This window comes from Lycorma delicatula, chromosome 7 (assembly GCF_047948215.1).
Source record: "Lycorma delicatula isolate Av1 chromosome 7, ASM4794821v1, whole genome shotgun sequence".
NCBI classification, from domain to species: Eukaryota; Metazoa; Arthropoda; class Insecta; order Hemiptera; family Fulgoridae; genus Lycorma; species Lycorma delicatula.
This window is the reverse complement of record NC_134461.1, coordinates 64,723,658-65,811,506: the sequence shown is the minus strand read 5'-3', so window position 1 is coordinate 65,811,506 and position 1,087,849 is coordinate 64,723,658. Positions and strand designations below refer to the sequence as shown.

Here is a 1,087,849-nt window from a genome sequence, read left to right as displayed (position 1 = left end):
AAATTCAACATTTTACTGCTTAATTATAGTTAACAAGATTAGATTTTTTTTATATAAAGCTCTCCACTGATTTTTGTGAGTAGTAGCATCTCAGACTTTCAACCAGAAGGTAAAACACAGTTACAGTTAAGGTTTCTTTCATGCACTACAAAACTTATTTTTTTTATTAATCTGTTGATTACATTGTTTGCTCCATTATTTCATATGACTATAATGTATGTAATACATCTGTGGTACAAGCAATACCGATTAGAGTTGGTTTGTTTGATTGTATCTATATTCCTTATTGGCCTACTGTGTATAATGAACAGAGTAAGCACAGATAATACCAGATGTACGAGGTGCAACAATAAAGTAATGAGACTGATGTGAAAAAAAAATGTTCTTACAATTTTAGTCATGTTTAGTGTTGTCTCCTTCAAAGTAGTTCCCCTTTGATTGCACACACTTATTCCAGCGCTTCTGCCATTGACGGTAACATTTCTGGAACTCATTTTCTGTAATATCCTCCAAGACCCTCGTCACAGCTTTTTGGACATCTTGTGTTGTTTGAAAATGGTGTCCCTTGACTGCCATTTTGACTCTTGGAAATAGAAAAAAATCGCACGGAGCGATATCTGGTGATTAAGGTGGCTGTGGTAGTACTGAGATTTGTTTTGAGGTTAAAAATTGCTGTACTGACAGAGCAGTATGGGATGGCGCATTATCGTGATGCAGAATCCAATTATCAGCAATGTTGGCACGGACACGAAGAACTCGTTTACGAAGTCTTTCTAAAATATCTAGAAATATTGGTTAACTGTTTGTCCAGGAGGCACCCACTCTTTATGAACAATTGCCTTGGAATCGAAGAAGCACGCAAGCATGCATTTCACTTTTGTCTTCGACATGCGAGCTTTTTTTGGTCTTTGTGATCCCTTTGAGCACCATTGCGAACTTTGGCGTTTTGTCTCTTGATCGTATTGAAAAAACCAACCTTCATCACCAGTGATAACACGGCTCAACAAATCTGGATTGATTTCTTCCGTTTGCTCTAACAGATCGGCTGCCACATTTTTCCGTGTTTCTCGCTGTTGTGTGAGATTTTTGGGGACCATTTTTGCACAAATCTTTCTCATACCAAGATCTTCAGTTAATATTAGACGAACCGTTTCTCGATTGATGTTGAGTTCTTCTGCAATCATTTTCACGGATAATCTTCGATCAGATCGTACGATTTCACGCACCCTGGTCAAGTTGACATCTGTCCGTGAGGTTGATGGTCGTCCACTGCAGTCTTCATATTCAACATCCGTTCTGCCTTCACTAAAAATTTTATGCCACAGAAAAACTTGAGCTCTTGACATAACCTCCTCTCCAAAAGCCTTCTGAAGCTTACCATAAGTTGTCGTCACGTTTTCACCCAATTTAACGCAAAAAGAAATGGCATACCGTTGCACAATATTTTACGGTTTCATTTCTGTGACGAGAGACACAAACACGTGTTCACTTATTACAGCACAACTCATGACTGAGCAGTTGCATCAATGTGCCGCTTGGACTAGAAGTAGCTTATAGACCAAGGTCAAAGATGGTGTGCCTATGCAAGCTGCAGGGTTGCCACATCTTGCAAAGAAAAATCAGTCTCATTACTTTATTGTCGCACCTCGTATTTCAGAGGGCAGTGGGAAATCACTTCAGTTCTCAACTTTCCTTATTAAGCCAGGAATGGTGAATACTCATGAAAATTGCTATGACAAACTAGTAAGTGACTTATTTCTCATACCATGTTGTGTAAAACCACACAATGGTACCTAAGTAACACGCATATTTTTTTTAGAATTGATCAACAGGCATACAGAAAGTGATTCTAATTATTTAACCCCAAAGAAAATAAATGTTAAAAACGTGCCTATATTAACTGTGTAATAACTAGTTATTTCATTTTCTTATCCAGCCAGAGTAAACAACTGTTTACTACAATAGAAAACAATAATATTAAAAGTAAACAACAATTTATTACTTCACAGGCAAGAACTGGATGAAAACAAAGAAAAAAAAATTATTATTGTTCTTTTTTCTTTTGAGAAGTAAAAGACATTAACTGCTATAGGCATAACCCTTTCCTACAAGAAAAAAAAAGAAAAAGGATTTCTTTCTCTTCCTGATAATACTAGCAAACTTAATCAAAACTCTATTATTGTTAAACATAACAAGACTTGTCAGATGATACAAAGGGGACTTGCCACTTAAAAACACATAAAACATTTTAATTAAATGTCAACACTACCAAAACAACTTCAATGTCAAACAAAATTAAAAAACATATCCTTTCATTCTTAAATTCAATCATCTAGATTTTAGCCTTAGGCCATTCTTTTTTTATTTTTTCCATCTTCCTGAAAGGCTTGACATTGAATTCCAAGGTTCTTGAGGCCTCGGAGATGGAATCTTCTGATCCTCCATAGTATATTATGGAGGATGTCTTGCTGCCGGCATCAGATGATACTGACTCTGACGGTGCAATCACCAATGGGACAGAGACAAGACTCAATGCATTCCCTGCTAAAGCATAGGGGATGCTGAAGTGCTTACCCTCTCTTTAAAAGGGCTCCATGCTTTTAGAAGCTGCATCATTGGTCATTCAAAATCTTCTTTCTCTTGAAACTTTACTTCGAGCTTCTCAGTTCCCTGAAAATGAATTTTTCTGTATTTCAACTTTTACTATTGCTACATTTTGTTCAACATGCTCAAATTTTGTTCTTTGGTGGTTTAGTTTCTCTTTCCTTCACCTTTTGACTAGTCAAAGGCTCATTCTTAGATTGTGTAACAATCTTTGGTTTGGAGACATCTGATTTATTTTTCTTCAGTTTTGGACTACTTTCTCTAGATGGTAGACTCTTCAATTTTTCACAGATGATATTCAACTATACTAGCCAGAGCTGATGCCAGTTAAGTTACTACACCTTCTGGTTTAAAGGGAGCTAAAGCAAACTTGCATAGGATGCAATCCTTGGCATTCTGCCGAGTACAGTTTCTTTAACTTCTTAGAAGCTGACGTTTAATGTATTCTAGACCGCTTGAACAGCTACTTCTTGCTTATAAATAGGGCAATTCCAGGATCTCGTCCAATGGTGCCCACAACAAAAGACACAGATAGGAGGATCCCTGCATGGATCATCACAGTGTAACTGGTTGTCTCACACACACAGATTTGCTTCTTTGTAATCTTGCCACTGTGTGTCCTAATCTCTGACATCCAAAGCACTGCCTGGTATTGGGATAAACAGTCGTTTGTCCAGTCTATGCAATCCAGCTTTTGTTTTCTCTGGACACTTCAGTTTGTTGAAGTGTTAACACATGCGACACAGAGGATGTAACTTCTCCAATGTGTCATATGTTCAATGGTTGACAAGCTACAACTCCTTGATCATGAAATTCTTTGATGATTTCCTCTTCTGTGCACTTCAGTAACTCTCTGCACACAACCACTCCTTTTGAGATGTTTAATGTTACATATGGTAAAACCTCAATGTCCACAACTCCCATCTTCTTCACTTTTAGTAGTTGTAATGATTGTGAATCGTTAACTGTTTCTACAAATAGTCCAATACTAGTTTTTCTTATCTCCTTTATAGGCCCTCCTGCAACTTCCATGTTACCTCATGCTATTATGAAAGATCTAATCTTTGAGAATTCTCCTTCTTTTCTCTTGGTCACTAAATTCTTTGAAATCAATCTGCTGCTCTTTGGTCGAAACTTGGTTCGATCCTTCTTTTCCATACCACTGAACTCTACACTCTTCCTTTGCTGCGCTTGCGAAGACAAAGGGTTTTCTGGATGAAGGTTTTTACATGGACTTTCCGCCACAGAAATTGTGGAAATTGAAATTTCCATAAGTAATAAAGTTTGTCAGTCAGTCAGTAAGGTGTGGGTAGAGAGGCAGTTGGCCATGCTCCAGATCATTGATTCTGCCTAGGTTTCTCTGTCAGCCACCTCCCACAAATTTAACTCAGGCTAGGAAGTCACGTACTGCCTGACCCACTATATAGACATCCAAGGTATGCACATAGCAGTAAGAGCTTTGATACCCTTACCCATAGGACAATCTGTGCCAAGAGCCGAGGTGATTGACTCACACTGAGCAGCACAAGACTTCAGCAGAGCGAAACTCACATCAGCTCACCCTCAACTCGGCTCCACAACCAGGAAGAGGGATGGAGCTTCCCCATCTGCACTCCACCAGCATTGGCAATAAAAGATCACAGTCATGCCTCCAATTCCCACTGCAAGTAGCAAAACCGAGAAGCACAACTGCAACCAGCTCAAACAACTCATGACCATCAATCTCATACTATACAAGGGAGTTCCTAAGCAAAACTATTGGTCCTTTGGCTGACATAAGTGAAAGTACCGAAGTACCATGTCGTTGCCCACTCATGTGCAAAGATGTTATTGCACGGATATGGGTTGGGTTTTTTATCCAGGGACAAATTATTATTATTATAGTTTAATATAATATAATTATATTTATAATATTATAATGATATATTCATAATTATATTATTGTTATTAGGCAGTTAATAGGACATATTTTTTTGAATGATTTATGATTTTATTATAGGCAAAAACTTAAATTTAGAAGTAATCAGAAAATGGTTGTTTATTTTTTCAATTCTGAAATTAAATTCGATATAGAAAAGAGACTGACAAAAAAGGTAACCCTCGATTTTTTAATTATATTTATAAAACATAGTATTAAACTCAAAGATATGCGATTATTATAATTATGGCAGAGCAATGAGCAGGAAGTATCAAAACAAACTTGTTTTTCTATTGAGGTTTAAATATTTTTAGCAACAGCCTTTGTGTATTTTTTACAGTCATCAGTTCACACAGTACTTGTAATATTCTATACAATACATCAAACTATGAATCAAAACAAAATGTTCAGTATGCAATGCTTGACTGATACTGTAACCTTGCCATTATCCTCAAATGGTCAATTTCTTTATTACCCTCTAGCAATACACTACACTTCACTATAAATTCAAAGAATTAAAAACTTTATTTATTTATTTTTCAGTATTAAGGATAAAACTTGTTGTACATTACATATATATAAATTTGCCATATTATCACTTGTACTCTTAAGACATGCAAAGAACACTTTTAGATTAATTAACATGATGAATTATCTGTAGAGACTGCTCTATCTGTAAATTAGGTAATTAAATTTTCTAAGGACATCTGGTTCTTCAAATATTAATACATATACAAGTAAAGTTTAAGTTCATTTAACTATTCTGGAGAAATCTTTCCAAATAATAACGCTTTTTGATTTTAATAAGAAATAGAATTGTTTACAGAGGTTTGAACAGAAAAATAAATTAAATTACCCAGTTAATTAAAATTAACAATAAAATTAAAACAATTATTAGGATAATCAGTTAAATTGTTGAAAATTAATATTTATTTATAATTTTTTAAGATCAATCTTTAACAAAAGTTTAATGTAATAATAGTCATCCACAAAATTCCTAACAAATGACACTTAAACAATCCTCTAAATGCATTGAAATAAATTGTAAAAAATTTTTATTCACCTTCTTCTCCTTCTCCTTCTTCATCTCCTTCCCCTTCATCATCTTTTTCTTCTTCTTCTGTTTCTGAATCTACTTCATATCCCAGTAGTTTATCAACCTTTCTGTACATTTCGTAAACGTGCTGAAATAATGTTTATATTTTAAATAAATTATTTAAAAAATGATTCATTAATATTCCATAAATCAATATATTTATTTATTATGAAATGTAAAATCCTTTTATAAAACTAGAGAAGTGAAATTCTGTTGACTGGATGGGCTAGTGATGTGATTCTAAATGGAATAAAAATTTAATAATAATATTATGAAATTGAAATTTTGGTAAGTAATTTTTTTCTCTTACCTTAATATGTTATAATTTTTTTAAGTTGTGCATTGTAATCATAAATTTGGTCCTTCAGAATGCATAATGATAGTGTTCATTCAACCTTTGCATATTATTAAAATTTTCTGAATTGTTTGTTATGGATTTGTCCGTGACAGTTGACAATAAATATTATTTCAAGTTTAACATTTTTAAATGACAGATTGAATAAAATTGATTAAATTCATTAAGAAACTTTGTCACTTTGCAGCCACCTTTAGTGATTGTTGGTATGACTTTGTAACCTTGGTGTCAGCTGTTGCAGAACTCAACATTATATATTACGTATTATATATAAGAACATACTATGCAATACTCTTATATGATATTATGTATAAGAATGTTATTCAGAAGAACTCGTATTGTAAAACATAGAGCACAAAGAAAAATTTGTAGCAACTTTGTCTTTGATATAACCTAAAAAAAGAAGTACAAACAAAAATAAAAATTATACTATACTAATATAATTAAATGAGAGACTCAAAGAAAATAGCTTCCACATTTAAAATATCTGGATGCAATGTGTCATTCAGAAAAAAACAGTAATTCAAAACAAAACCTTGATATTTTGCATTTATACAAAAGGATCATATTTTAATGCTCTTGAACATTATTAGTTGTACAAGCAAACTAACAAGATTATAAAAGAATAAAGTGCAATTCACGTAAACAAAATTATCAACCATATTCTATATACATATTTCAGAGACCCAAAAGAAATCCTCAGTCAATAATACCAACTGATGAAACAGTGAACACAGTAGCACCTTTTACTAAAGATGGCCTCAAAATAACGCTAATAAGTGCCTTATGGAGTTTTTTTTTATTAATAACACACTATTAATAAATATTGTGTACGTGTTATTATCTTTGAAACTTGGATGGAATCACTTCCATACAAAAGTTAGGCGAGTCATTAAAAGTGGTTTTAAGAAGTTTTTGTGAAAAGTATTTATAGGAATAAAAATTTTATTGTTTTTAATACAGTTTTGTATTAATAATGATGCATTGTATTGTAATTTTGAGTTTATCTGTACAAGATATGTTTATCACTTTTGGTAGCTTGTCTTGTGCATATTTATTATTTATTTTTTAATTTCATAGTCCTATAACCACAAAATGAAGAAATGTGTTTTGATGTTTAGTTTGGAATTGAAATTATCATTTATAGCAATGAGGCAATTTAGTAAAAAATTGAAGAACCAGACATGTTAAACTACCTGATTATATCTTATTCTAGAACAAAAAATTCCAAAAAACTATATACTCTTCCAACAATATTGTACATAACACATCTTCTCTACCTTCCTAAATTTTTTAATACAGAATATTGAAAATGCTCAGTATCATTGCAAATCATTAATTGTACTAAATAATCATTGAAGTACTACAATAGAAGTGTTTTAAATAACTGAATTTAATGTTGAACAGGTTTTTTAATTTTTAATTTAAATGATAGAATTAATTGCTGTCCAGAAGCAGGTTTTAACAGATTTTGTAACTTGTTTTTACCAACTTATTTTCCCATGGTGTGATTTTATTGAATGATCTCTTTAATACTACATAAATGCTCCAGAAAACTTCGTAAAACAATAGTATTAGGGAGAACTGTGATGTGCTTGATAATTTTTTTTATTTTATATTTATGAGCTGCCTATTAAAACCTATTAGAATGTTTAACCTTGAAAGAAAAACAGAATGATACACTTATCATTGATACAGTAATGAAATCAAGTCTAACAGCAATCAATCAAGTAAATTGAATGGTAATTTATTCATAAATCACAACCTAATGTCTCTAACTAGGCTGGTCTGTCTACAAAACACTATAAAAATTGCCATTATCCATACTGTACTTTTATTAGATCAAAGGCTCTAATTTATCAAACTATATCATCAGGTGTTATTCAAAAACCTGGGTAGCTCTAGAGAAGTTTTGCTTAGCTTTATAATTTAGCTAAACCCTTTCTCTTCATAACCAACAATTTTATGCTTTATTAGGTTTACATTTGAGCACCTGGACTATTATCATATTTGTAATTAGTTAATGCTTTTAAAATTTTCGGAATTATGAAATGCTTGATTATAAAAGTTCAACTTACTGCCTTTTCAAGGAACTTTGAAACTGCTGACTCCCAAGTTCTGGTGGGGACATAATCTTCTAGTGACTCACTGTGTAATGGGTCACGCTTTATTTGAAATTCTTCATCAGGAAGTGGCATTTTGAAGTATTCTCTCCAATTAAAATTTATTTCTCCATATTCAGTCGGCTGTGGTCCTCGATGTTTTAAAATTGCTTCCACAAAAGAGTAATCATAATAGAAAGCAGGAGGCTGATGCTGTTTTTCTAACTGTAAATAATTATCCATAGCCATAAATTAAAAAAAAAAATATATTAACAGTTAAAAATTTGTGGTGTTAGAAACAATATACATTTAAAGTTATGCCAGAATATTAAAATATAATCTGATAAATGCTATAACCCAAAAGGCCAAAAGTATCAACAGTTGTCTTATTTTATTCCCAAATAACTTTATGTTAACATATTCAGTTTACTTCATTACTGAAATTTTTGTTCTGAAAGTTCAAAGAAAATTAAATAAAAGTATCTTTTTGATTATTTTTTATTTAATCTACAGATACCTTTATGAAATATTCAATAAAAAATTCTATAGGTATGCAGTATAAAATGTCTGGATTTTTTTCTCATTGCTCTCCAATTTTGACTTTTTGTATCAATTACTGGTATCAATTACAATTCTCCAATTACTGGTCATTTCCAAGTAATAGCTGCTTCAGTCAGGGATTATTATTTCTTTAAATTAAAAAAAAATGATATGTTAATTTTTGGTAAACTAAATAAGAAAACTGTAATATAATTAATCATTATTACAAGGATGAAATGGTGTTGGAAAAAATATATTTTTTTAAGATAACTGCTACAGAGAGGAAAAAACTACTGTAATGTCTACATAACATAGACACTATAGTAAGAATAAGAGCCTCTGCCCATAAATTAATGCAGCAGCTAATCATTTCTGTCAAGAGTTGCTGTCACCTCTATTGGTATGGAATATTTAATCATATTTTTTTACAAACATTTCACTTGTAGATGATTATATTTCAATTAATTCATTTAATTTTTTATCCAGCTTATCAAAATGAATTTCCTTTTTTTTTTTAATTTTTTAAGTTAACCATCATTGACTGAAATAGCTCTTAAATGGAAAGTGGCTGATAACTTAAGAACTAATCATCCAAAAAGACTTATATTTGAGGACAATTAGACAAGATAGTTTTCAGACATTTAATAGGCATATTTTTATAGTTTTGTGTTTGTGTTTCACATAGATATGAAGTTAAGAAAGGTTAAAAATCAGTTAGAAAAGATACTTTTTTAGTTTTCCCTTAACTTTTTTAAAGACAAACTTCTGTAAAGAAATAAAACTGAATGTATTAGAATGGTTATTGGGGAAAATATAAGATTATTCATTATTTTTTCCATTTTAATAAAATGAGTTATTGATGTTCAATAGTGCTTATAGTAAAGATGTAAACACTACACTGGCTGGAGTGATTGCAAATTTAGCTGTAGATAAATAAATCATGAAGCACTATACATAACAACATAATTTACAAACTTGGTAGAAAAAAGATAACCTACAGAGATATTAATCATTACATGCCACATAACTTTCATGATCTCAACTCATTTTAATGGTATGAAGGCTTATATATATATTGTTGAGATGTATAAAATATATTTAATATTATATGAAATAAAGACCACCAAAACAGAATAATTTTATAAGTTAAACTTACCATATTAGTTTCCAATAATTGGTTTTTACGGTATCCCGCATTTTCAGTGTTAAATTCTATATGTATTAAAATTATAGTTATATATATTATAATAATATGTATTTCTGTATGTATTATAATTAAAATACACATATTCTTTAATGCATCTGTGACTAATCTTTTTCAATAAGGTGCCACTTTTTGAGCACTGAATCTTAAGAGTGCCACTTTCACGACCAAGTTCTTTCCACCTCTACTTTTCCTTTATCTTTAAGCTTTTGATTTCATGTAAGTCTTGTGTGATAATTTTCTTAACAGAATTCTTTTTTAAATATTACCCTAAATATCACATCAGGCAGCAACAAAAATGAAAAAGATTAAACAAAAAACTTTTCCATTCAAAATAACTTTTATTCAGATGGTTACAGATACACGGGTAACATATTTCATATTAGATATTTTTTTAATTTTATTGGGTACTGTACAAATTTATGATGCTAATGTAATATTAATAACAAAAATATAAATATAGATATGATGATTTAACAATAATAAGTCAAAATATTTATGATATGAATATTGAATTTATGATACAGTAAAACTAATGATGAGAATTATTCTGAAATAATAACATCCTACAAAAAATAAGTTGTTTTTAAGGGGGGGTTGTATTTCAACAGAAAGGAAACTATCTTTAATTAGGTTTCTGAATTTAAAGGTCTTAACAGTTTCAACTGTATCTGGATTGATTTTTGAAGAAGCCAACAAATACCAAGTTTTTTAAATGAGAATCAGTTAGCTTTGATTGGAATTTAGTTTTTATCATATTCATAACTGTGATTAACTGTTATGGTGGATTAACTATATCAGGGTGTAAATGTTTTATAAAATTATTCTTTACAAAAATATTCATCATAATATTTTTCCTTTATAATAAACCACTCGATATAACCCACCGACACAATAAAACCAACTATACTATTAACTCAGGTAAATTTTATACAGTTTCTTTAATAACCTAAACTATAAAAATATTCGTTTTTATAGATTAGGAGTTTAGTTAGGAGTTTAGTTAGTTTAGTTAGGAGTTTAGGTTTTTATAGGTTGTGGAGCCAAACCTGCAACAAAATTTCAGAGCAAACTCATACAAATTTGGGAAATCAGTAGTTCAGAGAAATTGTCAAAACTCAATATAATTTTTACTACCTAAAATTGGCATTACTTCCTTAAATTTATTTTTAACATTATTGTGGTGAAGATCACCATAATGTTCTTATAATTATTTCTGTTTGAATTTCAGAAGGGTAGTGAGTGGCACCAGTCTTCAGTAGCTATAGAAAAGGGGTTTGTAAAAAGTTCAACATTTTTATTGTCCTTTTGGAAATCATTAAGTCTTGTATCAAATGAAGCTTTTAATTTAGAAATTAACTTTTCATACCTACCATAATTAGGAAGATTGTCAAATTTGATCGCTAACTCTATCATTCGTTTGAAATGCATTGGTTTTTTTTTTTCCATTAAAATCATTTAAAAAAGAGAAAGTTTAACCATAAAATAAGATATAGAACTAAATTACAATGGGAACAAGTTATCTTTCCTTGTAGTTTACATTGTTCAAATGTTCCATATCTATAAGAAACGCCAGATTCCACAACCAATCTTCATTTTCTAGAAGCAAGCAGTCATTGTGCTCTTCACCTTTTTCTTGCAAAGAATGTAAGACAATCTTGCGAAGATTCCAAAACTTGTTAAATGCCTTGCCTGTTGAAAGCCAGAGTATATTACAACACAGGATTAATTCACTGTTTTCACCCACCTCTTCAAGAACCAAGCAACAAAGTTCTCAGTGATTAAGCGCGCATGAATGAATCCTATTCATACAGTGAAATACCGGATCAAGAACATTAGATAAATTCATACCTTCAGCGCAAAGTGCCTCTCTATGCTGTATAAAAAAAAATGTCTCTTTTTTAGTAATTTATGAGTAATGATAAACAACCTTTATTATTACTGACCATAGCTGGGGCTCCATTCGTGCATATGCTGTCTAATTTATCTCATTGTAAGTTATTGTTCTCAATGACTTATTTTATTTCATTAAAAATGTCTTCTCCTCTTGTTATTAATTGCCACAAGTCTAAAAGTTCTTCAATAACATCAAAATTTTCATTGATACAACACACAAAAATAATTGAGCAGTATCAGTAATATCAGTGTTCTCATCAACAGCTAAAAAAAATATTTACATGAGGCTATGCAGACACAATTTTCGTGTTGAACGTTTACAACAAAAGGGGAACTTGTTCCACTATTTCTTGAATTTTCATGTCGCAAGCATAATTAGCAAAGATTTGCCGAATAGTTTTGATAATTTCTTCCCCATCAGTAAGGTTTCTTTTTTCATGCTAAAAGTAAATAAATTTTGTAAGAAGCTTTGACCATTGATGTTAAATCATTTTTTTTAAACAATTTGTTGGCTTAATAATAGGCTTACCATTTTTTTTTTGATCCAACCCAGGATATATTTTTGAAATTACTTAAAGGTCTTAAAAGTTTACTGAAACATTAAACTTTATTTATTCAGTTGTATTTTTCACTAGACATGACTTTAGGTAAATTTCATAAAAACTAGGTATTATAATGGGTACCATTATTTGACTTCTGGAAAATGTTGACATATCTTCACGTTTCACATCCCTCAGACCCCAAAATCACCATCAGTTCAAAAGTTTATACATACATTCATATATATATATTTCACTTTCTTGTGGACACGATAACTGCTGTAATTTTGCGCCAATCGCTTTCAAATTGATACATAAAATATAACGATCTAAAATTTTGTTCAAATTCATTAATGGGAATAATCGGACCATGGGAGTGGAAATGGGGGGGGGTCTTTTTTGTAAAAACAAAATATTACTACAACTTTCTTATGAAGTAAAATATCGAATTCGTTCCTGTTATTCTTTGAATAAGGGCCTAAAATGTATCTAAGTAAAGTTTTTTTGATATCACCAACCATTGGCCCAGGAGGGGAAAATGGAAATTCGAAGACAAAAAAGAATCATACCTCCCTTAATAGGCACAGTATAGTATCAGTTTAAAGTGGTCGTTAGCCCTCTAAACATTAGCTAAAACTTTTGTCAAAACAATTTTTGATATGACCAATCCTTGTGGCAAGGGATGACCAAAATATTGCTGGAATTGTAAGAAGATAGGGCTTGTCATATGCTAAACACGTGAAACTTTTTTCACATGTAGCTATTGTCATATTGAGTAAATTTGAAGTTTTTCTTAACTTTAAGATGGAAATCCTTTTTATCCCCTATTTAGCACTGATGTAATCTACTTCTGCCTTCTGGCATGCCAAAAGGGATTTTTTTTTCATAAATGGTTTGTTTGTTTCAATTATAGCATAAAATTCACAAGAACGTTCTGAATTAATTTTAACATTTAGCAGATGGTTAACAATAGATACTGAAAGTCTACCTCTTTCTGTAGACCAAATGTTCCCCGTAATTGAAAAAAAACTTTTTCAACTAGAGCAGATGTCACAGGCAAAGATATTGCAAACTCAACCATTTTATAAATATTGCAACATGAAATATTAGTCTTTTGAAACACTTTAAAAATTGCTTTCCACTTTTCTTTAATAGTATCTTGTACTTTTTCAGAACTTGAACCACAAACTACCCTTTGGTTTTGAAATACCTGGTTCCACAATGTACATTCAACAAATAGATCATCAATATTTATTGAATCTTTTATAATTTCATTAACAACTTGTGCACTGTCTTCTAAATCAGACCAAGCAATTTCAGTTTGTAAATTTATCCACCAAAACTTAGTAACTTTATCAAAACTGGTTCTCCACAATTCTAAGTATTGGATACCAGAATTATAAAAATTGTCTATGCTTGAGAAGAATTTTTATTTCATTATTTTCTTTTAGAGTGCATAGTAATTCTTTGATATAAATTTGTGGGTTTTTCTTTCCTGAAGTTGACAAATTAATTCAGAATATGTCTGAAATTCTTCTGTTGTTGTAATAGAATTAGCTTTGAATTTCAGAACTACATTATTAAATAACTGTTGGGAACCACATAATAATTTCAAAAACAGTTCACTTTCTAGATTTTCAAAAAATCAAATAATAATTTTGGGTGTTCGTCATAAGAAGTATGATTTTAGGACATCAAAAATGGAAAGAATTCTTTCTACGGCAGGTAACAAACTAAGGAACCTTGTGCTACTATGAGATAATACTTTTTTGTTATCTGTTTCCACAAATTCACAGAACTCTTTAAGTTTTGTTACTCTTACTATATGTGAAATGTAGTAAATATATACTTATACGTGAAATTATTTATAAATTTTTATAACAATAACTTCTATGTCCAGATTTTCTGAACACATTTCATTCACCTTTCTCTTCACACCACCAAAATTACTGTTAGTGTTGTCAGCAGTATAACAAACCAACCTTTCTTCAAGTTTTTTCACACACTGCAAAATATAGTGAATCAAAATTTGAGTAGTTTCATCTGACACATCATTGAAATTTAAAATTTTAACTTGAATTCCCTCCTCCAGGCTGAAATATCTTACAACAATCAGAACATGTTTTACTTCACTTCTGTTTGAGCTATCCGTCGTCACTGTTACATAATTAATATTTTCTAAAGAACTTAACACATTATCAACTATAAATGGTGAAATAACATTAACAATAATTGCGTCGGTTTTGGTTCTAGCAGATGAAAATTTTGGGTCATATAACTTTTTAACCAATTTAGATGTGCAGTCTGATGTTTTGAAACTGAGTTCGTATTTAGCAGTGTGATATGCAAATCTAGCTTCTTTAGTAGCACACTCCAGAACACTGTTATTGTTATTCCAATCTTTAGCTTTAAAAAAATTTCTTAAGTTTGCTGAAGCATTAATAGCACTCCATGTTTAGCTGTTTACACGTGGTCTTCAATATCACACTTTCCTTTATATGCAACAGAAAATTCTCCAGTGCATAGTGTGCAATAAACACGTTCATTGTTTCTGTCATTACACAATTTCAAAAATTTGTATTCCTGTTGCAGGTTAACCATTAAACACATTTTCTTTTACCCTTGCCAAAGGATGAGACAAAAAAATGAATAGAGATAAAATGATCAAAAACGTGTAGACGAGTTACTTCACACATGAAAATAACATAAACACAGTGCCTGTGTTGTGTTACCAAATGACTAAGTAAAAGGAGGTTGTGACGAGACCGGCAGCCAAACCTCCGTCAAAATGAAGTCAGCATTTGCACTCCAAGGTTGGCTGAGAGATGTATAGCCGTAAGAGAATGTTTAAAAACGCGATGTCGAACATTTAGGTTTACAATTTAAAAAAATCCTTGCCTGTCATGAAATTTTCAACCCCCGAACATTTTTGCAGCCCCGGACATTACCTTGGACTCACAAAAACCCAGGGCTGTCCGGGCTAATCCCAGAAGTATGGTAAATCCACTTATTAAGGAATTTTTTTTTTTTTGTTAATGAATTCCGTCCTCAAAGATGAACGGAGAGGATACGTTCCATTAAAATTGCCCTGGTTCTGCTTGAAATGTCGCTCTAAGTTGAATGTTTTGTGCTCTACTTCATTAACACCACAAATCAAACAAACTGACTTCATACGACTACTATGCAGGTTATTTAAAATATCGGTAAGTTGTCAAAGCTACTGGGCATCTATATAACAAGCGCCATCTGCCATACATGGCTGGTGCCACTGTAAATGAGTGTAAATATAACAATTCAAGGGGAACAAAAATTATAAATACCGGCGACTCTTAAGCGTTAATTTTACAATCAGTCGCAACTATAGATTCACACGAGTCTGAGTACTTGTGTATTCTATTGAAAACAAAGTAATTATTGTAGAGTAGACGTAGGGTAATAATTATTTTTTCGGTTATGTTTCAAATTATGGTTGATTTTATTTTTTTGTCCAAAGTTGACATTCAAAAAGATTTTTATTTCTATATCTTCCGCGTGCAACTCACCGTGACCCTGTGCCACTCGTGGCACGCGTGCCGAGGGTTGGCCACAGATGCTTTAATGGTTTGTAATTTTATTCAAAATTGTGTTTTATATTTCAAAATTCAGAATAATTTCTAAAATAAAATTATTTAATTTTGGAATTACTGTGTTTTGGTGATTTATATTTCATATAATATTAACACATATACATATACATATATATATATATATTAGTGGTTGGGCGCTGTAAAACGACATACTAAATTAACAAATAAAACATAGATCAATTTTACTATTTGATTACATACTAAGGAGATTTCCTCACTCCATAAATTTGAGCACCTTTATATTAACCAGATATAGTGGACAAAAAAGTTGCCGTAATTTTAGCTCCAAAAAGGTCTATTAGTATTATTATTATTATTATTTGGAAACAGGCTGTTTTAGTTTTTTCTTAATAAAATAAAAATACAATTCTAATAATAAAGAAACTAAAATTACCAGAACATAAATCTGTATACAAATAATTATGGTAAGTGTTAGAAGACTACAGTTACAATTGCCAGTATTATAAAAGAACCATCAAGAATGGTAAATTAATACCTCCCTTCTTTACAAGATGCTAGCTCCATGCGCTACAAATTGATGCAGGGCCATTGTGAAAAGCAGGACTCAAAGCTATGGCTCAGAAAGATTTTCAAATTTTATTTTATTTAGAATATTGTACACAAAATCAATAATCTTAGATGCATATATAACTGAAAAAAAAACAAACTGATGACTTTTGCAACAAGTCACATCATTTTCCAACTTTGGAAGAAAAAGTGAAGGAAAATCCTTTACATACAAGGTCTGTTCAAAAAATATTTGATCATTTTTTTCCTGAAAATTTTATTGTGAGCAAAATAAAACATTGTAGAATGGAGCATTAATACCGTAAAAATATGAATTGTTTTTTTTTTTGTAACCTCATATAATGTGTCAGTTATTGTCCAGCAGCTACTGTATATGTTAACCCATTGGGTTGGTCTAGTGGTTAAACTTGTCATCACAAATCACCTGATTTCAAACTCAAGAGTTATAAGGTTCAAACCCTAGTAAAGGTAGTTTTACTTTTATATGAATTTGAATACTAGATTGTGGATACCATTGTTCTTTGTTGGTTGAGTTTCAATTAACATACATCTCAGGAATGGTCGACCTGAGACTGTACAAGACTATACTTCATTTACATTCATACATATCATCCTCATTCATCCTCTGAAGTAATACCTTATGGTGGTTCTGGAGGCTAAACAGAAAAAAAGCCATTCTGTATGTTAGTGTGAAAGATGCCCGACACATTTTTATTTTGTTCATAATGACAAAATGCTTGAACAAAAGTTACTGCATCAAGTTATGCCAAAAAGCAAAATAATTCATAAAATTAAGCTGGTTTTCAGGGTCAAAGCTATGAGATTACACAAATTGACTATCATTCTTTGTCCAGTTGTAAATGACATATCAAACAATGAAAATTTTTCAGAAAACAAAAATCAGATATATTTTTATTCAGAAACATAAGAAAACTTTCTATTTAAAAAAAGAGTAAAAAATTGTTAGTTTCTAATTCTATATATTTCAAATTTGGCTTTAATAATTTTGTGTAACTAAGAAAATTAATATAGACTTCTTGCTTTTTGCTTCTGTTCAGTAGACTTATTCTCAAAGTTATTTTCTAGTTTTTTAATGTTTAAAGTTAAGTCAATCATGAAAGTAATTTTAATATCAAAGATTAATACATAAACTTACATTTATTTTAATAAATTTGTTTCTAAAAAAATATTTTTATTTTCAAATAAGGTAACTTAAACTACATATCACTTTCATAAACTTCTTCATTGTCATTTTTTCTATGAACACTTTCTAATAAAGGGGTACTTGGTTCATTATCAACTACTAATTTAAAATAATGAAAATTTGATAAATCCCAGCAATTTTGCCCAATATGTGCTTGAAGCAAATTATTTACACCTTTTCTTTTTCACAGATCTGAACTCTATTGAGTATTACTGTGGGATGAAAGATTTACCATATCTGCAAACATTTTTTTGCAATCCCTAAGTTACTTTCGTAATGGATTTCTCCTTGAACAAGATTATTGTTTTTACCTTTTGTTATAACTTCATGTTTTGCTGTTGAAAATTGGAAATGATATTGAGCAGGTGTGCTAATAGTGATCCTAACTTCCTTAATAATGTGATGACGAATCTTAGATGTAAAGAGAGGCTAAAGGTTAGTCATTGCAGCGGAGGTCACCATTATCCTCAGGGGCAAGGAAAAGAAGATAAGCAAGAAGCAAAGTGAAAGTAATGCTGATTTCTTTAAATTTTATTACTGCATAGTTGTTTATCATAAATACGTATCAGAATGCCAAATTATCATCAAACAGGGCTATCTGAAAATTTGCATCATCTTTGTGAGGCAGTTTGGTGTAAGAGATTAGATTTCTGGAAATCACACACACACAACTGTTGCACACAACACATCAGTCCATTCATCACATAGAATCAAAGTTTTCTTGGACAAAAATGGAATTCCTGATTTTCATTAGAATTTTTACTCATCACACTCCTTGTAATTTTTACAAGCATTTTTGCGGCACAGCTGGTAGCCATTCCAAAAAAAACTGCAAAAAATATTTCCTGCAATAGAAATACTGCTGAGTTAAGTATGTGTAGTTATAAGAGAATTACTTTGTAGGAAAAAGGTCTGGAAGCCACAAACTACAGTGTTGTGACAGATTATAATAGGATACCTTTTGAGTAGACCTTTCATACTTTCGCCTTGGATAGTTACTGCATTCTCAAATTTGTTGTTCAGCAGCTTGTTTTATACCCAAATCGAAAAGCAAATATATATTTTATATTCTTTAAAATTTACCATTTAAATACAATAGTTCTGTTAAAAATAAAACTTTACATTCCTACAATGATATATTTTGAAATCATGACTGTCCATTCAGCATACACTATGTTTACAAACCATAAAAAGTAAGCAATATACATCTGTTCTAATTACAAGTTTATTACTGGTTCTTTTAGTTTAGCAAGCAGTTGGTTAAAAAAAAATAACCTTGCTATAAAGGCACTTTTCTAGTATTCTAATATTTCTAGTATTTTTCTTAGTATTTATTCTAAAGAAATCACTTTTACAGTCTACTCAGGTAATCATTTTTATTGCTATTTTATAATAATTTTTATGAACATAGGGAGTGATGAGAACAGTCATGATTAGATAATTAAAAAAAGTACTTCTGCTTGAATCTGTATTTCCAGATTTTTGGTGCACTATTGGAAAATTTTGTTGAAAATGAGTGGATAAGATCATAATATGTTATGAATTTCTCAAAAAAAAAAATTAAACATCATTTAAATAAATTTAATTTGGTTTGAATCCACCCCCACTGGAGTTTTATTTATTATTATGTGAAGAACTTACTGAATTATTAAATTCTATACATGATACTTATTTTCTATGATAATGCGTGTATAAGTTTTTATTTCTATAAATTTTCTTTTCAGGAATTGATGAATGATTTTAAAAATTTGTATTGTTAATAAAAAAGGTATCAATCTATTATTTATTTTTGTGGTATTTTTCATATACCACAAAAAGACGTCCTAAATAAAAGAACGAGGGCCAATATTATAATAAGACTCTGAATTTTATTTCTTGTTTAGGTATTCACTTCTATTACTGACATTATGTGAATTCTTTGTTTAAAAATATGGAATGATTTTGTCTTCAAATTGCAGTGGTAGATATTGATCATGAGTACCCAACTTTGTCAGCAGTACCCTATGGTGTACTACATCAGAAGCTTTTGATAAATTTCAACATCAATCATTCAGTTTTACAATTGAATTTTACATCTGTAGAATATATAAAGGTTTGTATAAGGAAGTATATTTTATATATGCATTCTAAAACAAAATCTGTTAAACTCTGTTAGATGCCCAGCAGACATTGTACTACTCTTCTACAAACAGATTCCAGTTTTGTTTTTCTTAATGTTCGTTGGTTTTTTAGCCCCCAGGACCACCGTTAGGTATTGCTTCAGAGGATAGCATGAAATGGCAGTTTTATAGCGTGTGAAAATTCCATTCCTTACCGGGATTCAAATCCGAGATATCCGGATAAAAGGCAGAGACGCTACTACTCCCGCAACGCAGGCCGGGAGGCATTAATCGTCTAGTGACGAACATTATTTGTCATCATCGTATGTCTTTATCATGTTTTGTTAATGTAAGTCAAGCTTAAGATTTAAGCTGTAAGATCAAGCTTAAGATTTTGGGTTAAGGTTAGGTAACTAACTATAACGTGTACTTCGTACGATATCAACATAACCTAATGTTTGCTAACTTCGTCTAAATAACTTTAAATATTAAATGCCGGGACACTACGAATATTTAAATTTTCTAATTTTATTCATATTAGGGAAATAAAATCTCACATGCCCAACCTATAGTGGCTTATGTAAAGTACTAATGTCATCCATCTAGTCTGAAGAACTTATAAATCGTCTGCTGGAAATTTAACGGAGTTTACCACAAATTCTTTTGGAACCCAATATTTATGTAATTTAAAGTCTTTTATATGTACTTTTCAAGTTTTTTTCTGTCAATATTCCACTTGAATTAAAAACAATTTTATTCATTCAGTTTCTAATTTCTTCCAATTTAGAAGGGCCAAATTTGCTGAAGGTGGATTTCACCTCTTTCGTTGGTAACCTGGGAAAACTACTCCCTTAGTATAAACATTTTTTTTTTTTTTAATAATGTCAAAAGAGTTTTCATATGTTTCTTTTCGTGATTAACACGTAAGTATATTTTCTTATTTTGATCATCTATAACCAGACATTAAGTAAGTAATTAAGTAATCGAGGATTCATATTAGTGTACGGTATAACGCAAAAGTATAAAAGTTGTTTCTGGATATAGAATCTTTACGTTTTATTGCGGAATTTGTAGAACTTTTTTTATTTTTACTGAACTTGTTTTTTTTTAAGATAGAACCAGCTTCATAAATCTACTACAGAAGGATGATAGGCGATGTTTTTTTTGTATAAATCTAATTCTGCAAAACGACTTGTTCAAACTTTATTCTCTCATTACTACCTGATTTAATTAAAAATTAACATCTGTTTTGAAGCTTATTTTCATAATAATATCATACTCTTCATTGAATTTTATTTTTTACATATAATTCATATGTAAAATTATTTAACATATTGCATAAATTGGGTTAAACCCTCATATTTAGTTCACTGAACGGCTACAAGTGGTGTTGGTGAAAGGTCTACTTTCAAAGTGTTGTCTAGATTTGATCATCTGCATGGAGCATGTGTATGTTAAATCTTAATTTACAGTTTTGAGGTTAAGTGTATCGGTGATAATAAGAAAATATTGTGTCGATGGACGGATAAAAGTAAAAATGGAGTACAAGTTTCTTTAATTATTAGCAAAAATATCTATTTTGAAACAGGTAAGTTTTTTATGTTTATAAGAATTTAACGTTACTCAATTGAAAAAAATGCTTGTAACTGTTTAAAATTTTAGCAGTCAACTGATAAAATCGCCTGTACATTACCCTATTAAATACATAAATATATGTCTGAATTAAATCTAAATTATTGTTTAAGCAGCTATTCATAGGCTAAATGTTAATTCTGATGTTAAAAAACAACATACACCTGTTTATACGTATCTGTGATAGTGCTACCCTAATTAATTAATTTACAATACTCTAACGAAAAACATTCAAACAATACTTTGTTTTGTAATATGATGGAAACTTCTACGGAAATTAAGGAAGTTATGGACATAGATAGTTAGTGCGTAACTATGACAGTTTTTTGCATTACCATAAATTTATTTTACAAAAGACCTTGCTTATTTTAAAATAATTTTTGGAGCTTGAATGGTAGAAATATTCATTGATTTAGTTTCTAGATTCTTAGGACGGGGGTCTTCATAACTATAAAGGGTGTATTAACCATGTGACAGTTAAATATAAGTGTGTGTGTTTGGCAAATAAACATAATTGTGTATATTACAAACAGCTTAAGTTAACTATCAGTTCTCATTGTGTTGGTTCCCTAGTATACAATTTTGTTTTGATAATTTATTCGTAACAATAATTATATTTGTTACAAATATAATAATTTCTGATTCAATTAAAATATTTGCTTTATTTTAATATAAAATAACAACAACAATGTTATAGTTAGTTAGCTATAACTTTAGTTATAGTTATAACTAAAGTTATAACTTTTAGTTTGTATTTATTGTGCCTTACTTTCATTAATATTTTTTATAAAGCTAATTTGTTGTTATAAAAGCACTTTTATCAAAACACAAGTTTTGAAAATGTAAAATGAATATTTACCTTCAATTTTTCTTTTTGAATTGCTTCAATTTTTGCATTGATTCTTATGACAGCATTTTGTGCTATCTCCTCTGGAACTTCGTCCAATGCCATCTTGCCTTCTAACACAAGTCGCTTTTCTCTTTTGATTTCTTCTTTCTTTTTTTTTGAGCGTAAAGATATAAAATTGTTAATTTTATTTTACTGTTTTACAAATTTTGTCAGCAAGTTTGTAAATGCTTATTCTATGTAATTATATTTTATTGCACTACTACATACATGCCTGTATTGTATCACAGTCAGTCAATGAAATTAAAATGTCAAGGAAATGAAATGTTTTGCTTATTTGAGCGATTGAGCCATTGCTTATTTAGTTGTATCCGAAATTAAAGCTGAAGAATCTCTGTTATCAAACAAATTTAGAATTGTGTTCTATATTGGTTTTGAATACAGAATTGTGTAAACTTCCAATTACTAGACAGTACTTTTGTACCAATTAACAGGAGGTGGAAGATTTTTTAGCTTTATTTGTTGAGATGAAAGAACCAAGCAGCAACCTTAGAAATAAGTTAAAAGTATTCTAAGATAACCTCCCTACTATGTAAATCAATAATACAATAATTTCTGTGTATTTAAGATTAAGATGAGCGGTGAGACCCACCCGCATTTGTAGGTTGATAATTTGTTAATGGAGGTTATGTTCATATTATTTTACAGTTTTGACTAATTACTGGCATATTACTTATTAAACCTTATTAATAATGTATTATTTTAGTTATTATAATTAGTTAAATTATTATAATAACTCATTTAGCCTCTTAATTAATTTTCAGAAATTCAAAATTTATTTATTTTTCATTAGGATTAAATTTTTTTTTTTACTCTGTAGCAATTACTAATCGTGACAAGATTGACATTTTTATTATACTTACGGATACTGCTGTCTAAAATATAATATTATGTTTGGCATTAGTCAAAACATGTTTTGAGAAGGTAAAATGGATTGTGAGATCTTTGTTTGGCGTTCATAAATTTGTATTTGATAGATCAATATTTAGTAAATTAAAAATTCTGATAGTTCCATTTGCTTATATTTACAAAAGTGAAACAAATTATTCACTCATATTTTATCAGTCAGATACTTAACTATTTTTCATTTGCATAGGGCAATACTTAAGCATAAGAGAAAAGATCTTTCTGTGCTTTATTAATATTCTTTATTTATTTCCCAAGAAACTAAAACAAAAAAATCTTCAAGCAATCTATTTAAAATATTATTTCTCTGTAACAATATTTTTGTTACACTGATACTCTATTGAAATGATTTTAAACATTCTTGTTTAACATGAACATATTAAACATGCTTTACATTATTTAAATAAATAAATCAGTAATATCAATTATCATCTTCAAAATTGGAATTATATTCTTTACCGATTTTATTAATTTGTTATCTTAATATAGTCACTGTTATTTATTATAATAATTTTTATTTGTGGATGATAACTACAGTCATTTTATTATTTTTTTACTTTATAATAACTTTTTTTAAATTTTATTCATTAATGGTGTGTATTTATAATGTTACTCTTATTAAGGGTTCTTTTGATCCTTTCAGGTAAATGGTTGAGCACTTTTTTTATTGTCGACAAATTTGTGCAGCTACTATTATTAAAATTTTGTTCTAATCTGGAAACATGTTCATCTAATATGTTTTGTGTATCAATAGCATAGCAGTTCCTCAGTTTGTTTTAATTTTAAACTATTAAACTATTTTTAACTATAGATTTAATTAGGAAAACTGACTACTAAAAAAAAGATGTTAGATATAATATTTCTTTAAAAAATTAGCAAAAATATTATAATTTTTGTCCAAAAATTTGTTTGTTTATCATTAGTTTTTGTATAACATTTAATGATTAAAAATATTTTTTTTCTATGCTGTGTTTGGCGTTAGAGCTATCCTAGCTGTTGTTTGTATTAGTGAGATTTTATTGTAGCAAGATGATTATGTTACTGCAGTAATGTACCAGGTGACATAATTTTTCCTGTCCTCACCAGTATTTGAAATATTTCATCTCTATTGTGTTTTTGTCAACAGTGGTATGACTTTACAAATATAGCTGTCATGTAATTAATTCATATATAATTTGATTCAGTCGATTCCAAATAAAAATGCCAAATAATAAATATATCATTCTTAAATTATTTACATACTTGTACATGTAACTTTCGAGACAACTATTACAATGCCATGCGGTTTGTTTACAACAGGATAGCTCTTAAAATGAATAGAGTATAAAAAGAAAATTCCATATACTTACATTACTTTTGTAGGGAGTCACATTCTGAAGGAACATTTCACAGGGTTAAACAATTTTTACCTTTAATCTATTCTCTGACTATTATGATGAATTGTGTGTTTCTTTAGTCATTTATATGCATATATCAATAACAAAGAAGATAGTTACAGACAATTGTGACTATTTTAATCTTGACTTATTCTGAAAGTTAGTAATAGATTTTAATTCCATGTGCCTCCTTGTTAAAGTTTTCTTTTGAAAGAGTAACCTTTATTTGATCATTGGACATGTGATTAGTTTGGTGAATTTCTGTTTCTTCTTTGCAAACTGATTTCTTAATGTCAGATTTTGTTATATTCTACATCTTTTAATTATTTCTTTTATGAATTCTAACACTTTCTTCCCTACAGTTTTTACCTTCTATGTTAATTTCCACTACAAAATAACTAATCTTAAAATATATAGCCTCAGTGTATGAGCTTCTGGCCAATGTAGTCCGAGTAAAGAATCTGCCTCACTTTTTTTTACATGATTCATTTTAAAACCTTTTTGTTTCAGACTTTTTTAACCTATTTAATTTTTAACATTTGTCAGTATGTCAATTCTCAAAAGGTTTTATTTTTGCCACATTTCAATTCTTATTGGGCTTTCCTATTTTCTGTTTCATTGCCTTTATCATACTACAATACCTCATATGCATCTAAAATAATTTCTCTAAATAATTCTTGAATCTGTGTCTAATACTGGTAAATTTCTTTTTTTATATGCTCAAAGTATGTAAACTTTTCTGTTTACTGGTAAATTTCTTTTCTTACTTGAGATAACCTACAGTTAATGATCGTATCATTTAATTGTTTGTTATTTTACTGCCTAAATACAAAACTCTTCAACTTTGTGCTACAGTCTTTGCCTGTCGTAGTAATTAATATGACAGGCAAACAGTTATTATTATTTATTTATTTTAAATTATTATTATTACCCTTATTAAATATTATTATTTATTTTAAATTATCCTATTAATTATTATTTTATTTTATTTTAAATTTATTATTTATTTTAAATTACCCTTATCTCCTCCAGTAAATCAATCATATTCAGGTATCTAATTTTTATTTACAGCAAAAATAACAGGATCTTTTATAAATCTTTAACATCTTAGGCTGCGCTTCTTGGATTTTTCTTATCTCTTAGTGTTTTAATATATTTTTTCCTCTTCTATATACAAGTTGAAAAATAATAAGGATATATACTATATCCTTATCGTGCTTCTCTCCATACTAAAGCTTGGTTTTCTAATCTAAACATAACTGTCTGTTTCTTGTAGGTTATATAGTTTTTCTTTCTAAATTTCTAAAATAGATTTGTAGACACTTCTTTCTTTGTATATTCCAAGTTTAAAATAATTTTTTCTAATGCACATTGTAAACTGCCTTCTCAAAATCTGTAAAGGCCATGTTTTTTCTGTAATTTGTATTTTCAGATTAATTTGATAATTAAATTGCTTACTATATACCTATGCTCTTTCTGAATTAAAATATGTCTTTATAATACACAATTCACTCTACGTTCTCAATTCATCTATAAATTAACCTAATTGACAATTTTGATTCATGAAATATGAAACTGATGGTCCAGTGATTCCTGCTGCTGTTCTATTTTAGATTGCAGTTGTTTGTGTTTTACTGAAACCTTAGGGTACTTATACATTTTTATAAATTTTGTATACTTTACAATATATTATTTATATATATACATATATTATTAATATTATATTATTATTTTTATACTTTACAATATATTATTAATTCAAATGGTGTATCCACCTCTACTGGTTTTTCTATGAAATTAAATCTTATAGTGTTTCTTCTTGTGTCAGTTATTTTAGTCTTTTTCTGGCATCTCATCAAGTTTTCCCACTGTTTAATCTTTCAATGTTTTCATGTCACCTATCAGGCTGGTGTTTGGTTTTTACTCTTAGTTTATTCTACCTGCAGTTCTGATCTAGTACTTTCAGGTTTTGTCTCTAAAATTTTTGCTTACTTTTAATTTTGCTACCTCTACCTTATCAGAAATTATCCTTTTTACTTCCTTGTACAAAGTAAAGGAAGTATTGTGATACGAAAAATTTTGGTTTTCAGATTTCAACGGAAATACCCATTTTGACCATCCCTGAATCCATTTTGATTATTTTTGGCATGATGTCTGTATGTGTGTGTGTATCTCGCGTAACTCAAAAACAATTAGCTGTAGGATGTTGAAATTTTGGATTTAGAACTGTTGTAACATCTAGCTGTGCAACTCCCCTTTTGACTGCAATCGACTGAACCAAAAGTGTCTAAAAAGCCCAAAATCAAAAAAAAAAATTGGATTTTGGACTTTTTATTAACTGCAATAATAAACTCTCTGCGAGAGCTTTTCAATGATACATCATAAGTGGTACTTGATTTCATTGCTCCCAGAGTTATAGCCAAATAACATTTTAATTAATGAAATATTTGGATCTTACAAGAGGAAGGAACATCAGTTCAAATCAGACTTCCATTTCCTTTTTTTAACTTTTTTTTAAATTTAAATATATTGGTTTATTAATAATTATTAGCTTGTGATTGTAAAAAAATTATTATGATAAATAATAATTCAATAATAACCATAAAAAAGAAAAATATGAAGAAATATGAGAAGTTATTAATGAAATAAAATTTTATGTACTTTTCATTTAAAAAAAATGTGTATATGTAATTTTATAGGCATACAAGGAAGTCATGTAGAGTCCACATCAGATTTTTTATACTATTTTTTGACAGTAAAACAACTTATGACTTGTTAAACAAATAAGTAATCTTATAAAAAAAAAGTAATTCTATGTCTGATTAGAATTATTCATTCTTTTTGAAGAGAAGTTTCTCTTTTTGAACTATTACAAAAATGAAATATTAAGGTGGTTGTAATATGTTACACTGTTGGTCAAAGAATTAAGAGGAAAAGCTTTTATAGGTGAAATATTTTTATTATAGAATAAAATACTTAATTTTATTTAATTGTATACTTATATTTGAAGAATTTAAAAAAAATAATCTGTATTTTGGTGGCTTTTATTCAATTGTGTAATTTTTCAGAAGTTTCCAGGAAATTTAGGTTTCTTGATTTAGAACTTGAAGACTGCACTATTCTGTATTCATGTAATGATTGTACATATAACTTCTTACATATATTAATGGTCATCAGGCTAGAATGTATTTTTAATTAGAACCTCACATCCTGGATTGGTAATGCGTGGAGTTAACAAAGTACATGTATATTTATAGTATTATCAACGGATGAACTGCTTATGATCCTAAATTAAGAAAGCTGAACGTATCAGGTGGCTTAGAGAATATCATACAACATAAAAAACACTTTACATAATGTATAAAGCTCATGTAGTTAATAAAAAAGGTCAAGTAGTGGATATAAAAATTGAAAACGTTATTCCTTTCTACTGCTTCTCACTGAAAGTTATTAAAACTATATAATAGTTAATTAAAGAAATAATAGTAATTGTTTATTTTTAATTTAAAAATACCTTTCTTTGTTCATTTCTTTGATTGATTCTACTTGCGTAATCATCTTCCATCATTTGTAAAAGTATTTTATGATAGCCCTTATCCAGAGCATGTACAATGTGAGTTCCCATTAACCATTCGAGATGAGCTCGTACTCTTGGTATGTTGAATCTGAAAAGAAAATTAGGTGTCTATGAAAAAAATACTTTTTGCATTTATAAAATATGTTGATTATTGGTAAGTTGTAGAGAATTACGTAGTTTATTATACTCATAATTTATCATAAAAATTAAGGCTCTTATGTACTCATGTGAATGCATGAAAATAATTTATTACAAATTATTTTCCTTTTTATTAAGTGTTACGTGTAAAAAATTATCAAAAGTTTTTACAGTAAAATATAATCTGTCAGGTTCTCTGATAAAAGAATTATGAAATTTATGTTTTCAAACCTTTAAGAGTGCCTAATCCACTGAGAGAACAGAACCTACATTTGAGAGGCAACCAAAAATAAAGAATCCTATAACAGTTTAGTCTAGGAAAGTGTACTGTCATGAGCACAGAGGATGTTCTATGGTGAGATTATGTGTGACGTTGTACGTGGGAAATAAAAACTGTTAAATAAGCTTTGCTTGTATTTTATAGGCTATTAGGGATTGGTCTTGTTAAAACTAGAAGAAAAGCATAATAATATCAGTTAGTACAGAGGTTGAGAAAAGAAAATCTTTCACCGTATTTGTCAATAAATCATATACTCAATTGCCATCAGATTCACAGAAATTCCCTTGGAATGGACTAGACATTTGGGAAAAGAAACTGGAAGAAATAATAATAAAAAAAAAATAGATGATGAAACACTAATGAAAGGAGGCAGGGTTGTGAATAAAATGCAGAATGTAAAGTTTCATTAATGAGAGTAGAAGAATAATTATGAAAGTTGACATCTATGACGGTTGTTTATTCAGATATTAATTTTTTTAAATTCAGTTGTAAACAGTTTGAAAGTTCATTGTTATTGGATGGTCATTAGTAATCAAATGCAACATTAGAGTTTAATTTTTCTCATACACTGGGCAAGAAAACACCATAAAGTGCATGAAAGAAGAAATTTTACTATAAGTATAATGCTAAAGCAGAAAAGAAATAACACTAAAAGATTTTAAGAGATTCCACAAAATAAATGGAACTTGTAAAAATTCATTGTGCAGAAAATTTAATTATGATAAAAAGTTAGAAAATATAATTTAAATTTTATGAGTGCTATTTATTTGTTATTCAATTTTTATTATTGTTTCTTTTTTTTCATTTATTAAGTTAATTTTATAAGTTAATATAAGGTTCATTGATATATAAATTAGTAAAGTAGTAGTAGTATAAAGTAGTAATAAAATTTTTTAGTATATAAAGTTCATTTATAAGTTAATTTTTTATTTGAATCTCTTCTTCAGTGTCTACTGATTGTTTAAAAATTGAAATGGTTTAGCTTTTAAGTAAAAGCTTTAATTATTGGTTTTTAAGAATAGTTTTCTTTTCTTTCAATTATCCATTTAGCAATAGTTTAAATGAATTCTAATTATTGGTTACTGATATAAACAATATATTAATTGATTATATTATTAATGAAGCAATAATATTGGTTTGTTTTATATTAGGCGTAAAATAAATAAGCACACATTTAAAAACAATAATGTATTTGTGTACATTAAGATTCTAGAATATTCTGTGATCTTAAGTTATTGGGGAGAAAATAAGTAAAAATGTGAAATTTGATGTACTTCATTGTAATTTTCCGGTGGTTTTCATCACTGGTTGTATTTCTTTAGGTGTATTATTTAGCTGTTTGTCATTATGACATTATGGTCGATATATTATGTGTAGACTTTATGGTTAAGTGTAAGTGTTGTATACATTAAGTATATAATTTTTCTTATATAACTTGTGTTATGTAATATTGGTGATTAAAACTACATGTTTAATTTTTGATCGTTTTTATTTATTTTTATTTATTTACTAATACTGCCTCACATATTTTTATATAAAGTAGTAAATTATTATAAAAGTATAATTATTTAAAATGTTAAGTATATTCATAATATTGTATTTAAAATCATTACTAATTTACAAGAATACATATTATTGTTCAACAAAAAGAAAACTGAAGTAGAAAACATTAGAAAATAAATAAAAGACAAACATGATTTCTTAAAAAATATTTATTTCATTACTTAAATTTTTTTAACTTGTGTTTAATTGATTATATTTTAAACAACCTTATGGTTAGTATATTATGTGTTGAGTTTGTGGTTAAATGATAAGTGTTTGTGTAACACTTGTACACTTTTATAAATGTTGTATACAATAAGTATATAATACTTATTTAAAATAACTTATATAAAATTGATAATTGAAATAATATGTTTAGTTTTTCTTTTTGCCTATTATTCTATTTGAAAACTACATAACTTAAAAATATGGGTGGGTGTTTAATCTCTAGAAAAATAAGTGAAATTTTTATTATTATTATTTAGTATTAATTTATATTAATTATTTTTAAGAGTAACTAAGTTTTAAAGTACAAGACATATAAAAATGAACACCAGGTTGTAAATGAACTTTTATTGATAAAAGATAATTCCATCCAATTGCCTTGAACGTATCTTGAATAACATAAAGGGAACATGCATCTTCTTTGCTATCTGATCTATATGCACCAGAACTGTTTTTGTTTTGTGGTGCAGCTGTAGATCAGCTACACCCAATCCCAATAAGGGTCTACTTTTTTTACTTAAAATTTTATTTTATTTTCCTTGTAAATTTCGTATTTATATCATTCAATAGTTTTTTTATTTAGGTGTTCATTCTAGTTTTTAGTCAGTCGGTCTAGTATTTATTTACTATTTTATTTTCTTTTAATCTTTATTTTGTATGGTAGAATATGATCATCTTTTACTGAACATTAGATAAATAATAAATAAACTGATTTCAGATTAATAAACTTTTAGATTGTCCATATTTATTCAGTTTTATGAAGTAATAAGGTTATTTAATGAAATGATATTTAAGTATTGAAAACTATACTAGTTCTAAACCAAAAAAACAACTAACATAATAGAATTAATATCTGCAAAATATGTTTTTAGAAAGTAGATTACACAAGGAGCTGCTTAACTAACATAAAAAACTAGAAAAAGATAATAGCATATATTTCCATGTTATTTTAAAAGTGTAACTAATTTTTTTTCGTTAAGTGTTGTTTAGGTTATATTAAACTTTTATGTTTATTTTATTAAAACTAAATAAATGTGTACTTTGTTACCAACTTTATTTACTTACCCATATACCACTGGTGGATTTTCATACCATTCCAGTGGTTTTGGTTCATATTTTGCTTCAAGACGTGCCATTTTTTTTTTTTTACTGTTTTATTTATTAACTTATGGATATAAAAAAATAGTATGTATTATTGGTAACATTCAATTTTATAAATGTAGATTTATTTCAGTTATTGATTTTTTTTTTAATCTATGTTCGACTTATATTTTGATTAATGTTTTATGCAGTAATTTTCTATTTGTTTTTTATATTATTTTCGAAAATTTTAATTTTATTCTTAGTGAATATTATTTTATTATAAATATTTATTTAGTATTTAGTCAGATGTATTCATTGAGTTGATCAAAGAGGAAGAAGAAGAATTAATTTAGTGGAATTTATTTCACCTAATACTAAATTAATTTATATATTAATTTAATACTTAATAATTATTTGTTTATAGCATAATGATTCAATATCTTGAATTGATTAAGGATAGACCTAATATTTTCTGTTTTTCATAATTATTGTTAGTTTATAGGTTATTGAAATCTGTATTTTTTTAATATAAATTGGTTTATGAATAAAACAATTATATGTATTTGTGTTTATGATTGGTTATTGATTTAATTTTTACACCATTACACAGAATTGTCTTCAGTTGTAGTTATAGCTTGACTCTAGTCTGATCTTAATGAAATTAATGAGGTTTTTTCTTTTAACTGATGAGACAAAAGAAAAATTCTCTCATGAAAGATATTTGAATTAAAAGAAAGTTTGTCATGTTTGCATATAGTGATAAAATCTCAGTTTTTCATTCAGAAGGTTCCAAGTTTGAATCCTGGTCAGGCATGCCATTTTTCATAAACTAAAATTCTCTTTTCATATTCTCATCCATAAACTTAAAGCTTATGTGGTGAATTAATCCGCACAAAAAATTTCACCCAAATCATTTACCATTTGGAAATATCTTTTAATTTTTTCTGGCTTCTTTTCATTAATTATTAATTAACCATATTTAAATGATTAATTCACTCATCAGCTGGAAACTTGTTTGTATTAATATGATAGGAAATTCTGTTTATATGAAATATGCCATCAATCATAACTAGAATTTAAAATCTAAGACGAGTGGACAAAGGCTCTTGTCACAGAGGTTAGTGCTTTAAATGTGTTTCATTTTATTATTTTTGTGGGTTCCTTTTTTATCCTCAGGAAAGATCAAAATTAAAAGTATTTAATATCACATTCATGTAGTCCAGCAGCGCTAAGAAGCTGAAGTTGCAAGGTCTAAGCTGTTGATCAAAATAATTCGATTTGATGGGTAGTGTTACATAGACTTAATTCCTTTCCTATGTTAGATGAATCCGGTAATTACCATAACTATTATTATTATTTTTTTTTATTAATTAGTTCCTTGTGATGTGATAGTATGTCATGTCATATTAATCAGTTAAGAGTAAGGAAAAAAATACTAATTTAGTTCTTTCTGTATACATATTTAACAAAAAAAAACTGATGAAGAGAATCAAAAATTAATTTGCCTTTTGTGGATATCTAATAGTTGCAGAGGAAAGCAATTTGTTTGGAGGAGAATCAAGAGTAATAAAGATTGTCGCTGTCAACAGTGTACAGGTGCCCAACATCAATAGATATCAATTCCTCTTATCTACCTAATTTTTTTTTGATTCCCTATTTTCTTTCTTTAGACATTTGCAGTAGCTGAAAAGTAGCTCTACATTTTTTAGCTTCACTAAGATGAGTATTTTGTTATTGAGAAAGTAAAAAATGACTAATTTTACCTTGCAGTCATGGTATTATTCTGGAAAATAAATAATTGAACTAGTGTATGTAAAGATGAGGGTTATTTTTGGATTGGTCATTATAGTCTCCTCTGTTAAAGCCACTACTGGCTAGGAACGGAGGGGGTGGTGTAGTGAACGGAAACGCTACGAGGTGGGATCTTCACCCCTCGGGGGAGAATCGAGATGGTCATTATAGCGGAGAAATTAAATTATTTTGTTTTTGAGTTTGGGTACTAGTGTGATTTTGTGCAGTATTGGGTTTAAATAAAAGTTATAGTTACAAGAATAAAAGTAAAGGAATATTATAGAGTATCATCTGGAATGTGTAGGAAAAATATGTTCTAAAATATTTTTCATTGTAAGCTTATAATAAAATATTGGTTCAAGTAATTATTATTGTATTGATTAAAAAGTGTTTCAAATTTAAGAAAAATACCCATTTTCTTCATTGATTTTTGTTTAAGTGTAAATCTGTTTCATAAGACATGTAAATTTATTAAGTTTAATGTTATTCATGACAAGTTATCATAATTGTAAATTTGTGTATTTAAATTTAAAAAGGTTGGTATAATCTCATTATAGCAAGTCACGCAGTTGTCTTTTCCCTGTTCTTTTAAGCATACTATTGGAAATTTATTTATTATTCAGATAAGTTAACAATCACCAAATTTTCCCCTTTTGAGAAGAAAGAAATCATGAAACGAATCGCACAACTTTTTATTCAGGTGACAAGGAAATTAGGTTTAAGCTTTATTAGAGTAGGGCAAGGATATAAAAATTAGAAAAGAACATCTTGAATTGAATGAAGGTTAAAGATTATGGTTTGATAGATTTAATGATTTGTAATTACCTGGTATTAATTTTGAGTAATAAAATTAAAAAAGGGAAGCAAATTTTACACTGAATAGTTTATGGAAATAAAAACTACTTTATTCTTGATAAATTTCTTTATTTTAAAATTATCTTTGAAGTACTAAGCCTAGAGTGTATGTTTAACTTTATCTAATTCCTAGCAGTACTGTTATATTTTTTTTTACATTTTTTAAACCAGATCCAGTTATGATTGATTGTTTCGTTATAATATTTTTTCAATTCAAAGGTATATAGAAATTATACTTATAAGGAAATTGTTTTTAAGAAACACACAGTTTTACAGATTTTCTAGTAACGTTATATTTTTTACATTAGATTATTGTTTAAATGCATCTTCAAGAGAATATAATATTATCTTTTGTGTAACTACAGATAAACTATATCCTTTGCTGGCTAATGGTTTCAGTATCCTGAGAAGAAGTAGTTTGCAAACTTAAAGGATGTAATGTTATGGTAATTTCCATTAGTAAAGAAAAGAAGCTATGATTCAGACTAATTTCTACGTAAGGATACTAATAATTGTACGTCCATTATTTATGAATTAACATTTTTATCATGGATCTCATAATATTTATGTTTATTTATAAATTTATGTTAACATATTGGATATTTTTTTTCAGGTCTGTTGTAGTTGGATTGCCGAGTTAGTAACAATGAGTTTTTCATCGTATAAAGATGTTATAGAAGAAGGTGATACTGTTATATTATACTTAAATCCAAATAATATGCATGCCATTGAAGTAAAACCAACAATAATAAATAAAACTGGAAAATCTGTAGATAATGTTTTTCAGACAATATATGGCGCTTTACATGTTAAAGATTTAATTGGTAAAATGTTTGGTAAAAGAATAACATTGACTCGTGGGTGGGCTTATGTGTTACACCCAACACCTGAATTATGGACTTTGACGTTACCGCATCGTACTCAAATAATATATACACCTGATATAAGTATGATTATTCTACAGTTAGAAATAAAACCAGGAAGTGTTGTCATTGAATCAGGTACTTTCATTTTTATTTTTTGTTTAGTTTTATCCTCTGAGTAGTAGTGGTTGGTTTTAATAAAAAAGATATTCTTATAACTCTTGAGTAATGTTATTATTCATGATAATGTAACTAGTTGAAATGTTATTCTTTTGTAATCTTTTTACAAGTGTTCTGAGTGTTTTGCTATCAAATTATGGTATAGTTGGTATAATTACCTATCTAATATAAATTTTTATTTTTAAGGAATCCCTTGTTGGGCTGTTTTATGATTAAAATTATTTTATTTTACCAAAAGTTATTTTTTTCTTAAAAAAAAACATTTCTTTATATCTAGTATTAAATATAGTATCCTAATATTTAATATAGTATTCTGTAATTCAGTGTACTGATGGAAATATGAAGTAAATGACCTTTTTTAAAAATCGATGTGGACACCACATGACTTCCTTGTACGCCTATTACATTACATATAGTTATTTTTTTTTTAAATGAAAAGTACATAAAATTTTATTTCATTAATAACTTTTGATATTTTTTCATATTTTTTTTCTGTTATTGAATTATTCATCGTAAAAATTTGTTTACAATGAGAAGTTAATTTATAAATCCTCAATTAATAAATCAATATATTTAAATAAAAAAAAAAAGTTAAAAAAAGGAGATGAAGTCTGATTTGAACCAATGTGCCTCCCCAATCTGAACCAGATATTTCATTAATTAAAATTTCATTTGGCTATACCTCTGGAACCAATGGAAATAAGTACCACTTATGATATATCATTGAAAAGCTCTCAATGAGGGTTTATTACTGCAGTTAAGAAAAAGTCCAAAATCCAAACTTGTTTTTAATTCGGGCTGTTTTGGACACTTTTGGTTCAGTTGATTGCAATCAAAAAAGGAGGTGCACAGCCAAGTATTACAACAGTCCTAAATCCAAAATTTTAACATCCTATGACTAATCATTTTTGAGTTATGTGAGTTACATACATACATGTAGACATCACATCAAAACTAGTCAAAATGGATTTAGGATTGGTCAAAATGGATATCCTTTGAAATCTGAAAACAGAAATTTTTCATTACCACAGTATTTCCTTTACTTCGTACAAGGAAGTAAAAATAGAGAAGTCCATCAAACTGAAGACAGAAAGGAATTATACTGCTGTGTATTATCTCTGAAAGAAGAATTTTATATAACATTGTGTTTTGTACTTTTATTTTACAAGGAAATAACTATACATAATTTATATATATTTTACTGAAATTAATCTTTTTAAGATTCATATTATTTCTCTGTACTGTTAAATTATATTTGATTTCTATTAAATAAACCATCTAGTACAGAAAATTGAAAAATTGAGGGATACTGTAAAAGTACTTTCATGAAAAATTAAGGTAAGATATGACATCTCAATATTTTATATAGGTGAATTATTTAATAAATTATATTTATTTTAATAGATTATATATATATATATATATATATACTGTGCATTTACTTACTTCTTACTTAAAGTGTATTTATTTACTTTTTAAAGTAGCATTTGACCAGTAGGTTAGATGTAGATGATTAGTTTGCCATATAAGCTTGTTCATGGGAATATGAGATAAATGTATTTATGTATTTGATTTTTTTTTCAGGAACTGGTAGTGGATCTTTATCACATGCACTGGCTCGATGTGTCCGTCCAAATGGTCATGTTTACAGCTATGATTTTCATGAACAGCGTGTATTAATAGCAAGAAAAGAATTTGATAATCATGGACTTAGTGATATTATAACTGTTGAACAAAGGGATGTTTGTCAGTCTGGATTTAGTACTGATTGTGATGGCAAAGCAGATGCTGTTTTTCTTGATCTTCCTCATCCATGGTTGGTTGTTCCTTTTGCTGAAAGTTCGATGAAGAAATCTGGTAAGTTTTTTTTGCCTTGCTTTAAAACTTTTAATGTGATTGACTTTTTTTAAAGAATTTTATTGTTATTTATGTAAAATGTATTACTGTTGTGTAAAAGTTTTTATTTTTAGTTTGAAGCTGGTGTTTTTATGTATTAAATGGTATGTAAAATTGTTTAACATTAGTTTTTAGTTGTCTAGTTACACATGATTCTAAAAGTCAGGTTGTTTTGAGGTATTTTAAAAACTTTTTTGAAAATTTTGTTTACTTTAAAGGGGAATAAAAGCATAAAGTATTTTGTTAGAAAAAGGTTAAAATATTGTATTTTAATGTAAATTTTATTTTAAATCTTAATTATCAAGAAGTTGTGAATAGTAAAAAAAGGATCAGAAAAATAAAGTGTGCTCATGTTGTATTTTTCACTCAAACCTTTTATACACATTACTGTTGCTTATAATGATTCCAGGCTCATTTTTCTGGAGAAGTTTAAACAAGTTTTACATTAATTTTTGGTGTAAAACCTTTCATTATTTCAAAGTGCAAGTCTTGAAGAGTAGATTGCACTTGAAATGAACATTTAAAAAGTTCTTAAAAGCCAAAATAATTACAGTTGCTTGAAGAGTCTTTTTGTAAACAAATGACACTATCTCTGCATCGAATAAACCAATTTTCTTGTGTAACCATTTGTTGAATTTGAAATTTCCAGAGCTAAGTTTTAAAACAATAAAAAACTTATTTTTGCAATAAATATTGGCTTTGCATAAAACGGCCATTTTTAACGGTTTTTCAGTTTTTTTTGCAGTAACTAATTAACAAAACTAAATGTTTAATGGCTTAAATTATAGATACTGCAAATGCCCACAACATGTATTTGGAACATTTTCGCCTAGGAAGTTTACCTTGGTCTACAAAAATGAAGAACCGATTTTCACCACTTTTGAATGGCTGCAATTTTGTCCAGTTAGCAAAAATTTTGTCCAATCGTATATAAACAAATTATACTTACCGTAATCTACAACCTCATGTATTTCCATAAATTCCACTAATTTTCTTCAAAAATCGACCTTATTTCCTCCATTGATTGGACTAGTACTCAATTTTTCACTTGGAGAAGTAACTGGTAGAAAATTGCATTAATGCTATTTCAAACATTCTACAACCTGATTGATTGATTGATTGTATATATCCCAATATGAGTTCACATTTCAATATATTCTAACAGTACTGTTATAGGCTGATCTCATTTCATTTTTCACTTAATTTTTGTCAGATAGTTCAACTTGCAGCTTGTAGTCAACTTGTCACTGTCCTTTATAACTACCAGATATCTAGAACAGTAAATTATATTATCCTTTGCCATCGTTTTCCATTAATCCTCTTTTAACTATAATACAATCAGCCTGCTGAAACTATTCTTTTAAAGAGTAATACTTATACTACTATTCATGCCTGTGTTCAGCTAAGACATTTTAATAGCGATTCCTATTTAAGTGCTCACCTCTTAGAGAAATCTGTTTCTAGCCAAGATTTAGATGTTATCCAGGCTGACAACCATATTTTCTTAGCAAGCACTTTAACACAGATAAAGTGTTTCTGATGTTTTTAATTGCTATTCACCAGCATGACTAAATCCAAATACAGAGAAAACTGTTTGCTGCAGATTCTAGTGTCCAATATTTATTGCCTGTTTGGTGTAGTGTTGACTAGTAGATCAGCTGGTGGATTGGGTTCTCAAAAAAAAAGCTGACATTTTTACATAATATTTCCTCCAATTTTATCTCCTTATTAACCCCTTACTGATTTTTGGCGAGATAACTCATCATTTTGACAAAAATTACCCTTGACAAAATAACTTGTCATCCACTTATTTGCTGAAAAGTGCCTCTGATGAAATAATTCATCATTGTGAATTGACCAGTTTTATTTTGTTTTTTTAAGAGTTACTGCAATGTGTGTGATCCTAGTTCAATTTTTCTCTAATTTAAAGGTGAAGCATTAGTAGCATATCGGTTCTCTATTATGCATGTCTTGTTTCATGTCCTTCTGTACAGCTGTCACCATGCATTTGTTTTTAGTGTTTTGATCATCGTTAAGTTGTGTATGTGTTACTTTTATTGTTTCTTTGTATTATTTATTATTTTGTTTAATTTTATTCTTTCTTTGTGTTATTTATTGTTTTATTTTATTATGATCATAATTTTACTATTATTTTTGTGTAATTTTCAATCATATTTTTATTTCCAACTGTTTGTGTCTGTCGATCGGATTGTACGTAAATGAGAAGCAACAGAGTTGTTTACTATAACCTAACTTTAGTAATATTTTAAGCGAGTTTGTGAGTTTATGATCTTCGTGTTATTATTTGAATTACTCACTAGTGTTTTATAGTAATATTGATATGACAATCAGTTATTGTAAGTGATATTTATTAGTACAAAATAGCCTGTACATCACATGTAAATGATAGTGATATAATTGAACTTTTAAATATACTTTTTACATTGCTTGATAAGAAAAGTACATAAATAGGTCCTTAAATTAGTTTATTTGCCATATATCATTGTATAAATCAAAAATATGTGAAAAAAATTGGCATAATAACAAAGGTTTAGTGAAAAGAATAAGGGCATAATATGATTTTCCGCTGAAATAAAGAACTGTAAAGGGGTTAAAATATGTGTGAAGCGTGATCAAGATATTAACAATAAAAAGCTAACTCTGAACCGTTATGGTAGTTCTGTTTTTATGTTTTAATAACATCATCTTTGAATATAACAAATGATATTTATCTGCTTATTTTAATCCAATAATTTTTAGGAATTCAGAGGAAAAATTGATTCTGTATAGATCATGCAGGTTTGATAAAACCTGTACTTTTCTTGAATTATACTTGATTCAAGGGTCTGTTAGCATTATTTATTTTATAATAAAGCTTATTATTTATTCAGAAGTTAAATCAAACGGCTTTGCCAGATATTAACTTGTTAACATACTCAGTCAATGATCTGTTATTAGATAAAAATCGACTCCTTTGTGCTTCTACTTTGTTTAAATCCACACAGTTTTTATTTTTTATTTTTGGACTTTTATTCACTAATCAATGGAAACTGGTTTTTTTTTCTTCTGAAAACAAGATGAGTTGTAAAATCTATTTTTCCATTGTTCAAATCCATGTATGATAACAGAAGCTCAGTATTTTCAAACTGAGACTGTTTTCAGTGTTTTTTTGACTGTGGCTTCCAACATTTCCAGATTTGTTATATTTTTTTGCCTCAGTATTGATTTTCGCACAATCTTTTACTTAAAATACTTTTTGTTACACATACTTCATGTATAAGTAAAAATTGATTTCGTGCAGCTGTATTTACATTTGTGCCCTGATCTTTAAAATTTAATTTTATTAGATAAAGCAGCTGTGATAACAGTTGCTTTTGTCTATTAGAAGCAGCTGTTCATTTAAGTGTGTAAATATTTATTGAAAAAATTTCATTGGTTGATAATCTGATTGTACATTTTGGACTTTAACTACCTTAAGTTATTTGTTAATCTTGTTTTTTTTTGGGATGTACCTTTGATCAAATTTGTTATCCAGTTGGACAGATGTTATTCTAGCTTGTATTGAATCTTGAATCATAGTGACTTCAGTATATTGAAACAGTAATGACAACAGTATGGTTAATAACAGTAAAGGGAAACAGGTGATATGTGCGCTGTCTAGTAGCATATTAATAAAACACATGCGAGTGAGTAGCTATTCTAATGAATTAGTAAAGAAAATCATGAATTTTGTATGAATCATTCTGTTATTTGTAACTTTAAAAAAAAAAAAAAATTAATGAACAATTGTATTGTTTGTGGTATATTATTAATGTAAATTTTATTGTTATGGGGTATTTATTTAGTAAAGGATTTTTATCAGTAGTTTCAAAACTAGTTAATGATCTTTAAAAACAATCACAGTATCTTATCTTTAACCTAAAAAAACCTAGATTCTAAATATTTCTTAAATTCAAGAAACCTAACAGTTCAAAAGTTTATTGAATTTAACACTATGTTTGTATTAAAAATGTATTACCCATTTCTCTTCATCAGTTCATTTTAAGTTTTTTGTAGTATTTTTACCATATTATTAGTAGTACTGATTAATAATACTTTTATAGTATTATTAATTGTACTTTTACTTTCCCGCTTAGTGCTACAGCAGACCTACAGCTGTAGAAAAGAAAGTATTGTAATGGTCCAATTTGGGTATATGCGGTTTTCCCAGGATCTTGATGTTTTGCCACCTATGGAACCCAGAAAACCGGATGCAATTTTTTTTTGGATGTTATGTATGTGTGTGTGTGTTCAGTGGCACTCTAAATCACCGTATATATCCAAATCTACTGGACTGATTTTGACCAGATGTGGTCAGATTATTTCTGTGTATGGGGGCATTGATGCCATTAAATTTTCAATGTAAAAGGTCAAGAGGATGAGGCTATAGAGCAAGGTCACTCTCAATATCTCAAGATTTTGCCTAATTAATGTCTTATTTTTCTTGGCACATTTGTTAATAATTAAAAAATAATAATAGTTGCAAAAAAGATTTTTGGAAAATTCCACCCCACCCCAAAAAATGCTAAGTGGGTATACTGCATCAGTAGTACCTTCTATCACCACAAGGAATGCTAGTGTAGCACTGACATGCTAAATTGAGTGCGTAAGTTGTGTGACAGGAGTCCTACAACTGTGTTGTCACTTTTTTTTGTAGTGTAATTGTATTTTCTTTACTGTAGATGAGGAAATCAGAATTTAAGTCTTACCTCTCTGAGGTAAGCCTCTCTAAGGCTGCAACTGCTTCCAGTGATTTCTCAGATAACCTGTGTATTATTGTTACTGTTTAGAATGTCCCTTATTAAATAGCAACATCTTGTCCCCTATATGATGTGCTGGAAATGATAAATCTATCTTAAAGTAACATTCATTTGAACTTTCAAACCTACAATATTTCTTTTTTTGTTGGTGTTTCACTATAAATCTTATGGAAATTTAGCAAGCCAGTGTGGTGACAGAAAAATAATAAATAATTACTGACAACTGTTACTATTTACATTTTATATTTTGTAGTAACACATGATAATCACAATATAAATTAATCAGAAATTATTGTAGTGACAGCTGTCACTGGTAGTTTATTGGACTCTAAATTACATGACTGTTATAGCTTTTTTCTATTCTGAAGGTTGCTAGACAGTTAAAGCCAGACAATGAGTGATTGCAGTATCTGTTCTACAATCATATTAATTTTATTTCACATTAACTGATTCTAGTTTACTAGTGTGTCAGCATTACAGACAAAAAGAATGTTTGCTGTTAATAAACAAATCTTAAAAAGTCACTGGAAATAAATAAACTTCTACTTTTAATTTTATGATATATGAATAAATATCAAGTTAATTGATTAACACATAATACAATAATAGATCATAAAATTATAAACTGTTTCTTAATTTATTTAAAGTATGTACTATTATGTTTACAGGTTTACTGGTAAAATATGTGTTATTTTATTTAGTATGTACCTCCTACTTAGTAAAGGCATATTTTGTAATGAATTAACAGTAGTTTTTCTTTGGCTGTTTATTTTACTAACTAATTAACTAATTTATGCCAATCTTCATGGTAGAATGGATTCTTCCTAAGATCTGTAAGTTCTTGATTCAAATTTTGATGGAATTTACATTTTCACATGCTGCAGAATTCAGGTTTCATCTTGTAAAATAGTAATGGTAAATTAGGCATTAGTATGCTGTTTTGAAGTAAGAGGACTATTCAAATATAAACTGGAATTTGCTTATGTAGCTTTATTAGTATTAGATAAAATTACAAATAAATTACATTATTTTTCTGTATAGTTTCCTTCAATAGAAATATGTTTTCTCCACTGAATAGGTAGCTTCTTGAACCTCTCATGAAAAAAACAAGTTGGCTGCCCTAACAGCTAATGTACACATAATTGACTGCGACATCGTTTTTGAATCTTTCCCCTCCTAAAGCTTTATTCAGCAAACCAAACATATGAAAATCACACGGTGACAGATCTGGACTGTACGGTTGTGTTCAAGAGGTGTCCAGTGAATTTCAGCAAGTTTAACATTCTGATTCTGAGCTGCTATTTGCAGCCATGCATTGTTGTGTTTCTTTTGTAGTAAGCAGCTCTGTTGTCATCCAACGACTGGGAGTAATGTGCCACATTTACTATCCTTCATTTGTGCAGAAAATCAATCAGCAGAACATATTTACCTTCCCAGAATTATAGGAAGTCTTCATTTCCCTGAGGGAACTGAAATCCGGGTGATATATTTTGCTAGCTGTAAATCACTAATGAAGCATTTTCTGGCCTATGTTTAAATGAACTTTTTTGATTACTTTTAGCTATAGATTGAGCTGCCAAGATATTGCTGTATAGTTTTGAATTACCTGTATAAAAATGTATGTGCATATTAAAATAATTTAAAAAAATTTGAAGTAATCTGTCACATGAATGAGTTGTTTTTGAATAACTTGTATATCAATGCTTCCGACCCCCCTATCATGCCCCACTGGCTCCCAGTGGTATCTATCAGATAATAATATTTTCAAGTGCCCCAGGGGCACCATTTGGAAATTGGGGTAGGTGCTACCGTAATATCTTGGTAGCCGCTTGTCCAATTTTCACAATTCAAATGGCGTATGTAACAGCAGGTTGAGCGCTAAATGTTTAATGCATCAGGTACACTCTGGATCAACTGGATCTTGGTTATCCAGAAATTAAATTGTTTAGCCCTATGTTTTGATTCCACTGACCCACCTTAAAACGTACTGATCCGATCTTTCGTTAAATACTCTGAAACTTGTGCACTAACGCAGTTGTAAAGTATAAACTTAAGACGGCTAAAAAGTAGAAAATAAAAAAACTTTTAAAAACCACTCTTATAAATGCACTAAAAGGCAGAAAATAAAAAAAATGTAAACATCACTCTTTAATTAAGCGCACTAAAAGGTAAAATATAATCTTAGGACGGTATCTCAGAATGGATTTGACAACAAGCTTTGATGGTGATGTGTAAGATTTATGTGAAAGTCAGCATCAAATTAAAAATTTTATGTTCTTGCCAATTTTTTCATATGCATGATGAATGGCCTAAAGAGTGTGGTGCAAATATGACCACCCCATTCCTTTGTGAGGAGAAATGAATTTTTTCCAAAGCTATTATACCAGTAATTCGTTAAACTGTATTTTTTGAGACTCCTGTGGAAGACACAACATATTCTACAACTTTTTTGGGGTTACTAACAAACATTCCAAATGCAGCTTCTTCTGCCATGTAATTTAAAATGTTGTGCTTAAGTTTTTTATCTTGGTTTATGAATGCTTTTACCACATAAATTAAACTTAATATGCAAAGTAATAAAATTAATTCACTACCACAAGAATAGAGCCAACAAAAATTTAGTAATTTAACGCGAATAAATTACTTTCAAAATTTCATTTAAGACTGCAACAACTTTCAAGAATTGAAATACAAAGAACATTATAATCAGACCTTTTGAATACACAGAATTAACTGGACAAGTTTTAACTGCAAATACAGTATAAATTGGAACGAATCATTTACAAAAACAGGTTCGTCTGTCAATGAATCAGGAACGGTTTGTATAAATAGAGATGTAATGTTTCATTTGAATGTTTATAATTACACATCATTTGGTTATTATTTACACATACCTGAATAAAGAAATTTCTCTTACTTTATGACTAGCCTAGGTTAGCGTACGATTGTTCTCCACTCCCAGAACAAAGGGCAAAGAGTGTAGCATATACAGTAGACATCAATCTTGTGCATGTTTAGTTTGGATATTTTATGCAATTATAAAACTTTAATTAAATACATTTAGCCCTAAACACTAACCAGTAACAGCCAATTAGTCTGAATAATATTTCATAACATATCAATTTCAGTATCTAATAAAGAAATAAATTATTAATTTAATAATATATAAACTCAGGATTAAATAAATAATTAATAAATATAAGGTGTTCATTGATTGGAATAAACAATAGTTGTACCATATATGTACTGCCTTTAATCGAGTAGTATTATAAACCCGTGCTTGTTAGGCAGCAAGATACAGCTATTCTGTTCATCAGATCTGTGCCAATTTGGCTTGGACAAGCTATACAATCTTATTCGTGTTGTTTGTTTCACAAATAATGAACAAATAAATTTAAGTGGTTGTAACTTAAGAATCTTACATGATGGGTTGTTTCGGAATACATATTCAGATTCAGCATATAAAATACTGTATAGAACATCTACTCCCTTTTCAGTTTCAAATTTTATGGTGACCAGTATTATTTATTATGTAGTATAATATTTTGATAAAACTTTATAAAGTAATTTTATGCATCTAGATCTTACTGATCTGTGAGTCAGGATTATATTGATTAATAAAGCATTAAGCTATTTAAAGATATATACATTATTTTTTAATAAGAATTAAGAATCAATTTCTTTTGTAATTTTGAAGTGATTTTTTAATATCAAGTTGGTACAATATTATGAACTACGTATAAAAAAATTAATTAAAATTACTGATTTTTTTCAAATATCAATATTAATATTTTTGATATTTATTCATCTATAAAGACTATAAATTCTACACCCATTATTTTGGTGTGTGTGTGTGTGTTTGCCAGCACGCGTGCATAGATCTATAGAAAAATGTAAGCTGTTATACTCATATTAGCTAATTAAATTTTATTCTTCTTTTGAAGATTGTTGGTGCATGTGAATGAATCATGATTGCAGTTATTCTTTATTATATAAATTTAAATCGCTTATCCTGTTGCTACACATATTTTTATATATTGTAGATGTTTTTTTCAAAATATACACTAATTAATTAGTAATTTTTTAATACTCGTAAATTTCTAAAATAAAAATATGTGTAAAATGTATAATATAATACAATAATATTTGTGGTAATGTAGTATAATGAGTGATATTCTCATCTATATTTCTTATGTGACATATATATACACATGTGGCATAATTAATACACATCTTTAATGATTGATTAAATAATTAGTAATGTGCCAGAAACGTGGTTGCATATATGGCTTGTATAGCTTAAAGGATTTCTAATTTGTTTTAATAAATGGTTAAAAATTATGATAATATTAGAATCTTTACAAAAAACATAATTTTGTGTGTGTGTGTGTGTATGTGTGTGGTGATCGTGCACGCGCGCACGCACATGTGCACACACACATATATATGTGTGTTTGTGTATGTAAGTGTACTTGGTTTGTGTAAAGAAATGTTTATTTTAGAATTTATTGAGTTTTGCCATTAATTAATTGTAATGAACCTGGTTAATTTTGCATTAAAGTTTACCTAACATTGTTAATTAACCAGAAGATGGAGTGAAGTACTGTTCGCTTATTTTGTGATCAGACCGAGATTAAGTTGTGTACCGGTTAACTCTACTCAGGTTTATATAGCTTACGTTGAGGCCAGACCATCTTATCATCCTTTTATTGGAAAAGTATTTTGTAAGAGGAGGGGGTAAAGAGGAATGGTCGGGTAAGTGGGCGTGTTCCATTGTTTTGAGGGTGGATTTTTATCAGCTACTGCCGTTCATTTCCAATTAACTTAAGCGTTAAGATAAAATCAGTTCCCATACTGTTTAATACTTACCTAGTTGTAACGTATAGTATAGCATATGGTATAATATGGTATATCACAGTGAAACATAACATCATTTACACTGTTTTACCATTACCAGGCATAAAATGATTAAATCTTATATGTGTTTATTTAACATTACAAATAACTGAACAAAGGTCAGCATTTACATTGATCGTACTTTGACATTTAATTATTATTATTATTTTCATTAGATGACAATTTGTTTACTTTTCGTTTTATATCACTAATTTACATATTTAACTGATCATTAACAGTTCTGTTTACTAATTCATGTTTCATTCTGATTAATGATTCATGGAAATTGAATTTAATCGATTATGTAACACATGTTTTCTTTATATTTTGTAAAATAATGTAATTGTTGTAATATTAGTGTAATATTTATTCTGATGCAATAAAAAAATAATATTTGTTTGCGATTTGAAAAATAACATGTAATTAAGTAGTATTACTTGTAATGTAACTTTTATTTTTTACATCTTCACAAATTTTGAGATGCTTTTAATTAAAGTTTTTGTTAAGAGCAGCTTAACCTTAGGTAAATATTGTTGTTATACATCTTAAAATTTTCTTCATTGTAAACTACAAGATAATGGTATGAGTTTTTATTCGTTTACACCTTTCTCAGTAATATTGAGTAGGAGAATAATTATAGTCTTGAAACATCTTCAGAAAGATTATTAAGAGGTATTTAAGAAGTGAGTTCTGGTATTATGAATATATTAAGGAACTCCTTGGTTATATTCTGTATTCTGTTATGTTAGAAATAACTTTATTTTCGTACCTTTTTCCATGCAAAGTTGTTGTTATCTTTTATTCATCTTACAAAATCTAATATCTATTAATAATATTTAAAATAAGGGATTTAAAACTGCAGGAAAAATGAATAAAACTTTTGTGTAATTTTGGATGAAAGTATGAAATAAAAAAAATTAAGTTGTCAACTTTGTTCTAGGATTAGTAATTTTAATAAAATTTGTTGTTATATTACGGGTTTTATCATTTGTTCTACGTAACTGGGGAGCGTTGTATAGTTTGTATCGTATTTATTTATATCCTTTTCCAGATCTTGACTGATGGTAGTTTTCAACACTATTTTGTTGAATCGTGAAATATTGTTTACTAAGATTACTCAACAAAAATATATCATGTTATGCAGTTTTAATGTAGAAATAAATTTTAATTTATAGTATTTAGGAAGTTTTGAATTTTAACAATATTTTGAAGGTACTATATGAATTGATGGTTGGGATTGTGAGATATATTTGTATGAAATTAGTATAGTCTAATTTATTTATTATATTTTTCTTTTATAATTTATGATAAATTCTACATTTTTGTAAAACAGCAATTTTATCCTGATGATTGATTAACACTCAGTTATATCAATCTAAACTAAGTTGGAAAACAAAATTTTGTTTAATTATTATATAAATTTAAACACAGTAAGAGATGTAATTATGTTAAATGGAATTGAAGGGCTTTTGGCATTATTTGATTTCATTAAAGGGTTAATGATTGATAATAATCTTTCTGGTTGTTTACCATTGAAAAAAGATTGTTCTGATCCATGGTATCCTATAAAATTTGCTCACGTTTTATTGCTTGTATAAAAATATAGCAAATTTACATTCCTGCTGTTGAGATGTAATATATATATCTCAAACACACACACACACACACACACACACACACACAAAAAAAACATACACAAACACACACAGAGACATACACACACAAACACATACCACAAACACACACACACACACAAACACACACAAACATATACAAACACACACAGAGACACATATACACACACAAACACACATATACACATACACACATTACACATATATCAAAGTATGAAAACCGTTTACCACCCAGAGTACAGAATTTAATAATGCTTCTTACCTTAGGCTTATTATTTTTTAATAGCTCTTTCGAGGTTTTCCTTCATCAGTTAGACGTTTCTTTTTTTCTCTCAAATCACACATTAAATTCAAACATTAAAATTATAACATAAAAGTATGTAGTTAAAATATTAGAAATATAAAGTTAAAAAATTAAACATTCTTTTATTTTTTTTATTATGTGGCTAGCCACACATATAGTACTGCACTGAAGTTATTTGCATTTACTTAAACTATATAAATGTGCTCCTATCTAAAGCGGTTTTGATTGGAAAGTCATTATCAAATTCTGTCTGTACATTAATCAAATTAAACTTATGTCTTTATAATATTTTTCCAAAATATCTAAATTTTATTATTATTACCACACCCTTTTATAACTTCTTCTATATTTAAATTTGTATCCAAATCTGTGGTTGAATGTTTATTGATTATTAAATGGTTTGCAACATTGGAGAACCCTAACTTGTTTTTATTAGATCTAAAACGTTCTGCAAAATGATCTAGTTTTCCCAATATAAATTTTGTTACAAACATTCCATGTTATTTTACAGATACCACACAAATTATTAGGATCCTTATCATCATTATGCCTTTTTAAATGTTTTATTAGGTTATATGTTTAAATGTGTTTAAATGCTTGATTGTAAGGTCTATAAGCTATTTTATATTTTTTATCATTGTTAAAATTAACTAAGTTTTCAATAATGTTAGTATAGGAATGAATATCTTATATAAATATTTTCATCAACACTTTTATTATTTACGGGTATCAACATTGTTTCATTATTAGATTTTAATTTGTTTTTATAAATATTATCAATTAATGTCATATTGTATCCATTTTTTCCCAGAGGGGAATATGGACAAATACAATAACAAAAGAATTGTTTTTTTGGTAAGTTAATATATATATATATATATATCCAAAGAAGAAAATGTTATGATTGATAAAATAAAATTGATATGGTAGTAAACTTTCCTTACCATCTCATATTATAATAGTTTACATTTCATTTGGTTTTAACACACCAAGGATTAGAGTTCAATGGGAGAGATCATGTCTTCTGTAAATAAAAATCATCTTTTCCCTTCATAGGTTCAGAGTACCACATGGACCTATGTAATACTACTTGTAATTTATCTGTCTCATGGTTTTTAAACAGTTGTATAATAACTTTAATATTAGATTTTGGAATCAGTATGTTCTTAATAGGTTGTGAATCATATGAAGAAATCCTGTTTTCCATTAAATGACTTTGATGATTGTACGGGGTTGTTGATGTTCTTCACTTGGTGTGGAAGGTTTATTAAAGATACCTAATTGGGTAGTCTTAGTTAGTTAGTACACAATAAACCTCGTGCTGAAGTGTCTTAGTGGGTTAACTGTACTTCCACACATAATTATAATAATCATTATAAAGAATAATCTAAAAAAAAAATGAAAAAAAAAATATTGTGAAGATGAAAGATGAAGGAAAGATTGTGTTGTTTTGAAATGAAAAGACTTAACTTATACAGGGACACATCATATCTTTATCAGAAGAATTTAAGTCATTTGCATAACAGTTTTTGTTGTTTTATATATATATATATATATATATATATATGCATACATGTACATACACTTACACACTTATATGCATATGTAAATATAAACATACACCATAAGAAGTTGCTTAAACACTTTAAATATACTTTAGATGAATACTCATAACTATTTCAATACCACTTGAAATATGGTATGGAATGTTGCTGCACCCTTATAACAAAGATTATTCAGCTGTTTATATAAAGCAGGTTGTAATAACTGGTTGGAAACCTGTATCATATTGTATTTATTTATTCTATTTTATATTCTTTATTTTGTAGATAACATTATTTTGTTTTTTTTTATTTCTTTTTTTCATTGAGAAGAAAGTAAATCTTAACTTTTTTATTTTTCCTATTTTTTACTTTTTAAGTTTTATTTATGTTTAGGGTATCTTAATTTGTTTCTGGAAGATGTTTTGAAAGTTTGTTTACCTATCTGCCACTGCTGACAGGCTGCTGATAAATAAGTATGTGCAAATGTGTGCACTTGTATGTGTAAAAATGTAATGCTTAATGTGCCCACTACAGGGTAAGAGTTAAATCATTTATTCAAAGAAAATTATGTAGATTCTTCTTTCATAGTTGTAATTATTGCTTTTTAAATGAAATTTTTTTTGAAATTATTATCAGCACCAAAACGTTAATCTATATAAATAAAAATATAAGTGTTCATTTGTTCAACATATTAAATCTCTGAAAGTTCTTCACTGATTGCTTTGAAATTTTGATACAATGTTGCATTCGAATACACGCGTGTTCTTATATACCTACTATTCATATACCTAAGTCACACCTGTGACAGATAAAAACATGTTTTTTTTTGTAAAACAGCGCTATCTGTTGGACGTTATAGCAACGCACGCTATACTAAATATTTTACGATTCTATTTTGATGTTTCCGACATGTGTGTTCGCTGTAGACTAAAAAAACTACTGGACTGATTTACACATGGGGAGAAAGGGAAAAATTGAAAAAGGTAAAAGGGAAGAAGGGGAAAATAGAAAAAATAAAAAAGGGAAAAACAGGAAATGGAAGGGAAAGGAGAAAAAATAAAAGGATAAGGGAAAAAGAGTAAGGGGGAAAAGGAAGCACGGGAAAGAGAAACAGGGGAAGGAAATAGAGGGGGAAAGGGAAGGGGCAAATGGGAGAATAGAGAGAAAATATGTTAAAAATGAAAATGGGGGAAAAAGGGAAAAAGAAAAGGGTAAAAGGGAAATTTTGTGAAGTTCCATAATGTTCATTTTGATAATGTTTGTGAAAAATTGTGAAGAGAATATTTAATACTTAGTAAAAATAAATTTATATTCATATTTTTACAAAATTGTTGATATGTGGTTTGTTGGTCTGTAATTTTCTTTTAGCCTTAAATTTAGAGTTTTGTTAATTGTTACATATCTAATTTTCTGCGGTTTAAAATATAATTATTTGTCATATTTTCTGTAGTGTAAAATCTCATCCTTCTGTTTTGGCCCAACAGACAATATCTCTTTTCAGTAATCGACCATTCCATACTACTGAAAGAATGAGAGGTTTTCCTTAAGGAAACTGCAGTTTGTTGTCGGATTCCTTTTTAGTGTTTATAAGAAAAGTGATTTGTTACAGGATTTATTTGAGCTAGTCAATATAAAATTGATCAGTAAATAATATACTGTCCTGTTTGGGGTAATGTTTCTTGAGGTAGTGGTAGCCGTTGCCAGAAGCGAACTTTAGAGAATTTCTTTATCTGGGCTTGCTTGGTTGTTTACAAGATAATCTCCCCCTCTTTGGGAGGATTATCCCTTCTTGCGAATACCTTTTTTTGATGTATTTTCATCCTTTTTCTTTCTGGTGTTCTGTGAGTTTTGGTTAATTGCCCACTGGATTCGTTCTAAGGTTATGAGAAGATGTGTTTAATGATGCTGTGTTTTAATAATTATGTTGATTGTTAGCAGCTGCTGTATATATGGATCAATTAGCCTATATTTCCTGTCCAGTGTAGTAAAAAAACCCAAACTATATTTGATGTGTTTAATGTGTACCACACATTAGCGATAGGAAGCTCATTCTTAGAAGCTTCCTATCGCTTCTAATAAGTACGGGCATTATCAAATTTCAAAAACTTCAGTTTCTTCTGGCAATCCTATTCTCCATGTTTTACTCCCAAAAACTAAATCACTTGTTAGAATTAACAAAATGTTATATGTGGTGTTTCTGTCAAGGTAAATGAGTAGGTTTTAGTAAAAGTTCATAGTTATTTTAAACACAACACTCAAAAAAAGTTTTGAATTTGAATTGAGTAAGTGATTTTCACAATATCTAATATCATATTAAAGTTACTTTTAAATTTAACAATCAAAATATACTTTGGTTGACCTTTGTATACTATTTACTCATATTTATTGCATCAAATATTTACAATATTTAATTTCTTCTGGTTGATTACTTTTCAATATAATCTTTTTAGAAATATTACTCTTAAATAGTTTTTTGTCAATATACATAGAATTTCCATGTTTTGAAGAAATACAGGTGAAAAGTGTACTTTTGTACAGTAACTAATTACCTTAATTGATTCATTGAATTCTTTAGTTACAAAGAATATCAATTAGAGTTGCTTTCACTTATTATAATAAGAATGCTAATTTCACACCCAGTCTCTATGGGGACAGAATGGAGGTGATACTAATCTATTTGAATATCGCAATATTTAGTATGTTGATTTGCTAGAGTAAGGCAAGGTCAAGAAGGTAATTAAAAATAATTTTATTCCTATTTTCCTTGTTAATTTTGGTTTCTCTATTAAGTTTTTACTCCTAGCAACGGTGGTGTTCATTTGCAGGAATGATTCAAGTTTGATGTCACATTTATTTGGTTATGGCACCTTACAATTATACTCATGAATTTTTTTTTGCTTGATGAATTAATTCACCTCGAAAGTTTATATATATGAATATGGAACCCGGGATCTTCCATATGGATGAAAGGCTGAGACGCTACCACTCCACCGCAGAGATCAACATTTTATAACATAGATTAAATCCTAATGCTGCCCAAGGATTTTTGTCTCTGCATTATCTTTCCTTCATTAATTTAAGTAAAAAAATTATTTTCCTTTCAAAAATATGTATATCTTAGAAGGGAAAAGAGGATTTGGTAGTTATTATATTCTTTCCCTTTTTTATTTTGTTTTCCCAATAAGGATTTTTATGAAAGATATTTGTATATATATATATATATAAATGTGCAAGCTACTTGCTATGATAAAAAATTAGACAATATTATAAAAAATTGCCAAATCCTATTTTAATCAAATCGTTTGATAAAAACTTATTGTATTTCTTAAACTTTAAAAATCCTGCGAACATAATTCTCAAAGAGGGAAATTTTAAGTATTTTATTGCATTGGTCACTGGTTTTTTTAATTATTTTTATTTTTATAAAAACAATTTTTATTAATATATTTTGACAATTTTTTTTTCTAGATATCGCCACATAAGCCCGAAACTTGTGCTTGGGATATGGAAATGGAATTTTGTAGCTTAAGAAAAATGCCATGCCTGACCGGGATTCGAACCCGGGACCTCCGGATGAAAGACCGAGACGCTACCACTCCGTTTATCAAAGCCTTATTTTTTTTAAACCAAATACTTTTAAAAAGGTTTTATACCTTTTTTCATGAAAAGTTCAATTGTCTATGAACTATACTCATTACCTTCAGAAATGAGAAAAACATTTTTACTGGCAGTCAAAAAGAAGAGAATACATTTTTTTCCGATTTCATTGATTTTAATGGTACATATCTTTTAAGGTATATACCCGGGTGTCCGAGAATTATCGGAACAACTTTGATAAAATCATTACTTTAATTAAATAATTATTTTGAGTAAATAATTTATTTATTAAGATACAAAAAACGGGTTTTATGAATTTAGAAACATTAAAACTGAAAGTTTCTTTTTACCTGTAATCAAACACATTCAATGTGTGCATCACTAGCAAATCGCAAAATATCCAACCGGTAATCACCGGTAATCAATTCCTTGCCATGTTCGTTGTAACATATCCACATTTATGTGTTAGAATGTGTTAACTGTCCTCTCCTTAAGGTCATTAATATTCACTATACGAGTTTTGTATTCATAATCCTTGATGAAACCCCATAGGAAAAAATAATATGAGTTATATCCGGTGATCGGGGTGCCCAAGCGAGATCGGTTCATCACGTCCAATTCATTGATTTGGGAATGTGTTATTGAGGGATTCAAGCACTAATAAACCCCAGTGTGACGGCGCTCCATCTTGTTGGAATATGATTTCGGTTTGTAACTCTTCAAGTTGAAGGTAAACAAACCCTTCGAACAAGTCCAGATAGATATTCGCGTTTACTGCCGTTTCTGCAAAGAAAGAAGTTTCAATACACGATCGTGAAGCAGTCCGCACCAAACATTAATTTTTGGACTATCTCTAATACGGTCAAGCGTAAGATGTGGGTTCTGTGATTCCCGTATTCGAAGGTTCTGAGCGTTCACTTTTCCAGACACGTGAAATGTAGTCTCGTCTGAAAACGTCAACAATCATCATTTTCAATTCTTTCAATCATTTCTACAACAAATTCCTTTCGAACATTGGGATCTTGTGGTGTAATGTGCTGCAACATTTATAATTAAATGATGCAGTTTTAATCACATTTTTTCAAAACATTGTGAATGATAGATCGCGGAATTTTTAACTCACGCGCCGTACTCCGAAAACTTTTCAGGGCTGTGAACAAAAAATTGACGAATTTTCTCCATTTTTATTTCTGTGTACGAAGTAAAGGAAGTACCTATGATGGCAAAAAATTCAGATTTCAAATCAGGCCAAAATCCAATTTTTTTTGGATTTTGGACTTTTCCTTAAGTGCAGTAATAAGCCCTCATTGAGAGCTTTTCAACGATATATCATCAGTGTATTTATTTTCATTGGTTCCATAGTTATTATCAAATAAAATTTTAATTAATGAAATAATTGAATCTTACATCGGTTTGTATCCGACTTCATAACATATATTTTTTTTTTACTTTTTTTTTATTTTTAATTTAAATATATTGATTTTTTTAATAATTATCAACCTCTGATTAAAAATTTACAATAAATAATAATTCAATAACAACAATAAAAAAAATATATATGAAAAATTATCCAAAGTTATTAATGAAATAAAATTTTAGGCACTTTTCATTTAAAAAAAAAATGTGTATATGTAATATAATAGGCGTACAAGGAAGTCATGTAGTGTCCACATTGATTTTTTCATCTGATGTTCTAGGATCGCCTGCACCCTTCTTATGTTTAATACTGCCAGTCTCTTTAAATTTATCATACCATGAACATGGTATGAACCATGTAAGTGATTTGTTACAGGATTTATTTGAGCTAGTCAATATAAAATTGATCAGTAAATAATATACTGTCCTGTTTGTGGGTAATGGTTCTTGAGGTAGTGGTACCCGTTGTCAGAAGCGGACTTTAGAGAATTTCTTTATCTGGGCTTGCTTGGTTGTTTACAAGATAATCTCCCCCTCTTTGGGAGGATTATCCCTTCTTGCGAATAGAAGGAATATTACTTTTATATATAAAAGAAGAATATTACTTTTATATATAATAGAAGAATATTACTTTTCTATTTGTTTTATTAATTTAAATAAACTTGTGATCATGGCTCTAAGTTATATCGAATTCTAAAATCGCGTCGAAACTGTGTGTCTGATTTTGTTTCATTAAACCACTCTACGCATTGTGTGCTTTAATTTGTGGATTCATGGCGACTGATGTTGCGGTTACGTATGCAATTACAGCGCTATCTAGTATTTGCTGAGGGAAACTTTATGAGTTAACCTGTTAAAAAGAGCCTAGCCATTCATTAATGGACTATTATTTTTTTCTAAGACGTCAAAGTTATTTAGATAATTCTCTGACAATTGGTATTTCTATTCAAATTTGATTAAAGTCACCAATTAAAACAATCATTTAAATTGTTCAGTATCACTATATTTGATCATCGGAGTATATTAATCAGAGTATATTTTCCATGGGTTTTAAAAATTTTTTAACTAGAATAAATTATTAAAAGTATATATATATATATATATATATATATATATATAGGTATGTTTTATTTCATTTTTTTTTTTTTATTTTAAATTTTGTTCATCTTATCCTCATACATACATCGTAGGAGCATACATAGTGATTCATGAAGAATGTAACAGACATTCAGGATATGTTTTACTGGTGGAAATAGAGAAGAAAGTTTACGTAAAATAGGTTCAGAAAGGCCTCGTTTGCGAATGTCGTCTGGCGAAAGATTTCGCCCTGATTTCTGCGTCTTCGGTTAAATTAAGCCATACTGTAATTCTTGCGATCCAAATTAAAGGGTCATTTTAGTGGGTTAATGTGAAATCTTTCATGAAAGTTGAAAAAAAAAATAAATTCTACAACTGCATTTTTAATTGTTTACGAGAAATCTTAGATGAAAGACTGGGATCGAAAACAGGCTATTTAATGTTCAGCGTAAAATAAATTTGTTAAATGTATAATAAATATAAAAGTTTAAATAAAGTAAGTAATAAATATATAAAAGTTTTAAATAAAACTTGTAGACAATATGATTCCGAGTAAAATGGTATGAATAAAGTCCTCAGAAACCAAATACAAACTTAAATTTTGGAATTTTGAAGTTTATTAAAAACAAAACGCACCAAAATGTGGTAGATTTTAACTAGATATTAAACAAAACAAAATTTTCAGCATTACGTAACAAAAGATTTAATTATTTTAGAAAGATAAAAAATACAAACATTAACAATAAAACCAAATTAACAATTAAACTGCTGAAAATCTTATCTTTATAAATAAAACATGTCCTGAAAGTTTGTTACATTCTTTTTTGAATCACTCTGTATAATAATCTAATTTTTTTTTTGTCTTCAGTCATTTGACTGGTTTGATGCAGCTATTCCCTATCTAGTGTAGTCGTTTCATTTCAGTATACCCTCTACATCCTACATCCCTAACAATTTGTTTTACATATTCCAAACGTGGCCTGCCTACACAATTTTTTCCTTCTACCTGTCCATCCAATATTAAAGCGACTATTGCAGGATGCCTTAGTATGTGGCCTATAAGTCTGTCTCTTCTTTTAACTATATTTTTCCAAATGCCTCTTTCTTCATCTATTTGCCGCAATACCTCTTCATTTGTCACTTTATCCACCCATCTGATTTTTAACATTCTCCTATAGCACCACATTTCAAAAGCTTCTAATCTTTTCTTCTCAGATACTCCGATCGTCCAAGTTTCACTTCCATATAAAGCGACACTCCAAACATATACTTTCAAAAATCTTTTCCTGACATTTAAATTAATTTTTGATGTAAATAAATTATATTTCTTACTGAAGGCTCGTTTCGCTTGTGCTATTCGGCATTTTATATCACTCCTGCGATATAAAATGCCGATAAATAATCTAATAAAAAATAAATAAATGCGATATATAATCTAATAAAAAATATTAATAGAAACTTACTTTCTTGACCTATAGGAAATGTTTTCTAGTTTCTTAATTTATTTGGATTAAGCTCTTTATAAATGCCAAATTTTAAATTTCTTTAACATCAGGACGTGTTTGTTCTGGATCAAGGAAAAGGGCATGGAAAACGAAATTATCTTTATTTATAATTTTTTTTTTAAATTTTAAATGTTACTTTTTTCGACAGTCATTTGTTACACTGGTTCGTTGAATAAATTTTATGATTTAAGTTTAAATTATAAATCATGTTGTTTTTTATGATTAACTAAAGCATGCATAAGCAAAAAATCTAAATTACCAAAGTAAACGAAATACATACCTTTATCGATTTTCGATACCCAGACAATTTATATTTAAAATTATCCTCTTCACAAAGCTAACGTGTGCTCATCGTTTAAGTTTCAGCTTCGCTTGTTTATAGTTCGTTTATAATTCATGTGAAATCGTGCATTAATATCCGTATTGACTCGTAGTCGATTTCGTGATTTATTTGTTCATTAATGTAATTTACTTTTGTATGCGCAGTATTTTTTTTTTGTTAAAGTATTTTTATTGTTTATCTTATTTCTATTGAACTATATGTTTATTTCGCTTAATAATCTTATGTTAAAAAAACTGTCTGTATAAGTATTTATTATAGTAAATTATATAATTGATGTTGGTATAACTTAATAACGCTTTTTCTTTCTCTTAAAAGAGAAATAAACGCTCTATTGAACAGGTATTTACGTCTTAATTAGTGAACTATTACGATTTTATTTGAACGGATGATTTAACATAAGTTAATCATGCTATGCGTATTTGTATTTAAAGTTTAAATTCCATTTTATTTGACTTTTGTTTAATTTTTTTATAGTATATTTTTTATAAAATATGTCTTAGGGATGTGTACTTGTAACCAGTTTAGACTTTTTTTTTATAAACAGATCCAATTTTGTCTATGATTTTGTTTGTCAAATTTTTTCCTTTTCCAAATACCGCCACTGATTCGCTCTACCACATCTTATTATCAGTCGTACAATATTTATAATATTAAAATTGTATAATATTTATAATTATAGATACTACACGAAAAGGAATATGAAACTAAATTTTATGTTAAATCATCGATGGTTATTGTGGATGTAGTTGTTTTCTTCTTCCGCAACAGGATTTTGTTCTTTATCCGTTCAATTATCGAAGGACACGTAAGCACCGAAATACCTAAGCAAAGGTTTTCTGGCCTGGAATCCTCCTGTTCGGAAATCTTTGATAATATTCGTCGATCTTTTTCTTGCCGATCTCCGTGGCGGAGTGGTACTGTCTCGGCCTTTCATCCAGAGGTCCCGGGTTCGAATCCCGGTCAGGCGTGGTATTTTTCGTGCGCTAAAAATTTTCATTTTCACAGTCCCGTGTACAAACTTCTTTGTAAACTTCTGTGGTGAATTAATTCACCAGTCAAAAGAATGCAAATAAAATATTCTCCGGTGCCAGTTAAAATGTGTCAAATTTTTATATATTTTATTTTTATAAATTTCTAAATTATTACGTTTGTGTTGAGTTTCTGTGTACTTAATTCATATAATTTTATTAATAATAAAATTCTCTACAAGTTCTGTTTTATGTATTTATTACCCATTTAACAAAGTTACATTCCGGTAATGTAAGGATTCCAACGCGGGGTCGTACATGTACATCGATTCAGCCGTTGAGCTGCTACGGTGGAACATAGACGCTAAATACATTACACTCCTTTTTGTGCAGTCGTGTGTTTAAAAGAAAACGTTATATTAAGATTGAGTTAATTTGTTATTCGAAAGGAAAAATTCTTTTTAATTTTCAAGTTAAAATTAAATTCTGGAATCCTGCTTATAAGAGATTGTATGGTAGGTAATTTTTCTTTTGAAGGTAATTGTACATCAACGCTCTGACGCGAACTATTTATTTAATCGTATTTTTGTTTAAAAACATAATTTAATTTATTACGTAATAATTGTTTATTGTTATTATAATTTTTATTATTATTAATTATTATTATTATTATTCTCATTTTATTATGTATTTTATCACAACGACCATACAAGTTTTATACTTTTTAAAATAATCATGACTATTTATTGAATAATAAGGTAAGTAGAAATCCATTGGTTCAAAAATGACTTGGGTTGGGATAGTAAGAAAAAATAATTTATTAGGTAATTAATAGGATATTTTTTCACGTTTTACAAGAAAGTTTTGTTTGTTTAATGTGTTATTAAAAAAAAAAGGTAATTTTTAATGTTATTTTTTTTTTTGAAGAAAAATATTTCAGTAATGCAAAAGTTAATAAAAAAATCCCTTTCGGCACGCTGGAAGGCGGAGGTAAATTTCACCGGTGCTAAGTAGGGGGATTAAAAAGATTTTCACCTTAAAGTTAAGAAAAAACTTCAAATTTACTCGATACGACAATGGTTGCATGTTACGACAATGTTTCATATGTTTAGCATACAAGTCCCATCTTCTTACAATTCCAGCAACATTTTGGTCATTCCTTGCCGTACGGGTTGGTCATATCAAAAATTGTTTCGGACAAAAGTTTTAGGTAATGTTTAGAGGACTTTAAACCGATTCGATGCTGTGCCTATTAAGGAAGGTATCATTTTTTTGTCTTTGAAACTCCATTTTTTCCACCCCCTGGACCAACGGTTAGTGATATCATAAAACTTTACTTAGATAAGTTTTAGGCCCTTATCCAAAGAATAGTAGAAACTTCAAACGAATTCGATATTTTACTTATAAGAAAGTTATAGCTATATTTTGTTTTTCGATAAAGCCTCCCCATTTCCACCCAGATGGTCCGATTAACGAAACTCGATCGAGATTTTGGGTCCTTATATTTTATGTATCAATTTGAAAATTATTGAAGCAAAATTACGGCAGTTTTCGTGCCGTGTCCACAAAGAAAGTGAAAAAAAAACTTTTAAAAAATTAAAAAAATTGATATTTTTAAACTTTCATCGGTTCCCAATCCTCAATATTTCCTCCAAAGTGGGGGTTTTGGGTCACTGCACTATTGAGCTATGATGCCAGGAAAGTAAAATGTGTTATTTTATTAAATAGTTAAATTATACGTAGTTTATTATTCACATCTAGTTAGATGTGAAAACATCTAATTTGTTACCTGTAGCTTTTTTTCAATTCCTGGATCATAAGAGGTTTCAAATTTTGCTAATGTGGTTTTGGTCGTAACGATTGTCCGAAGTGCTTGATTGTGATCATGGTAACTTTTATGTCTATTTCGGGATTCAGGTTTGCAGAAATGCTGATTCTATTTGTTAAAAGACTGATCCCCTATATCGCGTATCTATGTTTGTGTTTAAATTTGCACAGATGGTCGCTAGAAGAATCCGTTACACTGTGTTAAACGTAGCTTTTTTCGAGAGGGATTGGGGTTTTATTTTGTTTGGTTTTTTTTTTTTTTTAGAAAAAATATGCTTTTAGATCAGAAATCGAATCTAGGTCTTTGAATAGTAGCCAACAAAGGTTACCATTACTTTATTGGGCCGACCGTACATTTTAGTCATCTTCAGAAAAGTGGGAGGTTCTCAATATGACATTTTTGTATTTTAAATGTGTTTATAAATATAAAACACAGTTTTATATATATAAGTTTTATATATATATATATATATATATAAAACTTTTCAACAAATTGACCAATTTCGATGTATGTTTGTTACTCTTACGATCTTATTGTGGATGATCCTGAAAACTGGATGAATGTTTAAAGGGAAAATTATGTTTGCTATTTTAACAATTTGATGATAGTTTTAATGATTTTTATCATCATTGCTAAGTATTAGACTGTTATAGTATGTAGTCATTTATAGCTCAATGTCATTTGCATTAAAGATATGTCGCACGAAAGTTCAAGAAAATTAGTTGAAAACTAATGTTAAAACTTAGTTTACACTAGGTCTCTTTTTTAGTGGAATTTTTCATTTAAGTCCGTTTTATTATTATTTTTCATTTATACTACGTGATTTTTTTGTATAGGTCCCTGAAATTTTATTATTTAAACGTACAAAGCAGAAAACATGTTTGGATTTTAGTGACATTTTTGTTATTTAAATTGAAAACGTATATTATTTGAATTATTCAACTTTATCAGTAAAAAGTTTGGTTGTTATAAATTAATCGTAACTATGAGCTTCGCTTAATGAAATTAAACGTTTGAACAGAGAATGTGTTAGATCTAAAAAAAAAAATTTGTTACTGTATTTTCCCAGGAATTCTTTTCTTTTCTTGGTTGTATTTGTTCACACATGCAATATAGGTAAGCCCTATTGTAGCACACGCATAGCGTAACATATAATCTTTGTGTATATTCAATGCAACATCTCACATACACACACATGCACACATGCGCGCGCTTACACAAACACACACACAAATGAAAAGATAAGCGTTTCATCTAAAGTTTTATTGAAGATTAAGGATTACATCCTTTAGTTCGGTCCTTTTAGTTCATTCTTTTAGTTCTTCTTATTTTTCTTCTTCGAAGTCTCATTAATTTCATTAAACTATCAACCCTCCTTAGCATTTATCTCGTTCTTAAAGAGGAATAAAATAAGGAAAAAAAAACACGAACTGGTCTTATGCTCGTTTACACCACGTTCCCATAGTGACTCCACTATTAAAATGTGCGTGTAGTCCTTAATTTTATTACATTCCTTATAAATTATACTGCTAACGTTACTGTTATTACTCGTTTCTGACCTGTTTTATTTAAACCACTTATTATTATTTTTTTTACACTTAAAAATTACACATTATTGGTCAAGCTCATTCTGATTAAGGTTTTATTTTCTACTTAACTTTCCCATATTATAGATATAATATAGTACAAGAAATACACAACACTTGAGCGCTTACATATTGTCTATGTTTAACGTACTGATAAAAAGATCATTAAATGTTACTAGATATATCCATAAATTATATTAAAATGGAATCAATAGATTATTTTTAATCTATAGAAATATAAAAACTGCAACAATTAGTTTGTTAAAAAAATATGTATGAATAATTTTTATTATTACTATTTATCCCACCAAAGTACACTGGTCTAGCGGTTAACTTGTCGCAAATCGGTTATTTAACATCTGATTTTTGAAGTCGAAGGTTATGAGGTTCAAATCCTAGAAAAAATTCGTGGCTTTTATACGGATTTGTATACTAGATAGTGGATACCAGTGTACTTTGGTGGATGGGGTTCAGTTAACCACGCGTCTCAGAAATGTTCGGCCGATTCTGTGCAAGATTACACCTTAGTTACATGTCATACATATCATCCTCATCTCACTGGTCAGCGTTGGGGAGGGGGTTGCTTTTGTTCACTAGTTGAACAGATTGCAGCGTGCACATTAGGAAAATAAATTACTATTTCACAAATTCCGTGGTTAACTGGTAGCGTGTTCGGTTTTCATCCGGATTATTAAGGATCGAATGTTGTTATTCCTTTTTTTAAGATGAAAAAAGTTATTTTTCATCTTTATTATAAAAAAAATATAAGCGACTAGTAATGGGCAGTTAGCTCGTTAAATATATGCTTCACGAAAAAAAAAATTGTCTTTGAAGTCAAAACCTACGGTGATCTTAATGAAAAAAAAATCTTTTTTTCGTTATTGTTAAAGGATTATAATTTATTCGAAGTGAATCTGTAGGAAGTAGGGAAAATTACGCATAAAAATAATCCGTTTTCCATTTTTTTTCGTGGTAATGCAATCACGTTTTAAAATTGTAAAAAGAGATGATTATTACTATAAAAATCTATTTTAAATACAAGAGTTTTTAACTTCATTGAATATTTTATTTATTTTTTGATGTGGTGGCTGTTATAAGAAAAGAAGTGATTTATTTCACTCTATAAATGTAAATAAATATGATTTTGCATTGAACAATATCTTTTTACTACACTATTTTGGTTCAAACACAACAGTTTCATAATATCAATTAAAATTAGGATGGAAAATGAGTTGTTTAGGGAAGAAAAGTTTCCATTAATATATGTAGGAATCTGACAGAAAATTAATACATTAAAAATTCATATTGTTATGGATAATCTTTCCCTGATATCCTTGTCATTTTTATGTGTTCATCGCTGATTGGCAAGTTGTTAGAGATTAATATTGATATTCGATCGTTTAAAACCCTTGTTTTTTTGGAACTATTATTCAGTCGAATGGTTTGATGGTCTTTATTCCTTTCTATTCTGTCCTAATATTTGAACTTAAACCTACTTGTATATCCTACATCCGTAATTGTTTTATTTATTCAGATCTTTATCTTTTTCTGTAGTTATTACTTTTTTCCCTGTATAATATATTATTTTCAAATAATATATTATACAGGGAATAATATATTATACAATATATGTTGTATATTAACTTTGATTGCATTCATAAAGAAAATATTAATAAGGTGATAAACTTAGTCAAAAATCAACAAGGTTACTGGGTTATTACAAATGATCTTTTCGATTAAAAAGTTGAATAACTTAACATTTAATATCACTCAGATATATAAAAATAGTATCAGTGGAAAGGAAAAAACTCAAAAGTGTCATTGGTTGTTATAGTTGTCATGTTTATTAATTTCGTCGCAAGGACAATAGTTGAGAAAATGGATGCTAACGAAGACAGGAAGGCGTTTTGTGTGCGGGTTTTTCATATCTGCCAGGCTGTTATTTTAAAAGGAAGTTTGGTGAAGATGCACCCACTGAGCCCAGTATCCGTAAATGGTTATTTAATTATAAACAAGGTTTAATTTTTCAACAGGATGCGGTACCACCCCATCTCCGCATAAATTTCACACGTGAACGGTATAGGCAACTACCAAAGATATGGATTGATACCAAAACTACCAAATTGCAACTCCAAGGTGCTGGCTGTGACGGTAGTGAACGCACTAGGTTTGTTCAGAAAATAACCGAACTTTATTTTTTTAATCTTTATTATTAATTTTACAGATTATTTATTCTTGTCCCCTTCAAAATACTCCTCTCTCCTATTCACACACTTTTTCTAGCGATGCTTCCATTTTTGCGAAGTAGTCCCGAATAGCTTTATTTGAACTGGCTTCTAAGGTCCGTATCGAATTTGCTTTAATGTCATCAATAGTCTCAAAATGGCGTCCTTTCATCACCGATTTTAATTTCGGAAATAAGAAAAAAATCACAAGAGCCAGGTCTGTCGAGTAGGGAGGCTGAGGGGGGACGTCATCTGATTTTTGGTACAAAACTGACGAATTGACAAAGCTGAGTGTGTGGGCGCATTGTCGTGGTGAACGAACCATGAATTTTTCCCCCACAATTCTGGTCTCTTTTGCGGATTTTTTCACGTAACCGTTGTAAAATGCCTTGATAGTACGCACGGTTCACTGTTCATCTTGCAAGAATTCATGAGGCAAGAATTCAAAATGCACAATTTTATTAAAATCGGAAAAAAAAAACAGGGAACAAAGTTTTGACATTGGATCAAGACTGGGCGTTGAGATCCTTTGTCAATCCATTGTATTATGATTGAACATTTGTTTCGATGTCGTAGCCGTAAAACCAGCTTTCATCTTCCGTTATGATCTTGCATGAATGTTTCATCGTCATCGACTTGTTTAAGAAGTTGCTGACAAACGTCCACTCTGCTGTTCGGTCATCAAACGAGGAACAGACTTTGCTGCAAGTCGATGCACGTTCAATTTTTCAGTCAAAATGCCACGGCATGATCCAATCGAGGTGCTAACCTCTTTCTGCAAGTTCTCTGACAGTCACTCGACGATTTGCACGCACCAGATCGTTGATTTTTTTGAACGCGGGTGTCATCAGCTGAAGTTGATGCCCTTCCTGGTCGAGGGTCATCTTTAATCGACTGACGACCACTTTTAAATCATGAAAACCATTCGTAACATTGCGTACGGCCCAGAGCATCATCTTCGGAAGCTTGTTTCAAAAGTTTAAACGTTTGTGTGAAAGTTTTCCCCAGTTTCTCGCTAAATTTTACGTTGTATCGTTGCTCCCGAAAATCGCACATTACAAAAATCGCTACTAACACTTAACACGTTGCACTCAAAATAACAGTAGCATGAAAACTAAACGAGATATCAACAAACCAAGAACATGCGGTACTGAGGAGGTTATGCGGAACAAAATTTTGCCAACCGCACGTCACTAAATATCTCCGTTAGTGCGTAATTAAAAATGTTCAGTTATTTTCTGAACAGACCTCGTAAGTTTTAACCCCACGTTTCCCCGACCTTACATTCTGTGGCTTTTTTTCTCTAGAGTTTTGTCAAACAACACGTGCATTGGCCACTTTAACCACTTACCATCCAGGATCTTTTTGTTCGCATCACAGAGGAGGCCATTGCATTACAGAATCATTCAATGTTAGCAACATTATGACAGGAATTTGACAACAGGTTCGATGTGTGTAGCGTGACACGTGGAGCTCACACTGAGAATATGTGATGTGATGTGAAACAAATGTAATATAATATCTTTTGAGATTTCCTTTCCAATGATGCTAACTTTCATGTATCTGAGCATAGGATTGTATAATCGATTTCTTTTAAAATTTACAAATTTGTTTAATCTTCATACATCCAAGGTTTTTTTTTAATATATATTATTTTTCCGTCTATATAGCAGCTATACCTATGTAGAACGGAAAGTATGGTGATCTATCAAAATTGGGCATATCCGGTATTCATCGAATCTTGACGAATTGACCTCTAAGGACTTCAGCAAAACCGAAAAATGGCATCGAAATTTCCACGAAATGCGAACGTATGTTGTATGAATTTATGTATGTATGTTGGCGTTTAAAGCGCCTTACATCTCCAGAACTGCTTGACCGATTTTCACCAAACTTGGCTATAGTATTTCTATAGTAGAGGCGTTGATACTATTAAATTTTCAATTCAGAAGGTCTGGGGATGGGAGCTACAGGGGGGAAACGAAATCCAGATTTTGCATAATTAAGGTTATGTTTTTTTAAAAATAATTTTGTGAATATTAATAAACAACTTCTGTAAAAAAATTTATTTCTAAATTTCACCCCCACTCCTAAAAATGGTTTTAATTTTGAAGAGTTATAGAAGACAGTATAAGGGTGATTTCTGTAGCATTTAAAAAAAAAATATTCTTGTGAACTGCTATAAAAAAACATCTTTTGTGTAAAAACATTTTTGCTAAATTGTACTCCCACTCCAAAAAATAGTAATTTTGAAACGTTGTAGAAGGCAGTACAGTGGGTCTTTTTCGTTGCAGTTATTTCTGTTAGTATCTTGTTGGATCCACAAATTCGTTCCCCATCAAAGTGGGGGATCTTAATCCAGTCACCCATCCCACAACTCACTTAACGGCCGTACTGCTGTCATAGTCGTTCACAGGTGAGCGGTAGAATTAATAAATAAATAAGATATAAAGTGTTAAAACGTATTTAAAGTAGCCGCTAGTACCGCCACACCCGCCCGAATGAAATACGGTATGCGCGCGCGCTTTAGTTAGAATCATTGAATTAAATAAACAAAAAATATTGTATTTAAATAAAATGATAAATATCCAAATTAAGTTGTGTATGTATGTGTGTGTAAGGCATGGATCAGAAAAAATCCGCGTGACGGGAAAGCCTTACTTTCAGCTGTGTTGTCAGCTTTTTTTAATATATATTCGTATGAATTTCATAGTTTTAGCCATTAAGACGATCTGTCGATTTTAATAAAGTATACAGGTGTAGTTGCAAGCAACAGTGTTGAAGAACTGTGTAGAATGAAGCTCTATTACAAAATATTCACAAATTATCATTTCAGCTGTAAGAAATGTAATATAATTATTAAAAAAATATATAAAAAAATTGGTAAACAAAATGCAGATTCTTCATTTACAATTCCATATGTAGAATCATTTCAGTCAAGTGTTTAAAACTAGAAAATTGTATGAATAAATTGTAAAGGTGTATTTTTTTTTCTTTGAATATGTTTAGCGTTTAAGTTCTATTGATTTATGATGATTTTTTATGTTTGAGTGTTTTACTGCTTATTTCTGTAACTTCTCTTCTATCACGTTTCCCTGTTTCTCCTATTCTTTTCTTTCTTTTCATCTAATTCTCCTGCCTGTTTTTTCTGTTTCTCTCTTCTCTAACTCTTTCTTCTTATCCACATTCTCCTTCAGCTTGTTTTCCCCCTTCTCTACTCCTTTTTTTTTCATCCGCCTTATTTTTATCTCGCTTCTTTGAGTTTCCCCTTGTTCATTACCCATCCTCTTTTTTTTCTTGTAACATGTTATCAGTAAACTTGGTATTTATTTACAATTCTGACTTGTTAGCTGACGTTATGTCAAAATAATGTCTTACTTTTTTTTTATAAATCGATAGTCCTAAAAATTTGAAAAAAATAAAAAATACGTTTGTTTTCTAACAGTCGCAGTAGTAGTATACAATATAAATTTTGAAATATAAAATTTGAACGATTACAATTTTTAATACATGTTTTGGGCTATTAAAAATACTTGGTTATCCAAATATGATTGTTTCTTATTTTAAAATACTTATCAATAAAAATTCAATGTAATTTGAAAGATTTATATTATTACTACATTTCATGTGAGTGCATGCCAAAAATTAACTTTGCTCATAGAGCCGGAATCCGAGTATAGAGTGGGTTATTAAAATCGGTAATGAAATGCAACGGGCGGTTATTCGTTGGTAGGCAACACTTGTTCAATCGTAATGTATATTGTTTCAGTTTAAGTTTCAACGCTCTTCTAGTGGTTATTTTTGGAAATAATGAACATTTTGTTAAACCGACTCTATAGTATTTGAAGTGTTATACAGCATAAGTTATTTTCTATTTTCGGTTATGTTTATTGTTCTTTGATCGTGTTTATTGCCACCACTCCACCAAATCTTTGTGACGTTTTGCGTAAGTGTACATTTTCGTGTAATTTAATAGAAACTAGACTGTTAGAACTATTTTGAAAAGTGAATCGTTGCAATACTTCTTTTTTTAAATTTACGAACTATATGTCTTTACCTTAGTTGACAAAATATCTGTTGGGTGGTTTTCCTCGAAAATGGTTGTTTTTTGCACCACCAACTATTTACAGGTCCAGTTCTGAAACTTGTAAGTAACAGTTCAAATGTAAGAAGTGTACAAAGTTTTTAAAAACCAAAGGAAAGTAATTAAGTTATGAGATTTTTATTTTTGGTTACATACTTATACGGTTTCTGATTGATTTTTGTAGATAATTTCTGGTTTACGGAAAATTGTTTGTTCGTAAATAAACTTTTTTTTATGTAAAGTAAATCTGTTTATCGTTTGTTGTTTAAATATTGTTATACTAACTGTAAACTAGAATTTGTTATAGCAACGTAACTTGTCAACAGATTGTGTAGCTTTTTATGTAAAAATATGACTACGTTTTACATTAGTAGTGTTAAGGAAAGATAAGAACCTGGGCTATCGTAATTCAGAGGGAAGAATAACGCATAGCCTGTTGTGGTGTCGGCGTGCTGTTGTCATGATTTTCTCACTCGTTCTCTCATTCTCTTCGTGTTTTCTTTCCTTTCCTATCTTATCTCTTTCTCTTTTGTTTATTCTTTACGGTTGTTTCAGGACTTCTTCCTTTTCTTCTATCTTCTTCAAACTTGTAATTTATTATACTTCTCAGTTATTCGTTTGTTTATCATGTTATATTTGATGTTGTACTAGGATTGCCATTTGTTGTAGTTATGAAAAATAAATTGTATCATGAGATCTTTCTCTATGGTTTTTACATGGGAGATATTATTTCTACGGTTACCCGGAACGTATCGTCTTATAAATTGAACGTATTTATCACTCCCAATGTATTTCACTATAAATTTCAATCAGTCAGACTCGTGAACTGATACTGACTTGCAGAGTTCGGACTTTCGTATTTAGAGAAAGCGTATTTTATGCGGGTCTGTGTTTATGCAGGTCTGAAAACTACTGAAACATTTAATAGATTATTTTCTTAATAATTATTAGTATATAAGTATGGAAAATTATTTTTGTCGGAAAAATAAACTATCTGTATTTAAAAAAAAAAAATGTTACCAAGTTACATTTGCATGAATGTACTTACATTTGAGAACTATTTTAGGGACGATTTGACAGTGTGTTATGAAATTTGGCGTTAAAGGAAATTTGTAGTAAGAAACTGTTGTTTAAATTTTTGATCAGTTAGGTAAGAGGGCTAGTAGATATTTGATGTAGAGTTCTTATCTCGAAGAGTAGGATTTATTTCAAATTTCTGGATTAATTTTTATCTTTCGAGTAATCGATGGATGAAGCGCCGTTGTTTGATGAAAATCCACCGTAACAAAAGAGAATAAACAAATATGTTATTTGATTTTCATAAAATTATTTAAAAAAATCAAATAACATGTTTGTTTATTTTCGTTTATTATCTCTTGAAACTAATAATATCTTAAAAAAACAATTATATTTTATTGGTAATTCAGTGATCAGTTTTATACCTTAACATTTTTCAGATTTCTAAAGAAGTCTGAAAATCAGCTGAAAAAATAATCTAAAAAAATTCAGAAAATAGAAATAACCCAATAACCAGATTTAACCATTTATATTTATTTGTTTTATAAATATAATCTAACCAAAGTTAACCTACGCTCGCTTCGTTCGCTAACCTTACTAGTTAACAGTAATGGTTTGAATACTTAAATAATACATCAGTAATTTTGCAATTATTTATTATTTAAATAATCAAAACATTACTGTTAATTAGTCGAGGTTAGCGAGCGAAGCGAGCGTAGGTTAAGTTTAGTTGATTATATTTATAATTATTATAAGCAATAATGCTTATATTTTTAATATGTAAAATATGTTAATGTTTAAAATCACCAATATAAAAGAGCATGTTAGTCTGTTATCGGGTTATTTTGAGTTATTTCCTACTATTTTTAAATATGCATATACCCACTTAATTCGATGATTTTTGGCCGATTGGTTTAAAAATAAGTGTTTTTTTTTGGAGGGGGAATTCCGAAAAAGATTCAAAATATCTAATGGGGCAAACCTGGGGAGCGAAATAACCATGCAGTTAAATCCTTCACGTCCAATCCACCAACCAGGGAATCGAGTATCAAGAAAATCTCTGACTTCTAGGCGGAAGTGAGGTTGTGCCCAGTCTTGCTGATAGTAATGGCATCCATCTTGGTCATCATCTAACTGAAGAATTCGTCTTTGAAGCGTGTTCAGATAAACGATGCCATTTACGGCTGCCTCTTGGAAGGAGAACGGGCCGTACAGTCTTTGTTTACTTGGACACAAAAAACCCATTAATCTTAGGATTATCACGAATGTGCTGCGAATTATTGTGAGGGTTTTCGCTACCCTATATTCAGCAGTTATGGGTATTCATCTTGCCACTGATATGAAACGTTGATTCATCAGTAAAAATTACATTGTTTACAAATTTATCGCTGTCTGCAGTTCTATCCATCATTTCCACATAAGATTGCAGCCGAACAACTTTGTCCACATCCGTAATATGTTGAACCACGTATGGTTTGTATGTTTTCAAGTGCATTTACGTAATACGCGCCAAACAGTCGTTTGTGGAATGCAGTCTCACGTGACGCTCGTCAAGTTGATTTTTTCGGACTACGTGCAAAGCTTTCTCCGAGTTGTTCCACAGAAGCTTCAGCGACACGTGAGCGTCCGAGTGATTTTGTATTTGAACATACAAATGGGGTTGTTCTGTTGAACCAGAACAACCTTTTTTTTTTTTATAAACCTCCGGGACCACCGTTAGATATTGATTTAGAGGATGAGATGAACAACAGAACAACCTGTCTCAACTTTCGTTGAGAAAGGTTGTTCTGTAAACCTTCGTAAGGTTGTTCTTAGCAGTATACCTTTGTTTACTGCTAAGAATAAATTATGTGCCTTCTAGAAGGATCCCTATTTTACTCTTTACGAAATTACATTGAACTGCAGATCATGAAACCGAAACGCAGTGAGCACGTTCCTCACCAGTAAATTTATCAATTTTTAATAAAACTAGTGACAGCACTGGTGGCCGAATTCGGTACTAATGAACTACTTGTCATAATTTGATTTGTTTTGCTATGAAATGAGACCTCAATCGAATCTGTAACTTGTGTAAATAGATTTTTATATGTTTTAAATAATCTTTCCGCAAAAAGGAAGTATTGAAAAGATTGATTTTTAGATCGTAAAACTGAATTTTACCTTTAATTTGACATTAATTTTAAGATGGTAGATTGAGTAATTGTTTTTTTCTGAATGATCGTTTTTTTTAGGAGTAGAAGATGATATTTTTTTTTATCATCGATTTTTTTCAAATATGTAGTTCACCGAGTTAAAGAAAATCATTTTTAAACATTTGAACCATTTGAAAAAAAAAACATATTAGATTCTCCCTCTAGTTGTTATACTGACGAGAGTTATACTGAACGCATTATTTTAAATATGAGAAAAAAAATGTATTGAAGAAGTTAAATCATTTTACGTTATTATTTTTTGTTCAACTGCCGCATTGTGATAATTAGTGTTTAAAAAAAAATACATAAATAAAAAACGCTTACCTATCATAGCGTATACAATCAGCATAAACGCTACTAATGTCCGCAGAATGATGTATATTATGGTGAGCTATATATATATATATATATATATATATATATATAGCCTATATAGCGCCCCGGTGCGCTCACTCAACCGATTATTTTATTCTCTCCTTTCTTTCTTTCTTTCTTTTCATCCTATGTTCGGATTTGGTTTATTTATTTTATTTTTTTATAAAGGGCCGACCCCCTTGAAAAAAAATACAAGATCTAGGTTGTTCTACTTGTTTTCTGTCCTTATACATTATAATCTCTAAAATTAGGGTTAAATTAAACCATGCGAATCGTTTTTGTTAATCATCTCTTTTATGATTTATCACCAGCTGAACTCTCTTTATTCATTTTTTTTTTTAATTTTTTTTTTAATATTTATTTATTGTTCTTACTGGTACATTCTATATTAAGTCCTTACATATTTTTGTAGCAATGTAATCTTTATGTTATAATTATTACTAAAGTGGAAGAATAGATTATCAATTTAAAAATAAGTTTAATAATTCTGTGAAATTATTTCTTGCTTTGGATTTAAATGTATGATCTTTCCCTTTGTTAAAGATTCTGTTTTTCATAAAGTATGTTCTTATACTCCTATTTTTAAGATTTAAAAAAAAAGTTACGACTTTTAATCTTTTCGGGACTGTAGTCTATTCCCTTTCTTTATGGTTTTATAGTTGATGCTGTTGTTAATGGTCCATTTATTAAATTTGGGTATGAAATCCCTTTTCATGTGCGATCAAATAATATATTTGATTTTTTCTTTATTATGTTTATTTATTGTTGTGTGTGTAAATTTTGCATTGTTCAGGTGTATTCGTTTTATTTCATTTAGATGTTAGGTGTAACATTTTTATGTTATGGTTTTTCTGTACGTCCCGTTTCTATTTAGTGATTTGTAAAAGTTGGTTGTTTTTGTATAGTTCTTGTATATGCTTCTCTGTATATAGGAGTCGAAGTTCATCCGGTTTGTCCAATGTAATATGTATTACAGTTATTGCACCTTGATTTGTGTATCTGTACTACTTGGTTGCTGTGCTTATCAGTTTGGAATTTGTTATGTTGTTTATTTTTTTAAACCATTTATATTGTAATTATTTTAATAAACTATTTAAAAAAAAAAGAATGGATAAACGTTATCATTTAGTGAAAATCTTTCACTGTCCCATCGGGTTTAGAATTTGTGAAAATAGTGGCGTGTAATTACGAATATTATTTTGTAAAACTGTTGTGTAACTTATTTTTCAAGTTATCTATTGTTTTCAAGAAGTTATTCTTGAGTTTGAGTTAGAGAATTCAAAATTGATATAACACTTGTATCCTTTAATGTATAATTTTGAAAACATGAATTATACTATTATGAAAGATTTTAGGGCCTTTCTCGGTCAGATAAAAAAAATTAAGTTTCTATATATTTTAGTTTATTATATTTGAGGACTAAACTTTGAGCGAACCATCCTTTTTTAATCACTTATCCTTGAAACTTAAAGGAGTTATGCCGTTGATACAAATTAAAAGAGACATTGTTTAAACAATAGGTTTCTTTTTTAAGTTTTTTAGGAGTTCTAATTTCATTGAAGCGAGCAGCAGAATTACACTCGATTAAAGAAAAAAGATATTTAGAAAATTTCAATCGACAATTTTCGGGTAGGATTATATAATTAATCGTTAATCTCTACCGTACCTTCAGATTAAAAAAATTTAGTGAAGCATTTTTTCATTCCTAAAGCAGTGTTTCCCAAATTTTTCCGAGTCGCGGCGCCATTTTTCAATTAAAAATTTTCCATGGCGCTCTACCCTACGTAAAAGTATGACTACTCGTAAGTAAGAGATAAAACTCGTATATTTTCATAATTTTTTTATTTTATTAACATTAAATTAATTATAAATGTCTTGGTTCAATTAATTATGAAGCTTTTACAATATTTCGCGGCGCCCCTGTGAATAGGCCGCGGCGCACAGTTTGGGAATCACTGCTCTAAAGTATCAGAATGTTATAGTGATTTTATGTTAAATAAATAAATATATATGTGCGCGTGCGCGTGATTCTATTTATTAGATTTAATAAAGCCAAATATCTTTAAAAGACGTTTATACATTTTTACAGTCATTTTTAAATACTTTTAACGTTAATTTTCTTTTTTATTTTGTATAGCTGTAAAATATTTTGATAATTTGATTTTGATTTAATAGTTTTCAATAGTTTTATATAATATGACAAAGTTTAACGATTTCCACACGAGGTTACGCAGCAGTGGTCCTATTCTTACTAACGAGAAATCATTAAACATTGAATATAATTTCATATTAGTAAGCGTATACAATTTTGAAAATAAATACAGTAATCAATTCTTTACATTAATACGTTCTGTTCCAAAAAAGAAAAAAAGAAAAAATAACGCATAAAATTATTAAAATAGAAAAGACGGCGTACTTTATATAATAAAGAAAGGCAAATAATGAAAGACTGCATATTTTCTGTACAAAGAGTTTTTAATGATCTATTTATCACTATTAGATATTGCATTAATACATCACATTCGTATAAAACAGCGTTTCTCAAGTTGGGGGTCGCGATGATATTAAAGCGGGTTGCGAAATTAGCCTACAACTTTACATATAAACAATAATGAAATCATGAGAAAAAATTATTTATTTTAAACATTTTACTTACATTTATTTTCTTTACACATGTAAAGAAAAGAAATTAATTTGATGGTTGCGTGTTTTTTTGTTTAAAAGTTTCGCCATCCGCGGATCTATGTTAAAAACACACAAAAGTAAATTAAATTGTTTTTAAGTTATAAAAGACGATTCTTATTATATTTTGTTTTTAGCGGTACCAAAAAATCCTTTTCATACAAGTAAGGCTTGGCAAAAGGGATTAATATTGTAAATTCTTCTGTCACTCAATTTACATATTCACTTCGACGAGCAAGCCAAAATCTTCAGATGTCTAAATGATATCTAAATCTTCAGATGTGAGTTGTAATTGTAACATTTTATCGGCAGACATTTCGATTAGTTAGCCGTGAATCTCAACCTGTAACTTAGCAGCTGCAACAACGTTTTCACTAAATGGATCCAGTACCCATCTCTTCGAGAAGAGAAACCATTTTTATTTTCTGGGAAATATTCCGCCGACTGAAATTTTAGCCCACGCACATGCTATCTAAACTGTGGAAATAATAGCGTGTTCTTCGTTCAATTTTTTTCAATATAATCAGGAGTGGAAATATATCAAAGTTCTGCTTTGAAGGCGAATAATCCAGATATCAAGCTTCTTAATGAAAGCATGAACTTTGTCTGCCATTAGTCAAATATTTTTATCACGTCCTTGTAAATTTACATTATTTAAGTCGTTTAAATGCGAAAATATATCTTCTAAGTAAGCCAACAGCAACATACATTTATTATTCAGTAAAAACACTAAGAATGGCGTTTATTTATGCTGGAAGTATATTATTAATTCATCTTGCAATTCCAGTAACCCGGTGTTACACTTTCTCACGCGATAACCATCTGATTTCTGTATGGTAAAGAAGACATTTTTCTTTTCGCTTATTTCATCGCCCAGTTTAGCAAACAACAGCTGCTAAATAGTTTAACTTGATTTCATTGGGTTGGGTTTGGGAATCGCAAAGTGTTCATTATATATATATATATATATAATTTTTTTTTTTAGTTTTTGGGGGTCGTGGAGGTAAAATGTTTAAGAATCGCTGGTATGAAATATAAAAAAGTATAGTTCTCACGACAGCCGGTTTGTCAGATGAATTTTTCACGTAGTATACTATAAATCCCAAAATAGCATTATAATAATTATTTTGATAGAAATATTGGAGCTTACTTTTACTCTCTATACATTACCTATTCCTTCTTTTCAGCAACAAGAAAGAAAAACCGTGTAGGCTTTTTAATCGGAAACCCTACTTTTAATTCAGGGATTTATTAATATTAAAATTTCCCAAAGATTCAAAATTGGTAATTTATACAAAGTATTTTTTAGATGTCAAAATTGAGGTACAAAATTATAATTATTTAGAGGTTGACTTAAAAAAGATTATTCAGAATTTTTGTCGTAAAGTTCTGATATCATCTTAATATGTAATCAATTTTTTGTTTGTTATAGTATATTTAAATAAGACATCAAACAATTATGTATTATTATACTAAGTATTATGAAAATATTGGGCTTAAATATTTTAAAACTGTACATTATGCAACATATTTCTTGGTTTTTAATTAAATTTATAAAATTTTTAATTTATAATGTTAATACTTAAATATTCCAACGAAGTAGTACATATTTATTAAATATATACAAAGCGTCTTGAAAAGATATTTTGAAATATAATTCAGCAGGTTTTCTTCAGTTGGTAAAAACTTTGTTAGTTACCGTTTATATTATTAAATAATATTATTGTTACGTAAGCTTTATAGTTACTATTTATTGTTGGTTATATGTGGTAATAATGAGGTGGTAATGTAATAATATACCATTATTTAATCAGAAACAAGTCCTTTTTATGTTGAATGTATTTTATATTGAGTATAATTAAACATAAATAAATTATTTGTTATTGACTGAAATTTTGTAATAATAATATTTAGTGTTACTTTTAATATATGCTACCAAGCGTATAAGTAGGCCTGTTTAATATAATTTTTTTTTAAGAAAAAAGTCGAGTCGTAGCACACTTATTTCGTAATAAAATTATTTTGAGTTATGAGATTTAAAGAACTGATATCGGATTATAAGTATATCAGTTTTTATATCGATTTATATACTATATTTAACAAACAGTGGCTTCACGTTGTACATATCAAATGTAGCACCGTATTATTATTGTTGCTAATATTATGTTACGGTTATCTTTAGTGTTTTAGAATAAGCTGTAACGGTCTACTGACTGGTGATAATAATAACATTTTGATTGGACACGCTTATCATAGCCGATCTAAATATTAATTTAATATTCAAAATTTTCTACCTTATAAAATTAATTAATAATTGGGTTGTTAATAATAAGGTCTCTTTAAATTTATTTTTATATTTGTATACTGTATTTTGTTTTAAGTATATATTTATTTTTTTTTTTTTTAATAGATGTTAGAAGTTATATTATCTCCTTTATCATCTTTCGGCTGATTTACCTATGATTGATGGTTTTCTTTAATTTAATTCAGATAAATGTCAGGGATTTTAACATATTCTAGAAATTAATATCTGTGATTTAAGACCTTAAGGTATTTAATTATTTATTAATTAATGTAGAAAATAGTCTAGCATATTGTTTTAGGAACGTTCTCAAGAATGATTTTTTTACCTTGTTCGAAATTTATAAGTAAATCCAAAGTAACAGAAAATTATAAAAAAATGAGAAAACGATCAGTTTAGATATGGTAATTTTATTTAAGGAAAGATTAATGAGGACTGGAAGGATTAAGGAACGATTAATGATGACTGGTGGAGAAAAAGTACCAGAGTATTCTTAAGATTTGGGAAAATATGAAAAAAAAATAATTTAAAGTATACTGCTTTATAGTTGTGAATGTAAGTTCTAAAAAGCAGTGGTAATAAAATAGAAGCCTTGTAAATATGTTCTGCTGAGAAAATTTTAGATAACGTTCATTCTTCTATCAAGATATGAAACGAAGTTAGAAAGAGGGTTAAGGCTTAATATCCTGGGTAGGAGAAGAATTGGTATAGAGAAAAATCGGTCAACAAATCCTTCCTCAGTCGTTGCCTGCAGTAAAAATCGTGTACATGAACATGTACGAGAAGAAAAAAGGTTTGTGGATGGTGAAACAGAAAAATACAGTTATGTCAAAACGAAGGGAAAGGCGTAGAATAGAATCTCAAAGACGATAAAGTGCGAATTATGTAGAAGAGAACTGAAAAAAGGAGAATACATTTTTAACCTTAAATAAATAAGTTGAATTATGCTTGTTATCATACTTTATTTGAGGTCCTGCTTAAAACCAAAATTACCCATTTTAGCTTTTTAAAAGTTAATGTTTACAAAATACGTCTCAACTCTGCTGAATATTGTATTGATCTGAAGTTGCCCTAAATAAAAAAAAAACTATTTTGTCAGCTACGCAATTCTGATAAATCTTTGAAAGTTGTGTGTTTAACCGGTTATCTTTATTCTGAGTAGGAGACTATTACTGTTGGGGAGCTCCGAATCTATATGTAACAAATCTTTACCATTCCTTTTTTTTTCTGTTTAGTCCCCGGGAATTACCGTTCAGTTCAGGGGATGAATGAGGATGATATGTATGAGTGTAAGTGAAGTGTCTTGTACACTTGTACAGTCTCAGGTCGACCACTTCTGAGATGTGTGGTTAATTGAAACCCAACCACCAAAGAACACCGGTATCCACGATCTAGTATTCAAATCCTAATAAAAGTAACTGTCTTTACTTGGACTTGAACGCTGGAACTCTCGACTTACAAATCAGCTGATTTGGGAAGACGCGTTCACCACTAGACCAACCCGGTGTGTAACATCTTCACCAGCCGAGTCTATACTTCACGTACTTTCATACTTATCGTCTTCTTCATTAGAATATCTTTTTTCCGATTAAAATTTCTACTTTTACATGATTTCGTTTTTGCTTTGTTAGACTTGACGCGTTTCAGAGCTTGTGCTCCTCCATCATCAGGAGATTTAACTCATTTAAAATCAATAAATAATCAAATTAAATAAATAAATATTGGACGTAAAATAAATAGACCTATTACATTTCACATCAGTAATGCAATTCCTAATTTTCTACTTGCACTACTTTTTTTCTTTTTCCTATTTAGCCTCCGGTAACTACCGTTTAGATAATACTTCAGAGGATGAATGAGGATGATATGTATGAGTGTAAATGAAGTGTAGTCTTGAACATTCTCAGTTCGACCATTTCTGAGATGTGTGGTTAATTGAAATCCAACCACCAAAGAACACCGGTATCCACGATCTAGTATTCAAATCCGTGTAAAAATAACTGCCTTTCCTAGGACTTGAACGCTGGAACTCTCGACTTCCAAATCAGCTGATTTGGGAATACGCGTTCACCACTAGACCAACCCGGTGGTTTACTTGCACTACTTAGTGCGATTGAACGGATCCTGTTAATTTAATTTTAATTTATTTCCATTTTGGTAATATGATCGTTATTGTTCAGAATGCGTTTATAAGTTGTTTGGTGTAATATGTTGAAGTAAATGTTTTGCTGGTTTGATTCTATTTAATTTTTTTTAAGTTGTGCCGCTTTATAAATTTCCTTAAAAATAAAAGAAGTATAAATTAATACCGAGATTATTTATGATTTTCTTACGTATGATTTCATTGATAGTTAAACGTTTTTTTGTCGAAATAGTTCTTACGTAAAAAATCTTAAATGAATATTTTAAAAACTTATTTATTATTATTAATTATTTTAATTATTATTTTTTTAAAGTGTTTTTAATTGACGTGATGGTTATTTTAAACATTTTCTTTTTGCATCTTTTGATATTCTGTAGAAATACGGCTTTTTGTTTTTTTTTTTAGGATTTTTTTAAAATATTACTATTATTTGTATGATATGCAACAGTCATGTTTTATATTTTCTAAAATAATTGACGTGAGCTGATAAATTAGCTTGTTTTTTTAGATGAGGAAGTTATTTTTTATATCTAGGTAAGCATAATAAGCACATTTTCTGTCGTAATAAGCGAGTAGATTGAAAAAAATCCTTAAAACATGCATTCTCTTTAAAATATTTTTTATTGAAAATTTATATTACAGTGAAGCTAGATTTATCCTTATTAGTTATATTAATTATCCTAAATCGGATTCCTGCCCGTTTCTTTATTATCAAAATTTCTGTGCCAGTTTTTTTAAACTGAAACCCTTGACCATTTTTTAATTTATAAGAAAAAGCAAATAAACAATTTGTATTTTTAGGGATTATTAAAACATGGTGTCCGTAACAGAAAAAGTCAGGAAATATAGAATTAGTCAATACATTCAGGAATTTTTAGAAAGAAGCAGGAAAAATAGCAAAAAAATTCTGTTAATTGCATTTTCAGAGGTGGCTTTTCCAATAACAAATCTCTTCTTGTGGAGAATTTGCACGAAAAGACAATAATTTATCAACGAACGGTTTTTATGTAATTAATTGTAGATGCTGGGGGCAAGGAGAATGTTTGCATTATCAAAGAAATGTTCATTGCAGTGAGAAGCTCTAGAAAACGATATGAAGAATATCTTATACAAAAATATAAAAAACTTCTCTGAAGAAGAACAGAATAGAGCCCTGAAAAGGAAAGTGCAAGAAGAAATTAAATAAAAAATAAAATAAAAAATATATAAAAAAACTGGAGGAAGAAAGAAAAAAGTTGAGAGCTAGAATCTTGGCAGAAGAAGAACAGATATCCGTCAAAATTAAACTTTTAAAAAAGGGCAAACCATTAGAATCTAAAGATATTGAAGAAAAGTTACCCTGTGTTTTATACGTCCATAATTATACGTATGTAATGAGATCTCATATATTTTTATTTTAAATTTTTTGGTATAGTTTGGAATAAAATGATAACATATTTTTCAAGTAAATGTTAATAACGTTTGCTTTCTGTACAAAATAAGGTGTTCTGTTCTAGTTTTCTTATCTGTGTTATGTTTAGTCACTGTGATTTTAGTTTTCCTTTTAAGTTGTGATAATACATACTAGTATATTCTTTGTTACGTTGAAATATGTGTTTGATAGCATTTTTATACAAACCAAGTTATATTAAATATTGTTTTACCTTTGCAAAATATTACAGGCTAGTTTTTTTGAAAAATTTTTAAGCAATCCTAGGTGCGAGCCAATTATTTTTAAAAATTGCTTTAATTAGTTTTTGTTTCTTGTCTGTATTACTTTTGGTTATCATGATGTTCATTTTTATGCAAGAAACTTATTAAATATTTATTTTTTTTGTACTTTGTAATGTAATTTATGGAAACAATTTATCAGAAAAAAGCCTAATTTAAACCTATATTGTAAATAGTTATTAAAAATAAAATGAAAAAAATGATTATAATAATCTATATATATAAAAATGAATATTTGTCTGTCTGTATGTCTCTTATGTCTTCCTAAACCGTTCATCCGATTGCGATGAAACTTTGGTGAGTTGTACGCACGCCTGCGAAGGTTTCTGAATTAGTTTGGACCCGCTAGGTGGCGCTGGGGTCGATATATTTCGAAAAATTGTATTTATGATCCGATTTGGCTCATATTCAGAATATAAATTAGTTATGTGAAAAGACAAATTTTTGCAAAAAACTATAACCGCTAGGTGACGCCGGTGTCGAGATATTTACGAAACAAATAAATATACAAACAGACTTTCTTCTTCTATATATATATAAAAGGTAATGTTCGTATGTACGTCTGCTATAAACTAAAAACTGCTGGACCGATTTACATGCCGGAAAAAGGGAAAAATCAGTGAAGGTAAATAGGGCAAAAGTGAAGAAGGGAAAAAGGTAAAAGGGGAAAAGGGAAATAAGGGAAAAGTGAAGAAGGAAAAAGGGAAATAGAGAAAAAGGAAAAAAGGGGATAAAGTGAAAGGGTAAATTTAATGATGTTCCGTAATGTTCATTTTTTTAATGTTTTGTCAAACTTTCAATTGTGTTCATTTATTATATATACATATATATATATACGCTCAAAGCTAGCAATAGCGAAGCATTGCCGGGTCTGCTAGTTAATAATAAAAAAGCTCTGTGGACTACCATATGACTTCCTTGTACGCCTATTAAGTAACATATATTTACATTTTTTTATTTTTTTTTTGTTGTTGAATTATTATTTATGTAATTTTTTTTACAATCGGAGGTTAATAATTATTAATATATCAGTATATTTAAATAAAAACAAAATATATAAAAAAGGAGATGAAGTCTGATTCGAACCCATGCATCTCCCCATTGTAAGACCCAAATATTAATTAAAATTTAATTTTAATTTAATTAAAATAAAATTTTATTTTTTTAAAAATTTTATTGTAATTTTTAAAAAAAAATTTATTTAAATTGAAACATTTGTAAAATTTTAATTTTTTATTTATCTATATTAATTAAAATTTTATTTGGCTATAACTCTGGAACAAATGAAAATAAGTACCACTTATAATATATCGTTGAAAAACTCTCAATGGGATCTTATTACTGCAGTTAAGAAAAATTCCAAAATCCAAAAACATTTGGATTTTGGGCTTTTTTTTTGGACATTTTTGGTTCATTTGATTGCAATCAAAAGGGAAGGTGCACAACTAGATGTTATAACAGTCTTAAATCGTTAACATCCTACGGCTAATCGTTTTCGAGTTATGCGAGATACATACGTACCATACATATATACGTATGTACGTACAGATTTCACACCGAAACTAGTCAAATTGGATTCAGGGATGGTCAAAATTAATATTTCCGTTGAAATCTGAAAACCGAAATTTTTCGCGATTACAATTCTTCCTTGTACATACAAGTGAGTTCTGCAGCTGTGGGGATGGTGGAGGCTGCAAAAAAATAAAATATGTATATATTTTGCAGAGTAAACGGCAACGGCATTGTTTTTTTTTTTTTTTTTTTGTCTTCAGTCATTTGACTGGTTTGATGCAGCTCTCCAAGATTCCCTATCTAGTGCTAGTCGTTTCATTTCAGTATACCCTCTACATCCTACATCCCCAACAATTTGTTTTACATACTCCAAACGTGGCCTGCCTACACAATTTTTCCCTTCTACCTGTCCTTCCAATATTAAAGCGACTATTCCAGGATGCCTTAGTATGTGGCCTATAAGTCTGTTTCTTCTTTTAACTATATTTTTCCAAATGCTACTTTCTTCATCTATTTGCCGCAATACCTCTTCATTTGTCACTTTATCCACCCATCTGATTTTTAACATTCTCCTATAGCACCACATTTCAAAAGCTTCTAATCTTTTCTTCTCAGATACTCCGATCGTCCAAGTTTCACTTCCATATAAAGCGACACTCCAAACATACACTTTCAAAAATCTTTTCCTGACATTTAAATTCATTTTTGATGTAAACAAATTATATTTCTTACTGAAGGCTCGTTTAGCTTGTGCTATTCGGCATTTTATATCGCTCCTGCTTCGTCCATCTTTAGTAATTTTACTTCCCAAATAACAAAATTCTTCTACCTCCATAATCTTTTCTCCTCCTATTTTCACATTCAGTGGTCCATCATTGTTATTTCTACTACATTTCATTACTTTTGTTTTGTTCTTGTTTATTTTCATGCAATAGTTTTTGCGTAGGACTTCATCTATGCCGTTCATTGTTTCTTCTAAATCTTTTTTACTCTCGGCTAGAATTACTATATCATCAGCAAATCGTAGCATCTTTATCTTTTCACCTTGTACTGTTACTCCGAATCTAAATTGTTCTTTAACATCATTAACTGCTAGTTCCATGTAAAGATTAAAAAGTAACGGCGATAGGGAACATCGTTGTCGGACTCCCTTTCTTATTAGGGCTTCTTTCTTATGTTCTTCAATTGTTATTGTTGCTGTTTGGTTCCTGTACATGTTAGCAATTGTTCTTCTATCTCTGTATTTGAACCCTAATTTTTTTAAAATGCTGAACATTTTATTCCAGTCTACGTTATCGAAAGCCTTTTCTAGGTCTATAAACGCCAAGTATGTTGGTTTGTTTTTCTTTAATCTTCCTTCTACAACGGCATTGTAAGAGTCATGAAATATTTACAAGATTGGTTGGTAATAGTCAGGAAAAACAAATCTTACAATTCGGTGGGGACTCGGTAAAATATACGTATTCCTAATCGAGAATTAACTCTAGATCTCTTTATATAGTCGGCTATATTTTGTAACTAAAATCCTAGCTTGTATGTAACCATTGATTACAGGACTGTTGAAAAAGAATTCAGTTTCAATTTTTTATTTGTATTATAACATTTTCATTTCCATTTTTCCGTGGAAAACTATATTTTCTTTGAAAATTTTAGATTTTTTTTTCTTAGATAGCACCAGCGAACTTTTGTTTGGGCTATTTTTTTTTGAAAAAAAGTTCGTTAGTTAAAAAAAATAATTGTAATTCCTCATAATATTCCATAAATTTTATGATATAAAAAACTTGTTAACACATACATGCCGTTGATGAAAAATTATACTATGATTTTTAAAGGGAATACATGCGATTCCATGTTATGTGGGGATTGTATTAAACAAAATAATAGCTTAAAGGTTCTGTTTATAAAACTAGTGGTTTGTTTTTTAGATCTTTGTATTAAAAAATAATTAATAAGTTATTCATAAAATAATTTGAAAATGTTTATTTATTGTCAATCAGATTATTTTATATTTTGGAGTCCGAGTATCTATTTTACTATTTTTTTTTTTTTATATGAATTATTTTATTTTTATAAATTAAAAAAAGAACAGTATTTTTTTTTTAAATTAATAATTTCTTTCTATGAAGATGACGATATCGTTGTAAATTTTTAAGAATATTTTGTTAGGTTAGGTAAGGTGAAGCTTTATACAATAAAGTTAGGTTAGAAATGTAAATCTATATTGAAAATAGATTCATGAATTCGTAACGGTCTGAGAACCGCCTTAAGGAATACGATTGATATTATTACTTTGTGTAGTCTTTTAATGTTTTGAATTAAAGAATAATAATAATGATATTAAAAAAAAAAAATAATAAAATTAAAATTAAAATAAAAGAATATTTGAAACGAAATTGATCGACTGTAATTAACAGTTGATCAAAATGAGATTCCAGATTTTGATCGTTCAAAAATTTCATTTAAACATACAAATTAAGAAGATCGTTAAAATCTGATAAGAAAATATCGTTGAATGTTTTAGATCTTTGTATATAGTATTGGATTCTGTAAGATATTGTTTTCACATGGATGTATAATGATACGTTTATACCAACTACTGGATAATGATTGCGTGCTTAAAGTAATTGTATGCGTATTATATACCGTAACAGAATAGAAGTATTCCCTTATGTTAAGCATCTCGGTAGCCAGCCAATAATCATGTTGGTTGTACCTTTAGTCGAAGAGATGACTGTGTTGATAAGGTTTAGGAACTCTCTCATCTTCTACACCCCATCTTGATGAAAACATCTATTTCTGGAAATTCTTATTGTAGGCATCTATCAATATCCTTACATTAGTTTTATCTCTTATTATTGCTTCTGTTATAATATTAGTTCAATAATTATTATTCTTGAACATTAAGGATCTGTCTGCTTATGTTCTGATTTTAACTTTTTATTTTCTCTCCCACCCTCTCCCTCTCATACACGCACACTCTATCACTCTCTCTCTCTCTCTGTCTCTCTAATACATTAAAGCGCTAAATAAACAATCCTTTATATATTATTGGTAATTTATACAAAGATAACTATCCTAGTAAAGCTGGTAGTAACTATTTTCAATTTATTTTAAACATTTTAACTATAAAGACAAGATTGCTAATTGTTTCATACGTTTACAATCTTACTCTTTATTGAAAATTAAATTAATTTTTTTAAATTAACCTGATTCTGACCGTTTGTGCTTTTTTATAAACTGTAACTCGTTTAATGTTTATCCCATAAAATTGAAAATAATGTTTCTAATTAATTATTATATTCCATTCGTTTTAGATTTTATTGGGTAATTTTAAATGTAAAGACGTTGTTAAGTAGTGTAAGTTAAATAAGTCGTTTTGTTTGAAAATGTTGTAGTTGTGATGTATACTATAAATATTTTTTTTTCCGTGTGAAATAAAATTTACTTTTTTGACGTGAAACGTCTTTAAAATCACACCGAAACATACGGGTACCAGAACAGAAATTTGTAGTGTAACGAAAAAGTCTTTATCGATGTACCTTAATATCTCCCTAACTATTAGTCTCAGAGACTTAAGTGCGGGGTCATTTTATAACTTAACATGATCAGCTCATGGATATGGCCGCTGTGTATCTGTCGAGCGGATTGGCGGGGAGCGGGCACAGCGCAGATAAAACTGGCGCTCTCGCTCATTTCCATTCAGTGTAGCTCATGACTTAGACGTGATAGCGCGGTGATTCGTGTGTTTTTGTTTAGAGTTTGTGGAGATAAATCGATTTAAGTAATAATAAGTCTATTTTGGACAATATTTATGTGTAAAAAATTAAAGTAAACACGTAAAAATGTATAAAAATTCAATATATTACTCTTAGCTCGTGCAAAGGCCAGCCGGAAATATAAATTACGATCGTTGGAAAGGGGAGGTTATGGGCCACGCACTAGGTACTCCGATGTCCGGTGCCGAGCGAGCGAGACTGTTTCGAGAGCGTCGCAACGCTGGTACGGCGCGAGCACCTCTACAGCTACTTATTATGCCTTATGCCTCTTACTTCTCTTTTTACAGACCAATGTTGAATAAAATTGTCGAAATAAATATCATGTACCATTTAGTGTCTGTTTTATGTTAAAATTAAGTTTAGTACGCATTGTCTCGTTTTACTGACCGACCATTTTATCTGTAGATTTGGTCAAATGAAGGAACTAAAATTTTCCATTGGAGAGTTTTAGTTGTTCAAAAAAAATACGATGCTGGCTCTCCTATTTAACTCTGCAGATAAGTTGGTCGGTCTGTAGCTCGGAGAAACTTCATCCAAAGTCTCTAACGTTTCATGTTAAACTAACTGCCGTGCGCACGACACGGTTCTACCCGATTCTTTTTTTTTGTTTAGGATGGATTTTTTTAATTTACGTTTGCTGGATTTGTTGTAGTACTTTCACTATGAATTAATTCACTAGGGAATCATAAATTGTGGATTTTAAAGCCGTAATTAATGTTGGTTTTGTTTTCTGTGAGATCTCTTTATAAACCCTTTGATGTATTTTTTTACAATTTTGTTTTGGTGATGTTTTAAAAATATTTTTATCCTTGTTTTATTTATTTTTTTATATTTTGATAATAATTTCATAAAAATTTCTTTTTTGTGGTTTAATTGTAATTTTATTGTGGGTGGACCTTAGCTGTTCTTTTTACTTTTCTGGTAGCATAGCTCTAGAGCTATGTTGAAGAAAGAAGGAAAGTTTGGTAATCAGTCAAAAAATGAGGTATGATTTTTATTTTTGCATTTTTTACGTTTCATGACCCAGGAATCCCCAAAAAAGTCGGGAGGGGGTAATGTTCGCACGCACGTGGTTTGTGGTGTTTGAAGTTTAATAACTTTTGTCAGAATAAACAGAATTTGATGAAATTTTGTACAGATAATTTTGTGAGGGGAAATTTGTTGAAAAAATTTTGGGGTTAATATCTGCAGGAGGTGGAGTAGATTAGCTTTTTTGGAGTCAATTTATTTTAAAATTTTGCAAATATAACCCTACTTTATATTAAGCTCAATTCATGCGTGCATGTTTATCATACCACTTTTTTTTTTAATTTCTCCCAAAACTACCTCTACCTCGACAATAAAAAAAATCTATCTTTTTATTTATTGCATATTTTTTAACCGAAATTTTTTTGTCTTCCTTGGCATAATAGTAGTGCATGTGACAGAAAAAAACTTTTGGTACAACATTGGGGGTAGGGAATCCGATCAAAGTTTAAATATAAGTTTTTTTTTTTTTGATTATTTTAAAACCTTTTATTTTCATGTACCGTTATTTTTTTCACTATATAAAAAGAAATAATCAATGCCAGGAAATGTTACAACTTCGTTTTGAATGTATAGAACACCTTTATTGTTCCTCTTAAAAAATATACATACGTATATATTTTATTTTGTTTTTAGAAAAAATTCGGGAATTTTCATTCGATTTAACGTATATATATATAATTAATAAGAACTCACTCGGGATTAATCAATCTTTTAACAAATAACAGAATAAGGAAGTTATCCTAATTCTTGTTCAATTTCAGTTTTTTCCAGCATAAAAAAATCTAATTCCTTTTTGAGAATAAATATAAAATAAAAAACCGCTGTGGAATTTCAAAATTAAAATTTTTTTTAAATTTAAAAATTCATTTGTAAATAATAATATTAGAAAATGAGGCTAAATTTTACGATAGTATTTGTAAACTGCTTTAACTTACAAGTAAATGCTCAGTTTCCTGACTTTAAGGATAAAGTAATGATAAATCGTTTCTTTGAACAGCTGAAAAAAAGTAATGGCATCAGGATGAGCAAAGAATTATTGTTACTTAGAATGGCAATCGGATATATTTGTCTTATTAAATTATCTTGTTTTTGATTTCCTGTTATTATGTTGGTTTTTTAAGTTTTACTTATTTTTAAATTATTAGACGTTGATGGTTTTTTTTATATTAAAACATGTGGCTAATAATTTGTTGTTGTTTTTATTTACCCATAAAATGCCTAATTATTGTCTAAATTTAATGAATTAATACTATAAATTTAGATTTTTATTATCATTATTCATACTTTAATACTTCGTATAATTAATGGTTAAATAAAATCAGAAATGATAAATATCTATCCCAGAGTTATTTGAATATATATATATATATATTTTTTTGTCAGAATGTATAGTGACTGACAATTGTAGTTTTCATTGTGTAAGTATGTGTTTTGTTGGTCTAACCGTGAGAGAGAGACTGGAATGACTGACTGACTTGTTTCTTTGCTTTTGCTTTTTAAAGTTAAGGTATTGCTGCGCACTCTTTCCATTCTGATGCCTCTATTATCTCATCTAAAAAAAAGAAAAAAAAAATACGGAGAAGAAAATACCGTACCTCTCGCTGACAGATATCAGATACTAATTTTACTATAACATTATGTTATATGTTCTACGTATCTATAGAATCTGTCTTTAAACTCCACCCTTTACTAATGATTGTAAACATACCATAACATAATTTAAATTGTTCTCAACAAAGTCATAAGTCAGTGTAACACTAGTGGTTCATTTTACAATAGATTTATGGGCGTGTTTTATATGGATACTATGACAGGTTTTCTTATTTGGGTATTATACTCTTTTTTTTTTTTTATTCCTATTATCTTCATTATAAAAAATTTAAACGCAGTTTCTATTCTATTATACTCATCTCTCATATTATCATTCCGAATTCCATAATCATATCGGCTTTTTTTTTAACTTTATGTTCTTGTGTGTTATTTTTTAACTCAAACTTTTCGGAATGTTCTGGCAGTTTAGTAAATATTATAAATGACCTGAATATCGTTTTTTTGTAGCACAGCTTCAAAGAAACTAGTCAAATATTATTTTCTTTCGTGTAAAAGGTGATAATTTAGTAGGTTTTCAAGAAATAAATTTTGAAAATTTTTTTTACTCTTTCTTTTTCATTTTCATGTTAATCTTTTTTTCTTTCATTATTTTAGAATTTATTGTATATTAAACTACTGAACCGAAATTTTTAAAAATATTTTTTAATTCTGTTTGTTCTGGTGGGTGCTTTTTACTACCTTGTACGAAGTAAAGGAAGTATTGTGATCGAGAAAAATTTAGTTTTTCAGATTTCAACGAAAATATCTATTTTGAATCCCTGAATTCATTTTTATTAGTTTCGGCGTGACGTCTGTACGTACGTATATATTTATCTCGCATAACTCAAAAACGATTAGGATGTTGAAACTTTGGATTTAGGACTGTTGTAACATCTAGTTGTGCACTTCCCCTTTTGATTGCAATCGACTGAACCAAAAGTGTTCAAAAAAGCCCGAAACCCAAACAAATTTGGATTTTGGAATTTTTATTAATTGCAATAAGAAGCCCTCACATTGAGAGCTTTTGAATGATATATCATAAGTGGTACTTATTTTCATTGGTTCCAGAATTATAGCTAAATAAAATTTTAATTAATGAATTATTTGGATCTTAAAAGGGGAAGTCTGATTCGAACCGATTCACACCTCCTTTTTTTAACTTTTTTATTTAGTGTAAATATATTGATTTATTAATAATTATTAACCTCTGATTGTTAAAAACAAATTTTTGATAAATAATAATTCAGTAAATAAAAAAGTATCAGATGTTATTAATGAAATCAAATTTTATGTATTTACATTTAAAAAAAATGTGTGTGTAATTTAATAGGCGTACAAGGAAGTCATGTGGTGTCCACATCAGATGTTTTGTTATTAAAACACAAATAAGTTTTTTAAACGTGTACAAAATGACGATTGTTTTATCAATTTATCGGTGTGTATGTTACTCCAGTTAGATGATACGTTATTGCTCAGTTTTTTCTAAACAGTTTGTTTTATAGGTAACTATTTAATAATTTATAAAAAAAGTATTTTTTCTGATACACAATTTTACCGCTACAAAAATTGTTGATTAATCCTTATAATTAGAGAGCACTGTGCATTTCTTAGTGAGCCCTATGCATTTCTTAAAAAAATTGTCTTAATTTTATAGATAAAGTAATTATGTGCTTATGTTTTAAACGATATGATTGTACGCAGCGTTATAAAATGTAAATACGTAGCTAATAAAAATCACATATAGTAAAGTATACATTAAAGAAGCTGTCAACACAGTTATAGGATTGTTGTAGGACTATGGGTTACTTCTAATGGACGGTTTACGCACACAACTTAATTAAAAATATTTATCATTTTATTTAAATATAATACCTTTTGGTTTAATGGTTTAATTCAATGATTCTAACTAAAGCGCGCTAATTAAGTATAACGTATTTAATTCGCGTGGGTTTGGCGGTATCTTGTGACGACGGTCGGCACAAACTAAACTAATATGATTTCACAACTTATATAGAACAAATTTCGCTTTGTAAGGTCGGCAGGCTGGTGTAGCTGCGAGGCTTAACGCACCGGGTATCGAATCGTCCTGGTGATCGAGTTGAAGACGTAGCCAAACTGAGTTACTTTTTTTACACTTTAAAACTCTGAACTATTACTAAACGGTAATTCTCGGAGGCTAAAACAGGAAAAAAATTATTCATTTATTTAATTCTTCCGCTCACCTGTGATATCACAGCATAGCAGTTTTTAGGGGCGATTTTGCAAAAATTATTTTTTCACATATTGTTATTTTTTAATTGTTAACAAATGAGCCTAAGAAAAATATGTTCTTAATTCGGGGAAATCTCGAGATACTCAGAACGACCTTGCCCTACAGCCTAACTCCTTAGACCTTTTAAGTGGAAATTTAATGGCATCAATGCTCCATATATAGAACTAATGTGACCAAGTTTGGTTAAAATCGGTCAAGTAGTTCTTGAGATATAAGGTGATTTCAATGTCAACACCAAACACACGTACATTAACATTCGGAATAATTCCATCCCGTTTTTTTTTTTAATTTTTTGGGTTCTTTAGATGTCAAAACGTCAAGATCCGGTGAAAACCGCATATGCCCAAATGGATCGAATACAATACTTACCCTTGTAGAACTATAGCTCTGCTATAGCGCTAGACTGGAAGGTAAAATTATGTAAGGTACGAGTATTTACATTATTTTGACTGCCGTAGTAAGAATTGTCTTGGAAAATAATTAAATATTAAAAAAAATCTTTATGCATTTTTTTTTTATTAATTATATAATTTCTTCGTAATTATGTTTTACTTTCCATGCTGTTGTGTGTTGAACAACGCACGAGAATTTACGTAGATATTCTCAAGAATAATAAGCATTGGATATCAGGATTATTAAAAAATAAATTAAGAGTGAAGTGATTTCTGGTTGATTTCTTCAGTGATTCAAATAATAATCACGCATTATCATTTGAAATGCAGGTTATATTCATTCTATAGGTGATATTTTCATTTTTGTTTTACAACAGGGTTTGGATGTATAATGCACAAAAATAATGTTAAATTAATGATACTTAGAATATTTGCGATCCTCAAAAATTCACCATCCTTGACTAGTTTAGTCTTTCCAAGGTACAGGTAGGTCTTTTAGATAGATTTAATAAGAAAGCTATCTATTGTAATGGGTATAATGATTGAAGTTTTGAAAAATTTCGACATATCTTCGTGTTTCACATCCTGTAGACCCCAAAACCACCATCAGCTCAAAGGTTAATTTATATATATTTCACTTTCTTGTGGACACTATAACTGCCTTAATTTGGCGCCAATCATTTTAAAATTATTTCTAAAGAATAACTCGTCCCAAAATCTCGGTCGAGTTCATTAATGGTCAAAATTGGACCATGGGGGTAGAAATGGGGCGACTTTTTCGAAAAAAACAATATATCGCTATAACTTTCCTATTAAGTAAAATATCGAATTCGTTTAAAGTTCCTACTATTTTTTGAATAAGGGCCTAAAACTTATGTAAGTAAAGGTTTTTTTATATCACCAACCATTGGCCCAGCAGGTGGAAAAAAGAATACCAGGTGGAAAAAGAAACTCAGGAGGTGGTTTCGAAAACAAAAAAGAATCATATCTCCCTTACTAGGCACAGTATCGAATCGGTTTAAAGTGGTGTTAACATTATCTAAAACTTTTGCCTGAAATAACTTTTTAATATGACCAACCCTTACAACGGATGACCAAAGTATTGCTGGAATTGTAAGAAGATGGGACTTTTCGTATCCTAAATATGTGTAACTTTTTTTCACATGCAGCCATTGTCATATTGAATAAATTTGAATTTTTTTCTTAAAGTGAAAATCTTTTTTATTCCCTATTAGCACCGGTGAAATCTACCTCCATCTTCCGGCGTGCCGAAAGGGATTTTTTTTTCTATTATTTTTGAATCATTTGTTATCCAAAACTCCTCTCTATTATTCTGGATTACTTCTTTTCAACTAATGCGATACAAGATTGTCTGCAAATATACTTTACCGTAGAAGCTTTCTTATTAATATTCTAAAATAAGAGGTTTATAACTGATCGAAAACAGTGAAGCTATGCGGATCTTTAATATAAACCTACTTTGACGTGATCTGTACCGTGATTTTTTTTTTTAATAATATCGTTTTAAAAAGTTATTTCTTCTGTATATTTAATATTTTCGATTAAGTATCAATAAATCTTGTTCTGTTTCCCATAGTTAATCGCAGTATATATATTCCTCGCATACACTTTCGATTTTCATGTTTTTTGCTTCTGATACGACTATAATACAGGCATTATTATAACTGCCTTTTAACTATTTTCTCGTAAGTCATTTAAAAATAATTTATGTTATTATTCTTGGTCTATAGAATTATTTTTATTTTCATGATTACGGTATTAAAATGAAAATGTCAAAAGTGGAAATGAAAAATGACCTTTATTATTATACCGGGGTCTCATTTGTAATTTTATTTACAATTTACCTTCTCTTCTCCGAACATCTTGTTTATGTACGTTTAATTACTTGTTATACATTATTTATGAATGTTGTGTAAAATTTATACATAAAATTATAGAATTCTATTGCCGTTTATAATTTTATAGGCATGTAATGCTATGTTTGTTTATATAATGTATTATACGTTACGTACACAAATACACATACATTCGTATTTCATACGTAGAACTATAGTTGTAATATTGCGTGTTAGGCATTGCATTGCATTAAACGTATAACTATGCTGTTTTATATTATTTTAGATTGCTGTTACATAATGATTATCTCTATATGCAGTTGTACTTACCTTTATTTGTCAAGAATTACAACGTTCTTTATTTGTACTAATAACTGAGTGTTTATTAATATTGTATTAAGTTAACGGATATGAAACTGTCCATTTATTACAATTTATGTCTTGCCATATTCAATTTAGTATAAAATATTATCTATTTTTACCTCGTACATTTTATTAATATATTGGGAATTATTCCGTATTTCTTGTTTACTACTTGTTCGTTAATTATTATTCATGATTAATATTATATAATTTGTATTTTAAATTATTTTTTGCAAGATCACGTGTTCATCATATTCATCATTATAAAATAATTTTCTTGAAAGTTACCAATTAAAAAAAAGTATTAGTTTCATTGGTTGATATTACACGGTTATTCTGTTTTTGAATGAAAGTTATACGTACCTGGTTCTGAGTTTATGTTTCCATTCGCATTCTAATTATTTAGGGCCTATTGTAAAATCTTATTGATGTATTTATTATTTTTTTCGGCTGGTTATAATCGTATGAATTCAAAGTCCTCATCGATTTTAAATGATCCTTTTATTAATATTTCTAATATAGTAACTAATAGTTACTGAAAAAAGTTTTTTTTTCAATTATTTCATGACAGCTGCTTTCACAAATTATTACTATGTATTGAAAAATTTTAGGTCAAATGAAACATAATCAAAACATTTTTCATACCATTCACTTACGTGGTTTTTTTTTTTTATAAAGCTCATTTATCTTAAAGTCGCTGTAAAGTGCAGCAATGTTAAAATAGAATTGGGTATATTTTATATTTGCCCAGAAAAATATTTTACGTAAATATCGAATATTTATAAAATATCGAATTTTTGTAAAAACTTTATATGATTTTTCCTTTTAATCGTGGTTATCTTTCAACTAGCTATCATTAAGAAGTGAGAAACTTCCATGGTAGATTTTTGAAATTGTTAGAAAGATGTCGGGATTAATAGGTATGTGTTTTCGTTTACCGGATTGAAGTAAAAGAGGTGTTGTTTATTTTTAAATATTTTAATAAATGGAAAAGCTAAAATGTAAAAGAAAAAGGGAAGAAAAAATTAGGAAAATTCGATTTACGGGAAGTCATATGCATTACCTTTAACGTTGAGTCGTTCACTGAGCAATGACATTTTCATAATTTTTTATCTTTAAAATTATTTTTCTACAGAAAATTGATTCAATCTTTTTGTTACATTATTTCATCCATAGTATCTATAGAAATTAATTATGGGTAAACAGTCTCTTCAAATTTAATTTTTTCTTGTTAGCCCAGGTTAGTTAAAGTAATGGGCAATATATTACCATTTTACTTGAGTCACGTAAACTAGAAAATTCGTATTTTTTAATTGTCTGTCTTATTATTAAATACTAGTGGATCCGGCAATGCTTCGCTTTCGAGTGAATGAAATAAATTAGTTTTGTATTATATTTGACAAATTATATTACGAAAATAATGAAAATGTACAATTTCAATTCACTATTAATTTTTTTTTTCTTTCCTTTATTCTTTCTTTCTTGTTATGACCCCCGGAATCTTTACCACAGTTCAAACCTCACCAATCTCACTACTATATAAATCATAAAAAAAAAAACGTATAAATAAAAACTTCTAACCTAACGTATAACCTACAACTTCTTTTACTAAATTTAATGTTGGTGTATTTATCGAGAAATATATAGAGTATATATTTAGTATACGCGCGCGCGCGTGTGTGTGTGTGTGTGCGCGTGTGTGTCCACATTCCATTTAATGTCGCTATATATATAAAGTGAAATATATTTTTTTAGATATTTTCTTATGAATCTGATTAAAGGAAATTGGAAGTACAAAAACAGTTGTGGGCTCAAATGGAATCCCACAGTTAAACAAAAATACTTGTTTTATTTATTAATAAGAATAGAAATCATTGTTTTAACAGCCTGTAATTATGTTTAGGTTTAAAATAAATCGTCTAGCTGCATGATCAGATTATTATTTTTTCTTTAAGTATGAAATTCTATAAACAATAATCATTTTAATGATTACTTTATTTCGTGAATTATTTCATTTACGGTCATTTTTCTTCCTCTGTTTGGAAAATCGTCGGACAAAAAAATAAATAATTTGCTTGATCAAATTGATTATTAATTTATTGTGTATAAATGCGCGTAAACTGAATTTAAACGTTTAATTATTTTTTTAATTAACAATAAATAAAAAAAGGATTTTTTTTATTGTGGGCTGCTATCTGAGGCGTAAAAGAAACTGTTTTTGTTTATATTGTATCAACGATTCGGTTTAAGTACATTCAGAAAAAAATCTAAAAAAATAAAAAAAAGGTATTTTTTTATTTCGGCTTGATTAGGTTTTATAAAATTTTAACAATATTTCAAAGTAACTTAAAGAAACGGTTTTTTTTCGGAGCAGTTAGATAATACAACTGGAATTTATTTTGTTGTACATATTAAATAAAAATATAATATGCTGTAAATAACTACGAATCTTAAGTAGAATTTATGTGTAATTTTTTTTTTTTTTACTATAATATTCTTATTATGTATGATGTTTTTACTGTTATTCTTTCCAGTGATATTTTCAAAAATTAATAAATAAAATTTGCAGTTGTTTGTATACACCGTAATAAAAGTAAAAAATATAGCTAAAGGCTAATTTGAAATAGTTTATCGGTTTTCGATTAGATATTGATGCTACAAGAATTGTTATAATTATTCAACCGTCTATAACAATTTAATGTCTCATATCTCTCATATATAACAATTTGCACCCGTCTCTATCTGTACATGGTTATTTAATACTACATTATACACTGATTCCCCTGCATTGAATCAATTTATAATGGTATGTTTGTAAATCCATTAAGGTTTAAGAATGAAAAAAAAACTTTTATTAAATATTGTTTTTTTTCTTTTCTTAATGTGTTTGCCTTTGTTAATAATTAATTGTATAGGCTTACTTAGTTGCAGATAATTATCTTGATATAATGTTTTGGTATGAAATTTATCCTAACACGTGTAGTAATTTTTTATTGATATTAAAGATAAATGCACAGCTTTAAGATGTAGAGATTTAAAATTATAATTAGACTTTAATTAAAATATATGGTCTTTGTTCTTTAATGATATTTATATATTTCAGCAGATGGTGCTAAACAGTTTTTATATCTGGCATATTCTTTTTAATTCAATCAATAATTTATTTGGTTGGGTATAATATTTTAACGTTAAGAAATGTAAAGGTTTATTTTAATAAAAAAAGTGATTAAATTAGATTAAGAGAAGAATTGTAATCAATGTGGTAAAGCACCCAGGTACTTACATTTTAATTGCTTCATCTAGAAACTATAGTAATATCTTTACGCCTCCGTTTCTTATTTCATGCTGTTTTAGTTTATCAGATTTTGGTGATCGTCATGAATATTATTTTATTGTATGGGATATAGTTCCCAAAAATTGTTCTGATATTAGTACTGAAGATTTTTCAACCAAGTTTTTCATCTGTCTAGTACTTTATGCCCAAAATTCATTCTTAAAAAATTAATTTCAGAAATATTTTCGACTTCAAAATAGTTAATTTCAGGTTTCTTAACCATTCGATGAAAATTGCAGAGGTTTTGACTTGTTAACTTGACTCTCGTTAGAAGTTAACTTGACTCTCGTTAGAATTCTCTCATCTAAAACAGAATTGTTGTCTCACTTTCTAAAACCCATTTAGTATTAGTTCATTATGACAATCTTATTTATTCCTGGAATTGTTTATCAAGTCTTTATCCTTTTTTTTTTCTTTCACTTTATATACACACACTTTATCTTTTGATTAGTTTTATAGTTAGAAAATAGGATCTAACATCTTAATTAATAATAGGTTACTGGGAAGATCTATTTATACCTGGTGACTGTTCTGACTTTCTTTTTATGGGTATTTGTGTCAACGAAAATAGTAAACTACTCATGAAACAAGGAGTGTTCTTGTGGATTTATCTGCCTATTTTATCTCTCCTTTTTCCTTAACCTTCATTCCTTCTTCTTTGAGTAGGTACCATAGGAATTTGGTCAGCCACCATTTTGGCTCTATATATGGTTTGCCATTCTTTACATTACAAAAAGCATGGAAGATAGCTTCGTCAGAGACGATTTATCAAGAATTTCCACGGAAAAATTGAACGTCGTGATTTATCGTTTTCAATTGTATGGATCAACAGAATTTTGTATGCTTCAATTTTCAGGCGCTTGTGTAGAAGCTTCACAATTGTCGATTGCGCTATTCCTAACCTCGCAGCACGACGAGTCGATTTACTCGGGCTTCTCTGAAAAGTTTCTCTTATTCGATCCTCAACTTCCTTGGACACGGGAAGTCTGCCACTACCTTTTTTGTGTACTACACTTTCTGTGTAGCACTTTTCTGTCCTTAATTTTTCTAACTAGCGGCGTAATTTCTCTATTCGATTTAACGGAGTAGCATCTCTCCATACGGGATAGTCCATGAATTTCTGTCTTGGGATTGCAAAAAAATTCGAACTAGTGATTGATGGCGTGACCGTTGCTTACCATCAGGTAAATAAGACAATATCTTCTTTTTTCGAAGGTCTTACCAAATTTCTTGTCGAGTACTCCAAGAAGATCGCTTATGGGTTGTAGTTGTATTAAGTTTCATTTTATCGTACGTGAATTGTATTCTTACTTATAGTCCTGTGAAGTTTACAAGCTTTCAGAAAAAAATGGAAGGAAAGAAAAAGTCTAGGGTTTGTTCGCTTTTATTATTCTGTTTTAATTGATGATATTATTTTGTTTTATTGTCATAATTGTGTGGTTTACTTTTTCCGTCAATCAAACTTTCGCAACACTATCTGTAAATAATGTATTTAAATTCTGTTTCGTTTTATATAGGCATATTGTATGTACTTGATATCAGATTAATGTACAGTAGATCATAAATTATTCAGTACATTGTAGGTGTTAATAAAAACATTACAAAGCGGTATACTTAGTTCCATGTTTTATTGTTGAACAGGGCATTTCAAACAGTTTTGTTTACAACGCCATGTTTGTTAACTTCAAACAAGTTCCGCTTGAGCGCCTTTTATGGCGCGTAAAATGTCTAGACGATGTTTAGTTTCACGCCACACATTACGAAGAATATTTGGAGTCATTCCATTAATTCCACCTTCGATTCTTCGTTTTAATTCATTGATGTTGATAACTTTCGTTGCGTACACTCTTGTCTTTTTAAAATTTACAAAAAAAAAAATCGTATGGCATAACGTCAGACGATCTAGGTGGCCAGGGATTGTCCAATTTAACGGATCACGTCCAATCCAACTTTGTGGAAATTTTTCATGTAGGTAGTCCCTAACATGTAATCCCAGTGCCTGGTGAGCCATCGTGTTGGAACTAAATATTGGGGTGTCGATGTTCAGTTTGTGGTACTGCATACTCCCGTAGCATGTGTAGATAACTAGCGCTACTAACCGTCGGCTCAACCCACCGGGTTGATCTAGTGGTGAACGTGTCTTCCCAAATCAGCTGATTTGGAAGTCGAGAATTCCAGCGTTTAAGTCCTAGTAAAGTCAGTTATTTTTACACGGATTTGAATACTAGATCGTGGATACCGGTGTTCTTTGGTGGTTGGGTTTCAATTAACCACACATCTCAGGAATGATCGAACTGAGACTGTACAAGACTACACTTCATTTACACTCATACATATCATCCTCATTCATCCTATGAAGTGTTGTCTAAACGGTAATTATAGAGGATAAACAAAGGTGGAAAATAACCGTTGGCTCGGCGAAGAAGAATGGTCCGATCACATCATACTGCGTATTCGGACCATTCGGACATTCGCAGTTAACGAACACCAAACGTTTTGTTTTCGAACGGCATGGAAGATCTTCGATACCCCGAATCCGACAATTATGACGGTTAACGTGACCTAAAATGTAGAAGGTAGCTTTGTCAGTGAAGATTTCTTTTTCTAAAAATGCATTACCTTCGTTCATCTTATCAAGAATGTCCACGGAAAAACTGTAACGGTGTGATTTATCCCCACCTTCAGTTGCACAGACCAAATGAATTTTGTATGCATGAAGTTTAGGCGCTTTTGTTGAACCTTCACAATTGTCAATTGCGATATTCCCAGTCCTAAACTTGCATGACGAGTAGATTGACCCGGGCTGCACTGAAAAATTTCTCTTACTAGATTCACAATTTCCTTGGATACATGAGGTCTGCCAGCACGTTTATTTTGTGTACACACTTCCTCTAGCCTTAAATTGCTGCTACTAACACCTAATAGTCTTTGTTAGGAGGATCATGGCATACTCTAAACGAAAACGTCTACGAACAGTAATAACAGATCCGCTTTCATGAAATCGTAGTACGCACATTGCTTTCTCATACAGGGTAGCCATTGCTCAACTGACGATCCTCCCTGTCGTTACATCGCGCTGGCGTGTTCATTCAAGGTCATCAGTAATTCTAGGTATCTACACTAATGCTTATAAAGATAAACGCGTGCTGCATTATTTTATTCATTTTTTATTAACCCCTAAAAGACGCTGAATAATTTATATTCCCCTGTATATCACGGCTTCATTTATTTATTGGATTTTGCTCATTAACAGTTTTATTACCTCATGCAGGATTATTTTTTAATTTTTTTTTACAAATGTTTGTCCTTAGAAACTACTCAATTTTTATTATCCGTCTTGAAGGAATGTTTGTTTTAGCTTATTCCTAAGCCATGTACTTGATGCAACGTCTATTATTTATATTTTAACAAAGTAATACTTTTAATTATAAGTAGCATTTATTTGTATTATTTTTGGTGGTTTGGTGGTATTACAGAACAGATCAGCCTTTTCAAGCTCATAAGCTCATATATTTTTTTTTTTTAACTTTGTTTTTCTTGTATCATTAAAATATTTTTTCCTACCGAGTTGAATATTCGGCTACGACCATAAAAAGAAATTGAAATACAAAAAGAAAAAAATAAAAGAAAATAAAAGAAATATAAAAAGAAATTGAAATACAGGCACTGATCATAGTTGCTTTGTTTATGATTATTACTATCAGAGTAATGATGTTTATTATGCAGCCAGCCACGTGGGTGAAAAGAATAATAATGTTACGTGTAGGGCTAAATATCACCTGAATTTAGATGGGCTTAGCATGTTAATATACAAGTATATATTTGGGTATGTGAAGAAGACCACTGGACCTATTTCACTCATCATTTTTTTTTAGTAAGCATGGCATTGAATGATTATTATTTTTGTACTGTAGAGAAATGAGCTGTACGTTAAATGAACATTACTGTACCTCCACATGCCGTTATTGATCATCAGCGTGAGTGAAAAAGTGAATGCATAGTGCGGTATTGGATGAGACAGATATTGGCCGCTTCTTTTTATTATTGAAAAAACAATAACGGAGAACATCTGGATATGTTAAGAGTCCCAAATAGTGGAGAATTTTATTTTCCAGTTAGACGGAGCTCCTCCACCTTTTTCCCGAAATCACGCAGGATTTTCTTAACGAAAATTCTCAGCGATGGATCGGACGAGAATTTGGATTGCTCGACCCCCACGATCTCCTGATTTATCTTCATGGATTTCTGTTTTTGGGGATGTACAAACACAAGTGTATTCCATTCAAGTTCGAAATCTGGACAATCTAAAAGAAAGGATCACTGAAGCTGTTTCTTCTATCACTCTGTATGTTCTCTGCCATGTATGGTAAAAGACTGAATATCGTCTTGACGTCTGCAGGGCAACTAAGGGAACACACGTCGAAATCTGTTGAACTGGTAAGAAACTTGGAGTGTTTATCTTTCATTTAACGTATAGTTCATCTCTCTACAGTGGTTTGTTGCGAAGCTATAACCATTTAAAATCCTGCTATTATTTTACTGACACTTTGTATTAAAGAAATATATTGCTTATTTATATCAAATTTGATTATATAATTTGAAAAATTAACGGCATTTTGTATAATGCAGTTTGTCAATTTTTTTTTTTTTTGGCTTTATGTCCTATAGATTTCTTGTTTACTCGTTATAAAAGTTATAGATAGATCCTTTTATTAATTATTATTATTATTTTACTAGTAATTATAATTTAGTATATTTTATTGTTATTATTATAGTTTAGTTGTTATGCTCTGATTGTATCTGTTGCAAAGTAACAGTTCTCTATAATCAACCATCTGCAAGTATTTTATTTTGCACCTAGACAGAAAGTATATTCACCGAGTGTAAGAGTAGAATCTTATAATAAATAGTTGTATTATTCTCGTCCGGTCAGAAGGATTACAATAGTGTTAAGTATGAGTAAATATGTATTATATATCTAAACAGAGCATCAAACCCCGCGTGCTTCTCATAATTTCATTGTTGTTTTAAAAATTTTCTTGTTGCATGAAGTTTTTTTTTTTTAACAAAAGGCCATGACCCTTTGTGTACAGACGGTCAATCAAATAGACCTCCCAAGATTATTGTAATGCAATTAAATAACTGTTAAATCGTTTAAATTTTGAATTATAATTTTACGTTTAGTAACTATTTGTTTTCTTTTTCTGTCTTTTAACGGATTCGTAATGTAAAAGATAAAAAAAATTAAGTTTTATGAAATTTATTATCTTTTACCTAATTAAAATTATAAATTATTCTTGTTTTTAATACTAGAAATTTTTATTGTCACGTTTCTTTAAATCATACTGTGTTGTGGTTTTATTATTTATTTTTTTATCTGGCATAAAACGATCTCTCCCTTACATGGCTTTTTTATGAATAGAATTCACTTTATTCTTTGAAGTCTTATCCAGTTGATTACCTAAACATTTAATAGAGAAATGTAAGAGTAGAAGTAAATACTTATATAAATTTGTTAAAAGTCAGTTGGAGATTTTTGTTAGGGATTTTTTAAAAATTTGTTTTTCCAAAAAAAAAATATTCGTTCAATAGTGCTACTGTTTTTCAAATTTCATAAATATGCATATTGTATACTTCTGTTGTATTGTGTAGTTGTATACAATAGATGTGTTCTTTATCCGGAAACATTAATTAAAATTGTTAAATCATGTTTTTACGAATTTTTTAAAATTTTAAATTGGGTTACGATTATATTAAATTACATTTAAGGGAAACCGATGAAAATATGACACTTTTTAAAATGTAAAACATAATAATTTGTTATATATTACTTTATATATTACTTTCGAAAGACGTTTTTACATTGTAATGTCTATAGAGTGCTTTAATGGTTCTCTATCTGTGTCTATTGTTTCTTTAAAATCCATTTTTTTTGTTTACAAACAACGAATTTAATATTAAAAAATATTCTAACTGTTTATTAATTGAATATGAAAATATTTTTATGTTTAATAGAAAATAATGATCATTATTATTAGCTAATCTCCGTGGCGGAGTGGTAAAGTATTGGCCTTTCATCCGGGGGTCCCGGGTTCGAATTCTGGTCAGGCATGGGATTTTTCATATTCTGCAAAATTTCCTTTTCCATATTTCCACGTAAATGCTTGTCTGTAAGCTTCTGTGGTGAATTTAATCCACCAAGATTTTCATTTTATTTTACAAATCTATTTTATTATGTAATTTGAAAAATTAACGACATTTTGATAATGCAGTTTGTCAATTTTTTTCCTCTTTCTATTTTACAATTCATAAATTTTGGGTTTTTAAATCTAAAAAATTATCAGCCGAAATATTTCAGATTTAAATATAAAATTTAAATTGCTAATACCGCTCTAATTATTATAATTTTTTTTCTTTTTTTTGAGCCTAAGGTACAAATTATGTTTTTTATGTGTGTTCGAGCAGTGATCCTGTCTTCTTTTATTTCATATTAGTAGTTCAAATAATAAGTCTTCAATTCTGCCTATAAGCAGTTTGATGACTCTTTTAAAACATTTGTGATATACAGAATTGCTAATTAAGGATTGAGTCCAGACAGCACGAATCGTCTCCTGTATAAACTCATAGTAGTTTTTCTCTGGGTAGAAGCATTACGTATTCAGGATTTTTAATTTACCAAATTTATTATTTACTACAAAAAAATTTCTTATCTTCCAGGAATTATAAAGAGACAACCGAAAGGTGGTTCTGCCTAAAAACGTTTTCAATTTTTAAATTTAAGTTTTTGATGGAAGCAGATCAATTTTAGATAAGCTTTTCACTTTTAATAATCTATTTTATGAATAGTTTCCTTTGTTTTTGATGATTTTATTTTAACTATTTAAAAGTTTTATCTTGATTTATAGGTGCAGTGTAGTATAAATGATTCGTTTATATTTGAGTAAAGATGTGAGGGTGTCCATGAGAGAGTGTGTGTGATTACATTAGTTCCCCTCGCAGTAGGGGGTCCATAATGATATAGTACATTTTCGTTTGTATTTTATAATGGATAATCACATTTTTATACTATAACAAAAATTGGAAGGGGAAGAGAATTCATTGGTTATTTTAAACATTGTTTTACAATACTTATTGTTTAAAGGAACAATTTCTTACCGCATTTTTAAATTGTAATTTTGTTATTTTTATTATAAGTATTAGTGTATGTTATAAGGGTAAACAAAATGAGTCGATCACACAGGCTTTTAGGTTAATATGGAATGTAATAGTTAAGAAAAGCAGACCCAGAGGCAGGATTTGTTTTTTGTTCCGTTTTTTTGTTTTTGTTTATAAATTTTTTTAACTGACCGGCAAACCGGTTATGTCCAAACACCTGTAATTAAGGAATAGTACACACACGCTCACCCACATACAACATATAAGCATATAATACACGCATCTACTCACCCACTAACATGAAAGGAACGTGTACTGTAGTACTTGCAGTATCATCGTTTTAAAACACCTTATTTTATATAAACACTTTACTTTATGTACGGATATTTTAACGTCATTGGTATATAAAAAAAGAAGAAATCCAGTTTTGCTCGCACATGAACATCTCCCTTTTATATATAATCTGTAGGGTTACCCTCGTCTTGGTTGGTTTGATGAGGGTTCAATGCAGTCGGTTACGTAGTCAGTGTACCATAAAATCCCTTCATTCTTTGTACTGGTGTATTTATACATGCTGTACTAAAAGATTAATCTAAATTTATATTTAATTTGTACCGTACATTATTTCTTATAATAATATACCTACGAGTTAATTGATTAATATATAATTAGTTCTATTTTGCTTTTGTAACTTTTATAATTTTACTACGTTTTATTTAATAATAAACCATAGGATGTTTATTTTTATTACCTATATATTTCCTTCAAATTTTTTTTTGATATAGGTAATAGCTTGAGAGTTGGCACAGAGGTAAGGAATGTATAATTAAACTATAAACATTGCTGAAAAAAATTCTTACAGTAATTTTTTTATATACCAGGCCAATTATTAAAAACAATAAATAAATAAACGCTTCTGTAATTTTAAATTCATAAAAAAAATCCATATTTAATTATATTTTCATGTTTGTTATCCTAACAGAGATTTCATAATTTTCTTTTTAATGTTCAGTATGCAGTATCTTATTTTATAGCAGTAATTGAGATTTTGTAATAACCTTTGTAAACTCGCTTTCCTTAGCCTTTAATAATATAGCGAATACTGTATTGGGCGTACAGTATTCGCTATATTAGCGAATACTAAAATTTTATACATAAAAATTTAGATTTTCATGTGGGCATTTCGTAAAACTTGTTGCCTGTCAATGTTTTTTGTTCGTCCACTATCGAATCCGATATCTGTAGAATACAAGTTCTGATTTTTGCCATCTATTTGGCGATTATTATAGTTTAACTAAAAATAAAAAAAATAAAAAAGTTACGTTGTTCTAGTAGATACATATTTCACAGTTTCTATCTGCAAAAAAAATTACATATTTATAAAAATTAATTTTTTCCACATACTGCTTCATCATTTTTTCTTTTCCTATGTGTTTTGCTTTTGCATCGTCGTTTTTATATCGGTGATTTAAATGGTAATCGCATTTTAAAAAAATGAATTATGTTTTAATGTACACGTATAAAGAGTGAATAAAATAAACACTTTTGGTTATTTATAAAAAATCTATCTTTTTGATATAAAAATAATAGTGACTAATGTGGTTTTATAGTAAATTTTTTATACGTTGATACAACTGCTACTGTTAAAGTTTGATTATTTGAGTTGCATAATCAGTCTGGCAAGATGGCTGCTATTTATATGGAGAAAGCTTTTCGTGTATCCGAATTAGCCAAAAAGAATCTCTTCCTATCATTTTACGATTTTCAGAAGAGTACGGTAAACGACCTCCAATCCATTTAGGACTAAAAAACGGGACTTTTCTTTTAAAAAAAAGGTTCTGGAAGACTTTTCTTATCAGTAAAACAGGTCGACCGAGGTCGCGCCGTGTACCGACTTGTGCCATCCGTCCAGGTAAATCATCCATTACGACGATCCTGATAAAATATGTAGATCAGCAAGTTTAGAATTACAAATTTCGTAATCGATGTGTGGAAGGTTTTGTGAACTCCCTTGAAATTATTCCTAATGAATTATTATAATTAATACAAAGTTTAAGTTACGATTGAAGATTTGAAGATCGTGGAATGACGCCGTTTCTACAAATTAAACGGTTGACAAATAAGTGGCGTACTGTTGTTATCGATATCTGTGTTTTGTGTGACGTAGATCTACTTTTTGAAAGCAGGATTTGCAGTCATTTGTGGAATGTGCTGCTTTTGGTCAATAAAGATTTCCAGCAGTGCTGAACTGATGTGACAGTTGTCGCAGCCCATCCAGTCTCAAAAAAAGTGTGGGGGTATTACGTTATATGATGATGCATATTACTGTACCACACGTTCTGTAAAACGGTTGATTTGTCAGCCGAGTAAAAATTTCTGGGCGCAGTAACGAAATATTCTGTTTTGTTGACAAAATATTCAGGTAGAAATGGGTTTCATCCGTCATCTACAATTTTTTTTAATAAACTTATGGTTCTGTAAATATTCGTTAGTTTTTCATCGCATTAGTTGATCTTTCGGTTTGATTCTGTAGCTTGTACGGATACAGAATCGTTATAACGTTATTCTTTGAAACCTCTAACGATGCAGTTGTAAATTGACGACGAACTGGGCTAAACTATGCGGCTTTCTTTTGACGGCAGCTTGAGGGGAGCCGGAATTGATAATGAATTAAAGGTATTACAAAAAAAACTGGCTAGTCATTGAATGACTTTCCCGGCTGTTAATAATAAAAATTAAAAAGAACAAATATATCAACTTTCATATAATTACATAAAAAAATATTTATATTTTTAGAGATGATGAATTAATTTTAAGAAACATTCTTCCATAAAATTCATATATAGGTTAAGCTATTAGGTTAACAAATCTGTAAAGTAAATTTTTTTTCAACTTTACCATCCCCTAAAATAAGTTTACAAACTTTTTTTTGCATTCTAGTTACCCTCCTGGGTTTATAATTTAAAAAAAAATTGTAGACTTCTTGATTTATATTTATTTATATTTTTGAAAAATACTGAAACCGAATTGAGATGCAGTCCAGCTATAGAAAAAAACAACATATATTTAAATTTTAAGAGATGCGAGTTGATCTTTTGAAAAAAAAATTGTTTGATTATTTATAAATATGTAGTAGATAACATATTTTCTTTAAAAGGTTTTCTCTAAAATGCCTCTGAAGAAAATCAAAATTGATATTTCGGGATATCCCCCATTCGCTTTACGAATTTTGAAAAAAAAATTAATATGATCAATGTCCCATATACAAAAATATTTGAGCCAAATTTGAAGAACAATCCTAAGATATATGATCAAAATCATTACGAGACACATACGTATGTACAATATATGTTTATTTTTTGATCTAGATGGTCTAGTTTGACCCTAAAACATAATGATTTGCAAAAACCCTATACTCAATTTTTCCCATGTCACATACTTTCCCCTTTAATATAGCTGTTCTAGTTGTATTCGCCGGGAAAGTACATTAAATAATGGAGAAATTCTTTGTGAAACAAGTTATTTTATTGTAAATTGATTATTTATTTATTTTTTTATATGTACTGTACTTAATTTAATGCAACAAAAAACAGTAGGAATATTATCAATATTATTGTTATTTTTATTTATTTATTATTTTGTTTTATAAATAAAATTAATTTTTATAAAGTTTACGTTGCTTAGCAAAGTTAAAAATTTCGACTTCTTCCTGGCGTGAATAAATATAGTTGTATTAATACATCGAAAAATATTAACGTAATAGTTTCTGTTCCTTAAGGGTTAAAATTACGAAATTTTACGATGTTGCTAATTATCATATCAAATGTTATTAAAGAGATTCGGATTATAGCCTGATATTAACAGTATAGTCTGGTAACATTCATTTTTAAACACATTAGTATGATTTATAAACGCTCTATATTAAGTAAGTATGGTGTTACTTTTCTACTTCCAAAAATTCAAATTTGGTTATAGAAATTAGTTTTGGTCGATCGGTTAGTTTATTGAGTTTTAAGTTATAAAGATTACAAAAGAATCGTTCTTCACTTTTTTTTTATTTTTAAATTATTTTGCGATTATATTTTCATACCAGAGGCATAATGTTTCATTATTATTCATTTATTCCTGGTTGCATTTAATACAGTATAGTATAGTATATAAATGTTCTCTATCACTGTCTTTAGATACTTTTTTCTTTTTTTACTTTATATTCAACTATTTCTTTCTACCTACTGGTTTGGTTGCAATACTTTAAGATATTTCTGTATTTTTTTCTTCTCTTTTTTATTCGTTTTATCCAACCTTCTTCTTCTTCTTCTTGTATTTTCTCAGTATTATAGTCAGTACCTCCTGATTCATTTATCTCCCAACTATTCCTACGTTATAATCATTGGATGCATGCAATTCGTTATTTTGCGTGCAATGATAACAATACATGTACAACTTATTCTTCTATAATAGTATTCATATTATATATTACATTATTCTCAATACAAAGATTTCTTTCTTGTAATGTTATTTTGAATAAAATGTTATTTAATTTATATATTCACCTACGCGTCACATTTTTTTTTTTGCAATAAAAAGATTGTATTATTTTTTACTTTTATTTTTAAAAAAATAATATATTAAATTTTAAATCTTAGTTTTATGTAAATCCTTAAGCTAAGTTGCTTTAGGTGTTAATAGTATATATTTATATATAAAATATTTGAGTGCTTTATAAGCATCTTTTAATATATCGATAAATATATACCTCACTTAATCATAGTCAGGAAGTAATAGATATATTGTTATTTCATTAAATGCTTGTTTTATTAGATATCTCTAATGAAACTGAATTCATTCCTGATTGCATTATGGCAATCGGTATTATGTATGTCTGGTTAATGACCAAAGAATCTACGATCAACGTGTTTGGCATATTGGGCATTAGTTTAAATATGATGACTAGAAATTATAATATAACTAAAATTATCCCCTAGTTGTTGCGTCTCATGTTTTTGTAATGTTGTAAAAATATAATTTTGGCGAATATAGCTTAAAGGAAAAATATATGATTCAAAAATGAGGTTTTTGCAGTTCTTTACGTTCTAGGATCCAAATACGAGTAATTCAACTAGAACAGAACAGAAAAAAATTGTTTGAATGTGCGTATGTGTCGCTTTTGGCCTTATATCTCAGGATTGACCAAACAGATTTTCTTCAAATTTGGCTGTAATATTTCTATATATTAAGCGTTGATCGTGTTATGTTTTCTCAAAGTTCATTTTGGGGGTGGGGATATCTTGAAAAAACAATTAAGAAGGATTTTAGAGAAAACATTAAAGAAAATTTTTGTGTATAAATAGTTCAATTTAAAAAAAATCAATCCCCACTCTTAAAATAAAAGTATATTTTTTTGAAAATTTATACTTCATATACAGAGTGTTTCTAAAATGGTGGGCTTTCTAAAACTTTTTCGGTTTCACTTGTAAAACTAAACAAAAAATATCCTTAGGATATTCTGGACATCCTTAAGGGCTTGCATCGAGCAGTTGAAGGCGATCCCACAAAGTGATTTTTCCAGAGCGTTTGACGGGCTCTACCGGTGCTACAACGAACTAGAGAAGGGTTCTATGTAGAGAGCTGATGAGAGTAAATTCGTTTATCTTTAAATCTGTATTTTTATTTTTATTTATTTCGGGAACCTTTAGCATGCAGTCATGCAATACTTTGCCAGGTTTTTTGTTAAATTATATTTAGTGGGCTGCTGCTTTTCATGATAATTTGAAAATGGTGAAATTTAATCTTCTTTAATTCCTATTGATTAACTACTGTAAAATTCATAGTTAGAAATACACAAAATTAAAGCAAAGTCAGCTGCCAGTTTCACATGAATTAAGTGAAAAAACAATCTATTTTATAGGATTTCATTAAATTAACATTTATCACTTATACTGAAGTGATAGCTGGTCGCCTGCAATATCCAACCACAAGGAAATTGTTGTTTTATTCGATTCAATCAAGATTCTATACTGCAGTAACGATTTCTTTTCATGAGAATTCATTTAACAGTAAAATACATCGCGGTAGAAATCCTCGATGGGATTGACTGTTGATTGGTTGCAAACGATTATGTTTTATAGCAGGCTGAGAAATTTATAAAATGTGCTTATGTTTTTGGTTACTTAGTTAACTTTTTTTTGCTACAGATTTTGTTGTCTATAACTTATTGATAATAAACGTTCGCTGGGAACGTTGTTACAAGTGTCCTTCATTAGGGAGTGTTTATTTAAAATTGATTTTATATTAACTTTAAAATAATTTGTAAAAATTCGTTCATAAAATTTTGTTTTAACCAAGTTTAAAAGAGATCATAACTTTATATATACAAAATAAAAACAAAACAAATCAATATAGTTCTTTTAATAAAAAACAAAAACAAAAAATCAATTAAAAATTTGAAAAACACGACGGCAATAAAAAACCATTGCTGACAATTGTATTTTACAGCTTTAAGAGAATAAGAAGTGAATACAGAATTGAAAAGACACCTGCGATCAACAATGCATTTTTTGAGTTTTAGTATTTAACCAATTGAACTGAACCGGAGAGAAATATCTGTTCAGTTGCAGATCGCCCGCAGTTATTTTCTCCTCACATTGTTAAACTATTGATAAAATGTTACTAATATTTCGATTAGTTGAGTAACTTCTAATCAGTATTTGTATTTAATACATGTATTTTTCCTGCTATTTTAACAATAAAATTTTGATAAGACCAGTAGAGATGGCAGTCGTTTGCTAATTCCGATAAATTTTTAATTGTTACAAAAATATTGTAACAATGGGTTATCGTTCCCAGCGAACGTTTATTATCAATAAGTTATAGACAACAAAATCAACAACAAAATCTGTAGCAAAAAAAAATTAACAGTAACCAAAAACATAGCACATTTTATAAATTTCTCAGCCTGCTATAAAACATAATCGTTTGCAACCAATCAACAGTCAATCCCATCGAGGATTTCTACCGCGATGTATTTTACTGTTAAATGAATTCTCATGAAAAGAAATCGTTACTGCAGTATAGAATCTTGATTGAATCGAATAAAACAATTTCCTTGTGGTTGGATATTGCAGGCGACCAGCTATCACTTCAGTTTAAGTGATAAATGTTAATTTAATGAAATCCTATAAAATAGATTACTTTTTCACTTTATTCATGTGAAACTGGCAGTTGATTTTGCTTTAATTTTGTGTATTTTTAACTATGAATTTTACGGTATTTAATCAATATGAATTAAAGAAGATTAAAATTTCACCATTTTCAAATTATCATGAAAAGCAGCAGCCCACTAAATACAATTTAGCTCTCCACATAGAACCCTTCTCTAGTTATACACTCGTTGCAGCACTGGTAGAGCCCGTCAAACGCTATGGAGAAATCACTTTGTGGGCTCGATGCAAGCTCTAGGATGTCCGGAATGTCGTCAATAAAGCGGCCTCAAATCAAATCATCAAGAGATGATTTGATTTGTTAAAACTGTTGCCGTGCCGAGGCAATTTCATGCAAGAGATTCCAACTGTTCGGATCCCGGTACTTGGACCGGATTCGACGAATGCGACGAAAAATAGAATTTAAAATTCACGGTTTGACCAGTTGGGACAGTTCGACCAGATGCGCGCGCACTTTCGCAACGTTTCTTTTGTGAACAACTGTTGACGGCCTCCCGCTTCGTTCGTCGTCATCCAACCACTCTCTGCAGTCTTTAAACCGTTTCACGGAATGCTTGCTGTAGCATAGAATAAGTTTCAATGAAAAATATTTTTGAAGTCGAACACAGAATTTTATCGCGCTTCTCTGTTACATGTCGCGAGCTCGCCCAAGTTCACATGAACACAACGTACGCGAATATATATAACTCGAGACTGGAGTGATGTATGAAATTTTGTACATCGTACTACATAGTTTCTCGACTACAGAAAGTGTAGATATTAAGTTTAGCTAATTTGCTTCAGTAAATGTAATTACAGACATTTCTTGATAGCTGTTCCTAAAATGGTGGGCTGGCTATACTTTTTCGGATACTACTTGTAAAACTAAACAAAAAATATCCTTAGAAAAATGGCAATTTCTCCTTCGTTCTCCCTCTGTCCGCCGTTTTGATATTTTTATATAATAATTTGTATCTCAAGTTCGGATAGGCGAATAGGCGGATAGGCGTATTTGGCAAGCGTCATGATAATAAAGTTTTAAAATTATCAATCAATCAGGAGGCTCTGGGGTCGAGATATTCGAGAAATTGTATTTATTGTCCGATTTGGCTGATATTCAGAATATGTGTTGCTTACATGAAAAGAAATACCTCTGCAAAAAATAGACCCGTCAGATGGAGCTGGGATTGAAATATTTGAATAAAAGCATTTATGGTCCGATTTGGGTCATATTCAGAATATATATTCGCGCGGGAGAAAGGGAAAAATAAAAAAGGGATAAATAAAAAAGGGATAAAGGAAAAAAGAAAATTGAGGGGGAAATTGTAGAAAGTGGAAAGGGAAAATGGAAACAGGGAAAACAGGGTGAAAAGGGAAGGGAAAATTAAATAAGAAACTGGAGAAAAGGAGAATAGGGAAAAAGGGAAAGGTTGAATTTTGTAAAGTCCGTAATGTTCAGTTTTTTTATCTATATACTTAAATTTAGCAATGGCAAAGCATTGCCGGGTTAGCTAATATATATATGATTGATTATGTTTATTATACTTTCCCTGTTTTTACTGGAACGCGTTTAGTGCAATGTTGCGATATACGAGTTTACTCTAGATAAAATTAATAATCTGCTGTTGTATCCATGAGGTTCTTTAGAAAGAACTTTTCACTTATTTCCTAGTTAGTTTAATCAAATTAGTTTAATCAAATTATCGAACTTTCGAACGTATGAAGCCGAATATCAAATCGCTGAGTATTTTATAACCTCCTTACCACAAAATAAGTCAGATTTATTGAAATAACCACTTGTATGTGTAGTTAAGAGCTTGAACCCAAATTACGTGAGTTTGAAAAAAATTCGTGTTCCTATTCTATACATTCACTCGCTTTCATCAACCTCTGTATTTGAGTGAAAATGGAGGCAAGACATTGGTGTACATTTTGTCAAATTCGGTCCTAAGTGTTGGATAATATCATTAATCCAACGAGCCTTTTGTCTTTTTCTTGGGCGTTTAACATCTATTGGTATCCATTCAAATGCTAATTTAGTCCATCTGCCATCACTTGTTCTTCCTACATGGCCTGCCCAAGATGCTGCATGTCGGTTAATGTCCAAGTTTCCATGTTGGTTAATGTCCAAGTTTCGCTTCCATAGATAAGGATGCATTGATCGAAAACTTCCTTATTAAGGCAAAAGGGGAGTTTGTTCTTGAAATCGCAGTAAAGCCTCCCAAATGCCTGCCACCCAAGCTTAACTCGTCGTCGAACTTCTTGCATTGTATCGTCTTAAGTTGACATCCGTTAGCTAAGATATATGAAATGATATATATGTTTTTCTCCAGAGACAAAAATCTTTGTTTCCTTGGGAAACTTGTTGAACATGACCTGGCTCTTTATAAGGGTTATCATTAGACCAGTATTTTTCAACCTGTGGGGCACGACCCCCTAGGGGTCCGTGATAACACTAAATGGGGTGCGCGAACATATCGAAAAGAAAATATTATTAAAAAAATTATTAATTTACTGAGAGGAAAGTAAAACAGAATACAATCGGAGATAATAAATAATGAAATACACATTTACATTCATAATACAATTATAAGTAGGATTATATCAGTACTGCACAATGTGTCTTGCAGAGCAAAGTTTTTTGAAGGAAGTTTTAATGTTAGAAGTAGACATTCTGGAGTTCTTTTTATATATTTTGCTGAGATCTATGTTTTATATTCAAAGCAGCCACCGCACAAAATCCGGTTTTGGAAAGGTATGATGTTGAAAATGGTAATAGTATACGAAATGCTTTTGTTTTCAGAGCAGAAAATTCATCATTCAACTCTGAGTGATTTATTACTAAATTATCTTTTGATTTGGCCACTTTCCATGAAATGGAAAAATTTGCTGCTAAAATTTTTTAGCAGCATGGTTAAATAATCAGTAGTTACAAAAACAACTTTCACATGTTGTTCTTCAGCTTTGTAAGTTTTAACACATTTGCAAACATTTCGAGGTTCTTTTGCTTTAAATTTATGCTCCACAATTCCAGTTTTCTACGAAAAGCATTAACTTTATCGCTCGTAGTCTATACGCTTAGCTGTTATGAGGAATCGTAGCTTCCTCATCATGTCATTATACACGTCGCACCCCTCTCCATAACGTTCTTTAAATCACCGACGAACTCCTCAACCTCACAACAGGGAGTGCTGAACATCCTAATCACCTCTGTCACCACGTCTCCCGATGTCACTTCAACTCCAAGGAGGAAATACACATACGTTAAATACGATGCAAAAGAACCTCGAAATTAACGTATGTGTATTTCCTCCTTGGAGTTGACGTGGTGACATCGGGAGACGTGGTGACATCGGGAGACGTGGTGACATCGGGATACAGAGGTGATTAGGATGTTCAGCACGTTAGGGAGAGGGGTGCGACGTGTACACCTCATAAGTGTATAGACTACAGGGATACGTAGAGGGGGACAGCGACAGATGACTGAAACGACACCGATAAAGAGGACGGCAGCAGAAGTTGTGAAGGCTCAGAGACCGTAGGTGAAACCTTTAAGGTTGAAGTGTTTAAGAGCCAGAAGAAAAGGACTGAGGATAGTGACCCGAAAGGTTTTGAAACTTAGAAAGGAATCGAAAACACTGAAGCATTAAATAACGACGTTGAACTAGAATGGAGGAGGGGTTTGTTGACGCAGTAAGAGTTCAAAATACGGATTAGTATGTGGAAAAATCTGCGAGTCCTCTTAAGGTGGCATTCCTGGTTGGCCAGAATACTTATTCTTGGTAATTTGCAAGGTTTGTAATTAAGGTCGTAGTGTAGATTTAGCGTCAAAATATTTTAAAATCGCTGCCTTAGTCTATCTTCTGCGAATCTTAGGTGGTTTAGATAAGCAAAAATGAATTTGGGTAAAAAGCAATGTTTTTTACCCAATTGGGTTTCACCGGATTTATCATAAGAAATCACTAATTCTTTCCGTTATTTAAGTCCTAGAAATTTGAGTACGACCTCATTTTACAGGGCAGTTGAAATCCAAGGAAAATCAACTCAAAACGAAGCATTTTAGCAAATATGTCCCGGGAACGACAAATAAACGGCGCTTATCTAAACCACCTCAGATTCGCAGAAGATACATACAGCCTAAGGCATATTAAAATATTTTGACGCTAAATCTACACATTGCTTTTTATGTTTGACGTATAATATCTTTGTTAAATGGGTAATTAACATATTATAAAAATTACATTTTTTGGCAGGCTTCTGTACTGCATTTGGTGCTCTTTTCAGTTCTTCAGGGCTGCCCTTAAGTTGATCAACCGCATCCATAATGCGGACAATTATTCCTCACGAGATTGGGTACGGATGAAAAATACTATCTAATACTATCTAAAAATACTATCTACATCAGGCGATCTTGGTGGCCAGGAATGTGGACCTCTACGACCAATCCATTTCTCAGGGAAATAATGATTTAAGCGAGTGGAAATGGCACAAGAGAATTTTGGAGGCGCGCCATCGCGCTAATTGTTTTGGGATCACGTATTTCATATGTTGCATACCATATTGTATTAAAATTAATACCATATCAGCATACTAAATAAAATTCGAATTTTTCTAACATTTCATCATTTTGGTCATGTAACAAAGTTATTGTTTTTCGCACATAAAAACCCTGTTTTTTATGTGATTTTCATTCAATATTTCTCAAAAACTACTACAGATACGGTTGTGGGACCTATCTTATTCGATTTGTCAGGTTAAAAGCTATAAGAAATTACTAATTCTGCCCCCGTAATTAACGTCCTAAACATTTTAATACGACCTTATTTCACCGGGGAAGGGAAAATACTAGCGAAATGTTTTTACTTGCTTTAACTCGCAAAGTGTTTTAGAACATATGTTTATAAATCTTTCCGTTATCTTCACGGGTAGAATAGGTTATAAAAGTTCTGGGAGAACTTGTGATACATTCTGTATATACGCGCGCGCGCGTGTGTGTACGTATCTGTTACATAGATTCAGACCTTTTAATTTGCGGGAAGAAAAACCATCGATAATAGAACACATTTGTTTTTAAATTAATTTTATCAGTGTTTAAAAAAGTAGGACACTGGAACTTAATCGTCTAAGTATAATTAAAGGAAGTTTAAAAAGCAAGAATAGAATTCATTTTATTTATTCTGAGAAATTGAACTATTACCTTTCTTCCATTATTAAAAGAAAATTAATAAATAAATAAAATACATTGAAATTAATATTTAAAATTTTAATCTTTTAGGGCTCCCTGGTGATAGAGGCCTCCTGGCGATCACTGAGTAGCCGGTTAAGTCAGTTCAGTACTGGTTTTATTGTTAATTAATATATTTAATCAAATGTCTTTTTGCCATATATTTCTCTTCGACGATTTATTGATAAATTTCGTGTTTTTTCTTTGCGTGAGAGATGATAAAATAATATGTAATCTATATATGACATTCTTAATTATTAAATGATTAGTTTATTTAACTGTCTAATTAATTAAAATGACTCGCGTGAGTGACCGATCATTTACATACGTATGAAATAAGTCAAATATTTTAAATTACATGTTTCGTTTAAATTAATTACGTATTTAATGTCTACTAACATTTAAATAGATGTTTAGGTGTTATTATATTACGGGGTCAAAATGTACACGAAGGGTCAGTGTTATGACCTTTATATTTAACCCCGACCGACAAATTATTCAAGAATTTCTTTTTAAAAATTATTCGAATTCGGTAGGGATATATGTACTATTAATGACGTCAGAAGTATTAAATATATAGGAAGTTTTTATTATTCAGTGAATGAATCGGCCATTATTTGAAATCTAGGCGGGTGGTAAAAAGAGGTTGTTTGTTAAGTTTGTTTTGTATTGATTCGATTGAGTATTTTTGTGTTAGTGCTGTTACTACATTATGATAATTTTACTGTATAAATTGATTTCTTTTTTCCTTCTTAAAAATATTATAAATAAACATAGGTTAGTTATATTTACAGTTTTGTATTAATATTTTTAAAAAAAATTGGTAATTAGTTTTCTGTACGTGATTATTAAATAAAAGTAATTCATTAAATTTTATTTTGATATCTTATAACCTACTTTGTTGATTTACAGGTTTATCCAGTGAGAATAATTATTTTGCATGATAATTATTAATTTAATCGTATAAAAATCAATTCATAATTTTACAATAAAAATAACAGCTAAAATCGTCTTTTTTTACTTTTATGCAACCTCGGAAAAGTGTAGCAAAATATGACAGCTGTACTTAAATAAGCAGAGTTTTCTATTATAATAAGTTTCGATCACATGAGGGTGTAAGTTATTTACTTGTCGTAGTGTTGTAATTTTTTTAAAATGAAATGAATCTTTCAGTGAGTGAAAAATTTCAACATCGTGATGGAAACGCAGTATTACCGGACAAAAGACAATGCCGCAATCAATCAGCCAGGGCATTTTATTTTTCGGAGGAGGGCTACCTTTTATAGGCATCATGAGGTCTGATACCCAGTAGTAGTGTGGAAACCCAATGGTGTTCTCTAGGGTAGTACACCGAATTTTCTCCTGAATGTTTCCCTATGTAGCAGGTATCGATCTCACACGAACACCCACATGCTCCCAATCATCCAGTAAACGCAGTCCGCGGACGAATGCCTTCAAAGATCCGTGACGTATCCGTGACGTAAGGAACTGAGTGAACCTAAAATCTTATTTCCCCGTGTTTTCGGTACAACCACCTCTGGAGGTGCGGGATCAGTCTGTATGTTCATCTGGCTTACGTTGACGTCTCTCCTACCACCAGCGGACAATCGATGTCTCCGCATCTGCACGAGGAGATCCAAGGGCGCAAGTCCGGCCACTCCGCTCTCAGCATCGCCTAAGATACCCGTAGCATACCCAAAGGAGGCAGACTGATCCCGTTCGGGAAGACACCTACCATGTGACATTTGCGGTCGCCCCGTTACCTCTTCCGTATGGAAGAGGTAGCCGTCCATAACGCCGTTATGGACTTTACCGGAAGTCAACTTCAATACCTTGGCGAAAAGCATCCCTCAGCCTCGTTCTTGCCTGTCAGGATTCCACCGATGCGAATGCCACATGTGACATTCCCTATTCCTAAAAAACAAAACTATAAACAAAACACATTTTACGTTAGTTTTATACAAAACTGAATGATCAAAATACGGAACTGAAATCCACTACCTACTCGAAGGTAAAAAAGAATGGCTCTCCCCCTCCGAAGCGCGATGGACCAGACTGAGCCTCCATTACAGTACTTTCGAGAGCACCACCTAATACAAGACCCTCCGCTTCGATGTGCGAGGACCCCCGATGTAGGTCATTATCTGACCCATCGCGGCAGCCGTTTTTTCGGCTTTGACCTACACTTCTGCGTACCTCTGAAAAGTGGCGTTCTTGCCTATCCAAATCACTGCAGGGGTAGGGCGGACTACTGTAGTACCAACCCTGAAATTGGAGTCAGCTTACGACCACTTGGGCCGGTGAAAGCTGAAGCTTGATCTCCTGCAGGCGCAAAACAATGTTAATCGCCTCGTTACATTTTGAGGTATGAGTAGTACGAAAATACAATTTACTTAAATTTTTCCTTATATATTTTAGGCTTATATATACGGCAAGTTCACGGCGAGCACAATTGCTTTACGTTCCTTTGTATTCCAGTGAACAGTAAATTTTATTAAATTTACTGGCAAATTCTCTTCTGTAGTTAAATTTGTTTTGATATGTATGTGTGGGGTTATATTTGGACTACCAAGTCATACTACCAAGTCACTTTATTCTTTAGATAGGGGAGGGTTTTACTTAAGGATCTGATCTGTAGTGGATTTTTGGCTGTAGGAAAACATTTTATTTGGTCGTCGCAAAATCGTTGATCAGTAATTTGTTACTCCTAAGGATGAAACTACATAGGATCTCTGAATGACTGTGACGGAAATAGATTCGCTATGTCTGCCTTGAAGCATATATTTGGGTAGGTAAGTTATTATCTTCGTTGCGGATTTTTTTTTTACTACCCATCCCGTTTTTTTATGCTGAATTCTCTCCTCCAGGAGTGTTCTGTAGGTTTTTTTTGCTTGTCGCATCTAAATCATTGTCTATGGATATCCAGTAACTCTTTCCTATTTTTACTACCATCCTGATCCCGGTAGGGAAAGACACCCGCCATGTGCCGTTCCCCGTCGCCACGCCATCCCCTCCGTTCCTAGTTCTGATGGACTTTACCGAAGCTCATGTTGGACTCTTGTCAGGATGCCACCGTTGCAAATGCCTCCATCAGTGTATTATCGCCCTTCGTATGGATTTTTTTAACCACGATCCCCTACCATAACTTATTTCTACTAAGAATAGAGTGGAAACTTATGAAAGTAACGATTTCTTTTTTCTGAACGCAATATTATATAAAAATGTGCTATAAATTTAAAATTTACCGCGAAGAATACATACATTCAAAATAAAAATGTAAAATACTTGAACTTTTCTTAGAAAAATTGTGTAAATATTGATATGTTTATATACAATGCGTATATACAAACAAATTGTTATTTTTAAAATTAAACGCTCTTTAACATACACACTCAACTCTATTTATTCGTACCTATCAGGTTTTCAAATTCAAATTGAATGATATACAAAAACTTTCAAATCAATAACACTTAGATCAGACAGCCCCTAATTAATAGCACATATACAAATAAAAGTTCGGAAGTTCAAAGAACTATTATCAGTTCACCTGAATTTTATAAGTGGTACATCATCTTTTAATAGGCTAAATTTAATTTGAAGCGCCTGTCAGTATAAAGTTTGCCTCATCATCTCTTCAACTCTATCGTTCTGACCTCGCAATTATGCATCTGAAATGTATTTCATCATAATAATCTCTTTAAAATTAATGCAATTTAACGGGAATTTTAATTGTAGAATAAATCTTAAAATGCAGAACTCATCAGCCAACAATTTTTTAATGTAGTAGTAAATCTAATAGAATATTGGATTAAATAAATTATCGGAACTTATTTTTTTGAAAATCACTGAAGATATATAAATATGTGGGAACAAAACAAATAAAGTTTATGGTACATACAGACAAAATATTTAATATTTTAATTTAAACCCAAGCTATCACTTACAATTTGGAATCATAACTAATCCGCTGTATCTGTTCTGTTAATCCACTATCAAATCCTTTCAAATCATTCTATATACTATCCTTTTTACCATTTTACAGGCGTATACTTTACCATTTTACAGGCGTATTTTGTTTGTTTGGGTTATTTTATTCTATTAAACATGCACTGATAAATTATTAATGAACTTATCGTGAACAACGTTTAACTTTATTTTTAACTTCAGAATCTTTGTGGTATGCATTTCTATAGCCAACAGTCATTTCTACGAATTAAGTAATTTTATTTCATCCAATCTATCCAGACCATTTCATTACAGGACAGTTTTTAAAATTTTTTTTTATCGGGTATCATAGTTATATTTCATGCTAAAATATTGAAGAAATATTTTTAACTTATTACTGGTCATCAATGTTAATTTACTTTCGAGTGTGTCTTTGTGGAAGCCTTATAATCTCATCGCTGTGTTCATCGCAATAGATCCTATTAGCTATAAAAAAAATAGGATTGTTTTTTGATCAGACGACTTCCAATAATAATTCCATTTTGCACCCTTGCCGCCAACCAAACCGTAAATTTAACCTTGAACCTTAAAGTTTGAACAGAATTACAACTGTTTCTCAATTTTTCAGTAAAAGTATTACCAGATGTCGCGCGGGTTTGATTTAACAAATCCTATTCACACTTTGGCGGCCTCAGAATCTGGTTGCCTAACCATTACTTCTTCCGTTAATATCAAGATTAACTTTAGGGGCAGATACACTATGGATTTTTGTCGACGGCCAAATCTTGCTACAATGTACAATCGTGTGGTTTCAATTGATTGACCGGAAGAGATATGAGTACCTTGAGGCCTGGACTTTCTTTAAATACGAACACAGTCACAGGGAAAATTAGGGGGTAATCATCCCTGCAATTCCTACGTCAACTTTGTACGGATAATTGTTACCAATATCTTCTTCATTACGTGTCACTCCCATTCGTTCTGCAGCATAGTCCCCTTAATATTATCGGGGAGCGGTAAGCATCCCGAATTGTTTCAGGTATGCTTCTGTGTGCTGGAAGAAACTTTCTAATATAGTGTATTCTGCGATGTCTTCCCTTCTAAAATAATCGTACTCAGTGCGATTTGTGGTTTTAAATAGCCGTGAACGGTCAGGACTGTTGACCGTGAAGAGTCAATTTATACCCCCGGTTACCCGTGCTTGCGGTTCAACCATCTTTGGAAGTTCGTGATCAATCGATGGGTCCATATACCCTTCGTCGACTAGTCCCATCTCTTTTGCTACTTGCGAACAATCGGTATCTCCACCTCCGCCTTAATTATCCTCTCCCTTCCTCTCCCTCTTTCGAACTAGGAGAACAAGTCAGGTCACTTTACCGGCGGCATTACAGAGATTGTCTTGTAGGCGCGCAGCATACCCGAAGAGAGACAGCCCTAAGAATTGCCCTAGTTCTTCCATTTTCCAGGGTGAGAGAACTTTCCAGGGTTCTGCATTTTCGTGAGAATCATTTGTGACCCTTCTGTTTTGATATGCGGGACTTCCGATGCTGATCATTATCCGACCGATGGCGATTATGTTTCCTCGGCTTTTTAAGACATCTCAATCAGGTGCTTACGAAAACGTGGCCTTTTTGTCTATTTATATTTCTAGGTAAAAGTAACGTATCAAAAGGTATATAATCCAGTGGGATCTAGCATCAAATTGTAGCCTATTTGTTTGAACAGCCCCTTTACTCCCAGAAATTGTGGTTAGATTTCAAGTAAGGTCTACAGCCTAACCAACTCTCGAACCTAGGGTGCATAATTTCTGACCGACCATTCCTAGTAGATTATCATCATTATAAGACTATGGGGCTGAGGAATTTTCTTCCATAATTTCCTTCAGTATTCTGCTCTGTTTCCAATTATATTTTTGAGTTATTTGTAGTTGCCTTCTACTTTTAAATCACTTATGATCTTTTAATTTTTTCCAGTCCCTCTGTGCACCTTCTACTAATTCTTTTTTTTAACCAATCCTTCTGTCATGGTATATCAAATTACCCAACGAATTGGTTTTTCTGTTATGAATTTTGACTGAATAGATGTATTTTCATTTTTTCTCTTCCTTCATTTTTCGTTCACTTCCTTTATTCTAATTCGTATTGCTCACATAGTAATGTTTTCACCTTTCTTCCACTCTTTTTTCTTGTGTTGATGTTCCACATTAAGAAGTATACTCCAAACATGACACTTCACAAATTCTCTCTCTCTTTATTGTAGTTTTTATTTCATTTTTACTTTTGCAAGCCTCATGAACATCGTGTCTAAGTATACTGTTCTACCTGTTAATTTCTTTTTATTTTGTGTAAAAATTAATTAGCTTATTGTCTTCTATTCTCCAACAATTTAATATAACCAATATTATTTAAATATATAGGTAATTATATTGTTTAAAGTAAATATTTTCTACTTCTAATAAATTTAGCATTTGCAAGTGATATGTTCTATTATTCATATTTTGCCTTAACTGGTGCCTATCGATTGTATAAACTAAAAAAAAATTATTCTCAGTGTAGAAGTATTTTTATTTATTAATTACTAGCAGATCCGGCAATGCTTCACTATTGCTAGATTTGAGAGAGAGTGTGTGTGTGTGTGTGTGTGTTACAAAACTTACATTACAATACTTCATAAAATTTAACGTTTCCCTTTTCTCCATTTTCTCTCCCTTTCCCTTTCCTGCCCCTCTATCTCTTTTCTTTATTTCTCTTTCCCCCGTCCTCTTTTCTTTTTTCTCCTTTCTATTTCCTTTTCCCGTTTTTCCTTTTTCCCTTTTTTCTATTTTCCCTTCTTCCGTTTTTCGATTTTTCCCTTTTCCTGTTTTCCCTGCTTTCCTTTTTTTGAGTTTTCCCCTTCTCCCTTTTTCCCCCGCGCGTAAATCGGTCCAGCAGTTTTTTAGTCTATAGCAGATACACATATCGGAAACATTGAAATGGAATAGTAAAATATTTAGTGAAGCGGGTGTTGCTTTTACGTTCAACAGATAGCGCTGCTTTTAAAAAGAAACCGTTTTTTTAACTGTCACAGGCAATCGGTGAAGAACTTTCGGAGATTTAAGATTTTGAACAAACGAACATTTACATTTTTATTTATATAGATTTTTTGCAATTATAATTTTGAAAGTTTTGTTAATATAATAAATACATTAATTGTTTGTACGAAATACGATGTTATTTTGTTTCACTGTCGTGTTATTTTATGATAATTACTTAATTTAAAAAAAGGGCAGCGGATTGAATAATTATGTATAATGTAAACCAATAAATTATATTAGAAAATACCTTGTAGGCATTTTTCTGTGTCCCACAACTAGGTCTAATATACCACGTGGAACGAAAGATTAGTTCCTTGTTCTTACTTCACTTCTGCCTACTCATGTGTATATACATTTTTTCTTCTTCTTTCTTCTGTATATATTTTTTCCTCTTAAAGATTCTTCTTTATTATCCTTATATCTTTCTCTCATTATTATTATTCTTTTGCAGTTCACCAATTCTTGTAGTTTATGCGTTAATTAATTCATCTTATTTTGCCTAAAGGTACGGTTGAAGGTTCCTGTTAAAATGAAACTAGGTTAAAACGTAGGCTTGATATATTGTTATAATAGGTAAACTCATATTCGGTTAAAGTTTATTGAATGAACCCTTTAATATTATTTTTTTTAATGCGTGAGATAATTATTTTATAATTAAAAATAAAATAACGACCATGCAAAATATATTTTTTATTCCCTTATGTTATCCATCATGAAAACAAATTTAAATTTAATATGGTATTAATAGACTACATATATAAAAAACCCCTTTTGTTGTTAGGTTTCAGAATTAAATATTTAAATATTATTGTTATTTGACTGCATGCAATACTAAAAGATTGTTATTATTAAAGTTTTAAATGAGAAAACATTTTTAAGTAATTAACATAGATTAATTAAAGAAAAAAAAGAAAGAAACCAGTTCGTTATTTTTAAATTGATTTATGTTTATTTAAAATACAAACCAGTTGTGTTATATATGTTTGTAGTCCAAAATGAAATGCTAGCATTTAACCAAAAGTTATTTGAACAACTTTTAGCGTATGTTTATTTATTATTTACTTGACTTTTTAAAAGTTCATTTTTATTTAATTTATTTATAATTAAATATGCTTATTATTATTTTTTAAAGTAATATTTTGTTACTTTCTCATTGGTTTTATTACTTTTGTATATTGTTTTGTTTTTTTTTTTCTCTTTTGAGTGGTTGATTATTTTTAATTTATTTGTTAATTGTTTTCTTTTTTAAGTTCATTTTTATTATCGCTTTATGTAATTGACGATAATTTTACGGTAGTAATTTAAATTAAATGGTCTGATTATTTTTTGTTACTTTCATTGCGAAAATTAAAATAATAATTCTTTTTCTATCTAGATTAGATTTTTTGGGTCTTTACATCTTGGCAGTCAAAAATTACGAGGTCAATTGTGATCATACGTAAAAAAATCTGATGTGGACCCCACATGACTTCCATTACGCCTATTAAATTACATATACACTTTTTTTGGGTCTTTACATTTTGGCAGTCAAAAATTACGAGGTCAGTTGTGATCATACGTAAAAAAAAAATGTGATGTGAACATCACATGACTTCCATGTAAGCCTATTAAATTACATATACACTTATTTTTTTTAATGAAAAATAAATAAAATTTTATTTCATTAATAACTTCTGATATTTTCTATTTTTATTAATAGAGTTAGAGCCAAATAAAAGTTTAATTAATCGGTTCAAATTCAACTTACCTCCTTTTTTAGTTTTTTTTTTTTTTTTAATTTAAATATATTGACTTACTAATAATTATTAACCTCTGGTTGTAAAAAATGTTTACAATAAGTAATAATTCAATAACAACAATTAAAAAAACTAAAAAAGGAGGTAAGTTGAATTTGAACCGATTAATTAAACTTTTATTTGGCTCTAACTCTGGAACCAATGAAAATAAGTACTATTATGATATATCGTTCAAAAGCTCTCAATGGGGGCTTATTACTACAGTTAAGAAAAACTCCAGCAATCAAATTTTTTGGTTTTTTTTTGGATACTTTGGTCCACTCAATTGCAATCAAAGTGCACATCTAGATGTTACAACTAAAATCCAAAATTTCAACATTCTACAGTTTTTGAGTTATGCGAGATACATACGTACAAAGTCAAGCCGAAACTAGTCAAAATGGATTAAGGGATAATCAAAATGGATATTTTCGTTGAAATCTGAAAACCGAAATTTTTCGCGATCACAATCTTCCTTTAGTTCGCACAAGGAAGTAAAAATTTATAAAGTTATGTCTCCCATAAATATATGAGAAAATATGGATTTTTATTTTTTTTTTAGACTTTTTCTAATAAATTAAAAATATTTTTTTAACGTTAATTTATTTAGTTTATTGTATACAACAAGGATATCTGAGTAAAAGGTATGAAATAAGTGAACTTTTAACTCTAGATACTACACTTTGCGGTGATTACATAGTTTTAACTATTTAATTAGTTTATTTAAATAACAGAAAAACTGGAAAAAAGTTATGCGTTGTGCTGAAGATTAATTTTCAAAATATCTGTTTGCATTTTATACAATTTTACCATAGTAAACGTAGAAATCTCTGACGAAAATGAAAGACTAAACCACTAGTTTACCATAATTATTAATGAAAAGGAAATATTACTATTGTTGTTATCACGGTCGTAATTCTGTATTTTTCAAAAACGCTGTTCATAACTGGGTTTCTTAAAAAAGATTCGTAGTTACTTAAGTTACTAAAGTTACTTAATTAGGACTTCATTTGTATTTTATATTTATTTCTACTCATACAAAGAAAAATACACACACACACACACACACACATTTCCACTCACTCTTTCTCTCCCCCTCTCTTACTTAAGGTAATCTTACTTAAAATTGAGAATTTTCAAGAAATATTCATTTTGAAAGCCAAAAAATATGAGTTCACGCCCGTGATCATGCGTAAAAAAAAAGTTTAGATGAAGTTTGTATCCGCCATGAATATATGTGTATGCACAATGAACTTACCGCTGAAGTTTAAATGCTTCATCAAACAGAATAACAGTTTTTGCTTACTTAAATAACTTAATACTTTACATAACGTTTTATTACTTTTATTTATTTAAATATGTTCGCTTATTATTATTTTATTTATTTGTATCTTTCTCCGATGCTAATTACACCGATGCTAATTACACATTATTTATTTTTATTTATTTTATTCTTGTTTATTAATCTGCCACTATATTAAAATATGCCGTTAATCTCTTTGTTTTTGTAAATGAATTAATGTAGCAACCTTCATTTTTTTTTTAAAGGAATTCGATTTAAAATAAACATGAAAGAGCAGTTATTTCCATGGAAACATTAATCTTAACAATTTTTATAATTAATAATTTTGAATTTCTGTTTTTTATAACATAGGTTTGATAGTGTATATTAAATCAATTTAAATATCTTTTATTTAAAATTTCCTCCTTAACTTTTTTAATATTGGTTATTTCAGTCGGCGAATGAAAGTTACATTATTTTGGATGGGATATGAGCAATTTTTGATCACTTATCCTTCCTGCAGGGTAGGGAATTACAGGCGGTTGGAACAAAAGACGACTCTGTCTTTCGGGATGTTCACGCTGGAGAAATGATATGAAGCTTGTTTTGTGCGAGCCGGACTGTAGATACAATGGCTTATCTGTGGTCACTGAAATCAAGCATATTATGGGGACAAACAGAAAGCAAGGGTGAGAAATTAAGTTATCATTGCCTCCTTAATTTAATCGAATGTAATCCGCTCTGTTCATCGCAGGACTGATTGTATTATTAATAAACTTCGATACTCTCAAAGTAACGCTTGAGTAATACTTCTGATACTTGCTTTACATTCGTCATAACCATATGCAATGTTGGGATATATCATTTAAAGCAAAATATTAATTTAAATATAATCGTAGCAGAGACAGTGGTTGGGAGAATACAGTTTTCGATTCCTTTGTCTCTGTTGTTATCTCGGGTGTAAAAGTATAGAATTGGAGAATATCGTTTTCGATTCCTTTATATCTGTTGATATCTCGGGTGTAAAAGTGTAGAATAGAGGGATGATCTAATATTACAGTGGGAGAGAGATGGGAACTTAAGGAGTAGCTAGGCCAAAAAGAAGTTGACAATCTCCTTGGAACTCTTAAGCGTAATACCTTCTCCATCAGGAGATTAACAACTATCACCTTCTGCGCGTCAGTTCTAATTGGAGAGCTTTGATGAACGTTTTTTTTTCTCAAGAAGTGGCTCATTAAATCCATTACTTTTAAAAATATAATGAAATCAAACCAACAATTTTCACAAATATTTCCAAAACTAATGTATTTGTAACCAAGATGGAAGAAGCTTCTTGCTTTCTTATAAGCTTATTAAAATGATGTACTGACAGAAGAAATATCAGACTTTCGAACATAAACGTATAAAATATTTATTTGTACATTAAATATGGATATATTAAATAGGTCGTTCTCTGTTGATAAGTTTTAAATAATCACGGAGTTCGTTAGAACTTCGTTGGTAAGAGTTGATGAAGTCAACGAACTACGTTTGTAGTTCTAAACATGACAGTGAAATGAAAATGAGGGGAAAAATAAGCATGAAAACATTATATTTCAGTTCAATTAGATTAATAAAAGAATATTTTCAAAAAATACCTCGAAGTTTGTTAGACTTTATTTCCATTTGATGAACCGCGGGACTCGAATATATCATTTTATTAATTTTTTACGGTGACTTTACAAATCGCGCTGTTAGCAGTACTTGATATGCTACAGCTTGTTTTAATAGTATATGCTGTTGTGTAAATGAAAGTACATAAAATGAAACCGTTTTTTTAATTTTTGTTACTTCTTTAAAAAATAAATAAAAATATTAGTTTACAAGAGATTATACTAGTTTTATTAAAAAAGGAATAAATAAAACAGATATAAATTCGATTGGTAAAATCAAATTTAACGATAAAAATCGAGAGTTACACTTACAAAATAATAAGTGGAATATTATACCACGGATTTTCGATTCGTAAAGGTTATACTAGTTTTATTAAAAAAGGAAAAATATGGTATGAACTGAATGATATGATTATCAACAAAAAATATTGGCCGTGAAATTCAATTTGTTCTTTCTAAGTCAATAAAGTTTAATAATAAATCCATAAGATAACAACTATTAATTTATATATAAATAAAAGATTCTAACAAAACGCAGTGATATCTAAAAAAAAAAAAATTACAATGAAATTGTAAACCGTACGGTAAGAGTCTCGTAGATATCATTTCTTCCGCTCAAAAAACAAAAAATAAATAAAACTGTTTTTAACAAAACGATACTGTTATCAGAAAAGGTAAGACACTACATTTCTATTATCAAGATCTATAATCAATTTAGAATTTTCTTTTAAAAAAAATACTTGTTAAATATAGGTAATAGGCAATAGGTATGCAATAATAGATAACAAACTATGTTTAAGCGTTCCATATTAAAAAAAAAATTACATAACTTACCGGCCAGATTTAATTTATTAAACAACGAGTAATCATAAGAATTATATTATTTCTGTAAATGTGATATGTATTACATATAGATGAAATGTAAGAAATAAATGGTAAGCGTTTTGTAACAAATGTTTTTTTAATATAGAACGCTTAAACATTGTTTATTATCTGTTATTGTATATCTGTTGTCTATTACATATTTTAACAAGGATTTTTTTTTAAAGAATATTCTAGATTCAACAGATCTTGATAATAGAACCTTTTTTGATATCAGTATCGTTTTGTTAAAAACAGTTTTATTTATGTTACATTTTTGTTTTTTGAGCAGAAGAAATGATATCTGCGAGACTTACCGTACGGTTTACAGTTTCATTGTAATTTTTTTGGATATTAATTACAGGATGCAGTGTTGCCGAAAACGCCGTTCCGGTATTGCTTTTTGGGAAATATAAAAAACTCCTTTTACATAAAATTTGTTTTAACTTAAAGCCGATAAAAAATATAAACGTAAATTATTAAAATCAGATCGCACGAAAATGGTCCTTGCTTTTGGATACCCGTAGGCAAACGGCGAAAAAATAAATCGCAAAAAATTTAATACATGAAAAAAGTTAACATGTTATATGAAAAAATAAGTTTTGATTCTTATGGAGGAACATCGCTGGCGTCCCCTCTGACAAGTATGACAACTTAACAGAATGGCGGGACGCTGTTTCTATAATCTTTAAAGTAGTGGTTTTTTGACTCCTTCCGTACCTTCTAATTTATGTTATTAAATAAATAAGAATGATATGTTGTTTGAATTATTGTGTTTAAGAAATCCTGAATAAAATTGTAATCTTATGGGCAAAACAGTTTTTCGATTAGCATTCTTAACTTTTTATTGGAAGCGCATTAAAATCCCAAAGTAACTTCTAAAAAATATTTGGACTTCAGAAGCGGTCCGACTGAGACCAGCTGATACTGATCGGTAAAAAACGACTCGACCAATTTACATAAAATTTTAACATGCATATCTAAATTTCAATGAAACTGATTTAATACTTTGGAGATTATTGAGCCTCAATGTATTTTATACGTAGTTATTTATATATAAAACACACTCGGTCAAGTATTTTTCATGATTTATTTAATATTTATGGTACTAGTATTATATAATTTATTGAACACTGTTCACGCATACAACCATCCTTTTTCAAAACAAAAATTTGTCTCCGAATCTATTTTCAAAGAAAAAGACATTGTCGATGTTGAAATAAAAGAAACTTCAAGTAGTAGGAAAATGATGGAATGAAGGCTTGACATAATGTGTTTTTATTTCATTTTTTGCATGCAATTGAAGATGGAATTCTCCGTAGAGTTTCATGTAGAATTAATAAAAAATGTCTTATACGGAAATTAAAAAAAAATTTTGTAGTAGGCAAATTATCTCTATGAAAACGTCGAAATGATTGTACATTTTTCATAATATTGTCATGTAGACAGCCGCTTGTGGCTGGGGGACCATATTCTTGCGGTTTGCTATAATACAAATTCAAACGTTCCGCTACTGGAAAAGTTACGATTCCACCCCTTGACTAATTGAAAAGAAAATCCTCACTTTTCTACATTCCGTTCTACGTAGACACAAATATTTGCTCAAATAATTTTAATTACCATCTTTTGAATTGCAATTTATTTTGTAGTTATTTTTCATATTTTACCTTTACATATTTAAGTATTTTTATCTCTAGGTTGTACCAAGGTTTCCCTTGATCCATCGAGGCTATTTCAGGGGTAGGTTCCTTTTTTTGCTCGGTAAAATAATATATTTATTAATTCCTGCTGTGATTTATATAATGTATTGTTATTTACCTATAATAATAAAAAATCCATTTATATTTAAGGTGTATGTTATGAATTATTATAAAGATGGAAAGTTTGTAAATTACATTAGTATTAAACTTTGATATATTGACTGAACTTAATTTAACTAGAAACAGAAACATTGTTATCTGATTATTATAAATTTATAATAAACATCTTCATTATGTAATTATGTTATCATAGTTATCCTGTTGTCAGAAATCTTGTTTTAATTTTAAAGTTTAAACTTTACTTGAGGGTACAGAAGATATTAGTATATTGCAAGTGCTGTTAAAATATTGAATTCTTTTGACGGAGGAGAATGCTGGGTATTTTAATAATAGTTATAAATCATTTTCAAGGATTATTAATGGTGTTTTTGTGCAGCCAAAGTAAAGGATAAAAAAACGATTGATTATTTATTAATTTAGTGAAACCGTATATTTGTCTACAAATTTACTCATGTCCTTTTATGGATGTTTTTAATTTATCCTAAAATGGGATGTAAGAGTACAATAACTATTGGTTATTTTTGTCCTTGAATTTTAGTGGGAGTAAGGAAAGAACGATGGAATATAATTCCAGTTAAAATTTAGTATCTTTTTTTTATTACGCCAATATTAGTATACGTACAGCTAGCTGTGCATGTGGATTATTAAACCGGTGTTCTCCTGTAGTTTTATTGCTTTATTAATACGTTTAGAAATTTCTCACGGTGAATAATACATTATTTTTTTAGATATTTTCTTTATTTTTATTTAATGAAATATTGAAAATGTTTTATTTATTTTCGTAAATTAGGGTCAGAGCAGTTAAGCTGCTATTATTGTTAATCTAAAGGTTACAAGTTCGAATCCAGTTCAAAACTACGAGAATTTTTTCATATCTATCCCTTTTTTACACTTTATAAACTTTTATAACTTTTACACTTAGTATATACGGTAAAAAATTGTATTTTTTTTTAAGTTTTGTGAGTTAAGGACACATTAAAAAAAGTTTAACCAAAATAATAAATTGTAAACGTACTGTAAAAAATAATCTTTATTCCAACGCTCCCATGTCAAAAAAAAAAAAATTTTTGTTGTACGTTGACCAGTACGCCTGTATGTTTATCTCTAAACTCGAGACCCCGTTGACACATTCTCTTTAAACTTGGTAGACATGTACTAACTTTGGGGGGAAAGAATGTATTCATTTTTTGCAAAAAATTAGAAAAAGGGTGGTGTGTTTTGGCCGAAATAAAGTTTGAAATATTTACTGGGGCACTTTGGCAAAAAAACGTTTCTTAAAAAATTGAATTATATTTATAAAGATCACAAAAAAATTATTTAATACTGTCCCAAAGAATGACTATATACTTTTCTTTTTCTTGTTATATCTTGCTTTAGAAAAGGAGTTAATGAGAATTTTTGTGAATCTATACTTTTTACATCAATAGGCCTTCAAACCACTATAAAAATCTTTTGCCTATTCCTTTCCAGTGGTTTTGTGGTAACAAAAAATATTTTCTAATAAAAACTTTTTTTTATTTTAAATTTAAATCCCTCTCGCCAGTTGTCCATTGAATTTAAAATGTAAAAATCTTAATTTTTTTTCATATCCCTGATTCTCTAGTAATTCTTGAGAAAATAATTAGCTAAAAATTTTCACCTTCCTAGACAATCAAAATATTTATTTACAATTATATCTTTTTATTTTTTAAATAATTTCAAATTATTTTTTTTTAATTTTTTATTCTTAGGGACTATGTTTTTAAAAATTAATTTTACCCAAATGCTTTCCATTCAGTACGGGAACCTCAAAATGAAAAAAAAAATTTTTTTTCTCAATTTCAAACTTTTAATGGTCAAAACGTATCTTTTTTTCTTTGTGGATGGATGGTCTTCAAGAACTCACAAATATCATCTCATATAGTTTCTTATTTTTCTTCCAGAAGTTCTTCATTCTGTTTATCTCTTCTTTCTTCAGTCCATTTTTCTCTGTTTAGTTTTTCTTTTCATGTAAAGGAATTTTTAAATCAAAACTTCCTGTATTCTTTACGATCTTGACAGTCATTTTCTGTTATGCTGAACTTTTTCAACTCTTCTTTCATCTTTATTACATAGGTACCTTGACCTTTATAATTCCAGAGTTTATTAAAAAAATTTGTTTGTCTAGCCTTGATCGGTTCATTTGGACTGTGTGTGCATAGAATTTTAGTAGTCATTTTTTTATTGTTACTTCCAGCTCTTCAGTTTTATAGTATATCTCTTTATTTGATCTCACTCTGCGACCTTCTTGTGTTCTTGGATCATATATCCTTAAAATTCTTCTTTCAATCTTGAGTAGATTTTCTATCCCGAATTAGATATAGTTACATTTTCAAATGTAACTGGAATATATATGTTAGCAAAACGTAATTTCTTAAATAATCAAGTTACTGATATAGTTTAATACCCCTCCCATGAAGGGGAACTCCCAAATTTAAAAAAAAGGATCGAAAAAATTTTGTTAAAATTTTAATTTTAGTGAATATTTTAATCATAGAAAAACCTCTTGTTACGTAAGCCCCAGATTTTCAAAAAGTCGAAAAGATTTTTCTAAATTGTGAAGCTAATGTGGTAATAAAAAAAGTTTGATTATGCTTTATTTATTTTTTTTGAGTATTGGGTACAAAAGTTAACATTAAATATAATAAAAATGTATTTAAATTTATATTCAATTCATTGAATTAAAAATAAAAAACTTATAACTTAAAACGCGTACAAATACAAAAATTTAAAACTTTGAAAAAATGGAATTCCATAATTTGACCCGTGAAGCTGGGAAAGTTTTGCAATTCATTGTCAGCTTTTTAACATACATTTTATTTTCGGATTAGGCTATGTGTACACATGTTAATTTGTAAAATGTTTTGTGTATGTGATGTTAATTTGTAAAGTCTTAATCAAAAGAGTCTCGATTTATTTATATTATATTAATCCTTCAATGTTATTTTGAGAAGAAAATTCACTTTTTTCTTAGTTCCAATTTTTTGTTAAGAGATGGCGGCATAATGTGTGTATTCTAGGTTTAAAAATGTATTATAATTTATCGCGTAACAGGCTCATAAATCTAACTGGCCTGTAGTATGTAATAACTAAAGTAGTAGAGGTTAATATTGTAAGTGATAAGATTTTTATAAAAGTTCTCTTACGATGTTTTGTTTCACTGATGAGAAGAAAGTATTGTTGATGTTTAGATCAGCTGGTATCGGGTTTGATTCCCGTTAAAGAAGTGATATTTTACAGTATCATTTCTTCTGGCACATCTTCGTGAAGATTTGTGATTAGTATGTTGGAGGATGTTGTAATGTAATAAAATAACGCTTGGTAATTGTTAATGAAATTAGTATATACCTTATGAGAAATAATTATATTTTACAACATAGTATTTGTGGAATTAGTGATTGTTGTAAGATCCAAACATCAACAGAACACCTTCCATTCTCCCTCCTGGAAATTATTTTTACTCTTTCTGTACACATAAACGGTTGGAATGGAAATTAAAAATTTTTTTCACGTGAAACTACTTTTAAATTCCGAAAAATACAATGATTTAAAAGAGATTTAATGACACTCTCTTCTCGGATATTGACTTCCGAAAAATTAATAATTCCAGGTGAACATTACCATTAGACAAAATTCTGATCCCATCTTTTGCAGGTGAGTCTTTTAATTTCTTCAGAAATAACAGTTTTGTTGCAATGTTAATTTAAGATGGAAACACAAAATCATTCACCAGTAATAACCTGCAGCTTCACATGAATAAAATTACATCAGGTGGCTTAGCGACTGATTGCTTGGACGGTCTTGTTTATTTTTACGTAGAAAGTTGTTTGAATCTCCGAGAGTATTGGTGATTTTTTTTCTTTTGTCCAATGTTGCCTTTCTTCTAAAAGTAGTGCTACTTTTAGTAACTATAACCTCTTTGCTTATCCTTGATTCTTTTCTTATTTTGGTTTGATTAAAGGTTCGTTGTTGTTAGGTCAGTGTTGGATTTGAATACTAGATCGAGGATACTGGTAGTTTTTGGAGGTTGGGTTTCAATTAACCACACATCTCGGGAATGGTCGACCTGATACTGTACAAGAGTATACTTCATTTACATTCATGTAAATGAATGTAATTGATAGTAATATCTTTGAAGTGATACCTTTCGGTGGTTCCGGAGGATAAACAGAAAAAAGAGAGATCAATGTTGGTCATCAATATTAGGATCTATATAGTCTGTAGGTCTTTATTTTTAATCTGTGTCGTTTGAAATTTTGTTTAAGTGCCTATGTTTGATAACAAATAATAACAAACAGTTTTTTCGAGTAGGGATGTGGAATCATCGATAGAAAGTTAAAAAAATATCCCGTTAAGAAGTAATTTTTTTTTTACGTAATTAAATTTTTTCCTGTGCTCAAAAACGTATTTATGTGAATGGGATCATAGCCACTGTGTTCAAAATTCCCCATAAAATGTTTTTTCTTTTTTTTTAGATAAGTTATCTAATTTTTTTCGTAATGGTTTTTTTTTTTTAAATTATACCCTGATTATTAGAATGTTTAAAAAAAATTTATGTCAGCAAGGGGGCTGGACAATATATATAAATCTTCAAAGTTGGTTCATTACGAAGAGTTTAAGCATAATTAGGATTATCATTCTGTTCTGCTGGTTTTCTTTAATATCAGTTATTTCGGCTGTTCTTATTTAATGTAGTAACGTGTCATTCTGAAAGTCGCAATTTATCGTTTTTTTTTTCCTTTTTCTCATGGTAAAAACTTTTCCAGCATTTAAAAAAAATAAATAAATCTGAGATTTTATTTTTTTAACTACAATACAGGATGGCGTAAAAGAAACCAAGTGATTTGAAAAATTAATAACTATTTAATTTTAATTGATTTTGTTCATCTTTTTTTCCTGACCTTGTATTGGAAATCTGGAAAATTAATGAAGAACGAATACTAGTTGCTCAGCGAACGAAAATCATTGGATTTATTTTGAAGATCAACATTCAGTATTACTCAAGGAACTTCTTGCCGCCATTTCAATATAAGGAATCCACCCTACGTTTTTATGATTAAACACTTTGTGGAACGTTTTCGACAGTAGGGTTCAGTAAGGGATACGCCAAAATCCGGAGGACCTATTCAAGTGTACTCGAAAATATTCTCGAGTACGAGAGAATGTTGAACAGAACCCACAAAACATCAACTCGAAGACGTTCTCTTCAGGTAACATTATCAGAGATCATTGCAGCGAATACTAGTAAACGGCTTAAGAGTGTTCCCATACAAAATTCAACTCGTGTAAGAATTAAAGCCGAAAGACTTCGAACAACGCCAAGATTATGCGGTACAGTTTCAAGAATTGACACGAGAAAATAAAAACTTAATGCATAATTAGATAATGAGCGGTGATGCATATTTTCATCTGAATGGCTTTGTTAATAGGTGCACAGCATATCCAAAGGTTATTCACCAAATAGAAATAGAAATAATTGCATCCGATTTAATGCACAGTATAATGCGTTATTATTTTCAAAAAGATTATTGGACCATATTTTTTGAAGATGCTGACGGGAATGTTATAACCGTAACTGCTAAGCTATACCGGCTTATGATTCAAACTTTTCTGCGACCTATTTTTGCTGAACATCAATTAATATGGTTGTAATTTGACGGAGCCACTGTACACACGGCCAAACTCAGCATGCCACTCAAAGATTTTTGGCAAACGGATAATTTCAAGGAACTCTGCAATCAGTTGGCTTCCTCGTTCGCCGGATTTGACAGTCCCAGATAATTTTTTTTGGGGATATATAAAGAAGAAGGTTATGTTAATAAGCCAGCTACCGTCCAGGTCGAATTAAATAAATCCCTTTCGGCACGCCGGAAGGCGGAAGTAGATTTCACTGGTGTTAAGTAGGGAATAAAAATGATTTCCACCTTAAAGTTAAGAAAAACTTCAAATTTACTCAATACGACAATGGTTGCATGCGAAAAAAAGTTTCACATGTTTAACATCTTCTTACAATTCGAGCAACATTTTGGTCATCCCTTATTGTAAGGGTTGGTCTTATCAAAAATTGTTTCAAACAAACGTTTTAGGTGATGTTTAGACACCTAACGACCTTTTTAAATCGATTCGATATTGTGCCTATTAATGGAGGTATGGTTTTTTTTTGTCTTCGAAACCCATTTTTCCACCCCCCGGACCAATGGTTGGAGATATAAAAAACTTTACTTACATAAGTTTTAGGCCCTTATCCAAAGAAATATTAGGAGCTTTAAATGAATTCGATATTTTACTAATTAAGAAAGTTATAGCGATATTTTCTTTTTTTCTCGAAAAAGCTTCCCCCATTTACCCTCCCCATGGTCCGATTTTAGCCGTTAACGAACTCCACCGAGATTTTGGGACGAGTTGTTTTTAAGGAACAATTTGAAAGTGACGCGCAAAATTACGGCAGTTATCGTGTCCACAAGAAACTGAAATATTTATTTTATATATATATTTATTTATTTTATAAATGTATATATATACATATATACTTTTGAGCTGACTGTGGTTTTGTGATCTGGGGGTTGTGAAACGCGAAGATATGTCGAAATTTTCCGGAAGTCGAATCATGGACCCATTACAACAGGTAGCTTTCTTATGAAATCTACTTAAAACAATATTAGAATTGAAATTGAATCCGTAAATCCGAATGTTTTAACCGACGTTATAGAAAAATGTAGAAAGTGTATAATTTTGTGAGGCAGAAAACGAAGGAGGGGATTTGCGCGACTTAGTGTTTTACCAGTGGCTTAAAAAAACTTCATAAATTATCGTTCATAAATAATAATTTATAGTTAGTTCTTCATAAATTACTTTATGTAAATTTTTGCGACAAAACGTTTATCTTTTTTTGTGCCACCCGGTGTATTACGAAAAAATTGTATTCTGAGTGTGTATTGACGTACACATTAATTTTATGTATGTAGATACAACTTTATCATTATCCTTTTTACAATTAAATTCGTATCGATGCAGGAAGTTTATTTATCATTTTAATACAATCAGTAATTTTTATTGGTATTTTTTATTTAGTTTTTTTTTTTAAAAAAGAATAATGTCAATTGTTTTAGTAGATAAAAATCTTAATATGTTTGTTTCTTTCTACTTTTTTATTTGTTCCAATAAATTACATTTGGTATTTATACAACATTTTAGATAACTTAAGAATATATGCAAGTTGTAAAGAGCAATTCAGTATTATATTTGTAAGAAGGAGGATTGGAGTGGAAGTTAAATTTGTATTCTCTTCTGAAGTTAGACAAGACGCGATTATCTATTGTAGCGTTACTTATTACTTTGTAGTGGCCCAGTCACTGGTATGGCATACACAGCTTAGTCGATCAGAAGTACACTCGACTTGTACGGATTAAGTAATCTCTGGGTCAGAGGTCAGTTCGTGCCCTCTTCTCATTCCGTCTTTATCCTCCTGCTCCATCTTCATCATTCTCTCCCTCTCTCATTTTGTTGTTTCCCCCTCACTCACTTCTCATACAGTTACTAGAGCAATAGCTTGTTTGTTTTTGTTTATACCAATAAAAAAAAAAGATTTTCCACATTTTATAGATTTTTATTTTGAATAAATTATTGTGTATTGTTTTTTCTTTTATACAAAATTATTAGTATTTTTTCTTATTTTAACTCTTGACTAAAGAAATGTGTTCTGTTTTCTCTTTTATTTAAATTTGTGTATTTTCTATTGTTTTGTATTAATAGAATCATTTTTTTAGAGTATTTGATTATATTAGTTTGTAGAAATATTGTTTATTTTACTTTGTAAAGTTAAAAAATAATATATTAACTTATTATCTTAAATGTCTTAATTAAAGAAAAACCATAAAACTGTTATTTTAATAAACAGTGTGTTGTTTACAATAGAAAATAAAAAATAAAAACACAATTGTTGTCATTTTAGTCAATCCCGAATAGAAATAATATATTGAGCTTAAAAATTCTGTTATAAACCGCGTAAACTTTCAACTAGGATTGATTACCCGCCACAATTTAACGCTTGGCTCTTTTATGTAGGTTCTATTGGTAAAACTCAGAAAAGGAGTTTTTTTTAAAATAAAAATACAGGATTTTAAATATTGGTTTCTATCGTTAGTATGAAAGTTTTTCCTTCATTATTATAAACTAATTTTCTATTGTTAACTATTGTTCTTACAAAGAATTTTTTTTTTTAGTTTTTTCTACTAAACGAATTTTATTACCAATTTCTAAGCATTGCTGGACTACATTTAATATCTATTTTCTTCTGCAATGTAATGAGTCAAATAATCCTTAATTTTGGTTTTATGTGCTTTTTTTTCACTTTTACTTTCCAGTCTAGATAGCGTTATTATAGTTCTAAAAGGGAAAAATGTTGTAATCGTTCCAATTTGGTCATATGGGGTTTTCACCGGATTTTGACGTTTTAACACCTAAGCAACCCAAGAAACCGTATGGAAATTTTCCGGATGTTATTGTTCGTATGTACGTATATTCGGTGTTGGCCTCTAAATCACAATATATCTCCAGAACTACTGGACCGATTTTGATCAAACTTGCTCAGATTACCTTTATATATGGGGCATTGATGCCATTAAAGTATCAACTTAAACGATCAAGGAGGTGAGGCTGTAGAGCAAGGTAACCCTCAGTGCTTCAAGATTTCGCCTTATGTCATATTTTTCTTATGTAAATTGGTTAACAAATAAAAAATAACAATATTTGCGAAAAAAACGTTTTTGCAAAATCGCACACCCACCCCAAAAAATTCTCTAAACTACTGCTATATTCTGACGTTACAGATGACCGGTAGAGTTAAATAAATGAATAATATTTAAAATAAAATAGTAATTCGGTCTAGAACTCGATCGCCCGGTTGACTCGGTACTTGGTGCGTTAAGTCTCGCGACTACACCAGTCTACACCGTATAACCGAAATTTTTTCTATGTAAGTTGTAAAATTACATTAGTTTAGTTAGTTACGATCATCGCCGCTAGTACCACTACACCCGCGCGAATGAAATACGGTATACGTTCGTGCTGTGGTTATAATCATTGAATTAAATAAACGAAAAAATATTATATTAAATAAAATTATAAATATTTTTAATTGTTGTGTGTGCGCGCGCGCGCTCGTAAGTCGTGCATCAATAACAACCCACAGCTGTGGGTCGTACAACTGTGTTGTCAGTTTTTTTTTTATTTACTTAATTGTTTTCTTGTATAAAATTTTGTTGCATTGCCTGCTGTTGATAATTATTTAACAAAGTAAAACATAGGATATAGTAAAAATATATAGATTAGAAGAATTATGATTTATGTCATTTGTCATTTTACGCTTTATAATTCGGTAAAATGTATTCAAGATATCTAAATTCATCCAGTTGATCTAAAATTGAAGAGCTGTTTTTGCAGTTAGATAATTGTTTTCTATAAAAACAAATACTTTTATTATATTTAAAGATGTGTTATTTAAATAGTAATCTTTTATTAATTTAAGGAGAAAATCTCACGTCGCAACTCGTCTCCAGAATTCATTAAAATGACTATTGTTGATAAATAGTCATAGGAGCAACATTAATCGTATATGCATTCTTTAGTTATTTCTACCATTCTATTATGACATCATCAATATAAAATTTAAAAAGGAGAGGTGATAGTGGACATCCCTGACTGACTCTCTCTTACATATGTCCTTTTTCCCTTCTCCATTTTGTCCTTCCATTCTCATACATAACTCTGTACATGCTCTAATAGTCCTTATTAAACTAGCAAGCTAGTTTTTTCATATTTTCCATAGTTTCAAATATTTTACGAAGGCTTTTTAGTAATAAACAAACATTGTAAAATTAATTTATGTGTTTTCCCAAATAATTGGGCGAGTGTGAAAACGCGATTCGTATAAATCTGCCACCTTTTAGTTTATTTAAGATATAATCCTTATCATTAAAGATCATCCTTTCCGACTCAAGAAGAACTAATACAATTAGTTCTTGATTAGTTAGTTCTCTCTGATTAGGTTGTTCTTGATTAGAACAACCTAATCAAGAAGACTAAATACATATGCAGTTTCCAAATTCGTTTCTATTACCTTTTTTAAAAATGGAAACGATTATAGATTCTTCCCATGAATCAGATACATTGCCTGATATCAAATATATATTATAAAAAGATAATAGTTGTTATTTAAAACTTCTTGAGATTTATATTAACGTTATACATTTATTACATCAAAACCAAAGACTATTCAGTTCCTGCAACCCATTTACGTAGCTGAGGAAATTCTAAAATGTTAGATCATCTGCGTCCTCATCAGCCGGTAGGTCAGCGTTATTGACCTCATTAGATGTTCACTCTGATTGAATATAATCCAATCATGCGTTTTCTGAATAACTGGATTAAGTTTTACTTCGTTATCACATTTTAAAAAATCTGATGTGGACACCACATGATTTCTTTGTACGCCTATTAAATTACATATATACTTTTTTTTTTAAATGAGAAGTACATAATTAAATTATTAATTAATTTATTTATTTAAATTATTAATTTCTGATATTTCTTCATATTTCTTTATTTTTTTTAATTGAATTATTATTTATTGTAAAACGATTTTTTTACAACCAGAGTAAAAAAAAGGAGATGAAGTTGGATTCGAATCGATGTGTCTTCTCCTTGTTAGATCCAAATTTGTCATTAATTACAATTTTATTTGGCCATTACTCTGGAATCAATGAAAATAACAACCACTTATGATTATGTCGTTGAAAAGCTCTCAATGAGAGCTTATTACTGCAGTTAAGAAAAAGTCCAAAATGCAATTTTGTTTTGGATTTTGGGCTTTGTTGGACACTTATGGGTCCAGTCGATTGCAATCAAAAGGGGAGGTGCACCAATAGATGTCGAAACAGTCGTAAATTCAAAATTTAACATCATACAGCTAATCACTTTTGAGTCATGCGAGATATGTACATACATACGTACGTACAGACGTCACGCTGCAAATAGTCAAAATGGATTCAGGAATGGTCAAAATGGATATTTCAGTTGAAATCTAAAAACAGAAAGTTTTCGCGAAAGTAAAGGAAGTATTGTGACTTCCTTTACTTCGTACAAGGAAGTAAAAAACAGTTACCGAATATTATTACATTTTATGTAATGACTTTGTGGTTATATTTTATTCGTAATAGACTTAATATATATCTTATGATCGTAATTCAATAATTTTATTCCACAACAATTGAAAGATGTGATTTTTGTCCAATTTTATAAACAGGTAGTATTACCATATAATCCAATCGCTCCGTAGGGATCCAAAAACTATTAAAGAATTTACGTAACCTGAATTGCATCCTTTTATTATTTAAATCTTGATTCGTCTATTTATATCATTTTTTTATATTTTTTTATTTAATGCTTAGTAGTTTATTATGTTAAACGTTTACCAAAATTTTACTAAATTGCCAAAATTTCTTTCATGGTGTTAACAGAAAATATATAGAATTATAATGCAGTGTAATAGTAGGTATCATATAAAAAATTATTACTTGTATCTACATTTCCTCGGGAACTTAAAATCTGTCCACTATTATGAGAGTTCGTAGGGCTTCTTAGAATCATCGTTCTTCTCTCAACATTTCTCTTTCTTACTCTTCAGTTCTCTCTTTCTGCCTGTAGGATATAGGCTATGTGTGAGCTTTTATACACAAACACACACACACTTGTTGCTCTTGGCTGTTTTAGATAATTCTTGCTATTATTTTGTATTAGCACTTTTTAACTGACTTGTTTTTCTTCAAGCCCTATTCGTATATATAGTGAAAAAATTATTCACTTAACTTTTAGATATCTCCATGTTTAGCTATTAGTGAAGTATATAATATTACATAATTACAAGGCTATCTCAGAAATAATACACCATGTATTAATTATTTTACAACTCTCATAACTTGTTTATAAGTTTATTATTTAACATTTTATTTTCAAATTGCCTTTTTTTCTTCTTGTGGGAGAAGAAAGTCGTTTATTCATAATTTTTTTTTTTTTTAATGTTAAACTTCTCAAGTGAATTACTCGTTTTATTATGCATTAGTTAGTATTTATTTTTTATTCTCATATATACTGTTCAACTTATGAAGTTGAAGATAGTTAAATAAATTCTTTCCATTTGTTATATTGACTTTTGTGGCGGGATAATATGTATTACTCTGAAATGTATGTACATAATTTTTTCATTGTGATAATATAACCAAAAGGTTTGTCATAGGGCAACTAGAGGTGGTGTATTTATTCTTTTCCGCTGGATTTAAAAATATTAACAGAATTTTATCATAATCCTTAGTTTTATTATTAACGCTTTTTAGAAATGATAAATTACGATAAAACATTCGTGATAGGAAGTATTGTGATCGCGATAAATTTTGGTTTCAGTTTTCAACGGAAATATTCATTTTGACCATCCCTGAATCCATTTTAGTTTCAGAGTGACGTCTGTACGTAACCTACGTATGTATCTCGCATAACTCAAAAACTATTAGCCATAGGATGTTGAAATTTAGATTTAGGACTCTTGTAACATCTAGTTGTGCAACTACCCTTTTGATTGCAATCGATTGAACCAAACTTGATTGAGTTAAAAAAACTCATTGAGTGTCTAAAAAGCCGAAAATTAAAAAAAAATTGGATTTTGGACTTTTTCCTAACTGCAGTAATAAGCACTCGTTGAGAGCATTTCCACGACTTATTTACATTGGTTCCAGAGTTATAGCCAAATAAAATTTTAATTAATGAAATATTTGGATATTACAAGGGAAGGCACATCGGTTAGAATCAGAATTCATCTTCTTTTTTTACTTTTTGTTTTAAATTTAAATATATTGATTTATTAATAATTATTAACCCGTGTTTGTAAAAAAATCTTTGCAGTAATTAATAATTCAATAATAATAAAAAAAAAAATTGAAAAAAATCAAAAGTTATTAGTGAAATACAATTTTATGAACTTTTAAAAATGTGTATATGTAATTTATTATTATTGCATAGGGATTATTGCATAGTGGTGTATGTAATAGATTTGTTGAAATATCTGATTATTTAATATAAATTGAAAATTATAGTTTAGAATCGTATTATTTTTTTGGAATTTCTAGTTTAATTTTATCTACTTTCAAGTTAACTACAGAGTGGCTGAAAAATAGACCCTCACAAGAACAATATATGCACTTACGTATACGTACCCGATCTTTAATAAATTGCAAAAATGTTTTATCTTTCAGTTCATTACTCCTCGGATATTGTCGGACAATATTCTTCTTCTAAGTCGGAGTTTTATCATCATTTCCTTTATTCGTTTTTGTTACCAATCATTTAATCTCTCTTTGGTTTGATAAAATTCTTCTGATCTTAATTTGTATAAACTTTCTGTAGTTTTCAAATTTTCTCCGTCTTTATATTCATCATTAATCTTTTTATTCTTTCTTTTGTTTTAACATCTTCTTCCTCTTTATATTTATCATCTTATCTTAATCTTTTTATTCTTTCTTTGTTTGCAACATTCTCTTCCTGTTTATTTTATTTTGGTTTGCAACATTTTCTTCCTTTTTATTCTTTTTTTTTTTGGTTCTGATCTAGCAATACGAGTAATAAAGGATCTTTTACTCCATCCTAATATTTCATGTAAGATTATTGAATAAATAATTGTTTAGATATTTGATGTTAATAAAAACTAATATTTCTGCAATTGTGTAACTGTCCACTTTATTGAAGAATTGGAGGAACGTATCTCACTTCCAAATGAAATAATTTTAAATGAAGTGCAGCAGAAAATGTGTATACGTAATTTAATAGGCGTACAAGGAGATCATGTGGTCTCCATATCAGATTTTTTATTTCTAAGAAGTATTATTTTTCTAATTTTTGTAATTATTTCTTTAATTCTAAAAATTTAATTAACATCGAAAAGGAATAAACAATTTGAATGAGAATTCTTTTTATTGAAGATGAGACAAGAAATAAAAACAAGCCTGTTTTGTGTTTTGTCTACATTTTAATGTTTTGTACAAATTTGAATATGCATGAAAGATAAGCAGAAATTATAAATTCAACAGTAAAATGCTAGAACCTTCTGTACGAAACAAAGATGTATGTTGTTAGAAATGTATGTTGAGGAAGTGATCATCTACTGATTGCGGATAGGACATACGAGAGCCACTCACAGGTGTCTGATGTCAGCGGAAAATGCACCATTTTGCATAAGATGCGACTGCCGCCAAACTGTGCGCCACATCCTTGGGGATTGCGTGTGTTATACGACTTTACGTCGTAAATTTAAGTTGCCCAGGAATATTCGTCAAATCCTGGGTAATGACACGGAGGTTTTAAGCTGGGTGTTTTTATTTCTGCGATGGATCAGTTTAGTGCATAGAATCTAATATTGTTTTTATTAGTTTTTTAAGTTTGTTTTCTTTAGTGTTTTGTTATCCGAGAAGGTGCCCATACACTCCTCTAGGACTTTATTGAATTGTATTTGTTTTATTTAAATTTTATATATTTTTTGTTTTTATTCTTTGTTTCGTTTTACATTTATTTCTCTTGTTATTATTCATGTGATTTCATGAATGTGATTTTAGTTGAACTATTTGTTTTTAAGTATTGTAGTTTTGTAATGTGTTTTTTTCTCTTTTATTTGGTATACTCCGGGCGCTGATAACGCTCAAGTGTTTTCCCCCTCCCCCCCCCCAAAAAAAAAAAAAACACGAATTAGGTTAGCTGTTAATATTCAGGGAACTAGTAGTAGTTATAGATTGGTTTTAAAAAAACCAATGTTCTTATTTTTATAACTAAATCCGAGTATGGTTGTAAAGATAATAATATCTTAAAATAATAATATAATATCTTAATAATAATAAATAATATAATATAATAATAATAATAATAATATCTTAAAATAATAATAATATCTTAATAATAATATCCAAATTTATTTCCTTGGAGTGAGAGGGGTAAATTTACAAATTTAAGCTGTGACAGTAACGCATGGGAAAGTTCAGTAATATCATCGTTGATCAGATTTCTTCCCTTTAGTTTGAATGAAAATACGCAAGTATGACATTGATGAAGACTATTAACATACTTTGTCCTTCTATAGTATGTCAAAATTAGTATAATTTTTATGAATATATTACGTACTTATATATTTTGACACGATTTCGTGTTTTGTAAAAGAAAAAAATAGAATGTCATACTGACCTTTGATCTCTTTAGGCATCTAATTTTATCCTTCGAAAATATTTCTTAAATCCATATTAGACTTGCCATTTTAGCATGACTATAATATAATATGTCACGGATGTGCTTTTAAAAAATTCGATTTGGTTATATAGATAATCTAAAGAGTGCTGTTGTATATGTTAGAACGGGTATATTACCCATAATTCTACTGTATCCTTATGTTAATTTACAATTATTAGAAAACAGTTATATTATCAAATTAAAATAATATTTATTATTTTGAAAAGATTTATTCAGTTAACGATAAACAAATTGATTATAATTTGTTATATGATTATTGTAAAAAAATATTTTTATTACAATAAATATAGTTACAATATTTGACAGATATTGTAATTATGAGCTATAAAAACAAGATAAATTATATCTTTTTAAGTTAAATCATACCATGTAAAATAAGAGTTACAATACACGCTGCGTTAGTGAAACTTAACGGTTCTTTGAATGTGGCGTTAATGAAGCATAAAGTGTCTATAATGAAATGCCAGCCGTTTTAGACTGGCCGAAAAAAGTAATAAGCGTAATAGTATATAATATTATAAAGTATCGATAACTACAATCGATTTATAAATATCATATATTCTGATATTTATGTATGTTTTTAAATTATTATAATATTACTTTTTGGTGGGAAAGTAATATTGGCTATCGATGTTTTAAGTGTTTCAGTTTTATACATTCCTTTTACAGCGTTTCTTATTATATAGTTTCTTTCTTTTTACGTATATTTTGAATTAAATGTTATATTTTGTTTTTTATTATATTAATTTTTTTTATTCAGGTCTAAATTCATTATTCACATTATATTAGTAAATCTCTGTAACAAAATATTCATTTTGTTTAAATTAAACGATTTTGTTATTAGATCTAATTAGTTTTTATATATAATGTTTTTAAAAAAAAAATGTTGTCAATTTTTTGATACTGAATCTATTTACCAACCATTTTTGTATACTCTCGTGCTACATATTTATATATATTTAGCTCTTACTAACTTCAATAATGATAAACATTTGTAAGAATGCTTATAAAAATGTTGAGGTTGAATAAAAAAAGACCTTTTAAAAGTTAATAAGGTTAATGCATTTTCTATATTAGAATAAGAATCCGTAAAATAGAATGTTAAGTTAAAAAATTCCCGAAATGTTATTAAATTTTTTTTTTTTAAATAAGAAGAAATAATGATTTTTCTTATCGTCTCTTCAAAACCCAAAAGCGTTTGTTTTAATTATTTCTTGAATAATGCGTTGTTTCCAGATTAAAAAAAAAAACAAAACATGAATACCCTCTTTCGCAAATCTTCAGCTAGCAACGATCTTGTTGATCTTTTCCGCTATTTTAGTTAGGATTAAAATTTGATAACTTATTCAATCTCATATTTAAATAATAATACGATAAATTTTTAAGTTTTCTTAAATCTTTTATTTAAACTGCCCACCCATGATAGCACTGAACTGCGTTTTGATTATATATTTTAAGAAAAGCTGACAACAAAGTTGTTACACTTTCCTGGAATTGGCTATTCATTTTTATATACTGGAAAAATAATGAATGTTACATGAAAAAAAATTAAAATATCGATATTCTTAAACTTTGATCGGCTCACCCATTATTGCTCCTAAAGTATTTTTTGTGGCTATTTGAGCCTCTTCCTATTACTATGCTTAGGTATACATAAAAAACACTTGGTTAAAAAATATGCATAAATAATTTTTTTTCGATTTTTGGGAAAAGGGGAGAATTTTGGGGCAAAATTTGTTTGTTTTTAGAGTGGTAAAATAAAATACAAGATCCTTGTACTTGACCTTAATGCAAAGTTGGTTATGTTTGAAAAATTTAGGGAAAATAGACCCCAGAGAGAGACTATCCTACCCCCTGAAGATATTGTTCGTAAACTTTTACCAACAAATTTGATAAACTTCATCAAATTTCTTTTGCTAAATTTCATCAAACAAGGTTTTTGTTATATTTCAAAACAAGTTTATTAAACCAAATATGTGTAGTTTTGATCGACCATCTTTTCATTTTTGAGATAAAATCATAATCCCGCCATTCTAGAAAATCTTGATTTTTGGATGAAAAACTGAGATAAGTGATTTTCACAAGCCTCTCTTGAGCCAATTCTACATGGTTAAGAAAGAACTGTAGGGGCCCGAGACAAATAATAGTCTGACGGTGCAAGGTTAGAACTGTACGGTAGGTGCATTAAAACTTTCCGGCCAAACACTCAGTTTTCGACAGATCACCGAAGACGTGTGAGATCTTCCTTAAACGTGTTGGAACATAGGACTATTGATCAATTCTATTTGATTTATCTCGATCGCTTGGTCTGATATTTCTAGTTGCTGTCAATAGAGGTGGTATGCAATTTGAAAAACTAGGATAAAGAAATTGTTTCTGGTTGTGTATATGCGTGATAAGAACGGAGAGGAAATGTTCACTAGGAGCTGCTGCTGCCCAATCAAATTGCATACCACCTCTATTGACAGCAACTAGAAATATCAGACCAAGCGATCGAGATAAATCAACCAGTTTTCAACGGTTTGAGGAATTTTACATTGCTTCGATCAAGATCTCTTCTGTATGTTATTGTCATACGTGATAATTTTCCAATGGCCGTAATGATCGTTTTCAAAAAGTGTTCAGTTTCGTTCCATTCAGCAAGATGGAAATTCGTTTCATTAAATTTTTCATTGTTAAATAATACGGCACCGAACATCAATATCTTTTAAATCCAGCGTTCCTCAAACGGTTTAGAAATGTTTTGAGGACGGTTTAGTATGTTACTAATTGTGTTGGTCGAGCTAAATTGTTTCCATGATTTCATCTACTTTTTCAGTATCGGCCGACCAGAATGAGGTGCATTCAGATCGAAAACGCTTAAACTGGCTTTGTCAACTGGTAGAATACATATAAATATGTGTGTATATGTATATATATATATATATATATATATATATATATATACAAAAAAAAAAAAAAAAACAGAAATTTGCTTTTTACAGGTGGGGAATAGATTTTAAGAAACATTTTCTAAAAATACTTATATACGAGGTTTTTAAATACTTTTTATTTAAATCCAATTATACATGGACTCTATCACCTTCGAATTAGTTCCCTTGGGACGTCACACAACGCTTCAAACGGTTTTCCCACTCTTCATAGCAGTGTTGGAACTCAGAAACCGGAATATCCTTCAGACGGTCGGTTACATTTTTTAAAATGTTTGCTACTGTTCCAAAATGGTGTCCTTTGAGGTGTTTTTTTTTCAAGTCGGGAACAGGAAAAAGTCACAGTGACTCAAGTCAGGTGAATAAGGTGGTTAAGGAACTGCAGGAATGATTTTCTTTGCCAAAAACTCATGCAGTATGACAAGGTGCATTGTCATGATGCAGCATCCAGTTGTCTTTGATGACTGGTCTCACGTGAACAACTCTTTTCCGCAGTTTTTCAAGAATTTCTCGGTAACCATGTTGATTTACAGTCAGTCCTGTAGACAAAAACTCTAAACATCTCTGATTCGCTGAACATTGTTGTTGTAACTTTATGACGTTAACGATCTTCCAGAACGTGGATCATCCGCAACTAATTCCCGGTCATCTGAAAATGCTTTAAATCACGTAAGGGCTTGGGCTCGTGACAGATTGTCATCTCCATACGCCCTTTTAAATTTTGAAAAAGTTTCAGTAGCATTCTCACAGAGTTTAACGCAAAACTTGATTGCGCAAAAAAGGCTCATAATTAGTATCACTCATTTTTGTAACGCTCAACAAAAACTCGTTTTACGAAAAGTTTGATTACGTCTCACGTGGCAACAATAGACTAAAAATATTAATACCTAATATAAATCATCTGTATATAACTATATGTTTTAATAGTAACTTTACAGTATTGCCACTTTGGCTGCCAAAAAAAAAAAGAACTAGTCTCATTACTTTATTTAGAGACCTCGTATAGGTTAACCTTAACAAATTTGATTAATTAAAATTTTCTCTAAATGTAACACCTCTTTCAATTAGGCCGAAGAAGAAAATTTTCAAAAATATTTTCTCCATTTTAGGTCAGTGATCTGTAATTTATAAAATTGTAGACATTTCTGGTGAGCTTTATTTGTAAAGTATAAACTTTCAAAAGTATAAACCTTCAAAATACTGTAAATGTAATTCCATGTAGAACATTAAACAATTATCAATCTAGAATCGAAGGTTAATATTATGAATCACTGTAACTCTTGTTTAGTTATTCTTCGTAACTTATTAATGTTAGGTTTTTCATTATTCATTTTTATATTTTCTGATAAATATTTAAACCGAAGGGAGATAAAGCAAAAGAACAAAAAATATACATTTTAATGTTAAGAGGTGGGTGCTGATTTTTAAAAAAAAAATTTTTTAATTATTTTAAGAATAAACTTTTGGATTATTTATATATGCGTTGAAAGTAACAAATTTGTATGAATAAAATTTTCACTAAAAAAAATATTGGAAATTGTTTTTCGCAATCACCCCTCACTCCTTAACGAATTTTGAAAATAAATTAATACGATCAATTCCCCATTTATAGAAATGTTTGAGCCAAATTTGAAGAAAATCACTTTGGTCGATCCTTAGATATAAGTTCAAAAACAGTGGGACATGTGCATATGTTTTTTCAGTCTAGATGAACTTATCTTTTTGTGCAAAAAGCCCGATAACCCATTTTTCACGATCATCGTAGTTTCCTTTTTAAATATATTTTTGTTGCACTCGCCGGTAATGTAAAAAAATTGCTGATTTTTTTTGGTATAAATTAAAATTTTTAGTAATTCTTTATAGTAATCCTAAATAATTTTCAAATTAGAATTGAAGGTTAATATTATAAAACTGTGTATAACTATTTCTAAGTTATTCTTCATAATTTATTAGTGTTTTGCTTTGTCATTATTCATTTTTAAAAATTCCTTATACAATAAAATTGTAGTTTAATGGTTAATCTCCATTACTTCTCATGAAACTCCTGTTATAAACTTTAACTTAAATGACATTTTACTGTAATTGTTTAGCCTATTATTGTTATTTATTGACGTTAAAGTTCAAGGTAATAAAAAATAAATAAAAAATTCTAATATTTATTTATTATCATATTAATAAAATTTTTATGTTTTACTTTATTAGACCTATTGAATTAGAACTATCACTGATAATATTTACAGGTATTATATTATAATATGTAACGTACATTTTTACCGTTTAATATGTAAATTGTGTTTATATTATTCTTCTGATATGTTGTTGTCCTTAACTAACGTAAGAGTATTTTATTGACTTCACATTAAAAGCTTATTCGTATATATATATATATATATATAAATACAAAACCTTATAATTTATTTATAGCTTATATTTATAATCTTCCCAAGTTACACATATTACAATGGCGCAATTTGCATTGTACTCATAAATTAAGAGTTTATTAAGTTCACCCTTATGATTATTATTAAAAAGAAAACCTACATATTTTCTCCTATTTGCACACGCACACACACACACACACACGCACACACACACACACACACACACACACACACACACACACATATATATATATATATATATATACACACACTATATCAGTCGCACCACGGGGTGTAGTTTTATATTCAGCTGGGGGGACATCTTTTTCATTGTAATCTCAGTGTGTTTTAAAATTAAGATGTTATTATTTATTATTAACCTGTTTATTTTGTAATATTGTATAGTCTTTAGTAAAATATATATTAAGTATATATTTAGTATCGGGGTGTAAATTATTAATTGTGTTAAAAATGCAGGTTGAGTAATAATTAAAATTTTTTATCATCTTGTCCATTATGGCCGATGATGATAACTAGTTTTAAATTAAAATTTTTGTAAGAACCCTTTGGATCAAACTGTATAACAATTTTTTTTTAAGTTCGTAAAAACGTTTTTGTCATTTTATCATTCTTAGAGCCTAGTTCTGCGGTTTTCACATTTGTTAGCTGACTTGATTTTACTGCTGATGGTTTTTTTTTTTAATTAGGCATGTATATAAAATGTGATGAGATGTTAAATGTATTTATTCATTTAATATGTTGTAGATTTGTTTTTTTTTAATGTTTATATATTTCATATGCCTCCTCTATGAATCATGAGACCTTGCCGTTGGTGAGGGGGCTTGAGTTCTCAGGGATACAGAGTAGCTGGACCGAAGGTGCAACCATATCGGAGAGGTATCTGTTGAGAGCCAGACTAAGGAATGATTCCTGAAAGAGGGCAGCAGCTCTTTCAGTAGTTGTTAGGGGCGTGAGTCACAATGACTTAAACATCACTCAGTCCTCTGAGTACTGCGCAGCTGAAAGCAATGGAAAACTACAGCTGCTTTTTTTCCAAGAAAATGTGGCTCTCTACATTTTCACATAGCAATAATGGAGGCGCCTTCCTTGGTAAAATATTCCGGAGGTAAAATAGTCCCCCGTTCGGATCTCCGGGTGAGGACTACTAAGGAAGGGGTCACCAGAAAATTAAAAAATAACATTCTACGAGTCGGAGCGTGGAATGTTAGAAGCTTAAAAAAGGTTGGTAGGCTAGAAAATTTAAAAAGGGAAATGGGTAGGACAAATGTGGATATAGTAGGAATTAGTGAGGTTCGGTGGGAAGAGGAAGGCGACTTTTGGTCAGGTGATTTTAGAGTAATTAACTCAGCTTCAAATAATGGGCAGGCAGGAGTAAGTTTCATAATGAACAAGAAGATAGGGAAGAGAGTAGAGTATTTCAAAACGCATAGCGATAGAATCATTGTAATAAGGATAAAATCAAAACCTAAACCGACAACGATTGTTAACGTCTATATGCCTACAAGCGCCCATGATGATGATGAGGTAGAGTGTGTATACGAAGAGATTGATGAAGCAATTAAACACGTAAAAGGAGATGAAAATTTAATAATAGTTGGAGATTGGAATGCAAGCATTGGAAAAGGCAAGGAAGGAAATATAGTGGATGAATTCGGGCTGGGCAAAAGGAATGAAAGAGGGGACCGACTTATAGAGTTTTGCACAAAGTATAATTTAGTAATTGCCAACACCCAATTTAAAAATCATAATAGAAGAATGTACACTTGGAAAAAGCCAGGCGATACTGCAAGGTATCAGATAGATTATATCATGGTTAAGCAAAGATTTAGAAATCAACTCGTTGACTGCAAAACTTACCCTGGAGCAGACATTGATAGCGACCATAATTTGGTGATAATGAAATGTAGATTGGCGTTTAAAAACCTGAACAAAAGGTGTCAGATGAATCTGTGGAATTTAGAGAAGCTTGAGGAAGAGGAGGTAAAGAATATTTTTGAGGAGGACATCACAAGAGGTCTGAGTAAAAAAGATAAGGTAGAAAATGTAGAAGAAGAATGGGAGAATGTTAAAAAGGAAATTCTTAAATCAGCAGAAGCAAACTTAGGCGGAATAAAGAGAACCGGTAGAAAACCTTGAGTTTTAGACGATATATTGCAGCTGATGGATGAACGTAGAAAATATAAGAATGCTAGTGATGAAGAAAGTAAAAGGAACTATCGGCAATTAAGAAATTCTATAAACAGGAAGTGCAAACTGGTGAAAGAAGAGTGGATTAAAGAAAAGTGTTCAGAAGTGGAAAGAGAAATGAACATTGGTAAAATAGACGGAGCATACAGGAAAGTTAAGGAAAATTTTGGGGTACATAAATTAAAATCTAATAATGTGTTAAACAAAGATGGTACACCAATATATAATACGAAAGGTAAAGTCGATAGATGGGTGGAATATATTGAAGAGTTATACGGAGGAAATGAATTAGAAAATGGTGTTATAGAGGAAGAAGAGGAAGTTGAGGAGGATGAAATAGGAGAAACAATACTGAGATCTGAATTTAAGAGAGCATTAAAAGATTTAAATGGCAGAAAGGCTCCTGCAATAGACGGAATACCTGTAGAATTACTGCGCAGTGCAGGTGAGGAAGCGATTGATAGATTATACAAACTGGTGTGTAATATTTATGAAAAAGGGGAATTTCCGTCAGACTTCAAAAAACGTGTTATAGTCATGATACCAAAGAAAGCAGGGGCAGATAAATGTGAAGAATACAGAACAATTAGTTTAACTAGTCACGTATCAAAAATCTTAACTAGAATTCTATACAGAAGAATTGAGAGGAGAGTGGAAGAAGTGTTAGGAGAAGACCAATTTGGTTTCAGGAAAAGTATAGGGACAAGAGAAGCAACTTTAGGCCTCAGATTAATAGTAGAAGGAAGATTAAAGAAAAACAAACCAACATACTTGGCGTTTATAGACCTAGAAAAGGCATTCGATAACGTAGACTGGAATAAAATGCTCAGCATTTAAAAAAAATTAGGGTTCAAATAAACAGATAGAAGAACAATTGCTAACATGTACAGGAACCAAACAGCAACAGTAACAATTGAAGAACATAAGAAAGAAGCCGTAATAAGAAAGGGAGTCCGACAAGGATGTTCCCTATCTCCGTTACTTTTTAATCTTTACATGGAACTAGCAGTTAATGATGTTAAAGAACAATTTAGATTCGGAGTAACAGTACAAGGTGAAAAGATAAAGATGCTACGATTTGCTGATGATATAGTAATTCTAGCCGAGAGTAAAAACGATTTGGAAGAAACAATGAACGGCATAGATGAAGTCCTACGCAAGAACTATCGCATGAAAATAAAGAACAAAACAAAAGTAATGAAATGTAGTAGAAATAACAAAGATGGACCACTGAATGTGAAAATAGGAGGAGAAAAGATTATGGAGGTAGAAGAATTTTGTTATTTGGGAAGTAGAATTACTAAAGATGAACGAAGCAGGAGCGATATAAAATGCCGAATAGCACAAGTTAAACGAGCCTTCAGTAAGAAATATAATTTGTTTACATCAAAAATTAATTTAAATGTCAGGAAAAGATTTTTGAAAGTGTATGTTTGGAGTGTCGCTTTATATGGTAGTGAAACTTGGACAATCGGAGTATCTGAGAAGAAAAGATTAGAAGCTTTTGAAATGTGGTGCTATAGGCGAATGTTAAAAATCAGATGGGTGGATAAAGTGACAAATGAAGAGGTATTGCGGCAAATAGATGAAGAAAGAAGCATTTGGAAAAATATAGTTAAAAGAAGAGACACACTTATAGGCCACATACTAAGGCATCCTGAAATAGTCGCTTTATTATTGGAATGACAGGTAGAAGGAAAAAATTGTGTAGGCAGGCCACGTTTGGAATATGTAAAACAAATTGTTAGGGATGTAGGATGTAGAGGGTATACTGAAATGAAACGACTACACTAGATAGGGAATAGCTGCATCAAACCAGTCAAATGACTGAAGACAAAAAAAAAAAAAAAAAAATATTTCATAATATTCAATTGTGTCAAGGTTGTTCCTTTTTTTGTATGCGTGTAGAACATCCAGGTTATCAAAAAAAGTAACATTACCTTTTTTTTCTATTCCTTACCCGTGATACCGGTCTCGCTTTGAAAAAAGCACTACACTTTCCCAGGGGGTGGCTTTGCCTCTAACTCGGTAGCAATGCTGGACCCAGCTAAAAACAAGTCTCCAGCATCACCACCCAGCCAGCCGGGACTGGGTCTTTACGCCTTACTAATTATTTTTTACCCCAACCTATCCTGCCCTGGAGTCTCGTCGCCCAGTCATCGGGACACATCGGGACACCTCAGCATGCCACCCCTCATGGACGGGGCTGTCCAGCCCAGCCTTCCCCTACTCTAATACCCCAACGTCCTTTTCGTCGGTGTCAATCTTCCACCTCTTCCTGAGATTTTTCCTCATGATGGTAATGAGCATCTTCCTAATGATGTCTCAGTTTCGCCTCCAAAAACGCATCGCCTCCACCAAATTCTCAGGTGTCAAAATACCAGTTGTGGCGATCACCTCACGCCTCGCCTCTTCCAATCTAACACAGTGGAACACTGTATGCTCCACTGTGTCATTCTGTCCACAGTACAAACAAGCGTCTGACCTCCTTCTTTTCCGCTCATAAAGATAGTTACTAAAAGAACCATGGCCGGATAGCACTTGGGTTATTTCAAATCTTAACTGAAAGTAACATTAGCTGAAAATTAGTAACAGTACGAATTAGAAACAGCAGTATCAGTCTCCAACGACTGATAGATTGAAAACGTTTTAACTTAAAATAAGTTGTACAATTTAACTTAAATTGTTGTACAATTTGGTTTGGAGTGTCGTTAAAAAAATAATATAATTTAAAATGAATAATTTAATGTTTATATTTAATGCATTTTCCTGTTATTTGCTTATATTATTGAATGTGTATTGTCAATCATAGCGGTATAAATTAAATATAAATTGATTAAAGGGAAAAAATAAATGTCACACATTTTTAGAAAAAGTGTCACACGTTTATCGAAAAATCGCACAATAAAATCTTACCATAAAAGGAAAAAGGATTCTTTAGCGTAATTTTTTTTTAATTTAACACAGAACGTAATGTCACTTTTAACTAAAACCAAAATTAATTAAATATTAATTTAAACTAAAAATAAAATTAAAGGACCAAAAAAATAAGAAATGGCGTAATATGAAATAAATTAATTAATAAAAAAAGGCAACATACGTAAAAAAAACCCAAAAAGTGAAATTATCCCCAAATTCAAACTTACTCCTAAATTACTAACTTTTTAGTTAGTTTCTTTGGCTCAAGTAATTTCATAACCAAATCAATTGTAATGTAGTCTTTTTTGTTCAAAATAAAATTTGGATATATATTTGATAAATTCTGTGACTTGAACGCCATGTATTTGGTTCTAATACGAAACAAACCTCTACCTGGCAAATTTCTAACAACTGTACATGTACTTCATCACTTCTAATTAAGAATTCTAATTAAGTAAATTATTAACAAATATGAAAATGCTTAGTTCATATTATAATTAAAAAGGATTATTTACTAAACTTTGTATAGCTTTAAGGAGTATAATCTCCGTTTTGTTATATAGCACGATGAGACAGGTTGTAGGCCATCTGACAAGAGACATAAACTTTGCCAGATTTTATTTATTTATTTTTTACTGACCATGTTCAAATCTTTACGTGCATCCAATGTCACAAGAAGCATTTTCTTGGATGGATAAATAAAATGTAATGGAACAATCTCTCATTTACATCTTTACAAACTTCGTATTTATTTCTTTTTTTTGTATATTTAGGATAGTTGTTTTATTGTAAACTGAACTATTGTAAAGGTACTCCATTTGTTTTAAATTATTATTTTTTAACCTGTCATATTTAATTTCATTACTTAAAGTGTATTTTGTTTCTTTTAATTGTTTTGATGTAGACAATCATGTATACTATAATTACCACCAACCAACAAGTTTTTTTTGTTTTAGTGTTTTAAGATTAATGTATTTTAAAAAACCTTTTTTGTATAATTCAGCAAGTAATTGACTTATATTAGTGTTACTTGTATAATATTAATTTTTATCGAATTATCTTAGCATTATTGATAAGATTTCTTTTTGCGCTGTCTATAAATGACAAAATACCAACACAATATCATATTTAACTTAAAAATCTTATTGTTTCTTTTTTTTTAATTAATTTTTTTTTTTAGTTTACAGTAAGGCACTTTATTTTAAAATCAATATTGTAAAATACGGTACTTATTTTAAATTTATATCAGTTGATATAAAAAATTCAAACCGTTTTTCTTATACAAGAATTTAGATAAATGAACAAGAATTTGACTTATTTTATTGACACGAGTTGTTTAAAGTTAAAAAGTTAAAGTTAATTTTTATCTGCATAAAATAAGTTTACGACTTAATAAATACATTATTAGGCTGATTAGAAAAAGATACTTTAAATTCTAATCGTGTATTAGCTTTGGTAAAAAAAAAGAAAAACATTCATATAGAACTGGCGTCCCGCTTGACTTCCAGCACGAATTTAACTATCCGATAACTCTTTGGTTCAGGCCGAGTAAATTTGTTACACTATTTATCAGTATATATACTAAGAAAATTAAAAATCATAAAGGTTATTTGATAAGAAACTATATATTTTTTTTATTTATTGAAATAGTTTTTTAAAAAATTCTTTTTTATTTTATTCTTGTAAATAATAATTTTTATTTATGGCTACCATTTTGGATTGGGCGATTAGAATTTAGTTTCAATTGTATAATTTTTTTCGTCTCATCGTGCTCTTTAAAATGATATATCAAATGACCATTAGTTACATTTGAAATATTTGAGTTACCCCCGTTCACCAATAATCAAATCGAGTGAAATATACGTTCATTGAAGTAGCCCCTCAGTACAACGAAAATGCCGTAAACCGCATCCAGTTATCTCAATATAAAAAGATGTTAGCGAGGGGGTGCAAGTTACTTTTCAGCCACTCCGTGTATACCCCATGATCCAAAATATTTGGACCACTGCTGTCGTCCAGAAAGTAATGAAACTGATTTTCTCTGAGGAATTTAAAGCGCGCAAAGTTACAGTCGTTTACTTACCGTGTCATTTGGAAGTGATTGCTGTAGTCACTGTGTGTCAGTGACCCATAAAGTGTCGTTCGCATAAAGTGGGTTAGATGACCCACCTACGATGAAAAAAATTATCGATCAACCAATCAACCATTACTTGATTCAGTTTTGTGTTCGTTTAAAAAAATCATATTCCGAAACGTATGAAATGTTGTTGAATAAAGCATTTCATGCACGTGTGTGCCACGTTCCAACATGTTTTCATTAGCTTGCCGCATTTTTGTAACGTGCTACACATCCCAAGAATCAAATAACCTGAGCGAGCAGATGCATACGAAACGCGTTGTATGTCGTTGGTTTCCTTAGCTCTTAACGCGTGACCGATTGGACCGCGTATTCATCTGCGATGAAATTGTTGGCTTGTTACAAGAAGGAAGGAATACCTTTTTCCATAATGTGGTAAAACCGATGAAAATTTTGGTTATTCCAATATGAAATTGAAATGAAACAACAAACTCCCGATGGAAGGCAACTTCTTCACCACCTCCGAAAATAGTGAAAGCTGCACGCAGCGCGTGTAATGTTATATTTTTTTTGTTTTTAACGCAGAAGAATTCATTTAACGACATCAGTTACAGGGACGCTTTAGTAAATGGTCTGTAGTACATCAATGTGCTGAAGATAATACTGACTCACTTCAGAAAAAAACTCCCTAGAGAAAATTGAATAACTTTTGTTTTATCACGATAATGCCTTCAAGTCGCTCAGATTGTTTGTGAATTTTCCCAGATCTAGCTCCGCACAAATTCTGGCTGTTGCCAAAGGTGAAGGACCGGAAAGGTAGAAAATTTGATCTAAGTTCGTTAAAGACGTGGAACAGAAATGCAAATTGTTTTCTAAAAATGTTTGAAAAGTAGACCGAAAAGGGGAATGAGCACTGAATGCAGTGTGTTGAACTTGGGAGAATATTATGAAAAGGAAAATGAAAATATAGATTCAATTAAGTTATTTTCGAACTACAGCTGATGTCTCATTAATTTCTGGACCGCTCTCGTACATATCGAAATAGTTTTATATATCAAAGCCTCCCGTTTTTTTATGAAAAAAAATGCTAATAGCTGTTTCAATTAAACAATTTTTTTTTAATCGACAAAGTAAACTGAAAAATATAAAGGAGAATATACAGATTATCGCATTTTTAAAAGAATGATTTGGTTTTAAATGTTTAGATTCTTCTAAAATTCCAGGATTCATCCAAAAATTGAATGAATAATATAGTTGATTGTTTTTTTTTTGTTTTTAATCATTATTAGATTTTGGTTTTCATAGATAATATTTTTTTTAAACAACAAAGTAATTGTTTCTCTAATCTGTCGTATTTGATTTTTTTTTTCTTAAATTTTGTCTTTATATAATTTTAATGCTCAAATACTCTGTACAAAATTCTTATCTACGAACTGCACATTTTTATTTCCTACATTTTTTTAAAATCTCACTTCGGTACGATAAGTAGTAAGTATTTTTTATATTTTTTTTATTACTTGTAAGTATTTAATGATAATTTTTTTCCTACGAAATTAATTCGTTATAAATAGGCCTACACTTTTTTATCCACTAATATTTAATTGTAAAAGTATAAAGGACAGATTTATCTAATTTTGAAAAATTATCAGAATATGATCTTATTTATTTGTATTTATTAATCAGGAATTTTAATTAGATAAAATTAAAAAAAAATATATTTGCTTTAATTGTTTTTTAAAAAAGAGAACTATAATTTAGATTTTAATGTGCATTAAAAAACGTATATTATTGATTTTATTAGCGCAAAAAAATGTTTGTACTTTTTGTTTTCAATGTATGTTAAAATTTTACTGTTGCGAATCTTTATTTTTTTCCTATCCACACCTATTGAAGTAGTATTAGTTTCGGTGGTATAGTTTTGTTGATACCGATTTTATTAAATGATATAAGAGATTCGTTTCTTATGTTCGAATGACAATTCCTTTTTATTTTTATAAAGTGTAGTTTGACTTCCAAAAAAAAAAAATTGCATCTAACCGTTTGTAAGAAACCGGAAAGGGACAAACGAGCATTTCGATTAAAAATGGAAAGAATGTAGAAAAATAATGTGAAAGTGTATGCTAAAAGGTCTCTATGATTAATTCTAAATCAATATGATACTCAAATTTTTAACTTTCAGAAAATGGGAAGGGAAAAAATAATTATATAATCATAGAGACAAAAAATTTTTAATTTTTCGTTTAAATTATGTATAAAAAAGTTATATAAATATTACCAGGAAGAGCTTTCTTTACAAAAAAGAGAGGAATCGTAGAATTTGCTGCAGTTGGTCTTATACGTTATACTGAACCGATCGATCGCGTTGTGCTGACCTATGTTTTGTCAGTTTGATCTCATAAACAAAGCTGTTTCCTCTTCAAAATTCAGCATTGTTTTTATGTGGTTTAATTATTTAATATGATGTTCTTCAATTTATCTTTTTTTTTTTTTTAAAAGATTTTGCAATTCTAGAAAATTTTATCAATCCCTTTCGGTATTTATGTTTTTATTTTAAATTAAATTAAAAAGGCTGGCAAAGTATTGCCTAAATTTTCTGGGCTATGCCGGTTAAGTCATACAATATTTCGTATAGCTTTTCATTGCAAATCAGATATTAAGGGTCTGACGTTTACTTTGGATTACTTTACTTAGGATTAAAACTAAATATAGTTTAAAATTAGATTAAAATTAAATATAGTTCGAAAGTAAAGAAAGAGTTGCTTCTCATTTCGGTTCGCAAATATATGATTGGTTCCAAAGATTTAAGTTACGAAGGAAAATACAAAAAAAAATTTAAAAATTAAAAACGTTAGCTTAAAATTTTTCGTCAGTAAGTTTTCTCTAAATGTAACACCTTCAATAAACCTAAAGTAAGAAAAATTTCAAAAAACGTGGGTCTATAATTTAAAAAAAAAATGACATTTCTTGACAGCTCTATATGAAGTATAAACGTTCAAAACATTTTTGAAATTTAGTTAAATTGAAGAGAAATAAAGCAAAAGAAAAAAAACAATTATTTCAGGTTTTTGATTAGGGTTGGTTTTCTAAATAAATTTTTTTTTGTTTATAGCAAATATGCTTTTATTAACTTTTCTGAATATGCCAATTTAGTTAAATTGAAGAGAAATAAAGCAAAAGAAAAAAACAATTACTTCAGGTTTTTGATTAGGGTTGGTTTTCTAAATAAATTTTTTTTTGTTTATATTTATATGCATTTTACATAGCAAATATGCTTTTATTAACTTTTCTGAATATGCCAATTTAGTTAAATTGAAGAGAAATAAAGCAAAAGAAAAAAAACAATTATTTCAGGTTTTTGATTAGGGTTGGTTTTCTAAATAAATTTTTTTTTTGTTTATATTTATATGCATTTTACATAGCAAATATGCTTTTATTAACTTTTCTGAATATGCCAATTTAGTTAAATTGTAGATAAAAAAAACAAAAGAAACAAACAATTATTTCAGGTTTTTGATTAGGGTTGGTTTTCTAAATAAATTTTTTTTGTTTATATTTATATGCATTTTACATAGCAAATATGCTTTTATTAACTTTTCTGAATATGCCAATTTAGTTAAATTGAAGAGAAATAAAGCAAAAGAAAAAAAAACAATTATTTCAGGTTTTTGATTAGGGTTGGTTTTCTAAATAAATTTTTTTTTGTTTATATTTATATGCATTTTACATAGCAAATATGCTTTTATTAACTTTTCTGAATATGCCAATTTAGTTAAATTGAAGAGAAATAAAGCAAAAGAAAAAAAAACAATTATTTCAGGTTTTTGATTAGGGTTGGTTTTCTAAATAAATTTTTTTTGTTTATATTTATATGCATTTTACATAGCAAATATGCTTTTATTAACTTTTCTGAATATGCCAATTTAGTTAAATTGAAGAGAAATAAAGCAAAAGAAAAAAAACAATTATTTCAGGTTTTTGATTAGGGTTGGTTTTCTAAATAAATTTTTTTTTGTTTATATTTATATGCATTTTACATAGCAAATATGCTTTTATTAACTTTTCTGAATATGCCTCTGAAGAAAATCGATAATTGGTTTTATCCCGATATCCCACATTTTAACAAATTTGGAGAAAAAAATTATGATCATGCTCCATACATTTCTTGACAGCTATTTATATGAAGTATAAACTTTCAATCCATTCTGACTAGTTTCGCGTGGCGTCAGTTCATACGTACTTATATATCTCGCATAACTCAAAAACGATTAGCCGAAGAAATTTTGAAATTTTGGATGATGTAACATCTAGTTGTGCACCTCCCCTTCTTATTGCAATCGACTGGACTAAAAGTATTCAAAAAAGTTCAAAATCCAAAAAAATTTGGATATTGGACTTTTTCTTAACTGCAGTAATAAGTCCTCATTAAGAGCTTTTCAACGATATACCATAACTGGTACTTCTTTTCACTGGTTCCAGAGTTATAACCAAATAAAATTTTAATTAATGAAATATTTGGATCTTATAAAGGAAAGGCACATCGGTTCGATTTTTTTAATTTAATTTTTGTATTTTTAATTTATTGATTTATTAATAATTGTTAACCTCTGATTGTAAAAACATTTTTACAATAAACAATAATTCGATAATAATAATAAAAAGAAAAATATCATAAGTTATTATTAATGAAATAAAATTTTATGTAATTTTAATTTTTTTTAAATGTGTATATGTAATTTAATAGGCGTACAAGGAAGTCACGTGGTTTCCTCATCAGATTTTTTATATTATGCATCGCAGGTAACAAATTTTCTTTAATAAAGTTTACTCTAAAATGTCTCTGAAGAAAATGGAAATTGATTTTTTCCCTGTTTATCACACTTAACCAATTTTAGAGAAAAAATTAATATGATCAATGCCACATATATAGAAATATTTGAGCTTTTTTGAAGAAAATAGATTTGTTCAATCCCGAGATATAAGGGAAGTGCGAGACACATACCTACGCGCATCCATTTTTTTTTTGGTCCGGATGAACCAGATCGACCGTAAAACTAGAAATTTGTAAAAAAAACTCAAAATTCCATTACTGACATGATCACTATACTTTCCCCTCTAATATAGTTTTTCTAGCTATATTCGCCGGGAAAGTAAAAAAAAGATCTTTTAATTTACAAATTTTTGTCTTGCTTTAAAGTAAAAAATATGAAAAAAAAAACATTATTATTTATGTAGAAGCATTTAATAATCCAGCATCGTATTTATTGCGATGCATTACTGGCTGTAAGCTGCAATATGGGTATTTGTACGTAATATCTTTGAGAGATAGAGAAAAAAAAGAAAAATCTGGCCAGAAAATAAATCATACCGCAAAGTTCAATTTTCTGTATGATAAAACATAAAATTTATGTCTATATCGCTGTTTCTCTCAACATTTAAATCGGAAAATTTTTACTGATTGATCGGCTTTAGGCTTAAACATAATATTGAAAATAAATATATGGATTCAATTAAGATAAGGTCCTTCTAAGAAGTCGATAAAAAAAATGATAAAATTTAACAAACTATTTAAGAGTGGATGAGACTATGTAGGTATTATTGAAACATTATTCTGTTTGTCATTTTCGCAGTTTTTATTGGTAGATTATCTTTCACTACCTTTAATTTTTCCTTATTCTTAATTGTTTCTTTTCAGGGTTTAAAGTTAATTGAATATCTAACACCTATTGGATCCACACAAAGAATGTGGAGACTTATACAGTTTCTGCATTCTTGGGATTTTGGAGGGACAACTTTGCCTGTTAATTTTTCCGTGAGAGGATCGGTTTCAGTTATTTGATTGTTGTATAAAAAGATCATCTTTGACCTAAATATTTATTGGATAAATCAAAGTAGATTTCATAAGAAATCTACTATTGTACTATTCTACTATAAAAGCCTACTATTCTTTGGATAAAAGCCTAAAAGTTATCTAAGTAAAGTTTTTGATATCACCTACCACTGGCCCGGGGGTGAAAAAAAATTGGGTTTTGAAGACAAAAAATCATACCTCCCTTAATAGGGACACTATCGAATCTGTTTAAAGTGGTCGTTAGTCCTCTAAACATTACTTAAAACTTTTGTCTGAAAAACTTTTGATATGACTAACCCTTACGGCAAGGGATTATGAAAATTTTGTTGGAGTTGTCGTACGCTAAACGTGTGGAACTTTTTTCACACGCAGCCATTGTCGTTTTGAGTAAATTTGAAGTTTTTCTTAACTTAAGGTGAAAATCTTTTATGTCCCCATTAGCACCGGTAAATTCTACCTCTGTCTTCTGGGCTGCCGAAAGGGATTTTTTAATCCTTTATGTTTTAGATAAACATTGAACCGAATATGGTAACTAAAATCCAAATTAATATCCCAGTATAATAGAAAAATGGGTTACTTAAATTTTTTGTTGATAATTTTATGTTACATTACTATCAAGCCTAGTTTATAAGAGAAATTCATTTATATGTATATGTATATACATTCATAATATATGTATATGTATATATATTTGTTAAATAAGTGTAAAAATCTTGTTACCGAGGCATTTTGAGTTAGAAAATATTGCCTACTGATGAATACGATGGAGGTTTACAAGCTGTCGCCGTCAACGGATGTTGTAGGGCTGCAACGGTTGCAACTCCTTCATTTAATATTTTACAGAAATTATTACCTTCTTTATTAATTGGAAATTTGCCAAACATTGACTAGACTTTAGACTATATTGCTTTCTGATAGAACGTATTGAGTATTTTATTACATCTATGTCGTTGTATTTTATCTATTTTAAAGTTTTAATGTTGTTATTTTAAATTGGTCTTCATTTCTTCTTTTTTATTGTTAAACAGAAATCGTAATTATCTTTAATATTGCCGCTGTTTAATTTATTTTGAAGATTACATTTTTATGATTTGAATTCAATCATAGCTTTTTTTTTTTTAATTTTGCACTTTTAAACGGAGTTTAGTTTGTATTTAGATGTAATATACAGACCATCATATATGTTTTATTTGATTGTTTAGTTCCATTTATTATTACTTTTAATGAATAGAAAATAAATTTCAACGGCTATCGTTGCTACATTCCGTAATGTTTTGTTAAGTTGATTATTTTATAAAATATTACCTGTTTTATATGTGGATTAAAAGTAGACTATAAAGAAATGCAAAACCGAATCAACGCGTCGATATATTTGGTGTTTTTATAACAGTCCTTTCTGTTAAGGAAATATCGATATACCGATCCCTTTATCATTGTAAATAAAAAATTAGAACCATTTTAAAAATATTCGGGTTGTAGTATCTTAATTCCTTGTATGAAATTTTGGTAATCATAATACTTTATTTCTTGGCCAGCGCGCGATGATCTTCAATGACAAATTTCAATGTCATTTCAATGACAAATTTCGGACATTGAAAATTGTCCCAGATTTTTTATTTGCTTATTGCAAAATTATATGCTAATTTTATGCAAATCTTTACTTCGTTCCAAAGAAATATAAGATTTTCACTTACACTAAAAGAGAACTGAGCTTAAAATATCTGCGCAAGTGAAACCTTTTCCGTTATAGGTTGCTATATAGCCTTTGAGAAGGAACCAAAGATACCTTAAGATTGGACCTAGCAATTTTTGGTTTTTTTACTAACAATTAAAATTTTTATCTTAGTGTGTACGTTGAAATCTGTTCGCACCCTATCCCCGTGTCCCAACGAGGTAAGGATGACAAGTAAATGAGGTACAGTCTACAGACTCAGATCAACAGTTCCTGAGATGTGGTTAATAAAACCCCAACCACCAAAGTACACCGGTTCAAAGGCGTATAAAATCAACCAATATTTATTAGGATTTGAACCTCAAAGATACATAATTAAAACCTCAAAAATATTAGGATTTGTAATTATAAAATTAAAATTTATTTACACATATCAAAGGCATATCAAACTTTATTCAGAACGTTATTAATCAAAATTTTGTTTAAGCTTGTTTGTGCCGATGTTCGTTTAAAAAATAATAATTTCTGAGTTAACGTGAACAATTTGAAATATTACGGTGATTTTAGATGTACATTTAATTCGATTACTGGATGACAGATAAAGCTTTAACAGAAAAAACATATTATTTTACTGCGTTATCTGTCGTGTAGTAGTATTTTGAGTTGATGACTTTCCTTTTCCTGTTTAGCCTCCGGGAATCACCGTCAGATATTACTTCAGAGGATGAATGAGGATGATATGCATGAGTGTAAGTGATGTGTAGTCTTGTGTAGTCTCAGGTCGACCGTTTCTAAGATGTGTGGTTAATTGAAACCTCTCCACCAAAGAACACCGGTATCCACGATCTAGTATTCAAATCCGTATAAAAGCCTTTACAAGGAATTGAACGCTAAAACTCTCGAGTTCGAAATCAGCTGATATACGAAGACGTGTTCACCACTTGACCAACCCGGTGGGTTTGGGTTGATGACTAAATCGTGTAAAGTTAAAAGGATATCTACATGATTTCCATAAGCAAAATTTAAAAAAATTAAAATTTTAAATTTCATTTTCAGTTTCAAATTTTATTTGTCACGTAATATTTACGTAACATCATCATTCATTGACTAGTATGCATGCGATTTTTCAGATTTAATTTTTGGGTTACATTCTATTTTCCAGATACATTTTATTTCATAGAAATTTGTATTATCCATGATTTTCATAGGTAGACGTATACATGAACGCTACTAATGTATTAGGTACTGCATATTAATTTTACATCTGTAGTTGTTATGTCTAATTAAATGAGCACACGCGTTTTCGAATTATAAAATAATATTTATTATTGAAAATATAATGAATAACTGAAACGTTATGAATTAATTGAACATAATAATAATATTGTAAAACTGTCCACATCATCACTTCAATCCTCGATATCTCGAACATCGGGATACAGTTGTAGTATTTTGTTTGTTCTCATTCTCGACTTATTTACTGGATATTTTGTATGTGATTATCTATCAACGGTAATTGACCAACAGTAATGATCAGCTGTTAAATAAGTCATTTGTGATAACGAGTTTAACCGATATACCAACCCGATGGATAAACAATTTAAACTTACAATTTCATTTAAAATATAATTTAATTTTTTTTAGAAAAATGGTAGTTTTAAAATTATTCGGAATTATTTTTTTATTAATTAGCACAGTTGAAATATGGTATCTAAAACTACTTTCCATTTTGCTTTCTGCGACGCTTATATATTTTGGATATATAATTTTATAAATAAACTTTTGTGAGTTCTAGTTGAGATAAAATTGGGTTTACTGTATATAATTTCTTTCGTACTTGTTTATACATATTATTTTGATTTATAAAATTAATTTGATTTTTATTTAATTTTCTTGATGTAAACGGTAATAAATTTTATTATATAACCAGATTTATAGATTGTTAGATAGATAGGTAGAAAGAAAGATTGATGAATCTAAATTGTTACCCTAAGGCGATCTTTTACTGGAATTGACTTGTATATACAAGTATAGTGATGTCATAAGGACTGTGGGAAAGTTGTACGAGCCGAGTTATGGGTGTACTACGTATTAGATTGCCGGATACTGTATAATAATTTGGTCGAGCGCATTTCCATATCAGAAAAATTTTCATACGGACAACTACGATGTATAGAAATGATATTCGTTATTATTATTATGATAGTGATTCGATGTTTGAGGGCCCTCCATTACGTTTCACAATAAACATGACATGGAACTAACTCGTCAAAACACGTCACACAAGTCGAGTGTGGCGTTACGTTTAGCCGTTAGATTGGTCAGATTGAGCATGCGCTCTTGTCTAATTAAAGAGGCCTATCAATTCAACACGTTCATCCCCTCTCTTATTATCTTTGTCTCTCTTCATTCTTTATACCGCTATATTTCCACCTCCTCCATATCATTTTACTATAGAGGGGAAAGAAAACATGCACTTCCTCCATTGTAAATAACTTTCATCATTTAAAAGAATGTGCTTTTTATAGCATTTGCCATAATTATTCTTAATTGTACATTCGAGCCTGCGCGTTCGGGAATGTCCCTTTTATGAAGAACTTTATCAAAATACGCTAATAAATATCAGTGGCGGCTCGTAGCTAAAATTAGTGGGGGTGCTGCTCCAGAAAACATTTTTCTGGGCCTTTTCAAGGCCACGGTTAAAGTTTTCTGTAAATAAAAGAACCGAAAAAAAAAGAATCAAATATCCTGCTGGAAGCAGGATAATAATCTAATTCTACACTTTATCACATTCAAGAATATGGTACACTGTTGATAAGCACATTGTGCTTGAATACTAAATCGTGGATAGAGATGTTCTTTGGTGGTTGGGTTTCAAGACACTTCACTTACACTCGTACATATCATCCTCATTCATCCTCTGAAGTAATACCTGACGGTAATTCTCGGAGGCTAAACAGGAAAAAGCAAGCACATTGAGCTTAAAAACCATAAATAATAAATTGTCAATACATATAATATTTTTTAGCATTATTAGATAATAAAAAGTTTGGGTCTCACGAGTTATACGACCACAACTGTAAATTTATAAAATTAAATAAAAATACCTAAATTTTTTGTATTAGGTTGATAAAAGAAAGATAATAAGTAGAAACATAAAAATATGTTCGATAACAAATTAAACTAAATTTAACCTACGCTCGCTTCGCTCGCTAACCTTCTTGACTAGCAAGCGAAGGTTAGCGAGCGTAGGTTAAGTTTGGTTCGATTATATTTATACTTTTAGATTTATTTGGAGTCTTTTCGCACATATTTCGCCCAAAATTTAGATATTTTTGATTTGATATATTTATATTGTTGGTCGTATAACACATGATACCCTTAGTTTTTACTAATTACCTTCTTTTTTTGCCCTTCCAGCGTGTTTTTGGACAGATTTCGCAATCAAAGAGCCCTTGCTTTCCGCCATCTTCTGATCGCTACCGATAAAACCAATAAAACCACTTTCACCGACTAAACCAGAAAAGGAAACGAACAAGGAACGTTCCGTACACACGCAGAGTAAAAAAAAACTACCTTCCTTCAGCACGCCAGGATCGGCACTGCGGGAACAACAGTGCACTCCCCCCTCTCTATCTCTTTCTCTCTCGCATGCAGCTTCCTTTGTGCACATGCGCACAACAGCCAAACACCACGCCGTTCCATACAAAGATCTCTGTATTTTTTTTTTCATAAACTGGGGGATGGCTACTGATATTAAGCTTAAGGATTATATATTGTACAAGTGTAAAGAAAGAGTTAACGAAAAAAGGACTCATTATGTTGTATGATATCAAGTGGAAATTCCGGGGGTGCTGCAGTTCCACAGTTCCTATACGCGAGCCGTCACTGATAAGAATTTTATCTAGATTAATAATAAATATAAATATTAAACAGTTTTTTATGAATAATTTTGGTTTTATTTCCTTCTTTCCAGGAAGAAAATATTATTAGTGACTGAAATCCATGAAATAATGAATAATTTTAAGTATAGTTAGTTGTTTTTGTTAGGAGATAGAGTTTTCTTTTAATACAACCGTACCGTGACAGTTACGCCCAGAATTTACAAGATTTATTATAATAGTTTATATATATATAAACTTCTTTAATTACAATTGTTATATTGATATATAATATTTGATGGATTGAGAAATTTCATTCAAACCTTACTCCTGTATGGTAAAAGCTGGATGTATACGGAGTTTTCGATGTGCCCAGTCATCGCATAAACTACCAACTTTGGGTATCTTTTTCGGTTTCAATATATTGTCCAGAAGTGAAAAAAATTTAAAAAAAAATTATATAACAGACACATGCTACTATAATAAAATCTCGAGATAATTTTAAATGTTGTTTTGAAGAACAACATTTTGGTAATTTTACAATTAAACATAAAAACGTTGCATGACTTTCTCGGCGACGTCGATCAAGTTATGAAAACTAAACAAGATTTAAGCATCATACTTCATAAACTTCAAATAAAAAAAAAATCGACGGTGCACCAGCACACTACGCACTTCATGTTAGGGAGCTGCTGAACATTAACTGCGGGCAGAATTGTATTGGAAGAGTTGGGCCGATACTATGACCTGCTAGATAAACCTTCGGTTTATTCAGCGCTATACTAATGATGCTTACACTCTTCGACAAAGAATTACGGAATAATGTAACGTCATAAGGAATCACAACCTGGATTTTTTAACGAATACGCCTCCAGTCAATGCAAAGGCATGTTGTATCATGTATTTCCTCAAATGGAAGTCTTTTTGAGCATCATCTGTAATTTTTTTACTTTCAGTTTGTGAACGTTTTAGGTACTATTGTGAGCTTGTTGTTTCATGTATTTAAAAAAAAAAAACTGTTCAAATTATGTAACCATTTTTAATAGAAAGCTTGTTTATTTTAAAAATAAAGTAAAAAAACCAAGTATGCTAGCTTGTTCAAAATTAAAAAAGAAAAATTTTTTGATGTGTGATTTTTAAAAAATAAAATTTATGGTTTTCGCGTTATTTGGATAAAAAATTTTAAATGGCCGCCATTTTGAAAAGTATAATTAGTAAGTATAAAGTATACTTACCAAGATAAAAACCTATTGTTAGAAAAATAAACAATCTTAAGTAACATGCCAAATTTCAACGAAATTAGTCAAACCATTCTGGAGATAAAAATTATTTAGTGAAAACAAAATGACAGGTAGCAGGAAAACAAAGATATTAATCCGTACCCAAAACAGGAAGCGATTTTTTCGTTCTTTAATAGAAGTTATACTTATTTTTTTATACTTTTAAAAGTTCAGTTATACATAAATGTTTTCTAGATTTCCTCACAAAGTAAGGATACCTCTAAAGTCAGGAATCTTTTTATTTGAAGTTATGAAGTTTAATGCGTAAATCTTGCTTTGGTTATCATGACTTGGTCGACGTAGCCGAGTCATATGCAACGCTTTTATGCCAGCTTTTATTTTTAATTGTTTTTAAAAACTTCTTATAAAATTATCCCGTGATATTATAGTAGCTTTAGATGTTATATAAATTTTACTAAAATTTATTTTACGCATGAAATAAATCCACATGGCATATTTTCTTATAAAATGTTTGTTTTGTTAGAATACAATAAACAGTATTGAACCTCCTTCAATAACATATGGTCTATTTATTGTTGTTTTTCGTATTGTATTATGTTGTACAATCTATCTTTTGCTCTTTAGATTTTATTACAAAGAGATTGTAAAAGATTTTATAGTTACGATTAACATCATAAAAACCTTAAAGAAGTTTGTACCATATTTCATTTTATGTATATATGCGCCGTATCAATAGGCTTAGTTAAGCTGTATTATTCATCTCTATTCGTATAATTTTGAGATAAAATATAATTTATTTATACAGATATTAAAATGTGTATATATATATATATATATATATATATATATATTTCTGTCTTGTGTTGATATATTTGAGGATTTTAAAGGTTTTCTTTTAAAGTCACGTAAAGTTTATAAGTATCGTGATCGCGAAAATTTTCGGTTTTCAAATTTCAACGGAAATATCCATTTTTACAATTCCTGAATCTATTTTGTCTAGTTTCGGCTTGACATCTGTAGGTTTTTATCTCGTATAACTAAAAACGGATTAGCTGAAGGATGTTGAAATTTTAGATTTAGAACTACTGTAATATCATGCATCACCCTTTTTTATTGCAATCGACTGAACCAAATGGACACTTTTGGTTCAGTCGATTGATAATAAGCGCAAAATCCAAAAATAATTTGGATTTTGGACTTTTTCGTAACTGCAGTAATAAGCACCCATTGAGAGCTTATCAACAATATATCATAGCCAAATAAAATTTTAATCAATGAAATATTTGGATGTTAGAAGGGGAAGACACATCGGTTCGAATCAGACTTCATCTCTTATTTTTTAATTTAAATATATATTAATTTATTAAATAATTATTAACTTCTTATTTTAAAAAGGTTTTACGATAAGTAATAATTCAATAATAAAAAAAATATCACAAAGTTTTAATAAATAAAATTTTATATACTTTTACTTTAAAAAAAATGTATATCTGTATATAGGCGTACAAGGAAGTCATATGGTACCCACATTAGATGTTTTTGTTCATGTTTTACTGATTAACGTAATAACAACTAATCTGATTTGAATAAAAAAAGGAATTGTTCATTTGTAAATATTTGGTATTGAAATGAAAATATAGACGCATTATTAAACATTTTCTTGTATCGTGTCCCTTTCTTAGTTATTACGACTTTTTGCATTTTTTTAAAATTTTTATTTTGGATCTACAAAATCTTTTTGTTTTATAGGTAAATCTTTATAGGTAAAGTTATAATTAATATTTTTTCGGTGGTTAGTTTTTTATTCTCTCAAAACGTACATATTAAGTATCGTAACTGTAACATAGTACATGACCTTAGAAAATTAAGCATATCATAGCTAATATCATGAATAGGTGTGAGTTATGTCACATCATGAATAACAGCTACACAAAGAAAATAAGGAACGAAGTAGTTTTTCGTTGCTTTCTTTGCGGAGCAGAATATATTGTTGCATATCTTCATTCTAATCTCACCTATGTATATGATATTTAGCTCTACAAGTTGCTCATTCACTTAATTCAAGAAGATGAACGACGTTTCTGTGTAATAAACATCATTACATTTCAGAGAAAACAGCTCATATTTTGTATACGTCACATTCGAAAGACTGGGCAAGGTTTTTAAAGCAACAAGTTAATGTACTTTTTAGATGGAAAATAATACATATATATTTCAATGCTGACTAGGAAAATAAAATGCGTCATACGACTTAGTCTTGTATACTTGAATAAATTTTCTAACGCTTATAAATTATGAATTGCAGTTATTTTATAGCAAATGATTTTTCTCAGAAGTAATATAGATTACAAAGTGTTAATTAAATTAATAAATATTTTTAAGTATGTTTTTTTTACAAAATTTAATAAAATTTAAATTTCCTTTAACAATTTATTAACTCTTCTTTTTCATCCTATAACTTTGAAAAACTGAATTTATGTATTTTTTAACGCTTCCGTAGCTTATACTCCGTGCTAGGAGACCTCGTTTTGGATATTATATGTGTTTTTTTTCCTCCATTTCTTTTTTATCTAATAATTTTTATTTCTGTTAACGTTTATTATTGTTAATAATAATTACAATAACGTTATTCTGTATAAGAATAAGTTAGGGTAAATGATTTCAACGTAGTACGTAAAAGTTACGTTTAATTTTATGCTTAAATTGTGGGTTTTGGTTGTAAGTACTTTTGAAAATTTATTTACTGTGTACGCCAATTAAAATAACTTATATAATTTCCTATTATCATACCATTTAAATTTAGATATCGGTAATAAAATTGTGTAAAATTTTTTGTCATTATGTTTTCTTCAGGTAGTTTTTATTTTACTTTTCAAGTAGTTTCATTTGTATTTCATTTGTAATTTTGTATGTATTTTTTAATCGAACCTATAATTAAAACAAAATATATAGATATATAATAAGACTTGAATTTTGTTTTAATTGATGTAATTATTATTGAGAAAAGGTTAACTTAGTTCAGATGGTGTTAATGGTGCTAAAGTCAATAAAGAAATAGTATTTTTATACCACTATCTGAAGATTACTAGTTAAAGACTGTTTTTAAGAGGTTACCAGTAAGCTTTTCGTTTTATCAGAAGCACATAATCATAGAAACAACGCGATGCAACGAGTGGTTTTAAAACAGTTTATTGGGTTGGAAGTCAATTTGCCTGTACAATCAAGATGCATAGTCATGATTGCCTGAGAACTCAAGAGAACTAAACAGAACAAGCTACGCCAACCCAGGCGTTCCACCATCCTGGATGGAACTTCTTCTTCTTGGCTCTGGGCAGTTATCTGACATCTTGGTTCCCATGCACCGGTCAGTTGGTTTAGAGTTAAACCGATGTGTTCCGCCAGTCGGTTGTATGGTTGTTTCGGTTAAAAGATTCTGTTCTGTTGGTTGGTCCAACTAGACGATTAATAGGTTAATGAAATTTGTATTTACCTATACTCAGCGGTGTGATTAATCAGTATTGAAACGCCCCGTCTGTTAGATTATACACACAATAACTTGTTCAAATATTATACTGTATTTTTCACTTTCTATTTATAGCTTGTTTTATTTTCTTGCATCATGTAAAAAAAATCCCTTATCTTGCTCTAACCAATATTACTTATTAACACTGAGAAGTGTATGCCAGTGTTATGTAACAGTCAACATTTTTCTTTACATGCAACTTGTTCTGGTTTTAAGTTCTCAGTAAAGATATTGCCTTTTTGATTTCATATTTTCATTTTTATAATCGGGATACTTTACGCACTTATATGTATTAGGTAAAATAATCACGTTCATTCTGTACGCTAAGAGGTAATTTCTATTTTTTTAAATTGTCAAATAAAAACTTTGGTGCACAAAACCAAAATACGGTTTTTGACGGACAGGTATAATATGTGTAACAACATATTTATTCACTATTTATAATTTTATTAAATTATTTGGTATAAAAAATCGATACTGCATGAATAAAAAGTCTTTCCATTTAATATTTATAAAATAAAATCTTATAATATAAATCTCTTGTCAGTAAAAAAAATTGTTTCAACCTTTTTTTATAAAATTCCTTTATTGTTTGAAATTTTGTGTAAGAGTTTTTTTCCACACAAAATAGACGTTTCTATTGAAATTTTATCAAAATAATTTTTAAATTTAATTTTAAAAATATTATTTTAAAGAAATGTATGTTTTTTGTTGCTGTTTAATTCAGTAAATATTTCTTAAATTTTCAGAAAAATAAGTCAATAAATAAATAAAAAGTAGGTTATAGGTAAATACAAGGTGATTCAACTTAGCAATAAAAATATTAAGACATTGTTAGATCATTTTTTCTCAACTCATCTAAAAATATATCAGTTATTTTCAACTAAACCTAACTGTTACAAAAACCAATCTCTATTATGTAGAACCAATTATCCGTACTTTTAGATTAATTTTCCTGACTATGCATGCCGGCAAACCGGTTTATTTCTTGTAAAATGTTATAAATTTTAATCCAAATACGAGAGCATAAATATTTCTTGTAATAGTAGTATGAAAGTGGGTATATTGCGTCAATAGCCAAACCCGTTGAAGGATTTTAATCACATGATGCAACCATTTTGGACTGGGAAATTTGAAATGCAACCGTCATTTGGAGGGTCTCTTTTCCCTCATGGTGTTTCTAATCTAATTATTTTTACTTCCTTGTACGAAGTAAAGAAAGTATTGTGATCGTCAAAAAATTCGGTTTTCAGATTTCAACGGAGATATCCATCTTTACACCCCTGAGTCCATTTTAACTAGTTTATACGTCTATACGTTTATAGTCTATGACGTCTATACGTAGGTATAGACGTCATACCTACGTCTAATACCTACGTATTATACCTACGTCAATACGTAGGTATTATATCGCACAACTCAAAAAGGATTTCCCGTAGAATCATCAAATTTTCGATTTAGGACTGTTGAAACATTTAGTTATGCACCTCCCGTTTTAATTCCAATCGACGACCAAAAGTGTCCAAAAAGCCCAATATTCAAAAACATTGGATTTATAATGTTATAAATAATTTTAATAAAATTTTAATTAATGAAATATTTGGATCTTAAAAGGGGAAGACATCTTTTCAAATCAGATAAAAAAAAATTTTATGTACTTTTCATTTCAAAAAAAAAAATCTGATTACCTCAGATTTTTTACACTTTTAATATTAATTCTTTGTTTTATTAAGTTTATATTTCAAAGTTTGGTAGTACGTCAGCTGTTGTCACGTCATAGCTGAACGGGAGAATTAAATAATATTTAAAGAGCAACAAAGTAATTAAGTTTTGAACTGGGTCACTCGGTAAGACAGGATACTGGTTGTTAGCTTGCACGGCCTCGCCTACATCCAGATCGGCTATGCGAAATTTGTTTTACGTAACTTGTGAAAATTACATCAGATTAGTTAACATATAGTTTAAATAAATTGTTATATATTGAAATACATAAAGTAATTTAATTAAAATATAACGAAATTAATTAAAATTAAGTGTATTTAGTGTGTTTGTGTGTGTATGTATGTGTGTGTGTGTGTGTGTGTGTGTGTGTGTGTGTGTGTGTGTGTGTGTGTGTGTGTGTGTGTGTGCGTTTATGTAAATTAATAATATACAGGTAGAAGTAAATTAGTAATAGAATTACATAAATCCTAGAAACACTGAAGATTTCTAGTACAAACACTGAAGATTTCTAGTACATCATAATCGCCACTTTTACACGCACAAGTGTCACACTCAATTTAATAATATAAATTACAGGAAGTCTGAAATCAGCGAACGGGAACAATATTTATGTATAGTAAATGAAAAACTACATTAAGTTTACAAACACTAAAGGTGTAAATTCAGTAAAATAATTATACTTAATTTTTGTATTTGTCGAGAACATTTTCATCAGATTATATCGCAGGCCTTGGAGCATTTTCATCTAGCAACGCGAATAACTATTATATTATTAACAAAAATATTAGTCTAGATTTCTGTATGAAGCTTTAAAGTGTTTTTTTGTGTATTTATAAAATGCGTTTTTGCATTAAAATGTTGTAGTCTTGAAAAGGACTTTTTATATATACTTTATCCACCTGCACATTGTAACAATTTTCAACCGTTGATTTACAGCTTACTGCCAGTGAGCTCGACTATGCCAAGTAGAAGCGCTATATGGCACCAATATATCGATTGGAATAATGGTTTTACCATTAAACGCGTCTTTTGCAACAGTTAATAAATGTAAGTACACGATTAAATAACAGATAGATTTAAGGTTTACGATGACATTGATTAATAAAATAAACAATATACATACAAAACAGTACAATAAAATATACAAAATAACATTTTACATATTAATCTGTTTATATTAACCAAATATATATTATATACAAAAATACAGTAAAGTAAAAAAATTTACTAACATTAATCAGGGAAATCAACCATTACTGGATCGACTGGATAAGATAGCTTATCAAGTTACGTCGCTTTACCATTCATCTCTTCTTATCAAGTTTCTTCTTGTTTGCTAAACTAAAACACAGATGGTCTTGGGGGGGGGGGGGGTAATCTGAAGTATCAAATCTACCTGAATTCCTAAAGATGTCGTTATAGACATCTTGGGCTTGAATGTAATTACATTGACTATCGGTATCAGTCATTAATAGTTATTACCTTTTCATCATGTATCCCTAATGAATTTGGTATATGATCATTTTGCTAATGTCTAATACGGAAAACCGATGTAAATCGGTTTTCCGTATTAATGTTCATTAGTCTAAGGTAGTTGTTTTCAAAGTCATTCCTAGCCTCTGCCCTACGTTGGGTGTTGAAATCAATGTAGATTGTAGTCACCATAATTATGAAAACAACAGCTTACAACAGTCAAATTGCTTACAACAGTCGGAGTAGTGTGTACAATTTACGATTGCGAAAGGCCAAACCGTAACACTGAGTGTTACGGTTCCTTATCAGTGAGTGTTACAATATTTCCCGCATTGGACAATGCTTTCCTGACGCAACATATGATTAAATCATGTCATCTATGATTATTTTCCGTGAAGGAGCCAACGGGAAATTATTATTAATGCAGACTGAATGCTCAGGATACTGTAAATCAACCTTCAAGATAGGGCAAAGGCTCCATCATGGCGGTCCCATAAAGGTTATTGGCCTTAGGATTTCTATTGGAGATTATGGCGACTCTGCCACTTCTTGATGGATATGCGCCTGTCATTTTCTATTAAAGTTCTAGTCTGTTTAGTGTATCCCCTTAAGGTACGACAGCTGAAGCCAACCTGTTTTGTCAGTCCAAGTAGTCGTGATTCGGGCTTTCATTCAGAGGTCCCTGGTTCGAATCTCGGTCAGGCATGGCATTTTCAGACATGCTACAAATCATTCATCTCATCCTCTGAAGCATGACCTAACGGTGGTCCGTTAAAAAAAGTAGTCGTGATAGTCCGTTGTATCATGTTTTGTGTTGAGCCAGTAGTGAAACTTGTCTCGGTTTTTACCTATTATTAATAGGTGGATCATGTGTGCGAACCCACACATCGGTGCTCGGCTACACGAACTGGTTATGGACCTTTACATTGTACTCGATACCGGTTATTTACCTTTTTGTCACGTATTGCATAAGCGGCAGTGCGATGGTTTCTGCCCGCTTGATCAAAAACTGTCCATTGGAAGCATTTTTGATGTGAAGATTTTTAATATTAACGACCGCTTATTTTGTTTGTATATGTGGTGGGAGCTTAATATGTGAATGTCAAAATATAACCGATATGATACATGGGAATAGTACGCTCCTAAACTAACTTCAAATACTATTAGGTTACAACGGTGTATCGAAGTATTAAAGGTATGATATATCGGAATAGATCTCTACTACACTATCCTCATACACATCTTATACGTTATATCTCATCTTAATAATTAGGAAGACATTTAAATTATATGTTCTGTTTCTTGTATTTTGTTTCAGATCATTATTTGTAGATCAGGAGAAGGTAGCGAAATCCTTTTCAGGACTGCAACACTAAAACAAAACAAAAATACTTTAAACCCCTATACAATAACGTTGAATTTCTTTTTTAAGTAATTGACAGTGTTGGATGAAAAGCTGTCAAAGCTTGTGATGTAATCTGATTATGTACACATACGTTGTCAAATTATATTTGAAATGGTGAGGAGAGTGTTTGATACATATTTAGGTCTGTTATGTTTTAAAAGGATATTTAAACTTACCTTGCTATTTATTTAAGATGTTGATGAAACCACACGAGAATAAATAATTCTCCACTTTATCATTTTAAAAAAACTTTTTTTCAAATAATAACACAATCACTAAATACTTTTTCACTTTTAAACATAAACCAGTAATTTTTTGTTACTGCACAGAACATTATGTTCACTCCTCACAAGCCAAAGCAGGAATGATGTAATGACGAGTGAACTTCGAATAATGTAAAGGAAAGGTCGAGAAGACGTTGAATTTGTACGGTTTGAGTAGGCGCTTAATTGTAATAGACATAGAGATTAGTCATTTGGCATTAATATTTTGTGCGCGTAGATTCACGATGTGATTGGGTGTGGCAATTACGTGCGTAAAACTTATGGTTGTAATGGAAGATTAAGCATGTTCTCAGGCGTGTGCCAAAACTCAGTGTTAACATCCCGATGTTCCCTTGGCGCACACCCACGCGTAAGTACCGCCTCCTGCAGTTTGAGCCAAAACAAGGACCACGATCACATGGATGACGCCATCTTATATAGAACAAATTTTGCACAGACGGCTCAAAGTGATAGCCATGACATGCAGGCTACAGCGGTAGTATTACGCCTAACAGGGAGCCTAGTTCAAAACCTTGCCAGACCTGTTACTTTTTTACACTTTAAAAATGTTTAATTGTTTTATTTAAAATTCATCTTCAGTTTTTTTAGGCTTTCTGTAGTATTTTCTTTTTAAATTAAAGCACATACATAAGGTGAATATATATTTTAGAGTGTCTCTATTGATTTAATTTAGACCCAAACCCGAAATAGTCATTCCCGTTCGGTGTTTGTCGCTTTATCTGATTTTTAAAAGATTGTGTATATATATATATATATATATATATATATATATATATATATATATATATATATATATATATATATATATATATAAATATATAAATATTTCTTTCTTTCTAATTATTTCTTTTATTTTTTATTCAAATTAATATCTAATACTTTTGAATTAATGTAATTATATAACATATGCACATAAGTTGATAAAATAATATTTAAAGTGTTACCAATGGGAAATGTTATGGAAAGTGTTTCCCCAATGTAAAGTTTCAATTTTTCAGATACAAAAATCCAAGATGGCGTCTTTTTCATGTGAACAATATCCTTCAAGGAGATCGGTTATTGATGTGGTATGCTCACTTCCTCACTACCATATTAATTTTATCCTAAATCGTTATGTAGAAATTAAAAAAAAAAAAATATTTTGAAAACTAAAGGAATAGTTTTAATGGGCCTGAATTATTTTTCATTTATAATGGTTGTAATGCATAAGATCGTTTATACATGAGAATTTTAAGGAAATATATTGGTTACTTTGGTCGTTAATTGACTATAACTTACTAATTGGTCTCTCATTAATGTTTATCTTTAAAATTCAGAATAGTTCACTTTAATTTTTACTGCTAAAGTTTTCGTTAAGTATAAAATCTAATGCTAAAATTTTAAAATTATTTAAAACATCTTCTTTAAACAGGGTGTCCCATATAAAACGCAATCCATCAATCACTCATCCATGAAATTTCAAAAGTCAAGCTTACTCTCCTACTCGTTACTGAAATGGACTCGTCCAACATCTGAACATCGCGGCGACGCAGTAGAACACTACCGATAGTAACAACAATGCAATCATAACGTTCAGTGTATTGCTAGAGACAAGATGGTGTTTTCGCTAGATGAACGTGTTTTCATTGTTGAGTCGTACTTCAGTACGAAATCAGTGGTTACAGTGCAAGATTTGTTTCGCCATAAGTACCCAGATAAACCAGCTCCTAACAAAACAACAGTGTTAAGGTTAGTCGCAAAATTTAGAGAGACTGGTTCTGTTAATAACAAGGAACACAAAAGATCTGCGTCAGTGTTGAATACAGAAACAGTCACTGAAATCAAAGACCGATTACTCGCTTCACCAAATAAATCGATCAGACGTTTGTCTGCTGAAATTAATTTGTCTAAATCAACTGTTCATCAGGCGACCAAACAATTACAATTACGACCTTATCGCATTCAAACGGTTCAACTTCTTGAGCCTAACAAAGAAAAACGGCTACAATATTGTAAACGGTTCCGCCGATTTCTGCGTGAGGAAATTAATGTTATGGATTCGATATTTTTCACAAATGAAGCACGGTTTCATTTGGATGGCTACGTAAACAGCCAAAACAGTAGAATTTGGAGTGCTGCAAATCCCCACGTTATCACGAAAAACAATTAGACCCGCAGAAGTTGGGCGTGTGGTGCGCGATATCGCGGAAGAAAATAATCGGTCCTATTTTTTTCGAGTTCACCATTAATGCAGAACGATATCAGGATATTTTATTTCGGTTCATTGCACTCTTGAAAGAGGAAGACGGACACTGCTGGCTCCAACATGACTGTGCGACATCGCTTTACGCAGGTTCAACTTCTGATTTCGTTGAGGAATTCTTTGGTAATCGTGTTATCGGTCGAGGCTTGTGGCCACCAAGATCTCCAGATTTGACTGCGGCGGATTTTTTTCTATGGGGTTACCTCAAAGTAAAGGCCTACAGCAACAAACCACGAACACTTCAACAATTGAAAGTCAATATTGAACAAGCTGTATTAAATATCCAGCCACAAACTTTGAAAAAAGTTGCAAGAAACGCTGTAAAAAGAATTGAAGTTTGTATTCAAGAAGATGGCGGCCACTTCCAACATTTACTCTAAATGTAAGGTAATGGATGGTAATAATAAAAATTACATTTACATTTACACATGTCTTTTTATTATTTCAATACCTACTAATATAAGGTTGGGTTGCGTTCTATATGGGACACTCTGTATCTTAGATTGAATGTTTCATGTAAAATTCTAAAATAGTTCTCTTGACAATCGAGTATTATTTAGTACTGAACAGAATAAGATATAATAAAAAATTTATGTATCAAGGAAATTAAATAAAAATTTAATTTATTACCTTATTAAATAAATTAATAAGGTATAGTTATTGAAGTGGTGCATGTTAATGAATGGATTTAATAGGATAGTGAATTGAAAGATATAAATTTTTTTTCTGTGAATGATATTAGCTAACATTCTGAACAACATTAGGTAAAGTTTATTGAGGAAGAGCATTTAAAACTTTAATATATAATTGATTAAAATTAAAAACAGTAATTTAACAGTTAGTAATTATTAATTTGTTCTGTCCGGTGAAGAAACATATTAGTCATCACGTGAAACGTGTAGTATCAAATAAAATTAGTAAAAATTTAAATATTTACATTTAAAGAAATTATTATTTACCATAAAATTATTAAAAGTTTTATAATGAAAAATAATTATTATAGACTTCTGTAATTTATTAATTGATGTGTGAAATTAAAAAAAAAACATTGTAGTGTGGTGGCTTAGAGCAAATTGATCAGAATCGGAACCTTCTGTATTAAACCGACTGATTTTGTGCAGTTATTATATACCTTAAGTTTAATCAATTTATTGGGGGTGCCCGATTTTCCGGTATTGCTTTCACTGGCCCAGCCGTGGTTGGAAAAGTGATCGCTTTCATTTTTATTTCACTTTATGTTGTTAAAAAGTCAATAATGAGTATTTAGTTTGACCACGTTTATTTTATTTTGTTGCTGATTGCCCAATTTTCTTTTCAGAAGTTTTCAAATTTCTTTTAAATATTGGGAGTAACTTATCCTTTTGCGACTTGCTTTCCCCCCTACACAGTAACGCATATGTCTATCTATATTCTAATTGCATTCGGTGTATTTAGCAAAAACCGTCTAAACATTACAGGTTTCATATAGTAACTATAAGTCATAATTAAATTATTGTAATCGTAAAATTTTAAGCTATAAAAGCGGTTTTAGGTTCAAATTGTAGCAAATTGAATTGCAAATAAAATGTATTACCTTACTTTTAGCTATAATTCCTACCGTTAGGGTGATATTCAATGATTTTTGTTGAAAAAAATTGGAATTTTTTGTTTTTAGTATTTCAGTTCTAGTTTTAATTTTGTTTTTACATTTCTACATGGACATTTTTTTCGCAAACAATTATTTGAAATCCGAGAGTTTGGTACAGAATATAAAAAATATTTATTATTTTAATCAATTTTAAGGTACCCAAGAATTAAGAAGGTTTACTGGGTAAAACCGAAGGATTTTAATATACAAAGAAAATAACTGGAAATATAACATGTTAATTTCTTTAAACGATTAACGTAAAACCGAAAGGAAGGTATAAGTACATGAAATAAATCAGTCATATGACTGAGGAATTTTTAATTACTCCGTATAATTAATTTTATATAAAGTCTCTTCAGACCATTCTTCGTCATTTTTGAAAAATATTTAATTTTATGCCTATAGGAAAGAGTAAAAGTGATAAAAGAAAACTACCAAAAAATTTACTGGAAAATGGTTTTTCCAGTCTTGACAAATATCTTCCATTTACGATAAAAATTATTTGATTTTTTTTTTTACTATTAATTTATTGATTATAAATAGAAGACCTGGCTTTAGCTAGTGGTATTTCAGCCATCGGTTTGTTTTTTTATTCTTTGATAGGATAAGAAACATGGGACGCTCTCTACGGAATGTAAGATCGCTTCTCTTTCAAACTTGAATGAAGAAGCGGTTGAGCTTCTTCATTAAGTTACTTAATAAAGATTAGTTACCCTGCCAGTAATTAGTTATCAATATGGTGCATATAAAAGCAAATCAGTTGAACCAACTCCTATGACACCTGGTCAAGGAAGAAGGAATGTAAAATAAGGAAACGGGAAAAAATTGCAAATTGTTCCCTTGGGGTAAAATAATAAATAGGAGAAATCTACAGAATGTTAGTGGAATATTTTACTATTTCATACTATTCCCACTGTTGTATTTTCAGTTGTGATTTATTTACTTATTCATCTTATTGGTCACCTTTTTGAGCGTAAGAAACGTCTTTTTTACAGATGTTTATTTTAGTTGTTGCAGTCTTAATGCGATTTACAGGAGCACAGATAATTGGTTTGCTTGGCTTTTCTTCTGCCACCACCCTATTCGGTCGCCCTGAAGCATAAGACCGAATGTCTGTGCCACAAACGGCTACTGAGCCTCGAAACAGTTTAGCAACCAGTATCCTAACTAGCTCCTAGAGCTAATCTAAATGCGTGAGCGAAATAAGCGTGGTACCATACAGCACTCGCTTGCGTGTCCCACCGCCCACTTGTCATATATCACTAAAATGGGTTGGCGTACCCCGTCAGCTACTAACTAAAACATATATGATTATCAATAATTAAATTTTTTGTCAAAGACAGCAATTTGTTGCCACGCCTAGGCCGCTGAATGCCAGCAAGTACCTGTCCACCATTAAAGCGCTTAGAGTCTTAATGTGGCTGGTAGCCAGTCATATCTGTCGGTTAGCTTCCTACAGCAGCGCGGTAGGAGTCTTTTCCCTTAGGTAAACTACTGGATGTCGGTTGAACAAAGCAACCGCATCAAGGAACTCCCACATGATCAGACAATGCGACTCTCGCCACATTGACTCGCCGCTTGTGAGTCGCCAATTTTCCCCTTGACCTCTAAGTTCCAGGGTGGCCTGATATCTGGTTCCCCAAGAGGTGGGCAGTCGAATATCATGTGTTCGTTCGACTGGACCTCCCCGCAGACGCACAGCTTATCAGCTACCTGGCGGAACCGAAACAAATATTGGTTTAAATTTGCATGGTTGCAGAGTACTCGGGCTCCCGTTGCCCTTAAAAACGAAGGAGAGGCATACCATCCCCCCAGATCCTGTATAAATTTAAACAAGGACCTTCCCTTAGTCGTGGCGTGCCATTCTTGCTGCCATGCTTCCATCGCGTGGCTATAAAGCCGCCTCCAAAGACGGGAGATGGGCAACTCTTCGAAATTTAGAACAGATGCATTGAGATTACAGTTTTGCATTGACATCCGTTTTGCAAAAGCAAGATAAAATGGATTTCAAAATTTCGTTTTTTCCTTTAATTTTATTTTCATTAAAAATTGGCTTCCATTTAAAAAACGTAGGGTCGGTTGGGGCACTGATAACTAATAAATTTTATTTTCTGACTTTAGCAGTTCATGTTTCAAAAGGATGTAGTTTTAATTTTCATAATCATTAAGAAATAATCACATACAAAACATTAACCGAAACTCGTTTAATTTTAATTTTATAAGTTTTTAGAAGTAAAAGTTTCTTAGTTTAGAGAAATAAATTAGATGAAAAATAAGTGCAAGAAACAAATCAGTCACATGACTGAGGAATCACATGTCAAGTGGATTAAGTTGAACAGTCTTGATGGTGCTTATTCTCGGGTAAGAAAAAGCGTAAAACGAGCAAAAAATAATTTATTTTCTATCGGTAGGAAATTGAAGTTTTAGAATGACAATAAAAACATATTTAGACTTTCCGTAATTACGAGTAATTTGAAACAAAAGGGTATATAATTCATTGTATCACGGCAGAAAGTGATATATTAATTTGTTGTTCTACACTCTCTTGTCCAAACAGAAGTTATTGGCTTTTTTCTTTTTAAGTTATGATGTTCTGCAAACAGTTAATCTCATTAGCGAAAAAATTACGGATATAAAGATCTAATTTGTATAGAAAATAGGTGGATATACATAACAGTTTCTCCGAAGTTTTTTTGCCATCCATAGATAAAGACGGCAATCATTTATTTTTAGTTCCTTTTGAATCAGAGTTAATTTTTTGATTTATTTTTTTTTCACGAAATATTAAAATTAAAAAATGTTAAATACAAAAACGAATCATTTATGTAAACAAAATTTTATTATGGAATTTGTAATACTTTATTTAGATTCATTATAGAAAATATAAGTTGAGCTGAAAATTACTAAATATTTCTTGGCAAGTTTTTTAAATTTCCGTTTCCATTATTTAATTGCTTATAAAAAAAAATCTAATACTGAAAAAAATTTCGCGGGCCCTATGTTGGCCATGCCTGCACTAACCAATTTTTTTCTATGTTCGGTGTTTACGTCTACTGCATTAAATTCTATTTGTTTTTTACTACGCTTTTATGACAACCATCCTGAGATTAAAATTGAAGAACTGTAAATTTAGAAAGAAGATAAATCATAGCCTACTGTGGTAAGTTTTTTGACGAGGTAAATTTCCCTGGCCTGATACGTAGAGAGATACTTGCAGTTTTCATTTGTTGTATACGTATTTTTTGTGCAAAAACGTTTTAACTTTTTGAATATACTGTCTGAATTTATATTTTGTTTACTAGAATGTAACGGTAGACTTTTAACCTGATTTCGAGTTAAAACTGGAATCACCACAACGCCCATTACTGCTTCCCCTTTTTTCTCTGAAAAACTCTTCGGTTTCAGTCTACGTTGATTTAAATCGTACATTAAACTCTTAGTGTTTGGCTGTATAATTTCGTTTGCATTTCTGTAGGTTGGCATACTGAAAAATACAGTATATTCGTTAGAGTGAAATAAAAAGAGGTAACCATTTCAATCCTTATTTTTTTCGTAAGGTTGGCTTAGAATGTATATTATCTTGAAAACGTGATCAAGAAATCGCTGAAGTGATCGTGTCTGGTCGCTTTCAACCGTTCGGATTTGTAAACATACAGAAAAAAATAGGTAATATTGTACACTGTATTTACATTGCATATTGGATATAAAACATGTATCTCTAATTACGTATATTTACTAGTTTAGATTATGGAAGTGTCTTTTTTTTTAACAAGGAAAGGTGATGTAAACAGCCATATCTCGTTAATATTTTTGTAACTGTATGATGTTAAATGTCTTTACTATGATGTGAACCTTAGAACTCTCGACTTCGAAATCAGCCAATTTGCGACGCGTTCACCATTAGACCAAACCGGTGGGTGTAACTATAAGATCTTGATTGGGAAAAATTAACGTTTTAATATTAATTTGAATAAAAAACTTAGGAAGTACTTTTTTTTTTAAATATGCTATTTTAAAATTGCTTTTAGGACTATTCTATTGAATATTCTACCCTTAAAGAAACAACAATTAGATTTCGGTTTTTTTTTCTTGTTCCAGGAGGAAGATTATGTTCTTTTTCACCTTGTGTCGAACAAGTACAAAAAACATGTTTAGCTCTACATGAAAATGGTTTTGAAGAAATTTCTACGATGGAGTGTCTTCAAAGAGAATTGTGTGTCCAAACAAAGAGTTTTCCTGTTGTTGCTGAAGATAAGGTACGTTTTTTTTAAAAAGTAATTATTTTTCATTTTAATCGAGTTGAAATTGTGTAAGAGTACTTTGGAACACTCTTAATGGAGTGTTAGAACTCTTGATAATTTATGTTGAGAGTTCCAAAACGTTCTTGTGTTTTAGGTTCTAATTTTGGTTTTGACCTTCCAGAAGGTCATAATTCATATAGTTTTGGATTCATCAGAATCGTTAGGCTCAACTACATTGCTGGTTGCAACGGTGGATTTCTATTCCCGATAACCGTCTTAAGTAGTTTTCTCTCGAATGTTCCAGCATGTATGGTTTATTTTGGTGTCATTGGAAATATGAATTTAATACGATTGTATAGTTAAAACTACGTTTGTGTGCCGTAATGTTTCTCCTCTTTAGTTCTGTTGAATTTCTTCAACTTATCCAGATTCACCACTTGGAGGATCGCACCTCTACTTTGGACCTCATCAACAATTTTTTGAAGACGAAAAAATTGTTGCTCCAAAGTATTTTGGCGCAGGAGAATTGAACCCCACAAATTGTTTTTATAAAAATAAAAATTAACTAATATTAATTTTTAAAAATAGGTCTTTTAAGAAATCATCTTGATGAATATTTTTCAGTAATTATCTGCGGTGTTATATATTTAAGTTATAAATAAAATAGTTTATAACAAAATTAACACAATTCCTTAAAAGTGAAAACTTAATTTGTGTTAACAATTTTCATTTTATTTTTTTATTTTACCGATTTAATTTACTTTTTTAATCCATACCTACTCGACTTATTACAAAGTAAGACGGAAAATTTATACAAAAAAATATATCTACCGTTTGTTATTTGTCTAAACATTAAAATTTATACATATATAAAATATTTTATTTATTTAGTATTGCTAAATTAATTTTTGGAATAAGTTAGACTTTTTTCCTTTTTTTTCTCCTCCTACATTCCATTCAACCCTCCTCCCAAGGCCGGACCCGCTGTTAGTATAACTCAGCCCTGTGGGGACGGGTGCCTCTGCCTCTAACTACCCGAGTATCCACACTGGGCCCAGCTATGCTGTTCCCAGCAGCAGCACCCGGATAGCCGGGATTAGGTCCTCCCACCCAATACCTCGTCTCAAGCTACCCCGAAGGGGTACTCTCACCGGATCTGTGGTCTTTTTTAGTACCGTTGCCACTAACCATCCGAGCGGTCACGCTGGGCACGGTCATGCCGACTCCCCGGACAGCCGGGGCTAGATCTTCTCCATGCCTTGCTTCTCTAGTCGGGGTCCTCCCAAAGGGTTGCCCCATCGGGTCTGTGGTCTTTTATTACACCGTGTTGCCTAATTACCGCAGTTCACTTCCAGAAAAAGCTATTTTCGCTACCTATCTTCCATCATATATTCCGTACCATCATTATTTGAAAGCTATTTTCAAATAGAAGAAAATAGACGCTAGACGCTATTTTCTTCTACCTGTTCTGTCAAGGTACAGACTTGAGAAATTACTATTTCGACCTCGACAGTGTACTCGAGTAGCTCGGGTTTAACTCGTCCAGATCGGCTAGTTCAGTTCACACGGCTAGTGCGGCAATTGCTGTTCGTCCAATACGGGTTAACTCATCTAGATGGTCTAGTACAATCAATACTGTATATCTATTTCATAAACTAATATGGTATTCTATATTTACCTAATCCAAATTAAAACTATGCGTACTCCGCTTAACGTCAATATGTACTCTGGTATAACATATTCAGTTTCTCATCCATCCACTGTGTAATTACAGAAATCGGAATCTGAATCAATTTACTCTCACCCAAGTTTAAAAATCATATATATAAGTACGTAAACATTCAAAGTTTTTACTTTGTTATTAAAAGAACTGGTGCGTAACTATGGAAATGATTTTTCTTGAATTGAATAATAAAAAAACTATTTTTTATTTTTTTCAGGGATAAAGAATAGAAATATAATTAAAATTATATTTTATTTTATTTCATATACAACCTTCAAAAACTTATGAATTAAGTTTTTTAACCTACCCTTGAAAAGAGATAATTTTTAATTTGGTCTTACAAATACTGTACGTAGGCACGCGATAATTTTGAGAGCTACTATATTTCTCCCTGTGAAATTTGCATAAAATTAATCTAGAAATCTAGTTGAGCGTTTTGAATTAACTATTTAAAAATATTTTTTTGTATAAATGCACAAGAAAAGTGATAAAGTAATTCATGTTTTAAATAAATGATTGGTATAATAGCTTGGTTATTACATAAAGAAACTGGGTTTTGTATAAGAATATCTTTTATGTACTAGTACTTTAAATCCCTTATATTCATATTTTTACTTTTCATCAAAACTAAGTTATTAATCCACGGTATGTTACTATTACCTTACTTAAAAAGAAAAAAAATTGATGTGGACACCACATGACTTCCTTGTACGCCTGTTAAATTACATATACACAATTTTTCAAAATGAAAAGTACATAAAATTTTATTTCATTAATAATATATTTTTGATATTTTTTGATATTTTTTTTAATTTTTCATTGTTATTGAATTATTGTTTAATGTATTTTTTTTATAATATGAGATTAATAATTATTAATAAATCAATATAATTAAATTTTAAAAAAAGGTAAAATTAAAAAAAAAGGAAATTCGGATTTGACCCGATGTGCCTCCTTTGTAGGATTTAAATATCTCATTAATTAAAATTTGATTTGGCTATAACTTTGGAACTAATGAAAATAAGTACCTCTTATGACACATCGTTGAAAAGCTCTCAATGAGGGCTTATTATGTCATTTAAGAAAAGGTCTAAAATCCAAACTTTTTAGATTTTGGGCTATTTTTGGACACTTTTGGTCCAGTCGATTGCAATAAAACGGGGAAGTGTACAACTAGATGTTTTAACATTTCTAAATAAAAAATGTGAACATCCTACGGATAATCGTTTTTGAGTTATGCGAGCGAGGTACATACGTACAGACGTCCGGCCAAAACTACTCAAAATGAATTCAGGGAAGGTCAAAATGAATATTTCCGTTGAAATCTGAAAACCAAAATTTTTCGCGATTATAATACTTCCTTTACTTCGTACAACGAAGTAATAATAAAGATTAGGAAGGAAATCTTGAATTTTATACATTGAATATATTTGATCCTTAATTTTTTATATTTGCTTGATGAATTAATTCACCATATAAGCTTTGAAGCGTGTTTGCACGGGTGGTAGGTGATTGATTTGATTCTAGCAGTATGGAAATGACATTTTTTTAACCATGAAAAATGCCACGCCTGACCGGAATTCGAACCTAGGACCCCCGTTTGAAAGACCGAGACGCTACCACTCCGATGTGGTAAGTGTACATTTGTTCGCTTATAATAAATTACGCATTTTACGAAGAATTCAAAAAGTCAAATATTAAAGCTTATAAAATTTTCAGTAACTCTTGACGAAAAGATTTGTTGACGTTTTAGTTTATTTAACCTTTAGTTTTAGAGTATTTTACCAATTTTGAGCCACATAATTTGCAGTGATTTACTTTGCTTAGACTAAAATTTAAATAAATGCTTTAAATAAAAAATCGAAGAAATTTTGTAATTCTTTCTTGATTATAATTTCATTATATAAACCCACCGGGTTTGTCTAGTGGTGAACTCGTCATCGCAAATCAGTTGATTTCGTAGTTCCAAGGTTTAAATCCTAATAAAGACCCTTACCTTTATAAGGATTTGAATACTAGATCGTAGATACTGATGTTTTTTGGTTGTTGGGTTTCAATTAACAACACATGTTAGAAATGGTTGACCTGAGACTGTACAAGACTGCACTTCATTTGTATTCATACATATCTTCATTCATGCTCTGAAGCAATACCTCACGGTGGTTTCGGAGCGTAAAAAAAAAAAGATACCAATAATTAATGTTCAAGAATAATTTGATATTTTCTAATTTTTTTTATGATTGTACTATTATTATTATTTGTCTTGGTTCAATTTTTTTTTTTAGTTGATTGGTATAAGTAAAGTGTTTTTAGCTCGGTTTATTGACACGAAAAGTTTGATCATACCGATTGGAAGATGTCACTTCTCAAATTACTATTTGTCATATTATTTTGGAATAAAAATGGTAGCGTTAGCGATATATACCGGACTCAGTTCAATAGAAGCCTTACTGATATAAAATAAGTTAGCGACCATTGTATTTAAATGAAATAAATCAAGTTATTAAATATTCAATTTTAGAGGATAGTAATATTAATCAAACGTTTGTACGTACTTAATTATTTATTTATACAATAACAACAGGCTTACGCCCAATTAAGTTACCAATGGATGCTAATGAATTGTTTAGCATGTAAAAAATGCCGTCCCTGGTTGGAATACGAACCCGGGACCTCCGGATTGCTCGCACTCCGCCACGGAGATCGGCGGAGTTTTATTAACGAGATAATTATTATTATTATGGTATTATTAACGTAATTGAAGTTAAAACTAATAGTTAAAATATAAATATTCGGCAATAGATTCCCTTCGATAGATGGATTGGCTGATAGGTTGTCTACCTAGACGCTTTTAACCGCATTATTACTCAACTAGTAAGTACCATTACATTATTATAATCATCAAAGAAAAGCTTCTGATGGTGATTGATCTTGAAGCAAGCACATATCGTTTTATAAAATATTTACAAATTAAAATACAAGATAATTTAGTTTTTAAAATAGAACTTTTTCTATAACTTGAATATGATATTTATCCGGGAATCTATTCAAACACAAGTATACAGAAGAATATAGGGAAACTCGACGTTTGTTTTCATGATATAGATCTTAAATAAAATATTAAAAAAAATATGTGCATTACAATAATTATATAGCAAGTAATATCTAATTTTGTTATTACGAAAAAAAAATAAAAAATATATATATATATATATATATATATACACACACAAGTAATTATGATAATACATTTGAATTCACAATAATTTATGTTTAAAAAATTCTTACAAGTATTATAAATCTTTATTAACAATAAATAATTATTCCTTAGCTCATTTGATTGAAAATTTAAAAGAATGTAATATTTGTTACTATTTATTGTCTCTTATGGTGGGGATGTCATCAGTTTTTGAGTATCATTTACGTCAGTATTATACAGTTATTATTCATTTGAAACGCACTGGGGTTGGCCGTTACTCTCTCACTCTCTCTTTCTTTCTGTTTCTCTCTCTCTCCCTTTTGTAGTTTTTGTCTTCACTTTTTTCTTCTTGGATGAACACCAGAAAGGTTATTATTTCGTGAATAAGATCACAGATTACGGGTCATACTTCATTTTAGAATTGTTATATCTACTTTTATTTTATATTATTAAGTTTAAAAAAAAAAAAAATATTTTATTGATATTTTTTTTTATAAATATGATGATTTTTTAGAAATTTTCAGTTAAAACAAATATATTTGTACAGATTTATCATAGTTGCTAATTGAACAAAAAAAAAAAAAAAATTTATGTTTAGTTGATAAAAATTATTTTTCTACCATTTCAGGTCATTTTTAATATTTCATCGTATAAATTCTAGCCAAGTCTTTATATTTTGAAAACGAGACTACATTAAACGAGTCAGCATAAAATAAGATTAGTTATATAGTTGAGTGGGACAGAAAACATTGATTAAGTATCTTTATGCGAGTTATTTCTTAAAACGTAAGTAATAGTAGGTTAAATACCGATGAACCCAGAATCATAATCCTGATGTAATTTACTTCTAACTCCATCTCCACTTGTAAGGTCTTGGAATACGTTTAACATTAATTGCAAATATATTTTCTACTTTTTTAAATTCTTATAACTACTGTATTTCTTGCTTCATGTACTAAAAAATGCCAAGCCTTTTGTAAGCTCATTGTGTACTACTGCGCATCTTCTTTTTAGAAATCTGGATTTTCGAAAAGAGTTGTGCCTGAATGTTTGCTTAAGCGATAATTTTTTTTTCTCCAGTATTTGAATTAGGGTTATTTTTTCAAAAACGACTGACGGCGAATAAATGCTTCATAATAAATTTATATTTAATTTTTCTCAACGATTTTAAGATATTTGTAAGGTGAGAATTATTAATATATACCTTTATGGATAAATTCGGGTAACATATATGAGTTTTGAAAACTTTATTAGCTCTTATTTCATTAATTTGAGTCTCGGAAACAACCCAATTGACAGACACAACCTATCTCTCAAAAAAATTGAACTATGCATACATTCTACATCGATGAATGTTTTTTTTTTATAGTTACACCAAAAATTTAAAGACAAGTTAGTTGAATGATCATTTGTCGTACACTATGCTCTTTTGCGATACCGAAAGAGAGTTAAGGTGTCGGCAGTGAAGTAGAGATTTTCTAAGACGGGATTAAAATACGCATTCATAGTTACTGCTCCATACATCAGCATAATTACTCTCAGCAATTTAGCTGTTGTAAATACGTATAGTTGTAAAAAAAATTATTCAGATTTCAGCTGTTAAAAAAAAAAAATTCCGTGGCTAAGCGGGTAGCGTCCCGGAGGTCCCGGCTTCGAATCCCGGTCAGGTATGGCATCTTTTCATATGCTACCAAACTTATAAATGACGTATTAAATCATTATGTTTCATATAATACGTAATATTACAGTAATATAATATTAATTAATTTATGGAGTATGTAATTCAAGAGTTACAATTTGATTATAAGACCATTCACGGTTTGTGTTTTATATTTTGCTAATTATTTACCCTCTTGGTTCTATCACAGTAGAGCATGATATCTAACAGCTATTTTCCTCCAAAATAGAAAATGTTTTGTTCGGATAACCCCATGAAAATTTTTAACCGAGATTAAAAAAAATATATCTACTTATCAAACATTCTACATATGAATTAGTTCTTTATGAAATGTTTTTTCTTTTTTTAGTTGAGTTTTATCTTTATTTATACATTTGTATATCTGTTAAGTAAATTTTATTTCTAAAAAAATTTAATTTGATTATTATATAATGCGATCCTTAATAGCCTCAATGCTCTAAATTTCTTTAAACATCGTGTACCTGTAAACGCAGTACGTAATTTGTGAATTCCCCTATGAAAAAATGTAAAATAATAAAGAATAAAAATTATTTTGGTCGTTTTTTTTATATTTCGTTAAGAAGGATTATGAATTAAAAATTTCGTTTATGTTCTTACCCTATTTTCAGGCTGTTCTTTTACTATCTTAAGTTATTTATTAATGATATTCAAGTTGTAATTAACGTCTGTCATATGGCTTTAACTACTTTACTCCCTTTTCGTGTTTTACAGATTTTTTTTCGGAGCTACACTTAAAAAACTTACGAAATTTTATTTTGCTATGTATTGTTTACAGGATTATTTTAGAAACCGGAAGTAGATTTTATATTTCTTTAATTATTAATAAAATTAAATTGTTAATATTTTAATTAATAATTTTATTTTCTGTAAAGATTAATTTTTTAGTTTAATTTTAATTTTTACGGTAAATTAAAAATAAAGTATAAAATATTTATTTTTTTAGAACTAAAATGAATGAACTGAAGAACGGAGAAGTTAGGTTTTGAATAAATAAAAAAAAAAAAATCATTGAATTATTTCAAAGTTGGCACCACCCAAGAAATGTAATTTTAGTAATAATCATTAATACAACTATTAAAAAACAAAAGTTCATTGCTTCTACGTATAATATAACATTAATTTTCTTTTGATAAGATGTTATAGAATATATTTTAAGTTTTCAAAATCTGACTGACTTTTTGGGTTGAGTGAATGGTGAGTAATTTATATTATATGTAATGTATGATAAGCAAGCGTAAAACGTCATAACATTATTGGATTTTATGATATGATATGATATATCGTTAACACAAGGAGGGGAATTTTGTTATTATTTCGTTTTTTTCTTTTCTTATTATTATTAATTTCGTTTTTTTTTTAACATAACTAATGATTTACACTCTCATTTAGTGATTTATATGGTCGCAGTTCCCATATAAGAAGTAAAGAAACATACCGACCAGCTGGCAGTGAAGTACCACACAGCGGTGTCGGTCGGCGCGCGGGGTTCGTTTCAATTACAACGACTCGCCCCTCCTCAACCTCCTCCTTTTCCTTCTCATCGTCTACCTTCTTTACTCTTTCTATATCCCCACCATATATATATACTAACTCCTCACTATAATTTCCAATCAAAATTGCATAGGGTTCAAAAGTTGTTATTAAACTTAATTTGCCTGGGTTTTCTTCTTCATATTTAATACTGTAGTTCCTATGTATATATATATATATATATATATATATATATATATATATATATATATATGTACAATTATTATTGGATATAATTAAGTGTTATTAGATTATAACCCTCTTGCATTATTGTTGTTATTATTTTTGTTATTAGTATTATACTTATTTTTGGGATTATAGCTGCAGCATCTATATGACAGTAAAGTTCAAGATTTTTTTTTATCGATTTGTTGGATATGTGGCCATTATTATTTTTTTATGGTTTTGTTATTAGGCTTTAAATAAAATAAACTAAAAAAACTTAAAGCCGATTTTAAAAATTGGCTAAAACACAAAAAAATTAATTAATGTATCAATTTATCGTTAAATTTTGCAAGTCGGTACAAAATTGAAACCAACTACGCACAACACAATTCATTTAACTTAAACTTCAAAACTTGGAAATTTAAAGAAATGAAAATATTATCTTGTTACGATTTAGTGCGGTTTTATCATTTTGGTTTTATTTTAAAAAGAAGAAAAGGTTTTTATTTAACAGTTACTTTGGTTGATTTTTATTTAAAAATGAACTGGCATATAAAATAACTGCTCATATGTTAAAAAAGCTTCAAAAAATCCCAAAAGTGTAAAAAATCTGTTTAAAAAAAAAAAAAAATAGATGCAAAGAAACTACGAAAAAATTGCAGAGAAGTGCTACCGAATGTGAAATTATGATCTCTAGAATGCAAAATTTAATTTTAATTCAAAGTAAAGACCGTTTCATTGTAACAAAAATATTCTGAAAACTATATATATTCTTTAAGACTATATACCTTATATTACTTCTCTATATAATCGTCACGTGAATTAAGACATTTATCGTAGCGATACACCAGCTTCAATATACCTTCGTTGTATTCTTCTGCCGCCAGTCCATTTAGCCATTGATTAACAGCATTTTTAAGTTCATCGTCACTCGCGAATTGCTTACCACTCAATTCTACTATCTATTTTCCAAAAAAAAATGGTAATGAGAAGGAGCTAAGTCCGGACTATATGGTGGGTGATCGTAAAATTCCCATCCAAATGTTCTCAGTAATTCACGTGTCGGACCCGCAACATGTGGACGTGCATTATCGTGCAGCAGGACGACGCTGTCGGTCAGCCACCCGTGTCGTCGATTTTGAATGGCGCGCCGTAACTTACATAGTTTCACTGTAGGCTTCTGCATTTATAGTCATTCCATGTGACATAAAATCAGTCAGCAATATACCAAACCGATCCCAGAAGACAGTGGCCATCAATTTGCGACCAGATGGTCGTAGTTTGAGCTTTGTTGGTCTGGTTGGTGATTGAGAATGACGGCATTCACTTGACTGCGTTTTATCTCTGATGTGTTGTACGAAATCTATGTTTCATCGTCGGTGACAATTGAATTAAGAAACTCATCGCGTTTTTTTTTTGTGTAGCGCGTTAAAAATTCCAAAGCAGATACCGTTCGGATTTTTTTGTGACGTTTCGTTAAGACGTGCGGCACCCGATGTGCACAAACTTTTCTGAAGCCTAAATGTTCATGAACAAGGCGACCAATAATAGCTCTTGGAACATAAGGAAAAAAATGGCCATGTCGGAAATCGTTGAGCGACGATCTTTACGGATTTCATGATCTTTTTCTTTTTCCTGTTTAGCTTCCGGTAATTACCTTTCAGACAATACTTCACAGGACGAATGAGGATGATAGGTATGAGTGTAAATGAAGTGTAGTCTTGTACAGTCTCAGGTCGACCATTCCTGAGATGTGTGGTTAATTGAAACCCAACCACCAAAGAACACCGGTATCCACAATCTGGTATTCAAATCCGTGTAAAAATAACTGACTTTACTAGGACTTGAACGCTGGAACTCTCGACTTCCAAATCAGTTGATTTGGGAAGACACGGTCACCACTAGATCAACCCGGTGGGTTTCTGATTTCATAATCGACGTTTTTCAACAAGTCGTCGATGATTATATCTAGGGCTCCCGGAACGTTCTTCATCATGCACATTAATTCTGTTATTGCTATATCTTTCACACCATTTCCGAACGCTTCTTCCATTCATTATATTATTACTGTACACAGCAACCAACTGCCTATAAGTTTCAGCCGGCTTAAAATTTTGATGGTTTAAAAAACGTATGAATCCATGTATTTTACAGTCGGCGGCAACATCGATTTTCCTATTCATTTCATAACGTAGTAACTCACACGTAATCAAAGATACTACAACGCGACAACTTACAGACAATAATGCAGTATGTACATTACTAGCGGGGCCGTGAACGGCACAGGTTCGCCAACCTTAAGGAGTGAAATTTCCCAGCGGTCTTTACTTTAGATATATCCCTCGTATAATTATCGAGGTGGCAAATGTGACTTGCCTTAATGCAGCAGTTATTCTAGTGGAACATCCAACATCGCCTGACGATATGATGCATACATAAGTTTATTACTTTTTGTTTACTAAATGTAGATGACAAAGGATGGGAATATAAAATAAAATTTGATGATATTACTATTATAAAAATTGTCAAAATGTGGTAGAACGCTATCAGCGTTCCCATACATAATTATGAAACGGAAATGTTGATAAAAATTTCATAATCATGATATGAAAGTCAGACATTAGTAATTATCTTAGTTCTCCGTCGTTTTCATAATGTTAATTACAAAACCAGATCAGGAACAGTTTTACAGCTATACACTAATGGAAATTCCAGAACAATTTCTTGCGTCCATACCTCTTACTTAGTTCAGACTTTCTAAATACGTTAGATTTTCGAACCATAAATACGCTTAGTCTTCTTGCATATGGGCGATATTTCTACCTAGTAAGTCATACTTTCATTCTATACATCAGTGTCGTATAATAAGTATCATTACTCTCAGAAAAATGAACGGTGATTATTCCTTCTTGTACCTTAAATGTTTTTCAACGTTGAGGACGAAAATGAGATTTGTATAAATAATGTGTAGGAAGGAAAAATAATCTCTCTGGTTTACATTATTAAACAAAGACCATTGTCATTTAAAAATAGTCTAAATACACTTTTTAATTAGGTACAAAGATATTAGTGTTTTCATTATTTAATGTGTTAGATTACTATGTGAATGATTGGTTCAGTGTTAATAAAACATAGTAATTTTATTTGTTTTTTAGCCAAAATTACTATTTTAAATATTACATTTTTTAGCAACTAAAAATTATTGTAATAAATAAGTGATCTTATAGTGATTTGAAGATATAACGTTCAAGGTTTCATATTTTGATTGTATAGTTTGCCGCGTAGTTTTTTTTTTCTTTATTTTACGTATTTTCATAAACATTCTATAGAATTATTGTACTATATTTTTATATCGTTATTGTTATTTTAAAATGATGGTGTTATAAAAATTACTGAAATATGAAATTAATATTAAATAACTTAGGTGTGTAAAACGACCTTGGCTCAATATTTTTCACACCATTTTTATTATAGTTATTAACGTAACTATAATTTTAAATTACAATAACTTTTAACAACTTATATGAAAAATTTTACGTTAAGTTAAATAGTTAACATTATTTTAATGTCGGTTGTTTACGTTAACCAAATTACTATCTATTTTTATAACAACTAGTAGTGGTGTACTTAACTTATAGTTTATAACGTATTATTTTGTATATTTTTAAAGTTTTTTTATTATCTGTGTATATCATATAACTAAATTTTTACTTTTATTTACTTTTTCTTTGAAGATTATAATACTTTAAAAATTATTTACGTTTAATTTTGTATCTTTTAATAGTTTTCCAATATGTTTTAAATATTGTTATTAATACAATTCATATAAAAATAATGAAGTTAAAAAATATATGATTATCTCCCTACGTTATACCTCCATCTTTGTAAACTTATATTGTCATTCAGTTTTTTTTTTAGAAAATTATGTTTATTTAATTACCGAAATTTATTTATTTTTCTTCTTTGTTAAACGAGTAAAGTTAATTTTGAAATCCCATTTATACAGGTGTTTCTAAAATGGTGGGCTGGTTATACTTTTTCGGATTCTGCTTGTAAAACTAAACAAAAAATATCCGTAGGAAAAATGGCAGTTTTTCCTTCGTTCTCTCTTTCTCCGCCATTTTGTTATTTTTATGTAATAAGTTATATCTAAAGTTTGGATAGACGAATCACATTAATATTCGTTAAGCGTCTTAAGAAATCAGGACTTAAATACTTTCGCAAATTATAAAATAACGGCCATATTTATTTTTTTCAATCCGTTATATCTCCATAAATGTTAGTTTCATCAAATTTATGTTACTAAAATAACATAACTTTTATTTTGAAGAAAATGCATTTTTTAAAATCACTTGACAAATAGTCGACTTATGGCAGAAAATTGATGTAAATTTTTGTCATAATTATTACATGTATTATTGTGATAAAATTATTATTTAATTTGATACTAATTTACAATACTAGAATTAATAATAAATGAAAACAGACATATAATTAAATCAATTTTCTCCCATAACTCGGCTATTTGTTAACCGATTTAAAAAAAATAAAAGGTAATTTTGTTCATAATAAAAGCCGTAATGTTTTTGTAAATAACATAAATTTTGATAAAACTAATATTTATGGATATATAACGGATTGAAAAATAAACATCCCCGCTATTGTTTAATTTTGAAAGGTTCAAGTCCTGATTTTTTGTCACTTTTAAATCGTTATTACCAAGATGCTTATCAAATATTAAGGTGATTCCTCTATCCGAACTTGAGATATACTCGTAAATTTATATATAAAACTAAATAAATTGAAGACGGGGGAGAGCGAAGGAGAAATTGTAATTTTTCTTAAGGATATTTTTTGTTTAGTTTTTAATAGAATCCGAAAAAGTATAGCCAGCCCACCATTTTAGAAACACTCTGTATAAGGTTAATGTTATGTTTATAATCATCCCCGATATTAACAATATTACAAATTCATTTTTTTAAAAAATTAAATGCGAGCAGCTGAACTTCAAAATCATTCAGATTTAATAAGCGACAATAAATTCGTAAAAATTAATATCCCCAACAATTAAAAATATTAATATATATATATTTTTTCTTTTTTTTTCTAGCAATCATTAAAATTGAATACCCCAAGTTTATAAAAAAAAATCACAAAATTCATTTAATTGTTAATAAACTACTGGAGGCAGAAAATTAAAATTAGTATCAAATCTATTTTACTTTCAACCTCAAATGAGTTTATATTGAAAATATGTGTAACAAATAACTATTTCCTTTATATACATCCATTTTTTTTTGCGCATTACAATGTAAAACCTCATTATAAATTATCATTATTTATAATTTGGGATATTTTTTTTTAATTTTATTCAACATAACAGATTCTACTCGTTTCGTTGAATTAAAACCATTCATGGTTATCTTCAAGAACTAAAAAATAATAATAAACGTTAACTAATTTTAAGAGCGCTTTTTTATTGCATACCTTACATAATTTTGTATGCATTTTTAAATTTGTCATAAATATTTAAGAGTTGGTAATTAATAATGAATGACTTAAATATTTAGATTTATTTTAACTTTTGAAATATTTAGTTGTAAACTCTTTATTTCCGTTTCTGATTTATAACGATAAAAACAGTTAAATATTATAATTATATATTTATGACTAATAAGAAAAATTAAAAAAATAATTAGAACAATTTTGATGTATCTGAAGTTTGTTCTTAACTAATTACCATAGGACATTCAAGGACAAACTTTAGATACAAATAAACTTCTATTTTTTTTAAATAGAATGGATCATCGTTGGTATACGTCTTTGTATTTCAATTGTTGTGATTTAAAAGTAATTCTAAACTTAAAACTTTCTCAAGTTGTTCACAATTTTTTTTATCTTTATATTTCTCATCGATGTTAAGTATGTAAATAAACACGTCGTTACTGTTGTATCAAAATTGCATGTCAAAAAAATTACTATTTTTAGGAGAGACAATAAACTTTTTAATTTTATTTTCGTGAAAATCATTTCGACATCAAACTTTTACTAAGTATTAATAGAAGATCCTGCATAGGTACTGGTAAAATACCAGTGGCTATGCAGGATCGTGAAGTCTTTTATTTTGTAGTTTTTATAACATACGATTCTGCTGCCGTATTTATTTTTTAAAGTTAAACTTGCAACATTTAGTGTCTTGACATACAACATTTTGCTCACTAAACTACATAAGATTTTCTGCCTTTTAATTAATTTACAATTATTATAATTATTTCCATAGTTACGAGTCCAACATAGAAATAAAACCTCATAAAATACCAAAATATTAAACACGTTTTAGTTGTACATGAAAAAGTGTTTGTTATCATCATTTTCTGTCTTATGATTTTAAATAATATTTGTCGGGAGCATTAATGGAGCTTACACGACGAATTTCATGTAGATACGGTGATAATCAGACTCCAAGACCGAATTCATCTACTGCAAATCTTTAGACTTCTTACCTGTAACAGCCAGTGGTGCTTTGTACAGGGGCTTCAAATCACTATACTCGGTCGAGTATAGTGATATCGAGTCCTCGGTCGAGGTAGCTCTGTCCAGTTCTCATCAAAGTTAGGTCTACATAGAATATATCCACGTGAAAGGTACTGTAACGATTTTATATTTGTAACAGAGGAATTACCTTTCTTATTACCTGGACGAATGCTAGTAAAGTACTCATCTGCGTAGCCGGTGAAATTTTTGTAAGTTAGACTTTCTGCTGCATAGGGATTGGGATTTATTCTAGCTTCTTTATAGTACGAAGAAAGTCTCCATGGGGTAGTATTTACGGTTCTTAATCTTCCTTTCGATAATGATATGAACTTTATCCTCCTTTGTTAGTGTATGTTGGCCAAGTTTGAGAAATGATTGGTGCACTATTATGTTTCCTTACAGAAATGCAGGATAACGTTAGACAAACTCTCACAGCGGTTTGCTATGCAACTAACATTCAATAAGATTTCCTTCCGTTTGGGTTGTTTAATACGTCTTTCTTTAAAAGTTTTTTATAATCACGGATGCAAAAACACGTATTGTCCAAAGTACCATTTCCCTTGGGTCAGACAGTATAACACATCACTTAGACCAGTTATGCATTTTAAGTGTAATTTTATAATACGCATACAATCCTTGCCTATCAGCTACAGATGCTGCAATATTTTTACTATTTTCCTAGGCTTGTTTTTTGTCATCTTCCTTTTCTTGAGAAAACTTCTCTCTCTTGATGTAGGCTATTCTACTGTTCCTCGTCTATCTTTCCCAGTTTGTATTTTATATACAGTTCACACTGGTCTTTTTTCGGCAAAGAAAGCCAATTTTCATTACTTTAAAAATTATGTATAAGAATCAACTGATGATTTTTTTCTTCACAGCAGTTTTTGCACTCTTTACAATTGTCTCTTAATTTCCGTAATTGGTTCGAGATAATGCAAGCTCATGAAGGCTCGGTAATAGTGTGATTCCATTTTAGGAAATAAATTTAAAAAACTGCCTTATATTAGCTCTTTTATTATACTTAGTCTCGTTAGGGCTTAGTTGATCATTAAGCCTGTCGGGTTTTTTTGTACTGGTCTGTTCAGTGTCTAATTGTTCCATTGGTTAGTTAAAAATTAAGTCTTCATTCGGATTAATTCCTGCGCCTATCTGTGTAGGTTTAGGCATACCATAAAGGGCAATTTAATACCCAATTATGAATTGATATTTATTCTAAACAAAAACTATTTTCAAACCCTTACTTGTTGTACTCTTTTAAACCCTTACTTTTTCTTCAGCTACCTTGAGAGAATATTTACAAGAATTCTGTTTCCGACTACTTTCCGGTACTTAGTAGTTTTTCTAAAGACAGGAATTTGCTTTTGAACAAATGATACCACTCGTACTTTCGTCTTTTTAGCTTCCCGGCCTTTTACACCCGTTTAAATTATCACGTTTAATTATTAGCGACAAACCGACATTGATCTCGGTGGAAAAGTAAACAGACACAATTTTCGCATATGGAGTCTTACAAAATCCCCATGATACAGCTACATGAGAAAGACCAAGGTATCGTTCTTTTTTGCGGAATACGCGGTTACTGGGATATTGTACCAGGACATGCTGGAAAACTGGCTTTTCCCTCAACTAAATGAAGATTCACAAGACGGCACCTAGACGTTTGACGCTATCTGAATGAGTCTCCACCTTTGAGTTCTGGCCTCCAAGTTCATCTGATCTCACAACATGTTCCCATTTCTTGTGCGGGTCTGTGAAAGATGCAGTTAACGTATTATCTCTATCAGAAAATCTGGCCGACTTGTGGAACCGTATCGTAGCTGCGGTGAACTCAGTAACACAAGATATGCCTCCTCCAATGTGGAACGAATTCAGCTACCGCCTAGATATGTATCGCGTAGCCGGAGGGGGCCACATTGAAGATTTATAAACTTTATTGTGAGTACTATCAGTTGTAATTTACTTCACGTTTGTCATTAGTTCTTAATTTGGATTACAAATTAACGAAATTGAGTCTGTCACTTTGAATTACTCTGTAGTCTGACCAGAGTAGTCAGTCTCACAAAACTACGTTCAATCTATTGAATCAGACCTAAGTTTCTCCTCGCCTGTGATTCGATGTCAGTAATATGCTTAAAAATTAGAAGTTTAGGTCCATGATACTAATAAAAATAAACCAATACAATATTAAATACTTTACAGATATCGTATTTTCTTTTTTCATTTTCCTAATGTGTACTTGCAATCTGTTCAACTAGTGAACAATAAGCAACCCCCCCCTCACCAGGTTCACTAAGATGAGGATGTTTATATGACAAGTAAATTAGGCGTAGTCTTGTACAGACTCAGGCCGATCATTCCTTAGACGTGGTTAATTGAACCCCAACCACCAAAGTATACCGTTATCCACTGTTTGGTATTCAAATCCGAATAAAAGCAACTAACGTGTTTACTAGGATTTGAACCTCAGAACCTTCAACTTCTAAAATCAGGTGTTACACAACTGATTTGCGATGACGAGTTAACCAGTAGACCAGTTCGGTCTACTTCATTATATTCAGCCCGGTTTTACTTGATTATATTTTTGTTACTATGGTAACAAAAATATATTTGTAACAGAAATAAAAAGGATTAAATTTTTCTCTAATGAATATTATCTTTAATATCTTATCCCCCCATCGCCATTGGGTATATCGTGATAATTCTAATTGGAGATAATGGACCAAGCCTCCAAGTTATAAATCTACAAAGTTTTATTAAAATTTGTCCAGTAGTTTTTGCGTGATGCACGCACAGGGATGACCCTAGTTATCATTTTGTTACATGTACAGATTAATTATCTTTAAACTTTTATAAGAGTAATAACTTTTATATTACCCCGCAAATGTCAGTCGTTTAGTAATATTCAAAACTATAACCAAATTTAAGAAAGTGCATGCTTAAATAAAAATAAAAATTATTCTAAACTTACTTCCGAAAGCGTATAGTTTTCCCTCTGTATTTTTTTTTATTAGTTTTTCTTCTTAGAAATTACCATTTCAAGAACGGACTGACATATTTTAATGAATTTAGTACACAACTTTAAATTTCTTTCTTTATGATATCAATAAAATAATTAACTTATTTAATATATTAACTACAGCCTGACCGTTCTGTACATTTACTAATGAAAGATGAGTTTTTTACCGCGTGAAAGACGTCATGCCTAACCGGGTTCGAACCCAGAAACTTACGGAAGAAAAACAGAGACTACTGCACCCCCGCGAAGGTCGGCGGAATGGTGTAAAACAATATTTTTTTAATATTTCTAAACGATAGACAAGATTATTTTTAGATCATTAATATCACAGTGCATTTTAATTCTAACGCATTTTTTTATTTGGTAAATTCTTAAGTAGTTTATCACAAACAATGACAGTTTAAATTTTTAGATTATATGTACATATGTTTTCATCAGTTTTTAGGTTCGAATTTTAACGAATTAAATATAGAAAGTATGTTTATAGGAACGTTTTTTTTTTATTTTTTCTTCATAAAGTCATTTCATTTGGATACATGAAACTCATTTTGCGCACGCTCAAAAACTCAGCGTTATTACGTAGCAACGAAGATACTTTAGAAAGTGATTTATTATTTAGAAATGTTTCATTGCTGGTGAAATGAAAGATAAAACTGCTAATAAACATTACATTCTAAAACACTTTATTTCTGGGTTACATCTGTCGAAAGATTTCATTCAAATTTTAAATGAAACGCAACTAGTGATAAGTTTTGTAAACGTATATTAATTGTTCGAAAAGGTTATAGATTCTAAATACAAACCGTTGATTATCCAGATAAAATGTCTAAAGCCTACAGATTTCAATTGACATTTTATGTTGTTTGGCGTGATCATACAAAACCACAAATAAAATGTACCTTACGTAATTAGATAAAAACTCACGTAAACAATTCAATAAATTGATTTACCTAGGTTGTAAAAACATGACTGCTCAGATTATTAGAAGTTTTACATAGTACAAATAACCAATAGAAAGAATATATAAAAACATTTAATTCTATTACTGAATCGACTGTCGCAAACTGTGTCATTTAATCAAGCTGCAAGAATACAAAACTTCATCAACGCAAGTCTTATAAATAATAATAGTGACGCTGACTCAAACATTACAAACGCGCAGCTTTATGACATTGTTAACTTAAAAAAGTATTGAAATTATATTTTACTGTCCAAACATATAATAATAAACAATATAGTTCACTAAAAACCTAACTCGAGCTCACGCGTCGCATTCAGCGATATCAATAATATTCGGTGCTTCTGAAGGAAATTTTCTGGAGAAGCCTTTAACATAGAAAAAAGAATCTCGTATGTAATTATGTACGCACGTAAGAAGTTATACTTCTTTGGCGTGAATAAAAAAATAATTTTTTTACGCATTCAAACAATTTGAACCGAGTCGAACGATTGATAGACGACATTAAATACCACGAATAAAAGTTTGAATAAATAATACTTGAATTAAATAATATTTATTTTATACAGTTTAAAAAGTATTGAAGTATTCGTTGTCATATAAAACAAAGTTCATAGAATATATTTCGATTAGATTAGTTCCATTAATTCTTTGGATGACGATTGAATAGGCACGAGGGTTATCAGCGGTTTATGATAGGAAAAATAGTTTAGATATGATACAAATAGTTTTATTTTATAATAGTGGATTTTATCAAAAATTTTGTTTTTGGTAAATTTAAAATTATTTATGCAAAATTAAGAATTTATCTAATGTGTTCTATTTTCTGTATCATTAAAAAATATAATTTTACTCATAAAAAATTATACGTAAATATAACTTCAAATCTTGATAGAGAATTTTCACAAAATTAAAAATAATAAATATACGCTGCAATATAAATAAAGTTTTATGAATATAAACAACTATATTCACAGTTTAATGTATCCGTCTTCAGAAATCTGTTCATATAAATGTATATTTATTACCACTCAATATCTGTTATATTTACGACACGTGCTAATAACTTAATTGCATTGAACGACTGTCTGAATTAGACACAACACGCATGTGCGTGCAACTGAACCACTTGGGCCTACGCAAATGTTCATAGTGTGTTACAGCGGCGCGCGCAACTTTCGTAACTTGCTGAAAATACACTCTGATCAGTTTCTCCTAACGCTCTAAAAGAAGTATATCTTCAAAAACTAGTGCTGACAAAAGTAAAATTGTTTCTTATTATGTTTTCCTGTTAAAAAAAAAAATCTAAAAATAAAAATTCTAATCAATTTTAAGAAGTTTTACATTAAATAAAATTAATCGCTTAAAGTTTATAAAATTAAATTTAAATCAATACTTTTAATAACATTTTTGAAAGTTGTCATCGTAATAAGGAATAAAATTAAGTTGAATTTTCTAGATTTTAGCTAAACACACTGGTTTTTTCTTTGGTTAAACACAGAGAAAAAATAAATACAATTTACATCAATTTTAATGATGCGAATGTCATCCGAATAATACAATAGATATTTAAGTTGGATAATCCTTCTGTAATACTGATATTTAGTTAGATTTTACACTTTAAAACCTTTTTTCATAATGTACTTGTAGTTTTTTAAATCTATAATGAAGTATTTTCGTATATATTAATTTGCATATAATGTATTTTAACTCGGCGATGATTTAACTAAAATGTTTTTTGAATATAGTAATGTACGTCGTTTACGCGTCTAAAAATTAATAAAATGATTGCACTGGTAAGACATGTTGCTGCGCGCTATAGACTACCTTAATGATAGGGCGTTCACAGAGAAATCGTTTTTCAACAGTGTTAGCTAGCTCGGCTTGCCTTGGCTTACTAGCTTTCTTGATAGGAGTATTTTTAAGTGCTGTAAAAAATGCAACACATTACATTTAGTAGTAATTACCATACCCGCTAAGTTATCCGTTCCTTTCGTATACACATACCACACACATATGCTCACGCGTGAGAAAAAAAATTGATATGGTTCTTTTCTTTAATATTATTATTTTGTGACTTTCTGCTATATTTTCGTATATTAATCCATTTACAAATGAAACGTCATATTAATGGGTTTGTATGATTTCCATCCTTAAATTATACTGTATTAAATCATATACATTTATGTAATTTTTTGTGAAGATGTATTGTAATAGTTTCTATACAACGATGTTTTAATTATATTTTGGTATTTCATACAAAATTGAAATAAATTAACAGCATATTATCTCAATTTGCCGACCTCCGTGGTGGAGTGGTAGCATCTCGGCCTTTTATCCGGAGGACCCGGGATTGAATCCCGGTCAGGTGTGGCATTTTTCATTCGCTACGAAGTTTTCAATTCATATTTCCATCTACAAGCTTCGAACCTTATATTGTGATTTAATCATCCAAAAAAACGTAAATAAAAAATTTGTATAGATTTCTCTTTTAAGTACAGTCCGACTGATTTTAATTGTAGTTATGGGTTTGAAGTTTAAAATATTCAAAGGATCTTCTCTTCTTTTGAAAAGGAGGGGGAAAAATATAGTGGAAAAAGATTGAAGAGCGTTAATTTGATAGTTTTTATGGAATTAAAAAAAAAGTAAATTGAGTTTCCTCTTAATGTAACGGGATTATTTTTTTTAATTTATAGGCTTAAGATTAACTTTACACAAAATTTTAACCGATAAAATAACATTTAATAATTTTAAACTAAAAAAAATTATAAATATTCATTTTAGTGGTCTATTTTAGCGTCAATTGCAAAATAAAATTTATCCAAGGAATATTCTCTAATAACAAATATTTGTTCTAACTTCCCTTTGGTGGAAACGGATTGTATAATTCATATATTTTAAAGATATATTCGGTTTTTACTTCCTTGTATGAAGTAAAGCAAGTATTGTGATCGCGGAAATACGCATTTTAACCATCCTTGAATCCATTTTGACTAGTTTCGTTGTGACGTCTGTACGTATGTTGTATGCACGTACATTTGTATCTCGCATAACTCAAAAACGATTAGCCGTAGAATGTTGAAATTATTGATTTAGGACTGTTGTAACACCTAGTTGTCCACCTCCCCTTTTGATGGCATTCAACTGAATCAAAAGTGTCCAAAAGAAAAGCTCAAAATCTAAAAAAATTGGATTGTGGACATTTATTAACTGCAATAATAAGCCCTGATTGAAAGCTTTTCAGCCATATATCATAAGTGGATTTATTTTCATTGGTTCCAGAGTTATAGCCAAATAAAATTTTAATTAATGAAATATTTGGACTTACAAGGGGAAGGCACATTCGGTTCGAATCAAGAGTTCATTTTCCTTTTTTAAATTATTTGAATGTAAATGTATTCATTTATTGATAATTATTAACATCTACTTGTAAAACAAAATATCAGAAGTTGTTAATGAATTAAAATTTTATGTTCGTTTTATTAAAAAAAAAAAAAAAGAAAAAAAGTGTATTAATGTAATAGCCGTACAAGGAAGTCATGTAGTGTACACATCAGATTTTTTTCATTTTAGCAAAGATTTCAAAGTAAATTGTTTTTTTTTTAATGTTGGGTGAAAACAGCATATGTGAAAAACATTTTTTGGGGAATTTCAATTCAGAACTCCCTTTTGGGTATTATATAAAAATGGGTACCGAAAAAAATATCGAAGGATAGTTATAAACATGTTTAAAATTACTTTTTATCGGATTTCCAAAGAATTATTAGAAATCGCTACTGCGTCCCGGTCAGATTTTCTGTCGGAGGAGAGGGAGTCTCCTGAACACGATTTTGCAATATTTATATACATGGGTATGAAACTAACTGTAAGATTTTTTCTTCCGCTATACCGGACGCATACCTTAACCGATTTTGACGAGACTTTGTGGGGTTATAAAAAACTATTGAAAATATAGCCTTGTTGATTTTCATACGAATCAGTTAACAAGAACCGTTTTTTGGTTCGTTTTCGGGTTCTTTTTCTAGGTTTTAATGTTGTAACTTGAAGGGGGTGACATGTTAGAAAACCAAACTTAAATTTTTGCGACCACCACTAGGTGCGAGCTGGTTTCCCAAAACATCCAACATTCAAGTTTGTAGCCCAAATCAGATTACTGCGATCACCGCCAAGATCACAATGATTCAAATTCAGAATATCATGTGTGACGTCAAAATAGATTTTTACGAATATAGCTAGGTGCTTCAGTAAGAAATATAATTTGTTTACATCAAAAATTAATTTAAATGTCAGGAAAAGATTTTTGAAAGTGTATGTTTGGAGTGTCGCTTTATATGGAAGTGAAAGTTGGACAATCGGAGTATCTGAGAAGAAAAGATTAGAATCTTTTGAAATGTGGTGCTATAGGAGAATGTTAAAAATCAGATGGGTGGATAAAGTGACAAATGAAGAGGTATTGCGGCAAATAGATGAAGAAAGTAGCATTTGTAAAAATATAGTTAAAAGAAGAGACAGACTTATAGGCCACATACTAAGGCATAGAAAGGAGTAGAAATCCATCCATCTGACGTACTTACTGCGACAGAGTTGTTTCTTTTAATTATTTTCTTTAATTGCATTTTTTTTTTATTGAGAGTAAAATGAAAAACTAAAATGATATGTCTACCATGAACTTACTAATTCATAACTTGACTACCAAAACTGAAGATTTAAAAAAGATAATTGAAAAATAATTTTTTTTCCTTTTTAAATAGTTATATTTTTATTTTTTTAAATGCTTTTACTTCCTTGTACGAATAAAGGAAGTAAACTGAAATATCCATTTTGACCATCCGTGAATCCATTTTGACTAGTTTCGTTGTGACGTCTGTACGTGGTATCTACTTATGTATCTCGCATAACCCAAAAACGATTAGCCGTAGGATCTTGAAATTTTGGATTTAGGATGTTGTATCATTTAGTTGTGCCCCTCTCCTTTTGATTGCAATCGACTGGACCAAAAGTGTACAAAAAATCCCAAAATGATAATTATTAACCTCTGATTGTAAAAAAAAAGTACAATAATTAATAATTCAATAATAACAATAAAAAAAACGAAAAAATATCAGAAGTTATTAGTGAAATAAAGTTTTATGTAATTTTCATTTAAAAAAAGATGTGTATATGTAATTTAATAAGCGTACAAGGAAGTCATGTGGTGTGTCTACATCATATTTTTTATTGTTAGAGACAACTTTAGAAAATGAAATAAAGAATGTACAGACATATGTCTTAAGTGTGTCTCTGCTATCTGGGAAAATTTTATATTTTTATTTTAGTATTCCAACGAATATTTCTTCAATTTTCTCATGTTATGATGTTAAAAGTAAGATGTTCCCAATGTCGGTATTAAAAAGAATTTTAATGTCTCTCTGATTATTTATCATGAGTTTACGACAACCAATGTTGACAAAAAAATGTTCTGATTATTTATAGTTTTGTTTAATAAATTTTCCATTTGAGTGATATGTGGGAAATACTGGTAAACCAGAAGGAGTTTCTCCACAAAATATAAAAAAAATAATCGTTTAATAAAAGTAATAGTTGAACAAAAGTAAAATTTTGAAGTTTGTTAAAAAATTAAACATTTTATAATACGTGATTTATTATGTTATCTATATGGGTTATTTGTGAAACTCCTTTCTTTGATTAGACAATTCCACTATTAGAAATCGTACGGTTCTTTTCTTTCGTAATAAATATAATGTACTTTAATATTTTAATATGTATTTAATCATTTAATAAATTTGACGTAATTTAGTTAGATTAACTGCAATCTAGAAATTTCAATATCTATGTTTTATTTTTTATTTATGTTATTTTGCTCATGAATTGTCTTAGTCACCGGCTGGAATTCTCTTTAAATTTAAATTAAATTTTGTTAGGATTTTAAATGTTCAGTTGAAATTTCATTTAAAACCTTTAACTTAGTTGTGTTTGATTTATGTGTTATTCTACTTAACTTCCTAAATATATTTATTTTTATTACTTGATTTTAGAACAGGTTATATCGAGTTTTATACATAAATTTGTATTTATATCCTTAGATACTTTTGTTTAAAATTTATAAACTTGCTTTAATTTAGAACAAAATTACCATGTAAAAATGTTGATGTATTTCTAAAGGAGTCGGCATATAAAATTTAACTTAGGATCTATAAATATTTTTTTTAAGTTACTATTATTAGAAAATATTTTATAGTTAAAAATTTTGTGTACGTAAATTTTTTTGATTTAAAATACCATGTGCATGTTAAATTTTACCACCCATGTTGCGTGGTAAAACTTTACGAGCAGTCGTATTTTGCTTTAGTCCAATCAAGCTAGAAGGCAAGGAATAAAAACAGGTGGAATTATGTACCAGATTACGTACTTTTAAATAAACTTTATACACTATTATACAAACATAAATTATACCTCATTATCAGTCTTAAATGTTATCGTAAATAAATATTAAATTAGTGCACGTAAATTAGAATTGAGTGTTAAACATGAGTTGTATTCTCCTTGTGTCGATTTTTTATTTTATTATTACATGATTTTTTCTAATTAACTGCGTATTTTATTTTGTTTTGACAATAATAAAAGCAATAAATGTTTTAAGTTAAAAGTGTGTAATTTTTTTTAATAATTATATGCATCCCTTTTTATTTTCTTTATTTATTTATTTATTTTAATTTTGTTTTTTTTTAGATATGACGGTAATTCAATATGTGTAAAAGTTAGGTTTATTTTCTCGCAATTTTTTTATTTTTAAATCAGAACTTTGCATCATGTTCAATTTTAAAACAAACATGTTCATTGCCCATTATCCTTTACTTCTCTCTCACTCTCTTTTTATTTATTTGTTTCTTTATTCATTCTTTAAAAAGATAAAAATTCTTTAGGGAAAACAAATTAAAACCACTTTCATTTTTAAGGTCCATTAAAAGTAAAAAAATAAGATTATAGGTTTACAAACTATTTTTTTTTTAATTCGAAACCTAAGTAAAAACTTATCACTGCAAACAATTTATTTTATTTTTTTATTGTCGACATAAAAATAAGTTAGGAAAGTTAACATAAAAAACTTAGGAATTTATTACGTGCAATAACTTATTTTTAAGTTTTTTAAACTTTATAATTAAACAAAATAGAAAGGTAAAGATTAGAGAGAGCTTTGAAATATGAATTTACAACAGAATTGAAAATTACATGGGTCTATAAAATTCGAAATCAGGAGGTCTTAAAAGAATAAGGGAAGAAGAGAATTTTGCGGCAAAATCTATTAAAAATCTTACAAGTAGTTCATATTTTAAAACATTATGGTTTTGTTAATGTAAGAAAGGAATTTACTGGAAGTAACAACTGTAGAGAATGGTAAAAATTTGTAGGATGCTGGAGGACGTAGCTTACGACGTAGGAAATAGGAGGTAGCTTTTACGTTGAGGTGAAATGATTAATATACAACAGAATGGAATCGAAAATAGCATCAAACTAGTCGAATTGTTGATGTCTTAAAAAATGATTGACTGAAGAAACTTGCCCAAAGAAAATAAAAATAATTAATTTAAAGAGTAGAGGTTAAAGAGAATCCTTTCAAACGAGTGGATTCAGAAATATGTAAATTTCAGTTTAGCGAGAATTTAACTGACAAATGAGACTCTCAAAGAACTTTATCATCACCTTAGGTTAATACATTATGATTAAAAAAGAGAATTAAATTGAAGTGGCGTAGATGAAACTTGCCTTCGCGGGCAGAAGGTAGACAGTTTGTGATAGGACGGACCAGTTATGTTTTAACGCTAAATCTCAGTATTGCCTTCCGACCAACATTCTGTTCTTGTTCTAACACCTCCTTTCCTGGAGGTACAGTGATATTACAAGGTTCAAGTACACTCACTATACAAATAAAATATAGTCGCTTGAAAACTGTGCATCAGTTGAATTAAACCGGAGAAACGTTTTCGATGAAATGCTTTGAAATTTTTATATCCGTCACTAATGTGTCGCAAATACGCTTTCTATAACATGTAGGCTAATAAGGCTTTTTTATCCTTGATGACAATTGGTATCTACCATCAAAAATTATTTTTTTGTTTGAAAAGTATTTTTATAGCTGCTTAAATTTATCTGAAAGAAACATATTTCGAGGTAACCAGTGGAATTTACATTACAAAATAAACGAGTAATTTTCTGAATCAGAAAATTTGAATAAAAATCAACGTAACAATAAAAGTAACTTTTAAAAAAATATTGTATTTTATAATCGAATATAAAAACTGACAATAATTATAATTGTTCAATTCTTCTATACGTGTCAACTTTTTAAAGTTGGTATTAAATTTTAAAAACAAATGTCAACTTTTTGCTTTTTGTTGCAATTTTTGAAGACTGTACTTAACGAAAAGAATTGTTCGCAAGGAACACAAATGATAAAAAGTTCATAAACTATGATGATTTATAGTCATAAACTATTATCGATCTTGTACTACCGTTATCTGGAATTCGGTAATATTGGATTGACTTTATTATCTTAAGTTGTACATTTAATTTTATTGAAATTTTTTGTAAAACTACTAATAATCTTTTACTAAGTAGTGACGAAAATAAAAAAAAAAATCGTTAGGTATCTGTAATGATTTGTTTAAAACAATTTTTTATTGAAATCATCATGAATAAACTATCAAGGTAACACCAGCAGAACATCCTTCACAAGATGAAATATGATGATCGAAATCTATACATTCTATTAATGTCGGAATCGCCTCCTTTTTTTATGTTTGTTAATAAAACTTTACATAACTGTATTGTTAATATATTTTGGAAAATTTAGCTATACCAAAAATTGTGTTTAAAATGAAAAACGTCCTCGAAAACCAACAAAATATTAAGTATTTAATTTGTATTGAAAAGGTCACGATAATGTATAGTTGAAAAAAAAAACGATCTCAAATATAAAGCATAGATTTAAATATGGAGTAAAATGAAAAGAATGAAGTATCTAATGCGTAATCTCTAAGCATCTTACAGATAATAAAGTTTAACATTAGTAGTTTAAGTGGCTTTTCATTCTGCCCTATTTATTCACGTTGTATACGAAAGACATCCAAAATTAGTTCCCTCTAGCAACAACGAACCTATTGCAAAGTTTAATGGATATCGGAAAATACGTTTGACTGTAACAAGCACACAAATATGCAGAATGGCAAAAAGTCCCGTAAAACTATTCCACGCTTCGATCGGTTAGTATATACCGAGTTTATTTCTCTTATTCATCAATTTTTAGATTATGATTTTAAAGAATATATTTCTCTGAAAATTACAACTTACATCAGTCTCAAGTACTCTTATTATTATTATTGTAATTATTATAAAATTATTATTATAGATTTTATTCATTATTAGAGATCATGATTTCTTATTACAGTTAATGCTATTTCGGCCTTGAATATTGTAAAAAACCGTTTTGTAAAGACTTGTTATACTTAAAAAGTTAGGTTAATTAATCCTAATCAATTATATCCGATCGTGATAATTCATTTACTTCTTTTCTTTTATTTATATATTTATATTTATTTATACGTATCTTGTGAATGAAGACTGGTTTTATAAAGGAGGATGATGGAAGGTTTTTTTTTACATTCATCAATCTTGCAATATTAACTAGACTGTTATTTCAGCTCTCCCTCCATTTTTTTTTTTATATCTTTTAACCCCTCCCCCCACGTCACTCGTTTGCCCTCTTCATGCTTCTTTTTTCTATTCAACACTTTCATCTTTTAATTTATAACTATTTAATTTCATCATATATTTAAGTTATTTATTTATTTCCTGCAATGTAATTTATAGTAGAAAATAATTTAATGAGTTCTTTTTTCTTTTGAGATTTGTAATTTATTTTTTTAGTTATCAGTTTTTATTCTATCATTTTAGTAATACTATTTAAGTTATTCTTTTGATCTCGCCGATTTTTTTCCGTAAGTTGACAGATTTTGTTTGTTTAATCCATAAAAGATTACGTGATTATTTGTATATTTATACTATGTTTCTTTTCACTTACAGTTTATTAAAAATATATTCGTATATTGTAAAAATATATTATTTTATTTCGATCGGTAGATAAATAAAACATTACATAAATTATGTCAAGAGTAGATAGTTACGCTAATCCACAAATAAAATAAGGGTATTTCCCAGTATTTTCCTTGATGGATGAAAGAAACTCTTGGTTAAAATGTATATTAACTTTTAAAACATCCCTTTCCCTTATCTTAAAAAGTGCGTTGGTGGTTTGTATGCTGGATGGGCTCACATTTTTATTTCTGTTACCATGGTAACATAAATGTAATTAAATTTACTGATTTGTTTTAATGAAATATTTGTAAAATGCTTAATATTCTCACAAACATGAAGAAACGCATCGAGAGTCCTAGCTAGACGTTCGGGCTAGCGAAGCGATCTCTACCGGCTAGTAAATACATAAAATTAATAATAAAATAAATACATGAATGCATAGATAAATTACAGTTTAATATGCGTAATTGAAAGTTATTTGAGCACATATTATTTGTATACGTAAAATGAATCTCCAGTAATTTCAGGGACCCACCGGGTTGGTCTAGTGGTTAACGCAACGCGTCTTCCCAAATCAGCTGATTTGGAAGTCGAGAGTTACAGCGTTTAAGTCCTAGTAAAGCCAGTTATCTTTACACGGATTTGGATACTAGATAGTGGATACCGGTGTTCTTTGGTGGTTGGGTTTCAATTAACCACACGTCTCAGGAATGGTCGAACTGAGAATGTACAAGACTACACTTCATTTACACTCATACATATCATCCTCATTTATCCTCTGAAGAATTATCTAAACGGTAGTTACCGGAGGCTAAACAGGAAAAAGTAAGTAATTTCAGGGAGCTTTGTAATTACTATATATTAATTAATACTATTTAAAAATTCATTGGCTTAAATTATTGTTCCTGTAAAAGATAATATATACGAGGTCTGTTCAGAAAATTACCACCGTTATGTATTGTTTCAGAAGATGAGATGAATGATTTGTAGCGTGTGTGAAAATGCCATGCCTGACCGGGATTCGAACCCGGGAACTCCGGATGAAAGGACGAGGCTACCACTCGCGCCAGGGAGCCTATGTTAGTAGCGAATTTTGTATCGTGGTATTTTCGGGAGCAACGTTACAGCGTAAAACCGGGGAAAACTTTCACGGAACGTTTCAACATTTAAAACAAGCTTACGGAGATGATGCTCTCGGTCGTATACAACGTTACGAATGATTTTTACGATTTAAAAGCGGTCGTTATTCAATTGAAGAAGATCCTCGTCCGAAAAGACCTTCAACTTCAACCGATGACACCCGCGTTCAGAAAATCAACGATCTGCTGCGTGCAAATCACCGATCGACTGTTAGAGAATTTGCAAAAGAGGTTAGCATCTCGATCGGATCATGCTGTGACATTATGACTGAATTATTGAACACGCATCAAGTCGCAGCAAAGTTTGTTCCTCGTTTGATGACCGAACAGCAGAAAGAACATCTAGTGGACATTTGTCGGCAACTTCTTGAAGAAACCGATGTCGATCAAACATTCATGTAAAGCATTGATTCCCAAAGTGGTCCAGGTGGACCCCCAGGGGTCCACGGGAGACTCGACGGGGGTCTACGTTGGCGTGACAAAAAAATGGCGGTTCACAATTCGTAAGCGGGGGTCCACGAAAATTCATCTGGTTTTGATAGTGAAGAACTAAAATGTTGGCTTGACTTTGCGTATCAATCTAGGCAGATAATGTTTTGAGAAGCTCAGCGACTGTTACTTGTAAAAACTTGCATATTCCATATTCAGTGCAACGAACGTGTCGAGACTTGCAAAGCGCCGCCGCTGCCGCCGCCACCGTCCGCAACGCTTGTTCAGACGTGCAAAGGGACGAAATACGACTTGTGTGTGTGTGCTAGCAATCTTGCATGAACTTGTTGTTTGATTCTTAACTAATATAAATACGATTGCCAAGGATAAACGTTACTCATTTGTTTCCAAATATTACATATTTGAATAAATGCAACATAAAAAATATACTATTTTTCTTTTGCTTTTTACCACTCAGAATGGGAAGTTTTCTAAATAAAATAAGTGAGAATTGATTGCTTTCTTGTGCTGTGAGTAGATGTCAAAAATGTAAAGTTGGATGGAAGCATTTTTTTTGATCGGCCAACCTTTACTTTTTTGACATCCACTCACAGCACAGTCAATCAAAAATTAACCAATCAATTCTCACTTTTTTTTCAGAAGCTGTGAGTTCGTGGAACTCAGCCGTAACGCAAATTTTCATAGTTAGATCTAATAGATCTAATCTTCACATTTTCCGTCGACTGGAAATATGGTAGAAATGTAGCTGCAGGGGTCCACCGGAACCAGCAAAATTTTGAAAGTGGTCTATGAGAAAAATAAGTTTGGGAACCTCTGATGTAAAGAATCGAAATGGAAGACGAAAGCCGGGTTTACGGCTACGTCATCGAGATAAAAGATCAATCATGAAAACATCGCACAATACAAAAATCGCTACTAATACTTAAACAAGTTGCACTCAAGTAACAGTAACACGAAAACTAAACGGGATATCAACAATCCAAAAACGCGTCGTGGTTTCAGAGGAGATTATGCGAAACACAGTGTTGCCAACCGGAAGTCATTAAATATCTTCGTTGGCGCGTAATTAAAATTGTTCGGTTATTTTCTGAACAGACCTTGTATAAAATAGAATTACGTGAGTCATTCGTAATCAGTGCCCAGCAAATACTACGGAAAATAAATTGATGGTAATTTGTATACACGTCCAACTTACGGTGTAAGTGTTAGCACACTAAGACAGGATTTTGTTCATGAAGGATTAAAATGGAGTAACAATGAAATTTGTTATTTTTTTTAATTTATCGGTAACAGATAGAGATATCAACTTGATTTTTTGTGTGTGCAGTCTTCGTGTAAATATCTGAAAACCGATTTCTAGATTTTTTGGAATTCAGAATTTAATTTAGGTTTTTGAATTTTTTTTTAAAATCAGGCTGTTTTTTTTAATTTCTCTGTAAAAATGAAGATATCAACTTGATAATCTTCATGTGAATATATATCTAAAAACAAATTTCTAGATTTTTAAATTTCCGTGTTTAAAGGGTTAAATGGATTTTTGAATTTTTTTGAAACCCCGATATTTTTGAATTTTTCTGTAACAAATGAAGATATCAAGTTGATTCTTGGTGTATGTAATGTTTATCTGAACATCTAATATCCAATTTCTAGAGTTTTTTTTGTAGGTTTGGCCTTGAAAAGGGTGGAAAAAGGTAAAAACATTTTGAATAATGATTGCAAATTTTCTCCATTTCCGACTATACTAAACGAGTTATTTAGTAGTTTGCAAATATTCATCAGAAAAATATCTAAAAATAATTTCCGGTTTTTTTTATTTCGTTTTTTTTAACGATGGTGCGGCGGTGTGTACAGCGCGGCAGCTGAACCAACACAGCCATTGCAACAGTCACTGTGCTGTGTGCGATGCAACTAGCTGCTCCTGCCTCCAATTACTAGATTAAAAAACATTATTTCTACTCCCGTGCTTCAAGCTTTTGTTGTGAATTAATCTTCGGCCGAAAAAAAAATGTAAGCTAAGTTACGTAAAAGAGTTTTATTGTTCAATTTGACAGAGGTGGATTTTTTTTTTTTTGTTGTATCTATTATTATTATTAAACTATCTATTATTTTTCTTCATGACAAAGGTACTTCTTCACTGTAACAAATAGATAAATTAAAATTTTTAGTTTACCAAGTATCGATCTACGTGATTCATATTTATTCAAATATTGATCTGAAGCTCATTTTTGTGCCCAGAAAACTCATTCTAACTGAAGGAGCCTGAAGAGATTATATACTTATTTATTACATTTTAGGCGGTAATATACTCTTACGTAGGCATTGTAAATATTTAATACTAATAGCAAATTAGCGGGGTATTAAAACTTTTCATAAAAATACTGTAAGATTTGATTTTTTGCACCTGAAATCAGTATGACATCCAGGAATTTAGCTGCTAATGATAAATTCCTTAATAAATTATACCAATTCGTTATTAGATATGACTAATCCTAATAATTGGTTTTTCTGGTGAACATTTAAGAAATAATCTTTTGAGGAATCAAACTGTTGATCAGGTGTTAACGTGAGCTAAGTTTGTCTAGGATTAATTAGATTTAAGTATTACGGATCATTTTATTTTATTTCATCTTACGCAAATATTCATTTACAACGGTTTTTTTTAAAGAAAATAATTTTCATAATTAAAATAAAACCTATTACATTAAATCTCTTTACTGACTTTATTGGTTCTTACAGAATTGCAATAAATTGAATGTAAAAGTCTAAAAACTCTAAAAAAAACTATGAAAAACAAATAAAAAATCAACTTAATTAATTTAAAAAAAAAAGAGAACAAAAATAAAAATAACTGTTTTTTGTACAATAAATTTAGACTTTTGAAAAATTAGATTACAACACCAACATTTCGAAATTAATTTGTTCTCATAAAATTATGGTTACGTGTCAATAATAAATATTAGGCGGCTTAGTTTGCCCTCCGGGTTGGAGCAATGGTAAACTCGTCATCGCAGATCAGTTAATTTTGAAGTCACTAGGTTTATATCATAGTAAAGGCAGTTACTTTTATACGGATTTGAATACTCAATCGTGCATACCGACGTTCTTTGATGGTTGGATTTCAATTAACTAACCACACATCTAAAAAATGGTCGACCTAAGAACTATACATGACTACACTTCATTTAAATTCCTACAAATCATCCTCATTTATCCTTTGAAGTAATATCTTACGGTGGTTCCTTAGGCTAAACAGAAAACAAAAGAAGTAGCACATCAACTTATTCCTATTAAATTAGGTCGTTCATAGCGACCGATCATAAATCGCAGTCTTTTGTATTTGTTATCCATAAAAAAGTTTTTAATCATATTTTGAATTTTTTAAATATTGAAATAAGATGTTTACGACTTTAAACGTGTCGTACGATTATGAAAAACTGTTTATTTTCTCAGTTTTAGAATGAAAGATCTAAAACTTATGAAAATGTTTAAAGGAAAAATAATGGAACTTTCGCACAGTATTGTGATGTTATATTCCAACTTCCGTTTCTTAAATTCTTACCACTTTCTTTTTAAAATTTTAGAAATAAATATTACAATTATTATAAGTCTGTTTTGTGATATTAAAACATAAAATATCTAAAACATAATCTCTAAAAATTATAAAATTTGCAACTGATTTTTTTGGCAGTGTTGTTTACCGTATGGATTTCAAATGATTTTTCCCCATGTTATGAAAACAAAAAAAACAACTTTTATTAAAAACAAAGGTTAACAGAAAAATGTTATGAATTTGTAAAAATTTAGTGCAATAAACTTAGATTTCGAAAAATTAGGTTGGCAACAACCTATATGCTTCGAAGTTAATCTAATTATTGCTGTCATAAAATTGTGGTTAAGTATTAATAATAAACATTAAGCGGTTTATTTTTTGACAAAATTGTGACTATATTTAATTTTTTTTGACAATCAAGTCTACAAAACTTATTTTTGTGTTAATCGATACTCATCCGGCACACCGTTCTTTAGGATATAAAATATTTTGTTCAGAAATGGAGCAGAACAATATAGTGTTACCCATTTCTGTTTTATATTTAATGAAGTAAAATTAAATCCCATTTTTTTCTGATATTAAATAGCTAATGAGAAAAGGCTAAGGTTTCCTTAGAAAATATTCTTTGACTGTTACTCGAATTTTATGAGCGTGTTAATATTGATATGGACTAAAAATGGATCACCTTTATACCCCCGCTAGACAGTTTTAAGTGTTCCAACTTAAACCAGATAAGGAACTAATAATATACCGGTTTTTTTAATAGTATGAGATTCTCTCTTTCTGTTAAATTTTTCTTGTTTTATTGTTAGTATTTTGTCTATATCTATTTCAAAAATAGCAAGTGGTCCCGTGCTGTTCCGCAGCGTTATTACAAAGTAATAATACGTCTCACCCCCAATCCACTTGTTTTTCTGTTTTGTCTCCTACCATAGGTAAAATGCATGCTCAGAACTTATTTCCAGGCTGTCCAGACATTATGCTGGACAGATCGGGATGATTTTTTTTTATTGTGTTTTGAATGGTCCGCAGATATGTCATCGACGGACCTTTTAAGTGATTTTCCAGTAATTAATAACATCGGAAAGTTCCTCAACGTAATAAATGAGAATTTCGTAGAGGTTTGGCGAGCACGTACTTCCAGTCCGTCTGAGCGTTCTACTGGAGGGATCGGGATGATTTTTTTTATTCTGGTTGGAATGGCTCGCAGATATGTCATTAAGCTTTGACAGACCTTCAAAGTGGTTTTCCTGTTATTAATAACCTCGGAAATTTTCTAAAAGAATAATTGAGGACTTTTTGAGGAATTCTTAGAAAAAACTCAAGTTTGGGGTCGGATGACACTTGATAACTACTTGTGGGTCATGTTGTGCAGAACAATAAAAATCTGTTGTGGACACTACATGACTTCCTTTTACCCTTATTAAATTACACGTACGCATTCTTTTAAAATGGACAGTATTTATTGATGAAATAAATTTTTTTTTGATATTTTTCTTTCTTTTTTTATTGTTATTGAATTATTATTTATCGTAAAAGTTTTTTTTTTTACAATAGAGCTTAATAAATATTAATAATAAATCAATATATTTAAATTAAAAAAAAGGGGATTAAGTTTGATTCGAACCGATGTGCCTTCCCCTTGTAAGATTCAAATATTTCATTTGGCTGTAACATTGGAACCAATGAAAATAAATACCACTTATGATATATAGTTGAAAAGCTCTCAATGGTGGATTATTACTGCAGCTAAAAAGAACAAAATTTAGTTGTTTTTTTTTTTTATTTTGGACACTTTTGGTTCAGTCGATTGCAGTCAAAAGGGGAGTTGCACAGCTAGATGTTACAACAGTTCTAAATCCAAAATTTCAACATCCTACAGCTAATCGTATTTGAGTTATGCGAACGAGATACAGACGTCACATTGAAACCAGTCAAAACGGATTCAGGGGCGGTCAAAATGGATATTTCCGTTGAAATCTGAAAACCGAAATTTTTCGCGATCACAATACTTCCTTCGTGCAAGGAAGTAAAAATCAGCCCTATCCGTCCTGTAGAACGCCCAGACGGACTGGAAATAGGTTTTCAACCTAATTTTTTTAATATTTAATATTCTTTAGTTATTAATGTGTTTTTAAGCGTGTAGTAATTAAAAAATTGTTGACTATGACGTAGAGTAATTTAGCTATTACTTTGTGTTGAAAGAAGCTCGAAGTAAAAACTTTCTTTTGCGTATATTACATATGTTCTCTTTGTTATAGTACCTATTCATATGCAGGGTGATAATAAATAAATACAGTACTTAAGAGGATTGTAATAAATGAGAGAGAGTTACGTGGAGAAAGAAAAAAAATGGGATGAACCAGTATAGTATCTCTGTTTGTATTAGTAGTGTAGGAAGAAAGAGGAAATAAGTGATAGTTGTTATGTGAATAAGGTGACTAACCTTCTTCTAGGAGTCATTTTGCAAAACTCATATATGGGAACATAGCATATACCTGTGAGGTTATGAGATTGTATCCTTTGGGGTGTAATCGCACATATAGAAAGATATTTATCTTCCAAGTATTAGATCTGTATTCATTAGTATTAAAACAACAACGTGTTCCGTGTTTCTATTAGTATTCTTTTTTTTTTAAACCGGTTATTTTTTCTTCGTTTCATTTATTTTTAGTTTCATTGCTGCAAAAATAAATTGTAATATTTGCTTTGATTTTTTTTTTTAATTTTATTTATTCTCAAAACATTTTAAAAAATTACTAATTTTAATCATATTATTTTCGAAATTGTTAGCAGATATTGTGTTAATTTTTTTACTCTCTTTTGTATGTTTAATTATAGTGACCCCATTATTATCCATATTAATTTTTTAAAAAAATGTAATTGTATATGTTGAAGTTTTTTTCTTTAATTAAAATTTAATTCAATTTTTTATTGATTGTTAAGATTCATTTCAAACCGTTTGTTTCGTTATCACTGGATTAAAACATTATACTAATGTTAAAAAAAAAAAAACGAAAAGAAAAATATTTGATCCATTTTGTTTTTCGTTAGTAATTATGTAAATTGTAATATGCAGAGCTTGGTATTTATTTTTTTATCATTTTTCTTTAATTTCTTCCTGTTCTTAATCGATCTCTGTATTCTTTTTATCCTACCATATGCATTTCCATTTCTTTGTCGTTCTAATGTATAATTTCAATCATAAAATCATTTTAGGGATCGGTGCTGAAATTAATTTCAGTATTTTCTCTAGCTTTTAAACCCTTTAACTTATCATTATTATTATTAGGCATTCTGTTGTTCCTTGACTTAATTATAGTACGACCGAATTATTGTGGTCAGGACTTTCCTGACGATACCTCTAAAAAAGTTTCGGAATATGTACATCAGGCTCATGTGGTTCTATAATGAATTTTTAGTCACTGGTCATCCCAGTATCACATGTAAATCTTGAAGTTTGAATTTAAATTTAATCTTTTTGTATAAAGATTATTTTCTTTTTAAAAATATGATTTGCTGTATTATGCACCTCGCATATTACTAGTCGTTAGTCGTCTTGTAATCTATTAGCGTTTTAGAATGGAGCAAAAGATACCCAGTTTTCGTATGTTAGAAATTCCAACTATTAATCTTATTGTACAACTACTAAGGAGAAACCGGTTTACAGATAATTTCATAGAGAATCTCTCCATTAGATCTCTCCGAATGCACAGCCTCTTCAGGTCCTTACATCCGTAGCAAGGGTTTTACTAATACTCATGAAACAAACCGAGTTGTAAGGAATGTTTTTTCTTCTGTATTCAATAATCCTAAGAATGGTTTACGGAGGTTTTTCAGGATTCTTCATTCATTCCTTCCATTCATTTGAGCTCTACGAATCATAAAGGATCCAGCAAAAAGAAAAGATATGAATAGTGATAAAATACAATCTATTGATAGTTGAACCAAGAGACTAACGCAGTGCTTGGATTAGGCAGGGATTTATTGATTGAGCATGAAATATTTTTCTCGACAAATCCGGCAACAGGCTCTATCAATACGGATATTAATTGCATTATTAATAGGTTTCTTCAGGAAAAACTCTTATTATTATCAATTTTTTTTTTTAATATGTTTTAAAGTAGCTTTGGAAGCATTTTCCATGAAATTTTAAGCGATAATTATTAAAATAAATATAATTTTAACTTTCATAAAAGCAATTTTGAAATTTCAAACGGCTCATTCTTTGGAATATCAAATGATAATTACTTGTGCGAAGGTCAATTTTCAGGTAATACATTTATTTTTGGCGTATCAGTGTACTAAAAATGTCGATCAGTAGGTATTTAATCGCATATAAGTTTAAGCAGTTTCAGTATTTATTATTATTTCCTTATTTATAATTTTCTTTTTGTAATTTTAAGAATGATTAATCAGATTTGCTTTTCCTGAGTAATGATGTTTAGTATGTAGTCATTTTATATGGTGAAAGAGAGTGAGCTCATTTGTAGGGCATTACCTCACCTATATTTGGCATATTGATATGCAGTCGTATATTCTTCGGCTTGGTGAAAAATAAAATTGTCAAGGAATTTCAAAATTAGACAATTTTGAAAGTGGCACTGCCTTTTTATCTGACATGTTTCAGACGTCAGATCGCCTAAAATCATTTAGTATACATAAGCTTACTGATTGAAATACGTATCATGTAACATTGGGGGTAACCTAACCATTTAGCATTTACACACCGAAGAACACCGGTGTTCAGCTTGTAACTCTTTAAAATTAAGATTTCTTTACACATATCTAACGCGCCGTAAGTCAGTTTTGCATGTTGAGGGAAAATTAATTTAATTGTTAAATTATGCAGAATGTTATTAATCAAAATGTCTGTTTGTGCCGACTTTCGCTTAAAAACTAAAGATTTAAACGAGTGCGTCGGTGCGTGGACACACGACGGAAGCGAAACTTCTTACGCAATATTATATGAATTGTTAATTGTGTAAAATAACGTATACGCTATATACAAAAATTATAAAATTTTTTATCGGTAAGAAATATGAACTAACAATGAAACACTTATAATAAAAAATATTTATTCAATAAAATATAGAATAATTTAAACATAAGATTGAAGTTTAATCATTACTATAAGTTGGAGCACGTGTTTGTTTTCTATACCATATGGTCAGGGGTATTGCAACACACGCGATAGGCATTGTGAGGGAGGCTCAGCTAGCGCGTGACGCTTTTTCGTGACGCTCGTTTTTCTCAGTTGTTTCTCCATCCCTGGTTTAAGAAACTTAGTTTCAGTAATTTCTGCGTTAACGTGAATAATTGTTTTACCATCGTCTGTTTAAATATTACGGTGATTTAAAGCTTACATTTATCCAGGTAATTCGATTATTGGGTGACAAATAAAGTTTAACAGGAAAAACATCTAATTTTACCGCGTCATCTTTCGTTTAGTAGTATTTTGAGTTGATTACTAAGTCGTGTTATGTTAAAAGGATAGTTACATGATTTCCGTAAGCGAATTAAAATTTTAAATTTCTATTTTCAGTTTCAGTTTTTATTTGTCATTTAATATTTACGTAACATCATTCATTGGCTGTTACACAAGTGATTTTTCAAATTTAATTTTTGAAGTACACCGATTTATAGAAATTTGTATTATCCATGATTATTATAGGTAGACCATTGACGTAAATTTAACAGTGAGCGCATACTGCATTTATAATTACTGTTATATTCATAAATAAAGCAAAACGTTCTTTCGTTGTACTCGTATTTTGTTTGTTCCCAATATCTCAATTTGTTTACTAGATTGTTTGCTTGGGATTTTGGTGTCAACAGTTATTGAAAAGTTTGCTTATTTTAAACTGGACATAACAATTTACAAAATTAAAATCTTGTCAACGGCACTCTCTCTGAGTGAAAAAGTAATAAGATAAAAGATAATAAAAGATAAAAAGTAATAAGAGAAAAAGTAATAAGATAAAAAATTAAAAAAGCTTTTCTTTTGGTAATTATTATTTTTTCTATTTTAATGAAATTAAATTTTAAGACATAAATTAAAGTAAACAGAATTTTTGCATTTTTTTTTTAACTGAAATGATTATTTTTTAACTAGTTTTTTTTCTGTGATTTGAATGTTGTGGATAAATTTCTTAAAATATTTCTGGCATTAAAAATTAAATTATTTTTTTTTGGATATTTTGATCGGATATTCGTTCCACTTAACTTGATAAATTAAATATGATTTGCTTAAATGGTTTAAATCGGGTTCAGTAAATTAAAGTGAGGAACACCGGCTAGTTCAATATGTAAATAATATGATTGATAATTTCTTATCAGCATTAAAAATGCTGTATCCTAACGTACCAGTTAAAGCAATGATAACCGAATATTACTTTAATTTTATTAATTCATACTATTTATTAATATAATTTAAATTTTATTCGGCATAAAATCCGTATCTTTTATTCTATTTTAATAAATAATTTACAACTTTTTTAATGCAATGTAAAATAACCTTAACAAATCTACCACAAGTGTTTTAAAAGTGTAGTTTATTGTTTTTAATTTTAAACAGTCGTATTAGCTACTATTGTATAATATTATTTATTAAACTTTTGTTAAAAAAAAAAAATATATATATATATATATATATATATATACTCATTCATACAGTAGCTTGTCGGTAACATTGCGTGTTTATTTTATAAGTATTATTTATAGTACATTTTATATATATGTATGTTATAAAGTATAGGCAATAAGTATTGTTATAGTTTCGCAGCCTATTGAATAATAAATAATTAAAAATTTCTTTTATTTGTGAAATATACTATTTTAATATAAATTAAGGTTAAATAGGATTGTAAATTTATTTATTATGTATTGTATTAATGTATCAAGTTTATATATTTATTTCGTATTATAATTTTTAGTTACAAATTATCATATATACTCGTACAGTAAAGCATATATTTAATACCTTTTTGTTAATAAAGGTTTAAATTTTGATATATAACTTTTTTCTGTAGCATAACGCCTACCTAAATTGCAAGTACTGTTCGGATTCAGCTCGTACTCCCTTACGGTTTATGAAAGTTGTTCATCAATTGTTGTCGAGTACTTAACGTGTGGGAGATATACAGATTTAAGAGCAAATATATGTTATTCTGTTTTACTACGTATACATTCTGTAATAGTATCGATATTCAGAAATTTCCCAGATTATTTATCGCGTAATCATTCACTACTAATAATTCATTACTTTAAAAAAAAAAAATCATGAAACTAATTATTTAAGTTATATGTTCATAGAAAAGGTAAAACTGTTACGGTTTTTATCACGTTCTACTTTATCTGGGTTTTTATTTTACCGTCAATCGACCAATAATCAGAACCGTATAATTAAAAATATTTCTAAGAAAGAATGTGAATATTCATTCTTTTTAAATTATTATAATTATTTTTTGCTTGGAGGGTTAGATCGGCGTAGGTGGACAGAATGCGATGCCACATTAGTAGAATCTAATGATGCAATTTAAAAGGTTAAACCGCCCTTCTAGATCACTATCGGCTATGTACGTTACATGCGTTTCATAATAAAGTAAACAGTCAAGAATTTGTACGAAGAAAAAATATATATATAAGATTTCATCAAATTCACTTTATTGGTAACTGGTTATGTTATGATTTATTTATACGATTTCTTGATATCATAAATAATTGATAAAAATTCGTAGAATCGGTGTGATATAACTGTTTAAAAAAATGTTTGCGGTTTTCGATTCAGAGCAGATCGTTGTTGGTATGTTATCGTGTGATACACTCTTTTTTAAAGAAGAATGTCTACGTTGTTAAAACTGGTCGTGGGAAAAATTACTCATTGTGCATTTGTTTGTACGTGTACGTTAATATTTGTATTTTACGTACGTGTGTATGTGTAATATTTGCTAAAGGGGAGGTGTACGGATAGCATCTTTTTTTCTAGTTGTTATATTCTTTGGTATATTAAAGAAGTGGAAAAAGTTGAGTACACATTACATCAGACGTTATCGTAAGATGAACAATTAAGATGGTTTCGAACAGTAATTACGTCTTGGCATAAGTGAAACTATTTAACGCTGAACGAGCTCTCTATTTCACGGGATAGGGTGATTAAATTAGGCTCGTTTTAAGATTAGGTACTAACCACACCTACTTATATAATCGGAGTAATAATCACTCGATGACGTCACGTCTTCAAATGAAATCAAATAAATCAAATAGTATAGACTATGGGTTCGCTGTTGTTCTTTATTAAAAAATAAAAATAAAAAAAAAAGGTGGAATGGATGGAACCTTTACTTTATTATACGTTCCTTGAGTTCTTTCGCTCTATCTCGTTTCGTTTTTACTCTCTCTCTTTCTTTTCTTTCTCTTTTCCTCTCGCTCGATCGATCCGTCTTTTTCGCTCTCTTTCTAGGCACCCTTCTTTCTCATTCTAGATATCAGATCCCGGTTTCGGTTTTTACTGTTCGTTAGTCTTTCCATACATAGTACCGTCCTGTGATAACTTACTGTTAAAGATGACTTAACACACTCTTTTATTTGACATCACTACATATAACTTGCACGAAACTATCCCCTGTCGATATTTTCACGCACTGTTGTATGATTTACGTTAACTTTATATTGTCACTGTTAATTTACTGTAAAATGTTACGTTATTAATCGTTTTACTTTTATATTAAGGACTATTTATTGGATTTTTTCGTGCTATCTATTTTTGTTTTAGTGGTTTGATTTCATGTTATGAGATATGCTTACTTAAAAACCTATATTTTAAAGGAATTTATAACGTCATTATCATTCATAGTATGTTAATCTTTTGTTATCGAGTATAACTTTAATAGTAATAAATATTATTACGATTTAAAAATACAAATCGATAACAAGTAATTAAATAAAAATGCTACCTGTGTATTTCTTACAAATCACAGAAAAAAAAGTTGATTAATAATTTCATAAAACAGCACCTGGTATTGTATACTTATTGGAAAATTTCTAGAATGAATTATTTTACAAATGAAATTAAAATTCTTATCTTGGTTTAATTTATTTTATATATATATATATATATATATTTTTAATATATATAAAACTAATCCGGAAAACTACAGAGGCATATCTCTCCTGGATTGCACATACAAAATCCTGTCGAGAATCATATACAACCTATGCAAAGACCAACTTGAACTGGAACTTGGGGAATACCAAGGGGGATTTAGGCCATGGAGAGGTTGCCAAGGAGCAAATAATATCCCGAAAACTTACGATGGACTTATATAAAAGAGGGAAAAAACAACTAATAATCACCTTCGTCGACTTTAAATGGGCCTATGATTGTATACACCGACCATCCATGCTGAATATTCTGAGAAACCTGGGCCTTCACCCTAAACTCGTAAACATGATAAAATTAACTTAACCAATACCCAGTCCAGAGTGAAATTCAGAGGTGAACTCTCTCAATCCTTCTACATAAAAACTAGATTGAGGCAAGGAGACGGCCTCTCACCACTCCTTTTTAACTGCGTCCTCGAATTTGTCATGAGAAAATGGTATGAAATAAATCCCAAAAATTTAAAAATGGGTACTAAGAAAAACTCCATCACATTAAATTGCCTAGGATTTGCAGATGACCTCGCTCTTTTAGCAAATAATATTCAAGAAGCCAAAACGCAAATCATGAGCCTTCAAAACCTAGCACAGAAGATAGGGCTTCATATCTCTTTCGAAAAAACTGAACTAATGGCCATAGATCCTCTGGTAACGAGCACATTACGGTAAACAATCAGAAAATTAAAATAGTAAAACAATTTAAATATCTAGGGGAAATAATAACTTATAATTTAAATGAAAAAGTGGCATGGCAAAACAGGACAAATAAAATTATTAAATCCCAAAAATTAACTTGGTCAACATATAACAAAAAATGCCTTTCTGCTAAAACAAAACTTAAACATTATAAAACTGTAGTACAGCCAGAAGTCACCTACGGAAGCGTGACCCTTTTCAAAATCACTCAGAAAAAACCTGAAAATAGAAAAAAAAACCTCAAAAAATTCTGAAAATAGAGAGGAGAATTGTCAGAACGTGTATCAATAAAAAACACCAAAAAGAAGGCCGATGGTGGATTGTGCCAAATGAGGTGGTGTATCGAGAAATAGAGCCTGTTACTGATACTATGCGGAAAAAAAGAATCTCTTTCTTTGGTCATCTCCGGAAACAAGACTGTCAAGAAATATCATTGACAAGGTCTGGTTCCAAAAGCTAGAAATAGGATGGATCAAAGAAATTAGAGAAGATAAGAAAGAATTGGGAATTTCCCTGACTGACCTACAGAATAAAACTGGAAAAATTACAAAGCTAAAAGACAAAACCATTAGATTTAAACAAAAGACACACAAACGACAAAGTACAACGAAGAGGGTGTTTACGGATGAAGAAAAGAAAGCAACATCTGAACGGATGAAGAAATACTGGGCAGCTCGGAAGAGTAAAATAACACGCTTTTCTCAGAAAAAATCCAACTAAAATTGACTTAAGTGGTCCCATGTTGGCCGTAAAAGCATAATAATAATAATATGTTTGTGTGCGTGTGTGCTCGAATGCGCGTGTATGGTAGTGTGTATATGTGTGTATAAACAAACTTCTTGATCTGTATTTAAAAGAAACAACATTACTATATATTTTACATAGAAAAACATAAAAGGTGAAAATGTATAATGGTATTATATATATTTATATATAAATTTTAAAGTATTCATCAACTTTTCATGGCATTTTTCATACCCTACAAAAATTCAATTTACATATCCCACGCACAAGCATCAAATTTATGTGGCGATATCATCAATAAAAAAATTAAATTAAAATATTTTAATTAAATTCATAAAAAGGTTGTTCTTAATTGAACATATAGATTGCTTTGATGTTTTTTTCAAGAATAACGAGTTGAAATATTCTAAACGAGTCTTCCAATAAAATTCACTTAAATTTAAAATTTATTTTAGTAGATATTAACAAAATTAGCTTGAGATGTTCGTGTAATTATGATAAAGTTCTAATCTTTTGGAAATGTTGAGATAAACAGAGAGAAGGATGAAAAACTTGATGGTGAAAATAAAATTAAGGGACAGGTAAAGAAATAATTGATTGCAAAAAAACATACTTGAAGAATGTAGGAAATAAAACTTTTAAAAAAACATTGAAGAGGGGCAGAGTATGTTGTAAGATTGAATACGAGATGACTCGGGGAGTAATGGAATGATATCAAAAAGAAAGAAAAAAAATTTGTAGATCAGGAAGAAGTAGAATATAATAAATATCGGACAGACTGTTAACTAACTAACTGTTGACTAACTGTTAACTAGCTAACGATTTTTTTCTAATATATATTATTATGTTTATTTTATTTTTATCTAAATAAATGTTTAATTAATTTTTATTCTAAATTTAAATTATTTCTCGTATCATATAATCTGTCATTCAGTATATGATATAACCGATTTAGTGTAAGTTTAAAGAACAATAGTATCAGCAAATATTAATAGTTTTATTCTGTACTCTGTTAAATTTTTCTTTCTCATCAGTGCCCAAAGTTGAAAATAAAATGCTATCCTGCATCCTTGTCTTACTCCTTTTCTCTCTGTAGTTTGCTTTGCTGGTAGTATAGTATGAATTAACCACCAATTTGTTTAAACCAAACACTATTTTCAGAATCTACCAAAACTGAAGTAATATTTTATTTTTTTTAAATAATCCATAATTTTATTAAATTATTTTCATAATCTATATATATATTTCAGTTTGAAAATAACTTTATAATAGTGTAAAAAAAAGGAGTGGTTTACTGTAATATTTTACTATTTATTCATATATTTCAACCGTAAAATGAAATGAAATGGCCACGCCTGACTGAATTGATGTAGTTTATATAGGCTAAATTTATATGACGCTAAATTTACTTAAGACAATATTGTATTGTTATGAAAAAAAAATTATATGTAACATATTTTAAGTATTTAAATGCTAAAATAAAATAAAAGGTTATAAATAATTTTATTAAATCGTATTCAAAGTTAAAAAATTATATATAATTTTAAAGTTCGTCATTTAAATATTTATTAAAATGATAATTTTAATTTAAATAAATCTGTAATTGTTATCTGATTTTTAATAATATATATATTTGTTGCCAAGTAACTGTCGTGTACGCTGTTATAACGTATTATGTGTAGGGTTATAGAATATATTTCTGTTTCTCATAGGCCTATATGTAATTAAATTATTAAAATCTGTTTTATTTATGTTGTAATGTTATAATAAAATATATTTTTATATTTTAAATGAGTATTATACTATTTATAATTTTTTTAAAAGAAATTTATTATTATTTATCAAGGTAAATTGCTTAGATATAAAGATCAACTAGTATTTACTTAACTCCTATTATGTTAGTTATGATGTACCGATGTATTTCTACGTAATTTTATTTCTATAAAATTTGTCTCAATGAAAAATTTGTATCATAAAATTTGTATCATCTTCATAAAGAACTCGATATTTTGTCTGCTTTTGGAGTTCATCAGACACAAGAATTCTATAATTTTACCAATTTAGCGTATTTGTTGTTTTTTACTAACTGCTTCAAAATAGTTAGAATCTTTTAGGTATTGTGTCATGCGACATTAAGGTGTAAATTCAAAACGACTCAATCCACCAACTCCTTGAGAATTTAGGTTTTTTTAGAATTAGAACATTTTTGCACAGGTTAGAGGAGCACATTAATAATCAATGATTTTTGTTTAAATAATATAATTTATTTACTTTTCTGTTAGAAAATTTGTTAACCAGTTTTTAAGCTACCCGATAGCAGGGTAAGACTTCTTAAAGAAACAACCTTGTTCTTCCACGGAACGTATGAGTTACAGAATTATTCAACTAAAATTTACACTGCCCAATAGACTCTGAGAGTAAAAGTGTGGGGTGTTCTGCTAAAGTATTATGTTTACATTAAAACAAAATATGTTAGATCCAGTTGGTATTTAGTCCGCCCTGGGCAGTTCATTTCTACGTATCACTCATATCTAGGATTTCCCCTATCCGCCCCCTAGGGTGGCGGGAAATCCTTCCAGATACTCATATCTGGACACTCATATCTGGACACTCATATCTGGAAGGATTTCCCCTATCCGCCACCCTAGGGGGCGGAAATCCTAGATATGAGTGATACGTAGAAATGAACTGCCCAGGGCGGACTAAATACCAACTAAATCCACCAGTGTCTGTTCTGGTATCCAGCGTCTGTCCACCTAGTTGATGCGGCTGTTAAATATACGTCTTGATCTCAACAATCAAGTCGTTAAGCCACGTAATCTCCACCAGAAATTACCACAAACAAAGTTCGACTTGAACAACTATGGCAGAACAACAGGAAAGAAATTTGCTACCCCAGGCCCAGTATATGGACACTAAATCAACTGGAAAATTTCCGCTGCAAATACAATACGGCAAAATCTCACAAGCAAAATCTCCACTTCAAGTACTTGTGAGAAACCATCTAACCCATGGGACTGAATATCAAACACCGAATGAGTATTGAAACGGCAAAAGACGTACAGGCTAACGTGGAATCACTATAACTAAATGGCAATGTCTCGCAATGTAAAACCAGGACATTAATACAGCTTGCTGGAGGCCTTGTGTGCAGCAGAAAACACAAAAAATTTTGCTCATCAGAGGGATGAGCAAAATTCATGAAATCGAGAAACAAGAACGGAGAATCCTCAGGAAAATCCATGGTGCGGTCCTTAGAGACGGAACCTGGATCAAGCGACCCGCAAAGGAATTGTATGAAAACACAGCCTTCATCATCATATATATATTATATTACAAGATTAAGAATCACAAGATGATCTTCCAGGTCAAGAGCGAAAATGAGAAACTTCTCTTTTCTTTTCTTCCGAAAACCTCTTCATCCGTTCTTTACCTTTCTTCTTAATCCGTTCTTTATCCATCTTCTTTCTATCGTTTCTCATTTTTTTCTCTTCTCAAAGAAGATGGATAAAGAACGGATGAAGAGGTTTTCGGAAGAAAAGAAAAGAGAAGGAAGTAAAGCCATGATTGGCTCAAATTCACAAGCTCTCCTGAAGGCGAATAATCGGAAATAATAATAATTGAAGAGTCATATTGTGAAATGTTTTTCTGTTTCATTCAGTGTTTATTATTGAAATTACATGAACCGTTATTACAGATGTTTGGTTCAATTGGTTTAACACTGGAAATGATTAACTGCCGATACAACAAAATTGTGTTATTTATATATATATTTATATACAAAATACATATATATATATTTGCATCTCCCTCCCTATATGATTACTTGCGTTTCCTGTCGCGGTCAGGGGATGTTTTACCGGTCTGGGTCGCTTCCCGTCCAGCTAAGAAGTTATCTCCCTAGACTTTCTGTTTAGTACTCATTTTTGTGATAATATAAAAGTTTAGCGTATTGTAATTTCTTCAGAGCAAAGGTTTGGTCTGACCAGGACCCGAAACGTTACCCACCGGGTTGGTCTAGTGGTGAACGCGTCTTCCCAAATCAGCTGATTTGGAAGTCGAGAGTTCCAGCGTTCAAGTCCTAGTAAAGCCAGCTATTTTTACACGGACTTGAATACCGTGGATACCGGTGTTCTTTGGTGGTTGGGTTTCAATTAACCACACATCTCATGTATGGTCGAACTGAGAATGTACAAGATTACACTTCATTCACACTCATACATATCATCCTCATTCATCCTCTGAAGTATTAGCTGAACGGTAGTTACCGGACGCTAAATAGGAAAAAGAAAAAAAGAAGGACCCGAAACGTTGAGTGGTTTGAAGAATGCGGGTTTCAAAATAGTCGGTCTCAATCTTAAAAATAGTAGTTGTAGCTGGTTACCCGTCCTTCGATCGGGTGAAAATGTATTGTACCCGATTCTTAGCGTTACCCGATAAATACCCCCGTACTTCGTTTCTCATTTTGTTCAAGTAAACGGATGCAGCATGTCCCGTCGTACATACAGCAGCAGTAGCTGCGTTGGTTGAGGCCACCGTCGCATCTCCTAAAAAATCGAGATTCCAAAAAACCCGAAAATAGTTTTCGCCCACACCTAATGAATATCTCGTTTAGCACAGTCGGAAACTGGGAAGATTTGAAATCATTGTTTAAAATGTTTTACCTTTCTTCACCCCTTTCTGGAAATTGGTTTTTAGATATTCACATGAAGATTGTCAAGTTGGTATCTTCAGTTCCTGAAAATTAAAAAAAATTAAGAATTAAACTCAGGAATATTAAGAATTTCTCAGGAGTATAAAAAACTCTAAAAGAGGTTTCTAAGCACAAAACTGATGTCAGATCATTATTTGAAACATAGAGATCTATGTTTAGTAAATTAAACATTTTAACTTACTATTTGTTATATTGATTTTTTGGGAGGGGGCGAAAAACCAGTTTGTATTGATAAGGATACCTTTGTGAGGAAGAAAAATAAATAGGTGCGTAAAAAAATTCACTTGTATCAAACTGAACAACAAATGTAACTTAGCCTATATATTTTTTAGGTCGAAGATTATTAATACACAACAAAAGTTTGAAGCACGGGAATAGAAATTATGTTTTTTATTCAAGTAACCGGAGGCAGGAGCAGCCAGTCGCATCGCATATAATTTAGTGAGCACATAACGCAGTAAGGTGGCAGTGGCTGCCACCTTAAAGAAGAAAAGGAGAAGGTGGCAGTGGCTGTGCTGGTTGAGCCGCCGAGCAGTAATACCGTCGCACCCGATCAAAAATCGAAATAAAAAACACCCCTTTCCATGTCTAATTTAAAAATAATCTAGAAATTGGTTTTTAGATATTCACATGAAGATTACACATAACCAAAAATCAACTTGATATTTTAATTTGTTACCGAGAAATTAAAAAAATAGCCGGGTTTCAAAAATTCATTTTAACGTTTAAACTGAGAATTTCAAAAAATCTTCACAAAAAAAGATCTTCTTTTGTTTGGTTTCTAGATGCATACCAAAAATTAAGTTTATATCTTCATTTGTTACCGAGAAATTAAAATAAAATAACGAAGTTTAAAATCAGTTAAAAAATTTATTAATATTTATATGAAGATTACACAAGTTGAAAAAAACAATTCAAAAATTTATTCCTTTAAACTCGGAATTTCAAAACAGTTCAAATTGAACAGCTCAAATCAAACATTTAAGCCTTTAAACTCGGAATTTCAAGAAAATCTAGAAATGGCTTTTAAAATATTTATATTAAAATTACACATACCAATAATCAAGTTGATATCTTCATTTATTATCAATAAATTAAAAAAGTAGCCGAGTTTAAAAAACAATTCAAAAATTTATCCTTTTAAACTCGGAATTTCAAAACAGTTCAAATAGAACAACTAAATTCAAATATTTAAGCCTTTAAACTCACAATTCCAAAAAATATAGAAATTGCTTTTTAGATATTTATATTAAAATTACACACACCAAAAATCAAGTTTATATCTTCATTTTTTAGCGAGAAATTAAAAAAAATGTAAATTTCATTGTTACTCCATCTTAACCCTTTAAACTCGGAATTTCAAAAAGTCCTTTAAAACTTTTATACGTTGCACTTACAGCGTATGAAGATTCCTAATGTTTTACGAATCTTTAAATATAATACAACTTTACGCCGTAGATGTGTTAACTATTATAATTTATTAACGAACTACTTAAAAGAAAATTACAAAATATCTTACGATAACGCAAACGATGTACGGGTAACTCGCACAGTAAAATTATTAGCCTGTGTAGTATCTTATAAACATTGATTTGCAATACTGTTTATCAAATATTATATGCTATGTAATAACATATGTGTTACAGTACTTTTTCCTCCCCGGATCAATAAAATACAAAAATATTTTATTTATTTTTTTAATAGATACCAGTTAATCCACGTAATGAAGATTACTTTTAATTAATGACAACAGAATTAACCTATTAAACTCAGAATTTCAAAAAATCTAGAAATCACTTAAGAGGAATATGAACAATTGTGTTCAGCTCTTTGTTCAAAAGCAAAGCTATAGCAACTATTAATATGGTTAAAGGTGATAAAAGGTATTTTAATGTTATCTTGTTTATGACGTATGAATACAATTTTTTTTTGTTTTTTTATCATCATACCTTTGTAAAAGTATTTGTTACAGTTGAATTAGCTGTATATGAAGAGTACAGTTTCCTTTCCAGTTCTTTTTCTATTTTTATTTCGTATTTAACATAGGCTAACTTTTTACGTAAAAGAATTCTTCAGTTTGCTTTAGAAAACCCTTTTCAGTCTTGTATCACATGTACATAGCTACATGCATTACTCTTACACATATATATATATATATATATATATATATATACACACAAAATACAACATTCAGAGGTCACTATGGAATGCAGTAATGACGACTATTGTGAATGACAGTATACAGAGAATGAAGGGATGACGTGGTGAGGGGTCACGCCTTCCCCACCAAAATATAACTACGGTACTGCCCCTCTACCATTACTGATCCAAATTACCGAGTTATTTTATCTTTCGTTTACATAAGCCGGTTATTATCAACGAATACCTTTACTAAAGGAATTTACTTCATATTGCTGCAAGCTATATTTTCTTGTACCGTAATTTAAAATTGGAAAGATTTAACATTATTGTTGTTCAATATTGACTTGTAAACATAAATTGAATTCTGTTTTGCATGGTGTTTATGTTGCAAATAACGAATGATAATACAAAATAAGCTCGTCTGTTTTTGGAAATGGAAATTACGAACAATACAACAAAATTATGCTTATTATTCATACTGTGTACTTTATGGATTTTATAATGAACTAATTACGTAAATCTGTTTTTTACTTGTTTTTAATTGCACATCGGGAGAATTTTGATGAATCTGTAAAGGTTTTTTTCTATAATTCTACCTTAAAACTAAAATCAGCTAAATTTTAGTTTTAACTGGCTTATTAATATATATAAATAAAATCCCCTATTGTCTTGGCCTCTATTTTTGGTGATTTGGCAATGCTGATATGCAGAGCAATATGTTCAGTTCAATGCAGACAGCGAAGCACCACTTCACATTGCATGGGGTGTTTGTAATCTTTTAAGATGACTATGCACCCAGAGGTCCCGGGTTGGAATCCCGGTCAGGCATGGCACACGCTACAAATCATTCATCTCATCCTCTGAAGTAATGCTTAACTGTGGACTCGGAGGTTAAAAAAAAAAAAAACTGCAGTTTTTAGGATTGACTTATGATTGATTCGTGTCGTTTACAACCGACTTTTGAGTGATAACTCATCTGGTTGTTATCTTCCAAAAAAATAAGAATAAGTAAATTAGAATTATATCACCTAAATAAGTAACTACTGAATGTTTTTTTGTTTTGAATTTCAGACAAGCAACTTAAAATATTTGGCTAGCTTGTTTTATAAAATTGTGAAATCCTAAAATTTAATATAAATTGTTCGTATATATAATAGTAAATGACATCTTGTTAATTATCAAATTCATGAATATCGTTGTTAAGCTAATTATGTTGAACATAACAGCTTTTTATTTGCATGTTTAGAGTTACATTAAATTGAATCCTGACTTCAGCTGTTAAAAATTATTAAATGATGAACATCTTGTTCTTATCATTAACCAGTAAGCAGAGTTACTGAAACCAAAAGAAAAAAACAAAACTTGACAACATCTTTAATTGAAAAAGAATTGCCACTTTTGGGTTAACTTTGAAGTAGTATTATGCGAAGTAGTAAAATTAGATCGCAAAAGGTGTCGCGACATAAATCGTCGTACCAAAAACAGAAAGCACTGAGAGAGCTGGTTTGCTCGTTAAAGAGAAACGTGTTCTCTTTGCATCGATCCAGTCAGTTGTTTGCAACCTGAATTTCGGGTTACCCGATCTTCGAGTTTTAATTGGACGTACAGTAAGGTACAATAGGAGGCTAATCCATAAATCCGTTAACCCTGCTCAAACTGTTTTGAATAGACCGGGGACACGTAAAAGGATATGTTGCCATTCTAGTGGCTCCTTTGTATTTGGGTTTATTCCAACATAATGCCCGAATTTTGGCGTAGCTTTAGTCTCCAACGTCTATTTTCTGGTATATTTAACATTTCTTGTCTGTCTGGGAAGATTGTGCTCGGATGTACAATGTGAGAACTTTCACTGTTAGTGTACATATAAACTTCCATCTGTCCTACAAAAACCATGACTGATAGTGCGGCAGATGAATGACAAAAGATACGTTTGCAGCCCTATGGTGTTATCATATCGTGTGCTGCCTGATTCATCGGATTTCAAACACGTGCGCTCTCCGGCAGTACCAAACCTGATTACGCCGTGTTAGCTTTCACCATGGTAGGCCGCATGTTGTCAAGAAATGTGGAATATTAGTGCTGTTCATCCACCGGAAAATTCCCAGTTGCCAATCAAAGTCCAGCACGTAATCAGTATGTATAGCTGAGAATGCGTGAATCATCCCACACAGCAACTGGTGGAGCTCGACCACAAGAACAGGTGGGGTGCTTGAATCACTTGGGCTCACAATGACGGTCAAATCCTATTCCCAGTATTGTCCACGCAAGGTCGTGTCGCTTCGTCGGGTACAAAAGGGAAAGAATCTGCTTCTGGAGGTGCACGATAAGCCTTATATCATTAAACTGGGGATAATTCTTAGAGGCTTATCCTCCTCGTACTGTAATTATAAAAACAATAAATCGAAATTTAAAAAAATTTTAAATTTTTAAAAATTTAAATTTTTTTGAATAATCTCTAATTTTAAAATAAATAAGTAATTCTACTCGTAGATTCTATTAATCCTGGAAATTAACTTGATTCAATTTTTTTTTAATGAAAAGATTTCGTTTTTTATGATCCATCTATCTTTTGATTATAAGATTAGTCATCTTTTTGGTCGATAAAAATCAGTACATATCCAGCAACAGTTATTTAGTAATATAACTTGAAACGGAATAAAGTGGATAAAAATTGTAAATTTTGTTTGAAGATGAAAGGGATGTATGATTTTTGGATTACAATTTCGTTCTGCTGAAAATATTCTTATATTTTATATAAATAATTATAAATATAAATTACAAATTCGCTTACCAACAAATGATTGTATAAATTTACATCCTAGCGCTTTCGGAAATTATTTCCATCTTCAGGGACGTATCGTAACTAATTATACATATAATAATAATAATACTTCACGTATTAAATGAGTTAGATAAATTTAAAAAAATGTTTGTATAAATATAACAATTGATCGTAAATTGTGTATAACGATTGTAACTACCTGAGACAAGACGCATTACGTATGACTTGATTTTAATAATTAACGATCAATTGTTATATTTATACAAACATTTTTTTAATTTATCTAACTCATTTAATATGTAAAGTATTATTGTTATTATTATATGTATAATTAGTTAAGATACGTTCCTGAAGATGGAAATAATTTTCCGAAAGCGGTAGGATATAAATTTATACACATATCCTTATATTGTTATGTTATTATCATATGAAGTTTTATCAAATAGAATTAGATCAAAATCGTGAAAATTTTAATCTTTTATGAGAACTACTTTGTACTCAATAATTTTTCAGATTTAAATCATCGTGATTGTTATGTATTACATGATATGTAAATTTCATAGTCTGTAGTTTGATATTATTTTACATCAACAATAATTTCAGTAAATGTATTTAGCTTTTTTATTATAATTATAAAAATTCATTATCACGTTTACTTAATGATTTTTTTTTCTTCTCTTTCTTGTTAAGCACTTCGCATAGAACTCTGTTCCGTCAGAACTTTAGTAAATATAACTATTGTTTTAAAAACATATTTAAAAAGTGGATATATAGTTTTGTTTACCAGCTCAGTCGGTGAAGTAAAAATTCTTTTTATATTTTCTCTTAATAATACTTATATTTTATTATATTCTGATGAAGAAGAAATCTCTTCGAAAACGCTGTACAAAGAGAAAAGACAAGTAAAAATATGTTTGTGTGTATGTATGTGTATATTTATTAGCAGTATGTTAATGATAATTAATTTGTATAAATAATTATATTCAGCTGTTAGGATACAATTTGCTAGACTATTTATTAATATTTTATTACATTTTATGCTATAACTAGTCAATTAATTTTTCGTTATTCGCTTTAATGTCTTGTTTTACCCACAATATTGTTTTATTCCTTTTTATTTCTCTTTCTATTACTATTACGTATTATAATGTACTAAGTTAAGTGATTACATGCATAGGTGACGTATATATTAATTTAACATTCTCAATTTACACAATGATCCTTATATTGTTATTACAATACGTGTTTGTTCTTAGATTTTTATTTGCGTAGGTACATAACATTTGTTTATTCTGTAATAGTGTAGTAGTATATTATAAATTCAGTTGTATTCAATTTCTCACAGCACTCTTTGAAATTGCTTGACAGAATAACACTTTTATGACTACATAAATTCTACCTTGTTGTAGCATTACTGGACTATACGTAAAGTTGACTCGGTTGTCTTCTATAGGATTTGTTACACAATAAGAAGTATTATTATTCCTACACATTAAAAACTGATTAACTGCCCGTCTGTCGTTCTGTCTATCTGTCTAGTCGGGTACAGCTATATACTTTTCTAAAACCTGACGTAATTACATATATTTATACTTTTTTTATATGTGTAGCTTTTTTTTAATATAAATATTAGTTGATTTTAAATTATCGCGTCATAAGTTTCCAAGAATGTTGAATTTTAATCATGTTAAATTTCAATTTAATTATAATGCAAGCTTGGTAGTGTTGTATGTTCATATATATATATATATAAAATATAAAATATGGTAAAAGATTATTTGTTTAGATTATTTAGCTAATATATATATAAAATTTACGAAATGAAATTTTGTAACTTCATATATTTAATTTAAAGCTTAAATAAATGTAGTCAATTACGTTACTATTACTATTAAATCTTAACTAGTTCAGAAAAAAAAGAACTGTATAACACTTTTTTTGTATTATTACCTTTTTTTTTTTTTTAATTTTAACTTTAAAAAGTTTTTTAAAAAGTACCTTATCTTAAGATAAATACAAATATGTATGTATTTTGTTTTAATTGAATACATTATGTTATTACAACCAAACATATTTAGCCAAGCATTTTTCCATCGTTTTCTGGAATGGCATTCAACTGTGTCGTTAAATTTTAAATAACACTTTTTTAACTCTCAAATCGCTGCACTTCTAACAGAATTTTTCATTTTGAAAATCATTATAAATCGAGGAAATCCTAAGGCAATATGTTATTTTATTTATTTATATTTTTTTTTTGCCTACTAATAGAAAGTTATTTAGGTAAAAAGTATTACTTCAATTATACTTAGCCTTTTTTTAAGATGATTTTTATTAATGAAATAAAATATCATATGTTAAAAGAAAACCAATTGAGGAATACACTTACTAGCCAACGCCCACTCTTGGCTGTTGGGCGTTTTGTGACGCGCTGACCAGTATAGATGGGCTTCTGTGTAAACGGGGCCTTCATCATCCTTCTGCAAGTTGTCCAGAGCTCTGCAGATTCTCAGATGGTCTGCGTCCATAGTTTCGTGGCCGGTGGCGTGTGGAGAGGTCAAAACTCGTATGCGATGTAGGTACGAGGCCAGACAGTCATGTCCGGTTTTTAATCTAAATGCTGCAACGCTGACTGCTCGATGGAGGCTATAGCTTATAAGGCCATGAGTGACAAGGCTCTCCCACTTCTTGCCTGTCGCTGATTCTTTGCGGTTTTCGCCAATCCATTTATTGAGTGCTAAGTTTATTTGCGTTTTGGCTGAGGCAGACAGGTTCCCAGCTCTGCCAATTTGTCTGCCATTTCGTTACCATATATGTTAACATGGCTGGGAACCCAATGGAATTTCAACTGCCAGCCTTGACATCCCAGTTCGTTTAAGTTCCTCCTTACCCCAACGTTTTTGTGCAGTCAGTTGTAGTGTTACATGACAAGTTCCGGATGGCTGCTAGCGAATCGACAAAGAAGCCTTCCGTGTGGAAAGGATTTCAAGTTGGGTGACGGCTGCTTGAATTGAGGTAATCTCTCCGTTATAATTGCTTTGTGGAGCGGCGACTGCAAGATGCCCCTGGAAGTGGCGGCAATAGTACGCGGCTTCTGTTCTCGGTATAGATGATCCGTCTGTATAAATGTATAACCATTCCTGTTCTGGATAATCTCCATGAATGGTTTGGAGCGCAGCCTGTTTTAATTCCGCTTCATAAGAGGCGTGTTTTGGCACTTGATGATATTTTAAGTTATATTTGGCTTGCGGCAGGTGGTCGAAAAAATCTTAATACTTTTTAAGTGGCTTACATCTGCAGGTGTCAGGCCGCAGATTTAGCAGCACCATTTATTAGTTTCAGAACAGTGTTCTGAATAAGGCTCATCTTATATGCAGTTGTGGAGCCTGAGTGTCACTTAGCTTCCGTAATAAGTAAGCGAATACTTTCTTGTTATTAATAAGTTAGGAATACAATAAGACCACACTTCTTAATCTTTTATAATTATTATGAAGCCAATTATTAAAATTTACTTACGATAAACTTCTTGACAATAATAGTATTATATTATTCGTTTAATCTGTGCGAAACGTCTGATAAACTGAGCTAGGGGTAATCGGCACATGAGTGCCTCCATAGCGATGGCGTGAATCACAAGACCGTTTGTCAGACTATTGTTTCTGTATTATAAAGATAAAATGAATAAGTAGCAAATCCTAACACACAGTGCAATATCCGAATTTACCGTCTGCAATAGGGTAAGTAAGTGTAGGGTAAGTACATGGTGGTTAGGACTGTATCCTCTAACACCTGTAATTTCAGATGTTCGGAATATGAGGTAAACATTGAAGTTCGATTTGAGGAACAAATTGATGTTACTTTTGAAGCAGAATCCTCTCCCGTTAACCTCATCTATTAAGTTGAATTAAATGACCTTGTTCGGGGTTTGTACTTGAAGAAACAAGCCAAGCAAAGACTGGAATTTTCTCCATACTAAAGTATGTTTCATTCGTAATCATCAAGAAGAATTTCAAGATATATATCTGAACTAAATAGTTTAGTACGCTGTAATAATATTTGTACTGTCATGTATATTTATGCATATCATCTAGGACATAACTCTACAGAATTGAGTTTGTTCACTGATCTTCTAAAACTAGTTTAAAGGTTGACTTTTTTCACATTCCCAACAAATTTCCTTTTATCTTTCATTAGCTTATCCAACTAACATGGAAGAAAAATATGAGAATATGAAAATTCTATTAGAAAAGATTCACTGCGAGTACCATTAGACAGTATGTTGCGATTTAAAACTTATTGCATTATTAGTAGCTTTACACCTCGGCTACACTCATATTTGTTGCTTTTTCTCCAATAGGACAACAGGGACAAGATAAATCATAATTTCCCGAAGGAATGGTGTTTGAATTCAGCCTGAAAAATCTATTAGAATCACATATTTTTACCTTGTCCCAATAAAAACGTTTAATTTTATTCCGCAGTGTTACAGGCAAATATTTTTAAAGCATGACATCGCTTGATAATATCACGCATACGCATGATTATACCACAACTGTGTACGCTTCGAAGTAACACTTAAATTGATCTCTATTCCTTCAAAGAAAAAATCAAAAATATTTTAATTTAAAACAATAGTTAAAAAAATAATTTTAAAACAGTGAAACAAACTAATTTGAAATTGAAGAATTTTTTTCATTGAAACAATTGTTTTCACCTATCTATATTTATTGCTCGTATGTTCTTTGAAGGTAACTGCATATTATGACCTAATAATTTCTTTTATGTTTTTTATGGAAAATGCTTCATTGAATTTTCTTATTTAGGAAGTATAGATGAAATAAGAAAAATATAAAAAGTAGACAAGTAGGAGGACTACGGTTGAAAATAAATTTTAATGTCAAATACCGGATTTGATAAAGTCAGTTTACCCAATTATTTTAATAAAACAAAAAAGTTAACAAAAATTTATTTTATTGTTTCAATAGAGGAAATACCGAAGTATCGTTCTGCTGCACTTACATATTCGTGGTAGCGTGTAATTAATGAATTACTTTTTTTCCCAATTAAGTTTTGCTCCGATTTATAAATCAATCATAAGGTAATAACGGTTCTGGTCTTTTTGAGCTGAAGAAAATACCACGTCTGATGATTTTCCGGAATGAAAAATAACAAGGCATTCAAATACCGAAATGGTGGCCACTTAATTCTCAACGTTTTATCCATTAATAAAAACTTCGATCAAGATAATCTGACTTAAAAAGTACCGAAACATAGTTTGGAAGTTCCCATTTTAGTGCCAAACATAGATAAGACTGACGTTAAATATGGGAATCTTTCATATAGATATGAATCGTTGGTTACATTTTTGTCAAATTAATTATATCCTGACACTTCTTTATTTGTGTTCCCACACCAAATATGAATTCCAAGTATATTAAAATATCCTTTACGTCTAACTACGTGTTTATTTTCATCAGACCAATAAACAGAATTATGACGGTTTATTAGGTCACTTAATTTGAAGGATGTTTCATCGCACCATATCACTGTGCTGGAAAATGACGTCTGGTTCTTGGTTTGCTTGGTATTTCTCCCGCCACCACCCCATTCGGTCGCCCTAAAGCATAAGACCGAATGTCTGTGCCACAAATGGCTATGCCATTTGTGGCACAATAAATTGTGCCATTATTATTAATAAATGCCACAATGGCCTCGAACATTTTTGCACCAGTATCCAAACATAGCAACTAGAGCATACCTAACAGCATGAGCGGACTTAGCGTGGTGCCATACACCATCGGCTTACGTGTCCCAAGTGAACAAGTGAACGGTTACACTTGTCATATATTTGTTAAAATAGGTAGGCACACCCCCGTCAGCTACTTAAAATGTATATGATATCCGTAATAAAATTTATTTTGTCTAGGCAGCAATTCGCTGCCACGCCTAGATCGCTGAATGCCTATAAGTACCTGTCCACCATTTTATACCGCTTGGAGCCATAATAATTTGCTGGTGATCAGCCATACTCAGGGTTAGCTTCCCACGGCAATGCGGTAAGTCTTTCTCTTAAGCAAACTATGGATGCCGGTTGAACAAAGCAACCGCCTGTAGGAACTCCCACACGGTCTGACAATGCGGCTCTCGCCACATTGACTCGCCGTTTATGAGTGGCCAATTTTCTCCTTGCAACTCAGTTCCAGATTGGCCCGGTCTCTGCCTCCCCAAGAGCAGGGTAGTAAAACATCAGGTGTTTATTTGACTGGACCTCCCCGCAACTCATCAGATGCCAGGCGGAACCGAAACAGATATTGGTTCAAATTAGCGTGGTTGGTGAGCACTCGGGCACCCGTTACCCTTAAAAACGAGCTCGAGGCATACCATCCCCCCAAATCCTATATGAACTTATACAAGGATCTTGACGTCTGGCTAACAAGAATAATAAATTTAATTTCTCGAACATGGAACCGCTGATATGTTAAATAAATAATATTAATTAATAAAATCCACCGTACCAGCATATTGATATTAACTCAAGATCATTCGGATTGAAATCCATCATCAGGAGATAAAATTATTGCATTACACAAAAATTTAAAAGATCACAGATAAAATGTAAAACAGTCATGACTGTCCGGTCCTACCAGTTTACTCAAAGTAACTTAAGAGTATACTGGTATGACTGGATTGTCTTACATTTTAACTGTTCATCTCCTGATGATGACTTTCAAGTCAGCCGAAAACTCTTGAGTTCATAACAATGTGCTAATAAGGTGGATTTCATTAATTGTTATTATTATTTAAATAATAAATTTCTTATAAAATTCCACTATATGTAAAAATTATGTTCATGAAGTGCATGGAATAATCATGGCAAATAATACTTAAATTTTAATTCGTTTAGATTCTACCTACACGTGCAGGTTATTTCCAGCGTTACAGAAACCTTTCTGGTTCACGTTTTGGAGCGCTTTATCGTCACAATTAGTCCAGAACGTTTAAATATTGTTCAGTTCATGCAAATGTTATTTGCGGTTAGTAATGAAAAATTATTAATCTTTTATGAAATTCTTTATGAACGGCAAAAATATATGCGTATTAGTTTTTCCACAAATACTGAATATTAAAAATTCGTTTTTGCTTTGCTTACTTAAACGTTATTCTCAATATCGATTCAAAAATGAACTGAACAAAAGCCGATCTCCGTGGCAGAGTCTTTTATCCACAAGTCCCAGATACGAATCCCGGTAAGGCATGATATTTTTCAAACGCTACAAAATTCCATTTCCATATCTCACACGCTTCAATTTATGTGGCGATATCAAGAGAAAAAAAATGAATTGAAATTATATCAGCTGTTTGTCAATATTTGTAATGTTCTATCTTGAAAAGAATATATCTGCAAGCAGGGGAAACTGACGTTTAGTTAAAATTTTAAGTTAGGGAAGACGTACACTAACAACAGGAAGAACAAAAAACACGATCTTTTGAAATTAAAACAATCTTTGAAATAATTGGGTTGATAATTTCATATGAAGAAGTTTTAAAACGATTTAAGGAAAAAGGGTACGTATTGAAACTTTCTACTGGAAGAAGAAGAACTGGGGGGTTGTGTGTCATACAGGAAGACACCCAAATTTATTTATTAATCGAAGGAATTAACTATAAAGATTAAATTCACTTATTTTACGCAGTTATTGTAGTTATTCGCTTCGCTGAAATGATTATTCAGCTTTCTGTTAGCGAGTAATTTGTAATTTATATTATTATAATTTAAGTTCTTTGAGATAATTAAAGGATTTATTTACCTTACATTTTATTTATATAAAGAATGATTTAAAATGGGTTTATTTTGGAAAAACTTCAATAACTTTAGCAAAAAAAAAGATTTCCAGCAAAGTTTTCAACAGATATTGCCTTTCTTTTTCCTGTTTAGCCTCCGGTAACTACCGTTTAGATAATTCTTCAGAGGATGATATGTATGAGACTAAATGAAGTAGTCTTGTACATTCTCAGTTCGACCATTCCTGAGATGTGCGGTTAATTGAAACCCAACCACCAAAGAATACCGGTATCCATGATCTAGTATTCAAATCTGTGTAAAAATAACTGGCTTACTAGGATTTGAACGCTGGAACTCTCGACTTCCAAATCAGCTAATGTGGGAAGACGCGTTCACCACCAGACCAACCCGGTGGGTTAACAGATATTGCCTACTTGTAGTCTTTGTAACCTTTTAAATGTTCTTTACGAATTTTTTGCAAGAATTTATACTCTTTACAAGAGTATATAATTTCACTGCATCATTTAAAACCAATATTTTTCTTAGTATAGTTTTTTAGCCTTAACTACTTTGAAATAAACAATTTCCGGATCCAGATATGAATTTCTTTCATTATCTTTACTAGTCTAAATTATGACTGCAATCTTCTTAGAAATTTATCTTTATATATATATATATATATATATATATATATATATATATATATATATATATATATATTATTTTACTTTTTGAATTTCTCGATAAAAACTTTAAAAAAAAATAGAAAAAAGTAAATTGCATTTGGGTATTAATTGAAGAAATAAATCATAGATAGTTTTTATAATGTTTTAAATGGAAGAGCTTCGCAATTAATCATAGTTGTTTCATACCTTTTTTTTGTGTGTGTTTTCTGTAATAAGCGGCTTGCTTGATTAATTGTTCACTTGGTTGTTTGACTCAGTCGTACAGTTTCATACATTTGCATTTTATGTTTATATCGATTCCGATTTTATAAAAATATTTATTGTTTTATTTTAACTTATTGTTGTTCCTTAATGTATTTTAACAATTTCTTCTATTTTTTTTTTTATCAATTAAATAATTTTTTCTCTTAATTTTAAATTTAATTTTTTGTTCTTATCGGTTATCTGCGTATTGTTCCGTTCCAACGGGTTCAAACAACAATTAGTAATCAATTTACATGTTAGCTACGTATTATTTACTTAAATGTCGTACTTAATGCTACGTATTATTTACTTTTTTTTATATTTTAAAATTAGCGCTTATTCAATTGATATCTTCTGAATACTTCTTGTTTTTATTCTACTTAGCATTTCACTTCAATTAGATCGGTTCGGAGTTTTGTGCTTCTAATTTACATTATACGAAATGAACATTTGGCAATTACCAAATACGGAACAGAACACTGTGCAGTTCTTTATTGAGGCCGGGGCTCTACCGAAATATCAGGTATGTCCAAAAGGACTTGACATGTCTGTAAACGCTAGAGCAACCGTCTTACATCTAGTCTTACGTCTAGTAACCGTCGTACATTAGTTTCTTTGCGTGCACGAAACTGGTTTCGAAATTCCAGATTACCTTTCTTAACTGTGTTACGTTTTATTTACTTGTAGGGACGAGTAACTTCGTCGATTATATGGTGTAAATGAAAACCGGATATGTCGGATGTCCCACCGGGTTGGTCTAGTGGTGTCTTCCCAAATCAGCTGATTTGGAAGTCGAGAGTTCCAGCGTTCAAGTCCTAGTAAAGCCAGTCATTTTTACACGGATTTGAGTACTAGATCGTGGATACCGGTGTTTTTTGGTGGTAGGGTTTCAATTAACCACACATCTCAGGAATGGTCGAACTGAGAATGTACAAGACTACACTTCATTTACACTCATACATGTCATCCTCATTCATCCTCTGAAGAATTATCTGAACGGTAGTTACCGGAGGCTAAACAGGAAAAAGAAAAAAAACGACCGTTGATTGGAATAGCTTATTTATGCGAAATATGGGTGGACGTTTTATCACAAAAGGATGATCGAAAGATTGGCGGTGTTGGGAAAATCGTTGAATCGGACGATAGCTTGTTTACTAGGCGCCAAAGCAATGCCGGGTGAATTTTGTCACAACAGTGGATTTTTGGCGGTACTTGTCGAGAAACCGAGGAATGCTTTCTGGTTTGCGTTTTGGATCGTTCATTTTCAACGTCGATGACAGAAATGAAAAAAACACGTGATGGATGGATCAGCGTTGTACACGGATTCGTGGAGAGCGTTTATAACGAACGAAATCGAAGAAGCGGGATTCAAGTACTTACAAGTGAACTACCGTTTTAACTTCGTGATCCAAATATACGAGCCCATACATAAACCGTTGAAAGATTGTGGGGCTCTGTAAAATGGCGGAACAAGAAGCACAAAGGCACGGACCGCCATTATCTGAAGTCATACTTAGCGGAGTTGATGTGGCGGCGAGAAGTTCGCTAAAAAGATGCGTTTGACACTGTAATTGGGGCGATTAAGGACACTTGGCCGCCTGCAAAAAAAAAACATGCGAAGTAAGTTGCAATGTATTGTAGTAGTAGACTAGCGGGCGATTTGATTAAAGTATTGATTTAAACAACGATTGTACGTGACGGGCAGATAAGTACTGATTTTTTTTTACTATCCTGGCAACAAAGCGCTAGAGATATGCTGTAAGAAGGAAGGTATCGTTATCACTCAAAAAATGTGGTATTTGTTTTTTTCCATTTCTCGACGTTTCATGACTCCGGGACCCCGAAAATTAAAAAGGTGGGAGGGGTAATGCTCTTACGTACGTGTGTTTGTGTGTTTAAAGCTTAGTAACGTCTGACTGTATAAACCGATTTTGATGAAATGTGGCACAGAGACTCGTATGTATGGGGCAATTTGTTGGTAAAAGTTTGGGATCAATATCACCCAGGAAATGCGGTAGATAGCCTCTTTGGGGTCAGTTCTCTCAAAATTTTGCTAACAACTCCACTTTATATTAACCACAGCACATGCATATAAACTTGTCATAACATTTATAAAAAAAAAAATAGATATAACGGAGATATAACGAATTGAAAAATAAACATGGCCGTCATTTTGTAATTTGCGAAGATATTTAAGTCCTGATTTTTTGCTACTTTTAAAATTTTATTACCAAGACCTCTACCAAATATTAATGTGATTCGTGTATCCAAACTTCAGATATAAATTTTTGTATAAAAATAACAAAATGGCGGACAAGGGAGAACGAAGGAAATATTACCATTTTTCCTAAGGATATTTTTTGTTTAGTTTGACAAATATGATTCGAAAAAGTATAGCCAGCCCACCATTTTAGAAGCACTCTATGCATGAAAAGGAGTAATTAACAGTATTAAATGAAAATTTCAATCTGATTTCAAATTGTTTTCCGTTACAGAATTTTTATTTTCTTACTGGTTTCTTATTCTATAAACGATCGAAAAATTAAAAACCTTTTTTCTAATCATTTTTATTTTATTTTAATCTGAGTCATATCGTCATATCCAGTTTATTAAAATTTAGTAGTAGAAGTTTTTCTATAAACTTGGTATTGAAGAATTTTCTATTATTTATTTAGGGTACGTATTTGTCATCGTTATGTAAATCATTTAACGACACAATGTAGGTGGTCGGTCAGATTATTATTCTAAAACCTTTCAAGAATGATAGCTTGGATAAATAAGTAGATATCCTTGTTATCAGAACAAATTTTTACAAGCCCTTTGATCTCGCATACATGTATAATTTTATGAAATATATGTGTGTGTTCGTTGCGAGTCCGTGCATGTATGGGTTGTTAGGTAGGATAGTTTTATAATTGTACTTTGGAGAGGTTTGGGGAGGGACCGAGTAGCGGCAAGGTCGTACGCTGAGGCATCCAGATGTTTGGTTGATGGATTTAAGTTTAGCTTTTGAACATTGTCCCATTATCTTATACTAATATTCACGGCATTCTAAGTATTATTTTACCATGAATCCATTAATTTTCGTATAACAATTTTTAGTTAGTTATGTGCAGCTCTACGTTATAATTATATTTTACGTAACTGATTTGTAGATTAAATATATGGTTTTATTAAATACAGTTTCTAAGAAAATCTAATAAGTGATTTTTTTCTCACATGATAAAAAAATTGTTTTTAGAATAGGTTGTTTAATATAATTGTAATAAATTTATCTATGCTTCTAAATATATTATACCTGCTAAAATCGAATTCCAAGACTACTCATACATTTTCATGTACTTAAACTATTATTTATTTTGAATAAAGCTGATAACACAGTCGTAGGACTTTACTGTCACGCGGTTTTTTTCTGATGCACGGGTTACACACACAATTCAATTTAAAATATTTAAATATAAAATATTTTAGTACGAATATTTTATTTGATTTCCAAAACGTTTTCGGCTATTCTGTCTTTCTCAGAAGGTATTTATAATAATTTAGAATTAAAATGTATAAAATTAGTAAAATAACAATTGATCGTCATGGATAAAATTTGTAAATTATACTGGTAATCTGTTTTTAATATTATATTTATAATAATTATATTTTAACAATGGTTCCGTGTTTGAAAAACTTAATATTTTTTTGTTTAATTCAGTGATTCTAACTTAAGCGCGCGCGCATACTGTATTTGATTCGCGCGGGATGGTGGTACTAGTGGCCACTTTAAATACTTTTTTACACTTTAAATATTATTCGTTTATTTAATTCTACCGCTCACTCTTTTAGCTTAGAACATTTTTTGGGGTAAGGGTGCGATTTTACAAAACTTTTTTTTGCAGTATTATTTTTTAATCGTTAACAAATGTGCCTAATAAAAATAACACCTTTTTAATTAGGCAAAATCTCAAGATACTGAGGGTGATCTTGCTTTACAGCCTTCACACCCGTGACCTTTTTAAGTTGAAAATTGTATGGTATCAATGTACCATATGTAGAAGTAATCTGACCAAGTTTGTCAAAATTGGTCCAGTAGGTAATCTATGCCGATCACATGTATGATTTCCTATGGAACTTCTTACTTCAATACATAAAAATCTACAGGTTGCTACTTTGCTCACGTGAGGATGTTTTCAGGGTCATCGACAGATTAGAGAATGTTATTAAATCATAAACTTCTTATTGGTTGCACATTTTTTAAAGAATTTTTTTTTGGTTTCTTCCATTTAACATAAAAGTAGAAAAAGTAGAAAAATTTGACAGTGTGAGATTAAAAAAAATTAAAAAAATACTAGTTTTTTTTAAAAATATCTTTTTGGTTTATTTCAACATAAAGTACTAATTTTATAATAAAACTTCATCATAAATTAAGCCCAAAAAAGAAATTTTTCTTTAGTGTATAATTAATTTTCCATTGTATAAGAACTAATGTCAGGAGAGTATTACAACTTTGTTGTCAGCTTTCTTAGGTATAAATTCTACTTTCCGGTCTAGCGCTATAGTTTTATTGTAATCGGTCCAATAGGGCATATGCGGTTTTCACCGGATCTTGACGTTTTGACACCTAAGGAACCAGAAACCGGATGGAAATTTTCCGGATATTTGTATGTACGTGTGTATGTTCGGTGTCTCCCTCTAAATCACCTTATATCTTCAGAACTACTGGACCAATTTTGACCAACTTGGTCAGATTACTTCTACATATGGTACATTGATACCATACAATTTTCAACTTAAAAAGGTCAAGGGTGTGAAGGCTGTAAAGCAAGATCACCCTCAGTATCTTGAGATTTTGCCTAATTAAAAGGGTGTTATTTTTATTAGGCACATTTGTTAACGATTAAAAAATAATACTGCAAAAAAAAGTTTTGTAAAATCGCACCCTTACCCCAAAGATTCGACTTTCAATTCGGTATTAATATTTTCATATCAACTGCATCGACAAGGTCGCAGATAGGAAATAAACTTCTAGGTCTATTAGAATTTTTGATCCTAACCACGCTAGAGCGTTCTCAAAGATTTTAAGAACGACTTATACATTCAGTTCAGTACTTTTTAAAAATCAATGGATAATTAAATTCAAACTATTTTGAACTATTTCAAACTAATTCAAAAATATTTTCTATTACAAGTAACTTCTATTTTCTATGAACATAAAGTTAATATAAATGACAAAAATTTAATAATCATACTTTCTATTTTTATTTATTTAATTTTATTTTTACATGTTAGTTCATGTTTATCATTAATAAAAAAAAGAACACATTTGTTACCTTGTTTCCACAGTAATAATTAAAAAAAAAAAAAAAAATTAAAATAACAGGATTTGCTTGTTTTGATATTTATTTATTAATATAGTATATATTTTATAAAATATAATTTGTGTTTATAAAAAATTACAAGTTTGAATTTAATTATCCATTGATTTTTAAACAGTTTAACTCTTTTCGAATTTGACCGCCTGGTTTGGTTTGTGTTAGTAGTGGATGGATATAATGTTGTCCACCTGGTGTGATAACTAAATCACCTACTTGTACTATCAGCGGGATACTGTTAAATAATTCATGTTGTAACCATTCTTTTTTTTCTTTTTTAAACCTCTTGACTGGTTCTATTGAATTAACAATTATGCATTCACCGTTAGCACATTATATAATGTACATATTGTACGGTGTTTTATAATAACATTCTACTTTATCTTTAAATGTCTGTCGTTCTCTTTTTATTATTTCATATTATAATTATTTAAATGAAAAAAAACGAATTGTGGTTATGGATATCAATTCAATTAATTTATTGTACAAATATTTTTTCAATAGTGTTTTAGTGTTGATTATTTTTTTTTTTAGTCCGTTTAATTTATGTTTTATTACTTGTCTATTCCAGTACAATAAAGGGACGTGCGTCAATTTCTTCTTCTTTTTTTAATGAAACGGCCAAAGAGTAAAAACAAAGATCATGGTACTCTGTTTCAGTAAGTTTATTAATGATTAGCTAGCAAGATCATATGTAAAGGAAGAGATATATAGATTGACTGACAGATTATTGGACAAACAAAATTTCATTTTTAAATCGCAAATGTAAATTTTCATTACGGGTTTTCACTGTTTGTCTCCGCACAGGCTTTATCCGATTCGATTAATGTAACATCCCTCGATTGTAAAACCGGTGAAATTAGTTACGTCACCACTTGCAATATATATAGAGGTGTGTGTGTGTATGTGTGTGTGTGTGTGTGTGTGTGTGTGTGTGTGTGTGTGTGTGTGTGTGTGTGTGTGTGTGTGTGTGTGTGTGTTTCTAGTATATTGCAAACTTAATGTTAATATATTATTGCTTTAATGCTATTCGCATCCTTGCATTAGTCATCTAATAAAAAATCTTATTGTATAAATTGATGATTTAATATTAAGCTTGGTAGTAGTACGAAAATTCCGGTTTCACGTCAAGACCAATAGGATTGTAGTATTTAGGTAGGCTCCGCCCACCCTACATCTGGGAATTTTCCTTTACCCTGAAAGAAATTTCCATTTCCCTGGCAGTGTTGCGAACTCATTCTTTTTTTACACATTAAATATTATTTATTTAATTATTCGAATATTTCTAAGTTTGGTAGAACTGTATCATCAGCTGTTATCTGCTGTGAGCGTAAGAATAATATAAATAATATTAATGTGTAAATAACTAACTGGTCTGGGTAGGTCATGAACTGGTCTTGCCAGATAAGAGTGATGACTGGTGAGTTAAGCACGCTATCACAGCGTGGAAGCAATACTTGTTCTACATAAGCCGAAAATATCGTTAAATAAAATAATACAATAAGTATTCAAAATCTGATGTGAACACCACATAGCTTCCTTGTATGCCTATTAAATAACGTATTCACATTTAAATTTTCACATTAAATGAATATTAAAAAAAAATTTATTTTTTAATAACTTCTGATGTTTTTTCATATTTTATTTTTTTATTGCTTTTATTGAATTAATATTTATTGTAATTTTTTTTATAATCCGAAATTAATAATTATTAATAAATCAATTCTTAAATTAAAAAAAAAAAGTTAAAAAAAAGTCTTCCCTTTGTAAGATCCAAACATTTCATTAATTAAAATTGTATTTGGTTATAACTCTGGAACCAATGAAAATAACTACCACATCTGACACATCGTTTTGAAAATCTCTCAGTGAGGGCTTATTACTGCAGTAGAAGAAAGAGTCCAAAATCCAAATTTTTTTTAATTTGGGCATTTTTGGACACTTTTTGTCCATTCGATTGCAGTCAAAAAGGGAGGTGTACCCTTTTTGACTGTTACAACAGATGTTACAACAATCCTAAGTACAAAATTTCAAAATCCTATGGCTAATCGTTTTTGAGTTATGCGAGATACGTACGTACGTACAGATGTCACGCCGAAACTAGTCAAAATAAATTCAGGGATGGTCAAAATGGATATTTCCGTTGAAATCTGAAAACCGAAATTTTTCGCGTTCACAATACTTCCTTTACTTCGTACAAGGATGTAAAAATTTGGTTTGAAAAGTAAGAAATTTTCTTAGACATAAATAACTTAAATAAAACACGCAACTTACTTTATGTGTGTGTATGTCTGAATAAGACACTTACCGAGCGGTTTGCGTCGCATTCGACTTAGTACTCTGAAATTGTCGCGATGGACGCCGTATTGTTCAATAACGCTTTTAACGAAGATTATTTACTTATGAAACCGACTTGGAAGAAATTTTTTGATCTTCAGGTTTGTGTCCATTATAGATTTTGGGACATGATTAAGGTTTTTACGAACTACGGCGAATTTCGTATTTGCACCATCCTGTACGATAATGTGTGGCTAGATTTGAAGTACTTTCAGCACTATTTGCCGAAAAGATATACAAATTGATTAGCGGACAACGAATTTAAAATTGTAGGAGATCATCAGATGAAGCTGACTTATTACAGATTGAAAACCGACGGTACCACCGAAACAAAAAATTTCCTTTCGGCATGCCGGAAGGCGGAGGTAGATTTCGCCGGTGCTAAGTAGGGGATATAAACGAGTTTCACTTTAAATTTAAGAAAAACTTAAAATTGACTCCTCAATACGACAATGATTACATGTGAAGAAAGTTTCACATGTTTAGCATACGAGAAACCCCATTTTCTTACAATTCCAGCGACATTATGGTTATCCAATGCCGTAAGGTTGGTCATTTCAAAAATTATTTCAGACAGAAGTTTTAGGTAATGTTTAGAGAACTACAGCATTAACCACTTTAAACTGATTCCATACTGTGCCTATTAAGGGAGCTATGATTCTTTTTGTCTTCGAAACCCAATTTTTTTCACTCCCTGGGCCAATGGTTGGTGATATAAAATAATTTTTCTTAGATAAGTTTTAGGCCCCTATCAAAAAAAAAAATAATAGGAATTTTAAACGAATTCGATATTTTACTTAAGAAAGTCATGGCGATATTTTGTTTTTTCGAAAGAGCCTCCCCATTCCACTCTCATGGTCCGATTTTGGCCGTTAACAAACTCGACCGAATTTTGGGACGAGTTATTTTTAAGAAGCAATTTGAAAGTGATTGGGGCAAACTTACGGCAGTTATCATGTCCACAAGAAAGTGAAAAAATATATATATATATACGAGGGCTATTCAGAAAGTAAGGAACGTTTCCACCTGACGCCGCCAGGCGCACGCCAATCGCGTATATATTGTGTGATCGTGCTCGGCACCTCAGTCAGTGTCCAGCCGTGACAACGGGAACATCTCCCCGTTTTTTTATATACAAATTTGAAATGTGTGCTGCAATCGAAAATCCCGCCAGTTGTGTGGTGCGGTCTGTGATTCGTTTTTTGTTGGCAAAAAACTTAAAACCAATAGAAATTCATCGGGAACTGTGTGAAGTGTACGGGAACATCGTAATAAGTGAAAGTTCTGTCAGGATGTGGTGCATTCAGTTTAAAAATGGCCGAACAAACGTTCGCAATAAAGAGAAGAGTGGACGTCCGAGGATTGTTACTGACGATCTGGTCTCCAAAGTTGACGAAAAGATTGTGAAAACCGCCGTTTCACAATAACTGAGCTTTCTCTGTTTCCCACAAGTTTCACGGACTTTATTGTTTGAAATTGTTTCACAGAAGCTAGGCTACCACAAATTTTCAAGTACGCGTCACTGAGTGGTTGAGATCACAGGCGGCAGAATTCTATGACACAAGAATTTCAAAGCTTGTCCACCGCTATGATAAGTACCTGAATTTGTATGGTGATTATGTTGAAAAGTAGTATTTTAGTCCCTCTTTCACATGTATATAATAAAAAGTTCTTGTACTTGGTTTTTTTAAAATTCCAAAACGTTCCTTACTTTCTGAATACCCCTCGTATATAATGTATGTATAAACTTTTTAGCTGACGCTGGTTCTGGGGTCTGGGGGTGTTAAACGGCAAGTTATGTCGAAATTTTCCAGAAGTCGATTCATGGTATCCATGAATGGAGATTTTTAGGTAGCTTTCTTATGAAATCTACCTAAAAATTTCTAGTGTTTGTAGGCCTTCCGGGGAGAGATTTCACTCGTAAAAAATCTCAACGCCCCATAGTTGCTACCTCCACGGTAATGTGGAAACGCAATCGTAACTTAACCTTTAAAAATATATATATGTGTTTTAATAGTTGGCCACACTGGTCGGATGGGTGTGGCGCGTAGGATGTAATGGTCTGGCTGGTGCGCATGCAAAAGTGCTAGTTCCTGAAGCTACCACTTTGTAGCGTGGTGCACGATGTACTACTGCACATCGACTCTCGGTGCAAGAACCACATAAAAGACCTCATTCACGCGAATCGCCTCTTGGGGCGTCAGTCACAATGGCCAAGATCCGTCCTTTTAGTGTGTACTCACATGCGTTCTTTTTTGCTTTCTCATCAAAACTCGTACGGTGAACATTGCATCGCCTCCCGGTGCATAAGCCGCGATGAAGACCTCGTCCTTCTCCTGGTACAGTAACCACGATCACCGGGATCATCCTCACATAAATCTATTTTATTCAGACACCCGCGCGTGCATACAAATTACTTTTTGGTTCTGTGTAATTTATTTACGTCTTAAAAAACTTTCTTATTTTTTGGAGCAAATTTTAAATTATATGTTTCTTATTGTAATTTTTTATTTAACGATTTTTTTCAGCTTATGTAGAACAAATTTCGCATCCATCACTTGGTTGACGATGTGGCCGCGTGGTTAACGCACCAGTCTCCACTCCTTCCTGGCAACCCTGTTCGAGACCCAACCAAACAGTTGACCTTTTTACACATTATTGTTATTTATATTGTTCTCCCGCTCGTAGCAGACGATAGCTGACGATCCAGTTTTACCAACCTTTGAAATATTTGAATAATTAAATAATATTTAATGAGTAAACAAAGAATCGGTTGGCAACACTGCCGGGGAAAAGGGAATTTTTCTCAAAGTAAAGGAAAATTTCCAGATAGCGAGTGGGCGAAGCCAGCCGAAACACTGCAATCCTATTTTTCTTGGCTCGAAACTAATATTTTCGTAGTATTCTTGCGGTTTGTATTAACTTCACCTCCAATTTGAAATTTAGAATTTGTGGCAGAATTAGCGTACTAAATTCGTTATCTGTGCGTATCAAAAAATTATTAAATAAAAATTACAAAGAGTTCTTACTTTTGACAGCCATTGTAGCTTCACAATATATTTCTTCCTAAATAGTTTTAAGATTTCCCACGTAGATATCAAAAAAATGAAAAACATTTTCTTGTACTACTTTTCTTTTAAATTTAAATAAAAGTATCTCCGTACGTTCAGAGATAACGGTTCAAGTAACGAGTCAAACTTCGTTGAAAAATAAAAAAAATTAAATCCATAAATTTCCTCCATTGTTGGTGACTGCTGTTTCGTTAGACAAGTGATAAAGCAGAATGTTGAAAAAAGCCTTCTTAATTTTACCTATCATTTTCAAACTTATCTGATTCTGTCTTAGTTCGAGTGGCTGTAATTTCTTAAATACTGATATATTAATGAAATTGTCTTTTAAAATCCTACCCTTCTAAAGGGAATTAGTATGTGTGTGTGTGTGTCCGTCCTCCGTAGCTTAGCACCGGAATGTACCTTTCTTTCACTAGCGGAAAATCCCGATTCGTTAGTGCATGTCCGTGATGGTCAGCTGTATACTTGTTATATTATTATATATCTATATATGCGAAATATGTATAAATAATATATTTTTTTATTTATGTAATTGTTTTCATCAAAGAATAATGAACAATAACCAAAAAGTAGGTACCGGAATGTACCGATCACTAGCGGAAAATCACGATTCGTTAGTATCAAAATCTAGGGTTGAATTTCTGATTTAACTTTCGTTATATAAATTTTCATCATTAAAAAAAAAATAACGTTTTTACACAAGAGGTAATCAATTTTGGACACCTAATAACCCCATTCCGAGACGTCACCCGCCCAGAGGGCCTAGCTGCGGAGGCGTGCCTACGGCGGCACACCGTCCGCAGCTAGTAACGAATAAATGGAGTAATATTACTCACAAAAGAATAATGTCGTACTGTAAATATTTCTGGAATAGTAAAAATTTAGTGTGTCTATATTGTTTAAAGGTCTAATATTTTATACTATAAAATAAAATATTGACTATTATTTATTCAAAATCGTATATCTTTGTAAATTTTATTACGAGTTAATTATAATGTTTTTCTTAGGTTTTGATCGGTTGCCATTTCATAAATTACTGATTCGTTAAATATCTAAACCAGATATTAACCTCTAATCGCATCCACCGATTGACTGGAATACCTAATCTTATATCACTTAAAATGTTTAGGTAGTATTTTCTTAAAATCTAATTTGTTGGCCGAATTTTGTCGTCGCCAATCATTTTCATTAGATTACCTGGTTGAATTCCACCGTCCTGTAACGTGTAATCAGTAATATGTCAAAATATTAAGGAATATTTTCCTAAGATGTTTGTTTAATTTTATTATAGCCTATTTGCGTGTAGATTTTATCAAATAAATATTATGTTTTCTTATTTGTATTGATTCTATCTAGGTAATCTACCACTTACTATTTCTAATGGTAAAGTTTCTGAAGGAAAAAATTGAGAGGTTTTTCCAAAATAAAATAATTATATCGTTTTCTACATCTCTATTAATAAATAACGGTGGGAAATTTAAATTCAAATATCCATCCTATCTCAACATCCAATTAGCTAAAACAAGTATCTATTACTACGTTAAATTGTTGATATTTTTTTAATTTTTTTTTATTTTACTGGTTTGATAAATTTTTGTTAAAATCACCCTTAGCGTGAGAATAAAAAGAGATGTTGGAATGAAATAAAAAAATGAATAAAAGTAAAATACCTTAGCTACAAAATGCAGTATTTATTTAAAAATATAATCCCCATTTACACTGATACACTTTTCCCAACGTGTGACAAGTTTTTGTATTCCGTCACTGAAACATTTTGGCGGTCTTTCACGGATCACAAGTGGCCACAGCTTTTTTCACCTCATCGTTGGTGGTGTAATTATTACCTTTAATTTTCGAATAGTACAATTAGAAGTGAAAAAAATAATTAGGTTGGAGAAAGGGCGTTGTTGGAAAATTAAGAAAAAAAAGAAACTGTAAGATTTTAAACACCTCAATAATATATTCTTAGAACTTTTGTTATTTGCGACCGTGGTCGGACTTTAAATGTCTTGAAAAACCTTTGCCGTCGAAAATTAATCTGGCTGTGTCATTTTAGCTCTCAAAAACGATATCGTTAAGCATGTTAACGATCTCATACAGGTTATGCTTCCCGGAATTGCTGCTATCCGTCCATTAATAAGTAATGAACCCTGAAAAAGCTGTTTATTGCCCAATGGAGTTTTTACATTTTCCCGGGGGAATGTCGCCACACAAGTTTACTTTAAAAAAGGATCCTTTATCATTACGTAACACCACCCTCCAAAGCTATGCAACGGAACAAAACTTTTTTTTTCCTAACCTCTGGGTCTACCGTTAGGCATGCTTCAGAGGATGAGATGAATGATTTGTAGCGTGTGTGAATATGCTATGCCTGACCGGGATTCGAACCCGAACAAAACTTATCGTAAAGAATCTGTTTTCCACCGTAATAAAAACCACGATCATCACGGAGAATGCCGCACTAGAAGACGTATTTATCCCTCGTATTCCTTCGATACCCAGTGATACAGATATACATTTTGAGTTCAAACGACTGCAGTTTTCCATCCGGCTTGCGTTCGGTACGAGTATCAACAAGGCAGAGGAGCAATCACTTTGTGCGACAGGCATTAACTTTACTTAGAAAGTCCAAATTTTTCGCGCACGACCATTTATATGTAGCTTGTTCAAGAGTCGGCACGCTAAATAATTTTATTTGTCAGTGCTCCGAAGGGACAAACGAAAAACATAGTGTACCGTACCGTCTAGCTTTGCAATAAAAGCGTAGAGATAAATTAAACTGCTGTCGTTATGCCATCTATTAACCCTCCTTCTCCTGTAATATTGGAGTAAAAATGTACTATATTTAGTTGTGCTATAAATATTTTCTTAAAGCCTTTGCGATTTATTGAATTTAAGAGCTATCATTTATATATAGATTTAAAAAAGGTACTATTATTGTTTTAACAAAAGGATTAAGATACAATTTTTTTTTAAATTGTTGAGTATATATATGAGTTCATTATTTTAATTTATTTCTTAAAATTATTAAAAAAAAAGAAGAAAATTGGAAATAATTTTATAATTTATATTCTCTCACTTTCTTCTATACAAATAAAAATTAATCTTAATTTTGTGTATGCCCTAATACTCAATAACTGCTTAAATTATTTCGCTGAAACTTTCACAATTTATTATTATTTTTCCCGGGAGTGTTTGATGTTATTAGTTAAGATAATAGTTGTGTTATTAGATAATATTTAATCACATAATAAGTATCTGAGGAAGTCGATATTAACATAGACAACGATCGACATTAAATTTACTAAAAGAGGTTTTAGGTTATTTATTTATATGTTTTTTTCCTTTTAATGATTTATATAAAACTGATATTGGTGAGGTTTGAACTATGGTAAACATTCTGGCAGTAGCAAACTGTTGCCGGGTCCACTAGTACTACTATAAAAATTTCGTCATACGCATTTCGTTTTTAACAATAATAATAATAATAATAATAATAATGGTTTTAAATTAAAACGTTAACCTTCTCTTTCTTCTGTTTAGCCTCCAGAACCACCGTAAGGTATAACTTCAGAGAGAATGATATTTATGAATGCAAATAAAATGTAGTCTTGTACAGTCTCAGATCGACCATTCCTGAGATGTGTGTAACATTTAACCTTATATAACTATCGTATTATGAAAGCTGTTAAAGCTGATAAAATTTCCAAGTTGTTGCCGAAACTTTTAATAATATGTTAACCTGTAGTTTTTTTTTTTACGATATTATTTTCTAGTTGTATGATCGTCATTTTGTAAAAAGACTAATTAAAGAGAGAAATACTGTTTTTACGTACTAAAAAGTATTACTTAAATAATTTTACAAGATTATTTATTGTTTTTTTCAACTTTAACAGTTTTGAATTTTCACAATTACGTAGGTAAAATTCGTTTCTCATACCTATGAGTAACATTTTATATGTATATGGAATTAACATTAACCGGTTTAATTTTTCTATTGGATTTGCTACTACTACATTTGCTACTACTTGTTTTATTTTCCTTTCATGAAAATTATTTGATTGAACACCTTTTATTTATAGCTGTGATTTTTTTACTAGTTATAAAGTAACGTTTCTATTTTACTTAAAGTATTAGTCGTATATGTATATATATATATATACACACATCTTTTTGATGTATATGTATAATATTTACAAAATTTCATAATATTCTATTATTTTTAAAAATAGATGAGGTAAATATGTATTGTAAATACGCCTTACAGAAAATTCAGTTGTATTATACGATATTTTGTGATTCATACTTGAATGTACTATGATTGCATGTAAGATTTATTTTTGTCTACGTCATATATCCTTACTCAGTTCGTCTGCATATTCGTCATGATGATTTTATTTTACGTAACGTATAAATTAGGGTTGCATATAAATCTATAAATTCTCTTGTTTTAGTTGTTGTTGCTTTGTATAACGTAATAAATATTGTTACATTACGACATAAAAGTTGTATGAAAAAATATATAGTTTATGTGAAATTTAATAAATGTATCCACGTAGTACGTAGCCAGATTGTATAATATTTTTCATTCCTTTAGACAGATATTTTAATATGTGGCATATTGTGCTGTTATTCGTTCTAATATGATATTTCGTTTGTAACAGTTTAAATCGAGGTGTTATGTTAAGGGTGTGCCACAAAATAACTTAGTTGGAACAATTTTTTTTGTAAGCCACATATCAACTTTATAAAACACACCGCATTACTCAATGTTATTATTTTATACTTTACCATTTTTATAAAATAATCTTTTTATTATTTCATTATTATTGTGTATTTAATTATCGGTATATGGGTTGTAATTTACTCCAGCTTTAGTGTTTTAGTTAATTTTTATCTCGCTTCAGTTCATTTTTAAAAACAATTAATTTAATGTGTACAATATTAATAGATTTTTTTTTACATATTTTGTTACAGTAAAATAAAAATACGGTTTGGTTTTTCTCATTTACATTACTTATTCTGCGTGTTTATCTTGTTTAAAAACAAGATTTGTTTTTATTATTTATTTATTCTGTTTCTAAAAAAACGAAAGTATTTTATTAACTTTCGTAAACAAAAATGATTTGAGAGTCATATTAACATAAAGTAATCACTTAATAAAAAGTTTTGTACATTCTGGATAATCTAATATTATGCTTTCGATAGCCCAATTCAAGTCTTATTTGAATGTAAAACCTTATAATGGATAGAAAAACAGTGCAGTTTGACAATTACCCGCTGATCGGTTCATCTACTTTTCTAGCAATCCAATAATATGGTTAATTTAAATAACTGAACTAATCCAGAATAGGGAAAAAATTTCGAACTCGTGCTGAAAATTTTCAGCATTTCCATTTACCCTTGTATTATGTTGTAATCTACAAAGTGTTAACGAATAAAATTTTCATATATATTTCTAACCCCTTGCCTCTTCAAAAAATAACATTAGCCTCACGTATTCAATTAGAAAAAAAATTAATAGAATCAATCCGTTTAGACTCAGCTTTCCACTTATACCTATCAACGCTATAGAGGTGAATAACTAATCCGGATCAAAGATTAATTTAAAATCGACAAACAAAACGTATATCTTTTTCCTTTTTATCTACACCTGGTCATAAATTATAGAATTTAAAACAAAGATATTATCAATATCACCTCGATTTTTCGGTACCCACCGTTCTGGAAAAATCTTCCATTTTGAACTTTCAGCTCAAAATGTTTTACCGTACAAAGATTTTCTATTAATTTAAAACAAAGATATTATCAATATCACCTCGATTTTTCGGTACCCACCGTTCTGGAAAAATCTTCCATTTTGAACTTTCAGCTCAAAATGTTTTACCGTACATTTTATCAAACGAAATCATGCTAATAAAGCAGGCAGCGTCTCAAATTTAGTTTTGTAGGTTAAACCGTTCCTAAAATATAAATCAATTGTTACATTGATTGTCTCGGGTGGGGGGGGTGTTGCCCAAATTATGCGTGAAAATTGGCACAAAATTGTCAGATGCATATTTGGAATCCACTTTTATAATTTTAACCTATCTCAGCTGTTTATCAACTGATTTGAACAAATTTAGTATAATTTTATTTATAATAAAATACAACTATTACTTAATTATTAGGTAAAACTAATATTTATGGAGCTATTAATTATTAAAATTTTAATCGCCTCTATTTTGGAATTTTCAAAGGTAAAATTATCCTACGTTTATATTTTGTGGAAGATGTTGCGTACTACATTTACACAAAAATTCATTAAAATATCTCACTTCATTCTGAAATTATAAATTAAAAAAAAACATAAAAAAACAAACTGGTTGGAGAGGAAAAATGAAGCTAGATTTGTCTACATGAACATTTTTGTCTACTTTAGCGTCCTGAATCAGTTCCTAAAGTTTGGCCAACACCTCTTGGAAATTCTGTATATTTTACTAAGTTTAGAAACCGTAAACACATTATGTGTAGTAATTCTACCTGGGTGGTTTGAAGTTCGTACAGCGTGTTCGTAAAAGAATCATCTGATTTTAAAATTTCATAACTATTGCTTTAAAGCAATTTTACAGATTAAAAGCATAACTGCTTTTAATCTGTTTTGATCAAGCAAAATGCTGTGAGAAGAGGGATCTCGCGAGTTTCACGCAGTTCTCGCTAGGTAGCACCCGAACTTCGTTCATTTCAGTGTTTAAGAAAATGGCGACTCTACAACAGAAATCGTTTTGAGTTCTACGCTTCGCGCAGTGTGAGTCCGTAATTACTTTTCAGCGTGATTCCGTTGTGAATACGGTACTGAACCGTATGCTTAGAATAGTAGGCGATCATAGACAATTTAAAGAAACGGGTTGTCTGTGTAAGGGGAAATCAAGCGGTCGACCCCGTGTGTCAAAGCGCATTCCTCAGAGTTTCTCACGTAGTCCCCGAAAATCAACTCGCCGTGCCGGTAGAGAACTAAAGATTCCCAGAATGTCTATCCGGCGTGTTTTATAAAACCGTACAGGATTCCGTTACTGCATGCTCTTTATGAAGACGACAAAATAAAACGTGTGGGGTTTTGTGAATTCGTCCTAAACAAGGTGGTAGAAGATGACAACACAATTGTAACATAAAACGCTTAGTGTTTACTGACGAGGCTACTTTTCATTTAAGTGGGAAGATAAATCGTCACAATGTTAGAATATGGGGTACGGAGAAACCACATGAATTTGTACAGCATGAGAGAGACTCCCAAAGTTAATTTTTTTTTTTTTTGTGAAATTTCTTGGGAAAAGGTGTGCGGCGGTCCCGTTTTTCTTAGAGAACACTGTTACGAAAACAACATTTCTCGATATGCTTGAAAACTGGCTTTTACCTCAATTAGAGGCCGATTTCATTTTCCAGCAATACGAAGCACTACCTCACTGGAATCTTACGTTCGAGATAGGATTCCTCAACACTGGATCGGCTGATTGAGACTTATTCAGCTTTACATCACTGGACTCCAGATCGCCAAACCTCAAAATGTGATTTTTACTTATGGGGTTTTATAAAAGATTCCGTCTATGCGCCTCCCCTTCCGACTACAGTGATCGAACTGCGGAACTGCATACAGTATCCGTGGCAGCAGTGACTAGAGAAACGCTTGCTAAGATGTGGGAAGAATTCTACTACCGTGTGGACGTATGACGTACATCCCAAGGGGGACTAAAGGGGGACCAAGGGGGGTATTGAGCACCTATGACTTGGTATAAAAAAAAGGTTCATGAATAAACCTTTAATACACAATTAATCTTAACTTTTTATATTAAATATTTTTCACAATATAAACAATTCAAATCGGCTGATTTGGGACAAGCCGTATTGTTGGCACTGCTATTAGTATATTGGAAAGGATAGTACACTATAACAGCACGTCTTAAATAGCAAGAATCCACCGCAAGCCATCTCTAACCTGTGCTTTAACTAAGCTTTCTAAACTTTGATTAGTAAAATATACATATCCTTTTATGAGTTGAGGCAGTGTCCACAATATAATGGTTTTTGATAAAGAAGGACTCTAATAATCTCTTCCTTTCATGTCTCAGCTTTTTTTACCATTATTACACATGTAAAGTATTTTAAGTAAAAGAGATCCTGTTCAGAATTCATTTTCTGTGAGAAATGATGTTTTCTATACACACCCAGATCCTCTTAATGATTATTGTGCAGTTGTCATTTCTTTATCAACGAAATTTCGTCGGGTTAGCAATATGTAAGTTTAACAATATGTTTTACTCTGTAAAGAGCTTAACTGGAAATCATTCGTTCCTCTCAATTTATCTTGTAAGTAGATTCATTTTATTTTTTTTACAATAGCTTTGCCAATTTCGGGAGATGTTCATTGTGTGTCTTATCAGATTTTCTTGTTAACATTTTTCGGTTATGGCTTATTACATATATAGAAATACAATGTAGGTGACAATGTAATCGATTTTCGTGTTTCTGTGGCTGTGCTGAGATAGCATTGTTTTATTTCTGTTTATCCAATTAATGATGTTACAAGAGACCTAATTTATTTTATCGTTAAAGTATAGTATACGTAACTTGTATCATATATAGCAAAATTCAGTATAAGATTTAATTTTTTATGTAATTTATTGAAAGATTACAAAACGTTAATTTAGCTTAGTTTCTTTCAATTTCTAATATCAAATAATTCAGTTTATACAGAAAAATATTACTAGCACGTTTATTTTGCATCTTTATGAATCTTTCTTCTGTACAAGAATAATAAAACAAAAATATTTTGCAATATTTATTCTGTTTTGCATGTTTATTACTATATTTATGTATTTATACCATGTAATAATTTTTATGTATTATGTAAATACGCATGCTTAAAAAGTTTTGCCGACTGTATCTAATATTGAATATATTATTAGGTATACAATGACCCAGTTTGTTTTGTGTTCTAATATGGGTATAGCTTGCTTTTATTTTTTATTTTAGTTTATATTTATCATAATAGCTCGTAAAATTATTGTGCAGATGTTTGTTACGTAATTTTTTGATTGTTTAAACATGAGGTGATTATATTGTAATTATTATCATAAAAGAATGAAATTAATCATTTTTATGTCCGTAATATTGTAGTTATTATTATAGATATTCTGCAAATTTTACATGTATATTATGGACATAGTGACGGGATTTTATCAGTATATTGTGGTGCATATATATATATATATATATATATATATATATATATTATAGAAGAGGGAAAATGGTTTAATAAACGGTTATTGTAGGTGTGGAACTATCTGTATGTGAATTGTTATTAAATTTCACGGGTTGAGAGATTTTATCGAAGTCCGTTGTGGAATGCTATTGCTGCATCCCGGATCACGTGTCTATAATACTAGTAAAGACTAACATTTTCTGTTACCGCCTTTTTATGGTGGATGACTACGTACGTATGAATACGTACAACTTAGTATATTCTAATCATTTCTTGTTTAGGTTTTTTATTAATTTCTTTTAATATGTGCAACTTAGACAACTGTCATTCAACTTTATCTTTATTAATTATATTTCAGGATAATTTTCAAAAAAAAAAAATGTAAATAATAAAAACATTAATTAAGTTCACGGATAGTGAAAATTAATATTGAAATCAGTATGATATTAGTATTTCATATCTCGATTGTAAAATAAAAAATATGTCTGTAGGAAATCAAAAAGTTGCTCGAACTTGCATTGAAGTATGAACATTTATTATTTGCAGATCATCCGGTTTTAAAATTAAATATTAAATTTCGTATGGCACTTAAAATAATTTCCATTTCCTTTATCATTTCTGCACGCAAAAAGAATACGTCTCTGTAATTTAAAAAATTTCAATTTGACAAAATAATTTCCGGAAAGCAAGTTTGAGATGAAAAACAAATCATAAGTGTTTATCAACGGGAATCTAAAAAATGGAATTTTATAATATAAGAAATATTTTACAGTTATTTTTAATTTATTGTGTAAAAGATTTGAACTTTCTTTTGGGTTATACATGCAGTTTTAAAAATTAAGTGATGTTCCATTCTGAAAAAAAATTAAGAAACCTTATATTGAAAATAAATAAAAGTTTTTTTGTTTAATTCCAGTTCATTTGCGTAATATATTTACGTCCCTTTTTTAAGTATAATTTATTGAAAGTCTTGTGATTTGTGAAAATTTTTATCGGATCATAATACATCATATTCATATATTTTCTGGGCCTAGAAAAGAATAATTTTAATACGTACACTCTTATCTGAGCCTTTGTAATTTAACTAATTTTAATATTTGGTTGTTTTATAGAAGAGCCGTTTATTTTACATTATTGTACGTATTCTACATTATATTTAATAATAATCAGTTTGAATCTGCTGTTTAAAACGTTTGTAAAAATCTGATGTGGAACCACATGACTTCCTTGTACGCTAATTAAACTACATATACATTTTTTTTTAATGAAAAGTACATAAAATTTTCTTTCATTAATAACTTCTGATATTTTTTCATTTTTTTTATTATTATTGAATTATTATTTATTGTAAAAAAGTTTTACAGAGGTTAATAATTTTAATAAATCAATATATTTAAATAAAAAAAAAAATTAAAAAAATCAGATGAAATCTGATTCGAACCAGTGTGCCTTCCCCTACAATCCCTTATAAACCCAAATATTTCATTAACTCTTGGCTACAATTCTGGAACTAATGAAAATAAGTACCACTTGTGATATATCGCTGAAAAGCTCTCATTGTGGGCTTATTACTACTGCAGTTAAGAAAAACTCCAAAATCCAAATGTTTTGGTTTGGGTTTTTTTAGGACACTTTTGGTCCAGTCGATTGTAATCAAAAAGGGAGGTGCACAACTAGATGTTACAACAGTCTTAAATCCAAAATTTCAACATCCTACGGCTAATCGTTTTTTAGCTATGCGAGATACATACATACTTACGTACAGACCTCACGCCGAAACTAGTCAAAATGGATATTTTCATTGAATTCTGAAAACCGAAATTTTTCATTATCCAATAGTTTCTTCAGTTCGTACAAGGAAGTAAAAAATAGTTTTTCTCTTAAATTCAACAGTTTTCCTTTAATGTAAATTTTTTTTAGTTTGGATATTCATTATTCTTTTTGTAACGTTCCATTTTTTATAATTATAGAAAATAAATATATATATTTCATTGTTTGTATGGTAGATTTAATTTTAATATATTAGAAATATTGTTAGCATTCATTAATTTTAATATAAATTACTTTCAAGAGGGTTGTATAAAATGGAATAGGGAAGTCGAACCTGACCAGGTTGTAAATCAAGACATAAGGCAACTAACTACTCATGGGGGAAGTATCGTATTATAAACTCTTCTCTGGATTATAGAACACGATATGGCGCCTTCTAAAACGTACAATTTACATCAGGTTTAAACGGGTGAGTTTCCTCTTCAAATCTTTTTGTCTTTTTCTTCTCACCTTTTTAGTATTTACAATATCCGGATATATGCATTAGGGTAGGTCTTGTATTCCTACTGTGTGCGTCATGTTATACATTGTATGTTATTTTACTTGTTTTTACTGATGAAAAGATTTTGCTGGTAATATTTTAATACAATCCTTTTCTTATAAGTAAATATTGTGTATCGTCTTAAAAAATCAAATTTTAAAAGTAAAGTATCCTAAAGTATATGCAAAAAAAATTAGGTTTAGATAATTTTTAGAGTTAATAAAACTATTTAACTTACGTCATTACGGGGGTTTTATTCCTCCATAAATTAATTCATAAAATTCAGGAATAACTTGGTTTTTTCCACGCGAATAGGTACTGACAGTCTTCGGTTTTCTACACGTGTTATACATAAAAAATATACAAAATTAATAGGAGGAAAGTCATACTTCTGTTAAATTGACTGCAGCAAACTTTTGTTGATTGTTCCTAATTCTTTTATTTTTTTTTTCATCAGATAAGATAAATATGACGTAAAACCGTAATTTTAATTAAGTAATAAATAAGTTTATTTAATAAATTGATATTATCATCCAAGATCAATAATAACGATAATAATAATAATATTTGATGATATTGGTTATTTCCATAATATATTTTTTTTTTAAATGTAACCTACGTAAGATGTAATAAATAAGTTTATTTAATAAATTGATATTATCATCCAAGATCAATAATAACGATAATAATAATAATATTTGATGATATTGGTTATTTCCATAATATTTTTTTTTTTTAAATGTAACCTACGTAAGATAAAATTGTCTATTCATTGAATATCCACGGAAACCAAAAATTACTTCGATTAAACTATTTATTTTTTTGTCTAAATACTCGTAATCATGCTTCCAGAACTTTCGGAAATGATGTGAGAATACTTTCATCAGTTCTATTATAGTTTATACTGCCGTTGAAGATGTTCTCCGTAAAAGGTTACTTCTTCATTGGGATCAAGAAATTTATTTTAACTCTCCGCTAAAACTTTAATCGCGTACCAAAAATTGAACGGAATTATATCCACCGTTGTTAATTTCGATGTTATCTATTGAAACCGGTTTATCTTTAGTTATTTAATATGACTTTAGCCGTTCCCATTTACCCTTATTTCATTCCTAGATGTTCCAAGAAATGTGGATTGAAATCTCAATGTAACGATATTTCAAGTTGATCTGATTACCTTTTACCAGATTACGCCAGAAACATATTTGGATGTTAGGTTTGTGTTCCTGAAAACTAGAATGTCAGCACTGATTTTATTGGAATTAAATGATTTTTTTTCATTACACAAAAATACATTTTATGTAGTGAGAATTTTGGGAAACTATAGTGGCCGTCCGTAAAAAGCTTTCTTTTTTTTATTACATTCATATTACTAACATTACCTATCGGCGACGTATTAATTAGCTAGAATATTTTTTGTAAGTAAGTCAGACAAATTTCAAACTTTTCAGTTAGCACAGTTGAGAATTGCAACTGTTGGGATAATGTTTGAAAATTATCTGTGCGTAATAATGGAAATTAAGAAACATTATTCAAAATGTTTAAAATTGATTAAGGAATAGAATTTTTATCTAAAACAACTTATTTGTGTAGTATAAATGATTCAAAGAAGAATGTGAATCTTAGGGAGCGATGGATGTACAGGCCGTCCTTCAATAATCGGAATACAAAAATTTACAGAACTAATTCAAACGCGTTTGCCCAAAATCTGACATTAATTTTCAGTTGTTTAAAAAAGTCAAAAGGAATCAACAGACAGATTGTACGTAAGATTTAAGTCGAAGATTTTAAAAAAGAAGTCTTTGTTCGAATTATAAAATTTATTTTTTCATTTAAAACATTAACGGCTGAAGAAAATTAGTGTTACGTGAATGATCAAATATCTAAACGCGAAGTTGAAATTGGCTGAGTCCGAAGGAAGAGAAAGCTTAAAAATTGAAACTGTAAAAATCTCACTATTATGTTTTATTTTGACTATAAACGGTAAAAGGTAAATTTTATTAAAAAAAAAAAGTGCAATTGATCGTTGAATTCATCTTGTTAAACCTGAATTCTGCATAATAATGTATCAGCGTATTCATCGATCGTGTTCCCTTTTTTTTAATAAATTGAATAATTCTCGTCATGTATCATCTACCCTGATCGCCACATTTAGCATCAGTCGATTCTTTCTTATTTACTTATATTAAAATCACAGTGAAACAGAATAAAAGATTCAAAGATATTTCATCACTTAAAAAGACTAAAAGTAAAAAGGAAACAAGGAAGTTTTCTTGGGATTCGATTCATCGCATGAATTTGAACATGTATAGAAGCAGTGAGGATTGTATTGACTCAAGAATGTTTTTGACTTATCGTGTATGTTTTTAATGGGCTTATTATGGGCACTAAATTGTCACATTGCACGTTTGATTTTTTTTTACATTAAAACGTGCATATTATTAATGAAACTGGTTTCCAAATATGAATTAAAATTATAGTACTGAACAACTTGGTGTTTAATTTTCAGTATAAATAAACAATAAAGTAAAATTTACTTGTTGAATAGACATTTTACATGCTACATGCGTTTTATAATGCATACAAATGTACAATTATGTCATTGCCTACCCTATCCTAAATAAAACCGGTTTCATTAATTGAGTCGTCATGTATATAAATATATACCAATAAATAAATATTGTTTTTGTGTATTTCAGTTGGACCTATTTTTTCAAGAAATATCGTTATTATTATTTCTGTTCTTTTTTTTAGGGTTTTGTTGAAAATGTTACTCAAGTTTAATTGGTGGAATAGTAATTTTATTGCAACTAATAATTTTTGTAGCATTAGCTTTTTTTGTCTTCAGTCATTTGACTGGTTTGATGCAGCTCTCCAAGATTCCCTACCTAGTGCTAGTCGTTTCATTTCAGTATACCCTCTACATCCTACATCCCTAACAATTTGTTTTACATATTCCAAACGTTGCCTGCCTACACAATTTTTTCTTTCTACCTGTCCCTCCTACATTAAAGAGACTATTCCAGGATGCCTTAATATGTGGCCTATAAGTCTCTCTTCTTTTAGCTATATTTTTCCAAATGCTTCTTTCTTCATCTATTTGCCGCAACACCTCTTCATTTGTCACTTTATCCACCCATCTGATTTTTAACATTCTCCTATAGCACCACATTTCAAAAGCTTCTAATCTTTTCTTCTCAGATACTCCGATCGTCCAAGCTTCACTTCCATATAAAGCGATACTCCAAACATATACTTTCAAAAATTTTTTCCTGACATTTAAATTAATTTTTGATGTAAACAAATTATATTTCTGACTGAAGGCTCGTTTCGCCTGTGCTATTCGGAATTTTATATCTCTCCTGCTTCGTCCATCTTTAGTAATTCTACTTCCCAAATAACAAAATTCTTCTACCTCCATAATCTTTTCTCCTCCTATTTTCACATTCAGTGGTCCATCTCTGTTATTTCTACTACATTTCGCTAATTTAGCATTAGCTATAATAACCAAACTTAAACACACAAAAAATAGGCCATTCAGTTAATAATATTTAACTTAATATTTTTAAAAAATTATTGAACTCTAAAAAATTAGCGTAACTTCTATCCCAAAAGAAATATGCGTATGCTGTACATATAGCACTAAAAATTGATAAAATAATTTTCCATATAGCAATATGGCAAATGAATGTTTTGTCACAGGATTTTTCACCAGGACTGCTATTCGATGTAAAATTTAAATAGATTGTTCTTTCTACCATTATATCTTAATTTCATTTCTAAAAAACACAACTTTCCAAAAATATGTATAATATTTTAATTCCTACTTCGTTTTAAACTTAATCAACATTTACATAAATCTCGATGTAATTTGACGACCAATGAAATATCTTATCAGGATGCATGGTTTTTTATTTTGTAAATCGTAAACTTTAAGAAGATGGAATTCACGGGATTTGGAAGAATTTAGAATTTGCTACAAATAAGGATTTAATTTAAGAACAAGAAATGGTACTGGATAGCTACATAAATTAAAAAGGAAAATAAATTATTAGAAGAGGACAATAATTTTTTTAGTCTAACAGAAAGAACACAGATCATAAACGGACTTTGCTGAACACTTTCCAATCCTATTTCATTTGTGAAATGAAAACTTTCGATATATCGACTTTAAGTCAACGTCTTTGCTTTCCCTACTGTGTTGAGGCAATGAAAATAATTGATTGTATTACAGAATAAAGGGGTACAATGAATATTTTTACACCCATACCAAACTCAATCTTTTTTACGTTTCCGAGGCATGTACAATTGTGGTTCAAAACGTTCTATCCAGAATTATTAAGAAAAATTAATTTCCACTACAAAATAAGCCGTGATGAAAATATCTTCTATAAGTCTACGTATCATTGGCATTTTGGTGAATTTGGCAGACTGGTGTAAAAAACTGTATTCGACTCGTTGAAGAAGATAACAAGAAGCAACATCACGAATTATTCTTCCTAGTAAGCTTAGCATAGAGTGATAGCTGTCTTTTAACAATGAGTGCGCCGTTTTGGGGTAACTTTTGACTCATTTTAGTTCGCCCTCTAACAATAATAATTATTACTGAAATAATATTCACTGAAAGAATCTTTCTTTGTTATTAAATTTTTAATCGGTGAGAAAGTGTTATGTGTTTCTGTGAAGAATTAAACATTTTATCCTAGTTTTATATTTTTGGTACATATGCAGGCAAGAAATACTGTTTGTTGTTAATAACTTAATATTATAAATTATAAAATATTATAAATTACTAAATATTATAAATTAATTAAAAATATTCAATTGTGTTGTATATTATTATATATGATTCTTTATAGAATAGCATTACCCAAATTAGTTATTTATTAATCTTATGCATAGATATACAAACTTTGATCCCATCACTTCATTTTGTTTCCTATGATATACAAGTAAATGATTGAAATTTTATCGTGGCTTATCATTCTTATTCATCAATACTTAGAAATAACTATGATCCACATGGTCAGGAAATGTTTAAAAAGTCCTGTTTTTTATTGTTGAATTCGAGATATTTCGGGTAAAATGTTCCATGGGCTTACCCCTTTTCAGGTTATTAATTAGTACTGAAAAACTCTAAGATCGTCACTTTAGAATGGTGTTTCCATATCTTTGAGAGCCTTCCTTTCTGAAGCAGTCATTAGTGATTTAAATCGGGTAAGCTTCGTAATTGGAGGGTTATGAAGAATAAGTTGAGTAATTAAAGTACTTCGGGTGCATATCCTCACTCCTTTACAACAATAATTGCAATTGAATGTGTTAAGGAATCGTCCATTTTATCTGGTGTTGATTGTAAATTGATTGAATTGAAGTTCTATTTCTAATTGTTTCTAATTGTTTTTAGAAAACAATTTCTAAATTGTTTTTAGTTTATTATTATTCTTATTACTCTCTAAAAAAGTATTTTCGTATATTAAATATATCATTATTTCTTGTACCCGTTTTTATATAATTGATAGTTTAATTTTCCTATTACTTAAGTACATTTTAGATTACGGGTAGGTAATGAGGCGATATTTTACCGATAGTATGTGTAGTAATGTATACGCCTACTTATGGTTCCGTATCAATTTATAATTGCACTATCATTACCGAAAGTTTGTTTTAGTAAGCTATTTCAATTTTTAAATGACATTTTACTGTAGTATTATTATAAATATGAATCTTAACTAATTACCTTTAACCTAAATATATATCTGTAAACGATCAGTTTTACAAAATGTATATTAAACTTTTTTTATCTGTTTGTATGTGCGTATGCGTGTATATTTATATATGTGTGTATGTAATTGTAAAATAACATTTACTGTTTGTTGACAGATGAATAATTACCTTCTTTTAGTTTTGACTTCTTTAACAACTGATAATTTGAAGTTTTTAGTAATGCATTAACAAAATAGAAAAGGAAAAAATGTATATAGAAATAAAACGAATAAGCTTTACTGGTTATTAATTTTTCCCAGCTGGTTTACACCTACTACACAGGTTCTTTCTTTCAATATGTTTTGTGTGTGTGTATGTGTGTGTCTGATACCGGTTTGTAGCTAGCTGGTCCTATAAATAAAACAGTTGCCTTGCAGAACTGGGGCGGTAGAATAATCTTCAGTCTTCTTTACTTCGAGCCATTTTAAACGTTATATGATATATATATATATACACGCGCGCGCGCGGATTCTTCTCGATCACCACTTTTGTTATATTCTTTCTCTCACACACCACCTACATTTAGAGTATATAAAATCTTCTTACATTAAGTAAATCCATCCGACTTGAAGCTGTGTGATGGTGAAAGTGCCATACGCCGACCATAATGCACAGTAACTTCTCAACCTATTGTCGTTCCACTCTTATCAATATAATCTCGACTGTAGGTATAACTTCCGACAACTAGCGGACAGTTGTTTTAAATTATATACATACATACATACACTTATATATATATAGATACATGCATACTGTGTTTCATATTTATGACTTCTAAGATTTATTATTTTATTCTTCTAGATCTCTTTAGGTATGACAATTACTGTATTTTTCATTCTTATCTTTTTTTTTTATTTTTGTATGTCTTATTAATAATTTATTTTAAACGACGTTTTAATTTATCAATCATTGATACCTTGTTTATAATGATTTATTGTTTGATCTTAAAATCGAATAATGATTTATTTTATTATAGATAACATTATATTCTGTTAATACCATTTCGTCTTCTCTTAATCTTTTCTCGACTAAACAATTTCTCTTTATTTAATCAAATTTCTTAGCCAAAAACTAGTTTCGGTTTGTTGGAAATATCGCCACTGTCAAATTAGTAAAATAAATAATATAAGTTGTTAGCAACCAAATAATAAATGAAAAGAACATCTGATTTTTTCATAACATTTTTAGTTATTCGTGGTTGCTAGCTTCAACATGATGTAATTTTTTTATTGTGAATATTCAGTGTTATTGCATTATATTTTTTTCTAACAATATGTTTCTTCATTTATAACTTAAAATTTACAAACCCGGCTAGGATGAAGTAGCACCTATTAATATATAAATATGTATACAGTCCACCCGTTATTGCGATTTTACGTTTTTCTCAATCATTTTCGGTTCTAAATAATTCCTCTTAAACTTAATTTTTACTGACTGCTATTTCGTGTACTGTTTTAATAGAAATGCTAGGAAAACAATGTTTTTTTTTTTTTTAAATACAGTATTACAAGATAATATTGTGTATTAGAGTTTATGAAGTAAGAAATGAAAAGTTTTTTATGTACGAGGGACATTCAATAATTAAAGAGACAAATTGATGTAGAAATGAAACAGTTTGTAGGAGGAGTTTTGTACTTTCATGAAATTAGGTTGGCATTAATGGGGTGAGCTGAGAAGACCTGACGGATAAAAATTGTTTTGTTTATAACCTCAATGTTGCATTTAACGATGGCGTGCCCGCTTGAAGTTTCCACATTAGTTGAGTAACGTTCAATGATCCATTTTTTTGCTTTCTGAAGTTGAAAAATCGGCTAAAATCTTTACTCGAGTGATTTTACAGTATGGTGAAAGTTGTATGAATCGGGGAAATTTTTATAAGTGGGTAGAATAGTTCGGTCGAACCGCAGTGACTGACGAGCAACTTTCTGGCCGGCCAATTGAAGTGTCAACTCCTTCGCTTTCAAAAATAGTCGCAGTGAGTGTTGGCACAGTTCTTAACGTTATCACTAACAAGCTCAAGTACAGCAAAACAAGTGCAACGTGGGTCCCGAAAGAGTTAAGGCAACAACACAAGGAAACAAGACTCAAAGTGTGTACAGACTTGAAAGAACGCTATGAAAGGGAAGTTGACCCTTTTCTAAACAAACTTTTTAACGTTTGATGAAACTTAGGTTTACCATTTTGAACCAGAGTCCAAAAGACAAAGAATGGAATGGAGGTATACCAGGTCATCTGTCCGAAAGAAGTTCAGGACGCAAGCACCAGCGGGAAAAGTCATGTTGACCGTCTTTTGGGATGCCCAAGGTGTCGTCTTTTGTGATTATTTGAAGAGTGTATACTACTCAGACATGCTGATGAAAAAAAAGTAAAGCCAGCAATGAGAGAAAAAAGGCGTGATATTGCTACACAACAGTGCTCGCCCTCACACTGCCTAGCTGAAGAATCACACTGCCTATCCAAGAAAAACCATTGGATAATGGGTTGGAAAATACATCCTCCCTACAGTCCAGATTTGAGTCCCTCGGATTTTCATTTGTTTGGTCCACTCAAGGAGGCATTACGTGGAAAAAAATTCAGCAACAACGAGGAGCTCAAAGAATTTGTGGGGAAGTGGCTCAAACAAGACAAATACTTCTTTGCATCAGGTATAAAAAAACTATAAAAACCGTTTATAATATCTGGCAGGAAAGATGGTCGCAGGAAGCTGTGGGTCGATGGACGAGAACCCTCATCCCCAACATCAAGCCATGGTTGTCGAGAAGATTTGGTGAGGTTGATCATCACCTATCGCAGTTTTTTACAGGACATGGTTCCTTCAATAACTACCTGCACAAAATAGGCAAGAGAGAAGAGCCAATTTGCAACTACTGCAACGAGATAGATGATGCTGAGCACACCTTTTTTGAGTGCAATAGGTGGGACACACTTAGACATAGTAAGGCACTCACAGGTATAACTCCAGAGACAACAATAGACTACATGCTAAGAAGAGAGTCAAACTGGAATAATTTTGCTAGTTTTGTTAGACAAGTTGTTCTACAGAAATACTCCGATGAGAGAAGACAAGGTGTTAGCTAGAATAGGACTGGGTGGACAGCCTTGCTGGTGAGGTCCAGCATGCTGCGGTGTGTTGGCACTGATGAGCCACCAAGGACTCCACGGGTAACAGTCAGGCAACAGCACACTGAATACTGAAAGGACCCGGCGCCGCGTCGCGGCGAACTGGGTCTGGCGTGGTGTAATAATGTGGTGTATTAATATTGCCCTTTTGGGTCCCCAAGGGGGCAATATTGATAAAGAACTCTCAAAAAGAGCTAACCGGTAGACCGACCTGCCTTGCCGGTATAAAGCTGGTAGGTGGGGAGGCCTATTTGAGTTTAAAGACACTCCCCTGGGCGGCGTAATACCAACAAGTCGGTCCAACAACAAGCTGAGAGAAAAAAAAAAAGAAAAAAAAAAGACCAACAATGCCACCACTCCATACACTAACCCACACATTGATGCTTAGGACATTTATTTCTTGCTGAGATATTTAGTGCGGATTTGTGTCATTCCGGAACACACAGTTATGATGGTTGATATCAACTGTTTAGTTTAAAGGAAACTTCATCCGTCCCCAAAATGCGATTTTGAATGTTCTGCCTCACAGCGTATTACAAACCGTTCATAGAACTCAAGATGCCTGTCGAAGTCATCTTCTATTAATTTTGATGCAGTTGTGGATGATAAGCTTTTAGTTTCAATGTTTTCAAAATAGGATCCACACTACACAGAATAATATCCAGTTCAGCAGATCTTTTACAAATTGATTTCTCGGTCAGAGAGAGAGAGAGTGTGTGAGAGGGAAGAGTAGCTGTGGGTAAAAAGATATGAAAAAATAACCCTAATATTTTGATTTTTAAAGATCATTTAGAATAGTTTATAGCAATTCCGCATTACCAGAATTGATTCTATTCACTTATAAGAAAAATCTCGCTTGCTTTCTTTAATTTTTATAAAGATTTTATGAACAAGACCTTAATACTAAAAATAATAAATTATTTTAAAATGCTGAGGATGACAAAAACTATTAGAAAAATTAAAGAAAGTATTCTAAAGATGATCTGAAAAAAGTGGTTGCCTTTGGAATTGTCTAAGAGATTCGAATCCATTTATCTATGGCTAAAGTACTTAGAATTAAATCTGGGCCTCTGCAACTTGAAATTTTTAAATAAAAATAAAAATCCACAAAAATATTTCAAAAGAATTTCACCAAAAACAAATTAATTTTCTCTAGCTCTAATGTTAAATGAAACAAATATATTCACTTATCCTATCACGGCGTCATCGTTGACTATCAAAAGAAAATTAACTTTATTTATTCAGCCGGATCGTTTCATCTGGCCACCTTTTTAGCATATCGCCCAGAGGTTTTACAAAATTTGCTTCACTTTTTGCTATAAATTTTAGTGCACGATATTTTCTTACGAGTTTTAACTACTGGAAAATAGTGAAAAATTGTTTTAATTCTTAGTGATATTATTAATTGGCGACTGATTTTGATACGTTAACCTTCTTATTTATGTACTATGTCCGTTTAGGAACGTTGGCAATCGTCTGAGCAATTATAATTTTGTCTCCACGTTATCGAAATAAAAAGTAGATTGAACCAGAAAATTACCATCTTAAATTGTTCAACAATAGAAATTCTTCTTTGGCGTTAATCTTCTATTTTCCATGATTTTACTTTAAATTTGATTTTTTTTCTGTGGATGTCTTGCATCTTTTTCCTCATAACTTCTTCGTCGTCAGTAACTATTTTTTATACTACATTCTCGTTGCCAACCTTATCAATTCAACTAATCTTAGGCAATGATCAATAAGAACACATCTTTAACGAGGTTTTTGATTTAATCTTAGAATCATCACCATACAACTGAACCGAGACGATAAAAGCACTTAATATATCAATAGTCTTACACGGTTTTTTGTAGTTGTATTTCTTTCTTACATATTGGAATCAAATTTCCCATTATAATAACTTGTAACGAAGTATACTATTTTATTTTCCCCGCAATAATAGCCTTTGTATTCTTTAGAAACAACTATCTTTCTCATTTCTCTGTAAATCTTGTTATAGTATGTGATTATTTTTTATGTTTACTTTAGCATCCCTACTTCTACCTATCAACACTATCAGATATTACTTTTAGTGCATATCATACCTGTCAATCATTTCGAAAAATCATATTTTTTTATGTATATACATATATATAATTCCTCCTTTTCTTTCTAGATAATTTATATACCAATTTTGATTGGATTAATGGTAATATTATGTCTATCTCATTTAAAATTCTTCCTACGTAAACTTCATATATTATATTACAGTATTATATTTTAAAATATTTATTTATGTATTTTTAACAATACCCGAGTATAATGAATTAAATGTTAACTTATTTAAATAAGTTATGAATAGTTGTCCTTCAAAAAAAAATAAATAGTTTTACGGTAATATACTTATTTGGTATTGATTATTAATATTTTATCTACTTATATGATTTAAAGTTTCTGCATTTTGTCCTTACTTAATCTATTAAACGCTGATTATCTGACAGTTAATGGTTATTATTATTATTTCAAAATAACAAGAAATTGCAAAACCCATTTTTTTTTTAATTATTTTTCTATGGTAATAAATTATTTTTATGAATATATTACTCTATTATATTTTAAATACTGTATACGTAATTTTTTTGTTATTATTATTTATTACTAATAATATAACTATATATTGTTATATTATAGGCTATTTGTTTAGTTTAACTTTTATTACTCATATTTAATAGTAATAAGATATTGTAGTAATATATCTGTTGATCTGATAATAATATATAAATTCTTAGAAGGATCATAAAGTATGAAAGCAACGCTTCTTTTTTAACTTAACCAATAAAACACAGAATAATTTTTTTTTCTTAACTACAAATCAAGTTGTTAAAAAACTTCGGTAATAATATTTTAATTTATTATCTATCAAATATTAGAAAACGCTTTAAATAACTCAAAAGGTAAGTTTATTGTATAAGGGAAATCCTAAGTGAATCTATTACGTAGTGGTTCTTATTATGACAATACATCCCTATATGTTTGAGTGTATGTGTATATGTACACACACACACAAAATACTTAGGTAATTTTTTTTCAAATATTATCGTGTAAGGTTATTATAGATACAGTAAACAGATATTGCCAGTAAATCATGAGTTAAACAAGATTCAACTTCGGCCTTTACTTGTCAACCTTTGAAAAATACTGGTCACGAATACAGTGCACCTTTTTTAATATATACTATATATATAGTACGTTATGTATCGTAGTATAGTAAATACGAAAAGAGAAGGGTGTTTATATATATATATATATATATATATATATATATATATATATATATATATATATATATAGTTTTACAATGAATCATCCTCTTTGACATTTCTGTAAACCTCTTTGCAATGAATCATATTGTTCCTATATATTCTAAATAAAAAATACATATATAGCCCATATTTCTATTTCTGTTTTGTCAATAATCATTTAAGTTATAAATATTTATTATTGATATCACAGTTAGTTTACTTTTTTTATAATTTACATAGTTTATTATAATATTTTGGCTTGTATCATATTTTATTTTTGTTTCAGTAGCGTTCGATACAGTTTTTAATATAGTGTATCCTCTTACTAACAGTTGTGAGTATTGATTATTCAAGCGCTTTCGGATTATTGCTCCATCATCATGGATTACTGATTAATTATGAATTTTATAGTTGCGCGTATACATTTTTATAAACGGGAATTAAGATGAAAATAAAATAGAAAAACAAGGAGTATGTAGTCTTAAATGTGAAAATTGTGATTTAAAATATATAGGTATGACAAATCGTTCATTCTCAATTAGATTTAAAGAACACTTCAATTGCATTAATAAAAATAATAAAGATCAATCTAACTTTGCTAAACACATTATACAGAATGAACATAATATAATCCAAACGAATTTTTTGACATATTGGAATATTCTAATAACATTCATAAAACTAGTTTACTGGAGAAATTTCATATATATATAAATAATAATAATAAATTATAAATGAACGAATCAGATTTGACAATGATATTTTATTTAAGCAAATTATACAATAATTATTAATTTATACTTCATAACTGTTTTAAACATCTTACTGGCAAGACGTTTTTCTTTTAACGTTAACTTATTGGTAGCTATTGACAATCAACTGTTATGAACATAGTAATTTTAAATTTTATTTTCATTTTAATTCCCATTTATAAAAATTTATATGCCCAGCTATAAAATTCATAATTAATCTGTAATTCCTGCTGATGGAGGAATAAAACGAAAGCACTTGGATAGTCAATTAGTCAATACTCACAGTTGTTGATAAGTGGATAGTTAAATAAATTGTATAATACCAACGGTGTCAGATATTAAGAACATTTTAATTAATTTTTTTTTTTTGCGTATTTGTTTTTGCTTTTTTTAGTTTCTGTTATATCACAAAAAAAGATAGATATTATCTTTTTTATATAGAAATATAAAAAAAGATTTATCTGTATGTTATCTTTATTTCATTGAATCATCTTAAATATTAGATTTTATTCTGAGTGGAAAATTATTATTTCACGAAAATACGTATGCGAAAACTGTTAAAATTCATTTTTACTTTTCCGACATCGTAGTTATGGAGCTATGCTGCAAGAAGGAAAGTATGGTAATCGGTCAAAAAATGAGCTACTGTTTTTTGCATTCTCGACGTTTCATGACCCAATATTCTAAAAAGGGGGGTTCCTACGTGGGTTGGTGTGTTTGAACTTATTAACTTTTGACTGAATTAACCGATTTTGATGAAATTTTGTACAGACTTCCTGTACATGGAGAGAAGTTGTTGGTAAAATCTTGGTGTCAGTATCTCTAGGGGATGGGTGAGGTATTTTTTTACTGATTTTGTAAATGTCTTTCTAATTATAGTAGTAATGCAAGCGATTCAAAAAAAATACTTTGGAGCTGGGAAAGCCAATCATAGTATAGGAATTTAATTTTTTTGAATTATTTAAAACTTCTTTTTGGTTTATTTAAAATTTTAATATTAAAAGTTTAAACAGTAATCTTTAAGTAATAACTACTAGTAACTACTAGCTAACTTAGTAGTAGTAACTTTAAGTAATAATATTATTTTAAAATTTCGTCATAATTCACCTCTAACCAACAAAAAATAAATCTTAAGACACATTTTATTGGTTGTTCATTTTTTAGTGGAATTTTTTTTTAGTTTCTTCTATTTACATATTAAATGTAAAAGAATAGAAAGGTTTTCTTTCTTTAAAGGTGAGGAGCAGAACAGAAATACCGATTTTTTTTATTTATTTAACTTATTTTATTTTTTTGTTTATTTAAACGTGTAATGATGATATTAGTTCTTTATAAATTATACCCAAAACAAAAATTTTGTAATTTTTTTGTTGTATAATTATTTTTCCACTATGTAAAAATAAATAGTCTGCGGTAACAAAGTATTATAACTTTGTTTCAACTTTTTTAATTAATAAATATTTATTTATTTACATGACCTATTGATTTGCTCACAAACAGCCTTCTTTATTTCTAGTGCTGTCAATTATAATGCAGCTTGGCACGATACGTTAAAAATTAGCACGTTAGAAAATTAAAAAAATAAAAACGTTTTTCCGTTAAAAAAACAGAAAAAAAAATTATTTTAATTTTCAATACGGTCAATGATACATGAAGCCTTTTAACAAAGAAATATTATCTTCCTTGAATTCCTTCATTGTACTTGTACAAGAAAGTATTGTAATCGCCAGATATTTCGGTTTTAAGATTTTAACGGAAATATTCATTTTGACCATCCGTGAATCCATTTTGACTAGTTTCCGCGTGTCGTCTGTACGTACGTATGTATCTCGCATAACTCAAAAACGATTAGCCGCAGAAATTAGGACTGTTGTAACATCTAGTTGTGTACCGCCCCCTTTTGATTGCAACCGACTGGACCAAAAGTATCCAGAAAAGTCTGTAATCCAAATCTTTTGGATTTTGGAGTTTTTCTTAACTGCATTAATAGGCCCTCATTGAGAAAGATATATCATAAGTGGTACTTATTTTCATTTGTTCCAGAGTTATAGCCCAATAAAAGTTTAATGAAATATTTGGATCTTACAAGGTGAAGGTACATCGGCGAGAATCCGACTTCTTCATTTCCTTTCTTTTTTCTTAATTTAAATGTATTGATTTATATATAATTATTAAAGTGTGATTGTATAAAAAAAATTGCAATAAATAATTTAATAAAAGTTTTTTTTAAATATGAAAAAAATGTATTATTTTTTGTCGACTTTTTAAACATTTGATTTTAAATTCGATACATATGTTATTTTTTTATCAGGTAGGTTTTGTAACGTGATATTAGTAATATATATAATATACTGTTTATTCCCCCTGAACAAGTAAATATTGGAACTTGTAAGGCTTATAATTGTTTATCCGTGTAGATATTTTTAACTAATTAGAAACCAAAGAACACACGGATTTACAATCTAGTATAAACGTTACTGCCTTTATTAGGATTTGAACCTTAGAACTCTCTACTTCGAAATATGTTGATTTACGATGAAATGTTTACCGCTAGACCAACCCTGGTGGGGGTTGGTCTAGGGGGTAACTAAACCGCCTAACATTTATTATTAACACGTAACCGTAATTTTATGACAATTTAATTTCAAAGTTTGGTGTTGCAACCTAATTTTACAAAGGTCTAAATCTATTCTACTAAAAACAGCTGTTTCTATTTTTTACAGATTCATAATATTTTTTCGTTAAATTTTGTTCTCGTTTTTTTTTTTTTAATAATTAAGTTGATATTTTGTTTGTTTTTCGTAGACTTTATTATCACGGTTTTCTCAGAATTAAATTCTCTACAAGTTTTGATAATAAAATTTACGCATTTATTAATCATTTAACAAAGTTATTATACTTTAAACCTAAAATAACGTGTTTTTCATCAGCGAATTTTTGTGTTTTACGTTGGATATTATAAAAACTAAGGAGGTACAGTTCTTGGATATGTTTTATTCGATTTTTCAGGTCAAAAAGTATAAGAAACCGTCAATTTTATCCCTTATATACGGAAAAGGGGAACTGAAATCCAGGTGAAAATTCGTAACACGATAACGAAGCGTTTTCAAACATATGTTTGTATTTTTTTGTTTTACGTATTTCATGCTCTTGAATCATTCTCCAATCATTCCCTTTCATCCGAGTCATTGTGTGTATAGGTAACAGAAAATAATTGTGATATAGATCCAAACGAAATCGTAATGAAAATAGGAAAAATTTTTGAACTACTGGATGTTTATTCATTATTACTTTATTTCACATTACGTACAGCCTTTTTTTTGGTCTATCAAGTTGTTGTTTATAATTTATCACGAAGTAATTTATCTATATATTATATGTAAATTCGTATCGTAAAAATGATGCTTACCGCGTTTAATCATGTATATTAATATCATAGATTAAACGTTTAATTTTTCCTTTATTTTACACATAATACTAATAAATATTTATAAATCACTTGATAAAATTAATTTATAGAACTTTACACCGCATAGTAATTTATCAAATTTATATATATACAGTATAAAGGTATATCTGATCGTGGAATGTTATTTTGTATATAAATTTAAAATGAAAAATTAACGACTTACGAAGGCTTGTGTTATTTTACACTTATTATGATATTGATTATTTATTTATATATATATATATATATATGTATCTATGTCCGTGTTTGAGTGCGCGCTCGCAACTGTTATTAAAATAAACGTTGGGAGATAAGAAACTAGCGTTGACGCTGATGTCCTCACTAATGTTAACGTTAAGGATAGCTTGTCTTAGTAAATGTTCAGGTAATAATATTTTCTATCATACTGTACGCCTGCCTTCATGACCACCATATCTAGGACGTATGTATATGGAAATGGAAGCTGTTTAAAAAAAAAGCCTTACCATTACACACAAGACCTATTAATATAATCATATTATTACATTAATATTATATTCCGACATGGTGTAGTGGTTAGATATTTAAAATTCTTGTACAGTTACACAAATACACCACAATAAGCATATAACACTGCAATTTTTTTATTGTATTAAGTAGCGTGTAGTATATTTAATTTTTATTAGTTTCATTTTGCAACTTGATATTAAAGAATTTTAATACTTTTTAATACTACTTATAAATATTACCTTTCTAGATGAACATTTTTTTTTCATAGAATGATAAGATTTGCATTATTTACTATTAAAGTAAATTCTTTTTTTTATTTTAATTATTATTACTTATTTTAATCTTGTCGCTAGAGTTAATAATTATAATAATTTTATATATATATATATATATATGTGTGTGTGAGTGTGTGTGTGTGTGTGTGTGTGTGTGTGTGTGTGTGTGTGTGTGTGTGTGTGTGTGTGTGTGTGTGTGTGTGTATGTGTGTGTGTTTATTATTATAAAAATATATTTTTATTTAAATTTCATATTAAGATTTTTCATGTTTAGACATACAAGTTGTATTTTTTCTCTAGTTCTATAATAATCTTTTATTTTCAACATTTTTATTACAGTTTACATACTTTCTCAATTATCCATTCTGTTTTATTACAGACGTTCTCAACCCTTCAAAACACTTATCTTGTTGTGTATGTATTTATTAAAAAATAATAATTAAAAAAAATTAAAACCAAATACAGTACGTTCTCGCCATAACGCGGATAGAAGGATGTCCCACAAAAAAAAAAAAAAAAACTGTTGCCAGGTATTAAAAAAAAATATAATTTTTAACCGACTTCAAAAACGGAGGAGGTTATCAATTATTTCCTACGTTAATAAACCGATTTTTGATATATTTTATTTAATCGAAAAATTATCTTTCGGAATGGTCAATTATAAATTTTAACCAAATCCGATGATAATCTTAGGAAAAATAACAAAAAACCGAACGACTCGGCACCCTTAGCCGCTGACCGCTCTCGCAAGTACAGTGTTGATCTGTTCCCTGTATGACTAGGATATTAATAACATTCTATTTTATAGACTGTTTTTTTCTCAATTTTTTTCCTTTAACAATCAATTTTTTTCTTGTTTAGTTTCCTTTAAATCCCGTATAAATATTAAGCCTACATTTAATATTTTTATAAAATGGTAAAAAAATGTATAATCCCTGATTTCAAGATTATAATATAAATATTTATATTATGCAATAATAAATTCTAATTTTGCAATATTTAATATAAATAGTCATACAACAAACTCCCAGCCGACATCACCCTATATGAAGCAAGTTCAGTTATTATAATTTTGCAATAAACACTTTTTTTAACCGGGTACTGGCAAACCTTCTCCGATTGTCTCCTCGCAATACTGAAACTTTTTTCACAGCTTTCTCATAATGTGGTCTATTTATAACTTATTTAGGTCCAAATCAGACAAGGTGATGTCCTCTAAAGTTTTAACTCGACTATGAGCGACATAAATCTTTCCCTTGGTAAAATTTTTTTTCCCGAGATCTATAATTGCCCCGTCAAGAGTTGTATCCTGCAATTCGAGAGTAGTTACAGCTCAGCTTAATATAAGTGGTAGCAGGATTCTGCGCTCGACATCACCGTATCCCTTTGTTGTCGCTTGGAATGTAGAAAAACTGGTGAAATGGCTACGCAACCATCAACATCTTTTATTCTTAGACCAATAGTCTCGTCATCAAATCTGATGAGTACAGATTTCTGTAACTCTCCTTCCTCGTATATCAAGCCGTCGCGGAACGTTGCCATTTCGTTTCGTTTGAAAAACGTTTGTGTATTAAACTGACACGGTGAGCATAGCTCCTCTAAACGTTTATCCCATAAGAATCGATTGTTGTACGTTCTCCCATTTTACGTGTGGGAATCCCACATTTAGCCGCCTAGCGGTCGATTGAGGTACGTAACTTTATGTTTAATTTGTGCTCGGTGGCACCGACTTCAACAATAGTTATTTGCTGTAAATACTTTTTCTTTAGTTAATAAATAAAAATATAATTTTTTGTAACATTTTAGTTCTATTATTTTTTGAAGTCATTTTTTAGTTTTTCTAAATTATTTTATTAGTACATAACAGAAATGCATTTTTAATTACATATACGTATTTAGTAACAGTAACAGTAGTTAGTACATTTAGCCCTGTGAAGTTACATGTAAAATAAGTGAACTATTTAATTCTTTAAAAAAACTGAACTCCAAGCAAACAAAAATAATTCCCTTAAATCTAAAGCAGTACTACTTTATTAGAACACATTACTACATTAACTCAACACATCTGAATGTATAAAACTTCATATTTAGATTAAGGGAATTATTTAAAAATTTGATGTGGACAAAACATGACTTCCTTGTACGCCCATTAAATTACATTTACACATTTTTTTAAAACGAAAATACATAAAATCTTATTTCATTAAAAATTCAGATTTTTTTTTGTTATTGAGTTATTATTATTCATCGTAAATTTTTTTTATGATGAGAAGTTAATAATTAATTATTAATAAATCAATATATTATTTAAATTAAAAAAAAAAGGAGATGAAGTCTAATTCTAACCGATATACCTTCCCCTTATAAATCCAAATATTTCATTAACTCTTGGCTATAACTCTGTAACCAATGAAAATAAGTACCACTTATGATATATTGTTGAAAAGTTCTCAATGAGGACTTATTACTGCAGTTAAGAGAAAGCCCAAAATCCAAATTTTTGGGGATTTTTGGCTCTTTTAGACACTTTTGGTTCAGTCAAATGCAATCAAAAGGGAAGGTAGGTGCAAAACTAGATGTTACAGCAGTCCTAAATCCAAAATTTCAATATACTACGGCTTACCGTTTCTGAGTTATGCGAGATATATGCATACGTACGTACAGACGTCACGCCGAAACTAGTCAAAATGGATTCAGGGATGGTCAAAATGAATATTTCTGTTGAAATCTGGTAAATGAAATTTTTCGCTTTCTTTACTTCCTACAAGGAAGTAAAAATAGGGAATTAATTTTTTTTTTACTTGGAATTTATTTATTTTTTTTTAGATGTAAAAAGTTTATTTATTTTACGTACTAACGTATACATTTATTCAGTTCAATTTGTTACTAAATACGTATATGTAGCCATAATGTGTAGTCCGTTAAGTAATATGTATATTACTTTGAATTCAAATCAGTTGCTTCAGACTGTATTTTCAATTATGCTATAAGGTAGAGTACTTAAAACACGATATAATCAGAGTACTTATCGAAAAAAACATGTGAAAATGAGATTCAGCTACAACAAAGTAATTACTGTATAAATCATACTCAGTGCTGTATTTTTATTTTTCTAAATTTTATTTTATTCCACATTTTAATTTTTAACTTTGTTAATATTGTAATTCTGTTGCAACGACAATAATATTTATCATTGTTTTTTTTCGTTTATCACTTTATCTTCGAAATGACGTGGGTATAATTGTTGTCTCCGGATAGCAAGGTTATAGCGGGATTGTACTGTGCTTGATAAATAATACAGTGGAATATGTACTCGTATTTATTTTTATTCTTTATCCGTTATCATTGACTTATTCCCAATTACAACTACCGTAACTTATTTTATTTTTTTGAGGTGAGAAATTAATAAATATTAGTTATTTAAATATTATAATTAATAATTTAATTGAAATATTTTTAATTTTAAAGGTAGTAGAACCATAATAACATACCCGTTTTTACAGCAAAATAGAAACATCACTGCAAAAATACTTATTTTTTTAATTATTTACAAATTTGATTTTACATTTATTTTTTTTTACACTCGTTACTTAGCCCATTTTTTTAGAGTAACAACTTATATATTTGATAATCAATTTTTTTATTTACATAAAGTTGTGCAATTTATGGGTGTGTGCTTATTAATTTATTGGATCAAATAACTGTGTATATGGGCCGTATGTTACACCACCTCACAAATTTTCAGTAGCTGACTAACTTGAAAAATTACGCACTAAATAAAATTAACTAACTAAAATCATGTTTTTCATCATTTTCTCTGGTTCATAGAATTGTCGAGAATCGCTAGATATTATTAAGCACCACCAACTGGCCGATATTAACCATCTTATTTGATTCGTTTTAATTTAATTTTTTTTCTTCATTTTTAAATTACACCTAGCCTTCGTCGGGCCCTACTGGCGCGTCTCGGCTACCCTCTGGATTCGGATCAAGTTTTGCTCGAATTCATTTAAGCGTTTGCTGATAAAACACTCCTCCCCCCAAAAAAAAGAAAAAAAGTGAAACTGGTGTAGCCGTAGAGAATAAGGCAACAGTTCTGCCCAAAAGATTACTTCAGTAGCTATCCAATCAGAATCGGAAAGCTGATAAAAATTAAACCAATAATAACACATATTCATCCTGCAATATCGCAGATTTCATTTATCATTAACCGCCCTCAAAGATTATTTCACTATTTAGTTAGAATAAGAACGCCAATAAAAATTAAGCAAATGACAACAATTATTCATCCTCCAGATTACACAGGTCAACAAAATTAAGGAATTTGAAAGTGTTTTGTAATCTGTTTTTTTCTATCGCGTAAGAACGTTTCACAATAATAAAAAGTAAAATGGAAAAAAGTCATATTATATACGTATTCCTCATGGAAAATTTTTATTTTTAAAAACGTAATAGAAATTAGAGAAATGATTTTTGTACATTTTTTACCTCTATGAAGACTTGTACTGCCTTTTTCGTTTCCTTTCAACGCTCCTCAGGCCACATTTTCTGTTGTAATCAGCCTGCGGATCGTCTCTATCGATACACCAACAGCAGTCTGCAGTCATATTTACATTCCATCTTCACTCAAATCTTTTTGACTTTAAAGTGATCGTAACTTGAGAACAACTCGAGCAATCTTCATTAAATTTTCACATGCCCCAACTTCAGATATACTAATACAACAAATTTAAATTTCATTGAAATTGATCAAATAGTTTTGGAGATTTTCCAGCCACGAAATTTTATACATATGCCTATGCCTGTAAATAAGTGTATATATATATACAAGGAAACCACAATTTAAGTGAATGGTATTTTCGTGCTCCTCATACCTCACAACGTAAAGAAAATTAATTTCCCCATTTACTTCTGTCGCCCAGCCCAAGGTAATATCATATTTTTCTTCGAAATTCAATAACAACCATCCAGCCCAAAATTTCCTCACAACCGGGTCCATGCTCTCACCTGCATCATGCAACTTACTTTTTTCTCGTTTGTGCCATGTATTCGGCCAATCATATCCAAGTTCCAGCAGTGGAAAATTAAAATTTTAACCTTATAGCGGCCGGTAAATTAAATGAAACTGGTTATAACTAGCAAAAAAATGTCTATAGATACATCTTTATTGCACACATGATCTATTACAATCAGTTATTACGTGTGGTTATATATAGTGTAAAATAAAGTATGGATGTGTAATTTCTTAACCCACTGGTTGGTAACAAAGTCTGTACTCCCTCGTTACAGAAAAGCCTAGTACTGATGTAGGCTGGCATTTTAATGGAACTTAAATTTAATAATACTTATCCGATAATGAATTTTAATATTACAATTTTTCCTTTATAACTGTATTCATATTTAACAAGACAGTATTTTCGGTCGTTTGATTTCTTTTTTAATTTAGAAGATTATTTTAATAAAGGTCGAAAACTGTTCACATTTTAATAATGTTTCGTTTAAATTAATAATTATAGAAAAAATGCAAATCTATAGATTCTAACTGTAAAATTAAAAAAAAAAAAAAACAGTTGAACTAATGCTTTTACGGATTATTTTTTAACCTTTAAACAAGAATTTAAAATTGTAATTTCCGTAGTGAAATCTTATTTATAGAAAAATAATTTCGTTTTCTTATTTTTTAATTTATTTCAAAATAATTTCAATAATTATTTTAAAACCTAAAAAATATTTTTTAATATATAATTTATGAAAGTATGATTTTTAAGTACGGTTTTAGAATTAAAAATAAATAAATTTCTGGTGTAGTTTTTTTCTGAAGTATATAATTATTTTTTAATAACAGATTAAATAAAATAATCTGTCACATTTAGTTTTAAAGAAATACATTTGAAAAGTAAAATTAACAACCAATTTATTAATTTTTTTTTTTTTTGTGATCTATCATATATTTTATTCACTCATTTTTTTTCTATTCAAAAGATATTCATTCTCTCTAATTAAAAAAGTCAACACAGAATTTAATTAGGTTAATAAAGTCAACCTAATTTATTTTATACATAATACCTGTCCTATACATAAACCGTATATGAAGAAACAAACGTTAAATGTAGAATTTTTAAACAGATTTTAATGAATTTGGAATCCCATTTCAAAACTACGAGTACATCATGTACGAAAATCGGGAGATTTTGCTATCGGATTTTTTAAAAATAAATTGTGTATAAAATTACCAGAAATTTTAATTGTTTTTTTATTTTATTTGTGTTATTGTTAATTATAAATTGCCTTATATAACTATGTTATTTTTTTATTTACAGAACGAGTCGGAGAATACAAAAACAATGATTACAACGGTTGCTAAAAATACAATGCCTGGCCACACAGGATATTTAACGTTTGCAACTCTTCCACCAGTATGGGCTCGTAATCCAATTTCAGCGAAGACAGATAGTACAACAACCAATCAAGATACAGTTAGTGATTGTGAAAAGCTGACTACTGTGAAAACTGAGGAAAACGTTTCATCTTAGAAACATCTTATAGTCGTTAAAGCGTCATTCTAAGACTTAACGTCTTAGAATTATGAAAATTATCGCCTAAGAATTATTAATAATTGATTAAGGATCATTATAATGTCTTCTTTTATTAATACTTATGACATTTATATATATTTTGTAATAAATATTTTTTTTAAATATATATCATTTTTTTATAAAATTTTTGGACAATTGATCCGTCTGAGGTTGTATAAAAAAATTATTTATTTTTTGAAGCTGTATAATCTTCTCGGAAAAATTAACATAAGATAATCATATATTTAATGGATTATTATTCCCAACTATTCACTTTATTATTTTTTTTTTTTTTTTACAAGAATATATCCTAGTAATTTATTGCAATAACTTGGATAACGATGTAATATGCTGACTTTATAATGAGTCTTATTTGTTTAAAAAAAAATGCATTGTATATATTACCCATTTATAAATTATTTATTTTCTTAATCAAAAAGGAGTTCCCAACTTTAAAAGCATATAATAATTTGTTATATAACTTTGAAATTCGTAAAATTCGGTTGAGGTCTCATTTCATAGCAAAACACATCAACATTTGACTCGTGTAGTTCATTAGTACAAATTCGCCCCCAGCGATGTCACTATTGTTTTTAAAAATGTATACATTTACTGGTGCGGAACGTGCTCGCTGTATGTTTTGGTTTTAGAATATCGGTCAGCAACTGCATGCAGTTCAACGTAATTTTCGTAGAGAACACGGTAGGGAGCCTCCTAGTAGGCAGTTTAATATCGGCACCAAACCTTCGTTGAGAAAGGTTGTTCTGTTGAACATACAAAATGACCAGGATACCTCTGAAGCTGCTGTACAACAACTTGGAGAAAGTTCTGCACGTAGTCCGAAGAAATCAACTGAGACTGGCATTCCACAAATGACTGTTTGGCGCGTTTTACGTAAACTACTGCTCTTGAAGCCCTACAAACTAAGCGTGTTTCAACACATTACAGATGATGACAAAGATGCTCGGCTGCAGTTTTGTTTGGAATGGTCAATAGAATTGCAGACGATACATTTTTAGGCAAGGTGAACACCCTCAACTGCCAAATATTGAGGATAGCAAAAACCCTCATGAATCTTGGCAGCACATTTGTGATAGCCCTAAGGTTTTGTATTATGTGCCGTAAGTAAACAAAGATGGCCGTCTTTCTAGAAGGCAACTGTAAATGGTATCGTTTATCTGGACAAGCTTCAAAATTTTCTAATTCCTCAGTCAGACGATGATGACAAAGATGGATGTCATTACTATCAGCAGAACGAGGCACCATCTCACTTTCGCCTATAAGTCCGAGATTTTTTTGATACTCGATTCCCAGATCGGTGGATTGGTCGTGAAAGTCCAATTGCGTGGTCACCTGCTTCCCAGATTTGACCCTCCTAGATCTTTGCTTGTGGGGTTTCATTAAAGATCGGGTTTATGTACCGCCTTTTCCTGCCGATCTTGTTGAGCTAAGACTTTGAATTAATGCCACAGCTGCAGAGGTAACGCCGACTTGCTGGCTAGTCTGGAATGTAATCGACTTCAGGTGGGATGTATGTCGCATTACGAATGGAAGCCATATTGAACCAAAGTGAATGTTGGATGACAAACGTGATGTGGTTTTCTATGAAATGAGACCTCAACCGAATCTGTAAGATATCTCAGTAAATTGTTATATACTTTTAAAGTTGTGAAGTACTTTTTGAATCGCTCAACATTTATTGATTAGATCTGCCATTAAAAAAAAATAATAATAGAAGGAAAAAAAATTGTAAATTGTTAAATTTATAAATTGTAGATTTAATTATGTTTCCATAGTTATACAAAACATTTCATATATTACTTTGATTTTTTTTTAGCATTTTTGGATTCCTTCAAAATTATTTTTAGTTTTAAGATATTTTTGCATTTATTACACTGTTTCGGTTTTTTAACATTGGTAAACAGTTTACATTTAAATCATTATTATTTACTGAGTTTATCGTTTCTTCAATACAGTTAAAAAAATTAATTGAATGCAATTCAAATGTTATAGTAGACTTAACGTGTTTATAAGCTGTTCACATTAACTTGTGTAGAATGGAAAACTGTTATTAATAATGAAATTATTTTTTCGGCGAATATAGATGGAATAGCTATACTAAAGGGGAAAGTATGCTGATCACGTCAATAATGGGATATCGGTTTTTTTTTGTTGTAAATCTTTACGTTTAAGTTTAAATAAAAAAAGAAAAAAAACATGTATGTGCGTACGTATGTGTGTCGCACTGCTTTTGGCCTTATATCTCAGGATTGATAGAACCGAGTTTCTTAAAATTTAAATATTTCTATATATGGAGAGCAGTGATCAGTTTTTTTTTCAAAATTTGTTATGGGGGATGACGCAAAAAAATCAAAAGGGGAGGTGTACAATCCTAAATTTCAACATACTACGTCTAATCGTTTTTGAGTTATCCGAGATACGTACGTACAGACGTCACGCTGAAACTAGTCAAAATGGATATTTCCGTTGAAATCTGGAAACCGAAATTTTTTTGCGATCACAATACTTCCTTTAGTTCATACAAGGAAGTAAAAATGTATATATGTAGTTTAATAGGTGTACAAGGAAGTCATGTAGTGCCCATATCACATTTTTTTATAGATATCGATCTTTATTTTTCTTTACTGTCTTGCTCTGTAGAATGGATCCTTTCCTAGCAATAAGGTCTTTTTACTCATGTTAGAATGCCACTAAAAACAGTAACATTTCAATTGCATCATCTTACAAAAAAAGTTTTTAATAATTAGTATATTGTGATCTATGTAATTCATATTGCATTCTGAACTATAAATCATAACTAAAAAGAATAATGTTTATTATTATTATTATTGTATGATTTAAATATTTTCCTTTTATTTTAGAACATTCGCGTACGAGGAGGTGCAAAAGTTTTAGGAATTATTTGAGGGCCCAAAGTTTGAGGAATATTTTATATGCTAGAAGTTTAGGATTGTAGCTGTAAAAGTTAAATTTATTCACTTCTATTATCAAGTAAGTTACGAGAATTTGAATGAGCTGTAATACTAACCGTTGGTTTCACTGTGTGTACATGTGCGTGTGTAAGCAACCGAGCGTCTTACGTGTTTTGGTTGTTTTCAGAACGAGGATATGTCTTCTAGGTAAAATAGTGAACACGGTATATATTTGCTGGTCGTTGTGGTTCTGCGTGGGTGGGTGTCTAGGGTTGCATGCTAAAGATGCTCCTTATTTTAATAAACGTGTAGTCCTCTCCAAGTATATCCCTCTCCTTTGTCAAGTACAGAATTCACATTCTAATATCCGGTCTATTACAGCAGCAACTCCTGCAGTTACATTAAAACACCGTTCCTAAAACACTTGAGATTGTAATATATACATAATTCACAGTCTCTGTTTCTTCTTTTTTTCCTTAACTGACCTATACCAATGTGCATTTAGTTATCTGGAATGACGTATAAAATGCTGATTTAAAAAATAAATAAAGCGTTATAAAAATAAGTATTTCTTACATTTTTCTTTAAGTTTATCGTTTTCATAGAGTTTCTTTTCCGTGTAGATATAGATAATTTTTGTTTAAAAACAGCAGTTATATTTTTGACAGCTTTTGGATAATATTGGTTTGAAAACCTTTTTATGTGTCCAATATTTAAAATGTTATTTCTGTATAATTTAAACTATAAAATGAATTACTTATAATTTTAACGGGTATAAAAGAAACGACGATGTATAATACAATTTAAATTAAACGGAATCTGACCTTCTACTAAATAGAAACCAGAAAATGTAATAAGAGGGTCATTTATTTTTAAATTAAGGATTATTTTTTTATAAATTGATGAGAATTTGTTTCGAAATTAATAGTTTTACAATAAAAATTATTTTTAAACTCTGTTTCCGTTGGTATGTAAATTTTTTTGAACTCGAGAGAAGTTATTGAATAACTTCGCCGCCAGTACTTTGTTTGAACAGTTTGGTAGGAGTAGAAAAAATCCTGTAATATCAGGAAAAAGTCAAATTCCCACAGCTGTTTTTCTGCTGTGTTTTGGTTAAGGTGAATACTCGCTTTTTCATAAAGCACTCACCTCTTTAGTGACAGCATGCCGTTGATGGTTTCTACTCGAAGCTATTAACCTATCGAAGTGGTTCCTAATCTTCTCATGCTCATGCACTTCTCAGGGGCTTCATAGCTGCTGCAGGACGGTGGATGGATTTTGTGGATCATCAAACTATTCTATTTACATTTATTTTATCATCACGTACGGGCCCACTGACAGGATTTCCGGGCACAGGAATGTCAGGAGGCGATCTCCATTTAAAATTAATTCTTCAATTTTAACATCTTGTTCTAGTACCGGGATGTCAGAAAGATTTTCATTAAAAATTCCATCTTCAATGTCTTCATGTACATAGATCTATGTATTAATCTGCATTCACGTCTTCATGACTCAAAGATGCTTCGTGCTCTGCTACATTAAGATCATTAATATATCAAAAATACTTAATTTACTATCATATCTTTCCGATAACCTACGCCGAATTTCCTCAAAACTCATTTTAAATCACAATAAGCAGCACGAAATAAACTTTCAACATATGAAACAAACGAACATAACCTGAAAAGTAATCTATTTGGAAAACAACTTATGATGTTGTTCCCAATGTTCAATGTTGTAACCCAAGTATGAAGAAAATCGATCAACTGAGTACAAAGAGAACCAGCACCCAAATGAACGTTACTGTGTATATTAATGCTGTATAGCACATCAGAATATTCTATTACATGAGAGTCAATTTGATTCACATTGTCTAGTAAAAAAAATTCATTGCGTATCATATTAATACACACGAAAATACAAGAGAATTATTTCGGATTATAGGAAAAAACTAGTTTCTGAAGCCTGGAGTTTAAAATGTTAAAGCACAGAGAGTTCAAGAGGATTAATCCGAGCTATTTTATCTGAGAGTAACGATGTTCGACATAAAGTTAGTTCCTTTCATGACGGACGGTGTAATTTTTAGAACTGCTCTTTTTAATTGACTCGGCATACTAATGATGCTAAATATTTAGATCGATGAAGGCAACAGTAATTCTTTTACCAATTTTTTCCGGTTCAGTATGATATTGGAGACTATATCATATTCAGGATTGTTTGCTTCATCTGATAGTCTACAACCTTAAGATTATGATGAGATTAACTACATGCACAAATTTACAGCTGAAAATTTGAAAAAAAAATTTGTAACATATACTTATTGTAAAATTTATATTACAAAAGATATACTTTTTGTTTGGTTTGTACTGACTTTAATGTACATCAACTTATTTTTAAGATATTTCTGGATTCAAATAATTTTATGTAATACGTTTTCAGATTTAGAGTTTTAGGTTAGTTGGTGCTTTTGGAAAATTCAATTATAGTTTCAGATGCTCGAAAAATCTCTATGAACATTAAAAAAAAAACAAATTCATAAAATTGTATTTTTATACATCCGTCCTGTTATTAGAAACTGAAATGATATCAAGAACTTTAAACGGATGCCCTGAACTTAGAATTACGCTACCGGTAAGTAATCTAATTATATAACAAATTTCTATTCAGGTACACATTTCTAAATAAAATCAATTGTTGATATAAGTTACCATAGAAATTGCGAATGTATACCTCACTCTTAAGTAAAATTTTAATTTTATTTATTATTTTTTGAAACATTCAATTAATTTTTTCTTTAGGCAATGTGTGTACGTTCAGATTTATATATACGCTACTTTACCTAGGTTTATACGTCCTGGCCAAATCAAACTGTTAGATTTACGAGAACACCGTAAAATATATTTTTAAAGACCTCTTTAGTTATATTTTTATTTTTTAAAGTATATTTTAAATAATTCCCCTAAAAAATTACATTTTTTCTTAACTACTCTAATAAATATTTTAAGTCGCAGCTAAAATTTCTATCATTGTTAAAATAATTTTACTTTAGAAATTTTAATAAAATCAGTTTGGCGTGATTCCCTGGAAAAAATAAAACATAAATCGAGATAATGGACAAAGATATATCAAAATTACGTAGACATAGATGTATAGTATACTAGCTAAAATTAAATTTTTTTGTATATGTACAGCTTCGCAACCAAGCCCCAGATTGTTTTGGACTTTTGATTTTATTTGCCACAAAAAGATCTAACTTTTCTGATTTATACGTGGCTTAGAATCATTCCCCGAATTATTGAATATTGCCATGCTTTTCAGACAGTCGAAAAACTAAAAATTTCTTCTTATTCTGATATTTACTGAGATATTTAACTTAATTTTTTTCCCTTTACACTAGGTAGCGTAACCATTACCAAAAAACACCAATGCAATTTCAGTTTAATTCATATTAGTATAATAGTTCCTTGTTAAGTAAAAATAAATTTTTATGAAGCAAGGTTCTGTAATAGCCCATCCAGATTTTGTAAGCGTTACCTAGCATTTCAAAACATGGCTAATATATGGTTTGTTAGACTTATCAGGAAGCATTTCACAAAAGCCTATTTTTTTACATGTAACGTAATATCTGGACTGTGCCTTCGGAGTAGTCCTGTTTATAACGTAAAAGCTTTACTCCAGAGAACTCTGTGAATAGGATTAATCATAGTTTATTGCTGTAGACATTCCGAGATCTGCTTATGAGTTCGTAATTTATTATATTTTATTTCTATACCATCACATTTTTTTGGGAATTGACCCTCTACATTTAAAACTTCGTGCTTTTTTTCCCCGAAAAATTTCGGTTTTCAGATTTCAACGGAAATATCCATTTTGACCATCCCTGAATCCATTTTGACTAATTTCGGTGTGACGTCTGTACATACGTATGTATCTCCCATAACTCAAAAATGATTATCCGTAGAATGATGAAATTTTGGATTTAGGATTGTTATAACATCTAGTTGTGCACCTCCCCTTTTTATTGCAATCGACTGGACCAAAAGTGTCCAAAAAAGCTCAAAATCGAAAAGAATTTGGGCTATGGACTTTTTCTTATCTGCAGTAATAAGCTCTCACTAAAAGCTTTTCAACAATATATCATAAGTGGTACTTATTTTCATTGGTTCCAGAGTTATAACCAAGTAAAATTTTAATTAATGAAATATTTGGATCTTACAAAGCGAAGACACATCGGTCCGAATTTGACTTCATTTCCTTTTTCTTTTTGTTTTAATTTAATGGTGTTGATTTATTAATAATTATTAACCTCAGATTGAAAAAAATCAGAAGTTTTTAGTGAAATAAAATTTTATGTACTTTTCATTTTAATTCAAACAGTTTTACAGTATTATCTAAATCAATATATTCAGATTAAAAAAAAGTTTATTTACATGAAGTAGGATTCGAGCTGATGTGTGCATGGTTACTGATGCGACATGTTCTCACTTATAGCACATAACTACTGGAATGACGTGAAACTAAATTAATCTAAAATGCTGATACGGACACCACAAAAAAATGTAATGTAATGTGGTGTCCACCAGAATGCAGTTGTGTAACTGTCCATTTTATTAAAGAATTGGAGGATCGTATCTCACTTTCAAATGAAATAAATTTAAATGAAGTGCAGCAAAAAATGTCTATATGAAATTTAATAGGCGTATAAGGAAGTCATGTAGTGTCCACATCAGATTTTTTCTATTGCTTATCGCTATATCTGAAAAAAAATTAATCATTTTTGCGCTCCTTTAACACTTTTATGTAAAAAAAATTGTGGAGGCTGTACCTTACAACGGTTTTGTCTGTTACTACGAATATTAATTCTCATTTTCAACTGATTGAATAAAGGTGCTATTTTAAAGTTTTTTAGTTGCTTATATGCGTTATTAATGTTTGATAGAAAAAATGGTTCTTTGATGGTAAGACGGTAACCGCCTAGAAGACGTTACTTCGGTCGGTTTCAAGTGACGTGGCGAAGACTACCCCCCTCTTAGTACAGCTTGAAGCTGATCTCCCGACGGGGTCCCTCTTGGATCATTGAGACATCACGACATCCTTCCCGGCTGCCATGATGACTCCCCAAGAGGGCTACCCTTGATGATAAGACACCTGGAAAAAGCCGCTTGATATGACTAAAAGCGCAGAAAATTACTGCGTATATTCAAAACAAAAAGATCTCTTACAATTTCTTATCATGAGCCATTTACTTGTAAAAAAAAAATATATGAATAACTATAAGAACTGTGCCCACAAGGAAAGGAGCATACCCGCAATTTTTAAATTTTCTTGTCGTTTTTGGATGGTGATTTGACCAAAGGTTTGAAGAACCTTCGATATAAGATTACAAGGAGAGAACCGCCTGACTGGGCCAAAGGTCCTGAGAATAAATAGACTTATTTGCCAATAATAATCTATCAGGGAAGTTGTTTTTTTATCTTTTTTTTTATCAATTCGGATTACGGGAGCAAAAATGATTCTATTGCTTCTTCATTCCATGGTCGTTGTTGAATAATACAAGTTATTTCAGTGAGCAAATTATCAGGTATTAGAAAAAAAACATGTTTATAACTGAAATTAAATTGAAGAATGGAAAGTTAATCTTTCGTTTACTCTGAAGTCGTGGTGTGGTTAGACGTACCGTAGTGATAGTTTATCGATTTGAACCTTATTCTTATTCGATAAAGCATTCATTACCTGTAATTTACGTAAGTTTACCCAAAAACATTTAAATACTTGTTTCAGAGAATATTATTAAACAAATTGTTTACACATGAATTTGAAATTATTTATTTCGTTTTTAGGATTATAAATTATAAACAATGATAGATATATTTGTATTTTTATTGAATTAGAGAATATAACCGTATATTATCATAAGATACCTGCGTTAAAACTAGCAACCCTCTTCTTTCTCCCGCAAAAAAAAAAAACCAGTCTACTTATATACTGTTTGAAAACAATAGAATATTACTGTTAAGAGATAGTTATTTAAAAGACAATCTAAATAAAAAAATGAGTATTTTGATAGATGTATGGGAAACTTTAACTTGTGTGTTTTCAACTAAACAACGTTTACCTTATATACAGCTAGCTACACAGCTAAAAGCTATTCAGCTCTACACAGTTAAAACAGTAGATATGAATTGTGAGACGTCTCAAAAATACAAATATATACTTTGTTCCCGGTTGACTTGCTAGTGGTTGGTTTTCTTTACATTACATTACATTACATTACATTGCATTACTATAATACCCTGAGAAATCGTGAGAGACCTCCGCATCGACGAGCAATGCGCGGCAATTGTTCTCCCTACCTTGATTTTTACAATTTCTTCCCCATCTTCCTTGTTTCTATATTATTTATCTCTCTCTTTTACTTACTTTCTTACTCTTTTTATCTTCTGTTTGTTTTATTTTAAGGAAGCATCGATTTACTGTACTTAGGTTGTTCTGTTACATTTCATTTGTTAGAACTTTCTCCAAAGTTTCACGAACTGTAAAACCAACAATTGTCATCTGTCTTTAATTGCAAGCTACTTGATTGTTATATAATTTTTCTTCTTTATTTATTTATTTATTTTTTATTATTATTTTAATTGTAAAATTATAATATATATTTTGTTAAAATTTTATTTGTACTTTAATTTTTCTTTTTTTGAGATGACGGGTATTGATTGCTTTGTCCTTTTACCCTATGAGAACGGAAATGTTTAACGTATAAAACATTTCATTTACGATAACCAACTATTTGAATTTTATTTTTATAAATTTACCAAATCTCGCAATATATGTATTCATATTTTGAAGTCAAAAATTTATTTATTATTCGAATTAAATAGAAATGAAATCCATAAAGTCATGTTGATATAATATAACCTTTCGTAATAACCATTAATTTTTTTAATTTTTACCCAAAGACCTTTGTATTACTTATAAAACTTTAAACATAACATTTTAAAAATATTGAATTTTTTAACTGAAAACTGCGATGATTAATACACGAGAAAGTTTTTAGTATAAAAACTTTAAATATTTTTATACTGAATTATTACGAATAAAGACTGAAATGGCTTTGCAAAATTTCAAAAGAATCCATACTATATCATTTTTGAGAAAGCTCTTTGCTATGCAAAAATAAATTGAACTTTCGGAACTTTAAAAACGTAAGTTACACGAAAATCATATGTTTGAAAACTTTTTTCGGCATTTATCTTTTCTAATTTCAGGTTGACTGTTTTTTCGAGTCAGCTGGCCAATGACAAAAAAACAATCGACAATCACTAGTTAATAAGTTGCATTATTTCAACGTAATACAAACTGCATTGTTGTAAATTAAAAGCTGATTTACTCACCTAAACCTTTAACACGTTTTTAAGTAAGTATTTCCAGCTTTTTCATTTACGATAAGTAACAGATATCAGCCGATATTAACAATGGATGTTAATTTTTATTTAGAAAATGATATCAGTTGATATAGCCGTTTAATTTGTTGTGTTAATTATTGTTATTGTTTATTATTATCAATAGTATAGCACTGTTTAAAGTTCGTTATTGTACGCATTATAAATGTAAAATGCAATAAAATTGTTCATGCAGTGCGTTTTACCTCTAATTGATAACACGATTTTTTCGTCATTGCAACTTTGAATGCTTGTATCTCGATAACGAAGGCATTTACAGAAAAACGGATTCTACCATTGTTTTTCTTGTATTTTCATATGTCCACCTTCCTATTATATAAAAACCTGATATGGACACACCATGACTTCCTTATACGATTATTAAATTACATATACACATTTAAAAAAAATGAAAAATACATAAAATTTTATTTCATTATTAACTTATTGAATTCTAATTTATCGTAATTTTTTTTATTTTTACAATCAGAGGTTAATAATAATTATTAATAAATCAAACATTAACTTTATTTATGCAATTAACATTATTACAATTGGCATACATTAACTGTAAATAATTAACTTTTAACCATCATTTTACTTATATATTAATGATATATTAAATAGGACGATGAAGTGCATCGAACGAGTACTGCAATAAAATTTTACTCGATGAAAGAAGACCAAGGAAAGAATAAAAAGATTAAGAGAGGATTATGATTATGAAGAGAGAGAAAAATTGAAAACTTAGAGAACGTGTACATAAATTAAGATTAGAAGAATTATATCAAACCAAAGAGGGATTAAATGATTGGTAACAAAAAACAAATTAACAAAATGATGATCAACTCCGACTTAGAGAGAATATTGTCCGACAATATCAGAGGAGTAATGAACTAAAAGATAAGAATTTTTTGCAATTTATTAAAAATCAGTCATTTATGCCTCAGTATATATGTTCTTGTGAGGGTCAATTTTTCAGTCACTATGTAGTTAACTTTAATGTAGATAAAATTAAACGGAAGTTCCAGAATAATTAAGTAAAATTAAACAAATTAAACTAGAAAATCCAAAAGTAATACGATTCTAAATTATAATTTTCAATTAATATTAAGTAATCAGATGTTTCACCAACTCTATTACATATACACATACGTAATAATGCCTATTAAATTACATATACATATTTTTAAAAGTACATAAATAGTTTCTTAGTTATGCGAGATACATACGTACATTGATACAGACGTTACGCCGAAACTAGTCAAAATGGATTCAGGAATGATCAAAATGGAGTTTCTTTGAACTCTGAAAACCGAAATTTTTCGTGATCAGAATACTTCCTTTACTTCGTACAAGAAAGTAAAAATTAAGTTTGATTCAATATGGCGGACCCAAGATGGCAGACAGGAATTAAGAACCTATCATAATGCAGATTTTTTTTAGCTATGTTGAACCCCATTTCTTTCTGTTTCCAAATACCTATCAGATATGCAGTATAAAGCTGTTTCCATAATTAGATATCACTCCGTATATGTATATACGAGTATATATTAAAGCAAATACTTCTTCCTTGTAACCTTTGCGTTGATTATTCACAATGCAATTACGAGTACATTTTAATAACGATATAAAATAAATTCATGGATAAAAATGTGTATTATACTTTAACTTTATTATCAATCAAGCTCAAATCCTGCGTGCTTTGCGATTTACATTTGCTTATGTTGATTACGCATCTAACTCCTACTCATTCGACTTCGTACCTCAACGCGCTAGAAAAGAGAAATCTGAACGAATCATTAAAAAATTGTTCAGTGTACCATTTTTATAAATAACTAAATATTGATGAGCTCAAACAAATTACAATGTATTGTGTTTTAGAACTAACCGATACTGAAATAAAGATGAACAATTATGAAAGAAAGAATTTAGAACTCAACTCACTCGTGGATTTGTATGATGGATCTGTCTTATAGACGAATTTATCGTTTACCGTGTACACGCAGATAACGAATGAGAACATTCAGTTGCTATGAGATTTTGCTCTTTCTTTTTACTTACAAAACTACAACACTTTTGTCGGATGGATGAATTTAGAGGTGAACCAGTCACACGCGGATCATTTCTGTTCGCTTTATTTTACCGTTGGTCTTCGCAACGAACAGCGTCCAAGTGTAATACACTGATTAGATAGACACATTGTATGGTTGTATACGAGAGGCGCAATCGGCGGACGATCCGTTATTCACATCCGCACTTGAATAATACCCCTTACGCAAATTATCAATTCATTAGCAATAAAACCGAGTGCTGTTTTAGAAATGCTAACATTAATTACTACTCCAAGACACCTTTGAGCCGTTAAAGGTATTTTTAGTAACAGGTTGAACAGTCACGCGTTTTTGTATTTAAAATATTAATTTTTCTTAATGAGTAGATTCATTAATTATAACTGTCGATTATGTTTGTACGGTTTTTGTTTTTATTGCTATATTTTGTAATATAACATAGATTTTTAACAAATTTATTTTTATTTATATAATTCTATTAATTATTTCTGTTTCAGCAAAAAAATTATATATGTGTGTGTGTGTGTGTGTGTGTGTGTGTGTGTGTGTGTGTGTGTGTGTGTGTGTGTGTGTGTGTGTGTGTGTGTGTGTGTGTGTGTGTGTGTGTGTGTGTGTGTGTGTGTGTGTGTGTGTGTAAATGGCTCTGCGGCAGGAAAATACTCAGCCCCAGTTTGGAAAGCATCTGCACACGCTTGGAATGTCGATGTGGCTCTGAATCATACAATGCGCATTGTAACTGGTTATCTGAAACCAACACCTATTTATATGTTTTACTATTTATCTGGTGCAGCACATTCTAGCATAAGGTAGAAAATGAAGAGAATTGGAAGAAAAAACAGGCGAAAAACATTAAACACCCTATGTATAACCATGTAGCTGTCAATCCTCGGCTGAAATCTAGAAATAGCTTCATCCAGAGAATAGAATCACTGGAGGTTCCACGTGAGACTCGGTGCGAACAGTTGTGGAAGGAGACATTACCAGATGAAATGGGTCTCGTATCCAAAAAGGAGCTCCCTAATGGACATCAGCTGCCATACGGTACTTGACAGGCGTTGAATCGACTTAGGTCTAGAGTAGCAAAAAGTCGAAGTAATATGATGAGGTAGGGATATTCAGAGTAATACACATGTAGATGTGATTGTGGGGTGATCGAGAGAATGGAACATCTGCTCCTGTGCCCAAGTATGGGAGAGACTTGCACACATGAGGAACGGCTGGTACCAAGTGACAAGCGATCAGAGCTCCTGAATATTGAAAGTAAAGAATATGATGGTGTTTTTTATTCCTGAACACGAACACACTTTTTCGTATTTACACACACGCACAAAACTTAATTTCGCATCCTTAAAAAATAACAAAGAAACATAAAATAAAAATAAAAAATTTTCGATAATGCGAGCTATGTATTGGATTACTGCGGAAGATACCTCTAATTGAGATATTACAGTATATCTTAATGACGAATGTTATATACCGTATGAGCATATTAATTTTTAGGTAGATTTTATAAGAAAGATGCCTATTGTAAGGGTACCATGTTTCGACTTCCGGAAAATTTCGACATATCTTCGCGTTTCACATTCCCCAGACCTCAAAACCACCCACATTCAAAAGTTTACATATACATTTATATATATATATATATATATATATATATATAATATATAAATATAATCACTTTCTTGTGGACACGATAACTGCCGTAATTTTGATACATAAAATATAACGACCCAAAATCTCGGTCTAGTTCGTTAATGGGCAAAATCGGACCATGAAGGGGCTTTTTCGGAAAAACAAAATATTGCTATAACGTTCTTGTTAAGTAAAGTATCGAATTCGTTTAAAATTTTTACTATTTCTTTGATTGGGGCGTAAAACCTATCTAAGTAAAGTTTTTTGATATCACCAAACATGTCCAGGGATGGAAAAAATAAATTTTCGAAGACAAAAAAAATCATACCTCCCTTAATAGGCACAGTATTTATTCGGTTTAAAGTGGTGGTTTATACTCTAAACATTACCTAAAACTTCTGGTTGAAACAATTTTAATATGACCAACTCTTACGGCAAGGGATGACCAAAATGTTGCTGGAATTGTAAGAAGATGGTGTTTGTCGTATGCTGAACATGTGAAACTTTTTTCACATGCAACCATTGTTAAGTAAGTTAGAGTAAATTTGATGTTTTTCTTCACTTCAAGGTGGAAATCTTTTTTATTCCCTACTTACCACCGGTAAAATCTACCTCCGCGTTCCGGCGTGCTGAAAGGTTTTTTTTTCTCTATTAACCAGTAATTCTTATAGCACCGCGTTACTTCAGTTGATCAAGACTAGCAGAAGTTTCGTTAATGACATATCGACATAAAAATAATTACTTATCGAATTATTTATTACATTTCCTAGCTGTAACAGAATGATATTTGGTACATTATTAAGTATTAAAATAAAAAAAAACGACTTTTAAAAACTCTTCATTGGCACTTAACTTCGTCTTCATTAAATAGTATAATAACGTATTGATACTTAATTTAGATCCATTTAAGAATATGTACCATTGTTTTATTTATTTTTAGGGTTTTACTAATGTAAACAGTTTAAATCAACATCAATTACAGAACTGTGAATAAATTAAACTCGGATAAAAGTTTGATTATTGAACATTTTTCTCAATACATTAAGTGTTTCATTACCTTGCATAATCTTTACAATGTATAGGATATATATATATATATATATGTATATGTGTGAAGAAATTTTAAGGTTTTTTTGTTACATGGATATCATCCTATTCAGTTTCTAAACCTTTTAAGTTGTACGTTCGTTACCTCTAATGGATATGATAAATTTTAATTAATAAAAAAAAAAAATCTATATATCTATTTCTGGATGCAAGGAGACACGTTATGAGAATCTTTAAATTGTCCAATAGTTCTAAAGCAACAATAAACAAAACCCATATTTCTATAGACATTTAATTGCGTCTCTGTGGTTTTTAATTTGTAGGTAACAGTATTATAATATGTTGATTTAATCCGAAAATTTAATTAGTTATAAAATTTAATTAGGTTTATAATTTTTCGTAAAATAACTGTAAGATAATTTGATCCTTCTCATTTGCCCATGGTTAAATTTGCTCAAGCGTATAATTTGTATTAAATTTGATTTGGTCGTGATTGAATTCTCGTAATTTAGTGTTTCACTATTCTTATCGTTTTACAACAATAAATCTTTTGTTTGTATTTTATTTAAAATCCACTTGTATTTAAAATACTAATTTTTTTTTAAAGGATAGCGAAGTATATTATTTTTTTTTTTTAAATGTGGTAAAATTTAACAATATAATTATTTACAATTTTACTTTTACTTTTTGTTTTAATGGAAGAACCTGTTTTAAATTATTTTTATTTTAAACACGATACTGCGGCATATTCTGCAGTCACCGGGCAGAAAACAGTCTCAAAATTTAGATCCACAGGGAATTGGATCGATTGGATGTTATCACGATTCATAGACAAATGAAGAAGAAACAAGAAGATAGATTGATAATGGGAAGTAATCATGTAACCAAAGAAGAAATGGCAGCTAGAAAACAGTTTTACTTTTCTACCTACAGGTCAAGTTTCATCCAGGGAAAATTGGCAAAATTTTCCAGGAAAACTTTCATGGCAAACTTTTTCCAGGCAAGATTGGCTTCTATCTCGTCTAAATCCCTCGAGAGATAAGAGTAGTTTCACCAGCGACAAAAGAAAAATATTACTGATTAATGTTTTTGCATTATCCGTAGTTAGAAGCAATACAAGTCATAGTATATTTTATATATATTTTGGAAAAAAAGTTTAGTTGTTAATTAATAACTGGTCAATTTAAAAAAAATATTTGATTGAACTACGGTAAAAGATCTTTCAATAATTCTCACTTAAATCCACTATCGTTTGGTTGTAAAGGCCTTAGTCACAATCGGGAGAACGAAACCTTGCCCGTATATTCAAAATTATTTTTATTGAGAAGCTTGAAATTTTAAATATAGAATAGACATTTTTTACCGTATGATAATGACCGACGATCGGGAATCAAACTCGGAACCTTCTGAATGAAAAATTGAACACTCCGCCATGGAGATCAGAATTGCAGCATATCCTCTTTCACCAAATATCAGTTTGTCCGGTAAAATCCAAGCGAAAAAATTTTTTTCACCTGCGTAGATATGTAACAAAAAATATTGCTTCTCTAGTGGTTAAAAGATCCAAAGAAGAATAGACTGTGGCCAGGGGTTCACTGGTGATAGAACGCCGTTCCTGTACTGTACTGTTTTTTTGGAGAAAAAAAAATTGTCTTTTCGCATAAAATTTATTTTAACTTAAAGCCGATAAAATATGTAACCTAAATTTAAAAAATCAGACCGCAAAATTATCTTTCTTTCGGATATTCATAGACAAACGTTGGCAAATTAAGTTCCTAAAACTCTAACTAACGAAAAAAGTTGAACGTTTGACATAAAAAAGATAAATTTTGCTTCTTAAATCGAAATGAATGTGCATTCTTCATGACGTTGTAGCTAGCCGCTTTTGACTATGGACCAAATTTTTACAGCCTGCTATAATACAAATTCAAAATGTCTTGGTACTGGATAATTTACGAGTGCACCAATAACTATCCTAACTAAAAGAATTATTATCAATCCTGAAATTGTACAGCATATGGAAATCTTTAACTAAACCATTGAAGCATGACTATAGTGATATAGCTTTAGCGAAGGAAATTATTTTATATAAAACCAGCAACTAGACGTACATATAATGCTAAGCTTATAATTACTTCTGCATCAATATTAGCAGTTTATCTGTTAACTGTATATAAGTGTAAATATAATTAAAAAAAAAGCTAACAGTTGCAGGATTTTCCTCTCACGCAGCTACAACCGCGTTCCGGGTAAGTCCTACAACTGGTGGTTTTTTTCTGATTCACGGCTTATACGTACAACCTAATTTAAAATATCTATCACTTTATTTAAATATAATATCTTTTCGTTTATATAATTCATTGATTCTTACTAAAGTGCGTGCCCATACCGTATTTAATTCGCGTGGGTGTGGCGGCACTAGCGGTTACGGTCAGCATTAACTAAACTAATGTAAATATACAACATTCATAGAACAAATTCCGCTTGTAAGTTGGCAGACAGGTACAGCCGCAAGGCTTAACGCATCAGGTACCGAGTCAACCGGGCGATCGAGTTCGAGACCAAGGCAGACCGAGTTATTTTTTTATACTTTAAATAGTATTAATTTATTTAATTCTACCGTTGACCTGGACGTCACAACATAGCAGAGGACTGCAACAACATTTTTTGGGGTGGGGGTGAGATTTTGGAAAATTTTTTTGCAAATATTGTTATTTTTTTATTGTTTTTAAATGTGCTTAAGAAAAATATAACCTTGATTAGGTGAAATTTCGAGATGCTGAGGGTGACCTTGCTCTACAGCCTCATCCCCTCGACCTTTTGAGTTGAAAATTTAATGGCCTCAGTGCCTCATATATAATCTGACCAAGATTATTGGTCAAAAAGGTTTCATTAGTTCTGGAGATATAAGGTGATTTAAAGGCCAAAATGGAACACACACGCACACACACACCTACAAACATTAATATCAGGACATTAATATCAGTAAAATCCGGTATTTTGTGTTGTCAAAACGTCAAGATCCGGTGAAAACCGCGTTTGCCCAAATTGGACCGTTTACAATACTTTTCCTTGTACAGCTATAGTTTTACTACAGCGCTATCTAGGCGGGAAAGTAAAAATACATAAATTACGATATTATGTACATAAAATTTTATTTCACAAGAAAAGCTATAAACTTTAAACTTTTTAAAAAGCGATTTTTTTATCATTGTCATTATTCTAACAGAACGTAATAATCAGACTTTTATTTGCTGTTTTATAAATAAGTAAATTATTTAGATTTTTGCCTTTATTATGCCGTTTTTATTGCCAATTTTATCGACTTTCTTGATCAAGTACATTTAGTTTTCCGTTAACGTCTTAAGTGACGTTAGATATTCAACCTGTAGCATATCTATTCAAGTAATGTCCGGTTTATGTGATCGTATTAGAATAAGAATGCGACAAGTTTTACTGTAAAGTGTAGAGACAAATAGTTAGAAAAAGAAGTACTGACGAAGAAGACACTGTTGAGGGAGAAGGAGATTCCTGACCACCCCCGCAATACGACCCTCGGATGTGTAAGTATAGTATATACTGTAGTTTCTAAAAGCTAGTCTATGTTAAAGTAGTAGTAGGGTTTGCAAGTTTACGAGGCAGATTCCGCGATGACCCCGGGGCTCGAACTCGGACCTTAAAGAATACAACGGCCACCAGAGATGTATTCTAAATATCTAGTAAATCGTTCCGAGCTACTGTATGTATACATTGTCTGTGTTTTATGGGATCTAGGTAAAGCGTTTTGCATTGTCTTTCGTCTTACTCTGTGTAGTCTTTTTTTTAATTCGTTTTATTTTATTATTATTTCAATATTTCCTTTTGAAAGTATTGTTAGTATTGTATCTCTTATACTTATTTTCCTTTTTTTCATTTTATTCTCTTTGATATCGTTTTGTTTATTTTTAAAGGACAACAAAGAGAAACTTAAATAGAAGTATCGTACGTAAAGTTTTTCTTTTGTTTGTATTGTCGGTTGAGTATGCCGTGATTTACTGGCGGATAGTAAACTGACTGTCGCAATGCGGTAACCGATATTTTCGCGGTACTCTTCCGCGCGAGGGAAGGATACGAAACATTTCTGGCGCCAACCAGTAAATTTAAGTTTTTAAATCATTCGTTCGAGTTGATTTGGTAACTCGCTTTTAATATTACCATCTCTTTTTTTTATCTTTTTAACTTTACCACCGGTTAACATTAAAACTTAACCTTTCTCTCTTATTTTTAATGTCTAATTATCCCAAGTTTAGTGACGTAGAAAACTTGTAAATAAAAATAAACAAAAAAAAAAGAAAATACTCGTATATCTGCTTTTAATCAAGTTACCTTTTACCAATTAAAATACAGCTTTTATTTTTACTTCTACTTAGCAAGCTTAAACGTGCAACCACACACATGAGAACACTACATCCTTATAATCTAGCTAAAAAATATAAAAAAACTAAAACCACACATGTGTTTTTATTGTTGTTTTAGACCTACCAACTTGAAAAATAAACGTAAATAATTATCTTGTATAACTTAGTAAGTATACATTACAGTATCACGTTATTTATTTATTTTTATTTATTCATTCAATATCAATTTACTTATATATTCATCGAATTATACGATTAAATGTGGAATCAAATTTTTAGAATAAATTTCCCTGAAATGATAGGGTATTAGAGTTTTATATATATATAAATATGCGTTTATTGAGTACCTTTTAAAAACGTTTTTAGGCATTTTATTTGAGGGATAATTATAGGTAAATATAAAAAAAAACCTACCGGGTTTTTCTAGTGATGAACTCATCGCAAATCAGCTGATTTCAAAGTCGAGAGTTCTAACGTTCAAATCCTAGTAAAGGTAGTTACTTTTATTCGGATTTGAATACTAGATCGTGGATACCAGCGTTCTTTGGTGGTCGGGTTTCAATTAACCACACATCTCAGGATTGGTCGACCTGAGACTGTACAAGAATACACTTCATTTAAATCCATACATATCATTCTCTAAGTAATACCTTACGATGTTTCAGGAGGCTAAATAGATAAAAGAAATGTAAAAGATTTAGTCTATTTTTAGAACTTTGATTCTGAAAGTTGTTTTAGGTGGTTTTGCTTTCGAAATCCATGAACAAATTGTTTCAAATTTTTTCGGATTATTTCTTGTATTAAACTGGTTTTTCTAATCTCAAATTATATTAAAATAAATAAGTTAACGCCTAGGTTTAAAGATTTTTTCCCCTGAAATTAATCTGTAAACGTTGCGCTAACTAGTCCGCCACATTAATTCTGTAGTTATATATCTAAAGAACTGTAATAAAAGATTTATTCGCAGTAACGTTATTTTGTACCGAACAAAAAAATATTTCTTCTATTTGATGTCATTACAAAGATATTTTTATGTCTTCATAAAAAAATTAAGTAGTATTTGAATTTTGATAGATTCATTATTAAAATTATGGCAATCACTATACGAAATATTTATTCTTAATCTCAACGGCAAGTAATATTTAATCAGATAATAAAAATACTGCTTGTAATTTTTCATTAACTGATTTTCTTAACAAATAAATTTAAAGTGGATTAAGTATAAATTACTATAGAATTTTAATATATACATGTAAACTCACGCATCACTGTTGTAACTATCTTACACGACATACATAACATAATATCACATTATATTTTAGTGGTTTTTAATGATTCGCTTTTAAATATTTGAAAAAAAGAATGCATACATTTTTTATTATTTTATTATAAGGTATAAAAATGGAAAAAAATGCACAGTAACATTTATTTTTACTAAATGAAAAATCTGGGGATTTGTTTTCTTCATAATCTAGTTATGCCCAATACAAAATATTAAAATAATTTATTTATATAATAGTTTCTACTTAAAAAACACAAAAAAATAAAATTTATATATATAACAATTGATCGTCAAAAAGTAAAATTATGTCAACGTTATCCGTCATGTCAGTGTGAAGGTCTCAATTGTTATACTAATAATTGTTATATTAAAATAGTTTCAATAAGATTCTATTAATGATTTTCTTGTAAATTCTCTCCATTACTAAATTAATTTTTAACGTGTAATAAAGTATGAATAAGTAAAGTGTAGAAAAACTATTTCTGTAAACTTCTGTTTTATTTTTTCTTCTTATATCCTTAATTATAAAAGTTATTCGCGAAATATTAAACCACAATTTAATAGAAGTAAAAAACATGAAAAACTTAAAACTATATATATGAATTTTTTTAATACAGAGTTAGACAAATTAATTGTAGAAAATTTTATAAGCTATAAAAAGTTCAAATAACATTTAGGTAAAATCTATATTTTTTAAAGACATTTATTTAAAAAAAAAAAATAATTTTATTTTAATCTTTCCTAACTGTAAGCTGACCAGCTTATTCGTTAGGACTCATCAGAATCCTAGTAAGTGGAGAAAAGGTTAATTAACAAAAAGTGTCCTACAATTTTATCCTTATTTCCCCGATGTTTGGTGTATTTTTACTGTGCAATTAATCACTTGAACGATTAATTTTTTCGAATATCGTGAACAAAATTAATATGCTTTGAATATTTGAGAATGATTAATTTAGAAAAAAAACTCTGTCATAGTAAGTGCATTAGAAGGACGGATTTCCGATTTTAGTTAAGAAAGAAAGGATGTTGCACTACTGTAATGTTTTTTGAAAATAATATATCTTCGGTGTTTTTGTATTCATGTTATGCTAGTATCATTATGATACTGCGAGGTACTGCGTATATTTCCATTGAACACGTTACACTTGTATATTTATGTTTTTTCTTCCTTCTTTTCACATTGTTGTTGAGTTTGAGTGCATCAATAACTGAACATTGTTACTTGCCAGTAACCCATAATTTGTTACTCGTAATTTGTGTGGTTTTGGTGCCGTACTCACAAAAAAGAAAAGGTTCAAATTAATCCAAAACTATTGAAACTTAAAAAATAATTTTTTTGTACACCAACCCCATTTCTTTATACCAAATCTTTTCTGATTATTCTGAAACTAAAATACTATAGAGAAACTAGCTCGCACCTAAGGGTGCTCGCAAAATCTAATTTAGTCTACAAACTTGATGTTTTGGAATCATTTGTAAAGCATATGCTTTACAGAAGCGTAAAAAAATATTTTGAGTTTGTAAAACTTGAAATAGACAAAATTACGAGTCTAAAAAAATCAACACTCTTTGATCCTTTGTGGTCAAAGGGTTAAATTTGGATTTAACCCTAGATTCCTAGGGTTCTTATTTTCCCTATCCTAGGGAACCCTGGGTTCTTTTTTTTATGGTATCTAAACCTTTTGATTAAAAATTCTTGATCCCAAAAATTGATATTTTGGAATCATTGGGAGATATATGCAACTGAAAGTGAACCATCTATCCAAATTTAGAATACCGATTACCTACCTAATAAATTTAGTCTATTCATATTTCACTTATTTTATGCTACCTAAGCTTTATATAGAACATGATAATGCCACTAGATGTCACTAAATAGTTTCATTAGCTATCTTTAGCTCGTACCCGATGGTGCTCACAAAATCTAATTTTGGCTTTCTAATATGTCACCCTTAAAAATACAACATGAAAACCTTGAAAACTTACCCAGAATCCGTTTTTACTAATTCCGGTTCCTGATAACCAATTCGCTTGAAAATCAATAGGACTTTTTTCCCAATAGGTTACCCCACCAAGTTTCGTCACAATAGGGTAAGAGTTGCGTCCGGTAAGGTGGATGAAAAATGTTATACATGCATACATATGTATACAAATATTGCAGAATCGTGTTCAGGAGACTCCTAAACGTAAAGAATAGTTGGTCACCCCATTCCCTGACAACACGTTAGAAACTCAGACCGGGCACTAGTAATTTCTACAATTTTTTTTGGAAATCCTCTAAAACTGCATTAAAAATTTTGAATCGAGGATTTATGTATGAATACAGCAAAAGGTAGATCAAGGAAATAGTTTCCGGATCAATGTACCAATCATTAACTAAAAAATATGTAACTGAAAGCGAACCACTTATTAAAATTTAGAATACCGATCAGCTCCCTTATAAATCTGGTCTAATTTACTTCTCTTTTGCTGCTTAAGCTTTATATACGTAGAACATGATATCACTATATCCGACAAATCAGTTTTGTAATTGATATATTTTTTTTTTTTTTTTTAAAGTGTTGGGGAGAAAATACCATTTATGTACCCCCCACGAAGTGAGGGAATATTGTCGGACTCGTACAGGTAGATGTTATCAGAACCTTTGTATGCCCGTACCCTACCGACTAAAACTCCTATTTCACTGTAATTCCCCACCCGAGGCCGGATCAGCAGTCAAGCATAACACAACCTCGGGGGTGACTTTTGAGCTCAGGGGATCAAGACTCCCCGTGCCTCAACACCAGCACCCATCCGCTCAGGTGCAGACGAGTGATGGCTCCGCAGAGGGCCGTCCTTCACCCCTTCGCTCTCTAATTAGTCTTCGTCTTGTACCGCAGGAGATGCTGGCCTTCCCATCCATCAGTAGTGTATGTTACTGGTCAGTTCTTTGTTCGGTTGGTTGCCTCTAGCTCCTAGATTAAAACTACCGGGTTGGTCTAGTGGTGAACGCATCTTCCAAAAATCAGCTGATTTGGAAGTCGAGAGTTCCTGCGTTCAAGTCCTAGTAAAGCCAGCTATTTTTACACGGACTTGAATACTAGATCGCGGATACCGGTGTTCTTTGGTGGTTGGGTTTCAATTAACCACACATCTCAGGTATGGTCGAACTGAGAATATACAAGACTACACTTAATTCACAGTAATCACATATCATCCTCATTCATCCTCTGAAGTATTATCTAAACGGTAGTTACCGGAGGCTAAACAGGAAAAAAAAAGCTCCTAGATTAAGGTGGCCAGCTCCAACTATGTCGTCCCTGTGCTCCACCCCAGGAGCCGGGCTCCGTCTTTGTATCTTCTTACCTCCACCTCGTGCGTCCTGAAGGGCGCTGTGTCGGATCTGGATTTTTTAATTTGTCTTCCAGTTCCTCTTTTATCATGAAACATAAAATTGGAAGACATAGTTAAGTATTTACAAATTCTATTTATAGTTTTTGATTGATAACCTTACATATTACGTAACATTACGTGATTATAAATGATTTAATAAATTACATAGACAATCTAGTAGCTTATTACAAGAAATAATTTGCAATTTTAATTGTAAATTGTGATATTTAAATTAAATTATGCAAATTGTGTAAAGGAATCTAACGTATAGTCCTTTTTAAACCGATCATTATAATTATTGTAATTCTCATAACTTTTAAATGTTATTTGATCCGACATAACTAATTCATTGTTATTCGTAGTGGTAGATGCATTAATTTAGTACTACGTCGGACTAAAGCAGTCGAAAATGACTTATTATTATTTTTTATTTAGTTTTGTTGTTTACGATTATATACTCATTATCATTTATTGTATTTCTTTATGAATACTGATTCGCTTTCATATAACAATAATTATTATGTATTAGGAGACATACCGGGTTTCCCATAGTTATCTTATTTATATACTATTTACTTATATATATTTTTAATTTGTATTTTGCTTGACCACTGTCCTTATTCATAGTTCCTGTATTGAAGGTCATAGGCCACACCTTTTTTTTAAATGTAACTCCATTCTCTTATTTTAATAAGCTGTATTTTATATTATTACTATTGGATTAATCGTCATTAGTTAATCGTTTCGTATTTTAACTTTATTTTAATTAGTTTCAATGATTTATTTAGGTTAGGTTATATTGACAGTTTTTAGTACTCTTCAAAACCTTTAATAGCTGTAGGCAACTGAATAAAATTATAATAAATTTCTGGTTATGTAAGATAATAGGGGCAAATGAATTACTATTAATTAAATTAAGGTTAATCTCAAGATTTATTCCACATAAATATAAAAAAAAAAAACATTTTTTACATTTTTTAATATAAAAAGGTTGAAATTATTAAATATTATTTAGCTTCAAATGATCAAATTATTAATTTAAAATATTTTCATGATTTTATTTTTTAATTTTTTTACTAAAATAATAATATTAAATTTGGATACTTTTACACCCACGACCAATAAAATTCTGATGATGGTGATGGAGTATTTTACCAATATTTCTAAAAAAAATTCGCTATTACTTCTGGTCGCACTGTTTGATTGTGGTGGTGGAGGGGGGGGGGGGGTTAAAAATGTTTTTTTTTTTTTTCACTTTTTGAGATATGAGGAATACAATAAAACTATTATGTATAGTTTTGTGGCTCAAAAATCTCCAAAACTACAAGATTAATTTCATTGATACACTATTAATACTGTATCTAAACAAAAATTATACTTCCGAGAATTTGAGTAGTTCTTGAGTTAATAGTTCCAAAAAATTTGAAAATTTTCTGGCTCGCGAATATCTAAAACCGCTTGATAAATTTCATTGAAATTTAGATATGCTGTAGTAGTGTATCTAAAGTTATGTAAGGTTCTGGCTGTGGTATCTGAAGTTGTGCTTGCGAAAATTTATTGAAAATCGGTTGAGTCGTTTTTCAGTTACGCTCAATGTAAGGTCGACAAAGACAACATAACTAATTTGAGGTTATGTTGACTTTGTATTGATATATTTTACTTTACCGTCTAGATAGCGCTATAGCAGAGCTATAACTCTACAAGGGAAAGTACTATAATCGATCCAATTTGGACATATGCGGTTTCCACCGGATTTGCTATTTTGGCATCTAAGGAACCCAAAAAACCGAATGGAAATTTTCAGACGTTAATGTTCGGAAGTACAAGTGTTCCACGTTGGCCTCTAAGCCACCTTATATTTCCAGAATTACTGGACTGATTTTGACCAAACTTGGTCAGATTACTTCTTCCAAATATGAGGCATTCGTGGTATTAAATTTTCAACTTAAAAGTGCAAGGGGGTGAGGCTGTGAGGTGTGGCACCCTCCCTATCTCGAGATTACGCCTAATTAAGGTCATATTTTTCTTTGGCACATTTGAAAACAATTAAAAAATAACAATATTTGCAAAAAAAACATTTTCCAAAATCGCACTCCTACCCCAAAAGATGCTGCTGCAGTCCTCTGCTATGTTGTGACGTCCAGGTGAGCGGTATAATTAAATAAATGAGTAATATTTAAAGTATAAAAAAGTAACTCGGTCTGGCTGTGTCTCGATTAACCGATCGCCCGGTTGACTCGTTATCTGGTGCGTTAAGCCTTGCGGATATACCTGTCTGACCCACTGTCTAATCCGTGCATCAGAAACAACCCACAGTTGTAGGATTTTCCCAGAACGCTACGTTAGCCGCGTGACGGAAAGTCCTGCAACTATGTTGTCAGTGTTTCTCATACGCGCTTATGCAGTGAGTCACAGTGGTGAGTGAGTTTAAATTTGATCCTTGTGTGTAAGGTCTACTCGTTATTTTTAATTATTTCATCAAATTACGGTTATAATAATTTAATTTTCTTATAAACAGAAAATATATTTTAATATAAGAAATCCCTTTCGGCACGCCGGAAGGCGAAAGTAGATTTCAACGGTGCGAAGTAGAGGATAAAAACGTTCCATTTCTAAGTTAAGAAATACTTCAAATTTACTCAGTACGACAATGCTTGCATATGAAAAAAGTTTCACATGTTTAGTGTACAAGACCCATCTTTTTACAATTCCAGCAACATCTTGGTCATTCCTTGCCGTAAGGGTAGGTCATATCAAAAATTGTTTCAACCAAAAGTTTTAGGTAATGTTTAGAGGACTAACGATCACTTTAAACCGATTCGATACTATGCCTGTTACGGGAGGTATGATTTTTTGTCTTCGAAACTTCTTTTTTTCCACCCCTGGGCCAATGTTTGGTGATATCAAAAGATTTATTTAGATAAGTTTTAGGCCCCTATCAAAATATCACAAACCTGTCAAAAATAGTAGAAACTTTAAACGAATTCGATACTTTACTTAATAAGAAAGTTATAGTGATTTTTTTTTCCGAAAAAGCCCCTTCATGGTCCGATTTTGCCCATTAACGAACTCGACCGAGATTTTGGGTCGTTATATTTTATGTATCAATTTGAAAGTGATTGGGGAAAGTGAAATATATATATATATATATATATATATATATATATATATATATAAATGTATATATAAACTTATGAACGGTGGTTTTGAAGTCTTGGAGATGTGAAACGCGAAGATATGTCGAAATTTTTCGGAAATCGAATCGTAGTACCTATTACAGTAGATAGCTTCCTTATGAAATCTACCTAAAAATTATATCTCTTATTTAAATTATTTTGTTTTGTTTATTTCTTGCGCAATTAATTATACAAAAAATACTAAAAATAAAATGACGAAAAGTCGGCCTTCTTGCTCAAATCTGCGCAAATTCTTTTTTGTCAATAAATTTGAAATTATTGTTGGTAGTTCATTACGAAAGTTTTTTCGTGGCATATATTTGTGGTGGTCAACCTAAAATTACTGAACAATCAATACTGCTGCCATGTTTGGTTCAGCGAACGAAAAAATAAACTACCTAGAGGGATATGAAAAACAATTTTTGTAACAAATGTGTATGTCTCGTTTCATGGTTCGCAAACGCATAAATCTTTTTTTTATCACTATATTCATTAACTGTTTTCTTTATTCTTGATTCCTTTTTTCTGGGATGTTATATGCGTTTTGTTAAGCACATGCAGATAATGTGGTGACCTAAGGGGTTATTCTACCTTTGATATAAGTGTGATATATAGAGTGGGGAAATTTTGCCTGTGGAATTGTCCGGGAACTCAAGTTTTCAATAAGGTATCTGTATAAAACATTCAATCTGGGTCTGAATTGATGTTAAATAATCTGAGTTTCCTAATACAATACACATACATACATTTTAGAAATTAAGAAATCATGTATAAAAAAATGAATGATGAGTGATTTGTTGAACCGATTTATTTACAAAAAAATTAAAGATAAAAAAATATGATAATCGTTATAAATAAGTAAACTCTTGCTAATAATGTTTATTGTTTGTATTAAATTTGTAGTTCATAATACTAAAACTGATAAAACTATTTTTCTGTATATAAATTAACAACTAAACCCTTCATATTTCACATTGTAGAATAATGTATTACTTACATTAAAACTGTGCTTTTTTACTTCCTTGTACGAAGTAAAGGAAGTATTGTCATAGCGAAAAATTTCGATTTTCAGATTTCAACGGAAATATCCATCTTGAACATCAATGAATCCATTTTCACTAGTTTCGGCGTGACGTCTTTACGTACGTATGTACGTACGTATCTCGTATAACTCAAAAACGATTAGCCGTAGGATATTGAAATTTTGGATTTAGGGCTGTTATAACATCTAGTTGTGCCCCTTCCCTTTTGATTGCAATCAAATAAACCAAAAGTGTACAAAAAAGCTCAAAATCCAGAAAAAAATTGGATTTCGGATTTTTTCTTAATTGCAGTAATAATGTGTCATTGAGAGCGTTGTTAATATATTAGTGAGCCTTAAATATATTAATGAGAACTACTAAAAGAGTTGACCACTGAGCTGAAAGTTGGCAAAAAAAAATCATTAATAAGATTTTTTATAGATTCATGTTCAATTATTTCGAGATAAAAAAGGTAGTATTATTTCATTAATAATACAAATTGACAGTTTATCTCTGTTAATTGATCCCCAAATATCAATGATAATCGTAAAATAGTAATCCAAATTACGAAAAAAGAAATAGTATATTTTCTTAACTATATCCATAAACATTTGTCACATTTACTTTTCTTTAAACTTTTGTCATATCGTATTGACTAAAAATTCATTTTATCTAAATTTTGGTCGGCTCCCTCATCTCCAATATTATCCCCAAAGAATGTTTTTGGGTCAGTTGCACTACTAATGCGCTTATGAAGACAAAAAAAATTGGGTAAAATATATGCAAATTTAAAAACATAGCTTTTTTTTTGAGAAAAGTAGAGAAGTGGGGGAAAAATACTGTTTTAAAAATTATAATATAAGAATGTACTCTTGTACAGAGTGTAATATAAAGTCGGGTTATGTTGAAAAATTTTGAGAAAATTGACCCCAAAGAAACTATCTATCCCACCCTTTGCAGATATTGACCCCAAACTTTTAACAACAAATTTTCCTATACACACGAGGTTCTGTGACAAATTTCATCAAAATCGATTTATCCAGTAAAGTTATTAAGTTTCAAACACACCAACATATCTACATACGTACGTACGAATATTATCCCCACTTTTTTATGGGTCCCTGGGTGACGAAACGTCGAGAAATGCAAGAAAACCTATACTCCATTTTTAAACTGATTATTTTTTTTCTTGCAGCAAAGTTCTAGAGCTATGATGCCAAGTAAGTAAAAATAGTTGATTACTTTTCTTATTATCTATGCCATCTAATTCTTCGAATGGTTAGGTGAAATACTATATAAATTGGATTAATTTTCTTGGATATTGTGATAAAATTAATTTTACTGTGTAATGAAAGAAGTTTTTATTATGAAACTTTAAATTATAAAGTTGAATTTTATACCAGATTAAACCATCGGAACCACCGTAAGGTATTTCTTCAGAGGTTGAATGAGGATGATGTATATGAATGTAAGTGAAGTTTACAGATTAAAATTCTTGTTTTTTTTTAACTCCGAGACTACCATTAGGTATTGTTTCAGAGGATGAGATGGACGATTTTTATCTTGTGAAAATGCCATACCTGACCGGTATTCGAACCCAGGATCTTCGTATGAAAGGCCGAGACGCTATCACTCGCGCCACGGATGCCGGCTAATACAGATTAAACCTAAATATCATTAACGTTATTTTTGAAAATATTAAATCCTTATAAAAATTACGGAAAATACGAGTTAACTGAACCCCTGTACGTGATATTGAAACAACATAGAGAAAAAAAAAGAATATTCTACGAGCATTATGTAGAATGCTCACTGACAAAGATCATTTTAATTTTATTATAAATTGATACAAACAGATCGTAAAAGGCCTCGAGGAACTAAAGGTAAACAGAAAGTTTTATATAATATGAAACAGATTCATTTAGGATATTGATTGGTGGATCTAACTTTCAAGAAAAAATCAAATCTGAATGAAAACTCAAAGTTGAGGAAAGAAAGGAGAAAAGTACAATTTTTTTAAAAAACGTACTTTTCTTCTTCAAAAATAAAAACAATTTATATTAAAAAGTAATGATAACTTTGTTTTTAAAAACATAACTTTTAAAAAAAATTTCTACTTATGAATGACAAAAAAGAAAAGCGGTGGGCACGCTCTAATTTTAGTTGTATATGAGAGCCCTACGCTTTTCTTTTTAGTCATACATAAATAGAAAATCTTTTTAAAAGCAATTTTCGTGAAAACAAATTTATTTTTTATTTTTAGTACGAATTTTTTTTTTTATTATTATTTTTTTTTGTTGAGGAAAACCAAGTTTTTAAAAACCTTTTTTATATTTTTTATTTATTTAGTTTTTTAAATATTATTAGTATTTAAATTGACAAGTAAGTTTTTACTTTCAGTTGTTTTGTTATTTAACTAACAATAAAATACTTTAGGTAATTTTATTCTATATTATAACCTGGATAATTAGTTTCCATTATTATGAATGATTCCAGTTATTTATAACCAAATTAGATTAGTGTACATAAATAAGGTAAATTTACACTCGCTTCAACAGCCTCCTGTTTAGCCTCTTTCTCTGGAACCACCGTAAGGTATTACTTCAGAGGATGAATGAGGATGATATGTTTAAGTGTAGTCTTGTACAGTCTCAGATTGACCATACTGAGATGTGAGGTTAACTGAAATCCATCCACCAAAGAACACCGGTATCGTCGATCTAGTATTATTTATAATTAAATCAGATTAGCGTACATAAATTTTAGAAGGTATATTTCGCTAATTATATTAAAATTCGCTTCAACAATCACCTGATCTACTCATACTGATCGCTAGTCAAAATCAGTCGGATCAATAGCTACGTCTTATTGATTCAGCTCCCTTCCTGAGATATTCCCCTTGTATCTCCGACAACTTTACGTAAATTTTGTATGTATAAAACATAGAAATATATGAGGTTAATAATGAAATATTTTATTGTCACCAGATTTATGTTGCTGTCTAAAATTAAACCATAGTATGACGTCGGGAAATGAGTTTAATTAAGATTACAAGATTTGAAGACACGGTTAAATCATTGTTAAAGAAAAGCATGTAAAAACAAGCAAATATATTCAGAAAGTTTTGGAAAAAGAAAGAAGCTAAATTATGAAAAATTTAGTCCAGAAATTATCTGAATGAACAAAAAGGAAAAAAATTTATGAAACTGTACTACTGGGAAAACGGGAGAAAAATAGGATGTTGTTTATTCAAAATTCTTCATTTCTACAAGCGTTTTTTTAGATAAATTAAAATTCTTAAGTACAACAGGAAAAAACAAGATTATATATGATATAACACCGAATTTATCTCTCAAATGATGTGACATTTAATTGATATTTTTATTTCGTGATAAATATTATAGAAGTGATAAGCTAGTCGCGTTGAATTGTATAAATCATTTGTTTATCAATCAATGAACATCATTGATATTATTAAAATGACACCATTATTACATTATTATTATTAGTATCAACAATTAAATACCTTTCTGATATTATAATATATTACTTAACGCATAGCTTATAGAATGCGTAATGAAATGATTATTTTTGTAGGTGTTATAATATTTAAAGTTAGACTTATTTTATGCCACGCCTAATCGCAGAACTTATGTAGACTTAAATTAATTGTTATGTACAACACATGTCGAATAGTGACATATAAGTATAATAAATTGTAATTTTATAAGGTAAGTTAGTAATAAATTATAAAATGGTTATCTAGTATTGAAACTCTATCACTTTTAAATGAAAACATAACTTCTAAATAAACAATGACATGATTTATATCAGGTATTTTCTATAATATTGCATTAATATAATTTAAATCAAGTTTTCTCCCTAATGTTAATATTATATTACACTTATTTCATACATTTACTACACATTACATCCAAAATTATCTATTTTATATATTCTAGCCTAACATTCATGGCCTGTTTCTATACATTCCTGTAAATAAGATAAATCAATCCTACATATCTTAATTGAACACATTTGGTTCCACCAAATTGTTAGTCTCTTTACAAGATTCTGTCTCAAATCATTCTCCTACTTATTTATCTTAAGACCTCTTCATTTCGAATTTTATTAAACCCACAGAATTTTTTATTGTTTTCCATTAATATCAAATTTTATAGACATTTTTCTTTTCTATTGTCCATGTTTCGTTACCATAAAGCGCTACATTCTGTAGAAAAAAAATTCTTTTTAATCTTAATATCTATTCTCCAAAAAAATTACAATGAAATTGTAAACAGTACGGTAATTGTCTGGCAGATATTTCTTCGGTTCAAAAAACAAAAATTTCTGTAATATAAATAAAAATGTTTTTAACAAAACGATACTGATATCAAAAAAGATAAGACACATTTCTATTATTAAAATCTGTTATTAATTAAAAATTTTCTTTATATTAAATACATGTTAAGTATATGTAATAAACAACAGATGTAAATAAACAATGTTTAAGCGATCCATATAATAAGCAAAAAAAAATAAAAATTTGTTATAAAACTCTTACCGGCCCGATTTCACTTATTAAACAACGAATAATCATAAGAATTGTATTATTTCTGTAAATGTGATATGTCTTACACATAAATGAGAAAGGGACTTGAAGATTTTTGTTACGGATTTTTCTTATTACACGGAGCACTTAAACATTTTTATCATTTATTATTGCATATCTATTGTCTATTATTTTATTTTAACAAAAATTCTAAATTAATAACAGATTTTGATAATAGAAATGTTAGCGTCTTCCCTTTTTTTATATCAGTATCGTTTTTTTAAAAACAGTTTATTTATATTACAGAAATTATTATTTTTTGAACGGAAGAAATATTTGCAAGACACCGAACGGTTTACAATTTCATTGTAATTTTTTTGGATATCACTGCGTGTTGTTAGATTATTCTTTTATTTTTTTTTATGAATTACTGATTGTTATCTTATGGATTTATTATTAAAATTTATTGCTTTGGAAAAAACAAATTGAATTTCACGGTCAATTTTTTTTTGTCGATAGTCATATCATTCACTTCATACCATATTTTTCCTTTTGTAATAAAACTAGTATAATCTCTTGTGAACTAATACTTTATTTATTTATTTTTTTTTAATGTGATGAGAATTATTAAAATTGCTTCATCTTCAGTACTTTCATTTACATAAGAGCATTTAATATTAAAACAAGCTGTAGTATATTTTCTTTTAAATTTTATTATTTCAAGTACATTATCAAGATTTTGTACGTTACCTAGTCTTATCAAGTACTGCTATCTAGCGGCGTGATTCGTAAAGGTACATTAAAAAATGAATAAAATGGAATATTCGAGTCCCGCGGTTTATCTAATGAAAAAAAAACCGTTGTCTAACAAAATTCGAGGTATTTTTTGAAAGTATTCTTTATTACTAATCTAGTTGAACTTATAATTTTTTCACGCTTACTTTTTTCCCATTTTCATTTCACTGTTAGGTTAGGTCATGTTTAGAACTGTAAAGGTAGTTCGTTGACTTCGTCGCCTCTTACCGATCAAGTTCTAAGGAACTCCGTGATTGACAAGAGCCGATTTTTTTCCTGCATGACCTCTCCTTAATTATACCAAATTATTTTCTTATCTATATTATTTCAACCATCCTGTGTAATTTTACTTTACCTAAATAACAAAGTTTTTGCTCATTTGGGATGTATTGTGTTTCGCTATAATTTTTTAATTAATTCCTTATTGTCCTTTTTTCTGTCATTTATCATTTCTGTTGTTTTAATCATATTTATTTTCATTCTGAAGTTCTCTTCTAGCAATAAATCCATGCTATTCTTTATATCTTCTAAATGTATTTCGTCTCTATTAAAAAATGTATTCAACACTTATAAACATCTTTATTTTTTTCTCTTTGAATAATTTTTTCATTCTAAAATTTGTCTTTAAAATTTTAAATTTACTATAATTTCATTCAAATACTATTTATTTAAAGAATATTTGATTAATCTCTTTTCTTTATGAAATTACTAAATTAAGTTGTAAAATTTGTCTATCAAAAATATCTATATGCTAATCTTTTAATTAATCAATAGACCATTTAAAATTAACTTAATAAAAATAATTTTTGTAATTTCCCATTTTGTAACCTGTTCCAGAGTATATTCATGTTATGGTATGGCCACAGAGACTTGTGTATAAATCAAGATTATTATTCTCTCAAACTGAATATTAAGAGATTCCTGCTATGAGATTATTTATCTTAAATCACCGGAGAATGCAAAACAACTGACGGTCTATGAAAAATAGTTATCAAAAATATTTTACAAAATTAAAAAACAGTAGAAATGTTTACATACTAATTAAATACTACCATAAATAAAAAGTCATTGTGGAAAATGTATGTTTCTGTTTCTATTACTTGTATATAGAGCGCTTTAAAATATCCAGATTTACACTATAATGTACTTCAGCCACTAGGCTTAAGTTTAGCCAATAACAGGAACTGTCAATACACAAACACGCAGGTACCTCTATATGATCATTTAAGGATGGATTTTTGGCTCTAGGAATTCCAGAATTCTCATTATGGACCTGTGTACACAGAACACAAAACAAGACAGAAGATATCAATAAAAAATCATGAAAACCAATTGTTCGGCAGAAAAAGATACTATAAATTACCAAATTAGTAAAAATAGATTTTTTTTATAACTTCAATTATGGTCGGGTGAATTCATTTGAAAATTATTAGTTGTACAAATGCGTTTCCAAAAATAAAATTGTATTATTTCAGTCATAGTTAAGATTAATTCCCATTAAATTTCTGTTAAAATTAATGCTGATGTTACGCGAGAAGAAATAGTTAACTGATATTTGAATAGTACAAAATTAAAATAATTTTAATGGACTTCTTTGTATCAGTTTGTTTCAAGTAGTAATACGTGAAAAGGCCGTGTGGATGAAAATATATGCAAAAAGGGTTTATTCTGTGTCTATATTTCAAAAGTTATTAATTTTTCCTAATTTTACTTTTCGATACGTTTAATTTTTTTGTTCTAATTAACTGAAAGTTTGAATTGTAACAAGTTTTAAAGATTGAACATATAAATAAATTAATTTTAAGAATTTAAATTTTATTTAAAGTCTAATTAAGTTTGACTTTATAAAATTTATTTATTTTTCTAATAAAGGTGCTTAAGTAACTTCAAAGTTCTGAGTGGGCAACAAGATTTCCAACTTTCAATATCGTAAATCTTTTATTAAGCTCCAAAAAAACATGATATTTTCAAAAGACTAGAAACTGAATTTAGAACTTTTAGTTTAGAACTCAAATCAGGCTTTCAGTTTTGAATTAAACAGCTTTAGAAGATGTTGGAAGGCAAGAAACAATAATATATATATTTTTTTAAAACTACATATTTAGAAAAAACCTGTTCCAATATTGTTTTTTACTTTATTTTTAATTTTGTTAAAGATTTTGTTAAGATTGAGGGAAGTTAAAAACATAAGCTCTCTGGTGAGAAAGAAAACATGAAACCATCATGATTAAAATTTTTTTTAAAAATAGAAAAAAATCTGAAAACTAAAGGTTCGTATATCACAGTATTTACAATTTTTTAATTAGGAAGATAAGAGGTCTAAATGATGACCTTAGGTGGCTAATGAGTCATAACCTTTCAAACACTATTGGTTTTTAATTTTTGTTCGAAGGTAGGACACATTTTGAGAAATAAAACAGTTCTAATGTCGAAATATTTCACTTTTTATCCGTCGAGGCCATAATATAGGACAAGAATTATGACCTCTTTTTTAAATATTATTTATTTATCAGAAAGTACATATTTAGAAAAAGATCGGTTCTAATATTCCAATACATCAATTTCTGTAAATTAATTGCGTAGAGATTAAGGTCTTTGGCGGGCGAGGATCTTAAAACTCTCAGGCACGACTGTATTTTAAAATTTTCTTGTGATGTAATTTATAAATAAAAAGAAAAAAAGGGTTTGAATATCTTTATATTTCAAGTCTGGTAAAATTAGAAAGCTCAGCAGGGTCATATGGCTTTTGACAGAAAAGAAAAGTTAACGTCTTGTCCTATATGACAGTATTTTTGGGTCCTTTCTGTTATACGCCCCGCAATCTGTTTTTGTTAGTTTTCGTGGATTTATATAAAATTTATGATATAATATTTTTTAAGTAATTATATTAAATAATGTCGTAGGTAAATAGTATTGTGAAACTGTTACCTATGTTGGCCTGCACGGCTTACAGATATGATAGCAATCTGGTACGTCTATTTGTACTCAATGTTAATATCTCGTCATTCTTTCCACAAAAATTAATGTGGCTGGATAATAATGTTATGTTATTCGAAGTATTGTTTTAGTTAGTTAAATGTGCGGAATATGTTAAATGTGAGAGATAAGTGCGCAACTAATTTTTAAAAATACATTAAATTTACTTTTCTCCGAAAGGAAAATTTTGAATGACCTAATTATAAAATGGTAAACTGAAGTTTGCATTTTGTTAATATTCTGCTATTTTATGTTCCGTAGTGAAGTTAAAGTAATTTCATCAGTTATCGTGTAAAAGTATACTCTAAAACCTTTGTTGATAAGTGTTGCTCTGAATGTCACGACGATCTAAGGTAAAAGTTCGGGCTTTTATGTTTTTCCTACCACAATGTTTTTTTTTTTTATATTACGTATTCCGTATTAGTAACTGCTCATGTTTAAACTAATTGGTCATTTTTAAACACCTCTGATTACGTGGTACAACACTGCATAATATTACTAGACTTTGGTGTTGCTACTTGAAATTAGTCTGTATCTAGTTATTGCGCTGTGAAGATGTCGTCATCTTGTATAATTAAGGAAATTGATACAAAGGAAAAGGCGTTGAATTTTTGAAATTGAAAGAGATTCGTCATAACTATCGACATTGCAATAACGGGCATGATATGTTATTACAGCTTTCTGACAAAAACGATAGATGGAGATGTAACAAAACCGGCTGCAGAACGGAAATCGGTCTGAGGAAGAACACTTGATTACAGAGTAGTAAATTACCATTTGACACGAACATTTTATTTATTTTTTCATGAACTAAACAATATACAACCATCGCTTATTGCACAGAAGAATTAGGGATGAGTTCTGATGCTGCGACTGACTGGAAGAACTACCTGCGGGAAGTGTACGCAGACAGTTTGATATAGAATCCGGTAATAATAGACGGTCCAAATACAACAGTTAAAATAGATGAATCCTGTTTCTCCAGATGAAAGTACAATGTTGCACGGATTTATCCACAGCGGTGGGTGTTCGGTAGGATTTGTCGGGAAATTTGCAGTAAACCGTGCAGAGAATTTTGTAAATCCGCAGATTTACAAACAGCCACACAGGTTCACACCCAGCGGGTGGAAATCAATGTGGTCTTCCGCCAAATTACATAACAGAAACGAGTGCGGCACTAATAGAAGAATGTGAGATTTTTATCTGCATGAGTTTATGGGGAGACAACGTCTTCGGGAAAATGATTTGTTTGAGCAATTTCTACAAGATATAAATGCTTTTTGGCCTCCCGAAGTATAATAAGTATAATATACTATTTTAATTACAGTGTGTAACAGTATTGTTATAAATTTCTTACACCTAAATATCTAATTTTAAAATTTCAATACGAAATGAAATATAACAGTGTAGAAAATTTGCTTATGTAGACAAAAAGTTAAAATTTTTATAATTCAATATTAGTTGCATTAGTAAATAATATATTAATTGCCACCATATAGGAACTGTCACCAGAAAAGTAAAAAAACATTCTACGAGTCGGAGCGTGGAATGTTTTAAAAGCTTAAAGAAGCTTAAAAAAGGTTGGTAGGGTAGAAAATTTAAAAAAGGAAATGGATAGGGTAAAGGTGGATATAGTAGGAATTAGTAAGGTTCGGTGGGAAGAGGAAGGCGACTTTTGGGCAGGTGACTTTAGAGTAATTAACTCAGCGTCAAATAATGGGCAGGCAGGAGATGAACAAGAAGGTTTCGTGATGAACAAGAAGATAGGGAGGAGAGTGTAGTATTTCAAGACGCATAGCGATAGAATCATTGTAATAAGGATAAAATCAAAACCTAAACCGACAACGATTGTTAACGTCTATATGCCTACAAGCGCCCATGATGATGATGAGGTAGAGTGTGTGTACGAAGAGATTGATGAAGCAATTAAACACGTAAAAGGAGATGAAAATTTAATAATAGTTGGAGATTGGAATGCAAGCATTGGAAAAGGCAAGCAAGGAAATATAGTGGGTGAATACGGGCTGGGCAAAAGGAATGAAAGAGGGGACCGACTTATAGAGTTTTGCACGAAATATAATTTAGTAATAGATTGGGGTTTAAAAACCTGAAGAAAAGGTGTCAGATGAATCGGTGGAATTTAGAGAAGCTTGAGGAAGAGGAGGTAAAGAAGATTTTTGAGGAGGACATCGCAAGAGGTCTGAGTAAAAAATATAAGGTAGAAAATGTAGAAGAAGAATGGGAGAATGTTAAAAAGGAAATTCTTAAATCAGCAGAAGCAAACTTAGGCGGAATAAAGAGAACTGGTAGAAAACCTTGGGTTTCAGACGATATATTGCAGCTGATGGATGAACGTAGAAAATATAAGAATGCTAGTGATGAAGAAAGTAAAAGGAACTATCGGCAATTAAGAACTGCTATAAACAGGAAGTGCAAACTGGCGAAAGAAGAGTGGATTAAAGAAAAGTGTTCAGAAGTGGAAAGAGAAATGAACACTGGTAAAATAGACGGAGCATACAGGAAAGTTAAGGAAAATTTTGGGGTACATAAATTAAAATCTAATAATGTGTTAAACAAAGATGGTACACCAATATGTAATACGAAAGGTAAAGTCGATAGATGAGTGGAATATATTGAAGAGTTATACGGAAGAAATGAATTAGAAAATGGTGTTATAGAGGAAGAAGAGGAAGTTGAGGAGGATGAAATGGGAGAAACAATACTGAGATCTGAATTTAAGAGAGCATTAAAAGATTTAAATGGCAGAAAGGCTCCTGGAATAGACGGAATACCTGTAGAATTACTGCGCAGTGCATGTAAGTAAGCGATTGATAGATTATACAAACTGGTGTGTAATATTTATGAAAATGGGGAATTTCCATCAGACTTCAAAAAAAGTGTTATAGTTATGATACCAAAGAAAGCAGGGGCAGATAAATGTGAAGAATACAGAACAATTAGTTTAACTAGTCATGCATCAAAAATCTTAACTAGAATTTTATACAGAAGAATTGAGAGGAGAGTGGAACAAAGATGGTACACCAATATGTAATACGAAAGGTAAAGTCGATAGATGAGTGGAATATATTGAAGAGTTATACGGAAGAAATGAATTAGAAAATGGTGTTATAGAGGAAGAAGAGGAAGTTGAGGAGGATGAAATGGGAGAAACAATACTGAGATCTGAATTTAAGAGAGCATTAAAAGATTTAAATGGCAGAAAGGCTCCTGGAATAGACGGAATACCTGTAGAATTACTGCGCAGAGGAAGCGATTGATAGATTATACAAACTGGTGTGTAATATTTATGAAAATGGGGAATTTCCATCAGACTTCAAAAAAAGTGTTATAGTTATGATACCAAAGAAAGCAGGGGCAGATAAATGTGAAGAATACAGAACAATTAGTTTAACTAGTCATGCATCAAAAATCTTAACTAGAATTTTATACAGAAGAATTGAGAGGAGAGTGGAAGAAGTGTTAGGAGAAGACCAATTTGGTTTCAGGAAAAGTATAGGGACAAGGGAAGCAATTTTAGGCCTCAGATTAATAGTAGAAGGAAGATTAAAGAAAAACAAACCAACATACTTGGCGTTTATAGACCTAGAAAAGGCATTCGATAACGTAGACTGGAATAAAATGTTCAGAATTTAAAAAAAAATTAGGGTTCAAATACAGAGATAGAAGAACAATAGCTATCATGTACAGGAACCAAACAGCAACAGTAACAATTGAAGAAAGAAGCCGTAATAAGAAAGGGAGTCCGACAAGGATGTTCCCTATCTCCGTTACGTTTTAACCTTTACATGGAACTAGCAGTTAATGATGTTAAAGAACAATTTAGATTCGGAGTAGCAGTACAAGGTGAAAAGATAAAGATGCTACGATTTGCTGATGATATAGTAATTTTAGCCGAGAGTAAAAAGGATTTAGAAGAAACAATGAACGGCATAGATTTAGTCCTACGCAAGAACTATCGCATGAAAATAAACAAGAACAAAACAAAAGTAATGAAATGTAGTAGAAATAAAAAAGATGGACCACTGAATGTGAAAATAGGAGGAGAAAAGATTATATTGGAAGAACAGGTAGTTTATAAAAAGAATAGGTTATAAAAGAAGAATATTGGAAGGACAGGTAGAAGGGAAAAATTGTGAAGGCAGGCCACGTTTGGAATATGTAAAACAAATTGTTAGGGATGTAGGATGTAGAGGGTATACTGAAATGAAACGACTAGCACTAGATAGGGAATCTTGGAGAGCTGCATCAAACCAGTCAAATGACTGAAGACAAAAAAAAAAAAAAAAAAAAATATTAACTACAAGCCTTGCCTAAGGTAGGTATGTCTCCATAGCTAGGCCCTTCGGGTGGGTTGCCCTGGCGAGCGGCGTCTCGGAATGGAATTATTAGGTGTCCAAAATTGATTATATCTTGCGTAAAAATATTTTTTTATGAATGATAAAAATTGATATAAGTTAAATCAAAAATTAATCTCCAGAAATTGATTCTAAAGAATCGGGATTTTCCCCTAGTGATCGGTACATTCCGGTGCTTGGTTATAGTTCATTATTTTATGAAAAAAAAAACAAAAAAAAACAGTCACATAATAAATAAATAATTTGTAAAAAACGTTTTAAAACACCACTAGTGTTAAACTCACTAAAATGTAAAAAAATAAGTTTAGGACGGTATCTCAGAATGGATTTAACAAGCTTTGATAGTGATGCATATAATATTATGTAAAAGTCATAGCTTCACATTAAACATAAGAAAAACTGGGTAAAAATATCAAATTTTTAATTTGAAGTTGTGACTTTCACATAATCTTACATATCACCATCAAAGCTTGTTGTCAAATCAATTCTGAGATGCCGTCCTGAAATTATTTTTTATATTTTAGTGCATTTAATTTAAGAGTGGTGTTTTAAAATTTTTTTACATATTTTTTATTTTCTACTTTTTAGTCTTCAAACGTTTATATTTTAAAGATGCGCTAGCACACAGGTTTGAGCGTATTTAGCAAAAGATCGGGTTGGTACGTTCTAGCTAAACAATATAATTCTCGGTTAACCAAGATTCGGTCGATCAAGAGTGTACCCGATGCGTTAAAGAATTAACGCTCAACCTCCTGATACATACACAGATTGATTCGTGAAAATCGGACGAGCGGTTGCCGAAGTATTATCGTAGTACCCCATCGATCCCTTCCCGAATTTCTGAACAGCAACCCGGGGGCACTTGAAAATATTATCATCCGACGGGTATCACTGGGAGCGAATAGAATGCCATCGAGGGCGGTCAAAAGTTTTTTCAGAGTGCTAGGACCGACCGTTATTGAGATATTTGCGATCTTCGTCTGAAAATCGGTTCGGTTAAAAAGAAAAAGTAGTAAATTTTCCCAAAACCAAGATAAATATATCGACATATATTTCGTATATATATACGAAATATATGTCGATATATTTATCTGTCGATATATTTGTCGATATATGTCGATATATGTTAATTATCATATATTTCGTATATATATATACGAAATATATGATATGATCCATGATATATAGATATATAATGATATAAAAAGTATGCACCTGACCACCAAGAGACATGTACTAACGAATCGGGATTTTCCGCCGGTGATCGGTATGTTCCGGTGCTAAGCTAACACACAGGGACACACAGACACACATACAAATACCGTTTTAGTAAGCTAGAATAAAAGAATTAGATTGTTAAATTAATTAAGAAAGAAATATTTTAATTAAGACTCAAATATAAAACATTAAATCAATATAAATGTTTACTTATTAATTTTTGTTTTTCTACATAACTGAATGTTGTTGACTACGACGACTGTATGTAGTTGTTTACTTGATGACGCTAACATAATACAGAAACGACTCGTGTCCAGTAGAAGTCAGGTAATTAACGCATGCGCGTACGTCTCATTATGTGAAAAGACGTCAGTCCATCTTATCATTAGTATTCGGTACGCGTAGCGTTTAAGTTGACCGTTTTAATTGTCGTGAGTTATTACAGTTTGTGTTGAGGGTTGAACAGTAATTCAGTAAGTATTCTATATCATTTTACTACAGCTTATTTGTGTAAGACGTTGATTAGGTTCTGCTGTACTGAATATAGTTTTCGTAAATTATTATTTTTTGTTGTATTTCATAACCTTTATTTGAAAAAAAAAAAACAGTAACTTTTATAAAGCCTATGTTACTGATTACAACTGGATTAATATTGAATTGTTTAATACAATTAATTAATTTTAGAAAATAAAATTTAGATGAAATATTTTTATTTAAATCAAATTTAAAGTCGAGAGTTTCAATTTTCTTATAGTAGTAAAGGCAGTTACTTTTATACGGATTTGAATAATTGTTCGCGGATACTGATGTTCTTTGGTGGTTGGGTTTCAATTGACCACACATCTCAGAAATGTTCGACCTTAGATTGTACATGTTTGAACATGTCTGTATGATAGGTAACCTAACAATACTGTTTGTTACATTAACGTTGTGAATAATATACCAACTTTCATCAAAATCAGAGGCTAGTTCTTGTTAGTGTATATTGTTATCGTGTATTTATAAGTGTTCTTATGTATTTGGTTTGATAATTCATAAGAAAATCTTACTCTTTCCTTGTTTTACAACATTTTTATCTTAAAAAATAAAAGAGAATTTTAATAAATAATGGAAATGATTTTTAGTAATAAATAATTAAGATTACAATTTATTCTAGATTGGCTGTTGTGTTAAGCTATAAAGTAGAGAATAAGTATTTCTATTGTTAAAAAATAACCCTTTCCCGAATCTTTGCATTTTCCGAAATTATTAGTTGTTCTAATTAGAGAGTATTAAAAGTGTTCGTATAAAATTCTGTATGTATTCATTTGTTGCGTCTACTGTGTTAGGTAATCATATTCAGTTATAAATTCATCTCTGACTCTGTTGAAATTTCGAATATACTTTATTTAGGATCTAAGTTATTCGTTTCAATTGAATTTCTTCGTCGGAAACGCCTTTCACCCAAGTTATATCCTCCTTAATTTACACAGTATCCTCGCCAAAAATGTCCTAATTCAGCACGGTTCAAATTTGAATTACATTATTTTCGGATTATATAATTTTGTTTCAATATAATTTAGTTAAGATTTAGTTTAGATTCTCTTAAGACTAAAGTAAATTATTAACTAAGTAAATTATAATTATATTTTTGGTAAATATGCAGTATGCAGTACCTTAAAAGAGGAGGCCAAATTCTAGAAAGTGATTCTAATTGACATACTGGAGAAAAAATATCCAGTGAACATAGGTCAGAAAACACATATTTTTCTGTCTGTCCATTTTGCCATTTTGCGTTTTTTAAGAAAAAAATTAATTTTCAAGAACGGTTGGAGATAACGCATTATAATTTTGTATTTTATTTTAAACCAACATTTTTCTAATAGGAAAAAATAACGATACTCTTCGTTGACAAATTTCAAAATTGCGATCGTTTCAATTTTTCAATCAGAAATATCTTAGAAATTATTAGAATTATCAAATTGTGTTGTATTATAAAAATTATGAAGCATTTTTTTGTGAAAAAAACACACCTTAGTCGGAAAAATCCAACGATAAATAAAGTTATTGCAAAAAAAGGGCCTAAACCGAATGGCGGCTGACTTGTTTGTTTTTTTTTTTATTATCGTGACTCATTTGTTAACTAAATCAAATTTTTTTATTTAAATTGCTAAAATTAACAATTTTAGTCAGAAACCACGTTAATAAAAAAAACAAAAAAAAACATGGCCGCCATATCGGTTTAGGCACACTTTTTGCAATAACTGTTGTTTGTCGTCGGTTTTTTGCGACTAAGGTGTCGTTTTTTCACAAAAAAGTTTCATAATTTTTGATACAACGCAATTTGATAATTCTAAAATTTCTAAGATATTTAAAATTGACAAATTTAATCGACCGCCGTTTTGAAATTTGTCAGCGAAGAGTATCGTTACTTTTTCCCCTATTAAAAAATTTTATTTTAAAATATAGTACAAATTCTATTGCGTTATCTTCAAACGTTTTTGAAAAATATTTTTTTCCGTAATAAACACAAAATGGCGGACAGACAGAAAAATATGCGTTTTCGGGCCTATGTTCACTGGACACTTTTTCTTCAGTATGTTAAGTGGAATCACTTCCTAGTGTTTGGTCTCACCTTTAAAGGACACTGGTTTATTTATGTAAAATTTAATTGCGTTTAGTAAGGTTTAAGTCAAGTTTAATGTTAGGTTAGATTTATAAGTAATTTATAAATTTGACAGTAACTTACGTCATTTACCTGATCACGTCACAATTCAAGATTTCTGCTCAACTTGACCAAATAATTAAACAAATAATGTATATTCCACATGTATAGTGCAAAATAACGAAATTTTTGGTTTGGGTATTGAATAACTTCTAGGGGCATAAATCGAGTGAAAAGCATTTCCGACGAGTAATTTCAATTGTAACGAATAACGGTTCGAAATAAGGTGTATTCCTAATTTGATAAAAATCAGAACTGAGTTTGTAACTGTATATTATTACGTATATTTATACGTGTTCGAATTAATTGGCCTGATAATTCATTAGAAAAGGTTAAAAAAACTTAAATCATTAAATCCTGTATTATAGCTTGTGAAATGGGAAAGGGAATTATTTTATAAAATTAAAAAAAAATTATCATTTTTTTTTTAATAATGATATTGAGGATTATCGTATTTCAAAGGGAATCGGACACCTTGAAAGTCTTAATGATGCAATATTTAGTTCATAGGTATAAACTATTAAACTATTTTATCTGTAGTTATTTTATTTAATTTTCTGACATTATCTTTAAGTGGTTATATATGAGCATATGCGTTTGGGGGTATCTGTGTACGTGTTACATGAAAATACTCAATTATTTTAATCTATTTGTATAAGTTTAACCATGCATTTTGAAAAGGTATGAAAAAATCTATTGAGTTCTAAACTGTTTAAAAAAATAAATCAATAAAGTCTGTACCAAAGGTTTTATTACAATTATTTCCTTTTCGGTAAAAAAATTGTATTTTCTTCATTTTTGTAGTCAACGAGTTGAATGCGTGTTACCGAAATTTGGGACAATATATCTTTTTTGAGGTTACACTGCCTCACGACAGGTTTTAATCTATTACAGGTCGGTAGGCAGTGTTATCGTTGAAAGGCATTCTTTTAATATTGTTAATTTTAAGAACAAAGTTTACGACTAATACATTTAAATATAAAGTAACTTCTTTTTTACCTTTTTTTTCCCCGAGCCGGACATCCAATTAAGTATACTCAACTCGGGGACGTATCCTTTCCGGATCTTTTAATTGCCTGCCTCTAATCTCCAACGTAAGAACCAGGCCCGGCTATGCCGTTCCCACCTCCCCCGCCGGAGACCGGGTCTCGGTCTTTCCTTTTGCCAGCCTCAAACCGACGGCGCAGGAGCCGAAGCCGCCAAAGCGTATCGGGAACCCACACCGCCGGCCGGGTCTCTGTCTTTTCATTCATTCGCACCTAACAGACCCCAGGAGTCCCTGCTCCATCACGAGAACCCACACACCAGGGCATGTGAGCCCTCAGGAACGGGCTGTCCGCCCAGCCCTGCTATAACCTATAAGCTATAAACTACAACCTTCAGTATCCCAGTCGTATTGCCTCATCTTCTTTTATTCTGATAACTGTTCTTGCAAATATTGCAAAATTATTCCAGTTACCGGACATAGCCAAGAGCCACTCCGAGAGCTGCTCCGGTCGGGTATGCATCAGTCCTGCATTTATACGTTGTTCCTCCCATCGTCTTCACTCAAAAATAGTGTGTTCGGCATCGTCAACCCGTCGCAGTAACAACAGATTGGTGACTCTCTCCTGCTAAACCTATGCAGGTATTGTTCAAATGCACCATGTCCCGACATGAGTTGCGTTGTGTGGTAATCTAATTCACCATGAGAGCGATCTAGCCAAGCATCCAGGTGCGGGATAATTCTTCTTGTCCTTGCGGCCTAACTTCGTTTTTACCTGGATTCGAACTGTAGTCTTGGAATAGCATAAAATAGCTGATCGGTAATGTTGAGATCTATTCATACAATCTGTGAATTCATTGGTGAAAAATTATTTATTTATTATTTGTTAGCTCAATGCCACAGTTTATTTTATTAAATTTTATTAATCTATAAATTTCAAATTTGTTTTGACTTGTATTTTTTTTCTGGTTGTTTCTTATTAAAAAAAAAAAAAAGTAATAACAAACTATAACCTAAACATTTTCAGTCTTATGTGATTTTGGAATTTTTCTTTTACGCATTTTTATTATTTTGGACTGGTGCTTCAAAAAGTTAAAAAGATTTCACTTCAATCAAACGCTACTTATTGATAAAGTATTCAACAGCTTTTATCTAGAATTTATTTCGAATTTTAAGAAGCGTTTACAATGTTGTGCTGTTACAATGTTATGCTGTTTCAATTTAAAAATGAATAAGAGAAATTTTTTTTCAGTTTGGATATTGTTTGATTTTTTAAATGTTTTAATTCTGAATTCTGAATAGATTTGAATAGATTTTATTTCTTTAATTCTGAATAGATTTGATCTTAAAAAAACGCAACGATTACATAAAATAATTAAGTTACAAAAATAACACTTATATTTTTACTTCCTTGTATTAAGTAAAGGAACTATTGTGATGGTGAAATATCGGTTATCAGATTTCAACGAAAATATCCATTCTGACCATCCGTGAATTCATTTTGAATAGTTTTGGTGTGACGTCTGTACGTACGTATGAATTTCACATAATTCAAAAACGATTAGCAGTAGAATGTTGAAATTTTGGATTTAGGACTATTGTAACATCTAGTTTTGCGCCTCCCCTTTTCATAACAATCGACTGAACCAGAAATGTCCAAAATATCCCAAAATCCAAAAGATTTAGATTTTGGAGTTTTTTTAATTGCAGTAATAAGCCCTCGTTGAGAGCTTTTCAACAATATATCATAAGTGGTACTTATTTTCATTGGTTCCAGAGTTTAACCAAATAAAATTTTAATTACCGAAATATTTAGTTCTTATAAGGGGAAGGCACATCGGTTTGAATCAGACTTCATCTCCATATTTTTTTAATTTAAATATATGGATCTTTTTCTGAGTTCCCCCCCCAAAAAAAAACACTTGATTTTTTAACCAACCCCCAAAAATCGATGTGTTTTTAATATCCAATAAGAATTAGATGGGAATATGCATGTTTCAAAATAAAAAATAAAAATTAGTACTTTTTCGTTTCTCCCCTCCTAAAAAGTTAGCAAGGTTTTCAGCTGGAGACAACTAAATAGCAAGAAATATTGATATTAACAATAACCAGGTTGGATAAATTACCCAATAACCAGATATAACCATTTATATTTATTTATTTTATAAATAAATATAATCTACGAAAACTAACCTACGCTCGCTTCGCTCGCTGACCTTATTAATTATAATAGTAATGGCTTGAATATTTAAATAATAAATTCCGTAATTATTGCAATTATTAATAATCAATAAGAAATAAGATGACCACTTGGGATAAATTTTTTTTTTTAGGATAAGATGAAATTCATCTGATTTCTTCAGATGGTGATTTCATCTTATTTATTATTAATAATCAATGTTTTGATTACTAATAATCAAAACATTACTGTTAATTACTCGATATTAGCAAACGAAGCGAGCGTAGGCTAAGTTTAATTAGTTTTTTCATTGGAGAATGTTTAAAATTACCGGTATAAAAGAGTATGTAATTGTGTTATCGGGTTTTGGGTTATTTTTCCAACCTGATTTCCTGCTATTTTAAATTATGCATATTCCCACCAATTTTGGCCGATTGTTTAAAAAATTAAGTATTTTTATTTGGGGGGTAGGGAATTCCGTAAAAGATCCAAATATATTGATTTATTAATAATTATTAACCTGTGATTGTAAAAAAAAAATTACGTTAAATAATAATTCAATAGTAATAATAAAACTTAAAAATATATGAATATATCAGAAGTTATTAGTGGAAAAAAATTTTATGTACATTTAAAAATGTGTGTATGTAGTTTAATAGGCGTTCAAGGAAGTCATGTGGTATCCACATCAGATTTTTTTACTTCAAAAACTTAAAAAAATTTTTTTTAAAAAACGGAGTGGTAACGTCTACTGTAAGCTTTTTATCTGTAGAGTGCTGGATTTGAAACCCGTTCAATGCTTGTTTTTTTATATTTTACAAACGTTATATATATATATATGTATATATATATATATATATATTACAACACACAAGCTTCCACTTAATGCGGTTTATTTATCATTTGTTAAAAAAAATATAATTATAATTAAAAATAGTTATAAATTCGAAATTAAGACTAACCACCACCTCAACTAAAAATTCTGTACGCTAAACTATACATAAAAGTCTTAATAAAAAGAACCGAACCGGTATCAGTGCATCCCATTTTCTTTAACATCTAGGATCTTTTTCTCGTTAGTTTAAAACACGATTTGTTACATTTTCACGACTGTATATCTTTTAATGATGGGTTTTTTATAATGTATAATGATAAAAGAAACGTGACGAACATGTCACATTGCAACAATAGTAATCATGCGTATTTTATGATAATATTTCTCTAAAATTTTATCTGATCATTTTGAAATCGTATTATTAAAAATAATATTATTATGCTCACCATATAAGTTAGTGTGTACTAAAAATAAAAAATCGTGTACTAAAATATGTTGCTAAGTCAAAGATTCAATGATTTGTTACGTATGTTTTGTTTTGATTTTTGTGTTATTAAAATTAAATAAAAAAAATTGTGATAAATGATAACATTTACGTAGCTTCGAATAAATTTACGAATAATCGTTATTTTAAAAGATTTTTTACTATTATTCGTTAGTTTATTTTTTCTTAAATATTAAAAAATAATTTTTCTTCGTATTTATAAAAAAACTGCAAAATTAATTGTAAATTATTAGTTGTAAATCTAATTTTCAATATTGATAATTAAAATTAACAAAAAAATATGTAAGAGATGATTATATTTATGCACCTAAAAAAAATTGATCTTATGAGTCTGTTCTGGATGTGTTAATGAAATTACCTACATCGTAAAAATAGATGAAAAATGTTGATTTTACAGTTTTCTGGTAATTTTAATAAAATGTATTTCTACCGATTAATTACTTCCTTGTACGAAGTAAAGAAAGTATTTTGATCGCGAAAAATTTCGGTTTTCAGATTTCAACGGGAATATCCATTTTGACCATCCCTGAATCCATTTTGACTTGTTTCGGCGTGACGTCTGTACGTATGCATCTCGCATAACTCAAAAACGATTAGCCGTAGGATATTGAAATTTTGGATTTAGACTGTTGTAACAACTAGTTGTGCACCTCCCCTTGTTATTACAATCGACTGAACCAAAACTGCCCAAAATAAAAAAAAAATGAATTTTTTTTAAAATTGAAAAGTCATTTGAAAAATGACTTTTCTTAACTGCAGTAATAAGTCCTTATTGAGGGCTTTTCAACAATATATCATAAGTGGTACTTATTTTCATTGGTTCCAGAGTTATAACCAAATAAAATTTTAATTAATGAAGTATTTGGATCTTACAGGAGAAGGTACATCGGTTTGAATCAGACATTAACTTTTTTTTAAATTTAAATATATTGATTTATTAATAAACCTCTGATTATAAAAACATTTTACGATAAATAATTATTCAACAATAACAAGAAAAAAAAAGAAAAAATATCAGAAGTTATTAATGAAATAAAGTTTTATGTAGTTTTTATTTTAAAAAAACGTGTATATGTAATTGAATAGGCGTACAAGGAGGTTATGTGGTCCCCAATCAGATTTTTTTATTTAATAGATTTTTCGTAATTTATTCATTCTGTTTTAAGAATAAGATTTTTGATTCTTTTCTTTTTTTTTACGGGTTTGTTTTAGATTTGTTTTGGTGTAATGTTCTATCAGTTGCTGAGAGCTGAATTAAAGGATAGCTAATTAATTAAAGGATAGCTGATTAGGATAGCTAATTAGTCTGGTATATTCTGTTATACACGTTGCATTCTGTATTTTTTGTTATTTTTAGTGGATTTATATAAAATTATTGAGTAATATTGTTTAAATCATCATATTAAGTAATTAAATAATGTCGTAGAGTAATAATTTTGTAAAAATGTTACCTGCGTTGGTCTGTACGGCTTACAGACAAGATCTGGTACTGTTTACTTGTACGCAATGTTAATATCTGGTTGTTCTTTGAACAAAAACTTAATATGCCTGCATAATAATTTGCATTATTCGAGGTAATTTTAGGTTAGTTTTAGTTAGTTAAATGTATAGAATAAATGTTAAACGTGTTAGTTTGTTTAGTGTGCAGTATAGCTTTTAAATTTTTTCTAACTGTATTATAACGTTTGAATTACGCGGTTGGAAACTGTATCATAATGAGGGTCATTATGAAAGAGATATTCATTATGATATAGGAGTTCAACCATTCAAAAATCTACTTTTTTAACCGCTGAACAATCAAAAGCGGGTATTGTTTAATGTATCAGTTATTTTTTTTATTTTGATTTTAATGCTATTTGTAGTTAGCAAGCAGAGGTTAATTTGAAAGTGCATCAATAAGTAACTAAATTTCTATATTACACTGTTTATGTCGAATGTTGAAAAAGAAATCTCTTTAAAACTGGTCGATATTAAAGAAAAGGCAGAACTTATGACTAATAACTATTGCCACAGAAATCTATTGTTTAATGTATTTTTTGAAAAATTTAAAAATATATTCTGTAAACAATGTACTCTATCACCGATTTAAATCAATAATTCCAATACTTTCTCAGCCATATAAAATGTTCGGTATGAAACTCTCTATAATGGTCATTAATACACTCATGAGAAGTTTACGATACTCGCCAAGGCTGTTGTCGTAACATACTTCGCGCTTGTGCATTAATGGCTGTCATTATAGCCTAGTTACATAATGTATTATTATAGGTTACTTTTCTCCGTACGGAAAGTTTGCTGTTGGATGTCCTAATTACATGAAATGTAAATTTGCCTTTTGTTAATATTTTACTATTTTATGTTTCTTTGCGAAGTTAAGGTGATGTTTCGTTATGCCGTATAACAATACACTATAATACCTTTGGTAGAATGCGTTGTTACGGAAGACACGAATATATGAGCTAAAAGTTTTTCTGCTTTACTGTAAATTTACAGTGTCCGAGTGGAAAAGTGCTAGTCTTGTGGTTCGGGTGGTAATAGCTTCCAAACTCACCCAATATGTGGGAAAAAACGATAATTTGTACGTAATGTATTAGAAAAGAGTGCGGGACGCATAACAGAAAATGGTGAGAATGAGACAACCACTCCAAAGAAAAACCACCATAGTGGTTATAAGCCCATTCTGTGATGGGCTTAGATGGGACATTCCGTGATGGGGCTGTGATGAGTTACTGATTTCACAAGTAATCTGTAAATTTCAGGTTTTGGACATAGACGAAACACTGAATTGAGTTCGATATTCATTACTGGGTACAATATTCATTACTGCAATTAATGCGTATATATATGGTGGTGGTCAACCACCATATCTTAGTTTACTAGGAAAATTAAAAAATTAAGTATATCTTATTCCTTCTCATAATAATGATTACAAAAACATAATATTTAAATTATTTTGAATCTGATCGACATCTAATCTAAGTGACAGATTCACTTCAATAATTCAGGATAGTATTGAAGTGATTGATCACAATCGATATCCAAATCAAATCATAAACAATACCAATATAATCGTGGCACGATGCCGATGTGCCTACCTCCAACCAATCCAATACTTAGGCAGGAACCCTAGCCACCCGGGATCCTACCACGATCAAATACCTCGACTAAATTCGCTCTACAGACCTGTACACCGCAAGGGCGCGAAGAAAACCCGCCACTATAGACCACTCCTCGCGGATCATCCAATTAATACGGAGATTCAGAAAGGAATGTATTCTCTCAAGTTCCCAAACAGCTCGTGAAAGTTCGACTTCATATCGGGATTACTGGAACAGAAGCTGTTTGATATTTCGGATGCTACGGTCGAAATTCCATCACAGTCGGTGGATAAATTAGCACAGCAACAAGATATCGGACTCGCTACCGTACATAAGGTTGTAATAAAATAACTGAAACTTTCCCCTACAAAGTAATGTGCGTTCAAGAACTGAAACCTACAGATCTTGCCATAAGATTAAATTGTCAAATTGGACTGGCGACAGAAGAATACAACGAGGGTATATTGAAGCTGGTGTATCGCTACGATGAATGTCTTAATTTATGTAGAGAAGTAGAATAAGGTATGTAATTGAAAAGGAATAAAAAATATTTATAAAGTTTTAAGAATAAATTTTTTTACAATGAAACTGTCTTTACTTTAGAGATAACCTCTCGTACATTTGTATTACTGGTTTATGGTAGAAATTACTACACAAATAGCGTAGCGGTTGCCCTTTTTTTAATCATTTTTCTCCTTATAGTGAAAAAAATTAATTAAAAAAAAATGGTTGTAATTGATCTCTTTTATTGTAATATTAATAATGTTATCTTGCATATTTTTTACCTAATATACAACAATGGAGGAAAATCTTACCACATATACACTCTTTTTCCCGTACACCGCTTGTTTGAAAATCGGTATTTAATAGGCCTTCTGATAGTGAGTTACTTGGCCGATTTTTAAAATTACATTAAAATGTAAATGTTCTTCAAAATAATCTGGCGGTCGCCATTTTGTATTTCACATATCCATCAATTTTACACAATTAATTGAAATAAAATTACGTTGACAAAGTTTTATAATTTTCTTAATTTTATTTGCTTTTTCTAAAAAGTATTTTCTTTAATTTTATTTCTGAATAAAAAATTTATATTGGGAAATTTAGATTCATTTTATTGATCCCAATTGCTGAATGAATATATATCATTTAAGCCAATTTTTTGTCTAATAATACCTTCTCTGATAGATTTTGTAGTTTTTTTGTGAGATTCTATCATATTTTATAGTTTTTATTGAAAAAGTGTTAAATTTTTGTAATCGATTTATGATAGAAAAAGTCTAGCTTTAAAATCTTGGATACATTTTTCTTTATCTTATAAAAAAGAAAAAAAATTGTAATTTCTTCTAACTTTTCATATATTTATAAGTTTATACAAATACTATTTGAAATAAAAAATTATTATTCACATTTTTACCTTGATCACGAAATCTGTTCGGCTGAATATATTCTGACTACTTGAAAATGCTGAATAATATTTTATTGAATCTTAACAAGATTTGATTTGCCGAGTTTGGAATAAATGTGAACATTTTTCCAATTGGATTACCATACATATGACTGCTGTGGTAGCTATTTCGCATATTACTCTTTACTTTTATTTTTTCACTTTATTTTTCTTCAAATTATTATCTTTTTTTTTCATTTGTGCCATTTTCTTCGTCACGATCTCCAGTTGGGTCGAACTCGATAGTTTTTAATACATCAAAGTATTTTCATGTTTACTATATTTCATAAATTTTCATATTGTATAAATTTTTTTTAATAAGTTAAAATTCGTTTTTACAATTATTAATTTTTTTTAATGCTTTTATTTATAGTCGCATCAACAATTATAGTCATTAGCGACTGCAGTAACACTATCATATAGTATTATATAAAACAACAAAAATCATAAAGAACAAAAATGAAAAATAGAGGAATAGGAACAATAAATAACAAACATAGACAAGTGACAACAATAAATACAAAATAAAATACATAAATCAGGAAAAAATCACTAAATCGTATTCTTCATTCCATTGTAGGAGAGGAACCGCAACAGAAGTTTTATACCTACGTTCTGATTTAATAGAAATTTCATATCCGAACCCAGGTCTAAGTTTTGTCGGATGGTTTCAAAGAGTGGGTAATCAACGAGCAGGTGGCACACGGACCATTTGACCATGCAACCCTCACAGATCTTCTGAGGAAAGCCAAGTGGGTGAGCGTGGGCAAGCCTGGTTTGTCCTTAGCCGAGTTAAGATGGCTTGGTCTCTTCTGTTGTTGGGGATGGAGTTTTCTCGAGCACATTCTCCCGGATTTTATGTAATGCCGTGGGAGGACTCGGCAGGCAGAATGTACTCCACTGAGCCCTCAATTTTACACGAACTGATCTCATGAAATCTCTCTCACATGTCGATTATATTCGAATGTCATTTATTGCAGCTCTCTTGGCAGTCTTATCGACCCGTTCCTTCCCGAGGATAGATATCCTCAGCCAGGAACCCATATCTGTACCACAGTCTTATTTATCCTTCAAAGGATATCATGAATAATCTGGACGATGGATTCAGAACGTTTGCAGCTCAAGCTCTCAAGTACACTCCTAGAGTCGGTAGTTACTAGGAAGCTTTCATCACTACGGGTTTCGATAATTTTCAAGGCGGAGTAAATCGCAAAAGAACAGGCGAGATATGTAATATCTCGGTGTCAGGAAGAACAACAGAACAGCTACATCTATCAGCCGAGATAGACCCGTCTGTGTAGATTATTAATTTGTTTTTTATAAAATATATAAAATCACTTATAATTATTAATCAGTTAGGCCTTACTTTAAAAGTAATCTTTTAATTCATATGTATATATATATGTGTGTGTGTGTATATATATATATATATATATATATATATATTGTATATATTCATTTTGGCTCTTGTACTTTGGAAGACGGATACTTATAAGGTGGCAAAATATTCGAAATGCCTTTTGGGTAAACGTACTGAAATTTTCTATACGAAATTTTTACAAATCGATGTCTCTTTTCTTAGTGTCTTAGGAATTATTTAATTTGTCAGTACGATATTTAGTGTGTAGCTGTTTTATTAGGGGAATTTCATGCTACCAAAGTTTTAAAATTACTTTTCAGATAGTGGAGAGATATTGATGTAACTGATCAATTACTGAAAAGAGGTTGGTCGTATGAAATCTTTACTATTAAACAGATTTTTATTTAAAAAATAAAATTTTGTAATGCTCAACCTTTAATATTATCAGCTTGATTTAAAAAGTTATTGATTTAAATTTATCCCACACACACCTTTTTTTTATTAAAAGCCGGAATATTTCAGAATCATTTTTGTTCTGGGGCTAAAACGGTTCGATAAATCAATGTGATATTTTTTTCACTTTTCAACATTACTCCATTTGTCCCATCTCTGAATAGCTTACTTATGCCTACTGCAAAGAAATCTATTTCTTAGTGATGAGGCCAAATTAATACATTTTTTTTTTGACGTCGTAATTGCTATTAAAATTCTTACCGTACCATTGTTTGAGATGAAATTCCAAAGAAGTGGAAATCCTATGGGGTCAACCCACTATTTGAGTGGAGGGGTTAGTGAGGAAGTACTTCTCGATGGAATTTGTCATTGGTTTCTTGAGTTATTTGAGCTGTGCGAGACCTGTTATCGTGAAGCAGAATGATGAATTTTTCGTTGAGATCCAGAACGTTATTACAAGACTCCTGGCTTCATTTGGTTGATAAGCATGTCATATTAGTGTGCACTGTTTATTATTCGTTGATATTCTAGAAGATTTTCGAGAATCTTTAGGGAAGTGGTTTGCCTTCCTAAAGATTATCACAGTTTTTCCTGCTGATTGTCATTTCGGAATTTTTCTTGACAAATGAACTAGTGTGCTTCCATTTCATGTTGTGTCTTTTTGACTCCAGTTCGTGACATTGGAGAACACATTTCTCACTACAGGTTAGAATACCGTGCAAAAAAAGAACATCTTCCTGACTTTGTTTCAGTTCTGTGCACTGGAAAAGTATTGTCTCTTTATGATGGTTTGCAGATTCTCTCGGAACCCATATTGGGCTTTTTTACGGTACTTGAGCATGTTGTGGTATGTTAAACTGCATCGTTACTTACTTGTAATTTTTCCGCAATAATCTCAACTGTAATCCCTCTGTCTTGTTGGAGAGTGTATCTATGCAAGTTTCACGCGTTGGAGTTGAAATTTCAAGTGGAAGTCCAGAACGGTGCTCGTTAGTCAATGAAGTTCCACCATCTTTACATTTTTTACCCGCTCGTAAAAAGGGTCTGCGGTTTATACAACTTTATAGTATTGGTTTGGTCATGTGAGAGTAAATGTTAAAACCGATTTATCATCTTCAGAAAGCAAGAAACGGATCACGGTATGCTTTTCAAATAAATCGTTAACTTCTCGGGAACTTGCCATAAAATGAAATTTTGAGGTACAATTTATTTAAAGAACTGATAAAAATTCATCATAGGGTTACCAATTTACTGTTTTAAAAGTATAACTCTCTTACAAATTATTTTGCACCCACAACTGTTTTAGTCTTTAATTATTAAGTTACACTCATATATAATAAAAATTGTATTAAAAGCGAAAATTATATCTTTGAAGATTATATTACCTTATTACGGGCTATTAAACAATAATTTTATTTGCCAGATGGTTTTGTCTAATCTTACGAATATCGTTTCTGAGACGGTAACCTTACTTGAACACCAGAAGCTCTCCAAAAGTCTCTAGCATTTAACAGGTATCCATACGTATTTTCTTTGCTTGTCTGTAATGTTATTCTAAGTATAGTTTTGTTATATTCTAGGTTTGAAAAATGATGACGTGTTTAAGGGAAATTTAGAAATGTTTTTGTTTATCTCTCCAATAAAGATTTGCCAAAGATTACCAAAGATTTGCTTATCTCTCCAATAAAAACACATAATGCGTTGGTTTTTTTGTTGTACTTGCTCAGATTTTTATTTTAGCTGCTATTGGTGCAGAACGGACCACGTGTGCGCCGGGTTGCTGCAATCAGCCGTTATAGTGCTAACATCTAGCGGAAAAAATTGAACTAACTGTATAATAAACTGTACGATGTACTATAAACAGTACGTTGTATACATTAACATTTATTATACTTAATATTTTTTTAAATTTTGTTAAAAAAAACTATTGTAGATGTTAGTTTTCTTGAAATTTTTTATAAAAATAAATAAATATAGAAGCACATTCTTTTTGATATGAACGATATGCATATATATAATATGTAAGCGTATTAATCTTTTTACTGTATTAGATTTCTGTCACCATGGCAACAGAAATATGATTAAGTAAAATTACTAACCTTCTTTTATTTAATGAATATATCTAAAATAAATAATATTCTCATAAACATGGTCATACGAGCGCGTCGAGGGTCCAGACGGGCTAGTTAAGAATATTATTTATTCAACATGCATTAACAAATTAAATGGGTTAATAAAAATAAAACAATAAAAATGAATCTAAGGTCCTTAAAACTGATTTATAATTTGTAACATCTTTTTTTTTATAATTTATACATAAACAATACACATAATTTACCGCTATAAAGTGGTTAGGTATTTGATAATACAATTTTCATTTTGTAACAAAATTATCATTACTATTTATACGTAAACTATTATATATTTTATATAACTATATATTTATACAACAATTATATATTTTTTAATTACAATACTTCTTTTGTAGTAATTAAATATACAAATAATAAAATTTACACAATAGGTAGGACTAATACATGTTATATTTATTTCGTAAATATTGGTATTTACGTATCTAAGGTATTATTCCATAATAATCCAATTGCCTGTAGGCTTAATTTATATTAACGGACGATCTAGTGTCTTCATTCCATTTCAATATACTTTTGTTTTACTGAAAGGAAGGCAGTGAAATAAATAGTTCTTTGTTGTATTTTTTTATATACACATTCATTTTTTTTAAATTTATTATTTTCTTATATATAAGTAATTATAAATTAAAATATACAATTATACATAACTTACATAATTACAACATTATTATAATTACATACATTCTTAATATTACAAACATACATTAAATACATACATGCTTAATTAATTTTTAAAAAAATACTTTTTGAAATATACTGCACATTTTAATATAAATACATATTTAAAAAAAAATATTTAATATATATTTTTGTAAGAATGATTTACCTGGATATGAAATATATATATATATATTCTCATATATATAGTTGCATATATATATATATATATATATATATATATATATATATATATATATATATATATATATATATATGCAACTATACCAGGAACAAAGTAATAATGAATTGATTGTGAAATGTATAATTATTTGTTTTTCGGTATGAAAATATAAAAATCTTAATGAAATAATATCAAATTTATGATTAATGTAATCTAATCATAAGATTTAGTCTGGGTATAAAATAATTTATAAAAAAATTAATCAAAATTGAGGGGTGATAGATATCATTTAATTTAAATATCGTAAAATATTTGAAATTTTTATCATGTCAAATACTTTTTAATTTATCATAATCGGTGGGATATATATCAAACCAACGGCTTGAAATTTCAAAATTATTAACATTTTTTTTTTAGAATTTCGTGACATTGTTATGAACTTGAAGAGAAAAAAGATATTTCGTTGAGATAATATAACAATTTTATTATGGTGAAATACGATATTTATTGATTGAAAATTAGGATTAATTAACGTTCGGTTTTGTTGTGTTGTTAATTTATCATTCTGCTTTTGTTATCTTTTGGAAAACTCATTTAGGTTTTTTTATCGTAAATAAATGTTAAAATGATTACTAAAAGTGTATCTTTTTTTGCTAAAAGAGTTTATTATAAATTAACTTTTCATGGATAATATAATAATTTAGGATTAAGATGTTGGTAGCCCCTTAAATATTATTTTGTAATTAAATATTTGATTTCACGCTAAGAAGTATTTTATCTGAAGTTACTTAATAATGACGTAATGAAGAAAAAATTAGTTCACACAAGAATCTTAAAGTATTTGAAAGAGATATAAATGTTTCTTTTGATCAGAGACATAAACAAGACTTTTAAAGTACTTGATAATATGACTCTGCTAGATGTTTAAGGAAAACTATTAAATTCTCTTTCGGATACTAAGGTAAGCGGCATTTCTTGATTTTCAGGTCGTCTAGACTTCCACTTTATCTAAAATCCACGAGTATAAAATAATTTTTAAAACCCATTTGGGTGTATGCAAATTGTTGTTTTAAATCATATATCGTATCTAAAATAAATGTTTTTACTCGAACATTTAAGGCAAATACGTAACGCATTATTCTATTTTAACATTTTACATTATATTCAGACTTACTGAATATATAATAAAAATATATATAATATGTAGATTTTAAGAATTAATTATATCGTACCAGTAATTAGCTTGTTATCGATCTGGACATTCAGACCTAACATTCGCTCGTTTACGAAATATTTGACGAAGTTTGAGATGCTATTATGTAAGTGTAGTAATATTTAATAATATATCATCCCCTTTGGGGATACCGTCGCTGGAAGTGATACCTTCGAAGCTTTTAAGATGTTTTATTATTTTTATTATTAAATTTAATTTTTACAATTGTGAATAATGTTCAGTAAATTTATATTAAACGAAAAAAATCAATTCTTGTTAGAATTGAGGAGTCTGCTTACGTGTTCATTTTGATGCATTTTAATCCTGCATACTAAAAGTGTAAGTTACCTGGGTCTTCACCCGGATCGTCGTTTGACATATGAGGTTCATGTGAGAGAGAAGAAAGACTTCACAGAGAGGTTCAAAGAAAGAGAAAGCAACTTAACATGAAGCTCAAGGAAATGTGTTGGTTGCTGAGCAGGAGATGTGAGTTGTCTTTGTCTAATAAGCTACTTTTATACTCGGCTATTTTAAAACCAGTATAGACATGTAGCGTCCAATTATGGGGTACGACAAATAAGACAAATGTTGAAATAATTCAGCGGTTTTAGAACAAACTAGAGAGGTATATTAGCTGAGGCATCGTGGTTTGGTAAAAATAGTGTAGTACACGAATATTTGGTGTCTACGGTATGTCAAGGAAGAAGTACAACGTTTCAGTTTGAAATAAGAACTTCGACTGAACGATCACGTTAACCACTTGGCCGTAAACATTCTAGACAACGGTGAGGATGTTAGAAGACTTAAGCGGCTACACGATCTAGATCTTAGTAACTCCATAGTTTAATTACTCCCGCTGAATGTTGTGTATTAATCAAGCCTTCATTCCCTTATTCTTTTTTTTCTGTATTCGTTTTCGTTTTTAATTTTTTTTTCTCTTTTCTAAATGTTACAAGAATATGGTATTTTTATGATAATTGCTATTGTTATTGTTTTCTCCTGTACTACTGAAAGTACATTCCTTCAAAACTACCTTGTACACGTACTACATTCCACCCTTGTAAGTTCTATTTGTGCTAGTATGTAATTTTTGAGGAATTTCAACGGGGTTACTTTTTAATGTGAATGTGTATGATATAATTTACTTAAGGTTCCTAAAAAAATGTAAGCGATTTTAAATAAAAAATTGAAATAAAATCTTGTTAAATATTAAAAAATTTGTAAAAAATAATTTTGAAGAAAAAATGAATTTTATATCCTTCACTAAGTTTTGCTTGACGATCAGTAATATTGAAAGAAGCTAAATTCTTACAGTGTTGATAAGTCAGAAAAAATAAATGATTTTGTTTCTTTTAGTAGCCATTGTAATGTTTTATTCTGATTAAATATTTATAATTTTCTTTTAATTTCGTAATTGAAAGTTGTATGCAGTATAATATTGTATTTTTTCCATTAGGTAAGTAATAAATAAAATTCTTCATAATTAATAAACATTTTAACGTATTTTTTCGTACATTATTTTTAACTTATTCTGCTTTTACGTACTTCAATTTATAAGAAAAAACTTTTGACTAATTCTAATAATGTGTTTTTTAAGTTCTATTTAACTAAATATAGAATATTCATATAATGGCACAGGATACTTACTATAAATACTTATTATTAATAATTTGTAAAAAAAGCATTTGGTATTATGCTTAATTGCATTTATTGCACAATCCAGCCATCATAAAACTAATTTAAACAATTAAAATATGAAAAAAATTCATACATTGATCTAATTTATAACATTATTTTTCATGATAATTATTTTTGTAGAACAAATAAATATTAATAATATATCCTATAAATAATTTATGCTACGTTCAAATATTTTCTATGATAATACACTTTTATTTTTTTAAATTTATTGTAATTTTTTTGTCTTTTGTTGTGTAAAAATTTATTCTGTATTTGAATAAACATAAAATCATCTATTCTATCTTTGTTATAAAAAAAGGGGTAATTAAAATTGTAGCTATTATATAGTAATAATAATTATTATTACATTTTCTACTAAGAATACTATAATTTCTATGTTGAGTATTGCTTACTTTTCGTAGCTTCACTTTTTTATCACTTGTTAACGCGTTTCGGAACAACTCCATTATCAAAACTTATTGTACTAAGTACAATTTTTTCATTTATGAAAATTTGTGGAATATAAACATGAATTTGTGGAATATAAACTCGCCAAATAATCTTTAAGACCAACGAATATATTTTACTTACATTCAAGCAGACATTTTAATTACACATTTTTTAAAAAAAAAGTTAGAATAAATCAAGTTATTTTAATTCATAAAACTTTTTTATGTAAACATAAAAATGATCGTTAATTTATATATATATATATATATATATATATATATAAATTACTAACTGTATATAATTAATAAATATGTATATTTACGTTTTAAATAGTACGTATTTAATTATGATACCTGTCAATAAAGAAGATATATTTAATTACATATTGTATGCATCTTCATAGGCATGTACGTCATTTTAAAGAATTTCTTTTACTATATTATTAAAGTCAATATTAATAAATAAAAACTTTTGCGTTTAGCGTAATTATGGTATATGCCAGTATATTTAAAACGTATGCGAATTTACTTAGTCCACAAATTATATATTACGCAAAATAAACAAGAAGGAACAATTCTCTTTTTTCTAAGTGAGGAAGAGAAACCCACAAATAATGCTCAACATGTTAAATAGGATATATGTTTAAACGTTTTTCGACTTTAAAAGAAAAATTAGCGTAAATCTTAGTATTTAAATTTTTATTATTTCCATAACAACTTTGGTATAATGCAAAGTGAATTAAAAGATCATATCTTATTAAGAAATGGGAGAATAATCAACCGTTTACAAAAAAAAAAATCTTTGTAATAGGCAAGCGGGACATCCCCAAAAGGTCGCTTAGAAACAGGGCAAAGCGATCAAGTCGTTCTAATCGCCAATTTTTATCATAATTTGTGTTTGTTTAATTTCAATGCTGAAGTTTAATTTCTTATAAAATTGGTGGAGTGAGAATCGTCTAAAAATGGATAATAGAAATTTTAATGCTTTTTTGTTGCGTTTAACTCTAGTATAATCTTTAAGCGATTCTTCGAAAATCAAATTTCCAAAGCATTTCCCGACTGAGTTAAAAATTTTTAAAAGTTTTGTTGGGTTTTCATCTCTTAATATGCCATAGAAAAATGTTACAGAAATTTAAAGAACACCGAACCTAACGCGAACGGCAGCCGCTCGGATGCGCGCGAATTGGTTTTCGCACCTTTTAAGATCTGTTTTTAATACATTCCAACAAACTGGAAAAAAATAAATAACATCTTTTGTAATAATATTATAAAAGAAAATCTTTAAAATTCACAAACATTTGAATTTATATATATTTATGTAAATTGTCTGGTAGCCCGTGTAACTTAAATCTATCTCAGCACTATAATATTTAATACTATATTAACATAAATTTTGAATTTCTTTCGTTTTATGAAAAACTGAGTAATATGGATTGATTTTATTTACATTAATATACTGTTACATATAAATAAAAAGCAACACTAAACTGTATTAAAATAAAATAGTAAACAGTTAAGTTCAATAACCTTTAAAAAATTAAAGCCTATTATTAAAAGCGCATTTCAGTTATTAAATAATAATCATCACTATTTATGAAGAATTTCGTATAAATTAAAAAAAAATATAAAAAACCTAAGGATAAAACTAAAAAGAACCTTTCCAGGAAACTTTTCCAGTCCAAATGGAGCGTTTTAACGGTATAGATTACATTTGTAGTTGACTGCTTTTTTTTTAATTCGGATTGTTCTCAGATTCCTCTTTTCTTTATGTTCTGTTTTGCATTCTCCTATTTATTTATTTTTTTATTAATTTCTCTATAGCTATTGCTTGAACATGGTTCCGCTGGTATATTTTAATAAAATAATTAAAAGTAATTAATAAGTGGTATATTTACCTTATCAGGGAATAAGTGTTAAGTCCTCGAGATCTTTCGGTTTTATCATACCATCAGGAGTTAAAATATTATTATTAAGTCAAAAGTTAAAATAGTATACTCAGTTATATTGTTGATTATACTGTTAACATGCAAACAGTCATGATTGTATACATATTTTATGTTTGACATAATTATTTTAACTTTTAATTTAATTATACTATTTAACTCCTGATGATTTTTTTATATCATTTAGTAATTAATTACTTTTAATTAATCTTAATTTTTAACAATCTAAAAGTGGATATAGTTATACATTTTCCCTTTCTTTTCAATAAATGTTTTTTCCAGATTTAATAATTAAACAATTTTAATAATAAAATAATTTCAACAAACTTACGTGATTTGATTTAAATTTTAATGTTTACAATGAAAAACTACTCATTACTCTAATATTAACATCTCATTATAATACTGGTATATACTTTAACTACAATTTAAACACCAAATTATATACAAAATTACCTTTTTGATTTAACTTAACTTAATCACCTACTTTTATTCATAAAAAATGTTTTTTATTATATTATATGATTAAAATAATAACAGTTTTAATATATATAATTTTATATTACAGTTTATTTTTTGTACACGTACATCTTTCCTTTTTTTTATATAACATGTATTATATTACTATACAATATTTTAAAAGGACGGTATACAAGACAAATCACAGTCGATATAAAGGTTATAATTATTATAATACGTATTAAATTTGAATTAAATTAGCCTATTATTTAATTAATTTATTTTTAAATTATTAATTAAGATAGGCTGACAATATGTCATACTTACTGACATTGCATGTAATACAATTCTCAATTAACTAATTAATTAATTTTAATTAATAATTATATATTAAATTACGTACTGTAAAATGTTATTTTATTTTTGTATAACACCCTAGTATACAACATCTCATAAACTAGTCGATGTGTTCCGAGAATCTGAAAAAAAACAAAAAAACAAATATATTTAAATTTTATTGTGTTCTAGAAAAGCGATATAACAATAATTAATTTCTTCCAAAATACGCGCGCGCACACACATGCACACAGACACACATGCGCGTAAATAATAAATCAATTAAATGATTCCGTTTTTAATATTTCACTAAATTAAATTAAATTCGTCTTTTCCGTGTAGTGTCTAACAGTTTTTTAGTTTTAGTACAAAGTTTCTTAATTGGAATTTTAGCTGATTATTTTGAAATTTATTACCTAAACGTTTTCTTATAATTTTCCTTTCTTTTTTCTGGATTTTCTAGTAGATATTTGTTACACAGTCTTAGGATTCTGCCGCATTGAGTGCTTCCGGCTTTATCACTGTTTAGTAGTGTCTAAATTTTGAGTTCCATGATAAAGGCTGTTTGTTATAAATATTCTTCGTTAGCTGGAAAGCTAATTCCACTGTTATTGGCCTTATATCAGGGTTGACAGACCAAATTTCTTTTCCAAATTTACTTAAATATGTTTATATATGAGATATTGATCGTATTAATTTTTTTCAGAATTTATTACGGGCGTGGGGGATTATCGAGGAAAAGCTAATTTCAATATTTTAAAGGAATTTTAGAGAAAACTTTATAAAAAAATTTATAAAAAAATTAAAAAAAAACAACCTCCACCCAAGAAAGAAATGTCTACAGTTTAATTATAGACCCCGGATGTAAACTGCAGAAAAGTTTTTTAAAATTTTTTTCTCTTATTTTAGTCACTATTGAACGGGGTATTAGGTTTAGAAAAAAACTTTAAACGAATTTGTTAAGCTTAACCGACGTATAAGTATTTTTAGAAAACATTTTTTTAAATTTATTCCCCACTTTTAATTTTTATTATTTATACCCGTTAAAATCACGCAATACTTCGCAGATCTTTTTATAAGCTTTGTTTCTCTACAGGAATAAATTCATTTATTTTAGATTGTCTTGATCAAGAAACTTTAATAACTCTTTTAATTTTTATTATTTATACCCGGAAAAATCACGCAATACTTCGCAGATCTTTTTATAAGCTTTGTTTCTCTACAGGAATAAATTCATTTATTTTAGATTGTCTTGATCAAGAAGCTTTAATAAGTTTCACTTTAATAAGTTTTACTTTCAATAAGTTTTAGAAAAGTAATTTTTATTTGCTTACTATATAAAGTTTTTTAATCGTATAAATTTAGATTTGTATCGATTTTTATTTAAGTTATTGTTAAATTATGACAACATTAGTTAGCATGATTTTAATGTTATTTAAAAATATGTTCATCTGATTTTCATTTTCCTTTTTCAAATATACATATACACGTATTAGAAATAGTATACAACATAAATTGTATGATATTTATAACTTTTACGCGACAAGTAAAACAAAACTAACTGACTGATTTCGTGACAATGATATAGTACCTATCTACTAAATGTACCATTTCACGTTCCATCATTTTTACGTTTATTATATACATATATTCATTTATATATAGAATTTTTGAAAAGAGGAGAGTAGTTTATTAACAATTTATTACATTTATCTGTTCTTAATGTTTACTTTCTACAAAATAAGAAAAATACTACAAAATGATGTAGGTTGTTTACCTCTTTATACGACACGCAAAGCAGGGTTTAGGATTTATGTTTATTTGTTTTATTTATATTTAAATAAAAAGATTTAAAAATGACTGGAGAGAATGATAGTTTATATAATTCAGAAAACTCGTCTTAAATACATGGTTGCTCGATTATTCATGTATCGATAGTTTTTACTTCGTTTTTATTAAAGATATTAATAGTACTGAAGAAATCCACTGTTTATAAATTTTATTTTTTTATTGTTAATAATACTAATGAATTAATTTGTACTACTAAATTTTTATTTGTCACAAAGCTAAATTACTTCATTCCAGATAAGAACTTGACTTATTTAATTTAATTATAAGGGCACGAAAAAATCTATTAAAATGAAACAAAACTTTCCATATTAACTTCAAATCTGTTTATATTATATGAATTTTATATATGAACTATATTTATCTTTAGTGTATGTATGTTTCATTGAGAACTTTTCATCATGAGAAGTCAGAACCGATTGCACATAAACAAATTGTGAGGCAAAAAAATAAATTGACTTTCCTTCTCTTCAATCGTTTTTAAATCTCTTTCCATTCGATAATGAAGGTTTTGTTTAACGAGAACGTTTGGTTTATATAGAAAATTTTTGTAAAACTTAATTGAAGAGAATAATTTTATAAAATTACTAGCTCTCCGTCCCAGCTTCGCCCGCGCTATGTGTTTCCTTGCGTTTCCTGTAGCGGTCAACTTTTTATTGTATGTTTATTAGTCAAGTGGAGGCAGGTGATGGCAGTCACACACAGTAATGGTGGCAGTGGCTGTGTTGGTTGAGGAACAGCGCCGTATATCTTCGCACCCCTTAAAAAATCTGAATTTAAAAAACCGAAAATGGTTTTTAAATAGTTACCTGAAGAGTATTTTCGAGCTCAAATCTATTTTCGGGATTGGGAAAATTTACAATCATTGTACAAAAGCGTTTGTAAATCTTTTCATCCCCTTTCAATTTTTAATTCGAGATCGCATTAAAAGAGTCTAAAAATTAGGTTAAAATTATCAAAAATTAGGTTAATTTCTTTTTTTCATTAAGTTACCGATAAAAAATTAAAGTTTCAAAAAAATTAAAAATCAACCCTTGAAACTCGGAATGAAACTGAAAAAATCTAGAAATTGATTTTTAGATGTTCATAATCAATCAGTTCAAACCCAGCTCACGCACTGATAAACACTCACAATTTATAATTCATTAAAGTTTGTGATTCAACCGGTTATTTTTTATATATATTTTTTTTTTAGATTTTTTGAGATGAAATATATTCAAAACCCTTCTCAGTAATGTCTAGCAAGAAATGCGCCTGATGTCTTTTTGGTAAGGCCAATGTACTCCCTTCACGTAGGGAGTCGCATGTCTTATCTACAGGTGGTTGCCGAACTGGTAATTGTAAGTTGAACAAAGGATAGGGATTTTTTAAGTTTCGAAGATACTTTATAAGTAAATGTACAATGGCTTTTCTCCTAGAAAAGAATTTTGAATGTTTATTAATAATTTTTTTTTGCCATAAGCCCTTGCAAAAACAGGGATTTGCCGATTTGGAAGTAGATTGAAAAAAGGTTTACCAGTGTTTGTAAAATCTGTTATACAACTATTTACATTTAAGAGAATCTTACAACATGAAGTCGTATTGTTGTTATAATAAATATTTATTATATTCATGTTCATGGCATAACTTATAAAAAAAATTATTTACATTTCAGTTAATCTGTAATCCTCATTAATTTTAACGTAATATCTTTTTATTATTTTTTATTTTCCTATAATTTTATTATCGGTTAACATTAAAATATCAACCTGTATGTAACCTTTCATCTTTTCTATTTATGGATGTGATGAAAACCCAAGAATTCTTGGTCAAAGTCTCATGTAACCGTTTTCATATGTACTCTTATAGATTCTTTATTGTGAGGTTGTGTTATGTGTCCGCATGCGTATGCATGTGTTTCATGATATTGTTTAATATTTATACCTTATTTTATGAATAATGTATGATTAAGCATCGCCTGTTTTACACAGTTTGTTGTACATTTCGCGGTGAATGTTTTGCACGGCAACTTTTCTATTTCTTATCTTCGTAGTTTGTATATAATATATAACGGCCTATAAACATTTTAAAATATATAGGCCTATATATATTTTTTTTAAATAAGCCTGTTCGTTTTTATTATTCAACATGTATATCCTTTGGCAATTACCTTGTACCGTTTCAATCTCTATTCTCTTATTTACTGATAATCAGTTGGTGAATTTTAATGTCTTTTCCGTATCATTAAAAAATAATTCATAATGGAGGAAAATTAATCGAAATTTAAAATTCCAATTTTATTTTTTTATTAAAACAATTTCACTTTGAATAAATGTATTATACAGTGGAAGTAAACTTTTAAACTGCTGTTGTATAAATTTTTTTATTAAAAAAGAAATCTAAAAGAAACTAATCTTAATTAGAAATTTTATTATTTTTTATATGATACATTCGTAATATTACAGGACTTTTTAAATCTTAAAATTAGGATTTTTCTTTATTAATTGTTGTAAACAAGTGTCGTGCATCAAATTTTTATAATCGCACCGATAACTAAGGTTAATCTTTAGTTTTTACCCACTATGAGTCAGTTGTAGGCTTTTAAAAAATGTTTAACCAGTTCTTATGTTCTTAATGGCTTATGTTAAATGTTTATTCGGTTCTGTTTTTTACAGCAGAGGAAGGATATACCTGCGGTTTTATACATTCGATATTCGACTACCAGAGCCACCACTCGTTCCCTTCAAATCGGTGGCTTTTTTGAAGGAATTTATTTATTTATTAACTAGTTTACCGTCGCAGCTTCGCCCGCGCTATATGGTTACTTGCGTTTTCCATATAAGTCAATACTTTTATTTTATGTTTATTAGTCAAATAACCGGAGGCAGGTGCAGCCAATCATACAAACAGTAACAGTGGTAGTGGCTGTGGTTGTTAAACCACAGCGCCGTACCTTCGGCGCTGTGACTCACCCTTAAATAAAATCTGAATTAAAAAAAAACGAAAATGGATGGATTTTTAAAGATTTATCTGAAGAGTATTTTCAAGCCCAAATCTACTGAATATCTTGTTTACTATAGTCGGGATTAGGAAAATTTACAATCATTGTTCAATAATTTTTTTATCTTCATCCCCTTTCAACGACGAATTTGAAAAATCTGGAAATTGGTTTATTAACGTGAAGATTACACTCATCAAAAATCAGGTTGATTTCATCATTTGTTACCGAAAAATTAAAAAAAAACTAACAGGGTTTCAAAATAAATTCAAAAATCAATTTTAACTTTTGAAACTAGGAATGAAACGAAAAAATCTAAAAATTGATTTTTAGATGTAATCAATCGCCTCAAACCCAGCTCACACAGTGGAAGACACTCGCAGTTCACAATTCATTAAAGTTTGTGTATCAACCCGAAAATCTCCACTATTAAATATATATATATATATATATATATATATATAGAGAGAGAGATTTTTTATATATATATAAAGAGATTTTTTGAGATTATATCCAGAGACCCTGTTAGTTATGCCACGAAACATAGATATAAATTATTTTGTTTAACGTAAATTTAATTCTATTATTGTGTAATATTATTCATTCGATTGTTTAGAATTATTCAGTTCAAACCCTGTTCACAGTTCATTAAAGTTTTTGTTTCAATCGGCAAACCATCACTACTATTACATATATATTTTTTCCCGCGATGAAATATATCAAAAAATTTGTCAGTTTTGCCAGGAAACATAGTTAAAAATTTAGTAGCGATAGATCGGGTAGTTTTTTATCCAAAAAAAAACCCCTTTTCCTCTTTATATAATAGTATAGATTTTCAGCCCATTGTATTACTTCAGATTAAAGAACACGGAAAATTTTCTTACTGACCGGTACATGTAGACTACCAGCGGCCAAAGTTCTTACTATATCGAATATTTTTTGGAACGGGTTCCCGTCCCCATCATGCGACACCAGATGAATTCGGCGAAATAGTATTCCACATGAGACCTATAACTTTCATATGAAACACTCGATATTTCCACGATAAATGTCGCTGAAAACTCATTTTTATTGATAGACGCGACCAGTATGATTTTTTCACATCAAATTCAGTGTCGCACCTTAATTTTATTAATTGAAATTATTCCAATCGACTACTGTATTTGGACCCATACTAGATGCACGGTGACATGAGCAACATTTGATTCAAACCTTTAACTCCATAAAAACGTATATAGAAAACGTAATGTAACTATAGCTGAGGTTCGAATTTTTCAGCCACGTTCACACTCGTATTTTTACTTTCGATCGGCATGTACGTTTTCTGCAACGTTATACAACGCTGTCAGTTTTATTAAGCCTGTCCATTGCGATTTACGGAAAATTCCAAACATTCATGTAACGCACAAAACTGACTAAGTAACCGGATGCCGTACATTAGATGTGATTAGGAAACATACTTTTCCTGTTTAGCCTCCGAGAATCACCGTCAGGCAGAGGATGAATGAGGATGATATGTATGAGTGCACTGTTGTACAGTCTCAGGTTTACCATTTCTGGGATGTGTGTGATTAATTGAAACCCAACCCCCAAAGAACAATGGTATCCGCGATGTAGTATTCAAATTCGTAATAAAAGTAACTGAATTTACTAGGATTTGAACGTTGGAACTCTCGACTTCCAAATCAGCTGATTTGGGAAGATGCGTTCACCACTAGGCCAACCCGGTGGGTTAAATATCATACCAATATTCAATTTGTTAAAAGTAAACAAATTGAATATTTAAACAATCTGTTGGGCCGTTATTTTATCCGTTATTCTTAGAAAAGATATTGTACACAGTTCATCAGTAAAAATTTTTTAAAATAATTAATTTAAAAGCTTCAATTTAACTTTTATAATTTTATGATATATTTTATTCGTTGTACATCGTGACGTGTGATAAAAAATTTTAAAATATTAAGACAATTTAAGAAACAAATGTTAGTTTAATGTTTTAAACAGCAAGTATTAGATGATTATACTGGTGATGGAGTACGTATATCTCATAAAGACTAATTGACTTTCTTTCTCTTAACTTACTTTCATTTAAAAAGAAAATCATTAAAGTCTACTTCGTAATAATATCAGTAATAAAATAATAAAGGCTTATTTATTGAATTAAGGTCAATGACCCTTGTTAAATCAATTGCTCTCTTGCTAATCAATTTGCTTTAAGATCATGTTTATTATATATATTTATATGTTACAACAATAATAATAGAATTTATTACGAAGAAAAGGATTCCGTAATAAATATAATATTACTGTTATCGATCATTATTATTATTATTATTATTATTAGTTATGATTATTATCAATTCGTAATACAGGAAGGCTGCAGAATATACAGACCACATTATAGACTATCGATCACTTCAAAAGCCACCTATAACTCCACGCCGATAACTTATATATGATCGACACACATCATATCACGTTTTGCGGTTAGCAATTCATGTTGTATTTATTGATATTGAAAATCAATATATTTATAATATAATATATTTAAACGTATATTACTTTATATATTCGATTTTATTTGTTTAATATTGATTATATATTATTTTTCTATTTTTCTTAGATTCTCGGGAAAAAATGTTTGGTTTGCATCGTATTTCTTTTTAGTTATGGGATTACATTTTAATAAAGTACTAGTTTAAACATATATCAAAGTAAATATAAAATGTAATGAATTATTTTAAAAAAATGTTTAGGTACGAATAAAGAGCTTTCAGTCAACACTATTTTACTTACAGTAAAAACACCTACCTACGCGCCAAAAACACACACGCACATTAAACTAATAATAAATGTTTTCAACGGAATATAATATTAGAAATTTACATTTTTTTGAAAAAAAGTTGTGAAATTAGACTTTCCCGGATACACCGAATAAAGTTTTAATGAAAAAGGTTGCTTCCCATTTTGAGTCCGGAATATAATATAAATTCCAAAGCTACTTTAATTTTAGTATTTTTTTAAGACATGAAGAAAAATACAAAAAAGTTAGATCCAAAAAAAATATATATTTTTTTAAAGGTGGGTAATAAATTTGAAGGAAACGTTTTTATTCACATATAAGCTTAATAAATTTGCTTAAAGAAAGTTTTCTCCAAATCTAACACTTCCTTGAGTTAAGGCTAAGATAAGAAAAATACAATTTTCAAAACAACCATTTAAGTCCGGGGTCTATAATTTAAAAAAAAAATTACAAACATTTGTGTTGATATTTCTTGATATAAATTATATGAAAGCTTAAATATTTATAACCGTAGGGAAATAAAGCAAAAGAACAAAAAACATACCAGGGTTGATTTTTTTAAATACTTTTGTAAGACATTTGGTTAACTAAAGAAAATCGAAATTTTCCACATGTCCGTCTTGAAAAAAAAAGTAATTAATGCCCCTTATGTAGAAATATTTGAACCAAATTTGAAGAAAATCAGTCTGGTCAATCCTGAGGTATGTTTTTTAACGTTTGGATTTGCAAAAACACCCATTAGCCCATTTTTGACATTATCACCATTCTTTCTCCTTTAAAATATCCATTTTTAGCTATATTTTCCTGGAAAGTGCACAAAAATTAAAAAAAAAAATTTACTTTGGATTGATCTGATTCAATGAAACGAAAATTATGTGAGGCACGATAATCTACATACTTTTTTTTACTTATAGGGATATTAAAACATAAGGATTACAGTTTTTCTTACAGACTTCACTTTCTGAAAATAGTGTCCTTTATTAGTAGAGGCAAACACTCTTGGGCTACAGCCTCACAAAATTTTAACGAAAATGTTTTTTTTTTCCTAAGTTCCTAATTCGTCGGTCTGAAACTTTTTCACTAACTTTCTTTCATTTTAATACCTAACCACATCTTTTTTTTACTTTTATTACCTATACACGATTGGTTGATAGGTCAAGTCTATCTCGAATAATTAATCGGTTGGGGTTACGATGCAGTATAAAGCACAGATATATATGGGAAAATTCGTTGGGACGTATAGGATCGGTAAGTCTGAATGTATATAATGTAGCATTTATTATGTAAAAATTTACATAGATATCATTTACACAGAATTTAAATTTCTTGTCTTACACAGAATATAAATTTCTTTTCTTATCAGTTTCGGTTGGATATGACAAATTTGTTTTAAAGTAGTTTTAATAACTTAAAAGGTTTCAGCGAATTTTAAAAAAATTAATTAAAAATTATTATCCATTAATTCAGCAAAAACTTTTCAAGTTGTAGAGAAATAGTTTAACAAAAAATTTGAATAATCGATGGATGAAGCTATTACTTGATGCAAATCTATCATAAAAAAAGAAAATAAATGTGTTAAAAGAAACATACAGGATTTTCTTTTTTGATATCTTTTTTAATCTCCATGTAACTTATTTAGATAACCGAAGTTAAAAATAATAGATTTGCATATCTACATTTTTTAAATATTTTTTTTTTGACATTGAAACCGTGTAGTTCCGCCAAAATACAAATAATATAAAACTAAATAATAGCTTTTCATTCACAATACCTTCACTTGTATCAGACCATAATTTATTAGATATTTTTATTATAAGATAGAAAAAAAATGCTATAAAAGCAAATAGATTGCTATCAGTATTAGTCGAATCGTTTTCTAGGTAGTGGAGAAGACTGCCATTTTATCAGAATAGTAAGAGAGCGATGGATAGGGGCCATTACAGTGGGTGGAGTCAAATGACGCGTATTACCATGACAACAGGGTTAGCAATATTCGCGTTACTATGGCAACCCCTAACTATTTCTTGCAAGAGTCTTAAATCTATTCTAAAATTTGTTCTTGACTGGTTTTCATAATAATCCAATAAAAAAAAAAAGTTGCTTCGATAACAGTCAAGGACAAAATATAGATACGATCTTAACAGACGTTACCGTCTATTCTACTAAAACAATTCTTTTCAATAATCTTTTTCTACTTATTTACTTAGGAGAATTTTTTATCTTATATTTCTTATTGTTTTTTAATCAATTTAATCGGTTGTTTTCTATAGCAACGATTATTTTAATTAATTTTAATTTTAATTTGCATTATCAGGGCTGGTTACACAGTCTGAAGGCTTATTTATTTGTTAAGATAATTTAATCCATCCAAGTAGGAGTTTTTGCTGAATTCATCCGTTCTTTGGAAGAGAAATCCGATTTTTCTAACTAAATTAGAACAGTAAAACAATTAGTTAAGGTTGCGTTTCTTTTTTAGAAAATTTTACTTTGAGTACTTAATTTCGTTTTGTTTGTCAGACTGACAAATGAATGGCATTTTTTCCTCCGTTACTTTAGTCCAAGATGAGTTATGGATGTGGGTATTAAGAATAAGACAAAATATAGGAGGGAAAAATTATTTTACATATTATCCTAGATGGAGATTCTTTATAAAAATATTTGTTTATTGTATGTATCCAACAGATATGAAATTGGGGTATTTTATGAAAATGTTTTTTTTTTTGTTTAATAAGCTTTTTCAATACTCAATCCGACAGAAACTGCGGAATATTTCGAGTGATAATGGTTATTGATACATATCGTTACCTGCTTAATTCAATTGTAATATTTCTCTATTTCTCTGAAATATTTAACATTCTTTCCCCTAAAACAGATTTCTTCCTACATTACTAATACGTTTGATCTTCATTGATTTTTACAGATTTAAAAATAATAATCATTCAATATTAATTTTATTTAATTTTTCTTTTATAATTATTTTTTAGTTATTTTTTTGTACATTTAGTACAAAAGTAAACTGTATAAGATGTGTACTGCATACATAGTATACCTAGTTTACCATTCTTAAAACCCTTCTCTGCATGTAATTTTTTTGGTATTCAAATTTACTTATAGTTCCGATAAATTGGAACCAATTGTAAATTAAACATCTTTAAAGTTTGTAGTCTATTTCTGAAACTGTCTTTTAAATTCATATTTTCTGCTTTTTTGCATTAATGTATATCTTTACAAAATTCCTAAAAAAAAGGATGATGCATGGGTTTGTTTTTTTGTTTGTTCTACGTGCTCACATTTTTTATTTTAGCTGCTATTTGCGCAGATCAAGCCAATGGTTTTGCTCCGGGCGGCGGCTTCGGGTAGCGCACGAACGATTCATTCGTTCGAACGATTTGTACTAAAATTATATTTGTGTTTTGGGGATAAAAAAGGAAAACATTTGGGATGATGAAATCACTACTAAATCACTACTAAAGATAAAGCTAATAATATTTAGGATTTTGAAGCTTTCGTTGTAAAGGTTTTTGTTCTTGTTAGTACGTTAAATTTACGAACGTTATTTGGTTACTATTGGCAAAAATATGTTGAAACATAAACCATCTAACATTTTCGCGGTGCCTTTTTTCTAGTTTTTATTAATTAAAAAGTTATTTTTTAAATTCTTAATTCATACATTAATTTTTTAATAAATAATTCGTGTATTGAAAATAGTTATGTAAGATCACTTGGATTCGAATAGCTTAAATAACTTTGATAGTATTTTTAACAGAATTAATAATAATATAAAACACTGGAAACGACGTAAAAAATGTGATCAGCTGACACTTTTTCTTTTTTTTATTTGCTATATTATTATTATTCCTCCATAAATCTTTTATTTATCAGATCTGAGACCTTAAGATTATAATTTAGTTATTCTATCAACTGAACTACCACCAGTTAGGGGGGTATATTATCTATCAACTGAACTACCACCAGTTAGGGGGGTATATTATCTTTTCTTATTAGAAAAATATTTTTAATAATGTATTATCGTACAAACACTAAATTTTTATTAGAGTATACAAATTTTTATTTTTAAATTTATAGTGTTGTAATGCGTTATTTTAAAGCAAAAATTTAATCACGGCTGGGAGTATGTAACTTATGAATGGAAAATCATATGGTAAAAGATAACTGATGCGCGTGAAAAGTTTTAAATAAAATAGAAATCTATTTCTCTTTGTCTAACCACCCCCACTTCTCTTTTATTCTTTATTTCTTTTTTTCTTTATCTAATGCCGTATCTATCTCTTATTCTCTCAAGTTTTAATAATATCCATTATAACATGAACGGTTTAGGATATTAATATATATCGCAGGTTGAGATCAAAGACACCGACTATACTAATATTAAAAAGGTTCGTTAATTTACGTTTATCCGTTAGGGAACAAATTGGTACGGGGATAAAGAAATTTATATATCTACTCTTCAGTCGAGTCGAATTTTTTTTTTATGTTTATTTTTAATTTTTTGTTTTTAATAAATAAATAAATATTAATAAAAGTAACAAACCGCCAAACTTAAAATGTTGTGTTGTTTGAGTAGTTAAGTTTAGTCTATATTATGGCGCTTAGTGTATCGTCTTCTTTCTTTTGGTCGACCGAATCGCTATGTCACTGTCTGTCTGTTATACTTTATTGGTATGATGATAGCCTTACATATATACTCTTTACTAATGAGCCCCCGGCGACTCTTTACCTTAGTATACTGGCTTAATTAATCTTCACAGTATACTTTATGATGTGTGGAAATATCTTTCTCTTCATGTTTTCATACCGGTAATAAAACATAATCTACTTCTCTGTTATTTTATTTTTTTAATATACTTTATATTTTTCACCTCTTTATATATTTTATAATAGTATTACTTATCTCTTGTCAGATCTTAGTTCCGTTATGAAATATTATTAATTGAAATATTATCAAAGTATATAAAGTTGTTAACAACTGACTTATCCAGAGTAAAAATAAATTCTAATTTTCTTCTAATGTATGTACAAGAAAGCCTTTCATTCCAACTGGATAGTTAATCGATAAAATAATGAAATTGATTGATGTAAATTTAATATTTTTTTAAAAATAAATAAAAATACGACAATCTTTAAAACACCTTGACAAGTGAAAAGCAATTGAAAAACAGAATGTGGTATTTCTTCCTCCCCCAAAATAAAACCCATATCAATGCAAACTTTATTAAAATTGATTGATTATATCTTCAACGTACGTACTAAACAAGATTGGTGAATTCAGGATTCTTGTCTTATTTCTCTTCCTAGGTTAAACCATTCGGTCTAAGCAACAATTATTTACATAAACATTTTCTGATTCAGTTATTAAAATTCTTTATTCTAATTAAACCAGGAAAAATAAACCACGAGATTTCATATAGCTGAATTCTCTAAATCGAAAATGATTTTAAAAACTTTATTGATATTAAATAGTATTTTTCTGTTTTAGTGTGTTATATTTTCAATACGGCGTGCATTGATTAGATGTAAGGTAGACTAAGATTTAAATTATTAACATTGTGTTTTTTTATTTTTTTGATTTGTCAGATTATTATTGAAGACTTGCCTCTATTAGTTAATTGATCATGTAAAATTATATTTGAAAAAAAAAAAGAGTTACTAAAGAGATATTGAAATAATTTGATATATAGTATGCGCCCAAAAACTGTTTAAAAATAGTTTTTAATTAATCATAAACGATCAAAAACTAGCAGCCTAAAAATATATATAAAATAAAGTAATTAATACATATAATAAAATGATAAATTTCTAATGAGTGACAACTTGTATGATGTATGTGATACATACATACATACATACAGATTTTAATAGAAGTTTGCAGATTTATGCCTTAGAGGCATGGTCATTATATCCAATTAAAATTATTACGGTATTCCTAAAGGTTTAAGATATTGAAAGATGAAAGATATTCGTTAAAGAAAAAAAAATTAGCCCTTCATTGTATTTCTATGGAAACAGAAATATAATGAGTAAAAAATAATTAACTTTTTTCTTTAATGAATATCTAAAATATTTCATTAGTTTTAATGCCGATCCATGGCGGAGTGATAGCGACTCGGTCTCTCATACGGAGGTCTCGGGTTCAAAACCCTGTCAGACATGGAATTTTTCGCTCGTTACAAAAATTCATTATCATCCAACAGTAAATTTAAGTAGGCTAAGACTGTTACTGTACTGTATAAATATATTATTATTGTAATTAGCTTAGATAACATTTAGGAATTTTTTATTGATTTTGATTGTTTATTCTGGCTGTCGATATTGGATTGACAAAAGTAAAAAATATATGCCTTTAGGAAAAAGAAATACCTATTTCAGTTCTCTGAAACAGCTGTAGTGCCTGATTTTCGGTTAACTGCTGATCGAGAGCGCTACGTCCAGACTCGAGCTGTAGCTTTGTCTGTAGCAGAAGCGTATCAAAGCTTCTACCTCAAAAACGAGGGAAACGTTGGAGGAAAGAGAAATTTTCAGCCATTAATTGTTGTCAGAATTATTCTCACATCCATAAGAAAAACGAACGTGGCGAGGACCCAGGCGATACGGCAAGGGCGAGCGAAGCCTGTCCTGACCGGTTAGTCAATGAATGTATTAAAATCTCTCATTGTAAACTAAAAAAATCAGACTAAATTATTTATTAATCCTTTTTTAATGTTTATTACCATTAATTCCGTATGAATTTGCGAAATTCCCGCCATTGGGTAATTCACGCACCAGTATTTTTAAAGAATATTTTTTTTTTAAATATTCAGGAACAAAATATTCAAATAAATATAATAATCTCACTGATTATCAGAATTTAGTTTCATTATAAACTTATGTAAATCCTTTATTCGCGTACCAATATTTAAACAAAATATCTGGGACACCACATGACTTGAACGATCATTAAATTACTTATACACATTTTGTGCATTTAAACTTATTTCATTTGAGAGGGAGATACGATCCTCCAATTCTTTAATAAAGTGGACACTTACACAATTGCATTCTGGTGGACACCACATTGCTTCACATTTTTTGTGGTGTCCTTATTAGCAATTTATATTTTGTTTCACATCGCTCAAGTAGTAATGTAGTATAAGGATATTGTATATGGTTAGTACATGTATCATGTATAATATGCTTCATTTGATGTTTGTATTGTGTTTTGTACTGATTATTTAATGATCTCATGTAAGAATCTGTATTGTGTTTTCAACTTAAGATCTGTACTTGTAGTATGATATAACGTATGACTGAAGGGGGACGAACTCCTCTTTCTTGATGGAATGCGTTATTAGCTATGCCAGGGGTGGAGATTAGTCGGTAGTGCGCAGGTAAACATACGTTCTTCCTAAAGCCTAGCGGGACCTGTTAGCGACTCCGACACTGCTTCGGCGTCTGTAAAATGGATTGCCCACCTCTACACTACAAAAAAAAAAATTGTCGGATCTGCAACAATCCACATAAGTTCGAATACGACTTTTATTTTTAATTTAATTTAAACACATTGATTTTATTAATCTCTGTAAAAATTTTTGAATTCATTTCACTAAAAAATGATGATTTTTTTCATATTTTTTTGTTATTGAATTATCAATATATTTAAAAAAAAAAGATAAAAAAGGAAAGGAAAATGAAATCGGATTCTAACCGATGTGCCTTGCCTTTGTTACATCCAAATATTTCGTTAATTAACATTTTATTGGGCTATAACACTGGAACCAATGAAAATAAGTACTACGTATTATTCTCACCTTATGATAGGTTAAAAAACAAAGAATAAGATTGGTTGGGATTTTGTGCCTGATAATAATAAGTGTTACTCTCACCTTATGATTGGTTGGAAAACAAAGAATACTATTGGTTGGAATTGTGCCTGATAATGATAAAGCCCAAAATCCAATTTTTTTGGATTTTGGGCGTTTTTGGACAATTTTAGTCCAGTCGATTGCAATCAAAAGGAGAGGTGCACAACTAGATGTTACAACAGTCCAAAATCCAAATTTTGAACATCCAACGTTTAATCGTTTTTGAGAAATGCGAGAAACAGACGTTAGAAACTAGTCAGAATGGATACAGAGATGGTCAAATGGTTGTTTCCGTTGAAAGCTTTGCGATCACTTGGTGCAAGGAAGTAAAAATGTTGGTTAAAAAGTGAGTGAATTACGCGAGTAAATACGGTATTTATTTTATGTTTTCTATTTCTATTGCTTTGTTTTATATTTATATAAAGTATAATTTAACTTTACTTATATAATTCCTTCTTCTGAAACTACTTATGATGACTATTTAATAATCGAAACTGTCAAGTATTTTTTTTTTTTGTACAGTTTTTGAGCGTTTACTAGTTTCAGAAATTATTTAAATAATTTTCAATGACACGAAAACCTTTTTCGTGTACTTCTTTGTTTATTAATTAATATTTAAATTTAATTTAATTTAACTTGTTTAATTATTGCTTCATTTTTATTCCTACTAAATGTTGTTTTAAATGATTAATGATGCTTAATATTGTTATGGTCTAATGTGTAAATTATCATACTGTATAATTATACAAATCGTGTTTGGTATTAATTTCTATTAGCTTTTATTTATTAATAAATAAAAGATTATTATTTATTTACTGCAGTTTAGCAATATTAGTTGATCCTGAAGAAAAAGGTTGGAGAGTATGTAGTATCCTAAACATCATCTAATTTTGGACTTTATTGTCTTATCGTCGGTGACAATTGATCAACAATCCGTACATTTTTTGATCACAGGAAGTTGACCAATAAATTATCTTATTCCTAAAAAATTTTGAGGTGAATGAATATTAAAAAAAGGTAAAGAATTAGGCTCAGGTAGTTTAAGGAATAAAAACCTTATGTAATATAATGGTAATTATAAATACCTTTGAGATTTGTTTGGTCCATAGGCTCCGAATCTAATCTCACTATTAAGGAAGGTCTTGCCGGGGGAGGTGGTTGTAATGGAAACAGTCTATGTTCTGAAGGCCACGGAAAGCTAAGTACCGGTGTACAATCTTCATCTAGACTCGGCGTTCTAAGTCCCGGCGCAGTGGGTACGTATTGTTCCGGCGTCCAATCGAATGTAAACGCAGAATGTGGAGCGTGTTGTAAAGAAACAGCACTTCCTGGGGTCGGTGGGGTGGTCGTTACATATGGACTTAATTCTTGGTGTAATATATCTGGAACTTTTTGTACTGTTGTATCCGACCACGGCGGACTTGGATTCCACTGTTCCATTAGGTCAGCCGGATCTGTTACCGTCGTTGCTGCTTTGACAAATATCCTCGATCTTCCCGCCGATGACGTATGACCTGCTACAAGCACTGTACCTCCTTCTCTATCAAGATCTACTATAACCTCAGATGATGGCGAAGATCCTGGTGATGGTTCTACCTGTAACATCGTATTTTTTTTTTTTAAATATTTATCAGAACAGAAGTTAATGATTTAATTTTGTTGTTTGAATGCACTAAGTACCTAAAAATTATTCGTATGTTTGCAAAATATGCAAGTATCTTATCATCTATTTGATACTGGATAAATTGAAATTTTTTAAATATGAAATTTTGTAACGGTTTTCGTCGGCAAGCCATAAAAAAGATTATTATCGCTTGAACCTAATAAAAATAAAAATGAAGAAATCCCCTGATGACGTAATAAATATTTTAGCTGCTATATTTATAATTTCAGATATAAAATACGGTACGAATTTAATATTATTTTATTGTATTTCAGGGCATTATTAATCGGTAAGGGGGTAAAAAAAAATCGTTTTTTGGAATTCCTTCTCAGTTTATTTTTTAATATTTTCTAAGTCATTTAATATAAGATTCATTACTGTTCGTTAAATAAATTTTGTAATGTTATTTAAAAAAATATTACATATCACAGCTGTATTGCAAACAACGACGCTCAAATTTTCCAGTAAAAATTATTCTTATTCACAAAAAACTTCTCTCCCAACGTTTGTCTGTTTTTCAGTTTATAAAGCTAATATTTCAAAGTTTGTGTAATGTAGATTTGTAAAAAAATTTTCTTCATGGACAAGCCACAGAACTCCAACTAGTCTCTCAACCACATAATTTGGAACCGGTTGCTAACAAATATTTTTGTGGGAAAGGAAACACTTGAGTTTCCTTTGACACTTGGAGTACATGATGCGAGTCAACATTTAATAATGGAAATATTAGCAAGTGTCTGAAGTTCTTGGAATCAATTCGGTTCTTAATATCGTAAAAATTTAAAAAGATTGACGAGGAACATGTAACGATGCGGAAAAACAGTTCAAAAAATCCATAAAAAGGCAAGAAAGACAAGCAGAAATAAAAATCTGAAGCCTGTAGCATTAGTAATTCCTGAGATAATGGTTATTAAATATTGCAAAAATTAAAAAAGCAAAGGATAGGCGGTTACGAGTACCCTTTAGAAGAGTTCCGAGAATCTATAAATGAGAGAATCATTGATAAAAACTCGTTGAAACTCACTTAAGCCTATCTAGATTTAACTGCATCCGATTAAAAGTAATTTTTATGATTCGTATGTTGTCTTAACTAGATGTCTCATCCACATGCACTGCCATCTGGTTCTTTCTTGAATTTTTTGATTCCTGGTATCTTCGGTATTCTAATTGGTTGTTGTTCTACACGATAGGTTTCAAACGGTAATCTTCTATTGATAATATAACTACAATCAAAACAGATTTGCAGAATATTTTTTTCTGAACTAACGGGATCAGAAAATGATACCGATATCATACGAAGTCAAATGACATCGGCTAGTGATACCGATTTTCACAAACTCAGAAATCAAAATTCCTTTGAAAGAATGTGTGAGAAATTTTGTGTTCCTTTTGTGCTGATTTCTGTGGCGGAGTGATAGCGTATCTGTCTTCCATCTGGAAGATCGTTATTTTTAATCCAGGTTAGGCTTGGTGTTTTTGCACATGCTAAAAAATTTCATCTCATTAATTTTTGCGGAAAGTTAGCCGTTTTAAAAAGGAAATACATTAGTAAATAATTTAAAAATATTGTGTATACTTACCATGTGAAGTAAATACTATATACATTAAAAATGATACATACATACGCAATTAATTTAGATGTATAAAATTATTCGAAAAACTTTTCACTGAAATCTAGAGTAAAGTTTTTAAAATAATTTTTAATTTTCTGTTCAATTAATTACATCATTCTTTTTTATGTAGTATTTCAGTATTTTTAGGTTTACTTCATTAATTCAGAATGAAAGTTTGTTTACTATACAACCACTTTTATTAATCATTTTAAAGTTTAATAAATATGAAAAAATAAATAAAATAAGAACGTTGTTAAGCAACGCTTAATAAAAATTAACAGGTTAAATTATTTATACATTGTCACGGTAATTTATTTATAAGTACAGGGCTAGAGCCAGCAGTTTAATAAACATCCTTTTTTCAGAAAATTATTGTCTTAAAAGCATAGGAAAATATTTGAGTAAATAATTTTCCTTTAGTTCTTTCTTTTATTTGTTTAAGGTGTTAATACTTTTTTTGCAACTGTTTACTGATAACGAAACTTATATTTGTTTTAATGAAATAAAAGGTAACTTTACGAAGAAATTTAATACTAGCTATCAAAAATTTCAAATTACTAATTGCAAGAGAGAAAAAAATTTTCTAGGAAAGTTTATCCAATTTTTTTGAAACGTAATGTTAGTAAATTATACAGGTGAATCACAAAGTTCTCTTGGGACTTTCATAACTTATTTTACTCGTGAAAATAACGGAAAAAGTTCATATAAACATATGTTCTAAAATGCTTCATTTACGAGTTACGGCTAGTGAATCATTTTGCTCAGATTTCAGCGACCCCAGTGAAATGAGGTCGTAATGAAACTTTTAGGAACACTAATTAAGGAGCGGAATTAGTGGTTTTGAAGATTTTTGACCTTAAAAATAATAAAATAAATCCAATAACCGCATCTGTAGTAGGTTTTGAGAAATTTTGGGTAAAAAAAAATCTGTGGTAAAAACACTTTTTTCTGTATAACGTACAATAATTTCGTTAAATGGATAATAAACACATAAAACTTTAAAAAAACCTTTTAGAGATAATTCTGAACAAAGTGGTGTTAAGATAAGTCTAATAAAATCAACAAAGTACACAATTACATTCATTAATCGAGTCATTTAAATTCATAGAATTGTGTTTTTTTCAGTAGTTCAGACTTTAAATTAAAAAATGTTACCGTGAATCAATAATGCAATAAATAACTTTATATGAAATATTTATTCGGATTTAAAAACTAAATCGTGGATACCGGTGTTCTTGGTAGTTGGGTTTCAATAAATTACGAGTAGTCGATCTGAGTTTGTTCAAGACTACAAATTTACCGTTACAGTTACATTAGACTGATAAGTCGCTAATAACTTTAATTTTTGATGTAACTATAAAGAAAAGTATTAAAAATAAATGATTTTTTAAAATATAAATGATATCCATACGTTTATTAATAATTTACCCTAAAACAAGTGAAATTTTCCAAATGATGTATCAGTGATAAATTCTAATATTGGACTGTTAAAGTAGAGGGTGCATTTTCCCCGGCATATTAGCAATAGGGAAGAATTTTTGATGTAACTATAAAGAAAAGTATTAAAAATAAATGATTTTTTAAAATATAAATGATATCCATACGTTTATTAATAATTTACCCTAAAACAAGTGAAATTTTCCAAATGATGTATCAGTGATAAATTCTAATATTGGACTGTTAAAGTAGAGGGTGCATTTTCCCCGGCATATTAGCAATAGGGAAGAAATACGTAACCAAAAAATTTCACAGCATAAAAAAAAATTTGAGAAACATTACTTTCAATTTCTATTGATTGAGATGAGTATAAACTCATTAGAAAAGCTGATCTACATTCTTTAATAGTTTAAAATGAAATCTGGTTATTAAGAGTTATATTGATATATAAAGGTAATTTAAGAGTTATAAAACCTGATAGAAGTAATCAAGTTATAGTAGACTTTAATCTAATTTTGATTTATGAAACGTTATAAAAAAAAAGATTACCTTTGTGAGTGGTTCTCTTTTGAGATGTAAAGGATGTAAAGAGTAGTCTACTGGTTCTGGTTCAGAACGTCTTCCGTACCTGAACGCCGGATCGGGTGCGTGTGTCAAAGGATGAGGATGTATCGGTGGTGGTGGTTGTGATGGTGACGGTGACATCTGGTGGTATGATACTTGTGGTGTTTCTTGGTAAGTTTGTGTTGGCTGATAATATGCCGTTGTCATTCTTGATGTGGCATGTGCTTCGTATGCGAGTCCATATTGAAGTTTTGTTTGCACCATGTAATAATGATATAACCAACTATTTGCACGCATAACGCTTGCTTCTCGTTCACTGAAAAAAAATATATAAAGTTAAAAATGATAAAATATTTTAAGATTTTATATTTATAATTATAAATATATTTCTAACTCCTAATTTCGAAACCTGAAATTTAGAAAACGTATTCTTTTATATTGCAAATATGTTATATGAAAGATGTTTTCAAAATCTCCTATGTGAAACCTAAAATCGAATTGATAATTCCTTCCAAACTCTCTAAATGTAGTTCTCTTCATATATTAGTTTACACAAAAAAATTCTATGGTAAAACCTGCTGCTGTTCTTAAGTGGTCTTTTCATCTCGCACTAAGTTATTCCGGAAACTTCGTGGTAACGCTGCTGATTTCATGTCACGTTATAATGTTTATACTTGCTACTCTGCTCTACCAGTTTAACTATCATAGTTTGTTCAACATAATCAGATTGGGTAATAATAAAGCCTAAGAAAAAAAATTACGGCATCTATCTGTTCCCTTTACGTAGTTTTGTTTAAATTAAAATTTAATTTATCCACTAAATATACAAATCAAATTTTAATTTACTCCTACTAAAAAAAGATTACAATATTTAATACTTTTGTATTTTCAGATGAATTTATGACGGTTCAAATAAATAAAACGGGTTTTAGTTGAAAAAAAATAAATATTTTATAAGTTTCAGAAAAATAAAATTAAATCAGTTATCAAAAAATCACGCCTACTACGTAGTGGAAAACATGGTGTAGATGCTATCTAATAATAATGATGAATGTTATTTTATTCTTTAAAATCCCTATTGAATATATTTTTTTTTAATTCATTTTATAAATTATGTATATTAATATTTGTAAAAAAGATTTATGTGGACATCATATGATTTCCTCTTACGCTGATTAAATTACATATACACATTTTTAAAAGTACATAAAATTTTATTTCACTAATACTTCTGATATTTTTTTATTGTTGTTATTGAATTACTATTTATTCTAAAAGTTTTTTACAATCAGAGGTTACTAATTATTAATAAATCAGTATATAAATTTTAAAAATGATAAAAAAAGGAAATGAAGTCGGATTTGAACGGATGTGTCTTCTCCTTGTAAGATCCAAACATTTCATTAATTAAAATTTTATCTGGTTATAACTCTGGAACCAATGAAAATAAGTACCACTTATGATAATATATCGTTGAAAAGATCTCAATGAAGGCTTATTAGGGCAGTTAAAAAAAGTAGAAAATTCAAATGTTTCGGATTTTGGGCTTTTTTGGACATTTTTGGTCAAGTTGATTGCAATCCAAAACATAGACAGTTGTTGTAACAATTACACAGTCCTAAATACAAAATTTCGATATACTACAGCAAATCGTTTTTGAGTAATCGAGATACATAAGTACTTACAGACGTCACGCCGAAACTAGTAAAATGGATTCAGGAATGATTAAAACCTTTGAACACCCAAATTTTCGCGATCACAATACTTCCTTTACTTCGTACAAGAAAGTAAAAGTTTTATAAAAATATTAATAAAAAAAGCCGTTTCTCCGTTATAAATAATACTTTTTACTTGTGAGAAATCCTGTTAAAAAAAAGATAAATTAAATGTAGAGGTTTAAAATGACGCCATCCAGGTATTTCAACAGAACTTGACGAGATCTACTTTGTGAAAAATATAGTTTTGTTTTTTCTTACGTTAGAAACAATTTTTTTATGGTTTGATATTTTTAGATAAAAAATAAAAAATAAAAACCTATTTCTTACGACTATTTTCCCCAGGATTTTATATTAAATCATAAAAACCAGCAGGTTCGCCAATTTCACTGTTTACATTCCAGACAACTCCGGGACCACTGAGATCTCAGAATAGGTATTTAAATTAATAAACGTTTTTGCTGCTAAGATAAATCAATGTTGAAGCTTTACTTGAGATGATCTGCTTTCCCAGGTGAATTTTTTTCCCTTCTTTCCAACATTTTGTTGATGGTAATTAATGAAGAAAAAATACTTTCCTGACATCATACCTCCAGAGGTATGCTGCAAGAAGGAAAGTAAGGTAATCAGTCAAAAATGGAATATGGGTGTTTTTTTCATTTCTCGACATTTCATGACCCAGAGACCAAAAAAACAAAAACTAACGGGGTGAGGGAATGTTCATACATACACACGTATCGTATATATGTGTAATGACATGTTTGAAGCTTAATAATATCTTTTAACTGGATAAACTGATTTTGATGAAACATTTTATAGAAACTCGAGTATATGAGGGAAATTTTGGGATCAATATCTTCAAGGGATGAGTTAGATATTTTTGCTCATAATTTTGCAAATATAACTCCACTTTATATTAAGCTCAGTAGATGGATGCAAGATTATCCTTATCATTTTTAAAAATAAATTGTTCCAATATTTCTTTTTTTCATAAATTGTGAAAAGCTATCTTTTTATATACTGCATATTTTTTAACCGATTATTATTTGTCTTATTAGGCGTAGCAGTAATGCAAGTGACCTAAAAAAAAGTAATTTGGAGCAATATTGGGCGCATGGAAGCCATAAGAAATGTCGATTTTTTTAAATTAAAAATCTTTTTTTATTTATTTTCACGTATCATTTTGTTTCCACTATATAAGAATAAATAACTAATACCAGGAAGGTACTTTGCTGTCAGGTTTTTTGTTAACTTTTTAAAATTTCTATATAAGAACAAAAATTAAAAAAATAGTATTTTAAATTCAATTTTGGCTCGATTTGCTTTCGCTTATTGCTTTAGTTAACACATAAATTTAATATATTTAAAAAAAAATGTAATTTCTTGGTTACATAAATAAAAATAATAGAAGATTTCTAATCTGTATAAAATATAAACGAAATATAATAATTTAGTATCTTTTAACTTTTAAAAAAAAAAAAAGAAAAAAATTATATTATTATTTATATAGATTAATAATATTAATCATGATGAAGATGTTTAAATAATAATTCATAGTCATAAATTAATCATCATTAAAAATAATTCTTCAATATTATAAAAATAACTTAAAGATAAATTGTTATTGATAAAAAATAATGCGGTATTATTTTATATCGAAGAGATAATGTATTAAATTATTGTAGGTGGATTATTGGTTGTTGAATCAGATGTTGGCAGATATTTAAACTTTGTATCTCTACATTATCTCTTTTTCATTTACTCTCTTCCTCTGTCTCTTTCTCTATCTGTCTATCTTTAGTACGGTTTTTGTGTTTATAAACTAAGGGGTTGTTAAAGGAGGATAACAGGGTGTATCAGCAATAATAGTAAAAAGATAATAAACACACTAATGTTTATTACAGAAGTGAACTGGCTATTAACGTCACAATAACGTTTATTTTAATGCATCTGTGAATAATGAATAAATATGTTTAAACCTTAAAGAGGTGTCTATATAAAATAAACACTCAGATCGTTATCTCTGACGAGAGAGTAAGCTAGCTCGCCGGACGGACTGCAGAAGGAGGAGGGTGTACTCTAAGGAGCATGAGCGTTGTACGCTACGCTCTTCGGACGTTGTTCGGAGAGTGGCCGTTGGTTCGTTTCGTCTCGAAACTCGGATATGATCGCGAGTAGAAGGCCGGCTACCCTCTCGCTCTGTAGATGGCTGTTAGAAGGGAGAAGAGTTCATCTTTTAAAGCCGGCGTTCAGGTTTACGTTCATTCCTTCACGGTCCGCAAACGGCTGTACGAAGTCGGCCATGATAAATCGTTATTAGTTAGGGAAGAATAATCATTGAATCTTAAGAAATTGAACCGAAATCTTAGACACTATTGTTGTATTTATTTCTTGATGTATTGGCATTTATACTACGATGTCGGTACGTTTATATCTATCCGGCATCATCTGGCTCGGTTCTTCTATTTTTATGAGTTAACCCCTCTTTATATCTATCCCCTCTATTTCATTTTCCCTTCTCCATCGACTCCTTTATCCGATCTCACTCTCTTTTACTAGTCCGTGCGAACACCTCTCCCGTAAAATAAATACTTATAGACAAACATCATATAAAAACCATGTTCATATAACATTTTTTATTGGTCTTTAGATAGGATCGCAAACACGTTCACAACTGAAGAACTAAATCATAATCTCGTTGTGTGAAACTCAGCCGCCACTAACTTATACCTATATTCTATGTGATATATTGTAAATTTACCATTTGGTGATAAAAATACCGCCCCTTTCTGTCATATAAATCGTCCGACCTAATTAGGTATATTCTACAAGTTACGTAGGACCTATGTTTATATATGTTTTACTTATTTTTATTTCATCTGATTTTTTTTTTAATATAATTTTTTTCTTTTATTTTTGTTTATGTATTTATTTTTAATTAACCTACATATTTCAAAAGAAAATGAAAAGATACTGTATTATATTTAAATGATTTGGAATATGATAAATATATAAGACGATTTTGAAGCCTCGGTTTTTGTATAATAGTAAATTTATATTAAAAAAAGAGAAACCAAGACATAAAATATGTTATTTATTTACTTGCCAATACATTATGTAGAGTTGACCATAAGAAAAAAAAAATACACGACATTTTCAGATGAATATTATCTCTATGTCGTCTTCATGGATATCGCGAAATAAATAGGAACTGAGAAAATTAGATCTCATCTTTTAAGCTAAAATTTCTTATGTAAGATTTTTCTTAATTGATATTTTTGCATGTAATTCGAATTAATTCCTATTAAAATCAAGTTTTTAGAACATGAGGGTGTTAAGTAATTAAGTAAAAATGTTTTATTATAAAATAAAAACATGCAGGAACTAGTACTTTAATTATTTTTAAAATGTATATCATTTATTTCCTAATGTCCCAATGAGATAATATTGATATATATGACATGTAAATGAGGTAGTCTTGTATAGACTCAGAATGACCATTCCTGAGACGTGTGTTTAAGTTTGACATAAAAAAATGGTTTAATATTATTATATTTCTTTGAATAAAGAGTAAATCGGATATTAAGTAGTCAAAAAAATTTTTTTTAAATGTTGGCATTTTATCTTTAGAAATTGAAGCATTAAAATTTAAAGTCACGATTAAAAATTATACACTTAAAAATGTATGTTAAAAATGAAATAGTTGAGTTTTTGCTTTTTATTTATCTTTTTGGTAAATTATGTTATTCGTTAATTAAATTTAATCCACATTTTTACTATTTGGTGGTTGAATTTAATAAAAAAAAAATTATCTAGGAAAACTGCATCAGTGAAATGGATTGTTTTATTTTTTGTATATTTAATTATTATATATGTATTTGTAATCTCAGTGGTTCAATAAGTGGATTTATCAAGTAATTAAGCTAAAGATCTCGAGAAATTCTTTCCAAGACCTTACTTGATCTTGAAATTTTCGATTTTGAGATCCATAAATTTAATTTATTAAATAAAGAAAAAATATTATTGCATTTTTTTAACTGTAAATGGTGTTCTGAAGAAATTGATAAGAAATTGATGAGAAATTGATAGATTCTGGAGAAATTGTTTTTTTTTTTTTGAGGGATGTTTATTTATTAGCTAATAAATTTTACCCTGATATTCGGGTTTTCTGGATATTAATAAAGTGGAATACTTTTTTCTTTTTATTTAACATTATTCATAACTTTATAAATGAGATTCATGGTTAAAAGTGAATCTGATGATTACGTACAATTAAAAATAACCTTAAAAGGCTTTAAGAAAACTCGGTGATGAAAAGGTAAGAAGAAAATTAAACGTTAATTAATTTAGTTAAACGAATGTTAACTAAACGTGCTTTATGATATTTCTACTACGACGTCGTTTCAGTACAGTATTTATTAAAATGTCTAGTTAACGTAGATCGATATCAGTCGGATGGGGTTACAGTTTAATTTTATCTTTGAATTACATATAATGTAAAAATCGACGTAACCACATGAGGTCTATAAGTATGAGAATAATGTACTCTTTTTTAGAGAGAAAAATGCATTAAAAACGAATTTAAAAAAAAATTATCTACGTAATATTTCAGATAAAATGGATGTTTAGAAGACCTGGAAATCCAACTTCCACACAACCTAGAGGTTTGGAGAACTGCTTACGTCTAAGAATTCAAAGTTTTACGTATTGTAGTAACATATTGATATCACAAATCGATCGCTTATCTGTGTTAGTCCCATGATCTTTCATTATGTCAATTTGAGATAGGTGCTGTATACTACTGGTAAAGAAAATAAATGAAATTATGAAAAAAAAGAAATTAAAAATGTAATTGATGTTATTGGTTAATTAATTTATTTTTTTAATTTGTTATTAAAGTATTTAAACGTATGCTGTAATAATTATAATTAAAATAAGATAAAATAAAACAAAGGGGGAAAATCAGAAACATTTAGCGCACAATAGTTAACTAATAAATTCAGTGAATAATCATAATTTTGATTGTTGTTTTTTAATTTTTTTTTTATATGTAGGTCACTTCTATGGTTGGTATAAGTAAATATAATTGTTGAAGAAATGTTAATGCGTATAGGTGTGTTTTGTACAGCCTATTTCTATTTCTTCCCCCTCTATTTTAACATGTATATATAGTATAATATATAATATAAAATATGAGATAGAAAATTTCTCTCGATAGAATTAATTAATTTTTGAATATAAATTGAATTCTATCGAGTGAAGTTAAGTGTTGTTACGTCAAAACAAATTTATTTATTTATTACTTGCTACATAATGTTGTTAGGATAATATTATTAAAAATAAAAATAATAATAATTTGTTTTTGAAATAAACCGAACGATTCAAAGGGCGGTGGATTATTGTTTGTTTTTTTTTATTTAACGCCCCCGCAAATGGGTTATTGCAAATATAAACAATAGTCAACTTATGTTTCTGTTCGGTTAGATTGGTCAGTATTGATATTATTTCGTAACATTTCTCATAACTTGTCTTTGTGTCGGCTAACAGTTGGTTTTTTTGACTACAATAGCTTTACAAAATATATTTATATAAATATATTATACTCATTCATGTTTGTTCCATTTTACTAGAATTTAAAAGGTGTGTACATTTTCGGAATTGATGTGAAATTTAGATAAAAATGATTTTTACTTGTAAAACAGTCAAAAAGCTGAATGCAGTGATTTATTATTACGCTAACCGAAAATCCATATTTTATTGCAGATGTTGCGCTTTAGATTTTTAATTATTGTTTAAATTGTATTCTTAAAATAAAGAAAAACGGGTGAATTCTTCGTGAAATAACTACACGAAAATATAATAATTTTCGCGTAGTTATTTATAAACTGAGGAGTTTATAATAAAACTCCTCAGAAAATAGGACATTTCTGCTTTAACAATTTTTATCTATTCCTAATGTATAAGTTGCAATCTGTTCAACCAGTGAACAATAAGCAACATCCTCATAGCCAAATGAGATGAGGATGATATATATGACATGTAAATGAGGTATAATTTTGTACATACTCGGACCGACCATTCCTGATATATGTTGCTAATTGAATCCCAACCCGAAAGTACATAGGTATTCACTGTCTAGTTTTAAAATCCGTATTAAAGTAACTAACGTTTACTAGGATTTGAACCTCAGAACCTTCGACTTCGAAAATCAGCTGTTTGTGTACCACTAGACCAGCCCAGTGGGTTATAACAATGAACGATTCAAAATGCTTTTTTTAATTCATTTTCATTACGCCGCGGTAATATTATATTGGATAAATATAAATGTATCGCAAAAAATAAAGCTAGATTTTAAGAAAAATATGGTTGAAAGGTCAGTAGGTAAAAAGAAATTAATGTGTATGAAAATTAAAGTTTGTGGATACAATTAGTTATAAATAAATTTGTAGTTAACCGGTGGAATGGAAATCTTTTTTATCTCCTTCTTAGCACCGGTGAAATCTACATCCGCCTTCCAGAGTGCCGAAAGGGATTTTTTTTATTTTCAAATACATTGTTAAGGACCCTTTTTTGTCATTAACAAACAACAGATGATAGAAAAGGGCTATTAAACAGCCAAAAGTTCATTTAAAGTCATATTACAATAGTATTTTTATTTAGATGATAGAATTCCTGCTGTATTTCTTTTTAAATATTTGAATTTATATTTTTTTCATAAGAAAGTAGGGTGAATTCTAGACCATCTATTTGTAACAGATCATCTACTTCAATTTTCTCGTTGAGAATATAAGATGCTACAATTATAATTTAATAACAAATTGCCTTAAATCTTGAACCATAACACATTTTGACAATAAACCAACTGTTCCAATATCAAATAATTATTATTTGAATGTACTAGAAAAGTGTACATTAGCATCTATTAAAAAAATGTATCGATCGATAATTCTAAATTAAATACGGAAATAATTATTTATTGTGTTTTTAGGTAGACGTAGACTTGCTAATCGCTTGGGTAGTATTTCTGTTGCCCATAAAATGAAATTTCTGGATAATTTATTACGAGAAAAATTCTCGTAGAACCATCAAATTAATAACACGTTTACCGTTCTGTCTTGGTTTGAAGTTTTTTAATAGACGCAAAGTTTTTTGTCATTATTAAACTTATTAACTTATTAAGTTTATTTATTATAAACTTTAAAATTAAAAGAATGGACTGTCAGATCATGACCATACATAAATACTCGTGAACATCATATACATATGATGATGTTTAACCTTTGAAAAAAAAAAAAAAACCAGCATCTGCCTCTATCAAAATTGGTTTCATGTTAACCTAAAATTATATTTTAGCCTAAGAGAAAAATTGTTTTAATACATTTTAAATAAATTAATCGACTAATTTATAAAATTTTCCAACAATTTACTTAAGATAAAATTAAAAGATCTTGTTTTAGTGAAAAACTAATAATTTATTCATGATTTAAATACTAATTAAAAGTTATTAAAAAAAGGTAAATTTTCTGCGTCTCAGTATAACATATATAGATAGTAAATCATTTTCAAACGTCCTTAAATCATTTTCATTAACGCCTTTAAAATTGTAATTTGTTCTTATTGTAGCCTACTTATTGCTATTTTAGAAACTTATTATTTCCAAATAATAATAAATAAATATTAATTACAGATTCCAACAACTTTTATATATTTAGAATATTTTTACATGAAATATATATTTTATTCTTGCATAAATGACGTTTTTACCCTTCTTATAGCGTAAAAGTTTTACGTTAAGAAATTTTTTTTTATACTGCTAATGACTTATTTTATTACGTAATTTAATATGAGTAATTCATTTGCTATGACAACAGCGTCAGCTGGTAACTTCATTCGATGTCTTCATTAGTCTTGTGGGTGGTTACCGACTGTAATAATATGGGTGACCACTGAATAAGTTAAAGATCGACCCTGACGAGGTTCGACGCCGATTAATAGCAGAAAAATAATAATAATAATAAATAAATACCACTCCAGTATCGTATCTGAGAGTTGCTGTTCCATTAGCACATACGTTGGACATGATTATGCGAACGTTCTCAGCCTTTATTTCCAACTGTTTTAATTAAGGGCTAGAGATTGTTTTTGCTGATATATACTTACGTACCAGACATGTCCCCGTGGTATTATATAGAGCAAGTAAGGGGTGGTATAGGCTATAACCATGAGGGAATATTCTTATTCAGACCGGGTGGCCCTGACATTAAAATTAACGTTATATCTAATGTAAGATGACTCCTTTTATTATTTAATATGTTTAAATTATATGGAAAATTTGTTAATTATTGTATTTTTTAATATGATTTCATTAATTTGCTAAAAAAATTAAAAGAAAAACTTCTTTCTTTTAATAAAATAATTATAATTCTTTTGTAACATCAAATGTTAGAAAAGAATCTGAAAAATTATTGACGAACTTTTCAAAATCTCAATTTTTTCAGTCTTGTCTTAACCTATTAATCTTGGGTTCCTGATACATCTTACATATTTGTTACAATACAACGTTTAATACAATACGCAAATGTTCATTCGTATATTGTACATCTCAACTATTAAAATATAAATGGCCTAATGATTTGGAAAAAAAAAAGTTAAAAATATTATTTAACAAAATAATTTTCATTCCAATAATGTTAGTAGAAGAGAATATATGTATAACTTTCTAATGTTGTTCTAGATCTTCATTTTGTTACGTTTATGCCATTAGGAAACAAAAAATCAACAAGGTAGCGATTTCGAGGTGCAATAGGTAGCCAAATTGATGAATTTTACACTTTGCAATTGTTCCAGTGTACGCTTCTAGAGAGTACAGTTCTTCCTGATTCCTTATATACGAAAAATGAATGCACAACTCAACAGTGTCATGGAAATTGAAATGATTACACCATGATTCACATAAACTGTCAGGCCTAACCAATATCGCCACTTCTTTCTTGCAGAATCAACAAAAAATTAATCGAACGTAACATCGACTGTTTACGGGATGATTGTCCTATTGCTGGTATCCTTAGCTCCAGAACTGGAGAGATCTGGATTTTAGTGTCGATAAAGTTAGGATAAAGCAGTGAGGTGGAACTTTTTCTAAAGCAAGTTTTAAGCCAAGTAATTCTCCTACAAGGAGGCTCTCTGACTTCTCTAACTTTTTTCCTTTAGCCACCGGAACTACCGTAAGGTATTCTTTCAGAGGATGATATGTATTAATGTAAATGAAGTGTAGTCTTGTACAGTCTCAAATCGACTGTTTCTGAGATGTGCAGGTTGTATCCTTTTGTGAGATGTGCAGGATGTATCCTTTTTCAATTCATTTTGAATCTCATCTTCAACACTTGTTGCTGCTAACTGATTTTTGTTCAGGTTGTGTATGTCTTACTATATTTCAGTCTAGTTTTCCTTTAGTACATTATTTACGCTATTTGTGTATTTTTCTTAACACTATTATTAAAAATTTTAATTTTTGTAAAATAATTAAAAATGAACAAAATAAATATAATGATAAATAATTTATCTATCACTTTTTTATTCTCTTTTAATTGTTAAATTAAAAAACAAAAGTATTTATGTACTTAAAAGCATAAAAGATATTAACGGTTAAAGAAAACGAAATCAAATGGTTATGATATAGGTTGAATTTTAAAACTAATAAGAAATCTATTACAGCTGATGAAACCGTGAAGGTCAAGGAATATTTGAAAAAAGAGAAAAATTAGATTATACAAAGGTAATTGAAGATATATTATAAAACATAATAAATTGCTTGTTTTTAAAAAAAAAAAAGTTAACGCAAAATAGAAAAAAAGGGGAAAATTGCATCAAAGCTCTTAAATAACTGATGGTACAAAAACTTCTGTCTTATTTTGTTGATTTACAAACATAAAATTATAGGCTTTGTAACAGATTTTCATAACTAATTTTCTTTAATATTTGTGTTTGCTTGTTTAGAGTTGATATATGAACTGATATTGCTACAGGCAGTTTACGCGGCCTTGAATGGTTTTTATTAAAGTAATACAAGGTATTTCTTCGTTAATTTTCTTGTTTGAAAATTTTCTCATTAATACTTATCCATGAAAATGTTATAGTCTCACTGAACTTTTGAATAAAGGTTTTGTGATACAAATTATTTATTACAATAATTTATATATATATATATATATATATATATATAGATATATCGTGAAAGGCGTTGTTCATCAAATGTATTATAGATATTTAACAGCAATTGTTCCAGTAAAAATAGAAGCGGTTTAGTTATATGCCACAGCTGACGACTATATTATTCTAAGCACCTTATTATATTGTACTGCCCTGTAATATTGACGTTCATTATTATCAGTGTGGACCGTTTATGAACCGACTTTATCGGCAATTTTTTTCTTCACTTTTACTTAAGTAGTTTTCTTTCTTATATATATATATATATATATATATATATATATATATATATATATATATATATATCTTATTTTATCGATAGGTAACTATTATTTTTATTACTATATAATAAAATTTTATTAATAATTATGCTATTTTTATTATTGTAAAAACTAGTTTATTCTATTCTAATGTAACATTTGTATAAAACGTATAATTATCACCTCTCATTGTGATTTATTTTTCTAATTTATTGTAAATTTAGCCGTAATTCTTTAAAAAATTAATCTGTTTTTGTAAAATATTTTCAGATATATGCATCTTTTTCATTAAAAAGATGAGATTGTACTGAATTAGACAGTCAAATACCTAAAAGGCTTCTAAGTTTATGAAATATTTTGTATACAATTATATCATAAATATCTCAATGAGATGAGTTAAAAAGCTGAGCGAATTCCACAAAACAATATTAATTTTTCTGCTATAAAAAGTAAAGAATTGCTATTGATATAAATGTCAACTCCCCCTGATATTTTTGTATTTCTCGATATTTTGAGGTATTCTGAATTCAAAAGTACTAAACTACTTGTCGTTATACCGAGTGATTTAAAAAGGACATCACAATTTTGAAAGGATATAAAAATTTATTGAAATTCGGTTGACGTCTCATTTCATAAAAAAAACACATCAAGTTTGTCCCTCGGTCATCTCAGGGTGTCGTGGCAGCAGCCTGCCCTCCCTATCTAATCTAGTCACGTGTTCAGGCAATCCATCGGGGATCCACCTGATGACGCTAGGGAGACCCCGGTGGGATGCCTTTACAGGAGGCTAGACAGGCAGGCTGCTGCCATGATACCCTGAGATGACCGAGTGATGCTTAATTGCTGGATTGGTTGCCTTAGGGGTGTTTAAATCAAAAACATAAAAAAGTTTATGAATGTCACAACATTCGCGTTGGTCCGATATAGCTTCCATTTTAATGCGATATAAATCCCACCTGAAGTCGATTTCAGCTATTATTTGATGAGGATATCAAATTTTCTACTCTAATATATAAAGAAATTAAACATATTTAAAATATGAAATTTAAAATTTCAAGAAAATTAATTTTTCTGAACGAGGTTAGAGATTTCGGTTATCGTAAGTCATTTGACGCCATGCCTGACCGTGATTCGAACTCGGGACCTTCGGATGAAAGGCCGATAAGCTATCACTTTGCAAGTGAGGTAGACAATATTAACAGTATAATGGAGATAATTTTACTGAAAAATTAAATAAATAATTGAACCATTGCTAATAAGCCTAAACATGAACAGCAAGTGTAAACAATATTTTAAAATTTATAGCTAACAAAAAACTGATCAATAATAAAATAAGAAAAGGTTCCAAAATAAAATCTTTGGAGTAATAAGAAAACTATTAGACGAAGAAAAAATAAAGTTGATGCGTATCGACTCATCGACCCGTGGGATTTATTTTTTTTAATACAACTCAGCAAATTTATCAACAGTTTCAATCATCTTTCTTACCAAAAAAACTTGTTTCGCGTGATTTTTTTTTAAAAATTCTATGCTATAATATTTTATTTTGATTAGCTGTTTTATTAAATCTGCACATTTTTACTGTTACCTCTTAAATGAATCTGAAAAAGAAAGTCGAAATTATAATAAAAAAATCGTGCTTCTTATTTATAAAGTTTCATATTTTATCTTGTAAAAAATACAATATTAAGCTAAATACTGAGAAAAAACATTACTATTAACAAAAAACACTAATAATAATAATAACGAGCTAAGACTTACTTACGTGAGACCCACTGGATTATTCAAAATAATACCATTTTGTTAATAAGATTTATTAAATAATTATATTTATTTATTAGTTATATAAAATAATATTAATATTATTTTTGGAAAAAGAATTTAAGGCTGGTTAGCCAGTGAGAAAACCAGTAAATTTCGAAATTTTAATAGGGTTAAAATTTGTAGAGCAGAAAAATTATTAAATAAAAATAATTGTTATAATTAGATTTTAAGTTTACTACTTAATAATATTATTTTTTCTTTCTTCACATTAAAAATTTTTGCAGAGATCTCTGCTTCGCCAATATTCTACAAATATAAATATTAGATTAAAAAAAAAAAAAAAAACTTAAATGAGAATACAAGAAGCAGGTAGGTTTACCATCTTACTGATATAGTGCTAATACAGTTTTTGGAAGCTAATAAAATTATAGTTTATTGATTTTATAATTTGATTATATTTCTAAATTAAAATTTTTAACTAATCGTAAATAATTTTATATTAAGATTCATATTAAAGAAAAAAGGAAGCAGTTAGACATCACATTTAATTAGCTATACTGATTAATAGATAAGAAATCCGAATTGTTCGTTTCTAACAAGCTACTATTGTACAAAGTGATCATAAAATCGATTTGAACATTCGGAATCCAACTTTGGGTTACGGCAAGTACCAGCAATGTATATACTATTCAGTGGTTCCACGATAAATTTGCGAAATGCATAACCCAGTGCCATAGTACGTTCAGAAAGCCGAAATCCACGAGTACTTAGGGTTGCTATATATTCGGGAAGAAATCAATTGATGAACAACCAAGTAAAAAATAAAGCTTAATGACCAAGTGAACCATCTAGCTGTTAACCTGATGAACAAGGGCGAAAATATTAGTCGGTTAAAGCAGCATATATTAGGCCAAGGAACCTAATAGTGATAATCAGGAAGAGACTTCTTTTCTTAAGTTGTGCATCATGTAATTTTATGTTGTTAATATTTCTGGTGTCATTTGTTCTTTTCTTACTTTTTCTTTTTCCTTGTGATTTTATTCGTATTACTGAACTTACTATGGATTCTAGTACCTAATTGTGTCGATTTTATCATTTAATATGCTGTCTTTGATTTGGTATTGATGTTTATAGAATGTATTTAATTAAGTTTCAAGCTTATGTGGCGATATCATCAAGCAAAAGAAAAAATAAATGTTTCAAGGAATCGCCTTTACATTTGCTCAATATAATGAAATTTATTTATGGCTTCTACGTATGAAACTGATCGTAAATATACCTGGAGATACAAGAAAAAACATTTGAAATTACAAATTAAATCTAATAATCACGTTGAAACTTTATCATTAATTATATAACTATTATTTTATATATTTTCTCGAGAGATGGGATTTAATCCTATTTTTTATCGTTCTGAAAGCGTTATAGTAAAACTTGTGTTAGTCATTCTTAAATAAAATTTTTTACAGTTTTATTCTCTGTTTTATATTGTTTTAAAGACGTTTTTATTATTAGTTTAAAATTTTAAAAATTGTTACGCTTATTTTTATACTCGTAATTTAATGGATATAAAAAATATTATTATTTAATTCTATTTTGTTTAAATTTACATTTTTTAAATTAACAGAAAATTTATTTATTTTTATTATAACCGTGTTCAGTTGTTACATATATTTTCTTGTATCTTTTATATAATATCTTTTATTAAATATCATCTTTTATATTATTTACGGTTTTATTAATCATACCTATAGAACGCTATGTTGCTAATAGATGCTGTAGCTTTTCATTCATTACTTATCTATTTATGTTACTAGTGTTATTGGTTTTCGGTATATACAACCAGTTGTTTTTAAATTAATTTGTTTATTTCATATTTCAGTATTTCATCAGCATATAAAGTTATAAGTTGTCATCAGCCGTAATATAAAGTTATGGATAATCCATAACTTTATATTATAACTTGATATTACGGCTATTTGTAATATTAATAACTAACTGTTATGTGTTCCAGGTATTATAAAAATAATTCTGACATTATGTAACTTCAGATGACCTCATTGTTAAGCCTTCTTGTAAATAATAATTATCAATAATTTTAAATATATATATATATATAGAAGTATGTGTGAATATGTGTCTGTGATTAAATGGCTTACTTATTAACTCATTTTACCAAGAATTACTACGAACACATCTTCAAAGCTTTCAAAGCTTATTCAAGCTTTCTCATATTCAAAGAAATTTATCGAGTAATGCATTATATAATTGATTACTTTATAAAGATAAATTACCCTTGTTACTTTTTTATAATTTCAATTCACACTACAGTCTGTCTCTTTTAATTCCTCTACTACTACACTCCCCTTTTAGTTAAAATATATTAAAACAATTTTACAATAAAGAAGCGTATTATAATAATTCTATGATAAAGTGTTATGAATAAGGATATCATTTTTCTAAATTTATCTACAGAAACAGGAAATTTCTACTAAAAGAATTCAAAAAAAAAAAAATGAAAATGGTGGTTTCTAAGCATTTCATCTAAGCGTTTCACTTCTAATTCCGGTCAAGGGTGGTACATTTTTTATACGCTAACATTTCCAAATTATATTTGCACGCACATGCTACATGTTTACATGGTGAATTATTCAATTATAAAAAAAATCGTGGAACCAAAACCTTAAACTTCAATTTTTCTATTTTTATATAAATGTAAAGTAATCTGATTATGTTTTAGTTGTTATTTATATAACCCTTTAGTTGCATGTATACAACTACTAGTATTATTTGTATGGCTCTATAAATAGAAACCTTTTTTTTTGTAAATTACACAAATTTGTTTTCAGTTGCATCGTATTTTTTCATTAAAATAAAACAAAATATAATAAATAGCCCGTTATTTAGATTTATTAATATACAAACACACAAATACACACACACACACACACACACACACACACACACAACTTAACCTATTTGAACGATTTTTTTTTTTTAAATATACCTTAATTCTTATTTGCCTTAATACAGTTTATATTCAGGTAGACCTCGGCTAATCTTAAATTAAACGATTTTACAAAGTTTATCAACATTTTTCTTGTTTTTAGAAAGTATTATTTATTTAATCACTGAGGATATATTTTAGCAAAATATTTCAACGTTTATTATTTTTTAACTGTTTTCAAAAAAGGAGGTTATGTATTCAACCCGTATGTATTTTTTATGTTTGTTCGCGCATAACGGGTTTCCAATCAATCCGATTGAAATAAATCTTCATGTAATCGACGCAGCTGCTTTTTGCGGTGCTACTATGATGTTGAAAAAATTGTTTAAATACAAAACATCGGTCTGAAAATTGACAAACAAAAATGATTTTTCGCCATCCGGCGGTTAAGTGGGGACAGTGGAAATATTTAGTACGTATGTGTCAAGTTAGATGATGTTATATGGTCTGTAGAACAGCTAATTTGAGTTTCTGCTCAAGATATGTAGCAAAAATATAAAGTCATCAAAAATCGAGATATTTCGTCTTAAACTTTTTCAGACCTAATATACATTATGTATAATATACAGCATCGGTAGAGACAGTGGGAATCTTTAATTCTATATACGTGAATTACATGGTATTTTTAAATAAATTTTAACGCCAAAAACTTTTATAAATACTTTTTTTGTGTTTCGTGACAGAAAAAGTGGTTCGTTTTTATTCCTGAAAAAAAAATCAGATGTGGACACTATATGACTTCCTTGCACATGTATTAAATTACATATACACATTTTTTTAAAATGAAACGTGCATAATTTTTTTTTATTGTTATTATTGAATTATTATTTATTGTAAAACTTATTTTTTAATCAGAGACTAATAATAATTTTTAATATTAATATATTTAAATTAAAAACAAAAAAAATAAATAAATAAAAAAAAGGAAATGAAGACAGATTTGAACCGATGTGTCTTTCCCTTGTTAAATCCAAATATTTCATAAATTAAAATTTTATTTGGATATAACTCTGTAACCAATGAAAATAAGCACCACTTTTGATATATTGTTGAAAAGCTGTCAGTGAGAGCTTATTACTGCGATTAAGAAAAAGTCCAAACCCAAATGTTTTGGATTTTGGGCATTTTTAGACATTTTTGGTCAAATAAATTGCAATCAAAAGGGGAGGTCCGAAACTAGATGTTACAACAGTCCTAAATACAAAATTTCAAAAATCTATGGAAAATAGTTTTTGAGTTATGCGAGATACATACGTATATACGTACTACGTCGATACTAATCCAAAATGGATTCAGGGATGGTCAAAATGGATATTTCTGTTGAAATTTGAAAACCGAAATTTTTTGTGACTACAATACGTTTCTCACTTTATTAAAGATTATTTGTTGAGTTTTATAGTAAATATTTGCAAAACAAATTTTGGAATTTTAATTATTAAAAATTTAATTTCGTACGAAAGTTGTCATACCCTTTCTAAAATAAAAAAAAAATATATTACAATTTATTTACTTGGGATGACTTTTAAAAAGATTTCACAGGGAAAGATTTAAAGAATTAAAAAATATGAAATGTGTTTTTGGTAATTTTTGAAACTATTTTCAGGATTGCATTCCAGGTAGTAAATAACGATTGATATATTGTAAATACTTTGATATACCGTTGAAGGAAACTACGTATATTTGAAATAAGAAGATTTAATCACAACCAAAATTAAAATTTATAAAAATTATACACAATAAATAAATGAATTTTGAAGTAATTTTCGTTTCCCCGGAAATATTTTCAAATATTACAAAAGAAAAAGATTAAGCCAATAACTGTTAACGTTTTTTATTGATGTAGTCCATTATAATTATATTTATTTTGTAATTTTTTGATGACTTTTATGTAGTATATTTTTGATTACGACTTCAGTGTGGTGAAAATTACTTCAATAATTCAATCATTACGTGAATATGAACTCTATAATTGTTGTATCAATCTATTTTAAATTTATAAGTGTAAGATTACAAAAGTTTTATAAAATTATGTGTATATATTACTAGTAGTGTGGGAAAATTGCATCTTAGTAATACTATATAATTATTTTTTTTAAATCAATCTTTTCCATATTTTCTAAAAAAGTATACTTTTCTTTGAAAAAATTAATAATTTACTTTAAGAACTAAAGGAAGGACTTAACGCAGCTAATGAAATATGAAAACGAACAAACAAATGATTCATCAATTTATTATAAAATAAAAATAAAAGGAAGTACAAAGAAATAAAAATAAAGTAATAAATATAATAAAATGTAACTTGAAGAGTAATACTGTTCTTTACTGAAAACAGTTTCACCGCGTTCATTAAAATAAAACTAGTATGAGCAGAAAATAAAAGATGAATTGAAGGGGGTAGAAAATATTTTATATAGACTAGAGAGATATTATTTTACTTCTTTCCCTTGCCAACGAAGACGAGGAAGATATAAATGACACTGAAAGAGTTTCTTCCAACATCCTTTGATAAATGAACGCATAGAAGAGTAAAAAGTTAGAATAGGATAATGACGTAAGGCGACGGCTTTAAACATCTTCCCTTACATTTCCCATCAGACAATTTCTTATTTATCCATACACCCATACCTTATATTCTAAATCGTCTTTCTTGTAGACTATTCATAGCTTTTTACTCATTCTTATTCAAAATTCTACTAAAATGTAGTCTAATAAAGAAAAATAATTTATCGCTGTCGTTAAATCGCCAGTGGTAATTTAAAAATTGTAGACGTTTAATAAACGTTTACAACTAGTAAGCTGATTCCATCACGTTGGTTCTTTCTTTTATGTCTACCATAAAGTTCTTGGTATTTACTGTTACACGTTTAAGTATAATAATATTTTACTTTATTTCAATAAAATATTATTTTTATACAATGTAGGAATGTATTATTTACCATATAATTTTATCTAACCGTTAGATTTACCGATTACGAATGATAATTAGGTGTATAATTGGAACCGATTACGTTATAAAAGAGATATACCTAAGAGGAAAAGGCGTGTATGATATTTCGCAGAGTAGAAATAATTTTTTTTTCAGCCGCATGTAAAGCATCTAAGATAAAAGCGGATCTATCTAGTTATTTAATTATAGTAGTAATGATAATTATATTTAGTGGGTGGGAAAAATGGCAATTATTATTTTAATTAAGTACACTTAAATTGTAAATCATTTATTTACGGAGTGAAAAATTAGCATAATTAATAAAATTATGATTAGAAGTTTGATTGAAAATCATCATTTATTTTCAGCATAGTTAAACTCGTTCATTAGCCATTAAAAATTCTACTTGTAACATTTTGGCAGATATTTTTATTAAAAAATTTTTTTTTTTGGTAAACTATTCAGACTTCTTGGTTAATAATTTTGTGTAAAAATTGTATGGTATAAAGATTGGATATTTACGTAACTCATTCAAAATATTGATTATTTATTTTTTTTATGTATACCAGGTTAGAGTAACAGCACACAGACATGATGTCCACAGTACTCTACAGAGATGCCAAGACATCTACAGAGTACTGTAATTGTAAATGTGTAATATTAAACTGATTCAGGCTGACCACTCCTGAGACGTGTTGTAGATTGTGTTGTAGATTCAAAATTATACAAAGCTACTATAGATGATGATAAGGTAGTTGAAAAGTTTCTCACTGATTTATGTGATAAATACGAGTATTTCAAAAGGGAATTATCAACTAATAAAGAGTGTAATATGAGTGAAAAAGATAAAAAAATATTTGAAAAACATACTAAATGTAATATGTGGAGATGAGATTGTTGGGACTCGTGTAAAACATAATTCTCACACAAGTGGCAAATTTATTGGCCCCGCACATGAAAATTGTAATTTAAATTGTAAATACATAACATTTATTCCAGTTGCATTTCTAAATTTACGTGGATATGATTCACAACATATTGCATTGGCGATGGATGAATTGAAAGATAAATTTGAAATCTCTTGTATTGTAAACAATAGTGAAAAGCTCCTATCTATAACGCCCAAAAATTAAATATTTCGATTTATAGATTCATATCAATTTCTATCTTATAGCTTAGATGATCTGACGCACAGTTTACTTGATCGTGTTAGTTTATTTAGAAAGAAGTTTAATACTTCTCATACTCTCAATTTGAAAAAATGTACAAAGTAATTGTGATGAAAAGAATAAAGATAAGAGATTTGTTTGATAAGTTGATCAACAAAAAGGTGTTTATACATATATTACATCAGCATCTGTTTTTAATGAAAAACAATTACCACCCATACAGACCTTTTATGATGATTTAAAGAGAGAAAAAACATCTCTGAATCTGATTATAAACACACTCAAAATATTTGGAATAGTTCTTAAATTAACACGCTTGGTGAATATCATGATTTTTATATGAAATTGGACGTCATGCTGTTGCCTGATGTATTTGAAAGTTTTTGTAATTAAATGATTGACATAAACAATTTGGATCCTTGTCATTATATATCAGCGCCACATTTATCGCGGTTTGCAGCACTCAAGGCTACGAAAGTACAGTTAGAACTTGTTAGAACTTGACATCTACAGAGTACTGTAATTGTAAATGTGTAATATTAAACTGATTCAGGCTGACCACTCCTGAGACGTGTTTAATTGAAACCAATCATCAAAGAACACCGTATCCTTAGTCTAGCATTCAAATCCATACAAAAATGCCTTTATAAGGACTCCCGAAATGTTAAAAAAGGTTTTGAAATGCCACTGAGTTATTTGAACGGCAGAAATAAACGACATTTTAACAATTACAATTGATCTTTTATTTTTTGTTAGAATATTAATGATTTTAATATGCTCAATTAAAATTGTATCTGAATTTTGGTTCACCCGCTGTACTCCAGGGAAATGTTGATTTATGGTCAAATATAATCGCCATATCGGTGGCTTAGTAGGTTATTATTTTATATTATGTATCTGGCTGAATGAAAAAGCCAACAAGAAACCATTATCTGGGCATTGCAAGGTAATTTTTCTTCTTATATAGGCTATGCTACTTTCAACTTCAATGTTGTTTGTGACAGAACGTCTATAATATTTAGTTTCAGCATCTGTAATTCATATGAAGAAAAAATTATAATTTACTTACCCAGCTCTTTAATAAAAAATTACGTTGTGAATTTTTTGAACCAATCCTATTCAAAAAATTTCGTGAATCTTTGCTAATATGTTGTACGACGGCATCTATTTTTCATTATAATTCAGAAAAAGTTTTATCAATAATTATGAATGTTGGTTGGAATGCATTTGCATTTAATATTTTTTTTTATCAGATGATGGTGCAGCAAGGTTGTATTCAGGAAGTGTTAGATATCAGAAAGAGGTTGAACTGAATAAAGGTTTTATTTTTGTAACGTGTTTCTGATTTATAAAAATAGTAATTCAGTGAAAATTGTTTGAAAAAATCCATAGTTGTAAAAATTTAACGAGGAATATGCAATGGATGAAATAATAAATGTAAAAAAGAAATCAGTAGTCTACAAATAATTCAACATAGTTTTTAAAAATTTTTTTTCTCTAAACGAGAAATACCTTTAAAAAATCTGTGGAGGAAGGCATTTAATAATATAAAATTGAAATCTATCTGTTGGAAAAGTAATTTTCTCAGATTGATTTGGTCTTGGATATGATTCAAAAATTGATTGTCGTTTTTCAAAAACATGTTCCGTGTTTCATTTCCTTATCCATTAAATTTTTTTTTGATTTTTGCGTGCTAGCGTTTGTGTAACAGATGAATAAAAATTAAAATCAACTATTTTGTGAACCAGAATCTATCATAAATATATTTTTAATCGTTAATCAAATATATAGGCGGTATATAGCTGTGAAATATAAACAAATTCTTTCAAAATGTGTCCAATAAAGTGGTTGTAATAAAGTCTGAACATATCTAATACGAAAATGTTTTGGTGTGTTTATTACAACCTTGGCTTAAATTTTAGTAAAATTTTATTAGAAAAAAATTGATAAAATATCTATTTTTTTAAAAGAACGAAATGTGATCTGATCGAAGCTGTGTTTATGGCTAATACCCAATACATTTTATCAAAACAGGGCGATATAAAAACTAGACGGATAATTTTCAAACAGCAATGACTGTTGGTTGAGCAATTCCACTTTGCGCACATCGGCTGTGAACCTGGTCTTCTCGGCTGCTGAATATTGTGCGCCAGTGTGGGTTAACAGCTCTTATGTTCATAGAATTGGTGCTTAACTTAATAATACTATGAAAATGATTGCCGGGGTTATCAGGTCTACTCCCGTGGAATGGCTCCCGGTATTGAGCCACATACCACCCCCGAACCTGCGCCGTATGAACGCTCTTGTAAGAGAGTACAAGAATATTATGGAGAATCGAAACCTGTCAATACATGAGGACATTTAGGATGCCAATCGTGGTCGCCTTCGATCTAGGTAGCCACCTATCAAAACAGCAATTGCTGCCACAGAGGACGAATTTATTCTAACTGACACCTGGCGTCGAGAATGGACCAAAAAGCAGGATAATTAAATCCCATGTATTACTCAAAGGCCGCCGGGTTTTGACTTGCCACGTAAGACATGGTCAACGCTAAACAGAATACGGACTCAGCATGGTAGGCGCGCCTATGTCCTGTATAAATGGGGTAAAACTGTACGAGTGTGGTGAAAATCAAACTGTCAGACACATCACAGAAGTTTGCTCTAGGACAGCTTATGAAGGGAATCCTGAAGATTTCCTGATGGCGACTCCAGAATTAGTAGCATATATTAGTTTGTTAAATCTTTGTTTGTAATTTTGACTGTAATTGGTGTTATGTTTTGGTGCCATACGCTAAATAAATGAATTATTACTATTTTTGTTATTATAATAACTTTTAGTTCAAATTTTACTATACATAGGGGCGATGCTGATAGAAAAGCCTAAAGCGCTAGAAATTTTGCTACCATTACTTTGCGAGAGATTATTCTTTATTATTGTTATTAATATTATTTCAAAACTATACTGAAAGATTAATTAATTTTACCTTTAATTTAGAATTACTTGCATGATTACGTATTACACTTCCTAATACACTATAGGATAATTAAAAACTATTACGTTATATTTGCCGATTTCTTTTTTTCATATTTCTTTCATAACTATTATTATTAACATACATTATAAAAGGTTTTTAATTTTTTATTTTTCATTACATAATTAATTTAATTATATATATCCCATTATATTTAGTATAATACGAGTATATATTACCATAAGAATAACGTTTAATACTTTTATAATGACCTTGCATCATTATCATTAAGATAAATTACCTATTTATGTATTATAATATATACATATAATTATTCATTTTTATTTAATAACTTTTCTTGTTATTTTCAGTAGCATTTGAAATATATATCTTCATTATAATGATTAATTGAATATATTTAGCATTTACAAGTACATTATATGAGTATTATGAATTAATATTAATTAATAAAAAATATTTTATAATACTTACAATTATGTTTTCAGAGATAAACGATGAAAATAATTTGAGTAATTAAATAAATAAATTATGTATTTCAATATTTTTGCACGAATATTATTAAGTTTTATGAATTTTAAATTGTATGACATGGTACCGAACTCCGAGAATCTGGCAGCTGAAGTATGGGACCTTTTTTTCACTATTATAAACAGTATAGATAATATTTAATTCTCATAAATATAATGCATCAGATTTAATTTCAAAAGCCCTGAAAGTTGAAATACAAAGGAATTCTTACATCTACGATATTTCGACTAATATTCCAATTCGACAAACATTTTAATAATTTATGCCCATTTTTAACATAAATAAATTCATAATACATTTTGTTAATATTTGTTAATTTAGTGAACTAAATTATTTATCCTTTGTAATAAAAAAAATTATTAAAATTCAATATGATTTCATATACAGGTGACAAACAATACAAAAAACTTTCAGGAAATGTTCTACTGGTGAAAACGAAGAAAACAGTTCACATAAACGTAGGTTCGGAAATGCTTCGTTAGGCTTTAAATTTATCTAGATCATATACCTCAAAGGGCCATAATATTCCAGTACGGGGTACGGGGACTTTCTTAAGGAAAGTCCCCGTACCCTCACTTCTTTTTTTTTTTTTGTAATCTGAGAAAGTATTCGAAATCATATGTTAGAAATTTACTGCAACAATCATCATAATAAATTCTACAATAGAATTTTAGTCGTCCTCGTCATAATACAAAGAATCTTCTTTTTTATGTGTACCTAAACATTTATTTTTTGTCTGAGTTGTTCGAATTTCTTTGCATTAAAATTTTGCGTCTAATATTAAGAGATTGACTGAAGTTCACCAAGTTGTTCAACTTGTTCACTGTTGTTCAACGGTTTCATTTCTACAGTTTAATTCTATTTGAAATCTCAACCAATTTTAACATGTGTTAAATAACACATGGGTGTAATTTTAATAATCTATATAAATAAAAATGTTAAATGTTCGTTTGTTCAAAATCTTAATCTCCGAAAGTTCTTCACCAATTGCTTTGAAATATTAACACCATTCGAATACGGGCGTGGTTTTATATACCTACTACTTATATACCTAAAATGTACATCTGTGAGAGGTAAAAACATGCTGTTTTTTAAAAATAGCGCTAATGTTGGATATAAAAGCAACACAAGCTATACTAAATATTTTACCATTCTATTTCAATGTTTCAGATATGTGTGTCCGCTACAGACTAAAAAATACTGGATCGATTTACGCGCAGGGATAAATCGGAAAAGGGAATAGGGAAAAATCGCAAATAAGGTAAAAGGTAAAAGAGAAAATGGAATAAAGAAAAAACGGAAAACGGGGAAAAGTAAAAATGGGAAAAGTAAATGGAAAGGGGAAATGAGAAAAATAAAAGGAGAAAGAGGAAGCGGAAGGGAAAGGGAAATTGGGCAGAGAAAGGGCAAGGAAAAGGGGAAAATTGGGTATAGGGAAAGAGAATATGATAAAAAGGAAAGTGGGAAAGGGAAAAGGGGAAAGGGTAAAAAGAAAAATTAATTTTGTGAAGTTCTGTATTGTTCATTTTGTTAATGTTTTATCAAACTTTCAATTGTGTTCATAATATATATATATATATATATATATATATATATATATGTCGGAGAATAAAGTACAGTGGAGTATCTTCCGACAAAACGATGAGAATATTCTTTAGAATATCTGTATTTTTAGTAGTTTTAAGAAATGTACCATTACTTGTAATGTTTTGTAAAATAAGGTTTAAATTGTTTTATTGCGGTAGGCTAGGCCTAGGTAGGCACATGGTTGTCAACGTAGTCGGGATCCCAGGACGATAGGGGTATCATAAAATTAATAAGGAAAAGGAAATATGCAGTAGGTATATTATTTGAGAATATGGAGAAAGGGTAGTCTTGCTTTGGAACCCAGATCGAACAGACGTCCTGGTGATCGCGAATTCGTTATTTCCCTGAGCCTCGGTCTATCGCAAGTTGTTTTAATATTATTTGAATTCTAAATTGAATTAATCTTATATTGTAATTCGTGTGCTACTGAGTTATTGATAAGTGATAATTATCATTTGTAATTATTTCATTGTACGAGTTATCTACTCATTTTTATTAATTGAACTTTATTGTAATCTGATATATTCTCCACTTGTAATGGTGGGAATGAGTGAAGCACAAAACGTTGAATCCCTGACAAATCTCCTCGCCTCTCCGACATCAGAAGTGGGATCGTCTCCATCTGGTCCATCACCTGATCAGTGGAATACATTGTTTGAGTTTATGAAGTGTTGTATGCAAAAGCCATTATCGACAAAGAAAAGTGTTGCGTTACCACGATTTAATCCAGAGAGTGCGGGATCGGATTCTGTTGCTTGGTGCTCTGCAGCAGAATTGTGTCTATTAGAAAATCCTCTTCAAGGCAGTGAATTGATATCTGCGCTTAGCAAAGCTTTGGAAGGTTCAGCAGCCGTAGCGGTCCAGGGAACAACAAGGAGAATGGTAGCGTCGAACGCCGTGTGAATCTTTGCACAGTTGCAGCCCCTACTGGTATTCTAAACCATCTTGGTGAGTCGCTTCCATATTGTTTTGATTCAGGAGCGGAATGCTCATTAATAAAGGAATCGATAGCGATTAAGTTTTCTGGACGTAGAATTAATGAATTAATAATTTTGAAAGGCATCGGAAATGTTGTAGTAAATTGTAGCATGCAAATTTTATCTATTGTGATTATGGATTTGTTTACATTAGAGATTCTTTTTCACGTTGTCCCAGATGAATATTTGAGTTATAATATTTTAATTGGTCGAGAAATTTTGAGCTTGGGTTTTGAAGTAAATATTTCTCAAAATAATTTTAAAATCTGTAAATCTAAAGTAGTAAATGAATGTAGTAAATTCGAAATTATAAATTTTTATAATTGCAGATACGATAGAAGAAGCGTTTGAAAGACTTCGAGTGGTATTTAAAATTCTTATAGATGCGGGATTCTCATTTAATTTTTCAAAATGTTCTTTTCTCAAAACATCTGTTTCATACCTTGGGTATGAGATTCAAGAAGGACAAGTTCGTCCAAACCCTCGTAAAATAAACTCTTTAACAATGTTACCCGCTCCAAGGACCGTTACTCAGCTTAGACAGTTTATTGGCCTTGCATCTTATTTCCGACGGTTTGTCCCTAAGTTTTCACAAATCATGAAACCATTATATGCTCTTACCTCAGGTAAAAAATATATTGAGTGGACTGAGACACATGAAAACGCCCGACAAAAAGTAATTCATACTTTGACCAACGAACCCGTCTTAATTATCTTTGACCCGGATTACCCTATAGAACTGCATACCGATGGGTTCGGAGCAATACTCATGCATAAAGTAGACGGTAAAAATAAAGTTATTGAATACTTTAGTAAAAGGACAAGCCCAGCCGAGTCCAGGTATCATTCTTACGAACTCGAAACTATGGCCGTTGTTAAATCTATTAAACCTTTTCGGCATTACTTGCATGGACGACAATTTACTGTTGTAACTGATTGTAATTCATTGAAATCTTCTCAAAATAAGATTGATCTTAATGATAGAGTCCATAGGTGGTGGGCTTATTTACAGGCTTTTCAGTTCGATATAGTTTATAGAGAAGGCAAACGTATGTCGCACGCGGATTTCTTCTCTCGAAACCCTTTGTCCGATTTACCAAAACAGGTTAATAAGTTTAAAATAGGAGATCACGTTTTGATTAAGAACGAAGAACGTAATCAAACGAAACTCGATAGGAAATTTAGAGGTCCATTCGTAGTAACAGAATTACTTGATACCGACAGGTACACACTAAAATCTTTAAGTAGTAGTAGAAGTTATAAGTATAGTCATGATAAGTTGAGAGAAATGCCTGAGAATTATATTCCTAATGAGTTGGATGTTTCCTCGGAGAATGAAAGTTGTGCCGAGGAGACTGTTGATGTTGGTCCTGAAACAGGGACTATGGTTTAAAAAGAGACCACCAATGACGCAATGCACTAATGGCTGGCAGCAGGTCGTGGACCTGGAATTTTTATTTTTCGCACATGCATCAGTGTGTAGTCGTAACTGCAAACTAAATTAGTGGCTAATGTTAGTTTGATCAGGGCGCGATGGGCACCTGATGATGTGTCGGGCAGGTAGTTGTGGCAACTACAGAATATGTATGATACTGTATGTGGCATACAGGGTAGCCTAGAGATAGTGCAGAGGTCTATTGGTGGAGGAAATAAAATCTTATTTGACAGTTAACTGATAAGGAATAATGATTGATGGCTTTTCGATCTCTTGAGTACTGTACGATGACTATTTAGGATAATGAATAATTAATGGATTTCTGTTACTCGAGAGGACTTCTGAATCTATCTTTTGTACTTTAACTATTGTAAAATGCTTTCTAATGACCGAGGTCAGTTGAAAACAAAAATTAAAATACCACTGTAACTCAATGTTTTAGATACACCCGAGGGCGTGTGATTGTCAGAATGGCCGTGTCGGAGAATAAAGTACAGTGGAGTATCTTCCGACAAAACGATGAGAATATTCTTTAGAATATCTGTATTTTTAGTAGTTTTAAGAAATGTACCATTACTTGTAATGTTTTGTAAAATAAGGTTTAAATTGTTTTATTGCGGTAGGCTAGGCCTAGGTAGGCACATGGTTGTCAACGTAGTCGGGATCCCAGGACGATAGGGGTATCATAAAATTAATAAGGAAAAGGAAATATGCAGTAGGTATATTATTTGAGAATATGGAGAAAGGGTAGTCTTGCTTTGGAACCCAGATCGAACAGACGTCCTGGTGATCGCGAATTCGTTATTTCCCTGAGCCTCGGTCTATCGCAAGTTGTTTTAATATTATTTGAATTCTAAATTGAATTAATCTTATATTGTAATTCGTGTGCTACTGAGTTATTGATAAGTGATAATTATCATTTGTAATTATTTCATTGTACGAGTTATCTACTCATTTTTATTAATTGAACTTTATTGTAATCTGATATATTCTCCACTTGTAATGGTGGGAATGAGTGAAGCACAAAACGTTGAATCCCTGACAAATCTCCTCGCCTCTCCGACATATATATATATATATGTGTACTCAAATCTAGCAATAGAGAAGCATATTGCGGGTCTGCTAGTTTTTAATAAAATAAGAAACTACAGCAAAAGAAATTTGCAGAAATCTCAAAATAAGGAGGTTTAGAATGTTTTTAATTTTTTATATTGTCTTAATTTTACCTGTCTTAATAGGTAAAGATAATGAACCAAATAAAATTTGGACTATTTAAAGAAAGTATGGTTAAATGAATTGTTTTACAGATACTTTAAATTTTGTTTTATAATTACAAAAATTTTGTAAATGAATTATTTAATATTCTGGATAATACCTTGTATATTATTATTAATTGTATATTTTTTATTTAACGTAAGTAACATAGAAAAATATTATTAAATCTGAAAGCTATCGATTTAATTTAATATTAAACCTCACCAATTGACGCAACAAATAGCTAAAGAATAGAAAAAAAATAGAAATAAAACCAAGAAGGCCGATGAATCAAAACGTTTTGACAGCGAGCGAAGGTGTTTGAGGAATGACTGTTTAAAATTTCGGATATTAAATAGATAGCATTGGATGTTTAAGAAGTTGGTAGTAAGATATTATCTCATTGAAATAATAAGCTGACAGAAAGATAGACTGACAGTTACTGAAGTCTATTGATGATCTGAATTTTGCCTTGTAGTTATTATGTATTAGGATCTAATCACTGTGAGACAATATAAATACGTAGGCATATCTGTTTTTTCTTAGTTACATTGTTGTCATACTTGAATAGTTCAAGGTAAATTTGTTTTCTTGACACATATTTCTATTCGTCTTCAGATTTTTCGTTTAGATTTCCCGTGTAAAATTTTGTTATTTATTAAAAAATAATCATTTACATGAAAAATCATTCTGAACAAAAAAATAAAAGGAAATCTATCTAGGCAATTTTCTGTTGCGTTTATCTGTTAATTTTATCTGTTTCATAGAAAAGCTTTATTAATTGAATACTAATTAAAAATTAACCCAAAACATGAAATATCAAAAAGTAATGGTCAAAAGTCGTTTCCAAAACATAAAAGTTTATTTCTTTATACCGTATGTTCGAATAAGACTTCACCACTTAAACTCTGTAGCTGTTAACCTCTTAGATGTAAGGCGATTAAAGCGGGTACATGTATTGGATTTAGGAACCTGATAATTATTCTCAGGACGAGGCCTCTCTTCTGAAGTTGTGTATCATCAAAGTATTTATGTTCACGTTTATGATTATTTTTAATGTTATTTGTTCTGATGTTACTTTTTTTTTATGTTGTGATTTCTAGTTCATCACTGGCTGGACTTTATCAATGTTTATGCTACCTTTGATTTAATATTGATGTCTAGAATGTATTTAATTAAGATGTTTCAAGGGAAAAATCCTTCATAAATTGATTATTGTGATGACATTTTCTTATGGTTTTAATTTATGTAACCGATTGTAAATATAACTTGAGATACAAAAAAAGAAAATTCTTTATCATCTGTGTATTACGCAAGGCACAGGGAACTTCATTGGCTGCTACGGAGGAACTCAGGCCTCACGTTATCCAACAAGATCTTAATTTATAAGGCTATCCTGCGCCCAATCTGGACGTACGGTGTAGAATTGTGGGGAACGGCTAGTACTAGTAATGTGGAAATTAACAACGATTTCAGAACAAAGTAGCGAGGATGATTGCCGAAGCTCCGTGGTTCACGCGGAATGATGAGATTCAGGATTATCTGGAGCTCCCGTCGGTTCGTGAGATTGCCCAACAGCGCAATGTCAAATACCTGCAGAGGCTTGAGAATCATGTAAACTACTTTGCAATTAATCTAATCGATAACAGCAGAGACGTCCGATGGTTGAAACGAGCCCTTGTACTCGAGTTAGGGTCCGCGCAACAGTTTGGAATCTAACACCGTCAAGTTTACTTGACCTTATATCTCAGGACTGACCATACGGATTTTCTTCAAATTTGACTCAAATATTTCTATATATAAGGTATTGATCATATTCATTTTTTTTTCTCGAAATTCGTTAAAGGGTGAAAGATAGCGCGGAAAAATAAGTTCTGCAGAGGCATTTTAGGAAAAAACTATTAAAGCAAATTTGTTCCTACAATACTTATATAAGTAATTCAGTTTAAGAGTAAGATTTTTCAAAAACTCAACCCACATCTCTTAAAACTAAAATATATATATATATATATATATATATATATTGCTATATTGCTATATATATATATATATATATATATATATATAAATCTATATATATATATATATATATATATATAGATAGATATTGTTCCTTTGCCCTGAATATCTTTAAAAATTCTTTTGAAAGGTTATATACTTAATAAATAGAGCTGTCCAGAAATGGCTACAATTTTCTTAAATTATAGAGCCCGCGTAGCCAAGAAAGTCATGCAATATTTTGCTTTTTCTATCAAAAAAATTCGTATTTATTTTACATCACGATAAAACTGTCAAACCTACTGCCTGTGCAATTTACAGATATTTTTTAGTATAAATCAATTTACAATACCAAATTCATTAATAGATTACCCAGAAATTTAGGCAAATACTATCGATGTAAATAAAAAGTTGAACTTTCTAGGTTAACATCGTATATAAGCTTAGATTTTAAGTAAAATATAAATACAAAAAATCAAAGATTAATTTTCTGTCTGATTTTATTGTACATCATTATTAAAACAAATTTAAAAAAATAATAAAATATGAAACAAATTATAAGATTTTCGTATAATAAGGCGTCATCTTAGTTCGTTTGTATTTATTTATATTTTTTTCTCTTATTTACTGTTTTCAATTAATTTTTTTGGCTTTTCATAATAGTTTCTGGAAGGAATGAAATAAAACCAAAAAAATAAATAAATTAAAGATTAAAAAAGAGGATGAAAACTAACTTCAGGTAAAAACTCATAAAAGGTCTAATTATTTAAATTATTATTTAAGAACAGCAAGAAACAGTAGCTGTTTGTAATAATATTTTCTACCGATCTTAAAACTAACTTTTACAGTGTGTTCAACTAAAGAAATTTGTTGTATTTTTTTTATAATCATTTATAAAAACTTAAATAAAAACCCGTTGGTTGAGTGGAATGCACTCTAATCCTCTCGCGCGGTGTTATAACGCCTTTTTCATTGTATTATATACAGTAGCAGCTAATACAGAGAAATTAACCAAATAATTTCCAGTGGCAGACGTCTCTCTAATTTCTTTATTTAATTTATTATTACTGTACCGTCCTTCGGATTCTGTAGTGCGATTTGTAAATTATAAACCTCAATCTAAACACGTAGTCATCTCCAGGCTGCTAAACCCATACAAACTTATTAGAGAAAATTTAGCGACTAGAATATTCATTATTGTGTAATGATAAAGGTCTCTCTTATTTTAATGATCAAATTTTGCTAACATTATATGGCCTGATGATATAACCATTATGAGGCCTGATGCGCGAGGCCTCTCAAGTCCAGAATTTGTTAGAATTAGCACTAAAAAATTAAGATTTTATTTTAATTATTAACACAACGTTAAGATTTCAATAAAATTTCCAATTAAAAGCTTTATTATCAGTTTTACTTCCTTGTACAAAGTAAAGGAAGTATTGTGATCGAGAAAATTTTCGATTTTCAGATTTCAACGGAAATATCCATTTTGACCATTCCTAAATTCATTTTGACTATTTTCGGCGTGACGTTTGTACGTATTTCACATAACTCAAAAACGATTAGCAGTAGCGACTGTTGTAACATCTAGTTGTGCACCTCCCCTTTTGATTGCAATCGATTTCACCAAAAATGTCCAAAAAAGCCCAAACTCAGCTCCTGGGTGGACCTTCTCAGCACCTTACAGGCCACCCACTTAGTACGAACTAGACTAGCTTTTAACAATTCACCCGTCAAGATGGGTGGCATCGCCACCGTCGCCACCTGCGTTCCCTTGAACGACGACCGCAGGGAGAGGACCTCCATAGTCACCGATTCTCCAGCAACCTTACGCAAATCCCGCACCAATTCCTCTTCATTTGTGAGAGCATCGACTTCACCAGCAGGTAAACCCGCCCGGTACCCTTACCAGTAGTTACCGTGGTGCCTTCAACCTTCTCAATTATCTGCTGCCGGAGCCTAGCAGCAGTATTCTCGGAATCATACGCCCGGATATGAAGGTCCTCCCCCTGGCCCTTGCGAGTACACAGTGCTTTTCACCGTTCGGAGGAGATCAGCATATGACCGTCTCTCCACAGAGCTCGGAGGAGAGGGTGCCAGCCTCCGCTTCATCGACGGCCTCTCACCCGCACTTACGTTGGATTTGTCCCAAGCATCCGGAACAGATCTCCTGTGGGTGTGGTCACACCCCCCAACCCACTAGAGTGAGCTATTAGTCCAAAAAAAACTCCAAAAACACTGAAAAGCGTCTAAAATCAATAAAATGCAATCGATCACTTTTTTGAGATTTCGAGTTTTCTAGTTTTAAATTCCATTAATTTTTAATAGCTACAATAGATTTTTGAATTTTTTTAATCTCTAGGTAACAAAGAAAAATATTAACTGGAATTTTTTTATCGGTAATCATGTGAATATACAGAAACCAATTTCTAGATTTTTTTAATTTCGACTTTAAAGGGGTAAATGGATTTTTGATACTCGACCATTCATTTTTATCGGCAACACAACTCGATTTGGGTTTTTTGAAATTCCGAGTTTCAAGAATTAAAATTGGGTAACATTAAATTTTATTATTTTTTCAACTTGATATAATTTGATATCAAGAGATAATCAACCTTTTTTTTTGTACGTGTCAGTTTCGAAATTTTCTGTAATTCGACCTTGAAAGGGATGTAGAACCGTAAAATTTTTGAATAATGATTGTAAATTTTACCCATTTCCGACTATAATAAATGATATATTCAATATATTTGTACTTGTAGATACTATTCAGATAAATACCTTTTTTTTTAATTTCGATTTTTAAGAGTGAAACGATGTACATCGTGTTGGCTTAACCAACATAGCCACTGTTCTTGTTATATAGTACGCGCGACTGGCTGTACATGCCTCCGGTTACTTGACTAAAATACATAAAATAAAAATAAAAATGCGACGGGAAACGAAATAAAGCGGACGAAGCCACGAAGGGGATGCTATTAATCAATAAAACTTTTGTAAATTTTTTAATATAATTTAGATTAGCGTTGTAATTTTTAATTATAACAAATATAATTTTGTAAAAAAAACAAATTGATTTTTCAGTTATAAATTAGTAAATGCTATTGAAAATACATAATTAGTAGTATTTTTTTATAAACTGACTAAACTCATAGGTTCCTTCCGAATTTTGACAAGTATAAATATATTTATGACTGATTTCTATCATATTTTATCCTTAATTCAATTAACTAAATTCATAAAATATTTCCTCAATATGTTACAAATTGTTTTTTCCTTTGATCCTTTAGGTACAACTTTAATTCCGAAATACTGGTATTAGTAACTGTCTTTTACCAAGAAAGGAATAATGATCGCACAACAAGTTAATATTAATATGACTTCATCTCAACGTGTGGTGTTCAGAACCCGTCGTGTTGTAGTGCACGAATAACAAGGACGAATATTCTTTATTCAGTCATGATCTATTTAGTCAATAATCCTGACTCATGTTAAAAGAATACCAAATATTCGTTTAGTTTTAAAGCGACGTGGTTTTCGTGTTTTAGTCCCTTGCACACTATCTCGCTTTTTGTATTTTGTTAACAATATTATTATAAGTGTAATAATATTAATAATGGGTTTAAAAGTACATACTCATATGATCTGAACTGTGTTTAATTTAGCAAATCGTTGTTTTGTATTTATTATTAAATTTTATGTGTTTTATAATGTTCAAGTGCGTTTAAGTGCTGTTTATGTAAATATTTAGTTAATATTTATGGACTTGTCTGTATGATGATATAATAATAATAATATAATAGTGATAATAATAAAATGTCATTGTCATAATTATTATAATTTTTATCCTGTGTTCCTGTTTAGGTATTTACTGTATCTTTCCTAAAAACTACGTTTCATTTCACTAATGTAGACAATGTTACAATTAAAGGAAAATTGAAATATTTCATGAGCATTATGATTGGTGATTATGTTGTGCGTATGTTCTGCGTATTGGTTGATGTTCTACAACACATCCAGAATTTTTAAAATTCATAACCGATTTTTTCGGAGAATTATGTAAGTTTTAATTTATATATCGTATGAAGGGATATATGTCATAGTGTGCTGTTATATCCATTTGCTTGAGCATCCTTTGAATCAAATAATTAATTTGAGTTATTATGGATGAAAATGAATTTTGTTGTTCATCAAGAAAACTTGAAAATATACAGAAACAATAACTATTATGAAGGAAAGACTTATTCTATTCGATTTAATATAAATATTCAACTATATCGATTTTCTCCTAAAAAATATTTGTGGCAAGTGAAGCACTTTTTGAAGCGAAATACGTGTAGAAGACAAAGCCGAAAGAAAAAAATAAAGGTGTTTGAAATATGGTGTTATATGAGGATAATGAAAATTTAGCGAGCTAATTCTAGCACGATCTAGCGATAAGAAAGGAATAACAAATTGAATTAAAAAATTGATGATTCAAAAAAAAAAAACAAGTAAATGTTAATTTGAAGTTTTATATTTAACATGAGTATTTCCAGGTATTCAGTGATAAAATTTAACATGATGTATATGTATACTTATTAAAAAAAAAATTCTACGATTAATTTTACTTTGTTTATTTCTAGGTATTCAATGACAAAACGTAGACTAATATATGAGTAGTCCAGATTTTTTTCCGGTGGTTGATTTCACAAACATATCAATTATATAATGATGTAAGTAATATTAAAGTTATTAATATAAATAATGGATTATGACCAATCTTTTTTAATATTATATAGTATATGTATGTCTTATGTTTTAGTACAGATGAGATTGTTATTTTTTAGAAGAGGAAGTCCAATGAAAAAGAATGAAATGAAATGAATTTACCGGTGGGTATGGACGCTGACGCTTTGAGACAATGTTGTGTTATGTGACGGCGCCTTTTGCTTGCTCTGTGATTACCACCGGTGTATCCGACCTCACTCTTCCTCCTGTATCTTTCTTTCTTTTCACTCACTCCTACCTTTATTATTGTACGAAGGCGCCACCGGGAGTGTATATTTATTTACTGAATGACACCGACAACGCTGTCGCTATCATTATATCACATTGACTGTTGTCCTTCCTCTTGTGGTTCTTCTCCAATTCCTCCCCCTCCCTAAAATATAGTGTACTCATAATGTTGAAATATATCTACCTACTTGGTTATTTTAGTTTTTTAAATATTCATACATTATAAGTTTTGATGTTTAAAAAAAGTAATTTTAATTATTTCATACACAATTAAAGCTATTTATTAAGAATTAGTCCATATTTTCAACAATAATTTATGCAGCAGTGGTGTTAGATTTCCTTATTAATATTTAATTAATGAAAATAATTATTCCATATTTTCAACAAAAATTTATGCAGCAGTGGTGTTTGATTTCCTTATTAATGAAAAGAATTAGTCCATATTTTCAACAATAATTTATGCAGCAGTGGTGTTTGATTTTCTTATTAATATTTAATTAATGAAAAGAATTATTCCATATTTTCAACAATAATTTATGCAGCAGTGGTGTTTGATTTCCTTATTTCCTTATTAATGAAAAGAATTAGTCCATATTTTATGCATAATCATTTCAAAAATAATTATTTCAATAATTATTTCAACAATAATTTATGCAGAATTTATGCAGCAGTGGTGTTTGATTTCCTTATTAATGAAAAGAATTAGTCCATATTTTCAACATTTTAATTAATGAAAAGAATTAGTCCATATTTTCAACAATAATTTATGCAGCAGTGGTGTTTGATTTCCTTATTAATATTTAATTTATGAAAAGAATTATCCCATATTTTCAACAATAATTTATGCAGAATTTATGCAGCAGTGGTGTTTGATTTCCTTATTAATGAAAAGAATTAGTCCATATTTTCAACAATAAATTTTGATTTTCTTATTAATATTTAATAAGAAATAAATCCTTCCTCTACACTTATTGAAAGTGGGAAAATGGGAAAGTGGGAAATGGTGGAAGTTAATGTGGTAAAATTGAAAATGGGGAAAGGTTAAATTTTGTCAAGATCCGTAATGTTCATTTTGTTAATGTTTAACAAACTTTGAAATGTTTTCATTTAATCTATACAGGTAACTCAGTTCTAGCAATAGCGATACATTGCTAGTTCCGGGTTGAATTAATTCGTTATTTGCTAATGTCTTCCCTTTGTATTGTTATGCTTATCTGTTTATCAGTAATGAAGTAATAAATATGCAGTATTTTTTTGTTATTAAAAAAAATTATTTCCAGCGTACGAGATAGAGACATAAATTTTACAAATATTGGCTACTACTAATTAGATAAGAAAAATGTGATTGGTATTATAATTTTCACAATTTCTACAGTTTTTATAAATATATGTGATATTTTCCGGGGAGAGAGCTTTAAATATTCTGAAATATATTTTTATCATCTGAAGTGGAAGTTTTTTTTTATTTCAAATCAACCGCATTTTCTTTTAAACATCATGTAATATTATAAACGTTACATGCATGCTACTTTTCGTTTGTGGCCGTGAAATATTATTAATATTGTTACTATGTATAAAACACATCACTAACACACATCAGTAACCGTGAAGGCCTTGCGACGTGATGTTACCGTCTACTCAAGATAAAATCATTTTATTATATATAATAGTCTACTAGATAAAATTTAGACTGCTGTTAATATTAAAACAAAACTTGTAGGTAGTTGTTAAAAAGAATAATAATAATAATAAAATCAAAGCAAAAATTAATGTATGAAAAATACATTATTATTATTATTTTTATAAACTATTATATCGGCTAGCCAGCTGTTGTAGTGGTCATGTTGGTTCTAGGTTCAAATCTGAACATGAGGTTGGATTTAAATATATATATATATATATATATATATATATGAGGTTCATTTAATCTATATCAGCATAAAAACGAATAATGATCTTTCTAATCTTAGACGTATTCTTCTACGGTAAAAACAGATATCAATTTTGTTAATTTCTATTTCCAATATTTTTTTTTTTCAGTAAATTATCTTGTTAACAGTTTAATAATCTTATTTTGATAATCTTGATAAGTTTTGATAAGTTTGATAATCTTATTTTTAAATATTAATACTTGAAATTAATTTTTTAAGTTAATAAATAAATTTATATACTCTTATTTATGAGTATTTATTATCTGTTTGTTTGCCTGTTAATCAAAAATGGCACATCAGTTTTTAAATGTAACTGATTGATTGATTTGATCTTATCTCTGATTAAAATGTAGATTATAAGTGTAGCTTTTGTAGGATACGGTAACGAATGCCATTCTAGGTTTAATTTCATTTCAATAAAAGAAAGTAATAATAATGAGAGCCTATTTTCACTATTTAAGTATTGTATGGAAACGAGTAACGGAATATACCTTTTGTTGGAATTTGAGAGTGATTGCGGGGGTGGGAGAAATAGTAACTTGGTCGAAAGATGTTAGCAGATTTGAATGACGGAAATTATGAGGATTTTATCTTTATATATGATAATATATGTTATTCAAATTTCCAAACCCGTATATTGTCCGAATTTAAAAAACCAATTTACAACAAAGTTGTAGTACGTTTCGTGGCATTGGTTATTTATTCTTATGCAGTGGAAAAATAAAATTAAATAATGATACATGAAAATAAACCAAAAAAGTATTATAAAAATTTAAAAAAATCAGTATTTTAACATTTTTAATCGCTTTCTCATTCCAAATATTGTCCGAAGTATATTTTTTGGGTCACTTGCACTATTACTCTGACTAGGAAGATATATAAACAAAATTCGGCTAAAAATGTACAATAAATAAATGATAGCTTGTTTTAGATTTTTGAGGAAGGGGGAAATTTTGGAGCAATTTTTTTTTAATTGGTAAGATAAGCATCCACCATGTACTGAGCTTAATATAAGGTGGGGTTATGTTTGCAAAATTTCGAAAAAATCACCCCAAAAACTCATTCCCTGGAGATATTGATCACAAAATTTTACCAACAGATTCATCAAAATCTAATTATCCAGTCAAAAAATTACTAAGCTTCGAACACACCAATGCACGTTCATACCAACATATTTTTTGTTTCTTTTTGGAGTCCCTGAGTCATGAAACATCGAGAAATGCAGAAAAACCCATACCCCATTTTTTGAGTAGTTTTGGCATCTGTATTATATTCCTGATCCAAAATGAGAATCAGATTTTTTAATTACTAGACTGGCATAGCCAGGAAAGTCATACAATACTTTGCCAGCTTTCGGCAAAACATTATGTTTTATCACCAACCTTTGGTTAATCATATAAAGCAATAATAGGTATCCAGTGAAACTTCAGTAGGTAATACAATAAAAAGAACAAAGAATAATTAAATGTACAACGAATAAAATCATCAACTTCTAATTATAAAAGAGTTAATTATTTATTACTGAATCGAAAACTCTATATATGTATATATATATAATTAACAATTCAGTTTAGTTCAATAAACAGGAAAGTTGTATTTGTTATACGTATAACCTTATGAACTTGTTCAGCAGTAAAAGGTATACGTTTGTATTGTTATAAACAAAATTGGAAATCATTAGTGAGTATATTATAAACAAGTAAATTAGCAAAGTAAATATATGTACATACTTTTTTTAAATAGAAAGTGAATGCGTTACGTTATGCTACTTCTTTTATTTATAAATTATTACTTATAGTTTTATTTATGATTACATTTATGCTGTGAATGGAATAAATTGATAGTTAGTTGGAATTGCTTATTATACAATTTAAAGATCACAGGATTTTCTAGATTATTGTAAATATAATATTCCCACGAGTTGATGTAGAAGTACAGCAGTATTTCATTTGACTGTTTGCTTTGCCTATATGGTGAAAAGACTACATTTTAATGAATGTCAATTATATTCCAACACCTGGTATAAAAAAAATAAAACTGTTACTCTGTGTAGCCTACCATTTTTTTCCTTTTTTTTTTATTTTGCTTATGATAAAGAAATTACCTTATTATGCGGGAATTATGTCTTTATTAACCTAACCTGATAAATTACGCTTCTTTTAGCTGATGATGTACCGACATACAAATGTAAAAAAGAGGGCCAGCCGCGCCTTCTCTCTGATAAATTGTACCGTCATTAGTAACCATTCCTGGTTTTTTTACGATGATAATCTAGATTAATTCAATCATTTCTTAATATTATTTATTTTCACTCGTTTAAATAATAATAATAAAAAAGAATAAAATAAAAAAAACGCAAGTACAAATGTGGGTTAAAATCAATTAAAAGGATATTAACCCAAAAATAGAATTTAATAGATTTGAGTTTTCCTTTCCGTTACTTTTCTGGCATTAATTGTTTTTGTTTGATATTTATTGCTAGAATATGAGGGCTTTTTTAATAAAATTTATAATTTCTATCAACAGATATGAGAATCAAAATACAAGTGAAAAAATAAATCTGTGGTTGAGTATGTAGCGCTTGGCATTTCCTGTGGAAGTCCCGGGTTTGAATCCGGGTCAGGCAGGTTTTTTCATACGCTACAATATCCACGGGGCTAATTACCGTAGCAGTTGATGCCTACTATTTCATAGAAAAAATATTTGAAACATTTAAACCAAAATAATAAGTAATTTTAAAGAATAATTTGTATTTTTTTTTTCGTTTGGACCATTTAAGAATCACGATGAATTATCATTCAATTTCCTGGCCTTCCAATACTTAGTCGTTCTTTCTTGATGATTATTTTTATTTGTCAGATATATAAATATGATTTACATAAAAACAGAAATAATAACCAAATAGATTTAAATTATACTATTCTATAAAGATATACTTAATTTTATGATAAATTCAATGGTTACTAGTTTTGTTCGGAATTAATTTCTTCACTAAAGCGGCTTTCACTCAAATATCATGTAGATATTAAAAATAAAATTATTTACAATGTATCATACACTGAGAAGTTTAACATAATACAAATTCTATCCATTCTTATTTTTCTTAAACTTATTTTAAATTTGATTCTTGTAATTAATAAGAAAAAGGTACAGACCTAACAGTAACTCATGTTTGCCTTTTCAACCTAAAAAAATTTGGTATCATTTTATAGAACTTATCTTATTTTTGTATTTCCCTAATTATTACATATTTTTAAATTACATATTGCTTTTAAATTTCCCTTCGTTATTTACAAACTGAGAAACAATTTCCTTTCATAATGTATTTGGGCCTAGAATAATGTTTGTATTATTTAAAATTACAATGAATGGGAAATCTTTCCCATTTTACCCGCATATTTCGTACTTATTTAATATTTATCTACAAATGTACGTAATAACGACAATAAAGGCTAAACGTTAACGACAATAAAGGCTAAAATCCTGTGAAAAACATACGGTTTTTTATAATGTAACATTTATACATTTTATAATGTATATGTGGATTCGTTCTTTTGTTGGTGGATACACGGTTTTGTTTGAATATGTATTAAAAAGCATCTTTATGAAAAAAGAATTTTTTTTTTTACATTAGTGTTCCTTCCATTACAACTGTAATAGAAATATAAATTTATCCATTTCAATCCAGTTTCCTCTTTCTAGTTTGTCGAATAAAAGGTTTATGTCAATGTAACACATTGGCATAAACCTTTTAAAATTTGATCGCATTCCAAATCATCTTTTACGTTGCTTTATTGGTATTTTTAAACTGGTCCTGTTTTCCTAATATTTTTAAATGATCCCTCTGGTAGTCGTGTAATAGTTTCTGTGTATTCCTTTATTTATTAAAAAGGCAGAGATTTCTCACGTTCAGGGTTTCTTACGATCTCCTTTTTTCATACAGTTGCCTTTTTTTTGTCAGTTTACTTACATTTATTATGCTGTTGCTTTCAAAACAGGCATTTGCAGAAAAATTGAATAAGTATTACATTTTTATTTTAGTCAATCCCCATGGCTGTTTGGTAGAATCTCTGGTTTTTGTCCAAAAGGTACTTTGTTTTTCGGATCAGGCTTGGTAATTTTTCACACACTAAAATGTTTGTTTTTTATCAGCCAAAACGTAGGATAACTGTAATTGAGTGTAGGCCTGTTGTTACCACGGAAGGAGAATACATATTTTTTTTTTATACTGTAATGCGGAAAATAGATATTTTTAGTTTCTTGCTTTATTTCCTATTATTCTTTCTAATTAATTACCGGTTTTATAGACATAAGATGTTTCTACATAATGTAGTTTAATATATACCAATTTAGGAAAATCTGTAATTATAAAATCTACATAAAAATGATTACTGTTTTCTTAATTTTTTGAAAGGATTAATTACTGTTGAATTATACGAAATTTTAATTTTAGAAATGTTTAATTTATAATTTTTTAATTTTTTGTGATTGGGAGATTAGTAACAGGTTTTTTAAAATGATAAAATTTGTATGAAAAATTACATCTTAGAATATTTTTTTACGGTATAAATTTATTGCATACTTCTGTTCCATACGTTACGAAGTTGGACTTTAATTTTATTAAGATATTTTGTTACCTAAAGATTCCTTTTAAGTTAAACTTTATCGTCAATACAATTAAATTTTTAATTATATGTTAATATATAAGTATAAAAATAAATGATTGACTTTTAAATATAAATATTTAAAATACTAAATAGAATCGTGTATTCAGACTGACCTAAGTACTTGGTTCGTGCACACAATAACAGGTTGCTGGCTGTTCTCCATATTGTCCTTGACTTGCAATACACAGTGCACCCACAACCAGTCTCCAGGTCTCCGTTGTAACCTCAGAAGAAGGATGCACGACCTATCTTGTTCTGACTGCGTTACTGAAAAAAAAAAAATAAAAAAAATAAATAAAAAATGAATAAGTAAAATAAATGATAATAAACGTAACATAACGTTTGTTTACTCAAGTATTTTACCGTTATGTAGTATTGTACACGACTTTTTCTTTCATTTTTCTTTTTTTGTTGAATAATTTTAAATTTAATTATCTTTAGTACGATTATTGAGTCAGTTGTAGTTATTCCGACTATATTGGCAAACTGTACTAATATATTTATGTTCTGCTTATACTTTTCGAAAAAATTCAAATACTGAACGAGTGTTATAAAATGTAATAATTTATTTTAAATTGAACTTTAGGTTAATCTGTTTTTATTTATTGATTTATTTTTTTTTAAAGTAAGAAGGCCCCCTCTTTTATTTAAAGTATGGAGACTAAGATTATTTAACTAGAAAATTACATTTGCTCTTCCACCAGAATTGCAATAAAAAAAAAGTTTCCATTTTGGAAACATTATTACCGATAATAAATAATTATTGTCTAATGAATTGAATGTAAGCCGTTATAATCATAATCATTTGATACTGAATAAAAGTTATTGATCAGGAGCCGCAGTTAATATTTATATAATTTAAATTGAATAATTTTTCTGCTATAAAACATTTACTTGTTAATATGCTGGATTTAAATTGAAATTTAAACAAATTTTGGATGAAAAAAAACGTGGTTACACCTGCTTTATACTCCTTAATATATTTTCAATACATTGTTTGTTTATGTCATTTATAGATTTCTCAAAAAAAGTATAGGTAAAACAAACTAATAGGTTTTGGCTCATTCAATAATTAAGTAAAAAACTAATAGGTTTAGGTTCATTCAATAATTAAATCATCTAATTTTAAATATTCACTCATATTACATTTTACTTTCCTGTCTAGATAACACTATCGCAGAGGCTTATCTCTAGAAGGGAAAGTATTGTGATAGGTCCAATTTGGTAGTTAAAAAACTAAAAAAAACCGGTTGGAAATTTTCCGATCTTACTGTTCGTATGTACTGTATGTGTGTATGTGTACGGTGTTGGCCTCTAAACCACCTTACATGTACAGAACTATTGGTTCGATTTTGACCAAACTTGGTCAGATTACTTCTATATATAGGAAATTAAATTTTCAATTTAAAAGGCCAATAGGGTGAGGCTGAAGAGCAAGGTCATCTTCAGTATCTCGAAATAATTAAGGTATTATTATTCTTAAGCATATTTGTTAACGATTAAAAAATAATATTTTGAAAACGAATTTTTTTTGCAAAATCACACCCTCACTTCAAAAAATGCTACTGTAGTCGTCTGCTATGTTGTAATGTCACAGGTGAGCGGTAGAATTAAATAAATTAATATTTGAATTGTAAAAAAGTAACTCGGTCTGGCTGGGTCTCGAACTCGATCGCGCGGTCGACTCGGTACCTGGTGCGATAAGTCTCGCGGTTACACGGGCCGTAAAAATGAAATTTGTTTATGTAAATTGTGAAATTACATTAGTTTAGTTAGTGCCAACCGTCGCCGCTAGTACCGCCCCACTCGCGCGGTTTAAATACGGTATGCGCGTGCGCTTTAGGTGTGTAAGCCACGCATCAGAATCAACCCACATTTGTAGGACTTTCCCTGAACGCGCCTTTAGCCGCATGACTGGAAAGTCCTACAACTGTATTGTCAGGTTTTTTTTAACTAGTACTATTAATTTCTTATAAGTAAACTATATTACTCTTTTCGTCGATTGTTTCAAACGGTATTGTTAGATAAACGTATTGTCTTTATTTAAAGTACTGACGTTTTCTACTTAGATCGATTCATTATGAGTAATGCTTTTTTTTATTTCTAAAATGTTTGTGAGATTTGAACAATCACATATTTTTCCTGACCGTGTTACTCAAAATAGGTTAGAAAAATCACTTGTGTATTGTTAATTTTGACAGGATAAGTTGTTTTTGTCGTTAAAAACTAAGTCGGTATAATAAGTTGGTTCTAGATACGTTCAATAATTATGTGGAATGATGAGGATTTTCTTTACGGAATCCTGGTATATTATGTAAATCATCAATATCTACAGGAAAAATAATTTCTCTGCAATATATATTCCTGAAATATCCTTGATTAATACTGCAATTACTCAAAGGATTTTGGGTAGAATTAATAATTTTCAAGCTGGCAGGAATGACTCCATTGGTTACAGTTTTTATTTTTGTTTTTTCGTAGCCCCTCTTAAGTAAATCGTCCTTTCTTCATTAATTCACCTTTTTCCGTTATCTTTTATCGTTCCTCCCTTTCCGGGTTCTCTAGATTTTAGCAACATCCTAATCAATGGATTCGTTTTAAGGACATGAGAATCTTTAGATTTTCAGCGGGATTAATACTTGTCTGATTTGATGTTGGTGGCTCTACTAAATCGATCTTACCAAGAAAAGTTATGGTTTTCTGTCTGAGTCGATATCAAATATTAATCGACTTTGATACTACCCTAGGGAGTACTCTCAGAATCAAACTTGACAAAGAATTACGAACCTTCTGTGAAATGAAAATGTATAATTTATTGTATTTTGACTTAATACCAGTGTTTAGATCACACTTTTAGTAGATATACTACTAAAGAGTTGTCATGTTAGGATATGAGGAAAAAATCTGAGTTTTCAAAATATATTAAATTACCTAATGATTCAGTGTATGAACAAGAAGGGGTTTGATGAGGATGTAAAATTAAAACTTACTACACAGAAGGGAACTGTAATCGGTCCTTGAGGTACACCGGCAGAAAAGGAAACGTTTAAAGGATTCCTCAGAAACTTAGTTACTGTGAAATAATACCACTGATAAAGGACAGATTTAGTAATTTGAAAGACATCTACAAGACGAAAACTTCATAAGTCTTGAGAAAACACCGATGGTGAAATATATATATATATATTTTAAAGACGTAGTGAGATTACTACACGTTTATAATTGGAAAATGTTTGGAAAGGTTGATCTAAATTAAAATTGATGGCTTTTTGATTTTTTAATTTTTTAAAATAAATTTTTTATAAATTCAAATATGGAAGTATTTCAAGATAATACAAGAATTACCTTCCCTCGTGTAACAATAAAGATAACTTCATTAAATAATTTTTATAATTAGTTATTTTATAACAAGCTAATGACGAAACTATAGAAAAATGCATAAGAAAAAAAATTATTAGAGAAACAGGATAGCTTAAAAATAAACATTTGTAAACGAAGCATTACGCATTTATGCATGTTTCAAGTTGAATGAACAGGTAATATGATGAACTAGTCGGCCTTCTATACAAGCAATTTATAAAATTTATTGTATGTATATTATTAATTTACCTAATTATATTTTGTTTAATCATATATAATTATTATCAATTTTATGTATATTTTTTCTTTAAAAATATTGATTTATATTTCATTTTATATTCATTACTTTTAATTTATATTAACTTATTTTATATTTACTGGATAAATATTAAAAAAAATTATGTTTTCTTAAATGATATATTACTATAATCATAACTGGCGGTAATTATAGTTCACAGACAAAAATAAGACTTATAAATAGACTAAAAACATATCGGTAAAAATATTTATATATATATTTGTATTTATATATTTACGTATAAAGTACACTAGTCCATAATTAAGAATAATTCATCTATTACATATTTCTATGAAATATGTTTGAAGTTTTCTTTCGATATTGTTCTCATGTATATTTATAGTTTATTTTGCTGTAACTTCCATCATTCAAAACAAATGTTTTTTTCTGAACGTAAATATTTATTAATTTGTCACTTGGTTACGCTTAAATACTCATTTCTATGGAAATCGATTAATTTACTTTTATTAACGTTACCTTCGGATAAAAATGTAATTTTATTTATTTATTCGTATCAGCTAACATAGTTAATTGAGTATTTAAACAGATAACACCGATAAAGTAAAATACAAATTCAGTTTATTATTTTTCTTAAATTTTAAATTTAAATTATTTTATTGACAAAATTTTTATCTCTAAATAAAATATACTTTAAAATTAAAAGAAAAAATCAGTCTGATATTTAAATACTTTAAAAATTCTGTAAATATGTTAGTGACCCAGGTAACGGAAGTCGTTGTGACAGCATAACTTTTTTTGTTGCTTTTGTCAATATCGACTTTAATATGAGGATTTTATTAGCTGGATTTTTGTTTTTAAATGATGGAGCCGAAATTAGAAAAAAAATCAGATTTTTAAAATCAGAATTTTTTTGAGTTGTATTTTCAATGTTTTAAATTAATTTTTTGGGGAGCCCATTTCTTCTGGGTAATCTATATCTATATATGTTTTTCGTATATTATGTATATATATATTTTTTTCCGACTATATCTTATCATAATGGATTTTTCTGAAGAATAGATTTTCATATCTGTTTATTTTGAAAATTTGTTTTACATGTTATAGTTTTTCCTTAAAATTTTATTAAAGCATTTTTCTGCTTGATTATTTTGGCACATAAGTTTGAAACTTGTCCGTGGGATATGAAAATTAAATCTTGTAACGGATGAAGAATGCCATACCTGACCGGGATTTAAACCCGTGACCTGCGGATGAAATGTCGAGACTCTGTCATGGAAATCGGTGAGAAAATTAATTTTTTGAAACAGTGTGGTATTCTACTAATTGTATTTCTCAGACGAGAATAAAGTCTTCTTTTGCATAATAAAATTAAGAACTCGCGTTTTAGTTGAAATTTAAAAGGATATAACTATTTTTTAAATAGAAATAAGTTTTACGACTACATTTTTTGAAACTGGTGTCTATCGAAATTGATTACGGAATTCTCTTTATTTCTGTTCACTGAGGATTGTTATGTTAACTGGTATTCTTAACTATAGGCAATTTATACCAAAAGAAAAAAAAAATTACTGAAAATATTAAAATTTACAAATGAAATCTATTGCAAATAAAATTTAAAAAAAACTTAAGTCTTTTTTAAAAGATTATGCGGGTTTTGAAATAGGTAGGTTATTTAATTCAGTGGTAGCGTCTCGGCCTTTCATACGGAGGTCTCGGGTCGAATCCCGGTCAGGCATGGCATTTTCACACTATAAATGTCATTCATCTCATCTTGTGAAGCAATACTTAACGATGGTTCCGGAGGTTAAAAAAAAATGGTTAATTAATTGAAATTTCTGCTTCATACTCGTACTTACACTATACAGTAATTATCCTTTTATACAGCAGAATGAAAAGAGGATCTTAATGAACTTTCTACTCTGTATCAGTGTTTACTTATTTGAGAGAAAATTTGAAAAAAGTATTGGCCATTGCGTTACCTTAACCGATGAATGAAACCCCGAAGAATATGATGTTCACTTTATTTTCATTTTCAGGTAGCCAATCACATTAATAAACTATAGTAACAGGAGTGGTTGATTGGTTATAAATATTCTATATTTGATGTAAAGCTTTTTCAATTAAATTTTATTAATGTTTTTTCAATGAAATGAAAATAAGATTTATTTACTCATGAATTTTTATCCATAACTTGTTTTAATTTTTCTATCTATACGCCAATGTTATATAAGAATAGTTTATTACCGTCTCCCTGTTTCATAAATTTTTGATGGAAAAAAATTTACTTGATTTATTACACATCAAATTAAACCTGTAACTAAAAGTCAGTTTTTCTATTACGCAATATTTCATACTAATTCTAATTAATTTTTTCATTACTTTTTTAACAAGTGTTTTTTAAAGTATCACTATATAGAAATTGTGTATGTTTAACTACAGAAAAGTTACTTATTTTCATTTTAAACGCGCTTTAAATCAAATTTTAACTACCATTTCATTGAAGAACACTCCATCTTTTATAATGAAAATACTTCTGTTAATATTTACGATCTTTAAACATTTTTAAATCCATTTATGAATAAAGAGATGAGATGAATGAAAATTAGATTTTTACACATACTGTATAGTTTGACCTATAACTTGTTTAAACTTTAGAATTTATACTCTAATATAACTTTTATACCAGTATGTTTATTCTTCTAATACATTCACTGGAGTGTCATTAAAGCAGCTTTGAAGGCTATTTTGTTCGAGAAATGAATAGTATATGTTTTATTTTTACTGCGTTTAATGCATTTCATTCTTATCGTTGTTAATCTAACCTGACCAATTGCTGATGATGTATCACCACAAGCAGTTTTTATTCGTTTATTATATTATTATTTTTTATTACTTATAACAATTTGTGTTAAACATCAATGCAAATTTTGACCACTGTATTTATTTAATTTTTTATTTTCATTTTATTTATTTGCATTTATTTTTATTTTTAGTTTAAATTAGAAGTGTATTAGAATAATTGAGTGCTTAGATAAACATACTACAATAATATACATTCTAATAAAAATCATTTTGTTAGATATTACTAAGAGAAACAATTGTTATCTAATTTTGTTTTTGTTATATTTTTATTCCAAAAATATTTCTGTTTCGCAAAGGATATAGAATGAAGAATTTATGAAATACGGGAGCTTTTTGTTTTGAAAATTGGGTTAATTTTTGTGGTTTTGATAAATGCGAAGCCAAATAGAGAAAAATTTTGAAAGTTTAATTATTTAATTTTTTTCAGTTTGTTCTAAAGTATGACATATTTGAATAATTTTCAATATTATGTAAATACTTAGATTTTTTAAATTTCATGTAATTTTTCTTTCATTATTTTTCTCTAGAACCACCATAATTTATACAAAATTATTTTGAAAATGTGTTATGTTCAAGATACTTTACAATGTGTAAATATTAAACTTTTTTGCTGAATTCTGTAATTTACAATCAGTTCCACATTGAAACTACAAGTCTGTCATTTGAACTGTGATCATGCAATGATAATTCTCAATGAGTACAAAAAAATAAATATTTTAAACTATGAAATCACTTAATATTTGATAGTGTCTGAAAATATAGTTTAATTTCTTTACACCATTAATCAGTCGGGTTCGTAAATAGAACAGAAATAAAGAAAATATTAACTTTAAATAGAACCGCAATAAATGAAAAATTAGCTTTAATATAACCATAGATAAATAATAGCGTAAGCATCCGTAATTTTGAATAACCATAAATAAAGCAAAAATTATTACAAGTGGTATCTCCAACAAACCAGATCATCATAACGGTCCATCAAGCATATAGTCTTTTCAGCCCCTAACGTCCTCACTGTTGTCATGTGAGTTCAAACCTAGATGATTAACATGCTTCTTCAACCTGGACACAGATCTCGAAAGTAGGCGTTCAGTTGCTTCTCGAATGTATTCGATAAAAGAAGTTGAGATTCCTTACCCAGTATCCAATACATCCTTTTAAACTTAATGTCAAGTAACTTCCTATTCTCCGTTACACGATCTCTCAAAGTTAAGCTGCGATACTGCCATGAGATATTCTGAAATCATTTAAATGAACTTCACAGCGATCTTTTTTCTCAACGTGAACTTTACGTGGCTATACTTGATCGGATTTACCTTTATTATCCATTTACGTAGCGAAACACTGATGGTATTCACTGCAGACTGTAATTCTCCGAGGCTTAATTCGGGCTATCATCAGCAGCCAAGATTGCCATGTTATCAACTGTAACACTGTCTGGATTAGGTCAGCAGTGTAGACCAGGAGTAGAACCGGACCCAAAACTTAGCTGAAGAACTCCTGATTTATTGTCGCAAAACTTAGACATTTCTTGATTGTAGCTTTGAAACTAACTCGTAAGAAGTGATCATCCAGACAGATGCATAGGATTAAATAATAAGGTTGTGGCAGGCACGATTTTAATTTCAAAAGACCAGGCCACCAAGCTTTGTCAAATGCTTCTTCTACGTCAACAAAGGTCACTAAACAATACCTCTTCTCTTCTAGACACTTGACGATAACACTAGTAACTCTATAGGCTTTTCCAATGTTAAATTACCACCCCCAAAAGCTGAATTGATGGTCGGGTAACACTCCTTAACTTTCTAACTTTGGCCATAGTCTGCGCAGAAAAAGATCCACAAACATTTTTGATAAAATCCGTAGTAGGCTTATAGGCCTATACGAAGTTACTTCTTGCCAGGGTTTGCCAGGTTTCAAGATCATCGTTATCTGATATATTTTTCATTCTGGTGGGTAGTTGTCCTATGGATTGCATTAAATGGATTCTGTATGTAAGAAATAGCTCTAGATTGTAGTGCATCATTGTATCATTCTATGCATAATGTGGTCAAATCCCAGAGCCTTTCATATGTTCTCAATACTCTTCACTTCTTGTGTTACCTCCACCTTCGACAAGAGCCTCAAAGGGAGACATAAAGGAATCGGATTATTTAAGAAGTAATTAATCTCCTGCTCGATACCTCCTTGTATCTCATGCGGCTGGAACACCTTGGCTAGGTGCTTAGCGAACATCTCGGCCTTTGGGCTGTCGTTAGAGGCCCACCTATTAGCCGTTTTTAATGGTGAGAATGAGGTTGGTGGTCGCTTGAATTTTTACGTCACCTTCTACACAGAATGATCTCTCTTCAGGGGAGATAGATCTTCAACATATTCTTTAAATGATTTATTCCTGTGCGTATTTATTAGTACCTTCAATCTGCGGGTCGTCCTGTTGATTGCCGCCCTGTCCACAGATCACCCGAATAGTTGCGATCTCCTTCTAAATTTTCTCTCTGATCTAACTAGGTTCAAAATTTCCCTGGGATAGTTCGTCCTTGTTATATTCCATTTCAAAATTAATTTTGATAATAGAATTTTCGTGGCGGGGTAGTAGCGTCTCGGTCTTTTATACCGAGGTCCCGGGTTTGAATCCCAGTCAAGCATGGTATTTTTTATACGCTAAAACATTTCCATTTCATACTTCAATGCACATGCTTTGAAGCTTATATGGTAAATTAATGATTTTGCAGGATTGATAAAATGAGAACCTTGAAAATCAAAATGTTTAAATCCAAGTCAATTTTTTTGGAAACCAAGAAAATTTACAGATTTCAGAGTAGCAAAAAAGTTAAAGAAAAATTCTTAGTATATACAATGCCAATTTACTATTCTCGAATGTTATTATACCGTTATACAGATTTCACAGTTTTTGAATTTGAGTTATTGTGCTCAAGATTAAATCTTTTATGATTTATTTTAATTTGAACAAAGTATTAAAGTATTTTATAAATATCTTTGTAGGTGATGCTAACGAATCGTGAAACTATTGTTTTTTGTTTAACTGATAAGGTGTGTGACGTTTGTTTGTAACAGTTTGTTAAAAATTGAAAAATATTTAGTTATAATGAATGTCTTAAGTTGCTCGTAAATATAAAAATCAAAACTAATTAAAATTCTCTCCTATCCCATTTTGTGAATGAAAAAGAGGGATAGTACTGTCTAATAAAATAATCTCCAAACGAGTTTTCTCAGCGTTTTTAAAATTTCCTTTACTTAGTTTTCCATAAGAGTATGAACTTTTTTTATAAAATACACAAAACTAAATTTAGGTTTAAATATTGGTTCAACCTAAAAAAAGGTGCTGTATTTTTTTGATTTTTTAAATTCATACATTAATAAGTGAATAATTAACAACTTGCATTTAATCGCTACATTTTAACATCTAGCGAAAAGAAAGATAGACAAACTTTTACTAACTTTTGATAAAATAAGAGGGGATTGATTCATTTATCATGAAAAATTCTTAAAAAAGTAAAAGGAAATATCGTTTATTTGAACGTAGTCGAGAATTGCCTGAAATTGATAGGACGTGGATATTTTAAACAATGGAAATGAGGTTTATAAAATTGAGATAAAAGAAATAAAGATGTCACGAGGGAAATTATAAGGTAAGAAAAAAAACTGTAGTCTAAACTGTGGTTGAATAAAAGAACGATAAAATAATGTTGGTTTGGGAATTAAACGGAAGATGGCCAAGAGGAAGACCCTGGTGGCGATGCATAAATGATTTGATTCTCAATCATTTGATTCTCTTCCTTATTTTAAGTTAACTCCAAATACAATCGTTGATTACTGCATTATTTTTTAAATAATTTATTTATATGCGTTTGTGTGTTTATGTTTGCGCGCGCGCGTACATATATATATATATATATATATATAATATTTATTTTTAATTTTAATTTTTAAAATGTCTTGTCACGTATCGATTTTTTTTTTAATATTCAATAGGTAATTATACTGTTCACTATATGATATCGATAGGGCGTGCTTTTTGTTTTATAAGTACGTAAATGTAACCACAGATTTGATTAATGATAGTAATAATTTACAGTGAAAATGTTTGATATCTATACTGATAGAAAACTCTTATGTATAGATAGTTATAACACGTCACCTACATTATGCAAAAAAAGAAATAAACTAACGTCCTGGTCGTATCAGGTTTTTTTGCCGTAAATTTAATAATTATAGATATAATATTCGGTACCAGACCAGATAAAAAGGTCGGCGTTTGAATTATTAATATTATCACTAACGCATATTACCCATTAATCAATAAATAATTTTTTTATTTAAAGTACATATTATAACAAACAAGAAACAAACGACAACATCAGGTATTAACAGGCTATAATGTGTTTTTAATTGCGCGTGAGGGGGGATAAAGGCGGAAGGTTAGAGATTGGAAAGCGCGGGAATAAGTACCGGTCCGCCCACGCTATGCAAATTGTTCTGATATTAATAATTACCTAATTACAGGTCTTCTAGTGGGGTAACGGAGCGAGATAGCTCTGTATTGCTCAAAATTGAGCCGTCCTATTTGAACAGCCAAATTGCCTTATTACTGGCCTTAGGGGCGGTACACTCCTCAATCTTTCTTACTAACTCTTCTTGATTCTCTCTCGAATCTAACTGACCAATAATTCAAGGTACACAGCCCATTCAAACGTTCTATTCTGCTGCTCTTTGATCTGACATACATATACTCGTGTAACTTACTTATGTATGTATCTAACTACATAATGACCGCTTCTTTTATTATTCGAATTTTTTCTTAGCATGAAATTGTATTATGATCTAAAATCTAACCATATTTTAAAATTTTATTTGATTTTCTTTATTAAATTATATAATTTAATCTTTTTTTTAACTCTGATTTAATATATAGAAACAAAAATGTGTTATTTTATTATAATTAACAGTTCAGTTATTAAAATAAACTATGAAATTAATTTAAATGTCTCGTTTTTTTAAACATTTCTTTTTTATTTTTGCATATACATGGCTAAATAATAAATTTTTTATTCTTAAGTAATCAATATCGGTCTAGAAACTGGGAAAAAATATCAATTTTTACCGTGATACTGTTCTTTTTCAGTAGATTTTTTTTAATTTTATAAATGTTAATAGTTAATCTTTTCTTTTGTTAAAGTGTGTTAAATTGAGTTTTTTTAATACTTTCCTGGAATCATAGTTCTAGAGATATGCTGCAAGAAGGAAATTATGGCAATCTGGAAAAAAATTTGGAATGTTTTTTTTTCATTTCTTGATGATTCATGACCTTGCGACCCCCCAAAAAACGTGATGGATAATGTTCATACGTATATACGGTATGTACGTGTGTTGGCGCATTTGAAGCTGAATAATTTTTGATTGGATAAACCAATTTTGATGAAATTTGTTGGTAAAATTTTGAACAGCCAAATTGCCTTATTACTGGTCTTAGGGGCAGTACACTCCTCAATCTTTCATACTACCTTCTTAATTCTCTCTAATATTACTAACCAATAATTCAAGGTACAGAGCCCATTCAAACGTTCTATTCTGCTGCTCTTTGGTCTGACATATATATATATTCTCGTGTAACTTATTTATGTATCTAACTATATAAAGACCGCTTCTTTTATTATCTCAAGGGGGAGATAATAAAAGAATATCTCAAGGGGGAGGATTTTTTTCTGGAGTCAATTTTATCAAAATTTTGCAAACATAACACCACTTTATATTAAACTTAGTACATGAATACTTATTTATCTATTTAACAAAACACATTTGCCTCAGAATTCCTCCCTTTCCCAAGCTACGGTCTCACTTTATAACACTTTATAAGAGCCCTGTGAGACTGATGTGCCTGCATATTCTTTTTTTTTTTATTTTAGCAATATAAATGTACGTTGGAAAATTATATTAGATCGTAAATTTTAACTAAATTTTTCTAAATGATACTTCCTGGTCAATATGGAACCCTCTCCAAACGTCATCCAAAGCGACGGCTTTGTTTCTTTGCACATTAAGTCCGGGTCACTTTTATCGAAGTTTATTTAATTTACATTAGGACAGACGTTCATTAAAAATTGAATATAAGTCTTAAGAGTGGAATTGTTTTTAAATAATAAGACTTTTATTATTAACTTTGAAAAATGATGTGATAAATATTTACACGTTAAATTTCATTTAAATAAAATACGCGGGTCGTTCAATAATTAGAGACAAATCGAAAGAGTGGAAAAACTATTAAATTAAATAACTGAACTGACTTTTTGACGTAATTAGGTATTCCAAAAAAATCATTATTATAGCCACTATTATTTCAAAATATCGGCCCCGCTTGAAACGTCTACGAGGAAGATCAGTGTGCTGTGGTAAGATTTTTATTCTGAAGGTTAAAAACCGGTCAAAATTCATTCGCGGATGTTAAAACAGATTTATAAAAAGTGTACTTATCGAATAAAGTTTTACAAGTGGATTAAATTATTTTAATCGGACAGATATTCATCTTAGTGGAAGTTTCGACTGACGATTTGAAAAATCGGGTTAAAGATCTTATTCGCAAGGACAGACGCATAAAAATTTAGGAAACTGTAGAAATTTATAATACAAGTATTGGAACTAGCTATCCCATTATAAAGTTGGATTACTGCAAAACGTGTTCGAAGTGGGTTCAAAACCGGTCAGTTTAAAATCGCAAACGACACCTTACTACTTCTGTTTTTAGTGGAAGATAATGCTTTTAGATCGTATAATAACTGATGATGAATCTTGGATTGGAAAAATTCGGTTTCGCCCTCTAGGAAAAACACAAAACTCACTCATCATTTTGTAAAGTAATGCTAACGGTGTTTTCGCGAATATAACCTAATTTATTGCAATTACATGATAAAAATACTCGCAATCGACAGTGAGTAATATTGTGGCATGATAGAAAATAAACTTAAAGCTGCAATAAGGACGAAAAATCTCGATTTTTCTCTCAAATGGTGTAATTCTTCTGCACGATAACACTTTTACCACACCGTACAATGTTGTCTCATCTACCTAACATTCCCAATATCACACCATCAAATTGTCTTTCTGTTTGGTACTCTCAACGAAGTTTTACGAGGTTCTGAGTTAGACACCAGTGAGTCAGTCAAGAATGCGGTAAAAGAATGGCGGAGACTTGAATTGAGCAACTCTTTATAATTAGAATATGAAAGCTCAGAGAACAATGGAAAAAGTGTATGTTACCAGAAATTATGTTGAAAAGAGTAGCTTTAGTTTCATTATCATTGAACAAATTAAAGTGTTTGACATTTGCTTTTTTAATTATTGACGACCCTTCGTAATATTGTATTATTTTTATTGAATTTAAGATTATTGAAATCTGTTTTTAAAATAATAATAATAATAATACAGTAATAATAATTTTTATAACTAAAACATATACATTCTTATAAAAATTATTATATTGATAAATAACTTACTTAGTCTTAATTTACTTTGAGCTTCTCTCATACAATCCCAATGTAATAATTGATACCATGAGATACCTTGTAGTTCATTTCTAGGAAAACCCAAATGAAATTCACCGCTGAAAAAGAATAAAATATAAAGTTTAGTTGAGTATTATTATTTTATACCTGTGGTATACTTTAATTTATTAATCTAAATTATTTTAATCAAAATTGATAAAAAAAAAATAATGTTTAGAGATTATAATAAAATATTTACTCTTTAAGCCTTCAAATTTATCTTATTATTTTCTTTTTAAAAGCGGATGTTCTTTGTTTAGTAATGTTTACATTACCTGAATCTTTTTACAAAGAAGCGTCTAAAGGTTTCATAAATTACTATCTTTCGGATATTTTCAATGTAGATGGAATGTTAAAGCGATAAATAGCTTTCATTTAAGATTAAATAATTTACAAAAATGGTTATAATTTTATATTGCAACTTTGTTTCGGCGCCACATCAATATCCATCGATGTAATACAGTGCTTTTCTGACCATACTATTAAAATATGAATATATAATTTTGAAAAAATTGTTTCAGGCTTCTAAAAGAAGTTGCCAAGTAAAAAAATGAATGTACATATTTCTGAAAGCATAAAGACCGTAAGAAATGCAATGTAATTTTTCCCTAAATGGTCTATCCATCGCCGTATATATCGTATGAGTTGTCAAGCATTGCATTTGACTTTTGAAGTACGGAAAAATTATTGTTTTATGTTAGATTTTTAATATTGTTATTATTAAGCATTTAACATACCGCATAGGCGTTTTAATTTTTAAGGGCAGCTTTTTTTTTAAATTTATTTATAGTCGCATCAATAATTAAAGTCATTAGCGACTTATCAGTGTAATGTAATTGCACCGATAAATTTGTAGTCTTGAACAAACTCAGGTAATCATGTCTAAGGTCATGTCCTGAGATATGAGGTTAATTGAAACCCAACCACCAAAGAACACCAGTATCCACGATATAGTATTCAAATTCGAAAAAAAAACTATCTTTTTCAGGATTTGAATCTGAAAACTTCGACTTTGAAGTCAGCTCATTTACGACGATGAGTTTATTATTTGACCAACCTGGCGGGTTAAGGTCAGTTTTAATTATTAATTTTTAATCATTTACTTTAATATTTTGTATCCGGGCGCGCTGATAACGACACCTGGTTGTGCGCCTAGGAAAAAAATCGATTGCGATTATGAAACCTTTTTTATTTTACTGTTTAACCTCCGCAACCACCGTAAGATTACTTCGGAGGATGAATGAGGGTGATGTGTAACAATTTAAATGAGTTTAAATTTTCATTCATTTTTTTTTTTTTTTTTTTTTTTTAACTGTCAGGTTGAAATACTGTCTCAGGTTGATCATTCCTGAAGTGTGTAGTTAATTGAAACCCAACCATCAAAGAACACCGGTATCTCCACGATCTAGTTTTCAAATCCGTATAAAAGTAATCTTTACTAGGATTTGAACCTTACAGCTCTTGACTTTGAAATCAGTTGATTTGCGATATTGAGTTTACATGGGAAAGAACCTGAAATTCATGGGAAACAACCTGAAAATTTAATGGGGGTTCTCTAAAACGTGTTCTCTTTGCATTTACGATGAAAATAAAAATTTTTTAAAGATTTTTCTAACACTCATTCATTAAATTTTTCGTGACGATTGTCATAATTCAGAATAAGACTTAATTGGGAAGTTAAGTGAACTTGAATTATAACTTACTTCCTTGCTGCCAACTTTAAGTAGCCTGTTTGTGTGCTTTCCTGACTTTTTTGTTATTTCCAACCAGAAAGATGTGTGGAAAACAATTTCAACAGGGATTCTATGATCAAGAAATTGACTTTTTTTTTCATTGAATCTATTAAAAAATTTCGTAGTTAAGAACGCTTATTATTTTTATTATAAAATTAGAAACATTTGAATTTTATTGTAACTGCTAAAATTTTTGAATAAATTGTATTTTGAATTAAAAAAATTGTCGTATAAAAAAAATCTTATAAAAATCCCAACTTGATCATTATTTTCCGAAATTTTCAATGTTTTTTCTTTTGATTAAATAGTTATTCAATAAATGTGTATGGATTAGTACAATACTTTAGCCTTAATAAATCAATTTTTATATATTGGAAATTTTATATATTAGCGAAATTTAATAAAGAATGTACCAGTAGAGACTGAAAGTTCTGTATTAGGTTTTATTCAGAAAGAGTAATTAATTGTAAATATTCCGCATAATTCTTTCTTTATAAAAAAGATTATAAATAAATAAAAATATTTCTTTGAAAATTTGTCTAACCTGAGATTTGGGTAAATTTTTAAATGAATTTTATTAACAGGAAATTGTTGAGTTAACTCTCATATAAAATTCAACGAAACAGTTCATTATAAAATTTCAATAGGTATGTGTGAAATTGTTTTGGGTTTTGATTTTGATTTCGGTTTTCGGATTAAGCATCGTTAGAGGATTATAAAAATTCATGACTGGCATTTCGGCATTCGGTTTCACCTCAAAATGGCCTCCAAAATTAAAATTTTGTAATAATCATTACTCAATAACGGTGTAAGCTATTAAGTTGGCTCAAACGCACTAATCTAAGGTTTACTAAAATATATAAATATGAATTTTATAAAACAAATTTAAGATTTAAAATGGCGGAAAAAATATGCCATAAATCGCCAAAACACCAGTTAAATAAATTATATTAACTTAGCGTAGGATCCCCGACAGAAAAATATCATTAAACCATTTTAAATCACTTGCGCCACCTGCAGATTTAAAAAAGGTTTTTTAATTTAAAGTGAAAAAAATATATAACTTTATAATTGTAAAAGGTAATGAAAAGGACCCATCAACGTCATGTAAGACTTAGATTAAGATTAACGTATGTTAAATCAAAATAATAATATTTAAATATATTACCAAAAAAAATGTAATGTTTGAGCTAATTAGAAGTTAGAAATAATAACTTTGTTAGAAATGTATTAATAATTGAGAGAATAATAATAAAAGTAATAATGTTCATTCGGGAAAGTCTTAACTAGATTTTTCATTGATAACCGGTTTATTTATAATTTTGTAAAAAAAAATTATATACCACACTGTGCATGTATGAGACTTGCTACTAAGTGATTACTTCTATGTAAATGTAAAGTTATTTATATAGCGGATTGATTCACCGTAAGATGTCGGTTATTCGTGTTTTCACACGTCAATATGTAGGTTTAAAAGGCATTATTTAATTTAGTTGATAAGCCAGCCGGTTTATTTTCTATGTGATGTGTTTTCTCGTTACAGTTATCGTGATCTAATGACTATTGTAATAGATGATCTTAGTTTTAGTTATCGTGATCGACTATCGATTGTAAAAGATAATTTTAGAACACATAAAGTAACTATTTTAGTGATGCTCAAACTCGAGTCACTTGGCAGGCCAATTCCTATGCAAATCGTTAACTGTGGGTGTCCACAGTTTTCAACGTAAGTACACGCATTCGTATGTGTCGTACTAAAGTTTTTATACATTCGCGTAGCTAGCTCATTTATTAAGTTAAGACTAAGTTCTTTTTCACACGCATTCATGTAGAGCCTGTTTAGATAGCTAGTGTAACTGGGCCAGTCAGTTTAGCGCTTAGTATGTACTAAGTATTTACTCTGTTATTTTATGAGAACACTGACACCTACATTTTCCCTCTTATATTATTCTTAAGTTATCTAAACATGTAATAAATAACTGTACATCTACACATTATTAATAAGTATGTAACATCTTTAGTATATATATTTTATTACGTTTATTTTAAAGTTATATAAGTAATAAAAAAAATAATAATAAAAAAAAAAAAGATTATACGTAAAATTATCCGTTAGATTTGCTTTATTAATTGTTTCAATATAAAAAAATAAAACACATTTTAATATCGACGTATATATTTTGCACATATTTTTGGGTCTCTTTTTAAGCGTTTCCTATGTTTTAAAAAAATTCTTTTCCTAATTCTCGCCGATTTATATAAAATTATGATATGATATCATTTATATCACCATATCAAATGATGAAATAATGTCGTAGATAAATAATTCTGTAAAACTGTTAACTATGTTGGCCTGTATTGCATATCTGTCCGCATTATTAATATCTCCTTGTTCTGTAGAAAAAAAATTAATATGCCTGGATAATATGACCCTGTTAGTTATACACTATAACAGATAGTGTATAGTGTTTAGTTAGGTTTGTAGAAAAATACTTTAAAGGTTATTTTTCTCCGTACGGCAATTCTGTTTTTGATAAACCTAATTACAAAATGATAACTGAAACTTTGCATTTTGTGGAAATTCACTCGGCAAATTTGTGGAAGAAAACAATTCATAAGTAATGCATAATAAAATAGTGCAGGTTACGTAATTATGGAGCATTATTTTTACATCACTATTTTCTAGTCCACGCGGTATCTGTTTTGGGTTAGACATTTTCTATATGATTGTTAATTTTTGTTTTAATGCCTCCGGAATGTTATCAGAAATGATTAATTCGTTATGCGCCTGTCGAAAAAGGTGTGATTAAATTTTGATTAAACAAAATGTAAAAAAATCGCAAAAATATCCATTTCTTTCTCCTATTTTCCTAGATAACTCGATAACTATTCATTTTAGAGAAAAGATCGAGAGAAGAAAAAGGTTTTGTTATTAAATTTTACACACAATGTCATCGGTTGTAAATCGAAAAATACATTATTATTGACGCAAAAATAGGAATAACTGTCAAAAAAGGAAAAAAGAACAACATTTTTTTGGAAATTTTTATCTAATACTTATATTATACATAGGACCTTCAGATTTTGCCTGAAAGATCTTTTTGATATGATAAAGCAACACGCCAAATTTCAACAAAATCGGTCAAACAGCTTTTTACGCAATAAATTTTCAATCGAGATTTTAAAAAAAATATGCGATTTTTCCAGAGTCTGAAATAAACTCTATAGATACTTGAAAATTTAATCACTTATAAAAGAGCACTGAAACTTTTAAATGCATTTTGAAAAATGCATTTAAAGATTAATTAGGAGATACTAGGGAATTTTTCAAACGGACTCACAATTTTAACAAACAAAATATTTTGTTTTTTTTTAAATCGATGTCTTGTAAGTTAAAATGTTCAAATACCATACTGGCAAACGAAAATTATTGCTAAATTATCGGTTTATTAATTTATCGATAATAATTTATTTCAAAAGTTGCACAATGGCGATCAACTTTATTAGGTTATATCTCCGAAGATAATTAACGAATAGAATTTTTTTTTAAGAAGTGTCTTTCCGTGTACTTTTAAGATGTGGGCTTTTTGAAATTAATTTAGGTTAAAAATTCATGAAGATATCCAATTTGTTTAAAAGCAACCATACTTAAGAATAACAAACACATCATGTCTGATTAAAAAGGAAAGTGAAGAGTGAAGTGGTTTCCTGCTGACTTTTTCTTTAACCCGAAGTACATTTGCATACCACTACGAAAGGACATCAAAATTGTTGTATTATTTAGTGGTACAAGTAACATTCTCATGATGTTGACCAAAGAAACTGCTAAATATAAAACAGCATTTATCTCGGAGAAAACGACTCTGACTAGTGCTTCGTGCAACTTTACACCTGGAACCCAATAAGAAAACTTGACCCGGTAGAGTAAAGTAACAAATAATATAACCATCTCTGTTGTAAAAATATGTTTTATGTACACTGATTTAATTTATGAGGGGAAAAATAAAAACTATTTGTTAAAATTTCTGTACCCAGACTAAACATCACGCATTATACTATTTTCTTCACATAAATTAGGATAAGATAAAACCTTTCCACTCAATAACAAAAGGCTATTGCTTTATAAACATGTAAATCCATTTTATATATATATATATATATATATATGTATATAAAATGTTCTTTTTTTTAAATTTATTTTACATGCCGTCTTAGTATTTTTATTACATAGATAAAATTTTATGTGATTGTGTTGCATTTTAATATCTTATGACTATTGATGATTATATTTTAACAATCAAAATGAGTATTTAGTAACAGAATTCTGTTTTATATACTCGTAAACTGAGATCTTTATGTATTTATTGAGACCTTATGTGTTATCATATTTATTTTGTATAATAATAATAATAATAATGAAAAGTAAAAGTTGCATTTTTCCTCCGCTGTATCATAAAGAAATTAGAAAACATATATAAATATATGTTTAGAAATATGTGATTTTTGCTGGAGTTTCAGAAACACAGTTACAAGGGAAATCAAAACTCTTTACGATAACAGTTTTGTATATGTAGCGGTTTAAGTTTAAAAAACATAAATGTGTAAATATATTCCATCTTTTCATCACACCTGGTCAATTTTTTCACGTGTTTGTCAATTTTTCTTCAATGAAACGCATACAATATTCTCGGAATTCTATATTATTTGTTGAAAGAGACCATTCGGAGCTCTCTGTAAAAAAATATGAATATATGTTGTTTGCATACAGATAATTAATATTTTTATAGATATTCCCGTTTTCATACTTTTCCTATTATTTTATCTATAATCATTATAATTGTTACATTTGTTCATTTTTATTTGATGTTTAGTGAAGCATAAACAAACACGTGATGTAAAAAGGAGATTTCTTTTGCAAAATAAGTGGCATAAAATGACAAATGTAGAGAAAAAATTGTTAATTTCTGCGAAGAAAAAAAATAATTGGAATAAAAAGAAGAAGAAATCTGAGACCATAATGGACAAAAAAGTAAATGGCAGGCCAGAAATGAGATTGAAAGTTGAGATCTTTACTAAACTATTACTAAACACAAATAAAATTTGTTGAAATATTCTTGGAGTGACCTACATCAAAGAAACAGTAAAATAAGCTATAAATAAAGATGAATTATGAGGAAGACTGTTTGTGTATGCGTGTGCGCGTGCGCTTATGCGCTTTCAGTATTAATTTTTAATGTATTTATTCATTTTATATTCTCGTGGAGGAAAACGGAAATAGAAAATAATAGGTTGTGGTTGTCAAAAAGCTAAAATGAAATAAAAACTGGAAAGAATTGATACGGAGATGGGAAGAAGAGTTAATACTTAAGATATGGATAATGGGACATACAACAAGTATATCTAGAGGGTTCTGGATAAGCGAGATGGGAGTTTCATTATGACTTCATGCGGTGACTCCTTTTATAGACCAATTCCACCTCTTTATGGTGTGTGAAATGATTTGCTGAGACTCTTAACAGGTAATAAACAATCCGCGTCCCTTATTTAGAGATATTCCGTCAAGCTATCGCTTACTTTTCTTTTTAACATTACCTATTTACTATTGTATAGTATACAATATATATATATATATATGCTATATTTATTAATAATATAGTTTAAAGATAATTGAGCAATTTAATTTACATCTTTAGTAGAACGTCTGTAGACTTGAACGCTTCGCTTATTTTATGAGTCTAGTGTTCACGTGTCAAGTTGTAATACTGGTTGTTTTTTGTTTTGTGTTTTTTTTTTAATCTTAATTCGCTCATCTTTCTGACTCATCAATTTTTACTCTTGTTCAGTAGATGTTTAGCATTTTATTATTTTGATATTATTATTATTATTAAACTGTAAAATTATTACATAATAAAGTAATCTGTATAATAAAAATTTATGACTTATTAAATTGTTACAAAATTGTTATTATAATTTTCACAATAATTTAATAATATACCTGATTTATTTTTTATTAAGTATTATTATACATCTATAAAATAACAAACAACCCCTCTTCACCATATAGAAATGTATTAATAATAAAAAAATTATGGTTTCACATTTTTCAGTTTTGTCATTTGTGCGTGGCACATGTAATATTTGTCATCAATGTGACACAGTCTATACATGAAATATACCTTGTTTTATTATAATTGTATACTCCCGTTTGAAATATATCTTCTCTTGAGGCTGTTTCAGAAACAAGTTTTCAACGGCTGTTAGATCACTGCTTGTCACCCGTAAATATGAGTTGACATATTTTCTAAATTAAATGTTTACACGTATCAATATGTTTACCTTTACGAATGAGACTAGTTATTAAATGAAAAATGTTATTTCCTTCGTAAAAAAGAAAGAAAAAATGTAGTAACTTTTTCCGAATAAGTAAAAATATAATATCCAAGTAGACAACAGAAATATTTTATTATAATTCAGAGGAGTACATATGAAAAAGGACCTAAATTTATGCTTCCGTTCCTAATTTAAATAAGCTATTGACCAATTTTAATTATATTTTCTCAAATTTATTTAAAATACCTATTTAAAAAACTCTATAATATATTTGACGTTAAAATTTTCGTGAAAATTCTTCCATATAAGTTATTGTTAAAAACTTACAACGGTACCACCCGAGACACTTCCTATATAAAGAATATTTGATGAGTGAGATCGGTCTATTTGATGAAGAAAAAAGAAGAAGTGAAATATGAAAGAAAAGAAAATCCATTCCTATATAGAACTTCCTATTTTATTGAAATTAATAATAATAAAATTAAAATTTGATTCTAATATGTTAAATATCTTTTACTTACTTTTCTTTAACTAACAATGATTTTTTTCATATCTGTCCTCAAATCTTGTATCCTTAATTTAAGATACTTTTTGACACTGCCGATTGATAAAATTTTGCACAGTTACAAGGTTGAGTGACAACACAATATCTCACCATTACTTTTGTAAAAATCCCTCCGTACGGGGGTAAATTAAGGGTGCAGGTGTAATAATTTAACACCCTTCCTGACATTGCCTATTGATGAGATTTTTGCACAGTTACTAAGGTCGGGTGACAATACAATATTCTACCATTACTTTTGCAATCATCCCACCATATGTGGAGTAAATTAAGGGTGGAAATTAATAATGCATTTAATAATGCAATTAATTATGCAGTAATAATGATGAATTATATCAGAGATGGATTGAATGAGAAATCTTTTATAAAAACTCATAAAAACGTTTTTCGAGAATTTTGATATTTATTATTAAGCAAATGAAATAAAAAACAACACTTCAAAAACCTCACTATTTTCTTACTTTGTATAGTAAATGTTTGATTAAAAATTTGTTTGATGTTTTATAAATGTTAGAAATTTCAATATATGATGCTATCTTTTGAAATCCAGATTAACCTACTAATTAAACTCATGCAATGTATGATAAATTGATTAAAGTATGACTAAAAAGTATAAAGCAAGTTTTTAAAAATTTTGAAATATTAATAATACACTCTTGTTAAAAATATGCGCGAGGTTGTTGATTAAATTTAAAAAAAATCATAATTAAATAAAATAAAAGAACTAAGTAACAGTCTTTTTTTTTTATCAAAAAACATTTCTTCAGCATTCATATATATATATATATATATATATAATTAGCATAAATAATAATGGGTGACATACTTGGAAGTTGAATACCGACAAAACTGTCTCAAAAGGTATAAAAAGAAAGTTAACGTAGATAAATAAGTTAGTAGTGAAATATTGTACAATATTTATTTTATAGTTTTGTATTCTATAAACAAACAAGCATTACCGTAGAAAACTTTCATAATGTCATACTAGAACTGTATAACCACACTGAAGCAACTATTTCAATAAATAAAATTATGAAAAGGAAGTTAATGGAGTGGAGAGGTTTTTAATAGTTCTTTTTATAGAACTGTTATAATACTAGTGTTTGAACTTTCTTTAACTTCTCCTCGCTTATTCTAATACTTTTATTCAGATATTTTATTATCAAGATTATTAAAATATACATACGCGCACACCTACCAACCGACACCCGTTGGAATATTTTTTTTTAACGTCAATTCATCTTCCGATTAAGTATTATATCTTTCTATGAAGAAAAAAAGGATCTTCTTGTCTAATACGAATAACCTAAATCCCTTGTCAATTTTTTACCATTGATTTTAGTTAAATATGTATATATTTACATAAAACATATTTAATTATACCTAAAACTGTATTTTTATGTGTAAACATGTATTACATAATATATATATTAATTAAAGAATTTATACAAATTTTGACGCAAAGAAAATAATTTAGAACCTTAAAAATGATTTTAAATAATTGTTTGGTATTGTTCATATTGTAAATATTAAATACAGTAGAATCTCTATTATCCGTTGGAAGTCAACGGATATAAGCTTAGATATTCTTCTTAATAAATACTGTAAACAAGTTAATAAATTGTTAATACCTTATAATATGCAGTGATTAAATAAATTTAAAAAATCCCTTTCGGCACGCCGGAAAGCGGAGGTAGATTTCACCGGTGCTAAGTAGGGAATAAAAACGATTTCCATTTTGAAGTTAAGAAAAACTTCAAATTTACTCAATACGACAATGGTTGCATGTGATACAGTTTCCCATGTTTAGCATACGACAAGCCTCATCTTACAATTCTAGAAATATTTTGGTCATCCCTTGCCGTAAGGGTTGGTCATATCAAAAATTGTTTCAACCAAAAGTTTTAGGTATTGTTTAGAGTATTAATGACTACTTTAAACCGATTCGATACTGTGCCTATTAAGGAAGGTATGATTCTTTTTTGCCCACCCCTGGACCAATGATTGATGATATCAAAAAACTTAAATCAGATAAGTTTTAAGCCCTTATCCAAAGGATAGTAGGAACATTAAACGAATTCGATATTTTACTTAATAAGAAAGTTATAGCGATGTTTTGTTTTTTCGAAAAAGCCGCCTATCGTCCGATTTTGGCCGTTACAAACTCGACCGATAGTTTGGGACGAGTTATTGTTAAGGAACAATTTGAAAGTGATTGGCGCAAAATTACGGCAGTTATCGTGTTCACAAAAAAGTGAAATATTTATAAATTTTTGAGCTGACGTTGGTTTTGTGGTCTGGGGGATGTGAAACGCGAAGATATATGGAAATTTTCAGGTACCCATTACAATAGGTAGCTTTCTTATGAAATCTACCTAAAAAACAAAACATAAATGTATTTATTGGCATTCAGTACTAGTTTTAATCCATAATTTTTACTATAAAATATATCAAGTATAAAATTATGGTGATTTTGATGGAAAAATTTTGTTCATTTTTGTATGAATTTTTGGATTCAGATTTAAAACATCGAAAATTTCATAAAAAGTGGTAAGAGGAGAATGTTCGTACGCGCGCTTACATATTTTGTGACGTTTAGGTTGATATAATTAAAAAGAAATACATAAGTAATCAGTGATAGTCTTGATTAAAATCATCAAATTTGATATGGTGACTTCCGTATATATCGATAACAGTTGCTGATAACGTTTGTATTCGGACCTAATTTTAAATTAAGGCGTTGATAGAGGGATATAAACGGCATATTTCGGATGGGGCTTGAATTTATTCGTTTCTATTAACAAATAAAAAAATTTATGAATTAGGTAATATGCTATTTCCCTCCAGCTTTTTTGTTTTTTACTTTATAATAAATTCTATATATAAGTTATTGTTACTATTAAATTTTGGTATTTGGATCTCAAAAAGGTAAATAGTTGGAAAAGGTTGATCTGTACCTATAAAACAAGATGTCCTGACTGATTCATAAACAACGCCCAGCAAAAACTATTGAAGAAAAATTGATGAAAAATTTTATTCATGTTTTTCATACGGTGTAAGTGCACATTAAGAAAGAATTTTTTGAAATTCCGAGTTTAAAGTGGTAAAATAATGAAACTTAAAATTTTAATATTTTTTTCTTCTCGGTAACAAATGAAGATATGTACCTGAATTTTGGTGTGTGTAATCTTCATGTGAATATCTAAAAAATAATTTCTAGATTTTTCAAAATTCGAAAGGGGGTGAAGGAAATTATAAAAATTTTGAAGAATAATTGCAAATTTTCCCCATTTCTGACTGCACTAAACGAGATATTTACTGTTTTCGGACTTGAAAATACTCTTAAATATCTAAACATTTTTTTGGGTTTCTTTGTATTTCGATTTTTTAAAGGGGTTCGATGGTATACGGGACGATAGCTCAACCAACACATTGTTACTGTATGTGCGACCGTGAGTGATTGCTCCTGCCTCCAGTAACTTGATTAATAAAAGAAGATGATTAAAAAGTTAATAAAATAAAAAAAATTAAAAAAAGATGGGAAACGAAGTACGGTTATCTCCTACTGGTGTTTATCGGGTAACAGTAAGAGCCGGGCAAAACGCATTTTTACCAGTATGAAGCATGGGTAACCAACTGTAACTATTATTTCTTAAGATGGAGACCGACTATTTTGAAATCCGCATTCTTCAGATCACTTAAAGTTTCCGGTCCTGTACTGACCAAACTGTTGCTATGAAGAAATTATATTTGCCTGGAAAGGTTCAGCAACCGTTGGTTATCTTTTGCTATCTTATTTGCTGTTAAAATTGATTTGGATTCTGCGATATACATTATCGTAGAATCCAAACTATTGTATACATGTTTGACCACTGCTTTTTTTTAACACTTGACTGCAAAGATCTTGAAACACTTTAATACCAATAATTCATATCAACTGATATTTTTTAAGTTACTTTTGTTACAATTTTCTTTCTATCTTCTTCGAGTTAAAATTTTCCAAAAAGGACTAGATTTTATTAGTTCATCGTCATCCGTATTTTAAAATAATAATTTTGTTATCTCGTTTATAAAACATCTACTTCCCACAGTAAAATGGGGACTTACTAACATATTTTCAGAATTTTATATTTTATTTTAACTGTCTATAATTGGATTCCGTGTGTCGAATAGGTAGTTACATGCCATAAATTATCTTCCAACCTCTTGGAACAGTATTAACATTAAGACAAATCCAAAGTTTAGTGATATAAAATTCGCTTACGTAGTACGGTCTGCATCTGTATAATAGTCATTAAATCACAAACAGTAGCGCATATTACGATGCTGTAAACAAGTGAAGTAGAAGGTAGGTTTTTCTTTGACAATTAAAGGTTTTTTTTGAATAAATAAGGTTTTATTGTAACTAAAAGAATTTATCTACTTATGTCACATGTTAATATATAACATTGAATTTTATTAAATAAAAAATATGTTTTCTTGAACAAAATTACAACATGAGGTTGAAACAAAATTAGTTTACCAGTACTTTAAGAGGTTAAAAAACCAAAAAAAAAATCTTTTGAGTAAAACATTTAACTACTTCTATGGCCTAAAATACTCACACGAATTTATGAAATCACTTTTAATAAATTCCTTAAAATTTACAAAGGACTAACAGGTAGGTCTTACCATAAAGTTTTCAAATAATAAAACTACATAAACAGTAATAGTTATTGATGTAATATCAACACATTTTAATTTAAATCATTGTAAACACACTAAAAGACAAAAAAAAATTTAATACATTTCAATAACATAAAATTGAATTATCTGTTTTTTACCAGTCTCCAAAAATTTTCTCAACTACATTTCAATTAATATTCCTTTTAACTATATCATATATTAGTATATATAAATAATTTAATCCAAAAAAAAAATAAAAACTATATCTGTTACAAATACATTATTATAAAAAATTGCATAACAATGATAGCGATGTTAGTTGTCTATTAATCAAGTTTACAAAAGAATGAATATTTTGTGAGTGTAAATTTGAGTCTAGTTGTTAATATGTGGATTTGAACATTAAAAAATTGTTAAATTTTTGTTACTCATTCTTATAAACACTAAAATGCGATATGAATATATTTAATGAAATTAATGCTACTGCACTAATAGTATATCTCGTAGTACCTGATATTTTTGGAGAATTTTCGAGCCACAAATTTTTCACATAATACGGATGGTATTTACTCCTGATAACTCAAAACTTAAAGAAATTCATTTTCACATGCGACCGAAAGTAACTATCATACTTTTCTTCAAAAAGTATGCAAAAGAAAATTTAAAAAAATTCTTTTCTGCGTTTTTTCCAGGGTTTATATTTAAAAACAAATAATATATATTTTTTGAAAGCTCTATGTATGAAATAAAAATTTCAAAGAATCTTTTGAAAGATATTTATACCAAACGGAGAGAGAGTAAAATAACAAAACAACATATATTATAAGTAAAAAATTTTCTTTTTTATAAAGATTTCTCTAAACTGCCTCTCAAGAAAATGGAAACTGCTTTTTTCGCGGTAAACCTTAACCCCTAAACGAATTTACAAAACAAATTAATATGATAAATTTCCCATATATGGAAATATTTGAGCATAATTTTAAGAAAATTGGTTCGGTCAATCCTGAGATATATAATGCAAAAAACAATGGAACACACATACCTACATACATATTTTTTTGGCCTGGATGAACTAAATGAACCCGAAAACGGAAAGATTTGCAAAAAAACCCGATACCTCATTTTTGAAATGATTATCAATACTTTCCCCTTTAACATAGTAATTCTACCGATATTCGTCAAACGAAAGTAAAACATTTTAGTCTGGATTTATGAAGTCAGTTACGATTTTAAAAAAAAATTGCATTTAGTCAAGAATGAAATTGAAGAAAACTTTTGCTTTCTTAAAAAACCTTTTTTTAAAAATTGACAGAAAATATTGGCAAAAATAAATGGCAAAAATGAATTCATTTTGTTTTTCTGTAAATGTAAAACTACGGTAAATAATGGTGAGGCTAGGGATATTTTAAAAATATATCTCTGAGATATTGTAACATTACCTCTAAAACTAGTTTTAAAGTGATGTCATCTCTATTTTTGAAAATAAAACTTTATTGTTCAATCACAAATCTAATTTTTACTTTTTAATGGTGTCTTTAAGTAGTACAAGTACTTTTAAAGTTTTCCTAAGTACTTTCTGGGTAAGAAAATAAATGTACGAAAATTAAAGGTTCATAAGTGTAAAAATTATTTCCAATTTTATCAATTTAAATTTAAATTGTACTTAATAATATAATGTTTCTTTTAAATAAAGCAAAAATTAAATAATATCCCTTTATCTCATTTTTATTATTTGTTAAATTAGATAAAGTGTTGTGTAACGTATAACCTATTTATGAACTTATATGATAAAAACGACCTTGGGAATGTCTAGACTGACACCTGCCGACCTCTTTATATCTGCTTACTAATGCATTACTACTGGTATTGTTGTTATTAGATTGTTATCCAGACTGATAAATTATTAGAATTAATGACAAGGTAAATAATTTTAGATATTATTGCTTGTTTTAATAGTAAAATTACCCTAAAAATATGATTAAAAATATATTGAAGGGAGTTTATTAAAAAATGCGGTAAAAATGAGTGGCATTACGTATGCATTATTTATAAACTTAAAATCGAAAAAAATTGAATTTAGTTTACTGGTTCATTTAGTATACAAATTAGGCTTGCTTTTTAACTTTCCTTCGGTCAAATATATGTAGAAATTTAAATAGAATATCCTAATGCCTACATATTCTTGAAGCTTTATAAATGTCTTTAAAAAAAAACTACTTGTCTAATGAACTAAGGTTTACTGGGAAAAATATTTTTTATGTTCTGATCCTTCATTAAAATTATAATTGCTAAACATATTATATTTAGGTGCTGAACACGGTTTACCCATTTGTACTTTTTATTAAACTAAAATAATAAAGTTACTGGAAATTACATAAAAGATTCTTTTAATCTTTTTATATTATTTAGATTTTGGGAAGTACAAATGAGTAAACACATTAAAAGAATAGTTTAATGTAATTTCCAGTTTTATTATTTTAGTTTAATAAAAACGTCTATGAAGTTAAATATCAGGAGAACTGCAAAAACAAATTTTCCAAAGAGTGAGGACCTAATCCTCTTTTTTTAAAGCTTAAAAAACTCCTAATAAATCTGATTAAAAATTACTTCTTTCTTTAAAAATAATAAATCTTGATTTAAGGATTGAGATCTTTCTTAAAAGAGAAAATGTCACCCCTTATCGGGAAATGAGTAGAATGGGAAGACTTCGCCACTGCATTTATTTTTCCGTTTTATTTATTATTTTTTAACTTAGTTAAACATAGTTCACAGTTTGGTTTTTTCTGTTGTTTCATCCTTAAATTGATTAATTTTTTATCAATAAAAATGAAAGTATTTTCGCCGTAAAATAAGTAAAAAAATATTAAAGTTTAGAAAATTGAATTTTGAACTCCAACAGTGGATTTATCGTTTTTAATATTTTTTTTTTAACAAAGATTAGTTTTTATTTGTACAAATTAAATGTAGAAATGTATGATAAGCCGCAAAATATTAAAAATAATATTCACCAAGTGAGAAGCTCAGTGAGCCCTGTCTAAAAATGACAAAAATACTTTTTTAATAATACAAATTGAATCGGTATTAATATATAATTAACACAGAGGATTATTTATTAATATTAATTATTTTCTTCTTGGTAAAAACCACTAGAATTAAACAAATATATATTAAAACCATTCTTGAAGGTTTTTTTTACAGAATAAATAAATCAAGTTCAGAACGTAGAAATCAAAAAACCCCAAAAAATAATCTATTAGTCATAGAAAGAATAATTAATCAAGCAAGAATTAGTGAAACAAATCAAAGAATCAGCACAAGTTAAGAGGTGAAACTAATGAAGAATTTTGACGACGCACAACATTCTACGGTAGCTGATTCCCTTCAAATCGCGAAGTTACAAATTTATTGTACCTACATTAGCCGCCTAACGTTCTTGTTATCCAGAAGGTTAACCGCAAACAAGTCCAGATTTCATTTGTTTTCTCATTTTGTATTTTGTACCGAATCGCCGTATCTCATCTTGAATTGTTGGCAATCCCACGTAATTGTGTATTACAGTGTTTTCACAAATCACGGCGCTTCTGTTTTATTTCTCAACGAAAATTTAATTTTCAAATAGATTCTTTTCTAATACAATTTTGCTCAAACTGTGAAAATGACTTATCAATTTTATTTAAGGGAAGGAGCTTTAATTTTTTTTTTTGCAAATTTAAATATAAGCCAATTTAAAAATTTTTATAACTATAAAATGTTCTTTCAAGTTTTATTAAAAAACGTCAAACAGATTTTTGAAATTAACTGAAACAAACTAATGAGCATAACACAGATAGAAATATGAATTCTCATGTTTTTAATATAACGCATATTAATAGTTTTTCAGAGATTCTATTCTAATATTGTTCTTTTTCATCCTTTCAATATTCTTTCTGTTTGCTGGGTTCTAACAAAATTAAACTTGTGACATTTTTTATATTTTTATTATTTTTCATTTCTGTTACCTTTTTCATTTTTAAAAAAAGATACGTAAATGTTGTAAGTAGTTTACATAAAGTTTGGAATTTTAATGTTTTAAATCCAATGTTACTATGACTATTTCTTTTTCGCTACATATCTTTTTTGCGGTAAATCGATGAAGAAAGAGGCATTATAATGATATAGCTAAAAGAAGAGACGGACTTATAGGACACATCTTAAGGTATCCTGGAATAGTCGCTTTCATTTTGGAGGGACAGGTGGATGGGAAAAATTGTACAGGCAGGCAACGTTTGGTATATGCAAAACAAATTGTTAGGGATGTAGGATTTATGGGGTATACCGAAGAAAACGACTGGCACTAGGGAATCTTGGAAAGCTGCATCAAACCAGTCAAATAACTGAAGACCTTAGACAAATTAATCTGGAACAGTAGTTGTTGAAATAAGAAATTCATATAAACAAATAAATATGAGGTCAAGTTCATAATTATAAAAAGAAAAATTCTCAGTTTAATCTTTTAGAGAAGGGGTACCTTTTTTAGGTACATCCAAAAAAAAACAAGAAATTTTAGCACCATCATTGGTTTTACAAGGATTACCATTTATATTTAGCTTTATAAACGTCTAAATGTAATTTCGTGAAATGGAAAGTATCAAAAATCTTCAACTTAAACTTTTTTCGGGTAATTTAAAAGTTTCAAAGAACTATATACTTATAAGAATTCGTAGAAATTACTTAAGAGTGTTATTTAATTTAATAAGAATTAACTATGATTTAATCAGTATATAAATAATAACAATAAATTATTTTTTCTGTTTATAGTAATAAAGCATATATTTATAAATTACAAAGAGAAAATCTGTAAAAAATAATTTATGTAGAAATGACAAACGGAAAATAAAAAAAAATCCTTCGGGGAGATTTACAACCACATAAATATTTAAAAATAAAAATTTCGTTACCTTGATTAGATTACAGAAAATAAACTAATGTTTTTCAGTTATAGCAAACAATATCAGTGTTAGGAATCAGTAACTGCAAATTTAATTCTCACACTTTAAACTACCAACCATAAAAAACAACAGCTTAAATAAGCTAAATAATTAATGAAATAAATATAAATTAATACCCACTTTATATGTGACTATAACATTTATGTGTAGTGATTTTAATAGTTTAAAGTGTGCTTTCAATTAAGTTTTATAAAACAAAAAATCTCTAATGAAGCAGAGATCTTCGTGAATATAATAAACAAGATTAATAATAAAATTAATAAGTGAAAATAATTAGTTTTAATGCACATATTATTTAATTTAATGTTTTCATAAGTGTATTTAACATGGCAGCAGTTGATACTGATGTATTACACAATGTAAAAACATTTTTAGGTTTACTGAAAATGTAAAAAAGCCGACAGCAAAGTTGTAATACTTTCCTTGAATTGGTTATTTATTCTTATGTGTTCGGGAAATAATGATACTTGAAAATAAACAAAAAAAAAAAACTTTAAAAAATTCAAAAATCGATATTGATTGGCTCTGTCACCCCCCCCCCCCCGGTCTATAATATTTATGTTTTTTGAAGTCATTTGCACTACTACTTAAGAAGATATGAAAAAAAATCGATTAAAAAAAAATAAATAAAAAGATTTTTTTCGATTCAGGGGGAAATTTGGGGCAAAACGTGTTTAAATGGTAAGAGAAGCGTGCATGCTTAACGATCTTAATATAAAGTGGGATTTACAAAATTTTGAGAAAATTAGCCCCAAAAAAATACCTACTCTTACCCCTTGGAGATATTACCACAAAATTTTACAAATAAATTTCCCCGTAACAATACACGAGTCTCTATGCAAAATTTCATTAAAATCGGTTTAATTAGTCAATATTTACTAACCTTCAAACATACCAACACACTTACATATCCCTATGTTTTTTGTTTTGCTTTTTTTTTGGGATCCTTGGGTCATGAAATGTCGAGAAATGCAAATCTATATCCCATTTTTTGATTGATTTCCATACTTTCCTTTTGCAGCATTTCTCTGGAGTTATGATGCCAGGAAAGTAGAAATATCTGGTTTTTTTTTGGTTCTTTATTTTTTAAGTTCTTAGTGTAGTATTAAAGTTATGATAGAATAATTAGGTTATTATTTGCAAGAATAAGATAAAGGTATATATGTAACAATGTTTGTATATGTGTTTTTGTGTTGAAGAGAGATTGTTTTCAGCGCTTATATGTTTGGTGTGTAAATTGTACTATAGAAAAAGCTCTTAGTACAACAGTCCTATACTAGTTTTTTTTTTTATCTCGTGCGCATTGCTTATGGAACGGGATGACTTTATTGCTGTACATTTAGTATGTGCATTACATTACGGATATTGATGAAGTAGGTAATTCGGTATTCAACACATGCAATCATTTTATATACACAACAGAGCACGCTTTTAGCTTTTTAGCCCTAGCAGTTCAATACAGATGTAAAAGGAAGGTATTGTTCCTTTGTGTAACTTATATATTGTGTTTTATTTATATATTACTCGAGTGAAAAAACAATACTCGATAATATTGTTTCCCACTATCAACAACCTTTTACCGACTGCCAAACTCTTTTATTCCTTTACAATTTATGTAAAAATCTATCTTTATTCGTATACAGGATATTTAAAATGAATGAAATAATAAGTTATCAATTTTTTTTCTTGCAAGGAATAATTAATTTTACCTTATATGTATTTAAATATGATATTTTAGTTAAATCACGTAGGGGTTATAATTTTAGGAGTTAAAAAAATTTTTAATATTCTACTTTATACAGTCGTTATTCAAAATTAAAAGAGAAAAAACAAATTAATTCATTTGTAAATAAAAAATTCTGTTTAAAAAATTAGGTTTTGAACTTTAACGGTTCTTTTTGTGTGACCTCTTCTTTAATATTACTTATTCTATTACCGTTGTTGAAATTACGAGAAGGCGTGTATCCAATCTACTTATTTATTTGCTTAACTTAATTGATTTTTTTTCTTACCAATTGAATAAGAAGGAATAACTCGTACGATTTATTTAATTTGTTTTAAGAACTATATCTACATACCAATAGAGTAAATTTCTTTGAATGTGTAGGTGTAGTACTTTTTTGTGTTATGGGCTATGAACATTTTTCTTAATGGATAATCATCATCATTATTATTATTTTTTTGTTAGAAATGTCATACAAGGATCTGAGACAAATAAATGTCAATAAGAATACAAAATACCAATAAATGAATATATAAAAGACATGCATAAAATTGAATATATTTATAATTATATTAAAATAACATATAATAGCTGATAAAAATAACATTTAATATAATGTATAAGTCCAATAAAAATTCCATTAAAATACAAATTTATGATTAAATCGTCCCCCAGAGTGATAGCATTTTTTTTTTCAATTAGATATGGAAAACAAGTTCTTAAAGGATTTATTAATGCTTCACATTTTATTCCCTCTGGTAGTTTATTATAAAAAACGAAAACCTATGTTAAAGGAGGAATAGATTGGAATAATAAGGTTTTATCGGATAGATAAGCCTAATCAGTTTGTTACTGGGGAGATAAGTGTAGATAGATAGAAGAGATTGAAATCTTGAGTATAATCGTATGCTGCAGTATCTGGTAAATATACGTACAGTGGAAATGACAAAATTTAAAGCTGTGGAATACTTCTCTACAAAAATGTCTGTTTACTCAACATTATACGACATTTTTCAACATTTGACCTTGAAAAGGCATTATGATGTACTAGAACGCCCCAAATAATTATTGTAATTATTTTTGTTCTTATAAAGCCGATTAATGGTTGTATGTGTTAAATGTTCGTCCGGTCTGGCTGATGTAATATTTTTTATGTTAGTCAGACCGAACGTACATTCAAATTAAAGTAATTTAATTTAAATACTCCTTTATTACGTTTTTTCTTTTTAATAGTTTTTTTAGTAATTATAAATACTTAGAGCTTTTATAAAGAGGTTTTCATACTGCATCTAAATTTTAAATAAAAATAAAATTAAAACGTGTAAAAAATAAAGATCGCTCTGTATAACAAAAAGGATGAACGTGGGTTTTTTTGTCGTGTGTTCTCTTTTTTTTTATTTTTGCTGTTATTGGCGCAGAGCGGACCAACGGTGGTGCGCTGGGCGGCTGTGCGCCTGCGCTCAGCACTCGAACGATTCATTCGTTCGAAAGATTTTTAAAAAATTATATTTGTATTTTAGAGATGAAAAAGAAAAACATTCAGGTTAGAGCTATGTTAAAAAAATCACAACTCAAAAAACAGCTAAAAAGGTAAAAATTCAATTTTTTTTAAGAAAGCATCAAATTAATGTTATGTTTTTAATTAATGTTTTGCTTCCGGCTTCTAAACGTCAAAATTTAATGAAATAAAAAGTTTTATATTTAAGTTTTTAGTGCAGACATTGTTAAAATGCATTTTATTTCAGAATTTATTTTATGTGTTTCCATCTGTGTAATTGTTAAATGTATTTTTTATTCTGTTAGTAACAACAGTTATATGCTAAATTATAGTTATCCAATATCTTTCTTGTTTTAATGAAAGAAATTAATTTTTTAGCTTGTGATAAATTTCAACCCTGATCAGGATTTGAACTCACAACATTCCGGGTGAAAGGTAAAGACGCTACCACTTCAGTTGATGTTTAGTATATTTAATGTTATTTATTTATTTATGTAACTAGGTTTAGTTTAAACATAGCAAGCCATTTTTTAAAATAACAGAACTTACGTTTTTAGATGTTATGAACTAAAATTAATTATCTTGTATTTTATAAAAAAAAAAGAAAAAAAACTGTAGTGTACAGATGTGTAGATGGTCATAATTATCAACGTAGATGTAGATTCACTTTTTAAAAAGATTTTATTTTAAATTTTGACAAAAACGGAATGAATTTAGACAAAATTTTAAACCTCTGATTCAACATATGAATTTACATATAAATATTATCATCGCTAAAAGGTTTCTTTTTTCTTCTTCATTTTTTTATAATGCAACCAAAATTATAAAATTATCTTAAACGACGTCGAACTAAACCACTTTGCACCTTTTATCCAGCTCTATTTTTATCTTTATTTATTTATTTTTTTTACCTTTATTCTTTTATTTTAGACTACATAATTTATCAAAAAATGAAGGACTTAGGATTAAACAACGGTCATTTTGAGTAAAGAACATATTATTATTACAACAAAATGACCAGTTTATTATCTTGCTACCGATACTACTTCACTTTTTTTTGTTTTTGATTATTATTATTTATTTTCTTTTTTTTTTAGATATATAAGTTGTATAAAAATACTATATTCAACTAACAAAACTGTCATCAAGAATGCAGCAATTAATGTATATTTTATCTATGTCTTTACATAAAGGACATTCCTTTAATACCATTCTAAATTTTTTAATTTATATCGTATATTTATAAAACAAGAAATACATTCCATTTAAAATTTAACGGAAATTCCAATTCAACTGTTTATGCTGCTATATTATTACTGTTAATCCTTTTCAACTTATTTTTATGTATTTATTTTTAATCTGCTTATAACTTATATGACAAAACATTAGATTATATGAGCTTTAGGTAGGTCACTTTAATACTGTAATCATCTTAATGGGTAATATTTGAAATTGATTAATTATTTTTATTATAATGGTAAAAATAAAAAAAATTATTATATACTGCATTAATAAATACTTTTGTTTTGTAAACTGGTAGAAATAAAATAGAATAAAACGGGTTCAGTAATGTAAAATGTATGAAAAGGTTTTTTTTTTAACGACATACTTTGTTTATAATCTATTTTATGCAATATATATATATATATATATATATATATATAAAGCCGGTAACTCTTTGTCAACTACCGGCAACTGAGGGCTTCGTCGACGATAGACTGCTATACTTGGTAGTAAAATTATGTGGAACATTAAATTATGTAAAGAATTATCTAAAAAAATTTTTTTCTACTCTTTCAGAGAATTTTTAAGATAGAGGACCTTTTCTTTCTTTTTCCTGTTTAGCCTCCGGTAACTACCGTTTTGATAATACTTCAGAGGATGAATGAGGATGATATGTATGAGTGTGAATGAAGTGTAGTCTGGCACATTCTCAGTTCGAGCATACCTGAGATGTTTGGTTAATTGAAACCCAACCACCAAAGAACACCGGTATCCACGATCTAGTATTCAAGTCCGTGTAAAAATAGCTGGCTTTACTAGGACTTGAACGCTGGAACTCTCGACTTCCAAATCAGCTGATTTGGGAAGACGCGTTCACCACTAGACCAACCCGGTCGGTTTAGGACCTATGGTGATCGTATTTCACCATCCTCTTGATCAATTGTACCCAAACCTAAATGAGCCATAATCAGAAGTCATTGTTCAAAATTTTATACAAAATGGTTAATATAATTTGAAGATATCAAACAAAAGAATAAGTGACGAAAAAATTCAAAACATTTATTTATTATCCCTCATATGAATGAATTTTCTCAAATACTTAAAGTGATTTATAATGCAATAGAGTCATCTAATTAATAAAGAATGTGATTTTGAGTCCAGTATGTAAAAAATAAATTTCCTGCTTTATATGAATTTGAATAAGAAAAAAATACCATCAAAAAGTATCTTAGCTATAAAAATATTAAATTATATGAAACATTTAATAATTCTTTAAATAAAATTTTTGGAGATATGGAACATATAACATCCATAACTCCGGGATTAATTGTTACCAAAATTAAGTTTATCAATGCCCCTTATATATAGGAATCCATGCTGTATTACATCAAAATTGGTTCTCCTTTTCGGAGAATCAAGCAAAAGAATATGCCAACATACATAGTACGTACAAACGTAATAATGAAATTTTTCATTGCTAATTTTTTTTTCTTGGGGGCTCATTAAAAGTCAAGATCAAAAACAAAAAATCCTGTCAGAAAATTTGAGCTAATTAGGATACTTTATATACTATATAGTATAGGTATTCATTATGGCCATTTATTACTATATAAAAATAAAATGATCATTATATAATTAAATCTATCAAAAAAATTGTAAAAATGCAATTTTTTTTCGTGTTTGTTTTGTTATTTTTTTACTCTGCTTCTCCAACTCCAAAATCGCTTTTCAAGAAAATTCTGTGATTTTTCTACGTTTTCTATGTTAAATGGAAAAAGGTTTAAAATGGCACTGGAAATGTATAAAAAATAAAATTTTAATTAAGACTTCTTTTTTGGGGTTGGAGGGTGAATTAATTATGATGAAATTTTATTGTAATATTATTACTAAAAGTTTAAATCTATATTTTTAAACTCTGATCGGCTCCCACAACTTTTTTTGGGTCATTTGCATTATGCCTAGGAAGATATTAAAAAAAATCGGTTAAAAATTATGCAATAAATAAAAATTGATTTTTTCAATTTTTTTGGAAATTAGGAATTTTGGGTATAAAATAAAAAAAATAAGATAAAATAAAGCTTAGTTCTGAGCATAAAATTCTTATAATTCTCATATTTTCTGAGCTTAATATAATCTGGGATTATGTTTGGAAAGTTTTGAGAAAATTAATCACAAAAAATTATCTACCCCACGCCTTGAGGATATTAACTCCAAAATTTTATCAAAATGTTTGCCCATATACGTCTTTTACGAACGTTCATCAAAATTGGTTTATCCAGTAAAAATCTGCTAATCTTCAAACACGCCAACGCATACGTACATGCGAACGAACATACCCCGACTTTTTTTGTTTTGTGGGGGCCCTGGGTCATGAAACGTCGAGAAATGCCAAAATACCCATAATTCATTTTTTGACTCATTACCATACTTTCCTTCTTGCAGCATAACTCTGGAATTATGATGCCAGGAAAGTAAAAATTATACATTAAAAAATAAAATTAACTTCTTTTCTAAGTTTTTAATAATGTTATTAGTGCATGAAGAGTAAACATACTCGTATAATCGCTTAAAATGTTTGGAAGAAATAATAAAAAACTATTTCTTTTTACTTTTTTTTTGGGAAAGGATTTTATTATATTGTAGCCTATTTGGAAGAATAGAAGGTCCGGAGTGTTAAATACTTCAGCTATTTTGCATTTAATCATGTTGTGGATCCCTGCCAGATAGACAGTCATGCAGAACCTTTCCTTCACCCGATTCCTTCATAAAGTATCAAGTCGACTGGTCTCTGATCCTCATCATAGAGCCAGTGAAGTCTTAAATCAAATGTTATATAAATTCGATCCAGTTTGTCGATACATATATCTTTTACTTCCCCTTGGGAGACCGGGGTATTTTTCACCAAGATTAGATGATTATCAAAATCAAATAATTTTGCATTAACATTAACCAATCAAATAATTATTGTAATACATTTTTCCTTAAGAATTAAAGTAACCATTAGGTATTTTATTTTAATGAATACAGATTTTAATAATTTAAATATTTTTCATTTTGGAAGTATCCAGTCGAACTACAATCGTTGTGCTAGGTTCCCAACTACTGCGAGTACAATCATTTTTGTTAATTTTACACAGAAATTAAATTTCATCTAGGAATTCGAATCTTAACCTAGTTTCTAGTTTCCATTTTTTAAGGTTAGTTATGGTTTGAAAATGAGAAAAGAAAAGTTTATATCAAAATCAAAATTTAGATAATCTTTGAAACATGAAATAAATTATAAAAATGACTTAATTTTTGTATTTCATCTACGCTTGTTTAAGTGTGGGGATAGTATCTGTTGTTATGTGTCTGGATTAACTTCCGGTTTTAAGTACATTGAAAAGTTTACATATAAATGAAAGATTCGATAAGCTGTTAGGTAGATTTCATAAGAAAGCAGGTAGCTTTCTTTTTACCTTTTTACCTTTTACAATAGGTGTAAAAGGTACCATGATTCGACTTACGGGAAATTTTGACATTTCTTCGCGTTTCACATTCCCCAGACCCTAAAATCATCGTATGTCTTTGAAATAAATAAAAATATAATAAATTATAGCAAAAATGTAGATGTGATATTTAATTCTGGGCTGGGTTATTTTCATAGAAACTTCACTCCAGTTGTTTCATTAAAAACCTTAATTAGACTTTTAAATTAAACGTTGATATTCATCTCGCACTCGGACCGTGTACGGTACCTTGGGCTCCTTCTTGATCTCTTGACATGGTCAAGCGATCAAATTACAGACAGCAGCTAAATAATCGTGTGAACTTTCTAGTAGTGAATCTGCTAAGCAACACTAGCATCCGTCTCAGTCACCGGACATCCGGTGACTGAAACGCCTTCATGTTCTGGGCCTGGGGGAGCCTGACTGATGAACTGGGACAACATCCCTTAAGTGGTGAGCAGCTTCTGTTTGCCTTGATAGAAAAACCTGATTTTTTTTTCTCCTTTCATAAACTAATTATGTTACTGTTTTGTAATATTCTTTTGTTTTGTAATATTATTAATTTTTGCTTATTTTTCATTAGTCTTTTGTGGGCAAAAGTCCACAGTATAAAATAATGTATATACAGTACATACAATATATACTGTACACCACATTCAGTATAAAATACTATATATGGACTGAATCAGTGCTAGTGGACTAATATAATTAAACTTATGTCTTATTGAGGGACTTCATTGGAGACCCCTCAACATTACTTGTGATTCTTAATCGGATTTGATTTTAATTAAACAAATTGGGTGACAAAAAAAAATTGTTTCATTCAAAATTTTAATTAAACTTTTTAATTAAATGTTAACCTAAGGATGTATATTAAGTTACTTTTGAAACATTTTTTGATTTTAATTTTATGTATTCAAAGTTTATTGATTGTTTACAGTTTACAACGGGCTATTAAAAAAATTGATTGCTTTTTAAAACCGTTTAAATAAGTTATCAATATGCAGTGTGCATTTACGTATGTATTCGTGCGTGTAAACTTTTTAAAGTGTGCATTAAGAATGCGTAGGCTTTCATACATGTTCTTATGCATGCATAAAGACAACTTGATGAATTAGTATAATAAAAAAACCGTATTAATTTTAATGTTGTCCCTAATTTTATAATGTCTCCCTCCCTTGCCTCTCTTCTGATACTTGTTTATAATTTATTACTCTTTTTATTATTAAGATGAGTATTAGGATGACTACATTAGGTGCCCGCGGTCGGGAAGACTGATGACATCAGGTCATCTAATAATATATCAAATGAAGACCTTTTGCTCACATCTGTAGTCTATTATATTTTTTCCTGTTTTTCTTTTCACTTATCTTTAACATATTATTTCTGTTTTTTGTTATTATTTATATTCTTTGTTAAAAAAAATAATTTCTATTTTATCATAAAACCACCATATTGTAATTTTAAAATTGTGGTGTTGTTAAAAGTTTTTTTAAATTATAACTTATTTTCTAAGAAAATTTAAAAGGAAATTGAAGTTATTTTATTTCAGCTTAAATATGTAAGAAATACACAATTTTGTTTCAATTGTTACTATTACCTATTTTTATCGGTTGTTACCATTATTTCTCAGTTTAAAATGGTAATTTTTAAGGAAAATATTTCTTCTTACATGCTTACATTTTTTGTTTTGTTTGAATATATATTGTTATAATAGCAGGATGTTAGTTCATGACCTGCTGTTCTTTTTCTTTATTTATACATAAGTTTTTTTTTTATGTAAGCGTTTACAATTTTATACATACATATAGTCAGATAATTATTTTAATCGATCACTTTTTTTTGTGTAATCTTTAAACCTTTATCAAAGATATTGAATAAAATAATGGGTTATGTTACATAGCTGCGAAAATAAAAATATACAAAAAAAAACGATTTAGAATCATTTTTAAAAAAATAAACATCTAAATCTATATGCGCATTTCTATTGTTACAATCATCTTTTTTTAATTTTTTTTTTTATTTGATAAAATTTTATGTATGTTTGGAAGACATTGTAGTTTTGACTTGAGTAAACTGTTTCAGTTGTCCAAACTGAAAAAAAAGCTTTTTTGTATTTATTAATAACACGTTAATTACCAGAGTAAAATGAGGATGATGAATCTTAATTAATTTTAACATGTGATCGTCTCTTATTTTATGAACCCTGTTATACTGACGTAAAAAGAATCACAACAAAATTTATTTTTAAAAGATCTACCTAAGTTTGAAATACTTTGCTTTTAAACAAATTGAAATTAAATTGGTTGTCAAATGTAAAGTTTGTAAAATAAACTATTTTTCCTAAATCAAACGAAAATAGGAAAAGAAAAACAAAAATAAAGTCACTTATGAACTTTAAATTCAGATATTTTTAAAATGAAAAACTTTTTTTCGATCTGGTTAAAAGTGATTTTAATAACAGGATAATTGAAATTATACTTTACGGATCGTAAATTAAATTTAATGAGCATCTTTTCCTACGTTATTTTAAATCTGAATAATTCCGAAAATATACGAAGATTATGTAGTTGGATTCGGTCATGCGTAAAGTAAAAAAATCTGATGTGGACTCCACATGACTTCCTTGTACGCCTATTAAATTACATATGTACATTTTTTGCAAACTGTACAAAAGTAGATGAACTCTGATTCAAACTGATGTGACTCCCCTTTCTAAGATCCAAATACTTCATTTATTAAAGTTTTATTTGCTTATAACTCTGGAACCGATGAAAATAAGTACCTCATAATATATCGTTGAAAAACTCTCAATGAGAACTTATTACTGCAGGTATGAAAAAGTCCAAAATCCAAATTTTTTAGATTTGGGCTTTGCCGGACACTTTTGGTTCAGTCGATTGCAGTCAAAAAGGGGAGGCTCACAACTAGATGTTACAACAGTTCTAAATCCAAAATTTAAACATATAATAGCTAATCATTTTTGAGTTATGTGAGATACGTAAGTACACACATATATATATACGTACGTACAGACGTCATGCCAAAACTGCTCAAAATGGATTCAGGAATGTTCAAAATGGATATTTCCATTGAAATCTGAATACCGAAATTTTTCGCAATCACAATACTTCCTTTACTTTGTACAAGGAAGTAAAAACTTTCTTTACGTCGTACAAGGAAGTAAAACGAAAAAAAGTAATTCGATGAGAGATTTACACGTTAAGAAATATCTACGTCATGTAGGCTAAAATAACATTAATATATTATACAAATATATTTTATTATATTTTTAGTAACTACAGGTTACGACAAATTACATTTTTCTTACTATTTTTTCTCTAATAAAAAATGAATTTTTTAGCGTTTAAAAAATGCCAGCTGACCTTAGTAATACGTCTCAATAAAAACAATATGTTCCTTATTAATGACCAAAAAATGGGTAGAAAAAATTTAAAAAGTAAATCTTTATTTTTTTTCGTATCTCAAATTATATTACAATCGACTAAGTAGGTAGAAATAGTAAATAAATTTCATCACAATAATCTAGCGGAAGGAGTTTCCTTGAACCTTGATCAAATGCATTCAATCATTTACTTTTTGAAATACATTTCAAAAAACTTCTATAATAAATTATAGATATTATATGCAATGATAAAGTCTAGAAAACTAGGTCCTAGAATCTATAAAAAGTCATATAATACGGATAAAACCCCAAGGTAAAAGAAAAATTAATGTAACAAATGATACCCAAAGCATAAACACAAATACTTAGATGATGCATAATTCAAGAATAATTGCCCGGTCCGGAATGATGGTACCTACGTCTAATACAAGTAAATGAAGCCGCTTTAACTGCCTAACATCTTCGCCATTGTCCAAGAGGTTAATAGCTAGATGGGTCATGTGGTAATTAAGTTATATTTTGTACATGGTTGCCAATCGATCAACATCTTTCCGAACAAACGGTACTCCTGGAGTTCGGTGTTCCAAATGAACCGTGGAGCCTGCATTAATCATCTTGAAAATTTATTCTAGAGGCGTTGATTAGTATTTATATTGGTGGTACTTATCGTACTCCAAAGTTGGATTCCTTATGTCCAAATCATTTTTATGACTACTTTGTGCAACAATAGCTTATTCATATAAGGAAAATTGCCATTTCCTGCCTATTAACCAGTACAGCTCCTTAAATTAATATCTAACTGCTTCCTATTATCTTTAACATGAACCTTCTATCTTAGACGACGGTCTAGATAAACATCTAAATCCTACACTCTCTTCTCATGGAATGTAACTTTCATTTAAATGGATTCCATGACAGTCACCCCTATTCATCATCCCAGGGATTATCAAAGAAATCAGATAACCTTCCTTATATTTAATCTGGGAAAAGCGTCTGTCTAAGTAACTAAAATATCAAACAGAATGGTTGAGGTAGACTCGTTTTTTTGTATAGTAGATCTTATCTAATGCTTGCTGGACCTTTAGATAGCCAGCAAACAAGATTTGTTATCCTCTGAGCTTTTGGTGGCAACACCAAAATTGGCCCAATGGTGAAGCCGAAACTAAGCAGAAACCAAACTTTCCATAAATGAATTAAATTTATTGGTTTGAGAAAAAAAATTTGAAAATTAAAAAGCGGATACTTTATTTGAAACCTATTAATTCGTAAAACCAGGATAAAGTGTAATCTAAATTACACTTTGAGTAAGAGAATAATCTACAAAAAATATATATTGGAAATGATGAAAAATAGAACAAGTTTTCCAAAATATGGAATTTTTCACATCAATTTCAACTCGATTTAAAAATTCATTTAATTTTACCAAATTTTTCCGGGTATAAACTATTTAAAAGTAATATTAAAATTTAGTTAATTAAGGAACCCTAAAAAAAGACTAATCCTATAGTAGATGGAGAATTATTTTCCTCCATTAGCATTAGTTCTTTTCGTATAAAGATAATTTTACTAACGATTTGTGAAATGCAGAAAATTGAAATTTTCAAAAATTTTATAACTTATTAAATCTCTATTTTTCTTTGTTTTTTACAGAGAAAGCTTACTTAATAGATTATTTTCATCCCCCCCAAAAAAAAGAAAAAAGTTAGTTACTTTATATAATCTTTCCCACACTTTCTACGGTTGAGTTATAAGTGAAACATCTGACATACCAAGAAATTACTTGTCTGGGTTCCCTTCAAAGTACTCTCCTCCCCGACGCACATACTTATCCCAACGGTGTTTCCACTTTTGGAAACAGTCCTGGAACGCTTCTTTTGTGATGTTCTTCAGTTCCTTCGTCGCATTTGCCTCAATCTTGGGAATCATCTCAAATCTTCTTCCTTTCAATAATCTTTTGAGTTTGGGGAACAAGAAGTCACAAGGAGCAAGGTCAGATGAGTAGGGTGGATGAGGAAGAACAGTGATTGAGTGTTTAGCCAAAAACTCACGAGTTCTGAGGGCTGAATGGGCTGGAGCGTTGTTGTGATGAAAAAACCACTCACCACTCTCGTAAAATGATCTCGAAATCTCGTAATATGATCTAATTGATATCCCACACTCTTAACCAAGCTCTCTGATGGTCAGACATCGATTTACCCGACCAGGTTGTTGATTTTGTCTACGTGTGAGTCGTCAGTTGACGTGGAAGGACGTCCAGGATGCTCATCGTCTTCAATCGACTGACGACCATCTTTAAAACGTCCATGCAACTAAAACTTATCGCACGCTTCATAGTAATCTCGCCGTAAGCCGTATTGAGTATATAAAAAGTTTCACTCGTAGATTTTCTGCGTTTAACACAAGATTTCAAAGCAACTCTTTGCTCGATCAAGTCACTCATTCTAAAATCCGCCAAACGAAAAAACACACTTCACAAACAAACGCGTAGCTAAGCAACCAATAATGATATTTGCAATCAAAAAACTGCGTTGTAATCAGCTGATCTGTGCGAACATGGCGACGTCAAGCGGATTTGACTGGAACCAACTGGACCCGAGCAATTCGTACAGTCTACGTATTTCTTGAACAAACCTCGTACAAGCACTGGTTAGAAAATTGCTTTTTTTTTTTTAGAGTAATGATGAATGAAACTTTTGCTTGTTGCCTAAATTGCTTAGAGGAAGGCAGGTGATATTGAACACTACATTAAATTCATTAAATAAGTCAAAGTAAACTTAGTTTAAGTCCTCACTTTCTCTAGTAAGCCTGGCATGGAATTTTGTTATTCTTGGATATGTAATTTTCGGAAGTATCTCTCAGTCAGTTCATCTCTAACTACATAGATTACTGGACATAATACTGAATTCCATGAAGTAAAGAGCTAAAATTTAAGACAAATTAAGTTGTTACTGCTTCTAATATCTTTATATAGATAATTATTGGGGAAATTTTATTACTATTTTCTAATTTTGTGATTTCAAATAATCAAGCCTAGTTTGTAGATTGTAAGTCACGGATTCAAAGTGTAGAGACTATTATTAATTATCAAAATTGAATCGGAGTGTTATTTGTATTTACTTTTACATTTAGATTTCATAGAAACGTAATTATTTAAATGCAGCTTTCGCGATAATTACGATGCTATGGCGTTTACAGTACTGTGTAATAAAACTAGTCTTAGAGAGAGAGAGATCAGGAAGTCGGAGATGTGATCTAGTTTAATTGAAAATAAGTTTATTTATAGTACAAATCACATTCCGTGTCGCTTGTATTACAATTGCAATATATCGATTCACCGGAAAATACTTTGTAATAGCAAATATATAATACTAGAGTTAATTTATTGAAAAATAAAGTGGTTATTAATGTAACTGTAAATTTGTCTTCTTAATTAAGTATTTTGTATTAACATATTCATAATCTGTATTTTACGTTCATACATTATAACTACCTCATGTAAAATATATTAATTTTTTAATTTAAGTCACTATTAGTCAGATTTACTACTTCTAATTAGATATTAGGTTATTATTATTATAAATGTGAGCGTTAAAGAACACTATTTTAATGTATTTTACATAATAGAAAACTGAAATTTAATAATTATGTTGAAGATGTGAATTTAATGTAAACTTTAGTTTTTAACGACATAAAACTATTAAAAATAACGATTAAACCAACCGCTTACCAAAAAAATTGAAAGAAAATCTAGCGCTTTCGGTTTTAATGTTATAATAAGGACTTATAAATGTTATACACATTTACGTTTTAAAATTAAACTTTAAATTTTATTGCATTATATTGTATTAAATATATTTTGACAGACATTAATTTTTATTCTCCTGATGATGGCATGTAAACCGAAAGCGTTTGAGTGTTTCGTTGAATTTTCTGTAAATGGTTGAATTTATTATTATTATTAATATTTTATATCAATTCTGTTAACTGATTAGTATGATAAAATATTTTTTAAGTATTGATTAATTATTTATAGATTTACGTAAGTTTCGGTAAGATTTTTTTCAATCTTTGAATTGAAATTTCATGCTGGAAATATTATAATATTTCCATTTGATAAAAGTTTATCATATAGTTGAGAAAAGTTTATTGATAAAAGTTTTATCAATCAATTGTTTTTTATTATATACAATTAGCCGTACTCTTGGATTTATCGTCGTTCTTTATAAAAGAGAATTCATTTACATTTAATATGTATCTTTTTCAACCTTATTTTAACAGAAAGGAAAAATGGTTTGTGTATCACATAGTAATGTATAATATGAAAAATGGTTCTAAAATAAGGTTTAAAAAATATGTATATACCGACTATTATTGATTCAAATGTAAATAAACTAAAAAAAATTCAGAATAATAATTTTCTGAAAATTTGAAAATAATTTTCAGATAACAGGATCACAATTATACAAATAGTAACAAACACAGGCTGTTTTCCTCACTTAGGATGTAGGATGTAGGCTCAGGTGTATTTTTTACCGTAATCAGATTAAATATAACGAAAAAAAATAAATTGGGAAAACTGGTAAATGTATTAAACAGTTCTTGAAACTTTTATAAGAATTTTTTAAATGTAATTTAGCCACACTGTAAGTGAGGAACAAAATAAAATTGACTATTAAGTTGCTTTAAATAAGTTATTTATTAATATAATAAATATAATGAATATTATATTATATTTCAAAGACAAATATTTTTATAAAAGTATTGCGATTGCGAAAAATTTCGGTTTTCAGATTTCAACAGAAATATCCATTTTGGCCATCCTTGAATCCATTTTGACTAGTTTCGGCGTGACGTCTGTACGAACGTATGAATGTATGTATGCACGTACGTATCTCGCATAACTCAAAAACGATTAAGTACGCTGAAATTTTGGATTTAGGACTGCTGTAACATTTAATTGTGAACCTTTACTTTTGATTTCATCCACTGAACCAAAAGTGTCCAAAAAAGCCCAGAATCCCGAAACGATTGGATTTTGGACTTTTTTTTAACTGCAGTAATACGCCCTTGCTGAGAATTTTTCAACGATATATCATAAGTAGTACTTATTTTCTTTGGTTCCAGTGTTATAGCCAAATGAAATTTTAATCAATGACACGTACCAGAATTCGTCTCTTTTCTTAAAATTTATTGTTTTTAACTCTTTTTTATTTAAATATATTGATTTATTAATAATTATTAACACGTCATTGTAAAAAACTTCTACAATAAATAATTATTCAATAATAATTACAACAAAAAAAAAAAAAGAAAAACCCGGAAGTTATTAATGAATAAAATTTTATGTACTTTTAAAAATATATATATATGTAATTTAACAGACATTATTACATATGTGTACATGTAATAGATTTGGTGAAACGTCTGATTATTTAATATTAATTAAAAATTATAATTTAGAATCGTATTATTTTTAGATTTTCTAGTTTAATTTCTGTTTAATTTAATTTAATAATTCTGGAATCTTTGTTTAATATTAAAGTTAACTATAGAATGATTGAAAAATAAACCCTCACAAGTACAATACATACACTGACGCATGCATGCTCGATCTTTAATAAATTGCATAATATTCTTTTCTTTAAGTTCATTACTCCTCTGGTATTCTCAGACAATATTCTCCCTAAGTCGGAGTTCATCATTTCGTTTATTTGTTGCCAATCATTTAATCGTTCTTAGGTATGGTATAATTCTTCTGATCTTAATTTGTGTACATGTTCTCTAGTTTTCAAATTTCTCTTTTTTTATATTCATCATACTCTCTTTATCTTTTTATTCTTTCCTTGGTCTTAACATTTTCTTTCCCTTCATATTCACCAAGGAAGTCATGTGGTTTCCTCATCAATCTTTTTCGATCAACGTATCTAATTTCTTAAACTTTGACTATATTGAATAGAAACAATTTTTTAATAGATTCCGCTACTTATAAAATTAGAAAAAGTTTACTTCAAAAGTTAAAACTTCTAAACCGTTTTTCACCCTTTCTTGAAACGTGTCTTGAACTAACTATAGCATGGCTGACACTTTATTTTCTTTTAAATCAAATGTGCATCGTAAATTGTAAGCATTAATTTCTTTCCTCGTCAATCAATCAACGAGCATTACGTTCCAACTAACCAGTATCAGCTAAAAAATAAAATTGTACAATTGCTTGTTCATTTATTTCTGATGCATTTTCCGTTTAGCGATATTACGAAAGAAAACAGTTCTTTCTAGGACTTTACATTTAGCCCAGTCAATAGGAATGTTTTTGCTAAAAAATTAGTAAAGCAAGTAGAGGGATTGTAGATTAGGGTAAGTAAGACTTGTTTATATGCGACTGGATAAAATGGCGCGGCCGTTCAGTGCTGGTGAAAATTGGTTTTTCAGTTTTTTAGGTCAAGGTAAACTTTCTAGGCAAAAAGTTCTAAATAAAAGTTAAGAGCATTTGCAGTATCTATAATTTAAGCTCTTAACCGTTGAAGCTTGTTAATTAGTAACTGCAGAAAAGTCGAAAACTCGTTAAAAATGGCCGTTTTCTGAAAAGACAATATTTATTGTAAAAATAACCTTTTTGTTATTTTCCTTACTTTAAAAGTTAGTTTTTGTGATTCTAAATTCAATGAACGGTTACACAAAAAAATTGGTTTATTCGTTGCTGATATTGTAATTTGTGTATAAAAACTCTCCAGGAAACTGTAATTATTTTGTCTTTTAAGAACTTTTTCGTGATAATTTCAAGGGCAATCTATTTCTCAAGACTTGTAATCTCAAATGGTGAAAAGTTTTAGATTGAAAATTAATGTAAAACTTGTTTAAATTTTTTTAAGGAAATGAGCGAAAAATAGAGTGTGCTCTCGCGGTAGTCGTGGGAGGGGGAAGTTCTTCCCGGCAGTCGCGCGTGAATAAAGCTGAATTTGTAACTTAAAATCGGCGGAGTGCGAAAAAATTGCTCTAAAAAAAATTGCGAATTTTTGACGGATCGAGACAATTTCGATACCAGCGTACAAGTCTTGAAGAATAGACTACACTTGAAATGGTTACGAAAAAGTCACGCCAAAATAATTACAGTTGCCGGAAGAGAATTTTTATAAACAATTTACAATATCTCAGCAACGAATAAACCAATTTTCTTGTGTAACCACTCAATGAATTTGGAATTCCAAGAGCTAACTTTAAAATAATAAAAATAGTAAAAAATGTATTTTTAATAAATATTGGCTTTTCAAAAAATGGCCCTTTTTAACGGTTTTTCGGCTTTTTTGCAGTAACTAATCAACGAAATTCAAAGTTTAAGGGCTTAAATTATAGGTATTGCAAATGTTCACATCCCAATACCGTTGGGAGAAGAAACCCACCTTGTGACATTACCGGTCGCCACATCACCTCCTCCGTTCCGAGCCCTGAGGGGCTTTATCAGAGATCGTCTTTAGACCCTCTAATTGATTACATCTCAGTCATCAGGCCTTGGTCTGACTGGACTGATTAAATTCGGTAAACTTGAGTAATCATCTTTTCCTTTAACCACATTATATTCTTCTAAACATACGAAAAGGCTCTTTTTAGAACTATCTTGTTAAATATACATAAAACTCTAAATAAATAAATTATTCAGCATGTGTCTCTGATTTTTAAACAGTTATATAAAAAAAAAAAAATAATAAAATTATAAATAAAATTATTAATAAAAAAAATAAAAAAATGAAAAAGGGTTAACAGAAAGTTAACCCTTTTTAAAAGCTTTACCCTACAAATACTTTTACATTTTGCATTTTAGTGTACAAAAGGCTTTAATGCTGAAAATGGCATTTTCACACACGCTACAAATCATTCATCTCATTCTCTGTGGCAACATCAGCGGTGGACCCGGAGGTTAAAAAAAAAGATTTTAATGCTAACTAATACACACAAATTTTATATTTATGAAATTCGTTTTCTATTTTTCTTTTTTTTTGTAGTAAAAAAATTGACAATCTGTTTTTCCTGACAAAATCATAAGTAAATAATACGTTAAAATATCATATGGATGAGGGTCATCCAATAATGACCCTCACTAAAACAAACATTAAATGATTACAATAACATTAAACGTACTTATAATAAATACTAAGAACCAGTAAAGACTCATTTTGTCATAAATAGTATCATCACTGGGTTCTAGAAGTTGTCCAGTTTATGGGCCACATTTGTTCAACACATTCCGTGCGTACGTGATGTATTTTATCAAGTAGAAAGCCTCATGCACATACGAACACAGGTAGATATACGAATAAATGAAACATTAAACACTGACATAAAAAAAGACTGACAAAATAAGAGAATATAGGTAAAACAAGAATAAAACAAGAAAACGACAAACAATAATAGAATTAAAACAGGAACGGTAAATAGGTAGCAATAATGGAAACAAAAATTTGTAACAAACAGGTAAATGGTCAATGTACAAAAAAAAAACCATGAAAATAGAATATCATCAACGGAATTTAGGTAAAATATATAATAATTATAAAATTACTTTTTTTTATGGGTTAGGCCCTCAATGGAACAACTCTAATCAATGTTGGGAAGGTCATTTCTAGGAATTTTTCTTTTTTACTCAACTCTCTCTTATTCTTTTAGACTTCTGGAATCTGTGTTTGCAGTGATATTGTAATTTCTTTGTTTGAAAGTTTTGATTTTTAATTTTGTTTTCTTGTTTTTAAGGATAATTATTTATTCCCTGTTCAAAATCTGTTTTTTTTTTTAATTTTATGTTTTTTAGATCTTCTTCTCTTTCTTTTTGCCAGTTGTTTTTAACTCTATTTTTTTGTTGGTAAGTTAGAGTTTCTTGGTTAGTTTTTCTTCCGGGAGCCTTGCTAGATGACTATAGAACGCTACTCTTCTTTTTCTTATGATATTCAGTAAGGGTTCGTTCTCTTTGTATACGATTTCATTAGGGAATAGCCGATATTTTCCAACTAATATATGTTTTTTTTTTTATAATAATTGTTCTTAGAATTCTTTGTTTTATTATTAAAAGTAATTTTAATAATTACTTTTCATAATTAAATCGATTGTACTATCCATAAGGTAACGTTTTTAAATGACCTGCACAAGACATTAGTTCCACAAGAAAATTACATTTTTAAGTAGAATACCACGGAAAGCGTATTAATGAACTTGAGGAGTGAAGTGATTTTCAGTTGTCTTTTCCATTGAAACAAATATTCTGTTTCATAATAGCACGTCAAATTCTCCGAAATGCATATGATATTCACGTAACATAACCCTCTGTTCACCAAAGGACCTGATTTTAATATTATATAATATTATTCTCAGAGAAGGCAACTTTTGATTAGTGACAGCTGTACCTAAGATGATTTAAATGATTTATAATTGTAAGAAAAACTGGGGAAGATAGTGTTAAGAAAAAAATTGTTATATTTCTATAAACAAAAAATTAAACTATTATTATTCAATTACAACAAAAATTATTAAATTATTATTATATTTATTTAAACACAAATAAATTACTTTTAACCACTGTTTTCATTTAGTAAAGGATCTTATTAAAAAAATAAAACAAAAAGGGTGAGAAAGTATCAATTACTAATTAGTGTTTAAAAATATAGTTTTATTATAGAGATAAAAATAAGTTTTCGATTGAATTTTTTTTACATTACATGAGTAATTTAATTTTATGACTATATTCTTTTGAATTATTAATAGATTTTTTTTATTTCTAATATGCAGAACATAATTTTATCTGGTAATGATTTTGCTTAAAATATTATTCTTATACCATTGGTTTTTCTCTTCAATCGTCGGTCATTCGGTGAGTTGGTCTTGTATCGCAGCCGGCGGCCTATATTAGCTCTGATCACTTAGAACCTATTATTTTGAACCAAGCTCCACATAAATTAGGCTTAATGTAGTGTAGTTTCTTCTTATTCTTTATCTTCTTCTTATATTTTCTTTTCTTTTTATATCTTTCAATGATTGTGTTTTTGGTTGTATTTTTTTTTTTTTGAACGTATACTTTCTTCTATTGTTTTCCCACACCACTAAAAAAAAACTTCAAATCATTTTATTTCTCATACTGCAACATTATTACTGATTTTTTATTCCTGTATTTATCTTAATGAAGATTACATATATATTATTCTATTTTAACTCAAGAATAATTTAAAACATTTTTTTTTTACTATTACCATTAGTTTTTTAGAATTGTTTAAAAAATGCATATCTCTTTATTGCTTAGTTTTGACAAAAGATTATAGGCCTATTATTTTTTTTTTGTCTATTATTTTAATAATAAAAACTTGTTAATCAGAAATATATATTATTATAATTCATTTCGTTTATTTAATCAGATCATTAGCTCCTATAAAGTTGATTTTAATTACTTATTTATTGATGAATCTCGTGAAAATATTATTTATAATTATGTATTCCTGATTTTTACCTTCATTTTTAAAATAAAATGAAAAAAATCATTATAATTGGCGTACATATAAACAGATATTCTTAATTTAATTTAATTTACTTAAAAATACAAAAAGCGTTTAAATTCTATGCGAATTTATAAATTTATATTTGAATTCAAAGATTTATAATATGTAGACTATGAGAAAAAAATAATTACCGGGAAAGTATATTACTTTTCTCTCATTACGTTTGTTAGATTATTATTTCTTTTTAAGTTTTATGAGATAAATTCAACGAATGATTCGATAAAACAGAGCGCAATGAAATATGAAAATATTTGTTTACGAGGTTATCTTGTATATAAATACCCTTCAAAATGTTTAATTAAAAAAAAATGTTAATATCAAAATACTACAATTAAACATTTGTTCTTTCCCTAAACTGCATACCACATCCTAACTCCCTACGTTATTACCGCCTATAAGATGTTTTTGCCTCAATCCAAGAGCGCTTTTGTTTTAAATGGCGTACATGCTTCCGTTGTACACCATGTTACATTAAATTAAGGTTTCTTTTGATTCTTATTACCTAAAAATTCTTTCATATAAAACTGTCATTGCATTTCTTCGTATGCTATTCCTGAAGCGTTGTTAGACTCCCCTTCAGAAAATGAAGGAACCTTCGGCTTTCCTGTAGTGATTGTACTGGTAGCATGTTACATCTCTGAATTGTTAGGAAAGGATGTGTTAATTAGCCATATAATGATACCCGACAGACAGCATTAAGAAGTCATTAGTAGTTAAAATATAACTAGTACAGTGAGGCCTCATATACAACGCGGCCTGTATATATCTAGCGTAATAAGACAAGCGCTAACAATCTTTGTCAATCTAATATATGAGTACAAGGAGTAATTGAAAACTGTTTTACAGATGCAGAATTCGAACGTGTTTTCACGCAATTAACTGCATATGGGGTTTTCCCAATCTTCACTCTCCCTGATTTTGAAACATAAGGATAACGTCGGTCAAATTAGAATTGTAATGGTTGTTGTTTGTGTGATATGAAATCAATTAACAGAACAACAAACCGATTCTAAAAACCGTTAATGATCGATGATCGCCTGAAACATTACTTCTCATTTAAGTTCATTTCACATTCCATTCTTTCAAATTATTTCACATAACTTTCCTACATCGATTTAAACCGTATATAAATCTAATTTTCTATATGTTTTAGTCTTGTTTTAAATTTAAAAAAATTATATCTTTGTTCGAATATCACAATCGATAGTAAGAATAATAGTATTGTTCATTTTAAAGCTTTACAATTCACATTTAAATGAATAAAGTGCGCGGCAGTAAGCGGTAAATTGCAGCAAACAAAAACAACAGATTTTCAATCATAAATTTTGCAGATGTGCCAATCTCTGCAATAAAAATTATTGTAGAAATTATTACTTTCAAGCTAACCCTTATATTATCTTATTTTATATAATAACATAATATTACGTAGAATTCAATATATCTATCTCTTCATAATGGATACAAAGTGAGAGTTGATTATGTAACTGGTGAATTAATTCAACACAGAAGGTTACAAAGAAGCTTGTACGGGGAATATAGAAAATGTAATTTTTTAGCGTTAGAAAAATGCCATTTCTGACCGGGATTCGAACCCGGAACCTCCGGATGAAAGGCTGAAACGCTACCACTTCGCCATGGAGATCGGCGGAGTGGTAGTGTCTCGGATTTTATTTTCTTAAGTGTTATTTATTTTAAATAATTTCATTAAAATCACTTAGTACTTGCAAATCACCACTGAAAATATATATAAACAAACTAAGAAATTTTTTATCTTTTAGAAAAATTTAAATGGTCAAATTTATTTAATCATTTTTAGGTATTTTAAACTGTATATTTAGTTTGTTTTTCGATTTCTCTAAAGTTACTAATATTAAATATTTATAAATAAACAGTACTAATTGTTATCTGTATTTTTTGGTTCTTGATTCATAATTATAGAATTAAATTAAATGTAAATGTATTTTCTTATGCTATTGTTCTTTTTTCATTTAAAACAAATTATAATTCATAAAATATACATCGTAAGGTTACAAGAAATGAATTTTATATTATTATAAAATCGTTTAAAATTAACATATCCTTTGAAGTTTTCCTGATAATATTTTCTAAACCATACTTATTAACAGAATTAATTTTTATTGACAGAAAAACTACAACAGTACTTACTTTTTGTCTATATGTAAAAATTTCATGTCCATAGCATGTATTGACGTAAATACATTTGTGGCTCCTTGTACTACACATTCTCTAGTTTCTGGCATTGCTACTGGTGTACATGTCGCTAAAAATACTGGTTCATTTCTACTACACAGAGGTAAAAAGGACAAATAATGTCCTTGCACAAGCACCACCTGTAATAAAAAAAATATTAATAATTATTTAATGATCATTAATAAATTAATATTAAATGACAGTAATATCATTGATATTATTCAAACAACTCATTCCTAACTTCTTTTACTAAAAATATTAAAACCAGTTTAAGAAAACAGTCTAAAATGATAATAAGTAATCTATTTGTCTATTTTTGACAATGTTGATTTTAGATTTCCACTTCAGTTGATCTTATAACGGCCAGATAATCAAAATTTCTTTTATCATATTTTTGTTACACCAATGAATTCTATACAGCAGCTCTTAAATTTATCTTCATTTTTGTAAAGAAGGAATTCTTAAATGATTGTGGGTGAGTGTATGATGTCATATTTCCACCTATAGATATTTTTCTTTGGTATAACTGACCGTTGGTAGATAATGCTAATACATGTAGTGGCAATTACTGAATGATTTGGTAAGGTAATGAATGAGTAACTCAGATAATTAGCATTAGCTAATTAATTAGAGAATCGAGGACGGAAATCAAGAAAGATTAGGGAAGAGGAAAGTAAGATATTTGATTTAATTAGAATATAGAGTTAAAGATCAACTATAAGAATACGGGTCTAACCTTCTAGACAGGGAAATTGATAATTCGAGGCTTAGACGAAGAAGTATTTTGACGGTTACGACTCTTCGATGCTAATCCCTGTTACCAATTTTTTGTTGGATTTTAATTAGAACCTCGTTCATTGATCTTGCCTGGTCCAGAGATAAACTATATTCAGGTAACTTATCATATAAAGTGATTTAGGCTGCCGTGAGCTCCAAATTAAGAAAACGGCACTATCCGAAATTTCATACGAGTCTATCAATCACTGGAAAAGAAATAGAGGGTTATGAATATTTAAAGTAATGTGGTGTCACGAGATGGAAAGTAAAATAAGGAAAGAAAGTGTGATAAAGTGGGTGCTTACAGAAAGAATATTACACATAAAAAAATTGGTATGAAAATAAGGAGGTATCATAAAAGTATAAGGAATTTCTGTATAAAAGTTACTTTTTTTCATTAAATATAGAATTTACAAAAGCAAAGACGTGGTTAAGAAATGGGAGCATAAATGTATTCAGATTATTGTATTTAATAAAAAGAAAACGGAAATTTATAACACAAAAGTAATAATTTGAATATTGAAAAGAAAAGGGTATTGAAAAGTATATTGAAGTGAGAAGAAATAGGAAGGAGACCAAGTGTTTGCTTCTAAAAACGTTAGACGGTGGAGATGAGAAAATTATGAAGAAAATGGTGGAGAATATAGAAAGAGGGATGAGGATTAATTGTGAAAAGAAGATACCAAGGAAGAAGATAAAGTATTGAGAAAAAAAAAATCAATTGTGTGCATTACTCTTAGTGTGACGATTGGGAGTGGGCTTGTCGCTTCATAGATTTCTCTAGAAATGGTCGCAGGAAGCTAGATGGTCTCTAGATAGTCGCAGGAAGCTGTGGGTCGATGGACGAGAACCCTCATCCCCAACATCAAGCCATGGTTGTCGAGAAGATTTGGTGAGGTTGATCATCACCTATCACAGTTTTTTACAGGACATGGTTCCTTCAATAACTACCTGCACAAAATAGGCAAGAGAGAAGTGCCAATTTGCAACTGCTGCAACGAGATAGATGATGCTGAGCACACCTTTTTTGAGTGCAATAGGTGGGACACACTTAGACATAGTAAGGCACTCACAGGTATAACTCCAGAGACAACAATAGACTACATGCTAAGAAGCGAGTCAAACTGGAATAATTTTGCTAGTTTTGTTAGACAAGTTGTTCTATAGAAATACTCCGATGAGAGAAGACAAGGTGTTGGCTAGAATAGGACTGGGTGGACAGCCTTGTTGGTGAGGTCCAGCATGCTGCGGTGTGTTGGCACTGTTGAGCCACCAAGGACTCCACGGGTAACAGTCAGGCAACAGCACACTGAATACTGAAGGGACCCGGTACCGCGTCGCGGCGAACTGGGTCTGGCGTGGTGTAATAATGTGGTGTATTAGTATTGCCCTTTTGGGTCCCCAAGGGGGCAATATTGATAAAGAACTCTCAAAAAGAGCTAACCGGTAGGCCAACCTGCCTTGCCGGTATATAGCCGGTAGGTGGGGAGGCCTATTTGAGTTTAAAGACACTACCCTGGGCGGCGTAATACCAACAAGTCGGTCCGGCCCAGCGGATCTGAGAGGAAAAAAAAAAAAAAAAGAAGATTTCTCTAGAGTTGTCAAGAAGTTTAGTGTGTGTGTGTGTGTGTGTGTGTGTGTGCGCGCACACACACACACACACACACAACAAAACCAAAAAATATTTATCATTTTATTTAAATATAATATTTTCCTTTATTTAATTCAGTGATTCTAATCTTAGGTGCCAAAACGTTAAGGTCCGGTGAAAACCGCATACATCCAAATTGAACCGATTGCAATACTTTCCCTTCTATAGTAATAGCTCTGCTATAGCGCTATCTAGACGGGAAATAAAAATATATAGGTAATTATTTAAGAAGGTAATTCTTTAATAATTAATAATAATTATCACATGATTTGAGCCTAAATTTCAACAAACATGTGTAGTTTTGTTTTTTTAATGAATAAACGTGTAAAAATTACTACAGATAAAGTTATCATGTCAGTTTATATTATTATAAAACATGAAATTTTATTAAACCAGTATAATTGAAAAATTATGAACATAAAAGGTAATAAATTATATTATATATAAAATTCACATAAATCATGTTGCTCACATACTCGTATGCTTTACTTCTATAACAAGTTCTAAGTGAGAATTTACTATCATTAAATTAAAAATTATAAAATAGTTTTTATTAGTTTCGTTTCACGTAAAATTAGAACAAAAAAAAATTAATAATTTTTTTCGGTTGACTATTTAGAAATGTTTGTATTAAAATTATCTGAAGTCTGTGAAAAATTATACGACACAGAAGGACCAACATTTTTTTTAAAAGAAATTAGGAAGCTAATTGTATTATATATTATGCATTAATAAAACACTAATGTAATTAGTTAATCAATTATCATTATTAATTTCATTACAATCTAATTATTTATAAACTATAATTAATTTGACCTTAATTTAAGTGCATTTGTAAGTTATAATTATTATTATTTAAGTAAATTAAAAAACAATTAAATGGGGTCAAATCTAGTAGTATAGTTACTCTAGGTCACTGAAGATTCTCGGGTTTTATTTTTATTCACGAAGTACAGGGTACAACACATAGCCTACTAATGTAATTTACATCCAGGTTATTTACCTTTCAACATATTAGCACGATTTTAAAATCTTATTAAATGAGATAAGTTATAACCACTGCTAGTGATTTTTATTTTATTATTAATAATGCTTTAGTAGTAATGCATTTAATTTGAGTAATTTATGAATACACATAAATATATATATACATGTATATGTGTATGCGCGCAGTGGGTAATAGAATGTGAACGTCAAAATATTTTTTTTAAATTTATGATATTAATAATTTAAACTTGACGTATCGAGGTTAAATATAAAATCAAAAATTGAAGTGTAATTTTTGATCAACCATTATTTTTATTTATAATTAGGTACATAAATGAAATATTCTTATTTTTCAAAGTAATAATGTTCTTCCTTTCTATACTTTGTTCATCTTTAAACAAGCTTCTGCATTTCTTCCTGGAAGAAACATTTTTCCAGTATGTACCCAATTTTGTACCGCCACTATGATTTCTTCATCTTAACAAAAATGATTCTTTTGTCGCCTTTTCTTTCTGTGAGTCAAAAAATGAAAATAGCTTCTAAGCAAGTCAAGTCTACACGTTAGATATTCCGGCATTTCAAAACCGAGATCATAAAGGTAAAGGAATCTTTTGTTAGCTATATGAGTTGAAGCGATATCCTGGAAAAATTACACCTTTTGAAAGTTTTCCACGGCTTTTGGAGTTGATTTTTGTCTCGGTGATTACAGTATTTCATAGTAGTTTTCACTTATCTCGATTTTCTTTAGGTATGAGTAAATAAAAACTGAACCTATGATATTTTCATTATTTTTTTGACGAGGAATACCTTTCTGGTCTTCATTACAGAGAGAAATTTACATTTTTTTAAAGTGATCACAATCCGTTTGCACATCTTGCTTCCACACGATGCTTATAGCTTATATGTATATATATATATAGGTGTCGCGTGCTCGCGGCTCGATCACGATATTTTGAGATTGACAATTGAAAATATTTATATAATTAATAATTTATTAGTTAAAGAACATAAGTAAAACAAGACATCAATAACATCAATAACAATAATAATGATGATGATGACAATAGTAATAATAATAAGTGACAATAATAAAAAACTCACAATAATAATTAGTGAAAATAACGGTAACAGCAGAAAATAATATTAAATGCCAATAACAAATAAATAATAATAATAATAATAATAATATTTCATTTTATTTTTGTTTGTGTTTTATTTATTGTATCTTTTTCATATCAGGGTCCTTTACACCCTGTAAGTGTTCTCAATGTTTGTACTTAAGTGTTCTGTGTTGATAATTTTGGTGTTTTTAAATAAAATGTAAGGGCCCTTTACACCCTTACAAATGACGAAACTGATGGTGATTCAAATCCATTTTTAAAGAATGTGACGAGGGCTAATGCATAGAAATCGATGCCCACATATCCCCACCAAAAAAAAACAAAAAAAAAAAAAACATTAATAATAGACAGTAATTACATGCAAAACAGAATTTAAAGTGATCGTCATGATTTATTCACAGGTAGATAAATAATGAAAAGCAGAATTCAATCCCATTGACAAAAAAAAATAGCATGACCGCTAGTCTTAACACTTTTAAACACTAGTCTTATATTAAAAACAATAGTACATTAGATAAGACAAGTATAAAAGCTCTTTCACTGCAAATACATTTGCTGTTCAGAAATAAAACTACCCTTAAATTTATGAATGAAATTTAGTACATTATCTATTTCATTTATAGTCTTACAGTAACTCACCGAACCATTTCTTGTTTTCATGTACTGGAATTACTTGTGACGTCACCTTAATCGAATCAAACTCGCATAATAACTACTTTATTGTAGCACTCTCGCAGATGGACATTTCACAGAACCTAGTTCTCGCAAACACTCATCTCGCAGACTGACATTGTAACGTCTCGCTTAAACTGATTCGCAAAACTGATTTTTAACTGGTCTTCCCCGTAGTATTTATACTCCTATCTTCTTTACCTGCCGGACCGGACCCAACTCGAAGCGTGAGAATAATCGTCCGCCCTCATACATTCCCATGAAATTTCTAACCTGGTCCGGTAACTCTTCTAACGGAACATCTGTTTAGATCTGTCAGTGAGCAGTATTACAAAAATCGGTTGTTAAATGGACCTATTACCTTTACTAAAAGGATTTCTTTTAGCCCTTTTTTGGATTTCTCCATTATTATATTTTCTACTACTTTCTTCTTAATTGGTTGGAATCCGTTATTCAGGCCCGTTATACCGGTCTTGTTACAATACGTTTAATGTTTATGAATAATAATCTTTACTGGTTTTTTACCTTTCGAACTGAGAAAAAATATCGTTTCTTCCTTGACGCAAGCGGTCAAAGTACTCAGTTTAAATTAACTTTTAAACACAACCTCATGATTACTAAAAGTAAAAAAAAAAGTAGAATAATAGAAGTAAAGAGAAATTTTCATTTCTCTCCTAATCACATTTTGCGACACTTGATTTTCTGCAATAAATAATAACCTCACATCATTTGTTGGTATATGAAATTATGATTTACAGTAGAACAGTCATTTTTCCAAAACTTCTAATTGGTAGGGAATTAAAAATGTCTCTTTTCTTTTTGACTTTACCTTGTAAATTATCAGAAATTTAATTTTTTATTTTTATAATTAAAATTCTACCTAAGTAAATAAATACTTGCCTGGTCGGTCTAAAATAGAATAATCACGCAAATCATCTCTTATAATAGCTGATTTTCGAAGTCAAAGCTTCTGAAGTTCAAATATTAGTAAAGGCATGTTAGTTTTATATGGATCTGAATACTAGAAATTGGATACCAGTGTTTCTTGGTGGTTGGGGGTTCAATTAACTGCACATCTCAGGAACGGTCGACCTGAGTTTGTATAATTCTACACCTCATTTACATGTCATACATATCCTCGTATCACTGGATAATGAGGTTGCTTATTGTTCACAACTTGAACAGATTGCAACATACATTAGGAATAGAAAAAAAGTACATAATTAAAATGTAAGATATAATTTCACAAAAAGGAGGGTAGACATCTCGTTCGTAATTTCAACGTAATTATTTTTAATATATTCCCTATTGTATGTATTTTAAAATAAAAGTATATTAGTGTAATATATTCTCTACAAAGTTTTACAAATTTTATTCTGTTTAATTTTAATTCCTTAAAATTCTTAACCAAAATACATTCTGAATTCGAAAAATATTAACTGTATAACTTTAAGCAAGTAATATGAATTTTAATTATTTTAGGAAATTAAATTTTTAATATAAAACTAATTAAATTTATTCACTTTTTTATAATAGTATCTTGAGATACTATTTTATGTTACGATAATTAAAATTAAGGTATTTTACGTTTATCCAGCAATTTGCTTCGAAATAAGTTCTTAAGTGATGTAAACAATAACAGAAAGAAAAAAACCATTCGTAAAAAAAGGAACTTTTAGTCAAATTTTGTATGAAATGCAAAGATATGTATGAAAGAGAAAAATATGTATGTTAAATTTTCCTTAATGGTGAGAATTTTCTCCAACTAATAATAAAAAGAAATTTTGATTTCATCTGGATGTCCCGGGTTCGAACCCCGGTCAAGCATGGTATCTTTTTATACGCTACCAATTTCTGCCGGACTAATGACCATAGATGTTGTTGATGCTCGCTGTTTCATCACAAAATTAAAAAAATTTAAGATAAATTAAGAAAAAAGAAATGTTAAAGGAAAAATTATAGAGATTTCTAATATACGTATTTATGTTATATTTGTTCTTTTCTAGCTAATTCTTTTTATTCCATGCACTTTAATTTGGATGTAACATTTTGGAACAAATGAAGCGATTTAGTCGTCAGTCTTTCTTTTTTCTTCTTCCCTACACTTTCCATTACATTACTGCTTGATGATATCTAACTTCTCTCATCTTCTTAAGTCCATTCATGTAACCAAATTATTTCATTTTATTTAGGATGGTCTACCTACATTGTTCTATGTTTCTTATTTTTAATTATTAATGAATTAATTTTTTTTTCTTCTGGGAGTTTTTTTACTAATAATCCATTTTTTTTTAAAGAAAACTTATTTTTATAATGAAGCTTTTTTTCGTAGTGCTGCATCATATTTCACAATGCTTTGTGAAATGCTATAAATAATAATCTATGAATCCATCTTAAGCAGTAAATATAACCCGGATATTCTTACTTTTTTATTATTTAATATGGGCATATTTGTGATTTTAAGTCGTAAATGTTTACGCGTAAGAAAACAAATTACATTCGATACGTTACATGCTGTGCCATCTATTGACCATCTAAAAAACTATAATATCGTACGATAAATAAAATTTTTTATATTGGATTAAAATGTTTTGTAGAAATCTCTTACCTGATGGGAAAACAACTAATGTAATTTACACAAGTGCTCAAATAAATTTTGGTAGTTTTCTATTCGCCTGAAAGAACACGTTGTCCATAAACGCTATACACTGCTGGTCAACAAGCCTTCAATGTAAGAACATTCCCAGGATGAACTGTATCAGAAACAGTTTGACAAAACTAAAATCATGCCATAGTAATTAGATTATTTGTCCAATATCGCTACTAAAACACCAAGTTTTAAATTGCAGTAGAATTTTAACAAAAATCTAAATTTTCTTTTTAACTAATTCTAAGTACGGTAAAATCCATTCGAGCGAAGCCAAGGGCACTATCTGGTGCATATATATATTTAATCGTAAAATCTAATAATTTTTAATCGTATAATTTCATAATAAGTTATAGAACAATTATAGAAGTCTTTTTATGTATAATTTGTATTGTCTGTAAATCTTATGTCTATCTCCATTCGTACTGATATAGTTAATATAAGGAAATAGCATAGAAATAACGGAAGGGATGAAAGAGAGAGAGAGAGAGAGAGAGAGTGAGAGAGAGAGCGTGAGAGAGAGAGAGAAAGCGCGCGCGCGCACTACACAACACAACACACAGACAATATACACATAAAATAATATATAAGAAGAAAATGGGAGTATTTCTAAAAAGAGAAAGATGAAAAATCTCGTGACTAGATGTCTGTCCGGGTTCAGTCATTATAAATACGCTATCATTATTGGTCGACCTCCCTATTGCAATTGTAAGTCTATAACAAGGGGTATTTAACAATCTTACTAGGGAAATGACGACAGAGATCCAAAATTACAAGATATGTATTGTAATGCTATAGTATGTATATATAAACTTAGGTTATGTATATTTACGTAAAAATAGATATTATTTGAGTACATAGTACAATGCAAACATTATTCATATTATTCTGTATAAAAACTACAATAAAGTACAAATATACAATATATATATATACACACACACACACACACACACACACACACACAAATGCAGTTTAGTAATTATGTTGGAAGATTATTGTACGTACAATGATGGTATCGCAGATGCGCATTATGAAATTGTAATGAGATGATTGATTGTACAATCTATGAATGGATAAATAGAAAAATGGGCAATTTGATATTGAACAATAAAAATGAATGAAAGTTACTTAATATTAAATAAATTTAATGAGATCGATTTATATGTAGAGTATTAGTAAAGTAATATCCTATAAATTCTCATTATAATATTTAAGAAACAAAGTACTTTGTATTTGAAAAAAAATTCTATGAAACTAGAAAAAAGGTTTTTGAAAGGTTAGGCACTGTTCCCCTGAAATAAATAAATGATAAGGTGAAAGCTTAATAAAAAAAATTGAATAATAATTTGAAAAACGAGAGTTCAAAAAGTCACACAACCTTATAGAAGAATGTTTCCTTCTTTTGCTGCTGGTTTAATTGAGCAAAAATGGGTTACACAATGCAGCAGAGAATATTCATTGTCTCCAAATACATTAGATGCCGCTCAAACCCGGAATGCTTTCAAATAAATGTATGGAGTGGATGCGCATGTATGACAAGTTCCAAGAGACTGTGGCAGATGCAGCCAAAAGTGGTCGACAGAAAGTGCTATCACCAGAAAAGTTGATCGACGTGCAAGCTGCATATTCTTTTAGTCCCAAGAAGTCAGTGCGACGCCTTTCTAGCCAGTCTGGTCCCTCCGTTGGTAGTGCCCACACGGCATTGCTCAAGTGTTTAAAGATGAATCCGAAAAAAATTATGTTGTTCACAAGTTGGTACCTGCAGACACTGGGAAAAGTGTAGCTTCCTGTCGGTGGATCATATCATCTGTAACGCCAGATGGGGAAGAACTCGATGATTGGTTTTGGTCTGACGAGACATGGTTCACCTTGATTGATACGTGAATGAACAGAATTCACGCATTTGGTTTACGGAAAATCCACATCAGCTGCACGAGTCTCCTCTGCACGGACCAAAAGTGTTCATACTGCCAGCAACACTATGACTTTCTTGGATCAGTGATTTTAAAGGGTTGAGGCCCTGTCGGTCTCCTGATTTATCCTCTTCTAACTTATCCCCCCTCCCGACCTTTACTTGTGAGAATATCATAAGGATGCTGCTTACAAAACTCATCTTCGTACCATTTCCGAAAATCAGAGCTTTTTTAAAGAGTTGTTAAAATATATGTGTACTAGTTGTAACAGTAATAAAAACACTAATTTTTAAGAATAATAAAAATTGCCATTTATAAGAAGGAAATCAGAAGTTATAATTTCCCACTTCTATCTTCATTGAGCCTAATATTTGATACTCTTGCATATCAGAATACTAATCCATCTGAAATGTGTCTGATATTAATAACCCACTGTTCATGGCAGGGATAGGATATTTAATGGACATCATTCTCTTAGAAAAAGAAACTGTAGAAGAATAAAAATACCCCTTCTGTTACGGTTATGTTTGCTTTTTATACGCTGCTTTAACCAATGAAGAGAATGATAATAATATAAACCAATCAGATTTTATTGTCTCTTTATTTTTTCTTTTCCATTCTTACACTGAAAAAATAATATATATTATTCACATTTTCGTACTTATTTATTAGGAATTACATCAGTGTAATTTGGGCTATAAATTATTATAAATTGACGTATATTTACGGAGTATATTTTAAACTTACAATTCCCTTATTTTTAAGAATAAGCGGTATATATTGTCTCACTTTGCATTCCTAATAGATCAGGCATGATGGATGATGTACTCTGTGTATAATTTGCTGTCAAAATTTACTTCTGTTCTGCTCGGTAACAGTTGTTATTTTTATTTTTTTTAAATATCTCTCCCGTTGTTTATTTTCAGATCTTCTAAATATTCTTTCCTACATCTTCCTACTCACTTCTTCAACTGATTATATTTAATAATGTTTGGATAGTAATCCATCTCGGTAGGAGGTAAAAAAAATAAATAAAAAAATAAAAAACAAAAAAATAAAATCGAACCAATTGTCATTAGTTTGGTTTTTTCTACACATTCTTTTTTTAACCTGACTTAAAAATAATAAATTATTAAATTATGTAATACATTATCTGAGGCTAAAAAAAAATATTTAAATATCATATTTTGTAAATTAATGATAAATTTAATGGTTTTATCTCGTTTTAAAATTATTGGAATAAATTACATTTAAAATACTAATTTATTTAAAAATAAAAGTCTCTTTAGTAAATTTTGGCAACATTTTTAATGACTGAATAATATATTACTATCAAAGAAGGGATATAAATTTCTGTATATGAATTCTGTTTATAGGATGTTATTTGTGAATGCTGTTGTAGGAAACGGCATTTCCAACACAGCATTCACAAGAACTTCATTCGTTTCCAGACTATAATATTTTTTTTTAAGTTACATTTTCAATCTGGATTATAGGCAAAATTTTGAGACAAACAGATTCTTTTAAACTCTAATTATTTTTTTATTTTTTATTTTTTTGAGTTTGTTAGGGGCTTCGACTACTTTGGTCATTAGCCCCATCACACTTCAAAAAAAAATAAAAATAAAAAAAAGGTTCAGTGATTCACATTCTCATGAATAAAAAAAGGTAAAAAATTATATAAATCATATTATTAATTCTCCATTTAAATAATTATTTATAATTAAATATATTTATTTAAACAAACACACACACACTATATATATATATATAGATGAAATGAACACAATTGAAAGTTTAATAAAACATTCACAAAATTTAACCTTTCCCTTTTCCCTTTCCCCATTTTCATTTTTACCATATTCCCTTTTCTCTTTCCCTTATTTCCTTCCCCCCTATTTCCCCCTGTCCTTTTCCCCCTTTCTCTTTCAATTTCCTTTTTCCCGTTTTCCCTTTTTTACATTTTTCCCTTTTAACTTTTTTGATTTTCCCTTTTCCGCCTTTTTCTCTTTCTCTTTTACGATTTTTCACTTTCTCCCTTTTTCCCCGCGCGTAAATCGGTCCAGTAGTTTTTTAGTCTGTAGCGGACACACATATCGAAAATATTGAAATGGAATCGTAAAACATTTAGTGTAGCGTGTGTTACTTTTACGTCCAACAGATAGCGCTGTTTTTTCAAAAAAAGTATGTTTTTACCTGTCACAGGTGTAACATTTTAGATATATAAATAGTAGATATATAAAAACACGCGCGTATTCGAATGCAACGTTGTCAAAATTTCAAAGAAATCGATCAAAAAACCTTCGGAGATCTAAGATTTTGAATAAACGAACATTTTCATTTTTATATATTAATACCAACTTTACAACACTATTTTTATAATATTTAATTCAAATTTATTATAAGTTACGTTCTCATATTTATTATTTTGATATATAATGTTCTAATTTATTTATGAAGATATTTTATAATTTTTTGATACATTAATTCATCACAGAAGCTTTGAAAAACGTATATGTGAGAATATGGAAATGGAATTTTTACCGTACAAAATTCCAGGATTCAATAATTCGGAACTGGACCCCTGGAAGAAAGACCGAAATGCTACAGTTTCGCGAGGAAATCGGCAAATATTTTGCAATGTATATTTTATTATAAGAATAATTCATATTTAAAAAAAAAATTATACTTTGGCAACCTAATTTATGATTTTTTTTGTACAATATTAAAAATATGTGGTCATTTTACTTTTAAATTAGTTAAGTTTGTGAAATATTGCAGAATGATAACCGATCATTTGATGACTGTTTCATGAAAATAGGTGCAGCTGTTAAGTAGTTACAATGCCACAAACATTACATGTATATTATATGTAGATAAATAACATTACTGTTAAACAAGATTGTTTAACACAATATTCTTCTATTGTATTCACCTCAGTGGGAATTGTTTATTTTGTTGTTTATCAACGGAGCAGTTGATGTAGAATGGAAGATTATTAGTTTTTATTCCCCCTCACAATTTCTTCTCAAAATTTTTATTTCCGCTAAGGATTAAGGATTTTTTCCTGGGAGTACAACGAAGTGTCGTTATTAGGGCCTGGACAATAAATTACTACAGTAAATGATTAAAATTAAAAATTAAAATTTACCTTAAAAATTAAACAGATGTAAAACGCCTATTCGGTATACTAAATGCGAAATAAAAACAATATTAAAAATCTAACATAAAACAACCAAATTGTCAGACGTTAAAAGGCCAAAATACATTACATTTTTAAACAAATATTTGAATACAGATGCACGGTCTTACGAAATCGTATAAGGGTATTAGATAACTTCGATTCATTGTTGCCTAACATATTTTAGATTTTTTTTTTCTAAATATTTGGTTTGCTTGGCATTTCTCACGCTATTATCCCATTCGGTCGCCTTAAAGCATAAGACCGAATGTCTGTGCCACAAACGGCTACTGAGCCTCAAAACAGATTAGCGACCAGTGTCCTAAATAGCTCCTATAGCTTACTTAATAGAGTGAGTGGACTAAGCGCGGTGCCATACACCACCAGCTTACGTGTCCCAACTGCTCAGTTGTCATATATTTACTAAAATGGGTAGGCGCACTTCGTCATCTACTAAAAATATATATGACATCCATAAATTAAAATTTACTTTGTCAAGATAGCAATTCGCTGCAACGCCTAGGTCGCTGGATGCCAGCAAATACCTGTCCACCATATTAAAGCGCTTGGAGCCCAATTGGCTGGTGGTTAGCTTCCCACAGCAGTGCGTTAGGAGTCTTTCTCTTAAGTAAACTATGAACATAGCAATCGCATCAAGGAACTCCCACACGGTCCGACAATGCGACTCACCGCTTGGGGGTGGCCAATTTTCTCCTTAACCTCTAAGTTCCAGGATGGCCTGATTTCTTGGATTTTTTTAACCTATTCTACTCTTGTAAATAATGAAAAAAGATCATATAAACATATGTCCTAAAATGCTTCGTTTGCGAGCTAAAGCTACTGAAAGATTTCGCTCGTACATACTCGGTGAAATGAAGTCATATTGAAGTTTTTAAGACATTAATTTAGGAGCAGAATTAGCGATTTATTATGGATTTTGAGCTGAAAAATTTAAAAAAAATTGGTCATAGAACCGTTTCTGAAGTAGTTTTTGAATTGTCGGAGTGAAAACCAATAGATTGGAGTAAAAACCCGTTTTTATGCATCTCAGTGCTGAAGGAATATCTTAAAGCAGCTGCGGCAATTCTTCTTGAAGAAAGTGCAAGTAGACCTCAGAATTTTTAAGTGGTCAGGTAATATGAATGGTCAAACAGTTGAGCGACATACATTGTCGCTAAATCGGTGTTGAAAATTACCTTACACCGTTTCATGAGGATTTACTTCTGCCCGTGTATGCTCATTCCGTAACTTGTTGACGCCATCTTGAATGAAATTTGGCTCGTTTGTAAACAAAACATACTTGGAGAGTTGAGTCGATTTGTATTCCACCAGCTGCAGAACTTCGAGCGAATTGGACAGTCTCCTGGGTGTAGATGTAAGACCTAATTTTGATTGGTATAGTATAGCATTGATTTAACTTTAAACTCGTTCGTTTTCTGAGACATTCATAGTCACGAACGGTTTTATTAAATCTGGATTAGACGCGGGGTTCACGCTTCCGCGGTTACGGTCAGTTAGTTTGAGAAAATCATGTTAGGTTGGATGTGAAGATGTCCGTTTGAGGCCTACGAGAGGGCGAAATTGATTTTTATTTTACTGATGCACATGTCTGCCGAGACATTGACATCGGTGGCATTCCGACCGAGGCCAGCCTGATGACTGTGAGATGTAATCAGTTAGAGGGTCTAAAGACGACCTCGGGTAAAGCCCCTCAGGGCTTGGAACGGAGGGGGTGGTGTGGTGATCGGTAACGTCACAAAGTGGGTGTCTTTCCCCTACGAAGTTGGGATGGGTGTAGATGTTGAATTGTTTATGATAAGAATAAAACTAGTTTTGTTTAAGTATCCTCCACACCATTGAATGCGAAACTTCAATCCGCTTAGAATAACGTCATGTACTGACGCCTGGACTGCGCTGAACTACATGGATAATAATTTCATCAATAACAGTGTCGTGTTGGATACATCTTTCGTACCTGGTACGACTACTAAGTAGTGAAACTGTTTTCCGAAGATTGTGAAAAGTCGCGCAAATTTTTTGGGAATCTGGAATCCTGCAATTCGGAAAACGTATTCCAATTTTTTGGGTTTTACCCCAGATTTCTCAAAAACTACTGCAGATACGGTTATATAATTTATTCTATTTGATTTTTTAGGTCAAAAACCTTAAGAAATAACTAATTCTGTCTCTTAATTAACGTTTTAAAATTTTCGTACAACGTCATTTCACCGGGGTAGCTGTAATCCGAGTGAAATCTTTCACTAGCCGTAACTTGCAAACGAAACATTTTAGAAAATATGTTTATATGAACTTTTTTCTTATTTTCACGGATAGAATAGGTTATAAAAGTCCTTGGAGAACTTCGTGTGTAGTCTATGTATTAAAAATAAACAATATTTGTGAAAGAAATATTTACGAAAGTAAATTATTACTTTATGAGTTCTTATAGGTTAAAGTAAAAATGATGATAATTGTTGACATTCTAAGTAATCCCTAATGAAAGTGTAAAATTAATTTAAAAAGATGTAACCGGTTTTTTTGTTTAACTTTGCACTTTTGTACGGGAATGTATAAAATGCAACGGTTGTGTATAAGTTTTACTTTGTAAATACTATTAGAAAACCCCGTTTTATATTGTCATTTAACTTATTTTATTTTAATTAATATTTATTTCTTCAATTCTTCTCTTTAATTTATTTAATTAATCTTTTTTATAATCAAAATAGTTTTCCAGTTTTAGATTTAATTTTTTTCTGAATAGTTGTTACTTTCTATTTTATTTAAAATATTTATGTTTTTGTTATTATTTTATATCTGCATAAATCTTCATTATATTATTACTACTATGCAATTAATTATTTAATAAAAAGATTTTAAAATGTTGTTTATGTGTATTGTTCAATATATTTATGGCGTCAATAGATTGTAAGGCGTTGAATCTGTCGCTTTGAGTCCTGTTAAAAGATTACGATAACTGGCGATTCACTTCTGCTATTGGAGAACCTTTTTCTTTCTATGTTGGTTAGGTTTTTCTGCATTGTAACGTGATGTAGATATACCCCATGCCCGTTTGAACCGAATACCATCTCACAGAAAGATAAGATCCAACTTCGATAACATTAACTTACAACACATTTCTATGTTCTATTATGGAAATCGTTCATTATACTTAGCTGTGTTAGTACTGTTTGTTTCCGTTGTGTTGTTCTTGTTGTTGCGGTTATGGTTGTTGTTCTGTGTGTTATTCTATAATGCCCCGATTTCAAAACTCCTCTATCTTAAATACAATAAAACTACACTAACCTTCTATGTAGAATATTTTTATCTGGTTATAATTTTTATATCATGAATTTATCTTTAAATAACAATGATTCTACCTTTTTTTATAGTTTATTTCTTCTTTTTGGCATTTTGCTTTTCTTTTTTATTTTATTCTATGCAATTGTTTAAGTATGTTCTTAAGTATCATTAAGATTTTTGTTGTTTGCATTACGTTTATTTATTCTTTATTTTCTTTCTAAAATTTATTTGAGTTGTTTTATTTATATATTATTTTTTAATATAATTATTTTTATGTATTAAATTATTTCTTTACATTTTCGTTCAAATATTTATATAATTTTGACTTCATTCAATATGTTTCAATTATATTTTATTGACTTATTTTAAATTTATTTAACTATTCATTAATATTTACCTCGATTTATTTTTATTTTTTTAATTATATTAAAAAAAAATCAGGAATGTAAAAAGCAATAAAATTTTAATCATATTTTTCATTTTCTTATTTATTTTTAAAATTGTTTAACTAAAAATAAAACTGATTGATGAATAATGGTAACGTGTTTTATATATATATATATATATATATATATGTATATATATATATATTTCAATCAATAATAGTTTAACATTCCTCAATGTCATTAAAACCTTTGTAGTTAAAAAAAACATACCGTTTGGTAACTGGTGACGTGGAATTGCTAAGTAACGTCCCTGGAATATATCTAAGTGTAAAATAAAAATACTCATAAGTGTATATACAAATACTCATTTAGGAATAACTTTACAACATTTCTGTAATTAATATTATTATATTTTACCAATTATTTTTAATCAACATATCTAAAATGACAAGATACATTTTAAATACATGTATCGAGATATGTTTTCATAAGATAAATTCTAAAATGTATCTAACTAATGATTATTAATTTTTTTTATTGAAAAATTATGGTAACAATTTAAAAAAAAAAGACAAATCTTCTTAACAACTGTAGACCAACTTACCAGCAGATAAATTTACTGTGGTCTGTGTACGCTTACATTTGTATCTAATTCTGCTATTTAATTTTGTTAATTTTTTACTTCCTTGTACGAAGTAAAGCATATATTACGATCGCGAAAAATTTCGGTTTTTAGATTTCAACGGAAAAAATTTTGACCATCCCCGAATTCATTATGACTAGTTTCGACGAGACGTCTGCATGTACGCACGCTTGTGCTTATATATCTCTCGTAGCTCAATAGGATGTTAACATTTTGCATTTAGGACTGTTGTAACATCTAGTTGTGCACCTCCCCTTTTAATTGCAATCGACTGAACCAAAAGTGTAGATTGTTTCAGATTTTAAATCTAAAACAACTTAACCAAATTGTTTTTTATTTTGGACTTTTTCTTAACTGGAATACCTCATTCAGAGCTTTTCAACGATGTATCATAAGTGGTACTTATTTTTATTGTTTCCAGAGTTATAGCTATAGCCAAATAAAAGTTTAATTAATGAAATATTTGATCTTACAAGAGGAAGCCATATCGGTTCGAATCCGACTTCATTTCCTTTCTTTTTTTAACTATTTTTTTTTTTAAATTTAATTATATTGATTTATTAATAATTATTAAACTCTGATTGTAAAAAAATTTTACAATAAATAATAATTCAATAATAAATAAAAAAATATGAAAAAATCTAAAGTTATTAGTGAAATGAAATTTTGTAGTTTTCGTTTTTAAAAATGTGTGTATATAAATTTAATAGGCGTACAAAAAAGTCACGTGGTGTCCGCATCAGATTTTTTAAAAATATGTTTATGTTCGAAATCCTTTTTTAATAACCCCTTTGTATTATTAATTTTTTATTTATTGTACGCTGTTTCTTGTACGATTTTGTTGCGTACAGTTTTTATTTATTTTCTTTTAAGCCTACCAGATTAAATTTTTTTTTTTTTTTAGTTAAACTCTAGTGCGGCATTCATTTATTTTTTTTTTGGCGATAATAATCTCCCTGGTTGTTCATACGTAAAGAAAAGCACATTTTTTCTTTATTAATTTATTATCATGAACTATGCCTTTTTATCAGTATCTATTTTTAGAATTGTAACGAGTATCATTTTTACTTCATTTTATTTACCATTATGTAGAAGAAATTGTGTTCGTAAACTGATGATGAGCGGTAGAAGCTAGTTTAGTTTGTTGCGATCTTAAAGAACTATATAAGAAGTTGGGATAGATGTCATCTGTTATGGTAGTGCCAGATTCACGCTACTACATTACTAAGAATATATTAAGTGTGTATTTGCATAAAATATGCCGAGACAAAGAGATAACTGGTCAGTGGTCATTTCCACGAAACGTGGTCCGGTGGTCTATCTAGGATCGTACTAAGCGCGAACTTTCTGTACTATGTTTATATTAGAACTGCTATTTCCATTCTGGTCTGTGTACGCTAACTATAAACAGAATGTTACTGATTATTTCAAAAACTTACGACTATCAGTCTTTTTAATCGTTGAATTTATATTCCTGATAATTTATTTTTCTTATATAATTTAATTAAATAAATTAATATAGGTTTTTGCACATCTTAAAATAACAAAATTTCTTTATTAACGTAAATATTACTAATCGAAAAATAATTTTAACTTTGAAAAGTCTTCCAATTACTTTGTCAAACTTATTCTCACGGATTTAAAATATTTAAAAATGTAAAAAGATAAATAATTAAGAAAATTTTGATTTAAATGTTCAAAGAGAATTTTTTTTTTGTCTTCAGTCATTTGACTGGTTTGATGCAGCTCTCCAAGATTCCCTATCTAGTGCTAGTCGTTTCATTTCAGTATACCCTCTACATCCTACATCCCCAACAATTTGTTTTACATACTCCAAACGTGGCCTGCCTACACAATTTTTCCCTTCTACCTGTTCTTCCAATATTAAAGCGACTATTCCAGGATGCCTTAGTATGTGGCCTATAAGTCTGTCTCTTCTTTTAACTATATTTTTCCAAATGCTTCTTTCTTCATCTATTTGCCGCAATACCTCTTCATTTGTCACTTTATCCACCCATCTGATTTTTAACATTCTCCTATAGCACCACATTTCAAAAGCTTCTAATCTTTTCTTCTCAGATACTCCGATTGTCCAAGTTTCACTTCCATATAAAGCGACACTCCAAACATACACTTTCAAAAATCTTTTCCTGAGATTTAAATTAATTTTTGATGTAAACAAATTATATTTCTTACTGAAGGCTCGTTTAGCTTGTGCTATTCGGCATTTTATATCGCTCCTGCTTCGTCCATCTTTAGAAAGAGAATAATTTATTTTATAATCTGTACAAATATTAGGAAATAATAATGAAAATAGAAGATAAAAAATGCAGTATCTGATTGTTTGCTTTTCTACTTGTGCTGAAAAGCCAGAGATTGAAGAAAACATTTTAAAAATACAAGGTGTTTGTTTTAAAAAGCAACCTGATATAAAGAAAAGTAATGTGCTATATTTAATGAGATTAGTTATAAATATTACAATTATTTGTGCAAAACAATATTAAGATCAATTATGTTTTATAACAAATGTTGAAAGTGTCCACCATTTTCATCAATGCAAGCCTTTATTCATTTTTCATATTCCAGCGACCTGTCGAAGTGTACCTCTTCCAATTTTTTGTTATTCTTGAGTTATGTTGTTCGCTTTCAGTTCTTCAATGGTGTGTAGATTATTTTTGAATACACAGCCTTTTAGATATTCCCAGAGAAAAAATCTACAAGAGAAAAATCAGATGACGTAGCTGATCATAACCCAGTCGATATTACTCTTACACCAACGAAATTTCTCAAAAGGTCTATTGTTGTTCTTGCCGAGTAACATGTGGCCCCATCTTGGTGAAACCTCGAATCTCTCTCATTTAATTTTAAATTTGCAATAAATTGCGTTAAAGTTTCTTGGTAGAGATTTGCATTAAGAGTGTTTTCAAAGAATATGGGGCCAAATATTATTCGCCTGGAAATTGCACACCATACACAAATTTTCTCTGGGTGTAGAAGTCGTGAATAGATAATGTAAGAATGTTGAAGTTCCAGTTGCGATCATTCCGTCTGTTAACGTAACCACACAAGTGAAACCAAGTATCATCTGTAAAAAATATATTATCCAGTGCTTTAATGCTCTACCTAACAAACTGATTATACCATTGACAGTAGTGGATCCTAGCAGCATAATCAACCGGATGTAAATCATGTAATACATGAATTCTGTATGGCTTTAAGTTAAGTCGCCGAGTAGCTTTAAAAGCACTATTCAAAAATATTCCTTTTTGTTGCGCAAGTTTTCGTAATGATTTGTTCGGTAAGTTTAAAAAGCTTACTCTAACATCTTCCAATGTTTCTTCATTAAGTATTGAACGTTTCCGGCTATATCTCCGATTGCAAACAGAACCAATTTCTATATTTCTTTATCAAAAAATGAATTTAAAATTTATTTAGTACTTTCTTACCCGGGAACTGCAATTGAAAAACTTTTTGGCACAAAAGATTTAGTTGTTAAACAATTTTTCACAATAAAAATCCTCTTTTCCGTGTTCAAAACCATTTTTTCTTAATAAAAAACACAGATAACAAAAAATAACTGACTGTTCACAAAAACGAAATAAAAAATCATATCAGCTGATTATAAAACAACAATAGGTATTGCTGGCAACCTCTTCATCCGAAATTATTGTATTGATTTTTAAAAATAGTATTTTGCTTGGGTTTTAAAAGAAACACCCAGTACTAGCTATTCAAGGAGAAAAAAATAGACGTTAATATTCGTGGTGACATTTTCTTTTGGTAGAGACTCATATTAGATGAAATACTGAATATAACGGATTTATTTCTAGAAAAAAAAATTAATTTAGATATAAGCAAGATAAAAAAAAAAACAAAATGTAAGGAAATGCGATTATTTCCTTTTTATATTATGGATTTTTTTATACATTCACTATATAACGGATATGAAGTAAATAGCGATTTAAAAAATAGAATGAAAATATTTTGAATATTTAAAAAAAAACGACCCTATTTAAAAATATTAATTATTTATTTAATAATTTTTATTATTATTAGGCTACATAGAAGATTACTTAAAACTTTTGTAAATGTTTATAATTTATATTTGTAAACTATAAAAAGAAGTTATCTGTCCAACTAAACGTGTTTAGTAGAAATGTTAGTAGCACTGAAAGTTTCCGTTTTAATGCGATGTATATAAATTACGTTGCTTGTAGAAATAAAAACTAGACTATTAAATTTTAGAAATGTAGGAATTATAAAACATATATATTTATATACGAACTCGTTTGTTTATTAATTGAAATGTTTGAAAAGGAAATAATTGAATTAATATGTATTACTTTCTGTATTTATCATTACAGTTTTTACATTGATAAGTTTTTTTTTGTTTTTTCCTTAAGATGAGAATAATGAATGAACTAATTTCATCTTTGTATTTCATATTAACATAACAAACTTATTATTTTAGGCGATTTTAGTATTTTGTGTAATAAAATATATGCATACTCTTCTTCTGTCTTTGCCCTTTTTGGATGAAGTTGTAGTTTGGAATAAAAACATTAGGTTTTGAAGAACGTTTATGATTATTTACATCCAAAAACTGATTTCAATTCATTAAAAATTTAATTATCCTGGCCAAATTGCCCGAATCCAATTTGTAATTTATCATTGTTCTTTGTTTTTAACTGTTAAGTAGTTGTTGATATTTAGTAGTTAACTCCTAGTAATTTCGTATTAAACTAAATAAACTAAATAATAATTACGTTTTCTTTGGAGGGGTTAGATATTAATGGTTTGTTTTGGTTTCAAATTTCATAATTTACCGTTACAAAATTATTATAACAGTTTAAAATTAGGAAAGGAGTTGATCTTTTTTATTTCAGCTGTTGGCATCATCAAAACATATATTCTACACGTCTGTAATTAAATTTTCTTAATTTATTGATTAAAAAGTAATTATATTTAAGTATTTTGGCTTAAGTTAATTAAGTAATTTCAAAATGTACTAAGTAAGTTTAGGTTGAGTCGATTATTAAAAAAGATTAATCATGGTTACTTTCCACGCATCATAGCTCTACAGTTATGTTGCCAGAAGGAAAGTCTGGTAATCTGTCATAAAATAGGGTATGGAGTTTTTTGTATATCTCGACGTTTCAAGACTTAGGACCACAAAAACAAAAATAAATAAGGTTGTAATGTTCATTCGTATGTACGTACATGAGTTAGCGTAATTGAAAGCTAAATGACTTTTGCTGGAGAAACCAATATTGATGAAATTTGGTACAGTGACTCGTGTATATGTGACAATTTGTTGGTAAACTTTTTGGGTCAATACCTCTAGCGGGGGATAGATAATTTATTTCGGGTAAATTTTTTCAAAATTTTGCTAACATTACCCCGCTTAATATTAAGCTCAGTATGTACGAGCATACTTATCTTATCATTTTTAAACAAATTTTGCCCACAAAATTTTTCCCTATAAATCGAAAAAGCTATAATTTTATTTTATGCATATTTTTTAACAGAATATTCTTTTTATGTCTTCCTAAGATAGTAGTAATGTAAGTGGACCAAAGAAAAAAAAATACGTTGGTAGCAGTATTGGGGTTGGAGGACCCCAAAAATATTTGAAAATATCTATATTTTAATGTTTTTTTTTTTTTTTATTTAAACTTTTAGTAATAATGGTAGAATAAAATTTCATTATAATTTACCCCCACCCGCAATAAATAGGTATTTTTTTTATTGGTTGTACATTTTTCAATGAATTTTTTTTAACACAATAAATGTAGATAAATCAAAATTTCCTTTGGAGGGGATTTTTTTGGGTGGGGAGCAGAAGAAAGTAAAAAAATATTGTTTTTTTTTTTTAAACTCTTTTCATATACATTATTTTTCCACTGTATAAAAATAACTAATGCCAGGAAAGTATTTCAACTTGTTAGCTTTTACTTTACTTTCTGTGTGAGCAAATTATTACTGTTGAAAAGATTCTGTGCTATGATACTGTAGTTTATGCTTCCGAACAAGTATTTTTTTTCTTTAATTTTAAAACGTCAGAACAAATCAAATTTAATAAATATAACGATTTAAATAATTTTTCTACTGAACACGTTATGAAGTGAGTTACTTAAAATATCATTTATTAAATTCCGATTTGTTTATTATTTAAAAAGTTTATAGTTTTCAATTATTAATAATTATTTTATTTATTTAGTTTCTAGAACACTGAGGATATTTAATCAGTTTATATTACACATGATGTTTCACTGTATGTTACATTATATAAAAAAGATTTTAATTTAAAATCATTCGAAATTAATATGCTCATATATTTTAGTACTAGCGGCTATCCGTGGCTTCTTATACGTACTTCACGTGTAGCTTGAGTTCTTTAACGCTTGTTTGATCTTTATTTCAGCAGCTCTGGATGCTGCTTGAAGATTAGTTTGCGTTTTTTTTTGGTAGTGTACACCGACAATAAAATGGAAAACGGGTGATAAGGAGATGAAATGGTGATGACAAGCACTCACAAAAAGGTAAAAACAAAACAGTTGTGCACTATCAGCTTTGTTAACTTCGAAAATATGATTATTAATATCTTCGGAACTACGAAAGCTATCAGAACCTGACCAATTGCATTTCATAGCAAATTTTATGTGGTTTTAGACAATTACTCCAGGTAGGTCGATTTCCTCACCGTTTTCCAGAAAGTTTCGAAAAACCGCAAACCTGTGCTTTAAAATTTTGCTTAAGTGGATGGTGATAGTTTTTTTTTTAATGAAATGTAAATAACAATTTTCCTCTAGTTTGGAAGTGGTAGTGTAAAGAATTTCATCACGATATGAAAAAAAAACTTTAGATCTGTAGAAAACCTAAACGGACACACAAAGATTCTTTTTTATATAGAAAAAAATAATTGATTAAATGCTTATTTCTATTGTTCTTAATGATGCTTTTAATTTACTCTGGATAATTGAAAATTTTTTAGGTAATGTTATTTATATTTTTGATATTCCGATAGTAAACCAGCCTGAGTTTAAAGGCTTTAATAATGAGCTAATTATTTAATAAATCTCAAATAATAGTAATGTTCCTAATGGCCTAACAAGGTTAATTTATAAATTTGGACCTCTGTACACAACTTGGATTGTTTGTTGTGATTTTCTGATTTGTTTGTTATATATTATGTGACATTTGAATGAAGAATTCATAGAAAATCGAAGTCTGTCCATCCGTTCACTTTGCCTATATACGTCTTTTCCTCCTTCTTCTTTTTCTTATTCTTCATTGCCTTGTCGTCTTTTATAGAATCTCTGTAATCAACCTATTCATTGAACGCGTGAACTTGTGCTTGTAAATCAGTCGCCCTCTTGCTAGATCCACATATTCTTATAGAGGTTTTAACTCTTAGTTTTCTCCTTCTGGCTTGACCGGTAATACTGAAAAAGTTAACATTCCCACAGATGCTAACTGTTCAGTTAGATACAAACTTCTATATACTAAGCTAGTATTTAGATATACTAGGGTATATATTATAATATATCCTATCCAGTTTGTTTCATAGATTGGAAACACAAATGACTGTTTAACTGCTTTTATACTCGCTACCTATTGCATGGTTTACTATTTTACTGATACACTTATCGTTGATTTAATGTACCATATAGATGTCTTTAACCACAGTAGGTTACGTCAATCTTTGATAAAATAAACGGTTTCTTTGCATTAAGAAAATATTTATTTATCATGGAATCCTTATTAGATTTTAATTAATTAAATGGTTTTATTTATTATTATTCTTTTTTAATCAATATATCTATTTAAAAATTGATTACATGAAATCATTAAAGCAATCAATTAGATATACTGTAATTTAGGTCAACCGGTATTTACATAGATAAAATTGTAAATATATATATATATATATACACACATACGAGTAGGTTTCAAGATATTTGTAAAAAGTGAATGTAAATTTACTTATCTATCCCCGTAAGAAAATATTTCATTTTAAATTATTTATTTATAAGAAATTTGTTTTTTCAGATATTTTTATTATCCTTTTTTTTCTTATAAATTACTCTTAGATCATCTTTAAATTTTTTAATAAATATTTTTACTTACCTGACACCATTGTTCTAGAGTTATGCCGGGAAGAAGGAAAATATGTAAATCAGTCAAAAAATAATAGGGAATGGGTTTTTACATTTCTCTACGTTTCATGTCCCATAAATTCCCCCAAAAAAAAAACAAAAAAAGTGTGGCGTAAGTTTGTACATACATACGTTTGTATGTAACGTACATATGTACGTGATTTCGTGTGTTGGCATGTTTGAAGTTTAATAACGTTTTACTGGATTAACCGATATAAATGAAATTTTGTACAGAAACTTGTGGAATACGGAGTAGTCTGTTAATACAATTTTGGGGTTGGTATCTCCAGTGAGGTATTTTTTCTGGGTGTCTATTTTCTAAAAATTTTGTCAACTTAACCCCACTTTATATTAACCTCAGTACATGCGCGCATGTTTATCTTAAAATTAAAAAAATTAAATTTATCATAAAATTCCACGTTCCCCTAAAACAGAAATAAGCTGTGTTTTTATTTATTGCATATTTTTTAACCGAATTTTTTATGTCTTCTTAGGCAAAGTAGTAGTGTAAGTGGTACAAAAAACATACTTTGGAAACAATTTTGTGGATGGAAAAGACAATCAATGTTTAAAAATATTGGTTTTTTGAATGTGTTAACCTTTTTTTGATTTATATAAACTTTTAATGATAATATTATGATGAATAAAATTTAATCATAATTCACCCCGTCTCATAAAAAAGAAATCTTAGGTAACATTTATTAGTTGTATATTTTTAAAGGAATATTTTTAGTTTCTTCCATTTATACGTAGAAAAATGAAAAAAAGTTTGAATGTGATTTTGTCAGTGAGGGAGCAGAAAAAAAAATCGTTTTTTTGAATTTTTAAAAATTTGTTTGGTTTATTTAAACTTATAATGACAATTTTACATAAAATTTCATAATAAATTACCCCACTCAAAAAAAAATCTTAGGTAACTGTTTGTCTGTCAATGTTTTTTAAAATAATCACTAATTTAAAATTTATTCATTTCAAAGGTTTTTTAAAGTTGGCTTTTGGTAGTTATTATTATTTTTGTTACCTTTTTCTTTTCATTATTTTATATTCATATTTTTAATACATTTACACATTATATAAAAAAGAAAACCGCAAAGAGTAGATGGAAAATTTATCTATCTCTGCCCCTACCGAGGGCTTTGGCCACAAAAACCCAGAATTTGGATTAATACGTTGATTATTAAAATATTTTAGTATGTAACTAAAGCTTATCTAAAAAATATTATTATATTTTGAATAATGTTGTGAGATACGGAACCCACAGTAGAGATTCTGCAGCCCCTTTTGGAGATTTTTATTCCAAAATTTTATCAACAAATTGTCCCATATTCCAAATTTCATTAAAATCGGTTAATCCAATCAAAAGGAATTAATGTGTAAACATGCCAACACACATACATTTGAACATTACCGTTCCGTGATTTTTGTTTTGTTTTTAGAGTACCTGGGTCATGAAAACGTCGAGAAATGCAAAAAAATACATACTTCATTTTTTAAATGATTAACATGATTCTCGCAGCATAGTTCTAGAGTTATGGTGTCAGGAAAGTAAAAATCATTAATAATGTAAAAATTACAACATTCTTTAATCATAAAAATACTTGCCACAGTGTTATGTATTGCATAAATAACGAGAAAACTCACTCTTACAGACCCATAAACGCAGTATAAGTTCTGAATTTTCCTATGGAAGTATATATAATTTTTTTTTAATCTGTGTCAAAAGCAATTCTTTAAGAGATATATTTTGTATATCAAGAGGTATTTTGTCATAAAAATGCTAAAGTTTTTACATTTTACTATGTTGAGTAGAAAATATGTTTTCCATTTTTTTAAATTTCAAAAATGAAAATTTCGATTACAAAATTTACTTAAATAATTGTTATTTATTTTACATTCTGTAATTAAAATTGAATTTAGATTTAGCCTACATACTATTATAAAATTATTATTATATTCTGATGAGAACTATTTGGATGTGATATCTCTCCTATAAAAATATCTTATCATTGGTCCTTAATAAATGATTAATAAAAATTTACTAATCAAATATTTATTTATTATTAGATTTTTGCTTAAATTAGATTTAAAATTACAGAACAGTAACAGTTTAGAATGGTATGCATTAAATATGGGGTAATGAATTGTTTTTTTACTACATTTAAAAAAGAAAGTACACTGCGTATTAATTTTTGTATTCTTTCCTCAGGAAACAATAATCTAGAGTGATATTTTACCTAAAATTTTTGTTTTTTTAAATTATACTTTGGTAAATTTTTAGAATGTGCTAAAATGTTTTTTGTCAGAGAAGCTGAGTTTATTACAAAATCTTCTGCAGATCAGAAAAAGTATCGATTTCTAAATTTATGTTTTATTTTAAAATGTTTTACTTATTTTGTTTTAGCAAAATAGATTTAAATTTTCAATAATTTTATCGCAACTAGCCTTAGTACCTCTAACATTCCTATTAGGCGCTCATTTTTGTTTTTATCAGCGTATATGATTTGTTTTAACAAAAAAAATAATAATAATAATAGCTGGTTAATTTAATTTGATTAAAAATCTATGTAAAAGTAACATTTAAGATCTAATAATAATCGATTTGTAATATTCACATCTTTGAAAATAATACAAATTTTTTATGATAAAGGTTTTATTTAAATTTTTGTGAGGAATATAGAAGATATATATATATATATATATATATATATATATTAGGTATATAAAAGTTATACTACTTAAATATTCTCTGAAAGAATCTATTTTAATAATGCACGTACGTATAATTATAATGCTCGTGAAAAGTGTGTGTGTTGGTTCGTGTTTATTATAACACATAAACGATATACCCAAGAATTTATTGGTTAAAACAGTACTGACTACCTCCCCTTTCAGTATAATGTAATTAGAAAGAAGTGAGAGAATCTGTAAGCGAATACGCCCCAATATTCTTTTAAGTTGTTAATGCTTTAATGCTGCGAATAGTTAGGTTTTAGTGTATGTTTATTGAGACAATGCTGGTGTGGTTGCTGCGCATTTTGCTATGTGTTGATATGCTGGTTAATGAATGGTCAATTCTGATTGTTATCTAACTTTCTTCTAGTTGAGGATGCATTAATCAGTACCGCATTTACCTGTATGCTCAAGGATAACTTGCATATTTAATGTGTATATTTTAATTTTATATTATGTCCTTTAATTATATAAAATAAAAACCTTAAACACAACATCGTAGGTAATAGTTATTTGTTTCAGAAAAAAAAAAATATATTTTTAAAACTATTAAATTTTTTTAGTTTTAAAAATCAAGTAATGATTTTTTTTACTAGTATGTTAATGACTTTTTTTTTTCATACACTGTGTATATCTAAGCTTCAATATAAAATGTCATTTTTCATCCTTAACTAAATTATTTAACTTCCTTTATACATCCATAACTTAATGCAATTATTAACATTAGGAGTTGTTATAATTTATTGAATCTTAATTTAACATAAAAATTTAATTTTCTACAAATTTTTAGTTTCCTGGTATAATATCTCTAGAAGGAAAGAAAAGTACGTTAATCAGTCAAAACACAGAGTATGGATTTTTTGCATTTCTCGATGTTTCATGGCCCAGGGACCTCAAAAAATAAAAAGAAAGTAGCGGATAATGTTCGTGCGTACGTACTTATATACGTGTGTTGGTATGTTTGAAGCTTAATAACTTTTAACTAAACCGATTTTGATGAAATTTTGAACAAAGACTCATATGGGACAATTTACTGGTACACTTTTGGGGCAAAATCTCCAAAGGAGGGTTTTGGGGGGTTAAATTTCTCAAAATTTTGCAAACATAATCCCACTTCATTATTAAGCTAAGCACAGGCGTACATGCTTATCTTAACATTTAAAAAAAAATGCTCGAAAATTCCCCCTTCCCCAAAAACTGAAAACATTATATTTTTTTGAATATTTTTTGACAAAATTTATTTTTATTTACCCCTAGGTAATTGTGCAAGTGATCAAAAAAATAAAATTCTTTAAGGACAATGCTGGTGATGGGAGAGGTGATCGAAGTTTAAAATACAGATTTTTTAATTTTATACAATTTTTTACTTGTTCTTTCACTTGTATGAGAAATTTTTTAAACCAAAATATTAATTAAAAATTTTTTGTACTATGATATCGAAAAATTATACAGTATTTCATTTGTTTTCCGTACACTTAACCGCCAACTATTTATTCTCATTATACTGTAATTTTGTTCAGCTGCTGCTCAATAAATTCTACGTTTCAACGTCGAAGCAAATCTTCAAATTCTTCAACCAATATAGTACATCTTCCAAGATCACGATTATCTGTCATTTTTCTCTGAAGTATCATTTCAGATTAAGAATTTTATATTATAAATCTATATAATAATTTTTTTTCTATTAACTGTTTTTAAAATTTCTACTAATTTTTTTAATCATTAACATGTCATCATTTATCTCATTATTATTAGGTCAGGAAATCCTAATGTATTACAATATATACCACACTCCTCAAAGTCCTCTAATTTCTTTGTATCGTTCTTCCGCAATATAACACTAAACCGATATTGATAAAGACAGTTAGTTCTATTTAACATATTTATCTGTATTAACTATAAGGAATCTATATTAAGTATTAGCAATCGTGATCTGTCGTCAAAAAATCCGTGGCTCGAGAAAAACAGCCCTATTTAGTGAGTAAGCTTTAAGGTAGTAGTTGCTTATTCCACCAACAATCCTTTAGGAAAATAGGATCTTTTACTCAGAATTACAGTAACCATAAAGCATGATAAAACATTTGAATTTATCAGTTTAGGTTTGGATGCAAAAAATGTTTATTTTCTTTCGGAGACTATAGAGTAATCTTACAATAAACCAAGGTTCTTAAAGGAATATCTCATTTCTGTGATTGTATGTTTACGGAAATATTGATCTGAACTATAATTTAATTTTCTATTTATACTACATTAAAATTATTTTTCTAGTAAGAAATTTTGCGAAAAAAAAATTATTTTTAGATATCCCACAATGTCATATCAATAGCGCATACATCAATATATGTAACATAATATAAAAGTATCACAAAATAAATATAAATTTTTCTTTTTAACAATTACATCATTAAAAATAAACATAATCGATATTCATTAAATCTACGCCTAAAACAAAACCTTATATTTTTATTTCATCTCTAAGGATACTTTTATTTTATTTGAATGTTTAAATTTGGTAAATCCGATTTTTAATTAAATTTTAAAATAATTCTAGTAATTATAATAATCTTTTTTGGCTTAACCTGGTATTTTATTTTTCTAAAAATATACATAAATCAACACTGTAAGTTTTGTTATATTTTATAAAATGTAAGTACCAATAAATTCAAATAATTTTAAGAGAGTTATGGTCAAACTTTATCTTTTTAATAAGTATATATTTTCTTCTTTTTACAAAATTTTATATGTAGTTACTTGACATATTTATTATAAGTTAACAAAATAATATTTTTAAAAACTAAAGTAATAACTCTGCACCGTTGTTTTGACAGTTTGGAAAATATATGTAAAATTTATATGACATTCGAAGTGCAAATATTTAAATTATGTTTGTTTTCTTAACATATTTATGTTTTCAGTTATAGGGATAATATATTTTACATTATTTATTTATATTCTTTTGTTCATTGCTTTTAAAATATTTGTTAACAAGATTAAATATATATATTAAAAAAAATATCGAAAAGATGTATTTATAAATAAGAGTATGTCATGTACACAAAGTTTTGTTTATAACATGTACTTCCTGTTTTTGTTTCAAATAATAGATTGCAAGGTGGTACATACAGATGTATATGTATGCATGTTATATGTATGTATGTATGTAATGTTGTGGGTCTGTCTCTCGAAGTGATTTTCGCCCCCACAAACACCCGCTACGTAAAGAATTGTAAGATATACGCCCCCGCCACTGTTAACTCATTAAATTGTCTTGTCACCATTGTTTTGATGTTAACCAACTAGACTTTATCACTGAATATCGTACGAAACTATCTATTCATATACATATACAACTGTGTATTCTTACCTCATCAGTTATATTCTCTACTAAAGTCTTATATCGCTGTCAGTTACAGTTTCAGTAATTGGCTAGGGTTTGCATCACATCTTCACCCAGTTCAAGCATCGTCAAACATTAAAACTAGTATTCTAAATCTTATTCCAGTGTGTGTGTGTGTGTGTGTGTGTGTGTGTGTGTGTACGCGCGGGTATTTTAACAAATAATTAGAGAAGTGTTTAATAGTAGAAAGATAAATAAGTATATTCATCGTTTTTTGCTGTATATATATATATATATATATATATATATATATACTTTTTTTTTCAATTAAAAGAAAGCCATTCAAAGTGATTACGTTAAAAATTAAAGAGTAATCTGTAATTTACATTAAAAGAGGCAAAATAATAATTATTTTGAGGTACCACTTTTGCATTAATGTTTTTTTTTTTCAGTTAATGGTTTAAAGGTAACTAATCCATGGAAATAAAAATGTAGCAAATTCATCAGGTTGTATAAAGAAATGACAAACATCAGCTTTAATACATAAATTTAATTTATTTCGTTTATACTTTCTTTTTTGTATTTATTTTATTTGAAAAGGAATCCGGAACTGGCTTTGGCAAATCGGTATTTAACCTATGACAGACTCGTAAAAAAAGGTTCAAGCAATTGTTTAAAAAACGTTCTTTCTAAACGGGAATAATAAAGAATAAAAAAAGTTTTTTTCAAAGAAACGTTTTTTTGAAACGGGTTTTCAGCGTCTTCTTTTTATAGATCTATTTAAATAATTTCTTGAAAACAGTTTCAGACAGATCAACAGGCAAAACTACCCTTTCATTCCAGATGACACAAATACACATAGGCTTAATAATAGTTCCCTAAATCCTAAATATCTATCAAGTAGATTTATTCCCAAAAATGAATAAAAAGAGCTGCATAGATAATTTTTTTTTTGTGAACATTCATTGGGAAGAGTGATTAGATAGTATAATAAACTTGATCGTGAATTACAGGGTGATACTATAAAGATCAGTCAGGGGATAGCTTCAGGTAGCGGGCATCCATTCTATAGACAATCTCGCAGGAGTTTACGCGCAAAAATTAGCATTTCTCTTTAAATAAATTCTACGCTAAAACAAATTAAGTTTTTATTATTTTGAGCTTTTTGAATTTTTTTTGTTTGAAATTTATTTTAATAACTGTTTTGAATAACAAATTTATAAATTTTTAATTTGTCTGAAATTTATCCTAATTATGAAATATCTCTACTGTATTTCCTTCATACTCGTGTTTGGAAGCCTGCAATATATTATAGGGTTGTCCAAATCGGGTGTGATGAGATTGTCGTATCTGAGACTTTTTCGCTTGAAACGAGTGTGGCGGCGGAAAACGTTGCGTAAGGTATTTATTCTAATTATTTATTCAATGGACTTATTAAATTTATTTAACTCTTTATGCATATGTTTCCTTAACATCAAGGAACATCAGTAGGAATTTAATATTAAGCTTTACAGTTTTGATATTGCAAAAGTCTTAGTTGACCCAATTACCTGGGATGCATACATCCAAATTGTACTATTGTACACAATCAATTTTAATATGACCTTCTGTCAAGTTATGAGAAAACTTTAATTTTTTACTCACCAGAATTTTGTACTTTATTTCAATATTTTCGTTCCATGTGAAGCAATAATATTTTTATATTAGTAGTTAACGAGCTTTCTAAATTTATGGAAATTTAGATGGTTGCAATGACAACTGAAAACCTTTTGAGTAAATCTTTTTTTAAAACAAAAAAATATTTCAGTTTTTGGGAATATTTTCATACTTAATCTAATATTTTTTTAATTTATCACGTTTTACAATCTTTTAATCAAATAGATTTGTATAAAATAATGCTTCATTAATTACTTCAAAAAAATATCCAGTTTTTAATAGATTTTAACATTTGATGATTAGGGAAATTTAAGTAAATGTAGGCTTATTCAAACAAATTGCATTTGTAGATACAAAAATATTTCTCTACCGTTTTTTGAATAGTTTATTTAAAAAATTGTAATATAAATGTTAATTTTTACTCTAAAGTGGAAATAATATGAATCTTAAATAAAAAAAACAGTAATTAGAATATATATAAAAAAAGAAAGCAATTATATAATAATTTAGATTGAGATGACATACTTTTTGGTCTCCAAAGCGCATTTGACGTCTAGCATTTCTTGATACATTCATCCGACATAAAAAGAGCCTTTGATCATCACCGTGGGTGGCCGCACTTCTTACTAGTTCACTTTGGATAGCCGCGTGATCTTGCTTGTCAATCATATCGTATACGCTGTCTCCATGGATCAGCAGATCTTCCTGTAAAAAAAAAAAAAAAAAAACATTATGACCAAATCAGATATTTCATTTTATTTTATTATTATTATAGATTTTTTTATTATCTACAATTGATCATGATATTAAAGTGACAGATGATTTAATTGTATGTAATTGATTTGATATAATGTCTTAGTAAAGATGAAATTCCTATCAGTTGAAAAAGCTTCTAATTTACCAATGTAAGCTATTGAAAACAATATTACGAATAATAGAAATTTTATGTTTGTCATATTTTAAAAAAAGTTTTAAGTAAAAAAATTTAATTAGAGTTACCTTGTAAGATAACGGAAAATGCATCAAGGAGTTTGTTAAGGTTCACTTAAACAATAGTTACTGAAGCTGAGATTTAAAAATCCCAAAATACTGATAAGAGTTTAAACCGTAGTTATTTCATCTATCCCACGAAGAGGTATACGTTTTTGATTGAGTATCACTCGCTCATTACGTCACTGATTCTATTGAAACTTTACAGAACTTTTAACGAAGTTTCTAAAAATGTTCCATGAAAATTTCAACCTTCTAGAATTTATACATGTACAAATGAATGGCGGCTTTCAAATAAAAACATCAATTTTATATAAACCAAAGTTTTTATTCATTATAAAATAGCTGGTAAAAAATAATTAAAACCAAATGATATATTGTTAAACAGCTGTAAAATTGAATAAAACAAGTTAATAATTACTCATAACCTTGTTTTACTTAACTGTGTAAACATTAATTGATAAAAATTGGACATAAAGTCCAACTTAACTGAACAAAAATTTAAATGTTGTGCATGGACCATTACTACATTTGATAATCTAGCAGCGAGTCCATATGATATTTCGGAGCTGAATTTGAAAGCCGCAATTTTGTTTCTATAAATTCTAGAAGGTTGAAATTTTCACAAAACCTTTTTAGAATCTTCGTTGAAAGGTCTGTAAAGTTTCAATAGAATCAATGAGGGAATGGGCGCGTGATATTAAATCAAAATCGGTATAACTCTTCGTGGGACACACGATATATTAAAATATTCCTTAATATAAGAAAAAATAAAAACGCTGTTAAATTTAGAAAGAAAAAAAAATACGTATAAGTTCTTTTAATAGAGTCCTTTTATATTAAATTTTTATATGAAACTTTAATGAACTGTGTAATACTCAAGTGCGTTAATGTATAAATATTTCGTAGGTAATCTTCATAAAAAAAACATGAACATTGTTTAAATATTTTATCGGCGTTTTAATTGTTATAAAAATAATTGCGTATTGTTTCAATGAACGTAGTATATTAATGTCATGCTTTTTAGTATGCAATAAAATCCATCCATTTATTTTTATCTAATTAATGTATGAGACTATAAATAAAAAACTGTTTTAGGTGTAATAATAATAATAGTTTTTTTTAAAGATCGTTTAATATTGCAAGTAGCTTGACCTTGAATTACTCTATTATTCTCTTGTTAATTACTATATTCGAGAAGAAGTAAATTGTAATTAATAAAGAGTTTTTTGACCAAAAAGTTTCGTATAGAATAATTATCATTTTTTATTGTTATGCAAATGCTTAATTTATTCCCTCCCTAATTTTATCGAAGCTTCTTACTATATAAAACTACTTATACAGTGTATTGTAAAAAAAGTATTTAATATTAATGAAATTTTTTATTTTTTATTTTAATTATAGATATTAATTTCACAGTTGGTTATCCTTTAACTAGAAATTTTATTATTAAATGTCCTTCACGGAGAAAATGGTGGTAAAGTTTTGTCCCACGCGGTTTCATTTAGTAATGAAAGTGTTTATTTACTTTTTTTAATTATTTTGTTTTTTCAGTATTAATTTTGTAGAATATTTTATGTGATTTTTAATCGAATGTTATTTAAATCATAATGTAGTATGTAATAAAATTAATTTTATGTTATTTAAAGTCCCTCTAGAATTTATGCTACTTTAAAGTTCCCAAACATTTAAAAGCGTTTCTAGTTCTTAGATTTTATTATCTTTATTAAATAATTCATTTTTATACATTGAATGGTTTTGAATGTATATGTATTATTTTAAACAGTGGAATCAATCTTTTTTTCTAATCTAATGATGTCATTTTTCTTTTTGCAATCTCTAATTTTAAATACAATTTAAAATTGTCTTTGAAAAAAAAAATTACAGAACTTTTGACTGGATATAAATGATAGTATAATTATTTTTACTTCCTTGTACAAAGTAAAGGAATTAATGTGATCGCGAAAAATCTTAGTTTTCAGATTTCAACGGAAATATCCATTTTGACTAGTTTCGGCGTGACGTCTGTACGTACGTATGTATCTCGATTAACTCAAACGATTAGCCGTAGGATGTTGAAATTTTGGATTTAGGACAAAATCAACTGGATGTTGTCCAGTTGATTTTGTCAAGTGCACCTCCTCAGTTGATTTTGTCGATTGCAATCAAAAGGATTTTGATTGCAATCGACTGAACCAGAAGTGTCCAAAAACGCCCAAAATCCAAAAAAGGTTGGATTTTGGACTTTTTCTTAATTGCAGTCCTCATTTTCTAAATGGTAATTATTTTCATTGGTTCCACAGTTACAGGCAAATCAAATTTTAATTAATGAAATATTTGGATGATAGGGGAAGGTACATCGGTTTGAATCAGACTTCATCTCCTTTTTTTAAATTTAAATATATTAATGGTTATTAACCTCTCATTGAAAAAAAGAGTTTTACGATGAATAAAAAAAAAAAAAAAAATGAAAAAATATCACAAGTTTTTAATGAAATAAAATTTTATGTACTTTTCATGTTAAAAAATTGTGTAAATGTAATTTAATAGGCGTAAAAAAAAGTCATGTGTTGTCCACATCAGATTTTTTGTTTTTTATTTACTCGTTACGTTTCTATTAGCAGAAAGCAATCTCAAAAGGACCGTTTAGTTGAGGCTAGATAAGATAAACTGTTAATTAGAGAAATGGTTGAAAACAAAACTTTCAAAATACAAAACAAATGTGTGTGTATGATACTTACAGAAATATTATGTGGTACTAAATCCAGTATTGAAGTAAAAACTTTATTTTATTTTATTTATTTTCCCAAATTAAACCATTTTCCTAAATCAAATTAAGGCTAAAAAATGTAAAAGATTATTAAAAGCAGTTATGTGATTTAGAAAAAAAATAATTGTGATCTTGTCCTGTTCCCAATTTCAAAATATTGAGGGTATAATTGATAATTCAGTTTTTAATAAATTTTTCGTAATGTGTGACTAGTTGATAATTATTTTTTTAAAAAGTAAACTATTGAGAATCAACTCCTAATTAGAGTTTATAATTTTTTGTACAAGAAAGTACTGTAACCGCGAAACATTTCGGTTTTCAGTTTTCAACGGAAATATCCACTTTGACCATCCCTTAATCGATTTTGACTAGTTTTGGCGTGACTTCTGTACGTATGCATTTCGCATAACTCAAAAACGATTAGCCGTAGAATGTTGAAATTTTGGATTTAGGACTTTTGGAACATCTAGTTGTGCACTTCCCCTTTTGATTGAAATCGACTGAACCAAAAGTTTCCAAAAAAACTGAAAAACCAAAACATTTGGATTTTAGATTTTTTCTTAACTGCAGTAAAAGGCCCTCATTGAGAGCCTTTCAACGATATATCAAGTGGTACTTAATTTCATTGGTTCCAGAGTAATAGCCAAAAAAAAATTTATTTAATGAGTTATTTGGATATTACAAGGGGAAGGCACATCGGTTCGAATTCGACTTTATTTCCTTTTTTTTTTAATTTTAATATATTGATTTATTAACCTGATAGTAAAAAAATCTTTATAATAAATAATTATTCAATAACAATAAAAAAAAAAATATGAAAAAATCAGAAGTGAAATAAAATTTGATGTACATTTAAAAATGTGTATATGTAATTTACTATGCTTACAAGGAAGTCATGTGGTTTCCACATCAGATTTTTTTTATATAAGAAGAAGATCCAGAATAGAAAACTGTTTTTTAATTAGGATAACTAAAAGAAATCAACAACAGGTGCGATAAATTCAGATATTGTTTTTGTAAAACAGAAAAGTAATCTAACCTAAACTAATTTTGTTGGGAATAATCTTTTAAACGAATTAGAATTTATTTTAAAAATAGCGATAGAAGTAACACAGGCTGCTTTTTCTTTGTACGCCAAAATATTTCTCGTTTGATAAAGATGGTTATTTTACTAGAATAAAATAATTTTTTTCATACTTAATGGGTGCTAAATAAAGGATCTTATAATAAATTTGTAGGAATAATAAATAAATAATAATGATAAGTTTAGAAGACCATTTTGGTTTCATGAAAAGTATAGGGACAGGGGAAGCAATTTTGGCGCTCAGATTAATAGTTAAAGAAAGATTAAAGAAAAACAAACATACATGGCATTTATAGACTTAGAAAAGGCATTTGCTAACGTAGACTGGAATAAAATGTTCAGCATTTTAAGAAATTTAGGGTTCAATTATAGAGAGATAACAATTGCTAATATATACAGGAACCTAACTGCAACAGTAATAATTGAAGAACGTAAGAAAGAAGCCATAATAAAAAAAATGGAGTCCGACAAGGATGTTCCCTTTCTCCGTAACATTTTAATTTTTACATAGAACTAGCAGTTAATGATGTTTTTTTTTTTTAATTTGGCGCTTTAACACTCGTTAGTAAAAATTTGTCGTTAATAAAAAAAAGTTGGAACTTTTATAGTCGGTAAGTACAGGCCTCGGTCTCCCACTTACGATGATCAGGTGGAGACTCCCTTGCAGTACCGTTGGGGGGAAAGTAAGACCTAGTCCCGGGGAGGGATCCTTTCGCGGGTTCCCATTAGAGGTAATGCATAAAGACCGATTCCCTCTGAGGGGATCCTTTGGAATCCCTTCATTAGAAGCATGGCGCCTAAAAGACCGAGTCCCGACTATCTGGCGGGAAGTTTGTTCCCGATGAGGTAGGTAGAGGCAATGGCACCCCTCGGAGCTGAGTTTATGCTTAGTCGCGGGTCCGGCTAAGGCGGTGACAAAGGGGCGGGGAAATAAAAAGAAGAAAAAAATAACAAAAAAGTATATGATACTAAAGATAATATAGAACATAAAGTAATCTTTACTATTTTCTGTTGATAACAGCTACAGTATGTAAATCTAAATACTTACATGTACAGGACAGGACATCCAACATTATTTTTTAAATTGTTTAACATAATATACTCTGAGAAAAGTGCAAAAGTTTTTTTTTGAATTACAACAAACAATATGACTATATAACTAAAATGCTCTATTTCACGTAGTATAATCTTAATCTACAAAAATTATAGTGAAGATAGTAAACAATACAAGAGAACAGAAATAAAAAACAGAAAAGAAAGAAAAAGTTCTTTTATGCCTTGCTGAAGTAGTACGTGTTAGTTCCTACTAGATTTTTTCTTTGTTCATATTATGTTACTAGTTCTAATAAAAATTTTAAATATGTATATTCTGAGAAAGATTTTATTTTTTAAAGATTTCACCACAGATACCACTACAAGTCAAAAATATTTTCCCAGGTTCTAAAAAAAAAAATAAATAAAAAAAATAAAAATGAAAAAACGGAGGACAAACTTTTTGTAAATTATTTTTTGTACTATATTTTGCGCTGGTTACTAAGTAGAAATAAAATGTTTACCAAGATTAGTTACTAAGAACTCCAGTAAATTTTGTTTCATTATGAATGTGTTATTCATTAAATAAAAGCAAAAAAAAAATTAATTTGATTGTATAGTTAGACTTATTTTCTTCTTCGAAACTGATTTAATAAGAGTATAATGCATCCCGTTAGGAGGGTGGTAACTATTAAATGTGATAAAAGGAGCTAGTTATTTTTTCTAGTAAAACAGCAATAAAATTAATTTCATTGTTATTATGACAAACTCTAAAACAATTCTCTTTTTTTCAGTTTCCTAGAAATATATCATCAATTAAATATTTAATACCACTCCTTGCCACTCCTTGTATTTAATACAACTCTCAATACCAATAGCAGAGTGAAAACGCCTCGGCCTTTCAACCGGAGGTCCCGGGTATGAATCCCGATCAAGCATGGCATTTTTCATATGCTACAAATTCCATTTCCATATTCCACATACAAGCTTTCTAAGCTTCTGTGTAATTTCATCAATTAAAGTAAAATAAATATATAAAAATATATAAATAAGTATATAAAATAAATATAAAGTAAATAAAAATAAACATAATTTATCCAACCGATGTTCAAACTTTTTTTTTATATTAGAATGAATTTCAAGGAAAAGTGGTAAATTTTATTGATGTTTATATGTGAAGTGAAATATATACAAAATATTTTAATGCTGAAATAACTCGATTTACGTCACTTTTTAATTGTTCTAAATCAGTGTTACTCAATCTGCGGGGCGCGCCTCCCTAGAAGAGCGTAATAAAACTAGATGGGGGGCCGAGTATATTAAAAGTAAAATATTATTTGGCAAAACAAAATACATTCTGACATATTAAATAATAAATACACATTTACACTGATATAATACACTTATAAATAGGATTCCTTCAGTACTGCACAATTTATTTAATAATTAACTTATGAATACTAAATTAAAAACGAGTTTAATTATTAATACTAATGCCTGTGGGCCTGTTTTGCAGAGCAAAGGTTTTCAAAGGAAGGTTTAATATTAGAAATAGACAATATGAGTTCTTTTTCTATATTTAGCTGATATTTTATCTTCAAAGCAGCCACCGCAAAAAATTTGGTTTTGCAAAGGTAGAATGTTAAATATAGAATATAGTTAGTATATGATCAATGATGAAAACCGATCATTCACCCTACCCAAAATTCAAAGGATAAGACAATTATTTAATTTTGGAATAACTATTAGACAATATTTTCACTAGTGTCTAATGCTCGCTTACGCCCGCAAAATATTTATTCATGATTCTGTATAAATCTACTGCCTTGAAATGCAATTAACACGAAAATTACAACATACACATTCACGATAAATTCGCTATCAATAGAAGGATCGACTCGACTGAGACTGCCTAGAATTGAACGAGGGGCAGCTTACATACACGTTTGCGCAGACGTTCCAGAGTGTTCGAGACAGGATATGGTGGACATAAGACAGAAAACAATAAAGAGGCATCGATTCTGGTTTTGTCAATGTAGCGGATCAGTGTTGCCAAAAATCAATAAATTTACTTATTCTTGGTAATTTGTAAGGTTTGTAATTAAGGTCGTAGTGTAATTTTAGCGTCAAATACTCAGATTACATAATTATTATTTATCGTTGTATGAGAAGGGGATGGCGTGATGAGAATTATGTTTGGAAATTGTGTCACAAATACTCAAAGGTTGAGAAACGCTGTTCAAGACGATACATTAGCGTATTTATAGAAATTAAGTAAGGTACTGAGCTATTTCAAACGTAAATTTTTATATCTAATTCATCCAATTTTCCCGCTTTTGTACATCTACGCACTGATATTCGGAAACGAGGCGTTAATATCTTTAAGGCAAATATTTCACTATGTGTGGTATAATTAACTTTCATGTACAATTTCAACGTGAAAAACTCCATAAAAGCTAGTCCTATAATGTTGTGCGTGCTTTATTCATTGTTAATATATCTGTTTTGTATTCGTATCTAATCTCTTAATATGATACATCATTCTTTTCCAATTTTTTTAAATTTGTTTTATTCATATTCCAGAATAAAGATAATATTTTTTAAGCGTATGTTTGATTTTCTGTCTCCTTATAACTCTATAACAGTTCAACTTTCATGTTCAAAACATTCAAAACGGAGTTTTTTTTTGTACTGCTTTATTTAAATGAGTTTCTTAAAAAATGAAACTATATTTTACAATAATAATGACGTGAAAGGGAGACATCCAGTGATATCTCCCAAAACAACATTAAGCTTTAGATAAAATATGTTGCAATAAACGAATAAAAATATAGCATACAAACATGGGAAAGAAAGAAGACATAACAAATTAACAGTAACAGTGGTCATATATAAAAATAATTTAATTAACAAAAGGATGATATTCATCGCACAAAAGCCTCTAGATCCAATAAATGTAACTCCTTTAGTCGTCTCAGATCTTCGCTATTATCCAAAAGTTTAACAGTCAGATGGTTTTCGTGTGCGTTAAGCTGAAGTACATATTTTGAAGCGGGTGTTAGCGGGCGGATTTCTTTCACCCGCTAACACCCGCTTCCATATGGCATCCCTGGGTAATCGTGGATCTTTTTGTTCTTCGCAAACCATGGTGCCTCTGAAATGGTCCTCAGTACTTTGTTTTTGGAACGTTTGTTGGATAATGTCAACATTGCTACGAGTTACCGTACCCCAAAGTTGTATCCCTTAGGCCCATATTGTCTTTAAAAATGCCTTGTAAAGCAACAGTTTGTTATGTAACGATAACACGAACCTTCTTCCTAATAACCATTTCAAGTTTCTAAGTTTAATATTTGTTTCCTCTCCTATTTTCTCTCACATGATATTTCCATGTTAGGCGGCGATCCAAATGAAGTCCTAGGTATCATACGTTGTCCGAATGAGAGATATAAACTCCATCTAGGCAGACTAGTGGGCAAACTCCTCTCATCACAAACGTCACTTGACTCAACTTTACAGAATTAACATGCATCTTCCATTTGACTAGGCACTCATTGACCTACTCCGACGCTACTGTTGGGTTAACGTCAACCGCCATAATCGTCGTGTCATCAACAAAAAACGCAAGAGTGATATTTTCCGTGCTAGGAAGATCAGTAGAGTAGATTGAATACAAAACCGGGCCCAAGACTGAACCCCTACGGAACCCCCGATTTCATACCAAAAAAGCCTGATAACTGTTAGCCATATTACACCTGTGAGAACCGTCCATCAAGGCAGTTGCGTGTAGGATTGAATACGTGTAATTGGTTAAATAACAACAATATCATACATCAAAAATTGTTTCATGTATGCTATAAAAAAATTGAAAATGTCACTTATTAAATTAATATTAATGAATGTAATAAAAGATGTAATAAATTAGAATTAAATCAGTGAAATTTACTTAGAAAAACAATTTGAAAGTTTATTAAAAAAAAACAAAAGAAATTTGCTTTTATAGATTAATGAATGGTTTGAGTGTAATTATTGTGTTTACAAACGTTTCACCGAGTTTACTGTCTTATTAATAAATCTTGACTTGTTGCTAATTAAAAAAAAAAAAAAATTGATAAATATACAAAATAAAAATAATTTTTTTAAAAATTAAATCAAAGAAATCCTGCCATTAATGTTTTTTTTTTTGTTAAATAATTTTTTTTCTTTAATCCTTTTTTAGATGTGTTGACATAATTTTTTTTTAAAAATTGGCTAATACGGTTTTTGGTGTTTTTATTTTAACTATTACCTGGTTTAGGTAATAGAATCTAAACAATATTTTGTGTTTGACTTGAGAACTGCAAAAATATTCTGAAAAAGTATATAGATATATATTATTTATGAGATTGCAAATACTGGAATTCAATTACATTAAGAGATAGTTAAAATTTTACAACTCATAAAAAATAAGACGGTAATGTAAAAAGTGTAAAAAACTTATTATAAAATTGCAAATTTATTATTTTATAATTTTTAAATAAACTTGTTTCGTGATTAACATAGCATACTGCCTTAGGTTAAATAAAACAACCATACTGTTGAAGCGTCATAATTTAACAAGTCGATGGAAAATATTCACCATGAGCGGTAAACCAGGTGTGCAATTAAACTATGGTTTGGACCGGAAGATGATTATTTATAGGGCTTTAGTGACCGTTGACCTGTGGTGACACGTCAAAGTGGGACGGGGGCGTTAATTTACTACAGATTTATTCGCACTCTCGGCTTGTTCATACTGTGTGCGTGAGGTGAATGAATGAATGCGTGTTCAAAAAATAAATAAATAATATATACGTATATAAACAAGTATGTCCCGTTTCTGTGCGTTATCGCAATAATTTCATTGTGTAAACGTATAATTTTACAAATACGTGAACACAAAAATACTTCCGTTTCAAATAATAATATTTGTTGATGTCCAAAAATTATATCTAGAGAATAGATTTATTTTATAAAAAAAAGAAATTAAAAGCAACACGTACAGATGTAAATGTATAACTAATTTATTAAATAATTTACATATTTTATCCAAACATATTTTTTTTTGGCCCGTGGGAAATAAGTTAATAAAGCAATACGTGTTTATTATATTTGTTAGATAGTAATGACAATATTTAACCGAAACTGTTAACCCTTTTTTTAAAAAGAATCTAAATCACTTTATATGCAAACCGATTTTTTTTTTATGACACGACAAAATATATCCGTTAATTATAAGTTAATAGAAGAGGAAAGTTGAACAAATTGTTTAGTTCAAGGTAATGTTTTTATTTATATATTTAATAAAAAGCTTTAAAAATAGTCATAGTCCCGAAACCATGCAAATCGATACACGATATGGCTTTATACAGGCCAACAAGCCTGTTACTTATTTTATCGAAGGTATGCGAAAGGTTGTTCCTTCAGAGGATGTGGCCTGATTTGGAGCATGGCCGTGTAATTCCTGACTATCAGTTCGGTTTCTATTGTAAGTATTCTACTGTCGAGCAAACATACAGGCTCGTAAACGTATTAGGAAATCTTGAAGAGAAAAAAATACTGTTCGGCAAACTTCTTAGACATCCAGTAGGCTTTTGACAATGTCTGGTACCCTGAACTTTTGTATAATTGAAGATGAACCTTCTCAACCTTATTAGCTGATTCTAAACTACCTGAAAGGAAGTTTTTCCGAGGTGAAATATAACCAGAAGTCGTCCACGTTCTTTGAAATGAAGTCGAGGGCTCCTCAGGGGATGACAGAGCTGTTCTCGCTGTTGTCAGCCTAAATATAACATCAAATAGTTTACAATTTGTGTTGGATTTAATCAAAAGGTGATTCAGTACATAGAGAATACAAATTAATCAGGCAAAAATCGAACCAAGTAGCATTCACGATGAGGAGAGGTGACTACCTACAGGTTCACCTTGATGGCATTGTATTTCCGCAAATTGAGAGTGTAATGTACTTAGGTCTACACCTCGACCGTTGACTAACGTTGTAAGTTCATTAAAAGAGAGAAGGCAAGGAAAAATTTCAAGGAAATTTTCCAGTTTTTGATAATTCCAATTAGTTATCTAATAAGTTGCTGGTATAATGAACAATTGTAAAACCGATCTGAACCTGTGGGATCCAACTTTAGGGAACTGCGAGCAAGTCCAGTGTCGAAATCTGACAGTGAATAATAACAAAGGCACCTTGGTTTACAACAAACAGCGAAATATACGAATATTTAGGTTTAAAATATATCCTGGAAGAAATACATCGTTTAAGATCAAAGTATGAACTTCCACTTAACAACCAGGTGAATTGCTTAGCCGTGAATCTCCTAGACAACGCGGATGACGTTAGAAGATTAAAATAGCTACACCTTCTGGACCTTAGTGACTCTATAGTGTCTTAAGTTTAACTTCAGCTGTGAGTGCAGTGCATTAGCTTTTCGATTTTATTTTCAAACTTATTGCATATTCTTTTTTTTTCTTATTGATTCACCTTTCTTCTTGCTATTGACTTCTTTTATTTTTATTTCTCTTGTTCTACTGTTAGGTGTTAATGTTCATAATTATTTTGTGTAATTTTTTAGGGGTTTTGCTGGGTTTACTCTATCATGTGATTGCGAGTTATTACAATTAATTCAAGGTTAATATATAAATGTAACCGATTGTAAATAAACTTTGAAACTATAACAAAATCTATATTCAATAATGAATTTTTCAATTTGAAGAAATGATTTTTTTATTACTGGGATTTGAAAAACAGGATTTTCATAACTAAAAAAAAAAAATCAGATTACATTTTATTCAGTAATAATTTTTCATTTTTTCATGATATTTTTTACTTTCAAAAATCGAAGGAATAAAGGATTAGCCAGAAAAAAGTGTACTGGTTGGATGAAACGTATTTTGAAGAAAGACGGCGATTCAAAACTACTCTTAATCTTTTACAATGAGTTTATTGTCTGTTTTACATAATAATATTAGTAAAAATGAATTTTTTCGATTTCCTCACGAGATCAGACGATTTATAGAAGTGATTTGCTGTAGCAATAACACTGACCTGATGATATTGTATAATCTAAATAATTTAGCAAGGAAATATTTTTGCATCTTGTATTATATCTTAAGATTATCATAGAGAAGATGTAGCCGAGTTCAATAATCGTAAAACTGGATCGTGAGAATTCATACGTACTCCATCCACCAGTGTATTAGAAATAGGCGGCATAAACACACATTATCAATAAACCTACCCACGCAATAAGTTTGCTAAAATAATTTTTGCGTACATGATTTAGATATAATATAAAAATTTTAAATAATTATTTTATCTAAACTAAATTTTTATTCTGGATCAGTTAATCGAAATTAGAAATTTAAAAATATGATATGAATATTTGTATTTTATGTTTTATAATTAAATAATATTTAAATTCTCATTAGACTGTATGATTTATATAATTATTAAATTGTTCATTAGTGTACATCTGAGATATGCTCGTCTATGTGATTTTGCGATATGCCCTTCTATTCGACAAAGCACCAGTAATTAATATTCTTAAAGGAACTTATTATCATTTACTTCATAAATTAAGAGTTTATACTTTAACAGTGCCATCTAAAAATAGCAATTTATAATCGCTGATATTTAAACTAACTGTCATACCAGGTTTTGAGAAATCTGAAAACCGAGAATTTTCGCGATCACAATAATTCTTTGCTTCCGTACAAAGAAGTAAAAATAAACAAGGGAACAAAGAATAGACCCCATAACAAATATTGGAGTTATAATTCTTTTGTAATATTTAAAGTCTTTTTAAGTTAATTATTAAAAAATATAGAAGTAGTTTTAACCATTACGGAAGGGTAGACTTTAAGTAGAAAACCTTGGGTTTCAGACGATATATTGCAGCTGATAGATGAACGTAGAAAATATAAGAATGCTAGTGATGAAGAAAGTAAAAGGAACTATCGGCAATTAAGAAATGCTATAAACAGGAAGTGCAAACTGGCGAAAGAAGAGTGGATTAAAGAAAAGTGTTCAGAAGTGGAAAGAGAAATGAACATTGGTAAAATAGACGGAGCATACAGGAAAGTTAAGGAAAATTTTGGGGTACATAAATTAAAATCTAATAATGTGTTAAACAAAGATGGTACACCTATATATAATACGAAAGGTAAAGTCGATAGATGGGTGGAATATATTGAAGAGTTATACGGAGGAAATGAATTAGATAATGGTTTTATAGATGAAGAAGAGGAAGTTGAGGAGGATGAAATGGGAGAAACAATACTGAGATCTGAATTTAAGAGAGCATTAAAAGATTTAAATGGCAGAAAGGCTCCTGGAATAGACGGAATACCTGTAGAATTACTGCGCAGTGCAGGGGAGGAGGCGATTGATAGATTATACAAACTGGTGTGTAATATTTATGAAAAAGGGGAATTTCCGTCAGACTTCAAAAAAAGTGTTATAGTTATGATACCAAAGAAATCAGGGGCAGATAAATGTGAAGAATACAGAACAATTAGTTTAACTAGTCATGCATCAAAAATCTTAACTAGAATTCTATACAGAAGAATTGAGAGGAGAGTGGAGGAAGTGTTAGGAGAAGACCAATTTGGTTTCAGGAAAAGTAGAGGGATAAGGGAAGCAATTTTAGGCCTCAGATTAATAGTAGAAGGAAGATTAAAGAAAAACAAACCAACATACTTGGCGTTTATAGACCTAGAAAAGGCATTCGATAACGTAGACTGGAATAAAATGTTCAGCATTTTAAAAAAATTAGGGTTCAAATACAGAGATAGAAGAACAATTGCTAACATGTACAGGAACCAAACAGCAACAGTAGCAATTGAAGAACATAAGAAAGAAGCCATAATAAGAAAGGGAGTCCGACAAGGATGTTCTCTATCTCCGTTACTTTTTAATCTTTACATGGAACTAGCAGTTAATGATGTTAAAGAACAATTTAGATTCGGAGTAACAGTACAAGGTGAAAAGATAAAGATGCTACGATTTGCTGATGATATAGTAATTCTAGCCGAGAATAAAAAGGATTTAGAAGAAACAATGAACGGCATAGATGAAGTCCTACGCAAGAACTATCGCATGAAAATAAACAAGAACAAAACAAAAGTAATGAAATGTAGTAGAAATAACAAAGATGGACCACTGAATGTGAAAATAGGAGGAGAAAAGATTATGGAGGTAGAAGAATTTTGTTATTTGGGAAGTAGAATTACTAAAGATGGACGAAGCAGGAGCGATATAAAATGCCGAATAGCACAAGCTAAACGAGCCTTCAGTAAGAAATATAAGTTGTTTACATCAAAAATTAATTTAAATGTCAGGAAAAGATTTTTGAAAGTGTATGTTTGGAGTGTCGCTTTATATGGAAGTGAAACTTGGACAATCGGAGTATCTGAGAAGAAAAGGTTAGAAGCTTTTGAAATGTGGTGCTATAGGAGAATGTTAAAAATCAGATGGGTGGATAAAGTGACAAATGAGGAGGTATTGCGGCAAATAGTTGAAGAAAGAAGCATTTTGAAAAATATAGTTAAAAGAAGAGACAGACTTATAGGCCACATACTAAGGCATCCTGGAATAGTCGCTTTAATTTTGGAAGGACAGGTAGAAGGGAAAAATTGTGTAGGCAGGCCACGTTTGGAATATGTAAAACAAATTGTTAGGGATGTAGGATGTAGAGGGTATACTCAAATGAAACGACTAGCACTAGATAGGGAATCTTGGAGAGCTGCATCAAACCAGTCAAAGGACTGAGGACAAAAAAAAAAAAAAAAGACTTTAAATTATTTTTTTTTAAATTATGTTGTTCTTAGATTTTTTATTATGTTTTGTAACATCTTAAAACTGAATATTCCAGCAGAGAGTTGACTTATGTGATATTTTTACTTTCCCGGCAATAATTGTATTGTAAGGGAATAACACGGTAAATGTACTAAAAGTTACAACTCAGGATGTCATAAAACGTTAAAAAGAGCAAACATAAGGAGAAGTGATAAATTCTATTTGACAACGTGTATTGATGCGTGCGTGTGTGTGTGTGTGTGTGTGTGTGTGTGTGTGTGTGTGTGTGTGTGTGTTTGAGTTACTTATCTGGGATTGGCTGGGACAAAAGTTTTGAGATTGCTGTTGTGATTTATGTATGGGAAATCGTATTAAAATTTGAAAACGAGATCAGTGACGAGGTTTGGCAGTGAATCATACTTCTGGTGGGGCTGGATTTAATGAAATTTTTACTTTTACGATAGCCAAATAAAAGTAAATTATATATCAAAATATTTTAAAAATTAATAAACCTTTATATTTATTATATAATGGTATTGTTATCATATTGTTCGTATTTTTTTTTTTGTGTTGGCATGTATTAAATTAATTGATAAAGATTTTCTCTGAACTCAAAATCATCAAAAAAGTATTCAAAAAATGAAAATTTACTTAATCAAATGTACGGGATACAGGTGAAATATTTAAGTAAAATAAAAATAACTGTGCTGGGAAAGATTTCCCAACAAATCAATAATCGGCAATCTATTGCCGAGATTTTTGTTTTTAATATAATTGCTGCTAACAAAACAATCTGAAACAAATTTCTATTAACTTTCTTTAAATAAAAAACAGGAAGGGTAAAAACAATTTTTTTAAAAACCTAAGACGAACAAAAACCTTAAAATACGAGAAATAATTAAACATACTTTTCCCTTACGAGGTGATATTGTTTTTAAGAAAATAAAATTTAAGATTTTGATTAACCGTCGTGCGTGACTATAATGATAACTAAAGCTTATCTATTCCGAGATTGGTAAGCTAAGTGGGATGCGTCCACCAAGAGCAGGTGGACGCACCGCCTTGTCAGGGATATAAAGTCGTGGGCCAGTCGGAGGTTTGGTGAGCTGAAGTATTGGCTCACGCAATTTTTGACCGGCCATGGGGTCTTCCGCGCCTACCTGAGTGGTAGGAGGAGGGCGGATGACCACTACTGCCCTTACTGCGGCAACCCGGATACTCCAGAACAAGAGGTAGTTCTGGTGCCCGCAGTGGGATGATTACCGCCAAGCTTGCTCGACGATTACCGGACCGCTCGGCGTAGAGAACATTATCTCCACCATGTTGCGGAGCCTCGAGAGTTTTCATACCATTGAAGGGTTTGTGGCAAGGGTTCTTCAGGAGAAGAATCGGGGGCTCGGAGATAAGGAACAGCCCTCTGCCGAGCCACCGTTCGCACGTGCTTGCACGAGTGGGCGGTAGCGATGAGACACGGGCTCTCTTGCACCCGAGCGAAAAAGACCGACGCCTGGCGGGGATGCCCAACTTGGGGTGTCCCCGTTAGAGGCATTGGCATAAAGAAAGACCGAGTCCCAACTCCTGGAATGGAGATCCAGGGATGGCATAACTAGGCCTGGTGGATCCTACTCTCTGGGGGTTTGAGGCGGGCGCAAAGTGAGATCCGACCGGCAGGCCGAGACGTGGAGGCCCGTTGGAGTAAAAGACACTCCCCTGGGCTGTGTAATACTTAACTGCAGGATCAGGCCCGGGAAAAAAGAAAAAAAAGCTTATCTATGCATAAATAAAGCTTATCTATTATCACCGAGGAACATATCGCTGAGTACTGCAACTGGAGGGTACTGCAGGAGAAGAGCCTGTCGGATCATTTGATGATCAGATTTGATTCCCGGACAATTGACCCTCCAGAGAGGTTGGCCACATCCAGGACGGGCTGTCTAGCATCCTTACAGAGGATTAGACGGCGTCTTGTCGGAATCAATTCCCCGGAGGTCCTGATGGAGGTTGTGGCTAATGAATGTAGACTCTCTTGAGTGACGTTCATGTGACCGCGACAGAGGCTCGTTTACTGGTGGAGCTCGGAGATAGAAGAGCTACGTAAACGGTCCTGGGCCAGGAAGAGGGCCTACCAGCCGGCGAGAGCTAGGAACTACGCAGACACGGAAGGCATGTACCAAGACTACCTCGTGGCGAAAGCAGCTCTCGTGTCGACGATAAAACGGGCTATGAAACGGTACTGGAAGAAGCTGTGCGAACAGATTGACGAGGACCCGTGGGCAAGAGGATTCCAAATTGTTACTGAGCGGTTCTGTAGATCATTGCCCGTGCTAACGGAAGAGCAAGTGCGGGCGATGATGATGTACGTTTAGCGATGATGAACTTGACCTGCACAAATTATTTAATAATCCACACATTATGTAGTCTTGCTGGAGTTAGTAAGACTTAGAAACATTCAAAAGCCGTTTTGAAGAAACATATCTAGTGCAGCGTCCCCTGACAGTTTATAACCGTAAAACTAATCTAAGTACCTGCTCTGAGGGTGATACCTGTGTAATACAAAAATCGTATCAAGATCGGCCCAAACGTTTAAGAGAAATAGATCTACTGCATCCCCCCTCCCACTGGTGGCTTATAACCGTAAAACTAATATAAGAACCTTCTCTGAGGTGATACCTATGTAATGAAAAAACCTCATCGAAATCGGTTTAATAGTTTTTGAAGAAAATAGTAATAGATATACACACAAACAACCTCTTACTCCAAACCCATATATGTTTTCCGTTCCGTTGTGGGTTAAAAAGGAAAATAAAGAGGAAATGAAATCCGTTTAAAATCATCATTATCTCATTTTATTGAAGTTTTATTGGAAAATAATTTAATAATTTATAATTTATAATTTAATAATTTTAACCAGTTTCACAGTTTGTTTCGTTTTCTTTAATTTTTATGATATAATGTGCTCCAATTCTGAAGTTATGTTTTATACTTCAACGAAATCAATTTTTATATGAATTATTATTTTTGTTTACTCGCTTTAAAGTTTTTCCTCTTCTTAAGTAAATCTTTCGAAGAGGTATTTATTATTTTACTATAAATTTTATTATTAAAAAAAAATTTTAATTTAATTCTCTATCATTCAGTTCAACCTAAGAAATATATTAAAAATATAATTAATTTGAAAGTCTAATGACAAATTGCATACTCTTTACAATGTCAATCTCATCAAACGAAAAATAAAATTAAATTCTTAGCTGAACTTTGCAGTAATAATTTTCCTGATCTCCTATTGAGTTGATACGAAAATAAATCTTGGTAAATTTATCGACAAGTATGACAATTCATGTCAAACCTTATGACCTTTTATCCTTACAGATAACTCAACAACAAGTCGTATAGTAGACAATTAACAGGAAATACCCTCGCGCACTCTTGGGATTCTTTCGCGTACTTACATAAAACCATAAATCTTTTTACATAAAGATCTATATATATATATATTATAAACTTATATTTCTGACCTTGTTCTTTCACTAGAAAAAAGTATTTTATATATATATGTACAGGCATACACCATTTAATATACTATTTTTGGTAAATGGTATTTTATTTAAAAATTAATTTGTTTATTGTGTGAATATACTAATTTGGAAACCTGTTTAATAAATGTTATATTGTTAGGTGTCGTTTGTAGATTCTCTTTAAATAACATTTTTATTAATTAAAAATTATTAATTGCTGTTATTTAAATATTTCGTGTGGATTCGATTTTGACATTAAAGACTGTTCAAGGATCTTGTTATATTCATTATTATTATTATTATTATTATTATTATTATTATTTCATATAAACAGATAATAATTTAGTTACATGTATCTATATAGATTATAATTAATTTTATTCAAATTTCTTTATTTATATTTTAATTATTTAAAGTTTCATAAGATGAAAAAATTAATTTTGTTTTTAGTGATTAGACCTACCTGTATGGTGATCGTTTCCATTTATTTTTAACTACAAAAAATATAATATATATATATATATATATATATGTGTGTGTGTGTGTGTGTGTGTACATGAAATGCGTCTATATATTTCTGAATCTTGTATAAAATACGTAACATTTTTGCTTTATTTTCCCAAAAGTAAAATTAGAAAATAAAAGAAAATTAATTGGAAAAAATTTATGAAAACCTTTTTAATTATAGATAAGTGTACGGTTACGTTTTTTGCAGTAAATCGAAGTATTATTATTGAAAATTAAATATTAAATTGAAACAAAAAATCTAGGATTGATCTAAGTTATCTTTTTTTTCTTCAGAATAGTGTAAAAAAAATAAATAAATCGATTGATCATTATTTAAATATTTTTTTTATGTAATTTGAAATTTTGTTACTAAAATAAAATAAAAAAATATTATAATACTATTAAAATTTGACCTTTGCTTACTGAGGCAAACAAAGGTTTTTTTTTTTTTATAAAATACTTTTTCAAATGTACGGCATCTTATTATTTTACCTCAACAGCGGTACAATTTGTCATGAAATACAACTGGTACAATAAAAATATCATTAAATGTCCAGCTTAGTAATGGAAATGAAGAATTAGGCGGTTTCCCAGTGCTTTAATTAGTTCAATATCAGTATGCCAAGCTCACCGAATTATAGTTAAAGTTCAGTACTGAAAGTGGCATTTCCGGTCAATTTATCACAGCGATTAGTTAATACAATGACGATAATTATTTTAAGAAGAACCACTCTGATTGTTTTCTTTGTATACTTTCATTTGTACCTTACAATCGTCAAAGTTACAAGAAAAAATGGAACAGAATGTAAAGTGAAAAATTAATGTATTTCTTTTTCCATTAAAAAGCGAAAAGTATAAACACTGTCTCTATCCCCTCTCTTATAGAAACTGTTATAAATAACACGTTCGGTCCTATTTTTATTCAATAGCCCTTCGTTTAGGGAGGATGTTAATTTTGTTTTTACGTGAGGTATACCATTATAGAGAATAAGATATTAAAGTATGTCAATAGCATATGATGTAAATAAGCGGTATTTAATTATTTATTAATCATAACTGATATTTTTTTAAATTTGGTAATTAATTGGAAACCAGTAGTTAGTACATCTAAAATTCATTTCTATGGGAATTTCTTTTTCCAATTAATAGTCTTATACTTATCCTCTTGTTTGATTTATTTATATTCATAGAAATAAATTGGTGATTTGTCATGCTATTTGGATATAATAGTATTCTATATACGTTATGTTTTAATAGTAATTTTCTTCGTATCTTTCTGCGTTTTTTGTGAGTAATATCTAAATTAAATTTAATTATGTAGATTTATTAAAGGAAAAACACATCTACCCAAAAAAAAATAACATTTTTAATATCAATAAAAGTCAGGAGTTAATTTTAGCTGAAAATATGATCTAGATGTAGATTATCAACCTAGTTTTTTGTTACAAAGAAACTGACGGTTTGGCTGGGGTTTCATTATCTTATCTCGTAGTTTTCAAATAATTATGCAGATAGTATTTTTAAAATGTATTTCTGCTAACAATAGCAGTTTTGATGTATTCATAATGTAATATTATACAGCAATACATTGAAACATGATAAAAACATAATATTTGTATTGCTTATAGAAAATATTAGTGGATTTTTACAGGATGAACTGAAGAAATTTTTTTAAGAATATGACGATGTGCGTTAAAAGGTAATTCGCAATTTTCACGAATTATTTCCATTGTCATTTATACTTTGAATTTACTTGAGTTAAGAAACTTGGATGTCATCAAATAGATTTATAATTTTTATCTTATTGCTTAAGTTTAATTATTAAAGTGTTATCTGTAAAAATAAAAAGGTTTTATGAAATTAGTCAACCAATAAGATTTTTAATGAAACTTATCATCTTACAAAGATTTTAAACAATTAGCAACCTCTTTAATTTTTAAATAGTCAAACAAGTTAGGTGCAAGTTTTGCCTCACTAGTTAATTTTATTCTATTTTACATTTAATTCCTTTACATTTATTTATTAAAAATGAAATGATTGCATAAAAATTACTATCTATTTTATATGTAACATGAACATAACATGTTGAACGATTTATATAAACTATTTGTTGGTAAACTCTCAAGTATACCTTATTTGCAATAAAACATACGCTTCAATTAATTATATATTCACTTGTTTATATTTAGATGAGACATTTAAGAGGAAAGATGTGTTACTTTCATCTACGGTTTACACTTCCTCATCGAGATAGTCATGAAAGCGGGGGAAGGTGCTTGTGTTTATGTATTTATACGTTTGTTGAGTGTGTATAATATTATGTAGAAGGTGCATTGAAGGTGATTTTAATGAAATGTTATGTTAATCTAAAGTCAAAACAGATAGCAGTATGAGATGAAGTTAAATCTAAATACACTAGTATATGTATTCTAAGAACATTTCATGGCTTGCTCTGTTTTAAAACTAGTTATCTTTAAAAGTGTTTTATATATTATATTACATACATTAAAATAAGAACCATAAAGCTTTTGTATGTTGTATATATATATATATAGATATGTGCGTTCGTGCGCCTGCGCGATTCTAATTATTAAATAAGGTTTAATGTAATGAAATTATTATCAGAAAGAGGAGGTTAGACAAGTAAGACAAATTTATTTTTTATTGCGAAGTTTATCCTAATATCTAATTTTCCTAACCATTTTATACAATTTTGTTTATCTGATTTAGTCAGCAATTACAATACCTACCAATACCATAAAACTTTGAAATCCCATGGCCGCAGAGCTCTCTTCGCTCACCATTCCATTCAATCTGCAATGACAAGTGGAAAAGTTACAATTCTTCTTTTAGTTTTTTTCCTGGTTGCGCATAGTACATGGTTGAATACGCCCTTAACTCTAGAAGTAAAACCTCTCTCTTTTTCCTGTTTAGCCTCTGGGAATTATCATTCAGGTATTACTTAAGATGATGAATGAAGACGAAATGTATGAGTGTAAATTAAGTGTAGTCTTGTACAGTCTCAGTTCGACCATTCCTGAGAAGTGTGGTTAATTGAAACCCAACCACCAAAGAACACCGATATCCACGATCAAGTATTCAAATCCGTATAAAGTAACTGCCTTTACTAGGACTTGCACGCTGGAACTCTCTACTTCCAAAATCAGCTGATTTGGGAAGACGCGTTCACCACTAGACCACCCCGGTGGGTTAGAGTAATAGTAACTAAAGTACACAAAGGTTTAACGACGAAAAATTCATAAATTAGTTCTTTGCCATGATTGCAGAAATATAATAAAGAAGTAAAACGATTAGTCTATTTTGAATAGTTAATTGCTTCTATTGAATAGTTAATAGTCTATTGTGAATAGTGAATATTTAATTTACAACTTCATCTAGCTTGGGTGTGAAGATTATTTTTAATATCTTAACCTTCAAGGGAGCTAAAACCTCGATGGCTTAAAACCTCTGTGAGATGACTCGAATGTTCAGCAAATTTGAAAGTAATAGGTCGGATGGTTCTCGCGTGAGGCGATAACAAATCAAACAACCAGATAAACACACACACACACACACACACACACACACACACACATCTATATATATGTAGCTGAGCAGTTATAGCAAGGTGCTTGAGTAAGGGAATAGATGTAAGGCTGTAAGAAGAGAGGAAAGCGCCTTGCTAGAACATCTCTGCTATACATTTCCGAATAACCGCGATCTGTTAGATCGAGTGAGTACCTGATGCATAAAAAAGTTAGCCTTCAACCTACTAGCAAATACTGTGTTTTACTTTTGAAAATCGGACGATTGTTTGCAGAGATATTATAAGAGCACCCCATTGAACCTCTCAAAACAGCGCCCCAGGGGCATCCCATTTGTTACCGGTTGATGGTGATGATTGGCCTAGCCTCCCACGAGATGCTTGCATACCTCACCACTTTAGTCTCACATGCAGTCCCCACGGAAAACTCACTACTATTATTTATTTAATATTGTTTTATTTTATTTACCATAAATTAATTCAATTATTTTCTTTTAATATTATTCATTCGATGATTCGAATTATTCAGTTCAAACCCAGTTCAAAGTTCATTAATTCAATTCCTTAAAGTTTGTGCTTCAAACGCCAAATTTCCACCACTAAATACATAATTTACACTTGTATATATTTTTTTTCGTAATGAAGTATATCTAAAAACCTTCTCAATTATACCACATGGGTAAAAATTTGGTTGCGATGATCGAGAAGTTTTTTGTTTATCCCGAACAGACAAAAACTCTCTTCCTATTTATATAATATACTAATATTTAAATATTCCGGATTGTTGAATATTAATTTTTTTCTAATATGACGTTAAAATATATTACTGTAAGATTTACAATGCCAAAAAACAATGAATTCAAAAGTGAAGAGAAAATCTGTGGAATCTTTAAATTATATTAAAGTTTTTCTAAAAAAATAATGCAAAGAAAACATCTGTTAGCTGATTATTTTATACAGATCAAAAATATCTCTCAAAAAAAAAAGAAAAAAAAAGATATATGACCCAATAATATATATATATATATATAAAAATTGCAATATAATTAATATTTTCTACTTTTGATTCTATAAATTATGCATTAATAATAATATAAAGAATATTTCTAAGAACAGATCTTACAAAAAAGAGTTGAAAATGGAATCAAAAGTAGAATATTTATTTATATTGCTATTATTTTTATTAAACAGCTAAGATAATAAACAAAATACAAAAAAAAAATGTAGCTGAAACCAGTTATAAATATAAATCAATACATACATAATTTTTAAATTATTTAGTTTAATTCTGAAAGACTAAACAAAAAAAAAATTATCATTTTGCAGCTTTAATTTTTTCACATTTTTTTTAATTTCTAGAAAAAAAATTCTAAAAAGTATAACTTCAAAAACATATTTCTGTAAACAATAAGTTAATTTTATTAATTTCAAGTTTACATATAATAATGAAGGAACAGTGCTTAATAAAAGATTTTTCAGGTTCAAATCCTAGGTTATTAGGATTTGAATACTAAATGGTGGTTTCAGTGTTCTTTAAAGGGTGGATTTCAATTAACCACACCTCTCAGGAATGGTCTGCCTGAGTTTGTTCAAGGCTACACTTTTATCGGTATTATTATTACATTACATTGATAATTCGCTAATAACATTAATTGTTGATGCAATTGTAAATAAAGGTATTAAAAAAAAAAAAAAGTGTAATTTACTTTTTAACCGACTTATATTAATGCTTAGTTTTTCAATTCGACGCGTACGTAAACTGATTTGAGAATAAAATTACTAAAAAACAAAAAAAAAATTATTCTTCATATTTCGACTTTGTAATGATGGTTTTAATTGGTTAAATAAAAAAATTGGTTTTATTTTTTTAAATAAAAATGTTGTCGAAGAATTCCAACGCTTTTTTTTATTGAAATCGATTTTATTTGTTTTAAAAGAGTATTTTATTTACTTACGTTCTTTTTTATTGAATAAAAAAAATCCATAATTGTTCAATTTTCACTCATATTATAATAATAATAACAACAAAAAATGTTCGATAACTATTTTTTTATATAGTTACTCTTATACGCTATATTTTTTTATATTTTTTACAGATGTTGATAATGTACATTAATGTATTTATGATCGGATATTATTCTTTCACGTTGGGTGGTTGTGATGATTGCAGTTGTTTTTAAATAAAGAAGAAAAAAAAGTGTGAATGATAAATAAGAAGGTAAAAAAAGAAGATAAAATAGTAGCATGTGGTGAGAGAGATGTATTTTTATTAAATTGAATAGTGATGAAAATTGCGTTTCATGTTCACACTGAATAATCCTCTAAATTTTATATCTTATTCATTTCACTATAAAAGAACAAGACATTTTAATTTTGGATAACATTAATGTCCCTGTGGTCTTATAGTATTAGTAGAATTAAACCAGTTCAGTTGGTACCTAAACCTTAGATCGGCATCTTGTTTGCTGCCTACCAACAATCCTTTACTTATTCGGGATAACACTAACGGCCACACGCAATAATATATATATATATACGTATTTATTTTTATATATAAGATTTTATAAACGTGTTACTTGTGCGATCTGACGACCACCGTGGGGCATGCATTTCTACCGTAAAGATAAGAAGGAATAAATACAGATATATTTTTCTTATTTAAAAACTTAATTTAAAAAGAAAAAAAACCAGGAAATCGATTATCAATTAAAATTATATGGACTACTTCGATATAATTGAATGTTAAAAAGAAAATAGAAACTTTAAAATATATTAATCCATCAAATTTAATATAATTCACTTTTTACAGAAGAGTTTTTTTTTTTACTTTTATTTAAAAATTTCTTAAAGATACAAGATTATTAAATTTTATATATCAATTAGAGAATAAATATTTATTAAAAAAAATCGGATTATTTTAAAGTAAAAATCGAAATTAATACTGATAAATTAACACCTTAATTGTCAACTATAACCGTATTTCTTGTTAATAATTATAAGCTAGGCTGTTCCAAATCTAATCAGAATATGACTTAAATAAATTTTGAATTAATTTTAAAAAAAATTATGGAATTTGAATAAATTATTTTAAAAGCCCTTATAGCTACAAGATATGAACTGTTATTAATCATGTAAACATTATTGGACTTATGATTAACCACCAAAATAATAACGAGTAAGATGTTTTAATTACTTACCTCTTAACATAGTAGTAGGGCTTTCGAGAGAATCCTCATAATAATTTAAACAATTTTTTATTTTCTTAATTAAAATATTGCAATCTGTTCTACTGAACAATAAGCAACCCCACGTCACGACCCAATATGTGTGTAAACGAGGTGTATTCTTGTTCAGAGTTGGACCTACCATTCCTGAAAAATGTGGTTAATTGAACCCCAATCACCAAAGTATCCACTGTCTAGAATTCAAATCCGTAAAAAATCAACTAACTTTTACTAGCATTTGTTCTTCAATTTTGAAAATCAGTTGTGAAGCAGCTTGTTTTGAGTCGACGAGTTAACCGCTTGACTAGCCCGGTTGGCTATCACCGATTGATAATTATCAAGAAATTACTTCAACAGCATCCTAGTATTTTTAATAAAAAATAAATTTAAAGTTAAATAATCAACTTAAGCTTCAATGACAATTTCAAGAAGGAATTTACTTCATCTCAGTGTTTATTTTTTCTAATTTCTGTATAAACATACCTTGACTTTTTTTTAGGGGGTTTTCCTTATACAATTCGAAGAAAAAATGATAAAAAATAAATTTAATGTTAAAAAAAATAAACGTAAGTTTCAATATTTAATAATGTAGTGAAGCAGGCATGATGTTATATAACAGTAGGAAAACAGTCCAGCAAACGTAGAGTAAACTTGAAAGAATTAAATTTAAGCAATACTTATCCGCTGAATAACATACTAGAATGTATGGGAAACGTTTTTGTAGAAGTATTGGTGGCTTGACGATGGAATTTCCCTCCTCCTCCATTGTACCACTACATAATTTTATCTTAAAAAAGAAACTGTAATTTTGAAAAATGAAAATTTATGAAAAATCATTACACATATGACGTTACACCTGAATCTTAGTGACAGATTCCAAAAAAAATTGCAAAACCCGTCTCATCGTTAACCTGTATCCACAGACGAAATGCCAAAATGTCGAGTTAAAACTATTTGGTTAAAATAAAATATTAATTTAAATACTGGCATATAATTTTCTCAACTTTTTACTTTATTCATTTTTAATTTCTATGCAGAATATAAAATTTGCCAGTTTAGACATCGGACGGGACATTTAAAATATCTTTCTGGTCCATTGTTTGTCTAGTCGGGCAAGTGATAAGTTCTCCATATTGATAAAAAACAGACGCGTTAACAAAAAACCAATGTAAAACAAAAAACTGTTAAATAAGGAAATTTATAATTTAAAAGAATATATTTATCCGTAGATTTTTATTTTTTAATCAGGTAGGTCTACATATAATAAAAGTAAAATAATTTTTGGAAGTAATTTTCTTAAGAATTTTGTTAAAAATAATAAATATATATCTTAGGCAGCCTCTTCAAGAGTACAACATTCTACGTGTGTAAACAGATTAATGTTACCGTAATATTGATATAATTTTCTTTAATTTACAAAACAAACTTCTTCATTGCAGTAAATGAAGGTAATTGCAGTAGCATTATTTCATTATATAGCGGTGAAGTGTACATTAAGAAGCGGTAGAATTATAGAAAGAGATTGCGTTACGATAGGAGGGGGGTTGGTATAGAGGGATGTGTCGCGGGATTAGGAGGGGGAGGTAAGGAAATATTTCTATGTTAAAACAATGAATGCCACTGCCTCATTTCACGGTCGGTAGATCGTAGTCAGTGCGGTGATGTGGCGTCCTTTTTGTAGCCCACACTGGCGACATAAACCTGATTTCCAGGTACCAAAGAAATTATTATTTATAAAATATCTTTTTTGAGAATGGAGATTCTGACACGTGGTTCAACTAAAATTAATTAATATATATAATTTGCTTATACTCATTTCGTCCCAGATTTATGGCTAATATGATTTAATTAGACCAATATGAGAGTTTTTTGTTTTTTTTAAATTTAAATGCTTTTTTTAACTGGTTGATCGAACTGCACTAATCATGTGATATCTTTGTCTTTATAATTCAGCTCGTTCACCAATTGCTAAAATAAATTAACGTGGTCGTAGTTTATTCTTCAATAGTTTTTCTACTAAACTATCAAAAATTAATTTCATAATTAAATCTCTTCTCTTTCTTCTTCTTCAAAAAATTAACTAAAAGATGAGATAAACAATACCTTCAAAAATTCTTGAAATATGCCCCAAATAGCCCCAAATCTAGTCAAAATATCTCATTTAGTAAAAATCAAGTTGATATCGAGAAAAAAAAGGTTAAAAAAAATTTTAAATACATTTTAGAAATTAGTTTTAAGATATTCACGGTCACGAAAAAATAGCCCGGTTTAAAATAAAGATTCAAAAACTCTTTAAACTCGAAATTTCAAAAAATCTAGATATTACTTTTTAGATATTTATGTGAAGATTACACACACCAAAAATGAAGTGTCTGTTTTCATTTTTGGCTGAGAAATTAAAAAAAATATATAAAAAATTTTATTGTTACTCCATTTTAACACTTTAAAATCGGAATTTCAAAAAATCCTTTTTATTGTCCACTTTTATCGTAAGAAGAACGTGCAACAAAATATATGCGTGCGTGTGTGTATTCTCATTAGTCTTTAATGTGTGAGAAAACAATTTTTATTGATGATAATTCTGTTGATAAACCTATAGTTTGAACTTTTTATTTTTAAAAATAAATGTAAATAATTATTAATAGTGAATTAAATGTTGTTTCTTTACTAGTTTTCTGACCGGATATAATTGCCGATAAGTTTTTTGTTTAAATGCATGCGTATCTGCAGTTGTTATTTAAAAAAATAAATATATATATATGCGTGTATATATTCGCTTATTTTATACACTTTGCATCTAAATAACTTCCTCGTAAGGATTTCATTATAAACTTCTAAAAGTAATAAATAAATTTTACTCAATACAGGTGTCTATAAATAAATACTCATGCAATCATACATGTATGGCTTACCTGTATATACGTATGTTTTATACCGTCTTGCCTAATTAACATATTAACCTTTGCCTCAATAACCCATTTGAATGACACTTCTTTATCTAATATTAATTATTATTAGAAACTGCATTGTAAGTTAACTTATAAATTTTATACTTCACCAGTGTAATAGTTAATTTTTTAGTTTTCATAACTTGAAAAAGCTGATAAGTACTTGAATTTTACCTATAGATTTCATTCACCTGTCTATCCAGTCATCTATTCTACACATATTTTTTCTTCTTACCGGTACTTAATTCAAGTTGTAAGTTATTTATGAACTTGATTGTTGTTAAAATACGAGTATTATATTTCTTATATGTAATTTTTTATCATTTAGTAATTATTTTACTTCTTTATTTAAAGTCATTTAACAATTATTTAAATTTTCTATACTGTAGAAAAGGAATAAAGTGCCTTAATTATTACAAAATTTCTCTTTCCAAGTCAATGAATTTTATTGTCATATAAACAACTTTTAAACATCTTAATATTCAGTAAATTAATGTTTTAATAATTTATTTATGCATATTTGATGTTATTATTAGATTTGTAAAGTTATGTAAATGTATACTGCAACTTGTATAAAAACATACATATGAAAGTCGGAATAAAAATCAGCCTATAATGAGTGCAAATGTTTTTTTTTAAACATATATATATATTATACATATGTATATAATGACTTTTAATTACAATATTTTTTACTTTCTTTGTGGAATTTTTAATATAAGTTTCACTATATATACTCGTATTTTACTTGTAATATCCATGTATGAATATTACAAGTATATATAATGGCTTGATCTAACGGTTGTAAGCGAAACATAAGTCACAGTATAACCATTTCTAAGAATAACAAGCATTTCTATATATATGTATAAGGCTTACCAGAAAATATGAGGAATGAAGTAGTTTTCAGTTGCTAACTTCAGTGATTTGAATTAATACATATTTATATCAAACATCAACATGCATTTCTGTCTGTAATAAAGGATAAATTTTGCTCCAAAAACAGCTTCGCTCTTTTTATCATAGGAGTGTCTTTTTATTAAACATTAAAATAATGTAATTCCTCGTATCCTGATCGTGAATGGGAAGATACCGCCAATTGACGATTCCAGTCGCCACTCCGCCTCCTCCTCCATACAAATCAGGGATTTACCGGCCCTGTCAGAATGCCACCGATGCAAATGCCACGAATGACATTTCCATCAGTGTAAACTCCTATAAACTAAAATAAGGGCAAACAAAAACCAAAATTATTCATACGAAACGGACTGAGTAGAACAAAGCATTAAATTTTGAGCTAAATGCCCTACAACAAAAGAAAATTAAACGAATAACACCGCAAAATAATAAAGAAAATCGCCTATCATTGCGACTAAAACGTCCAAGCGACCCTAGCCTTTATTTTTCCTGTTTAGCTTCCGGTAATTACCTTTAGATAATACTTCAGAGGATGAATGAGGATGATATGTATGAGTGTAAATAAAGTTTAGTCTTGTACAGTCTCAGTTAAGCGACCCTAGCCACCCGGGTTACACGAAATTCTTTTCCTACACGCCCACCCCAACTCGCTAAGTATCCAAATATTTCATAATACAGAGTTCGTTTAACTCTAAAAGCCATAACTTCATCTTTTTTATCGTAAGATTGGCTTTTTAGTGAATATTAAAATGGTGCAATTCCTCGTTTCTCAGATGTACTAAATCCATAAGAGTGGGGGCAGACATCTCTACAAATTATAAGGAAAGAAAGAGTAGACATACCACAGCATACCTTATCTGAAATAACTCTTTTCAAAAAATTTGAGTATTTAGAAAATACATAACCTTTTATATAAAATCAGGTATTTATTCTCTTCATATGTTTAGATACTAGTATACAATTGTTTACAAATTATTTACTTTTTAATAAAATATGCTAAACAATTTAATTTACGTAACATTTCTTGTTGATGAAAGTGAGGGAATATTGAACACTAAAAACAAGTTTAAAAAATAACTCTGTTTCTGAATATAGTACGACTCTGCTGTAACGTGGTACAAAGTAACGAGGATAAGGTGTAAACGTGGACAGAAGGATGTCTCCTCTCAAAAAAAGAACCAGGATCAGGTATATAAAAAAAAATCTTCATTTCTAGTACGTATGTAGAGATGAATTTTACCAGCGTATACGTATTTAATAATAAATTGAACAGAATTCAATAAATACGCTAAAAAATTTAACTCAAAATTGCACCTTTTCTTTCTTTCTTTTTCCTTTTTAGCCTCCGATAATTACCTTACAGATAATACTTTAGAGGATGATATGTACGAGTGTAAATGAAGTATATAGTCTTGTACAGTCTCAGTTTAACCATTCCTGAGGTGTGTAGTTAATTGAAACCCAACCACTAAAGAACACGGTATCCATGAACTAGTATTCAAATCCACGTATAAATTACTGACTTTACTAGGACTTGGACGCTGGAGCTCTGGACTTCCAAATCAACTGATTTGGGAAGACGCGTTCACCACTAGACTAACCTGGTGGGTTCTGTAAAATTACACCTAGCTGTACTGTAAAAATAGGAAGACAAAACATAAAATAACGATATCAATCATTTACTTTGACCTAACATTTTCTCTTATTTTATGTATTTTATTGTGGTAATGTAGTGATGTGTTCTAATAAAGTAAAAAAAAAACTGAACAACTACTTCAGTTTGCCGAAAAAAATAAGGTGAAAATTAAACCCGGCAGCAAAAATATAAGTATTGTACAGTCAGTACTAAGAAAATTTTTCTTTTTTTTACCGTTGTGGACAGATTTTATTACTTTATTTATTTTAATACACAAAATTATAAAATGTTTTATTTAAATCAGAAATTTAATGTTAGTTATAGCAAATGAGCTTTCATGCCCTGTCATAGTAATAATAAATTTAACGTGTTAATGGAAATATCATATAACGTATATTGTTGAAGTTTTTTTTTCTATAGTTTCAAAGTTTACTTAAAATTGGTTACATTTGTTAATTGGATCATACTCGCAATCTCATCTTAAGGAATTCCCAGTAAACCTATTCAAAAATTACACACTAGCATTACAATAAACGTTTATGGCAAACAGCACTTACACTAGGTAATTATGAACATTTAATACCCAACATTATAACAAGAGAAAGAAAAATAAAAAAAAAACATTAATAGTAAGAAAACGATGAAACAATAAGAAGAAAAGAAAAGAATGTGCAATAAATTTGAAAATAAAAATCGTAGAAATAATTCACAGCACACAGCTGAAGTTACACTTAAGATATTATTGAGTCACTAAGGTCCAGAACGAGTAGATGTTTATCTTCAAACGTCATCCCCGTTTTCTAGGATGCTCACGTCTAACAGTTCGTACTTTGAACTGAAACATTGTATTTCCTTCTTGACGTATCGTAAATCTACATATTCGTGTATTTCACAGTTTCTTTTGCAAACGAAGGTGCCTCTTTTATAAACCTTGCCGTTTTATTTTGAAACCCCAATATGATTTCGACATTAGATTTGCTCATAGTTTTCCCAAATGTGATCCCGTAAACCAGATTGGCTTTAGAGTTGTTGAGTATACCAGCATCTTATTAGATAAAGATAATTGAGAACATCTGCCCAACAACCAGCATATATTCCTTTTCAAGTTCCCTTCTCTTTTCTCTTATATCAAGTTTTTACGTTTGCTTGGTCGAGGTATAGACCTAGGTACCTCACAACCTCAGTTTGCGGAATTACCTCTCATTCTGAACGTCACATGATTCGATTTTTCTTGGTTAACGCGTACTCTCCATATACTCAGTCACCTATTGATTAAATTCAACTCAAATTGTAGGCTATTTGATGATATAATTGAGCTGACATCAACAACGAGAACAGTTGTGTCATCCGCAAAGGAAACAATTGTTACTTCGTTTGTAGTCAGAAGGTCTATGTGTAAAGTTATTGTTAAAAATATTTTATGAACGCTTTGATTTAAAAACGTAGATCCCAAAAGTTGAATAAAAGTTGATCTGATGTATTTCAATCGAAAAGTTAAATTCTAAATAATAAAAAAATTTATTACTAGTTAAATTTTCTACACAGGTGTGTTCTGTAAACAAGATTCACATCTATGATATACAATTTTAAAATACGTTGTTGATACAGACAATAGGAAAAAAAAAAATTCAGTGATAGCAGTATGGAAATCTTAAAATCTTTTAAAAAATTTAGCTTCGGTAATATGCAAGTATATGCCGGTTTGTATTTTCACGTGCAATAAGATTTTTTTTCACTCTATTTTACCTACTTCACAAAGGAGATTAAATAATTTTAGTTGAGCGTCAGCTGGTAGTTGCCAAAGTGATTAAATAACAAAAAACGTACTTCAGCGAATATAACCACAAAAATCTCCATCGTTCTAAATTTATATTTTTTATCTGTAGTATTTTACAAAAATTATACATTAAACTAAACATGACATTTTTATAAAAAAAAATTAGAGTTTGGGATAATTTTGTTTTCTCCAATTCAAAGATTTTGATATAATTTTTTTTAAATATTAAAAGTATAAAATAAAAAAAATTATATACTGAATATTACATTTTTTTTTTTTTTGAACAGTTGTGTTACATAATAGGAAAATAATAATCTTACATTTTATCTACAAATAAACAAAGTTGAACTTAATCCATGGTCTGGATGTAAATATTTTTTTAAGCAATTAAAAAAATCGTATGTGATTTCGTTGGATAACACCTACAATTGCTGCTATAGTAACTTGTAGCTGAAGATAAACTTGCATATAATAAGATATATCTCACAACTAACACGTAGGGTTTGCATGAATAATGTGGCAGAAGCAAAAAAGTAAAAATAAAACTTTAGTTGCTAACCTCCCAGAATTAAATTGTAATTTTAGATTTTTTACCGTTTTAACAAGGTATTTTAATGTTATATATTTCAACGTGGTTGTATACCTTGTTTTATTTTTTTTTAAATAAAAATTTAATGTTTTATTTTGTATAACTTTTTTCTCTTTTCTTTAAATCAATGAGATTTATATAATATGTTAAACATTTTATTATTAATTAATGTTTGTAATTTACGAATTCTTGAAAAATATTTTTAATATAAGTTTTGTTTTATTTTATAAATTAATTTATTATTTCTATTATCACATTATTATTTTACAAATATTGTTTAGTATTTTATCAAAAATCCCTCAATAAACTGCAATATATTTTAAAAAGTTGTGACGGAAAAATGCTTTTAACGAAGTGCTTAAAACAAATGACCGTAAAAATAAATTTACAGTGAAATGGTTGAAAAATGTTGGAGGTAGTTTTATTATCGATTGGACTGTTAAATAGGCATGTTAATTACTTTAAAGAAGTTTTAGAAATGCTGATTATTAATGAAAAAAATCTAGAAGATTTTTTTAAAGTCAAAATTTTGTATATAATAAAATGAATAGTTTTTATGTTCTGTTCATTGAAAACTAAAGTTGTTGGTATTAAATTTCATGCAGTAAAATAACTTTATCATTATAAAGTCGTTTTCAAGTTTTTTAAACCAAAATTTGTTTAGTAACAGAAAATACATTAAATTTTACTTTATGCCTACCCTAATAAATATTGAATTTTATTGAACTAGTATTATTATTATTAAATTTTATAATTACTTTATTTTATTGCATTTATCGCTTTATTTTAACTCGCAATGTTTTTCCAGTTTTTTTTATGTTTGACCTTATATCTTGCATCCTTAATTTAACATACTTCCTGAAATTGCTTCTTGATGAAATTTTGCACAGATACTAAGGTCGGGTGACAATACAATTTTCAACCTTTACTTTTGCAAATATCCCTCTGTACGGGGCTAAATTAAGGGTACTGATGTAATAATTTAACATATTTTCTGACATTGCCTATTGATGAAATTTGTAGCGATAAAAAAAGATTTAATTTACAAATTGTATTTCAGTGATGAAAAGATAAAAATTTAATATTAAGTAAAAACATATATACATATTTTTTAGTAATTACAATACATTTTCAAGAAAATCTTGAATAAAATAATTAATACTAGTAAAATGCGACAAAATGGCTTTCATGAAATAAGTAAAATTAAAAATGGGGAGAATTGAAATCAACATTCCAATAAAACACTTCAATGCAAGTTCAAGTTTGAAAAATGTTATATTTTAATTCTTAATTTTCAATTTTAATTAGATAAAAAAAAAAAATTTCATATATTTCAATCGTCTATGAGTTTAATATGTAGTTTGATATAAAAATTAATTACAAAAAATTAAAAAAAAATTGCTTTATATTTTTTAGTCATATTTTAATTAAATTATTATCATACATTACATGAGTTTAATTAGTAGGTTAATTTGGATTTCGAAAGATAATATTTTATATTGAAATTTCAAATATATTATATTTATAAAATATCAAACAAAATTTTAATTAAACATTTACTATATGAAGTAACGAAATAGTGAAGTTTTTGATTACTGAAATACAATTGAAAAATTAAATCTTTTTTATCGCTGCAAATTTCATCAATAGGCAATGTCAGACAGTATGTTAAATTATTACACCTGTACCCTTAAGTATCTCCTTAAATAATTTATTTAACCTTCAGTAATTTATTTTAAAACGTTTTTATAAATTTCATGGCATTTTTAATATTTATTTCTACTAAAATTTGAGATTTTCCGTCTTTCTTCCGAATCCCTCGGTTTTCCTAATTATTTATGTTTGTGAGAAGTCAGGTAGTTAAAAATTATAGTTATAAATTTCAAAAATACATTTAAAAAAAAATATTTTTATTTATAGTCATATCAACAGTTAGTGTCATTATCATCATCAGTGTAATGTAACTGCATCGGTAAACCTAGGCCGCCAGTCCTGAGACGTGTAGTTAATTGAAACTCAACCACAAAAGAACACCGGTGTCCATGATCTAGAATTCAAATCGGAATAAAAGCAACTACCTTTATTAAGATATAAACCTCAGAATTCTCGACTTCGAAATCAGCTGATTTACGACGACGAGTTTACCACTAGACAAAATATAAAGAAAAAAATTTTAAGGAATCTGTAAAATTTATTTTTTTATTTTTTGAAGAACATTGGTTGAACCATTTTACGTACTCTTCCTTTTGAATTACTTTCCTGTCACATAAATAAACGATTTTTCAAATTAAGATTTAAGTAATTTAAAGGTATGTTCTGTTGTTGGAGATTAAAAAAAATTAATACAAACATAAGTTTGGAAACGTTTTCTTTTCGAATTAGAGGTAGCGAAAGATTATATTCTGCTTATTTCCTGCTAAACGTTAAAAGAGGTACTATACTAAAATTCTTGGTCATACGTTATGAACCGAGATTTGTGATTTTATGTCTTTTTTTAAATGTTATTGGGTATTACCAAGTAAAAATTAGCAATAACAAAATGAGGAAAAAATATATTTACATTCCAGTCAATCTTAACTTAAGAAATTTATCACGGTTACTTACCATCGTCTCATAACAAAACCTTCCTGCATTTTTTTATCATAACATATTTGTTTTGGTAGAGCTCAGAAATTTTTATAACTAAAATTATAATGTAAAAAAATAATTACAAAATAAAGAAAACTGACTTTTTGGACTGTAAAAAAAAATATTCAGCTATTTTTTGAAGCCATGGATAAAATATTAAGGGTTGGTAAAATGCTAGTAATACATTTCTACTTTAAGCTTTACTTAAAATAATCGAAATTTAAAAAGTAATATTTTTTTCTTTTTATTGTGTATTTCGCACAGTTTTTATGATTTTTTTAAAAAATTTATTTGATTTTAACAATTTTATTATAATTTATACGAGTAAACATTACAAATTCTAAATATGTAGATTCTTTTTATTAAAATACATAAATGTACTTTAGTTAAAGTATTCTATGCATTCATTTTTTTACAATACTCCGTAAAGTACTATTCTACGAACATACTATTTGAACATTACCCTTTATTTAATTAGGAATCCAATCTAATGTTTAATTTCGATAAATATGTTGGTTGTTAAAAGAGAAATTTTATTGTAATATTAATTCAATTATTATAAAGACCGTTATAATAGTATTTAATATTGTATTGAAATATTTCTATTTAACTAAAAGAGGTCCTTGAAAGCCAACATCTAAAAACCAATTCTACTATAGCAGGGTATGGAATGTGTAAATAAAAAATACAGTTAAAATAAATAAAAATGTAAACAGTAAAAGTAAACCTTTGTCAGTTTTTTATTTTACTTTGGATGACGGTAGTCGAGAGTATATGGTTAGGAGAGGATGGCAAACAGTTGCGAGATTACGATAGAAGTTTTTAGGAGGGATTGAAATGAGTGGGGGAGGGAGAATTTGGGAGGGGTGTGGAGGGTCCCTAATCTGTCTCTTTCATACACTGTTGTGTGAAACGCAAGTCATCTCGACTGATGGTCAGTCATGGTGAATCAAATCAAATTACAATAACAAAAAACCTAAACCTATGTGATTTCTGACGCCGACAGCGAATGGAATAATCACAGTTTTCTCTCTCTATTTTATTCTTTCTTTCTTTTTTTTTAGACTGCTACCTTTCTTTACTTCTCTCCTTTTTCTTATACACCTCTCTGACAATCTCATCGTCGTATGGCGTAGTTTTTTTTCTATAGGAGACACTTAGAAGCTCGCATGACGAATGTGATATGAAGTTATAGGTTATACTAATGTCCTGTAGAATGAAATTAAACGGAATGAAATTGAATATATTATTATAATTAAATGGAATGAAATTGAATATATTATTATTAAAGCTTAGATGATTTTGTATATGAGACTAAAAATTTTAAGTTTAAAATAAAAAAAAGAAATAATAAATCCATTGTGATTAATAGGCTTAGGTATTTATGACAAATTAATATGACTGACTAATAATTTTCTCCTCTAATATATTCATATATCTCACTATTTCTTACAAACCAAGGCGCTCTTGTTATTCTTTTCAGTAATTTGTTTTGGAATCTTAAAAATAGTCTTCCAAAGATTCCAAAAAAATAACGTAAAAGAATAACAAAAGCGCCTTGGTTCATAAGAAATAGTGAAATATACGAATATATTCGAGGAGAAATACAGCGATTCAGTCAAAGTATAAACTGCGACTAAAAACCCACGCATTTATTTAGCTATTAACCTTCTAGACAATAGGAACACACTAGAAGACCAAAACGACCCCATGTATTGGATCTTGGTAACTTTATGTGATTTGAGTTGGAAGTGAACCAAATGAGTGATACCAATAAATTAATTATTTCACTTCATTCAATTTTAGTTTTTATTCTTTCGTTATTAATTTTAGTTTTATTTTCATTTTTTTCTTCAGTGTTTCTTCGTTTCTCTTATTTATGAATCCTTTGAGAGTTGATGTTTTGTGTTGAGCCTCCAATGATACTGTTCTCCGACTTAACTTTCTTGTATGCTTACATTGAATGTTCTGTATTGGAATATTAGCATGTAAATTTTGAGGAGCTTCGATGGGAAGTCTCTCTGCATGTGATTTTTTTACGTGATCGTAATTACTTAGTTTTTTAATATTGTAACCGATTGTAAATTTTACTTTGAGATAAAAAAAAAAAATTTCTGTTAGCTTATATTAATAGTTTTATTTTATTTTTGATTGTTTGGCTGATTGTACTCTCGATTTTAGTCGAATTTACGCCCGTATGAAATTCCCAAAACTTATTTTAACTTATTAAATAAGGAAAACCTTTTCTCATAAACGTTAAATTTGGTGATTTTTAGACAATTATCGACAATTTTCCAAGTAACAACTATTTCCATTTGAAATAACTATTTAAAAAGATTAAAGTTATTGATTAAACTGGTGGAAATTGCTTTGATAAGTATATAGTATATATTTTTTAAACTATTTTACTTTTAATTTTCCTTCAGTCTTTTAAACAAAAAATTCACGAATGAAATGAAATTGGAAAGAAGAAACTGATCAAGATTTTTCCCTGTTATTACAATTCAAGTTATTAATGTTCCAATGTTCGTAAAAGTTCGGAGAAAAAATTTAAAAAAAAAAGAAAAAAATATCATGCTGATGAATCATTCACCTTCCGATAAAATCTGTACACTCTCATTAAATTATTATTTAAATTTCAAAAAAGAACAAAAAACAACCGGAATTAAGTTATATAAGTTTCTCTATACTACTGTATTTGTATTCAAAATAATATATATGTATATAATTTTAAATATAAAAAGATTATGTTAATATTTAATTTTTATTTACACAATCAATCTTGATTATAACTTAAATAAATAATCTGGGAATAAATAAACAAGCCTCTAAATAAATTAAGCATAATTTATTTTTTTCGAAAGTTTATCGAAAAAATATTTAATTTCAGTTATAGACTGATGTCGTGGATTATATAAAAGGAAGAAATATATACGAGTATAATATATATTTCTATAAACCAGTCGTGTATTAAATATTTTAACCTCTTAAAAATTTTATATTAAAAAAATAACATACAGATTTTATATTATATTAAATATACTAAAATAAAATTGAAAAAAAAACTAATGGAATTTCCTTGACATTTTATATTATTTTATAAGGTAGTTGATATATTTATGAATATTGCATTTATTTGCTGAAATGAAGTAGTAATAATGAATGGACGTTTTTTAAAATAACTTTTTCTTAAGGCGTGTCGAAATTTTGTGTGTTTTTAACTTAAGGTGTGGGAGGGAATGAATATATACGTATGTGTGTCTGTATCTTCGTTGAACAATTTTAATTAGATAGGAACCTGTGTATTAATTGGGTGTTATGATAAATGTTTAATTAATGGTTTTGGGGAAAGATTATAAAAGCGTTAAGGTGTGGAAGCCGAAAAGAAAGTGTTGGTAGTAATTAAGAGGTTTTAATATGTATATATACCAGAATGTTTTTCATTACCGTTTAAGAAAATAAAATTAAAAAGAAAATAACTAACATTTAATGACAATAGAATGAATTGAAAGGTAAAAACTACAGGTACGTAACTGCTCTACCGATTTCGCTTACCATTTAACATGTTAAGAATAAACCGCATGCCGTCATGTACAATAATATTTAAAACTTCATCTTTCATTTACGTCTTGGCTTTGGTTACAGGCCTTTGCAATTAACTCTATTATAAAAAATATGATTAAATGATCGTCAAATTAACATTTGACCTAAACAGTAAGGAAATTTTAACACAATGCCTACTTAATTTAATTTTTTTAACCGTTAAAAAATGGCGACAGTTATTATGATTACTTAATTATTTTTTTCTTCGCATCGTTTTTTTCTTTTAAGTTTCATTAGGGCGCGTTCAATTTTGATTATTTTTTAAACAAATTCTCTAAATTTCATATTTATTTAAAGTTAGTTAAATTTGTAATTAAAATAATAATTTTAAAAAAATAATATGCATACATTATTGTCAAATAATAAACTGATTAAAATTAATTTGAATAAGGTTTAAAAGATAAATAATCTTATGAAAAGAATTATTATTATATAATACATGAAAGCTTATAGATTTAACCTTGGCGTGCACTAGCTTTATCAGAGAATTGAATTAACTTACAATCGATGAGGGTTGAAGTGTTATGTTTATTCAAGGAAATGTCCTTGTTCTATATATTGTCCTGTTACCGGTTATAAATTTTCTAGAAAATAGTGCTTTAAGATAAATTTATTTAAAAGTATACGAGTATATAGATGAAAAAACAAATTAATTTTCCTACTTTCTTAAAGTTTTTCGATGTTAAACGGTTGCTGTGGGAAGGTAAACTGAGAGTTTATTGATATTATCCTTGTTTGAAGTAATTTCTGTTATGGTAGATTATGAAGATTCTTTGCATAAAAATATTTTTACGTCACCAATTTTGGGTATATATTTTAAATATGCTTTAATTAGAAGCACACATTTTACTATTTTTTAAACACAGATTCACAGGGAAATTTATTAATAGTTAGAAACTGAATTTAGAGTAATTTTCACTTTTTGAAGAAAATGGTAGGTATTAGGATACTAATGGAGGTGTTAGTGTGTTAAGATCCGTAAATTGATCATATGTTCTTGTTATAGAGAAATTAAAAAAAAAAAGTCCTATTCATCCTTAAGGCTTGCAGGAAAATATAAAAATGTGTCACTTTTACCAGCTTTTTTCAACTTCTGCTGTATCTTCGATACGTTTTATTGTATACAGAACCCAACTAATTTTTTCACTAAAATAAAAATTTTTAAGATAAGCAGTTCAAAATTGAAAATAAAAACCCTGTAAAAGTCCTTAATTTTTATATTTCACAATTTTTTACGTCTAATATCTTATAATGAATCCGGAAAATTTTTTAAAATTACGCTACATAATGTAAAAAGGTTTCGTATTACCGTTCGTGTAATATACATGCAATAAAAAACAATTTATAAATTATCAACGAACGAACAGTTCGTTATTGAATTCAGTATGTATGTATGAATCCTTTTTGGTCTCGAATTTTTATTTTTATTTCCGATTCAGATTAAGCATCGTTAGAGGATTACAAAAATACACGAATGAGCGCGATCGTCTTCTGGTTCACCTAAAAACAGCCGCCAAAATTAAAATTTTATAATAATATGCTAACGGTGTAAGTACTCGTAATTACTAAACACATAAGTTTTGCAAAAATGCATCAGTTTTTAAATCACGTGTAAGACCTCAAAATGGTGGAAAAAACTAAATTATAATAATTTAAAAAATAAAACATGAGATAAATAAATTACTTAAGTAGAAGTTAGAGCAATTTTGTTAGAAATGAATTAAAAATTGAGAAAACAGTAATAATAATAATAAGAATGTTCGTTCGGGAAAGTTATTAAACTTTTTATTGATAACTGGTTGCATCTAAAAAATCTATTAGGTGCAATGACCAAAACCGATTTTAATCTATCTGATGGATAGGAAACAGGTGGAAAATTGCATGAACATCCTGGAATATAGCAATTATGTTCAGTCTTCTTTGTAAAATGATAAATTTAGTGATTTTCTTCATTGATTTGAATATATTGTTGCTTATCAGTATGCCAAATCAACCGAAATACAGTAGAATTCATCCATACAAATGACACCTCCATCACAAGAAATTCTGACTACGCTTCTTTACCTCATTGTAAAAACCAAAAATGAATCAATTTCAAAATACAAACATCAGGACCGATTTATTAATAAAAAATGTTTGGAAGGATTTTAATAAATTTTAATATGTTTATTACTTACAGCTTTTCTTTCTTTTTCCTGTCTAGCCTCCGGTAACTACCGTTTAGATAATACTACAGAGGATGAATGAGGATGATATGTATGAGTGTGAATGAAGTGTAGTCTTGTACATTCTCAGTTCGACCATACCTGAGATGTGTGGTTAATTGAAAACCCAAACCACCAAAGAATACCCGGTGGTATCCACGATAGAGTATTCAAGTCCGTGTAAAAATAGCTGGCTTTACTAGGACTTGAACGCTGTACCTCTCGACTTCCAAATCAGCTGATTTGGGAAGACGCGTTCACCACTAGACCAACGCGGTGGGTTTATTACTTACAGCTGCAACCAATTTCCATAAGCACTTTCATAATTTAAGTTGCTTTGCAGTATCAAATATTATTTAAAAGAATTATTGAAGGAATTCATATAAATGCAATGATGTTTTTTTATGAACATTAGTTCATTAAAAATACATATAAGTTATCGGCTATCAAAGAAAATTCTATTTTTTTGTGAGCTCAGCATAGTATAAAATGCTCTTCTTGTGTATATTTATTTAGTGATCCTGCTTAAAAATTGAAAATCAAATAAAAGAAGACTTGAATGCATGTTAAGCGGTGGTTTCTTTTTTAACGACTCACATCATGAAGATCAAACTTCATCAATGATAATAGGTTTTGCTAAATCTGTATGGTAAATTGATTATTTTTAGTTATTTTAATCTATAAATATCTTACCTTTCTGTAGGGAGTTGTTAACGGATTTTGATGTAATACTAGATTTTGGAATTATTTTTCACTTTTTAATTTTATCAAATCAGTGGATAAAAATTAAAATATGAAACTGTTTGCTTTTTTTTTATTTTCACAAATTTTATTTAGATATAACTGTTCCGATACATAGTTCCTTCTTCAGAAGTTAAGAACAAACTACTAAAGCTTAAAAGGTTAGGTACAACATTTAATCATAGAGATAAATAAAGTACAATAGTAGGAAGTGTACACTTATAAGTTAACACTATTGGTTCATTTCAGAAAATGGGCGGTACTTACATTTAGATTCGAAGCAACCTTAACCATTTTTGAGTTTGATAACGGTGAACTATTCTAATTTATGATTTAAAAGTAAATTAGAATTTTTTTAATTTATTAGTTTCCATGGACTATAAATTTTACACAAGTAAATAAAAAATAAAAAAATATACCTGTGTTTTTACACAGGATTTACTTGCACAGGTAAATCCAAACAGAAAATTACTAAATATTTTATAGACAGAGATTTTGATATTAATTTCAAATAATTCACCGGATAAATTAATTAGGAATAACAAAAGTAAAACTGATAAACTTAAAAAATCAGGAGTTTACAAATTTGAACGTGCTTCTTGTGATAAAGTTTATATTGGAAGGTAGCTATGTAGGTAAAAATTTAAAAGGTTTTTCTTAAAATATATTATGAATGACAGATTTTGCTTTTCGAATAACAAAAGTGATTCTAATTATTATGCCTGTCATTTAACTGATAAAAATTAGGTTTTTAATCACAACTACATGATGAGAACAAAGGTTTGAAACTAAACCTTTTAGAGCCATTGGGAATTACTAAACTCAAGGATTCTAATTTACTTTTAAATGATCATTAAAATTGAATAGTTCACCATTATTAAACTTAGAAATGTAGATGTAGCTTCGAATATAAATATAAATACACCCATTTTCTGAAATAAACCAATAGTTTTTAAATACTTAATCTCTACTGATTTAATGTATTTACCTTGTTCTGTGTATCTAACCTTAAAAATTTAGTATTCTGTTCGTAGTATCTGAAGAAGGTTCTGTCTATCAAACTGCTGTCATATTTAATAAAATTTGTGAAAATTAAAAAAATATATTATTCTTCATTTTTTAAAATTATTTCTGATTTTAATCGATAAGGATTTTTTAAGATCATTGTGTAATATATTTTTTAAATCGTATTATTGAATTTATCTTTTAAAAAATTCTTATTTTTATTTTTTTAAATATATAATTCGAAGCAAATGTACATTAGATAAGAAAATAAAACCAAATGGAATAAAAATACTTTCGTAATATTAATTCTTTGTTTTCTATTTTGTACTTTGTGCGCGCGTGTGTAACTACATGTACACGTAAGCGCTCGCGTTGTTTATTTTTCTGTACGTATGACAACATGAAAGAAATGAAGGGTTTCAATTCATAAGGGGAATCTGTATTAAGTTACATAACTAATGTTACTACGTAACATTGAAGATGATGGAGTATTTTTAGGTAGTAGGGATAGTATAGAAGTTTTCTTTTTTCTCTCTTTTTTTAAGTTATACAAATACGGACAAAGGGCAGTATCTGTTATGTTAGTAAGTAAAATAGTAAAGAACTAAGACAGGTCGTCATTTGCCAAATAATGGATGATGTCAGTCAAACAGTCATGTATGTGAACATGACAGGTTTTTATGTCTCATAAACATCATCAGTCTACCTTTCTTTTCCTCATTCATTCATTTATGAATATGAATCATCCAATGAAAAATAAGTTATGAAGCTTGACTGTGACTTATATATATATATATATATATATATATAATGAAATTTATATTTTTACAGATATTACTTAATCAAAAAGTGAAAAATTATTATGTGGATCTTTTTCTTAAGATGACGTGTTACAAATTAAAATTAAGTGTTTTGAATATATTGTAATTAGATTTTTTTTTTAGTAACTAGTGATATATAAAAAATCAAATTGGATAAATTAAGAAAACAATAACAATCCTAAAAAACCAAAAATACCAATCGATTACGTCAGATATTGAGAAATAGATGCCAGATTAAAAAAATAAAAAGAAACTTTCCAACTTACTTTGCCTTCAACTTAAAATTTAAAAAAATAAAACAAAAAAGTTAATAGTGTTTGTATTTAATGCGTTTTTAAAAAAAATATAAAATATGTTCTGCTTGGTTTAAAGCCTATGAATGATATTATGTACATTATAAACTGAAAATTATAGAAATGTTTTTAAAATACTAGCATATAACCATTTCTGGGTTTGAAAAACCCCTCCCAACCACCTCCAAAAAAAGTATGATTTTTATTTTTCTTAAAAAATAGATTATTTATTTTTGTAAAAATTAGGCTGCAGTTTGTCGGAGTAGGGCACATGGTTAAGCGCCCACTTCCCATGCGGGGGGTAGGTAGTTAGATATAAAATACAATTGATTAAAATATACAATTTACGATTAAAATAAATCAGCCATATTTCAACGCTCAACAGTTAACAACACGTTTTGTTCTGACGATATATGGATTAATTAGCTAGTTATAAAAACATTATTAATTATACGAACAACGGACACTTTTATTTTGTTCGTTGTAGTGAGCCTAATTGTATAGTCGTCAACATTATTACTATCAGAAAAAAAATCTGATCAATAACTTTTGTATCTCAGGTGATTAACAGTAAATAGCTGCCATAAGAATGATTGGAACAAAACTAGAGAAAGAACAGATTAATGATAAAACAATGATTTATATACCACTAAAACTTCCTAAAAAGTTTTTATTTGATAATAATAAAATTATTGTAAAAGCCGAATATACGGAATTTCGCGGGAAAATATTTTCAATTGTGAACAGGATTCCAGTGAATATAGGGATGAACTAGGGAACTACACAAATAAAAAGAAAAAATATGGTAGTGTACTTACCAGAACCCCATTTCATTTTCAGCAGTGGATTTGTACAGTAGTTCGTTAGCGAATTCGTAAGCACAAATCTACCGGGTTGGTCTTCCCAAATCAGCCGATTTGGAAAGACGCATTCACCACTAGACCAACTCGGTGGGTACAGTACTAACAATTGCACTGTTCAGTTCTGTACTTTAGGTACATATTTTTTAAATAAAAAATTAAAATGGCAAATTCAACGAATGAACGGAAAACAAAAATGCATGTATACACACGCACAGTAAAGAAAACTTTGTTGCAATGAACTAAGACAACACATGGATAAGTTACGTATAATGGCCGAGATAAGGAATAATGAGTGTTAAAACAACGATGACTGTGTGCCGTCACCTGTACAAGGTTTTAACACTCTGTCTGTCTGTCGTTGCAGTCATACTAGGCGAAAATGTACATTTATAATTACATGTTTACTGAAAATGTAAACATTTATGTAGTGTTAAATGCGAATTTGTCAGTTACAACTCTTACATCACTATCACTAATTTTTATTTTTGTTTATGCAGAGTAATTTGTAACATAGCGTAGTTCAGTATACTATATACAGTATGTATAGTACTGTACAGTATACGTATTCTGTTTTATATGGTGGGAAAATTTTGTACTGTACTGTATGTGTAGCATTAAATGGTATACGTATTTTTTTTCATAAATTACAGTATTCTACACGATTCTCAAAAAACGTTTCCGTTAACTAATGTGATTTTTTTCGTTTCCGCGTCAGCCAGGTTTCGGTTATTTCATGGAAAATTAACATCATATCTTTGGTAAAATTCATGGGACCAGGGAAATTTTCCGTAGTAGACAGGATTCCGTTAACTCAGGTTTTACTGTGCACAAAACTATTGAAAGAGCTTAAATGGTTTTGTTTTACAATATTGTAATAAATGTTTATGATGTATATTATTAATTAAATATTGTATTACAAATGTTTGATTTGGTAACGCATAAAATTTATTTATCAAAGCATTTTATTTAATTTTTTTAATATGCAATAAAATATACTTACGTAACGTTTTTATATTTTAATATCCAGTATTAGCAATAGCAAACTAAAATATGGGTATATTTTATTTTTAGTAATCTTATTGATTTAGTATCATCATTCATGTTATTAAGTTAAAACATTTCATAATATTTTACATTCCAACATAATATTTATGTAAACGTTTTTTTTTTTTTTGTCATATAGCAACGTAAATTATATTTTTTAGATTTATTAACTTTTTTTACTATTACAACGTTAAAATATAACTCATAAAATAAATGTCAAAATAGAGAATGATTATTGATAATTTTGTTAATAATCATATAAATACGAATTCTGACAGAAAATATCTTACGTAAAGCCTTGTAAAACATTAAATTTATAATACGAATATAAAAAGTGTATAAGAAAAAGGAAAACGTGTTATATGAAAACTATCTCATGACAGTGGTCAGTCATTATTCCCGGAAAAAAGTGTTTATTCGTCATAATATTGTTAATGTAGTAAGATTATTTTTGAACTAGCTAATCTTTCCATAATTTGTAAAAAGATACTTACGTATTAACGCCACCGCAGCTACAGCTTTATTTAAAAACAAAGAAGTCAATCGGATTTCGGTGGAAAATGAACAGTCTCTTTATTATTTTTAATAAATGGTTATTTATATTTATTTATTTTATAAATATAAGCAAACTTAACCTACGTTCGCTTCGCTCGCTAACCTTGGCTAATTAACACCGTAATTTTTGAGTATTTATTTAATAAATTCAGTAATTATTGCAATTATTTATTATTTAAATAATCAAAACACTCCTGTTAATTAGTCAAGGTTAGCGAGCGAAGCGAGCGTAGGTTAAGTTTGGTTAAATTATATTTGTAAAATAAATAAATATAAATAACCATTTATTAAAATTAACAAAGAGACTGTTTTGAATTTATGTTAAACTCTATCGGCCCATTTTCCACCGAAATCCGATTGAGTACTTTGCTTTTAAATAAAGCTGTAGCTGCGGTGTCGTTAATACGTAAATACCTGTAAAAATTAACAATTAGTTTTTGATTTATTTCAGTTTTCCACTTCCGCTTAATTTTAATTTGTTCAAGAGACAATTATGTTAAATTCAATATAAAATGAGTGTTGTTTACTGTTCGTAAAACATCATATTGTTTAATATACAATGATATGATGTCTAGATAATTTTTTATTAGTTAAAAATCAAATATGAGTAAATTTGTCTGAAATAACAAAGGCATTAATTCTCCAATTTCTTTCACCCGATTAACTCTTGAAAATACTTTTCTCCTTTTGTTTACGTACTTCTAAAAACTGAGAAAATAATTTTTTTACAATTATGAGAATAAACCATCTACGTACATTTTTGTACATAGATGGTTATTGTCTTAGTTACCGAAAAAAATTTAAATAGAAAAGAAATTAATTAGAGGATAAATTAAATTAATATTTGATAATTTTATAAAAATTTTGCAAAAGAAAAAGAAGGAATGGTACTGTTTTAACTTATATGTAGCGTGGGTGCACCATAACACCCAGTGACTTGAATGAGTGGTCAGTTGTAATATATGCGCGTGGTACGCAAAGCGTAGGTTATAATGACACCTCAATTCAACCGTTCTGTTCATTCATCGATTGAATTTTTATTTTTTTTATTTTTAGGAAATAAATTATGATGTAGTATTACTATTATGCAATTATAACACCTGTAACTTTTGTTTATGGTTTTGATAATTCTTTGTAATTTTTTTTATATTTCTTTTTTTGAACAAGTAGTTTTATTTTTTATAATAAAATCAATTTTTTTTTAACGTTAGCAGTTTTATTTATTTTCTATGAATAAATAATCAGTTTTAGGTTTCTTCAAGGTATAGGCTTTTCTTCCATACTTGTTTTTTTTTTTTAAATAAAAGTCATTAAAAAGTTATTTATTTAAGCTAATATCTTTGGATGTAAGAGTAATTGTCAATTAATCATATTTATTTATATATATATAAAATAACACCTCCTGATTGATTCATAATCAACGCCCATTCAAAATACTGAAGAAAAAAGATTGATGAAAATTTTTTTACATTTTTTTTTACGGTGTATTGCACATAATTTTTCGGTAACAAATATAGATATCAACTTGATTTTTGATGTGTGTAATTTTTATATAAAGAACTAATAACAAATTTCTGAATTTTTTAAATTCCGAATTTTAAGGGTTAAACTAGCTACAGATATCAACTTGATTTTTGGTTGGTGTGTGTAATCTTCATGTAAATATAAAAAAAATTTTAAAAAAATTTCGAACAGTGATTGCAAATTTTTCTCATTTAGTAGATTTGGAGTGAAATATTCTTTAGATAAATATCTAATAATAATTTTTGAGGTTTTTGAATTTTAGTATTTTAGTTGGTAAAAACAAAATAATTTTTATTTTATTTTTGCCGTTTTATGGTACTGATATTGATGCATACTTCGAGAACAAATATATATATATATATAAGAAATTTGTGGTTTCCTGTTTTTTTCGTTTGACTAGAAGAAAATCACAGTTATTTTAATAAGTACAATGTCCCAAATATTATTTAACACCCCTCCTGAGTATAAAAAATCTATTCTATAGATGATTTCTGTATATCTTTATTGAATTATATTAAAACATATTAAAAAAGAAAAAACTCACTATTTTTGTTAAATAAAAATTACATATTAGTAGAGTTCTAATTAAGCTTCTATTCTCGGACATTCACCTCATTAATTCTTTATCTTTTATTCTATTCTGTTCATTTGATTTTCTTAAAGCTCCTCTATGTCCAATAATTCATTTTTCCCCCTTTTTCTTTAATGACCATATTTTACATCGTTACTGAAGTATATTCCAAACGTTTACATTTCATAAGATTCTTCGACAAGTTTAACTCCATCTTAATGCACAACTACATTTCTTAATAGAAATACTACCGACCTCCATTCCAGAGCGATAGCAAACCAGCCAGCCTCTCATCTATAAAAGTCCCAGGTTCGAATCTCTATTCGGCTTGGCATCTTTTCACTTGATGCAAAATTTTAATTTCATATTCTCACGCACATATTTCAAATTTATGTGGTGAATTTAACATCTTTAAAAAATCACATTAAATTATGTTTTTAAAATGTTCTTTTACCTGAGACAACATACTTAGGAGTTATTCTTCTGAAGTTATTCAATGAGTTGATTCTTTGGAGTAACTCAATTAAGTTTACTAAAGTTACCCTAACTTATTCTAAAAATCTGAAATATATGTTTATATTTTCAGTAAAAAATTCAGTTTTAGTAATTATAAATTAAAACAATCTGTTTTTAAGCTCTATAAAATTTTGGATTGATTTATAAAAAAAAAGATATTTTTTTAGGTTAAATCCAGTTCAGATTGTTTAAAGTATGTAATTCCAGTTGTAATCCTTTATCATTTTCATAGGGCATCGAAAATAAAGGCAGTCTAGGATAATACTAATCATATCATTCGCTTGTGTACATTTAAGATGTGTAAAAAGCAATATTTACTTGCTTCATTCCCCATCATTTGTACAATGTAAGTCTATGATTAAAATAATAACATTTTTATCTTATTAGGAAAGCAAATATTTTCACTAACTGTAGAATTTAAAATTCTTCCATTTGACTAAACGAAATATTTATTATCATACTCTAATTTTGTATTTCAGTAATAGTTCAATTACCTGAATTTTATATTAGTTATTAAATTAAGGTGAAAATTTTTTTAAGATATTTTTTATCCAGTTCAGTTTTCTACTATAAAAATTTAATTAAATAAAAATTGATTAAAAGTATATTTTGAAGTATTATGTATAAAACACGTTATAAAACTTTGTAAATTTTTTAAAATTTAATTTTTGTTCAAGTTAAATAAAAAAATATACATAATTAATTAAAAAGTTACAAATAATATTTGTTGTTTTTAAATACTTTTATAATCCCGTTAATTTCCAATGAATTAATTCAATGATTTTATTTATTACTTTATTATATTATTTAAAGATTCAGTCAATATGACAAATTTACAAGTAGGTTTTTATATGAAGGTTAAATGTTGTAAATCAAATATCATGACAGTATAATTTAATAGGTAACACATGTGTATGTATATATATACTCGTATATATAACTATATTATAATCAGAAATAATATTTAACAATAGATTATATTATACAATGTTTTTTTGTTTTTTTTTTATTTATATATAACTGTCTTCACTTAAAATTTATTTCATTAAATAAATAAATTCGGTAGTTAAATTGTTTTAATATTTATAAGTAGGTGTCTTATAATACTTTATGAGTATATATAAAAAAAAAATAATAAAAAAATGAATCCACTGATTGAGTGACTATGTTGTATTGAGTCTTTTTTGTGAGACAGAGGTAGTGAGCGTGAATAAGAGACAGCGAGAGAGAGAGTGAAGGAGCGAGATACATTTAAAATGTTAATCAGAAGAAAACAAGAATATTGTACACACATCTATAAATTGGGCGGTAACTTGACCGTGGGTTGACAATGACATCGAATATAACGCTCCTGCAGTTCGGCTCCTGTCCTCTTGTAAATGGGTGCAAGCTCTTTTAGGAACTTGGCTTGAGCACGTGTTTTATGGGCACTTAAGTAAACCTTATCTAGTCAACGATAACAGACCACTTTGTTTAAGTTACACTAATCCTCTACAGGAGCAGTTCTTTTCTTATTCTTTTTCTTCTTCTATCAAACGTGTCTTTTTTCTATCTTTATTTAATGTTTCAATTTTTTTCTTTAAACGGAACTAATAAATATATGTCTTCATATATATATATATATATCTATATTTATACCACCATATATATATATATATATATTTTATGCCACGTGTCATCTTTTAACGAAAATGTATATTAGGTAGATAATTGCAGTTTATCTAATACAAAAGAAATAAGTACCTTTTATACTAAATAATGATGGAATTGTTTCATACGTCATTAAGTAATTTTAAGTCATTCTTTTTTTTCCTTTGTTTTTTTCTTTTATTTAAACGATATTATTTTATTAATTTTGTTTTAAATATTATTTATTTCTCAAAATAAATTTTTAGTATTTTTTCAAGTTACTAGCAACGAAATTCGCGCGTACTTCATACTGCTTCCTTTTGTGTCTAAAATATATTTTGTCAGTTACTTTTTGGAATAATTTAATTTAATTTATTATTACTGTATGATGAATTTTATTTTATATAATCAGTATTGAAACTAATATATGCAATAGCAAACATATTTAGGAATTAGAAAGCTATATAAAATATACTTATTTTGTATATGGATTATAGTGTTGGTAAATAAACTTGACAAGAAACTAAAAAAAGAAGTGTGCATAGAAATATGATTAAGTTTTAGTAAAACTCTAAAGAAGAATTTTCATAGATTCATTTGAATAATAAAACTGGAAATAGAAATTTAAAAAAGACAGTAGAGAAAAGATGGTTTTTTTAGAAGAATTAAAAATGTTTTAAGAAATGTACAATTAGATTTGTATGAATATTTTTATTATAAATAATTTTAAGGTTATTCAGATTTCCCATAGGTTGCTGTTTAATAATAAAAAGAAGTAGTAACACGGTTGCGAAAGTTTCTTGGATGTATCTAACCCTACCATGGGTTAAAGAGGAATTAACAGCCACATTGTTCAATTTTTATAAAAATTTAATATCATAAGTATATAAATCATAAAGTATATAAATATTCAGTATGTACTTAAAGCAACCATACAAAATTTTATAATTTTACCATTATCCGTACCAGAGATATTAGTTATGTCCGTATATGTAAAGTATTTCCAAGAATTCAAAAGACAAGAAATCTACGTATTGGTAAAAATAAGAAAAACAGTTCAGAAAAACGACCTAACGATATGAAAATTAAGCATTAATTAAGGCCCTAAGCATAAATTTAAAATTCTATTCTACATTTAAAATGTTCATAAAATTTAAAGAAAAGTTAGTAAATACCGATTTATTATAATGCCATTGTAAACATTTTTTTAATTTTTAAATACCTATACTGATCTTAAAAGATTAAGAGAAATATATATACGGAATTATTGGTGAATGGAACCCTAAAAACCAAACTTTAGCCTAGTTAATCGTGAAAACTGAAAATTGTAAGAAAAATTTACTGTTTACGGTTCTGTAATTTTTTTTGCGATGATAGGAAATTGGTAACAATAGAAAATCGAATTAAAGATCTGAGTAAACCAATAAATTATTAATGAACATTTCGTTTCCCGTGAAAAGAAATTCAGTTTGAAACTTAACAGTGTACAAATATATCTGGAAAATTTATGAATAGAAATATTCATACACTACTGTATTTTTTAATTTGCAAAATTACGTAGTTTTTAGGGGAAAAAAATGTTTATAAATTGTAATGAACTTACCATTGAATGTCCTAAATATTCAGCTGCATTATCTGATATATATAGTAACTTTCCATTTTGTGTCATCATCATAAGAAATCCACTAAGCGCCTGTAAATAAAAAATAGATTAGTAGAATATCACATTTAAAAATAAATAATGATAAATTTTTATATAAATGCATATACATTGATCATTTCTGCTGTCATTTTTCCCGTCTATTAGTATAAATGGCTGGTAAAAATTATCTACAACTGTAACATTCGAGAATGGCCATGCCATTCCTCTTACGTATTGAGTATATAAGAAAATTTTCTGCTTATTTTTTTAGATATTAGTCTTTAAAAAATGTTCTGGTATATAAATAACTTTATTTTATAATTAAAATTATTTATATCTTTAGGTTCCTTTTTTTTATTTTAATAATTTATCATTAAATATATCATTACATACATTCAGTGATCCTGGCTGTTAATGAAAACTTTTGTCTGGCTCCAGGAAGCTTCAGTCGGCGTTAGGTCTGACAGAAAAGTGGAGAGTAAAATTAAATTACAATAAATTGAGTCATGTCATGTTTGCGTTTAGAAGAGATGACTATCTTCTGGTCATATCCGGTCCCGAGGTACCGGATTTGGTAACACCTCTAATGGATTTGGTACCGGAAAATATCTAAACATCAGGTTTAAGGAGCTTTATTTACTAAGCAGGATTTTTTTTATACGAACATAAGGTCATTCTGAAATCCATTAGGATGTACGGTATATAGCTATGGGGTATACAAAAAAGAACAACATTGAAGTTATACAACGCTTTCAGAATAAGTTGTGAAAATCATTACAGAAGCGCTGTTGTTGCAAGGAACGAAGAAGTTCATGATTATATGGAATTACCTTAATTTCCGCGAAGAAAACAAGCGATTCGGTTCACATTATAAATAACGGCTAAGTAATCATGTAAACTATCTATTGCTGAATCTCCTAAACAACAGGGAGGATGTCCTGCGACTTAAACGCCTTCAAGTGCTGGACCTGAGGGAGTCTGATTGATTTTTGTGCTGAGACGGTATCCTTTAAGTGATGAGCATGTTTGCTATACCTGATGAAGGGTCTAAATTCCTTTCATAAGCAAATTGTGTTACTTTTTCTTTTTTCCTTTATCTTGTAATATTATTTGACTATATTTTTAGAGTTTTACGGGCTTCTGTACTTTTTTTGAAGTGATTCTGTGCGAGTGCATTTATACGAAAGAACTATTGGCTTATGTATTTACATATTGTCTTATATTTATATCATATTTGAAGTACTGTCATATGTATGTGTATTTTATTGTCGGGTATTCATTGTAAATCGCAGAAGTGCTTATTGTAATTTTATTTACTTATGGTTCCTTCTTGGAACCGGTGGTATATAAATGAATTCTGATAAAAAAATTTATGAATGAGTTTTTGTTACACAATTCTATAATTAGATCCGTAAGAGGTCATTCCAGTCGTCTAATATTTCACTGTTGACAAAGAAGGTTTATAGCTAATCGATTTTCGTATTTATCTGGTATTTTATAGCTAGCCCTAAATGTTTTAATCTCTATGCGTGTAGTGATCTTTCTTTGCTGAATAGTCGCTCTTAACATGTAACAATATTTACTTCTGTCAAACCAGAAAACATAATTGTTTTCGTATAACTCAACACAATTCTTCGGCTTATAAGAAACAGCCTCATTATGTCTCCATTACTATTTTTAATAAATTACCGAAACAGTACAAATTTTTCAAAGTATTTTTAAACAACATCAATTAAACAGATTTAAAAGACCCTGAATTTTCTGCATTCCATTTGAAGTATAGATAAATATTTCTTAAATAATTTTCTATAACGTCTTCTTAATGCGATTCATTTTGTAGTTAATTTCTACATTTAATTTTTTTTTTTATTCTATTTGTTTACCATAAAATTATTTCATATTTATTTATTTTAAATATTTAATGTAATCTTAATCACATCTATTTTTATCTTGTAATTAATTTGTATTCATTCCTTACGTGATTTATATAATTTATTTATTTGGATATTATAGGATTTCATATGTCATGGTATATCATGTATTGGATAGATCATAATGACAAATTATAAAAAATCAAATTATAACAATAAAAAGGTTATAAATTATTCATTCAAATGCTACTAACGTACGCGTATATGAAAATATTCTTGAATGTAAAAAAAAATAAACAACTATTCTTATTATTACACATAATTTCGAGAAAAATTAAAAGAAAAATCAAGTTAAGGAAGTAAAACGATGTTAATACACTACTACCTTTTTTCCTGTTTAGCCTCTGGGAATCAACGTCAGGTATTGTTTTAGAGGATGAATGAGGATGATATGTATGAGTGTAAGTGAAGTTTAGTCTTGTACAATCTCAGGTCGACCATTTCTGAGATGTTTGGTTAATTAAAACCCAACCACTAAAGAACTGGAGGCTACTGTCCAGTGTATACTCTTCAGTAGTACTCTTTGGGGCGCCTATTTGGGTTGGTGCTATTGATAGGGCACGCAACAGAAGCAGGTTGTTGAGCCAAAAATGACGGCTCAAACTACGGTTTATCACAGGGTACCGAAAGATAGGTACAGAGGCGGCGTTAGTCATAGCTGATGTGCCACCGATTGACCTGCAGGCCAAGATGAGACTCTCTATTGCTTTGGGAAGTGAGAGGAATGTGGCTGTCGACGAGATGTTCAGCATAGAATGACAGGTGGAATGCGGAGGGAGACTGGACGGTGGACACACCGGCTCATCCGTGAAGTCAGGGGATGGGTAGAGCGGATACAGGGTGATAGCAATTACGAGCTCACCCAATTTCTATTAGGGCACGGATGCTTTCAAGATTACCTTACCGTATGAGAAGGAGTACCGCAAGATGCTGCTGTGATTGTGAGGAGCAAGATACGGCGGAACACGTAGTGTTTTTTGCACGAGGTGGAGATACTTGAGGGCCGCCATGATGGGCCACGGTGCTGTAAATGTAGGTAATGTCATAAGTGTGATGTTGGGTGACAGAGATACTTGGACGAGAGTAACAACTACGGTGTCAGCCATTATTCGAAACAAGGCAGCAGTGGAGAGGGGTAAGCATGCTGGAAGACTGTAGTTGACCTGAGGCGGAGAGACTGATGGCGGACGGCTGTGGGCGGCCAGCTTCAGGGAGTGGTCGGCGGGGGTTCTCGGAGTCGTCGTTCGCCGATGGTCCCCTGGAGACGTCGCTCTGGCTGTTTTAATTTGGTTGTAGGCTCTTAGCTTACTTCTTGAGGGCCACGTGGTAGTATTAGGTGTCCGGGTCTTCTTCGAAAGGGGATTTTACTGTGGCGGAATTACTGATGTAGATATCCCTCGAGGCATCTGCATCAGTGGCATCTCTTCCGAGGCCGGACTGAACCCTGTGGAATGTGATCAGTACGAGGGCAAGAAGATGACCTCCGTTAAAGCCACTACTAGCTAGGAACGGAGGGGGTGGTGTAACGACCTAACACGCTACGAGGCGGGATCTTCTCCCCTCGGGGGGGAATCGAGATGTTCTAATATGGTGACAAGAGCGCCCGGGTGATTGCGCAGGGGCTCTGTACATACCATGTGGATTATGTCTGTCCCCTGCGTGACTAGATGGGGAGGTTTTATAGAAGGTGAGAGCCCCGCACTTTCCGTCAGAGCGGGCTTGGCGCCGGCTGTCATAGCTTTTTAGCTTTTTCCTCTCCCTACGAAAAAAAACACCAAAGAACACCGGTATCCATGATCTAGTATTCAAATATCCGTATAAAAGTAAGTGCTTTTATTAGGATTTGAACGTTGGAACTCTCGACTTCGAAATCAGTTGAATTGCGAAGACGCGTTCACCACTAGACCAACCCGATGGATTAATACAGCTGTGTTTCTTCTTCCATATCTGATACAAAAAAAACAAACTAAAACTTTTTTTGTATGATGTACGTCGTAACACTAAATTTCATAATTTAGGTAAAATTGAACCTGAAATAAAAGTACTTAAAAGTATTTAAGATAGAGAGAACGTTTTGTCAGATTTTTTTTATGCATTATACATTAACAATTTTGAAATTAAAAGCCTAAATAGATTTATTTTTTTACCAGTTACTAATAATATATTATTTATTTTATTCACAGCTGAGAAAATGCAAAAAAACTGATTATTACTATTATTATAACATGATCATCAACTACATAAGATTAACTACATACAAGAAGTCAGTTAATTAATTGCATTTAAATAAGCAAATGCCATACTAATGAAACTAATCTAATATAAAGTCATGATTTTTAGAATAATCCGTCACTCAGCGTTTAACTATGTATAATTTAATTTCTATTTCTCCCCCCTCTCACCAAACACACACACACACACACACACACACACACACACACACACACACACACACACACACACACACACAGAGAGAGAGAGAGAGAGAGAGAGAGAGAGAGAGAGAGAGAGAGAGAGAGAGAGAGAGAGAGAGAGAGAGAGATGCGCGCGCGCACGCGAACACACACATACATACAGTCTATCTCTCTCTTGGATAGCTTGTTTCCCAGGCTAGACTTGCTCCTAAGCAATCCGAATTGAAAAGATGTAAAGAGGTGCCAGCTTTCATATGTAAATGTAAATATTAGCGGGCAAGTTTATAATAGACTAGACTGACCTGTCAGCGATTCATCGCCGCTTAAGATTCAGTATTAAGTCAGCCCATTACTGATATAACCTGTTTTATTTACACGGAATAACCCAGTTATTTATACTATATTAATATAATACAATTTGCAGTATAAAGATTTTATTTATTTTTATAAATATATATATATATATATATATATATATATGTGTGTGTGTGTGTGTGTGTGTGTGTGTGTGTGTGTGTATTAGATTCTAATAATTATTTACTATTATATTTGATATATATTTGATATATTTATTGTAAAAAATAATAGGCGTAGTTTTTACTTCTCAGAATAAACGTAGCCTACAATTTAATTTAAATTTGTGTGATTGCTGCTAAACCACTTAATTATATTATTTTTGTAATATTTTGCCTGACTATTTTAGAATATGATGTCATTATGAATTTTTTCACAAACATCCTTCTTTTTTTGTTTGTTTTTTTTCTCATCTAATTGGTTTAATGGAATATTTATTTAATTTATTTTTTCTTCCAATTTTTTAAATATTCTCCTTGTATTCTAGGCCGATTTTTTTTCAAAGAGATCTTTTTTTACATATTTTCATATTTCATTTACTATAAACTATCATTAAATTACATTGGGATAAATCTGATAAAATCTAATATATAATTTTTCTTTCGGCATGAGTTTGTAGTATTTACTATATCTTAAAAAAGCAATCAGTAAATTTATATACTTGACTATAGAAAATGAATATTATTAATTTTTAGATGAGAAAAACGGAGTTTTAAACAAAAGAAAAAAATTCATTTCGATTTCCAGTCTTATATTACAAAATTACTTTCAAAGGCTGAAAGGATTTGAAAGATTCTGTGATTTTTCTTAGAAAGTTGAAAGAAAATTATTTTATTCCTTGAAGAAAATTGACATAGACGTTAGCCAATTTTACCAAAAAATTATGCTGGCACAGTAGTTTATATAAGGATATTGATTTATTTAAATATTCCTTTTTTAACCTGTTCCTACTTTAAAAAATGTTCTAAATTTAAAATATAATTTGATATATATATATATATATAATTCGTCATTAAGAAACATATATTCATAGAATTTAAATTCGTTGACCTTGTTGGCAGAGGAGTATTATCTCTGCCTTCCAACTAGGAGATCCTGTGTACGAATTCCGGTCGGGCATGGAATTTTTCATCTTTTACAATATTTCTATTCCGTCTTTCCATGCTTAAGCTTTAATTATTAGTCGTTGGTTGGTAAATGAATCATTAATCAAAGAAATATAACTTTTAATTTTCATTATTCAGCCGTTGTTTTGTAGTGTAGTTGTGTTTAATTAAGTGTTGTTATATTTGATAATTTGTGAAACAGATATTTGTACGAGATTATTGGGGACCTCGTTTCATATTTGGAAGAGAAGACAAAAAAACTTCTTTTTGTAAGGTATACTTATTTATATGTCATTTTAGTCTATCTTTTTAACATTTTTGGTTGGGCTAACCTAGACCATAGAGGATTGCAACATGGATCAGTTACCACCAATTGATATGTTCGACAAAGGGGCATCTGATTGTGGAGATTATCAAATAACATCAAGAAAACGTGATCCATTAACGTCGTCGAATAGAGATCCGAGAAGGGTTGCTCATAGAAAACTAATTAGAGATGACGTAGCAAACAATTTATCCGGGAATGGAAGCGATAACGACATTGTAATTATGGAATTATAATTCCAATATTAATTCCAACTTTCTTCTAGACAGTGGAGAAGCATACCTACGCCGAGAAAACAAACTGTAATTCATAATCCTAACAATGGTGGATTACCCATATCAAGTAGATTTAGTGGCCTTCCATTAGATGATACGAATATTACGAACCAAAAAGAACCCGTCAAGCCCCTAGCTACTGTACTTTACGGGATAAATGATGTGTTAAGGTTTAAGAACTGTTATAAACGGTCGTGTGTAAGGGGGATTACAACATTCACCGAGTAGGAGGTAAACAACTCAGAATAATTCCTAAAGATATTGAAGCGTACAAGAAAATCATAAATATAGTTCGAAAACATGGTTTAAGAGGTCATACCTTCACTAGAAAGGATCAACGAGCCTTTCGTGTCGTGATTAGGAACCTGCACCACTCGATTCCACTGGAGATAATCAAGGAAGAAATCGAAGGCCACGGGCATAGATTGAAGGACTTAATAAATGCACGCCGCAGAGTAACTAAAGACCCTACATCAACTTCCGTGAAGCTAGAGCCGCAGGAGAATAATGAAACTATATTCTATAAACTATATTTTAATTTCTCCGGATCATTACATGGAACATTAACGGTCTACTTTCTAGGCGGGAAGAATTAGAAATTATATCAATTACCAATTCTCTAGATGTAATAATAGTATCAGAGACGCAATTTGCAGGCCGGAATTACCTTAGGTTTCAAGGTTTCTCGGTGTATGTAGCAGTATCGCAACTGCGATACTGATTATGAATTTTGTGAGGCATCACCAACTTCAGGTTTCTGTTACTAACCAAATTCAGGCTACGCACATGACTGTCCGCGGAGTACTGTACTCCGCACCATACTATAACAAAGGAGTTGTTCTCCAAATACATCGCAACACTAGCCTCTAGATTTGTCGCTGCTGGGGACTGGAACGCGAAAGACACGTTGTGGGGTTTGCGGTTGAGGAGATGTGTTCAAACTGTACGCCTGGACGTAGTTTCGGGATTCCAGCCAAAGAAGATCCCGGATTTACTTTACGTTTTTGTCACAACTCTTGTAGAAATCAGCTATGATTCGACGTACTTACAGTAAGCACGATGGTATTGAGAAGGAAAAGGAGGCCTATCTTGCATACAAAACGAACAGATTGGGTCTCTTAAACTGACAGATTGGGTGGAGGAGAAACTGATTAGCCCATTTCCGCTCGATACCATTGAGGATATGAACATACTTTCTAACGTCGATCATGCAGGAAGGTGCATGAACATTCAGCTTCCCAATGAAGACGGCCCTAGTGACAAGAACAATAAAGATTTCTTAGAGATTCCAATGCCAGTCAACTTTTCTATTAGACCGATCTCAGCAAGGGAGTTACTGAAATTAATCAACCAGGGAAGGTAACTAATGAAATACCGGGGCTTTGATCTAGTGACGCACAAAACGCTTGTCATGCTACCCCTTAAAAACGTCACGTACATTAAGGATCTCTTTATTGCTGTCCAGCGGACGTCTTACTTTCCAATGGAATGTAAGATATCACAGGTAGTAATGATCTTAAAACCAGGGAAGCCTGCCAAGGAAGTTTCTTATTACAGGCCAGTTAGCCTCTTAACGGTCATACCTAAATTATTTGAAATGCTTTTACTTCTCAGGGGCTTAGTCCTGTCTTGGATGGGGAAGGGGTAATTCCGAACCACCAATTTGGGTTCAGGTACGGCTACTCCACCATCGAACAGAATCCCATAGAGTTGTCAAGTTGCCTGGAGGAAAGAGAATTCTGCACGGCGGCATTCTTAGAATCCAAAAGGCCTGAAAGATTGCATCGTAGTCGCAATTTTCGATGACACTATAATCCTTGCCGTTAACGAAGACCTTGACCTAGCTTAGGGAACTGCATTGGCTGCTACAGAGAACTCACACCTCATGTTGCCGAATAAATTCTGATTTACAAAGTTATTCTACGACAAATCTGGACTTATGGCGTGGAGCTGTGGGGAACAGAAAGTAATAGTAACATGCAAAAGTATATCATACAATGGTTCCAGAACAAAGTAATGACAGCAGTTACAGAGACACCATGGCTCACACGGAATGAAATTCATGAATATCTGGAGCTTCCGTTGGTTCGTGAGGTTGTGAGACAGCGCCGTGTTAAGTACCAGCAACGACCTGAAAATCACGTCAACTACTTAGTGATCAATCTTCTTGATAACAGCAGAGACGTCCGAAGGTTGAAACGTCTCCATGTGCTTGAAAAAAGTGTTCGAATATGTGCCTCATTGCACTTTCCAGTATTCAAAGCACTTGCCGCTGGTTCACTAATATGTTCAATAATTACATTGTTGCTGTGATTAATTATATTTTTATGTATAATTTATAATAGATTTAAATGCATTATATTTGTAGTATTAGTAATTTTTTCATATTGTTTAGGCTAATTATTATTATGTATATAGTGTCATAATTAGATTCACAGTTTTAAGTTAACATTTCAAGTGAGATCACTTTAAATACATTTACTTTTAACTTCTTTTTAACTGATTTACTTTACATCTTTAAGAACAGAACTGATTTGTTTTACATAGTAAAATACTATGTAATACTTAACAATAGTATTTACAAAGAAAAATATATATTATAACAGCTGTTGAACTCAACTTAGATTAAGATATTTGTAGGCTTTTACATAAGTAAGAAGAAATACTTACGTAGTATGTTTATCATAAATAGGGAGGACTTTTTTGTTTATCAAAAATCCCGATTAAAGGAAATCCCGACTTAGGGGACTACTGAATGAATTTGATAAATGACAACGCCAAATCTTCCTTTTTCCTGTTTAGCCTCCGGTAATTACCGTTCAGATAATACTTCAGAGGATGAATGAGGATGATATGTATGTTATGTATGAGTGTAAATGAAGTGTAGTCTTGTAGTCTCAGTTCGACCATTCCTGAGATGTGTGCTTAATTGGAACCCAACTACCAAAGAACACCGGTATCCACGATCTAGTATTCAAATCCGTATAAAAATAACTGACTTTACTAGGATTTGAACTCTGGAACTCTCGACCTCCAAATCCGCTGATTTGGGAAGACGCGTTCACAACTAGACCAACCCGGTGGGTTGACAACGCCAAATCTAGTGATATTATTCTTGTTTACTTTATTTCTTTCTTGATTTGACTATTTATTTATTAAAATTTTGTTTTTATGAACTATGAAGTGTTGACAGAAATATTTTTTCTAATGAACTTTAGGATCACCGCTTACTGATAACTATTATTATGAATTGCTTATTATGGGCGTTCCTTAAGATCCCTTCTCATGTGCTTTATAACTTCATAAAGCAACTAACTTACGGTTCTACTTAAGGAGCCGATTATAAATATACTTGAAAAAAAAAAATTTATAATTCGTCATATAACAATAATGGATAATATAAAAACGAAAACCAGAATTATATTTACCTCTTTAATTTAATACGCCATGCTTTTTTCTCAGTTTTCTTCTGGATTTTATTCAGTACACTCTTAGACTTTTGCTTGTTCCAAAAACGATTTTTGTTGAATTCTAACTAATTTTTTTTTTTCATCTTGCAGTTTAGTTATATGAATAAAAATGGAAAAAGCCATTTTTCTTTCATTGTAAATCGATCAGAAAATATATACAAGATGAATATTCTTTTAAAAATACATTCGGAGAACTTACAAATTTAATGTATGCAGTCACTTTAGTTCCCTTACGTCTTCCCTGATTTTATATCATATACCGAATCTCCTCTCCTACCGGTACCTCATCGAACCGTATACTCCTCTCGTATACCGAACTGTACCTCCTCTCGAACGGTTGCCAATCTCAGATAATCGTGAATTTCAGTGGTTTTCGCAAACCACGACACTTCTTATATATTTCCCAATAGTTTTTTTTCTGGAATTGCTGTACGACTTGGATGTTACTCTCGCTTGTCGTAACCCACAATGGGATTTGTAGGTCCAAATCGGTTTCAGAACCCTGAGTTCAGCAATTACTTGTTAGATAATGATAGTTATGACCCCCTGTCTATCAACTAGTGCACCTCCGTGAACTTAATGTTAAGCTGCTTCCTTCCTCTCTGGCATAACTCAACGTCAGACGGCGATCTAGATGCAGTAGTAGGTATCGCACGCCTGTTAGCATGGGGGATAAAAACCCCATTAAGTTAAACCCGCGGGCAATTACCCGTCCTCATCACAAATGTAACATGCGTAGACTTAACCGGATTAACATCCATCTTTCATCTAGCAAACTATGATTGTTTATCATTCACAAACGATGCAACTGTGATTCCTCCGGAGTTGGAAGGTTTGCACCTCCTTTTGTTATACTAAAATTAAATTTACTTCTCCCCTTATTTTATTATTTTTTTTTACTATGTTCTATTCTTTTCTGTTCAAATTAACCGTTGTAAAAATTACTTTTTCAGTACTGGAAATGTATATATTTAATAGATTATTAAAAGCTTTCTTAGACTCAGACTCATATATACAATTTTATTTTATGAGTTCCCGTTTAAAGCGTCTTTCTAAAATTATTTAAAAAATAAAACTTTATTTCACGTTGTAAACGATTTATTTAAAAACACCGATTCTGTTTTTCTTCAAATATAATTTAAAAAATCTTTCATAGAAGCATTACACATTCTAGAACACGAGTATATTGCTAACGTCTTTAAAATTCTTTCAAATTACAAAAATAAAGGGTAGAGAGTTAGGAATGATATTAAATTTTCAATGGGCTTACTTCATAAATAGTTTTAATTTAAAATATAAGTTTTCGTGATGTCTGTAATTCAGTGTTACTAGTTTTATTGCATGCCGCTGTTTATATTTTTACTATTACTATTATCTTATCGTTCTACCAAATGATTGTGGATTGTTACATGTAAATTTTTAACCCTGTTTTCCTTGTTCCTATAAGTAGAATGTGTTTATACATTCTAGGCTATAGGGAATGGAACATTCCCTTTCGCCTTCAATGAATAAACATAACCTTACTTTTTTTAAATCGAAATCTGTATCAATATAATTTATGTTTATCTAAATCATGTATTCTTTATGTATGTCATCTTAATTTACCTTTATTTTCCTTTTTCTCATATCAATTATAAAACGTTTTTACTATTTTGAAGTTAATAAATTTCTTACGGAGTATATTCTTTTTTTATATTATTTATTTGTAATTATATTAATACAGGCTATTAAAAAAAATCCAAAAAATGGAGAAGAAATTTTTAAGAAAATATTTGGTCATGCAAATACAGTATTTACTAACATACGATGCGCATGTTTTTTGTTTTTGAAATACACGCATGAAATTTGAGGGTGAGTGAGATAAGCGGAATTTCTAACGCGGGACCAATATCTGTATTTGCTACGTACAATATATCGTGGTATAATATATTAATATATGGAAGTAACAACAACAAATTGTAGCGTGTATTCTAATTATTATTAAGCACCCATATTTTTTTATTGTTTAATAAAGAAATAAAATTTTTATTTTATCAAAAATATAATAAATAGTATATTATAAATATATTAACAAATATATATCTATAAAATTCATATTATAGTAAATTTTAAAAATAATTTCGAACCTTAAAAATAAACCAATTTTTGCAAGACGTCAGACATTATCGATAACGTTGTTATCGATTAAATAATTAAATAAGAGCACATCACTATTCAAAAGCTCCAAAAATTATTATTAGAAAGAAAGTATACGTGACCAGTGTCCAGGAAATTTTCATTATCTTTCCATCCTTGTTGTCAACACAATAGTATTTATTTAAATTTATATAAGAAATAAAATATTTATATAAGGAAACTTTTTTTTTGATATAAGGAAATTAAAAAAAGTCTTTGTTTTAAATGGTTTTACGAGTAGTTAAGTATTTTTCCACAATTGAAGACTGTTCATTTATGAGAAGTTTGCTATAAATGTCGACAGCTTTTTTTTTGGATCAGTTGTATTTTTATTTTATATTGTAAAGTGATTTGTTTCATGTAAATTATTTTTAAGTTATTGTTTTATGGTATAATATTATAGTTTTCTTAACAGTTTTACTGCATTCAGTCTGTTCTGTAGAGTCTTCTTCCTAATTAGATTTGATAATTTTTATGAATGCTATTAATGTTTACCAACCTTTGACGCGCCCTATGGGCGCATCTCGGTTGCACTTGCCTCTTTGGGGTTCGGGCCAACTTTGCCCAAATTCATTTAAGCGTTTGCTCATTAAACATTGCCAAACAAAAATCTAGGGCAGCTACTTAAACCTTGTAAAAATGATGTTCGCGCATCCTTCATGCAACTTTGATTTAAATAAAATAACGTTTTTTCTCGATGTAGTCCAGGCGGTATATGTTTTGGGTTGGAATTCTTCTATATGATCGCTAATTTTTGCTTTAATGCCTACGGGTTATCATCAGAAATGATTATTTCGTTATGCGCCAGTTGAAAAAGGTGTAATTAAATTTTTATTAAACAAAATGTTAAACAATAGCAAAAATACCATTTCTTTTTCTCCTATTTCCCTAGATAACTCAATAATCGTTCATTTTAGAAAAAAGATCGAGAGGAAAAAAGTTTTGTTATTAAATTTTTTACACAATATCATCGGTTGCAAAAATACGTTATTATTAATGCAAAAATGGTGATAACTATCAAAAAAAAGAAAAAAAAAAAGAAAAGATTTTTTGGGGAATTTTTTTCGAGTACTTATATTATAAATAGGACCTTTAGATTTTGTCTCAAAGAACTTTTGTATATGAAAAATCAACACGTTAAATTTCATTCACTACTAACAATCAAGTGTACGTATTTTTGGCCACGAAATATCGATTGCTGCAAATTAATAGTAATCTTTTTACATCGAGAAGGTAAAAAAGGCGATATGTCATCGATAACATTTTTAATTCTTATCGATCTAATAACCTGTATCCATTTTTCCCCTGCTGAAATTTTTTAACTCTATTAAAACATTACGTTATTATATATAATACTCTTATTTGTAATCAACGATAATTTTTTTTGTGGCCTAATCATTAGAAATTCCTTTTTTTTTTTTGTTTGATATACTTTGATTGAACTTACCGTAGATTAGACTAATTTCTTTACAAATTCTCTTATTTATCCATACTTATATATATTTATTTATCCATAACTGTACATATCATATTTTATTTATTTATTAATTTTTTCGAGAAAAACGAAAATTGAGAAAAGAAGGGGAAAAACTTTTCCTGATTTTTCGAATTCTTTCTACCCTTGCTTACGGATATATTTTATGGAAAATATATTTAAATAAAATATCATTTCAATTTAAATGGAAAAAAGTAAATTTTGTTTCTACATAAATAAAATATATTTAGTATCTCTTATGTGTTAAAACGTACGCGCACAAATCTTTTCGCTTATTAGGCCTGTAATATATAAAACAGTGTATTTCCTACCGGTCAAAAATTACTCATTGTTCCCAGAATTTTTATATCTTTTCAGAATTTTTTACAATCCTCAGAATTGAAAAACAAAAAAATAAATTTAAGTCACTAAATCAGGTGTAGTACATGAATGTTTGTTGTAAGTATGTTTTTGTGATGGTCTTTCCTGATCTTTCATCTGCTTTTATATCTCTGAAATTGTTACAATCATAAAATTTGATTTAATAGCTTTTACTATATTACTTAGAACTTCAATATTACTAGGATTGATTCCCATAATTTTTTTTTCAAATGGGATGAGAAATAAAAAAATATTTTACAGAACTGAGATAAGAGGATAAAAAAATTATAGCACCTAGGTTGCTCTTAGGTCATCAAGAAAGATGACAACAAAGATGTTATGCTTTCCTGACGCTGGTTATTTATTCTTATATAGTGGAAAAAATATATACATTAAGAATATATATATTCTTACATATATCAAATATATACCAGTATTTGATACATGAATAAGAATTTAAAAAAATTGATGTTATTTTACTTATTTTTCTGCTCCTACATTCCCAAAATCAAAAATTCAACTGAAAAATGTAACAATAAAGACACTAAGATTCATTCTTTGGAAATGGAGTGAATATTGATGAAATCCTATTGTAATATTAAAATTAAAAATTCAAAAAATCTATATTTTTACACTTTGATCGGATCCCTACCCCCATACACCACCCAAAATATTTTTTGCGATCACTTGTTTTACTACTATTCCTAGGGAGAAATAAAAACAAAAAAATTGGTTAAAAAATATATAAAATTTTTTTAAATGTTCGATTTTTGTGGAAGGGGGAAATTTGGAGCAAATTTTCTTTTTTAAAATGATAATAGCTTAATATAAAGTGGAGCTTTATTTGCAAAATCTTTAAAATATCTAAAATTGATCCTAAAATATCTAACCCCCCCCCCACCGGAGATATTGACCCCAAAGTTTTACCAGCAATATGTGCCAAATTTCATCAAAATTGTTTTATCCTGTCCATATAACATTTTAAGTTTCAAACACGCCAACAAAAGTACGCACGAATAATACCTTCCATTTTTCTTTGTCTCTAGGTTCCTAGGTCATGCAACATTGAGGATTGCAAAAAAATCCATATCCATTTTTTGAGTGATTACCATATTTTCCTTCATGTTAAACATTCTATGGGATTGTTCTACAATATCATTCCCCAATTTATTTGAAATATATAAAATAAAAATATTTAAAGAACGTTTACTACATTTAACAAAATAAATGTTGTTTTTCGAATTTATTTTTAGTTTTGTTGAATATTTCGTTTTTTAAACGTTTTTAAAATAATTTTTTAAAGAACAAAAAAGTAGTCTTAAAAAAATAAATTTCTTGCAGATAGGTTATTTCAGTTTATATTTATTCATTAAGAATTTTATAGCATAAAACAATAAAATAAAGTACAAATCCATAAAGAATTAATCAAATAATAATTAAAATTTTTTTTTATTGTAAGAATCTAATTAGTATTTTGATTTATGATTCAAATCAAAATATATTATAATTTATGATTCTAACGTATAGACTACATTAAAAAAAATATTTAAAATTAAACATAGTCTTTAATAAAATTACAAATAAATTAATAATGTAATAATAGTAATAATAATGATATAATAGTTAATGCGAAATCTGTTGATGAGAAAAAAGAATAAAAAAAAAGAAAATAAGTCGACAATTTTATAAAATGAATTATGTACATCATAAAGTTTTATTAGGGTAAAAACAAAAAAAAGCAACCATAATTTGTATAAAGAAGGTTATGATTTGTGGATGTAGTATAGTGGTTTTATAAGATAGATTAGGCCTACAGTCTACAAAACACAACTATAGACTGCATAGAGCACGTCCTGTATATTCTATGTTGTTAGAAGACCTGTAATTGCGAGTCTCAATACCAGCATAGCCCACCGAAATTATTTATATCGACACTTAAATACTAGTGTAAGTGTGTATATGTATGTTAGTGTATAAATATAGTATATGTATGTATATATACTGTGTTCTTTACCCTTTAATTGCGTGCAATTTTGTTGGGATAGCAAGCTTTTGGGAAATTAAAAAGTTCTTTTGCCGCGGTTCTTTATTCTACCGGTCGTCTCTCCTAGGCTATATAGTTGTGATTTCTAACCGGTCTGTGGTCTATAACACATCATATGATGTGGTTTACTCGTTCTAGCGAAGCTTTTTCGATACCGTAATACTGTGATCACGACATCACCATTATTACAATTATTAATATCATCGTATGGTCTATTAATATATTCTTTCACGTGGTTTCAAATTAACTGCCTATATTACGGTATTACTATTATAATTTTAGTTAAATTCTTTCATATCTGTTTTTTATTATTATTATTAAGATTTAAATTCATATATTTTAATTGACAGCTATACTATTACATTAAACAATAGCGTAATGTTTATTATAGTGTTAAAATTAATTATTGTATGCATCATGTAAAATATAACAAAAATATAATGAAACAGTATGTTTTTTTTAAAAAAAAACATCAAAAAGTAAAAAAAAATAAACATAAATATATTATTTAATTATTTCTTCTAAAAATCGTGCCTTTTGAAATTAATCCAATTTTTTTAAAATGAAACGTACATAAAATTTTATTTCATTAATAATTACTGATATTTTTCCTTATTTTATTGTTATTATTGAATTATTATTTATCGTAAATATTTTTTTTTTACAATCAGAAGTTAATAATTATTAATAAATCAATATATTTAAATTAAAAAAAAAGAAAAAAAGGAGATGAAGTCTGATTCGAACCGATATGCCTTCTCTTGTAAGATTTAAATATTTCATCAATTAAAATTTTATTTGTCTATAACTCTAGAACCAAGGAAAATAAGTATCATTTATCTTATATCGTTGAAAAGGTCTCAATGGGGGCGTATTACTGCAGTTAAGAAAAAGTTCAAAAAAGGGGAAGTGCAAAACTAGATATTACACCAGTCCTAAATCAAAAAAATTTCAACATCCTACGGATATTCGTTTTTAAGATATACATACGTGCGCACATTCGTACGTGCGTATAGACGTCACGCCGTAACTAGTCAAAATGGATTCAGGGATGATCGAAATCGACATTTTCCTTAAAATCTGATAAGCGAAATTTTTCGCTATCAGAAACTTCCTTTACTTCGCACAAGGAAGAAAAAAAATACTGCCAATAACTTATAAACTTTTAATTTTAGCACAGTTTTTATAATAATTTTAAAAGGTGCCACTGCATTAATTGGTCGATAAAAAGGGAATTTAAAAAAAGTAGTAAAAAAATTCTAGTGTAATCTAAAACTACAGTAGATTCAAGCTTAAATTAAAAGATTTAATTAAATTTTTAAATTAAAATATATTAATTTTAATATCAGAACAATTGGTATATTAAATGTGCATTGGTAAAATAATGACCAGGAAATATTCATAGAATAAATAAATTTTCCGTCTAATTTTTGTTTAGAAGAAATCTTCAAACGGGACATACATCAGAAAATATTTACCTATATTTCCTCTACAAAACGAAAAAAGTAATAATAATAAAGTTCATGGTTTGGGTAAGAGTAAATCTTTAAAATATATATTTTTATTGTGTTGTTTATTATTTTGTTTTTTTGAGTCTGTAGACCTAGTTGCAATTAAGAAAATTAACTTTTTATACAAAGTGGTTAATTTAATTTTTCAAAATATTTCATCATATTACCTTCCTAAAGCAATTGTTGATAAATATGAAATATAGTTTTGCTGTAGAAATTTTTTCGTGATTATTTCTGAAAAGAAAGCACATCAGACGAATCAAATACCTAAATACATTATATACGTAAACATAATAATAGTTATTTAATATTATTTTAAAAGAAAGCAGGTTACATAATTTTAAATATAAACTGTTCAAAATAATATGTTGTATTACTTGAACTCATTATTTATTTTACTTTAAAATATCTTCTTTTTTTGTCCAACTACGGAACACGTCTAACACTTTTCTTATAGTCTCTTTCCTTCATTTCCTGCACTTCATTTTAGGTCTCTCAATGGCTTTTTCCCTGAATTCTTCTCTTATTATTCTTTTTTGTTTTGGAATTACTTGATAAAAAATCGTTTGAGATTTCTTTTAATTTTTTCTTGGTTAGTTGCCGATTTTAAATAAGTCAGACATTTTGATTTCTACTTTGTTTAAGTCTTTCATTATCACGTTAAATGTTCTTATTTTTCTTAATAAATAAAGGATTTTCTTGGAAATTATACTGTCACTCATTCTTAAATTAAATTTGACCTATGAAAGTCAATTTTCTCTCGTGTATTATTTCTTTAAATTTCTGCTACAGCATTTTAAATAATGGGGTGGAATTAACATACCGTATTTATTGGCATATGGCGCGCCCTCGCGTAAGACGCGCACTCGAAAAATATGGTGTAGTTTTGGCGAAAAATGTTAACACATAATATTTTCTATTGAAATCCATCTATTTTTTTTTACAATAAAATTTAATGCTAAATGTAGTTTAAGCTTATATTCTGATTAAATACAAGATTATATATATTGATAGTTCATACCTATCGTAAAACAATTTGATTTTTGATTTGATTTAAAATTTTATATTTGATGTTCCCTTGCGATTTGAGCGGATTGAAATTGTGTCATCTCTGTTAAAACAGTAAGTCCTTGTTCGCGTATGACTTAAATTTAAGAAAACAACTACCCTTCTATTTGAGCAAACTTCCGAATGTTTGATCAAAATGCGGTGTAATGCTCTTCTACTTTTCTATTATCCATAAGCTTCTCTCTTTTCTTTCTCCAATCTCTTATACATGTTTTCGGAATATCATATTTAGGGCTGCACGATTACCGATTTACTCAACTAAGCGAATAACTTTTAATTTTTCGCCGACCGTAAATGAACGCAAACTTTTTACAGGACGCATTTCTACTTGCTCGCTTAAAGTACAAATTGAAAAACTTATACTAGTTTTTTCAAAGCTAGATTTATTGTATAAACTGAACACACAATCTACCTTCAATCGTCTAAAACAAAATGAAGACGACTTGTGTCCTGTACAAAAATTCTGAATAATGAAAAATAACAAAAGTTATATCAATTTAAAATTCGGAGATTAACAAAATTGCTTACGACTAAAATTTATTTATAAACAGGTAACTACGATGTAGCTTACATAAGCTTCATAACGGATGTGATTCAGGATTAAGTAACTGATGTGAATTCAAAAATAGCACTGATAAACATAATTTTTATTTCCTAACATGCAATACATGATTTTAATCTGTTTTTTGATGCTGAAAACTAATTAGAACTCAGAATCTTTCTATCACTCACCATTTTTGAAAAATCTTTAAATTTTAATTAAAGGATTTTTTTTTTCATTTTTCAACGTATAGTTAGCATTTTTAGCTCCTATATTGGTTTTTTGTTAGCTCATTTTTTACTGTTTAACTTTGTTAACATAATTTGTAACCTGTAAATAAACAATACTAGGCAAAGAATTAAATCATATTTTAGTTACGTATTATGGCATCATATCTAATACTGAAGAGTGAGCCTTCATGGAAAAGAGATTAATCATGTCTGTGCAGGTCAAAACATATGCTGAAAACACAGCTATGTTGTTTGTATTAAGCACTGGATTTAGGGATGAATTACTTTTGTTCAGTCTTATTGCTGTCTTAAGTTTGTTAACAGTGCAGTGTCATAATGCCTCGAAATTGTGTGAATGATGTGGATGCCTTTTGTTATGTATGTGGTGAGTTTACCGTAAAATCAAATAGTAAAAGACATTACACCTTTAATTAATAAAGCATATGATTTATAATTTCAGTGTAAAATTGGTGATCAGGATAAGACGTGGACTTCTCATATAGTATGCACTAATTGTTCTGTATATTTAAGAGGGATGACTGAAAGGTAACGGAAGGCTTTGCCATTTGGTGTACCTATGGTTTGGCGTAAACCAAAGGATCATGTAACCGATTGTTACTTTTGTTTAACAAATGTTTAAGGAATTTCTAAAAAATCTAAACATACTGCAAAATATCCTTCATTGTAATCTGTAATCGGGCTTGTACCTCACAGTAAAATTATTCCAGTTCCAGAGCCACCTGTGAATGTATGTTTCGAAAGCAGCGATGAAGAAGCAGGCAGTACTGAAGAAGACAACAATGATTTTAATTTTGAATTATCTTCCAATAAGGCACACGTGAATTAAATGACTTGGTTAAGGATTTAAATTTATCAAAAAATCAAGCTGAACTGTTAGGATCAAGACTGTAAGGTTAGAATTTACTTTTAAAAAATACAAAAATTTTGGGCTTTCGAAGCCAACAAAAAGAACTTTCTCAGTAATTTATCGATGAAAATAATTTGGTTTATTGCACAAATATTGATGAGCTTATATTGCACTTACGACAAGCTCATAAACCTGAGGACTGGCGCCTTTTCATAAATTCGTCCAAGTACAGTTTAAAAGTGGTTCTACTACACAACAGTAACAAATATCCCTCGATATCAATCGCTTATGGTATTAATTTGAAAGAAACATACAATGTGATGAAAGACGTTCATGAAAAAATAAATTATAAAAAACATAGCTGGAAAATACGTGATGATTTGAAAGTTATAGCTATTTTGTTAGGCATGCAGTTAGGCTATGCTAAGTACTTGTGTTTTCTTTGCGAATGGATTAGTCGAGCTAAGGATAAACGTTATGTTACCTAAGAGTGAGAGAAACGAGACAACTTAATTCCAAATGGGAAAAATATTATTCATGAGCTCTAAGCTGTACCCCAAAAAAATATTTTTACTCCCTCTCTATATCAAGCTAGGACTAATAAAAAATTTTGTAATAGCACTGAAGAAAGATAGCTGCGGTACATCAGGCAAGGTAGGTTTTTATACATCAGGCAGAAATTTCCGAATGTAAGTGAAGGAAAAATTAAAGAAGGAATTTTGTTGGTTCTCAAATAAGAGAGTTGATCAAAGATGATATATTTAACTCATTGTTAAAAAATGTAGAAAGTGCAGCTTGGGCTTCATTTAAAGACGTTTGCAAAACTTTTATCGGCAAAAAATCCAATAATTACCACGATATTTTTAATCAACTTCTTACTTCAAACAGAGCTGTGGGATGTAATATGTCTTAAAAAATACATTTCCTCTATTCACATCTGAATTTTTTCCCGGGAAACCTCGGAGACGTAAGTGACGAACACGGTGAACGTTTCCACCAAGACATTTCGGTGATGGAAAGCCGTTATATAAGGAAACGTAATACTAACATGCTAGCCGATTACTGTTGAACATTAATTCGGGATGTGCCTGAGGCTATTAATAAAAGAATAGCATCAGCGAAATCATTGTAACACAGGTATGGCCATGCAAAATTATAAATTTTATAAAACTAAGGGTAACAGAAAAATTCTATTTACAGATATGTAATGTACGCAAAAAAACATTCATGAAATGTTATCACATTTAGAGAAACATTAAAATATTTTTTAACTTTTACTATCAATGTAATCCGTTCAATTTTACGATATAAAAAATTGTTTTTATATTAAAAAAATGGAATTATTTTTATTAATTAATTTATTTAATCTTAACAGTTACTAGCTGATTTGTTAGATTAAAATTATTTTGTAAGGTGAATATAATATCACTTCTCAACCATTTGATTTATTTGTTACTAAAAAAACTGACCAAAATCCGTTTTAAAATTCAGTTAGAAAGTTTTCATTAAGGAAACATTTTTTGTAATAAATATATATGTATAAATTTCATTTTCAGATATTTTTAAAAATCATTTCTTATTTATTTATATATATATATTATGGTGACAATAAATTATAATAATAGTTATTTGTATTTCATTAAAAATGAATAATATATAGACTATGTAAATAAAAACACTTTATCTTTTTAACCCATTCATCATTATCGATATTCAAAGTCACTTGTTTTTTTTTGAATATAAATAATATTAATTTTATTTATAACAGCTTTTTTGAGTAATAATCCGATTGCGTGGGTGTATTTGAGTACGAAATAATGACATGAAAAATATTATTTGAAGAATGTATTCTCCTATACTCTATAGAAGAGAATCCGTAACTTATTATAGAAGAAGTCTTGGTACTCATATTGATGTTAGGAAGACTAGATTGTATTATGTATCATCACTGTTGTCTAAGCAGAACGATGTTTAAATAAAGGCGTTTTGTGAACCCTTCATTCCTGCGAGGCACGCTCGGTTCTAAATAAGCTGTAGCTTTAAAAAGACAGCCACCATTGCATGGAAATGAATACAGTTTCATTTCTTGAGTTCATAAATCAGTATAAGATATTGTGGGGCGTGGGAACCAAGCTGTGGTTCTCCGCATAATCAGGTTTACCGTCTACAGGGAATTTTTCTTAAACAAAAAAGGGAAAATATTAATTTTTTATGGTTTTTTTTTTTAAGTATCATATATGTTACTGATAGATTTTTTTAAATACTTATTTCTTAGAGTCAAAGTGAATTTCTGTAAATATTTATATTCCAATAAGCCACAATAATAAATGTAATATGTGATCACAGAATAATATAATAATGTGTTTCTCATATTAAAAAGGAGAATATAGTATAGTTTTGCTAAAGGATCTTATTATATAAGGTTTCAAGCTGTTGAGAGTAAATAAAATAACGAAGAAATCCAAAGCATTACCTTTTAATTGAGAAAATATTGCAGTAAACAAAATGTAATATCAGATATATATTTTCAAAACGAAATTTAAAAAATATCTGTCAGATAAGTACAGATTACAATCAGTGTTACATAGAAGCGAAACATGGGACTGTAGAATTTCAAGAAAGAAAATGTTTAAAAATTACATACGGTAATTTTAAGGGAATATTGAAAATTAAATGATTATAATAAAATGTAATTAAGAAAATTTAACTTTTTTGCGGGAAAATCCTTGTAGGCCACGCTTAAGGAATGTGAGATTAGTTAGGTTTGTAAAAGAAGTAAATATTAATAGTAAAAATTATAGATGAAGTAGGGTAAACTTTGGCATTTATGAAGTATATTTTCTGGAAAACAGGACGCTAATAGTATCTGGAGATGGAAATATAAATATAATTATTAAGGAACGTAGCGCAATAAATTAAAGAGTGAAAATAAAAAGTTTATAATCTTTTTTACATTTTAAAATTATCATTGTTTTATTATTATGTATCAGTACATGTAGGCAGTTGGCACCAAAATATTGATATTTTACCAAAAAATATACTACAAAAGCAGTTAAGATCAAATGCAATAACTTCAGTTGAGACCTGAATGAAAAGTTTATAATTCCATTAGACAACTCTCTGCCCTACACATAATTCCGAGGATGAACTAGGGTTTTTTTACAGATAGCTTCGGCTAATTTCGGTTAGCTGTTAGATAACTGGATGAAAAGCTATTTGTTTCAGTGTGTATTAAGCGGAGCAAAACAGATTATTATTGTTCAGTTAATGCAATCTTGTTTTCTTACTAAAGAAATCCCAATCTCCCAAGGAATTAATGGCGGGATGAATATTCCGATTCCGTACCTGTAGAAATCCTTGTAAAACAATGTTGGGCGGGTTTTTTATCCTATTTTGTGACACTTGTGCAGAAAGATCGTATTTTACTAAACCATCTATTCAGTTTTCCTGATTTATTCTTCCTAAAGATATTCTCTGGGATTTGACTAGGTGCTCCATAATTCGTTGTTAAGATTATAGAACATAATGAATTATTGTTCGAATTTGTGTAATTTTGTGAGAGGCGTTCCGTGAGTCACTATGCAGAAATATTTTTTATACCCGTACAGAAAAACAAACGCAGGGCTGAAATAATTTTCAGGTAAAGCCTTCTTTTCTAATCCATCGTAGTATATAAACACTACCACCGGGTTGGTCTAGTGGTGAACTCGTGATCGCAAATCAGCTGATTTCAAAGTCTAGAATTCTAAGGTTAAAATCCTTGTAAAGGAAGTTTACTTTTATAAGGATTAGAATACTGTTTCGTGTATACCGGTGTTCTTTGGTGATTGGGTTTCAATTAACCACACATCTTTCAGGAATGGTCGATTTGAGACTGTACAAGACTACACTTCATTTACATTCATACATATAATCCTCTGAATTAATTACTTATGGTGGTTATACAGAGGCTAAACAGAAAAAGAAAGTATCTAAACCCTTTCATATAAGCCAAGTATAGAACTTAGTCATAGAAACTTAATGTTGAAACAAATTTCAGTTCTTACTAGAAAGAAGTTCATTAAAAAAAAAAAAAAAAAAATTGTAAGAAAATCAATTTAAAATTTGTTTTAATTTGAATAAATATATATTCTGGAAAGTTATCACCTCTATAGTTCATATAGCTTACATTTTTTTTTTGAAATTAATTTGAAAATAAGCTAGGTTAAATTGATAAATAAAGCGAATGAATTATAGTTACAAAAATATATAAAATAAATTCTGAAAGTATAAGCTATGTAGGAAATGATAACGCGTTTAAATCGAACACGCAAATGAAATATTTATGAAACCGAAATTAGTTTAAAAACAAAAAAAAGTAAAAATATTTAAATAAACATAATTTTTATGCATGAATCAATTAATTGAAAAGTGGAATATAAAGGTATAAAATAATATTAATAAATGAGTGAGTAGGACCAGTGATATAGACAGATTTAGAGTTCAACTTTCACGGAAAGCTATATCATTGGAGTATCTTCTTTTTTTTTTAAAAATGAATAGGTAATAGTTTAAAATTTACAGGTATTATTTTTTACTAATAGAATTATTATGTTTGCATACTTTGCAGTTGACGAATTTTTCCTTGATAATTATCATATGAATACAGGAAAGTTAAATGAAATAGAATAAATGATTTTTAAAAGGTTTTTATTTATTAATTTAATTATAGTTATATATCTGATATCAATGAACCAATTTATTTAATATTCATGTTGTAGGTGGTAAAAACGACCTTATTAGATCACGGTTTTAATGATTAATATTAACTTTAATCCTTTCACTTTGGTTCTGTTACATAAACCTTGATAAATTAATTAGACTATTATTTTCAATACAATTTTATCTTTAATATTATATAAAATTTAGCTACAAATTTAAGAGTTTTAGAATTTTCTGTTAGGCTATGTTTAGTGAGTAATTCTTACCATAATATCCAGAAACAATAACTAATTCCATTACACTGAGTAATTAATCATCAAAATTTCACAATTTCTAAGCTATTTTTCGTTTATTTAATAAAAAGGTGTAAAAAATAACTGGAAATGACGTTAGTGAAATTTTCCGATATTTATAAACAGCTTAAAATTTAGGTATTTCTTAAGATAAAATTAAAAAGTAGTCTGTCTCTTCGACCTTACATATTTTCATATTTATATACTAATTATTTTAATTTCCTGACATCATTTTTTAGAGCTATGTTGCAAGAAGGAAAGTATGGTAATCAAACAAAAAATAGGGTATGAGTGTTTTTCGTTTCTCGAAGTTTCATGACTTAGGGACTCCAAAAAAACAACAAAAAAATTCGTTCGCACGTATGCACGGGTTTGAATCTTAATACATTTTGACTGGATAAACCGATTTTGATGAAGTTTGTACAGAGGCTCGTGTATTTGGGATAATTGGTAGGTAAAATTTTCAGGTCAATATCGCCAGTGGTTCGGATAGATAGTTTTATGGGGTGAATTTTCTCAAAGTTTTGCAATAGTAACCCCACTTTATATTAAGATTGATACATACGTACATAGTTATTTTGCCGTTTAAAAATAATATTCCCCAAATTTTTCTTCCCCAAAAATCAAACAAAAGATATCTTTTTATTTATTGTATATTTTTTAACTGAATTTTCTTTTTATCTTCCTAAACATCGTAGTAGTGAAAATGGCAAACAAGATACTTTGGGGTAATACTGTGGGGAAGAGGGCCGATAAAAAGTTAAAAATATAGCTTTTTAGAATTTTTTAAACCTTTTTTTATTTATAATTTTAATAATATTTCAATAAAATTTCATCAAAATTCACCAGCATGCAAAAAAAAATTAGGCAACTCTCTATATTGATTGTAAATTTTCTGTGGAAATATTTTTTAGTTTTTTCCATTTAACATAGTAAACGTGCAAAATCAAAAAAAAACTCTTGGAAGAGCAAAAAAAATAAAAATACCGATTTTCTGAATTTTTAAAATTTCTTTCTACTTATTTAAACATATAATGATAATTTTATAATAAAACTTCATAATAAATTACCACCACACCAAAAAAGGAATCTCAGGTAACTTATTTCATGTATTCTTACTTTTCCACTATAATAAGAATAAATAACTAATGCCAGGAAAGTATTACAACTTTGTTGTCAGTTTGTTTTTACTAATTAAAAAATCTGATATGTACATCACATGACCTCCTTGTACGCTTATTAAATTACATATACACATTTTTTGCTGCACTTCATCTAAACTTATTTCATTTGAAAGTGAGATACGATCCTCTAATTATTTAATAAAGTGGACCGTTACACAATTGCATTGTGGTGGATACCACATTGCATAACATTTTTTTGTGGTGTCCTATCAGCATTTCATATTAGTTTATATATTAATTTTGTTTCATGTCGATTAAGTAGTTATGTGGTGTAAGAGAGAGAACGTGTCGGATCCGTAACCGTGCACATATCGGTTCGAATCCGATTTCATATACGTATATTTTTCAATTTTTTTTTAAATTTAAATATATTGATTTAAATTCTTCTTGATTTAAAATGTTCAATTCTTGATTTAAATTATTAATTTTAAGTTAATTTAAAATTAATAATTATATACATCTGTAAAAATTTTTGAATTAAAATGAATAGTACAAAAATTTTATTTCACTAATAACTTCTGATTTTTTTCATATTTTTTTAATTTATTTGTTATTATTGAATTATTATTTATTGCAAAAATATTTTTACAATTGGGGGTTAATTATTAATAAATCAATATATTTAAATTAAAATAAAAATTAAAAAATAATATATATGAAGACGTATTTGAACCAATTGCGTTCCCTTTGTAAGATCCAAATATTTCATCAATTAAAATTTTATTTGGCTAAAACTCTGGAATCAATAAGTACTACTTATGATATATCGTTGAAAAACTCTCAATAAGGGCTTATTACTAGAGTTAAAAAAGCGTAAAAATCCAGATTTTTTTTTGGATTTTGAGGTTTTTGGACACTTTTGGTTTAGGCAATTCTAGTTAAAATGGGAGATACACAATTAAATGTTACATTAGTTTTAAATTCAAAATTTCGAAATTCTACAGCTAATCGTTTTTGAGTTATGCGAGATACATACGCACGGACGTATGTACGTACAGACCTCACGTTGAAACTAGTCAAAATGGATTTAGGGATGGTCAAAATGGATATTTCCGTTGAAATCTGAAAACCGAATTTTTCGCAATTCCAGTACTTTCTTTACTTCGTACAAGGAAGTAAAAATTCACCCCAGTAAAATTATCATAAGTCAGATGTTCAAGAAATAGCAGTTTTTAATATTCCTAATATCTCATCCGATTAACAAACCCAATACGTACACATACATACACAAGAAACCATTCCACCCTGAAAAAAAATAGCGACCCAGTCAAAAGATCACACTTATCAAAAACAACATCTTGATAAAACACTTATCATAAAATCCCAAAAGAAGACAAGATGAAAAGGATCCTTGCTATTTAAAAACATGCAATCCAATTCTAAAGAAATATTATCAAAACTATCAAAATGGGTGAAAAGGGCCCGCAATTATTAAAAACATATTTTTCAAATAGATTCATCAGTAGCTTAGAAAACTTTATAATAATTATCGACTAAGTTTTTCCTGAGGGCTTCCATTTCTAAATACATTTTTTCTGCAGCCTTGTAATTGGAATCTTCATCCATCTACTACACCAGGAGAATGTTTTGCAGCAGATATCGGATGATACCGGTTCAGGTACAACGAGGAGTATTGCATCCTTGCAATATGCATCTATATTGATTATTATACTGAGTATTGTTATTTTTTTCTTCTCTCTTTACTCTGTATTAAATTCTTTTGCAGAGATCTTTTTCGTTCGAACTTATGAAAATATAAATATTGAATTAATAACGTATTTGAAAAAATGTTTTTATTGTCTCCGTCACCGATTTTTAAATAAATTCTGAGGAAAGAAGAGATATCCGTAGAAACGCTTATAATAATAATAATAATATATAATTTTTTATTGGTTTCATAAATTCTTTCACAACCAATAAACTCTTCTTATAGACTGTATAGAATGCAACTGTAATATAGAAGTGTTTGAGAACTTTTTATATTTTTTGAGGCTTAATTTTTATGTTTATATATACTATGAAATAAATTTTATTTAAAAAATCTATAACAACTTATTTGACATAGAAAGTGATAAAAATCTCTAGTTTTAAATAAAATTTTGATTAGTATTTTAGAAAGGCTTATAACTGCAAAACTAAAAAATAATATGTGTGCGCTTGTGCGTGCGCGTGTGTGTATTTACATACAGAGTACACTGAAAATAGACGGATAGGTGTTACAGTACATAATTTTATTATAGACTATTAGTAAAGAAATTTTAATAATTAATCAAAGTTATTACTAAGTTACAGTGCCAGACAGTTCGGTTGATTTTTATTATTTTTTATTTTTTATCTTTTAATTTACCTTAATTGCTTTGTTGATAATTGTTATGTATCTAATGATCTGACAAAATGACGCGTCGGCGGCGCAAGGTAGTTAGAATATTCTTTTATTTTTACAAGTCCGGTCTTTTCTTCATTAAGTTAGGCCTATTTAAGTTTAAACCTACTATTTATTAATGGTAACAAATTGTTTCCAATATATTTTCTAATTATTACGTTCCTTCTTTTGTTTCAATTTTTTTTACGTTTTCGTTTTTTTTTGTGACGTAAAAACTGGTTTGATTGTTGGTGTGTTGTAGATAGAATTCTAATTTTCTAAATAAGTTAATTGGATTACAGTTAATATTTCATTTTACTCTTTTAAAATCTAATACTAGTCCCAGACATACTACAATTATATATGTATATACCATATATGTATACATATAAATCAAATATAGTCATACATTTGTTTAACTTATAAAAAGAAATAAATTACCCCTCATTCTTCCGGAGATGTTTTTTGTATTTACGGAAAAATTCTGATAAAAATAGTTTCAAAACTATTTTTTTAAATTTCTTGGGCTGAATCTATTCTGAGCGTTTTCTTTACATCACTTTAATCTGCATTTAATATAAAATCGATTTTATATTCAGTGAATTATATATAAGAGTATATACAGAAATATGTTTATATTAGGGTCATTCTATATTCTCCAAAATATATTTTCGTATCTCTAAAATGAAAATTTAAAAAATATATAATCGACTAAAACAAGATTGCATAAACAAATGAACCGACGATTTTCTTGTTCTTATTAAATTTTTAATTTTTTGAGTTCGAAGGTAAATTAGGTAAAAAAAAAACTAAAATTAAATAGGAACGAACTGGAAATCATAGGTTTGTTTTTTTAGTAAGATTGAAAATTATTTATGTCTTATTTTATTTATATTTTAATTATGAGTAGGCAAAGAAAAAAAGGTTGTTCGTATAAAGAATGGAGTTTGCAAGAACATTTTGATAAAAGTAAAATCGAAATGCAAAGAAAAATCATAAAAATATTGCTATAGATCATCAGTTAAGATTCTATAATGGAAGAATTAAATACACGAGAAATTTTTTTACTGCCTTTTTTTAAAACTAATGTAGAGGATACTTAGTGTATTATTATTTATTTTTTTATTTTATATTTCCTACTCATTTTCTTCAAGTTTCATGTAAAAATAGTTTGATTGACATAATTAAGTCAATATATGTGTATGCTACTACAATGTTCAATTTCTAACTAATCAACAAAATTTTCAAACCGGTTTTTGTAATTTTTTGTTTTCCTCTTATGTTTTCGTGGAAAAAACTGTAAAAGTAAAAGAAGTTTCTCTAAAAAAAAAAAAATATCCAAATCGATCAGTTAAAAAAAAAAAACTGTTCGTAGGAGAAAATTTTAATGTTTAAAAATTGTTGGAAATGTTGAAAAAGGTAAATTGAAAGATATTTAAAAGATTGAATTTTATTTAATAATAAAAGAAAAAATCTATTACTAGTGAGATTTTTTTAAACTATAAAAAATTTCAAAGAATTTATTAAAATTATAAAATAATTTACAGATTAAAAATAATAATTTAATTATAAGTTAAAAGATAATATATGTTTAATTAAATTAATATTAACACGTGTTGTAATTAATGTTTATCTATTTACTTTTTTAAGAATTATCTCATTACAAAAAATTAAATTTTTATTAAATTAAATATAGAATAAATAAATTTAATGAACATATACATACACGTATTTATATAACGTAAAAATATAAGATAATACCAACTGGTATTAATCTAATAACTAGCTGACCGCTAATTAAGGTTAAATCTTATCACATCATCTTCGATGGTATAAACTATTACCGTTGATTCGTACTAAGTTGTACGTAATATTAATCCGTATATTAATATCTCCTTTCTGTTTTTAATCTTTTCTCTCTTACGCTACTTGTGTACGTTCTAATTTTTACATATGATCAAAATAGCACTTGTACGTTTGTGTATCTGTATCAATTAAACATAAAACATGTATTGGATATTTACATATCACATACATTTTACGATAAGTTTTTTTCTAACTCTATGCATATATTTTTAACGATAACTTTTTTGACTGGAGTAGTCTACTATACAATTTTTAAAAATTTATCTAGACAGAAACTGGAAACAAAAAAAGAAACTTGTTTGATGTTTTTTTTTAATTAACATTTTTTATGGACTGATTGCGCAATCGGTTGCAATAATGTTCTTAAGGACAAATAGATAATTATTTTTAACCCTCTATAATATTCGTCTGTCTTCTCCTTCACAACGTATTCGTTTTGTGCAATAACCTAGAAGTTTCCAATATAATGAGCAATTAGGAATTCTTAAAACAATATAATTAAAAATGAAAGAACTGTGATTTATAAATGTTAAAGCTTTTGACGTATCTTTTGTTTTTCTATAGGTTTACTTTACATTTTCGCGAATATTCTTATATTTTTTTTATGAAGTGAAGCCCTTTATCAGAATTTATGGCAAACATTTTTTTTCTTTGATTTTTACCCGCAGAATGTGGAATGAAAATTTTAACCTTCTAACATATCAAGAAGTATCGAAAAATTATTTACAAAGTATTTGATGTTTGAATTTTTTTTGAAACCTGTACTTCATTCAAATAAATTTATTCATGTAGTTTTTTTTATTTAGGAAATATTTATTTGTTTAACACTTGCGTACATTATACATTATAAAATGTTATTATATGTAATCATTTTTTACAGTAACTATCATTACTTCTCCCTAAAGTTTAAATGTATAGATTTTATTATTTTATTAACTCCATTTAAAAGTTATTTATATATTTTTCAAATATGTTCGCTTACGCAGACGTATAGAGGGAAAATATTAAAAAAAAATTATTGTCTATAATTCCGTATAGAACATAAATAACCTTATATTACGTATGTTAAATATGTTACCTTATATTACATAAATAACAGTAAAATAATAATAATAATAATAATAATAATAATAATAATAATAATAATAATAAAAATAATAATAAAGAAGCCAACTTTTGTACTTAATTTATGTTAGTTGGTGTTATATTTACTTATCTTATTGTAAGGTTCGTTGAACTAATAATAACTTCGTATATTTTTTTCTGGTGTTTTAAGATGGCTAAATGTTTCAGTTCACTAGTTTTCAGATTTAATTTATGATAAATGTTAGGTATAGTATAATACTTAACAACAGAAATTGGTTCAATTTAATTAAATATATAGGTGTTAAAAGATAAATTGAAAGTAATTATTGCTTTAGAGTATAAAGGAGAGCTTTTTTTTTATTATACTTCGATTACTTTATATAAATTTAATCATTTTTAACGTCTTTTCATAATAGTAGATCTTATTTATAAATAAATATTATTTTCTAATAAAAAAAATTGCTAAAATATATATATATATACATATTATTTTTGCTAAAAAAACTTGTATATAAAAATAAACAGTTGGAGATAATATTCTATTTAAAAGCATTTTGTTAAGAAGGTAGGTTAAAATTGAGTCCGATTTCTTCACAGTTGTGCGTCTATATTGTAAATATTTTTTTAAAAATCGTATCTTTTGCTAACAGTATATTTTAAAAGAAACTATTTTAGTTTTGCATCACTCATCTTATTGGTTACATCCTTAAGCAGCCTATTTGATTCACAGCCTATTGTATTTAAATTTTTGTCTTCCTTTGAAGTACTTCCCGTTTACATTTCTTTCTTGTAGAAGATTTTTATTATACGTCTCATTATATATTAACTCGAAAATTGTACTCGTATGATAACTGTTACGTAGACATTAATTTTTTTTTATTTTACGTAACGGGCTATTATATAACGAGTGCTTCAAAAAGGATTTCACTGTTTTAAAAGAACATAAAAATTCATTGAGATAACTTACATATTTGGGTACGGTCTCATTTCATAGAAACATAATTAAGTTTGTTACCTAAGATTCATTTTTGGTTTCGGTGTGGCTTCCAATTGTAATACGACATACATCCAACCTAAGTTGATTTCATTCCAGACTGTAGCCAGCAAGTCGGACATTACCTCTGCAACTGCAGCGTTATTCGAAGTATTAGCTCAACATGATCAGCAGACAAAGGTGTTAGATAAAGCCGATCTTTAATGAAACCCCATAAGAAAAAATCCAGCGGGATCAAATCTGGGGAGCGAAGTGGCCATGCATATAGACCTTCACGACCAATCCACTGACGTGGGAATCGAGTATTAAAAAATCTCGACTTCTAGGTGGTGTTCCATCTTGCCGATAATAATCCATTTTGGGTATAACTGAGAAATTTGAAAATTTTGAAGCATTTTCCCAGAAAAACGATACCATTTACGGTTGCCTCCTGGAAGAATTACTGGCCGTTCAGTCTTTGTTTGCTTAGGGCACAAAAAACATTGTGATTTTAGGGTTATCAAGAGTGTGCTGCAAAGTTTCATGAGGGGTTTTGCTACCTCATATTCGACAGTTATGGTTGTTTACTATGTCAATGATGTGAAACGTAGACTCATTACTAAAAATGATATTGTCTAAAAATGTAAAATTGTCTGTAGTTCTATCCATCTTTTCCACACAAAACTGCAGCCGAACAACTTTGCCGTCATCTGTAATGTGTTGAACCACGGATGGCTTGTATGGTTTCAAGTGCATTCGTTTACGTAGTACGCGCCAAACAGTCGTTTTTGGAATGCCAGTCTTATTTGACGCACATCGAGTTGATTTCTTCGGACTACATGCAAAGTATTCTCTGAGCTGTACTACAGCAGCTTCAGGGACGCGTGGGCAACCTGATGGTTTTGTATGTTTAATAGAACAACCTGTCCTAATATAGGTTTTGTGTCAAGAGTAAATTTTATGTACACTAGAAGGCTCCCTACCGTACTCTACGAAGATTACATAGATTAATTTCTTGCAAATCGTGAAATCAAAACATAAAACGAGCACGTTCCGCATCAGTAAATATATCCATTTTTAACAACACTGTTGCCGAATTCGGTATTAATGAACAACGTGATTTAAAACTTGACGTTTTTTGCTATGAAATGATACCTCAACCGAATTTGTAATTTATGTAAATAAATTTTTATATACTTTTCAAGTTGTGAAGTCCTTTTTGAATCACCAGTTATATAAAGTTTAAATAAATTTATTTGTAATTTAAATTAAATCGTTGAAAAGTTATGTTTTGATTAAATTTTAACTATGTCATGTTTCTGAGAGCATTGCTAGAGTGAAAAATAAAATAAAGAATGCAGATAAAGGAAGCCTTTAATAAATTAAAAGATCAAAAGGAGAATTTGTGTATAGATTATTATTGAAAAAGGGTGTGAAATATTCAATAGATATTATAAAAAATTATGAAGCATTAGTGAAATAACGACAAAAAATTGAAATGAATTATTCATAACTTAAAAAAACGATGTTGCAAAATCTTCAAATTACCGCAGAAGGTTTGAATTAATATGAAGAATTTGTTTATTTATTTTCTTTTGGTTTAAGTAAATTTTTTATTTAAAAAATAAAATTACTAGTTATTATAATAGATTTTCAATAAAAGCTTTCTGTTATTACTAAAATAATTATGTGTTTTGTCAATAAAATTGGTCAGGAAGTATAAGATCTAAGTTGTTTAGATGTTTTTCATATTTTCTATTACTTCTTACATTGCTTGTATTATAATAATATTACCATTTTAGCTTAAGATTCTGATATAATCCATAGAAAAATAAATAATTCAAAGAAAATAGTTAAAAGAATTAAAATAAAATTCCAGTTTCGATTAATATTTGAAATATCATCTTGTTTTAATGTTATGTAATGGTTATAAAATTAATACTCTGCTTTATTTTTTTAAATTGCGCGAGATAAAAATCTTCCCATATGCTTCACTGAAATCAGATCGATAATGCTTTTCATACCTAATGTTTTAGTATAAACCCTATTATTCCGCTTCATTTAGTCCATTATGGAAAGTAAAGTAGGGATTGATTTATATGTAATAAATGGATGTTTTTAACTAATCATATATTTAATAATATATATTTTAAATTTAAATACTGTTGTTTTGATTTTTTTTAGTACCGTTGGGATTACAGTGCATTAACTCTAGTTATATGTTATATAGTAGAGAGCCGGTGGCCGGACAATGTCCTCTACAACGACATAATAACCTGTCATCGTATCGACGCGACGGACCCATCCTTTGATTATAGTAGTAGTATAGGTGTGAACTGAAGATGACTTGAAATTTGGAACAGTAAAAAGATAAAAATCTCAATGCCGTAAGCTATAATTTAGACAAATTCTTTTGATAATACAGCAATTTGCTTAGCTTGAAATCCACTTATTCAACTTAAATACATAGATAGGCTCTATACCTTTCTATGGGTCCATATCTGACCTCCCCATTCTTCCCCCAACCTTTGTTAACAACCCAGTTTGTTTTCAACATTTCACATACATTATCGGCAGATGGTTATTCACATCGTCATCACCGACATCATCATCATCATTATTATTGTTACCATCATATCCTTATGTCACGTCATATTACGTCACGTGATTTATGTTTCATCATCATTTCATACATATATACTCGATTAATTTTTTTCATCAATTTTTTTTATATTTAGTTTAATCTTGTACTTAAATGTAGAAGCAGAGAATTATTTTTTTTTGAATTTCGTCTGTTATACTTCGTACTAAAATTGATACCATTACTAATTTTACGTGATATAAATTGGTTATTATATTATTGAAGCAGATTGTTACATTTAATAATTTATTATTATTATTATATCAAAAGAAAGAGAAGTAAGAATTTAATTTCTATAAAAAAAAAAAAAAAATTAATACTTTTAATATTCGATTAGTAAAAGAAAAAACGATGGTAGGGGAAGTTAGGCTGCTAAGTGGGGAGGACTAGATCTCCTATCTGTGTAGGTGGGGAATAGCTTTCTACGGAAAATTAAGAAATATTTATAAATTACTTATGTATATATTTTACATAACTTATGTCGGCCTACATAATGTGTATTATATTACTAATCTTATATGAATTTGTATTTTATTTATTATATCAAATAATACTAGTTATACAGTTCTGGACCTTAATTTATTTAAATTTTTAGTTCAAAAACCGCATGAAATCATTAAATTTACTACTTGATTTGAGTCCCAAAAATTTCAGTACAGCTTCATTTTATCCTTAAATCAGAAATTAGGATGAAATTTTTAGTAAAAAGTATAACGAAAACATTTTTCTTTATTTTCACTTGTAGAACATTTTTTTTTTTTTAATTCATTCCGTTTATTCTTAAGAAACTCCATGTACTAGATATATTTCCTTACATTAAAGAAAATGGTCTTTGTAAAATATTAAATCATATTATTTATTTTATAAAAAAAGTTCCGTTCAATTATTTTTAAATTCTTAAATCAAATTTTAGAATTACATTTTGTCAAATTTTACCAAATTCAATACAAATTGTTATTTCAATTTTTCTTCCATTTTTAATAATTTACGCTATTGTGTATTCTTAGTTTAATCTTTACAATTTTTTTCCCAATTCTAATTAAACCAATTTTGGGAACGATAATGGATATATTATTATATTTGTATAATTTTACCACGAATTTATTTTCTAATAATTTTAAAAATATTCTTATAAAAAGTTTTCAACCCTCCCTTATTTTCAATTTATTCATTCATGTCACAAACTCATTATATCTTAATTTACAAAATATTAAAAAAAAAGAAAAATGATTTTATTTTACTACATTATCTGTATTCGTCAATTTATTTATTTGTTTTATTGGCAATAATACAGTCATCTTCCATCTTCAAGATTTAGTTACACTAGGTAGCTTTCAATCGTTACAAAATTTCTCCGACTAAAACTGTCCAACATAATAAATAAATAATAAACACTGAAAAAATAATTTAAGTAAAAATAAAATCGTTATGCGAGATTTTATTTTTACTTAAGTTTAGTGATAATGATATACTATCAATAAAAAAAATAAAAAAAAAAAAAAAAAAAAAAAACATTAAATTTTCAAGTAGAATAATTTTTTGTTAGAATAAAAAAAATAGTACATTATGCAACGGCCTATAATGATACCCATTAATGCACGAGTGCAAAATAAATTACGACACGAACCTTGACGACTGTCGTAAACTTAGCAATAGTGCACTAATGGCTATTATAGAGTTGAATACTGTATTATTTCTACGGCTGAGAAAATATTGGGATTATTCGTTTAAATCAATGATAGAATACATTATTTACGGAATATTTAAAAAAAATATATATATTAAAGAATACATTTCTGCGGTAATATTATCCTTAAAATCCGACAATTAAAAAAAAAATAAATAATGCAATATAGAAACTTAGTACACCTATTGGTATACTTTCAAATTAACCTCTGCGCTTGTTGAACTTCTAAATCGGATTAAAATCAAACAGCTGACACGCTAAACAATACCCGCTTCTGCTTGGTCAATGGTTGAAAAGAGTAGATTTTTGATTGGTTGAACACCTATACACTACTTTTTTTTCTAATGTGCACGAGAATGAAAATCTGTTTAATATTTATTGATCCTTATTATGAAACGAATTACAGCCGCCTAATTCAAACGTTATAATACGCCGCAGAAAAAAATCCAAGTCACCATTATTTAGATATAATTTTGTTTAGGGTTTATTTTAAATATATCATCTAGGTAACTGTCTAGTAGGACTAATCAGTATTCATTACAGTTTTTAACAATATAATTTGTGTTTATATAGATTTTATAAAATTTGTTGAAAGTGAACGTTAACTTCGAGAAATGTCTAATGTATTTGCTCAAAACTTTATACATGCGTAATTATTATTACAACTTTTTATTACAAACAATTTTCGAATAATCTTTTATGAGTTTTGTATTATTACGAAAAACACCACAAAAAGTAATAGAAAAGTTCTGATTAAAATGTATGCTAGGATTTTATTATAAAAAATAAAAATTTATTACCGGTAAATTAACAGGTCATTATAAATATAATACTTACCTTAACCTTACTTTTCTTTCAATGTGTTACATCGTTAATTAAATTCAATTAACAATTTATTATAAATTGATATCAAGGGATAAACAGTTAATATACAATTTGAATTAAAACATCTTTTTTTAGGATGAAATTAGAAAGTTATTAATTTAATACAATTGCAATAATATTTACTGTTGTTAACAGGAAAAGTTGATTGTGTGTTGTAAAATGCAGAACATACTAAATAAGGTTAGGACTGAACGGTTCATGGCCGTAATTTGGTGCGGCTACCGCGACTGTTGTGTACATATAGCCTATATATGCGGTGTCACTTTCCTCAACACTAGTACACACACCATATGAGGACAGTCAACAGCCGTAATAATGTAGTGTAGGCCGTGGGAAACGAACCGTAGACTACAAGTCTTCATTCGGTACATCAGAGTGATATTGTATTACCTTCTTCAAATCTAATTAAATATTGTGGTAGCTTTCTTTGCCGGGTTTTAACTAGAAATAATCACGGGAAATGTGATATGGTAATTTTACTTGAGATAAACTTCATTAAATGCTTTAACAATTTTTGCTTTCTCTCTTTCTCTGTTTCCTTTGACTATTTTTATTTTATTAGTTTTTTCTATATAATTTCTTCTTCTTCTTCTTCTTTATACTTGCTTCTTTATTTTTATTCTTCTATGGTTCTTCTAAAGAGAAAGTCTTATCTGTTTCTTTGGTGACATTTTATGAAGACCTGTAAGATGCAATGATATTTTATTGGGGTTAAAATAAATAATCTATATTTACACACACACACACACACACACACACACACATATATATATATATCATGTGAAAATAAGGTTAATATGAACTAATCGTCAAATCATAGTCACTCTCAAAAAATGTATAATTATTACAAAAGAATACCTAGCATCTGATGTCAGGTTTACGTGGAATAAAAATTAATAAAGTTATTTACTGTTGCCATCTTTTTTTTTCTAGCTAAACATACAGTTGATTATTGTCAGTATATTAAGCCCGTTGAAATACAACAAATAATCAGTCCTACAAGTAACTTCAACTCTGTTCACCAAACGAACAGGCTGTAAAATGGAAAGGAACACTCTCTGTTAAGGGATTTCTAATTAGTGCCACTTCTAATACAGATGATTTAAATATGGCATTACTATAAGAAAAAAACTATTGTAATATAAAGTAATACGAGTAGATAAATATTCTTCTTTTTGGAGGAAATTGGCAAAAAACAGTTAATATTCTTAAGTAGTTCATTATATCTTTATTCAATAAGGAAAGGATACGCTATTAACAGTCAAAACGTTCATCCAAACGTTTAAACAATAATTTGTAAAACATTTAACCGATTTTAACGATGGAATTATCATATCAATACATAATTTTAAATCGATTTTTAGGGGGTAATTTATCTGTATAATTTTTGTTTTAAATTTTTATTTACAATCGGTTTTACATTTTTGTACGAACGTTGCGTAAATTATATCACATATTTTCACATTAAAAAGGAATTCCCATTTAAATTCTTAAAAAAAATTATATATTAGTTCAAAGACCCTATATAGACATTTTGAGGGTATAATGTAGAACGTACACAAGGTAGTTTGAAGAACTGTATTATGTAAAGTATAATAGAAAACATCAACAATACCGAGAATCATAAAAATAGCAAATTGATGAAACACTTAGAAAAGAAACAAAAACAAAAACCCCCTTTTTCCCCTTTTATTTTTTCCCATTTTCCTTTTACAATTTTCCTTTTCCCCATTTTTATTTTTATCACATTCCTTTTCTCTTACCCTATTCGTAATTTCCTTTCATTCACCTTTCCTCATTTCCCCCATTCACTTTCCATCCCCATTTCTCTTTCCCTCATTTCCCCTTTTTATATTTTGCATTTTTCTCTTCTTCCCTTTTTACCTTTTTCCCTTTTATTTTTTTCCATTTTTCTCTTTTCCGATTTTCCCCTTCTCCCTTTTCCTCGCGTGTAAATCGGTCCAGTAGTTTTTTAGTCTATAGCGGACACACATATCGGAAAAACTTAAATGAAATGGTAAAATATTTAGTATAATGTGTGTTGCTTTTACGTCCAACAGATAGCGTTCTTTTTAAAAAAAAAAAAAAACATGTTTTTACCTGTCACACGTATGACATCTTAGGTATATAAATAGTAGGTACATAAAAACGCGCACGTATTCGAATGCAACGATGTATCAAAATTTCAAAGCAATCGATGAAGAACTTTCGAAGATTTAAGATTTTGAACAAACGAACTTTTACATTTTTATTTGTACACTCCCGATAACGTAAGGATTCTAATGCGGTATCAACACCTTAATCGGTTCAGCCGTTGAGATGCTACGGTGGATCAAACATATATTCATACACTCTAAATCCATTACTTTTTTTTGGGTAGTCATGTAAAATATATTATATGCATTATTTAAATATAACCCTTTGTTATATATTTTATTTTATGGATTCCAAAGTTTCAAATATTTCAGTGGAGATTTTGTGTTAAAAAAATTTACATTTTATTTACAATTTAAACTTTTTTTTCAAAATCCCTACTCTTACGAGCTTTAATAAAATTCGGAAGTAATTAAAAAATTAATTTTTTATTAAGTCTAATAATGCGCTTTTCATTTTGGATAAAGTTAATGTTAATTATTAAAAATCAAATAATTTTAATATTGTTACTAAAATGTTAAAATATTCAAAGATTTATCTAATTAAATTTTATTTTAATCTTTGTTTAAAATTAAACGAACTGGTACTGTACTGAATTCAACTGTATATTTAACCCTACAGTACTTACATGAAAATTGGACCAAGATTCTAGGTATATTTTCTTTAAAGGATAGGCATTTTTTGGCAAAGTTTGTACTTTATAAAAATATATCTTCTAAATATCCCTAATTAATATTTTTAAGAGCAAAATAAGTAAAAGTGGAAAGCGTTAAATTTGTTTTCTTTAAATATTTTAAGCATTTTATAGTAAATTTTTTTCATCGAAATGGGTTTGTAATTATCATAATCATATCGAAATTATATTTTAAATATGTATTATTATCATAATGCATATTAATACTTATATTGTATTTATAGATACGAGAATGCTAATATTAATTTAAATTTATGATAATTGATATATGGGTATATATAGTTAGAGAGAAAATAATGCAACTTATAAAGTAGGATGGGAAAACGAGTTAGTAGGGTAAAAGTTGTCCGGCAGCAGCAGCACATACTACTCGCGTACGTATATATACATGCATACATACTTAACTTATGCATAACATTGCCATATACTAGTGTACTCGAACAAGTATCAAGTACAGATTGCATATGGTATTGTCTATCGCTTGAAGCAATATAATGCCGTTTGGTGCATCCCAATATTACATTTTCCCTTCTTTATAGATAATGTAGCGTTACATTCTTTTTACTATAAAAACAAAAATAACCATTAATTCTAAACCGTTTTATGATAGTTCTAGTGTCATGTTATACGCCACAATTGTCTATAAAATTGCTATCATTATAAAGAAAGGAAAGTAAAAACTTTTTACTTAATGGACTATTAGGCATTTTAGTTCAGTTAAGTTTTAAGTTTTACTAATATAAATAACATATTTCTATTTTTATTTTCACACTATCGCGTGTTTGTACGTAAATAAAAATGTATAGATCATTTATAGTTCATAACTATTGGCTAGAACTGAATGCTATATTGTTCTCTGCACTATTCCATGATTTGTCGTGTTATATATGTGTAGGGTAACTTAAATTTATAAAGACTGTGAAAATCTCGTAAAATTAATTTCTAAAAGAAATCTATAATAAAAACAAAGCTACTATAAAAGTGTCATTTTGAAATGTCATTTTGTTTCTTAACTAAAAATTACTGTTAACCAGATTAGGTTTCTTTCCGAATAGGAAAATAGAAAAGTCCGAATAGGAATAGTAAAGTGATTTATTAGATATACTTATAGTAGTAACAAAGATATACGACATATATAAAAATACTAATCTATCCCGATTCTATTATGTCTTCCCTTCTCACCTGCAGAGATATCGCAAGAATTCATAAAAATAGAGGATTTAAAAATGTTCTGATTCGGCTCAATTACTCAGAAGATGTTATTTATGCTGTCATATAAAGCTATATTGTACATAAGATCTTTATAATGAATCCTTTATAATATATTTCCCGTCAGATTGAAAAGTATTACAAGAAGACTGGTAAACCCGCACAGATTGTATTTTCTTACAGACCTGTAAGCTTTTTGCCGATTATTAATTATAATCGAGAGGCTCTTCCTTCAAAGACTGTTAACTATTTTAGAGAAGGAAGTTATTATACCCGACCATCAGTTCATGACTTCAGAAGTAGTCATATCTATCAAACAAACTATTAAAATTTGGGGATTCATAAAGTTGGGAACTATTCTTGGGTGATCGACAACGATTATGACGCCACTATCTACTTGCTGTCACGGAGGTATGTTGTCAGAATCTGTGGAAGTGGGTACATAGCTACTCCTGGGTGAATGTACCCGACTTAAAATTTATAACCTTCAAAAGAAGATAAGATTTATAACCTTAAGAAGATGGATCACATGGTAGAGGCCGTTGTCAACTATGGAGGACTCTTCTTACTATCTGGCGATTTCAACGCCAACTGTGTAGAGTGGGAGTGCGTATACTCCCACGGATACCACGGATAGGGGGGAGGCGCTTGTGGCTGAAATGGTGGTATCGGCAGCATGGTCTCTGTGAAGGTGGCGAGAGTTCCCACCTTCAGACGGAGAGACTACGCTTCTATACTGGATCTCACCTTCGTCAGCGGGGGACAGGCTGGTAGAATTACCAACTGGAGGGTTCTCGACGAGGAGAGCATGAGCGACCATGAATATGTTACTTTCACTGTATCCACGGATGTACCCAGTGCTAATCTGCCAAGACAATCATGGAGATTTGGCCTAGCGGCCCTTCATAAATTCAGGATGATCCTCGCTGATTGGTTGGAGGAAGGAACTATCCTGTCTGATGGCCTGATAGAAGCTTCCTTAGAGATGTTGCGAAGTTGAGGATGCAAGGCCTGTACACCAAAACAAGAAGCAAATGTACTGGTGGTCTCCCGAGATTGCTGAATCTCGACGGAAATGCCTACGAGTCAGAAAAGCATGGCTGACGTTGAAAGTTACTTGTCCCAGGAGAGGCTCCTCAAAAACACATTGACAGTGTCAAAAAAGATTACTGGACTAAGCTATATATCCAGATCAACGAAGATCCGTGGAGCAATGCTTATAAGATCGTAGCAATGCTTATAAGAGATAGTTAAAGTGGGAGTTGATGTTGTTCACGGTGCTCGGAATGCTAAATCACGCCCTGTCGTGTGGGTGGGTGTCTCGGGCAATGAAAAGCATAAGACTTTTCTTGATGAACGCAGCTGGATACAGGCCGCATCCCTTCTTGAAATCTTGTGGCAAATGCTAGAGGCATTATTAGTTAGGAGGCTACTGAATGCAGTTTATGCACGCGGCAGGTTATTTCATATTTGATCTCCAATACGCCTTCAACGTGGGAAGTCCACAATGCACACACTGACGAGGGTCAAAAAGCGGTTTGAGGAGGCGGTGCACCCTGACACTGGGTGCACCGCCAAGGTTACCAATGATAGAGTTTTGGATATCCGGTACATTTTCAATAGCGTAAGGTTTTTGACGATCCCCGAAGAGTTGGAGAGGAGGGATGTCCCAGCATACCTTAAAAGAATGTTGCAAGCCTACTTTTTGGATAGGATTATTACTGCATCTACAGAAGATCGTCCTGCGTTTCCAATTAAGGGCATGGCTGGAGGGTAAGGGGTTGAGGCTGGCAGCGGTCAAGACGGAAGTCCTTATTCCAGCCGGCAGGAGGAAGCACCTCCAAATAACTATCCAAGTGGAAGAGTCTACACCTATTTACACCCTATTACGTCTGTTAAATATCTGGGTGTATGGCTGGACAGAAGTTTGAGATTCTCAACGCATGTCCACAAAACGGAGGAGAAGGCGGATAAAATGGCGATGGCGCTCTCTAAATTAAAGAATATACGAGCCCTACAAGCATCCATAAGGAGGTTACTGGCCAAAATTATGGGGTCTGCCGCTTCATGTGTTAGTGCAGTTTGGTTCAGAGCCTTGTAATACGAGAAGTGCAGGAACGCGCTCAACAAGGTTCAGAGAAGGATGGCTTTCCGAATCGCTTCTGCATATAGGAGGACAACGGAGGAGGTGTTTGTGGTTACCGGGGTGCCACCAATGGACCTCAAATTAGTGAAAAAAAATTAATTTAATGTTTTTATTCCAACATTAGGATATATGAAAAGAAAAATATGAAGTTTACACGTTTTTCCTCGGATTTACAAATAGATAATAACAGCTTATATCCCGATAAAAAATTCTAAAAAAATTGAAATTTTAATTTTTAATAGACCAGCCTCTAGATAAATATATTGGATTACCATAACAATTTTAACCAACTTATGAGCAATATACATCTATATAAATAAAAACATAAATGTTCGTTTGTTCAAAATCTTAAATCTCCGAGAGTTCTTCACCGATTGCTTTGAAATTTTGACACAACGTTGAATTCGAATACGCGTGTGTTTTTATATACCTACTATTTATTTAGCTAAGATGTTCCTCCTGTGACAGGTAAAAAATGATTTATTTGAAAAACAGCGCTATCTGTTGGACGTAAATGAAACACACGCTATACTAATTATTTTACGATTCCATTTCAATGTTTTTAGATTAAATGAACACAATTGAAAGTTTGATAAAACATAAACAAAATGAACATTACGGAACTTCACAAAATTTAACCTTTCCCTCTTACCGTTTCTCCTCTTTCCCTTTTCATTTTCTTTTTCTCCTTTATCCCTTTTCCCTATTTTTCTTTCCCCGTTCACCCTCATTTCCACCATTTCCTCACCATTATTCTTTCCCTTACTTCTCTTTCGCCTTCCTTTTGCTCCCTTTTTCCCTTTCTTTTTTCATTATTTTATCTTTATTTTATATATATTATCAAATCTAGCAATAGCGAAGTATTGTCGGGTCTGCTAGTTTTAAATAGAAATTTAATATTGATGTTTAAAAATATAGATTAGCCTATCATATTAAATATCTACAGATATTATAGAGACGATTTCACATTTAAAAACCAAGATCAAACTGAAAAAAAACGTAAGAGTTTGCAGAGATAGTTCATTACGAGAAAAAGCCGGGTAGAGAGGAAGACTGAGATTAAGTAGAGGCCAAACAAAGTAATAATTGGAGAATGTTATAAAAGAATCAAAGTGATAAATGAGAACTCAAATAAACACAATCATCCTATCGCTAGAGATATTATCATTTTAATTTAACATGACATTGTCCTAGTAGAGAGACTTATCTTTACAATCAGGCTGTATCGCTCAGGTGCAGCACGTAGAGCCTCTTGAGTTACTCTCATTTCCGCTATGCATGTACACATATTTTTTAATAAAGTATAACAATTTTTTTCAAGAATGGGGAAAAATTCTAAAAATTCCATTAAAAATTATTAAAGCAATAAGAATTTGTAAAAGCTTTGTAAAGAATATTTAATGTATAAAACTAACGTATAATTATTTATCAATCTTTTTAAAAATGTTTCCTGAAATTTCGACCTTTTAATTCGGTACAAATAAATAGTAAGCGTAATAGTTATATTTTAATTTCGATGCAGACTTTTCTATAAGCCAAGATTTAAAATAAAAAGAGTTCAAATTTAATTAAGTCAAAATTTAATTTTTTCACATTTTAAAATAAAATAGAATTTATTTTATCTAAAATATAGATTGGCTAACAAAAAACCCGCCTCCCTTACGTAAAACAACGATGATCGTTAGAAATTCAAAGACGAGCTACTTGCGACTAAATGATAAAAAAAAATGCAGAGAAACATTCTACGACAACGAGAATGATTACATTACAATATAGAAGGGAATATATGTTTTTTTATGTTACTGATTTTCTGTAATTAATATATAAAAATATTATATTAGATTGATATTAAGTTAGTATTATGAAGTAATAAATTAATTATACAAGGACTATGATTACAGAAAAAAATGAATAGATAAATGAAACAAAAAAAATTCAAATCGTCTATCCGCTAAAGTTATCTTGACGCTGATCTTTGTGGCGACTTGGCATTTTATCTGGAGATTTCCGATTCAAAACCCGGTCAGGCATGGCATTTTTTATACGTTACAAAATTTTTATTTCTAATTTCCGACGTAAAAGCATCAATCTTCTTTGGTAAATTAATTTATCAAGCAAAAAAAAAAAAAAACAAATTACTAATGAAAATAATAAAATACTTTGTGTCTAATCGGCGAAGAATTAAGGCTTGGACATATTTATTAAAGAAAATTTATTTAAAAAATTTATCAAGATTTTGGGGGATTTTCAAGTGCAGTATGGCCTTGTAAAATACATAATTTACCTTTTTTAATGCATTTTGATAGTTAATAGATTATTAAAATAAAATATCTATCAGAGATAATGGAAGTAGCCTCAGGCTACTTCCATTAAGATAGACTTAATTTCCGATTTAGATAAAACCTATCCTTCAATATAATATAAACGCACGGGCACAAAAAAATATTATGTCATTTTTATTAATCCTTTAAGGTTAAGTTCAGAATATAAAAAAGTCTTGTAGTATTAATTCAATTTTTTTTTTTCTTTTATATAATTTTATAGAAATATATCTACTTATTAAATTATCCTAAGTAATATGTATTTTAATTAATAAATTCTATATAATATTATTAATTACTTGTCAGATTTTACTAGGAAATAGAAATGTTTATAATAATTTTAAAACTTTTTTCAGATAAGATAATTTTAAGATAATTAAATTGTAATTTCCAATTTTTAACTAAATTTTCTTACAAAGATTAAATTAAATTTTCTCTAGTTTAGATATGATTTTAACTAACGGAAACTAGCTAGAAAAGTTGTTTAATTATAAATTTATAAATTAGAAACGTGCTTGTAATTTTATATTTTGGTATCTGTCGGTTTATTAATATATCAAAACACTGTATATTATAGGCGGAGTGTAATTCAATTACAAAATTACTTTTCCGTTATGAAATTATTATTTTGATCCTTATTATGTTTATTGTTATTATTATTATTACTATTATTATCATCAACTTGCGCTGTTAATATTATTATCATTATTAAGAATTACGTTCATTGTTATTAGGAGATTATAATTATCTTTTTCTTTTACTTCCATATTGAAAAGGAGCATTGATCATTTGATATTTCAAGACGGTTGATTGTTATACGGGTGATATGACTATTCTGCTTAGAGTAACAGGATTTTAATTTTGTATTCTTCAATGTGAATTTGTTTACTGTCAACCGAATTTCTTGGTAGAGCTTCTCGTAATGAACTATCTCTGTAACTGATATGTTTTTTCAGTTTGATCTTTACTTTATATTTTTGAAATAGTTTTTATAATATCTATATATATTTAACGTCATAAGACTAATCTATCTTTTTAAAAGAAATATTAAATTTTTATTTAAAATACACATTGTTTGTATTTATAAAAATTTTGTCAGAATTGTTACGGTAATCGAATATATTTTTCTACCGGCTGGTTTATTAAAAATTAAACTAGCCTAAGTCTATCTAAAAATTTTAAATTTTTGACCGAGGTATAAGCTGTTATTCACTATTTGTAAATTCCAGAGTTAAATGTGTAAAATCGTATTTTACTTTTCGAAGAATAAAAACATTAAACAAATTAATTTTGTTTCCTAAAAGAAAAAAAGTAATAAGGAAGAATAAATAATCCGTTGGACAAAATGAAATTTCCTGATAATTTTCGTTGTTGTAAAAGTGTTAGATTTTAACCTAAAAAACAAGTAAAATAAAAACTTAGATAAATTATTAAAATTCTATTTTATTTATACTACTTAAAGAATGAAATATCGATGAGACAAAACAATATCAGTAAACAAGATTTTTAATCCAAACAATAACTATAATCATATAATGAGAACACTAACTACAAGAGTATTCTATAAAAATAAACTCTTTGTAATTTTTTCATAATGCATCGTTTAAACATGAAAAAAGGCTGCACAATTATATTAATATTCTACCATCTATGAAATGAGTATTTTATATTTATTAACAGACATAAATTATTTAGAGCAGAATTGAAATTTTATTTTAGATATCCTTATATCGATGTAAAATATTTCACGTTTTTGAAATTTGTTTGTTCAGTGATAATTTTTTATATTCTATATAAATAAAAATGTAAATGTTCGTTTGTTCAAAATCTTAAATCTTCGAAAGTTCTTCACAGATTGCTTTGAAATTTTGACACAACGTTGCATTCCAATACGCGCGTGTTTTTATATACCTACTATTCATATACCTAAGATTTCACCTGTGACAGGTAAAAACATGCTTTTTTTTAAAAAAACAGCGCTATTTGTTACACATAACAGCAACACACGCTCGACTAAATATTTTACGTTTCCATTTCAATTTTTCCGATATCTGTGTCCGCTATAGACTAAAAAACTGCTGGAGCGATTTACGCTCGGGGGAAAAGGGACAAAGGGAAAAATCGGAAAAGGGAAATAGGGAAAAATCGAAAAAGATAAAAGGGAAGAAGAGGAAAATAGAAAAAATGGGAAAAGGAAATGGAAAGGTGAAGGGGAAAAATAAAAGGGGGAAGGGCGAGAGGAGAAATAAGCGATAGGAAAACGGGTAAAGGGGTGACAAAAGGAAATAGGGGAAAGGAAAATGGAAAAAGGGGAAACGGAATATGGTAAAAATGTAAATGAGGGGAAAACGGAAAAGAGGGAAAAGAAAAGGGGAAAAGGAAAAGGTGGGAAAGGAGAGGGACAAAGGATAAAAGGGAAAAAGGAAAGGTTAAATTTTGTGAAGTTCCGTAATCAATTGTGTTCATTTAATCTATATAACAATCTAGCTATCTATATATATATATATATACACGAGTATATATGTACTCAAATCTAGCAATAGCAAAGCATTGCCGGGTCTGCTCGTTTTAAAACAAATTAAAAGATAATACGTAGATTTAATATATATATATTTAAGGATACAGGTTTTCCTTGATTCTTCCAAATACATACTGGAGCAGTTTTTTTAGTCAAGGAAAGAACCTGCTGAAATTTCTTTTTTTTCAATCTCCGAGACCCCCGTTAGATATTACTTTAGAGGATGAGATGAATGACAAATAGCGTGTAAAAATTCCATGCCTGAGCGGGATTCGAACCCGTGACCTCCGGATGACAGGCCAAGACACTACTACTCAAACCACGGAGGTCGGCTAAAATATATGATTAGTTAAAGTAATTTTTGTTATATAAGAATAGTAGTTTCGGTTATAGAAACAAATAGAAGCAGAATCTGGCTTTAGGTTTTAAATAAAATTTTTACTTCCTGGCATTATCTGTAGCGCTATGGTGCAAGAAGGAAAGTGTGGTTGGTAATCAGTCAAAAAATGAGGTATGGGTTTCTTTTACATTTCTTCAGGGTGGTACATATACGAATATGTACGTGTTTTGGCGTTTTTCTTAAGAACTTTTGATTGGATAAACTGATCTTGATTAAATTTGGTACACTCGTATATAAAGGGGAATTTCTTAATAAAGATTTGGGGTCAATATTTTATCAAAATTTTGCTAACATTTCTCATTTTACATTAAAGACAGTATATGGGTATATGCTTATCGTATTTAAAAAAAACAATTGACCTCAAATTCTTCCCTTCCCAAAAAAAAATCTTTTTTTAAAAATTATTATCGATTTTTTTGAATTTTTTAAGCCTTTTTCATGTATCATTGTTTTTCCATCATATAAGAATAAATAACCAGTGCCAGGAAGTATAACAATTTTGTTGTCACATTTTTAACTATAATTTATTTTTCCAGTTTAGATAATGTTAAATTAATAATTTAAACAACTAATTATATCAAATGTAAAAAAATGAATTTTCGCGCCCTGAAAAAAAAAAAATGTGTGTATGGATTGTTCGCATGCTCGTTCTTGTGTGTTATATGAGAATCATAAATTCCGAACGCACGTTAGTGCCCGCGCGCGCATATGTAACAAACACACACACATATATATATATATATACACGTATATATGTATAATACTGCTACATGTATGTGTAACTTGAATAATAAAAATTGTAACATTTGGTCAGTATTTCTTTTTGCGTTTTATTTTCTTTCTATATATTGCTTGTATTTGTTCTTGAAGTACGTTATAAATTTTAATTACCTACAAACAACCTATCTGTTTGAATCTTTCTTTGTTTCTACGTAAGTTAACCTTACATAGTGGATCGTATCATATACATTTCAGTGCTAACGAATACTTGAACTATCATAATAACTCGTATAATAATGCATGAGCTAACTAGTTCAAAATGTTGCTTCGTTTTCATAATGGTGATTTATGGTTTTTTGTTGTTTACTTGGTATCTAACTAGTAAAATAATGGATATATAAACCCTAGTCATTGTACTATTTGAACCTTCATTTAAGTTTTAATCATAATACGATTATTTTTATTGTTTTTTTTTTTTTTTTTTAATAATAATATTATGAATTATAAATATACGTTATGAAAATAAAATATTTTGTTGTTGAAATTTATTTTAATTTTTACCTAAAGATAAAGTATTAAAGGGTCAAGTATGTAAAACGTAGACAACACATCATTTACGGTTAATTATATGGTTACAACGTTGTAGTTTGGTCAAGGTCATACGTTGTGTTGGAAGATCATATTTTATTTTTCAAGAATAATGTAGAAGAAAACATACGATACATATACGTTTATCTTTTGTTAGATTAATTAAAAAATAATCTTAATTCCGTCTATTATTATTAAATGGTCCTATTAATTATTCTATTTTAACCTATTATTAATAGACAAGCAATTTATTTATCTCAAATAAAAATCATGTTAACGTTATTTCTAATGCGCTATTTTTTTTTTTAAGTTTTTTTATTTTTTATGACTTTGATGTACAATATTGACATTATTATAGAAATAATTCTATATAATAAATATTTCTATAATAAAGATGTTCTTCTGGAATATTTCCGGTTCATACGGAATAAAACTTTAATGAATGACAATTTTTCTTCCAATTTGAGAAAATAAGTAAATAAACAGGATGTATTTATGTTTTTAAACATTTTATTATGTTAATTTTATTCTATTTATCTATAAATTAGCTGCAGAGTTTAATGAAATTATTTTTAAGTTTTTTTTTTTATAATTTTTTTTTTTTTCTTACGTACAATATATATTTCAAACCTGATTTGTATTTGAACGCAACATCTCACGGGTGAAAGAATAAAAAGCTATCACTCAACCAAAATAAATAAGATTAATTGATTGAGAGTTATAAAGAATATCAATAGGAAAACACTAAGTTCTATTCAGATAATATGAGAGTTGTAAGTCGAAATTTAACTTCTATCAGAATTTAATATGGAAAGCTCCTCATAATACTTGCTTCACCCTTTTATCATTTAAAAGGAAAAACAGGAATCACATATTTGAAAGAAATCACTTTTACAAAATTTTCAAAGAATATGTGGTGGGTGAGCTTACGTCAATGTATTCAAATTAGAGAATAAATTAAAAATTTTGTTTGACTTTCTTACGGATAAAATAAATTCTTAAAATTAGAATACTTTTTACTCTGAATTACCCCAGCCAAATTCCATTGTTGCATATCAAATAGAAAAAGATACACTCCTTTTAAGTAAATGAAAGACACCACTATTTATTCCCCTTTCGGGCTAAATAGGATAATTCTATTTAACGGTAGCTTACTTTCTATAGGAAAAATTTCTCCAGATTGCACCACTCATTTCTTCCTGACTTAGTATCCCTTATTTTCAAGTGTTGTTAATCAAAATTGTCTTTTTTACTTTTCTTTTAGTACTACCTTTAGAACAAATATACCAATTTTCAGTTTTTTGCCAATTCGGTAAAGAACTAAATTATATGGTGATAGGTGAGTCAATGAGCGCTTTCATATAAATTTTATATATATATATTGAGGGAGAGAGAGAGAGAGAGAGAGAGAGAGATACAAAATAACTATTTAGTGACAGTTATTTATTTATTTATTTTTTTTGTAGTAGCAGTGTATACAGTTGTTTCATAACTTAGAAGGAGGTAAAGTAATATTTGGTTTTTGTGCATTGTGTGGTTGTCTTTATATTATGGCTGTAACACTTGAAGGCACCAAAACTGATTTATCTGAGAAAAATAATATTCGTAATACAGCTAATCCGTTTGTTAACCTAATTGACGGTTTTACTTCTAGACCCATCGGGTTGGTCTAGTGGAGAACGCGTCTTCCCAAATCAGATGATTTGGAAGTCAAGAGTTCCAGTGTTCAAGTCCTAGTAAAGGCAGTTACTTTATACGGATTTGAATACTAGATCGTGGATATCGGTGTTCTTTGGTGTTTGGGTTTCAATTAACCACACATTTCAGGAATGGTCGAACTGAGACTGTACAAGCCTACACTTCATTTACACTCATACATATCGTCCTTATTCATCATCTGAAGTAATACCTGAACGATAATTCCCGGAGGCTAAACAGGAAAAAGAGAGAGGTTTTACTTCTATAGCTAAATGCGTATTCAACCATGTACCACGCGCAACCAGAAAAACAACTAAAAAAAGAGTTGTAACTTTTCCACTTGTCATTGAAGATTGACGTATTTGTTATTGATGTATTTGAAAAATAACACTGTTTGTTAATTTAATAACGTTAGTAAATCAGTTAATTCTGTAAATAAATAATTTAAAGCACAAAACTTATAATTGGTATTTATTTTAATTACTGTCTTCGGTTCTGGAGTCTCCATCATTTTTAAAATTGTAATTATCTTCGTAATCACTTAAAAATAAATAATCATCTGTTAAACGATATTTGTAAACAAATTATCCAGTATTTCTGACTGAGCTGCAAAAATCGACTGGGAAATCTGTATTTACAAGGTTTCTTAATTTTTTTGTAGTGTTATGAAGCTTGGTTTTAAATGTTCGGTTTACGTAGATGTCTTCAGGTTGAAGAATAGATATTATTACTTCAGGAACCTAATCATAATTTCTAGCAATCAGTTTTCGTTTACAACATCGGCCGTACATTCCCTAAAAAAATTGTCCATTACCATTATGTAAAGTTTTCGTAATAAAACGCCTGGTCGATTCTCCTACATGCATTTATTCTAGTCCAGTACTAATTCATTTTATTTATCCTTATCCATCCTTTTCATGCTCGTACAACAGTATCGAGTGAAGATTTTTCACATTTTGGTAGATTTTTCTTTTAATATTCGGTAAATTTTTTCTTTTAAAACAGAGGTAATATTTTCCCGTCCGAAAGTATTGTCAGCATCACCAAGCAACGTTATATTTCGTAAATGTCAGTTCGTATCTGAATTATCTTTGCACCTTTACTTTCAATTTTTGCTGGTGTGATTTCAAAAGTTACCAGTGTCTGGTCCGCATTCCCGTACTGATCTAGATAATAATTGAGTTCCATTTTCGTAAATTTATTACATATCGTTGAAACTTTTGTCACTTAGCCTTTTTATACTTTTGGTAGCCGCTCTGTTATTGCTGTCCTTCGAATAGAAAAAACTCCGTCGGTAAAGAAATCAGCGTATTCAGTTAAGACTGATTTTAAATTCATTCTTAAAAGTATTTAATTCATTGGCGATTTCCAGATCTTTCATCAGACATTACATGAAATTTTTATGTACGGTCGTTATTATAACGGAAAAAAATAAACAAAAAACTATCGATAAAAATTTCCCGCATGAAATAAGAATATGTGTAAGAAAAAATGCAAAAGAAAACTTCTTAGCTTTTGTTATATAAAAATAATTTTATTTCACTTGATTAACTTTATAATCAAAATAAAGCAGTTTGTATTACAACTCTGTATGGATTAATATATAACTTGATTAATATAACGAGTACACCATCATTAATGTAAAATCTTAAAATTAATGTACGACACGAAGGCTGTTTTTCTCAACAGTCACTTCTGACAAAATAGTGGTACAAGATGTCTACAGCATCACTGATATTTAAATGGTTTTGGATCGCAGAAGGGCCACTGTTTCTAGGGAAGCTTGTTTGAGACATTTAAAGATAAGCTAATTAAAAGTTATATTAAAAAAGAACATTGTGAATTCAAGAGACCTTTCTGTTTATAAAATATTGCCATATTTGCAAACGAAAACATTTAAAAATTAGCAGATATACGCAAATATTTTTTACAAGACGCCTCTTCTTGTACTAAATATGAATTCTCTATGTCATTAAAATAAAATAGAGAAATCTGATTGTGGTTCAGAAGAATAAATGCATAATTTTCTTTAAGATCACATAAAATAAATAATTTTTAAACATCCAAACAAACAACATTTAAAATGTAAACAAATCAAAATACAATTAAACGATATTCGTAACTGTTTAACTATACTAAAACTCTTACACGGTGTAAATGAATGTTAGAAATATGTTTTTATTTAATCAAAATTGTTTTTTATATTAAATTTAAGCATACGTATATATATAATTAAATATTGTTTTAAGTATATAGATTCTTTCAATAAGATGAGAATATTTACATAAGCTAAAATTATTAAAGTTGACATAATAATACTTAAAAAAATGTATCTTGTCCGATTCTGACTTGCACAGATTTTAAATGATATTATGCTAATTAAAGTAAAAGTACATATATAAAAATAAATTCTATGTAACATTTACTTAATTACATTACAGAAATAAATATGCAGATGATGTAATTTTATTTAAAAAAAAAAACAAAACAAAGATATTGTGTAAAATAAGAAAATTAACGTGAAATTTTGTTCAGGATGATTTGTTTATTAAATAAAAAAAACAACGAAACATAATAATTTGATATTCTTAAATAAATATTTTAATAAATTTACTTAAATTATCAATTTAAAAGAATTAAAATAGAAAATTATAAATTTTTCAATATTTATAAAATATTGTATAATAATTTTCAATTATCTATTTTAAAATATAAAATTTTCTACATGCGTATTATTTTTTATTTATGTAAGATGTACCAAGCTAAACCAGGTTTAATAGTAATAATTTACAATAATAACATAACATTAATAATTTTATTATTATTTTTTTAATAATTTTGAATTTTTATTTTATTTATTATTATTTTTTAAATGATTATAGGGAATTGATAATGTTTAAGTGTGTTGTGTGGTAAAATACATTTTCGATGATGATGGACAGACAGACGTCTCTATGTTCGATCAGTGTTGCCAATTACTATTATAAAAGCTTAATTTACTTTTTTTCATTGCGCTGTATTTTTGTCTCTAACGTAAGTTAAAACAAATTATTGCATAAGTTTTTTTTACTTTTTTTTTGTTTTACTTGTTTGTATACGTATATTTATTCGTAACTTTAGTATTGAAGTACCAACTTAAGAATTATTATCATCATTATTATTATTTAAACAAATTTATTCCCGTATTTTGTTTTGTGCTTATTTTTGTTTCCTATATTTCATATTTTTTCTTGGTAAATATTAGTTATTTTGTAGTGAAAGTGTGTTCACATGATCTATGTAACCCCTTATTTCATTTATATTTTCTTAATAACTTGTTTTATTTACGTATTATGTTGGTATTATTCTAATATAGTCAATGAACTGGAAGGATAACGTATATTTTTCTTTGAATCCGTACTCATAACGTAAGCTATTATCTATGTAATTTCATTGATGACTTGCTGATAATAATGTTGGTTTACTATGTAATTCTCTCATATGTTGTCAGACCCATTAACATTATTTCTTCAAACACAAAAACACACACGCGTGCGAGTGAACGAGCACAAAGAGATTCCTAGTTATCCAAAATAAAGCAAACGGACGATTTTGGATAATCTGGAATTACTATGTTACAAGCAATAAATATTAATTTATTATGAAATATAATTTTTGTCAGGAACAGTTTATTAAACCTATGTTTGAAAGATTAAATGCTTTATTGTAATAATTATGAAAATCTACGTATATATAATTATTTGAAAAATATTTTATTTTCAAAAAATCAATATTTTTGCAGAATCTCACAATCGACGCATAATTGAATGTTTCGCCATTATGTACCCTTTCTCAAAACCCTATAACGTACTCTATTATTATTTACCCTGCCTCAAATTACAGTACAACCTCGCTATAACGCGGTCCAAAATAACTAAACAATTTTAACGCTGATAGAAAAGGAGCCCCCAGAAAACTGTTATCAGATATAAAAAATAAATTCTACTTTTTAGTAGGAATATAGAAACGCATTTTAACTACGTAAATGTATTTAGGAACAAATTTAACTGAATAAATAAATATCATAGTACATTTAGCTCGTGAAATTGCACGAAGTTGTAAAAATAATATAAAATCCTGGCAAACAAAAATAATTTCCTACTTCTTAAAGTAACTGTCTTAAATAAGTTTTAAGTTTAATACAATCAGATGTGTTATTATAGTACGTGTTCTAGTAAAGAAATACTGTAATTTACTTCGGGTATTTTGAATTCAGATCTGTTACTACAGTAGTGCATTTTTAATTAAACTGTAAGGGGAATTACTTAAACGACTGTTGAGTTATCGTACGTTTTTATCATTAAAAAAAAACAATGTGAAAATGAAATCCAGCTGTAAAGATGTAAGTACTTCACAATACGTTATTATTATTTTACGTTTTATTTTATCCCATAATATTCTCATTTTTAACTGTAAAATTCGGTAATATTATGATTTCTTTTTATAATATTATCTCAAGTGGTATTGTGTCTTCGTTTATCTTTTTATCTTCAAAATAATTTGATAATACTAAAACGCGGGTATAACATTTGTCATCGGATGATTGTAGCAGGAGTCGTATTGTATTTTATAAATTATTGAACAAAGCTTTCACTCCATACCAAATTTCTACACATTATCAATTTCTGGAAAAGACACATAATTAACAGAAAATAAAAAAAGTTATAAAATAGCACACACAATTACGAAATAAACAAGCACAACTGCAATAAGATCCAAACTGATTTAAATAGAGTACGTTAATCAATTATGTACATATATTTTTAGATGACTTGTTGATTTAGATAATCTACATATAACCGGAAATGGAAATAATTATTTATTAAAATTACCAAGATAATTTTTAGAAGTACAGGAAGCCATATGCTGTCAATAAAAATATGACTCGTTTATTTATTAACTGATAATAGCAAATGATTATCGGAAAAAATAAGTGTAAATAATGCTTATAGTTTGCATTCCGTAATCTGTACTATAATAGAATTGTTATTTTATCTTAGTTCTGTCCAAAATTAAAATTAAATGCTATACAATTCACGTCTCTTTTACTTTAAAAAATGATATATAATGGATAAAATGCGATTATATCTAAATGGATTTTGTGTGAAATTCACGAGCCTGCAACATTCCCAAATTTGTTTGTTTTCTAATAATCTAAATGCTGATTCGATAGAAGAGGATTTTAGTTAAACATTATACAAATATCATTCATTTTTTATTTCAAATATAACATTAAAATTAAAAAAAGTCAATTCCGTAAAAAATTGTCTCACAATGAACAATGAAATGGCTGCTCAAGTTAATCATGCATCGTGTCTTTTTGCGCTGGACTACGTTTCTTTAACAGTATTTATACCTTAGGTTTACAAAATTGAATGATTGATTGACATCCTGACCTTCGTAGTGGAAGAACCCTCTGCCATCCCTTCGTTCCGAACCGTAATGGGCTTTACCAGAGGTCATCTTCGAAATCTTGGCTTTTGAAATATTACAGTCCGCCTCGGCCCGGATGCCACCGATGCGAATGCCACGAGTTCCCACCGATGTACTACTGTTTAATGAACTCAAAACAAAACACATCTCACAGAGTTTTAAGTATGACTGAAAGGACCTAACTAAACAAAGGAATTGAACTACCTACCCGTAGAAAGTAAAAGTTCAATACACGACACGAAATATTAAACGGAACAATAACAACACAGTAATACTGAAACAAAACAAAACAAAGGACAAAAACATAATTTATAAAACAAAATATCAACAAAAACAGAATACAAGAGAAATCCATGCAGAGCTCTAGATCCCCTTAGCACTTCTTTCTTTTGCTAAGTACACAAGTATAAAACTCTCCACTATTGCCCATTCGGCCTGGCTCCTCCAGTTTACACGGAGATCCAACGCCGTCCTGATAAGATGAAGCTGACAGATGGTCTCCATACCCATTAACTCGTACTTCGGGCACTAATATAGAACATGGTAGTTGTCGTCCAATTGTCCACACTGAGGACACATCCCAGAATCTACCAGGTTGAATTTCTGCAGTCTGTTCCTAAAAGTCGGAAAGAAATTGGGCGGATGTGAGCGATACTTAGTCAGTTTCAGCAATTAGTAATTTTGTAATTTTGTTTATTTATTCAAACAAATATTAATTAACTGTTGGCCTTTACATCGTTGTCCAGCATAACAAGGTTTTACAAATTGTTCTGCTGTACTAAAATTTGCTATTTCCAAATATGTCTTATTATTCTACGGATTTGATTGTTATTTTCTGTCCTTCCTGGCATTGTTACTCTAACTTTCTAGTTGACACGTTTCGGAGTACGTCAAAACTACGTTTAGCACGAAGTCCTCCTGAGTTGGGATCATCCAATAAATAACGATGTTAGCTCCTCTCTCCATCCCTACTCTCATGGCTTTTTCAGCTTTGTCTAACGGTTATACAATTTCTTGAAACTAAGCTTTATGGTTTCTTTATTTGTTCATAATTAATCAATACTCCAATCAGTTATTATAACCTAGCAGAAATATAGAATACTATGAAAATCTTATTCTATAGACATTTGTATTTTAACTGATTGACACTTAAACTATTAGGCTAAAAATGCTGTCTTAAGAAAGAAGAGAATCAACTACACAGGTAGCCCTCTAGTGTCCACAACATCACATCTAGAATATGCTGCCTCTACTATTCCTTAGCAAAGATCGAAACAGACTACCCAAGAAAAAATCCAGGTTCCTTCAATAACAGATCGCATCCAACCCCAGAAATGACTTGTGAAAGTGTATATCTGAAATATTCTGAGGTTGATAGCATTACCAAGCTCATAATTAGTAATAAAAAAAATAGAAGTAAAAACATCTCACATTAATAAATGGAATTAATTATAATACAAATAAAAACAGTTGCGAATAAATTAAGGTAATAAAATAAAATAAAGTAAAACAACAATTCTGTGGACGGTAATAGAAAAAATATCAAGAAAAGTTTCAAGATTTGTTTACAAAACATTTTACTTAAAATATAAATCTTAATAGATGTTTGGCCGTTAATTGATTAAAAACTCATCGTCAGTACGTTCTGAGGAAAATCATTTATCTAAAAAAAGCCATCTATGAATAATTAATAAGAAAAAAATAAATAAAAATATTAATTGACCAATAAACAATAAAATATATACGTTCACTATAAAACGATTTCGAATAAAATTTTTCGATTAAGAAGAAAAAATACAAACAGCTGTTGTAATTTTAGGCAATCCTTCAATTTACAATCTGAGGTGAAGATTTCCGTGGTATGAATGATTTTAAATTAAGTTTACTCATTCGATTTGCATTACCTGAATTAAGTTATTTTTATTTCTACTCTCGTTTTAAAAACACTGTTATTATTGATATTATTTCATAGCGGTGTGGTATGTCCCTAAAACCCACGTTCTCAAAGCTTTCAAAACATAAATTTCATCCTTTCTCATTGTCTCTCACACCACTGGAAAATAAAACACTTCGAAAGTGAGAAATTTTGTTTCATTCGAATCAGTTTTATTACAAATCCGTTTTTTTTCTTTCATTTCTAATCTTCGTATGAATTAAATCGTTTAATACTCTTAGTTAATAGATTTTTTAATATATATAATTTTATTACTACTTAGCAATACTGATAGGTAATTTATTCCAAAATTAAAAAATATACGGGATTAATATATAAATTTATATAATCATAAAACTGATATGAATTATATATTTTTTTGATAGAATATTATGTTTGTAACATGGTTAGTCCATTAATTTTATTATATAAAGTAACTTACAACCGTGATATAAAATTATAAATATTCGTTTAATACGGCCAAGTATGCTTTACCTATTGCATATACATCAAGTTTCTCCTTTATTTTATTTTGTTTATTTATTACTTTTTATTAGATGTAGAGTAATCTTATAGATATAACTAAATATATTTTATTATTATCTCTATATATAAAAATGAATGGTTGTTTGTTCGGTTTACGTACCTATTCATCCGATTGCGATGAAACTTTGGTGAGTTGTGCGCACGCCCGCGAAGGTTTCAGAATTAGACTGGACCTGCTAGGTTGCGCTGGGGTCGAGATGTTCCTAAAATTGTTTTGATGGTCTGATTTGGCTCATATTCAGAATATATATTAGTAACGTGAAAATAAATATTTTTGCGAAAAATGAACCCACTAGGTGGTGCTAGGGTAGAGGTATTTAGAAAAATTGTATTTATGGACCGATTTGTCTCATATTCAAAATATATATCAGTTACGTGAAAAGAAAACGTTTTGTAAAAACTTTACCTGCTAAGTGGCGCCGTTGTCGAAATATTTACGAAACAAAGAAATATACAGACTTACTTCTATATATATATATATAAAACGCAATTTTCGTATGTGTGTCACTATAGACTAAAAACCTACTGGGTCGAATTACGCGCAGGTTTTTGTAAAATGGTCCGCGTTGTCGGGAGAAGGTTTAAATCTATTGAAATCCTCGTTCTGACCCGTACAAAGAAAGTTAGAGGTATTTTAAGCAGACTAATCTGTTTAGAGAATAGTTTTAATTAAATCCGATAGTAGTGCTGTTTAGACAATTAGATTTATTTACAATCTGACTTTTATAAAGTGAAAGATTAAATTTTGTAAAGATCCGTAATGTCAGTTTTTTAATGTGTTATCAGATTTTCAATTGTGTTCATTTGATTATATATATATATATATTCAAATGTAGCAAATGCGAAGCATTGCCGGGTCTGCTAGTACATTATAAAAATGTTGGAACTATCTTTCAAATTATGGATTAATAAATTCTTTCTTTGAATAAGATTATGTTTTAACATACCTTTGGTATGTTGCTTAAGGTTAAAATAAAAACATATTTAAAAATACATCAAAGATGAAATATTATATATACAAAGTACCAACATAATTATGTGTTAATAGCAGATGTGAGTACATAAAATAATAAAAATAGTTTGTGATTATCCATGGAAATTAAATTAAAAATATATTAATTATTATTAACTAATTAGTAATTATAATTATTGTATATTAGCATATTCCTCTAATTTCGAGCTTAGATTAATATTTTACGTTTTTTTTTCAATTTTTAGAATAGAATATTACTGTTGTTTGTAAACGTTACAAAAAATAAATTTAGAAAAATTAGATTGTTACTGGGGTGCTTCATGATATCGGTAAGCTCTTTAACTTATCGATTCTTTTTTGGATATTCAATTAAAAACTATTGACACTCGTATATAGGCCTGACACGAAGTAAGACTCGTTAAAAAAAAAGGCATTGCCACTTTTAACACCGGAAATATGCTACCTCAGAAATATACTTAATTTTAAAAATAAAGAATGATGTCTAAAAATTTAAATTTGAAGAATAATTGAATACTTATTTTCTAATTCTTAATATGATTTTGTAAGTAATTTTTTCTTTTATGTTTTGGTGAATAGCTGTTCAAATTGTTCGTTAAAACTTCATTTCCAAGTTTAATTTGTTTAAAATTAAATGAAAATACAATTTTGTCCTTTAATTTTTTCTGTTCAAGGTTAAATCGTTTGTTTTGTTTTTATTTTTTAATTTTATGTTTTTTAACTGTCTATAGTCTTAACAGTAATAAATAAAACGTCTGGTTTTAACATTAAACATATCGGAGTTAAGAGGTTGAATTGCATGTATTTATTGAAATATCATATACCACACAAAGGTATTATTATAAAGAATTGAGTTATGTAATAAACAATACAGAAATTGAAGTTCGAAAATTAATCTTTATTTTTATTTATTCCAAAATTATAAAAAAAATATATGGATTACACTGAAGTAAGTTGTCTTTTTTTAAGATATATTACACTGTTGTTTCTTAGTAACAAACGTTTTAAATTTTATTTTTCAGTATATATTATTTTTGCCTAAAATTTTTAGCAGGGCGATAATAACAGAGCACAAGACTGGTACCGCCTCCTTTACATACGTAAATCTTAACGGCTTACTCATAAACTAAAACGGCGCGCGCAACCACATCTAGTTCAGTTTTAATTTTAATAACGATCATTTTTTTCTTTTTTCTTATTACATGATTGCTCCTACCATTTCAGTATCGTAAATCACAAAAAAATTAATTTATTTTCAACTGCGTTACTTTTTATATTACGCAAGTTTTATAATACCTTTTTTTGTAATTGAATATGAGAAAACGATCTTGTGATATTTAATTCATAAAAAATTACGTATTTTATTAACATTTTTCAATGAAAGTTCAATTTCGGGTTGTCCTACTTTTACATTTATTTATAATATAGTAGAAATAAATTTTTCCTAATTTCTTTTTTTAGAGATACAAATTTTTGAATAACATTAATAATTACGTATATTTTTTTCTTTCTTTGGTAGGTAGTTGTTAAGATACATAACCCGCCGGTTTAGTCAAATGGTTAAACTCATCGCAAAATCAGCTGATTTTTGAAATCGAGACTTCTAAGGTTCAAGTCCTTATAAAGGCGGCTGCTTTTATATGGATTTGAATGTTAGACCTTGGATATTGTTATTTTTTTTGTTGGGTTTCAATTAACCACTGAAACGGTCGGCCTAAGTCTGTTCAAAACTACGCATTTACCTTTACGCTTACACGCCAGACTGTATGCTTACACACTAGAGTGCTATTGACATCATGTCATTGTGCTGTTACTCTAACCTGATATTGAATAAATAAATAAATAATAATATATGGGTTGGGTATTTTATGTGTACGAAATTGATAAAAATATGTTTTAAATGTAGAGTTTTAGCACACATATTTGTGTGAATTGTACAGATTTTAATGTAAAGAATTTGTCTCTTAGCAAAACCATCCAGAGATAACTGCATTCCAAAATCTCTATATTCTTTACATATTATTAGTAATCTTTTGCTATCATTTCAACTCCAATGTTTTCATTGGAAATTTTCAGTTATCAAACCCAAAATTCTTTCCGGGACAGTTTTCACTTCATAATTTTCCTTTTCGTATTATAAATTTTACCTTTCTTTTGAACTTTCATCGAATTAATTTTAAGATAACAAGAATTTAAATTGTTTTTATTGCAAAAAATGGTAATCCATTGACAAATATTTATGATTATAAATATAAAAGAGGTTTGTAAAACATCTATCCAATTTTCAGTTTTGCCCAATTCAACCTATAGAAAATTTTTCTTTTTTCCGTATCTAATTTAGTAAAGGTCCGCTTGATATGTTTTTTTTTTTAGTCCGATAAATAAAATATAATTTTCGTATTTGTCCATAAGAAGCATTTTCTTTATTTTTGGTACAGAAGTCTTGATTAATTGAGTGAAAATCAACTATACAGTAATATATAATTATTTCATAGGGTTTAACTATATATTATTCAATATAAGCAAGTATATTTTGGTTAGTTTCTTTTTTTTTTTAATGTATATGTAAATTAAAGTTTCTAAACTATTATATTGTTTGTAAAAATTTATGTGTATTGTTTCATTACAGAAAGATTGAATAAACTGCTACTTTAAACTATTTCTTTTAGCTGTGATGCATGTAAATCGCCTGAAAAAAGAGGTTCCAGTTGCTTTCTTTGAGAATGTGATTATTATTATGTAAGCAATTCTAGTGACGTGTGACAAATATTATGTCACTTTCTACAGTTTCGTTTATGGTATATTACATACAATAACATATGTAGTGTACATATTCATCTAATGGTTTATCTCTCCTGAAGTAGATCTCTTGTACTATATCAGCTTCCATATCTTCCATTTCCAGCTAAATTTCTGAATCCTCTTTTAAATCGATTTTAATTTTTCTCGGCTTTGTTTCTTTGCATCACTGTAGCACTATTTTAATTATTTCTTCCGCTCTCATTTGCTCTATACGTTACTTTGATATTTTTCATTTTTTGTCCTTTTAATCTTTAAAAATATTATTTTTATGCCTAAAATTCAAATGCCCTTTAGTCTCTTTTCCTCGTTTTTTTAGTATCCATGAGGAAAATATACACACAAAGATATATATATATATATAGAGAACATACAAAATACACATACCCACGCGCACACGCATGCAAACGCGTACACCCCCCAACCACCCACACCCCCACACATACACATACATATATATATATATATATATATATGATAACACTATGTAACATTTATTTCTTTGTCTTAAATTCATGTAAGTTAAGACACTTATATGGAATAAAATGTGTAATATCGTTTTAGAGTATGTAATAAGTACATCGGTTTACATCATGTATTTAAAATTACGTTATAATATAACCTAATAATAACATGTAGCACATAGTTGATAAATTGTAGGAGTGTCGTAGAAACTTTATGAGAAAGTTTGTCTGGAGGGATATGGTATGGTATAGCTGCTAAAATAGTATTTAGACTCATTGAATGCATCGGGTTAAGGTTAGGTGAGATATTATTATATAGAGGTAGAACAGATGGATGGAGTTGGTTGCAGAATAGAAATAGAAAATATGGTATTACAGTATAGTGTATCCTATATATATATATATATATATATATATATATATATATATATATATATATGTATATACTATACGCGCGGTATGCTGCAGAAGTTTCAATTACTGTCTGGATGTTACAACTTCATCGGCCCCCTCTGGGGTTAGTTGAATGGAACGGCAGTGAATAATGTCCTGTTGTTGTTGTTCTGAGGGCGGAAGGCAGTAGATATAGGTGAAGAGGGTGGTGGTCGGGTGAGTCCCTATAGAATATACGTATAACCCGATCCTCTAATTTATTAAAATAATATAAAAATTGTTTCTGAACAACGGTAAGGCTGGAGGGCTAAACATGTCCACTGCCTATTGTTCTTACTTGGTCGAAGTACAATTTATTACCCTTTATCTTATCAAACCGGACCGCCCAGTTGACTGGGTCGCAACCGCCTACACTACACCTGTACGTTACTCATATTATATATATATATATAATACTTTTACGGTCAAGAATCAAGAACTTAGATACTTCTTCGGTGACCATGGACATCTAAACTCTTCTAAAAGATTCTGCAACCAACGACGACAATATGAAAAATATACATTCCCATGTTATCCCAACACACTTCGTTAACCTTTAGGCCGTAAAATTCAAGGATTTTTCACTTAAATGGCCTTTACGTATATAGTTGCATATTTATACAAATTCATTCTGATAAAATACAATGAATGTTTTTTTATAAAATAATAAAAATAAAATAAAATAAAATACTATCTAGCCTTTTTATAATATATATATACGCGTGTGAGGAATGTATGTATGTGTGGGTGTGTGTCTTTTATGCGTTTAATTGTAATTATAATCATTAGGTTTTATATGATAGATTATTATTCATTGTAATGCCCTTATAGGTCATGGCTACTAAACTTTACTTTTGTTGTGACTGTACGATTCGGACATCAATAGTAAAAAAATATTACACGATCACTATCGTGTAATATTTTTTTAATTATTAACTTTTATGTGTACAAAAATGGAATGATTTATTGTGGTATAAATTATATGAAATTTAGAGGAAAAATATTGAAATTTTAACCTCTAATAGCTTATTGTATTGAATATTAAATAATTCTATTTGTCATTTAAATGACGAGGATATTTAAGAATATCCCCTTGGTAGTTCTAACTAAATGAATTTATTAAAAATATTTTTTTCTTAATTCGTTTGAATTAAGAATGTAACTGAATAGATAAATGATATGTACCTCGCCGTTGTAAATTACATTACACCCAACTTTTCGGATTATATTTCCAATTAAAAGTTTTACTGTAGAAATTATTAATTTAGTAAAATACAGGCTTTTGAATTGTGGTGTTGCAAAGAGGATATTGTAAGTTAGATAGGGTGGGTTGATAAAATAATAACAAACAAGTTGATTAGTAGGAAAGCAAAATTTGTAACAGAATCTTGTAAAAACGTGATTGAGAATGGTAGGCCACATATAACATATTCAGATTTATTTATATAGTATAATGGGAATGGATATTGTCCATTTCTGTTCGTTATCCCAAAATATAAAATAAAAAAAACATTAATTCGTTACGGTGTTACGTAACGAATATCTTTACGTAACTAGCAAGGATTTTCAGAAAAAAATATATTGCATCACTATCCCAAACATAAATAATAACAACCTTCACAATAATAAGTAATAATAATAATACGCAATAACTAATAATTGCAACACTACTACAAATTAAATGGGTAGGTTAACTAATATTGTTTGCTTTTCTTATCATGACATTTAGTTTTGAAATTTATTTAAATGCTTTCGGTCGTAAATATATTTTGGAGTTTATTGTTAAGTTTCCATGGATATGTAGATGCGCGCATGAATAGTATGAAATTAAAAAAAAACAAGAAAAATATGTATCATAATATTGATAACAAAAAATAGACTCCAGTGGAAATTGTGTTAATTAATTAATTACTGAAAAATAAAACAAAACTTTTTATTAAAGAACTATCTGTTATCTGGAAGGATTCTGTTGTTGATAAATGTGAGGCTTTAGGAATGATAAATAATATATTTTGTCTGTACAATTTTTTTAAGTAACTTTAAAAAATTGTACAGACAATTGAAAAAATTGAACTTTTTTATCCTTTTTTTTAAACACCCCAGGAGTAACCGGATCCCGGGTGACGTGGCTGCAGTCTGCCCCTTACTAATTCAAAGAATTAAGATATGATTATATCATTTAATTATTAAACCACAAACATAAGAATCTTATGTGAACAACAGATGACTTCCTTGTATGCCTATTATATTACATATACTTTTTTTTTTTTAAAATGAAAAGTATAAATTTTATTTCATTAAAAACTTATGATATTTTTTCATATTCTTTGTTTTATTGTTATAATTGAATTATTATTTATTGTAAACTTTTTTTTACAATCAGAGGTTAACAATCATTGCTAGATTTGAGTATATATATATATTGATTAAATGAACACAAATGAAAGTTTAATAAAATATTTAAAAACTGAACATTTTGGAACATCACAAAATTAATTTTTTTTTTTCGTTTTTTTCTCTTTCCCTCTTCACATCATCACCTCTTTCCCTCTTACCCTATTCGCAAAAATATTTCTCTTTTCACGTAACTAATTTATATTCTGAATATGAATAAATTTGGACAATAAATACAATTTTTCGAAATATTTTGACACCAGCGCCATCATACAGATCCATTTTTGCAAAAAATATTTCTTTTCATGTAACTAATATATATTCTGAATATGAGTAAAATCAGACAATAAATAAAAAGTTTTAAAATATCTCGACCCCAGCGCTACATAGCGTTCCATTTTTGCAAAAAAATATTTATTTTCATGTGACAAATACATATTCTGAATATGAACCAAATCGGACCATAAATACAATTTTTTGAAATATCTCGACCACAGCGCCACCTACCGGATACAAACTAATTCAGAAACCTTCCCTGGCATGCGTCCAACCATTCCCCAAAGTTTCATTGCTATCAGATGAACGGTTTAGAAAGATATAAGAGACATACAGACAGACAAACATTCATTTATATATATATATATATAGATTAATAAAAAAAGTTAAAAAAAAAATGAGTCGAATTCGAACCGATGGTTCCCCTCATGTAAGATCGAAATATTTCATTAATTAAAGTTTTATTTGGCTATAACCTTGGAACCAATGAAAATAATCTTTATGAACCAATAATGGTTAATAATCATTGGTTATATGGTCCTTATGAACCAATGAAAAGTGCCACTTATGATATATCGTTGAAAAGGTCTCAATGAAAGCTGATTAATGCAGTTAAAATAAAGTCGAAAATCAAAATTTTTTTGGATTTGAGATTTTTTGGACACTTTTGGTCCAGTTGATTGCAATCAAATGGGGAGGTTCACAAATAGTTATTACAACAGTCCTAAAAGCAAAATGTCAACAATATATGGCTAATCGTTTTTGAGTTATGCGAAATACGTACGTACAGACGTCACGCCATAACTAGTTAAAATGGATTCAGGGATTCCTTACTTCGTAAAAGGAAGTAAAAAAAAGTTCAGATGAATTTTTTTTTTTTTTTTTTGAAGGGATTAGACCATGATATATATAATAAATCTGTTTGAATTTTTCACGGCACAGTTAATTTCTTCAGTTTTCTTATTTGAGGTCAGTTAATAATCTGATACGTATACATTATTATTTAACACGGAATTGTAAAAAATACACTAATCTATTTTTTTTATCCTCAAGAAATATTTAATTACCGATTTATAAATGATAGTTTTTTCAGACATATAACATAGCGAGAATAACGTAGTTTAAAAGATTTATTTATTTTTTTTGTAGATTTTAATAATTTTAAGTTTAAATCAGCCATTTTATGAGTTCTTATTCGAAATAAAATCACTTTGCATGTGAGGGTACAATATTTAAATTATTTATGATGTTTATTTATTAAAAAAAATTATTTTTATATCTATAAGGAAAAAATATCTACGAGAAGAAATTAATTATAGAACTTGAACATGTTGAAAGAGGACGTTTAACAGTTAACTTTCCTTACTTACAATGACTTTTTTTATCTACTTATTAATTCTTCACCCGAAAACATGTTTATGCGTCAAATACATTTCATCTATTTATTTTTTGTTTAGAAATTTAATCTTAAGTATCCTTGTTATAAGAATAAATGACAAATGAATTTTGTAAACTTAAATGATTTACTTGTTTTATGGAGATTTTATTATAATATGAAATCTAATTAATTTACTTTTCATATAAGGGAATGTATTCTTATGCAGTTATTAAATTATAATCCAAATTAAAAATTTCAAAGGTACCGTTCTTCGTGGCGCTAGTGGTAGCGTCTCAGCATTTCATCCGGAGGTCCCAGGTTCGAATCCCGGTCAGGCATGGCGTTTTCACATGCTAAAAAAAATTTTCATTCATCTCATCGCCTAAAGTAATGTCTAACGGTGGTCCCGAGGGTAAAAAAACACAAAACAATATGCCTGTAAGTACGAAAAAATGAAATAGATATAAAGCCTTCTTGTTAGGAATTTTGGATGAAATTATGTATTACGTTGCATTAAAAAATAATATTCTCTTCTCCTTCCCTTTTATTATGACATCTATTTTAATCAGAACAACTTGATTTTCAACTGAAAATGCTTTTAATAACTTAGTATTATTTTAAAGATTTTTTTCTATTTTAAAAAGAATTATTTTTATAAATTGAATACGATATCCTTTTTATATAAAAATAAGACGTAAAAAACTAGTTGAAAATAAGTCACGTAGCCTTTAACTACTTATTAATAATATCATCCGATGTGATTTATTATACTAGAACAAAATCCTGTTACACAACAATAACAATTTACAATATTCCTACTTGCTGCCGGTTGCCTTTAGTTGAAACAATTTCAATTGAAATTTTTCAATGTAATATTGCTTAACTAAATTTAAAACAGAATTGTAACCAATCTAAAATATTACGTGCAAGCGTTCTTTTTTCCATCAATTTATTCTTTCTGTCCTTTTTTTTCCTTATTCATCTCTTTTTTTTTCTTTGATTCTTTATATATCTATTTAGGCTATATATTATTTTAAATGATTTACTTCTGAAATATTTTGTAATACTATTATTGTATTATTATTGAAGTTGTTTTTTCTTTTAAAGAAGAACTTTAACTCGGTAAAATTATTATTTTATCTGCTGCTCAGCATCAGGATATTTCACAAAAATTAAGATTAAAAAGTTATTTTTTTCTATGTCGGTTGTGTTAATGATTTTAATTCTAAACACTAGAAATTCTCATAAAAGAAATGGATTTTTTTTTTTAATTTTTATATTGTTACTTCGGTTAGAGAAGAAATTGAAGCTTGTTAATCCAACCGTCACATTCTGCACTAACCGAAGTAACGATTTAAAAATTAAAAAAAATTAAGTAATCTCTTTTATGAAAATTTCTAGTCTTTAATAAGCGAAGAAAGTATTAGATAGAACTTTTTGAAAACTAATGTAATATCATAGGATCTATTGAATAGAACACAAAATAGTTTATTGATATTTGAAAACAATTTAAGGATATACTAAAGATTTGTATTTCATAAAAACCGTTCGCGATGTAATTTATGAAAATGAAAGTGCATCCAAAATTTTTGACAACAAACATTTCTAACTTTTGATTTTTAACCTTAATTTTTAATTATTTTTGTCAGTTCATGTAGTGAACAGAGCGAGAATCTCACAAATAAAATTAACTATTTCTTGCGTATAGAAACTTATAAACTTATTTATGTAATAATTCGGAACAAAAACATTAAGGATGTCCTAATTTCAAACATCCTGTCCATTTTGTATGTTCTAAACCAACGAGGACAGCGATGCGTATTTGTATGGACTCCAGGGCATGCTCGTATTACAGGTAATGAAAGCGCAGACGAAGCTGCCAGAAAGGCAACAGTCTGCGATGATTTGGATGCATTTCTTGTAAGAGTGGCAGATGTTAAAAACTGTCTAACGAACATAGTAAGAAACAAATGGAATACTAATTGGAGGAGTTTAAATACAAAATTAAACTCAGTGAAAACTTCTCCATATAAATGGAAAAGCTACTTTAAGTTGACTCGCCGTGAACAAGTAGCTGTGACCAGACAGAATCGGTCACACGCGATTGACAAATTCTTATTTGTTAACCGGCGAAGAGAGACCAATGTGCGGTGTTTGCAATAAAACACTTACAATTAAGCATCTAATAGAAGAGTGTACAATATATGAGGACCTCAGAAAGAGGTTCCGTCTAAGAAGTGACATTACTGCTGATCTGGATAATGGAAATGAAGAAAAGATAGTTGCATTTTTACACGCCAGTGGACTTCTTAGAAGTCTGTAAAAGTTGAAAAATGTGTTAAAGCTGTGTTAAAAAATCTCTAAGTGGAATTCTTTTATGTATATGGGAGTCTCGAAGCGTGGCACGTGTAGTAACGGGAGGTAGCCCTCTTGCCTAGGCCATCTTGGCTTGTCTGCATTCAAGAGCAGTGAGAGTGAGTCGGGGTGTGTCCAATGATGGCATGGGGGACCCTCAAGGGTAAACTGAGGACGCAAGGCTATGGGTAAGCGCAATGGATGCCTGTAGCCTGTGTATAAGGAGTCAACTGCCACGGCATCCTGGCGCGACAAGGATACTGCTTCACGGCGGTTCTTGTCGCCCCGAGGGTGCTTAAACAAACTTTAACGAGACAGGTAGAAGAAAGAAATGGTATTGATAAGTAGTATTTTTAATTTCATGGTCTTTTTGAGAACCTTATCTCAAATTTTAATATCGGGGCCCTTTACACCCTGTAAGTGTTGTGTTTGTCTTGTTGTTGTGTCTTAATGCTTTTATGTTGGTTGTGCTTTTAAATAAAATGTTAAGGCCCTTTACACCCTTACATATGACGATCCTGATGGTGAAACTAATTTCTTTTAAAGAATGTGACGAGGGCTAATGACCCTAGCAGTCGATGCCCGTAAAAATTCAGAAAAATAAAAAAAATAATTTCCATTTACCAACAATCTTTAATAGTATGTTCGAGGGCTTTCGTATTAGTAATCCATCCTCACGTACATTGATATGTTATTGTAATTATTTACTTCACATATCATTAATTATCCTAACTTGAATAATTATAATTATAAAAGATCAATTTTCCTGAGGATGGATACTAATCCGAAAGCGCTCGAACATACGATTAAAGATTGTTGGTAAGTGGAAACTATTATATAAATAAATTATATATCGATACCAATGGTTCATGATTAATAAAGTTAATGTAGAAACTTCTTCTACTGTTTTCATTTTTAAAAAAATAAAATTCATAAATTATTTTTGTTTTTAACGCTTAACATATATCTAATAAATGATCCTGTATTTATGATTAATTATCATATAGTCAAAGCGGTTATCGATTTATTTTCTATTTATATTTAAAAATAATTTAAAAAAACTGCAAAATTATATAGAAGCTAATAAAGTGCAATCGAGAAAAGTTGATAAATATTGTAAGAAATTTAATTTTTGTGATTGAGTAGAGTTCAAAAATCTACCTTTCCAGAACTGAATTTTATTTTCTGACTACATTAATATAAATATTTAAAAAAAATAATACTCATTCTCATTTAACAAGAGTTGGAATGGAGAAAAACAGTGCCAAGTTTTTAAATACCATTTATCTGTAATTTAAATAAAGATGTTAAAAATACCAGATCTTAACGTGTTCGAAGGAATGAAATATACAACAAATGTGCAAAACCTTACAACCATGATATATTAAATGAACAAACACAATTAAAATCTAACACATTTTTCGATCACGATCTAAGTATCGTCAGCAATAACAATAAATGAAACCAATGTAAAAACATCAATCACTAAAGGTAGTCGCAAAGATGACAATTACTTTTTTAAATAATATTTTTTTATAATATGAGTAGTTGATTTTATTAGGTTTTAAAACTCATAACTACTTTTGAAAAATTTAATTTAAATCAGTTCAAAACCGTATTAAGGTAATAAAAAACTTTCGTTTCCTAAAAAAATAATTTTTTTTTTTTTACTGTAAATTTTCTCCGTGTACTTAAAAATATAATTTGGCAAATTTTATTGAAATGTTCAAATTTTATATTATATCAAACATTTTAATACATTTTGAACTTGATTTCTAAACAGTAAATCATCGTTTCAATCAGTGGTACAAGTTTAAATAAACTACAACCAATGATAAATTAATTAAAACTTGTTGGCATAACATATATTTATTTTACACTTTGAAATGTTATTGAACTATAAAGAAACAGCATCGGCCCAGCTTATACCAACCAACACGTGTATAATTAGCAAAGAGATATAAAAGGCATAGTATATAAATCACAAACAAGTCAAAGATTGGGTTGAAAAGTGTTCAGCTTGTCTGAAAAAGAAAGAAGGAGAATAAGAAAGATAGATAGTGAGAATGTTATAGGTGAGAGGGGTTTAGAGAGGAGGGGGTGTTGTGAAATATTGTAGAGTAAAAGAAGATAGGATCATTTCTAGTGCTCCATACTCGTCCCTATAAACTATTGCTTCAAATCAGATGAGCTCTATCGGTACGGAACGGGTTAAAGGTGCCGTAGTCTGGACTCAAGTGCTGCTAGTATGCTAAGGTATAGTCTATACTAAGCAGGGATATGGTGTGGCTATTTGACTTATGACCGTCATAAACATTCTGTCCAGTCTATGTACTACACCGGTATGAGAACAACGTGTTATTGCCTCTGAAATACTAGAATGCTTTACCAAATGCTTGCCGTATACTTATATTTGTATAGTATTATATTTGTTCGGTTTATTTTTTTGCCTAAACAAAAGCGGGAGACTGAAATATTAATTTAGAGATTCACCCAACATCTCTATCCAAACAAACAGAAACATGGCATATGTTCATTTTACTAAACATAGAGATATTGTATTTATATGTTGCTACTAGTTAACAGTTTTTTAGTTTTTTGATTGATAGAAAATTTAAAGGGATTATTTAAAGTATTGCTATTAGGAAAAATGAGTAGTCCTTCGAGGTTTTAATTTTAATTGGTTCAAAAATGGTAAAAATGAACTATTCATTCCGTTCCCTTATTTGTAACCCTTTCAACCCTGGTTGGCATTCTATACCCTAGGGGCCTATTTGAAGATTTTATCTTCTATCCGATGGTTAAAAGAAAAAGAAGCTCTAGAACGTAAACTTTTACCTCCTAAACAAATGCATATAACTCGCTCAGAAAACTCATAAGCAAAATAAACATTAATTAAAGTACAGAATTTTAAAATATAGTTTTTATTACATTTCTGAACAAAAAACAGTAACTGTATATTATTATCATAATATAAATAACTTAACAGGAAAATTTTTTCATAAAATTAAAAGCACACTAAATTTATCCTTGCAGAAATATCCTTAGGATGAGTAATTTTAAGATACCCAAGTAGAAGTTTAAGTAGTTGGCTTAAAATTAGTTTACTTTGTTTTAACCTGGTTTTTATCTTATTTCAAACAGTACTACCTAAATACATACATTCATATGATCTTTTATCTAGATGAACTAGTTGAACGTAAAAATTTGCAAAAAACCAGATATACCATTTTTGACGTGATCACCATACTTTTCTTCTTTTCTTTAACATTAAATGGAAAAGTAAAAAAAAATATATATAATTTTTTTGTTTTAATTAAGTAAAAATGAGTTAATTTATTTTACTGATATTTAATTACTCAAATTAAGATATGTATTATTATTTAAAATAAAAAAGTATTGCTCTTAATTTTCTTCACGTTGTAATTTGATTTCTGTTATGTTTTTACGAACTTCTTTTAAAAAATGTATATCATAAATTTCAATTGATAAAAGTAGATAAGTAGAAACAATTTAGAGGGAAAAAGAGAAAGAATTGCACTGGATGAGTTCAGAGCTTTCTCTTTGCTTAGAAGAAAATATTTTTTAACAAGTATACCTATTTCGTTTAAGTAAATTTAAAAAAAAATATTCTTAACTGAACGCGGTTTTCTTTTTTGCAAAGTAGATATATTTAATTAAAAAAAAAACTGAGTAGTAATTTTAGGTAAAAATTTCACGAAGATGATAATTTTGATGTTTAAAGATATGAAAGATTATGCAGCCCTAAAACTTACTAGTAACTCACTGTATTATAACTAGTTTTAACTTAACAACTTGCTGAATTTTAAATGAAATCACGTTTGACCTTCCTATTAATGGTTACGAGCTGACATGTCGTAGCTCGTTTTCATACTTACAGTAACTTATAACGCGTATTTTAACCCTCTAGCAGTTCTGACAACTTCATATAACTTAGATCTTATGAATTATTTCTCTTCCTTATTTGGAACTGACTAATCCTTATTAATTTTGTTTAACATGGCCTATTAAAGCATGTATAAAATTTTGCCAAATTATTTGTTTCCAACTTCGTTATGCTTATATATTTCAAATCTCTTATTTGGTCATGAGTTCGACGTAACTTGTTCGTTTGGCAGAATAATATTACACACACGCGCGCGCGCACCCATACACACACACACACACACACACACACACACACACAATATATATTTATGTATAAATAATATTGTTAATCGAATAGCCTAGACCTGTATAACAGATAAATTAGTATCGTCATTTATCTTCATCGTTGATCAACTATTCTGACCGATGACTAAGCCAACCATGTTGTTAGGATGAGGATCAATTCTAGTTAATTTTTAAAGTTTCAGCTATTTCTCATCACCTCTTGCTAAATTTTAAATCATTTTTTCCCCGTGGGTTGTACTTAATTTTCTACAAGCTCCGTAGGAATATCAATGCCAAATTCGGAAAAGTATAGAATTGGTGATGAATGATTTAGAAAGGGCTTTTCAATTAACATTAGTATACTCATACGCAGATTTTGGATTTTGGGTAGGAATGCCCCTGTTTCAGATGATTTTGATCCTCTAAATTAAATTAACAAGAAATTATTACAAGTAATTGTAACACTAATAAAATCTGTACGATTTGTAGCATTTCAACTTTTTGGAGCTATTCTTGTTTCCAAAAAATTGAGTTTTAAAGGATTAACACTTTCTTCTCGGAAATTTTTGTGATTAAACCGTTTAATCGTGTAAATTTTTGATCGATTAATAAGAGAATTTTTTTAGGTATATAAACGAAGGCCCAATTTGTTTTATTCAACTAAGTTTAAAAGTTACTAAAATGAAAATCAACTACTTCAGTTTTATTCGAGATCAAACAGTAGTAAGATGCAGTTCTGTCTGGGTTTTGGTCAGAATTAGTTTTTCTCTATACCTTTGCGTTTAATAAAAACTGTGGAAGTAATTTTTTTTTTCTCGAGCAAACGACCGATCTCGTACAACCCGTATCCAAACAAAGAATGCTACACTAGACTTAGTAAAATTACCAGTAAACTTCGTAGAAAATAAAAAAAGAAAGACTGACGAGGATATCTAAATAAAGCAGATAAAGGAAATCACGATAGATGTTAAAAATAATCATCTCGATTTTTTACTGTGCAGCCATAATATAATAAATTTTAATGCAATAACTTACCAGAGAACAAATTTATCCAAACAAGCTCGTAAAATTCGTTAGAAAAAGTTATTTCTTTAAAAAATTTTATTTATCGTTATGATTGCAATCTTGTATAAAGTAACAAAAAATGAGAATAAAATCTGGAAAAAACTATTTGAAATTTTGAAGTTGACCAGCTTTACCCTACCTTCTTTGAGGAACTTTTAATTTGAAAGAAAAATAATGTTATACAATTCTACGACAAGAATATTTTTTTTTAAAATGATATATTTCTTTAATTTAGATGAAGCTTAAAATAATTTTAAAAAAATTAGTATTTAACGAAGTTTAATAAGCGCTAACTTTCAGAGAAATGCCAACTAATTGAATAAAATAAACTTAAACTTCTTTCTATGGCTTTTTTGAGAGAATTTTAATTTTTTCCCGTTTATATTCATGATAAACGTGCTATAAAAAACGAGGCTATTTCTTCTTTTCAGTAAAATAATCTAATATTTTCGTTTTATTTAATTACAAACATATTAAATGGCAAAAAAAGACGGGACAATTATTATAATTAGTGCTATTTCTATTATTCTAAGTTATAATACTGATGAAATTTATCATATTTTATTTTAATTTTTAATTTACTTATTGATTTCTTTTTAATATACAGAAATATAGAAATGCACAATCTTAATGTGTTTTCTTTAATAAGAAGCTGTTTTTTTTTGGTTTTTTTTTTTTACTTCCTTGTACGAATAAAATAATATTGTCTATAATTTTTTTTACGAACATATTTTTATTATATTTAACCCAACGAAAATAAATTAATTATAAATATATATATTTTTTCTTCTTGTAATTTAAATGTGGACTGGTATTATGTAGTATGGTAAACATGGTAAATAAACAGTGAATGAATAAATAAATAAGGAAACTGATGACATGAAGTACTATATACGATTAGTATTGTATCTATAAATCTAGACTATAGATATTTTATATTATTGAATGATTGATTGATGATTGAGGATGGATCATTAAAGAACTAGTTACCTATACGATCTATTGATTGTTAGATGTTACTACTCAGCAGGGACCGAACTCAATTTGTAATTATTACTGTACTATTGTACAACTTAAGTTATAACTGATTGATTTAAGGTTGATTCTATAACTGAACTTAGTTACCAGTTAAGTTGTGTCAGAGTGTGTGTTCAATTTATATATATAATATTTATAGTAATGGTGCACTTTCAACATACAATATACATCATCAAAATGATTTCAACTTTACCTAGCGGTAACTTAATCTTTATTGTACTGTTATCTACTTACAGTATTTCTTTAGATGTTTTATTGCTGTAATAATTTAAAATGTAGTTTAAATAATCTCTATGTAAGCGAGATTTTTAAATTTTATGTAAGCGAGTCGCTACTAGAGGAAAAAAACTTTATTTTATTTTTACGCAAGGCATAAACATAGAGTAAAATATTTTCCCCCTTTAAATCTATTATTTTTATTTTTAATTTAGATCAAGTGAGGCATTCTAAAATGCATATTAAAACCATTTAGTGCGTATTAACTAAGATTGTTTTAAAAATGCATAAAGTTAGTTAACGTAAAAAAAAATTTACTTAATTTAAATTGAATCACTAGAAATTTGAAAAATATTCTGTACTAAAAAAAAATCCATGCTATAATTCTGATGTGGACACCACATGACTAATTTTTACGCCTGTTAAATTACATATACACATTTTTTGCTGCACTTCATTTAAAATTATTTCATTTGAAAGTGAGACAGATCATTCAGTTAGTTAATAAAGTGGACTCTTACACAATTACATTGTGGTGGACACCACATTGCGTCACATTCATTTGTGGTATCTGTATCACTTTTATATTAGTTTAAATATTAATTTTGTTTCACCTCGCTAAGTAGATATGTGGTTAAGTGAGAACGTGTTGGATTCGTAACCATACACACAACGTTTCGAAAAATTTTAAATTACAATGAAAAGTACATAAAATTTTATTTCACTAATAACTTCTGTTTTTTTTCATTTTTTTTTTTGTATGGTTATTATTGAATTTTTACGTATTGTTAATTTTTTTTACAATAAGAGGTTAATAATTATTAATAGATCAATATATTTAAATTAAGAAAAAAATTAAAAAGAATATATGTATATGAATTCGGATTCGAACCAATGTGCCTTCTCCTTGTAAGATCCACTTATGATGTATCGTTCAAAATCACTCTGCTAGAGCTTATTACCGCAGTTAATAAAAAGTAAAAAATCCAAATGTTTTTTTTATTTTGGGCTTTTTTAGCCCAGTCTATTGCATCAAAAAGGGAGGTACACAACTAGATGTTACAGCAGTCCTAAATCCAAAATTTCAACATTCTATGGCTAATTGTTTTTGAGTTATGCGAAATACATACGTACGTACATACAGACGTCACACCGAAACTAGTCTAAATAATTATAGACATGATCAAAATGGATATTTCCGTTGAAATCGGAAAACCGAAATTTTTTGCTATCACAATACTTTCATTCAAGTTAAAATAACACGGCAATTTATAATTTTTTTTTTATAGTTTAGTACGTACAATTTTAAAAATTAAGTAGAAAGTAATAACTATGACGTAATCAACGTTTGATTATATTTATATTAGAAGTAATTATTTTTTAATTTATTTTTATAGCCATACTTAAATTAATAAAAGAACATACAAAAATATTTAAACCTGATGATGGTAACTTGTTCCCGAAATATTTCGTTAGAAGATATTTTAAATTAAAATAATTGTTTTTAATTTATTTGTGCAAATTTGAATAGTTAAAGAAAATAAAAAACTCCCGTGCATAATAGTATTTAAAATTCGTATTTTTCTTTATAGTTCTGGTCTGCTGACAAAAGCTTTTGATATCAAAAGCTATTGTAATTAGAAAGCAAAACTTTCCCAAATATATAAATCACATTTTTACCTAAATTTTTTACTGGCATGTTTATTTATTTTAAGCCTTGGGAAATAGTACTATACAAAGAGAAAAGTTACAATTTTTTTGTAGTTTAATTAACTTTTTTTACTTATAACTAAATGCATTTAACCTTGTCGTAATTTATATGTTTATTTAAATCTTTAATTTGCATATTTCATTATTTAATAACAAAATTAAGTGATTAATTCTCGTTTTTTCTTTTTTTTTTAATCATTGGAACGTTCAAAATTATAAAATGTTTACTTCAATTTCACCTTTATTAGATTTATTTTATTTTACAGGTCAGAGATCAAAATCAATAACCCGTATTCACTGTATATTCACGTCGGCTCCTTATAACTGCATTCCATAAAACTTGTCGTATATATATAGCCTAGGGGTTTAATACGTGTATATTAATTATCAAAAGTGGGTTCTGTTTATCTAATTCTTTAATCTAGATTATTTTGGTAAATTTCTTTGCATTTTAATCTCTAGTTTATATTGAAGTTACAGAATCAAAGCACATAAGGTACATACGTTAGGATACATGTAATAATTTTGTTATTGCAAAATAAACTAAATGATTGGTATATTTGTTAACGAAAAAAATCACAACTTTTGTATTTAAATTTTGATTTTTGTAAGCTGTTTAACTACAGTAAGTTTTTAGTGGATCTCCAAACAATTTGTAGAAATTAATACTGTTCCCGGTCAGATTTTCTAAAACGATATCGTGGATGAGTGGAGAACCTTTTTTTTTACCATCTGGAGTTTCCTGAACACAAATCTGGATTTTTTATATAGATACTATCAGACTCGCTATTTCTAGATTCCTCATCCGCATCCTCCTTTTCCCTTCCCTTTCCCTTTTCCCTTTCCTCATTTTTATTTTTATCATATTCCTTTTTCCGTTTCCTCTCATTTCCCTTTCCCAGTTTCTCTTTCCCCTATTTCACTTTCCCCCTTCTTTCCCTTATCCTCTTTTCTTTTTCTCCTTTTCCCGTTTTTCTTTTTCCCCGTTCTTCCCTTTTTTCTTTTTTTCGATTTTTCCTTTTCCGAGTTTTTCCTCTTTCCTTTCCCCCCCACCGTAAATCGGTTCAGTAGTTTTTTAGTCTATAACGGACATACATATCGGAAACATTGAAATCGAATCGTAAAATATTTGTGTTGCTTTTACGTCCAACAGATAACGCTTTAAAAAAAAAAAATCATGTTTTTACTTGTCACAGGTGTAACATCATAGGTATATAACACGCATGTATTCGAATGCAACGTTGTGTCAAAATTTCAAAGCAATAGTGAAGAACTTTCAGAGATAAGATTTTGAACAAACGAACATTTAAATTTTTATTTATATAGATCCATATAAATTAAATTTTTTCGTCCGCTCAATCAAATGCAAATCTTAACCGATATTGACGAACCTTGGTGGGGGGAGAAGTACACCTATCGGGACAGTCCTATTGATTTTCTAGTGAATTGGTCAAAGGAGCATATTGTAACTTGAAGGATAACATGTTAGAAAGCCAAAATTCGATTTTTGAGCACTATCAGGTGATAGCTGGTTTCCCAATGGTCCCAAAACATTAATTTTATAACACAAATATGATTTTTAATAGTTTCACTATAAAAATTTAGTGCCGCAATAATCCAAAATATGATTTGATATGAGGGAAAGGAATCGCGTGTCCAAAAAAATCAGTTTTGAAATTTTAATCGGTTTGTAACCATTCGAATCTTTTTTTTTGTGAGCACAGGTTCAAAACCACACAAATTATGGGTAACAACTGGATTGTTTGCAAATGCTACTTGCAAACAACCCAACTATGTGTTAAGCGATTGAGGCAGTCACAACTTGTTTACTGTGGAAAAAGGAGGAAGGAAAAACCCCACAAAAAAGTATAATGTATTTATTGGAATAATACACAATACTTCGCAGTATTATAAAAGAACACGTGATACTACAATAAAATGAAATACAAAAAAAATATATTTTAATAACTATTATAGTAATATAACATCGTTTCTTTTTTAACTAAATCCGGAAATCCACCCTTCTGACCCCTTTACTGCGACAGAGATTTTTTTATAGTAAGATTATTTAGTGGTATAGATTATACATAAAATATCATATAGCAATATTTCATTTTTTATTTTGTAATTAATATATAGTGTAAAATCCATTTACGACCATAATTCTCTACAAGGGTATTTACCATTGCCGCCAACAAGTCTAAGTATTCCGATTTAAAAATCCGAAAGAGAAATCGTAAAATATATACATCGAGTATAGCACGTCATTGTAGCAAAAAATGGTCGATACGAACGTCAGAAACAAAACAAAATTATAAACATAAGAAATAATATATGTAAATAAAATAATTTAATGTAATTTAAGGTTATTTAATTCCTCATGAAAATCTATTTTTTTTTTATTAGCTACCACAATTGATATGCATAAAACTTAAAAACCAAAACAACACACCTTTTCTTAAAGTGGTTGTATTTTAAAACTTCTGAAATTTCGTTTTTCTAGTTTATCTGTAATTAACAGTGTTTACTAATACAATCATTTTTTTATTTTTTAGACACCTCTAAGGCAATCGGTCCCCGTCGCCTGTATCGCAAGGATGCCCCAACTCCCTCTTCCGGGCAGCCGAGACACCCCTCCGCAGGAGGGCTACCCGTCCTGATTGTATTAATCCAATCTTACAGTTACTTAATGCATTTCTTAAAGATTTCTATAATTTTTCATCGGTTAAATCTTTAACTTAAAGTTACATAAGGTTTACGAAAAGTTAAGTTGTATAAAGTATAAAATTTATTTATAAAATTATGAAATTGCTAGGAATCGTTGATGGCTTGGAATAAGGAATAAACTACAAGAGAATTTCGTTTTCTGTTACTGGGCACTGTCACAGAATCTCACTATTACTAGAGCTCCATGTTGGTGTCATGAAAGTTATTTTTTTATAAAGTTACGTTGACAATATCTGTAATTTTTTGTTTGAATACTGTTATTTTTTGATCCTAATATCAATCTTATTAATTATTTTTTGTTTCGATTATATTTTTATCCATGATCTATTGAATTTACATATTTCAGTGTCCACTTAAGTACGCAGTGCACTTACGAATTCTATTGCAGGAACATTTTGTCTTGATAAAGGTACCCGTCTATAGATTATCTAGCCAATCAGCATACATGTTGATTGTTAGAATTCATTTTAGCTGTTCAAAGTCTAGAATTTTGTAGGATATTCAGGCAAAATCCATTGGTGTGGTCTAGTGGTGAACGCGTCATACCAAATCAGCTGATTTGGAAGGCGAGAAGTCAGTTATTTTTACACGGATTTGAATATTAGATCGTGGATACAGGTATTTTTTGGTGGTTGGGTTTCAATTAACATCTCAGGAATGGTCGAACTGAGACTGGTCAAGACTACATTTCATTTACACTCATACATATCATCCTCTGAAGTATTATCTGAAAGGTAATTACCGGAGGCTAAATAGGAAAAATAAAGAGTATTCAGGCATTCTACATAAACCTTCTGATTAATAGACTAGCTTCACAGGTAATTTCGATAATAATTTGTAATAAAAAAAGTGTAAAATATCTCTTTGCATTAATTTATTTATTGTTTGTGTATGTGTAGCTCGTGAACCCGGAGCTAGTCGCTAGAAATCAAGGGATCTGTAAGTCTTAAGTCTGGGAAATTGAAATTGTAAGTAAATTTCCAACAAATTGTAAGTAAAATAAAAAAAAAACTTAATTATTCATAAAAATGAATGTTTTAAATCGAATCAGGTATGTATGTTTGTGTGCACATATATATGTAAATAGAAAAACAAAGTTTCCATACAGACTACGTTGATGGGTACAGGATGAATTCCACCTTTATCATAGACTTTTCTTAAAATTCTTTATTTATTTTTTTTTTTAAGAAATCTGGAATTATAGGTTTAAAAAGCACATTTCTAGTAACAATTATAAGGAATTACAGTATTAAAGCAACTCAAAACGGCATAATTTTGTATTTAGGATATTTAATCTTTATAAGAGATAGAATAAAGTTTAATTCCTCAACGCTCCATAATAAAAAATTTTCCATATGAATAGGGTCCAATAATTAATACAAAAATTTGCATGTACTTTTATATCGTAATGCTTTCTTACGGGTTAAAAATTGAATTACAACTATTTGACCAGTTACTTAATTTCTTATTTTTAATTTTAAAGGCTTGATTTTTTTTAACAAAAAAAATGTATATTCCATACTTTAAAAATATTATGCCGAGTATAAAATAAAAATTTTATACTCGTCATCGCAGAACAGTTGGTTTTAAAAGTCGAGAATTCTAAGGTTCAAGTCCTTGTAAAGAGATTTGCTTTTATATGGATTTAAATGCTACCGGTACACTTTGGTAGTTGAGTTTTAATTAATTACACATCTCAGGGTTGGTCGACGTGAGTCTGTTCCAGATTACATATTTACCAATATATTTACACTTATAATTCACTATTCTGCGGCTAAATCAGGCTTGGAAAGCCGATAGCAGTAATTGCAATTGTCTATGCACGCATCCAGATCCTGCAGTAGCTGGAAAACTGGTCCAAGAAAGAAATTTTTATTAACGATTGCGCGAATTTTTTTTTAGAATATTCTTTTTTTATTCTGTAGAAAAGAGAATTTACTCTAGTCAGTATTGATGACCCGTCCTGTTTAGTTGTGATTTAAAATAAAATTTTACTAGAGTATAAAAAGCAATAATAAATTAAATGGGGTTGACGTAAAGACATCTTTTCTGTATATAATTTTATTTTATTTTTCTTTAAATAATAAGTTATTTCAACTATGTTAATTATGTACATTATTAATATAAAGAAATTGTATCGTAAATAAGTATCTTTCACTCATTTTTGTTTATTTATTTATTTTAAATGAGCTGTTTAAAATTCTTGAGAAAGATCACAGAGGATCAAGTTTATTGCCCATAGCAGTGTTAAATACAAATTCTAAACATTGCAGATGTGCAAAACGACAACTAAACTGCATCTTTCTTCTTTACAATTACAACTAATTGTAATTCAAAGGTTTTAAATAAATCCTTCTATTATCCTAAGCCTTCATTATCTTGTACACTTCAACGAATACTTTAACTGCACATGTTTTCACATATTTATTTACTAATATGGGTGTTTAAAATATTATGTAATTTACACATCAACTCAAAAGATTTAGCAATGTTCTTTTAGTTGTTGATTTAAAAATACCCAACCCATCAGTCACTTGAATTATTGGTGTCACCAGTAATTTTATTTATTATAACTGCTCTGTAATGAAGATCCGGTTTTAAAACCATTGTTTATATTTTAACTTGTTATGAACGTTATAGATTTGAAGTTCTCGTCCCTCTATAAATGAAAAAAATGCATATGATGTTTCTTTTCCTATGATATGTCCTATCAAAATTTATGTCAGCAGTCTAGTAATTTATTCTTTTTAATTTTTTTTACGTAATTTGCTTTTTAATTTATTACAACACCGTTCATTTGCGTTTTACACAGCTCATTCTTTACATTTAGGAATTTTTTTACTTTTATCAGCAAATATATGCAACATCTAATTCTCGTAACTTTCAATTGTATGTAATATTTGTATCAGTATTATCTATATTAGATACCAAATTACTCGTGAATTACGATTAAATTTCAGAGATTAATCAGTTAATTTTTTGATTATGAGCTAAACCCATTGTATAGGATGATTTACAAAGAATGTACAACGTTTCAAAAATGGTTTACAAAAAATTTGAAATATTTTTATTAAAATACTGAGAAAACTTTTTCCAAATTTTTATCTGTTTTTTACGAAAATCCATTCTACTAATAATTTGACCAACCAACCTGAAAAATTGAGAAAAAAACATGCTTCTATTTCAAAGATTTTATATTTTTTATCAGAAATTTTTACAACGAAATAAAATTATAAAATAATTTTTTTTACTTAGAGATAGATTCCCTCATTCAATATGTTTGAATATTTTCCCCGAAATTGCTTTAATTGCAGAAATTGAATAAGATATATAGTTTTTTATATATTTTAATAAAATGAATCATTTTATTAAAATAGTGTTAATTACACGAAATTTTAGAGGAAAGAAAGAAATTCAAAACTAGTTTTGAAAATATGTTATTGTGTAAAGCTTCATCCCCAGTGATTAAATCGTAAAAAAGTCATCTCAAAAGTTTTTCAATAAAAGGAAAGCATCTTTCAAAATATATTTCAATTATGGTTACTTCTAAACTGTAGTTTTATTGAAATCTGCAGTACGCGGACATACGTTAGCATTCCCGTCGTAGCGTCGCTCACTCTATATGGGTACTTACGTTTTCCGTCGTGGTCAGGGGATGTTTTCAGATATTGCTTTGCTCACCGTTCCCGTTTCTACCCCCTGGACCAGAGTGGTCCAGGGGGTAGAAACCCCCTGAAGACAGAGTGTCTTCATTAAACTCAATATTGTAAAAATAATAATTATAAATAAAAATTAAAGCCTGTTCAATTTGTAAAATTCATCAATGTATTGTAATTTCTACAAATCAAACGTTTTGTCAGTACAGGACCCATTAATTTATTGGTTTTTACAATTCCCGTCGCGGCTTTACTCGCGAAATTCATAAACAGAATTACAAACATAAATTATAAAATTACCAAATTGTTACCAAATCTCATAAAGATTGTTTCAATAGCGTTAGCACAAAAACGGCAAAAATAAAAAAATGAGTTTGTCTTTTTACCCCTTAAAATATTAAAATTTAAAAACTCGTAAATGGTTTTTAGATTTTTATCCGAAGAGTATTTGTAAGCCCAAATCGATGAATATCTCGTTTACCGTGGAAATGAAAAATATCATTGTTGAATTTTTTTTACTTTTTTCACCCCTTTCAAGGTCGAATTTCAAAAAACCTAGAAGTTTATTTTCAGATATTCAAATGAAGATTATAACCCACCAAAAATCAACTTGACATCCTCATTTATAAATGTTAGCTCATTTTAATCCCTTAAACGCAGAGGAAATCTAGAAGTCAAAAAAAAAGACTGGTTTCAAAAAAAAAATTCAAAATTCCATTTTAACCCTTAAAAACTAGCAATTTCAAAAAATCTAGAAATTTCTTCAAGTTGATATCTTCATTTTTTTACCGAGAAATTAAAAATTAATAGCCGGATTTCAAAAAACAAATCAAATATCCATTTTAACCCTTTAAACTTGAAATTTCATTAAATCTTGAATGGGGTTTTTATATATTTACATTGAAATTACACACATAAAAAAACAAGTTATCTTCATTTTTTAACGACAAAGAAAAAAATAGCTGTTTTTAAAAATTCATTTAAGCTTTTAAATTCGGAATTTCAAAAAGCTACACGCACCAAAAATCTAATTGATATCTTCATTTGTTACCGGGAAATTAAAAAAAAAATAGTAAATTTCATTGTTAAAGGGAATGTAAATTTTCATAAATTTATCTTCGGTAGTTTTTTCTGAGCGTTGATGAATGTAGTCAGGACAAGTGCCTTTATAAGTACAGATATATATAGTTAACAGTATGAGATTCAATTTTATTTTTTTGTAATTAGCCTGTGATTCTCTAATTTCTCTTTTTCACATTTATAATTTTATTCAACATGTTACGAATTGGTATATACATATATAATTATAATTAATATATCTTACCACGTGTTACAATCAAAATATTTAATCACAATGAATTGAAAGTACTTTTTTTATTATTCTTGTTATTTATTTCATAAAAATCTATGTATTAATATAAAAACCCTTTCTTTTTTAATAAATAATTATTAATGTAACGTAACGTTAAGTTCGGTGGTGCTAAATATTCATTGTAAATCAACGCTGTGTCCATAACAATTTAAAGGTATTCATTATAACACGATTATTTGCATAATAAAACTAACTGATCCTAAAATTCAGTTATTAATTAGAGTCTCGTATATTAATTTTTAATTTTAGGTTAAGTAAGCTATAATAATAAAAATATAATCTTTATTGTTTTTGTTCTGCTGGTTTGTATTTATATTTCTTTTTATTATTCTGTTACTATTTTTACACACTGTTAACATGCACAAGTATGTTAAGTATATATATATATATATATATATCTTTGTGTGTGTGTGTGTGTTGTATATAAATAACATTATTATTTGAATAAATAATTAAAAACTTTCGCTTATCATTTTTTTCAGTTGAAATAAAGTCATTCAAAAAAATTTATAATAATATCAGCAATTTACTTTTTTTAATCACACATTATTCTAGCGGAATAATCACGTAGTTTTCACTTTTGAAAGTATTGCTATAAACTTTGTTTTAAATCATTTAATTCCTTCTTAAAAGGTTATCGCGATAGTTATTATTATTATTAGTATTAGTATTATTACAGCCACATTACATACTTTACTTAATTTCTTCTCATTTGTTTATTATCTTTTGTAAGCACGCCTTAAAAAAAAAAAAATAAGAGAAAAATAACAAAACTTTTATACACACGTTTTTATTATTTAATATACCCTTAAGAATAGTTATGATTACATATACAAATATTTATAATATCTGTAATTGATACCTTCCATTTTTTTCTTATAACTTATATTATTTTTTAATGTTTTTGTTGTTATTTTGTAATTAACATTTACGTTATGTTTTATTTAATATTCCTTATATCCTCATTCTTTATTAAGTATGTTTAATTTTTTATTATTAATATAATATAATCGTTTGTTTACGTACATTTACGCAAGGAAAATATTTCATGTATTAATAAATATAAATATTCTCAGCAAAGATTTATAGCTGTTCAATTTTAGTTAAGGTTTACTTTGATATACAGCGTGTCACATGAAGAAACGCAGAAAATTTCAGGACGTGTTTTACTGGTGAAAATAATGAAAACGTTTCATATAAACATTGGTCTGGAAACGTTTTTGCCCGGATCTCAGTTCTTCTAATAAAAAAAAGCCCTATTGTAATTTTTAGGACCCAAATTAAGAAGTGAGGTTGGTAGTTTCTGATGTAATTTGAGCTGGAAATAGGATAAAACAAATCCCGGTTAACATCCGACGTTGCTGGCTCCGTGGCAGCATCTTGGTCTTTCGCCCAGAGGTCCCCCGGGTTCGAATCCCGGTCAGGCATGGAATTTTCACACGCTACAAAAATTGTCGTTCATCTTATCCTCTGAAGCAATACCTAACGGTGGTCCTGGGGGTACACAAAATTCGGTGTCGAAAAGAAGTTTCTTTTAGATTTTTATTACAATAGATTTGTTAAATGATTAATAAATGCCGAAGATTTAGTAACAATATCTGTAGAAAAATTAATTGTGAGAAAATTAATGTAAACACAACCAATAAAAATTAATTTAAAAAATAATATTTTTATTGAAGCAAAACGGACAAAAAATAGACAGAAAATCGTGTTATTCTTTTTGTACCTAATAAACATTTATTTAAAAAAAAAAAAAACACTAATTACTGAAAATAATTTTTAAAAAATGCAAAATTTATAAAAGAGTATTTCGGCTTATTCAATAATTTACACAGGTAAAACGAAATTAATTACGTAAAAAAACTAAATTGAAAAAGTAAATTGTGCATTTCTGAATATTAGGTATAATCAACTGAAAGTTATATAAAATTTTTTAGCAACATACTTATTAAAATGAAAAAGATTTAATTTAAAAATGTTTAATTATAAAAATTATTTTTCTTATAAATTCCTAATTTTAACTCTCTTTCAATATTTTTATGGCCGAAATAAGTAAGTAAATGGATTAAAAATACGTTAAAAATGAAATTTACTTGAGATTTGTAACAAATTCATTTTTTAAGCATTTAATTTGTTTTTTTCTTTTTTATAATAAGGGTATATAATCAATTTTAAACTGTAAGGCAGTAGGATATATATATATATATATATATATATATATATATATATATATATATATATATATTAGTTAAATTATTATTCTACAACTATTACTAACATGAATACTTATTTTTCAATCGTTATTAAATTAATAAAAAAAAAAAATTTAATGACAGTAAATTCATTAAAAATTGAATGAACTAATATTAAAGTTATATTGTGATTGATATTGTTTCATTGTTTTTACGTACGATAGTTATTTACAGTTAACTGTAATAAATAATTATTAGTTTAAAGAATATGCGATATATATACAACTTAAAGCATGTGAATTTTGTATATAGCTAGAGTAATATTGAAATATTACGTAGAACAATAATTCAAGTTAATTTCTGACCAATATTCTAGGTTATACGTAGTTGTATGTTTTCCCCGATCGCTCCATAAAGCACAGAGATCAGATAATAATGACGATACTTAGGCCCTGTTTTAAATCAGTGGGGGCCCCCCCACCGGACAATCCAATTTACTAGCTTCAAGCGAGCTGAGATAGGCCGATCCGCTTCGCTTCGACTAATGAGCCGCAATTACACTTTATGGATGATTGCCCCTCTCTCTTAGTATCCATACCTCTCTCTTTTTCTTCTCCAAACAAGTGGACCCACCCGCGATGAAAAAAAAGGTAACTCGATCCCGTATTATTCTCATATAAACTAGTATAATATAACCTATATAATCTCTGTCTGGTAGATTTGTAAACTAAATGGTGTTGCTTGAACGTTGTACCCTGAGAATTTTCTTCCAATTATTTATTTATGTATAACCTATAATATATTAAAACAGTTAAATAACTTATTGAATTTTTTTATCATAAATTTATTCTTAACTGAAATTAACTTTAGAGATCTGTATTTTTTTGTGTTTCTATTCTTAGACGGCATAGTGATTCATAATTATCCTGATTTTTTTTAGGAGTATTCTTTCGTAATGCTCTTAACTTTTTAATATACATTTTTACAGTTTTTAATATAATCAATTATATTACAATAATTTTATTTTCAATGAAAAAAGATCCTAGTTTTCATGTCTATTAGAAAATATTACAAAAAAAAAGCGTAGGAATAATTAAAAAATTATTAACTGCAACCTAAATAAATTTAATAATTTTTGTTTATATATTTAAAAAAGCAAGTATATATTTTGATTTTAAAAATTGTCTTATGTGGAAAATGATCTTATTATTATATTCTAAACACAATATGATGTTTTTTTTAAATTATAATGAAAGGACGGGGCATCAAAAGGTTTGGTTATTAGCTGGATGGAAATTATGAAAAGATGCTATTCCTGACCGGGTTTCAAACCCGGGAACTTCTCACGAAATGATGAGACGCTACCTACTCAGCCACGGAGATCGGCATTTAAGTTTTTACTTCCTTGTACGAAGTAAAGGAAGTACTGTGATCGCGATTCGGTTTTCAGATTTCAAGGGAAATATCCATTTTGACCATCCCTGAATCCATTTTGACTAGTTTCGGTGTATGTGTCTCGTATAACTTAAAAACAGTTAGTCGCAGAATGTTGAAATTTTGAATTTGGACTACTGTAACGTCTAGTTATGCACCCCCCCTCTCTTTTGATTGCAATCGAATGAACCAAAAGTGTCAAAAAAAAGCTCAAATTCCCCCAAAAATTTTTGATTTTTTTCTTTTTCAACTAAATATCATAAGTAGTACTGATTTTCATTGGTTCCAGTTATATCCATATAAAATTTTAACTTTTTTTTTTAATTTAAATACTTTGATTTAATAATTATTAATCCGTGATTGTAAAAAAATGATAAATTGAATTTTATGTACTTTTTATTTAAAAAAAAAATGTTTATGTAATTTAACAGGCATGCAAGTTAAGTCGTGTGATATTCATATCAGATTTTTTTTTATTATTTGATTTTTGTTATACGTATGTAATGTCGAAAATCAAGAAAAAGTAAATTTTAGGAAACTTTATACAATGAGATTAAGAACTGCAGTTATTTTATTTTATGAAAAAAAATTGATAAATGTTTTGCAATTAAAGTAAAGAAAGTTAAAATACATTTTTTATTTACAATACTGGTACTGTAAAAAGAAATTAAATTATTTTTACCTACATTTTTATCAGATATTGATAAAATTAAATAATTAGTATTTGATTTTCGAAGTTTATAAACCTGGAAGATTCATCCTTCTTGAGTATAAACTGTGTTCAGATTTAAAGATTTACACATCATAATTTTTGCTGCGTCCAGAAAAACCAAAAATATTTTCTTTGGGTTTTAGCAGTTTGGGTAGTAGTTTAACTTTCTTTGGCTAGTAGTTCAGTGACTACTTATAAAGCATACCTTCAATTTTCTTTAAAAAACTACTGAAATTAAATACATGAAAAGGAACCATTATCAAAAATATACAAATTTACATTTTTTAAATTTATAAATAATCTACAAACAACAAATAAACGGGAATTAATATAAAAAAGCCAAACATAAAAAAATTAAAAAGAACGTTAAAAAACAATTTTTTATTTGTAGCTGTCAGTGAATGTTCCCCGAAAAAACCCTTCATTAAAGCATACAAAGGTTCAATAATTCATATGTAGTAAAAGCACATGTATAAGTGGTTTAAGTAAATTTGAATACTTAAGTATGGCAATAAAACTAAATCATACGAAGAAAAAAATAAAAATAAAACGTCATCAATACGGAAACAACACTATAGAAAAACAAATATACGCCCAAAATATCTCTTTAGAATTCTTTTAATGTCATTTTTTAATAACGTAGAATAGAGTTTCGTAGAAAATTTGTGTGAATTTCTATTATTGTTATTTGTATAATTAATAAATTATTAGTATACTGTTAAAGAATATTTTTAATTCATATAATAAAATAAATGAAGCAAGTCATTTTACCTCTAATTATTAGACTTACTTGAGGTAAAATTTTCTGTTTAAAAATGTAGAAAATTTCTGTAACATCATTGCCTGATTTTTTTATATTAATTAAAAGAAAATATTATATAAATTAAAGTTAATATCTTATTTTAATCAATTTTTTTATACATAAAAAAGTTGCATACAATGTATTAGATCTCGGTTGATTTAAGAGCTACATCGTACTTCAACATTTCTTTTCAAATGATTAATGTATTATTTTTAAAAAAGTTGTATAACAATTCGTTGTTAATATCTGTGGAAAAATCTTGTTATCTGCTATTGAGAAAATCTCAGTTTATCGAACTAGATATTTTATGTCTTAATATAATATGTTTGTTTCATATTGGAATATATAGAAACATAAGCACACAATTCTATACATAGGTTGACCTAAAACGGTTAGCACATAAACAAAACAGTACATAATAACAATATGGGTTGTACAAGCGGTAGATACAAGAGGAGGCGGAGGTTTTTGTTCACTGTAAACCGCGCGCATTGATAGCAATCTTCACACAGATGCAAGCGGGATTTCATATCTCACAACCTGACTTTATGTGTATATATATATATAGATTGGTGAGTGTTTGTGTGTGTTTATGCGCGCGCGCGAGTACGCGATCTTATGCCTGCTCTATCTGCCCCCGACTCGGTTGCAGAGATACTAGTACCTACCAGGTTAATGCTGTATTAGGCAGGCGTTCAACAGGCAAAGGTGTATTTTATAGGCATTAAAGAGGTAAACAGGAGGGAGGAGAACGTTATTAATTGTCCCTTCTTTATCTAACTACGACACATCCCAAGTCTTATTTACAAGTAAACCCATTTAACCCGAAACAATAAACAACAAACAACCTCACTGTGGTAAATTCCCTCATTTAGAGAGTTCTGTTAGTTATCAGTAGTTTTACGTCGGCCCACATGTTATTCGCGATTGGCCACTATTTGCCGTCCGACAAACCGCCTTCCTTTTTGCTTTATATTAGCTTTTGCTTTTTCTTGTTTCAATGCCTTAAGCGATATGTGCACGCGTAATATGTTATCCGCTGCTATTATACATCGTAACACCTGGTTTGGCAATCAAATGAATTGTTTATTGTCAGTAATTTTTGAGTGTAATAACCAATTGTAACTAATCCTACAATATTAACACACTGTCATTTATTTATTTTATTATTTTTTTTTAATGATTTATATATAGACATTATATGTAACTCGTTGTTTGTTTGTGTGGGCAACATTTTAATTCATATCAAATATACTCGTTTATTTCTTATCTTCAACGATTTCAAGTGATTGACTAAGAAAACTACATACACTTTAACTTAATATTTTTCTACCTGATTACAAAAGATTAATATCTAAAAAGTTAATCATTCATAAATTTAATGAACTATTTTTATAAAATAGAACAGTAAATATAATTGTTATCTTGGAAGTCAGTGGTACGACTGCCAGGAAATATTAAATTAGTTAACACAATAAAATATTTAAATGCTTGATATCATGAAAACATTTAAACTGGGTTAGATTATCAGTCTATTTATTTCAATCTATGGTCGTCAAGTTGACCGATTGATTTTTATAATTATGAAAAAGTTGCTTGAAATAATAAAAAATTATTATTTAAAACATAAATTATAATTTTGTATCCCAAATTCGATTAAAAAGTAACCGTTACCAATCAATCACGTAATAACTTTGTTGAGATTTAAAACTTAAAAAAATTGATCTTTAATAACGGTAAAAACATGAGCAATCTTATTTTATAGAACAAACTATTTATTTTTAAGTAAATCTATATAACCAATTTCTTTCTACCTTCTTTTTCCTATTTAGCCTTCGGTAATTACCGTTCAGATAATACTTCAGAGTATGAATGAGGATGATATGTATGAATGTAAATGAAGTGTAGTCTTGTATAGTCGCAGTTTGACCATTTTTGAAATGTGTGGTTAATTTGAAACCCAACCACAAAAGAACACCGGTATCCACGATCTACTACTCAAATAATTTATTTCTACCTATGTTTATTTAAATGCACTTCCTATATAAAGTCAATAAATTAATTAAAATAATATTTTTAATGTCTTTGCCTATTTTGGATGTTTTTCGGTTGTCCACAATTTTTTTTTTATTAGCCATTAGCTATTTCATTCACAAATGGAATGTTTATATATATTATAAATAAATAATATATATATATATATATATATATATATATTTTAGTGTATAGTAAGGAAATAAAACTATTAGAATGTTATTTTATTACTAATTCATTTATTTTTATTTGAAGTTAATTAGAAGAAAATAGTTAAAATTTCCCGATGACATTATACTTTTGATTAAAACCAAAAATTGCTTAGAAGAAATGCTAACTCGTGGCATGGATTTATAACTAGAAGAGATACACAGTTAGTTACAATAAATGAATTTCTGGTTGCAAATTTACTAATAATATTATAAACAAACATATGTATCAGATATTTTTAAGGAATAAATTACACAAATGGACGAAGTAAGGTAAAGATTAAATTGAGGATAAAATAAGGAGAGAGAATTTCCGTGAACAAAAAAGGCTACTTAAATTAAACATGAATTGTATGAATATTTATTCTGAAAAATATTTTTGTGGAATGTGCTTTATAATACAAAACATAGATAATAGCGAAAGCAGAAGGAATCTTAAAAAAGTATTTAAAATGAAATTAAAAAAAATGAAAACTAGATTGGTAGTATTAATTGAAAAGATTTTAACAACAGCAGAGAAGGGAATTTATGTCAAAATCTTGTAAAGAAAAGTAACCAAGTAGGTGGACTATATTTTAAAATATCCAAGGTTAAATAATTTTTTGGTGGTTGTATAAAAAATAAAATCCGCTGCCAAAAACAAAGATTAAATTTAAAAAAATAGATAACAGAGAATGTAGGATGTAGTAATAAAATCGAGCTTAAAAGCTTAGCACAGAAGGGAAAGGAATGTATAATAACATCAAACCAGTCAGATAAAGTTTTAGAAACTTTTTAACCCTAGCGATTTTTTAAAGAATTTAAGTTAGTTCTTAATGGCCGTAATGTCAGCTTAGATTAAAAACTAACCGCAGGAAGTGTATTATTTTTTTAAATCCATATTCAAGAAATGAAAATAAGTTCCAACGAATTTTTGCTGTTATTATTATGAAGCGAGTTAGTAAACTTTCAATTTATTAATTACTAGTAGACCGGGCAATGCTTCGCAATTGCTAAATTTGAGTTTACGAATTAAGTAAATTTTAATTACATTTGACAAATTATGTTACGAAATAGTAAAATGTTCAATATCAATTAGATTTTGATTGTATTTCAGTTAAATAAATCGGAATCATTGCAATGCTCTGGGGTATACGATGTTTTTGGTGGTTATTCCTATACATAACAAACATCTCATGCCAGACTAAAAAATATATGAAAGTAATATTATGTAAACACTCCCGGGTAAAATAATAATAAATGTTGAAATTTAGGTTTAGTAGTTTTCGAGTTATTAGGGCACACATAAAACGAAGATTGTGTTGTTGTTTATGTAGATGTGGAAATCAGTTATATTTCAAACGTCCATTACCTCATTGATTAGTACACGATAATAAATATGCTATAATAGTAGACTATCTTCTAAAATATTTTTCTATTACTGCTTTCTTTGATACACTTTTGTAGGTTCTATATATACACATTTATATTTTTAAATTTAGTGGCTAATTTTCATTAAAGGTTAAAAAATCAGTACTATATAACTGAAATAACTTTAATATTAAACAATTTTTTTTATCTTTATTTAGTTTTAAGTACTATCTGTGTTTAAAACATTTTAGTCTTTAAAGTTTTTTTTTACTTTAAGTTTCTATCAAATTTTATTTTTTCAGAACATCGATAAGTCGCTCTTTAATATGTAAAATCGTAGAAATTATATTTCAAATTTAATGATGGTAGTATGCTTCTATTTGTGTTTTTTAATACTTTTATTTTTTTTAATTATTGTTGTTTAAACGATGCAAAATATTTAGTTTTACTATTTCAAGCTTATAGGGTTTTGTTCTGTTTTCAATCAAAGAATGAATCCTGTCTTAGAATTATCGACAATTGAGTAGATCGGCTTCTTCTTCAGATCACATAAATTGATTTCGCATTGTAATATGCATCGCTTATTGTTCAAAGATCAGAGCGGTTAACATTTCAACCAGCAAATTAATGTAGACCCATGAGATAAAATGGGATAAAATAAAATAAAATAAAAATATAAGTCAACATAGGGAGCTAGTTTTCAAATTGGAGAAAACTAAAGGTTAATAATAAATCCGTAAATGGAACTGGTGTGCGATTCTTCTGTCATCCGATCGCATTATATAAAATGTGTAAAGGCTAGCGAAAGACAGCACCGAGATTGACATTCAAATGCGGTCGCTCGTCAACAAACCCTTAAATGGTATCGCAATTTGAATGCGAGACCGGAGTAGAGTCCTTCTGCTTTACCTCTGGATGGATAGCTTCTTGTCAGTGGTCACACGTACAGCGCGAAGAATATGTCAATACTGCTCGGGCTCTTATGTAATTTGACGTGTTTATGCTCTGTGTAGACCAAGACCCGCCAAGATGCTGCCCAATTACCTGATGTTGGGGTATCAATAGTTACTGTATAAACAACCCTTTTCTAATAGATTTTCTAGCTCCAGTAAATTTCCCGTAAGATTTAAGGTGAAATCTAGTAAGGATTATGAGCATGTCAGAAGAATGTCATGGCGCATGCGAGCATTTTGTGGTAGTTAAAGGTTTAGAAAGAGTTATTTTCTTTAAATTTTATGCTATTATTGTCAATATTACCTCAACTAGAATTTTAAAAAGATATAAATTATGATCAATACGAGAAAGGAATTAACGGAGATAAAGATATTATACAACATTGGAAATGGGTTCACAAAAACATACTATTATAATATCATCTTAATTTATATGGTTAATGATTTACATTATCATTTCAAGTTACTAGTATTATTATGTTCAAAGAGAAACTGCTAAACAGAGGTACTTTTCATTAACTTTAATTTAATTATGAAGTAAGTGAAGAGTAAAACATTATTTCAATTATTTTATCCAAAATAAAATTAAAAATTATTTTTATTTTTTTATTTTATTTCGTTTTAAGAATTTTTAATTTGATATTTTCTGAAAATATTCAATAAAAAATTAAATATTTTAAATTTTTTATTGAAAATAAAAAAATTAGTAGCATGCGTTACACGACTTTCAAAAAGTTAATTTCGTAATAAAAATTAATAATAATCCCTTACTGCATTTAATCAGCTGATTTACTTTCCAGTGACCGTGTTCGAATCCTCTGGTATATACGTTTTTAATTTTCTATACTTCTACTCTTAGTTTGAATTGTAATTTAAAATCCAAGTTATCTAACTTTTCTTGGGTATAAATTAACTGTAAAACATAAATTAAACATTATCTCTGTTGATAAACCAATCATAAGCATACGTAGAATTCAGGGCATCATCTTGTATTTACAAAGTTAAATTATTTTTATTAATATTATTATTGCTAGCTATGTTTTTATTGTATGTATAAAAATGCTTCGTATTTCTCTTTATTATTATTTTTAAAGAAATTTCTCTCACGCAATGTGATAAATAATGACTATATTTTAATCGATTACATATATTATTACGATAATAATTTTAATATTATTGTTCTTCGTATAGTTTAATATTGGATTTTCCTATCAAAATGAAAAATAATTTTCAAAATATTTAATAAATTCATATAACATTTTATTTAACTATTTATTTTTTTAATATAATTTTGATATTTAGTTATCGAATTAAAAAAGTTATATGATTTTATGCGTTATTGAAATAATTATAAGGAGAAATAAAACCAACAAGAAATAATAACTATAAATAAATTTATTCAACTCTTCACGTCAATCTACTCATATCTACTAATCATATAAAAATTTCATGAAATTTATTATGATTAGTAATAAATTATTTTAATGATAGTTTGTATTCAAACCCTCAATTAAAATCATAATACAAATCCGTCTTATTTTGTTTAACATTTACCGAAGATTTATTGTAATTATTTACTTTTTTTTTTAACCAGATTGCAAGCATAATTTTTGTAATGCAACCAATCAAAAATTATGTAAAATTGTTGAAATAGAAAAAAAAACTTTAATAACTTAATTATTTAGCATATAAAAATATTGTAGTAATGGTGCATGTGAATTTTATACGATAAAAAAATACAGAAAATGTTTATGGTGTTGAATATATAATTTATGGTGTTGAATTCTCTGTTTTTAAACTTACATAATGTAAAATTTCTGTGTTTGAATCTTAGAGTCCAATGATTTTTTTTAAACGAACTACTACTATTTTTGTTAAGGTAACATTTTTTACATAATTGCAAAAAATTTCGGTTTTCAGATTTCAACGGAAATATCCATTTTGACTAGTTTCGGCGTGACGTCTGTACGTATGTACGTATATATCTCGTGTAACTGAAAAGCGATAAGCCGTAGAATTTTGAAATTTTGGATTTAGGACTGCTGTAACATCTAGTTGTACACCTCCCTTTTGATTGCAATCGACTGGACCAAAAGTGCCAACTGCAGTAATAAGTCCTCATCAAGAACTTTTTAACCATATATTATAACTGGTACTTATTTACGGGTAATTAAGAAATATTAAAAAAAAACAAAAATTACAATGTTTAGCGATACTTTAGAGAAATTTAAAAAAATAATATTATCAAACTCCTAAAATCGTGTAAAATTATATTAAAAAATATCTAATATGGATACCACATGACTTCCTTGTACGCCTATTAAATTACATATGCAAAATCTTTTAAAAGAAAAATTACATAAAATTACTAAGATTAACTCTTTTTTTAAGTTTTATAAGTATCGCTAAACATTGTAATTTGTGATTTTTTTAATAATTCTTAATTACCGGTACATTTATGATAGTTAAATTTTATTAAATGATTTAAATACTTGAAGTATTTACATAGATTCTTCAGTTTTGATTTCTTATTTTATTAACTATTTAAACAACAACCAAGTACGCGGTTCGCTTTGAAAAACAAAATCTGATGCAGAAAACTTCCTTGTTTGCCTATTAAATTACATATTTTTTTTAAAAAGAAAAATACATAAAATTTTATTTCATTAAAAACTTCTGATATTTTTTCATATTTTTTTTTTGTCTTAATTATTATTCATCGTAAAAATTTGTTTACAATGAGAGAATAAATTAATAATTAATAATAAATAATTATAAAATTATTATAATTATTAATAAATCAATTCATTTCAATTAAAAAAAGTTAAAAAAAAGGAGATGAAGTGGGAATCGAACCGATGTGCCTTCTCTTAAGATCCAAATATTTCATTAATTAAAATTTTATTTGGCTGTAACTCTGGAATCAATGAACATAAGTACCACGTATGATATATAGTTGAAAAGTTCTCAATGAGGACTTATTACTTTCAGTTAAGAAAAAGTCCAAAATCAGAATTTTTTTGAATTTGGCCTTTTTCTTAACTCTTTTGGTTCAGTCTATTACAATTAAAAGGGGAGGTCACAACTAAAGGTTACAACAGTCCTAAATCGATAATCCAAAATATCAACTTCCTACGGCTAATCGTTTTTGAGTTATGCGAGATATATACATACGTACATACAGACGTCACGCCGAAACTAATAACATTTTTGCGATCACAGTACTTCCTTTACTTCGTACAAGGTAGCAAAAATTAATGAAAAAGAATTATACATTTTTAAAATATATACTATATCATTAAAACTTCATAAAAAAATTTATTAACGTTAATTTTAATTATTGTTACATTTATAGATAGATTTTGAACGCAAAACTAGCTAAAAACATATTTTATCTCGATTTATATTGAATACCTTCCGTCAGTTTGTAAAAATAAGAAAGCTTGTACACATTTGTTATTTTCTTTTAGTAAAAATAAGATGTGTATTAAAAAAACCATTTAGGGTTAATTTATTTCAACATTTTTTTTCTCATTTAATACCTCTAACTAAAAAAAAAATATTATTTATACTGATTAAAAGATTTAATTTATGTTATATAATTCCTAAAATGATTTCTTATTAAGTGTGTATATCTTATAGTTTTCCTGTCTAAATTACTATAGCCAACCAGGTAAAAACTGATTAGTTCAAGAGTAGTATATACATAATAGTCTGCAACATTACATACTTGTGTGTATGTTCAACGTCACTAATCCCATAGTAGTATCTAATGTGGCGTACTATACGTATATCAGTAATGCAAGTTGTTTACAAGTATGTGTGTGTGTATATGTGTGTATATATATATATATATATATATATATATATACATATATAAACGTACTATACCTGCCCCTCTAGACGCGTGGGAACAACAGAGGGGGTATACATACTGTGAGGTCAAACGACGACCTCAGACTCGCTTTTTATTTGGAATTATTATAATAATGAGGATTGTGTGGGAGAAAGAGCTGTAATTACTGGATCTAGAGCGACTCTTGATCGATTGCGCCCTCTTCCACTTGTCTCTTCCATCCTTCTTCTTAAGAAAAAAGGAAGGAGAAAGATGTCTAGAATGAAATAGTACGATCCAGAGAAAATGAGATGACCACCTCATGCGAGCACTTACGCTCTTTCTCTTTTCTCTCAGTTTTTCTCTCTTTCTCATAGTATTTTAAAGGAGTATTACCACTTTATTTACCTTAACTTAAAATATCACTCATCTTTCATTTACCTTACTATCATTTCAATCTATTATATGTCCAATTCATACTTAATTATTAGGTTCGCGAGACAAGTATATTCTGTTATTTTATACAATATATAAAAGTAGAAATTCATAAAATTACATTTTATGCGCAAAATTTGATTAGTATCTTTTTGTTGAATTGATAAAAATTAATTCTAATGTGATCGTATATTAATTTCTTACTTTAACTTATTAAAATTAATTAAATATTTTTTCTTTTGTTGAATTCTTGACTTTTCTTCTCCCGTCCCACCAGTCTCAGATATTTCTTATTTATTCAAAAAAGAAGTGTCTAATATATAAAGAAATCAATCGCAGTTTTTATTTCATTGAATGAAATCTGTAAAGATCTGGCTTTATACAATTTAAATTTTTTTAGTTGAAATTGAGCTTTTCTTAAGAGAAATACTTTTCAAAGGAGAAAAAACATAAAAATTATAATTGATAAACTTTTTTATTCATTTTAAACAAATGATTATTGATTGTTTCCTACCTTCGCGGGCTAGAGCAAAACTCACAAAATCTGATGAATGACTCATCGTAATCAGATGAATGATATAGGAACGCATACGGAGCAAACAAACTTACAAAAAACAAACATTCATTTTTATGTATATACTCGCAGACCCGGCAATGCTCTTCGCTATTGCTTGATTTGAGTATGTATATATATATATATATATTAAATGAACACAAATAAAAGTTTGATAAAACATTACGCAATTCACAAAATTTAACCTTTCACTTTTCCCTTTTCCCCATTCCTTTTTCACCTTTCCCCTATTCACCCTTTCCTTTATTTCCCCTTTTCTCCGTTTCCCTTTTCACAAATTTACCACTTCCCTCTTCTTCTATTTACTCTTTTCTCTTTTTCTCCCTTCCCCTTTCTTCTTTTCTTTTCTCTTTTTGTATTTTCACCTTTTTTAATTTCCCTTTATTCCCCATTTACCTTTTTTATTTTTTGTAATTTCTTCCTATTTATCTTTTTTCTTTTTTCCCTTTCTCCTTTTCCCCCGCACGTAAATCGATACAATAGTTTTTTAGTCTATAGCGGACACATTTACGAACATTGCCTTTTATATATATAGAAGAAGTCTGCTTATATATTTGTTTCGTAAATATCTCGACGGGTATAGTTTTTGCAAAACTTTTTCTTTTCACATAGCTAATATAGATTCTGAATATGAGCCAAATCGGGCCAAAAATACAGTTTTTTGAAATATTTCGACCCCAACGCCACCTAGCGGATCCATACTAATTCAGAAACCTTCGCGGGCGCGCGCACAACTTACCAAAATTTCATCGCAAAATTTTTTGAGCGGAAGAAATGATATCTGCGAGACTTACCGAACGGTTTACAATTTCACTGTACTTTTTTTTGGATATCACTGCGTTTTGTTCGATTATTCTTTTATTTTTTTATGAATTACTGATTGTTATCTTGTGGATATATTATTAAAATTTATTGCCTTAGAACAAACAAATTGAATTTCACAGCCAATTATTTTTTTTTGTTGATATTCATATCATTCACTTCATACCATATTTTTCCTTTTTTAATAAAACTAGTATAATGACCGTTATGAATCGAAAATCCGTGATGTACTATTGCACTTATTACGAGTTCCGCGGTTCATCAAATGGGGGAAAAAAAAACGTTGTCTAACAAAATTCGAGGTATTTTTTGAAAGTATTATTTATTACTAATCTAATTTAACTGAAATATAATGTTTCCACCCTTATTTTTCCCCCCATTTACATTTCACTGTTAGGTTAGGTCATGTGTAGAACTGTAAACGTAGTTCGTTGACTTCGTCCCCTCTTACTGACGAAGTTCTAATGAACTCATGATGTTATCGATTAGATCCAAAATTACGCAGTATCGTAAGTTTGTTCTAAGAATTAAATTATTCCCAAATAGATAAAAGGGATTTTTTAACCTCCGGGACCACCGTTAGGTATTGCTTCAGAGAAAGAGATGAATAATTTGTAGCGTGTGAAAATACTATGCCTTAACGGGATTCAAACCCTGGAAAGGGTTTGAAAAGTCGAGACGCTACACTCGCGCCACGGAGGCCGGCGGGTAAAGGGAATTTAAAAAACAGTAACTTCACTTAGTACATGAAGCATTAGGAAAAATCTGACTAGTTTGTTCAAGGTTTTTTTTGAAACTTGATCAATTTTTAATGAAAATTATCCAACGAAATTTGTTACTAATCCTTTTTTTAAATTTATTCTTAATCTTTAAATTGATAGAATATATTTATTTATAATCAATAAATATAAAATTTAGTAATTTACTACTTATTGTTGATATAACTCTTAAAAACACAATAGATAATAGTCTTATTAGGATAATATCTTTTTCTGATTTGAATCCAGTGTATTTTGTATTAAATATTTAAAGATTTATCCTGAAACATTCTTCACTATAGAATTTACAAATACGTTTATATTTTATTAAATAATGATAAAATCATAAACACTACTTGAAAATTAAAATATATGTACCACATTTATGTTGTTATATGTAAATATCTTTTACTGAATATCATTAAACAAGGATAGAATGGTTCAAAGAAGTGCACCATTGTGGAATAGTGTTTCAATTTATTGTAACTGTATGATATGGTATTGTTTAGTTGTTAACAATATTCTTTCCTGGCATTGATTTGTGTTACAAAATTATAAACTATTAGTTTATATTATTAAAAAAATATCTTGTAATTTTTTTTGTTAGTATTAAATGTAAAAATAGCAATAAATTAAAATTATAAATTTTGATTAAATAAAAATAATTATTTTAAATAAATTAGTTGAATGTATAAAAAATAAGTGATAAAAATTAAAAAAAAACTCAGTTTTTGTAAGAAATATTGAATTATAATATTTACTTATCCCAGTCTTCTATTAGAGGGTTCCACAGAGGTTATTCGACTAAAATTGGACTTAAATACCATCGAGATTGTCAATAATCAGACTGTAATATGTTAGCTACTGAGATGAAGATGATCTTATTAAAGTCCATCAGGGCTGGTGACGGAGGGGGTAGCGTGGCGATCGGAAACGTCACATGGTGTGTCTTCCCCGGGGTCAGAATATCACTAATCTGCCTAGTGACCCCGAAAACTATGGATTCGGCATTAATATCGGTCATTTTAAATTATTTTTATATGTCACCCCCTTCCAGCTCCTTTCAGATTTTAAAAATGTCTTACTCTTGTTTGAAATTGCGCCAGGCGTCCAGGAAACACATTCATTCATTATTATATATATAGAAGAATATTTAAAAAAATATACTTAATTTTTTGGAATTAACTTAATACTTGAAAATAACTATTAAATCGTTGCTAATCTTATTAATAAAATTTAAATGAAAGTGTTTAATACATTAACAATATGATTTTATGGTAATTAATAAACTAGATAGATGGAATTTAGTTATATAAATTTTCGTTTTTACTCAATATGGTATTCAAAGAAAAAACTTACATAAAAAACATCAAAACTTAAGAAATGTTTAGTGCAACCTACAAACGATAAGATCATCACGAATTAAGAGAATTACAAACATCGAAAAATAACAATTAAAAGAAGACATTTTGAAGTTTCGTAACGTATATGGCAGGGTAAAAAACAAACTGGTGAAAATGTATTTTACGAATTCAGTGCTAAATTACGACACAGGTATATGTAATGTACTGCTTTACAAGACATACAGATACATTAATTTGTTACTTTAGATTTAATTTCTCTCTTTCGTATGTCTGACCTATATAAAGCATTAGAAGTACATCATATTGCTTTTTCTGAAAGTAATGATGTTCAATATACAATCAATCTTTGCGGTGAACAGAATTAAGACGTCATTATTAGTGCAAAGTGTTAACTTTATTACAGTGGACGTTCTGATACGCAACTACATCTTTGGGTCGGTGAAGAACACAATGTGAAAGTAATTCCCAGCCTGGCATGGGATGCTTGTTATTCTGAAAAATGGCTTTGCCATTTTGGGGAGTGACATAACACGTATAGTAAAGATAAAAGGCATAAGGTAATGTTGTTGGATTACAAAAGTATATTGTTAAGAATTACTAAATATTAAAACTAAATTAATGAATAAACTAATAAAAGATTTACGGATAAAGAGAAAAATCTGATTATGGTATCCAATCTTTGGTGGGAGAACATTAAAAAATGGAACTTTTCTTAAAAATATTGGAATGTTCATTCTTATATTTTTGAACTACTGTTCATTCCTACTTTTTGACTTCATTTAATTTTTTTTTTTTGTTTAAGTAAAAAATATATCATTTACAAGAAATATTTCTGTAGGAATTGTAAAATATATCATTTAATAAAGCAGTTAATATAAAAATTATGTTAATAAACAGGTAATCTAAAATAAATTTAGATTAAAATACTTAGTTTTTTAGAGTAATATTTCAGACTGGTACTGATAGTGCTATATGGTTTTTTAATGTATTATTGTATATAACGTAAATGGTTTTTGAGCGTAATATTGTTTTTCAATTTATTTTGACAAACATAGCTTATTGTTTATTGACTTAACAGTTAAAAATATCTAATTCTCTGGAATAGAATATGAAAAACTTCTACACTTTTTAAGTGATTGCGATACGTGATTGGTGATTTGAAAACAAAAAAAGAATTCTTTATTTTGTATCGTTTTCTGTGCAAAAAATACACAAAGCACAAATTAAATACATTTGTATATAAACAAATTATATATATATATATATATATATATTATATATATTATATATATATATTTTTTTTCTGTTTATAAAAAAAATTAAATTATTATAAAGGTAATTTGTTAAAATAATTAAAAATAACGAATAAACTTTGCATACAAGCATCAAGTTTAAACTCACTCTCCACTGCGACTCGCTGCATAAGCGCGTATAAAAAATACATCAGTACAAAGTCAACCTAACCTCAAATTGAAGTTATATCGTCTGTTGTCGACCTTAAATTAAGTGAAATTGAAGAACAATTCAACTAGTCTTTATAAAATTGTCACATGAGTAGTATCAGATACACTATTATAGCATACCTAAATTTTAATGAAATTGATTTAGTAGTTTGGAGATTTTCGAGTCACAAAATTTTATATTTGAATGGTATTTTCGTAATCCTCCACAAAATGTAAAGAAAATTCATATTCCCCCCAATCAAGCCTTGCGACCGAAGGAATTCTTTGAAAAGACTGTAAAAAAATAGAAAAATATAACTGGGCTGTAAAATTTCACGATCATTCTTTTACTAACGTAAATTATTTACTCTTTCGTAAGATGTTTTCTTCTGCCATAATTTAGTAAAGATTTTAAAGACATTAGTGTGGGATTTTTTTGATTTTTTATGTTTACCTTTCTACTAATTATATTAATCTATTTAATTTTTTATTGAAGAAATTCTTAATTATTTTATATAATAATTTCCTTTTTTGTAGTATTTTTTGTTTAATATGTTTCTTTTTTTCTTTGCTTTTTTTGTATATAATAAATAGATCTATTTTTGAAATATAATTAAGAAATATGCTTGGTGATAAACAAACGCAGGTAATTTTTTTTTTTTGTAAGGAAATTTCTCATGTTAGCTAATAATGTTTTCCCCATATTTAAGATTAGATTACTAATCTATTTTATATATGTTTTTTATGTTAGTATAAGCGGAACGGATGGGTTATAAAATGAACAGTAATGGGAGGATCTCTATATATAGGTTATAGGTCCTGTATATATATATATATATACATAGAACACTTGTTTCCTTCCCATTTTCAATATTATTTAGGGTTATTCTTGTTGTTGTTTTTAAGGGTGCGTTTTCAGATTGTAATCAAACTGCCAGACTGTAATTATCTTAACCTTTTTGAAAGGCGTCTATTAAGTTTGATAAACCAAAAGGATGGGTTTATAAGGGCGGTACTGGTAAATCACTATGTCATCCTAACCAGTGTACAACCGACAACTGGTATACTTAACTTCATCTTATTCATTTGATTTTCGTATTCAATCTTAAAGGAAGTTCTTAATTCCTTCAAAAAAAATGAAGCGTTTAAAAAGTTTATATCTAATGTAATAAATAAGAAATAATGATTTAAATTTGTTTTTGCCATAAATGTAACTCTTTTGACATGAATTAAATTTTTATAATTCTAGTAAAAGGCTCCACCAGTTTCATATTTTCCCTATCATTAAAATATTTTATCGAAAGTCATATTTTAACTTTTTTTTTTTTTTTTTGATGTATTAGAATGCAAAATCACTTAAATAAAATTATTACTTGGACCACATGCAAATTTAAAAAAAAGCAAATATAATATGTTTACGTTTACTCTTGAGAAAACAAAATTTATTTTTAAAACCTTAATTTTTAACGAATTTTTAAAGAAGTATTTAGATTCGGAGTAACAGTACAAGGTGAAAAAATAAAGATGCTACGATTTGCTGATGATATAGGAATTCTAGCCGAGAGTAAAAAGGATTTAGAAGAAACAATGAATGGCATAGATGAAGTCCTACGCAAGAACTATCGCATGAAAATAAACAAGTACAAAACAAAAGTAATGAAATGTATTAGATATAACAAAGATGGACCAATGAATGTGAAAATAGGAGGAGAAAAGATTATGAAGGTAGAAGGATTTTGTTATTTGGGAAGTAGAATTACTAAAGATGGACGAAGCAGGAGCGATATAAAATGCCAAATAGCACAAGCTAAACGAGCCTTCAGTCAGAAATATAATTTGTTTACATCAAAAATTAATTTAAATGTCAGGAAAAATTTTTTGAAAGTGTATGTTTGGAGTGTTACTTTATATGGAAGTGAAGCTTGGACAATCGGAGTATCTGAGAAGAAAAGATTAGAAGCTTTTGAAATGTGGTGCTATAGGAGAATGTTAAAAATCAGATGGGTGGATAAAGTGACAAATGAAGAGGTATTGCGGCAAATAGATGAAGAAAGAAGCGTTTGGAAAAATATAGTTAAAAGAAGAGACAGACTTATAGGCCACATACTAAGGCATCCTGAATAGTCGCTTTAATATTGGAAGGACAGGTAGAAGGAAAAAATTGTGTAGGCAGGCCACGTTTGGAATATGTAAAACAAATTGTTAGGTATGTAGGATGTAGGGGGTATACTGAAATGAAACGACTAGCACTAGATAGGGAATCTTGGAGAGCTGCATCAAACCAGTCAAATGACTGAAGACATAGAAAAAAAATGTTTAACTAATTTTTTTCTGCTTCTTTAGCATGTCGTCTTATAGTTGAAAAATAATCAGTATATATCTTTTAATATTTACAAAAAAAATCCTATCGAGTTTTCAAACTTTTTTTTCAAAGTACCTATTCAAATTCAAATAATATCTATAAATTGCAATATATTTTATAAAAAGAAAAAAGATACTCAGTATTTCAGTACCAAGATTTTAGCCTTAACTAACCTTAATTTTGTATACTATCAGTAAAAACCTTTGATAACACTATAAAATTCCCCAAAGAGTTTTTCGTATAACCGTTTAAAATTAAGCATTTCCGTTTTTACCTGATTTCCTATCTGGAAACATATGAAAGCGATACATGATAGTATAGTTTTTAACGTTGTTGTAAAATCAAAGTTGTCGATGGTATGATTAATGGATGTTTTTATAAAGAATTTAATTTCCTTAAAATGTTAACCTATAAATTTCGAATTTTGAAGATAAATTCTTCTCATAAATACAATTAAAGTTGGTCTTATATATATTAGGCATAACACATTTTAACTGATCATTCTTTTCTCATTGTCAAATTTCTAGTAATTTTCTATAGACATTATTTTATTAAAATATGTAATGAAATTTGTACTGGTATTTGACATTTCTTCTTTTCTTCAGTAACTCAAGTGGTTTAAGGCGAGTATCAATAAAAGCAAAAATAGATTTAATGTCTTACCTTTGAGAAGCCAATATTTGGTGTTGGCAGATGATGCATCCCCATATCATGTCTTTTAAACACTGTAACATAAAGATTTAACCAATTGTGATAAAACTTAAGTAACTCAAAACATAATTTTTGATATAAAACTTAAATTATTAAAAATATTTATTCATATGAAATGAGCCGAACATGGTGCTCTAATGCTCAGTGATATAACATGGGTTAAGAGTAAAGCTTGCTTTACTAAAAAAAAAAAAAAAAAAACTAAAACAAAAGTGGGGTTTCAATTAAAATATTAATAAAATATTTTATACAGTGACATTAAAGTATAGAAACGGCTTCATATTTCATAACTTAGGGATACCAAAAGGGATAACAAATGCAACTTTGATCTAATGAAACAAGATGAAATTTTTGTCCGCCATCTTACATCCACCACATTGAGTCAACCTTTTTTTTTTAAATAGAAAGGTGGACATCTGATACATGAGTTTAATGTAAAAATTTTTATCTTAATAAATGCTTTCGTTTTTGAGTTATAAGCAATCAATGTGGTAAAAATGGAAAAATCACGGTAGCCTAATTTTAAAAATCTTAAATCTTCTGAGTAAATGTTTAACAACTGGAATTTATTGATAAACAGTTTTCACTATCGTTTTTCTCGTGAAATTTTACATTAAAATCATCTATCATCACAAGCCTACCATTTTGTTTAAAAAATAATGTGATTCAATGTGGCAGATCCCAAGATGGCGACAAAAATTTCAAACTCATCATAAAGTAGTAGTATTTTGTAAATATGTAGATCAACACTATTGTCTTACTCTTAGTATCCCTCACTTTTGAAATATCAAGTCGTTTCCATATTTTAATATCAGCCGTATGTAATAATAGTCCAGGTAGACTCGAAACCAAGCTGTAATTATTTAGTTTTAATTGTTTAATTTTAATTTGTAACGCCAATTTTTGGAGAATTGGCCTGGTTTTTTCTTCACTTTATCGCCGTTGGAGAATATCCTTCTAACATGTTGTTACGGTCATTACCGTTTTTTTTTCATCAGTGACAGTTTAATACTATCGTTATTGATGAGTTTCATAAAAGAATACATACGGGATTTAAGCCGAAGCAGTGTATTCCTACCACATCCTGATGATGCTGTATTCCTGGTCCAAAGGTACTTAGTAAAGCGTGTATGTGTAGTTTTGCCATCCATCTAATGTGACGTTAATTTTGGTAGTTTAAATTTATGTAATTTTAAAAGTAAATTTTTATCCTAATATAGTTAACTTTAATTAAAAGGCTTATAAGACTCGTGAATTCCTCTGTAATTCATTTTTGAATGGGAAAAAACACTATCTAAAAATATTACTGAAATTCTTATTCTTTCTTATGATTTTCCTGTACTTAGATAAAATTTATAAAATGAAACGTAGAAGGTAGCAATGGCTTGTTTTAATCATTATTCGGCCTTCTTTATTTTTTAACGCCCAATTTTATCAGTAAATATTAATTTGTGTATAAATTTCTATGTTCGATTTTTGAGCATTTAATTATTATTTGTGTATACGCATTATTCAAGAGAATTGTTTTATTTACTGTATACTTCTTTAATTCTATCTTCTAGGACATCTTACGTTGGACTGGACTTTATTTTTCCTTGGGAGACCAAAGGAAGATGTCCTAGAAGATAGGATGCAAATATTCAACGGAAAGTAAAAGCTATTCGCGTGTGTATATTATTGAACATTATATATATATATATATACACATATATATATGTGTGTATTTAAAAACCAGGAACAACAGTCGGCCACATTATTTAACATCGATTTCATTCCGTTTATTATAATTATTTAAATAAATAATTGTTAACGGTACTTGTTATAGAAGTGTGAAATATCTGAAGAACCGATAAATTTATATTAAGTTCGAGAACTTATATTTAGCTCTTGTTTATGATGCTTATTGTGCTATGTGGCAGTATTAGTTTTTATAAAGACATTGTGTTCATAAAACGCATTTTAATTACTTATCAGTATATAACAAAAGTTATATAGATTTCGTTAAATTTTATAACATTACTCACTTTTTTTATATTTTGTATTGATGCCTGCTTATTTCGTTTAGAATTAAAAAAAAATTGCGTTTTCACATTAAAAACAGAATTAAAATTTAAAGTAGGTCCTACGTTTTCTAAATACAAATAGTGATAATCTATAACATTTTTTTTTTAATTTTTGGTTGTAGGAATTTGGATTTTTCTTGCAAGTCGGATAGAGGAAATAGATTACTAGATGGAAATACGACTTTCCTCGTTTTCAGTATAAAATTTACAAAAAGAGTAAGCTTATTTATTAAACGAGAATATTATCATTTTATCTCGTATATTATAATTTTCTCTATTTGATAAACAAAATTTGATAATAAATTATTAAATTTTTAACTCAGTGAAAATTAATATTTTCGATTACGATGAATTTTAGGACTTAGTACTTAAAAAACTCAGATGTTGAATTTAAAATTTTAGGAATAAAATAATATATAATTTACTAATTTCTTATTATAAATAAATGGAGTGATTATAATAAATTATTTATGGATACTTATATTTTATATACTCTTAGAAATTTTCTAATATTATAATGCTTACATCATTCGATCTGCTTTTATAACATCCAGCAATGCTTACATCATCCAACAGTCTTTTCAGATTTCAAATCAAGTTAATCAGAAGTGTTTTATTAAGCATATATTTTTTAAATTGTATTTAACTTTAGCAGATATTTTTATGTGTTTGAAATTTTTTCTATTTTTCCTTCCTGAAATAAATCTTATGTCACTTTATATAAGATGAATTGAATTGAGTCGAGCATATTGGTCGATCTAAACTGATTTTATTTAGTGTCAACCAAAATATGATTGTCTAACCTTTTTCTTTAAAATTTTCCTATCCACTATTCAGTTATTTTTACTTGCCTGGCGTCATAACTCTAGGATATGCTGTAAGAAGGAACGTACAACAATCAGCCAAAAAATGGGGTATGAGTTTTTGTACTCCTTGTTTCATGACGCAGAAACCCCATAACACAAAAAAAAACGGTAGATAAAAAACTTTTTGTACAAAAGTATGTTCATGTGGTGGGGGTTGGTGGTAGTGTATTGATTAATATCTTTTGACCGTAGTATAAACCGATTTTGATAAAATTTTGTACACAGACTCGCGTATATGAGCAAATTTTTTAATAAAGTTTTGGGGTCAATTTCCAAGGGGTGGGGTAGATAGTTTTTTGGGTATATTTATCAACATTTTTCAAACATAATCCCACTTAAAATTGGCCCCAGATTTCCTCCTTCCTCAAAAATGAAAAAAGCTATCTTTTTATTTATTACATCTTTTTTTAACCGAATTTTAAGTCTTCCTATGCATATTAGTAGTGCAAGTGACCCAAAAAATTGAATTCCGTTTATTTTTGTTGTACAATGAGCTGAAAATTTTCCCCTCGTTTCTAGTGTACTAATCACTGTGTTGAACTAGTTTGTAGTGTTTGTATTTTATTTATAAATGCCATGTTATAAGTATTCGTATGATGTCAGCTGGTTAGATAGCACAACAAAACCCGCTCGCCTGACCCGCCATAGCCAGCCGAAAGTTCGGTTATCAGACATGGAAAAACCTTTAGCTGACTTTGTAAATGGCGTTGAAGGTTTGTTTTTTGAGCCTGTTATCATTCATTCCCATAAGATTGCCAAAGAATTTGTATTCGTTTTCACGTATTTTTATTGGTTCAAGAAATTTTCTCAAGATTTCATTTTTTTGTAAATTGCATTTATTTCGCCTGATTTCGAATTGAAGTTGAATTCTGATACTTGCAGACCTTCTGGTTTGATTACCGATATATAATGGCTGATTTTATTTTTTATTGTCCTTTTTAGTGTAAATATATTTTGTTAGTTGGTATGCTAAATTCATTTTTTTCGTTCTTGTTTGATCGGCTTCTTTAACTTAACCATTAATTTGTAAATTTTTTGACTTTCATTTTTCCATATTGAGGGACGTGTTGGGAATTTTTGATGTTGGTCATAATGTATTAATGAATTTATTTTTATCTCTAAAAAAAATTCCCTATGTCAAATAAACGTTTTTTTATTGAGGTGGGTGGCTTTCTTAAAAATCAGGTGGGGGCTCAGAAAGACACTCCAGTAAGCTCAGTTAGCTAGTACTTATCAAGTTCTACCATCAGTTTTTAATCATTTATCTATAAACAGAATGCACTCTACCAAAAAAAAAAAAAAACAATTGAACTTACTGATTGTTTAAAAATAATTTCAACGATTACGTGAGTCATTTATTTTAAATATACTATTAAAATATTAATATTGAAAGAAATCTGTTAACTACGATAAAATAATATATATGTATAAAACCTTTACATTTTAATAAAAGAACAACAAGAAACATAATAAGAGCAAAAGAGCAAGTAGGTCAGAATATAAATTACTTTACCGTTCCATCCAACTAGGAAACTATGAACAAAAGGTTGTAATGTATGCAAAATAATACAATTTCTGAACAGCACGGTTCAGCGTGAAGACAAGATTAGCTTTAGGCTTTATTCTGGGTCCAATATTCTTTTAATATATTATTATTAGAACGTTCGGTCAGGTCGTCCGTCCTGTTTAAAGCAAAAAAAGGGAAAGTTCTTCGTTAAATTCGTTGACTAGATTAGAAAGGATTCGATTTAGCAAAAGGTAAAATTATGATGAGTCTGTTGTAGTTTTAGAATCGATTAGTATTGAAGCATTTTATGATGATGTTGATAATAATATTCGATTTAACACGTTATTGGATCGAATTAGGGTATTTAATTTAAATTCGTTTTTAAGAAGGAGTTATATATTTAAAAAATCATATTACTTTTAAATTTTTTTATTGAATTTAATGCAACCTTATGGTTATAATTAAAAGAATAAAATTCTGTAGTAAAAATAAAACTACTAAATTTTTAAATAAAAAATGTGGTTTGGTTAATAAATTAAAGAAAATAAAAATTGAATCATAAAAAATGTTCAACCTTATAAACTTAATAATATTTATTTATTTTTTATTTTTTTGTTTTATGCATGCTTTAGATAATTCTGAGAGTTTTATTCGAAAAATGAGAAAGAATTTTGAAATTAATCTTTTACAAATTAATAAATACTTTGCCTAAATAAATAATTTGAAATAAACAATTCTTGTCCAAGAATAAAATAAAACATTTTTCCTTAAATTAAATAAAATGTAGGATAAATTTTGTTTGATAAAAAATTATTTTTTTACAAGTAATGTTGTTGGCAGTCTAAATGAGATACGTCAAAAAATGACAACCATTTTCAAAATGGCAAGGTTTTTTAGAGATAAGGGAGGAATGATATGATTTCTCGTTGCCTTTTACTAATCAAATATATAATTGGCTTGGGCTTCGCGTGCTGATAAGCACTTCAAGTCGATGAAATGCTGGTGATATTCAGCCCTACAGGTTACACCTTCATTATATTTACCACAGATTTTGGCTTATCAGATGTGGACACCACATGACTTCCTTGTACGCCAATTAAATGACATATACACATTATTTTAAAACGAAAAGTACATAGAATTTTTAAAATAACTTCTGATATTATTCATATTTTTTTAATTATTATTGAATTATTATTTATCATAAAAATATTTTTTTCTAGCAGAGGTTAATAACTATTAATAAATCAATATATCTAAATTGAAAAAAAGTCTGAAATGAAGTCCGATTCGAACCGATGTTCCTTCTCCTTGTAAGATCCAAATATTTCATTAATTAAAATTTTATTTGGCTATACCTCTGAGACCAACGACCATAAGTACGACCAATGATATATCGTAGTTAAAATAGATATTTCCGTTGAAATCTGAAAATTAAATTTTCGCGATCACTATACTTCCTTTACTTCGTACAAGGAAGTAAAAAACTGTAGCCAAATTGCAAAAATATTCAAATAAGCGTTTAAGATGAACTATTTATAACTGTTGATCTAATTTCATTTGCCTAATTAAATTACATTTTTATGAATTTCAGTTTAAAATTGTTCATTAGGTAATTCTGATAAGAACTATAATTTCTCCTTTACATCAATGTTAAAAGTTTAATGTAGTTTATTTATAATTTTCGATATTTAAATTACAATTTCTTAGAAGAATTAAAAACTATGGAAATATACCTTTCGTAACGTTTTATTAGAATATTTTTATTTGCTTATTAATTATTTTTATTAATAATGAAAGTTTTTATTATTTATGAAATTTTTATTAATAATGAAAAAAAAATACTTAAAAATTTAGAAAGACAAAAGAGATTAAATTGTATAAAACAATATTAAAAATCCAACAAAAAGAAATAATATTTCCCGACAGTTTGTATTCTAAATAAAAATGTAAATGTTCCTTTGTTCAAAATCTTAAAACTCCGAAGTTCTTCACTAATTGCTTCGAAATTTTGACACAACATTGCATTCGAATCCGCGGATGTTTTTATATACCTTTCTTTTTCCTGTTTAGCCTCCGGTAACTACCGTTTTAGATAATACTTCAGAGGATGAATGAGGATGATATGTATGATTGTGAATGAAGTGTAGTCTTGTACATTCTCAGTTCGACCATACCTGAGATGTGTGGTTAATTGAAACCCAACCACCAAAGAACACCGGTATCCATGTTTTTATATACCTACTATTTATATAGCTAAGAGGTTACACCTGTGAAAACAGCGCTATCTGTTGGACGTAAAAGCAACACACGCCATACTAAATATTTTATGATTCCATTTCAATGTTTCCGATATGTGTGTTCGCTATAAACTAACAAAATACTGGACTATTGGACCGATTTACGCGTGGGAAAAAGGAAGAAAGGGAAAAGTCGGAAAAGGGAAAGAGGGAAAAATCGGAAAAGAAATATCTAAAAAGGCAAAATAGGAAAATTGAAAGGAGGAAGGAGAAAAAAGAAAAGGGTAAAAGAGAAGTGGAAGGGGGAAGGAAAATAAGGGATAGATAAATAAGGAAGGAAAGGGAAAGAGGGAAGAAAATGGGGAAATGATGGTAAAGTAAAAGGGAAAAGGGAAAAGGAATAAAAATGAAAATGTAAAAAAAAGAAACTGGGAAAAGTAAAATGGGGAAGGGGGAAGGAACAAGGGAGAAAGGAAAAGGAGGAAAGGGTAAAAGGGAAAGGTTAAATTTTGTGAAGTTCCGTAATGGTCATTTTGTTAATGTTTTATCAAATTTCAATTATGTTCATTTAATATATATATATATATATATATATATATATATATGTATATATACACACACACAAACACAACACACACTAAAATCTAGCAATAGCGAATTGCCGGGTCTGTTAGTAATTGATAAATTCTGTTGGAATATTTTTTCACTTGAAAAACTATAGGATTATAGGCAGCTATTGTTATTTTTTTGTTGTTTAAACATCTATTGTTAATTTTCGCTTAGTTATTTTTCATCCTTTTGTTTACGTTTTTTTGTATTTTATATGTTATGGTTAGTATACTACTAAGTAATAAATTTAAATCTAAACTTATTTTACTAATATTTTTTAAAAATAAATTAACTTTTTAATGTTATTAGAACTTCTAGTACTTATACAATTAATTGAATAAGTTAACGATAATAAATGAATTAAAGGCATTTAATTTCTATTAAAATAAATGACGTAATAATCTTGGAATTATTATTACCTTTAAGCGTGTCTCATAAACATGAAAGAATAATGGTATGCGAATTGTTTTTTTTTTTTTAATGAATGTTTGACTAAGAGTTGTAATAAATAATCCGATTATGATACAACAGGAACTGGAAGAAAGATTTCTGAAGGACAATATGATGAGTTTAAGAAATGAATTATAGGGTAAAAAGAAACGGTAAGGATATTGTTGTAGGCAATTAAGGAGAACAAGAAGTTTTAAGACCGAGAGCGATTGGGTATCATCATCAACTCCATCACTAAACTAAAGAAATTTAGCTGGCTGTTCGTATGGTTCATCTAATAAATGAACGAACATCCTAAAATACACAGTTACGATATGTGTGCCGCATTTTACAAATCAGTTTCGCCCAACTCCAATTATAAAGTCTTAAGGAAAAATAAAACCAAAAAAAAAAACCAGTACTAACGCGCTCATCTTTTCCATATAGCTACATCTGCTTTACAGAACGTAGAATCAATTAGGAAACTAGTTCTGTTACAACGAACATCACATCATATCACACACATAGCGCGTATATAACACACAACATATAAATATTTATACACACACACACTCTACGTGATATGCTTGCTTATCTTACCCGCTTCTACTCCATGACCCATCTTTATTTTATTTTCATCTTCTCTTATTATTTAACACGGCATATCTAACATAAAATTAGTGTACAAACAACTTTTTAAAAGGAAAAAAAATATTGCTTATTATTCCTATTATTTTTCTGCACTAACGTACTTACTGATTTACTACACCATAAATCATATATAGACAGACTGGAAAAAAATTATTTCATAACATAATTAAAATTATAAGTTATGTCGTATTTCTTGTTATTAGCTAGTCTTTTATATATAAACTGCTAAAATATAATTCGATTGAGAAATAGTCTTATTTATAGCCTGATTTTTCTAATAATTGAGGGAAAGTGTATTAGAAGAATGAGAATTGGCTTAGAAATTCATTTTTACCACCTTTTTCTGAAATAGATGAGTCAATAGAATAATCGATGGTACTAGAAATTCACCGCCTAAGTATGCACTTTAGCTTAAAGTGCATCGGACAAAAACCATCTGGCTTTTAACCTTTTGGATAATAATGAAGATATGAGACGGCTGTGTATTGAATGTAGAGACTGCTGTGCGTTAAATATCATTCTTTTGTTAGTGAATATGAATTCTTTTGTTTTATTGTTTATGAATTGTGTAAGTTTTCTGGTTTTGACTGTTTTTTTTATATGAACCATTGCTAATTTGCTATATCTTTCTTTTCATGCGTGATTTGTGACAATTTTTTTATACTGAATTACTTGTTCTGTTTTTTAATCATTTGATTTTATTTTTCTCAAAACTTTTTTTCTCTTTGGTGAGGGGAGTACTCCCATTTACAAAGTGTCGGGCTCGCTAACAGGTTCAGTGGATGTTGTGTAAGTAGCCTGCGGCCTACCGACTGAACCTCCTCATCAGCCCCCCTCCCGAGGCCGGAACCTCATTTATTGATTTGCCAGCCCCGGGAGGTGCTTTCGAACTCAGAGTGTTCAGAGTCCCCGTGCATCATCACTGTCGCCCATACAATCAAGCACGAACGAATGCCAGCTCTGCAGAGAGCTGTCTATTTCCTACTCACTCCCCGGTTTGGTTATCTTCACCTCACTGCTTGAGGTCTTTGTTGGCTCTCTGAGCTTTCCTAGAGGGTCCACATATCATCATCTGGGCCCGACTCCACATTGGAGTGTGGGTAGCCAAGGCACCCTAGACATGTTGGCTGCCTCCCATTTCGTCTGTCTGTTACTGTAAATCACTCCTTTTCGTCCTGAGCATATACTCCAGCATATTGTCCGGCGTCAGCTAGAGGACCCCGAGATAGCTACGTAGCGGTGACCATCTTTCACAGCCGAAGGTGTGCTATGGAGTATCTACTTCCCCGCAGCTCTAAATCTAATACTTGTTCTCAATACCTCTGTTGTGTTATGTTACCATTTAATTTTTCTTTTGTTCTTAACAGTTAATTTTCGAACTGTTTGTTCTTTGTTACGCTTAGTTATATTTTTATTGGTTAAATTTTTTATTGTACTATATCGTGTTTTTAAATTAATTTACTGTATTTAGTTTGGTTTATACACAATAAAAATTGAATGAGATATAGTGATTTGAAATAACTTCTTTTAAATCCTCCAATTCATAAATTAAAGTAATTTTTAAAACTATCAACTTTTGACTAATCTTCGTGTATTTACTTTGTTATCGAGTAACCAATGAAAACTGAGTATTATAATTAAGTTTTTAAAGTGTTTTAAAAATTGTAATTAATTTCAAAATGGTGCATTCTAGCCAGTTCCTGTGGTATAAGATAATCATATTAAAATACATTAAGAGGGATTTCATGAACTTTAAAAAGTTATCGTATTCCTCATTTTCCCTACCATTATCGGCATCCCTGATCATACTTTAGCTTCATTAATTTGTAAATGAGTATTTAAAAATAAAATGTTCTTCTATTGCTTCTTTCCTCCCTTCTTATTTCCTGTTTTTCTTGAATTTAAAACTTTTTGAATAGATTATCAAAAATAATTAAGAAGAATGATACTTTAAGATATAATATTTTATATAAGAGGTTGTTTTTTATTCAAATATTCATTAAAAATTGAAATTTTGTTATTTTTGCTCTTTATACTTGTACAAAAAAATAAAATTTTCTTATTTTACACAATAATAAAATAGGATGTAAATGTAAAAAGATAATCATCCGGCGTTAAGTTTTAATAATATGATAATTTTGCTGTTAACTGTTTAATTCCGACTTGTTCCTATGTACGGCATGTCATGTGACCTTCAATTTAGATATTTAAAATTTTATATGAAGGGCAGTTTCTTGACTAAAATTAAAAAAAAAAACCTGAAAGGAAAAGAAAGAGAAATTCTGAAAACAAGTATCTTCTGTGTCCTTCAACCTTATAAACTAAAAATTGCAATAAGGAAAAATGAAGGAGCACGTTTAAACTGATTGAAATTATCAAGCTAGAATGACAGAAAGGCAAACAAAAAGGTTGAAGAAAGATCGATTGGCTGAGTACCTGCCAGATGGCAGAATACTCATCATCAATTAATTTTAATTACTGTTTTTAAAAGTTATTCGTGGGCACTAATTAGTTATTAATTCAGAATTTGTACATGAACGAACTGTAAAAATCTATTAGAAATGTTATGTATATTTTTCCTAATATTTTAATAAACGTGAGCGTACACTTTAATTGAATATATACTCCAAAATCAATTTGTCAAACATTTTTGATCCCGCTGCTAAATTAAATTTTGAATGTTAACCATTCACACCCCCACCCTTCTTGATCTAGTTAGAAAGAACGTTTTAAAAGCAAATCTTTTTTTTAGTTTGCAGTATTTTCTTCTGATATAGTTAACAAAATCTCAGCGATTGTATCATAAAATAAATACCCTACATTTTCTGGAATATATAAATTAAAATATAGTCTTCCAATTGATAAGTTAATAAAAAATTATAAATCGTAAATTTTAAGTTAAATTAAAAATTTATTTTAGATATTTTTATTTTATAATTAAAGTTTTTAGCTGTAATTTTATCTTGATTTATATTACAGGAATGGAATTTAAAATTTGATTTACCAGAGGTAATATTAAATATTTTATACGACTATGCATCGTTTCTATAACACAGTTATGTAATCAATTTACCCAAGATTGCTCCAGAAAATTGATGTCATATTGCATATTATACAAAATTGTCAAACTAAATACTTAATAATATCCTTCATTTAGTCCATCATGTTAAATTTAACGCCGTACTGCGGTAAGAATTTCTGATTCAATGTAAAAGGAAATGACTCGGTATGTAGTATATTACAGTTTAGTACACACACACACACATATATATATACTGTACCAACTTATAAATGATGTCACTGTGTAGTGCATAAAAAAAGATAGAACGACAATGTAGAGGGAGGTAGAAAGATGTTATTTATGTTAAAAAGTTGTTACAGTTGCTTGAACATTTCCTCTCTTTTTCTCTTCATCTTTTAAAATTGTTCTTTTTATCCTTTTACTTCTTCTTCTTATACCTACCATTCTTCCTCCTCACCCCATTTACTACCAACCCCTCACCAGATATAAATGAGAATGTTATTGCATTTTAAAAGACACCGATGTTACATTAAATTTAGATTAGTACCAGAAAGTGATGGTCTAATTGCTTGTCTAATCGCCCATATTTCTTAGTTGTTGTATTATATTTTTAAGTTATACATATATAAATGTATTATAATAATAGGAAAAATTATATTATTAATACCAATATAATTCATTAAAGAAAAAAAATAATAGATGAAGGATCAGTTTTTATTAATAATATTAGATATGGTGAGTTATAAACGAAATTTTTAACAGTACAGTGTTCAAGCTTTCCTTATTAAGTTATTGAACAGTATGTATATTATTGTACCAACGGATCAATTAATAAATCTATTATAATATAGAAATCATTATTTTTCATTTCGGAATTTTTCTACTTAAAGGGGAAAAATTATTGTTTCTTGATAACTATAAAAAATAAAAGTCGTATCGTCATTTTTATTACATATATCTTAATAATAATTCAGCAGCTTTATTATTAATTTAGTATTTAAAATTATATTTCTATGGGTACAGTATCGTAACTTAAAAATTAATCACCCATTTATTATTCTTTGTAAGTTAGCTATAAACTACAAAATTTATAATTACGTAATAAAAACTTTAATTCAAATTAAATCGTAAATAATATAATTAGGGTATTAAAAACAAATAGGAAAATAAATATAATTTTTTATTTATTATAAAATAAAAGTAATAAAAAAAAATATAGTGGATAAAAACTATTATTATAATGATTGCATTGAAATCGAATAAAGGGTTGAGTCGTATTGAAGTGGTACAGTATATCAGTTTGCAGACGAAATACATCACTTGTGACATGGATGGTTTTTAAACTTATAGCTTTTTAACTGTTATGTATACTATACTCTAATGTTTCTTACTCAAACGGTCACTATTCACTTCAGTATCCTGTTCCACCTTCAACATAGGCCTACTATTCTAAGTACTTTTTGAATATTTAACTTGCATGCTTGACACTCAGTGTTCATGTTAAAAGATCTTCTTTGCTTGCCAATCACGTGGTACTATATCTATCAACCCTAACTAGTAACCAGTTTCTAATATTATATATATATATATATACACGCACACACACATGCACACATATATAAAATACAACTTCTAGTTCCTCTATTAAATAGATTTATTAATCTTCCTTGCCTATTTCTTCATTTAAATATTCAATTTAATGAATAAATTTTAGCTTTCGTTATTTTTTTGTTTATATGTTTATTTTTATAAAAAAATAACTCGCTGATTCTTGAGAGAAATATTATCTGTTTGTCCTTGTATTAGTTGGTTTATTTTCTTATATTCTGATTGAATGAATTAATAATGAATAACACATTCATCAACAAAAACGACGATACAAAAATGAGATTTAAAAAAATAAAGAATTTTAAACTGAATAAACAGGAGATAATTTTATATAAGATAAAACGAAATCAATCAATATATAAACTAAAAATAGTTGAGAAATTCTACATACAGGATTTATGAAAAGGTTTTACATTACATATCATGCAAAAGTATAAAACTAGAAGAAATTCAAATCACTCCCTCCCAAAAAAATAGTTTACCTGGGAAAGACAAATAAAAGAAAATTGAAATTATATATTTTATATTTAATGAAAAATATAATCTGTTTTTTATATAAGTTTTAATTGAAACTATTATACAATAATAAATGTGAACTTCAATATCAAATTTGGTGAAGTGTAGGAACGAACCAGTTTATAATTGTATAATTTCATCTTTTGTTATTTTATGTTAATCTTATATTTCGATTTTAAGGATATCTGAAGTGTTCTAGGTTTTTTGAATTATGTTAAAAACGGATGTTGTTTACCATAACATCGTACACAGGACTTGTAATTATTTTATAAAATTGTTAAAACTTATGTTTTTTTTTCAATTTTAGAGATATAATCTTTATTTATTTGAAGGAAAAAGACCCTAACTCTTTTTAAGAACTTTATTAAGATTGTTAGTATAATAAAGGTAAATTTAAGTGGTGTTGTTTATGATGTCTACACCGAAATTCGAACACAGAACCATGTATGTCGGTTAAAATCTCTAATAATGTACAGAAACTGTTGATTGAATAAAATGATATAATTTCCTTCTCGGCCGTCTAATAGATCAGTAAATTATTTTATATCCCGTATAATTCTAACTAGGTGATTAATTCGTAGGATATTATAAATAGATTTTACAGAATTGTTAGCTCTTCGTGCAAAATAAGTGTGTGTAGTTGTTATATATATATAAAGGCAGAATGCATCAGAAAGTTCTCCCGGGACTTTCATAACCTAGTGGTAAAAATTATGTAAAAAGTACATATAAAATATATCCTAAAATGTTTCGTTTGCGATTTACAAGTAAAAGATTTCGCTCGACTTTCAGCTACCCCGGTGAAATGGGGTTAGCTGAAATTCGAAGGGGCAGAATTAGAGATCTTTTATGGTTTTTAACCTTTTACCTTTTAAACAAAACTTGTAGAGAATTTATCTCTGAATAAAATGATGGGTGTAAGATAAGTTTAATAATATAAAGAAAAGTTGGAAAAATTCGAATTTTATTTAGAAACAGTAGATTACTATATTTGTCGGATATTTAATCTAAAAAAAACAATTTCTTTTTTGGTAATGGGAAAAATTTGTAAAAACAAGATTTACTGTTAAAAATTGCTGTTAAAATATTTTTTAAAAAAACTGGAATTTCTAAACTAAAAATTACTTAGGTAATAATTTGTATCATTAACAATAGAAATACGTAAAATTATTTGAAAAATTATTATTTCAAAGTTGGCAATAAAATGATAACACCTAATTAACAATGTGCAATACTGTATTAGAATTTAAATCATTCTGTAACGTACATAGTATGACCAGTACAGTGAAGTGCGCTCATTAGCGAAAGGCTTTCTGATTTTATCAGTTAACAAAGTTATCGTATTCCAGACATAAAAACCATGGTTTTTATCCCAATTTATTGAATTTTACCCCAGATTTTACCCCAAAAACTACTGTAGATACGGTTCTAAAACTTATTTTATTCAATTTTTCAGGTTAAACACCATAAGAAATCACTTGACTAAATGATTTGACTAAGTGTAAACCCAACACTTGATTACTGATCAGAAGGAAATATGTTGGTTGTTTAGACGACTAAACCAGTTTAAAAATTGATGTATCTGTTTTTATCTTATTTGCAATTATATTGAAACAATCTGGATTAAACAGCGGTACCCTATTTTTTAAATAGCAGATGGAAAAATCAGTAAAGATTTTTTTTTTTAACCATATTTCTTAGATTATTTATTTAGCGAGTAAATTTTAAAAAGAGTATTTTTAATTAAAGTTATCCCACATGTTATTGTTAAAACAAATGTATCGAAATTTTATTAAAATCTTTACAACTGTTCTTGCATGACATGTCAACAAAATAGCAGACATAAATCTAGATAATAGGCTAATTGGCTTTAATTTTAAATGAAATGAAAAGATGTCAGAAAAAAATTATTCTTAAAAATATACAGTTAATATTTAAATTTTAAAGAAAATAATATTAAATTACAAACAGCAAATTAACAAGTCACGAAAACAATCTTGTATTTTATACTAAAAGTATCATTCAATATATTACCACAACGTTTTGTATATTCTAAAAGATTAATAAAAAAAAAAACTGGTATCCTGTTAATCCTTTTTTAAATTATTGTAATTTTTTAATTAATTATGGGTGAAGTTTGTTTGTTTTATTTACTCTATTACGAAATTTACGCCAAGAAAGTTATAGATCAATCATTCATAATCATCATATCAAAAGGTGACCTATGACTGGTTACTGACACCAAGGATAAACCTATTCAGTTTTTATATTCTCATTTTACATTTAACCTAGATATATAAAATAAATTATGTTAATTTCATTTTTAAAAATGAACTGTCTAAAAATTATATCCGAGATTATTATGTTAAAAAAAAATTAATTTTATGGATACTAATATACATTCGAACTTGGTTTTGCTGTTATATGTTCAAAGATACTTTATATTCTTTTTAAATTATTCATTGAAGAATGATATTGAAAGATTATTTAATATGTACACTCAAATATTGCTAATAACAACAAAAAACTAGTAAATATAATAACTAAGCTTGTAACATTTTTATTTTTATTTAACCATATGTTTGGAAGAAATAACATATCATACCTGAGAAGAAAAGAAAGAATCTTTTGAAATGTGGTGCTATAGGAGAATTTAAAAAAATAGATGGGTGGATAAAGTGACAAATGAAGAGGTTTTGCGGCAAATTGATGAAGAAAGAAGCATTTGGTAAAATATAGTTAAAAGAAGAGGCAGACTTACAGGTCATATTAAGGGATCCTGGAAAAGTCGCCTTATTATTGGAGGGACAGGTGGAAGGGAAAATTGTGCAGGTAGGCAACGTTTGGAATATGTAAAACAAATAGTTAGTGATGTAGGATATAGGGAGTATACCGAAATGAAACGACTGGCACTAAATAGGGAATCTTGGAGAGCTGCATCAAACCAGTCAAATGACTGAAGAAAAAAAAATATTTGGAAAAATAAAAATAATTTAAGATAGATTTAATATTTATTAGTCATGGAATTTTTTAATTGAAAAATTTGAAGAAATTTGTAGTAATTGATTTCTTTGTTAATTTTTATTCTTTTATTACAAATTGCCAAAGAGGTCATAAATAACATTTAATCTGTATTTTCATTAAAAAAAAATAATAATAAAAAAAACAACATATAAATCACTTTATTTTATTTAAGATTCGTAACACGCAAACATTAAAGTTTAAGATAAACATAAAAGATTTTATTAAAATATAAATTTTACATGTGGACCTATGCTTGTGTTTATTTTTCATTGTGAGAAGAATAGGTCACGTGTATCTATCTTTCTCTTTGTCGGTTTTTCTTTTTGTCAGTTTAAACGGAAGGAGTGTTTGTTTTTAAAAAAGGAAGTTCGTATGTACTGTCAGAGGCATAAAGTAAAATGAATAATATATGTGCTTTTGTGTATTACTTCTTAAAACAGTTATTTTTTCTTTAAAAGAAAAAAATTAATATTCATGTTATATCAAGTTTATTGTTTACTATTAGTGTTTATAATTGTAATATTATAGCTATTTTTTATTTTGGAATGGTTTTTGTTTATTGATTTGAAGAAAAACCATTATTTTTTAACTAGTAACTGTGTATACAGAAATACACGTACATTTTATTTCAATTCAACCAGAACTTATTATATATTTTTGAAATTTCTTGAAGATTTTTGAGATTGCGTGTTAATTATGATTAAAAATATCGTAAGGTAATATTATTTAACTTTCTAAAAATAAACAATATTTGGAAAATTTACTAATCGACTAGAAAACTATTGGTATTTTTACTAATCGAATAGAAAACTATTAGTAAATACCGTATAAATTAATGTTTAAATCCCTGTGAATTGATTAGCTGTTCTGTAATGCTGTAGGATTAAGGTTCAAATATACTTGACCCTGTGATAGCATCTAAACAGAAATGTTAAAATCGATATTCTAACATTTTTATAATGAAATTTCATCTCATCTCGTTATTTATGCACAAGCCTAATAGTTTCAGTGAACTTCTTTTAAAACAAAAGATCTTATAAATATTTATTTTTATGATATCTGATTCCTAGGATTAATAATAGAATTTCTGTTAATTTCCAGTTAATAGCACTGTATCACGGTTGCTCAGCCTGGACAGACAAGATAAACTATCTAAAATTAGTTGGATTTTTGGTAATTGTATAAATTTGAAATAAATTAATTTTTATTTAATATTCTGTTTCAATCCTGATTTTATACTTCTATTTCTCTATCGATCCTTCATCATCTTTTAACGGAATGCTAACAATTTTATGTCTGTTAACAGTCTATTATATTTTTGTCTTCATACATTCAGTATCATATTTATTTAGAATTTAAATCTCTCCTTTGTTGTTAATATTAGCAACATTTTCTGGTGATTTAGGTTTTTCTTCAGACGGCCAGCCTCCGTGGCGAGAGTGGTAGCGTCTCGGCCTATCATCCGGAGATCCCGGGTTTGAATCCCTTTCAGGCATGGCATTTTCACACGCTACAAAATCATTCATCTCATCCTCTGCAACAATACCTAACGGTAGTCCTGGAGGTAAAAGAAAGAAAAAAAAGGTTTTTTTTAGAAAAGATTATAAGAACCATCTTATAATCTTCTAAAAGATTCTAAAATACCATATCATACCTTGATAAGGTATTTTACCATATCAAGAATACTTGGTCTAGATTTCTGCTCCACCCTATTACGGTTTTAGTTGGATCTAATGTCCATCCGCAGAATCAGAGAAAGATATGGGCGATGAAAAACAAGATTAACTTATGAAGTGATCATAAAAACAACCACCCTAGCTATACAATAACTTAAATTTCGATTGTTTGTTAATCACATTAACATATTTTAGAAACATAGGTTAGTGTATAGAAGTGACATGTTCTTAATAAACGTTGTTTTGATCACAATAGATAAACAACATAAAAAAACAATCCATTTTTCTCTAAAGATTATAGATTTATTTTAGAACACCTACAGGTAGGCCGTATAAAAACTTTCTTCCTAAATACATAGGTGAAATTTACTGAGAAAGAGCAAATATTAAAATATGGGACTGCCATTTTATGGTGTGCTGACTTAATCCAGTTTTATTCGACCAAAGATCAAATTAAAATTCCTTAAATCGTTCAGCTGTTTGAATTATTTGTTAAAAACCTATAGGTATAAATAATTTTTGTATTCCAAAACTTACAAATATGATAATTTATATGATATTTCATTACTTTATAAGGTAATTAAAATAATCTAATTAAATGAGCTAATTGATTTAATTAACAACATGATACAATTTTTGGTGAATTGATATTAGTGTATTAAACGTTATTACAATATAATTGTAACACACTGTTAAATAACATTTGCCCTAATATCGATGTATAAATATTACCCGTAAGATGTAACATGTAACACTTATTTATAAATTTCTTCCCAATTTCAAATAGTTTATAATCTAAATCAATTCAGGTATGTTTTGAATAAATAAAAATTTAAGTGAGAAATATATTAGTTTGAATTATACTCTTTTTTTAAGTTTATTAAGTTGAAGTAAATTCAAGAAGCCTACGGCATTAAGAAAGAAAATATTCTATAGTTAAATTCAGGAATCAATAGTTCAAAGTTAGCTTCATTTGCATCCTATTCGCCAATAATAAGCAACGTGTTCCACTAATGCGTTTACTCTTGTAAACTGCATTGTTTTATTTCGTATGCGTTTTGTTCACAATTTATTACTTGCTATTGTTCAGTTAAATTCTATTTACAACCTTACGTTTGTTTTTTAATTTTTTTAAAGAGAAATCAATGTTTTCTGCTCATTTATCGGAAATCCAATGTAGTTTAATGCTTTGTGTTTATTCTTTAGTTACTTATCCTTTTGTAGTCAATAGGTAAAATAAAATTAATGATTCACACCTTTGAAGAATGTCTATTATACTCCAACAAAGAGGTTTTTATTTATTTTTACTTATTATTTATTTACTTCCTTATTAATTACGTATTATAATTAATTATTTGTTTTTTTATAAAAACTGCAAATTTTGGTTTGTTTTGTTTATTGCGTAAGGAGGTTATTATTCTAACATCTGTCTATCATGTGTCATAATTTTATTATAACGACACAGCCACTTTACAATCTGTTCAGCAAGATAACTGAACAATAAGTAAATAATATCTATTTGGAATAATATTAAGTAGTCACAGATCAGTGACTGGTGATTTAACGATAACAACGAAATGAAATAGAAGAGCACTCCGTTCAGCTAGACCATAAAGTCACCTAATTGAAACGAAAAGGCAAACCAAGAATATTGTTCCTTAGCAATCTTGAAACATCACTGATCGTGTTATCCAACAAATTGACCACCAAATAATTCGGGTGCTGATCCAAACGATTTTGATAACGTAGGATGATCAGAGAGATTTCCTGCCCAATGGTTCGGAACTTAAGATCATTATACATGAGGCTATTGCTTTCGTACCTGGGTATGTTTAGCGTTTTTGCAGTGTTTTTGTCTGATAGCGTTCAAGCGTGTCAATACTGAAATTGTATTCCGTACCCCAGAATTCAAGTCCGTAAGTCCAAATAGGCTTCAAAACTGATTTATAAATCAATAATTTACTTTCTATTGAAAGCCGAGATCTATGTACTATCGGCCAGTACACGTTTCAAACTTAAGAACCAACTGTTTCCGCTTAGATTTAATATGTTTCGCTGAAGTAAGTCGTCAATCAAGATGAAAACCCAAATATTTACAGTCCTGAGATCTCGGAATTTGAACATAGAAGATAGAAACAGGAGGACAGTGTTCTCTACGAAGTGTGACCGTGACGTCCTTTGATTTTGTTTCGTTTATTTTTATTTTCCAAGATGTAAGCCACGATTCGAGTGGAGTGATATAACCTTGAACAAAACGAGACGCAGTAGTCGGATTTTCGTGGACAGCAAGAATTGCAGTATCGTCAGCAAACTTGCAACTGTGGTATTTGCCGTAATTGGCAAGTAGGCCGTAAACAGAACATACAAGATAGGTCCGAGAATGCTTTCTTAAGGTACCTCTGATTGTCATAATTAAAATTATTTTATGCTGTCTGGCTTAATGCATAAAGGACCATTCTAATTAGAAAAATTGAGGATTTAATTTCCTGTTACTAATATTATTCAATAAGTAAATTATATTATTGTAAATAAATATAGTAAGCCCTCCAAAATTCAGATGATATTTTTAACTCTACATGTATAATTTTAATAAAATTTCATCACACTCTCATGGAGTGTACTTCATTAATTTTAGGGAAAACTTTTCTGATTTTTAAGGTGAAACAATAAATAATTAAAATAAAATTTTCTGTGGTGAAAATCTGCATTTTTCATACTATTTATATTAAAGAGGGGAATATTATAAAAAATTAAAATATCTATATTTTTGGAAAAAAGATTTTATTTAAATAGAAAAATTATTAAGAAATAGGTAAAGTATGTTAGTATTGCCTACAATACTTGAACTTACTTTAGTGTATCCTTAGTGTCTATACAACCTATCTTTTTATAGTGGTTTCTGAGATTTATTTCTCTCTTTTTAATTTTAAAACGAGTTAATATTTCTTTGATAGAAGGAAAATATGATTCGTCTTAATCAAAACTGAGGTAACATACACGGCCTGAAAGGGTCAGCTGTAAAAGTAGATATTATTAAAACTCAACCTTTTCTTTAGTATGATTTTTTTTTTATTATTTCTATTTATAAATAAATTCATTTAACATTATTACAAAATTTTATTACAGTTGAAAAACTATTAAAAGTTATAAACGACTTGATTTCAAACTTTCATGAAAGTTATTCTTCCAAACAATCTTACAATGCTAATTAAAATATATCCTTCAGTAAAGTTTCAACTTCAAAACAATCTTCAAATAAAACTGAATTCCACTAGAGACGGTAGTTCTATTTACATCCACGAAATCCATTAAATAACAATTCCCATAAAAGATTAAATTTAGTAATTTACGTGATTTTACGAGTCTCGGCTGATAAATTTCGCCCAGTAATGTGCTACACTAAGACAAAGGTACTATCGAGTTGGGCGTGGCAGCACATGATAGCCAAAATCCCCGTCTACAAACCTGCGATAATGTGTTGAAATCCATTTATCAGTTTGTTTTCAGTAGCAGTTACAGTGGAATCGAGTACGGCCAATATGTCAAAACGGTTAAAAAAGTGCGCAGTGATCGAATTTTTAACAGCAGAGAATGTGAATCCTACAAATATTTTTCATCGTTTAAAAGCGGTTTACAGTATTGAAACTATTGACAGGAGTACTGTGAATAGGTGGGCGATGAAATTTCGCGAATGCGAAGCTCGTAAAGCGACAATTGAAGTCGCACCTCGCAGCGGACGACCAACCAGTATCTGTGACTGTCGAGAAACATCGAAAGGACGATATGCTTCAAAATGACCGGTGAATCACCCAGCAACGCTCGCTATTCAGTTAGGCATATCTAAAAAACAAGTAGACCATATTATCGAGCAATTGGGTTATCGTAAAATCTGTGCAAATTGGGTAATGCGCAAACTTTCTGATGAGCTGAAGTTTGAGCCTATTCCGCATCCGCCGTACTCGCCGGATTTGGCTCCGTGCGACTTCCACTTCTTCCCTCATCTCAAGAGGGATCTCAAAAGGAATCATTACACCATCAACAATGAAGTGAAGAAAACTGTGGCCACTTGGATTCGAGAAAGACCACCAGAATTTTCCAGTGACGGAATGGAAAAATTTGTTACATGTTGAGAAAAGTATATGACTGTAAACGGAGAATATATTGAAAAATAAATACTGCATTTTGAACTAAAGTATGGTATTTTATTCACTTTTTCTTTCATTTCAATAACTCTTTTCATTTATATGCTACGCACGTATGTGCTAAATTTATCAGCCGAGCCTCGTGTATATATATATATATATATATATACAATTTCTATGCCATCATAATGTATTATATTTATCGAAAAAGAAAGTGTTTTGCTTGTAAATGTTTTTTGTCTAAGTTTGCAAATTTCTAAATGTTGTTAAAGTATTGAAAGATGCTCGATTGGTATTGTACGTAAACACAAATGTTCATCAAATTTATAGGTTAGGATGGTATGTGTTATTTATATAAATATAGATAATTATAATTTCCATATTTTGTACTTAAACAAGAGATGAATTGTAACTAATATACAAGTAGATTTACTGAGGAGACGGGTTGTTGACCTTTCTCACAACATTGATGACATAGGCTGTCTCAGCTTAGATTGAAATGGTTTGTAGGCTAATTTAAATCATCTCAAATATTCTTAAAAATTTAATTAAACTTTTAATTCTAAAATCTTTTCTGCTAATCGATAAAAAAATTGTTATTTACAGATTAGAAGATATAAAATAATAATTGTTTTTTGTTTTAATTGTTCTGTTAATAAAATATAATTAATTTTAAATATTTATTTGAATGGTATTTTAACTATTTAATGGCGAAATTAATTAATAAATGTTAGCATAATTTTGTATTAATATCATTAAATACACGGAGTTGTATTCTGCATTACAAGAATTTTATTCAGCCTCATTACGGCAGCTAAAATACAACCGTATAGAGATAGTTGTGGTACTAGTAAAAGAAAAGACGGCATTTTGAAACGGAGCGGTTGGGTATAGCATGCAAATAAAGTGTGATTGAAGGTGATTGTCGGTCGTCACTGCACTAAGACGCTTCGCTCGCTTGATTCCTAAGCAAGGACAACAACCTGTCCTTTACAATCAGGCAGCCATCTAAATAGTACAAACGTATCCATATATATATATATATATACTAAATAAACTAACATAACTTATACACCCTTCTGTAGTAGCTTTTCTTTTGATCCTTAAACGGACAGTGGAAAAAAAATTCTGTAAAATGGTTAATTCAATTAAAATATAATATATTAGAATATGTTATAGTTTTTTTTAGATAGTTTTGGTTAAATTTTCTTTTTATAATTTTTGGAGTGCCTTTATATTATTAACAGAACAATTAATACAATCGCTGGTCATTTATTAATAAACTAAAGATATACTTTGTGTTCATATGTATATGCATGAATGTATGCATTTGTGAATGCATATGTACGTGGTAATTATTCCAATCCATCTTTTATTCAGTTTAATACTATACAAAGGCTAGGAAATATTAAAGAAAAATCTTAGGATTAGGTTATTGTAATAAATAGACCATTCCATTTATCTTGAAGAATCATACATTAGGAAGTAATATTTAGTACATTAGGTACGTGTAAATTATTAAAAATTAAAATTTAAAAAATTTAATCTACATCAACTTATCACTACATCAAATTATAACAAATTAATTTTACTAACCAAATTCAGGGTTTAATGGTGATTTAAATAAGTGTATTTAAAATAAGGTAATACAAAGAAATACTCTTGAAATTTCATGGATATTTTATTTTTTGTTATATAAATTTGGAGAACCTGGCAATGATGTTGCTGATTTATACAAACTTTTAAATTGTAGATTTTTCTTCCACTGAAAAAAATTGTTGAAGTTTTTAATATTATTATTGTAATCCTTATGGTTTTATTTACAATCTTGTTTATTAATTAGCTTACTGGGATTCGAACCCTTGATCATACAGATGAAAGGTTCTGATATGCTATTACTCCGCCAAGTAGGTCAGTATAAATTAATAAATCATTTTAAAAAAATAAAATTTACGTCATATAAAAATTTAAAAGAATAATTATTTTAGTGTTGGCGAGAGTTTATGAATTTTTTTCAAACATGGATCTTGTTATGTTGAGTGATTTTTTTTTTAAGGTAAAATAAATGCAAAGATATTTTTCATGAATTTCTGTACCCTTTGAAATTTATAAATCCCTTCCCTAATAGAATCAGATAATTCTTGAAAAAAGAGAAAAAAGTTCAAAGTGATATAAAAACTTTTTTAAATACAGATAAAATAGGTTAATACCTTAAAAAAACTTCCAGATTAATAAATCTACAGACGTCAATGAATCTTATAAATAAATAAGAAATTTTTGAACTTAATCAACTAATTTTTCTTCAATAAATTTATTCAAGAATTTATAACGAAAATTGCTTAAACAAATTTCATAACTAATTTTTAAGACTAATTTTTTTTTTATTGGTTGTGATTCTGTAGCGACCACATATTAATATAATAATAATAATAATATGTCGAGTACCATAACAGTAATGGTTGAGGATGACATGTCATGAGTCACAAGAAGTCTCTAATAAAAAATAATTGAGATAACCATATTTTAGAATAACAAGCATCCCATGCCAGAATTACAATTTTGAATGGAGAAGTGAAATTGTTTCCCGTTGCCTTCCTAACTAAGCTTTAATGTTCGGTTGCATATCACTTATTTCAAATTAAACTTTTGTCTAAATAATCAAAATTAAATATAGTAATTATCTACTCGCAACAATCTGGATTGAATTAATATCTAGCTTAACGCAAAACATAAATATTTGACATAAAATTTATACTGAACATCTCATTATACCCCATTATACTATAATTTATGTGAGGTTGAATAGTCTTGGAATTTTTTTAACATTACAACTGGAATTCATTTAGTTTTGTTAAGATACTTACAAAGACAAAAATCCAGTTATTTCTGAAATAACAAACTATACTTTTTCTTATGTACGTTTTAAACTGGATTTATTCCCACACTGCGGAATGTTTAGTTATTTGACGCTTTAAATTTTTGTTATTTTCGTTGCTTTAAGAATTTTACCAGATTCACAAAATGCAAAGTTTTTTTTACAAAAAACTATTAATAAACGTATAGGACACATTGTAATAAATTTAAAATGATTAAAAGTTAGTAAACTAAGCAAATATCTATTTTATAAATACTCACGTAATTTTAAAATAATCACGTATTCTCACGCAAAACTACGTTTTAAGTTAGAAGATAACTTTTAAAGAAAATTTTTTACAAATCAAATTTATTATTTAATTTAAAAATTACAGTTTATTATAAAATTAAATTAATAGGTTGGTCCGTGTACCACCTGCTCTTTGATTGCCCAATCTTCGGAACCATCCGACAAAACTTAGACTTGGGTTCGGATTTTAAATTTTTGTTTAAACCAGAACGAAGGTATAAAACTCTGTTGCGGTTCCTCTCCTACAGTGGAATGAAGAATACGATTTAGTGATTTTTGTATGATTTATGTATTTTATTTTGTATTTATAGTTGTCAATTGTCTATATTTTTATTCTTTATTGTTTCTATTTTATTTATTGTTTATTTTTGTTCTTTATGATTTTTGTTGTTTTATTTAATACTACATGATGTTGTTACTGTAGTCACTAATGACTGTAATTGTTGATGTGACTGTAAATAAAAGCATTAAAAAAAATAATAATAAAAGATTAAACTTAAACTTTATAAGGTAGTAGTACAGTTTTGTTTATCGTGTACAAAGAAATAAAAACATCAATAATTTATATAAATGTAATTTAGTAATAATTATTTCACGTAAAAAAAATAATTAAAAAAAATTATATTTTATTAAAATTACCTGAGTAGTATAAATATTTGTACTTTAATAAAAATTATAAGACCTTATCAAATCTCATCAAAATAAAACGTTCGTGTTACAGACCATTTATTTGCAATATGTGCAAGTCATATAATAAACGAAACTTTTAAGTGTTAGTGTGGTTATGTGCGTCATTAATTGTTTCATAGCAGTGATGGGCTTTTTCTTTTTTATTTGTGTTGAATAGGAAATTATTGCCGTTCGATTTTTTGTTTTATTTAGATAAATAATAGTTATTATGTTTTTTTTTGATTAACATTAATATCAATCTGTTTTTATACACAGTAAATTCTTTGATATTAAGAATAATAGTTTCCAGTTTTATCATCAAATATTCAAAATCTATTTGTGATTGTTTACTTTTCCCTAGTGACATTTTTAAATCTTTTAATTTATTTATTATATTTTTTTTAATAATTTATAACTATTTATTCATTTCAACTAAGAATATTGCCACAGTAATAAAGAATATTGCCGTAGTACAATCATATTGCTTCAGTATTAATCGTGTATATTGTTGATATTCGTTTGTAGCACAACAAAATCACTATAATTACTCAAATTTGCAAGAAATTTGGGTCGTCAGAAAACAGCAAGATGTTAGATTGGATGCCTTTTCTGTCATCGTTTTCAAAAAAATTAAATAACAATGATGCAAGATCTGTGAGCCTTGCGGAACCCTAGATTTTGCCACATATCGTCTTAAAAACGTTCCCCACGATCTTGACAAGGTAAGACCTTTTGGTCGTTTTTCTTTTGGTCGTAACGTTTTCATAAAAATCTATGACTATCAATGTATGATAAAAGTATACGTCGCGGAAAAGTAACATGTGAATTGTGTATATATTTTGATAGGAAGTTATTTTGTACAAAACATGTTGACAAGATTATAGCCAAATCAAGAAGGTACCTTGGGTTATTGCTTTGGGTTGGTCGCCACTTCCAATCAGTAAACATCATCTTACGTTTATATCGTCCCATCGTTCGATTGATACATCAATAATATTTATTCCACGATTTTTAGTTACAAGATGGATGACACCGTCTTGTAAAATCGAAGGAGTGCACAGAAGAATGTTTCCAACATTCATTATCGTGGTCTTTTCTGACAATTTTTCATCCTACGAGGATGGATTCAGACGATTGAGAATCATGACTCTTAAGGCAAGAAGAGAGCTGTAGGATGTAAAGTTTGCTTATAAGGCTTTACATGGCTGTACTGAAATTGATATTTATTTCAATTATCCAAATTACAAATATATATGTAAAACCAATCCAACCTATCAACCTATATAAACAATTACATTGGTTATATAGGGTTCCTAATTTGGTTAACAAAGATGAAATTTATTTCGTTATACGCAGCATAGTCAGCTAGCTCCTTTTTCGAGAATCAATTAAGTCTGCAATGAAATTGACCCTTTTTTATAATAGTGTTGGTGTCTTCAAGAGGAGAGTAGAATACTTGCTCACTAATTCCGACAAATGGTTGGATATTTAATTATATGGAAGAGATGACTTATAAAGCTGTTTCTTTTTTTTTTTAGTTATATAGAATCAGTTTGTTTTTATGTTTTATATAAATCAATATAACTTTGTGAAAAATTATTATAATATTTTACAGATTTCATAGTACTTTTCTATGTTAGGACAATTTTTATGTTAGGTATTTTTATTAATCCCGTATCCCAAAATCCATGAAATAAATGAATAAATTATTGTTAATATTATAATAAGTATATACTCAAGTATAATAAGTATATGCTTAAGTATAAGACTTAAGCATATACTGACTTGCATATATTGCACATAAATGGTCTGTGTTAAGTTGATCTTTTCATTTTAATGTGGTTAATTTTTATTATTTTATTATAAAAATAATTATTTTTATTATTATTATTATTATTATTAAGCATTTAAAACCATCATTATGATCATATTCAACTGCAAAAATGTTTTCTAAGAAAATCTTAAAAGAAAAAAAGGAGTAAGATAAGTAATATAAGTTGATAATAGTTATAAATATAAATAGGAGCATTAAAGGTAGTTTGAGTATTTCAACATTGCATTAACGTTGAAAATACCCGTTGAAAAGAAGTATTCATAGTCGCATATAAAATTGTTTGGAATCTTTCCAAAGAGTAGCTTGACTATGCATTTTCTTCTTCTTCCGGCCTATCTTATGTATGCCTTTTTAAACTATATAAATATTTTTAAGTATTCGATAAATAGTTTTGGTTTTAATAATTGTGTTTTTAAATTACTCTTGTCCATACCATAAATATAATAAATTAAAACAATTTAGATAAATAAATGGTTATTTTTTTACTATTAATTATTTTTTTCACTGCAGAAATACTTCCTTAGTATAAATTTCAAATGTAGATTTTATCATTGGTTCTTATAATTAATTGAATGATACAGTCATTTTATATGATGACAAGTATATAATAATATGAACTATACTTCAGTTTCATTTATAAATAGATAATTTATTTAAATTAAAACATAGTTTATGAATTTATATAGATCTTCAGGAATATAGGTCTTCAGAAATAAAATCAATGAAATTTTACGTATAAAAAAAGAAATACTTCAATATTAGCTGGGAAGTACCAAGGAAAACAACTGAAAAAATCAGTGAATAAAATAGTGTGTCAAAAGGGTGATTTTCCGATTTTACTTAAATTAGAAAATATACCCAAAAACCCAGTTTTTCTGCCTCTCACGTCGTTTCCTGTGAATCGAATCGGTTAAAAATCAATATGATTTTCTTTCTGCTAGGTTTACATATCATTCTACCAACTTTCATCAAAAACGGTTAAAAAAAATTTTGAACGCCCAGTAGAACGAAAAATTTGAAAATGTATAAAAAATTAATCTGTTTTTTGGCTGTAACTCTGGTGGTTTTTGTGAACTGACTCGCTTGAAAATCAATAAGGCTCTATTCACAATAGGTTTACACGATCCCATCAAGTTTCGTCAAAATCTGGTAAGATTTGCTTCCAGTACAGCGGACGAAATAATCTTATGCATTCATGCAGAACATACACAAGTATAAATAAAACCGAGTGCATTACTTCCTCATTTTTTAAAAATACATTTAAACTGCCGAATTTCAGAAATTAATTAAGATAGAGAATTCGCCTGGGTCTTAAAATATTAACCACGTCATGTTCTTCAAATATCTAATTTTCTTTTAAATGAAGAAAATTTTCTACATTGTTAGAATTTTGCATGACAAGGCGCACGAACAAACTCAGGACCAAGTAAAAATCTAATTACCTGAATCAGTTTTTAGCCATATAAAATTGTACTTTGCCCTATTACGCGGAAAATCTTAAAAATGTGAAGGTGGAGATGAAACGTAAAGGTCGACGCACAGCTATATTTTCTGTAAGAATTTGTTATGAACAATAAAGTAGATTTTCTATTATAACTTTATTTAATTTATTTACCGGATGCTGAGCAGCATCCGTAGCAGCAGGGATTTTCTAGTTTAAATTAATTTATAAATAAAGTGGATAGAATGTATACCTTTTAATCACTTCTGTAGTGGGTTTTTCTTCATTTTTGGTTCTCATAACTGCTGTCTGATTTTTTAAAATTATTTTTATTTTACTATAAATAGATCATGAATTGTTATATTTAAATCTGAATTTAAAAAAAAAAAATTATTCCAGTTCTCCAAATTCGGGTAGATAAAAAATAAGATTGGTATAGAAAAACTACCTTTTACTGTGTTAATCTTAAATGTAAGGTAAATATAAGTCTACCATCTTCTGGAAATACAAATAACTTTAGTTTATAAAATACTTAGAATTTCTTAATACCTCATTTTTTGTTTTCTATACTAAAAATTTGAAAAATATTTGCTGCAAGCAAAGTTTATTTCCATTTAATTTTTTCTGCAAAAGCAAAATTAGCCACAAATTTTAACTTTTAAATTAATTATCCTAAACATAAAAAAAAACAAAGGATCAAAGTAAATAAAAGTAATCTTAAATCAAATTAATCACCCAAAAGAGGGATTTCACAAGTTATATCTAGTTAAAAAAGCGAAATTAAATTTTCATTTCAGCGAGAATAATCTAATTTGTCTGAATCGGTTATCAAACAGTCGTTTTTCGAATAAAATAAGGAAACATTTCTGAGAAACGAGTAACCGAATTATTAACTGTTGAATGTAAAACAATGTAACCGATTAAAGTTTAATTTTATAACTATTTTCTTTGAATTTTAATATTTTTATTTATTTTATTGTAAACATTACAACATAAACTTGAAGAACTTAAAAACAATAGTTTTACACACATGAAATGCAACAAAAATAATATAGTCTATCAAAAAAATATCTTTAGATCGTCTCTATTAAAACATAATCCTAGCCTTCTCTTAGACATGAAATCTCTTTAAAGAGAAAGCGAGCGTTGAAATTCGTATTATTAGTATTATTATAATAATAGATATATATCATTATACATTTTATGTTAAAATTTTAACATAAATTACCATAAAATCTCAATATCATTGTCAATAATAATCGAACATAAATTCATTCTGTATGTACATTATTGTGTTTACCTCATCTATCGATATATATATATATATATATATGTGTGTGTGTAATTATTTTCTTTTTACCCCTTATGTAACAATATTACTAGACTATGTGAAAATGTATTGTGATGATATTTTATTAATAAGGTTAAAGATCATTATTACGTTTTGAAGATATTATCTCCTAAAAATATCTTTTCAGCCCAAAGTAATGAATTTTATTTTAAAATGTCAGCACTGTATATTAATATAATTTAATAATTTAATTCTAATTATTACTATTATAAAATCTACATTGATGAAATATTTATGTATTATTTTATGTAATATTAAACTGCAATATGTGTTAAAATATATATATAAACATATTTATATAACAGTTAAAATATTCAGGCTTTATAAAACCTAAAAAAGAAAATAAATTACAAAAGATAGAATTGTAGCTGTGGTAATAAAAGTACACACACCTTTGACGATGAAAAATTTATAACTTATTTCTGTTGCCATCGTGACAGAAATATAGTAGTGATGTAAAAGGATTAATATTTTTATTCTTTATTGAATATCTTTAATTCACTACTTCAATTTCACCCCCAAGAAGGCTAGGGTCTCGGTCTGTAGCTTTAAACCTTCCCTGGAATAACAAAAATGTATACTGCAAATTTGAAAGCAATCGGTCGGTTGGGTCTTGCGTCATGCTATTACAAACAAACCCTCAGACAACCCAACTTTCAGCTTTGTATATAAGATCAATATATATATATATATATATATACTTTTATATTATAATTTTCAACAAATTTCTCTAATTGTTTTTTTCTAATTATGTATAATTACATATAATAATGTAATTAAAAATATGTCTGGTAAGTGAAAACGTCGCATAGCTTTAATTACGTAACAAAAAAATTTACGTTCAGTCTGTCAAAATGTAATGTATTACTGCTCAGATTATTAATAGTGCAAACCTGATTGTTTTTTTTTTCGATTGATTGATGTTTACTATGTAATATAATTCATGCTTACTTAAATGTTATCTTAAAAAGCTCGTATTTTTTTATGAAATATAAAAAAAAGGTAAAGAAAAGTTTTTTATGAAGGGTTTATAGGAAAAAGTGATTAAAATAAATTTCAGAACAAGATTGTTATGCTCTAAAAAACTATTAGAAAAAACTGAAAAAATTTATTAAACAACTTAAAATCTACACATATGTAGCCGTAAATTCTCGAGAGGTTAGATTATGATTTCGATTGTTAAACAATTATCATCAGTAGACAGTAAACAAGTAAATAAAAAACAAGTGAACAAATAAATAAAAATTATTTAAAAAAAAGTTAATGAAAAAGAAACAAATAATAATAAGTAAACAGTAAATAAAAGATAATATAAAATAAATCCTTTAGCAGCAATTCTAGAATATTAAACAAAAATGAGATTAAAAAATTTTCTTGCCCAGAACTGCTGAAGATGATTGTATAAACGCAAATGAAAACACCATTCCACAGTCAACGTAACCTGAAATTCAGGTTATGTTGTATGTTTCGGTTTTAAATGAATGTAACTCAGAACGACTAAACCAATCTTTGTCAACTTGACACGTGCACTACTTTGCATAAATTATAACAGCATATCTAAATTTCAGTCAAATTAATTTAATAGTTTTGGAAATTTTCGAACCACAAAATATTGTTCATAGGCCCCTATATATATAGTAAATGGTATTTTCGTATCCTCATATCTCAAAACGTAAAGAAAATTCATTTTTCACACCCCAATCCCACCAAAAGTAATAATACCATACTTTTCTTCGAAAAGTCGGTAAAAACATACGAATAATTGTTATTGTTCTAGACAGATCCAAAATAAAAAGTAAATTTAATTTTAAAATATCTAAAATACTTAATTTTCTTAATTAAATGCCTGCTAAACCTTAGTACACGTCTCCTTTAATAGATTAACTAAAACTTATCTCAAAATAAAGAAATCGTACAACTTAACCCATTCAAAGAGATATCCCCTCCCCCCCCATCAACATGATTTTAAGAGTGGTAATAATATTTGAATGTTCTTACGAGTGAAAACTAAAGAACTTAGTGAAAATTTAAAACACAGATCACTGGGTATTGTATTCCAACAATGAATTGTATTGTTCAACAATGAATTTTTACTTCGCCATTGATGAAGTAATTTCCCCAACTAATTCCTGTTTATCAGTTAAATCTTTTAAAACCATCGTTTGTAATAAACTAATTTTGTGAGCGGTTTCTAAGTGATCCTGGGTTACAGCCGATTTCTTTTTAATTCTTTATATTCCTAGAGATCCAATGTCTACTTACAAAAGAAAGTAGGGTCATTTTTAGTTCATTTGTGAATATAGAATGATGAAGGTGAATGTAGAATGAGTTAATTAAATCTAATAAGAAATTACTGAAACTAATGAGGGACTGTATTCTTTATTCTTGAAAAAAAAATTAAATTGTCCTGAATTTTATTTTCTTATAATCTTCTGTCTTTAATTAATGATAAAAATATTAGCTTTCATCCATTAATGAATCTAATTTTTCTTTACATAAAGGGTTTTTGTAGGTAAATTGTCAAAGTTTCCAAATATTATTTTCTACGAAAAAAAAATGGTTTTAGTTTTTTTCGGAATTCCCCCCTCCAAAAAAAACAATTTTTTAACCTTTCGGAATTCCCCCTCTAAAAAAAAAATTTTTTAACCAATCTGCCAAAAATCGATGTATTTTTAATATCCAATAAGAATTAGGTGGGAATTTGCATTTTTCAAAATAGCCGGAGAAACTCAAAATAGCTGGAAATATTGATATTAACAATAACCATGTTGGGGAAATAACACACTAACATGCTCTTTTATACCGGTCATTTTAAACATTTTCGTTTTTTTGATATTAAAAGCTAAGCAAACTTAATCTACGATCGCTAACCTCGACTAATTATCAGTAATGTTTTGATTATTTAAATAATTAATAATTGCAATAATTACTGAATTTATTATTTAAATATTCAAAACATTACTGTTAATTAGTAAGATTGGCGAGCGTAGGTTAAATTTCGTTAGATTATATTTATAAAATAAATAAATATAGTTATGGTAACATAAATATGGTACTTATGGTAACATAAATGGTTATATCTGGTTATTGGGTTATTTCTCAAACCTGGTTATTGTTAATATCAATATTTTCTGCTGTTTAGAGTTATTTCCTGCCTTTTGAAACATGCTTATTCCCACCTAACTCTTATTGGATATTAAAAATACGTCGTTTTTGGCCGATTAGTTAAAAAATTAAGTTGGGGAAATTCCAAAAAAGATCCATGGTGTTCTAATCTTTTCAATTTAAAGGTTTTTGTAAACATTTGATTGATTATTATTTATTAATTATTAATTTAAATCATTATTATTTAGATATAAATAATATTTTATTAATGAAATAACCCTTATAAATAAGTTTATAATTTATCTAAAGATACTCGAGTATTTGTTCATGACCATATCAAAACTTATACAAAACAACTTTAGTTAAGTTAGGTCAGTAACAAACACATCGTGACCTCTCCTAAACGAGTTCTTAACCCATTGTCAACCCGTATACATATGTGTGTTAGTATATAAAATGTATATATGTGTGTGATTGTTCAAGAATTACCTGGTCCAGCTACCAGCGCTGCTACCTCATCTCATCGTTAACATCTTTCAACATAATCTCACCCACAGAGTTAATGCCTTGACCTTGCTGCATTTGGCAATTGAGACCGATGAACTAGATTCCAGTTTTGTTGTCTCTTCTTGAAATATAGCAATTCTAATAAATTTAACTTAACTTCCTTATTTAATAATATAAATAAAAGGAGTTCTATTCAAATGCTTTATTCTTCGGTAAAATAAATAAATCTGTACTGTATGTACGTTTTCAGTAGTTTACCGCATACAGTAAATGGAATTTTTTTTTCTTAATCTAATTCTAATACGAGTTTTCCTACTCTTATTTGTTAATAATATGCTTATCTAAACTGTTTTTATGAAATTGTGTCTTTTATTTAAATATACCTTAAAGCTCTATACATTTTCTATTTATTTTGAATCTCTTTAATTTAAATTTAACCTTACTTAGAAATAATGTTTAAATTTTTCTAGTAGGCTATCAAGTTTATAACTGTTGTAAATCGATATATTTGATTAAAAGGAAATTTTTGTGATTATATTTATAAAAGAATAAATATATTCTTTTAATAATACTAAATATTATTTAACTTTGTAATCTATCCTAAAAATTCTTATGTATAAATAAAATTAATGCCGACCTCCGTGGCTGAGTATTTAGCATCTCGGCATTTTTTTCAGAGGTTCCGTGTTCGAATCCCGGTCAGTCATGGCATCTTTTCATACGCTACCAATATCTACCGAACTAATGGCCATAATTGTTGATAAAACAGCTCGTTCATAACAAAAAATAAAATTTAATTAAAGGAGTAAACATTTTTTGAAGTGAGTATCTATGTGCCAAAAATCTAATTTTTAAATGTATTTCTAACAGAATAATATTTGTGGTTTAAATTTTTTCTATTTAACAACTAACTATTTTTATTAGTAATAAAAATCAAGAAATTTAAGGGTTTAACGAGCTCTTCAGGACCAATATTTTATTTTTTTATAATTTTTGAAGGGAATTTTGGATCGATCCAAATACAAACATAATATTTTTTGATAATCATGCAAAGATTTTTTTAAATTTATTTTCAACAAGAAAAAAAACGATCGTTATTGTTTAATTTATACATATATTTGTTTATATATCATATATTTAAACTTCTTCCTTAATTAGATACAATTGTTTTTTTCATACGGTACAGTAAGATTAGACCGATAAAAGATGCAATAAGAAAAAAATTAGATATAATTTTAAATTTGAAAGTACGTAGAACAATCTAATCTAATTAAATTAAATTCATTAGATACCGTTAATAATATAATGTCTATTGAGTTTTATTTTGGCCTACATATTATTAACTGTATTTCTCTTATTTTAAATTAACTGAAAATGCATTGTATAAAAAAACTTGCTTTTTTTATCTTTTTTTATAGACTACCTAAGAGTGGATTAACAAAAAATTTTTATATACAGGTAAATGAAATTAATTAATGTAACATTATCAGAAGGATCTGGGCCACGACCCTGGTAATTAGTGGTTTGTGCGCACGCAGCTTATCTATAGCTTATTCGCCCCGTACATACGTACGGCGAATAGATTTCATCTACCAGGTAAATTAATGTCACTTTCTTGGAAAAACTTACCTTGAGTTCTTAAAGTAACGTGATTTTTTTTTATTTTATTTTTTATTAAGAATGGAATAATGTCTCCTAAACTATTATCATGAATAAATATCTTTATTCCCACGCTATTTTCAGTAAAATTTTTTTATTATTAATTAAATTATATCTTGAATTTATTCTTTAAATATCCATACATTTAAAAATACATTTGCAGTTAGACTGCCTTAATATAAAAAATAAATTATATTAAAGCTATACTTTAATCTTATAAATAAAGTCAAAATTGTGTTTGTCTGTCTCTCTGTTTGTTTAAATGTTCTCACATCCCGCTAGAACCAAACGACCAATTATTCCAAATTTGGAAGATTTATTCCTGGAGTTATCCCAGTTAGGTTTTAAACCATAGATCGAGGTACTATCCGCGTTAGGGCTGAGGTTTTCAATTAAAAGATGCTCCTTAAAACAATTAAACCTTTTTACTTCATGGTTATATTTCTATCACCATGGTAACAGAAATAAGTTTTTAAGTTTCTTTTGTAATAAAGTTTCCTTTTCAGATTTCTAAAAATCTGAATACTTTTGTTATTTATCAGTATTATTCATGCAGATATAAGGGGTTACTAACACTGCAGATAGTCTACGCTAGACGGGAATGGCGAGGGAAGCGAGGCCTAACCGGTTTGGGGGCCTCTCAGGACCACGGAAATACCCCAGGTGGGGCCGAGGCCAGCAGCGGGGACCCGGGAGGCCCCTGGGTCGGCTCCGGGATTCCAGGGGATTCGCCTGCCTAAATAGCAATATATGTATAAATACATATCTGCCTAAATAGCTCGCATATGTATGTAATAAATAAATAAAATAGCAATACTAAAAAAAAATTATTTTTTAAGTAATTCATAAATGAAAGGTGATATTTAGGGTTAAACTAGTTAAAGTAGATAATTAAAACAAAGCCTAAATTGGCATGTAAAGCAAATTATAATTGAGCATGTAGCGTTATTAACAGAAATTTTAATATTTGAGTTAATGGTTAATTGAACTATTATTTGAGAAAAAATTGTTATTCCATGATACTTGTACAACGCGTATTACTTAACTTGTCAACCATTTAAATTAATTTATTTTCAACTAGTAAAATTCGAGTAGATACAGCTATGTTTGTATGTATCAATTGTTGAAAAATAATCACTTTCAAATCTGTTATTTAAAATTATATCTATATTATTTCTTTGGGGATGAATTTTAATTTCAATTTCTCAAAAAAATAAAAATAAATAAATAAAAACAAAATTTAATATTTTGATAAAGATTTTAGTGTATGTATCGTTACATGAATAAAATTCTTCTACATATTTAACACTTTACCACCAAATAAAATAAAATAAAAATTCCTTTTGGTTTAAGTTTTTTCAACTTTTTGATACAACAGAACATTAAAAAGAAATCGTTATACTGTTAAAGAATTAGTGCTTGAGATAGCATTATGTAGCGCAAGATTAACTTTTCGTTCTTTTTTTCTTTTTTGACTGTACTCCTCTTTTTCCCCTTTTTTATAACAAATATTTAATAGCCAGTTCTATTTGTAACCCCTTGGTTATATACAACTATAACAAAAATGTTATTTTCCTGGCATCATATCTTTAGAACTATGCTGCAAGAAAAATAACCAGTAAAAAAATAGAGTATGAGTTTTTCTTCATCTCTCAAGGTTTCATGTCCTAGAAATCCCATAAAAAAAAATAGTGGGGCTAATATTCGCACATTCGTAGTATGTCCGTACAAATTTACGTATGTACATATGTTGGCGTGTTTGAAACTTAATAACTTTTGACTGGTTAAAACGATTTTGATGAAACTTTGTACAGAAACTGTTGTATATGAGGAAATCTGTTGGTAAACGTTTGACGTTAATATCTTCAAGGGGTAGGGTAGATAGATACTTTGAGATTCAATTTTCCAAAAAATCTTGCAAGTATAGTCCCACTTTATAATAAGCTTAGTAGATACGTACATGCATATCTAACCATTTTTTTTTAAATGCAGAGACGGTTGGCCATGCCCCGGATCACTGATCCTGTCTGGCTTCCCCCAGTCAGCCGCTTCCCACAAATTTATCCCGGGTCGGGGAGTCAGGTACTACCTGACCCACCATACCGATATCCCAGGGGTCACATGCAGCAGTAAGGGCTCCGATAACCCTATTCATGAGACAAACCCTGCCAAGGGCCGAAGTGACTGACTCACGCTGGACGGCGCAAGACTTAGGCAGAGCAAGCTCACAGCAGCCCACTCAACCGAGAAGAGGGATGAGCACTCCTCGTCCTCACTCCGCCCAGCTTCGGCAAACAGATCACGGTCGTGCCTCCCCTACCCACGCTCCAAACAGCGAAACCGAGTAGTACAACCGCAACCAGAGATCTCCGAACCGCCAATCCCGTACTCCATAAGGAGCTCCTGAGCAACATTTCCCCGTTGGCCAACATAAGTGCAGGTACCGAAGTACAATGTCGTTGCCCGTCCCGGACGTGTGCGTAGATGTTTTGCACGGACGAATGGTTGGATTTATCCGGGGCATTATTATTATTATTATTATTCTATAATTATTGAATAGAATAGTTGTAGCTTAATTATTCGTATTGTTAAACTAAATATATAGTTTTATTATTGTTTACATCAAGTTTTTATTAGCTTTTTTTACACTTATTAACTTTTTAACTACTCTTTGTATGATTTATAAGACATATTAAGAGATTTATAAATCTTTCTCCAAGTGTATTATATTGTAGACTATGCATACAAAGTAATAATAAAATTATGAATACTTTCTTTAATGTAATAGCTTAAAATAACACAACAATTATGTTTAAAATTACATACACCTACAATATGATTCGATACCTTGTTGCTCTAGTTATAAATTTTACTAGATATAAACGACCACATGATCACGTGGTACTAACCCAACGGTCATTCAAGTTACTTTTTTGTCACGATGTTATGCTTCAGTTTCACTTATAATAATTATTATACTTGTTCTTTTTAATTAGGTGTGTAAAATACACCTCTGATGTGAGACTCTGAGAACTATATGTATATATATATATATATATATATATATATATATATATAATGTTGTGTTGTGTATAGCTTTAAGGCCTGTTAGCCCCATGCTGAGTTCAATTACGTAGAATTTTTATCAAAATCATCATGTTTTTTAAAGAGATATTTTGCAATTATTATTTAATTGGTTTAATTAACAGATATAACAGTATTTGATATAATTTACTTATGTAAGTTTTATTAAGTTACATATAAATTAAATTTACTTTCATAATATCTGGCCAATTAATGTTACTATATACATGGTAACGGTATATTCTACATATTGAAATAATTATATGTATATATGTAAGTCTATTAAATAATGATAGAACTATAAGGTTTTTTTAGTGGCTGTTTTATTTATTAAATTTTGTTGGAAAAATGACAAATATGCAGTCAAAATAATTGATAGTTCGTTATTGTAGCCCAAGCAACTGATTCTCAGCATATATATTTCGTTTCGACTATAACCACATCAGAAGGTTGCATAAATTTATGTATTAGAATTTACCCGAGTTTAAATTAGAGTACAAAAAATCGTTTCCAGCTGTGTTGGTTGTTACAGTCACATTTTTCGTACGATTGTAAACAATATTCAGTTCAAAAAAAAAATTATTTTGAAATTTTAATGACAATCAGAATGCGTTTAAATTTATCTAACATTTGTTTGTAATTTAAACAGTTATCATCGGTGATAGTCATCATAGACTATCACCGATGATAGTCTCATTATTTATGAGACGTGATGATGACGTAATTTTCACAATTTAATAGTTTTTTAAATCTCAAAACTCTAGGGAGCATTTATGTGATTTTTTTTGGTTGACTGTCTGTTCTTGGATGTCTGTTCTGTGACGAATAGTTGGTAGATACGGGTACGGGTATTGGGTAAAAAAGAATTTATGTAATTCATGTTTGTAGCTTTAAAAGATGGTAACCAGATTGGTAGCGGTGTAGTAAAAGCGCAAAACAGCTTTATTCATAACATCAGTTCATTAAAAACGCTGTATTTTTCCGCCATCTTTGGTGGTTGCCGGTTATCCCCTTAAAACATCCGTGGCTGTGTTTGGTGTAGGCGGTTGTAGTTGAGTGTTTGCCGTGCTTCGTGTTGGTTCGGGTGAGTTTAAGCAGCGTATCCTATGCCACTGTTTGTTATATTCGTTATTCGAATTATTCATCGTAGTCTCACGAGTAGGAAAGGATGGGTCGACCAGCGCAGAGACTCTGTGTACACCGGTAAGATTATATTTAAACACGGTGTCCTGAGTTCCACTGCAGAAATACACATGACCCTGTATCAGCCTTTCTCAGCCTGTGTGTTACACCTTAGGATTGGTATCATCCCATTAGTCGCTTTTTACAACAGGCAGGGAGAACACCAGGGTTATATTCTAGACTAGCAACCACAAGGGGTTTATTATTATTATTATTATTATTATACATGAATTTTTTATTCTATATTGCATGAATGTTATTGATTTTCTGTATATTTTATACATATTTATAAGGTTTTAACGGTTCTGTTCCACTTTTCTTCTGCCTAGAAAAGTTTTGTTTAGGTGATAGGTAGTGGATGACTAAAAAGTGAGATGTGGAGGCCATCAAAAAATATAGGTAACATACTCGTTAAATAGGCGGTTCTCAAAGAAAAAATGTGGCTATCACATCTAACTAGATTATTACTACAAGATTATTACAGAATCGAGGCTCTCTCTCTCTCTCTTTATATATAGACCCTCGAATGTATATATATATATATATATATATATATATATAGGAATATTAACTTTTAAAAAAACAGTATTTTATATTTAAATTTGATGCAAAAGGAATCCGTTTTTTAATTTAATTGTTTTTTTTTTTTTTAATTTTGATTTAATTGTTCTATTCTTTTAATATTTTTTTAGAATATGATTTGTAGACTTGTATTATTTATAAAATAGGGGTGAATGTTAAAAAATATTTTGTGATATATTTTTAACAAAATATAATTTAAAATTTTAATAACTCTGATCCTCAACTTTGTAAAAAAACCTGATTTGCTAAAAACATATTTGTTCTGCATATGTAAAAAAAATAGATAAGCCCTTTTAGCTAATAGATCACTGAATCTGCAAACAATATTCATTTCTACATTAAGCCAGTAGATATTCATTAGGTGCTGCACCAGTGGCCTCCCAGTTTATACGTACTAATCGGATTGTAAGGTTGTAATTTTACCTGTCGACATAAGTAGGCTAATTCTATTGACCGTGTAGTGTTCATATATATATATATATATATATATATATATATATATATATATACACCCATATTTTATGTATCTTTTTTTTCTGGCACTGTTACTCTAGAATGGTTGACCTGATTTTCATTAAATAAGTATCAAGTGATTCATTTTACTTGAATGAATATTAGATTTACGATGACTAATTTTTTTTCTATTACAACGGCACTGAAAACTTTACAATCTGTTCAGCAAGATAATTGAACAATCAGTAAATAATGTCAATTAGAACTAACATTAAGTAGTCACAGACCCAGCAGCTTGTGACTTAACGATAACAACGAAATGAAAGAAATGAAATAGAAGAGCACTCCGTACAGCCAGAGCATAAAGTTAGCTAATTGAAAAGATAAGGCAAACCAAGAATATTTTTCCTCAGCAATCTTGAAAAATCACTAATCGTGTTAAATTAACCACCAAATAATTTTGGTGCCGATCCAAACGATTTTGATAACTTAGGCTGACCAGAGAGATTTCCTGCCGAACGATTCTCAACTTAAGATCATTATACATGAGGCTATTGCTTATGTACCAGGGTATGTTTAGTATTTCTCGTGTATTTCGTCTGGTAGCGTTCAAGTATGTTAATACTGGAATTGGATGCTGTACCCCACAATTCAAGCCCGTAAGTCCAAACAGGTTTCAAAACCGATTTATAAATCAATAATTTATTTTCTACTGAAAACCGAGATTTATGTCCTATCAACCAGTACATGTTTTTAAACTTGGGATCCAATGTTTCCGCTTAGATTTGATATGTTTCGTCCAAGTAAGTCGTCGGTAAAGATGACTTTAAATAATAGAAAAACGATAATAAAATTGCACGTTATTTTTTTCAAATATGTCAATTGATGCAATATAAAGCTTTTTAAATCATTGAAATTGTAAAAAATAGTTACACATCGGATTTAGAAAACAATGAACAAGTTCTTACGAAATTTGAAAAATTATTGATTTTATGGCATTTCAAATTATTACATTTCCATGAATAAGATATCAACCGTTCATAATCCAGTGAGTGAAAATCAGTTTTAATTTTGACTCGATTCGTTGACCACATCATTGAAATTTTGACCACGCCACCAACGTTGACTTACGAAATAAGTTCGTAATGCGCCCATCACTGACAAACTACGCGAGAGCGGACTGAGATGATTCGGCCATGTCCTGCGCGCCGATGTCAACTCTGTCACCAAGACCGTCTACGAGCTGACTATCAACAACAAGCGACAGAAGGGTCGTCCAAAGCAACGCTGGGCCGACGTTTTAAAGCAGACACGAAGATCGCGTCTAATCATTGTTAGTCTCATGAATTTTTGATTTTTGGTTTGTGTGTATTTCCATATGAATTTCTAATTCCTCTAATTTCGTAATATAAATTTATTTAACTCTTTCATTGAATATGTAGGTATAACCTGATCACAGCGTTAATTGTAAATCTACTTATATCCGAATTTGTACGAAAGACTGAAAGGGAAAATATCTCAAATTTATCGAAACAATTTTAAAATAAATATATTCATAATTCGATTAAGATAAAATTGTTTTAATGATTTTTTTTTCTCATAATCACATTTAATCGAGAAAATTGAAAAGGTTTTGTTCAGCGCATAAAGGATTGAAAAGTGCAGCGTTCATTTATGTATTTCAGAGAAAAGAAAATATTATTTAGATTTTGATCAGGATGGAGATTAAGTCAATTAATAAATGTGAAAAATATCAGATAAGTCGTGTAAGAGTAATACTGATGCAGAGAGCATTTTCTTCAAACAGAAAAAATGAATTTAAAGAATAATATATTTGAGTATGAAAAACATATTTTTAATCATTTGATATATTTAAACCCCCAATAAAAACTAAATCAAAGATAATTGAGGAATATTTTTGATAAAAAAAATTAATTATAAAACACTTAAAATCTGAATTTATTTTTATAAAAGTTTTACTTACAGGAAGAATACGTTTTAAGCATTATATTTTTTATTTTTATAAAATTTAAAATTAAGAAAAACGTTTTTTATTTCGTTATAAGCCAAATTTATTTTAGTGATAATACTTTGAATAAAATTGATATTTTATGTATACATTGATGTATGCTTATTATATTTTTTTATATCCGACTTTACTTTTCCGGAGTCATAGTTCTAGAGCTACGATGCAAGAAGGAACGTTTGACGACAATAAGTCAAAAAATGGGGTATGGGTTTTTTTATTTCTCAATGTTTCATGACTCAGGAAGCGCCAAAACAAAAAAAAAAAATTGGGAGTGTTGTTCGTAGTACGTATGTACGTGTTTGAAGCTTAACAACTTTTAACTGATAAACCGATTTTAATGAAATTTTGTCCAAAAAATCGTGTATATGTGTGTATGGGGCAATTTGTTAAAAAAAAATTTGGAATCAATTTTTTCAAAATAACCTTACTTTATATTAAATTCAATATATGCGTGCATGCTAATCATACCAGTTTAAAAAAATTATTTTCCCAAAATTTCCCTTCTTTAAAAATCAAAAAGATTGTCGTTTTATTTATTGAATATTTTTAAATGGAATTTTATTTATGTCTTCCTAGACGTAGTAGTAGTGTAAGCGACCCAAAAAAAAAAAAAATACTTTTGGGGGAATATTAGGGAGGGGGGAGCCGATCAAAGTTTAAAGTATCGCTTTTTTTAAATTTAAATAGTTATTTTGGTTTTTTTCATGTATCATTGTTTTTTACATGTATTAGAATAAATAACCAATGCCAAAAAAATATTACAACTTTGTTGTCATTTTTTTTTATGCAATTACTTAAAATAAAAACGTTACCAAAATTGAAAAAAAAACAAAACTGGGTTAAAAAATTATAATTTGGATTGTTATTTCTGGAGTATATATATGTATATATAAGGCAAAAACTAATATTTCTTTAATATCTCAAATTATTATAATCAGAAAAACAAATATAACATTTATGTCAGTTTGTTATTTATTTATAGAAATTAAAAAAAAAAAACGTGGGAAGAATGCGATGATAGTTATAACATTATATTCAAAGTTGGTAACATTACATTAAACCATAGTGTAGATTACGTGTGTATATAAATATATACATACTCATATCTTTCATGTATATAAAATTATTATAATAGTAATCGAGGTTAGACTGATATATTCAACTTAGGTAAAAACGTTTAGTTTAACGTTCGAGTTACGTAAGTATAGATTATCTACACGTATAAAAGGGCTACGTACAGACAACGCTGTTTTGTTTTTATTTTTTATATGTGGTTTTTTTTTGCCATGGAATTGACTTTATTCTTAACTATAGTACATTTTTTAAGGTAGGATTGATGGGAGGGGGAGATATTATATTAGACGATCATTGTACCTTCAATATTTATAAGATATTATTGTATTGGATCGGATCGAAACGTTTTTGAATTATATTTTGCACTAATCACAGATGTCTACTATAGTAATAAATTTTTTAATCCTTGAACCTTGGGAACTAAAGATCATCTTCTATTAAGATTGTTGTTGTTATGCTTGTAATAATAATAAAATTACTAGTAGTTGTAGAGTATTTTTATGAGAAAATATCAGGGGATATCATATTATATTGTTCATATTCATGAACACCGATACATTCGTAGTATATATACGCGAGTATATTATATTAACTAGTCGTATGATGTATTAGATTTAAAACAAAAAATGACTTACAAATTTTTTATATGCTTAAATATTAAAGGATTTTTTGCTTTAACGGTAAAATAATGTATACTAAAAAGAAAAATTAAACGTTTTATGGTTGGTTAAAATATCTTTAGGGTTAAAATTAAAGTCAAATTAATGTCCATTATATTTGGCCTGTTTTGAATTTTATTTATTAAGGATGTATTATATATATATATATATATATATATATATATATATAAAGAAGTAGTACGTACAGAATAGTTCGTACGATACGAACTGTAGGTCCTTCTATCGCGCAGGTATATGTCAGAGGTATATTGGTAGACACCAAGTCATATCTTACAATGTAGAGGGTAAATACAGGCTTGCTACAGGCAATTACCAGGCCAAGAGGAAAAAGAAGAGAAGAAAAAAAGATACAGCAAGGCTAGTTAAATGTGGTATTTCTTAGTAGGGTCGGTTAGTGGTTGTAGTAGTATAACTTTACGTCAGTGGTAAATATTATATGATATACGCATATTGCACAGAAAGTATTACTGTTATTATTATTATTATGAGATGAAAACACAGTCATACTATTCTAGTAGACAAGTAAGTGTGAATTATGTCTTAGCTCCTAGTTCTATCATTAAGATAGCATAACAGCGTCATAGATGTAACCTAACGTTTCATTTTCTACTCACCCTCATCTACATTCCATCGGACGGGGGAGCTGGAAATTCTAACTGGACCGTTCTTTGCCTATATCGTATTTAACTTTTGTATTTTACGTTGACAAGTTAAAGTTTAGGTAACATTGTAGATAACGTCTAAATAATACTTATAACAGTTTTATTTTACCTGAACAACGCCTACGGTTGGATGTCTATTATTTTTAATTTATTTTTGTTGTATTCCTATTAATTGTAATTTATATAAATTACAGTAATAGATAAAATTAAAAATTTAAATTGTACTAGGGGAAGAGAAATTTATTTTTATCCTATGATAACATACTAATATATTTTTAACTTTTCTCCAGAAAATCCCATCTCCGGTGCGATTATCATGAATATTTATCGTGATAAATATTTAGCTAACAGTTTTTATTGTAATATCTTTATAAAATATTAATTCAAATAGTGCATAATTAGACTGTAGGCGTGGGTAATAAAAGGATATGTCCCGACATTTGACTTGATCAAGGTACAAGAAAAACCGTAAGAAAACCTTGATCTTTGAACAGAGCTGTATTAAAGTAATAAAAAATAAAAGGTATAAATAATATTTACACATGATAACAGTAATTTCATTATAACAGTAATAATTGATATGTGAATGTAATAAAATATACAACTTGTAAGCAAAATAAAACAGAATTTAATAAGTTTAAAAAATAATTATTACTTTGATTTACTTTTTAATTTTAAATAACTTGAAAAAGCTTTTTTTTTAATACACTAATTCCATCTTATACTTTTTAATTTCTGTGGAGGTGATTGTTCAGTTGAAAGTCTATTCCATTATCGATACATATGAATATTTGAATATTTACGTAAGAATTTATGATATTAATATTAAATGAATTGGTCCATCCTTGTCAATCTAACGATCTTTGGAAATCTTACACTTCTACTCTAATGAGTATATGATCTATTTAGCTGAAATATAATATTGGAGTACGTATTTTCAGTATGAAGTTTTTCTTTTTGTCAGAAGGAAAGTTTTGGCTACCTCATAACGTAATATGAAGTGTCAAATATTATTTTTGTGATAATCACTTCTGTTTTTTATACTTAAATTTGTACGCACATTATATTTAGTAGTAACTTGCTGACACACACAAAATGCACCCTTACTATGGACAGTAATTTTTAGCATAAAAAAGTTAGCATATCCACTTTGAACTAATTTATTTTTAACAATTAAATTTTAATTTCTTCTTATATATGTATACACAGAGTTGCGAAGAAACGGAGAAACTTTCAGGACATACTATACCGATGAAAATAATGAAAAAAGTACATATACTGGAAACGCTGGAAGTACTGGAACTGGAAACGCTTTATTTCCAGTTACTGCTGCCGAAAGAATTCACCCGGATTTCAGTTCTTCTAATAAAAAAAGCACAGCTGTGATTTTTGGGATCCAAATGAAGGAGTACACTTTGGGTCCTTCATTTGGGTTTCTGATGAAATCTAAACTGAGAAATAGGATAATACAAGTTTCATAATGGTAACTTCAATAGCTTTTATGATATTTGACGTAAAACACAAAATTCTTTATCGAAAAAAAAGTTTTTTTTTTTTTAAATTTAGTTCAATAGCTTTGTTAAATGACTAATAAATTCGAAAATTTTAGTAACAAAATTTATAGAGCATTTAATTTTGAGAAAACTAACGTAAATGCAGCCATTAAAAAATAAATAAAACCTTTTAAAAAAGGTTTTTTATTGAAGAAAAGAAAACGAAAAAAAAACAGAAAATCGTATTATTTTTTTGTACCTAATAAACATTATTTTTAAAAACAAAAATTCTTATTACGGAAAATAATTTTAAATGAAATACAACATTTGTAAAGCTGTATTTTAGCTTTACACAACTAAAATAAAATAGTTACGTAAAATACAACATCCTCTCCTTTTCAAAACTTACAATAAGATAAAATAACCCAGCAATTGCGACTCCTCCGGAAAAGGGGACGCATTGCTCCCTCCTTATAGGTAGTGCCCCGTTGTGGCGTATTCCTGCTAGCCTATTAAAGAGTTAGCACCGAAAGGACTTCAGTGGACGGTCTGAAGGGGAATTACGTCGGGAGGACAGGCTTTATAAGCCTAGCCTTCCGCGGTCGGCCCGTAAAATGGGTCCGATAACGCTGGTTAAACAACGGAATTGGAATGCAATTAAATCCGTCTTAAATTCACAAAAATAATAATAGACAAAAATTGAAAAATTAGATCCGAGATTAAAAATAACCTTTTAAAAAAACAAGCCCGATTAGAATGATCCAGCAGCAAGGGACTCTGTCCAGGTTCTGCGATAAAGTAGGGAGTAATAGACTCCTGCCAACTTTGCATTCCATTCCCCGTAAAATACCTCCGGGACCATCGTTAGGTATTGCTTCATAGGATGAGATGAATGATTTGTAGCGTGTGTGAAAATGCCAGACCGGAATTCGAATCCGGACCTCCAGATTAAAGGCTGAGAAGCTACCACTCGCGCCACGGAAGCAGACTACGTAAAATACTAAATTGAAATATAAATTACTTTAAAAATATTTAAAAGAATGGTTGGCAATATTACGAGCTGATCGGCAGCAAAAATTGTGTACTTCGTTTGAATCTGTTATCATAACTTATTATGTAAAAAGTATAAAGTAATTTTCCGTTTTTTTTTTGGAGGATGTAACTTTACAAACTAGATTGCAAATGATTTTCCAGTACGATGGTGCAACGCCACATTTTTATTTAGTAGCTAGAAATCACTTAAATGCTAATTTCTTAAACTGGATTGGACGTGGTGGACCAATCGATTGGCTATCACCACCACCTTACTTAACTTCACCAGATTTTCATTTGGAGCCATATGAATACGATAGAATACCGACAAGAAGTTAAATACTAAAGAAGAGTTACTTATTAAAAGACGAAATACTATTGAATTTTATACAAAACGATCCTGAGGTGATATGGAAAGCCACCGAAATATTTTACGTTGGGTAGAGTGCTGTGAACGTTATGAAGGAGTATAACTGTGAACGTTATACGAACAATTACTGTAACTAAGGTTTGTTATTTTGTTGTCATTTATCATTTCATGTATTTTATTTTCTTGTTTTTCTACGTTAATAATGCTTTTTAGGAAAGGAAAGAATAATATAATTTTCTGACTATTTTTCGTTTGTTTTACTTTAATAAAAAACTGGTTTTTGTTGTAAAAACCAGTTTTTACAACAAAAAATTGGTTTTTACAGTTTTTTGTTAAGCATAAAATAAGGATAAGCATAAAATAGCTTATCCTCAATAGAAGGTTGTCTTCTATTTGATTTAAATGGGCTGCGGTCTATTAAAATTATCAAGGGGGACTGGGGCCTCAAATAATTCAAAGATGTGTACACTAAAGTCAAAATTAAAATACCGGTTGTTAATCATGAGAACTCAGAATGACAATCGTAAACTATGTGAATTCAAAGTAACAGATCTTTTTAAGAGAAATTAAAGTCAAAATTAATTAAAGAGAATGTTAAGTGAGAATTGCTTTTAGAGAATTCAGTCAGAAAATTAAAAAAATGTACCAAATTATCATTCTTACTACTCACACACAGATATTTGCATGAACAGTAACAGCGATAAACTGATCCGTATACAATGAAAAATGCATCCTGAATGATAGTCACAAGGGTCATTGTGTAGATCGACTTGCCGCGTGTTAGTCGAGAGCATAAAATTAGACTACGCTCACAACTTGCAGTTCTTGTTGCCGATTGATGCTTTTTTGGGAATGGTATATCGGATAACACGGAATGTAGGATATATATACTTATGGTTTTCATAAACCGGAACCGAATGTAAATTAAATACTGCGGCAAAAAAACAATAAATAAAAAAACTCCATTGATTGAGTCTATAGAAACTACATAACATGAAATAAAATGCAAAACCCCAAAAAACTTTCTTCTAGTTTTTAAATTCTGTTTTTATTTTCCGACAAAATTCCAGTTAAAAATTTAGATAATATAAACTATTTAGATAATAATAAACTATAACGCTAATTTTACTAGTATAGTATTCAGATCAATGTACGAACATTCAATTTCCGAGAGATAAAAATCATTTTTGAAATGTAACTACATTTAAAAAAATTATTTATTCTCTGCTTTATTTAATTTAATTTCCTCAATTATTTGTTTGCGTAATTAATATATTTTGATGATCTATTTTATTCTATTCTACGTTATTTAATTTTAATAATTAAATAGTTTCAATCATAAAATTCGTGACTTACTTCTCTTAAATAAAATTGAATTTATTAAAACTAATAAAGGTAAATAATCCTTTTTTTTTAAATGAATATCAATATGGAAAATTGTTGAGTAATAAAAATAATGTTGTTTGGATGAGTCTTTCTATTTGATTAAAATAATATCATAGATCTTAAAGTTATAATTTTATTAATGAATAAGTTGCAAAGCCGTTCTTGATATTAGTTGAACTGGTTTGTAACCTAGTAATCATTATTAATAAAATTTTGATTTACAAAAAAAAAACACGATATATTATACCAGACTATCAAAATTCAAAATGAGTGTAACCCAGCCGTTGGAAAAAAGTCTGTTAAAAATTATACAAAACTGATTCTACAAATAGCTTATCCTCAGAGTAATTAGCTTTTCTATTCATTGATAGAGATATCATTTATACTTCTTTGCTATGGTAGAAAGCAAAAGCAGTAGGTTATGTTGTTGGTAACATCACACAGCCTTCTGAATAATTTCCTATGAAGTGAGATAGTTTTATCTAACTTGTTTACGAACAAGTTAGATTTGTTAACTTAGTTAACAAATTTAAGTTAATTTAACTTCAAATTAAATTTCATAATTATAAATATTGTAACATGAAAATTATTTTAAAAACTAATAAAATTGTAATAACCTAAAAAACAATAAGAAAAATTTTAATTTCTTTGCCCGTATTCGAATCCCCCGGTCAGGCATGGCATTTTTTACACGCTAAAACATTGCCTTTTATCTCATTCTCTGAAGCAATACTAAACGATGGTCCCAAAGGCTTAAAAAAAGGACTGATATAGTAAGAATAGAATCAACATTTATTATTCTGTTTTAAGCTGTTATATTTCAAATACCTACATTAAAAAATTCTCATTATATTTAAAATCTACGATGAAAATTGTAAGACAGAATTGTAATACAAACAGTATTTGTTGATGAGACTGCTGTCATTTAAGTTTAAGGCGATAAATCGTGCATTATATTACAACTTGATATTAGGTTTCACTTCAATACTATACAGTTCTTATATACCATAAATTCCCTAGAGCGGGAAATGTTTGCATATTTGACTTAGAGGAGAGCAAAGGATAAAGACAGAACAGATGCTGAGAGAATCACGTTTCAGCCATAAACTGTCCATCAGATTACTTGGACTTATTGGAGCCATTGTTCTTAGTATATAAGTCTTGATATCTTTCCCACTACGCATTGTCAACCCTATATTTCCGTCGGCTTGGTTGTATTTATATTTTATTAATATACATATAAATTATGTTGTTAATTACATATAAAATATAATTTTCCTTTTTATATTAAATAATGCACAGAATAATATACAATATTTGAATTATTATTGTTGAATAGTTAGGTAACGACAAAAAACTACCGTTCTTTAAATTTCTAAATTTATGTCTAGATAAATCTCTTTTTTTGCTTCATGATATCACTACGAAGCTCGAAGCTTGTGTGTGGGATAAAGGAATGTAATTTTGTAGCGTATAAAAAATGCTATGCCTGATCAAGATTCGAACCAGTCACCTTCGAATTAAAGACCGAGACGCTACCATTCCGCCACGGAGATCGGAAAATATATTTGATTATGATATTCACATATAAATAAAAACTAGTACCAGAATTTATATCCTTCATTTTCGATCAAAACATATCGTAAAGGTAAAATTTAATTTTTTAATAAATTATTTATTTTTATTTAAGGCTGAACCATAAGTAAATTTGAATACAAAAAAAAAATAATTTTCATACAGGGGCCCCCATTGAATCTCTCAAAGAACTGTTTAAATTTATACATATGCAAATGTATACATATCTTGTACATGGCATACAAATATGTACATTTTTTTTTTATTTCTCTTCCCCCCGGGACGGATCCTGCAAATAAGAATTACACAACCAAGGAGAGTGTCTTTGACTCTAACAGGCCTCCACGTTTCGGCCCACCGGTCGGATCTCACTTTGCGCCCTCCTCAAACCCCCCAGAGTAGGATCCACCAGGCACGGCTATCGCTACCGTCCACTCGAGTAAGCACATGCGAACGGCAGCTCCACAGAGGGCTATCCCTCATCCCCGAGCACCCCGATCCTTCTCCTGTAGAACCCTCGCCACGAACCCTGCAATAGTATCAAAACGTTTGGGGCTCCGCAACATGGTGGCGATGATGTTCTCCACACTGAGCGGTCCGGTAATTGCCGACCAAGCCCGGCGGTTATATCCCACTGCTGGCACCAGAACACCACGTGTTCTGGGGTCACCGCAGTAAGGGTAGTAGGGGGTCATCCGCCCTCCACCTATCACACAGGTAGACGCGGAAGACCCCACGGCCGGTCAGGAATTACTGTTAGCATGTTGGATGAAAACGCCATTAAGTTGAACTCGCGAGCAATTACACCTTCTCTCTGTAAACGTAACATGCGTAAACTTAGCCTGATTAACCTTCATCTTCCATTTAGTTAGCTACTCGTTAATTAGTTCCAGTGCAGTTTTTAGTTTAGCAGAAGCTACGACAGAGTCAGCATCCACAGCCAGGATCATCATTTTATCCGCAAACGATGCAGTTGTTATGACTAGGTCCGCAGTGAAGAATGAGTATAAACCGGTCCTGAGAACCGAGCTGAGAAATGAGCCCTGAGTAACACCCGACCCAGTATCAAAGAATTCAGACGAGTTTTCATTGCACTCACCTGGGAAAAACATCCATCCTCAAGAATTTTTCTTTGGAGAGTTAAGAAACGGTTGGATTCGCAACTGTGGGGTACGACAAGCGACAGTAACATCAAAGTCGTTCCCATCAGCGATTTCAGAATAAACGATTGAGAAATGGTTTGCAAAAAACACTGAACACGATCACCTGGGATTGCGAGAAGATACCGTGTTTTAGTACAAAATACAAAATGAACTGAACAAACGTGTGAAATGGGTCGCGGTTAACTTCCTGGATAACAGCGAGTGTGTTACGCGTCTAAAGCAACTGCATATATTAGAACTGTAAGTTCTAATATACAGTTCTCGGAGAACGTTCTCCGAGATTTGAGCTGAATCGGCTTCCCTGGGATGTTGTGCATCATCAAAATTCTTCATATCAGTTTTGCTACTTACTTTTGTTGGTTCTTTGATTTGTTTTATTGCTTAAACTTACAATAAAGTCCAATAGAAATCTTATATCTCAATGAAGATTAAATAAGAATTAAAATATTAGACATAATTTTTTTGTTTTTAATGAAATGTGCAGGTATGGACTGCTGCGATCATTTAGTCTGAATGGAATATTTGCCATGCCTGGCCGGGATTCGAACCCAGGACCTCGGGGTAGAAGGCTGATATGCTATCACTTGCGCTACGAAGGCCGACATTAATATCTTCTATTAATCCTTATAAAATCGAATACGTTAATTTTTTTAATACAACAAATACATTAAGATTTATTTCTGTTAAAAATTTATATTTTATTTTTCATATAAATAATTTTTATTAAAATTAAAAGAACTCTAAATTAGGTACAAGCAAGAATTTTTTTAAAAATCTCTTATGTGATTAAACTCTAGCGAATAACAAAAAAAAAAACATATTCAACACAAAATTCCAACAAAAAAATGGTCATAATGACCTTGAAACGATCAATTAATCAAAATTTTAATAGATACTATCAATGATGATGAATAAAACCATTACACAGGGAAACGCTAACAACAAATAACTTGATTTTTTTTTCAATTTTATTGCCAGAAGGTATGTCACTAGTTATTAAGCTCACAATAAGGGCAAAGGGTTTGATGTGGTTTTGAAAGGGAGAGGTAGAAGGGAAAGACGAGGGGTGTCGTGGGTAATAACTTGTAATCTCGTGATCCTAGTGTCGCCCTCACATTCAAGCATTGAAGAACGCTATTTATTAAGGCAATTTCTATTAATTGTGATGCCCCCCTCATATTATCGGTGCAAATCACGCAATATCGTCTTCTTCTTCTTTATCTTTTTCCTCCTTCGACATCTTTGTTCTTTTTTTTTATTATTTTTTACCTTCGTCATCATATTATAAATTATTATATGGCCTTATCGTAGCACATAAATTACCGTATTGTAAATAGATTTTTATGATACAAGTTTATTTCAGGGAATTTTTTATTTTTATTAAGAGGTAAATACGTGTAAAGAGTCTTTTTTTATTGAAAATAACCTTCGTATGAATATTATTATTACTATTACTTAGTTTTGAATATTCTACTACTAAATCTAGAGTTCAATTAGAAAAGTTAATCTTTCAAAAACGTTAAATAACATTTAATAATAACGAAATTAATAGAATATAGGTTTACTAACAAATTATTATTATTATTTTTTTTTTTGGTTTTTTTAATATATTTTCATTAAAATAACAGAGTTATCTAATTTTTTTTTTACTTAATTCAAAGGAGAGAAAATTATCATGATAATACAACAAATTTAAAAAAATTACTTTTCTGATTTAAAAAAAAACCATTTCATTTTAAGTTAGATCGAATAATAATATAAAATTGTTTGTCTATGAGTTAACAAAGTATTGGTTAATTAATGTTTCATGATCACTAATGTTTATGTATTTTTCAATAAATATTTATTGAAAAAAGATAACTTTCATTAAATTTTTCATTCTAAAATTACATATAATAATTATTTACATACTGTAAAGACTTTAGCGAATAAAAAATTAAGTATAATTGTGCATATTCATAAAAAAAAATGTTAATAACAACAAATTTTGTAGCCGCCTCTATATAAAATAGAATATTTTTAATGTTTATGACAAATCATCACAACCCCGTAGGGTAGGACACTCGCCTTATGACGTTCCGGTCGCCACCTTTCCCCGTTCGTAGCCATGATGTGGGCTTTAACGGGAGAAAATATGGCAGATCAGCATGAATACAAAAATATATTTTATTATATTGTTATTTTTTAATGAATGTTATTGCAACATTTATAGGTTGAATTTTTTATCCGCCGGGTTAATATAATGATTGAACTCGTTATCGCAAAATCAGCTGATTTTTGGTGTCAAGATTTCTAAGGCGCAAGTCCTTGTAAAAACAATTGTTTTTGTATGGATTTGAATGCTAGACTGTAAATACCAATGTTTTTTGGTGGTTAGGTTTCAATTAACCACACGTCTCAGGAGTGGTCGATCTGAGTCTGTTCCAGACTACAATTTTACCTGTACATTTACACTTAAATTGCAGCTATTTCAGGCCTGGTAAGTACCGGCAGTAGCTGGAAAACTGATTGAAAAAAAAAATTTATATATCTTAATCTGATATGCTCATTGGTGGAGTATTAGCGACTCAAACTATCATTCGGAGGTCCTGGGTACGAGTCCCGATCAGGCGAGGTTCCGGCGCCATGGCATGTAGGCGAGTTTGGTATTTTTTCACACAAGAATTAATTTCTTTATCAACCATTAAAAGCAATTACAAGATTCCAGCTAGAATAAAACTGAATATAGATATTCAATAAATCTATTCATTGGTCTAAGGGAATAAACTGTTGATATTCTTAATTGTCGAAAAAAAACCCTGATATAATCATACAAGAGAATGATCTATTTTATTTAATTAATATTAATTAAATTGAACCATGTAACATTCACGATGAGAAGAGGTGATCGCCCACATCTCCACCATGATGGTATGGTAATTCCACAATCTGAGGGTGAGGTACCTAGGTCTATACCTCGATCGTCGACTAAACTGGAAAGTTCATATATCAGAGAAGAAAAAGCAACTTGAGATAAAATTCAAGGAAATTTTTTGATTGTTGGGCAGATATTCTTTTTTGTTCCTGTCCAATAAGGTGCTAATATACTCAACAATTCTAAAACCTATCTGGATCTGTGTGATCGAACTACGGGGCACCGTGAGCAGAAGAAATGTCATCTTATAGCGGTTTCAAAATAAGCTAGCGAGTTGTATAACAGAGGCATATTGGTTTACAAGTTGCACTGAGGTCAAAGATTACAGTCTGTGAGGGAGAAAATACAACGTTTCAGTTCAAAATACGGACGTCGGTTTAACTACACACAAATCACTTGGTAGTAAAACTACTAAACAATAGGGAGAATATTAGAAGGTGGAATCGATTGCACGTTCTAGATTTAAGAGCCTTTATAGTGTCTTAATGTGTCTATAGTAAAACTAGATGTATTATGCATTATCTATTCGACTCTTAATTTCAAATTTGTTACATATACTTTATTTTTTATTTTTTTGTACATTGGTTCATAATTTCTTTTACTTTTACTTATTATGGGATATGATCCTATTTGCTAAAGTTTATTTAAATGTAACCGATTGTAAATAAGCTTTTTGTAACACTAATATGTATATATATATATATATATAATGTAAGCAGCGAAACGTGCTGTTTTTTTTCTTCAATAATCAATGTGATTATCGTCTTTTATATACTACATTTTATTTTAACTGATAAGTTTTTACATATTTTTTTTTTAATAAAAAATGATAGTTTTGTTTTATAAAAATGACTTTTGAAATCAAATTTTTTGAATATTAGAGATAAATTTAAAAAAAAAAATTTGAATATTTTTAAAGACCTTACAATTAATTGCAAATTTTGGTAACTATTATATCTGACAAAATTTATACGACAGACCATAATTGGGATTATAAATACTTTTTGAAATACGATTTGTTGAGAAGAAAATATTTTTTCTTTTTTTTGCTTGATGAATTAATTCACTACAGAAGTTTTGAAACTTGTATGTGGGAATGCGGAAATGGTATTTATTCGAACTCAAGACTCCCCGGATAAAAGAGAAACCAGTACATTACTATAATGTACCTAATATATTACTTGGTTTTATCTAAGTTTAAATATGTAACTGTGCAAAAATAATGATATAGAACCTCCTGAAACGAATTAATTGTATTACGTAAGTACTTTTATAAATTATATCTTAATCGTTTAAAATAATTATAAAAGTAGTAAAGATGACAAAAATATCTATTACATTGTTTTAGATAACGTGTATCTATGGTAATTTATCTATTTCATTCTCTGGTTTTTGTGCATTTAGGTTTCTTTTTTAGATTTATGTTCGATAAATTAAATATTTGTTTTTTTTATATATTTATTTATAACTTAAGTAATTGCAGAATATTAAGTTTAAACTTCTGTTTATAAGTAGTTACGGTATACTAACTAAAATATTCTGTTATAGTCATGTTATATATTGTAATTACAATATATCTATATGTTTAAAGAAAATAAAACGGAAGTCATAATTAAACAAGTAATAAAAAATGACGCAGCATAGAAATAAATTTAGCTAATTTAATTATATATGTATTATTTTACGTTTTATCTCACCTACATTTCAGTATGTTGGTCCATTGCTGGCAACAATAATAAATAGTATGGGTAAATACACGATTTTCTATATATATATATGTGTGTGTGTGTGTGTGTGTGTGTAAGATAAAGAAATTCTCACATACTTGTTAATGTATATTTTGATATTATATTTCACACATCACTAAGATACATACGTATCTACAAATCTTTCTTTCCTAATTAGTTGTCAGTATATCATGTTCAACACTTCCGCAAAATCTTATCTGCGTAAACCCACGGCATTTTCTTACAAGATTTTTGTTTAATTTTATTTACTTTTACTTACATTTTATTATAATATCAATTTACAAAGGATATTACTCAGTTGATAATATCATTAGTGTTTTACATTAATAAATATTCCTATTTTCAGCGAATAAATTTTACATATTTCTTTATTCTTTTGCTTTCGTAATTTATGTTTAATTTTCTTATATGTTAAAATATCAACGATTAAGAATAAATTAAAATATATAATTGAATTAAATAAAACAAAATGTCAGTTATCCATGAGCAAAATACAGTTGAAATTTAAAGAATAAAATTATTTGTTATTTATATACAAACAATAAAAAGGTTTTGTTAAAAAGGTTTTGTTTGTAATATTTCAAAATATTTAATTTAAAATACAAACAATATATAAGTAATAATTTACACGTTACACCTAATACTACTGTTACTTACTAAACATGTGAAACATATTTCATTAGTAAAATATGATGTGAGTAATAGAAGATGAATATTATATATTTTAATAACAATACATTTTTTTTATTTAAAGAAAACAAAACAACTAAATTGTATAAATATATCATTTTCATTTTATCTCGTTTACATATGAATATTCATGTTATATGAATAACACGGTTGCTAAGCAACTTTTTTTTCCTATTTAGCCTCCGGAAATCACCGTCAGGTATTATTTCAGAGGATGAATGAGAATAATATGTATGAATGTAAGTGAAGTTTCCCTTAGAATCTAAAATCTGAAGAAAAAAATGGTTTAGTAATCATTAATTTGCGTTCTATGAACAATATATACTTTATGTAGACAACAAATTTTAACAAGTTTAATTAAATCTATTTATTAATATTGGTATATTTTACAGTTTTTACCGAATTTTCGAAGAAAAGTATTATTTTCCGGTACAAGGTGGAATTAGGGGTTGAAATGGAATTTTATTTACGTTTTTAAGTATAAAAAATATATATATAGTACGTTTCTGACTGCGAAATAACGAGGTTGTTGAAAACGAGCGCAAGAGTTTTTTCTTATTGGTAGGCGCTGTTTACACTGCCATGTCGGTTAATAGATTATTTTAATATTCTAGAAATACATTTTATTACTTTGTTTTTTTAGTTTTCTGATTCTAATTAGAGGATTTTTGCAGCCAGCTTAGTTTGATATTTTCTTTCATTAGAACAGTCTCTTTAAACGCCTTACTGGTTTTTTTTTAATCTAAGTAATGGTTTTTAATTTGCATGAAATGTTTAATCCTGTGAAAAAATTTAACTAGGTAGGTTTATTGGTTTCGACAGTCAACAAGGAAAATTTTATATACATATATACTTAAGTATATGTAATATATCACAACTAATTCATAAAATTTAATTTTAAACATAGTTGGTCAACGTTGAAAAAAATGAAATATTCTGCTGATATTTCAGTTAGTAGGAATTTAGACCGTTTTTACTATAGAAATTAGAATTAATTTTAAATAATTTGTAATTTGAATTAGATTTATTATTTATTTTATTTCATTAGCTAGGAAAATAATCGTTTAATTTAAATGATTCAATTTGTAATTTTTCTTTAAAATGTATTGAAGTTATTATACCATATATAGCAGTTTCATTACTTATTTATAATTACCAGAACAATACTCAATTTTACTTGTATTTTATATAGAAACAGGCAGAGATTTCTGAGATTGTAATAAACAAAAGCAAAAATGATAAAAATTTATTTTAATAAAATAATTTATATTCTGTTGCTAGAATACAATTTGCTGAAACTATTACATACATATAAATATGTATAAGAATAAAACAGTTTATAGGGAGATATTAATTGTATATTTGTGTTAATTGACTATAAGATTAATAATACAAGTATTGTGTGATTGTAAATTATCCGTATCATTTATATATATATATATATATATATATACACAAAACATACCTGTACTGTTTGTGTATAGAAAACAAATTCAAACGATTTTACCGATTACCAGCCATGTATTTGATTAATGATAATTGAATAACTAATAAATATCATTAATTTGTTACATTTTACATGTATGTACTCGTATTCATAATGTTTCATTTTAAATTATTATTTTACTTACTATTATTGTTTTTCCAATTTCTTACTAGTTTATTACTTTTTAATTTTGCTATTTTTTTCTTATCGTTTCATAAAATAAAACATAATTAAATGAAAATTAATCTGTAGCGGTTTTCTTCGCCTATTTGAACGTTAAATTTAGCAGTCCGAATTATCCTGTTATTTATAGGAACTTTTATGATTTGTATTTCTAATTCTTTCCAAAATGATTTCTACTTCATTTAAATCTCTTCTGTTGTAGATAATTAATTACATTTTGGGAAATGTTTTCGAATCTTTAAAAATTCTAACTGTTGTTAGATAAGAAGATGAACGCCGCTTCTTTTCGTTTGTGCTTTAGAGAAACTTTTTACAGAATGGAAAAATACTGAAGTAGAATATAGTGTAAATAAATATATAAAACTAGGGAGAACTGAAAAATTTATAGGTTGTCTAGCTTTCACAGGTGATTTAGTTACAATAGATCTAGATTCAGAAAGAATTCAAATTATATTAGAACTTCTCAACAGAAAATGTAAATATACAGATTTCACTAAAAAAAACAAAAAAAAAAAACGCATAATAAGTTTGTAATAATAAAATGAATCAGAAATACCCAAAACAGTAGTGTGTATATGTAACTTTATACACATTAAGGAAATTTCAGATACTTTGGAGAAAATATTAATTTCATAAATGCCAAAGACAACTAAGATAAAAGAAAAAAGACGACTAAAGAAAAATTAAAAAGTAAGAAAGAAGTAATTATATTTTCCCCGTAGAAAAAAATTAAAACAATTTATCTGGAAGATAAGGTTTTTTGTTTGTTTTTTTTTAATAGAAAATCTTCACCTTATTTATTTTTAAAAAGAATAAATTTTTGTTATTTATTTATAAACAATACATTTTTATAATTAAAATAAAATTATTAAAATAAAGTAAACTTACTAAAAAAAAAACTATCAAATTATGAGACAGGTATAGAAACGTCTACTTTTTTTTTAACAGTACTAAATGTACATTTTCAATTCCTTTTTAATATAGTGATGGTTGGCAGATGGAATTCTAAATAAACATGCTTGTATATATTGTAAACATAATAGTATTTAGTAAAAGAAGGTGTTAAATGTAATTTAAAAGATATATATAAATATTCTTTGTCATCTCATTAGCAACATAAGACCAAATAGGGTGATTGGTTTCAAAGTGAGTTTCTGAACATCTCGTGAGTTTCTTGTAATTGACAACATTGAAAATGTGAGAATTTATAATAACTTTTAAATAAATTCTATTATTAAATTAATAGATTTTAAATAATTATATTACAATAATCGTGGGAATTTAAGTTTTATTTTTATTATCATAAACTGTCGAACAGATTCTTTTTTGAAATAAAATATTAATTCTTATATTTATGACCTTCTATTTTTATTAACAATAAGCGTGAGTATCCTTGAAATTGACTTTCAGTGTTATTTTAGTTTTGTTTAATGTTAAAAAAAAATAGTTGTGACATCATTATAATAGCAAGTGACATATTAATATTTTTTGGTTTGATTTAATTATTTTACAATTTTTTTTTTTAAGTTTTGTGTATATATATATAATATATATAAATGGTAAACTCTATCTGTGTTGTTGAGTTTAATGGAAATTTCATCTAGCATTATTTTAATTCATTTAATATCCAATAAAAAATTTATTTTACGTTAGTCCTTGCTTAGCATTCCTCCGTGTTCAATATTCAATCTACTTCCTTAGAGATTGTGATTACTAATAATCTTATCAAAAACATTTTTTGAGAAATTGAACAATGAAATTTTTGTGGTTTTGCTTGTCAAGCAATTTAGAATTTTTAATTCATGATTTTTTTATCTCATTAGCTAGTTGATTAGTTTTTGATGTTATCTTCATTTTTTTGTAGTGCGAGCTAATCTTTTAACCTTCTTATTAATTTGTATCCTATTTTCTTCAGTTATTTTTTTATATGTATGTTGTCGTGAAAGACCGAAATATTTGCTTTTATTATTATTCATTCGGACCTTCACCAGTATATGTAGACAAACACAACTCTGGTGGGGGTCGAAACTATTACTAGAAATTAAAAAAAAAAAAAATCACCAATCTCTAAGGTAAATAAATTACGAGAAACCCACATGAAAAAAGGAAGTTTAAATTTAAGCCAACCACAATCTATACTCGCTAACATCGTCCGATTAAGTTTAAATATACAAATTATATATGTTATTTTCCAGCACTGGAGGCGATTGATCAAATTCATCGCATTCAGCATGCACATGGTGAAAGTTGAAAAAAATATTTTTATAAAAAAATTGAACAAAGGACAAATCAAACCATCTGACCGTTTATTTGTATCGTTATAGTTCACCCATGCAGTTATCTGTATATCCTGACTGACCCTTTCAATTTATAAAATGTTGAAAATTTGATTAAATATTTTTATAAATGCGGTGAACTTGATTAACCCTTTGTTAATTGAAGGGAGTGAAGCGAGCGTGAGGATTTCTCGTAATCTATTTACCTTAAAGATTGGTATCGGTTGATTTTTTTTTAATTTCTAGTTATCGTTTTGACCCATACCAGAGCTTATATGTGTTTGTCGACATATACCGGCGAAGGTCCGAATAAGCAGATATTTCGGTCTTTCACCGACTTGTTTGTTATATGTCAACATTCACCGGAGACTATTGACATTTGTCAGATATAGGTCTTTCACGTTAACGTATATATTTTGTCTTCCTCTAGATTTCTTATCTTTTATATCTACGTCTATCCCAAAAAACTAAATTCGGATGTCTTAATATCTAGCCAATCAACCTAATATTGTCCCTTTCAAAAATTCTCCCATAAACTACTCTCCTCTTATATTCGCTTTTTGAAATTCTTCTTTAGAATTTGATCTACCACCTAATTTTTAAAATTTTCCTAGAATACCACACTTCAAAGATCATAATTCTCTTATTACCGTTGTCTAAGTTTCACTATCATTAAACACTAAGCTCTAAACAAATATTTTCGAGGATTTCTTTCTAATTTTTGTCTAAGATTTGTTACTAGGAGACTTATTTTCTGCATGAAGGGCATTTTTGCTTGTATAAAATCTGTTGCGTAACCTTGCTTTGATATCCTTTCATATTTTATCTCATTATTACTTCGTCCGTTCTTTGTAATTTTGCAACTAAAATACCAAACATTTTCCATATCTGATACATTATGTTCCATTTTCTTAATATTTAATTCCTTGATGTCATTCTTTTTGACATTCTTTGTTTTTACATTATCATTGTTCTACTTTATTTTTATTTTCGGATTAAAGTTCTCTCTTAAATAATAAATCCATGTCATCAATATTTCTTTAACTCATTTCTGGCTTCTGTCAACAAAAAGGAGCAAAAAGAAAAATCATAACATCTTTACATCTGTAATTTTTCTTCTTGGATAATCATTACAAGCAACATCATATATCCTTGTCTCAATTTTCTGTGAATCAGAGTTCATTCTTCTTCATTTTTACTTTTTCAACTAATCGTCGTAGATATTATAAATAACTTTTCTCTCCTTATATTTAAGTATAGCTTTTCTAAAACTCTTAAATATTTTATTTCATTGTATTTTATAAAATATAAATTATTTCTCTATGTTTGCAAGTGATCCATTATGTATGGACTAATAAAAGTTTATATATATATATATATATATATATTTATATATAAATGTAAAAAAGAGGGCTTCTTACATGAAAAATTTAATTTTTCTGTTTTTTAGCCTGTCTTGTAATTTGAAATTTCCTTTTTAAAATGATGTTTGAATTACGTTTTTATAACAACTGGAAGTATTTATTTTAATTTCTATTTGATATTCTACGTCACCTCTCTTGATCTCTACAACGCAAGATATATTGAATATCTAGGAAATGGTGATTCCAAAGCATTCTAGCCTTTCCGTCGGTTACAGCCTTATGGACCTGATGTTAAATTAAAAATCCTAAAATGCGTTGGACAGAAGAAAAACGAATGGGTCCGAGATTACGAAATTTAAAGGCGCAATGCACGAAGCTTGCAGATAGAAAAACAATTGGTGAAAAAAACGGGCTGACAGATTTTGCCATTTCAAAATTGTAAACTTACTACGGCCTTGCAACTAGAAGAAATATTACAAGTGTAGCAGCAATGAGACAAGCAGTGTGGGGACTTTATTTCCACATGTCGTCAAGTTTATTTCCATTTGTCCACCCACATGACATATGGTGGAAATACACTACAGCTCAAAAATTAGATTGTGACAGTGTTCATAACTGCCATTTTCATTTGCCAACAGTAATTATGAAGGAAATCAAGTACACATTCAAGACCTGTTGGACTCAAAACTGTTAGAGAAATGTGTTTGGGAAAAGACTCAAAATCCGAATGAAAGCCTGAACAATATGATTTGGGTTATATAGCCAAGAAGATTTTGTGTAAGCGTTTCAACACTATGTTATGGAGACAGCTCGCTTAGCTCTACAAACTGAATGTACAGAATTAAAAAATATTCATAACAAAAAGAAATACAAAAAATATCTTTGATGAAAACTTTCATTCAAATAAGATAGTTTAGAGAAATTATCCATATAAATATGTTGAGTAGTTGCTGAGAAAAAGGTACTAACGTTAACGTTATGTAGTATAGGATGTTCGAACCCCATTTTTAAGCATACGGTATTTTTATACTGAAAATAAATATTAAATTTAACTTTGGTTTTTTCCTTTATTGAATGACTATTTGCAATTTTCCATCTCTGTCTAGTCTTAATCTCAATCATTTTTTTGTGCAGAATTTATCCTTAACAACTTTCTATTTTCTATCGTTCCACATTACCTTCTTAAACGATGTTTTCTAATCAGCGTACATTATGGTATAACATACTAACTTAATTCTGCTAGTGAAAAAATTTTCCAATAACAGTTTTTCTTTTTATTCCTTTGTTTTTTTTTAATCTCTTCAGTTCAAATTTTAGCAACATTTCTAGTTTTCAACCATCTCTTTTATTAACTAATTTGAAATTCAACACTTTTTTTTTTAATGCAAAATGGATTAGTCTATATTTGAGTAGACATTTTAAAATTATACCGGTTAATTACACAAATTTTTTTATTATCATATAATTAAGGAATGACTCCGAAATCTACATCTTTTCTGATTTGAAATTAATTTCTTTTTGTTATACTTGTTGAATCATTTTAATTTGTTTTTCATTTGGACCATCTATCAATCACATTAAAAAAACTTAACTTTGCATGTTGTTTTCTTTCATTGTTGGATTAAATTCGACTCTTTCTTGGAAAATATTCTTTTCTTCTTCTACCGATTTTCTTAAAAACTTTTAAAATTATTAAGTTTATTTCTAAAATTATTTCGTTCCCAAATTTTTTCTTCTTTAATATTAATTCCTTTATCTCTTTCTATATTTATGAAACCAGTTATTTTTATTTTTTATTTTATAAAGATAAGTTTTTCGTTAATTTATTTCCTCCACTCTTTTTATACCTATAAATCTTTTCTTATCACTTTTTCTAATCTTTATCTCTATCTTATTTTTTACCTAATCTTTTTTTTCTTATCATTGTTTTTTTCAAATTTATTTATGTATTAATTATTTTGCCCAGTCTTGATTCTTTGATTGTTATCATCATTACTTCAGAATATAAGCATTATACTTTAATGATTACATTATAGTATGTGCAATATCCACTAAAAAAAGGAATCTTTTGTTATATATACTTTTCATTAATTAATAGGCTAGTTCCAATTTATTTGCTTTTATTTTCGAGTTGAATTTTTCCAGGGCATTAAATTGTATAATTTCTCCTAACTACTTAATTATTTTATTTTACTTTTTATATTAAAATTTTGTCTAGGAGATTGAATTTTTTCAATTTTAATTAATTTTTTGTTCTCAATTTTTCTTTCTTCTTGGCAAGTGGAAAAATAATTCCATTACGTTAAAAAACATTAACAAAGGAAAAACGATAAAGTTTTTTTTAATATTTATTTTTTTAAGATAGACAACAAAAAATAAAATAACTAACTTTATAGAATATTTATCAGATTTAAACTGGAATATTTTTGTTTTATTTTCCTTACTCATTGTGGAATGAGGATAATTTTGTTATACAATATTATATTTACGTGCCACGCTATGGTAAATTGTTATACCTAATTCCATGATGAAGTTATAAAATTCTTCGTCTCAGACCGATTAATGTCACTAAGTGCCGTTAGAATTCAGTTAGTTTTACACGGAATTGAATACTATATCGTGAATACCGGTGTTCTTTGATTGTTGGGTTTCAATTAACCACACATCTTAAGATTGGCCGACCTGAGACTGTACAAGACTACACTCTTTTTTTGTGGTAGTCTTTTACAGCCTCAGGTTGACTATTTTTGAGATGTGCGGTTAACTGAAAACTACACAAGACTACACTTTATTTACATTTTTACATATCATCCTCATTCATCCTTTGAAGTAATATCTTACGGTGATTCCGGACGCTAAACGGAAAAAAGGGCCATTAGAATTAGATTATTTTTATCGGAAAAAATAAAAACTGTATGAAAATATAACAGAATCAGATTTATTTCTTATTACACAGATAATTATATTATTTACTTTTTCAATAAGTTTCTTTTTCCAATTATTTTATGTAGTTCTGTTAAAAATTTATCTGTTAAACATTTTTTATTTATTTACAAGACTTTTAACCATTTTATCACAACTTTTATTTATTACTTCCTCATATGAAATAAAGGAAGTATTGTGATCGCGAAAAACTTTCGGTTTTCAAGTTTCAACGGAAATATCCATTTTCAACATCCTTGAATCCATTTTTACTGATTTCGGTTTGACATCTGTACGTACGTACGTATCTCTCATAATTCAAAAACGATTTACCGTAGGATATTGAAATTTTGAATTTAGAACTGTTGCAACATCTCGTTGTGCACCTCTCCTTTTGATTGCAATCCATTAGATCAAGTGTCCAAAATAGCCCAAAATTCGAAAAAATTTGGATTTTTGACTTTTTATAAACTGAAATAATAAGTCTTCATTGAAAGATTTAAAAGATATATCATAAGTGGAACTTATTTTCATTGGTTCCAGAGTTATAGCCAAATAAAATGTTTAATTAATGAAATATTTGGATCTCAGAGGAAGGTACATCAGTTTGATTCCAACTTCATCTCCTTTTTTTTAACTTTTTCTTTTTTAATTTAATATACTGATTTATTAACAATTACTAACCTCTGATTGTAAAAAATGTTTACACTAAATAATAATTCAATAATAAAAAAATAACAAAAAAATATCAGAAGTTATTAATGAAATAAAATTTTATGTACTTTTCATCTAAAAAAAAAATTGTATATGTAATTTAATAGGCATGCAAGAAAGTCATGTGGTGTCCACATCAGATTTCTTTTAACAGAAATTTCTTTTACTTTGTAAATGGTGAGTTCTCTTTTTTATTCTATTTTTTACATTCTTTAATACTTCAACGATCTGATAAAGAAGAATTTTAGTTATCAAAATTTTAACAATTTAATTTAAAAAAAGTAACATAATGTATTTATGTTGATCTTAAAAAATGACCGAAAGTAATTCAAATAAAATTTATAGAACAACAAAACGTAACATAGTTGTTATCTAACCCTGTATTTTAACTTTTTAACGTAGTATATTATTCCGTAAAATAAGAAGATAAAAATGAATAAAAAATTTAATTTTTATCTTTAATGAAAAATTTTCTATTCATATAAATAAACACACAGGGTACATACATATACATATTAATCTATTCATTGATTCAAAAAGTATCTCTAATTTAGTACTAAGATTTCTTTACAGATTACCTTATATAGTAAGTACAACTATAAGAAATATAAGTACGTACTACATGTGACACAGTAAATACGGTATATGAACGCTGATACAGTAACTGTTAACTACGTTGTTGTTATATGTTTGGTTCGGTAAGATATCTAACTTATACCAGTCGTAGTTTAGATTTATGTATTTATTTGTAAACCGTTTCTATGCCATTAATTATGTTATATTCTGGTATACATACAAATATAGCCTATATATAAAACTTTATATGTTTGCATATGGCTTAAGAATTTGCTCTGTAAATGCATAGTTCACGTTTACAAAGATGTATCTAAGAAATATTCGCCCGTTTTTACCTGGGTGAACAACAGTTTTATTAATTCTTAAACACAATATAAAGTTAAAGCTGTTTTAAATTTTTACTTTACCAACATTTTTTTAAAAGATAAAAATTTCAAAGTAGGTTAAATAAAGTTTAAATAAATAAAAATAAATATGTATTACGGAAGAAAACGTTTCTAACTAAAAACATGATGAAGTACCTGATTAAAAAAAAAAAAATTGAATTCAGAAATTTTTTGAAATCTATATTAGTTTTTGGATGAATGAATAACATAAATAACTAAATATTTTCAATTTAACGAAGTTTAAGTAAATTTATAATAAATACATTTAAAAAATATAATTTCAAATCTGAAATCTATACACGTAATAAAATGATAACTAAGGTTGTCCTTGTTGGCGCATCACGCAGAAACTACTGGACAAATTTTAATAAAAAACTTTGCAGATTTATTTATACCTTAGAGACTTGGTCATTATATTCAATTAGAATTATCACGATGTTATTAATGGAGGTTAAGATATTAAAGATATTCGTTAAAATAAAAAAAAAATGCTTTACCTTATTATATTTCTGCTACCATGGTAAAAGAAAAACGATCTTTGAGTTCAGATTTATTTCCTAATAATAATTTCCTATAATAATCTATAGAAATCTATAAAATTCCTATAATAATAATTTCCTAATAATAATCATCTAACTAATCTGTAATAGTTTATTATAACTTAAATTAACACATTTAGTGAACTTTTATGGGTTTTGACTGTTTATTTTGGCTGTTGAAATTGGGATTGTCAAAAGTTAAAAATATATGCCTTCATGAAAGAGAAGTAATCTTTCTTATTTTTCAAAGTCTGCTAAATCTCGGTCCTCTGAAACAGTTGAAGTGCCTGATTCTCAGTTAGCTGGTGATCGAGAGCGCTATGCCCAGACTCGAACTGCAGCTTCATCTAAAAGAGGTTCTACGTCAAGTACGAGGGAAACGTTGGAGGAAAGAAAGCTAGCTCTTCATCAGGCTTTAATTATTATTTATCAGTATTACTCCTATTACGATGGGATAACGAACACAGCCGGAGTCCTGGCTAACTGGGAAGGGCAAGCGAATTGAGCCCTGACCGGCTAGTATTACATAATACAACTTCGAAATAGACGTGCTAATATTTTTTCGAAAAATTCAACCGTTAATATTGGGTTTATTAACCTGTCTATTAATAAATATTATGATTTGAATTAATATTATTTCTAACAGCGGGAATCTGTAGCCCATTAATGACTATAAATTTCATGAATACTAAATTATTTTTAATTCTGATACCCTATGACGGTAAAAATCTCCACAATTGAACCGTTTCTCGCAAATCACCTCATTGAAACAAACCATATCTGTTCAAACAGCAAACGTAACATTAGATTCATACGTATAAAAACCATCGTAAACTTTACACATTTAAGCAATTCTAAATTAATAAATAAATAAAAAGTTTATTTTAAATAAAATTTAAACTGTACATACGTACACATACTTGAAATGCGTAAAAAAAAACAATATTTTAAAATCCGATTAAAACACCAGCACCCCATTCAAAGGTATCATAATTATAAATATCAATCTCTGAAAAAGCGTGTTGTAAAGTTGAATCTATTACAAAAATAGCTCAACAAAAATAATCATAGCTCAACAATAATTTCAACTTTAAAAAGGTAATACTTTTTTCAAATTGATTGGCTGAGTAAAATTGATTGGCTGCTACCCTACGGCAGTAATAAAGACAAAAGTTCGATGCCTAATGCAAAAAAGTTGTAATTTAAAAGTTTATTGAAAAATCTATTAATTAAATTTTTTAAATATGATGTAGTTTTACTTGTACTTTTTTTATCTTCAAATATTTCAGAAAATTAAGTGATTGGGTTTAAATGTAGGCTATTATTTTAATTCTCCTTTTTTTGATTATTTTTTTAAAAATATATCATATAAATAATATTTAATTTTAATTATTATAACAGCATACGTGTTATTGTTATGGAAATCTACAATTAATATTTATTTGAAGTCTTTTTTGAATACTACTACTTTTCTGTATCACAATTTATGAATTTCAAATAATTTTGTTTTATTTAACTGCAAAAAATGGAATTTACTATTTAATTTACAATTTACTATTTTAATTTCTTCATATCTTAATATACATTACGTCACTTGTATGTGAGATAGTTTTATATTTTAGTATAGAAAATTGATTCGGTTGTTTTGAAGGTTTCAAGTTTCGTTTGATGTGATCAAACGAATTCAGAAAGATGCTACCAAAACATTTTACATAAACATTTACAATTTTTATATTTTTCCTGGCGTATTAGAGTAAAGTTTTATATAATTTCAACTGCTAAACGAATTTATTTCAATAGATTATTATTATTTTTTTTTAAATCTTATAGATTACGAATAAAATATTTATATAGTCTAAATTTTATATGGTATAGTACATTTTATATCAATATCCGTCACTTTATATGAATTATTTAAAATTGAATAAAACCAATGCCTGTATATTTTAATTCGGTCAGTATACAATTTCTTTATTTCCTTTTTACTTGCAACTTATTTTTGACAAAACCTTTTCAGTTGGTACAAATCAAATTACTTATATTTATACGTAAAATTAAAAGAAAGAATCATCAGGATGGGTGTTTTAACTCTTTCAGTTACTTATCCTCTGTAATAAATTAAAAGAGCCAACATTTTTAAGTACAAATTCATTCAACATCGAAATTTCTAACAGTTTCAACTCAAAATGGCAACTAAATAATCTTCAATATACATGTAAATAAAGACTATAATTTATGTTTTATTAATCTCAATTATTTACATTTAAATAGTTATATATATATATATTTTGTGTGTATATATATATATTTATTTATAAAATGAGTAAGGATAATGTAGGTGGAGGGGAAAATTCTTTTAGTGTTAAAATGTTACGGTTTGAAACACTTAGCTATTTAACTTTAAGCAACATATAAATGTAATGCTACGTATAGTAATGCTCCTATCTTTTAAAAGACCTTTCACCTTTATACTTTCTTTTCCTAGTGGTGTTTCTCACGCCTCCTTCGATCATGCTTTTGTTTTTATCAGCTGATATCTTACTATATTATCATAAAAAGTAATGAAACGTACATAAAATCAAATGTTCTACTTAAAGTTAAATAAAAACAAAAAAAAAAGAAAAGAATATATATATATATATATATATATATATATATATATATATATATATATATATATGTAACTAATAATTTTAATATATTATAATGTATATTTAATGTATATAAAAATAACCAATGAAAGGTAATTTTATAATAGTTTATACGTAATTTAAGTTATGCTTTATATCAGATGGTTTTTATTTTATAATTTAATAATAATAATCATGGTTTACTAAATTACAAGCTCGCCTTGGATGATCTATTTGGCTATGTTGCTTAACTAATAATAAATAAATTAATAAAATAAATATATAAATTATTATTATTATATATTATCTTGGTTATTTATTCATGATCTTGTTTTATGATCTCTATTCATTAAACGATTTTAAAAATATTACTGTCGATATATACAAAGTTGTACACTAGATAACAAAAAAAAAACTCATAAATAAAAATGTTGGATATATAATTTGTAACAGTTTTATAAATCTTTTTAAACTGCTATTTTTATGAGTATAAAACTGCGATTTATTTTTACTTTTTAAACCTAAATATTTTACCAAATTTGTTCTTATAAATTTTAAGTGTTTCTACAGTGGTTAATTCGTCACAAATCAATTGTTTAACAGCTGATGTTTGAGGTCGAAGGTTCTGAAGTTTGAATCTTAGTAAAATTTAGTTGGTTTTGTACAGATTTGAATTCTATACAGTGGATACCGGTGTACTTTTATGGTTGGGGTTCAATTAATTACACATCTCAGGAATGATCGGCCTGAGTCTGTACATGAACTAAACCTCATTTACGTGTCATATATATCATCATCATCTCATTGGGCCGTGGGAGGAGTTGCTTATTGTTCAATAGTTGAACAGATTGCAATGTACACATAAATAAAATAAAATAAAATTTAATAATTTTTGTTTCATCTTAGAATGGACAATTTTTTTTGGGACTGTATTAATTTGAATCCTGTCAATCAATATTTAGCAAATTAAATGTTGTAACTTATTTGTTTTATATTTCGATTATACAAAAGAAAAAAATGATTTATAAAAATATAGATTTTTTGCGTATTTCTTTAATGTTTTCATATAACATAATTTAAAAAGTAACTTCCATTATAACTTTCAAAATTGTTACTTTTTAAAAATATTTGTGCTTTTACATACTTAATTTGGTATCTTTTTTTCTTTTTTTATGTATTAGTACGGATCATATCTATTTATTTTCAAAGAACAGATCGTTATTGAATTTATGTGTGTATATATATATATATATATATATATATATATATATATATATATATATGTGTGTGTGTGTGTGTGTGTGTGTATACGAGAGAGAGAGAGAGAACACTATTTGTTTCGAATTTTGATTTTGGATTAAATATCGTTAGAGGATTATAAAAATAGACGAATGACGAACGTTAGGTTCACCTCAAAATGTCCGCCAAAATTAGACTTTTGTAGTAATCATTACATAATAATGGTTTAAGGTTTGTCCAAACGCACTAATGTAAATTATACTAAAATGCATAAAATATATAAATATAAATTTTCTAAATCAAATGTAAGACCTCAAAATAACAGAAAAAATAACTTTTTAATAAAGTAAATGAAAAAAAAAATATATTGCCTTAAAACTACCAAAACATGAGACTTATATTAACTTAGCGTATGTAGCTTAAGTAAATGTTACAGATAACTTTGTTAGAAAAGGATTAATAACTGGAAAGAACAGTAATAATAATAAAAATGTTTGTTTGGGAAAGACTTACTAGACTTTTAATTTATAACTGGTTTTATTAATTTTTTTATATATCTTGCGTGTGTTTTATGAAATTTATCTGATTATATAATTTTATTATGGTTTTCTTTGATTCATCCTAGTAAAATGGGGCAGATCCTTTTTATTATACCTACACTTTCTTTATGTGAAACGTTACATTAGTCATTTACTGATCTGCAGGCAGTGTACTTTTTTGTTAAATTTGAAGAAACATTCGTAAAGGTAAAAAATTAAATTTAAAAAAATTAGTTTTATTATATTTGTATCCATTAATGAATTGCATTTTTCCCTAGTTTTTCTAAGTGATTATGATGTAAGTAAGCAAAAATAATTTAAATCTTACAAATATATCAATTTGTAATAATATTCATGTAAATAAAACTTTTTTTTTTGTTCCATTTATATTACTTAAAACCAGTCTCTTAGATAAAGGCACTTTAATGAGCTAAATGAAGAAAATATTATTTATAGTTCAGCTCTTAGATTTTAAGTAATGTATTTAGATATATTAACATGATATATATATATATATATATATATATATATATAATGTATATATATATAATGTATAATGTATATATATATATATATATATATTTGGAGTTATATGAAAAACCTTTGTCAAATAAGCTGTAGACCAACTAAGCTTGATCAAACTATAAACACGTGGTATAGATCCTTAATACTTGTTTACAATTGAATTGATTTTCAATAAATTTGTAAAAAATAAGCTTTTAACAGGTTTTTTTTTTAATTTTATCTTTTTTTTTACTTGTTTGTACTAGACCAGCAGTATTATTTTTCCTCCATAGACCGTTACTTTAAAGAGACTGAATTCCTAACTGATATAGTACCAAAAACTTAGCACTTTTTTTTGTAAATAAAGAAAAATAAAATTTTGAAGTGCTGTATTTTAAGTATCGACCATTGAAATTTAATTTTGAAATATTTCACGGTAATAAAAATTGTTAAATGCAAATTTTAAACTTGAAAATTATGTACGTATTTTCCACCTACCATTTTGTAACATAATATTGTATTGAAATTTAAATTACTTTATTATTTATCGTGAAATTTTTTTAACGATTGTTATATAATTTTAATACCTAAAGGTCTTTTTCTATGTAGGTTGCAGACAAATAAAAAGAAAAAAAACATACTACAAAACAAATAAAATAACAAAAGAAAGGAAATATATATATAACAAGGTGATTCATAAATATTTATCGTTTTTTGAGTAAATATAATTAACTAATAATGAGATGTTTACAATAGTATAAAAATTTTAACTTACGAGTTATTGAATTCAGATTAGTGATATGAATAAAGACCAATAAGGTACAAAATATATATACATATATAGCCGCCCCCGTAGATTGTTGTTATTAAAAAAAATATATAAAAAAGTAATAAAAACAAAAAATAAAACTTTGTGGGAGTATGTGTACATATATGCATATTGTGCCTAAGTATTTATAATTTATTTTGTGTTAGACATATGTGTGTGAGTTTACTTGTAAAAAAATAGAAAGACCTATCATCGATACAATCTGAAATTTCACTAATGGTCTGTACATAGTTTAGATCCGGTATGATTGATTACCAATTCAGATTAGCTAGTCTTTTAAAGATGTTATCTTCTTTCTTAGGGGGGCGTTGTCACAAAAACAGAGAGGGAGGTTTTGCCTAGAGCTCCCCCACCGTTTGCCCTTGCGTGGGTTGAGATTTAAAAAAATTGCTCCCGGCAATACTACATTATATGCAAATGGCAACTTACGTTAACTCGTCCCTTTACCATTATAGACATATTTTTCTATCCATCCATAGCTTTTTTCGGCTATTGTTTCTCCCTTTAAATTATTCTTCTTCTTCTTGCTCTTCTCCCATTTATTATTCTTTATTCTTTTTTGTTTTTAATATAACAATAATAAAAAAATTCTGAACTTTATTATATTGTATATTAATTGTTAGCCTGTAGTACTATAATAGATCTATTAATCCTCTGTAACTGTTGTTATATAGGTAAAATCCTTCGTTATGATTTATCAAAAAACTATTTCGTCAATTTTTAATAAGTTTTATTTAATTAAATTTTTTCCCGGAAGAATTAATATTTTTAAACTAAATCGTATTGGTATTTCCGGCAAATTGTTCATCTTATAAAAAAGGTGCATTCCGCAAAATTAAATTTGAAAAAGTATTAAAAAATTGTAATTTTCATTATGTTCATGCAAAAAAAGGTAAAAAAATAGAAACTTCAATAGAACTGTTTATATATGGATAACGTTGAAATTTATCGTAGGGTGAGATACGTTGGTTTACATATAAATCGATGTATGACGTTGGAGAGAAAGAGATTAACCAGAAATTCAAGCGTGTGTATTGGCTAATGGGTAGGATTTCACACTTGTCTTTCTCTAACAAGGGTTTTCTATATAAGATCTTGAAACCGAAATGGACGTATGGGATTTAGCTTTGGGGGATGACTAGTGACAGCAGTATTAAAGTCATCTAAAGGCCACAGAACAAGATATTGAGGAAAGTGACACAACCATTTTCGTCGGTCAGGAATTCTGGAATTCATGAATACCTGGCGATTCCGTATGTTCCAGATGAGATTGACCGTTTCAATTCTAAATGCATGATTAGGCTAAATAGACATGTAAATTTCCTTGCTTTAAACGTTCTAGACAACGGTAATGACATTAGACGATTGAAAAGGGTTCATGTGCTGGACCTTAGTGATGGCCGTTGAAAATTCTCTACTCTCCTGTTTTTTTTTTCCCGGTAGTATTTCTTGTTACTAATATTTTAACCCTATTACTGTTTTTTTATTACTATTTAATGCTGTTTTCATTATTTTAACTACCTGTGTATACCTTCTATTTGATAAAAAACATCGCGTGCGAACAAAATGTGTTGGACACATGTGTCAAGATATAGAGTCAGTGATGATAGTGCTTTTAACATAAGTGTTTATTGCATCTTAGTTGTTACTAGAAGTATGTATATTAACATGGACCTTCCTGTTATTATATTCTTTTACCGTTTGTTTTCGTAGAAGGTGATCATTGGATGGCCCTCTCCCATGTGATATTTTAACATATTACTTACTTATTATTTCGTTAGGAGAAACTGATTGTAAATTTTTGAACTACAGTAAAAAACAAAATTAAAGATTGAATAAGAAAGAGAGGAATAAATACTTTTCACAGTTTATACCCATTTAATTTGCAATGGAGTTAAATACATAATTTGGGGCGAGTATAGTGTCTCAAAACATTGTTAGATTTTTGAGTAATCTTTTTTTGAAATGTTTTCTAGTAAAAACAAACTTTAAAATTACTTAATTATAAATATATTTTCTGTATAATTTAAAAAAAAAAAAATATAATATGATCATTTAATTTTCTAAGCGTTTGGCACCGTTGGTATTAATACAGTTGTATAAATTAAAGTTCCACTTACCAACAATTTTAAAATATATTTTCAAGTACATTCGGAGTTGCTACTCCAGTGGAACTTTAATGCAATAATATTATCAGTTAATCAAATTTTGTATAAAAAATTTTATAATATTCTTTGTTTTAATTTCTTATTTTCCTGTAATCGTAAAATAAAATGTTTTAAAACTTATTTTTATTAGTTTTAAATACTCATGGGGGTCAAAACTGTAAGGATTTATTATGTTATGATTTTTTTTTAATAACAGAGATAGATTTTAAAATAATTAGATGATTATTTATTTAAACTAATAATTTTTTTGTTCAGCTGTAAGCTAATTTTTTAGTTACATCGAAACAATTTAATTTCAGTTAGGGTATAATTTTAATTAAATGTATGATTTCACAAAGTTTTTTTATTGTTTTTAATCGTATTAAAATAAAATTTACTATTAAAATGAACGTGTTTTCATTATGCATGTATGGTGTCCTTTTTTTATTTAATTTTCATATAAACATAAAATTTATTTTTTTACAGTGTATAGTATAATATTTGTTATTATTATTATTTTATTGTTTTACCTTATAAATAAATCTTTTTATAATCCTAGTTTGTTGTAAGTATATAAATCGTGCAAAATATTACAACGTTTTATGAATATATAATTATTTTAATACAAATAACATGATTTTAAAACAATGATCATAATATATTTTTTTTGAATGTTAATTTTTTTTGGTTTATTAAATAAAATGACATTTACTTCATTTAAATATTTATTTTTAGAACAATAGATATTTCATATACTTTATTTGTTTTCAGTATACATGTGTGGAATTAACCAATCATTTAGGCTACTGTGAATCAGTGAATTATATTGTTTTGTATTTGAATTATGTATGATAGTAAGTATGATAAAACACCAAAGTCAATAACACTTTTAATATATTGAAGTACATATAAATATTTTATGGAGACGTTTAGATTTTCATAGATATTTGTAAACTTTAGTAATTCAAATTATTTAGAAATTATTAAATTTATATGTTTAAATATAAACAGAAAATATTTTGTTTTTCTTCATTATTGAATTTTTTAAATTCTCATCATATCTAAATTCTATCTTTATCTGTATAAGTATCTAAACTATAAACGTTTTGCTAAATCCTAAATCATCTTTTAACTACTGTTTATATTCTAATCTATGTCTTTCATACATTTATTTTTCAATCAAATTAATTAAAATTAAATGATTGTATGTAATAATAATTTATTGTATGATAAATTTTAATAATTCTTTTCTTTGTTTTTTATTATTTGTTATTTTTATTTTGGTTTTCCTTACTTTTTTCTTCTCTGTTATTCTCAGTTATCTCCATTATATATATATACTAGCACTCCCTCATTTTTTTTTTTAATTTAATGTATTATAAACTTATATTTTAAATTGTCTTCAGTAAAAAAGTATGCGTTCCCAACTTATATACTGTTCTAACTAAACTAACACCTTAATCCCTTAAACATATCTTTATACATTTGTTCTTTTTTACTAAATTCAAAAAGAACATTCTCAATTTGATCCTTACGTAAATCAAAACTTTCACCAAATATACTGCTCTCTATAATTCCATTTTTACTTTATTTTTTATTTTAATTTGTGAGTTAATTATATTTTGAAAAAATAGATACGAAATTTTTTATAGGCTTTCTATCAGTTTTTATTTCTATTTATTATTAATTTTTTGTAAAAAAATAAATAATAATAATTAAATTATATATATAATTTTCTTTCTTAATTAATTTAAGTCTTAAAGTATTTAAATGTGACAGTATGCCAGCCTCCGTGGTGCGAGTGGTAGCGTCTCGGCCTTTCATCCGGAGGTCCCGGGTTCGAATCCCGATCAGGCATGGCATTTTCACACACGCTATAAATCATTCGTCTCATTATCTGAAGCAATATACCTAACGGTGGTCCCGGAGGTGAAACAAAAATAAAAAGGAAAGGAGTCAGTATACCATTACTCATGCTGTTCCACTGTGCTATTACCCCCCCCCCCCATACTTGTCCACTAGCTGGTTGCTATTTTCTGTTCCTAGGAAAGGTTGTTTAGACACATTCACTGTAAGAAGTGAAAGAGGGGACACTTTCAAACTTTATTATTATTATTATTATTATTATTATTAATAATTTTCATGATCGTAATACACTTCAACATGACATCGACCTTATTGTAAAATGTCTGAAAACAATATGATGAACTTAACAACTTTCCGTTGTTAAGTTGCAGCCGAAAAGCTGCATATCATACAGCCGAAAAGGTCTTGTAGTTAAAATACGAGGATATATTGCGTCAATCTACCACAACCAGAGAAGATAGTTTTATGGACTTAGGAATTAGTATAGATTGTAAACTTTTGTTTCTTCTGTGTATTACGGATATTATAACCCGGCGATGAGGAACTTAGGCCTGATCCAACGGATTGGACGAAGTTTTATGAAGCTAACTACTCTGGTCAGATTATTTCTGGTTATTGTTCGACCTGTTTTGGAGTATTTCTTGGTTATATGGAATTACGATCGGACGTATACTATTAACAAGATTGAGGCAGTCCAAAAGAAGTTTTGTCTTATTCTTGTGAATAGAGATTTTACTGTTCCTACTTATATTAAACTGTGCTGTGAATTAGAATTGGTTATTTACTTGGGCTCTACAAAAAGGCCGCTGCACTTTTCTTGTTTAATTTTTTGCATTCGCATGTCGAAAGATTCAACTCCCTAATTGGGTTGAAGTATCTTATGGTAATCTTCGACACTTCAGGCAGTATTATTACACAGATAATTCGATGATAACTCCTGTAGCTAGATGCGTTGTAATTTCGAATGAGATTACAGAACGCATTGACGTTGTTAGTAATAACATAAAAAAATTTAAAATGCAATTACGGAGTCTACAATAATGTTATCGTCAGTGAGTGAATTGAAGTAATTTGTCTTGTTCTGCGTTTTATTTTGTACTTCTACCTTTTTTTGTTTTCTTTCTTACATGTTCCGTGTTCTATGTATATTTTTTATATATTCTACTTATCGATAGATTGAACTCATGCAGCATACAAAGATTTAATACTGTTCTGCTTGCACAGTTTTCTCCAATATATGTTATAATTTGATTGTTTAGACACACTTATGGAAGAGAACGTCATGAGGTACGGGAGAATGAGAGCCCAACAAAAAAATTACATTTTAATTACATACTCATGAATTTCCTTTTGCCCGGTATCAGCACGTTTAAATATGATTTATTTTAAAGAATTGGTATTTTCTACAACCTCTCAAAAATGATTACGTTACTTACGAGTTTTTCAAAAATTTACAGAAAATATTATAATCTATATTTATATTAATAAATTTACATGATATCACCATGTCATTGTCTATTGTGGGGCAACGTGAGAACTGATCCTCAAGCGATCAATGTCTCTAGATTTTTTTATTTTTAACTAAGAAGTTCCATCAGGTAAGCTATTCACGTAATCGGTATAGACTCGAATTTTCAATCTGGTATTAATATTTTCATAATGCCTAGGTCGATGAGGTCACAGATAGAAAGAATTTCTATGGCTATTAAAATTTATGATCGAGATAATGTGAATCTACGCCAGAAAGTTCTCAATGTGTTGAAGAGCAATGTAACGCTCGGCTTAAAATCAAGTTCAAGCTTCGACAAATTAGTTAGGTTTCAAATCAGCTTTTGATAATCTCCCCGAAATTGATTATCTGAATTTGAAAGATATTCAAATTTGTAACCATTGCAATACCAAAAATTGAATAATGAAATTCCTAAACTTTGTTGTTCTGGCAGCAAAGTAGTTATTGAATAACTTTAATATCCTCCTGACTACATTAAAAATTTGATTTTGGGAACACATCGTTTATCTAAAAATTTTATTTTATCCTATAAGTCGTGAATAGAGGGCAACAACCCACACATAATTATTAAAAACAACTATTTGCAATTTTTGAAGTTCGATATACATATTGCGCGGGAAAATCCGTGATGGGGATGGTAGTAAATGATTAATTAGCTGGCCTTGATGGCGTGAGTGGTAGCGTCTCAGTCTTTCATCCGGAGGTCCCGGGTTCGAATCCCGGTCAGGCATGGCATTTTCACACGCTACTTTTGTTATTTAATTAAATTAAATTGGCATGGCGCACAGTATTTTCTTTTTAAATATATTTTTGAAAAATTTTAAAGTATAATTTTTAAATAAATTGTTATGTTTAACCTTAACTAAATTTTTTTTGACAAAATGATAAAGTGTAAATATAAGAAAGAATTGTTTGAACAAAACAAATTGATATATTATTACTTTTTTAATTCTTGCGTTTTTTGTCGGTAATTGTTGTAGCTGATTTATAATTTAAGCTATCACTAAATCATATTAAACTACATTACGTCAACCATAATTTAAAATTATTCAATATTTTTTTTAAATTTTGTTATAAGAAAAACGTACGTTTACAAATATCTATAGAATTACATATATATATATATATATATATATATATATATATACACACACAACTTTTATGGAATCATAGTATATCCAAATAGGTGGATTAGATTTACATTGTATCATGTTAACAATATCTACGAGTATTATAGGATGTTTATTTAAACCGTATCAAATATATAATTGATACATAACATGCATTTTAAATAATTAAATCAGTCTTTTAACGATGGCAGTGTACATTTATGTTCTTTAATTTATTGTTAGTATATAGTCTTTATTATTAAGTACTCTCATTATAAAGCTTCAGCTGATTATTACTCTTTAGTCTAAATTCACTTTCACTCTTCCAACCAACATTAACACTGTAATTAAGAACGAGATTGCACCGGTCTTGTCGGCTACATTATACTAACGTTATAAAATAAGTAAATATCGATCTAAAATCAACTTAATTACTGTTTTTATTGTGATATATTAATTAAATAATATTATAGATTTTTATTTTTTTTAAATTATGAGAATATTTTAAACAAACATTTTAGATTAATTGTAATTAGTTACAGCCATAATCTGCATTAAAATGTAGTATTAATTGATTAAATTTCTGTAGGTTCGGATAGATACGTGTATTGTTATTTTAATTGATTATTTAGTTAAATATATACAAAATATTCGTACATAAGTGTTCTACGCTAAATGGTTATTGAAATAAATTAAAAAAAGAAAAAAACGTCAAAATCCATTGATAATTTTTTTAAAATAAAATAAGATCATTTCGGTTATTAAACGATCATCATCAGTAGATTTTGAGGAAGTAGTAAATAAAAAAAAACTAAATAAATAATATTTATAAAAGACTACAAAACGACTATTCCAAGTATACAAAATTGACAAGTTGTTGCTAATTGATTAAAACAGTATGCAACAAGGAGAAGAATAAACCAATCAATAATATTTTTATTTTGACTGGTGGGGGAAAACGTAATACAACTGATTTTTTGTTTTACTGTTACTACATTAATTTTAATTGTTGTGTAATAATATTATGTCAGTTTATTTTTCAATACGTTATATAATATTTAATAATTAATCAGAAATTTAAATAAATTAATGCCATTCAAAATCATTTCAACTCTATTCCATTCATGTTAATCAAACAGATTCGATATAAAAATACTATGAACTGTAAATATAACCATATATAAATTAAAATGTAACCATTATAGATTGTCATTTTTAACAAATTCGATTAGTGTATGATATAAGGATACCAAGATGCCATCTCTTCCGTTTAAATACTGCTTTATTTTTTTCTGATTTAGTTAATATATAATTAATTTTCAATATTTTAATTAGATTTTTGAATATGTTTTTAATTTGCTGATATGTATGTTTTGAACAGTCCCGTATTAAAGAAAAAAAAACGTATAGTATATGGTTATAAAATATATTGTTTTCCTCCCGAGAGTTTCTTATATTATATTTTGTATTATACATTTTTTAATTCCAGAAATTAGAATTCCTTTGACATATTCTTGGTGGAGTAATAGCATCTTTGCCTTTCATTCGGAGGCCTTGGGTTCGAATCTCGGTCAGGCGTATCATTTTTCATACGTTACAAAATTTCAATTTTCCATATTTCACATACAAGCTTTCAAATCTTTTGAGTAATTTCATCAACCAAAAAAATAAATAAATATTTTTTATTATTGTTGAGGATATTATTCTATAAAAAATGGATTATATATATATATATATATATATATATATATATAAAACAATGACGATTATGTTTTATTTTATATATTTGTTTTATGCTTGTTGATCATAAAAAAACTTACTTAAGAGTAAGGAGAATCTATGAATCAAATGTAAGAGAGATTCAATGGAAAGATTTCACGTTATTAGTTACAATTTAGTTGAGAGGGTTAGATCCATTCACAGAGATATGTTTTTACTCCAAATATTTATCAAATTACCTTTTTTCATTCGTTTTTCTCAAAAGTTATTATTGATTTGCCTTAAAATATTAAGTAATTTTGTTGTATCCTTTCCCTCAATAAAGCTTAAATAAATATGGACATCATTTTTCTTCTAAAATTTTAAAAGGTTTACCAGTTACTATTTAAAAGTTAATTATTTTTTCTAGTGCTCCTGATCACAATCTTTTTAATGTATTGACACATAAAACTAATATTTTTCAATTTTTTTTTGGCTTAGGAGTTTGATTTGGTTTTTACAAAAAAAAGACTTTTACTTCTTTTAATAATATATAAAGTCGTTTTTAAAATAAAACTTAAATGAATCAAAAAAAGAATGGTTACGTAAAAGAAAATATTGATAAAATAATCTCGAAGAAATAAGTCAGCTTTACTGTTCCTTATGTGCAATTAAATTAAATTAAAAAATATGTTGTTATACATAAACATGTTGCAAAACTTAATTTAACATTCAATTTTAAATTGCAGTAACAGATAGAAAAAAATATTTTATATGATGCCAGCGTGTTAAATTTTATTCAGATTTTTAATTAAGCTTCCATTATATTTAATAGCGGAACAGGTATTTAATCATTAACTTTTTTAAGTTGTTTTTTTTTTTGCGGTTTTTACCTTTTGGATCATATATCAGTTTAACCTATGACCTGGAAAGATAAAATCCATACCTTCATTTAGAATAGTTGAACGGGAGTTGCTTAACTACGAGTACGACTAGAATCTCACCATCATAATGGTGACGACAGCCATATAAAAATTCATTACTAATATTAATTTTTTTTCTTTTGAAAATTACTTTGGCTTCAGTATTATTAAGATAGAAACAGATGACCTCTAGTGTTTATTCCTGTTTTCATTTATGGTATTTAAAGGTAGAATTTAGTCTTAGGTTTCGTTTTATGCGAAATATTTACAAGACATACATTTTGTTATGAATTTACCGTAATTTTCTTTTAATTTTAACTATATTTAATAATCGAGCACCGTAACTTCTGAATTGCATTTAAAACGTACGTCTTTCAATTGTAATGTTATATATTTTATCAAAATATAGGGTCAAAAATTTTTGTAAAATACACCCATTTCATTTACTTTTGAGATTTACTATAGTTCATAGCCTATTCAAGAAGTGGTTAAAGTCTTTTGTGGGGATGGTTGGAATTTTGAACCACAGTTTAAAGTTACTCTTCCAGACATATTTTTTTGTTTTCCAATCAAAAAATCTTTTATTCTTTATTTTATTTATATATAGGCTAATGATACAAATATTTTACTGTAGAGTATTGAAGTTTAAGTATATTTTATACATTAATAAAAATTTCTAACGGTTTTCAACGCATATTTTAAAGATAACTTTCAATAATTTTTTAAACAAAATTTAATTGTTAAATAAAATGTTTTTTTTTTAATTATAAATATTATTATTATTATTATTATTATTATTATTATTATTATTATTGTTATTATTATTATTTTTTTTTTTAATAACTGAATTTTTATGGGCATCGACTGCTAAGGTCATTAGCCCTCGTCACATTCTTTAAAATAAATTATTATCTCCATCAGGATCGTCATATGTAAGGGTGTAAAGGGCCCTTACATTTTATTTAAAAACACAAACTTCACAATAAACATTAAAACATAAAAGACAAGGACAATTACAAACACTTACGGGGTGTAAAGGGCCCCAATATTAAAATTTGAGATAGGTTCTCAAAAGACCATGAAATTAAAATTAAAATTAAACTTATCAATACCATATTTTTCTTTCTTTCTTCTACGAAGTCTCATTTATAGTTTGTTTAAGCAACCTCGGGGCGACCAAAATCGCCGTTGAGCAGTATATCAGTCGTGCCAGGGTGCCGTGGCAGTTTAATCCTTCTTATATCAGGCCATACGCATGCACGGCGTACACCCATAGCCTCCCGCCCTCAATCCACCCTTGAGGGTCTCCCATGCCATCATCGGACACACCCCGACTCACTGCTCTTGAATGCAGGTGAGCCAAAATGGCCTAGGCAAGAGGGCTACCTCCCGTCACTATACGTGCCACGCTTCGAGACTCCCTTATATGTATATATAATACTACCGCTTAGAGTATCTTTTACCACAGCTTTAAACTTCCATTTTATAGACTTTTAAGAAGTCCACTGGCGTGTAAAAATGCAACTATATTTTCTTCATTTCCATTATCCAGATCAGCACTAATATTATTTGTAAGACGGAACCTCTTTCTGAGGTCCTCATATATGGTACACTCTTCTATAAGATGCTTGATTGTCAGTGTTTTATTGCAAACACCGCACATTGGTCTCTCTTCGCCGGTTAACATATATAAATTTGTTAATCGCGTGTGACCGATTCTAAGTCTGGTCACCGCTACTTGTTCTCGGCGAGTCAACTTAAAGTCGCTTTTCCATTTATAAGGAGAAGTTTTAACTGAGTTTAATTTTGTATTTAAACTCCTCCATTCAGCGTTCCACTTGTTTTTTACTATGTTTGTTAGACGGTTTTTAACATCTGCCACTCTTACAGGAAATGTATCCAAATTATCGCAGACTGTTGCCTTTCTGGCAGCTTCGTCTGCGATTTCATTACCTGTAATACCAGCATGCCCTGGAGTTCATACAAATACGCATCGCTGTCCTCGTTGTTTTAGTACGTATAAAATGGACAGGATGTTTGCAATTAAGACATCCTTAATGTTCTTGTTCCGAATTGCGACGAGTGCACTTAATGAATCGGAACATATTAGCACTCTCTCTTCGCAATAGAGTTCAGTGTAGCGAAGAGCTTGCTGAATTGCAGTGAGTTCTGTCGTGTAGACACTGGCCACATCTGGCAGTCTCCAAAAGTGGGCTTCTTCATTTACATATATCGAGCATCCAACACCATGTTCGGTTTTAGAACCGTCAGTATAAATTCTAATATGTTTGTTCTTCGTAAGTACTGAAGGTTGCTAAAAATTCCTGCTGGATGATCACTGCTGGTTTCTTTTTTATTTCTCCTTGAGAGAGATCCAAATCTAGAGCGAAAGAACACCACGTGTTCTGATGTATCCAGCCCACCGCAACCATGACAATGACTTGTATTGGATCTGCCCATCCTGTACAGATAGTCCGGAAACATCCATGTCCATACAGGAACTGGATGAACTCGTAGCCTGTGTTACAACGCTTTCGCTCCACCCAGTTCCTGACTTCACTTATGAGCTCATAGGTCCACCTTCCTTTGTCTGAATCCCGCCATCTGTCACGCCAAGCTATGTATAAATCGTCAGTTACTTCCTTTCTGTTCCGTCCGGCCACTATTGAAACTCTCATTTGCGCTGTAAGTCTATCGGCGGCAGCCCAGCTATAATCGATGCCGCCTCGGCGCTGATCGTACGATACCACGCGATGATACGTATATTTAGCCTACGTTGTTGCGTAACCAAACGCTTCAAGTTCCTGGTCCTCGACAACGCTTCCAGAAGTACAGGAACGCCATATAATACTACTGAAGAGTGCACACTGGCCAACAGTTTCCGCTTCCGCGTCTGAGGACCGCCCTTATTCCTCATGATTTTTCTGAGCGCCTGCACCCTATTTTCGCTCTTTCTCGCCGCCTCCTTAATATCTACGTCGCCTGGCCATAACAACCACTTTCACATTGTTTTCAGTGAGCCACCTCCTAACCACGCAGTCGCTTCTTCACCGGCTGTCATCAGTTCCTCTTCTGTCTTGCGCACAATCACAAATGCTAAATTGAACCCACTGAACCCTGGGAAACACTAATCTCCACCGGAAATTTTGTTTCACCACCTTCTGACCTGTCCACCACGTATCTGTTCTTAAAATATTCGCGCAACACCGATAAGCCGGGGGATTCGTCTGGCTTTTAGTTCACGAAATATAACTTCGCGTGGCAGCCCATTAAATGCATTACATATATCTCATCATGACCGCTCCTATCTCTCTCATCCTCTACGTTCTCTGCGTAGCTGATCGAATAATATTCATCACGCGCCCGATCGCATTAACGCCGAGCGCCCCAGCCGTAAACCAGATTGGTCCTCATGAAGTCCCCCTGCCATCTCTACACCGGCATTTAGTCTCTGGAGAACCAGTCTCTCAAATAACTTTGCGAAGCAATTTAATAAACAAAGTGGTCTAAACGATATCTGTGCTCCCGTAGGACCAGCATTCTTCCTCAGCATCATTAACCATGCACCTCTCCACCGATCAAGTATCCATTCCATCTCCAATATCATATTCATTGCACGCAATACCACAACAGGCACCGTCTCGGTCACAATTTTTACGACCTTCGGGGAGATTCCATCTGGTCCCGGACTCTTCCGTCTTTATACAACTTAGCCGCCTCACTCGGGTCCTGCAGCGAGAAAGGAACTATTGATTCCACCACAATCTCCTCCGTTTGAAACTCCATTCCTTTCGGAAATAGTTCGTCAACTCCTTTCTTCAGCTCATCTTCGGACAGAAGGGGCAACCTTCTTCCAAACCTTATTGTGACGATACGATAGGTGTCAACCCACGGATCAACTTCCACAGCATCACACAATTGTTGCCACTTGCTGTTTTAGACGCAGCAATTCCTTCTCGAAAATTCGGTTCGCAAGTTTTAACCTTTGTAGCTCCTCTTTGATGTTCTCGCCAGCCTTTGCATTTTCTTTAGGCAGCGCCTACTCTCACACATCTTCCTCTCAGTTCGTCGAGATCGGGGACCACCCGATCTCCTATACGTATACTCCTATACGCCCTGTAGTTACTTCCTTAATTACACCCCGCTTTCACGCACAATCTGAATACTGTGTCTGTTAGCTTATTCAAGTCGTATCTTCGTCATAGCCCTTTTTTATTAATAATTAAATCACTTATGTGTTTGTGTATTTTATTTTTGTTTTTAGTATTAATGTTTATGTTTTATATTTAAAATTATAATGTTTTATTAAGAACATTAAAAACTTTGACTACCAAAGAATTTTTGTAATCCTGTTAGTACATTTTTGGTACCTTTTTATTAAAAGATAAAATTATTTTATTATAAACATAAAAGTCAGACCTTTAATGTTTTGCAAAAACATTCGGCAAAGCTGAAAAGACTCCGCAATAAAAATACTATGCAAAGGTATTGTATGAATTGACAGGTACAGCCGGGAAAATCATGCAATAATACTTTTCTAGATTTTAAAAAAAGTTATTCTTGATCATTTATATTAGGTTGAAAAGAATGCAAAACAGGGATTTTTTTTTTTTAATATTTCTTAATAAAAAAATGTCAATAACAAAATGAAATTCCTTTAGCAGAAACTTTATTGAGGAATGAAATACTAAAGTCGTTTATTTGTCATTATTAATGAAGCAAGTTTATTAGGTTAAACTCAAAGCCAAATGTATAATGCAACTAGTGCAGATGTTATGCATCTTGGTTATATTTAACTAAAATTGTATTTATGTATATATCTATGTATCTTTTTGCATGAAGGTAAATGTATTTTTTTCATGTTTTACTTTATCTGTACAGATTTACTAATCAATTAAGATCAATATTAATTATAAATCAGTGTCATTAAAGCAAAGCTCACCAACAAAATAATTTGATTTTTTTCAATTATCTGACGAAGAAACTAAATGTCATGAAACAAAAATTTATCTGTTTCTATTAATCCTCCCATCCCAATAACGGACTCATCCTTTATTAATTTGACTACCTGTCTGTTGTTTTCCAAAAATATAATTTTTTAAATAAATCATTATTTCTATACTTCTACTCTTTTCATGTCTGTTTCCTTTGCAATTTCAAATAACTTTGACGTCTATTTTTCAGTCTGACTTCTTTTACTACTACCGTTATTACATCTTTTATCACAACATATTTTTTTCTTTTTCGTTACCGAATGTTCCTAACTTTTTTTCATACACCTTGGTTAGTTTCTAATTATATTTATAGTGGGATTTTATACAAGCGAAATATAGTACAAACATGAAGATAAAGATAAATTGAAGATAAAATACCAGCCTGGTTATGCCAACTAATGTTTTTTTTTCCTGAAATCAATTAATATTTTTTTTATTTACATGAAAAAATTCATTTGTTTTATTTACGGACAATAAATTTTTTTTCTTGATTATTGTATTTTTACGATATAAAAAATATTAAAAATGAAAGTTATAGTTTATAACTTATTACATTGTAGAGGGGAAAAAATTGTCAAGAAATTTATTTCAATGACCTTGGCACAAAATCATACAACCTTCATTTATTATATCATTCGTTTACTATTAATTGTAAACGTTTACCCATTTAACCGACACCTGTTACATAATTTTTTTTTCTTAATTATTCTACATTTTACACATTAAGAATTAAAAATAAATTATTAGCATTATTGTCCTTCATTTTTAGTAATTTATTATATCATTTAACTATTTTTTATATCAACATAATAATTGTTTAAAAAAAAATTTTATTTCTTCCGTACTATTGTAAAAAAAAAATACCCATACATTATGTCACGGGTGATTAACCATTATCAGCTGTCAAGTTTTTTATTTAAAAAAACGCAAGCTAATATATATATAATAATTATTAAAAAAATATCATTCTTCCGTATCTGCTATTTTTTTTTTTTTTTTTAATATTTATCGTAAATTTTAATTTATCTGATTTAATAAGAGAACGGTTAACTAAAAATTTTTTTAATTTTATTCAAGTTATTTTATTAAAAATAGTGAAATTATTCTGCATAAAATTTCTTTGTAATATGTTTATTTTATAAAATTAGATTTTTTTTTAGATTACTTTTGAAAACAGTTTACTAAATATTTTATTTAAAATCTAAAATTATATGGCCATTTCGACCGTTAAACAATCATCATCACTATACACGGATGAAAATGTATGTATAGTACAACAGCAACAAGTAAATGAATATAAATTACAATAAATATTACCAATAAATAGATAGTAGTTACGAAACACTATTGTTAATGCTTATTTAACAATTAAGACGTTTTACTTCCTTGAACCAAGTAAAGGAAGTTTGTGATCGCGAAAAAATTCGGTTTTCAGATTTCAATGAAAATATCCAGTTTGACCATCCCTGAATCCATTTTGACTAGTTTTGACGTGACGTCTGTATGTACGTATGTATGTATCTCGCATAACTCAAAAATGATTAGACGTAGGATGTTAAAATTTTGGATTTAGGACTGGTGTAATATCTAGTTGGGCACACCTTCTCTTTTGATTGCAATCGGCTGGACCAAAAGTGTTGAAAAAAGCCCTTATTGAGTGTTTTTCTACGATATATATAAGTGGTACTTATTTTCATTGGTTCCAGAGTTGTAGCCAAATAAAATTTGAACTAATGGATTTCTTGGATGTTACATGGGCAAGCTACATAAGTTCGAATCCGACTTCATTTCTTTTTATTTTTAATTTAAATATATTGATTTATTAATAATATTCACCCGTGATTTAAAAATAAAATTTTACAATAAATAATAATTCAATAGTAACAAATAAAAATTTGTTTATTAAAGAACTAGAGGATCGTATCTCACTTTCAAATGAAATAAGTTTAAATGAAGTGCAGAATAAAATGTGTATATGAAATTTAATAGGCGTACAAGGAAGTCATGTGGTGTTCACATCAGATCTTTTACTGTAGTAAAATCCATCTTACAATTCAAAAGTCAAAATTTAAACTTAATGTAAATTTAAACGTAATTATTCCGAATACGCCGGTCAAGTCATACAATACCTTGTACAGCATTTTCATGGTAAAATATTTTTCTCCATTTTAGGTTCGGGGTTTATAATTTAAACCGTTTGTATACATTTCTTGTTACTTCTATGTATGAAGTATAAACATTCAAAAAAAGTTTGCAAAAAAATATTTTAATTTTTAAAACATATGCGTTGTAGGTAACAGATTTACTTTCATAAAATTTTCTCTAAAATGCCACTAAAGAGAATCGAAGTTGGTTTGTTTGTGATATCCCTCATTTCCTTAACAAATTTTTAAAAAAAAGTTAATATAAACGTATGTAGATATATATATGAGCCAATTTTGAAGAAAATCGGTTTAATCCACCCTGAAATATAATAGCCTTACGGCACATGTACATACATAAGTACACATGTTCGTAAATACATTTTTTTTTTGGTCTAACTGAATAAAGATTTGCAAAATATCCGATATCCTATTTTTGACACGATCATGACACTTTCTTCTTTAATATTGTAGCTACATTCGTCAGGAAAGTAATACAAAAATGAAATGGAATCAGGTCAAAAGAAAAGCAATCATACAACTTGGTAATTTTATTTATTTATTATTTTAATATTTGTTCAGTAGAATATAAATATTTACAATTTTTATAAAGTTAATAAGGAAAACTCCATTTTTATGTTTAAAGCACCTCATGTAGTTGAGATAAAATATGTTTTATCATGTTTTAGATAAAATATTATTAGTAGGGACTTTGCACGACTATAATAATGTTAAGTAGACAATTATATTCAAATATATGTTTTACCACATACAATTTCCATTGAAAATACGAAGAAGGAACGAGAGCAGCGGAACAAACATTTCTTTTAAGATTGAGTATTTTCAAGATTAAATTTTGATTCTTCTATTTTCAAGAAATACAACATAAAAACATAGTTAAGTATTTTATTTTTTATTTATTATTTTTAATACTTTTATTTATAGTTGCATAAACAGTTAATCATTTGCGACTTAGTGTAATTTAACTGTACCAGTGTGTAGTCTTGAACAAACTCAGGCCGACCATTCCTGAAATGTGTGGTTAATTGAAACCCGACCACAAAAGAACATCGGTATCCAAGATCTAGTATTCGAATCCGAGAATAAGCAACTATCTTTATTAGAATTTGAACCTAAGGACTTCGACTTCGAAATCAGCTTATTTACGACGACGGGTTTACTACTAGACTAACTTGGTGGGTATTATATTATTTTATAATTACTAAAAATCTTCGAAATTTTTTTTTATTTATTTATTCGTTTGTATCTAATTATATTAAACAGTGAATTTTACCTCTTCAGAAGAAATATTATATATATATAAAAAGAATGTAATTAATATATCTATAGACTTAATACTAAAATGAATTAGATAAACCAAATTTTATTTTTATTCTAAGTGTTAACCAATTTACTGAGTTACAATCTATGTAAAATAAGGACAAGAAATGAAACAAATTAATTAAATAAGTTAATAATAAATTAGATTAAAAACACTATTATAAACTGATAGCAATTCTGATATTATATAGTAATAATAAGCAGAGCAAAAGATATAGGTCTAACTGTAACTTACATAATTTATGTAAAGTAGAATTACGGTGTGTATGTGTGTATATATATATAAATGAAATAAATGGAATTTAAATTAAGCTGATCCTATTACGACATTATATTATGCTATGTAAGGAAGAAACTATAAGAAAGAGAGAAAAGTTGTGTAAAAAGGATGAGAAAGACAGCACGGTCATGGGCTTGGGTTAAGATTGCACAGTCCTTCATCAAAAGAGAAATGATAGAGAAGGTAATAGTAATATATAAGAAATATATATATATATATATATATGCAGGAGAACTCTTTCTTTGTTATTGGTTCATTGTAATCATAATCTTTTTTACTTTGACGATGTACATTTTGACCGGCTAATATAATATATATATATATATATATATATTGCACAATTATGACGTAATAATTGTTTGAATCTATCACACAGAGGCCGCTGCTGATTGCTGCTGCCCAAGCCCCCATGTTATAACCATACCATGACATGATATGGCATACCAATGTCATGCTTTATATACTTACCTATACTATTTTCTTTTATACGGTTATATACAACGGTCCGTAATATTGTTTAACATATCACACACACCCACACCCACGCCCATTTATAATGCACATTGACCATTTCATTTATTTAGTTTGAAAACTTTTATATATGGGTTTTTATATAATATATAACACGTTAATAAAATACTATTAAATTATTGGCAATTTTTAGAATAATAATAATAGTAATAATCGGTATAGACATAGTCTTTGTAGTTATCTCGTTTATTTAATCGATATTTATATAAAATAAAACGTAGGCTGGTAAAAATTACTACGGTAAAATCGATTTAAAAGGTCAATTTGTTATGTGTACATTATTGAATTATTATATAAATAGAGTATTAATTATTGTTATTATTACTATTATATAAAAAACTGTGAACTTGGCCATGACAAAGTGTCTTGTAATAATAATATTAACTCTATGAAATTGCCCCACCTCCATTCATTTGCCCAATTACACCCCAGGATAGTATTTAATATATTAATTTTTAATCTACTGTTACTACATTTCTTTTTTGTATTATGCTATTTAGTTGAGCTTTAAAATACTTGTTACATTGAGGAATATACCTTTTTATATGTAAAATTTATTTTTTTAATATAGGAAAAATTATGTTTCATGATTAAGAATAGCCTTAAAAAGTATAAAAAGAAATTGGCTTAAAAATAATTGATTGATCATTATAACAACTTTACAATGTGTGGAGAAATCCCCACTAAGTCAATATAACTTGTAAGCTTTGTTTTTCTTCATTGTTTAGTTATCTTAAACTCCGTTTAGTTTGTTATTTGTTTTTGTGAAGTTTTTAGCACTGTTTCTTCCTTTAACATATTAATTATTTACAGTAAAATTGATATTTAAAATACTTTGTAATAGCAGACAGAGTTTTCTGCTGTTTTTACCAGAAATTTAAAAGAGGTAATGAAATTGAAACCGATATGATAATATTTAAATATAAAATCCTCATGAAACTGAGAATTTTGTATTTAAAGTAACATTAGATAAGATGTATCATATCATATCATATCAATCTCCCTTCGCTAATAAAATTGTCAAAAATTATGACTTCTGAATGGAAATGAAATGGGAAAATAGCAAATGATCAGTAATGAAATAAATTTCATTTATTTATATCATTTTTTTTAAATACTAGAAAAATCTCAACCCAAGCCCGAGGTATCCCAACCCCGAAGGGGAAGACAACCGCCTTGTTACGCTTCCGGTCGCCACACACACCCCCCCTGTTCCTAGCCCTGATGGGCTTTAACGGGAGTCCTCTAACATTTTACATCTTATAGTAGTAAGCCAGTCCTCGTTGGGATGCCACCGATGTAAATGCCTCGGTAGACATTTACATCGGTGATTTTTAACTCGGCTTCTGGCTTCGCTGTAAATCTCGTTCGGACATCTTGAATGTCCTACATCGTTGCCCTCTGAACTAGCTAAGCGAGTTCGTGGAAGAACGAATCCCACGCCTAGTTCTACTTTTACTGAGCCAATTCCTAGCAAATCTCATAACTTCGAGGCAATCAAACAACATATCACAAAAAAAGTTATTCGCAACAACGAAATTTAGTCCTAGTTTTCTTAGTGAATTCAAACTTCCAGTTCATACCCCAGCCAAGGTATAACCAGGGACGTCCGTGGCTCGGCTGTGCACACCCTGACTGTAGATCCGTGAGCAAAATCTGATTAAATTATTTGAAATTCACGGGAGCCGCTATACTCTAGTGAAATTACATCAACACGTTAGAGAACGTGTAGAACGTTACAGAACGTAACAGAGTTGTTAACGGATTGAAGCTTGGATTCTTGAGGATACTGGTGGATCTTATCGGCAGAGTACGGAAACAGCGAATTTAAATTCTGATCGGGAAGTATCGTCTTTCGATCTGATTTTATGATTGGGTTGCAGTGCGACTTTATAGATCATATCATAACTCCTGTGCCGCATAGGAGTGAATAAAAGTTGATTCAGGACTCTTTGATAAGCATTTATCGACGGAAAAGTTTTGCCTTGAGCAATAAGTCCAGTAGAACCGAGTGACTTTACCAATGTAAGATTGGCTGTGTCTGAAGACTATGTCGACCACGTAGCAGTTAGAACTCTACTTAAAGCGGAGCTTTTCCATCGGAATCACGAGTTCCTCATGCTTATTTGTAAAGTTTGTCCTGAACATTGAATGGATTAGCGCTGGGTAAAGAATACTAATTTTTTACGTGACCCTTCGCAGTAAGTAGACAGTAGAAAGGTAGCCATGGCCTACTAAAGTGACAGTCAGTGCAAGAAATGTCAGGTTGATACTAATAAATAGGAGCTTTTGTAGACGGTTATTTCGTCAGGTCTATGCAGGTGAAATATTGATAGAGTGTTGATAGGCCTAAGTACAATTTTGTTTGCCGTAACATCAATCACACAAGAAAACTTGCCTGGATATAAAGGTTACGTTATAGGATAAATCAATCTACCCTATAGATGGATTTATTACCAAAAAATCACAGTACTGAATCAGGTTATTGTGTATCTCCTTTCATTCATGTGAAAGAGGTTGGAAACTAATCTAAAGGAGTTGCAAAGTTTGCAAACGAGATTGCAGTAGGTACAAAGGAAATCGCAAAAGTTGCAATGGAGATTGAAACTACCTTCAATGACTTGTATAACAAGCCTGTCAAAAAAATTTACCATGCATTAAAAACTAAAACTTATCGAAAATACATAATAATTTAAAATTGTTTTCAAAAATGTTGTGTCCATGAAAATGCTAGTACTTCTGCACAATAAAGTCTGGCTTCACTTGAGATAATCTTCCTTCAATTTATATCAGGAATTTGGTTTATGTGAAGTTTCTTTTTAAACTATTTGTTGCAACAAAGCAATGATTAATGTTGATTTTTTTGTTAAGAAATGACTCTTTTTATCAAATTTTTATTTAGTCGGTTACATCTTTGTTTGTTTAAGTAAATTTATCACATTAAAGTATATTGACATTAAAAAGGAATTCCTGTTTAAATCTCTCACATAACCTTCCATATCAAACTACGATCTAGGTGAATCAGTATGCAGGATTAAAATGCCATCAAGGTGAACCCGTGGGAAAACTACTCTCCTCATTGCGAATGTCACTTGGTTCTATTACGACTTAGCTTGATTAGCCCTTATTTTTCGTATACCCAACCATCTGCTGATTAGATTTAATTCTAGAATAAATTGTAGTTTAGAGTAGGCTACAGTTGGGGTGTCATCAACAGCCAGGATAGCCGTGTCATTGACAAAAGAAGCGACAATCACTCTATTCTCAACTGGAAGATCGGCGGTGAAGATACATTATAAGACAGGTCCCAAAACTGAACCCTGCAGAATCCCAGATTTTTGTCGAAAAATGTAGATAATTCTTGATGATATTTTTTTCCTGGAAGAACATATATCCAGGTGGCTACGAAGGGTAAGGTAAATAAGTTTGAGGAAGGTTCTTTTACAACTTATATAAAATTCCAGGGAGCCAATCCTAATCAAAGGCCTGCTGGGCATCTAAGAAGGCTGCCGAGCAGTATCTCTCTTGTTCAAGCTCCTCCTGATGACGTTAACAACTCTATATTGCTGTGCAATAGTGGGGTGCTCACTATGGAAATCGAACTAGTGATCTAGAATAACATGACTCTGCTCCAGTACGAGGACATATCATGAGCAGGTTTACTCGGTTTCTGGACCGTAGCCATTTGTGAAACTTTCCACTAGCTAGAGAAGTATATAACTTTGTATATAGCTAGAGAAGTATAATCTTTGACAAGATTATTACTTATTAAATATTTACGATGAAATTAAACATTTTTTCATTTAAAATATTTAATAAATTGTTAAAAGGGGTTCCTACAGAAATATGATTTTAAAATTTATTGGTAATGTACGTTTTGTTGGAAGAAGGAATTTAATATGGAAAAACAATTGTGTAGTTTTTTGTATAGAAACCATATTATATTATTTTGTCAAATATTATTGTTAAACCTTTATTGCAAATACTTCTTTTGATATTATTCTTGTTATTACAGAATAAATATCTTTAACAAACTTACCATACAAATGATTATATATGCGAATTTTTTTTTTTTATTATCAAAAAATGTATTTAAGTATTTGTATGAATAGCTTAACATAAATGCTCAAGTTGTTTAAAGATTATTAATCAAAAATATTTAAAAAAAATTAAAAATATGTCTTACAGATTTAACTAAAATGAATCGTATTAAAATTTAAATCCTTGGATGAAAAGTTTAATCTGTTTTTTACTAAATCTAATTATTCTTTTACTGGGAGACCCGGCAATGCTTCGCTAATGTTAGATTTGAGGATATATATATATATATATATATTATATACATATATATACCGATATATATATATATATATATATATATATATATATATATATAAATATATAGATTAAATGAACACAATTGAAAGTTTGATAAAACATTAACAAAATGAACATTACGGAACTTCACAAATTTAACCTTTCTCTTTTACCCTTTCTCCCTTTTCCCCCTTTACTTTCCTCCCGTTTTCTAATTTTCCTTTTCCCCATTTTCATTTTTACCATATTCCCTTTCCCTATTTCCCCTTTCCTTTCCCGATTTTCTACTTTTCCTCTACATTTCCCCTTCCCTTTCCCTTCCACTTTTCCCTCCCTTCCTCTTTCCCCTTTTATTATTTTTCCCCCTTTCCATTTCCTTCTCCTCATTTTTCCCTTTTTCCACTTTCCTCTCCTTCCCTTTATACCTTTTTCGATTTTCCCTCTCCCTTTTCCGATTTTTCCCTTTTACCCTTTTTCCCCGCGCGTAAATCGGTCCAGTAGTTTTTTAGTCTATAGCGGATGCACATACCAGAAACATTGAACATTGAAATGGAATCGTAAAATATTTAATATAGCGTGTGTTGCTAGTACGTCCAACAGATAGTACTATTTAAAAAAAAAACATGTTTTTACCTGTCACAGGTGTGACATCTTAGGTATATAAATAGTATATAAAAACACGCGCGTATTCGAATGCAACGTTGTGTCAAAATTTCAAAGCAATCGGTGAAGAACTTTCGGAGATTAAGATTTTGAACAAACGAACATTTACATTTTTATTTATATAGATATTATTATTGTTATTTATTATACTAACCGTATAAATGAAATTAATTTTTTTTTTGCTATTTGTTGTTAAACTATAATTGATTTCGAAAAATTAAGTTCGATGTATAATAATAATAATTTAATTTTTTTTCTTTTTTAACCTCCGGGATAACCGTTATGTATTGCTTCAGAGGATGAGATGAATGATAATTTTTGTAGCGTGTGAAAATGCCATGTCTGACCGGGATTCGAATTCGAACCCGGAACCTGCGGATGAAAGACCGAGACGCTACAACTCATCCGGAGGTCCCGGATGATTTGTACTATTCAGCTAGATTTATTAAACAATTTTCTTTTTAAATGTAGTAGGAATTCTTTTTAATGTAGGATAATAATTAGAAAATACACACACCGGATGTTAAGCTAGGTAAATGCATTATAATTTCGTTTAATACATTAAATTAAACTAAACGTGACTGAAAAAACAAACGTAATGAGAAAAATGGAGAAATTATTGTTAGAATATTATTAATGGCTATATAAAAGGTAAATTTATGTGTAAGGGTAAAAAATGGTAATAAGAAATTGATGCGTATAAACAAATAATCTTATTTAAAAGTAGTAATAATTTTCATAAAGAAATATAAAGTATTATTTTTATGCTTATGTACTATTATGGAAGGCTATTAGATTGTGACATATATATATATATATATATATATATATATATATATATTTTTTATTATTTGTTTATAAAAGTAATGATAATATAGTTATGTTAAATGGAATAATTTTATTCTTACAAATCGTATGGATTTCTGTGGGAAAACTTCTGCGGATATAAAAACATGAATGAAGATTATACAAATAGGTAAAAAAAAGAAAATTTCTTCAGGGTTATTGTGTTGTATTACAGTTTATTATTAATGTTTGTAATATAATATAGAAATGTACTTTGATGACAAACAATTTCTAGATGAGATGAAAAGACAAACAACGTTAACTGTATTAAAGTGCAGGTAACAAAGAAAGTAATTTCTTTACCGGTATTTTCTACCGGTAGTCTTCTTGTAATAAGGTCAGATTGTGAAGCTTTCCTCTTACATGTATAAATATATATTTTTAAATATCAAGCTAAAATTATATTTATATTGTCTAGGTAATCAGATGTAATTATTGTTAATCTAATAAGTCTATTATTTATTTTTATAAAAATTGTTTGAGTTAAATTTATTTTTACATAAAGGCATTATTTTTACATCATGAAGGTCTCCCAGGAATATATAACCTATTCTACTCCTGAAAATAGTGGAAAAGCAAATAGAAACATACGTCCTCAAATGCTTTGTTTGCTAGTGAAATTACGGCGTGGATTTCAGCTACCCCAGTGGAATGAGGTCGTGCTGAAATTTTTTAAGACGTCATTTAAGGAGAAAAGTTAGTGGTGTCTTATGGTTTTTGATCTGAAAATTGAATAAAATTGGTTTCAGATCCGTATGTGCAACAGGTTTTGAGAAATCTGGGGTGAAAACCAATAAATTGAGGTAAAAACTCTGTTTTTTTTATGTTTGACGCGCAATAACTTTGTTAAATGGATAATTAACACGTAAAACTTTTCAATGAAACTTTTGAGAAATTCATTTTTTATGCATTTTATAACATATGTTTATTTTTTTCTCGAGTAGATTAGGTAATGAAACTCTCGGAAGAATCTTGTGATACACTTTGTATATATACTTTTTTAAGTTGAAATAGAACATTTTTTTCATAAAATTTAAATAACTGTTTTCAAAGAATCTGATCAAAGTATGTTGAAAATTTTATGGAGTTTAATTTTTAGTATAAATTTGATAATTATGTAGAATATTTTAATCGCCTCGGATGATTTTTATGCTTAATAACAACAATCAGTTTTGTCCTGTTCACGGTGTTTGTAGAAATATTTATTTTTTAATATATAATTTTTATATCGTTTAACATATTCCTTAACAATAATATGTAATCTTATTATTTAATGAAATGTGAATATATTTTACAGTACTTTACACAACTATTTTCAGTAATTTAAAACTGCAAAATTAAATTTTTAAATTTGCTAAAATTCCAATTAATTAATCATAACAGCATCCGGAATTAAGATTACAAGTTTTATGAATGAATTATTTCTCGATGTAGAAGTTTACTACGTGATCAAAAATTTTAATCAATGCTATTCAAAATATATTATATTGTTGGCATAAATACTGGAATTATTATCAGTTTCAGAATTATTTATTATACCGTCCTCATATACTAATTAATTTTCACAAAATGTAACGAAACGTTCTTTTTAAAAGTTAAATATATAAAAAAAGTAAAAGTAGATAAATTTGTTTAAAAAAATAAGTTTACAGCTACTGAAGCCATTATCTTAATTAATAATTAATAATCAAACAACAAACAGGAAAGAGACAAAGGATGAAAAATACGAGTATAAGATACAAAGTAAATTTAAATTAAATAAAGACCAGCATTTTCGTAAAAGTAACAATTTATTAATTAACAAACGAACAAAAACTTATAAACAATGAAATAAAAGTAATTTTAATTTGTTAATTTATCATCAGTATAATTATCATCATACGATGGAAATATTCCGAAATCGCTTTACATTCAATCAGTTAACATTAGTTAGTAATTCAAATTAATGGAAAATTCACCTGCTAATACCATTAAAAAGAAATTTAAAATTATAAAATAGATGAAGCCGAAAAAACTATTAAAATTATAACTTAATTAATTTTAATTTAATTTTATTAAATTTATAATTTTAATATATATGTATTTTTATCCCGTAAATCTCTCATGTGGTACCCAATTCCAGATTAAAATTCACAACAAAATATAATAAATTTAACGATTAATAATTCTGAAATTATTAATTAACCGGAAAACCAGAAAAAACAGAGAATCTTAAAAAAGTAGATTTTCTCGGATATGGATATTAGTATTTTGAAGCACAGAGAATCTAGTTTTTCAGCATAAAAAAAGTTGAGAATTGTATTTATTGGTTATTAAAAACCGTTTGGTTGTGTTTTAACACAAACTCCTATTATTAATGTTATATTAGTAGTATCTAGAAAACTAAATACATATTTCAATATTTTCGAGTGAATATTTTTATAAAAAAGGGCTAGGATTCAACATTACATGAATTAGATTAATCAGATTTGAATTACGTATATTGTAAGTATAAAAAAAACTCTCCCGCAAGAAGACTGTCTTTTAGAGTCCAATCTCTTCATTATTTCGCAGTCAGAAACGTACTGATTATCAATGTGTCCGCTACATACGTACGATTAACGAGTAGATCCTACATACAAGCATTAAGTTTCAACTTGCTCACCACTGTGAGCGAGTTGTGTACTGTGTATTTCATACTTCATACGCGCTTATGCGCGTATTGAGCAGTACACCTCCATACAGTGAAAATAACCTCAAACTGAGGTTAGGTTATATGTTGCCGACTTTAAATTGAGCGTAACTGAAGAACGACTCAACCAGTCTATAAAATTTTCACATGCACAACTTCAGATAGATCAATACACCACGTCTAAATTTTAATGAAATTTTTCCAGTAGTATAGAAAATTTTCTATCCACTAAATTACAAAATTTTCTAGCCACAAAATGTTAAAGGAAACTTCATTTTAAGTAAATGGTATTCTTGTAATCCTTGTACCTCTAAACGTAAAGAAAATTCATTTCATCGCCCGATCTCACCGTACGACCGAAAGTAGTATTTTTTCTTTTTTCAAAAAGTCGGTAAAATATCATTACTAGTAACCTATATTACTACTTACTAATAACTATAGTATTAATAAGAATGTTAAAAACTTAATATTTTTTTCTTTATTATTATTATTTTTTCTTTATTTATTTTTTGTATTATGAAAATATGAGTATTGACATATCCAAATTTCCGACACTTTAATTTTTAGTAATTGTATTAATTGAATTGTATTAGTTGTACCAATTAATAAAACATTTAAAAAGGTAGTAAAATTTAACAAGGTTTCATGATCTGTACCATGACTTTTTTTCTTATTTTTAACCGGTGGTTTTAACAAAAATTTATTTTTACATCAACTAAACAGGCTACTTGATCTTTTTCAATGTTTTATATATATATATATATAAAACTATAATATATATATATATATATATATATATATGAATATATATATAATGAATATATATATATATGAATATATATATAATGAATATATAATATAATATAATATAATGAATAATATATAATAATATATGAATAATATATATAATATAATGAATATATATATATATATATATATTGCTGTGTGATTTGTTATTAGATATATATATATATATATATATATATAAAACAGTTCATCCATCCATAAATGAATTTAGAATATGTAGCTTGAAAGGATGATTCTGAAGGAGTCAAAGGATGGAAAGAAAGGATAATGTGGTACAATGACTCAGCCTTCTTATCGAATCTAATTACGTATTTTAACTGTAATAAAAAGACCTGAATAAGACATAATCCATTTGATTTAGAATTAAGCTCCCATTTACGTTTTATATATATATATAAAATGTGTGTATGCGTATGTGTGTTACATATTTGTTGACTGACGTTCGTATAAACAAGCCGACATTAAAAACAAGATTGATTCCTTCTACTACGTACAGCACACTAATTGATACTAACTTTTATATAAGTCGACTTCTCAATGCTAGCATTTTTTCGCTAACTATATATATATATATATAGAGCCTGATAATTAAATCATTTTATAAAGGTGTCGTCATCTTCTTCAACCTTCACTTATAATTTACCATTCCTATTATCGCACACTAACCAGATGTATTTTTTACAAAATATTTAAACCGGATTAAAAAAATTATTAATTTACATTATCGTTATTATTATTAAATATAATGCCGTTGTTTATTTTTGTTCTCTTCTTTTTATTCATTTATCGTCAGTCAGTAATTGTAATTAACTTGACTTACAAGTAAGTGATTAACAACCTTCTTGACGTATCCTCTAACATGTGATGATGGTAATTATTATTGTGATGTGTTAGTTTAACAAGCGGGTTGAACCTACCTAATAATCTGTCAATAGTAAATTATTATTATCATTATTTTTTTTTTAACTATTATTATAAATTATTGGGTTATATATATTAATATTATCTTCTTAACTCAACATGTATAATTTTGTTTTTCTTTAATTATTTTTATTTTTCTATTTAATTTTTTTTTGTGATTTTAACTTCTTACGTTCAATACAACATAAATTATGTGAATTAATTTGTGAAGATAATTTAACACATAATAATATACAGTATGCAACAGCAGAAACTAAAAATTAATTCACTTAAATTACTTCGCTAAATATTATACAAGAATTTTATAAAACGTTTTATTATATTTAATTAAAACAAAGAAAATAAATAATCTAAAAATTAAAGATAACAAAACAGGGTTTGTAAAAAATGTTTAAGGTATGATTAATAGAAAATGATTAATAGAAAAAATGTATATTTTTATATATATATATTTGTGTATATATATATATATATATATATATATATTAAAAGTTAGTTTTCCAGTAAAATACAAATTTCTAAACTTACACTAAACTCACACCCAATTACAACTACCCTAATTTTTGTTTTTCATTGGTTCGTTTTTTTTAGGAACTTTTCGAAGAAAAATACGGTATTACTTCGATCACATGGTGAGTAAAGATGAATTTTCTTTACGTTTTGAATTACAAGGTGTACGAAAATACTATTTATTTACAGGCTTCTGTATAAAATTTTGTGGCTTAAACATTTCCAAAACTGCAACATCAATTTCATTGAAATTTAGATGTGCTGTAAAGTTGTACGTTTGAAAAGAAAATTTTATAAAGATTGGCGAGTCATTCTTGAGTTACGTTCAGTTTATGGTAGAAACAATTTGGGCAGGACAAGTTAAAAGGCGTGATTTGTTAAGATGTTGCAAATTGGAACGTTGACGTTTCTTTATCAGTGGTTAACTATTGCAATATTTTTCGGCGTGTTCAATTAGTGTTACCTACTTTGAGATTCATGATGAATGGGTATATGTTTATTTATCTGAGGGTTATGTAGACTGTGTAGTGGCGTATTTTTCATACGCGCTTATGCAGTGGGGCAGTGGTGAGTGAGTTGGTTTTTCGGTTTTCTTGCGCAGTTTTGTGTAAAGTTGTTTTTAATGATTTAGATATAATTTATTTTTGGATTTCATAAAATACCAAGTTTGGAAACCGGGATATGAACTTAGAAAAATTATAGATGGCATAAAAATCGTTCAAGGAATCGCAAGAATTATGTCAAACAAATGAAAGAACAGAGAGATGTTCGATCTATATAAATTAATTACCACTTTTCTTGCATTAAATTCTTACACTATATTTGATTTTTGCGTCCTTTCTCATTAAATGGGTTATGTTAAAAATACAAAGTAATATGCCATAGTAGAAAAATATAAATTTATTTTTTATAAGCTTACAAATTATTATTATAAAGAGAGAATTAATATATTATATAAATATTAATCCATTTCTCTTTAGTTATGATAAGTTATTCTATCTTAAATATACTGTTGTACATAAATTTGACAAAAATAATTTCTTTTTTGTTTTAGTTTCATTACCATGAATACTAATTTAGTATTTGTTTTCTATGTAGCCTATGAACGTTTGAAGATGTCATGATGTCATTCCTTTTATTAATGAACTCAAGATACAGAAATTAAATATTGAATACGAAAATATTTTCAGTAGTTTTTATAAGTAAAAAACACAAATTTCAAAATTTTATTGTAACTATGAAAAATGAATGAACGTGTTTTTTTTTTTATAAAACTTGTACTGCTTGACACAGCATTTCCAGTATTTCTAATTTTTGTTTACATGGTAATTGAATAGCACATATAGTTCTTATTAGGTAACTTATTTATTTAAAAATTTACTAAATATTTACCTTATGCCTTATAGTAATGGTGTAAAGATTTTAGCCGAATCAAGAATCTTAACATTGGTAAGAAAATAAATACAATTACTTCATTTTCAGTAGAGGCAGATGTTGAAAAGTCAATATAAATATATTTATATATATATATATATATATATATATATATATATATAAAATATCATTAAGTTTTTTTTTTTCAATATTATATCATATTATAGTAATAAATATTACCCTTATATCTTCTACCCATAATTTGTAAACTCGCTTAATTTTTTGTTAAAGGGAAAGTGATATTTTTTAATGTATTATTCTACAAAATGTTTTTATAATTTTTATTAATAATATCATGTTCTTGGCAGAACATAAAATGTTCATAACTTTTATTTCAGAATTTAGTTAGCTAAACTCATTTTCAATTTTTTAAACCTTCGTCATTTCCCCTTGTGGATCCCTGCCTGATAACATCGAGACCGAAATTCACAACACAGACCCGAATATAGCACGAGTACCATGGTGAAGATGAACCTTTCTCAGATTTATTACCTTATTATACGCGGCCACCTAGAAGGATGTTTCTCTCAGGTGAAATATAACCAGGTTGTCTACTTTTTTAAAATCAATTTGGGAATTCCTCAGGGCTCTGTCTTGGGGCCCGTATTATACTTCATCTTTATTGCGGACATTCTGACTACAGATGAAGCTACTATAGTTTCTTTTGCGGATGACACAGCTGTTCTCGCTGTTGATACCAACCCAACAATAGCATCGAATAGCCTACAATTTCATTTGGAATTAATAAACAGGTGGTTGAGTACACGGAGAATACGCGTTAACCAGACAAAATTGAACCATATGACATTTACTATGAGGAGAAATAACTGCGGACGGGTTCATCTTGATGGCGTTGTATTTCCGCAGAGAGTGTGAGGTACTTAATTCTACACCTTGACCATCAGTGGAAATCATAAAGTTCAAGGAAATGTTCTAGTTGTTGGCAGTCATTCTCGTTTGTCCTTTCTAGTAAGTTGCTGGAACAATGGGACACTGTAATGGCACACTGCATTATGGGATCGACCACAATTAGGGCAACCTTTGATACCTTACAACCGTTTCAGAATAAGGTAACGAGGTGTATAACAGAGGACCTTGTTTAACAAGGAACAATGTATCCAAGATTATTTAGGATTACGGTCCGTGCCGAAGGAGACAAACGTTTCTGTTCAAATTTCGAACTACCGTTTGGAGGATGATATTAGAAGGTTAAATCTACTGCACGATCTAGACCTATGTGTCCCTATAGTGTCTTTATATTTCTATCATTAACTCGCATGTAAATATTGTTTTCATTAACTATTCTTTTTCTAATTTCAAATTGTTTCATATACTTTTCTTTTTTTTGATTCGTCAATTTTACTTTCCAGTCTAGCGCTATAGCAGAGCTATAGCTTTAGAAGGGAAAGTATTGTAATCGGTCCAATTTGGGAATATGCGGTTTTCACCGAATTTTTACGTTTTGACATCCAAGAAATCCAGAAACCCCAAACTGCAGATTGAAATTTCCCGGATGTTCGTATGTACATGTAGATGTTCTGTGTCGCCCTTTAAATCACCTTATATCTGTAGAACTATTCGTCCGATTTTGACCAAATTAGGTCAGATTACATTTTCAACTTAAGAGCTGTAGGTGGTAAGGCTGTAGAGCAATGTCGCCCTCAGTATCTCGAGATTTCGCTTAAGGTTTTATTTTTCTTAGGCACATTTATTAACAATTAAAAAATAATATTTACAAATAATAATGTTTGAAAAATTACACCCCCACCACAAAAATTTGTCTAAATAAACTAGGGGCAGGATACATCATTAGTGTCCCCTCTCACCATTAGGTGCGCTAGTGCAGCACTAAATTACAGCTGCTGTAGTCTTATACTATGTTGTCACGTCACAAGTGAGCGGTAGAATAAATGAATGATATTTAAAGTGGCCGCTAGTACCGCCACACTCGCGTGAATTAAATACTATATGAGCGCGCGCTTTAGTTAGAATCATTGAATTAAACAAAAATATTATATTTAAATAAAATGAGAAATATTTTAAATTGAGTTTTATGTGTATGTTGTGTAACCTGTACATCAGAAAAAAGTCGCGTGGTGGAAAAGTCCTACAACTTTGTTGTCAGCTTTTGTTTTTACTTTTACTTATTATATCTTATTTTACCTTCTGTGTTCTAGTAGTGTTAAGTGAAATTTATAATTGTTAATTGTATTTGCTTGGCTTAAATTTTTTTTTATACTAGTGTGTAATTTTTGAGGAATTTTGCTGAGGACTCCTTGCCATTTAATTTGGGTTGTGATGCGATTTACTTAAGGTTTATGTAATGTAATCGACATGTAATGTAAATAAGCTTTGAAACAATATCTTTTCTATTCTCTCTCTTAGCTTAATGTTTAGTTTTTTCCATTTTATCAGTTTCATTACTTTTATTCTCGTTTATATAAAATTGAATTTTTCTCTCAATAAGTCGATATTTTCCCTTTCCAGTATATTTTTACAGGACCTTAAAAATAAAATTTTAAATTCCACCATCATATATATTTTAAAATACAATACGATTAAAATTATAATTTATATAATATGTTGAACAGTAAAAGATAAAAATCTCAATAATAGGTATAATAATAATATATTTAAAAAATAACAATAAATTAACAGTACTCTGCCTTATTACACTACTACATACTGCAGTTATTGATGCAAAATCTACCATACATGGTTACAAAAGTTGTAGCTGTAAATGGATATAATAAAATTTTATTCTTATCTTATTGTAATTAATACATCAGTACCAATACAATCGATAATAGTTTCTGACTTTATTTTATTATTTTTACTAAGAAAATAACATGTAATACATTTATTTTAAAACGTTTTAACTTTCTTTATTAGATCAATTAATTTTAAATTAAATATGACTACCCTTTATAGTTATTTTTATTACTCAATATATTTAATAATCATTGAAAAGTAATAATAATAATAATAACATTAATAATACTATGTACAATATTGATTGTTATTTATTATTGTATTGATTGTTATTTATTGTTATTTAATACATTTTAAATAATACTGCAATAGTAAATAATCGATGTAGTCCATAACCTTAATAGAATAAGGTGAACTTTAAACCTAACTATTACTATATTATTTAAATTAAAATTCTAAAATTGATTGTTTTCGTATTCAATCTGTTAACTCTTATTTGTTATAAATATATGAGATTTTAGTGCAGTCCACGTAATTAAACAGGATACCAATATATAATCTTATAATAGTATTAAAAAATATATATGTTATGAAAATGCTTATCTTTGAAGATCTTACAAATCAAAAGTTAGAAAAAAAATCTATTTTTTTTCAACCATATTAAATCACATACATTTCTCGTTTAATTATGATAATTTTTATCTATTTATAGAAAACCGGTAAAAAAATTACCACTTCCTTCGCCTGTTCTCGTAAAACTGTAATTTTAACGATTCAAAAGATTATGTAAGACATTAAGTACAGAGTTTTATCTGCGATTTAAGTTTTTTCCCATGGTTTTTATCAATATGGCGACCATTTTAGAAATAACAAATTTCATTTTGTTATTTAAACTCTTGGTAAAAATAAGAGATTTTCCCTCTGTGGAGAAAAAAAATAGTAAAGGAAAGAAGAATTTAAATTAAAACCGGTGGGAATTTTATCCGGCTGTTAATAAAGAGTACATTCAGTTTACTTAATCGTGCACATGTAATCATAAGTTTTTTTATAGTACTGCATTCCTTCTCTAACAGATAATCGAGATTGCCAATCGAGAATCGAAGTTTTTCTTCCATTTAAATCGTTTTTTCATTATGTTATTCATCAAAATTATGAAATTTCATACAAAGAACCGTAGGAGTATATTAGAACATACAGTATAGTGAAAAATATTCCTATATATACTAAGAACCGAAATAATATTTTTTATTCGTGTTTTTTTTTAAATTTCCGCCTACTGGAAAAATTGAAAAAAATATACCTAAACTATAATAAAAGTTTTTGTTTAAATATGAGTGAAAATATAGAATGGATAAATTTTCTATTTAGAAATTAATTTTCCATTCTTCAAGTAAGTTAAAAATCCCAAGAATGATATAGAAAAGGATAAAGTTTAATATAGTGTATAACAATTTCCAATCAAATAGTTTGTAAGATCACTTTATAAAGACAAGATTTTTCTTTCAGTAGTGTACATTTTTTTTTTTAAATGTTAACTGTTCGGGAGAGCGGCTGTGTCCGAACACAGTCATCTTCGGGACATCTGCCGAGAGGACCCAACTCCGACAGTTGTAAGGAAGCGGCCTCACGCCGTACTGGACGAACCACCGTGATGGTGCGGTGCGGTAGCCGAAAATCGACAAACCAGGCTTAGGGGCCTCCATATCGCATGAGCCATAAACGGAATAGTGCGTCAGACGCGTTTCCGGGGTCGCGAGTGAATAGTTTTCGCGAGTTATATAGTTTGAAGACGTCAAACACGGTAAGTCGCCATTAAAACAAAAACGCGTTTTTTTTTGTTTTTTTTTTCCGCGTGTGTTTTGTTCTGTTTCTCTTGTTTCAGAAACGGGAGAAACGTGGATGTGGATGTGGTTTCTTCACTGCGGCCACGCAGTCCCCCCAACCCCTTCTCAGACACACGTGTGTCTGAAGGTTAATAATTACGTGGAGTGAATAATTACTGTTTACTTCTTCCACAAAAATCGCCGCCCCAAAACCGCGATCGCGAATAGGTATCACCATTTGTAAGTTCCCTATTACCTTCCTTTCCTTTCAAGAAAGAAGAAAGAGGGAACGAGCCCAGCAGCCATCAGCCCAGCAGTCACAAGCCCAGCAGCCACCAGCAGCCACCTGCCCAGCAGTCACCTGCCCAGCAGCCACTGACAGCACAGAAAAACGAAGAAACCTGCACTTTCCCCCGTTCAGCCCTTCGGGGCTTCGGGAATTACAAGGTTAATGGTATGTAACTTCGGTTACTACCAATTCTTGGAAAGTGCAGGCCAAAGAAGAACGAAGAGGTCTTCGGAAGAAGAAGAGGGAGAAGAAGAAGGAAGACCAACCACTCGCCTCAACATCACGGACTGGAGTCCGGAACAGAGCCCAGCAGAGATGCGTCCTGAAGGGCAGCCATACCAGAAGCGGATGAAGAGCTTCTACACAACCTCTCCTATTTCAAAACTTACAATAAGACAAAATAACCCAGCAATTGCGACTCCTCCGGAAAAGGGGACGCATTGCTCCCTCCTTATAGCTAGTGCCCCGTTGTGGCGTATTCCCGCTAGCCTATTAAAGAGTTAGCACCGAAAGGACTTCAGTGGACGGTCTGAAGGGGAATTACGTCGGGAGGACAGGCTTTATAAGCCTAGCCTTCCGCGGTCGGCCCATGAAATGGGTTCGATAACGCTGGTTTAACAACGGATTGGAATGCAATTAAATCCATCTTAAATTCACTAAAATAATAATAGACAAAAATTGAAAAATTAGATCCGAGATTAAAAAATAACCTTTTAAAAAAACAAGCCCGATTAGAATGATCCAGCAGCAAGGGACTCTGTCCAGGTTCTGCGATAAAGTAGGGAGTAATAGACTCCTGCCAACTTTGCATTCCATTCCATTCCATAAATGTTAAATTCATCCTATAAACTCAAGGATTATGCGTGGGAATGCAGTTTAAATCACTGTTGCGCATAAAAAATCGTAATTTGAACCCAGAAATTTCTGGATGGAAGACGAGACCATACTTTTCTGCCATGACGGTTAGCTACCATAAATTAATTTTTCAAAAAAAAGTTTCACTTTATTTGAGATAAAATTACAAAGTTTGTTCTAATCGATTAATTTTTCTTATTTATGTATTATATTTTCTCCCTTTTTTAATATTTTCTTATTTTAGTATGTTAAATGAACATTTTTCAAAGTATTAGGAGAAAGAAACAAGAGTTAAATATTAAAAAAGATTATTAATTTAGGTATTCATTTTTTTTAGATAATTATTTTGTATTCATTTTTTAAGAGAGTATTGGAAATAAAACTATAGCTTCACTTTTGCATTTACCGTTAGTAAATGTGTATATAAAATACACATATTTATCATTCCTATTCTGAAAATTTTACTTTAATAACATGCAAATCATTTTTATGAACAACGATAGATAGTGAACCAAATGATTTTGGAATAAAAAAACATATGGGATTTTCCGTGAAAATGGTTTAATTTTTTTTTAAAAGTTAAGTGTAAAATCGGACCAAAAATTTTATATCTTATTATAAAATAGTAATAATCACTTATCACTTATCACTTAATATAAACCTTATCGTATTTAGTGACTAAAAGTGATTCTCTTTCCCATTTTTTTTTTTATCTGTAAATTTTAATAATATGTATAAAAGTAATAGCATTCTAGGCATAAACAAATATATTAAAATTTTATCTAATTATCACATAAATCTTATGATTTTTGGCAAATGTAAGAAACAGATATTAGTTTCCGATAACTTTTTGATGAATTAAAAATATAATATTAATTTTAACGAACAAGATTTTTATTTAAACTGTTGGACTTAATTGTAATCTATGCGTTCTAAAACTAGCTGCGTTTACATTTAATTTATATTTTAATGAACTTTTTCCCCGTTTAATTATTTTCTTTAATATAAATCGAAAATCTGTGAACTAAAATTTGATTTCTTATTTAATAATTACACTTTAAAGATGATGTATTTTGAAGGATTTACAGATAAAGATTAACTGTAAAAATATTTAGCAAAGACTGAATGTATTCAGTTTCATCTCATTTTATTTTTTTTTTATATCTAAGTCTGTCTTTCTCCATTCGAACGATCGTCAGGTCAGCGGCACCTAAAATGAAACGCATAATCCGTATGGTGTGTGTACGTAGGTATCTGTGCGCATGTATTTGTGAGTTTGTATATTCATTAAAAAGAGCTTCTCCGGTGAGTTCTGACTTAGGGATTACGTAGAGTGGAATTCGAAGATGTTGAAAAGCGATTAGGAGCGCTTAATAAAGACGGGGAATGGTAATCAAATAATGAAGGGTTGCTTGCAGTAGTCCGTTTGCTTTAGGCACAATTGTACTCGGTAGCTAACGAAATGAAACGTGCGATGCCAAGTCTCCCACGCTTGGCCACACTTAACTTATACTACTATTATTACTACTACTATTATTACTTGTACTACAACTACTGTTTGTGTAAGTATATATATTTGTGTGTATATATTAAGCTACCTTTACTTTACTATTAACCACCCTGAGGGCCCTCCCTTCTGCAACGCTGTTGATTTCTTCATGCACGCAACTATCAACTAATCGCATATATAACTATTTAATTTTTTATCTTACTTTTATATTCTATTTTAATTTTCCCCTAGATTATTACTATTATATTATTTGTTAAAATAAAACGATTACTCAATTTTGTTTGGTTATATTCTAAAATATGAATAATAAAGAAAAAATTAACCTGGGAGTAAATTTTGTCGTCAGTAAAGTATATTTTATTCTAAGATAAAGTAAGATAAAGGTGGCCTAAAATTAATCAACTGGTGATATTGATTAATATTTTACTATGATTTTTAAAACATATTTTTACGCAAAAACGTGTCAAATACGACTGACTTAGTTTTACTTACCGAAAGCGTAAAGGTTTAGATAATTGATTCTGAAACTTTTTCGCCTACCGCCCACATTAAGAATCAAAAATGCGTGACATATCTTATTTCTGTTTTAAATTAGAGCAATTAAAACGCATATTTAATCATATTTGGTGGTATTTTTGTTAAAATTGCTTTCAAAATAATTACAATTGTATCTATTTAGTTATATAACAATAATGATAGAATATTGATGAATAAGGATGAATCTAATGTTCTTTATCTTTAACGAGTTTGTTAATATCAGGCTCGAATTTACTAAAAAACAGCCGTAAGTCGCCGCGTTCGGTAACACGCAGCCGATTTCTCTTTTTGATTAGGAACGTTGCTACAGCACTAAATGCACGTTTCGACAAATACGACGATGCGAATGCTATTAGAAATAGTTGAACAATCACCATAATCCAAAGTACAGTTGTGGAATTGGCTTTAAAGTGGAATATTTCGATTCAGAAAAATCGTAAAGACACATACAAAAAAAGAATTTAAAAGCTTAAGACTTTTCTTAAGCTTTTAAACAACTTAAATACAACTTATTTCGTTTCCGCCATGCACTCGATCAAGCACGAAAAAAACTTTAAATTAAAAAAATTTTTCTTCTTACTGATGATGACTTTTGAAATCTGAAGTAAATTGTCAAAAATTAGAGTATTCAAGCTTTAATTTCTTTTTTATTCGTCTCTCTAAGCCTCTTGGTTGCAAAATTAAAGTAGTTTGAATACAATAAATTTTTATCATAAAATATGATTCTCTCTTTAATTTTTTGTGCTAGCGCAGTAGATAATTAATTTTAGTTTGAAATATCAGGATTATCTTTTTTTTTCTTTTTTTGCGTGATTTGAGTATAAAAAAAAATGAACCTCCAGTATTGTGTCCAATTCCAAAATACGAGCGTAATAAAATAAATGTGCCCGCATATGTTCGTTTACAACGTACTTTACATTCTTTTTTGTTAGATAATACATCATTTATCAGATGAGTACATGATTTAGATTTATTGGTTTTAATTACCGGTCTGAGGGAAGCACGTTGAAGGCCGTTCACAAAATTAATAATCTACGCAAAAGCTAGGAAAATGTATTATGAGCATTGTATTAATTATATTATAAAATTGTAAATATATAAACATGAAAAAAAGCAAAAAATCGTGTCGTGTATCGCTCACCTCACAAAAATAAAATTCCGTAACAAAAAAAAAAAAAAGCTGAAGTCATCAAAGGAGCTTAAATACACAAATAGTTATTAGTAGTTTAAAAACTAAATGTATAACCTGATGCATTAATATATTGTAATCATATTAGCTTTCAAATTTTATTTAATTTAATAAATACCCTAATTTTAATCTGGCTTCAACGCTTACTTCTTTAACTTTCTTTTGTTTTATGTAATTACAAATTTGTATTATTATTATTTATCTGTTGACGATAAGAAATTCCCCACAGAAGCTTATAAAAAGAAAATTGTACGTGTGAATGTGAAAATATATAATTTTTAACGTATGAAAAATGTCATGCCTGACCGGGGAATTCCTCCGGAATGACCGGAATTTCTGGGAATGACCTCCGGAAGAAAGGCTGAGACGCTACTACTCCGCCATGGAGATCGGCGTACCTGATATTGATTTTAATATTTTTTCTCAGTTCTTGAAATTTTTTTAATTGCTTTATTTCAATAACTATTTAGTGTAGCTATTCTATCAAATAACTTACTAAAAATGTTATTCTGTAGTTAAAAGTTAATCTAAATAAGATCTAATTAATTAATACCCGTATAAGCAAATAATGTAAGCATGTAACCCAAAAGAAAAATTACCTTTAATTAATGGTGCTTTTAAAATATCTCTTAATCGAAGGATCCGGTTACTTCATTTCGCATTAATTATAAGAAAATTTATATTTATTGTTTTTGCATAATAAAGAACTAAACATTTCTTAATTTATGATATACATAAATAACTATATAATAATAAATTTTTTTCTAATAAATTATCCTGTAAATTGAGTTTTGCAATGCAAAAATAATGTAATTTATTCCATAAAATAATAATAATTGTCATACAATGTAATATACGTTATTTAATGATGCTGACGAAAGAGGTAATAATCTTTATTGATATTCTTTAAATCACGAGAGGCTTAGAAAAATAATTTTACATAATAATATCGGGAAATCGAGATAATGCTAAATACGGAATTCAGTCTAAGCTCTTTAAAAATCAAACAAGGGTCCCGATTAATTTTATTGAAATCATGTTAAAATTTTTATAAATATTTGGCCCAAATATGTTGTTAAACAGGAATCATTACATTCAAATGATTAAAAGTGTCAAATTTTACCAATAACACATCTAAATAGTAAATATAAAAATCAATAGTTACAACTATATGCCATACGCCATACCGCGTAATCCACTAAATATTTTTTTTACGACGTCGGGGAGGAATCATAGAAAAAGCTGGTTAACCCCAAAAACACTTTTATGCAACTGAAAAGGAATATTAAGCAGTAGTATTTTACCGTCACTGTAAAGCTTACTAAATGCATTTACTCCTATACAATTGGAAATATCTAATAACTTCAACTTGTGTGATGGGATCTATAAAAATTGGCTTTTATGATGATCTAGAATTATAATAAGTAATAATTCCTTTAATGAGAATTTTAAATGTTGTATTGTAGCATAATAACATCAGCCTAACTTCCATATCTGTAATCTGAACTAAATACTGTATTAAAATATGCAGGTGATAATATTTTATTTACATAGTCGATGTTGGTCATCCCAAGTAATATTTTCATCGGTAAACAGGCCTAGTAATTTATTACAATTAAAACGTACTTCATTTTATCAAATTTCACTTTGTGCAATCTTGAAGTGACCAATATTAGGATATTCTGTATTAAATTTTAGAAAGATTACTATTTATCATATAAAAATTTCTTTTTTTATCTCATACCAATTAAATTCTACTTTAGTGGTAAGATTAAAACTACTTTAAGATTTATTTTAATATTATGAAATTCTAGTTTTTAATTAAAATACTGTGTGGCATGCAATCGAATGCCTCAGATATCATATTAGATATTAATGATTGTGGACTCTGTTATGGAATAACTTAAATTTATGAGAATTTATGTGAAGCCACGTTGAAAACTGATTATTTAATCAGATCCCTACAAATAATTGCTAAGCTGATGATTCACCATCTTTTTAAATCTTTTTGGGAAAGTTTCCAATAAAGAAATGTATCTATAATCTATTTGTATCTGTAATTTATTTAGTTTCTCATTTCCACCATATTAAAAAAAGTATCAGTTTTAACTACTTTTCAAAATAATTTCTTTTTCATCATTACCATCTTTCAGTTTGGTTTTTTTATCAAATTCCATTTCATTACAATTTTTTTCAATTATCAGATATTTTAGTTATGAATAATTTTTTTAGAAAATGTGAAAAAATAGAATGTTAGTTTTGATAAAACAATTATACAATAATGAAAAATAATTTTTGTGGGGAAATTTGGATTAAAAATATAACTTCAACCCAGAATAAGAAATGTACTTATTCCGAGTTGCCTTGTGCAAGGTGACACGTGGAGCTTTTTAAATACCGTTTTATCCCCAAGATAAGAACGATTACTGTTTATTATTGCACAAATATTTTTGTCCTATCTTATCAATATATGAACCTCTAGTATAGTTTTTTAAGAATGGTTACAACTGATACTACTTAAAAAACATATATTACTGTGTAACAACATTATTTGAAAAAAACATCCAAGCTAGTGAGAAAAAAGTGAGCAAGAATTTTTTAGAATTTTTTGCGGCGAATATAAAGCCAACTTATTTTAAAAAGTAGTCAAAAAATGATACTTTTTTATTTTCTTTCAGTCGTTTAAAGACTAATTTGAATATGAAATTATATAAATTAACAAAAATGATTGGAGAATAAATTACCCCACCCGTTTACTTTTACTATTTTTATGAATATGCTTCAAACTTATCTCCAAAGACATAGTTTGACTAGCATAGATTTATAATATTAATGTATTCAAAGCTACAGGGTTTGAACTACGATCTTTCAGCGTTACAAAAAATGAAGTAATAGTAATAACTGATCTGTGATGTACGATAATTATGTTAAAAATAATGAAAATTTTAATAATAATATTTTTAATTTATTCTTTTAAATGTTTTTCAGATAAGAAATTTGGAAACAATGCTTTGTTATGTAATGGGGTATAATTATTTAACACATAACATAGTTCTTGACAGTTAGCAATCAATAGGGAAATAACAGTTCACGCATTTTCTATTAACACGTCACGATTTTTAAACAATCTAAAATACGAAAAATAAGTAGTTAGATAAACGTACGTATATAACTTTTATTTATCTTAAACTATTTACGTAGTTAAATAGTGTTATTTTAGAATTTAAAAATTTTAACGAGATATTGTTGTTTTCCAGTTTGAAGTTAATGTGTTTAATAAGAGATTTAGATAAAAAAAGATGGTATTATTAACTTTTTTTTAAATATTCTCATTGTTCTTTAATAGAACTCTGTTAGATCTTTTATAAAAATATTACATTAAACGAAAAAATTTAAGTTTTAATTTCCCCTAACAAAAACGTTTTTATAAAAGGAAATATTTCCCTTGATAGAGATAATGTATGAACTGATTATAAATTATATTTTATGGGGTTTCCAATGCTTATGTGAAGCAGTATATCTGGATCAATGAAGAGGGAAATGATTTAATTTAATTTATTTTCGTAATAAACTTGGTATAAAATCTTTTTTATAAGTGCTATTTCCCCTTGCTATATTATTAGTTTTACATTAAAATTTGTTTGTGAAAACAGTTTGATATTTAAATTTTACATAAAAAATATTACCGAATTCGAATTTTGAAATATTTCGGCTATGCCGTTCCCAGCCGTCCCTCCCCAGTAGCCGGGACTTTCTTTCTTTCTTTCCTGTTTAGCCTCCGGTAACTACCGTTTAGATAATTCTTCAGAGGATGAATGAGGATGATATGGATGAGTGTATGCATGAAGTGTAGTCTTGTACATTCTCAGTTCGACCATTCCTGAGATGTGTGGTTAATTGAAAACCCAACCACCAAAGAACACCGGTATCCACGATCTAGTATTCAAATCCGTGTAAAAATAACTGGCTTTACTAGGGCTTGAACGCTGGAACTCTCGACTTCCAAATCAGCTGATTTCGGAAGACGCGTTAACCACTAGACCAACCCGGTGGGTTAGTAGCCAGGACTCGGTCCTTTAACATTGCCTCTAACAGGTACACTCGCCGGGTCTCGATCTTTCAGCTCGGGGATCAGGAGTCCCCCTGTTTACCCGCCGCCACTCATCCAAGTAAGATCGGACGAACAGCGACTCCAGAGAGGACTGTCCCTCAACCTCTCGCTCACCAGTTCTTTTGTTGCATTACCCCAACATAACGTGAGATAGTAGAAAACCAATGTTTATTACTATTATAACCAATATCTTGCTGATAATATTCTCAGTGTTAAACCGGCCTACCAGCAACTCGCATGCTTGACTTTCACCAGCCCACCTGCCACACTAAAAATTTACATGTTCAGGGGTGTCCGTCTCGCCACAGTAAGGGCACCCCTCATCGTTCGCCCTTCGCCAACCGTACAGGTAAGTCCTAAAAATGCTCCGTGGTTGGTCATAGATTGGGTGAGCCAGTAGCTTAGCTCGCCTCGAATGAGTTTTGACGGTCTACCCCAGCACACAGTCTCCTCCTGTGGGCCAGCCAACTGTTGTCGTAGTACGATGCCATGAACCACCAATCACACCTCGGTCGACACAGTTGTATGCGGCCGCAACCCGCAGAGCAATGCGACGTTGTATTCATTCCAACAAGCGCCAATCCTTGATCTTGAGCTCCAGTGCTCTGTGCCAAACGGGAATATGTATTGTACAGTATTTACATTATTTTGACCGGATTTCATTTTCATTGGTTTTTTCGGAATGATTAAATTATGGTTACTGAACAGTCTCAAGCAAGCACTTTTCCTTATATCCCAAATGAAAAATACCGTACCGTAGTAACTGATTTGAATTCAGAATACCGTAAAGTAATATACAGTAATACCTCATTAGAACACAATACTACAACATTATTCGAGTTTATACCTTTAACACTTAGAAATTGTTTTTGTTTTCTTGGAGTCCATATTTTTATACGATTTAATTCTTCTAACCATTCCCAGATGGAGTAACAAATTTCACAATTTATGCTGTACAAATTATTAGTAATTACATATAAGTAGTTAACATGTATTTATATAAAAAGTAGAAATTTTTTAATATCTGATATTTATTTTTTTTGGGAACATCCTTCTACGCGCTTTATAAGCGTATACGTATTATTTTGAACCACGTTACAGCGGGGTCGTTTTGTATGTCGAATTTTTTTCCGACAATTTTCCAAAATATAATTATATTTTCGAAATTTTTGCACACATAATGTTTTCCATATTCGTGGAATTTATCATTTTTATAGAGAAAAGTTCTCAAAATTCCATTCATTTTTTCAATTATGATTCCTTTCCAGGATTTAAAAATCAGAAGGAAATATATAAGGGAATTTCCAAAAATTCTCTACGCGAATAATAAATCCCAAACATTTTCTACAATATCTTTCCTTAATTTTACAGACATAATGATTACATTTTACTAATAAAAACATTTTCCAAATTATTTTTTTTTAAATTTCCTCAAAATATTAAGACAAGAAAAATTTGGAATCTAATAAACATACAAACATATCTGACATATGTCTGAAACAAACATATGTCTGAAACAAACATATCTGCCTTAATATAAGAAAATAAATTATCAAAAGGTCAAAACTGTTATAAAATGAAAATAAAAGGCCATTATCGTATGTTCAATGCCATAACGAAATGATTATGGTCGATTTGTCATAAGACATCAGTTACTTTCAAAATGGCCAGTTAATTTCTAAGAATATTAAGCATCACATACCAGACTTAGAAAAGCAAGAAAAAAAAGGTTTTGTTCATTGTTATGACTGAATTTTCCACCTGGTCTGATCGATAGGAAAAGTTTGCCCCTATATTCATGTTGCTTTCTCTGAAAGTAATGATTTTAGCGAAAAAATACGTGTGAAAAAAGTGTAGGTGTTACTTACATGGCTGAATATAAAGTAAATTTTACATTTTTGGCAGATATGCAACAATATATGTATATATACATATATATATACTGAATATATATATACTGTTGCATATCTGCCAAAAATGTAAAATTTACTTTATATTCAGCCATGTAAGAAACACCTACACTTTTTTTACACGTATTTTTATGCTAAAATCATTACTTTCAGAGAAAGCAACATGAATATAGGGGAAAACTTTTCCTATCGATCAGACCAGGTGGAAAAATGTCCCAAGTATGTCTCAATTAACATACTAAAAGTGAAGAGCCTCACTTGCATTCCGACGTATTTTAATTTTGAAATATCGGGTGGATCTAGTAAAATGGCTCATTCTATATCGATGTAAACGTGAATAATGAAATCGAAGGTTCAAACTCAATAAATTCTGGATAACGTTTTCATAAAAATCTATTTTTGTTAACTTTTGACAAACATTTATATTTTTATTTTCACTGTTTGGTGTGCAGTGACGCATTTTATAAATATTACGTCTCAATACTCAATCAAAAATTTAAATTTATGTAAAACTGATATTATCATCTAAAATATTTTTTTTTTAACTATTGCTATTGTTTATTAATTTCATTAATACGTTAATGATTTTAAAATGACTAATATTTAAAAAACAATATATTTTGCTACAAAATTTATTACATTCATAAACATTCACCTTAAGAATATACTTGTAGGTCTTTGAAAAAAAAATTTCATTTATCGATAACAATTTGATTTTTTGCATTATCTATCGTAGATTAAAAGTTATTAGTATTTGTATACCACTCGCGCGTGTTGAAATGGTGTCACCATTTACCTCATATCTCTCCGCAGGCAGTATAAAAAGCACTACTGTTTATTGCGTTAAGTCGTTAATTGTTGATCTGATCGGATGTGTCCTAGATTTTTTTGTGTAGAATTTTCTGCTGTACATTTTTGAAAAGAATGATTTTTTTTCTGTAAAATCAATATTTAACGACCTATAACCAAAACAGTAAAAAAAACATGACTCAAATTTTATTTTGTTTATAAAAAAATGTCAGAATGTTAGTGACGGTCTCGATTTTATATTAATTGCGGCACGCTTAGGAACCTTTTCCATCTGGTCTGACCGACAGGGAAACTTTTCCCCAATATTCATGTTATTTAGTGCTCCTAAATATCATACATACATTATATCATAAAAATTTCTTATTTTACTACCGTAAATTTTCTTCCTATATTTTACAGTTTAAAGCTTGAATTTATTTATTATAAATAACTGTTTGGCTATTTTTTTTTAACCCGAATTAAGCTTCTTCTTTTGTATATGTTTATATTGTTTTTTTTTTTTTTCATTTAACAACTATATTTTCAAATATATTTGATGAATAAATAGTAAAAAGGAAGGTTCAAAATTTGAATCTTTCAGAACAGTTTTTCTTAAATTAAGTTTTCTTAATATCACAGAATAGAATATATTCGCTAATTTTTAATAATTTATTATTTATATTCAGTTTTTAAACTTAAGAATATATATATATATATATATATATATATATATATATATTTTATTTATGATTAATTTTTTTATAATATTTAAAAAAATTAATATAGTTTAAATATAATGTAAAAATAATTATAAAAATTTTAAATTTATTTGTTAACTTTCTCTGTTTTTCTGGCTATTCGTTGATTAATTTTTTTTTTTAGCTACACTAAGAAAGACTAGGCTGGGAATTCTCTTTCTACTTCTGAAGAACTTTTTAGATTACATTTAATAATTACTTAAACAATTGCGTCATCATGGAGTCCGTTTTTGATGCCGACATTCAGTTGAAAGGTATTTTATTTTATTTTTTCTATGTTTGAGATAAATTATGTATTTTTACAGAAAGTGTTAAGTGAAAATATGCAGAAATAATTTACTTAAAAGCATGTAATAATGAGCGTTTATATTTTGTCATTGTTTTATAAAATATTGTGCAATATAAAACTATTATTGTTGTAAAAATAATAATTATTATGATAAACCGTAATAAATTCGTTCTGTTTTAGTATAATAGCGTGTTTCAAACAGAATTATACATTGCAGTACAGTTTGGATTGACCGCAGTGCCAATTTCATACGGGAAAGGATATAGCGGTGAAGGCCACAACGCATTAAGGAAGAGTTTGTTACGTTGTGTATAATGTTATGAACCACATTTGTATTTTGTGACGATCGGGCTCGGACTATTGTGATGTGTTATTTGCGTAAAATATCTGATGGCAAGTATTTCACGCAACCTGACCGTGAAATCGGTTTAGGGCCACGTGGAAAGCTCAGGCCATTTATCTCATGGGACAAACAATAGCCACGACGCGTGTCGGTCACACGTTTTAGTGACCCTCACGAATTTGATTCTTTCCCCTCTCCACCGTCTTAAAATACTATTTATTTCCCTTTAAGTCACGACTTAGCACCTACTCCGACTTGTCATGCGTCCCGAGACAGGGGCACACGTTTGATCGTACCTGGTACACGCGCGCCGCCGCCACCGCTGAGCTTCATTGAAAATACACCATGTGGTCACTACTGCTCACTGTACTATCTGCTGGACACGTGCTACGTGCGTGCGCTACGCAAATAATAATCCCGTCTCCTCCCCCCTACGGTAATCACTTTAGTCTATCTTACTTATCCCTTAGTAATAACTATTCTTATGATAGATTGATTATACGGCTTTTAATTACTGGCTGCTTTTTATAGTGTGATCACGTTGTTCCAGCAGTAATCATCATGTTTGTTTCACATTACCCGTTCATTTAACTCAATTATTTCTTATTGTTATCCGTTTATTGATACAATTATCACTGTGCTTACTGCAACTACCCAAGTGGGAAAGTTCATGGTTAATTGTCATTTTGTTTTATGAGTTTTGCTTTCACGTGTATATTTTATTTAAACGTTAATTTACAACAAAAATAAAAATTCTAAGTATCGCAAACGTATAATTAAGAATACAGTATTTCTTATGATTAAATAAAAAATATAGTTTGCGCTGATTGATTGGTCAAAAAATATAATTTATTACATTTATACTATTGGCTGTTGAATTTAATGGTTATTAGTTGACAAATAAGAAATAATTTTAGATTGGCATGAAGAAGACCCCTATAAATTATGGTGTTTTATAATATTTAAAAAAATTACTGCCATCCAAATTATCGTCTCTAAATATCACGTAGGATAAATTAATATTCGCATTTGCTTGATCATAATCTTTTAGATTTAATCTGTTTTCTAGATGCTTAAAATAATAAATTTAAAAAAAGTGAATACGTAGAATTTGTTTAATAAAAAGTAAATTATAAAATTAATTTTTTAGAAATTTTACTTGTTTAAGCAGTTCTTAAGAGTTCTAATTAATTCTTAAGTAAATATAATTGAAAATTTTCTGAATTTTTATCGAGGGATTTTCCTTCCGGAATAGATAGATAACAAATAACTTGTTAAAAAATTAAAATATTTCAGCTAGAAAGACAATAAAATTGTAAAGCAATATCAAAAAAATTTCATTCCAGATTATTTTATAGCAGAACATAGATTAAAAAAGTTCTTAGATTTTAGAACTTTTTTTTTAAAGATGTTAATAAAATAATCTTTATTTAAGTAACAATCCGTATCGAAATCGATCTGAAACTCTTAGGAATGCTTTTTTTTAATAATTTCAACCGAGCTAAATGTACCGTAATTTTTAAGAAAAAACCTGCCTCTTTTAACAATTTAAATACACAAAACTTTCTATTAAAAACAATATTAACACAAGTTACAGTGATGTTCAAGCGTATTTTTACCTTGTTGGTTTCATTCATTAATTTTTTTTTATGTACCATATCTATTCTGAAATGAAAACATTTAAAATGAACTTTTTTTGTGAAGATGAGTTACTAATAAAAAATGTTTTGCTAAAATTAGTTTCATTAGAAAATCATTGTTGAATATACTAGTTTGACTATATGTGATGCGTACCTATATATTTATTTATTATTTTTAACTTAAAATCGGGTTTATATAGTTTGATTTTAATATACAATAATTTTATTGATTATTTAACAATTTGGTTACCAGACCTCTCACCCAGAAATCTCCTTCCCTATTAGTTCCTTAAATAGAAAGTTACCTGCATCACAGTCATATGTTGTTTAATTTTTTCTATAACTATATGTTGCTTTATAACTATAGATAATTTTATAAATGTGTATTTTTTAAAAATATTTTTATATGGGTCCAAATTTGGTATACAAATGTTTAGAATAGTAATAAAAAAAGCTGATAACGCAGTTATTGGACTTTCCCGTCACACGGCTTACGCACGCATACACACACAACCTAATTTAGCACATCAATACAAAAATATTTCTTACAAATATTTTTAATTGTTTAAAAATGTGTCTAAGAAAGATAAGACCTTAATTTGGCGTGACCCGTATGTACTATATGTGGATGAAAGTATTATTTTATGAATTTTTGAGTAATTCTCAAATATAATTAACTTAAACAATAATAAACTAAATTTTACTTTAAATTAAAGAAAGTTAATTGTAAAAAAGTGAAAAAACTTATTAATATTGATTATAGTGTCATATAAATGTAAAATATATAGTTCTACAAAACAAATTGTACTGCTATGTGCTTTGAAAAAACATTCACTACACGTATTTATTATCAGGACATCGAGAGCAGTTTGTAGTAACTTGTTTGCTACTTTTGATAATATTATCTACCCCTCTCCGTACTTTCCATTATCTATGAGACATAGAACAACCATTTTCCTAGATGTTGTTACATAAAGTTTATTTCCGGTTACATGTTCATAGGCGATGTTTGCATTGATTATACAATAGAAGAATTTCAAATGCTGAATTTCTGTACCAGTTACATTTCTTCTTCTTCTGAGTGGTATGTTATAAGAAGAAAGTTGATCTAACAGAACAATGAGCGTTTTTGACTGGATATATTCAACAGGTGTTTAACAATTTTTCCACATGAATAAATGTGTTAGACTATTACCAACCAATTAAATTGGGTGTATGCGCAAAATATGAACATAAATGAAGAGTTCGTGTAATTAAATGTGTCCACAACTTGTACGCATGAGCTGGGAGGAAAATTCAGAGTGTCCAGTGGTTGTAGACCAGTATTGTATCAAAGTATTATACACATGGTAGCCGAAGTGTTAACAAATTTTATATAAGGATTAAAAAAATAAACTTTTACATAAGACAATTATTCTGATTAATTCGACTAGTTAACTGTACTCGGTTTAATAGAAGAAATTAAATATAGCCTGAAGAACTACTCAAATTTGATTTTACGATCAGGAAACATATTATTAATTAAGAAAACACGATTTAGATTGAATGAAATTCAAAAACATTAGATGTATTAAATATCGGACAATAGTAATGTAGCATATTATCGCGTATTTCTTACATCTTTGTAACATTATTTTTACCGAATATAAATAAAAAACATAAATTACATAGCATGCTCTAGGTGCATTAATGTTGCATATTATACAACGAAATCATTAAATTTTACAAAAGATTCATGAAAGTATTAAAATATGTATTATAATTGATTTCTTATTTTAACAATTGAAATATATAATTTTATATATTATAGTAAGATAATAATAACTAAATAAATTAATATATACTTGAATAATATAATATTTTTTAGAAGGTGCAGGAAAGGTTGAAAACGCATTCCAGATCATGGTTTTTAAGAGAACCGCAGTAGGGGGCGGTGATTTCTTTCTCTCGGGGGCGGTGATGAAGTAAATCTTAACCCAAGACTGGTAACGCCTCTAACACCGTACAGTTCAAGCTCTGCATTTATTTTTTATTATTTTATTTTTCGTTTTTTTTATTTTTATTTATTTATTTTTATTTTTTTTTACTATTCAACCTGCAATTCTCTTTTAACACATATATGATTCAGTTTTACGATTATACAGAGTAATATATATTAAAAAAAACTTATTAATTTTGAATGATTTATCATTATTGTTTGTCGTATGCGTTTACGTGTATGTGTGTACACGGGTGCGTACGTTTATTTAATTCGTTATTCAAATGAAATTTAAATAACTTTTTTGAGGTAATACTAAAATAAAATAAATAAGTTATCTGGCCTTAAATTCTAATTAATAATAATTTTTTGTGTAAGAACAATTACAATTTTTTTTTTTAAACACTTCCGATCTAAGTTTATTTTATTACCTTCGGTTTAACCTTACATTGTAATGCACAGCAGTATAAGATTTCTTTTTAGATAAATGGGCATCGCCTTTTAAGGAAATTCATTAGTCCTGCTTACACTGTTTAAAATTAAGGAGAAATCACCAATTGGAAGTTTGATACCTCAAACTTCCAGGACTCTCACCGAAACTTTCAGGGCTCCCTTAATTAAGTTATAAAGCAAAAAAATATATTCAGTAATATTGTTTTATGATAAAAATAAAAAAAAATTGTGAACGAAACATTATAAAGAAAAACGTTTATTTGACTTTTTTCAGTTTAATGGAAAAAATGGCAACTCCATTTTCTTTCCAAACTTAGAATAAAATTTAGTAGATTTTTCAGATACCTGCCAGTTGAATGTTGTGAACCGGCAATTAGGAGTGAAATTTTGAGTACATTTTATACCATTTACATGAAATTAACTTTTAAATCAGAATGTAATAAATGGGAATTGTTGAATATACAGAGAAATTTTAACGAAAGCGTTATTTTATCAGGAATAACGTATCTAAAAATCTGAGCACCTTGTCCATATAGATTTAAGAAAAGACTACAAATACAGTAATAAATGATTGGATTATTCTTGTTACGAATCAACCTGTAGATTTGTTTCAATATGATGTTGCATGTAAGCCGTTCGCCCATATGAAGGCCCCAAAGATAACAAATAGTAGAATATTGGTTTATTTTCGTAAAAATTAAGTACGAATTGGTTAATTCGTATTAAATTACGAATTTTCATAATTAATTGGTTTATTTTCGGAAAAGTTTTTTGTTCCTTTTGCCTTTGCACATAAGTTTACTATTTTTATTTTTACATATTTTATTGTGTAGAAGAATTCACGGTTAATGTCCAACACAAATCACTGTTCTGCCTAGATTATCGCCTAATATGACATTGATTGTCTTTAATCGAGATTTAAACTTAACTGTAGTTTCTAATGTTTTTTTGTTGCACCATTAACAAAAAAAAATTTTTCAACTGTATAAAATTTGAATTTTTTTTATTCAATTTGTAATTATTCTTTAAAAAACCGTGTAATCAACTTGAAATATTATCTATATATTAACAGCAGGAAAGAATATATAAAATAAGAGCAATAATTAAAAAAATTGGGTTGTGATTACTCGTTTCTTACCAACGAACTTGGTACAATTCTTTGTAAAAATGTCTTTTAATCCATCTTCTGTTTTAGTTACAAATAAGATTGTAGTAATAATACTTGGATCCAATGAATGTATTAAATGAATTTAAATATATTAAATGTAATATTAATGCATAATTTAATTCATTAAATGTATGAAAAAAAATGTATTCATTTATAGCATGTTTTGATTGTGAACAATCTAACTTGTTCATGTTCTAACATGTTCTAGATATTTCTTTATTTTTAATAGAAGGATGAAATAGATTAAGTTGATTTTTTTGTAAAATACACCATCTTAAGGAGAAACCACTGAAACCTGCCCAGACGAGTTAAATCATATTTTTTCTACTCTGCCTCATTTTGAATTCTCCTTTGTTTGGCTTTATATTTTTCTAATTATTATAATTATATAAACAGACGACTTATAAAAATGACAATATTTTATATTCTCATTAGAAATTATTGTTTTCTTTAAATATTTCCGTACTTTTGAATATTTTAAGAGCATTCCCAATTAAAGTACGTTGCCTTTGGAAGTGTTTCTGCTTTTTATTTCCCGATTTATTCAAGTACACGTTCGTAACTTACGTAAATTACATCTTCATTTTTATACATTCATATATTAAAATTTAACAACTTAATTCATACTGTAGAAGAAACGTTTTTATACAATAAAATTCTGATTTTACCATAGTATTGACTAGTTAATACTTCTAATTTTATTAAAAACATATTTTTGTGCCAAATAAATTTCTGCTATTTAAAAATTTCCGTCTTTAAAAATACTTCACATGTATTAATCGTACCTTTTTTTAAATTATATACTGAATAATTAGTAATAACCAAATAAAATTTCTTATTAAGCCTTATAAATATTTTTGGATGTTTAAATTTTTTTTTTATCGTGTCTTCACTAGTTCGTAAATGAAATGTTGAAAGCGATTCCCTTTTAAAAACAGTCCGGTCTATCTAATTTTATGAATGTGAATACATGAAAACTAAATTCAATAACGGCAAATGATAAGTTAATAAAGTACTTATACCATCCCCCCCCCCAAAAAACGCCGAATTTTCCTACAGAAAATAATTGGCTAGGTTTTTTAAGCGAATAATTTTTAATAAAAATTTAATCTTGCCGGGTTATTTCTTAGTTTATGAATAGACAAATTTTTTTTTTTTTTAAATAATCAAGGACATGTATGTAAGGAATAAAGCTAATTTAAAAAAAGTCTGTATACTGGACTTTTTTTCATTGATTTAATGAGTATCGATTAACAATAATGTATTTCAATAATGAACAATGTTGAAAGTTTAATCGAAAGTTGTCGAACACTTCCAGGTAAATAATATGATACAATTTTTAAATAAAATAAATTTCACTATTTAATTATAAAAGTAATAAAATAAATGTTAGAAAAGTAGTTTAAGTTTCTATTAAATAATTATTTTATATTGAAATAATAAAAATAAATATTAAATCATATCGGTACGTATTTATGAGAGGGAAATAATTCCAACAGGAATTAATGGGTACAGAATAAGATTTTTTGAAATTATTAAAAGTAACCAAAGTGAATGTCACATTTTTTGTCGGCTTTTTCTTTTTAATTAAACCGGTTTTGATATATGTTTTAGCTATTTTTTTAAATATTGAAGTAAATAAATTATTTAGTTTTTTAGCTAACTTGTATTCCATTATTTATTGGTGAATAAGTTATGATGTTGAAATCATTTTATGTACGAAGCTTCATTACAGATTTTTTCAACCTATTGACTGTTGATCGGATTAGCTAATTCAGTTGTCAATTTATCATTATTTTTTTTAAAATATTTTTTCTTAGTGATATAAAAAGGAAGCTAGTACCACAATCTATTTAGCGAGACAGATATCAGATCGGATAAGATCACATCTCCTTCTTATTCGTTTATTAATGTCGCCTTTTGTCTTAAATGCTTATCTATCCTTAAACGATCTCGATGCAGCTAGGATGGGAATCATACTTTCATAGGATATAACAGAACAGGGTACTATATATTACAGTATAATTCTGCTCAACGATGGTAATCCATCAACATCAGTAATGAGCTTTCAAACTTTTGGCTTTACTGTTTATCTCAGTTGTGTAACTTGATTTTTCTCTACTTACTCGCAAATGTTACCGCCGTTAACTATATCATACTAGATATACAACAAGATATTTTAAGTCACACCGATTACTTGATATGGAAGCACACCGGTGACTGCACAACGGTGATATATTGAATCGATTGATTAAGTGGACAGATTCTGTCTGCTTGAGTTGTAGATAATTTATATAGTTACCATTTCAATCTATTGTAATTTATTTTTATATTAATCTATTTGTAATAATTGTTACAAATTTAAATTAAATAAATATAAACGTTGATTTTAGGATAAAAATAATTTAATTTTTTTTTATAGAAATTATAAAACGAATCAGATTTAATAATAAAAAGCTACCGTTACTGGACATTAACATATATGTAATACAAAAATGTTTGACCATAAGGATTTTCTAATCGAATTTTACTGATTTTTTATGAGTCATCAATCAGTTGAATAGTTTGATGTTATTCGTTTTTTCTCCCGTACTGATATTTCAACATAAATATATTTGCTACAGATTTTATCCCCGATCATCTGTTTCATATGTTGCAATATTTATTTTTCTATACAGTTTTCTTACGTCCTTCCATCATAAAATTAATTAAACCTGATTTTAGTATATCGTTTTACAAGATTCTGTCATAAATTCCTTTCCTCTTCTTTTCGTCTTGAGACAATTTCATTTCAAATTTTATCAACTATCTAATTTTCATCCTCGTACTAAAAACATGAAATTTTAAAACCTCTAATCTTCCACTTCTCTTTTTCCTACTATCCATATTCCATTACCTTAAGTCACTACACTATATTTTCAAAAATTTATTTTTAATTTTTTTTAATCTATATTTAATATTAGAAGCCTTTCTGCATGAAAACCCTTCTTTTTTATCAATTTTTTTTTTATATCTAAATATCTTTGGTCATCCTCAGTAATTTTACTATTTAAATAGCAAAATTGTTCTACTTCTTGCATATTATGGTTCTCTATCTTAATATTTAATTCTCATTTTAATTCTCCCTTTTTTTAATATACAAGAAAAAAACATAAAAATAAACTTTTTTTCATTTTTAAATTTAAATTACAAGTTATAGCTCTCAAATCCAGTTTAGAACTACGGAGTTTTATAGGGCACTATAAATAGAAATTTATAGGGCACTAATAGTAACAGCAAACAGCAACGTTGATGTCATTCGGCAGTTTCAGAGCAAGGTGCTAAGGAACTTAGCAAAGCGGCGTGGTTCGTGAGGAATAGTGAGATTTACGGGAATTTGGATATGAACAATTACGGGCCTTTTGTATATGAGGAGGTTGGGTTTTTAAGTTCGAAGTACTTATCCCGATTGAATTCGTATACTGGTTGCTTTAAGTTTACCTAGAACAATGCGCGATATCAGATGTCTCAAAAGACTTCACGTTTGACGGCTATTTTGATGGGCAACTGATAGATATCTACTGTTGAGTTGATTTGCCTCTTTTGGAGAGTTTGGCGTTTTTAGCAAGGCTAGTCTAAGTGATGATTAGGTACACTATTCGTCTACCGGAACTTTTCTTTCTTTTAACTCGTTTTATTCTGTTTATCTGTGGTTAACTTCATTTAACTATTTTTTCTTTGTTTTTCGTTTCTTTCTTACCAAACATGACTAATCGGCCTTATTGAAGTTTATATTCTTTGAGGAATAGGCAAAGACGCTGCCTGTGAGATAATTATTTGAGGCAAACTATGGATTCTAACAGTGAGGAAGACATTTGTCTCGGATTGAGTATAATTAGTATGTTTATGGTTTATTAATAATTCAATATTTGTTAATATTAATATTAATAATTCGCTAACTGGACTCTTTTTAAAAGTCCTTACTTAACTTTAACTCTTATCAGTTAGTTAATTATTAATATCTATGGTCATATTTATGTGTAATTTAATCTTGAGGAATATATTTGGGTGATCCTCTTTCATGCCATAGTTTGTCTTACGATTTACTTATGGTTTCAACTGGGGGAAACATGAACAGTTAGCACAAAAAAAAAGAATTATAGTGTGTACTATAACAACATAGTTCAATTTTTTTTAAATTTTTAATCAGCATATGAAGTATGTTTACATCAATAATGTTATCTCTCTCTCCCCCTCCTCTCATCACATTATCTCAGTGTGTGTGTGTGTGTGTGTGTGTATGTGTATGTGTATGTGTGTGTGTGTGTGTGTGTGTGTGTGTGTGTGTGTGTGTGTGTGTGTGTGTGTGTGTGTGTGTGTGTGTGTGTGTGTGTGTGTGTGTGTGTGGTCATATGAATATGTGCGCGTAGATGCTTATGTGTTGTAATAAATCGATAATTATTCGTATAAATCAATAGAACAGGTTTTTCTATCAAATTGTTTTACTATCTTTTTTTCCAATTTTTCTCATCATAATCTCAAAAATATTACGTTTAATAATATAATATACTAGTGTAACATATAATTTTGTTGAAAATTATGTAGAAAGTGTATAGTGAAAAAGTTAAATAAAGTAAAAATTTAATGACTAAAAATAATCTTACTGGGAGATGTTATTTGTTGTAAAGTGTATGGTGAAAAAGTTAAATAAAGCAAAAATTTAATGACTAAAAATAATCTTACTGGGAGAAGTTATATGTTGTAATATTGTTTTTCTTTTATCATATAACCATTATTCAAAATAATTTTTTACTTTGTTATCGTACTGTTTATCAGATTTAAAGTTACTTACTGTCTTGTAAGGATTTGCCAAAATTAGGTTGAGGTAATATTTTTCTTTATTACTAGACTTTCATTTAATATTTTAATAAAAATTTTAACATAAACATTGTGAAGAGGGATGAAGTGTGCATTTAAGAAAGATTGGTTTAAAAAAATATTTTTTTTTAAAACGAAAAATGCTTTTGCCATAAAACGGATTCTTTTTGAAAAAAGATACAAAAAAAAATATTATTACCTAAGTTACAATATGGAAATACTAGATAATATTTCAGTAGACATTAGGCTGTACTATTATAGTGAACTGGTACTTAAATTGTAATGTTAGCTGTACAAAGCTACGTATATATTTTCTCTGAAATATATTCTACATCACAATAGTCAGGCTATACATTTAAAATTAAATGATTATCCAAAGAAATTTATAATTAAGAGACTTTTAAGAAACTTAATTAAAAGCTCTTCGCATTAAGAGATCCGAGCTTCATTAGATAAACACCTCAGTTTCCATAAGTTGGGAACTTTGTGCTACTACTTCCGGCAACTACCGACTTCAGGAAAAAGCTCCTCCTAAAGCAGCCTTCAGGCGAAATCATCGCCACGTTAATTTGCACCTAAGAAAATAATTACTTACTGAATTCTACTACCTTGGTTTTTCAAAAAAGCCAGTTTATTGTAGTTAACGCAACTTTTTTGGTAAATATTCAGGGAATAAACTAATCAGAATAAAATATATAAGTCAAAAACATTTACGTCTTTTTTTTTAAATCTAGTTATTTTGTTTTGTATGTCATCAGACCTGAACATTAGTATTTAGAAGAAAAAATACAATTAAAAAAATTATTTAACAAATTTTACAGAATATTATTTGTTTAAACATCGATGTATTGCAATTAAAAGGATTATTTTGATACTGAAAAGGAGTGGGGAAAACTATTTACGATCCGCATTTCTAAAACGTTGACTTGAATACTTTAATCGTTTATCATTTTTTTAGTTTAATTATTAACACTAATTCAAATTGTAGTTAAGAATATACGAGAATGTTTTATCAAGAGATAGTAATTGTGTAATCCCTAAGGTATAACGACTGAATTAGGTATTAGAAGCTAAGAGTTTAAATACCGTTGTTAAGATTTTCGGAAACGAATTTGAAAATTTCTGTAGTAAAATGTTTCTATAACATAACACGTAGATATTTCATTGAATTTAGCGCACATTGACCTTTTTATCAAAAAAACAATTGTGGATATACAAAAATATATATATATAAATACAAAACATATCTATATCTGTAGATATACATCTATAATGTAGATATAAAAGCAAAGATCTAAAAATACTTTTCCAAAACTTGGTTTAATTTTTTAACCAAAATTTGTTTTTTAACTTTTTTTACGACTTTACATATCGCTTAACGCAGGTATAGATTATTATTGTATTAACTTTTTTTTTATTGTAACTTTGTAGCAACTTTAAAATCTGTTCAGTAAGAGAATTGAACAATAAGTAAGATCTATTTGAACCAACATTTAGTCACAGATCCAATGGTTTGTGACTTAATAATAATAACGAAATAAAAGTATTGAAATAGAAGAGCACTTCATAAGACCGGACTGTCAAGTCACCTAATTGAAACGATAATTCAAACCAAGAATATTGTTTTTCATCAGTCTTGAAAAATCACTGATTCCGTTATCCATTAAATTTACTGTCATATAATTTGGGTGCCGATCCAAACAATTTTGATGTCGTAGGCTGGCCAGATAGATATCCTGTTGAACGGTTCGTAATTTAATTTATCATTATATATGAGGTTATTGCTTATATACCAGGATATATTTAGCATTTTTCTCAGTGATTTTGTCTGGTAGCGTTCAAGTATGTCAATTTGGAATTGCTTTTTGTACCCCAAAATTCTAGTTCGTAAGTCCAAGTAGGCTTCAAAATTGATTTACAAATCAATAATTTATTTTCTATTAGTTTATTGAATCAGCGATAGAAGTGTTACTATGGAAACGATAACGTGATTGGAGGACAAAGAAGTCTATTGTTTACCCTATTTTTATACTATACTTCTTAACTGCTATTTATGAATATTATGAGATCTAATAATCTATTGAATTTTAACTATAATAAAACTTTTAAAAAAACTGTCACATATATTTCAATTATTTTATATAATGAATATAAATTACGATATTTTTATTATTTTATTTATATTTTTATACAGATTTGATTCGTGCCAACATTTCTTGGATTGAAGACAATAGAGAATTGTGGTAGTTGTAATAGCTATACTGGTAGGAAGGATAAAGAAAAGTTGTTCCGTGTGGGTTTATTGTGTACTGTTATGTACTCTCTCTCTACTAAATTAGCGTCTTGACACTGCATACAAAAATTATTCAGATTTAATTGGTTTGAATTAATTACTATAAACCAATTTGAATATTAGCTTACCGGTGAAATGTTATACACAATGTTTACATTATCGATATGTTTTGTATATTATACTCCTAGTACTGAATATTATATAATGTTTTATAACCTATCGTCCCTTGTTATTATATTTATGTAGATTGATTTACAATTCGTATTAATCTTTGGTACAAATAATTAATGCGCGTATTCTTCGTCTGGGTTATTAATTATGCAATACTATTCCGCCTTTTAGTTTATTTATATAGCCTAGAATATTATACTTGTACCGTAGTGTGAAATATGATCTATTCCGTTGGTTTTATATGCGTGCGGTATCATAATTCTTTTTTCAATTAAATTTTTTTCCTTGATTCCATATTAAAATTACTTGTTGAAATGCTAGACAGTAAAATAAATTACTTTATTAATATAAACAAGGTAAACAGCAAATTTTATTAATCCAGTTTGGTTTCAACTATTAAATATAAGTTAAAATTAAAGAAAAATGTGGAGTTTTTTTAATATTTTTACATATCGTTTGTAGATGGCGAAGATCAGTTTGGGCTAACCCTTTTTTTATTATAATTGAAGTTTCTTTCTCCAACTCGAAAAAAAATAATTACTTTTCTGTTTTTACAACGAATGAATCCTATCTGCGTTAAACTCATTCATTTTACGCAGAAAACAGGCAAGCGTATTTTTGAAGATACCGAAGATATGAACGTGTATACTACTGTTGAAGAACACTTCAGATCAACCCATTACACTTTCTAATAATATTATTATTATTATTTTCTTTTAACTCTATACTATCTACTTTATACTATACACCGAGTAAATCAATTTATATCTAGGGAGAAAATAGACGAGGCTGTACGTGCTGAGTCGGCAACTACGAATGAAACTGAATGATTCGATTGGAAACTTTAGCGGCGAACAACTTGGCAGCTTTCCGTCGTACTATCCTTTTATATACCTACATTTATAAAAACCAAAGAAAGAAAAAGTTGGTTTTATGTATACACGAAAAGTTTGGGAGAAGATCCACAAAGAAACCGTAACGTGAAAATAAAAAACCCCTTCCAGATAATAGCTTAAAACCTTATTCATGCATCAATTAGCTGTTATCCCGTTTACAATCCGTTGAAAGATCGAGATTTACAAAAATGGAAACAACACGTTACTAATATTATTAAACACAATAACATGTTACTAATTATTTCGATTTATAAATTAAATGTATGCAGAAAAAAACTTGTTTTTCCTTCAAGTATTAAAGAACCATCTAGAAGACGCCTAAGAGTCTAACGGAACAATATTAACATCCCAATAATTACAGGGATCCTGAAATTGTGTAAAGTATTAAAAATTACTATAATGATGCAATAATGATGAATTATTAACTATTAATATTTCGCTTCGTACGCATCACCATCATTGATTAGGCTTTGTAGGAATGTGCCACAATCGGTTCTTCGTGGCAGTGTACCTGACTTCAAGGTGGATTTAAAGACGAAAGATAGCCGACGTGCGGTGGTTCACATCCATAACATTGAGAATGAAGTGAGCAAGAGCGAAGTCCCGGAGGCAGTGAGACGGACAGTTGGGACGAACGTTGATTTTCGGATATCCTCACTGCATCCAGAGTTTATTAAGATGCAAAATGTGACTGTTATTACGACTTACAGTGCGGCCAAGAAATGACTGTGACGCGAATGAAGATTGGCTGGGTGAACTGCAGGGCCCGAATACGTGATCCGGGTGAGAGGTGCTTTCGGTGCTGTGAGTTAGAGCACATGTCTTCAACCTGCAAGGGATCCGACCACATTGAACTGTGTTTTAATTGCGGTCAGAAAGGACACCAGCGGGCCCAGTACACCTGCCTGAGGAGGTGTGCAATTTGTGGTTCGGAGGGTCATAAGATGGATGACTGCTCTGCCCGAAGATGAAGTTCCTCGGTCATCCAAACGGAAATTGTATGGTATGTGATCAATTCTGAGCTAATAAGACTGAGTCCCGGCAGGTAAGGCTTGTGGATCGCGCTTCTTACAGGCAGGCACTTGAAGGACCGATTCCCGGCAGAGCTGCCTTTTTGGTTGCCTCCGTTTGAAGCAGGCATTGCAAGATCGAATCCCAACTTCTGCGGTGGGTCACTGAGCACGACTTTGTCGGGTCTGGTGATTTCACACTGGGAGTTAGAGGCAGGTGTGAAAATCAAGATCCTATCGGCGGGCCTGCCTGTCATGCAGAACTTACAGCCGGTAGACGGGTGGGCTCGTTAGACGTAAAGGGCACTCCCTCGGACCATGTTTATGCTTTACGTGGGTTCTTAAGTAAATAAACAGTGGGTAAGTATTATTGTAAAATCAAGAAGTATTGACTTAAGTCAGATATGAGTAAAATCTTTTGTATCTATGAAAAATGTCATACATGACTAGCATTCGAACCCGGGATCCCCGGATGAAAGACCGAGACGCTACCACCACTCCGCCACAGAGATCAGCCCTTATTTAATTTCCTTTTTTTATTTATTAAAAATTTTGGTTTTATTATTGAAATTGGGTTTTTCTGAAGAACGAAAATAATGGCAGGAAGTAAACAATTTATTTCACTTATTTCATACACTATTGAAGAGTTGTTATTTAGTTTAAATAAACAAAGATAATGAAGAAAGCTATGAAACAATTATTTGATATTTTCAGTAGAGGTTGTAGAAAAAATATGCCCCTCATTTCTTAAAAGGAGTTATTAACATGAATCGTAGAAGATGTTGATTAATAAAAAGGACGAACATTTTGCGTAAAGTAAATTTAGTAGCGTATATAACATACAGGCATAATACCTGTTTTAAACATGTAAGTTATAATTTAATTTCGATATAACTGATAAGACTTATTATTGAGAGTACAGATAGGTTGAAAACGTACCTTGCTGAAAGTAGTTGGCCTTGCGGACGTATACACAGACAAGAGCCATCAGTTGTAGTTGGGAGAGTCTTTGCCTTGTACTCGGCGGTAGAGGAAGCAAGTCTCTCAGATTGGCGATCTCCGCGTTGATCAAATCCCGACGGAGTTTACTGGCCCCTTTTGTAGACTTGCTTGCGTCGAAACTGTAAAATAAAAAATAATATTATTAATTTGAGAATATTAATTTTTAATAATATTTATGGTTCATTATTATTTTTTAACTTATTTATTAATTTCTATTTTATTAATTAAAAAAAGTAGTATTTTTTTAGTATTCGTATAGATTAAATTTATTTAATTGCAATACACCCTTACCACATTTTAATTATTTCTTTGGATATTTTATGTACCGACTACTAAAGCAGAAAACGTTTATAAATAATTCAAGATGTCTATGTGTTAATTTGTACAGTTGATCATTTGAAGCTTAAAAAGCATTAGGTTGATTTGAATAATTTATTTATCTCTGTATTTATTAAACTTTGAATAAGGTTCAAAACGTTGATAACTCCATTATTGGAGGAATATTATGGGTTAAACTGAGAGCGTATCATATTTAATAGCGAGTGTCGTTAGTCAGGTAATATAATCAAGTTTTAAACCGTCATATAAAATCATGTTTGAATACCTGTAAAAGATATCTTGTTTCTCAGATGTTTGCAACTGTATCCTTCTAGAGAATAAAATGTATAAAATACTATGAAACAATTTTAAGTCTAACATTTATCAAAATCTGGCAACTCTTTCGGATCTTTTCTCTTAAATTTTGCTATTAAAGTCGATTGGTATTAGTTCATATGTAATGATGATTAGTTATTGATGTTAACATTAATGATAATTGTCGAATTTTATTGGTATGACATTGCTGAGTTTGTTCACTGAAATTGTTCTTTTCAATTATTACTTTTATGGTAAACTGATATCTACATTTAGTGAAAGCTAAACCATGGTGGACATCGTCCCCATACGGCCATAGTAACTGAAAATTGAGCTTCGGTAACAGTGTCGCACCAAAAATTTCCTTTTAAATTTATTATATGAGTACAAAGTGCTCTGATTATTATAATATCACTAATTTCATAAATTATAGTGACTAGGCTCTAAGAAAAGAGGGGTATTCGTTCTCTAGATACCGTAGAGTTAATAGAAAAGTTTATTATTTTTCATTTTTTATAGATGGTGAGATATGTAAATTTTCGTAACCACCTCATGGCTAACAAAGTGACTGCAAATTGAACTTCAACATCAATGGTATACGCAAAAATCTTGTTTTCAATTTATAATGCATGTACAGAGTATATATGCTTGTTATAATATCACTATATCATAAATTATAGTGAGAAGCTTTTCATTATTCATAAATAGTGAGTAATGTAAATTTCATATCTACATAATGTGAAAGTATACAATTAAATATTTTCTGGATACAAGGTAAGGATCAGGTTTTTTAACGTTTGAGTTTCATTAAAAACTGAAGCAAAATATTAACTACTGTTATGCCCATACCTGATATGTATTATTCATTTCTTTTTAAAAACTATTCTTGAAAAGTAAAATCATTTGAAATAAAATATTAAAATTAGTTTATTATAACAATTTATATATAATTTTGTATTCATTCGCTCATGATTTATTTAATCAAAAAGTCTAATATAATAAAAAATTAAGCCCTTATATTTAAGATTTCAGACTTTAGGAAAATTAAAGCAAACAGAATTAAAAAAGTTTAAAATTCAAATAGGGATTTTTCCTTTCTTGAAGAAAAAATTTTTTTACTCAATTTGGTATAGTTTAATAAAATATTTTAGAGGAAAGTTTAAAAAAATAAATAAACGTGAAGTTTTGTTTTGTTGCAATAATCCAAATTAATTGAAAAATTTACATAATTTTACTTCAAAATATTTCAGATTGTGCGACGAAAATAAATTCTTATCTATTTATATCCTAAGACAATGCCAAACTATAACTATTTACAATTACTATACCTTTTAAAAGTTTCGCATTATTAATAACAAAAAAAATTACTTACATGACATTTATATCATTTTTACAATATGTTGACGTGATTTTAAAATAAAAAATCGTTAAGAAACGTAGGTTGTTAAAAGAAAGTAAATTGCTGTAAATTAAATTTGTAGTGGGTTTTTCCTTTTTTTTTTGTTTACATAACCTATAGTGAAGTCAATAATCAGTCACTAACTAATTATATGGAAACATGAAACTCAACAAAGCACGCGATCAAATATACAGTGTATAAGATACGTTATTTAATAGTAACCCAAGATAATATTATGTTAAATTTCTTCACCATATTGTAATAACTTAATAATTATATAATCGAATTAATTTTCTTAATTAAACTACGGTAGTTTATTCAAAATATTTGATGATGCAACTTGTATAAAATTAGAAATTTTAAAGAGCGAATTTCAAATAATATTTTTATTTAAAAAACGGATATAAAAGATAGATTTTTTCTAGAAAAAAAAATTCTCGTTGGAGAATTAAACGAACGTAATTTGAAAACATTTCTAACGAAATCATGTATCAGAATTAAGCACCATATCTAATAACATGAATATGTCATGAGAGAGCATGATTAGAGTAAAATTTAGTTCAAAATTATGTAAATTCTTCGTAAATTTCACCTTAAAATAAACTATGTTTTAGTGGATTTAAAAGTTGTTCACCGTCGATGGATATAAAAATTAAATTTAAAAAAAAATAAAATGCATATGGAGCTAACAGAAAATTTTCCGTTGTTATTAATAATTGTTTTGTAGAAGATATTAGACAAATATGAAAGGAATAACTGAATATATTTTAGCTATTTTATGTACAGTATTAATAATTATTATAGTTTATACAGAGATTAAAAATGCATTGAAAGAGGGAGAGAGAGAGAGAGAGAGAGAGAGAGAGAGAGAGAATGATGAAGAAACATATAAACAGTCAGTTATTTGATCAACAGCATTATTCAAAAATACGTATAGATACAGTTATCTGCTGTGATAGGTTATTTAATATTTATTAATACAACAAACTTTGGGATGATTAATTCACCATATATGCTTCAAAGCTTGAGCATGAGGATATGAAATAGAAATTTTTTAGTGTATGAAAAAAGCCATGCTTGGCTAGGACCCAAACCCAGGACCTCCGAATGAAAGGCCGAGACGCTACCGCACGGAGATCGGCAAGTTACATTTCCGGTTCAACCTATTAGCTAATTAACCTTACTAATGTAGTAGAATTGTGCACAAATAACGTTCATATATACAGTCAACCAAAATTGATTTTTAACAAAATAAACTATTTTCATGATTATAAAATAAAACTGGGTACGAAATTAAAAGGAATTGAAATTATAAGATATTGAAATTTTCTCAAAGAATCTGAAAACAATAGCGGAACAACTAAATCACCTAAAAGAAATCACAGAGAAAATAAGCCTAAAAATTTCCCGCAAAAGACAGAATTCATGAATAACATCAAAGATTCCTAGTCCTAATAAAAAATAGGGAAAAATCAGTTTTAATGTCTCAGAGAAATAATTCAAATTAGGACCTAATGGTTTATATGAAGAAACCAATCAAACTAGAACGTGAAAAATGGAATTGGCTTTCCAACTAACAAAATATATTTACATCAAAAAGACAAAAATTTCAATATAAGTCAGAATCAGGCATTTCAATATGTTAAATCAAACCAGAAAGCCTTTACGCATTGTAATGAATCATCAGTTTGATATCAGGTGAAATAAATGCAATATAAAAAAAGAAGGAAAGTTTTGAGAAAACTCATAGGACAAATAAATATTTTTGATAAGCATACAAATTCAAAAGTAACAAGATTCCATCAGTAAAAAGAGCCAAATTCTTCCACTATGTTATGAAAATAAATTAAAATAGGCTCAAAAAAAAAATCTGAATCTTATTTACAACAACAAAAAGACAGAAGTCAGTGGACTTAAGTGGTTCAAAAAGACATAAAAGAATTTAAAATAATTGAAAAAACTTTCAGAAAACTGATACAATATTTCAAAGAGTTTCCAATATAAGGTAAAAATAAAATTAACATCATCTGGTCAAAAGTGATAAGAGAAAATCAAAACGAAGTACTATTGGAAAACCAGGAGAGAAAACGTCGAGAAGAAAGAAAAATTAATACAAAATGTTACTTCCCTGGGTCCTCAGTAGGCAAAACAAAAAATAAGAATAACATTTAGATTTATATTTCTTAATTAATTTTTAAATAGTTAATTTTTACAAGATATAAAGTATAGAGCAATATTTTTAAAATCTTTGATATGTTTACTTGTACATTAAACTGGATTTATAATAATTAAGGATATTTTACTTCCACTAACTGTTCATTTTATCATAATATGCTTATCACTTTTCTTCCCAATCTATAAGACAACGTTATTCACTATCCTTTCTTCTAAATTTGAATTCTCCAATTATCTTATGCATTGGAAAAAAATATTTATGCATAATAAAATGCTACAAAATTTTTAAAAACTTGTTTATACTTTTTAGTCATACTTTAATCAAATTATTTAAATTGTATGAGTTCAATTAGTAGGTTAATTTGGATTTTAAAAGATAACATCATATATTTATAAAATATCAAACAATTATCAATCAAATATTTCTTATATATAGTGAAGTTTTTGCATAGTGAAGTTGTATGGATGCGAGTAAGTCGTCATGAGCTGTGTCTCAGCATACTGCACGCCAAAAATCATCTGTGTGTGTATATATATATATATATATATATATATGTATATATTCGAGTGATGATGAAATCTTGTTAAATTCGAACCACAAAAACTTCCGTACCAAGTTTTTGTTATTTTTTTATGTCAAACGGCTACGGATTTGTCATCTGCGACCCCCAAAACCCCACATAGCTAGCTATTTTGCAGATTTTGCGATTTTTTACACCCGCACTCTTAATTTACCCCCGTACGGATGAATTTTTTCAAACGTAATGGTGGAATATTAATTATATTGTCATCATTCGACCTTAGTAACTGCAAAATTTCATCAGTCGACAATATCAGGAAGTATGTTAAATTAAGGATACAAGATTTGAGGACAAACATGAAAACAAAACGTTACGATTTGAAGAAAAGCAAGTAAAAAAATACTTATATATATTTATTTGCATAAATATTAAAAATAGAATCAAATGAACTTTTTGGAGTACATTTCTTTCTTAATTAAAAATAAAAATAAAATAAATAATTTAGATTTCAGCGTTTATATCGCGTGTATATAAATAAAATTTACTTCATTTGCAATCAATTTATAAATTATCTAAATGATCCAGAAGAAGAAAATATCTAACTAAGCTCAACTCTAAATTTTTCCTGTTTATTAAAATTTACAAATAAAAATAATTTATATTATTTCTGCTATTCTGAACTCATATACGTATAGATATTAATTTTTAATTAATCGGTTTTATGTTTAGCCACGAGGTAAAATATCTGATTTTTTATGTTTACATGAAGTTTCCATGTCATTTTATATAGTATAACTAGCTATAGTGGATAGATACATCGAGGCGTATTCGCTTTGGTAATATTACTTTGCACATGTATACAAACAAGTTTCAATATATCTCTTTTTACAGTTTTTAGTTCTGGATAAATAATACATTAAAATAATAAAAAATTGTCAGTATAATATAATTACATTAATTAATTATACATTAACATAGCGTAAAAAAAAATAAAATATTACTTAAATTATAATAATTACATTATTACAATTTTGTAAATAGATTAATAATTGTTATAAATAACTTAATTATTACTTTATTATTACGATAATTGTTACCTAGGTTATTTTTTGAAAGCAACTTTATACATAACTGTTTTGTTCATATGTATATAACTACATAAGGGTGTGTACGTACGTTATAATACCAATAAAGTATTCTTGCAGTAGCAACGTACTTAACTTGCGTGGGCGATTTGAGTATACGGAGCGTGCTATATACATAGCACGCTCCGTATACTCAAATCATTAAGAAAATTCATGTGCATATATAATACTGTGTAAAGTTATACGAGAGTAATCAATAAATCAAACTTCACTGATTGGAAGTTGTACTTACGATTTAAAAATAATTATTCTATTAAATATTTATTATAAAATGTTATACTATATTTACAATAATATTGTAGACATATTTGTACGTGCGGAAATTATTATTAGTACTTAACAGTATATTATGTTATGGCTTATGTAGGACGTGGCCGGTATAATGTTAAAGCGCATATACAAGAGTATAAAAATGCAGGACGTGATTCGCAGTGTTAATAATAATCAGCTATCTCAGAGAAGAACATCTTTGGAACTGTGCCGATGACGGGTTGAATATTGCTTATGGCAAATTATCTGACGGAAATAAACTTGAATAATCATTTCTCTTTAAAATAAACTATTCGTAATGTTTGTTATTGTATATAAAATCATTGTTCTCCCATTTTCTTGTTCAAAATTTCCTCATTTTAAGCCCCCCTCACATCTGTATAAAAAAGAAAAACTAAAAAATATTTATTTGATTATTTATATTAAGAGGATAACAAAATCAAAATTAATAATCAAATAAGTTATTTTTAAATTTGAAATTTTTTTTAATTAAAAGAAATTTTTAGTTATTTAAAAAAAAAACTGAATAAAGAATACATGAAAAATTTGGGTCAAAAATTTTTATTGGAAAAGAAAACAAATGATCAATCGACAAGTTTGAATAAGTCAAAGAACGACCAGATAAACAATTTGGAAGAGAATCGCCTCTTTAAAATAAAAATAAAAAAATAAAATTTATGTGACCTAAAAAAAAAGAGCGAAAGACGTATGAGAAATTTATACAAATATCCTTATAGAAATCAGAGCAAAGAACTAAAAAAAAAGCACTAAAAAGTAAAAATAAATAAACGTTAGCGGGAAAAAAGGACGAAAAGCTGATAATCTTTCATCTTTTTTACAATTACTTAACTGATGCCTATATTTGAGGATATTAAATTAAATGTATTTTTTGATCATAAAAAATTCCGTCGATGTAGCGATTTCTCCATAGTAATTCAAGAAAGCAATAACAAACGATAATACAAAAAATATATATATATTTGTTAAATACCTTGCATACAATTTTTGTACTAGACCTTTAATTTAGGTATTTTAAGTCTGAACATTTTTAAAATTTTTGGTGTGTATGTGCGTGCGCACGCACGCGCGTAGTTGGAAGTAATAAGATTTACCAGTTACTCAAAATACAATTATGGGAAATCGGTGTTTAATTTTATTATAAGTAAATTGTACAGTGTAATAATAATGTGAAAGGAAGGCATCCCAGTGATACCTTCCAAGAAAATATAAAAGTTTAAACACAGTGCAGTTCAATAAAAAGTATAACTAATAAAAATATAATTAAGCGTAACGAAGTATCAATAATTCAAAAATTAACAAAGAAAAAATTAAAGGTAATATAACTTTACATAGGTATTGAGAATAATAAAATAAAATGGTTAACAGAATAGAACAAGCAATTGGGTATAAAAAAAATTGTCACAAGTCATATATGAGAAAAAAAAGACGTGTAAATAATTAACATATAAGAAAAAATCTGATATGGACTCCACATGATTTCCTTGTACGCCTATTAAATTACATATACACGTTTTTTGCTGCACTTTATTTATGCTTATTTCATTTGAAAGTGAGATACGATCCTCCAATTCTTTAATAAAATGGAAAGTTATAGGCATTTCTTTTGTTTATATATCGCCAAATTTTCAATTTTTTATTTATTATTTTTCACTAATATTTCAAATATATTTATTTATTAATGTTGTTTATGGTTTTATTATTATTAATTTTATTAATTAATACCTGAACATTTTAGATGATTAGTTCACAGTTCACCAAGTTAACCTGTGAATTATGTGAGAACATTTTTCATCGATAATATTGTTACTGAACCTTCTACTATATATATATATATATATAGTGTGTGTGTGTGCATGTGTATTATACTTTATTGCTGTATAATTTCTGTTGATTGTTTAAGAGAAAATTACAGATAATATTAAAATTAATAAAATTATCTTTATTTAATCATAAGATAAAAATCTGCACATTCATAAACTTATGACACACAATATTACGCAAAACGGTGTTTCTTTAACAACTTTAAGCTTTTATAAGAGCGACACGTACATAAATATTTCAGATACCATCTTTTTATGTACGTAAGGTATTTGTAAGAGTTAAAAATTGTAGATGAAACGTATCGGATGTATTGTATTTATTATATAGTGTGATACAATAAATGAACAATATGAACATTATGATATTAGAATAAGCGACCAAGAAAAAATTAAAAACTAGGACTGCTTTATGTGTTTGAGTTGATAACATTAGTAAACAAATTTAAATAAACTATATGTACAGGTGAATAACGTGTGTTACCGGTGCCTTCTGGAACTCATTCTACTAGCGAAAATAAACAAAAAGGTTCATGTAAACATGGGTTCGGAAGAGCTCCGTCAGCGGTTTACGACTAACAAAAGATTTCGTCAGACTACTGAGCAAAGAGTGAAATAAAACCATACTGAAATTCTAGGAACTCAATTTAACGGATAAACTTGATCATTTCTTATGGTTTTTGATTTGAAAAATTGAATGAAATAAATTTCAGAATAAGATCTCCAGCAGTTACCATAATGAAATTAAAAAATCATAATAAAATAGTAAATTATTGTGTTTATGAACAAAAGCTTTGTTAAATAATTAATATTTTGGGGGTTCCTTAAGGACCTACTTATCACGTGAAGGGAAGAAGAGGAAAATTGAAAAAAATTAAAAGGGGAAAAAAGGGGAAAAGGAAATGGAAAGGGTAAAGGAAAAAAGAAAAAGGGTAAAGGGAAATAAGGGAAACAGAGAAGTGAGAAGGAAAGGAAAAGCTGAGGGGGAATGGAAGAAAGCGAAAGGGGTGTGTTAAAAATTAAAATGGGGAAAAGTAAAGGGATAAAGGAAAAGGGTAAAACGGGAAAGGAAAGGGGAAAAGAAAAGGGGGTATTAAGGGCAAAGGGAAAGTGAAAAAGATAAAAGGGAAAGGTTAGATTTTATAAAGTTCCGTAATGTTCATTTTGTTAATATTTTATCAAAGTTTAAATTGAGCTCATTTAATCTATATATATATATATATATATATACTCCAAATCTAGCAATAGCGAAGCATTGCCGGGTCTGCTAATGACAAATAAAAGTTCAAGAAATTTCTTTTATTACTAACACTAATTTATGTGTATGTGTCTGTGTTTGTGTGTATTTTTTAAAGAATTTTAACAAAGTACGGCACCCTTAAATAACTTTTGTGTTATATTTAATTAGAAAAAAATGGCACTTCAGTTTTGTTAAATTGTTTATAACCATTGTTATTCCAACAATGGAGAGAATATCTTTTGATATTAATTTAAAAAAATTGTGTTTGATTTTCAGGAATTAAGATCACAAATAAACGACCCAGATAAAAGATTATGAGCGGAAACTTTGAGTGATCTGAAGAATACAGGTTTCAAAATAGTCTACCTTCATCTTAAGAATAGTAGTTATAGCTGGTTACTCAACTTTATACTGGGGTAAAAATGTATTTTGGTCGGTTCTTAGAGTTACCCGACAAACACCAGTAGAAGGTAACCGTACTTCAATTCTCATTTTTATTTTTTAATTAATTTTTTTTTTTATATTTTCTAGTCAAATAACGCGAGAGGCAGGTACAACCAGTTGCGCCGCACATACAGTAACAGTAACAGTGGCTATGTTGTTTGAACCAACACGTGCACCATTGTACCTCTTAAAATATTAAAATCCAAAAATGGGTTTCAGATATTTATTTGAAAGTATTTGCAAGCCCAAATATCTAGTTTAGTACAGTCAGAAATGGAAAAAAATGTCCAATCAGATTTTTTTACCTTTCTTCATCCCTTTCAAGATCGCATTTCGAAAAATGTGGAAATGGTTTTTTTTTTGATATTCACATGAAGATTGCTGACACCAAAAATCAAGTTGATAACTTCATATGTTATGAGAAATTAAATAAATAGCGGAGTTAAAATAAATCAAAAATCCATTTTAACCCTTTGAATTAACAATTTATAAAAATTTTAAAATTGATTTCTAGATATTTACATGAAGATTATACACCAAAAATCAGGTTGATATCGTCATTTCTTCTTGAGAAAAAAATATTTAAAAAATAGTAAAACTCAATGTTACTCTATTTTGTACCTTTAAACTGGGAATTTCAAGATAGAATCCTTTCTTTATGGCATATATACAAATTTCCATCAATTTATTTTCAGTAGTTTTATCTGGCGTTGATTACGAACGGTCAGACATAAAATAAAATAATTATTTTACTTGTCATTTTTGATATTTTTTTAATATTGCTTTATATTGTAATTTGTTTTACGGAGAGATTAATATAATAAAAATAAATATATATATATATATATATATATATATACGTACACACACACGCGCACGCGCGCATACAAAAGATAGTATTATCTCATTATAACTAAATCATGTATACAAACGGACAGATGGACAGGTGGACAGGTCGTTCAAATAAATAGACGTTCTGCTTTCTGATATTTTTCTTTATTAATTTTTATTTTTTAGCCAATATAATTTCATAACGATAAAATTAATAGTATAGGCTTCGTAATATAGTAGAAAATTAACCGTTAGATTTGTCACGGGAAAATTAGGTGCGCCTTGTTGTTTTGTGCTGTGTATATGTGTTCATATATGTATACGAAATATTTACTTGTTCAACGAGTTATTTTACATTTAAATTAAAAAATATTTTAGTTATAAATTTGCATATTAAAATAGTATAGTAATGGTGGCATACTGTGTACTGTACATGGCTAACCTATATTATGCTGTGTGTATACTTGTATTTGTGTCCCTACAGAGTACTGTCGCCGCATTTCAATTTGACTACCCGCCGGCGTAAAGACAATCCGAAATGGCCTTCATAAATAAAAGATGTAATAAAAATTGATTACATACATATATATTATACTACTATTTCATAATGTAATAGCCGTTTGATTACTTCGGTATGTACAAGTTTTGAATCTTTAATGATATTAGAACGTCATATTAAAATGATATTAGAAAATAATTTTATATATATATATTTTTTTTCTTTTTTATATCATAAAAATTTACATTTATTATACCTTTATTCATAAATAAAAAATAATATAAGCATAAAAATTTTAAATTAAACGAAATTATTGTCTGCAGTTTTATTATACCATTGAATATTACTTTAAGTTACTTTATATCTTTTAAAAATAATTCATGTTACAATTAATTAATTTATTATTACTTATTTTTAAATTATTTACGTAGTTTAAAAATAATTTTATTTTAGCAATAAAATAAACTACCATGGTAATTGCTTTTAATTACTAATCATTAATTTAATATAAGAATGTACAATAAATTAAATTCTTTCTTGAATAATAATTAAATTCAATTAAAGATTTTTTCCATGTATATATATATATATATATATATATACATGTTTAAATTTATTTTATTTTTGTTTTTCATATTTTGAATTTTGATTTATTATTATTGTTATTAAAAAAGCATTCTTATTAAGCTAATATTTTCTACATACAAAGGCCTATAAAGGTGTTAAATGAATTCACCTTTGCATAGAAATTAAGCAATTTTAATTATATATTTGTTATTTTTTTATAACAATTATTTTTTTATATATGTATATACGTTACATTTACACATAGCACACACTCAATTTTTCTTTCGCTCTTTTGAAATAACGTAATTTCAAAATATGACAAAAAGACAGTAATAATATGTATATAAATATTTTTTTGTTATACAATGTAGACCGCAAAAATAAATTATCTTGCATATTTTTCATTGCGTTAATTGACTAATTTATGTTGTAATTTTTACACCATCAGTAGTACCACCAATGATGTGAAAAATAATTCAACTTTAAAAAAAAAGTATTTTAAATGTTTTATAATACCTAAAAAAGGTTAGTATGTACTAAACCAACGTCATACAGTTTTATCACTTTAATTACGTCATTTTGTATAAATACCTACAAGACTGGTTATATTTTTGATGCCGTATTAGTATTTACATTTGGTTTCTATTCACTATTGGGTAACTTTATTTCGTGACAAACTTTTTAAGTCTAAGATCTGTTATCGGTTTTGGTTGAAATTTTAATATATTTTTCAGGCATTGTTGTTTTTGTTAAAGGAATTTTTTTTTATATATGTTCATAAATGCTGATTTATTTTAGCTATATTGTGTTTTAGAGTTTTTTTGTTATATTTTTGAGTTGCAGTTTTTTAGACGTATCTTAAATTTGATGGTTTTTTTTAATTTTGAATCTTTATTGTAATTTTGTATGATGGTTCTTATGACATATTTTTTTATCTTTTAATTTTGTTTTATTTTACGCTTTCAGAAAGAAATTAAATCTTTAATTATTTTTTTCTTTTTAAATCATCTACAGTCGGCATATTTTACTCTTGTTTATCGAGTGGTTAATAATAATAATAATAATAATCTTTCCTTGGGTTTTCAGACAAAAAAATTTCCCCTTAAACGTTATTCAACTTATTTATAAATTGATATGTATTTCACACGTAATACAAAAATATTAAGTTAGTATAGGATCGTGTAATTTTTGGTAGTCTATGCTCTGGAAAATGATTTAATACAACTTTTAGCAGGTGAAAATTACCATTTCTAATTTACAATTAAACACAGTACCTTCTGAGAGTTTAACTGCTTAACCAGGAAATTTAGTGAACTACTAAAAATAAGGGTTTTTATTTGAGTCTAAACAGTATTTATTTATATATTATATAATATTTTTACCTTCCTCTTTAATTATATGAAAACTGGACTATTAATAAAATTATTAAAAGATGTATATGCGGCTCAAGAAAATTTAAAGTAAGTAAAATATAATTTTTTTTTAATAATACCAACTTGTTACGTTAAAAGATTATTATCTAGAATAATTTTTTATTGTATTTATTTTAATAAATATTTATTTTTTTATCTAATGTATACGTTGCAATCTGTTCAACATGTGAACAAAGTAAGCAAATCCCAACCCCCAGGGCCTAATGAGATGAGGATGATATGTAAATGAGGTGTAATCTTGTGTGGTTAATTAAGCTCCATCCACGAAAATACACCGGCATTCATTATCTAGTTTAAATCCGTATGAAAGCAACTAACTTTTAGCAAGATTTGAACCTCAGAACCTTCAGCTTCGAAAATCAGCTGTTGAATTGATTTGTGACTAGTTAACCACTGGACCAGCCCACTGGTGGGGTAGTAAATATTTGGATAAAGTACTTTTAAATACACCTTAATATTTATCATTAAAAAAAATATAGATTGAACTTAATAACGTAGTGGATTAATTACAATATGTTTAGTTTAATTAAATTAAATTTTTTGTTTTTCATTTCGTGGTTACAGTTATTTTTTTGGTTTTACAATTTTCATAACATGTTTAACAAATAGTAAAGTTTTATTATTAAGAGTATTTTAATAAATACATCAGTTTAATAATACGAGAAAAATAACTCGTTCGTTTCATTTTTTATTTTCTGTTTTTAAAACAGTATAAAAGCTTTATTATTCTTTAGAATAAGTAAAATAAAATTATCATTAACATTAAAATTTATTTACTATATAAGAAATAAATATACAGATATTGTCGTTATATGATGATAAGATTAAATTAATTACATAAAATTCATTAATTTTATATCAATATCAATATCAATTTATATCAAAATCATTAATGACATATCATTAATAGTTTCTTTTTTTTACATTGATGGCATCTAATATTATTAAATTTTAATAAAAGATTTCTTTTTTTAATTGTAGATTAAGGCGTATTTTTTTTTTTTTTTGCGGAGGGAGGTGGAAATGCATTATGCATTTACGCACGGAGTGTCGGGCTCTCACTGATGGTATTACCCACTCACTATCAGCAGACTACCGACTAAAACCCCAGGACTCAACCCAAAACCGTTTAACACATTACTTCCAGCCGATTCCTCCTCCTAGCCTGAGAAGATCGCTACCTAATTTTCAGGACTACCTAGGTTATCCTTCTTGGTCCTGAGTATGCTGCCGACGAATCCGGCCATATTTTCCCAGCTATTACGGAGCATCATCGCAACCACGTTGTGGGGGGCTAAGTGCTCCGAGATCCGCCTCTAGCGATCCTCGATCTGCCGCCCACCGAGCACATTTGAAAAAGGTGTGCTCGGCGCCATCCCGTACACCGGGGGAATAGAGGTAGTCGAGGGACGGCGCTTTCTCTATGACATGGAGATAAGTACGGAAGTACCCGTGACCCGCTAACGGGTCATATAATAATAATAATAATAGCAAATTATTAATTTTCAGTGCGTTTAATATACAGAGTAATTCAGAAAAAAATCAGGACATGTTCTACTGGTGAAAATAAAAAAGAAAGTTGATAGGTTCCGAAATGCTTCGTTAGAGAGTGTCGGTTAGCAAAATATTTCACGCTGATTCTCCACCTTTGGTAAAATTAAGTAAAGTACAAGAAAGAAAAAAGAAAAAATACAGGAAAAGAAAAAATCATACATTTAAGACAGATTTTAATTTTTGGGACGCAAATTAAGGTTAATTAATGTTAAATTAAGGTTAATTAATGTTAAATTAAGGTTAAATTATTATGTTTCTGTTTAATTTCTATAGAGTTTATTCATATAATTTTACTGAGAATCAATTCTCATTACTCAGAGAATATTCTCTTTAAGTTTTTTTATAACTTTTACGTGTTTGCAAAGAAGTGCGTTTTTGTCTTTTACCCCATATTTTTCGAAAAATACTAAAAATACAGATCAAGGGTTATTTAAAACAATATTTATAAGGTCAGATATCATATAAAATCACTAAATTTCCCCCCTCCCTATTTGACCTTCGAGAATTACAGTCTGAATTAATTTTATGGAAAGCGCAGAAATCAGAGCAAAATTTTCCGCCAGTTGACACACTATCGAAGCGTTCTTAACGTATGATTATATGAACTTTCTTGATTATTTTCACCAGTAGAACGTGTACTAAAAGGTTTTACATTCTTCATGAATTACTTTGTATATAAACATTTTAAATTATGTTTGTATTTGAGTGCATGTGGATGGGTAACATAGTATGTAGTGAAAAGAGTGAAGGTAAGTTATATGCTATTCTAATGATACTGAAGAACGTTTATCCACATTATATACTCTTATTACTGTTATCATCAGTTAATTTATATTTCTGTTTTATCACATATATTATTTTTTTACGGTATTTTTGGTTATAATAATAATAATGATACACAAACATTATAATAAACCTCATAATATTACTTTCATACGAATTATAAAAAATAAATAATATATAAAATTGTGTGAAAAATTGATAGGGATAGATAGATATGAAGATACAGGGGTGAGAAAATGGAGAATGGAATGTGAGATGATGCTAGTCAAGCATCGGGTTCATAGTTCACAAGTTGTAGCATTCTTTGCTTACGTACCTGATATTTGTTATTATATTATATGAAATGGAAGAATGAAGAAAAATATAATAACAGTAATAACAAAATATTAGTATACCACTCGATATCTATAAGTCCATACCTTGTCTGTTTAAACTGAATGGATTCCCATATGTTTATATTCTTATAGGTTTCAGTGGGTTGTTCTATTACACCGTGGGCTGCCATTAATATCTTATTTTAACTATTCTATAACTATATATATATAAACAACAATAACTGTAACTGTATAGATATGTATGAAATTCAAAACGAAATCTGATATGATATTTCTATTTTATATGTATATAAACATGCATATATATAATCTAAATAGTTAGTTTACTTTCGCATTTCTTAATAATATAGAATTTTTATTTTATTTTATGAATATTTTCTTGAAAGTTTATTATAATTACCATTTTTATTACGTAAAATTTTTTTATGATAAAAAAATTTTAATTGCAGTTAAAAATAATTCAGATTTAGTGTGTATAAAATATTATACACGTAATAATTATATTTTTTATATTTTTGTTGCATAGATTTTTTTAGCTGATTAAACTGGAATTTTTTCCTTTTTTTATATAAATTACATGTCACATGTAAGGAATATCATAATATTAGGATGATATTTATTCAGAATATTCTGCAAGCAGTAATAATTATACATATTTAGTTTGTTTTTTTGCTGAATAAGAATATTAATAAAATAACTATTTTATATGTATTTTATGATAACTCTAGCCAGAGAAAAAAATAATTAATTTTTAATTTAATTTTTGAATTATTATTAAAAGTGATTTAAAATTGCTAATAATTAGTAATTTCAATAATGATATTAAAAAAAACTACACACTCACAAGAGTCAATTCTGACAATAGAATAACTAACAATGCATTGATGTGCGTAAAGTTACTCTTTTGTAAAAAAAATTTAATTGCAATATAAAATATTTATGATTTAGTGTGTAGAAAACTAGTTTTGCAGTAATTATAATTGTTTTATTATGATAGTATAAATTGTTTTAGCTGACTAAACTGGGATCTAAATCCTTAAATTACCACCGAGTGTTAACATTGTTACAGAAAGACAAATAAAATATTAATTATTAAAAAAGAAAAAAGCTGGCAACAAAGTTGTAATATTTTCCTGTAATTGGTTATTTATTCCTATATAGTGAAAAAATAATTATACATAAATAAATAATCTCTTTTATTTTTTGGAGTGCTGGTAATCTATAATGAAAGTTTATTGTATAATTAACATTAAAATTTTTAAATAAACCAAAAACTTCGAAAAATTCAAAAATCTATGCTTTTAAACTTCTATCGGCTCTCCCACCCCCTAACACTGCTTCCAAAGTAGTATTTTGGGTATGCCCAGGGATACATAAAAAAAAATTGTTTAAAAAATTTTCAATAAATAAAAGTAGAGCGTTTTTGATTTTTGGGGAAGGGGAACTTTTGTGGCAAAAATTAAAAACAAAATGGTAAAATAAAAGCATGCACTCTTGTACTGAGCTTTTTCTACATTTTGAGAAAATTTACCCCAAATCAAAAATCCCCCCAAAAATACTGATCCCAAAATTTAACAACAAATTCCCCCCCCCCCCCCACTATACATAAGACTTTTTGTATAAATTTTCATAATTAAAATCTAATAACTTTCATCCAGTCAAAAGTTATTAGATTTTAAATACGCTACACGTATGTACGAACATGACCTATTTTTTGTTTGGTTTTTTTTTAGGTCTAAACGCCGAGAAATCCAGAAAATTCTTATCACACTTTTTACTGATTACCATACTTTTCTTCTTGCAGCACAGTTCTAGAACATATGATTCCAGGGAAGTAAAAAAAGACAATCCCACCATTGGATATGGTAAAATTTTAAATTCAATATTCAAAATTCGAAATCTTTGATTCAATATTTATGGAAAAAAAAAAATTAACGTAAAATTTCTTTGAATTTTACAAAAACTAAATTTAATTAACTTAATTTATATCGAGTAAACCTTTTTTTTCTGCTTTTATGGAAGCAAATCCCGATTTATTTTTCAAAATAATTTCAATTAAATTTAAGTTTATCATAAATTGAATTATTCAAATATTAATGAGCTGATAATAATCATTAAAGTTAATCAATTATAATCCTGTAGAGATAAAATGTGTTTATTTGCTTGTTTGTATGGATATTTGTGTGTATAATATATATTTCTTGACATAATTATTAAATAATCATTACACCCACGTATATTCCTGTCTGAAATAAAATATCATTTCTCAGGCTCTTTTAAAAAGTCAGAATGAGTTTTGAAGATATAAAAAGTAGCTGTCAGAGCATTGTAGTGCGCTAATATGTATGAATCATCTAGACTGATATTATATAAATTAAAAATTGTAATTTATATCCGTTAATATTAACGAATGTCCTGTCTTTATGGCAATATCCTACTACATTAAATTATACTACAGTTATATTTTCCTTTAACTTAAACACTTTAGATTACCGAGAAAGAATCTTATTAAAACATCAATTAAATATAGTCCATTAAAAGAACTTCCAACGAATTATGTAAAAGTTATATTGATTGATTAACTATTATAAAACCGGGGTGATTTTGTCAATGGGATTAAAAATTAAATTCTGCATCTTCGTATAATACGTATAAATATTAATATTCTCTCAAATATTTTCCATTATGACTACTAAATAATTCTTATTTTCTTTTAGTTACTTTTTTAGCTTCTTTTAGGTAGATTTATAAGAAATCTACCTAATGTAATGGGTATCATGATTCGACTTCCAGAAAATTTCAACATATCTTCACGTTTCACGCCCCCCAGACCCCAAAACCACCGTTAGTTCAAAAGCTTATATATATATTTCACTTTCTTGTGGACACGATAGCTACCGTAATTTTGCGCCAATCACTTTCAAATTATTCCTTGAAAATAATTCGTCCCAAAATTTCGGCAGAGTTCGTAAACGGCTAAAATCGGACAATGGGAGTGGAAATAGACGGGGCTTTTTTGAAAAAAAAAAAACAAATATCGTTATAACTTTCTTATTAAGTAAAATATCGAACTCACTTAAAGTTCCTACTATTCTTTGGATAAGGACCTAAAACATATATAAGTAAATTTTTTTTATATCACCAACCATTGGCCCAGGGGTGGAAAAAATGGGGTTTCGAAGACAAAAAAATCATACCTCCCTGAATAGGCATAGTATCGAATCGGTTTAAATTGATCGTTAATCCTCTAAACATTACGTAAAATTTTGTCTGAAACAATTTTGATATGATCAACCCTTACGTCGAGGGATGATCAAAATTTTAGTGGAATTGTAAGAAGGTAGGGCTTGTAGTATGCTAAACATGTGAAACTTTTTTTCACATGCAACCATTACCACATTGAGTATTTTTGAAGTTTTTTTAACTTTAAGGTGGAAATGTGCTAAGTAGCACATTTTATCCTCTACTTAGAACCAGCGAAATCTACCTCCACCTTCCGGCTTTCCGAAAGGGTTTTTTAATTGTTTTCTAGTTTAACGTCTAGTTACCTGATTTCATCACCGAATTTTTCTCTTTTACCTTGGCTATCATGAAAACTATGAGAGATGCAGTTCTGAAACCTGGTTATTCAATTTTTATATAACGCCTGAAAAATTTAAGTAATATCTCATTTCAACAGTGAAACTGAAATCCGGGCTAAATTTTCCACTAGTTTTAATGCAATAGTAAAGCGTTTTCTAACATATTTGTAAGAATATTTTTTCCTAATAATAAATTCAAAAATAAATTTAAAAAATAATCTAGATTTTGCAATTTATGGAAAAGAAACCTTTACAGATAGCATCATAGTTTAGATTTGTATCACCCAATGCAGCATAAATTAGCGGCTTTTAAATACATGATAGTTGAACTACATAAATTGTTATCATTAAATACAAAAAAGAGTTTTTGAAATAACAGAAAAGTATGAGTATAAAAAATAAATTATCAGGCATAAAATTCCAACCAATCGTATTCTTTGTTTTTTAACCTATCATAAGGTGAGAATAATACGTATATACAACAGATGCAATTTTACATCAATCATGACACTGGTCTTTTACACACATGAGATCTTTTAAAAATAAAAAGATATATTCTAATTATGCAATACATTTAATAAAAGTAGGACATACCTCAATGAAAATGGAAAAGTCAATGAAATTAATTCACAAATGCGTTAAAGGAAGAGAATGATTATTTTAGAAAATCTAGGAATCTTTAAATTAAATAGTAACAATAAAACGATCATAAATGAAATGATCAACAATGAAGCGGATGTCCTTTTTAAAACTTCAATTTATTGGAAACAAGAAATAGATAAATAAAATTAAAAGATAAGTACATCCAATAATAAAAAATAAACAAGAAGGCCAGATAAGGCATGACGTCCAATATACGCAGGGACTTTGACTAAATGCTATAATATACTGTACCATTAAATTTTGACAATGGGGTGGTTACGAAACGCGTCAACAAGTGATAAAATAATGAAGCTAAGAAAGGTAAGCAGTACTCAATTATAGCCTTCTTCCTTATTACAACCTCTAAATTCAGTTTCCAAATTATTCCCTTTTCCTCCTAAATCTCTCTGTATATTTTAAAAATATTTATTCACAATTTTTTAAAGTTTTAAATAATGCAAATTTTTCGGTTTGGAAAAAAATTACGAATATAACCCAATAATTTTATTTCGTAATATATTAAATTGTTTCTCACTTTGTTAAAATATATACTTTATTTTTTTTTAAATTCTAATTTAGCTATTTTGGAAATATAAAGACACTTGAAAAACATATTGTAACCAATACTTTTGTCGTAGTTGGGGAAAAAAGTTACTGAAAAATGTCTTTAACTTTCTAATTTATCTTTTCTGCCAAATTTTTAAATGAATTTGTTAAAATTTATACGAGATGTAATTTAAGATGTTAGGATTCCCTACTTTTCAAAAATAAAAAAAATAAAAATTGCTTTAAAATAATTGTATAAGATATAAAATAAATGATGTTATTTCTTAGTTTGAAAATATAAAATATTACGGTAATTTATATTAAATTTAAAGAATAATTTGGTATGCAGTAATTTTAGACTTTTAGAACTGGTATTGATTACATGGTTGTTTGTATTATAAAAAAAAGTTTTTATTACTTGTAGAAGTACATGTTTTACGAAGTTATTCTGTGAGTGAGTGTGTATTTATATATAGTGAAAGACATTTCTTCATACACATTGTATACAATGTACTTTGACATTTTATCCTAGTATCTGATAGCTTCAAGAATAAATGGATGAGGTTAGTAATATAAATTTACAGATGTCTAAGTGGCCACCAACTACTTACTGGCTTACATAGCTGACTTTACTGTGTTATATTCTTGCTTTAAGTTATACTAGTTCAGTAGTTGTTGGTTATATACTGATGGGATATATTGCGTAAAGCTGCTGTATGTCGATGTCGCATTCTAAAGATCTTAGGTTGCCCTCTTCAATATTTATTGCGTCTGTTCCCAGTAATTCACACGCAATATTGTTGCCGATGAGAGTTGGACTAAGGTACCACTTATTGACTTCGCTGGTCAACTTTAACACGCGGTATCCTTTTTTAGTTCTCACATATGCTTCTTCATTTCTTATTATATATACTTCTGCTTAATTATAATTTTGAACATCTTGCTTTCTTTTTAATTAATTTCACGTTAAAATTCTTTTTTCAATAAAATCAAACTTTTTACTTTAAATTAAATGTTAATTTTCTTTGTTTGTAGGGAATTATTCGGTATTCGCCTATAAATGACATTCACTTTATGACATTTTCCTAGTTTCTCTGCACCTTTTATGTACACACGCGCGCGCGCGCACGCGCACACACACACACACAAAATTAATTACAAACTACCAACCACATTCCGTCGCAGCTTCGTCCGCACTATATACGTATGGAAATAGTTTTTTAATTAATTATGTATGAGCTACTGTTGCTCTCAGAGTTATCGCTTTTCACATCTTACAGGATAAAATAAAATGTTAAGGTAAAAGATGTGTTTCTAAAATTAAAATCTCTAAAAAATCTATATTAACGTAGCGAACGATATAGAACCCAGCAATAAATTTAGTAAAAGAAGTTCTAGGTTATTTCTTTATACATTGTTTTTTTATTTATGATTTATATAGTAGTGAGACTGATTAAATTTTAATTGTGGTAAATATTCCGATGGTTATAAGAAAGCTAGAGTTAAAATTTCGTGATTGGTTTAGTAGTTTTCACAGTTATCGGGAACAAACCAAAAAGATGTTGTCTGTTTATATAGTAAAGTAATGAACAGAAATTGTTCTCTAGAAGCAGAAATTATTAAATATAAATTTATTAAAATTAATAAAACATTATCATTTATTGGATTTCCTCTTTATCTCTTCGAGTATCTTCACAAAGATTTGTGCTTCTAAAACAATTAAGAGAAGATGATAGATATAAAGAGTGAGAAAATTATCTGAAAACTAGAGAACGTGTATACAAATTATGATCAGTAGAATTATATCAAACTAAACAGCGATTAAATAATAGGCAACAAAAAACAAGCGAAATGATGATAAACTCCGACTTAGGGAGAATATTTTCCAACAATATCAGAGGAGTAATGAACTAAACGATAAGAACTTTTTGCAATTTATTAAATCGGGTACGTATGCCTCAGTATATATGGTATGTTGTTCTTGCGAGAGTTTAATTTTCAGTTACTCTGTAGTTAACTTTAATGTAGATAAAATTAAACTGAAATTCCAGAATAATTAAAAAAAGTTAAACAGAAATCTTAACTTAACAGAAAAGTTAAACTAGAAAATCCAAAAATAATACGATTTTAAATTATAATTTTCAGTTAATATTAAATAATAAGATGTTTCACAAAATCTGTTACATATACACATATACACATATGTATATGTGTATATGATGAATTCTGATTGGAACTGATATGATTTCCCAATGTAAGATCCAAATATTTCATTAATTAAAATTTTATAACTCGGAATCAATTAAAATAAGTACCACTTACGATATATTGTTCAAAAGCTTTCAACAAGAAAAAATTCAAAATTCAATTATTTTGCATTTTGGAATTTTTAGACACTTTTGGGCCAGTCGATTGCAATCAAAAAAGGAGGTGAACAACTAGATGTTACATACATACGTACATACAGACGTCACGCCGAAACTTGTCAAAATGAATTTAGAGATGATCAAAATGGATGTTTCCGTTGAAATCTGATAACCGAAATTTTCCGCGATCACAATACTTCCTTTACTTTGTACAAGGAAGTAAAAAGAAAAAGCATTAAATGATAAATGTTTAATGGTAATATGTGTCTATATACAATTCTTTTAGTCATTTTTCTTAATTGGCTTATCAAACAATATTTGCATAAAATTAACACGTTTAATTTAAATATATTGATATTTAAATTTTTAACTAGAAAATAAAAATAATGTTATAAATAAATAACACATCATTGCAATTTTATTAAAATTAATTAAAGAAAATAATGAGATGTAATCCAAGAAATAATTCGCTATTATAAGTCTACAGATATCATTTTATAAGAAGAAATATCTGATTCCGTTTGTATATTTTTAAATAATTAAAATTATTCAAATAAGAACGCATAATAATATTTATATTATATGAACGACATGTAGTTTTTTATGTAAATATTTAATTATACTACAGTATTAAACAAATATATATGGCATTGAAGCAAAGAAATTAACAGTAAATTTTATTACATTCTTACAATAAAAGAATTGTAAACAATTAAATCAATACACAGCATAGGATATACGCTGCTAACTTATAGTATAATACTGCGTTATTTCGTAAGTAGTAAATAGGCTTCCCGCATAATGATTATTACCTTAGGGCGACATGATCTCATTGCATTGGCAACATTACAGCTGTATGCTAGAATATGTGTTATATGAGGCATATATAGTTAGGTTATGGTACTGTAGTATATGGTCTGTTAATTTTTTTTTTTTTATTATTTTTAATTTTCATTGTTCTTTAATAATATACAATATGGAGAATATTTATTTAAAAAAATAAAAAATAATAAATATTTTTTATTATTTTATAATTTTTTTTTTTGTCTTGTAAGACTATTTTGATGTAAATAATAATGCTATGATCTTCTCAACCTTATACCTCGTTCGTGAAAATAGAGAATAATTATATTTAATAATTCCTGTTTAAAAATATTAAGAAATTAAAAATAATTATTTTACTAACATTAAAGTAAATGGTAAGCGTTTACGTTAAGTATCTTTCTTGAAAATAGTTTCCTAATATTACAAAATTTAAAATATTTTTCTTTTAATTTTTTGGATAAAAAAAATTATTGTGATAACTCTGATTAACATTATAAAGATTATTTATGCATAATAGAAATTAAGCAATTCATTTTCCGTAAATTAAAAACCATATCATAGAGAATTATAGCTTCTTCAGAAGATAAAAACACAGAAACTAGTTTTTTTTATCTTCTATAGTCTCTTCTATCTTCATTTTTGTATCGTCTATACTAAAGTAACCAAGAAAATATCAAATTAATCTGTTATTAATTTAATCTTTAAAAACTTTTACAAACGGATGAAAAAAAGATGATATTAATAGTTTTTCTTCTATATAATAATTTTTTTATAACTAATTTATATATTTACTTATAAAAATCAATCAGTATTTACCTAATTAAAAACGGAGTAATTCTTTTAATCAATAAATACGCATTAAATCAGTTAAATAAAATTATAATATAAAACGAAAAAGCATCAATTGTTGTGATGATGCATTACTTTTTTAATTACAAAAAAAAACAAGAATTTCAAATGTTTTTTGAAACAAAATTTAAAAAAAAATTATGAACATTGTTTTTGTGAAACAGTTAACGAACATCTACTATTAGTTGTGAAAATTTATTATCAGAAGCTGATCAGCTTCTGATAATAAATTTTCACAACTAATGACTATTTCAGTCAAGATGAGACTTAACAAGAGTACATACACTTCATTTACATTCATCCTCATTCATCACCCCTGTATTTTCAAAACCCCTGTATTTTCGGGTTTCCATACATATTTTTGTCAAATGTGTCTTTTTACTCAAATTTAGGAGATAAAATATTCTGTATAGTCATAAGTAGAATTTTTAACCTTCTTCAACAAGAAATTATTAATTCAGTTTTAAAGAATTTTGAATTTTCGAAATCCAAACATTTTGGAACCTTACTGAAAAATCTCAAAATATTTCTTTCGGTTTATTAAAAATAATTATTTAATACTTCAACTTTCTATAATATTAACTTTTTTTTTTGTCGAAAACAAAATACATACAAATCATGAATTACTCTGGGGGTATCCCCTTTTTAATTTTTTTTTTTTAATTGTCAATTTTAAATAAATTAAAAATCATTTAAATTAAATAATATTTTAATTCTCTTTAAATATAATTGAAACAGTAAAATAAGTTCTGAAAATTTTTCATTGATAAGACTACATGCATTAAAACCCAACTTTTACATTGAATTTCACTGTTTTATCCACAATTTTATTGCTGTTTGCAACCCCTAGATTTCCTAATCCACTATTAAATTTCAGTTGAATAATAGTACCACTAAAGTTGAATCTAATTTTTATTTTTTAATTTAACTATAAAAGCACAGGGAACTAAACTGATTGCTGGGCAGAAACTTACGGTTATCGTTCTCTAATAAATTATTGATCTACATTGTTATTCTTAAACCTATCTGGACGTATGGGATCCAAGTATGAGGTACGATGAGTAACAACAATATTGAAGTAATTTGAAGATTCTATAATAGATTGGTGAGAACCATAACAAAGATGCCGTTAATTGTTTAAGGGTAGAAAAATTCATGACTACCTAGGATTTACTTTCTGTTTACGAAAAAATACAAAAATTTAGCCCATTGCATAAACAGAGGTTTAAAAAACATGTAGGTTATCTGGCAGTAAATCTATTGGACAACAACAGTCATATCAGGCGACTAAAACGTTTCCATGTGCTGGACCTGGGAGATGTAACCAGAGGAGTGACCGGGAGAACGAACCTATGAGTGGGAACACAAGATAAGTCTGTCACTGTGAAGTGAACATCACTTTGATAGTCTAAAAATTACAGCTACCTCTATTACTGACTAATATTTGTTTTATTTATAGTGTTGTTTTTTTCATATACTGGTATTGATGACATTATTTTTATTTTTATTCTTTTCTACCTGTGATTTATTTCTAGTGTTATGTTAAGTATTGAACTTTACTTGGATCACGTATACAAGGGCTTTATATATATATATATATATATATATATGAGGCTTTATATATAGGCTTTATATATATATATATATATATATATGAGGCTTTATATATAGGCTTTATATATATATATATATATATATATATATATATATGAGGTGTTGAATCTTTGTATGCTTTAAAGAAGTTTTGTCGGGGACCTATCTTCACGCGATAGTCATCAATTAAATTTACTTATGGTCCCTTATGAGGTATTAATTTTTAATGAAAAAACTATAAAAGAATAAGAGAGTTGTATGTATAACGATATATGAAGAATAAGTGTAATTAAATAAATATTTTAAATTATATATGTATAGTTCACGTTGTAGTTTAAGATATATTACAGTTAAAATTTATTGTGTAATAGATATAAAGATGTATACGTTTATTTTTTTTGCTATTGAACGTGTAGGAAATGATAAGTATGTTTTACATTCTTTACATATATATTTTTTCCATTCATCTCTGATTAAGTATTGCTTATTATTTTACGTATTATTGGAAGAATTTGATTGTTAAATTGCTTTCAAATGTAATGTAATTAATATAAATACTTTACTAAAAATTATTATTAAAGAAACAAAAATTTATAATTTTTATATTTAAAAGAATTTAGGAATCAGTTGTAGGTTATTTTATAAAACTTAACCTGGCATGTTGAAAAATAATATGTTGATCTAAATTAGTTATCGAATTATATTAATATCAAATATATATATATATATATATATATATATATATATATATATATATATATATATGTATAAATACTTGTTACCAATTTACCAGGTGCAGTCATGCATAATGTACATTAGAAATAATAAAATATTAGAGAAAGTCACGTTACTATGTACCTAGACTATATTATATTTGTTTATATTTTGTTATAATTTAGCCTTGGTCAACTGTTTTAACCTATATATTACATAAACTGTGTATTATTAATTTAATTTCTATTGTATTTAATTTTTATTGCTTCTATTTCTTTCCAATTTTGTCACTTAAAAGTTATGAACTCTTTTAAAGTTTTTTTTTCGTTTTTAATTTATTTCTATTAAAATATTATTTTTATGTAGTATAATTTTGTCGGTATCTACACACATAATACGTTGGCTGTTAACAGTTGTTGAAGTTTTATTATTATTTGTAATGTTATAAACGATAATTACAAAGTCCTATGAACTACTTTAATTAAATATGTATTTTAAACTACCTTTTACCTCTTAAAAATGAACGGTTAAATAAAATGAATAAATTAAATAAAATATTCAAATAAATACAGTTATATTGAAAACTATAAATATAGCGACCAGATTGCAAAATCTGAATAAAATTATGTAAAAAATAAAATTAAAAAATCTGATGTAGACTCCCCACATGACTTCCTTGAACGCCTATTAAATTACATATGCACATTTTTTGCTTCACTTTATTTAAACTTATTTCATTTGAAAGTGAGATACGATCCTCCAGTTCTTTAATAAAGTGGACAGAGGTTAGTAATTATTAATAAATCAATACATTTAAATTAAAAAAAAAAGTTAAAAAAAAGTAGTGAAGTCGGATTCGAACCGATGTGCCTTCCTCTTGTAAGATACAAAATAATTCATTAATTAAAGTTTATTTGCCTATAACTCTGGAACCAATGAAAGTAAGTACCACTTACGACATATTGTTCAAAAGTTCTTTATGAGGGCTTATTACTGCAGTTAAGAAAAAGTAAAAAATTCAAACCTTTTTGGCTTTTTTGGACATTGTTGTTCCAGTATATGGAAATCAAAAGGGGAAGTGCACAACTAGAGGTTACAACAGTCCTAATTCCAAAATTTTAACATCCTACGGCTAACCATTTTTGAGTTATGCGAGATACATTCGTACGTACATACATAGGTACATACAGACGTCACGCCGAAACTAGTCAAAATGAATTCAGGGATGGTCAAAATGGATATTTCCTTTGAAATCTGAAAACGGAATTTTTTTGCGATTACAATACTTCCTTTACTTCGTCCACAAGGAAATAAAATTGAAATGAAGAATAACATGTAATTTTGATTACTTATAAAAATTTATCTTCATCTATTCCATTTAGAAAAATTAAAGTATAGTAGATGAAATATCTAGTCAAATGCAAAGCACACTTCGATAATATTTATTTGTTATTTTATAATTTTTTTAATGAAATACTTAGTCAAGTTCAAAGCACATTTTGATAATATTTATTTGTTATTCTGTAATATTTTTTTTTTTTTATAATTGTAAACGTAAATATAATTTTTCAGGATTTGTTGCGCGTTATTTAAACGTTTAAAAGAACTTTACGCAAAGCAATATAGATATTGTGTTAAAAATATATTTATAAATTTTTAACTAAAATTTATATGCAGATTATGTATATATATTTTTCATCCACTTTTATGTAAATTTTCCCAATTTTCATCCATATTGCATGATTTTTATTAACGAATGTACTTCCAACCTTTTAAAGATAAGGTTTTATGTAAATTTCTTCTGAGTAACATGCAACCTTGTAATTTTTTGCATTGAAAAGGGATGCGAACCCGCAATATTCCGTATGAAAGGCGGATATACTACCAATCTACTACGTAGGTCAGCAACATATTTATCTACATTAAATAATGATATTTATTTATATATTTAGGCTATTACACCCGTAAAAGTATACACCCGTAAAAGTATATAATTATTCTTTTTTAGATTGATTAAAAATTATGTTTGGTTAAATTAATTTTATATTAACACCTAAAGCTATGAAAAATTATTGAGTATATCCTTCATTAATAACAATACAACATAAATATTTTAATATATATTTATAATATATAATAACAATAATAATAATAAATTACTTTCAATATTCTCATTATTCCATGTGTATGTTACTTAAATTCCTTTTAGCCTTCTTACCCTGTTTCTCATCATTATTATGCAATTATCCTCTTTAACTATAATGTCGATGCATTAATATTAACATACCGATCCAGGGGATTAAAACTTGTCTTTGGATTGTAAAGGTCATTGAGAATCAGCAACATTGCCTTGGGTTGTGCTTTACTGCTATACGATCTCTCTCTCCTTCTTTCTATAGCTATCGTTCGCGGACGCGCACGCGCGCACGTATACACCCACACACACACACACACATACACACACACACACACACACACATACACACACAAAATTCCTCTCTGTTTTTTCTAACTCGCTCAAATACTGTTTCAGAAGCAAAGAAAAGAAATGATCAGAAAAGATTTTAAACAAGTTTAATATTAATCGCTGATTTTTCTGATAATGTTTTTTTCTTCTGTTATGCTACTACTTTATTAAACAGGTATCGTAAGAAAAAAACAACTACTAATTCATATTACATTTAAGAAACTTTTATTAATAGTTTAATATTTAATAAAAACCTTCTTTTTAAAAATGAATTAGAAATTTTTTTATTATATTCAATATTAAAGTAAATCATTTTTTATATAATCTTTTTTTTACAAAAAACTGATGAAAAATGTTTTCTTTTAAATCGATGGACCTACGATTTATTCATCCTAAAATAACAAACGCTTTTAAATCTATTACCTTACCAGATGAATTGAATACATTCAGGAATATATGATACATTCAAAATACATTATCTAAAAGAGGCGTTACTTAAGATTTGATTTCTCTGAGAGTAATAATTCAGTATTCAGCCGAACCCGTTAATCTACAAATCTAATATTTGTTTTATTCAGTTGAATAACAGCTCTATTTCAGTACGATTGCCATAATGATAAGAAACATGATATTCAGCTTGTGAATAAGAAAATGAAAAACCATTTCATTCCTCATTTCCTGTAATAAGACTGCTGTGGAACGCTTGCAGATCCACTATCCTTATTTCCTTCATGTTACAATTATTAGCCTACAGATTCCATATACGTCTCTCTTTTTGCAAAGGGAGTGCATTGCATCCTCTAAAAACTAGTGCCCCATCAAACGCATCCATATTAGACCGAAATGTAGTAACAACGAAAGGCCTTCAGTGGATGGATGCGTTAATATTGACGCAAATATCTTCCAAATAAAAAAGTTTCAAAACCCGATTTATAAAGGACCGTAACGTATTCCCCAACGCCGTTCATTTTAAAATAAAAACGAATATATAGCCGCCAGTAAATCTTAAATAACCGCCCGATAATTAGAAAGACCCAGCATTAAAGGATTCATATATCGGCTCTGCAATTAATAAAGGAATAAGATATTCTTCGATACCTTTGATTTCCGTTCCTTTCCGGAATGTTTGACATTCTTGATAAATAACAGAGTTTTCGCGAGTTACTCCTGAAAAAAAAATACCTTAAATCGTAAAGTTTATGAAACATAAGGAACAAAAATTTTTTAACTGTATCACTCGTAATTAAATCTGAGTTTTATTTACCTATATCTTGATATTAATGTACCTTTGTTTAGTATAATTATTTCACTAAATAAGCTTGAAATTTGTGTGTAGAAACATGTAATGAATTTTTATTCAAAAATGTTATAGCATATTAAAAATGTGATATATCTGATCTATATTCAAACCCAGGACCAGCTATATGAAAGATTGAGACAGTATCACTCCACCACGGAGGTCGCTAAAATTTACTATACCTGTACTCCTTTTGATGTAATCAGATAACACTCCGCTGATTTCCTCAGCGGATAATACTTGGTTATCCAAGTATTACTTAAAATTAATTAATTCGTTGGTTGTGTAAAATATTTTACACAAACAACGAATTATTCCGCGGCTGTAATTGTTGTACGTAGCTTTAGAAGGGACAGTACTATAATCGGTCCAATTTGGGCGTATGCGGTATTCACCAGATCTTGACGTTTTAACACCAAAGGTACTCAAAAAACCGGATGGAAATTTTCCGGATGTTAATGTTCCTATGTACGCGTGTGTGTTCGGCCTCATACTCATATCTCTAGACCTACTGGACCGATTTTGACTAAAATTGATCAGATTACTTCTGTATATAGGCCATTAAAGTTTCAACTTAAATGTGACTTAAAAAGTCAAAAGTGGTGATGATGTACAGAAAGGTCACCCTCATTATCACGAGATTTTGCCAATTTTTTCATAACATTTCATCTTATTTTTTTTAGACATATTTGTTAACAATTAAAAAATAATATTTACAAGAAAACATTTTACAAAAAAAAACACAACTCACCCCCAAAAATATAATAATAAACTAGTGGCTAAGAGGGTACACTGCGTCAGTAGTAACCCCTCTCACCACTAGGATTGATAGGGTAGCACTGATGTACAACTTTTATAATTATATTTCAATAAAATGATAAATATTTTAAATTAAGTTGTGTGTGTATGTATGTATGCCATGCATCAGAAAAAAAGCGGTATGACGGGAAATTCCTATAACTCTGTTAGCTTTTTTTTTTTTTAGGTTATCAGTAATATTTTTTACTATATTTGAAGCATAATAAATTATGCTTTTAGACCCTTTCTGTATTTATTTATGGGTTTCCTTTACAACACTGAATAACATTTTTATTTGAAATGTATCTGTCATCATTTTATTAGCCGAGACTGTTAGGTAATAATTGATACATCCAATTGTTTGCCCATATAATAAAAAAATTACCTTATAATTTATAAAAATGGTTTAATTTGTTTTTTTTTGGAAACATTTATAATTATTTAATCTTACTTTGAAATCTGTTTTACAATTGATAGAATGTATCGGTAGATATTGGTCAAACTTGAAGGATTGATTGAGGAATCAAATAAAAATATACAATAAATATCATAAATTATTATGTGGACAACTATTCTATCTCACTTTTTCTCTCTGTTCTCAGTTTCGTGTTTTTTTTTTTTTTTTTTTTTTTTTTTTTAATAAATTGTATTATGAAAAGATAAAAAAATAAATGATATGAAAATGAATTCTTTTTTTTTATTATTAGATAATAAGGGTAAAATAGTTTTCAATATATCTTTAGGAAAGAAAATTAGATTTTGATCTATTTGCAAATACTAGAAACTTCAGTATTATCATTCTTTTAACTATACTGTGTAAGCCATTCCTATAATAAATCCTGTTTCTCAAATTTATCAATATTTTACATCTTATTACTTAAATATTAATTTTATTTATTTATATACAATAATTCATACACGATGTTTTTACTTTAAAAGACAAATACATACAGTATTATTTTAAATAAATACAAGAAACAATGTACTGTATGTATATATATATTTTGTAGGCTGTATTATTATATCTGAATAATTCATATCTTAAAAACAATATTGTATATTGTAGAACAAGATTGTGATTATACTCGTTAAATACATATAACTCTGTGACTTGTCCGAGTGTACTTATTTATTTAAAATTACAAGTGAGTTATGGTTGTTCAGACACCTTTAACAAGCCAGTCGTTTCTTATCCTTAATATTTTCCTAGATCGCTGTTGATTATTGTCCTTAAGCAGAATAACCAACGGTTAGTTGGTAACAGTCATTTAAACGGACATAAATTTTATAGTATGTTATTAATTATATATATATATATATATATATATATATATCCTAATGCAATGTTTCTCATTATAAGTAATAATTGTAATTTGTGAATTCTAATATTATATATTTGTGTGTACGTGTGTGTGTGAGTGCGCGCGCTCGCGCGCGTGTGTGTGTATTGGCCAAGCATGTTTCATGAATTATTTATTTACAGTTAATTAAAAATGCTTTTCTCATTTATTTATAATAAATAATAGTCTATAATAGCAATGATAAAAATAATATAATTATATTAATAGCTTAACACCTATATATGCAAATATAAAGCCTTGCAAGGTATATTTTAATAGCTTGAAAATGTTCATTTAAAATGAATAATGATTTCAAAATCTATTATTAATTTTTCTATTGATATAAAATAAAATTTTTTATATAATCCTTAAACGTGTTTATTTTACGATAAATATACGTAATTCTCATTAACTGATGTTATTACACAACTTGTTACAAATCCACCAACTGTTTTACAATTTACTTGGTTCAAATTTAGTGTATTATTATTTCTAATGCTTGCAAAACATATATTAGAAATAAATAAAAAAAATAATTTATAAATAATCTTCCTTTCTAGCAGTTTTCATTGTAAAAAAAAATTTTGCTTTTTATTTTTTTATTTTGTTCTTTCCCGTTGAATATAACTTATATAGTTACATTAAAGGGGATAGTATGGTGATCACATCAAAAATGTAGTATCGGGTATTTTTACAAACTTTACTTTTTATGTTCATCTAGATCAGAAAAAATTCGTATGTGTATTATAATGTATGTGCGTACGTATGTGTGTCTCATTGCTTTTGATCTCAGGTCTGACTAAACAAATTTTCTTCAAATTTGGCTCACATATTTCTGTATATAAGGCATTGATAATATTATTTTTTCCAAAATTCGATAACGGGGATGAAGACATCAACAAAAAAACTATTTCGATTTTCTTCAGCGGAATTTTAGAGATAATTTTTAAAATAAATATTTTACCTCCATTGCATCTTCGTGTATAAATTGCACAAAAAACAAACTTTCAAGAATCAACCTTCAGATCTTGAAATTAAAATATATGTCTTGTTTTTTTCTCTTTACCCCCCCCCCCTTTTGGTTTGAATACTTTTCAAAAGTTTTTACTTCATATAAGGGAGCTCTCAAGCAATATGTACAATATTTTTAAATCATGAACTCGGACTTAAAATGCAGAATATGAAAATTTTCTGTTTGTTATTTTACTCTTTATTAAAAGGGGTGTTAGATTTAGAAAAAACTACTTAAGAAAATTTGTTTAGCTTAACCTATAAGAAAAATATTTCTAAAATTTATTACCGCATCTCTTAAAAATAAATATCATGTTTTTTTGGCGTTAATTCTTTTAATTTCTATTATTAAAATTTTTTTTTTCAATTTCTTCATCAGTTAAAGGTATTAAAATTAAAGTACCTTTGGTACATGTATTATGTTTCGAACCCAAAATGAGGATTAATTTTTTCATTACTTTTCTAAGTTATACATTTTTTGAATATTTTTAAACATAAATAAATTTTTCCTAAATTTTCCCCCAAAAAATAAGAAGCTCCTAAAATAAGACATTTTTTATTCAAAATTTTATAAATTTAATACTGAAATCTTAGTTGATAATTATGATTTAATAGTTAAAAAAAACTGAATTTATCAGTTAATTCAAAAAAAAATAATTAAACAAAATTTTGAAATGAATTATTCAAAAAACGTCTTAGGCGTATTTTATGATGTATTATTTTCGCAGTAAGCATAGTTTCATAATTACTTATGAACGGTTTTTTGTACAGGTATTAAGAAAAAAATTCTATAAATATATTTATATAATTAATACTAAATTCTACTGAATAATAGGATTTAATTAAATAAAAATAATTTTTGAAATTTTTATCAAGACGAAATTACAAGTAAAAAAATTACCGTTTAATAAAAATTTTTCCGATATCCTTCAAATATTTTATTGGATTTGATGTTTTTGTATATTTAGTGTATTTATTTTTCTCATCCGGATTTGATTACGTTACCGTTGGTTAAATTATTTTAATCTAAGAAGTTATCGGCATGAGATTATACAAGATATACAATCATTTTATATTTTATTTTAAACCAGTTGTGAAGGACTAAAAAAAACATATATATATATGTTTGTGTGCGTGTGTGCTCGAATGCGCGTGTATGGTAGGAGTCTGTGTGTATATGTGTGTATAAACAAACTTCTTGATCTGTATTTAAAAGAAACAACATTACTATATATTTTACATAGAATAAACATAAAAGGTGAAAATGTGTAATGGTATTATATATATATAAATTTTAAAGTATTCATCAACTTTTTCTTTGGTGCTAGAAATAGTTAGTAAATTATTAATAATTTATTAATTTAAGGCGTCTCGGCCTTTCATTCGGAAGCCCCGGGTTCGAATCCCGGTCAAGCATGGCATTTTTCATACCCTACAAAAATTCCATTTACATATCCCACGCACAAGCATCAAATTTATGTGGCGATATCATCAAGAAAAAAAAAATTAAATTAAAATATTTTAATTAAATCCATAAAAAGGTTGTTCTTAATTGAACATATAGATTGCTTTGATGTTTTTTTCAAGAATAACGAGTTGAAATATTCTAAACGAGTCTTCCAATAAAATTCACTTACTTTTAAAATTTATTTTAGTAGATATTAACAAAATTAGCTTGAGATGTTCGTGTAATTATGATAAAGTTCTAATCTTTTGGAAATGTTGAGATAAACAGAGAGAAGGATGAAAAACTTGATGTTGAAAATAAAAATAAGGGACATGTAAAGAAATAATTGATTACAAAAAAACATACTTGAAGAATGTAGGAAATAAAACTTTTAAAAAAACATTGAAGATGGGCAGAGTATGTTGTAAGATTGAATACGAGATTGACTCGGGGAGTAATGGAATGATATCAAAAAGAAAGAAAAAAATTTGTAGATCAGGAAGAAGTAAAATATAATAAATATCGGAGGATAAAAACTGGATTAGAATAACCCAGAACAGATTATGTTAGAAAAACTGGATTTAAGTGTTTTAAAAAACTATTCAAAAATTTTGTTTTAATCAATTAGTTTAAAAACTAACTGAGGTACATAATTAATGTTTTTTTCTTTTTATTTGAACTATTTTGCTTGAATTTTTGTATATATAAGACGGTAAATATTTATATTTTTTTTTTATGAATATTACATCGCACATCATTTGAAAAAAATTAACATAAATATCAGTAGTCTCTTCAACTATAATTTCATAATTAAAGTGTAAAGTACTTAATAATAATAAAAATTGAAATTAATGTTAATAATGTGTAGTTTATGGGGCGGGATTTTTGAAATGGCCCGTTCCTTTATTTTGTAATAGCCAAGTGAGATAGGTTAAATTATAATAATAAAAATTATGATTACTGTAATTCTATGTTATGTACTTGATTGGTAAAAAGGATTACATAGTTGTTTATTTAATATATATATACATATTTTATTATATTTATACTAATTCGATTAGGATGTGCTTAAATACGGCAAACCTTTCTCAGTATATTATCAAAGAATATAGTTTAAAGTAATAAAATTCTATTATTATTACGGTAAAACCACTTATTATTATACATGAATATTGCTTTGCATTCATTCGTTTCTTTAAACAAATAAAAAAAAATCATGTTTACCATAATGAATATAATTTTTTTTTGAAGAATAATTTAAAAACTATATTTTTCGTATATTATATAACTATAAAATATTATTTGCTTTTTACTTTCAGATAAAGAGTTTCAAGTTTATAATTAAATTACAGATAAACCAAGGTAAATTTAAGTATTTTTATATTAAAAATTTAATCACTATAATAATCCTTTTATAAACTTCTAATACTATTTACTATTCAGTTTAATAAATATTCTCTTTTAAGTAATGCATTTATTAATAGTATTAAATCCACATTTATATATTTATTTTTCCCAGTTGAGGTTCTTGAATCGGTGTGTGTATAACTCGCTTTTTCACTGTAAAATTGAGTACGTTGCTTTGCAGTCTTCCAGTTTTTCTTACGGGTATGGCATATGTAAAGTATCTGAAGTAAAAGTGATACTAACCAGTGTTTTTCTCTCAAAGTATTGATGTTCATCATACAGTTATGGCGAACAGAATAAAAGTATTAATTACAAGAATTAAATATTCCAGCATTTTGCCGAGCTTAAATATGTCACAATAAAGTTTGTTTAATGCAGAATTTAATGGAAAAACTGTTCACATTACAATTAACCTCTAAGCCTGTCATTGGATGCTTGTTAAAATCATGAGACATAAGTAATATTGCTGCTATTAATTATTCAAAATAAAGATTGAAAAAAAATGGTTGCTCCAAAAAATTTTAAGTACGAATAGGTTTATTGTAATTATTCTTGTAAAGTACGACTGTTTTTTTTTCCTAGATTACGACTCATACCATTATGTCAGGTACATAAATAAAGTTATCGCTCAAAGCTTTGAAAATGATAATATTAAACAAATATAAAATTCGATGAGTAGCATGTTATTTTACATATGCATACACAGTTGCTTTCCAGTACCTATATACTTGTCGTAGAAGTAGTAGAAAATTTTATTTCACAGTAGCTTACAAAAGCAAAACCATAAAATTACGTGTATAAAATAACATTAGAATCTCTTCTGTTATTGTATCTATTAAATGTATAACGTATATACTTTTATTGATAAGGAGGATATTTATTTCAACATTATTTTTACCCCTTTATATTTTTTTCAGTTTTTTCGATATGTGAATTGCTTAGGATGTAAAAATATTTTGCAAACCTGTTTCGACTATGGTTTCAACAAATCGTTGTATAGATTTTCTTATTTAACGCAAACCCAAACTGTTCTTTTATTAGTTTATATAATAATATAACTACAACACCAAAAACAAACGATTTTGTTTTTACTTCCTTGTACCAAGTAAAGGAAGTATTGTATTCAACGGAAATATCGATTTCGACCATTCCTGAATCCATTTTCACTAGTTTCGGCGTGACGTCTGTATCTTATATAACTCAAAAACCGTAGAAAGTTGATATTTTGTATTTAAGACTATTGCAACACCTAGTTATGCACCTCCCTTTTGATTGCAATCTACTGATCCAAAAATGTATATTATATAGTCAGACCTCTAAATAAAGCGGGGTTTCAATTTTGAAAAATTTGGATTTTGGACATTTTCTTAACTGCAGTAATAAGCCTTAGTTGAGAGTTTTTAAACGATATATCATATGTGGTATTTATTTTCATTGGTTCCAGAGTAATAGCCAAATACAATTTTAATTAATAAAATATTTGGGTCTTACAAGGGGGAACCACATCGGTTCGAATCCGACTTCATATACATATTTTTTTTTAACTTCTTTTTTTTTTAATTTTTATATAATGATTTATTAATAATTGTTAACCTCTGATTGTAAAAAAAAAGTTTACAATAATTATAATACAAAAAATAGTGAAAAAGATTTTTATGTACTAAACGTTTTAATTCAAAACTTTTTACAATCAGAGGTTAATAATTGTTAATAAATAAATATATTTAAATAAAAAATAAAAAAAATAAATATATATATGAAGTCGGATTCGATATGTGTGCATGGTTACGGATACGACACGTTCTCACACCACATATCTACTTTCTTTCTTTCTTTTTCCTGTTTAGCCTCCCGTAATTACCTTTCAGAAAATACTTCAGATGATGGAATGAGGATGATGTGTATGAGTGTAAATGAAGTGTAGTCTTGTACAGTGTCAGTACGAACATTCCTGAGATGTGTGGTTAATTGAAACCCATGCAATAAAAAACACCGGTATCCACGATCTAGTATTCAAATCCTTGTAAAAATAATTGCCTTTACTAGGACTTGAACGCTGGTGGAACTCGACTTCCAAATCATCCGATTTGAGAAAACGCGTTCAGCACTAGACCAACCCGGTGGGTTACACCACATACCTACTTGAACGACGTGAAACAGAATTAATATATAAACTAATATAAAATGCTAAGGAAATTTTTAGGGCCATTTTTCTTGAGTATAATTGAATATTGTGAGTTAGTATTTTTTGATAAAGACACCTAAACAGTGTATAATTCATGCACACAATATGGACTGTAGAAACAAGTGTTATAAATTCAAAATAAATGTACAGAGACAAAAACCTTACAACACTGTACTCATTTTAAACCCAGTAAAAACATATTATAAATGTAAACTAAAACTTTAGTAGCCTTTTCCAGTTTTGTTTATTGATGATGAAATATGATATGCGTGAATAGGTAACACTTACTTGGTTCTCCGATTCTTCTGTATAAATACGTAATCTTTTTTTATTTATGGATTTGTTTCAGACTACTTGATAATAAATATCGCTTTAAAATTTAGTAACCATCTCCTGTTTCGTTTTCTTTACATTTTGTTGGTGGTTACATCATAATATTTTAAAAAACGTAGTATTATATTAGATGTAAAACTTAAATTTATTGTTAGGTATCTATATCAGATTTTTTGTTTTTGTCGTCCTGGAATTTGTCCTAGATAATACTTTAGTGTTATGATAGTCTTTTAAATTAAAAACAGATAAAGAAAAAACTGCTACAAATTTTTCCTTAAAGCAGAAAAAAAATTTTTGCTTAATTCGATATTTCTATATCAGGTTATTTAATTAGTTTACAAGGTAAAAGTTTTCGATTTAAGATTACTTTTTACCAATAGTGAATATGCTGCTTATAAATAACAATACAGGGTTGGAAATATGAATGGAAAAATTAACCACGACAGGACCCTAACGTGTATTCGTCTATATATTAAAGGAGGGAAACACGTCAAAAAAGAGCTATCGGTATTTTTTAGAAATTTCTACGTTATAGGGATTAACTAGTTCATTAAGTCCAAAAAAAAAAATATGTACATGTGCGTACTTAGGTGTGTGTAGCAGTATTTTTGCCTTATATTTCAGGATTGACCGAACTGATTTTCTTCAAATTGGCTCAAATATTTTTATATACGGCATTGATCATAATGTTTTTTACAAAATTCGTTATTATAAAATATATAATATATTATATCGTTATATAATATATCGTTATTATATATAAAATATATTCGAATGGATATTGCAAAAAAAAAAACAATTTCGATTTTCTTCAGAGGCATTTTATAGAAAATCTTTGTGAAATGAATTTGTCACCTACAATGCATGTACAAGTACATGCATTGTACTTGTACAATGCATGTACAAGTACATGCATTGTAATCCAAATAATTTTTTAAAAAATCAACCATCTCATCTAAAGTCGAATATACAGTTTTTGTTTTTGTGCTTATTTCCCGTCGGTTTAAATATTTTTCAAAGATTTTTTAAAAGTTTATACTTCATAAAAGAGAGCTAAAGAAATGTCTATAATTCTTTTTTAATATATAGACCCCGGATCTAAAATGCAGAAAGCTTTTTTGAAAATTTTCTCTTTCTTACTTTTGCCTGTTTTGAAGGAAGTGGTGTAGATATACAGAAAACTTTACTTAAAAATATTTGTTAAGCTTTCTATATATGAATATTTTTATTTGAAAAGTTTTCTTAAAATTTATTTACCATCTCTAAACATTACACATAGATATAAATAAAATTTATTTTCGTATTTTTCTTCATTACTTAAAGGAATGTTAAAATTAAAGTAGCTTTGACACATATATTATTTTCCGGATTCAAAATGAGAAGAAATTTTTTTTTCGAAGCAATCTTTTTCATTACTTTCTTATATTTTATTTATTCAGTATTGTTAAACAATTCCCTTTATTTATTTTTTTTCTTTTGTTAGGGTTCACTTCTTTATAAACATTCTTCCTAAATTTTTTCAACTTCTCAACAGAGTAAGAAAGCCTATCTTTTTTCCAAAGGTTTGGAATTTTCATGTTTAAATCTTACTTTGGTATTCATGACTTGACCGGGAAGCCGGGAAAGTTATATAGTACTTAACCAATTTTTTTTTTTTAATGATATAACTTACTAAAGGTTATGAATGCATGAATATTATTGTTAGTTTATACAAAAAAGATATTTATTTTGCCATATCGGTTTTCCATTTTTTTTTTTTGTTAATAAGTGTGAAATAGAATAACCGATAGACGACAGATTGGGTTGGAATAATCAATAATAATTTTTTTTTTTATATTTTACAATTTTAAGAAAAAGTTAATTGCGTTATTACATTCGTAAATTATTATTTCTTAAGAAAGGACTTAATTGTAACAAAATTTTTACTCTAATTTTAAGCTACCAAATTTTTAATATTACATTTGGTATCTTTGATTCGAAGCTTACTAATTTATTACTATTTGGCTAAGATATATAAAATAAAAATTAAAACATTTTTTAAAGATTTTTGTCAATGAAGAATCTTTGGTAGATGACACCATACGTATGTTTTAAAACATTTTGTATATTGTTAAATATATGTATATATAATTTAATAAATATAAAAATAAAAAATACAATTATTGATAAATTAAATAAAAAAATATTTTATAAATCATTTAATAAAATTGATAAAACAATGAGATTTAGGTTAACAGGTAAATTATTTATAAATTCCCTTACGATATATGAATGTACTATAACATAGATTATTAGATTTTTAGATCAGATAAATTTAAAATATCGTACAAGTCAGTTGTAATATAGCTAACCAGCTGTGCTTGTAGTGTTATAGTAGTATTATGTTATGTGTATGTATATATTAACAGCGCTGTTTTACTCGCCTGAGGTTACAATATTACGTGACGATTAACAATTAATAAAATAGTTTAATATGCTATCAAACTGACAATGATATAATAATATAGGATAAAGCCCAAGGCAAAGATGATATTATAATAAAGATTATATTGATAATAATAATAGTAATAATGCTGATGACGATGATTATTAGACACGTCATTTACATGATATTATGTGTAATATAATGATTCATATGAATTAGCGGTTGCAGTAGGGTTGACGAGGTAAAGAGGGGGAATATGTAGTTCGTGATTGTCTTATGACAGCCCATCCTTTGCTCTCATTGGTTTATTTAATCATAATGGATTGGGGAGGAAATATATTTTCCTCGCGCGGACATACATATTGTTAAAAAAATGTCAACGTCAATTTTATTCTTTTAGTTGAAATATAATATTATAATAAAAGAAAAGTTTTAACCAGATAAAAAATATATTGTACCGGCATTATTTAAATAAATGTGCCATAAATAATCTCTACTTGATAAAAAAAATCCTGACATGAACACTATATGTCTTCCTTGTACGTCTATTAAATTACATATAAATATTTTTGCTGCACTTCATTTAAACTTATTTTATTTGAAAGTGAGATACGATCCTCCAATTCTTTAGTAAAAGTGGACAGTTCAACAATTGTTAAATATTAGTTTTTATTAAAATTAAATGTTGATACAATTATTAATTCCACAATCTTACCTAAAATATTAGGTTAGAATATAAGTCCCTTTAAAAATATGTAAGTTTTATATATATCTAAAACTATGTTTTTTAAATTATTATGATGTAATCATCAACAAAATGAAAACAAAAAGAAACAGAAGGTTACTAAATTTTATAGCTATATTTATTATCAAATAGACTGAAGCAAATGCATAAATAAAAATATACGATTCTAAATTATAATTTTCAATTAATATTAAATAATCAGATGATTGACCAAATCTGATGTGGACACCCCATGACTTCCTTGTACGCCAATTAAATTACATACACACATTTTTAAAAGTACATAAAATTTTATTTCACTAATAACTTCTGAATTTTTTTACTCTTTTTTTTATTGCTATATTGAATTATTATTTATTGTAACATTTTTTTTTTTTACAGAGGTTAATAATTATTATTAAATCAATATATTTAAATTAAAAAAAAAAGTCGGAAATGAAGTCGGATTTAACCAATGTGCTTTCTTCCTGTAAGATCCAAATATTTCATTAACTAAAATTTTATTTGGGTATAACTCTAGTGAAAATAAGTACCTTTTAAGAAATATCGTCGGAAAATTTTCAATGAGGACTTATTACTGCAGTTAAGGAAAAGTCAAAAATCCAAAATTTTGGATTTTGGGCTTTTATGGACACTTTGTTTGCAGTCGATTGCAGTCAAAAGGAGCGATGCACAACTATAGATTACGATAGTTCTAAATCCAAAATTTCAACATCCTACGGCTAATCGTTTTTGAGTTATGAAAAATACATGCGTACGTACGTACAGACGTCACGCCGAAACTAGTCAAAATGGATTCAGGGATGGTTGTAATGGATATTTCCATTGAAATCTAAAAAGCAAAATTTTTCGCGATTACATTACATTACTCCTTTACCTCGTACAACGAAGTAAAAACAATACTATTGCAAAAACGTTTATGTCCAAATGAATGTTTTTTTTTGGTTTTTTTTATAATCCTGTCTTTCAGAAATAATATAATTACTCCAGTTTTTTATTTATTTTTTGATATATATTTTGTCTATTAATTTAGGTGTGGTAGTTTATTAATAATTTATTTATAAATAGAAATTTTCCGACAGTAAACTCGTAGTAATTTATTGTCGAATTAACTATGCAGCTTTTTTATCATGCATAATATATTTTACTATAACCATTTTTTTTTTTTTTTTTTAATCACGTATTTTTACTTCCTTGTACGAAGAAAAAAGAAACTGTTGTGATCACGAAAAATTTCGGTTTCCAGACTTCAACGGAAATATCCATTTTGACCATCACTGAATCCGTTTTGACTATTTCGGCGTGACGTCTGTATCTACATATGTATGTACGCATACGAACATAACTCATAAACGAATACCCGTAGGGTGTTGAAATTTTGGATTTAGAATTACTATAACATCTAGTTGTGCACCTCCCCTTCTGATTGCAATCGACTGTACCAAAAGTGTACAAAAATCTCAAAATCCAAAAAAGAAAACTGGATTTTGGACTTTTCTTAATTACAGTAATAAGAGTTTACTGAGAGCTTTTCAATAGTATATCATAAGTGGCATTTATTTTCATTGGTTCTACAGTTATAGCCAAATAAAATTGTAATTAATGAAATATTTGGATCTTAGGGGAAGGCACATCGGTTATAATCATATTTCATTCCTTTTTTAATTTTTTTTTTTTTTTAATTTAAATAAATTGATTTATTGATAGTTATTAACCTCTCATTTTTTACGATGAATGTATATTCATGAAGTATATTCAATAATAACAAAAAAATATCAGAAGTTTTTAATGAAATAAAATTTTATGTACTTTTCATTTAAAAAAAAAAAGTGTAAATGTAATTTAATAGGCTTAAAAGGAAGTAATGTATTATCCACATCAAATTTTTTTATTAAACTTCCTTACAGCAGTTATATGAATAGCGAAACCATAATTGTTATACACTTCATTTAAAAATACAACAGGATTATAATAAATGCAGCTTATAATAATTATAAGTAACTATAAGGTAAACAAATGAATTTACAAAAATTAAGGTTTTTGGCTGTAAAATCAATTAAGCCAATAATATAATTTAAGTGCCACATTACTTTCAGCATTTTCTTCAATCATGAAATTCATCACAATGTTAATTGGAAAAAATTCAAATATTCTAATGGTCCCTTGCTGCTAAGCAGCGTTATTATTTCAAAGTAATGTTATATATTTAAAAAAACGGCTAAAAATCTCTTAGATCCGTGCTGCTCCACAGCATTATTTTTATTAAAAGCATATATTATATATTTAAAAAGATCAGTTAGTATATTCTATTTACAACACGTCTCATTCCCAGCCCCCTAGTTTTTCTGTCTCCTTTCCTACCACAGATAAAATGGGTGCTCAAAATCTATTTTCCGACCGTCCAGACCTTTTTCTTTTATTCAATTCAGAATGGCCGGCAAATATGTCATAAAGCAACGATGACCTTCAAAGTTTTTCCTGTTAGCAATAACCGGAAATTGATCAATGGATCAATTAAGGAATAAATGAGGATTTTTTGAGGATTTCTAGGAGTAGACTCAAGTTTGGGGTCGATGACACTTGAAGACATATCTATTGGTCATTCTGAGCATAATAAAAATAATCATTTTTTTCCGTCCCATAGTACGTCCCCACGAACTGAAAATAGGTTTTTAGCTCAAATATTTTAATATATAAAATTTATTGTTAATTTTTAAAAAAAAATTATTTATTTTAAAAAATAAATATTTTTTTAGAATGTTTTTCTTTCGTATTTTATCTAATGTAATCATATGTATATTTGTACACTTATTTTCTTGTTTTGAATCCTAATATTTTAATGATTTGAGCTATCTAGCCCGGTAATTTTAATATCAGATTTTCCATATATTTTGGCACTAGTTTTTTTTTTTTATTTTAAGGTTTTTGTTCTATTCATCATAACTAGAAAAATAATAATGAATATTTTTTTTTTTTTTTTTAGTAAATAATTGCTCTGTTTTAAACAATTTTAAATATTAGATTTTTCTGACCTAGTTTTTACTGTGTATTCACGCGTAAAACTGCTGATATAGCACTACATAAAAAAACAATGCAATCAATAATTAAAAAATCAAAATGTTATAACTTAGCCTTTTTCAATATTAATAGTTATTTTCCTTGAGGCAGGTCCTTTACATTAGGTCTGTCGTCATTTTCCTATATTTTTCAACAAAATTTTGGAGTACCTGATAAGCTATGATTTTGGTCTAAATTGATTATAATTTTTTAATTCTTTGGTTTGTTTCCTTTCACTTGTAATAAACTTTTAATAGATCTTCTCCCTCAGGCAATTGGCTTATTGAAGGTTATATAACAGTTTTCTTCTTTAATTTTTTTAATGCATTCTTGGTGATTTGCATTCTTATTTTTACTTTTATAACCATTTGATAAAATGATTTCTAAGTACTTGTAACTAGTAATACTTTTTGGGTAGATGTAAAAATATATATTCACGCTATAAAATGCGCCCAAAAATATGGGCGCATTTTATATATTTTAATACTTTTTAATATATGCGCCCAAAATATATTCGCCATATATTTTAGGCGCTTGTGCATGAAAATACATGAAATGGAAATGTTGTAGCGTATGACAAATTCCAAGCCAGATCGAGACAGGAATCCAAGACTTTACACATTTTACTTACTCAATTGTTAATTTTTTTCTTGGATTTTACTTGTTTTAATTTGAATTAATATCATTATTTTTGTTTATAAAGCATTCATTTTCTTATCATATTTTGTTGTCTTCTAATTTTGAAAGACAAATTAATTTTGTATTATATTTATAAATATAATGTATTTATTATAGGTAAATAAATCATTATATTCTAATAATATCTCATTTTAATAATACAATTTTCAAATAATCACATTTTATAAAAAAGTTAATTAAGCCTATTATTAATAAAAAATAATATAGCTTTTTAACTTATTTTTTTTAAATTTCCTTAGGAATTTTATTATGAAAAAATTATTTTGTTCCTAAGAAGATAAAAATCTTTTTTATCAGGTTTGGACTAAAAAATTATTTTGTTCCTAAGAAGATAAAAATCTTTTTTATCAGGTTTGGACTACTGATTAAGTAATTTAATAATCAACAAATTAACAATAAAAATAACCTAAAAGAAGATATAAATAAAAATAACGGATTTTTAAAACCGGAATAATAGGAATATAATTTTGGTTTTTATCGGTTATTGTTCGTCTCACCAAGTATTTCAGTTAAATAACGTATAAAGACGTCAGAATATATTAAATTAAGAAGGCTTAAGGATACTGCTTTAGATAAAATTTACCAGTTAAAAGGTTAATTAAAAATGTGTTTTTTTTTTTTTTATTTAATCTTGCTGAAATAGGATTTTTCATTCTTTACTGTTCATTCTTTAATTAATGTAATTTCTTTAAAAATATTTTTTTTTAATTTTATTAATTTTTCTTTAATTTACGGTATATTAACTATTTTAACTTCTATCTAAAATTTATCTTAAAAATATACCAAAATATTTTCTTCATTATATTGATTTTATCTTTTATCTTTATATCAATTTTTATAAGAAAGTATTTCTCAAATATAAAGAATAATTTATTTGCTAAGAAATTTTATTATACAATCATTATCTTTAAAGAGATATGATCAAAATATTCGATTAATTCAAGTAAAATATTTAATGTCATATTTTTTTTTTTTATTATATTTAAAAAATAATAATTAGTTGAGAAAGTTTTGAAGATATTATTATAAAAATTATTTATTAATTAAATTATTAATTTTATGCCTATTTTATTAGTAGTAGTCAAACTAAAATATTTATATTTTTTTTATCTATTATCGCATCACAACTTAATTCTTTTTGAATAATTTTTTTATTTTAATATTAAGCTAAATAGTATTATCTGATATAAACCACCGCGCTTTCTCTAATGGATAATAATATGTGATTAGATCAGTGTTGCTGATTTGCAACCCCTTCCCCGTATAACTACTTAGTTTTAATAGATACTATCACTTCAAGAAATCTAATACAAGTTTTTATTATTATTATTTTACTTATTAAAGTACATTAAGAAATATGAAATTTATTTTCCATTAATCACCGTTTACTAAACAAGTAATAAGATTACAGTCAATGGCTTACCTTAAACTTATACCAACTGTATGCCTACAAAATGATATAACATAATAATAATAATCTGGTATAGATAGATAGGCTACAATAAAATACAAAACAGAAACAAGACAACAAAATGTGGATTAGTATAAAACTGACCTTGTACTATTAAACTTTATTACTATTTAATATAGTCCAGTGAAAAATAAAAAAAATTAATAATAAATAAAATAAATAACTAGATATTATTTATTGTTACATAGCGTTAATGAAACAATAAAACTTAATACATATAACAATCATACACACGCGCAAATATGAGTATGTATGGGACACACATATATATATATATATATATGGTATGTATGTGTGTGTAAACTGAAACAATACCTTTCGATAAGTATTATATCTTGTAGGCCTATTAAAATCTGTTTAATATACGTTCATTTTTTATATAGTGTTTATGTATTTATGATGTATTCATGTATGTATTGTAGTCCATACATAATCTAGTATAATGCTTTTATTTAAAATAATTTATGCATATATAGAGGTATTTATTACAAATAAACAATCCATCAGTAACAATTGTTGACTACTACATTATGATATGATATGAAGCCGACTTACATTATAAATTAGACATATTTTAAAGCATACCGGATTATAATTATTATTAATATTGTAACAGAATTGAATTATTGAAATTATTAGGTATGAAATATTTATTAGGTCTGCTTATTAAATAAATATTATATTGTATTTACTATATTTTGTAGATTAATGAATGTTCTACTTATTTGTGATTCTTTAGATTGTCTTGTCTATCGTTGTATTGTTAATAATATTTCAGTTTAAGTATCGAATAAATCATTTGTATATGAAAATATTTAATTAAAATTCATATAAAATTTTATTATCCCTCATAAATATTGGTGTAATTATTTTTTTTCTATTGAAGAGACAAATGGATGATAATTTCCAAAAATTGTTTGAAAAACTATGTTAGAATATTTTTAAATAACTTCAAAAGAAATATTTAAATTTTGTTCATTTTTACTCAAGTCGTACATATTACTATTTAATTTGATTTGATTAATTTACATTGATTACAATCAATGTATGTATTTATGAAATACGTACATTGCTTTTTATGATAATATGTTTATTTCTTTGAGATAATTATTTTTTTAGTAATTTACCGCGTATAAAAAAAAATCTTAAATTTTGATCTTCACAAGTTAAAATATTTTGATGGAAATTTTTTTGAAAAATTTGGTGAAAAGTTAGGGTTGATATTTTAATTATAAAAAGTAAATTTAACAATTATTTGAAATAAAAAAATTGATATAAATATACACATATATATGTATATTTATGTGACTTGATATATTTTTTATTCAATATATGTGTATGAATCAATTTCTCAAACACGGTTACCGCTTTTTAATAAATTATTAAATATTATTAAAAAGTACAGCAATTAATTTTGAACTTCTCAAGATCTTTAAGTTCTTAGATCATCGTCAGATGATTAAAATATTATTATAAAATAAAGTCAAAAATTAAAAATATTAAGCAGTCATGAATGCAGTCTTCAGTAAACTGATAACTAGCAATCAGTCATTAAAATATTAAGCAGTGATGAAAGCAGTCTTAAGTAAACTGATAACTAGCAATCAGTCATTAAAATATTAAGCAGGTATGAAAGCAGTCTTGAGTAAACTGATAACTAGTAATTAGTCATGGCTGCTTAATATTTTAATTTTTTAACTTTATTTTATAATGTTATTTTAATCTCCTGACGATGGTCTAAGGACAAAAAGATGATGAGAAATTCAAAATTGATTGCTGGTAAGGCAGATTTGTACTTTGTAATAATATTTAATAATACGTGTATGAACTTAGGATAAAAGATAAATAGATATTCCTGGATTCCATTCACATTCAGTGGCAAGTTTCTTTACAATTTTTTGTATCTCGATTTTTTTTAAATTTTTTTGTAGGTCTAATATAGTCTTTTTCTTTCATATCAGAAAAATTATTTAAGCCTACAAACCAAAACTTACATTATGTATGATTTTATATAAGTCTTTATTATTATTTCTTTTATTATTATTATTATATTATTAACTACTTGACAATCAGTGCAGTTTCAGTATTCATTCAATCAGTAGTAACATTACTACTGGTAAATAAATGTTACTACTGATTGAATGAATACTTGTACTGCACTGATTGTCAAGTATTTACCAAATACGATAACAAGCTCTTTCCAAAATCATTGTGGGTTTGATTAACTGAATACTCAAAAGAAATTTAAAGATTTACGTCACTGCAATATGGTGCTCTTTCAGGAGTAGTAGGTTCAATCGTAGGTACAATCGATTAATTGTACTTAGTATAAAGAAATTAATTATACTTTATGAAAAGGAGATTTGAAAAAATATAAATACAAAATAATGGTAAACTAGTATGTTTTTACTTTCTTCTACGAAGTAAAGGAAGGATTGCGATCGCGAAAAATTTCGGTTTCCAGATTTCAACGGAAATATACATTTTGACCAACCCTAAATCCATTTTGACTAGTTTCGGCGTCTGTACGGATGTACGTATATATATCGCATAACTCAAAAACGATTAGCCGTAGCATGTTGATAATTTGGATTTAGGACTGTTATAGTGCACCTCCTCTTTTGGAAAATAAAAAAAATTTGGATTTTTGAATTTTTCTTAACTGCAGTAATAAGCCCTCACTGAGAGATTTTCAATGATATATCATAAATGGTTCTTATTTTCATTGGTTTTGGAGTTACAGCCAAATAAAATTTTAATTAATAATATTTGGAGCTTAGGGAAAGGCACGTCGGTTCGAATCAGAAGTCATCTCCTTTTTTTTCTTTTTTTTTTAATTTAAATGTATTGATTTATAACAATTATTAACCTGTCACTGTAAGAACATTTTTACCGTGAATGATAATTCAGTAATTAATAATTCAAGTAAAAATATCAGAAGTTTTTAATGAAATAAAACTTTATATACTTTTCATTTTTAAAAAAATGTGCAAATGTAATTTAATAGGCGTACAAGGAAGTCATGTGTTGTCCAAATCAGATTTTTTAAAAGAGTGGTTTGCAGAAATTTATGGTATTCTATTTTAGATTACTCTTAGTTCGTTTTTTTTTTCAAATTATTACATTGGCATTGTTTAAACTGCGTCAAAAAAAGAACGCATATGCGTGTTCCTATTGATATTTACAGAGAGATAACATATTAAAGAGCTATATCTTAGGGAGATTTATATATTATAAATCAATATTTTAGAGTTAGATACCAGGAAAAATTCATAATACTTTGTTTATTCGAGATCAGAAAAGCGATTCGAATAAACGAGGTTTATTTATTTTATTCAAGATCAGAAAATCGAATATTTCTGAAAATATCGAATTTTCTCCAATTATCGTAACAGAAATAGGAAATGCTAAATGAAATACCAATTAGTGAGAGTTAAGCCAATAAAATACTCACTTTATTTTTTTTTTGTTTCAAGTTTTTATTTATAATCGGTTACATCTTTGTAACAACCTTAAGTAAACTATTTCTCATATATACACGTTAGAAAGGAATTCCCATTTAAACTCTACAAGATTTACATACCAGCATTACTTAGAACATTTGAGGGTAGAACGTAGTACGTACACAATATAGTTTTGAAGAACTTTCCTATGAATAATATAGTAGAAAACAATAACAAGAATTATAAAAATAGCACATTGATGAAAAGCTTAGAAATTAAATCAAAAATCAAAGTGAAAACAGAAACAATGAGGAAGGGAATGAAGGATTGATTAATGCAAAACATTCAGAGGGTGTAATTACAATATGGAGTTATTTAAGTTAGGATGTGCAGTCGCTTAAGTTTTCTAATTTCCTCACCGTTGTCTTGGTGGTGGTCATTTAGCTGAAATTCATATTTCAAACTGAAACGTTGTATTTTACTTCCTTTTACGAACTAAAGGAAGTATTGGGCGAATAATTTCGGTTTCCAGATTTCAATGGAAATATCGATTTTGACCATCCCTGAATCCATTTTGACTAGTTTCGGCGTGACGTCTGTACGTACGTAATTATGTATCGCGTATAAATCAAAAATTATTACCCGTAGTATGTTGAAATTTCAGATTAGGACTTATGTAACATCTAGTTATGCTCCTCTCATTTTAACTGCAATCGACTGAACCAAAAGTGTCCAAAAAACCCCAAGTTCCAAAAAAATTGAATTTTGGATTTTTTCTTAACTGCAGTAACAAGGCTTCATAAGTAGTACTTTTTTTCATTGGTTCCAGAGTTATAGCAAAATAGAATTTTAATAAATGAAATATTTGGATCTAAGGGAAAGGCATATCGGTTCGAATCAGACTTCATCTCCTTTTTTTTAATTTAAATATATTGATTTATTAATAATTATTAACCTCTCAATGTTAAATATTAAAAATTATTAAATATAGACTATTTATTAAAAAAAAAAATTTAATAATGTTTATTATTAAACATATTTGTTTATATTTATTTTTTATTATTTGTTTATATTTAATGTTTATTTTTATTAAAAATTTGTACGATGAATAATAATTCAATAACAAAAAGAAGAAGATATATCCGAAGTTTTTAAAGAAATAAAATTTGATGTACTTTTCATTTTAAAAAAAATGATGTATAAATATAATTTAACAGGCGTACAAGGAAGTCACGTGGTGTCCACATCAGATTTTTTCTTTAAGAAATATTCGTGGATTTCACTATTTTTAGCAAACCACGGCGCTTTAGTTCATTACATCTCGTTAGTTTAGTACACTTTTATGGAATAATTTTATTATATTAAGTATTTATGCATAATCACAAACTTATCTTACTTAATTTATTTAAAAACAAAATAAAAACTTCAGGGAATTGAGTAATTAAATCCAATTTTGTTAAATAACGCCCAACTTTTTTACAGAACTTAACAAACGATCGATAATAACAGAATTGCGGGTTTATTAAACGAACCTTCAGCCCTAATTAATTTTTCCTTATTTCACATCTCAGTAAGTCATTTCACTAAGTCTATCTACGTAGTTATTCTTTAGCGAATCGGGTAAGAAAAAGTTGCGATTTAAGGTTTTTTAATACAGATAAAAAAATTTAATTTGATAAAAATAGCTTAATAAATTTATATGATAATATCAGTATTATGTTATCATATAAATATCTAAGGATTATATATGATAAAAGTATATAACACTAAAATATGGAATAAATTTAAATAACAGCAATATCCTAGGAAAAAATATATACAGTCTAAGATGATTCTAAAAACTTTTTTAAAAAAATACCTCCCATGTTTTCTTTCTACAATACAAATAGCCTACATAGTTCTAGATTATTTTCTCAAATAACTTGGATGTCAAATTCATGAACTTCAAAAGAGGTCGATTGTAAATTAGGTATTTTATTCAGTTATTTGTATTGTAAGGATATATTAAAGCAAATTCTTATACTGTAATTTCAAGTAATCGCAGAGAACATTACATGAAATTACAGAATCTATAAAAATAAACGTATATTGTACGGGACCTATATTTATGATACACTAATACAAACACATTCTTCTAATCATACTGTATGTTTTATTCTTGCGCGCGCACGTACGTGCAAGAATACACACACAGGTTTGTGTGGGTTTATTATTTATTTATTTTAACTGTTATTTTTATATATAATTTAATACTAAGCTAGCTTTTCTAAAAATTCAACCATTATTTCGGTATACGTGGCCAACATCATTAGAACATACATATTTTTAAAACTTAAAACTAAATTTATATGTAAAATAAAATTGTTTAAATATAAATGTTTTACCAATGTAGATTTTAATAAAATATCTTTCATATTAAGTTTAAAAGAAATTCATTTACCAATCAAGCAACGAAATTTGAAACATATTAAAAATAAACTAATAAGCAAATTATTAATTATTAAAATATTGTCTTAAATTATGGTACTTCTAGAAACGATTTTAAAATTTAAATTAATTATTTACAACAATTAATACCCTAAATTTTATTTCCTTAAAACAGTTTTGTTTCCTCTTTAAAATAAATTAAATCATCAGGAATATTCAAAAATAAAATAATTATAAAATTTCACATCTTTGAATTTTTATTTTTTATAATTTTTTTGTTACTGATGAATAAATTTATCTCGAAGCTTTCAAATAAGCTTGTACATGGGAGTATGAAAGTGTAAAGTTGCAGCTTATGATAAATGCCATGTCTAACCGGGGTTCGAACCCAGGACCAGCAAATGAAAGGCCAAGATGATATCACTCCTCCTCGTTAATACTATTATTAATTTATTCAAAGGGAACATTTATTAAAATAAGAAAATTTTAAGAATGATAAAAATGTTTTAAAAAAGGACTTAAAATAGAAATGTAAGAAAATTATTTTTACATTTTTACTAGTTAAGTTATATGCTATAAATACATCTAATAATGTAATACCTTTACAGAATTTTGAAATGAATTACATATTAAAAAAGAAAATTATACAGCTCATTTTATTTTCTATAGATATCGGTGTACAGTTGGTCAGTTATAATGCTGAACTAAAATGTAAAAAAAAAAATCATTCAGAAGTCTAAAGATTATATAAGATGTAAAGGATAACGAATAAAAAAAGAATATGATAATAATAAATAATAAAAAAGGAGATAATATTATCTGAAAGAAAGGTAGGGCGCATTCTTTATTTAACGTTCATTAATCATAAGAACACCAAGAGAGAGAACCCCAGAGCAAAGCTGTACGTTGACACTATGTCTCGATTTAAGATCCTCTCTCTATTCAGTAATAGACAATTACTATTATTTAGTAATATTTTCTCATCCGAAGACTGTAAAAAAAATATCTCCAGTTCTATTAAACACCGGTTTTTTTCTTTAAATTACAATAAAATTACAAATAGAAAAGATAAAAATTCGTCACCGTAGAACTACTCCGATCAGCTTAATTCCCTAATCAATTGAATTTCAAGTGGATTTTTATTATTTGTTTTTATACTTCGGCTAAAAATGAATAAAATATTATAGTTTTGAAGAAATAACAAAAAAATGTTTAACAAACACGAATCAAAAAGAAGTATTGCAACGGGATTCGACCACAACGTTTAGTTGATTTCGGCCACTGATTTATATAAAAAAAATAAATAGAGACAAAAGACAAATCTATTCGCCAACTTTACATTAAATTACTACCGATTTGACTTATTCGAATAGATAATTCACCAAATAGCAATCAGAGGTATGAATCAAGCAACTTAATCATATACATTCACACCTCTCTTCTTTAGCGGATCAGAAAAACAGAAAATAAAGCGTATAAACTCGTTTTTGTTTTGCATACTTATTTCTCAATGTTCAAAATGAACTGAACAACGATTAATAATTATATTATTTATGTTTTTCGCAATCCTGACATAAGTGATAGGCTTAATCAGCCGATACATGTCAATAATTCCAATTCAATTTCTATCATATGAATTAATTTTGATTTTTAAACCAGGATTAACGTAAAATAAACAATGGTAAAAGTTTTTTTTTCTTTGTTATGGAAACGTTAACTTTAAGCTCCATATAAATGGTAAGAAAAATTAAACAACATTTATGCCCTTTTTTTGTCATGTTAGAAAAATAATTCATATTTCTTACGGTTAAATTTATACAACGTTATAAATAATTGTTATTTCACTATTACTTTAAATGGGTGTCATTAATTTAATATAAAATATTATTACAAAACTTTACCGGATAAAACTTGAAAGACAAGTTCTGTTTGTGGGATAACTTGTACATTAATATTTTTTTATTTATTTTCAAAATTGGTTGGTAGAAGAGGACGAAGAAATTAATGTAGTAAGGAGTGAGAAAGTGTGATATGGTCAAACGAGTAAAAAATTAAAATATAAAATGACGAAGTATATCATACGTTACTAGGACGACCGAGTGTCATAGACTGGTGGGTGTGTGATTTACATTCTACTAGTTAAGCAGTTTGTTGCTCCAGATTGCTACTCAAATTATAAAACACGAAGAACTAAGTAGTAGTTTGTACGTTTAGTACACCTGGCGAGAAATTTATAATTAAATGGTTGGTGCCTTTAGCTACACTATAATGAATTACCTATTTCAAATTCTCAGTATTTCAATTGTCACTTCCAATAATTGAATTTTTTTTCATCACTTGTATTTTTATTTATTTATTTTTTAAGTCACAATTAATATTTCCTGGAGCAATTTTTATTTGTTTTTAAATAATATTTATATTTAAATTTACTTACAGAATAACTTCTCTTTTTTTTAATTAGACATTCGCTTGCAACATATTATGAGGAGGTCACTTATTTTTAATAGAATTTTATATTTTATTGAATATATTATTTTTATGAATATAAATATATTTTATATATATATATTTATGTTTTTTATTTATAGTCGAACATATAGTCTACGATATACATGAGCCAATGAAAATTCTGGTTATCAGTAGCTCGCTGAACATAGGAACCACCCATTTTAACTAGTTCAGCGTAGGTAGGACAGGAAGCATTCAGCCTATCCTTACTCTCATTATCATTGCCATCAGAGGGCCCACACATTGTAACTTTCTCAGCTTAGGTAGACCAGAAACATTCAGCCCATTAACAAAGCCATCATTATTGATATCATCAGCATTATAACTATCACTAACATGAGAATCATTGCCACCCGAGACAGTTACCCATAAATCTCCTCTTTGGTACGTGGAGTGTTGTTATTGATTGCAGTATTAGCATAATCGCCATTAGAATTGCCAGTAGTTGTAATTCCGGAAAAATACCTTAGTCATATTGCTGATAAATCTTGTAACTCACTGGGAGTGGATCGCCGCAGTTAACGCAAGAAGCCGAGACCTGTGATGCCTAATCCACGAAATAAAGCGGCAGCGATTCCTTTATTATACGATGGAGAATGTTAGTAACATTTCTAACCTTTTTGTCCAATTTAGCAAACTCATCAACGATTACCGTCTCGTCTTCCGATTGATGCATGCCTCGTATGACCAGAGTGGTCATAAGATAGAGTATCTTTCAACGATTTGAGTGAATCATAGGGATTATGATGGACAGGATATTCGGACTATACCTGAGTCGTCTTAAGAGAAAATGAAAACAACTTTTTCAGACTAGCAATGTGAAATGCTAACGGGTTGTTTCATAAGAATATAGATTTGTAAGGGTTTTTAAATATAAGTAAGATAAACGTAATGCTTGTGTCTGAAACACGGTTTAGTGATAAAGATTTTGCCAAGTTTCATAGCTACACAATGGTTATACATCATGGCATGCGCACGGAGGTACCGCTGTTATTATTAGAAGTACGTTTTCTCACTATGTATCACTTGAACACAAACAGGACTTTTTACAGGCCAGAATCGTGTTTGTCCACAGTGGACGACAAGGTTTTTTGTCTCCTCCGTACATTGTCCACCAAGATAAGCTGTGTAGGCGGGTCAGTTTACGACTTTCTTTAAATCTTTGGGTCCAAGATTCATCTGTGGTGGAGATGGGAATTCTAAGCATCTACAACTGGGTTCACGACTGATATCACTAAAAGGCAGATAATGTTTCTGGTCAATGGCTGACAATAATTTGGAGAGTTTGTCATCAAGGCGACCAACCTGTTGGCCTACGGATCTAAATAAAATTCTTGATCTAGATTTTTCGTTTTCAAGGGTATTTCTAGAAACTATTTGCATGTTGAATCACATTTTGACTTGTCGTTGTATCATACACCGGTTGTACTTACAATGTATATTGTCTTTACGCTAACTGCTAGGTCTCCCACTTTATTTAATAAATTTACCAAAAAGCGATGTTTTCAAGACTTTCCTATTCCTGAAACACGTGATTAATTGAAACCCAACCATCAAAGAACACCTCTCTTTTTTCTATTTAGTCTCCGGAAACACCTTAAAGTATTACTTCAGAAAATGAATGAGGGTGATATGTATGAATGTAAATAAAGTTCCTGATTTGTGGTTATTTGAAACCAAACTACCAAAGACCAGTATACAGTATCTTAGGATTTGAACCTGAGAACTCTCGATTCCGAAATCAGCTGATTTAGGAAGACGAGTTTACCACTAAAACAGATTACTTGTTTACTTTATTTGAAGTCGATTCTGCTGACCTTGCGAAAATAGAGTGATCCAGTCAGTGTCATTTTAAACCAGCTACCAAATATTTATTAATCCTTAAATAAAATCGTTTATTAATTAGGTGGTTAAATATATTTTTAATAGTTTTTAAAAGCACTGTTTTTATTAAAAATATAAAAGTATCATAATTTCTATTTTAAAAAAACACTTTAGATCATAAAAATCAATATTATTAACTTAACATGTAGATCCTAAACCTTTGAAATCCCCTTTCTAAACATTTCTACATAATTGCACTTATATCTCGTAATAATACTAAGGATCTTATAAATTATATTTCAATTTTTGAAGAGATATTATACCATTATTATAGAAAATTATACAATGTATAAATTGATAGAAAACATTTTGTTGAAATATAAACAACCTAAAGATTATAATTTTTGTTTTATCTTAGTGCAGTTCGTACTTTTTTAACACATTTAATTAGAAGGTTCTTGGTTTAACCTACATATATATACATACTTTTTTTTGTTTTAATTTTTACTCCAAATGTATTTATTTTTTACCAAATAAACCGATTTTATTTTTTTATTTAAAAAATAATATGATATAATTTAAATATAAAATAATGTATGAAATAATTTTTTTAAATAATAAATTGGTTTTTATTTTTTTATTCCTCTAATCATCCTATGATGTAATATTTTCTTAGATTAACTTAAAAAGAAGGAGGTTAGATTATATACAAAGACAATTTGAAGATATACTCGTACTTTACCGTCATTATTGTTTAAAATTTAATTATTTTAGTGTGATTAAATATATAATTTATTTTTCTCTCATTTATCTGCACTATTTTATTATTTTTATCAATAATAGGTTTCTTGCTTTTTCTTTCGGAATTTTTCAGCGGTGATTTTTGAAGGTGTATCTATATTTAAAATCAAAATAAAATTTAAAAAAATAAAAAAATAATTTTTTTTTCAATTCTTTAAAAATTTCCAGTCTTTCAAATCTGTGGTTAATTAAGTATTAATAAATATTTAATAGCTGTTTTTCAATGGAATATTCTAGCAATTTAAGAAGAATCGATTTTAACTAAAGTAAACAAACAATTTAAAATATATTAATATTGATTTAAATAAAAGCTACGTAGTATAATTTAAAATATTCACAAGGAGCCTTTTACGAGTTAAAAAACTTCCAGTTTCCTCATTTTAAATATTTTTGAATGTATTAAATATGATTTATTTCACCTAAAAAAAGAAAACTAAAGTAATAAAGATTTTCATTAACTTTTGTAAAATAATTTTAAGAATTTCAAGAAGGTTTTGATCAATTCTTAAAATTTTTCTGAAATTTTAGCAATTGTTTTCTGAAAATAGAAAACATAATGCAATGAAAATGTATTAGACTTTACTACTACCGACTTTTTTTTTTTTTTATTTGTTTAACCTCCGGGTCCACAGTTAAGTATTGCTTCGGAGGATGAGATGAATGATTAGTAGCATGTGTGAAAATGTCATGCCCGACCGGGATTCGAACCCGGGACTGGGTCTGGGTGAAGGCCGAGACTGTCTACTACCGAGTTTGTCCGGTTTGTATAGAAATATATGTACGAAATACACGTACGTATGTACGTTATTTATATTTCGCTTCAAATTCATTCTCTTAACATTCATATAAAATATAATTCAAAAGTTTTTTTCTAATTCGTTTTTAATTTGTTTTTTTCTTAATTTTTATTAGGTTTTCAAAATATTTTGGATATTATTTTACTAATCCAAGATTTTTAAACAATTTTCTTAATTTTTTTTCACTGGTAATACTTTGGTTATTAGAATTATATCAGCTCACACAAACGACAGAATTGTATTACAATGATTCTGTACTTAACAACCATAATGACAATAAATCTTCAAATCATTTGCGAAGACATGAAATTTCATTTTAAAAAAATTATATGGCTTACATTTAAATTATTTACAATAAACTTTTAGCTGAGTCTATAAGACTTTTAGAAAGTTGATATCTAATAACTCAAATTAGAAAATAATAAAATTTAATGTAGGGCTTAATAATTCGTTTTCCTATGTATAAGGAAAATTCGTATTTTGACTTTATACAGTTTATTTTTTTTTTTGTCTTCTAGATGTTATAGTAACAATTTAAAATGTATAATTTTACACATTCTAATAAAATTTAAAGAATTACTTACAATAAATTCTTTTATAAGGTTGCATTCTTATTTTGTTTAAGCTGTTATTTTTCTTTTATTTACGTTTACCTATATTATTTTATTTTATTTTTTATAGTAATTTAAGTGTATGTAATATTTTTTTTTCTTAGTATAATTTTAAGCATTACTACAACTTTTTTTATTAAATTATTATTTAGTAAATTATGATTACATCATCTTTGTCATTATGTCGTTCTTTACCTGGCAATAGTTACCATCTTTGACCTTCCAGATTTCATATTTAATAATAAATGACCCTTTAGATAATTTTGTATTACATCAACTATTTAAAGATTTAAAGTAATTCTGACAGCGAAAAGCTTCGTATATATTTTTTTGTTCATTTTTCTCGCAATACGTATTATTAAATTAAACTTTTTTTTCAATGAATTTAAACATAATTAAATGTTTATACTTAATAATAAAAGCTGTCATAAACAGTAAAAAATTTATTTAAAAATAAATTAATGTGGGTGTGTGTGCGCGCGAGTGCGTGTGTGTGTATAAATATATGTTATGGTAAATTTGATAAATCCTGTGATTATTCATAATTTCCGGTAAATTTGATTAATCGCCTCCAGTGTTAGAGAATTTAATAAGTATATAGCAATTTATTAATTATACAGGTCATTTTACATATTAAAATAACTCAACTATATGCAGTACTTAACGAAGTTATTATTTAAATAATTAAAATATTACTCTTAATTAGTAAGCGAGCGAAGCGAACGGAGGTTATGTTTGTTTTTCACCCTACTCCCCGGGCCGGGTCCACAACAGAGCAAAGCATAGCTCAGGGGGTTTCTGCTCAAACGGGCCTCTCCTCATCCGCCGGCCATAAGTCTAGGTTGCTTTTTTTTTAACATCTTAGTGTTTCCCCCGGTGCTGGACACACAATTAAGCATAAACCCAGATCCGGGGGGGGCCTTCGCCTCAAAATACCTCGGAAGGTCGCAAGGCCCTGCCCAGACAGCCCGGAGTCGGTCTTTTTGCATGCCATGCCTCAAATGAGGAGTTCCCGAAAGGGAACTCTCACCGGGCCTCCGGTCTTGACCCCTCGCCACTAGTGGGGAACCCCCAAAGAGATCCCTCACCGGGACTACGGTCTTACATTCCCCCCAATGGTATCTCAAAGGAGTCCCCACCCGATCATTGAACGTGGGAGACCGAAGCCTCCCACCCCTCCCGGGTGGAGTTGTCCCTCAAAGACACCATAACGTTACTGTGAAGCAGATGGACCCCTTGCATCCTCGACCTCCGGGCGCATTACTACCCTCAATTTTCATTTATTTATAACATAATATACACTTATTTTCGTTTCTACCAACTGTAGATTACATTTAAAACTTTTTTGCCATTACTTTTTAAGTCTGTAACTGGTTTTTTATTAATCCTTTTGTCAGTGCCCTTTTTTCTTGTTTTGGAGTTCTTCATAAAAAAATAATATCCCTGTTTGCCGAGATTTTAAAAAATTTTTCTTCATTAATTCTCGATTTTGAAAGGATGAAGTTTATTTTCCTATTTTATTGAAGGCTTTTTGAACTTTACCATTATATAAACGTTTAGTTTTTCTTTCTAGATAAAAAGAGGGGGTTTTCTTAGCGATTATATTTCATTAATCCGTAAAATGTGGTTTATAAAAATCAATTTCTTCTTATGCATTGTTTCTGTTATTTCCTTAAATTTATAATTTAACAATTTGTGGAGGCAGAGTTTATATCAATGTTAAGTGTGTCGTCCTTTAAAGGACCAAATATTTTCCTTAAAAACCTATTTTCTTTCTTTGCATTTCTTTTAAAAGGCTCATGTATTTATTACTAAACATTTAACCGCGTGTAACACTTTTAGACAAATTATTGTATACAAGTCTCTTAATTCTGTTTTTATAGAGATAGATATTTTGTTATACCTGTTTTGTGTTGGATGATAGATTAATTTGGCTTAAATTGATATACTATTTACTTAGGAGAATTTTCTACTAAGTTTATAATTTGTTGTTCTGTCCCTTAGATCAGTAATAGAAAGATGTTCTTTGAGTTAAAACGAAACATTTTATGTCAAATAAACAATTTTTATCTAAAAAATATTACCTGGATTATATTAATTATACATTTATGTATAACTATTAATGTAATGTTTCTTGTTACATATATGTTTATGAATTAATAAAAACAATACTTTCAGTACAATTTTATTTTAGAGTAATACATAAGATAACTTTTAAATGTTGAATAATTCGGTCAATTAGTGTTTAGATATATGGAATAATTAGATGAAATCGGATTAAGCTTATCAAAGAACGAAATTAGGAAAGAAATAGTAGTTTGGCTTCAATTAGCTAAATTTCTTCAAAAATAGTTGAATTAACTGCTGAAATAAAATTTGACTTATATCTATTGGTAGGAAAGTTAAAAATAAAAGCATGTATAAATAATATTAAAAAATAAATAAACAAACGATCTATGGAAATGAATATTTAAAAAAATATTTATTTATTAATAACATTTTAAGTACAACACATTTACTTAAGATCAATTCTAATAAATTTATAGTAGGTTAGGTTATAATAAAAGTAAATATTTATTTACTCAGACAAATCATATCTAAGTTATTATTAAATGATTTATTTAAATAAGAGTATGTAAAGAAATGTTATTTTAAGTGAACTGGTTTGATATTAGTATTTTTTTTTTTTTGTTGTTAAAAAAGATATAATAAATTTATTAACTACGTTGTTCAGTGGACAGGCTAAGATTTAGTCTATGTTTATGTTGTAAGTCATACAGCATTATGTTTTACGTTTTTGCCTCTATTTTATGTATTTATATATTCGCATACATAAATGATGGATGACGATCTAAATGATAACTATTTCACACATTGAATTATATATTGATTTATTATTAGCACAAGAAAGACTGTGTACTGTAAAATTAAAGCTAAATAATAATAAATAAAAGTAGGCTTAACAAAAAATATATATATAGAAACATAAGAATGCATTAAGCTGGTAGGAGCTGAGTCACATATAACGTGCAACAGAAGTAGAAATATTATCCACCGGTTTAATACAACAATTTGTTTTATATGGTGACATTTATTCATTGAACAAACATGGGTGTATACGTTATGTAGGACGAATAAAAAAAATTAAGTGTTTTATTGACTTAAAAAAAAATAATTCTCAGAAATATTTTGTTCCATAAAATGTACGTCTTATTTAAGCCTACTTATAACTGTAGCTAAATTATCTGGCATTCCTCCAGTTATAAAATTTTAATACATAGTTATCAATGAGTAAAACAAACCCTCTCAGTCAATGTCCAGTAAACGTTTTTCTTTAAGTCGTTACTTCTTAGTCGTTACTTTTTGTGTGTTTTTTGGTTTAATTTTTAAAACTTTTTACTAAAATATTCTCAGCTATCAGAAAAAAAGGCTTACCACAGAACAAGAAACAGAATCCAGGAACGGATGCTGTGGCATTCAACCCCAAACTAGATTATCTTAAGGACGTTTTCACAGTTTATAGTTTTCACAGTTTTCCAAATCCTCATCACAAATTTAAAGAGGTCTATCTTTCACTTTTAATCTTTTTCCTTTCTTATTCTGTTTAACCATCGTAAGGTATTAGTTCAGAGGATAATATATATAAATCTAAATGAAGTGTAGTCTTGTACAGCTTCAGGTCGACCATTCCTGAGATGTGTGGTTTATTGAAAACCAATTAACAATGAACACCGGTATCCATGATCTAGTATTCAAATCCGTATAAAAGTAACTGCTTTTACTAGGATTTGAACCTTAGAACTATCGACTTCGAAATCAACTGATTTGCGATGACGAGTTCACCACTAAACAAACCGGTGGGAAAAGTCCTCTAATCTACCCCATTGACTCCAAACTGGCATAAAACAGATCAAGGACAAAGAAAAACATGTGTAGTGATGAAAAATGATTTATTTATATGAATTTGAAAACAAACAACCCAAAATATGAAGTTTTCCCAAGCTCCTCCAAAAAGCGAACAGTAGATATCTCGAAACGAAATATCTCCTATATTTCTACTTTAATTCGTATAATTTGACAGAAGTTTCTCGGTAGTACTTTGTTGCACCTCTGGATCACTCGCCAAGTTGCTGGTCAGATAAGACCAAGTTGGAATGGTGGCCAGAATACAATGTTTAAGAGCCACTCACAATAAAATAATTAGTCTGTTCAGGCCTTAAATTGTCTTAATTTCCCAAGGGGGAAAACAAGCCCAAACCATATATGCGACTCCAATAGATATTTTCACCTTCTTGGTTGTTTTATATCAGAAGTTATGAACTTAATATACGAGTGTTTATCTCAAATGGAGTCAGATTTCTTATAAAATTTTATTTTTAGTCTTCTATACATGTAATAAAATAATAACTAGGGTCCTTAGAGGCTCACCCTTGCAATTAGAATTATCACGATATTCCTAATGGGGGTTAAGACATTAATAATATTCATTAAAAGAGAAAATTAATCCTTTTACTTCATTATATTTCTGTTACCATGGTAAAAGAAAAAGATCTTTCAGCTCAGATCTGTATAGTTTTTAACATTTTATTATATAATCATTATGAAATTAGTATTATTATTGTAATTAGCTTAAATTAGCGCATTTTTCAAACTTTTATGGGTTTTGATTGTTTATTTTGGCTGGTCAAAAGTTAAAAAAATATACCTTCAAGAAAGATAAGTAATCTTTCTTAATGTTCAAACTCTGCTATAAGAATGAGAATATATTGATCCTCTGAAACAGTTGAAGTGCGTGATTATCGGTTATCTACTGACTGAGAACGTTACGCCCAGACTCGAGCTCCAGTAAATTTACCACAGGAGTTGCATTATTCCTCTATAGTACATACTGATATCATTGTAGAGCTACCGTGTTCACATATGGATAGAAGTGACTTAAGAAATAATGTACAGATTAAGTACGCCGATCATGCACACATTGGTGTCATGACAGAAATGTATTCGTATTGTCATGCTCAGAAATGAAAAGGCGAAACAAAAGGCCTCCACCTACATTTTTGCTCGCTCAGTGTGGTCTCTAATTATATTCAGATTTTACGATTAAATTTACAAAATACAGCAAGAAAATAAAGTCGTTACTATGGTAATCGAGGATTATTGAAATAATTATTTTCAAAAAATAGAACAATTAGAAGTGGAAAATAATAATACTGGGAATATAATTATGTTGGAAAAATTAATAATTTTAGTAATTTTGACTCTGTACCCTTTAAATCTATTGAAATTCCATTGAGGAAAAGAAAGATTATTGATCAGATAATTCCTGCAGCCAAAAAAAAGCCACCCGTGCGTCGAAACCATCTAAACAACGAGGACTTCGTCTAGAGCAGGAGATAGAGCTTCAACATCAAGAACGAAGAAAACGTTGGAGGAAAGAAAGCTTTTCGGGCTTTAATTGTTATTTATCAGTATTATTCACACAACCATGAAGAACCAAGAGGGTTTCCCAATGGCTAGACGGAAAGTACGAGCGAAATAAGTCCTGACCACTAGTATTATTAATGTATATTAATAATATCGCATATTATTTTCACTGGAAATAATGCATTGAAAATTTTAAAAATATTCCTTAGATACAAGTATTATTTATTTATATAATTTTTATAATATTTACTGTTTCAACCTCTCTTTTTTCCTGTTTAGCCTCCGGTAACTACCGTTTAGATAATTCTTCAGAGTGAATGAGGATGATATGTATGAGTGTAAATGAAGCGTAGTCTTGTACATTCTCAGTTCGACCCATTCCTGAGATGTGTGGTTAATTGAAACCCAACCACCAAAGAACACCGGTATCCACGATCTAGTATTCAAATCCGTGTAAAAGGTAACTGACTTTACTAGGACTTGAACGCTGTAACTCTCGACTTTCCAAATCAGCTGATTTGGGAAGACGCGTTAACCACTAGACCAACCCGATGGGTAATACTGTTTCAGCCTACCTGCCTTTTTTTCATACGATACATTTTTATTGTGGGAAAATGTTTATTTCTTCGTAAGAGAAATACAATCTTTTTTAAACTTTGGTTTCTGAATAATTTCTAAGAAACCGCGGGTCACAGCCAATTTTACTAATCTTATTAATATCAGTAAGCTAAACAATTCTCTTTTCCTAATTCCTATTTTTCTTTTAGTTTGATTTACGTATCATAAATAATTAGAGTTATTTTCTTTATAGATTAATCAACAGATAATCAAATTTTCAAAAGATTTAATTTTAACTTAACTGTTCCTGTGAATCCCAGACAATTTTCCTTATAAACCTCGCACTTGTTTATTTTTTTTTTTTAACTATTCAAAGCTTTTTAGTATAATATTTTATCCGAAGTTAAACATTTTGTAAGTATGTTATCTCATAATAATGTTTCATACATACTGTATATTTATACAAATATATATATTACACGTACTACAGTTGCGGGTGCTGTTATAAAGCGGGCGGTTGTGTAGGAAGTAAATTTATCGTGTAAAAAGGCAGTAAGTGTAATGCAGGTTGTGATTGATGTAAACGAACCATTAGGGTAGGTAGAAGAGAGTAATAGATAGACGAAGGGAAAACAAGGCAAGGTGGTACAAGAAAGATGTAGAAGGGAGAGAGGGTGAAACGATGTTGCGTGCGAAGCGAGCCGAGACGGTAACACGTGTTTATACTAGGTTGTGTTGCTTGTGTTCTCATGTATCATGCGACAACATCGTTTCGTTCGTTCTATTAACCGTGGGAAACCACATCTAATTCTCTCTTTCTCTATCTTTCTTTCTCTATCTTACTCGCTCATTCTCCTCCCTAATCTCTCTGACACTATACCTCCGATCTTACGTCAGATTTGATCAGCATACTTCTTCCTGTACTGTATCCTTGTCAACTTTATAATATTTTTTAATTCTCTCGTTTACCAGATATACTTACCGTGTTGAAAAAGCCTAATTAAGTGTTTCTCATTTCTATTCTGCTTTCTTTTAATAAAGCAAATATTTATCGTCCTATTTTTTCAGTTAAATTTGTATTTATTTTTAATATTAGGTGAACTATTATCTAGATATAGGTATGTTTATCTTATCAATTACCAGAAAATTAATCAGTAAAATCTGTAAATAATATTTATCATGAAAACGTTTTCTTAAATTTTTGACTACATTATTTGTTTATTGTATTTTTTGTTAAAAAAATTCACTTCCAGTGAATAAATCTCTAGAAAATTGTTTTATCAGATATTTTTAAAATTTAAGAAAAATATCTCTTACAAAAACGTCAAATTAAAATATTTTTATAATTTCACTTAAACATTTTTTTAATGTATTATTATTATTGTCTTTAACTGTCCTTAGATATTGATAGAATTTATAATACAGTATTTACAAGTATTAAACCTTAACACAAGAATGTTTATACAGTAACTAACTTTTGAATAATGCTCTTTAAAAATTTTAAGAATTGCTCTTAAAAAAAATCTTTTAATTTTTATGGCTATTTATTTTTATTTCATTAATATTATTAGTTATTAGCATCCTTCCTAGGTAAATTAAGCCCTACTCCAAAAGAAACTATTTATTTTCATCAAATATGGGTGCCTGTTTTTATAAATTATAAAATTTACAGTTCCTCTGTAATTTGTTTCTCTTTAATTTAAAATTAAATTAGAATTAATAAAAAACCAAAAAATAATTGGATAATAATAAGATTTTATGAAATCAAAAAAAAAGGAGGAAATTCCGAGCAATGTGATAATTTCGTATTAAAAGTTACTGAAGTATAAAATGACAATATTTGATATAATCTTATTTTAACTTGTGATTAACCCTCATTGATGACTACAAGAAAAATACAGTAATAAAATATACAAACGATTGTAGTGAATTTTGTAGGAAATATAACAAAAAATAAAACGCGAAAGATCGAATGAGAAATCCTACAGTAAAAGAGCATTTAAGTTAAAAAGGCTTCACGAGAGAACTTTTTTGTGATAGTTTGGGTATTTATAGTGAATTCAAAGTAGAAGAATATAAAAAAAAAAACTTCTTATTAAAACACAATAAAAAAAGACCTCCTAGAGGAAGACGAAGAAAAATACAAATAGACAAGAATTTAAAAACCCTGAAAGTTTTCTTTCTGTTAAAAACAAACCGTAAGAAATTCAAAAAACTATACAAAACGGCTTCTACAAAGAAGAGTGCTGATATCTATCTAATTATGTGAAGGTTCTTGATATGCATCCTGGCTCAAAAAAACGAACAGAGGGAAATACAGAAGATAATTTTATCTGATAACAGATATTTACTGTTTTATCATATTATTTTAACTAATTATCAATCAAATTAATTTTTCGAATTTCTCTACAATTTTTTATTGTTTTCAAGATTTTAGTACCAAATGTTCTTCTCATTTTTTAACTCACCAGCCTGTTTTGAATATATTTATTCCGTTTCTTATCAATTTTTATCGTTTTCCTTCTGACATTAATTATAATATATCTCTTTAATATAACTATCATTAAATATTTTATCTTGTATGTAAATGTATTTTTTGTTGCATACAATTAATAAAATAGAAGGTTTTTCATGCGTAAAACATGGCCAGTTTTTTTAATTTTTTTTAGAATTTTAATAAATAAATATACAGCTAAGTATATGAAATATAATTTAATTTCGTGTAATAAAATGTTTTGCGTAATGATGAAGTGTGATGAAATATTTACGGGCGATAGCGACGATATACTAACTGCATTTAAAGGGAAAGAGAGATCAAAGAGAGAAAGAGATAGAGTAAATTACTAACCACATGTGTTTCTATTTGAAACACATTACTGTAATGTTGGATTTAAATAAAAATATTAAAATATACTTACGTCATTCCAACAGCATCGAAGGCAAGAAATAAGAAAAAAAGGAATGGCAACAGATCTTGTTGTACTTTATAAATTTTGGATTTATTCTCATTGACGTTTTTCTAAAAATATTAAAAATAAATACAATTAATTTCTAAATTAAACAAATATGTAGTGATAAAATATAATCCAATATTTTTATATTGACGTACTAATTATCTGACCATCAATCATATATATTTTGTTTTATCCATCATTATAAATAATTATACGTTAATTCGTCATCTTTAATGGCGTATCAGAAAGTAATAAATGATTGTTCATTCGAAATAATTTTTTATATAATATTGAAGTTTTACTTGATTAACAAGAAACAGAAACTAAATGACAATGATAGTAAGGAATATGTAAATATGGGTTTCAGTGACGATAGAAAAGCTATAGAAATCATAATTTGTCTTGAGGATCTAAAATTCGGTAAAAGTCAAATCGGAGGAAGGTATAAAAATTCATTAGCTGGCAAAGGCTTATACTGAATAGTTTACAAGAAAATACTCTACAAATTTTATGTTTCTCTTATAATTATAAGACATTGAAATTTTCTCTTGATTTTTTTTTTGAGGTTTTAGGGGCATCGACTACTTTGGTCATTAGCCCCTTTTCCCTTCAAAAAAAAAAGAAAAATAAAGAGAATATTTCTCTCCTCCCTGACAGAACACTGTCTACGTAGGCAGTAGTCTTATCAATATAGATCATCTAATAAATAAGCTTGTCATGGAATGAAAACCTCAAAAGAAACACAATATGGTAAGGGTTTAAAGGGTCCTTGCCACTTAGAGTCACTCAAAACTTACACACAAGCACTTCAAAACACTTAAAACACGTAAACCATTTCCAATAAAAAGTCAGACCTTTCAAATACTGCAACAATATCACACAAGTATTAAAATTAACCATATTTTCATTATAAAATTTCTTTAATTCCATTGTTCATTACTATAACCTGTGCCTACCCTTAAGACATCCTTTTTTGCTTCTCTTTTCATTTTGCTGAAGGCTTCAACGTCGAATTCCAAGGTATCTGAAGCCTCGGAGATGGAATTATCCGATCTTTCGTAGTAACTACCGAGGGTCCCTTGCTACCGGCATCAGATGATACCGGCTGTAATGGTGCAATCGTCAGTGCATCGGAGTCGAGACTCGATGCACTCCCTGCTAAAGCGTGTGGGATTGTTGAAATGCTCGCTCTCTCACGTATAAGCCTCAGAGCTTTCGGAGGCTCCATAAGGTGCCGTCCTACATCTCATTTTATATTACTTTTATTTCTTTTTTCTTAATTCCTTGAACGGGGATTTTTTTAATTTTCACTTTAGCTTCAGATTTCTTTTGCATTTTTGCCTCAATTTCCTTCACCTTTGAACTAGTCAAAGGCTCATTCCTTGGTGAAGAACTGGTAAAAACTTAATCATGTCTATTTTAATCTTTGATGGCTTTGGGATGTTTTCCCTAGTTGTTCGATTCTTCAACTTTTGTTCAATGATTCGTTCTACTAAATTTGTTAAGGCTGGCGCCAATTCTGTTATCACGTCATTTGGTTTGAAGCAGACTGCAGGAGTAGTAGTAACCTGTGCGTAAGATATGGCGTTTGACATTCTGCTATGCACGATTTCTCGTTTCAAAGTAACTGAACTTCTGAATGGTCTTTACCTCCTGTATCGCTACTTCTATATATATATATATATATATATATATAAACACATATATTCTCTAATTGTTGTAATTGCTTCCTTAAATCCTTCCTTTATGTGATTCATTACAAGTAATTTTTTGCAAGTAAACAATGTTTTTAGTGTATATCCACGGGAAAAAATAAAAAAGGGTTAAATATAGACTTTTTGGGAGTCATAAAGTAGGGATTTTCGACCTGTCAGCAAATTTTTCATTCAAAGTAATTCAAAGTAAGGTATCACTTCAGAGGATGAATGAGGATGATGTGTATAAATGTAAATGAAGGGTAGTCTTGTAAAATCTCAGATCGACCATTCCTGAGAAGTGTGGTTAATTGAAACCTAACCACCAAAGAACATTGGTATCCACGATCTTGTATTCAAATCCGTATAAAAGCAACTACCTTTACTAAGATTTGAACCTTAGAACTTCCCGTCTTAGCCGATGGGCTAAATAATTACAGACCTATGTTTACATCAGTCTTTTCCTTTTTCTATTTATTTTAATTTTTCTTCCTTCTTTCTTTTCTATAAACTACGAATTTACATTCTCGTTATCGATATCTTTCCTCTTTGAGTAAGATTTCAATATATCCTTTGTTTCTCCTTGCTTTTACTCGTACATCTCTTCCTGGTTTTTCTTTAACTTCTTTTCCCTTTTTATCTTTTCCTCTCTTTATATTTCTCCTTTAATTAAATCAGCCTTTTATTTATAATTACGAGTTGCAATCTTTTTTCTATGAGTTTGTATAAGTACTAAGAATTAAAAAAAAAAATTTCTATTACCAAACTACCATGGTTGACATTGAAAAATTCTTTACAATAATGTAATTTTGAAAACAAAACGAACTAAGGTACTCAAGTTTTAAATGTTTTTTTTAATGATTTTCTTTATTAAATTCTGTAAATGTACAAACTGAAAAGATTAAATTGGTATGATATTCCGGAGTTTTTTTTTATTTTTATATCTAGATTACCTTTCTTGGTTAGGTGCCCGTAATTAATTGTTTCTCTAGTTCGTGTAATGATTGTAATTATAGATAGTTAACTCTATCCACCTTCACGCCAGGATGTGTTGTTAATTAGAACAAAACTTCAAAATAGGAAAATGTCCTAATTATGGAGGAACTTTTACTATTCAAATATAATTGTTTTTCATGTACTACCGCTACTGCTGTGCACAGCAGTGGTGTTCTTCCATGTTAGGGGTTAAACAGATAGGTCGTACCATCATGGTTAATATGTCTGGAAACCACTTACCTTTAAACAATTGTACTAATATTAAAACAAGAACCCACAATTGAGAAAGAAGAACTGATTAAGCTAATTCTAAATATTCGCATGTTTATTTCCGAGATACTAGTTAAGAATCCACAGTCGAAATTTTTTGCATTACGCCCAAAGATTTATGATGAAAACAGAAAATTATAAGAAAGTGAATATAATAATAATCAACTGTTATATGTTTAAAAGCTATATCCTTGCGTTTCGTTCCGTTCCGTATGAAAGCTCATTTTTAGAGTCGGTACTATTTTATTTAATTAGATGATAATAATAAAATACAACGTACAAATAAATAGATAAATTAAATATTCTCCATTAAAACCGAAATAACACCTGATTGATTTTTATTATAACTTTCTTCATGCGTGTTCAATTTATTTTGAAATTCAAAGTACCACTTTCTCATGTCAGTTGTCCATTACCAATATTACGCTCATAAGTTCTAAATATGAACGAAATCGTTTTCAATTTAATACTTACTTTAAATATTGCGTCATAAACGTAAAGAAAAAATATATCATCTAATCTATAACAAAATTTAAAAATTTTATACGTTTTCCATACATATTTTTGTATTTCATTTTGTTTTATTATAGCAATTACTTTCCTTATTGTCATTGAAATGTATATTATACCTACACCGAATTAAATTTATTTAAGTGATTTAATATAACATTGGATTTAACGTCCAATAATGTCCTAACACTCCCACACCTCCATAATCATATTAGCTACAGTATTTTAGTATAAAATAACAAGCGGCTAAACCGAGTATTTCACAATAATACTATAGTATACTTGTAATACAATTCAATAATACAATAGACGCCCACAGGTTCAACTGCCATTGTTGGAAGCTCACTGGGACGTCCATCAAAGTGCACCTAATGGTAAACTGCGTTTAACCTCAAACTTCATATTGCAATATTGCAATGAAAATACTTATATCTATTTTCAATTCTGTAACATTGTAAGAACAATAAGCGATATTATTATTGTTACTTTTTTTTATTACCGTTTACGGATTTTTTATGGTAGGCGGTATTGACGGACAAAAAAGTAAAAATTATTTATTTTTCCGCATACTGCGCATGTTATAAAAATATGTATAAATATATATTATTAATACATTAATTTCTTTTTATAACAGTTTAAATACCTGTTCTAAATGACATTTATTTTAATAACTATAATATTTTACGGTCATATTTTCTTTGAAATCCTGTCAGTTATATATGAATAAAAACTACATTGTAATTTATTTTATAATAGTAATTTAAAGTTTCTATCTAAGTTAATAATATCAATGCTGATTTTTCAAAGTGTAAATATACGTGTGTGGTTGTATGTGTGAGCATGTAACTGTCTTTCTATCTGTGTTTTCAATATATTTGATGACAAAAGTTCTTCTACTGTCTATAAAACAGCAGTTTGTATTATTATAAACTCTAGTATTGGCAGTAATGTAGATTTTAACATAAAACGAAGTTGTAATACAGTTTTTTCCATTTAAAAAACATTTCATACATTTGTTTTCCTGTTCGTATACTCACTTATAACAATACTTTATGTAAATATCACTTGAATGAATTATTTTAAGAAATATTTTTTTTATATTTAACACGATTTAAAATACAATATGTTTTCTAAATACTTTTCTTCTGATTTCTCGTTTGGAAAAAACGGTTAGTCGAGTAAAAACAGATTTTTAAGAATTTACTGCTTTCGAATATAATTAAATTTTGAGAAAATAGTTTGTTTAGCGTGTAATTTAAGAAACTTAAGAGTACTGATTTCCGAAAAAGATTTTTATTTCAAGGGTTAGAGGGTGAAAAATGGGTTTTCGCGAATAACTCAAAAAATTATAAGTATTAGGTAATCCAATTTTTTTTTTCTGAAAATTTGATCAATTTCCAACAAAAGGTCGTTTGGAGCGACTTTCTACGACCAAAGTTGACTATTTTATAGCTCTTTAAGTATTAGACCCTTTTTACAGTGTAAAAAGTTACTTTCTTCAAATCACTTTTCAGTAAAACCTTGAATCAAAAACTTTTCAAATGAAAGTTGTAGGGAATTCAATTCTTGGCAATTTTTTGGCTCTGTGTTACCAAGATTTGACCAAAAATGAAAGAAATTTGAAAAAAAATGTCCTAAAAAATTATGTTCTGAGTACATCATTTTTAATAAATTTTATTAAATATGAGTATTACCTTTTTTTTTGGATATGATATGTTATGATCCCAAGCTTAGTTAAAAAGTTATTTATGAAAAATTAATGTACAAATGACTTCTTCAAAGTGTTGAAAACGGGGGTTGTACTTGAAATTATTAAAAATAAATTTTAAAATATAAAAAAGTTATTACTGTATAAAAATGTTATAAAAGTTACTATAAAAATAGTTATTTTTGAAAAATTAATTTGTAAATGTGACTTCTTCAAAGTGTTGAAAACGTGGGTTGTACTTAAAATTACTATAAATAAATTTTGGTGTGGAAAATCGATCCAGAAAAATGGTTTTGTTAGAAATTTCATCTACTTTTCAGAAAAAAAATTACTTAGGATTTATAATTTTTAAGTTATTCACTAAAAACATTTTTTCCACTCTTCAAACCTCAATGAAAAAACCACCCCTAACCTGACACTTGGAATTTTTTGTTTCTTAAATTACATGTCAAAAATATTTTCCTAATATTTGATTGCGCACCTAATTAGTATTTTTTTATATTACAATTTAAAGCTAATTTTGCTCTTCGAGGAGGTGGATTATCTAAACTTTGTGTTTTTTTTTTTACCCAAAAAATAGTTTTATTTATATAAGACAAATAGTACATTAAAAAAAATTAGCTTTAGCTAAATATAAAAAGAACTAATTTTGTATTTCATGATCGGCCACTATTTTAGTATGTTGCACGTACAAATATGAAAATTTTAATAAATTTATTGCAATATTACGGAAGACTTTTTTTTCGTTTCATCGCTGTAGTTAATATTATCAATACACGTTTAAAAAATTAATTACAGTCCTTGCAATTAAAAATTTATTACATTTTGTTTGAACAATTACAATATTGACTTAGTATATGCTGTACTTCTTATACTTTTAATTTTATGTTAGCAGTTTTTGTTATGTTTTTGTCTGTAACCGTTGGTGATTAAATTTGTTTAAAGTATAAACGTTTGAAAAAGTATAATTAAACCTTATTTATACAACAGTTGATATAACTTTTTTTAAATTTGTTATTTATAAAATTTGAGTCGGTGTAACATTTCAAAAGTTTATAAATTAAATACTAACAAACATTATTTTTATTTCTTAACAGATACAAGAAACCAGTCTATTTTTTTAATACTAAAAACGAATCTGAATTTAGCATTTTTCCATCACCCTAAGTTTTGAAAAATTTCCGAAAGTAAATTTTTTAAATTGTTGATATTATATGATGCATGATCTCGGACTATGAAAGCCAATAGAAAAATGTTTAACAATACTTTGCTGATATAAATTAATTATTTCACTGTACAAATATCGATAAGCTTATGTAACAAATATGGCAAGTTCATAAACCTGTGGAAAGGCACCTTTTTATTAATTCCTAAAAGTATAGCTGAAAAGCAATTGTGCTTCGTAGTTGTTTTCTTCGTAAAATGTTAATAGAATGAGTTGATACTTTTTCAGAAAGAAATAAAATAACTAAAAGTCGATCTTCTTGCGTAAGAGGTTTTTTTTTGTAAATGGTTTTATTTTGTTCTGGCAGCCTATCCGTATTTTAAACACAAATGTGATAAAAAATTTTTTTGTCAAAATAAAGTTAAAATTAAAAAAATATCACCCTTAAAAGTTAAAAATTACTTTTTTAAATTTTACTTAAAATTTCGATTTATAGAAGTCGGCCCTAATTAATGATAATAAATTGTTTATTACAAGATTTGTTACAGCTCTAATAAATTTGAACATAGTATATCAAAATTTGTTTTTTCTTTCCCAACTCAGTCCGCAGGGATTTTTGATTTGTCTGGATTTAACTACAGTTTTCTTTTTATTCACTTCCAGGTTTTTCATCTCAATCTAATTTCTCTTATCTTACCTGTTTATGTATCTTTCGCTATATTATACCTAAAATATTTTACTTTTGGTTCATCATTAAACCTGGTTAATCTTCCCTTGATTCCCAGCCTAGCGTTTTCTAATTTAACCGTTTATTTTTTGTTACATAACTTATTTTAAAATCAATTTTTTGTGTTATCAGTTTTCTATGTTCTATGTTACGGGTAAGAAAATAAATCATGTGCCTTAAAAAATTTAAAAATTAAATTAATAAATAAAGATTCTTTTATTATTAAGTTTGTCGGCAACAATGATGTTTACCAAGTGAACAGTAACATTACTAGTACATGAAATAATGTAAAAACATTTGTATTAGTCATGTCGGTCGGTCTGGTCATCTGTAAAGCTGGCTACAATACAATAGACTTATATAATAAATGGAAGTTGTTTATCAAAAAACCAGTAGACAATAGTCTTTATTGCAGTATGAACTTTATTACTTGTTGCTCCCTAATGCTGCTGTATATTATTAATAAAAAAAAGAAGAAAAAAAATGAAATCTTGTAATAACGGTGTGAGATAGTACAGAATAAAATAGGTGTTGTTACCGCTGATGCAGTTGCTTTGCTACTAAAGAAAAGGAAAAATACTTTTTCAACATCTGTGAGATTATTAGGCTCGAATGCTGATGCCGATCGTCCAACAGGTGGGAGGGGAATACTAACCTCACCTCTAATGAAGCAGATGCCGCCTTATTACTCCAATGACGTTTTGCGGGGACGATGCTACGTACAATACGGTAACAGATTAGATGATAGGAACACTATGCATTCTTCCTTCTTCTAGTTATCAGTTTGATAGTGTATAATGCTATTTCGACATCGATCCAGATTGCATTTCTATTTCAAAGCTCATTATGGATTTTGATATAACATTCATCTTCAGGTAATGATCTGTGGATGATAGCCTCACCTAGTTATTATTAGAAAATCAGTTAACCTATCTATTTCTTTTCATTTTTTTTTCTTTTATAGTTTTAAAATCCATTATATTACTTCTTACTTCCATCATAATTTTCCCTTAGATTTTTTTTATCTATAAAATAGGTTGCAAATGTGATTCAGAATTAAATTTATCTTAAAAAAAATTACATCAAGTGTAACCATAAATGAAAAAGTCATCTAATTTTATGATTAAGCAATAATTTAACGTAATGTATATATATATATATTTATTACGTAATATATATGTATAAATGCTACTTTCTACCTAAATAATTTTTAATCTATTTTTCTTCATATTATTTAATAGGAAGTGAAAAATTATTATTTTTACATTATTTTCCGTGTGGTAAATATAATTAATAAAGACATTTAATATCTATGTAGGAGAAAAAATAATAGTCATTTAAAAAAATTAAACAAGTAATTTATTTGATATATGTTGTATTTAAAAAGTTCGTATCTGAGTTTCAAAATGGATGTTAATTCTTAATTTATTTTTCAAAAAAATGTATTATTGAATGGACTTTTCAATCCATTTTGAAACGGATCAAGATTTTTTTTTTTATAAATAAAAAAGTACTAATTTGTTTGTATAACAGTAATCTATTTTATATTATCTGGCTTCAACACCAAGGAGGTTATGTTCGATTCATTGTGTTTTGTTTTTTGCATGTTTATACAAGAACTATTATTCTCAAAACAAACCGATTTCAAATATTTTTATTTTACTTTTAGAGAGAGTTTATTTGAACATGTTTTTTTTTTTGTCATTAACTAATAGCCTCAAATTATGAAGAGCTCTCTATTTTTAATATCATCATAGAACATAATGGTTACTCGGCTTTTTACCAATAGTTTTTAACCCGGCTATCTATATTTTAATTAAAAATTAAACTAAGCAATATAGTCTTTGAACTGGAAAAAAATAATAATTTTTAATTTTTAATTTTATTAAACGTACGTAATGTGAATTTTTTTTATCAAAATGGTGAATTAATTAGTCCCACACAATAAAATAACCCGCCGAGTTAGTCTAGTAGTTAAGTTTGAGTCCTTGTAAAGGTAGTTAATTGCTTTGATATGGATTTGAATGCTTGACTGTGGATACCGGTGTTCTTTGGGGGTTGGGTTTCAATTAACCACACGGCTCAGGAGTGGTCGACCTTTGTCAGTTTCGTACTATATGTTTACCGCTATATTTACACCTGCTTACACTACATCTGGAGTTACATCAGGCCTGGCAAGCCGTTAACGGTAACTTCATTTGACCACATACACACAAGCGCGCGCGCAGCAGCCTTAGCAGTAGCTGGAAAAATGATTGGGGAAATATATATTATATAAAATGTTCGAAATATAAATATTTCATCATAAAATACTGGGATGTATAAAATAATAACGTATAATAAATTTACTCAATTTACTCTTAATTAATTAGATTTTTTTCGTTTATTTAGATTTTTAATTTAAAAAAATAATAATTACAAATAATTGTAATATATTTTTTCAAATAATAATACACCTTGCCAATCAATTAGCGTTTTTCTTATCAGATAAATTTTATTAATAAATGTAAAAATAAAATAAAATTAGTCATACAATTAAAAAAAAAAAAATTAATAAAGTTCTATAACAATTCGTACAGTCCATCTGTTAAAATTGTGCAAAGAAATTAGAATTTCAATATTTTAATTAATAAATAATGCAATAATTTTATTGACACAGAGAGAGAGAGAGAGAGAGAGAGAGAGAGAATACCATAATGAAACACATGCACACTTGAACAATTTGTGTAAAATGAGTAAATATCTTTTAAGGGATCTTATTTTTAAAAGATAAATATTTATGACTTTTTTATTAAGTAAAAAATAAATAAAAAATAATCTTTGGTTTTAACCGATTGAAGAATATTGGAGATCTCATTTATTTAATATTTTTTTAAGACCTTAAAGTTCAAATTAAGAGCAATTATAAATATACAATTTTCACTTATTTAATTATTTTCTAGGCTAATATAGCTATATTAAAGGGCAAAGCATGGTGATCATATCAAAAACGGGGTATCGGGTTTTTTGCTAAAAAAACCCGATACCCCGGGTTAATAAATATTAACTATTTAATACCGATAATATTTTATATCATCTATTAATACTATTTAATACAGATAAGAACTATTACTTCTAAATATTAACCCGGGGTACCGGGTTAATAAATATTAACCCAGGGTAATTTTTTATTTTTTTTATTTAATGATACAAAACGCGATTTGTATCATTTCGTTTTAGGGTCCAACTAGTCAAAAAAAAGGATTTATGGGTGTTTGTATGTACACACATACGTAACCGTATTGCACTGATTTTGGATTTACATTTCAGGATTGACCTAACCAATTTTTTTCAAATTTAACTCAAAAATTTGTATGTATATGCATTGATCATAATTTTTTTTTCAAAATTCTTCAACGGGATATCGCAATTAAGAAAAACTAATTGCGATTTTCTTCAGAGGTAGTTTAGAGAAAACGTTATTAACGGCAAATTTTTATTCTATAATGTATATATTAATAAGCCAAATTATTATTTATTTAAATATAACCCCACCTCTCAAAAATGAAATATATGTTGTTTTTTTTTTTCCTTCCCCCCTTCTTTTGAAATATTCTTCAACAGGTTTTTCGAAAGTTTATTTTTTTTATATATATAAAACCGTCAAGAAATGTTTGCAATTTTTGTAACTATAGACCCTGAACCTAAAAATGAAGAAAAGCGTTTTTGAAAATTTACATTTTTATTTTAGCTACATTAAAGGTGGTGATAGATTTAGAGGAAACTCTACTTAAGCAAATTTATTAAGCTTAACCTACTTATGAATATTTTTAGAAAAACATTTCTAAAAATTTATTCCCACCTCTAAAATATGTTCTTTTCTTCTGTTTTTTGCTTCTCTTTTAATTTTTATTATTAATAACTCTGAATTTCATGCAATACTTTGCCAGTTTTTCTTATTAAGTTAAAAAGAATAAGTAAAATTAAAGAAAATTCACTAATATTCGTATTCGATTCACTGATGCTGGAAATCTCATTTATACCATTTTATTTATTTTTTCATAACAATAAAATTATTTAAAAAATTCTCATTTTAGTTTACTTGGGTAAGACAATTTACTCTCCTATTACCAATCTATTTTTTCAGTATGCTGAATTAATTTCTCCCATATATATATATATATATATATATATATATATATATATATATATATATATATATATATGTAGTGTAAATGTTCTACATACATATATTAAATGACGAAAAATTGAAAATAATATAATTACGTTTATAATATTTCATCATAAAATACCAGGAAATATAACTCATGTCATATTATTGTATGACAATACAGTATAATTCTCATTTTATTTAGTATGTTTATTATCGAATTTTGTATTAAAATCCAAAAAAAAAAATAAACATTAAAAAAACACAAAATGAACACAAAAACACATAAATGAGAAATAGAGATTCATAAAGGAAAAATAACTTCAATAATAATTATTATTATTACAGGCCTTAACTTTATTTCCAAAATAGTAATATTACTTTAAAAATTCTCCTTTACTAAACTACGATGGTATTTTAATATCACTTATAGAGAATTATTTCAGAACCTACATTACATTATAAATCCTGAATTTCTAATATACAAAAGATAGGGCTTTAGAAAAACCTTTGACGTAAATTCATGAACAGAATTTGTATTTATTTTATCTTTTTTTTTTTAATCATGAAAGATATTTAAATTTATTAATATATATTTAATTTAAAGAATAATTAATTTTATTTTCATAATTTTACTTACCTACAGGCTACATTAAAATAAATGTTTAGAAGTAATTTTTTTCATTTTTTTTTTCTTTTTAGCTACATTAGTTATCTGTTTTGCAATCAGTGAAAGGATGTAAAGTATTCTAATTTATAATCTTTAATACATGATAATCACGATCTAATATCGTGAAAAACGTAAGGTTTATTTCAGTAGGCTATATTACACTTAATACTTGTATTTAGTCTTAAACATAATTCTTATAGAATTATTATTATAATACTCGTAACTGAAATCAGTATCATTTGTAAAACTTTTTATTTATGATCTTGCAAAATTTCGTAAAGAAAAAAAAGAAACAATGAAATTTTCACGTATTCCCTTCGTTTTAAACAGATAAGTTATTATTATTGCAATTAGACCGTCTTAAATAAAAACAAAGGAAGAATTATAACCTACTTTCCGCTGTTATAGGAACTCATTTTATGAGATTCCAAGTAAAATTGGTCCTGAATAACTGTATATATCAAATTATTTGTTATATATGTTTATTGTATTCTGTTATATTTGTTGTTGATGACATTATTTAGAGATGAATTTGAAGTTTAGTATCCTTTAAAAAATGATCAAAAAAGGCGAATTTTCTTATTTTATTTACAAAAAATGATTTAAATTATTGGTAATGAATACAAATAATTTGCATGACATAAGTACACATTAATCATTTTAACCATTTTAAAACGGACAATAAGATTAAGCGGAAATTTTTTTAGTTTTATAGTATTTTTATAGTTATTTTTTTTTTGTTTTTTTTTATATAAAATTTGGACGTCCAGATGTTTTTTTGTTGCAAACTTAATTAGAAAAAATAGGAAAGTAAATACATAATTAAATATTCTAGCAATCATTTACGTAGAAAAAAAAAGAATAAAAATGTAACTTTCTTTTTACTGTTACAGATTTTTTTTAGGAAGATTTATAGTTTTTAACTTTCAGGTTATGAAAAGTTTAGTACAGAATTGGTGGACCAGTTTTTTTTAAAATACTGCTTTTGATGAATGCTTGTTATTTCTTAATTGTATCGTATTTATATTATAAGAAAATAAAAAAAATTATAAACTATAAATAACGAAAAATTCTTAAACTAGAAGCCATTCTTATGTTTGTTTTTATTATTAATTCTAGAAGTGGATGTATAAAAGATAAAATTTAATCTACGTAACACATATAAAACAGTTTTAATTTAACCATAATCAAAATGGTTTTGATTAGGCAATAAAACACTTATAATTTATATATAATATATACTGAGAAATATTTAAACACTAGATAAATGTAATTTAAATTTAGGTAATGTTATTTTTTTCTAATATAAATTTTAATGATATGATTTATTTGTATTTAACATTTCGCCGGAATTGCAGTTTTTACATAAAACAATAATAGTAACGAATGAATAAATAAATTGTTACTGATTATACTAGTGTACGATACTTTTAAATAAATTAGTTTTTACTTGTTTATAAGTTAGTTAATGTCGAAAGTAGCTTGAGTAGGTGTGATTAGACAGTGAAGTAAGCGGAAGTTGTAAAAAGGGAATTATTATTTTATATTAAAAAAAAAACTAACATCCATTTAATAGCAAGATTTAAATTAATTTTATTTTTTTTTTAAATATCATCAATAATGTCATTAATAGATCAACTAACAAGTGAAGCGTATTCCTGCAACAAACGACATTTACATATCGTACATCATCAATTCTATCATACAATTATATAAATCCTACGCAATCAAAACAGCAAATTAAAGAAAACTAACTGTAGCCAATTACTAAGTAAATTTTATTAGTTGTAAGAAATTATTCACGTGCTCGTAGGTAGTAGTGATTTCTATCGTTAATAAATATAAACTCAAAACTACTGTTTCTAAGCAATTATTATTACAGTAATGGATTGGAAAATGTAAGCTAAATTTTATTATTTCCATTTTTATATTCGTTTATTAAGTAGAATTAAATATTTAGGTATTTAAGGAAGATATAATTATTATTAATAATTTTGAACAGTAATTTTTACTAAATATTCATATTAAATTTGAAAAATTAATGCCATCTTAGCTATTCAGTTTTATAGAATTTAAACTTCATATTCCGTAGTATTTTACCTACCCAAATTAATCTTATATAACATATAATAAAAAATTGGGCTGAAAAACCTATTTCCAGCCCGTGTGGATTCTACAGGACGATCGGGCTGACGTTTTTGTAATCTGCTTTTAATAACCCACAGATATATCATCAAGCGTCATCGGACCCCAAACTTAAGTCTTCTTTGAGAATTTCTCTGCTAGCTGGAAGATAACTTTGAAGATCTTCCGATGCTTGATGACGTATCTGCGGACCATTCCGAGCAGGATAAAAAAAATCAGCCCAATCCGTCCAGTAGAAAGTCTAGACGAACTGGAAATAAGTTTTGAGCACAAATTTTACTTGTGGTAGGATAAGAAGGAGAAAAACAGGGGGGGTTGGGGGTGAGACATGTTGTAAATGGATTTTAGTCAATCTTTTTTAGATATATAACATTACTTGGAAATAATATCACTGTGGAGCAGTACGGGTCCACTAGGTGTTTAGCAGATTTTTTTTTAAATATATAAAATTTATTTTGTAATATTAACTAACGCTGCGGAGCAGTAAGGGGGCCACAAATTAATTAAATTAAAAGTGAAAAATTTAATTACGAGAATTTATGTTTAACATTATTATAATTTCTAGTTCATTACTGGTTAGACTTTATGAATGCTTATGCTATCTTTGATTTACTATTGATGTCTAGAATTTATTTAATTAAGGTGTTTCAACGGAAACTTCTAATAACTTGATCATTCTGATGAAATGTATTTATGTTTCTAATCTACGAAACCGAATTTAATTATAAAAGATATGAAGAATAAATAAATCAAAATTTGAAATTTTAAACGGTTAGATTAACGAAATTACAACTGAAAGTTTCTTTACATTTTCATTTGAATTCTAGTGTTAATGGGTGTTATAAAAATTAGAGGTAATATGATGGCTCATTGTATATCATTTTATAGGTGGCTTATGAGTAGCATTTCAAAAGTTATTGATCATTTTCTCATCTTCTGTCAAATGAAGTGTGGTTAAATTTATCAGGATTTTGAATTAAAAATATACCCAACTTTTTTCAAAAAAAAAAACCGCTCGAGTTTATAATGAAACTACTTGATGGTTTTCACCAACCAGTTTTCCACTTACTGCCGGTTCTGGGTGTGTGTGTGTGTGTATATAGGCAAATTCAATTACCGCGACCAGATTACCAGGCCTGACGTAGCTGCAGATGTAGTCCAATGTAAGCGAAAATTTACCAATAAACATGTAGTTTTGAACAGACTCAGGTCGATCACTACTGAGACGTATGCTTAATTGAAACCCAACCTTCAAAAAACTACTTATTCATAGTTTACCATGCAAATCCATGTAAAAGCAACTTCTTCCTTTTTCCTGTTTAGCATCCGGGAATTACCGTCAGGTATTAATTCAGAGGATGGATGATATGTATGAATGTAAATGAAGTGTAGTCTTGTACAGTCTCAGGTCGACAATTTCTGAGACCCAACCAACAAAGAACACCGGTATCCACGATCTAGTATTCAAATTCGTATAAAAATAACTGCATTTACTAGGACTTGAACGCTGGAACTCTCGACTTCCAAATCAGCTGATTTGCAATGACGTGAACACCAATAGACTAACCCGGTGGCTTATGTAAAATAAACTGCCTTTATTAGAACTGATACCTTAGAACTCTCGACTTCGAAAATTAGCTGATTTTGCGTTGACGAGTTTAACCACTAGAAAAACCCGGCAGGTTAATGAAACAACTTACGATTTCAAAATTGTTGTATTTGGTGCGGAATTACGAGGATTCTGGTCATTCTTTTACTACAGTTTGAGTGGAATATTCATGATTGTAAATTTTTTCCACATTCCTTTGACATTTGTTAAACAGCAACTACGAGTAAAGATTTATAGCCGATGTTTTCTTTAGTTGTATCTTCGAAGAGTTAAAAAACTCGCCTTATATCATAAAAATAACACCGTCTGTTGGTGAACTAAAAAACTACCTGCTTACCATAATACGCCACGTGGAATTGTGAACTGCCGTTGAGATCATTTCCAACCAATTTTTAAAATGAAATTGATAAATTAATTAGTATAAAAGTTTACTTATCGTAATTGTAAAAGATAATTTATGATTTATAATATTATTTATTTTTAATTTAAATACTTTCTAAATAGCGCTTCATTCTTCATTTTCCATACAAAAATATTTTGCAAAATCAAACTTAGTTTTCGTTTCTATCTGTTTGGAACAACCTTTCTTTAAATAGAATGATTAAGAATGTATTTTAGCAATATATCAATGAGGCAAAGAGTATAGCAGCTAAAAATGAATCAATTCTTGTTGGAAATATTTTCATAATTTTAACTGAGAATTTTTTGATAAATGAATAAGTACTATACAGTTTATTAACTGGCTGAAATAAAAATCTGTATTATATCCTATTATGAGAACATAAAAACCATTTCTGCTGGGAAAATGGCCGCATGTCTACCTTTCATTTAGAAGATTATGGATTCAAATCCCGGTCACGCTTATCATTTTTTTCTTTCATTATCAAATTTATTTATAATTATTAAGATCAGTAATTGTTACTGGATCCAGCATCTCATAGTTATTTTTGAAGAATGTAGTACTAGGATATGTTTTTTAATATACAATTTTCATTTATTTAGATTAAATATATTATTTTTAACTAAGTCTATAAGAATTATGTTAATTATATTTTCATTATTATTTTTTATTTGTAATTTATTCAGAAGCGTATTAAATTGTAGCGTATTAATATGTTTTATATATATTTATATAAATAAAAATGTAAATGTTCGTTTGTTCAATATCTTAAATCTCCAAAAGTTCTTCAACAATTGCTTTGAAATTTTGACAGAACGTTGCATTCGAATACGCCCGTGTTTTTATATACCTACTATTTATATAACTAGATGTTACACCTGTGACAGGTAAAAACATACTTTTTTGAAAAACAGCGCTATGTGTTGGAGGACAAAGCAACACACGCTATAAGAAATATTTTACGATTCCATTTCAATGTTTCCAATATGTGTGTCCGCTGTAGACTAAAAAACTACTGGACCGATTTACGCGCGGGGAAAAGGTAGAAAGTAAAAAGGGAAGAACGGAAAAATGTAAAAAAGGAAAAACGGTAAAAGGAAATGGAAAGGGGAAATGAGAAAAAAGGGAGAAAGAGGTGGGGAAAGGAAAATAAGGGAAAGAGAAATGGGGGAAGGAAAGGGAAAGCGGGGAAAGGAAAGGGAATATGGTAAAAATGAAAATGGGAAAAGAAAAATTGTGTTCATTTAATATATATATATACATAATCGTAATATTTTACTACATTAGAGAAAATAAAAATTTATTTAAAATGACAAATAAAATTTATATATATTATTAAAAAATTCAAATATAATTAAATAATATATAATTTAAATATATACTTTTAATAAAATTTATAATATATGTATTTATAAATTTTATCTGTTATTTTAATTATATTTTTATTTTCTCTAATGCAGTTAAATATTACAATTTTTATTTATTGTATTTAAATTTTTGTGAATATTATTCAAACGGTTTTTTTTAGGTTTAAATTTATTTTACCATTCTTATTGATCTCCACACACATTCTTATAGACATTTATTCTATTTTTAATAAATAACATTTACTTAATATCCCCTAATAGTAAAAATACTTTTTTTAAATAAATAAAAAAATAATGGGAACAAAACTCTGTCGTAGTAAGTGGATCAGAAGAGCGACGGATTTCCTTGAAAATTTACCCAAAAATCCTGTTTTTTGGCTCTAACTCCGGTTCCTGTGAAATGATTTCCTTGAAAATTAATAGGACTCTATTTCCAAGAGGTTTACATAACCCCACCAAGTCTCACTAAAATTCTTTAAGATTTACGTCCGGTAGAGCGGATGAAAGAATTCTATACATTCATATATAAACATGGCCGGGCGCGCTAGCGATTTCCAAATTCTTTGGAAATCCGTTAAAAATAGAAGTTGTTTTATTAATAAATGAAATATTTTGAATGAATTAATTAATAAAAAATAAAATGAATGTGAAATTCATATGCGTCTTTACTAACATATTAAATTTAGTTAATAAAATGATTGAAGTATAAAACATCTTTAGTAGACGGTACAATAACTTACGAGTCTACATGAAAAGAGGTGATGGATATCAACAGATCAGCAAAAGAAGTAGTAATAATAGTAAAAGAAATAGTAATAGTAGATGTCGTAAAGACGTAGTGGCAAAATATATTACAACTTATATAGAACGTACAATACTATGGCCTGTTTAAGAAAGAGGAAAAGAAGAAGCCGATGTTATATGTAAAGAGAATCTATTATAAAAGAAAATCGTGAAGATACGTCATATCAAAAAAAAATATATATATAGTGCAGTTGTATAGACAAAAGATTTAAAATTGAAAAGCAAAATGAAAATAAAAGATAAAAAAAAATTCTTTACAGTTAAGAATTTAATACTATACTGTACTGTATATTATATTAATACGAGAGAAGCTTCCGTGAAAGACTTTGTTACATATCGTTCACACACACATAAAAAAACGAATTTAAAAAAAAACAAACGGTAGAATAAACATTAAAAGTTGACCAATTAGAAAAGAAAAGTTTGCACCTACCTTCTTAATATATATCAAATAATACTGTATAAATAGATATAATTAAAAAAAAGAAACATTTTGAACAGTTCAGGTTATACTTGCCTACCATGATTGATGATAAAATGGGGTCCATTTACAATTATGATAATTACGTTTTATTTATTATTCACTGTAAAGGACGTCATGAAAGCAGATGACTTTATTTTGCAGCTATAATATAGTTTATATATATATATATATATATATATATATATATATATATATACACGATAAAGCATAACAACGAACGGGTAGAAGATAGAAGGGAAGTATTCAATGAAATATTTTTAGAACGGATATTACAATTATAATAAGTTATAATAATAAGAAGGAAATGATTAATAGCCCGTATTAGGTGTTTGTTTATTTTATAAATGAGATCCCATTTTGTGCTTCTGCATCTGACTTTATTCCACTGGTAAACGAAGATGATCTTTTTAAGAAACATATGGATACAAACAAACCCATTAGAATATATTAAACATCACTTTCTTTCTTATTCCGAATATCGAGTTAAAATTCTTTCTTCTATTCTTTTTTCTTTTAACTAAATCATCATCATTTATTCTTTCTCTCTTATTTCTTGTCATCTTATTTTTATAATTGATTAATAATAATAATAATAATAATTGCTATTATTGTTGGTTGTTAGAGTACTCTTTTGTTGTCATCGTAGTGACATTTTTTTTATGTTTATCTTTTTAAAATCATATTTTTTCATATTCATTTATAAATTATGTTATATTAGTATAAATTAATGTGTAATACTTCATTAACACATTATGTTTACTAATGTTAAATGAAGACATGATATACTTCATAATATAAAATAATTATGATTTTACATCGGTACACAGTAAGTTATAAGTTCATTTATTGCAAATAAATATAATTAATGTGCTATAAAAGAACTATAAAATTATAAAACATAACGTTTATCCAAACGAAGGAACAGAATTTGTTCTGTTTACGTTGTACTAGGGAAAAATAATCTTATAAAGATTGGTACAATAGTTTTTATAACAATTACATTATGTCTTTATCGGTATTATAAATTAACGGAATTATTTAAAAAAATAATATTTTTAATAACAGCACAAGCTATAATATTAGAATGATTTCAAGGATTATACTAATAAAATGTCTATGTTCCAGGAATAATAAATTAAACTACGTATAATACTTACTGCTTTTGAAATTAAAAATAAATGCTTAACAAATAGTTAAATTAAAATTAGTTTTAAAAGACATCACGTATAAAAATGCTTTGTGGTCTATCATCAATAAAAAATATATTATACTGTCATTAAACAAGTTTAGCTAACCACTAAATAACCGGTTTGCCTATTAAATTAAAAATGTAGTTTTAATCCGACAAACGAAGTAGTTATCTAGATAAAGGGGCTGCGATTAGTTCTGTTTATGTCGTGTTAGGGTGAAACAGCCTAATAAAGAGTGGTACAGTCACATTTAATACATTTTACAATTACTGTATGTTTTTAATATAGCTGCAGATTACATTATTTGAGTAAATAAAATCTTTCTTTATATTATAAGAATGCAATACTGACAAGTTATCATAACGTAATTCAGTTATAGCTTAATAAATTAATTTTAATATATCTCATAATAGTAAGAATAGGTATAATATTTTATAATGAATCTGACAGACGGTAATACGTCAGTAAGTAATTACCTTCAACTTTGTAGTTGATGTTTACTTACATTATATTGGTTGATACCAATAGTCAGATTATTTTGTAAAGATTCACATAGCAGTTTGACTTATTGTTATGAAAGTATTTCTTTCTATAAAATGGTTTAAAGATCTATAAAATTATTACAAATTTAATACACCGATTTTCATTCATTTTTTTTTACATGAATAGTAATTTATTGTAAAATAACTCGCAAAATACCTAACATTTGTCGAAAAATGTATGATGTAAATATTTTTAATTAAATTTTGCCACTCAATTAATAAAAAATTAAGCCATTGAAAAACTTAAAAAATTATACATTTTGTGTAGAAAATGAATTAGAGTTTTCTTTTTTTACAGATAAACGTCTGTTGGAATATTTTTTAGAATCAAAATTAGATAATTAGTAGAATTCTGATAAACTTATTCATATGATACTATGGAGTCTCCGAATCTCGTGCACCATTAAGGAACGGTGGAATGCATGGTATGCTGGAGAGCCACGGGCCTTGAGGAGAAATGGAGGACCAATTGAGACTACATATCAAAGCTGGACAAGTATGTAAATCATCTGGCGCTGAATCTGCTTGACAATGTTGAGGAACTAAGACGATTAAGGTAGGCTGTATGTAGTTGACTTCGCTGATTTTTGAGGGTATGTATGATCATTGGAGTGCATGACCCACGGGGTGATACAATGGTTATTATGTTAAAGATAATTTAAACTTTAAGAATGTTTACTGGAATTTTACATGTTGAAACTGGTGGTTATTTCTGAGTCGGTATTCTGATTTTCTGCTACGAATTTGGTGTCCTTATCTTTTTGTAACTTGTCTATCAGCCTTTATTATTTGTGACTTTACTTGGGTGACTTTAATTTTTTGTGACTTGTATAATTTATCTGTATTATATACCTTTGTAAATTGTTATCTTTGTTTTTTTTATCGCTTCGTTTGTGTAATGAGAGGAGATGCATATTATTAATAATGTATTTGAGATGGGCTATCGTTGGATGGTCTACTGACCATCCACTCTTACTCTTAGCTAAAGATTTTACTTTTGATCACAGTCCTTTTAGAGACCCTTTGTAAAAGCAAACTGCTCAAAAAAAAAAAAAATAATAATAAGTGTGCAGATATCAGTAGGCAGCTGTGTCCATTCTTCCTCGAGTTTAACAATAGATTTTTATAGTTCTGCTTGACTAGGTTCAAGCTATTTCATCAATTACAACCCGTATAACAGAATTATGTCCGGGAAATAATAAGAAGAAGCCTATATCGTTAAAATTTAATTGGCCCGACCTGAATATGAATCAGCGACTTTTCTCATAAAAGGTAAACATTAGCCCTCTATGCCACCCAGATGTAATAATAAAGAAGATTAAATTTTATTTTATTTGCAATTAATTTAATTGTTTATCTTTCTTCTATTTCTTTTTAATATGAATAAAAATCTTGGATTTATTTAATAAATATCTAATTGTTATAAGAGTATATTTCCTTAATTGGTTGACACAGTTAGGAATACAGTGGTATTTTTTATGTTGTATATATACATGTATACGTATACTTAGAAAACAGCGAAGAGAGAGTTAAGGTATTACAATAATATACTCGTACTTAAGCGCGGTCCAGATTTAAGAGCAGCTTTGTTAAACCATTATATACAATATACTAACAACTGTTAATTGACGGAATAGCCGTGAGAGAATTGTGTTGTACCGGTGTGTGAGTGCATCCTCCATTAATTACACCAGTAAGTGAGGTAAACGTGCAGAAAACCGTACAACCTTCTTATCATTTAAGTATAAAGCCTAACTAGCATAGTTAACTTACAATAGGTACACACCTTCCCCTCTTTCCGCTCACAGTATCCCCCTATCTTCCTGTTAACCTATACAGTTTTTCTCACTGAACATTATTGCACATGCAAATTATCAAACGCACCTTATTTTCTGTTTTATATACAATATCCTCTCAACAATAAATACGTTCCGTGTTCCTCGCTGTTTTTTTATGTTTATTTAAGAGTGTGGGGGGGCACGCGCGCGCACATTCGTTATATTTAAAGTAACACAGTTGAAATTAAATTTCGTCATTAATAATAAAAAATTGAACTATTTAAGATTGATAAAATATATATACTTCTTAAAATCTTAAAATGTAAGTATATATAATATATATATATATATATATATATATATATATATATATACTTACCACCGTAAATTAATAAGAAATGAATTAGGATGATATGTATGATCGTAAATGAAGTGTAGTCTTGTATAATCGGTTGATCACTCCAGCTGGGCCGTTTATGTCTACAGTAGCGAATATCGGGACCCAATGACATTTGGGAGTGATGATAACCTCCTAGGCTAAGGATATCGAGGAGCGGAGAAGAGGCTTTTAGCTGTAAAGGCACTTGTGAGAGTTTATTATATGGTGTGAATCAGGACAGAGGCTGAACAGATGAAAACCGGGGAAGACTGAGAAGATGAGGATATTTGAATGAGGGGGGGGAAGGACAGCTACCTGCAAAGCCATCACGCATCCGCGCTTGCATGGATGGGCGACAGTGATGATATGCACGGAGACTCCGGGGTCCTGCGAGCTCGAGAAACCTCCCAAGTCTGAGTAATAAGAAAGTCCCGAGTCTGGCCCCGGAAGGGGAGTTCGGTGAGATAGGAGGTTTAGTCGGTAGGGCGCAGGCATACATATGCACTCTTAGTATCATCTGGCAGAATCAGTTAGCGTGCCCGGCACTGCCTGTGAATGGCGTTCCTCCGACTCACCGAGAAAAAAAGGTCGATCATTTCTTTTATACCGATTTGAATACTAGATCGTGGATACCGGTGTTCTTTGGTGGTTGGATTTCAATTAATCACACATTTCAGGAATGGTTGGCCTGAGACTGTACAAGACTAACTTTATATTTATATTTATACATATCATTCTCATTCATCCTCTGAAGTAATACTTTACGGTGGTTCCGGAGGCTAAAACAGACAACAAAGAGAGGTTGATCATTCCTGAGATGTGTGGTTTGTTGAAACCCAATCTCCAAAGAACACCGATATCCACGATCTAATATTCAAATTCGTATAAATGTAATTAATTACCTTTACTAGAATTTTAACCTTAGAACTATCGATTTCGATATCAACTGATTTGCGTTGAAAAGTTCCCCACTAAATCAAACTTGTGATTTGATCAAAATATACTAGTCGTGTTTTATCTTTGCCTATGATTTTGAACTTGATAATTTAATGTTTATTAAATATAGAATATCAAAGGGGATCTTATTTTATTTTTAAAACATTTGTTTATTCTCTCTTAATAAAAAGCATTGTGCGTTGGTTTGTTTGCTGTATGTGCTCACATTATTATTTTGAATTGAAGCACAAACTTTAAAGAATTGAATAATGAACTGTGAACTGTAACCTGTACCTCTGTGTTAGCTGGGTTAAACTGAATGATTCGAATAATATTACAAAAATATGCTTTATTTTTTGGAAAATTACCTTTTTTTTTGATGAAAAAAATCAAAAAAATTCTATTCCAATTCTGTTTATTATTTTTTCATCGCTGATGCAATTTTTTTTAAAACGTTATCTAAAATTATGCTTGTGTTTTGGGGATAAAAAGGAAAACATTTGGGTTAGAGCTGTGTTAAAAAATCACAACGCAAGAAAGAGCTAAACATGTTCAGGATTTTAAAGCTTTTCGTTTTAAAAAATTTGTTGTTCTTAGTACGCTAAATTCAGTTGAAAAAAATTTAACAAAATTATGTGTAATGAAACATAGACCGCATTTTTTCTAGTAATCTATAAAATTTTATTTCATTAACAAAAGTAATTTTCAAAAACTAAACAAAGGTACTCTTATTTTACTAATATTTAATCTATAGATTACCGCATTCACAAAATTACTTATATAAAAACATAACCTAATAACTACATAATAACTAATCGTTTCTAATTGTCTATATCTAATTTGAACGCTCATTTGATTATCAAATATCAACCATTTCTCAAGATATAGCTTCTTCAGTCAGAACAATTTCTTTTTCTGGTGGTTCATTGTGATAATTTTTCGGTATAGTAAAAAAATACATTTTTATTTACCTAAACAAACATGAAGTAGTTTTTAGAAATTAGAACTTTTCGGAAAAGAAAAAATATTGAAAAGATCACGGAATAACAAGCTACACGGCTGCTTTTGAATGGTATAAATAAAAGGAAATATACCGCCATATTTATAATAAAGTATAATAATTTACAGTGTTATTTATTAACGAGTACGTGACGGACTTTAAATTCCATTTTTTTTTTTTGAAAATGACCACCCACACAAACACAGACATTCAATGCAAAATATATGTATATATGTAAACAAGATAGACAGAATAATCCTGAAAAAAATTAATAGATCGTTTGTACAGTAATATTTAAGGTCAAGAAGGGGCATTACGCATTAAATTTATAAAAGAAGAAAAAAAACATACAGAACAGAAAATTACTAGTTGCTGAAAGATGCATCTATTTCATCTTCACTCATGCGTCATGCGCAGGATCTTTAGGTCACTTATGAACTGACTGTTCGTTTAGTATGTACATTTTAAAATGTATGGTATATACTTGAATAATCCGGTTTTGTTCTTACAGTATCTTTTAAATAATCCACTACATACATACAATAATAAAACTAACATCAATCCATCTCGTTCTTATTGCATACTTAACAGGATTGCTGATGAGGTGTTTTCATTTTATATATATATATATATTCACACATACAAACACAAAGAGGAGAAAGAGAGAGAGAGTAAGACTGGTACATATACTCAGTCTTTATGATAATATTTTTTTTAATTAAATTTTATACGTTGTTGTTATTATAAAAACTATTCACTCGAAAACTAATTAAATTATTGTGTTTATTAAACAATTACGTATATATACCGTTATATTAAGATATTTTGAAAGTTGTTGAAAATTCTAACGAAAATTTTTCTGCAATTTTTAAAATAATTTCAAAATATTTTTGTAAGAAAACATTTATTAATTTTCGAAAATATATATATGTATATTGAAAGTTACCAGTTTTTTAACAGGGCTTAAAAATAGAAAGATTAAATTTATTCGTAAAATTATTGGTGAATGATTGTTCGGGCCTTAAATTAACTTGAATTACTCCTTAAGATAGGCTGATCTGACATTTTTGAAATTTCTTCTGTGAATAGATCATCCATTTTCTAATATCCATCCCGTTCTCTTAATCTAGTGAGAGTCTGTGGGTGTTTTTTACACTACTACTGACAGGATAAATATATATACGCTCAAAATAATAGAGTATAAACTCATAGATATTCAAAGTAATTTCACATGAAAATTCGTAAGTAAATAAACGATAAAAAAAAAAAAATATATATATATATATATATACACTAAAACAACTAATAATCACCTTCGTCGACTTTAAAAGGGCCTATGATTGTATACACCGACCATCCATGCTGAATATTCTGAGAAACCTGGGCCTTCACCCTAAACTCGTAAACATGATAAAATTAACTTTAACCAATACCCAGTCCAGAGTGAAATTCAGAGGTGAACTCTCTCAACCCTTCTACATAAAAACTGGATTGAGACAAGGAGACGGCCTCTCACCACTCCTTTTTAACTGCGCCCTTGAATTTGTCATGAGAAAATGGTATGAAATAAATCCCAAAAATATAAAAATGGGTACTAAGAAAAACTCCATCACACTAAATTGCCTAGGATTTGCAGATGACCTCGCTCTTTTAGCAAATAATATTCAAGAAGCCAAAACACAAATCATGAGCCTTCAAAACCTAGCACAAAAGATAGGGCTTCATATCTCTTTCGAAAAAACTGAACTAATGGCCATAGATCCTCTGGTAATAGAGCACATTACGGTAAACAATCAGAAAATTAAAATAGTAAAACAATTTAAATATCTAGGGGAAATAATAACTTATAATTTAAATGAAAAAAGTGACATGGCAAAACAGGACAAATAAAATGATTAAATCCCAAAAATTAACTTGGTCAACATATAACAAAAAATGCCTTTCTGCTAAAACAAAACTTAAACATTATAAAACTGTAGTACAGCCAGAAGTCACCTACGGAAGCGAGACACTTTTCAAAATCACTCAGAAAAACCGAATTGAAAAAATTCTGAAAATAGAGAGGAGAATTGTCAGAACGTGTATCAATAAAAAACACCAAAAAGAAGGCCAATGGTTGATTGTGCCAAATGAGGTGGTGTATCGAGAAATAGAGCCTGTTACTGATACTATGCGGAAAAAAAGAATCTCTTTCTTCGGTCATCTCATAAGGACACCGCAAACAAGACTGTCAAGAAATATCATTGAAAAGCTCTGGTTCCAAAAGCTAGAAGTAGGATGGATCAAAGAAATTAGAGAAGATATGAAAGAATTGGGAATTTCCCTGACTGACCTACAGAATAAAACTGGAAAAATTACAAAGCTAAAAGATAAAAGCATTAGATTTAAACAAAAGACAGACAAACGACAAAATACAACGAAGAGGGTGTTTACGGATGAAGAAAAGAAAGCAAGATCTGAACGGATGAAGAAATACTGGGCAGCTCGAAAGAGTAAAATAACATGCTTTTCTCAGAAAAGATCCAACTAAAATTGACTTAAGTGGTCCCATGTTGGCCGTAAAAGCATAATAATAATAATAATATATATACACTACATTCCAAATATTTTTAGATCAGTTCGCAATAATGACTTTACGTCATTTCTCTGCATTACTTTTATTATTCTTATCAAGACGTATTTACATTTTATGCAAAGATTTTTATTTTCATACGGCATTATTTTTTATAGATCTCTCTACATTAAAAATTAAAATAAAACATTTTAATCGGAATCTAAGTTTAGCGTTAGTAAGTTTTCGTATTTATTTTAAATTTGGCATCGACTTTCTAAAAGCCAACATTATAAAGCAAATTATACATTTTTTTAAAACTAACTAGCTCACAGGGTTGATCTATTGGTAAACAGGTCGTCGTAAATCAGTTGATTTCGAAGTCAGGAGTCCTCAGGTTTAAATCCTAATAAAGGTAGTTGCTTTTATTTGGATTTGAATACTAGATCGTGGATACCGGTGTTCTTTGATAGTTGGGTTTTCAATTAACCACAGTCTCAGTAATGGTCGTGTAACCATTGAACAATACCATTGCAAACTGTAGTCTAAGACTACACATTTACCGGTACATTTACATTTCACTTGTAAGTCGCTAATGACTTTAATTGTTGATGCGACTATAAAAAAAAATATTTTAAAAAAACACATAAAAATTTAATTTTTGTGTTTATTTTACGTCAGTTTTGTTGTTATTTTATTTTCCTAAGTATAATTGATTTTAATGATATACTGAAATAATTTTAAAAATGTGTGAGCGTGCGTACATGGATGTGTGTATGGTAAACAAATACATTTACACTTTCTTACTCAAAGAATGTTGATTATTTTATTTTAATTTGGAGGAAAAGAAAAAAAACAGGTGGAAGTTTTAATTTTGTAAAATAGAAAACAGACGTTAGGTTTTATTAAAACATAAAAAATAACTATTATAATTTTCTTTTACATTTTTTATTTGGATGTAGGAAAGATGCGCAAAAATATTATTTAGGTTTTTGGTTAATAGTTTACTTTTACTTCCTTAAAACAAAATCAAGTGGAAGACTTTTTCACAAGATATTATTTAAATAAGATAAAAAAAGATATAGTAAATATTATAAAATATCAAAATAAAGATCCATTAACAAAAATAAAGCTGACAACACAGTTGTAGGGCTTTCCCGCCACGCGGCATTTTTCTGATGCACGGCTTACACACACAACTTAATTTAAAATATTTATCATTTTATTTAAATATAATATTTTTTGTTTATTTAATTAAATGATTCCAACTAAAGCGCGCGCGCATATCATATTTCATTTGCACGGGTGTGGCAGTACAAGCGGCCACTTCAAATACTTTTTTGCACTTTAAATACTATTCATTTATTTAATTATACCGCTCACTCTGTGACGTTATATCATAGAAGACGACTACAGCAGCTGTACGTCAGTGCTACACTAGCGCTTCTTGTTGGTGATAAGAATTACTAATGACACATTATACCCACTTAGTCACTAGTTTGTTTAGAGCATTTTTGGAGTGGAAGTGCGACTTTGCAAAATCAATTTTTTTTAAATATTATTTTTTTTTAATTGTCAACAAATGTGCCTAAGAAAAATAAGACCTTAATAAGGCGAAATCGCGAGATCCTAAGGGTGACCTTGCTCTACAGCATCACCCCCTTGTACTTCTAAGTTAAAAATTGAATGGTATTAATGTGCCAAATATAGAAGCAATCTAAATTTAGTCAAAATCGGTCTAGTAGTTCTGGAATATAAGGTAATTTAGGGATTAGGGTTAGGTATTAGGTGTCTCAAATCGTACATACGAGCATCCGAAAAATTTCCATCCGGTTTTTTTGGGTTTTTTTGGCTCCTTTGGTGTCCAAACGTAAAGATCCGGTGAAAACCGCATATGTCCAAATGGGACCGTTACCAAACTTTCACTTCTATAGCTATTGCTCTGTTACAGCGCTAGGAGGGAAAATAAAAGACAATAGAAAAGAATCGAATTGAATTTATGAATGAATGAATTAAATAATGAATTTTTCATGAATGAAAAAAGTACAATTTATTAAAATATTTCGAGAGTTTCTGAATTACTGCTAGTAGAAGGAGGAATTATGTCGATAAAAATTCATTTAAATACATTTTACTACTGTGACTTCCAATTACATTGTTGTATACGACAATGTAATATATATATATATATATATATATATATATATATATATATATCAGGAAATTTTAACAGAAATAAGAATAAATATATCCAATAAATAAATATTTAAGGGATATTTTACAGCCCAAAAATACATAATATTTTTGGACCAAACGAATATTTTAATAAATATTTCAATTATGACTTAGGTGCTACAACCTGTTATCTTTAAAATCTCCCTTGGAAACGTCCGATAAATAATGTTATATACCTTGCAAGTAGACTAATGAGCCCATGTTTTACTATGAGAATGTTTAATCATCCATTCTAGTAATTTACTTTTATGTTAATTATGGTGGTAACATAAATGCACGTAAAGATTACAAAAATAAATATTCGTACATTAATAAACTAATGTTGGACATTTCAGAAAAAAAATGTAATAAAGATTGCTAGTAAAGCACAGAAACAAGCTTATAAATAATAGTGATTAAATAATTGAAAAACTGTGTATTCTATTAATAAAAAAAATCTAAATGAGGTTAATTTATTATATTGCAACGCGTATTATAACATGACGTCTACATTACATGTATTCGTAAACTCTTGGAAAGTTATTAAGACCACCGTATGCTGGTTCAACGAATTAGTTTTTTTTTATGTCTGTGACTAATATGTACCCTAGAGCTTAATTTTTTTTCCTGTATTTACTTCTTCTAAATGATATTAACAACTAGTTATATAAACAACCAGTTCCGTTTATATCCGTACTCATCCTTCATTTACAATATTAAAACTCTTAACAAAATTGATGACTTACTGAGTTAATCGTATACAGCCCAGCCCACTAAAATTGAAAATAAAAATTAAGAAAAACAACCAGAACCAAAATTAAAATTTAACATTTTAACCCAACATAACCTTACCTAACCTCCTCATATAACATAACGTGAAACCTAATATTTCATTTTATTTACAGTTATACTGTATTACTAACATTTCCATTTTTTTTTATTTTCATCATAACATATGTTATAACTTTGGAGTTGTGCTTAATACATAGGTAGGCTAAAGATTATTTGTTTTATTGTTTTATTCACATTAATCTTAAGAATTTTAACCAGTTTAAATACTTCCAAAAAATCTATTAAAACTGGATTTAATTATAAATACTACTCATATCTTTTTTTAACTGTTCATTAATACAATTGATAATTTGGAATATAGGTTTAATAATGAAAATATAATTACTTATTTTACCGAATAATCTTAATATAGTAATTTTTTTTTTTAAATTTTATTTTATCTAACATAATATTTATATCAGAGAAGAAAAAATAAATTCTATAAATAAATAGTAATTTTGTACATATAAGTTCTTTTGGATGAGTAAATTACTCTGTTTAGCCTCCACAACCACTGTAAGATATTGCTTCGGAGGATGAACGAGGATAGTATGAATGTAGTCTTGCACTGTTTCAGGTCCTGGAAGTTGAGAGTTCCAGTGTTCAAGTCCTAGTAAAGGCAGTTACTTTTATACGGATTTGAATACTTGATCGTGACTACCGGTGTTCTTTGGTGGCTGGGTTTCAATTAACCACACATCTCAGGAATGGTCGAACAGAGACTGTACAATACTACACTTCATTTGCACTCATACATATCATCCTCATTCATCCTTCGAAGTAATACCTGAAAGGTAATTCCTTAATTACTTAAATAAGGAGGCTAAACAGGAAAAAAGAAAGAAAGAAAGGTCGATCAAGCTGCCTTTACTAGGATTTGAACCTTAAAACTCTGGACTTCGAAATCAGCTGATTTTCGATAATGAGTTTTCCACTAGACCACCCCGGTGGTTTTGGATGAGTAAATTAATGTTAATTTACTGAAACATAAACATAAACTGAAATACTTTCTTACTATACTTCAGTATTCTTAGGTATCTTTTTAAAATTTAAAGCAATTATTTGAACAATTTTTTTTTCCTGTTTTTTATATATAAATATTGTGATCAAGATTTCGGTTTCTGGGATAAGCTAAAATAAATTTCTTCCTTGCTTATATGCTGATTAAAATTCTTTCAAAAGCTTTATTACCAGCACATTCTTAAATGAAGTTTCCATTTAGTAACACTTCCAATTTTTATAATTATTTTTTTTTTTAAATTATTTCTGACAAACGTTTTAAAAAGCGATTTCCATTAATTTAAAATGAATCATTAATAATTTCTAAACTTTATCATTTTTCATCATGCTGTTTAGTAATTTAACAGTACTTTTTAACTTTTCTACCTATTTTACATATTCTTCGGTATCTTTCCAACTGTACTTTGGAAACTTTGACGTCACATTACCGTAATTTCCACGTTGCGGTAAAGTTCTTGTTGTATATACATGTAGAACAATATTTTCTGTGTTGGTTTTGCGTAAACTTAAGTTTTTTTTTCTAACTTCCGGGTTCAACGTTAGATATTACTTCAGAGGATGAGATGAATGAATTACAGCGTGTGTGAAAATGCCATGCCTGACCGGTATTCGAACCCGGGACCTCCGGATGAAAGGCCGAGATGAAACCACTCGCGCCATGGAGGCCGGCGTGTAAACGTAAGTTAAACATATCCTGCTTCATTTTCACAATACTTGTCAATGAACGAGCACCCGTAAAATCTACAAAGAATTACTAACCACTGCCGTTTTGACAGAAAGAAAAAAATTACAACCGTTTCATGATTGTTGCTAATGATTGCAACTGACATTGGTTCTAGGAAACTGATAGGTAGCGAAATTCAATGTAAGAAAGTCAATCGTTTCAATTTTTACTAAAGAAATATTTCTTAAATAGTGTATTCCTTAACTGTTCCTTGTATTCTGTATTGTGTGTTAAGTGTCAACTGTAATAGTTGTAGCCGAGTTGAAATGAGACAAAATTTAAAATTACATATCCATTTTCAATAATAATAAGCATTCCATACCAGGCTTATTTTTAAAAAAAATGAAGAATATATTGTTACCTGTTGCTTTCTTCAGTAAATCAAATATATTTTTGCATATCAGCACTTCAATCTCATTGAAGTGCAAGTTACTGAAGTGCAAGAGAGGTATTTTCTCTCTTCAGTAGAAAGGGGACCTGTACATCATTATTCTCAGAAAATGAGAACATCATTATTCTCAGAAAAAGCAATAACTTTTTGTTGCTTCTTGAAATTTTTATTTATGCGTCATGAATATAAAAAAAAATAGAGTAGAACAATTTACTAGTGCATCCGTTTCTGTTTTGAAACAATAAATTTTTAATAGTGGTCCAACTTAACCGGACAATCTTAATCAATAGGGTGCTTCTAGTAAATTTTATAAAAACTTCTTAGTTTTTATTATTAATTTTGGAAAAAAAAAGTAGGAAAATATTCGAGAAAAGGATATACAACTGAAAATCATGTTCAAATAAAACGATTTAGTTATTACAAAATTATTGTACAACATTAAAATGTGGCTTTTAAAAAGAAAAAAAAAAATGTTTTTGACGAAAAGTTTTATCGATATGTCGTTTTCGGCTGGGAAACTATTCAGCATGATAAACTACATCAATTAATGGGTTAGGGATTTGCGCGTAAATATCTACGTAATTTTTTTTTACCCCATAGAGTTGTTACTGACTGTTTTTGTGAATGATTAGAGGTTTTTGCGTTGTATTATACCAGTTCAGTTTAATTACAATATCTTTTTAACAAGTAATAAAAATATTAGTAAAATTTATTATTTATAACGTTTTTCTAATTAAACCTTTAAAAAATACATTAAAAAAATTAATTGCCAACCTCCATGGCTGAGTAGGTAGCGTCTCTCGGCATTTCGTGCGGAGGTATCCTGGGTTCGAATCTCGTTCAGGCATGGCATTTTTTTCATAAGCTACCAATTTTCACCGGGCTAATGACCACTGTTGATGTTCGCTCTTTCATAACAAAAAAAATCTTGGAAATATTGACTACCATAATCAGTAAATCTGTAATCTAGTCAGATCTGTAATCTGTATCTAGTCAGTAAATTTGTAATTAGAAATTCAGATTATTTGTCTAAGGGGATATTGCTGATTTCGGATATGAGCTGTTCATAGTTATAGTTTTACGTTTAACAGCGGTGGAATCTACTTTAATATAATTTCTAGAAAGTGCTAAGTATGATGAGACTTTTTTTGCAAGTTTTTAGCTAGAAATATCATAAATGTCTAACATAGTTAAAATCAATTAACCTATCTTTTTAATTAAAAATTAGTAAAGTTGTATTTAAAAATAAATTGCGTAATAGTTCTTTCGATATTAATTCATTTATTAATGTATATTTGATTTCGTTAAATCAATTTTTTTTGTGGTGAATATGTTAATTAATGTTCAAATAAATTGACTTTTTCAGTTCACTTTTGTAAGAAAATTTTGATGTATTATTTATTTATTTTTTTTAATTTGACTTATTAAAATTAATTGATTACCTTTTTAAGTTTTCTTTTTATTACTGTTATTTTTTACACGGTAGAAAAGTTGATTGTAGATAATTAAAATTATTAAGAATACATTTTCTGTCATCATTTTTTATAACTTAATTTATCACTGAATTTTTTACTACGAACCGGATCTTTCAAAATTTTTACAGATCTTTAAATTAACAGTTCAACCAGACTAAATAACTCACTTTTCTTCTTTATATCATTTACTTTATTTTTAGTTCATTGTTCCTTTTTCTTATTAATTTTTCTTATTTTTATCTTAAAACTAAAACGTTGAACCAGTTTGTTTTAAGTTATACAAGGTTTCCCGGTTTTTTTTTCTTATAAAGGTCCGGGAAATAATTTTTGACCAAGATTAAATTCATGTAAATTTGTTAGGTGAACAGCATTTATTATTTTGACACTAATTCGACTGGCATTCTGCCACAATCAAGAATTTGACTATGTTATTTTACGCAGAAACATTAAATGGTTAAAATTTCACTTTTTATTTTTATTTATAGTTTTATATAAATATATTTGTCTTTTTACATGTTGATAAAACAATTTTATTAGTAATTTTAACCTTGTTCTATTTATATGCATATACTCGAGTGAATATATATATATATATATATTAGTAACAAAAGAGCTATGCTGAAAAAAAAAAAGTATTTTAATCAGTCAGAAAGTGAAAAGTATTTACCATCAGTATGTTAGTTTAACTATCGTAATCAGTAAATCTATAATCTAGTCAGATTACAGATAATGTTTGTGGAGAGGTAATGTTTGTACATACATTCGTACATATGTACGAGTGTTGGCATTTTTGAAGCTTAATATTTATGACTGGGTAGATCGATTTTGTGAAATTTTGTACAGAGACTCATGTTAAATTTGAGGCAATTTACTGGTAAAATTTTGGGGTCAGTATTTCCAGAGGGTAGATAGATTTTGGGGTCAATTTTATCAAAATTTTTCTAATATAACTTCACTTTATATTAAGCTCATTACATGCATGCCTGCTTACTTTACCATTATTAAAAAATGGCCCAAAGTTATTCCCACTTTCCCAAAAATCGCAAAAACGTATTGTTTTATTTATTACAATTTTTTAACTGAATTTTTTTCTATCTAACTAGGTATAATAGTAGTGAAAATGACTCAAAAAAAATACTTTGGGACAATATTGTGGGCGGGGAAGCCGATCATAGTTTAAAATATCGATATTTTTTGTTTTGGTTTATTTTCATGTATAATTACTGTTCCACTATATAAGAGTAAATAACCAATGCCAGGAAAGTATTTCAACTTTCTTATCAGTTTTATATATATATGTATCGGTAAACAAAAAACCACGACTACTATTTCCTTCAATTTAATTTTTTTTTTCAAATTTAATTGAAATGTATTAAAATGCTCTTTTAATTCTATTGAAATGTCCTATAAATAGTTAAAGAACATTTCAATTAAAAATTTAATTTAGTTAAGTCAATTTATTTATCTCTTATAATTAAGAGTTAGTTGAGATTGAACTGAACAAAAACCTCACAAGTATAAGAATAGTTTGTAACTCATGGTATCTAATTATAGTTACAAATTTAACTGTTAATGGTAATTTATAATATAATTTTGATCCTGGAATCAGCAAACACATTCTGAAACGTATATTCTTAAACAAGAAAGATATATTTTTCAAAACGGGATTCAATTTTGATCATTTTTACTGGTACTAGAAAAAAAATATTTTGGCCCAATAAAGACTGCAGATTGCCACCCTCAAAACATAATGAAGTCTCACTCAAATACCAAGCTGTCCACGAAGCTAGGACCTCTCTTTTTTCTGTTTAGCCACCGGAACCACTGTAAGGTATTACTTCAGAGAATGATATGTATGAACGTAAATGAAGTGTAGTCTTGTTCAGACTCAAGTCCACCGTTCCTGAACTGTGTGGTTAATTGAAATCCAACCACCAAAGAACACCGGTATCCATGATCTAGTATTCAAATCCGTATAAAATAACTACCGTTACTAGGATTTGAACCTTAGAACTCTCGACTTCGAATTCAGTTGATTTTCCATGACGAGTTCATCATTATACCAACCAGGTGGGTTACAAAACTAGACCTTTCCTTTTTTTCCTGTTTAGCCTCCGGTAATTACCTTTCAGATAATATTTGATAGGATAAATGAGGATGATATGTATAAGTGTAAATGAAGTGTAGTCTTGTACAGTCTCAGTTCGACCATTCCTGAAATGTGTGGTTAATTGAAACCCAACCACCAAAGAACACCGTTATTCACGATCTACTATTCAAATCCGTGTTAAAATAACTGACTTTACTAAGATTTGAACGTTGGAAATCTTGACTTCCAAATCAGCTGATTTGGGAAGACGCGTTCACCACTATAACCTGGTGGGTTACGAAGCTAGACCTGGTTTGTTTTAGATAATCTGAACTTAGATATTTCCTGTAACGGTAATTTGTTTATGATTTGAATTTATTAATTATTTTTTTGATTTGAAGTAAATTTTTAATTTCAGCCAAATAAAAATTTTAGCTACGCGGCAGAAAACTAGACAGGTAACAGAAAGGCAACAGAAATTAAATTCAACAGAAGCATGCTAGGGATGTCAAGAAGGGATAGGGTCAGGAGCGGTATGATTATTGAGGAATTCAAATTGGGAAGCCTTACGAGTCGATTGGATGATCAAAGATCAGTTGGTTTGGATATATTAAAAGAATGGATGAGGAAAGTAACCAAACAGGATACTGTATGCAGAGGAAACAGGTAAAAGACCAAGGGGTTGACCAACAATGAAATGTATAAATACAGTGATGGAGGAAATGAAAAGAGAGGGTATGTAATGAGAGTAATGGAAGATAGATGGTTCATGCATCGAGGCAGCTGGAGAAATTCTGTAGAAGGACGGACCATCATGATAACGACAGAATTTTAATGAATTTCTACTGAATACAGTTATTTTAAAACAGTTTTACAAAATTGAAAATTTATTATCAATAGATAATTTATATTTTTATTCTTTTTAAATACAATAATTTGTAAATTCCTAAAATCTTTTAATATAATTTACATTGATAACAGTTTTTCTAGTATATCTGGCCAATTAGTATAATAATCATCATGCTAATTTTTACATTAGTCGGTCTTGAGTTCTATTCCTGATAAGGGTCTGATATATTTTAATCTATTATTTCATTAATTAAATCTTTCTTGTTAAAATAAATTTAATTGTAATAACAAAAAAAAGTAAATAAATAAAAAAAATTACATAATGTAGTCTTTGTTTATCTCGGTACAATATAGTGTATATAATTATAAAAAAACATAAAAATATTTTTTCTGTTCTTGAAACTTTACAAAAAATTACATGCTCTATTAATTAATAACCTTAAATTAGATAAGCTTAATTAATTTAAATCAATATTTATTAAATTACAGAGAATAAGTTAAAAATAGTAAAACTATGCATGTAAGAGTAGGGTAAAGAATAAAAGAAAGGGATCCTATTGACGATTAAGCTAAGTAAGTACGATTAAGCTAAGTAAGTAAGTACATAATAACTCTGAAAGAAAATAGATGACTTTTTTTTAATATTTCTATACATATTTATTTACAATATAAGTAATAAATAACAAATAATAGGATCTCATTTCAGAGAAAAAAAAAATTCTCAGGCATAATTTTAATAAGTACTATTTATATTCCAAACAATATGTTAAGTAGTGTTTCTGATATATCTTTATTCAAAAACATACATATACTTTTGGCAAACCGCTTAAGAATCATTTATACGTGTCATTCATATTTATTGGAAAACGAATTATTGTTGCCAATACACGTCTAAAATTTGTATAGTAGGTACCTAACTTTTAATGGCATTTCAATAACTAATGTTGTTCCTTTATATTTCGTTCTCACATATTTTTATTGATTGATTATTTATATATATATATATATGACATGTCTAAATATTTTTACTTTATAAGTTTTTTTTATACTTCCCAATATCTAATTTTAAGTACTGCCATGTACGCGTTATTATAATCGGATAAACCCAACAGCAATTTTTTTTATTATTTAGGCTTTTTCCGGAACTATTTTTATAACTTAATGATTACAAGATTGGTTTAATTAATAACTACAGTGTCTAACAGGAAAAACCCTCTTATTTTTTTTTCTTAGTAATAAAAAAAAGAAAATTACATAATACATTTTCTCTATCTCTCTCTATGTTGTTATCAATACGCAGATTGGTTTCCAATGAGTTTCCAGGGTCTACTGTTTTGACCCTTTCTCTTTAGTTGTTCGTTGCTCGAGCAAACATAATCTGTCTTACGTACTCTATCCTGTGTGGTTTTTCCTTCAGTCACACTCTCAATAATCGTCTTCAGGGCCCGCTTATGTCGCAGTATATGCCCAGTTAGTGAGTCCTCTTTTTAAAGTCTTCCAGAAGGTTTTATTCTCATTCATTAATGATTTTGTCTGTTTATCTGATTTCTAATATTCGCTTGTAATGCTGCATTTTGAAAGTTTCTAAATTTGTCTACTTTTAATTGCCAAGAGTCTATCTCTTGTTCCCATAAAGTGCTACTTTGATTACGTGTGTTCTTAGGACGCACGTATATTTTTAAACTAACATTGGCATTTAGTATTTTCTTTTTTTGTTAAAGGCTATCTTTGTCAGACGGATTCTGATTTTTATATCTCGTCTGTTTTTACAGTTTGGTGTTATGACGCTCCCTAAGTATTTAGTCCTTAATTCACTGTAAAGTTTCATTTTTTAGCTGTATTTTTACACTTTCATTATCTCGTCAACAAACTACATTCGTTTTGATCTATTGATTTCAGTTTTTATTTCAAGTTTGCAATTGTTGGTAAAAATCTAAAATCATGTCATTCATATCGTTCGTACTCACTTCCTGTAATGAGCTATGTCATCTACAAATCTCAAAATATTTATTTTTAAAAATACATGGAAAATGTTTTATATATATATATATATCTTATACGTAAAACTAAAAGTATGTCTGTTTGTTTATTCATCCAGCACACGAGAACCAGCTAACTTTCAAATTTTCATGATATATTTCTGTTATCCCAGGGAACGTTTTAAGCTAGAAATCGAGGCCCCTTGCCCCCTTGGGAGTAAAGATGTAAATTAATGATATTCATTAAAGAAGAAAAAATTAATCCTATTGCTCCAATATATTTCTGTCACCATAGCACAGAAATATAATGAAGTAAAATGATTAATTCATTTTTCTTTAATGAATATCTATAAAATATTTCATATTCACGCTACAATAGTATACTAATAATAATAATAATACTATTATTCTGTCTTTTATAGTTTAGTTTTTCCAAGTATTTGTAGTTCTGTATTAGTTCCTTTGTTGTTTCCTTTTTTTTTGTATATAACGTACTCTTTCATTAATCATTTCTATTCTTCCTTCCAATAGTTTTTTCAATCTTTTTCATTTTATCCTCTAAGAAGAGATCGAATCTAGTAGTGTCGCAAACTGCCGCTAAAGGTAGCCGGATTTCACGAAAACAAGAAACCAAAGAGAAAAGTGATCAGCCCGTGAAGATGAACGAGCATATAAATGCAAATGTTTCTCACAACCATGAGGAAAACAAATGCGTCGGGGATCCAGACGACCAGACAACTGAGCGAGGGAATCAAGCCCTGACCGGCTAGTCAATTTATTATTTAAATTTTAAATAATAAATATAAATTCTACTACCCTGGGGATATATAATTTATAGTAGAGAAAATAAAGAAAAAAGTTACCCATTAAAAATTTATCCTTGTAGATCTTTGGAATCAACTTTCTTAGTTCCTGTCGAGCCAAAAAAATTTTTAAATCTCGTTTACAAAATTCTGCATGTATGAATGTGTACGCCGCGTGCTCGCTATTCTTAAGTAGTTTTATATATACATAAAATTTAAAAGGACAATATTACCTAAGAATAATTCAATGCACGAACGATGGTAGCACCTGGTCGTATGGATTTTATTTTAAAAATATTTTATAAATGTAAATTTCCTTTATATTTTTTTCATTCAGGTTGTTGAATATATTTTGTTGATCACATGAAAGAAAATTAAATTCAAAAATAAGAATATAAATTTTAATGAGAAAAAATTTTACAAATTTTTGCAGATTAAAAATTAAGAAAACAATATTAAAAAAAAGGATTCATGGAAAAGATTTAACACTTTATTAATAGTAAGAACATATTGTGTGTAATTGAGCCAAAACAAAACCATTCGTTTTTTTTTCTTGATATATGACGAATCATGATATTATCGTACATTACTAATCTTTACCACGATGCCTTGGAACTAAAGAAATCAGTCTATTTTTTAAATATATTTTTTATTTATTTATTTTAAAATTTTATTTATTGCTTATCTATTCTTTCATTATTTAAAAAAAAAAAATATATATATATATATATTAGTACCGTGTGGAGCCTCCATCGGGCGCCTCCCTTGGTGGCAGTTGGGGAAATCCTCCCAGATATGAGTGGTAATGGGGAAATGAAATATCCAGGGCGGACCAAATACAAACTAAATCCACCTGTGTCTGTTCTGGTATCCAGCGGTAGGTGGTCAGCGTTTGTTCACCTAGTTGGTGCGGCTGTAAGAAATACGTCTTGATCTAAACAATGAAATTGTTAAGCCACGTGATCTCCACCAAAGGTCAGCACAAACAAAATTCAACTTGAACAACCATGGCAAAATAACAGGAAAGAAATCGGCTACCTCAGGCTCCAGTCAGTAGACTGGACTCCCGTTCTGGTCATAGAATTCTGAGAACCAGATATGCCTTGTGGAGAAGGTTTGGAGCTTCTCAAAAACTCTTCAAACTAAACGAAAGTTTTTCATAGGTTCACTCAACGTAGACACACTGTTGAGACCAGGAAAATTAAAAAAAAAACTAACAAATACGCTTCAAAAATTAAAATTCTAGCTGTACAAGAGATACGGTTTACAGATGAATGCCACTTTGACTCAGAAAACTACAAGATTTATAAGGGAAAATCTGCAGTGCCGATAAACACAGGACCCAAACAATATAGTACAGGTTTTGTGATTCACAAGTCAGTTACAGATTTTTTCACTATCTTACCATCGGAAAAAATCTCGACGCTATCAGTAAAATCAGGAAATAATTCCTACACACTGATTAATGTGCACGCACCAATAAAGGAATGTAAGAGAAAAAACCCGCAGGTGATAGAAGACTTCTGGGAACTTTTGGAAGAAACCACGAACAAAATTCCCAAAGATAACGTAATTTTTCTACTAGGTGACTCTAACGGGCAATTAGGGAAAGGGAAGAAATACAGGAAAATAACAGAACACACAGAACAATACACTGTCCACAACATGACCAACAAAGCAGGACCTCATAGACTTCTGTTATAACTTCAGTCTCAAAGTTATGTCAACGCAATTTCTGAAACCCGCACATGGATTAAAAACCCGGAGAATTCCAGATTGCCAACTCCAGGAAAAACATCAAAAGAAGTGCTCAATGTAAAAACAAGAAAAGGATTCTTCGAATCTGACCATCACCTACTGAAAATAAAGGTAAAATTTCAACAAAACTTCGGTCCAAATCAAGGTAAAAACAAACAAGAATAACCCAGACTTTCAGTACCGACCCCGAATACCGAAAACTCAACAAGGAGAAAATCACTGATGAACTCCACAGGGTGGATAATACGAATTGGTCTGAACTCGCAGAGAAACTGAAAAAAATTGAAATAAAATTAGGCCGCCAACCTTTTAGAAAGAGAAAACATAGGTGGTGGAGCATCAGGTGTGATCAAGCTATTGAGGGTAGAATTAGAGCCTGGAATAATTACAACAGTCATAAAGCAACAGGAAAATAGCAAGAATTCATAGAAACAAGGAAAAAGTCCTTTCAAATTACTGGACGAGAAAAACACAATTACGACAATAATCGGCTGAAAGAAATGAAACAGGACTTTATCAAGAACAACACCAGGAATTTCTACAAGTCGTTCACAGAAAATCTTGCCGGGTACCAGCCTCCTAGCCTTTTTTTTTTCTCTTAGCTCCCTGGGCCGGACCGACTTGTTAGTAATTATACTAATACTATCTTTGTACTCAAATAGGCCTTCCCGCCTACCAGCTATATACTGGCATGGCAGGTCGGCCTACCGGTAGCTCTTTTTGAGAGTAATCTTTTATTTGATATGTCCCTTTCAGACACCACGCCATACCTGGAGTGTCGTGACGTGGTGTCGAGATCTTTTCTCTATATCTTGTGTTTTATTATTCCCTAAACTATATCCCCAGGTGTCCCCAGCGGCTCATTGGAACCGACACACCTCGGCATGCCGGCCCTCCCCGCTGAGGCTGTCCTCCCTTCCCTAACCTAAATCAAAAACCCTGTCTCCTTTCGTCGATGTTTTTCTGCGATAAGATCTGTCTGGTGTAACACGCTATTTTCTTCCAGTTGGATTCCCGACTAGTCATAAAAGGTACTATAGCTTTGGGAGTCATCCCGTCGATCGCCATGTCAAATTTGAGAGCGGCCCATCTTTCTCATATGAAGAAAGTATGTTCTGCATCGTCGATCTCTTCGCAATACATGCAGATTACCTCTGTTCACCTTCCTACTTTATTTAAGTAATTATTAAATGAGCCATGCCCGGAGCCATCCCTCCTAGCCTGTGCATCCAACGACCCAACGGGTCCCTGGAAACTAACACGAAAAGTAACTGTGGAATTCTAGCCAAATATTTCAATACACTTTTCAGCTGCGAAGCGCTCTCGGAACAACTAAGGTTTGTAAATCCTACATCAGATCCAGATTGGCTTCCACCCACACAAGAAGAAATTGTGAACATAACCAAATCATTGAAAAACAACAAGGCTCCTGGCGAAGATAAAATTATCGCGGAATTCTGGAAATTGAACCATAAAAACATAAAGCCTAAAATTCATAGAATAATTTTGGAAGTCTGGAGAACAGAGAAAATCCCGAATATGTGGCTTGATACATATACTGCATAAGAAAGAAGACAGGGGACAGATCCAAATAATTACAGAGGGATCTTACTTGTCCCAGTCGAATATCAGGCAGGATTCAGAAAAGGAAGGTCATGTATCGAACAAATCTGGATCCTCAAGACAATACTACACGTCAGACGATCTCGGAACACCACAGTCATATTTTTCGACTCTGAAAGAGCCTACGACTCTGTTGATGGACAAACCTTGTTTAATATCCTACAAGAATATGGAGTCAATAGAAAGATCAAAGCCATCATCCAGAAAACATTATCAGGAACCACCTCAAAAGTCAAATTCATAGGGGAAATCTCAAACCCATTCGAAGTTCATGTAGGAGGCCGACAAGGGGACGGCTTATCACCACTTTTGTTTAGCATTGTCTTGGAGAAGGTGATCAGAAAACGGAAGAAGCAAGTCAAAGGCATCCAAATCGGAAAACAGAAAGGAAATAGAACTACTATGAAATGCTTGTCCTGTGCAGATGACCGGATATATTAAAAAACAACAAAGATGAAGCCATTTTCGGATTGGAGAAACTGCATGAAATATTCCGTAAAAACGGAATCCAAATTTTTTTATGAAAAGACAATATATGGACACCAAATCAACTTGAAGATTCCCGCTGCAAACGTAGTACGGAAAAATCTCACAAGCAACTCACTTCAAATACTACTGGAGAAACCATCCAACCGACGTGGATGAGTACAATATCCAACACAGAAAGAATACTCAAACTGCAAAAGGCGTACAAGCTTGCTTTTGTTATAGATCATTATAACAAAAGGGCAGTTTACCCCAATACAGAACTACGACATTACAACACAGTTGTCTTGCGGAGGCCTTGTATGCAGCAGAAATTACAGTAATCAGAGGAATGACTGAAATTCATGAAATTGAGAAGTAAAAACGGAAAATCTATGGTGTGGTCTTCAGAGATGGAACCTATATCAAACGACCCATAAAGGAATTATATGAAAACACGGACTCCATCACCGACAAGTTTAAGAAAAGACATCTACATTCTACGGACATCGTCAAGGCGAGTAAATTAAAGTCCATTTGGTTGAAAGAAGCACAAGACGTCCTGAAACGGTTGAACATCTCAGAAGAAGAAATCAAGTACAAAAGGAAATTTAGGGATGAAATTAAAAACAGGAAAATTTATGAAAAGCAGAAAAGAAGAATGATAGGAAAATGATGGATGGTGGGAGGAAGAAGAAATATAGTGAATGGATGAAGAGGGTTTGGGAAGAAAAGAAGTGAAAAGAAAAGAAGGAGCTAAAGCCATGGTCGGCTGAAGTTCACGCACTCTCCTAAAGGGGAATAATCGGAAATAATAATAATATATATTAGTGTAAACGTCATAATAATAAGAATAATAGTAATAAAGATAAAATACAAATCATATTACCTGAAATAGATGGAAGAAGACCTCCAAAGGATAATCATGAAAGAACAGAACAGTTGCAATAAATTCAGGATAATAATTTACAATATAAAAGCATTTTTGTGGCAGAATAAAGAAGGACAAGGAGAAAATGGACAGATGAAAAAAACGAAGTCCTGCCGAAAAAATAAAAGACATGAAAAAATAGAAAAGGAGCTAGAAAGAAGTGATAATTACATGGTCCTAAATTAGCCTTTTCTCATAAAATAAACTTCAATTTTCTGATTATTTAACATAACTCTATGGAGGCGTTAAACTGTATACCATTATCGGGAAAGTTTAACATCTTTTCCAGCTTTTTTTTTACTTTGTACTTGTTATAACACTATTATTATTTAGTAATATATATATTTTTTCATTTTTAAAAGTAACCTTATAACGCATAATTATAAATTGGTTATACATCTTGAACATTATATAGAAACATGTTCAGTTAGCCAGTAATTTGGATAATCGATACCCGATTAATCTACATTCTAATCTAAAGAAATCTTTAACGCAGTTTCGTAATAAATTAAATACCATAAACTATGATTCGATATCAAATTTATCGTAAAATATTGTTACGTAATCAGATTATTTTTCTTCTCTAACAAATTTAATTTTATTGAAATTGATTTTTAATATGGTAAAAAAAAACCTTTTTTCAAGAATTGGTTGATTTTTTATAATTTCAAAACAGTTTTAAATAATAATTTACAAGGATATCCCAATATATAAATTTAAAGCGAAGAAATAAAATTTTATTTCATATCTTTTAATGTATAATTTTATAAAATGATAGGTTGTATATGACGTTTAACAGTTGATTAACAAACGTGTAAAGCAGTAAAATTGAATATAAATAGATCTTTCTTTGTACACAAATACTAAAAAATAAACACAAACAAACACATACACTCACACATACAGCTTATAGACTATAGAAACATTAAATGGAGCCGTATAATTTATAAACTCTAATTGCAGATAAGTTTCTGAACGCCTTTTAAAAGGTACTGGTTAAAATTTATGATTTGTGTAACCTTACAATAGAATTCTTTCCACCCTTCATCTGTAAGTTCTAAATGAGCTTTCAGTATGATTGCAAGTGACCTGACATAACCTTTATACTCACATTATATTAGTATTATGATTCCAGAATAATGAAATTAATTGGAATTCCAGAAGAAATGATATAGTTTTTAGATAGTCTGCTTATAAAATGAGTAGTGATTTAATAGGCAAATAAAAAGTTTAAAAAGAGTGTTATGCATGCAAAACATGCAAAATTGCATGAAACATCGATGCATACGGAATTCAATAATTGGTGTATGGCTCGTGTAATGATACCTCCTAGCCGAATTATTACCGTTGGTATGATCAGCCGTGGGAAATAAACCCCCTTCGTTTCTTTCTTATGTTGGTATTTGTTACTAATTCCTCGTCTGCCTCAATCACTGACCACCTTACAATATATTTGCATGTAGACCTAGGAGGCTGTGTAGATGAATTTTATTTCATAGACTGTGTTCATTTTTTCTACATCAAAAAATTATGATGCATTGATTTAACCAACTCTAAATGTTTATAGACTTACCATAAATAATTAGATAAATCGAGGGTGGTCTTATGGTTTTATCATTAAAATTTGTTCAACCTTCTAATCTAAATCGATTTTACTCTATAGAAAATTAGGATCTATTAAATTTCAGATATTTTCCACGACCTGCAGCGAAGTTTTATATAAAATTAATCTTTTATTTTTTTTATCTGGTTGACTTTCATGTTCTATCAGTAGTTTTTAAGTTAATGATTAGTGTTCAATATTTTTCATCGTGTACTTTAACCTTTTAAAGGATATTCTATCCAAATACATAGATGATATTAAGGGTAAATTTTAATTTCTCTTAAATATATGGTAAAAAGTAACGTTAATAGTTCAATTAATTATCTTTAATATTTATTACCTTTCCAAAAGTAATTTTTCATCATTTATCTTTTGGGGTAGTAAGTTATTAGAACCGCAAACGACATTCATACCGGTATATTAAATTTTATTTAATATATCACCGGTAAGTCGCTTGAAAGGTGAAAGGGTGGCTGTGGAAACATTTCTAAATCTATCTCTTTTCACTCCAGTAAAATTAATTAATTGATGTAATATTTTGTTATATTCATCCTTTATTGCAGAATTTATAAGTATATGTATTTTTTAATAGAAATTTTTTAGCTTACATTTTTCATCTATCAATATATTTTTTGTTAAATTTAGATGATGTATGGATTCATTTTAAAAATAATTCTTTAATAAAATTCATTTATTCTTTTCAGAAGCTAAACTGATTGTCAGTCTTATAATCTTTTTTTTTCCTATCTTTTTTAACTTCAGAATGGTTGTTCCGATTTTCATTAGTATTAAACGACTTGTTTGAACCAAAGTATTAATCTTAGATATACTATTGAAAAAAACGAAACGATAGATGATAGACGCCACCATCAACACATTGATAAAATAAAACTCTATTCAAAACTTAAAGATTTCAAATAAAGCTCTTAAAATCGGATTTCAAACTTACATATTAGTTGTCCAGAATATAAGAATCGTATGCGTATCGCATGCGCGCAGCTTCACTTACAATAGGTCAAGGCCACCTCGGTTGTTGTTCTGCTAGCTCTATACGAAATTTTTAACTGTATAATGTGACTTTTATGATATGAGTGCTATGAGTACTTTCACGACTGTTAATAATGAATAAAAATTCTGAAAAACCTTCCGACTGTGAGGAACAATCGATCATATATTTTTGAATGAGCAAGGTGTCCTGTGGAAATCCATCATCAAATTACTACCATATGTGGTGACAGTGTAATAAATAGAGTAAACTTAAGAAATTGGTGTCATTTTATTTGTTCATAATGAGTAACGCCCTATTCTCATTACTGAACGACGGAAAAAGCAGATTGAAATATTAAAGAGAACCGGCGTTTTACGTTAGATGAATTTAATGATAAATTTTCTGTATGTTCATGGTCTCTTTTTCATGAAACTGTGACTGTTCACCTAAATTACTGGAAACTTTGAGTCTGATAGGTCCCATGAATGTTGAAAGGCAATAAAAAAAACACCCGTTTGCTACTCTGTTATTCCTGGAGTAATACCATAAAAATGGTGATTAATTGCTAATAATCATATAGCGACTGATGATGAAACTTAGTTTTGCACTACATACCAGAGAGTAAAAGTCAGTCATTTCAGTGACCTCATTATCGGTCGTCTATAAATCCAAAAAATTCAAACAAACAGTCTCAAAACGCAAAGTGTTGGTCACAATTTTTTTGAAAAGCCATGAAGTCTTATTGTGTTAATTTATGCCTCGCGGAGAAACAATTATGTTGACTTTTATTCAGAGATTTTGATGAAACTTCATGGCGCAATTCGAATTCGCCGGGGTGGTCTTATGATTCGTGGAATGCGTTTGCTTCATGACAATGCACGTCCACATGTCTCAAAAAAAACTTGTGAATTTGTGATAAATGCTTCAACTTAAAAAAAAGTAAAAAAATTTGCATTTCGATGGACATATTAAAATTCGTACATATTAATTCGTTATAAAATAAAAACAGTTTTTATTTTCTGGAGGACCCTCATACAGGATTATTATAAAAACAAACACAAAACATACATCTTAAATGTCAATGGAAAATAGAGTTTAAAAATCACTTTAATCATCATTCCCTTAGTAAACATGTCATGTTATTGTTGTCATTCTTGACTATGATTACGTAATTATAGTCATGAATAACAAGAATTTAATGCCACGCTTACTAAGGATAAGTGTTACTATTGCTTATTAGCAGGCTTTAGCCTAAAAATGTAGATGATTAGCAAAGGTTATATTTTTGTCTGTAGTGGATATTATTACTATCAGAAAAAAACATGATTTGGGAGAAATACAATTCGTTGCAGCGAATTAAATCATGCCATTTTGTAGAGAAATAATGCATTATATACACCGCATCGCTTCAGTAAGAAAAAAAAATAGTAATTTAATTATAGATTACCATGGAAATATAAATTTTAAATTAGTTTAAAATCATTTATTACATCAATAAATTATTAATGTGAGTGCTAAAAATATAATTAAACTTAAACATTAAAAATTATTAAAAAATTTATATTAAAAGAAAACAAAAATAAATCCTGCTTTAACATTAATAAATAGAATTTTAAAATTCATTTCAAAACTTAAAAAAAAATTTTAAACAGTGGGTAAACTCTATAAACTATTTGTGTGATTTTTAATTAAAAATGAAAAACCAATTAACAGACTGAAATTATTATTCAAATATTTTATAGTTAGAAAATACTGCCGTTATAATCAAATAATTTTTCAAAATTTATCAACCACATAATTGTAGTTTTATCGAGACAAAATTTTACCATTCTTGACAAAGATCCGACATTTTACATCATAGTCTTACTACCTAAAAAGATTATGCAATCCAATATTTCTGCTCTTGGTTAAAAAACGGTTAAAAGAACCTTTGTCTCAAAGTCTCACGGAAAATACATTCAGTTGTTTAGCGTGTTTGCTTGCTACTTACTATCAACATTTGTATATTCAAGATTTCGTGAAAACATTTCTAAAAAGTCATTAAGAAATAATTGTTGTGTACCTGTAGCGCGCGCACGTGTGGACAAGCAAGCTCCTTAATTGAAAGATTCGATTTTATTCGTAAGAAAAGATGATTTTTTTAAACTGGTAAAAAAACAATATGAACATATATTTATGGGTTTTTTTAACAGAATTTTTGAAGAAAAGTACGATATTACTTTCGATCGCATGGCTAAATAGGTGGAGGGGGCTGAAAATGGATTTTCTTTATGTTTTAAGGTAATCAGGTTTCCTTATATAGGTATAGATAGGCCTATGAATAAAATTTTGTCTTTATTGTACAACTTTTGTCTTTTTTGTACAACTTGATAAAGTTGTACATGTGAAAATTTGATGAAGATTGGACGTGTCATTATTGAGTTGCGCTCAATTTAAAGTCGAAAAAAAAGTTGAGATAAGGTTGATTTTGTTTGGTGTTTTTTTTTTCATACGCGATTATGCAGTGAGTCACAGTGGGGAGCGAGTTGAAACTTGTTTTTTATTGTAGTGCTTTTAGAATGAGTTTATACTTTATCAAAAGAAAAAAAACAACGAAAAGTCGGTCTTCTTGCTTAGAAATAAGCAAGATTTTTTTTTTAAATTATGTTGAAAAACAAATTATTTTTAAAGGTAAACCTCGGTACTAAAAAAGTATTTGATTTTAAATTTATCATATCAATATTTATATGTTATAATTTTGTGTTGGCGTATTATACTGTAAAATTTGTATTTCTAGATATACAAACTGGTAAACTAGAACCACACGAATAAAAAAATTTCTTATTTGTGTCTTATAATGCCAATGGGAAATTATTTACTTTATTTTTAATTTTTTATATATGTTTGTTTTGATTTATCAATATATTGGAAACGGAATTTTCATTTAAAAAGAAAGAAAACCAATCCCATTTTTGTTTTTTTTTTTTTTAAGTTAATGATGCTCTAATAAATTCACACATTATATGTATATATATATATATATAAAATAATTATATGTTTAGTCTGGTTTAGTAAAACAAAAATATATTATAAACATAATTCTTCTCCTGAATAATATTTTGGACTGTTGTTAAATGTAAAAAGATATGTACACCCAACTCTGTTCATATTGGAAAATTTTAACTTCGTTCTGGGAACAAAAATCCATTGAATAATAAGTGGAAATAAAAAAAAAAAGAGCAGAACCGGAACTAAATACCATAAAGTGTTTGTAGTCAAGTTCTTTTCTCTTTACACTAGTCTTAGAATTTCCATAGTTATTTCTACGGAACTGATTGTTTTGTTATAATCTCACTGTTATATTTATTGTTTTATAAAATTGGCTATTTAATGTAACCAAAGAGAATTCACTCCGTAATACAATTTTTTTTTTATTTACTTGTATAATATCGTTATTTTTTATTTTGTATTTTAAACATCGTTTTATCTTCATTTTTAAAAATAAATTCAGTTTTAATATTTAATAGATTAGGATTATTTTATTAAAAAGTATTACTAATTATGTATGTTTATTTTTTAATTCATTGTGCTACTTTAACTGACTTAAACCTACGAGGTAGACAAGAAATTAGTTGATAGAAAGATAAACAAATTATTAACTAATAACATAAATTGTAGGGTAAGCTACAATAATTTGGATAATAAAATTAGTTTTTTCTTCAATGATTGCAATTTTAGATTTTATATAGTAGGTAACTATGTTCAAAGAATTTACTACTGTATTAATTTTTAAGTAAATTTACCTGATGTTCTGACGACGGTGCACAGTATCTGTAACATAAAACCTAACCTAATCTAATTTTATCTGTTTCAAAACATCGCTTCACTTGGTTGCCAAGAAAATGATCAAATCTCGCAATATTTGATCGAATAAATTTTCTCCTACGTGACATATTTTCACAGATATTCTCACAAGTAGAATTTAGAAAAATCTTTACGTGTAACGGATTCTCGTTTGTTTTGGTGTTTTATTTGATTCCACGAATATAAATTGTTTGAATATGAGCACCCTTATCTGGATCAATGAAATGTATCGATTGATTCAAAGTATTGCGTATTTGTAATCTTTGAAATACTATTATAAGCTCTCCAACATTCAGAAACTATTTCTTACCAGGAGATGACAGTTGTTCTACCTGCCAAGACCATACTTGAAACGTTTTTTTTCCTACAAATTCTACTAATTTACAAGTTCTACAAATTCTTCCAAACACCCGGAAGAATTCTGTTTGGAAGAATTTGTAGAGGAAGTACCCGACCAATATTGTATTTTCGACGTGAGAAACAACTTTTGTCGATCTCGACGGTTTTTCCTAGGACCCAATTTTGATTGGGTTTTCCAATAAATGATTACTCAAACTTTTCGGAGAAAATCTTTCAGTTTGCTATAATATCTGGAGACACTTCGAATTTAGTCATACAAAATTATAGAGTAGTGTATTCATTTACCCAAGCGCGAGTAAAAATAAATAGTCTCCAATTGTAATTTCGAGTCTTCCAACGAAGTATTTATTCAATGACTTATTTGTATGAATCATTGCTTCCTTGCTATGACATCACCGTCTCTCTTTCTTGTTGAAAATCTTTAAATTCATTACGTAACTTTAGAATAATACTTAGAGCAAATTTGTTGCGTTAAAAGAACAAAACAGCAATTTTTTTTAGATTATTATGTATAATGCTTTAAAAACAACACAACTGTCATAAAAACTGAATTATTTAATTTTATGAAATACAGATTATATACAATCAAATAACAGTAACTTTCCTCATGATAATGATAATGATAATGAGTAAAGAAAAATAAAAGAAAATTTAATGATAGAATCCCATGTGAAAAAGAGATAAAGATAGCGATCAGTCAGTGCCCTTATCAAATAGTTAATTTCTATATCTATTGTTGTAAAAATGTTAAATTAACATTATATTGAAAATGAGTAAAACTGAATATATGTATTTTATTTTTGAGTTACTATCTTTGAATGAATTTGCTGAAAACGCGATCCAATACTATACAAGATCGAAAATTTTTCCCAAAAATAAATTCTTTAATTACAATATATTTAAATTTTTATAGCCAATTAGAAAATTTACTGAATTCTTTCTATTCTTTGAAAAACTATATATTTTTATGAAAGTGAAGCTTTTATACTCTATCCCACTGATTCCCAAAGTAGTCCAGGTGTACCCCCAGGGGTCCACGGGAGACTCGACGGGGGTCTTCGTTGGCGTGACAAAAAAATGGGGGTTCACAATTTGTAAGTGGGGATCCACGAAAATTCATCTGGTTTCGATAGTGAAGAACTAAAATGTTGGCTTGACTTTGCGTATCAATCTAGGCAGATAATGTTTTGAGAAGCTGCGACTGTTACTTGTAAAAACTTGCATATTCCATATTCAGTACAACGAACGTGTCGAGACTTGCAAAGCGCCGCCGTCCGCAACGCTTGTTCAGACGTGCAAAGGGACGAAATACGACTTGTGGTGTGTGTGCTAGCAATCTTGCATGAACTTGTTTGATTCTTCACTAATATAAATACGATTGCCAAGGATAAACGTTACTCATTTGTTTCCGGAATTTCGAAAAGAAAAGTAAAGTGAATAGATGTTAGCGTTTGCCAGTGTCGGAAAAAGTAGTAAGTACTTACCTGCAGGGGGTCCACCGGAGCTAGTACACTAGCTGCAGGGGTTCCACCGGAACTAGCAAAATTTTGAAATTGCTCTATGAGAAAAATAAGTTTGGGAACCTCTGCTCTATCCGAATAAATTTCTCCAGTATTTTGCTAGTCTTATTACTTCATAATTCATCGAATTATTTGAAGGTAGTTTGTTAGACAAAAACTGGATTTTAGTTGATATAAATTATTTAATAAATAACATTCGAGGTTGATAAATTCATTGCGGATCTTGATTTAAGTCAACTTAAATTCTTAAATTTAAGAAACTTTGCGGATCTTAAATTTTACACTTAGAAGAAAAATTAGAAAACAATGCGTTTCCAAACGTATGTTTACAGGATATATTTTCTAATATTAATGATTCGAATGAGTTTCCGAAATATTGGTATGCAGTTTTGAATCGAATAAAAATATTTTTTTATTGTACTCGTACTGTCAATACCCTAAAATAATAAATTATTTATGTTTCCAGGTAAGGCTCATTTATAAAAAAATGTTTCCGGACCATACTGGAAAAGAGAATGGAACCACCGACATATATATGTACACACACTCGAGCGCGCTGGCTCGCGCGAGCGCGCGCACACATACACATACACACACAATAATTTTATTCTCATATTTTACCAAGTACATATCTCTTATAAAATTACGTTGTAACTTAGCAACAATTCTTTGCAAGCTTAAAATAAAATAAACACAAAAAATAAAATATACACAGCTGTATGGAAATGTACATGCATAATAATAATAATAATAATAATAATAATAATAATAATAATAATAATAATAATAATATATATAAAGTACTATTTTATAACAATGAGAGAAAATTACCTAATATATTCTTGACATATTACAATTTGTAGATCGTAAAAGAATGAGATCTAGGTACTCCTGAGGAAATCGTGTAGGAGAGTTGCCACCATCTTTATAACTTAATTGTGAAACCGCTGGGTGCTGTTATATTAATATGCAACTTTTCGAAAGATAGAAAAAAATAAAATAATAGTGCTCTAAAATGATTTTTGGTGTGGATAACGATGATTGGACTTCTGATTATTAATTTCTCAAACATGGTACCGCTGATATATTAAATGAATAAATTTACAATTAATATAATCCTCCATACCAGCAGGTGGATGTGTACTCTAGATCTTTCGGCTTACTTGGAAGCCATCATCAGGAGTTAAAATTAGTACATTTAAAGTCAAAAGTTTAAAACATCATAGAATTTAAAAACAGCCATGACTTTCCATCACTAGTACATTTGATAATATACTCAAATGTACTAGTAGGACCGGGACAGTCATGACTATTTTTAAATCTTTTAATTTTAACTACGATTTTTTAAACTTTTGACTTTAAATACATTAATTTTAACTCCTGATAACGGCTTCCAAGTAAGCCGAAAGATCTAGAATACATATAAACATGCTGGTAATGTGGATTATATTAAAATGTTAATTTACTTCTGATTATGTATTTAGTTACTTTATCAATTATAATGTCACGTGGCTTTAATATACATATTTTACTTATACTTAATTTTCTAATTTATATTCAAAATTTATTTTATAATGCATATTAATTATTTGATAAAGCAGCTTATTTTTTTAAAGAAACATTCAGTGTAATCCTTTCGATATATCTATTAATAGTGCAAAAATGATATTTTTTTTAAGAAACTTTGTTTTTTGGAGTGATGGAGGTGATTTTATTTTGATCTCTATGCGGGTGATCGATAGTTCAAGACCCGATTGAACTCTGAGATCTCGGATTCGATTCCCGGTCAGGTATGGCATTTTTCATAAGCTACAAAATTTCATTTCCATATCTTACGCACAACAAGCTTCAAGCTTATCTGGCGTTGACATCAAGCATAAAATTATAAAAAATTACATTTTTACGCTCCTGAATGCTGCCCCAGCTATTATTCTGTTGTTAGGATACATAACGACACATTCCAGCATAACATTCTAGGAGTGTAATGAACAGATAAGTTCATTTAAATTAAGGAACGCATCTGTCTGAGGGCTTTAATCAAGAAATTAGCACTAGTTGTCTGGAGACCTAAAAATTTTATATTAATCTAACCACCCAAAAAGAAGATAACCTTTCAAATTATCTTCTTACATTTAAAGTATGGATAATATAGATATTTTTATTTGTTTAATTTTAATATAGATATGGTAATATAAATATTACAGTCATAACCAAAAGTGTTAAGGATGAATATGGAAAATAAAATGAAAAACCACCATACACAGTATATTTTCATATAGATCTGATATAAATTAGATATATTTTTTGTAAAATGTTATTAGAATATAATTTTAAATAACATTAACTACATTTAATTACATTTAAATATGAAAAAAGTTTCTCGACTTATCAGATATTGAAAACAATTTTTTTAACTTGCCTGCTCTCATTTGATTTATTAACTCAGACTGTGTTCATGAGAATCTAAATTTTTAATATGTTATTTTATACATATATATAAAATTGTAATAGATAATATTATTCATTTTAATGATTTGTAACAGGTATAAATGAAATGATCTATGAAGTATAAAAAAATAGTATAGGTATATAATTTTTTTTTTAATAAATTCCGTTGTAGTTTTGATATTAGATAAATCACTTATTGATTATTTTTATGATAAAACTGAATCGAACTAGATCTCTGATAAGAAAACGTAATAATTTATAACGTGAAGGAAATAGTAGAAAGTTTTATTCGTTTGTAGGGTTTTATTCATAAACTAAACTAAAACGCTATACGATAAAAAGAAGGAAGATCCGGAGATCGACCCATTGTTTAATTTCCAATTCATTTATTAAAGTCTCGTTCAGGTGTTAATCACAGGTTCTGACAGAAATATCAATCGAGAGAAGCTTAGTCCGACTGACAACAACAATGTTACTAGAATTTATACAGATCACGTATGGGAGTTACTTAACCGCATGTTTCTTTCTCAGATTGTATTTTGCCGACACCGAGCACGTAGAAAATTCAAAGTCCCGTTACAACTATGAGTGAGTCAGTCACACAGGAACAAAGCTCTTGCTTCTATCTTTAAGTCTAGCCCTACTTGAACACGGGGAGTAGAAAAATAACACGAAACATAAGAAAGAAAAGAAGGACATAGATAAAGATAAAGATGGAACGAGAAAGAGTGAGAAAGAGAATAGATTTCTTCTCTTTTTCTTTTGAAACTCATAATATCGTATGATAAGAAACCGAGAGACTAACACACAGTTTTTAGTGATAGCATGTAGTATCCTTGTTATTTTCCATTAGCACTTCTTTCCTTCTAAACTTATTTTAAAAGCCCATTAGGATGCCAAAATTCCATTAGAAATCTTAATGTCAACCGTAAAAACGATGAAATTTTCTATGCTCACTTTAGTTAAAATGGTTAATATAGCTTTATATAAATAATAAAAATATATATATTAATACACTTTTTGTTAAACACATTTTTTTATTTATTTATTATTACATCATCTATTCGTTTATTGGCCTTGATAAAAAATAAAAAAATATATATATATATATATATATATATATTTTTTTTTTTTTTTCATTAAATTTCAAATAAAACTTAATGTAAATTTATAAATACTGATAAATGTTAAAAAATCTGGACCTCCAGTTAGCCAACTTTTTGTATTACATTTGTTTTTATATAGTTATTTATTTTAGTCTATTTTAAAATAAAAATTATATTTTTTATCCTGGAAAATATTTATAAAAAATGTTAATTGATAAAATTATGCAGTTATATACTAATTACACTTTCTCAGTACCGTTTTCTTAGTAAATAAATAATTAATAATATATTTTCCCCAAATAGTCCACCCAACACGTTAAATTATTTATTTATTTACGGTTTTATTTTTTATTTTTTTCTATCTCTACACTACCTCTTCATTTTTTCTAATATCTCTTTCTTTCGTTCTTTAGAGAGTTCAGCTCTGTTGTTCTTGCGTTTTGGCGCTTCTTGGAACCTTTGATTTTCACCTTTTAATCTTTTATTTTCTCTTTAAAATTTCTCTTTCTCTTATAATTTCTTCCGTTCTTTTAGCTCTTCTTGGATTTCTGTGAACCATTTGCCTTTAACTTATTACTTTGAAAGAAATCAAAATTTTTTTTGGGTTCATTCTAAATAAATGGGAGTAAAATGCAATTCGTCTTTTCCTTATTGTGTCTGACAGTTTTCAATTTTAGTATAAATTTTGTTACTTAGAATTATTTTTACTTGAATATTCTAAAATTTAGGATCTACAATTTTTCTTATAATTTTCCTTTCTTTTTTTCTAATTTCTCTAGTAGATCTTTGTTGCACATCTTAGGCTTTCTGCCGCATACCGGTTTTATCACAGTTTTATAAATGTTTAATTCCATGATAAAGGATGCTGTTACACGTGTTTTTCATTAGCTGTAAAGCTAATTCCACTTTATTACCTCTAACTGTTAACACTTTTATTATCTTAAGTGTTCCAACTGATCCATTCTCCGAGATATTTGGAATTATCCATTTCTCTATTCTTTTATTATTTATACTAAGGAAATTCAGCCAGTTTAAATACAGTTTTATTTAAAACAAAAATAAAATGTTTAATAAAATTGAACAGAAATTTTTTTGGTAAATCATCGATATCTTTTGGATTATTATGATAAACAATACATTTTAAGTTGCCCCATAGAAAGTAATGTAATGGTGTCCAGTCGAATGATCTCGCTGGCCATTCTATTTGACCCCTTCAGCTAATCCATCTTCCAAAAAAAGTGAATTTTAAAATTTCACATACCTGAAGACCGAAATGAGGCTGATAACCATCTTGTTGAAACCAAATTTTTTGGAAGTTGAAGCCAATAACGTTTTGAATGATATGGTCGAAAATCAAAGCCTCATATTTCACTGCGTTTAAATTTCCATCAATAAATATAGGCCCAGTCAATCGTCCAGCAACAATACCAGCCCGTACATTGACTGACTGGATAATGAATATGTGCCTCAAGATACCAGTGTGGATTAATATCAGTCCAGTATCGAAAATTATAGTGATTTACATTACCATTAAAAAAAAATGTGGCTTCATCAGTAAAAATTATCTTGTTTAATAAATTAAGATATGCACAAATTTTTTTCATCGTAATTTTACAGAACTCAAGTCTCGATCGTAGTCATCTTCATTAAGTTCTTGCACCACTCGAATTTTGAAGGATTTGAAATTTACACTTTTTAATGTTCAAATCATTGAATTTTGGATAATGTTACGTTCTTGTACTGTTATTCGAGCCGAGGAATGGGGATTCTCAATAAATTCTTGCATTAACGATTTGTTATTATTTGCTGCAGATTTAGACCTCCCTGGTTTTCACCTATTAATTATCCTTCCTATTTCTTTAAATCGTTTGATGGTTTTTGACACTGTACCTTTTGAAATAAGATTGCGATTAATAAATGTCGCATTGAACAATTCACAAATTTCATTATTCGGCCTAACTCTATCACAAAAGTCCCTCATCATTAAAAGTGTGACCCTCCCCTGTTCACTAAGTCACGCATTGATACCAATGTTAGCAGGTAGCACAGAAAGAATTAATTCAGTAAAAAAAAAAAAATTAGAAAAAAGGTAAAAAACATGTAAATAACGAATGTAGTTTAGAAATGTGGTAAAGGTATACAAATTCAATTAGCCAACCGATCACAATAAATTCCAATAAGAAACTAAGAATCTAGTAATAAAATACTCTAAATGGAACACAACAACAATGGATTACACAACAATGAAGTAAGCTTCATTTTTGAAATAATGGTAAGAGACTATCAATGATCAGCTGATCAGTATGACTAGGTGACAATATTTTTATTATTTACTCACAATTTTGTTTTAAAAAATAATTTTTTTTTAATCTTTTAAAATTTAAATTTAATTATCAAAATACATTCTAATTATATTTATTTTAATGCAATTTAATTTTAGTATATGAAGTTACTAAATTTAATAGTTTTCAAAATCCAAACTTAAACCCTCAGCCATTTTGGATACAGACATCATACAGACTTTTTATCTATACCATTAGTATTGTCTTAAAGAGATGTTTAAAAAAATTATCGTATAAAGGGTGTTACCATTTAAAATATTTGAACTCTTGGGACGCCAACCCAAGAAGGAGTTGAAATTCTGCTTCTCGTCAAAAGGTAAAGTAGTTACCGATATCTTATCCTGAAAGTTAGAGTATTCTATTTGGAACGGTTTTAAAATTGTTGAGGGATTTCCATACTTTTGATTCACTCTGTGTATGTGTATGTGTATATATATATATATATATATATATATATATATATATATAAACCACCCACCATTAAGATTTCATAAATCATTATTAATGAAAGAACTTCATCAAATTTATATACCATTTTCCTCTTCTTTTTTCATTTCTTTTAAAATTAAAACTCCATTAGGTTAAATTATTCCATTAGTTTAAAGAAGTACGTATAGTATATTTATATAAATGTATTTTAAAATCCTAAAGTGGATAAAAAGATAACAACTTTTTAAATTATTTATTTATTTTTTCAGCAACCAATTATCTTTTTCATTTCTTTTTTTTTTGTTTTAAATAAAAATATTTAAATGCTACACTTGGTTTTTATATAATTATTTAACATAAAATCTTTATCAAAATTGTAAGTAATTTCGTTTAAGACATCTTATTGTTTGTCCTTATTCTGAGTAATCTTTTCAATGTTACAAAAACAAAAGTTTTGTTACATTATTTAATATTGTACAGCATCTCATTATTTCAATTGCTTATACAAATATATTCTGAACGTTGCTTTGTATTTTTAGTAGAGTAGACCTAAATAAAAATATATCTTTTAATTAAAAACGTTTAACGTAAACATAATATCAGTTTCCGTGGCGGAGTGGTAACATATCTGACTTTCATTCATACCCCAGATTCGAATCTCGATTCCCGATCTTCACGCAAAAAAAATTAATTTTTATCATCTAAAAAAAAAGAGTATGGTAACTTTAATTTCTGCATACTCTTGTGGAAAAAGAGAATAAATAACTTGCAGATAGATCTTGCTTTTATTATGTAAAGCTATAAAAGTTTTATTATTATGCCACTACATTTTTTCATAACATTCTTATAACAACATAAAAAATAAATCAGATTATTATTATTAAAAATAACATAATAGTTGTTTGATTAATAATTTTTTATTTGTTTTCAAATTTAATGTATTAAATTTTCAGGTTCATATCATTTTCGATATTAAAAAAAATTTATAAACATTTTATTTATCGATTTATTACATTTTTTGTTTACCCTTTTTGGTAATTATTTAAAGAGTGGACACATCAAAGTTTTTACCCATATTTAGAGGATTGTTTACTATACATCCAGAAAGAAATTTCAGCCGATTTTTTTTTTGTGTCACTCGTTAAGTACTGCCCGAAAAATTTACAATAAGCGTAACGTCATATCTATCCATATTTCCCCTTGTAAAATTATTTATTGTTATAAAAATTATTTAATATTAATGTATTTTATAACATCTATAAATATAATCAACAAAAATCAGCCGCTATCTTGTTCAACAATGTGTCTGAAAAACACATTCGGGAATAATTTTCAAGATTGACAGCTGTGAATTATTACAACAAAATCTTATGTTTTTTGTCACAACCAATGTTACAATCAGCTTCTCAGTCGAATAGTCCCGGTTTGATTCCCTGTCAGACTGCATTTTTGTATACTAATAAAAATTTAATAATTTGATTACTTTTTCATACATTGCAAAATATAAGTTCCATATTCCCACGCACGGAATTTGAGTTTATGTGCCGAATTAAAAATTATATTTACTAATACTTATACTAAATAGCCGTTCTATTTAATACATATTTTGTTTGATTCATTGTATTTCATTGATATTTTTAATAGTAAACGAACCTTTTTGTATTTATCGACTTTTTGAAGAAAACTTTTGGTCGCACGATATTATTGAGGGGTAAAATTGAGTTTTTTTTTCGTTTTGAGTTTATAGAGTACGAAAATACCACTCACTTAAAATATAATTTCCTAATATATATATATGTATATATATATATAGGCCTATGTACAAAATTTTGAGGCTCAAAAATTCCCAAAACTACTATATCCAATTTCATTGAAATTTAGATATGCTGTAGTAATGTATCTGAAGTTGTGCTTGTAAAAATTTGATAAAGGTTGGTTCAATAGTTCTTCTTTTACTCCCAATTTACGGATGAAAACAGGTAACATAATAACCTCAATTTGAGGTTATGTTGATTTGTATTGGTGTATTTTACATACACGATTATGCTGTGATTCGCATTGGTGAGTGAATCTAAACTTGATGCTTGTAAGTCGGGTCTACTCGTTATTTTTAATTATTTCATCAAATTACAATTATAATAATTTAATTTTTTTATGATCAGAAATTATATTTTAATATTAATTAAAAAATGTAAAACAATTATAGGTGTTTTATTTTTCTCATTCAATTTATGTTTTATATTTCTTCCGAAAAAAAATGTACAAAATAAAATAACAAAAATTCGGTCTTAAAAAGTTTTATTTTTTTTTTATGATTACAATAAGTTTTATATGTGTACGTTGATGGTCATCAGTATAGCCTAACTAATAGTAATAACCTACTAATATTAACTTAATAGCTTATTAAATCTCACAACAGAAGACATTGACTCAAGTTCTTAAAGTTAAATTTTATTATTTTATTTTCAAATTTTTATTATTTTATATTTAAGTCTAAAATTTTGCTTACAACAGCCTGTTGAAATATGTTGTTAAACAGTTAAATAAGCTATTTATTTTTTGATAGAGTTGAAAATCAGTGATTACTTGTAAAACACTGTGTAAAACTTGAAAACATGAAGGCATAGTTTGAGAATCATAATTTTGAATGTCAATATATTTCGCTAAATATTTGCGATCACACAAAACTGGCTGTAATAAGTATGTATTATGCATGTAATTAAAGAATACCGTAAATATAAAAAAGTAGGAGTATATTTACCATTGTACGAATTAATAAGTAAACAGTAAACTTAACTAGTGCTTTTGAGATTTGAAACTTTTGATTGCTTTTAAAACAAAAAGAACGAATTAAAGTTATACTTTTTTTAAAACCAAACATATATTTATTATTTTAAATTAAAAATTGACGAATTTATAGACACATGATTAAACAAAAATGATATTACTGTTTATTTAAAAATAATCGTTTTAAATTATTATAAAGATGGATTTTAAAACCTGTCAAATCAAACATCAGCATGTATTTTTAGTTTTAGTAATTACCACATCCATCTTACCCAATCAGCACTTCGTAATTGGTACGTGACAAGTTGGAGAATTAAACTTACATCTACATTTATATGAGAATTATACATTCTTTATAGATTTTTGTAATCAAATTTATTTTTAATACCTCTCAAAATATACTTTTAAAGTAGGAATACATTAAATTTGTAAAATTTTTATTGTTGCAGTGATTCCTGTAGGGAGGGAGATATATTTAATATGGTCAATTTTGACTTGATACACAAAATTAATTTTAAATAATGTTTTAATTAATTTTATAGTGTCAAAATTTGTATACTTATACATGAATTTAATCTTCATTGCGTTATAGACATTTGATAGTTTTATTGTATAAAAACTTCCAAATTCCAAATTTTAGTTGTTTTACACAACTCGTCATTTTTTAACAAGCTTGACTGCCATGAAACATAAAATGATGTCTCAGTGTAATTTTATACTTAAAATGCAATTTTATTGTTTATTTTTAATTTTTTTTATCAAATTACCTATTATTTTAAAAATAAAATTGTGTATAATTTGTGTTGTATGTAGCAAAATGGTTTTTCTTCAAATTTGAAATTAAAAAAGTTTTTTTTAAACACCAAATAAAAGCAAAATAAACATAACTGAAAGGTGTTGTAATAAAATTTTAATTAATTTTAGTGGTTTACTGAAAAATTTTAGATAGATTTTAATATCAAATACTCGTCAAAAACTTTAAATTTAAATTTTACTTCAAAAATCTCAATTTAAAGTACAATTATCAATAAAATGTGATTTATTACAGAAGAAGTGACTTTTTAATCGTTTATGTTGAAAAAAGTATAACAATTAATAAAAGTAGTATTCAACCAATTCTGGAGTTCTAGAGTTAAAAATCAGTACAATCAGTTGTTAGTAAGTAAAAAATATTATAATTCAATTAAAAAATATTAAACATGGTGAGATATCAATAGGTGTCTCCTTATCCATGTTTGCTGTGAGACACAAATTGATGTCTCAAAAATTTTTGAATATTTCACTAAGTAAAGTTGCAAAGTTAAATTTGTATCAAAAATTAGTAGTAGGGTAACAAAATCTTTATAGAAATTCAAAAAAAAATATGGCAGCACTGGTGGATATTTTTAGCAAAATTGGTTAGCAGCCTTGGAAACGTTGCATTTTTCAGTGTGGGAGTCAACCTGTTAAATATGGTAGTTTGTTTTTATTACGTTTTAATCTTATTTTATAAATATAATTTATTAAATTGACTTAAATTGTTTGGGAAAAATAAGATTACTGTAACAGATTACCTGATTTACTCGTTATCTGAAAACGTTATTGATTTAATTTAGTGGCTTTTAACTCTGGAAGATCAGTGTAAAATTTAATTAATATATATATATATATATACTTTTAAAAAATTTTGAAGCTGGTACTTGAAAATTTTAAGTGTAAATTTCGAAGGGTACTTAAAAAATTGGGTATTTGAAACATCTTCCAATCTTTCCTCATTAAGTAGTGCATATTTTCCGCTATGTCTCTGATTGCAGACAGAACTAGTCCCTCTATATTTCATGATCAAACCATGAATTGAAGATTTATTCGGTACATTCTTACTCGGGAACTGCAATTAATATCTACTTAGTACAACACGAGAAATTTAGTAGTTAAATAATTTTCCACAATAGAAATCCTTTCTTCCGTATTCAAAACCATCTCTTTTTAATAAAAATAACCAAAAATAACTAACTGTTCACAAAAAATAAATAGAAAATTATATCAGCTGATTATAAAACAACAACAGTAGTTGAGCTGCCAACCTCTTCGCCCGAAATTATTGTATTAAATTTTCTAAAGAGTATTTTGCTTGGGTTGCGTTTTAAAACAAACACACAGTATTTAAATAAAAATATTTAAACTTAAAAAACCGTAGATAAAAAAAATCATTCGCAAGAAACGACATAGGTGAGAAAATCTGGTTTGAAATGAAATTAAAAAAACTAAAGGTTTTTTTAAAGGTTTTTAAATTATTAAAGTTTTTCCAAATTTTTTTAATACATTTTTTACAGCTAGAATACCTTAATTTCCAATAATGTCTAATCAAATCCTAATAACTCCGCGTAAAAAAAGTATACTTTGAATATATAATGATATAGATCCTGTATTGTGCTATTAAAATGAAATATTAAACAATGCTGCAAAATTTTTGTTTTCCTATTTTTACATGTAGAGTAAAATTTTCATTTCAATTTTTTTTTTTAATAGGAAGGGAAACTTCCTTTAGAATCACAAAATAAATTTAATGTAAAATACCTTATTAATAAAAAAAAAATATGAAAAAAATAAATATAAGAAAAGATAATTAAAAGACGGATAAAGTAACATGGTAAAAATAAAACAATTTAAACGTTACAGTATTTTTAACTATATAAAAGTGATCTTTGTCTGGTTCTTTTTTTTAAACAAAAAAGAAATACTGATTTATATTGTGTTATTTTTAAGTATCAACATTTAAAGACAATTAATAAAATTATTATAGTTGTTTAACCAAAAGAATAAGAAAAAAAATAAAAATGAAAGAATCAGATATATAAGAACATATATAAACTTGATATTATCCTATTGTTTTATTATATAGTATATGTATTAGCTATATACATACAGTACACCAAGAAACGATCGGTTATTAGAAATTTTTCAAATGCCACACTTGTCATTCCCAATCTGATATAATACTATTATTTTTTTTCATTTTTATTTTATTTATATATACATGCATAGGGCCTATTCTTTTATATTATAAATATCGAACTTATATATATTTATAATAACAAAAAAAAATCCTTGATATAATAACTAATTAGATTGAAACAACTGATTTCATATCTCTTTCGGCAGAATTTTATACCTTAAGGTGATAGTATTTGTGTTATTGTTACTTTTATTTTTATTATTATTTCATTTTTATCTACAAGCTTCAATAATCTACTGATCCTCCTACATTTCTTTAGTTGATATTCATAATTTTATTTTTAGTGTCCAGAAAGCAATTGTTTTGAATCTGTGTGTAAATTAATCGTACAGGAATCTGGTCCCATTATTGCCATGTAAACTGTTTTTTTCTTTTTTTTTTATTGTATTATGGTTTCGTCTGTTGTGTCAGTATACAATATCTACTTCATCAATTCTCTAATTTTTATTATTATCTATATATATATATACATACATTTTTTTTAAATTATTTACTTATTTTGTAAAAGGTGTTCATAGGAAACTTAATTACGTAGGAATTAAAAATTAATTAATTATCAAATTTTGTTTTCTTTTTATATCTAAAGGATGGGATGGCTCGAGAGCGGTAAAGCAATTTAAAAAAGACAATATTTAATTGTAAGTGATAAAATTATTTTTATTTTTTATTAACATATTCATGGTAATAACCTTTTTGTTATTGTGTAAAATATATGACCCTCATATTACACATTATCTCATCTGTAAAGATTTTACCAATTAATAAAAACAATTTAAAAAAAAAATTAAAATAAGATAATTGTAATTGATATAATATGTAGTTGATATATTCGTATAATATTCCAAGCGGTATTTGTTTTATCATGGACATATTTACTTTTTCTATATGATCACTAATTTTTCCTTTAATGCCTCCGGAATATCATCAGAAATGATTATTTCGTTATGCGCCAGTTGAAAAAGATGTGCTTAAATTTTTATTAAACAAAATGTAAGAAAAAACAAATATCCATTTTTTCTCCTATTTCCCTAGATAACTCGATAATTATTCATTTTATAAAAGATATCGAAAAATAAAAAAGTATTGTTATTAAAGTTTCCACACAATATCATCGGTTAAAAATCGAAAAATACTTTATTGATGCAAAAACTTTTTTCTTTAAGGTGTTTAACGTTGGATAGATGCTTCCTGCATTTTTTTAAGGGCAGTTTTTACTTCCTTGTAAAAAGTGAAAGAAGTATTGTGATGGCGAAAAAATTCGGTTTTAAGATTTAAACGGATATATCTATTTTGACCATCCCTGAATCCATTTTGACTATTTCGGCGTGATATCTGTACGTACGTATGTATGTATTTCGCATAATTCAAAAACGATTAACCGTAGAATGTTGAAATTTTTGTTTTAGGACTCTTGTAACATCTAGTTGTGCCCTCCTCTTTTTATTGCAATCGAGTGGACCAAGTTTACAAAAAAGCCCAAAATCTAAAAACTTTGGATTTTAAACTTTTTCTTAACTGCTGTAATAAGCCCTTATTGAGAGCTTTTTAACGATATATCATAAGTGGTACTTATTTTCATTGGTTCCAGAGTTATAGACAAATGAAAATTTAATTAATTAAACATTTCGATCTTTCAAGGGGAAGGCACATCGGTTCGAATCCGACTTCATATACATATATATATATATTTTTTTTTTTAATTTAAATGTATTGATTTATTAATAATTGTTAACCTCTAATTGTAAAAAAAATTTACAATAAATAATAATTCAATAATAACAAAAATAGGTATGAAAAAAATTATAAGTTATTAGTGAAATAAAATTTTGTTTAAAATTTTGCATTTCATTTTAATTCAAAAATTTTTACATAGGTTAATAATGATTAATAAATCGGTATATTTAAATTTAAAAAAAAGTTAAAAATAAATATGAAGTCGGATTTGAACCGATGTGTGCATGGTTACGCATCCGAGACGTTCTTACTTACACCACATAACTACGTGAGCGACGTAAAAAAAAGATTAATATATAAACTAATAAAAATGCTTATACGGACACTAAAAAAAAAAATGTGATGCAATATGGTGTCCACAACAATACAATTGTATAACTGTCTACTTTTTTAAGAAATTGGAGGGTCGTATCTCACTTTCATATGAAATAACTTTAAATGAAGTGAAACAAAAAATGTGTATTATATATGTAATTTAATACGTACACAGGGCGTACAGGGAAGTCATGTGGTGTCCATATCAGATTTTTTTTATATACATGATCCAGATTATTTTTCATAAAAGATATCAAAAAAAGAAAAATTATAGCAAATATAATTAAAACAATTCTCTTACACATATTCTTTTTTTGTGAGGAGGAAAATTTGATCATCATAGATTCCGAGAAATAAATAAGATTTGGCACTCGGAGAAATACCGATATAATTAATTTTAACTTCAAATTAATATTCTAACACTTCAATGTACATTTAGGTGAGCATATTTATTATTCTCAATTTTTGTTTTAAGTTCCTACTGGTTTATTATTTTAATTTCATCTCCATAAAAAAGGATGGTGCTTGGGTTTGCTTGTTTGTTTTATGTCATCATATTTTTATTACTGGCAAAAAACGGATCAATGGTGGTGCGCCGGGCGGCTGCGTGCATCGCATGTACGAACGAAGATTTATCTAAAATTATGTTTATGTTTTAGGGACAATGGCGGTTCGTAGCTAAAATTAGTGAGGGTGCTGCTCCAGAAAATTTTTAGCCTTTGTTTTAAAACTGTATAAAAGGAAACAAATATGTATAAAAAATTTTTTTCATAAACTTGATAAAATCCTAAAAGAACAAAATCAAATATTTTTCACTTACTTTAACCTAATTGTTACAGTTCAAGCTTGATCTGTTCATTTAAAAATAAAATCCATTCTTTTTGTTTTAATTTGCACGAAAAGATCAATAATTTTCTTCTTGATCACACGTGGAGTAAAAAAAAAACTACCTTTCACCAGCACGCCAGGGTCGGTACTGCAGGAGCGACAGTGCTCTCTCCCCCTTGCAGCCTTGCATGCAACTTCCTATATGCGCATGCGCACAACAGCCAAACATTACGCTGTTGCAGTTGTGAAGCGTACAATTCCATACAAAGATTTTTGTATCTTTTTCATAAACTGGGGGATGGCTACTGACATTAGGCTCAAGGATTATATATTGTACAAGTGTAAAGAAAGAATTAAATTTTATCCATAATATCAAATGAAAACAGGGAGTTCTGCAGTTCCACAGTGCCTATATGCGAGCCGCCACTGCTTGTGAATAAAAACGGAAAACAATGGGGTTAGATCTTTTAAAAAATCATAACTCAAGTAACAGCTATAAATGTTCATAATTTTGAAGGTTTCGTTACAAAAGTTTTTTTTTTTTTTTTTTTTTTTTTTTTTAACTGAATTTTTACGGGCATCGACTGCTAAGGTCATTAGCCCTCGTCACATTCTTTAAAAGAAATTATTATCTCCATCAGGATCGTCATATGTAAGGGTGTAAAGGGCCCTTACATTTTATTTAAAAACACAAACTTCACAATAAACATTAAGACATAAAAGACAAGGACAATCACAAACACTTATGGGGTGTAAAGGGCTCCAATATTAAAATTTGAGATAGATTCTCAAAATACCATAAAATTAAAATTTCAGCTTATCAATACCATATCTTTCTTTCTTTCTTCTACGAGTCTCATTTATAGTTTGTTTAAGCACCCTCGGAGCGACCAGAACCGCCGTTGAGCAGTATATCAGTCGCGCCAGGGTGCCGTGGCAGTTGAATCCTTGTTATAAACACGCTGTAGGCATGCACGGCGTACGCCCATAGCCTCGCGCCCTCAATCCACCCTTGAGGGTCCCCCCTGCCATCATCGGACACACCCCGACTCACTGCTCTTGAATGCAGGTGAGCCAAAATGGCCTAGGCAACAGGTCTACCTCCCGTCACTATACGTGCCACGCTTCGAGACTCCCTATATGTATATATAAAACTACCGCTTAGAGATTCTTTTGTCACAGCTTTAAACATTCATTTTATAGACTTTTAAGAAGTCCACTGGCGTGTAAAAATGCAACTATATTTTCTTCATTTCCATTATCCAGATCAGCTCTAATATTATTTGTAAGACGGAACCTCTTTCTGAGGTCCTCATATATGGTACACTCTTGTATTAGATACTTGATTGTCAGTGTTTTATTACAAACACCGCACATTGGTCTCACTTCGCCGGTTAGAAAATATAAATTTGTTAATCGCGTGTGACCGATTCTAAGTCTGGTCACCGCTACTTGTTCACGGCGAGTCAACTTAGTCGCTTTTCCATTTATAAGAAGAAGTTTTTACTGAGTTTAATTTTGTATTTAAACTCCTCCATTCAGCGTTCCACTTGTTTTTTACTATGTTTGTTAGACGGTTTTTAACATCTGCCACTCTTACAGGAAATGCATCCAAATCATCGCAGACTGTTGCCTTTCTGGCAGCTTTACATTTCTTTACACGTATACCAATCATGTGTATTAATTTTAATTTTTAAAGTAAAATAAATACACTGAAAACTTTAAAAACACTGAAACTATGCATTTAATATCGCTAATCTTTAACCTATAGTTTATTAAAATTGCATTAAGTTCGTAATATTAAGAACGTGTTTTTTCTTTAAACTACTAGAATATTTTTTAGTATTATTACATACCTAAATATAATTCCAACAGTTACAAAAGCTAAACTTTTCGCTTTTAAAATATCCTATTGCTTTATTATTCCTGTATTTTGGTATTACGAAATATTTTGTGTGTAATTTCCCGTGATTTATTAGCTAACTTTCTTGTACGCACAATAAGGTTTGATAAAATTGCATAACTTTTTTGTTGAATATTACTAGAAATTTTTTTTCTTTTAAATCTAATCTAGTAAAATGTCTTTTTTATTTTACTTTTTAACAAAGATATTTTTAAAACAAGTTTTTTTTTGTTCGGCCACAACACTCATTCTTATCGATTAATTTCATCCATGAATTTCATTATCGATGAAGTTCATATCCATGATTACGTAATTTTTTTTGAATTTATTATACTGAATGTAGAATATATATTTTTCTTTTTTATGCATATTATTTGTAGTCGCATTAAAAATTAAAGTTATTAGCGGCTTAGTGACTGGAGGGTAACTGTAAATGTACCGGTAAACTTGTCGTCTTGAAAACAGACTCAGGCCAACCATTCCTAAAGTGTGTGGTTAACTGAAACCCAGCCACCAAACAACACCGTTATCCACTGGTATAATTTGATCCTGAGAACACTCTCGGCTTCGAAATCAGCAGATTTACGACGAGTTTACCACTTGACCAATCTTCTGCCCAAAGTATTTTCTTTATATCTAAATGCTTTACCCACGTCTTATTATTTAATTACAATGATATAATTTTATATTCTCTTAAAATATTATTTTTACTCCTCGGAATATTTCAATATATTTTATACATTTTACATGAGAAAAATAAAAATAAAAACATAGTTTTATATATTTGTTATTAATAAATTGATTATTATTCAAATTAAACATTAGTTGTAATTTAAAAAGGAATAATAGTATATTTCTCTCACTTGAAAAAATATTATATAATAAAAGTTATATCACAATATTTTCTTTTTTAAATTATTCAGATTGTAAATTTTCTTTTTTATCGTTAAAAAACAATCTTTTTTTAAATGTTTTCGTTTCTTTAATGATGAAATAATTTCCATTAAAAAAGATTTGTAATATTACAAATGCAATTTAAATAAGTTAATTATTATTTTATTTTATTTATTATTATTTTTTTCTACTTATTCACTTGTTATTTAAATTATCGCATGATTATTATCCAAATAAAGTGACTAAAATTATTATCTTTTTAATATAAATAACCTTGAAAAATAATGACATAACCTAAGTTTTATAACACATTCATACTTTTTCTCGATCTAATAGATTCTTAAAAGGAATAAAAATAAATAAATAAGTATACAACACTATTTTTAATATCTTACGTGTTTAAAAATCTTTGAAATTGTTTTATATACGACTACCACTGCATGACAAGTAAAATATTTTACTAAAAATGTTTATCACAAGATTTTATAACATAATATATTTATTTACTTATTAAAGTAATTCAAGTGTAATGCCCAATTACAAGTTTTTATGATGATTCGGTATTAATTTTTGAGTGTATAAGAAATCCAAACCTGTAGGTTAATCAAAATCAAAACCTTATGAATGATAAGCAGAGAAAAATAAATTTGCCATGGTTTTTCTTTGGATGTCTATATGGATTTTAGCACTGTTAATAGTACGTTGGGAGATAACAAACCGCATTAGAACAAGCCGTTTAGGTAACAAGAAGTCAGTCGGTTCAGTAATTCATCGCCATCCTCCGCGTCAAATCTATTTCGTTGAAGAATAAATAAATTCCTTGAATTATTAATGTTTTGATTGAAGAAATACCTAACCATATCTCTCTAATGTTTATATGCAAATGGGCTTTTGTTGTTTATTTGTTAAAATAAGTAACTATGGTTTTGTCATTTCAGTCTTCTAGGTTTTTACTTACATCAAGGAAGCTTATATAAATTTGTAATCTCTTCATGTTTCGGGGAAGTATTCATATCTTTGAGAACTTTTTACTGGAACTCTTCTTTGAAAGTTTATTGGCTGGAATCTCATTATTATAATGCGGCTATAACTTAATATACCCCAGAGCTAAATGCCGTAGATCCTGACGAGTTAAAATTTTTTTTTAATTTTTAGGATTAACGGTAATACAATTACAATTTTTTTCTAAATCCAATAAAGGTTTTGATACTTGTAATTTAATTTATTCTTTTGTCGTCCGTGAGTATCTTCTAAGTCAGTTGATGGTCTAAATACAGGCAGCTGAGCCAGACAGTGTAAGTTATGTGGTGTTTATAAATATTGAAAGGCATCTGTTGTAACATGTTGATTTTTTCACTCATTTAATTTCATACGTCACTTCTAATTTGGCGTGATATATAAAGTATATATCAAACTGGGCATAATTTTAATACTGTGTTTTGTTTTATAATGTGATGATAAGCTAGGTATTATATTGTATAAAAAAAAAAACAAATAAAGTTTTGTTCCTGATAAACGGACAGATTTGATTTTGTAAATTCTAGGAGAGAGGTATACTCACAGTACCAAATTTGCAGATTGTTTTATCAAAAAAGGACACAGTTTAGGGACATAATTCTCCAACTAAATTAAGCAAAAAATTCATTTAAAAATAAATCTAAAAACAGCCATAGCTGCTTCGAGTTATGGCTGTAGAAAGATTTCGCTCTGATTTTCGCCCCGTAAGTAACATAATGCAGTACTAAACATATTTGGAAAATATGGTAAAAATAACTGTTTATATTTATGTTATTTTGTCCTGAAAATTATTAAAAGCTTTTGTCCAGAACGGTATCTCAAATATTTTTTTGTGAAAAATCACGTAAAAATAAAAAAAATCTGAGTCAAAAACAATTTTCTTTTTAGATTTGGCATAAAAATAACTATTAAACTGCCAATTAAATAACAATTTGAATAAAATGGTGTAGAGAATTTAATTCCGAGAACGTTTATGTAAATAAAAAATTAATCTATATATATTTAAAATGCAAAATTGATCTTTTTCAAAAAATATAACTTTTTTTAAAAAAAAAAAAACAACTTTATATTCTAGATTTTCTTAGAATTTATGAAAATTAGGCAGTAATATATTTGTTTATCTGGACGTGCCGTGCAAGAATCCAGTTTAATCATTTTTCTGTCTTAATTTTAGAATTTACGGAAAATTAATTCCCTTTCAACCGGTTTTAATAGTCTAGATCAAAAATTAAAATCAATATAATTTTAAAAACATTTTTGGAAAAAGTTAAAAAATTTTGACGTGTGCTTCCAATCACTCATTTATATTCTTAAAAGGTACAAAATTTTAAGGAAAATTGTAAAAGAATATAGGTTACTGTGTAAAAACAATCTTGTGAAATATTGAAATCGCAATTATATTACTATTAACAAATTGGTTTTCTCCATTATTAACTCAGTAATGATATATTTTATTTTAAAATAATTTTAATGTAAAAAATATGGAACATTAGGAAATAATATAATTCTCAATTTATTAATTTATAATAAGTTTTTGTAGAAAAAATTTTTAGGTCTGAAAGTAGATTCAAACTCCCTCTTGACTAAACTGAATTTTTTTACGCTAGTTCCCATCTTTTTTACTTTAAGTATCATTTAAAGTTTTTGTTTCCAGTAATTGTCCAATTTTTAGTTGTCCTTTCATTTACAATTAATATTTTTCTGCTTAGTATCTTTATTTCTATAGTCATTCTTTTCTTCATTGGTTATAGATCTTTTAAGCAACTTTTTTTTTTATTGTACCTGTCTGATATATTATAAAATTTGTTGGCGTCTTGATTGATTTTTTTTATTTAACCCTATGCCTAAATTATTTTAGATTCTTATATTCACGGTATCTCAATTCGGTAAGAAATATTTTTGAAAAAATGAATGAATTAATTTTATTCAAAATGTAAAAAACAAGCAACTTCATAAAAAAAGAGTAGTATTCCTTCTTATTAAAAGTATAGAATACTTTCTATACTATATATCAGTTGGGAAAGTAAAAAGATATATATATATAACTATAAATTCTAATATAACTAAGAAAATAATTAGGTCATTCTAATTATCCTAATGCGTAGGTAGAATGCAAATAAGACAAAAAAAAAACAAAGAATAAAGGAAAGTGGATGAAATTGCAATGAATTGATTACAAAAATAAGAGCAATAATAATAATAATAATTTTAAACATGTTTGTTGTCAATATTGTTGTGGTTTAATATTGAAGTGGCAATGTTAACAAGGAATCAGATACCATAATGTTATGTTAGTAGAAAATACTCGTTACCACAAAACACTACTTGGTATAACATAGCTACGCTACATACCACATCCTACATCCTTTTGCCTTCTGGATTAGACAATGGGTGGACAGTTGTGAAATAGGCCCCTGACACTTAACTCAATTGTAAATTGCTTAGATCAATATATTACCGGCCTTAAGCTATATATATATATATATATATACATGTGTATTTTTGTAGTGTGTCTCATCTATGCAGATCATTATAATTCTGTTTTCTATATTTTACAGTTATTCTTCTTAAAGAAATCAGTTTTTTAAAGGCTATTTTTATTTAATTAAATTCATGATTTCTTTGTGTTTTCTAATAATTTACTGATTTTTTAAATAAATTATTTAAACTATATAATTCACCAAATACACGATAAGTGAACCATATAATGATATTTTTACGTTTTATATATATATATAATGGATATCAATAAACAGATTATCATTAATTAATCTTGTTTTATATTTTGTTTTAATAAAATAATCATCACTTTTAGAACTTTTATTTTATCTTTTATAACGATACAACGAATAAACTTGTATAATAAAACATTTTCCTTCATCAGTAACAGATATTGTTTTAATTCAGCTGAAGTTTTATTCTTCGCTGGCTTTTATTCTTTTTGATTAGGCAAACAACCTTAATTAATGTGGTCAAAAAAGTGTGTGTGATTTGAACTGTATATGTTTATTTAGTACATCATTAATTTTTATGTGTTCATATATTTCATAATTTTCAAATGTATTAATAAATAGTCCATTTCTCCATATATGAAGAATATCAAAGTTGTTTGTTAATTTTGGTGGATTTGTCTATAAAATGGTTAGAAATGTTGACCATATTTCCATGGAGGGTATTAATGTGTTCATTGTTTTTTTGTTTAAAACTACGCCCAGTTTGATCGATATAGAACATTGTGAAATCGGAACGGTTAAGTTTTAAGAATTCTAATACCATAATGTTTGGTGACTGTATTCTGTAACAACTTGTTTGTTTTTTGTGCTGAAGGTCACGCTGTATCTAAATTAAATTTGCGGATAAAACTAAATTTCAATAAATTACTTTGATAAATTTATGAAATTTTAATCTAAGCTCTGTGATATAAAAAACAAGGGTTCACCTTGTTTTTTAATCAGATTTTTTTTTTAAGATAATTTATAATCCAAAATTTACGATAATCGAATAATTGTAGTTTTGTTGAGTAAAAGAAATGAAAGATAAAGTACATAAAGCTGTAGTATTTTGATTGTTTTGTAAAGATAAAAGCGAGCAGATTATATTTATTGCAAGAATTGTTCAAATTACTTGTGTAGTACACTAGAAATAAACATCTTTGAAAAACAGGAAAGATGTAGCCTGTATAATGTAATGATAAATATTCTTATAAATATTTAATGTAATTCAGATTTTTATTTTGTACATGTATATATTTAGCTTTAAAACAAGATAAAAGAGTTTATATTGTATAAAGTAAAAAAATAAAAATAAAAGACATAATGAGCATTACTGGCTGCAATTACTAAGACAAATTATGTATTTAATAGTTAGGTATGGAAGATATAATACTATCAGTTTAACTTATGTGATTTTCAGAAAATTGCTCTTCGGATGATAGAGTAACATCTTTACAACGTATATATATATATATATATATATATATATATATATATATATATATATGTATAGTATACTTGTATACAGTACAGTGGTCAAATTATTTTTAAAACTTATTAAAATCTATTCGATAATGAGATAAATGCTTTAAGCAATTATCGGAAAACAAGTATAATAATTCAATAAGAACACCACGGGAATGAAAACAACACTAAGCTCACTCAAACTAGCATAAGCTAAGAGTTAAAAACTAATACGACCTCTAGTCTACTCACCAACCTCCAATATCTATCCAGTTGAAATAATTGCACCAAATGATTACTTGTTCTGTTGCTTTAACTTGTAAGTGAAGCTAGGTTGTAAAGGCTCTTCACGCGTCATTAATTTTTATTTTAAATTTATTGGCATGTAATATTGGCATTAATGTTATGTTTTATTTTTTTTATTTTTTTTTATTCATCCGATCGATTATTAAATATAAACGATATTTAGAAATTTAAAAAAAAACACTATAATACAATAAAGCTCAGATTAAAACAGAAAAGTATACACATACTGTAATATAAAAGTATATGATAAAAATATTATGCATTATTATTTTATAAAATTAATATTATACATTCGATATAATTTTTGCAATATAAAATTATAAATATTCTTATTTAACCACTGATACATCGAAAAATTATACCTTGCAAAATATAATTATTTAAATAAAAATCAAATAAATAATAACACTATCTGTGAATAAAGAGATGTATGGTAACCTTCTAAATTATGCTCATTTATAAAATATACCTTTAAAAAATGTATATAAATGTTGTAAATCTTAGTTATAACGTGAACTAAGCATTAAGTAACATAATACTTTATTTTTAATATTATTTACCTATTTTATTTTATTTAAAATTTGTTTTACTAATATTTCATAATTATCTTTAATTCCTTCAGAAAAAAATTGGTAAATAATTTTAAAAAGCTGTAAAGTTTTGCATGAATTTCAAGGCTATTGATAATAAAAGTTAAAAGAATTAGAGACGAAAAAATAGAAGAAATAAAATTATATTTTCGGAGATGGGGAATAAATTTTAAGAAAAATTATTCTAAAAATATTCATATTAAGGTTAAGGTTAATAAATTTGCTTAAGTAAAGTTTTTCCTAAATTTAACACCGCTTCAATAAAAGCTAAAATAAGAATTAGAAAATTCTCAAACAAATTTTGTGTATTATAGGTCGGAGTTTGTAATTCAAAAAAGTATAACCCTTTTTTTTTATATATTCCAATTTTAAGTCGCGGGGGATTGATTTTATAATTATTTTTTTGATTATTTATATATGTGCCACCTTGAGAGACCGTTATCTAGCAAATGTCAATATTCTTCGGTGAATGTCGACGCGACATACAAATATGTCGGTGAAATACCAAAATATTTGTTTATTCGGATATTCGCCGAATAAGCAATACATAAGTCAATAATGTCCAATAAATATCAACATTCAGCGCGCACTGATGGTGAAAGTTAAATAAAAATATTTTTATAAAAATAATGAACAAATGGCAAACCATCTGACAATTTATTTATATCGTTATCGTTCATCCATGCAGTTAACATCTTCTGTATATCCTGATAGGCGCTTTCAATTTATAGAAAACTGAAAATTTGATTAATTTTTTTTTATAAATGCGTTGAATATATAAATAAGTTGAATTTTATTAATATCTTACAATGTTGGAAAATAACGTATAAATAATCTGCTCGTTTTTCTCGCTCACTAACCTCGTTAGCGAGCAAAGCAAGCGTAGGTTAAATTTGGCTTTAAATTTAATTGATTTTAATATAAAATATAAATATAACTATAATTTAATTAGACGAGATCGAGCGAGATTATGTTTGGCTTAAATTAAACTTGATTGTACGGGGGTTTCTCGTAATCTATTTACCTTAGAGATTGGATTGGGTGAATTTTTTTTTTTTTTTAATTTCCAGTTATAGTTTAACTCCCACCAGACGTTATCTGTTTGTTGACATAACCCGGTGAAGGTCCGAAGGTATAAAAATATAAGCAAATATTTCGCTCTTCCACCGACATATTTGGTATATGTAGACATTCACCGGAGAACATTCTCTCATTTCGGTATTTCACGGTAATATTTTCATTAAAAATTAATTATAGGTAACAAATTTGCTTTAATAAAGTTTTCTCTAAAATGCCTATGAAGAAAATCGGAATTTTTTTTGGCGATTACCCCCTCAATGAATTTTGAAAAAAAATTGTATGATCAATGTCCATATATAGAAATATTTGAACCAAATTTTTGAAGTAAATAGATTTGGTTAATCCTGAGATATAAGACCAAAAACGGTGCGACACACATACGTTGGCACATATATACGTTATTTTATCTAGATGAACTAGTTGGACCATAAAATGGTAGATTTGCAAAAAACCCGAAACCCCATTTTTGACATGTTCACCATGTCACCGGGAAAGTAAAAAATAAGCCTGAAATTACAATTGGTTTTACTTCCTTGTACCGTACAAGGAAATATTGTAATCGCGAAATATTTCGGTTATCAGATTTCAACGGAAATATCCATTTTGACTAGTTTTGGCTTGACGTCTGTACGTACGTATGTATCTCGCATAACTCAAAAACGATTAGCCATAGAATCTTGAAATTTTGGATTTAGGATTGTTGTAACATCTAATTGTGCATCTCCCACTTGACTGCAATCGACTGGATCAAAAGTGTCCAAAAAAGCCCAAAACCCCAAAATTTTGGATTTTGGCCTTTTTCTTAACTGCAGTTAAGTCCTTATTGAGAGCTTTTCAACGATATATCATAAGTGTTACTTATTTTCATTGGTTCCAGAGTTATAGCCCAATAAAACTTTAATTTATGAAATATTTCGATCTTCCAAGGGGAAGGCACTTCAGCGAGAATCCGACTTCATTTCCTTTTTCTTTTTATAAATATATGTAATTTAAAAGGCATATAAGGAATTCATGTGCCAGCCTCTGTGGCGCGAATGGTAACTGTCTCGGCCTTTCATCCGGAGGCCCCGAGTTCGAATCCCGGTCAAGCATGGTATATTTACACGCTAAAAAAAATGTAATTTCACCTTATCCTCTGAAACAATTCCTAGGTCCGGAAGGTTAATAAAAGGAAGTCATATGGTGTCCACATCAGATTGTTTTCTAAAATATATATAAACTTGTCTCTGTAGAATGAAAACTTTATTTTTATTATAAAAGTATAGCATGGGAAAAGATAACAAAATTTATGTACGGCTCAACAGTTAAATGAACTTAAAAAATAATAAGTTACATAATAATAATTATTTGAAACTTTTTTTATGTGAATTTTCATTACTATCACTTAAAACGAATAACTTGCTCTTTATGTAAATGTATGTCAGCTGTCATAACAAAAAAAAATTGAAGCCAGTTTTATACGAAATGCAAGACACATTTCACCTTAATCAAAAAAATATTTTTTTTTTTTTATTAAGTAAAATAATATATTTTTCTTTTAATATTAATTAATTCAGCGTATAACCTTTGTGTATATTTTGTTTTAGGTAATTTTAAAATATTTTTTTAATATTTTACATAATTATTATTTAATTTAGATCTATTTCGTTTTTTTTTTCTTATTATAATATTTAGAATTTTATATAATCATTATTATTCTTAACTTGTGTATTTATTAATTAAAAAAAAGATGTTACATTTACGAAAAAACAATTAATTATAAGTTAAATAAAATATAAATTGATATTTTGATTTTTAAAGTCATTATTAAAGATTTTAAGAGAAAATTATGAAAAAACCAATCACTTGTAGAAACAGTAGAAAAAAATAATATTTTATTTCTACTTGTGTTTACTAAATAAAAAAATAACAAAAACCTACACAGGATCTTTTAGACAAACCTCTAGCCAAATAATTATATTTGCTGTAAAAAATATCCGGTTTTTGAAACAATTTAAACCAAACACTCAACTAAGATAATTCTAAAAATTTGTAATCAAACAGTACAGACACTTAGATAAAATGTCAACGGAGGATTATAAAAAGTAAAAGAATCAAAATTAAGAATTGCTAAGAATGGCTAATAAAGCATTTAACAAAAAGAAAAGATTATTATCAAGTAAAATGAAGTTAAAATTTGAAGAGGCGTTTTACGACGTGTAAAAAAATACCTAAAGATCTTTTGTAGTTTTTTGTGGCTGTAGAAAGTGAAAACTTAGCTTAAAAAGATTAAAACTTTTTAAACTTCCAATTCATAACGTTTATTTATGTTGAACAGAAAATACTTATTTCAAGATAGCATGAACCTTAGATCAGTCAAAGATAAACGATGATATACCATTTAATGCTGTTATGATTGAAATCTTTCAAAAAACAATTTTTAATAAATTTAAGATTCAAAAGGATTATCATTGCTCGACTTTGGTTTTTTCATTACTGTTAGTAAAGTAAATTTCTAAATTATTTAATTTCCAGTTTATTGGGAAATAATAGGAAAAAAATTTTACTTTAATAGAAAGACAAATGTTTTAATTCTTCGAACTTAGTAATCTTTCAACAACATTCGAAGAAAATTACGGTATTACTTTCGGTTGCAAGGTACTAGGGGGTGGGGGGGAAGCTAAAATGAATTTTCTTTATGTTTTGAGGTATGAGGACAGCAAAATTACCTATCTCCTTAAATTTTGGTTTCCTTATATATTTATTTACAAGTCTATGTATAATATTTTGTAGCTCGAAAATCTCTAAAACTACAAGATCAATTTAATTGAAACTAAGTTCTGCTGTAATAGTGTGTCTGAAATTGTGCGTATGAAAATATTATGAAGATTGGCTGAGTCGTTCTTGAGTTACGCTCAATTTAATGTCGAAAAAATTTGTGCGGGGCAAGTTACTAGCGTGGTTCGTTATAATATTGCAAGTTCGAATTTTGTCGTTACTTTATTTGCGGTATCTATTGTTAGAAATATTGTTCAGGTACTGCTAATTTGAGGATCATTATGACTGAGTATGTGGGTTTTTTCTATGGGTTATGTTGAGTATGTAGTGGTGTACTTTTCATACGCGCTTATACAATGAGTCACAGTGGTGAGTGAGTTGAAAGTTCATACTTGTGTGTAGAGTTTACTGGTTAATCGAACGTATTTAATTCGTTGTACTATAATAATCATCGCGTTTCTGAGAGCGAAATAGTGAGGCTGTCGGAATTATTAACTTATTACAGACTTTATTACAGTATATTAAAATTATTTTTTATTATTATTTTTATTTGTGTGTAGTTTTATTATTTTTTTTAATTTCCTTTTTGATTGTTTACTTACTTTTGTTTCTTATTTATTTCTTAATTCGTTTACTCTGTAAAATTTTAGATTAGAATGAGTTGATACTTTTTCAAAAGGAAAAAATAAATTAACGAAAAGTCGGTCTTCTTGCGTACAACAGCACAAGAATTTTTTTTTTTAAATACAATTTAAATTTCTAAATAAAAAATATTTCTATATTAATAATTTTTTACCGTTATTATAATTTATGTAAATTTTCTTTTAGTTTTCAAGTCTCGTTTTCGCGTTTATCATAATGGCATTTCACATTTAAAATATACAGACGGTTGGGCCGTGATTTCCTTAGTAGACTATCTTTCAATAAAGAACATTTTTTTTTTATATCTTTTAAGTAATACTTTTATTTATGTGAATAAATTTACATAAAAACTGAAAACTATTATCTAGGAAATTTATAATTTGATCGTTATAATTTATGACGTATGTTTAGTTGAGGGTGACATTACTTAGAAAGTACTGTACTGTCAAGGGATGATATATGGTGTTGTGCATACTTTGTTTAGGTATTTACTATATATATATATTTATACATGTATGTACCACCATTGTTTAGACATCGTTTATACATTTCCGCATTTTATAGCATTCATTATAATATTAATGTACATCGTATCACACCATTTACTCAACTTAATACTTATAAAAGATATATTACGTTAAGTATATTTATATTTAATTTAGAATAAAATCAGAATTCTCCCTAGGATATTTTTAATTCCTTACACGAAGTAAAGAAAGTATTGTGATCGCGAAAAATTTCGGTTTTCAGATTTCAACGGAAATATCCTTTTTGATCATCTCTGAATCCATTTCACTTGTTTTGACGTGACTTCTGTACGTATCTCGCATAATTCAAAAACGATTAGCCATAGAATGTTGAAATTTTGCATTTAGGACTGTTGTAACATCTAGTTGTACACCTCCCTAATTTATTGCAATCAACTGGGCCAAAAGTGTCCAAAAAATGCCAAAATCCAAAAAAATTTGGATTTGGACTTTTTATTAACTGCAGTAATAAGCCATCACTGAGAGTTTTTCAACGATATATCATAATTACTTGTTGTCATTGGTTCTAGAGTTATAGCCAAATAAAAATGTAATTAATGAAATATTTGTATCTTACAAGGGGAAGGCAAATCGGTTCGAATTCGATTTCATCTCCGTTTTTGAAACTTTTTTTTTAATTTAAATATATTGATTTATTAATAATTATTAATCTCTGATTATAAAAATATTTCTACAATAAATAATTCAATAATAACAATAAAAAAAAATATGAAAAAAAATCAGAAGTTATTAGTGAAATAAAATTTTATGTACTTTTAAAATTATAACTTATTTAAATTATGAAAAGAAATCTAATTTCGTTTAATGTTAGGAAGATATCTATGGATTACGATTCTGATATGTGAATTCTTCACAATCACCTTTTCTTTTCTGCTTACAGGAGTTTAACATTATTTAATTTTATAAACTTTGCTTTATTATTATTTCTGTTAAATTATTTACTTACATACTTGGCGAAAGTATTTAATTTATTTTAGGGAATAGTAATTTTATGATTAGGTTCGATTAGATACATTTCATGTATAATTAATATCATTTATTTAATTTTATTATTATTATACTGAGTGTTTGTTTTAAAACGTAACCCAAGCAAGATACTTTTCAGAAAAATTAATACAATAATTTCTGATGAAGAGGTTGCAAGCCCTACTTACTGTTGTTTTATAATCAGCCGATATAGATTTCTATTTTTTTTTTGTGCGTAGAATTATTTTTGGGTATCTGTGTTTTTTATTCAGAAGAAATGGTTTTCAACACGGAAGAAAAAATTTTTATTGTGGTAAATTATTGACTAAATTTTTCGTTTTATGCCAAGAGGCTTTTAAATTGCAATTCCTGTGTAAGTATGTACCAAATAAATCTTGAATTCATTGTTTGATAAAGAAATATAGAAGGACTGATTGTATTTGCAATGAGAGACGTACCCGGAAACATTCAGTACTTTATGAGGAAACATTGGAAAATATTTGGGTAAGCTTTGTAAACTCACCTAAAAAATTATTACGAAAACTTTCACAACAAAAAATCTCTCTGTTCATTTCCTTTAAAACTACGGGCTACTTACTTAACTTAAAGCCATGTTTATTGTTCGGGAGAGCATTAAAGGGTTTTATAATGTATATTTTACAGATGAGGCTTGGTTTCATTTGAGTGGTTACGGTAATAGAATGATCACTACTGTAGTTTCAACAGTCCTCTCATCATCCATCCACGACCTCTACATCCAAGAAAATTGATTGTGATGGGCAGTTTCCAGTCGAAGAATAATTGGCCCTATATTCTTTGAAAACACTCTTAATGCAGACCTCTACCAAAATATTGTAACGCAATTTTTACAAATTTAGAATTAAATGAGAGAAACTCGTCCTTTCAACAACATGGGGCCACATGTCACACGAAAAGAGCCACTATGGACATTTTGAGAAATTTTGTGAAAGAGTAATAATACTGACTGCTTTATGGCCAGCTAGGTCACCTAATCCTTCTCCTGCAGATTTTTTTTCTCTGGAATACACAAAACGTTATTTATTCAAAAATAATCCAACCACCATTGAAGAACTGGTAGCTAACATTACTCAAGAATTACGAAAAATTGGAAGAGGTTCATTTCGAAAGATTGCATGGAAAATAAAAAAGAGGGTAAAGGCTTGCGTTGATGAAAATGATGGGATCTTCAACATTTGTTATAAAGGAAAGTTATTTTCAATGTTGTTTTGCACAAATAATTGTAATGTTTATAATCAATCGCATTAAATATGGCACAATATTTTTCTTTAAATTTCTCATTAAATTCATTTAATAGTTCGTAAAACAAACACTGTGTATTTAATAGTCTATATTTAATTTATATTAGGTACATTTCTCATGTACTGTTTGATTTGATCATCTGCAATTTGTGTAGACTGTATTTTTTAAATACTGATAAATGTTAGTTAATTAGGTTTTGTAAGTTTCCAAACTCCCGATGGGATAGTGCTGCACATTAAGATTTTTCACATTACTGTTCTTCTGCACTTCTTGCAGCTAAGTCTTCTCCGCTTCCCGGTTTATAGATTAGGTATCTTCAGAGAAGAGTCGGAAGGCTATAAAAAGTAAGAGGATGCCACCCAGTAAAAAAAAAATTTATATATATATATTTTATGAGTAGGTAAAAAGACTTGGCTTATATGAAAAAGCCAGTTACCAAGAAATTTAAAAGCAAAAAATCTGTCTTTAGAAAAAAATAAATAAAAGAAATTGTAGAGAAACAGTGACTACAGGGAATGAGCCATAGTTCTCCGAAATATAACAATAATATTTATTTTTTTTATTTTGTATACTATTAAAATTAAGCTTACCTAAATTTTTCTGTTAATTTTATTGAGTTTTTGTGTGAAAGTAGTTTGAGTTTCGTAATAAAGGTAGGTTAAATAAAATCATTTATTCAAGTAAAGAAAATTTCGTTTTAAAAAATTATTTCACTTAACTTACTACAAAAAAGTCAAAACGAGTCTACCAAAGGAATTCCTCCACAGAATTTAAAAAAGATCATTAAAATAGCCAATTTGATGAAGAGTAAAGCTTTAACATAAAATTTAAAGAATTCTTACTCAGGTCTACATAAAAAAGCGACTTTTCGTTATTTTATTTTTTATAATATTTTTGAGTAATTTTTTAGTGTAATTTTTTGCGCAAGAAATATACAACGTAAATTAAATAAGAAAACTAGAAGAGGCTACGTAAAATCGTTTTTATTTTAAATTGAAATATATTTTTTTTATTTTTAAGAAATTTAAACAATTAAAACCGTAGTTTGATGAAATAATTAAAAATAACGAGTAAACACTACACACAAGCACGAGGTTTTATTCATTGCATAAGCGCGTATGAAAAATAACTAGTACAAAGTTAAAATAAGTTCAAATTGAGGTTATGTTGTCTATTTTTGACGTTAAATTGAGTGGAAATTGAAGAATGACTCAACTAAACGTCATTAAATTTTCACATGCACAACTACATACACTCCTACAGCATATCTAAATTTCAATTAAATTGATGTACTAGTTTTGGATATTTTTAAGCCACAAAATCTTATACTTAAATGGTATTTCGTAATCTTCATACCTCAAAACGGAAAGAAAATTCAATTTTTTCCCCAATTTCACTGCGACCGAAATTAATACCGTACTTTTCATCGAAAACTCGGTAAAAATCCATCCAGGTTGAATTGAAAACCTCCTCCTTCTCTTGAATTCAGTTTAACGTTACAATGCATCTATTTATATTCAACAAAAATATACAGTTTTATAATTTGTTTAAATAACCTTTTGAAAATAAAAAAGAGCATTTGAGAACAACATTAGCTTTTTAAAAAAAGAAAAGGATTTTATTTTTCTAATTACATTTTTACTTGAATATTTCAATAAATTCATTTGCTTTATATCACAATAATTTCTCTAAAGACACGTCTTGATTGTTTTTTTAATACACTTTATATAGGTTTTCTTTTCAGAGCTCGTAAACTAATACTGTCTGCTGCTATTGTTTTTTTTTTTTGTGATTTAAAGTCAGTTTCCGGCACTTTTATTTTTGATTACGGGAATGGGATCCATTACAAAATTGCGACATAAAAGCATGAAAAACCACTGAAATGTCGAATAATATTCAATTCTATACGTGACATCTTTTCTCTGTTCATCGCAGAGATTGTATGTATTATGATTACCATTACTCAGAATAATCAACTATGATTTGTTCCACTTCCTTTCGTTATATGTGTCACAGACATAAGAAATATTGAGATAGATAATTATGCATTTCTTCTGGGAAACAATATATTATTCTTTAAAATAAAACTAATTTTATTTGACAACTAAAAAATGATGACTATACTGAAAAATCGCTTAAAATTAAGTGACTTATTCTCATAAAAATATTTAAATTGCCAGTAAATGTTAAAAATATGAATAAAAATATATAAACAATGTTTTATAACATTTTTTGAAACCAGTTAAAGGACAATTACTTCTGAAATTTGATTAAATTGTTGTTGTGTCAAATACAGCTTTAGCATTCGATTTTGGCTGTTTTAAAAGTTACATAAAAGATTGAGAATTGTTTTATAATCACTAATGATAATTGTTTTAATAAGAATAAAATAATTCCGACTTTCATAGAACATTGATAGGGTTTCACCCTTTCATATGAAAGGTTTCGGATTCGAATTTTGGTCAGACATTATATTTTTCAATCCATTCACAAACTTTAAAGCTTTATGCGGTAAATTATTTGTATACCAAAAAAATAAATAAAATTAAACGTATATTGGTGAAATATACTTTTACAAATTTTTTGTCGTATTGTTTCTTTTCTTTTTTTTCACCTACTTTCATATTTATCGTAATTATTTTGTAATCTGTGAAGATTTTTAAAAGAAAAATATCTTTGTTTTTTTATTATATTTCTTTAAAATATTAAAATTACTGGATTTTTAACAATTTTAGGTGTTTCTTTATTCATTCAATTATATGGTTGTCATGTTTAGTGTTAAATTCAATAAAATGACATAATGATGGTCGGTGAAAAATATGAAAGTGTAAAATACAAAAACCATAATCATAGCTACAAAAAAAAATTTGTTTAAAAAAGTAGTTAGATTATGATTAATATTATAAATATTAATTAACTGTAAATATTTGTTTGTAGTTTTGTTTTTCTTCTGATCGCATTAATTATAAATTTAATTTACTTTTTCATATTTTTTTTTTTTAATAAAAATGTAAAGAATCACAGTTATATGAAAAAAATATATAGCTGTGTTGCTTATTATTATTATTTTATTTAATTAACTTTCTTTGAATTATTCTTCATTCCTTCACTAATAAAATTAAATTTATTCCAGTTATTTAAATCACTTACTAAATTATTTATTCTAATAATGTAGAAATTAATCAAGTTTTTTTAAAGCTTGAAATTCCTTTGCACTAGAAAATTGAAACATTATTTTCATACTAAAAAATTTCTCTTCTAAAGAGGAAAACTTTACAATGAGAATTGCATATCTTACATGCTTTCTAAAAAATATTTTTTTTTTTTAAATAATCAAATAATACAAGTATATTAAATTTGAATTAATTAAGAAAACAAAATTCTTTAAAATAAGTTGTGTATTAAATTTATATAAACATATAAATTTAGTAATATTAAAGCTCACTTATGTTGTACGTTACAGCCTTTAGTTTCATAATAATTAAAATTTAATTATGACAAGACTGTAAAATTTTAATTTATTTTAAATATAGTAAATTTAGTTAATGAACACTTCAGTATATGTAAGTGCATAATTATGTTAATCAACGATTTTTTTTTCTAAATATTTTTGTATAAAAAAAAGTAGATCTATTCGTTTAAGCAAATAAGAAAGCATTTTGTACGTTTTTAAAACCTAGTAAATATAAAATGCTTACATCGTTATAGCAATAGGCAACAGAAACTCCAGCAAGGGTTCTTGTTAATACTAGAAGTTGGACAGACTTGCTCGAGGATATATAGTAATTCAGTCGACCCACTGCACTGGTCCGGAGCTCAAGACACGTGCCCTGCCTCAGGACAACCTCTATCAGACACCCATCTCAGTGTTCTACCCCACACTAGCTTTGATTATCAGTAACGTAAGAGGGCAGCGACCAGCTCCACGGCGACCTTCATCTAATATGCGTCCTCTAATTCAACGTCCTTCCTATCCCCCTTTCGTCTTCGCCCCTTTACCTTATAAAACAAAAATCGATAAATATATCTACATAAACCTGAACAATATTGTAATTTAGATAATTACCTGACCTCATAGATTATAAAAATGTTAGAATTTTATTTTATTTTTTTTTAACTTAGTTATTAATTTTTTCTAAATTCACTACTTTTCTATCAAAATATAGAATTAAAAATGTAATTCTATAGACCAAAAATCTGCACGTACATTAAATGGTAATACTTATGAGTTTTAATGCACTTTATGATAACCTTGAACTTATATCAATAGATTTAGCTTTTATCACAACGTAGTAGATGATGAATAGTTAATGTTTTTTCTGATCAGTTTTTCTGTGATACTTTAATACTTTGTTTCAAATCCAGTAAAAATATATTTACTTCAAATGCATTTAAATGTCTGAAATTTGTTATTTACTCTGATAAACAGGTCGGATTAAGTCTGAGGAAGATCTTATATTGTAATTTAATTGAGGTGCAGTCCAGGTTAGGCATTATAATTTCGAATTCGATGTTCAAAATAGGATTTTAATATATTTACTTAATAAAATAACGTATGGATAATTAGGAAAAATTTCTATGATAGATAAATAGTGAAAACATGCTAACACGAATTTCTTAATAACCAATTTAATTATTTCCCACGGGGGCTGGTCTATTGGTAACTTCGTCGTTGCAAGTCACTTGTTTAACAGCTGATCTGAGAAGTTGAATGTTCTGAGGTTCAAATCGTAGTAAAAGTTGGCTTATTTTTATACGGATATGAATACTAGACAGTAGATACCGGTGTACATTTGGTATTTTTTTTTTGTTTTAACCTCCGGGACCACCGTTAGATGTTGCTTTAGAGGATAAGATGAATGATTTGTAGCGTGTGTGAGAATGAATCATGTGTGAGAACAATCGTGTGTGAGAATCATCCTCCGGATGAAAGGCCGAGACGCTACCACTCGCGTCACGAAGGCCGGCGTACTTTGATGGTTGGGATTCAATTATCAAACATCTCAAGAATGGTCAACCTGAATCTGTATTTCAATTGTTTCTCGTTTATTTCATGAAAATTTTATTTTTTTTATAAAAAATAAAATTTATTTTTTGTTTCTTATTTTTTGTTACTCGTTGATGTAGCTTTTTACATATCGAACAAATTGCATCGTTCAGATTAGAAATAACAAAAATTTATGAAAAATAAAATAAAAGAAAGATCAATTAATTTTTCAATTAATCATTTTATTAATTCATAGACAATTTATTTTTTATTATTTAAGAAAAGCGTTTTGATTTGCAATAGCTGTTTCTATTTTTAATATACAATGAATTTATTAAAATAATAATGATAACAATAGAAGAACCCCTTTATTTCATACATTACAGTACTTCCATGTAGATTATCTTGGAATCAGAGTTTTTTAAGCAATTTTAATACATCTTAAAATACTGCTTACTTTTATATCATTTTTAGTACCTTAAAAAATTATGTTTTATTAGAAAAAATACCTATTTTCTTAAATAAAATTTAGAAAAAATAATGTTTTTTATTATTTCTAAAAATTTCTTACTAATTTGGGGTAATTACAATTTAATTATGAATGAATTTTGTTTAATTATTACTTTCTGCAATTCATCATTTGTTTGGATATAGCAGACAACCAATAAAAAAATTAAACTGTAAGATAAATTTATGTAAGTCTATTATTATCTTATCGTAAATTGTTGAGTAATATTAGTTTTTTTTTTGTTTTGTTTACTAATATCCAGGGCAGAAAATTTTATTTTCTTCTTATAGGTTATTTGTTACATTTTTATTTTTATAATAATACATCCATTTTTACACTAATGCATTCATCAGAGTTTTTTTTTATGTACTCGTATATTTTCGTTTGTTCTTTATTACAGGATGAATAGATGAGCCGATTCTAATTACAGGTATTCAAAATGATTTTTTTTTATCCATGTAATGCTACTGCATATAAAATGGTTATTATGCATGAAATTTTGAAAAAAAAAATTATAATGGCGTACACTGATAGTCATTTTTAAGGAATCTAATTGGTAAGAAGCGAGTAAATTTTTTTAGTTCTCTGGTTTAATTATTTCAGGTTTTTATTTATTAACTGCCATTTTCATATCTTTGAAGAATTTTTTCTCATTTATTTCATGCAAATCGGTTGAGTCATTTACTGTTTTTATTTTATAAAGTTACTACTACTATTTTGTAATTTTTTATTACTCGTAGACATACTTTTTGCAAAAATATTTTTAGCATCCTATTTGAATTTATATATTTTTTCAGAATAAATTAAGAATTCATTTATGTATTAAATGAAATAGATGAACCTTTTTTCGAGCTTAAAGTAGAAAACGTAAACTTGCGGTAAGAAATTCGTGACTCATGGAAGACGTGAATTTAAAGACCTATGTTATTAACACCACCGACGTGGACGAAAGGCGAGAGGATGAAGCCGGTACTGTTCTTTACTAAATCTGCGCTCTAGTATTGTACTTTGCTGGTATAAACTATAATATATTACACAGTATACTAAATACCGTTATATATATCTTCTTTTTCCTTCATCGGTATTCGTGAACTATGAATGCTTATCTTTTTTAGAACTGTTTTTAATAAAAATGTAGCAACGAACTATAAACAAATTAAAGCACATTCTCTTTAACATATCATAATATTTACCTTTTTTGTAAAACTTAGGGCTCTCTTTGCCCTCCCTCCGACTGTCTATCCAGGGGGCAGAACCCCCTGGAATTTCAATGTGTATGTTCTTATCCCCATGTTTGTGAGATTATTAAGTATCTACAGATATTCATTAAAGAAAAAAAAAGATTAGTAATTTTACTTAATTATATTTCCGTTGCCATGGTGACAGAAATACAATGAAGTAAAAGAATCAATACATTTGCACACACATTATATATCGTTCAAATCAAGAAGGATGGTGCTATACTTGTTTATTTTTATAAAATTTCAAAAAACTAATGTCTACAAATGTTTTTTAATAAAATGTAAAAAAATAATAAGTATAATAAATGTTAATGTGAACAACGTACTGTTTATAATACACAACACAATTTATTATAAAATTGTTAGTTCAGTTTTTCCGCTAGATGGTAGCGCATCATACAGAATAGAAATGTGAGCACATACAACAAACTAACGCGCAAAGCACCATGCATTTTTACTTTCTTGTACGAAGTAAAGGAAGTATTGTGATCGCGGAAAATTTTCATATTTCAACGGAAATATCCATTTTGACAATCCCTGAATCCATTTTTACTAGTTTCGGCATGATGTTGTACGTACGTATGTATCACGAATAACTCAAAAACAATTAGCCGTAAAATGTTGAAATTTTTGATTTAGAACTGTTGTAATATCTAGTTGTGCACCTCCCTTTTTGATTGCAATCTTTTTTGAACCAAAAGTGTCCAAACAAACCCAAAATCCAAATAATTTGGATTTTGTACCTTTTTCATAACTGCAGTAATAAGCCTTCATTGCGAGCTTTTCAAAAATATATCATAAGTAGTACTTTTTTCAGTGGTTCCAAATATAATTTAGTATAGTATAGTTTTAGTTTCAGTATAGCCAAATAAAATTTTAATTAATGAAATATTTGGATCTTACAAGGTGAAGGCAGATCAGTTTGAATCCGATTTAATATATATTTTTTTTTTAACGTTTTTTTCTTTTAATTTAAATATATTGATCTATTAATAATTATTTATCTCTGATTGTAAAAAAAAGTTTGTAATGAAAAATAATTCAGCAACAATAAAATTTTTTTTTTAAATTCAGAAGTTATTAGTGATATAAAATTCTTATTTATTTTTCTTTTTAACTCAGAAACTTTTACATAGGTATTAATAAATCAATATATTTGAATTAAAACAAAAGTTAAAAATAAATGTTTGTATATGAAATCGGATTTGAATCGATGTGTCCACGGTTAGGGATTTGACACTTTTTCACTACCACCACATAACTACACGAGCGACGTGAAACAAAATTAATATATAAACTAATATAAAATGCTGTTACGGACACCACAAAAAATGTGATGCAATGTGGTGTCCACCACAATGCAATTGTGAATCGTACCTCACTTTCAAATGAAATAAGTTTAAATGTAGTGCAGTAAAATATGTGTATATCTAATTTAGTAGGCGTACAAGGAAATCATGTGATGTCCACATCAGATTTTTATTGCAGAGACACCATGTAGACATAGGAAACTTTACGTATATCAGATAAATTTATCAGATTATTATTATTTATTATTTATCAGAGAAACTTAATAAATCTATTCCTCATAATTTTAACAAAAATATAAGAGCTGATATCAAAAAAAAATAAAAAAATATTTATATATTTTCTTATAAATGTATACTTGGTAGAAAAAGTTTGCGTTTATACTTATAAAAAATTTAATTTCTACGGTTAAGTTGTGAGTTGCATTCGTAATTTATTTGAAGTAAACTAATAATAATTCGAAGTAAGAAAATTAAGCATAAAGAGTATCCCAGTATTGTAAAAATTGTTATATTTATCGATAAATATTCTTTTTAATTTTCTCATGATTGGTGCAAAGTATTTCCCTTTTATCTAAAAGCTTCTAGGTTCGATTCCCGATCAGACTTGGCATTTTTTGTACTCTACTTGATTCTTTTATCATTAATAAAAGATAATCTTGTGTCAGCCAGTTGGTTCTGGAAAAAGTAAATAAATTAGCTGCCACAGCGACTTAGTCGTAGCCAATAAATTTATGATCCAGGGTTTGATTGCCAGTAAGGGTCGTCAAAATTTTTCTGTGAATAATGCCACACTTTAAAAAAGATAACTTTTTTAAAAAAATATTAATGTTTTTGTTCTCAATAACAAATAAGCTTCTTTTTTCTTAGTTCATATAAACTCTTAAAAAAATTACGAAATCTTTGAAATTTGACTACCGGGATAATACGAAAAAAATAATAAGGGCTTAATAAATTTTAAATGTGGTATAAAATTTTGATTTTTCTAATAAGGTAACTCTTAATATAATTTAATGGTTAATATTAATAATCCGATATATTGGATCTATTTTTTGAAAAATTCACACACACCCTCGCGCGCGTTAAAATCGATTTGAAGGAAATTGAAAGATATTTCCTTGAAACATTAAAGAAAGTTTATCTGATATGGTATCAGCTAATATGTTCCTACAGATTAGGATAATCTAATTAAAATAAATTATAAATCTATAAACAGTTATATATTCATACAAAAAAAATTTTCCCATTTTTCATGTAAGCAATTTTTTATTTTAATAATACGTAATTTTAATTTGTAGTAATAAATTTTAATTGTAATTGTAAATTGTAGTTTTAATTGTAATTTGTTGTAATAATTTTAAAAGTATTTAATGTTTTTCAAATGATCCATTGCGTGTGTTTTTGGTTAAAAAAAAATAAAACTATTTTAATCAGTCTAAATTTAGAGCTTCATAAAAATACTCTTAGAAAATCCTGAAACACTCTAACAGAGCCACATTTTAAAGCTACTTAGAATAAATAAGTAGCTTTTACGTGTACACATGTTTTTCATACGTGCCTACACCAATAATAAGGTTGAAATAAATATAGTTTTTTGACTGATGAATTAATTTTTTTTTTGGCTTGATGATGTTGTCACATAAGTTGAAAGGCTTATAAGTGGGATATATCATGGAAAAGGAATTTTGCTGCTTATAAAAAATGCCACGTCAGATCGGGATTCGTACCTGGGACGTCCGGATGAAACGCCGAGACGCTACCACTCCGCCACGTAGATCGATGAAATTTTTGGTTGCAAGTATTTTTTTTAAATTTTTGTTTTTTTTAGAAATTTAAATAGAACCTTTATATCTAAATAAAAAATCTGTTATGTAAATTAATATAATACTTCAAAAGTAGTTTTTTTAAATTTAGTTCATATTTGTTTATTAAACCTTTATAATAAAATTTTAATAAGAAATGGCATTTAAAGGACGCTGTAAACGCAGAATTATAATAACCATAAAGAAAAAAATTAATGGATTAATCAACATTATCTGACGTTTTATAATTTCTGGTATTTTATTATTATTTTTTTTTATTATTAAACTAGAAACGGTTTTCCCATGATTCGTATTGTTCTTTATTAATGTTTCTAAGTATTTAGGTCTATATGACTCTTAATATTTTACATAATATTTTCCCTATAATTTACTCGTAATTTTAAAAATACGTAACAATAAAGTGTAATAAATACAAAATATTGATAAAAGATAAATCAGTATAAATCTCCTTGTTCCCCGAGTATATCGCAACAATAATGGAAATTTATTTTTAATGTTCGTTAAACGCCTTTTCTTTCAATTGTTTTTCTTGAAAATTGTGATGAATATTATTAATTAATTCTTAAAACAAATTAATTTATTGGTTCTAAAATCTACTACTTTTTCCTTTAAGATTTTTTTTAAATTGCAGATTGTAAATTGTGATTTACAAGTTTGTTGTTCATAAAAACTAACTAGAAATTTTATAACATTATATATTTATGTGATTTACTCACTATATTATTACGGATGATAAACCGAACAGATAATTTTTTTTTAATATCCTTGAAACTGTTTAAACGATTAAAAGTAAATAAATTTAAAGAACTTAAAAAAATATAATGTAATATGAACACTCAGTACTAAAGAGCAGAGATTCTTTGATAATCATTTCAATTGCCATGATGTAGAAAATTGTTGCAAAAATATATACTCTTATATCATAGAATTTGTAGTTAATTTTACGAACAACAAATTTGTAAATCACAATTTACAAAATGTAAAAAACATTTGAATATTTTAATCGAAATTTTTTTATTAACAAACAGCATTACTAAAACTGTAAAAATAGCGTAAATACGCCTATTTGATCATACGATGTAATTCCCAAAATTTTTTCACCTGTGATTTTGTTAACTTCTTTTACTCAGTTTTCAATCGCAATTCTCTTTTTAATTTTATTTAACACAGAGCAACGGTGCACACAACGTCAAGTGATTAATTCTTACTTGAATGAACTGTTATGTCGATAACTATATAATAATTACAAACTGAAAAATAAACACAACGTTTTTTTTTTTTTTTCATAAGAAAATCTAGAAAACAAATATTTTTACAATTTGTTATAATGGATTTTCTCCAAGAAAAGGGATCATCCATCGATTGTACAATAATTCTTGTTAAATAATATACGATAGAATATTATACTGCAATATTCATGCGTATCAGTATTACTATTTATTTTGGCTTGGTGATATCACCACATAAGCTTGAAGCTTGTGCATGGGATATGGAAATCGAATTTTTGTAGCGTATGAATAATGCCATGCCTGACCGGAATTCGAACCCGGGATTTCTGGATGAAAAACCGAGACGCACCACTCCGCCACGAAGATCGGCAGTAAAGAATACAATAGTAAATGGAATACCACTATTTACATAGTAAATGGAATACCACTATTTACATAGTAAATGGAATATCTTAATCCAGATTAAGTTAAGCATTTTAGTAATAAAATATAAAAAGAAAGATTGCAGTATAATTAATACTAGTATACCCCGTCCCAGCTTTGCCCTCATTATATTAATGTAAAACTTTAAAAGTTGGAAATAAATTATAATAATTATGTGTGGGGTTGTTGCTCTCAGAGTTATCCCTTTTCACAACTTACCGGATAAAATTAAAAGTTTAAATAAAGGATATGTCCTCAAAATCAAATGTTTAATGAAATCATAAAGATATTGAAGTTGTTCAAGAACAACACGGTTTCACGACTCATTTTTCGAATTGCAATGTTATTTATCTGAATATCTTTCATATTCAGAGAGTAAATTTCAGGGTAGTAATTAAAAACTGATTTAAGACCTGACGTATTTCTCTAAGCTTTCTTGAATCTTGTACTCGAATTTTTAGCCGAGCACATAAGTTCTTCAAGCCTTTGAGAAAACCCTCTGTCTTTGAGAGCGCATAAATTGTTCTTCAAGTCTTTGAGAACGTCAGACCGCTGATTAAATTAGAAAATTATATTAGAATTAATTTACTAAATTAGAAATTAGATTCACGTTGACTAGATAGTAAACCTATCTAGGTACGTGGACGTTTTTCTTCCTGTCTGAGACCTCATTAATTTAGGCATTATGAAAATATTAATAAAAATGTGATTTGGACATCACATGAGTTACTTGTACGCCTATTAAATTACATTGCACATTTTTTTTAAAATGAAAATTACATAAAATTTTATTTTATTAATAACTTCTGATATTTATTCATATTTTTTTTTTATTGTTATTATTGAATTATTATTTTTTGTAAACGCTTTATACAATCAGAGGATCATATTTATTAACAAATCAATACATTTAAATTAAAAAGAAGGAAATGAAGTCGGATTCGAACCGATGTGCTTTCCCCTTATAAGATCCGAATATTTCATTAATTAAAATGTTATTTGGTTATAACTCTGAAACCAACGAAAATAAGTACCACTTATGATGTGTCTTTGAAAAGCTCTCAATGAAGGCTTATTATTGCAGTTAATAAAAAGTCCAAAATACAATTTTTTTGGATTTTGGGCTTTTAGACACTTTTGGTCTAGTTGATCTCAGTCAAAAAGGGAGGTGGATGCACACCTACTATATGTCACAGCAGTCATAAATCTAAAATTTCAACATCCTACGGCTAATCGTTTTTGAATATTGCGAGATACGTGCATACGTACGTACATACTTCACGCCGAAACTAGTCAAAATGTATTTTTCCGTTGAAATATGAAAACCGAAATTTTTCGCGATCACAATACGTTCTTTACTTCGTACCAGGAAGTAAAAATTGAAAATCGAATGAGTTAGAGACTGTATTGTTGAAATTAGTATGACAATTCTAAGAATTCCAAAGAAAAGGTACCCTTACAATTTTACTGATAGAAAATGTCTGTTTATTAATAGAAAATATCAAAAAATTCCGGAAAAAATTAATTAAGTATTACAAAAATGTTACTAGTAAAGAGCTTTTGATATAGGTAGTAGCTTGAGTAGATAAAGAAGTCGAATTGAAAGAGAACTAGTCAGTAACTGTATGAGTTCTGCTTAATAAAATATTAAATAGAAAATGAAATGCTAATCATATAAAAGAACTTACGTTATTTATAAAATGGGGTATAAATATTTATGTTACGTTGAAATATTCTCACTAGTTTAAAACAGGTACTGGTTTAATTCAACTATGAAGGTCAAGTTACTTCTTATGATAAACGACATGTATAATAAATACATATTTTTATATGAATTGTTGAACTGAAGATTGTAGGTTGTTATTTCATGAATATTTGTTTTATTAATTTTTTTTTTTTACTTAAGTTAATCAGGATTTTGGTAACGATCAGTTTATCTTTTTGTTTTGTAGTTTTTTTATTAAAATGTAGGTGGCGTTTTAACTAAATACAATAATACAATATTCCATCAAATCATAAGTAAGTGATCCGGGTGCCAAGGTTATACGAGTAGATGGGAGTCTGGATTGAATCATCTTTAATAATTAAAAAGTATTTTCATAACAACATAAGACTTTAAAAAAGACAACAAAGTGTTTGTTACCTTGAAAACAATAGGATATATTGGTAAATCGCGTTTAGTTAATATAATATAATATAAAATGTGCGTGCGTATGAAAGCTTTCACGTGGTCGTAAATTTTTACCTATGTGGTTGTTGTAAGTAAAACTGTCTAACCAGCTACTCTATTCCTGTCCATGTTTATTAACACTTCCATCTAGTTTTACTCATAGATAGCACGCTTTGTTGCTAAAGGCGGATATATTTCAATAAACTTTATTTTACAATAAATAAGATGTTTTCTCTTGGTTTTCTTATTATGTATAGTACATTAACGTGCGAAAAAAAAAACGAAAAACGTTTTTACATTAAAGTAGACTGTTAACTAAAGTTTTAATAGGTTCTAATACTAAATATAAGGTTTATAGTTACTCTAGAAAAACCAATTATATGTTAAAAATACATTTAATCTTGTCTAAATTAGCAATTCAAATTACTGTGAAATTTTATTTATTATTATATATGTTTGTATCAATAAGGCACTTATTCTTATAGTGTAAAATAATTTATTTAACAAATAAAATTATAATCTAGATTTTTAATATTCTAAATTGTTATTTACATTTTCTCTCTCTCACTCTGTCTTTCTCTCTCGTTCTTTGTTTATTTATTTATTTCAATAGATGTGCAAATTTACTGGGTTTTATAGAATAATTTTTAATGGCTGAAAGTCGAAAAAAAAAACAAATTATGCGTCGCATTTCTTGTATTTATTATATTGAAGTAGGTAATTTCCACTTATTTGCAATGACAGCATTTAAGAATGAGTAAATAGTATCTACAGTTTTCAAATCTGTTCTTCAAGTAATTCTGCGTAGAAATCTTTTACTATTCGTAATTTCTGATATTTGTTAAATTTATTGTCAGTTTCATAGAAAAAAAAAATTAATTATGAGAATTTATTAATTAATTATAAGAAGATTTTACTATAAAGAAAAATGTTCTAGTATATAAACATGTTATTTATGTTATCATTATTTATAACAAATATTAATGAGCAATGACTTTTCAGTATTTTGTATTTTTTTGTTTTTTTTGTAAATTAAAGCTGTCAATATCATCTTGTATTAATTTAGTTACGTTGCAGTGAGGTCCTGTCAGACCTTATCCTGCCAAGAGAAAAAATAAATCCACTCGAAACAAATCTCATTATAAAAAAAATTTGAAACAATAAAATTTAAATCTAAAGCATTTTACCTGAAATAAAATTAAAACATTTTTTTAATCCATTTCTCTCGTACTTTTTGACTACCAAACATGTATTTTATTTCATTTTTACTATAGTGCTGTGTTTTAATATTATACCTAGAAGAGTATTCAGATTTGAAAATAGATAAATCACTCAAAAAATGAAATATCCTTAACATAAGCAATAAGTCTACGAATTTTTTACATTTCGAGATTCCCGAGTTCAATTTTTTCTTAATTGTGTTGCTTTGAGAATATTTCTGTTTATTAGAGTGGATGAATGAATTAATAAAAAAATTTGTTTAAAATTATTATTAAATTATTAACAGGATGGTCTTTTGATACTTCATCAATTTTAAGTTTAAAATTTCCAGTCCAACAAAAGTACAAATTAAAAAATATTTATTTAAAAAAACAGCTCGTACTGTTAATTATTGGAAGTATTAATTATTAAAGTCTATCGTGGCGTCCTTAATACACGTTCAAAAAATATTTATTTACCCTAACAATCTGACAATAAAAATTTGAAAATTAAATATTTTTTTAAAAAGTTATTAGAAATAAATTAATAATTATTTCCCCAGTTGCTATACATTATTTCATGTGTGATTATTTTGATGTAAACATTTTAAATCAGAGAAAACATCTTACTTTCAACAAAACTTTGAACGAATGTTATTTTGAAAACAAAAAAAAATTGAATGCATGAAACCCCCCCCCCCCCTGTTTTCTTTTTGGCTTAGAAAAAGTGTTGTATTTTGTTTTTGCCCTCATTAGTTCAAAGGCCAATTAGAGTTCTTCTAAATTAATCGTCTGAAAATCAGTAGAGTCAAAAATTAGACTAGGAAGCAGTTTTCTTATCATCAGTATTTTTTTAATTTAGAATTTTTTTTTCGGATGATATGTACAGCAAAAGAAGGATTAAAATAAAATAAGATTATATTAACAATTTTAATTTTTACAATTTTTAACTTTCTTCTTAAGAATTAACAAAGAATAAGGAAAAGTCATAATATCATTGCAATAACATAATCAGAATTGAAGAAAGATTTATGATAAATGATGATGTAAGGAAGATTATAATACTCGTAATTACAACCTCTGTATCATATAAGTTTAGGTTTTCCCGACAGTACTTTTCCCCCTTGTTTAAGTAACCATTTGTTTTAAAATACTATGAACGATTGGTTTAAATATATTATCTAAATAATGAGTAAATATACTTTTTTTATTATCAAAAATTGAAGTGGTTTTATCACATTGATAAATTCAGTAACTGATTTCTGTAATTTTCAATTTCGGTTAAGATTTACTCGAATAATTGCTGTTAAGTTTTTTACATTATAGATTAATATCAACGATCAATATTTCGGTTATTCTGATTAAAATAAAATAATTTCTCGGTAATAGAAAAAAACTGTAATTTTTAATTTTGAGAATTTCCTGATCAGTGGCAGCTCGCATATAGGCACTGTGGAACTGCAGCACCCCCATATTACCACTTGATATTATCGATAACATTTAATATAATGAGTCACTTTTTCTTTAATACTTTCTTTATACTTGTATAATTATAATCCTTAAGCTTAATGTCAGTAGCCATCCCCCAATTTATGAAAAAATACAAAGATCTTTGTATGGAACTGTGTGCTTTACAGTTCCAGCGTCGTGGTTTTTGGCTGTTGTGCGCATGCGCTCATAGGAATCTGCACGGGAGGTTGCGAGGGAAAGAGAGAACTGTCGCTCCCGCAGTTCCGACTTCGGCGTGCTGGTGGAAGGTAGTTTTTTTTTTTTTACTCTGCGTGTGTATGGAACGTTCCTTGTTCGTAACCTTTTCTAGTTTTGTCGGTGGAAAGAATATGAAAGTGGGTTAGTTTTTTTTCAGTAGTTGATCAGAAGATGGCGAAAAGCAAGGGCTCGTTGATTGCCAAATCTGTCCAAAAACACGCTGGAAGGCGAAAGAGAAGGTAATTAGTAAAAACTAATTATGTATTTATTTTTAGCGGACAATTTATTAAATTATTATCTAACAATTCTAAAAAAAATTTTCTATACTGACATTTTATATTTATTCGGTTAAATCGAATACAGTTTTTGTACCATATTCTTGAATGTGATAAAGTGAAAAATTAGATTATTATCCTGCTTCCAGCTAATCTGTTTGATACACTTTTTCGGTTCTTTTATTTTACAGAAAACTTTAATTATTGCCTTAAAAAGACCTAGAAAAAAATTTTCTGGAGCAGCACCCCCACTAATTTTAGCTACGAGCCGTCACTGTTCCTGACTATTTTTTTCATGCCATCTGGCGATGTTCCAATATGTTCCTTGGATAATGGTGCTAGACGGTTCGTCACATTCTCATTGATTATTTACGTTATGCAGATTTTCTCGTATATTTAAACTAATAAACAAAATTGGGATCTGTTAGTTGAAGACGATAAGGACCAAATTAACAGTCTTTTTAAAAGTTGTGGAATCTGTTTATCTTAGTTTTACTTTATCTTTAATCAACAATAAATTATGGCAATATCAGTTAATTACATTCATACCACAGTTATAAAATGTAATTTACAAATGTTTTGAATGTATGCGCGCGCGCTTGCGCGTATAAATAAATTTAAAAATATAAAATAAAAACATATATGTTTGTGTGTGTGTGTTTGCGCTCATATTTATTTTTTCTGGTTGATTAAAACCATCTTGGTATATTATTTTTCTTTATAGGGAAGTTATATGACTTTTGAACAATTAAGTCAGTTTTTAACACTTCATATTCGTTTACATAATCTGCATGAAAAAAGCTGAAAATACTGTAGTAGGACTTTCCCGTCACGCGGCTTACACGCGCATACACACACAACAGAATTTAGAACTTCAGTAATACACTAGCACCCCTTATGGTGGCAGGGGGTACTATTGACGCGGTATACCCACTTAATCACTAGCTTAGAGCATTTTATGGGGTGGGTGTGCAATTTTTCAAAACTTTTTTGCAAATATTTTTTTTTAATTATCAAATATGCCTAAGAAAAATAAAACCTTAATTTGGCGAAATCTCGAAATACTAAGGATGACCTTGCTCTACAGCCTAACTCCCTTGATCTTTTAAGTTGAAAATTTAATGGCACCAATGTCCCATATATAGAAGTAATCTGACCAAGTTTGGTTAAAATCGGTTATGGAGTTATAAAGGGATTTAGTGTGACACCGAACACACGAACATCCAGAAAATTTCTATTCGGTTTTTGCATTTTCTGGATTCCTTAGGTGTCAAAACGTGAAGATCCGGTGAAAACCGCACGTGCCCAAATTGAACCGATTACAATACTTTCCCTTCTACGGCTACAGCTCTGCTAAAGGGCTACCTAGACGGGAAAGTAAAAATATTGGATATTATTGTCACCAAATTAATTTTACATAGAAATTTAATCCTACAATGTGTTGATAAAAATAAATTATAAAACTAAATATTTATATTTTAATTAAGTTAATTTTTATCTTTATTACACCTTCTTAACGAGAGTGGTTGACGGGAACTTTTTTGGTTTTATGTCGTTCTTAATACAAAGTTACAAGAAAATGCCGGGAGGAGATAAGAAAATTAACTATCACACTTTCTGTTAATAATTAAGCCTAATATAATTTTTTTCTATAGTAACAAAACGTATAGTAAATTATTATTATAATTTTTTATTTATTATTTAATTATCCAGTAGTTAATTAGATAAGATTTTCTATTATTATTAATAAGATAAACTAAATAATGATTTTATATAATAAATCTTAAAAAAAAATTAATTTATAAAGATTATTAATTATCTTTATTAATATGCTACCAAATTAATTTACGGTGCTATAGTACGAAGAATAATGTATTAAGACATGATGTAATATTCCGTAAAAGGCCTTACGTAATGGGCAAAGAAAAAGCAATGATTTAATTAGTAATACTTATATTTAGCGTGAGATAATTTTAACTAATCACAGGTATTTTTAAAATGTTTTATTGTTAGCATTATTAATATTTTTTATTATGCATTAAATTATTTTATTTAGGTTTAGTATAATTCTTCTTAATGTACCAGTCAAATTACACACTCATGTTGTGTAGGAGATTCAAATTAGCATACAGATTAGCACTAGTTAAGGTGATGATGTGGCCAAAAGTGACAAATTTTCAAATGCTTATAGTAAGTTTTATGAATTTTAATATATTTGCTGATTTTTTTTATTTTTCCCTTAATACTCCCTTCTGAATTACTTGCATTTTGTATAACCTAGATATATTATTGACAGTTTGTTTAATTTTTTGTACTTATTTCTGTTGTTTGTTTACAGTCTTCTGTTTTTTTATTGATATTTTAACTTTACCTTGTTTTTATTCAATCAATCGTTTTTGGGGTCCCTTCACAAACCCGTAATCCATACCCTCAATCCCGGTTTCCATACCTTTGTGTGTAACTACTTCCAAAACTCGTTTTATTTTTTGGCTATCGTTTATAATAAGCTTTTAGTTCAAAAGTAATTTTTTTTTAATATAGGATTACGAGTAGTGCGTATGATTTTTTTTTAACTTGCATTACGTGTATTGTTATACAGTTTTAAGTACACAACAAATATAAATTTAATTAAACATTCAGAACTTGTAAATTATTCACAACATTAGCCAATAATGGCTGATTAATATTTTAATATACCAGATATCACCAAACTGAAATGTGTAAAGTTTGTTTTAAATTGATATAACCCTAGAAATCCGTTTAGTTTTTCGATTTTAAATACCACTTATCTACAGTGCAAATTTTTATATCATTTTTTGAAAAATATTATCTAAACATTTTTATTATTTGTAAAAGATTTCAAAATTATAAATGATTGTTTTAATAATTTTGTTACTTTTTAATGTTCATTATTTTAAATTATAAATTTATTTTAGAATAATAATACTTCCTACTGTTCATCATAATTATTATTAAAATTATAATTGGAATAATCAAATGTTATCAGTATTATAACCCTTTAATTTGTTATTACTTATATAAGAATAATAAAATTTTATCGTAACTTTATAATTAAAACAATCTGTAGCGGTAAAACGACACCTGTTTATTGTTATATTATAGTGGATATGTTATTGTATTATAACGGAAACCAGAAAGTAATTAAGCAATAAAATTGTAGAAAGTACAAATTATAACTTTAGTTACAATAATATTAATTTCTTCCCACAAGAAAACACCTTCTCAGTAAAAAACAAAAATCTTTATTATAATTTTATTGAAATATTTATTATATTGTGATTTTTGTCCGACAGGTTTCGTGAATTATATTTATTGTATAGTATAACCTGTGTATTATTATTAACACAATAATCATATAAGTTTGTTATTTATAACCTATGCGTAATAACCTATCTTTTTTTATCAATGAAATTAAAAAGCAAGTTTTTTTTTAGATTGTTCATTTTTAACTAAATAAATTGTTTTCGCATTCTTTAAGAGAAATAAAGATTTTTATAACTGTTTCATTAAGTTTTTAATTTTATTTTAATTAAAAAATATAAATATTTTTTTTTTTAAATCATAGAATCTAATGATGATAACTTCAAAGCAGAAAAATTACAAGAGTTTTATTTTTCTATCTTTTCACATAATAAATTGAGATGAAAATTTTATTTCCTGGAAGTTGAGAGTATTTAAAAAGCCAGAGCTCATACATTAATCCTTCACGGAATGAATTTTCTACACGATTTCTTGGTGAAGTCGTAGGGTCTAATTGAAGATGGTTATTGCTAAATAAATAATAATTATTTCTTTATATTGGTAAAATGATATGAACGGTTCAAAGTGAATTTAATATTTTGAAAAATAATATTTATTTCGTCGTATGTAAATTTGTTTAACGTAATACCTGTAATTAATAGCAGCATATAAATCGAATATATAAACAAAAAGACAATGTTTAATAATTTTTAAACCAACCTTAGAAAAAAATTGGGTAGCTGTTATAAAAAGAGAAAAGTGAACAAAAGGAGAAAATAATTCAGAAAATTCTAAGGAAAGTGTAATTTGTTACCTTTACTTTTTAACTGTATGTAGAAAAAGCAAGAAAAAAATAAAATGGAAAATCCAAGGATGAAAAATAAAAATAGTTGAATTGTATGGATTTTTTGTTAAAATGATTGTGGAACATAATTTACCAGAAACGAGAGAATTTAGTTTTAAAATACAATGGATGAAGTAATGTAGATATCAAATGCAAGTTGGAAAAAGCACGGACAGCTTTAATGCAGAAAAGAAATCCGCTAATTTAAAATTTAATTGTAAATTTAAGAACCAGGTAGAAATTCTTAATATGTAATATTATAAAAGGATGGTGAAAATTAGGTGATAAATAGAATTAGAAACCTCTTAAAACGACTAAAAGAAGTGAAATTATGGGAGAATCTTGTAATGAGACGTGATGAATCAAATATTAAAATAACCAGGTTTATGTTATTTAATTTAGGAACGTATAACACCATCAAAAATCAGTTGATTTCAAAGTGGAGAGTTCTAAGGTCCAAACCCTAATAAAGGAAAGTTACTTTTATATAGATTTGAATACATGATCGTGGATACCGGTGATTTTTTTTCCTGTTTAGCCTCCGGTAACTACCGTTAAGATAATTCTTCAGAGGATGATAAGTATGAGTGTAAATGAAGTGTAGTCTTGTACATTCTCAGTTTGACCATTCCTGAGATGTGTGGTTAATTGAAACCCAACCACCAAAGAACACCGGTATCCACGATCTATATTCAAATCCGTGTAAAAATATCTGGCTTTACAAGGACTTGAACGCTGGAACTCTCGACTTCCAAATCAGCTGATTTGGGAAGACGCGTTCACCACTAGACCAACCCGGAGGGTTGATCTTTGGTGGTTAGGTTTCAATTAATCACACGTCTCAGGAATGGTTAGCCTGAGACTGTACAAGACTACACTTCAATTGCATTCATACATATCATTCTCATACATCCTCTAATGTAATACTCGTATCTTACGGTGGTTCCGGAGGCTAACAGAAAAAAGAGAGGGACATATAACAGGTAAAATTTGTGGGGGAAGATGAATTACGAGATAAAACAAAAATTGAGGAGGTAGGATGTAGTAGATATTTTAAGGTTGAAAGATCAGCACAGAAAGTAATGAACAGATATTTAATTTAAAAATTCAATGTAGGCACAAAAACTGCTAATTAAAATAATATTTATTTACTTTCATCATTAGAATTACAATATAACCTGGTATATTCAAAAAATTATATTCCCGATTTTTTTACGGAATAAAAATTTTAATTGGCGTAAGCGAATATTTTATTATGTTAAATATTTAATCTTATGTTAAAAATCTGACTTAACCACCATGAAATCAGGTGTCATTTAATTTTTATTAGAAATTATAACTAAGTTTAAACAATTGTTTGTTTTTTTTTTGTTTTTAACAAACAAAGGATTGGTTGTGGCACTATTTTCAATTTAATTAACCATTTATAATGAAATAAGCGGTTTATTTATAAAAATTGTTGTACTTATTTTAAATTTCTTGGGAAAGTTTTAATTTAAATTTTCTCATCGGTAAAAATAGATCTTATAAATATTTATTTAATATTCTAAAACTTTAAGTGTGGATAAATTTTTAAATGTTAAGAGTGTATTTTTTTTAAATATTTAAAACAAAAACATGTATAAAATACATTATTAAAAAAAAAATAATAGTAGTTTCCTTACCAGAAAATCATTGTAAACTTAAAAATAAATACGCGTAATATGGAGAATGATGCGTATAAAACATAATTTTACATATTTTTACATCATCATTAGATGTGTATATTATTTTCTGTTACTAATGACTAAATCACACGCAATGCTGGTGCTTTATGACAGTTGATTGGTAAATAATTACACATTCTTAAAAGTTATTTCATCTATCACGGTTGAATGCTTATATGTTGTTGCCAAGTTGGGTTATGTATTATTATTTTTACATTCAAACAGTTCTGTGAATAAATTGTTTTACACCAGTTTTATTGTATCCATTTTCAACGATAACAGAAAGTTTTTATATACTATGTAAAATTTAAAACAAACGTGTTCATTTTTAAGTACTATATTAGAGTATTTGATGATTTTCTGCTTTGATGGATTAATTCACCAAAGAAACTTTTGAAACTTGTACGTGGGAATATGTAAATAGAATTTTGTAGCGTACGAAAAATTCCATTCCTGACCTAGGTCTAAACCCCGGACCCACGAATAAAAATCCAATAGCTACCATTCCACCACGGGGATCGGCAAATTAATATTTGCCGATAAATATTAAAATATTTATTTTTCTAATAATTTTATCAAACATGGCCCGTTAGCAAGATTATATAATTAATAATTAAAAAAACGGTGGTGACATTCATAATGACAGGACGTTAAGTCGATAATATTTTAAACATTTAACGACCAGTGTTATTTTACATTACGTTACATAAACAAATTTACGTGACGAAGAAGTTTTAGTTTTATTAAGATTATAACATACATTTTTTAAGTTCCTGATGATGGAATTTTATTCTGAAAGGGCTTGAACGTATGTGTAAAACAATTGTTGGTAAGTGGTTTTTTTAATTATTTATTTTTCTCATGTTTTATCAATATTTTAACTGAAATATTAATGCATAGTATCATTTGATTTTACGGAAATTCGACAGCAAATTTAACATTGTTTTAATCTAATGAAATTTTGAAAAATACTATTTTTTAATTTTCAGAGCGTGGTTTTGAAGTTTAATTTATTTTTAATGACACGGGATGTCATTAAAATTCAAAACGACCCTCTGAAAATTAAAAAAATTGTATTGAACTTTATTACATTAAAACATTATTAAATTTGGTGTCAAATTATAACCAAATGAATACGATCAATTAGCAAACCGTTAGATCGGTGCTGATTTAAAAATATTTAAATTTACGGATGTCACATATATCTATATCTAACTTAATTTTATTGCTTGTATCCTTTTTTCCAGAAATTATAACTGTATTGTTTTTGCATCTTATTCAGAAATTTTTTTGGTTTTAAAATGTAACAAATTTACATTTAAAAGTTGTCTTTTACAACCCGCCGGTTAGTTTAGTGGTTAAACTCGTTATCGCAAAATCAGTTGATTTTCGAAATCGGGAGTTCTAAGGTTCGAATCCTTGTAAAGGCAGTGCTTTTATATGGATTTGAATACTAGACTGTGGATGCCGGTATTCTTTGGTGGTTGAGTTTTAATTAACCACTTTGGGAAGGCAATGGCAAATCACCTGTAAAACCTCCCAGGAAAATTCCAAGGAATTGGAATCGCCAAAGGTCGAACACAACAATGACAAAATTAATATTATATTTAATTTTTACAGAAAAAAGAGATTTTTACAACAAAAATATTCAAATTTATTTTATATATTGAACTTTTACTTGTTATGAAGTGAATGCAGGTAGTGCTGAAAGAATTGTTTATGCTAATAAGGAACTAACATAATGTTGTCAAATGAAAACTCTATTTGCATACACACTGATTAATTCTCCTTTCTATTTTCTAAAAATCAACTATTCTAAAAATCTGGTTATAAATCAGGTAATTTTTTTTTTCTTCTAGTAGCAATATTAATACACAAATTAATAAAATGAAACTATCTATACATTGATAGTAGACATATTTTTTACCAGCAAACCAACCTTTGATTTGCTGAAGAATTTCTTGTTTTTAATCACTTGTAATGATAATAATAAATGTCATAAAATCTATAATCTAATACATTAAAGATAAAGAGTTACTGTATTTAAGTAAATTGGAAATCAAGATTTTGTTTAATTACCATTTACTAAATGTTTCTTAAAATTTAAAATTAGATGAAAATTCATTGTTAATAGTTATCAAGAAGAAGTAAACAGTATAAATTAAATTTAAAAAAATACTTTTCCGGTTATTAATAATAAAAATTAAGAGTTGGAGCCAAAAGAACAAAAAACTAGTATATATTTTTTAGAGTTAGGAAATAAATTTTGAGAAAATATTTTCTAAAATACTCATCATATATAAGTTAAGCTTAACAAAATACCCTCTTTAATAAAGGCTATGATGTTTTTCTGCATTTTAGGTCCCAAGTCTATAATTTTAAAAAATTGTAGAAATACTTATATACAAATATAAACTTTCAAAAGATCTTTGAAAAATTGAAAATGCAAAAGAACAAGTTTTTTTTCTAAAATACCTCTGAAGAGAATCGAAAATGGTTTTTTCGTGATATATTCCGCACATCCTTAACGAATTTTGAAAAAAGAAATGAGTGACGCGAATATATATAGAAATATTTGAGCCAAATTTCAAAGAATCTGTTCGGTGTATCCGGAAATATAAGGCCAAAAGTAGTGCGGCATACAAACGTACATTTGTGTGGATATTTTTTTCTTTTTTTGGTCTAGAGGAATTAGTTGGACGCTAAAACGTAAAGATTTGTTTAAAAAAAATCCGATATCTCATTTTTGATGTGATCACCATACTTTCCCAGCTATTCTAGCTAAATTCGCTGAGAAAGTATAAAATAAAAAATAAATATAAGAATTGACTGATATAGTTACTTGATGCATTAATTGATAACAAATTAAAACCATTTTTTGTGTTATTAGAAGTTTTTTTCTTTAAAAAATTGTTATTTTTAGTTAATGTTAAATAAATGTGATTAAAAATAAAATCGTAATATTGAGTCCAGGTAGATAATTCTAAAAATGACAGTATAAAATTGCGTTGTTACGCAATAATCTAAAGTAGAAAATATTTAGAAACATATGCAGTTGATCGGTTACATTCTTTTAAATTTAATTTAAGAAAGGAATTATATATTAATCAAACAAAAAATCTGATCTGGACACCACATGACTTTCTTGTTCGCATAATAAATTACATGTACACATAAAAGTAAATGAAGTCAGATATTTCATTAATTAAAATTTTATTTGACTGTAACTCTGAAACCAATGAATATAAGTACCACTACTTATAATATATCGTTCAAAAGGTCTCAATAAGGATTTATTACTACAGTTAAAAAAAAGTCCAAAATCCAATTTTATTTTAATTTTTGGGCTTTTTTAGTTAAGTTGATTGCAATAAAAAGGGGAGGTGCACAACTAGATGTTACACCAGTCCTAAATCCAAATTTTCAATATTCCACGGCTAAACGTTTTTGAGTTATGCGAGATACATACGTGCGTACAGACGTCACGACGAAACTGGATTCAGGGATGGTCAAAATCGATATTTCCGTTGAAATCTGGCAACCGAAATTTTTCGCTATTACAATACTTCCTTATACAAGGATGTAAAAACTTGCAGAATAGGAAACATGTAAACATTTGTCTGTTTTTTATCGTAATATTTTATTTGTACATTTATTTATTTCATTACCAATTACCTTTATTTATTTATTTATTTTTTATTTTTTTTTATTTCTATAACTTTTTATTCAGGATATGTTTTTATATAAAAATGAATAATTTATTTGTTTATTACTTTATACTGTATTATAAAAAATAATAATAAAAGATAAAATATTTATTATTCTATTAAATAAAACTAAACTAAAATACAGAAAGCTTCAATATGTAAATCTTACTGACTTTGGATTATGCGAACATAACATTAATCTATAACTTCAGGTTATTGTTTTTCTATTCCTTTATTTTTTTATTTATCATTTTGTTATTTTTTTACTGAATCGATCGTTCTCTTTGATAAAAACTATAGCGAATTTCATATTAATAAATAAATATACGTATGTTTATACATTATTATGTTAAATATTTTTCGTTTCATGACTCGATTTCATATTACTGTCAGTCGTGTTCATTCAAATAATTTTTATTTTTATTATTAGTATAACTATTATTCTTATTATTACTACCTTCTATCGGTACTTAAATTCAATGACTTAATTTTATATTTCAATATCTCTTTTATCATGTATTATTTATTTTTAACAATCGACTGAACTTTATAAAAAAATTATGTATGTATAAATAAAAATCGAAGTTTTGATGTAAATATGAAAATGGAATCAGATGAAAGTTTAAAGTTATATTTCATTTCATGATATATCATAAACCTCACAATCCATTAGACTATAATATTTAAAATTTCCAATTTAGATTATCTTCCTTGATTTTGTTATGTTCTTTATAAGTTGGTTCATTTTAAGGTTAACTATTTGAACCTTTTAAATTTAATTGGTTGTATTATTATCTTTCGATTGTTTTACGATTTATAAAACAATAATTCATAAAATTCTTTGTTTATATTATATTTTTTGTATTGCATCTTAAAAATTTAACATTTAAAACGATTATAATGTAAATTTTACTAATATTTTCCATAATTCTTTTAAATTTTAAAGTTTCAAACAATTTGCTCGTATTTCTTATTCCAGTAATAATACCCTAATAATTATAATAATAATTTTATAGAGAGATGGCCACCTCTCGTCCCTTATAGCCATCCCAACCTTATTGAAATTTAGACAAGAATTGAAACCGAAACAGCGATGTAAAAATGCTGTTCTACGCTTTAATAAAAATAATAACTAAATTTATTTTTTACATACCCTGAAATATAAAGTAAAAAATATATTTTTTATAATTTTCTTATTTTGAGTGATTTTCAATTAATTTTAATTCAAAAGAATGTTTAAAGCTCAAAATTCTCAAAAAATTACTGCTTAGACAAAACAAGTATTTTAATTGCTTTTACTTTTTTTAATAGCTTTTACCTAAAAATATTTGGGATTATTAACAAATTTAGTTATTGTATTTAATTTCCTAAATTAAAATAAAAGCAATACTTTTATTAGGATTTGAACTTAGAACTCTCGACTTCGAAATCAGCTGATTTACGACGATGTGTTTACCACTCTTTAAATCTTATTTTTATTAAATTACCAATCTTTAAATTTATTTAGCTTATTTATACTTAAACTCTACAGAAGTTAATATTAATACTAATTAATAAAAAAAATTATATTTTTACAAACTTTCTCTGTTATAAATAATGTTTAAATTATAATAAAATAAATATTTACAGAATTCCATTTTAATCAATTTCCCAATTTATAATCTAATATTAATTAAATTTGAGGTTTTTTAACTGAACAGTTTTGGGATGAATTATTTTATTTTTGGTGTCTTAAGTCTGGAGGGACTCCGTAAATAGTTACGGAGTCCCTCCGTAATTATTACTATCGAATTCTTTTTTTTTTTTAATATGTATGTTTTTTTGGGAGGGAGTAAGTTGGAAAGGTTTGATGGAAGATTTTTTGTCCTGATACTCTTTATGAAGTCTAATTATTAGATGGAAAAGTCTGAAAATTTTTTGAGCACGAAATATGCTAAGTTTGACCGGAATTCGATCCCAGAACTTTTGGTATGAAAGACGATAAACAGGTACGCAGAAGTATTGTATATAATATTTTCTGTCAGTTTAAATAAGTATCGTTCCTTTTTTTGTTATGAAAGACTGAGCATCAACAGCGATGTCGTTAGGTCAGTGGAAATTGGTAGCGTGCGAAAAGATGCCATGCCTGACCGAAATTCGAACCCGGAACTCCGCACGAAATGCTGTTATTTTTTATATATAAAATATATTTGACTGTCCAAAAATTTGATCCTAAGAAAATATTTTATTTTTATTTTTTTTTTTTACAGTTTAAGGTTAAAAATCAATGTCTAAAAAAAAGTATTTTTCTAAAATATTTCGACTCAAGTTTTTCTTTGCTTTAATATAATTCACATTATCTTTCATGAGGGGTAGTATGAGCCAGATACAATAAAATGTTTGTCGTTATATTATTATTTTATTTTAGTCTCCAGGCTATAAAAGGAAATTTGTGATGAATAAATTAAGTGTAGAAAAAAGATTTGAAATGTTTTTTCCATTTTTCTTAAACTATATAACAAATACATTTGGCATTGATTTTTTTTTTTTTTTTAATTTTTTAAGAAATAATTAATATTTCTACTCTTTTCTTCTTTTAATTATTATTTATCATTTCTTTTTTTTTTAATTTAATGTTAGTGATTATATGAATAATTAAAGGATTGAATTGAAATATTTATTCTTATAAATTTAAGCATTAATTAAGTGATTCATTTTGTTATATAAATTGAAATAATTTATTTAAAGAAACCTTAATAACTTTTTGAAATTAATTAATGGTTGGTTGTCATTTTTTTTATAAAACTACTCGTACATAAGAGAGATGGTGCTTTAAAATTTATTACTTTCAACTAGAAGATTATAATTATAATTAGCGTAATAAAAAATACCATTAAAACTTAAAATTAAATTGAAATATAATAAATAAATTAAATATTATTAAAAAATTGTGGAATGTTTCGAAATGTATGAATTTTTTATCGATGATTATTCAAATTTCTAAATAAAACAAGTTAAAAATTTCAAATAAATTATACTAACATATAAATGTCCTCTGCAAAATAAGCCTAACATATAATTATGATAATTTTGCAATGATTTTGGCTTTTTTTCTACTTATATTAAGGAAATGTGTGTACAATTGCATTTTTAAACATAATACAACAATCTTTTAACAAAAATATTGTAAATGGAAAATATTTAAAGTAAAAATAATTACACTTTAATTTTTATTCATTATTTTATTTTCTCTTAACACCAAATTACATAAGTCCTTTTAAATTAATAAGTTACGAATAATATAATCACAGTTTTCCACAGAAGTTCTACTATTACAAGCAAAAAGGCAACAGTCTTGTTCAGATATCGGCCAAAATTATTGATGCAGTACCCATAATTAAAACTGATTGACTAAAGTAAACGATTAAACTAAGTAATGTCGTTCAAAAAAAAATAAAAATAAATTCTATTTTTAATTCCAACCGGTCTTAAACCGAATCCATCATCATATAAAATCATTGCATTGAGCGATTACATTAATAATTTAAAATATATATATATATAAGCTGCAATCCCTATTACAGTTTTTGAGCTTCAGCGTAATTGTTTGAAACAATATCGCATTTTAATAATGTTCTTGAACCTCAGATTAATTGAGACAGTTTCGTTAATTTAACTATAATTAAATTACAAAATTACATAAAAACTAGTCTTATATTTTAAATTAAATATATATAAATTGTGAAAGGTGTAATATTTTTTTAATAATTTACAGATTGTCAATTATTCTTTTAAATTGGTTGAAAAATCAACTAAAGTAAACTTTATTTACATAAAGTTTATTTATTCATATTTTATAAATTACCAGCATTCCCAACTACAAGTCTATTGTAATTTCTTCAGGGCAACGGTTTGGTTAGTTAATTACAAACATAAATTACCAAATATCGCTTGATTCATTGGTGGTAGCATAAATCGGCGAAAATGTAAAAAATATTTTTTTTTTTACCTCTTAAATTTCAAAAAATCCGAAAGTGTTTTTTAGTCATTTTCAGAAGAATATATTCAAGCTCAGATCTACTGAATATCTCGTTTAGTGTAGTTGGAAATGGGAAAATTTGCAATAATTTTTAAAATACTTTTACCTTTTCTTTACTGCTTTCAAAGTCTAATTTTAAAAAAAATTAGAAATTGGTTTTTAGATATTCGCATTAAGATTACACACACCAAATATTAAGTTGATATCTTCATTTGTTACCGAGAAATTATTTTAATCCTTTAAACACGAAATTTCAAAAAATTCCAAAAATTTAAGTTTATAGTTTTACTTGTTACCGAGAGATTAAAAAAAAAATTGTAAAATTTACTGTTGCCCAATTTTCACTCTTTAAACACGATAATTTAAAAGATTTAGAAATTTGTTTTTAGATATTCAAATGAAGATCACACACATCAAAAATCAAAATCTCTTAATTTGTTACTGAGAAATCTAAAAATAGCCGGGTTTCAAAATATATAGAAATGGTTTTTAGATTTCTTCATGAAGACTATACACACTAAAAATCAAGTTGATAACTTTGTTTTGAACGAGAAATTAAAAAAAAAAAAAAAATTGTAAAATTTCATGCTCATTCCAAATCCTTTCTTTCTTTTGTACACTTAAAGCGAAAGAAGAACTTGTATATAATTTTCATCAATTTATCTGTAGCAGTTTTTGTTGGCTGTTGATTAATATCAGTCAGATTTTAATAGACATTCTTTTTCATTAGGTTACATTCATCAAGTTTATATTCCAAATAATAGTCTGTTCTATATGCTATCATAATTTAAAATAAACTGCCTTCTGCTGAATTAAATAATACCTTTTTTTAAAATTATTATTATGATTTTCATAGAAATTATTAAATTGATAAACTACTCCATTTTCTTGTATTTAAAGTTGTTTAATACTTTCTTTATATGCTTTAATTTTATACAAATTTTAAATGACGTTTATTTAATTCTATTTCGTAATATTATGCCTTACTGTCGCTATTTTTTGTTATTTTATTATCATTAGATTATATTTAGTAAATACTGTATGAAAATAATAATAGAATTACTTGCGAAATATTATCTTTTTTAATATTTATTATTTTTATTTTAGGTACTGTAATCTTTATTTCAGTTTACAATTACCGGTAAGTGAAGTTAATACTTTATTTAATAACTAAGGTTAATAGATTTTTAGTTAAAATATATAATTAAAAATCTATTCAAGTTTTAAAAAATTGATCAAGTAGTGTTTGTAATAAAAATATTCAAATTAAAAAAACAGTTTATTTTTTAATAGTTTAATTAATTGAAATCTTTTTCTTATTTAATAGTTTTTTGAAGGTTTTAGAATTAGTCTGGATAAACTGAATAATGTATTGGGATTAAAATAATTTTTTAACTACAACAGTTTTTTTTATGTATATTGTAAGAGTAATAAGGATAGATTAATTAAACAATAAAAATTTTAACTTAATTTTCGTAAAAGGTTTTTTTCAAACATATTTGAACAACATTTTTTTAATAGATCTAATAAAATTATATATTTTTTTAGAGAATTTTTTATTAATTATAGTTTAAAAAAAAAATTAGAATTGGACCATAATAAGACTTTTTTAAACAAACTGAATAGTAAAACATAACCTACTCAAAGAAAAAAAATAAACCACTAGTAAGTTTGAAGCGTAGATAAGCATTCTCCTTTTATAAAATTATGGGTTTTTTTAAGTTAAATTAAAATTAAAATTCAAGTGGTTTAAGATATAGTAAGTAAATAAAAAAATCGTAGAATTTTATTCAGCTTTTTTGATTCATTAAAGTCTTTGGAGACTTCAACGCACGTGTAACAACAAAGTTGTCAATATATACATATGTACATAAATAAAAAACTTTCGTAAGCTTTTTTTTGTTCACCAATCAAAATTGAAAAAAAGCGGGAAAATCACTAAATTGGATTTTAATCTATTTCTAAAATCACGATAAATTTTTAGAATTTTTTAACAAAAAAAAAAATATATATATATATATATATATAATATAAATAATGAAGTTCTGTAATACGGTAATTAATTTTTTTAGATAATATAATACCTGTTTTTATAATATGTAGTAAAATACACATCTTACATAAAAACCTGTAAAACGCATACTACACAATAAAACTGAGATTTAAAAGAAATTGTCGGTAATTAACGTTCGTCCAGTTTTATGTAAAAATCGTGGTCAGGAAAATTTATACTTTTTTATTATTGTCAATAATTAGATTAGCAAAATATGATTTTTTTTTTTATAAATAATTTTTAATTATCTTCAAATATTTGATTAAATTTTTCAATTTTATAACAATTTAATTACACAATTTATTTTTCTAAGGCTTGCATACTATTACGTGCTACAAAAAAAATCGTGTTAGCTACTTACCGCGCAAACATCGTGTGATTTGAATTATTACCCGCCAGTTTGGATAATTTAGTTGTCGTTTTGAAATTTAATAAACAAACAATTTTTTTTTTACACGATAAAAAAGTAAATAAAGTCCAAGTTTTTCTTTGTTATCACTCCACTTGCTTTATGTAACAAGTCACATGCATATTTAAAATAAATATAATATTTATTAATTAAATTAATACACTATCTTTACACGACCGTCACAAGTCACAACAAAACTTAAGCAAACATACATGCACCGTGTGCATCCAACCGCCCGGTATGACGGCTCGTAACCGACTCACGAGGTACTTGTGGCGCGGGGCTTTCCTCCACCTCCTATTGGCCACGCTCTCCTTGCACCTCATTGGTAAAAATCCGGACAAAAAATATTCTTCCACTCTCATCATTTTTATAGTCTCACTCACGTGTTTACTGGTTGGTAAAAATACTATAAAATGGATCAGTTGCTGTCAACAGCTTTCATCATCTGCCATGTGATTGAATATTAATATCCCACCAGCAGCAGCAGTCACAATCGCACTAGTCTTACATAGCAGTTCCACTTTAAAAACACCTTACAACTTGCACATAGTTATGTTGTACACTATGCACACGCAATATTGTACGACTGAGACTCACCTATTTTATTATCATTCTTATCTTTATCTAGGCCAACATTATTTACTACCACGTAGATTAATTAATAATTTATCGTGTATAAAAATAAATTAAACTGTCTTTAAAATAAAAATCTGTGTAAACTGTATTTATAACTTTAATAAAACTCATTACATCTGCTTTATACAATAAAATTCATTTTATAATTTGTTAATATAAATACATATAACGATTTGGATGTATATTTTTAATGGTTTATTTGATAAGAGCTGTGTTCTTTTTAATTTGTGTGCTAAGTTCTCACTAAAGTGGGTTTCCCCGGAATTGTACTAACCGATATTGTCAATAAGAAAGCTTGAAGTCTACCGACCTTTTTTTATATTATTCGTAACTTTTTGTCATTAAACGACGGCTGGAAACGGTTTTGCACAATAAGTTGTAAACAGCTGTTTACAATAAAACATATTAAAGCTAGTATATTTTGAAGGAAGCTGTCATTACAAGACAATCATTTCAAAGAAGATTTCCTTCTCTTTTCACGATTTTTTCGTGGATATATCATGTCATCCGGTGATGGTCGTATATGCCCATTCTGTAACTGTCGCGTCAAAGATTCCAATTAACACACGAATTCGGTGATGCTTATTGATATTATCGAGCTTTTGTTGAATTTTTAGAAAATGTTTTTGCTTTTCATTTTTTAACCCTTTTTTTCTTTATACAAACGCCTCATGTCTTATACTTATTTTTAAATTAAATTTTGCATTTTTATTAAAATATTTCTTGTTAATATTTTAATATTTGTTCTTTTGTAATTTAAAACAAACTAATAAAGATTTTATTTTTGAGTTTTAAAACATTTATGACAGAAAGGTTTTCTACCTTTATATCTTAATTTTGATTTAGGAAACTGTTTTTTTTTTCTTCTGTGGTTTAGTGATGGATTGTTTCCATTTACCTGGTCTGTTTTTCTTTCTTTACAACCCCTGTTTTTTTCTGCTATACTCAGCTTAGGTTATATTATTTTTTGTACCTATGATTTTATTTCGCATACTAAATACTTTTTAATTAATCTGCTCTAATTTTATTTGTAAATTACAAAAATAAGCGTAAGTCTTTTTTTGTCATTTGAACCTTTTGGTCAAAGATTCTGGTTTGAAATATTTGACTAACGGCCCACAAATCCTAATACGTTTACGTTTTGAAGAAAAAAGACTAGAAAATACTTTTTTAGTCTTCAGTTTTTATGAAAAATGAAGATTCGGGTATTGTATGTAGGTCGTCTATTTCAAAAATAAATGTTTATCAAATTTGAATAAATATCAAAAACCACTGATTGGATTTAAATGATCGCATTTCAACTAGCCCAGTACATTAATTTATGAGCAAAATTGGTGATTTATTATGGTTTTTCACCAAAAAAAAATATGGAATAAAGTAGGTCTCAGAAGTGTATCTACAGTATTTTTTGAGAAAACTGGGGTAACCAATAAATTGGAAACTTTTATGTATTATACATAAATTTTACAATGTTATAGTACGTCAAACAAAAAAAAAAAGCTTATTTATCCCAATTTATTGGTTTTCATCCCAGATTTCTCAAAACTACTTTCAGATCAAAAACTATAAGAAATTTCTCCCTTAATTTTCTAGAAATCTCAGTACGACCTCATTTCACCAAGGGAGCTGAAATCTGAGCAAAATCTTACACTAGCTGTAAATCATAAATGAAGCATTTTTTTATTTTCTTGTACGAAGTAAAAGAATTATTGTAATCGCGAAAAATTTAGGTTTTCAGATTTCAACGGAAATATCCATTTTTATCATTTCTGAATCCTATTTGACTAGTTTCGGCGTGATCTCTTTACGTACGTATGTGTGTACTTACATATCTTGTATAAGTCAAAAACGATTAGCCGTAGGATGTTGAAATTTTGGGTTTAGGAATGTTGTAACATTTAGTTATGCACCTCCCCTTTTTATTGCAATCGACTGAACCAAAAGTATCCAAAAAAGAACAAAATCCCCAAAAATTGAATTTTGAACTTTTTCTAAACTGCAGTAATAAGCTCTCATTGAGAGCTTTTCAACAATATATCATATATATTATATATATAAGTAATACTTATTTTCATTGGTTCCAGAGTTTTACGATAAGTAATAAAAATATTAAAAAATATCAGAAATGATTAATGAAATAAAATTTTATGTACTTCTCATTTTAATTCAAAAATCTATTTAGTGGTTAATAATTAATTACTAATAGTATATTTAAATTAAAAAAAAATTTTAAAAATTAAGTAATGAAATCAGATTCGAACCGTTGTGTCCATGGTTACGAGTCCGACACGTTCTCACTTAAATCACATACCTACTTGAGAGACATGAAACCAAATTAATATATAAACTAATATAAAATGCTGCTACGGACACCACTAAAGATATGATGCAATGTGGTGTCCACCACAATGCAGTTGTGTAACTGTCCACTTATTAATGAATTTGAATTCTCACTTTCAAATGAAATAAGTGTAAATGAACTGCAGAAAAATATGAATATCTAATTTAATATGCATATATAGAAGTCATGTGGTGTCCACATCAGATTTTTTTTTATGTTAGTAAATGTATTGTTTTTTCGCAATGTTCGTTCGAGTTATTAAAATCGTCGATAAAGATGTTTAAACTAGAACAGCTTTCAAGTTCTGTGGTATATAAATAATTAGTTAAAAAAACATTGATGCTTTCACATGTTGCAGTTTAATCAAATGACATTTCAAAACTTTTTGCTATAAATCAGGATGTTACGCAGTATTGCGATTTCTTTCTTTATTCTCTGTTCAGATTTAGTTATTGCTATTGGATGAATTGTTCTTGAACTTGCTTGTTTATGCGATAACAAGGTGATGTTTCAAAATACAGATCAGCTGTAAAACTTATTTTGAGTCCCTTGGAAGAAACCCATGACTTACCTGGGTAAAATTCAATCAAAACAAAAATAGGTGTAATTACTACCTAGTTACTTGCCAATAGAATATTATATGATAAAAATGTTGAAAGAAAATCTAATCAATCTCGTGACTGTTTATAATAAAATTCATTGTAAACCATCAAAGGAATTTTAGTTTTACCGAATCTCAACTCTTCCAGTTTTGCAATACAGTTTGGAAACCTTATAATACACATCAAGATTACTTCTGCTAAGTACTAGCAGAAGTTTTACATATATATGTGCTGCATAAGAACACATATATATGTAAAACTTGTAAAACTTTTGTAGTTTTTTCCACGATTACTTATTTACAATCGGTTCCAAAAGTGGAAATACAAGTAAATCATATGATAATAATCAAATGATACTGGTTTCTTAATGAACTCCCATAATAATTCAATCAAATTTTATGGAGAAACAGAAAAAAATAACAAACTTTATCAATATGCCAAGTTCTTAAGTACAAAAATATATCCGAATTCACTTCGTGGTTCACAAGAATAAATAAGAATAAACACGTATGTACACAGTACAAGTAAGCTCAACAAATGCCTTAGCGAGACGTTAGACATATAACAATATACAGTTACAGGAACAATGTAACAACTAATAATTAACCAGATTATAAAGAAGGTAACAAAAAATAAATAATTGCAATCTGTCATCCAGTATTCCCCCAGTCTAGCACGTGGAAACGATTCAACCTTCGGTCGTTCTCGCTGTTGTCAAGCTGATTTGTGTACCTAAATAAGGTGCTGTAGTATACAAATAAATAAAGTTATTTAATTCACAGAAATTTATAAACACATTTAGAGCGTGAGGATGATTATCTTTTTACTAAACGATTTCAAATTTATCATGTTTTTATTTATGAATATGAAATCTTTCATAAAAAATGGTCACTTATTCTTAAAAAAAAAAAAACTCTTGCGCAGTTCTCAGCAAGAAGGTGGAATTTTCATTTCCGACCTCTTAACTATTTCGCTGTCAAAAACGCATTGATTTTCAGAGTTCAACGCACTACATACATTCGATTAACCAGTAAACCCTACACACAAGCATCAAGTTTCAACTTACTTGATAAACGTATATGAAAAATAAACTTTTCACAGTCAACATAACCTCACCGTTTTTTAAACCTTAAATTGAGCGTAACTAAAGAACGACTCAACCAATCTTGATCAAATTTTTACAAGCACAATTTCAGACACAAAACTTTAGCATATTTAAACTTCAATGAAATTGGTCTTGTAGTTTTGGATGTTTCACACGTCATTCCCACTATGATACTGAAAGTAAAAATTCGGTAAAATGAACAATATCCGTCTTTATAAAACCAGAAAACGAACTGTTTTCGTGTAATTCAGCATAATACTTCGGCTTACTAATCATATTAATTTGAACCAATATCTGTTTCGGTTCCGTCTGGGAGCTGATGAACCGTGCCTCTGTAGGGAGGTCCAGTCAAATGAACACCTGATTTTTGACTGCTCTGCTCTTGGGGGGGACCAGAGACCGGGCCACCCTGGAACTTAGAAGTCAAGGGGAAAATTGGCCACTTACAAGCGGCGATTCAATGTGGCGAGAGCCACATTGTCGGACCGTGTGGAAGTTTCTTTATGCGAATACTATGTTCAACCGCGCTGCTGTCAAAAGCTAACCTAGAGATACATGGCTGACCACCAGCCAATTAAGGTTCCAAGTACGACCTAAGGCGTTCAGCGACCTAGGCGTGGCAGCGAATTACTGTCTAGACGAAGTAAATTTTAATTTATAGATGTCATATATATTTTTAGTAGTTGACGGGGTGCGCGCCTACCCATTTTAGTAAATACTTGACTAGTGAGCGGTTGGAACATGTAAGCCGGAGGTGTATGGCACCGCACTTAGTCCGCTCACCCCGTTAGGTAAGCTCTAGGAGCTATTTAGGACACTGGTCACAAACGTGTTTCGTGGCTCAGTAGCCGCTTGAGGCACAGACATTCGGTCTTATGCTTTAGGGCGACCGAATAGGGTGTTGACGGGAGAAATTCCAAGCCAACCAAAATACTTCGGCTTACAAGAAGATCTTATTAATGAATCCGTTGCCATTTTTAATAAAATGTTCAACCATTTGAAAAACCTTCCCACTAATCTATTTAAAATACGATTAAGATTTTAAAAAAAAATATTAATCGGTTGACGAATTTTTAAATAATAATAAAATTTTTAAAAAAACAATTTTTTTTTACCCCTTTCAATGCACATAAATATATGAGGGAAATAGTTTTCAATAGCGGCTTCTGAATTGTGAATTATTTTGTTGTAATTTGTTATAATTAATGTTATTTTAATGTAACCTTAATATTACTTCATGTAATTTTCTTTATAATTTATCACGTATTTACGTAATTTATAATATGTATTAGATTTATCTACCTATTTTTTCTATTGAGATCGGTACATGAAGATGCAAAGTTGGATTAGAATAAATCATGCTGCGATTTAAAAATTTGTAACGAAAAATTAGAAGTTTAGTATATAGTAATGGGAAAAAAAGGTGTAAAGTATTTCTTAATTTCTTCTGATTATCAATACTGATAGAGTTAATGAAAAATACTGTACCACACACCAGCATACATCAGATAGAAAAACGCATCAGATAGAAAACATTTGTAAAACAAAAAAGCCAGTAACGCTTAATTTTTTAATCATCTTGAAAATAATAATTTAATTTTAAATTATGGTATTACACAACAGAAAAATATCTAAGAAAAATGAAGCAATTATCATAATGTTTTTTTTGTCGGGTTATCTGTTGAAATATACTTAATATTATTCTTTTTTTTATAAATGAATGGCATTTCCTAAGAAATAGACTTCAGATGAGAAAACTAAAATTACAACATCTAGTATTTATGAAAATAAAGAGAAAAAAATAACTAATTTTTATAACTTGTCCAGATAAATAAAATATAATAATCTGTGTATAGTAATGAAACATAGCTAAAATAATTAGGAATTAAAAAATCAAAATAAAACTATAAAAAAAAGTATATTCACCAATTGAATTATGTTCAGTAATATTGTACTGGTTTATTGCTGTTATTAGGTTGTTTTAAAACTCAAGGTCTAAAATTAATTTTAATTCTTTCCTGCTGATATTTTGTCATATCAAGATTATATCAGTAATTATTATTCTTATTTAAAATAAGATATAATTTTTTCCTGTATGAAATTATTCGATTATATTGCTAGAATAATGTTATATTTCCTTTCTTCTAGTGTAACTGATTAATATATCTCCTTATATTAGTTACTTTTAATAATTTTAATACTGGATTAATAATATTTTATTACACTGAATATAATACAATATGATTGATTTTATTGTTTCAGTTGTTTTTATTTTTGATTTTTTTTTTTTTTAGAATTTTTTATGAATATTTTCATTCGTTTCTATATTATCCACCATTAACATATTGCCGTTTTACGTAGGCTTTATAATAATCATTATCATCTTTGAAAGTTTTTATATACAGGGACTTTGGTCCTTTAATATAAGCCAATTTTGCACTTAGTTTTTCTTTTACTGAGAATTTTTTGGGTCTCATTAAACGTCTTTATTAAATAGAATATTTTAGCAGGTTGATCATTTAAAAAATAAATAATGCCAATGAAAAACAAAATTTTCGTTTATATCAAGATTTAAGTTTCTATAATTTACTGTACATCCTATTATATTAAAATTTTATATATTATTAGTTAAATTTTATGAACTTATTGTTAGTTATTGAAGATCGTTGACAGCATAGAGAAAAGAATTAATAAAAATAAGCAAGAATTTAAACAACGTTATTTCGAGCAATAGGACAACAGGATTAAAGAAGAATTGGCAAAAAATATATATATATTGTTCTCCATATAGCAACAAGCATTTATTAACAAATTACAACTTGTAATTTCACCGTGGCTAGCCATGTCTAGGTAATTGCTCTCTGTACTCAAAAACGTAGAGATATGAAGCCGAAGTTTGTCTGTTTGTTCTCGCATCACACGAGAAGCAACCGATCGATCACTTTCATATTTTCAGGTTACATTCGTGTTATCCCAGGGAAGGTTTTAAGTCATACATCAATGCCCTAGCTCCCGTGAGGGTGAAGTTGTGAATTAAAAGTATCCATTAAAGAAGAAAAAAAAATTAATAAGTTGTGATATTTTCCTCGTCAAAGGTCTGTGTACTTTAGTTACCATAGTTACTAACTACTATTCTGTCTTTTGTAATTTAGTTTCTTTTAGGTAGATTTTATAAAAAACTACCTATTGTAATATGTACCATGATTCGACATCCGGGAAATTTCGACGTATCTTCGCGTTTCATAGCCCCAGACCCTAAAACCACCGTCAGTTCAAAAATGTATATATACATTTATATATATATATATATTACATAATATATTTCACTTTTTTATGGACACGATAACTGCCGTAATTTTGTGTCACTTTCAAATTGATAAAATATAACAACCCAAAATCTCGGTCGAGTTAGTTAATGGGCAAAATCGAACCATCGTGGTGGAAATGGGGGGTGCTTTTTCCTAAAAACAAAATATCGCTAAAACTCTATTATTAAGTAAAATATCGAATTCGTTTAAAGTTCCTACTATTCTTTGAATAAGGGCCTAAAACTTGTCTAAATGAAGTTGTTTTTATGACCAATCATTGGCCCAGGGGGTGTAAAAAATGGGGTTTTGAAGACAAAAAAAAATCATACCTCCCTTATTAGGCACAGCATCGAATCCCTTTAAAGTGGTCGTTAGTCCACTAAAAATTACTTCAAACGTTTAACCTGAAATAATTTTTGATATGACCAACCCTTACGGCAAGGGATGACCAAAATATTGCTGGAATTGTAAGAAGATGGGGCTTGTCGTATGCTAAACATGTGAAACTTTTTTCCCATGTAACCATTGTCGTATTGGGTAAATTTGAAGTTTTTCTTAACTTTAAGGTGGAAATCTATTTTATCTTCTACTTAGTACCGGTGAAAACTGCCTCTGACATTCCGAAAGGGATTTTTTTCAAGTTGCATTAAAGTATGAATACTTTATTTAATTGTTGTTCAGTATTACCGTCACAACCATGAGGGTAACGGGTGATGTTATCTAGACGAGAATGACAAGCAAAGTTAAATTTTAAAAATTGATTCTTCAAGTATGGGTCCCACTCAGCTCCCCAACATTTACAACAAGAAAAAATACGCAACATAATAAGCAAAATGTTATACTGTACTTAGTTTAATTACTAAAAAATAAAAATCTTTAGTAAAAAACATTGGGTCTCATTTTATCTTCCTTTGACAGTTAACTCATAAAACATTTTTAACAACCTCAATTTGGAAAACACAAATTATAAAATTTGGTATCACAAATTATAAAAGGTTTTAAAAAAAGATACGGTTCTGCTGCCTATTTTATTCGATTTTTCACGTTAAAAACCATAATAAATCACTAATTCTGCCCCTTAATTAACGTCTTAAAAATTTCAGTACAACCACATTTCACGGAATAGCTGAAATCCGAGCGAAATCATTCACTAGCCGTAACTCACAAGCAAAGCATTATAGGCCATATGTTTATATGAAATGTTTCCATTATTTTCACGAGTAGAAGAGGTTCTGAAAATCTCGGGAGTACTTCGTAATGCAATCTGTGTATAATTGTACCAAATATATTTTTTGTTCAACATATTTTCAAAATGTGAGATAAGTCTCAGAAATAATGTTGGATACCCCCAAACCTTAATCCGACTGATTTAAAGTCTAAAGTACTTTCATAGTACTAAGCTCAATTTTTCATCCTCCTTTGTTAATTTTAACAAAATTTTTCGACGAATTTATGTTGAGCTGTCGGGAGGAAAAACGGAGAAAAGTCTTGCGGAAAAACTTCTTTTTTTTGAGCCTTTTTGATTTAAGGTGGTATAGAAACGTCAATGTTTATAATTTGATTGTAAGATAGTTGACTATCAGGACGTAAGACTTGTATAACATGGGTTCCACTGTCTTCGTAGTGGTAAAAAGCTTACAAAAGGCCTTCTAATTTATTTTTCCTGTATTTTTTCGTGTTCTAAAAGATCATATTACTTAAATAATGTAATAATAAAAAAATAATGTAATTACTTGAATAATGGCATTTGTAGGAAAATAAGTATTTTCTTCTAATAAATATAGATTATTTTATTAATATTCTTGGAAATACGGAAAACAGAGGAAAATATTTATAAATAAATGTAGGAAAATCATGGGACATCAGATCTGACGGACATTAATTTTGTATATGTATAGAATTTTGTTCAGTATTTACAACATTATTAGCAACAGATCCGAAGCTGATGAATACATCCTAAATGTAGTTAACAATTGGGTATTTCCTTTGAGTTATAAAATACTCATATCTAAAATATTTATCTTTAATATATTAAATTGAATAAAAAGAAAAGACTATTTAAATTTATTTAAAATTATGAATAATGATTTCTTTAAAACAAAATAATGATCAAGATATGGAATGAATAACTGGTTTCTCACAACAGGAGTTTTTTAAACCATCTTCTTACAAGATGACATATACCTCAATGAAAATGAAGTCATGCTGTTTTTTTTCTTTTTATTCTTTTTTTTTATTACGTGAATTTTAATTAATTTTTTTAAACATTTTAATATTTTTTTAACTGTCTAAATTTTGTTTTTTACTTATTTTATTATTTTGTTCTCGTGTATGTAAATACAAATACAATTTTTTTTCAATTTGTTTCTGTAAATTATTTCTTTTTCATTATTTTTATAGAATTTCTATCATTAAGACATTACTTCTTTTTCAAGAAACAATCAGCAATATCTTTCAATCCGGTATTAATTGTAGTTGCATATATCTTTCACCATGATGCAATGTCTAAAGGACCTCTATCAATGTCTTAAGATTATACTTTTCTATTTATTACAAAGAGGAAATTCAGTGATCGTTCAATTACATTAATTTACCGTGTTCTTTTTCAATCTATTACATTTAAAAAAAAAAAAAATTTATTTTTAAATGATTTTGATCTGTGAGTAAAGCTGTGTTATCAATTGAACTAATTATCATTTCGAGATTTACGAATTTTTTAAGATTTAATTGAACAGAATGAAAAACGGAGGCATTATTTTATAATTCAGCCAAGGGGGAAAGATAAGTATAAAATGTCTCCTAACGTTAAATTAATGGTTTTTGAGGTAATGTACAGGTTCATTCACGGGAACCGGATGTTTTTAAAATAATCATAAAAAATTGAATATTTACTTTAAAAAAGTTTTGTTGGTACTGAAACACTTGTTAAATCTAAGCATTTGTTACTTACTCATGAACGAAAAATTATGTCCGGCAAGTGATGTCCATTTTGGGCAATACATTGTTGTAGCCTTTCACGGTAACTGCCCTCAATTCTTTGCAGCATGTCTACATCAATCTGGGTGACGTGATGACGAATTACGATCTTTAGGTCATCCAATGTACGCGGTTTATTGCCGTACACACGCGATTTCAGAAACCCCCACAGAAAAAAATCACAACTACTCAAGTCGGGGGACCGAGGAATGTCGCCGAATCTGGAAACGATCCGTCCCGGAAACAAAATACGGAGAATAGCCATGCTTCGTTGCCCTCGCTTCGTCACTCATTAACAATAACAAATTTTCATTTTCTTCAAAAATGGTAAGCATTTGTCGACAAAATTGTAATCGCTGCGTGAAATCTTGCTCGTTTAACTGCTGCACGACGGCTATCTTGTAAGGATGGAAATGCAGGTCTGTATGCAGAATTCATCTTACCGTACTTGTGCTCATTTGAAGCGCTGCTGAATGCCCGTGAATAGAGCGGCGTGGGCTTCTGACAATGGCTTCCCTTACTCGTTCGATGTTCTCCGGAGTGCTAGCAGTTCGTCGGGGACCCAGTGGTCTTTTCTTCAATATTGAACCTTCGGTTCAATATTGTTCGAAGGTTGTTTACCCATTGCAATATTGTGTTACGAGAAGGAACACTTGCATTGCGATGGATATTAAACTGACGACGGAAATCTCGCTGAATAGCAGTTACGGATTAGTCATTTCGCACAAAACTCATACGCGTACAGGCGTTAGTCTAGCGTCCACGCTCCATCTCAATGACTAAAATGTAAATGCTATGAACAAAGGAGACGTCAGACACCAGCCACGTGCCCCTTCCACCACGAACGCCCGAGTACAACCCGTGCTACACTTCAAAAACATCCGGTTCCCGTGAATGACTCTGTATAACAATTTAAATTTTTTTTTCTTCTCATTCCATATATTAGAGAAAACTATTTTACCCGAAAATTTGTAAAATTGTCAATAAGTGGCAGCGATAGCATATTTAAATACTAAGATTAACATTAAAAAATTCAAGGAGGTTAGCGAGTGCAGTGAATAATATTTATTAGATGCTATTAACCCCCCTCACTCACCTCATTATCATGGAAAAATCTCTTCAGTTTTCTTAAACACCATATGTCATCGCTTCTTTACCTTTTGTTTGAATTTTCCTTCGATCTTTTTTTTCTGCATCACTAAAGTCAACACTCTTCCTCCTGTTCACTTCTGAAGAAAAAGGCTCTCCAGAACGAGGGTTTCTACGTGAACCCTCTGCCAACGAAGTTGTGAAAGTAGAAATTGCCATAATCCTGTGTAATTCTATATTTCACCAGACAATATTTCGCAACAAAATTCGGGTGAAAAGACGGTTGGGCATGTCCCGGATCATTGACTGAATTCCCTCAGTCAGCTGCCTTGCCCAAATTTAAGTCGGGTCGGGGAGTCAGGTATTTCTTGACCCACTATACCGACATCCCAGAGCTCACACTAGCAGTAAGGGCTTCAAGACTCTTACTCATGAACTTTGCCAAGAACCGACGGCGTAATCGCTGCCTGACACATTAGACAGTGCAAGACTTCGGCAGAGCAACCTCACAGAAGCCCACCCTCAACCTGGTTTTACAATCGGTAAGAGGGATGAGCACAGGTCCGTACTTCGTCCAGCGTCGGCAAAACAGATCACGATCATGTTTCCCACCCCAGCACAACCGCAGCTAGCATGAACAGCTCAGAACCGTCAAACCCTACTCCGTAGAGGAGCTCCTGAGAAAGACCATTGCCTCATTGGCCGACGTAAGTAAAGGTACCAAAGTACCAAGTCATTGCCTGCCTCAGACGTGTGCGTAGATGTTATTCCATGGACAGAGTGTTGGGTTTGGTCCGGAGCAGGGATGCCTTCATGCCCCACGGAAGGACCGAGGCACCAGAAGCGACCCCTGTAATGGTGTGCATCGGAGACTGCGGGTTGCGCCAACAGTTTCTTCGACTAAGAAAAGCGGCAAAACATGCAACGAATCTCACGGACGCGAACGCCAGATCGGCTGAACAAAAGGCGGCAAAGAACGGCTCCATCGGGCCATCAACGTGAGCAAGACTTGCTGCTGGCAAGAACTGACGGATACTGTGGGCGCAGATACAATGGGAACTGGGTTAAAGATAGTATCTCGACGATTGAAGATCTCGCGGTCACCAGCTCAACTAGACGAGGTTAAAGCGAAGCACGTCATTGTTAAGACCTTGCTCCCGGCAACTCGATTTATGTTTAGCGAGACTTCAGTGACTTGGGCGACTTCCCGCTTTTTTCGATGGAGGAGCAGAAAAGGGTCCTATGGTCGCTGAAGCCCAGAAAAACACCTAGTCCTGAAGGCAAGATGCTCAAACTGGTGGGGCACTGAAGGCCCCGTCTGCTTCTAAACATGTACAGTGTATGTCAACATTGTACAAACCAGATAGAAGACGGCGCGACTTATACTGATCCCCGTGGGCAAAGGACACTCGGAGTTACCGTTCTCCTATTGTTCATTGTGCATACTTGACACAGCTGGGAAGGTATTAGAGAAGCTGTTAATGACATATCTCGATACCTCCTCAGAATGGTGGACGCAAACCTAAGGAACTGCGGTCTCATCTACGAGGCTGGCGTAGGACCACGACATGAGGGTGGCTCCGGGATCGATTCTCACCCCCCCCCTACATTTGGATCGCTATCTACAACGGCTTTCTGAAGCTGGAGATGCCTGAAGAGTCGGCCTTGGTTGGGTACGCTGACGACGTTGCGCCACTTGTTGCATTGCCGCGACGTGCAGCTGACAGAATACCCGTCGGGAACGAAGTTGTCGATACGATGCCGAAGTTTTACTTTGCATTAAAATTTTAAATTGAAATCATGTATCACATGTCCATCCATCTTCCTATATAAGAAAAAACAGTTCGATTCAATATGTCGGATCCAAGTCGGCGAACAAAAATTTCAAATACGATCCTAAAGTAGTAATTTTGTTATAATGTAGACCCGTACTTGTTTTTGCTCTTAATATCCCTCAATTTCGGTGTATGAAGCTGTTACCATACTTTAAAGCTATACTTTAACCTGTATGTATATTTTAACGCTCTTTTTGCATAGTTTGTATTAATTAATTTTAACGCTCTTTTTTCAAGTATAATAAATAAAAATTACCACCTAAGTTTATCAAAAGGTTTTTAAAAACAATTATTTAAATTTATTAAACGTATTATTATAACGTCCGTAAAGTCCGTATTATTAAAGAAATTAATAATTTCTATAATTGTTTGTAACTAATAATTTAAAAAATTCTATAACTGTTTTTTTTCCGTATATATATAAAAAATAAACGTTCTTATAAAGCTTATTTAACATATTTAATACATTATATTATATTTCTAGAAAAATACAGCCGTCACAAATGTAAAGGTAAATTACGCCTTAAAGTCGAAATCAATCTGTGATTGATACATTCACATAAAATTATTGTGACTGAAAAAATCTTGTAACTGTATTTATTTATTTTTTATTTTTTGGTTTTATTTATTTTTCATTACTGTTATTATTTTTTATTATTAGTAAACATAAATTATTCATATTTCATATAGCAATCAAAATTTTTATTAATAAATAATCAAAGAAGTGTTGATATGACCTTTTGTTTAGATTTTATTAATACTTTTTTTTTTGCCTTTAGACACTGATATTTATTCAATTTCTACACCTTATGATAAACACTTATCTTATAAACCCTTAGGTATCAAAACATGTACGTAACACACATACGCATTGTTATAACGTGTAACGTAGACATTAAATTGTTTTTGTTTGTATACCACTCATACTAATACTATATGCAAATTTATCACATTTGCATAGTAACTAACTTATCGACTAACTGGTTTCATAATATACAGTTAAAATTAAAAAAACAAAAAAAATAATATATATATATATATATATATTATTATTCAAATATGTTATTATTTGTAATATTAGCATTGTTATTAATGTTGTTTATCTTATTCTGATTTCATATTTATTGTAATAAAAGTAAAATTAATATTAATGTAATTCAATAATGTTTTATTATGATTTGATTATATTATTTAACATAAATCCTTTTTTTATTAAAAGTATAGAAAATACACAGAGTATACACAGTATAGATCACAGAGGCCTTTATTATAGTAATTTAATATTGTATTCAAATTATATAAATTAAAATTCTTATTATTAATAGATTATAAAAACACAAAGCACCTGATAAAAATATGAGTCATACATTTAAATTGATCAATAAAATTTAGGACGTATGGATTAAATATAAGTATCTTGGTGTCACACAACTTCCAATTCACCTGTGATGAATAAAACAAGTATTGTTAAATTCTTTATTCCAAAATAAATCTGTGTTAACAAGAGATTCAAAGACGAAAACGTTTAGGACGGTCATTAGAGAGTATTGTGACTTATAGATCAGGAGATGACTCTTGAGCAAGGAAATGCGTTGTAAATTGATGACTGTAAAGATAGACTTTTGATATTGAGGAATTCCGCGAATGGATAAAGTAAGGAATGATATGAAGAAAAATTATAATGAATTATTTAATTATGGACACCACAATTTAAGAATATGGTGGCAAAATTCTTACGAACATGTAAGTATGTGTAGAATGTCAGATCACAGGCTACCACTACATTGATTGTATAATTGAGTACCACTTAAAAAAAGTAGAAAGGGAAAGGTGGAGACCCTGAATGAGGTGGAATGAGGTATGTGGAAGAATGGGATCTGCTAGAGAGTGAGTAGAATATATTTAAGAAGGGATAAACGGCAGATATTGTAAATAGTTACCGAAAAATTATCTATATTAAAAATTACACCGGTCAACAAAATTAAGGAATTTGAAAGTTGTTTGAAATCTGGGAACTGATTTTTATGTTAATTTGTGCGCTGATTTCAAATATGGCAACCGTTTTTTTCTATCGCGTAAGAATTTTTCACAATACTAAAAAAATAAAATGGAAAAAAGGTATATTGTATATGTATTCCTATATGTAATAGGACTTAAAGAAAGGATTTTTTTACATTTTCTTACCTGTACGAAGACTTGCACTACCTTTTTCATTTCTTTTCAACCGTTCTCAGGCCACATTCTGTTTTCAGCTTGCGGATCATCTCTCTGGATGCACCAACAGTAGTCTTCAATCATGTTCACATTCCACCTTCCTGATATCGGCGTTCCATTTCCTTTATATCACTCCAAACCAATTTTTTTCCGTATTACATTTTTGCTCAGAAAAAAATAGAAATAACCTTTAGGTCACCACATATTATCCGTTCATGATTGCAATATTTCAGTTTGACAAGAACTAATTCCAAATTCTAGTAGCATTCTTTCAGATGCATGGAAATACTTGTCCTAAAATACTTCGTGAAATCTTTCACGCTGTTCTTCAGTTACAGCACCAAGATTCTCGGGGAATTAATCAATATGAGAATGCAGACAATGCACCTTCAAGCTAATCAAGCAACCCAAGTCTTGGAATTTCATTAGCATATTTTCCACTATACACTTAAAATTTGGGTCTTAATTGATCACAAGAAATTTCTTTACGACTTCTTTAAATTCTTTCCATGCTTCTTTTTCAATGTCCTCCATTTTGGTTTAAAAGACTTCAACTTTAAAAAGCTTACGAATATCTAGACCAGTGAAAATAACTTCTTTTACTTTGGCTTCTGACAGTTGTGGAAACTTATGACATATGTATTTAAAATACTTTCCGTGGATGAACCAATTTTTTCCGTATTACATTTTTGCTCAGAAAAGAATAGAAATTACTTTTAGGTCACCACATATTATCCATTCATGATTGCAATATTTCAGTTTGACGAGAACTAATTCCAAATTCTCGTAGCATTCTTTCAGATGCATGGAGTGTCCTACCAGCACTGAAACATATTTGTTGCAATTATGAAGAAAAACAGCTTTGAGGCTTTTTTCGGACGAGTCAATAAACAGCCTCCATTCATTCACATCATACTTTATGTTCAACTGCTCCATTAAACCAGGAACATTGTTACAACAAATTAATCTTCCATCTTCAGAAAAGTACAGAGTAAAAACATTTACTCTGTTTCTGTACCATGAGAAAGAACTGCCAGGGGCAGTGAGCATTTTTTTTTACTCTAGATCCTAAAAGTTCTGCTGAAATTTTAAGAAGATTTAAATCTCTGACCAAGTCATACAGTTCATGCTGTGAAAAACGTTTTGGTTCGAACTACCACAAATAAAATCAACATCATCATTATCATTGTCATCATCCTGCGACTTTGTTAAATATATTTTCAACTTTTTCTGGAACTGAAGGTACAGGTACATCAGGGCCTGTACCTTTCAATATAATGTTCTAATTGCAACCGATTTATTTTTATTTCAGTACAGTGAAGAGGAGTAAGAATGAGTAAGTCATCACCTTAGCTAATAGCTTGGCAAATATGACTCGTGAAGTCACTCTTTTCAATCATATTACATATATATACGGGGTGCGATAAAAAAATGTTTTTTGGAAATATTTTTTAATCGTTAACAAATGTACTTAAGAAAAATAGGACCTAAATTAGGCAAATCTCGAGATACTGAGGGTGACCTTTCTCTACAGCCTCAGCTCCTTGACCTTTTATGTTGAAAATTTAATGGCATCATATTGCCCCATATATAGAAGTAATTTAACCAAATTTGATAAAAATCGGTCTAGTAGTTCTGGAGATATAAGGTGATTTAGAGTGCGACACCGAACACACAAATACATACTGGAAAATTTCCATAAATTTTGAGTTCCTTAGGTGTCAACATCAAGATCCGAAGAAAACCGTATATGCCCAAATTGGACCGATTACCATACTTTTTCTTTCTACATCTGTAGCGCAGGGAAAAGTGAAAAAAAAGCGACGGGAAAGTGAAAGAAAAGTGAGCTATCATTCTAATAATAATATTAAATAGTTTTATATATATATAAACAGACACACACACACACGCGCACACACATACAGACGAGTACATAAATGGGATATCAGGTATTTTTTACGAATCATTAGGTTTCGGGGTCCAACTAGTTCATCTAGAACAAAAATAAAAACGTACAGATGTTCGTGTGTGTGTTACATCGAATTTCTTCAATTAGCTCAAGTATTTCTATATATCGGGCATTGATCATTTTTTTTTCAAAATACTTGATAGGATGGGTGATATTACGAAAACCTCGATTTTCTTCAAAAGAATTTTACAGAAAACTTTATATTAAAGTAAATTTGTTACTTTCAATGCATATGTAAAAAAATCCAAACATATTCTTTTCAAAAAATAAACCCCCAAATCTTAAAATTGAAATATATTTCTTGTTCTTCAATTTAAATATTTTTCAAAATAAATTTTGAAGTTTATTCTATATTTTATATAAAGCTATCAAGAAATATTTACATTTTTTTTTGTTTTTTTTTTAATATAGATCACGGACCTAAAACGCAGAATGTATTTTTATTATTTTATTTTTTTTATTTTAGTCTCTAATAAAGGATTAGAGAAAACTTTACTTAAGCAACTTTATTAAATTTAGCCTACATACAAATATTTTTGAAAAATCTTTAACTTTCCCACTTAAGCTTTTTTGCTTTTGGCACTTTTAGCATATTACGGACCCAAATTCGGAGCAATTTCTTTATTACTTTCATAAAACTTATACTTTACTTTTTCAATATTTTCCAGCAGTTCTTAAATTATTTTATTTGTTAGGGATCACATTTTTATAAACAATTTTTTCTCTAAATTTTCACCACAGTGTAAGGAAGCTCCTAAAATCAAAACTTCAATTCGAAATTTGGGAATTTTGATGCTTAAATCTTGTTTTGGTAATCATTTTGATAATAATTTTTGTGAATATTATCGAAAGGTCTTGTTAATTCGGAAAAATTTGTGCAAGAACAAATAATGACTTTTTAAGGCTACTTTATTTTACAATTTCGTGGAAATTTTTACGATTTATTTTTTTACAATTTTGTTTTACTTTTTATTTTACAATTTTTTAATTTAAAAAATCCTTTATTTTACAGTTTTTTAAGATTTTTTATTTTTTGACCGGGTAACCATTAATACGTTGACAGATTTTTTTTATAATTTGTCTCATCCTATCGAGTCAAAATTGTATTAGGTACTTTTCTAAATTATATTTTATTAGAGTTAAAATAGTTTATAACCTTTATGATAGAAATAATTGTAAGAATTTAATATTTTTTGTAAAATTATCAAAAATATTCTTATTGTTTATTTTTTTTTTTTATTACATATGTAATTAAGAAAATCTGATGTGGCCACCACATGACTTCCTTGTACGCCTCTTAAATCACATAGAAAACTTTTTTTAAAATGTAAAGTAGATAAAATTTTAATTCATTAATAATTTTTGATATTTTTCCTCTTTCTTTTATTGTTAATATTGAATTATTATTTATTGTAAAAATTGTTTTACAACGAGTAGTTAATTATTGATAAATCAATATATTTAAATTAAAACAAAAAGTTAAAAATGGAGATGAAGTCGGATTTGAACCGATGTGCCTTCCCCTTGTAAGATTCAAATATTTCATTAATTAAAATTTTATTTGGCAATAACTCTGGAACCAATGAAAATAAGTACCACTTACGATATATCGTTGAAAAGCTCTCTCAATGATGGGTTATTACTGCAGTTAAGAAAACATTAAAAATCCAAATTTTTTAGATTATCTTGGTCCATTCGATTGAAATCAAAAGAGAAGGTCCACAACTAGATGTTACAACAGTCCTAAATCCAAAATTTCAACATCCTACGGCTAATCATTTTTGAGTTATGCGAGATACAGACATCACGCCGAAACTAGTCAAAATGATTATTTCCGTTGAAATCTGAATACCGAAATTTTTTCGCGATCACAATACTTCCTTTACTTCGTACAAGGAAGTAACAAGAGTACTTTAGCCCAGAATTTTAAGTTTGTGATAATTTTACAACTGGTTTAAAAAATCATTTAATTTTTTCTTTTCATTAAAAATTAAATAAATTATAAATGTATAAAATTGTTAACACTTTAAAGATATTAATAGTTTTCAACTGTATTCCTGGAACTTGAATAGCTATAAAAATCTCAAGAATGTACATAGTCGTTGGCTGGTTTTAAGATTTTCTATACTGACTATTAATTAAATTATTTTAATTTCAATTAAATACTATTAAAATGACAGCATTTGTTATTATTTGAAAAAAAAACTTTAAAATGTACAATATTTAACGAAATAGAATGATAATTTATAATGTTCATAAATTTATGATAATTATTCAAGTTTTTCTTTAATATATTGTCTTAAATAATTTATTATCGCAGACACACTTTAGTCTTTTAATAATTACAATGATTACTATCACCCCTGACATATAAATTACGAACTATAATTCATTATTGTAAGGGGTAAGCTAAATTATCGTGCATTATAAATTACGATAATTCTCTCTAATAAGAGAATAAAACAGGTCTTACCCTAGAATTAATATAAGGTAATAATAACATCATATAATCCCATTTAAATGTGTTGTAGTAACAATAACAACTAAATTTAGCCTGTGTTATTTAATATAACTTATATGTATATACTCTAATAGAGGTAAAAGGACATTAAAAATTCTTCGTAAAGTTCAGAAATATAGCATACCTTTTATATTTATATACATATTATTTATATTTAAAAGGAATTTTATAAAATAAAATATGTTATACATGCACCGTACATGTTTTTATTTTACCATCTACCGATAAATTTATGAGTTTATATTACTTTTAGCATCTATCAAACGAACCGTTTAATGTATCACTACATTCCGTTCTATTCAGAAAGTACAATTTTAATGTTCTGTTTATAGAAATTTAATTTTAATTAGATTCAGCTTTTAGGGTATCAATTTTTCCTTCATAACCCAATTCGAAGCCTTGTTCCTAAAAATATTTTCATAATGTTATATTAAATTATTTTTAATTCTTGTTCTGAAATTTTTGCTAAACTGTATAGTCAAGAAGAGTAATTCATAAAATTATTCTTTACGGAGGTATGACGTTAAATAAATGCTGGCCCAACATAGTTTTTTTATGTTTGATAAGTTCCAGAAGCTTTTCTATGAAGAATAGTGATTCTAATTAGTATCTTACCTATATATAATCCCGGACGTTTACACAATTTTAGTATATTTAGTAAACGTCCACTTAAAAACAGCAGTCTGACAACCATTTGAGTTAATCAGGCCTATATAAGGAAAAAACTCTTCTTTTTCAGAATAACATCAGATCTCAGTACAGTTCTATTCTACTGTTAATTCTGATAACTTCGTCATTATTACTGTTTAGGCCAGAACAAATATAAATCTATTTATTCTTAAATTTTTTAAACTTTGCCATTCTATTGGAAAATTATGCGAGTACAGACATTGATCACCTTATAAGAGTTTTTAATAACATTGAACTTTTTTTTAACGTTTTTAATAATATAATAATCTTTACTTGCCGTGAACCTAAATTTTCTCATAAATATGTCTTTTAAATTCGGAATTTAACGTTTAATTAAAATTCTATAATTTATTCTCTCTCAATTTAGTATCTACCTGTAGGACTTAGGACTTAGTTCTACCTATATATATATATATATTATAAAATAATTAAAAAAAAAGAAAATATTATCAAAACTTCAATTATCGAGACAAACTAAAGCATCAGGTTGTTTGATATAAATTAAAATCGGATAATTGGTTTATACTTTTTAGAAATATCGATAACTGCCTCTGTAGTCAAAAAAAAAAAAATTTATAGAAATTTTCGAAAGATGTTTCTGTATTGGCTGTATTTTAACTATTCAAATAATAGCTCAAATAATTTCTGTATATAATGCCATTGTAGGTATTAAATTTTGTACAAAATTAATAAATGAGGAGGGTACTTTTGTCCATTTTTAATTAAATATTTTTGCATAGTATTTTTAGAATATTGTTCTTCGTTACAGAGAAAGTACTTAAATGTATTTAAAATTCCAAAGTTAAATAAATTATATATTTAATTTAATCGAATTTAGGGGTGGGAGATAATAAACATTATTTCTAAAACTGTTTTCCTTACATCTCAAGAAATCATTAAACCAAAATAGTTGAAATTTTTCACAAATATTTTTCTATATTTATCCCAACTTTAACCTAATTTCTGACCCCATTGGAGGCATCACGGTACCAATTTTTTTTATTTTTTGTAAAGTATTATAGTTTCTTATTCTTGTTGAATAATATTACACAAAATTGGGCCAACTCTTTGAAGTTAACTCCAACAATTTTAAACTCAGGAGGCTGAATGTGACGACCCATGTTTAAAATATTAATTCTTTTTAAGTTACAATTTGCAAGATTAAAATTCTAATTTTATCTGATATAAATGTAAACAACATGGGAACTTCTTAAAAAAAAAGGAGTCTCACGGAACCCATGTAAAGAATTTTTTTATTATTTTTAATACTTTGTTTTCCAAGTTGTAGCTGTTATTAAAAATGTCAAATGAGGTAACTTTCAAGCAAGGAGGTCAAATAGTTTTTACAAATTTTTATTTTTTTTTTAGCAGGTATACTCTAGACTCTAGAGTATAAATTTTTTGGGATAAAAACTATGGTTTAGGGTAAACTGGAACTGGGACCCAAAATTTTTACTGGAATTAATTTTCAATTATTCTTTTAGTACTGCTTAATTTTTAATCAAGGGGAGTTCAAATCGTCCCAATTTTTTTTTTTTTACTGAACATTTAATATTTACTTTCTATAGTAAATAATTATTTTATTAATATTCTTTTTTTTTATTTTAGTCAAGAAACGACTATCTGAACTTTTTTGCTTAGTTTTTCTTGCTATAAACAGCAACGAATTTTTAAATATAATTTAATAAAAATATCATTTTGTGCTTTTTAAATTTTCGGAAAAAAGCAATAACTTGTGTACTAGTTTATAAATTTTAATTTCGCATGAAATTTTAAATATGCCCATAATAACCGAATGATTTATGAAATCTAGAAACTTTAGAAAAAAATCTTAGAAATATTTGGTATACATATTTTGGTATAGTATGTTTAATATACATAATTTATTTGGCATACTTAAACAAATAAATTAATTTTCAACGAATATCAAAAAGAGTCTACCTGGAAGGCCGGTTTGACCTAACCAAATAACTGCTGTTCCTTTCCCTCTCAGTAGCATACACTGTAAACAAATGATTGGGTCAACCCAATAAAATGCACACCATATACTGACAAACCGTCATGAGTCAGCCGTATTTTATGTCGAAGGACTCTATTAGTGGACAAGTATTTTTAATTATTTGTAGCCTCTAGGACATCTACGAGTATTTACATATATAACGGAATAATGTTATTTTGCATAACATGATATTTATTATACCTTTCTTGTTTATTTATTTATTTATATAGCAATAGAAAATATTACATTCTTTCCCACAATATAAATGCCAGTCAAGGTCTCTAGCTAGTACACTTGTAAAATGTATATATTTTCTTTTTTCTTTCATTTTTGCTGTAAATGAATTATACGCTATATTAAGTAATCTTTCTTTTATAGGAAATACTGTCGGAAAAAATTATTATTTTATTTTAAAAGGTAGTAAGACTCAACTTTTACCCGAGTACTAATTTAGCTCGTAGGCATCCGATTCGAAACAGTAAAATGTACGAAACTGGCAGGCAGGCCACCAACCATCCAGATTTGGACTCATCGGATATAATAATAATATATCGATATAATATATAATTATCGATATAATTCTTCATCGTAATCGTACAGTGGTCAACCGGGTGGAAGGGTGAACCTGATTCGAAGAATCCAAACCATGAATAAAGAATTAAGAATAAAATAGAAAGTATAAATAGTAAGAAAGGACAATGTGTCCAAAATAACTTCAAAAACCGGATACTGGGTTCCCCTTCTACTCTTAGCATCTCGAAAAATTGAGTAAATTTTACATTCAGGATCACATTATTGTAGTTTTTAACTAGTTTTGACCAGATGATATAAATTATTTACTACAAAAATTACGTTTTCTCCAGAAATTAAGGGATATCAAAGAGTAGGCTTAAGTTTTCTTTGAGGAACAATTTTGTTTCATTCTCAGAAATGTTTGATGTACGGCAGTATCCAATTAAACTAAAATCATTTACTCAGATTTTTAATATTTTTTTTTTTTTATGATAAGGGAGGTAAATGATTAAATTTGTACCCAAATTTATAATCTGGGTCTATATAATATAAATAGTAAAATAATATTTATTATTATTAACTGTGTAATCCTGTTAATGAACTTATCCAAACTGGTTTACGTTACTTGTAGATTTCTCAGTATTATTCAAATAATCTTCATTACATACATCTTATTCTTGTCAATCTTCCATTTGTTTTTTTGAAACTAATTTCTATGATTTTATTTTTGTTTCTTCTTCTTCACTTCTTTCTCCTTACACATCGCTTTTGTTATTCTTCTTTACTCTTTCACCTTTCTGTTAAGCGTGAATTATTTTTGCTTTACTGTTAGTAATACTATTATATAATTTTTTCAACAGAAGTGCATTCCTTATCTTCTTTCAATTCCTTTTTTATTCATATCCATTTTCTTCTGATATTGATGAAATAAACTAAGTCAAATGATGATATAGCTGAAATAAACAAATATTTAAGCTTTGAGAGCTTTTAAGGCTTTTGAGACTTTTAAGATGAACTAGGAAAAAACTTATCTATAAAATGCAGTACACACAGAAAAGGATTTAAATTTATAACAAAAATGAAGCAAATACATTTAAGTACCACTATACGGAGTAAAGCACAGTCTGAAAATTAAAAATGTAGGAGTTGAATATCTACTAAAGGCAAAATATTAACTAGTTTAAAAAAGGAAATTATTACATATACGAATAGTCGCTACATACAGAGAATGTGTAAAAATAAAATTTAACTGATCTCAAGAATCTAAAACTTTTTCATTCCCTCCATCATCACTTAAAACAAAACCAATTTTATCTATTAAATTAGGTTACCTTGGGTAAATTGGGTTACCTTGTAACCCACTCAACCAAGAAGAATCTGATGCTCAGTAATCCAAGCAACATACAGGAGCCCACCAAATAATATAAAGTATCCGTGCGTCAACGCAGGATGTGCGGAATGCAGATGACAAAGGACAACTGTCATACGGAGAATCATACTACTTCCTCTAAAAAGTAAACAAATAAAAGAATATTTCGCGACCCCCTTATCGCTAACCCAATTAAATCTATTTAAAACTATTTAACTGTTTGCTAAACTATACGATGAAATTGGCGAAAAGAAAAAAATCTCTTCTTTTTCGTACAGAAGTCAGATGGTTATCGCCGGGGAAATTGTTAACCCGGTTATTGGAATTGCGAGATGAATTCTTTGTGGAAAAACAAACACCATTCTCAATATTTCACAGAATAATGAGAATATGTTGCTATTGTCTTACTTAGCTATTTTCGCATTTAAACGATTTGTATGTGAATTTACAAGGATGTTATAAAAATATTTTAGGAATGACAGAAAAATTTCATGCTTTCATTTCTGGATTATTCGCCTTCATAACAAAAGTTTTGCTTTGTTTCCACTCATTTCTGATTTTATTGAGAAAAATTTTGATGAAGACACTATTATTCACCTCAGTTTTTTTTGTTTTTTTTTTAACCTCCGGATCCACCGTTAGGCATTCTTCAGAGGATGAAGAGGAATGATATGTAGGGTATGTGAAAATGCCATGCTTGACCGGGATTCGAACCCGGGACCATCGGATGAAAGGCCGAGATGCTACCACTCGCGCCACGGAGGCCAGAATTCACCTCAGTTTGGATAGCTTGAAGATACATTTGCGTAAGCTAAAAGTCTAGTTGGAGGAGTATTTCCTGGAAGATAAAAATGATTTCTCAAAAAATTGGTACTGAATCCATCTAGTGAAAACGTTGCTACAACTGCTAAGTTACCAATTGAGATTCACGACTAGCTCATCCAAATATCTGCCGATTAAATGTTACAACTGCAATACACATCTCAAGATTTAGATACGTTTAGGCTTGCTCATCGATGTAAATATGAAAATTTAGTTACAGAAGCATTGAAAATATTAATCCCCTTTGCCACATCTTACCTCTGTATAAAGGGTTTTATCATCTATGTTTGAGCTAAAAACTAAATGTCTTTATGGTGACAGTCTTTTTTCTAGTTTACTTTTCTGGTTATTTGTTTGTATATTAATCATTTTTAAAATAGATATGGATTGTATGCTTAATAAGTAGATTTTATGTTCTTTTTTCTTGATTTTAATATCCTATTAACATAAAACACTCCTCCTCTTATTCCTCTCCCTCCCACTCCTACCTCTGCCTCTTTTCCTCCTTTTCCTTATCTATCCCCTTCTTATCATTTTTTACATTCTTTTCGTCAATATTACCAAATCATTTAGTATTTTCTCATTAGTTCTACTCTCCAAAATGCATTTTAATTAATAGCTTATTTATAACTGAATATTCAGTACTCTAACACCTTGTTTAATAATCACGCACGCTTTGATTACATTTGCGAACACCGTAATGCCTATATTAATGTAAAATACGTTTGTTGATTAAGACATACATTCTAACCTTTACAAAAATATATTTCTTATTAAAGAAATATATTTTAATAGAATGGAATTTAGTGTAAGAACAAAGAAAACAAGGTATGTGATATTAAATTGCATAAACCACGTATGTAAACTATAGTACATACATGAAATACAGTATATATAGAAGAAGAAAAGTTTACTTACCTAATTATTCTGTTATCTTAATTTCATTCTGAGTTTCACTATTAAAGGATAACCATACAAAGGCAATGAGTAAATGAGGTCGGAATAAAGGTCAGTAAAGGTTGAACATATGTGGCACACGGTTGGCTCTAGGGGCGCTCTTGTATGTATGTATGTATGTTTGTACAAGTATTTATTATGTATATGTGTGCATGTATATAATTGTGCGCGCGTACATATAAACACACACATATTCACACAAGGGAAGATAGTAAAATTAAATACATATTTCATAATGGGATACACGATTACCACCTATATTCATCTTTCTTTCTCTCTCTCTTCTCTCTCTCTCTCTCTCTCTGTCTCTCTCCTTTCCTTCACTCGTACACACTCTCTTTTTCTCACTCCCTATCAAGCCGCCGCAGGAGTACTTACCTTTATGTAAATGCATCTCTGCGCATTGTATATAATAAATCAGAGACACTTTAACTTCTTATGTAGTACTATTTTATACATGTTAAATACTCATACACAGTTAGTGAGATATTTAAACCGCAACCATCATTATCATCACTAGAATAACTGCTGACAGTAACATCTTAAATGACTGTCTTAAATTAATAAAAATATTTCTTTTTTTTAAATTCTTAATGACTCCTAAATCAGGAAATGTTCTAAAAAATTAATAACTTTTTTTTTTTAATCTTGTGTGTTTTTTTTAATTTTGTCAAGTATCATGTCCTTTACACCACCACTTCTTTTTATCGATTCTTGCTTGAAGTCAATTAATTTGATCCCTTGTATCTTCCTTAATTAATATCATTAATCAGATTTAAGGTAATCTTTGAATTTCCTCTTTTTTCCCTACCCACTGTACCCTAAAAATGTGAAGTTAATATCATTAATTACTTTTTTTTCTTTATTTCTGGATCGTTTCAAATAAGCATTTCTAATATTTTCTATATCATTTCTAGTTACTTTTTTTAACGTTTCTTTCGGGGAATAAAAAATTTTCTATAATCTTTATCTTTAAATTAAAAAGTAACTGGTCTCTATTATATTATCACGGTGCTGAAGTTTAAAAATAAAATATTTTCTTTAACTATTAATTATGATACGTAATAGATGAATAGTAGCTTTTCATAAATATTACATTTTAAATAGAACTTTTTTTTAACATTTGTTTATTAGAAACATTCATCTAATGATCTGAGAGAAAAATAATTGTGAAATCTAATGAACTTTACTCATAACTGCTGTTTAAAATCTTTTAGTTACCAATACCTAATAATTTTTTTAGGAAAATTTATTGTAGTTAAGTGAATATTCAAAGTAATTAGACTACTGTGCCATCTTTATTTTCAAAAACATATTTAGATTGAATAGATTCTTTGACGTCACACCAATATAACTTCCTTAGAATTTTTTTTTTTTAATGACAATTTACTGCCAGATTATGAGAATTCAAGAACTGTAATGGTTTTTTTTTTTAAGTGAAGCCCCCTAAATTGTTAATCTTACAGAAATTAGGTAATGTCATAAAAGAATATATAGTGGAAATGGACCGTATTTTTTTAACCATTGTAGTTATGTATTTATAATTCAAGTAGTGAATTATTTAAGTAACAGTAAAAATAACAGTAATTAAAATAATAAAATTAGAAAACCTTTAATTGGAATTGATCCGAAATCAATGTTGTATCAGCTATATAGGTTTTTGTAATGATTTATAATTTAAAAAAATATCGGCGTGTGGCTAGAAAGTAATATACGCTTCAACGCCCACCTGACCCAGTGCACCAGGAAAGCTGTGGAGGTTATGAATACTCTGCTCAAAATTATGAGAACTAGGTATGGCCACAGGCCAAAGATAAGACGGATAATTACCACAGGAGTGCTTTCCGTACTATTGTATGTGACGTCCTTGACATTAAGCGAAATGAAAACAGTCTGACTTCCCTGTTGAGGCGAGCTACTATAAGAATAGTGTCGGCATATCGTACCGTTTTCATCAGGGTCGTTGAGATGATTGCCGGATTCATGTCGATTAAAGAGAAGGTGTTGCAGCTTAAAAGAACTTACGAGGAAATGGCCAAAGATGAAACTTACAGAGTGGGCGTGAAGGATCGACAGACGAAGCGGGTTGGGGCTCCCCCATCCTTGTCAGCTTAGACTAGGAGGTTGATTCCGGAAGTGGGGCCGTGGGTCCGGAGGAATCATGACGAGATGGGTTACCTTGTCCAGTTCCTTAGGAGCCATGGTGGATTCGCCTCCTACCTATACAAGTTCCACATGAGAGTGTCTCCGGGATACATATACTGTCATTCTGAAGACATTCCGGAGCATACTGCTTTTGTTTTCACCAGCTGGGATGCAGCCAGGAGAAGGGAAAACCTGGAGCGGCTAACCCCAGCTTATACAACGAGGTATATGTTGCGGGAACAGCAGGAATGGAACTATGTGGCGTGGATGATAACCGAAATCCCTGAGAAACAAGGAGGAGGAGTACAGGATCAGGGGGTTCCGACCAACCTTAATCGATGAAGAAGTACTACGTGTAGAAGACCGTTGATCAGGACTACAAGAAATGTCTTTAAAAAACGAAGCGTAGCACGCGTAGGATAGGAAGGCAGCCCACATGCCTAGGGCGTCTTGGCTTGCCCGCACACAAGAGCGGTGGAGTCGGGGCTACCCGAGAATGACATATGGAACCCTCAACGGTTGAACCATGGACTAGGTTTCGTGACGGGAAGGGTAGCCCTCCCTTCGAAGGTCATTTCGGAACTAAATTATATAATTTTTTTTTTTTTTTTATTTAATTCAAAATATTCTCAATTCTCTTTTTGACTTTTGGAAGGAAAGTTGAAAATACAACTGCAATTTTTACAATATTAAGGTGCTACAATCTTCACTGGGGTGTCACCAGATACAACTGTTGACGGTATTTATTTTTAAGTAACACATAATAAAAATCTGTTTATAAACTGTCGACGATCTTTAAATTGTGTCTATTCACTTAAAATACCGATGTTTTGTATTTTATATTTCATTAATGTATTTAAGTTTGTTACAATATGATCCTATTTTGTGTGGTTGTGTAGAATTTTGAGATTATTTTCAATGTCGGTTGATTGTTGAATTTTTTGACGGTGGCGGTTGAAAATGTTAACTTTATACTTTAGTGGCGTGCTTTTTTTCTGGTCCTCTTAAGCTACCTAGAATATGATACAATCGAAATAATTAAGTTTATATACTCCAGTTTTTGTATAAGGCGGTTTTAAAACGAACATGGATCTACGGGATACAAGTTTGAAGTATGACAAGAATAGTAATGTCGACATCATCCAGAGGTTCCAAAACAAAGTGCTTTGGAACATATCAGAGGCGCCATGGTTTCCGAAGAACAAGGAGATTCACGATTATCTAGAGATTCCATTTATTTATGTAGAAATTCACCGGCTAAGTTCAAAATATGTACTTAAGCTAAACGCGCACGTAAACTATCTGGCTATTACCCTTTGGGATAATAGTGAAGATGTAAGATGACTGAAGAGACTGCATGTATTGGATCTAGAGGTTGTTGTGTATTAAATATCATCCCTTTTTTGCTGAAATTTTGCTGATATTAATCAATTATCTTAGTTTAGTAACATGAATAAGTTTACTGAATTATTTTGTTTCCTGGTTTTGACTTTGTTTCTTATATGTGACAAGTTTAATTTGTTATGTCTTCTTTGTTTCTGATAGATGTCTTGTGACAATTTGTTATACTCAATTGCTTGCTCTGTTTTGTTAACCATTTAATTTTATTTATAGTTTCATTATTCAGGAAACCGATTGTAAAAAATTATATATAGTATTATTTTAGTAAAAATTTAAGCAATTAAACCCCTGAAAAAAAAACAGGATGATAACATTAAAAAATATCTATTTCCTTTTCAAAGTAAAATTCCGAAATTAGAATAATGTAATATATAAATTCGAAAGGTTGTAGCGATTCTGTCTGTTTGCAACAGCTTCACGCGAGAACCAACCGACCGAATGCTTTTTAGGTTAGGATATATTTGTATTGTCCTAGGGAAGGTTTCAAGCTATATATCGGAGCCCTAGCACCCTTGCGGGTGGTAGGGTTCCGAGTTGTGAATTTTTCCTCTTGGTCGACGACCTAATACCGTTTCAATTTCAATTTCCAACGTAAAAATAATAATTTATGTATTTTATAACATATTCGATTTCCAGCTCTCTAATCAAAGGGGACTATATTATTCCTAAGGGTATATTATATAGAGGGTATTCTAGGGTAATAGAAAAGGGAGGTGTTAATTTTCTATGACTTCTTTGTTTTTCATATATGACTTGTGACAATGTTATATTCAATTGCTTACTCTGTTTTGTTAACCATTTAATCTTAAAGTTATTTATAGCTATGTTATGTTACCATTTAACTATGTTAGTCTACTGGCTAACTTTAATTTACTGGCATTAGTTACCGGCTAATATTAGTTTATATTAGACTAAATTTGACTATGTAGTCTAGATAAGTTAATCTACTGCAAGAGCTTTTATATCAAAAAACGAGGGAAACGTTGGAGAAAGAGAGCTTTTCAGGCTTTAATAATTGTTATTTATCAGAATTATTCTCACAACCATGAAGATAACGAACAAAACGGGAGTCCCAGTGACTGGATGGGAAGCGAAGCGATCCCTGATCGGCTAGTGCAAGTAAATGCGTGGAATGTAGTTTATGATCACAGGATAACGATCTTCAAACTTTCTTAGAAGTTGTAAATTTTATAAAATAAATTAGTTTCTGGTAAACAAGCTTACATCCGTATGCCATTTCTTACCTTCGAAGAGTCTGTAAATTGATCTTTAAGTATTATTAATGCATCTATTGTTGTATAATTTCTTTTAGATCGTTTGACATATTTTTTTTAATTTGAATCTATCGTTGAATAGTTTTAGAATTTATAAAATGGGATTCGATAACGTAAAGCTATCTAAATTAAAAACTATTCTCTTTTAATAACTTTATGAAGACTACAAACAGATCCAAATTATTGTTGGCCTCCGTGGCACGAGTGGTAGCGTCTCGGCCTTTCATCTGGAGGTCCCAGGTTTGATTCCCGGTCGGTCAGGCATGGCATTTTTCACACACGTTACAAATCATTCATCACATCTTCTTTCTTTCTTTCTTTCTTTTTCCTGTTTAGCCTCCGGTAACTACCGTTTAGATAATTCTTCAGAGGATGAATGAGGATGATATGTATGAGTGTGTAAATGAAGTGTAGTCTTGAACATTCTCAGTTCTAGTATTCAAATCCATCACATTTCATCACATCTTCTGAAGCTGTACTCTATAACGGTGGTCCCGGAGATTAAACAAGAAAAAAAAAGATCCATATTGTTACATTATTTTATTTTGATTTTTTTTTAATACTAAAATATTAATTTGCCATTAATTTAAAAAAAAACGTTTTCAGGAGTAAATTATTCTTAACAACACACGTATTAAAATGTTATCAATATGCAACTTTGCAATTTTTACGAATTATTGGTTATTTCTAACATACTTAAGTAACAAGTTTGTATTTGGGATTATTTAAATTTAAAAAAGTTATAAAAAAGATTAGCGGTAATTTATTTACAAAGTTATTTGTAGTGTTTTTTGTAAGACTTCGATTTCTGCTAGAAAGTATGAATGTTTATTTTTTTCGCTGTTATTACTATCTAATTTATACAATTTTACCTTAAAAACTTTTATAAAATGACTTTAAGCGTAAATTTTTTATTAGCAAATTTTAAAAGAGGTAGAAAAATTACTAGTTTCGGAGTTACTTGAAAAAGAATGAATTTTAATTTATACATTCAACGTTAAATCTGTATAAAAGAAGATCAGAAATAAAAATCCTGAAAATCAGCTTTGGAAATGAGATGTTTTGGTAAAATATTATGGAAAGAAATTCATCCTAAGATATAAGATGATATTTTCTGAATGCTTGTCAAATATTTGTTTTTTTTTTTTTTTTTACTATTTATAATTTTTCTTTTTTTGCTTTTTGTGAGTGGTTATTTGAATATTCCTATCTCATTCACCACCACCAGCTAATTTTATTTTTATTTTATTTTATTTTAAGACAAAGTTTCGGAAGGGTCATAAGGTTAAACCAACCAACCAACAAGATCATTCAGTACGTCATATTGTCTGTATAAGAATATTATTATAACAAGTAGAAGAAAACGAAGAAGTTGAAAGAAATCTTGCTTCTCTCTTTCTCTACGTCATTCTTCCTGCTGATGAAAGTCAACCCCTCTTTCTTTCCTTTTCTTTTTGCTAGCTCTTCATTTCAGGCAAACTAGTATTTTCAAGATCAAAAACAAGATTATACAAAGCAATTATTATTTATATTATTATTATTATTATATTATTATTATTTTTACATAATTATTTTGTTACATACATATTTATCTCGAAAATATATATTCGCCTCTAATATTCATATATTAACAAAAAAAAGATATTAGAAATTTTTCACTTTTTACTTTTATAATCGAATTAAATAAGCATTAGTACAATACATATAAAACCTACTTAACAAAAAAATTATAACTAAAATCTAAAAATAAAACTACTCGTATTCAATCATTACTTAAATGTCTGATTGTTGAAGTCTGCAACAAACAGATATCATAAACTTTATTAAAACTTAATTTTACGCCGACTTGGCTTTAAAACCTGGAAACCTTTTCCAAGATTGGATAGTACTTTTTTTTTACTTTTTGTTTTTTTTACTGTTTTTTTTTAGAATATCTTTTATTACTTATTTTAATTTAAAGCAAGAAAATTTCTATTAAAAAAAAACATATATTCTCGAAAAATGTAAAAGATGCAAAATCTGTCTGTATCTTGATTAAAATATGAAAAATAATACAAAGTTATGATGTTATGTAAACACAACCTTGTGAACCAAGGCTTTGTAGAAAGCGAAAAAAGGTATTATTAATTTTGAGTCAATTTTTTTAACTAACTTTCTTGATGTTTTTCGTGATATTTCTTTTAATATCCAATTCATTTCAGGTTGTATACTGTTACCTATTAATAATAATCCTATGCTATTTGGAGAACAGTCTCTTAACTGTCCGTCACATTCTACTTGATGCGTTTAATATTAGAGCTAATACACAGAATTAGCAATGCGGTGGATTGCAATTTGATCAAAATAAAAAACGTTTAATTTTTTTTAAATCTGTTAAGATTTCTTCTAAATTTCAATATACATTTCAGTTGCTTTAATTTTCTTTTGAAAGTTCATTATACGTACACCTTCAATTATTTAATATTTATTTACAGAGTGTATCACAAAGTTATCCCGGGAATTTTATAACGTATTTTTCTAGTAAAAGTAATGGAAAAAGTTCATATAAATATATGTTCTAAAATGCTTCGTTTGCGAATTTTGGCTAGTGAAAGATTTGGCTCGGATTTCAGCTACTCCGGTGAAATCAGGTCGTACTGAAAATTTTAGGATATTAATTAAAGAGCAAAATTAGTGATTTCTTATGGTTTTTAACTGAAAAATCAATTAAAATAGATTGCAGAACCGAATCTGCAGTAGGTTTTGAGAAATCTGGGATGAAGACCAAAAAGCGGGGGTACAAAACACTGTCTTTATATTTGGCGTACAATTATTTAGTTAAATGGATAATAAGCACATAAAACTTATGGAAATTACAGAACATACATTACATTACAGAACATAAATTACATTTATTGTAAAATAAAAATAAAGAATTAATGTTACTTAAATAATTTTTTTTGTATTAATGACAAAAATACAATTAATTATTTGAAAAGTTATTAATTCAAAGTTAGCTATAAAATAACAACAGTTGATAAACAATGCACAATACTGTATTAGTGTTTTAATCATTTTATAAGGTTCCAGCAAGTAGTCTGATCTAACAACGTTTTGCGTTTTGAAATGGATGAAAAATATTGTATATAGAACAAAAATACATTCTCATGAAGAATTAATGCCCGCATTATAGATACGGCTGAGCAACTTAAGGACAGCCCTGAAGAACTAAAGAGCAAAAATGGCAGTAGAGAAGCGTGCCAAGAAATTTGTTGACAATGGCGGGCACATTTATTTATTATAATGTGAGAGCTTATCGAGTCGTTCAACTGTCTAATATCCTCATTATTGTCCAATTGGTTCACAGTCAGATTATTTTCATAGTTGTTTAGCCTTAATTTGTATTTCAACCTGAATTGCTGAACCTCCTCATGAACGTACAGTAATCCCAGATTGTTATAGATCCCGCTGTTCCTCACAAACCACTGTGCCTCTGTTATGTTCCTGATTAATCTATTCTGGAACCTCTGGATAATATCACTGTTGCTTCTACCTGTCGTTCCCCAAATTTGGATACCGTAGAACCATACTGGCTTCAGAAGCACTTTGTAAAGCAATTTTTTGTTAGACAATTACAAATTTGACCTCCTGCCTCGCAACCAGTATCTCTCTAAATTTAACGTTAAACTATTTTCTCTTTTACTCAAATATTTAAGTTTAAAAATTTGTTGTAAATTAACAATTTTGTGCTACTACCTATTGGTAAATGCTTAAAACATTTATAAAAAGAAATTTCAACGGTTAAACTTACAACATCACAACGATCCACACTTTTAAGTTGCTCCGCTCAAATTCTTTCGACATTAAATTGACCCCTCCAGTATTGAACAAACGCACAGACTTGTGCGCTTGTTCAAAAACTTCTCCACTTAGAATAGTGGAGAAAAGATACTGTTCGGCAGCCTTCTTAGATAGTACCAGTGGATGGTTTAGATAGTACCAGCCTTCTCAGTACCAGTGGATGGTTCTCTCAGAAGATATAGCGAGCGATCATCGCACCTCTATCTTGGATCTGAAAGACGTAGATTTCAGGCGTGAAGTGCACTCCCCCCCCACCGAGATTCTCATCAGTACAAATAGAGCAAATCGTCAACAGGACTGCAAGTAGACTGTCTGATAGACATCAACAATCACCTGAGGCTGTATCTAATATAATAAAGCAGGAAATGGACAGAATGGCAGCTAACAATACAAGGAGGCGCTCCATATATTGGTGGACTGCTGAAATTGAAGCAATGAGACAAGAGCTCCAGTCCCTTAGGAGAAGGAAACAACGTATTCTTAGAAATAACAGAGAAGGGTACCAGGAAATAGCCAATAGATACCTCGAGTGATTCCGTAAGGATCAGTTTGGGACCTCTCTTATGCTGTATCTTCAATCCCGACTTTCCGATTGAGAATGGAATCACTTTTTTGCCGATGACCAAACTATGGCTACAAATAATACTTATTAAATCTAATCAGCTGGTTGGTGGCTTCGTGGAAGATAAGGGTTAATCAAACCAATTCGAGCCATATGACATTCGCCCACCGAGCTGATTTAGTGGTTAACTAGTCATCGTAAATCAACTGATTTCGAAGTCGAGAGTTCTAAGGCTCAAATCCTAATAAAGCATTTTTATGCGTATTTTAATACTAGATCATGGATACCGGTGTTTTTTGGTGGTTGGGTTTCAATTAACCACACATCTCAGGAATAGTCGACCTGAGACTGTACAAGACCAAACTCCACTTTACATTCATACATATTATTCTCATTTATCCTCTTACGGTGGTTTCGGAGGGTAAACAGAAAATGAGAGCCATATGACATTCGCAATGAAGAGAGAAAACTACCCGCGGTCCACATTCATGGCATTTTAATCCCGCACACTGAAAGTGTAAGGTACTTGGATCTTCACCTGGATCGTTATTTGACTTGGAAAGTCCATGTGAGGGAGAAGAGAAAACAAATTAACATGAAGTTGAAGGAAATGTACTGGTTTCTGGGCAGGAGGTTTGACTTATCTTTGTCTAATAAGCTACTTTTATTCTCAGCAGTTTTGAAACCAATATAGATATGTGGTACCAAACTATGAGGCACGTCAAGTTAGACAAACGTTGGAGGTCATAGCGCTGATACAGAAAAAACTAGCAAAGTGTATAGCTGAAGCTCAGTGGTTTGCTAAAAACAGTGAAATCTATGAATATTTGCGTCAACGGTACGTCAAGAAAGAAATATAACGTTTCAGTTTGAAATATGAAGTCGGCTAAATGACCACGTTAACCACTTGGCCAAAAAATCTTCTGAACAATGGCTAGGATGTTAGAAGACTTAAGCGGTTACACGTTCTGGACCTTAGCAACTCTGTAGTGTAATTACACCCACTGAGTGTTGTGCATCAATCAATCGATCCTTCATTCCCTTTCACTCTGTTTCTGTTTTCACATTCATTTTTATCGTTTTACTTTTTTGATTCTTTTTTCAAAGTGTTTCATCAATTTTCCATTTTTGTGATTCTTGTTATTATTGGTCTTCTGTTACACTTCAAAAAGTACAGTTCTTCAAAAGTGCCTTATGTACGTTCTACCCTCAGATGTTCTATATATATAGGTGGCATTATTATGTACTTTCTGAGGAATCTTAATGGGGATTTCTTTTTAATATGAATGTAGTGATATAACTTACTGAAGGTTCCAACAAAAATGTAACAAATTTTAAATAATAATTTCAAAACAAAATTGAGCGATATTCAAGAACGACTCAAGCAATCATCAAATTTTTACATTCATAATTTCAGAGATACACAACTATAACATATTGAAGTTTTAATGAAATTAATCTAGTAGTTGTGAAAATTTTTGAACCACAGATTTTGTACTTATGCCTTTATATAATTATATAAGAAATTCCCAATTTAAGTGAATGTCATTTTTGTACTCCTCGTACCTCAAAACGTAAAGAAAGTTAATTTTTACACTCTACTTCTACCATGCGACGGAAAGTAATACCGTACTTTTCTTCGAAAAGTCAATAAAAGATTAATTATTGAACAGATAATTGGAAAATATTTGTATAATCTTATCGATTTCAAAATTTCGTAATGTCAAATGAGGCCGTTTTTTTTAAAGAAAAATTTCATTTTTGATAGGAAATTTTTAAAAACTTAATTTTTTTTTTATAACAAGCTAACGGAAATTTTGTTTGGGAATAAAATAAGGACATCCTCTATTTTATACTGTTATTCCAAAGTCGTCGGCAAAGATGTATGTCCTGTAATGTAAGATTTATGTTTCTTTGTATTTTTTAACTTATCAAATTTTATACGTTCAATTCTTCTTTATCACTCCTATTTCCATCAAAGTTAATCAATCGAAAATACTGAACTAGTCGTGTGTCACATCGATTATATAGTTGTATAAACCATACCTGTAAAAACAATACACCTTATAGGAATGAAAGCTAGCTATCTAAATTATATACGCACTTATTTACAAGTCTATTTAATTAAACTGGTTACGTGGTTTGAAAAAAAGAGCATTGATTAACTAATAATTAATTACTGAACAAGCTTTATGAATCAATCAGTTATATAGTTATAAATATACACCAGAGGCGTATAAATTTTTAAACAACGAATTTACTTTTAATTAACATAGGTAAGTAAATACAATACGACCACCTGGTGGTGCAATCTATCGACGAATATTGGTAGTTCATATACATATTACTTGTACATGTTGTATTGTTATTTTAATTATTTATTCCACATTGTAGTTAGTTATTATAATAATCTTACTAATTATTTTCCATCACTTAATTAATTATAAAGAAAGTTTTACAATAAATAAGTCTCAGAATACAAGAAAGCTTGAAAATATTTTACAAAATTAATTTAAAGATTTTTGGACCATTCACTGGATATAATATTTCTATCACTAGTAATGTAATTTTCAATTTTATACAAATTTACGTTTAAAAGTTTTGTTTAGAACGTTCCTTACCTAAATGTTTCAACTTTTCTATGAAATTGCTAATGAATCCTGTTTAGACCTTTTTTTACTTTTGTCTAAAGGATCTTCCTTATTTTGGAAAGAAGTGCTTTTTTAACGTTTTTCTTTTAGATTATATATTTAAAAAAATAATCTGGGGATACAATTAAAGTATAAATTAAAACCAAATAAACCATATGAACTTTTTACAGTTATAAAAATAATAAGTAAATATTAGAGCGCTTTGGGATTTACGCGTATAATAAATTTACGTGTATAATATATGCGTATAATAAATATACGCTAATAAAATATTTACGTGTATAATAAAAATCATTCATGTTAATGTATTATCAAAACGTTTTGTATTTTTTTATGTTATGAAGTACAGGTTCTATTGGTTTTTTACTGTCTTACGTTATAATAGTATTACGTACTCAGTAAATGAAATAGTTACAACTCCTGATATTTTCAACTTAAATTTTTTGGAATAGGATTTATTTGTTATTTCTAGTTATAGTACCAATGTGTACTTTTTTTTCATTTATATGAACAATTCTCACCTCTCTGTAAAATTTAGTACATCTATGTGCGATGTGTCTGTTTAATATTTGTTTCTCTTTTATATCAAAAAAGTTAATGAACTTAGTATCTGTTTATATAATTAAATGTTAAAATTTCAAAAATATCTTCTTACAACGCCTATAGAACAATGAATATTAAAAATTGTCCTTTTTTTAAACATATAAAAAAGTGGGGTGGAATTCTTTTATTTGACGAAGAAACACAGAGATTATCATCAGAACACAAACTAGTAAATGTCAGATTAGAATTTATATAAAACACTTATTTTATTTTGCACGATTGAGCAAAAAACAAGCAAATAAACCGAAAACAATGTAAAGATTTCATCACACCGAGAACAATTAATAAAATAAATAGTCAAATAATTAAAAATATATAGAATTGTAAAATAAATGAGTAAAAATGTGTAAAATGAAAGTGAGTTGTGGGATCGTAAAGCTCTACTTCGTCTTACAGAAACTTACATCCTTTATCAATTTTTGAAAATAACAATTAAAAAAAAACACAGAAAAGGTAGAAAGAACAGTAATTTGAATTTCCCCCGCAATTATTCATAATGTAGTTAGACAAAATAATACAGTAAGCTGTTTAAATTTTCTAAATTTCATATACGGTCAATTATCTAGAGTTTGTATCAACAAATATATAAAACATATGATATAAGAATATCATTTGTGTATATCAACAAATTATATAAGAATTCTATGCATAATGTGATGTGCCACAAGTGCAACCAATAATAAAAACTTCACGCCGGCTGTCTTTTAGAAATAATTTCTATATAAAAAAGGAACATAATTTAAATACATAAAGATAATAAACACACAAAATAATTTAAAATTAGAGATAATTTTAAACACTATTCTACATTAACAAATTTAAACACATTTCCAAAGGTACTATCTTTTAAACACAAAAGGTACTACCTTTTGTGTGTTTCAACTCGTAATTAATAACGACCCACAAGTCAAGAACAAGTTTCATTCAGTCTATCGCACTACCTTAAACTGCCGTTTTAAAAATAACATAAAAATGGTTCTCGTAATTTGTAAATTCAGGCTTTTGTTCAGCTGCATTGATGCGTTCTTTGCCTGGTATCCTGCGTTGCCACAAATCAGAGAGATGAGTGCATTGTTTAGAATACAGATAAACATGAGTATAACTGAAATCAAAGAATGTTGTAGTATTATGTTAATTAGTTTGCTATTTAAAAATAAACAAAAAAAAAATTGAGTGTTCTTAAAAAGTTACAGTATACAATAATTTATTGATCAGCGTCAAATCAAAGTTTGGGTCGAGATGAAAGTGAATTGAAAGTGATTGGCACAAAATTACGGCAGTTATCGTGTCCAAAAAAAAAAGTGAAATATATATATAAATATAAACTTTTGAACTGACGGTGGTTTTAGAGTCTGGGGGATATGAAACGCGAAGATACATCGAAATTTTCCGGAAGTCGAATCATGGTTCCCATTACAATACGTAGCTTTCTTATGAAATCAATCTAATATGGAAAAAAATCAGAAGTTATTAGCGAAATAAAATCTTATGTACTTTTCATTTCAAATAATGTGTATATGTAATTTAATAGGCGTACAAGGAAGTCATGTGTTGTCCAAATAAGATTTTTTTTATATTAACTCTCAAAATAAGGTAAGAAATGCCGGGTATCCAAAAAATCTGTAGACAATATTTAAATGAAGTTACACAAATTTTAAATGTTTACATTATATCAGTTTCTTGATTCAGAAAAATAGTTTTAAGAATTAAAATCTAAAATTATTTAAAAATGACTATACCAGAAGAGAGTGCACACTATATATCCTGCTTTATCGAAACATAAGATACTAAAATGAAAAATTACAGTACTAAAATTGGAAACATTTTTTCCAATCGTTAATGAATTTATGTATGGTTCCCATTTGTTGCAAAAAGGAAGTCTGAATGATATCCATATTCCTTAATATAGCTTCATCAGTCAGCTCAACAGTGGTAGTAATTCTTTGCTTAAAATCATTTATATTCCTTACTTTAGTGCACCATACAATATTTTTCGTATAACTCCACAAGAAATATTGTATAAGTGTTACGTCTGGGGGACAACAGGGTCTTTCTCTTCCTATCCAAAAATCTGGAAATTTTCCATTTAAACATTTCCTGGCATGAAGTCCCTAGGGAGAGGGAGCCCTCTCCCTAGGGGAGAGGGCTCCCCTAGGGAGCCCTCTTTAGAAAGATGATTGTTTAGAAAGATGATATGTGGTTAGGGTTTATCAACTTATAGCAATGTATTCTAAGACAATACATATATCTCGAAGAAAACGAGATATTAATCTTTCAGCGGTCACGTTCAATTTCCCTAGACATTTAAGGATTTTAAGATCATCAAATTCCTTTATTATGCTTTTCAAACTTTCCAGACACATTGAAATTTTTCTCATCCGTAAAGGTAATGTATTTAAGATAAAGAACATCTTCCAATCGATTTTTGCGGAATGTTAACAAGAAATTTTTTTCGTTGCAGTTTATCATCTGGCTGAATTCCATACAATATTTGAATTTTATATTAATAAACTGTAAGATTTCTATGGAGAATTTTTGAATCGTTGATTTCAGCAGATGTAGTTGAACGGATGCAGATGGACCTGATCAAACTTAGAGCAAAGAGCTGAAGGGCACGCTTAATGTCTTCATCAGATATTTTTGCTACGTTCATCTGTTTACTCAGCATCGGACATCTTTTCCTTTTTTAGTTCTGTTATTTCATTTTAAACTTATCTTTCGATAAACCAGAATACATAACGTTCTTGTGTACTCTTCTTGTGTAGTCATTTTTAAATTTTTGTTTTTAATTTTTATAACTTTTTAATTTTCCTTTGAATCGCAAAACTGTAACATTGATAAAACATTTATTATGTTACTACCTCATATAGGTTTGTAATATTTTTTCAAATTTTCTGAATACTTTCTGGTAAATTAATATAATAATGTAGTTGAAAATATAAATGGCTGTAACGTGATATTGTGTAAACTGCTTAATATTGTGGGAACATGAACGATAATATTAAATTCTTATTGTTTGAATCTTATTACATTTGCTATTTATTTTATCGGACGTGTGTGTAATTTTTACCGGTACGTTGAAATAAATTTTTTTAAATAATTAATGATTTGAAATTTTGTACATCGTCAGTTCATTAATATTTCAAAATTATAGTTAACTTATCCCCCTCAAAAAAAAGAATATTTTTACTGATTTGTTTCATTTCATTAATTTATTTAACAAAAATTTATTTCACAAAATTTTATATCTATTTAAAAATATTAGCAGGAATTGATGATACAACGGGTTAACTATTTGATGTTGACTATCGATTAACTGGAATACATTGACTCATACATCGTAAGCACAGTCGATTTTATTTTCTTTAACAATTACTGGATTATTTGTATCTTATCAGTGTCTCCATTTTGTTGTAAACTTACTAGTGTTTTAGCCTATAATGACGTGGAATGATCTGTGTCTGTATTGGTGATTCATAACTTCTTATATCATCGATTCATTAAAAAAGAATTATGAATATAGTTGCAAATCGAGTCATTTTATCTGTATTCAATATTAAAATAATGATTTAATAAAATATTTATTACAGTCTGAATGGTGTAATTTGCAAAATTTAGAACCAGTGATTAAGCACTTTGACCTTGATCACTAATATCCTTTTTCTTTTTCCTGTTTAACCTCCGGGAAATACCGTTCAGAAATTACTTCAGAGGATGAATGAGGATGATATGAGTGTAAATGAAGTGTATTGTACAGTCTCCGTTCGACCATTCATGAGATGTGTGGTAAATTGAAACCCAACCGCCAAAGAACACCAGTATCCACGATGTAGTATTAAAATCCGTATAAAAATAACTGACTTTACTAGGACTTGAACGCTGAAACTCTCGACTTCTAAATCATCCGATTTGGGAAAACGCGTTCACCACTAGATCAACCCGGTGAGTCAATCACCAATTTCCCTGAAGTGTTTAACTCGTACATCACAGTTGTTGTTAATAGACCTTTAAATCATACTGACTTGAATTCATGTATTGTATAGGCGTCTGCTTTTCGGAGCAATTTTTTTTGTTTTGTTTTAGAATTTTAAAAATTAAAAAGCTAATTTTTTGGGCAGTCATTTATTACCATGTTCACATATCAAGGATTTCATTTGGAAATGTACTAAAATTACATAAATAATTTTAAATTATATATCCCTAAATTACATAAGTTTAAATTATACAAATGAAATTCCACTAATTTTAATATGTCAAGATTATTGTAATTCTCATATCAGCATTTAAAATGTGATAATATTTTTAATAATATAGAGATAACGTTCTTACGCTAGGTAATTATATGAAGTTACGAACTCTCCACTGAGTTTGATGCAATTCGGAAGTATTTTATTTAGGACTTAAATTATTTGTTACAATTGAAATTATTCTACGAAAACCCCTTAAGCTCGATTTATATCCCGCTTTAGTTACACTATCTGAATTCCAAATTTCGTTATTTTGTATTGTACACAAGTAACAAAATATATTATTTGCTAACTAAATAAATTGGTTTCAGTTAGTTTTACAGTTAGATTTTTGTTTAAGGTTAAGTTAGGTTAAGTTGAGCATAAATAACTGTAAGTTTCTGTCATATTTATAAATTACTTACTTATACGTCAGCCTAACCTAATCTTAACCTTACTTAAACCTAAAAAAACTCAATTAAATTTCATTTAAACGTAGTTATTTACTCCGTAAATGACGTGTGTTCTACATTTATCTAAACCAACATCTAAGCTTACCCTATCTCATCTGTTTATTTTTTTAATTTCACTAAAATTAAATCATAGTCCAAAAATAATGCACATTTCCCTTGTACAGTGAGTACTTAATTACGAAATCTTTGATGAGGGTACTGTGTAACCTATAACGGACGTAACTCGAATAAAATTTCATTTGTAACAAATAACTTAGGTCCTAAATAAGGTATATTCCAAATTTCATCCAAGTCAGAAGTAAGTTCATAAATTTAAATGACATAATTAATTTTTATTTTTAAAACTAAACCATATAAATTAATGATATTGTTAAAATTACTACCGGTTAGTCTAGTGGTTAAACTCGTCATCGCAAAATCAGCTGATTTTCGAAGTCGAGAGTTCTAAGCTTCGAGTCCTTGAAAGGCAGTTGCTTTTGGATACCGGATTTCTTTGGTGGCTGGGTTTTAATTAACTACACGTCTCAGGAGTGGTCGACCTGAGTATGTTCAGGAGTACATGTTTACCAGTACATTTGCAGCTGCAGATCTGGCAAGCCGGTAGAAGTAACTGCATTAGACCTACACACACACAGAGAGAGAGAGAGAGAGAGAGAGAGAGAGATAGAGAGAGAGAGAGAGAGAGAGACAGACATAGAGACAGACAGACAGAGAGAGAGAAAGAGAGAGAAAGAGAGATCTGGTAGCAAGCTGGAAAAACTGGTTGAAATGTATATATATTAAAATTACTTATAATTAAAATAAATTACTTTTCCAGGAATTTAAATAACTTTTTATCATTTGCTGAAATATGGTCAACAAATAAAAAATTATAACTGATATAATGTAAACTATACCTTTTGTACCTGTATAAGGAAAAATTTTATAGAAACCTATTAAAAGATTAGATAAATAGTTTTTTTTTATTTTCCTATGACGAAGTTTGAAGTATGATAAAATATGAAATTTAAAGTATGAAATATGCTCAGTTTGTATGACGAATAAGACAATCCCATTACACTATAAATTCAAAAAAATCAACTTCCTACCGGTCAATTAATAATTAAAATAAATATCAAGTACTGTAATAAAAACTCTGATGTGGGCACCACATGGCTTCCTTGTTCGCCTATTAAATTAAATATACGTATATATTTTTTTAAATGAAAAGTACTACATACAATTTAATTTAATTAACAACTTCTGATATTTTTTCATGTATTTTTTTTATTATTATTATAATTATTATTGAATGGTTATTTATCGAAAACCTTTTTTACAATCAAAAGTTAATAATTATTAATAAATCAATATAATTAAATTTAAAAAAAAAGTTAAAGAAAGGAGATGAAGTCGGATTTGAACCGATATGCCTACCCCTTCTAAGATCAAAATATTTCATTCATTAAAATCTCATTTGGCTATAAGTCTGGAACCAATGAAAATAAGTACCACTTATGTATATCATTGAAAAGATCTCAATGAGAGATTATTACTGTAATTAAGCAAAAGTCCAAAATTTAATTTTTTTGGATTTTAGGCTTTTCTGGACATTTTTGGTTCAGTCGTTTGCAATCAAAAGGGGAAGTAAATCACTAGATCTTATAATAGTCCTAAATCCAAAATTTCAACATCCTACGGCTAGCAAGATACATCCCTACGTAAAGATGTCACGCCGAAACTAGTCAAAATGAATATAGGGATGGTCAAAATGGATATTTTCGCTGAAATCTGAAAACCGAAATTTTTCACGAGCACAATGCTTCCTTTTCTTCGTACAAGGAAATAGTTACAAAAGTAGAGTGTACTTAACAATAAAAATTAAAGATTTTAATAGCATTAGCATAGCAAAGTTCAGCCTATCTCCGAGGCTGAGACCACGTGGCTGAGACGTGCGGGACTTCCACACAAAATTCCTCGGAATTTTGTGCGGAGGTCCCGGGTTTGAATCACGGTCAGGCGTGGCATCTTTTCATACACTACCAATTTCCATCTAGCTAATGCCCGTCCGCTCTTTTATTAAATAAAATAATAAAATCAGAATCCTGTGCATTTAATGGAATTTTCAGCACAAACCTATAGCTCTAACAAACAGCTTTACAGCGATGTGACGAACACCTTCCTACATGAATTAGAATCCAAAATTTAGCATGTACTGCTGAATTTTGTCACCCTGAATATAAAATTGAATTTTTTCTCTAAAGCAGCAATAAAATTTGTTTACTTGTTACATTTATTAAGATTAATATTTGTTTTTGAGTTAAAGCTACTTGTTTTAAGTTTTTATTTTATTTACTATATTGTTTTACTTTTTGGGAGATTCTTTAAACCCAATTTGTATTTTTTAAGCATTCGATGTCGTTTTGCAGAACTATTTATGAACTATTTAACTCTTATGAATTTCATTAATTGAGTTTATTTGGTAACAAAACATTTTATTGAGATTAAAGTAACAAAATTTTTATTTTCCTGCTTTTAAGATATTTTTCTACGCCTCCTTCCGTACATAATTCTGTATTAAATACAAGAATAGATTTACTTACAGTTCTCTAGATCAGTAACAATGAAAAAGTTATCTAACTTCTGATTTTATCGTTAAATGGAATTTTACAGTGAAGTAATAATTTTACTTTCAGGTATCCCAAGAATAAGAGAATGTCCATTATTGTATTACTCGTGTTATATATTTTCCAAATATTGGTTTAAGGACTGCTAAGTTTGAGTGACTACTTTTCACTATGAGTCACTCACTACTTGTTAGAAAATCATATTTGCGATCCCCTGCCTAACAACCAGTACATCTCCCTGAACTTGATAAGCTGTGTCCTTTTATCCCTGACATCAGACGGTGATCCCTTACGTCAGACGGTGATCAAGATGCAGTCTTAGGTACCGCACGCTAACAGCATGCGGGATGAAAACGCTATTAAGTTAACTCACGAGCAGTGACCACTCCTCATCGCAAACGTAACAAACGCGTAGACTTAGCCGGATTAACCTTCATCTTCCATCTAGGTACCAAATTAGATCCAATGTAGTTTGTAATTTAGAAGAAGCTATGATAGGTTCAGCATTCACAGTCAGGATCGCCTTGTCATCGGTAAATGATGCAACTGTGATGTCCTCCGTAGTCGACAGGTCCGCAGTTAAAACCGAGTATAAATCAGCCCCCAGAACAGAGCCCTGAGGAACTCACAACTCTGTATCAAAGAATACAGACAAATCTTCATTGTACTTCAACTGGGCCCCAGAGAGAATGCTCAGCATTCTAATTATCTCCTGCTGTAAAACGGTTACCCAGCGTCGAAAGGAATTCAGAGAAGTCATCCCTGATTAAATGGTGAGGAGAACACTTGAACACAGATAATCTTAAATGTCCAATCAGGTCAAAGATCTTAACTGAGGTTATTTGTATATAGTCGTTCCTGTACTCCGGAAATAGATGATGCTTTATAACATTTTTTTTTTGTGTAATGCAGTACCTTCATGGATATCCCCATCAGGGTGGTTAGTCGTGTAAACTGAGTATCCCCAGAGACGAAAATAATTACGGTTAGTGAAGTATATGCCGGAAATAATTATAGCATCCAATTATTCGGTAAACACCAATGCTTCTATTTCCTGACGTCGACGAGCGAGGCCACGTTGCAAACATGAATCCTAAGGGATCTAATCATCAACAGATTTTGGCAATCACCTGGGGTGAGTAGGCTTATCAGATTACCTATTTGCTGTACATGGAATCTATATTAGATGTAGGCTTATCCAGTTAGCTTCCTCAGCAAAGCCGCATACATTGTGCTTAACAGCCGCATCATATATTCTCCGACGAGTTTTAGAATCGTTGTTCACTTTCTTAATCTAACATAGGAAAGTAGGCGTTGACCAAATCTAACAGAGATTTTTTAGTTCTGTAGTGGATTAGCAGTTCTCGTAACATGTTGGGAATTTTGCCTCTGCTTCCTCCAAGCTTTCTTTACATACCCTGCAGCCTTTGTAGTAACTAGGGTGGTCGGATTAGCAGAACGCACAAGCCTCTGTCCTGTTTAGAACAACCCGCAGTTCTATGGCCATCTGCACACCTAACACAGTAGTAAGGCTGCATGTAATTATCTTTCGTGTGTCCATACTGCTGGCATCTGATGCACTGATTGAACCAGGTTTCCTTGGTGTTTCAAATTTAATCCTACAGTTGGCAATATAATGTAAGTTAAATATCTCTTTTTTATATTCATTCGTGTCCAAATGGACAATGAACGTCGACAACGGTTCTTTCGTCACCATTTGGCACGCATTAATTGTACTTCTTACCTGTGTCCATTACGTTCAATTTACTCCTTGATGACCTCGATCGGGCTCAAGTAGCAGATTCCTCAACTAGACTAGTCCTTTCTCGTGAATTTTTGCCCAATTAATCCTTGCGCAAGCACCAAATCAATAATCTTCTCGTACGTGTCAACATCCTTCGAGGTAACTCGTAGTTGCTAAATATTAATTGCCTTTATGCAGTAGTCACACTTCGTCACGACCGTTTCAAGCAGCTCGTAAAGCCTCATGATATCTGTTATTCCGGATAACAAAATTGGCGAGAGCTTAAAACAGTGATAGACGATCCATGATCGCAACCGCCAACGCAAGCTATAGGTTAACCCGCACAATCGTTTAAAGGGTGACTAACAGAAAGCCTTATAAGCGTTAAAAAATAATTATATTGATTCAATACGCTTTTAAGTTTTGCAAGATATCGATCCACACAAACGATAGTGTTTATCTTCTCACAAAAATCAGAAACATTATATAAACACAACCTCTAAAAATATATGTGTTTTCATTTTAATTTGAATATTTTTTAATCGATTATATTTAAGTCTTCTTAATCATAATAGTAGTGCAAGTAACCCCAGAAAATTACTTTGGGGGTAATATTGGGGGTTTGGATGCCGATCAAAGTGTAAAAATATTGAGTTTTTAAATTTCTAAAAGATTTTTGGTTTTTTTTAATGTATTATTTTTTCAATATATAAGAATAAATAACGAATGCCAGGAAAGTATTACAACTTTGTTGTAAGCTTTTTATCATATTACTTCAACCGAACATTTTCTCAACATTCTTAAACTGTTGAGAAAATAGAAATCGAGTTAAAAGAGATTAAAACACTTATATGAAACTCTAAACAGAGAGAGAAAGAGTCAGTGAGAGAAAGATATACAAAATGTATATTTGTATCTACTTGATCAAACAGAATCCAAGTGAAATCGTAAATATTTATCCATATAAAAATTAATAAAAGAATAATTTTCATTACAATATATTTGATTTGATTTTCGTTTTTTACCGGGTGTATTAAAAATAAACGTTTATTTATAGAAATGAAAGCTCAGCATAAGTATTAAATAATAATCAATGATATCTAATTTTACCGTATTATAAATTCAAAACCTTAAAAAACTTAATAACAAGTTGAAGTACAGTACTATAAAATTTAATGGATAATTTTTAATATAATAATTGCATAGATGAAATGAAATCGAAGGGGATAATGTCTAATGATATACGGAATATGTAAATTTTGTTTTGATTAAAAGAAAAAAATAATAAATAATCATGTAAAATAAGGAGAAATATATGTTTTGAGTTGAAAAATAAAGCGTAGCGAGTTATAAATGTTAGAAGCAATTATTCTGTCACTGAGAAAAAATAACTCTGCAGTAATCATAGTCAGAAATCATAAAGAATAGAAGAGAATTTCTGTTAATTCAGTAAAATAGTCTAAACATGCATAATATATGTTTTAAAACACATCTATATTGCATAATCTATATAAATGTGTTGCTGTTAGTGATATGTTTATAAAATACAAGTTATATATATTTGATTTGTATTTTTGTATTTAATTTTAACATTCTATTTTATCATGAATTTAAATATAAAAATCATTACTCAGCGATAAGTACAAGTTTATTCTTTATCTTTTTCTTAAAATATAACGATGGACATATATATATTTATTTAAAAACTAGCTTCAGCCGAATGCAAAAATGTTGCAAACTTTTACATGGCACGCACAACCACTATTCTAAACATTTTATTAAAATTAATAAATATCAGTTTTTAACAGTTCTTATACAATTAATTAAAATTAAGAAAAAAATTAAATTAAATAACATGGAAAAGATTCTAAATGAATTTATTTTTAAGTCAATATATTTGTATATATATATATATTCATTACAATGTTAAGTACTAAAATTTTATTTAAGTACTTAGAGATTTTTTCTTAATCCGTCGCAAAAAAAAATATCAATAATTTTATTCTCACTCGAATTTTTATCCGATATAAGTTTTCTACATTTTACTTTTATAATCCTTCTAAAGTTATACTACAAGAAGGAAAATATGGTAATCAGTCAAAAAATGGGGTATAATTTTTTTTAATTTCTAGACGTTTAATTACTCAGGGGCCCCAAAAAAACGTCCGGGGTAATATTCATAGGTATGAAAAGTATGTATGATGTACGTGCGTTGACGTGTTTGAAGCTTAATAACTTTTGACTGGATATACCGAGTTGATGAAATGTTTGGGGGTCAATATATCCTGGAAATGGGATAAATAGTTTCTTTGAGGTCAAGTTTCTAAAAATTTTACAAACATAACCGCGCTTAAATTAAGCTCAACACATGTATTCATGCTTACATTTTAAATAAAAAATTTGCCCCCAAATTCTCCCCTTCCCAAAAAATCGAAAAAATTATTTTTATTTATTGCTTATTTTTTAACCGATTTTTTAAAATGTATTGTTAAGCATAAAAGTATTACAATAGGAGGAAAAATAAGTTAGGGGCAATTTTGGAGGTGAGGGAGTCGATCAAAGTTTAAAAATATCGATTTTTTTTTTTTGATTTTTTAAAATGTTTTTAGTTTATTTAAACTTTTAATAATGATTATAATTTTATTTTATTTTAATCATAAATTAATAATAATTATATTAAAATTCCATCATAATTCTCTCCCAACCCCAAAAAATAAATCTAAGGTAACTTGTTATTGGTTGTCCATTTTTCACTGAAATTTTTTTAGTCTCTTTCATTTAACATAGTAGTAGACAAATCAAAAAGGTTTCTTGAGATGTGATTTTGGGATGAGGAAACAGACAAAAGTTTAAAAAAAATTATTGATTTTTTTAATATTTTAAGCTTTTTTCTTGTATAATTATTTTCTACTGTATTAGAACTAATAACCAATTCAAAGAAAGTATAACAACTTTGTTGAAAGTTTTTTTAAAAATATTACTATTATAAAATAATCTGAAAACTAAGAAAAACCCTCGCTAGGAAGAATTAGAAATTGAAGGAAAATTTTTATCGTATAATACGACTAATCTAAGCGCTAAATCTGAACTAGCTACCATGTTTGTTCGACTTCCCCCATTATGTATATAGATAAAAACAATGATTGCAAGCAATTCGACATGACCACAATTCAAACTTCTCAAGATAACAATCATTCTGGCATGTCAGGTTTACTAAAGAAAGTGAGAAATAAGATGATTTCCCGTGGCCTTCTTCGGTAAGCTAAACATATTGTCGCACACCGAAATACAAATGCGAAATTAAGTGATAATCTTTGTTTCGTTCATCACAAGGATTTACTATATAGTGAAAATCATTTCTCTCAGAGAAAATAATTCTGACTAAAGCTTCTTATACTTCAGATGATTTACATGGTTTAGAAAGGCTCGATGTAGATAAAGAAAAGGAATAAATTAATGTACCCCTTCTGGGTAAGAAATAACGATTTATATACATTTTCTTTTCTTAACAAAGGAATTTTTTCGTGCCAAGAAATGTAGTGAAAATGGCGGGCTCATTTTTGAATGGTACATGTAATGCACTTCAGTTTCTAAATAAAATTAGATTTTTTCTAACTTTTCTGTTTCATTCAACTATATAAAGCCAGTCATGGTTAGGAACGGGGGGGTTGGTGTGGCGACCAGAAGCGTCACAAAGCGGGTGTCTTCCCCTACGGGGTTGGAATGTTTCATTCTACTTATCTTACATCATTTTGTTGACATAAATTCTCTACAAGTTTTGCTTATTACAAGTTTTATGTGTTTATTACCTATTTAATAAAATTATTGTACGTCAAAGATTAAAAAAAAACAGAGTTTTTACCCCAATTTATTGGTTTTCACCCTAGATTTCTCAAAACCTATTGCAGATACGATTCCAGAACCTACTTTATTCGATTATTCACGTCAAAAACCATAAGAAATCATAAACTCTGCCTCTTAATTAACGTCTGAAAAATTTCGGTATTACCCCATTTCACCTGAAATCCGAGCGAAATTTTTCACTAGCTATAACTTGCAAACGAAGCATTTTAGGACATGATTTATATAAACTTTTTCCATTATTTTCACGAGTAAAATAAGATTTGAAATCCCGGGAGAACTTTGTTACACACTCTGTATACGAAATTTCACAGCGTTTTATGAATACAATTGTTTATACTTTTATCCTCGAATAGTTGATTACTTCAAGTAAATATTGTAAAAATTCAAGTTTAATGTCAATTTTGCTTATTACAAGTTTTATGTGTTTATTACCTATTTAATAAAATTATTGTACGTCAAAGATTAAAAAAAAACAGAGTTTTTACCCCAATTTATTGGTTTTCACCCTAGATTTCTCAAAACCTATTGCAGATACGATTCCAGAACCTACTTTATTCGATTATTCACGTCAAAAACCATAAGAAATCATAAACTCTGCCTCTTAATTAACGTCTGAAAAATTTCGGTATTACCCCATTTCACCTGAAATCCGAGCGAAATTTTTCACTAGCTATAACTTGCAAACGAAGCATTTTAGGACATGATTTATATAAACTTTTTCCATTATTTTCACGAGTAAAATAAGATTTGAAATCCCGGGAGAACTTTGTTACACACTCTGTATACGAAATTTCACAGCGTTTTATGAATACAATTGTTTATACTTTTATCCTCGAATAGTTGATTACTTCAAGTAAATATTGTAAAAATTCAAGTTTAATGTCAATTTTGCTTATTACAAGTTTTATGTGTTTATTACCTATTTAATAAAATTATTGTACGTCAAAGATTAAAAAAAAACAGAGTTTTTACCCCAATTTATTGGTTTTCACCCTAGATTTCTCAAAACCTATTGCAGATACGATTCCAGAACCTACTTTATTCGATTATTCACGTCAAAAACCATAAGAAATCATAAACTCTGCCTCTTAATTAACGTCTGAAAAATTTCGGTATTACCCCATTTCACCTGAAATCCGAGCGAAATTTTTCACTAGCTATAACTTGCAAACGAAGCATTTTAGGACATGATTTATATAAACTTTTTCCATTATTTTCACGAGTAAAATAAGATTTGAAATCCCGGGAGAACTTTGTTACACACTCTGTATACGAAATTTCACAGCGTTTTATGAATACAATTGTTTATACTTTTATCCTCGAATAGTTGATTACTTCAAGTAAATATTGTAAAAATTCAAGTTTAATGTCAATTTTGCTTATTACAAGTTTTATGTGTTTATTACCTATTTAATAAAATTATTGTACGTCAAAGATTAAAAAAAAACAGAGTTTTTACCCCAATTTATTGGTTTTCACCCTAGATTTCTCAAAACCTATTGCAGATACGATTCCAGAACCTACTTTATTCGATTATTCACGTCAAAAACCATAAGAAATCATAAACTCTGCCTCTTAATTAACGTCTGAAAAATTTCGGTATTACCCCATTTCACCTGAAATCCGAGCGAAATTTTTCACTAGCTATAACTTGCAAACGAAGCATTTTAGGACATGATTTATATAAACTTTTTCCATTATTTTCACGAGTAAAATAAGATTTGAAATCCCGGGAGAACTTTGTTACACACTCTGTATACGAAATTTCACAGCGTTTTATGAATACAATTGTTTATACTTTTATCCTCGAATAGTTGATTACTTCAAGTAAATATTGTAAAAATTCAAGTTTAATGTCAATTTTGCTTATTACAAGTTTTATGTGTTTATTACCTATTTAATAAAATTATTGTACGTCAAAGATTAAAAAAAAACAGAGTTTTTACCCCAATTTATTGGTTTTCACCCTAGATTTCTCAAAACCTATTGCAGATACGATTCCAGAACCTACTTTATTCGATTATTCACGTCAAAAACCATAAGAAATCATAAACTCTGCCTCTTAATTAACGTCTGAAAAATTTCGGTATTACCCCATTTCACCTGAAATCCGAGCGAAATTTTTCACTAGCTATAACTTGCAAACGAAGCATTTTAGGACATGATTTATATAAACTTTTTCCATTATTTTCACGAGTAAAATAAGATTTGAAATCCCGGGAGAACTTTGTTACACACTCTGTATACGAAATTTCACAGCGTTTTATGAATACAATTGTTTATACTTTTATCCTCGAATAGTTGATTACTTCAAGTAAATATTGTAAAAATTCAAGTTTAATGTCAATTTTGCTTATTACAAGTTTTATGTGTTTATTACCTATTTAATAAAATTATTGTACGTCAAAGATTAAAAAAAAACAGAGTTTTTACCCCAATTTATTGGTTTTCACCCTAGATTTCTCAAAACCTATTGCAGATACGATTCCAGAACCTACTTTATTCGATTATTCACGTCAAAAACCATAAGAAATCATAAACTCTGCCTCTTAATTAACGTCTGAAAAATTTCGGTATTACCCCATTTCACCTGAAATCCGAGCGAAATTTTTCACTAGCTATAACTTGCAAACGAAGCATTTTAGGACATGATTTATATAAACTTTTTCCATTATTTTCACGAGTAAAATAAGATTTGAAATCCCGGGAGAACTTTGTTACACACTCTGTATACGAAATTTCACAGCGTTTTATGAATACAATTGTTTATACTTTTATCCTCGAATAGTTGATTACTTCAAGTAAATATTGTAAAAATTCAAGTTTAATGTCAATTTTGCTTATTACAAGTTTTATGTGTTTATTACCTATTTAATAAAATTATTGTACGTCAAAGATTAAAAAAAAACAGAGTTTTTACCCCAATTTATTGGTTTTCACCCTAGATTTCTCAAAACCTATTGCAGATACGATTCCAGAACCTACTTTATTCGATTATTCACATCAAAAACCATAAGAAATCATAAACTCTGCCTCTTAATTAACGTCTGAAAAATTTCGGTATTACCCCATTTCACCTGAAATCCGAGCGAAATTTTTCACTAGCTATAACTTGCAAACGAAGCATTTTAGGACATGATTTATATAAACTTTTTCCATTATTTTCACGAGTAAAATAAGATTTGAAATCCCGGGAGAACTTTGTTACACACTCTGTATACGAAATTTCACAGCGTTTTATGAATACAATTGTTTATACTTTTATCCTCGAATAGTTGATTACTTCAAGTAAATATTGTAAAAATTCAAGTTTAATGTCAATTTTCAAAACAATCATTTTTGTAGATACTATTATTAATATAGTATCTGTGTCCAGTGTTTAATAAAGTTATGTTCATTAATGAAACAGATTTGTTTTCTTTTACGTTCAAGATATTAACTTCTCTCTTTTAGTACTATTTGTATCTTAATGGTAGAGATGGAGTATGGTTCATGACTCAGTTAACTCACTTGGAAATTATTAATTTCTGCCATACCTTTATTATTTTTTTTCGTATATAAACAGAGTGTTATGTTGTTCATAATAAAATACTTAAAATGTTCGGTTACAGAGATATTTATAGTTGAAATAAAAATTATTGTATCCATCGTTTTGAAATTTCTGATTTTTTAATAAAATATGTCGATCCTTCTTTAGATATTAACTTATTTTCCAATAACACAAAATGACCTAAAACTAAGCTTTCTGAACTTACCGTCATCACCATGCTAAAACAACGAATGTGAAAAATCGCATTTTTAAGATTCGTCAGTTTACGAATAATCTGATCGTCCCGCATCTTGTAGTAAATTATCTTAATGTGGTATTTATCCAATGCGAATAGGAAGGCTAATTTAAACCTTTTCACTTTTACAAATATATCCATTTTGTGCCATTAATAATGTATGACTTACGAATAAATTATTCGATAGTCTACACTATTACAAAAATCCCCTCGACGCAATCTTTACCCTGCATTTTATCGAATGACTCACATTCGTGAATTTACACTACTTATTTTATATTCTTCTTGTACGTAATTATTTTCAGAGTCACGAATGTGTCATATTATTTTTTTTCAGAGGTACATGTTGTATTTCGTTTCAAACGTATGACTATAATATTTCAATAGTTTTCTTTTCATAAGCCTCCATCTGATTCTGTTCCGGACGAAGTGATTCAAGAAATATACAACAAACATTTCCATTCTTAGAGACAGTACAAACTCAACGTGATTTTTCATTCGTCACATTGAGATAGAAAAGCCGAGAAAATCATTGAAAAAAAATACTCGTTTCTGTATTAAAATGAAAAACACACCGTGTGCAGGGAATTGTTCACATTGGGGATCAGTGAAGGAGTAATAAGAGGAGCAGTTAAAATGTTGTCTCATGCAGGAGGTTTAGAACCTGTGAAAAGGGGGCACAAACCTCCCTTGCGTAGTCATGATGATATCAATTATATTAAAGAACACATTCTTTCTTTTACAGCCCTATAATCTCACTAATATCGGCTAAAAAGTGAATTTATTATTTAGATGCATAGCTTAACATAAGGTTGATGTATAATATGTATGCAGATAGATGTAAGGAAAAAGGGAGAAAGAGCTTGTCGTTTGAAATTTACCGTAGATGTTTCAGAACTTACAAATTCAAATTTCGTAATTCTAAAAAAAAACTTATGCAAAACATATTTAAAATTCAATCAGAGCAGCGAGTCTGAAAAAAATGAACACAAAAACGTACGAGAAGCCCCATAAATAATAAAGAAGCTGCCAGGAATCAAAGTGATGAAAACAAGGCAGTGGCAGCAGAAAATTATAGTGATGTTCTGGCATTCAATTTTGACCTTCAGGCTGTCTTGTACAAACTAAAATACGCTGCTGGGCTGTTACTTTATGTTCAAAAGCTGGCAGTTTACAATTTAACCGTTTACAATTTAGGAAATGCGGACATCCACTGTTATTCTTGGGACGAAACTGAAGGGAATCGAGGCAGTAACGAAATTTCTTCATGCGTTTACAAATATGTAATGTCGAAATCTGATATTGTCCACATCAGAATGATGTCCGACAGTTGTGGTGGCTAATATAAGAATTACAATTTTATTGCAGTTTTAGTATACCCGTAAAAAACTACAAATTATAGATCATGTATATTTTGAACCCGGACACAGTCAAATGGAGTGTGACTCGGCCCACTCTAAAATAGAATTAAGATCAAACCATGTACCCGTTTATATTCCAGAAGATTCGGTGCAGATAATGAGATTGGCTCGAGCCAAGCCTCGTCCGTTTGCTGTTACCAAATTATTACATGATGATTTCTTAAATTTTCATCCTACAAATTTCCGAATAACCAATGAACAAAAAAAGGTGAAGAAGGGTAAAAAAATAACTTCCAAGAAATCGCAGGATGAAGGACCTCTGAATCTGAAGCTCGATTTACAACGATTGTGTTTGGTTTCAGTAGTGAAAATCGGTTCAGAATAAAATTTTGGTAAAAAACAAGTTATGATTAATTCAAAACACTAATTTTGAAACCAAAAAGACGACAAAGACAAAACAAAATCAAACTTGCTGTTGTACATAAAAATAGGCTTGTTATTTCCGTTGCAAAAAATAAGATTTCTTGCACCTGTAATTTAATTTCCAGGCCATACCATGAGTTTTACAAAAATCTGTCATCGTCGGAAGATAAAAAAGACAGATTATCCGAAGCAGATGATGACGAGAAAGTAGAAGAAGATAAAACAGTATAAAAACAATGGTTTTTATAAATATATTTTTTTAACCTTCATTTTTAATCATGTTATTTTATAGTTTTTATTAATCTTTTATATAGAATTTCAATTTTTTATTACCTTATTTTATTTTTTTTTTTTTACCTAACCTATCTTTTAGTAAATTTATCAATACTTAAATAAATTATATTAAAAAAGGAAAAATGGAAAATATTATGCTGTACTTAAAACTTTATTGTCACAAACGGAAAAGTATTTACCCTTTAGGGTACCAGTTTTTTAAAATAAAATGGTGAAACTGTAATTTTTTACAATTTTATTTTTTCTGACGTATTTTTATAACTTTTTGAATTGTTTGGATGTTTTAGTATGTCCGTTTACCTCTTATAATTATTATTCTGCTGTAATTTTTTGTACCTCTATTTAAGTTTTCATATATTTTCAAATGTTGTAATGGACTTAATATTAGACCTCGATAATTTCAAATAATGTAATGATCCCTGCAATCCTTTATCATTACTCCTTACTAAACAGAATAGACTTAGCTGCCAAAATGAAGAAAAAAGTTGTTTACAAAATAAATTGACGAATATACCGTATTCGATAATTTATACTTTTTAATTTTTAACAGATTAAAATTATTGCATTAATGCAGAGTATCGAATTTTATTTTAATTTATTTTTACAACAATATTAATGACCAATTAATGTAATAATGTATATAATATACAAATAATGAGGTAACGAATCTGACCAATCTTGAATAAAGTGAATAAAAATGATGGACCTATTTAAAATTTAACATTGAAACTGTTTTTTTAGCTCCCCTGAAAAGTTGAGTTTCTCAAATTCGTCATTTTAGCACAGTAAGGACGATGTGATTATGGGATTTTTCTTTTAATTTGACGTAAGTATATACTTTCAACGTTTTTTTACTTCAGGGACAACCCTAATGAAATATGACTGAAACAAATGACAGGTGGAAAATTGCCAAGTCCTTAATGGGAAATCGAACGTGGAATTTTAAATTGTAAGTAATTTATAGCAGTTAGATCGGTACCGTTTTATGATGAACTTACTAATTGGTGATTTAAATTTCATTCCTTATATTTCAATAACAATAAAAAACTGGTAAAACTCGATTTTAAAATATGCAGTCCAATATGAATAATGTATACATTTTTTAATGTAGAAGGTAATAGTCGGTATTCGATTCTGTTTTTATAATGTGAGCAAAAACTCTTGATCACATAGATTTATCAATTTACCTTACCTATAATAATAATAATCGTAAATACATTAGTATAATATAGCTGTACTACTGCACTTTAAAAAGTATTTAACAATTACCACCACTTATAAAGTACTCACCTCTATTATACACAAATATGTTGTTACTGGTAAAAAGCAGGAAGTCTTATGTTTTGAGATGGTATTGGTAGAAAGGTCTTGACTGGGTATATAAAAAAGGTCAGGAGGATATGGGGGCTGAACCCCGGGGGGAGAAGGGACTCGAACTAATAAATCGAGAGGAAAGGTCACGGACAGACTTTACTAGTATATAATGATGGTATATAATACTATATTACTATAACATAGTATGTATAGATAGATATAACTATAGTAAACTATGCCGTACCAGAATAATACGTACATACGGGTCACCAAAACCAAACGTCGTGCTATAATGAACCCACCAATACGAATGGGTCAAACTTAATCCTCCCCCCCACCCATCATGCAATACCACCTTTACCCTCTCACTATTAACACCCGCACCTCTGCCCGTGGTTATTCACGCCCGTTTATGCAACTAACTAAATACTAACTAAAAGACTAAGTAACATTACTGTTTTGCTAGGTACATTATATGTATCTGCCAACGTATAAGATAAAAAAAAAAATCCGGCGTGGTAATATTAAATCAATTTATCGACCTCTTAAGTTTATTTGCGATAAATTTTATAGTCATGATTATATTTATTAAGAATATTTTAAATAGAATGTAATTTTTTACTCTAATTGATATGGAATTTGGTATCTTTTATTATTATAATTACAAAACAGAACTTTTTATAACCTTTTGCTTATGTAATAACTACGTTTAACTATATATTATATAATATATAACTTTTATAATAAAATTAATAAATTAATTTTTAAACACAAAAATAAATCGTTTATTATGGTCGGTAAATAATAATATATTAGATCAGCTCAAGAATGAATTGTAGTATGTTACTTCACTAGTACAAAAAAGAATTTTCCTAGTGTATGCCTGGATGGATCAAGGAAACCAACAGTAAAAATAAAACTTCGATCACAGTAGTTAAATTAAACTACTCAAAATCTATATATATATATATCGGAGAGGCGAGGAGATTTGTCAGGGATTCAACGTTTTGTGTTTCACTCACTTTTATTATTACAAGTGGAGAATATATAAGACTATAATAAAGCTCAACCAATAAAAATGAGTAGACAACTCGTACAATGAAACAATTACAAATGATAACTATCACCCATCAATAACTCAGCAGTACACGAATCATAATATAAGATTAATTTAATTTAGAACTCAAACAATACTAAAACAACTTGCGATAGACCGAGGCTCAGGGAAATAACGAATTCGCGATCACCAGGACGTCTGTTCGATCTGGGTTCCAAAGCAAGACTACCCTTTCTCCATATTCTCAAATAATATACCTACTGCATATTTCCTTTTCCTTATTAATTTTATGATACCCCTATCGTCCTGGGATCCCGACTACGTTGACAACCATGTGCCTACCTAGGCCTAAGCCTACCGCAATAAAACAATTTAAACCTTATTTTACAAAATATTACTAGTAATAGTACATTTCTTAAAACTACTAAAAATACAGATATTCTAAAGAATATTCTCATCGTTTTGTCGGAAGATACTCCACTGTACTTTATTCTCCGACACGGCCATTCTGACAATCACACGCCCTCGGGTGTATCTAAAACATTGAGTTACAGTGGTATTTTAATTTTTGTTTTCTGACCTCGGTCATTATAAAGCATTTTACAATAGTTAAAGTACAAAAGATAGATTCAGAAGTCCTCTCGAGTAACAGAAATCCATTAATTATTCATTATCCTAAATAGTCATCGTACAGTACTCAAGAGATCGAAAAGCCATCAATCATTATTCCTTATCATTTAACTGTCAAATAAGATTTTATTTCCTCCACCAATAGACCTCTGCACTATCTCTAGGCTACCCTGTATGCCACATACAGTATCATGCATATTCTGTAGTTGCCACAACTACCTGCCCGACACATCATCAGGTGCCCATCGCGCCCTGATCAAACTAACATTAGCCACTAATTTAGTTTGCAGTTACGACTACACACTGATGCATGTGCGAAAAATAAAAATTCCAGGTCCACGACCTGCTGCCAGCCATTAGTGCATTGCGTCATTGGTGGTCTCTTTTTAAACCATAGTCCCTGTTTCAGGACCAACATCAACAGTCTCCTCGGCACAACTTTCATTGTCCGAGGAAACATCCAACTCATTAGGAATATAATTCTCAGGCATTTCTCTCAACTTATCATGACTATACTTATAACTTCTACTACTACTTAAAGATTTTAGTGTGTACCTGTCGGTATCAAGTAATTCTGTTATACGAATGGACCTCTAAATTTCCTATCGAGTTTCGTTTGATTACGTTCTTCGTTCTTAATCAAAACGTGATCTCCTATTTTAAACTTATTAACCTGTTTTGGTAAATCGGACAAAGGGTTTCGAGAGAAGAAATCCGCGTGCGACATATGTTTGCCTTCTCTATAAACTATATCGAACTGAAAAGCCTGTAAATAAGCCCACCACCTATGGACTCTATCATTAAGATCAATCTTATTTTGAGAAGATTTCAATGAATTACAATCAGTTACAACAGTAAATTGTCGTCCATGCAAGTAATGCCGAAAAGGTTTAATAGATTTAACAACGGCCATAGTTTCGAGTTAGTAAGAATGATACCTGGACTCGGCTGGGCTTGTCCTTTTACTAAAGTATTCAATAACTTTATTTTTACCGTCTACTTTATGCATGAGTATTGCTCCGTACCCATCGGTATGCAGTTCTATAGGATAATCCGGGTCAAAGATAATTAAGACGGGTTCGTTGGTCAAAGTATGAATTACTTTTTGTCGGGCGTTTTCATGTGTCTCAGTCCACTCAATATATTTTTTACCTGAGGTAAGAGCATATAATGGTTTCATGATTTGTGAAAACTTAGGGACAAACCGTCGGAAATAAGATGCAAGGCCAATAAATTGTCTAAGCTGAGTAACGGTCCTTGGAGCGGGTAACATTGTTAAAAGAGTTTATTTTACGAGGGTTGGGACGAACTTGTCCTTCTTGAATCTCATACCCAAGGTATGAAACAGATGTTTTGAATCCCGCATCTATAAGAATTTTTAATACCACTCGAAGTCTTTCAAACGCTTCTTCTATCGTATCTGCAATTATCAAAATTTATAATTTCGAATTTACTACATTCATTTACTACTTTAGATTTACGGATTTTAAAATTATTTTGAGAAATATTTACTTCAAAACCCAAGCTCAAAATTTCTCGACCAATTAAGATATTATAACTCAAATATTCATCTGGGACAACGTGAAAAAGAATCTCTAATGTAAACAAATCCATAATTACAATAGATAAAATTTGCATGCTACAATTTACTACAACATTTCCGATGCCTTTCAAAATTATTAATTCATTAATTCTACGTCCAGAAAACTTAATCGCTATCGATTCCTTTATTAATGAGCATTCCGCTCCTGAATCAAAACAATATGGAAACGACTCACCAAGATGGTTTAGAATACCAGTAGGAGCTGCAACTGTGCAAAGGTTCACACGGCGTTCGACGCTACCAGTCTCCTTGTTGTTCCCTGGACCGCTACGGCTGCTACCTGGAGCCGTACAGTTTGGCGCAATATGACCAGCTACCCCACATTTGAAACACGTCACATTGCGCGATGAAGAGGATTTTTTAATAGACACAGTTCTGCTGCAGAGCACCAAGCAACAGAATCCGATCCCGCACTCTCTGGATTAAATCGTGGTAACGCAACACTTTTCTTTGTCGATAATGGCTTTTGCATACAACACTTCATAAACTCAAACAATGTATTCCACTGATCAGGTGATGGACCAGATGGAGACGATCCCACTTCTGATATCGGAGAGGCGAGGAGATTTGTCAGGGATTCAACGTTTTGTGTTTCACTCACTTTTATTATTACAAGTGGAGAATATATAAGACTATAATAAAGCTCAACCAATAAAAACGAGTAGACAACTCGTACAATGAAACAATTACAAATGATAACTATCACCCATCAATAACTCAGCAGTACACGAATCATAATATAAGATTAATTTAATTTAGAACTCAAACAATACTAAAACAACTTGCGATAGACCGAGGCTCAGGGAAATAACGAATTCGCGATCACCAGGACGTCTGTTCGATCTGGGTTCCAAAGCAAGACTACCCTTTCTCCATATTCTCAAATAATATACCTACTGCATATTTCCTTTTCCTTATTAATTTTATGATACCCCTATCGTCCTGGGATCCCGACTACGTTGACAACCATGTGCCTACCTAGGCCTAAGCCTACCGCAATAAAACAATTTAAACCTTATTTTACAAAATATTACTAGTAATAGTACATTTCTTAAAACTACTAAAAATACAGATATTCTAAAGAATATTCTCATCGTTTTGTCGGAAGATACTCCACTATACTTTATTCTCCGACATATATATAAAAATGAATGTTTGTCCGTCTGTATGTCTCTTATGCCTTCCTAAATCGTTCATCCGATAGCGATGAAACTTTGGGGAATGGTTGGACGCATGCCAGGGAAGGTTTCTGAATTAGTTTGGACCCGCTAGGTGGCGCTGGTGTCGAGATATTTTGAAAAATTGTATTTATCAAAATACAATAATATTTTGATAAATATTATCAAATATTTATATTTGATAATAATCGATTTGCCTCATATTCAGAATACATGTTACTTACATGGAAAGAATTATCTCTGCAAAAAATGAACCCGCTAGATGACGCTGGGGTTGAGATATTTAGAAAAATTATATTTATGGACCGATTTGGTTCATATTCAGAATATGAATATTAGTTACGTTAAAAGAAATATTTTTCCAAAAACTATACCCGCTAGGTGGGGCCGGTGTCGAGATATTTACAAAACAAACAAACAAATATATAAACAGACTTTTTTATTCTATATATATATAAAAGGCATGTTCGTATGTGTGTTCGCCAAAGACCAAACATTAATGGACCTATTTACGCGCAGGCAAAAGGGAAAAAGGGGGGGGAAATGGAAAACGGGGAAAAGGTGGAAAGAGAAAAGGGGAAAACGGGAAAGGGTAAAATGTAAACTGGGAGGGGGATAGGGAGAAGGCTGAAAGAGAGAAGGGGAAGGAGAATAAGTGAAAGTGTTCATTTATACTCTCTCTCTCTCTCTCTCTCTCTCTCTCTCTCTCTCTCTTATATATATATATATAGCAATAGCGAAGCATTGTCGGGTCTGCTAGTTAATTATAAAAACCAAAAAAAAAAGTGTAGTTAATCTTTATTATAAAAACTTAAAATAATATTAAAGTAAATACATAAATATAACAAATATATTACATAATTAATAAAAATAAATTACTATTCAAAAAACAGTAATGAAAATTATTTGAATATACATTTACGTACACGTTAAACAATCTACAGAAAATTGAGAGTTTCTTTTCTTTTTTTAATTAGTATTATTTAAAAATTCACATTAATAATGCTTCTGGTAAAAGGTCGTTTAATTTTATTTTAAATAAATTGGTGAGATCTTTTCAATGGTTCAATATTCTATTTATATGACCCTTTCTTATAAGCCGAAATGTTTTGAACAGTTCTGCTATCTAGTTTGATGTAGATATGGATATTGTTATTTCTTAAGAACATGTGATTATTATTTTTTGTAAAAATCACACACTTGTAAACTAATATAAAATGTAAATTTTTTGCTTACCAAATATCAGTCTACTGATTCATATTTTTAAGCATTAAACGATGAAAACTTATGACTTTTGAATGAACCCAAGAAGTGATATTATACTAAAGACTGAAATATATGTAGGCATAATAAATATTTAGTAATAATAAAATAAACTTAGGCGATAAACTGACTAGATCAGGATTTAATTTTAAAAATTATGACAATGGATTAACAAGAAAGAAATAATATTAACTTTCAACTAAAATCAATCAAAATTATGGTATAATACATGTATTATGTATTTTCTCTCTTCTTTTTAAACCCATAATTTTAAAAGATTCTGTGTTTCCAAAATTTTTAAATCATTATCATCATCATCATATGGTAATCTTTCTGATTGTTGTTACTCTTTGATACTGTGATATTAAAGCTCGGTTATTCGCCAAATCGTAACACTGAAGCTCGAACCATATGTTCCACAGCGGCGGCTCGTGTATAGGCACTGTGGAACTGCAGCACCTCCTATTTACACTTGATATTATCGAAAAAATGTAATATAATGAGTCCTTTTTTATTTAATTCTTTATTTATACTTACACAGTATATAATTCTTAAGCTTAATGTCAATAACTATCCCCCAGCCTATGAAAAAAGGTACAAAAATCTTTGTATAGAACTGTTCGTTTTACAGTTCCAGCAGCGGAGTGTTTAATTGTTGTGCGCTGCGCACATAGGAAGCTGCACGCGAGGCTGCCAGGGAGAAAGAGCACTGTCGCTCCCGCAGTGCCACCCTGGCGTGCTGGTGGAAGGTAGTTTATTTTTTTACTCCGTTTGTGTTGTGCTTAAAAACCGAGTACCATATTCCTGAATGTGATAAGGTATAGAATTAAATTATTATCCTGTTTCCAGCTATTCTATTTGATTCATTGTTTTTTTTTCGGTTCTCTTATTTTTCAGAAAATTTTAACCATGGCCTTGAAAAGGCCCAGAAAAAGTTTTTTTTTTGGAGCAGCACCCCCTTTAATTTTAGCTACGAGCCGCTACTGATATACATTGTATAACCGGATTTAATTCTGTAATAAAATTTATAAGGCTTATTTTACAACGCCTACGTTCTTTATGTGTAATTACGAAGACAGGTACTTGTAAGTACCTTCATTAAAACTGTGTTATAATTATACAATTTCTGTATCTAGATACTGCATTTATTTTTTTGTATATTTTTTTTTTTTTTTTGTTATTTATTTTCATGCTAGATAGATTTTCCTCAAAATTTTTAAAAAAAGTTTTATTGTTTGAAGAAGTACAGCATTTTATTTACTGCAATTTTTCAAATCATAATTACTTTCAATTTTTCACCGAAAAAACTTACAACTATTAAATATAATAAATGTGTTCATGGATTGATTCAGGTGCAAACCACTTGATTCTTAATGTAATCTACCCACTTTTTTATTTTTTAAAATATTTAATGGAATTAAAGGAAACTCTTTTGTAAGCAGTTATTGTTCTTTTTTCGTGAATATTAATTTTATTTTTTTTATTATTAAATGTGAATTATATTAATACTCTAAAAATCTTTAAAAAAATCTGATGTGGACATCACATGACTTTCTTGAACGCCTATTAAATTATATATACACATTTTTTTACAATCGGACGTTTTACATCGTCTCTCCTCACCCACTGTCTAAGAAAATAATAGCTATCTTAGTAAAAAGGAAGTTTAATGAAAAATATTGCTTTTTCATGCTATTTCTGTAATATATTCTGACAAATTATATAGAATTATAATTTATTAAATTATTATTAATTTATTTAAATTATAATATTATTGAAAAATCTCATAAAAATCTAAAATCTAAAAATACGTTTGGCCATAACTATTTCACAAGCAGATGAAATAGCAAAAAAAAATCGAGTTGAATCAGGATTTCGTTCACTCGATTAATTAAGAGGAAAAATAGAATTAAAATTGGGTGAGGCTGCCGGGTCGCACGGCCGTTGGTTTAACGTGAAACGTTACAGACCTTGGATGAAGTTTCTACGAGCTACAGACCGACAAATTTATCTGTAGAGTTAAAAGGGAGAGCCACCATCGTATTTTTTTTTCACAAAACTGAAAGTCTCTAACGGAAAATTTTAGTTCCTTCATTTGGCCAACTCTACAAATAAATTGGTCGGCCTGCATGTCAGCGAGTAACTTTTAGTACATTGGATTGAAATAAAAACAAGACATTGATAAAATTTAATTTTAACATAAAACAGACACTAAATGGTACATGATATTTATTTCGACTAATATTGGACGACAATTTTGTTTAAAATTGGTCTGTGATATGAGAAGTAAGAGACATAAGGCATAATAATCAGCGGTAGAAGTGCTCGCGCCGTCGGCGTCGTTCACTGAGCGCGCCGTGCCAGCTTTGCGACGCTCCTGAAACAGTTTCGCTCCGGACATTGGAGTATCTGTGCGTGACTCTTAACATCCTCCCACAAACCATATGCGTAATTTATATTTCCGGCTGGTTTTTGCGCGGGTTGAGGCTGACATATTGAATTTTTATACTTTTTTACATATTTACTTTAACTTTTTACACAAAAATATTGTTTAAAATATTCTTATTATTACTTAAATCGATCAATCTCGACAAACACTAACACATGAATCATCGCTCTATCACGTCTAAGTCGTGAGCTATACTGGAAATGAGCAAGAGCACCAGGTTTTGCCGATCTGTGCTGTGTCCCCTCGCCGCCAACCCGCTCCCAGTGACGCAAACTCAAAGTTGTAACGGTGAGCTGACCATGTAAATTATAAAATAACACCGCATTTACATTGAGACTAATAGTTGGGGAGTTATTAAGTCAGGACGATATAGACCTTCTCGTTACGCTACAAATTTCTGTTCTTGTACCCGTATGTTTCGGTGTGATTTTAATGACGTTTATCAAAATTGTCAAAATTTATCATAAGTTTATTAAATAGCCATTGTTTCCTGTAACCCATCTTAAACCAATTTTTCTAACTTTTCATGAATCAAATTTCTGAATAGTTTATGCAGTAATTTATATACCTGGTTAGTTAAAAATAGTTGAAGTTGCTGCATGTTTATAATTCACTTTAATCTCTTAATCTATATATATAAAAATGTTAAGTTCGTATATGTACGGCTTCAAAAACTCAAAATGTTCTCCACCGATTGAGCTCAAATTTTAGCACGATATACAACCCGCATCAAAGATTGTTTTCATCTATTTTTAATAAATCTATCTATCTATGTTTAATTTGTACATTTTTAATTTGGAAATGTAAACAAAGGAAAACCAATCAGATCAATGCAAGATGGCCGCTGTCAAACACAACGACAAAATTTCTTTGAATTATATTTTACCGCTAAAACATCTGTATTTTATTACAAAAAAAAAAAAAAACACCAAAACAAAAAGAAAAGCCACCAAGAAGGATGACTTACAGTAAATAAATTAAAACACCCAACTTTCTTATAGCCCAGATAGACTTAAGACTATGCAAACAAAAAAAGTCGAAATAACCAAATACACAGAAAATAATATCCCTACATAATGACCAAAAAATCCTTTGTTAGGTTTTTTTTACATATATATGACCAAACAATCGTTTTTTGGTCATTTAGCGTTCTTTGCTATGTAAAAGCAAAGAACAAAATTCACTAATAGTAACACTGAACCACACAACTAAGTATTCGTTTTTTTTTCTAACCTCCGAAACTACCGTTATGCATTGCTTCAGATGATGATATGAATGATTTATAGCGTATGAAAATGCCATGCTTGACCGGGATTCTTTCCAACTCGGAACCACCGGATTAAAGTCCGAGACGTTACCACTCGCGCCACGTAGGCCGGCAAACATATTCGTTACGAGCCGAATAAAAACACGACTTACCAATATGGCGTTGTGTGTCAAACCAATTTTATACGGACTATAATATTTTTAATACGCGAAACCCTTTGCAATGATTGAACATTAACTTAAACCTCTTCAAAAATTATTCCTTTTGAACTAAGCCACATTTTGATATCATTGTTTTTCTATATCACGGCTGGAATTCTTTTCGTTTAATGATAAGAAGTGTTGTCGAAAACAATAACCGAATTCTCTTCCAAAGGACATAATACACCGCTAAACTATTTCTAAATAATTCAAATTCGTGTAATTTTTTTAGGAATCGCGTTTTTATCAAAATCTCACCTTTTTCTTAATTGACTTGCGGGGTTTTGTTTTCTTTGGAGACCGTAATTCATTAGTAGATTCATACACGTTGTTGACTGAAACAGCACAACTTCTACTTACGTTAGCAGTTTATTAACATCTGAAATCAACGCCGTTTGATTATTCTGTAATTTGTAAGCATTACTCTGCTTTTGTAAGCATTTAAAATTATGTGTTTTTTCTCACGACTTAAGGGCTTTTTTGCAGCCCGCAAATCTTTATATATAAAAATGTTAAGTTCATTTGCGTACGCTTCAAAAACTCAAAATGTTCTGCACCGATTGAGCTCAAATTTTAGCACGATATATAACCCCCATCAAAGATTGTTTTTATCTATTTTTCGCATCAGTCACGTACCCGCGACCGGGAAAAACAGTTTATTTAACGGTCAGCTGTGTACCAGTGACCGCGCCATCTGCCGGAAGTGAAGGGAACACTCGCCTTATACTAGCTAACGACAACCGCAGTCACATGTGAAACAATACCTGTTCCCAATTACATTGTTTATTAACAAAAAAAAAAAACGTATCCACTTGCATCTGATTCATATTATTATACAATCTGAATTAAATATTCACTTTAATCGAGGTACTTTTGTGTGATCGTGTCGTGATTGAGCTGCGCCTTTCACCAAGCTTGAATTTATTAGAAAACGACCAACAGTGGGATATATGTATTAATGACGCGTGCAACACTGCACATCCAAACCAAATTCGCGCGTTATATTGACCGCTTGCTTCCCTTCATCTGCCACAGAGTTATGGGAAAGATATCGATCGCATATGGCGGAAGATATTTTGCGTAGAGTACGCCTAGAAAATACCAATATGACCATGGAATTTACAGAAGGCATTTACAACGAAGCATTGATAAATATTGAAGACAAGTGCTTAGCTATTGCAAATAAAGTTCTTAGTCAATTGGGAATGTCAGCATCCACCCGAGCTGCGATTGCTTCATTTGATGTGGATTTACGCCGTGAACAGAGTTACAACGTTGGTGATCTTCAGTCACATGTCCAATTAAACATTCCCACATTAACGCGTGAACAGAAAGGCATTTATGATCGCATAATGCAAATGATAAATGACGGAGTTGGGGGGACCTTCTTCTTGGATGCGCCAGAAGGAACTGGGAAAATATTCCTCATTAGATTGATTCTAGCAACGGTTCGATCAAAAAATGACAATTATCCTTTTGCGGAATATTAATCAGCCAAAACTCTGCAACGGCACGCGACTTGCAGTTAAGAAATTGATGAATAACGTAGTGGAAGCAACGAATTTAACGGGGCTTTTCAAAGGTGAAGATGTCCTCATTCCTCGAATACCCATAATCCCGACCGATACACCATTTTAATTTAAAAGATTGCAATTACCAATTCGATTGGCATTTGCAATCACAATCAATAAAGCTCAAGGTCAATCTTTAGAATTGTGTGGTTTAGATTTAGATGCGGATTGCTTCTCACATGGGCAACTGTTTGTTGCGTGTTCCTGAGTCGGCAAACCAGATAGCCTTTATATCTACGCAGACAGTGGAAAAAAAAAAATATTGTATATCCACAAGTATTGCAAAATTAGACTTCTATGAAACGTATGCTTTGTTTTGTTTCTCATTTCTCATCCATGCAACCACAATGTGCCACAGCCGAAGCGTGGCGGGTAGAGCTAGTTAAAAATAAAATTCCCTTCTAAATAATTTTAAAGCATCACTAAAAGGCTGAAGCAAACCAGAAAACCCCCTGTGATTACGCAGATTAAGCGGAATTATTGTGAAGATTCAAAAAATTATAAAGAAATGGTTGGATTACGAATTTTTGAAGTCGTTAGATTGCTTTTTGTACGTAAATATATTTCTGTGTTGCATTTCCTTACTTCGACTTTATGACTCGGGTGACTTTTTGTTTATTCTTATTAATATATAATTGCTTATTTAATTTAATTATTTTCTTTTGTTATTCTTTTCTGCGTAATGAAGTTTTTACACTTTTCTTTGTTTGATTTCCCTCTGAGTTTCTTTAAAATTCCTTAATACATTGCGTTCCCTTTATAATCTTTTACTATTCTGAACTATTTAATTCGGTATTTCGCTCATCACACAAACGTTTTTCGTTTGTGTGATGAGCGAATTTTACGGCTATGGCTAAATCATTTAGGCATTTTTATTATTTAGGCAATTATTTTTCCGACATTAATTTATTTTGTTTATATTAACCGAAATAAAAAAAAGTTCAATAGGCGTGTTAAGAAAGCTTGTAGAAGAGAGTTTTACTTAACTATTTTTTTTTTCACAATTATTTTTTTCTTTTTTAGAATATTTTATTGAAATGTTATCAGCATAAATATGTATGCTGTAATAAGATTGACCACTGAATGTAAAAATAGGAAGAGAAAAAATTACGGAGGTAGAAGAATTTTGTTATTTGGGAAGTAGAATTATTAAAAATGAACGAAGCAGGAATAGCACAGGCAAAACGAGCCGTCAGTCATAAATATGATTTTTTTACATCAAAAATTAATTTAAATGTCAGGAAAAGATTTTTGAAATTATATGTTTGCAGCGTAGTATATGGAAGTGAAACTTGGACGATCGGAGTACCTAGAAGAAAAGATTAGAAGCTTTTGAAATATGGTGCTGTAGGAGAATGTTAAAAATCAGATGGGTGGATAAAGTGACAAATGAAAAGGTGTTGCGACAAATCGATGAAGAAACAAACATTTGGAAAAATATAGTTAAAAGAAGAGACAGACTTATAGGCCACATATTAAGCCATCCTGGAATAGTCGCTTTAATATTGGAGGGTCAAGTAAAAGGGAAACATTGTGCAGGCAGGCAATGTTTGGAATATGTAAAACAAATTTTTAGGGATGTAGGATGTTGGAGGTGTACAGAATTGAAACGACTAACAAAGATAGGGAATCTTGGAGAGCTGCATCAAACCAGGTAAATGGTTGAAGACAAAAAAAATATAAGATTGTCTACTGTCAGATACTAAACAACCATCGGGGAATAGCCTCAAGCTTCCTTAAGGAAAACCATCTCCCGTCCCAATAATTGTATTACGTATTAAAATTATATTAGTGAATAGCAAACTGTTCAACCATATTTCCATAATATATGGCTTTTTTCATGAGATTACGACCATCAAATACCTTGGTCTTTTTCCCCCAATGGAATTTTGTAGCGTATGGAAGATACCATGCCTGACCGGGATTCGAACCCGGGGCCTCCGAATGAAAGGCCGAGACTCTATTACTCCGCCATGAAAATCGGCATATTTTGTTAATTATAACCTAACAAAAATTAGGAGTTGTGAGACAGTATTCGGGAAAAAACTTGTTATTTCCACTTTTTAATTTTATTTTAATTAGAATAATATTTGTGGGATATAAATAAAAAAAAAAGTTCAAACCAAATCTACAAGGTTGATAAATACTTTTTTAAAAATGGATTCCACGAAAAAATTTACTTATTTATTTTTAATTTTTACTTTTTTTTTAAAAAAAAGTATAAGATTGTTCATAAGCTAAATTTAGATACAAAAAAAATCATGTAATTCATGAAGAATTTGTATATATAGAGAAAAAATTTAAAACGTACCTGTTGTACATTTAATTATTTTTATTACTAATACATGAAAACAAGTTCTAATTGTAACTATTTTGGATGATGAAATAATAAAAACAATCTATTTTTCTTATCAAATACTGAAACCAGGTTTAGTTGAACTATCAAGTTTAGCTAACTGGAAAACTTAAAAATTTCAGTTTAAACCCCGATTTAAAACTGGAGTTTGCCAGAATATTGCTAGACGTTTCAGAGATGACAGCTTAGTGTTGTCAGACGTTCATCTTTTTACAAAACTTTAATATTCACTCATACATCATGGACAAAGAACTGGGATTGTAAATTTTTGTCAAATAAAGAATACAATTAAAAACAATCTGATGTGGACATCACATGAATTTCTTGTACGCCTATTAAATGACATATACACATTTTAAAAAAATGAAAAGTATATAAAATTTTATTTCATTAATAACTTCTAATATTTTTTTATTTTTTTTTATTGTTGTTATTGAATTATTTTTATAGATTTTTTTTACAAATCAATACATTTAAATTAGAAAAAAGTTAAAAATAAAAAGGAGATGAAGTCTGATTCTAACCGATGTGCCTTCCCCTTGTAAGATCTAAATATTTCATTAATTGAAGTTTTATTTGGCTATAACTCTGAAACCAATGAAAATAAGTACCTCGTATGATATATCATGGAGAAGCTCTCAACGAGGGCTTATTACTGCAGTTAAGAAAAAGTCCAAAACCTAATTTTTTTTTATTTTGTGCATTTTTGGATACTTTTGGGAGAAAAAGTCAAAAAGTTCCGGGTAAAACTTAGATTCCGCTACCGTATGTATAATTCTCAAAAATTTGAGGAAATTGTCTTAGTTATGCGTCTTCATATTTCGTTTCAATGTAGTTCTGAAAACCGTAGTTTTAATGACCACAAGCAAAAACGTTTTACCAGCAACAACCAGAACTAAATCTGCACAACCAGAACTAAATCTGCAACTACTTCGACAAAAACCAACTGCGTCTGGACAGCCTTTATGATTTCTTTTGGATTAAAATATTATTTTTGTTTATCTCGTTTAATAATTTTAAACGAGAAATAATAATATTATAAAAAATTTTAATATTATGAAAAATAATAATTTTTATTATTTATTTTGTATAATTTTTTTTAGCCAAAAATTTGGATATTTTAATATTACATTAGAATTATATATACTTTTAATTTTACCAGTTGTTATTCTACAAAAGAAAAATTACTAAAAAAATAATGTATTACAAAACCGAAAACAAATGTGGTAATTATTTATTTCTAATGTTAATTGAACAAAACAAAAACAATGTATTTTATTTTATTATATGTAATAAATAATTATTAACAATAAAAGTCATTATTCGTTCACTTACGACGACTAGAGAAATATTATTAAGCAAAGCTTTTTAATGATCAGAATTGATGTTGCAACAATATGTTACTTTTAACTGTTACATGGCGTAGGAGGTTATTTGATACTTGTAGTTAGTTGTACTATATATTATAATATAAATTAACACAAGATCATAGTATGTATTATTAAAATTACATCAACAGAACAATTTTAATTATTTTAGCTACGACAAATTATAAATTATAGTACAATAGTTATTAAACCTACATTGATTTCTCAGTATTAAAGAAACTATTTATTATTTGTATATATATATATATATATATATATAAAACTATATATTTTTCCATTATATGTTCGCGCGCACGCGGGCTAGATTCTATGATTATATTGTAGTTTGCCGAAGGTTGTCTATTATCGTTGACTAATTAATAGAGAATTCCTTAGGTTTATCACAGATGGCCTAACAGTTTAAAAATTATTACAAAGATAAATATAATTTATTTTATAAAAATATTATTTTACTTCTATGTTACTATTTTTAAATATTCAATACAAGTTATATTTCTGCCTCCTTTAAAATTAATCTTTAAAAAAAATCGGCATAGTTGTATCAGTGACATGACGCGGTTTTTAAACGTCGACTGTGATTAAAGAAATTTCTCCCATTTTTTGTATTGTTCAAAAATGTTTTTTAAACAAAAAATTAGAATCCTGCGACTTATAAAAATATTGGCATAGAATATCTTCATCCGTTTGTATTGGTAAAATAAAATGGAAGTCGCCGATTGAGAGTCAAAAACGGTTATGGTTCCTTGTATCCCTTCTCTTATGGTCTTCTGATAGGCCTTGTTCAGCTGTATCCGCTCGAATATTCAGCTGTATACCGTATATATCGGTATATTTGTGAAATATATATCAATATGTATATCGAAGTTTTGGGAAAATTTACTACTTTTTAACCAGCCGGCCTCCGTGGCGCGAGTGGTAGCGTCTCGGCCTTTCACCCGGAGGTCCTGGGTTCCAATCCCGGTTAGGCATGGCATTTTTCACACACACTACAAAAACAATTCATCTCATCCTCTGCGTAATGAATTGCTTGACTGCGGACCCGGAGGTAAAAAAAAAATGTACTTTTTAACCGGATCCGATTATCAGCTATAATTTTTGCTCAGTTTATACTTCACAGCTGCGCTAGCACAGCATGTATAAACCTATGAAGACTAAAAAGTAGAAAAAAACATATACAAAAAAGCGTTTTTAAAAACCATTCATATTAAATGCACTAAAAAATAGAAAGTAAAAAATATGTAAAAAAAAATTTAAAGGTAAAATATAATTTTAGGACGGTATCTCAAAATGGTTTTGACAAGCTTTTTCTGGTGATATGTAAGATTGTGTGAAAGTCATGGCTTCAAATTAAAAATTTGATGTTTTTGCCAATTTTTTTCTTATGCGTGATGAATGGCCTAAAGAGTAGGGTGAAAACACGCATAAGAAGAAACTGACAAAAACAAAATTTTTTTATTTGAAGATATGACTCACATAATCTTACGTATCACTATCAAAGTTTATCAAATCCATTTTGAGGTACCGTCCTAAAATTACGTTTTACCTTTTAGTGCGTTTAATTTAAGAGTGGTGTTTTAAAATCTTTTTTACATATTTTTAATTTATTTATGTGATTGTTTTTCTTCATAAAATAATGAACTATAACCAAAAAGTAGACACCGGAATGTACCGATCACTAGCGGAAAATCCCGATTCGTTAGTATCAATTTCTAGATTTAAATTTCTAATTTAACTTTCATTATATCAATTTTCATCATTCAAAAAAAAAAAAATATTTTTACACAAGAGGTAATCAATTTTCGGTATCTATTAATTCAATTCCGAGGCGCCGCCCGCCATTACAACCCGCCCGGGGGCCTAGCTGCGGAGGTATGCCGTAGGCACGCTCTGCAGCCAGTACTTTAATAAATTCAAAACGATTCCTTTGTCAAGTTTGCGTCTTCAGTACTTTTAAAATTTTATCCGGCAATAATTAATAAATTATTGCCGGTTAAATTCCAGGATGCTGGAAAATTTTCTAAAATTTGTCACTAATTTACATCCCTGCTGCCGGAAGAGTGTAAGGAATTTACCTTTGAAAAACGTCTCGTTGGTTCTCCCTATAAATTGTAGTCCTATAGGAAAGGTTTTACATAAAATCGACATTTTATATGAATAAATTCAACTTTATAAACAGTTGAGCACAGAAGTTAAAGTATAAAAATTTACCTTTTTTCCAAATACTTCCTCTTTAAATAAGTCAAACTACATAAAAAAATGCAATTTATTAAAAAAGTACCGATTTCGGAAATTTCTTTGATTTATTTTATTACTTCAAAAAGCGTGAAAAGGTTTTAGTAATAGAAGCATTGATTTTTCATAGATCAAGCTTCAAACAATACATTTTTTTTTTTAGCCGATCATTATTAACTTCTTTTTTTTTTGTCTTCAGTCATTTGATTGGTTTGATGCAGCTCTCCAAGATTCCCTATTTAGTGCTAGTCGTTTCATTTCAATATACCCTCTACATCCTACATCCCTAACAATTTGTTTTACATATTCCAAACGTGGCCTGCCTACACAATTTTTCCCTTCTACCTGTCCTTCCAATATTAAAGCGACTATTCCAGGATGCCTTAGTATGTGGCCTATAAGTCTGTCTCTTCTTTTAACTATATTTTTCCAAATGCTTCTTACTTCATCTATTTGCCGCAATACCTCTTCATTTGTCACTTTATCCACCCAAATGATTTTTAACATTCTCCTACAGCACCATATTTCAAAAGCTTCTAATCTTTTCTTCTAGGTACTCCGATCGTCCAAGTTTCACTTCCATATACTACGCTGCAAACATATAATTTAAAAAATCTTTTCCTGACATTTAAATTAATTTTTGATGTAAAAAAAATCATATTTATGACTGACGGCTCGTTTTGCCTGTGCTATTCCTGCTTCGTTAATTTTTAGTAATTCTACTTCCCAAATAACAAAATTCTTCTACCTCCATAATCTTTTCTCCTCCTATTTTCACATTCAGTGGTCCATCTTTGTTATTTCTACTACATTTCATTACTTTTGTTTTGTTCTTGTTTATTTTCATGCGATAGTTCTTGCGTAGGACTTCATCTACGCTGTTCATTGTTTCTTCTAATTCCTTTTTACTCTCGGCTAGAATTCCTATATCATCAGCAAATCGTAGCATCTTTATCTTTTCACCTTGTACTGTTACTCCGAATCTAAATTGTTCTTTAACATCATTAACTGCTAGTTCCATGTAAAGATTAAAAAGTAACGGAGATAGGGAACATCCTTGTCGGACTCCCTTTCTTATTACGGCTTCTTTCTTATGTTCTTCAATTGTTACTGTTGCTGTTTGGTTCCTGTTTATGTTAGCAATTGTTCTTCTATCTCTGTATTTGAACCCTAATTTTTTTAAAATGCTGAACATTTTATTCCAGTCTACGTTATCGAATGCCTTTTCTAGGTCTATAAACGCCAAGTATGTTGGTTTGTTTTTCTTTAATCTTCCTTCTACTATTAATCTGAGGCCTAAAATTGCTTCCCTTGTCCCTATACTTTTCCTGAAACCAAATTAGTCTTCTCCTAACACTTCCTCCACTCTCCTCTCAATTCTTCTGTATAGAATTCTAGTTAAGATTTTTGATGCATGACTAGTTAAACTAATTGTTCTGTATTCTTCACATTTATCTGCCCCTGCTTTCTTTGGTATCATGACTATAACACTTTTTTTGAAGTCTGACGGAAATTCCCCTTTTTCATAAATATTACACACCAGTTTGTATAATCTATCAATCGCTTCCTCACCTGCACTGTACAGTAATTCTACAGGTATTCCGTCTATTCCAGGAGCCTTTCTGCCATTTAAATCTTTTAATGCTCTCTTAAATTCAGATCTCAGTATTGTTTCTCCCATTTCATCCTCCTCAACTTCCTCTTCTTCCTCTATAACACCATTTTCTAATTCATTTCCTCCGTATAACTCTTCAATATATTCCACCCATCTATCGACTTTACCTTTCATATTATATATTGGTGTACCATCTTTGTTTAACACATTATTAGATTTTAATTTATGTACCCCAAAATTTTCCTTTACTTTCCTGTATGCTCCGTCTATTTTACCAATGTTCATTTCTCTTTCCACTTCTGAACACTTTTCTTTAATCCACTCTTCTTTCGCCAGTTTGCACTTCCTGTTTATAGCATTTCTTAATTGCCGATAGTTCCTTTTACTTTCTTCATCACTAGCATTCTTATATTTTCTACGTTCATCCATCAGCTGCAATATATCGTCTGAAACCCAAGGTTTTCTACCAGTTCTCTTTATTCCGCCTAAGTTTGTTTCTGCTGATTTAAGAAGTTCCTTTTTAACATTCTCCCATTCTTCTTCTACATTTTCTACTTTATCTTTTTTACCCAGACCTCTTGCGATGTCCTCCTCAAAAATCTTCTTTACCTCCTCTTCCTCAAGCTTCTCTAAATTCCACCGATTCATCTGACACCTTTTCTTCAGCTTTTTAAACCCCAATCTACATTTCATTATCACCAAATTATGGTCGCTATCAATGTCTACTCCAGGGTAAGTTTTGCAGTCAACGAGTTGATTTCTAAATCTTTGCTTAACCATGATATAATCTATCTGATACCTTGCAGTATCGCCTGGCTTTTTCCAAGTATATATTCTTCTATTATGATTTTTAAATTGGGTGTTGGCAATTACTAAATTATTCTTCGTGCAAAACTCTATAAGTCGGTCCCCTCTTTCATTCCTTTTGTCCAGCCCGTATTAACCCACTATATTTCCTTCCTTGCCTTTTCCAATGCTTGCATTCCAATCTCCAACTATTATTAAATTTTCATCTCCTTTTACGTGTTTAATTGCTTCATCAATCTCTTCGTACACACACTCTACCTCATCATCATCATGGGCGCTTGTAGGCATATAGACGTTAACAATCGTTGTCGGTTTAGGTTTTGATTTTATCCTTATTAAAATGATTCTATCGCTATGCGTTTTGAAATACTCTACTCTCTTCCCTATCTTCTTGTTCATCACGAAACCTACTCCTGCCTGCCCATTATTTGACGCTGAGTTAATTACTCTAAAATCACCTGACCAAAAGTCGCCTTCCTCTTCCCACCGAACCTCACTAATTCCTACTACATCCACATTTATCCTATCCATTTCCCTTTTTAAATTTTCTAGCCTACCAACCTTTTTTAAGCTTCTAACATTCACGCTCCGACTCGTAGAATGTTATTTTTTAATTTTCTGGTGACCCGTTCCTTAGTAGTCCCCACCCGGAGATCCGAACGGGGGACTAGTTTACCTCCGGAATATTTTACCAAGGAAGGCGCCTCCATCATTGCTATATGAAAAGGCAGAGAGCCACATTTTCTTGGAAAAAAAAAGCAGCTGTAGTTTTCAATTACTTTCAGCTGCGCAGTACTCAGAGGACTGAGTGATGTTGATATGGCCGTTTAAGTCATTGTGACTCACGCCCCTAACAACTACTGAAAGAGCTGCTGCCCTCTTTCAGGAATCATTCCTTAGTCTGGCCCTCAACAGATACCTCTCCGATATGGTTGCACCTTCGGTCCAGCTACTCTGTATCCGTGAGCACTCAAGCCCCCTCACCAACGGCAAGGTCTCATGATTCATAGAGGAGGCATTATTAACGTTTTTCATTATAGGATTACCATCGAAATTAATTGCATACATAATTTAAATTTTTAAATGACAACTTTATATAAAAATCAAAACGTTATTTATATTTCTTGCATTACTAAGTAATAATTAGTGATCAGTGTAACCAAAGAATTTTTTAATTAGATATTTCTTCTGAATTTAAAAAAAAATCCAAATGGGAGGAAGAATCTTTTATCAAACTCTTTAAGATATATTTTATTTTCTATCAATCAATTTTAAAAGTTATGCTATTTGAAACTACAAAAGTAATTATAAAAATTTATTTTTTTCTAGTTTCAGACTTCACCCATTCTCTAAGGAAATATCTTACTGTAGTTACATTTTACTCAAAAACTAATGCAATTAAAAGAATCGGTAGTGTTGTATAACTTTCTCGGGCTTTCTCTTCACAGGTTTTATAACATAGAGTTTTTAAATATTAATGACTTAATTATCCAATATTTAAAGTACAACTGTGAAAAAGATAAAAATGTTCAGCAAAAAAATTTGGGTCAGATTTGACCCCTTGATTAAATAACACGGGGAGTCGTACGCAAAAAATATTTTTTTTAGCCAATTTTTCTTTGCACAATCTTGTTATTCATATTTTTCTAATTAATTTGTTATAATATTTATTCTTGTACGATAATTATAAATACGTTTAATAAAATATAGAAAATTATTCGACATGTTGCATACGTATTTCAATATTTAAAAATTTTGAAAATAAATGTGCTTCATAATTTGTGTTTGACATAGTTTTGAAATGTTGGGTTGGCAGTATGATCTACAGCTGATCTTGTAGAGAAAAGAGCTGTTTTGTTGTATCTTTATTGTGTGCTCTGATAATTTAGTGAGTTGTTTGCTGTTTTTTCCTGTGTGTGCGCAGTATGTATTTACTTTGTGTTACTGTTTCGATAATAATTACAAACATGCTTAGGTCGCAAAAGGGTTTTAAAAAGCGTAAAACATCACATAATTTCTGTACAAAAAATAGTCAAAACATAATCTCGACTAGTGAAAATGGAAACATATCAACTCCTCTTCAATCTGATGTAAGTAAAAGTTTTGTAAAAGCTCTTCAGATAAAAAAAATTTAATTTCTGCACAAGTATAATGAATTCATGAATGTAGGTGATAAAAACATAATGATTTCATTATCATTACTTCAAAAATGGTATCAGAGATAGGGTCATGTCGGGGCTGTGGTGGTAATTTGAAAGTGAATTCCAAAAGAATTGTTCTTGCATCATTGATAAGTGTTTCCTGTGATAACTGTGATACTGATAAAAGTTTTTTCTCCTCATCCTCTATTAAAAAAATCTTAATTCAATAGAAATATTAAAATTATTAAACATGCTGTTAATCTATCTGTGAAAATGTAATGTTGGAAGCTGCAGATGAAGCAGTTCAAGTGAATGAAGGAAGTACAGGTTTAAGTACTTGACGGTACTTGGCAGAAACGTGGTTTCGCGTCGCTCAATGCTATCGTTATAGCAACAAGCACGGACACAGGTAAAGTGATTAATGTGACCAACATGACCAAACACTGTAGGTACAAAAATAGACTGACCAATGAACACACAATTTCTTGTCAGGCGAACTACAGCGGTGTGAGTGGGGGGATGGAGACCACTGGAGCGAAGGAGATTATGAGCGGTCACTTACTCGAAATGTGCGGTACGTGAACTATCTAAATCAAAAGCTTTTTCATGTGTAGAGAAAATAAAACTGTATGGAGATGATTGCAAAATAAAGAGGTTGGAATGCATAAGCCACGTGCAAAAATGAATGGGAAAGCATCTTCGAAATCTGAAATAAGGTACAGAGAGATGAAATTAAGTGATGGCAGTTCTCTGAGTGGACGTAATAGGCTGACAGAAACAGCTATAATTAATATTCAAAATTATTATGGCTTAGCCGTTAGGAGAAATACTGAAATTTTGTATTCAGTGTATAAAGCAGTGTGGACTGAGTTTTTCCACTTGAGTTCAACCGATGAAAAACATCAACATGGACTACGTCCTCCTGATGCCGATAGTTGGTGTAAATTTCAAAAAGCCAAGACATAAGATAAACCATACAATCATTCAAAGCATTTTCATTTACCCGCTGTTGTCATGAGCGAAATAAAAGGAATTTTTAGAGACCTATCAGCTAAAGATCTTTTGGTAAGGTGCGTAAAAAGTAAAACACAGAACCCTAATGAGTCACTTAACAGCGTAATTTGGGCACGACTGCCAAAAACAGTCTTCTTTGCGTTTCAAACACTTCAGCTTGGTGAATATAAAGCCATAATTACTTTTAATAAATGGAATATTATCAAATCTTAGTTTTGAAAAGATTATGAATCATTCCCGGTGACAATTGTGCCCAGGTGATGAAATCGTTAGATAGACGAAGGGTTGCTAGAGCTGATCGTGAACTGAATTAACTAACAAAAAAGGTTTCAAAAGAAAAAAGCAAGGCTAAGTAAGTGTTAGAAGATGTCTTAGAAGAAGAGGATCAAGCTGCAGGCCCATCGTATGCTTCAGGGATATACTGACAGGTAAAAAAACTACGTATTTAAAACTTTAAGCTTTATTTCCCGAAAACTTCATTTTTCTGGCTTTACGTACCTTTTTCTCAACTTCTAAGAAAGATACAGGATGATTTTTTTCTTTTTTTGGTAATCTCACTTACATACATTAATATTTGAGGGAAGCACAATTACAAGTAACCGTGCACAAAAAAAAAATTGAAAATTGAAGTTTTACAAAAACTTTTTTTAGCATTTCTTAGCCTTTTTCTAAAAAAAATTATAACTTTAATACATTATCTCAAAAAACTATTTCCCTCAAATTGCTCCAAAAACTATACTTTATAAGCTGTATAAATTTTAAATCAATTGAATTAGAAGATGCTGAGAAAAAGGAATATAAAATCTTCTAATTTACCATTACAGAGTTAGGGCGGTATGACTCCCTTTGTTGCGCCTGTAATTATAAATATCCTATGAGGTAGTTGTCGAGTAAGGGAGTCAAATGGAACCCAGATTGTTTAGCAATTATACTTTAAATAAAGTATAATTTGGATAAAAAAAACGTCATTTCGTCAAGAACCTGAGACCACAATTTTCGATTTATTTTCTAGTTATTCTTTTAATATTTCGTAATCTTTAAAAATTGATAAAATATCAGAATTTACAAAAAGTTCAAAAACTTTTTGAAATTGTTAAGTCGAGACCCATGGGACTCCCTTTAAAAAAAAAAAATGTTTCCATTCGTTTATATTATTAGATAAGCTGAATTTTCAATTTTAAAAATTAAAATTGATATTTTAAGAACGATTCTCATTCAGCCTCCTTGTTTTTTTTTTTGTTTCTTTAAAGTTTATTAATTGGAGTAATTATTTGCTTCAATATTTGGTCCAAGTGGATGCTATGTTATACAAAAATATTAAAAGAAAGAAGATTATAATATAATATATCTCTCTCGCTCTCTCTCTCTCTCTCTCTCTCTCTCTCTCTCTCTCTCTCTCTCTCTCTCTCTCTCTCTCTCTCTCTCTCTCTCTCTGTGTGTGTGTGTGTGTGTGTGTGTGTGTGTGTGTGTGTGTGTGTGTGTGTGTGTGTGTGTGTGTGTGTGTGTGTGTGTGTTTATATTAAAACGAAACCCAAGCAAAATACTCTATAGAAAAGTTAATACAATAATTTCGGATGAAGAGGTTGGCAGCACTACCTATTATTTTTATTATAATCAACTAATATAATTTTATTTTATTTTTTGTTTGTGAACAGTTAGTTATTTTCAGTTATCTGTGTGTTTTTATTAAGAAGAAATGGTTTTGAATACGGAAGAAAGGATTTTTTTGTAGAAAACTATTTAACAACTAAATTTTCTATTGTTTTGTGTCAAGAAGCATTTCAGTTGCAGTTGCTGAGTATGAATGCATCGAATAAATCTTCGATTCATCGTTTCATAAAGAAATATAGAGGGATTGGTTTTGTCTGCAATCAGAGATATAGCCGAAAACGTTCAGTATTTAATGACAAAAAAAAATGTTAGGGTAAGCTTTTTGAACTCCCCTAATAAATCATAGCTATCCGGCTATTTAACTTAGTCATACCGAATTATGTATCGCATGAATTACACTCCGTTGATTATGCTGCTAGGCTCCACTACTGTCAATATTTTAATTAGTTTGTTCGGGTTAGCTTTAAGTATTGGATAATTTATATTTTACAGATGAGGCTAGGTTTCATTTCACTGGTTACGTTAATATTCGGAATGTTCGTTACTGAAGCTCCAATAATCTTCACATCATCCATTTACTAACCTACGCCCACAAAATATTCTGTGTGTTGTGTGCAATTTCCAGCCGAAGAGTATTTGGACCCATATTCTTTGAAAACACTCTTAATGGAGACCTCTACAAAGAAATTGTAACGCAATTTATTGCAACTTTAAAATTAAGAGAGACTCGTAATTTCAACAATATAGGGCCACATGTCGTCACACGGCAAGAGCAATAATGGACCTTTTGAGAAATTTCTTTGATGATAGAGTAATATTGACTGGTTTATGGTCAACTAGGACACCTGATCTTTCTCCTGCAAATTTTTTTCTTTGGGGATATCTAAAAGATTTTACATTCAAAAATAATCCACACACCATTGAAGAATTGAAAGCCAACATAACTCAACAATTACGAAAAATTAGAAAAGGTTCATTTTGAAAGGTTGCACCGAATACCAATAAGAGGGTAAATGATGTAAAAAAGAATCTAAAAGAGAATAAGATAAATTTAAAAAAAAACTTATTTCTTTATAAAATAATTTGATCTCAATATTGTTTTGCACAAATAATTGTAATATTTATAACTAATCACATTAAATAAGGCACATTATTTTTCTTTAAATTTGGTTGCGTTTTAAAACAAACACTGTATATATGCAGATTCTCGATAGAATACTCAAGTTAATCTTATCATCAGAAACTACTTATTTAACATTTTCAAGAAAGTTTCATATCAAAATTTTCAAACATGAATAGTGGTTCCTAAAAACTGCTCTAAACACTGATATTATAATGCTAAATAATAATAATAATAATAATTATAATTTTTTTTATGAATATCTAAAAATTTTCAGATATTGCTTTGCTTGGACGTGTCCCTTGCTCGTGGCATGTAGCCTTGTAAAGATTGAGACCGACCATAACTGAGTCCCAATCACCAAAGAACACCGGTATCCACGATTTGGTATTCAAATCCGAATAAAAGTAAGTAGTACCTTTATAAAGATTTGAACCTGAGAACTCTTGACTTCGAAATCAGCTGATTTATAGTGGCGAGTTTTACCACTAGACCAAACCTGCGTGCTATAAAAAATAATAATAAAATTAATTAGTTTTTTTTGTACATTTGTTGTACGTCATATCTTTCATTATTATTATTATTATTATTATATATAAAATGAAGATTAATGTGTTTGTTTTTTAGAGAACTTTATTTATTTTTTTAAGCTATATTGTATAATCAATTTTATGTATAATTACTTAATATTGACTATATATTTAGGGTAATTT

General features: G+C 28.9%; 2 protein-coding genes across 2 annotated transcripts; one reads left to right on the top strand and one right to left on the bottom strand.

Moving 5' to 3' along the window:
• The first annotated feature begins 21,098 nt into the window (after nucleotides 1-21,098).
• Trmt61 (tRNA methyltransferase 61) lies at nucleotides 21,099-297,473 on the top strand. The gene is made up of 5 exons (XM_075371257.1): nucleotides 21,099-21,299; nucleotides 34,637-35,024; nucleotides 36,651-36,923; nucleotides 188,185-188,342; nucleotides 297,094-297,473. Exons 2-5 carry the CDS (start codon nucleotides 34,670-34,672, stop codon nucleotides 297,304-297,306), a joined length of 999 nt encoding a protein of 332 aa, XP_075227372.1. The 5' UTR covers nucleotides 21,099-21,299; nucleotides 34,637-34,669; the 3' UTR covers nucleotides 297,307-297,473.
• A 64,784-nt stretch (nucleotides 297,474-362,257) lies between these two features.
• Nucleotides 362,258-1,002,363, bottom strand: dysf (neuronal PAS domain protein dysfusion). The gene is made up of 11 exons (XM_075370678.1): nucleotides 1,002,072-1,002,363; nucleotides 816,913-817,094; nucleotides 679,250-679,311; nucleotides 569,980-570,069; nucleotides 516,551-516,730; nucleotides 482,818-483,002; nucleotides 440,455-440,561; nucleotides 426,579-426,732; nucleotides 383,030-383,360; nucleotides 378,853-379,363; nucleotides 362,258-362,423 (listed from the first exon to the last, which is right to left on the bottom strand). Exons 1-11 carry the CDS (start codon nucleotides 1,002,080-1,002,082, stop codon nucleotides 362,395-362,397), a joined length of 1,842 nt encoding a protein of 613 aa, XP_075226793.1. The 5' UTR covers nucleotides 1,002,083-1,002,363; the 3' UTR covers nucleotides 362,258-362,394.
• Between the last annotated feature and the right edge of the window lie 85,486 nt (nucleotides 1,002,364-1,087,849).

What these genes read in the sequence shown, in the direction of transcription:
- Trmt61 (XM_075371257.1), top strand. Translation starts at nt 34,670, where the DNA reads ATGAGTTTTTCATCGTATAAAGATGTTATAGAAGAAGGTGATACTGTT. An exon ending in AAGTGTTGTCATTGAATCAG is followed by an intron (nt 35,025 to 36,650) that starts GTACTTTCATTT and finishes TTTTTTTTTCAG; the next exon opens with GAACTGGTAGTGGATCTTTA. An exon ending in AAGTTCGATGAAGAAATCTG is followed by an intron (nt 36,924 to 188,184) that starts GTAAGTTTTTTT and finishes TTCTTGTTCCAG; the next exon opens with GAGGAAGATTATGTTCTTTT.
- dysf (XM_075370678.1), bottom strand. An exon ending in AATATTTAGGACATTCAATG is followed by an intron (nt 516,731 to 569,979) that starts GTAAGTTCATTA and finishes TTTTTTTTACAG; the next exon opens with GAAGATCTGCTGATCCATGG. An exon ending in AAAGAGAACCACTCACAAAG is followed by an intron (nt 379,364 to 383,029) that starts GTAATCTTTTTT and finishes ACGATGTTACAG; the next exon opens with GTAGAACCATCACCAGGATC.